The sequence below is a fragment of the Corythoichthys intestinalis genome, chromosome 10 (assembly GCF_030265065.1).
Source record: "Corythoichthys intestinalis isolate RoL2023-P3 chromosome 10, ASM3026506v1, whole genome shotgun sequence".
In the NCBI taxonomy this organism is placed as follows: domain Eukaryota; kingdom Metazoa; phylum Chordata; class Actinopteri; order Syngnathiformes; family Syngnathidae; genus Corythoichthys; species Corythoichthys intestinalis.
In genome coordinates this window covers 28509327-29505129 of record NC_080404.1, presented here as the reverse complement: position 1 = coordinate 29505129, position 995803 = coordinate 28509327, and the positions used below count along the sequence as shown (strand labels likewise).

Sequence of the window (995803 nt, the reverse complement as noted above, 5' to 3'; positions counted from 1 at the left end):
AAAGCATGATGTTTCCACCCCCATGCTTCACAGTGGGTATGGTGTTTTTCGGATGCAATTCAATATTCTTTCTCCTCCAAACACGAGAACCTGTGTTTCTACCAAAAAGTTTTATTTTGGTTTCATCTGACCAGAACACATTCTTCCAGTCCTCTTCTGGATCATCCAAATGCTCTCTAGCGAACCACAGACGGGCCTGGACGTGTACTTTCTTCAGCAGGGGGACACGTCTGGCAGTGCAGGATTTGAGTCCCTGGCGGCGCATTTTGTTACTCATAGTAGCCTTTGTTACTGTGGTCCCTGCTCTCTGTAGGTCATTCACTAGGTCCCCGTGTGTGGTTCTGGGATTTTTGCTCACCGTTCTTGTTATCATTTTGACGCCACGGGGTGAGATCTTGCATGGAGCCCCAGATCAAGGGAGATTATCAGTGGTCTTGTATGTTTTCTATTTCCTAATAATTGCTCCCACAGTTAATTTATTTACACCAAGCGTTTTACCTATTGCAGATTCAGTTTTCCCAGCCTGGTGTGGGTCTACAATTTTGTCTCTGGTGTCCTTTGGCAGCTCTTTGGTCTTGGCCATAGTGGAGTTTGGAGTGTGACTGACTGAGATTGTGGACAGGTGTCTTTTATACCAGTAATGAGTTAAAACAGGTGCCATTAATACAGGTAACGAGTGGAGCCTCGTTAGAAGAAGTTAGACCTCTTTGACAGCCAGAAATCTTGCTCGTTTGTAGGTGAACAAATACTTATTTTCCACTGTAATTTGAAAATAAATTATTTAAAAATCAATAATTTGATTTTCTGTTTTTTTTTTTTTTTTTTTCCCCACATTCTGTCACTCATGGTTGAGGTTTACCCATGTTGACAATTACAGGCCTCTAATCTTTTCAAGTAGGAGAACTTGCACTAAATACTTATTTGCCCCACTGTATAAAATGAGGCTCCCAAATCTTTTCCCAGCCAATCTAAAATTGCTTTTCCTTTATGCGTTTAAACACATCTCTACATGTTAGAGCTGCGGAAATATAGCATACGTACTTAACCTGGGAGCGAAGTAACAATATTAGGCAGCCTTTTCTCGATAAAGTTTTTTTGGTCAACATTTCACTTTTTCAATGACTGAAAGTACAAGTTATCATAGCTAAAGCCAATGACAGTTTGCCAACGAGTTAGCTAAAGTTATTTTGCAATGTTAGCCTCTTGGTTCCAGCGTAATTCCAAACTAACACTATGTGAAAAGACAATGTATTCTGTCACCCAGTCTCAGTGTCTTGCTCAAAATTTGACAATAAAGAATACATGAAACTTGAAAATCCGTCAAAATGTAAATGTACTTATACACAAAAATAAAATCTCAATAAGTGACCCTATATTATAAAAGTTTTTATTGGGAAATTGTGTTTTACATTAAAAAAAAAATCCATTCCATTGGAGTGATTTAGTTTTAGTTCAATTTGAGTTTTTGCAGTGTACGTAGTGTTTGGTTCAGTTAATCAGTCACATCAATGTCATACTCAGGCCTCCTTTCTTCACCTAGTCCCATGTGTCATTACCTCCCGTGGTGGTGAACACTTGCACTTTTTATAGGCTCGTGTGTTGATGATGAGGTTGCCGGATGCATGCAGGAGAAGAGAATGAAGATGAGGAGGCTCTATTTGATGTGCAAAGCGGCATTGTAAAAAAAAGTTAATTCTCCTGATAACATCTGCAGGAGGCGGGCTGCAGGCGGACGTGTTTTTAGAGGTGACACTGACTTTGGGCCTGTTATCGGGGCGCTTGATCGAGACACTCCCGCAGCCTCTAATTGAACATGTTTAAATGCAAAGAAAAGCCCATCAGACATTTCATGGATTTTATGCAAATGTGTTGTGCGTCAGTGTGTGGCTTTAAAAACTCATTTAAACCTCATTGGCTTAATCAACAAGATTTCCATGTAGAAGACATTTAGCCGCCAGAGGTGAATTTTGACAAAAAAACACTAATTAACAAATAAATTAACACCTGCATGTCAACCCCTCCTATTATCTAAATATATTAAACTTCCCTATAACTCCAGCTGTATTCAGTAGAGTAGACCTTTGAAAAAAATGATTTCAGAAGACCAATTTTTCATCTCTGGCATCGGTTCCATTGTTGATCAGATCTCGCAAGTTCAATTGCTATGCAGGTGGGATGGGGGGGGCGTCATCGAAATCCTTGTTTTGAAGTGTTAATACATGTTGATAGGTTTTTAAACTCAGGAGAGATCAAATCAATAAAAAATCATTTTTTTGAAAAAGAAGATTAGTCTTGGTCTTTTGCCAAGCCATTTGGAAGACCCTGAAAATCTCAAAGTGCCTCAGTCAACTGCCTATGGTTGCCTAATGGTAATTAGGCAAACATTGTCTGTCTCATCTCATACTGTTATCTGTCAATTTATGCAATAGGCAAACTACATAAATCAGTGGGGTTATGGAAAAATAGAATCTGTCTTATAATTGTCTAAAAACATATTAGTGGATAGAAGAAGAAAAAAAGCACTCTGGGTTTTGCATAGTTTGGTTTCCTGTCTTGTGATATAAGAGACATTTTCTTCATTGTCTTGTCAAACTGTACAGGTATCCCTGTTTAGTTAGTCTTTGTCAGGTCCATGTCACTCCCCTGTCAGTCATGGATTTTCACATGTGATCCTTCATCCTCTATTTTGAAGCAAGTTTTGTTTGCTAATTTGTTTTTTGTGGAGAGTTATACTTTGTTCTTCTGTAATAGAAAGTTTTTGTTAAATAAATATATTTTGAGTTTTGCACCTGCTTGTAGAATGTTGGACAGGTACGGAAACTAAAGAGTGTGCGCATATTTTCTTAGCTACTTCAACTGTTACAAGTGAATCAGCATTCATGTGCTTTACGCTGGTGTGACTGACATTACATTTGTCACAGAATACCTGTGCTCGTAAGTGGTGTCATTTTTTTGTGTTTAAACCAGAGTTGTTTTCGGCAGCCCTTTTAATTTTTGTCTTAGTCTTAGTCTTTTGGACGGAAATACTTATTAGTCTTGGTCGTATTATAGTCATTTCAAAATGTTTTCGTCTTCGTCTAGTTTTAGTCGACAAAATCTCTTACAATTTTAGTTTTAATTGACGTATGTAAAATTCAAAAGTTTTAGTCCAAAAATGAAGGTTTTCAACAATTTGTAATGAACATAGACAGATGACAACATATTATACTGCTGACTTTGTGATGATAATTCACTCAGCAGGAAAAGCAGTACCGTAAATCATTATCAATTAAACCTACCTAGAAGCCAAACTGTTTGTAAGAAAAAAAAAAGTCAGAGTGTTAAACATCCTCTAGACCAGAGGTCACGGAACCGCGGACCTCGGTCCGGTTCCGGAACCCAAGCCATCTGGACCGGATCTCAAGCTGTCCGGACTAATACACGTTGCAACAACAAAAATCTTTTTTTTTTCTGCAGGTTTGCAGAGTGGAGGCGGGCAACAAACAAAAACCTTAGTGGTGACGCGTGTGAGCCAGCAAATGGGAGTGAAGCATTTGAAAGTTATTTTTAGAACAGCATGGCTCACACTCGCTTTCCAGACTCCGCAGTGTGACAGCCAAAAACTGAGCCGAATGAAGTTGGAGGAAGAGGCGAAAAGGTACGGCAAATGGCGTGCTCAAAACTACGCAAGATTGATGCAGAAAACAGAGTGTTTAAGGAGGAATGGACCAACACATTTTTGTTCATTTTACCTGGCGGCAGCACTATGCCTCATCTGAGACTCATTCAGAGACGGTAGCGCTTGTAAAAAGCAGCAATTTGAAAAGGCACTATGAGACGAAGCACGCAGCTTTTTTTGCAAAGTTTCTCTAAGAACTCTGCCATTCGTTCTCAAAAATTAGCGGAATTAAGGGCTCAATATGATCGCACCTCAAGGCTCATGGTTCATTTATTCACTGCACAGCAACGCGCAAATGAATTCTCCCTCAGAATAGCGTGGATATTGGGTCAAAACAAAAAGTCTTTCAGTGATGCACCGATTGTCGAAGATTGTATGAGTGTAGTTGCTGAAACTTTGTTAATGGAAAGCAAAAAGAAGAGGTCTGTCAAAAAATAAAGCAATCCAGCATCCACAATTAAAAAAAAAAAAAAAAAAAAAAAAAAGAAGTCTTGAACATGCTCTTATGTTGCTATTTAACGATTCAATTAAAAGCACTTTTTTAGTTTTATGCACCTTTTATATTTTATTTACATTTTTGAATGTTGTAATTATCAGCATGGCCACGTAAAAATACGTATGTATTTTTTGGAAAAAAAAGAAGCATTAAAAATATTTCTGGACCCGAGATTGTTGTAATTTTTTAATTTCGGACTCAGAGGATTTTTAATTCATGACCCCTGCTCTAGACTTACACACAAGAAAAGCAAAGTGGCTCTGCTTTTGACTGGTGCTTTAAGAGGACGCTTGCCATTCTGGAGCTAATGCTAAGGCGAATGCTACGCTAATGCTATGAGTTACATTTACCGCCTGATCATCACTCAGCACAGACCTTTAAAGGCTAAAACAACATTTCATATTCATTCTTGTCCAGATAAGAAAACAAATCTTACCATGTTTCCAAACAAGCAAGATGGAGCTTAGCCTAGCTTGAGATAGATCTGAACTCCGGTGAGGAGAGTGAGGGAGAGGCGCAGCACATCTCACATGGGTGACATGACCCAAAAACTGCAACAATGCAACCTGTTGTACTCTGCGTACAATATGGAAATGTAACGCTTGGGAACATATGACAGAAACGATGTTGCATTTTTGTCTCGTTGTCATCTCGTCAGACAAAAAGTAGCATTCCTTTCGTTATGTTCTAGTCTCCCAAGCCACGTTTTTAGCTTGTCAACGTTACATCATCATCATGAAAAAAATTGTTCTTTGACGAAATAATTTCGTTATCTTCATTGTAGACGAACACAACACTGGTTTAAACATTATATTCTCACTCATCACACATCTAAAAATTCACAATTTGCATACGTAAATGCTTTGTGCAACCGTATTTCACACTATTTCTATGTTTTCTATGTCTATTCCTTTATTGTTGTTGTTTTTTCCTCTTCTGTGACTTCCTCTCTCCTTTGATCATAATGGTGAAGTGAAAGATTAGACAGTTTAATTATAATATGTTTGGATTGCTTGGAAAAGTTTTGTTTGTTTGAACTACTTTACTTTGACTAAATTCACCTTAAATCTCACTTAAAATGGCAATGTAACATTTTTTAGATAAATGCATGTCATGTTTAACTTTTTGTATGATTTACTACCACATTTTGCCACGAGAACAACCCCCAGTAATGGACAATAATTTCTATTTGTGTCATTGTGCAGAGTGATGAAAAGGAAACGCCTCAGGCATCAGAGTGAATGCTAAGAGGTTTTCTATATGGGGTGGCGGCGTGTTGGGAGCTTCATGTCCTGTGCCTATAGGTGAAGTGCGTCTCTCGGGGGGAGGGGGGACCCGGGGTCCTTCAGATGAGCCGCTCTCCACGCAAAAGGTGAGTGTCACTCTCGTGAATCAATATCATCAGGCACATACAAGTCCCGAAACATTGTGTGAGGAATCCGCCCATCCCCTTCACTCTCTTATGATAGATCCTCATCGAGCAAGTACTCCAGCGCAGGCCTATTGAGGTCATTCTGAATGGGACCTCCGTAAACACCCATGGGGAATATTGCCTGTCGTCCCTTCCCACTTGGTCTGTGGCTTTCAAGTGGAATTTTCTAGAATCTATGAGCTATGAATAAATGTGTCCACAACTGCTCTCCTTTTTAATGGAGGGCCCTTTGCGGTGCAGCTGGACTTGCCTTCAAAGTCTTATACACTGGATGGCTCTCTCTCGGCTGGCCGACTTTGTACTGAGAAGTTGTGAAAGTCGGCAGTCTGGCAGCGGGAGATATGGGGAGGGAGTGCGTTTGATGGGTGGATGGTGATTAACCTTGGCGAGATTAATGTGCACATGCAAAGGATATGTGATATGGAATGTATATAATCTTTTATGTGCTTATTTGGTTACCAAGTCGTTTGAATTTATACTTTGAATGCCTAATAATGGAAAAATAAAGCATTTTTCATGAAAAATATGGTAAATTCATACAATACACATAATTAAAACATATATCTAAAAATGTAAAAATGCTTTTATTTCATATATATATATATATATATATATATATATATATATATATATGGGAAAACCCATTGGCAGTGTATCAAATACTTGTTCTCCCCACTATATATATATATATATATACAGTACTGTGCAAAAGTTTTAGGCAGGTGTCCTGCCTAAAACTGTATCTAGGGGCCCTCTTCATGGGTCAGGGGTTAAAAAGATGAGAAGGGTGTGGAGGAAATATGTTCCGGTACACTAGGGCTGTCCTAAACGACAAATTTTCTCCTGATTATTCAGTCGACTACTTTTACGATTAGTCGACTAATCTAATGATTTTCTTTTTTTCCCCACTAATTTAGCAATGACATTTTTGTTGACGCTTATTAATTCACAAAACCATTTTGGAACACTTAAATTCTTTATTAAAGTACAAATAAGCATGTAAACAGCAATAGATAATCACAAATAAACAATGAGGTTAAATGCTGATAGCATTTACTAGTGCAAAAGAATGGAAAGTAAACAGATTCAGAACACTGACTTTGCCTTTCCAACATAAAATTCAACAAAAAAAACATAAAAACAACAAAAAATTCTTTAAAAAAAATTCTAGCTTTATTATTATAGTATACTACTATATATAATAGTAGTATAATAATCATTATAATTATTCATTGCCAATCATATTTGTCATAAAGAGTGTCATTTGAAAGCTTTTGTTAGTGTAGAATCTGTATTCTGTTGTAATTACTCAACATCCTATAATATTAATTCTGAATTATGTGGGATTAACTCCAGAAATCGTTATTTATATGACGAACATTTTATTTTGAAATGTTCACCGGAGGTATGTCCGCTAAACCGCTAACCGAAAGCTTTACACTCCGTAAAAAAAAACATTCTTCGTCACTGCTTGTGGTGTCACTAATAGATTTAATAACTGATTGGAACTGTACTGCATTGTTTCGCCACAGGGTGTGCTGTCATGTATTTTATGTTCGGTGTGAAGAAGAAGAAGAAAGTTAAAAGAGGCATTAGCGGTCTGTTTTCAAGTTCTCCCTCACTGCACTTTGGCCCTCATGGAGAGCATGTTCACTCATGTGTTCGAAATAAACGATAGCTGACGTGCAAAGTAGCAAGTGAGCTGTAAAAATAGCGAGTTTAGTGGCGTGAAAAACACGGGAGAGCTAAGTGAAGCTAACGAACAGCTAAGCGATGCTAAACGGAGCTAAGCAAAGCTAAACGGTGCTAAATGAAGCTAAGCGACTGATACTCAGTCCGTCGTCGTGGAACAGTCCATTGTAGTGCCTGTGTGTGGGGGAAGGATAATATAAATGCAGCATTCAAATGGCTTTCTTTTCTGTTTTGTTATTTGTTTGTTTGGTATGCTGACATAATCGTACATGACGAATAGTTGGGGGTGCTGCTGGCTCCGGTGGCCCAAGCTCTTGCTCGTTGGGGCAAGGGCAGCTGGTTGGGGGCCCCCTACTGGTTGGGGGCCTAAAGTGATCGCCTACTTCGCTTGAATAGTAGATCCGCCTATGTATACTGCATATATATATTAATGTATGTTTATACTCTATATATACTGTATGCTATAATATAAATATATGTAAGTAAGTATATAAAGTTCAGTATAATTGATATACAGTGGGGAGAACAAGTATTTGATACACTGCCAAACCCATTGTCAGCCCCAAAAAAGACATATTGTTAATATGATAATGTTTTAATGATGCATGCATTTAGAACAAAATGCATTACCATACGTACAGTGGGGAGAACAAGACTGTACAGGGTGACCCAAAAAAAAGTTTACACTGCCATAATACAACTTAAATGCCATGTTTATTCATCTTACAATTAGAATTTAATCACAAATTATACATTATTGTAAAGAACATGTACAGTACACTCTATTTTTCAATGTGTCCTCCCTTAAGTGTCACAACAGCCTCCAGGCGCCTGCGGAACGCTTGACAGGTCTTCTTTATGTAGGATGCTGTCATCTTTTCCCAAGATCTAACAATGGACCTCTCCAAGGCTGCCACAGAAGGGTGTGGCTTTTTACAGGCACTGTCCTCCACAGTTGCCCATATGCTATAATCCAGGGGATTGAGATCTGGACTCTGGGGTGGCCACATATCACCTTGTCAATCAACTTTTTAGTCCGCACAGATCGGCACTTCCAGACCCAGGTTTTCGTGAGGCTGTTCCAGTATCTTTCAGCTTCTTTTTAACTTTGTAGACTGCACATCTGGATATGTTCAGATTTGCTGCAATCTCAGTAGGTGTCAGACCGGCACGCAGCAATTCAGGTACAGCTAAAGTTTTCTTCATTTTCAGCAGAAGCACAGGAATTGTAGAGACGAGAGATTACCAGCTGCATTGAGTGACCTTAATGAATCACTTAAGCATGACAACCTATTTAAATATGTTTCAATGGCTTTTAAACAAACAGTCAACTGAGTGTAAACTTTTTTTTGGGTCACCCTGTATATGCGATAACATACAAAGGTTTTTTGTATTGTGTATATCAGGGGTGCTCCAGTCCAGTCCTCAAGAGCCCCTATCCAGCTTGTTTTCCATTTCTCCCTCCTCCAACACACCTGACTAAAATAATCAGGATCATGATCAGGCTCCTGCAGAGCTTGCTGATGAGCTGATCATTTGATTCAGGTGTGTTCAAGGAGGGAGACATGGAAAACAAGCTGGATAGGGGCTCTCGAGGACCGGACTTGGGCACCCCTGGTGTATATGATGAATACACTCATTAGATAAATGAAAACGCTGTTACTAAAGCTTTAATGAAAAATCATCTATTTGTATATTGACAATTCAATTCAATTCAATTCAATTCAATTCAATTCATTACACTTTATTAATCCCTTGGGAGAGTTCCCCGTCAGGGAAATTAGCTTTCCAGAACACACCACAGCAGCAAAGGTACAAGTACAAACTGCAAGTTAGTCAAAGAGTGCATGATTAAAAGGATTGAAAGAATATACAGTAAAAGTTGAATAGAAGACATTATATATAAATGTCCGTATTACTGAATAAGTACAGAAAACAATATGTAAAAATATGGATGAAGATAATAAAATGTATGTAATTCAAATTAAGTCGTACATGTTCCAATATAGTTTTAAAATAATTATGAATTGTGATTAAGGAATTAAACTAAGTACCTATGAAGAAAATAAATACAGTATAGATTAATAAATCATCATGATAAATAATTTAATATAATAACTTTCATTTGACATGAAATTGAATGAAATTCACAACTGAAAAAGTCCCAGAACAGTCCAATTGTATCCAACACTTGAATTTGGTCACTCGTAATATTTTACACATGCACACACAATCCTATATTTTATTAAGTCTTGTAATTGTCCTTCTTTGCTGTTGGCTTGTTGGAATGAGTTTCATCCTGGTTTCGTGTTAATGAACTAATAGGCTGCCATTGACTGCCGTCAAATCCATATAAAATGAATGGATTCGACATCTATCACCCTCGTTAGTAAATGAGTTAATAGTGCATTTTGTTTACATTAGATATGCATTAACTGTACTGTATTTAGTTACACAGCTATAAACAGTACAATAGTAGATTAATGATTATACAGATCAGGTAGAGTTGTTTTCGAGATCAATGAACATTCCATTGGTGGGGTGACTATTATATCAGGTCATAAAATACAGTGGGGTCAGAGCTTCTATTATTGGGTTGGGTGTTTTTGATGATTGGAGATAAAGGAATGTGAAGCATTTATAACTTTTCTCCACATGTTGGAGCAGGAAGTGATGGATCCACTTCTTCTCCCTTAATTCCACTGGCCTGAATATTTCCTTTGATCACCCCCTTTTCCTACCAGTGCAGCCTCCCCTCTTGTGTGTCCATTCAATAATTAATAGATGCATACAGTCGTCTATCTGATAGATGTTAAATCTCACTTGTCATAATTGCAGCAAAAGCAGTCTTTTCATCTATTATTGATGGGCGCTTACATGCTATATATAATGCAGTGGAAGTAGACGTTTGGGGGTGGGCGTCCTATTAAAATATCACTTTCAAGGGTCCGTTTTACTTCCACTTTTTGTGGATTGACACAGACATGGGAGTGGGGGTCTTTATTTTTAACACGCCCATCTGCTCCCGTGCTGTCACTGGGTGTGTGTGAATGTGTGTGTCACAGATCACATCAGCACCCAAAGACGACTGAAGGGGGGTGGGCGGCAAGGTTAGAAAGGGTGGCCAGTGGGTGGCACATACATCATACCCGTCGTCCTCCGTCCAAACGAGGTGTGACAAGAGGAGCGGATGGCTCGTTTGGAATCGTGTGACAGGGAAGGCAAAGCGGGATTAGGGTGAAGCAATCTACAGCTGCCCCGCCTTTAGAAGGGAGTGAAGGGGGTGGAAATCTATTAGCAAAGATGAAGAAGAGGAGGAGGCTGAAGACATAAAGAATAAGAAGTGATAAGGAGGAGGAGGAGGTGTGTGTGTAGGCCTCAGGGGTGGCCTTGACATTACATGTTTATTCCTCGTATAAAGAGCTGACCGGTGGGAATGAAGCAGGCGACTATAGAGATGTACTGTATCTTGAAGGTTGAGCGTCAGTCATCATTAGCAAATTCATGAGAAATAGCAAGCCTCATGTTAAATTCACCACAAGTCCACTCTGGTTTGGGACATATTTTGTAGGGAAGTCAACAAACAAATAGACACTGTGTCTGACTTTTTGTGAAAACATGTCCCAGTCAACTGTTTGGAATTTTTTAAATTGCTTATCTAATTTACTTAATATAGCCCCGATGCCAAGCTTCTCCATCAAGCAAAGATCCCATCATCACCCAAATAGTAAGCGTTGTCCAAGTTATAAAACTTTATTCTAATGAGTGATGGTGTGTTTTAATGATTGTTTTTTATTTCTAAGGGCCTAATTTGATGTACATATCCACTGATTTTGAAACCCCAATCTTTTTCCCCGAAAACCTTTGGGCACTGTACACATGAAGGCCATTTCCTCATACATTATTTTATAGTATATAAAAATCATGAGATATAGACAAACATGAACGCCACTGGCAGTTTTGGATTCACAGCGTAAGCCGTAGAGATATAGTGCAAACCAATGTGAACCCATTGAATTACATGAGATACATACCAAAACCGGTAGTGATGTTATCTCTGTCTGGCTTTGATGCCAACTTTCCTCGTACTTTAAATTGCATATGACACAAAAAAGCATGTTTATTTCATATTAAACGCGGTATTTTAAGCTCCTGAATGAAATGGACCGCTTAGATGTGCGTGGAAGTGATTGATATATTCATTAAAATTTTTGAATCCCGCGCCATGAAAATGAGTGACTTGCGGCTCGAGTCTCGGGTTGAGTAAAAGGGCAAATGTGACGTCATTAGGGTAACCATCTCACAATACAGCCATAATATATAGCATGCCGAAAGACTGTGGATTCAGCTGATTTGGCAGATTAATTTGTTTATTTTTTTGTGTCTCGCCAGCCCAATGTTCTGCAGGCTTTTGTTGCTACACCAGGGAGAGTAGTGTGAGGCTTTTTGGATTTCCAAAAGATCCTTGTTTACCGTGATGGCCAAAACAAGTCCGACAACCGAGGAACCATTGGACGGTCAAGGAAGTGAGTAAGGTTCATGTTTTATATTATGTCAATTACTGGGATCATGGCAAACGTTTTAATAAGGAGGTGGCCCGCATTTTATGGGTGACAATACTCCCTGTCCACCGAGAAGGCCACACGGCCGACTACCAGCGGTCTGTCGCACACCCCCCTTGGTCCTCTTCGTGTGCCCGCCTACATAGCGCTTTCCTTGGCTTGGCCCCGAGCAGCTCCCCGCTCCGATGTCGGCTGGTATGTTCACCGAGAATGTGCTATTTTCGGCATTCATTCCCCTCTCTCCCCTCTCTAGGCGACGACCACTGCCGGCTCACCGGGGCAGCACCAGAATGACGAGCCGTAACTTACTCGCCACCGGAGGCTGGCCGATCGGTGAAGGCAATCAACTTCGCCGCCGTGTGTGATATCATGTGTGAGTCAGGATAGTTTTGTTTGATTTTTCATTTTCAAAAGGTGAGAAAAAGACTTGGAAAAGCCGCTCGATTTGGGTTAGTATGTCAGCTAGCTTTCACGCCTCCTGTTTTGTTTACGCTCTTTCCGCCGTCTCCGAAGATGGGGCAGGGAAATCACAAAAGCCGAACTAGCTCTGGTGGCATGAAGTTCGGGAGGTTTAAAAAGTCTCCAGTTTTGACCATTAATGCACATAATAATGCTACTTAAGACTTTTTTTTGTCCTGTCACAGGCATTTTAATTTTTTTGCATCTGTAATAAAGACAGTTGTAGGTGTAAGCAACAAATATCACCTTGAATAAGATGAGGATTTCCAGGGGATGCCTAATGCCCTTGCAATACAATGTTCTGACATTGGTGGAGGTCAAGTGTTTCAGCTATACAAGCTTTTGAATGTGGAATAGAAACCTCTCTCTTTTTTTTTGCAGCTTTTCCCTCCTTTCATCAGTCAGCCCTCCCCCATCCTCTCCGTCCTCTATCTCCCCCTCATTTCTGATCCATTTTTTATGCATTACGCCATCACTCCCATTTACTGTGCATTTCCTCCCATGTCTCCCAAACACACTTTGTACTTTTTACTCCCGTACTTTCCTCACTCGGTTTCCTCTATTAGCCATCTTTATTATCTCCCTCCCTCGTTTTTCTCCCCTCATATACTTTACTGTTCTTTACAAGGTACTATCAATGTACTTCTCGCTTTTAATTACTTGTTTACCACGGACAAGCTCAAATGTCAGCGACTTTATAGAACAATACTTGGTCAGGCTGACATTTATTTGTCTCATTTCAATGCATCGGTGCACAACTGAAAAAGAGTAGATGTGCTAAATCAAAGATATATGACTGAGTAGAATTTGATTGGATTGAATAGGTGTACCTTATGCATTGACCGATGAGTGTATTCGCAGTAGGCTGGTATCCAGTTGTCGATTATGAATAATTAGGAAGCAATCGTGAGCTGGTGTTTTGAAATCTCTATATTATTAAACAACATTTTTTTTTTCACAAATGAGTGTACGCCCTCCCCCCCGGGAAGACATATTAAACCCGTGGATGCTCACCCTAATGACACCATTAGACTTATTTAATGGAGTCCGTAAAATGTCAGAATCGGTCTAGCTGATAAAGACCAAGCGCCGTGTTGAATTTTTAATAAACGAGCATATTTTATGACATCAAGCCTGGGGAAGTTATGGAAGTGGTCACGTGAATGCAAACACAGTGCTTAAAAGAGCACGTTCACTTTAGATGTCTGGATTTGGAATAAGAAGAAGCCTGATTTATTTTGTATTTCACATAATATTTGAATTTAAAATATTGCTCTACCACAATCTTGAAACATCTTTGGCAATGAACTATGTTGAAATGACTTGAAGATCTTAATTTGGACAAAAAGGTTCTTTGCCGCCATCTTGTGGAATTTATGAGCAATTCTAAATTTGAGGGTGTCAATTACACAAGGATACTCTTCAAATATCTGCAGTTTTGGAATGGCTCATAAATTTGATCAGATTTTTAGGCGGCATCGTTTTTCTTTCAAATTTAATTTTAAAAATGCATTTTATTATGAATAATAATTTAATTTTAACAACAACAACAACAACAACAAAACCCAGGCTAACTTCATCGAGAAGTTCTATGAAGTATAGTGGAAGAATCTTGATTTAAGCCACCATAGGAACTCTTTTTAATTTCTCCTTTAAAGCAAGCCTCTGTATTGTGCAACAAGACAAAAGCCCTCGCCTTTCTATTCACCCTTGTGAAGGGTGCACCTTCAATTTGTGTTAAGCCATGGGTACTGGGTAATAAACATTATCATTGCTGAGGAATGGCTTGACATTGAAACCATGCAAGTCACTGCAGATTGGCATGATGTGTGATGATAATGATGGTGACTCGGGTGGGTGTCATGCATCCTATGTTAGGAATGTGTCAATGAATCAGAACAACATGCGGAATGAAGAAAGGAACAGACGAAGGGTTTATGCATAGCATCTATTATATATCCTTCATTATTGTAATAATATGTAATCTGTCCCTTGTTGACAACTGTTTGCTACTACATTTTATAGGTCTACTCTACAACACTTGATAAACTTAAACTAATTAACATGTAACATTGTTTCTGCTAATGGTAATTGCATAAATGTCACCTAGCGATTAGATTTGACTCACTACTGACATATTAAGCCAACGTTGTCCTACTGGTGTATAGAAAAGATGGTGGAAAATATTACAAGTAAGAAAAATATGTTTTCATACACTGAAATGTTCTACTAGTGGGAAAAAAAGAACACAATGGACCTTGATTTGGATGTATCAAGGATATCCAGTAAATATTCAAATGGAGAAAGTAGGGGATTCAGAAAATACAGAGTGGCATGGTGGATAGAGACATGAATGTCATGCAGGGAGGACAGCATGGTGGGAGGTACTGCTAGGATTCAGCATGACATTAACCCTTATGATGCGGATAATAAAGGGGGCATATGGTGTGGAGCACGCTTGTTGAAATGTAATACAGCATCAAGCATGCACGGTAATTACAAACTAGAGTTCTCAATGACCAAACAGACCTCTGCTAAGGCTCACGTCACTTGTAAAATCAATGAGTGAAGAATGACTCTTAAGGAGGACTTTGCCTTTTGTTGTGAGGTAAGTTGAAGTGAGTTCACAACATGCAGGGCTCGTATCACAAATTGTTGAAGGAATCACTCGTATCTGAACTCACCCCTGCATGTACACCTTACGAGGTTGAACATTTAAATGAAATTAAAGGAAACAGCACACACAACAACAAAAACTTCTTGACAGAAGACGATACGAATGCCGTTTCTCTCTGTTGGCCCATCTGAAAAGAAAAAAAAAAAAGATGATAATGAAAAGCAAGCTTCTTGTGTTACATCGTTCAAACAGAACTGAAAGGGCAATCTTGAATTACACTTATTGAATTATTTAGTGTTTATTGACCAAATCTGAGATGTGTGAGCGTTCCCCCTGAACGATGACCTGGGGCAGGGGGCCTAAAAACGTGCAACGGACAGTAGCTCTTCGTCTGATCATGTTGCGTGCATTTTGCTAGATCAGTTTTAAGTTTCATTGGGATGGAAAGCGAGCCCTCCTCATTTTGTTCTTCTTCCTGTATTCACATATGGTAGCTATTCTAACAAAAACAGGTTGAAAATGCTCACTACACACGGGAAGGCCAATGTTCACCTTTTAAAACAACATTTTTTGTGGGGCCACAATAGTCATGTGCCACAATATGATGACTTGTGTGATTGTGTATTCTCTCAGAACAACTGTCTATCAGCCTTGTGTGAATATGGTTATTAAAGTACACACAGAATTACAAAAATACATATTATAAGAGTTTGTTTCTCTGTACCTCAATCTAACAACATGACAACACTGGTCTGATTTCTCCTTAAAGGTACTATACAGTGGCGCAAATAAGTATTTAGTCAACCACTAATTGTGCAAGTTCTCCCACTTGAAAATATTACAGAGGCCTGTAATTGTCAACATGGGTAAACCTCAACCATGAGAGACAGAATGTGGAAAAAAAAAAAAATCACATTGTTTGATTTTTAAAGAATTTATTTGCAAATCATGGTGGAAAATAAGTATTTGGTGATTTTGGTCATTACCAAAAGTTCATCTCAATATTTTGTTATGTACTCTTTGTTGGCAATAATGGAGGCCAAACATTTTCTGTAACTCTTCACAAGCTTTTCACACACTGTTGCTGGTATTTTGCCCCATTCTTCCATGCAGATCTCCTCTAGAGCAGTGATATTTTGGGGCTGTCGTTAGGCAACATGGACTTTCAACTCCCTCCACAGATTTTCTATGGGGTTGAGATCTGGAGACTGGCTAGGGCACTCCAGGACCTTGAAATGCTTCTTACCCTGTTGCCCTGGCTGTGTGTTTAGGATCATTGTCATGCTGAAAGACCCATCCACGTCTCATCTTCAATGCCCTTGCTGATGGAAGGAGATTTTCACTCAATATCTCTCGATACATGGCCCCATTCATTCTTTCCTTTACACGGATCAATCGTCCTGGTCCCTTTGCAGAAAAACAGCCCCAAAGCATGATGTTTCCACTATCATGCTTCACAGTGGGTATGGTGTTCTTCGGACGTAATTCAGTATTCTATCTCCTCCAAACATGAGAACCTGTGTTTGTACCCAAAAGTTCTATTTTGGTTTCATCTGACCATAACACATTCTCCCAGTCCTCTTCTGGATCATCCAAATGGTCTCTAGCGAACAGCAGACGGGCCTGGACGTGTACTTTTTTCAGCAGGGGGACACGTCTGGCAGTGCATGATTTGAGTCCCTGACGGCGCATTGTGTTACTGATAGTAGCCTTTCTTACTGTGGTCCCAGCTCTCTGTAGGTCATTCACTAGGTCCCCGCGTGTGGTTCTGGGATTTTTGCTCACCGTTCTTGTTGTCAATTTGACGCCATGGGGTGAGATCTTGCTTGGAGCCCCAGATCGAGGGAGATTATCAGTGTTCTTGTATGTCTTCCATTTTCTAATAATTGGTCCCACAGTTGATTTCTTTACACCAAGCGTTTTACCTATTGCAGATTCAGTCTTCCCAGCCTGGTGCAGGTCTCCAATTTTGTCTCTGGTGTCCTTCGGCAGATCTTTGGTCTTGGCCATAGTGGTTTAGAGTGTGACTGACTGAGCCTGTGGACAGGTGTCTTTTATACCAATAATGAGTTAAAACAGGCGCCATTAATAGAGGTAACGAGTGGAGCCTCATTAGACCTCGTTAGAAGAAGTTAGACCTCTTTGACAGCCAGAATTCTTGCTTGTTTGTAGGTGACCAAATACATATTTTCCACTCTAATTTGGAAATAAATTCTTTAAAAATCAAAAAAGTCATTTTCAGTTTTTTTCCCCCTACATTTTGTCTCTCATGGTTGAGGTTTACCCATGTTGACAATTACAGGCCTCTCTAATCTTTTCAAGTAGGAGAACTTGCACAATTGGTGGTTGACTAAATAATTATTTGCCCCACTGTAAGTCATGGATATCTACCTCATAACTATGGCTTAATTTTATTTTTTTGTTACGGTCGCATTTCCACTGTACAGGATTTTTAGAGTTCATTTAAAATACTTTTTCTACTCCATAAATGCTCCACCAATTCCCGGATGAGTACTACCTTCAGTGTAGAGACTTCGGGTTGAACACTCTGGGCGAACATGCACCTGTGCACTTCCCCGCACGTCCCCGCAGCAGCAGTGCTGTCTCCGCTTGGCAAAACACTTTTCAAACCCACCTAATACCTTCTACTAACAATAAACTGTCACGTTTGCTATTTTTAGGTTTCTGGTGCTGAAGTGATGGGTCAAACATTCGTTGCTTTATGTTTGTACTCGTAAAACCATTTGTGCCATGCAAGAGTTTAGCATAGGCTTCAGTTACACTTTAAGCCAGAAGTAGGGTGACGACCTGTTCGGTTTTAGGCCGGACACTCAGCCATTTCAGTTATGTGCCCGGCGTCTTGCACAACAAATTAGCCAGATTTTTTAACATTAAATGGATGAAAGAGCACGATTTCCTCACCAAAAGCAGTCGAGACTCGTTCCACGGTTTCTGCACTGTGACATGACTGACCTGGGTGTGAGCTACAGAGGTCAAGCAGCCAAAGAACGTCACGCGAAAAGCGTGAATCTTAAAAAAAATGAGGCGAGCAGCAGGTGCTCGACATTTAAACATTTTTTCGAGAACCCTCATCGCCTCTGGACAACAAAATAACTGCAGCTGAACTTTGTAATGTTGTTCCTCTTATATAGAGTTCACTTCTTTTGAGCAGTTCAATGTTCACATTGTTTTTACAGAAAAAAAGTCTCGTTTTAATAATTTTGTTTGTTTCAAATGTTTCTTGTTAAAACCATTTCAAAGTAAGATTTGTTCTTGGGCACTTTGCAATTTGAAAACAGGGTATTGTAAACTAAATAAAGTGTCCCCCCAAAAAATCAACCTTTAATTGGATTGTTTTTTTTACTATTTAGTTACACAAATATGATTTATAAACCGTGCAAAACTTTATTGTCGATGAAAATACACCGCAATGTATTTAAAAATTACCTTATTGGCCCAAATATAAGACGGTGTTTTTTGCATTGAAATAAGACTGAAAAAGAGATGGCGCCAGATATCATGGAAGCGATGTTCTGTCATGATAGATCTCAGCTACTCTAAAGTTTAACCAGTTTGCATTATTTTATTGCAAAGTTTTTCCTTATTCCGATTTGTTTCAAGACTACAGTTACAGTTAGACTTCACTTTGATGGTTAATGCAGTTATTGCATTTGTTGTTGTATCACAATAGATTGGTTTATTTACATTTCAAAAACTAGAAGCCATTCATTTACGAATGTGATTGCACTTTAGTTTACATATTTAAATGTTCAGATATTAAGATTTGAATGAGGCAAAATAACATGCTTTTTCTCTCAAATATATTGTTATAATCATTTGTTTCGGATGTACTGTAATTATTTACTATATAAAAATTTATTTGGTGTTCAAAAAGTCTTTTTTCAAACTTGAGTCTTGAAAAAGAGGGGGTCGTCTTATAATCAGGGCCATCTTATATTCGGGCCAATACGGTATATATATATATATATTTTTTTTAGTATGTGCTCCATTTTTTGCGTGGCACGGCCAGACTGTTCTCCCGATATTTTCTAAACACCGGGAGAACAGTCTGGGACCCAGCTCTTCCTTGGCCTCTCGAGCCCAAACGAAAGCAACCGTGCAATCAGATTTATTTATTTGCGTGACTTGTTCTTAGCAAGCAACGTCACTCTTGTACGTCAAAAGTCGTCTCCACAACAACACGGATGTCGACCGGGAGAGCCGAGAATATGTTCCAATCCGCGGTAAATTTAGTTTTTAAATGACCAAAAACACATTGAGTCGCTAAAACCAACAGTCCACTCAAAAAAATGAATCAGGCAGGTTGTAAAGTTTACTAAAAGACAGTGTGCATTTTCAGCAAGAAACCATCATGTTTTCAAGGTGAGCATGATTGAATCATGCAGTCTCTACATAAACATTAACAGTGAATGAGGAGTTTGATTAGATATTGTTGATGCAACATAATGTTAATGTGTCTTTCCAACTAATTGCAATAGTCTCGTGATTTCTCGCGAGATTAAAAAGTAGGATTGCCAACTCCCTGAAAAAGTAAGGGACACCTCATTGGTACCGTCATTATTGAATTATTATTTTGTATGTGAAAAGAGATTTTTATTAGATGGGACTTTGAAAGGCAAAGGCCCAGCTAGTAAAATTCCTCAACTTTAATTTTATTTCTTTCTTTCATAATCTTATTATCCACATTTTTTCGGCGCAGTGGAGACTCCAAACCGTTTGACCGACCGGCACCGTTTAAATATCAAAATGACCGGAATTCCATTCATTTTTAATGGCAATCATTTTCCCTTCATTTTCAATGACAGGAAAACATAGGTGGTTGTGATTTTTGACCACTTACCATTACAGCCCATTGACATTGAAGTGGCGCCTAAGTAAGTCAATACCACTGACAGCTATGTACGTCCATGCCATTGACTATCATGAATGTCGCTACTATTGATGTCAATGTACTGGATTCCATTGAGGCATATATAAATTGATGCCATTGGCGGCCATTTACGTTAAAATTAGGGCTGTCAAACGATTAAAATTTTGAATCGAGTTAATTATAGCTTAAAAATTAATTAATCGTAATTAATCGCAATTCAAACCATCTATAAAATATGCCATATTTTTCTGTAAATTATTGTTAGAATGGAAAGATATGACAAGACGGATATGTACATTCAACATACTGTACATAGGTACTGTATTTGTTTATTATAACAATAAATCCACAAGATGGCATTAACATTATTAACATTCTTTCTGTGAAAGGGATCTACGGATAGATTCTTAAAGGATAAATGTGAGTTTTTATATTGTGACTAAATATTGCCATCTAATGTATGCGTTGAGCTTTCAGTAAATGATAATGTAGTGACAAAACTGTTCTGCCCAAATGCATGATGGGAAGTGGGTAACCATGACTGTGTGTGGCGGCTGCAAATAATATATCTTCTCTGTGTTGTGTATAATGCATGGTGTTAAGAAAAAGTCATTCATCCCCACGTTGCTCGCCTTAATAGCTATATTTGTTGTGGAAGAGATGTCAAAGCTTTACGCAATTATGAGCACGGTCCAAATGAATGCCTGTATCCATTCCACTCACCTGTCACTGCCTCTTAGCTCTGTATATACATAGAACGTCGCCATTGTAGTCTGTTTGCGGCAATGCGTGAGTGGGTCGTTCCGTGCATGCGTTATATTTTAATGTGATTAATTTAAAAAATTAATTACCGCCCGTTAACGCGATAAATTTGACAGCCCTAGTTGTGCCTTATGTTTGTCTCAACATGTGTGCTTTATGTTAAAAGAACACAATTGCTAAATACTGAACGAAATCAATTTAATCAGGTGCAAATTATGTATTTCTTTAATGTCGGTTCAACATGTATTTTGAGGTGAACATGAGCTCCTTATGTTGGCTCAACAAGAGTGCTTTATGTTCGGGCAACATGAGTGCCTAATATTGGCTAGACATGTGCTTTATGTTAAAAGGACACAATTGGTAAATGCTGAAGGAAAGCACTATTATCAGGTGCAAATTCTTTCCATAATTTTTTAATGTCGGTTCAAGACCCCATTTTTTTGAGTGTATCTCGCGCTAGTCATGTTGAATAAACTTCTCCGTTCTCCTCGTATGTTTATTTCCTCCCGCTAGAGTTTCTTGTCGCTTTACCAGCGTTATGTCCACCCGTCGCTGATTGGTCCACTCCGCTGTCAGTTTGCTGTGACTTGCTCCACCCTGGAAATTTGATCCGCGGAACAGTCACCAGACTCTATCGCTGGAACAGCGGTGAGTCTGGAGTTCCAGGCATCTCCATTTTAACCTAATGGAAGTGGTCACCCTACCCGTCACGAGTAAAAAAGTAACAAACTCTTACAACCATTTTCAGGCAACACTTGACTGAAGCTTTAATTCAGCACTAACATTGTCAGGCGTTGCTCATAGTGGCTGTCTCAGGCTTTCCTCAACCTGTTTCAAGTGTGTCTTCCTCCATCCTTTACTGATCTTACTGACCATCTTGGGGGGGGGGGGGCTCTTCAATGGAACGTTAAACTGCTTCTCTCTAGTGGTTACTATAGAGAATTGCAGCTCTGCTTGGTTCATTTCAGGGCACTTTTTGTGGTTACAATAAAATAAACCCTTAAAGACCTGCAACATGAAGCAATTATCAGAGAATCCCAAAATTTGAAAAATAAGGTCCTAATGGAACTTTTTTTTTCAAATTTGTAAAAAGAAATGTCAAAACGAATTTGTGTAATAAGCGCTCTAATATCTATAACCCTAGCTAAATCCTGTTTTTTTCTCATGGAGCCTGCAGATGCATGTGTTGACTTGCATCCATCTTTTTTTTTTTTTTTCAAAAAGAAATGTCAAAATTCTGAATTACTCTCAAAATCATGAAATTTTAGGTGTATCAAATGTGATACATTTGGCAATAAAGGGTTAACAGCACTTTCACTTTTAATGCAGCTCAACCAGGTTTTTGCATCTCCAGACACAGAAATGCAATGAATCACTAATGGTGTCAGTATTTTTGCTTTTTTCATGTTTTATCAACGATGTCATGAGTGTCTAATTTTAAGATATGGTGAACATTTTAATGTGACGAGTTTCATGTTTGAACTTACTGTAATTTTCGGACTATAAGGCGCACCTAACTATAAGCCGCCACCCATTAAATTAGACACAAAAACAACATTTGTTCATTGATTAACCGAACTAGACTATAAGCTGGAGGTGTCTACACTGTATTATGGGGTATTTACACCAAGAGATATTAACCGGTAACACTTTTTTTGACAGCGGCAACATAAGACTGCCATTAGACCAAATGAACAACCATTCATTGCTTCAAGAAGCTTCATTCGGCCATCACTGCTCCCTTGGGGGAGACAGTGAACCTTTGCTGCCACCTGCTGTGAACACTGTTGTCGTCCAACATGCCTCCGAGCATTAATTTGCAGTGCTACAAATGTAAATAACAATCAAAATTCATGTTCTGTGTGAAATATTTCTTTAGTTACTGTTCCAGGTGTTATGGTATTTGGTAATACTTTATTTGACAGTGGCGCCATAAAACTGTCATAAGACAATCATAATTATGACATGACACTGTCATGGGCATTAATGAATGCTTATAACAGATGTCATTTAGTGCCATCTGGTAAATTATCTCACCTTTGAATGGATGGGAACGATCCGAGGTGGACGTAAATGTTATTGACATATTTTGCTGGATGACACTTAATGACATCTGTTATAAGCATTCAGTAGTGCCCAGTCAAAGTGTCATGTCATGATTATGGGGGTCTTATGACAGTCTTATGACGCCACTGTCAAATAAAGTGTTCACTATTAACCCAAATAAATCAACGAATAAACCTGGACTATAAACAGCAGGATTCAAAACGAGGGGAAAAAGTAGCGGTTTATGGTCCGAAAATTACGGGAGTAAGGTTCAAGTTCAGACACGCCAGTAATTACGCCAAATGCGGTATGCCAGGTGCCACCATTTTAGGCACAAACAGTTCAATTAAAATCTAAAATGATCAATCAATGTCATTTTCTTGCCCACTGTGCGTCATTACAACTAAATTAAACCTTGTTGTCTTGCTAAATCAACACAGGATCTTTGGTGATGCATTACAGTCAGCGTTTCCAGATTGCGTGAGTCGAAAAGAATTGGGCTACTTTTTACAAAATTTGGCAAATTTTGGAAGGAAGCGTTTTGATTAGTTATAACAGTTAAACCTGTAAGTAAACATTACGAAGTTCAGCTACATTACTTTCTTTCAGCAGCATCTTCTCTGCTCTAATAATATCTGGGATTTTAGCGCCTCCAAGCGCGTGGAGCTTTGAACTGCATGTAATTTCTGATTTGTGGGCACACGATCAAAATCAATCAATCAATCAATCAATCAATCAATCAATCAATCAATCAATCAATCAATCAATCAATCAAATAAATAGCATAACATAAAAATGCTTCGGAACAGCAGGATTTGCCTCTACATTTGAAAAATGAAATTTACAATAGTTTTTTACTTTTCTAAGAGGAACTACATGTCCCATGTTGCTCATTGGCGAAACAGCAATGATTCCACTACAATGTGTCTCCCACTGTTGATTTTTTTTTTCTGGTTATAATATTAGAAATATAGATTTAGTTGTATAATGAAAACTTCATATCTTGAGGTCAAGGGCGTAGGTTTGCATAGGGACGGTGGGTACAAAGCGCTACCAACTTTTCAGGAATCCCAAATTGTCCCCACCAACTTTTAAGCAACATTCTTTGCCTTATATAATGACTTCAGTTATATAGGTAATTTTGCTTGTCTTCCCATATGTTATAATTGTTGTAATTGACCCCACCATTATTAAGTTAATTATTTTCATTATGTTCAGACTTACATGTACCGCATTCCACTTGCTGAATGTGCCGGTCCATTAAAAAAAAAAAAACTCCTAAACACATATTTGATTGGCTGATGATTTGACCCCCCCCGTCCCCCAACACACACACATTAGATATTAGAAATATTAGGGGTGTAAGATGTTTTTTTTTCATCCAACAGCAGCCACTGTAAGAAATGTAAAAATACATCAATGTTGTGGAAGTGGGGAACACACCACAAATTTTGCTACTGAAAGTCCAACCTGCATCAGAGTTAGTACAACATTAAACTGTGTGAACTTGCTAACCTGCAAAATATGAGTAGGAAGCGGCTTAGAGAGAAGTGTCCTCCTGTATGTGTTTTCTACTGTTAACATTAAATTAACTGTGAGAAATGTAGTGAGCCGAGGTTTACCTCCTTCTCCCCAATTTGACTTTTTGTTATTTGTGGTCTTAATGAAGCCCACAGGAGCTTTCTTTTTTTTTTTTTTTTCTTGTTGAATTTGGCTGTGCTTGTTGACAAAAGCTGTAGTGTTTTATCTGAAAGTCGTTTCCATTTTTATTTATTTTTGTTATTCCTTGTCAAATACGTTTTTTCAGCTATATTTAATTTCTTTATTTAGACAATGTTGAGGAGTCTTAAGACAAATTGTTATTTATTTATATTTTTTAAATTTCTGGATAGTTAAGAGATGATTAACAAGCTTATATTTATTGTGTATGTTAATATAATATAAGTGATATTCAAATAATTCAATTTAAATTTGCTCATAAAATCCGGACATTTTTTCTGGAAGTTTTCAAAATATTTCTTTAGTAGTTTTTGAAAACACAGTTTTGAAATGAACGGTGTAGGCTCAATCAATACTTTTAAAAGTTAGTATAAGTCAATACAGATTTATTTTGAATTGATAATTATGAATGTCCCGTCTCCAGCCAAAAGTGTACATGGAGGTTATGCCATATTGTCCCTACCAATATTGAGACCAAACCTACGCCATTGGTTGAGGTTGTATTTTGCCCTGGTTTGGACGGGTTTTACGATGTGATTAGGCTGGAGATTGTCTTTTCTATCTGGCAACCCAGACAGGCGTGAGTGAGCCCTCCGGAGTGGTCGATACATGGTAGTGAGGAGGAGTTTACGCTGACATTTTCACTTCGAGCATCTTGTCTTGCTTTTTTATTATATATATTTTTAAACATATATGTTCACTCGGTTTCGGGCTCACTTTGAATCCAACGAAGTTCCTCGTTAGGTTTTTAAAGCCCAACATCACGCGCCGTCTCCGGCTGTGAAGGAAGAAATAACGGCGCTGCTGGATTGTTGACTGGAAGCATCCGTCTGGCTGGAGCTCCATTGCTACTTCCCAATATATACGTATATATTTTTACTTCCCTTAGCCGTCACCTTCTTCCACTACTCGACTAACTCCTCACATCTACAAGACTTATTTGGACGTATAATACTATACGAATATCGATATTGTTTTATAAAACTTGGCTACAAGTTCCTATGGGCTAACCTTGTTAGCATGTACGATTCCTGATAAACAAGAGGACTGTTTACTTGGATCCTGTGCTGTTTTAAACCTAGTAAGTAGAAATTATTCATTCCAAAAATTATTATCATTTTCCATGTTGAGTTTGTCGCTCGACAACGGTAAAACCGCGGATGTTGCTTTTTATATGGATGACTGTGATTTGTTAACGTCACTCAAAGTTTTATGGAATCGGGAATAGCATCAGCTTTTGGCTTACTGTAATTTTTAAAATTAACTGTATAGCACCACTCAACATGGGAATCGGCAAAAATATAGACGAATAATTATTGTCTTGCAGTACCTCCTCAATACTGCTGTTCGTTCTGCCTTTACGTCGTTTTTTAACTTTCTATAAATGCACATGATTTGTCAATATTGCTCGATACTGTTAGAGAACTAACAACTTCTGTTTCAACTGCCAAGATCTAATTGAGAGCTGATTCAAAGTGCTCATCTCATGACATATTAGGTCACAGGTGTCAAACCGATTCCAGAAAGGGCCAAGTGGGTGCAGGTTTGCTTTCCAACCAATGAAGAGGACATCTTTTCACCAATTTCTGGAGAAATTACACTTGGTCTTTCCTTTGTGGCTATACAGATCGTAGCCCCGCCCAAGGCTATCAATAGAATGGACAAACATACCTATCAATGGCATTAAACAAATTAAATCCCATTAGAAATGAATGGGAAATTTGGACGTCCATGGCCGCCAATGGCGGCACCCTTAATAAGCGTCAGTGGAATTTGGGAAGTTTGGGGGACATGTCCTATTGATATCTGGTCATTATCTGTTGATTTTCGGAAAAAAAAAAAAAAAAAATTCCCATTGAAAATGAATGGGAAAAATTTGGACGTCCATGGACGTCAATGGCATCACCCTCCATAAGCGTCAATGCAATCGTGGACATCTGGGGGACACGTCCTATTGATATCTAGTCATTTTCTGTTGATTTGGGGAAAAAAAAATTCCCATTGAAAATGAATGGGAAAAAATTTGGACGTCCATGGACGTCAATGGTATCAACTTACATAAGCGTCAATGGAATCCAAGTACAATGGCATCAATAGAATGAACAAGCATGCTGAAATGCCATTAGAAAATGAATGGGAAATTTGGACGTCCATGGCCGTCAATGGCGGCACCCTTCATAAGCGTCAATGTAATTGGAGAAGTTTGGGGGACACGTCCTATTGATATCTGGCCATTTTTTGATGATTTGGGGGAAAAAAAAAATCCCATTGAAAATGAATGGGAAAAAATTTGGACGTCCATGGACGTCAATGGCAGCACCCCCTATAAGCGTCAATAGATCTTTTACTTGTGTAATCAGTTAAACTTTGTCAGATGCTGCTTGTTTCAGCAGGAAGTTCATTGGTTAAACTCTCTGCGTTGTATCGGTTGGAACAAAATCCAGCACCCACTTGGCCCTTTCTGGAATCGGTTTGACACCTGTGTAAATTAGGTCAACAAAATATTGGAACGAGCTACTAGCTACAGGGTTCACTAAATCCGGACCTCGGTGCCACTTTTCCTGTCATGTTTTCCATGTCTCCCTCCTCCAACAAACTCGAATCAAAATAATCAGGATCATTATCAGGCTTCTGGAGAGGTTGCTGATGACATAATCATTTGATTCAGGTGTGTTAGGGGAGAGAGACGTGGAAAACACAACAGGAAAAGTGGCACCGAGGTCCAGATTTAGTGAACCCTGTGCTAGCAGGTGTAGTTATTCTATCTGATTTATAGTTATTTACTTTGCTGGGTATCCGATGGGTCTTAAAAAGTGAATTCAAGGCCTTAAAAGGTCTAAAATTCTCCCAAAATATCACAAAAGGTCTTGAATACGAATTTGAAATATCATAAATACCTAATGACGTTACTTTTATTTAGAACATGCATGAACTTCAGTCCGCTTTTAAATGTTTTGATTTTTGAGTAAGCTATACAATAACTACAAAGTGGAACTACCTGTGCTGCCCGGTCTTTTGTACTTTTTTTGCTGGTATCGATGTGGGTCTTAAACTGTATTCATTATGGTCTTTAAAAAGTCTTCAATTTGGCTTGTTGAAACCTGCAGAGACCCTGCTTTGGAGCCCAATGTAGACGGATGGGGCTCATAATTCCACAGATTCAGTAAGAAGTGAGCATGTGACATGATTAATGTTTAACCAAAGATGTTTCACATGCCACTTTCTTGCCCTCATGTTGTAAACTTAGCTCTCACGGGCAGGAGTTCAAATATAACTCGGGCCTTTGACTTTAGGCCAGACGTCACCTTTTTTTTTATTTTTATACCATGTCTTAAACTGCTGTCAGTCAAATGTGTGTGTGTTTAAATCTGATCTGCTGCAGTCCAGCCGATGCATTGTGCTGTGACATCAGCATGTCAGCAGTAACTTTGGAAGTCTGGCTCCTGGTCGAGCAAGAGTGTGCGTCAAATCTACGTGTGTGTTCCTAAAACACCTGTCAGCTCTGCTTTTGGAGCGTCGCGTCACCTTGAGTGGGAGTGTTTTTATCATCTAATTCTTCCTCTACCCAACTAACAGCTGAATCTAGGCTGCACGAACCCCCCCCCCCTTGCTTTTTTGTGTTTAATTTTGGTGTATGCTTACTTTCTGATATTTTTGTTATTTTTTCTCTATAGAATTGTGTGTGGTCACTCTGTCACTTCTTCCCTTTGTGTGGTAACAACACCACAGGGCATTGGGCAGGTGGGTGATTCTCATGAAAGCTTGGCATGTACGTTAATTCAGGACATTTACCAAAGCTATCTTAAAATAGCTAAACGCTGTGATGACTCAATATTTTTTCCCATCAACAGTTTGAGCTCTTAATTATTTTATTAGCAGTAAAATATCTAATTGATTAATGTCTAAAAACATAATACTACACATTATGGTAATGATCACCTATGGTGGTGAGGTAGGCATACAGTGGGGCAAATAGGTATTTAGTCAACCACTAATTGTGCAAGTTCTCCCACTTGAAAATATTAGAGAGGCCTGTAATTGTCAACATGGGTAAACCTCAGCCATGAGAGACAGAATGTGGAAAAGAAAACCAAAAAATCACATTGTTTGATTTTTAGACAATTTATTTGCAACTCATGGTGGAAAATAAGTATTTGGTCAATATCAAAAGTTAATCCTAATACTTTGTTATGTACCTTTTGTTGGCAGTAACGGAGGCTAAAAGTTTTCTGTAACTCTTCACAAGCTTTTCACACACTGTTGCTGGTATTTTGGCCCATTCCTCCATGCAGATCTCCTCTAGAGCAGTGATGTTTTGGGGCTATCGTTGGGCAACACGGACTTTCAACTCCCTCCACAGATTTTCTATGGGGTTGAGATCTGGAGACTGGCTAGGCCACTCCAGGTCCTTGAAATGCTTCTTACGAAGCTACTCCTTTGTTGCCCTGGCTGTGTGTTTGGGATCATTGTCATGCTGAAAGACCCAGCACCGTCTCATCTTCAATGCCCTTGCTGATGGAAGGAGATTTTCACTCAAAATCTCTCGATACATGGCCCCATTCATTCTTTCCTTTACACAGATCAGTCGTCCTGGTCCCTTTGCAGAAAAACAGCCCTAAATTATGATGTTTCCACCCCATGCTTCACAGTGGGTATGGTGTTCTTCGGATGCCATTCAGTATTCTTTCTCCTCCAAACACAAGAACCTGTGTTTCTACCAAAAAGTTCTATTTTGGTTTCATCTGACCATAACACATTCTCCCAGTCCTCTTCTGGATCATCCAAATGCTATCTAGTGAACCGCAGATGGGCCTGGAGGTGTACTGGCTTCAGCAGGGGGACACGTCTGGCAGTGCAGGATTTGAGTCCCTGGCGGCGCATTGTGTTACTGATAGTAACCTTTGTTACTGTGGTCCCAGCTCTCTGTAGGTCATTCACTAGGTGTCCCCGTGTGGTTCTGGGATTTTTGCTTACCGTTCTTGTTATCATTTTGACACCACGGGGTGAGATCTTGCACGGAGCCCCAGAGCGAAGGAGATTATCAGTGGTCTTGTATGTCTTCAATTTTCTAATAATTGCACCCACAGTTGATTTCTTGACTGACACCAAGCGTTTTACCTATTGCAGATTCAGTCTTCCCAGCCTGGTGCAGGTCTACAATTTTGTCTGTGGTGTCCTTCGACAGCTCTTTGGTCTTGGCCATAGTGGAGTTTGGAATGTGACTGACTGAGGTTGTGGACAGGTGTCCTTTATACCGATAATGAGTTAAAACAGGTTCCATTAATACAGGTAACGAGTGGAGCCCCGTTAGACCTTGTTAGAAGAAGTTAGACTTCTTCGAAAGCCAGAAATCTTGCTTGTTTGTAGGTGACCAAATACTTATTTTCCACTCTAATTTGGAAATAAATTCTTTAAAAATCAAACAATGTGATTTTCTGTTGTTTTTTCTCCCATTCTGTCTCTCATGGTTGAGGTTTACCCATGTTGACAATTACAGGCCTCTCTAATATTTTCAAGTAGGAGAAATTGCACAATTGGTGGTTGACTCAATACTTATTTGCCCCACTGTATATAAAAACATAACCATTAACAATATTGAAAAAGGCCAAACAGTCTCATCTTGTAAACATCGCTTGTCTTGCGTTCTTTGTGGGGAATTATGGCTCAAAATAACTTTATTTAAAAAAAAAAAAAAATAAATAAAAAAAAAACACTGATTATGACGGACCATGAACATAGCGGAATAGTAATAAAAATTGCAGGCTTGGACAGTAGATTTTCCTTAAATATTTGTTCATACAAAGTAAGAAACCATCATAATCTGCTAAATTATATAGTTTTAAACACATTTATATGTTTAAAAAAAAAAACTGAACATGATGCCGTATTGAAGTGAACATATCAAAGCTTTTAATGGATGCATTACACAAATGAATTCAATCTAAAATCAGTTAAAAAAACAAAAACCTACAAAATACTATTTTGGTAACATTGTGGACTGGGCCATATAATTGACATAACTTCCTTTCAACTAAAAATGAGCTGTTTCAAGTTTTCTTGATAATATCCATAGAATCTTCAAAGACACAGGTTAGCTTCATGAGAATCACCCAGGTGTCCTTGAGGTTGGCAGATAAGATGGACCAATAAATTTTGCAATCTATAGGCTAGAGTGAGAGTTTTATAACTGCTAAGACTAATAAACATTTGCTATAAAGACACTGTAAAGGTGCTCCAGTAACTCAGTTCCAGTATCTCAGTCCATAAAAAGACCAAGAAGTCCAGACGAGTGATTTAATGGCAGAAAAGTGATGATGATTTTAAGGGACTATAACTACCCTGGATAATAGTATTTTGAATGTTTAATTTGGGACAATAATAGATAGGGGTTTGGTCATTGATCCCCTAGCTCTGACAGCTTCAGTCCCATAGTGTCACCAGGCCTCTCGATGAGTTCATTGATTTTTTTTTTTTTTTTGTGTGTGTTTGTTTTTATGTTCCTGACATTGATGCTGCTTCCCCAGTAGACAGCAGCAGAGTAGATGGTATTTGCGGCCACAGAAGATCACCAACATTTCATGGCACATGTTGTAGGATGTGAGCTTGCTCAGGAAATAATATTGTTCCCTCCTTTTAAACATCATTTATGGCCATTAGGGTGAGCATCTTATCTAAGCTAATGCTGGACTGGTCAGCAACCACGCGTGACAAACAACCATTCATTTACACATTTAAACTTCAATCAAAAATCTGAACGTGCACCTAGATATAACCAACAAACACACAACAAAAGTAGATTTAAACCCCTCCGAAATGTTCCAATTGATTTGTCTATAGAGTGTAGGGGTGGGAACCTCTTGGTACCTCACGATACGATACGATTTCCGATATGAAGCTCACGATAACGATGATCTCACGATATAGCAATACAGCGATTATCGATACATCGTTCACGAAATCATTCTACAAAACAACTAATAAACAGAAAAACAAACTATCTTCATCCTTCTGCTTTAAGTTTATGTCCAATCCATTTGAACTGGGAGGGTGGCAGCAAATGAACCCCACCCACTTCAAGCAGGCCCCTCCCACTTCTATAGCCATGAGTGGCAGCCAGTTAATGCCAGGCAAAGAGTCATTTTGGGCCATTTCAGGTCATTACCTGTTGATTTTCAGTCACTTCCTGTTGATTTTGGGGCATTTTATGGGCAATTCCTGTTGATTTTGGGTTACAGAACAGGAAGTGAGCCGGGAATCCCACAAATGAATAGGCAGTGACTCAAACTCAAAAGGAAGTTGCCTGTAAATGCCCTAAAATCAACAGAAAGTGACCTGTAAATGCTCTGATAATCGGAAAGAGTGTCTGTCAATGGGTGCCATTGAGTTAACTGAAACACTATTATGTAGTAAGATTTTGGTAGCAACCTGTTGGTTCCTTCTTTAAAATTTTTTTTATTTTATTTTATTTTTTTATAAACATTGATCCCTTCTTAAAACAATATCTCGATTCTTGGCATGAGCATATCGATAACCATTTGGGATGCAAAGTATCACGATATATCACCATTTTGATATATTGTCACACCACTAATAGAGTGCATTATATGAATTCCCCCATGTGAGAATTACTGTGAAAAACGTTCATCAATCACTTACGTGGGTGAGCAAAATGGACTCTGTGGACTTATAGATAACAGCCTGATGAGTTGAATTCAAACAATTTAAAAAAGATCCATAAAATGTTTTCCCAATCTTAAACAACTTTGTGGTGATTTGCATTATCCAGTGTGTTGGTGAAGTCATATGATCTGCGGTTACAAGTTATGTGGCTCTCTTTGTAAATATTGAAAGCCCTCTGTGTTGCTTTGACTTCTACTCTGATCCTCCAAGCTCCTCAGACTCTCCATGTGGTCTGTCACTGGAGCTAAATTTAGCCTCGTTGAGTACTTCTTCACTCTCTGGGTAAAACTGCAGATGTTAAAGGCCTTGAAATAGATCAGCTTGGCAGATTCAGTGATGAGTTTGCAAAGTTGCCAAATGCCAACAGCTCTTCCTGCATCCCTCTCTGCCCATCTATTTGAAATGATGACTGTCAAAGATGCTCTTAGTGAATGGCACTTGCCTACAACAGCTTAGCCTCTTCAATCCGTGCAAGACGGTCAAGTTGTGACAATTAAATGTGACTCTTAAATGCACATTAATCCTGTCAGTGGGGCTCAAGTCAAGGTCGTATTGCAGAGCAGCAGGAGACGTCTGCTTGTGTGCTTACTGATTACGCCATCAGTTTCATCATCCATCTATTTTCTTTAGCGTGTATCCACATTAAATTTGCTGTAAGCCTGGACTGGTTGCCTGTCACTGTCAGTCACAGGGCACATACTTTTAGACCAGGGATTGGCAAACATTTTGACTTGAGGACCACACTGGGTTCTAAAAGGAACAGTTGGATGGTGTATACCGTATTGGCCCGAATATTAGGTGTTTTTTTGCATTGAAATAAGAAAAAGTGGGGGTCGTCTTATATTCGTGGTCTAGACGTTATACCCATTCACGACGCTAGATGGCGCCAGATATCATTGAAGCAATGTTCTGTCATGACAGATCTCAGCTACTCTCAAGTTTAACTAGTTTGCATTATTTTATTGCAATGTTTTTCCTTATTCAGATTTGTTTCAAGACTACAGTTACAGTTAGACTTCACTTTGATGGTTAATGCAATTATTGCAATTTTGTTGTTTTATCACAATAGATTGGTTTATTTACATTTCAAAAATCAGAAGCCTTTCATTTACGAATGTGATTGCACTTTAGTTTACATATTTAAATGTTCAGATATTAAGATTTGAATGAGGCAAAATAACCTTCTTTTTCTCTCATATATATTGTTATAAGCATTTGTTTCAGATGTACTATAATTATTTTCTGTATAAAAATTAATTTGGTGTTCAAAAAGTCTTTTCAAACTTGAGTCTTGAAAGAGAGGGGGTCGTCTTATAATCAGGGCCGTCTTACATTTGGGCCAATACGGTATTTGTGTTAATGCAGTACATTTTCTCATGCCCGGAATAGAAACACAAGGGTTCAGTTTAGAGCTGAAACGAATACTCGAGCAACTCGAGTAACTCAAGTTTAAAAACTGATCGGAGTAATTTTATTCCCCTCGAGTAATCGTTTATTTTGACAGCCCTAAGCATCACGTTTTGCTCGGACTACTTTTAATGCGGGACAACGCACTGATGTCACGTGCGTAGAGGAAGAAGCAAAAAAAAAAAAAAAAAAACTTACTGCAGCCGACAGCCGCTACAAACGACGCCGACGTTGCTAAATACTAGCCTGCACGATGCTACGTTGGTAGCAGGTAGTGTCTGATGCGTCTCATAGAGATCACATGTATGTTGAACTAGATGCGAAATGACAGTCAGCGGCGTTAGTAAACAACCGCCATCTTAAAGCAGTAGAGCGCTAAGCGCTAATAAAGAGCGCTAAGTGCTAATAAATAAGATTAACGTTACTGTCACTATCCCACGTAACGTTAGCCCTGCGGAGGGCTAGGTTTCTAATTAATTATGACCACTGCTGATTCGTGGCTAATGTCTCTTACATACAGGCTTTAACATAACATAGCGTTGTGGAGTGATGAGGGTGTAAAATAAAAACTTAATAATGCGAACAATCAATTTTAGCTCAGTAGTCATTGCTGGATAAAACACTGGTCTCTAATGTGCTCCATTACAGCCTGTATCATACATTTATTTTGAACACTGCAAAAACTCAAAATCCTATCAGGACTTAGAGTTTAGACCAACTTAAAACTTAACTAGAACTTAAAAATGGCTTGACACAAATAGGATTTTTTCCCCACGTGTTTCAGTTGAATTTCTAACTTTTAAGTGATGTGTGTTATCAGGCGTAACGGCATTTTTAGGTAAGAAATATATACCTGTAATATATACATATATATATTTTTTAATAAGATCTAAAAGTTTTTTGAGTGAAAGCAGTGAATTAGTCTTTTTTTTTAAAATTCTAGTTACATCTGAGATGCAATTATTGGCTGTTTTCAACAATATACATTGAAAATAAAGACATTGATTGACAGAAAATGGTTCAAGATTAGATGAAATGTCTTGTTTTCTCATGTATATTTATAATTGCTCTTCACCTAAAAATATATTTGTTTTATCCGATTACTCGATTAATTGATAGAATTTTCAGTCGATTACTCGATTACTAAAATATTCGATAGCTGCAGCCCTAGTTCAGTTGAATAATTATTTTTTCTTATTCCTCATTAACACAGTGTGCGTGGTATGGATTTATTCTACAACATTTTTGCACATCATAATTAATCAATATGTATTTTAAAAGATTTCTATGAAATTTAGTAACTTTGAAATAATCTCTTTAGTCACAACACAAGCAAGTTTTTGGAACAAATACAGATACTGAAACTTTTACTAAGAGAATTTCCTGTCTGAGATAGGACAGGCATTGCCTACTTTGCTATTTTGTTCTCTCTGGTGAGCTCATGAGATCATATGGTAGCATGCACATTGCACATTGACAGGTTTATGTGGTTTTCATCAGATCTTTGTGCAGGGTTCCTACTTTGATTGTCACACAGTCAAAGTTTCTGTCTTCGTAGCAGATTTTATTACTTTGTCAAATTCAACTTTGTTGTCACCCCTATCTTACCTTGCTTTTGCTTGAAGCCAAATCTGGAAATTGAATGATTTATATACCAGGGGCTTTGTTCTTGTCCTTAAACAGAAGGCGGGTTCCACCAATGTAGCAGTAAAACATTTATGTCCCCACCAGACAAGGAATAACAATACACACATGGACACGTTCAGTTGTTGCACTTCCAACTCTGATGCTTATGTTTAGTTTTGACAATAGTGGAAACTGGCTGGTTGGTTCTCAGCGTCTAAGGGTAAGGCTTTTAACATTTTTTGCAATTGTGAAAGTATTTGTAAAGTATCAGCTTTTATTATAGGTTATGTTCCTGGCTGCCACTCCCTCACTGTCACTACTTGTACTTCTCCTTTCTCATCTCTCCCGTGGCCGTCCTTGGCGTCTCATTGGATTAACGTCGCTTAGCATCAGAGCCTACTCAGCTTGGTGTTGTTTTCACTCAATACACATTAGCCTAGCGTCAGTGTGGCTTTCATCCCCAGCTTGTTCTATTAGCTCTCTCTAATGGTGCTCTGTTAATCGCTTCATGAAGAATGTGGCGGCCCCGCTACCGGCCTTTCTGCATGACTGGTCCAGGTTATTACTCCAAAGAGACGCTGATACTGTCAATATGAGCAAGATGATGCTGCACTTTGAGATACATGGAAAGGTCAGAGTTTATGAATGGCTATGTTGAATCTTGGTGTTTTTCGTCTTATTTGATAAGCAATATGTAGGATGTATTTTATGTAATTTATTTTTAATCTATGCTGTCCCATGCATAATTAACATTTTGATCTATCAATAAGAAACTCAAATATAAATTGATTTCTGCCTTGACTTTTGACCTTCAAACTTTCAAGTCACGAACTGCCCCCCCTTTTTGCAAGCCAACATTTCATTTCCCAGTCAGTTCCAAAAGATGCCTGATGACTGCAGTGAAAATAAACCAACTATGCTAAATACTAATTGCGTGCATGTTTTAAAGTCATCCGAATTACAGTACTTTTTTTTCTTCATTGCCTTGCCATTACTGACTGAATCACGATTTTGTGAATAATAGTATCAGTAATGTCATCCAAGAAGGTGGGGTGGGGGGGGGGGTTTGCCAGGGGTTTGACAGATGGCGATCACGGTCTAGTAACCCACCTCAGAATGTGTGTCAACTCTAGAGTGAATTCTCACTGGTGATCAGTGAAGTGACCCACATAAAGGCCCATCACAGCAAATGTGTTAAGGTAGTCCCTCTGTGTGATGTGAATGAAATTTGAGAGGCTGTATGGTCGAACTCCAATTTAGACCAATTTGGCACAAAGATTCACACCCGTCGCTGGGGGGCAAATAGGTCTTTGCAGTGGCCATTCCCTAGGGATGTTGACCTGATTTCCAGTGTGGTTGAGAGTTTGTCTGTACGCGGATTTGCCTATGTGTGTTTATTGATGCGGATTAGGACAGTCAGACTGTGCCAGTGGCAGAGTGCAACTGATTGGAGACACGTGAGTTTGTGCATGGGAATGAGGGGCTGCACGACCCCCCCTCCCCCCCTCCACCCGGAGATACGATAGATAAATTAAATATGGATTAGATTTCTTGAATCAGCAGTTCATGTACTGGTCAAGTATGGTGCATCAACTAACAGGATTGAGAGTAAATTGTAAACACATGCAGCAGTGGGTTAGGGTTACTGTCCATTGTTTTCCTTTTTACCAACATTGACCAACCAGAGGCATCTACTGAAATTTGCAAGTTCATCAACCGGCACATCTAAAGCTCTCTCATCATTGACACACCCTGATCACATTCATTAAACAATGTTGGCCTTATTCCCAGATTCCATTTCATCCCACAGGCGTTGTATCCGTCAGCTCTTTTAGTTGTTGGCCCCGTGTGCTTGTGCCATCTTCCCTAAAACCCACTATGGGCTACAGGTCGGGATTCGATTTGTTTGATTGGTTGGTTCTGATAATGAAGTGCCCCATTTTTTTCCCTTCTCAACCAATATGTCCATCCAACCGTAATTTTTTTTCTGTCTGTTCTATCCCCAGCTGTGTGAGAGTCCACATTCATCCATGTCTCGGTCGGTCTCTAATGGAAGATAAAGCATTGACCAAGTCTGCCATGGTTTCAAGACTGCCCAAGTTTGGTGGGCGCTCTGGAAGTGGTGGAGCTGGACATTTGTCCAATGGTTCATCTACCCAGGAGGTCAAGACGTCTCCTGCTGGAACGCGGCCAAATGGTGCTATTCGAACCTCTCCTTTTTCTTTGAAATGGAAGAAAGAGGAAGGGACAGCACCTTTTAGCCTTACCAGCCCTACCAGTCCCGTGGAGGGCAGTAAGGACAAGTCTAGACAACTTCCCTCACCGGGGACGCCAATAATGCGGAGGTCAGGTGCATTGGCGGTGGCTGCCGCAAGCCCTAAGGCCATTCCAAAGCAGTGCTTAAAAATAGCTCCAAAAGACAGCATCAAGCTCGGTCAAAGTTCTCTCAACGGCACACCTAAAACAGACCACACTGACACAGAGTCCCGCCTTGTACGGCCCAAGTTATCTTCTGTCTCAGCAATAAGTAGTTCCCAAGACCGACTTTCTCAGTCTAGCGAAAGCCTGAAAACCCTGGAACTGGAGAAGATGGTGCGCTCACACAGCTTCACGCACTTCAAGCAGATTCCATCTCCCAACAGCCAGCCCATGATACGTTCCTTTTCCTTTAACCGGGCTGTGGAACTAGCCAAACCTCTGGTCAACACTCAACTCCGACCGCCTCGAAGCAGTCTGCTCAAACCCCCAAAACTTGGCAATGGACGATTAAGTTTAGGACTCGGAGGTTTGCGTGTTGGCCATGGAGGTTCTGGATCTTGTGGTGGAGTTCAGTACAACCAAACATCTCCAGCTTCATCCTCACTACCCACGCTGTCAGCTCCCTCAACCCCGAGTGCTTTGAAAAAGCCTATGCTCTCCACTTGCGGTTTGAAGAAGTTATTGGGGAATAGTAGTGGATCTCTGGGCTTCAGGCAGGCAAACGCTGCAAAGGCCAAGCAACAAAAAAATGTAATTTCTGGTTGTGTTCAAGAAACTGGCAAACCTTCATCCATCTCTCCATATGGAGATGCTGATCCTATTGGCTATAGTGAAGAAAGAGACAGTCACAATAACATTTATCAATGTTCTACCGGTGGACGACAAAAAGAAGAGACTGTCATTTCACAAAGCTCAAATCAGGCAGCAGTAGATTTTCAGGAAGACATGTCCTTGTCTTCTGCTTCATCCTTAGACAGAGGGAATACCAGTGAAGAGTTTCTAGATGACTTGGACAGTGTAGGGGATGTATTTAGTGATGGTGACCCTCCTCCAAACCCTGACAACAAAAAGAAAGATGACAATCTCAGTGAGACCAGGGACTGGGATCTGGAAGGTAAATCAATTAAATTGCTCAAATCATCTCAAAATGTTATCATATTAGGACTTTGTTACTGAGTTTTGTGCTGTCCGTCAAGGCCCTATGCAGGACTCCCAGGGACCGATCGGGAGGTGTCCGGAGGATGTGGATGTCTGCCTGGCTTCTTCTTTGGAGCTGTCCCCCTCCAACAGCTCTGGGGGAACCTACATGTGGGATGAAGAAGGTCTGGAACCCCTTGGTGGACCTGGGTCGTATTCATCCAAGCTCTATGACGACTCTGACCTCAACAGCATTGTGAGTCTGTCTACCGTAGTATGATGATTGAGTACATAATACATAAGTGCCAATAATTGCTTGTTTTTTTTCCATTTGCTATTGTCAAGAGGGACATAAAATATGAGTAAGAACATTAATTTTATTTTTAAATGAAAAAGTTCTTGATACAAACCTATTGACATTCGGTAATATCGTATACCAAACTCATTAATTTATGGTATTTGTTGGACGATTTGCCTTGATTATATTATATTTGTCGTATAACACAAGTCTATTTGCTTCTGGCAAGGACCGCTTCCTGAACTGCTCAATCCTGTTCTTAGAGTGGAGGGATTATCACCATTTAGAAAAAAAAAACAACTGACTAATTGGACCCAGTAATATGCAGCTCATTTCCAAATGGCTCAACAGAAAATATTACTATTCTTATATTTTTTAGTCTTGTATTCAATTTCAGTTAGATTTATTTTGTCCTTCACACACAAAAATATTGAAACCTTAAATACATAAGCTAAAGAGTGGTAGCTATAGCCAAGCAGACATGTTGCCCAGATTTTAGAAATTGTTATGCTGTCATTCATAAATTTCTATTTTAAAATCGTGAGGAATCAGAATATCCCTCAACTGGAAATTCCCTTTTATACTTAGTAGTTTTTTTCCATGCATAAAATTGTTAGTTCCTTTCTCAATGGATCTCAGGTATCAAACTAACACTTTTTCAGTAACCAGTGCTAATTTCCAATGAGGGGACCACCACCTAGTATGTAGTCCTCATAAAAGATTTCATTGAATAAGTTTTAAAAAGCTGCTGCCACTTATTTGCCTACATTCTTGGTTATCCCTAAAAGGAATGTTGCTCTTGCTTGTGCTAGTTCTGTGTGTTCACGTACCATGGCACTTGATCTCGGGAACACGTAAAGAGCTTTCCGGAAGCCAGATTAGAAATGGTATAATAAGGCATGTCTTTTAAGTAGTCTTGTCATGTGATAGTGACATTCAACTAGATAAAAAAAAAAAGAAAGAAAGTAATGGTGATTTCTTTTTGTCTTTTAGCTAGACAAGCCACTAATGAAGCTAACTGACAACATAGATTGCTAATAAAAACACTTTTTGAGCCATTATGACAGTAGATGTTGTCATTAGTTCAACATTATTACTAGTTCATTTCTGACATTATATAAATTTCAAGGACTTGAGCAGAAATTGATTCATGTTTTGACATACAGTTTAGATATACCTACATGTATAACATTGTTGCTCATGCTCCTGACAGAATGAAAAAAAATGTTTTCAGGAGTGTAAGATTATACTGTATGGGAGTGTGTTCTTTACTGCTTTCATCTTAATTGCACATGCCTTAACCATGCATATCCGATTAAAAGTCATTTACTTTGTCTTATGGACTATTGTGCATACTAGATTAGTGCAGCTAATATCATGAGCTTTTTTTTTTTTTTTGAGTTTCTGACTTTTTATTTTTTTTTTTGGCCAAAACGTGCACTTTTTTTTTTTTTTTTAAACATGCATTTTAGAAAATGTGACCTGCTTCAAATCATGTGACCACAGTAATCCTGGCCACACACTCTCATGGCAAATTTTGCTACAAATTACTTTGCAGTCAGGATGATTTTTATTGTACAAATGGTGATAGATTAAATTACAATAATGCATTGTAGTAGCATAATCAGTGCACATGGTGGCAATGTACATCCATGAAGCAGCTATATGTGTCTCGCTGCACTTAAAATTGCTCCTTTTGAGTGTGCCAGTCATGTTTGGGCTATATTTGGCTCTGTATTCATTCAAATGGCACTGCAAAATCACTGTGTGGGCTACCAGAGCTCGATACCATTTCTCCTATGCACCATAGGGTGCATTGAGGAGTCAATTTTATAATGTATAGGTTATTGGCCCATGTATTTCAAAATTTATTGGCTTTCAAAATTTAGTGGGCATATGTATCCTATTTTACTGGTGGTTCTATTGCACCAGAGTGTAAAGTTCTCCATTAAAACAGACACTAGAGAACAAAAAACCTTACATAAGGATGAGGATTTTTTCCTCCTCAGACAAAACTGCACTTACTGCAAAATCATTATAGGCATTACATTTCCGCACAATACATTTGATGCCGATAGGAATGCAATATGACCCGCACTACAACGTGTTCACGTTCACGACATAATAGTGAATTGAAACGGAATGTAGCGAGGTGTCTACAGTGTGTTTCCTACACATTCCTCCACGTGGCCAGGGATGCATAGGATTGGCTACAGCAGGGGTATGCAAACTACGGCCAGCGGGCAAACAGCTGCCCTTAGCCCAGTTTAATTGGCCTGCAAATCATGAAAATATAATTGAATATGGTCCGCACTAGAAGCTTGAGTAACTTCAGACAATATATTGTTGCTTCAATATTAGATGGAGCTAGTCAATTAAACAGTGCCTCTATTAGCTTAACTTAGCTCTAGTAGGTTTGCATTCTCCAATGTAACTCCCGGCCTCGGATACTAGTCTCCAGTGATCAAGTTGTTGTCAAGCTTACTTCCAAAGTGTTCGTGCGTCATCCCTTATCTACTCAGGTGTCATATCTTTCTTGTCTCGGCTCCTGAGACAATTTCAGACTGTCTAGATTTCTGTAGCTACTTGTGTAACTAAAAAATTACATCTGAAGGGTTGAAAAACGAGCTGAGGCCTTCAAAAAGAATGAATGTTAGTAAAAACAAATAGAAGTTAATTAATCATTCCAAATCGACAATCCTTTGTCATCGGTTTTTCCTGGTTCAATTAATATCCCAAATAATTATGTATATGTAGTCATGGACGGAATTATTGGCACCCCTGGAATTTTTCCAGAAAATACAGCATTTCTCACAGAAATTAATGCAATTACAAATGTTTTCAGTATGAATGTGTTTATACTTTATTTCTTGGATGTGCATTGGAAAAACACAAAAAAGTTGGAGAGAAAAGCCAAAACGTACACAATTTTAAACAGAATGCAAAAAATGGGCTGGACAAAATTGTTGGCATCCTCAACTCAATATTTGGTTGTGCATCCCTTAGAAGAAATGACAGAGAGAAACAACAAGTTTCGTGCACCTCTCAGATGGTATTTTGGACCACTCTTCTTTTGCAAACTGTTCCAGGTCTCTCAGATTTGAAGGGTGCCTTCTTACAACAGCGATTTTCAGATCTCTCCATAGTGTTCAATATGATTGAGATCCGGACTCCTCGGTGGCCACCTCAGAATTTTCGTCTCCAACCATTTCTTGGTGCTATTTGAGGTATGTTTTGGGTCATTGTGCTATTGGAACACCAATGAACTCTGACGCATACCAGTTTTCTGCCACTACACCCTACATTCTGGCCCAAAACATTTTGATAGTCTCCATATTTCATGACTCCTTGCACACTGTCAAGGCACCCAGTGCCAAAGGGACTAAATTAATAATGCATTAATTGTATTAATTTCTGTGAGAAATGCTGTATTTTCTGGAAAAATTCCAGGGATGCCAATAATTTCGTCCATGACTGTAAATGTGTCTTAAGGTTCACTCTTTCTTGGCAGTTTTTAATTATAAACCACGCGTGCACTCTACTTGATTGGGGGTAATGTTAACTGGCAGCCAAACTATCAAACAAAAGGTGTGACTTATAGTCAGGAAAATACAGTACATGCATACATACATATTAGTGCTGTGCAATATGACAATGTACTGAATATCATTGTGCTTTACAAATGAAAGTAGAAGGATTTCAAGTTGGCCCTTGCATCCTTTGATTTTTCTGAAAGCGGCTCAAGGAGAAAAAAGTTTGGACACCCCTGAGCTACAATATAATCGCTACATAGTTTGCATCCAAACGCTTTGCCATTTTTTATGTATGTCAGTGAAGTTTAGCGTTCGCGCATTGCAGCATCCAACAGCCTGCAGCAGCTGCGAAGTGCAAATCGGCAGGTGGACAATGTCGAATTTTACTCCATAAGAAGGCACGGCGAAACAAGTCTCGTCAAAATTTAACCAAGCGGTCTCGATGCCTCTTCCGAAAATCGACGAAGAAAGAACTTCCTGTCAGAGAGTCAGTGGGGCGGGACGTGGGGTGCTGAGGGTGCTACAGCACCTCCTGGTATTGGGGGCGGGGGATAAAACATTGAAACAATAATGTATTTAACTTTGGGGATTAAATATATATGTTGTAAAGTTCTTTTTTTGTTAATAACATGGTCACCACCTTACACCTTGCTTGTAATAACATGGTCACCACCTGACACCTTGCTTGCTTCCGGGTCACGTTGAACAAGGCACTATTGTACGGTAGCCGAGAGGTGTCAGGCGAATGCAAAGTTCAAACACTTTGCAAATAGAAAAAAGCACGAACGTCGATTGCAAACGCTTTGCAAAAGAAAAAAAAACATGAATGCAAGCTGGCACAATACGACTCCCACTGGCCAAAGCGCGACTGCAAGTTGGCAAAGGCTCGAATCCCAATTGCCACAACACGAATGCAAATAGCTCGCAACACGAATGCAAAAGAAAAACGCAGGAATGCAAACTGCCACAACACGATCCCCAATTCCTAAAACGCGATTGCAAATTGGCAAAGCACAAACCCCAATTGCCACAAAACTAATGCAAATGGCTTGCGACACTAATGCAAGAAGCAATAGGACAATTGCAACAAAACAAAAAAAAAACAACCTAAAAACTAAAAATAGATCCTCCGCACCTCCTGCTGTGAGTGACTTCCAGTGCCCCTGCAGTGAGGGCATCCTCTTTTTCCACAGAAATACTGCCAGCAGTTCTGTCTTGCAGAAGATTGAGTTATCATGGCAAAAGGCAAAACATATGGATGCCTCACTAACAAGCGAAAAAAACCAAGGGTAAATACTACTTTTGCATAACTAAATCTGTTCATCTTGATTGTGGAAAGTATTGCAACAACAACCATCCAGTTAATCACTCAATAGCAACTGGTGGGTACAAGGGAAGGCCTGTCAGTGACTTGGCATTACAATCGTTCCTAATATGGCGGCACACATGAACATTAACCAGGGGGATTATTTTGGCAAATACAAGACTAGACACATATTATGACACCAGGTACAGTAGTTATCAAATGGTGCAATATTTCTTTGGGAACCATATACTGGAGATCCAGTACATTTTAAATTCCTTCAATTTTAAATTGCACTGCATTGAGTGAAATTGTCTGTAAAATTCTGACATTTTAGGAATTCGATTTTTTTTTTGTGAGGTTGACTGTGAAATTTGCCCCGATATTGACGTTAATTATGTTGCAAGTGTCTTTAAAAGATATTAAAAGGTAAATAGTGTTAAATTTCACTTAAATTTCACAGACAAGAACTGTGTACTAGGGTTGTTCCGATCATGTTTTTTTGCTCCCGATCCGATCCCGATCGTTTTAGTTTGAGTATCTGGCGATCCCAATATTTCCCGATCCGATTGCTTTTTTTTTGCTCCCGATTCAATTCCAATCATTCCCGATCATATACATTTTGGCAATGCATTAATAAAAAAATGAATACAACTCGGACGAATAAATACATTCAACATACAGTACATAAGTACTGTATTTGTTTATTATGACAATAAATCCTCAAGATGGCATTTACACTATCAACATTCTTTCTGTGAGAGGGATCCACGGATAGAAAGACTTGTAATTCTTAAAGGATAAATGTGACTTTGTATATTGGGACTAAATATTGCCATCTAGTGTATTTGTTGAGCTTTCAGTAAATGATACTGTAGCCATTTAACTGTTCTACCCAAATGCATTATGGGAAGTGCAACCTTGACTGTGCAAAGTGGCACCAATTGATATATCTTCTCTGAGTTGGGAAATAACATAGGGTGTTAAGAAAAAGATCAACTACTACCTTTCTTCCCCACATTGCTTCCCACGATATTTCTAATTGTTGAGAGAGGGATAGTAAGGCTTTAGCCAATTAAAAAAAGGCTCTAAAGGCTGCCAAAATTCACTCTACTCATTTTACGCTGCCTATTAGCTCTATATATAGGTAAAACGGCGCCATTATAGATTGAACGCAACATTGCGTGAGTGAGTCGTGCAGCGCATGCGTTGATTGCGTTAAATACTTTAACGTGATTAATTAACAAAAAAAAAAAATTACCGCCGTTAACGCGATAAATTTGATAACCCTTCTTTAAGCCAAAACTAAAGACTCTGGATGAGTGTAAGACATTTTGTCTGTAACGTTAATACAATTAGAAAACGATTAAATTAAAAAATATATATATTTAAAAAGGCATGTCCGATATTTTTTTGCCGATTCCGATACTTTGAAAATGACGTGATCGGACGTCCCGATCGATCGGGACATCTTTACTGTGTACTAATATTTAATATCTTTAGCTATTTTTTTAATGTGAGAGACTTTACATACTAAAAGAAACCAATTGCAATCTGGGTTCTTACTGCTCTTAAAGATTGTGGTCACAGCAGAGCACACCACACACACATGCAAAAACACACATCTCCACTTACAAAAAATATTAGTCTCCTTCTTTGAAGCAGATGTTTGGTATTGTTCCATTATACATCACAATCAGAGAGGCAGTTTTATTTGTATAGTTGTTTGTTATGGTTATTCTACTGTACCCCACTTTTTGTAGTCACAATATGGCCCAAATATTTTGTTTCATTTTCCTAGGATATACTAAACAACCTGCACACCCCAGGGGCCGTAGAAGTGGATGACAATGACCTCATGCTGGATTTGGAACTTCCAGAGGATTGTGTACATGGTGAGCGCACAGTCTTCGTTGTCCTGTACGTAACAGTACCGTCTCGAGTAAAGTCAGTAAAAAACTTCGGGGAAAAAAGTCTGCACCATTAGCAATATGCTTCCGTGCCTTATTACGTACAGTGGTACCACGACATACAATGCATTAACATACGATGATTTGGACATCCGACGTAAAATTTGACTTTGTCTCGACATATAACACATGCTCGAAATACGACAATTTATGACAGCATTGCAATATCATAGTTTTCCTGCAAAACGGACGCACGGCCGATTTTCTTGAGAGAGGAATCAACACAGGTCCCAAGAATGTGAGTGCAGGTGGTGAAAAAAGGAAAAAGGTGACGCTTACCATTAGAGCTGAAACAATTACTCGAGTAACTCGAGTTTAAAAATTGATTTAGGAATTTTATTCGCCTCGAGGAATCCTTTAATTTTGCCACCTCTAAGCATTTTGCCCGGACTACTTTTAATGTGGCACAACACGCTGACGTCACGTACAGTGGGGAGAACAAGTATTTGATACACTGCCAATGGGTTTTCCCATTGTTCCATACTTGTTCTCCCCACTGTACGTACCAGAAGAAAACAGCGGCGGCAGATTGATTTCAACCATGCAAGGATATAGAGATAAAGACGAAGAACCCGACAAAAGCCAAGAGAAATGCACCAAGAAAAGTCCGAAAATGTCAAAAGGGTGGGAACATTTCAAACTTGAGACGAAGGCGAAAACTGTTTAAGTTATTCACTGTAAGACAGCGCTTGCATAACACTACCCCCGCCCGGCCCCTGAAGTCCGGGCCGGACGCCACCACATGACCCGCCCGCCTAGCCCCCGCTCCACCAAAGGCACCACGGAGGAGCAATACTCGGGACAAGGTAAAATTAAGTTAATGTAACGCTACTAAATAAGATTAACGTTACTGTACCTTGCTAACGTAACGTTAGCCCTGCGGAGGGCTAGGTTTCTCTTAATTAGGACTACTGTCGATGCTAACGTGTCTTTAATACATGCTTTATTTAAACTTTAAAAACGCAGCGTTGTAGAGTGATGAGGGTGTAAAATAAAAACATAATAATGATAACTGTCAATTTTAGCTTGATCGTCATTGATGGACAAAACCCCAAGTAGCACTTGTGCCTAATGTGCTCCAATACAGCAGGTATCATACATTTATTTTGAACACTGCGAAAACTCAAAACCCTATCAGGACTAACAATTTAGACTTAAGCTTAAAACTTAACTAGAACTTAAAAATAGCTTGTGAAAATGGAAATTCAATTGAAATACGTGAGGAAAACACCTACAGTAACCTTGAGGTGATGTGTGTTATCAAGCGAAATTTCATTTTTAGCTAAGAAATAAGATTTAAAAAAAAAAATTCTGAAGTTTTTTGAGCGAAAGCAGTGAATTTGTTGTTTTAGTTTTGTAGTCACATCTGAGATGCAATTATTGGCTGTTTTCAACAATGTACATCTAAAATAAAGACACTGATTATCTAAAAATGGTTCAATATTAGGTGAAATGTCATCTTTTCTCATGTATATTTGTAATTGCTCTTTACCTAAAAAAAAAAAAAAGTTTTATCCGATTACTCGAATATTCTATGAAATTTTCAGTAGAATACTCGATTACTAAAATATTAGATAGCTGCAGCCCTACTTACCACTGAAATTAAGAAGGAAATGATAGAACAATATGAGCATTGTGTGCATGTTAGTGAACTGGCTAGACTATGCGGCTCACCGGTCCCCCCCACCCACGCTAACAACCAGTGTTGTTACTTACTGAAAAAAAGTAATTAATTATAGTTACAAATTACTTCTCCCAAAAAGTAATTGCGTTAGTAACTCAATTACCTGAATGTAAGAGTAACTAGTTACTTGGCAAAGTAATTGGTGATAATTAATTTTTTTTATTTTTTCCCTCAAAAAAAAAAAAAAAAAAAAAAAAAAAAAAAAAAAAAAAACATTGGCCACACTATGTGAAGTTTTTGTGAAGGTTTTTGGTACAATTGGCCCGAGCCCAATTCTTTACCCTAATTTACCCTTTACCCTGAATCAACTGTTAAAAGTTGTTAAAATTGCTCCCATGATTGCATTAGATCCCTTCTCTCTACTTTCGACATATGAAAGTTTTAAAACTGTTTCATCATTTAAAGATAGATTCAAGTCAAGATTTTGCCGATTTAGAAGTATTTTAGATAAAAAGTTACTTAGGAAGGTTCTCTACAACAGAGCCGTCCTAAAAAGTCTACTGCTTTAAGATGGCGGCTGTCTACTAACTCATTTAGTGCCATGTCTGTCATTTTGCATCTAGTTATATCTACGTACAGTACATGTGATATCTACCATGTCTACCATATCTACCATAACATGCGGGCGTAGTTTGTAGGCTATCGGCTACAACATGTATTATTGGAGCTACCTAGCATCGCGTTTGCTCGGCGTCACAACTTTCTTGCCTCCTCCCTACTCCTGCTCTGCTCTGTCGTCTCGGTGAGTCCGTCTCCCTCAGACTTTTCGACCAATATAGTAACGCATAGTAACGCATGCCTTTCCGTCCTCAGTAACGGTAACGGCGTTGCCAAGATGAGAAAAGTAATTAATTAGATTACCCACTACTGAAAAAAAATAACGCCGTTAGTAACGCCGTTATATTGTAACGCCGTTATTAACAACACTGCTAACAACAACAGAACATGAAAAGAGAAAGTAAAAACGTCTCAAGGCCCAAGTACACTGCATGCGTGATCGTTGCGTTTCCGGTCCGACTCCGGTAAAAAATAGCGCCGGAGCCAATCCGTTCCCATTGTATCCTATTGTTCAACGTATACCGGCCGCGTCAGTGCTCCGGCTTGACTGCGAACCACCTCCGGCGTGCCACATGCCCGCCGGATGGTATAGGCTATTTTCTATTTTTGCCGGACACGCATCCGGCAAAATGGGCGGAGCTGGGCCTGGACGTAACAACCCAGGTGCCTAATCACGGTTTAAACACGAGCGAAGATGGATGATGAGCGCTTCATCATGGAGGTGGAAACCCACAAAATCATTTATGATGCAGCAGATCCTTTCTATAAGGACAATATAAAAAAGGAAGCTGCAAGGTGTCCTATTATGTGTGTTTTTCTGTCCTGATCTCATCATGATGCAGTCATGTCTGTCTCTTAATTCCAGATTAACTAAAATATCAATATGCAAAGAAAATATGTGCTCTCTCTCTGCTTCTCTGATGAGTATAGACTCCGTGTGTTTTTCGTTGTTTTAAATGGCACATTATCGCGCGCGATCACGCGAGAGCTCACGGGGGGGACGAGGTTGGCGGACCGCAGCCGTGCAGCAGCCGGTATGATTTGCCTGTTTTTGACGGACTGCGTGGCACGCAGGTAACACTGAACCGGACCGGAACCGCAACGATCACGCATGCAGTGTACTTGGGCCTTCAGTCTTCCGCACCTCTTTCACGCTCTTGTCAGTCACACGATGCGTTCAGGAACAGCATACAAAACACCTGCCACATTATAACCCGATTCGTTACATTAATTTATTATTATTACCTGTTTTATGTTATTATTGTTCCGATTTGTATTTATAATCTATTTGTTTTGCTATGTGTTATTGCTATTTGTATTGTACCTGCAGTATTTGGTTTTAGGGCTGTGGAACGAATTCATCGAATCATAATGTATTCCAATGCGAAAATCCCACTCGACATACGTCCATTTCAACTTAACAAACCGGGTGCTGCAACAAATTAAATTTGTATGTAGAGGTACCACTGTATTGATAAAATCCCCACTTGGCTTTGCAACATCTGTTTGAATTGTTTCGTTATCTATAGTGGTGCCTATGCGGTTGCTGAAGAGTTATTTATAGGCTATTTAACAGGCTTAAAATGACAGCTCGGCAGCAAACCTGCGTGGAAGAGGATGTTGCCTGCTGTCTTCAGTGCGTCGGAACAAATAGATGAAACACGCACATGGAAAGCACACTGAATATTGAGGTGCAGCAGCTGTTGGATTGCCCTGACAGTAGTAATGAGGTGATTTGTTTAATGCTTCATTGTTCCACTTCACATCCGCACCTACAGTTGTGACGTCAATGCCGTTGTAGCCTTTTTCTGTAGTTTTCATTATCGCTCTGTAAATGTAAACAGATTCCGGCCTCTTTATGGTTCAGTGAAATGACCTAATTGTATGTGCCCGAGCTAATCAGATCATGGTGATGGTGCTGGCTGCTTTATTACTTGTTTATCAGATGGTGTGTCATGTATATGAAGGAATGAAGGGAGAAGGTTCAAAGACGTTGACCTCTCCCGTCGTGAAATATAATGACTTCTGTGAGGATAATTCTCTCCTGTCAGCACTGAATCAAATTCAGATCGGCCACTCTTGCCAGGCTTGTTTATCGCGCCCGTTGATGTGGAATGTCTCTGACACAGCCCGACTTGGAATGTATGACAAGGCCTTCTTCAGGAACCACAAAATCTAATATATGAAGGTCAAATAGATGCCTCTGACTGTACATCACAAGTTGGTGATGGACTAAGTCAAGTTTAGTAAAATAAAACAAAAGCTAGTTTCACATTGTATTATGTTGAATACAGAGAAAAACAACACGGCACAAAATCTTGATTATCGCTCATGCCTTTGCACCCATTTGGCATTATTATTTAGTTTTTCAGAAAAATACAGCATTTAATTCAATTTAATTATTTTTGTACCCCTACTGGAATGTGATGACATTGACTACATGCAAATTTGGGTTTAGTAACTGCTTTAGGAGCACAGCATGAATTTTATTAATTTTATTTATTTATTGGAGGGTATGAAGTAGAGCTGAAACGAATACTCGAGCAACTCGAGTAACTCGAGTTTAAAAACTGATCCAAGTTATTTTATTCACCTCAAGGAATCGTTTAATTTTGCCAGCTCTAAGCATCACGTTTTGCCCGGGCTACTTTTAATGCGGGACAACGCGCTGATGTCACGTCCGTAGAGGAAGAAGCAATTTAAAAAAAAAAAAAAAAAAAAAAAAAAACAACAAAAAAAAAAACCTTACTGCAGCCAACAGCTGCTACAAACTACATCGACGTTGCTAAAAACTAGACCACATGATTCTACTGTGGTAGCAGCAGGTAGCGTCTGATGCGTCTCGTAGATATCACATGTATGTTGAACTAGATGCACAATGAGCGAGCCAGCGGCGTTAGTAAACAGCTGCCGTCTTAAAGCACTCGCTCACGTAAAGTTAGCCCTGCGGAGGGCTAGGTTTCTATACATTATGACCACTGTCGATGCGTTGCTAACGTGTCTTACATACAGGCTTTATTTAATCTGTGAAAACATAGCGCTGTGGTCCCGAATGTGCTCCAATACAGCAGGTATCATACTGTAACGTAGACAAAGAGTCACCCGCTTCGTTAGGTTGCAATTATTTCTTTTTTGGGAACTTGTGGAACAACCAACACACGACTGCTGTCTGCCAAAGCCGACACACGCACCCGCCAGAACCACAAAAACAGGAAGGCACGTCACTCGCTCTACCGCACCTCCCTCACCCCCGCACGTCACGCGGTGCATTCAGGAACGCATGCAAATATCCCCGCCATATTATAACTTGATATGTTACAATACATCTATTTTGAACACTGCAAAAACTCAAAATCCTATCAGGACTTACAGTTCAGACTAACTTAAAACTTAACTAGAACTTAAAAATAGCTTGACACAAATGGAAATTTAATTGAAACACGTGGGAAAAACACCTAACTTTTAAGTGATGTGTGTTATCAAGCGTAATGGCATTTTTAGGTAAGAATAAATTTTTCATAAGATCTAAAAGTTTTTTGAGTGAAAGCAGTGAATGTCTTTTTTTATTCTAGTCACATCTGAGATGCAATTGTTGGCTGTTTTCAACAATGTACATTGAAAATAAAGACATTGATTGACTCAAAATGGTTCAATATTAGATTAAATGTCTTATTTTCTCATGTATATTGACGCCTATGTAAGTTGATACCATTGACGTCCATGGACGTCCAAATTTTTTCCCCATTCATTTTCAATGGGAATTTTTTTTTTCCCCAAATCAACAGAAAATTACTAGATATCAATAGGACGTGTCCCCCAAACTTCCCCGATTCCATTAACAATTATGAAGGGTGCCGCCATTGACGTCCATGGACGTCCAATTCTCCCATTCATTTCTAATGGCTTTTACTTTGTTTCGTGCCATTGACTGGCATTATGGTCCATTCTATTGATAGACCTGAGTGGGACTAAGATCTGTATCTCCACAGAGGAAAGACCAAGGTGTAATTTCTCCCGAAATTGCAGTTTCTAGTTATAATTGCTCTTTACCTAAAAAAATATTTGTTTTTACTCGATTAATCGATAGAATTTTCAGTCGATTACTCAATTACTAAAATATTCGATAGCTGCAGCTCTAGTATGAAGTAAAAAAACAGGGGAACTCTGATTCTTTTTACAAGCTTTAAGCTCAGTGATTGAAAATGAGGTCTGGGCATATTTTTCTTTCCTTCAGAGATTGGCCATTCATACAGTTTTAGCAAAGCTCCTAAAGTTAACTGGTCAGCCTGAGGCTGCAGGGATGTGCTATGAGTGAGCCCGCAAGTGCATGGAAAATGATTGATGCTTTCTTGGCCACTTAACTTTTGTCTCTGATATGCTCTTAAAATATATTTGTGGCCCAAACATGTTTTTTTTTTTCAAACAGATATGTGTTCAAAATATGACTATTATAATACTGTTGGGTAGGTTAGTGTGTCGCCGCTAAGGTAACAGAACTCAGTCGCAAAGTAAAAACCAAAACTGTGTATTGGCTATAAACAGTTGCAGGGTACCATTTATGGTTGTGTTCAAATGGATCCAAAGGATCACTAATTCACCTTGACGGCTGTGAGGGAGGCTTTGGACACCCGCACTGTTGAATGGGATTTCATTTGGCTATTTTGATTTGTCCTTACTGCTCTCAGTTGCAACACTAAAATAACCTCAAAAGATAATCAAAACCAACTGGACATGAAGTTAGAAGTATATTCCAGATTTTGCTATTGTGGTGCTGTAAGTCAGAGGCAGCTTCACTTTGCAGCCTCATATCACCCTTAAGATTGTAAACAGTCAACGAACAGAAGGGGAATGATAACGCCAGCGTAATGGACTAACATGCTGGTTCCCTTCTTGCTCCTTTTTTGGGATGTGTCCATATTTATATCCCTGTGTGTCTGGGCAAGTACCAGAAGAGAGACAGTGAAAGTGAGACAGGGGCAAAATGTCCAGCCCACAAGGCCGACCATGAAACCAGGAATTGGGAAGGCAGTTTGTTTTGCCTACAGAGACTCCGCAGGCCCTCCCTTAGCCTGTCCTTCATTTCCTCCCTCCCTGAGACACCCTGACTCTGCCACATAACAGGAAGAAGACGGGAAGAATGGGGGGCCAAATCAGAACCGGATTAGAGGCTCGCATGTGACATTTTCTTTAAACTCAGTTGTCAGAACCTCAGTGTTCTCTCTAAGCTTCAATTCAAAAAGCACCAGCAGTCTCCTTGGAAGTTCCCTGAAAAACAAGCCTGACAACGCAGACAGGGCCATGCAGCGTGGGCTTGGGATTTCTGCCTAACCGATTGGACCAGCCAGACATTTCCTATACTCATCTTTGACCTCCCCCTAGCTGGAACAGTTTTCCCGTTGTTTGGCTTCTTTTTGACTTGGATACTGCAAGGTTCTGGAATGTAATACTGGGAGATATGAGGCAAGCTATCTGCTTCTGTCTTTTGTGATGACACTTTAGGTAAAGTATTTTAAGCAGCAGCATTTCCATCCTCCCATTACCATTTTCTTTGTGTATGTGTAGGGGTGTGTATCTGGGTGTGTGTGTGGCTGTTTCTTGCTGTCTACCCTTCTAACAGTAGGCCTCACTTTTCTGTGAGGGAGGTCTGACTCTATTATTTGTCAGTTTTTCCCCTTAACTATGGCTCATTTCTCAGCTCTATTCTTCTGAGCGTTTCCAAAGACACACTGTCCTTATTTTCCATCCTTGAAAATGAAATAACTCATCAATTTTTCTGTTGGATATCATTATGTGAGTGCTGTTATTTTAAAGCATTTGAAATGTGTACAGACGTATTCATCGCCAGAAAATATAATAGTTTGTTTTATGTGTGTGTCTGTATACCTCCTTGAAAAAACAAATTCTCACGTACCTGTTTTGCATAGCACATCTCATCTTTCACAGCAAACTCAAACCATTCACAACAAACTTCAGAGGCAGGCACAGTTTTCTGCACATATTGTTTTAGAATGGTTTCCTTTACTGTGCCTCACCATATTTCTAACTTTTCCTGTAGACTTTAACACAATGTCCAATGGTGAAAGCGTGCCCCGTAGACAGGGACAACGGCGTCAGAATCACCGCTGGAATCGACCAGACCACTTAGCCAACGATGGCAGGTTGGTGACATGAACAAAAGCTGAACATTTGTAACAATTCAGTTTGTCACACCAGGGAAATTGCTACCATTTATGGTAAACCCTGTTCTGAATTCATGACAAAGTGTGGCGCTAGGGATGTTGCGATTAATTGAAGAAATTTAGTGATATGATTACAAAAATGTCGACGCAAAACCTCTGTCATGGAGCTTCGTTATTACTCTTCTTCTTGGTAAAATTGCTGTACAAAAAAGCATGTCTCAACTGCCAAAACATAATTACCGGTATGTAATTAATATTGCCTGCCACCACTAATTAGCTTCAATTGCTTTGTCGAAATAAAATGTATCTAAAAGAAAGAGATTACAATCCACATTAATAAATTATTTGATAGGGGGTAGAATATAATGTTGTTTCACGAGAATGTCACATTATTATTGGGACATTATGTTATTATTATTTATATGCACTGTAATAATGCTTCAAAATGGGGAAAAATTAGGCTACCTTTTCATGTCTAAGATGCTGTAGATGTGTCTATAGACTGTGCTCAAACCATGCCCCACGTGCCCAAGTGTTTTCTATCAGTAAACTAGTACCGTGTCTGTCCATGAGTTGCATATTTCCTATGTCTGCACAACTCATCTACCGTGCCAGTGAGGCTTTGTAAGTGCAGAGGCTCTTCCTTTTCTACGTGGACGTCCTGCATGTAAAAAAATTTATTTCTTGTTGGTTTTTTCTTTCCTCTTCTGTCTGCCTCCTTCCTTTCTGTCCCCCCATTAATCCCTTCCTGTTCGCTGTTTTCTCCTAATATATAAAACATAATGAACAACTACAATGGGATGAAATGAAACTCCCATGTGATACATGAAAACTGTTCAGACAATAAGGACACTCATATTCCTATCTCCATGTCCTAGCAGCTGAACGTGACAGGTTAAAAAATAAATAAAAGAAAAAGATGCATTTTGGTGACGGGGGTTGTAACTTATTCATAGACATTTCTTGATGTAATGCGAAAAGTTTGGCGGACCCTTGGCGGAATTGTTGCCGACCGGAACGCAACTATTGTGGGCCAGCGCTGCATGACCCACCGCTTGTTTGCGGTGTGTCCCGCGGTGCTGTGTTATGGCTAAATGCTGGCTGGCTGTGCTTCGTGCATTAATACACAAACGCCGCATAAAACAAAAACACGCAAGAGATGATGTATTTAGGGGATCAGTGGCTATAACTTATCGCCGTAGCTTAATGGTGGAATAAACCTCGAAGTTGCAACTGTGCTGAAAAGCTACTGACGGTTCTTTGCCTGTCTAGTGGAAGGGGCTGGCCAGAAAGCAAGTGTTCTGGGTGATGTAATCTCTGCCCCAAAAAATTTGCTGAATTGAAGGGGGGAAAAAAAAAAAAATCTTGCTCTAACTCTGCGATTCAGCACTCCATTTTCTCAGCCTGTGTGCGCAGTCAGCTCTTAAATTCAAACAAATTTCATGTATTTATGAACAAATAAAATGACTGCACAGTCCCTTTAATAAGCACTTTCATACACGAGTTAAGTTCTGACTTCAGAACTTTCACAGTGCTTTTTACCAAACTGCTTTGTCTCTCTCAGGGCACCGTTCTTCCACCACTACGATGGTCTCAAGTCCTCGAGGATGTATTTACAGGCTGTCCCTTCAGAAGCAAAGGAACAGAGTCACGTGCCCGTGCCTGATGAGCTTTCACTGGACCATATGAGCCAAGACTGCAGCTTGGTCAAGAATCAGCTGCTCAGACTGAAAAACCTACTGCAGGTTCGCACTCAATAGTTAATCCCGACTGGCTTGGTTTTTTTATGCATGACTATTGCCTCCCTTTGTGCTTTGTTTACCTCACTGGCCACATGATTACATTTTACCATGTGCTGGAAGGATTTGTACCATGTTAATGTGATAGAGACAGTTGTTGCAGATTTGTGTGTAGGCTATTCACAATTGGAGTCTCTCTTTGCACTACAATTTCATATGTGCTCTATTGAATTGCAATTTGCTGATTATCAACCCATTTGAGCTCAATCCATCGAAAACATTTTGTCTTTAAGAAGGTTGTAGTATTAAAAAAATGATGCTCAGTTGGTACAAGGGGCCCCAACGTGTGACAAGGAAATACTGTGCACTATATAACTCCAGTACCATCAGTTTATGTTGTGGTGTAAGGCTTCATGTATCCCTTCCATGTTGTTTATGACAAATGATGATCCAAGGACTCGAATGACTCAATTCTGGAACTTTTTTCCTTGTCCAAATGTAGCCTCAGGTGGATATTTTTCCTTGTACTTATCATTCAGAGAAAACATTGGAAATGTGTGTGCATGAAAATTAGGGCTGTTTCAAATTTTTGCACTCTAAGTCCGAGTCACCTGATTTTGAAAATCTGCCCATACAGAGTCCCGATCCGATACCGAAAAATGTTTGTTCTTTGAACAAAAGTTCCAAACATTTTTCAGTACTGTAGTGTTGACAGTACCTCTGTTGACAGTGCTACCTCTTCCGCTTTTTTGCAGGAGTGTTGCGGAGTATAAAACATATATTTTCATGTTTTTTGTTTTGTTCTCTGAAAAATGGACCGATCGGCCCGACTTGATTGGCTTGGGGACATCCTTAATGATTAATCAAAATATAAAAATATCATCAAGAATGTCTACAAAGCTACAGTAAATGCTTGAAGTCACTGTCATTGTGTTACCAATTCAAAGGTTTTCAGTGATCGGTGATTGGCCAGAAAAGAGTGATAGGTCCACTCCTAGCTTTTATAGTTTGTGGTGGACTCAAAATGACCAACACAGGAAACTACACATAACAATAATAATACTAGAGATGATGCCGATCGATCGGGTCCGATCACGCCATTTTCAAAGTATCGGAATCGGCAAAAAAATATCGGACATGCCTTTTTTAAATATATATACATATTTTTAATTAAATCGTTTTATAATTGTATTTAACGTTACAGACATAATATGTTACACTCATCTAGAGTCTTTAGTTTAGGCTTAAGGTAGGGTTATCAAATTTATCCCGTTAACGGGGGTAATTAATTTTTTAAATAAATTTATCACGTTAAAATATTTAATGCAATTAACGCATGCGCTGCACGACCCACTCACGCATTGTCGCGTTCAATCTGTAATGGCGCCGTTTTACCTAGATATAAAGGCAGCTAAAAATGAGTAGAGTGAATTTTGGCAGCCTTTGGAGCCTTTTTTTAATTGGCTAAAGCCTTACAATCCCTCTCCCTACGATTAGAAATATCGTGGGAAGCAATGTGGAGAAGAAAGATAGTAATTGATCTTTTTCTTCACACCCTATGTTATTTCTCAACGCAGAGAAGATATATCAATTGATACCACTACGCACAGTCATGGTTGCACTTCCCATCATGCATTTGGGCAGAACAGTTAAATGGCTACAGTATAATTTACTGAAAGCTCAACAAATACACTAGATGGCAATATTTAGTCACAATATACAAAGTCACATTTATCCTTTAAAAATTACAAGTCTTTCTATCCGTGGATCCCTCTCACAGAGAGAATGTTAATAATGTAAATGCCATCTTGAGGATTTATTGTCATAATAAACAAATACAGTACTTATGTACTGTACGTTGAATGTATATATTCGTCCGAGTTTTATTCATTTTTTTCTTGATGCATTGCCAAAATGTATATGATCGGGAAAAATTATCGGGAATGATTGGAATTGAATCGGGAGCAAAAAAAAAGCAATTGGATCGAGAAATATCGGGATTGGCAGATACTCAAACTAAAACGATCGGGATCGGATCGGGAGCAAAAAAACATGATCGGAACAACCCTAAATAATACCATAACAATACTACTCCTTATTGTAAGTCATAGTACCAAGACTGACCTGGAGGAAGTAGCATATCCAGGCAGCCACAAAATACAAGTTGTCCCCAAAATACACCCTTTTGCAGCCCTTTACATGACATGTTTACACTTAAACTGCATTTTCATACTTCATAATATTTGAGAATTAATTTTCTTTCTCCAAATTAAGTCATCCAGTGGGGGGGGGGGGGGGGGGGGGGGGGACAGACTGGCAGATCTGAACTCTGCAGACTCCATTAGCTCTACTTAGCCATACCCACGCTGCACTCCAAGATTTGACCAACAATCTACATGAGCAAGGGGAAATGTCAGCCTACATATAAGCCAAGAAAACATGACGGCTATGACCATAGCACAAGAAAGAAACCATCCACCAATCATCATATGTGAACAAGGCATTGAATACCTAGAAAACTTCACATATCTTGGAAGCAACATCTCAAACACCGGAGATGCAGAAAAAGACGTATAGATCAGAATCAGAAAAACTACAGGAGTCTTCCAACGCCTCTAGAACATCTAGTTATCAAAATCTATCAGTAAGTTCACAAAGCTGCCCCCTCCATATGTCAGCAGTCATCCCTACAGTGACCTACGCCTGAGAGATGTGGATGAAGACAGCCAGCATCACCACCAAGCTGGATGTCTTCCACTTACAGTGCCTCAGACACATCCTGAGGATCTCTTGGAGAGACCACATCACCTAGGAAAAGTTGATAAAAAAGGGCAGGGGTAGTACCTCTCTCTGACACAGTTTCAGACAGGAGGAAAAGAATGGCTGGACACGTACTCTGACTGCCAAGAGAAATACCAGCAAGTGTGGCAATGGACTGGGTGCCAGAAGGGGGAAGAGGAAGAGAGGACAGCCAAAGAAGACGTGGAGTCCTACAGTCAAGAAAGACCTAAGAGATTGGAGTCAGCTGGCATTGAGCAAGGCAGGCTACCAGTGACCAGAACAAATGGAGGGGACTCGTCGCCCAGTGTTCCAGGAGGAACGGAATGAACTAAGTCTAAGTCTACTCATACAAGATTATCCTTTGAGCTACCTTTTGGCAATAAGGGAAAAAAAAACTAAACAAATTATGTACATCGCTGGATTTATTCAAGTAACTACCTGACATTTATTCTTCCTTGTGAATTAAATGTGTTGTGTATACTCCAAGATTGCGCTGCAGATCTGTGTTAACTAGTGCCTGGCAGTCCAAGGCCAACGAGTTGTATGTGTGAAGGAGTAAAATTATTCCACCTCACAACATTGCTCTTGAGGCATGCCCTACGGCAACTGTCATTGATTGTGCTCACCGTGTACTTTCTGTGTTTTGGTGTGTATGTGTGTGTTTCCAGCTTGAGGATACAGACTCGACAGCAGATGTTCCAGGGGATACCAATACTGCATCCCAGGTAAGAAAAACATGATTTTATTCCATTTCCCTGCTGTATAAGCTGAACATTAACTCTTAACATCTATATGTCTGACTGTGTATGCCTATCTGCAGGTTGAAGAGCTGCTGAAGGAGGTGCACATGCTCCGAGACGAACTTCGGAGTCGAGACAAAACCATTGTTCAGCTTACTCTGCAGTGTCAGCACCATCAGCGGGAACAAACGGTAAAACAGGCTGTTTATGGCTACAATATTCTTTCTCAACAGTCATTGCCAGGAAACCTTACTTTTTTTTCTATATTTTATACTTTTGTGTTTTCTCCAAACAAGTGAGAAAAAAAAAAATCACAGTTTACAGTGCATCGAAGGAAACAACAACATAAAAACACGAAAAAAATAACTGTGGGATTCAAAGTATTTAATAAAATTGTGACTCGTCCGTCAAACGAATTCATGCCTTTGAAAATTCATTGCCTATTAGGTCTATTTGACGGTTACATTTTATTAAGTGACAAATGTGAAATAAGTTATATAATTTGAATGAAAAATGACATAATTTGATAACAATTTATGTCGGTGATGAATCTCATATGCCCCAATTTTAAGCTTTCTTACTTGTCGCGCAAGTGTATAAAGAAGTCAACCACTGATAAATCAAAGCAGAGTGCTTCCTTACACGTCGTGTTACACAAAATTCTTCTCTTGTCACCTTCTTCTTCTTTTCACACACATTGCGGATTGAGGTTGCTTCCCTATTAGAATAAGTGTCAAAAAAGAAAAAGTTTAATGTTCCTTTTTATTATTGTACATTTAGGTGAACTCTACTATATGTAGTAATGACCTTCATTTACATTTTTAAAATGTTTGTTCATTTTGCATTTCTAAAGCTAGTCCCCATTTAGAAGACTTTACATTTGTTAAGAAAAGAGACTCTCATCTGAATGGGATGGCTATGTGCTGTTTAAACTGAAGACAGCCGGATAGTGCAGATCGCCACTGCCCTGATAAAATCAGGAAACACTGCGCTAGCCTTTATCGTGGGTGGGCATTCAAAGACCCCAAGTGCGCTGCCACGAGTTGTCTTGCGCCCACTGCTGCCTACCAGTAACCTCTATTCTGTTTGCTTTCAGCGCCTCCATCTCCATCCTAACACTCATTAGTGTTTTGAAGAGACTCCCTTGTTAGCCAAACAACCGTATGCCCATCTGACATTGCTCAAAATCACCGCCGCATCCGCAAATACCAAAATGTCAAAGCCAGGCCTAACTCGCTGCTGCATGCAAGCTTTTCCAATTAAAGTTAGCACCTACCCAGCTGGTGCGCTAGTACAATATTTCCGCACCCACATCCTCAAACAGGCAGATAGGAGGAAGCAATGGCTGACAAGAGTGAGTTAAAAGAAAAATATAGGACAATTCAACTGTAAAGAATTCTGATTATATTGGCTTTTGCATCAGGTGAGACCCCAAAAAATACAGTTTTGGCAGGGCTATTTAAAGTTAGCTGTCATTTCGTTTTGACTGAGTAACTTTGTCATCGGGCTTTGAAAGTGGCTGCTGCAAATTTTCACTGCAGCGGGCACAAAAAAAATCTAGATGGTTTACAGTTATACCATTTTTTTAGCATCTTAACTAATTTTCTGAAGGTCTGAGACCTCACACGTGAGGAAAAATACATCCATTGTGTTCTTGTTTCTCCTAAAGCATGTGATGGACTGCCGATAACCAACCCAACAAATATTGAGTCACCTCAAGTATCAAGCCTGGCATGCTAGCCTTACTTCCGCCATGTACGAGATACATGGCAAGTCAGTCTGGTCTTCTGTGGTTTGGCCTGGATTTCAAAATTGATACTAGAGGTGAAGATAACAGTATTTTCGTTTCTACAATAAGAGAACCTTTGTTTTAACTTTTTTACTGCTAAGGCATTATGGTTATGTGAATTCATAACTCCTACATTTTAATGTTAAATGCATGCATATGAGCTCAGTTTAGCATGCAAATGCTTTGAAAAAACACAGCTAAAAAGGATATCGAATAAAGAGGTTTCAGGCTCTTCATGATTTGATACGTGAGTTTAGGTCAGCCTTGTTGCACACTCGAGTTTTTAAAACCCCTCAAAATAATCCATGCCTGCTTTCACTAAGCTTAGCCTATGTTCATACTGCAGGCCTTAATGCACAAATCCGATTTTTTGGTGTTTTTCCAGACTCGAGTGAGGCATTAAGTTGACGGTCTGAACGGGACAAGTCGCATAGAATTGGACCATTTCAAATCCAATCTGGGTCACTTTCATATGTAGTTTAAATCTGATCTGGGCCAAATTTTTCCAGGCAGTCTAAACTGTCAAGTCTCCCTAATCGGAATTCATGCAGCAATTATGTCATCAAAGAGCGAGAGGGACTGGGCACGACGGTCGCGGTGCAGCTGTACGTTCACGTCTGGCTTGCCTTGAACACGGCTTTTGGGGAAGGGTCGGGCTTGACAACAGTCAAAAAAAAAAAAAAAAATAGGTTGAGGATAAGCCTGAGAATGCTCGGTTGTCTCTGTGCTCCTGCATGCTATCGATCCATATAAACTTTGAATATAAGACTAAACGGGTATTATTTATGTCTGTTATTTGTGTCCTCCTTTTGTAAATCAGAATATGATCACGTTGAGCCAGCATGTGTGGTCATTTGTTTTGATGCTCCTGCGCATGCGGGTCGATTTTCTCAGCGCATTTCAGACTGCTAATTCGTGCGCATGCGTGATACTTTAACGGGCTCATTGGACAAAGGCAGTCTGAATGGGCACGCCAAAAAAACAAATATGACAAAAAAATCGGATTTGTACATTAAGACCTGCTGTATGAACCTAGCCTTAGTGTTTACCTCCGAATGCTGCACACGGAGATATGGATGAACATTTTATTCAATGTTGTTGTTCACATACTTGTAATCTGTTGTAAAAGTTGCTATCCTCTTCACCATTTTGGCCTTTTTTCAGGTTGCTCAACAATGTCAGGTGCGTTGCCATTGCCAGCAGCAGAGGGCGCCGTCGCTTTTACGACAGCCAGGGGACAGGAGACTGCAGCGCCCATGCGACAAGGCCACCCAGACCTACTGGAGAACCCCCAACCACACAGTGAGTCAACATGTCATTCTCACCCTAATATACACTCTTAATACGATTCTTTATTACCATTTTTTTAAACCTAGTAAGTGTGTACAAATTATTATAAAACAAACACACAATCTTATGGTTGTGTCTACCAAAAATTGCTGAGTCACTCATCAGTTTCCTGTTTGGCACCCGAAAAGCTTTGGCCTCTCAGCAGAGGACACTTTATGAGCTTGTCAGCTGCCTTGTCACTCCGCTTCACACTTTTAATAGCCAGGGCTAGATGCGAGGCCGCTGTTTGTGTTGTGAAGTGATGGAAAAAATATGGAGGAGATGAATGAGCAAACAAGACAGGCAGGAAGTTCAGGGGAAAAGATAGCTTAGCGGCAACCACATATCAACAAATCGTCGTCATAATTCTGGCTTAAAGAATTTCTTCTTAAATTTAATATGTGCGTCATAATATGCATGAGTTTTAGACCATGTAAAGACACCCAAAAAGGTGATTTATATGCCAGAAGGGATAAATTATGATGAACAAAACGATTCCAAGAGTCATAGCACCGCCTGGTGCTGGTCCCTAACAAACTGGACTTGTTGAGCTCTCTAAGCACACTGTAGCCCCCATGTCTTGCACAACAGCGTGTGGTTTTACTGTTGCCTTGGAAACCGGCAAATTTGTGCCTACTTGTTCCTGATAGGGAATCTGATCCATTTTAGTGGTTCTAACTTCTAATATAAAAGTAGTTTCACAATAAGCATAGCACATTTGGGCACACAATGTGGGGTGGCGCGGCTCAGTGGTAGAGTAGTTGTCCCCCAACCCAGAGGTTGTGGGTTCGATTCTCTGCCCTGATGAACTTGCCTAAGTATCCTTGAGCAAGATACTGAACCCCACATTGCTCCTGGTGCTAGGGTTGCCACCTGTCCCTTAAAATAAGGAACGATCCGAAATTGGGAATTAAATGTTGCATTCCGTATTGAACTAATACGGAATATAAATAAATAGATACATTTCTATGCATTTTAGGAGTTTCGGGGATGTCCATTTTTTTCTCTGCCTTTACAGCTTTGGGCGCTGGGGGGCGTCCCGTTTTTCTTATTTCTGAAAGGTGGCAACCCTACCTGGTGCTGCGTCACCAATAGGTAGATGGCAATGTAATGTAAAGTGCTTTGAGCACCTCGAAAGGTGGAAAAGCGCTATACAAGTATAACACCATTTACATTGCACAAGTAATGGTCAATGAAGTGTTCCTAAGTGCCGAGGTGTTAGGTTTACGGTGCATCTTTTTCTGTCCTTTAATGACTCAAACGGAATAGATCGCCACTTTAGGGTAATTGAAAAATATTTAATCTCTGAAGTCAACTCTTTTTAGCCAACCACATTTCAAACATGAGGCCAAGTGCTCTTTTTGTGTGGATTTTTTTCTCTGTCTCTGCTGACATTTCAAGTACCCATATCAGTTTGCCTGAGTAGCCCATTGCCCTCTGGTGGTGTTATTGAGTGTTAGGCTGAATTGATCAGTTGAGGAACATTCTCATGTCAAAGGCTAGCAGCTTGTAATGATTTTTACTACCCCAGTGCTGCTCCAGGCAGGTGTTACTGCCGGGTTCAAGAAATCTGGTAGGTAGCCTAGCACGGGATAAAATACCATGAAGTTTGCACGAGTTCCCAGTGGGATGTGGGTTTTCTCTGGCCTGATAATGATCAGACGATATCTGATTCCTTTAGGTTTTTTTTTTCTCTTTCTATTAATACTACGTAATTGTGCTGTACTTACTACTGAATTGTGCTGTACTTGAGAGCAAAAAGAATGTTTTCAGTCCACAGTGTACAGTGACTCCAGTAAATCCTTACGAGAACACGCACAATTAAAAAATGATGACAGTTTAATTAATTTATGAGCATTTCCTCAAGCCTTTGCCAACAAATCCCCATTAAACCCCATCCCAGCTGCCTGCAGTCTAATTTTCTATCCAAATTTATGTTGGTTAAAAAGTCGTGTGACTTTTTTGGACAAACTGCTGTAGCAGTAGTCACAGCGGGACATGCTTGTAGAGTCGAGCTAACTGCCACTTAAATGTCAATTGTTGGGAGAGAAAAAAAAATATTCTTCAATGGCTCCCAGAGGCAATCTTGAGCAGGGGGAAGTGTTTTCTTTGCTTATTCAGCCTCTCTGCAAACAAAATGGAGAATTTGTATGCCTTCAGTAACTTTGGAAGGTAACGCTTTATACATGTCTAAATATAGCTTACATGCCAATGTCTCACACTTTAGTGCTGCAGCAAAATAGAAAAAGCTCTGATTTAGGAGATGTTTACAAAGACTTTGCTTTTGAAAAGACAATAATGCTGAATTTCCACTAGCACAGTTCTTTTTACTATACTATGTTCACTAGTTGGCTCAATAAAACCGCTATGCAACAAGAGGTGATGTACTTGTAGTAATTTGGTAACAAACATAGCCAGAGACTATATATTTTATATATAGGCCCTACTCACATGACGTCACAACCACGCCTCCGCGCCATATTGTCCGTCTACTCGTCGTTTTGACGCATTACCGCTACGTAAATTCCTCCTATTATGGCATGTTTTTCTGCTCGTTAACTTTAATAATCAAAATGGTGAAGGCGTGTGTGGCGGTTGGTTGCAATAACAGAGAAGATAGACGGAGAGACTTGAAGTTCTACCGTATTCCGAGAGACCTGGAGAGGTGAGCGAGATGGACTGCTGCAATTCGACGAGAAAACGATTACCACAGATTATGTAGTAGTCATTTTATATCTGGTAAGATGCATTTAATATATATATAGAGGGTTTTGGGCTGACAACCACAATTAAGATCATTGCGAGACTAATCGCCGACAACATACAGTTTCAAATTCAGTATGCTTATTTCTTCCACCATCATTACATTTTGATTATATTTAGCTGGTACCAAGTGAAAGAAGCTGGCCTCGTCTACGGATCATCAGTTAAACAGGTGCGTCCAAACCTTTTGCAAAGGGGGCCAGATTTGGTGTGGTAAAAATACGGGGGGCTACCTTGACTGATTTACATAGAACAATATATTTAAACAAATTTTAGCAAGCCATTCTGTTTGTCACATTTGCTTTATTATTTTTTTAAATTAATAATTTCAACTCGTCTTTGTGGCGTTCTCTTTGGACACTCGGGCTCTTGCGAAATACTGCTGCTGTGAAATTAAACTAGCTTCAAGTTGTTATAATTTCTCACTGCGTATCTTCCCTGTAATGTTGTCGTACATGTCAGCGTGTCATGTTTGGTAATATTGCGTCACATCGAACTCTTTGAAAACAGCGACTGTCTCTTTCCAAATGAGGCAGACACAGTTGTTGTGTGTTTTATTGAAGAAATAGTCCAATATCCACCTATCCTTGAAGCGTCGGCCATCGCAGTCAACTTTTTTTTTTTTATTGTCACCATTTTAGAAATCACACGGGGTAATGTTGCTTAGAGTGCTGCTCTTAATGTTTTTCAAAGTTTCGTGAGAATAGGCTGAGTTTCTGTGGAAAAGATAGTTGTAGATATCAGGGTAGCAGATGTCAGGCAGAGAGGGCGAAGACAGCGGGTCGAAAAATATCGATTTAGGCATCAAATATAGATCTGGCGAATGGATAAACTGAAGCTTTTCCACATAACACCTTTTATGCAATGCATCCAATGAGTTTACAGGAGGGGTGGGCAAACTATTCCACAAAGGGCCGCAGTGGGTGCGGGTTTTTGTTGCAACCCATTAAGAGGACACATTTTCACCAATCTGCTGTTTTACAAGTGCAATCAGTCGATTGCAGTCAGGTGCTTCTCATTTCTGCTGAAACCTCATTGGTTATACTATCTGTGTCCTCGAGGACCGGTTTTCCCACCCCTGGTTTACAGCGTCTGAAAGCACCGGGGCTTCCATGAATTGCACTATAAATTGCACGACAATTTGAAACCATTGAGAATACGGATAAACAAAGACGGACAATATGGTGGCCGGATACAGCGACACGTCATTCTTTGACGTTGGTGAGTAGGGTCTATAGCCATCTCTTATTTAGCAATTTGTATTATTTACGTGGACCATGTAAACTTAACATTTTAAAGCATCTTTTCCTGTCTGTTTGCTGCAGGTCTTCTTGCTAGGTGGCTTCGATATTACTTGACTGTAGCCGATAGCCTACAAAATACGCCCACATGATATGGTAGATATGGTAGACATGGTAGATATCACATATATATAGAACTAGATGCAAAATGACAGACACGGCGGCGTTAGCAACATGTACAGTATAGGACGTAGATGCGTTAGTAAACAGCCGCCATCTTAAAGCAGTAGACTTCTTAGGAAGAGAACCTTCCTAGCGAACCTAAGTAACTTTTTATCTAAAATACTCCTAAATCGGGAAAATCTTGACTAGAATCTATCTTTAAATGATGAAATAGTTTTAAAACTTAGACATGTCAAAAGTAGACAGAAGGGAACTAATGCAATAATAGGAGCAATTTTAACAACTTCTAACGGTTGATTCAGGGTAAAGGGTAAATTAGGGTAAAGAATTGGGCTAGGGCCAATTTAATTAATTAATTATTATTTTTTTTTTTTAATTAATTTTTAAAAATCTTTATTTTATCAGGCAGTCTCATTGAGATTAATATCTCTTTTACAAGAGAGGCCTGAGCACAAAGAAACATTCACGAATATCAAACAACACAAAATACACTAACGGAAACAGTTCCAATAATCAGTAAAAACATCAGACAAAAGAGATTTAAAATCACCAAGATGAATGATTGACTGTAGTTTAAGAGTGGTTTGCAATTCGTTCCATTTAAGAGGAGCATAGTAGCTAAAGCCAGTTCTGCCAACATTATTGCGAGTGGATGGAATGTTTAGGGTTAATTGTACACATTTGTGACTGTACAACAATTGTACAATTGTAACAACACTGGTCGTGATGACACACACACACACACACAGACGTAATTGAGTAAGAGTTGGAAAAATGGAGTTGAAGTAAATTGATGGGGAGGATGATGATTATATTTAAGGAACACCTGTGAAATCCCTGTCATGACTCTTGGCCAGCACTCACTGTCCCCCATACATGAGAGTGAGTTGCCATCCTGTGGGCACTTAAAACTTTAAGTTGCTCCCGATGTGAACTCAGATCACAGTCCCACTATTTCCCCTTTTTAGTTTCAACTCCTGCCCTGGTTCATCAGCTCCACCGTCTTCCAGTGGGTGGGACTGTGCAGGCTCGGCACAGTATATACCTATCCAGTATACAGTATAAGTATGCACAGTATGCTCATATTGTAAGTATAAGTTGTAAAGTCGTGGTTGTTTTTTGCTTCTGGACATATAGAGAAAAAGGAGAGGAACAATGACAGCCATAGTTGTGTTAGAAATAAAACAAGAGTGGCACATCACTTTGTAAGGAATAGAGGACCGAAGAGGGAGAGCAGCAGACGCCCGATGTCAGGCCTTCTTGTTCTCACCGCCAGAGATTTCCTCCCTCTTGTTAATAAAGGCCTCCCGCTGAACAAGTTTTGCGTTCATCGACAAAAGTGATGATTCCATCCTTCTTCCAACAGGACACAGCAGGAAGGCCCAAGAATGTGTGTGGGTCTGCCCTCCTGGGAAGTCGATGCCTTTCTCTGCATTATTCTAGAGAGTCGGATTTGTCGTCTCAATGTGACGGCCATGCCGATGTCTCACTTTATGTATCCCTGTAGGAGAGAGCCATCTTTGAATGGCTTTAACTCCCAGAATAATTGGCAGTCACTGGAAGTGTTCAGAGAACAATGGAGCCAGACGTTCATTCATCCTGTTCTGAACTAAGCATCTTTAGGCGTTGTCTGCTGCGGTTTGCTTCCTGCCATTAAAGAGGCATCACATGTCAATCATAGGACAGACACTGAGGCAGATTACCAATTGAACCATGAGGTAAAGCTGAGAGAAACATACAAGATATTGAAAAGGGCTGGGCCAGTAAAAGAAAGTGATGGTTCGCTTGTCCTTCATGCGCTTCTTTGTTTCCACCTGTACAATCTACCTTCCTTCCTGCAATACTATGAGCCTTCCTGTGATATTGCAGTACCGTAATTTCTCGAATATACAGTAGGCGCACCCGTGTATAATGCGCACCCCAAATTTACTTGTGAAACCTAGGGAAAATTATTCTACCTGTTTATAATGCGCACCCTAATTTTAGCACCAATAAATAGAAGAATACAAGAAAACAGCTCGTGTACAGATACAGAAATGTCATTTTACTGACTGGTGAAACACAGCACAAGCATAGCATATTGGTAGTTCAAAACATTACCATAAACTGACAATATTCACGGTAATAATATGATTTGACAACTCCTCCAACTTACCAGAATCTAGGAGAAAACAAAACAGATGTGACTTTTCTTTTAAAGGCTGCTGTTTAACTTGCTCGTTTCATCATGATGAATAAATGTTTCGTCCATGGATTGATACGTTAAAATGAAAGTGAGAACGTAAGTCGGAAATCCGAGAGAGCTCATCGCTGTCGACACAACAGTAACAATAGGAACTATTGTTATTTGGGTTTGAGTTTCCCGAGGGACAGATATAGTTGACGGACACACACAGGAAGTCTGTGTTGTTACGTTTGTTATGGTCCGAGTTGCGGAGCTGCAATAAACGTTGACTCAAATGAGTTCAAGAAACTAAATTCTGTGCTTTATGAAGAGTGAAAAAAGCAGAATTTAACACAGACGAAATCATTCGGCGATCAGAGTGAAGTATTACCGAAACAAAATGGTGACGTCACGTACCGTAATGGTCGGCAACGGATCGCCGGATACGTTTTTCGACCACAACGTGGCCATGTCAATAGAAAAAAATGTTTATATATATATATATATATATATATATATATATTAGGGCTGTCAAACGATTAAAAATTTTAATCGAGTTAATTACAGCTTAAAAATTAATTAATCGTAATTAATCGCAATTAATCGCAATTCAAACCATCTATATAATATGCCATATTTTTCTGTAAATTATTGTTGGAATGGAAAGATAAGACGCAAGATGGATATATATATACCGTATTCAGCATGCGGTACTTAAGGACTGTATTTGTTTATTATAACAATAAATCAACAAGATGGCATTAACATTATTAACATTCTGTTAAAGTGATCCATGGATAGAAAGACTTGTAGTTCTTTATGAAAAATGTTAGTACAAGTTATAGAAATTTTATATTAAAACCCCTCTTAATGTTTTCGTTTTAATAAAATTTGTAAAATTTTCAATCAAAAAATAAACTTGTAGCCCGCCATTGTTGATGGCAATAATTACTTACACAATAAAATCAGTCGCACCCAAGCGCCAGCAGAGGGCAGCAAAACTCCGCAAAACACAATTAACAAGTGGGCCTTTCACTCCTTTGTCATTTAAATCTGTCTGAGCTGGGCCAAGTGCGTTAATTGCGTCAAATTTTTTAACGGGATTAATTTAAAAAATTAATTAACGCCCGTTAACGCGATAATTTTGACAGCCCTAATATATATATATATATATATATATATATATATATATATATATATATATATATATATATATATATATATACAGTGGTACCTCTACATACGATCACTTCGACACACGATCTTTTCGACATCCGACGTAAAATTTGAGCCGCCATTTGTTTCTACATCCGACGAGTTGCTCGAAATACGACGACATGACAGCACTGCAAACGAACGCACGGTGGATTTTCTTGTGTGAGAAATCAACACAGTTTCCAAAAAAAGTTCATACAGTTGGAGAAACAAGGAAAAAAGTGATGCTTACCTTTGAAATGAAGATGCAAGTTATAGAAAAATATGAGCTTGGGGTGCGCGTCCCTGAACTGGCTCAACAATAGCTCCATGGTCCTCTTCCGACCACCGTTCGCCACTATTTATAAGTTAAGGTGACAATTATTATTGTGGTAACATTGCCAAGGAAATCGCCAGCTTCGTCACGTTTTTATCATTTATTTAAGAACTTATCCAACACAAAACGCCCATTGTCTTAAGCAGTTGACTGCTCTCAAGAAAACGAAAGTATTATCTCTACCGCACCGACCTATCTCACTGAGACGTCAGCTTCGCGGTGCGTTCAGGGACAGTAAAAAGTGTCCGCCATATTAGAATCCGATTCGTTATTTACAGGAATAATTATTAATTATTCTTCTTATTATTATATTATTCTGAATTATTTATTTATAACTTATTTGTTTTTCTATGTTTAATTGCCATTTGTAACAGTGCCAGCAGTATTTATTAAGAATTTAGTGTACGTTTTTAGGCTTTGGAACGAATTAATGGAATTATAATGTATTCCTATGGGAAAATCCTGCTCGACATACAACCATTTCGACTTACAAACAAGGTCCTGGAACGAATTAAATTCGTATGTAGAGGTACCACTGTATATATATATATTAAGCCTGAACGATATATCGTTTAAACATCGCCATCGCGATGTGTGCGTGCGCGATAGTCCCATCGCAAGGACGTGCGATAGTTTTTTTTTTGTTTTTTTTTAATCCACATACGCCCTGCTTTCTGCTATGCGCAGAGCCTCACTCACTCTTTGAACCTCACAGTCACTGCAGCACTTGCTTATTAAAGTTAACGAGGCTGGTATCTTTGAACTTGCCAAAGAAGCGGACATCACAGCGCAGCAGCTGTCAATCATCGTTTAACTTGTAAAACAGTTTCTGCAAGGAAGCCGCTTTGGAATGAATGTGTGTGTGTGTGTGTGTGGAGACATTTGAGACATAAATTAAATGCCAGAAGTGATCATGAGGAGTTTGTAATTTCTACATGTCCAACAAGAGTCACAGCTAAGGTAGATAAACAGAAGTATTAAATAAAGCCAAGCATTTTTCGACTACAGTACTTTATTCTTGTTCAAAAATGATTTGGTTGGACAGTTATGTTTAAAACTGATCATAATATAACATAACATTTGAAGTGCTTAGAACCATTTATTAATATATATATATATTTAATCATACTTTGGGGAAAAGGTGAGAAAAAAACATGCCTTATATGTATCTCTTTCCAATGCTAAATCTGAATAAATACATTGAGCACACACACACAAAAAAATAAAAATTTGGGGGGCGGGGTGCGCAACTTCGCAGTTTTTCACTTATCGCGGCGGGTTCTGGTCCCCATTAACCGCGAAAAACAAGGGATAACTGTACACTGGTCATTGAGAGTCATCCAAAGTCTTTCCAAACAGCTATTCATGTCGTCTAGTGAAAATTTCTTTAAAAAAAAAAAATATATATATATATTTTTTAATATTGCAATATAATATCGCAAACCCCCCAAAAATCGCAGCAATTGTTTTTTCCAATATCGTTTAGGCGTAATATATAAATATATATTTCTGTCTCCATCCATGTACCCGTTTATAAAGTGCACCATGATTTTACAAGTTGATTTTGGGGGAAAAAAGTGTGCATTATATTCGGAAAATTACGGTAATTACCCTAACGCGAGATCACTTCTTTGACTTTGAGATTCAGGTATTGAGACATCATTACCCAGTAGTGTTCAGATAACATGAAATAGTATATTTTTGGACACTGAAGACAATTTAGTCTTTAATGAAGGTAGCAAATATTTATCGCATTAACGGGCGGTAATTAATGTTTTTAATTATTCACCTAAAAATTTTTGACGCATTTAACGCATATCCAGAATGACCCACTCAAACAGATTGATAACAGCACAGTCCACTTGTTACTTGCATTTGTTTTTTGGTGTTTTGTCGCTCTGTGCTGGCGCTTGGGTGCGACTGATTTTATGGGTTTCAGGACGCTCTGCTGACGTGATTATATGTCGACGCGAACTCATACCAATAGACAGTGCTGTACAGACCAGCTAACGTCTGCATCCAGTATTCAGTGGCAGTTCTTGCAGTCTCATCACACTGTTTCTGTATTATACATGCATCGCTTGTGAGTTGCGTTCTTTCTTTTATATATTCATGAGCATTGAACTTTTAATATAAAATTTCTATAACTTTTACTAACATTTATCTTTTAAGAACTACAAGTCTTTCTATCCATGGATCCCTTTAACAGAATGTTAATAATGTTAATGCCATCTTGTTGATTTATTGTTATAATAAACAAATACAGTACTTATGTACAGTATTTTGAATGTATATATCAGTCTTGTGTCTTATCTTTCCATTCGAACAATAATTTACAGAAAAATATGGCATATTTTAGGGATGTTTGAATTGCGATTTATTACGATTAATTAATTTTTAAGCTGTGATTAACTCAATTAAAAATTTTAATCGTTTGACAGCCCTAGAAATAAATAAACATGACAATTTTGTCTCAAGTGAACACATTCAGAAAGGATCAAATACAATTTAGGCTTCACTGTCTGAACAAACAGTGGAACGTGCATTTTTTTCTGCACATACAAATAATGCTGTATAGTCTCTACTGTACTCCCCCTGTGAAAGGCCTTATTCGAGATTCAGGTAAAAAGCTTCCTTGCTGCTCACCATCAACTGTATTGCCACAGAACAGAATATGTAAGGGATCTGGGAATAAGAGAAAAATAAGGTCATAGACAGCTGATGAAATCCAAAATAGTCCAAGTGCATGTGTACGTGCATGTATTTGTGTATGTGTAAGCTTCTTGCACATTATAAACACAGTCGATAGAAGTAAGTGATGGACAAAATGTCTCCACTGCTGCCTGAGCTGGTAGAGTTCTCATGTCAGTCTGACATGTAACACATTGGTGGACAGAAGTCAACTTGTGAGTGAATATCTCTCTTGGTCAGAGGCAACGTTTTGGCCTTTTGCGGATGTGGTGTGACACTTTCATGTTTACCTATATTTATTAGAGTGCTTTATTAATCTTTCAGCCTATTGGTGTCACACGGGAGCTTCTCCATGTTTGTCTGTGCGTGGTCTGGTTCGTCATGCTTTTTTGTTCTGTTTATTTTCTCTCTGCGTAGGGTGTGCTGCCCACCCCCTCGCTGCCCCCGTGGCAGGCACAGCACCAGGCCTTGACCTGTACCGGCATGCCCCAGCGCAGACAGAGTGAGTCACTAACACGCTTTTCCTGCGATTTTGCCCAACATTCTTGCATTTAAAAGCACAAAATCATGTCATGCAATTTCCAGGCTTTTATTTTGGGGTTTAATTACACTCTGATTTTTATTTTGTGTACAGAACATCCTCTTTTCCCCTAACAGACTCAACAGTGTTCCTTTTCCTTTATTCTATAATTACAACTACACTTTTTTTTTTTTTAATTCATTTTTTTAGGGCATTATGTTCTTTTATATAATTGGAGTTTTTGAACATGAGGTCTTGGTGCGGAAAAAAACATGGATTCTACTTATGACGGAGCACTCAGTCATTAGTGACTCCTACGACGAGTTGTGTATTATAAGCCGTGATGGCTACATAGGGCTAAAAAAGAGCCACAGCTGACAAATAGTTGGCAGGAAATATGTGGCGGTTAAAAACAAACCAAAAAAAGAAAAGTTGTGCTGTTTTCAATCAAGAGGGAAAGTGAAATGAATGCGGCACATTGTTCGAACACTTCAGTTTATTTCAGCATCGTTGAGTGCTCTTGAGATTTTTTATCAGCTTTTTTTTTTTTTTTTTTTGCTAAATGCGTCACTGCTGCATTCAGTCTCCCAACATGGGGTGGAGTGTGCTCGCAAACAGGAATGAAGCGCTAGGAAGTTTCTGAGCTAAAGTAAAATTATCCCTTTCAAGTACAATTTTAAAAAGGTTTTTATCTCCTATAATTTCTACATAATTATGACATTTACCTATGTTTGAATTACAGCCATTTTATGCTACAATTCTTTAATCATTTTAATCGCTAACTCTAAAGAAGTGCGAGATCTTTATATGGGTGATTGAGGCCATTCACATTTTCAACAGCACTAAAAGATAAGTCTGTATATTCAAGTTTCCTAAGTGAAAATTGGGCTTTGACATTTTCTGCTACGGACTTCATGTTTAGACAGAACAGCAGGAAGTGCAGTTGAAGTAAGCAGTGTGTAGACAAAGTTAAAACTGCCAAATCAAACCAGAGGAACCCACGGAATCTCCAAAAATGGATTCAGCATGACGTAGGGGAGGCTCTGGGACTTTCCGTGCTGTGCGTGAACTCCTGGAAGCGCTCATATATATGGTTGGAAGTGGAATGTTTTTGATCAGCGACCAGCTAGTAGCTACAAAGCGCCAGTGTGGCTCTACCTCGCCATACGCCTTAAATCGAAACCAGCAGCAGACAATAAGTTAAGGATAGAATAGAATAGTGCTTTAAACCTAAAGAATCCACCTAAAAGATTGTATGTTTGTTCTTATCATTTCGTTTATCATTCGTGGACAAAATTCTATCAAACTGTTGTGTTAACGTGAGGTTTAGATAGATACGCCGGCCACTTGAGTGACCAAAATGAGGCAAGATGACAAATAATATTACAGTTGCCGAATGCAGAAGGGCTGACAAGGATTTTGTTGTCACAAGGAAATACTACAAGTTTTTTTTCATCTGGTTATAGTTATAGTATTTTAAGCTCATCACACATGTACATATAAACACAAATTGAATGTCTTTTTAAATTTTTTTTTATTGCACATATTGATCGCAATAAAACTTTTGGACTACATGATTCCATTTGTTGTTTTATTTAAAACAATTGGTGCATGTGCAAAATAGGTCAATAAATCACAATTTATAAAATTATTAGAAAAATATAAAGAAGGTGGAGCAGAAATCAAGCTTTCCATCATCAAGGTAGAATGCACGTAGTCTCCATGTATGTCCATCAACATAAGTGTTGTTGTGAGGCACATCAAGTTGTCTTCCCTTGCCTAACAGCGAGTTCCACCTGTAAACAAACAAACAAAAAAGCGTTTAACACTTGCATTTAGGGTGAAAAGCCCGTGTATGACTTGTAGTAGATGAGTGTTTTTTTCCATTTCCGTTTTTCGTTGAAGCTAATGTAAAGCTAATGATGTCTCAGCTCTGACGCAAGACTCAGAACTGTCGTCAAATTGAACATAATTTTGCCTGTTCTTGCTTTGTAGTGGCACTGTCTTGATTCCATATCTGCCTTCATGAACATAAAATTTCCGTATTCATGTATTAGGACATATTCAACTTTGTTGCTGCGCAGAAAGGTACTGGATGCCTCGGAGCTTGCGATTCCGTTTCCATCCACTGCCATTAAATCAGTAAAATACAAAAATATTTTGTTTGACTTAGCCGTTTCTTCATGTTGTGCTCCCATGTCGTGATGATGGCAGATGGATGCAGTATTTCCAAATAGTCTTTTTTAATGGATTTTGACGAGTGTTGCCACTTCAGCTCCATTGTTTTTTTGGTTAGAGAACGTGGAAAACGGTCGCGTGCAGAAATACGAAAGTGAAGCGGAAGTACCTCGGAAACTTTTCTATACCTTGTTTTTAATCTTACAAGTATTTGATGGTCTAAGAATGAACATTCTGTTCAATAAAGTACATTTCCTTCATTGTTAATCTAAAATGTGCCTTTCTATAAACATGAAGTAGATATTTATCCTGTTAATTTGTTCTAACCACAGTAAGTGTCAATGCCCCCTTCCTTTCTTTTCTCTCTGATTCCTTCATTTTCTAACACCTCCTCTCCTCATCTTCCCCTCTTAACTCTGCCTGCCCACACATAATGACTGTGGCAAGGAGTGGAACACCTAGTGCAGTACTTCACTGACCGGGCATGGTATAGTAGAACCTCTCTCTAAAGTCTTAAGTCAACCATTTACTATGGCTATGAAGCATGCCCTCCTTCATCTGCATGCGTTATGTTCGGTTACTTTGCCAATATTTCAGTTCAAAAATGTGTTTTCTTCCAGCCTGAGGATGTTGGGATACCATTTAACACTTATTTTATGCATTGATTTTATAAAAGGACCTGAGGATTGGGACACAATCACACATTTTTAGGAAGTGCAAATGGAAGTATGATTTGCAGTGTGTTGAAAATTTAACTATCGTATTTTTGGACTATAAGGCACATCATTATAGACATAGATGATTTCATCACAAATAATTGGCCTTTTTTAAATTTTATTTTAAACTAGGGCTGTCCAAATGTTTTATTTATTTATTTATTTATTTTGGTGCTATCTTACTGCTCGCTAATTAAATTTTCTATGGAAGGAAAAAAAGTGTGGTCAGCTGAAAAAAAAACCTTTATGGTTCCTGGAGCATAATTGTACAGTTTGATAAAAATCAGGGCTTATATCAATTGTGTCTAGTTTTGTATTTGATCAAGTTATCCCCCGTGATTAAAATGTTCATACTTGAAAATCATATATGCTTCTTTATGGTCAGCATCGGGCGGAATAGTGACAGTGTCGTTGAGAGACCTGTTGTCCATAGAAGTGCTGCCAACAGTACCTTTTCAACAGGATTCAGAGGGGTCATGACGGAATACAAAACTATTAATAACAAACAAAAAAAACAAGGATAAGCACTACTTTTGCGTGCCTAAACCTGTTCATCCAGAGCGTTCTTTTGATCGCAGAATATATGAAAATAGCAAACATCTGGCGTATCACAATAGCAACTGTTGGGTGCGAGGGAAACACAGTCAACGACTTGACATTACATTCGCTTCTGAAGTCAACGACTTGACATTACATTCGCTTCTGATGTGGCACCGCACATGAACATTAACCAGGGGAATGATTTTGTCAAATACAAGACTAGACACAAATATATGACACCAGATAATAGAGTATACAATATTGCGCGGAGAACCATATATAAATATATTTTTTTACAGCTGACCAGCACATGTTTAAATTGCCTTGATTTTCTGGCATTTTAGAGTTAAAGATTTTTTTTTTATTGGTGAGGTTTGCCATGAAATTTGTCTGAGAATTGGTATTAAATTCTCTTCGAAGTGGTCTTCAAAAGGTCTTAAAATGTCAATGTCCTAAATTCTGAATGTTGAAACCTGCAACAACCCTGAAGAAGGGGGAAAAAGTAGTGGCTTTTAGTCCGAAAATTACGGTATTCATGTCAAAGGTATTTAATGCTCATTTGCTATACTGTTGTCATCTTCGCATGCCTTCACGCATTGACTGCTGGAACAGAAATGATTTTTTTTTTTTTTTTTTTTTTAATTATTATGAACAAAGATGTGTGTCCTGAGATTGAAGTCCATCTAGGGTGGTTCTTGGTTTACAATACAAGCCAAAGTTGTACGTAGGTCAGAAACAACTCAATCCCTAATTTAGCTAAAACAGTGAAGTCATAATTGAAAAATAATTGCAGTAAATAATTGGATCAAACACATTGTAATCATTTACTGCTTTGAAATGTGAAATATTAACATTGTTGTAAACCAAGGACCCCTATACATAGGGTTGCCAACTCCCTGAATGCATAATAAGGGACATCTCATTGGAAGAGACGGCAGGCCCGATAACTGTCACCCTTTAATAATTTTTATGTTTGTGAAAAGGGACTTTTTTATTGTAATAATTTTACTCAAAACGGAATTAATTAGGTATTTTTTTAGTGATGTAAGCACATGAAATTGTGTTGCGTTTTCAATAAAATAAACATCTATCATGCTAAATTTAAAACTGTGTAATTTAACTTAAGTTCCTGTGCCTTTTTTTGTGTGTGTGTGTGTTTGGGGCCGTTTATTTTTAAGTACTTTTTAAAAACGCGTAAACATCAACTTTGAGGTAAATATATATAATTTTTTTTTTTTTTTTTAACAATTTAGGTGCATTCAAAGTCCCCTCAGGAATAACAGTTTAGCAAATGATCACTCTAAATATAATGTGGAAATTGACGGAACACAAAAATAAAATACAAATTTTATTAAAATATTATTTTAGTAACGTACACAAAGAAGAACAAGAAACAAATGATAATTTTGAACAGGCTTTTTACTAGCGCTTCACTTAAACCTCTTATCGCTCAGCTTTTTACTCGCGCTTCATTCAAACCCTCTTATCGCTCACACTTACGTTGTCTTCCATTTTCCTCATGGCAAGCAACAGAACCTCCTTGACCAATGTTATGAGCAGGATTGGCATTGTTCCGTCAGCTCATTTGTCAGAAAGCAGGAGAGGTGGGGGAATGCGTCCCTCTACATATTCTTGAAAAACACTCTACTAGTATTCGTTCGTTCTACAAATATAACACTATTTTCGATTTTCATGATAATACGGGACAAAGCTCGTCCCTTGTGAGCCTAGTATAGGACGCGTCTTTTGTTTCTGAATAAGGGATGATTTTGTTTTCAAGGGACGGTTGGCAACCCTAACTGTGCAGTACTTTTAGTTGATGTCTTTCATGTCTTCAGATCCCATCAAACTTAGCATGCATTGGTTTCATCACCCGTATGGGTTTAATTACACATTTTGGTGAGTTCTCCTGTTCATACATTTTGATTGTGGTGCAATTTAACGTAAAAGCATGTCTTGAGAGATGATAAACACACTAAAGCACCTGAACATTGCTCTGGCATCCAAATCCCCATTTTCCCTACAACCTATAAACGATGTGCTGGCTGTGTCCATCTTGGAAATAGAGCGGCACCATAATAGCTGCTTCTTATGATGATAATGTGCCGCAATGACACTCCTCCTCATCCTCTTCTTGAGCTGAGAAATGAAAAATATTCCTGATTCAAATCGGCGCAGACGTGGTCGTATGTCACAGAGATAAAAACGGCAGATGATATTGGTTACTGTGGGTGCCAGGTGCATCAAATGTCACATGTGATCATCATGATAGCCACGCACATATTGCTCTGGGATAGTTACATGGAAGTGACTTATTTTTGATATGGAAAACTTTCTAAGAAAAAAATTAGAAATTACCTTGGAATGGATCAAGGATCAATCACCTTCATACCTGTCAACCCGAGGCCGTTGGCAATCTTACAAATAGTGACGTATGTCCTTAGAAATTGGTGACTAATCTTCCGTTTTATATAGCGTGAAATATGAAACAAAAATAAAACTCAATTTATAAAATAATATGAATTTATTGGTAATATTGTCACATATAACCTGGTGCAATCAAGGAACAATATCTTCAGCTACATCATCATTACTAAAATTTAATGGTGACTTTTGTTATTTCTATCACGTCTTTTGATGGCTGCACTTCGTCTAACAATTCAGTTTGACTCGAAGGTAGTTCGTTAGTGTGTCCAATTATAAATTAAAAAGGTCAGTTGATAAAACTAACACACCGATGCAATCTTTGAGTCAGGGAACATTTCGTTTGCTAATTCTGAGAAGTGATCAGCAATAGTTGCTGGCAAATTGTGTTCGGCAACAAATTGGCCGAATAAAATCTCCGCTTTCGTCACAGCATAGATTTTCATTCTGCAGACTGCATCTTTATGACCATTGTTGTTAATCTTACATTAAAAAAGTAATTAATCATAGTTACAAATTACTTCTCCCAAAAGTAATTGAGATAGTAACTTAGTTACCTGAATGTAAGACTAATTAGTCACTTTGCAAAGTAACTGGTTTTACCTTTCATGTTTGTTTTTCATTAAAAAAAAAAAAAAAAAAAAAAAAAAAAAAAACATAGTAACCTAACCTTTGCTAAATTTGGAAGTCATTTAATGTTGTGAATCAACCGTTAAAGTTGTTAAAATTGCTCCCGTTTTAGCATTAGTTCCCTTCTGTCTACTTTCGACATTTGAACGTTTTAAAACTGTTCCTTCATTTAAAGATAAATTTCAAGTCAAGATTTTACCGATTTAGGAGTATTTTAGATAAAAAGTTACTTGGGTTCGCTAGGACGGTTCACTACAACAGAGCCTTTCTGAGAAGTCTACTGCTTTAAGATTGCGGCTGTTTACTATCACCGCCAAGTCGGTCTTTTCGCATCTAGTTCTATATGCATGTGATATCAGTGTAGCATCAAGTGGCTGTAGATTTTAGGTTGTCGGCTACAGTCATGAGGAAATATTGGAGCCACCTAGCCTAGCATTGCGTTTGCAACAGCGTCACAACACGATTCCCACCTTCACACTCCCGCTCTTCTCTCTCCGTGTCTGACTTTTTTCGCGTCATTTTCTCGCGTCATTCAACCAACGTAGTAACGCACATTGTCTCATTGCTGAAACAGTGACTAAATTCGAACAGAGAAAAAAAAAACGTAATGCACGGAAAACGTACAGATTTTGAACGTACGGCGTACACATTTAAAAATCAGTGCTCACTTCCTTCCGCCAAAACCGTACAACTTGACAGGTATGCATCTTTATGCATAAATATAAATATTTTGTTTCAGCATAATCAGACATGCGTGAAAAATACTTCAGCTAGTTCTAGTTTATTAATGTGAAATGGAGTTGGTATAAATGTTTGTAATATGACTTAACCCATTTACTCCATATACAGGATGGGGATAATATATCAGAAACTGCCTTCAATTGGAAGATGCAGTGAAATTATGCACCAATGCAATCACAACAGTCCATATTATTAGATGAATATCACTCTGAAGGTTTTAATCAAAACTTAGTTTTGTTTACTAGAGAAATCAAATGAAATCAGAGATGAACAGGCAGAGGAAGTGTTAGAAGATACTTAAGCCTGAGGAAACATTTTTTGTTCCATTGCGCCAGCAGATGGTGCTGTGGTCTCGGACATGCATAGCTAGCATGTGATCTGTGGCGCATAGAAACAGACGGCAGTGGCCTGACCAGCACAGCATCTTGTCTTCACACATCCTTTGGAGATGGCTGTGCTAAACCACACTTCATGTTGTTAATAGCTCTAGATGGCTTCAGGCAGGATTTAGACCCATAGCGTAAGTAAAGCGCCTGTGCCTTAAAGAATCCCCCTCAAACACAACTAAGTCGGATTTCATACTCGTGGGGGTCACGGGTCATCAAAAAGCTGTATTTATGCACTGCGAGATGAACACTGATGGTGCAATGCTGGCTTTTATTCTGACCTGAACAGCTGCACCATCGCCTCTTGTTCGCTGGATTTATCTAATAAGTCTTCTCAGCTTCCTCCTGGGCTGCCTGAATGGTTGCAAGAAGGTCAGAGTTACCTTATAAGACCATGCGTCATTTGGGAATGTGATGGGCCAGCCGGGTCAGAGGTCCAGTATTCTGCTTTTCACGTTAATCATTCCCTGCCCAGTTGAATTGTGTTGGTGGCAGACCATTAAGTCGTTGTGACAGACAGACAAACAGGCAAACTTATCTACAGTATCTTATTTCATCCAGATTTGCGAAGGAAAAACAAAATAAATATCAAGTGACAGGACAGGAAGCCTTTTTAATTACTATCATGTATCTACAACAACAATATATGAGTTTCAAGCTACCATTTGCAGGCTCATTTTCACAACAGTGATTTTCAATGCTAGATTTTTTTTTCATGCCAAGACGCATGGAATAGTCTAATGGACCATTGACCAAAATTTAATGAGATGTTGACCAATTTGGTTTATGGGATTATTGGCAAAATCCAGGGCAATTGACGTATGCAATTTTCCAAGAGGAGCCCCCTTTAGAAGATGTATTATAAAGATGCGCGACGCTGTATTGCATAGATTTGTTTTTGCCAGAGCAAGGTGTCAAAGTTCACTGATCATTTTGAAGCTCTACCGTAAATTGAGAGCGAGGCCACTATGAACGTGTAACAGGAATGATTGTAAGATACATCCTAGGATGCACTGGGACATATCATCAGTGATGTTCCTGAGATCAGTAGGGGTTTCGGGTCTCTCAACATCATACCCCCTCCCTTAGGTGACTCAGCCAGGGTTGATCAGACCCCAGCTTGTGTCCCAGTAGCATTTGCCCACAGATCGCTCCTCCTGATCCAGAGCCATCTAGAAGCTCTCTCTGCTGCCTCCATGGTGGTTTTGATCGCCTTCCTTTTCTCAGCACCTGTGATGCCCAGAAGTGTGAGCACCTTGCATAATGAGTGACCGGCAAAGCCTCTACACCCCACCTCAATGGGCTCACAGCGTGCTTTCCAGCCTCCTCTCTGGCATTGCTCGAAGAATGACCAAATAAAAAAATTACAACACTCCTCGAGACTTCCATAACACGTAAGAAATGCTAAGGTCAGTTAACATCATTATCATATTGATAATACATCGTAGTTATGCATGGTATTTTAAATGGCCCTTGTAACAAAAGGCACATAAAGCATCATTTGTCATTATAAGATACCTGATATTCATTTGACAATCAAGAGACTTTGCAAAATTGTTTCTTTTCCTGCAAATGATGTTATGAATGGACACTCTTAGGCTAGGTTCATACCTCACGTCTTAATGCACAAATCCAATTTTTTTGTGTTTTTTCGACTCGAGAGAGGCATTAACTTGACGGTCTGAGCGGGAGAATTCGCATAAAAGTGGGCCACATTTTCCAGAATGTGGCTGCGGCCTGAACTGTCAAGTCCCCCAAATCGGAATTCATGCAGCAATTTCGTCACCAAAGAGCGAGAGAGACTGGGCGCTACGGTAGTGGTGCAGCTGTGCATTTGTGTTAGCGCCTAGTTTGATTGCAGCTTTGGGGGAAGAAGCTGGCTTGACAACGGTCATAAAAAAATAAAATGGGGTGAGGAAAAGCTTGAGAATGCTCGGTTTTCTCTCTGCTCCAAAAAGGCAATATTTCAAGATTGCTCACACTGCTGGGAGTTGGGGCAAACTGTCCGTATGTGTGTGTGTAGGCATCATTTGTTTTGAGGCTCTTGCGCATATGGGTCAGTTTGATCAGGACGTCTCGGACCGCGAATTAGTGCGCATGCGTATACTTGAATTGGCTCAATGGAAAAAGGCAGTCTGAACGGGCATGCCAAAGAAAGCAGATATGACAAAAAATCGGAATTGTATGAATCTAGCCTTAGTCTCTTGTGAAAAATATTCAATCGTACTCCTGTGTTGTTCTGTGGCTGTCCTGACATAGCCTACTATATTTTACTTTAAAAAAAAAAAAAAAAGTGGCTCAACACCATTGTGGTCCTCTGATTAGTTTTGAAGTGGCTCATCACAGAGTGACTGAAAAGATGTGAATCTAGCCACTCACGAGTCACATGGCAAGGTTATGCTCCTCTAAGTGCTGAATAAGGGCTTCCTCTTTGACTTTGTCTCTCCCTTTCCAGGAATAGTTCAATGACTGACAGCGCAAACAGGCTGTGAAGTTAGGAGCAAATAAACAAGCCAAAGAAATGGAGACTTTTTGAGTCTGAAATTTTGTTTTGCAGTATAAAAATATTCAAATGACTGAGCGACATCAAACAAAAAAAAGTGTCACTTCTAGAACAGCATCAAAAAACATCTCCGAGTCTGCCTCATTATGCTGTTTCATAACTATTTTATCCTCATCTTTTAATCCTTTGGAATTTTCTTTGCTCTTTCCTGCAGCTTCAAATACCTTTCAACATCAGCGAGTGTTTCCGCCCGGGAAGACCAGTAAAAGCTCTCCCCACCGTGGACCGCAGTGAACAAACGAGGGATGCAGGGGCCTGTTTGGATTCAGACGCTCCTCCTGATGGGCGAGCATCAGATGTGTCGGCCGCAGCAGACCCGCTGAAGCTGAGTCACCGTTGCAGCATTCAGTGTCAAAGCTCGGGGGCCCAATGTGAGCGGCGGGTCGTGTCGCATGACCCGGTCACTCCCACGTCTGCTCTTCGCGAGGGCACGTCACTTCCTTCTGTCAAGCCGCTCAGACAGTCGTCCTCCTCAAAGCCGTTGGCCAGCAAGAGTAGGCAGCTGCCCCCTCCGTCCAGAGGCCTTCCTTGCTTTAACGTGGGTCCCTGGCAGCCTCGCAGGATCTCTGAGCCCCCTCACGGTGGCGCCAACCCAGAAAACGCCAACCGGCTGCCCGCCAAGACGAACGGTCCCTCTGCTCGTTCGTGTCTCCCCAAGCCAAAGACTCCCTAAGGGGCGTCATCCCACATGTCAAACCAAAATAGAAGAGGCTGCAAAATTGTGGACTACATGCAGCTTCCTATTTAGAATATGTAGCAAGTTGAACAACACAACTCTGCAGCCTGTAAGTCTGTACACACGTCACTTTTAAAAGCTGTAAGCGCAGAGTGGGCAATGTATGGTAACACTTTACAATAAGGGTCCCTAAATTAACATTATTTAATGCATTTTTAGACAATAACTAATGTTTAAGTAACATGACAATAATTAATTTTATCCCTTATCTAACATTTGTTAATATATTAATTAACATTAGTTAATGCATTAGTTAATGCATTTTTAGACAATAACTCATGTTTAAGTAACATTACAATAATTGATTTAATCCCTTATCGAACATTTATTAATATATTAATGAACAGGAGTTAATGCATTACTTAATGCATTAGTTAATTCATAACCAGACAGTAACTAATAGTTTGGTAAAATTAAAAAAAAAAAAGGCCTATTTAGGGTTAGGGTTTAGGTTTAGGGTTTGTTAACTTAAGCATTCATAATTTCTTAGTTAAGGGACACATGTGCTACACTTTACAATAGGGGTCCAAAAAGCATTCAGTAATGGTTAATAAAGGTTAAGGGGTGGGGGGACTTAAGCATTTATAATTTCTTAGTTAAGGGACACATGTGCTACACTTCACAATAAGGGTCCAAAAAGCATTTAGTAATGGTTGATAAAGGTTAAGAGGGGGAAACTTAAGCATTTATAATTTCTTAGTTAAGGGATACGTGTGCTACACTTTACAATAAGGGTCCAAAAAACATTCAGTAATGGTTAATTAAGGTTAAGTAATGCTTATGAGGTACGTTCACGTGAAATAATACCATACCTAAGGTTAGGTTATAATATATATAATACATTACTTATCATTAATTCACATATACATTAGTGCATTAATAAATAGTTATTAATGTATACTGGTACTAGTAAGTGATTGTTATTTTAAAATGAGAAACATTGCTCTGTGAGTCCTTGGGGGCTGCTAACCTAACCTTAAGTATGGTATTATTTCACGTGCACGTACCTCATAAGTATTACTTAACCTTCATTAACCACTACTGAATGTTTTTTTACCCTTATTGTAAAGTGCAGCACATGTCCCTTAACTAAGTAATTATAAATGCTTCGTCACCTCTTAACTGACCAGCCGACGGGAGGGTTCGGGAGGTGCCGTCGAGAGAGAGTTTCCAAACCTAACCCTTTCTGGGCCTGTATATATTTTTAATTTTACCAAACCATTAGTTACTGTCTGGTAATGCATTAACTAATGCATTAACTCATGTTAATTAATATATTAATAAATGTTAGATAAGCAATTATATTAATTATAGTAATGTTACATAACATTAGTTATTGTCTAAAAATGCATTAACTAATGGTAATTAAGGGACCCTAATTGTAAAGTGTTACCCAATGTATACCTATTTATTTTTAAAAGTTTTACTATTAGTGATAAAATACAAATTTGTTTTAATAATGTCTAAGAAGAATGAAACTCCTGGTTAATATAGTTCTAAATTACGTAATTATTAAATAATTGGGGGGGGGGGGGGGGTATTTGACAGCCCCCCAAAATGTTAAAAATTGTTAGTGTTTAGTTTTAATGATAGCCATATATTGCATCTTTGAATCCTTGACATGTTAATATCTTTTCAGCTTCATCTCCAGCTATTCAGCTATTATACCTGAATTCTATTCAGCTTTTATAGCTGAATGGCTAAGACTAGTTTTCACTGAGAAAATCTTGAAATAGTGAATTTTAAGAAAAATCGTGATGAGGCATTTAGAGATAAAATGAGCTATTTGATGTTTTTTAGATGGTGTTTACAAGTAACTTTTATTGTACCTAACCTAGCCACAATTCACATGTGGCCCTTAAGCACAAAGGTTTGGCCGCCCTTTGCAGGTGTCATTGTCCGAATTCACACAAATTATTTTTAGTCACTTCTGCTGTCTAACTTGCCCAATTTACAATAAAAGAAGATAGCCTGCCCTCACACGACGGCACCCTCTAACCCACGGTGACGTGTGATTTTAAAGATACAGCACAGACGTGACCTTTACAGTGTAGCTGAAGGGCCCCGGGAGGTGGAGCACTAAAGCTAAAAACAAGATGTGTTGAGAAAGTAAGTCATGGCAGAAAAGGTGGATTAGGTGTGAGAGACAAAGCTGTCTTGAAAAAAGAACTAATGTGTCTGCACTGGTGTGTGTGCCCGGTGGCAGACAGCAGTGCTATAAAGTCACTAATGAGATCCAATACAAGACCTGTTCTGCTTTACAAAGACATCCATCCATCCATTTGGTATAGTGCTTGTCCTAATTAAGTTGGCACGTGAGCTGGAGACGATCCCTGCTAGCACCTCGGATCGGACGCAAGTCAATCACAGGACTCAAACAACTAAGGGTGTGCCAAAAAAATCAATTATTAGATGCGATTAGATCTCGATTCAACACGTTACGATTAGATTACGATTAAAAAATGTTCAAAAACGATAATTTTCCCTAATAACTTTATGACAGACGCTAGTAGCCGAGCGAAATTCAAGACACGACACATTTAACAGACTCACGCACAGCGTTATGATTGCTGCAGCTGGTTACTTAGAGATTTGCTCCTTTTCAAAAGACTCGAAAATAAATTTGTGTATTAAACGGGTAGGGACCAGGCAGTCGCGCTTTGGGTCCTCTTCTGTGTGCAAGTTATTTTTTAGAGCGAGAAGGGGAAGAAAGATAGTTTGTTGCTCCTGTCTTTGAGTTGTCCAGCAGTAGGTTCAAGTCATGTTAATTGGAAAAAGTCCGTAGTGTTTTGCCAAGTCCCGTGTCCGTCTATCAGAGGTGCGTACACGAACCCTCTTGTACTGTTTAGCTTTTATTATTGTTGTTTTTGAGATGTTACTAGTTAGCGCCGAGTGCTATGCTAATTAGCGACTTCGCTAACATGTATTTCCATGTCAAGTTATGCGTCGTTTTAGTGTTGTACAAAACTTATTCCAGATGCACAACGTTTAAAGCCAGGATTAAGTACAGTGGTAACACTACAAACATGCGAAATAGTACAGAAATCTGTGAAAACAAAGTATATTGGTTAAAAGTGTCTTATTTCTAAAGACACTTTGTTTGTTTCCAGAAAATGTGGAATTCATTCCACCAGTGTAAATTGTATTGTATTTTTGAGAGAAATAAGTACCGCTTTTGAAACAGCTAATAAACAGTTAATGTTTTTGCACCTTCTTGTGAAAAAGAGCATCTCAAGGTTAGCTGAGTGTTGTATGGGCACGTTGAGAAATAAGTACTGCCTTTAAAAGCAGTTTAAGGACAGCTTTTTGTTGTATGGGTATGTTTCCATCGTTCCTGTTGAATCATTAGGGTATTTTAAATAAATGATGAACATAAATTTGTTTGGCTACTTTATTGATTAGTAATGTAAGATGCATCGATAATCGTGATCATCGTCAATACCATGATCATCGTACAATAATCGAATCGTAGTATGTTGAATCGATCGAATCGAATCGTGGGGTGCCTAAAATGGCACACCCCTACAAACAACCATTCACACCTATCAAAATTTGTTTGAGCTTTTATTTAGTATCCTTGATGTCCATGTTAAGGTACTTATATTACTCGTTTGTTAGTGGAAGCAGTCATCATCAAAACGCCTAAGCAGAAAAACCCAGCCATTCTTCTACTAGTCAATACTCATTGGTAGGACTAGTGGGACAAACAGCCTACCAATGAGTAATTTGCACAAATCCGCTATTAGTTTTTTTTTTTTTCCAAATACATCTGTAAACTAGATTTTTTTTTTTTCTTTGACAGTCAAATGCTCCCTAGCATTTCCTTGCATGGTGAGCAGCGGTGTGTTAAGAAGAGCCACTGACAGGGACTCTGCTCTCTTCACTGTCGGGGCCGCGTGACCGCTCGCCTCTGTACGCCTCTGGCTGTAACTGCTCGACTGCGTCCCCTCCACAGACACACAGGCAAACACATACAGGCCCTATGACACAACTGGAACCGACGTGAAAGGGACACACACGGACCCCAAAAGACAAAGTGAAACCTCTGAAGTCGACCACAATTCGTTCAAACTGTAGGGATGTAAATGACCAATTTCATGACAGTACGATAGAATATCGATTCTTTGGACAACAATGCAATATTTTTTGATGTTATGAAGTCTGCCTCCATTTGATTCAAGAGCTTCTGATTGTTTTGATACAATCAATTTGATTTCCCTCAAGAATTTTGATGTTTTTAAAAAAAAACTTGCTGGCACATTTCAGAATTTATAATGAAAACCATTTCTACCACAACTGCATATCTAAAACATGTTATAAATTGTTAAACGTTTTGATCGATTTCGACTTAAATGCGCTTAACAATTCAATGTATCGAGCCAGATCTGTTTATTGTTATTCCAAAAAAACTTTAGTAACATAACAAGCAACCAGAGTTAACCAACGAACTTGAACTTGTACACAGCAAGCTTTCCCTGGTAACATGTATAATTCATGTCTATAGCAGGTAATTGCAGTGAATGATTTCAAAGTGAAAACAATTTGCCATCCTAGATTTTAATTGAGGAAGAAACAAAGTACAGCCTTGATTCGCTTTATTGGGCCACGTAAAATGACATTGGGGGCCAGATCTGTCTGACTTTGACAATTTTTTGACTTTCCATCTACTTTCTATAACCTACAATCCATATGTCCATCCCTTTCGTCATCACTTATCCTATTCAGGGTTATTAAGGGCTGAAGCCTTTACAAAATGACTTTGGATTCAGATTATATCCTGGCAACTTTTTTTTATTAAAAAAAAAAAAATCAATTTCTCTTAGAAAATTGTGATCAAATTCAGTCTGAATTGGGAGGTTTCACTAAAATGAACAGAAAAGGGTTTATGTTCCATGAATCCATTAAACAGCTGCTAGTTGTTTCAGCTTGTGCCAAACCGACCAACCAAACCCACTGCAGAAAGCTGAAAGCAAATAAAATGGAGGATAACACTGTGGGAGAGCTAGGGAGCGAGCTTAAAACGTCAAAGCGCCCGCAAAGCTGTTTAGATAGCGGAGTGGAAACGTGGCAAGTTTGAGTGGACGAGCGTGAGGTGGAATATGTTTGTTTGGACGCGCCGTGCTCCAGGGGTGTAGTGGCCCCATCCTCCCCGCTACTTTACCGCTCTCGGACGTGTCACTCAATGCTTGTTAATGCCAACCCAGAAATCAATGCGGTGTGTTTGTGCGTGTCGAAGATGCGTCTGGCCACAGGGTATGAGGAGAGGCAAACACGGAGCCCAGGAAAAAGCAGGACCAGTGCCGTCCTTCTCTCCACAGCGTGCTCCTGTAAGGCCCTAATCTCTGAATCAATGCCCTCGTCCTGTTTCAGAGGGCAGCCAATAAGTTTGGCTCACACAGAAAGCACAAAGCCTGAAAACAGTGTGGCACCGTCAATCAATTCTCACGTAGGGCAACTTGGCTAACTATTGTTTTGGACTGTTTTTGGTCGTTCTTTTTAGCGGCTTTTGCACAAGGAGGAAAGGCACTAGAGGAAGCAGGGTTGTTGTGTGATGGATTGCAGCGTCAGTGTGGTTAAAGCTAGATCGAGTCATACACTAACATGTAGTTCCAAGACTTTTGAAGCTTTTCATTTACTTCAAAATGGGTGAAGACGTCACTGATTGTTCATAAGTGTTCTCTGACACTTTACAAGTAAATGCAAAACTTTAAATGTTGCAGGAGTAAATATTTTTATGTTTTTCTTGTAATTGCGCTCTTCTTCGTCCGAAGACACGATAATTAGTTGCTAAGCACAGGCGAACTGACAGTATTATTCACTGACTTGCATGCGGTCATTGGCTATGCAATATTGTGTAAAATAATTAACCTGGTGCACTTTAAATTATGTTTGGAATATTATTTAGAAGATTTTACGGCCTGGCAATTTGTTGCCCACCAATGAGAGGTCGTGTGTCATATCATCGGAGGCGATAAGGTATATGATGGACTCGTTTCAGAGCTTCCACACTTTAGCACTGTTAATATGAACTATATTGGTTGCACCACTATGGAAATAAACTGCTTTGTTCCACATTATTTACCCTGTGTTTTTTTTTAAACAAAGAATGCTAAAAAAGCTAAGACGACCAGAAACTCAACTGTTCATTTGCACAAAAATGCATTATGTCTCATTTAAAGATAATCCAGAAGGGTATTTAGTTTCCAATACTACATCATCAAATCCCAAGTTGAATATTTTGAAGGCCATTGCAAGTGTGCGAAGGGAACTGAGGTGCATTGAAGTTTTGCAAGGAACGGTAATTGTGTGCCATGTGACTCCAGTCCCAGTTCTATTTAGCAAGGTGAATATTCACAGAGACTTTTCTGTTCAGATTGCAGCTTCCGTTGTTGCTCACTCATTAAGTCTGTGGGGAGCCACTTCTGCTGGCTTCCCTGTCTTTTGTAATTGCTTTTCATGGTTAGTCATTGTGGAGGAGGTCTGCATAAAGTGCCTTACCTGAAGTTGCAGAAGTCCACTCAAGTGGCACCAAAAAGGACAGTTTATTACGTCTGCAGACCGGCACTCATATAGGCCTGTCGCGATAACAAATTTTAGTGTGCGATAATTATTCTCATGAATTACTGCGATATGCGATATTATTGCGCCCCCTCCCCCCCCATTTTTTTTTTACCAATTTACAATAACACAGAATACAGTATATATTAATATATCAAGTACACCCATTTAAACGCGATAAATATTTACTCAAATTCAAAAATACTTTTTAAGAAATCACAACTAAAAACAATAGACCATGCCTCTTAAGTAAAAAAAAAAAAAATAAAATATTGATACCGCACAGAAACACAGAATAAATAAAATGTGTTTTTTAAAAAATGGCACTTAATAACTTAAGCATTTAGGCAAATGAAAACTTTTCCCATCATAGCTTCTGCAATGGTGTTCCATAGGGATGCAACGATACAGTTAAGTCATGGTTTGGTCCGATTTTTGATACGGGGGACACGATTTTTGATCCGATTCAATACATTTAATGCTCTGTTAAAAAAATAACAATTATATTTTTTGTTGTTGTTGTTTTGTTTTTGTTTTTTTTTTTTGCTAAGGAGCAAAAATTAAATTGCCATCATATATACAAACATTTTAGTGCATAATATATATGTGCTTACTTCTTACTGATCTGAAAAATTTTTGTATAAAAGTGCTGAGAACAATCTTTACTGTTTGTAAAGTGAGGCAGGGCACACTGTTGATTGCTACAGCTCTCTTAGCAGCTAGGTTTACTACATGAGCAAGCAGTGTTGGGAGTAACGCCGTTATGAATAACGCCGTTACGTAACGGTGTTATTTTTTCAGTAACGGGGTAATCTAACTAATTACTTTTTCCGCCGTTACAACACCGTTACCGTTACTGATGGTCAAAAGCGGTGCGGTGCGTTACTTACTCTGAATAAATTGAAGAAACTACCAGCCGTGTCGAGTTGACTCTCTGCTCTGTTGATTTGTCATTCAAGACTTGGGGTGCTTTCAGGTTCGAGAATAGCGCACGTACTTCTGACTCCAAGCTGTTTGTCCCTGCTCATTCAATTAGACAATGCTTTCCAAAGTTTGGTAACGTTTCTGTGTTTGCTACACCTGATGCTAGCCTCGTTCCCATCTCCCACTGTCAGCCAGCAATAATTCTGCTCCCATCTTGAGGACGGCAGACGCTTTGAAGGTGACGTGAATTGTCCGGAAACGAGCCTACCTGAATGCATCCCCTCGAGAGATGCGATGGAAGTGATTTTGATTGGCTGAGGGTTAGAGTCATGTGTCGTGGTAAGCCAATCAGAGCCGGTGATTTCACAAGCAAACCGGAACAGCGCGTGCGGCAAACACACACACGCAAAACAGATGCACAGGGTCGGGATGGCAGAGCATTCAGAAGAAAAATTGTCCTTTAAGAGGTGGAGATATAGACACTATTTCAAGTTTGTCGAAATTAAAGGAAAGAACCTGCATGTAATGTGTAATGTATGTCCCGGGGCAAAGCTTTTGTCGACATCTGTGGTAAGCAATTCAAATCTGCTGAAGCACCTAACAAGTTAACTACCTGTCTGTTCTTCTCTATTCCACTGACTCGAATACTGCTCAGAAAATTTCAAATTCTTTGACATACAACAAGTTCTTTTTAAAGTAACGGAAATAGTTACTTTCTCTGGTAACTAGTTACTTTTACTATCGAGTAATTCAGTTACTAACTCAGTTACTTTTTGGAAGAAGTGAGTAATGTAACTAATTACTTTTTTAAAGTAACGTGCCCAACACTGTGAGCAAGACATCCTGTTTGTGGTCCGAATCCATCTGTGTCACGTACTGAATTAACAATATTTGCAACATTATCTATAGTCACTGGTATGGATTGATTTGGCCTTCTTAACTTCCATTCAGTCATGACAGTTTAGAATTCACCGATGTAGTATATGGACTACGTGTCCCATAATCACTCTGGGCTCACGTAGCCAATGGTATGGGACGTAGCACATCTAGTTTGTCATTTCATGATATCTAGTGTGTGCGCGCATTAAAAAAGTTAGCAAGCGCCGCTGAAGTCACGTCTGCTCATTATTACACAACACCAGCATATGGTAATCGACTTTCATAAACAGGACTAGTTTGAAGCACAGCGCTCTTAATTTCATTCAGCTGTTCGTTGTCAAAGCGAGGTTGTTCGTAGCAGCCAAGTCGGTAACAATGTTTTGGCGGACTTCGTTGTAAATATCCGGCGTTGTGCCGAGAAATAGCCGCCCCGTGCGAAATGTCACTCCTGACGGGAGCGCCCACACGTGAACAACACCGGCGCGCCATAGATGGTCCACAGTCACTCCGGAGCACTGATGCGGCCGGTATACTTTGAACAATAGACCCTACCCACGTGACGTCACAACTCCGCCCTCTGACTGGTGCCGCCCAATTGTCCTTCAACACATCGTGTTTACCTGTTACGGCTACGTACATTCCTCCTATTTACGGCGTGTTTTTCTGCTCGTTAACATTAATAATCAAAATGGTGAAGGCGTGTGTGGCGGTCGGTTGCAATAACAGATTAGATAGACGGAGAGACTTGAAGTTCTACCGGATTCCGAGAGACCCGGTGAGGACAGCGAGATGGGCTGCTGCAATTCGACGAGAAAACTGGGCTCCAAACGATTACCACAGATTATGTAGTAGTCATTTTATATCTGGTAAGATGCATTTAATATATATTTAGAGGGTTTTGGGCTGACAACCACAATTAAGATCATTGCTAGGCTAATCGCCGACAACATACACGTATGTATGTCGTGAGAGTGCTATAACCATATAAACATTAAAAGCCCTAGCTCCATTGACAAATGACATGAAATACATTAGACTTGACAGTGGATGTTAGCAAGAACAAAAGATTTTGAATTGAAAATTTCGTAACTCACCTTTCCAAGCACAAGATAGATTCCTGCCGAATTTTCGTGGACGAGGACCTGTTTCACCCAACCAGCAACGAAGTATTTATAAGCCTCCAAGCTCTTAAAGTTTTTCAAACTTTCGTGAGAATAGGCTGATTTTGTGTGGACAAGATAGTTGTACATATCAGGGTAGCTAGCAGATGTCAGGCAAAGACGGCGAAGACAGCGGGTCGAAAAACATCGATTTAGGCATCAAATATGGATCTGGCGAATGGATAAACTGAAGCTTTTCCACATAACGCCTTTTATGCAACGCATCCAGTGAGTTTACGGCATCCGAAAGCACCGGGTCTTCCATGAAATGCATTATAAATTGCTCGATCAATTGAGACCATTGATAATAGACCCAAAATGACGGACAATGGGGCGGAACAATACAGCGATCACGTGATTTTGTGACGTCGGTGGGTAGGGTCTATAGGATATAATGGGAATGATTGGCTGCGGCGCTAGTTTTTGCGGACCTGGAACGAAGATGCATTTTGCGCAGTTGGTAACGAGGAATCCAAACTTTTAACAGCACGTCTGCTGCACGCACGCAAAAATTACCGCCTTCATTTTTATTTATCGCGCGATAAATGGAATTATTGCATATTGCGGCAGGCTTACACTCATAGGCAGATCTATTATTCAGGCGAAGTAGCCGATCGCCTTAGGCCCCCAACCAGTAGGGGGCCCCCAACCAGCTGCCCTTGCCCCAACGAGCAAGGGCTTAGGCCACCGGAGCCAGCAGCACCCCCAACTATTCGTCATGTATAATTATGTCAGCATACCAAACAAACAAATAACAAAACAAAAATGACAGCCATTTGAATGCTGCATTTATATTATCTCTCCCCCACACACACGCACTACAATGGACTGTTCCACGACGACGGACAGAGTTTCAGTCGCTTAGCTTCTTTTAGCGCTGTTTAGCTTCGCTTAGCTCCGTTTAGCATCGCTTAGCTCCTCTTAGCTGTTCTTTAGCTTTACTTAGCTCTCCCGCGTTTTTCACGCCACTAAGCTCGCTATTTTTACAGCTCACTTGCTACTTTGCACGTCAGCTATCGTTTATATCGAGAACATGAGCGAACGTGCTCTCCATGAGAGCCAACGTGCAATGAGGGAGACGTTGAGAACAGGCCGCTAATGCCTCTTTTAACTTTCTTCTTCTTCACACCTAACATAAAATACATGACAGCACACCCTGTGGCGGAACAATGCAGCACAGTTCCAATCAGTCATACAAAAACACTCAACTATGGGCGCCGTTTGTAAAGCAGCACATGCTCAAAATTACGACATTTTCTCCCATTTAGCGCCAGACAGTGTTTAAAACGGTGTGAAATTTTGAGTCACTTTTTTTGTTTTTTTTGTTTTGTTTTGCACATTTACAACATTATTTAGCAACTTAAATATTTCTTTTTAAATAAGTTTTGGACCTGATTGTTTAAATACAGAACTAGATATTTAATTTAAATCCTAAACTTATATCCTAAATGCCAAATCTGGAAACTGTTGGAACTAAATATCTAGCTTAATATGCAAATTCGCATGACTGGATACCGGAAGTAACAAAATAAAAGCTGGAGCACACAAAATACTCTTTAAATAGTTTCTCCTAAATATGTATTTTACCAATATATTGTTGTTATCACAATGACTCATGTCCAAGAGCAGAATGCCACCGTTGAGTAGGTTTTATTCATTTTCAAGCTACGTAAACAGACAGTCTGAGCTGCTCCACCAGCTTTTATTTTGTTACTTCCGGTCCCCAGTCATGTGAATTTGCATATTAAGCTAAATTTTTAGTTCCGACCGTTTCCTGATTTAACATTTAGGATATAGGATATAAGTTTAAGATTTAAATTATGTATTTAGTTCTGGATTCAAACAATTACGTTCAAAACTTCTTATTTAAAAATAAATATTTAAGTTGCTAAATAATGTTGTAAATGTGCAAAAAAAAAAAAAAAGTGACTAAAAATTTCACACCATTTTAAACAATGTGTGGAGCTAAATGTGAGAAAATGTTGTCGTAATTTTGAGCATGTGCTGCTTTACAAACGGTGCCCCATACTCAACAGCTGGTTAACAGCATTTGCTAATGAAAAAAAATTTAAATCTATTACTGACACCACAAGCAATGACGAATTTTTTTTTACGGAGTGTAAAGCTTTCGGTTAGCGGTGTAGCGAACGTACCTCCGGTGATTTTTTCAAAATAAAAGCACATCATGTTCGTCATATAAATAACGATTTCTGGAGTTAATCCCACATACTTCAGAATTAATATTATAATATGTACAGTAAATACTACAGAATACAGATTCTACACTAGGAATAGCTTTCAAATGAAACTCTTTATGACAAATATGATTGGCAATTAATAATTATTATAACTATTATAATACTATCATATATAGGAGTATACTATAATAATAATGCTAGAAATTTTTTTAGAATTGTTTTGAATAATGTTGGTGGGCAAAGTCAGTGTTCTGAATCTGTTTACTTTCCGTTCTTTTGCACTAGTAAATGCTATCAGCATTTAACCTCATTGTTTATTTGTGATTAATTATTGTTATTTACATGATTATTTGTACTTTAACAAAGAATTTAAGTGTTCCAAAACGGTTTTGTGAATTAATAAGCGTCAACAAAAATTTAATTGCTAAATTAGTAAAAAAAAAAAAAAAAAGAAAGAAAATTATTAGATTAGTCCACTAATTGTAAAACTAGTTGGCTGACTAATCAGGAGAAAATTTGTCGTTTAGGACAGCCCTAGTGTACCGGAACATATTTTTTCTACACCCTTCTCACCTTTTTAACCCCTGACCCATGAAGAGGGCCCCTGGATATGTTCGCCTTAGGCCCCAAAATTGCCAAGTCCACCACTGCCGGCACTCACTGAATTACCATAGTTCAAGTTGCTATTTATGATTTCCAAAAGTTAATTAAGGGGTGTATATTTTATTAACATTTTTTGAAATTCCTACAAAATCTTGCGATCCACAGGATATTATCAATAAATTGGTAGGAAAAATTAATTCTTTGCTATAAATAATGTACTATATCTTTGTTCATCTATGTGCCAATAATGTATAATGCACTGCAGAATAAGTATTTTGAGAAGTTTTCGAATGTTTGTATATTTAGGCTCCCCAATTCCAAAGCGTACCACACGAATGCCATTTTTTAGATCATGCATCGCCATCCTAACCCAGAAGTGGGTCAACATAGAAACGCCCTCGCATACAATGCATGTTATTACTGCTTGTTTTCTGCTGGTAATCTTTCAAAAAAAGAACATGCCGAGTAAACATTGCTGCTATGGAACTTGTAGAAATGACTAGACATTACAACATAGGAAGGATGTTTTCTTCATATGTTTCCCGAAGCAAAAAACTCGGAGGAAAAAATGTGAAGAATGGATCAACTTGTGCGGATGCCAAAAGACCAGTTTAATGCCAGCAAGGTGAAGCGATTCAACTTCATATGCAGTAAACATTTTGTTGGGGGCCATGGTGCCACTGAGGACGAAGAGGTAAGCCATTTTGATATTTTTATTTATTTTTTAGTGTGGCGTTTTGTCGTGCTGCTTCTGACTGACAATGAATGACATGAAAAAATGGTATGAAAAATGGTTAAAATGGTATCTGACTGCCAATGTTGTAAAATTAACTCTTTAGTAAGGGGGAAATGTAAATTATAGAATTGATTTATTATTAATGAAAAAATTAAAAGTGTTCGTTGGCTGTCACTGAGTAGCATTTGCGATCGCTACACAAAAATAGCAATGTAAATTACCCCCAAGAACGGTCAGAGAAGTAAGACAACCAGAGGTTATAATATATAAGAAAGACAGGGCATATGGTGGTAAAGGATAGATTGTTTAAACAGGAAAATGTCATTGTTAGTGGCGTAAGGCAATGCACACAAGAAAAAGGTGACGATAAAGAAAGCTACTTCTGGATCAGGTCTGCTTTTTTCCCCATCTTTTTCAGCCCTTGACATTCAAGCCATCTCTTTAACGGAACATTTGTATGTTGTTCCACATCTTTACCAGTGAATTTGACACCAGGGACATCATTTTCGGACAGAATTGGTAGGTTTAGCTCAGTAAACATCTCGTTCGTACACTATTTCCATGCATTTACTATTAGGGACAAACGGGAGGTTGACCAGCCTAGCCACAGTCACTAACGTCTTGAATATTAATGAGCAAAAGTGACGTGTTGCTTGCGGTACGCCATTCCAATATGACATCATTTGCAGGTAAATGAAAAAAATATTAGGGCTGTCAAACGATTAAAATTTTTAATCGAGTTAATTACAGCTTAAAAATTAATTAATCGTAATTAATCGCAATTAATCGCAATTCAAACCATCTATAAAATATGCCATATTTTTCTGTAAATTATATATATATTCTGTAAAATAAATTGTTGGAATGGAACGATGAGACACAAGATGGATATATACATTCAACATACGGTACATAAGGACTGTAGTGGGCATTTCACTCTACTGTCATTTAAATCTGTCTATGCTGTCCTCACTCCAAAGCGTCTACTTTTTCCAAAGCTAGACAGCTAGTGAATGACGCCTTAATAAATAGACTTCTTCCTTTTTCATCTGATTTATTAATAAAATGGCCTCAAACCATTGTCCTCTTTAGACCGTCGTAAAACTACAAAAAAAAAAGTACACAAGCATTGCATTAGCAACAACGTTAGCTTAGCACGCTATACAGGCTAACTAAACATAAACAAAAAGCGTCTCATACATAAAATATAACATTTCGCTTACTAACATAATATGTACATTCTTTACAACAACCATACTTACGGACAAATCTTGTCCAAGGATCATATAAGCACAACATTACAACGTAGGCGTCAGCCCGAGACGTTGTGCAGCCATATTGAACTGGCAAGAAAACAATAAACCATGTCGCAAAGCGACCACAAGAGTTCGCTGTTAGCACAAAAAGCCTTGCTGTAAAACTTACCAAAAGGCAGAATACTGTCTGAGTGGGACATGTGCGTTAATTGCGTCAAATATTTTAACGTGATTAATTTTAAAAATTAATTACCGCGCGTTAACGCGATAATTTTGACAGCCCTAAAAAATATATATCTCTTTGATACAGGTATATTATATAGTGCCTGTCTCTATATACTCTCTGGATTCTTTTGTTATTCTGTCTGGGCTCCAGCTGCAAAGTAGATTCATGTCCCCAGGAGAGGGAGTGTATTAGTATCAGAGCAGCCGCTGGTGAGGCCCTGGCAGGTACCTCCATCACCTCGGACTCGCCTCCTCCCACGCATTGATCAAATCCCCGCGTGTGGTTAAGTGCTGTGCAGAAACCGATCTGCTGCCAGAGAAAGAGACTCCAACAACTGGTCGGTGCAGGCTTGTCATGCCCCTCCTGCCTTTTCCCCATTTGGAAGCCCAGAAACACTTCAACAGTCTTCACAAACTGGAGCCCTTTTAGTGTGAAACATGCACACGCACAAATTGTGCTTCTAGATGTCAACATGCAATCCCGAGTGATCCTACAGTTAAAGACACAGCTGTGTGGCATTCTAACACCAACACGGTGTGAATGTGACTCCAGCTGACATGCTCAAGGGAAACAGGGTTTCCATCGTCAACATGTTTGAAGGACAGATTCATTCATGGTCTGTTTTTTTTCACTCAGCCGGCCCATTTTCCCCCAACTACATGCTGACAGGAAATGTTCTATTCATTCTCTGAGCTTGTTTGCTCCCCTTGCAAAAGGTTAGTGATGTTCATTTAGATAAAGTGAGATTAATTAGTTCATACACATATTTAATTTTAGATATAAAAAAAAGGACAATAAGGAGGGCACAGCTTTCCTGTACAAGTAATGCATGTAATGTTGCTGACTTAAAATAATTTACTGCATTTTTATTAATTGGCCATTACAATAATGTGACAAGAAACTGAGAACTGTGGACTCATTAAAACCGCATATTAAAATGACCAATGAAATTAAATGTCTACAGTCTGACCTGTGTCGCAGTGAACCCACGTGAGTTGAATCACTTTGTAAAAACGTATTCAATTTTTACTGAATTTGTCTTGCTGGCAGTTTTATTTTGCAATTACTGAGACCTATCTAATGCCACATTTGATATTTATGTAACTCACATCAAAACTAAATTAGCATTAATCAAATCTAATGAGTTGGAAACGAGGCTGGAGGGGGTGGGGGGTGGTGATGACGAACAATGCCCAAAGACGACAAAAAAACAAGCTCAAAAGCTTCTGTAGATAAAAAGAACTTTCACAAAAGAATGGTAAAAAGTGAGACATCATTACAATTGCAAGCACTTTTTGCTCCTTGGACACATCCCTCTAATGTGAGGGTTCGCACTCAGATTTGCCAGGTCCAAACAGATCGATGAGAGCTTCTTCCAAACATGCTAAACTTTTGGCTTTAATGAAATTCTACCTCCCTTGGAAGCCAACAGAGACAAATAGAGTGGGAACAAATGATTCTCCGCGTGAGCCTGCAAAGACCACAGGTCTCACTTCAATAGCCTTCTCCCCACTCTGAAAAGTAAAACACAAGAGTGTTAACACCGCACACCTTAAAAAGAGCTTGCCAAAGATGGATAGAGAAGGAGAGAGTACTTGGTTTGTCCTTGTGTATATGCACACTTATCTGAATGTTGCACTCGTGGGCCTTTGAGATGGCTTGACAAAACTAATGAAAACATGGTTGAGTAGCCCACAACAGGATCAACATAGTTTATTACTGTTACTGATCAGGCAACAGGTCAACAATGAGTGGATGGTGGCAAAGGTACATACAATGGGGAAAATAAGTATTTAGTCAACCACCAATTGTGCAAGTTCTCGTACTTGAAAAGATTAGAGAGGCCTGTAATTGTCAACATGGGTAAACCTCAACCACGAGAGACAGAATGTGGAAAAAAACACAGAAAATCACATTGTTTGATTTTTAAAGACTTTATTTGAAAATCATGGTGGAAAATAAGTATTTGGTCAATACCAAAAGTTTGTCTCAATACTTTGTTATGTACCCTTTGTTGGCAATAACGGAGGCCAAACGTTTTCTGTAACTCTTCACTCTTTGCTTGGTGTAAGGAAATCAACTGTGGGAGCAATTATTAGAAAATGGAAGACGTACAAGACCACTGGTAATCTCCCTCGATCTGGGGCTCCATGCAAAATCTCACCCCGTGGCGTCAAAATGATAACAAGAACGGTGAGCAAAAATCCCAGAACCATATGGGGGGACCTAGTGAATGACCTACAGAGAGCTGGGACCACAGTAACAAAGGCTACTATCAGTAACATAATGCGCCACCAGGGACTCAAATCCTGCACTGCCAGACGTGTCCCCCTGCTGAAGCCAGTACACGTCCAGGCCCGTCTGCGGTTCGCAAGAGAGCATTTGGATGATCCAGACGAGGACTGGGAGAATGTGGTATGGCCAGATGAAACCAAAATAGAACTTTTTGGTAGAAACACAGGTTCTCGTGTTTGGAGGAGAAAGAATACTGAATTGCATCCGAAAAACACCATACCCACTGTGAAGATTGTGGATGGAAACATCATGCTTTGGGGCTGTTTTTCTGCAAAGGGGCCAGGACGACTGATCCGTGTGAAGGAAAGAATGAATGGGGCCATGAATTGAGAGATTTCTAGTGAAAATCTCCTTCCATCAGCAAGGGCATTGAAGATGAGACGTGGCTGGGTCTTTCAGCATGACAATGATCCCAAACACACAGCCAGGGCAACAAAGGAGTGGCTTTGTAATAACCGTTTCAAGGTCCTGGAGTGGCCTAGCCAGTCTCCAGATCTCAACCCCATAGAAAATCTTCGGAGGGAGTTGAAAGTCCGTGTTGCACAACGACAGCCCCAAAACATCACTGCTCTAGAGGAGATCTGCATGGAGGAATGGGCCAAAATATCAGCAACAGTGTGTGAAAAGCTTGTGAAGAGTTACAGAAAACGTTTGGCCTGTTATTGCCAATAAAGGGTACATAACAAAGTATTGAGATGAACTTTTGGTATTGACCAAATACTTATTTTCCACCATGATTTGCAAATAAATTCTTTAAAAATCAAACAATGCGATTTTCTGTTTTTTTTTTTTTTTTTCCACATTCTGTCTCTCATGGTTTAGTTTTACTCATGTTGACAGTTACAGGCCTCTCTAATATTTTCAAGTGGGAGAACTTGCACAATTAGTGTTTGACTAAATACTTATTTGCCCCACTATAAAATTTTGCGTGTTCTTCTGATTTCTTTATTGAGGACATCTGCATGAAGGCATCTCACAGATTTGGAAGTGTTGATTATCATCCCGACTGCTTTGCACTACGTTGCAAAACACTCCAGCAAGAGATGCAAATCGAGGCTTGATGAAGCCAACAGAATCACATCATCTGTAAAAAGCAGAGATGCAATGACTAAGCTAGGCCGAAACCGGAACCCCTCAACACCTCGGCTATGCCTAAATATTCTGTTCATAAAAGTTATGAACAGAATCGATGACAGAGAGCGGCCTTGGCGGAGTGCAACCCTCACTGGAAACAAATCCAAATTACCTCCAGCAATTTGGACCAAACTCTGACACTGGTCATAAAAGGACGGAACTGCCCATATCCAGGGGTTCGGTACCCCATACTCGCGAAGCCCCCACCAAAGGATCAAACGCCTTCTTCAAGTCCACAAATTACATATAGACTGGTTTGGTGAACTTACATGCCCCCTCGAGTACCCTGCTTAGATTGTAGAGCTGGTCCACCGTTCCACAGCTAGGAGAAAAACCACACAGCTCCTCCTAGATCTAAGATTCACCCTCCCAATGGACCTTCCTCTCTCGTACTCCTTTATAGACCTCTATATTTGTAAACACCCTCCGGTCCCCTTCTTAAACAGGGGGACCACCACCCCTGTCTGCCAATCCAGAGGCACTGTCCCAGATGTCTATGCGATGTTGCAAAGGCATGTGAATTCAGATTATATAGAAAACCAAAGGCTCATGAAAATTCTTTAGTTCGTCGTTGACACTGTTGTGTGCATGTGTGCCTTAGCTAAAAAAGTTGCTGTGGCTTGCTATTTTTATTAATTGCATATAGAGACTGTTGTTAGAAAATCAACTACCCCAACACCAATTCTGGCTGGGAAGAGAACCGCTTCATCATTATCCAACAACCGAAGAAAACACAATGTCAAGTCTTTTTTTAGCCAGGGTCAGCAAAGTTCAGCTACATTTTTCCATGTGAATATTGCACGTGGAATCACTATCACTGCTGACTCAAGATGAGAGTTGGGGATAGTACATCGGAGTGGTCGCCGTGCAATAGAAATAAATTTTCTGTTTTTTATACTGCTCGTCTAAAGTAGTGTAGTTTCGAGCTGGATGAGTGAAAGTACCAGCTGGAACGTATAGACAAATATCCATTTTCTGTACCACTCATCCTGGTCAGGGTTGGGGGCAAGCTGAGGGCTTTGTAAGCTCAGTTTGCGTTAGAGGCAGAGGTACACCTTAGATCGGTCGCCACTCAATCGCCAGGTGATGTATTTATTCTGAAAAGTAAAATTGGCTACCCTGCATTGAGACGTGAGCTATTCAGAAAAAGCTGAATAAACATAGCCGACTTCATGAAGTCTGGTTTTTCTCCATGAAAACAATTTATACTTCAGATTGGATGCGTCGGTATGAGCTATTTCTAACACTTCAGATAGCCTATTTGGGCTCCGAAGCAGTTTTCCTGAGCTGTCACCTTGGCCTCGGCCTCTCGCATTTTCGTCAATTATCCGGCAATGTAGCGGGACACGTCAGCAGAGGCTGAGGTGAGGCCTCCCCTCGGATCTCACTGCACTGATGCAGAGTGACGCTTGGCGTTAAAAGTGCCCTCGCAGAAATGGCACAGAGGTAGAAAAGTGTCAAGTTCATCAGGCGGCAGAGGAGACTTCCCATCAAGTGTGTTTAGGAGATCTGAGCGTCTTGGGCCAAGTGCATGTCGAGTGACAAGAGGACTCACTCGCCTGTGACCTTGGCTATCCGGGGCACTATGAGTCAGCACCTGTGTCGCCCTCTTGTCTAAAAAGAAGATAAACTCTTTCCTTCCTGTCAGGCTCTCTCATCTCAGAAATTACTGTTAAGCAACCTTCTTAAATATTAAACATTTCAAGGGATTATCGTACCATCAAAGCTATAAAGGTTATGGTTATCACAATCACAACTTCAGCAAACGATGAATTCGGAGAACTCATTACTTTTCTGGATATTTCCATAAAAAATACATTCTTTTAGTGGCCACACCTTGCAATAAAACAGCTGCATCAATAGCGTGTCTTTGCAAGGTATGTGCATCAGGTTCACAATGTTTTTTTTTGTTTGCAGTGGCTCAGAACAAGGAGTGGGTAGTAACGTGTTACATTTACTCCGTTACATTTACCTGAGTAACTTTTTGAGAAAAAAATCACTTCTAAGAGTAGTTTTACCATGACATACTTTCTTTTTCTTAAATGGTTTTGTGAAGGTCCTCTCAAGTGTGAAAACACTACTTTTACTCCTCTACTTTGGGTTGTATAAGAGTCGCTACTTTTTTCTATTGACTTTATTTTTGCCATCACAGTTGCTCACCCAGTCTCACCAATCAGAGGCAGCAACAATAATCACATACAGTGGGGCTAATACAGTACGTATTTAGTCAACCCCCAATTGCGCAAGTTCTCCTACTTGAAAAGATTAAAAAGGCCTGTATTTGTCAACATGGGTAAACTTCAACCATGAGAGACAATGTGGGGGGGGGGAAAAACAGAAAATCACATTGTTTGATTTTTAAAGAATTTATTTCCAAATTAGAGTGGAAAATAAGTATTTGGTCACTTACAAACAAGCAAGATTTCTGGCTGTCAAAGAGGTCTAACTTCATCTAACCAGCTATAACGAGGCTCCACTCATTACCTGTATTAATGGCACCTGTTTTAACTCATTATCGGTATAAAAGACACCTGTCCACACTCTCAGTCAGTCACACTTCAAACTCCACTATGGCCAAGACCAAAGAGCTGTCGAAGGACACCAGAGACAAAATTGTAGACTTGCACCAGGCTGGGAAGACTGAATCTGCAATAGGTAAAACGCTTGGTGTAAAGAATTCGACTGTGGGAGCAATTATTAGAAATGGAAGACATACAAGACCACTGATCATCTCCCTTGATCTGGGGCTCCATGCAAGATATCACCCCGTGGCGTCAAAATGATAACAAGAACGGTGAGCAAAAATCCCAGAACCATATGGGGGGACCTAGTGAATGACCTACAGAGAGCTGGGACCACAGTAACAAAGGCTACTATCAGTAACACAATGCTCTGCCAGGGACTCAAATCCTGCACTTCCAGACGTGTCCCCCTGCTGAAGCCAGTACACGTCCAGGCCCGTCTGCGGTTTGCTAGAGAGCATTTGGATGATCCAGACGAGGACTGGGAGAATGTGTTATGGTCAGATGAAACCAAAATAGAACTTTTTGGTAGAAACACAGGTTCTCGTGTTTGGAGGAGAAAGAATACTGAATTGCATTTGAAGAACACCAGACCCACTGTGAAGCATAGGGGTGGAAACATCATGCTTTGGGGCTGTTTTTCTGCAAAGGGACCAGGACGACTGATCTGTATAAAGGAAAGAATGAATGGGGCCATGTATCGAAAGATTTTGAGTGAAAATCTCCTTCCATCAGCAAGGACATTGAAGATGAGACGTGGCTAGGTCTTTCAGTATGACAATGATCCCAAACACACAACCAGGGCAACAAAGGAGTGGCTTTGTAAGAAACATGTCAAGGTCCTGGAGTGGCCTTGCCAGTCTCCAGATCTCAACCCCATAGAAAATCTGTGGAGGGAGTTGAAAGTCCGTGTTGCCCAACGACAGCCCCCAAACCTCACTGCTCTAGAGGAGATCTGCATGGAGGAATGTGCCAAAATACCAGCAACAGTGTGTGAAAAGCTTGTGAAGTGTTACAGAAAACGTTTGGCCTCCGTTATTGCCAACAAAGGGTACATAACAAAGTATCGAGATGAACTTTTGGTCTTGACCAAATTCTTATTTTCCACCATGATTTGCAAATAAATTCTTTAAAAATCAAACAATGTGATTTTCTTTTTTTTTTTTTTTTTCACATTCTGTCTCTCATGTTTGAGGTTTACCCATGTTGACAATTAAAGGCCTCTCGAATATTTTCAAGGAGGAGAACTTGCACAATTTTGCCCCACTGTAACTCTATTGCAGTGATCCTTCGTTTTTTTGCGGTTAATGGGGACCGCCGTGATTTCATTAGAGCGCCGTAAAAAATAAAGTATTTCAGATGGAGCGCTAGCCGTCAAAAATAAAAGTGCGGATTTCAATCTCTCTCCTAGTTTTTATTTGGCACTGATAGACCACGGAAAAGCAGAGAGAGTTTTAGTGTCATGGTGGAAAATGTGTTAATCCACCAGAGGACAGTTGGACAGTCATGCTCTAGGGATGGGTGATTTTCATTTCAATTTTTCAGTCGGAGTTTGATGATTCTGGTATATTTTTGGCCTAATATAGTCATCTAATAGCTAATGGTATAATAATAACAGTTCATATAGATGACCTTGTGCTGAGAAAAAATGCTATATAAAAACAAAATAGACAGTATAAGGAATTACTCTGTACTTGAGTAGTTTTTTCATCGAATACTAATTTTTCACTTGTGTAAATTTTTTGAATTTCCACTTGTACTTGAGTAATATTATTTTGAAGTAACGCTACTCTTACATGAGTAACATTTTCGCAACTCTACCCACCTCTGCTCAAAACTACCATGTATTGAAAACTTTTTTTTTTATTACCATGTTCTTATCCCTAATTAATTATATTCCAAAATGTATGTAAATCTTACCCTAACTGTACACTTCTGACACTTTGTACATCCCGACCCAAAACTCACCCGACCCTACACTAACCAAAACCCAGGGGTGAAACTGGCTAGAATTTCTTGCCGGAACTCCCCGACTTGAAGGTCGCCACGGAGCCAGAAATGTTTTTTATTTTTTATTTATTTATTTATTTTTTTTTTTTGAGGGGGGGTGTCAAACCTCTTAAACTACTGAAATGCAAAGAAATCTGTTTTAGCACAGTTATTTGTATAACACATACAAAAACTGATTTTCATTCAAAATTGTATTTTTTTAATGATTTGCAAAATAAAAGTTAACAAAAACAGCAATACCCCAACCTCCATCTCCTAATTTTTATTTTCCCCCATTTCCTTACATACTAAATGCCAAATCTCAATTTTGACTACTTAAAAACATAGGATATATATTAAAATTGAAGTTAATGTAACCATTTACTTTTTTTTTAAATAATAAAGATATAAATAACATACATTCAGAAAAATAAGTACAAATGACTTATATTATGCAGAGTGAAGTGGAATATATTTTGAAGATCGCGCACTGACTTTTTTAAATCATAAGGAAATGGATAAGTAGCCTAACATAAATGAACAAATATACAGTAAGTCCAAAGTGCGCATTGACAGCTAAGATGTTCTGAACCTCCCCATCAGACTAAATAAAACTAAATATGATACATAAGCCTCCTCAGCTCTTTCGTTGCTCTTAAAGATTTGATCCATTTTATGTTGCGTTGCCCTTTCTTTGTCGCATCAATTCAACAAGCTTTTTTTTTTTTTGTTGCTGTTCCAGAAAACACGTAAATTTTGAACCAATCAGAGCTTACCATCTCTGCTGATCACATGTCAGTATGTCAGCCAATTGAACGGATAAATGAGTCCAGGCGTTTTGCTTTGCTGCTCATCATTGTCAGACTCAGATAACTGCAGCAGCTGGGGAAACCTCCATGCCGTCCGTGGAATACAATCAATAATAAATATTGGTGGAAACGGATTACACTACACAAGCACTTTATTATGCTTGTTGTTAACACTTGTTCATGTAAATCTGATCTTGGTAGATTGTTTTCTTCTTAGAGCTGAAATGCATCTGTGGCAGCTTAGCAATTTTTTTTTTTTTTTTGTACATAGCGTTTTGACAGTTGCTGTCATATTTTCGGAATCAAAGCACCGTGTACCGGATCAGCATTCCGGCCCTGAATCTTATACCGGAACTGCGTTCCTGACCATTCTGGCCCACTTTCACCCCTGCCAAAACCCCAAACCCTAGCATAATCCTAATCCTTTGAAAGAACCATAACCTGAACAAAGAACATCTCTGAACTATCAATCAAAGATACTTGTGGCAATAGCGGGAAGAACATAACAATTCTATATCTTTTCGTGTTAAAAGTCATGCAAAGAAAGTAGGTCTCTGTTGTCTAGTCTTCAGGAATCAATGAACATTCTTCATTTTTTTCGACATCGGTTAAGAGAAAATAGTCGAGGTCTTTGGAATGTGCTCAGCTCTCGTCAAGCATTCACCTCACACGCTCTCCGAATTACACACTCAATGACTTCATAGCTTGTCCACTTCCCTTTCGTCGTCGTCGCCGTCCTCTCCCCTTGAGGCATTGGCCACAACACGAGCCCGTGCCAAGTGGCCGGCGCATCGGCCACTGAGGGAAAAAAAGGTTACCTGTCGACCAAAGCCCTTTAATACAGCTTGCCCTCCTCAGTACTGCCTTTTTGTTGTAGTTGCCGCTTTTTAAGTGTGAGCTGGCGAGGGGAAGAGGGGTGGCGTGAAGTGATGCAGGGAGATGAGGCAAAGTTCTCTGCTTAAAATATTAATCGTGTCAGGCCCGCCGACCACATTTGCCTAACTTTCACACTCCTGCGCAGGGCAAAGAGGGGGCGATGTAGCAGCTGTGAGTGTGTTAAATGATGTCTTCCGATCCAGCTGCTCCTTGCTGCCTCGTCTTCACGTTTGGCTTTAAAGATTTGTCGTGACAGAGAGAGTGCAAGGGAGGGAGCGCTCCAACGCGCCATGAGCAGCCGATCGGCCTGATTTCGCTGCCGGGGAGTTAAAGGTTGGTATTCGTTTGGAATGTGTTGCTTGTATCCTCACACCAACAAGACTTTAGAACATGGCATGTTCTGGGAAAGTGTGTTGTATCACTAAACAGCTAAAGCCAAACCAACCCAAATTCAAACATTTAAGGTGAACTTGCAGTGAATACCAATTTCTTCGCTGCGTAAAGAGCAACTGAAGAGCTTTTCAGATTTTGGTGTAATTTTACCAATTTAAACTTCGGATGAGTTCGTCGAAAAAACCATGTCATTTTTAACGCGTAACTGCGAGGATAATTTCCGTTTTTTAAGGTTTTGTGCACTCCATTAATAGTCCCTTCCCAAACCTGGAAGTGTGACGTAAATTCCCCAATGTAACAGAGGACTATCCACAGCCAGCATAGCAGCAACAACAATATCAGTGATATTTCCACCAAAAGTAACCATTCAGGAACAGTCTTACATGACGCTAACGATCGCAAAGGCTCCCAGGAAAGATGATCTACAATTAATCCCTACATGTTTGAACCCGAGGTGTCAGATGACGACGATTTATTCGGCACAGCAGACATTGGTGATGACACCGGTTAGGAGCTTGACACTCATCACGAAAGTGTGGTAGGCATCTAGCATCGTGATTTCTCCCTGAACATTTCTTTCCCCAGTCACTGTGTGATATAATCAGTGTTGTTAATTACGGCGTTACAATATAACGGTGTTACTAACGGTGTTATTTTTTTTCAGTAGTGTAATCTTATAATTACTTTTCTTATCTTGGAAACGCCGTTATCGTTACTGAGGATGGAAAGACGTGTGTTACTATGCGTTACTATATTGGTTGAATGACGCGAGAAAAGTCTGAGGGAGACGGACTCACCGAGACGACAGAGCAGAGCAGGAGCGGGGAGGAGGCAAAAAAGTTGTGACGCCGAGCAAACGCGATGCTGGGTGGCTCCGATAATACCTGACTGACTACCTGACTACCGATAGCCTACAAACTACGCCCACATTATATGGTACATATGGTAGATATCACATGTATATATATATATATATATATATATATATATATATATATATATAGTGGGGAGAACAAGAGAACAAGTATTTGATACACTGCCAAAGGGTTTTCCCATTGGCAGTGTATCAAATACTTGTTCTCCCCACTGTATATACACATATACTGTATATATATATATATACATACATACATACACACATATATATATATATATATATATATATATATATATATATATATATATATATATATATATATATATATATATATATATATATATTAGGGCTGTCAAAATTATTGCGTTAACGTGCGGTAATTAATTTTTTTAATTAATCACGTTAAAATATTTGACGCAATTAACGCACATGTCCCGCTCAGAAAGTATTCTGCCTTTTGGTAAGTTTTACAGCAAGACTTTTTGTGCTGTCCAACAGCCAACTCTTGTGGTCGCTTTGCGACATGGTTTATTGTTTTCTTTCCAGTTCATTATGGCTGCACGACGTCTCGGGCTGATAATGTTGTGCTTATATGATCCTTGGACAAGATTTGTCCGTAAGTATGGTTGTTGTAAAGAATGTTCATATTATGTTAGTAAGTGAAATGTTATATTTTTTGTATGAGACACTTTTTGTTTATGTTTAGTGAACCTGTATAGCGTGCTAAGCTAACATTGTTGTTAATGTAATGCTTGTGTACTTTTTTTGTAGTTTTATGACGGTCTAAAGAGGACAATGGTTTGAGGCCATTTTATTAATAAATCAGATGAAAAAGGAAGAAGTCTAATTATTAAGGCGTCGTTCACTAGCTGTCTAGCTTTGGAAAAAGTAGACGCTTCGGAGTGAGGACAGCATAGACAGATTTAAATGACAGTAGAGTGAAATGCCCACTACAGTCCTTATGTACCGTATGTTGAATGTATATATCCATCTTGTGTCTTATCTTTCCATTCCAACAATTTATTTTACAGAATATATATATAATTTACAGAAAAATATGGCATATTTTATAGATGGTTTGAATTGCGATTAAATGCGATTAATTATGATTAATTCATTTTTAAGCTGTAATTAACTCGATTAAAAAGTTTAATCGTTTGACAGCCCTAATATATATTAGGGCTGTCAAACGCAATTCGAACCATCTATAAAATATGCCATATTTTTCTGTAAATTATTGTTGGAATGGAAAGATAAGACACAAGATGGATATATACATTCAACATACGGTATATAAGGACTGTATTTGTTTATAATAACAATAAATCAACAAGATGGCATTAACATTATTAACATTCTGTTAAAGCGATCCATGGTTAGAAAGACTTGTAGTTCTTAAGAAAAATGTTAGTACAAGTTATAGAAATTTTATAATTTAATGTAATGTTTTCGTTTTAATAAAATTTGTAAAATTTTCAATCAGAAAAATAAACTAGTAGCCCGCCATTGTTGATGTCAATAATTACTTACACAATGCTCATGGGTGCTGAAGCCTATGAAATCAGTCGCACCCAAGCGCCAGCAGAGGGCAGCAAAACTCCATAAAACACAATTAACAAGTGAGCGTTTCACTGTACCGTCATTTAAATGTGTCTGAGCGGGGCATCTGCGTTAATTGCGTCAAATATTTTAACGTGATTAATTTAAAAAATTAATTAACGCCCGTAAACGCGATAATTTTGATAGCCCTAATATAATACATATATATATATATATATATATATATATATATATATATATATATATATATACATAAACTAGATGCGAAATGACAGACACGGCGGCGTTAGCAACATGTATAGTATAGGAACTAGATGTGTTAGTAAACAGCCGCCATCTTAAAGCAGTAGACTTTCTAGGAAGGCTCTGCTAAGTAACTTTTTATCTAAAATACTCCTAAATCGGCAAAATCCCCTAACCCTACCTTTAAATGATGAAATAGTTTTAAAACTTACCCATGTCAAAAGTAGACAGAAGGGAACTAATGCAATAATGGGAGCAATTTTAACAACCTTCAACGGTTGATTCAGGGTAAAGGGTAAATTAGGGTAAAGAATTGGGTTATGGCCAATTGTCCCAAACTTCACATAATGTGACCTATGTTTTTTTTTTTTTTTTTTTTTTTTTTTGAGGAAAAAAAAAACAAAACATGAAAATTATCACCAGTTACTTTGCCAAGTAACTAATTGCTCTTACATTCAGGTAACTAAGTTACTAACGCAATTACTTTTTGGGAGAAGTAATTTGTAACTAATTAATTACTTTTTGATTAAAAGTAAGATTAACAACAATGGATATAATTATCAGTAATTGCAAAAAAAACACGAGTAGTTGTATAGATCTAGTAATAATTATATCAAATTGACATGAATAGACAACCTGTCAGATGTCTTATGAAAAGCAAGCAACAACAACAAAAAACAGGTCGCGATCATGTAATAACGTATCAAACTGTCAGTAAGGGTCTACTTATGTTGTATCCTCCCAGGCGAGTCTGTTAGGGCTCCCTGATTACGGGCTGGAGGCCAGACGGGGGAACGATGACAGCTACGTCCCATCATAATCAGCTGCCTTCATAAGCCTGCTCGTCTTTGCTGCTTGTCGCCAGACCAACAGATATTCAGGTATTTCTTATATTGTAGCACACCCGGCTAATTTAACTTCTTGTTCCGTCTCAGAGTTCCCTGTGCCTGATTCCGAGCTGTACCGTCGCTTGATTGACTGCCCGTTATCATTTGACAGCTACGAACCAGCATGCTCGTGCACTGCTCCGAGCCTCATGCAAGATTAAATAAACGTTGCATACTAGCACAGTTATTCTCTTTGTCTGTTTGGGGTCCACTTTCCAGCGCACCCTAACATCGTCGCTAAAAATTTGTAAACAAAAACACAATCGAGGACCCGGGATGAAGTTCTTCCTCTTGACTCTCTCAAAAGACGTCCAAATCCTTGCAGAACAAGGTTTTTTTTGGGCCACTCATAGAGTCTCGAGCCTTTGTGTGAGCAATTCTTTGCTACACATGAAGATGGCATGACGAATCTCATGAGTAAAACCCAGAAAATGTTATATATGGCGGGGATAGCGTGGTATTCGTATGGAGTGCTGGGAAGGTGTTGGGGAATTGGGTAGCTGCCGGCAGCGAGGCATGTCCCATGTTGCTAAGGTGTTGCCATGGCAATAACTCAAAAACTATGCGGTCAATACAAAAAAGATTTTGGGAATGTGAGTTTTGAGACAGCGAATGATTCAGTAAAACGTTCATCCGAAAAGCTTTTCAGCTGCCCTTTAATTAAAAGATAGATTAATATGAATGTGTGACCTAGTTGAACAGAACCCTTAAAAGCAACACTAAACGAAATCCTCACACCGCCAAAAGCGAGCACATATCTAGTCTTAAAAATCCATGTCATCTTAAAGGGGCTTGCATGTGAGTTGCTTTTATATTGAGAAAAAAAACAAACAAATATGTGTCCTTTTACTCCATCTTTTATACACGCAATCCACTTGTGTGTAAGTGCTTGCACAGGACTGACACGCGCGCACACACATGAAAAATAAAAGTTATGAGCCACTATAGAACATGAATTATAAATGTGCCACATTAATTATATCTCACATAGTGCCTAAATCAAAAGCGTGCATCCGTCCCGCGGTGCAGCCGGTGGACATTTAAAAAGTTTGTCAGCCAAATAGCCTAGGTTCACATTACCGGTCTTAATGCACAAATTCGATTTTTTTGCAATATCTGTTTTTTTTGGCATGCCCGTTCAGACTGCCTTTGTCCATTGAGACCGTTCAAGTATCACGCATGCGCACTAATTCGCAGTCTGAGATGCGCTCATCAAAGAGACCCACATGAGCAGAAGCATCAAAACAAATTACTCATGCTAGCTGTATATCATTCCAGAGTGATCATATTTTGATTTCCAAAAAGAGGACATAAATAACAGACATTAATAATGCCCATTTAGTCTTACATTCAAAGCTTATATGGACTGATAGAACGCATACACGCACACACAAGAGCCTTGACATGTGTGCGTGAAATGACGTGGGTGCGTCAGTTTGCCCCGACTCGGCCATGTGTGCAATAATGAAATATTGCTCATTCGGCGCACAGAATAAAAATCGAAAATTGTAAGACTTATTCTTTTATTCATTTGATATTTTTATGACTGTGGTCAAGCCCGCTTCGTGCTTAAAAGCAGAGTTAAGATAGGCGCTAATGACTACATGGCTGCCGTCCTCCGTGCCTCTTGCTCTTTGCTGACGTAATTGCTGCATGAATTCCGATTTGGGAGCCTTGACAGTTCAGACCGCCAGTCACGTTCTGAAAAAATGTGGCCCAGATCGGATTTGAACCACATACGAAAGTGACTAGGGTTGCCACCTTTCAGAAATAGAAATAAGGGACGCCCCCCTCGCGACCAAAGCCTTACGGGCGAAAAAAAGGGGAATCCCCAAAACTCCTAAAATGCATAGAAATGTATCTATTTTTAGATGAGAAAACTGTATTGTACACTATGTGGGCATGGCAGTTTCCTTGCAGCAGGCTGTTTTGTTTTTTTCTGCAGGTTAGTGAAAACGAAGTTGTGAATATCGTAATTAACATTTGTGTTGTTGGCACTGAATCCGGTCGCGTGACCCATTGACAAGCCAAATTTCTTAAGGGAATGTTCCAGGAGAGCTACAATTCCAGCAGCTGACTTGTCTGCATTCTCTGTGAAGTCCAGCATTTTGTTGGTGACCCCAGACTCTGGACTGAAGTACAGCAAGGGGAAACATCTTCCTGCTCAATTTATTCGAGGCATGGGTCTGTATGGAGAATGGGATGGGTGACGTTAAGATCTTGAGCACATCACCCACTGCGTTTGGACCCAGGACTTGTTTCAACAGTGCCTCTTGCTTTGTTCTCCCCAAAGTCATTTTCTTCACCATTTTGGAATCACATAAAAATCTTCTGATTGAGCATGTGTCCACAATCAGCACTATTATAGCTCTGGTCACGTTTTACTGTGTGCTATACCTGTGTCACCTCAGCTGCAGTAATTTAGAGGGTGGGAGTGGGATGATGTCAAATTATTGCTTTAATTTTGGTATCACTATTAATCAATCAATAGATAGTATATATTCACAGTAGGACTATTTATTCAGTGTTTATTTGCTGTTAATCTATTAGGAATACTTCCAAATGAGGAGCATTAGTTAGCATAACAAAATAAGAGGTTCTTTATGGGTACATAAATTAATTCCATATTGATTGATAATAAATGCATGTTCAAAAAAAAAAAAATCAACATTCCTGAAAATAATCAACAATAGTAGCAACTGAAATAGCCTAGCTATGCTCCTATCAATGCAAGATGTATGAAGGTAAATATAAATATAGCTTATATGTTATCCAAATACAAGAGCATAATAACTCAGGGGATGTTTCAGGTACAAAGAATTGTGATGAAGGCTCTTCTGGGATCTTATATTCCGTTTGTGGAGGTCCCCTGCTGCATGCTGTTTTACACCTCCGTGAGACACTGAAAAAACTTTCCTGCCTGCCTTGCAGTTCGCTTTATAATCATCATCAGTGACTCTATTGAGCCACGGGTTACCCTCTTCCCACTCCAGTCTATTTTTTGGAGACGTTTCCTCTTTTGAGGATGACGTGGGGTGTCCTGAGCGTCCGGTGTTGAAAACATCTTTGTTTTGAAATCGTGTGGGCTGGTGCACTGAGCAGAGCGAGCGAGGTAACTAGGCAATGAACCCGGAAGTGGAGCGCAGTGCAGGACAGACTGCAGCAGGCAGGCAGATAACTATCTTGCTGTCTTTAATATCTCCTGCCCTTTATGTTCATTATTGTTGGCTCAGTGTTCACTCATGAGCGCAGGTGTGTGTTTTTTGTGTCAGGCGTGCATGGGCTGGGCGCACCGCCACCCACCCCTCCCCGCCGCCGGAGCTGCGGGTCACAAGGGGTCGCCCCATGGCACAATTGTGAAATACGGAATAAACTGCATTCCGTATTGGTTCAATACGGAACTCAACTTTTAATTCCCAATTACGGAAAGATTCCGTATTTCAAGGGACGGGTGGCAAGCCTAAAAGTAACTCGATTCGGATTTGAAATGGTCCACTTCTATGCGACTTGTCCCGTTCAGACCGTCAAGTTAATGCCTGACTCGAGTTGGAAAAACACAAAAAAATCTGATCTGTGCCTTTAGACCTGTAGTATCAACCTAGCCTTAGTGCACAAATCCGATTTTTTGTCATATCTGTTTTTTGGTGTGCCTGTTCAGCCTGCCTTTGTCCATTGAGACCACTCAAGTATTACGCATGCGCACTAATTTGCAGTCCGACACGCGCTGAGCAAGAAGACCCGCATGCGCTGAAGCATCAAAACAAATGGCCAAACATGCTGGCTGTCATCCATCATTCCAGGGATATCATATTTTGCTTTTAAAAAAGAGGAAACAAATAACAGACATAAATAATCCCCGTTTAAACTTATATTCAAAGTTTATATGGATCGATAGCATTCACGCACTGTCCGTGCATGTCACACACACATACGGGCGAGAGCCACTAGCTGTGTTCGTACTGTTAGCTCCATGTGTTAATTAAGAAACAAAGTTGTCAGCACGTCGTGTGTTCAATACATTTGTAAACTAGACATGTGCCGGTTACCGGTTTCACGGTTTACCGTGGTGTGAAAACGTTGCGGTTTCAAAACCACTAAAATTTTCCGTCATACCTTAGTACGGTATTCGCTATTTTTCATGTGCCAAAATGCAGCCGAAGTGGCTTGGTGCGGCACCGCTCACCCCTTCCCGTTTGTTGCCGTGAGTGTCACTAAACAGCCAGCAAACCCAAAAACAAATCCTCCAAACACAAGGCGTACTTGTCTTCAATTTATTGAGCTCTCAAATCGTGGTGAAATATACAAATACAGTGGTACCTCTACATACGATCGCTTCGACACACGAACTTTTCGACATCCGACGTAAAATTTGACTCGCCATTTGTTTCTACATCCGACGACATGCTCGAAATACGACGACAATGGCAGCACCGCAGACGAATGCACGGCGGATTTTCTTGTGTGACAAATCAACACAGGTTTCAGAAAAGGTTGGTACAGGTGGTGAAACAAGGAAAAAGTTGATGCTTACCTTCGAAATGAAGATGCAAATGACAGAAAAATATGAGCGTGGGGTGGGCATCCGTGAAATGGCTCAACAATACATCTCCACGGTCCTCCTCCGACCATCGTTCGCCAGTCTTTATAAATTAAGCTGATAATTCTTATTGTCTCCAAAGAAATCGCCAGCTTCGCCACGTTTTCATCATTTCTTTTACAACTTATTCAACACAAAACGCCTGCTGTTTGCCGCAATTGATGGTGTTCTCAAGAGAACATTCAAAGTGAAAGTGAAACTCAAGCTCACCGGTCTGTCTCTGGCACGTGAGCCCCGCGGTGCGTTCAGGTACACAAAAAAACGTCCGCCTTATTAGAACCCGATTCGTTACACTATTACAGGAATTATTATTATTCTTTTTATTACATTATTCCAATTTTGATTTATAATTTATTTGTTTTGCTACGTGTAATTGCCATTTGTAATAGCACCAGCAGTATTTTTTTAAGGATTTAGTGCAGGTTTTTGGGCTGTGGAACGAATTAATGGAATTATAATGTATTCCTATGGGAAAATCCTGCTCGACATACGACCATTTCGACTGACAAACAAGGTCCTGGAACGGATTAACTTCGTATGTAGAGGTACCACTGTAAATACATTTAAAACGCTGTACAATTGTATTTTTCCACGTGTGATTAGGTTCAACAGGATAGCAGTAGCTCCATTAAAAAGTTCGCCAAAAACAAAACACACATTTTCCTTTCAAATTCAATATACAAACTAACTGAAACTTACAAAGACGAATGTTAGCCAAGGCTAAACTGGGAGAGCAGCTTCTTTTATGTCTCACAGCCGCTGAGTGAGAGAAAAGCTTGAATGCAGGGGGGAGAGAAAAAGAATCGCGTCAAAGATCGCTAATTGAGAGAGGAGGTCTCACTCCTCACTTTTTTTTTTTTTTTTAAGATGAAACCTTTCCTCAACAATATTTACATTTTAACTAATTTATAAAACTAACTTATACATTTTTAACTAACTTATTAACTTATGAATTCTTTGTTCTTTTTAACACAAAGGCATGGCATCATGTAGACTAGAGTTGACACAGTGGCTGAAAATGGCGAAACTTCACTTGAGCTTCCCCCCTAAAAAAAAAGTCATACAGTATATATTTTTAATTTTATTTAGAAGTGTTTTTACTTTTTATAGCAATTATTTTGTTCTTACTCTAATATTGAGCAACTTGAGCTGTGGCTGTGGGTATAGTCTAGGTTCTATTTAATTTAATTTTATATAATATTTGTTATTTTTTGTTAATTTATTTATTTTCACATTATATTCATGTTCCAATTTGCAAATATGTTTTGGAAAAATCCTGTTCAATGGATTATTATTATTATTTTTTTAAACCCATACATCTCAAAATTTTGGAGCTGTAATTGCAATACCGTGATACCGTGAAACCGCGGTATTTTTGCTCACGGTTATCGTACCGTGAAAATCTCATACCGGCACATGCCTATTGTAAACAAAAAGCTCATAACCAGACACTATGCACGATCCATTTAAGAGATGCTGGAGTAGTAGGAGGCGAGGAGATCAGCGAGAAGCAAAACTTCGGGGTCGAATGTGGCGGCAGTCCGCTATTATTTTGTTTTCTTATTGTTGCCACAATAAAGTGGAGAAAGCCATCAACGACTCATCTCCTTCTTTCCCCCCAACGTTTTCATATTATTATTTTATATGCACAAGAGCTGCCGGATCTGCCAAAATGAACATGAAGTCTGATTATTATTATTTTTAACGATGTCATCAGATAGACAAAAACATAAAATCATGTGCAAATGCCTGCATCTTCAAATCATGAAAATAATTCATGTAAATAAAAGTTTGCCCCAACTCTCGGCCATGTAAGCAATGTTGAAATATACAGTGGGGAGAACAAGTATTTGATACACTCACAATGGGAAAACCCATTGGCAGTGCATCAAATACTTGTTCTCCCCACTGTAGCTCATATAGAGCAGAGAGAAAACCGATCATTCTGAGGCTTATCCTCAACCCATTTTTATATTTTATGACTGTTGTCAAGCCCGGCCCTTCCCCAAAAGCCGTGTTATATGCAAGCTAGGCGCTAATAAATGCAAGCTAGGCGCTCATAATGTACAGCTGCACCGCTACTGTAGCATCTCTTGCGCTCTTTGATAACGTAATTGCTGCATGAATTCCGATTTGGGAGACTTGACAGTCCAGGCCGCCGCGACATTCTGGAAAAATGTGGCCCAGATCGGATTTGAACCACATCCGAAAGTGACCCAGATCGGATTTGAAATGGTCCAGTTCAATGCGACTTGTCACGTTCAGAACGTCAAGTTAATTCCAAACCCGAGTCGGAAAAACACGAAAAAATCGGCTTCGTGCATTAAGACTTGTAGTATGAACCTAGCCATAGTGACACTCTCTGTCGTATTGCTGGCTAGCAACTCTTTGCTTACTGGTCGCCAGTAGGCTAGGCACACATAGACAAGCAACCATTCTTGAAAACAACATGCATTTTGATGAAATACTGAAGAAAATGTGAATGAGTGAATGTTTGTGCAAATCCTTGAGGGAGTTTCCCCCTCACTGAAATCATCTGATGAAGGCTCGGCACTTTCATTAAAGTGAGCTAATTTGCCACATTTTTATGGCCCACGTCAAGAGTGTAATGCCGCGCCAGTTAACTTTGCTGGCCTCCTCATTTAGTATATCCTCTCCCGGGCTGGGTAAGCGAGCTTGGAGTCACAGGGCTTCTGCTGAGACTTGTTGTCGGTCACCCGAACTCGAACGAAAGGACAGCTGCGGCAATAACTCCGACATAATGATCTTTAAAAGCGGCGATTTGCCGCAGAGAGGCGAGACATTAAGAGGCCGAGTATCGTCGGGGGGGAAAGCAGGCCTTACTTCAAGAGGATTTCTAATCATTTTCAGAGGAGCACAACACAGCTCGATCTAGAATGTTTTTTTTTTTCTCTTGCCGCAGAGCTTGCACAAGTAATGTGCTGGTATTTCAGTATGCCTCAGCCAGCCAGAGAAATGGTGAGATGTCCACTCTTCTCCTGATGTGCCTTCCAGCAGCATGCTGCCGTAATTATAATCCAACTATTGCTTTTAAATTACAGTCCAGTAATGAGCTGCTTGCTGTTGGAAGTAAGTAAAGACTACTGCACTTTTTCTGCCAGATCAGCATATAGAACATGCGAAGCACAAACATTCATCTCATCTGCAGCATTTCAAGACAAAAGTAGGAGAGGATCCTGCTTCTTGTTTTCAGAAAGCTTGTGTTATTTCACTTTCATAAATTCTTAATAGATTTTACACCCATCTGCTGAATTGAATTTTTACCCACACTGAGTTTTCATAAATACTCCTTAAAACAGCACTGCTGCTCCAAGCCACATGTTATCAAATCTTTAGAGTGAACCTTCCATCCCTTTTAGCTAAGTTGAGACCCTGAAGTGATCTTCGGTCCTCAGTTGACATCCTGAACTGGTCTCCGCTCAGTCGCAGGTCAATTGTTTATTTCCTTGATGTCATTGCCTGGTGTTGATGCTAGTTGGGTCGGTGACAAGCAATTTGAGGATCTGTGATTGTGGCTTGTTGTTTGTAAATAAACCCATGTCAGATAATTGTCACTTGAAACATACATGGAAAAAGTCTAAATCAATACCGGTATTAATACAGGACCTGCAGTGTAAATCCAGCCCATGTCATCCTATTCCAATAAATGTCACATCAAATCCCAGTTTTGTACTTGACTCCAACGAGCCAAAGGAGAATGGAGAAGAATAGCTCTCACTGGTCACTTGTTTATGGAAAATATTTGGATGTTTGGTGTGAAATTTGGGTTGATTGTCATCGTGTTTTTCGTTGCCAAAATCATCACAACCATCTGCTCCTCCCAGCTGCTCGCTTACACCAGCTTGAAGTGTGGCTGTGCTTTGTTTCCCTCAAAAACAAAACACAAATGGCAGTCTCTAGACCTCCGCCAAGGCTCAGTGATCCCAATTTGGAATTGGTCATTGAGGGTCATTTTTTAATTATTAAAAGAAATTTTGAAAAAGAATAATTGAAAAATATCCAATTATTTAACAAGTTGATTATGATCATTACTTTTCATTTAAATGAGAATATTATTTTGTTTCATGAGGTTTCTGTTAGCGTCTTCCCTTTGCATTAAGAGTGCTGCATGTCGCTAACGCGTTTCTAAGTAATGCGTTATTGTAATCTGATTACTTTTTTCAATAACGAGTAATCTAACGCGTTCATTTTTCCGAACCAGAAATCTTATTAAAGTTAGTTTTCTTAGTGTCTGTGCGTTACTATTTTGTTATTGACTTATAATCAGGGGTGAAAGTGGCTAGAATTTCATGCCGGAACTCCCTGACGTGAAGGTCGCCACGGAGCCAGAAATTTTGTTTATTTAATTATTTTCATTTTTTGGGGGGGTGGGGGGTTACACCTCCTAAAACTACTGAAATGCAAAGAAAACTGTTTTGCCAGTTATTTCTATAACGCATACAAAAACTGATTTTCATTCAAAATAGTATTTTTTTCAATGATTTGCAAAATAGAAGTTAACAAAAACAGCAATCACCCCAACCTCCATCTTCAATTTTTATTTTCCCTCATTTCCTCACATATTAAATGCCAAATCTCAATTTTAACTACTCAAGAACATAGGATGTATATTAAAATTGAAGTTAATGTAAACATTTACTTTTACTTTTTTGTTGTTGTTTTGTTTTACAATAAAGATATAAGTAACATACATTCAGAAAAATAAGTACAAATGACTTATATTATGCAGAGTGAAATGGAATATATTTTGAAGATCGCGCAAACATTGACTTTTTTAAATCATAAGAAAATGAATAAGTAGCCTAACACAAATGAAGAAATATAAGTCCAAAGTGCACATTGACAGCAAATATGTTCTGAACCTCCCCATCAGAGCAAATAAAACTAAATATGATAAATAAGCCTCCTCAACTCTTTCCCTGCTCTTAAAGGTTTGATCCATTTTCTGTTGCATTGCCCAACAAACTGGTTTTTTCTTGCTGTTCCAGAAAACATGCACATTTGAACCAATCAGAGCTAACTAACTCTGCTGATCACACGTCAGTATGTCAGACAATTGAACGGATAAATGAGTCCAGGCGTTTTGTTTTGCTGCGTGCATTCGCACATTGTCCTGACTCTTCATCGTCACACTCAGATAACTGCAGCAGCTTGGGAAACCTCCATGCTGTCCGTGGAATAAAATCACTATCGGTGGAAACGGATTACACTACACAAGCACTTTATTATGCTTGTTAATACTTGTGTATGTAAATCTGATGTTGGTAGATTGTTTTCTTCTAGGAGATGAAATGCATGTGTGGCAGCTTAGAATTTTTTTTTTTTTACATAGCGTTTTGACAGTTGCCATTATATTTTCGGAATCAAGGCACCGTGTACCAGAACAGCATTCTGGCCCTGAATCATATACCGGAACTGCAATCCTGACCGTTCTGGCCCACTTTCACCCCTGCTCATAATGTAGGTAGAATGAAGAAAATTGTAGTCATGTACGAAGAGCATTTTGAATAGAAAATGTTAAAAAGGTTCCCGTAAGCTGTTCGTTTCCATGGAAACAACTCATAGTTACTTCCTGGTTTTTGGACTGAGAAAGCCGTGTCCCAGCGCAGGTGCACATTCGAACCGAGTGCAGCCACCTGTTGAGATGTGCGAGGGAATGTTGATCTGTGTGCGTCAGTGAATGAACATGAGTATTTTTCCTTCATTCTGGAGGGTTCCAGCAATAGGTTGGAATCGCTACATGCGCCGCCGCTTTGTTGCTTTGCCGTTGTAACGGCGGGTAGTTGTCGCTCCAGCACATCCTCGCGAAGTCAGCGACCATTGTTTACATCATATTCGTGTTGCACAATAATGCAGTGAGGTGAAGTGTTTGTTTAGCATCTTTGGGATGTGTTGTAAGTCCGATTGAGTTTAAAGTGCTTAGTTGCCGCCACGTTTTGTGGCCAAATTGACAGTGTGTGTTAATGGAGTACTTCTGGGTTGTGCCATTTGTGTGTTGTTGATTATTGTGCATTCAATTTGCATTTTTTTACATTGGCACTGATATGCTGTTAACCCTAAATCGTAATCCTCAAACCCCAACCTGAAATTCAGAATTTTTGTCATTAGGTTTTATTTTTGAGATAACGGGGTTTAATTAGTAGGTGGAGTTGATTTCAACAGTTTCCATGCAGTTTGTCAGTTATTTGTTAGTTTCATAGCTCCAGATTGGCTAAACTACCATGAGTCAATGGTGGTTGTTATCAACTCCACCGACTAATTAAACCTCTCGAAGATTAAGCCTTGTGAGAAAAATTCTGATCTTCCCCTTAAAATTCAATTATCAGAAAGTCAATTACATGCGATTACATTTTTCTGTTGTCATTCTTTTGTTGAGGCGCCAAAAAGAGAAAAATTGCTGAAAAGCAGCCGATAAATTACTTTTAAGTAATGTAGTTATTTTTATAAACAGTAAAGTAACTAGATTACTTTTTTATGTGTAATCAATAATTAGATTACTTTTTCATGTAATGTGTGACAACATTGTGCATAAATCCTAATGTTTCTGTGTTGAGACCTGATCTGGCATCAGCAAACAACATTAAACTCATACTCCTATACTTTTAGTTATACAACTTTCTTTAACGTTTAACTTTTCTGCCATCAGTCGTCTTTTAACGCATTGTGTAACTACAACATTAAAGGTATACACGACAGAGGTAAACCTGCTTCTGTATTAAAAGACGTTTGTGCATTTATTCAATATCCACCTTAAGGTCAATGTACAGTGGTACCTCGACATACGATCGCTTAGACACACGATCTTTTCGATATCGCACCGCAAGACGGACGCATGGCGGATTTTCTTTTTAAAAGAAATAAACATGGGTTCCAAGAATGTTAGTGCAGGTGGTGAAAAAAACTTAAAAAAGGTGAGGCTTACTGTTGAAATGAAGATGGAAATGATAGAAAAATATGAGCGTGGTGTGCGCGTCCGTGAACTGGCTCGACAATACGGCCGTAGAATGTCTACGATCTCGACGGTCCTCCTCCGACCTCCGTTTGCCAGTCTTTATAAGTTAAGGTGACAATCATTATTTTGGTAACAGCGCCAAAAAATTGCCAGCTTCATCAGGTTTTTAATCATTTATTTCAGAACTTGTGCAAGACACAAGCCTACTGTCTGCAGCAGCTGAACAAAGTGAAAGTAAAAATTCCCTCTCTCACTCTGTCAAGTCAGCCACGTGGTGCGTTCAGGTACAACACGCAAAACACATCGGCCACATTACATCGTTACATTATTACAAATATTATTAGGGTTGTTCAGATCATGTTTTTTTGCTCCCGATCCGATCCCGATCGTTTTAGTTTGAGTATCTGCCGGTCACAATATTTCCCGATCCGATTGCTTTTTTTTTGTGCTCCCGATTCAATTCCAATCATTCCCGATAATTTTTTCCGATCATATACATTTTGGCAATGCATTAAGAAAAAAATGAATAAAACTCGGACGAATATATACATTCAACATACAGTACATAAGTACTGTATTTGTTTATTATGGCAATAAATCCTCAAGATGGCATTTACATTATTAACATTCTTTCTGTGAGAGGGATCCACTGATAGAAAGACTTGTAATTCTTAAAGGATAAATGTGACTTTGTATATTGTGACTAAATATTGCCATCTAGTGTATTTGTTGAGCTTTCAGTAAATGATACTGTAGCCATCTGTTCTGCCCAAATGCATGATGGGAAGTGCACCCATGACTGTGCGTAGTCGTACCAATTGATATATCTTCTCTGCGTTGGGAAATAACATAGGGTGTTAAGAAAAAGATCAATTACTATCTTTCTTCCCCACATTGTTTCCCACGATGTTTTCTAATCGTAGGGAGAGGGATTGTAAGGCTTTAGCCAATTAAAAAAATGCTCCAAAGGCTGCTAAAATTCACTTTACGCTGCCTTTTAGCTCTATATATAGGTAAAACGGCGCCATTACAGATTGAACGCGACAATGCGTGAGTGGGTTGTGCAGCGCATGCATTAAGTGCGTTAAATATTTTAACGTGATAAATTTTTTAAAAAATTAATTACCGCCGTTAACGGGATAAATCTGATAACCCTACCTTAAGCCTAAACTAAAGACTCCGGATAAGTGTAACATATTAAGTCTGTAATGTTAAATATAATTAGAAAACGATTTATTAAAAAAAAAAAAAAAATATATATATATATATATATATATATATATATATATATATATATATATATATATATATATATATATATATATATATATATATATATTTAAAAAAGGCATGTCCGATATTTTTTTGCCGATTCCGATACTTTGAAAATGACGTGATCGGACCCGATCGATCGGGATCTCTAGATATTATTATTATTATTCCTATTATTATATTATTATCCCGATTTTTCTTTATAGTTTATTTGTTTTGCTCTGTGTAACTGCTATTTGCAATAGTATAGGCAGCATTTGTTAAGGATCTAGTGTAGGTTGTTTTCGGGCTGTGGAACAAATTAATGGAATTATAATGTATTCTTATGGGAAAGTCCTGCTCGACATGCGATCCTTTATAGTTACAAAGAAGGTCCTGGGATGAATTAACTTCGTATGTAGAGGTACAGCTCTATAGTGTTTTTTTTTACACAAATCATAGTTGGAATATAAATAGTATGATAAATAAAATTTTCTAAAATATATTTTTTACTTTGCAATATAATTCACAGAATTTCAGTATATATATATTTTTCTAAAGTAACTGTTATGGTAAATCAGTGCATTTTTTCCCACACAATCAACATTCATAATAGGTGTCTGGTGAAAAAAAATGTATTAGATAGCCTACTGTATATTTTGAAAATATATTTACTGTTCAAAATCAATAAATCTTACCGAAAGGGAGCACCACACTTTCCAGTAACAGCATGGCTGTTAATTAAATCCATACATAACAACAACGTAGTCTACTTGGAGAATGAAAATAACAAGTGCATGAGTAAAAAAGTGCAGCTGTTGCCATAAATAAGCAATAAAAGCCGAATGAGCGCATCTTGTTAAAAGTTAAATCGGTGGCATAGATGACATCAGTGTCATCTCATTTCCTTTGCCGCAAAATATTTGCAAATCAATTTGTCAGCTGTCACTGGATCACATGGAGGATGGACAGGAAGGACATGCAATTCTTTAGTGGAGCGCTTTCTCTTTTTTTCTTTCTTATTAATTATCTTTTATTTTTAAGCAGTATTTCTGTTCAACAGTATTAGACAGATGGTGTTTGGGGGGGGGGTAACATTCTTGTCTGCATTTGGGACAAAAAGTGATGAAAAATTAAACAGAATCACTGGGCTTGTAATTTGATGAGAGACTTCCAGGTCATTTAAATGTACTTGGAATAAATTAGACGAGCAGCTCTGTCATAATGTTAGAATCAAGAAAAAAAAAAGACAAACATACCTAATAACACCGAGGCAGGAATATCCGAAGGTCACAAGTCGGTCCTCTGTAAGCAGCAATATTTGCAGAATTTTTCAAGCAAAAATTGTCCTAACGCCTCATATCTAAAACACACACACACACACAAAAAAATAACCCTCATAAGTCAGTTCGCTTGTATCTCAAACTAACACTAAATCATTCTTGTAAAACAGCATTGTACTGCAGTTCTGCTAGCCACATTAACTCGACTCATGCACGTGTGTAAATTCCATCAATATTTTCTGTAAAATTAAATAAGTGTTTCATTGTGTGCTCTTTTGTAGCCCGTCAGTGTCAGAGAACACAATGACGCTCTCTTTGAAAAAGCACTTGCCCCAAATTGAGGTACGATGGCACAGGTGTTGCGAAGAAAAACGTCGTCGTAACAATGCCGCCGCTGCTGCATATAATTTCAGCAGATAAAGGTGCATTTGTGTTGTAAGCTGTCAAGGCTGTCACAGTCAATTTTCAATGCGTGTTGCCCATTTGGCTTCTAAAACAGTGTTTGCCAGGAGAAATCATATGTGCGCGCACGTGCATCTACCACGAGCCACTGGGGGCCATTAGCACTGGCCGATGGGCTATTTTTGCAATAAGTCAGTGTGCGTCAGTCATTTCAGATTATCGCTCGGCAAAGAACGCCAATCAGGTCTTGATTTATTTCATATTAGCTACTTTATTGCTGTTTCCCTATCCACAAGTGCTTCATATTTTAGGAATCTGACCTCACTCTTTGTCATTTCCATTCATTTCCATCTAATTATCTCTTATTAGCCCTTCCGTCCATCCATTTTATTAACTGCTTATCGTCATTAGGGTAGAGTGTGAGCTGGAGCCAATCCTAGAACTTTGGGCGGGCTGAAACTGGTCATGTTTCAAAAAACATCTACCAGTGAAAAAAACTCAACAAGTTCTTGTTGGATGAGACAGATGCTAATAATTCTGCCGTTAAGCTTCTCATCTTTCTGTCGTTGTACATGAAGAACTGAGGTATTCAAGCATATGCATAATGTTCCCCAGCAAAGGCTATACTGTGGTTTAGCTTATATTTGATCTTGAAAAGAAAAACACCCCCAACTTTCAGTTAGTAGGGTTCTTTAGTCCTTCCCCTTTTGCTCACATATTCCTATTGTTACTAAGTCGTGATCCACTTTTACAAAAGTGAATAACAATAAAGAAAAATACTGTTCAGAAATAGCCCTTAAAAACAATCTTTTTTTATCATTATTTTTTTTTTCAAAAACAGCAATACTATATGGCTAGGTTCATACTACAGGTCTTCTGATTTTTTTGTGTTTTTCCAACGCGAGTCAGGCATTAACTTGACGGCCTGAACGGGACATGTCGCATGGAAGTGGACCATTTGAAATCCAATCTGAGTCACTTTCGTATGTGGTTCAAATCCAATCTTGGCCACATTTTTTCAGAACATGACTTGCGATCTGAACTGTCAAACTCTCAAATCGGAATTTGTGTATCAATTACGTCAGCAAAAAGCAAGAGGACACGGAGGACGGCAGCCATGTTGGCATTAGCGCTTAGCTTGAACTCTGCTTATAAGCACGAAGCTGGTTTGACCACAGTCATTTAAAAAATTAAAACGAAAGAAAGAATAAACCTTACAGTTTTTGATTTTCATTCTGTGCGCCGAATGAGCAATATTTCATTATTGCACACATGGCCGAGTCGGGGCAAAGTGACGCAGCCACGTCCTTTCACGCACACGTGTGTGCGTGTATGCATTCTATCAGTCCATATAAACTTTGAATATAAGACTAAATGGGCATTATTAATGTCTGTTATGTGTGTCCTCTTTTTGTAAATCAAAATATGATCACTCTGGAATGACATACATATGTAATTTGTTTTGATGCTTCTGCGCATGTGGGTCTCTTTTGCTGAGCGCATCTCAGACCTCTTTTTGTAAATCAAAATATGATCACTCTGGAATGACATACATATGTAATTTGTTTTGATGCTTCTGCGCATGTGGGTCTCTTTGCTGAGCGCATCTCGGACTGCGAATTAGTGCGCATGCGTGATACTTGAACGCTCTCAATGGACAAAGGCAGTCTGAACTGGCACGCCAAAAAAACAGATATGGCAAAAAATCGGATTTGTGCATTAAGACCTGTAGTATGAACCTAGCCTAAGTGTTTGCAACATAGACTTCATAATGTTTTCATGGGGCGGGGGGCTGATAAATAGGGGGCCTGCATTGTTGACGAGGCCGTCAAAGCTTAAATCCGTAAATTCTTTATAGATATGGACGTAAAACAATCTCGATTCTTGGTTAAAAGCAAAAAAAAAAAAACCCCAAAACCTGCAGCTGTACGTATTATTATTGTATTATTGTACGTAAATATGTTGAAGTACAATGCTAGTCTGTTAGTACTGTAAATGTAGCTAGCGGCTGCCTTATGTTAACAGAACTTTCCCGGTAAAAATTGTTGTGATTAATGCTTAAATCCCTGAATTCTTTATTGATATGGACGACGTAAAACAGTCTCAATTCTTGGTTAAAAGCAAAAAAAAAAAAAAAAGCGCTGTTAGCATTTATTTTACGTAAATATGTCGAAGTACAATGCTAGTCTGTTAGTGAACGTAGCTAGTTGCCGCCTTATGTAAACACAGCTTTTCCAGTGAAAATTCTTGTGAATGAATGCTTAACTCCCCGAATTCTTTATAGTTATGGACCTAAAACAGTCTCGATTCTTGGTTAAAAGCAAAAAAAAAAAATGTGCTGTTAGCATTTATTTTACGTAAATGTGTCGAAGTACAATGCTAGTCTGTTAGTGAACGTAGCTAGTTGCCGCCTTATGTAAACACAGCGTTTCCAGTGAAAATTTCTGTGAATGAATGCTTAACTCCCCGAATTCTTTATAGTTATGGACCTAAAACAGTCTTGATTCTTGGTTAAAAGTACAAAAAAACCCAAAACCTGCAGTTGGCATTTATTGTACGTAAATATGTTGAAGTACAATGCTAGTCTGTTAGTGAACGTAGCTAGTTGCCGCCTTATGTAAACACAGCTTTTCCAGTGAAAATTTCTGTGAATGAATGCTTAACTCCCCGAATTCTTTATAGTTATGGACCTAAAACAGTCTTGATTCTTGGTTAAAAGCAAAAAAAAAAAAAAAAAGTAATTAAATAAAAAAAAAAAAACAGTGCTGTTAGCATTTATTTTACGTAAATATGTCGAAGTACAATGCTAGTCTGTTAGTGAATGTAGCTAGTTGCCGCCTTATGTAAACACAGCGTTTCCAGTGAAAATTCTTGTGAATGAATGCTTAACTCCCCGAATTCTTTATAGTTATGGAACTAAAACAGTCTCGATTCTTGGTTAAAAGCAAAAAAAAAAAAAAAAAAAAAAAAAAAAAAAAGTGCTGTTAGCATTTATTTTACGTAAATGTGTCGAAGTACAATGCTAGTCTGTTAGTGAACGTAGCTAGTTGCCGCCTCATGTAAACACAGCTTTTCCAGTGAAAATTCTTGTGAATGAATGCTTAACTCCCCGAATTCTTTATAGTTATGGACCTAAAACAGTCTCGATTCTTGGTTAAAAGCAAAAAAAAAAAAAACAAACAAAAAAATGTTTTGTTAGCTTTTTTTTTACCTAAATGTGTCGAAGTACAATGCTAGTCTGTTAGTGAATGTAGCTAGTTGCCGCCTTATGTAAACACAGCTTTTCCAGTGAAAATTCTTGTGAATGAATGCTTAACTCCCCGAATTCTTTATCGTTATGGACCTAAAACAGTCTCGATTCTTGGTTAAAAGCAAAAAAAAAAAAAAAAAAAAAAAAAAAACGTGCAGTTGGCATTTATTTTACATAAATATTGCGAACTATGATGCCAATGCAGTAATTTCTCTAATTTCGCCCATTGATTCTTTTTTTTTTTACAACGTTTCAAAATGCATGCATGGTACGAAAAATAAAATAATTACCTTGAATCATCAAACAAATCACTCCTAGACAAATCCTTCCTGTTTGTATACAGCTTTCGTACTTTTTCAACAGAAATCCGGCGTTAGATCGCTGCGTGCGTGTTTGTTAATAGCTCCTCTTGATGAGGGCGGCCCCCTACTTGAAGGCGAGGCGCCGTGCATGAGCGATCTGACCCGTACCATTATGAAGTCTATGGTTTTCAATACAAAAGTGCCTTTAAAATATTAGAATACTTTTTAAAAAGTTAAGCATTTAATGTGACAACTTCATGTACACAAACGAATATTTTGGCACTGAGTTTTGATTTTAGAAAAGCACAATATCACTATTTTTCCTTCTCTTTGTAAAATGAAGGTATTAATCAAACAAAAACAAAAACAAAATCAGAATTTGTGAAACCGTTTCCTTGGGGGGATAAATATTTATTTCACACAAATAGAAGAAGGGTTTCTGTTGTGCCTGTTTATCCATCAGGTGAACGTAAACAACCAAATTAATCTGCAAGGAAGACAAAAACTTTATGAAGACAAAATGTATATGCACTTGTGCAGCTGGTTGAAAAGACAAAACAAATGAAAAGAGCAGAAAAATGAAGCATTGGCCTTTGCAAGTTTTCTGGTTAATCAATTCCATGTCTGCTGCTTCATTGGACTGTGCATGGGCACGCAGCATATGAAGTGGTGAGGACAAAGCAGCAGAACAGACAAGGACGTGGCCCAAGATCTTCTCTTTATATTTTTTGCTCTCTTTCTGTCCCTGGATTCTTTTCACAGCTTTCAATGCTTTCAATGCCTCTGATTTAGAGCATACGGCCATGTGCGCTATTCTTCAATCTTCTTTTTTTTTTAATACTTTAGAGGACTTAGAATGATAACAAGCTTCTGCTCCATGTTACTTCATGTGTTTATTGCATTATTTCCCTCTTTTTACCTCTGATCTTTCTGGCGTTTTGTGACATTTTAGTGTTAATTAAAAGCATTTGCTTGCGCTGCATCATTATATACTGTAGACATTTTATGAGAGAACAACCCCTTGCTTCAAAAATACACTCGCGTTGCCGGAGAATATTTGTTGTCACTGTGCCAATGAGTTTAATAGATACAGAGTACATCAATGGAATCAGTTTCAGTGTTGTATGTAACAATGAAGGAGTAGAATGCAATCATAGAATCAATAGTGCGGAACATTTCTAAAGGTGCTGGGCCTATTTATACATTGAAAAAGCAGCAGTATAATAATGCCAGAAACTTTTGACGTGAGGTATATGCAACTAAGTTGCATATAATTTAATGAGTGTTCCTCATCTGACCTGAATACATTTACATGATAAGGTTAGGAACATGTCAGACCTAGCCTGATGTTCTGTTGTTGTTTTGTTTGGCAAAAAAAAAAAATCTATGTCAATGGTGTGTATGATATGTATGAGTACATTTAAGATTAAGAAAGTCTGTCACATTGTGTTGATGTTCGGTGATACCTCAGTCTCAATTTGTGGTGCTTGGCAACTGTTCTGAGAACTCGGAGCATTGTTTGAATGAAAAAGGACACATACGCAATTGTAGAGTTAAGTTGTCTGATTGAATTTCTCAAAGGCCACATAATGTGTAATTGTACAAATACAATAATAATACTGGGACGATGGCATTTTCCTCTCGCTACTCAGTAAATATCGCGGCACATTCACTTTAGCAACTGTACGCTAGTCGGTGATGCCTCGCTACTTCGCGCCCCTAGTCCATCGCAAATTTTTTTTCAATTAGAAAAATAAATAAATAAAGGCAGTGTTTTAGAGAGCTGTCCCGATGTCACGTACTCTCTCACTTTTGCTCCTGCCGCTTTTCTTGGTCAGGCAGTGCACTGGAGTTGCTTATTAAAGTTAACGATGTTGATAGACGTTAAGGTTTGATCTTGCCAGAGACGCTTGGAAGCCGAAACTTCAAAGTGCAGCATATGTCAATCATTGTTTAACTTGTTAAACAGTTGATGTGGCAACTCATTGTGTGTAAATAAACAGCTTGAGCGGATTTGAGTGGACTCAGTCAATGAAGCATTTAATAAAGAAAAACATTTTTCTACTTTATTCTTGTTTGAAAATGATTTGGTGGGACAGTAACCTGTTTAAAATGTATCATAATTATTACATTCAACGTGCTTAAAAAACTTTTATTAAAATATATATTTTCGAAAATTTTTTTTTTTTTTTTTTTTTTAATACTTGGGGGGAAAAGGGAAAAAACATGTCTTACTGTATATATATATCTTTCCAATGCAAAATCTGAATAAATACATTGAACACACACACAAAAAATGTTTTTCACATACCCCAGTGTGTTCTGGGCCTCATTAACCGCGAAAAACAAGGGATAGCTGTACTTCAATTTTTTAACATGGAAGACAACAAATTGTTTCGTGAGCAAAAGACAATCAGTTTATGAAGGACGACAGTGGAGGTGGTATAACAGTGCCTACTATACATGATAAATTATGTGATATGTCACACTGGTATCAGAGCTTTTAAATGGCTCAAATTTGAAACAGGAAAGAGTAAGTACATAGCATAATGAACCCATCCGCACCTGTTCAGACCTTCGTTTATTTAAAAAATTGCTAAAAAACTCACTTTTTAAATTGGCTTTTAATTGATCATTCTTTTTCTCTATTGTTTTGTTCTGCTCACGTTGTTTGCTGCTTTTCTTTATTTTAACTGTAAAGCGTCTTTGACCATCTGTAAAAGCGCTCTATAAAGAAAATGTATTATTATTAAAATGTATTATTAATATGACCAGGCACAAACGCAAAATATTGAAACTTAATTATTTATAATTGTCTAAAGATGTCCCAAAATGACTCCAATCTACTCCATTTTAAATTAGTGCTTTGATTCCATCATTTCACATTTTAGTGCCTAGGAACTTCTTCCATTACACAGGCCAAAGGCACATTTTCAAAGCGTATTGTGTGGCCCACAAAATCCATTAATTAATAGGCAGGATTAAAATAAAAAAACAAATCTAAGAGGTTCTAATAAGTTAGAGGCAGTTCAAAAGGACTGCACTAAATAGACAATTTAAAAAAGACCTCTGTTAATGAAATACTGATTTAAGATTTGCGGAAAGAGAGCAAAAACAGGGTGGATGGTTGCCATGGCAATCATTGGCGCTCACTGAAGAGCGTGTTTGTGTTGCGCCTTCCTTTCTGGAGGCTGATAGAGCAGACTGGTGGCTAGCCGAGCTCCAGACAGCCAATCCATTCTCCTGATTAGTCCTCATCCTTAGTCCTCCTCTCTCTTCCACTTTTCATGCATTGTAATCATTCAAGCACAACAGGCAGCTCTGCAGGCCTTTCTCCGTGTTTCTGTGCTGGAACATCAAATAATATCACTCACTTCCACGCGCACATAAATTGCTTCTAGTGTCGTAGCATTAATAAATGGGAAATTATGGAAACATGGTAGTGTAAATCAAAAGAAACGAAGATCTTTTTTCTCTGTGTCAGGTCACCAGAGAAAATACGATGATAAAAAATGTGGTTTTGTTCAATATACAATATATGCACATGAAAAATACAAGACAATATTATTCTTAATATTGGTGATGTAGAGTACTGTATGTCATTGGAATAATTTTATATTCAAACAGGAGACCCAATGGCATTCTAATCCACCCGCCGAGCCTCCCTCCCATTGTCCGATCCACCCTTTCTCCATCCATTTTTTAATGTACTGCTTAACAATTAAACACTTCAATTAAAATGAATCGGATACGTTCATATATATATGTTAATAAGTTAATAGTGTTATAGATAATCAATTGTTTTTTTTTTGTTTTTGATAATATGAAAAATTCAAATTAATTTAGATAAATCTTTTTCTTTTCATTTTCGTAAAAATAATACTAACAAACAGCTAAAAAGAGTTATATGGCGGAAAACAGACAAGGCTGAAAAAGCAGTTTCTGCTCTTGCACCCCTCTTTAAAATAAACTGCTGTATTTTAAGCCAAAAGAACTGTTGTGTTTGAAAGAACAATATGACTATATGCTGCCATAGTAGTTTCATGGCGCATTAAGCCCCCGAACTATTTTTAATTTCTTCATTTTACCCGAGAGACTCCCGTTTACCTTGCAACCGCATTTCTTTCTACCCATTCATAAAAAGAAGGTAAATAATTATATTTGTTATTCGAAATGTCTTTCATTTTTCGCTTAGAATCATTAATTGATGTCTAATATTTATTTATTAAAAAAAAAAAAAAAAAAATTTATAAAACTATTTACTCACATATTTTAAACATTTAAACAAATTACGTCACAATGAAAAAAAAATAGTGTCTGTAAATAGGTCACGGGTATCCACCTCATTACTATCGCTTAACTGTATTGGTGTTTTTCTTTTTACTGTCACATTTCTTCCGCTATTGAAATAATCGATCCAAACAAAGAAAAATGGGGGGAAAAAAACAACTTTAAAATGGGTAAATACTTAAAAAAAAGAAAACCTCGACCACTCCTTGATGTCTGCGATTCCTGCATTGCAACCCTTGTTATATTACCATGTTTCACCCATAAAATCCCCAAAAAATCCAGCTGTGGCCATTCACAGTTGTGTTTTGACACTCGGTGAGACATGCTAAACTGAATTTTTGGATCAAAACAAGGTAAGTACGTGATAGTATCTTGTTAAAATCAGCATGTCGTTAATTATGCTGCTCATGCTCTCACCTCGAATTAGGGTTTAAGGGTTTAAAATAAATTTTTTTAAAAAAGCCCTCACATTCAAAACTTCTTTTCCCCCAGAAAATGGAGATTTTAAGCTTTCCAATGATGGGGGTCTCAGAGCGGAACTTCAAGTAACCTGAGCAGAGGTTGCGCTAGACTTTTTCGTTGTCTGTCATTTTGACTGACAGGGTCATAAAAATCCGGTCATAATCTATTTTTACCCGTCACTTAAATTTTTAAAATGATAACAATGACATATTCAATAGTATTTAGCTTTCATTCATTTTTAATTAATATTCTGTCTGAACAAGCTTAACAGAGAATCCACACCGTGCCATCACACATCAAGCAGATGAATATGTAACTTGTTCTCCGCAGTGACAAAAACAGCTGACTGTGGCCCCAGTAGGTAGGCTACATATGGAACAATGAAATTAACAGTTCACCTGCTGTGGCCTGAACGCAGTCTCACACCTTCCTCCTGGTGCGCATGGACTTGAATTGCGTGCCCGCTTGTGCATAATCAAATGTCTCAAGAAGAAACTTTTTTGAAGAAACTTCGGACACTCAGTTGCCTTGACACTTTTCTGAGTAAGGCCAACGACATCATGAATCGAGAGACAATAGCTAATAAATATGCTCACTCGCCACCCTGTGGTCTGGGGTGTGAATTGCAACCTGTCAAAAAGACAGATGGACTTCAGTTTTTTCCGTCACCGTTTTAAAAAACCGGTCAACGACAGGAAATATTCGGTTAACGCGACCCCTGGACCTGAGTGTTTTCCGGCATTAAAAAAAAAAAAAAAAAAATCGTCATCTCGCCCACCTGGGCGGTATGGTCACTCTTTTCAAGCTCGGGTCTTCTACCAGAGGCCTGGGAGTTTGAGGGTTTTGCGTAGGATCTTAGCTGTCCCTAGGATTGCGCTCTTCTGAACAGAGACGTCGGACGTTGTTCCTGGTATCTGTTGGAGCCATGTACCCAGCTTAGGCTAGTGTCTAGTGTCCCTAGTGTCTCGATCACTACTGGCACCACTGTTGCTTTCACTCCCCACATTTTCCCCAACTCTTCCTTCAACCCTTCATATTTCTCCAGCTTTTCGTGTTCTTTTTCCTTATGTTGCTATCGCTCGGGATTGCTACATCTATCACTACTGCTGTCTTCTGATGTTTATCCACCACCACTATGTCAGGCTGGTTGGCCATCAACAGTTTGTCTTTCGGTATCTGGAAGTCACACAGAATCTTGGCTCGGTTGTTCTCGACCACCTTTGGAGGTGTTGCCCACCTTGACTCTGGGGTCTCCAGTCCGTACTCAGCACAGATGTTCCTATACACTATGCCTGCTACCTTGTTATGTTGTTCCATGCATGCCTTGACTGCCAGCATCTCACACCCTGCTGTGATGTGCTAGACTGTCTCAGAAGCCTCTTTGCGCAGCCTGCACCTGGGGTCTTGTCTGGTGTTTTAGACCCCGGCCTCTACTGATCTTGTGTTTAGTGCCTGTTCTTGTGCTGCCACGATCAGTGCCTCTGTGCTGTCTGTCAGCCCGGCCTTTTACTGGGCTTCTGTTGCCTGAGGTATTCACCAAGCAGGTCATCACTGGGGGCCATTTTCATGATGTACTCTTTGAGGAATGTAGTTTCCTCCTGGATAGTGGCTCTGATGCTCACTATTCCTCGGCCTCCCTCTTTCCGCTTTGTGTAGAGCCTCAGGATGCTGGACTTAGGGTAAAATCCTCCGTGCATTGTAAGGAGCTTCCTTGTCTTGATGTCGGTAGCCTGCATCTCTTCCAGTGGCCAGGATACGATGCCAGGAGGGTATCTGATTACTGGTAGGGCATAGCTGTTAATGGCCTGGATCTTATTCTTGCCATTCAGCAGACTCTTGAGGACCTGCCTCATCCTCTGGAAGTATTTGGTTGTGGCAGACCTCCTAGTTGCTTCCTCATGGTTCCCATTTGCCTGTGGGATCCCCAGGTATTTGTAGCTGTCCTGCACATATGTTATGTTGCCTTCAGGTAGTTCAGCCCCTTCAGTTGAGATCACCTTCCCTCTTCTGGATACCATTCGCCCACACTTATCTAGTCCGAATGACATCCCAATGTCATTGCTGTATGTTCTCGTGAGGTGAATCAGGGAGTCGATGTCACGCTCGTTCTTTGCATACGGCTTGATATCATCCATGTAGAGGAAGCGACTGATGGTTGTATCACTTCGGAAATGGTACCTGAAACCACTCCTGGTGATGATCAGGCTGAGGGGGTTTAGGCCTATGCAGAACAGCTGGGGTGACATGTGAGCATTTGATGTTCACATGTGCAACTGGCTTTGAGTTGGCTTCTGGAGTTGTCTTCAATATCCCCATTGAGTTCTGGAGGGAGGTCCTTAGTGTCCGGTTTATGTTATACAGCTTCAAGCATTCCAGTATCCATGTGTGTGGCATTGAGTCATATACTATATATAAAAAAAAAAAAAATGTATGTATATATATATATACATATATACATATATATATACATATATATATATATATACTGGACTGTCTCAGAAAATTAGAATACACAATATTCTAATTTTCTGAGACAGTCCTGTACATTAATCCACCATTTAAAGCAGGGGTGTCCAAACTTTTTGCAAAGGGGACCAGATTTGGCGTGGTAAAAATGTGGGGGGCCGACCTTGGCTGACGTCCTTTACATAGAACAATATACAGGACTGTCTCAGAAAATTAGAATATTGTGTATTCTAATTTCCTGAGACAGTCCAGTATATATATATATATATGTGTGTGTGTGTGTGTGTGTGTGTGTGTGTGTGTATACAGTGGGGAGAAAAGTATTTGATACACTGCCGATTTTGCTGGTTTTCCCACTTGCAAAGCATGTAGAGGTCTGTAATTTGTATCATAAGTTCTCTTCAACTGTGAGGGACGGAATCTAATACAAAAAAACAGAAAATCACGTTGTATGATTTTCAAATAATAAATTTGCATTTAATTGCATGTAATAAGTATTTGATACATCACAAAAATCGAACTTAATATTTGGTACAGAAACCTTTGTTTGCTACTGGATAGGCCACTCCAGGACCTTAAGATGCTTCTTACGGAGCCACTCTTTAGTTGCCTTGGCTGTGTGCTTTGGGTCATTGTCATGCTGGAAGACCCAGCCACGACTTATCTTCAGGGCTCTCACTGAAGGAAGGAGGTTGTCAGCCAAGATCTGGCGATACATAGCCCCATCCATCCTCCCCTCAATATGGTGCAGTCGTCCTGTACCCTTGGCAGAGAAGCAGCCCCAAAAAAAGATGTTTCCTCCTCCATGTTTCACGGTTGGGATGGTGTTCTTGGGGTTGTACTCATCCTTCTTTTTCCTCCAAACACGACGAGCCGGGTTTAGACCAAAAAGTTCAATTTTGGCCTCATCCGACCACATGACCTTCTCCCATTGCTCCTCTGGATCATCCGGATGGTCAGTGTCAAACTTCAGACGTGTCTGGACATGCACTGGCTTCAGCAGCGGGATCTTGCGTGTGCTGTAGGATTTTAATCCATGACGGCGTAATGTGTTTCCGATAGTTTTCTTAGAGACTGTGGTTCCAGCTCTCTTCAGGTCATTGACCAGGTCCTGCCATGTAGTTCTGGGCTGATCCCTCACCTTCCTCATGATCAGTGATATCCCACGAGGTGAGATCTTGCATGGAGACCCAGAACGAGGCAGATTGACCGTCAACTTGAACTTCTTCCATTTTCTAATAATCGCTCCAACAGTTGTTGCCTTCTCACCAAGCTGCTTGCTTATTTTCCTGTAGCCCATCCCAGCCTTGTGCAGGTCTATTATTTTATCCCTGATATCCTTACACAGCTCTTTGGTCTTGGCCATTGTGGAGAGGTTGGAGTTTGTTTGTTTGAGCATGTGAACAGGTGTCTTTTATACAGGTAACAAGTTCAAACAGGTGCAGTTACTTCCGGTAACGAGTGGAGAACAGGAGGGGTTCTTAAAAAAGAACTAAGAGCCGAAATATTTACTAGTTGCTAATGTATCAAATACTTATTTCATGCAGTTAAATACAAATTTATTATTTAAAAATTATACAATGTGATTTTCTGGATTTTTGTATTAGATTCCGTCCCTCACAGTTGAAGAGAATTTATGATACAAATTACAGACCTCTACATGGCTTGCAAGTGGGAAAACCAGCAAAATCGGCAGTGTATCAAATACTTGTTTTATACATATATACCGGTATACACTGTATATATACATACATACATACATACAATATATGGAATAATAAAAACTTGGGAGGGATCATAATAATTAAAAAAAAAACTAAAAAAAAATGCTTATTTTTAAAACTATTCATACCTTAATGGGTTGTCTTAATCCAGTTGGTGGATTGTTACAGTACTGATGTGCTTTATCACGAAAATGTGTACTTTTCGGTTCACGGTAGACAACTATTCTTACCGTCCATAATATGAACTGTCCTTCTCTTTAGAGCCAATGAGTTCAAAATTAATTAGAACACGATGAAACCTCAAGGTGGAAGACGCAACACCGTTTAACAAGGATGCTGGCACCATATTGTACATTAGCTTATTAACATCCGACACGGTTCACGGAGGAAGCTAATCCAAAGTTAAGTTATTACCCAAAGTCGTCACAACCGATGTAAATGCAAGCCTAATATTATGCCATGGTGTATTTAATGGAGTTTCAAATGCTAAATGTAATTCCATCTGGTGCACATAATAGCTTCGCGTTTTATGTGCCTCAAGATTGTTTGGCCCGGACGAGAAAATGCCTCGCGGCAGACATCCGTTGCATCACAAATGCAATAATAAGATACTGGCGTTAGAATGAAAACAGCTAATTATTATGATTATAGATAATTAAGGAGTTATAGGGAGGTGATTCTCAGAGAAATGTTTTTAAAAACTCACGTTTGTAATTTCTAGCTATTTAGTATTTAGTATCACATCCTGTTGTTTTCAAGTTATTCCTCCAAACAGCAGAAGCCACTGAGGGAGCTGGCAATAAGAAACGTGTCGTTCTGCCAAATGTTGGATTTGATTATTAAAAAAGACAAGGAAAACATGAGCTTTTAACTCAAAATTCCTCTGCATTTACATTTTGCATCACATAGCCTACACATAAAAAATTCAGTGTTTACAGTGGATAAAAAATGTCAACAACACTTCTGCTGCCAAAACAATTATATTGACAATAATGACTTCTAAACGTTTTCAAACAATAATGAAACCTATAACCTATACAAGTAGTCACCAGTATATGACGTTTTTTTTTTTTTTTTTTTTTTTTTTAATGTTAATGTAATGTTAATAATGTTGACTTTTGTTTTGTGATGCATACTTTTATTTTGGCGCAGGAAGCATGGAGCAGGTAGTTCTTCCACACGAGAGTAAGAGTGCATGTACACGTATTTGCGCACACACGAAGGATTTGCGCAGCTGAGTGAGAGAGGGGAAAGATTACAGCTGTAAGCCTGTGCACACATTTGTTGCTTGTGAAGCATCCACAGAGGCAACACCTGTATATAAGACAGCTTTCATGATGTTTATTGTTTCCAGTCGTGGTCAAATATTTGGGGCGAGTTTATTTGATTGTTTTTGAGGATACGTGGACGCTAACTAATACATGCTAATTGTTTGTGTGGGTTGTTATTGCTGTATCAGCATCTAGTTATAAATAATGATGCACTGATACCGATACCAGAATCGGCAGGGGGGGCCGATCCTGCCCAAAATGGTGGTATCGGCGAGAACCAACAAACAGGACGCCGATACCATTTACAGGTTCAGTAACGCTGAACGCAGCCTCTTTTGTCCTGACCCTCACCACACTCTTGTTGTATGTAGAAGTAAGATTGCGTTCATTAATCAATCAATTTGCGTTTATAACTATTGTTGCACCGATATCATTTTTTGGCCTCGAAACCGATACCTAGCAGTGCAGTATCGGCCGATACCAATACCATACCGATACCACTCCGTTTACATATATATATGCATACAGTGGGGAGAACAAGTATTTGATACACTGCAATGGGTTTTCCCATTGGCAGTGTATCAAATACTTGTTCTCCCCACTGTATTAAAAAAAAATGTCTTGGTGAGGACAGTGCAGTGATGTATAACACATATTTTTGGATAGTTATTTATGATTTTGAGGGTATTTAGGGGTAATTCCCATTTACGCAGAAATTCGAGTTTTGTTGCCATTGTAGGAATGGAACCTGTTCGTAACCCGGGGATTGCCTGTATATGTCTATTCAAGAAATAAATAAATAAATATTCTAGAGGAGGTGGGTGTTGGGTAAAAACAGCTGATTAAAAAGCCTACCAGACAAGCTAACCCTTATCTGAAGTAAATCAAAGGCACTTTCAATGGTAGCAAGTGTGCACTAACTCCCACATAAAAATCGTTTGAATTCTGAAAAACGAGACCCACAGTTATGATAGGGTGCACAGTATTTGTGTTTTCCTACTTGAAAAGACTTATCTTTTCAAAAGTTACATTGTTCAAGACAGGTAAAGCCTACAATAATGTCTGAAACTTTTTGGGAAAAAAAATACACTATTTTGTTGTTGTTTTTTAATCAGAAAAATGCCAGTAACAAATAGTGTGTCATTGTTGTTGTTGTTGTTTATTTTCATCATCATCGGTATCATTGACAGTTACAAGATAGCATTGTGATAAGATTAATTAATCCGAAGAAAAGACAAGGGCTGACGGGATAAACCTGGGCTTATTAAATTCCTTTCCCATTAAACCAAAGGACGTAAATCTTCACATGATAATGTAGACATTTCACATTGTAATACAAGTGCATTTTTTGTTTTAATTTGTTATTTCTTTAATTATTTATTTTTTACACGAGTTATCTTCCCAATAGTCATTGATTAGACATGGCACTTGGGTCAATCAGTCAACCATCCGTGTCATCTTTTTAAAAGGGCACAAAGGATGATAGGGAGTCGAACCCGGATCGCAGGACGATGAGGCAGGCAAGTAAACCATACAAAATTTTGTCATATGTCACAAAGATGATTTGCTGTTACAATTCTGATTTTCCAAATTTGCCGGAATAACTGTCGAATCTCTTAGTGATTTGCTCTCATTGACTTTTCCATCCATGGTTTCGGTTTCTTTCTTTAAGTAATAGAATAGAATAGAATAGAATAGAATAGAATAGAATAGAATAGAATAAAAAGTGTACGTAAAGAGTACAACGAGATTAAAAGCGTCACTGTAACATGCACCACATAAAACATCAGCAAAAGTAGAATAAGGCTAATATAAAAACACCGTTTACGGTTTACACAGATTGGGAATAAAGTGAATAAGTGACGAGCAGCGAGTGGTGATGCAGTGCTAATATAGAGACCTAACTAAGTGTCTAGAAATGAAAACAACTCTCAGCAAATCACCATGCATTCATTAATTGATGATTGTCCACATTGGTTGGGCACAAACAGGACATAATTGTCACAATAATGAGGCAATAACTCAAACATGCACCCTGCATGGAAAGGATACGTCCCTCAACAAAGCGACAGAATGATCTGATACTTGCCAGGCTTCCTCAGCCAGTCCCCCCAAGGCATCCATCTGCACAACAAGCCATTGAAATCTGGACTCTATAATATATATGAGAGGAGCACGAAACTCCCCTGGAGAGATTTGAGGACCCTCGGATTCATTCATAAGCAGAACCGAGCAGCTCTATCACAGTTAGTAAGCCACAATGCACCAAGAGCCAAAAAGTTCCAGCAGAGACATGATGTGATCGTCTGCATGATTGAACGTGTTTGACTTTCCTAATGACCACCACAACAACAAGTCCTGCTTAAACACCAGGAGGGAAATGCAAGAGTTAAGTCAACAACTTCCCACATTGTAACCCTCAAACTTACGTCATTGTTAATTAAAAATATATTGGACTGTGGGTTGGTGTGTAGTGTAAATGAGGGTTCATGTATGTACAGTGGGGCAAATAAGTATTTAGTCAACCACCAATTGTGCAAGTTCTCCTACTTGAAAAGATTAGAGAGGCCTGTAATTGTCAACATGGGTAAACCTCAACCATGAGAGACAGAATGTGAAAAAAACCCCCAGAAAAACACATTGTTTGATTTTCAAAGAATGTAATTGCAAATCATGGTGGAAAATAAGTATTTGGTCAATACCAAAAGTTCATCTCAATACTTTGTTATGTACCCTTTGTTGGCAATAACGGAGGCCAAACGTTTTCTGTAACTATTCACTCTTCGCTTGGTGTAGAGAAATCAACTGTGGGAGCAATTATTAGAAAATGGAAGACATACAAGACCACTGATAATCTCCCTCGATCTGAGGCTCCATGCAAGATCTCATCCCGTGGCGTCAAAATGATAACAAGAACGGTGAGCAAAAATCCCAGACCCACACGGGGGGGACCTAGTGAATGACCTACAGAGAGCTGGGACCACAGTAACAAAGGCTACTATCAGTAACATAATGTACCGCCAGGGACTCAAATCCTGCACTGGCAGCCGTGTCCCCCTGCTGAAGCCAGTACATGTCCAGGCCCGTCTGCGGTTCGCCAGAGAGCATTTGGATGATCCAGAAGAGGACTAGGAGAATGTGTTATGGTCGGATGAAAACAACATAGAACTTTTTGGTAGAAACACAGGTTCTTGTGTTTGGAGGAGAAAGAATACTGAATTGCATACGAAGAACACCATACCCACTGTGAAGCATGGGGGTGGAAACATCATGCTTTGGGGCTGTTTTTCTGCAAAAGGACCAGGACGACTGATCTGTGTAAAGAAAAGAATGAATGGGGCCATGTATCGAGAGAATTTGAGTGAAAATCTCCTTCCATCAGCAAGGGCATTGAAGATGAGACGTAAGAAGCATTTCAAGGTCCTGGAGTGACCTAGCCAGTCTCCAGATCTCAACCCTATTGAAAATCTGTGTAGGGAGTTGAAAGTCTGTGTTGCCCAACGACAGCCCCAAAACATCACTGCTGTAGAGGAGATCTGCATGGAGGAATGGGCCAAAGTACCAGCAACAGTGTGTGAAAAGCTTGTGAAGAGTTAGAGAAAACGTTTGGCCTCCGTTATTGCCAACCAAGGGTACATAACAAAGTATTGAGATGAACTTTTGGTATTGGCTAAATACTTATTTTCCACCATGATTTGCAAATAAATTCTTTAAAAATCAAACAATGTGATATTCTGTTTTTTTTTTTTCACATTCTGTCTCTCGTGGTTGAGATTTACTTATGTTGACAATTACAGGCCTCGCTAATATTTCCAAGTGAGAGAACTTGCACAATTAGTGGTTGACTAAATACTTATTTGCCCCACTGTATGTTCTTTTCGTGATAGTAGTAGTGTCCCTTGATCTTTTTCTGGTGTGAAACAATGAGCCTTGGCTCAATAAATGTTTGGAAACACTGAACTAACCATCTAAAGGTTCTTTGATAATTAATCAAGTACAGATATTAGTATATAATTGCCATTAAAAATTAGATTTTCACAGATTGATCCATGTAAACTGTCATTTTGAAAGGTGACGTCTGTGGGAAGATGTCATTTTCCATTATATGTTAGTGCAAACTGAGATGGCCAAACTTATTGGATGTGGCAGTTATGGGCAATTAGTTTACAGGTTTTCATAAAGATGACCCAAAAAGAGCTCTGTGTGCATTTGGACTAGAATGTCAAGCTTGAATCGGCGGGTCTAAGACACACCCCAAAAAAATAAAAGAAGACCTTTCTTGGGTTTGCATCATCTTCTCATTCTCTTTTAAGAGTCCGAAATCAATAATCTACACGACAAGTGTAAGACCAGATGTCATGATGAAGGCAATCATGAAGGTGAAATGAAACCGGAATACTGCCAAGTTCTTGGATTTAAATTACAGATCACTTGCAAGATGGTCCTCATAAAATAAATGAGAAAAAGCTCACTGGTGAAATTATTCAACCATCCCTGGCAGTATTGTCAAACACCACTTTGCTTTGCAGCGCGAACAATTAGAGATTGCGTGTATTCCCGTGAAGCCAACGTGATCCCACACTGACATCATCAATAAGCCACAGACAGGAACACAACACCAGATGAATGTATTTTCCCATATTTGCAATTGTGCTCAAAGCAAACAGATGTCTTCATTCGTCTTACATTGACATTGGCAGATGTTGTTTATCGTCGTTCGACTTGCATTTTTTAACAACACTAATTTGAGATTGTTATTGTTTTTGCATATGCATTATCACAAAGTCGCTTATATTAATATAAAAACCATAATCTGGCTACCACTTAGAAAAGCATTTCAGTCAAAGCTTGATGTCGGAATCAAATTCACTTTGTTTCCTCTCCCGAGAAAAATGTGGCTGGCCACGCAAATGTGAAAGCAATTATTAAACTCACGACGTGTCCTTTAGCTACTACTGTTTAATTCTGTAGCTTTTATCTAATTGAAGAACTAATCACACAGACCGGAAACTGTACATTAACAATTGTTGCAAGCATAATTATCAAAATGTTTCTGATTTGATTTTTTAACAACTTAATTAGACATTTATCATATTTCCTGCAATGAGGAAATGCTGGGTAGTCCAATGCTGACAATTCAATTATGGATTTGTCATAATTTTCCAATAAGTGAGAACAATACAAATGTGATTAAATTTCATTAAAGCAATACAGGATTATGAATGGTGTTTTGAGGATTCGGTATTTTCCCAATGTCAACAATTAAATCAAAGCGATGAACTGCACTGATTGTGAAATTTGTGTCCTTACAGGAACGTAAGATTATGTCATGAACAGATTATACCCAGGTCACACCTGACGACACACTATTAACTCAAAAGTGGCAACATAAAATGCCACACGAACAATGATTTCAATCCCCAAGATCCTTTCATTGCGGTAGTTATATTATATGCGAGGCCACGTAGAACATGGTTTTATGTTCGTCTTGCTCCTGTCAGGTGTGGTTTAGAGTCTAATTTCACCTTCTTCTTCTTCTTGGTTTTTTTTTTTTTTCAAACTGTCCGTCTAAACTTGTCTAGCTTAGATTCAGTTAATTCAGATTTTCATAGTTTTAGTCATTGTCATTCTGAAAGACCCAGCCACGTCTCATCTTCAATGCATGATGTTTCCACTCCCATGCTTCACAGTGGGTATTTTGTTCTTCGGATGAAATTCAGTATTCTTTCTCCTCCAAACACGAGAACCTGTTTTTCTACCAAAAAGTTCTATTTTGGTTTCATCTGACCATTACACATTCTCCCAGTCCCCTACTGGATCATCCAAATGCTCTCTAGCGAACCGCAGACGGGCCTGGATGTGTACTGGCTTTAGCAGGGGGACACGTCTGGCAGTGCAGGATTTGAGTCCCTGGCGGTGCATTGTGTTACTGATAGTAGCCTTTGTTACTGTGGTCGCAGCTCTCTGTAGGTCTGTCACTAGGTCCCACTGTGTAGTTCTGGGATTTTTGCTTTTGCTCACCGTTTTTGTTATCATTTTGACGCCATGGGGTGAGATCTTACATGGAGCCCCAGATCGAGGGAGATTATCAGTGGTGTTGCATGTCTTCCATTTTCTAATCATTGGTCCCACAGTTGATTTCTTTACACCAAGCGTTTTACCTATTGCGGATTCAGTCTTCCCAGCCTGGTGCAGGTCTACAGTTTTGTCTCTGGTGTCTGTTATGTACTTCCTTAATCTAAGTACATGTAAGGCCGAGACTTGAATGGAACAACACTTCTTTATTCAGTGTGCTTCTCAGCATATATGTCACAGAGACATAACAGTGATTCCTTTTTATACTGTAATACCACACCCACAGGAAGTGCACACTATGGCAACAGCAGTGTGACATAAATATGTCACAGTGTCCTTCGGCAGCTCTTTGGTCTTGACCATAGTGGAGTTTGGAGTGTGACTGACTGAGGTTGTGGACAGGTGTCTTTTATACCAATAATGAGTTAAAACAGGTGCCATTAATACAGGTAACGAGAGGAGCCTCGTTAGAAGAAGTTAGACGTCTTTGACAGCCAGAAATCTTGCTTGTTTTGTAGGTGACCAAATACTCGTTTTCCACTCTAATTTGAAAATAAATTGTTTAAAAATCAAACAATGTGATTTTCTGTTTTTTTTCCCCACATTCTGTCTCTCATGGTTGAGGTTTAACCATGTTGACAATTACAGGCCTCTCTAATCTTTTCAAGTAGGAGAACTTGCACAATTGGTGGTTGACTAAATACTTAATTGCCCCACTGTATATAAAAGTTGTAAAGCAAGAAAACAAACAACAAAAATGAATGAAATGAACAAAAAAAAGATATTTTTACAATGGGCCTAAATTATTTTTCGAACAGATCATGTGACCAGCACCTTAGACGGTCATTTGCTTTGCATATCATTCATAAAAAAATGGGGAGGGCAATTTTATTTTTTTATAAATGATTTTTTTTCTTTGATGGAAAATATTTGTTTATGATTGGAGCAACTTTTTTGGGGATTGAATGATTTAGACACAAATGCCCTACACAAAAGGGATTGCTAAAATCAAAGAAATCTTTTTTTTCATGAAAAGTTTGTGTTCAAATGCAAATTTCTGAGTCTCAAATAATTTTTTTTTTTTCTATGGTTAAAATGTTTCAAACTCCCCTATGGTAACACGCCTCCAGTGCATCGGCCCCCTTAACGCACCAGTTTACAGTCCAAAGTGGCTAATTTAAAGAATTTTACAGTGAACACCTACAGCATATACTAGTAGTCCTTTGCAGCTGGCTAATTATATGGAAAAATATTGGTTTTCCTGTCAAATTTGGTGGATATGACTGATAGTCTGTTTCGCCTTTGAGTCAAAGAATTACAGTACAGTGGTACCTCTACATACGAAGTTAATTCGTTCCAGGACCTTGTTTGTAAGTCGAAATGTTCGTATGTCGAGCAGGATTTTCCCACAATACATTATAATTCCATTAATTCGTTACAGAGCCCGAAAACCTACACTAAATCCTTAATAAATACTGCTAAGTAATTAATAATTACACAAAGCAAAACAAATAAATTATTAGTAAAAACCGGAATAATAAAATAATTATAATATTAATTCCTGTAATAATTAAAGATACACGATAATATCGGTTACCGACAATTATCGGCCATTATGACGTCACACAGATAATCCAGATAAAAAAAATTCAACCGATAATGCAATCCGAAAAATTCATCCCCCCCCTCTCTGTAGCCCATGAGGGAGGAGGGGTTGAGGAGGCAGAGTTACATGACAAGAAGCAGTTGTGTCAGTTGTAGAAGCAGCGGCTGTGACTAGCCTGGCTGGATTTGTGTAAAAAAATAAAACGATGCTCTCGCCATCTACAAAACATGCACTGCAGAAGTTTCACGAGGCGGTAAAAAAGCGTCCTCATTCATCCCAAAGCGGGTGGTAAACTCCATCTAATGCTAAACACCGGCACGAAACCGATAGTCGACAAGTAGCCGTCTTCCGACGGAGCTCGCCGCTCTGGCCAGTCCTTGCAGGCCGCCGAGGCGGGTTTCTCGAGCGTTCCCCCTACGCCGTGCGGGACACGAGGCGTCCGCCTCCGTCCGGAGCAGAGACAGGCTCCGAATATGCCGCGGCGAGCCGGCCAGGGCGGGCGGATATCCGTTACGAACGTAGCTGCGGCCGCCACTCCGGTTCCACTCATTGAGCCGGACAGAGGCCTGGCGCGGGTGCCAATTTGGCGGCCGGACGGACTGAAGGGCACAGACGGGAGGGGATTTAAAAAAATTTTTTTTTACATAATAATAAATTCAGCCACACTGCCGTTATTTTCGGCTTAAGAAAATTCAGGCACACGCACGGGGATGCGAGCTCCAACTCAGGCCTAATAATACTGCCATGTATCAGCTGAGCTGCCGTAAAGCAAGTGTCGTGAGTGCCGCAAACGTAAACAAAGCACTGTACATAGGATACATGACATCTCCCTCTTTTGAGTTAATCATTTTCACAGTGTGCAACAAAGCATATAACATTAGCAATCACTTTTCAAATTATTTCACTTGTTTGTCTGATCAGTTACAGTCACAGTAGATAATCAAAACTTATTGTGACTCATTAACACTTCTCAATTTAAAAATAGCTTTCAAATAATGTTTTGAACCATACCTATTCTTTAATAAAGAACATTTCTGACAAACAAGTTTTTTTTAGGATTAAGTATAATAATTTATTGCTTAAAATGAGGCTCTCAAGCTTATTTTCAGCATAACATTAGCAATCACTTTTCAAATTATTTAACTTATGTGTCTGGTCAATTACAGTCACAGTAGATAATCAAAACTTATTGGCACTCATTAACACTTCTCAATTTAAAAATTGCTTTCAAATAATGTTTTGAACCATACCTATTCTTGAATAAAGAACATTTCTGACAAACAAGTTTTTTTTTAGGATTAAGTATAATAATTTATTGCTTAAAATAAGGCTGTTAAGCTTATTTTCAGCGAGTTATTTTTCTTCCAAGAAATCTGAGTGAAATACACTCGAAGCGCTGGCAGATACTTTCACTTATTTCCAATAGATTCACACTTAAAATTGACTAGTTTTAAGGAGGTGTGTTTTTGCAGTGTAGTAATGTTATATATGTTAGGAATGGCTTACTTTTAAAGGCATTTTTGTGCAACTTAGGTATTTACTCATATAAGTAATTGTTGCCAAAAGTTTACCATTACACAATGTCAGACATTCTGTCATTATTTAGATGTTGAATTTACTACTTGTTTACATTTGATGTTGAAAAAAGAGCAATAAATTATATTTTTGCACAGTAATATTTTCTCTTGTGTATACTTAAAAATTTTACATAAATCTTTTAATAGAATTATCAGCTTGACATTATCGGTTATCGGTTGGAATGAGGATGAAATTATCGGTTATCGGTATTTGTTGAAAAATGCATTATCGTGCATCACTAATAATGTAACGAATCGGGTTCTAATGTGGCAGACGTGTTTTGTGTGCTGTACCTGAATGCACAACGTCGCTTATGTGACAGAGAGAGGGAGAGGTGCGAGTGAGATTTACTTCTTTTTAATGTTCTGTTGAGGACACAGTGAACTGCGGCGGACAGAAGGCTTGTTACGTTGCACAAGTTGTGAAATAAATGGTAAAAACTTGATGAATGTGGCAATTTCTTTGGCGATGTTACCACAATAATAATTGTCACCTTAACTTAAAAAAACTGGCGAACGGATGTCGGAGGTGGACCATGGAGATTGTCGACATTCTACGGCCATACTGTTGAGCCAGTTCACGGATGTGCACCCCACACTCATATTTTTGTATCATTTCCATATTCATTTCAATGGTAAGATTTTTCCTGGTTTCACCACCTGAACTAACCTTCTTGAAACCTGTATTGATTTCTCTCACTAGAAAATTCGCCGTGCGTCCATCTGCGTCGCTGTCATGTGGTCGTATTTTGAGCATGTCGTCGGCTGTAGAAACAAATAGCGAGTCAAATTTTACGTCGGATGTCGAACAGATCGTGTGTCTAAGCGATCGTATGTCGAGGTACCACCATAGGCGGATCTACTATTCAGGCGAAGTAGCCGATCGCCTTAGGCCCCCATCCAGTTGAGGGCCCCCAACCAGCTGCCCTTGCCCCAACAAGCAAGGGCTTGGGCCACCGGAGCTGGCAGCACCCCGAACTATTCGTCATGTATAATTATGTCAGCATACCAAACAAACAAATAACAAAACAAAAAAAGAAAGCCATTTGAATGCTGCTTTTATATTATCTCTCCCCCACAGACACGCACTACGATGGACTGTTCCACAACGGCAGACTGAGTATCAGTCGCTTAGCGTCATTTAGCGCCGTTTAGCTTCGCTTAGCTTCGTTTAGCATCGCAGTGCAGTGAGCGAGTGAGAAGTTGAGAACTGGCCGCTAATACCTCTCAACTTTCTTCTTTGTCTTCACACCGAACATAAAATACATGACAGCACACCCTGTGGCGAAACAATGCAGTACAATTCCAATCAGTCATGCAATAACACTCAACAGCTGGTTAACAGCGTTTGCTGACGAAAAAAAAAAAAAAAATCTAATAGTGACACCACAAGCAATGACGAAGAATGTTTTTTTTTAACAGAGAATACAGATTCTACACTAAGAATAGCTTTCAAATTACACTCTTTATGACAAATATGATTGGCAATGAATAATTATTATACTACTATTATATATAGTAGTATACTATAATAATAATGCTAGAATTTTTTTTTTAAGAATTGTTTTGAATAATGTTGGAAAGGCAAAGTCAGTGTTCTGAATCTGTTTACTTTCCATTCTTTTGCACTAGCAAATGCTATCAACATTTAACCTCATTGTTTATTTGTGATTAATTATTGTTATTTACATGATTATTTCTACTTTAATAAAAAATGGAAGTGTTCCAAAATGGTTTTGTGAATTAATAAGCGTCAACAAAAATTTAATTGCTAAATTAAAAAAAAAAAAAAAAAAAAAAGAATGAAAATTATTAGATTTGTCGACTAATCGTAAAACTAGTCGGCTGACCAATCAGGTGAAAATTTGTCGTTTCGGACAGCCCTTGTGTACCGGAACATATTTCCTCCACACCCTTCTCACCTTTTTAACCCCTGACCCATGAAGAGAGCCCCTGGATATGTTTGCCTTAGGCCCCAAAATTGCCAAGTCCGCCTCTGGGTACCCCTGTACTTCCTTTAGATCAATTCTTTATTTTTTTCAAAACTGTCAAAAATGTCAAAACTTTTGTCCTCATTATTTCATTCTTCATTATTTATTATATCCTTGGCACTTGTCTAATATTCTGTTAGTTCAGTTAACCTAGGCTTTAGTTAAATGTTTGGTTGCTCTAACTACAATGTCTGCTCTGAGATAACTATTCAAATTTTCACTCTCTGATAGTTAAGAAGATCATTGCGGGACTGATTTATTATTTTACAAAATTGTTGCTTGGATTAATGTTCCATTGAAATTGATAGAAAACAAACAAGCAAAATGACACTTTTGGATGCACAGTATCTGGAAGTTTTTTCTTGGTATCTATTTCCAGCTCTGAATGCCTAAAAACAAGCCACACGTACCATCAAGAAAACCCGTCTCTCTTGGGATTGTAAACCATAATCTTAAAAAAGAGAATCCATTCCTCAGTTTTCAGTGAGGCCCATTTCTTCACAAGAGACAAGAAGAGACAACTGAGATTTTTCTAGCAGGTGGCACAGATTGGAGCTGCCACGGCTACATTGACGGGCCGAGGGAGGCCATGTTGTGCTTTGATTGGATGCTGAAGATAAACATCTCCAGGCGCGACGGCTAAGGAGATGACTGTGTCGCTCTTTAAGCCGTATGCTGTCGTTTAGAATCCCTTTTTTTTACTCTCCACAGGTCTTCCCGGGTCACAAAGTAACGCCAAATGGCTTCCTCGCTTTGACTTTAATTTAAATGCATTTATTGGCAGTGAATGTGTAGCATCTCCAGAGCGTTTAACGGCAGCTTTAATGAGGAGTCTGTCCAGATGTTACATGATTACACAAAGAAAAAACATCCACTGGAAATGGACTGAAAATAACACATTCACCGATTTTGTGCATCTCGTGAGATTACAAGTGGGTCTTTATGCTCTCTGTGATTAACTGGCGACCAATTCAGGGTGCGGTGTCGGTAGGGTTTCCAAATCAGATTGCATACCATTATGAGGATAAGCAGTAAATCAAATGGATGGAAGGATATTAGAAATGGGTGTTGGCTCAAGGGCTCGACACACTGGAGAATTTGGAGGGAACTTTAAAAAGTATTTTCCGAAGCATCCATGCGAACACAGAAAGTTTTCTTGGATTTAACGGAGATACTGATTTTAACCTTGCTTTATTAAAAGAAGAAATGACTCAGATCCACCCTATTTTAAAAACTAGGTTGGTCAATGGAGAATACCATCATTTAATAACTTCCCATACTGTTGCTTGCTTCATACTGTATATGTCCCAGAAATGCCAAGGGGTATCATAAAATACTGTATGTGCTGGTCGCACACTGCTAAAATGATATGCTCCTCCATGTTGACAAAGTGTGGTGTTTGGATGTCAATTTCCGTGTTGGCCAGTGTCCTTGCAGGTGATTGGTTTATCAAGAAATCAGTTGCTGATTGGTTGTAGTGCCAGGAAACAGTGACAGAAATGGAACCATTTCCTATTTTCTTATATCGCGTTACTGGTTCGCATGTGCACGCTAAGGGCACGAGCAGGAAATTTCACATGCACGAACGTCGCGTGTCGCTTCGATTTTCGCTCCGTCGCGCTCGTTCCATAGAAAATGTATGGAACGCGAGCGACGTTGCCTCCCATGTATTTTGCCCCTCACTCGTAATCACCAATAACAATAATTCCCCGAATAATTAATCGGCGCACAAAAAAGAAAAAAAAAAATAAAATCGGATTTTGATGGTTGATACATACTGGCCCATACTACAAATACACTGCTGGCCCAAAGAATTGGCACCCCTGCAATTCTGTCCGATAATGCTCAATTTCTCCCAGAAATGATTGCAATTACAAATGCTTTGGTAGTAATATCTTCATTGATTTTGCTTGCAATGAAAAAACACAAAAGAGAATTTAAAAAGATAAATCATGATCATTTTACACAAAACTGGGCCGGACAAAAAGTATTGGCACCCTTTGAAAAATCGTGATCCTTCTGTAATTTGTGTAATTAACAGCATGTGTTACTTATCTGTGGCACATAACAGGTGGTAGCAATAACTAAATCACACTTGCAGCCAGTTAAAATGGATTAAAGTTGACTCAACCTCTGCCCTGTTTCCTTGTGTGTACAATATTGACCATGGAGAAAAGAAAGAAGACCAAAGAACTGTCTGAGGACTTGGGAAGCCAAATTGTAAGGAAGCATGGGCAATCTCAAGGCTACAAGTCCATCTCCAAAGACATGAATGTTCCTATGTCTACCGTGCGCAGTATCATCAATAAGTGTAAAGCCCATGGCACTGTGGCTAACCTCCCTAGATGTGGACGGAAAAAAAAAACTGACGAGAGATTTCAACAAAAGATTGTGCGGATGGTGGATAAAGAACCTCGACTAACATCCAAACAAGTTCAAGGTGTCCTGCAGTCCGAGGGTACAACTGTGTCAACCCATACTATCTGTCGGCGTCTGAATGAAAAGGGACTCTATGGTAGGATACCTAGAAAGACTCCACTTCTGACCCAGAGACATACAAAAGCCAGGCTGCAGTTTGCCAAAACTTACCTGAGCAAGCCAAAAACGTTTTGGAAGAATGTTCTCTGGTCAGATGAGACAAAAGTAGAGCTTTTTGGGAAAATGCATCAACATAGAGTTAACAGGAAAACAACGAGGCCTTCAAAGAAAAGAACACGGTCCCCACAGTCAAACATGGCAGAGGTTCCCTGATGTTTTGGGGTTGCTTTGCTGCCTCTGGCACTGGACTGCTTGACTGTGTGCATGGCATTTTAAAGTCTGAAGACTACCAACAAAGTTTGCAGCATCATGTAGGGTCCAGTGTGAGAAAGCTGGGTCTCCCTCAGAGGTCATGGATCTTGCAGCAGGACAATGACCCAAAACACACTGCAAAAAGCACAACAAAATGGTTTGAGAGAAAGCACTGGAGACATCTAAAGTGGCCAGCAATGAGTACAGACCTGAATCCCACAAAACACATGTGGAGAGATCTGAAAACGGCAGTTTGGAGAAGGTACCCTTCAAATCTCAGAGACCTGGAGCAGTTGGCCAAAGAAGAATGGTCTAAAATTCAAGCAGAGCATTGTTAAAAACTCATTGATGGATACCGGAAGCGGTTGTTATTTTGTCTAAAGGTTGTGCTACCAAGTATTAAGCTGAGGGTGCCAATACTTTTGTCGGGCCCATTTTTGGAGTTTTGTGAAAAATGATCATGATTTTTAAAAAATTTCATTCCCTTTTGTGTTTTTTCACTGCAAGCAAAATAAATGAAGATATTACCACCAAAGCATTTGTAACTGCAATCATTTTCTGGGAGAAACTGAGCATTATCTGACAGAATTGCAGGGGTGCCAATGCTTTTGGCCAGCAATGTAGTAGCGACCAAGTTTCAAGATGAATGGTTCACAAATAACGGAAGCGTAGGACTTCAAAGTTATTGTGTACAAAACGAACAACCTGAGTTGCGACTTGACAGGCCTTTAGCCCTTAATAACAATATGGTATGGTGAATGTCTATGTCATTTAATGCCGTTGAGGACACTAGACGTCCGACCTATACTAACTGGGAGGAATGGTAGCGATCATTCGCTGCTAGTCTCTACCAGTTGAAATTAATTGGACGTGTAGTGGTGTCAGTGGCAGCTAATGAGTTAAATAAGGGCTAAAGGGTTAAGAATCATCCCCATGCATGATACGTACATATTCCAGAAAAGAAAAAAACCTGCATGTTGTCCGACCCCGCTTTTTCTGTGAGACAAGAACGAGGATGAAGGCTGTAGATGGCGAGTGGGAGGGGGAAGGACCCGAGGCCGCCGCGCGCAGTGTGGATGTTGATGAAGTGCTGGAGTAATTGGCTAATGAGATCTAAGCTGTCTCCTCTCTGCACCTTTCACCCGGTGAAGTGACGCATGGCGGCCCGCCATGGGCTATGCATGTGCAGGCGTGCCATCGTCCATGCCGGTCAGTCGGTGGGCGATGCGAGGGTGTCGGCACGTGTGAAGAGAACCCCCCATGCTCTCACCTGACTTCTCTCGGCTTGAATGTTAAGAAGGAGGTCATAGGTTATACATAACGCAGTCTTGTCACACACGTCCGCAGGCCTTTTAACCAAACTGCGCAATCATTCATGACTGGATTCAGTTAATCTTTTCAATTATTGAGAAATTTCAGACTTAAGTCTTTACTCAAATGACCGGATTGTCGTACCAAATTGTTTGAATTTCAAATAATGAAAATACTTTAAATCAGAGAGCATACATAAACTCTAATTAGAGCTGTAAATACTGCAGAGATGGTAATGAAAACCATGTATTTTTTTGTAATCAAGTATTAAAAAAATAAAAACTTTTCCAATGTGTAATGCATGCACTCGTGATAGCGCTTGAAGTAATAAAACAGTTTTCCTTTACTGTTTTCATAAATTCAATCAATTAATGAGCCTAGCAAAGGGATGATGAGGGAACACCAGACTTGGGTAGAGTAGCCGAAAATTTGATTCAAGTAAGAGTAGCGTTACTTTAAAATACTGTATTATTACTCAAGTAATAGTAACAGTAGTCGTCCAAAAAATGTACTCAAGTGCAAGTAAAAAGGTATCCGGTGAAAGGAATACACAAGTAATGATTACCATTGTAAGTAACTGCTTTATTTTTGTTTGATTTTTTTTCAAACAATGGTATTTTTTTGTTCTCTCAGCACAAACCTATCTATATGAACTGTTGTTATAATGACACAGTATAATAACCCATTACATAACCACATTAAGCCAAAGAAAATTTTTTTTTTTAAAAAATCATTGAATTCCGGCAAGAGAAAAAAAAGACAGAAATTAAGCATTATTCGTCCAAAGAGCATGAGTGCCCTCTAGTCAAGAAAAATAGTACCTAGTTTGGATAGTAAATAGTTCCTTCATAGTTCCTATTATGAAATTAAAAGGATCATATCCCTGGTTTTCTAAGGTCAGTTGATGCTGAATAAAAACTGGGAGAGAGGTTTTAATCCGCGCTTTCGAGTCACGTTGACGGCAGCGCTCTATGTCACTCCATTTTTTACGGTGCTTAAAAGACGCCTTATGATTGAACAGGCTGGCGTGATCATAGAACGGCAAGCTTGCGTCTGATTGGTTTAATGGAGTTATGTGATTATTGTTGCGACGTCTCATTGGTGAAATTAGTTAAGCTACTCTTGGCATTGCTGGGGAAAAAAATGATAAATGTAATATATAGAATAAAGAGGAAAAATCTAACAACTCTTGTGTAGCCCAAAGTAGCAAGTAAGAGTAGCGTTTTTTTCTTCACGAATCTACTGAAGTAAAAAGTATGGCTTAGGAAACCTACTCTTAGAAGTACATTTTTCTAAAAAAATTACTCAAGTAAATGTACCGGAGTACATGTAACGCGTTACTACCCACCTCTGGGGAACACATCCTTCACAACAACAATTTCTGATGTTATTTTGATTAAAGCAGAGAAGTACACTTTAAGTATTTTTTTTTTTTTTTTTTGCGTCAAAGGATTAATGAATCACGTCAACTGCAAAAGGTTACATCTCCAATCATTAACATTGGCTACTGCCTCAAAATGTTGCAGTGAGCTACCATTAAGTTGAACGCTGACAACTATGTGAGAACGTCATATTTTTTTTCTCAAAATAATACTGATACAGGAGGATGTTTTTCCCACCTCAAGGATGTTCAGCTGAGACTGTTTGTTTCCATCAGACATTTTTTATGAGTCCAATCACGTTTGCCCGGGTGGGACAGCAGAATCAGAAGCGTGCACTCGGATTTAGGTGATCACATGTGAAGGTTCCATGGACGACCTTGAATTAAAACTGGCTTTTTGGTGCTTTCCTGTCAATCTTTTACTTTCCCCAAGTCTGCTACCTTCGGTTCTCAGCACAAACAAAGGAGGATTTGATGGAACGATTATATGATGATCACATGGGATCCAATTCAGCCTCGTTATGGACTGCTGGCTGTTGACCTCTGGTAAAAGGTTCTGCAGGACGAAGTAACTTCTGCATTAGCTTTAATCCCACAAGACATCACACTGTTGAAAACCCTCTGAGACTTTTTAATATGTTCTTTTATAACAGTCCTCTACACGAATTAGTTTTAAGTGCCTCGGGGCCCTAACTGAATGTTCAGGAGCCCTCATATACTTCATACATATAAACCCACTTTCAGTGGGGCAAATAAGTATTTAGTCAACCACTAATTGTGCAAGTTCTCCCACTTGAAAATATTAGCGAGGCCTGTAATTGTCAACATGGGTAAACCACAATCATGACAGATAAAATTGAAAAAACCCTAACCTAACCCTAAGAAGAAAAAAAAAAAAAACAACCAGAAAATCACATTGTTTGATTTTTAAAGAATTTATTTGCAAATCATGGTGGAAAATAGTATTTCATCAATACCAAAAGTTCATCTCAGTACTTTGTTATGTACCCTTTGTTGGCAATAATGTAGGCAAAACGTTTTCTGTAACTCTTCACAAGCTTTTCACGCACTGTTACTGGTATTTTGACCCATTCCTCCATGCAGTTCTCCTCTAGAGCAGTGATGTTTTGGGGCTGTCATTGGGCAACGCGGACTTTCAACTCCCTCCACAGATTTTCTATGGGGTTGAGATCTGGAGACTGGATAGGCCACTTCAGGACCTTGAAATGCTTCTTACGAAGCTACTCCTTTGTTGCCCTGGCTGTGTGTTTGGGATCATTGTCATGCTGAAAGACCCAGCCACCTCTCATCCTCAATGCCCTTGCTGATGGAAGGAGATTTTCACTCAAAATCTCTCAATACATGGCTGCATTCATTCTTTCCTTTACACAGATAAGTCGTCTTGGTCCCTTTGCAGAAAAACAGCCCCAAAGCATAATGTGTCCACTCCCGTGCTTCACAGTGGGTATGGTGTTCTTCGGATGCAATTCAGTATTCTTTCTCCTCCAAACACGAGAACCTGTGTTTCTACCAAAACGTTCTATTTTGGTTTCATCTGACCATAACACATTCTCCCAGTCCTCTTCTGGATCATTCAAATGCTCTCTAGCGAATCGCAGACGGGCCTGGACGTGTACTTTCTTCAGCAGAGGGACACGTCTGGCAGTGCAGGATTTGAGTCCCTGGCAGGGCATTGTGTTACTGTGGTCCCAGCTCTCTGTAGGTCATTCACTAGGTCCCCCCGTGTGGTTCTGGAATTTTTGCTCACCATTCTTGTTATCATTTTGACGCCACGGGGTGAGATCTTGCATGGCGCCCCAGATCGAGGGAGATTATCAGTCGTCTTGTATGTCTTCAATTTTCTAATAACAGCTCCCACAGTTGATTTCTATACACCAAGCGTTTTACCTATTGCAGATCCAGTCTTCCCAGCCTGGTGCAGATCTACAATTTTGTCTCTGGTGTCCTTCGACAGCTCTGTGGTCTTGGCCATAGCGGAGTTTGGAGTGTGACTGACTGAGATTGTGGACAGGTGTCTTTTATACCGATAATGAGTTAAAACAGGTGCCATTAATACAGGTAATGAGTGGAGCCTTGTTAGACCTTGTTAGAAGAAGATAGACCTCTTTGACAGCCAGAAATCTTGCTTGTTTGTAGGTGACCAAATACTTATTTTCCACTCTAATTTGGAAATAAATTCTTTAAAAATCAAACAATGTGATTTTCTGTTTTTTTTCCCACATTGTGTCTCTCATGGTTGAGGTTTACCCATGTTGACAATTATAGGCGTCTCTAATCTTTTCAAGTAGGAGAACTTGCACAATTGGTGGTTGACTAAATACTTATTTGCCCCACTGCAGGGGATTTCACTAGCATTATGAGATACCTGAAAAAGGTGACCCTACTCCTGTCTGTCTGCATCAGCTGATTCATTCCATCGGTCATGGCGTGACACGTCCGACTAGGGGCTGTCTGGCTGAAGGACATCATGTGAAATCAGAATTGTGTGTGTTGTCCCCTTTGCAGGATCGACACTTTGCACTTTGTCCTTTCCCACTGCTTTAAAGAGAGATTAATATTCGAATGACGCCGCCGACTACTGACCGCCATTACTCATCCGACATCTGCGAACGCCGCTTTGCACCTACAAGGCCTAACAGCGTTACACAGAGTGGGGCCAATTATTTCCTATACAACTCCAGTCTCTTCAACACAATTCATCACATGCCGCAAGACAAATATTGTGTCTCGAAAATTGCTCGCATGTGAAATAAGAGAAAGCCCGATTAGCAAATCGCAGTGGCGAGTCTTGATAACAAATGGGAAGTTTTTTCTTCAGGAGATGGAACCACTCACATATTACCCCTGAAAGCATATCTCCCAAGCAAAGTTGGTGCATTTTCTCCAGCTGCCTGCAGTTATATAAGATGCTTATCGTTTCTGTTTGGAAGGCATTAGGCCCGACGCTCAAGCGAGTGCTTGCGTACTGTCAGCATTAATTTCAAGAGGTGCACTTGCAGAAGAACACTCTTACAATGTGTATCTTTGTTGGGAGAAGTGTGTTGGATCGAGGTAGTGGCTTTTTTCTGTTGATTAGTATCCTTTCAACTGCTTGCTCAACCGCTAGGTGGATGTTTCACACAAATAAGAATGAAAAATAATCTATGGTTTAAAACGTGTAATATTACATTTTAAATTCTTATTTAAAGACAGCCGTCTGAGGAGTACCTGTCGATCCATTTTTTTTTTTTTAATTGCCCAAGCAGGTATAGTTAATGTTTTGCTCATTTCAAAAAAATTGACTGACTGAGCTTTTCAAAATAACAATGACAAGACAATGACTTCCTAATAATCCTTCATAACAATTTCAAAACATAAAAGTTGATTACATGATGTTTGCGAGGGAAAAAGGCTTCAGAATGTGCTTGAAATTGATTGCATTTTCTCCCTTTTCAAGTTTGCTCCTTTTTTCACTCTGTTCTTGTTTTGATGTCTTTATACTAGCAATCACCAACCAGCACTCTGCAGAAAGTTTGCACTGTGAGAAGACTATTTGTACATTTTATTTTCATATATATATATATATATATATATATATATATATGTATATATATATATATATATATATATATATATATATATATATATATATATATATATATATATATATATATATATATATATTCTTAGGACGCATGTCCCAAACGACTACTGCGAAACACATCAAGTGCTTACATTTCACACTAGTGAAAAAAATACCACAAATAACATTGAATAAACTTTCGTTTTCTGCCCGAAAACTGCGTCATTGTCTGTCATCTTACTTTCGAATGACGCAACTGTAGGACACGATTTATGGAAGAAAGGGTGCAATGACTAATGCAAGGCCAAAACAGCGAACAATTCTTTGTGTTATCAAAGCGACTGTCTGCAGAGAGCTAAAATGTGTAATTCCCTTGACAAGCATTTCAAGAGTAACGCCAATTTATTTGTTTATTATTGTTGAGAGAAATGGTGGAGGAAATGTTTTGTATTCATAAATGTGTCCTCAGTTGATGTTGAAATAATGTTCCTATTGCTTGTTAATACTGACATATTATCTTTTCGCCACAAGATGGCAGGATGGGACTTAATTGTCTAAAGTGCTACTTCTATTACTTCTTTGTGTTTGACTTTGATGACTTTGATTTGTGGGATTGCCTGTGAAGACAGCAATAAGAGAGGATGTATCCGCATGTCAACAGAAATTAAATACGCCGAGTTTTGGCTAAAAGACAACTTATTCTCCGTCAATTCTTCCTTCGAATGCAACGTTGAGCTGCAACCACCTCAACAGGTTATGGGCCCAGGAGTCATTCGAAGGTGAAGTCAGTTTCCGCCGTGTGGAAGGTCGCGAGGGACAGCGTGCTCATGAACTGCTGATTAGCGGAAAAAGCTAGCAGGCAACATGGATCCACGAGGAACAAGTAGGTTACCTCGACTGGCATTTGACGGATATGAAGCTAAATATGAACTCTGGGAAACAAAAATGTTGGGACATTTTCATCTAATCGGGCTAAAGAAGACAGTGCTGGTAGGACCAACCACTGAAGCAGAGAGAGAAAATGATGAAATGAAAAATGCGGACGCGTATGCTGAAATGATACAACTTCTTGATGATAAAAGCCGTTCATTAATAATGAGAGATGCGCCAAATGACGGAAGAAAAGCTCTGAAAATATTAAGGGAATATGCTGGGAAGGGAAAACCCAGGATTATAAACTTGTACACCATGCTAACATCTCTTCAAAAGGGAACCGGAGAAAGCATAGTGGACTACATAATAAAAGCTGAGACCGCCATCACAGCATTGCAAAATGCAGGTGAAACAATGGCAGATGGTCTACTTATCGCAATGGTCTTGAAGGGGCTGCCAGAAAGTTACAAGCCATTTACAATTCATGTGGCGCATACCGATGAGAACATGACATTTGCAGAATTCAAAACCAAACTCCGAAGTTTTGAAGAAACGGAAAAGTTAAATGCAGCAGAAACAAGCGACAGAGTGATGAAGACTAAAGCAAGAGCTTCAAAGCAAACCACAAAAGCAAACGCTCGTGACCGGATCAAAGATGACGCAGAGTTGGTGTGCTTCAAATGTGGGATCAAAGGCCACCGTGAAAAATCATGTCGACAAAAGACATGGTGTAGTCGTTGTAAAACTAACACGCACAAAGACGCCACTTGCAGACGCAAGGAAAGACCGGACGGAGCGAGAAAAATTGCTGAAGATGGAGATCCTGACTTCGTGTTCAAGGTGAGAGATGAACAGCCCGACACCAGGCGGCAGGATACACACAGCATCCGGGAACGAGGTCTGATGGTGGACACGGGAGCGACATCTCATATCATCACTGACGAGACCAAATTCAAAAGCTTCCAGGAGACGTTCAAACCAGAGAATCACAGCGTCGAGTTGGCAGATGGTACACGGTGCAGTGGAGTCTCACTCAAAAGAGGAGATGCGGAGTGCTACCTGATTGACAACGGATGACATGATTGCTGATATCATGACAAAACCTGTAACAAAGTTAAAATTGAAGAAGTTTGACAGTGTTATTTTTGGAATTTGAAATGTAAAATTTCATTTGGTTGTTAAAAAGGCATCAACATGAGAACAAGTGGGGGTGTTGAGAGAAATGGTGGAGGAAATGTTTTATATTCATAAATGTGTCCTCAGTTGATGTTGAAATAATGTTCCTATTGCTTGTTAATACTGACATATTATCTTTTCGCTACAAGATGGCAGGATGGGACTTAAGTGTCTAAAGTGCTACTTTTATTACTTCTTTGTGTTTGACTTTGATGACTTTGATTTGTGGGATTGCCTGTGAAGACAGCAATAAGAGAGGATGTATTCGCATGTCAATAGAAATTAAATACGCCGAGTTTTGGCTAAAATACAACTTATTCTCCGTCAATTCTTCCTACGAATGCAACGTTGAGCTGCAACCACCTCAACAATTATTATTATTATTATTTTTTATTACAGACGGAACTCATTTGGAGTTTACTTTAAAGATGACACTTGGGAGAGCAAAATAGTGATATCTTGACTAACTAATGTCCCAATTTAACATTTTTTTTCCTAATATTGTACAAGCCGCAATTCTGTGCATGTTTGATCATGTTTGTGTCTGATGATCAATTTGAGGAATTCTTCGACTCGTCCTAATAGCTCCAGCTCATCCATGACCTTACCTGAAGTCACGTCTAAGAAATGGATCAATGGACTTCGATCCATTTCAGAACGAGTATAATGCATGTGGTCTGGGGTTTAGGTCTGGGGACTTTGCAAGTCTGAAACATCACACCACTTTCCCCTGTTGAACCTTTTTTGTTGTTTTTCAGTAGTTTCTGTCACATTCTGCTGCTGATCAGATTTTGTTTTGTTGCTGTGGAAGCATAACAACGTCGCAACTGCAGCTAATCCCAGCTCATTAACAGTAGTATGCAAAGCCGAGATATTGTCTTTTTGATCGCCATTTGACACATCCCTTTAGTCTCGCTGCATTTACGTGTTTCGCCCCTGCGTGGGGTTTTTGTACGTCTGCTGTTCTCGTTTGTATCCTCTACCTTGTGCATGTATTTGAGTGTTTTATTTTGTGTTTTTGGTTCTCTGCCTATCGCCTTACCCCAATAGCAGGCGACAGCATCGTGGCTCTAGCCTCAGCTCCCCAGATCCGCATAGCAATCACACCCGCTTAACGTGAGTGCACCAGATGCGGCCCGGATCAGCACTAAGACAGTCCAAATGATAGGTTACGCAGTGTTCTGGGGCGGACCTTGCAGACCGGACGTGCTCAAACTCCTGTTTAACGTCAGTGTGCCAGATGCGGCCCGAATCAGGACTATGACAGTTTTGCCTTAATTGTCGCCTTGATTGCACAAATGGGTGAGGCTGGGACCAGGTGATCATCATCAGCAGGTTACTTAAATCAGTCCTTGGCCTCACATCATCGCCAGATAAACAACTCACCTACATGTATGAAACTTTCAGCTGACAAAGAATCTTGTAATCCTGATACTGAGCTCATTTTTTTGTTTTCCCCCTAGATCTTGTACTGCTTGCATGGCACGCCGCATGCCTGCCCGTTCACCTGTTCTACCACCAAACTGCCCACCGGATTCTTCGTATACTACCTAACACTACCTCTTATCGTCAAAAAATTAGGTCCCCCGTTATTCCAGAACCTTATACACAATATGTTGTTTACAGTCTATAAATGGGTCATCTTTAATTTTGAGGTGCTTTTTCCAATTGAAATATTTAGTGAAAGAAACCATATTATATTGTTATATTGTTGTTTGTTGCATTAATATGTTAGTATTAATAAATGACATGAAAAAGAAGTGTTGTCATTATTGCTTTTAACAGACAAATTTAATTTGCAATATAAACACATTACAGTATGATACATTGAACAAAATGGACTCCAAATTTAATACTGAAAACGGTTTTGATACAAATTTGGCCCATATTGGGTCATATCTGTGCCATATCAGGGCCATACGTTAATGTCGTGGCTGCTACTTTGGACCAGTTCTGGCCCCAAACTAGTTGCTGTTCCGGCAATGACTCCTTACTGAATTTGGGCCATTGTTCAAAAAGACACTCGGGCGGATCCGTTTTACGAAGTTGGGCCAAAATTTGCAGTACATCTGGCCAATGTCAGCTCCGATTAGATTTTGCTATCTGGGTAGTTACTCTCGAGTTAGTATTATTGTGCCCCGTCGACTTGCTGTCACGGACCCATTTTGTTGTTTCCACTTTTCCGCGATTGCGTGTGTTTTTTTGTTTTTGTTTTTTGTATTAAAGAAACCCTTGTACGAATCCCTCCGTTATTGTGTGCTTCGAGGTCCAACCTTGTTTCCGCATTTGCAGACCCTAACAGTTTCAGTTTTATTACATCAGCTTATAATGAGATGAAATGTGTCTGTAGACGTTTGAGGGACAACTATGACATTACCTGTGCTCCCTTTCATAGCCACACCCTTACGCAGAAAATCAAAGTTCGCACCCTGCTGCCGTGTTTACATCACTGCGAAGCAATTTGTAAGCAGAACGCAAATGCAGAGGAGAGCAACAGAAGCTGCTCTTTGTGTATTGATGATGAAGAGAGCGAGACAGAGAGAGAGTCAGAGCGAAAATGAGCGAGCCGGCCGTTGGATAAAAAGTGGAGCCGTATTAGAATTCTCGCCGACTGCCCGCCTCATGTCTGGTGCTCGCCGCAGCAGAGGCCATAAAACTTTCATAGCTCTGTCAGGATGCTGTGTTTCTGCTGGATTATTTATCAAGTAGCGTGAAGTTGTTTATCACACACACAAACGCACACATACACACGCACCCACGCTGGTCAGGTATGTTAGCGCTTACCCCAAGGATAAGAGGTGTTGGAGCACGAAATGTGACCGATGTGTTTGCGCCACTGAGAATTTCCTATTAAAAAGGCGCACAGCGAAGCTTTAATGAGGATATCGATCTATGTCAATCATGAGATTCTCCCAAACATCACGACGGTCAAAGCATGGAAGTGCTTCCGAAGAGCAAACAAGCAAGAAACCTTGTGTTATCAAAAGTCTGCAAAGGTTAACATGCAGCTCTGACCACTGTTATTGGCACCCGTGATCTTTGACTTTAGGTGTTCCACTGTCAAACGGTTCTGGCCACTCTAATTGGCACCCGTGATCTTTGCCAAACAGTACACAGAGAAGTCACAGTCTATCAGGAAAAGTGTTGTGTGGGCAGGCTGAACCAAAATATAGGTTTTAGGCCTTGTAGAGTTATTTTGCTGCAAGGCCTTGAACTTGATGGGATCGTGAAGAGATCACGAAATTAGAAGTTTACCAAGGGATTTCAAAGGGAAAATGTGCGACCAAGTGAAGGATCATGGGCTTGTCAGGAAAATAAAGGACTAGACAAATGCGTTTAAAGTGCACAAAAATGGTGGAGTAGGAAAACATTTCCTGTCTTGATCTCAAACACAGAAAATTAGGAGAAAAATAAAACAGTTTACGGCAAAATGAGCCACTGACTAGTGACTACCCATCAACCCCACATTTTTGTCAAATTGACTAAGGCTAGTTTCATACTGCAGGTCTTAATGCACAATTCCGATTTTTTGTCATATCTGTTTTTTTTTTGGCATGCCCGTTCAGACTGCCTTTGTCCATTGAGCCCGGTCGAGTATTACGAATGCGCACTAATTCGCAGTCTGACACACGCTTAGTAAACTGACCCAGATGCGCAGAAGCATCAAAACAACATAACTACAAATTCTGGCTGTATGTTATTCCAGGGTGATCATATTTTAATTTCCAAAAAGAGGACACAAATAGCAAACATTAATAATCCCCGTTTAGTCTTATATTCACAATTAAGATGGACTGATAGAACGCATGCACGTGTGTGCATGACGCACACATATGCCTTTTGTGTGTGCGTCAGTTTGCCCCGACTCGGCCATACTGAAATATTCGTCGCCACTTTTTGTCATGTACAGTGGGGCAAATAAGTATTTAGTCCACCACCAATTGTGCACGTTCTCCCACTTGAAAAGATTAGAGAGGCCTGTAATTGTCAACATGGGTAAACCTCGACTATGAGAGATAGAATGTGAAAAAAAAAGAAAATCACATCGTTTGATGTTTAAAGAAATTTCATAATTAGAGTGGAAAATAAGTATTTGGTCACCTACAAACAAGCAAGATTTCTGTCTGTCAAAGAGGTCTAACTTCTTCCTAATGAGGTCTAACGAGGCTCCACTCGTTACCTGTATTAATGGCACCTGTTTTAACTCATTATCTGTATAAAAGACACCTGTCCACAATCTCAGTCAGTCACACTCCAAACTCCACTATGGCCAAGACCAAAGAGCTGCCGAAGGACACCAGAGACAAAATTGTAGACCTGCACCAGGCTGGGAAGACTGAATCTGCAATAGGTAAAACGCTTGGTGTAAAGAAATCAGCTGTGGGAGCAATTATTAGGAAAATGGAAGACATACAAGACCCCTGATAATCTCCCTCAATCTGGGGCTCCATGCAAGATCTCACCCCGTGGCGTCAAAATGATAACAAGAACGGTTAGCAAAAATCCCAGAACCACACGGGGGGACCTAATGAATGACCTACAGAGAGCTGGGACCACAGTAACAAAGGCCACTATGAGTAACACAATGCGCAGCCAGGGACTCCAATCCTGCAGTGCCAGACGTGTCCCCCTGCTGAAGAAAGTGCACGTACAGGCCTGTCTGCAGTTCGCTAGAGAGCATTTGGATGATCCAGAAGAGGACTGGGAGAATGTGTTATGGTCAGATGAAACCAAAATAGAACGTTTTGGTAGAAACACAGGTTCTCGTGTTTGGAGGAGAAAGAATACTGAATTGCATCCGAAGAACACCATACCCACTGTGAAGCATGGGGGTGGAAACATCATGCTTTGGGGCTGTTTTTCTGCAAAGGGACCAGGACGACTGATCTGTGTAAAGGAAAGAATGAATGGTGCCATGTATTGAGAGATTTTGAGTGAAAATCTCCTTCCATCAGCATGGCATTGAAGATGAGATGTGGCTGGGTGCATGACAATGATCCCAAACACACAGCCAGGGCAACAAAAGAGTGGCTTCGTAAGAAGCATTTCAAGGTCCTGGAGTGGCCTAGCCAGTCTCCAGATCTCAACCCCATAGAAAATCTGTGGAGGGAGTTTAAAGTTCGTGTTGCCCAACGACAGCCCCAAACATCAATGCTCTAGAGGAGATCTGCATGGAGGAATGGGCCAAAATACCAGCAGCAGTGTGTGAAAAGCTTGTGAAGAGTTACAGAAAACGTTTGGCCTCTGTTATTGCCAACAAAGGGTACATAACAAAGTATTGAGATCAACTTTTCTTATTGACCAAATACTTATTTTCCACCATGATTTGCAAATAAATTCTTTAAAAATCAAACAATGTGATTTTCTGTTTTTTTTCCCCACATCATGTCTGTCATGGTTGAGGTTTACCCATGTTGACAATTACAGGCCTCTCTAATATTTTCAAGTGGGAGAACTTGCACAATTAGTGGTTGACTAAATACTTATTTGCCCCACTGTACTTCCTCAATATGAGTACATGTGTTCATTTGGCGCACAGAAAGAAAATCGAGCATTATCAGGCTTATCCTTTTCTTCATTTTTTTCACTTTGGTCTAGCCAGCCTCCTGCGTAGAAGCAGAGTTCAAGCTAGGCCCTAACGCTAATGATCAGCTACATCGCTGTCGTTCTGCCTGCCGCTCACGCTCTTTGCTGATGTAATTGCTGCAAAAATTCCAATTTGGGAGACTTGACAGTCCAGACCACCGCCGCCACATTCTGGAAAAAAATGTGGCCCAGATCAGATTTAAACCACATCATAGACTTAAAAAATCTATGACCTGACACTTCGTCATTCTTTGCGTGACGCCTTACCTTAGGGGGCTGTACCAAAGTCCGCTTTATTTAGTAATAGTCAGGAAAAGACAGAACACACTGCGAGCCCAAGCTTGGATTTTTGAAAAAGCACGAAAGCTATACAATACAATACAAACAGGAAGGATTGTCTCAGGAGTGATTTGTTCGAGATTTCAAGGTAATTATTATATTTTTCGGACCATGCATTTATTTTGAAACGTGAAAAAAATCAATGAGAGAAAACAGGGGCTACAGCCTTGGCGTCCTACTTTGACATATCTATGTAAAAAAACTGCTAACTGCTTGTTTTCTTTTTGCTTTTAACCAAGAATCCAGACAGCTTTACGTCCATATATTTAAGAAATTTAGGGATTTAAGTATTTATTCACAAGAATTTTCAACACAAAAAGCTCTTTGTGTTACGAAGGTGGCGACCACAGTGACTAAACTAGCAGCACATTCGACATATTTACGTGAAAAAACTGCTAACTGCCCGTTTATTTATTTATTTTTTATTTTTAACCAAGAATCGAGACTGTTTTACGTCCATATCTACAAAGAATTCAGGGATTAAAGCATTTATTCACAAGAATTTTCAACGCAAAAAGCTCTTTGCTGTACTAAGGGGGCGACCACAGTGACTAAACTAGCAGCACATTCGACATATTTATGTAAAAAGCTGCTAACTGCCCAGTTTTTTTTTTTTTTTAATTACGGGATTTAAACATTTGTTCACAAGAATTTTCAACGGAAAAAGCGATTGTGATTGTATATAGAATTGACTAATAATCTACTTATAACTTATTTATAATTGATTCTGCATGTTTTCCTCAAGTGTTGAGTTTCTGATGTGAAAATTGAATGATATATTAGCTGTTGAAAATGCTGCAGTAAATAAAAGAAAAAAATAAATTGGTATTTTAGGCAAAAAATTATATGATATGTTAAATATTGCTATTGATCCTGAAAATATAGATGATTATCTCTGCATTTGGTGATTTTTGTGCATCTAATGTAAAATCTGAGATCTTTATAGCCATTTTAAGTTTTGTTATACTTATTTAAAAAATAATCGGGATTATATAAGGGAACAACTTTGAAGTTTTTGATGCCGCTGCTCATGGAGACTCATATATGGCTTAGGTAGGAGCCTGTTTTAGTTTTAGGTTGGTAGCAGCTTTTTGCCTGGCACGGCCAGACTGTTCTCCCTGTGTTTTTCAAACACTGAGAGTATAGTCTGGGACCCAGCCCATTAACGGCCTCTCGAGCAAGTACAAAATCAATCGACAAATCAGATTCGTTTATTTGCGTGATGTGTTCTTAACGAGCAACGTCAGTATTCCGCGTCGGAAGTCGTCTCCACAACAACACAGATGGCGAACAGGAGAGCCGGCAATATGTTCCAATCCACGGTAAAATCAGTTTTAAATTACCAAAAACACATCGACACAAGTCATTGACAACAGTCTGTCTCGCGCTAGCCATGTTGAATAAACTCCGCTCTCCTCGTATGTTTACTTCCACACGCAAGTCCCTCGTTGCTGATTGGTCCACTCCGCTGTCTGTTTGCTGTGGCTTGCTCCGCCCTGGAAATTTTATCCGCTTAATGGTGGCCAGACTCAATACCTGGAACAGCGGTGAGTCTGGAGTACCAGGCTAAGCAGCTTTGGTTTTAAAAATAGTTGAATTTGAAGTTTTTAAGAATAGGCCCCCTATGGATCGTCCCTGCGCCCCGTGTTATGTCAATATGTTATGAAGTCTATGACCACATACGAAAGTGACCCAGATCAGATTTTAAATCGTCCACTTCGATGCGACTTGTCATGTTCAGACCGTCAAGTTAATGCCTCACTCTAGTCGGAAAAACATGAAAAAAATTGGCTTTGTGCATAAAGACCTACAGTGTGAACTAAGCCTAAAATGCTGAAAAGTATTTTGTATTTCTGGGAGGTTTTCTATTTTGACTGACACAACTTTCATGAAGACACCTAGGAACTGTTTCTATCCATTATACACAACACTCAAGGGTGCCAATAATGTTGGCCATTAGAATTGTAGGTCACTGTCAGCTGAGGACACCATTGTCAAGTCACAACAAAGTCATTAACTCATCCTAATGAATCCCTTTATGAGCCAGGAAGAGGTCACCGATGATGGGGGCAAGATCTCCGAGTACCCCACTTGCAGGGCGGCCTGCGGGCATTCGCCACTAGAATCCTAATGAGCTGATCGCTTTCCTGCAACATCGATCCATACTACATCCATTTTCTGTAGTGCTTGTCTCCATTAAGGTTGTGGGTGGGATGGAGTTTAGCACAGATGAATTTTGGTCTAGGGCAAGGACAGGAATTGAAAACTGATTCTTTCTGAGAAATAGTTTGTAGAAATTTGATTTCTAGGGATCGTTTGTTTACTTTCCCCACTTTCTTCACAGTGCTGCTAGACAGACATGGATGTGAAAAAAATCTGAACATATAAAACTCCACAAGTGATCTGGTTCTAACCTCGAGCCCATTCTACTGCATCTTTCTTATCACTGATTTAAACCTGTATTTCAGCTCCATGATGCTTGATTGCTGATAAAATTCGTCTCTGGGAAACAGACAAAGAGCGTGATAGGCGAGCACTCGGGAGGGAATAAGAACATTATTACTTGTTTGAGGCAATAAGCTTAAATAAATGCATAATTTATTAGTGGGGCACTTATTCATCTTAACTTAAATAACAGTGTGTTTTAGGCTACCTGTAATTTCACAGCAGAAGCCCCGCTGGCCTCATGAAAAATTCATCTTTTCTTCAAGTCACAGAGCAGTTTCTTTCCCACTGAGTGTTGGAGTCCCAGAGGTGAGCGCTGGCTTTTGTTCCACCTCCAAATGCTCTTTTTTTTTTGCCGCGTAAGCACAGCACGGGAAAGGCTTGACTAAATTATTCCGTTGCATGAAACCTGTGATTATAACTTTGTTAGTTCGGTCAACATTGCCTCTTGAAATGCTTCAAAAACATAAAAATCACACGCAGCTAGAAGACGCTACATTGCTCAAGACCTTGTCAAAATATTCGTGCTTTGACTAAAGATGTCACAAACACCTAAACCTTTAATGAGAGCCAAACACTAACCTTTCTTAACTAACCTGCCTGTAATTCCCTCTTTTCTTTTAACTTTTAGACAAGATGGAAGCCATTCCAAAACGTACGGAGCCTCACAAGTGCCGGGGTACAAAAAAATATTTTTTCAAAGCTAATATTTACTCACAGATTACTAATCTGTACCCACATATCACTCAAATTTTACTCAGAGGTTAATAATCTATACCTACATTTTAGTCATCTCTACCCACATATTACTAAATCCGTACCCACAGATTATTAAACGCCACTAATTTTAGCACACAGATTACTAAATTGTACCTACAGTTTAGTAATCTATACTCACAGTTTAGTATTCTGTACAAAAATTTAGTAATTTGTACCAACATTTTATTAATCTATACCAAGGTCTTAGGTTTGGTCTCAACATTGGTAGGGATGATATAACAGCGTAACCTGCATGTACACTTTTTGCTGGGGACGGACGGTAATCAGACTAAACAGATTGGGTGAACAGGGGTCAGGGCAACACGAATGAACCTAATTAGTCGATAGGCTAAATTATCAATGCAAAATACATCTTTCACGCGTATTGGTTAAGGTAATACACCGTTCTAGTCAAATCTTTGGTTTCAAAAACTACTAAAGAAACATTTTGACAACTTCCAAGATAAATGCCTGGATTTTATTAGCAAATTTAAATTGCAATATTTGAACATAGTTTAAATTATTTGAACATTCACAATAAATACAAACTTGGTAATAATCTCTTAACTACCGTATTGGCCCGAATATAAGACGGACAGATTATAAAATGACCCCCTCAAATTCGTAAATGAATGGCTTCTGTTTTTTTAAATGTAGATAAACCAATCCATTGTGATCAAACAACAAAATTGCAATAACTGCATTAACCATCAAAATGAAGTCTAACTAACTGTAGTCTTGAAACAAATCTGAATAAGGAAAAACATTGCAATAAAATAATGCAAACTGGTTAAACTTGAGAGTAGCTGGGATCTGTCATGACAGAACATCGCTTCAATGATATCGGGCGCCATCTAGCGTCCTGAACGGGTATGACGTCTAGACCGCGAATATAAGACAACCCCCACTTTTTCAGTCGTATTTCAATGCAAAAAACACTGTCTTATATTCGGGCCAATACAGTATTAAGGAATACAAAAAAATAAACATTCGTCTTAAAACCACTCAACATTGTCTGTCTAAATAAATAAATTAAATATAACTGAAAAAACGCCTTAGTCAGGGTATAATCAACATAAATAAAACACTTGCTTTTGTCCACAAACATAGCCAAACTCAACAAAAAATGAAAACTTTTTACCTTGATTCTAGTTAATGTATGATTGTCTGAAAAAATGTCTTCATAGGCTGAAATTAAAAATATTTTTTAAATAAATAATGAAGGATATACATTTTAAAGAATGCAAGTCAGCAGCCAATCAAACGTGCGTTTGAAGGGGAAAAATGGACCGGCACGTTTGGCAAGTGAATAGGGGTAAATGTAAGTCTGAACATGCTGAAAATAACTCACTTAATAATGGTGGGGTCAATTCAACATATGAGAAGACAACTGAATAACTGAATTCATTATATAATGCAAATAAGGTTGCTTAAAATTTGTTGGGACAATTTGAGCATCCTGAAAAGTTGGTAGTGTTATGTCCCTACTGTCCCTATGCAAATTTATGCCCTTGATCTATACTCACAGATTATTAAACTACCCCTTGATCTATACCCACAGATTATTAAACTACCCAATTTACTTATTTGCACCCACAAATTACTAAATTACAGCCACAGTTTAGTAATCTATACCCACAGTTTACGAATTTGTACCCACAATTTAGTTTGTCAAGGGCAACCCATGTTCAGCTGTTTGCTTATAACACTGGAAATCCCGTTTTTTTTTTTTGGCTATTAAGAAAAAACAAAGGCGTCAAATGCAGTGTTGTTAAAAACGGCGTTAGAATATAACAGCGTTATTTTTTTCAATAGTAAGTAGGGCTGTCAAACGATTAAAATTTAGCTTAAAAATTAATTAATCGTAATTAATCGCAATTCAAACCATCTATAAAATACGTCACATTTTCTGTAAATTATTGTTGGAATGGAAAGATAAGACGCAAGACGGATATATACATTCAACATACTGTACATAAGTACTGTATTTGTTTATTATAACAATAAATCAACAGGATGGCATTAACATTAACATTCTGTTAAAGCGATCCGTGGATAGAAAGACTTGTAGTTCTTAAAAGATAAATATTAGTACAAGTTATAGAAATTTAATCTTAAAACCCCTCTTAGTGTTTTCATTTTAATAAAATTTGTAACATTTTTGATAAAAAAAAAAACAAAAAAAAAACTAGTAGCTCACCATTGCCAAGAATTGGGCAAGGGCTAGTTGTCCCAAAAACCCTTCTAACTTCACATTGTGTGACCTGTTTTTTTTTTTTTTTTTTTTATTGGGGGGGGGACCATGAAAATTATCACCAGTTACTTTTCCAAGTAACTAATTACTCTTACATTCAGGTAACTGAGTTACTGACGCAATTACTTTTTAGGAGAAGTAATTTGTAACTGTAATTAATTACTTTTTTAACGTAAGATTAACAACAGTGGTCAAATGACCCCGATACCAAACTGACTACTTGGCTAAGTCAAACAATAGACCACTCAAACAAGCAATCAAGCTGCCTAGGTGTGAAGGAGAGGGTTTCTCTCTGGGTAGGTGCAATTAGCATCTTGAATATTTGCATAAAAATGATGAGAGGGCCATGTGTCATGGAACTACGACTAGCATCCAGAACTGTAGCAAAACCAGACGGTCTACATTTGAGAAAAATGAGTGTTAGAACATTCGGGACAAATCCCGTCAAGCAACTTTACTTTGTCTTGACAAGTCCAACATTCAGTTGTTAAGGTTCACAGTTTATTATGTTGAAGCACACAATGACCAAAGAATTTTCAACAGCAGCTCAAACAGCTATTTTGTCACAGCAAACACAAGCTTCAGTATACGTACATACAGTAGGCAAACTGCAGCTTTTGGAATATGTAAAAAGGTTGTCCACCCTACTGCATGCCTGAGCGGTGCCCACTGTCCAACAAAGCCAAGACAGCCCTGCCCTGCAAACACTCAAGATGCTAATTAGAGCAATCCAACCCTGTGGTTTTGCGAGTGTGAATGGGAATGACTAAATAGGACCTCAGTGCTCACAAAAGATATGCTGATTAGGGTCAGATGACCCTTCTCTGGTTACAAAAGTGATTTGTATCAACTGATCAACCCTTGGTAGTTCTAGTGTTATTTGGTGAGTCGGCGTTTGGACTCTTCTGCAAACCAAATTGAGGACTGTCATTTCTGGGTCATTGCTGAACTGTGGGCACAGATTAGTAAACTGTGGGTACAGATTAGTAATAAACATATTTTAACCTGGCCACCGGGGGGTTCGTAAAAACCATACACTTGGGTCAAAACTTCACATATATTCTTTTTTTAATTTGTCTGTATTATGCGTTTGCCGAGTACTTCAAAATTGTGCTGACATTTGGAATCCAATTATAATTGACTAGGTAGAGAAACACATTTTTTGCCCTTGACAGAAATGAAGTGCGTAGATTAAATATGTTATGAATATTGACTACAATTCTCATGAGCACAAAGTTCTCCACAATCATTTTATTTAACGTCACTTCCACTATTTTTCGCCACTATGACTGACTACTGCAAAATGCAAAATTTATTCATAATTGTCATGTCTCGTAATTCCTGTTAATATTTTGTGTTTGTTCATGTTGGATTTACTGCTTTTATTTTGGTAGTGGCTTCCTCCTTGCTTCACCGTTATATCCTGCCCTTCCCAATCAGGCTGATCGTTTCCCCCTGTGACCTTGTGTGTAAATTGTCTGCGTACGCCTTTGCCCTTTCACTGTTCTTCGTCTGGTATCCTGCCAAGTCCTATGTCACCACCTGATGTCGTTTTTTTTTTTTTTTTTTTTTTTTTAATATACCAAGATTCATGTTTGGAACAAAGGCCTTTTCATTACTTTGTTGACTTTGCTCAGTTTTTGGGGTGTCTGGCAAGTGCTGTCCTTAGTGCGTCTTTGTCAATAATATTGTTTTAAAGAAATTCTGCTAAACTGCTCACCTGCTCATTGTTGTGAAGTGTTGTAAGTGTGAGTAAAACCTCAGGGGAACGACTCCTCGCATCTCAAAAACAGGCACGTCATTGCTATCTCAAAGCGCAGCTGTATTTAATATCACATTTACTTATTGTGACATACAAACGATGAAATGAAGACAACATCGACGGTTTTAGGTGTGATGGCTGAATGAATGGATGATCATAAGAATGGATGTCCATCTGGCCCAGCCAGTCAATTATCTTCCTGGCGGCAAAATAGAAGTTATTTAACAGCACAGTGCCTGCATGAGCCAATTATACAGACTATTCATGCAAGTCACGCATGGCAAGATAACAATAATTATAGCGTCCCTGTGCAATGGTTAAAGTGATATGGAAAAAAAAAATGAAAAGGAGGGACACTTTTGGTTTTATAAGTAATCAGGCTACTAAGCTTTATTCATTTTAGAATCCGAACGTGTTCATTACGCACTTGTAAGATCTATTACGCTTCCTGTTAGATTTCTTTATGGTAATAAATGTTTCTTGGTCAATTTGAGGCCTTGTTAAAGGATCCAAAATGACCAGAGAATAAGAGGAAATCCACCCTCAAAACTGTTTATATCTGTTTAAAAAGGCAATGAATTCTTTTCATCTTCAATCTTTTTAATGAAGTGGCATTCTTTTCACAGCGAGTGTTTGCACGTGTTACAATCGCGACAATATGAACTATTTTCATTTCAACTTGAGAACAGCCATTATTTTCGAATGTTTTTTACTCTAAACCTATGTACTTTCTAAACCAGGGGTGTCCAAACTTTTTGCAAAGGGGGCCAGATTTGGTGTGGTAAAAATGTGGGGGGCCGACCTTGGCTAACGTCCTTTACATAGAACAATATATTTAAGCAAATTTTAGCAAGCCATTCTGTGTGTCACATTTGCTTTATTATTATTTTTAATTAATAATTTCAACAATCTCGCAACTAGCCTTTGTGGCGTTCTGTTTTTACTCTCGGGCTCTTGTGAAATACTGCTGCTGTGAAATTAAACTAGCTTCAAGTTGCTTCAATTTCTCGCTGTGTATCTTCCGTATAATCTTGTCGTACATGTCAGCGTGTCTTCTTTGGTATTATCGCCTCACATTGAACTTTTTAAAAACAGCTACCCTCTCTTTTAAAATGAGGCAGACCGAGTTGTTGCGTATTTTAGTGAAGAAATAGTCCAATTTCCACCTATTCTTGAAGCGTCGGCCGTCGCAGTCAACTTTATTTTTTTGTTGATTGTCGCCATTTTAGAAAATTGGAAGGGTCACACGGGGTAATGTTGCTTAGAGTGCTGCTGCCTTTTAGTGGGTAAATGAGGAGCAGCATTTAGTGTGTAAGCTACTTCATATGCTGGTGGCAGCACTGCTGACCAAATTATTAAGTCTGTGTGCGGGTCAGAGGTAATTGATTTTATGACAGAGGCTGGGGACCGGATGAAATTTGACCGCGGGCCGCATCTGGCCCCCGGGTCGGACTTTGGACATGTCTGTTCTAAACATTTCTGTCTTTAAAGTTGAAACTTTCTAAAATGCACAGCAGATTTGGCAAAAAAAAAAAAAAAAAAAATAGTAACACAAGACATATATTTTGTTTTGTAATTTTGTTTTAAATTTACATAAACTCATGACATGAGTAACCATTTTATTTTGTGTCAAAAATATGAGGTTTATGGTTAAATAAATATTTTACTGAGAAGTTCAGTTTATTTATTAGTTTCAGGGCTCCAGAGTGGCTAGGCCAGTGTGAGTCAATGGGTGCATTCTAGCATGCCAATAAAAAATACAACAACATGCACTTGTGAAAATCACCGATGACCCATGCAATCAATAGTGTTGGCTATGTTTTCAGGATGAATTTAATAAAACTTACCATTAACCATTGCATGTCAATCAATGTGGTATGAACAGCAACATTTGTAAAACAGCAGCTCTGTAGGTAATAGGCTGCAGAGCGGAGTGATATTCTTTCCACCGGTGTGTTTATGTCGTAGCCAGCAGCAAGTATCCACAGTTTGTATTTTCCCTCATTCTTCATAGGGAATTTGTGGAAAATCATTTGCCCATTTCTTTTGTCTGTTTCCACAGCCTCTAAATGCATGTTTCATTAGGTTGCCGTTCTTCAGTCAAGACTCTATAGACTGATGCAGCATTCGAGGAAAGTGGGAAGTTCCAACCTCTGACCAGGAATCAATAGAACGCTATAGTCACGAACTCAGGAAAAAAAAAAAGTACCCCGACTTCACGAGTAGCTTCAATCAGACATCCCTCAACAAAATTTGCTGCCCGTTGAATATGGATGTAGATTTGTGTGACAAAAAGTCACTTCAATCAAAAAAAGAAAGTGTTTGAACGCAAAAATAAATTTGGGACTCAAATAAAAGGATTTGAAAACAGTTTTTCTTTGATTGAATTTTTTTTTTTTTGTGATTGAAGTAATGATGTTTTGCGACATTTTGTCTAGAACATTTGTGTCTTTATTATCCAATCCAAAAAAAAAATCAAAGATAAGTTTTTGAATGCGAAAATATTTGAGTATCAAAAACTTGCATTTGAACTCTTAATTTTTCATTGAAAATGTTTTCTTTGATTGAAGAAATCCTTTTTGCCTTTGGACCATCTTAAGGGTACGTTGCTTCAATAAAAAAAATTAAAAAAAAGATTTCCAAAGAAAAAAATCATTTGCAAAAATAAAATTGCCCTCCCTTAAAAATATTTATTTTTTCTGGAAAATATAATTTTTATTTGAAATTATTTTTTGATTGAAACTCAAAAGGTTTTGAACTCTTTTTTTTTTTTTTTTTTTTTTGTGCAAAAAGTTTTAAATGCATTTTTATTTTGAAGTGGAAAAAGTTTTGAACGCATTATTATTATTTTTTTTTGATTGAATTATTTTGAGACAAATGTTTCAGTTTGCTATTGGTCAGACATGTTTGAGTGACAAGTGACTACACCACAGGTGTCAACCGATTCCAGAAAGGGCCTAGTGGGTGCAGGTTTGCTTTCAAACCAATGAAGAGGACACCTTTTCACCAATTAGATCTTTTACATGTGTAATCAGTGAAACTTTGTCAGGTGCCGCTTGTTTCAGCAAGAAGTTCATTGGTTAAACTCTCTGCGCGTTATCGGTTGGAACGAAATCCAGCACCCACTAGGCCCTTTCTGGAATCGGTTTGACACCTGTGGACTACACCAATGGCGTATTTCTAAAAAAGCTTGAACAAGCAAGAATCATGCCCACCACTCGTCGGGCCGGCCCGAGCCGTCAGCTCGAGCCCCAGCTGAAAATAACGCGCCTCAGGTGGCCGACGGGCTCGATTCAAGGCGCGCACCTCCATCCGAGAGCCTACTTGTTTTGACTCAACATGGGAAACCATGTGCAGACCGCGCATTTGCCAGCCTGACAGCTGGCTATCGGGGTCCCACCGGAGTGCCGCGCGGGTGAAGTTTCCCGCGACGTGGAAACTACCAGCGGCCGGCCTCCGAGCACCGGGACGGTAGTGTACAGCCCCATCGCTTAGGTGTCGTGGCACTCCGGTGGGACCCGATAGCATGCCATCAGGCCGGCGAGCGCGCGGTCTGCGCGTGACAGGACTGTTAATATCGTTTTTTATTGGCATGCTAGGATGGGACCATTGACTTGCGCAAGCTTTGCCACTCCAGATCCCTTAAATTAATAAATAATTAACAAACTGCACGTAATTTGCTGAAATGAACTCCACCGACTGCTTAAACGCCACTAAACTCGAAGAATAAGGCTAATGTCAAAAATTCTGAACTTCCTCTTTAATAAATTGTTTCGAGGGGGTGCCAGTCAGGACCTCTGAATAAAGTCAGAGATGTTTGGCACGTGTTTCAAAATCCCATTTTTTCCTGCTTAAACTGTTTAATAGCCACACTTTTTTAAAGGGTAGTTATATATCACAGTATAAAATGTAACAATACTCAGTATTTATGACTATGAGTTTCAGTTTAAAAAACAGACCAACTACAACCTACTTATAGAAATTACAGAAGCACTATACCGTTTTTCAGTGTATTTTATGGTCTTCCCATTTTCTTATTGGTAAAATCCTGAGAACCTCAGCTGGCAGCATTTTATTGTAAATGTAGTTAATATTTTTTGTGTGTGTGGTGCGTTAAACAGTCAAACTCCTCTTGAGCACACACAACTGTAAATTGCATAAAAGTATAGTCAACCAACATGTCTAGAAAGCAATCTTGCAGTGCAACTTTACCAAGACAAGACACAAGAGCTCAGTGCCTCGAGCAGCTGACAGTTCCTGGTTGGGAAGAACATTGCTAGTCTGGGGCAACATTCCTATGAATTTGCGTGGCTGCAGTTTGTTTTTCTTTTTAAAGCTGACAGAGGTGAAAATGGTTCTGTAGATGTTTCTGGAAAAAACTTCTTCAAGAGTATTGTATGAAGGCAGAGAAGGCGGAAAGTTAGACTACACAAAATACAAAATTTGTTAAAACTCGATTGAAAATATATTATTAAGGACTATTTTAGGGTCCTGGAACTTTTCTAAAATGCTCACTAGTGTCTAATTCCGGAATTATGGCTGGTATGTAATGGCGCTGACACAAAAACAGCATGGGACAGTAATATTTTGAAATTTCACACATCTCACGGTTCATTTTTTTGTATGATACCATTTTATTATTTTCATAGGAAACAATTCAGTCATTGAAATGTCTTCTTTTTTTCCGGTGCGAAATGTCTTTGTTGATCATGATTTCTCACAGTACATTCAGTTATCTGAAAGAAAACATAGTGTAACTTGGCACTTAGAAAACAACCACAAAGAATTGCCACCTTTATTTGTTGAGAACAAAAATTTACAAAGCCATTCAAACAGTCATTTTTTCCCAAATACGTTTAGTTTTTTTTTTTAAACTCAACTCTTGAGAATATTCAAAATACACTTTGTTATGTCGCTTTTCTCTCTCTATAGTTACAAATATGTACATTAGAGTCTCTTCTGTCTTCTCCTGCGTCGCCCCCCCATTTGTCGTAAAAATGTGTTTTTTTTAAATGTTGTTTTGTTTTCTTTGTATTCTATTTATATCTCTCCATGACATTGGCACTGTTTATGTGATTGACTTCGAGCTCAGATGGAGGTCCCGTGGCTGGCTTCCCCCTCTGGGATGGCCACCCCCGGCACCGGCTGGTAGGACATTGGCATTGGCGTCTTGACCGGGCTCTGGCGGAAGAGCCCCCCGTTGGGCGCCCTGTGTTTGCAGCGGATGGACGGCATGGTGGCGCTGCTGAGGGGCAGTGGCAGGGTCCGGCCGCCCACCGCGCCGAGTGTCCTCCCAGTCCCGTGACCCTCGCGGAGAAAGGTGCTCACCGAGAGTGGCGGTGGCGGCCCCCGGTGGGCGGGGTACTCCCTTGCCGACAAGACCTCCAGGGACTGGCTGGGCTGCATGCTGCCAATGTCTAGGGCTGAAATCTCAATGGACTGGCCCGGCAGCTGCTTGTGGGCCAGGTCTTCATCCAGGAGGCTGTTTAAACGCTGGTGGACCTGCTCCAGGTTCACCTCTTTGTCCTACAGAGAGGATGTGTGGAATAGAATGGGAGGATACCAAGGTGGGTGCGATTACAAAAAGTTGAGGATTAATGTGAAAATATTTCAAAATAAAAGAGTGAAGGGAGAAAAAAAGAAGGGTGGTCATTCAGATTGTTTTTGTCCTGATCACAAAAACATTCTGCAGTCTATTGTGCAGTGTAGTTGACTCACTAAGGCTGAATTTAAACCAGTGGTACAAAACACCATCATAATCATTGACCTGCAACTAAAACATATTTGTTTCATGAAATTATACTAAACTATAGCAAAAGTAAATGTGCTCAAGTAAATATGCTCTCACAATGGTATATAAGATCATTAAATAAATAAATATACAAATGATGACAGTGGAGTCAGTTCAGGTTTTCTTCAACTCAAAATGTGTACTGTATTATTTATTTCGTTATCATCTAGATCTGTTTTGCTACTGCCTGATGTAAACACAATTTGCAAAACAGGAGCTTATTCAAAATCTGGCACTTAGACCTGCTGTGTAAATCCAGCCTTGGTACAAACAACAGCCAACTTATGGTGAGCGATTGTAGAAAAATGCAAACAAACTGTATAGAAAGTTCACTTGACGACAGAAAATTGCAGATAAAGGATCATGTCTCCTACAAACACTTGATTCTGACAGTGGTTCTTAAACTGGCGTTTCTGTGACCCTCGGTGCGCTACGAGCTATGGCCTTGGGATTTCGGAAACAATTTGCGGTGAAATAATATGTGATGTCACTAACATATGGAAAGAAACATAATAAACCAATTATCGTACTGGCCCGAATATAAGACGGTGGTTTTTTGCATTGAAATAAGACTGAAAAAGTGGGAGTCGTCTTATATTCAGGGTCTAGACGTTAACCCATTCACGACACTAGATAGCGCCAGATATCATTGAAGCGATATTCTGTCATGACAGATCTCAGCTACTCTCAAGTTTAACCAGTTTGCATTATTTTATTGCAATGATTTTCCCTTTTAAGATTTGTTTCAAGACTACAGTTACAGTTAGGCCTTACTTTGATGGTTAATGCAGTTATTGCAATTTTGTTGTTTTATCACAATAGATTGTTTTATTTACATTTCAAAAACCAGAAGCCATTCATTTACAAATGTGATTGCACTTAGTTTACATATTTAAATGTTCAGATATTAAGCTTTGAATAAGGCAAAATAACATGCTTTTTCTCTCAAATATATTGTTATAATCATTTGTTTCAGATGTACTGTAATTATTTTCTGTATAAAAATTAATTTGGTGTTCAAAAAGTCTTTTTTTCAAACTTGAGTCTTGAAAAAGAGGGGGCCGTCTTATATTCGGGCCAATACAGTACTACTTTGAATCAATTAAAGGGTCTGAGTTAATGACATATCTTTGCATAGTCCTTTTTTTCTTCTGAAAATAAATGGCATATTATTACAGGACTAATCTTACTTTTAGAAAATATTGAATTTGGAGAATAAAGTCCAATTTTCAAGACAATGAAGGTGTCTATTACAAGAACAAACCAGCGAAATTCAGTTATTATTCAACTTTGACTAATTTGTCCATGAACCTAAAATGTTTGAGAGCCACTGCTGTACAAATAAATTAAATGACTGAAATGGCCAAAACACTTAGAACTTAGAACTTACATTTATACAGCATTTATGATAGATGACCGCATAAGGAAGGTGGAGGTGGAATCTGGACAAATCAACCACATGCGAATTTTTCCACCAAAATATTGTTGACATAATTTAACTCATTGTATATTACTTTCCATTCACAGACCTACTAATTTGCCATCTTTGTCCGTCTCCAGCTTCCATGTTAATGCTCAGTGGAGTCACAAAAGACAATGGAGTGAAGTGACAGATGAAGCGGCTAGAATCTACCCCTGCCCGGCCCCCTATCCCAACCCCCATTTTTTATACACGGCCAATCACAAACCAGGATTTTTTTCAGGCCGAGCCTGACCTGTCCAAGAGTTTAGTGAGTTTAATTCTCAAACAATTACAAAAAATTGTTCTGTGTGAGTTTACAGAAGGTGGTTCTCACTTAATAGCCACTTACTGCTATCAGGTCAGGTCAGGACTGGGACTGAAAGGAGTTCCCTGGACCGGTGGTTCTTGTGGGACGTTTGCATGTCAAGTCAAACAGGCGGGTCAAGGCTCAGATTCTACGTCATCTGCTCGTGCTCACACTTTAGTTTAGGGATCCATGTCAAGCCTTAGTAGTCTGGATGCCTCGTGCAGAGAGGGGCTAAGCACAAGTCCGAGCTCTACGGCATTAAGACTTGAATGGATAAGCTAAAGAGAGCGATTGTACCACTGAAGCGCCGATGGACCCAGGAGTACAATTGTGAGTTTTGGGACATTAACAGAATGTCAGTGGTGGGCCGTCTAGGCCTTCTATACGGCCATAAACTATCTGACGAAATGACCTACATTTACAGGCTGTCCGAACTACGGGCTAGAGGCCATTTGCGGTCAGCCATGTAAGCTAATTTGATATGGGCTGCAACATTAGTTAAAAAGAGACTACCGCTACCAAACGTGTATCTAATTTGAAAATTCATGCAGAAATCTGCTCAGTGCAGGGCCTGATCTATTTTAGTGGATATAGTACACACCAAAATACTGGAAAACCATTTGCCTAATAACTTTTAAAAGAAAGGTGTCTGCAGTAATCAGTGTTGTTAATCTTACTTTAAAAAAAGTAATTACAGTTACAAATTACTTCTCCCAAAAACTAAGTTAGTAACCCTGTTACCTGAATGTAATTAGTTACTTGACAAAGTAACTGGTGTTACCTTTATTTCATTACTACCCCCCCCCCCCCCAAAAAAAAAAAAAAAAAAAAAACAAAAAAAACATAGTAACATTTGCTATATCTGGAAGTCAATTAATGTTGTGAATCAACAGTTAAAAGTTGTTAAAATTGCTCCGGTTATTGCATTAGTTCACTTCTATCTACTTTTGACATATGAAAGTTTGAAAACTGTTTCATCATTTAAAGGTAGATTCAAGTCAGAATTTTGCCGATTTAGGAGTATCTTAGATAGAAAGTTACTTAGGTTCGCTGGGAAGGTTCTCTACAACAGAGCCTTGCTGCTTTAAGATGGCGGCTGTTTACTTACGTCGGCGAGTCTATCATTTCGCATCTAGAATAGAATAGAATAGAACGCCTTTATCGTCATTACATAAAGTGTCAAGAGATTCAAAACTGCCCCATAGAGTGCACACACACTTACGAATAGTATGGACTGAAAGATATACTGTATGCAATCTCCAATATGCAAAATAAAAAAATATATAGCTCTCGATACATGTGATATCTACCATAGCATCATCTGGGCGTATTTTATAGGCTATCGGCTACAGTCAGCTATTATTGGAGCCACCTAGCATCGCGTTTGCAACGGCGTCACAACTCCCTTCCCTTCTCCCCACTCCCGCTCTGCTGTTTCGTCTCCATGAGTCCGTGTCTCTAAGACTTTTCCAGCGTCATTCAACCAACTTAGTAACGCGTAGTAATGCACGCCTTTACATCCTCAGTAACGGTAACAGAGTTGCCAAGATGAGAAAAGTAATTGGATTACTCACTAATCCAAAAAAAAAAAAAACACCGTTAGTAATGCCGTTGTACTCTAACGCAGTTATTAACAACACTGGTAGTAATCCACACAAATTAATACACTTAACAATTTCTGTTGACTACAATTTGAATTACTTTAATTTTCTATGCTTTTTCACGTTATAAGACTAAATTCAATTCTATACTGCTTAGTTTATTGGGTTTTTGTTTAGTATTAACTTGTTAAGAGGTGGATTAAGTCTGGTGAGTTCCCACTGAAGGCCCAGCTACCAAACGCTCGGCCCGCCACCGCACTATTAGGCTTTGTCGTCAAAGCTGCACTTCTCTCACACGAGCACCAATGATTTGGTTGGTCCCGATGAGAGAGAACCGCAGTGACAGTGAAAGCACCCCCAACCACTCTCCCGGTATGAGAAGGAATGATCACAGACCGATCACATGACGTCTGGATTATTATCGGGGCACACCTATTATAACTGCGTGTACTGCAGCTCTACTAAATCGGGGCTGGCGTCTGTGCTTGCTGGATCCATAAAGTAGAGTGTGGCAGTGGCGTCTCTGGGCAGGACCGGGGGGCCCGGCGGTCTGGGTCTGGACCGGGGCCTCGGCGGGGCAGGGGGACCCGCGGCGGCGGCCGACGTGGCCCGGTTCGGGCCCGGGCCGGACGAGTTGTCTTTGGTCACCTCTTTGGGCTCCTTTCGGCGGCAGTAGTTGCTGTTCCACCAGGTCTCCAGTGCGGCCACCAGCAGGGCCAGCAGCAGCCCGGCCGCCAGGATACAGAAGACCCCGGCAAAACTGTGCAGATGCAGTGCTCGGCCCTCCGTCTGGGCTTCGGCGTGGCTCTGCAGGTCACAGCGGCCCTTCTTTGGCCACCACTTCTGTTTTAAGATGTCCAGGTCGCCCTTTTCCTGAAGTTCAAGGATCCTGCGGAAAACAAATACCCATTTTATAAAAATACAAGCAGGAACACAGAGGATGGAATTCAACAGATCGCAGAGCGAAGGACAGTATCAAGGGTATCACACTCATTTTTGTCCAAGGATTTCAAAATACACACTTTTCGTGGCTTAAATGATGCTTCAAAGCCACTCTCTTCGGCCTAATATACGAACATTGTTTCCTTTTCCTTTACCCGTGGATGCCTGCCCGGGTTGTGCATATCAAATGCCACCACTGTTTGTCCATATAAAAGGCCCTAAATGACAACACTTTGTCACACTTGTGTTGTGAAAGGGTTCGACAACTCTTATTATTGGGCTATGGGGTATATGGTTAATTAACACCTTCCATGTTCCTGCTGAAAAGTCTCAACACTTACATTTTCCATCACACCCTCAGGGGGGTGCGGGTAGAGTAGCCAAAATTTTTACTCAATTAAGTGTAGTGTTACTTCAAAATAATGTTTTTTTTTAACCTGTCCTGTTCAGCTGTTTGACACGGAGAATGGAAGTCTGAGTGCCCGGTTGGTCTGAACAGTTTTAATGTTTCACATTTGGAGTATGACATACTCCCATTGTGATCATTCACATACCTCGTTTATTATGACAAAACAGCGTACAGGGAGGGGTTATGGGGAAAACAGAAGAAAAGAAACAAGAGAAGAAAGAAAAGAAAAACAAACAACAACAAAAAATACATTGAACGTCTACACTAACTACTAACATGTTAGTGCTATCGTCAGCTAGATGTATTTCCGGTTGACACCATGTGGGGGGCCTGTTGACCAGGAAAAGAAGGGGACGGGGGTGGGGGAGTCTATAAGCTAAGTGATTGGAAGGGGAAGAGTGTACACAAATCAGCTCTGTTATCTAGAACCCAGTAATCGTGTGAATCCCTCGTGAGTGTCAGCCCGTTGGCGACCGGCCCTACGCCACCCCTCCACCAATCCCGGCACCGGGAACCCCCACCCCACTTCAAAATAATGTTAAAAGTAGGTAAAAGTAGTCATCTAAAAATTTACTCAACTACAAGTAAAAAAGTATCCAGGGAAAAGAATACTCAAGTAATGAGTAACATTGTGAGTAACTGCTTTAGGTTTTTTTTTTTTTTTTTAAGCAATAAAATGTATTTTTTTTTTGTCTAGGTACATACCTATCAATATGAACTTATGTTACAATGATACTGTACTGTACAATAACCCATTACAGAAATACATATGAATAAATATATAAATCATCGAAATCTGGCGAGAGAAAAACCCCCCAACAGAAATAAAGCATTATTTGTCCCAAAAAAATGAGTGCACTCTAGTGGAGAAAATAGTTCCTTCATGATTATATCTCTAGTTTTCCGTGGTCAATCGACGCCAAATAAAAACTGGGAGAGATGTTTAAATCCGCGCTTTCGAGTCACGTTGACTGCGGCGCTCTATGTCAAATACTTCATTTATTACGTTGCTTTAAAGACGCCACGTGATTGAACAGGCTGGCGTGATCATAGAACGCCAAGCTTGCGTCTGAATGGTTTAATGGTGTCATGTGTTATTGTTGCGACGTCTCATTGGTGAAATTAGTCGAGCTACTCTTGGCCTCGCTGGGGAAAAAAAATAATATGTAGAATAAAGAGGAAAAATGTAGCAACTCTTGTGTAGCCCAAAGTAGTGGAGTAAGAGTAGCGTTTTTCTTCACAAATTTACTCAACTAAATTACGGCTTAGAAAAACTACTCTTAGAAGTAAATGTAACAAAGTACATGTAACTCGTTACTACCCACCTCTGCATTCGTATAGTACTTCCCAGGGAAAGGTTTCAACAACCACACTTTTCTATGCACATATGAGACCAGTGTTTGTTTCAACATCCACACATTTCCCATCAAAAAGTAACAAGACTGATAATTTTGATAACACCCACAAGGGAATGTCGGTGTGTCAACCCCACACTTTTCCAGGTGAAATGCTTTATTGTGGGAGTGTTTCCAACCCACATTTTCCCAGGCGAAAACCAGATTGAACCTTAACTTTTAGTCAATCCTGTCAGTTGTGTGTGTGCTCAAAAACCTTCTAGACCTGCAGTATCAGTGCATATTCAACACCCACACTTTATAGTGAAACACCTGCAGGGAAGGTGGGTGCTTGCTGTTTTCTTTCAAATAAGACGCAGTGTCATCCAGTTCAAAGAAAAACTGCCACAATGCTTTGTAATCAAATATGCCATTGTTGACAAGCTCACAGTCACTTATTGCTTTATATTTAAAAAGCTTCAAATCCTACATTAAATAAAAATTATAGTTATTTGTCAATTGTCATTTATCGTTGTATTAAAGTATCTAAACCTTTATGAATTTCTCATATTTCTGCATAAAATCCCCATCAAATGTGATCTGATCTTTGTTAAAATCACACAGAAAAAAACAGTGTCTGCTTTAACTAAAACCACCCAAACATTTATAGGTTTTCATATTTTAATGAGGATAGCATGCGAACAATGACAGAAGGGGGGAAAATAAGTAAGTGAACCCTCTGCCATAGGAGACTTAAAGAGCAATTGAAACCAATTTTTACTAAACAATTCAAGTCAGGTATGTGCCCAATCACTGACTGATGAGTGGTTTAAAGCTGTTCTGCCCACTATAAAAAACACACCTGGTAATAATTGTCTTGATGTTATGCAATGTCTGATGTGCATCATGGCTCGGTCAAAAGAGCTGTCTGAAGAGCTGCGATCAAGGATTTTTGATTTGTATAAAGCTGGAAGAGGATACAAAACCATCTCTAAAAGTCTGGATGTTCATCAATCGACAGTCAGAGAAGTTGTCTACCAATGGAGAAAGTTTGGCACTATTGCTTCTCTCCCAAGGAGTGGCCGTCCACATAAGATGACGCGAAGAGTTCACCGCAGAATACTCAGAGAGGTAAAAAAGAACCTTAGAGCGTTTGCTAAAGACTTATAAAAATTAGTGGCGCAGTCCAATATCTCTGTGCACACATCAATTATATGTAAATCTATGGCCAAGAATGATGTTCATGGGAGGACTCCACGGAGGAAGCCTCTGCTGTCTAAAAAAACATTGTTGCTCGTTTAATGTTCACATAAAGGCCCTTGGACACTCCACAGAAGTTTTGGCAAAATATTTTGTGGACTGATGAAACCAAAATTGAATTATTTGGTAGTAACACAAAACGTCATGTGTGGAGGAAAAATGGAACAGCTCACCAACATCAGCACCTCATCACGACCGTGAAGCATGGTGGAGGGAGCATCATGATTTGGGGTTGTTTTGCTGCCTAAGGGCCTGGATGACTTGCGATCAATATTGGAATAATGAATTCAAAAGTTTATCAGGATGTTTTGCAGTAAAACCTGAGGCTGTCTGTCAGACAGTAAAAGCTAAAAAGAGGATGGATGCTGCAACAAGACAATCATCCAAAACACAGAAGTAAATCAACTTCAGAATGGTTTCAGAAGAACAAATTACACATTCTGATTGGCCAAGTCAAAGTCCAGACTTCAACCCCATTGAGATGCTGTGGCATGACCTAAAGACAGCGATTCATGCCAGACATCCCAGGAATCTGACTGAACTACAGCAGTTTTGTAGAGGAGAATGGGCCAAGATTAGTCCTAATCGATGTCCCAGACTGATCTGCAGCTACAGGAAGTGTCTGGTTGAAGTTATTGCTGCCAAAGGGGGGGGCACAAAATATTAAATGGGATGGTGCACTGACTTATTTTTCCCTCCTTCTGTCATTGTTTGCATACTTGTCCTCGTTAAAATATGAAAACCTATACTGTAAATATTTGGGTGGTTTAAGTTAAAGCAGACACTTTTTTCATCTGTGTAATTTTGACAAAGATCAGATCACATTTGATGGTGATTTTATGCAGAAATGTGAAAAATTCAAAAGGCTTAGATACGTGTTCATACCACTGTAGCTATCCTGACAGTACACTGAAGGGAATGCTTGTCATCTAATATTGTCATGGTCTTATGTATGTGAACACTGCCAGTCACAAGACTGGAAAAAAAAATGGAAGGGTTCTGTTAGTAAAAGGCATCCAGTGTAAATATGGGCTAACCAAATCATGCACAAAGAGATAACTGCACAGTGTATCACAAAAGTGAGTACACCCCTCGCATCTCTGCAGATATTTAAGTATATCTTGTCATGGGACAACACTGACAAAATGACAATTTGACACAATGAAAAGTTGTATGTGTGCAGCGTATATAATAGAGGTAATTTATTTTCTCCTCAAAATGACTCAAAATATAGCCATTAATATCTAAACCCCTGGCAACAAAAGTGAGTACACCCCTTAAAAACTACGTGCATCCCTTAATTTCCAAATTGAGTACTGCTTGTCATTTTCCCTCCAAAATGTCACGTGACTCTTTACAGGAGTGCTGTCAGCATTGCTGCAGAGGTTGAAGAGGTGGGGGGTCAGCCTGTTAGGGCTCAGACCATACGCCGCACTCTACATCAAATTGGTGTGCATGGCTGTCACCCCAGAAGGAAGGCTCTTCTGAAGACTGTAGAAAGTCCGCCCATCTCATCAGACCATGAGACGGGCGGGCTTTCTACCGTCTTCAGAAGAGGTCAAAGTGTCATTTTGTCGGTGTTGTCCAATGAAAAGATTTACTTAAATATCTGCAGAAATGGGAGGGGTGTACTCACTTTTGTGATACACTGTGTAAGTATTCATAATAAAATTGATGTGAAGGCCACCGCAAATCCTAACCATTTTAATTTGAAGCTTGGCATATTTTCTACTCGAGGTCTTGCTAATCCATTTAGTCCATTGCAGAGATTTAGATGCAGATCATTAGATGGATGCAACTTCAGTCATATATGAACAAGAGTAGTTTAACATTATTTCATCTTGTGGTTAAAATAGCCTTTTTCATGAGAAGAATATTTTGCAATGAGAGTTGTGAAGTAGTACTACGCCGAGCTGCAAATAAATTTAAACAATAGTCTGGCTGAAAAAACAAGCTGGTACAGAACACCAACAAGGTGTAGAACCACATGGTTGTGGCGGTGTCAGGGAAAAAAAAGACGACAGACTTGGCCTTCAATAATATGGGCAGTGATTTTTCAACACTTTCAACAAGGACGCGCACATAAATATTTGAGAATAACTTTGCACATTTATTCCAAGCTAACAAAACACGCACACTGAGAAACATGCACACACATAGTACATTGAGGCATTCCACATGGAGTTATTTATACACATTAGTAGTCATGAAACACCATGGCTATAGATGCCGCAAGTGTTTTCTATTCATTTTCCCTACAAGTGATGTATTCAAGATCTTTGGCTGAAGAACCATTGCTGTCACTCGTCATCTATCATGTTACACAAGCCCATGTGAAATTCACATCAATACATCTTTTCTTTCTTTTTTTTTTTTTTTTTTTATTCCTGGTCTGTCCGCATTGTCGAAACGGCAATAGGTGAACCTGGAAGAAGAATATTAATAAACTCCAACTGATTTCCAGATATACAAAGTATATGTGTTGGGTATATGTCAATGTAAGATAATCTTGTCTTTGTTGTGAACAATCACAAAGACTAAATTCTCTCAAATGTTTACAAAAATATTGATGTTAAGAGTCTTTGAAAAACAAATTGTCTCGACTGTTGTATATTTCAGTGCAAAAATAAAATGTAGGTTATTGAAGTCTACATTCTATTTGATGTTTACTGAATGAATATTCACTACTAGAGTCAAAATTACATTTGATGTTTTTTTAAAAAAAAAAATTAAGTTGAGAACTAAAGTCTCTTTAATGGTTATAAAAAGAAACAACCCAAAACAAAAGAAGGTTAAGCGAGGCTGATGTATAGGACACGCATAAAGCCACACTAAAGACAAAATTTCCCTTGATGTTTACGAAAACACCAATGTTATATTTATTAAAGACTCCAAATTGGCTTCGGTGGATGGCTGTGTGGTTGCCAGGCAACAACACTCACCTGAAAGCAGCAGTGCACTATCCTCCATCATAGAGTACATATCCCCATTTCCCCCTGCCTTCAAACCATTCCTTTTGGTTTTAACATATCCTTCCTCACACACGCTCTTCTTTAATAGCAAAAGCCATTACGCACATTCATTTGGAAGCTTATGAGGTTGAGAAAGTCAGCCGTTGTTCGCTTTTGTTCCCAGCCCGCCAGGGCGGCTGTTCTCTGACTCAGCCTTGTGACCCGCAGGGGCTTCATATTAAAGTAGCGAGATGGTGATAATGAAGGAACGAGTACGTACTTCTGAGAGAAGAGGTCTCTGTAAGGACTGCCGTGCTGCAGAGCCACGCCGTAGCCACGAGTGCTGATGCTGTTGCCGGCGACTGTCAGCGTGCAGTCATCGTCAGTGAGTGCGGCGTATTCCACTACCGCCATGTCCCACAGAAAGGCGTAGGACTCTCGCTTTGCCTAGGTTGATCACAAACAACATCACATGATGACTGTTCTCCCGTTTACATTCAAAGCCCTTTCTGGCATGCACAACATCTGTAGCTCCACATGCCTACATCGCTTCAAGGCAGAAACTTGTCTAATAATTGTGAAAAACAACTTCAGCCCAAAGTGTATTTAAGTCCCAATATGGTTGTGTGAAAAGTATATCTAAGGGGGAAAAAAAATAAATGTATGTACAGGGATCCCTCGCGCCTTCAGTCCATCGCAGATTTTTTTTCAATTAAATAAATAAATAAATGAATACAGATGAGCTGTCCCAACCCGATCACGAAGTCTCTCTCTCTCTCTCCTGCTCCTTTTCTTGGTCAGGCAGTACACTGGAGTTGCTTATTAAAGTTAACGATAATTGACAGACGTTAAGGTTTGCTCATGCCATAGATGCCTGGAAGCCGAAACTTCAAAGCACCGCATTGATCAATCATCGTTTAACTTGTTAAACAGTTGCTGTGGCAACTTATTGTGCATAAGTGAGCAGCTTGAGCGGATTTGAGTGGACTCACTCAATGAAGCATTTAATAAAGCCAAGCATTTTCTTACTTTATTCTTGTTTAAAAGTAATTCGGTGGGACAGTAACACGTTTAAAATTTATCATATTTATTACATTTGAAGTGCTTAAAAACCTTTTGTTAAAATATATATGGCGGAAAACACAGACATGACTGAAAAAGCAGTTTCTGCTCTTGCAAACCTCTTTAAAAGAAACTGCTGTATTTTAAGCCAAATGAATTGTTGTGTTTGAAAGAACAATATGTCTATATGCTGCCATAGCAGATTCATGGCACATTAAGCCCCCAAACTATTTTTAATTTGTCCGTTTTACCCTCAAAACCCCCGTTTACAGACGTCGCACAAGCGGTTTTGTTTGAACCCATCCATAAAACGTAGGTAATTAATTATATTTATTATTCAAAATGTCTGTCATTTTTAGCTTAGATTCATTAATCGATGTCTAAAACTAATTTTCGCACTATAAGGCACACCTGACTATAAGCCGGCCCCCCCCCACCAAATTTGGCAGGAAAACGGCATTTGTTTATAGATAAGACGCACTAGACTATAAGCCGCAGCTGTCCTGTAGTATGTATGTATGTATGTATGTATGTATGTATGTATGTATGTCATTAAGTATGTATTATGGGATATTTATACGAAAAGGATATTAACCAGTAAAACATTATTTGACATCAGCATCATACCAATTACTTTGAACCAATTGGCTGCAAAGCTTCATTGCTTCAAGAAGCTTAATTTGGCCATCACTGCCAAACAGTCAACCTCTGCTGTCAACACTGTTGTTGTCCAACATGCCTCCGAGCATGCATTGCAGCGCTACAGATGTAAATAACAATCAAAATTCATGTCCTGTGCTAAAAATTTCTTCAGTTACTGTTCCAGTTGTTTCATTAATTGCTAGTTATGGTATTTGGTAACACTTTATTAGACAGTGGTGACATAACACTGTCATAATTATGACATGATACTGTCATGAGCATTTATGAATGCTTATAACAGATGTCATTTAGTGGTATCCGGCAAATTATCTCACTTTTGAATGGATGTAAAAGATCCAAGCTGGACATAAATGGAGTTATTGACATAATTTGTCGGATGTCACTTCACAACATAAGCATTTAGTAATGCCCATGATACTGTCATAAGTATGAATGATGGTCTTATGACAATGTTATGATGGCGCTTTGTAATAAATTGTTACCCATTAACCCAAATAAATCTTCAAATAAGCCGCACTGGACTATAAGCCGCAGAATTCAAAATGAAGGAAAAAAGTAGCGGCTTATAGTCCAAAAATTACAGTATTTTGTTTAAAAAAAAAATAATAATAAAAAAATAAACGACTTAAAAAAATTATTAACTTGCATATTTTAAACTTTTAAACAAATTACGTCACAATGAAAAAAATGGTGTCTGTAAAAAAGTCACAGATATCTACCTCATAACTATCGCTTAACTGTATTTCTTTTGTTACTATCGCATTTTCTCCGATAAGTTAGATGATAAATAATCGATCCATACAAAGAAAAATTGAAAAACAACATTTAAAAGGGTAAATATATGAAAAAGAACATCTCGACCACTCCTTGATGACTGCGATTTCTGCATCGCGACCCTTGTTATATTACCACGTTTCACCCATAAAACTCCCCAAAAAAGCCAGCTGTGGCCATTCACAGCTGTGTGTTGACACTCGGTGATACATGCTACATGGAGTTTTTGGATCAAAACAAGGTAAGTACGCGATAATATCTCGTTAAAGTCATGGCGTCTTTAATTCTGCTCTCGCGTGCTCTCACCTCCAGATAGGGTTTTGCTATTTAAAAAACATAAAAAAAATAAAAAAAATAAAAAAAGCCCTCCAGTTAAAAAAAATTCTTCCCCCAGAAAATTGAGATTTTAAGCTTTCCAATGATATATCACGTGCATATTGGACAATTTCGAAAGCCAAATTGGGGTCTCAGAGCGGAAATTCAAGTCACCAGAATGTTTTCAGCCCTATATATATATATATATATATATATATATATATATATTTAAAAAATTCAAGGGGGGGGTGCTACTTCGCGTTTTTTCACTTATTGCGGCGGGTTCTGGTCTCCATTAACTGCGAAAAACAAAGGATCACTGTAATGTAATCTCAAAATGTCGTATGTCGGATGCATAAATGGAGGCCATCTGGGAGACTCCTATTTAGTTCTCATAAACTCTTGTTCGGGTGCTGCTGTTTTGTTACTGTTGCTTTGTTCGCTATGTCCCACCCCCCAAAAAAGATCCATCACAAAACACACATACACAAAGGATAATTACGTGAGCCGACATCTGAATGCCTGCAAAAAAAGACAACTTGACTAAGTATGAGTCGTATTGATTTTTGACAAAGATCAATTTGAAATAGTTCAGAAGAGACTCAAAAAAAAAAAAAAAAAAAAAACATTCACTCATTACATGAAGAGATAGCACAGCACAACAATACAAGCTAAAACCTTTATTCCTGGGAACACATTTACTTTTATACTGCTTGAAGTGCTGCATTAGTGTCACAAAATAAGTAGTGTTCCTTTTTCTTCCATTACTTTCTGTTGTTCAACTTTGGTGAACTTTCCCTCAGTCATATCTTCAACATATTATCTCGATGATATGTATAATACTGCAAAATATAACCTGACAGCTGTTACAGCAGGGATTCTTCAAAGGTTTCTCTCATATTGCGGTGCTAATACACAAACTGTGATGTTGCTGCCTTTTTTCAAATATTATGCTTTTGATTTACAGTATGTTTTTTAAGTACAGTTCAGTTATATTTAACCTTTCAATTCAATACGTTTGTATTAAATCTAAAAAAGTTTGTTTTACAACATATATTTCTGTGATGTTTTACAAGTGTGATTGAATCATTGAGATTTCTTGCTTAATTAACCCTTAACTAACCCTAACCCAAAATCGGAGCTAATGTGAATGTTTAGGCTTAGGCTTTATCATTAGCAGTGTTGTCACTAACGCGTTATTGTAAACTGATAACTTTCAGTAACGAGCAATCTAACGTGTTCATTTTTCCATTCCAATAATCTGAATTAAAATGAAGAATATTGTAGTCATCTATGAAGAGCATTTTCAATATCCCACTACGTGTTCCTTTCCATGGTAACCGCTCATAGTTACTTCCTGTTTTGGTCTCAAGTAAGACGCGCTGTTTTGGGACAGAGAAAGGCGTGTGGAGCGAGGGTGCACATTTGTGCTGAGAGCAGCCACCTGTTGAGATGTGCGAGGGAATGTTGATTTGTGTGCGTCCATGAATGCTACACGTGCGGCCATTTCGTAGCTTTGCTGTTGCAATGGCGTGTAGTCGGCGAGGATTGTTTACATCGTATTTGTGTTGCACATTTATGCCGTGAGGTGACGTGTTCGTTTAGCATCTTTGGGATGTGTTGTAAGTCTGATTGAGTGCAAAGTGCTTAGTTGCTGCCACGTCTTGTGGCCAAATTGACTGTGTGTGTGTTCGCCGTACTTCCGGATTGTGCGCGCGCATTCACGCCCGCCCCAGCCTTTGTGTTTATTGCACTGTGCAAATCATATGTGTGTTATTGATTATTGTGCAGTCAATTTGCATTGTTTTACATTGGCACAGATATGCTGTTAAACCTAAACCCTAACCCGAAGTTCAGAATTTTTTACATAAGGCTTAATCTTTGTTTTAGCGGGGGTTTAATTAGTCGGGGGGAATTGATTTCAACAAATCCCATGCAGTTTGTCAGTTATTTGTTAGTTTCAGGGCTCCAGAGTAGCTATGATAGCGCGAGTCAATGGTGGTAGAAATCAACTCCATTGACTAATTAAACCCCCGCTAACTCAAAAATTAAGTCTTATATGAAAAATTCTATCTTCCCCTTTAAATTTGATTATCGGCGAGTCAATTATATGCCATGACATTTGCTGTTTTCATTCTTATGTTGAGGCAGCAAAGGGAGAAAAATTGGTAAAAACTAAGCGATAAATTACTTTTAAAGTAACTTAGTTACTTTGATAATAAAGTAATCAGTAAAATAACTATATTACTTTTTTGAGGCATAATCAGTAATTAAATTACTTTTTCAAGTAATCTGTGACAACACTGATCATCAGATGTTGGTCATGGTGGAATTTAGTGAACCACTGTTAGAGGTTTTAATCGACACAGAACAATTGAGATTTAGCTGCAGGATAGAAAACTTGCAATTTGAATGTAATAAAACTAACGGAAAAGCACAAACCAATTTTTGGGGGACAATGATGAAAATAGTTGTTGCCGACATGCGCCGCAGCCCGCGAGCGCACTCCGCTTATGAAGAAAATGAGAATGGCTCTGGAATCCTTTTGGATTTCCACTTTGTTTTTGTTGTGTTCACTGCTGTGACGGTCTTCCCTGTGGTGTCCTCGCATCCGACGGCGCCGTCAACAAACGCAACAGACGAAGCCTCTGCACCTCGCCTCTCATTAAGGCCATGCAAAGTCAGAAAGTCAACTCGCCCTCGCAAAACACACGTGGAGGAAGGATGCTCATTTGTGTATCGCGACGAGGACATGTTGATAATTTAAATGACTTAGCAGCAAATAAAACTTAGAAAGCTGCTCGGCGCTTAAACCCCTTTGAATATAGTGGAATTTCATGTGCATACTTTTGATTGTCATCCAGAAATGTATTCATTACTTACTGCACTTAATGACTAAGAATCTTCCCATGAAACTTTACGAAACCGTGGATACAGGATCTACAACTTTTATTTTACAGCACACGCTTTCATTCAATTTCCTGGAAACGATGTGAAACTGGAGGCACAAGCACTCAAGATACAAGATACAAGATATGTAACATTCAGCCTACATTTGTATAAAAGATGGAAGTTTATCACTAAACAAATCTAAGGTAATAGTAAAACCATTCATTCATTCGTCTGTAAATATTTATGTGGATAAAAACTTCTAGGCCATGGAACATGGAAAATGAACATGACTTGACTTGGTATTTTTATCAATCTAGTTCATTGCGTTACATTTACATAACTGCAATGCATCCTCAACCAAAGACCACCCATGGTACTGATGTAATTGGACTTGGTGAAAGTCCGCGCTCGACAGTGTACCATCCTCATTAGATATGTGGTCTAGACAGATAATTTTAAATTATAGATTTCACCTTCTCCAACTTACATGTGCCTGTGGCTGGTACGTTTGATGGACAGGAAAGGAGTTATAAAATATTACTTCAGAGCTGCAGTGCTTGAAATTCTTACATTTCAAACCAAAATACGCATCAAGTTGCCTGATTTTCATTATTTCTGATGCTTGAATTCAAATTTATGGCTTAACTGAGGCTGAAGTGTTTTTGACAGTCACCTTCTTGATGCCTTCAAAGGGGCCTGAGACCGAATGCTCGAAACCGTTGTTTTTGTTGATGGTTTTCCAGAGGTCGGCGAAGGTGCTGTCCTGCTCCAGGGGGTTGGTGCCTTTGGCTTGGAAGTAGTCGTACACAGCCGAGTCTCTCACCGTCCCATACGCTAAGTCCACCTGCTTGGACAGGTCCTGGAAAGATCTGGAAAAAGGTGGCAGTGTGTCAACAGTTATTGGTTTGTATGCCACAAAATTAGGGTAGAACAAGTGACTATTAAAGTAGTTGTAGTTGTCTTCATGAATTAAATCTTTTATTCTACTGGGTTCCGAATTCTTGTCTTTGATTGACTAACCTTGGCCACTAACTACAACAGAACATCTTTTGTGATGTCATTGTTTACATTTACTGCATTGCATCATTGTAATTCGATTGTTTTGCACATTTCGAAGAGGGTTTAGCAAGACAGAAGTTTCACCCTTGCTGCGTGGTCGAATGTTATAAATTCCCACTAAAAGGGACCTCAAAAAATGAAAGAAATAGCTGTGGACGATCAAGAGATTAAACCCGGTGATCTGTCAGATTAGGATACGTGTATGATTATGTAGCACTTTCCCACAGATTAAATGTTGGTCAGAGTGCTTTATAATACTTATACTTGCTAATTTATATAGATGTGGTTGTAGAATAACCACATTTGGCCCAACTTTCCTTGAAACTGCAAGGCTATGAATCACTTCGACGTTGTCGCCAATTCATATTTTAAACCTCCGGTCTTCAGATGTTTTTATATATTGGAGATTTCACCCAGCAAACTGTTTATCACATCTTTTGTCAAGTTCAAATACGAATCCTTAGGTATACATTGATAATATTACCCAAAATAAGGAGAGAAGATAATTTAGTTGAAAAGCTTGCAAGGAGAATAAGGGGAAACTATTTGGCTTCTGCAATCGTTCAAACTAGCCCCTCCTTCACATCGCTTTTTATGTGGGATGGCCCAAGCAACAGACGGGTGTCTTGCCGTAAAAGGGAAAAAGGGGAAGCAAGCTGGCGACATCTCTTGTCTTTGTTTGGGTATGTGTGTGCATGTAAGTGGAATTACATATATATGTGTCAGCACATTTAAGCAAAGCAGGGCGGCCTCTTCTGACCTTGACCAGGCAAGACAAAACATTCTTTCTTCGAGAACAATAATAATAAGCAAAAGCATTTCTTCATTGCGGGCAGCAATAAGCAAAAGCATTTCTTCATTGCGGGCAGCAATTGATAAAAGCAAATATATAATAACAACTTAATAACTCATAATCTCATCAAATACATTTCATGAAGCAATAGCTTTTGGTATGTAATAAAATGCAACAATATGATTCCTTAAATGTATTGAAGTTAACCTGTGGAACCTAGGACGGTCTAAACCAGTCAGAATGACAAGGCAGTATTATCAAGAGCTAAACATGTCTATAGTTATCAATTCCAAAAATGTCTCTTACTGCAATCAATCATGGAACATCCTATTATAGCAATCAATACTTTATTATGAGCCTTCATTGGTAAAATCAAATATTTAATAACCATTTAATAATTGTCTTATCATCTTTACTGCCTCCCATCATGTATGTGTCTTCTTGCCACATAACCAACTGCGCATGCGCCAAAAATAACGTCAGCAAAGATCCTCTTTTCACTTAAGTTTCTCACCCTGTCCTAAGCAACTTTGACATGCTAGTGTGTCACTAGCCTCTGTCACACTGTAGGAACTATCCTTAGTTGCTAGAAAACCTTTGGTGGACGATGACGTCATATTGCGTGTTCACACATGTAGGGACTAGGGATCAGGAACTCAAGTTCTGAGAACCATTTTAGTTTGTACTCTGAGGTACGGACTTTCAGTGCGGCCGTAGGAACTCGATTACGTAGGTGTTTGGTGATTTACTAAAATCAGGAGCTACGATACACGTGCACCTCGAAAAGCCGCCATATTTAGAAAAAAACTACCATGTACTAAATCTGTCTCATCGTCTGACTCTGGATTTGCTTGCTGATAGAAACTATTCCCTTTAAACATGCATGAATTGCCGCGGTGTCCTTGACGGTCTCCATTTCGCTGTTTTCCGTTCATCTTAGTTTTTGTGTTTTTACTTTGCCAGAGGTGGTTGTGGCGAGTAAGTAATGCGTCACTGGCGCAGACTACAACTTAACGGCAGTTTGCATCAGGCGCAGTACCAGTGTGCCAACATGACTGCTTGGCGAAGGATAGTTCCTACAGTATATAGTGGAGTGGCCGAGCGTTATAGGAACCAAGTGCTCTGGTTCCTTCAGTCTGAAAGTGGCTATTGCGTATCTCTGTTCTGACAACGATCACTATAGATCGAGGAATTTGTGGCATTTGCAAGTGTCCTTCTTTCCACATTCACAAAACATGCATGTTAACTTCAAGGAAGACAAAAAATTATTGTTCACTGATATGAATGATACATTCCCCAAATAAGAAAAAAGAATCCAAGACCCGTACAAAACATTAGCCGTCGGCACATGGGCTCATATAGACAACATTTCGGCTTTGCTCCAGGCTCAATCAGTATGTTAAACTAGCACTCCCAAGTCCTCGTGTGCAATGGTGTATTCTCTAATCAGTGTGCTGTTGATCAAGCAAATGAGCTGCACCTGTAGCTTCACTGGCTTAAGCCCAATGCTTCCCCCACCGCGGCCGCAGTACACATTCGGCGACCGCACTAACGACGAGGAGAAATCCAAGGGTTAGGATTCTGAAAGACTGCGGCATTAATCCCTCCAATTGGCCATTAACTGCTCATAAGAGCATCCGCTAATGTACTTTTCATGAACAAAACTGCCTATCTGAAAATGACTCTCTCATGACGCTATTATGCAGATGTGATGAAGGCGTAGAAGAAGAAAATGAGATTTTTTTGTGAAATAAACTCCATGGGGCATTTATTTAGGTACACCTATGCGCTCTGAAAATGACAAAAACTTGACTGTCCAGTTTTTCAAAGGTGAAAATATGCCTCGAGATAGCTGTCAATTTCACGCAATTCAGATGGGTTCAGGGTGAACCCTGATATTTTATTTCACCCTATTGAGAACAAGTGGTAGGTGAAATGTACTAATTTAAAGTGTTGCACTTATTTTTTCGACAACAATCATGTAAATTTCCTACTGCGCGCTAATAGAAGTGTGCCTAATGTTGTGGCCAGTCAGTGTAATTGCTGTAATTTACACAGTAAAATTATTTTATTATTTTACCCTCCAATCCATGTCTGTTAAATGGCTGTGTCCCCAGTTGAAACTAAGCTGTTGGATACTGTAAACACAAAGTGTTTTATCTATTTTTCTGCAGATAAGCAACACATTAGAGCAGCACCACGCTGTTTTTACAGCCTAGATTGTCTCCCCAAAAAAATAAAAAACAACAAGAAGAAAAGGAAATCGAAATGCTTATCTCAGATGATGACGTCGGGCTAATTCAGCCGTTTAATTAGAACCCTGTAGAGCGCGGCTCGGAATAAACTTAAAGCAAGAATACGTGATTTGTTACTTTATCACCTGCCGCATCTTTGGTCAGGTTGCATTTCAATCTTTTGCTCCAGCAAAGAAAAAAAAAAAACATTGGTTAGTTTTTTTATCTAACCACAATCTCCTGTAATTGTAGACAGCTAAGACCATGGTGGAAAAAAATAAACATTTAAAAAAAAAAAAAAAAAAAAAACTCAATTGGCTCCGCCAGCTAAAATGAAGAGAATAAAAAAAGGAGGCGCAATAACGATCGAGATGTTTTCTCTTCATTCTTCTCAAAAATGCCTCTGGTCACTAGTCAGAGTGTACATTTTATAAAAACGTAGATGTTTTGCGATTAAAAGTACAGTGGTACCTCTACATACGAAGTTAATTAATCCCAGGACTGAGTTTGTAAGTTGAAATGGTCGTATGTCGAGTAAGATTTTCCCATAAGGATTCCATTGTCTCCAACTCTTTGTCTGCTTGGCGATCTGAATACAGTGAATATCTCTATCCATCAAACCCGTCCACTACTAGCAAGTCTAACGATAGCCAAAAAAACAATATTGTTGAATTGGAAAAACAAACAAAACATTAGCATTAACCAATGGCTAAATCTAATCATTGAATATATAACATTAGAGAAAATATCTGCCAAACAGACAAATAAAATGGTCAAATACGAACAACAGTGGGAAACGGTCGCAAGAATGATGAACATAGAATAAGGATTCTCTCTCACCTGCGAAGGAATGCCACAAAAATAATAGAAATGTATACATAAATGGATGTATGCGGGGTGTCCAGGGAAGTTGTATGCATCCTTCTGCAGCTGGAAACTGGACATGTTTAAATCTGACCTGTTTTATACACTCCCAACAGCATGTAATAAATAATTTTTCTTCCTTCACAGTTTAGTCGGTCAATGGGCTTACTTTACAAGGATACTCATAGACAATTTGGTTTCCGGCTACTGGGGATCATATGCAACTTTTTTTGGAACACCCTATATATTACTTATCAGACTTGGAACAATTAAGGAACTATGCGTAAATAATACACTTCACTGGTCCTTGGCATACATCTAATGGTGTTCGATAAACCTCTTCTTCTATCAGCTTTACAGGTGGAGTTTGTTGGCGTCCTGCCCTGGGCCGTCGCGCCGCCGGTCTTGGCCCCCGGGATTTTCGGCCGGGGCTTGTCTGGTTGCGTCTGGCTGTGCGGGGGGTCCCGTCGGGCGCGCGCTGGTGTCGTGGGCGGGTGGGGGGGCCGCGTGGGTGCCGGTCCGGGGCCGCGGCCCTTCCCCGGCCGGCCGGGGTGGGGTGGAGTTGGGGTGGGGGCCGGGGGGTGTATGCGACAGCCATGGTTCCCTCCCAGGTCCGCCCGGCCGGAGCCGCGTCTCCCTGTACCGGGTGCCGGGGAGGTGCCCTCTGGTGCCATACCGCGCGCCCCTCTTGGCCCGGGGTTGGGTTGTGGGGGGTGCGCTTCCCTCCCCTTGGTCTGTTTCCGGCCCTGTCCGTCTCCCTGGGCCGCGGCGGCCGCGGCTGCCCCCCGGCCGGCGGGGTCGTTGGCGGGGCCTCTTGGGGCCCACGGGGCCTAGGGTGAGGCTTGCTGTCCCTTGCCGGTGGGGTGGACGCCCCCTGGTCGCCGGCGCTTGGTGTGGCGCCTGCTCGGGGTGCGGGGTGGGTGCTCGGCTGGGCGGTCGTGGAGGCGCCGTGGGTGGTCTGGGGCGGGGATTGATCGGGGCCCTGACGCTTCTTCCGCCCTGGGGCCGGTGGTTCTGGTGGACGGGGCCACGCCCGCGGGAGCCTGCCTCTTAACTCACGCACTTCTCACTTCAGCACTGTAAATATTTTTCACCCTGGCACTTACATGCTCATACATTTCTCCGGGGAGAGTTGGGACGGGGCTTTACAGTCCCAGCCCGACTCCCCCCTGTTTTTAATGCACCACACACCAAGGTTGTGGGATGGTTGGGACCTGTTGGGGGGGGGGCCTCACGGCTGCCTCCTCACCACAGGCCCCGCCATCCCTGCACCTTTTTTAAATGCACCACACACATCATACTCCACAGGAGAGCTCCGGCAAAGGGCGGTGGGACGGGCGGCTGGACAGAAACTCCATGCTGCGGTCCCACTGCCCCAAGCCAAGCTCTCCTATTTTAATGCATACATTGCACTACCCTCCCCTCACACCCCCATCACGGTGCTGGGTGATGGCTGCCAGTCGGGAACCTGGCAGCCACAGTAATAGGGTGGTAGGTGGGTCCCACACTTTTTCTATATGGCGTGGCTCCCGGGGTGTGGCCTCCCCTCTGCCTCGGCTGCCGGCCGCGGGAGTGGGTTGGGGGGTCGGGTCTCCGATCTTGCATCGTCCCTTGGCAGTTCCTGGGCGTTCTCCTGCCTCCGCCTTCCCCTCTCTTCTCTGGCTGGGCATCCGCCCTACGCTCCGTCGCGGGTCGCTGGCTGGGCGCCGGTGTATCAGCGGGGTGTCGCCTGCACCGGCGGGGGACCCTGCCTTGCCTGGGGCTTGGTGGGCCGCTGGGGGTCCCGTGGCGTGCCGTGCCGGTTGGGGGGCTGTGGCTGTGGCTCGTGGCCCGGGTGGGCGGGCGGGGGTGGGTGTAGGCGTGGGGTTGGTGATGCGTCCCCTCCTGCCATCCCTGAAGGCCGGTTGATGGGCGCGCGGGTGGCCCGGGGGACCACCCTGGGTCCCGGGGGGGGGACGGTGGCTCCTTTGCTGGGCGGCGGGAGGAGGGATGGGCTGCGCATGGCCCCCCCACCACCCCGCCCGCCCTCCCTCCCCGGGCTGGCTGGGTGGGGGCCGTGGCCCTGGGTTGGCGCCCGTGCGGTTTCTCCGCCCGTCTGCGTGGCTGTCGCATGCCCGGTGGGGCTTGCGTGCTGCTGGATGTGGTAGGGCATGCTCGGGTTGGGGGTTCCGGTGCCGGGATTGGCGATGCGGCGGTGTAGGGTTGGTCGCCAACGGGCTTACACTCATAAGAGATTCACACGATTACTGGGTTCTAGATCACAGAACTGATTTGTGTACACTCTACCCCTTTCAATCACTTAGCTTATAGTCTTATAGACACCCCCACCCCCATTCTCCTCTTTCACTGGCCAATTGGCCCCCACATGGTGTAAACCGGAAATACATCTCGCTGACGATAGCACCAGCATATTAGTAACTAGTTTAGATGTTCAGTGTATTTCTTGTTGTTGTTTGTGTATGTGTTTCTTTTCTTTCTTCTCTTGTATTTCTTTTCTTCTGTCCCCCCATAATCCCTTCCTGTTCGCTGCTTTGTCATAATAAAAAGGTATTTTGAAGGATCACAATGGGAGTATGTCAGACTCTCCATGTGAAACATTAAAACTGTTCAGAATCCGGGCACTTAGACTTCCATTCTCTGTGTCAAACAGCTGAACAGGACAGGTTTAAAAAAAAAAAAAAAGATTTTCCCATAAGAATACATTATACAGTGCTACCTCGAATTTGACTCGCCATTTGTTTCTACATCCGACGAAATGCTCGAAATACAACGATTTATGAAAGTGTCCCAATTTCATTGCTTTCCTGCAAGACGTACGCACGGCGGATTTTCTTGTGAAAGAAATCAACATGGGTTCCAAGAATGTTAAAGCAGGTGGTGAAAAAAGAAAAAAAAAAAGGCTTACCGTTGAAATGAAGATGGAATGATGGAAAAATATGAACGTGGGGTGCGCGTCCGTGATCTGCTTGATAATACTCCTCCGACCTCTGTTCGTCAGTCTTTATAAGTTAAGGTGACAATTATTATTGTGGTACCATCGCCAAAGAGATCGCCAGCTTCGTCAGGTTTTAATAATTTATTTCAGAACTTGTGCAACACAACACGCCAACTGCCAACAACAACAACAGGACTTTAAAAGAGAAATTCATATCTCAACTGCACTCTCTCTCACTCTGCTGTCAGCCCTGCGGTGCATTCAGGTACACCACTTAAAATACAACCGCCACATTAGAACCCAATTTGTTAGATTATTACAGGTATTATTACTATTATTATTATTATTATGATTCCGATTTTTATTATAATGTATTTGCTTTGCTCTTTGTAGATGCTATTTGCAACAGTAAGAGCAGTATTTATTCAGGATTTAGTGTAGGTTTTCGGGCTGTGGAACTAATTAATGGAATTATAATGTATTCTTATGGGAAAATCCTGTTCGACATACGGCCATTAAAAAAAAAAAAAAAAAAAAAAAAAAAAAAAATTAATTAATTAAATTTTTTAAAACCTGTCCTGTTCAGTTGTTTGACATGGAGAATGGAAGTCTAAGTGTCCGGTTTGTCTGAACAGTTTTAATATTTTGAGAACACTGAGAGTATGACATACTCCCATTGTGATCATTCAACATACCTCATTTATTATGACAAAGCAGCGAACAGGAAGGGGTTATGGGGGAGCAGAAGAAAGGAAACACAAGAAAAGAAAGAAAAGAGGCACAAACAACAACAACAACAACAAATACATTTATCGTCAGCTAGATGTATTTCTGGTTGACACCATGTGGGGGGCCTGTTGACCAGGAAAAGAAGGGGGTGGGGTCTATAAACTAAGTGATTGGGACGGGTAGAGTGTACACAAATCTGCTCTGTGATCTAGAACCCAGCAATCATGTGAATCGCTTGTGAGTGTAAGCCCGTTGGCAAACGACCCACCGCCGCCCCACCGCCAATCCCGGCACCGGGACTCCCCACCCGAGTGCGCCCAATCACACCCAGCCGCACGTGGTCCCCACCAAACACGCGGCTGACGCGCAGGCGAGCGGAGACGCCCCGCAGGCGCCAACCCAGCGCTACGGCCCCAATCCGCCCAGCGTCACCCATCCCTCCTCCCGCAGCCCAGCAAAAGAGCCATCGTCACCCCACTGGGATCCAGGGTGGTCCCACGGGCCACCCACGCGCCCATCAACCAGCCCTCAGGGACGGAGAGAGGGGACGCACCACCAGCCCCACGCCCACCCCCAACCCTGTCCGCCCACCCGTCCCACGAGCCACAGCCGCAACCCCCCTAACCGGCACAGCATGCCACGGGACCCCAGCGGCCCACCAAGCCCAGGGCAGGGTCCCCCGTCGGAGCAGGCCGACGTCCAGCCGATACACCGGCGTCCAGCCAGTGACCCGCGGCGGAGTGCAGGGCGGATACCCAGGCAGAGAAGAAAGGGAAGGGCGGAGGCAGGATAACACCGATGAGCCGCCGCGGGGCGACGGGAGATGGAGCCCCGACCTCCCCCCACTCCCGCGGCCGGCAGCCCAGGCAGAGGGGAGGCCACGCCCCGGCAGCCACGCCATAGAGATAGAGTGTGGGACCCACCTACCACCCTATTACTGTGGCTGCCAGGTTCCTGGCTGGCAGCCATTACCCAGCACCGTGATGGGATTGTGTGAGGAGGGTAGTGCAATGTATGCATTAAAATAGGAGAGCTCGGCTTGGGGCAGTGGGACCGCTGCATGGAATTTCCACCCAGCTGCCTGTCCCCACCGCCCTTTGCCGGAGCTCTCCCGTGGAGTATGATGTGTGTGGTGCATACGACCATTTCGACTTATAAACAAAGTCCTGGAACGAATAACTTCAGATGTACAGGTACCACTGTAATTCCATTAATATGATCCACAGCTTGAAAACCTTCACTAAATCCTTAATAAATACTGCTGGTACTATAACAAATGGAAATTACACATAGCAATTTTTAAAAATTATTAATAAAAACCTGAATGATAAAATTATATTCATAATAATTCCTGTAATAATGTAACGAATCGGGTTCCAATGTGGCAGATATGTTTTGCGTGGCGTACCTGAACGCACTGCATGGCTGACATGAAAGAGAGAGAGAGGACTTTTTACTTTCACTTTTCATGTTCAGCGGGGGCGGAGAGTAGGCATGCTGTGTTGCACAAGTTCTAAAATTATTAAAAACCTGGCGAACGGAGGTCGCAGGAGGAGCGTGGAGATCGTCGACATTCTACGGCCGTATTGTTGAGCCAGTTCATGGATGTGCACCCAACGCTCAAATTTCTATATTCATTTCAATGGTAAACACCACCTTTTTCCTTGTTTCACCATCTGCACTAACCTTCTTGGAACCTGTGTTGTTTTCTCTCAAAATAAAATCCGCCGTGTGTCCGTCTGCAGCGCTGTCATGTTGTCGTATTTCGAGCATATAGTCGGATGTAGAAACAAATGGCGAGTCAAATTTTACGTCGTATGTCGAAAAGATCGTGTGTCGAAGCGATCGTATGTCGAGGTATCACTGTAGTTTCTATTGAATAGTGAAGTTATGAAAACATTTTTTCTCTCTTTGAAGTCCAGAGAATGAGATATTTTGGCAGAGATAGATACAGTTTTATCTTATAAAGACAACTAAGTACATTTAATAATGTGATTAAATCGTTTAATTAACGGGGAAACATTGTGGACAGTTGACTATTCGTTTGCATACAAAAACCTTTTTCTCTGGAGTGTCTGCTCAGCCATCTAGTGTGACAGTAAAGACCTACCGGTATTCAATTCTTATACAATGACCAAAATGTCTTGCCCCCCTGTGATGTAAAACTGGGAATAATTGACACAATAACAAACCATTACATTTTCTTATGATGTTATTCATGGGATATCTTAAAAAAAGGATGTCACCTGGTAACTAGGAGCGGTTTTAAATGATGAACAAACATGACCAATAGGCCTTCAGTAATAACACTGATTTGTTAACTAATGGAATTTATGGACAAATGTCTTCCTAAGTGGGATACTTTGTGAATATTTGGATCTAACTTCCACCTTGTGCCTTTTGGCAGCATGACAGTCTCCTGAGGGAGATAAGAAATTGACTACTCGTATAATCATAAAGGAGCTTTACTGTTTTCCAATTGAACTATATAGGGGTCGCAAACTACACCTTGTTAAGTCCGCCTGGTAAAATATGATGCTTTTTATGTCGTCTGTCACTTTTCTCCTCCTTTGGACTTTAAAAGTAGGGCAAGCGAGGAATGGGCATCATTTCTAGAGCAGAAAAGATAGAATTTTTAAGGGATGGCATATTGATCGGCTGGGCGAGGTATGGTGTGTTTTCTGAATTAATTCATTAGCTTTACTTTGGAGAAAAGTTGAAAATTGAGCTTCCGGCCCATGTAGAATGTTTTATTTTTTTTTTTAGCAGACTTTGCAATGTTGCCAAGATTCAACTTTTTAACCTTCACACTCACACGTCCTCCAGGAGTGGAAGGGCAAGGGAAGACTCATCAGGATAGTAGGGCATCAGCTATCAGATTTAAAAGGTTGAACATTTTCCCATCCAGCTTCTTGGTGGCCCGAAAATGCTTAACTCCCACCTTCCATTTTAGTCAATTTGTTGAAATGATAAAATCAGTGAGCAGGTGCTGATTGTTTTAATGCATTCACTTCAAGGGTGCTTGCCGACTAATCCGGTTCGTGAATTTTGTCCTTTGTAAAATGACAGAGCCACTATCAGATTCAGCAATGTTTTATTTGGAATATTTTGTTTTGAAGCTGTCACAATGATTTTACCCCCGCTCAGGCTCCATCTTTTTGCAGCTTTTTTTTTTTGCCGCCCTTGAAATCTCTCCCAAACAAATAATATGTAATGCCTTCCCGGGAATGTTTTATGTTTACCAAGATTACTGCGTGTTCTCTGCAAATAATCCCACGCCAGCTACATGATTTTTAAAACAGTTACTTTTGAGTGCAGCGGGGGGGACATTTTGACAAGCCTGTGTTTTTTTTCATTGTTGTCATCCTCCATGCGCTTATGCCATTATGATTCACAGTAAGTTGGCAGCACTGTATAAATATGCAAGACCAGAGAGACAAACATCAACAAAAATGCCTTTACAAATATATACTTAAAGAAGCAACACATATTTAGTATTCTCTCACTCATCAAAGTCTATTCAAATATCTCTAAAAATGTTTTTCTCAATTAAAAGATTAAAAATTACATTGGTGCAGCAGTGGGTTGGCTGGCTCATCAACTTTAGTACACTATCACTATATTGTTTGGTGACCTGGCATGACACCTCAGTCATCTTTCATAAATGTACTTAAACTGTTTGCTTTTAATCATTCAAATATCCTCTGATCTTTTATGTGTTTCAGCTTCACATTTATATTGTAATGAAAGCCACAAAATGATTGTTTCACAGCCATTCGGATGCTATATTAGAACAACTAGCACACATCTTATGTTGTGTGATAAGTGTCATGATGTAGCTCAGTGGTTCTTAATTTGATACAAAGTACCACCTCAAAAAATGATTTGGTGTCCGAGTACCACCCTCAGGGTCAATATTAAAATTCGTAAGTGCAGAAGGCCAAATTACTCAGAAATAAAGTTTTTGTGTTTAATTTGTTATATAAACTACAGTTTGAGCATTACCATTCCTTAGATTTGGGGAATAAATGGTAATGTACTTAAGGATTGAGATCAATGGTATTACAGTTAGAAGATGTTTCGAAAAATTGAAAAAGAAACAGTTCTAAACATTCAATATGAACCTAGTTTCAAGTAGCAATATGTGAGACTGGTGGCCAAAAATGGTACTGCAGCTAGAAACAAAATTGACGAGCACAACAAGCACTCCCCTTCTTTCCTGGTACGGCCAGACTGTTCTCCCTGTTTTTTGTTGTTGTTTTTTTTAAACACTGTGAAAATAGTCTGGGACCCAGCTCCTTAATGGCCTCTCTAGCCTTAACAAAATCCTCCGTGCAATCAGATTCGTTTATTTGCGTGACGTGTTCTTAACGAGCAACGTCACTCTTGCGCGTCGGAAGTCGTCTCCACAACAACACGGATGGCGAACGGGAGAGCCAAGTATATGTTCCAATCCGTGGTAAATTCAGTTTTAAATGACTAAAAACACATTGACACAAGTCATTGACAACAGTCTGTTTCAAGCTAGCCATGTTGAATAAACCTCTCCGTTCTCCGCTCGCGTTAGTTTCTTGTCGCATTACCAACGTCACGTTCCGCCCGTCGCTGATTGGTCCACTCCACTGTCTGTTTGCTGTGGCTTGCGCCGCCCTGGGAATTTGATCCAAGGGACAGTCGCCAGACTCTATCGCTGGAACAGCGGTGAGTCTAGAGTTCCAGCCTACTCCCCTAGGGTTGCCAGATAAGTGCTTCGCGATGGAGGATCATGCTGCGTTATTATGATGGGTGATCAATGTTTCATTTTAATCAGAAAAGACATAGGCTAATAAACTTCACATTAACTTTAGTAATGATTATGAGAACATATAGCATGTGTAGTCTACAGCCTATCTATTTTACAGACCAAAAATTAAATAAGTAGACTGCTAGCCAAAATGCTCAGTTTCTCCCAGAAAATCATTGCAATTGCAAATGTTTTGGTAGTAATATCTTCATTTATTTTGCTTGCAATTTAAAAAAAACAAAAAACAAAAAAAAAAAAACAGAGAGAAAAGAGAATGATTAAAAAAAAATCATTATCATTTTACACAAAACTCCAAAAAGGGGCCGGACAAAAGTATAGGCACCCTCAGCCTAGTACTTGGTAGCACAACCTTTAGACAAAATAACTGCGAACAGCCGCTTCCGGTATCCATCAGTGAGTTTCTTACAATGCTCTGCTGGAATTTTAGACCATTCTTCTTTGGCCAACTGGTCCAGGTCTCTGAGATGTGATGGGTGCCTTCTCCACATTGCCATTTTCAGATCTCTCCACAGGTATTCTATGGGATTCAGGTCTGGACTCATTGCTGGCCACTTTAGATGTCTCCAGTGCTTTCTCTCAAACCATTTTCTTGTGCTTTTTGAAGTGTGTTTTGGGTCATTGTCCAGCTGGAAGACCCATGACCGCTGAGGGAGACCCAGCATTCTCACATCCCAGCCCTACATAATGCTGCAAAATGTGTTGGTAGTCTACAGACTTCATATACCATGCACATGGTCAAGCAGTCCAGTGCCAGAAGCAGTAAAGCAACTCCAAAACATCAGGGAACCTCCGTCATGTTTAACCGTGGGGACCATGTTCTTTTCTTTGAAGGTCTCGTATTTTTTTCCTGTAAACTCCATGTTTATGCCTTTTCCCAAAAAGCTCTACTTATGTCTCATCTGACCAGAGAACATTCTTCCAAAATGTTTTTGACTTTCTCAGGTAAGTTTTGGCTATCTCCAGCCTGGCCAGCCTTTTTTATGTCTCTGGGTCAGAAGTGGGGTCTTCCTGGGTATCCTCCCATAGAGTCCCTTTTCATTCAGATGCCGACGGATAGTACGAGTTGACACAGTTGTACCCTCGGACTGCAGGACAGCTTGAACTTGTTTGGATGTTAGTCGAGGTTCTTTATTCGCCATCCGCACAATCATTCATTGAAATCCCCCGTCAATTTTTCTTTTCTGTCCACATCTAGGGAGGTTACCCACTGTGCCATGGGCTTTACACTTAATGATGACACTGCGCACGGTAGACACAAGAACATTCAGGTCTTAGGAGATGGACTTGTAGCCTTAAGATTGCCCATGCCTCCTCACAATTTCGCTTCTCAAGTCCTCAGACAGTTCTTTAGTTTTCTTTCTTTTCTCCATGCTCAATATGGTACACGCAAGGACACAGGACAGGGGTCGAGTCAAATTTAATCCATTTTAACTGGCTGCACGTGTGATTTAGTTATTGCCACCACCTGTTATGTTTCACAGGTAAGTAACAGGTGCTGTTAATTACACAAATTAGAGAAGCTTCGCATGATTTTTCAAAGGGTGGCAATAATTTTGTCTAGCCCATTTTTGGAGTTTTGTGTAAAATGATAATGATTTTTTTTCCCCATTCTCTTTTGTGTTTTTTTTTTTTATTGCAAGCAAAATCAATGAAGGTATTACTACCAAAGCATTTGTAATTGCAATCATTTTCTGGGAGAAGTTGAGCGTTATCTGATAGAATTGCAGGGGTGCCAATACTTTTGGCCAGCAGTGTACATGCACTACAGTCTTAAAACGTAAGGGTTTCATATTGCATCGAAGTTAAGTCAGCGCGCAAATAAAATATCATTTTTAGCAAGTTTGGCAAACACAAAAGAGAAGAAGTTCCACAAATAAAGAGGCAAAGTACCAGCGCCACGTTCGTTTCTTTTGTCATGACAGGAGAACCACTGTAGTTTTCTCGATAACATATCAGCACATTGGCAAACAATATTTCATTTGGTAATGCAATTATAGCATTCACAAAGATGATTTAATTCCTCCTTTTCATTTGACATTCGTAACGAGATTTTTGGTGCACAAAATTACTAATTCTGACTTTGAGTAGTGTAAAGAGCTTTGGACAGAGACAGAGAACTGTTCTTGTAATTGGCTGGTGGTGGAGGGCAGGACATCCATTGTAAACACAGGATCAAAACAATGGCAACTTTTCAGGGATGACAATCGTCTTATAAAATGGTAAAATCTTGGCTGAACCATCGAGAACTGTGTTAAAACTAAACGTGATCTGTTCAACGTGTCTACTGAAATATTAGGCCATTTAATAAATAATTGAAGTGCAAATCTTACATAATACTCCTTTATCCTTTAAATTGAACGTAACTGATCTGTAATTCATAAATGCCTTGTAGTGGATTAAATATTCGTTTCAATATTTAAATTCAGTCAGTCTTTCATGAACGACTGGAGGGAGCCTGTGTAACCCTGTGTAGCACACTTTGAGAATCACTGATGTCACTAAATGAAATACAGTGGTACCTCCACATACGATTGCATCGACATACAATCCTTTCGACATCCAATGTAAAATTTGACTCGTCATTTGTCTCGACATATGACGAAGTGCTCAAAATATGACGATTTACAACAGCGTCACAATTCTTGTCAAAGAAATCAACAAGGGTCCCAAGAAGTTTAGTGCAGGTGGTGAAAAATGGAAAAGGGTGATGCTTACCATTGAAATTAAGATGGAAATGATAGAAAAATATGAGCTGTGCTGTGCGCATCAGTGAACTGACTCGACAATACGGCCGGAATATGTCTACGATCTCGACGGTCCTCCTCCGACCTCCGTTTGCCAGTCTTTAAGTTAAGGTGACAATTATTATTATTGTAACATCGGCAAGGAAGTCGCCAGCTTCGTCAGGTTTTTAATCAAATATTTCAGAGCATATGCAACACAGCATGGTTACTGTCCATCGTAGCCCACGCCAACAACAACAGAACATTAAAAGAGAAAGTAAAAAGTTCCCAATCCTCCACCCCTCTCTCACCTTCTCGTCAGTCACAGGGTGCGTTCAGGAACAGCATGCAAAACACAACCGCTACATTAAAACTTTATTCATTTCATTATTATTATTATGATGATGTGTATTTATAATTTGTTTTGCTATGTGTAATTGCTATTTGTGCTTGTACCTGTAGTATTTACGAAGGATGTATCTTAGGTTTTCGGGCTTTGGAACAAATGAATCGAATTATATAATGTATTCTTATGGGGAAAATCCCGCTCGGCATACGACCATTTCGACTTACAAACCAAGTCCTGGAACAAATTAAATTCGTATGTAGAGGTACGACTGTGTTCTGACTTACTTAAGATATTAATAGAGCGTCTTACCGTACAGCATTGTCCATGCGGGACACGGTCAGGTAGGCAGCCAGGTTAGCCGTGTAGGATGAGCACACAATGAGTGTGAATAGCCACCAGCTGCCCATCACAATACGCAGGGCCACCGAGCCCAGGATGGAGTCGCTGCCTGTGTGTGGGCAGAGATGCACAATTCAATTTTTAATAGGGCGAAAAATTACAAGAGCAGTTCGCGCATGTTCAGGTGCTCAAAACTGATAGACAAGAACATACAGTGCTACAACTGTCAAGCAGTCACACAAGAACCGTACTAGGGTGGAGAGGGAATAACAAATAAGCAAAGGATAATGCATTTCTGGAGGAAACAGGCCACACTAAAGTACAAGTTTCACATGTGAGAAAAATGACCCAAAAAATTACATTGCTGTCCATCAATGTCAGACACTTGGATACAGTGCATCATCTAACGTGAGCTACCGCATCAATCAACGTCTGACACTAAGAACAGTCAGACATGGAAGTAGGAATAAAGCTACAGTACAGTATAATGAAGATATGTGACTTACATTAGGTTTTCTCTCAAAGAGGACCTTGAATGTGTAGGCTCTAATAAGCCACAATTGTTCTCTTTTACTAAAACATGTCATTATAAACACATAAAATATTGCCATTGATTTAAAAATCTATAATATTTAGTACATGTTTTCACCTACGGAGGGCGCAATGTTGTATGTGCGCAATGGACGCTTAGTGTGGTGACGGAGTTTGTCACTGTCACTAGAAGAACCCTACCGTTTTACCGCAATTCCTTCTATGTGGCAAGATGTCCAACACACGCGCACATCGGTTAAAAGTGCAGCGTACTTACTATTTGTGTTATTATTAAGTCTTTTATTACCTTTTCATTTTCTCATAATACTTTTTGCATGTGTTTCCCTCTCATACTTTTAAGGACTGTGTTTTCTTGTGGTAGCTTTGAAGCAAATTGTTGATCTGTAGACCACATTAATCACGTAGCATAAGTATACCACCCTTATTTGATATTACGACGTTAAGACATCTTTAGTATGTTCTGTCTGTATGCATCTAAACAAAACAAGAAGAAAGTGCACGGTAGTACTTTGGATGACAAATTCGCCTCTTGTAGCACGTTTCGCCGGTGTAGCACACTTTGGCAGAACACCGGTTTTGTCATACTCTCGTCTCCTCTCATCCCGTCTTTGCTGTTCATTTTGCTTTTGCTGCTCATTTTGTGAAATATCGACAGTGCTGTCATGCTCATTAATGATCCTCTCGGGTTCAAATTGAAAGGGTTGAACAGATGACAAGTTTATGTCGCTAGAGTCATTCTCTGGAAGCCTGGCAGCGTAACCATGTGACATCACTGCCCTGCGACGTTAACAGCAATGGCGACCTACTAGGTAAACTAATTTTACAAATTGTATAAAAACCAAAACATCAAGGTTTCAATATCAAATTATTTTAACTCATCATAACGTTTATCTTTTAAGGCCTACAAGTCTTTCTATCTGTGGATCCCTTTAAACTGTGAGAAATTCATCCAAATCAGAAAGATGGTTCTTTTGGACAACTGCCCGATTAGTGAATGTTCTACCACCTGTTTCATAGTTTTTCCAGTTCTGGGCAAAACAAGTAAATTTGAAATTTGAGAGTGAAACCCTCAAGTGGGTTGGTAGATTATCACTAGCTATTTAAAAGTTGATTTCATTCCTTATAGGTCATTAGATGGACTTTAAACTCTAATCAATAAAGAGGCTAACAATAAGTGCGATAGCTTCTTTTCATTTTAATCCATCGAATATTCGATTTGCAGCATTATGCACCATTTCGAGAGGCTCTCAACTATTTGCTGGAGCAGCTCGTCAAGAGAGAATTTTACTGTAGTTATCGAGCACAGACGTCGCGGATGAATGAACTAGTTTTTTTTCTTTCATGTTACGCAAGTGAAAAGAATGTTGTTGACACTTTTTGAATGCGAGTGTTGAGTTATAAATGCTGATAATAGGCGATAGTGATATGGAGGTTCCGGACAGTACAAAGGAGGGAATCGAAAGCATCAATGTCTTGGGAAACTTTGCTTCTCAGGTCATTGAAGCCAATCACGATTACTTCAGTTTTATCCAATTAAAACAGGAAATGATTTGTCACAACTCTTGATTTGTTTAAGGCTGGCACTAATTGGTTAATCGCACCTCGTGGCGAGCATTTAGACTTAAGAGAACTGGTCCAAGGATGGACCTCCTTGGACCTTAAAAAACGATATTAGACCATGTTCACACTGCGGGTCAATTTCTTCGCTCATATGCTACATATGCGTAAATTTTTTTTCAAAAAAGACCTTTGCTTCAATCATACATAGATATAAGTCAGATATCCATCCAATGCTTTGGTAGTTTGAACGCGAATCCATATGCATCCGATCTGTACGTCATCAACAAGTGAACTATGTCAATACTGTTCAGCGAAAAAATAAAACAGTCATGAATGAGCAACGGTGACTAAAGGCACAGAAAAAAAAATATGTTCATTCATTCATTATCGTACATGAAGCTATCAGGTTAAGAAAAGAGACCTGTCGCTGGGACCATTTTTGCTTTTAATTTGAAAACAATGTGACATGTGACCAGTGTTGTCAGTAACTTATCTAACGCGTTCATTTTTCTTCACCAGTAATCTGATTAAAGTTAGTTTCCTTAGTGTCTCTGCATTACCGTATTTTTCGGACTATAAGTCGCGTTTTTTTTCATATTTTGGCTGGGGGTGCGACTTATACTCAGGAGCGACTTATGTGTGGAATTATTAACACATTATGATATAATTTCACATGTTATTTTGGTGTTTTGCAGTGACACTGATGGTTTTGTAAAGTTGTTAGCATGTTCTTATGCTATAGTTATCTGAATAACTCTTTATACCTATGGCCACGTTCGCGTTCTGCCTTTGGCAGTGTATGTTCAATTGTATTATTGACTTTTTTATCTTGAAATGGATGCATTTAGTTTGTGGCGCTTTCATGCCCACGTGAGGGCGCACTCGCACTTGTTTACGTGGAGAAAAGTGCTCACACGCCAGAAGAAGACGGACAGCTACGTAGCTCTGAGTGAGTGAGTCAGTGAGTGGGCGAGTTACAGCGAGAGAGAATAGACGGCTGCGAGCCTACTTTCATTGTTTATGCTTTAAAATCAACTCTGCAGAGGCAACGCCTGCGTGTATCATCTTTTCTGTTGTTGTTGTGTGTTTTCCACCCGCGATCGGACACTTAGAGCCAGTTGTGTGGTTGTTTGAACGATGTGCTAATGATAGCGAACGCATGCTAACCTGTTACTTATTACTAATAGTACCTAATTATCATTTATTTACATTGATGCGAACCTGTTTTCTATCGAGGACCAAATTGATTCAGCAAATTATACGGACGTCCAGCATTGTCTTTTGGGAGTTCGCTGTACAGCCAGGACCGAGCTGTAGCGTAGGACAGTATATTCCCATTTCGTTGTTCATGCACTGTACACTGTATATTTATTTAGCATGTTGTTCTCTGTTGTATTTTTATATTAAATTGCCTTTCAAGATGACATGTCTGTTCTATGTGTTGGATTTTATCAAGTTAATTTCCCCCAAAAATTCGACTTATACTCCCGTGCGACTTGTATATGTTTTTTTTCTCTTCGTTGGGCATTTTATGGCTGGATCGACTTATACTCAGGAGCGACTTGTAGTCCGAAAAATACGGTACTATTTAGTCATTGCCTCATAATGTATGTAGAATGAATGAATGAATGAAGAATATTGTCATCATGTACGAAGAGCATTTTGAATAGAAAATGCTAAAATAATGCAGTCAGTTTGCATTGTTTTACATTGGCACTGATATGCTATTAACCATAACCCGAAATTTAATAAATTTTGACAATAGGCTTAATCTTTGAGTTAGCGGGGTTTAATTAGTCGGTGGAGTTGACTTCAACAAATTCCATGCAGTTTGTCAGATATTTGTTAGTTTCAGGGCTCCGGAGTGGCTAAGCTAGCGCGAGTCAACGGTGTTTATTTGAAAAATTCTGATATTCCCCTTTAAATTCAATCATTGGAAAGTCAATTACATATGAGGACATTTTTCTGTTGTCATTCTTGTGTTGAGGCGGCAAAGGGAGGAGACATTGCCAAAAAGTAACTGATAGATTACTTTTAAAGTAACTTAGTTACTTTGATGATGAAGTAATCAGTAAAGTAAATAGATTACTTATTTAGGCGTAATCAGTAATCAGTAATTAAATGACTTTTTCAAGTAATCTGTGACAACACTGCATGTGACTACGCGTGGGTGACAGATAATGAACCCATATTGTTCACCCACGATTTTGTACACATTTCTTAAATATAAAAAATAAAAATTACAAAATAACAAAATCCAAATTTGGCATCACTTAATGCAGTGTGTGTGTAGATAATGTGACAAGTATGAGTCATGACATATGAGTGTTCATGGCCATTTGCCTTTATATGTGCTCTAAGTTTCACATGCAGTATACTCACTGATTGTTCGTGGAGTTATGCTTACGTGGATGTGGTGTGCTGTGTCGGTCATCTCATGAGACACACTTGGAGATGTTTTTATCTTTTGGTGTCTGTCCCATTTTTTATATTATTTATACAACTTCGTAGTTTTCATCCAAATTTAACCATCCCCTCAAAGTTTGTTCCAAAGAGTACAGTCTTCATTAACGTTTTTCCCTTTCATGTCTTTTCAGCGTTTTAAGGAAGACCAGTTCATCACTTTAGTTTTGCACATTTCATTTCTGACTCCCCCTCTCTCAACATGAAATCAAAAAGAGCTTATGAAGTCTTCGAGAGAAATGTCAGGGTACATTTGAGTTTTTGAAAGGAAAAAAAAAAGTTGGGCTGTAGAAATGTCACGAAGAAGCTGGCGCGAGTGCAAAATGATGTGATGAGAGCGTATTTGGCTGAGTGTGTCACCCTCGACACAGCTGCGGCCTCGGGACGGAAGTGAACGCCTTGTCAGACGCGCGGCGCTCCGGCATCCGTCACTTTTATTATACACGGCTTTGAGTGATCTTTAAAGGTCATCGAATGTGAAATGTGCATTGTGAAAGTCAAGTGGAGCTACCGCAGCAGTCTGTCTTCCTCTCCCAAATAAATTTCTAATAAAACTTTGTCATCACGAGCAAAAACTTATTTACTTGCTTTCAATTGCTGCTCGGGATGATTTCCGACCTTTATCATAAAGGGGAAATATTATTAGGGAATTGACTTTTTATTGTTTGTATACAAATAGATGGGAGAACTGATCCATGAGTCTAGTGTGCAATTTATTGTGTTTAGTGAAATGTGCATTTTTGTGTGTGTGTGTGATTGACCAGTTATGTAATGAAATACATTTGACATTTTTGTTATTTAAGCATACTAACTATTAAACAAAATTCAAATAATAAACATACAAAGTATTTTTTAGGAGCTGTTCGGTCCCTGTGCAACCGGTATCGGAGTTTGGTCCGCATTGACAGCAGTAAGTCGAATTCGTTCCCAGCGAGGGTTGGACCCCGTTGAGGCTGCCTTTTGTCATAGATTTTGTTCATAACTTTTATGGACAGAATTTCTAAGTGCAGCTGAAGCTTTGAGGGGGTCCGGTTTGGTGGCCTCAGCATTAAATCTCTGCTTTTTGCAGGTGATGTGGTGCTGTTGGCTTCATCAAGCCGTGACCTCCAACTCTAACTGGAGCTGTTCGCAGTCGAGTGTGAAGCAGTTGGGATGAATATCAGCACCTCGAAATCCGAGACTATTGTCCTCATTTGGAAAAGGGTGGAGTGCCCTCTCCGGTTTGGGGATGAGTTCCTGCCCCAAGTGAAGGAGTTCAAGTATCTTGGGGTCTTGTTCACGAGAGCGGGTAGGAGTGAGCTGGAGATCGACAGGCGGATCGTCTGCAGTGATGCAGACTCTGCACCGGTCCGTAGTGGTGAAGAAGGAGCTGAGCCGAAAGGCGAAGCTCTCAATTTACCAGTCGATCTATGTTCCTACTCTCACCTATGGTCACGAGCTGTGGGTCGTGACTGAAAGGACAAGATCCCGGTTACAAGCGGCCGAAATGAGTTTCCACCGCAGGGTGTCCGGGCTCTCCCTTAACTCATTTACTCCCAGCCGTTTTCACTGGAGCAAGGCCCTTCGCTGCCGGCCATTTTACTGGATTTTGACTGATTTTTCTGATGAAAAAACAGAAATTGAGCTGTTTGTAAAAGCATACATTTCAAACATAACTTTGACTTTTACACAGCTATTTTTCGTTTTTGTGACACCCTAAACATCTGAATAATGTTTTCGTTCAACAAATAACATAAACATGTGTGGAACCTGACTCTACCTGACGGATAGCGGCAGATCACACCTGCTGTCATCTCCAGTTCTCATGTGTCCGACCGAGAAGCGCCCTTTTCGGCCTGGGAGAGTCATGACGCCCACCCCAATCTCTGGTTCTGCCCATGTTGTCGACAATGCATTTTTTCTGAACGTCCCACTACCTTATTCTCATGCTGCTGCTGACGATGCTGCTTTTCCCCCGGCGCCGACTCTTCTTGCGAGTCCCGATCCGTTTTTTTATTTAGTTTGGACGGCAGGCTCACGTTAAAAGAGGCAGCCTAATTGGCCATGATATCCCCTCTCTCTCGCCTCCCAACTCTTTCCACAGTGCCCTTTTCTCTCAGCAAAGCTACTCACTCGCAAGTAAAGCCCGAATATATGTATTTTTTAAAGTCTGAACAGTCATTCAATATAACAGCATTTAACACAATGTACATCAGAGTGTCTTATTTTTTTAACGTGATCTTGTTAAAAAAACGTATATTAGATGTTTTTGGACAGCTATTTTGTATCTAGAGGTACTTAAAGGGTTAATTTCGATTTACGCAGAAATTCGGGTTACATCGCCAGCCTAGGAACGGAACTCGTTCGTAACCCAGGGGCTACCTTTTTTCTGTACAATTTACAATACATAGATTTAGATTAGTGGTTAGGGTTTTATAAAACTAATGAATACTAATTTAATCAATGTTGTAAAAATTAAGTTAAATTAATACAAGAAATACTGCAACCCCCCAGATATAAATGTTCAGTATGTAATGTATGTGTCTATGTAATGGCTGAGTTAAAGAAGTGAGTAGGCCATACTTTGCCCATCTCACGAACAAGCTGTGGCCTCTTTTTTTGGGGTATTTTGCCACAGACATTATATCCAGACATTTGGAAAGTGACTTTAATTGCGAAAAAAACCCAAAAAACAATTTGTCTCCTTTTCCAGAAAAGGATTCAGAGATATATACTGTACGCTGCGAAACCAAGTCAGTTGTTGACATATCATTACGAAATCACGACTAATGCTGTAGCTGAGTTCATGCTCTCTAACAAAGTCACAATACATCAGTGCTCGGATCCATATCAAAGCGACTGGTGTCTTCCCGGAAAAGAAAACAACTGCTTGACAAAGACTAAAACTGGCAGCATTGGGATTCATAGCCAGTGCAGGACAGGGTGAAAAAAATACCAAATTCATGTTCTTTTGGGGTTGGCTCATGGGCAATGTGCCATTTGATGATGGATGCTGCTCAGTTACCGGAATAGTCATTTATCCAGATCGGCCGTAGCTGGATCTTTACCAGCTGTAAAGATGGGACGGTGTCCTTGATGAGGACGCTTTTAGAAAAATGCAAGGGTATGCACTTGTTTCATTGACGGATGGTTCAATCACTATGGGCTCTTAAATGCATGTATTCTAATTGATTTGTTCATTATTCACCTTTTCTGCTCTGTTTAATCACACAAAGTATTTCAGGCTCAGTTCACTCTCATATATGAAAAATCTTATTTCAAAACCATGTTGATGATATGTTGCCTTGTAATAAGGGATACTGTAATTGTCAGCATTATGGCATGCCTGAATTATTTGAATAGTGTAAAAACATTGGTGGATCAACCAGGACACCTCAAGGCTCCTTTGCAGAGCCTTGTACTAACGCATTACATTTCCTCTGTTACATTTACTTGAGTAACCTTTGGAGGAAAATGTACTTCTAAGAGTAGTGTTACTAAGCCATACTTTTTACTTTCACTTGAGTAGATTTGTGAAGAAGAAACACTCTTACTCCGCTACTTTGGGCTACACCGGTGGTTACATTGTCCTCTTTATTCTACATACAGTCCTGTATTAGATTTTACTTCTTTATTCTTTGTTTGCCAGAGACGCCGACAGTGGCTCAAAAAGTTTCATCAATGACACATCGCAACAATAATCACGAGAGATGTCAAATCGATCGGCATCCCGATCGATCGGGTCCGATCACGTCATTTTCAAAGTATTGGAATCGGCAAAAAAATAGCGGCCATGCCTTTTTTTAATATACTGTATATATATATATATATATATATTTTAATTAAATCGTTTTCTAATTGTATTTAACGTTGCAGACATAACATGTTGCACTCATCCAGAATCTTTAGTTTAGGCTTAAGGTAGGGTTATCAAAAATATCCCAATAACGGCGGCAATTAGTCTATTAAAAAATGTGTCACGTTAAAATATTTAATGCAATTAATGTATGCGCTGCACAACCTTCTCACTCATTGTCACGCTCAATCTGCAATGGCGCCGTTTTACCTCTATAGAGAGATAAAAGGCAGCACTAACTGAGTAGAGTGAATTTTGGCAGCCTTTGGAGCCTTTTTTTATTTGGATACAGCCTTGCAAACTCTCTCCCTTATGATTAGATATATCATGGGAAGCAATGTGGGGAAGCAAGGTGGCAATTGATCTTTGTCTTAAAACCTTAAATTATTTCCCAATGCAGAGAAGATATAGCTATTGGTAGAACGACACACATAATGGTTCCACTTCCCATGCTTCCACTTCCCATCATGCATTCGGGATGGCCACAGTAACATTTACTGAAAGCTCAACAAATACACTAGATGGCAATATTTAGTCACAATATACAAAGTCACAAGTCTTTCTATCCGTGGATCCCTCTCACAGAAAGAATGTTAATAATGTAAATGCCATCTTGAGGATTTATTGTCATAATAAACAAATACAGCACTTATGTACTGTATGTTGAATGTCTATATTCGTCCGAGTTTTATTCATTTTTTTCTTAATGCATTGCCAAAATGTATATGATTGGGAAAAATTATCGGGAATGATTGGAATTGAATCGGAGCAAAAAAAAGCAATCGGATCGGGAAATATTGGGATCGGCAGATACTCAAACTAAAACGATCGGGATCGGATTGGGAGCAAAAAAACATGATCGGAACAACCCTAATAATCACATGACTCCATTATACCAATCAGACTCAAACTTGCCGTTCTATGATCATGTCGGCCTGTTCAATCACGTGGTGTCTTTAATGCCCAGTAAAAAAATATTTGACATAGAGCGCCGCCGTCAACATGACTCGAAAGCCCGGATTTTAATCCTTCTCCAATTTTTATTTGGCACCGATTGACCACGGAGAAATGGAGATATGATCCTTTTAGTTTCATAATAGGAAATATGCTAATAATGCTTCATTTATGTAGATTTTCTCTCGCCGGAATGCAATGATGTTGTTAATTTTTTTTGTATTTCTTTGGCTTAATGTGGTTATGTAGCATGTAATAGTACAGAATAATAATAACAGTTCACACATTTAACTGTGATGGGAAGAAATACCACAGTTTAAAATTAAAAAAAAAAAATCAAACATCTTAAGCAGTTACTCATAATGTTCCTCATGACTTGAGTATTATTTTTACCAAATACTTTTTTTACTTGTACTTGAGTACATTTTTTGGATGACTCTTTTTACTTGAGTGATATTATTTTAAAGTAACGCTATTGCTTGAGCCAAATTTTTGGCTACGCCACCCACCTCTTTTCCTTTGTTAGGCAATAATCTACAAATTCTGACAAACAGAATCATTTCAAAACTTCCTTGCATACCTTGTTGGACAAAAGCACCGTAGACAATCCAGATGGCGCTCTGCAGCGACGTGGAAGGCGAGGGCTGCGGGTGGCCGCCCGCGTTGTTCTGGCATCGGATAGCCTGGATGCGCCTAAGGAGGAAGATCATAACACCCACCACCGGGATGGCGGCGGCGATGCAGGCCCAGACGGCAAGATCGAAGGGTGCCAGAAGGGAGAAGATGTTAATCTTTTCTTCCGATTTGCGCATCAGGATGCCCACTGAGTAGTCCAGGTAGCGCTTACTGAAGTCCACCACACGCTCGCGCTCTGGCGTGATGGTGATAGCCGACAAAGCCAGGTCTGCCCGCTGTTGAAAAACATTCTCAAGATTAATACTTAAACCACCACCTCTGCAAATAAAATTATTATATTTAAGGTTACAACAATTTCTAATATTAGTACTATTAGTACTAATTCTGCCACTACTACAAATTAAAATAGCAAGTGCTGCATCCTTGCCCCTCTAGGCAATTACACAAAGTATGTAAATTGGGGATTAATTAAAAATGTGTGGAAATGCAGCCATGCAATTTGAAGAAAACTTGGAAAATTTGGTCAGCATAGTCAATGTAGTACATTAAAAAAAAATCAATTACTCTTTTCACAAATAGGTAGTAATAGCTGTACAACATAAAAAAATAGTTAATAGATAAACTGCTGTTTTAATATTTCTAAAAAATAATAATAATAATAATTTCAAGATTTATCTAGGGCTATGGCATCCAATGACTTGTTAAAAACCATGAGACCAAGATTGAGCTTTTTGGCAACAAACACTCTAAGTGGGTCTGGCGTGCCACGAAAGATGCACATGCTGAAAAGCACCTCATACCCACTGTAAAGTATGGGGGTAGGTCAATGATGCTGTGGGGTTGTTTCACTTCCAAAGGCCCTGGGAACCTTGTTAGGGTGCATGGCATCATGAATGCTTTACAATACCAGGACATTTTCAATCAAAATCTGTTGCCCTCGGCCCGAAAGCTGAAGATGGGTCTTCACTGGGTCTTTCAGCAAGACAATGACCCTAAACATATGGCCAAATCTACACAGAAATGGTTCACAAGACACAAAATCAAGTTCCTCCCATGGCCATCTCAGTCCCCAGACCTTGCTTTGTTGGCAAAAGGGGATTGTACAAAGTATTAACACCAGGGGTGCTAAAAATTGTGACACACATTATTTGATGTCAAATATTTTTTTCTTTAAGTGGGATTTTTTCCCCACTGAATGAATGCACTTGTATTGAAGGTTGGATTTTTCTGTTTTTTTCCATTAAGGTCCCATATTATTTGAAAAAAAAAAAAAAAAAAAAAAAAAAAAAAAAAAGCTATAGAAGCTAAAAAAAAACACATATTTTTCAGGGGTGCCAATAATTATGGAGGGCACTGTATCTTTGGCCTGTTTATGAGCCTGCAATGTTCCATACACAGTGTTACAAAAATATTATGTCCCTTTGCCAATCTTTTAGCTTCAATAAATTGACTAAACTCTGAAAATGCTGACATTAATAGGACACAGCTCTTGGAATATGATTAATTTGCAATTCACAGTATCTGGACCCTCCTGTTTTAGGAGTAGAGTTTTGTATTCAGTTAGCCTCTCCTTACAGAGTCTGCAGAGTGATCATCTCAGTGAAAGCCAGCCAGTAGTCTTAATTAGGTCGGGCCTGTTATGATGTAGAACTGTTTCGTGCAGCCTTCTGCTTCAGCGGAAAATAAAAAATTGAAGATAAGAGGAAAATATTCCAGCGAGTTGTTTTGCATCAATGGGATGAGAAAATAACCTGTAAGTCCATTAAGGATAAAGCTAGATGAATATTACTATTCACAGTAATGTTCTCAAACCTTCTACTTCCCAGTAGGTATTTGACTGGCTGATTTGCAGATAAAAGCTTTTGGGCTGAGTAATGTTTTTGTGTTTTTCTTCCATTACAGAGAACACAATAATTTGTCTCTCAGAATGCGGCTATGCCGTCAGAGAAATGATTTTGATCTTAATTTGGACACTGGTTGTCTGGGATACATAAGACATTGCACTGACCTTGCCAATGAGTTCTCCAATCATTCCATTCCAGGAGCCATTAGGGAGCGCCGAGCCGTATTTTCCATCTTCAACTTGGTAGATGTCATATTTGAAACCCAGGATCTTAGCCAGGGCGTCCAAGACATCAATGGAAAAGCCCTTGTATCTCTTGGCCTGCCCTAGGATGTTCTCTGCCACCATCACGAAAGGTTCTTCCTGTTCACATAGTTTTTGAGATTCTTAACTAGAGAACTGAGACAAACCCCAATCTAAAACATTTTGGAAAAATTTACCCCCAACACCAGTTCTACTAGTCAACACAATCTGTTGGGTATGTTAATCGGAATAGAATACGAAATGAACACTGAAGTGTGGGGAAACGGTTATAAATCTACCCTCAATTCATTAGTCACATTGCAGAAACGTGCAGTACAGATCACACATAAGGTCGGATTTCTCGATCCATCATTTATTTGCTCAATCAAAACTATTAAAAATCAAATATCTTGTCAACTATCATACAGCTATAATGTTATTTAAAGCATATAATAAATTACTGACACATAATATACAAAACCTCGTGAGAGTATCCATAGTCTGCAAGGCTCTTGAGATTTTATGTTACCAAGATTTCGAACTACTTGCAAACGTTTTCGTGTGTCTGTATGTAGAGTGGAACTCTGGAACAATTTAGACAATCATTTCAAGCAGTGTCAAAATATCCCAAAATTTAAATTGTTGTATAAAAATATGGTCTGGTCACAGTATAATGACATTTGCTGACACTTGCCACGTTTACATGGAGCCAAATATTCCAATTACAATCGGAATATTTGTTCAAATCGAATAAATGTGTTCCATATAAACACCTCATTCGGAATGAACAGGCCCAAACCGAATGGAATTTCATTCCGATTCACAGGGGTGGAATATTCCTTTTCCCAAACCGATTAGAAGTAAAATTATATCATGTAAACAGGGAAGCGGAATGGAGTCTGGTTGCGTTCTTTCTGCGCATGCTCCGTACTGACGTGGTGACGTCACTTGGTGACGTAAGTAACGTCACTTGCAACATGGCTTCCAAGCACACGCACAGCGCACCCACACAACTTTTTAAATGAACGGCGTATCATTCTGAAGTTTTGTTTCCACTCGAAAAGTTAAAACAGCAGCTGATCTGACGATCGATCTCCATGTTTTGCAACGTGACGCTTTGTTTTGATTAATCTGCGCATGTCAGACGGCAGTTGTCAAACGTCCTTTCGGAATAAAGGCAGTCACATGTAAATGCTGGATCGGAATAGATGAAGTGACATGTAAACAGCTGATGTGAAATTTCCATTCGGAATGATTTGAATCGGTATGAATAAAAGTCAGCATGTAAACGTGACTAATGTGTGTTGCTGTTTTTGTCAATTGGTGTAAATATTGAAATTATTGTTAATGAGCCAACTTTAATTGGTTGTCTGTTGGTTTAGTTGTTTTTGTCTGTTTTTTTTTTTTTTTTCTCCGCTTTAATTCTTTGGACAGGAGTATCCCACGAAGTGAGGATGCTGGACAATGAGATCAGGGGTGGGATAAAATATGTTTTTGTCTAGGGCTGTCAAAATTATCACGTTAACTGGCGGTATTTAATTTTTTAAATAATTCACGTTAAAATATTTGACGCAATTAACGCACATGCCCCACTCAAACAGATTAAAATGACAGCACAGTGTAATGTCCGCTTGTTTCTTGTGTTTTGGTGTTTTGTCGCCCTCTGCTGGTGCTTGGGTACAACTGATTTTATGGTTTTCAGCACCATGAGTGAGCATGGTGTAATTATTGACATCAACAATGGCGAGCTACTAGTTTATTTTTTGATTGAAAATTTTACAAATTTTAATAAAACGAAAACATTAAGAGGGGTTTTAATATAACATTTCTATAACTTGTACTAACATTTTTCTTTTAAGAACTACAAGTCTTTCTATCCATGGATTGCTTTAAGAGAATGTTAATAATGTTAATGCCATCTTGTTGATTTATTGTTATAATAAACAAATACAGTACTTATGTACCATATGTTGAATGTATATATACGTCTTGTATCTTATCTTTCCATTCCAACAATAATTTACAGAAAAATATGGCATATTTTATATATGGTTTGAATTGCGATTAATTATGATTAATTAATTTTTAAGCTGTAGTTAACTCGATTAAAAATTTTAATCGTTTGACAGCCCTAGTTTTTTCTGCTTCCTACTCCCTTTCGAGTGCAATTATTTTTATTGAATTATATATATATATATATATATTTTTTTTTTTTTTTTTGTGTGTGTGTGTGTGTGTGTGTGTGCATGCTCGAAATAAAAAAGCTTCAGCATCATCATCATCAACATGTAAACATTTCTTAATTTTGGTTTGAAATTGAACAGGAATTTAAGACATTTTGGATTAAATCTGCTCAACTTTGCCGTTCAATCGAATTTTAAGAGCGGGGTTCAATTTTTTCCCCAATGGTTCCTTTATATCAAAAACAATTTTTGCACCCGTCTTTTTTTTTTCACCATGCAGGGAAAAGGAGAATTTGGCACTCAAACATGTACACATCGGTCCAGACCATACAAAGCTTTTGAGCAGAATAAATACGGTTGGTGAAACAGCACAGAATATCCACCCACTCACACCAGCGCGACAGGAAGACGGAAATAAAACCAAGTCTGTACGTAGGCAAGTCTGGACAGGGACAGGAGCAGGCACCCAACTTGACGAATGCTGTCACTAAAAAGCCTTTCCAGACTTTCTTTTATACTGCAAGTTGTGAGATCCTCTGATAATTAACAAGGAAGTCTTAGAGACTTTGATATCAATCATATAATTGCTGTAGAGATCAGACAGAATGTAACAGAAAAAACACTGAATATGGTAGTTCAGGAAGAGTACAGTAAAGACAAACACACTATTTGATCATGTTCAGAAGCCTGTTGTAGTAAAGTTCTATAACAAAAAACAAAACATTGTTTTTAAACTTGTAATTTAAGGAAATATAGTATAATGCGCTTCAAAAAGTCATGTAGCTACTATGTCATATGATTTAGGAATTAAATGCTTCTCAGTGTACACACCCCTTTGTGGTAACGCAAACTGGATTAGAATATAACAGCTATTTGGTTTTAATTAGATCACTTGATCAGGTGGTGCGATACAGACTAAAATAAGGAATTTTGCTTTTTATGTTGCAAACCAGCATGGCTAAGTGTTGAGGGTTACCAGTCTTCAGATCAAAGGGCTCTATGTTCCCCATAAGTAGAGTTGGACTTTTACGGGAGGGGGACAAAACATGTTGATGAAATCCTCGGTTCAAGCTCAGTTGTTGAAGCTTTTGAATGCTTAGGTGTAAAGAAATTCCGAATATCTAACTTGCCTTCTCATGTATAGTTTTGGCTTTTGCGAGTCAAATGATCTTTTCGAAAAATAATTTTGACCCATTATGAAATACTTTGTAGGATTCTTGTTCATTTCATTTGTTTTTGTTGTTTGTTTTATTGCTTTACAACTTTTATAGAACATATTTTACTGGGTAGGTCTGTATTTTAAATAGTATACTCTATAGGTAAGTCAGTTACATGCAAGGACATTTTTCGGCAACTGGGGAGGGGGGCCTAACCCGCCTGCCCTCCTCAAGCTCCCATAGATTCTCACTCCACTCTGGCAAATATCTCTATCATGTGTGATAGGCAGCATGGCATGTAAACAAGTCTATAGACAAACATTAATATCGGATAACATGACGCAGTCTATTCTGATAATGTTTTTACAACAACAATAGGGTTGGGCATCGAGTATCGATAGGAACCGGTTCTATCACTCCGATGCTCCCGGAATCGTTTGAATTTTAAAATTTCGATTCCATGTTTCGATGCCCTGACCACAAGTTAAAATTAGCCCTGTAAGAAGCCCATATAATAACAAAATTTTAAAAAATCATCGAGAAGTTAAGACTTTAACATAAACCATGCAATTTTTTTTACCCTGCCTTTTTTTATTGACCCTGCCTCTTAAAAGAATAGGAATCGGAACCGGAATCGAAATGTGGAATCGTAATTGGAACCGGAATAGTTCAATTTCAAACGATGCCCAACCCTAAACAACAAAAACAACAACAACAAATAAATGATTAATTTTACTTACACCCATCAAGGAAACAGTCATATCCCACTAGTGTTGATGATAAAATCTTAAAGCAATATGTTTAAACCAGAGGTGGATAGCAATGCGTTACATTTACTTGTGTAACTTTTTGAGAAAAATGTACTTCTTAGAGTAGTTTTACTAAGCCATACTTTTTACTTTCACTAGAGTAGATTTGTGAAGCAGAAACACTACTCTTACTCCGCTACTTTGAGCTACACTAGTCACTACATTTTTCTTCTTTACTCCCCATATAGATTTTACTTTTTTTTTTTTGACAGAGACGCCAACATTGGCGCTACCAGTTTCACGAATGCAACACTTTGCAACAATAATCACATTACTCCATTATACCAATCAGACTCAAGCTTGCCCTTCTATGAACACGCCGGCTTCTTCAATCATGTAGTGTCTTTAAAGCGCTGTACAAAAAATTTTTGTTTTTGATCTGATTGAGCGCTGCCATCAACATGACGTGAAAGCTCAAATTTTAACTGCTATCCCAGTTTTTATTTGACACCGAATGACCTTGGGAAAACCAGAGATATTATCCTTTTAGTTTAATAAGAGGAAATATGTTTTCTCCACTGAGGGCACTCATTCTCTTTGGACGAATGATGCTTCATTTCTGATTTTTTTTTTTTCTCGCAGGACTTTTTTTTTTGGCTTAATGTTGTTATGTAGTAGGTCATAGTCTTCTTCTTTTTCTTCTTCTTCAAAGTACTATCCTTCATATAGCTAACTGTGCTGAGAAAAAAGTACCATTGTTTAAAAAAAAAATCTAACATTGTAAGCAGTTGCTCACAATGTTACTCAATACTTGAGTATTCATTTCACCAAATACTTTTACTTGAGTAAATTTTTTGAATGACTACTTTAAATTTTACCCGAGCAATATTATTTTGAAGTAACACTCCTCTTACTCGAGTAAAAATTTTGCCTACTCTACCCACCTATGATTCAAACATAATGCTGCTATTAACTCAACGCAAGCTCTATGAGATTTACCAGTTTTCCTATTAGAATTGGACAACATGGTGGAAGAAGTCTATATATTTTTTGTCACCTACTGTCCAGATATTCTTCCCCTTAAGAAATGTGAGTTCTCTACTATTCATTTGCCGAGGGCCTGAGAGTTAATTACACCTAACAAATGTAGGCGAACCGTTGTGAATAGGAACACGCGTGCACACACGGACAAAAAAAGTTCATCACCTCAGCTTTAATCATTCATCTTGATGCACCGCAAACTGGTTTGTGGAGTTTAGGGCATGTTTGGTCAGCTTCTAAGTCAGCCTCAACTAATAAAACGGTTTTCTCTATTCCTGACCTGTAATACATGTACCATGGTGACTGTGGCAGTTCATCAATGTGGAAATTGACCTTTTAAGTTTAAAAATTGTCATATCTTTATTAAGTGTCAGAGTGGAATTAGAAGTGGACTAAATGAAAAAGGAGAAGGAAGAAGCGTTGTGGTGCTTGCCGGAGTCTATGGCGTGATGAAGTAGACAGTGCTGAGCTGAACTTATGTGAATAAATACACTACAAGGGAAACCATGCATGAACAAGAAGAGGAAGCGCAGTGAGTCGGAGGAGGAGGAGGCGGAGGAAGGAAAGTTGGCGGAGGGCACATTGACTTTGAAGGATATCCAATGGCCTGATTTCGTGCGGGAAAAGATCTTAAAAAAGTCCTCTAGGGCGACAAATGGCTGAGCTTGTCATGTCGTTTACACGTTCCCAGCGGTTTTAGCCTTTGTTTGGTCTCCATTTCCATGCCATAAAAGTTTACTTTGACCTCGACTTAGGGAAGAAGCTGGTGACTTGTACCAAAGTGAAATATTACATTGTAGTTTTGTCTAATGGTAGCTATTATTAATATTATTTTTAATATTTTCGCCCTAAGTCTTAAATGATAAAAACCAAGAATAATGCAACATGCTGCATACATGTTTTACTATTGCGTTAAATCATTGCCCTCTCTGAAACTCAAAAACTAAATATTTTTTAAAAATATTATTTTTTTCCATAGCTTTGAAACTAGCCAGTGTATATTTATTACAAGTTAAACCTTCACTGGACATTCAACTCACCAGTAATGTGACGATCTTGAGCGTCACCCCCTGCATCCCACTCTCAATCCGGTTCTCTTTTAAGCTTCCGTTCAGACCTCGGGTAGAGTCCCATGACGCCAACTGTAAGAAGAATGGCAGATGGAGTCAGAGACTGAGGGTACTGAGGCATGCGACCACCGGTCTCTGGTCCATTTGTAGCAAGCTGCACAGAGATACTGAAAAAAATAAAAAGCGTGTCAGCGTATGGACATTTTATTTTGATTTTATATAAATGCGTACACTGTCAAAGACGTTATTTTTAAGTTTGTTCTCACGCAATATGGCCACTCTGTGTAACGTGGTAAATGCCTTGCAAATAAGGCAATGACGCCTTCATAACTGGAAAAATATAAGCATTGAATGCCATGCTTAAATCTCCAACATTCTATGTTTGCCTCGCTGAATTTACTGAGTTGATTGCTATCAAAATCCAAATACAGATTGGACTTGACATAAGTAACACACGTCTCACATTGTCTCTGATGAACTCGAGCTGTTTTTTCTTTAAAAAAAAAAAAAAACATTCTAATTTTCTTTCAACAACGGTTGGTCAAAACAGCAGTTCATGAGAATCATTGTAATAAAAATAAATAAATAAATAAATATTTAGAACTGCTAATTGATTAGATTGGGGGGCGGGTGGGGTACACCCAGTGGATTTTATGTTTTTATGGCATAATTGGAATTACAGCATTAGTCAGACTATGGTTTATCATAATATTTATGGTAATGTCCATAATTTTCACAGTATACGCACCTCTACACAACGCCCACCCTGCAGGTAATAGTCAAGTGTCGTTTATTTATTGGATTTTTACATGCTAATGTGCTTTAGTGTAAATATCCCATGATACAAGGTGGACACCTGCGGGCAGACCCGTGCCGCCCACAAGGCGATTTAGGCAACCGCCTAAGGGCGCACCAGCGTCCAAAAAGGTGTCAAGAAAAATATTCAAATAATATTTGATGATAGCAGTATTCAAAAAATTATACAAAACAATAAAACAAAAGAACAACAAAACCGTTCATAATAAGTCTTTAAATAATAATGAAATCATTTTTCTAGTGTGCCTTCTGCCCGTTTCACTTTTTCCTGTGATGCGATAATTTCACTACAGACCCTAGTCTCACTCACCACCCAGCAGACCAGCGAGCTACCTGAAGGTGCTATTTTTAGCCTCCGCAATTAAGCGACATTACGGTGACAAGTCAACTTCATGAAAAGACAAAAGCCCTCCGAGACGGAGAAGAAAAAGAAAGAAGACAGCAAAGGCGTGAAGAAAAACAGGTTTGTTGTGATGATTTTTTTCAACAGCATAAATACGTAGATTTAGTGCAACTGCAAGCTAGCGGTTATTTACATAGAGCTTATATGACTTAGTGCTAAAGCAAAATTATACTGTATCATTAGCCAGGCTGTTGTTTTAGAAATATTTTCAGTATTCAGCCAGCTGTTGATTAGTTTCAATTAAATTTACTCCCCCTCCAATTTTATAGAAATTTGAACAAAGTGTATGGGAGACTAAAATTGTCTTGCTTATTTTCATGTGATGTGCACCACTTTTACCTTGTGTTAAATTGTGCTTTTCAAATGAATTTGCTTTGCCTAAAAGTGCCAAGGTTAATTAAATAAATACACCATTAAGTATGGAATTAATAATTTCAAAGTTCTGTGGTAAGGGGAACTAAAAGTGCCACGGATTTAAATGCAAACATTTGTTATTAAATGTGTCATTAATCCATTAAAATGGCGATCACGTTTATGTAAAAACATATTCAATTTATTAATTTTTTTTGCTATCATATATTATTGAATTCATTATTATAGGATAGTCCTGTTTAGTTGACGTGCTTCAAGAATTTATTTTCTTTTAACTACACCCATCAAAGATATTGGCCGGATCCAATAGACAGGTAAGAGTGCTGTAAGAATTTAGGCGCTATTATGGTTATGTCATGCTGGTTTCACAATCCATAGCTATTTGACTAATATAATGTAACATTCCAGTTTCTTCTCTTTGTAGATGCTCTTCTGAAATATTTTCCTTCTACCTCTGTACATCCTGGGTCATCTTTTACAGCGAACTTATCCACATCAGCACCAAGTCCAAGCCCACCAAGTCCAGGAAAGAAGTGCACCTTCCAGAACAACTGTCATATGAAAGTGCAATAGATGCTTTTGCATCAGTGAAGCCAAGGTGAGTAAGGTTATAGGTCAAGGTGAAAAAAAAAAGTTTCATTTTAAAGTGTTCTGTGTGTCTTTATATAGGTTTGTGCGGGTGGGTGTTAATCATATTGTAAAACAATTCTAATTCATTTAATGCATTTGTTTTTGAAGTGTTTTTTATTGGTGCTTTTGAATAATTATTACATAATTTTTCTTTTAATTTATGCACTTGTTCGTAGTCTTTTTTTATATAATAAATTACAAAGAGATAATGTACTTTTTCAGTGTGAGTGTTTAAATATATGTGGTGAATTTGGGGAGGGGGGCGCCAACAAATGTGTTGCCAAGGGCACCAAATTGGTCAGGAACAGCCCTGCCTGTGGGTTATAGTCCAGTGCAGCTTACAGTGTATCACAAAAGTGAGTACACCCCTCACATTTCTGCAGATATTTAAGTATATCTTTTCATGGGACAACACTGACAAAATGACACTTTGACACAATGAAAAGTAGTCTGTGTGCAGCTTATATTTTCGAGTGAATTTATTTTCCCCTCAAAATAACTCAAAATATAGCCATTTATATCTAAACCCCTGGCAAAAAGTGAGCACACCCTATGAAAAAACGTACATCCCTAAATGTCCAAATTGAGTACTGCTTGTCATTTTCCCTCCAAAATGTCATGTGACTCGTTACAGGAGTGGTGTCAGCATTGCTGCAGAGATTGAAGAAGTGGGGGGTCAGCCTGTTAGTGCTCAGACCATACACCGCACTCTACATCAAAGTGGTGTGCATGGCTGTCACCCCAGGAGGAAGCCTCTTCTGACGGTACACAAGAAAGCCTGCCCGTTTCATCAGACCATAGGACATGGTGCAGTAATCCATGTGCTTTGTTGACATGTCTTCAGCAAACTGTTTGCGGGCTTTCTTGTGTGAAATGTGAGGGGTGTACTCACTTTTGTGATACACTGTATGTTTATGTATGAACAAACTCAGTTAACAATTTGGTAGGTGTGGCTTATGGTCATGCACCTCTTATATTCCAAAAATTACAGTATTTTTTATTAAATATTTGCAGGAACAATAATTTTGTTAAAGCACTACAAAGCCAAACATAGAACAATCAAGTGGAGAAAAAGAAAGCACCATGCAACAAAGACTACCTTTTGCTTTAACACCTCGGATCAGTTCAAATTTATTTAGATGTCCAAGTACTAGTTTGTTTAATGACCAGCATTTAAACAAAGTCTCGAGTACTCTAGGCCAGAGGTTGCGCTAGACATTTTCGTTGTCTGTCATTTTGACTGACACGGTCATAAAAATCCGGTCATAGTCTATTTTTACCCGTCACTTAAATTTTTAAAATGATAATGATGACATATTCAATAGTATTTAGTTTTCATTCATTTTTAATTAATATTGTAACGCTTGCTTGGCGGCGAAAAATTAGACACGGAAGTCGTGGTATTTTTCTCCCTTTTTACTCTGCTTACCGCCAACAACTCCGCCCCCAAAGAAAAAGAGGCAACGATATAGACCCCAATCACCAACGTCACACAATGATCTTAATTGTGGTTGTCAGCCCAAAATCTTCTAAATATATATTAAATGCATCTTACCAGATATAAAATGACTACTACATAGTCTGTGGTGATCGTTTGGTGCCCAGATTTCTTGTCGAATTACAGCAGTCCATCTCGCTCTCATCGTCGGGTCTCTCAGAATACGGTAGAACTTCAAGTCTCTCCGTCTATCTTCTCTGTTACAGCAACCAACCGCCACACACGCCTTCACCATTTTGATTATTAATATTAACGAGCAGAAAAACACGCCGTAATAGGAGGCATGTACGTAGCGGTAATGTGTAAACATGACGAGCTGACACACAATATGGCGGCTCCAGTCAGGGGGGCGGAGTTGTGACGTCATGTGATTGGGGTCTATACACAGGCGGCAATCTTGTCCATCAATTGGATGACGCGCTGGCACACCGGGTGCACCAATAAGAACCTCGCGTTGATGTGTCAATCACGGTGCCGCCGCCAGACCTCGGTGACGCTACAATATTCTGACAGAAGAGCCAACGACGTCATGCATTAAGAGAGACAGTAGCTAATTAATATGCTAACTCGCCACCCTGTGGTCTGGGGTGTGAATTGCAACCTGTCAAAATGACGGACGGACCTCAGTTTTTTCCGTCACCGTTTTAAAAAACCGGTCAACGACGAAAAAATATCCGGTTAACGCGACCCCTGCTCTAGGCCCAAGTATTCATAAAAAGCTAGATACGTTATGATCCTCAAAAGCATACAGTGTATCACAAAAGTGAGTACTCCCCTCGCATTTCTGCAGATTTTTAAGTATATTTTTTCATGGGACAACACTGACAAAATGACACTTTTACACAATGAAAAGTAGTCTGTGTGCAGCTTATATAATAGAGTTAATTAATTTTCCACTCAAAATAGCCATTAATATCTAAACCCATGGCAACAAAAGAGAGTACACCGCATGGGAACTACGTACATCCCTAAACGTCCAAACTGAGTATTGCTTGTCATTTTCCCTCCAAAATGTCATGTAACTCGTTACAGGAGTGCTGTCAGCATTGCTGCAGAGATTGAAGAGGTGTGTGTGTGTGGGGGGGGTCAGCCTGTTAGTGCTCAGACCATACGCCATACTCTACATCAAATTGGTGTGCATGGCTGTCACCCCAAGAGGAAGCCTCTTCCGAAGACGGTTCACAAGAAAGCCCGCCAACAGTTTGCTGAAGACATGTCAACAAAGCACATAGATTACTGTAACCATGTCATATGGTCTGATGAGACAAAGATTATTTTGTTTGGTTCCGATGGTCTCAAGCATATGTGGCGGCGACCAGGTGAGGAGTACAAAGATAAGTGTGTCATGCCTACAGTCAAGCATGGAGGGAATTACCCCACCCCCCCTCCACCACCTCTTCAACCTCTGCAGCAATGCTGACAGCACTCCTGTAAGGAGTCACATAACATTTTGGAGGGAAAATGACAAACAGTACTCAATTTGGACATTTAGGGATGTAGTTTCTAAGGGGTGTACTCACTTTTGTTACCAGGGGTTTGATATTAATGGCTATATTGTGAGTTATTTTGAGGGGAAAATAAATGAACTCTATTATATAAGCTGCACACAGACTACTTTTCATTGTGCCAAAGTGTCATTTTGTCAGTGTTGTCCCATGAAAAGATATACTTAAATATCTGCAGTAATGCGAGGGGTGTACTCACTTTTGTGATACACTGTATATTGTTGTCAGTAACTATAACATTATGCAAAATTTGAGAAAAAGTTCTTTCCATATTATTGCAATCATACAACTTACTAAATTCATGTCAACAAAAATAAAGGGAGGTTTCACAAAACATGAAAAGTGCATCATATAACAAATATTATCATCCCGGCTCACAATTTATGATTCTTCTTGTTGGAAAATTAATGGCGCTATCTAAAAGACATCTGGTTACCAAGTCAACAAGTGTCATGCATTAGTATGCTGTTAGCGATCTGCAGCAAGCCAATCATCATGTTTTTCTGCACTTTGGAACACATTCTACTGGGTGCTTAGTGAACAGAGATACAAGTAGCAGAGATGAGGAAAATGATAATTGAAGAAGAGAAGAGGTTATCATAACTGTACTAAAAGACATTATGAGAAAGAACATGAAAATGTATTTTTCTTCCACCACGTCAACTTTGTGAGGTCTGTCTCCGGTTGCGAAGGAGATGTCGTTTAAATTGTTAATCAGCGCTTCAAGCTGGATGAGTATTCTCCAGGATGTGACACGTCACTTTTCAGGTGTCTTTCCCACTGGAGCTGACAGGACAAGAACCACGGCCTGAGGAGAAACTACAAGCCTCGCTGGCAGCTGAGCACCAAGCCAACTCAGAAGTCACCGCTCTCACAAAAACATACTGTTGCATAAGTAGTTTTTTTTTTCTTTTTAAGAAAATGTTTAAGTCACATAAAGTTTTTTTTTCTTTTTTAGAAAATGTTTAAGTCACTTAATATATAAAAAAATAAATATCTGTGGAATAAAAGGATCGGTTACAGAATATACGGGATTAAATTATTATTAAAAAAAAAACCAATTAAATTCTACTAAATTATAATTTATTTACATATATACTTATATTCCTTAATAATTATATAGAACAGTATGTGCATCAGTAGGTATTTTATATTAATGAAAACATTTCCAATATCTTTTAGTTATTAAAAGCATTCATTTCAACTTCATTTATATATATGTATACTCAGGGGTGAAAGTGGGCCGTAACTCCGTCCCGGCATGAGTTTCGGGGCATATGGTGCTTTGATCCAGAAAATATGATGCCAACTGTAAAACCTCCATGTTTAAAAAAAAAAAAAAAAAAAAAACCTGCCACGCTGCCACACTCATCTCCAAAAAGAACAATCTATCAACATCAGATTTAACATACACAAGCCTAATAAAGTGTTTGTATCGCGTAATCCGTTTCCACCGATATTAATTATTCATTTATTTATTCTACGTTGTACGTGTGTGTGAAACCTGTTGTCCTTTATTGTGCGTTTGTACGTATATATATATATATATATATATATATATATATATATATATATATATATATATATATATATATATATATATATATATATATATATATATGTATATGTATAGTCGTTAGCCTGCTCGTATGTCTGCCGCTTTTTCATTTCCATGAGGGCTTCAATGGATTTTGGTTTGATAAAGATGGCGATATATATATATATATATATATATATATATATGTATATATATATATATATATATATATATATATATATATATATATATATATATATATATATATATATAAATATATATATGTATTTAGGGCTGTCAAATGATTAAAATTTTCAATCGAGTTAATTACAGCTTAAAAATTAATTAATCGTAATTAATCGCAATTAATCGCAATTCAAACCATCTATAAAATATCTGTAAATTATTGTTGGAATGGAAAGATAAGACACAAGATGGATATATACATTCAAAATACAGTACATAAGGACTATTTGTTTATTATAACAATAAATCAACAAGATGGCATAAACATTATTAACATTCTGTTAAAGCGATCCATGGATAGAAAGACTTGTAGTTCTTAAAAGAAAACTGTTAGTACAAGTTATAGAAATTTTATATTAAAACCCCTCTTAATGTTTTCGTTTTAATAAAATTTGTAAAATTTTCAATCAAAAAATAAACTAGTAGCCCGCCATTGTTGATGTCAATAATTACTTACACAATGCTCATGGGCGCTGAAGCTTATAAAATCAGTCGCACCCAAGCGCCAGCAGAGGGCGGCAAAACTCCATAAAACACAATTAACAAGCAGTTCACTGTACTGTCATTTAAATCTGTCTGAGCGGGGGGAGAGCGTTAATTGCGTCAAATATTTTAACGTGATTAATTTTTAAAAATTAATTAACGCCCGTTAACGCGATAATTTTGACAGCCCTAATATATATGTGTATATATATATATATATCTGTGCCAAAAGCGGTTTTGCATTTCAAGGGTTTTAAAGAAATAGAAAAAAAAAAGGGCTCAGTGCCTACCTTTATGTAAGGGAGTTTCTACAACAAATTCTAGCCACTTTCACCCCTCTGTATACTATATATAAATCTGTTTACATGATATGTTGATTGATAAAACTTTAATAAAAAATTAAATACATTAATATGAATTGACCGGGCTGATTTCAAGGTTTATAAATGATATACTGTACCTACGATTGTTGATATCTTACCAAAAACTCTGATTTAAGTGTTTTCCACAACCGTTATTTCAAATTTTATCATGACAACTGCTTAAACTAATGCATTACGATTCATGAAATCAGTGTCAGGGCTAAGTAGGTGTTGGCATGAAACCTGAAATCCAACAAAGCGAATAAAAGTGTCATTGGCACTGTAGCTTTTTTTTTTTTTTTCTTTTCTTTTAATGCATCAAGGTTGCATAAGCGCACCCCTGCACTTAACTTTGAACTTTGGCTTCATTAAACATTGAGACTGCTTTGCTCTACACAAGGGCTTGAGTTTGAAAACATCAGAAAATATTAAACAAAGCAATAGACACATTTTGTCCTCTACAGTCCTTGATCACGATTATTGGGTAAATTCGGGTGTTTCATGGTACATCCACCGAACTACAGTGTCTGGAACCCAACTGCGCAGAAAAAAAAAACATTTCTCACAATCACGTCTAAGTGCTCGAACATTTCTTTGGTTAACCTCTCCATAAACTTTTCAAATCTAGTAAATAGGCTGTATTTCTCTTCAAGATCCTGACATGTGGAGTTTTATGACATAAATTATGCATTATGCACTCATTGGAAATTACAGTCATAAAAACAATAATACAGCATCTCGCTTTCACCACAGGCCTGCATTAGTTCGATCTTTTCTCAAAAATACAGCTATGCACGATCAAAAAGTCGTTTGGAATCTACTCAGTAAGCAACGTTGCAGCAAAAAAGGACGGTATTGACTTATTGAAATTCTCTGATATGCCTTTTTAAAAAAGTGACCATAATGATGGCTATTTGGCTAATGGCTACCAAGCTTGATATCTAATAAGGCTGTGAAAATGCCAATGGTTGTTTCAAACTGACAAAGGAGAATAAGGATTTATCATTTTTATTTGTTCATTTTTGTTAAAGGTAGTTGCGTCACAAGTGCTATAATTACTTGATGGAGATGGTCAATGATCCTTGTCATTGAACCACTTAAACGGTGTCATTATGTATGTGGAACAATGTACTGAAAGTAGTTTCAGATTTCTGCTTTGGAAAAGTTTACTTAGTGAGCTGCATGCTCCTTGAACAGTATCTACAGTGGGGAGAACAAGTATTTGATACACTCCCAATGGGTTTTCCCATTGACTGTGTATCAAATACTTGTTCTCCCCACTGTATATAAAATTATTCAAAATAATAATAATAATATGAAGACGAAAGAACACAAAATAGAGAATGTATCTTTTTATTGCACAAAAAGTCCTGTCATAAGAGCACTAAAATTAAACTACTATTATATAGCGGAAAACACAGACAAGACTGAAAAAGCAGTTTCTGCTCTTGCTCTTTAAAAGAAACTGCGGTATTTTAAGCCAAAACAACTGTTATGTATGAAAGAACAATATGTCTGTATGCTGCCATCGCAGATTCATGGCGCATTAAGCCCTCGAACTATTTTTAATTTTTCAGTTTTACCCTGACGTCGCGCAACCGCTTTTGTTTCAACCCAGCCGTAAAACGAAGGTACTTACTTAAATTTATTATTCAAAATGTCTGTCGTTTTTAGCTTAGAATCATTAATTGATGTCTCATATTTCGTTTTTAAAAAATACGACTTAGAAAAAAATTATTCACTCACATATTTTAAACTTTTAAACAAATTATTTCACAATGAAAAAAATGGCGTCTGTAAAAAGTCACGGATATTTACCTCACAACTATCGCTTGATTGTATTTTTTTTTTTTTTTTTGTTACTGTCGCATTTTCTCCGATATGTTAGATGATAAATAATCGATCCAAACAAAGAAAAATTGGGGGAAAAAAGCGTTTAAAAAGGAAATTTCGACCACTCCTTGATGTGTGCGATCTCTGCATCGCGACCCTTGTTATATTACCATATTTCACCCATAAAATCCTCAAAAAATCCAGCTGTGGCCATTCACAGCTGTTGCTTGACACTCAGGGATACATGCTACATGGGAGTTTTTGGATCGAAACAAGATAAGTACGTGATAATATCTCGTTGAAGTCATCGCGTCTGTAATTCTGCTCTCGCATGCTCTCACCTCCAGATAAAGTTTTGCTGTTTAAAAAAACATATTTAAAAAAAATAATGCCTTCCTTTTCACAAATTTTCTTTCCCCAGAAAATTTAGATTTTAAGCTTTCCAATGATGTATCACACATGCATTTGGACAATTTTGAAAGTTGGCCAAATTGGGGTCTCAGAGCGGAACTTCAAGTCACCTGAGTGTTTTCTGCCATATATATTTGACCTTTTGTGTTGTAGCTCTGATATACAATTCCAAAAGAATTGCTATGATCTCAGCATACCATCTCAACCTTGTTTGTGGAACGTGCTGTTATGTACTTGGTCAACTACTTTAAGTTTTGTACACAATCTGAAAATAAACCCTACTAATATGGCACTTGGTAATTTGGACAATTTTGGCCGAAAATTGAAAAAGAGGATATTATTCTGGAAGTGTCCTTTCACTTTCTTCGTCCCCTGCGGAAGAAACCGGAATAAGGTTATCGCTTATTTCCAGACGCATGAGGCAATATAAGCTGACCATTCAAACGAGTCCAGTCTTATCTTTCCTGATAGGCTAACGCATGAGCTGGGTCTGCATGTCACTATAACGTCTCAAGTTATAACTTAATATAACACAATAAGGAGTCAAAGCAGACAAGTTAAGAATTTATAAGATGAAGTAATATTACACAGAGTGATTATAATTATTAATCTACACAGTAGAAAAGGGGAACATCTAAGCTGGAGATTATCTATTTTATCTTCATTTACACATTTTTCATCACGCCTGCAGATGAAAGAACAAAGCATTGGCATTCAGATCGATTTCGTATGTTAAGTCAGCAACTTGTGAGTCTGTGGGTGTGTGAGAAAGATAATTTAATTAAAACTATGAGGCTAGTATTAAAAGTTTAAATTCAGCCGTAACTACTGCTATTGGTGTATTTTTTTTCTGCCCATTACATAAGCCAAAAAGTACAAGAGTACGTTTAAATACCGAATTTCTGCATCCTAATACGTGGTTCTTGTACGGTATTGCTCATAGAGATGAAAAGTTAATTCTCACATTAGGTAACAAAATTGACCTTTATTCAGAGAAAATGGAATCTTAGTTTATTCTCTCCAGTTTTGTAGCTGTAATGTTTTTTAGCATCCTAACTCACTTTTGAAACGTGACCAATTGCACATATAAATTGGGGGACAAATGGTATGCTTTATTATAGACAGCAGTGTCCATTAAATGACCACTAATGTATACCACACACACACACACACAAATTATGTTATATCTCCACTCACAATCGCAAGTCTCCACTGCAAAACCCTATTTGATCATTAATAGGTTTACCATTTACGGTTGTCTGACCACAGCAGTAGTTTTATTTCCGATTCCGCCCAAATTAAAGAAGTACAATTTGATCCCACTAACGAATTTTTGAGACTTAAATTTAATTTTAAGTCAAAATGTTGTGTGTTTTGTGAAAATGACATTGAGGATCTTGAACATTTGTTTTTTACAGTGTGATTTAGTGCGTTTGTTCTGGAGCTGGCTTCTGTCCAAACAAAATGATCTTTCAACGTGGACAGTGGACAAGTTTGGATTGTCTGGCACAAACAAAGATTTGGTTTATCTGATCAATGTGATTGTAATAGTTGGATTTTTTTTTAAATTCACAAATGCAGAAAACAAAACCTTGTTTTAAACTTTGGATGAATGAGTTTCTTCTTTGGTATAGGTCTCTGAAGCTGATTAATAAGCAAAAAGCCCTCGATTTGGTGTCATCATTTGAGAGATTTAATATTTCTTTGTAAAGCCCCGTGATTGTGAGAGAGTGGGTGCGTGTGTGGGTATGTGTGTGTGTGTGAATGCAAACATATGGCAAAAAAGTAAGATTTTGTAAATTGTGATATAAAGTGTTATATATTTTTCTTGTTACAATATGGTATTGTAAATAGTCTATTTTTGTTTATATACAGTATATAATTGTGTTAATTAAAAAAAAGAAAAGAAAAAAAAAGAAAAGGAAAGTACCGGTAGTATTGGGAAGGAGTGAATCACATGCACAGTATACAGTATGTCGGCCCGCTGCTCAACATACTGAGGCTATGAAAACAAATCCTTGGTTTGCGTGAATTCAGCCTGATAGGCTGCAGCTCACCCTACTGAGGTCAAGAATGAAAGAAAACAGATATTTGGAAGTTAAGCGACAACAAACAAGCTCCAACCTGACTACACATTCTTTGGTGGTGTTTGGCCAGAAAGTAAAAGTCTGTCCATCTCTCTGAGGGCACAATTTGAGCCAAACGCAAATGCCAAATAAGCGCTGTTATACAGTGGCGGAGGACAAAAATGGCAGTCCAATTTGGCCAGTTGAAAGCAGAGACCACTGGGCCTTGTTTCGGGCTCCAGTTAGCAACACTTGGGCTAGTACTGGCAGCTGTAACAGAATTATTGCTCTGATTAGGCAGAAGCCGCAGTGCTTTCTTCACACCGAGCGAGAGGACCTGGCAACCGCACGTGCCAGGCCGAGGTCGCCAGTGACAAACCATCTTGGCAGGTCCTTTTTGATGTCAACTGACTAATTTTAACCTTGCTCTTTTGTTTGTTCCTATTACCAACAATGTTCATGGGCCATGCTCTGGCTTTTCATGCTCTACATTCAATCTTCAGAACATATACACTGGTATGAAAAAGTATCTGAACCTTTTGGAATTCCTCACATTTCTGCATAAAATCACCATCAAATGTGATCTAATCTTTGTGAAAATCACACAGATGAAAAAAAGTGTCTGCTTTAACTAAAACCACCCAAACATTTATAGGTTTTCATATTTTAATGAGGATAGTATGCAAACAATGACAAAAAGGGGAAAAAAAGGAACTGAAGCATTACATTTAATATTTTGTGCCCCCCCCCCCCCCCCCCCTTTGGCAGCAATAACTTCAACCAGACACTTTCTGTTGCTGCAGAGCAGTCTGGCACATCGATCAGGACTAATTTTGACCCATAGTTTTTACATAACTGCGGTAGTTCAGTCAGATTCTTAGGATGTCTGGCATGAATAGCTGTCTTTAGGTCATGCCGCAGCATCTCAATAGGAGTTCAAGTCTGGCCACTCCAGAATGTGTATTTTGTTCTTCTGAAACCATTCTGAAGTTGATTTACTTCTGTGTTTTGGATCATTGTCTTGCAGCATCTATCTTCTTTTTAGCTTCAAATGTCTGACAGATGGCCTCAGGTTTTCCTGCAAAACATCCTGATAAACGTTTGATTTCATTCTTCCATTAATGATTGTAAGTTGTTCAGACCCTCAGAAAGCAAAACAGTCCCAAATCATGATGCTCCTTCCACCATGCTTCTCGGTGGGGATGAGGTGTTGATGTTGGTGAACTGTTCCATTATTCTTCCACATATCATGTTGTGTGTTATTCCCAAACAATTTAGCTTTGGTTTCATCAGTCCACAAAATATGTTGCCAAAACTTCTGTGGCGTGTCCAAGTGCCTTTTTGTAACATTAAACGAGCAACAATTACAGTTACTCCCAAACGATTTTTAGACTGCAGTGGCTTTCTCCGTGGAGTCCTCCCATGAACACCATTCTTGTCCATAGTTTTACATATAGTTGATGCATGCACAGATATATTGGACTGTGCCAGTGATTTCTGTAAGTCTATAGCAGACACTCTAGGGTTCTTTTTTACCTCTGTGAGTAATCTGAGCTGAACTCTTGGCGTCATCTTTTGTGGACGTCCACTCCTTGGGAGTCTCCATTTTTAGACAACTTCTCTGACTGTCGATTGATGAACATCCAGACTTTTAGAGATTGATTTGTATCCTTTCCCAGCGTTATACAAATCAATAATCCTTGATCGCAGGTCTTCAGGCAGCACTTTTGACCGAGCCATGATGCACATCAGTCAATGCTTCTCATCAAGACAATTCTTACCAGGTGTGTGTTTTATAGTGGGCAGGGTAGCTTTAAACCACTCATCAGTGATAGTGCACACATCTGACTGAAATTGCTCGGTAAAAATTGGTTTCAATTGCTCTCTAAGTCTCCTTAGGCAGAGGGTTCACTTCGGCTACGTTCATACTGCAGGTCTTAATGCACAAATGTGATCATTTCGTTTTTTTCCGAATCGAGTGATGCATTAACTTGACGGCCTGAACGGGACAAGTCGCATAGAATTGGACCGTTTTAAATACGATCTGGGTCACTTTCATATGCGGTTTAAATCCGATCTGGGCTATATTTTTCCAGGACGTCGCAGCGGTCTGAACTGGCAAGTCTCCCAAATCGGAAATATGCAGCAATTACGTCATCAAAGCGCGAGAGAGACGGCGCGCTGCGGTAGCGGTGCAGCTGTCCGTTACTGCCTAGCTTGCCTCCAACACGGCTTTTGAGGATGGCTCGGGCTTGGCAACAGTCATAATAAAATAAAAATGGGTTGAGGATGAGCCTGAGAATGATCGGTTTTCTCTCTGCTTTATCTGAGCAATATTTCAAGATTGCTTACACGGCTGAGAGTCGTTGCAAACTGCCCGTATGTGTGTGTGACATGCGCGGACATTGCGTGCATGCTATCGATCCACAGAAACTTTGAATATAAGCCTACACGGGGATTATTTATGTTTGTTATTTGTGTCCTCTTTTTCAAAATCAAAATATGATCGTCCTGGAATGACGGATGACAGACAGCATGTGTATGACAGCCAGAATGTGTAGTCATTTGGTTTGATGCTTATGCGCATGCGGGTCTTCTTGTTCAGTGCGTGTCGCACTGCGAATTAGTGCGCATACGTAATACTTGAACGGTCTCAATGGACAAAGGCAGTCTGAACGGGGACGCCAAAAAAACAGATAAGACAAAAAAATCTGATTTGTTCTATAAGACCTGCAGTATGAATGGTGCCTTACTTGGTTTTCCCCCTACTGTCATTGTTTGCATGCTATCGTCATTAAAATATGAAAACCTATAAATGGTTGGTTTTAGTTAAAGCAGACACTGTTTTTACAACTGTGTGATTTTGACACAGATCATATCACGTTTGATATGATTTTATGCAGAAATGTGAGAAATTCCAAAAGGTTCAGATACTTTTTCATACCACAGTATAGTTCTGCATGTACTTTATACGCTACCAAAATTTGGTAAATATTGTCAATTCTCAGAAAATGGAGGTTTTGTTAAGTTATTATGATTTTCGATAATGTTTTAAGTTTAGGTTGAACACCATTGAAATAAAAAGAACAAAATAAATTCAACATCCTGTAATTTCCCGAATATAAGGCGCACCCGTGTATAATGCTCACCCAAAATTTACTTGCAAAATCTAGGGAAAATTATTGTACCCATTTATAACGCGCTCCCTAATTTTAGCACCAATAAATAGAGGAATATAAAAAAAAACAGAGCTCGTGTACAGATACAGAAATGTCATTTTACTGAATGGTGAAACACAGCACAAGCATAGCATATTGGTAGTTCAAAACATTACCATAAACTGACAATATTTACGGTAGTAACATGATTTGACAACTTCTCCAACTTACCAGAATCTAGGAGAAAACAAAACAGATGTGACTTTTCTTTTAAAGGCTGCTGTATAACTTGCTCGTTTCATCATGATGAATAAATGTTTCTTCCATGGATTGATACAGTAAAATGAAAGTGAGAACGTAAGTCGGAAATCCGAGAGCGCTCATCGCTGTCAACACAACAGTAACAATAGGAACTATTGTTATTTGGGTTTGAGTTTCCCGAGGGACAGATATAGTTGACGGAGACACACAGGAAGTCTGTTGTTACGTTTGTTATGGTCCGAGTTGATTCTGTGCTTTATGAAGAGTGAAAACAGCAGAATTTAACAGAGACGAAATTATTCGGCCGATCAGAGTGAAGTATTACCGAAACAAAATGGTGACGTCACGTACCGTAATGGTCAGCAATGGATCGCCGCATACGTTTCTTCAACACAACGTGGCCGTGTCAATAAAAAAAAAAAATCGGTTTATATATATATATATATGTCAAAATTATCGCGTTAATTAAAATATTTGATGCAATTAACGCATGCACTGAATGACCTGCTCGCATATTGCCTCAAACAGATTACAATGAGGCCGTTTATGGACATTAAGAGTGAAGAGAATGCCACCAGCCGCTTGGGGGCAGCGCCGTTCCATACTCATGTTATTTCTTCTAAACATGGGAGAATTAGTAGTTGTGAGACGTTTATGCTGTATTCACAATGCAATGCAAATTGCTATTTGTGCTCCACACATATTTCGGTAATTTTTCTTTCTTTTAGTGGCAATTATGTGTCTCTTGTTGTATTTTGGGTAAGATATGTACAGATATATGTTATACAGTAAAGGTGAGTGGACACAGGCGTTCTTTGGCCCGCGCCGTTTATTGGCATTAGCGTTGGCAACTCCTTCACAACAAACATAAGTATCGTTTAGTGCAAGCACAACAAAAATAATATTCCTATCTCTCCAAAAAAAAAAAAAATGTTCACAAAAAGAAAAGCACTTCAGTCTATAGTAATGAGGCCCTATTCTGACACACAGTTAAACAACAATGCAAAATGAACTGGCATTCCATATCAAAATAGCTATGCAAAATACACGTAAAACTTAGACTTTGGTCACTCTACTTTTATTATTGTTATTTTTATTCTTCTTATTATTATATTAACACTACCTTTGATTGAAAATTTTACAAATTTTATTAAAATGAAAGCATGAAGAGGGGTTTTAATATAAAATTACTGTAACTTGTAACTATAACATTTATCGTTTAAGAACTACAAGTCTTTCTATCCGTGGATCACTTTAACAGAAAGAATGTTAATAATGCCATTTGTGGATTTATTGTTACAATAAACAAATACAGTAATTATGTACAGTATGTTGTATGTATATATCCGTCGTGTGTCTTATCTTTCCATTCCAACAATAATTTACACAAAAATATGGCATATTTTAGAGATGGTTTGAATTGCGATTAATTGCGATTAATTATGATTAATTAATTTTTAAGCTGTAATTAACTCGATTAAAAATTTTAATCGTTTGACAGCCCTAATATATATATTTGCATATATATATATGTGTGTGTGTGTGTGTGTATATATATATATGTATGTATATATATATATATGTGTGTGTGTGTGTATATATATATATATATTTCTGTCTCCATCCATGTACCCGTTTATAATGCGCACCGTGATTTTACAAGTTGATTTTGGGGAAAAAAAGTGCACGTTATATTCGGGAAATTACGGTATATTACTAAAGGGTTTGTTCTAAGTTTAACCTTCCATATACGGTAACAGAAACATTAAGGATCTTATCTCTTCTACGACTAAAAAGCAGTTACTCTAAAATGTACATGACCATGGTATTCTGAAAATCACTTTTAACCCTCATGGTTTGTTTCTTGGAAACAGTGTTGATGGGTCAAAATGTTTAATCATCCAAAAACAGTATTTTCCTGCCTCATTTTAAACATGTTTTGTATCTTAGCAACAGTTGTGATGGGTCAAAAAAGAAAACGCAAACCAACACAGTTCACGCAAGGCACTTGACCACCAGTTCAAAAAGTGTTTTGAGATTTTCAAGGAATATTTTTCTGGGTGCTGTGAACAGTAAAGCTTGGGAAGCACTGTTGTAAGCATTGGTGGAACTAAGTGTTGTTTAAAAGTGTCCTGTCACATTGTTGCTTACTACAGCAGGCCTTTTCAGGTCAAATAATGAGCACATTTGTCATCTTCGTCACTCCTAAAATGGAGCTTATTTAGGAGAAAGTAATTCGGCCCTATTGCAAAGCCATGTTTCTATATAATGTCCCACTGAGCACAGATGGCTGTTATAGTCACTGAATGCGCCCGCATGAAATCAATTCTGACTGATGCATGAAAGATGCTCGGCTAAGAGGAGCGATTACATATCAACAAGCGGACTTTTCTCGGCAAAGATCCTCGCCCGAACTGGAGGCCAATTGCAATATCTGCTTAGGAAGAAGCTGACACATCAATAAGCGCAAAGCGGGGGAAGCAAAACAACAAGAACGGCATCGATCACTCTGCAGCAGGAGCAGAAGCTGGTGGCACAAACTTACACTGCCCATCCAGGAAATAGTATTTCAGTCTTCATTAGAGCGTCTTAAGCAGAGAGACGCCTCATCTAAGAGCCATCAGGCTGGGAGGAAAATGGACTGGATGCAGATAAACGATGATAGAGAGGGTGGAAAGCCTAGCCGGGGGAGGAGGAAGGTTACTGCAGGAGTAAGTTAGAGGCGAGGATGAGGAGCTCGGAGTGTAATGGCGTGTCTCATCTCGATGACAGTAGCGAGATAGACGCAGCACAGGCAAGAGAGACTTTCTGAATATTTATATGAACATCCTAATAGAGAGCGTTTGAGCCTGACAGTCTGTGTCGTGATTTCAAGACATGCCAAGTAATCACATGTGGCATCCCATTGCTGTCGTTTTCTGCTTTTAATTGGAGATACAAGTGAGTGCATGTTTATGTGTGCTGGGTCTGGACATCTGACATCCGACTATGCATATGTGCAAGTTTAAATATGGTCTGACGTTGCTGTGTGATCTTCCTCACGACTCCTTAATGGTGGTGTTATGAAGAATCTGAGTCGAGATTTCTGCTGCAGGCTGAGTGGTGATTAAATCTTCATTACGGCTTCTGGTCAGCACTGCTCGGCATAGATTGTGAAAGTCAATTCCTCTTCATTCAGCGGGAAGCCCCTTGACGGAATCGGGACGTCGGCGGTGGAGGCGACAAACAAATTACAGCTGAGAGTACGCGGATGATAGGCTTAATCTCTCTCAGTGGTGCTACCAAACAAACCATACTGCAGTTTGTCAGCTCAAGTTATTATTTGCTCCCTAGACACTTTATTAGTTTTACATAACAACTCTAATGATAACAAATAGAATCACCTTTACAAGATTAAACAGTTTGACACATTATTACTGACACTCAGAATATGTTATAATTGCATTGTCATTGCAAACAAAATACTAAACTAACTTCATAACATTGCAAAACTTGCATGAACATATGATTTACCACCACCCCGCTTCGTCAATGTCAAAATTGAGAGATGATCAAAATTTTCCTAAATTGCCTGTAATTGCAATCGATGAGTTGTATGTTGAAAGAACAAGCACATAAAGCTAAAGAACAACATATCATGTCCATCCCAGCAGAAAGAATCTTGTTTAATGAATTGAAAAAAAACTTGGGCCTACACTTTAATCCAACGAATACAGCAAACTAAGAAATTAGCAAACCTGAACAACCAACCTGACAAGCAACTGACCGACCAACCAACCAACCAGTTAAAAAAACCTATGTGACTTCGAACCTGCCAAACAGTCAGTCAGTCTGCCAACCAGCCAGTCCGTCAGTCAGTCAACCCAACAACAAAGCCAGGAACCAAATAACTTACTAATACAATACTGGTCCTTCTCAAAAAATTAGCATATTGTGATAAAGTTCACTTTTCTGTAATGTACTGATAAACATTAGACTTTCATATATTTTAGATTCATTACACACAACTTAAGTAGCTCAAGCCTTTTATTGTTTTAACATTGATGATTTTGGCAAAAAAAAGTTAAGAAAAAATAAGAATCCTTATCTCAAAAAATTAGCGTATCATGAAAAGGTACTCTGAAGAATCTACTAACCTAATCATCTGAATCAACGAATTAACTCAAAACCCCTGCGAAAGATTCCTGACGCTTTTAAAAACTCCCAGCCTGGTTCATTATTCAAAACCGCAATCATGGGCAAGACTGCCGACCTGACTGCTGTCCAGAAGGCCATGATTGACACTATCAAGCAAGAGGCTAAGAGACAGAAAGAAATTTCTGAGCGAATAGGCTTTTCCCGGAGTGCTGTATAAAGGCACCTCAGTAGGAAGTCTGTGGGAAGGAAAAAGTGTGGCAGGAAATGCTGCACAACCAGAAGAGGTGACCGCACCCTGAGAAAGATTGTGGAGAAGGGCCAGACCTTGGGGGACCTGCAGAAACAGAGGACTGAGTCTGGAGTAGAAATATCCAGAGCCATCGTGCACAGGTGTATGCTGGAAATGGGCTACAGGTGTCGCATTCCCCAGGTCAAGCCACTTTTCAACCTGAAACAGCGGCAGAAGCGCCTGACCTGGGCTACAGAGAAGCAGCACTGGACTGTTGCTCAGTGGTCCAAAGTACTTTTTTCAGACGAAAGAAAATTTTGCATGTCATTCGGAAATCAAGGTGCCAGAGTTTGGAGGAAGACTGGGGAGAAGGAAATGCCAAAATGCCTGAAGTCCAGTGTCAGGTACCCACAGTCAGTGATGGTCTGGGGTGCCATGTCAGCTGCTGGTGTTGGTATAGTGTGTTCTATCAAGGGCAGGGTCAATGCAGCTAGCTATCCGGAGATTTTGGAACACTTCACGCTTCCATCTGCTGAAAAGCTTTATGGAGATGAAGATTTCATTTTTCAGCATGACCTGGCACCTGCTCACAGTGCCAAAACCACTCGTAAATGGTTTACTGACCATGGCATTACTGTGCTCAATTGGCCTGCCAACTCTCCTGACCTGAACCCCGTAGAGAATCTGTGGGATATTGTGAAGAGGACGTTGAGAGACACCAGACCCAACACTGTGGATGAGCGTAAGGCCGCTATCGAAGCATCCTGGGCCTCCATAACACCTCAGCAGTGCCACAGGCTGATTGCCTCCATGCCACGCCGCAATGAAGTAGTCATTTCTGCAAAAGGATTCCCGACCAGTTATTGAGCAGATAGCTGATATAATTAATTGGAGGTTGCCTTTTTTTATATTAAAAACACTTTTTTGTATTGGTCAGATGAAATATGCTAATTTTTTGAGATAGGGATTAAAAAAAATTTTTTTTTTTTTTACTTTTTTGCCAAAATCATCAATATCAAAACAATAAAAGGCTTGAGCTACTTCAGTCATGTGTAATGAATCAATCTAAAATATATGAAAGTCTAATGTTTATCAGTACATTACAGAAAATAATGAACTTTATCACAATATGCTTATTTTTTGAGAATGACTGTACAACCTAAAAATAGTTTGTAAATCCATTGTACTTTGAGTTTTACACCATTACAAACAAAAGAGAACAACATTTCATCTCTGCATAGTCCAGGCACACACTTTATATATTCTCCAGTCTGTAAAGGACATCTTTCTACTAACACAAGGTTGTCATTGACGAGTTTGTGTCATTTTAATGTCATTCATTGTGACCCTGGAAGACATGTATCATTAATGTGTTCCTTTCTGATGCCTAATGAGCCACAACAGTACGTGTTATCTCCTTTACAGTATCCGGCAGAAGGCGTGCCATGAGAAATGTAGCATTAAAGAGGCACCAAAGGTGTTTTAATGGAGCAGGAATATTGCAGAGGTTAGTGGTGAGGTCTCGGGAAAATGATCAACTGTATCTTTCACACAGTAGCAGTTCATATGGCGAGAATATTAAAAAAAAAAAAAAAAAAAAAATGTTTTTTAGTGGTTCCACGCTGCCTGTTGTCCACCCACAAAAAGGACAGCAGAGTGCAAATCCATATCTGCTTTAAAATAGACCCATATATTGGATATGCAAACCACTGCTCATGTTTTGTACAATGAGGACTAAAGGGCACCCCGCGGGCCTATACGCAGTTATCTCTTACAGAGAGTATGGTGAAAAATGGAAAATTGGAGACCCGCTAATGCAAAATCACACAGCTACTGTACGTGTATGGGTGGGGGTTTCAATTCATGTTACCATAACAACTGGTCAGAATACGAGCTGTAGAGAAAAAAAAACTTGCGTCACCTCTGCTCTGCCCTGTACTGATTTGCCTAAACACTAGTGATTGCAAAATTATTTTTATTGTTATATCATTATTTGCGATCTCATTATACTAATATGAAATAAAAAAATATTCGGCACATTGCTTCTAAATGGTGTCACATCTAAATGCTGTCTGATGAAAAGTTCATGTTTATTTTCCCAACCACTGTGCTATGATCCAGTTAAAATGGATCGAGGGACTTTCACCGCCAATGTCAGCCAATGAGTTAGTTGAGCTGGCAATTATTATTTACTGTCTGCAAATAACACATCTTTGTTCAAAATGTGTATTGACAGTTAGAATTAATACATACTCTTACGCTAGACCTCTGTATACAGTACATTATTAATAAAGTATATATTGTGTATACTTTTAACATTTTGGGCTGTTAGTGTGGTTTTTAATGCAAAATGTGTAGCTAATGGTTGGCTAACACCGTATTAGACCATCCGCCAATATTTTTGTATAATCAACACTTTAATTGACATCTGAATGATTAATGCAGGTCAAACCTTGGTGGTTAAATCAGCAATTAAAGTTTAAATCATGTTTTTTCACATTAACACATTAATGCAATTGCTACCTGTTTTTGTTATTGTTTACCTTATCCAATAATCACATCGCAAATACATTCATTAGTGTTGAGAAATTAACTTTCTGGTGCAAAACTTTCTAATGATAGGAAATAACTCTGTGCATTTTTGAAATACAATATTTCATTTTAATATAGTTTTATTTATTATACCTGAGGAAGAAAAGCTGTACATACAGTACATACTGTAGTTGTTGTAATAGAAACTGCATGCCTGAATACTGTCACTGAGCACCATTATATGTAAATGTCACTGGGATTTTTGCAATGTGCAATACAAATTTGAAACTTCCGTTAAATTGAATGTGAAATGTAACCCTTGAAGTTTTGGCTAAGTTTTGTGTTACTACACAAACTGCAAAAGTTACAAACTTTGAATACATAAGAGATTCTGACCTGAAAGCACCATCATGTAAATGACTTGAAATAAAATGTGTGAATTTCACTCACGACTCACCCGTTTCGCATCCTTCCCAAAGGTCTCGCTGTAGCTGGTTCCCAGAATCTCAAATTGCACGTGAGAATTTGAGCCCTCTGCCCGGAAGTCCATCAGTCCTGTCAAGCCGCTGATGCGCCCCTGCAGCCACAAGTGAGAGGGAGAAAACGAGATGTCACAACAAAAGGGACCTAATGATGCTGATACTTTATCCCGTTCCCAGTGCAAGTTTAAATTCAGATAAAAGAAAACCGCCTGCAGTCACAGACTTGACTGCCGTATCATGTTTCCCATCAGATCTTAATGAAATGACATGAAATTAATCAGTGGAAATCATGTTATCATTATGTATAAATTGTGCATATTTTCTTGAAGAATGCTCTTATGGGGATCTTTTGCAAGTCAGTAGAAGACAATTTCTCACCCGTTATGGTTGTAAATCATTACAAAGTGTCTTTTTGAGGGACTTTTTAAAAATGTATTTAAATACTTCACCCATTATGGTTGTAAATCATTACAAAGTGTCTTTTTGAGGGACTTTTTAAAAATGTAGTTAAATACTCTAAAAAAACATAAAACTGTTTTGTTTCTCCTTTACACCCTGTCTGCTCATCTCATGTCAGTCTGAAGATGAAACCAGCATGATTGTCTATAACCACCATAAATTTGATGATCAAGATGAAATAATCAAAATGTAATTCAGTCACTCGATGCAACGACGCCATTTCTTTTTCGATCAAGTTGGCTTATTTTACTACAGAGTAAGTGTGTTTGTGCACATGCCCTTGAGGAGTCTGGCAGGGGTCCCAGTAGATCAACAGACAATTTCAGAAGACACCCTACGCATACAAACATTTTGTATACTTGAAACTTCATGAAAACCTCAGAAACACATTTTATTGCTCCTGACATTCTAAAGCAATAACCCTTAAAGTGCCTGTGACACAAAAACGCATGTTTATTTTATATTACACGCAGTATATTATGCTCCGAAATGAAATGGACCCCTTGGATGTGTTTGAAAGCAATCGATATAGTTATTCAATTTCTTGAATCCCACGCTACAAAAATGAGAGACTTCCGGCCACGTCTCGGATTGAGGAAGAAAGCGAATGTGACGTTAGCGGACTAATCATTTTCACAATACAGCCATTACTATTGTATGCAGAGGGACTGCAGATTCAGCTGGTTTTGCGAATTAACTTGTTTATTTTTTGCGTCATGCCAGCCCAATATGCTGCAGGCTTTTGTTGCTAGATCAAGGAAAGTGGAGTGAGGCTTTTTGGATTTCCAAAAGATCCTTTTAATTGCGAAGAATGGGCAAAACAAGTCAGACAATCAAGAGTCTATTGGACGGATTACTAAGTTTTATGTTATGTCAAATACTGGGATCATGTCAAATGTCTTAATAAGCCCCCCGGTCTGGCCTCTGGTTCTCGATTGTGTCGACACTTCGACCCCCCTTGGCCCTCTTCACATGCCTGCCTATAGAGCGTTATACTCGGCTTGGGCCTGGGGAGCCCCCTCGCTCTCGTCTCCGGTTCTCGATTGTATTGAGACTTCGACCCCCCGCGGCCCTCTTCACGTGCCCGCCTAGAGAGCGCTATACTCGGCTTGGGCTCGGGCAGCCTTGCACTCCGACATCGGCCGGTTTGTCCACCGAGAATGCATCATTTTGGGTTTTCATTCCCTTCTGCGTCCCCAGCGACGAGCACTGCCTGCACTGCCTGGGCCGCAGCAGAACGATGAGCCGAAACTTGCTCGCCGCTGGGGGCTGGCCGATCGGTGAAGACAATCAAACCCGCCGCCGTGTGTGCCATGAGTCAGGGTAGTTTTGTGTGATTTTTCATTTTTGAAAGGTGGGGAAAAGACTTGGAAAAGCTGCCCGGTTCGGTTTAGCATGTCACCTAGCTCTCACGCCTCTTGTTTTGTTTACGCTCTTTCCTCTGTCTCCGAAGCCGGGGCAGGGGAATGACAAAAGCCGGACTAACTTTAGTGGCATAAAATAACATTTGGGAGGTTTAAGAAATTGGCAGTTTTGACAGTTATGCAGTAATTCAGCCCTGTCATACTGAATAAATGCATTTTTAATTTTTCATATTCCATTGAGCACGAACGAGGCTGTTATTTGTCATGACCATAAAATTTAGTTAGCAATTGGGGAAGAATACTTAGATAAAAAGAATATCCTGTAAAAATATTGGAGGAGAGAAATAAAAACAATGATAACATTTTGCTGCTCTCTGTTGCATTTTCGTTCTATGGGGCAATTTACATGGTGACTCTGCGACACCAAGACGCAATGATTATGTTGAGGGATGGCCTCGCCTTTGAATCTGGGCTCCAAAGTGGAAGGATTTGATTGCAGTGGCTTGCTTTGCAACCATATCACTGGAAAGCTCTCGGGCCTCAACACTCTCGCGCCTCGACGTCAGCACTGCACACGTCACATTGTGCGTGCGCTACGCAGCTACTAAACATTAAAAACAAACAAACAAACAAAAAAATGCCATTGCTTGGAGTGGGCGGGTATGTTGTCTTCCGGCTGAGGAGATTGTTGTGTCAAAGTACATCATTGGCTGTTGCCTTGTAAATCTGCACTGCCCCCTAGGGCCTGCCGTGAATATTACATCGTTTTCATGTGGAATTGCAACATTGTTCGAATGGAGAAGGAACCATATAAATGCAAATATGAAATTTGTCGTATTCTCGGAGCGTCACCATGTAAACTGCCCTAAAACAGCTGAAATCATTACTCTGCTGATGTCATCACCCAGATGGAGGCGCTAGAGCGCTACAATGACAGGCGAGGCTAAACAGCAGATTAAAAGACTCTTTTGTCGTCATCTGCGCTTTGCCAAATTGTTGTAGTAGTCTAGTCGAATTGTCTCAAAATATGATTTTAATTCACATAATAATGTTATTGTTATTTAAGTTTTTTTTTATCGTGTCACAGGGACTTTTATAAACCCTAATCTCACTGAACACAAGCAATAGCTATATGAACTACACCGACTACTGAAATAAAAAAATATACCTTTTGTATTGTGTCCAGCATAGACCACCCCCCATTCCACGGCTTGGTGGACTTCCTCATGCAGTTGAGGCTGGCCATGCTATGCCATTTTCTGTCCTCCAGTTTCCTGTAGAAGGCGTTGGCCAGCATCAAAACGCTGTCATATAGGTAGAGATTGGACACCTGTTGAGAGAAGAGTTGCAAAACTACCGTAAACTATAGGAATGGTGCAGGCTTGCCTTTCCATGTGTCTAATTAATATGGCTAAAATTAGGGGGAGCACAAGAAAGAGCCAACTTTGAAAATGAGGGAATTGGTCTGTTTTCCGACATGGCTTCATTTTTTTTTTTTTTTTTTTTTTGTGTGTACGGATAAAAGAAGTACCAAATTTCATGTTGCTGAGTGAACTGACTTGACAGGACAACAAACCCAACCACAGCAACTGTTCACATGGATGAAAATGTCTACACCTGGTAAGTAATTGAGAATTGTCTTCATTCAAGGGAACAAAATAGAGAAACTTTGAAAAATAGGGTCTTGTTCAAAGATTTTTTGAAGATTCTGACTCGAATAAGTGGGTTGTATTATTTGGCAATCAGACGAAATCTATATTTTTGTGAAAGGCCCTATGAAAAAGCCAAAATGACTATGAAATTGCCACTTCAAATCAAAGTGGAAGACTTCTTTATGTGTCATTTCAGGCAAGGCTTTTGAAGCTTCTTTGCATGCTTGTGGCAAACAACAAATTTGATCTTGCTAAGTGAATCAATTGAAAAAGTACAGTTTAAGCAACTCTGCCCGCTGCTTAATAATATTTTACTCTTTATAAATCAAATATGGTAACACTTTATTTGACACCGGCGTCATGAGGCTGTCATTAGACCGTCCTAATTATGACATGACGCTGTCACGAGGATTAATGAATGCGTATGACAAACGTCATTAAGTGTCACCCAGCAAATTATGTCACTTTGAAGGGATGTAAAAGATGCAGACTAAACATAAATGGCATTAGTGACAAAATTTGCCAAAATTTCTTATGACAGTCTGATGACGCCACTGTCAAATAAAGGTTTACTTCAATTAATTACTAATTTCAAACAAGAGAACGTGTTAGTTTGCTGCTTTGATGTAATAAATAGAAATATACTGTAAACAAGAAAACTACTGCTAACAACAATCCAAGCACATTTTAAAAAAAATAATTTTTGGTTTGTAGTTTTTAGTTTAATGTTGCCAATCATGACAGTGCAAGGTGGTCAAATTTTGGTAGCAAGCATTTGAGGAAACCAAACATTAACCGGGTTGAAGATGCTAGTAACTTTGTGCAATTTTATAATGGATAAGGCTTTTCACAAGGCTCTCAAAATGCTCTCACAAGGCCATAATGTACTTCTGCACATGATGGAACTTCCATCTTTCAAATAAGAGAAAATGTTGGTTTGACACTTTGAAGTATAATAACTATACACTCAGATGGACTGATTTTTCTTCATGTAAAATCCTTCTTTTGCTTCACGGCTGTGGGTCAATAATTTGTGCTGGCAGATGCACACGTCCGTCTCTCAGTGCACGTCACTGCGCTGTCACCCTCGCGCGCTTCCAGGTGGCGCATTTTCATATTGATCATAGACAGGCAGACAATTAAGCATTTATGTCCTGTGACGGCAGCGAATCCACCAGTCGCCTTGAGGAGAGGGAGTGAGATGACTTATTAATAAATCCATTTTTGTGTTGTGGGGCTTTGTGTGCTTGGCGGCGTGCATGCCGGACAGGCGTTTAAATCACAAACGGGGCCGAGAGCGGGAGCAGAAAAAGAAATACAAGAAGTTGTCAAAACAGGCTTTATTTCTGCTCGGCTCATCTTGCCTCTTCGATAACTGTCTCCGCAGTGCATCCTGTCAGGAATCATGTCCGCTGCCTCTGCTGCGGTGTGAGAGTGGATTTTGTGGCGCATCCCCCTCGGGGTCAAATCCCTACACCGTGAGAGACGTGTGGAAGCAATACAAGCTACCACTCAGGGTGTTTGGCACATGAAAGGTTGAAGACTCTCAGGGGTAAGACATCACCAAGTCAACTTTTCTTCCCTTAAGGTCATGCAATCATATTCTGGAATAGAATAATAAAAAGGATAACACACCTACAGTCAGTGAGCACGGAAGAAAATATAGAGAAGACTACTTTTTTGCAGCTATGGCAATACCCCCTTCGATTCACAGCTCCTCCTTTGTGAATTTTTTGCAACCTATCCTGTTATTCAATAATTAATTCAAACTATAAATTTAATGAAATCACTTATTTGTGACATTTTGACCTTTCAATAATGCTAATAGACAGAAAGATAATAGTTTCATTTGAGTTGTCAGTAAAAGTTAGAAGGGTCTTAGCCTCATTTGCATGTGACGTGCAATTTGTTATTTTTTTTATACAGTGGTACCTCTACATACAAATTTAATTGGTACCAGAAACTGGTTTGCAAGCAGAAATGGTCGTATGTCGAGCGGAATTTTCCCATAAGAATACATTATAATTCCATTAATTCGTTCCACAGCTCGAAAACCTACACTAACCTACACTCCTTAATAAATACTGCTGGTACTATTACAAATGGCAATTACACATAGCAAAACAAAAAAATTATAAAATCGGAAAAATAATACAATAATAATACCTGTAATAACGGAATGAATCGGGTTTTAATGTGGCTGACGTGTTTTGCGTGCTGTACCTGAACGCACAGCGTGGCGGTCGTGCCAGACTAAGCAAGATGCAGCTGCGATTTCACTTTCTCCTTTAACGTTCTGTTGTTGCTGGCGTCAACCGCGGCGGACAGTAGGCGTGTTGTGTTGCACAACTTCTGAAATAGATTAATAAAAACCTGACGAAGCTGGCAGTTTCTTTGGCGATGGTATATCGATAATAATTGACACCTTAACTTATAACCGCGGCGGACAGTAGGCGTTTTGTGTTGCACAACTTCTGAAATAGATTAATAAAAACCTGACGAATCTGGCGATTTCTTTGGCGATGGTATCACAATAATAATTGTCACCTTAACTTATAAAGAACGGAGGTCGGAGGAGTATTGTCGAGCCATTTCACGGATGTGCACACCACACTCAAATTTTTCTACCATTTCCATTTTTATTTCAATGGTAAGTGTCACCTTTTACCTTTTTTCACCACTTGCACTAACCTTCTTGAAACCTGTGTTGATTTCTCTCAAGAAATTCCACCGTGCGTCCGTCTTGCGGCAAAACAAAGAAACTGCGGCGCTGTCATAATTTCATAAATTGTCGTATTTCGAGCATGTCATCTGATGTAGAAACAAATGGCGAGAAAAGGTGTGTGTCGAAGCGATCGTATGTCGAGGTACCACTGTAATCATATCATTTGTACACCATCTATTTTCAGTGGTAATGTAAAATGAATTTAAAATGCAGCATATGTTAATATACAAGGTGTTCCAAAATGGTTGACCCCATTATAAATGCCCATATCTCGGAAACTACTTGATGGATCTTAATGAAACTAAACACACTTAATGACGAAGGTCATAAGTTTTATTGGTTAAATTTACAAAGAAAAGTACAAATATGTGTTGGTTCTATGACAGATTTTCAGAAATGTTCAATATGAGCACCGCCTGTGACGTAGAGCTCGTGCCAAACTCGCTGAAGTTTCTTGAAATTTTTGGTGCCAAGTCCTAATTTGTTTTGTAGTTGGTGCCTTCTCTGCAAAATTTCTGAAGAAGTTACACTGCACTGTCTTCGGTGACTGAGTGCGAGCATACTCTAACACGCAAAATGCCTTTTCTTTTGAAGTGAACGGCATTTCTTAACCTAAAAAGATAGAAATGCCAAACGTCACACACAAAAACTTGAAACGTTTCTACACAAGCTGTGAAAATTTGAGGTCATTCCAATGAAAATATTCAAAATTTTTGGCCTACGAAATGAGGTCAAACATTTTGGAACACCCTGTAGTACAGGATATGACTGTTTTTCACCTGTGACCACAGAATAAAGTATAAAAGACTAGATAGATATTGAATTGTCATAATGCTTTCATGATGTTTGACGAGCCTACTCTACACCAAATATTCAAACATAATGCCCTTAAATAACTTGCTTCTGCACATCTAATGCTGGCAGAAAAACATGGAGCATGGCATTTTACATTTGGAAATTATGGCACAATTTAAATAAATAAACAAATAAAGGGTTGCTGTGGATAACTGAAAGTGACTTAGGTTCCCATTGGAGGAAAGTTTTGTTCAAAGTACATGTCCCCGTAATGTGGAGGAGGCAAGAGGACCCAAAGGAGGAGGGTTATTGTATTACAGCGTCAATGTGCTTTTATTACACCAATTATTTCATTAGTCAAACCTAATATTCAAATCATCGATGTTATTATCCTCTCGTTTCTTCCGTTAACTGAGAGATTTGCAATTATACAAAAAAAATAAATAAATAAATAAAAAAGCTGTCAAGGCCACAGAAAAGTGACAGAAGGTGGAAGTGACAAATTAGGGAATCAGCTTCAGGTTGTTAATTGCAGGCACATCAGGCCACGATCCCTGACATACACACACACTATATATATATATATATATATATATATATACATATATACACATATACCGTATATTTTGGACTATAAGTCGCAGTTTTTTTCATAGTTTGGCTGGGGGTGCGATTTATACTCTGGAGTGACTTATGTGTGAAATTATTAACACAATATTATATCATTTCACATGTTATTTTGGTGTTTTGGAGTGACACTGATGGTTTGGTAAACTTGTTAGCATGTTCTTTATACCATAGTTATCTGAATAACTTCTAATAGCTATGTTACGTTAACATACCGCCCACATTCACGTTTTGTTGTTCAAGCATCATGAAACATTATCATACTGTATACTTATTTTGTTTTTCTCTATCGTATTTTTATTTTAAATTGCCTTTCAAGATGACATATCTGTTCTATGTGTTGGATTTTATCAAGTAAATTTCCCCCAAAAATTTGACTTATACTCCGGTCCGACTTATATATACTATATATATATATATACATGTGTTTTTCCTCTTCGTTAGGTATTTTATGGCTGGTGCGACTTATAGTCCGAAAAATTTTGCACTCCTCTTTAATAGAAACTGCTGTGCTGTGAAACATATGAAGAAAACATCCTTCATATGTCGTAATGTCTAGAGTCGTTTCTACAAGTTCCAAAAAAGCAATGTGTGATCGGCATGTTCGTTTTTGAAAGATTACCGGAGAAAAGTAGCACAAATTACGTTGTTGCTATGCGAGGGCGGGTCTATAATGTCCCACTTCGGCTTTACTTCCGCTTTACAATGTGACGTCACGGTCTAAAAATAGCATGCGTGTGGCAAGCCATTCTGCTCTCGCATGCTCTCACCTCCAGATAGGGTTTTGCTATTTATTTATTTATTTTATTTTTTTTTCTAAATGCCCTCCTTGTCATAATTTTTTCTTCCCCCTGAAAACTTGAGATTTTAAGCTTTCCATTGATGTATCACACGTGCATATCGAACAATCAGAGCTGAACTTGAAGTCAGCTGAGTGTTTTCTGCCATATTTTTATTTTCATATCTTCATTTCTTAATATGGGAAGTGTTTTTAATTGTGAAAATAATGAATATTATGTCTGCTTGAAGAGGATTCAGGGTACATTTAAGTCATTTATTAAAAAATAAGACCTGCTACCTGAATATACTGGGGGCACAAGTAATCTTTTATAAAAATGTTTGCCTCGCTGTGCCACTTATTCCCCTGTCACATTGAGCTCAAGTCATTTATATTCATGGGCATTCATGCGCTTCATGATTACCTTATCAAGGCCCTTTAATCTACTGTATATTCACTTGCATATATAAACAGCTAATACCAGCAATAATGTTCACGAGGCACTTGTGTATTGTGATGCTCTCCTTGTGTGTTGACACTGACAGCACTAGCACTGGAGATGGCGTGAAGAAGAAAATAATACAGAGCATGGGTGTTGTTTTGGCTCAGCGACCAGCGGCTGATAACAAGTGGCTCTCTTGTTGCCGTCGCAGGCAGCAGATGAAACATGCTCCTTGTTCCCAAAGAACAAACTTGTCCTACAAATACTTGCAGCAAAGGAATAAGGAAAAAGAGGCGCTGAAATACCCGGATCACCAACGCTCTGCTTGCTTCTTCTGTGCTTTTCTTTTTGTCTCTGCTAGAAATGAATTATATATATATTTTTTGTTTTCTAGCTGTGGAGAGAAGTGATTCTAGGCCAGAGAGCGAAATGTTTAGATGTTATCCAATATCGTTATATTTCTTTTTTTTTTTTTTTTTTTTTTTTAGATTTTCTAAAACTGTGGCAGAGTATCCACCTCTGATTAAACCAAAGTTAAAAAGGAAATGCACAGATTCTAAGAAAAAACAGAAGTCAACAACATACAGTATAAGCTGCCTCTGAGAAGTGGTAGACCATAGGCAGCTAAGGCTTGGTTGTAACATCAAATTTTGGCAACTGATGTAAATTCAGTACACCGTAATGGGTCTATTAGCCGCTACTTTTTTACCCTGCTTTGAATTTTTTATCAGTAATTGACATTTTATTATTTTTTTATTAAACCCATTTAATGTGCAGCACATATTTGATTGCTCTGTGAGGGGCAATGTGTCCACTGCATGTGACAAATACTATATACTTGGTTCCAAACAGCAATTGTTTAAATGTAGCTCTGCTGCTCACTGATGACGTGATACCCGTGTGAGTGAAAATACACATCATGCTGTGTTTATGAGGGCTTGCACACACTGCCAAATCTTGAGGCAACATTCTGCCCCTTGTTATTAAAGGGAACCTCGGACTTAAAGACTTGTAGGCTCTAATAAGCCACAATTGTTCTCTTTTACTAAAATATGTTTTTAGAAACACATTAAATACTGTCATGGATTTAAAAATTTATAATATTTAGAACATGTTTTGACCAATGGAGGGCGCCATGTTTTATGCACGCAATGGACGCTCGGGGTGATGACGTAGTTTGTCATTCTCACTAGATGAAGACTACCTGCCTTCTGCAATTCCTTCTACGCAGCGAGACGTCCAACACATGCGCACATCGGTTAAAAATACTTACTATTTTTGTTTTTTATTGAGTCTTTTATCAGCTTTTCATGGGCTCAAAATACTTTTTGCATCTATTTCTCCCTCATTCTTTTAAGCACTGTGTTTTCTTGTGGTAGCTTTAAAGCAACTTTAGTCACATAGCGTATTAAAACCACCCTTATTTGATATTACTACGTTTAAGTATTTTCTTAAGGCATCTTTAGTATGTTCTGTCTGCATGCATCTAAACAAAACAAGCTGAACGCGCACGGTAGTACTTTGGGTGTCAAATTCGCCTCTTGTAGCACGTTTCGCCGGTGTAGAACATTTGGCAGAACACAATTTTTTTTCCTACTGTCGTCTCGTTTCATCCCGTCTTTCCTGTTCATTTTGCTTTTGCTGCTCGTTTTGTGAAATGTCGACAGTGCTGTCATACTCATTAATTCCTTCGTTGCTCTCGGGTTTAAATTGAAAGGGCTGAACGGATGACGCTAGAGTCATACTCTGGAAGCTCGGCAGCCTCAGTGATGTCACTGCCCTGTGATGTCAACAACAATGGCGACCTACTAGTTAACTAATTTTACAAATTGTGTAAACAAGATAACATCAAGAGGGATTTTAACATCAAATTATTTTAACTCATAATAACGTTTATCTTTTAAGAACGACAAATCTTTATATCAGTTGTTCCCTTTAGGGTAACAAGGCCATACATTCACACCTGTACAGTGACCAAGCAGTATACGTGGGTGGCTGAGCCACACAGTTTAGACAGGACGTCCCCTTTAAACTAATTAGGAGAATTGTAAAACATATCTATTGAGAACTAATTTAGTTTAATGTTTTACAAAAGTATTAAACCAGCATTTGTGGAAATGTGACACTTTCTTCGTAAACGTTCCATAATTTTTTTCTTACACGCAAGCATGATGGTAGAAAAACGGAACAGTACTTAATGATTTCTTTCAGAGAAGCAATTAATCACTAATTGGCTACTTGTTATTGGTGATGAGAAATCTTGAGTGTTATTTTGTAAAATGTTACGTTGCGGACCATTTGCTTAGTTTTTACTTAAAGCCTAAAAGGCAATAGTGTCATGATTGATTATCATATCACCACCACACAATCAGTGAGTGAGTGTGAAAGCAATGCAAGGAAGAAACAGTGACACGGTCCTTGACTGTGGTTGCGTTACCTCCAGGGACTGCAGATAGCCTTCCTGGGGGTCACACAACAGCGAGGAAATGCGGTGATTGTTCCTCATGCAGCGGACGTTGGTGTCCCTCCACAGTGGGAACACCTGACGAATGAGGGTCATTCGGCCCAGGGAGCTGTGAACCAGCTCCATGATATCAGCGTCACTCACTTCCTGTTAGTGGAGGAGGGGCACAAAACACAAGGGAAGGTCACTCTGACATGTCTTTTTTGATCGAGGTAGCTAAAGCAAGAACATAATATTAAAAAATGATTTTTTAACACCATATACTTCATCTATTTATTCATCCATACAGCCATCCATCCATGTGTATGTAACGTGTAAACATGAATATGAATACATACAGAATACACAGCATATTAACATTTACCGTACAAAATATGTATAAGATAAATATAAATATATAAAATAATGTATATACATACATACATACATACATGCATATATATAAATAATATATATATATATACATACATATATATATATTTTTTTATTTAAAAAATCGTCGTCTCGCCCACCCGGGCGGTATGGTCTCTCCTTTCAAGCTCGGGTCCTCTACCAGAGGCCTGGGAGCTTGAGGGTCCTGCGCAGGATCTTAGCTGTCCCTAGGATTGCGCTCTTCTGAATGGAGACGTCGGACGTTGTTCCTGGTATCTGTTGGAGCTATGCACCCAGCTTGGGGGTTACTGCCCCTCGTGTCCCGATCACTACTGGCACCACTGTTGCCTTCACTGCCCACATTTTCTCCAACTCTTCCTTCAACCCTTGATATTTCTCCAGCTTTTCATGTTCTTTTTTCCTGATGTTGCTATCGGTCGGGATTGCTACATCTATCACTACTGCTGTCTTCTGATGTTTATCCACCACCACTATGTCAGGCTGGTTGGCCATCACCAGTTTGTCTATCGGGATCTGGAAGTCACACAGGATCTTGGCTCGGTTGTTCTCGACCACCTTCGGCGGTGTCGCCCACCTTGACTCTGGGGTCTCCAGACCGTACTCGGTACAGATGTTCCTGTACACTATGCCTGCTACCTGGTTATGTCGTTCCATGTATGCCTTTTCTGCTAGCATCTTACACCCTGCTGTGATGTGCTGGACTGTCTCAGGGGCCTCTTTGCATAGCCTGCACCTAGGGTCCTGTCTGGTGTGATAGACCCCAGCCTCTATTGCTCTTGTGTTAAGGGCCTGTTCTTGTGCTGCCATGATCAGTGCCTCCGTGTTGTCTTTCAGTCCGGCCTTTCCCATGTCAGCTACCTCCTCAATTTGTCGGTGGTACACACCATGCAGGGGCTTGTCCATCCATGATAGCTCCTCAGGGTCCTCCTCCTTATTGGGCTTCTGTTGCCTGAGGCATTCACCGAGCAGGTCATCACTGGGGGCCATTTTCATGATGTACTCTTGGATGGATGTAGTTTTCTCCTGGATCGTGGCTCTGATGCTCACTCGTCCTCGGCCACCCTCTTTCCGCTTTGTGTAAAGCCTCAGGATGCTGAACTTAGGGTGAAACACTCCGTGCATTGTAAGGAGCTTCCTTGTCTTGATGTCGGTAGCCTGCATCTCTTCCAGTGGCCAGGATACGATGCTAGCAGGGTAACTGATTACTGGTAGGGCATAGCTGTTAATGGCCTGGATCTTATTCTTGCCATTCAGCTGACTCTTGAGGACCTGCCTCACCCTCTGTAGGTATTTGGTTGTGGCAGACCTTCTAGTTGCTTCCTCATGGTTTCCATTTGCCTGTGGGATCCCCAGGTACTTGTAGCTGTCCTGCACATCTGTTATGTTGCCTTCAGGTAGTTCAACCTCTTCAGTTGAGATCACCTTCCATCTTCTGGATACCATTCGCCCACACTTATCTAGTCCGAATGACATTCCGATGTCATTGCTGTATATTCTCGTGGGGTGGATCATATACTGGACTGTCTCAGAAAATTAGAATACACAATATTCAAATTTTTTGAGACAGTCCTGTGTATATATACAGGACTGTCTCAGGAAATTAGAATACACAATATTCTAATTTCCTGAGTCAGGAAATTAGAATATTGTGTATTCTAATTTCCTGAGACAGTCCTGTATATATACACAGGACTGTCTCAGGAAATTAGAATACACAATATTCTAATTTCCTGACTCAGGAAATTAGAATATTGTGTATTCTAATTTTCTGAGACAGTCCAGTATATATATATGGGGAATGAAGGCAAAAGTGGTTCCAGTAGTGTCCAGTAGGACACTAGGGGCAGTAACCCCCAAGCTGGATGCATGGCTCCAACAGATAACAGGAACAACATCCGACGTCTCCGTTCAGAAGAGAGCAATCCTAGAGACAGCTTAGATCCTGCGCAGAACCCACAAGCTCCCAGGCCTCTGGTAGAGGAGCCGAGCTTGAAAGGAGAGACCAGACCGCCCGGGTGGGCGAGACGACAATTTTATATATACATATCTATATCTATATATAGATATATATATATATCTATATATAGATATAGATATGTATGGCGGAAAACACAGACAAGGCTGAAAAAGCATTTTTTGCTCTAGCACCCCAATTTAAAATAAACTGCTGTATTTTAAGCCAAAAGAACTGTTGTGTTTGATAGAACAATATGTCTATATGCTGCCATTGCAGTTTCATGGTGCATTATGCCCCTGGACTATTTATAATTTGTTCGCTTTACCCTGGAGACCCCTGTTTACAGACACTGCGCAACTGCTTTTGTTTGAACCCAGCCATAAAAAGACGGTAAGTAATTACATTATTCAAAATGTCTATCATTTTAATTGATATCTAATATTTAGTTTTAAAAAACGACTTAAAAAAATTAGTCATATATTAAACCTTTAAACACATTACGTTACAATGAAAAAAAATAGTGTCTGTGAATACCTCATAACTATAAATTAATTGTATTTTTTTTTGTTACTGTTGCATTTTCCCCAATATTTTAGAATGATAAATAATTGATCCAAACAAAGAAAAATTGGGAAAAAAAGTTTCAAAGGGTAAATATTTGAAAAAGAAAATCTCAACCACTCCTTTTTTTCCGGGATTTCCGCGTTGCGACCCTGGTTATATTACTGTGTTTCATTTCATTCTTATGCATATGGAGCCGTTTATTCTCAGTCAAAGCAGTTATGCATTCACATTCTTTAATCATAATTAAAAAAAAAAAAAATGTAAACGCCCACTGCAAAAATTAAAATATTATGGTACAGTACTTTAACCCCTAAAATTCACCTGGAAATGTTGTTTTTCCTAGGTACATATTAAAATCAAGCCAAATCAAAAAATATATGCTGTGAAGTTATCATTAACTATAAAGCTAACTCCCCGTTTGGCCATGTTTATTTACAAAATAAAACACAAGGCTAAATTAAATCTACATTTACTCACACACCAATTTCATTTATTATTGTACATGCACCCAAATGTCTTCGTGCTAGGCCTGTCGCGATAACAAATTTTAGTGCGCGATAATTTATCTCATAAATTATTGCGATATGCGATATTATTGCGCACCCCCATTTTTAAAAAAAAAAACAATTTACAATAACACAGTGAGAATACAGTATATATTAATAGATCCAGTACACCCATTTAATGATAACTCAAATTCAAAATACTTTTTAAGAAATCACAAATAAAAACAATACACCATGCCTCTTAAGTAAAAGACAACGATATTAATACCACACAGAAACACAGAATATATGAAATGTATTTTTCAAGGGGAAAAAAAAAATTGCACTTAATAACTTAAGCATTTAGGCAAATGAAAACTTTTTTCCTCAAAGCTTCTCCTATGGTGTTCCATAGGGATGCAACGATACAGTTAAGTCACGGTTCGGTACGATTTTCGATACGGGGGACACGATTTTCGATCCGATTCAATACATTTAATGCTCAGGCTTCAACTGGGACCGTGTGCTTTGGTCAGATGACACCAAGATTGAGCTTTTTGGAACCAAACCCTCTAAGTGGGTCTGGCATGCCACGAAAGATGCGCATGCTGAAAAGCACCTCATACCCACTGTAAAATATGGGGGTGGGTCAGTGATGCTGTGGGGCCGTTTCACTTCAAAAGGCCCTGGGAACCTTGTTAGGGTGCATGGCATCATGAATGCTTTGAAATACCAGGACATTTTAAATCAAAATCTGTTGCCCTCTGCCCAAAAGCTGAAGATGGGTCGTCACTGGGTCGTTCAGCAAGACAATGACCCTAAACATATGGCCAAATCTACACAGAAATGGTTCACCAGACACAAAATCAAGCTCCTCCCATGGCCATCTCAGTCCCCAGACCTTGTTTTGTTGGCAAAAGGGGGTTGTACAAAGTAATAACACCAGGGGTGCTAATAATTGTGACACACATTATTTGATGTCAAATAATTATTTCTTTATGTGGGATTTTTTCCCCACTGAATAAATGCACTTGTATTGAAGGTTGGATTTTTCTCTTTTTCTCCATTAAGGTCCCATATTATTTGAATTAAAAAAAAACATATTAGAAGCTAAAAAACACATCTTAACCAGGGGTGACAATAATTAGGGAGGGCACTGTATATTAGAAAGCAACGTGACTGTACAAAATGCCTTTTTAATTGCCCCTCGGGGACAAATAAAGTGAATTTGAATTGAATTGAATTGAATTGAATTGAAATTGCTAAGTCAAAGGATAGGATCACCACTGCATGACTATTTCAGCCAATCAAAAGTCATAAAAAAGTCAAAAAATGGCAGAAAATTTAGAAAGCAATCTTGTGCTGGCCTTGACAGGCAGATCTTAACATACGTTAGAGATCTTAACACTCAGCAGAGAAACAGCCTGCGACACATTTACAGTAATAGAAAAATATATGTATACATTCCCTCATTTTTTTTCTATATGGATGGACACATACTTGAGACAATTACCTTGTGCCAAAGTCCTATTGCAATTTTTCCAAAGTAAATTCAAATAGATTGGAAAATGTTTCCCTTTGGCCAGCAACATTGAGCAGAGTGGTACTGTATTATCTCTTTCTCGCACAAGATGATAATTCCTATTTTTCTTTCATTTCAGATCCTCAGAACGAGCATTCAGCTGGAATTTATGCATATTCATGAGTTGTCGTGACACATTATTCAGTTGAATTATGCTGCACGGTTCATGGAGCCAAACTTTTACGTCCAAGCTAACAACTGGTAGTGGCGGCCCTGCTGCAAACGCTCGGGTAACGCCACAGTCGACCTTTGTGTCAGGCGCTGAACCCGGCCAAGGTTCGGGCACTGTGGCACGGTTCTTAAGGAAATCTGTATGACACAATTAGAAAGTAGCTTCACAATAACTACAGGGATACTTTTCTGCTCTGTTTTGTTAAAGCAATTTTATTGCCATGGTAACATCCTGCAAGCTTGCAGCCGGAATTCCATAGAACATAGTGTACTTGAGCAACAATGATAGACTAAAAGAAAATAATTTATCATTGCTACCCCCCCCCCCCCCCCAAAAAAAAATTGTTTTTTTGTGTGGTTAATGTATTCAGATTTAGCATTGGTAACATTATATATATATATATATATATATATATATATATATATATATATATATATATATATATATATATATATTTAATTAACGTGATTAATTTAAAAAATTAACCACCGCGCGTTAACGCGATAATTTTGACAGCCCTAATATATATATATATGTATATATATGTATATATGTATATATATATATGTATATATATATATATATATATATATATATATATATGTATATATGTGTATATATATATATATATATATATACGTATATATATACATATATATATATATATATATACACATATATACATATACTGTATATATATATATATATATATATATATATATATATATATATATATATATATATATATATATATATATACATATACATACATACATACATATATACAGTGCCTTGTAAAAGTATTCGGCCCCCTTGAATCTTGCAACTTTTCGCCACATTTCAGGCTTCAATCATAAAGATATGAAATTTAATTTTTTTGTCAAGAATCAACAACAAGTGGGACACAATCGTGAAGTGGAACAACATTTATTGGATAATTTAAACTTTTTTAACAAATAAAAAACTGAAAAGTGGGGCGTGCAATATTATTCGGCCCCTTTACTTTCAGTGCAGCAAACTCACTCCAGAAGTTCAGTGAGGATCTCTGAATGATCCAATGTTGTCCTAAATGACCGATGATGATAAATAGAATCTACCTGTGTGTAATCAAGTCTCCGTATAAATGCACCTGCTCGTGATAGTCTCAGGGTTCTGTTTAAAGTGCAGAGAGCATTATGAAAACCAAGGAACACACCAGGCAGGTCCGAGATACTGTTGTGGAGAAGTTTAAAGCTGGATTTGGATACAAAAAGATTTCCCAAGCTTTAAACATTTCAAGGAGCACTGTGCAAGCCATCATATTGAAATGGAAGGAGCATCAGACCACTGCAAATCTACCAAGACCCGGCCGTCCTTCCAAACTTTCTTCTCAAACAAGGAGAAAACTGATCAGAGATGCAGCCAAGAGGCCCATGATCACTCTGGATGAACTGCAGAGATCTACAGCTGAGGTGGGAGAGTCTGTCCATAGGACAACAATCAGTCGTACACTGCACAAATCTGGCCTTTATGGAAGAGTGGCAAGAAGAAAGCCATTTCTCAAAGATATCCATAAAAAGTCTCGTTTAAAGTTTGCCACAAGCCACCTGGAAGACACACCAAACATGTGGAAGAAGGTGCTCTGGTCAGATGAAACCAAAATTGAACTTTTTGGCCACAATGCAAAACGATATGTTTGGCGTAAAAGCAACACAGCTCATCACCCTGAACACACCATCCCCACTGTCAAACATGGTGGTGGCAGCATCATGGTTTGGGCCTGCTTTTCTTCAGCAGGGACAGGGAAGATGGTTAAAATTGACAGGAAGATGGATGCAGCCAAATACAGGAACATTCTGGAAGAAAACCTGTTGGTATCTGCACAAGACCTGAGACAGGGACGGAGATTTATCTTCCAACAGGACAATGATCCAAAACATAAAGCCAAATCTACAATGGAATGGTTAAAAAATAAACGTATCCAGGTGTTAGAATGGCCAAGTCAAAGTCCAGACCTGAATCCAATCGAGAATCTGTGGAAAGAGCTGAAGACTGCTGTTCAGAAACACTCTCCATCCAACCTCACTGAGCTCGAGCTGTTTTGCAAGGAAGAATGGGCAAGAATGTCAGTCTCGCGATGTGCAAAACTGATAGAAACATACTCCAAGCGACTTGCAGCTGTAATTGGAGCAAAAGGTGGCGCTACAAAGTATTAACGCAAGGGGGCCGAATAATATTGCACGCCCCACTTTTCAGTTTTTTATTTGTTAAAAACGTTTAAATTATCCAATAAATTTTGTTCCACTTCACGATTGTGTCCCACTTGTTGATTCTTGACAAAAAATTAAAATTTTATATCTTTATGTTTGAAGCCTGAAATGTGGCGAAAGGTTGCAAGGTTCAAGGGGGCCGAATACTTTTGCAAGGCACTGTACATACATACATACATATATATATATATATATATATATATATATTTTTTTTAAATTATTTATTTATTTATTTATTTATTTATTTATTTATAAGATGTGTTTCTTTTACTTTTTTTCCCCCCAAAGTATAATTTATGGAGAATACAATTTTTTTTTTTTTTTTTTTAACAAATGGCACTTCAAATGTAATAATTATGATACGTTTTAAACAGGTTACTTTCCCACCTTATTATTTTCAAACAAGACTAAAGTAGAAAAATGCTTGGCTTTATTAAATGCTTCATCGAGTGGCTCCACTCAAATCCTCTAAAGCTGCTCAGTTACACACATTGAGTTGCCACAACAAGATGGGATGATTAACAAGTGATGATGATTGACACATGTGGCGCTTTGAAGTTCGCTTTGCTGGCAAGTTCAAACATTAAACGTCTGTCAATCATCGTTTACTTTCATAAGCAGCTCCAGTGCACTCACTGCCTGACCAACAGAGAGCAGGGAGAGGGAGGGAACAAGAGTGAGACTACGTGATCGGCTTGGAACAGCTCATCTTTTTTTTTTTTCTTTCATTTTTTTTTTAAGTTGGAAAAAAAATCGCAATCGACTGAGGGCATGAAGTTTGAGGTGCGAAGTAGCGAGGGATCACTGTGTATGCATCTATTGTGTGGGATGAAACAGTGAAAGAGCTGTTTAAAAGTATTGTAATTATCGACAATACGGTGTTTAGCATCTGTGAGGGTGAGAAACTGTCGCTGGCTCATTGCACTCTGTGGCAAAGCATGTTATTGGCTTATTGGCAGCTAACGAGATGAACAGACGTGTTGTTGCCTAAACTACATTTTGATTATGCCTTTTAGTGAATGAATTGTGCTCTTGTCATTTTTTTAACCTGCAATGTTGTTGGATTATCTATTTCATTGAACTCTTGACACCAAATCAAATGTTTTTGGAAATGGAAAGACACTGGTATACCACAAGTATAGTAATATCTGTAGGTTTACATTACTTTCCACCTTAACGGGTAATACTGATAACTGGGAACATTTTAGTCACAATATTAGTGATACTGGATTTTCACACTGTTTTATCTCTGCTCTATTCATGTGTTCTTAGCTTTTTTTTTGTAGCCCCTGCTTGATCCATTCTTCGCTGTATGTCAGGCCACAGACCTTGTGTTCTCTCCGCTCTCAAACACCTTAGTGAACTCATCTTTTTCGCCGCAGAAACAGAGTTCCTCACACTTCGATATGCTGAAAACATCTTGCATCACCTCTGACTCATGCAATCCTATCTGCACATTTTGCTCGAACTGTAAAAGATATCTTTTGTTAGCCCATCTTTTGTGTCTTTCAAAAGTTTAAATCACACAGTTAATGTTTTGCACAATGCACCAGATTGTCGTTATGATGCTAAATGTCTTGCCTAATGCAGATGCCGCATTTTACATCTTCATTTTTTTTTTTTTTTACTCACATTACAAGATGAAAAATGGCTTATGTGTTAATGCTGCTCTTATATATTGTGCAAAGTAGTGCATTGGTCATTTCCATAATGGTATCTGACATGACAATTTCAGTACACACTCTCTTAAACACATCCCTGACAGAGACAAATTTATTTATTTATTTTTTTTTTTTTTTAACCTGAAGACAGTATTTGACTATAGATTTGACCAGAATTAATGTTTGTGTGTAACCCACCCCGCCCCACCGGACTGTGGTGATTACAAAAAAATTCCATTATTCAGAAAGAAACACACTGCATAACCGTTTTCTTTATCCACGTTCCAAATAAAGATTTAACCACTAGAAAGGCAATTACATCAAATTCAGAGAAAAAAGCTACGAAACACAGTGCAGCTTGGTGTCAATGACAGCCAGACAAGCCCATGCATTAATCAAATCCAGCTCATTTGACAGAAAGGTTAAATGATCCTCTGCGTGCCACTCAGTCCTGGCCATTAATCTTTCATCAAGAAATGAAAAAAAAAATACCAGTAATCATGGCGCCGCTTTTAATTAATTAGACATCAAAGTGCTTTGCGGAGGCTGCTAAGAGTGACGAGTGCTTATGAGAAATCTTAGAGTAAGAATGGTAAGCATACTGTATGTACTGTTTGATAACGATAAGATCAGAAGTGGAAAAGGGAGAAATTTGGCGTAATTTCACGCGAGAATGCAAACCATGTCGCATGGTCCAGGGAGAATTGCACTGTGACTGCCTTTGCACTTAACATTGGATTGTCTTTGAGACTGCCTAATTGGAATGAGATCCCTCCCATCTGAAAGCAACAAAGTGGAATCACTTGTGAGTAATTTAATTATTTGTTTATTTAATTCACACACTACCTTCCAGTTGAATGTAAAAATAAACCGGCACATTATAGAGCTCATTGCTCTACTTTAGAGACACCCACTTGATGTTAGCATGAGCCTGAACCAAGTGGAGAAGAAAAAGCAACATTTTTACTAATTGGTAAAGTACAGTTTGCTTTGCCTACACTTTGCATCAGTAAATCGAACTGGTGCATCTGGTGCGTAGGCAGGAGGGTGAAAGCTGCGTCAGCTATGCACCATACAGTGTTACGTGAAAAAGCCAAAGAAGACTGCGACAAGTTACATTGGGTTTTTGCAATTGTCATTACATCAACAAACTGCAACGAGTCAAGGCCTGCCAACCATGATCGTACCACATCAAATGTTAAGACATAGACCAGCTACTTTGGCAGATAAAATGGAAACCAAATGCCACCAGTGTTCACTAAGCAGTAACATTTGGCTCAGTTCTAGACATGTTTTTAACATTTCAATATGAACACTTCAAAAATAACTTAGCTCCCCTCTCACATACTAAGCCTATCGTTTGGTAGATGGAAAATTATAGCTTTCAGGTACCAATTCAAGACTTTATAAAGGTGGGGAAAAAAGAACCGTCATATAACAATACTGGGGTCTTCAGTTTTCTGGTGAAAATGAAATACTTTAGTGGCAGGGTCGGTATATGTCATTAAGTGGAATAAAAAGGCATGCTATATTTTATTTTTCCCCTCTCGGCAATGAGGGGGATTTATATCAAGAGATGTCAGAACCAATTGCATTGCTTGCTTTATGCTCTTTATTATAAATGTTTTTTTTGTTTTTTTTTGTTATTTAAATTTGTATTAATTATTTCTTATTTCTTGTTTTAAATGCAAACTGCTTTTCTATTAATTATCTATTGCACTAATTTAATGTATTGTTCTAATTATGCACTTGTTTTGGTGACAGGTGAACTGGAGCAAATTTTGACTAATTTTGGTTTTATTAGAGTAATCTCAATGGGATCTGAAGTGATTGCTAGCCAATTGCAGAAAACTGTTTTAAATTAGTGACTGTACAATGCGACTTGAGTTAATGCTTTTTGAGTTACAAGCGCACTTTGTCTTTAAACTGTAGCTAATCTCTGCTTCCAAGCAAAACTTGACACCTTTGTCATTCAGTTACTGTTAAGACATTAAAGCCGCTGTCACATATACCTGAACACCGTTAAAATCCTAGAATTTAAATGATTAGCCCTTGTGTGTGAAAGCAATTTCCCGGGTTGACTGACACGGAGATTACGTGGACATTTAACGGGTTCCGTCTTAGGGTCAGTTTACATGGGGACTCTGCGACACGAAGACGCAATGACTAAGTAGCGGAATTGCCTCGCGTGCATATGGTGTCAGCGAAGACGGAAGGCGAAGACGAAAAATTCTGAATCCTGCCTCCAAAGTGGAAGAATTTGATTGCGGGTGCTTGAGGAGGGCTGGCTCTGCATGAATATCAAAAGCTCCTGCCGCGCGAGCCCCTCGCCGATAACGTCAGCACTCGTACATGTCACATTGGGCATGCGCAGCATCGCTATTAAACATTAAAAACAGCTAATGGCAGAACGTCGGCTTTAATTTACTGTTTTAATAATATTTTTAAATTTAAATATGTTCAGTGTTTCCATTTTTGTGCCTTTTGAACAAAAGAAAATGCCATTGCTTGGAGAGGGCGGGCATGTTGTCTTCTGAGGAGGTCAAAGCGAATTAGTCGCTGTCGCCTTGTAAATCTGCACTGCCCCCTAGGGCCTTGCATGAATAATACATCATTTTCATGCGGAATTGCGACATTGTTCAAAAGGAGACGGAACCATATAAATGCAAATTTGAAATTTTTCGTCTTATCGGAGAGTCACCATGTAAACTGCACCTTAGTATTGTGTCCGGGACTTTCCTAGGACGAGGCGTGTATGGAAGCACGAGTTTGATTGGCGAGACACAGCACGATGGCTGATGACGTAAATATCATGGTGGGCCGATTGTCATTTCCACTTTCTTCACAGTAAGACGAAAAGTGGTATACAAACATCACAATTATCAACATGGCAAATTAGAAATGGCAAAATTAAACTGAAAACATAACGAAACTAAATTGCTACGGGATCGTATCTTTGGAAATGTGTGGTTTATTTTGTTGGCAATGTTATGGTCTGCAACTGCGTAACCAAGGTTGTACCTCAAAGCAGAAAGCAACGGACGGATGTGCTCAAGGGTTTACAAAATATAAACAAAAATACACGCGATCACTCATTGGGTCCATGACAGTAGGTCGACGGGGATCAATAATACTAACCTAAGCGGTAGGCAGAGAGCCAGTAAGACAACAAAACAAATACACTCATATACCAGCACAGCGTAGGGGATTTCAAAACAAAGGCGGCAGACGAACAAGCTAGCAAATGCATGAAATTCGAGAATACAAGGTGTCGAATGGCGCCCAGCAAGTTAATATCTCGGCACCCTTCTCTTGGATTGCCTGGGCTTATATACAGTCTTGATGAGCTTGAATTGGCTGCAGGTACGACGTCGGGAACGCTCCCACAACCGGCTCTATAACAAAACACAATCCGACCAACCGAATGTAACAGCCGATGCCGACAAAAAAGATGACATAATGTCCTGGTTAAAAAATCGCGACAGCAGCCCTCTACGTACAGAGAGCACCGAGTCGGCAACACGGGACAAGTCTGTGAAAGTGTCCAACCCGCGCCATTCCCGGGAAATCCCTCCATGTGTGAAAGCAATGACGCGGGCAAATCCCGCGTCACCTTACATGGGAATTTACCAGAATATGTGTGTGAAAGGGGCTTAAGTGTCCCTGCTACTGAAAATTCTCCTAATCCCCAATCAAGGCCACCAATCAGATCCCCCTCCCACCCCCCGCACACACACTCAACAGCAACCCTACCTTGGGAATAATTTATCACCACTGTTCTTATTTTACATACCATTATTCTTGGAAGTGTGAACCACATTAGAAATGAGAGCTAAACAACCCAAAATATCCACTGCCCTCAAAAAAAAAATATGACCGGACAAAACAAATTTAGCTACACTTGAACAAATGCGCAAAAGGGTTTTCAGGTGAAAATGTAAATGTGAGTTTTGGCATCAATCATGTTGTTTGTCTGAGTGGTCATTGTTGAGAACACAACCACTTGTTCTCATACAAGTAGAGTACAGTAGGTGTATCTAATGCTGCAGTATGTTCTGTGAATGCATAGCTATAGATAGCCTTTGAATTAATCTGTGTTTTAGGTGGCCAAAACAGCGTTGGCGGGTTTTCAATTATCCGAAGCGACGTTACCCAATGACATCAATCATCTCTCGACTCCTCTCCTCAACTCTGTCCATCACAGCGGGCACAGCCGCCTCATTCATCACGCGTTGTCGAGTGTCACCATCCTGCTTTTCGAGAGCAAAAACAACACAACAACTTCCAACTCCCTCCTGGAAGTGCAATTCATCTGAATTTTTTATGCCAAAACAAGCATGTGCTTGTGTCTGCACGCTGCATTCAGCGGGAGGCCTGGCCACCTCTCATCTCTATGCTGATGGTCTCCTCTTGAGTCCCGCCACAACTTTTAATATCCAATTTAGGCTCTCTTTTTTTCTTAAATGACTTTGTGTCCAACAAGTTTGTCTGTGCTCTCAAGCCTCAAAGAAACTTCTATTGCATCTGAACAGAAAAAAAGGCCATTAAATGAAGCTACATTTGCTTCACAGTTACACATGGCCTCTTTATAGAAGGTTATTAAATAAATGATCTCTTTAGATATAAATGGGAGTATGGTGGGCTAGTGGTTAACCACACAGTCATGAAATCCTGGGTTCCAATCTCGGCTCACGATCTAATGTATGAAATATTAATATTCTCCATGTAGGGCTCCCTGCGGGCTTAATGTGGAAAAGAAGTATAGAAAATGAACAGATGACGTTATGGCTATTTGTTTCCTATAATTGACTGACCCTATATACAGCTAAATGAATGTGTGTTTATACTATGATTACGGACATTGATCATGCCATCCTATCAGCTTTAAGTATGACACACCCCAATGGTTTTAACCTGTGATCTTCGTCAAACATCCTTGTCACCTTACATCTCACTTCAATTCGCTTTTACTTGTCTTTGGAGCAAAACATCAAGATTCATGGTTCATTGCCTGTGCTGGATTAACATATCCTTCAGTGGAGCTGGAGCTGAATGAAATGTGAGAGGCCCCCTGTTGGGGTGATGGGGGTGTTGGGGATTGGAGCTAAGTCACTTCTGGGTCTAAAGATCATGCGTTTGAAATGAGTGTCATGATTGCGTTATGACCAGGGAATATGGGGTTGCTCGTGTACAATTATTTATATCCCTGCTGTATTGAGCGATAAAACAAGACTATGCTTAATTTGAACTACTGTCCAGAGGCATAAGTAGAGAAGGTCATGATATTCTATTCTTTTTTTTTTTTTTGTCTCTTGAGGATTTAAAAAAAAAAATAAAATTAATGGATTCTACTTTTTTTATGTCCATCTTCTAATGTATAGAGTACAGTAAATGCTTTAAACAACCTCAAAAACAGCCTTTAGCCAAGTCACCCGCTTAGGGATGGGAATCGAAATCCGATTCCAATTCCGAACCGGTTCCTAGTGTTTCGAGGCCTCGCCATCACAATGAAAAAGCCTTAACGATCCCTTTAACGATTCCTAAAGACGCATATTGCGTCGTGACGTGTCTTGTTGTCCAGACGCATCAAACTAGCATGGCACCAAGAACCACTCGCTCCAAAGTTTGGCTACACCTCACCAGGAAAGAGGGTGAAAATGAAAGGTTACGATGGTTTAGCACGAGCATTGCAGCCGTAAACATAACAATGACAGCACGTTGGTTCAAAAACTTCAATCGCTGGAAAGTGTGTCTTCACTTCAGGAGAAAAAATTACAACAAAGTGACTTGCAGTCTTTGCAAGGTGGAGATAACTGCATCGGGAGGGAATACAACTGCAATGTCCTCACTAAGGCTCAGTCCTAGCTATACAGCTAGCTAAACTCCCAAATGATGATATAGAAGACGTTGGTATAATTTGCTGACTTTATTCAACCATCACTTGAAGAGCGAAACTAAAAATAGAAATGAAACAAATCAATTTCGTCCCCAATAACAAACAGGTTTGCCTCAACGTAAATCAGCGATGATTAGCTGCTAATACATTTATAACACAAACTGCTGGCATGCGTTCGCTAGCATTAGCACATTGTTCAAACCACTACACAACTGGATTTAAGTGTCCGATCGCGAGTGGAAACACACAACAACAACACAAAAGATGATACATACAGGTGTTGCCTCTGTAGATATTTTACAAACATTAACAAAGAACGTAGGCTCGTAGCAGTAATTCCCTCTCTCACTAACTCGCTCACTCGCTTGGATGCGGCACTTCTTTGTGTGTAAGCGCGCTCTTCTTCACATGAGGAAGCGCAAGGGCGCCCCCACTTGAGCGTGAAAGCACCATAAAAACTAAAAGGGATGCATTTCAATATAAATGGTAAATAATACACTTTAACACAGGGGTCCCCAAACTACGGCCCCCTGAACAATACCAGAGAGCATTTTGATTTTTTTTTTCTCAATAGTGTTATTTATTTCCTGGCCTTTTTCTGTGAAGATCTCAGAGAGGGTTATTTGGTTATTATCTATTTAATTAATAGTGTTACCATTATTTATTATTATGATATATTATACTATATTATCATTTTTATTTTATTTACTTTTGTTACGTGAAGAATCCAGAAAGGGTTATCTGGGATTTCTGAAAAACAATAATTTTTTACATTTAGCCACTCCTGCAATCGTCACACTTTTTCTGTTACAACAGAGAAGGGAAAAGTTATGTGGCCCTCACAGGAAAAAGTTTGGGGACCCCTGCTTTAACACATATTGCCAAAGGCAGAACAACGACCTATATGCCAATATATACCAATATTTTTTATTTCTGTTAGAAAAATGTTTCAGTAAAATGTTACACATTCTTGTGCATTTGCCAGTTATTGCCACAGTTAACATTGAGGCTTTGGGCCTCTTTTGACCCCGTTGTGAGTTTGTAAAGTTGTGACTTCTGATTAACCCTTGAGAGTCGAAGGACGCGCCGGCGCGTCCTCAGCGCACGTCGTCTTTGAAGCGCCCTCACGTTTTAATTACGTCACCCACATGCCGTTGGTTGGTGTCGTTTTAAAGTGCGGAAGTTGCGGTTTACTCTCGTTATTATTTGAAGTCAATCGACCAACTAGAACGTGAGATATTGTCATTTAAGTTTTATAGTTTTATTGTCCTCTCAAAAAAACATTAAAACGCTGCATGGATCATTTGTTTATGTCTATATTTCCATCATTTCTAGTCCTTTTTCAAAACGGAAGCTCCATGAAAAAAACACAAATCAAACGAACCCTTTCGAAGTCACAGTGGAAGCACAAAATGCGTTTTTTGTTTTTTTTTATAAATATAACTGCGGTGCGAGGTTCAACCGAACGAGAGGGAGGAGGAGTGTTCTGAAGCAGCGAGGTGGCGAGCGACGGCCAGTTGGATACTGCTGGATCGAGCAGCGACTTTGTGTGACTTTGACAATGAACGGAAAACTAAATTTAGCGCAAGCAATTGTGCTTCTGATCAACTTGAGGAAGAGGATGGTCCAAATTCGTCATCATCGTCTTCTTCGGAAGAGTCCTCGAGTGAAGATAGTGACGGATTTGAACACGTGGGTGACGCCATCGACGAGCAGAGGTAAACCAACTCACTCTTTTTTTTCATGCTGAAAACGTTTCTTTTGAAAGTTTCTTTTGATATTGCAAGACAAAGTTAATTTTGATGCAATATAAGTGTGTGTTTGTGTATATAATAATAAAATGTGCATATCAGATCAAAGTCGTACGTGCACTGTGGGTATCCCAGGCAGGAATTTATAATTTGTGGTGTTCTTCTTTCTATATGAAGGTTAGGGATGTAGCACATATTCAGCTATGGTATTCTTTCTATTGTCATACATATAGATTTCCATTATTATTTATTGCTGTATATATTTTTATTTTATACTTTATTATTTTCATAAATACTGACTTATTTTCATGTACATTTATAGTGACAATGAAAGCAAAGTGAAATGAAAATGGAAGGGTGGAAAGAGGACCGACACCCCATGGAAGTGTGAGCTGTGTGATGTAGCTGTGTCTAATTCCAGGACGAAACTGCTTTTCGGAGTGGCATGACTGAAAAAAATTTAACTTGTTTATTGTAAATATTTTTGAAAATGCTTTTTTCCCCCCAATGTTATATATATATATTTTTTCCCACATCAATCTTCTCAATTTGTGTATATAAATGTGTGTTCAAGAAGCTTGATTGTGTGTACATAGTTTTCATCAGGCGATTGGCCGCAATACCTAAACTCATAAAGAGATGGCCTCTAAACACTTTTTGTGTTAGATGGTATATATTTTTTCACTGTTCTTCACTGTTAGGTCTGCTGTATATAACCTGTTTTGACTGGAGCATGTATAAAGGCAAAAAACGCCTATGGCTATACCTGTTGTTTATGTTGAATTGTCAAATATAAGACTATTTATTCTAAATTTTTTTGGTTGAATGTTCATCCTAACATGTTGAATAAATATTACAAAGTTTCAAAACGGTTCGTTACGCATGTTTGGTTGTCAATTGGACATCAATATTAAAAATTTTGACAAAACGATTTTGGAATTTTTGGTCTTTTTGGGCCCAAAATGATGATTTATAATTGATCAGTGAAGGAAACAACAATTTGGACATGAAGTTCAAGGTGTCACAAAAAAAGGGACCAAACCAGGCCATCGTAAACAATTCTTTCTTTGAAATATAAAGGCAACTTCAAAGGCATGCAAAATCAGACAAAATAGGCCCAGACCTTAAAGGGTCAAACAAACTCGATCCCAATCAAAATGTTTGTTTTTGTATTTCCCCAAATTAGAATCGATAAGAGAATCGATAAAGAATAGAATCGCTAAGCAATATCGATAATGGAATCGGAATCGTACAAATCGTATCAATTCCCATCCCTAGACCCGCTAATTGTCTAGTAAATGGAATAATTTGAATGTCCATATAGGTAAAAAAAATTTAATCAAGTTGACTAGACACGCGCATATAATGTGAATCCCTAAATTTTCACTCACATGCACGTAACGTCATCATGAATCTGTTTCTGTCCTACACACACACTCACTGTAATATTTCCCAGTTCATTCACATGCACACAGTGCAATAATTTGTCCATGTACTATAGTATTTCAAGCCCAAATGTAATGAACCCTAAATTTAGGATACGCGATTCAGTTTCCGCCCTTGATTATTCTGATGCACTGCCCGTCCTTAAAATTTGACGTACGCATCTGTGTTTCGCAAGGTCTGAGAAAACAAATTTAGCACTAATAAATAACAATCAGCTTCCCATCATATCTTCTCCCAGACTGCTGAAAAGCTAATATTGCACTTAAGTTGTTGTTGCATTTTTTTTTTTATTATTATTATATTGCTTGAATAAAAATGCATACTCGGATACAGATCACAGAATGGCTCCAAAAGAGGTATAATTAAAAACAAAAACAACATAATTTAAGTGAAACGCTTAATGTTAGCGGTCATAACATTTAAAAATCACTTCCAGATGTACAGAAGTTCGGCGCTCTGAAGGCCAACAACTAGTGTAAATACTATCCTCATTTCAAGGTGAACATCCACTTCATGGGCAGTTTCCTTTTGATAATAAAAGGGAAAAGAGGATCTACTACAAGGAAAGAGAACTATAACTTGTTTTATAGTCCTAAGAATTAGGTGAGGGGGGTTAGAGAAGAGCACCTTTAGCAAAAGCACAATTCAAAAGGTAAAATGTAACATCTTGCAGAAGACTCATTTTGTTTGGACATCATTTAAGCTCTAAAGAAAAAGAATACAGCATTAGCTCATACATAATTTCTCTAAGACTATAATAAAGGAATGCACCAGCTCGAGTATGAAGACTGCTTCAAATTAAAAATTACAGCCTGTCACTTATCAAACAGGCTCAGACTGCAGAATCCTTTCGTGTGCTGCTTTGTGAGGCATACAAAACCAATAATATGAATTAAAAGAGGCAGACCGAAAGGATTTTCAGGAGCTCAAGGCCTCTTTAGCCCATGTGGGGTAATATTTTACCCACATGCATGGATGAACTGATTCAAAGCCATCTGCAGGTAGTTATTAAAAACAGATAAACAAAAAAAGTAAGGTGTAATGTAAGGTAAGGCCATTTGGACTGCGAGCTCTGCAATACAAAATGCTTCATTAACCTTCAGTAATCAATATTCACCTCCCCTTGGTTAATAATTTGTCACTTGAACTAAATTACATTTAAGTACAACAACACTGTCAGTTCACACTGCAAAACGGCGTGAAATTACATACGGAGTCCAGGAACATAGTGGCAAGCTTTTAAACTGATAACAATAATAATATCGGGTAGTGTTTCATGGGATGATAGGTCATAGACTTCACTGTCAGTTGTCGGGACACGGGGCTCGGGGCCGATCTGTAGGGGGCCTATTTTCACAAATTTAAAATTCAAATATTTTCAAAACCAAAACTGCTAGCGACCTAAAACCATAAAAGGCACCTCCCTTAGGCATATATGAGTCCCCATGAGCTGCGACATCAAAAAATTTGTTCCCTAATAAAATTAGTTAATTAATAATCAATTAATTAAATATTTCTGTTATATAAAAAAACATAAAATGGCTATAAATTTCTCATATTTTACGCTACAAGCACAAAAATCACCAAATGCAGAGATAATCACCTATATTTTCAGGATCAATAGCAATATTTAACACTCGTATCATATAAGGTTTTGCCTGAAATAGCTCCTTTTTTTTTTTTTTTAAATTTAGTGCAAGCTTTCAACAGCTAATAAATCACTCAATTTTCACATCAGAAACGTAATACTTGCGGAAAGCATGCAGAATCATCTTAATTTTACTCAACAAAAGCAACATTTTGCATTTTTCCAATCACAATTTATTTAGGTTGAATTACGATGTTACTATTGCCTCAGCTCGTCTACCCGGCTATCTGGCCCTTGTTTTTTTTTTTTTTAACTGAAATGTTACATAAAATAAAACACGTAAAAGGTGAAAAAAAAATGTATGGACGCAGAGCTGTCTAAATTACTATTTCGAAAATTACCTGATCATTTGACTGTAAAGTTACACCATTGTGTATGGAAAGAAAATACAACATGACGGCCATCACAAAACAAAGAGTTTTTTAGGTTTAAAGTTCTTGTAAATAAATATGTACATTCTGGATTTCTATAGATATGAACACATAACAGTCTAGATTGGTTAAAGGCAAAAAAACAAAACAAAAAAAAACGGGCAGTTATCATTCATTTTACGTAAATATTTCAAGCTAAAGTGACATTAATTTTTTCCATTCGCTTGTTTCAAAGTGCATGCATTGTGCTATTTTATATAATAATTGCCTTGAATCCTCGACCAAATAACTCTTTAGACACGCCTCTATGCTTGTATGCAGAAAACATTTGTGCTATTTCTACCTAAATCCAGTGTTTGAACGCAGCGTGTGTTTGAGTTTATCACAATGAAAGCCACCTCAAACCTCTGCCTTGTTGCGTTTTTGTTTCCCTGCATTTGGGTCCACACCACCTGCTTGCCCGCGTTTTCTGTGACAATACCTCCATAACCCTCCATAAGCAACACATTCATGAAAAAATACCAATTGATTACTAACATACACGGACTAAATCTTGTCATAGTGCTACTTGATGCACTTAAGGCACACTGGGTAGTGGATTGTGTAAGGTGAGAGTTCACTGAATCCATGTAAGCATGAAAGGAACATGCCAGCTCAACATAGGGAGGCCAGAGCCAATACCTGAACTGCAAATTCTTCTTAAATGATAAAAAAAATAACATTTGAAAACAATGGTTTAATTGATAATCTGCTCCCAATTGAAATTCTACCTCTATTGTGCCACAATAAAACCATCATTTTCCATTTAGGCCTAAGGTGTATCCCCCACTGTCCCAAAAATTCTTACTCATTAATCATCTTAGCAAATCAATTGAGCCTTGAACAATGATTAGAGTGACATCTTTCTTTACTTAGAGTTTAATGTTTGAACATGATAAATGGATACCAATCTGTGTGTGTGTGCTATTCCGGAAAGCAAGTTCCTACTGAGAACTGAAATGCAAATTCTCAGGCAGGTCAACTGGGAGCAACCCTTTTATTTTCTTCCATCCATTTGCTTTTTAGAATAATTGGAGCCATTGGAAACATAAAGAGGCCAAGGGGGGAGTCTATATTCACTAAAAGTGCACTTGACTCTCATAGCATTACGGTCAGAGTAACATGTGGCTTGACATCTGTTCAGAACACGCCGACATCAAGAGTGGAAACAAAAGGCTGTTGTGCTGTATCAGGTAAATGAAACAGCAAGGAAATTAGAAAATCTGCAACAAAGGTGTGTTGAATCAGCATGTTTGTATTTAGACTCACCTCGTTGGCATACACCCAGTGACTGTCCTTGGATGCCAGGTTGGTCTCTACAGCCTGCGCAGAAAAGCAAAAAAGATGGAGGTCAAAAGAGGGCAGCTTTTAACATCCTTCTGAGCAAAGTGTACAGGTTTTTCAATGTCAGTTAAGCCTCAGGAAGCCCCACAGCTTCATTGTTGTGATTCAAGACCACCTGGAACATGAAGTCTGACAGGCCACGGGGCAAAAGTGATCAGCATTAAAATCACAATCTTTTGCCCTGGAAAGCTTAAGGGCAAAACCAAGGTTTTGCTGGTGTCAAAGGTTTAAAACTGGATTGTTTGCTTTTTCTTTGAGCTCTTTTGGATATTGCAAGGGTTAGATTCATTGGGTGAGGCGCCTACCTCTGTCAGACTGTTGAATGGTGTATAATTTTTTATTTTTGAGTGGCCGGGAATGATATAATTTTTGCCATCCGTATTTCAAAGCGATCCTTGTGCTGATGTAACCCAGAAAATCAGAATGCTATCCTATAAATATATACTTTTGTATCACCGTCTAAATTCTCATGAAAACAGCCTCGATGTGGGCATGGAGGCATGTACATTAATCACCTAGGTGGATCAACGGGTGTCGTGTATTAAAGGCTTGAGTGCAGATTCCACAGACACCCTTCCATATGTGAGGATGTTATGTTTCAGCATGATAAATGAACGCCAATATGTGTAACGCATGTCTTTGTCTGAATGACAAGCTCGCACTGGGCACTGACATTTGTTCACATCAACTGGGTGAGATAACAGTTTTATTCTTGTCTAACTTCATTTCGTTAGGCACTGTTGAAAGTAAATGTATTAAAAAGTTCTAGAAAGTCTGATCTACAACATAAAATTGCATAATACAGTGGTACCTCGACATATGATCACTTCGACACACGATCTTTTCGACATCCGATGTAAAATTTGACTCACCATTTGTTTCTACATCCGACAACATGCTCGAAATATTTATGTTTGTTTACCCGCAAGACGGACGCACGGCGGATTTTCTCGTGAGAGAAATGGGTTATAAGACGGTTAGTGCAGGTGGTTAAAAAAGGAAAAAACGGATGCTTCCCATTAAAATGAAGATGAATATGAGCGTGATGTGCGCGTCAATGAACTGGCTCGACAATACGGCAGTAGAATGTCTACGATCTCGACGGTCCTCCTCCGACCTCCGTTCGCCAGTCTTTATAAGTTAAGGTGACAATTATTGTTGTGGTAACATAGCCAAAGAAATCGCCAGCTTGGTCACGTTTTTAATCATTTATTGTGAACTTGTGCAACACAACACGCCTACTGTCTGCCACAGTTAACGTCAGCAACAACAGGACATTAAAAGAGAAAGTAAAATATCAACCGCACCTATCTCACTGTCACATCAGCCACGCGGTGCTTCAGGTACAGCACGCACAACACATCAACCACATTAGAACCCAATTTGTTACATTATTACAGGAATTATTATTATGATATTATTATTCCGATTTTATAATTTATTTGTTTTGCTATGTTTAATTGCCATTTGTAATGGTACCAGCAGTATTTATTAAGGATTTAGTGTAGGTTTATGGGCTGTGGAACGAATGAATAGAATTATAATGTATTCTTATTGGAAAATCCTGCTCAACATATGACCATTTCGACTTACAAACAAGGTCCTGGAATGAATTAACTTCATATGTAGAGGTACCACTGTATATGCACAATAGAAATAGTTTTGATTTATTTTTCTCATGTTATAATGTTGGCAATAAGGCATTAAGGAGGTGTGTGTCTTAGAAAGTAGGGATAAGGCTGTTCAAAAATATAAAAAATATGTTGAAAAGAATGGGGGCGGGGGGAGAACAAGCCCAAAAACAATAATTCCTAGCTACATTATTTTAATTTAAAAAAATAATCTCAAGCAGCAATAATTGATGTCAATTAACATCACGTAGCACTCGTCTACAAAAGTCGGCGTAAATCGCACCGTGAGCCCCTAGTCTTATCTCCCAACTTCAGAACAGTCACGCTTAGATTTTAATGCCCCTCTAATTTCCCGATTTCATCAAGTCAAACGACGTCCATCAGTGTCCAAAAGCAATATTTACCTCCACGCTTCAAATGCTACATCTCGAGGCCTAATTGTGCAAAACTGCTTTGAAATTCAAATTCAGCAAAAACATTCACGCGTGACTTGTGAGACATGTTGCTCATCCACTTGAGGAAAATACCGCTTTCACACATTTACAAATTATCTGAGATATGTTGGCGCTCTATAGGGAGGCAGTGTAAAGGATAGACATGACATTCAGACGCATCTTAACTGGGCTGAAGGACAACTCAATGTGGAAGGTGTGTGTCACATAGAGTGTGTGTGCCTTTGTGAAGAAAGACAGAAGAAGAAGAGCGTGGGCTGCTCGACTTGAAAGCAAAGAGCCGTAGGGACACTTTAGTCGTAGTAGATGAGAAAAAAACAAAATGCAGACAGACGAGTGAAGTCATGTGTAGTCTCCTGCATGGGGGAAGTGTAGGTGCCCGTGTGCACTTTAATTTTAGAATGTTTCATCAGCAACATTATTCTGGCAAAAAATAAGAAAACTCCTAAAATACAGAAATGCCTTTAAACTAAAAAAAAAAAAAAAAAAAAAAAAAAAAAAAAAAAAAAAAACTGGTTGGGGTCAGAGTCTTAGCAGTATAGAATGTTGAGAATGTTGTTAGCCTTGCTATTTTGTGCAAACAATGTGTTGAAAAGCATAATGAAAATTAGCTCCTAAGGTGGATAACATGTATAAAATAAAACTAGATCTTTTTGCATTTTATATGTAAGGCATGTCCCAGATCAAATTTATGTGATCAAAAATCGGGCACGATCATGTCATTTTCAGAGGATCAGAATTAAGTAAAAAAGATAGCGTTTTAAACTCTAACTCTGTGATGTCATTATACAACCAGACAATTTGAAAAACATTTTTTTCCCTTACTGAGGTTAGGATACTAGCTGGAAACATATGACCAAATATATCACCCCCAGTGTTACCGAAATCAATAGTTCATGCCCTGACCTATTGAACGATATTGCAAGACGTATTCAAGGTGGTGAATCATAAATGATGAACATAAGAAAATTGTCAGAGAGCATGTATTAATATCAATAATCCAGATGTGGACCAAGCGTAGAAAAACAACCTCAGCTTTTTTTTCAAATTACGATTGATAGAAGTTAATGAGACTTCCAGCACTGACCTAAATTCCAGGTTTATCATTCAAAATCAGCGGGGTTCTTTAATTTCCTGTTTCCGGTGACTAATCATAACAACAACAACAAAAACCCCTAAACCTCAAGAAAAAAAATCTTCTTTGACCAGGTAACTATTTATAAAGTCAATAAATGTGCTATGACATTGGCTCTAGCAAACTTTTTCAAAATGTGACAAGGACTTTGATACGACACAAAATCAGTTCTTGGTCTGACATCAAACAACGGTGTAACGCGTTTAAAAAAGTCTTTAAAAAAACAGGTCATGGAGAATATATTCACAATTTTTAATGGTTGACACCATTATCTCAATCTTGGATAAAATGTCAGCGTACACCAATAATACTGCCATTTGAGAATAACCTCATGAATAACCTATTCATGTTCTTGTACAGTACTGTTTGGAAACTAATCCACCAATTCTCTAAACTAGAATATCAGGTGAAAAATGTTTATTGGTTTCACATTTAAGTTGGATTGCCCCATACATTTTGAAGTGGCCAGTTTTAAAAATCATAGCCATTCAGCAATAATCAGTGAAATACAGTGGTACCTATACAATCGAATTTAATTCGTTCCACGACCTGGTATGTAAATCGAAATGGTAGAGCAGGATTTTCTCATAAGAATACATCATAATTCGATAATTTGTTCTACAGCCCAAAAACCTACACTAAATCCTTCATAAGTACTGCAGGTACAATTACACATAGCAAAACAAATAAATTATAAATACAAATTGGAATAATAATAATGATAATAAATCGGAAATAAAAAAGTGTTTTTCTTGTCACCTTGTAATAGTATTTACATAATTCACCCGCTGAACTATAGTTATGGTAATGATGTTTCCTTAACTTTTTTGGTTAAAGAAAAAGCCAGAAGTGAGTTTTTACCTGTGTCCATGCTTGTGGACTTTTATGTAACGTTGCTGCTGGAATGTCAATAAAGCATCGCAATTTTGCTGCTTATTTTGACACAACGCCTCAGACTCCTGTCCTTGCTCCACGCTACAACCTTAATTTATAGAAACTGGCGGCCATAGGTCGGAGGAGATGGTGGGTGGATGTCTCTTTATCCTTAATCCATATGAGCAAAAGGCTTTCTATCTCCTCTGAAATAGCACTGTGACGTTTAGAGAGAATAGTAGTCCTCTTTGATGCTTTGACTATTTTGATGGTTTCCATTTGAGGACCATCGAGATCGTCGACATATTTCGGCCATATTGTCAGGCCAGTACACTGAAGCGCACACCACGCTCAAATTTTTCTTTTATTTCATTTTCAATTTCAATTTTCCTTTTTTCACCACCTGCACTAACCTTCTTGGGACCCACGTTGATTTCTCTCACAGGAAATGAGCTGTGCTGCCATCTTGCTAGAAAACAATGTATTTGCGATGCTGTCATAAATCGTCGAATTTCAACCATGTTGTCAAATGTCGAGACTACTGACAAGTCAAATTTTACGTCGGAGGTCGACAGGATCTACGTTCCGATGTCGAAGTACCACTGTATTTCAGGACAGTTAGCAGAATTCTTCCTTTGCTCAAGTACAATAGTACTACCCCCCCCAAAAAAAAAAAAAAAAATCTGAATCCAGATTGGTTGGGAAGTGACACAGACGATATACAGTATTGATTAAAATTTTTTACTTCAGCTACTCTTCCGAAATGTACCAGTAGATAATTGATAATTATAAAATCTTTGAAGAATTACTTTTTTAATTATCTTTAAACCTTGCATAGAGTAAAACGATATTATTCATATACCCTTTTGTAGAATCCTTAAAATACATTATTGATAAGGAGAAGCACAGGCAAGAAAAATCCCATAACTATGTTGCATCAATACAATAGCATAATTCCATTCCATACATAATCCATCTATAGATTTGTAACAATACAATGCTATCAGGCTCACAAAAGGACATGTAGTGTATGATGATAATGTAGGTTACTCATTAGGATTCCGAACAAGCAGCACTTAGAAGACAAAAGGCATCTGAATATAATTCTTCCATGTTACAATGTGCATAATCAGCCCTTTCCTAATCGAATTTGGAACCAAGCACAGTTTCTCTCCAGCCTGCTTGATTCCCACATACTATATTTCATAGCCATCTTTGAAAAGGAGTTTAAATGTTGTCACCAAGCTGGGCTGAGTGGTTTCGTATTTGTGCAACATTCAAATCGGTAAAAGATGATGCAAGCGCAAATCTCTGGGAAGCAATGCAATCTATGAGAAGGGAGAGCCTGGAGTCACATCTGAAGAATATTCTGTGCCGTTGACACCAGCTTCTCCAAACGGCAAAAGAAACCCTCAGGCTTGTTCTTATACGGTCGCCATAAGCAACAAGGGAAACGCCAACTTAAATTTAAAACGGAGGCAAGTTCAGAAGGGATTGAAAGAGTGCAGTGGCGGATGTGGAAACAGGCGGCGGTGAAGTCGTGAAGACGAGGCTGAGGGGATGGGGGTGGATACACTCCAGACGGCTGAGTTTCTTCGGCGGGAAAACATTCAAAAGAATCATTTGCTGCAATTTCTCTTTGTCATTCACTTTAAATGCCAAAGGGGAAAAAAGAGCTGAAATGCATCAGAGATCATCATAGCAATGCACAAGAAGCTGCGAAAAGCATTCTGTAGTGGAGTACACTACACACCGAGAAGCTTCTAACAGTTGAAATGATTTTTTTTTTTTTTTTTTCCTAGGAAAAAACATGAGCAGGAGAAAATTGCAATTGTGCGTTTCTTATAGCATCAGGTATACAATACAATTCATCTTCTGTGTGATAAAACAACTACAGAGTTAAAAAAATGTGTTTTATTTCAGGGTGAGACATTGAGAATAGTTTGAATAAATGTGAAATATATTTTAAAAATGTGTACGAATTAGGTTTCTACTTTTGCGAACCGCTGCCGACCAGTTCAGAGTATACCCCATCTCCTGCCAATAGTTAGTGGGGATAGGCACCAGCAACCCTGCAACCCTGGATAAGCAGTACAGAAGATCAACTAAGGTCTTTACTCTTGTCTTATTTTTTAGTGGACTTTAGCTGCTTCTTTTACACATGTTTTTTCAGGTAATATTTTTACACAAAATGTGTGCCACAAAGCAAAAATAATTCATACATTAAACACAGCAGGTACCTTAGCAGTGGATGAATTTGCATTTCTGATGGGATCCCCTCGGGAGATTCTCAACAAAAACACTAAATTTTCACCTAGGGGAAATTTAGCTTGTAAATCTTTGATGAGGAATTTCAATTGGGGAACTGATAGATGGTAATGAATTGGGATAATTAACAGAGAGGAAACCATCTAGTGTACCAAAACTGTTTGTTCCCCTTTGGTTTAGTGTAATTACAGTTACCAGAAGACTCAAGTGCATACATTTTCAATAGTTTTAATGCCATTGTTTTTAATTAATTCACAAGAGAAAAACACCAATGATGAGAGCAAGAACTGTTTATGAGTAGCTGATTAAATGAAGGTTCCAACTGTGACAAAAGAACATTTGTAGAAATACTGAAGTCTTTCTTATAACATAACTCATAAAATGAATTGCATTTTGGGAAGCCTCCACATGCCCAAAATTCCCTTAATGAAAAGGTATTTCCTGATGAAAATGTATGTATTTTAGGGGTTGCGAACACAACAATCCTAAATTTAAAATGGAAAAAGTGAGAAAATTAGTTTCGACAAAAAAGGCATGCATGCAGCTATTTTGACAGGAAGTACGTTTTTAGAACAAATCCTTGGAACCCATCCTTGGAATTGAATGCAAAATTATCTATCTTTATTTGAAGCAGTCATTTTGTGTGGATTTCAGGGCTGGTACTTTCAAAATAGAGCCCCAATCAAAGACACGCCACTGAATAGTGAAGATTTATTGTCATGTCACGGAAGTCTTGTTAATGTTTTGCATACACATCAACCCGAGGCCGTTGGCAATCTGACAAATAGTGACGCACTGTATGCCCTTACAAATTGGTGACTAATCTTACAACGTTCTATAAAGTGTGCAATATGAAACAAAAATAAAACTCAATTTTTAAAATAATATGAATTTATTGGTAATATTGTAACTTATTACCTGGTGCAATCAAAGAACAATCAATATCTTCAGCTACATCCTGATTACTAAAATTTAACAGTGACTTTTGTTATAATTGCATGTAGCACTTCTGGAAATTTCTATTTTGTCTTGATGGCTGCACTTCAGCTCGCAATTCAGTTTGACTTGAACATAGTTCGTTAGTGCAGGGGTTCCCAACCTATTCCACTAAGGCACACTGTGGGTGCAGGATTTCATTCTTACCAAACAAGATGACAACACTTTTTCCCCAATCTGGTGTTTTACAAGTGCAATCAGTTGATTGCAGTCAGGTGTGGCTTGTTTTAGCAGAAGCCTCATTGGTTCAACTGTCTCTGCTGGATCGGCTGGAACAAAAACCAGGACCCACAGTGTGCCTTGAGGACTGGGTTGAAAACCCCTGCGTTAGTGTGTCCAGTTATAAAGTAAAAAGGTCAAGTGATAAAATTAACTTACCGATGCAATCTATGAGTCAGGGAACATTTCTTTTGAAGAAGAGTAATTAGTAACTTGGCAAAGTAAATGGTGTTACCTTTCATGTTTTTTTTTTCATTAAAAAAAGAAACAAAAAAAAACCTAGTAACCTTAGCTATGTTTGGAAATCGTTTAATGTTGTGAAACTACTGTTAAAGTTGTTAAAATTGCTACCGTTTTTGTATTAGTTCCCTTCTGTCTACTTTCGACATATTAATGTTTTAAAACTATTTCATAATTTAAAGATAGATTCAAGTCAAGATTTTGCCGATTTAGGAGTACTTTAGATAAAAAGTTGCAATCGTTCGCTAGGAAGGTTCACTACAACAGAGCCTTTCTGAGAAGTCTACTGCTTTAAAATTGCGGCTGTTTACTAATGCCGCCGTCTCATTTCGCATCTAGTTGTATAAGCATTTTATATCTAGGCGTAGATTGTAGGCTGTCGGCTACAGTCAGGAAATATTGGAGCCACCTAGCCTAGCATCGCGTTTGCTACAACGTCACAACACTCTTCTCTCTCAGTGTCTCTGACTTTTCTCTCAACCAACGTAGCAACGCATCGTAACGCACATTGTCTTGTTGCCGAAACGGTGACAAAATCCGGAGGGGAAAAAAAACGTAATGCACGGAAAACGTGCAGATTTTGAACGTACAGCGTACACACATTTAAAAATCAGTGCTCATTTGTACAAATTTTGCCGAAACCCTACAACTTGACAGGTATGGTTTTGTGTTGGCTCATGTAGGACTCTTTTATTTTGATAGTGACGTTCCTCCTTGCTTGACCTTTACTTCCTGCTCTTGCCAATCAGGCTAATCATGTCCTCTGTATAAATAGTCGGCGTCTAACCCTGCCCTGTGTCTGTTTGTCTGGTATCCTACCACGTCCTGTACCATATCCTTGTTTAAGCCTTTTTGACAACGATTTATGTTTTGAACTAATGCCTTTTGTGCCGTTTACTCAGTTGATTGGTGTCCAGCTGTTGCTGTGATTATTCGTTACCTTCATATTTTTTTTTAACCTTAAGAACTGGAAAAAAACTTATTTGAACTGTGTAGCATTTGGGTCCTTTGGTGCATCCTTGTCAGAGGTCTGTTTGTTCCGACCGAAATGGGCTGAAATTTGCAGTGCATCCTTGTCGGTGGGCTGTTTATTCTGACAAGAATGCATGCAAGGACCCAAATGCTCGACAGTTCAGTTCAAACAAGGGTTTATTTTCCAGTTCTTAAGATTAAAAAAAACAAAGATAACTAAAAATCACAGCAACAGCTGGACACCAATCAACTGAGTAAACTTCACAAAAGGCCTTGGTTCAAAACATAAATCGCAGTCAAAAATGCTTACACAAGGATGTGGCAGGATACCAGACAAACCAGCACAGGGCAATGTAAGATGTCGACTATTTATACAGAGGGTCACAGGTGGACACGATCAAACTGATTGGCAAGAGCAGGAAGTAACGTTGAAGCAGGGAAGAACGCCACTACCAAAATAAGAGTCCTACAGGAACCAACACAAATCATTCACAAGACTTTCGAGACATGGCATTTATTTTATATTTTGCATGCATCTATGGCTTCAAAGTTTGATCATGTTGAGGATCTGTCTTGAAAAAGAAGTTTTAAAATTTTATTTATATTTTATTTCAGGACAACTTACCAGCTTTTTGAAATTTCAATGTTTCTGGCTGCTCAGATGGAGCGCCTATTAGCAAAATAATGCCATTTTAATGCATATGAATAATGCACAACTCCATTACCTGGCGTCAGTAGAACGACTACAGGTGAGAAAAGCCCGTGAAAGCACTTTGTAAAATTCCTATCTTTTAATGACGCACACAACTTTCCTTTCACACACTGGAGAACACATTCTGAGAGAGTTCAGACATGTTTTATTTGGAAACATAAATATGTAATAAGTTGCTGCAGGTGGCGGGATAGGTTGCATCTGACTTACTGTAGTATAGAAATCTCTCAACTGGTTTAAAAAAATGTCTTGGAAGTTTTCAATGCAGAGGCTGTCAAAATGTACAAGAGCAGTGGTGCCCAAGTCCGGTCCTCTAGAGCCCCTATCCAGCTTTTTTTCCATGTCTCCCTGCTCCAACACACCTGAATCAAATAATCAGGATTGTTATCATGCTCCGGCAGAGCTTCCTGATGAGCTAATCATTTGATTCAGGTGTGTTAACTGTGGGAGACATGGAAAAAAAGCTGGATAGGGGCTCTCGAGGACCGGACTTGGGCACCCCTGTACAAGAGTGACTTCTTCATCTTGTTTCAGAGATACAAGAAGACACAAATGCTCCATTCTTTTTTTTGCCAACAGAAATGACTTGCTTTGATATGCAGGTACGCGTGCAGAACTGACACATTAGCATTGCATTAGACTTGAGCGGCTTCTCAATCACTTAAATGTCATGCCCTGACATGACAAACACGCCTGATGAGGCCTCGTTGTTGCCTCGTGTCTATCATGCAGGATCTATAAAGAAGGACCGGTGGGTCGGATCTGACTGACAGTGTGCGAAATAGTGCACATTTTGTCTTCCTGTTTCAAAGGGCAAGTGCGACGCATATTTGATCTCTACCGTCTCTAGAATGCTTGCCAACCCACTTGTCAAATGCAACATTATAGCAATGTTCAGTAGGCTATATCTTTAGTGAGTTGTGATTGAAGGAAATGTGTCAAGGGGCAAGACATTTTGGCCTGACTGTGTAATCATGATCAGATTGATGTTAATGTTCATGAAGTTCAATGAAGCCCACAACTTAAAACTGTTGTTTGTGAAATACTCATCAAAATAGACATGTTAAAGGAACACAAAGTAACTTTTCAACTTTTATAAATGGTAAATGGTGTTATACTTACTGGACTGTCTCAGGAAATTAGAATACACAATATTCTAATTTTTTGAGACAGTCCTGTGTATATATACAGGACTGTCTCAGGAAATTAGAATACACAATATTCTAATTTCCTGAGACAGTCAGGAAATTAGAATATTGTGTATTCTAATTTCCTGAGACAGTCCTGTATATATACACAGGACTGTCTCAAAAATTTAGAATATTGTGTATTCTAATTTTCTGAGACAGTCCAGTATATAGCGCTTTTTCACCTTTCAAGGAGCTCAAAGCGCTTTACACTATAACATAACATGTGATAATATGTCGACTGACAACTAGTTGAATGACATCTCTTTTATATCTAGAGGGTGTCTGTATCGCTTTCAGCGGCACTAATTTGAGGAGGGTGGCAGTAACCCTGCCAAACAAAAAACTAGTGTTGACTGCTTTACGCCATACGTCACTTCCCCCTTTCCCTATTCATTATAAAGACGGAAGTCGATGCGAATGCTTTCGCATGAATTCTGTGGAGATGGCAGAGCAACAAAAGAGACAAAGTTTTATCTGAGGAGGAAAAAAACAAGGGAGGCTACCAGGCTATACAAAAATGGGGTGGAGGGGTTAGCCACATTAAGCCACACGGTTGCTAACCATCATAAGCTATTGTTTAGCCATAACTGGATTTATTGCGTTATTACTATTCATCCTTCACACAGCTACTTGAAACAGAAATGTTGTTTAATCCATCTGCAGGCGACCGGGAGATTCATTTTTGATTGACTGATGATTTTACGAAACCATGCGTGTGTGCTCTGGTTCTCATGGGAAACGCAGTGCTGGTCCTCATGGGAAACACAGCTTCCTTCAGGCAAAACACTAAAATCCGCTAAAATCAACCAAAATAGAAAAGTTACCAAGTGTTGCTTTAAGGTACCTCGGGCATGATTGGTGCAATGGGGGTGAGCGGTGGCAATTCCACATTCTACCACTCATAAATCGCATGTGTACATACAAAATTAAGCATTGTTAAACATGCAAGCATGTATGTAGGCGTCTATCTATCATAGTCTTATCACTTAGTGTGCTGACCCATGTCAATGCTACTTGCGACAGTCAACACTGTTCCCGAACACTAATATGCACATCCAAACAAAAACTCAATGCAGCTCTGCTTCTTTCTTGCCTATGAATGTAAAACTTGATTTTGGATGAAGATATCTTGCATTTCAAAGCACGTGACCTGTTCTCCACAGTTTTCATCCATGCATCTATGCTAATATACATATTTTCCCCTTTGCATGTCTTCCTTGAATGAAGGTCTAATTTGACATTAATGTTCTCCAGATGTGCTGCATGCCATCTGATCATCTTCTTAACTACAGCCAAGGCTCTGAGAAGTAGACCACGAGGGCATAAGATGATTAACTTCCAGATAAGAATATTCATTAACAATTTCCTGTTATGTCCACCCTCCCCCTCCCCACAGTGTCATTTTCATCGCTGAAATTCTTTTGATGGCACAGGGAAAGGTTGTAAATTGTATTTTTTAACCTACCGTTTGCCATTAACACCCACAAGGTGTTTGAAAAGGGAGTCATGTTTGACATATCAGAAAATTGCTTTTATAAAAGGTTGGCTTTGTCAAAGCCTTGCTTGAGGAAAATACAATGTATGTAAATGCTTCAGACATTTTCACAGCCCAACGTTACGGTTCTATTCTCAGAGGACACACTGTAGTTGACAGGAAAACATCCCAATTCAGAAAAAAATTGTCACAAGTGGGTACAGAAAAACATTTTAGATTATAGCTCAGATGGTATAATAGCTTCTTTATTATGAGACCCAAGTAATCAGTTTCACATAGCAATGTTATTAATTTTATCCTGGAAAAGGTTTTAAACATAAGAGATTATCTTTTTGCGTAAGTAACCTTGGAGCAAGAGCACGGGAAATCGACCATTCCGTGGAAGGGGTTATTAAGCCTCAGGGGTAATTTTCCATGTAACTGTACCATCAACCACAGGGTGAAAGGTGGCAATCAGATATGTCGTGATAATGTTTGAGCTGTACTTTTCAAACTGACAACGATCTGTAATATTTTGATACTTCCATAAGTCATAAAACTGAGTAAATGAAGGCCAAGGGGATGCATTATACCTCCACCATAATATTAGGTATACCTACCCAATCTACAGTTATGCGATCCAATATTCAGAATTGAATTAGGGAAGCTCACACATTGGTGATGACCTTGCTTATCCTTACCAAACTCATCTATATGAAACCCATTCAGCCTCAATTTAACCCAAAAGCTACATCAATTCTCTATATCTATTCAAAACTTTTTGAGATTGGCCCATTTTAAATCTGAGCCACATCCAGACCATGATCAAAGGTTAATCAGTTCGCCCTTGGGTCAAACGACGGCAACAGCCCGTAGTCATTATGTTATAAATTTATTCATTACGTTTTGAGTATGTCCATTTCACAAATATAATCCAGTCCATGATCAAAAGTTAATCAATTCGTCCTTTAGCTATGTCATCGCTCCACAAAATGCCTCTAAAATGTATTTGTATCTTAATGGGACATGTCAGTGTATGGATATTATTGCAATTATCTCCCTGAAGCGAGACATTTCTCCACAATGTGTGAGGGCAGTGTGGTGATCTAATTGTTAACATAACTACCTGGGTTTGAAATTTTGACTTCAGTACAGTGGCGGTTTTAGAGGTAGGGCCACAGGGGCACTGGCCCCACCTCTAATTTCAATGGCCCATGAAGTGCCCCTGTTCTGTCAATCAGCTGGCAAGAGGAACAACTGCAGGATTCAATTATCGCTTTTGCAATTCCACCCCATAGCTGTTGGCGACAGTGCAGTCCCGTTGCGTGAACAAGTGAATAGGAGAAGAAGCAGACCCACAGAGGATTTGATTTCATTACCACAGCGTTTTTACCATTCGGTTTTCATGCTTTTCAGGGGTGATGAGATGGGATGATAATACCCTCCACAAATTCATTCTTTGGTGAGTCAAATCATCTTGTCGACTCGACTGCTTAGTTCAATTTGTATTAAACTAATCTGTTACTATATTAAAACTTATAGCTTTTAAACTTGTAAGCTTGTGCATTCGTCTGCAAAGTTGAAATTTGTTTATTTAAATAGCGATAGGCTATTGCAGTGGAGGATGAAGTACTTACCTTTTTTTTTTTTTTTTTTTTACTTAAATGAAAGTACAGATAAAAGGGAAAAATAAAATACTTAGGTAAAAATATAAGTCGCTAAGATAAAAGTACAGAAGTAATAGTACAGAAGTACATGCTTTAAAATTTACAAGTAAAAAGTAACGTATCGGCCCGAATATAAGACGCTGTTTTTTGCATTGAAATAAGACTGAAAAAGAGGGGGTCGTCTTATATTCGCGGTCTAGACATTATACCCATTCACGACGCTAGATGCCACCAGATATCATTGAAGCGATGTTCTGTCATGACAGATCTCAGCTACTCTCAACTTTAACCAATTTGCATTATTTCATTGCAATGTTTTTCCTTATTCAGATTTGTTTCAAGACTACTGTTACAGTTAGACTTCACTTTGATGTTTAATGCAGTTATTGCAATTTTTTTGTTTTATCACAATAGATTGCTTTATTTACATTTCAAAAACAGGAAGCCATTCATTTACGAATGTGATTGCACTTTAGTTTACATATTTAAATGTTCAGATATTAAGATTTGAATGAGGCAAAATAATATGCTTTTTCTCTCAAATATACAACAAAAGGTAAATAAAAAAACAAGTACCGTACTTTTCGGACTACAAGTCGCATCTGAGTATAAGTCGCACCAGCCATAAAATGCCCAACGATTTTTTAAAGAGTTAATCAGATAACTATAGCATAAAGAACATGCTAACAAGTTTACCAAACTATCAGTGTCACTCCAAAACACCAAAATAACATGTGAAATGATATCATAACGTGTTAATAATTTCACAGTTAAGTTGCTCCTGAGTATAGATCGCACCCCCAGCCAAACTATGAAAAAAAACTGCGACTTATAGTCTGAAAAATACGGTACTGTATTGAACATTTTTTATTTTTTTGCATTATGTCCTTAAAATTGCTGTCCACCCAAGAAACAACTCCAACCCAACAAGAAATACTGTGATTATTTCAATGACCATACTCGGTGTCTCACTCTTTCAGTAGAGACTAAAAATATGGCTAGTTGCAGAGAAAATACCCATTTTGACCAACATTTTATAATTCCCATTGTATTTTTATGTTGCTATATGTCCACTATGTCACATAAAAGAATTAAAAACAAATCTGAAATTTGAAAAATGTGTTTTTCAACTTGCTAACTGAATCAAGTTGGGCAAAGGTCCACCATTTGCTCATAAAAGGCTAACATTATCCGATATTGTGCACTCTATCAACTCGCTTGCGTGAAATATATATGCATTTCCAAGTGAATAGAATCTCCCTTGTATTATGCACTGAAGTGCAATGGAAAATCCGATATTTTGGGAGTAAATGGGGCAGTCAAAGGAAACTTGATAATGGCTCAGTCTAGGTCTAATGAGTAAGTAGTAAGGAAAATGGAAGGATGAATTTGCACTGCGTTATTACATTTTTAAATAAGCGAGGCACACGACCCATTAAGAACAGAAGCGGAGCGAAAAAAAAAAAAAAAGGTAGGGGGGCAAAAGCTCACAGATGAGCGTGGACGTCACCCTGCACACACAGGACATGTTCTCACATTGGACCAGGAAAAGTGCCAGTGTGTGGGAGTGCAAAGCCATTGACGTAAGGTCCAAACAGCTCTGACAAACAGGCCATCTGCAGGAAAGGTGACAAGATGCAGCACTCAGTTCAATTGGTTTAAGTGAAATTATGCGTTTAAGAGGCTGCAAAGTGGCACGTATGATACCCCTCTAAAGCCATTGGTTCTTGAAAAACCAGCTCAGTCAGACATGAAGTCACAATAAACAACTGTGCACTTTTTGTGGACAATAAATTAGTCAAATAAATAAAGCACTCATGCAAGTGCTTTGCTGTTTTCTTGGCAGCCCATTTGGGGCTTGCATCAAACATGCTAAGACGTTTTCACACAGCAGTGATTTATGTCTTAGCGGGAGGGAATCTAATTTGCTAGCGTGCTCTGCTTGTAGCCTGAAGTAATGGTTACACTTTTTATATAGCCGGCACAGACATTTCAATACACCTGAGGAGGACTAAAAACGTAATCTGTCTCTTTAGGATCAATACGGTGGTCTGAATAGCAACTCTTTGGCGCATGCTTCTTGTTAGTGAATAGGCCACAGTGGTTTTAAGAAGGACTATTCCATAATCTACGACTTTTGATGCTGTGCTATACATATGAAATCAAGTCCAAATCTGAGTGAAGAATGAGCCAACTGTGTGAAGGCGAACTTTTGTGCTGCTTAACACAAGCTAATACAGTGATAATCTTTTGCACAGGACTCTCCACACATTTAGGACTGTGAGAACAGAAAGATAACTGCGGCCGGGAGAAGACGAGCTCCCGAAGCGAAGCAAGAGTGAGGATGGCGGTTGCATGATCAAAGCCTATATTTTGAAATCACTTACTTCTCCATTAGTTTGATTAATGGGTCCAGTCTCCCAGTCAGACGTAGGCAAAGGGCTTGAAAGATGATGCAATTACTGTTTTTGAATAGCAGACTGAAAAGGCCTGTTTCAAAGGAAGGTTTGCAGGAGATTCCACAGGGCGACCCGCACAGCTGACGATCGCTTCTTCATCCATCTAGCTTCTCCCCCACACCACCTACTGCTGGGCAGCGTGAAGCCCTATAATCGTTCTCCTCTTCTTCCTAAAGGAATCCCATCAGGCTTCATGGAAGCACATTATACTGTAATGAATTTGCATCCCCACACTTTTACTTTATTCTCAGAGCTTCCTTATGTCCACTCAGCGAACATTTTATTCGGTACACCCAAAGAAACTAATGACATTTCATACAGCTATAGTTATAGTTTTAATAGGTATTGTCAGAGATAAATGACATGATTACCTCTAATGTGTTTGTATTTCAGTACAGTTGTAGGAAATAATGGAAATGCAATAAATCCAATTAAATCATGTCAAAGTATAGTAATGTTTTGAGTAATACAGAAAGGACATGGTGCAATAATATTTTTCACAATTCAAAACTGTTCACAGATGTCTAAATACATCATTGTTGACCATGTTTGAGGATAATGTATGAGGGTAAATAAAAAAAAATTATCCGCACATTGCTATAGTGCGCTCTCGGTTTAGCATTTTCACAATTTTTTAAAACACGTATCGACCACTGTGTCACGTGATCACGATGAGCTAATCTAATTGTTTGCTCAGTATTAACATGTTATTTTTCAGTTGATAAAAATGGATGCTCCTCTTGCACAATCGACCAGAGAACAACAACGTGCTGTGGTCTTATTTTTGTGGTCAGAAGGTTCACCGGGGCCAGAAATTCATAAAAGACTCTTAGCACCATATGGAGACAATGCACTATAGAGAAGAATGGTATATGAGTGGATTGAGAAGTTTAAAACTGGCTGGACCACTGTGAAACAACAAGAAGGAGCAGGACGTCCATCAACTTCCACCAGTAATGAGAAGACTGTGCAAGTTCAACAAATGATATTGGCAAACCGACGCATAGCCATTGATGAAATAGCACAATATTTGCAGATCAGTTTTGACTCTGCTCAAGCAGTCATTCATGGAATCCTTGGCTACAATAAAGTTGCAAGGTGCAAGGTGGGTGCCAAGACAGCTTACAGAAGAGCACAAGCATAGACGTATGGAGATCTGCCAAACATTACGGAACCGCTACAACAATGAAGGTAAAGAATTTTTGAGTCAAATAGTCACTGGAGATGAATCATGGTTTCCTGAAACCAACAGGCAAAGCTCGGTGTGGAAACATCCATCCTCCCTGGTAACGAAAAAATTCAAGAGTCAACTTTTTGCAGGAAAGGAGTCTTTGTTCCAACAGATCCAGCACAGACAGTTCAACCAGGTTGAGGTTTCTGCTAAAAAAGCAGCGCCTGACTGCAGTCAACTGATTACACTTGTAAGGCACCAGAATGGTGAAAGGCTGTCCTGATGATGCGCTTGAACAAAAACCCGCACCCACTCTGGCCCTTGGGGACTGGCTTGACACCCCTGGGTTATGCTAACCATTTTTTGAGATTCCGAATGGCGTAGTTTGGAGGATTATCTGGAAAAGGGGAGTACAATCAACAGTGAAAGGCGCTGTGATTTGCTAGCCAAGTGCCTGAAGCCTGCAATTCGCACCAAACGCTGAGGATTACAGTCAAAGAAAGTTTTGCTGCAGCATGACAATGCAAGCCCACATGTTGCCAAGGAAACCACAGAAACCATTAACAAACTAGGTTTTGAGGTGCTGGAGCATCCTGCATACAGCCCAGATCTTGCTCCTTCTGACGATCATCTCTTTGCTCCACTCAAAAATGCATTACGGGGTCGTAAATTTTCTTCTGATGAAGCAGTGCAAAAAGCGGTGCATAAATGGTTGTGTGACCAGCAAAGACTTTCTTCTTCGATGGCATTCATAAGCTTATAGACCGCTGGAACAAGTGCATCGAAATGGGTGATTTTTTAGAAAAATCTTTTTTGTGTTTTTTGTTTTTAAAATAAACAAAAAAAATAAAAGTGAGGATAATTATTGATTCACCCTCGTAGAAAGGATGATTGTAGACTAGTCTTCCATTTAGTTAAAAAAAACCTTTGGGGGAGGGGTTTTGTTGTCTCATGCAAAAAAGCCTGCTCACCTCGCCTTGTTTTTTTGGGAGCAATTGACTTTGGTAACATGGACATTCAGGTGCAGATCTTGTTGCCTGGCACGGCCAGACTGTTCTCCCTGTATTTTTCAAACACTGTGAGAATAGTCTGGGACCCAGCCCATTAACGGCCTCTCGAGCAAGCACAAAATCAACCGTTTAATCAGATTTGTTTATTTGCGTGACGTGTTCTTAACGAGCAACGTCACTCTTCAGCGTCGGAAGTCGTCTCCACATCAACACAGATGCCGAACAGGAGAGCCGAGAATATGTTCCAATCCACGGTAAAATCAGTTTTAAATGAACAAAAACACATCGACACAAGCATTGACAACAGTCTGTCGCGGTAGCCATGTTGAATAAACTCCACTCTCCTCATATGTTTACTTTCATGCGCAAGTCCCCCGTCGCTTTAATAACGTCACGTTCCCCCATCGCTGATTGGTCAACTCCGCTGTCTGTTTGCTGTGGCTTGCTCTGCCCTGGAAATTTTATTTGCTGAATGGTGGCCAGACTCAATAGCTGCAACAGCGGTGAGTCTGGTGTACCAGGCTACAGATCTTGGACATTGAGAGTAATTTTGGGGGGCAAGTTCTGATCGAGTTAAGACAAAAAAATATAAGGAGCCAAAACCATCAATGAAGTTTTCAATTGTATAGGCAGCGCTTCATCATCACTATGTACTTTAATCATTCACATCAGTGTCTTGATCTGTTACACATGTATTGGAGCAGTGGTTCTTAACCTAGGTTCGATTGAACCCCAGGGGTTCGGTGAGTAAGTCTAAAGGGTTTGGCAAAGGACCCACAAGGCCTTATTGTCGTCTGCTGACTAAATCTAAGCAAAGTGGCGTGATAGATTAGGTTTTTGACTGACTTGCCCCCAATTTACATGCTTTATTCCATTTCTTTTAACTGCTTGTCCTCTATCTGATGGGAGGAGAAACTGTTTAGCTCAGTGGAAGGTTGACTCACACTTGGTATGAAGAAGTACAGTATAATAGATGGGCAGCGTGGACCTGTTTAAGAACATGCTGTCAAAATGAGAAGACATTTGAATGGGAATCCACTTTGATATTACGTGAGATATATTGGTGTTGAATTTGATTTTTTAAAAACAATTTTTTATTAATTTTTTAAATTATCTTATTCCGAGGGGTTCCGTGAACTTATATGAAACTCGTGGGGTTTGGTACCTTTAGCAAGGTTAAGAACCACTCTATTGGAGACTTTGTCTGACACAAATATTCATTTCCCCAACATCGACAATTTCTTTGGGCATTTAAGTATGCGCTGCGTATCAGGAAGACAAAATAATGAATTGGTTGTTCGATCACTTGGCGGTGGGTACTTATTCCAGATACTTACCAATTTGTAAAGAAGCAATTAACAGTCGATATGTAATGTCACATTTCATGACGAAAACAGGTTTGTGTGCAGTTTTATTTTGTTTAGGTCCCTAATAGATTTCCTGCAATTACCACTGTGGTTGTATTGTGAGCTGTTAAGAACATAGTTGTTACTACCTTAGTGACATATGTAGTTCAGCTCATGAACTTTCTGAATGAACTCTCCAAGTGATGAAACACAGGCCGTAATAACTCTATTGTCCGTTCTACTATCATGATCTTTTGCAGAAGTGGCAAGAGACCACATGGGATTTGACAATACAATAATCTGTTAGCATTAATCTTACTGATGGGGGCACTGCACAACTGGAAAAATGTATAAAAAAGACAAAGTCAATTGAAGGAATGGAACAAAAGGTGTGATTTGTGTTGACGTTCTTGTCAAAATCTCAAATGTTTGGAGAAATGTGTTTGGAGAGGCGAAAGGCCAGCAAAACATTTCAATCTTGTTGCCCCTTATTTCAAATGCCAAACAATGTTTATGTTTTTTATTTATTTATTTTTTTGACTTGCTGGCTTTCATAGCTGTGATTACATTGTGCGCTCTGTCGGGGGCTGTCCACGTTTCGACTGTATTGAGAGACCAAATGTCTTTTTTCACAGCCAGCACTGCTGCAGCGGGCAGACCCGTAAACTAAATTTTCATCATCTACTCTCTCTGGGTTGTATTTAAAAGCGTACAATTCTTAAATATCTTGTGTGTATTGGCCTGCATGCATTTCGACTTCTGTGGGTTACAAAGTTTGCAAATCAGCTCTTCACACAGCACTCACGGAGAACAGTTGTGATACATTACAAAACTCTCTTAGTTTAATGATTTAAAACTGGATCATGATTTGTTTGGTAAGGCATCCAAAGGAACAGTGGTTCGTCAGTACTGTATGTATGTCCCTTTTTTAACCCCAAAATATGTGTTTTGGGTTAAGACTTAATTGTCTGTGGAAGTAGTGAAAGTGTGAATGGAGTGTTGAGTTCAGGACTAAGACCGGACAAAGACTGGGCCGAAACCAGAACACACTAAGACCTAGTTAAGACTTTTAGGAGTTTGAACCAAGATTGAAACAAGGAAAAGGCAAAGAAGACTGAGACTTGGACGAGAACCTATCCAACACCTTCAAAATATGGCCTTGAACCAATACTGGTCAGGAGTGTACAATACTAGATAATTGTTAAAATAATATGTTAAGCATGTACCTGCATACATACAATGTTCTCATAACTGAAAATACGTTCTGATATATGATAATAACAACATCTACTTGAAATGCCTCAACTGCTGAATCAGAGGATTTTGTGAAAGTCAATCTAAAATCTGCTCTATCCCACCTTCAGTCTCGGGCCACCTTTGTTGTTTTAGCTAATCTATTTTTATCAAAAGGCAGCACAGAGGGGTTGTAATTCTGGCTTTGCATCTCATTTAAAGCCTTCCTGAGTGAACATTTGCATGGTCTCCCACATAAAAAAAGACGCCCATCAAAGATAGATTTATTGAATTCACTGCTCATTGTAGTTTGAAAAATATTTCCGTGCTGGGAACTTACAAACTTGTGCCAGGCTCGAAATTTTCATAAATATTAAGAAAAAAAAAAGTGGATCCATTTTGATTGGGTGAGCAAACAACTTTTTATATTAAGAATTATAAAATTGTAAGACACTTAAACGTAACATAAAAGAGAAAAATATTACAAACTCCTGTTCTGATGTAGGGAAAGGTTGATCGACGCCAAAATAAAGGGTGCAAACTTCATAACCAATACAGTAACTTTGCTCGTAAAAGTACAAACTTGGGGCCAGTAGGCAGAATTTTCCTCGATTGTCAACAGTAGGTGTTGGCAGAGAATGATGTTAAAGAATGCCCTACTGAGCTCGTTAACACATTACCATTTACACCGATTCTCAGCGAGAGTGCTCTTTGGGTTTTACAGCAAAAAGCAGTGAGGGATTTCTTTTTAACACTCCACATGCAAAACAAAGCCGTTAATGGCGTTACAAAGGCTCTACTCATGGGCCGCGGTGGTTCTCGCGCTCCTCTCATAACAACACATTTCTGAGTGAAGTGTTGTTGGCGGATGAATAGCCTAATTGAATAACTTGGGAAATAATCCACCATGATTACTGAGAAGCGGGCGTCTCCGCTCACCCTCCGTAACTGAACAATAAAGTGAGCGTTTGTGCCCTTAAGTGGGACATGAGGAGTGTTTTTGTGCATGAATCACTATTAATACTGAGCCATTTAAGTGCAGTTAGCTTTAAGCTAAATAAGTAGCTGATGAGGGAAGAGATGGCATGCTAATGATGGCTTCACTTAAGAAGAAGACATCAAAAGAATATGGAGGAATGGTTTTTATTTTCCAATTAGACTCTGTCCATCCATATCAACGTACCGTAATTTCCCGAATTTTTTTCCCCAAAATCAACTTGTAAAATCATGGTGCGCATTATAAACGGGTACATGGATGGAGACAGAAAAAAAAAATATATATATATATTATATAAATATATAAAACAATTTTTTTTTTTTTTTGACACGGCCACGTTGGGTTTGAAGAAACGTATGCGGCGATCGGTTGCTGACCATTACGGTACGTGACGTCACCATTTTGTTTCGGTAATACTTCACTCTGATCGGCCGAATGATTTCCTCTGTGTTAAATTCTGCTTTTTTCACTCTTCATAAAGCACAGAATTTAGTTTCTTGAACTCATTTGAGTCAAAGTTTATTGCAGCTCCGCAACTCGGACCATAACAAACGTAACAACACAGACTTCCTGTATGTGTCCGTCAACCATATCTGTCCCTCGGGAAACTCAAACCCAAATAACAATAGTTTCTATTGTTACTGTCGTGTCGACAGCGATGAGCTCTCTCGGATTTCCGACTTACGTTCTCACTTTCATTTTACTGTATCAGTCCATGGAAGAAACATTTATTCATCATGATGAAACGAGCAAGTTATACAGCAGCCTTTAAAAGAAAAGTCACATCTGTTTCGTTTTCTCCTCGATTCTGTTAAGTTGGAGAAGTTGTCAAATCATATTATTACGATAAATATTGTCAGTTTATGGTAATGTTTTACCAATGTTTTACTACCAATATGCTATTCTTGTGCTGTGTTTCACCATTCAGTAAAATGACATTTCTGTATCTGTACACAAGCTCTGTTTTCTTGTATTCTTTATTGGTGCTAAAATTAGGGTGCGCGTTATAAACGGGTAAAATAATTTTACAAGTAAATTTGGAATGCGCATTATACACGGTGTGCCTTAAATTCAGGAAATTACGGTATATCCATACAAGCATGCAACTTCCACCTACTTCCTGTATAATCACATTCTATTGCAGCTGCTTATGCCCTAAAGTGCTCTTTTCACGTATAGAGTTGATGTATGCATAAAGTGTACATTTTGTTCCAATTAATGAGAAGAAATCATACTAATATGTACGTGCACGTGGCATCTAATTAATTGTGCTGCACATGAATGCATAACACTAACAAAAGGGTATCGTCATGTATATATGGCCGGTGCCGTGCTGCATTTTAATTGAACATGGTATCAAGAACATTCTTGCACATTGTGGTTTAGTTCACATAATCCAAAAAAACACTTCAGTATTTGTTTTCCAAGTGGTTGGCTTTGCAATTACCCTCGTAACTCCCTTTATATTTTTAGACTGCATCAGAGAATAGGGAAACACATTCAGGGACTCGGCTCCCTGACAGCATTGTGGCTTTGGTATAATTGCATGTCATGTGATGCTGCAGGGAGACAAATATGCACTGCGCTGAAGCCGTAAATGTTTGTAAAGGGACTCTTTTAAGATATTCTAATTTAACAAGAACCAACAGAGAGAAGGAGAAATGGCTGCTTAATGCAGAAAGTAAAAATAATGAACCTACTGGCTGTATAACCAGAAAACAGGCACTTAGTGAAGGGCTTACCTCCACCAAGGAAGAACAATAAGGTATGGAGCTAGTGGGTGAAACACAAAATAGCATGGTCCTCTCCTCTTGTTTTACCAATATTTATTCATTTTCTCCGGCCATTCCTTAAATATTGTTCATACTAAACGATTTCAAGAATATTTGATCATAATGTACATGCTGTGCACAGTGCCACTTTTCGTTTCACTGTCTCAGCATCATGTGTAAATGTATTTTAATTTATGTACCGTATTTCTCGGACTATAAGCCGCAGCTGAGTATAAGTCGCACCAGCCATAAAATGCCCAAGGAAGAGGAAAAAAAAACATATAAGTCGCACCGGAGTGTAAGTCACATTTTTGGGGGAAATTTACTTGATAAAATCCAACACATAGAACTGTCATCTTGAAAGGCAATTTAAAATAATAATACAATAGAGAACAGCATGCTGAATAAGTGTACAGTATGATAATGTTATATAATGCATGAACAACGAAATGCGAATGTGGCCAGAATGTTAACGTAACATAGTTACTAAAAGTTATTCAGATAACTATAGCATAAAGAACAAGCTAACAAGTTTACCAAACGATCAGTGTCACTCCAAAACACCCAAATAACATGTGAAATGATATAATAATATGTTAATAATTTCACACATAAGTCACTCCAGAGTATAAATCCACCCAGGGGCGGACTGGTAATCTGTAGCTTCTGGAGGATCACAGAACGGTCGGTGCTCTGGACGGCCAGCGGCCGCCATACATACTTCGCTATTTTTATCCTCCCTATCCACTACGATTATCTACAGTTCGCATCCAATCCGACAGGTGGCAGCAATGTGCCTGGCTGTTAACCGCGAAACTGATAGGTGAATGTGACATAATGGTATTCTATGTGATGTTGTTCTATGTTGTGGCACCGTTGGATCCTTGCTGCTGTATTGTTATATCCATGTTGCGATTGTCTATGAGCCAGAGGACCGCTGAAGCTAGAGAAAAAAGGGCACCACGTTATAGACCCCAATCACGTGACATCACAACTCCACTCCCATGACTGGTGCCGCTATATTGTCCGTCAGCTCATCGTGTTTACATATTACCGCTACGTGTATTCCTCCTATTACTGTGTGTTTTTCTGCTTGTCTAAGGAATCACCGCCTAGTAAACAAACCCAAAAACCTTCCTGACAATCGTTAACATTGATTAATCAAAATGGTGAAGGCATGTGTGGCGGTTGGTTGCAGTAACAGAAAAGATAAACGGTCATTTTAGTAGTTGCTGTGTGCCCATTGTTAAAAGGGCAAATCTCTAAAGCAACACGGTTTGTTTATCTCGGCCCATGATGCGTTTGTGTCGACAGCCGTCAGACAGCAGCGAAAACATCAATATGACGCCAACATGATCGCAGACATCTTCAGACGGAGACTACGAAGCTCGTCGCCACGGTCCCGCAGCAAGAAGATGAGCGCAACAAAAGGTGTTGTGCCGAAAAATAGCTGCCCTGCGTGAAATGTCCCTCCTGACGGGAGCGCCCACACGGAAACGACTTTCTTGTACCGTGAATATGTATTATTTTACTCTGCTTGAACTAATAAATGTTATGTGTGTGATTGTCATTGGGATATGGTCGTGAAAACGTGTAGACTAACACATTTCTGTTCAAACATGGTTATGTGGCCCAGTCCATGGTTTGTTACTAAAATACAGTACTAATATTTTGTGTAATTTAATTATTTAAAACTGATCTTACAGTCGTAAATCCATTACTGTAATGTGTCCATGAAAACATTTGATGTTTTCACCTCAATAAAGTGTTATAAATAAGCGCTCTCGTCAGGGGGGATATCTCACGCGGGGCAGGTATTTTTCGGCACACACCGGCCCGTTGTCGATCAAGTTTCATTTTACAATCGTGACAACGGTGACGCTCAGCTGACCAGATGTCGGTTTATATTCGGGCCGGTGCCGATTTTGGGTACCCGACTCCTCATCGTGGCATAAACTGGAGTATGATTGGAAATTTTGTGGTCTCAGGACGAGCTCTGACACATGGGACGGTACCAGACGGGAGGAAACATCGGTTTTGGCAGCAAATATGGATCTCGCGACTGGATCGACCGAAGCTTTTCCAAATAACGGCTTTTATGCAACTCATCCAGTGAGTTTACAGCGTCTAAAAGCACCGGGGATTCCATAATTTGCAAGTGAATCCACCTTTAGAAACTACGATCATTGACAATACGGACACACAATGATGGACAATTACGCGGCACAATACAGCGATCACGTCATTGTGTGACGTTGGTGATTGGGGTCTATAGTCGGACTGTCGGCAATAAGTTTGTTGAATGCAATAAATAAAACGTTGAACACGGCACTCGAAGTCTTCTATTTATTCAAGACAAGATAAAACAGAGAAAAATGAAGAAAAGCACAGAGTAGCCTACTTTGGTACAGCCTTACTCCTTGCGGAAGCAAAATAGTGACGAGCGTGGATAAACAATATGGATTGTGGTCGCAAAAAAAGAAAAGAGTGGTGCGGAGAAGGTTAGAGAGGAAAAACTGAAGAAACTCGAGAGCAAAGCATCGAAATGTCACAAGTTGACACACGTGTTCGCAAGCAGCAGTTTGGCTGCAACGGCTACACCGGCTAGCAACAGCCCAGCCCCCGGCGATGGTGAGAGTGGGAGCGGCAGCTGCGCTCACGTGCAGCCGGTGCAGGGAGAGACAACAGACGTTCCACAGACAAGCACAGGGCAAGTAAGTAGGGATGAAGAGGGTTACTTGCTCGGTATATTGGCAATTGTTATCCACTAAGGTAGCTACATTTTAAATGAAATAAATGGCAATTAAAGGGTTAGTGCCAGCTAGTCCATGTCCCTGTTTGTAATTGTATCATGCAGGGGTCGCGTTAACCGAATATTTTCCGTCGTTGACCGTTTTTTTACAACGGTGACGGAAAAAACTGAAGTCCAGCTGTCATTTTGACAGGTTGCAATTAACACCCCAGACCACAGGGTGGCGAGTGAGCATATTAATTAGCTATTGTCTCTCTTGATGCATGACGTCGTTGGCCTTACTCGGAAAAATGTCAAGGCAACTGAGTGTCTGAAGTTTCTTCAAAAAGCCCCAAAACGACTGATGCAGTGAAGGATGACAACGAATCAAGTGAATCGCCAGTTCACTCCTCACTGCGGCGAGCAGTTGAAAATGCCGCCAATTACCAAGAAGGGCAGAATTGGTAACACGGTGAAAGCGGCATAAAGCCAAAAAAGCGGACCAGACTAGCCAGAGCCTGAAATTATTGCAAGGAAAATATGGAGGGTGCCACCACTGTGTGTACTCTTTTTGCTAAGCTGAGCTCGCATACCACGGTAGCACGTCGGCTATGAACGAACACTTGACGCGCCGTCACCCAGGTGTATTTCAGAAGACACAGGAACAGGAAACAACAAGCTAGCGGATTGTAAATCCATACAACTTTCTAACGATTTTTTTAAGAAATTGGAAGTTGCCTTTATGTGCGTCGTATCAACGTGCATTTTTATTTAATAATAATAATAAATTTAAAAAAATAAAAATAATATATATATAATGGAATTATATAATTTTTTATTATTATTAAATGTATTAGGATCATGGAAGGTCCCACTTGGGGGGGGGAATATATATCCTGTATATACATAATATAATAAAAATATATATGGAAACACAGTACTGGCCTGCTTACTGTAATCCATGACTGCACTAATGTTAGTTACTTTATATTATATTGTATTATTGTGTATATACATATAGTGACTGCATCAAGATGTAGTCATTTTAAAAATTTAAGTGACTGGTAAAAATAGATTATGACCGGATTTTTATGACCCTGTCAGTCAAAATGACAGACAACGAAAAAGTCTAGCGCAACCTCTGGTATCAAGTAACAGTATGCTAGTCCTACTATCCCTCTCCTAAGAAAAAATATTTTAGCTGTAAAACAACGTATGCACACGCAGCAGCAATATTAATTCAGAAGAAATATTACAAAATATTGATAAAATGAATGGTTTTACTTTTTAGTAGGGGTAAGTTTAGGTAAGTTTATGTAGTTAAATTGATATATATTTTTTTAATCATATATCGTTTTGTTTTCTGATTAATACTTTCCAATGAAGGTTATGTATACAGAATTTGTCTTGAAATGTTTATTGTATTTTCTTTGGAATTTATTATTAGTGTGGCAGGATTAATTATGGCAGAAACAATGAAGTCATTTTATAGACACAGGGGATAGGTGCTATTATAATCAATTGGATACATAAAACTTGCTTTAAAAAAACAAATTCTTTCATTTGTTTATTCAGGTTGATCATAGAGCTAGGGCAGAAGATGAATCCAACTCCAGTTCAACCTTGCAGTACTTTGAGCACCCCAAGTCAGACAGTCACAGTCTAGACACATTCTTTACTTACCACCCTCGGAAGAAGACAAAACACCTGACTGTACAAAGAGTATTTATATGCAAAGATGGCACAGATAGAAAATGGCTAACATACTGCGAAGAAAATCAATAATAATACGCTCTGTGTGTAGTATCATCCATCGCTTTTCCTTTTTAAATGGGCACTTTCAAGCGAATGCAAGAAGTAACAACAGGAACATTTTTAAACAGGCATTTCACGGGAGAGCATTTCGACTCTTCGGCCAATCATATAGCGAGAGCGAGTGGATAGTGAGGGGAAGAGGATAGTGAACCTACAGCGGCATTGGAGAATGAGGGAGCCTGTTGCGGGGTATCGAACTTCAAACTACGGAATGCTAGAAGGGCCACAATTTATCGCGCAAAGCGGGTTGCATGATGCCGTTAGTAAATAGTTTAACTGAAAACTTTGTTAAAAATGTGTATTACGACCGGCCCAAACGTCAGGCCGGCCCACCGGGAACTGTCCCGGTTCTCCCGATTAGTCACTCCGGGCCTGGTACTGTGCGATTGCCTGCTGTTGTGATGTTGAAGCTAATGATGCTAACGGCGCGCACGCACGAGGTGCAGTGCATCGTAAAAATTCTATGCGTCATCTTCGTTATGGGTTAAAAAAAAAAAAAAAAACTTTGTCACGGATATAATTTAGGTTGCACTGAAATGTTCTTGAAAATTAAAACCACGGTGAAAAAATTCCAGACTTACGACAGCTAATTTAATACTTTTAATACCTTTAATAATGGAAAACTAAATTCAATGCCTTTTTAATACTTTTAATAACCCGCGGGTACCCTGTTATCAGGCTCCTGCAGAGCTTGCTGATGATCATTTAATTCAGGTGTGTTCAAGGAGGGAGACATGGAAAACAAGCTGGATAGGGGCTCTCGAGGACCGGACTTGGGCACCCCTGCTATAGAGAATTGGTTCCGTGCGTTTCAATTCCATGGAAAGTTTGACAGTTTATCTAACGATTCTCTTATAGATTCCAGCCAACACGAATTAGGTCACATAATTTACACATGTTACGCACGCTCGACTCTACAAGTAAGACTATTGATTGACTAGTGATTATTTAAAGGGGGACCACTCAACAAGCATAATCCAGAAAGTCGTCGCCGAGAGATTTTGCATTGATTTTCACAGGCCAAGTCATTATTCATAAGACTACTTAAAGAAATGGTGATTTTTTTTTTCCAAAAAAGTCTATTAATGGGTTTATCGTACTCCTAGTCAAATACTCTATAAGAAAAATATAACATATATGCATCTAAAATAATCCTAAACTATCTTATTAGCAATTGTAATACTCATTTCGGTCGGTAGTCCCCCAATTAGTTTTTTTTTTTTTCGGAATAATTTGAATTTGGTGGATCGTAGGGCAAATCTGACTACAAAAGTATATACCTCCACATCCGATGGTGGTATTTTTGTGTTGCTATGACTAACGGAAGTAGATGTTCCAGATTACTTCCCATAATGCACCTGACGACTACAGCCAATCAGCGTATTTTCGCCAGTAATTCGGGATAGGATGGTCGCATTGGTCCCAAACCACTTTTATTCTACTCAGTATCAAAAGTGTTTTCCATAGAGTACCCCACCTATAGGAAGTTAACAACTCAAAGTTAACGGAGGATTGTGCTAAAATTCCTCTTATATTGTATGAGATCCAACCGTCCTTATGTAATTACACCAACCTAATTATAAACTTGTTAATATTTGGGACACCAAAAGTGATACTCTGACCCTGCTGTCTGGACTAGCTAAACAGTTTCTGTGGGTGCAGGCTTTCTCCACCCCATCTGAGAGGGTGTTCTCCACTGCTGGAGACACCATTAGTCCAGAAAGATCCAATATCCTACCTGAAAAAGCAGACATGCTTATTTTTTTGCACATTTGCACTACGCACTGTTCTGTTGTATTTGACAGTATTTATCTTTTTTTAATTATTATTTTTGACTGATATCAGCTCATATGCCCTTTTAAAAAGGAGTTTTTAAAAAAAAAATTATATTAGAAAATGTATCAGTAAAATGTTACACATTCTTGTCTATTTGCCACAGTTACATATTGCTACAGTTAACATCGAAGCTTTGGGCTTCTTTTGACCTCGTTGTGAGTTTGTAAGGTTGTGACTTCTGATTAAACAAACTAGATGCCAATCAAAAAGTTTTGTTCTTCTTTTTCCCCAAATTAGAATCGATAGGAGAATTGATAAAGAAGTGAATCGTTAAGCAATATCGATGATGGAATCGGAATCGTAAAAGTCGTATTAAAGTTCCCATCCCTAGTTAGTGAGTTCACACAATTTATTGCTATGCTAACTTTGATGCAAGTTGGACTTTCAGTTGCAAAACTAGTGGTCTTAGGTCTTAGTGGTCTAGTGGTCTAGGTCTGGAACATAATGAAAATAATTCACTTAATAATGGTAGGGTCTATTCTATCCTTAAAACATATGGGAACACAATCTAAAGAACCTATATAACTGAACTCATTGTATAATTGAAATAAAGTTGCTTAAACGTTGGTGGGGACAATTTGAGCATCCTGAAAAGTTGGTAGTGTTATGTCCCTACTTTCCTTACGCAAACCTACACCCTTGCTCTAATGCAGACAAGTGCTATAGAAAACAATGAATTGGCAACTTGGATCCTACAGGTGTCTCTATTGAACATTACAGATAATTGACAAATGACAGACAAGTAGAAGAAAAAAAAAAACTTAATAGGGCTCAGTGTTTCACTCGAAGATGAGTATCATTGTTGTCAGGAACATCAATCTGATCACACAAACAGTGTGTTCGTACGCACACACTTTGTTTACACTGTCCAAAATTGGAAAGTACCCTCTACTTAATGAGCCGCAGTAATGAAATTATCTCTTGTACTTTGCGAGCACAGGCTGGACACAGGTTAGGAAGCAATGCAAAAATATCAGCCTGGCTCTATATTATATAGAAGACCATAATGACAGCCCTCATCCGTGGGTTGCTCATTGCCATTCTCACCTTGTTATTTTGCCAACATAACTGATGTGAACACAAATGGCGTCCCTTTATATTTTGAAACACCGAGTGCAACTTACATAAAAGCCAAATTATTTATGCAAAAGCTCTTTAACTTCAAGACCGTTATTCATTGCAGAGCGCACAAGTGCCATCCATCATTTTAAAAAGCTTGCCAGCTTTTAATACCAGACTTGGGGTACAAAACAATATCTCTTGATTATTCTGCCCTCCCGCCGCCAGCGAAAAGACATTTGCTTATGCTTAGGCATCATTGTCACAATTTACTCTACGTATCCATACAAAGATCCATCACAAAAAACAATTACTATTTTTCAATTTCTCCATACTCTGTGGGAATGTCATCCTTGGTGGCCATTGCTGGGAATGATGATGTCTTTTAAAAATGATCTCATCACAAAAAAATATACCTTCAAAAATGTGCTACAAAAGTAAAGACTTTATTAACAAATTCATCTAAAGTAGGGTTGTGCAAACTTTGCGCTAAAAGGATTCATTTAATGTTTGAAACGGACAGACGTCCACATGAATTTTAGACTGAATAAAAAAATGTGATTGTAAATATATACAATGTTTATTTGATAAAAATAGTAAATCTGTTGTTTTATTCGTACTTAAAAATTGATCTCATTAAAAAAAAAAAAAAAAAAAAAACACTGTGATTATTTTTGGATCTAAAAGATTTTCAGGACCCACATAAACAACCAACTTACACTAGACACATTCACACCTATGGAAAATTTTGAATCTTTAAAGAAGCTGAAAAGAGCCTCTTTCAGACTTAAGACTCCTTGTAAATTCCCGTGTAAGATGTAAGGTTATGTGTGTCAATGCTTTCAGACAGACTTAAAACCAGTCACCGACCAATAGACGACTTGAGGCTTTTCCAACAGTTTGCATTCAAACGACAGACTGACTGTTGGCCGGTTGTGGGACAGGATGGGGAAAGACTACTATGACATTTTGGGAATGAAGAAAGATGCCTCTGAGGACAACATTAAGAAAGCTTATCGTAAGTAAGCTCTTCGCTATCACCGGACAAGAACAAGTCGTCAGGAGCTGAAGCTTACAAAGTCCAGAGCGACCCAAAGAAAAAAGACATTTACGACCGATTTTGAGAAAAAGGTCTGAAAGGAGGTGGACTATCTAGTCCATACTGCTTCGGTTGCCATTCATTGTGAGTAAGAGCCCCAGCACATATGGTGTCAGGAGCAGTGTTGTCAATGAAGAAAATAACGCTGTTAGTAACGCCGTTATTTTCTTCAGTAGTGAGTAATCTAATTAATTACTATTCTCATCTTGGCAACGTCGTTACCATTACTAAGGCGGGAAAGGCGTGTGTTACTATGCGTTACGATGTTGGTTGACTGACGCGAGAAAAGTCTGGAAAAAGACGGAGACAAGAGAGCAGAGCAGGAGTGGGGACCCTCTCCTAAAAAAACCTAATCTGGATGCCTCAACCATTAGTAATTACAGGCCAATATCAAATCTGACATTCCTGGGGAAAATTATCGAAAGGGTTGTGTTCGAACAGATCCAGACTTTTATGATGCAAAACAATCTTTTTAACTCATTTCAGTCTGGATTTCGGCCACAACACAGCACCGAGACCGTGCTAATCAAAGTCCTAAATGATATTCGTCGGAATACCGATGCAGGCAAATCATCTGTTCTGCTACTATTGGATCTCAGCGCCGCATTTGACACGGTTGATCCCAACATACTACTCAGCAGATTGGAACAGTGGGTAGGGCTTACTGACACTATTCTTCAGTGGTTCACATCCTATTTACTTGATAGGGATTTCTTTGTGTCAATCGGAAACTATCAGTCAGAACGAACCAAATTCACGTGTGGAGTCCCTCAAGGGTCAATTCTTGGACCACTCTTATTTAACATCTATATGCTTCCATTAGCTCAGATAATGGAACAGTATGACATCTCCTATCACGCCTATGCAGATGACACACAACTGTACATTTCTGTGTCCCCACATGATTATAGTCCCTTAGTCTCCCTGAGTAAATGCATTCATCAAATCAATGAATGGATGTGCCAGAATTTTCTCCAGTTAAATGTGGAGAAGACAGAGGTGATCATTTTTGGGCCAAAAAAGGAAAGGCCAAAGATAAGCAGGCAACTTAGCACAATGTCACTTACAGCTACAAATCAAGTCAGAAACCTGGGCGTAATTATTGACTCAGACCTAAAATTTGATAGCCATCTAAAGTCTGTCACTAAATCCGCTTATTACCACCTAAAAAATATAACCAGAATTAAGGGGCTTCTGACACAACAAGACATGGAAAAACTTATGCATGCATTCATTTTCAGCAGATTGGACTATTGCAACGGTATATTTACAGGTCTTGATAAAAAAATCAGTCAGGAAGCTACAGCTAGTACAGAATGCTGCAGCCAGAGTCCTCACAAATACAAGGAAGCTGGACCACATTACACCGGTTTTGAAATCGCTACACTGGCTTCCAGTGAGTCAAATGATAGACTATAAAATGCTACTGCTCGTCTACAAAACACTTAATGGCCTTGGACCAAAATACATGCTTGACTTGTTAGATTCCTATGAGACATCCAGACCCCTAAGGTCGTCTGGAACCGGTCTTCTGCATGTTCCAAGAACAAGAACCAAGCAGGGTGAGGCAGCATTTAGTTATTATGCTCCTCACCTCTGGAACAAGTTACCCGAACCTCTGAAGTATGCTCAAACTGTTAGCTCTTTTAAATCAGGGCTAAAAACGCTTTTGTTTAGCACTGCATATCCATGACTGTCTATATATTTCAGTTTACCTGCTTTCTATTCCTCTTGTGCTGATCTCCATTGCTGATTTCAATTATTATTAGGAGTAGTAGTTTTTGTTTTATTTTTTATCTTTGTTTTATTTGTATTTATTTATTTTTATTCTGTGATTAAGTGCGATCTTTTGTCTTGGTTTTTACGTTGTATTGATTTAAATGTGATTTTATGATCTTCATGTGATGTAAAGCACTTTGAATTGCCTCGTGTTGAATTGTGCTATATAAATACATTTGCCTTGCCTTGGCTTGCCTTGTCAAGTAACTAATTACTCTTACATTCAGGTAACTAAGTTACTAACGCAATTAGTTTTTGGGAGAAGTAATTTGTAACTGAAATTAATTACTTTTTTAAAGTAAGATTAACAACACTGGTCAGGAGTGGGATGGCAAACCGGAGAAAACGACGCCAACAGCGAAAGGTGGAGGAGTAGAAATTCTCGGAGGACCAGGGGGCGGCAGCAGTGCAACAACCCGAAAGGGAGCTCCTTGGCTTGATAAAGGAGTTTTTGGCCGGTCAGCAAAAGAGAGAGGAGGGGATGTTGGATGAGATACGCAACCTCCGTGTCTCGCTGAGACCAGCCACCCCGGCCTTTTCAGCTGAACATGACGGGTTATCCAGCGAGGGCAGCCCGCGGAATGCGCTGCCTACACCTGCCCAGTCAAGGCGGCCTCTAAGACAGTCCACGACATTGCGGGCGGGGCCAGAAGAGAGCGCCGCCGGAGCTGACCTTCCACCACCGAGTACAGAGCCGAGGCCATATGCAGCAGAGCCGAAAATTACACCACAGAGATGTCCCGGGAAATACCCGGGTTGAACAGTTCAGATTTTTCCCGTGTTGGATACTCGACGCTCTGTGTGCGGGGAGGACGGCTGGCGCGATTTTATAACCTGGATATTATGTCACTTTTGGTCAGCATCGGCAACCAAATAAACCACACAATTCCAAAGATGGTTGATGGACTGTCTCTTCCTCGGCTCTACGATCCAGTAACAATTTAATTTAGTTCTGTTTCCAGTGTAGTTTAGCTATTTCCAGTTTGCCATGTTGATAATTGCGATGTTTAACACTTTTTGTAGAAGAAAAAGAAAGAGGAAATGATGATCAGCCAACCATGATATTTACGTCATCAGCCTTTACGCTGTCACCCGGGAATTCAACGGCTACTTTCACACGTGCCGCATCCCGGGTTAGTCCCGGACAATATACCCATGACCCGGGAAATGTCCGTGGTAAGGTTAAATCCCGTGAATCAACCAGAGTTCAGGTATGTGTGAAAGGGGCTATACTAGTACATGCTTTTGCAAAGTCGGACAAAGCTGGGATAAAGGGAATCTATAGATCTAAGGTAGACATAGAATTCTAACCATCAATGTTAGGGTTACAATGTCACATATAACTGAGTAGCAATCTTAGTTAGTGTCCTCATCAAGAAAAAGAACAAAGGGAGCCCGAACTTGATTCCGCCCCCGGACGGTCTGAAAATGGTTGTTACTATGGCTAAAGGATATAGTGTAAATGCTCATTATAGTTCTATGGTATTAAGAACAGCACTGGGACAAGCTGGTGTTCATTCAGACTGCATTCGTTTATGACGTCACAATGTACTCTTCTATGTTTTAAGAGCTGTGAGGCGCACGAACACAGCCTAACCAACACAAGGGGAATATCACAGAAGAGCTAAAGAGAAATGGAGACAATGACACAAGGGGGGCGAGGTTAACGAAGAGTAAAGACAAGGGCAGAAAGATAGTAAAGAGAAAAAGAGGGAGCCATTAGGAGGTGGAAAAATCATACACAGAGGAAATGTCCTGTAAAGGGGACAGAAGGGGACACAGAAACAATGAAAGAGGCGGATAGCGAGAGGGCACGCGGGCCCGAAGAGGATGAGATGTAGGACAATGATAGATCATTTTCTGGCAGATGCTATTTGTCATGCTGTTATTGGGAGGGAAATGGAATTGGGGTGCAGCGGGGAATGCGCGAGAGTCCAGAGGTGGTGCCGTCACGGCAGGAGGGAGCAACGGGAGGCAGACGGTTGGAGAGATAAACTCACCACACCTCTCCACCTTTTAGCCGGACCGTCACGGTGGTCTAATATAGTCCCGGGAACCATGTGCTCCACTGGGCTGACTCAGCTTGCTTTTGCAGTGGATTGACGACAGTGTGCTGTCATAGTTACAGACAAGGTTGGGATGCTTCCTTTAAAAATGCATTCTGATCTGTAGTCAGTAAAGCAATTCAAGTACCATAACATTTACGTGTTAAATGTGTACAGGTGTAATCTTTTCTAATTTTGCTTTGCCTAAATGATTCATTTAGTATTTATGTTATCTTGCACTTTAAACTCAGCTGGTCTCTTTTAATTGCTGATGTACACATTGTTGCCAGATTGGAAAGACTGCCTCTTGCGCAATCACAGTGCGCATCAGACATCTAGTGTAATATATGTATGTAACATCTATAAGGGGGAACCATTGCAGTTTCAGGGGTGAAAGTGAGCCGGAACAAGGCGGAACGGAATACCCGGATGAACTTTCAGGTGGAACGTCGTTCCGGCATTCGGTGCTTTGATCCCGAAAATATGACAGCAACCGTCAAAACACCATGTTTGAAAAAAAAAACCTGCCATGCTGCCACACACGCATCTCCAATAAGAACAATCTACTAACGTCAGATTTACATACACAAGTGTTAACAACAAGCATAATGAAGAGCTTGTGTAGCGTCATCCATTTCTGCCGATATTTATTATTCATTTATTTACTCTCTGTAGTTCAGCGTCTCTCTGTATCTGACATGTAGGGATTAGATCGAGCCTAAAAAAATCCAGCCCGAACCCGAAAAAAATACCCCGAAATGTTATGTTTTATTTGTAAGGACTAAGGAGCAGGAGGAAATGTGGGGATGCGATGCGTGGTTGCATTTTGTGAGATCACATTTGTGACGATGCCTGTCCATAAAGATAACAGATTAAATGCTGTGTTTTGTAACGAATTCTCCCAGTTAAACAATAAACATTTATATCTTTAATATTTGTGTGTGTATTCTATCAGGTGGATAGTGGATTTGACATTTATTTTAATCTCTTCTAGTTGTTAGAAAAAAAAGCAAGTTTTCTCAATTTCTATATATTTATATCTATATATTATAAGAGCAAAGCATCACATTCGTTTACATTCAACAAAGTCGACACAGGTTTCTGTATAGCATCTTCAACAATTAATTTGAAGCCTTTCCATGCCCTAATCTCCTTTTTTATATTCCTTAGTTTAACATCCATACATCGTTTTAGTATACATATATAGATATATACTTTCTCAATTTCTATATATTTATATCTATATATTATAAGAGCAAAGCATCACATTCGTTTACATTCAACAAAGTCGACACAGGTTTCTGTATAGCATCTTCAACAATTAATTTGAAGCCTTTCCATGCCCTAATCTCCTTTTTTATATTCCTTAGTTTAACATCCATACATCGTTTTAGTATACATATATAGATATATACTTATTTAAAAAAAAAAAAAAAAAAAAAAAAGTTAGCAAGAGAGTAGTCCGGCCCGACCTGAACGAAAATAATTGACATTTTGGGCCCTACCTCTTATCTGATCTGTTTTCCGTCTTCTTATCCTTTTGGTTACAAGGTTGCATCCCTTTGGTAAGGGTAGTCGAATGGAAACAACAACAATCACTATTTCCTTTGTTCTTTCTTCCTCTATCACCCGTAAACCATTTTCTGTTCAATTGCATTCTCTGAATAAGCAACACAATATAAACAGCACATTCGGAGCACCCCCAACTCCCATGTGTCACATTATTAGTGTTTCAGCCTTTGAAGACACTCAGGTTTACTATTCTCCGTGTCTGAGCAGCTGAATAGGACAGGTTAACAAAAAGAAAAAAAGAAAAGATAACTACTCTATTTAACCATTCCTTTTCGTGTTTAGTGTCCGCTGCTATTGTTAATTTTGTACATCTACTAGACAAAGAGAAGCAATAGACTTCATAATGTATTGACATGACACATACCCCATTCATTGCGTCACGCCTTCCGGAAGGGCGCCGTCCAACACCCCGCCTCATTTATTAGCAGTTGGTCACATGCAACGATCTACCGCTGGATTTTTAAGTTGAAAAAGTACGAAAGCTGTACTGCATACAAACAGGAGGGATTGTCTCAGGATTGATTTGTTTAAGGTGATTATTATATTTTTTTGTAGCATGCATGCATTTTGAAACATTGTGAAAAAAATCAATGTGAAAAATTAGCCGCTATAATTGGCATAATACTACCGACGGCCACTAATTTCCTTACTGACTAGCCTCATAGTTCACAATATTTCCGTAAAATAAATGCTACCTGCACATTTTTTTTGCTTTGAACCCAGATTCGACTGTTTTACGTCCATATCTATAAAGAATTCAGGAATTTAAGCATTTATTCACAAGAATTTTCAACTGAAAAAGCTCTTTCTTTACAAATGGCGGCCGCTAATTTCCTTACTGACTAGCCTCATAGTTCGCAATATTTACGTAAAATAAATGCTACCTGCATCTTTCTTTTTGCTTTTAACCAAGAATCGAGACCATTTTACGACCATATCTATAAAGAATTAGGAGATTTAAGCATTTATTCACAAGAATTTTCAACGGAAAAAGCTCCTTGTCTATGTTTCCACTCGGTCAGCTTTGACAGAGATAGGCCCCCTATAAATCGGCACCTCGCCCCGTGTCATGTTAATACATTATGAAGTTTATAGTGAAGCATGGCATCCTGACAGCAGGAATGTTCTATTTCTACATAGGATTATTGTTGTTAACAAAATCTAAAAAAATAAATCAGACCAAAAGATAGAGAATCCACTGTTGCTTTGTAAGGGACTGAAATAAAAAATATGTTCGCTGAAACAATGTCAAAATGCTTACATTTGCATTAGCTGTGTGTCTTCTCAGCCAATTAGGTGAGGCGGATAGACTTTGAAGATTTAATTAACGGCTTCACAAACCCCTGTCAAGAAGATGCAACAACAGGACAGCTGCATTCTGTTGGCTTTGCTGCACAAACAGCTGGGCAGCCAAGATAAAAATAAAGGCCGAGTCAGGCCTGAGTATAAATGCACAAAGTAATGTCACATTGCGACATTGAAAAAAATCATATTTTTACTTCTACTTTGCAGTCAGTTAAATATCCATTCGTTCCACTTTTAAAGGAAAACATTTTATGCTCGACAATTTATTTACCTACACTTATGGTGATGGTCATACTTCTGAGTGCTTATGTGACTAAATAACTTCTGCATTAAAAGAAATATAAAGCTCTTTTAAAAATGTTATCTGCTGTCCATGCTAAGAAGAAAACATCTTTTAAATTCATAGTGAAACTAATACATATTCTCTTTAAACTAATTAGATGTTTAAAAAGAGATTGTCGAACAGCAAAACCACAAGCTTTTTCCCCAGCAGATCTATCTTAGACTGTTTTTACACTGGACTTGGCTCAAGTGAGAATTCCCATTTGTGGCAGATTGGGGTTTAATACAATTTGGCAACCTAAATTAAAGTCCCACTGTCACCTCAGGGGGTACATTACTGAATTATTCACCAGTGGACTTCACTGAGCCACAACCCGTAGTCCTTACGTTTGTAAAATAAACCAAGGAAGCACGACACGGAGTTTTGATCATCCCAGTTTGAATCTCCCGCTGGTGGCCAATAACGCCAGAGTCAGCAACCAAAAGTGAGAAGGTGACAAGGGAGTTTTTTTCCGCATGCAATCCCTCATTCATTATTGTGGCGGCCAGCGTTGTCGTTTTTTGTTTTGTTTTGCCAAACAATTGAATCGTTCTTATCGGAACAGTGGTTGAAACGTGTTGTGTAGGACATTACTTCAACATGAACATTGGCATATAAATTTAAATTATATAGGTCTAGTCTCTCCCGAACTGTCTTCTTTGGAACTTCCTTGTCAGACCTACTTTCAATTTTGTATTCTGACCTGCCCCATGATAGAGTCAGCAAGTCTCGAGTACTGTCTTCCTTTTTTATTGCCCCTGCCGGAATCCTTCCCTTCTGATATGTCATCGGTTTCAAGAATGTTGGAAAAAAAACAAAAAAAAAAACAATACAAAATACATTTTCGTCGCATAATTTCAAAAGTTATTGATCCGTGTGAGTCTTTTAATGTATTTTTAATACATTTTGACAAGATTCAAGCATTGAATTAGTTTGGAAAAATGGTGTCAGTGGGGTAAAAAAAAAAAAAGATGACTTCAGCTGACAATCAAGCCTCTTCCAAATATGGATAAAATTCAATATGTGTCACATATCTGCCAGTAAGAGTGAAATGTAAACAAACACTTTGACCAGACAAATTTTGCTAAAGCAAGCATGGCATTTTAAACACCAAGTGGAGATACCCCCCCCCCCCCCCCCCAAAATAAATAAAATAAAATAAAAACAGACAAGCAAATGTGTCTCTGTCATTGGATAAGGAAAATAAATGCCTACTGTGCACATTAGGGTAATTCTGAGGTTCGTTTCAATTTAAAATAGCAGGACGAAGAGTAGGATAAGCGTTAGGTATTGTTTACCATTTGTACAAATCCGGCATTGCTGTTTACATCTGTGACGTCGTTGCATGATGTTGACGCTTGTGGAACATCAGCAGTGTTGATTTTTGTTTAGATGTTTCATGTTTGATTCACCTGCAGACAGTTTTATTTTGGTGTGCTCCTCACTGGTGTGTGTGTTCAGTATGTGTGCCTCTCATAATTACTCAAATTTCTACTGTTTAACATTACTCCCGGTCCTTATATTCACCTCTAATGTGGTGTCATTTGTGTCACTTGGGATGAGATGAAATTGCATTTAAATGGGGGTGTCTAGATTATTGATTGAAATGTTTGAATGTTGCCTGTGAGTGTGTGTGTGTGTGTGAGTGTCTGCGTGTTGCCCTGTGATTGTGCCCTCTGTGTATGGTTAATGAGTCATGCTGGCTTTGGCCTGCTTCACTCCATCTAAAGGAGGAAGAAGAAAAGTAGAAAGACGAGGGGCATACATGGGTGCCAATACACCTATGATGCATGATGGTATATTTTTAGCTTGCAAAAAGCAGCACGTCAGATAAAGCCTGGTGACGTTTGATATTTTTTACAGTGTCAAAAAATTCCAACGGCTTCAGGACAGCAGGAAATGAAGAAAGGGCTTCAAGGGGTCATTACTGGAGAATGTCACTGCAGGTGAAAAAAATGTTTCCCAAATCTTTGCACTGCTTTCATAACATTCAGGTGCATGAGACAGCGGTAATAATGGGTATACTGTAGTGTGACAGAAGACACATTAAAGTTCTTTCTCAAAGTCTGTAACAGGGGTATATGCACCAGTGAAAAGTTCAAGTGGTTTAAATTATTCATTTTTTCATTAGTCATTTCTGCATGCATAACGACAATGAGGTGTAAAACCGCTGTTGAGAGTTGCACCTATTTTATTGTGTAACAAGTAAGTAAGTGTAACTAGTATTGTGTTTTTTATCTAACATTGCATTGCTTTCTGCATGTGTCATCCTTTTATAAGCTGTCAGGTCTGGGTCACCACAATCATGAAAAAACATCATGCCCCTCTTGTTTCCTATGTCAACCAGAGCTTCTCTTTGAATTGACAATGCTGTGGAACTCAACATTTAATACAAACATTTAATACTTGACTGGGTCAAAGAAAAGAGCGTTCACGGGACCGGCAAATGATAAAAAATTGCTAACTATGTCAATAAGGCTTAAAAATGGGTAAAAAAAACAAAACAAAAAGGCCGGCCCATTACATCATTCACGGTGTAGGTGTGTCTGCTGCGAGCAACTGTCACGGTGGCTTGTGCAGCAGTTGCCATCAGTAAATATGTACGGTTGGCTACAATTCACATGAAATTTAGCGTGCTCTTGGCAGTATTGTAGCCGACTGCATGATTCAACTGTTGGAAGGTGGCGAAGTAAGGACCTCTCAGCTGCCATGCCATGCATTATTACACATAGCCCATATTACAAAAAAAAAAACATATGAACATGAAGAGGAAAAAAGTCGATTTTCTCTTTTTACAGGTTTTTTTTTAAATTCTCTTAATGAACAGAAGATGACGAAACATGGAAGAAAAAGAAAGACATAACCACCTAAGTTAAATACAGTGGGCAAATAAGTATTCAGTCAACCACTAATTGTGCAAGTTCTCCCACTTGAAAATATTAGAGAGGCCTGTAATTGTCAACATGGGTAAACCTCAACCATGAGAGATAGAATGTGGAAAAAAAAAAAAACAGAAAATCATAGCGTTTGATTTTTAAAGAATTTATTTGCAAATCATGGTGGAAAATAAGTATTTGGTCAATACCAAAAGTTCATCTCAATACTTTGTTATGTACCTTTTGTTGGCAATAACGGACGCCAAAGGTTTTCTGTAACTCTTCAAAGAGCTTTTCACACACTGTTGCTGGTATTTTGGCACATTCCTCCAACCAGATCTCCTCTAGAGCAGTGATGTATTGGGGCTGTCGTTGGGCAACACGGACTTTCAACTCCTTCCACAGATTTTCTATGGGGTTCAGTTCTGGAGACTGGCTAGGCCACTCCAGGAACTTGAAATGCTTCTTAGGAAGCCACTCCTTTGTTTCCCTGGCTGTGTGTTTGGGATCACTGTTATGCTGAAAGACCCAGCCACGTCTCATCCTCAATGCCCTGATGGAAGGAGATTTGCACTGAAAATCTCTCGATACATGGTCCCATTCATTCTTTCCTTTACACAGATCAGTCGTCCTGGTCCCTTTACAGAAAAACAACCCCAAAGCATGATGTTTCCACCCCCAAGCTTCACAGTGGGTATGGTGCAATTGAGTATTCTTTCTCCTCCAAACACGAGAACTTGTGTTTCTACCAAAAAGTTCTATTTTAGTTTCATCTGACCATAACACATTCTCCCAGTCCTCTTCTGGACCATACAAATGCTCTCTAGTGAACTGCAGACGGGCCTGGACGTGTACTGGCTTCAGCAGGGGTATACGTCTGTCCGTGCAAGTGTTAGTTTTTGTGTTGGTTTTCTCCTAGTGTGACTTGTCCCATTGATTACTTACCCATTGATTTCACCTGTCGTGCCTGCACATAGTGAGTCCTCCTGTATTACCCAGCTGTTCCTCGTTGTCTCGTTACCCCTTGTCTGCATGTGTGTGTATATAAGCACCCAGTTCCTTTTCAGTCCTTGTTGCGTCATTGTCAAGGTCAGTGTCTCGTCAACGTAGATGTCGAAGTCCTGTCCAAGCCCTCGTGTATTAGTCCCTCCAGTAAAGTAAGTTTTGTTTGAACCTTGCCTTTTTGATCCCCAGTCCTTTTGTTTGTACTTTGTGCTTTTGTTAGTTATAATTAAAACCTTTTTTTGAGTTCTCTGCCACCTGCGTTGCATTATTGTTTCACTGCATTTGGGTCCACACAACCTGCCTGCCCGCGCATTCCCTGACAGCAAGATTTGAGTCCCTGGCAGCGCACTGTGTTACTGATAATAGCCTTTCTTACTGTGGTCCCAGCTCTCTGTAAGTCATTCACTAGGTCCCCCCGTGTGGTTCTGGGATTTTTGCTCACCGTTCTTGTTATCATTTTGACGCCACGGGGTGAGATCTTACATGGAGCCCCAGATCAAGGGAGATTATCAGTGGTCTTGTATGTCTTCCATTTTCTAATAATTGCTCCCACAGTTGATTTCTTTACACCAAGTGGAGAGTGAAGAGTTACAGAAAACGTTTGGCCTCAGTTATTGCCAACAAAGGGTACATAGTAACACAGTATTGAGATGAACTATTGGTATTGACCAAATACTTATTTTCCACCATGATTTGCAAATAAATTCTTTAAAAATCAAACAATTTTCTGTTTTTTTTCCACATTCTGTCTCTCATGGTTGAGGTTTACCCATGTTGACAATTACAGGCCTCTCTAATCTTTTCAAGTAGGACAACTTGCACAATCGGTGGTTGACTAAATACTTATTTGCCCCACCGTACATACAGTCTGTCAAGAAAAGAATAGTTAAAAGCTGGCCGGCGAGGACAAACGTCCCCGAGAGCCCCACGCAGGTGCCCCCGATAAGATCTGTCCTGAACCCTCCGCACATACAGTTTATTTTTGTCATTATACCAGGCAGCAGACAAGTGCCAGCACCTTCATGGGAAAACAATGGCAAAACACTAGAGTGGAAAGAGAACAGAAACGCACTGTCCATATCTATCAGTAACCTCTCTGAGGAAAACAGTACTTGTCCCCGATGTCCACAAAGTACAGAAAAACACAGTGCTATAAGATTAATGAATGATTATGTGTTATTGTGTGTATTATGAAATGAACAGATTGATGTTTATGTGAATAAAGGAAATACCTGTATGTATGTACAAATCCCTCTTTTGAATTCAAACCCCATGTAAGATATATCTTGGTGACGGAGGTCATAATTTTCTACTGCTACTGTCCGCCAGAATTAATGCTAGAAATTTAGCGGACCCATGGCAGAATTGGACCCGGCCACAATAATAATAATAATTCCTTTAAGCCCAGACTTTCTTCAATGTCACCCGCTCCCGCATGAGACACGGCTGCCTGCCAGCTATGCTGCATTGTTGTTCGTTTGCCTCAACAAACCCAAATAACAAAAAACACATATACATGCCAGAGATGATGTATTTGGAAGATAGGGATCTATAACTTGGTTGAACAGCTTGTTAGGGAAGTAAATGAGGAATTTGCAATCGTGCAGAAAGCCATTAACGACACCAAGTGCATTTTATATAGTGGTAGGGGGCGAGCCAGAAAACAAGCAAGTGATGTATACATCACCCATGTGGTTTGTAGCTCACACATACGCCATTTTTCACATGGCTTACCATTTCTGCTATCGTATATTTCTAGCCATCAGGTCAGAATTATTGGCCACGCACTGAATTTATTTTAATAAGAGGGGCAAGTGGATAAATGCTAGTATCACATTGTTGTACTGAAGAGCCTGCTAAAAGAGTTTACAATCAGTACAGTCTAATATTTTCTTAGTGATTGCATGTCTCATTCCCTTTAAGAGAAATACCGCTGGGACGACGGCGGGCCCAGTTGGCCAAGATGGTCCATAAAGTCACATATTGAAAAACGAGCAGGGGCCGCGCTGCTCAATAAAAGGCAGAAAAGTAAAACAGCAGCAGGCTGCAAGCAGTGGTCAAGTACAGAGAATCCTACAGTCTCAGTTGTTAAACTGCATGGACTTTAGAGTCCTATCACATGACAACATAGTTGCTTGGCACCAGAAGAGTGTGTAAAAGAAACAATCATTAGCTGCAACTCTAACACAGACAATGTCCGGTCACTAGGTCAGTAGTAACTGATGTCTATCAATTATTTTCAAGTGATATTTTTAGCATATGTTTTTAGTGGAGAGACGAAGTCACTTGTTCATGTTGACCTTTGGCACAATTTTATTTTTTCATCTGTTTAATTTTTTAAATCAAATTTTCTGTTAATTTTTGTTATATAGGTTTTTGAGCCATAGTTTAGGGTAAGTACAGTGGTACCTCTACATATGAAGTTAATTTGTTCCAGGACCATATTTGTAAGTTGAAATGGTCGTACGTCGAGCAGGATTTTCCCATAAGAATCCATCAATTCGTTCCACAGCCCGAAAACCTACACTAAATCCTTAATAAATGCTGCTGGTACTATTGCAAATAGAAATTAGACAGAGCAAAACAAATAAATTATGATTAATAATATTAGTAATAATAATAACACCTGTAATAATGTAACGAATCGGGTTCTAATGTGGTTGGTGTGTTTTGCGTGGTGTACCTAAACGCACCGCGTGGCTGACTTGACAGAGTGAGGGACTTCGCACTTTCACTTTGTTCAGCTGCGGCAGACAGTAGGCATGTGGTGTTGCACAAGTTCTGAAAATAAATGATTAAAAAGCTGACGAAGCTGGTGATTTTTTTGGCGATGTTACCACTATAATAATTAACACCTTAACTTATAAAGACTGGCGAACGGAGGTCGGAGGAGGACCGTCGAGATCGTAGACATTCTACGGCTGTTGTTCTGTCAAATTTTACACCCCATCAGAAGTCGCAGCTTTGCGGTTCTGCTCATGTGCGTAATATTAAAAATGGCTGCCAATGCAGCGGTTCCAAAGTAAATACTACAACTTTCTTTAACGAAAGGAATATTTTCTTACGTTTGATCTTGGACGGACATCAGACCAGAGGTTGCGCTAGACATTTTCGTTGTCTGTCATTTTGACTGACAGGGTCATAAAAATCCGGTCATAGTCTATTTTTACCCGTCACTTAAATTTTTAAAATGATAATGATGACATATTCAATAGTATTTAGTTTTCATTCATTTTTAATTAATATTGTAACGCTTGCTTGGCGGCGAAAAATTAGGCACGGAAGTCGTGGTATTTTTCTCCCTTTTTACTCTGCTTACCGCCAACAACTCCGCCCCCAAAGAAAAAGAGGCAACGATATAGACCCCAATCACCAACGTCACACAATGATCTTAATTGTGGTTGTCAGCCCAAAATCTTCTAAATATATATTAAATGCATCTTACCAGATATAAAATGACTACTACATAGTCTGTGGTGATCGTTTGGTGCCCAGATTTCTTGTCGAATTACAGCAGTCCATCTCGCTCTCATCTTCGGGTCTCTCAGAATACGGTAGAACTTCAAGTCTCTCCGTCTATCTTCTCTGTTACGGCAACCAACCGCCACACACGCCTTCACCATTTTGATTATTAATATTAACGAGCAGAAAAACATGCCGTAATAGGAGGCATGTACGTAGCGGTAATGTGTAAACATGACGAGCTGACACACAATATGGCGGCTCCAGTCAGGGGGGCGGAGTTGTGACGTCATGTGACGCTGGCACACCGGGTGCACCAATAAGAACCTCGCGTTGATGTGTCAATCACGGTGCCGCCGCCAGACCCCGGTGACGCTACAATATTCTGACAGAAGAGCCAACGACGTCATGCATTAAGAGAGACAATAGCTAATTAATATGCTAACTCGCCACCCTGTGGTCTGGGGTGTGAATTGCAACCCGTCAAAATGACGGACGGACTTCAGTTTTTTCCGTCACCGTTTTAAAAAACCGGTCAACGACGGAAAATATCCGGTTAACGCGACCCCTGCCTCAGACACATCCTGCCATGTTAGCTGCACACAACAACTACACGCAGCTCTCTCACTGTTAACATCTTTGCCGTGTCGTCAAGCATTAATTTACGCCATTTTCATGTTGCCCATGTATTTTTATGATGTAACTTGTTTATTTGGCACCTTTGGATAACATCGAGAGTCCAACTGAATGTAAAAGAGGGCTTACTCAACGCCACAAAAGCTCTGGGTGCAAAATTTGACAGAACACCTGCTGATAATTTACTATCAATTCCATCTTCATTTCAATGGTAAGCCTCACCTTTTTCTTTTTTTCGCTGCCTGCACTAACATTCTTGGAACACTTGTTGATTTCTCTCACAAGAAAATCCGCCGTGCGTCCGTCTTGCGGGAAAACAAAGAAGCTGCGGCACTGTCATAAATCGTCGATATAGAAACTAATAGCGAGTCAAATTTTACGTCGGATGACGAAAAGATCGTGTGTAGAAGCGATCGTATGACGAGGTACTACTTCACTAAATTTTGGATACCTCAATTAAGCAGTTTTTCAAAGCATGGCTCTTTCACAATCCTCTTGAAAGTAACTCAAAATTACTGAATTTATGCCAGTCAAAAAAATGATAAAAATAAAACTAGGCTTTCATATGTCCTAAAAATTGTTTTGGTAGTAAACAGAAGCTGAAATGTTCAATATTTCCTCATGAGCAACAACACCTATGAGTCATAGATTTTTATTTGAATGACATTTAAAAAGCACAATAATGACACACAACAATGCATCTTCCCTTTTTCGACATGTAGAAAACAACTCTCACACTGACTTTTACTGCCGTGCTGAGAAAATAGTGGCGCTTTTAACTGTCACGGAGGTAGACATTTACAATTATCTTTCAAACTATGTAATGTATACCCTTTTTTCTTGTATGTATGATGCACATGACAGGAGCGGCTAACGGGCCTAGACTTGTCAAAACTCCTTAATTGGATCTCATCGCAATGCAAGGTGTTTGTTCAAACCTGCTTTTTGCTAAATTAATTGCCTTTTCATCCCTCAGCACAAACAGTCACTTTAAAACCTCCTTGTAATGTTAATAATATAATTATGTAACATAATAACAAATGCACAATTACTTTTGTATTCACATGTCATTAATCACAGTACTGTAGCACTTGCAATCACTACTTTCTTTTGTATACCTGTTAAGATAAATGTATATTTTATTAATATTGTTTGCTACTCAATTTCAGATTACACATCCGGGAAGGGAACACCTGAAATTTGGCAACAGCTTTTTTTTTTTTTTTTTTTTAAATTGCTTGTGAAAATATGAATCACTATCTCTCAAAGCCAGAAGACTCCACAAAGCCACAAGAATAATAATCAGTTTCCGTTTTTCTCGCCCCAAAAGATGCATTGCTCATAGCAGGTCACTTGCATGCTAATTTGAGAGTGACTGTGGTATCGCCTGAAACTTATCGTGTTTTTAATTTTTTTAAAACACTTAATAGTAGGTTTACAAAAACTGATGTATGCCAGGGATGCAGAAGCTTCGGTGGAGCTTGAAAATGCCACTTTGCGGCCCCCGGGAGAGGCTGGCGTGACTCGGCAGAGAGGTCGCCTCGCATGAGGGGTGCACAGAGGCGTCAGGTGTCAAGGAGGGAGGCAAGACTGAGCTGACACCAGACGCCGCACCCACTCACAGGCAATGTGAGAAGAAAGGAGATGTGGCAAGTGTCTGGCTGGCTGGGCTCCGACACAAGAGGTGAGGATTCCGTGCATGGAAACATGACAGGCATCATGGAGACAAAAAAAAAAAGGGTATGAAAGGAAAGACATGGACAGATGATGTCATACTAATCATTAGGGCTAAGCACTTTAAGTTGTAGTCATTAAGGGCTTGGGCCAAAGTCATCCTTGGGAAAAACATGACAATCTTAAGCTGGAGGCACTGTGGGATATAAATGATTGAACTTGACAAGGATTAGGTGCAGAGAAGCAATGAATGAAAATTCAGCAGCATACGTAAAGGAGACATCATGAAGCTGAAAAGTCAGAAAAGAGGTCATCTTAACACATCAACCTCAGACGCCAACCATATTTATCTATTTTGATTTAATCTTTATTTATCCATGTTAGAAAACTGAGAACCGAATCCCATTTCCCAAATAAATAAACCCAAATGCAAATACACAGACAACAAAAATTCAGATCTGTTACATGGTTACATAATACCTACATTACATTTGATCATATATGAGACGTTCAACCAAAATCAAACGCTTAGATGAAAGAATAAAAATGACGTTTGACAAAAACCCTAACCCAAAACTCAAAATTTACCAAGATATTATATAAAATCCAATTAGAATAAGCAAATTAATCAAAATTTTCACAATCAACTTTGAGGAAATTCAAGATAATAAATTTTGGAAAAATGATAAGTATCTCTTACACAGTGTATTACAAAAGTGAGTACACCCCTCACATTTCTGCAGATATTTAAGTATACCTTTTCATGGGACAACACTGACAAAATGACACTTTGACATAATGAAAAGTAGTCTGTGTGCAGCTTATATAATAGAGTTAATTTACTGTATTTTCCCCTCAAAAAAAATTTCAAAATATAGCCATTAATATCTAAACCCCTGGCAACATGAGTAAGTACACCGCACGGGAACGACGCCCTAAATGTCCAAATTGAGTACTGCTTGTCATTTTCCCTCCAAAATGTCATGTGACTTGTTACAGAAGTGCTGTCAGCATTGCTGCAGAGGTTGAAGAGGTGGGGATGTCATTCCCACCACCATGCTTGACTGTGGGCATGACACACTTATCTTTGTACTCCTTACCTAGTCGCCGCCACACATGCTTGAGACCATTGGAACCAAACAAATCAATCTTCGTCTCATCAGACCATAGGACATGGTTCCAGTAATCCATGTGCTTTGTTGACATGTCTTCAGCAAACTGTTTGCGGGCTTTCTTGTGTACCCTCTTCAGAAGAGGCTTCCTCCTGGGGTGACAGCCATGCACACCAGTTTGATGTAGAGTACTGCGTACGGTCTGAGCACTAACAGGCTGACCCCCCCACCTCTTCAATCTCTGCAGCAATGCTGACATCACTCCTGTAACGAGTCACATGACATTTTGGAGGGAAAATGGCAAGCAGTACTCCATTTGGACATTTAGGGATGTACGTTTTTCCCATGCAGTGTACTCACTTTTGTTGCCAGGTGTTTAGATATTAATGGCTATATTTTGAGTTATTTTGAGGGAAAAATAAATTAACTCTATTATATAAACTGCACAACGACTACTTTTCATTGTGTCAAAGTGTAATTTTGTCAGTGTTGAAATGAAAAGATATACTTAAATATCTGCAAAAATCCTAAAGGGGTGGATTCACTTTTGTGATACACTGTATTTTCCCTTCTATGACCAAACTATCATCAAACTGTGCAACTGCCCCACCAATCCACAACTCTACTATAGATACATAGATACATAGATAACGGTCTTGCGTGGTCCAGCTCCAAATTCATTGTGGTATTAACTAGAGGTGTGCGAAATTTCCGATTCTTAGATTATTCGCGATTCGGCCGTGGAAGATTCGAGAACGATTCACAAACATCCAAATTCCGATTATTGAATTATACCAGGTAAAACGGAAGTAAAACACAGTCAGCGCGGTCTTTGGGACGCAATGAGGAATGGACCGAGAGTAAATATCATGTTCAACTCATGCCGCTAGATAAAAAAAAACAATCATACCTGACTGCTGCTGACAGCCGCTACAAACAACGCCCAGTTGCCAGTTGCTACAAACGTACGGCTACGGTAGATATCATATATATGTAGAACTAAATGCAAAATGACAGACGACGGCGGTGTTAAAACATGTATTATTGAACCGAGATGCGAAATGACACACTTTCCGGCGTTAGTAAACAGCCGCCATCTTAAAGCAGGATTAAAGCAGTGACTTCTCTAGAAGGCTCTGTTGTAGCGACCCTAATTAACTTTTTATTTAAAATACTCCTAAATCGGCAGAATCTTGTCTTGAATCTATCTTTAAATGATGAAATAACTTTAAAACTTTGACAAAAGTAGACAGAAGGGAAATTATGGAATAACGGGAGCAGTTTTAACAACTGTAACAATTGATTCACAACATTAAATTAATTGAATGTAGTTTAAAGCTGCTGATACAGAATGGGGACTGGAGTATTTTATTTACTGTTATTTTTGCATATTTGTTTACTGTTATACGCTAACTTGATACTGAAATAGTAGTTTGGTTTAGCCTGAGAAGATTTTTGAACAATTTCGGAACTAATGTACAAAACATTTATTTAAAAAAAAAAATTTTTTAAAAAAAAAAAAAAGGAGGGGGGTGCATCAATAATCGTTTTATAATCGAATCGGAGCCTCTGAATCTTAACCGTAATCGAATCGTTAGGTGCCCAAAGATTCTCAGCTCTAGTATTGACATAAATTAGCCAGAATGTGAAGAAATACACATTTCCACATTTCCATTAATGTGAAGTCAAATAAACATTTACCTAAATATATAATTTCCTATTTGATGGGCAGGTAAGCACAAGAGACCAAACTGTTTGTATATAACCAGTTTAATTAAAAAGTAATATTTCCACATAATGTGCCTTTTAAGGCTGTCATTGTGTGTCATCTGTAATTAGAGATAAAAAGCTATCTGTGCTCTAGTGCTCATCATCAACATCATTGTCATTCCTCACTCAAAATTTCACACACACTTTATACTCATCACAACATCCACCAGTGTCTCAGGTGAGCTCTCTGACAACAGGTATTAATGAAGCTTAGATGATCCATCAAAGTAGGGAACACGTCAAATAATTCAACATATTCACATAAATGTTCAGGAGCCGGCACCTGAACGTGACACCGGGCCTATTACCCAGGGAACCACAAACGAATTAAGAGGAAGATAGAGAATGTAAAAATGGGCAGATTAAACACAAGGAATAAAAGGGGGATTTTTTAAATGGATTTTACATGCAAGCAAAGCTCAAAGACAATTCATTATTAAAAGTACTACATGTGTTCACACACTGAGTGATGTCTTTGTAAAGGTGTCACGTCCATATTTCATGAACTAAGATTAATCAGTCAGTTTAGTTTTTTTTCACCACTGGGCCACAGACAGGATTCAGTACATCCTTTGAAACTAGAAACATGGCTAACATTTTTGACAAAAACTCTAAGTCAAAATTATTTTTAAATGGAACCCATTCTGATATTTTCTCATTCGTTTATGAACACAAATCCTTCAAGAGTTCTGTGGAAACCGGCTCAGAAATTAAATTGCTAAAAATTGCACAGCCTATAGACGTCCATGTTTCACAAACATACGTTGCATGTAAGCCCATATGACGGGATACATATTGCAGGCTGTCTTGTTATATAGTCACACATTTGACATATTCTGCCTGACCGATTCTATTGTACAGAGACATCCGGGGACTTACGTATAAAATAAGAAAGCTTCAAATGCAATAAAAAGAAAGATGTGAACAGATGTCCAGAAGCTATGTGAATGTGTAGGGGTGTTTGTGTGTTCCCATTTACCTTTTTGTGTTGCAAGTAGGATAGATGTAAAGGTAAATGAGCTAGTATGCAAGTAATTACAAACTTTAATAGGCACATTGTATCATAGTTTTCCCCTGACAAAAGTTGAGCTTTTGGATTTACAAGTATTTTTCAGTACTATATTTCCCATGGGAGAGAGTGGATTTTATGGTAATTCTCTCAACCCTGACAGCTACAAAACTCTGCCAGTCAACAGCTTGCACAGCAGACACTTTGGAAGGGAAACATAGGCATGGATCAGCCAAAGGCAAATGAATTGAAATAGAAATTCACCGATTTAACGAAGCTTGCCTTTGCAGGTAGTTACGCACCCTTCCAAAAGTTATTGAACGGTGAGGCCTGTTCCTTTAGTTTTGCTGCAAAGTGAATACCAAAGAGGAATAAAACACAAGAGATCAACATTTATGCTTATTGCCCTTACTACTTTTCTACATAGGTAAAACATCTGAAATGAGGATTCTTCTATTGTGTCGATCTTTCCATTGTTTTCGGTCATGAACATAAGGTTTAAGTCTGAAGATTGACTTGCTATATGCTATATTAATTTGTTTATCAGTTCTAAAGTTTATACAACCCCTAGCAAAAAGTATGGAATCACCAATCTCGGACAAGCACTCACTCAGACATTTTATTATGTACAGTGGGGCAAATAAGTATTTAGTCAACCACTAATTGTGCAAGTTCTCCCACTTGAAAATATTAGAGAGACCTGTAATTGTCAACATGGGTAAACCTCAACCATCAGAAAAAGAATGTGGAAAAAAAAAAAAAAAAACTGAAAATCACATTGTTTGATTTTTAAATAATTTATTTGCATATCATGGTGGAAAATAAGTATTTGGTCAATACCAAAAGTTCATCTCAATACTTTGTTATGTACCCTTTGTTGGCAATAACGGAGGCCAAACGTTTTCTGTAACTCTTCACAAGCTTTTCACACACTGTTGCTGGTATTTTGTCCCATTCCTCCATGCAGATCTCCTCTAGAGCAGTGATGTTTTGGGGCTGTCGTTGGGCAACACGGACTTTCAACTCCCTCCACAGATTTTCTATGGGGTTTAGTTCTGGAGACTGGCTAGGCCACTCCAGGACCTTGAAATGCTTCTTACGAAGCCACTCCTTTGTTGTCCTGGCTGTGTGTTTGGGATCATTGTCATTCTGAAAGACCCAGCAACATCTCATCTTCAATGCCCTTGCTGATGGAAGGAGATTTTCACTCAAAATCTCTCCATACATGGCCCCATTCATTCTTTCCTTTACACAGATCAGTCGTCCTGGTCCCTTTGCAGAAAACAGCCACAAAGCATGATGTTTCCACCCCCATGCTTCACAGTGGGTAGGGTGTTCTTCGGATGCAATTCAGTATTCTTTCTCCCTCAAACACGAGAACCTGTGTTTCTACAAAAAAGTTCTATTTTGGTTTCATCTGACCATAACACATTCTCCCATTCCTCTTCTGGACCATCCAAATGCTCTCTAGCGAACCACAGACAGACCTGGACGTGTACTTTCTTCAGCAGGGAGACACGTCTAGCAGTGCAGGATCTGAGTCCCTGGTGGCGCATTGTGTTACTGTTAGTAGCCTTTGTCACTGTGGTCCCAGCTCTCTGTAGGTCATTCACTAGGTCCCCCCATGTGGTTCTGGGATTTTTGCTCACCGTTCTGGTTATCATTTTGACGCCACGGGGTGAGATCTTGCATGGAGCCCCAGATCGAGGGAGATTATCAGTGGTCTTGTATGTCTTCCAGTTTCTAATAATTGCTCCCACAGTTGATTTCTTTACACCAAGTGTTTTACCTATTGCAGATTCAGTCTTCCCAGCCTGGTGCAGGTCTACAATTTTGTCTCTGGTGTCCTTCGACAGCTCTTTGGTCTTGGCCATAGAGGAGTTTGAAATGTGACTGACTGAGGTTGTGGACAGGTGTCTTTTATACCGATAATGAGTTAAAACAGGTGCCATTAATACAGGTAACGAGTGGAGCCTCGTTAGACCTTGTTAGACCTTGTTAGAAGACGTTAGACCTCTTTGACAGCCAGGAATCTTTCTTGTTTGTAGGTGACCAAATACATATTTTCCACTCTAATTTGGAAATAAATTCTTTAAAAATCAAACAATGTGATTTTCTGTTTTTTTTCCCACATTCTGTCGCTCATGATTGAGCTTTACCCATGTTGACAATTACAGGCCTCTCTCATCTTTTCAAGTAGGACATCTTGCACAATTGGTGGTTGACTAAATACTTATTTGCCCCACTGTAGAAAAAACTCAGAAAAAAAGCTTGAAAAAATAATGAATTAGTTCAAAAGTGCAACTATTTAGCATTCAGAAACACTGAAAGAAATGAATAAAAAACATTGTGGTAGTCAGTAAATGTTACTTTTATAAAGCATGTGCAGGGAAATAAATATACATTCAATCCATTCTGAGGAAATATATATGGAATCATGAGAAACAAACAAAGAAATAACAATCAAAACACATCTCTAGTATTTAGTTGCACCACCTCTGGCTTTTATGAGAGCTTGCAGTCTCTGAGGCATGGACTTGATAGGTGACAAACAGTATTCTTCATCAATTTGGTGCCAACTCTCTTAGATTGCAGTTGCCAGATCATCCTTGCAGGTCGGAGCCTTGCTGTGGACATTTTTATTTATTTATTTATTTATTATTTTTTATTTTTATTTATTTTTTATTTTTTTACAATTTCCACCACAGGTTTTGCGTTAATGCTTTAACACTTGTAGCTCTGTGGCATGATGCATTGTCATCTTGGAAAATGATTTCATTATCCCCAAACATATTTTCAATGAAGGGATAAGAAAGCTGTCCAAAATTTCAATGTAAACTTGTGCATATATTGAAGATTTAACCACAGCCATCTCTCGAGTGCCTTTGGATGACATGCAGCCCCATATCATCAAGGACTGAGGGAATTTTGATGTTTACTTCAGGCAGTCATCTTTGTACATCTCACTGGAACAGCACCAAACAAAACTTCCAGCATCATCACCTTGTCCAATGCAGATTCTTGACTCATCGCTGAAAATAACCTTCATCCGGTCATTCACTGTCCATGATTGCCTCTCCTTAGCCCATTGCAGTCTTGTTCTTTTCTGTTTAAGTGTCAATGATGGTTTCCTTTTAGCTTTCCTGTATGAAAATCCCATTTTGTACAGTTCTGTCACATACCTTGACTCCAGCTTCCTCCCATTTCTTCTTCATTTTTCCTGTTGTACATCTTCTGTTTTCAAGACATATGACCTTTAGTTGCTTGTCATGACGTTTGGATGTCTTCCTCGGTCTACCAGTACGCTTAACTTTAACAACTTTGCCATGCTGTTTGTACTTGGTCCTGTCATATATGTATGCCTTCTCAGTTATTTTTTCATTCCAGCATCTGATTCAGCTGTATGGGCGGGGCCATGGCAGCACACCTGTGGCGCATTAGGAGCGCTCATTATTTAAGGACTCCTATCACCATCTGCGAGTGTCGGACTATTGCTTGTTTGCGTGTTACTTGCCTTGCTTACCGCTGTGTGTGCGCATCATCCTTCGAGCTTCCCGACATTTCTACGGTCGTGTCCTGGTTTGATAATTTTACTTTTATGCCCTTGTGGACTTTGTAGTTAGATTTTTGTACTCTGTTATATTCGCGTCTTATAGCGTGCTCTCTTAGTTGTGATTTATTATACTCAGCGTTTTTTAGGCGTGCTCCCTTAGTTGTACTTTGTTATACTCGCAATTTTGGCGTGCTCCCTTTGTTGTACTTATTAAATACATTCACTATTTCTGTTTCTTGGTCTATGATTTGGATCCGCATCAATGGCTTGCCGTTCACAACAGGTTCAGATTTTTGATACAGCTGACTGTGAACAGCCCACATTTTTGGCAACCATCCGTTTAGCATTACCTTCTTCAAGAAGTTTGATAATCCTCTCCTTGGTCTCAAGAGACATCTCTCTTGTTGGAGCCATGATTCTTGTGAACCCACTTCGTCCAGAAGCCCTCCAAGTTGTGATAACTGCACTGTTTTTAACTGCTCACTAACGAGCAGATATAATCTGAGGCAGGGGCCCAATTAAGGAAAGGAAATTGACTAGGTATGTCGGTATTTTCTACTCAAAATGGAGTAATTCCATATTTTTTTCTTCAGAATGGAGCGATTCTATATTTATTTCCCTGCACTTGCGCTATAAAAGTAACATTTACTGACCACAACAATGTTTTTTATACATTTCTTTTAGTGTTTCTGAATGAACTTTTGAACTAATTCATTATTTTTATAAGCTTTTTATCTGAGTTTGTTCTACATAATAAAATGTCTGAGTGAGTGCTCGTCCAAGACTGGTGACTTCATATTTTTTGCCAGGGGTTGTACTTTAGGTGGAAAAAATCTGAACTGTTGCTCTGATCTATTTGTCATTTTCATCTTTTAACATCATACTTAAATGTTTTCAGTCGTATTTAAGGATTTGGCCTCACTCACTGTTTTAATAGTGGGAGAGGAATGTGGGTCTCAAAACTAGTTATTGGTAAACATTCTGTAAACTATAATGTGCCTCACAGACATGAAAGTTTAACTCGTCATTGATTTTGGAGCATTTGTCTATGACAGAACTATCCTCTGTTGTTGTTTTGTCTAGTACTGTACGATATGACAATATATTGTTGCAAAACAATATAAACTTTGTAACAACATTTTACATATTTATTGTCATTATTGCCAAGAATATTACCCACAATCGGCCTCAAAATGTCACAATCTCCTCTCAATAGTTAGCCTATTGGCTCCCCTGTCAACAGTTCATAAGTAATGCATGCAAGACAACTGAAAATAGAAAGACCTAATCCAAGCAGAACACAGACAGCACAATTCATTCCAATATCAATACTAATTAATTTATCATAAATGATATAATGCAAGGATAACATAGAATAATTTAAAAAGTCAAAACCACACTTCACAAGTATTAATAGATAATTAGATACCTTTACATTTGCCCAAAAATATGTATGCCATTGTGCTGCTTCTGTTTACACTGTATACATTTAACATTTGTGAAAAGTCAGCCTAATGTCTATTCAAAAATAAAGTTAGTGAGGGAAAATTACCGTTTTTTTTTTTTTTTACTATAAGTCGTACGTGGGTATAAGTCGCACTAGCCAAAAAATGCGCAATGAAAAGGAAAAAAAACATACTGTATATAAGTCACACCGGAGTATAAATCGCATTTTTGGGGGGAAATTTAGTTGATAGAATCCACCACCAAGAACAGACATGTCATTTTGAAAGGCAATTTAAAATACAATAAAGAACAACAGGCTGAATAGGTGTACAGTATGCTAACATTACATAACGCTAGAAGTTAGAGCGGGCCTAAAAAAATTCATCCCGACCCGACCGGCCCGCGGATATTAAAGCCCAACCCGGCCCACCGATCAATGAATTTAATTTGCAGGCCCGAGCCCGAAAACCCCTCGAAATTTTATGTTTTATTTGTAGGCCCGCGCCTGAAAACCCCCCCCGAAATTCTATGTTTTATTTGTGAGGACTCAGGAGAAGGAGGAAATGCGGGGATGTCTGTGCATATATGCATAATGATAACAAATTAAAGCCTGTCTTTTGTAACGAATTCTCCCAGTTAAACAAGATTAAGATGGATATTCAATAAACATTTATATCTTTTATATTTGTGTGTCTGTTCTAACAGGCGGATAGTGGATTCAACATTTATTTTAATCTCTTCGAGTTGGCAGAAAAAAAACCCCCGCAAGTTTTCTCAATGTTTCTATAGTCTACATATTTTTATGATCATTATAAATGCATTAATACAATAAAATAACACTGGAAAAGTTTGTTAAATATATTTCTCTTATAAGACCAAAGCACCACATTAGTTTACATTCAGCGAAGCCAACACAAGATTCTGTATAGCATCTTCAACAATTCGAATCCTTTCCATACCCAACTCCTACCACAGTTGTTTGCTTTTCAATTCGCCTGTTTTTAGTTTGTATTTCACTTCTCACTGCTGCATATCGAAAAGGAAATACCAGGATGGACCCGCGGAGGGCGCCAGGGCGGAAGGGGAAGATTAAAAAAAGAGCGGGGCCACGGCGCGAGGCCTTTTCTGTTTTATCCAAATCATTTATTTTATGTAACATCGTTTTAGTATAAATATATGAATATATATTTATTTTTTTTAAAAGTTAGCGAGAGAGAAGTACGACCGTAAATAATCACACATAAGTCGCTCTAGAGCATAAGACGCACCCTCTGCCAAACTATGAAAAAAACTGCGACTTATAGTCCATAAAATACAGTATGTCATAATTGTTTTATAATTTTTCATTAAATATTTTAAATTATATTATATCTCGGCATATCAATATCGTGGTATAAAATGGCTCATATCACACAACACTAGTTTTGTCATGCACTAATATAACTGATAATGCATTTTACCTGGTGGATGAAAACCTGCGCTCCTCGGGGGCTCATGAGCAGCACAGCCCGCCGCAGAGTGTCACGGTAGCGGTTGAGCTCCTCAGTGCGCAACGTGCTGAAGAGATCGTTGAAAACCCGGCTTACATTGCGGTCGACCCTCTGCAGGGACACGTCTAGCCCCAGTCTAGAGGCCTGGTCCATGAAGGTCTGCAAACCCCGGATATCTGGCGGAGTAGATAAAATAATAATGATCAGTCCAAATGATATTCCCGGCAGCAACGGAAATCACTTTTCAGGTCACTTCAGACAATGCGGGAAGGACTAGGCACAAGATGGGGGGACAGGATGGTCAAACATGACAGGCCGTTATTGCCGGGAGGCCAGATTTTTAAACTGTCAAAAATGTTGTCACAGCAGTCATGACGTGGATGAGGAACATAGTCGGTCGTAGTAAAAAGACATGACCACAACAAAACCTGACAGTCAAAATCCCACGGGACACTCCTTTTTGGGCAAACCAAATAAATCCAGCTGGCAGAATGTAAAATAAAATAAAATAGAATAAAATAAACCACATCACCCGGGGTGGGGTCACAGACGCAGCAGCTTTAGAAAGGAAGCCCAGACTTCCCTCTCCCCAGCCACTTGAACCAGCTCCTCTGGCAGAATCCCAAGGTGTTCCCAAGCCAGCTGAGAGACATAGTCTCTCCAGCGTGTCCTGGGTCCTCTCCGGGGCCCCCCGCGGGTGGGACATGCCTGGAACACCTCTCCAGGGAGGCGCCTGGGAATTATCTGAACCAGATGCCCATGCCACCTCAGCTGGATCCTATCAACGCAATGGAGTAGTGGCTCGAACCCGAGTCCCTCCCGGATGACCAAGCTTCTCACCCCATCTCTAAGGGAAAGCCCGGACTACCTGGCGCCAGATATCATTGAAGCGATGCTCTGTCAAGACAGATCTCAGCTACTCTCCCCATTCACGACGGTCGATGGCGCCAGATATCATTGAAGCGATGTTCTGTCATGACAGATCTCAGCTACTCTTTTTAGTTTAACCAGTTTGCAACTTTGCATTATTTCATTGCAATGTTTTTCCTTATTCAGATTTGTTTCAAGACTACAGTTACAGTTAGACTTCACTTTGATGGTTAATGCGGTTATTGCAATTTTGTTGTATATATCACAATACATTGGTTTATTTACATTTCAAAAACCAGAAGCCATTCATTTACGAATGTGATTGCACTTTAGTTTACATATTTAAATGTTCAGATATTAAGATTTGAATGAGACAAAATAACATGCTTTTTCTTTCAAATATAGTGTTATAATCATTTGTTTCTGATGTACTGTAAGTATTTTCTGTATAAAAATTAATTTTGTGTTCAAAAAGTTTTTTTTTCAAACTTGAGAAAAAGGGGGTCGTCTTATAATCAGGGCCGTCTTATATTCGGGCCAATACCGTAAAGGGTTCAATCCTGGGCTCCGGCCTTCCTGCGTGGACCTCGCATGTTCTCCCCGTGCCAGTGTAGGTTTTCTCCGGGTACTCCGGTTTCTCCCCCACATCCCAATGCATGGTAGGCTGATCAAACACTCTAAATTGTCCGTAGGTATGAGTGTGTGCGTGAATGGTTGTTTGTCTTGTTGTGCGCTGCGATTGGCTGGTAACCGATTCAGGGTGTACCCCGACTACTGCCCATAGTTAGCTGGGATTGGCTCCAGCTCCCCCGTGACCCTCATGAGGATAAGCGGCTCGGAAAATGAATGAATAAATGAAAATAAAATAAAAACTTTGTTGATATTAGTACTTTGTCCAAATAAGAAGATGAAGATGCAAGAAGAGGATTTTTTTTATGCCGTCCGAGGTATATTTTACCATCCTAGACCTACGTCATCTTCAGAACAAGGAATTAAACTTCCTTCATCAACCTCAACTGATCTCCAATGTACTGTATAAAATTCCAATTATGAGTACTCACATGACACTGTATTGAATATTAAACGTTTAATGCGCAATGCGAGCTTCTTTCTCCATTTTTTATCATCTCTTTTCCACCTTGTGAAGCGCTGCTACTTTTACTCATTAGATGTCATTTATTCTCATTTTCAGAAGTGAATCAATAAACTACAGAAAGTGTATTCATAATTTCAAAGGTCGGCAGATAAATCCTGACTGCTCTACTCCGTGGAGATGGCGTCCCTGCAGTGATGCGTTTAAAATTTCAGCGAGAAATGTAATTTTCTCCCTCCCACAACGGCTTCTCTTTTCATTTCTTTTTAGGAACATTCACTGTGCCTCCTTGAAATATGTGATGATGCCTCTCTAAGGCAAATAATATTAAAAAGAAATGTAAGCGCTGCATTATGAATGTAAATAATGAATGCCATTAACACCTTCACACAGTCCGCAATATTTTAAGAGTGACTCCAAATGGCTGGCATTTAAATGCGCTTGCATTTTGTTCCTTAACCCTACTATATGTATTTTTGGTTTTCAATGCAAAATGTATGCCGTACTATTCCAGGCGCTGTGATGAGTCATGCATTGTAGTGTTTTACTAGTGCAAACAAGCAACAGGCAAAAAGCACTGTTGCATGACTACACAGTGTGCACAGAGAATATCACAGAAAAATCCATAACGTTAAACAGCGGGAGTGCGGCAGGGCTAATTGAGTTGAAGTTTAGCTGCTTAGGGCGAAGTATGCAAATGATCTTAAAATGTTTTTCGTTTTATTTTTTTATTCAGCCGGTCAGAGACCAAAGCACCGTATTGGTGAGTCATTGTCATTACACCGCCTGCACCGTAGGCGGGTTTAAAACAAACTGTAAAGACCAAGCACCCTACCAAAGCACAGTGTCTTAGCCGATAGAAAGCAAAGTTCACTTTTGCTGTATTGCGATTTACATTAAGGCGGTGTAAATAATAACGGTCACTGCCGAATAAAACTGTTCAATGTGCAGAACAAAAACATGAAATTAAATCATTTGTCAACTCTGTAGCAGTGCCAAGCTCTGTAAATTGAAGTGGCCACACTCCGCAGCACTGCTTTGAATTGAACGGACATTAGCTTGGACAATTTTTTGACATAGCACAAACATGATTTGTAATCTAATCACCATTCCCTCTGGCCTCACGAGGTGACTGAAATTAATAGTTTCTGGCAGCAAAATTATTCATCATAGTAATACATTGTGATAACTGCTCCGTATCCTGGTGTCAAAAAAAAAAAAAAAGGAAAAAAAGGGGGGGGGAAAGTTGGTTATTCACAAATCCTACTCAGCGTAAAGTTAAATGCTATGTGACAAATTACCACTGCACTTACAATGTTTTCCTCAATGGTCATATTGCCAAATTTTACAATAGCTCCTTCAGTGTTATTACCTCCCCCAAGCACAAGTTCAGGGAGGGATTGGTTTTATGAGAGTGTTTACTTTGTTTACAGTATTTTGGTCTCTAAAACATGGTAGATTTTTTTTGTAGACATGGGCCACAAACTCAAGAAAATTCTGTTATGTTTGATGTTACATACTGTATTTTTCAGTTTGCACTTCTCAATGAGCTGCAATTTGTCAATATATTTAATAAATATTCTTTAAATGACGTTATTTGTCACCGTCAACTGAAGGTTACTCGCTAACTAAATAAAAAAAAAAGAAAATTAAGTATCTATTTAAAACAATCAATTATACTCTGTGACCCCAATGGTACCAGATGATGGAAAATTCTGTAGACACTCAATAATTAGCATCTATGTGGAAGCATTGTGAAACATTAACCAACATCTATCTGAACTCAAAGGCCGCAGCACCCCATGTATACAGACAGGAAAAAAAAGCGCATCTTCTACATAACTAACAGATCAAGTCCCATATGAAAATCCTATCTCAAGGTCGGATGCCTGCCAAATTGTTTGCAGTGTTAAGTGGTTAGATCTATTAGATCAGGCAAATTATGCAAAAGATGATGTCTACTCAACACACTTTATCTCAACTCTCACACAGTGAGAGGGAGACATGCATTTCAGGCTTTTTCCACACCCTATGGCATACCTTACATTCCTCATGACTATTGCCATAATGTAAAAATTAAGTTGCCTGATATTAAAACCATTCCAAAAACATTAGTCTGCAGCCGTCATCTTAATCAGTCATCACACAATATGGCAAATACGGTATGACAAATTACGAGTTTGCTTACACCAGTCCTAGGACTTGTGCACCCCTCGGGTCACATGCGGACCAATGGGTATTTCGGCACAGCCTGCCATATGACAGTGTTGTTAATTCACTTTAAAAAAGTCATTAGTTATAGTTAAAGATTACTTCGCCCAAAAAGTAATTGAGTCAGTTACTCAGTTACTTCAACGCAAGAGTAATTAGTTACCGTACTCAGCAAAGTAACTGACGTTATTTTTCATGTTCTACAAGTTATTACATGATCCATTCTATAACGTCTTTCACATCAAATATGTTTATGTTAACTGATTGAATTGAAATGTCTTTTTCATTCATTCAGGTTTTCATTGTTTTTTTTTTTTTTTTTTTTTTGACATTTTCTTAAATTTCACCCATATAAGAGTGTAATGGTATACAAACTGTAATTTTCAAATGCTGTGCGAAAAAAGCCTTTTGGTTTTTCCTGTTGTACTGAACCCGCACCAAACCGTGACCCCCATACCGAGGTACTGTACATACTGAACCGTGACTTGTGTGCACCGTCACACCCCTAATATGTACAGTATAGAGATATATTTTTATTTGTTTTTTATTTTTTTATTTTATTATTATTATTTTTTTAAACTTGTCCTGTTCAGCTGTTTGACACAGAGAATGGAAGTCTAAGTGCCCGGATTCTGAACAGTTTTAATGTTTCACATTGAGAGTCTGACATACTCCCATTGTGATCATTCAAAATACCTTTTTATTATGACAAAGCAGCGAACAGGAAGGGATTATGGGGGGACAGAAGAAAAGAAATACAAGAGAAGAAAGAAAAGAAACACATACACAAACAACAACAAGAAATACATTGAACATCTAAACTAGTTACTAATATGCTGGTGCTATCGTCAGCGAGATGTATTTCCGGTTTACACCATGTGGGGGCCTATTGGCCAGTGAAAGAGGAGAATGGGGTGGGGGTGTCTATAAGACTATAAGCTAAGTGATTGAAAGGGGTAGAGTGTACACAAATCAGTTCTGTGATCTAGAACCCAGTAATCGTGTGAATCTCTTATGAGTGTAAGCCCGTTGGCGACCAACCCTACGCCGCCGCATCGCCAATCCCGGCACCGGAACCCCCAACCCAAGCATGCCCTACCACATCCAGCAGCACGCAAGCCCCACCGGGCGCGTAACAGCCACGCAGACGGGCGGAGAAACCGCGCGGGCGCCAACCCAGGGCCACGGCCCCCACCCAGCCAGCCCGGGGAGGGAGGGCGGGCGGGGGGGTGGGGGGGCCATGCGCAGCCCATCCCTCCTCCCGCCGCCCAGCAAAGGAGCCACCGCCCCCCCCCGCCCCCCCCCCCCCCGGGACCCAGGGTGGTCCCCCGGGCCACCCGCGCGCCCATCAACCGGCCTTCAGGGATGGCAGGAGGGGACGCATCACCAACCCCACGCCTACACCCACCCCCGCCCGCCCACCCGGGCCACGAGCCACAGCCACAGCCCCCCAACCGGCACGGCACGCCACGGGACCCCCAGCGGCCCACCAAGCCCCAGGCAAGGCAGGGACCGCCGCCGGTGCAGGCGACACCCCGCTGATACACCGGCGCCCAGCCAGCGACCCGCGACGGAGAGCAGGGCGGATGCCCAGCCAGAGAAGAGAGGGGAAGGCGGAGGCAGGAGAACGCCCAGGAACTGCCACGGGGCGATGCAAGATCGGAGACCCGACCCCCCAACCCACTCCCGCGGCCGGCAGCCGAGGCAGAGGGGAGGCCACACCCCGGGAGCCGCGCCATATAGAAAAAGTGTGGGACCCACCTACCACCCTATTACTGTGGCTGCCAGGTTCCCGACTGGCAGCCATCACCCAGCACCGTGATGGGGGTGTGAGGGGAGGGTAGTGCAATGTATGCATTAAAATAGGAGAGCTTGGCTTGGGGCAGTGGGACCGCAGCATGGAGTTTCTGTATAGAGATATATTTTTCAATATGCAGGTAAGGTTCTGAATCTCTTCCCTCTTCTATCTTTGCTGTAGTTGTTTTGATTAAGAAAAATCATACAAGGTTTATGGCTACGCCATTCGAGAAAAGTTTAGGGCAAGTGACTATTTTTGGTAATGAAAAAACAAATTATTAATATTGTAGCATCTACAAAGACAATGCCCACTTGGTGATGATAATGCATACTCAACAGGAAAACAGTCCATTATTTTCAATCAATTGTACCTACCTGAACGCCAAGAAAAAAAAAAAAGTTGCCCGAGTAAGTATTTATTCTGCGCATGCATTCCAAATTTCTTGCTTTTAATTTGAAAAGCAAAACGGATTTGCATGTGTTCTGTGATAAACACTTGTCTGCAGTAGCAGAGAGTTTGAAGCCTGCTGTGATGCATACGCTCCATGCATCCACAGACATGCTTTTTATCCCCTCCCCTTGGCTACCCAAGCACCCTTTATGCCTGCATAACCTGCATCACCAGCACCCCCCGCTGCCATGTCCATATTATGTACTGTATATGTACGCGTACAAAGTCTCACTCGAAACAAATTTCATAAGTTGAGGATCCTGAAGAAATCATACAAGTATTACATGGAAATTGGCAACATGGCTTTCATTTAGTTTCTGTGTCGCTTCTCCTGTTGTCCAGGGAATAGCAGCTACATTCAAGACAGTTTACTTCAGGCATACAATGTTTGTACAGGGTTAGTAGGTTAAAGTTTTGGCAAATTACGTTCTCATAATGTTATGGTGGCTAGACTGTGTGACCCAAAAGCACAGCAAAGAGAAGTCATAAATCCATAAGTCCAAGATGTGTTTATTAAACAAAGGGAAAGTTGGTGAGAAGTGGTGGCTCTGCAGTTTTCTTGAATGTGCTGGAAGGCTCGGTTGGCTCGGTATTGCTGTTGAGAAAATAAGCACAAATGAGTCGCAAGGTGAGCAAAAGGGTGGCCTGTACTTTTACCATGTGTGGTGAGATGGTTGATCTTGAAGTGGAGGCAGGTGTGGTGATTGGTGACAGGTGTGCAGAGCAGAGTCAGTGGGGAGAATGTGAAGGTGATGATGAGTGAGGCGTAACAGTATCCCCCCTCTGAGGGGCGTCTCTTGGCAGCTGACCGGGGGCATCAGGGTTGGCCTCGTAGAATTCTCAAAGGAGAGAGGGACACATGATGAGCCGCTTCGAGATCCAGCAACATTCCTGTGGGCCGTAACCCTCCCAATCCGCCAGGTACTGAAAACCCCGACCACGGCGACTGATCTTCAGTAGAGGCCGGTTGGGGGGACAGTTGCCAGGCCCGGGCTCAGCCTGTTGGGCTCGTTCGACCTCGGCTTCCATGTCCAGGGTCACCACCCCTACAATCCGAGAAGCAGGAACAATGGGCGTTGGCTCGGCAGAGGACTCCATGGGTGCATGGAGTCCTGACAGGGCATCAGCCTTTGTATTGCTAGAACCAGGTTTGTAGGTAAGAGTGTAATTGAATCTGTCCAGGAACTGTGTCCACCGTTCCTGGCGGGAGTCGAGACGTTTGGCGGCCCGGATAAAGCTCAGATTCCTGTGATCTAACCAGACAACAATGGGTTCCTTGGCGCCCTCTAGCAAGTAACGTCACCCTTCGAAAGCGGCTACCACAGCATGCAGCTCCCTATTAAAGATGTCATAATTTACCTCCACTGGTTGTCACCGCCGGGAGAAGAAGGCACAGGGATGTAGCTTCTGGTCCTCCACGGAATGTTGGGACAAGACAGCCCCAATACCTATGTCCGAAGCGTCGACTTCCACTAGAAACAGCCTGGAGGGGTCGGGATAGAAAAGGACTGGGGCAGTAGTGAAACGTTCCTTGAGGACCGCAAAGGCGGCGTCAGCTGCCGGTGATCAGGCATAGGGACGTAGAGTAGAGGTGAAGCGAGTGAGGGCGCGGCTAAGCGGCTGTAGTTCCGAATGAAACGGCGATAAAAGTTTGCAAAGCCTAGGAACCCCCGGAGCTGTTCGCGGGTAGTTGGTCTGGGCCAGTCAAGGATGGCTTTAATCTTGCGGGGTCAGGGCAGATGAAGCCATCCTCCACAATATGACCGAGGAATTCGTCAGAGGGAGAGTGAAAAACACACTTTTCAGCCTTGATAGTCTATTCTCCAAAAGGCGCTGGATCACCAAGTGGACGTGTTGGACATGCTACTCAAGGCTACGGGAGAATACCAGGATGTCGTCCAGGTAAAGGACTAAAAAAACATCTAACATGTCCCTGACTATGTCATTCATGAGTGCCTGGAAAACAGAAGGGGGATATGTGAGGTCAAAGGGCATAACAAGGTACTGGTAGTGTCCACGGGGGGGTTTGAAGGCTTTTTTCCACTTGTCCCCTTCCCGGATGCGGACAAGGTGGTATGCATTCCGGAGGTCCAGCTTGGTAAAGACTGTAGCATCAATGAGGGGTTTAAAATTTAAGCTCATGAGGGGGAGCGGATACTTGTTCTTGATACTGATGCTATTGAGCTGTCTGTAATTGATGCATGTTCTCAAGTCTCTGCCCGTCTTCTTGACGAAAAAGAACTCGGCAGCTACAGGAGATGTGGAGAATGAGACCTTCAGCCATGCACCCATTAATGTAACTGTCCATCACCGATTTCTCAGGGGGGAGAGGTTGTAGAGGCAACTGGCTGGAAGTTCAGCTCCAGGACGGAGTTCAATGGCACAGTCACAGGGTCTGCGCATAGGAAGGGTACAAGCGCGCTCATTACTGAAAGCCTCTCCCAGGTCATGGTACACAGCAGGAAACTTGGTGAGGTCAGGTGGAGTGGGACTGGGTAGTTCAGCCAAGGACTGTGTCAGAACGGACCGAAGGCGGCGGGCGTGGCAAGGGATACTCCAGCTGAGAATGCGGCCAGAAGGCCAACAGACATGTGGCGTGTGGAGGTCCAGCCAAGGTCTACCTAGGATGAAGGGTGTGTCAGGTGAGGCGATAACGTAGAGACTGATCTTCTCCACGTGATTACACAAGACTGTGAGGGTAAGAGCCTCACACCAATGAGTGATGGGGCCCATGGGGTGATCATCCAACGCAAACACTGATAGACACAACCCTCCAGGGGTGCTATGGGGAGCCCAACCCGCAGGACATAAGAACTGTCAACAAAAGATTCATCAGCACCAGAATCAATCATTGCTGAAACGGTGAGTGTCCGCTCTAGCCAGGCGAGAGTGACAAGGAACCTGGCTCTGCTGGCGTGGGGATTGGATAAGCAGCTCACACAACCCCCGAGGAAATTGTGGTCCACCATCCGGCGTCTGAGGATAGAAAAGCAGTGCATCATTAACACAGTGTATAGTGAAGATGGGATACTGCTGACCTTGACTCGGGACATCGTGAGTCGGTGGGGAGAATACTTCGAAGCCCTCCCCAATACCTTTGAGGAAGCAGAGTCTGGGGACTCCAAGGTGGGCTCTCTGATCTCTGGGGCTGAAGTCACTGAGGTGGTTGGAAAGCTCCTCAGTGGCAAGGCCCCGGGGGTCGATGAGATCTGATGAAAGGCTCTGGAAGTTGTGGGGCTGTCATGGCTGACACGCCTCTACAACATCGCGTGGATATCGGGGACAGTGTCTCTGGATTTGGCAGACCGGGGTGGTGGACCCCTTTTTAAGAAGGGGGACCGGAGGGTGTGTTCCTATTATAGAGGGATCACACTCCTCCTCCTCCCCGGTAAAGTCTATTCAGGGGTGCTGAAGAGGAGGGTCCATCGGTAAATCGAATCTCGGATTAAGGAGGAGCAGTGTGGTTTTTGTCCCGGCCGTGGAACAGTGGACCAGCTCTACACCCTCCGCAGGGTACTCAAGGGTGCATGGGAGTTCGCACAAGCGGTCTACATGTGTTTTGTGGATCTGGAGAAGGCGTAGTACGACCGTGTGCCTCGGGGAGTCCTGTGGGGGGGTGCTCCAGGAGCACGGGCTACCGAGCCCTTTGGTAAGGGCTGTTCGGTCCCTGTACGACTGGTGTCAGAGTTTTGTCCACATTGCCGGCAGTAAGTAAAAATTTGTTCGCAGTGAGGGTTGGACTCCGCCAAGGCTGCTTTGTCGCCTATTCTGTTCAGGAATTTTATGGACATAATTTTTAGGCGCAGCTGAAGCGTTGAGGGGGTCTGGTTTGGTGACCTCAGCATTGAATCACTGCTTGTTGCAGATGATGTGGTGCTGTTAGCTGCATCAAGCCGTGACCTCCAACTCTAACTGGAGCGGTTCGCAGTCGAGTGTGTAGTGGTTGGGATGAAGATCAGCACCTCCAAATCCGAGACCATGGTCCTCAGTCGGAAAAGGGTGGAGTGCCCTCTCCTGGTCAGGGATGAGATCCTGCCCCAAGTGGAGGAGTTCAAGTATCTTGGGGTCTTGTTCACGAGTGAGGGTAGGAGATCGACAGGCGGATTGGTGCAGCGTCTGCAGTAATGCGGACGCTGCACGTAGTGCCTCCTCCCTCAATCCAGAGAAGAGAGCAGCAGCCTCAGAAAGCTGTTGAGAATGTTGTGCCAACAGTTGGTCCTGGGGCCGACGTGATCTCTCTGACTGCGACATGCTAGCTGGGTCCCTTGGCCAGTGCTTACTGTTATAGTGGCTAGACGCTGTGACCCAAAAGCACAGCAAAGAGCTGTCATAAATCCATAAGTCCAAGATGTGTTTATTTAACAAAGGGAAAATTGGTGAAAAGTGGCGGCTCTGCAGTTTTCTTGAATGTGCTGGAAGGCTCGGTTGACATGGTATTGCTGTTAAGAAAATAAGCACAAATTATTCGCAAAGTGAGCAAAAGCCGTGGCCTGTACTTTTACCATGCGTGGTCAGGTGATTGATTGTGGAGTGGACGCCGGTGTGGTGATTGGTGACAGGTGTGCAGAGCAGAGTCAGTGGGGAGAATGTGAAGGTGATGATGAGTGAGCCCTAACACATAAAACTGTTCCAGATAAAGTCTTTGGTGGCCTGCCGTCTCCATGCTCCTTGTCAGTAGCCTGGACATCTTAACTGAGCCAGTGAAGCGAGAACCAGCGTAATCCAGTCAAACCCAAGAGCACAGGGGGTACCGCACCACCTAACACTCAACTCTCTCATCCTTGGCTTCAAAAGGCAGATTTTGTTATGAATTTTTAGATGTGAATTTTTTATCAGTGTGCACTTGTGTGAGTGTAAAGCCCCTATAACATGTTTCCCGGCGTTCATCTCAGTGGAGCCGATGCGCTCGCAGGGGCTCCCCCTCGGACTGCAGTGGTTCAGCAATGAGCGTATCATGATGAAAGAGCTCAGAGGTTTTTACCGAGCTGTCAAGCTGCGTCACTATCCAAGCGGAAAAGCCTGAGACGTGGCAACGCTGTAAGCCCATGTTTACTCAACACAAAGATGAGTCTGTTTAAGTGATCACAGAGACTCTTACAACAAAAATGCCACTTCATCCTGTGCAATATACTGTAAATCTTTTCTTTAAAGTCAATTTTCGAAGCTTTTAAGTGGGATATTGGAAAAATTTCAAGGTGTTATGTAATTCCCTCTGATCTAGACTCAAATTTCCAATGAGATATGCAGTGGGATGTTCTGTCTCATGCAAATGAGTTTGCGTACCCCAGGGTTGGGTATTTGTTCAGCACTAAGCATTGAAAAAAAACAGCAAGCATGAACTATGAATCGCACACGATCAGCACTTCATCACCAAGCCGCTGAATTACACTTCATTTAGAGTGGGGCTCTGTGTATGTGATGCTGTATAATGTAAAAAAGTGTTTGCCCCCCCTGCCGGATTTCAGATTTTAATGAGGATTAGCGATATGGAAAATGAATGAACAAATGCTTATTTATTCATTTGTTGCACTTTTATAACATTTACATTTTTCCGATCCTCTGAGGGACTTTTATACCCACAAATAAATAACATTTTTTTAATGCAGTTTGATTTTTTTTTTTTTTTTAGTTTTTTTTTAATTTCGAGCAATAACAACGAAAAACAAGAAGAAAGGAAAAAAAAAAAAAAAAACAAACAAAAAAAACAAACAATGATGATTATAACAGAAATGATAACAATACATACATGTGTAGCTCGGAAAGGAGTGGGAAGAAGACGAGGTTTAAAGCCGAGTTTTAAAATCAGTTCACAGGCAATCTGGCTCGATGTGACCAAGTGGTTCCCTTTACATACGATTGCATCGTCATACAATCCTTTCGACATCCAACCAAAAATCCGACTCGTCATTTGTCTCGACATATGACGACATGCTTGAAATACGCCGATTTATGACAGGGTCCCAATTTCATTGTTTTCCCGCAAGACGGACGCACGGCGGATTTTCTTGTGAGAGAATTCAACATGGGTCCCAAGAAGGTTAGTTAAGGTGGTAAAAAAAGGAAAATGGTAACGCTTAACAGTGAAATTCAGAACGAAATGATCAGAAAAATATGAGCGTGGTGCGCTTGTGAGAGAAGCGGCTAGACAATATGGCCGGTCTCTCCCGACCTCCGTTCGCCAGTCTCTATAAGGTAATGTGACAATAAAAACGCTTTTTTTATTTCTGATTTATCATTATTATTATTGTAATATTGGAGGGATTTAAGCAAACATGTACGAAAACAAATGTTGTAACTGATTCTGATTGGATGTTTTTTTTTAGCTTAGGCTGCCAGTTTAAGGTCATACTACAGGATCTCGATTGGAGTGAAATCCATACTTTGACTTGGCGCTTCCAAAACTTTCATTTAGCTTATTTTTTCTGTCCAACCCTAGAGTGCTTAAGCTTGAGAGCACAAGCATGGCTGTACAGTAGCCTGCCGAATTTTCTGGTGGACAGAGTAACTTACTGTTTCAGCCAGTTCCTGAAGGAACAAAGCAGCCCCAAAACATCAAACTCCACCAACATGTCTGACTGCCGTGTTCTTATTAAATCATATTGAACAGGACATCATCTAGAAAGTTAACCTTTTGTCCTGTCAGTTAGTAGAATGTGTCACATGCAGCCAAATTTGTTTGGATTTTCCTTTCTTATACTAAATTTTTAGTATTCATTCATGGATTAATTTTATTTTTTTGTTTCTCTCCTTTAAAGTGTTTTCGCATTGCATGTAAAAAAGCACAACATGCCTTCGAAAAATGTATTCATTTGTTGCGATGCGGTGCATCCTCGATGTCAGAAGGCAAATCAAATAGGGAAAAGCACGGAGGTGTGATTGGAGAGGCGCACTTTGAAATGTACTGCAAATGCACTGTCGTTCTTTCATGCTTCACTGTAGTGAACAACAAGAAAACCAAGTGTAGCGTAGAAAGGTCCTTACGCCATTGTGTCACTTCTGAGTCAATATATTGAATTCATCCTTTTGTAATTAAAAATATTTCTATCTCTATACATTGTAAAGAAGAAGCCCAAGACGAGAATATGAAACTTCTCATTTATTTATTTTCATGTTTATTTTGAGCGTATCATTTCAGTTTTGCAAGCTTAAAAACCTAAAATGTTTATTGCCACAGTTGTTTCACTCTTAAACTCTAATTTCACAGACTGACAAAAAAAAATTGATGGGCTGATCAGCAATTCTAAGATTTTTTTTTTTTTTTTTACCTTAATCACACTTGAGTAATCACACTATTACGTTCCTTTCACAATCAGTAGGAATTCTATTTTTGTGAGAACAAAACTGACAACATAAAGTGTCAAACAGTGGAACAACCTGTGTCATTTACGCAGCAGTCATTCTCTTTACGCCATCTTCACCTTTTATGGAACACCAATTAGCCAAAGGTCACTCACACCTTTCCAATCCGTCACAAAATCATTTGACAAGGTAGTCAGCGGTGTTATGGCTCTAACAACTTGAATAGGGCTTAATTGAGATGGAGCCATATACTGTAACTCAGTGAGAAGGCTTACACGTGCTCTGTTAAACCCGGAGGTTGGCTGCTGCTTTTGTCAAGAGCCTTGTTTGGTTTCCGCGACATGTCACCTGTGGTGAACTACTTAACGATTCAGGTACGCTACTTTTCAACTTTGCCAGTTTCCAAATTAATGCCTCCTTTTGACAAAAAGGAACGCCTCCCCCTCAATGCAGTTTAATCAAGATCACATCGACAATAATCCCTGCTTAATTCTCTGCTGTATTGACATGAAAAAATACCAAAGGAACTCAAATTGGAGTGTCAAAGAGACCACATTATCTTAAGGAACACATTGTAACGCCTCCTCAAGATGGTTAAACACACACCGATGACTGGGACGGCATTCAAGTATTTTTACTGATTAGTGAGCAAAGGTCTGAATTTCTGAATAATTTCCCTGACTACTTATCCTTTGTGATCTGCTCAAAAACTGACGTTAAACTTTTGGGTACCCAACCACCAGTTGAGAATTACTGTGTTGCACTCTGTATTTTTTGTGCCATGCAGGATGGAGACCAATCCAGGGTGCACCCAACTTCTTGACTGAAGGCAGCTGGGATAGGCCCCATATCTCCTTTGACTCAATTCAGACAAGCATTAGAAAAAAAAGTAGTGCTGTCAAATGTATCGTGTTAACGGGCGGTAATTAATTTCTTAAATTAATCACGTTAAAATATTTGACGTATTCAACGCATGCGCGGAATGCCCCGCTCATGCATTGCCTCAAAAAGATTACAATGACGCACTTGACAGCTAATAGGCAGAGAAAGGTGTCTTGTTTTGTGCTTTTTCTTAACAAAGGTATACCACACACGACGTGCTGGCACTTTGTTTCTTTATTAGCACATTCAGCTTCAACATTAACACAGCTTACGGCTCTTGGCAGGCCATAACTCTAACTCACTCCTGCATCATGTGAGTAAACAACATTGGCGTCGCGTGCACTTCAGGGTGCCTCGGATTATTCTATATCAGAATATTACAAAAGGCGAGTGGACACAAGCGTTCATTGGACCGTTTATTGGCATAAGCTTCGGCAATTCCTTCACAATAAACATAAGTATCATTTAGTGAAAACAACAAAAATAATATCTCTAAAAAAAATAATGTTCACAAAAAGAAAAGTGCTTCAATCTGTATTCATGAGGCCCTATTCTCACACAGCTAAACAACAGTGCAAAGAGAACTGGTATTCCCAATCAAAATAAATATGCAAAATAGACAGAAAATTTACTCAGACTTTGGTCAAACTCTATTCAAACATTTCGTTTAGTTCAACAAATACACTGGATAGCAATATTAGTCACAATATACTAACCATCAGAGGTCTCATACATTGTGAAGCCAGCACTCAAATGACATGAATTACAATGGATGGACCAGTAAACAGGCAACTATGGCATCAGTCGAGGGACAATACACACTATTTGGCTTGATTTCTAAATTAATTTAAAATTCGCCATTGACACCTTGTGGTATTTCAATCACTACCTTACATAGTTAAAGACACTGTGGAAGAATGGCAGGGAGCCCATGTGACGTCCCGCTTGGCAAATGGGTCAACAATGGTGAGCTGCCAGTTTATTTTTTTGATTGAAAATTTTACAAATTTTATTAAAACGAAACCATTAAGAGGGGTTTTAATATAAAATTAGTATAACTTGTACTAACATTTATCTTTTAAGAACTTCAAGTCTTTCTATCCAAGGATCATAAAGAATGTTAATAATGTTAATGCCATCTTGTGGATTTTTTGTTATAATAAACAAATACAGTACATATAAACAATATGTCGAATGTATATACCCGTCTTGTGTCTTACCTTTCCATTCCAACAGTAATTTACAGAAAAATATGACATATTTTAGAGATGGTTGAATTGCGATTAATTACGATTAATTAATTTTCAAGCTGTGATTAACTCGATTAACATTTTTAATCGTTTGACAGCCCTAAAAAAAAGTCAAGCATTTCTCCTGATGTTGTTAGAAAGGTATATTATTTAAATCCTTTGACATTTCTTAAAATCAATCAAGCTGGCTCCAGTTCACTTTGATAAACAAAAATGTCTGGAACACAGTATGTAATTAGATAGGAAGATGTTTCTTTCTTGGCAGAAGTTTCCAGATGAGCTCATATTTTAGCACATCCAATATTTGCCAATTAGCACTGAAAACCAAATGCAGATGGGCTGCTGGGAATGTACTTATTACCTAACAGCCAAGTTTATTACTTTGGATCAATTACCAAAAAACGATTACAAATTGTCTTGGGGGGAAGCAAATTTAGTAGCAATTCAATGTCATAATTTGTTTCAAGTGCATATGTGCAATGAAATATTAAAGGATTACAACAATGTAAAAACAGTAAAAAGTAAGAACAAAGGTTTCAATAACAAAAAGCGCACAACATGGGTACCAAGTACACAAAATGAAACTAAATCAAGGATGGCAAAAAGTTACAAGGTGTGGTATTTACATTACAAAGTGAAAATGCCTGTAAAATACATAAACTATAATATTTTAAAAATTGAGATTGAAGAGGATGTCAGGTATTTTGGTTTAAAACAGCCTTTTGGAAGATGTTATGGGGCACACTACAACAAGCTCCATTTGTAAAAAGAGCTTGAATAAGTCTCAATGAGAACCAATTATCCTTGACAGATTTGAAGTTTGACTTATTCACTCCTTGCACTTTTCAAAGAAAAATATTCACATATTGCTTTTTTGAGCTTTTGAACAGACTTTATAAGTCATACAAAAAGTGTATTGTATGACATAGCAAGCCCTAAAACTACCAAAAGAAGCAGTGAACTCTTCTTTCATCAGGAATAAAACAAGCACGGTGTGCCAAAGCACACTACATGAAGTGACATAGGCATTAATAAGTCCTCATTTAATTAATTAGCTCTGAAATCAGCCTTGATTAAATTTTTTTTTTTTAAATCTGACATTCTACAGATACTGGCAATGCTACATAGCTACTAAATTTTAAGACAATCGGTACCCGAATGACAGAGAAGTAGGACTTTAAATTTAGTGTCCACAAGAACAACAACAACAACCTGAGTGGCAACATGACAGGCTTTTAACCTTTAATAAAAATGTTTACACCTTTTTTTAGTCAGCAGTCAAACAAAAGCCATGCTGATATCAAATCCAAAGATCAGAACAGATTTGCTTTCCATTACAGTTTTTATTAAGCTAGATATTCACAGACAAGCTTTGTGAGGTCCTGCTCCAAACCTCCTTTTTGAAAAACTGTATTTACATCGATAGACGCTGATTGTAATGGATTTGAGTTCATGTCAATAGATGTCAAAGGTAGCGAATGAATGGCGTACCGCAAGCAACACGTCACTTCCGCTCATTAATATTCATGATGTTAGCTACTGTTGCTAGCTTTTTTATCGACGCCTTTTTCTTGCGCGACTGACAATGACATTCTGTTTCAACAAGCTATCCTTTACCACCAGCCCTGTCTTTCCGATATATTATACCCTCTGGTTGTCCTACGTCTCTGACCGTTCTTGGGGGTAATTTATATTTTGTGTAGCAATCGCATATGCTACTCAGTGACAGCCAATGAACGCTTGTAATTTTTTCATTGATAAGAAATCCTAATTCTATAATTTATTTACACTTCACCCTTACTAAAGTTTTTTTTTTTTTTTTTTTTTTTAACAACAGAAAAGGCAACAGTGGTAGTCAGATAGCCTACCATTTTAATTCTTTTCAGGTCATTCATTGTCAGACAGAAGCAGCACGGCACAACGTCACGCTAAAAAAATAAGTTAAAAATATCAAAATGGCTAACCTCTTTGTCCTCTGAAAGACTATGCCAACCCAACAAAATGTTTACTGCATATAAAATGTGAATGGATTCACCGACCTGTTGTTAAAAGTCCACGCAAGTTGATTCATTTTTCACATTTTTTCCTCCCGAGTTTTTGGTTTCGGGAAACATATGAAGAAAACATCCTTCATGTGTCGTAATGTCTAGAGTCATTTCTACAAGTTCCAAAAAAGCAATGTGTGATCGGCATGTTCGTTTTTGAAAGATTACCGTAGAAATTTTAGTCTAATAATAGTCTATAATTATAGTCTATAATGTCCCACTTCTGCTATACTTCCGCTTTACGATGCGACGTCACGGTCTAAAAATAGCAAGCGTGCGGTACGCCATTGATTGCCATTTTTTAGGTTGTGCCATATAATGTGGGTGGTGCATGCCATTGAATTTTCTAGATAATTTTTAGGATTCGTAATTTAAAGAGGTTATTTTTGGAAATATTACTTGTTATTTATTATTTCTTTGATAGGGACCGTGAACACTAATGAACATCTATTCAAACACATTAAAAAGACGTAAATATGCCGGATTATTGCAAAAATGCTAATTTACATCCGCAGTCGCTATATGTTAGAAGATAAGTGCTGAAAACATGCATCGGCTGAAAGCAATTGAGTGCTGAATCTCTTGAGATATAGCAAGAACCTTTCATTTTTTTCTGCTCAACCCCCAGGATTTTTTGGGTGGGCCTAACTGTCACGTCTCGGAAGTCTTATTAATATTTTGTGTTGGTTCATGTTGGATTCTTTTATTTTGGTGGTGGCGTTCCTCCTTGATTTAACTTTACTTTGTGCTCTTGCCAATCTGGGTGATTGTGTTCACCTGTGACCCTCTGTATAAAAAGTCTGCGTCCAACCTTGCCCTGTGTCGGTTTGTCTGCTATCCTGCCACGTCCTAGTGTAAGCCTTTTCTGATGATTGATGTTTTAAACCAATGGCTTTTCTTTTTTGTGGAACTTACTCAGTTGATTGGTGTCCAGGTGTTGCCGTGATTTTTCATTATCTTTCTTTTTTTTTAACCTTAAGATCTGGAAAATAAACTTTTGTGTGAACTGAACTGTCAAGCATTTGGGTCCTTTGGTGCATCTTTGTCACTAACAAGACAGGTGACGTCACCTCGAGCTGTTGCTTTCTGGCTCACCCCTATCTCCACACAAGAACTCAATGCACCATGAATGGCTCTCTGCTCAGCACAATTAAAGCTTCTGGATTTACTTTGCTATCAAGCCATGCTGCCAAATGACAGTCCCGGAATCCTTGAATACACCATCTCCCACATGTATGTGTTTTACATTATTTAGGCGTTGCCTAGGTAAACAACAATGCAGCGCTGCTGACAGGCAGCGGTGTCTCATGCAGCAGGAGCCGGCATTGGGTGCACCAGTGGATCACTGAATTTCTAGCTTTACTCGATAATAATAGAATAGCCCTTTATTGTCATTATACAGTTGTACAATGAAATTGTGGAGCATCTCCCTTTACAGTGCAGGACAGGTAAAAATCTCAAAAGTGACTTGCACATATAAAAGTATAAAATCTAAATAAATATAAAATGTGTATGAGGTAGTTCTATGTTCAGGCAGTGCAAATAATCGAAGTTAAGTAGCAGCAGTTGACAGAGAAAGCATTGGAATATTGCACGTAAATAGTATTGCACATACGTACAATATGTGTGAATAGAATTGAAGTAGCAGCAGCTGACAGTGCAGGCATTGAATATTGTACGTTAATATTGCACGTAAGTAGTATTGCACATAAAATATTGCATGTAAATGAATATCGGACATTGGGTGATGTGGTGTTACATATGGCAGTTCAGGGTTGAATTGGCTTTAGGAAAGAAACTTTTTCCTCAGTCTGTTTGTTCTTGCTTTTAAACACCTATAGCATGGTTCACTAAATCCGGACCTCGGAGGCACTTTTCCTGTTGTATTTTCCATGTCTCCCTCCTCCAACACACCTGAATCAAATAATCAGGATCATTATCAGGCTTCTGGAGAGGTTGCTGTTACATAATCATTTGATTCAGGTGTGTTAGGGGAGAGAGACGTAGAAAACACGACAGGATAGATGGCATCGAGGTCCAGATTTGGTGAATACTGACCTATAGCGTCTCCCAGAGGGGAGCGGTTCAAAAAGCTGGAAACCAGAATGTGAGCTGTCCTTGAGGATGTTTAAAGCTCTGCTGAGGCACTGGGTGGAGTAGATGTAGTCTGCCTTGATTGTCCCCTGAAGCCTCTCCCTGTCTGCTGCACTGCAGCTCCCGTACTAGGTGGAAATGCAGTATGTTAGCAGGCTCTCAATGGATCAGTGGTAGAACGCCAGCAGCAGATTCCTATCCAGCTTGTTCTTGCTGAGGACTCGCAGGAAGTGCAGACGTTGCTGAGCCTTCTTTACGATAGCTGTTATGTTTGCTGTCCATGAGAGGTCATCTCAGATCTGGACTCCCAGGAACCTGAAGGTGTGGACCCTCTCCACACACTCGCCGTTGATGTACAGGGGCGGTGGGTCGGTACTGTTCCTCCTGAAGTCCATGATGACCTCCTTGGTTTTTACTGGTGTTCAGGGCCAGGTTGTTGTCTGAGCACCAGGTTGAGAGTTTGTGGACTTCTTACCTGTAGGCTGCCTCATCTCCCTGTGAGATCAGTCCAACCACTGTGATGTCACCAGCAAACTTGACGATGGTGTTGCTCCTGTATCCTACTTCCAGGGACAGCAGTGAAAAAAATTATGACCTCTTTCACCAAAACAGGTGTCAGGTTCATACGTATGTGTTTTATGTAATGTGGTCTTTGTTTAATAATGCACGGCATATCAATAGCAAATAATGTACAGATGTTGACCTCCACTGGGGTGTCCCTTTTTTTCTTGCCAGAAGGAGCCCCATCCCCCTCCCCAAAAAACAAAACAAAACAAACAAAAACAATCGAACACATGCTAACGTGCTGCTTTTGAGTTCCATACCCTCACATTACCAAATTTGAAAATTTACAATGACAATGTGAAATAGAAATAGAGTTGTAACAATGCTTTAACGGACTATTTATTCATTAATTTATTTATTTGGGTAATTGATGTATTACTAGAAATTAGCATGAATGAGTGCTATGTAATTCAGTACATTGAACAGCATATCATTCTGCTCCCATAGACAGAAAATAGGCATGCTAACAAAACACATGATCATCACTCAAGGCTGACCGTGTAGGGGTGTTCATTGTTTTTTGTTCCAAGATCTACTTGTCAAGGAAACAACCTCCCAGTAAGTAGTTAATTATGTTGTGTGAGCAACATACAAGGTTATGTTGCCCACACAACATAATTAACAATGTGCATTTAAAAAAACAACAACAAAAAAAACATTTTTATTCTTGTTTCCGCAAGCTACCCACACAAGCGTTGCGATCGACGTAATGGGCACCTCTGGTGTAAACCTTTGACAAATATGTAATAACTGACCACGCGCAAAACAACCATACAATGTCGTTTTTACATTTATTGAGCTACAAAGTGGGATAAAGGTGTAATGCTTTATTGATGTGGATTCTGTTCTTCATTTGCATTCATTAGTGCAGAAATCTGTCACCCAAGTTCTTCGTGCTCATGAATAGTAAAAAGCACTTCTTGTCATTCCGCTTTCTTCAGCAAAGTGGTTTGGGTGGTTTGTTCATTGCCGAATTATTTCCAACTGTCAGATAAAAACTAAATTGAAATAATCGATCCCATCATTTTGCACTTAGTCACACTAGATGGAGACGCGCGACGCGTAACAGAGGCTCACAGATAAGCGCATGACTCACTTTTTACTTGAAGACACATATCAATAAAATTTGCATCATAACAGCTAACTGGATAATTTTCATTTTAGTAAAATATTACAGTGGGGAATTATTCTAAATATCAAAGTTAGAATATGTTTAGCACTTTAAGGGAGATATATTATCCTTTCCCCACATCATTTTAACTAAGGTCCCAGTTATGCATTATGAATGAAGCCTCATTTTTATTTTCTTTGCTGAGATTAGCCCATTTCGAGAGGGTGGTCCTTTCTCATACATGAACAAGCCGCCCGGACCCCTCTTAGCCATGTTGGGCCTTACCAAAGCGTGGCTTTTTGGTTACATTTACAAGGTTTCCAATTGCATACGAGGTGGCCTTTTATTTACAAGGTTTCCAATTGCATACGAGGTGGCCTTTTATTTAGACCTTATCTGAATACAGCCTGTTTTGAGGGGTTGGTCTCTGGTGAGTCTGAGAATCCTCAGCAGCTAAAGTCAAAGCAAGAGATAGTGCAAATGAATTGTTGTACGAAGTAGCCACTTTCACACAGACATTAAAAGTTTGATTGTATTTTTACTACCGTATTTTTCGGACTATAAGTCGCAGTTTTTTTCATAGTTTGGGTGGGGATGCGACTTATACTCTGGAGCGACTTACGTGTGAAATTATTAACACATTATTATATCATTTCACATGTTCTTTTGGTGTTTTGGAGTGACACTGATGGTTTGGTAAACTTGTTAGCATGTTCTTTATGCTATAGTTATTTAAATAACTCTTAATAGCTACAGTATGTTACATTAACATACCGGCCGCGTTCGCATTTCGTTGTTCATGCATCATGTAACATGAGCATGCGGTATACTTATTCAGCATATTGTTCTCTATTGTATTTTTATTTTAAATTGCCTTTCAAGATGACATATCTGTTCTATGTGTTGGATTTTATCATGTAACTTTCCCCCCAAAATGCGACTTATACTCCAGTGCGACTTACATATGTTTTTTTTTCTCTTCGTTGGGCATTTTATGGCTGGTGCGACTTACACTCAGGTGCAACTTATAGTCCGAAAAATACGGTACATACGTAAATACAATATTAATTTTAGATCAATGCATGGAGAGATCTAAGTGTTTTAAGCCGAGTTGTCATTCAGATTATTTTTTTGCTTTGACTAGCCACAGGCATTTAAATGGTCGAAAAGGTTATGTAAGATACAAGTTTTTTTGAGTTGCACTTGTGATTTCATATGAAAATCATATATCAAGGTACCACTTTTATGTAATTGTTACTTAATAGAGAGTGATCAATCTCAAGCAGAAATGTAGCAAAACCACACACATAGGCCGGAAACTCGGTGTGTATACGATGTTCGACCAAGTTATCTTCATTTTTTTTGGACTCGCTTTCCTGCTAGCAAGCGCATGCCCGCGAGGAGATTGTGAGTTCTGTGTAAATTGAAGAAAAACAACTAAAAAACATGATCTTGACCTCCTTTCTTTCTCCATCTCTATCTCTGCAGGCAGTTGCGGTTTGGCCTAAGTAATAATGCTGGGAGGAAACCGAGCTCCATGGCTACTGCGACCGCTCGTGGATGAGGATCCTAATTTGTCGACGGAGTGAAAGAAAAAAAAAAAAGCCTATTAAGTAGACCTAAGTAAGCCTCATTTGTTTGTATTTCAAAGCTTTATCTATCCTTTAAGCTTAGTTCACTTTCAGAGTTCCATATGCTTTTATTCACTGAAAGTAGCTTGTGATTCGATGAAAAGATATGTCCATGTCAAACACTGCTAGGGTTCATTATACACTAGATATTATTGTACGCTACACCTGTGGGCTCGCCTACACCGAAACAATAAATAGATAAAGCTCATTAGCACTCTTGATGGCACTCTTCCAAACTTGAGATCATTTAGAAAGCTGCCTTTGGGGGCTTTCAAGGCAACAATGCAAATTGTCTGTGTGCAGCTTGCCAATCAAGAGTTCACATGAGGTCATTTCCCTTTTTGCAACTGAAAGGTCGGGTCCACAGTGCCACCATAATGAGAGCAGAGAAACTGGGATGTAGAGCATCTGAATATACATAACACACTTTGGGGACCAACTTGTCTTTCATGGTGCCACAGATGATCCAATTAGGCTCTGATTTGTCTCTTCGTCTGGATGTTAATAACCACCGCCTATGCTATCCTTTTGTTGTTGTTGTTTAACAGCACCGCCCAACAAGCCAGATGGTTTGTTTCCCAAATACATCTGGGGAAGAGTCTGCATAAAGTGTGGTGAACTGGAAAAGGGAGAACTTTTTGAGAACTTTTATAGGATAAACAAGCTTAAGCGTAAGCAACAGTTATCAAACTGGGAACCCCGGGTGGTCCATGAGCTGATTATGTCATATTATTTTACAAAAAGTACCTGGCATTCAATAAAACAAATGTGGAAACCAATTACTACACTCTACCTAAGGGCCAATTAAAAACACATTAAAAAAATCTGGCATCCCTGAAATTGCACAGGCTTTCAAGTTCTCTCACCTTCTTTTCTCATGTAAAGTCTACCAGGCAACCACTGAAAAATAATAGCAGCTTGGGCTAAGCTTTCGGACAAAAATTTCAAACATGTCGGTAAATCATTGCTTTACAACTCGTAAATTGGCCCCTGTTAAGGCTTCTGCCCTGCCCTCCTGAGAGCTGTCCCACCTTGGGCAGGTGTGCATGTTTTTATTTGATTGCAGGTTGGACATCAGACGGTTAGAGCGGCCACAGGTACCAGCAATGACAATCTGCCATCTTTAAAAGCCAGTGGACGCCACCACCTCGTCGCACGATCAACTAGTCTGTTTCCTACATCAGTTGGATCTCGCGTTCTTTATTGTTTATCTGATCAGCAGCTCACGACCCTTTTTCTCTCGCCCCAGGTCCTGCGCCTCTCGTCGGATTCCACGGCTGCCACTTTCCCGAGCTTCATCGCTTCACACCGGCTCAACTACCCCGAGCGGAAAGCTTGGTCTTGTTACTCATAAATTGTTTTGTTCATCATCACATCGTGCTTGAGTCTGCTCAGGGTTCCTCTCCATTCCGCAAATCCTAACAGGAACCATGTCTTTAGCAATATTCAGCAACTTATTACCAGTGCTGTTAATCTTACTTTTAAAAAAGTAATTAATTACAGTTACAAATTACTTCTCCCAAAAAGCAATTGCATTAGTAACTCAGTTACCTGCATGTAAAAGTAATTAGTTACTTGACAAAGTAACTGGTGATAATTTTCATGTTTTTTTTGTCTTAAAAAAAAAAAAAAAAAAAAAAAAAGTCACACAATCTGAAGTTTAAAGGGTTTTTGGGACAACAGTGATATTGCGGCTATTGTGATAACTCGATAATAATAATAATCATAACTAGATAATAACCTTTGCTATATGTGGGAGTCATTTAATGTTGTGAATCAATCGTTAAAGTTGTTAAAATTGCTCCCGTTATTGCATTAGTTCCCTTCCGTCTATTTTCGACATGTGTAAGTTTTAAAACTGTTTCATCATTTAAAGATAGATTTGAGTTAAGTTTTGCCGATTTAGGAGCATTTTAGATCAAAAGTGACTTAGGTTCGCCAGGAAGGTTCTCTACAACAGAGCCTTCATGAGAAGTCTACTGCTTTAAGATGGCGGCTGTTTACTAACGCATTTAGTTCTTTATTATAGTATACAGTATGTTGCTAATGCCGCCGTGTCTGTCTTTTGCATCTAGTTCTGTATATATGTGATATCTACCGAAGCATCATGTGAGTGTAGTTTGTAGGCTATCGGATGCAGTCAGGTATTATTGGAGCCACCTAGCATAGTAGCATCGCGTTTGCAACGGTGTCACACTCCCTTGCCTCCTCCCTACTCCTGCTCTACTTTCTTGTCTCTGTGAGTCCGTCTTTTTCCAGACTTTTCTCACGGCAGTCAACCAACATCGTAACACATAGTAACGCACGCCTTTCCCGCCTCAGTAACGGTAACGTTGTTGCCAAGATGAGAAACGTAATTAATTAGATTACCCACTAATGAAGAAAATAACGCCGTTATTAACAACACTGCTTATTACCTTCCACCAGGCTTGTTTCTTGTCACATCGACAACTGGAGATAAGCTTACCAGTCATTTAGGGGGCAAAATAATAATGAAATACAAAGCTCTTTGGAGGTGGACATTATTAGAAAATAAAATAAAAAGTGGAATAATGTTCAGTATGAAAAGTGGGATAATATTGAATACAAATAAACTCTCACTTCATAAACACCCCCTACACAAAAACAAATAAATAAATAAAAATATATTCGAGCTGTATTGTAGTGTTGTTGTGTTGCCTGTCTTCTTTGCAACATCGATCAAACACCATTGACTCCCTAACGACAGCTACACTGTCTCTGTCTCATTGTTTAAGAAGTCTTTGAAGTTCTGTAAAATATAAAATCAATGATTTCCCTTTCATATTAAGTACTGATTAAATATTGATTGAAGTCCAGCTTTATGGTACATCGCCCAACACTATCGGCATTCAGCTCTAGATTCTTTGTAACAACAAAAAAGCAAAACAAAAAAGTTGCTTCTTCTGCTTTGGCTCTTATGTACATATGTAGGTTCTCTGTCAAATAAAATAGGCTTCTGGTTTCTAAATGGATGTTCAAAGGCCATAGCCATGCATGATTTATACTTAGGCTTTGATTTCATAGAGTGTGTATTACATAACAAAATTCAACAGTTAAAACTTGTGCAAAGTTCTGGATTATTATAGATGAAGCAAAAGTGTGGAAGTTACGGTTCCGAAGAAAGAACACCAAATTCTGTATGTCCTGCATTGTTGTCAAATGCGCGTCCTTCTATAATTAAAAAATTAAATGAAAAAATAGTAAAAAACAACAACAACAAAAGCTACTTCATCATCATGAAAAGCTAGATCTGAGTACACCTCATTGTACCATGACAAGCTGTGCCGTCTGGAAGCATTTTTTTATGTACTGTATTCCTATCAGCAAACTAAAAACCCAAACTGAATCTTACCATAGTCACTCTCATAGAAGACAATGAACTTCTGCCAGTACAGCTCTGAAATGAGGGTGAGCAGGACGTCGTTGATGCGGACAGGCGGCCGCGCAGCTAACGTGTAGCTCTCGCCGTCTGGGCTGGGGTTAAACTGGCAGGCGGTGCGTGGAACACCATCACCGTTCCTTTGGATGAACAGGTGGGGGATGTGCATGGCATCCGTCAGGGATTGCAAGGCGCTGGCAGCCGCGCAGCCAGTGGAGGTGACCAACGCGAGGATCCCTTGGTTCATCAACTCGCATGCTGGTCAAGAGAAAGGATAAAACAGGAATTTTAAATGATTAGCACATGGAAGAAAAAAATACAGTATATATGGGAAAGTGAAATTTGGATTCAGTAAACTAGTTTTGTTCCTTTTCCTCAGTCATCGTCTCTTAATCATTTTTAAAGCGGTCATGTTCTGCCCTCATACAAGACAGAGTCAGTCTGGATTTCATCCCATTTGATTTTTTAACACGGGAAAAAATGTGTCTGTTGCCTGTTGCTTTTGTTTTTTACCTTTTCCATCTTCCAAGTGGCTGATTTATTTTGCAAATTTCTACAAAATCATCATCATCATCCTTAACCAGGCATGGTCTGAACGCCCCGACGTTTTGGTCTTGATTTGACCAGAACAGATGGCTGCATGCATAATACTAATGTGTTTGTCTTTAGACTTTGTATCGTAGAGTGCAGCCGATCACTCAATACCAAATTCTTCTCCATGCAAATTACTCTGTACAAGTAAACAAAAAAAATACATCACAAGTCTCCTGTAATTGCTTGCTGCTATCTAGCCAATCATTTTCTAATCAAACCTCTTATCATAGAGCTGACTTCAGACTCCTTGTGCATGAAGCGCTTTCCAACTTTGTCCCTGCAGTTTTACAAACAATTACGCTCAGTTCTCCCAGTGGTTTCGGTCACATAATGTATTAGCAATAGAGGTGGTCTTGGCTAGAACACTAGATTTAACAATGGGAAATGACAGTCGGATATAATGAATATCAGAACAAGACACAGAGGACAGAGTCAATTCATGAAGCCATCAATTTTTAGAAATCATTTTGATTTATTATTCAACAAAGTGTTCTCATCTGGGCTCCAGAATGGAAGATAGTTCTTTTTGTGTCCCACTGAGCAGAAATCACACCGAGCAAGCAGGAAGTTGCTGCTGATGTTGTAATGTAAAGGACCGATGAGAGGCTCAGCAGGGGTTCATCTGCCGATTCTTGTCCCAAAAATGAGACAGCTCAAATTCGCGTTATCTCGAAAAAGGAGCTTGAGCATCAGTCGCTGCCATCCTCAAGTTTTGATTGACATGGTAGATGTATGTTAATCAGCCAGAATTAATACTGCAGATGTATGTTTCCAGCGTCTGAGTTGTTCTTATCATCTCTACATTTGTATTTACATATGCTACTGGGACTTTTTATCCTCTTAGGGTGGATCAGGACGTCTGCTGGGAAAGGCGCCAGAATATCTTTGAAAGATGAAAATGTCATCTTCAGCATCATTAATATGTCAGTATCTCACAAAAAAAACTTAAATAACAAGTTTTGTCTGGCAAGGAGTAAATAATGTATCACTGTGAATAGACTTGAAGGGCATGTTTGTCATCCATTATTGAGTTGAAGCCCAAGAGACTGATAAAGCCGTGCAATAGCATCATATCAAAATAGCTACGTGATGGAATTCACAGTTCATAAACCGTGTAAAAATGTTAAAAGGCAACATCTGAATCTTTCATAGAGTTGTCTGTTCCAATGGTTATCAACAGCTCCCATTCTTTTACAAGCATACAAGCAATGCTGCTCTCTCATCAATAAATACATTAATTAAGTGGTGCAAGGACATTTAGGCAAATGGCAATCACTATTTTTCACCAAATATTGTAAAACTTGAAGTTTGGATCTCAACTGTTGACATTCTACTTGTCCTTATTCAAAATTATTATGGAGTCCAACTAAAATTAAAAACATATCTGTATATGTTTTTTCTCCTCGAGATGCAGCGATTCCAAAATTACATTCCAAGACAATGTGTCAATACAAAACGTCTAGAACACAAAATTGCAACTCAAAGTGGGGAACATTTGTACAAAAGAGCAATCCAATGCCATCCAAAAGCTTTTCATATTACCAAAATATCTAGTCAGTTTGAATAATAGCCCAATTTTGAACAAAAACAGCAGGCAAATGGCATGCCCCATTTAAAAAATGTCATGTACAGTTCCTAGCTTGTTAGAAAAAAAGTGCAAATGCTGAAACCTGGGGCACAATAATAAGGAAAATCAATAATGATGCCAGTAGATGTGTAAAAGAAGAATACTACTGAATGCGCTTCAGACGCAAGACTGTATTACACTACAGGGCACTACAAATCCCAATAGCAGGGGCCGCTAAATAACACTGTGAGGAAGAATGGAGAAGAAAGACTGACAGCCAAGTGAGACTCATACTCATGGTTGTTTTGTGCGGGCACAACTCGAGAGTGCACCATAAGTATGAGGCTTTGTAGCCTTTTACATTAATGCTGGAGAAGGCACGGGAAAAAAGACATGGTGGTGTGAAGGGAGAGAAACTAAAATGGTGTGGGGAAAAAAAAAAAGAACAAAAAAAACATGTTTTCGTACTGTAATGATTTAAAGAAAAAAAACATTTTCAAACATAACGTGTTTCATGGGTAAATGTTTCATTCTAATTTGTTTTTATCATTGTTTTATCAAATTTTTTTCCTGCGTACACTGCAAAAACACACCTCCTCAAAACTAGTTAAATTCCCTTGTTTTGAAGTTTAAATCTACTTGAAATAAGCAAAATTATCAGCCAGTGCTATAAGTAAAATTTACACAATTAGATTTCTTGAAATAAGAAAAATAGCAAGCTGAAAATAATCTTAACAGACTTATTTTAAGCAATATATGTGTATTATACTAGTATATATTTATTTAGGGGACTCCGGATTCCTCCTACATCCCAAAAACATGCGTGGTAGGCTGATTAAACACTCTAAATTGTCCGTAAGTATGAGTGTGTGCGTGAATGGTTGTATGTCTCATTGTGCCCTGCGATTGGCTGGCAACCAATTCAGGGAGTACCCTGCTTACTTCCCATAAATAGCTGGGATAGGCTCCAGCACCCCCGTGACCCTCGTGAGGAAACGCAGCATGGAAAATGAATGGATGAATATATATATATACTGCATATATATATTTAATATCATATGATATATTATATTTAATCTTAAAAGAAAAAGCTTGTTGTCATAAATGTTCTTAATTCCAGAATAGATATTGTTCAAACCATTATTTGAAACAGGTACGTTACCGGGGGGGTGTGGGGGGTCAGTGCCCAACCACGGACACGCTCTGCCAACCCAAAGAAAACTGGACGTAGTACTAACGGCAGTCTGGGCACCACATATGGCAGGGGTCCACAACCTTTTTTGCACCACGGACCGGTGTTATTTGTTTTTTTTTCACAGACCGGTGTTCGGACAAAATTTGCAACTCATCAAAAATTGCAACGATGCGGTTCTGCGCATGCGCGCAAATTTAAACATGGCCGCAAATGCAGCGATTCCAAAGTAAACACTACAAACTTTCTTTAAAGAAAGGAAAATTAACTTACATTTGATCATGGAAGGACATGTAGAAAAGTTCTCCTCAGATACATCCTGCCATTTTAGCTGCACACAACAACTCCATACCACTCTCTCACCATTACCGACTTCGCCTTGTCGTTAAGCATTAATTAAGAAGCCCGCTTCACAAAGATACGATGGTCGAAATTGTAGCAAAGTTTTCAATTCGATGCTCTTGCAGCTATGTCAGGATATTCTGGAATGACCTTAATCCAGAACCTCGGTTGAGTTGTTGTTTCAAATGTACGTTTAAGGTCGCCGTCATTTGCGATCTCTACAAGCTGATCCACCTGTTGCACCTACATGCTCGAATCACTCGGTTTATTCAAAAACGGGTCACAAATCCACTCCTTCGCAGTTCGTGGGTGTTCAAGGTTGTAGGCTCATCTTCTGGCTCGTCAGGTGGCCTTTTCGCCGTAAAAAATATCTCCAAAGACGTCTGTTTTCTAGACATCTTCGCTCGTGTGGGGGCTAATTATTTCCGGTAAAAAAAAGTGCTGCGCCCGCGGCTTTGTAATACATTATTATCGAGGACAAGCGCCCATAGATATATTATATACACAAAACGAGATGTACTGCTAACAGTCCAATCAATGGATCTCTATGACGACATTCTAATCTATCCTGTAGTAATATATCTAGAGAAGAGAGGGATATTGGTGTGTTAAACAGGGGCACAGGGTTAACTCGGCCAGAATGCGCTCATTAATACATTATTATTTCTGTGCGGCCCGGTAGCAAATGCGCCACGGACCGGTAACGGTCTGCGGCCCGGCAGATGGGGACCCCTGGCGTATGGTATCCCATTCATATAGTACTGATGTGTTCTAAGGTTTAACCTTTGAGTTGTTACCTCCTCTTTCACCTTAAAAAAAAAAAAAAAAAAGAAAAAAAAAAAACAATTAAATGAAATGTTGGTTTTGTTCCTAGGGCGCTACACACATTTACGCATGTTTTGATTTTTTTTTTTTTTTTTTTTTTTTTTTTTTTTTTAAATTTTATCAAAGTTTTCACCAGTGTTCATCTGGCTGTTGAGTTTGGTGAGTTTTGAAGCATTCTGAGGGGGTCAAAGTAGGGCTTAAAGCGTCGGCGGGACAAAGAATGACTGCTAGGGGGCGCTTGGTGCTACAAAGTGTATTTGCAATTTGTCTTTACACGATATCAAAGATTACACCTGTCTCAACCTGCCTGCCGATTTTGGTGCATTTTGAAGCATTCTAAGGGGGTCAAATTGAGCTCAAAGGGGCTGCGGAACAAAGAATAACTATGATAATAATAATAAAACCGAGGAACCACAACAGGTTACCTAAAAAAAAAAAAACATTGTCACCTGCATGTCCATACTGTTCAGTCAAACTTTTATTTGTTGAGACCAAATCACAACAACAGTTATTTAGGAGAAAACAAAACATGTTTTAAAGTGCAGTAGCCCTACGCTGGATTTCAAACTACTTGAGCATTGTAGCTTTTTTTTTTTGCCCCCCCAGGAAAGACTAATGCCCACCCACACCTGGCATTCTGGTAACACCACTGATTTGAAGGCTATTTTTTTATCGATTTAGGTGAAAAATTAGCTTTTAGATGTCTGGGCTTAATAATAACAAATAGAGATTACTTAAAGTAAGTGGAATAATCTTAAAAATTAACCTGTTAACTTGTCTTCAACACTCAGAAGAAGATGGAGAAAATTATTTGACTAGATTTAAGAAATATAGTCTGATTAAGACATTATAAATTTGCAGTGTAAGGCTAACAGAGCACACACACAAATTAGTCTCTCATCACACTAGATTTTTTTAGGTTTTGTTAGCATTACATATGATGAAGCCACGGAACCAGGTGATAACCCACCCAAGCACAGGGGACAACATTTGAACCTAAACATCAAGACTATAAGGCAGATGTTCTAACAACAAATCCACCACACTGTATACTCTTGAACAATTCAAATTTTATTTACAGTCATCGAACCAGAACTGGCAAACTTAATGTGATTAAAGATTGGTGTAACATCCTGAAGCAAAAATGTATCTTCAATGTTCTTATTTTGGCATATTTATGAAGACGTGTACACACAGCCTCAAGCCCATCATACTACAGAAAGTCCACTAACAGACGGGAGGAGGGTTCCACAGCCATTGCCAAGGATGATAATGGTGGAATAATGACCCTTAAATGGGCCTTCTGAAGTGGTCGGAATCCATCACTCATTCCCTGGAAGCTATCCGACATCTTTGTCACCGTGTGTCACCGCCATTATACATACATCTTCAAAACGGTTTCTTTAGACTACATCATTCTCAGAGTATCTTCACAGTTCACACCATATCTAGTAATGTATTTTAATGCATCTAGACACTTCTACCACAAGATGGATACACATGGTTTCTTAAATCAGGAGATGGATTAATTAATCAAAAGATACCATATTTTCCGGACTATAAGTCACTATAGTTTGGCTGGGGGTGCAATTTATACTCTGGAGCGACTTATGTGTGAAATTATTAACACATTATTATATCATTTCACATGTTATTTTGGTGTTTTGGAGTGACACTGATGCTTTGGTAAACTTGTTAGCATGTTCTTTATGCTATAGTTATCTGAATAACTCTTAATAGCTATGTTACGTTAACATACTGGCTACGTTCGCATTTCATTGTTCATGCATCATGTTACATTATCATACTATACCAGGGGTCCCCAAACTACGGCCCGCAGGCCAGATACGGCCCTCCTCCACATTTGGTCCGGCCCCCTGAACAATACCAGAGAGCATTTCGATTTTTTTTTTCTTTCTTTTTTTTCAATAGTATTATTTATTTCCTGGCTTTTTTCTGTGAAGAACTCAGACAGGGTTATTTGGTTATTATCTATTTAATTAATAGTGTTATTATATTATATTATATTATATTATATTATATTATATTATATTATATTATATTATATTATATTATATTATATTATATTATATTATATTATATTATATTATATTATATTATATTATATTATATTATATTTAGGGCTGTCAAAATTATCGCGTTAACGCGCGGTAATTAATTTTTTTAATTAATCACGTTAAAATATTTGACGCAATTAACGCACATGTCCCGCTCAGACAGTATTCTGCCTTTTGGTAAGTTTTACAGCAAGGCTTTTTGTGCTGTCCAACAGCGAACTCTTGTGGTCGCTTTGCGACATGGTTTATTGTTTTCTTGCCAGTTCAATATGGCTGGACGACGTCTCGGGCTGACGCCTACGTTGTAATGTTGTGCTTATATGATCTTTGGACAAGATTTGTTTGTTTAGTGAACCTGTATAGCGTGCTAAGCTAACGTTGTTGCTAATGCAATGCTTGTGTACTTTTTTTTTGTAGTTTTACGACGGTCTAAAGAGGACAATGGTTTGAGGCCATTTTATTAATAAATCAGATGAAAAAGGAAGAAGGCTGATTATTAAGGCGTCGCTCACTAGCTGTCTAGCTTTGGAAAAAGTAGACGCTTCGGAGTAAGGACAGCATAGACAGATTTAAATGACAGTAGAGTGAAATGCCCACTACAGTCCTTATGTACCGTATGTTGAATGTATACATCCATCTTGTGTCTTATCTTTCCATTCCAACAATTTATTTTACAGAATATATATATAATTTACAGAAAAATATGGCATATTTTATAGATGGTTTGAATTGCGATTAATTGCGATTAATTACGATTAATTAATTTTTAAGCTGTAATTAACTCGATTAAAAATGTTAATCGTTTGACAGCCCTAATTATATTATATTATATTATATTATATTATATTATATTATATTATATTATATTATATTATATTATATTATATTATATTATAATTTTTATTTTATTTACTTTTGTTCCATGAAGAATCCAGAAAGGGTTATAAGGTAAATAAATTTTTACATTTAGGCACTCCTGCAATTGTCACACTTTTTCTCTTACAAACTGACCCAGGCCCCTAATCAGAGAAGGGAAAAGTTATGTGACACTCACAGGAAAAAGTTTGGCGACCCCTGTACTATACACTTATTCAGCATGTTGTTCTCTATTGTATTTTTATTTTAAATTGCCTTTCAAGATGACATATCTGTTCAATGTGTTGGATTTTATCAAGTAAATTTCCCCCCAAAATGTGACTTGTTTTTTTTCTCTTCATTGCACATTTTTGGGCTGGTGTGACTTATACTTAGGTATGACTTATAGCCCGAAATATAAGGTAATTTCTTTGATCAATGGCTGAATACTTAACCAGATGGCTGAATCAAGGAATGATTTGTATTTTTTAGATGGATTTTAAATAAGAGATAGTAATCACACTTTGATCATCGTCAAGAAACAACTCTAGTACAGATAGCGACTGAAAAAAAAAAATACTTTTTGTCCTCGCCTCGTCTCATCACACTAGTTTTTCATGATCAGTCAACCACAAAAGAAAAGAAAAAAAAATACATAATATAGATACGAGGACCAAAATAGACATTTCAGTTTGGTCCAACACAGTTGGTTTGCAAATTTAAAAAAAAGTTGTCGTCTGCCTGTCGTCTTACCCTTCTTTGTGTTTTTTAAGAACATAATGCGACAGGACGGTACAATGGGACTGAATCTTTTGTGAACTGGAATTGTCTCATTGATTTCACAGCCTAAATGAGGTGGTCTCATTTAGAAATGCTTCACAGCTCTGAGCAAAGTCGCAGCATTCGACATGGGAGTCACTGAGGAGACTTGTGATCAGAATGTTGTCGACACAATCTACCCTGCTGTGAAACTGCCGTGACTGATCAAATGGAGACAGTGCATGCCATGTGTGATCTAAAATTACCCCATTTTCCATTTCTTACGTCTCTTTTGCGCATTAAACACGGAGAGATTGGAAGAGCTGCAAAATTGAAATGAATCTTCAGTGTCAAATGTTAAACAGAGTAAGAACCTTTCATGAACATGAGGGATGAAACTGTATCGTGGTTTAGGAAAAATGTGCAAAAGAACATCAGTTGGAACCAGATAACAGACGACATTTGGTACTTTTCTGTATTAATTTCTCTGTGTTTTGCATTGTATTCTGCAAAAATGTGACAATTGTAATCCAGAGGCCTTTTGCCAAGTGTAGACTGTCTGTCTGGCGTTAAGGTGTAAGGGGTGCAAAGTCAAACTACATCAACATTACATGAACTATTGGTCTGTCTCAAGGGCGTAGGTTTGGTAGGGACGATATAACAAACTAACCTGCATGTACACGTTTTGCTGGGACTAGGACATTCAGTGGCGCCTCCAGAATTTTTTTCATAGGAGCGGCGAGATAGGGCCACTTAAAATCTTGGGGTGGCACACCAAAACTAAAAGCCATAATTTCAGTTTTTTATTATGTTGTTGCAGTAAAAAGGCCAGAAGAAAACTATCAGAAAGACTTAAGGCTCACGCTTACTGATATACTTTGGTGTATTGTGTTATATTTAATGATACTAATGATTTAATGTGCATAGTTCATCACAGTCCAGTCAACATTTTGAGTTCCACAGCTACTACAATCTGACATTATACTGGCGAGTGGGTTAGCCAACAAATTATTATCGGGGGGGGCGTGGCCACCCACTGGTGGCTTCATTAATTAGACCAACCAGATTGGGTGAACGGGGGTCAATGCAACATTTCTCACAAATATGAACCTAATTAATTGATAGGCTAAAATGATCAATGCAAAATAAATCCGTATCAACTGATACTAACCTTCATGTGTATTTGTTCAGGTTCACCGTTCGATTCAAACCTACTAAAGAAACATTTTGAAAACTTCCAGAATAAATGTTTGGATTTTATTAGCAAATTTAAATTGCAATATTTGAACATAACCTAAATTATATTAACGTATAAAATTAACACACTTGTTAAGAATCTCTTAACTATCCAGCAATGCAAAACAAAATAAACATTTGTCTTAAGGCCACTCAACATTGTCTAAATAAATCAACATAATTGAGAAAACTTCTTAGTCAGGGTCAGGGGTCGCGTTAACCGAATATTTTCCGTCGTTGACCGTTTTTTTAAAACGGTGACGGAAAAAACTGAAGTCCGTCCGTCATTTTGACAGGTTGCAATTCACACCCCAGACCACAGGGTGGCGAGTGAGCATATTAATTAACTATTGTCTCTCTTAATGCATGACGTCGTTGGCTATTCTGTCAGAATATTGTAGCGTCACCGGGGTCTGGCGGCGGCACCGTGATTGACACATCAACGCGAGGTTCTTATTGGTGCACCCGGTGTGCCAGCGCGTCATCCAATTGGTGGACTAGATTGCCGCCTGTGTATAGACCCCAATCACATGACGTCACAACTCCGCCCCCTGACTGGAGCCGCCACATTGTGTGTCAGCTCGTCGTGTTTACACATTACCACTACGTACATGCCTCCTATTACGCCGTGTTTTTCTGCTCGTTAACAATAATAATCAAAATGGTGAAGGCGTGTGTGGTGGTTGGTTGCAGTAACAGAGAAGATAGACGGAGAGACTTGAAGTTCTACCGTATTCTGAGAGACCCGAAAAGGAGAGCGAGATGGACTGCTGTAATTTGACAAGAAATCCTGGCACCAAACGATCACCACAGACTATGTAGTAGTCATTTTATATCTGGTAAGATGCATTTAATATATATTTAGGAGATTTTGGGCTGACAACCACAATTAAGATCATTGTGTGACGTTGGTGATTGGGGTCTATATAGTTGCCTCTTTTTCTTTGGGGGCGGAGTTGTTGTTTTGTTGATGTTGTTGGCGGTAAGCAGAGTAAAAAGAGGGAGAAAAATACCACGACTTCCGTGTCTATTACAATATTAATTAAAAATAAATGAAAACTAAATACTATTGAATATGTCATCATTATCATTTTAAAAAATTAAGTGACGGGTAAGAATGGAACGAAAATGTCTAGCGCAACCTCTGGTCAGGGTATAACAAAAACAAAAAAAATTGAGCCTTCCTTCAGAAAAAAAACACGACTCTTTTGGTCCACAAGCACAGCTAAACGCCACAAAAAATGAACATTTATTACCTCGACTATGATTAATGTATGATTATCTGGAAAAAAATGTCTGCATAGGCTGCAAATTGAAGGGAATAGTTACCTTTCTCGCACACATCATATAACTGTTTGCATTACTCTAACACACGTAATATAATTAATCAGGGAATAGTATCATTTCTCATATTTACTGTAGGACTGTACTACTCTAACACAGCTAATATAAAATAAATAGCACACCATAGTTTAATGAAAAGAAGCAGAATAGATACACAACGCCAACTTATCACATAAGCCCAACATGTGCGTCACGAACAAGATTGACGCACCAACTCTTGCAATCAGTTCTCCCGGCCACTCCAAGGACAAATAGCAGGGCGCTCTGTCCTAAAACAAGTAGTGTCCCGCCCAGCCAGGATAACAAAGTTGATAGCGGGCGCTTGGGACGTCAAGACCAGCATCGGTCACTGTGGCAACCACGTCCCAACCTAACCGCCCAAAACCGGCCACAGAGGGATTATCCAAAGACAACACCCAGCCACATCTTTGGCCCGGCCCACTCCACCGTAGTCTTTAAAAACACTGGACACTGAGATAAAAAACAGTTCGCTGCTCGGAAACTTTTCTATGTAGCCTTGTTTTGGATCCAGCATTGTTCTTCCGTCATCTGTTTTTGACTTGTTTTTTGACCATTGTCGACGAATAAATTGTCAACCTGTTTTCGGTGAGCCTTTTTCAAACTTTTGGAACATGGAGTCAGTGCAAAGGGTTAACACAGGGAGTGAACGCGCGGAATTTAAGCCCCACCGATTGACTTGCTCGGAAGTGACATCAGTGGAGCGGCACTTCGTTCGGCTGTCGCCGTTTCCATGCGGCTTGGCCGGTGGGGCGAATTCCTTCAAAATACAAATATATTCAAATAATGTAAAAAATAAATAAATACATTTTAAATAAATGCAAGTCATCAGCCAATCAAACGTGCGTTTGAGGCAGAAAAATTGAAGTCTGAACATAAGGAAAATAATTCACTTAATAATAGTAGGGTCAATTCTATCCTAACAACATATGGGAAGAAAATCTTTAAAACTGAACTCATTATATAATGCAAACAAGGTTGCTTAAAAGTTGGTTGGGACAATTTGAGCAAAAGTTGGTCGTGTTATGTCCCGACCGTCACTATGCAAACCTACTGTCTGTCTTCACGTTGTCTGGTATTTTTAGGGATTACTGACATATTTAAAGAGTTGAAAGTAACTTCAGAGTGAACTTTTACACTTTTGAATGCTTCATTTTCTGGGAAGTATTATTTATCTATTTTTATATATATTTTTTTAAAGTCTGTATCTTTGTTTTTGACTGGGAAAAAGTTAAGCTAGTTTGCCCCAAAATAAACCGGTTCATTATAGAAGTAGCACGGTTCAAATGGAGAGAAAAAAAGTAGCGACATATCATTTAAAAAATGCGATAATTGACAGTAGAGAGGGCATGCTCAGTCCAAGGAAACATTTTGATAAACGGGGCTATCATAGTTAATTTCAATTTATTTGCCTTTTCCATTACTCTAAAATCTTTGAGAAAGAGTTCGGGAACATGATTGACAGTAAATTTGTGATTTAGGGTGGTATTGATGTTGGTGTGCAACAGTCTATAATGTCAACATAAACTCTAATGCCCACCTAAACAATGTAGTGTTTGGTAACTCAAGCAATAGTTTTTTTTTTTTTTTTTTTTTTTTTTTTTTTTTTTTTTTTTTTTTTTTTTTTTGCTAAACTTTTTTAAATTTCCTGATGCAGGATTCCAAAAATATTTTTTTCAGACAAGCTAAATAAAGGCAGAAACGAAAGATACCATTTCAAATGTTCACATTAACCAGCTGAAATAGTGGATTGCTAATCCACTTCTTCCTTAATGTAAACAAATTAATATTAGGTGTTCACTCCTTTAAGAGCGAAACCTTCTGAAAAGAATAATTGGGTAAAAATGTGGCAATCACTATTTTAAATCATGAACAACGCTGCTCGGTTTAACATTTAAATGCCCTACAACACTGCAGTTTCGGTAACAATGAGTCATCCCTTGCAAACAGCCTGCCATAAATCTCCCAGGCCCTCACTTTTAGGAAGATAAACATCCGCAGCCCTCTATCCTCACTTTCACTCCTGCTGTCAAACTAAGGTGAGAGTATATTGTCGTCAATACTATCGATGCCAAGGCGGCAGTGTCATCTCTGCTGTGATGTAGTACTTCACGGCTGTAAATTGTCCCCCGCAGACAAGTGATGGGCAGCGCAGCAGAAATTGACTTAGTGCGGCAGATTTTATACAGAAAGTAGTCATCAATGACCCCCCTCCCAGCCACCTGTGCGATGAGGGAGGTAGAGAAGGTTGTCCTCTAATCTTTGCCTCCAGCTGTCTTTGAATGCATTTCTACAGAAAGCACCATGGTGATAAGAAACTGTCATGAATGTAAAGCCTTTTCTTCTTTCCATTGGAATGACAAAACAGGATCATTTTGTATAACACTCTCACATTACAGAGAACTGCATGCTGTGCATACAAGTACATGGCATTTTTCTTGATATTGATGGATTGATGTACTTTTTGGGAGACTTGACAAAACTGCCTAATATTGCCACTGGTTAGAAAAAATGATTGGAATTTAGCTTCTACTTAAGCAAAGACATAGAAAAATAAGTCCAGGGGGCGACACTGTGCTCATCCATTTCCAGCCGTTGTCTGACCAGCTGCTGCTGTGTTCCACCGAGTGACTTCATTAAACATATAACCAATAAACAATAAAAGCAGCACAGCATGCAGATTCAGTCGTGCTGAGATTGCACATCATTTTAATCTTTTTTTTTTTTTTTTCCCTGTATTCAAGCTGCTGCTTTATGTCCTGTGCTGCAGAAGGGGTGGCAATCAATATCTTTCGGTATATGGAGTACAAAGAACATAAATGCTATTTATTGATCAGCAATGATCTGATGTTTAGAATGTTTACTTACAGATTTCAGGAATCAAGATTGAAATTGAAAATACTGAGATACTGTATCTGTACATGCCCTCAAGCATATTTTTAAATGAATCTGGAGGTCGTGTTTGCCCACCCATCTGACAAATTAAAAGCCATTACTAGTAATCCTTAAAACAGTTGAAATAAGATTGAAGTCCACTTTTGTGGACATACAATTGACTTTTGAAGGAATCCATGGATAGAAAGACTTGTAGTTCTTAAAAGATAAACATTAATTTGATATTAAAGCCCCTCTTGATGGTTTCGTTTTTATACCATTTTTAAAATTAGTTCAACTAGTGGGTCGCCATTGTTGTTTACGTCGCAGGGCGGTGACGTCACTGGGTTACGCTGCTGGGCTTACAACATAAACATTTAATCTGTTAACCCTTTTAGTTTGAACCCGAGAGGAACATTAACGAGCATGACAGCACTGTCGATATTTCACAAAACGCACAGCAAAATGCACAGGAAAAACGAGATGAGACGAGATGAGAGTATGACAAAACCGGTGTTCTGCCAAAATTTGCTACACCGGTGAAACGTCTACAAGAGGCAAATTTGACACCTAAAGTACTACCCGTGCACTTTCAGCTTGTCTTGTTTAGATGCATACAGATAGAACATACAAACGATGCCTTAAAAAAAGACTTCAACGTAGTAATATCAGATATGAGTGGTTTAAATACGCTACGTGACTAATGTGGTCAACAGATCAACAATCTGCTTCAAAGCCACCACATGAAAAGGTAATAAAAGACTCAATAAAAACACAAATAGTAAGTACTCGCTGCTTTTAACCGATGTGCGCATTGTTGGACGTCTCTAAAAGTTATTGCAGAACACCGGTAATGTTAGTCTAGTCAGTGACAAACTACGTCATCACCCCAACGTCGTTTGCATGCATAAAACATGGCGCCCTCCTTAGGTCAAAATATGTACTAAATATTAAAAACAATAAAACAATGGCAATATTTAATGTGTTTCTAATAGCATGTTTTCGTAAAATACAACAATTGTGGCTTATCAGAACCTACAAGTCTTTAGTCCGAGGTTTCCTTTAAAAAAAAAAAAAAAAACAGAAATACTTGGTGACGTCCCCGATAATTGAGTGAAATGACTCGGTTAATAGCTAAAATTTTGAAAATTGTTTTTTTAAAAAAAAGTTCATTTATAGACAGTGGGACGCTACTGTACAATTTGTATTTGTAAGGCAATCAAAAGCGCTAGCCCAGCACGTTACAAGTTCATCTGGTGCTAAATGTCAAAGCCCATGTCAGCTGGCTTGCGATCGTGTTTTTAACTCATTCATGTTCATCTCTGATAATCTCACAGAACTGCAATAAACTAAAATCAATAAAGACAAATATAGTTAGTTATTCATAGATGGGAAAGCAATTCGTGTAATAACAAGCAGAAATGGTTTTAAAGCAGTACATATTGTAATGGGCTTCACGTTTAATTCGATTGACGCCGGAAATGTGCTTGACAACTGTTTGTGTCTGTGTGTTCGCTTTGTTTTCAGCTCATTTATATAGGTACACTTTTTATATACACACTGACTTATGGTGGCCCTGAAATGCAAAATGCAAAAAAAAAAAAACATTTTTTTAAAACATAACGGCAAATTAAAAATCAGAGCGGCTAATAAAAGTCACAACGACAAATGAAAAACACAACGGAAAGTTGTAGAATAGTTCTGTAGGTGAACACTGTACTTGGTTTTTTATTTCTTATTTCAGTGGTGGGAAGGCACTCCTCAGACCCAACTGTTTGAATATCTATTTTGCATTATATTATTTTATGTCCTCTTCAAGAGCGGCCCTTTGAAGAGGACATATAATAATATAATACACCATATGGTACACCTTGGATTGATCACCTGTCAATCACCAATCTTACATGTTGTTTTGGAATATCGAGGATTATTTCAAATATAGACCTCAACATAGTTCACAGGCCATGAGAGGAAAACACAAGCTATGGAGGGCTGAGTGTGTCACACAGAGCTGCAATGTCTCGTAGCGTCACTTTCACCTCGTGAATACTCAACAGTGACTCAATTCTTTCAACAACCTAACCCCCAAGCTAACGTTAGGGATAAAAGTTACCGACATAAAAAAAAAAAAAAAAAAAAAAATTGTATCTGATGTGTCATCTTTTAGAGGGAACAAAATATCACAGAGAATCAAACTATTCAACATGAGTATCCTGGAACATTTTCTCGTTTATTTCATTTTGTCTCTCTAAGTGCACTTTTATTTGTTCTTTCATCAGCTTGACAACCTCAGCGTTTCATTCAGTTAAATAAATCTAATGTTGTCCTTTGCATTTATCAGAATGTTTCCTTCACTCAGCCAACACGGGACCACACAAAGTTGAGGAGCTACATTATACGCAATAGCAAACATATTGTGAAATTAATATCTCCCCGACAGTGGTAATCCAAATTACACTTTATCATCAGAATTTCTGATACAGTGCCGGCATCGTTTGGATCTCATTAGATTGTGCTGGTGGGTTTGGTCTTATATAAGGTTTAGTGAATAATGCTCAGAAGTCTGATTTAGATGTGTCAGTGATGCGAATCTTTGAGGTTTGCTTTTTTTTCTGGCGCTCATAAATGACACTTTATCATACACTCTCCTTCAAAGGTATAGGAACAGTGGAAACATTTGGATTTAAGGTCAAAAGAAGAATATGATTTCAAAAAACTACATTTCAGATGCTTGCACTTAGATTTGAAATACAACACACCCATAAGTGACATAAATTACTATGTCTTATTACACTGATTATTCAAACCACATTACTGGCAGAAAAAATCAATTTCGATGCTCAACCCTATGGAGCAGGGGTGTCAAACTCATCTTTGTTGTGGGCTGCATCGTAGTTCTGGTTTCCTCTGTCAACCCATATAAATGTATTGTGCCCTTATATATGTGTCTTCAACAAATTGAAAAATACCCAAGGTTCCAGAAAAATTGTTTTTACTGGAAGCACTCTTTTCCCTTACGTGAAATCCTAGGGGAACAAGTTGAACATTTTGAAGCATAAAATGTACAGTGGGGCAAATAAGTATTTAGTCAACCACTAATTGTGCAAATTCTCCCACTTGAAAATATTAGAGAGGCCTGTAATTGTCAACATGGTTAAACCTCAACCATGAGAGACAGCATGTGGAAAAAAAAAACAGAAAATCACATTGTTTGATTTTGAAATAATTTATTTGTAAATCATGGTGGAAAATAAGTATTTGGTCAACACCAAAATTTCATCTCACTACTTTGTTATGTAGCCTTTGTTGGCAATAACGGAGGCCAAACGTTTTCTGTAACTCTTCACAAGCTTTTCACACACTGTTGCTGGTATTTTAGCCCATTCCTCCATGCAGATCTCCTCGAGAGCAGTGATGTTTTGGGGCTTTCGTTGGGCAACACGGACTTTCAACTCCCTCTGCAGATTTTCTATGGGGTTGAGACCTGGAGACTCCAGGACCTTGAAATGCTTCTTACGAAGCCACTCCTTTGTTGCCCTGGTTGTGTGTTTGGGATCATTATTATGCTGAAAGACCCAGCCATGTCTCATCTTCATGACCTTGCTGATGGAAGGAGATTTTCACTCAAAATCTCTCTATACATGGCACCCATTCATTCTTTCCGTTACACAGATCAGTCGTCCTGGTCCCTTTGTAGAAAAACAGCCCCAAAGCATGATGCTTCCACCCCCAAGCTTCATAGTGGGTATGGTGCAATTCAGTATTCATTTTCCTCCAAACACGAGAGCCTGCGTTTCTACCAAAAAGTTCTATTTTGGTTTCATCTGACCATAACACATTCTCCCAGTCCTCTTCTGGATCATCCAAATGCTCTCTAGCGAACTGCAGACGGGCCTGGATGTGTACTTTCTTCAGCAGGGGGACACGTCTGGCAGTGCAGGATTTGAGTCCCTGGCGGCGCATTGTGTTACTGATAGTAGCCTTTGTTACTGTGGTCCCAGCTCTCTGTAGGTCAATCACTAGGTCCCCCCGTGTGGTTCTGGGATTTTTGCTCCCCGTTCTTGTTATCATTTTGACGCCCCGGGGTGAGGAGGGAGTTGAAAGTCCGTGTTGCCCAACGACAGCCCCAAAACATCATTGCTCTAGAGGAGATCTGCATGGACGAATGGGCCAAAATACCAGCAACCGTGTGTGAAAAGCTTGTGAAGAGTTACAGAAAACGTTTGGCCTCCGTTATTGCCAACAAAGGGTACATTACAAAGTATTGAGATGAACTTTTGGTATAGACCAAATACTTATTTTCCACCATGATTTGCAAATAAATTTGTTAAAAATCAAACAATGTGATTTTCTGTTTTTTTTTCCTTCCACATTCTGTCCTCACGGTTGAGGTGTACCCATGTTGACAATTACAGGCCTCTCTAATACTTTCAAGTGTGAGAACTTGCACAATTAGTGGTTGACTAAATACTTATTTGCCCCACATTTCAACTTGTTTTCACAATATTACTATTAAATGCAGCACTTTAGCAGCTCATCGGTGCATTATCGCCAACAACTGAGTTTAAAGTATGGAGAGGAACAACCATTAAAGATTCCAAGAAAATAATGATTAAAAATAAATTAATCAATCAGTAAAATCACTGTTCGTACAGGCGCAAGCAGACAAAAATGTACTTGCACTGTGTCAAACTTTAGAGGAAAAATAACCTATTTTGTAACAGTCTGGAGCTCTGATTGGCATCAAGTGAGTGAATGTTTTATATGTGTAGAAAAAGGAATATCTAAGCATTTTGATACTAGGAAATGCTAGTGTAACGGGTACACGCAGGTCCGTTGTGGAGTGTGGAAACCTCCTTGCTGATTCCTTCATGTAGGTGCGCCGGCGGCTGTGCCGTCGGCTCGAGCTTTATGGCACAGCGGTTAACGTACCTACCTGCCGAGTGGAAGCATCGTGTGTGTGCGGGTTCGCGTCCCAGCCTAGTCAGAGGTGGGAGCAGAACGCGGGGCGGTGCTGACACATCGATTACACTAGCAAAAGTTTGCCTCTCGACTGAAATACAACTCTGTGCGCAAGGAACTACTGTACGCTGAAGCAGGAGTTCCAAGTGAGCGTATATTTGATCTTTATATAATTGTGAAACTGCAACGCTCGGGGTCATTGAAGGACGATTGTAGTCTGTCTCTCCACAATGTGTCAATAGGTGTGTTTAAATGGGTCCAAAAATCCTATTTCTAATCCGATTTAAAGGCCAATACTATTAAAAATGTCTCGAATAAACACCTTAGCCAATCGGATTCACCCGGATCGTACTGTATTTTGGATTGGATTGTAAGAGGTAGTCTACGCCGATTGATAATCTGCTCCATGCCACATGTAAACTGCTGAGTGGCACGGATTGGGTTGATGGAGAGGATTGTTTGGTTTGCGCATGTCACATGGGTGAAGCAGGAAGTGCACCTCTTTCTCACTTATGCTGCTTTCATATGATGTCATTATTAGAGTAAATACCACTTGTCGAGTGGAAAATTGCATGTGAATGCCCCCTCAAGTTGTATTTCATACTGGATTTTATTAAGATACCCGGGTTTTCGAGATGGGATGACCGTTTTCCTTTTCAAGAAGCTGTGAATGGGAAAAAAACCTTTTTTTTTTTTAATAGAATATCTACTGTATCATCAATTTGTATGTTTTGTTTTTTTTTTACGCCAGAATTAAATTTAACGAAGTGGTTGCTAAAATGTTCAATTACAAACAAAAACTTACTGTTTGCATTTTGAAGCAATCTGTTCTTATTTTAGATGATGAATTAATGGGTCTAAAACTGTTTCTCCCAAGTGCCAAAAAGTTAGAAGGGAAAAAGAAAACAGGGTTGTATGCAAATGAAAATAAAGAAATGTGAACAAGGTGTACCGATGAAAATTCTCTGGATCATTGTTCTACTACTGTGTTGTCTTGTGATCCCTCAGCCTCCTGGCAAGTCAGTGGTTCTTGACCACAAAGAATTGACTTGGACTCACATTGGCCCATAAGCCGGCAGCCATCTGTTCTCACAGCGTGAACAACAGACATGACATGCTCATAGATACACTGAGTGGCAGATTAAGTTTTCACATCTCCTGCATGAAGCCTGAAAAAAGCCACCCAAACTCAGTGAGCTCCTTTCAGATAAGAATCAACAAATGATGCTGCCCTATTAACATATTTTTTCTTTTGTGCTACAGTAGACACTCCAGATCACCCCACGACAGATAAAAATTGGTGTCACTTCTTAAAAAATATTTCAGTTTTGCTATCAAAAAATTTGAGACTACAGTTTTCCACGGTTGGACAAAGTATTGGATTTTATATATACATGTATATATATATATATATATATATATTTTTTTTTTTTATGTCTTCAATTGGATGTATTCTCTGTGTTTATACTCAAATTCCTATTCTCCTTGTCTAAGCAGTTGAACAGGACAGGTAAAAAAAAAAAAATGTATTATGGCGATATTTTTCTTACGTGGTCGACAGTCTGAGCAAGCCAGTCGACAAAACAAGGCCTGCTTGCAAGGCTTGTTTTAAGGCAACTGAAATGAGGTGAAAACATGGTGAAACATGTTGCTGACCAGCATCGAGATTTGACTCATATGGGATATTGGATATTAAAATAGCGAGAGGTTGCAACTCATTTCAAACACTTCATTTCAAATAGTAGTCATTCGAATGTGAATTACTATGTGATAAGCTATTTTGTTTCTTGCTGGTAATATTTGAGAAAATATGTAGTCAAGTTAGAGCACAGCACACTCAGCCCCCCAGCAATGGAGCGTTGAGAGATTAGAAATTTAATGAGGACATTATCTATTGTTTGCAATGCAATAAATCACATGAAGTAAAATACAAGAATAGGGAATAGAATAAGGATTTTAGTGTAAATTAGGGATGTCCTGATTGCATTTTTTTGCAACCGAGTCCGACTCTGCCAATACCGAGTCCCGATCCGATACCGAAAGTTTATTTAAAAAAAAAAAAAAAAAAAAAAAAGTTTTAAACATGTTACTCTCCCACCGTGGCACCCAAGATCAAGTGTAGTATCAAGTGTAGTAATTATTTTTAAATAAGAATAACGTAGAAAAATGCTTGTCTTTACTAAATGCTTCATTGAGTGAGACCACTCAAATCCACTCTCACTTACACAATAAGTTGCCACAGCAAACTGCCGCAAGGGTGTAACAAGCTAAACAATGACTGACACATCTGTGCCTTTGATGGTAGAGCTACAGAGCCTTCACTCAGTAGATCAAAGCAACAAACCTGTCAATCATCAACTTTAAGTAAAAAACTCCAGCTTCCTGCTGGCCAAGAAAAGCCACATGAGAGAGAGTGAGAGGCTGTACGAGCATGAAGCAGAAAAACATATATTTTTTAAATTAAAAACCCGATCATTTTCACCCGATTTCGATCCTCCGAAAAATGGTGCGATCGGCCTAATTTCTGACCACGTGATAGGATCAGGACATCCCTAGTGTAAATTCTACAATGATATTGCTATATTTTAAACCACTCCTTAGAGAGGTACTTTTTTTTAAATTGCAATTGACATTTCACATAACTGGCTGAATAAACTGTTGTTTTCCTGTCACCAAGGGGCATACAACTCTGAAGTTGCTCAAGAAAGACTTGTGATCTTAATGAACCCAAGTCATGGTGAGATGGGAACATGTGTGCGTGAGCCCCATCATTACCACTCTGCCATGAAAGGAAAAGAATGGATGCAGCTTTGCAGACACATCAATTTACTTCTTTTTTGCTGGTGAAAATATGCTTAATGCTTAAGGTATGACAGATCCCTGCTTCTGACAAAAACAACAGCAATTATGCTAAAGGAAACACAGATGTAAGGTCTGGACCTAAAAACAGCAAAAAAATGCTTAAAAAATGAAAACTGCAACAACTATCTTCTCTTAGATGTTACAAAATTATTGGATGGTGCCTAGTGTGGCCATACATACTGCATTATGCATGACAGTCCTGCATTAAAATGCCTCATCCTGCACCCTGCACAGGCTCAAATAAGGCACTTAGGCCTATTTGTCCTCCTCTTTGGAGTTTGACTTGGATGTAACGCATTCCAGTGTACAGTGGTACCTCTACATACGATCGCTTCGACACACGAACTTTTCGACATCCGACGTAAAATTTGACTCGCCATTTGTTTCTACATCCGACGACATGCTCGAAATACGACGACAATGGCAGCACCGCAGACGAATGCACGGCGGATTTTCTTGTGTGACAAATCAACACAGGTTTCAGAAAAGGTTGGTACAGGTGGTGAAACAAGGAAAAAGTTGATGCTTACCTTCGAAATGAAGATGCAAATGACAGAAAAATATGAGCGTGGGGTGGGCATCCGTGAAATGGCTCAACAATACATCTCCACGGTCCTCCTCCGACCATCGTTCGCCAGTCTTTATAAATTAAGCTGACAATTCTTATTGTCTCCAAAGAAATCGCCAGCTTCGCCACGTTTTCATCATTTCTTTTACAACTTATTCAACACAAAACGCCTGCTGTCTGCCTCAAATGATGGTGTTCTCAAGAGAACATTCAAAGTGAAAGTGAAACTCAAGCTCACCGGTCTGTTTCTGGCACGTGAGCCCCGCGGTGCGTTCAGGTACACAAAAAAACGTCCGCCTTATTAGAACCCGATTCGTTACACTATTACAGGAATTATTATTATTCTTTTTATTACATTATTCCAATTTTGATTTATAATTTATTTGTTTTGCTACGTGTAATTGCCATTTGTAATAGCACCAGCAGTATTTTTTAAGGATTTAGTGCAGGTTTTTGGGCTGTGGAACGAATTAATGGAATTATAATGTATTCCTATGGGAAAATCCTGCTCGACATACGACCATTTCGACTTACAAACAAGGTCCTGGAACGGATTAACTTCGTATGTAGAGGTACCACTGTATTCCCAATTACAAAGACGGTATTGGCGATACTTTGTTTCAATTGTGTCTGTTTGTGTTCGCACACGAGCAGTCAGCCACTTTCCACATTACACTCGGCAGTCGTTGTTGGTGCTAAGCTAGCATTTTGAAAATATTGTATATGCCGTGAAATATTTTTAATATTGTATTTTTCAAACATATCATGGTTCAGTACTGGTTGTGTCTGGAACAAGTTAAGGGGAAAAGTAAAAAAAAAAAAAAAAAAAAAAAAATCGAAAAACTATATCATTAAATGTGTTAGGCAAATAAAACACACACACACAAATTTGTTTCCACTTACACCATTCGACAGCATTCGGTGGACATGAAACATGGTGTCAAAGCTTGATGAAAAATGATCATAAAAACGTTAAGAGTCCCATTCACCACTGTTCATAGTTTTGCTTATTCAATACCAGGGCCGTGCAGAGACCGATGGAGGGGCAGGTGCTCATTGATCAAAAGGGGCACATGAATAGGAATTTGATAGAACTTGCAACAACATAACTTCCGTTTAACCAGCTTTACAGTATAATTGCCTGTGACTGTGATAGTCTTTAATTGGGAGGGGGGAATAGTGAATAGAAACCAACACTGTCATCAACTCGTTCTGGTTGTAATTCAGTCAGTCTTTGCGTCTTTTCTTCCTTCAACCTCCATGTCAAAACTTCCTTCCTCAACTTGTTGTTCATCTGAGAAAAAACGACATCAGATGTTCACTATAATTGTTGGATTTTATACCTGAATATCCTTGCAAACTGTGTTTTTCTTACCTATTGTGATTTTCACCGAGCTGATGAAGGATCCACTGCCTTTAGCAGCCTCATCCAGCTCCTTTTTTTTTTTTTTTAATATCCTTCAACCTTTCCTTACGAGGCATGTCTACATAATAAAATATAAATCTTGAATTTAAAAAAATCTGATTCCCAGGTGGCTTTTATTTTTAAAGGTTTCTTAATTTCTTTCTTTCTCAATAACGTTGTGAAGAGAGCGAGAAGACAGAACACTAAACAAGGGGGACTAGCGGGAACAATACAAAACATACATTTTACCACAAAATACATAGAAATTGAATTACCAAATAATCACATTAAGATTCATATAAACACCGGAATCACAGAAAATGAAATAAAGGGGTGAATTGCAAATATTAAATTTAGATTAAAATGAGAACTTAGAGATGTGTACCTTTCTAGATAACATTGTAAAAAGATCGGACAAATATGGTTGCCAACAGAGAGTAGAAACACACGGATCGATATAGCCATAGGACGGGGGATAAATAATTATTAAAGTAGAAAACTATATAAGAGAAAATTACCTATCATTAATTATTCTTTTAAAAAATCCCCACAATAAATCTGGTGTAAGAATTTTCACTATTTGCTCGGACACGGTTTATAAGGGTAACACCGTTTCCAACCACCAGATGTCCTCGAACTCCTCACCACACACCAAGCTCAAAAAGGACCAACGTGCAGGGTTGGGGGGGTTACGCACCAGCTTAGCGGCCCACAGACGGCATTTTTTTTTTTTTTTTAAAGTTGTTTTCTGTGTTCAAGTAAAGTACTCGGTGGTGTGTCTGCACAATCGGCCATCACGCACATATATACTAAAAACAAAACAAAAAAGCCCAGTCAAAAGGGGCACTTTGGACATTAAGGGGCAAAGGGGGCAGGTACTCAAGCAACCCCCCCCCCCCCCCCCCCGCATGTGCCTGCTCAATACATACCGTATTTTTTGGACTATAAGTCACAATTTTTTTCATAGCTTGGCTGGGGGTGCTTATAGACCCTACCCACGTGACGTCACAACTCCGCCCTCCTGACTGGTGCCGCCCAATTGTCCGTCAACACATCGTGTTTACCTGTTACGGCTACGTACATTCCTCCTATTTACGGCGTGTTTTTCTGCTCGTTAACATTAATAATCAAAATGGTGAAGGCGTGTGTGGCGGTCGGTTGCAATAACAGAGAAGATAGACGGAGAGACTTGAAGTTCTACCGGATTCCGAGAGACCCGGTGAGGAGAGCGAGATAGGCTGCTGCAATTCGACGAGAAAACTGGGCTCCAAACGATTACCACAGATTATGTAGTAGTCATTTTATATCTGGTAAGATGCATTTAATATATATTTAGAGGGTTTTGGGCTGACAACCACAATTAAGATCATTGCTAGGCTAATCGCCGACAACATACACGTATGTATGTAGTGAGAGTGCTATCGCTAAACCATATAAACATTAAAAGCCCTAGCTCCATTGACAAATGACATGAAATACATTAGACTTGACAGTGGATGTTAGCAAGAACAAAAGATTTTGAATTGAAAATTTCGTAACTCACCTTTCCAAGCACAAGATAGATTCCTGCCGAATTTTCGTGGACGAGGACCTGTTTCACCCAACCAGCAACGAAGTATTTATAAGCCTCCAAGCTCTTAAAGTTTTTCAAACTTTCGTGAGAATAGGCTGATTTTGTGTGGACAAGATAGTTGTAAATATCAGGGTAGCTAGCAGATGTCAGGCAAAGACGGCGAAGACAGCGGGTCGAAAAACATCGATTTAGGCATCAAATATGGATCTGGCGAATGGATAAACTGAAGCTTTTCCACATAACGCCTTTTATGCAACGCATCCAGTGAGTTTACGGCATCCGAAAGCACCGGGTCTTCCATGAAATGCATTATAAATTGCTCGATCAATTGAGACCATTGATAATACAGACCCAAAATGACGGACAATGGGGCGGAACAATACAGCGATCACGTGATTTTGTGACGTCGGTGGGTAGGGTCTATACTCTGGAGCGACTTATGTGTGAAATTATTAACACATTATTATATCATTACATATTTTATTTTGGTGTTTTGGAGTGACACTTCTGGTTTGGTAAACTTTGTAGTATGTTCTATATTCTACAGTTATCTGAATAACTCTTAATCGCTATGTTACGTTAACATACCGGCCACGTTCACATTTCATTGTTCATGCATCATGTAACATTATCATATTGTACACTTATTCAGCATGTTGTTCTCTATAGTATATTTCTTTTAAATTGCCTTTCAAGCTGACATATCTGTTCTATGTGTTGGATTTAATCAAGTAAATTTCCCCCAAAATGTACTCCGGTGCGACTTATATGTTTTTTTTATCTTTTCATTGTGCGTTTTTGGGCTGGTGCGACTTATACTCAGGTGTGACTTATAGTCCAAAAAAATACGGTATGTGTTTCCTATTATTTGTAATATATGTGTTATTTATGTTATTTTATTGAAACATAAAATGGATTACCTCATTTAAAAACTAGCTTGGACCAGAGCCTTTGTGTTTCAGCTTTCCTATTGTAACAGAACGCTGAATTATCGACAATGCTATCAGTTACAACAGCACCTTGGTTAATTATGCAGAATTATGCAGTCTTGAGAACATTGTATTAGCAAGTTGTTATCCGGCAGATGGTTCTTTTGCCTCTTTTGAAGGTATTAACCTTGTTTTAGTAACTAACAAGCAGTGCTTACGAGGGGTGTTTAAAATTTGGCTGACGCTTTTCTCCTGATCACATCGTCGACACCAGCACGACCCGGTCGCAAAACAAACAAGTTCATTATACGGGAAAGCCAGGCCAAAGAGAGCCACATGTGACGAGCAAATAAGTAAAGCTCACAATAGCACTTTGCTGCTGCACATTAAAAACAGCAGCTTAAAGCCATCAGAAGACACATTCTCTCTTATCATGTTAATTAAGGCGCCACCGTCCATGTGCAGTAGAAAGATTTCCATAAGTTGCCAGCATTTACTCTATAGTTTCTAGTACAGATGTAATTGGGACATATTTGCCCTCATGGTGTCATCAACAACCCATCTTCATTGCTTTTCTTATTGCCAGATAGAACTGGTGTGGCACAAACGGCTTAGTAAAATGATGGACAGTTGGCAGTAGGGTGATAAAAGGCAAATTGTTAAAATTGGTATTTGTATACAGTACAATTGAAACTATATTTTGTCACTTACAGTACAGGACAAAAGTTTGGACACACCTCATGCAATGCAATTTAAATGAATGTCCCAACCCCATTGATAAAGCAATAGATTCCACTAATCAACCCTGAAAAGGTATACCTGTGAAGTCAAAAAACATTTTAGGGGACTCCTTCTTGAAGTACATCAAGAGAATGGCAAGAGTGTGCAAAAATGTAATCAGACCAACGGGTGACTACTTTAAAGATACTACAATATTATACATGGTTTTAGTTATTTCGCCTTTTTATGCTAAGTACATAATTCCACACATGGTCATTCATAGTTTTATTACCTTCAGTGAGAATTTACAATAGTAATTTACAATGAAGTAGTCATGAAAATAAAGAAAACTCACGAATGAGTAGGTGTGTCCAAACCTTTGGCCTGTACTGTATACTATGAAACCAAGAGACACACATAAACTGAAACACTTGTCCATCAAGTTTAGATGTCACTCCCTTGCAACTGTTTTACACTCAGCAATTAGCAGCAGAAATTGCATTTTTAATCCAACACACGAAAAATCTCCCCCTTGATCAAAATTGTAAATGGGGATTTATGACAATGCACCCAACTATAGAGGTTTTTCACGTGGCATCCCTGCACTTCCACTAAAATGGTATTGCCCATCTTGGACCTGTCGCCATCCTTGTCACTTGTACACACACTGTACTTTTAAGCAGCGATACGCCGCAACAAAATTTGAAATGGTGAATTACTTAGTAGCATTTTGCTACACAAATGTGGAGGAGGATTCGAATAATCTGCACTTTTACCGGATCCCAAAAGAGAAGGAGCGGCGTCAAGAATGGATGGCTGCCATCAAACGGCTAAACTTCTTCCCAACTAACGGTTTGTGGTGACCCTTTATTATATAACATAATTCACCCACGGAACTTGTGTGTGCATTTGGCCGAGCACGTTACCGGCTATGTCACAGTCACGTGACACAGACACTTAAGAGCCGCGCGCGTTCCGGCTGAGTTCACGAGAGAGAGCAATAGAGTTACAGCGGCTGGACAGAGCAATTCAAGCTAACAAGACGCTTAACATTGCATACCGCTTCAGGTTTTCATAGGATGTATGCAAATATCATTATCATTTTTAATTAGGCTAATGTTTGAGTGTGTTTGGCCGCTGGGCCAAGCTACCACTGAACCAGGGACAATGCTTCAAGAGGAAAGCATCACACTTCCGCATGCAGAGAGAAATAAAATCTAACTAAGAATGGCTTTGATCTAATGTGATGCGTGTGATTTGCGTGCACTCTAATTCACTAACTTATGTGCATTTAACCCGTTTTTATTTCTTGAATGTATTTATTCATTGTAGGAGAGAAAAGCAAGAATCCTCTGTCACCCGATTACGTGCCATTCCACCTTCAACCGACGCCAGCAAATGAAGAAACGCATGCGGAAGACGGCGGCTGTTCCTGATGCTATGATTGTGTTGCTCCCACATGCAAAATTTAAAAAACTGACATTGTAATAAATAATACAATATGAAATAAATAATAGCATATACAGATTTAAAAGTAATTGAATGGTAAATACTCCATTTTAATGATACTTTCTAGTAGTGTAAAGTGGACCAATTCAAAATACTGTAAAGACAAGACAGAGGGGAATATTCATTGTGCTGTCCCATGCATTTCATATTCACTGTCTGGCAACAACTCTGCATGCATTTCTTATTTCCTGTCTTGCTACAGGTCTGTTTGAAATTAATCTACGTGTGGGCAAATTACAGTACATGAAAAATTCACTCACCTTACTGAAAACGATGTAAACATCTGACGTGTTCTTCGCCAATAAAGGCTTCTTGACAGATCCTGCTACGAAGTATTTCTAGCCCTAATGGCATTTGTAGGCTTTTAAAGTTAGGTGGGTGTAAGTCTTCATGGTAACCAGGTAATTATCTATGTCCGGGTAATCTAAATGTGGCAGCTCGAAAGCTAAAATAATGTCCTGTCTCAAATTAAGGCTGGTAATCGTTGTATTTTTTAGGAAATTTCCATTTTTGCCCACTTGTGGGAAACGACGCCACCAGAAGGTCCAAGTTGGAGGAATGTTTACTTCTGGACGGTAACACTTCACGAATCACGTGACGGTGAAAAACCTCTATATCATTCATTCTGACATGAGTCTGAAAATCATGATTCACTAAGGCTAGGTTCATACTGCAGGTCTTAATGCACAATTCCGATTTCCAACATGTGCTGAGCAAACTGATCCGCATGCGCAGAAGCATCAGAACAAATAACTTCGCACTGTGCATACATGACACACACACATAAGCCTTATGTGTATGCGTCAGTTTGCCCCGACTTGGCCATGTAAGGAACACTGAAATATTGCTCATTTGGCGCACAGTAAGGAACCAAGCATTATCAGGCTTATCCTTTTCTTCATTGTAATTTTTTAAGACTGTGGTCAAGCCCGCCTCCGGTGTAGTAAAAGCTGAGTTCAAACTAGGTGCTAACGCCAATGAACAGCTACATCGCTGCCGTCTTGCATGCCGCTCTCGCTCTTTGCTGATGTAATCGCTGAATTAATTCTGATTTGGGAAACTTGACAGTTCAGACCGCCGCTACAATATAGAAAAACGTGGCCCAGATCGGATTTAAACCGCATACGAAAGTGACTCAGATCGGATTTGAAATGGTCCACTTCTATGCGACTTGTCCTGTTCAGACCGTCAAGTTAATGCCTCACTCGAGTCGAAAAAACACAAAGAACAAAATTGGATTCCCCACATCATTGCAAACTGGAGGTGATACTGGGAGCAGCGAGCAGCGAAAATAAAAACTGTCCTTCTGTCCAAAGACACTTTTATTTTTTCTTCTTCTATTCAGTTTTGTTTTTTCGGTCAATTTTTTTGGCATATTGTCCTCATGAGTTAATGTTTCTAATCAATTTGAATTTGTTATTATTTACCGATTTTATTTTTCAGTATCAATTGGTCAAAAATGTACCTTGAGTGTATTTTTACAGTTTGGATGTGAGTTTTTTTTTTTTTTTTTTTTTTTTTTTTTTTTTTTTTTTTTTTTTTTTTTTTTTTAATTTAGGCAAATTGATGCGCGTTGTCTTTTCTGTTATAAACAAAACAATGTTAATAAAGTTATACTTTATAAATTGATCTCTGTTATTTTCTCTAATAGAAAAAAAGGATACAATGTGAGGCAGAGGCGTACTTATAATAGTACTAGTAGTGGTATATAGTAGTATTATAGTATATACTATAATAGTAGTATTATAGACAAATGATACTATTTACAGTGGCGGCAGAGTTTGGGGGGGGGCGGGAAACATTTACGTCTAACTTGGGGGGGGGGGGGGGGGGGCGCAACAGAAAATAATTGAGAAGCACTGACCTAGTCTAACAGACTCTTCCATGTCCACTCGATTCTCGCTTCCATTTCTGCACTGCCCTCATGTAATATGTAATGTAATGTATTGTTTTAGCCATTGATTATGACCTGTATGCGTCATTAAAATAAGATCCACGATTGTTTGTACTTGTTTTATTAAAAGTAACTGACATCAGTCCTGCCATTTTGTAAATGGTATTATTCTGGGCTCGAAGAGAAAGGAATGTCACATTCCGCTTTAGATTGTATTTTGTTTCTGAGTGTTGGCAGGCGGAGTTCCCCGAGTCGTACCTGTGTCCCATCTCATCAGCGTTGAATTTAAACGCAGGTGACCCAATGAAGGGTTGCCGAGATATTACCTTGCTGGTCGTCATTTGGAATTTTGTATTCCCTTAGTTACACTTTGCTAGTCGCGCCCTTGCCTTGGCTTTAGTTTCTTGTTGCTAGTTTCGTTCTATATCCTCTACCTCAGGGGTCCCCAACCTATTCCACAAAGGCCCACTGTGGGTGCAGGATTTCATTCCTACCAAACAAGATGACAACACGTTTTCCCCAACCTGGTGTTTTACAAGTGCAATCAGTTGATTGCAGTCATGTGTGACTTGTTTTAGCAGAAGCCTCATTGGTTCAACTGTCTCTGCTGGATCGGCTGGAACAAAAACCAGGACCCACAGTGGGCCTTGAAGACTGGGTTGGAGACCCCTGCTCTACCTTATGCTGCTATGTTAGTGTCTTGTTTGTTTCTACCCTTATAGTGTGACACTCCACCCATTGACTTGGTTACCTTCGGGTTTGTTTTGTGATCTGTCACGGACCCCTTTTTGTTATCTCTCTTTTTGCGACTGCAAGATTTTTTTGTTTGTTTGCTTGTTTGTCTGTCTAATAAATCCTGGTAACGCACTCCAATTGGTTGTTGTTGCTTTAAGATCCAGCCTTGCTTCTGCATTTGCAGACTGTAACAAGTTAATTTTTTAATACTTATAACTGAGGCAACCAATATAAATGTTTAACAAAAAAAAAACATTCCTTTTATGTTCTACCATGCTTGGCTTCTTTAGGGTCAAGGGTAAACATGAGCCTATCCAAGCTGACATTGAGCGAAGATTCATTCTGGACTATCCACAGGTGAATCCCAGGGCAGATACAGTTTATACAAACTATCACTCACACAATTTAAAATTTTCAGTGAACTTGAATCCATCTTCAGTGGCATTCATAACCAAGGAAATGAGGGTGATACATTTTGATGAGAAAGTGGCAAGTGCATGTTTAAAATACAGCTCTTGTGGCCAACTCAGATGCCTCTTCAATACAGTATGTGTAAGGATTGCCCCATGAGGTGATATGATTCTTCCACACATTCCACAATGTCCTCCCTTCCATATTTTGTGTGTTGTATGTGCAAATATTTCAAACTCAAAAGTCAAAGCCGAGTCTTAACAGGCTGATTGGATGGAGACACAAATGGCGCAATGCAATGTTTCCAAACAACTTAAAAAGAACATGTGGTGCAGCAGCTGTGTGTACCGGTCCCCTCCCTTTGCAGTGAACATTCTCAGTGTGTTGTGCGTGCACAAACACAGGTGTGAGCGAAAGGCCCATTTGCAAGCTTTGATTTGCTTTATCGACCGCTAGAGCGCTAACAGATGCAAAGCACGGCGTCTTATTATTGGGTTATGTCAAATCAAAAGGTCATCACAACAAAATAGGTCCCTTAATTATTGTTTAGAAGCTGAGGTAATGTTTCTGTGAGCTACTGTCTTAAAATAATTGTAACTCACTTTAGTCTAGATAAGATATCAAAAAATTACCAGCGTTTTAAATATATGCATTAAAAATAACATTAATTGAAGGAATTTGCCTCATGCTGCAGCTGATATATATTTATTTATTTACAAATGATCCTTTTAAAAAAGAATCCAATTTCCTAAACATCAGCCATTCTTTATGCTTAGTTCACCCGAGAACTTATTAATTTCCCCTTTTGGGAAATGAGTAGTGTGAGGAGCAGCAGCAGCAGCAGCAACAACAACAACAACAACGTGCAGAAGAAACAGAAGGTCCCTCATGCATGAAATGAAAGTGTTTCTTCCTCTGCACAGACCTACATACTTAAAAAAAAAAAATGTTCAAGGCCTGAACGTTTGTCTGTGGGATACCAAACATAGATGATCCTGGTTTGAGAACCAGGCTTTCGTATGGTGCAAGTGGATCGTGGAATTATTTTTGCACAAGGGTTACCTCGGCAACAAGTCTCTTTAATACTGTATGTTGTTTTTAAGGGCGTGCACTTACTGTGCGAGTACAATTTTGTAATGCTGAAGAGGTTGTGCGCCATCCAATTCATGATTAATCATTACTTTGTAACAATGGCATGGCACAGCCCAATGCTGCATACTATAATTTTTACCTCTGAATAAACTTTTGTACATACTGTACATGTTACAGTGTTTTAAAAGAAAGGCCAATTTCCACAGGAAGTGTGAAAAGGGAAACAAGTTTTGTAAGTAAAACATGCATTGAACAAGAGTTATTACCCTTGCAACAAGCCTTCTATGAGACATTTATTGTGCAATGTTATTAGTGCATTTATAAGGAATATGCTGGGAGGTATAGACCCTACTCACATGACGTCACAACCACACCTCCGCGCCATATTGTCCGTCAACTCGTCGTGTTGACGCATTACCGCTACGTAAATTCCTCCTATTATGGCGTTTTTCTGCTCGTTAACATTAAGAATCAAAATGGTGAAGGCGTGTGTGGTTGCAATAACAGAGAAGATAGACGGAGAGACTTGAAGTTCTACCGTATTCCGAGAGACCCGGGAGAGGAGAGCGAGATGGACTGCTGCAATTCGACGAGAAAACTGTGCTCCAAACGATTACGAAAGATTACGTAGTAGTCATTTTATATCTAGTAAGATGCATTTAATATATATTTAGAGGGTTTTGGGATGACAACCACAATTAGGATCATTGCGAGGCTAATCGCCGACAACATACAGTTTCAAATTCAAGATGCTTATTTCTTCCACCATCATTACATTTTGAATAATATTTAGCTGGTACCAAGTGAAAGAAGCTGGCCTCGTCTACGGATCATCAGTTAAACAGGTGTGTCCAAACCTTTTGCAAAGGGGGCCAGATTTGGTGTGGTAAAAATGCGGGGGGCTACCTTGGCTGCTTTACATAGAACAATATATTTAAACAAATTTTAGCAAGCCCTTCTGTGTGTCACATTTGCTTTATTATTTTTTTTAATTCATGATTTCAACAGTCTCGTCTTTGTGGCGTTCTCTTTCGACACTCGGGCTCTTGCGAAATACTGCTGCTGTGAAATTAAACTAGCTTCAAGTTGCTATAATTTCTCGCTGCGTATCTTCCCTGTAATGTTGTCGTACATGTCAGCGTGTCTTGTTCGGTAATATCATCGCGTCACATCGAACTCTTTGAAAACAGCGACTGTCTCTTTGCAAATGAGGCAGACACAGTTGTTGCGTGTTTTATTGAAGAAATAGTCCAATATCCACCTATCCTTGAAGCGTCAGCCATCGCAGTCAACTTTTTTTTTTGATTGATTGTCGCCATTTTAGAAATTTGGAAGTAAAGGGTCACACGGGGTGATGTTGCTTAAAGTGCTGCTCTTAAAGTTTTTCGAACTTTCGTGAGAATAGGCTGATTTTGTGTGGACAAGATAGTTGTAGATATCAAGGTAGCAGATGTCAGCCAGAGAGGGCGAAGACAGCGGGTCGAAAAATATCGATTTAGGCATCAAATATGGATCTGGCGAATGGATGGACTGAAGCTTTTCCACATAACGCCTTTTATGCAACGCATCCAATGAGTTAACAGCGTCTGAAAGCACCGGGGCTTCCATGAATTGCACTATAAATTGCACGACAATTTGAAACCATTGAGAATACGGATAAACAATGACGGACAATGTGGCGGCCGGATACAGCGACACGTCATTCTGTGACGTTGGTGAGTAGGGTCTATTGCATTTTTCGTCTTTCTGTGATTGCCTTGTTTTGTTTTTTAAATATTAGACTCATGCTTCGTAAAAAACATACAATAACGACATCATAAATTGCTTTGTACAATGTAAAGGGATAAACTGTTTTGTCCAATTTTTGCGTCATTCATGGACATTGCGCTGTTCCTCTGTGTGATTTGGCAGTATAATAAACACGCTTTGAGATGGTCACAAGTCCTCAGTAAATGACAATAATATAAATCCTTTTTCACACAGAACAGGCACATGGGGATTTCTTCATTATCTGTCAATGTTTTTCCTCCATTCTTTGTTACTATAGCACTGATGCAATTGATTGGCCCGTCTGTGGCATACTTTCTTAGTATTAAGCTAAGCAGAACTGAAGATACGACAATGTTTTCAAACACATTTAATGCTCTTTGCTTTTCTTAGGTTGACACTCAGCTAGGAGTGGCAGCATTTTGTGATGGCAGTCGAGTTCTCTTCCACTGGAGAATATTTCAATATGTAGTGCATGTAATATAACTTTCAATATTTTGTTCAAGAATGAATTCATTTTAAGTAATGTATTTCATCTGCTTTTATCACTTCATTCACTTCAACAATAGAACACCCAATAATATGAGGACTCATGAGGTAATTTTAATTCATGAATAATTTTAATGTATTATTAAAACGGGACGGAATTCCATGTGTTTTCACTTTTTCCAAAACATTTGTTTGATAGCACAGAAGGGCACGCACAAGGCCCATCTGCCGAAGTGGAACTATGATTTAGTTTATGTGGCCCCTAAATAAGCTGTCATCCTCCATAATGCATGGAGGGAGCTGACAAAAGTAGCTCTATTACCATGTTGATAACATCAATTTGGGTTGTCACAATGGGATGAACTGAAAGCCAAGCCCTGCAAGGCTGCTAGCTCTGCACCAAGCTACAAGGTTTCGGCTTTGATTAGAATCTCAGCCCATCCATTCTTCCATGCCCTCACTACCTCCTACAGCAATTAGATTTATATAGAACCTCCAGGATATTTTCACTTGAGATAGAGATAAAGCGGGTTGTTTCCACAAGAAGACATGTTGCAAATGGAGTTTATGATAGCCTTCACATATTGAAGCGTTTGATTGGTTGGAGGTCAGCAGTGATCGCACTGTAGCTGGGAGGGACGATGTGAAAAGTGTGGAAAGTTTACAAGCTTTTTAAAATTCCTCAGTTGCTCTGATCTCAGCCTCTCTGATGTCAAAGCATTATCTGTGAGCGAGGAAAAGGAATATCTTCAAAAGTTTTTTTCTCTTTTTGAAATCTTGAGCTTCGATTTGTGGAATACCATGGATACAGATGAATTGTTAGATTAAAATGAATGATTTATTTTCTTTGCAATATAAGTTTGTAATGTGACTGTGATGGACTGAGGGGGAAAAAAAGAGTATTGCACAAACAGACAAGGAGTAAATTGAAAAGCCTTTTTGAACAAAGTGTCGTCAGATCATAGAAGTACGAAAAATAACATTGATTTGCTTCCTTAAAATTGTGTTTTTTCTTGTTTTTTTTTTTTAAAAAAAAACATTTTAATGACTTTAAAGCATCTTTGCTAATAGGTCAGTGAAAAAGCCCCTAAGTAATTATGTATAACACAGAGGGAAGGGATAACCAGTAAAAGTGCAAGGTATTGACTGACATCCAGTGATTGCGTGAAACGTTTTTGAGAAAATCTGATAAATGGCAAAAGGTAGAACTGAAGCAATAATGCAAGTCAGAGCACAGTGAAAAAAAATGTTGACTGAGAGAATATTTTCAGGACATCTACTTACTGTAGCAGTGGCACCTTTTATCTTGATTTGTATGGAGACCTTGAAAGAACATATAATATATGATACTAACCTTTGGGGAAAGGTTGATGCTTAACTGAATATTAGAGTCTTTGCGATGTTTACAATAAAAAAAGGAGATATTTGGGCTGTGGAACAAACCAGCTGTGTGATGCCCTAGCTTTACGAGTGTCGTATACTGTACAATTGTTTTCCTTCCTGATATGAGACACAGGTGGCCTGTCCTCTTCACTGCAACGCCGTGATCAGCCATGTGAACAACCCGAGCTGCCATCTGCTGCTGGTTGCCTGCCGTCTCCTCTTGAGCACCGTGATCTTAAAACATCATGTGCTATTTTTTTTTTCCATCCTCTCTGCTGTGCATTCATTTGCATTTGTGTTGTTATTTTTGTCACCCTACAGTCGACGCTAGCTATATAATCATCGTTTGTCTCATTCTGGGAAACAAGTGGATGCTTGTGGATTTGCATCATTGTCTCTAATTCAGCGGCTTGGACCCAACCACTGGATGCTTGCATTATGAGCACGCATGAAGACAGGACCTTGGAGACGCTCTTCAGAGGTGCTTATGGATAATAACCTTGAATAATTTACCATGTCATACAGAAATTATCCCATATAGCACGTTTATCATCTTCTAGATGTAGTCCCTTAATTCATCTGCATTAGCAATTACAAAAAGCATTTGAATGAAAGAAAAGAACAATACAAGGCATAAATTGGGTTATTGACGCAGGCCAGTCATGGATTTAAATCCATTTGCATTCAGACTTTCTACATACACCCACACTTAAGGTAGAACTTCTAAGATTATGTGTTGGTTTTTCAATGACTAAAGTGGTCTTCATCAGACTGGCTTGCCGACAAATAGAACCAAGGATTTTGCACCCGAGTCAGAGTCACCTGATTTTGAGAATCTGCCGATACAGAGTCCTGATCTGATACCGAGAAAAAAACGTTTTTTTATTTTTTAATTTTAATTTGAACAAAAGTTCCAAACATGTTACAGTACTGTACTGTTTCCAGAACTTGCTCTTTGTCCGGGAGTGTTGCGAAGAATAAAACTTATTAGGGATAGCCTGATCCAATCAGGTGAACGGATATTGTGCCGACCAGGCCATTTTTCAGAGGATCTGAAATGTGTGAAAAGGATCGGGTTTTTAATTTCTGCTATATTAAACAATTAAAAAAATATATCTACCATATTTTTCGGACTATACGTCGCACCTGAGTATAAGTTGCACCAGACAGAAAAATAAGCAATGAAAAGGAAAAAACATACAGTGGGGAAAATAAGTATTTAGTCAACCACTAATTGTGCAAGTTCTCCCATTGAAAATATTAGAGAGGCCTGTAATTGTCAACATGGGTAAATTTCAATCATGAGAGACAGAATGTGGAAAAAAAAACAGAAAATCACATTGTTAGATTGTTTGACGCCTGTTTTACCTCATTATCGGTATAAAAGACACCTGTCCACAATCTCAGTCAGTCACACTCCAAACTCCACTATGGCCAAGACCAAAGAGCTGTCGAAGGACACCAAAGACAAAATTGTAGGCCTGCACCAGGCTGGGAATACTGAATCTGCAATGGGTAAAACGCTTGGTGTAAAGAAATCAACTATGGGAGCAATTATTAGAAAAATGGAAGACATACAAGACCACTGATAATCTCACTCGATCTGAGGCTCCATGCAAGATCTCACCCCGTGGCGTCAAAATGATTACAAGAACGATGAGCAAAAATTCCAGAACCACACGGGGGGACCTAGTGAATGACCTACAGAGAGCTGGGACCACAGTAACAAAGGCTACTATCAGAATGCGCCGCCAGGGACTCAAATCCTGCACTGTCAGACGTGTCCCCCTGCTGAAGAAAGTACACGTCCAGGCCCGACTGCGGTTCGCTAGAGAGCATTTGGATGATCCAGAAGAGGACTGGGAGAATGTGTTATGGTCAGATGAAACCAAAATAGAACTTTTTGGTAGAAACACAGGTTCTCGTGTTTGAAGGAGAAAGAATACTGAATTGCATCCGAAGAACACCACTCCCACTGTGAAGCATGGGGGTGGAAACATCGTGCTTTGTGGCTGTTTTTCTGCAAAGGGACCTGGACGACTGATCTGTGTAAAGGAAAGAATGAATGGGGCCATCTATTGAGAGATTTTGAGTGAAAATCTCCTACCATCAGCAAGGGCATTGAAGATGAGACGTGGCTGGGTTTTTCAGCATGACAACGATCCCAAACACACAGCCAGAACTGGCTTCGTAAGAAGCATTTCAAGGTCCTGGAGTGGCCTAGCCAGTCTCCAGATCCCAACCCCATAGAAAATCTTTGGAGGGAGTTGAAAGTCTGTGTTGCCCAACGACAGCCCCAAAACATCAATGCTCTAGAGGAGATCTGCATGGAGGAATGGGCCAAAATACCAGCAACAGTGTGTGAAAAGCTTGTGAAGAGTTACAGAAAACGTTTTGCCTCCGTTATTGCCAACAAGGGGTACATAAAAAAGTATTGAGATTAACTTTTGGTATTGACCAAATACTTATTTTGCACCATGATTTGCAAATAAATTCTTTAAAAATCAAACAATGTGATTTTCTGGGTTTTTTACCACATTCTGTCTCTCATGGTTGAGGTTTAACCATGTTGACAATTACCGACCTCTCTAATATTTTCAAGTGGGAGAACTTACCCAATTAGTGGTTGACTAAATGCTTATTTGCCCCATCGTTAAACTAAAAGCTGCCCTTAAAATCCTTTTTTAACAAAAGTGCAAAAACATTAACCATTTTAAAGGCAGTACTTATTTCTCAACATGCCCATACACACAGCTGAGCTTGAGATGCTCTTTTTCACAAGAAGGTGCAAAAACATTAGCTGTTTCAAAGGCAGTACTTATTTCTCTCAACAATATAACAAAATTTACACTGGTGGAATGAATTCCAAATTTTCTGGAAACAAACAAAGTGTATTTAGAAATAAGACTTCTTTTAACCAATATGCTTTGTTTTCACAAATTTCTGTACTATTTCGCATGTTTTTAGTGCTACTGCTGAACTTAAATCTGGTTTTAAACGTTCTGCATCTGGAGTAACTTTTGTACACCACCAAAACAACGCACAATTTGACACGGAAATACATGTTAGCGAAGTCGCTAATTAGCATAGCACTCGGCGCTAGTACCACCTCAAAAACGACAACAATAAAATCTAAAAGGTACAAGAGGGTTCGTGTACTCACCTCTGATAGACTGACACGGGACTTAGCTGAACACTAGGGACTTTTTCTAATTAACACGACTTGAACATACTGCTGGACAACAGAAAGACAAGGAGCAACGAACTATCTTCCCCTCTCGCTTTAAAAAAATTACTTGCGCAGAGAAGCGCGACCGCCGTGTCCCTGCCTGTCTCATACATAAATTTATTTTGGAGTCTTTTGAAAAGGAGTAAATCTCTTGCTCAGTAACCAGCAGCATCCATCATAACGTTGTGTGTGCGTCCGTTAAAGGTGTCCGGGCCTGTCTTGAATTTCGTTTCGCTACTAGCAGCTGTCATAAAGTTGTTAGGGAAAATCATCGCTTTTGAAAATGTATGAATCGTAATTGAATCGTCACGTGTCGAATCGCGATGCATCGAATAATCAATTTTTTTGGCAGTGCCTTAATGTATTGTGTAGATGTGTTGAATGCATGCATGTTTCTTTGTTACAGTTTCACAAACTTTCAAAAACAAATTACTTCATATAAAAACAAGAAAAGAGCACGCCTTGTGTTTTATTGGAGGACATCATACCAAACAAACTGTTATGTGTTTTGTCTGTAGTTTCTGAGTAATTTTAGTTATAAGGGTATAGATTGGGGCTATATTAGATTGGCACATTGGTCACAAAATAGCTTTTGGAATCCAATAAGTTAATGCATGGCTGCCTTCCCTTGAGAGTTTGTACAACGTTACCACACAAACTACCAATAGCAACAACAAAAAAATCCCCAAAAAGCAACAGGCTACGCGATGGATCCAATAATTGAGCTTTCCAATAGTCTTGAGTGCACTGGGCATCACTCTATCTGTCTGGCACAATATCACCATTTAAAATTATAGCATAATATATTAGGGCAGAATTTAATAGTGGTATTGCTGAACTTGTTCACCCCAAATGAAAGGAATAAGACAATGTGTTAGGCCTTGATCCAGTGAGTGAGTTAGCACAGTGATGAAACACACATGCAAGACAGGGACCAAGTCAGCAGCATTAACCATCTGATGACACCTGTCAGCACCCTAACATCAGCTCACTATACAGGTATCCCCTTTCAACATGACAAGAAAAATCATTACGAGAGAAGATTAAAGGTACCTTTAAGGGAGGGACATCTTTTTGATATGAATACTAAAGGGCACTATGTTCAAGGATTAAGAGAGAAAGCCAAGCGAGATAATGCAGTGTACCACCAATGGAGAAATCTACCCATAGCTCCATAAAAATACACTGGATCATCAATGAATTAAGTATATCTGCACTGTCTGCAGATTAGTTTAAAAAAAAAATTCATGAAATCGTTGGACCATAAGATTGTGTTGAACACGAGAACACTTCACTTTGCTGGAATCACAGTAGGGCTCTGATAATATGGAGGACCAAAGCTGCCAAAATTATAAATAAAAGTAATTAAAAAATAAATCAATAAAAGGCAAAATATAAACGACTATAAATACAAAATAAGAATTAAGATACAAAAACTAAAAATAAATCCAAAAATAAATATGGAAATAAATAGCTAATTAAATAAAAGTAAAAATAAAAATGAATATATATACAAAAATAAGAAATTACATTAAAAATGTAAGAATAAATACAAAAATAAATGTGGAAATAAATACAAAAATAAATATATTAATTGAAATAAATGTCAATCAATAAATAAAAGCGCTTTGCCTTATATTTACTTATTTCATTGTCAGCGCCAACTTGCAAGTGGAAATGTAATTCAAATGAGGGGGCGTTCCTAAGGGTGCCATGGGTTGAACTATTCGCTTATTGGTTGATCGACATTCGATTTCTGAAATCTACAAGCCATACCTGCAACAGATGACAGAACGTGGGTCTGAAAGTCAGGGAAATAACCGACCTAGTAGTCCTACTTGGTGAGAAGTGAGAGAATATGCATTATCCACCGTCGAATGTCAAAGCATGGTATAAGGTGAGTTTGTATGACAGTGGCATATTTTAAAATGAAAACTTGGTCATTCGTATGGCATGCTGCACTCTCTATATATCTGACTGCTACTGGTATCAAAGCTATTTGTAACTGCTCCAGTGTAGCTTAGCAGAAGTTACAACTAAGTTCTCATGAAAGCAAACGATATTCCTGCTCACCATAACATTGTTTTTAGAGTCTCTGACTTGAATAATTCCACTGACATCGCAACATTGGATGCTGGGTGATTACAGGGATCCCAGGATCTCATCCAAATTCTGGGTTCAGAATGATGCAAGGACATCTCCGGTTCCGACGTACAAAGGTTCAAAGTAAGTGAATGTCATTAATAATTTAACTTGGACTATAGTTTCATTCATTCAAATGAAGTGTCAAGAGGAAATATTTGTGTTAAAAAAAAATAACAAGCCGAATCATGACTTTGCCATCAGGGTTAAACCATTTTGTTATTTCAAGTCCTGTTTAAACACTAGACATTACTTCTTCAGCTTTTATGCAATGCAACTTTTTAAATTGCAACTTGTTTTCCTGTTTTTTCATGGAGGACTTCGTGTGCAAGAATCCATGCCACGTCTGGATCCACCGGGAATTGTCCGCACACTACAACTACAAACTGTTCGCCGTAGAAGATATTCTGTGCCAGCCCCCAACAGTCAAAGGCATAGCTATGGCAACCATAAAGTCATAAATTAAAGCTCTATATTGGGTGACTCGGAAGGAAGTACAAAAATAAATTAAGACCATATTTTTTTCACCCATTTTGGAAAGATAAACCCATATACAGTATAATATAGACCATTTTAAATTAAGTTTAAATATTTCATGCTTTTAATATTTATTACGCGCTAGGAATCTAATTCATTTAGATTTGGAGCGCTTTCGCTGCCAGCCTCTCCCAGTCAAAATGGATTGGGTGTCAAGCGCTGTCAATGGCAGCCAATGAGTTAAATGTTGATGTTTATGGCTTGCAAAAATAAGAAACCCTAAAATTTAATGTCTCAGAATTAAGAAAAAAAAAATTCTGGGCCCTGCAACACATTGTCTGTTATTGCAAAAATGTTGGTATAGTTTTAGTTGCCACTTCTGGGAGATGATTGGATGAAATTTTACCCATCAAAATCAAATTATGAGGTTTGGCACGCCCACTTTGGTTGTTGGCTCTTTGAAAATGGCTTAACAAGTTCAACTTCAAAAGGGATAATGTAAAGTGCACATTTCTAATCAATAACATAACATTAAAAAAACAATAAAAGCATGAAATATCCCTGACCAAAAAAGTTAAATAAAATTATATACAGTGCTGCTCGAAAGTTTGTGAACCCCACAGCGATGGTCAGATTTTTTGTAAAAAAAACTAAAATAACCTTATTAAATGTTAAGTTATACCCAAATCCACAATACTGACATTCCAAATAATGGACTGAAACAAAAGAAATAGTTATATTGTCATTCTTTATATAACAAAAGTGGTTGATTTAAGAAAAACTCAGATATCATGTGTGCAAAAGTATGTGAACCCCTTCAGTTAATAGGATATTGCGCCTCCTTTTGCAGAGATTACCTCAACCAAACGGTTTCTGTAGTGACTAATCAGCCTCTCACATCTACTTTGGGGGATTTTTGCCCATTCTTCCTTGCAGAACGCAGTCAGTTGAGAGAGGTTTGATGGGCGTCTGGCATGAACTGCTCGCTTCAGGTCCCGCCACAGCATTTCAATGGGATTAAGGTCAGGACTTTGACTGGGCCAGTCCAGAACACGAATCTTCTTCTTTTTCAGCCATTCCTTGGTTGTATTGCTGGAATGCTTTGGATCATTATCATGTTGCATGATCCACCTTCTGCCAAGCTTTAACTTCAAAACAGATGGCGTCAGGTTATGTTCTAGGATTTGACAATATTCCTCAGAATTCATGATTCCCTGAACTATGTGGAGTTGTCCAGGTCCTGAGGATGAAAAGCAAGCCCAGATCTTGACATTCCCACCTCCATGCTTCACTGTTGGGAGAAGGTTCTTTTGGTGGTATGCAGTGTTGACTTTTCGCCAGACATGGCGGTTTTGGTTGTGACCAAACAGTTCAATTTTGCACCTACATCAGTTGATGAAAACTCTTTTTAATTTAGTCTCGACAACACAACTGTTAAAAAAACAAAACAAAAAAACTACTGAATTGATTGATTAGGAAATCAGGTTGAAATAATAGAAAATTCCAAAATGTTGAGGGGGTTCACAAACTTTTGAGCAGCACTGTAAATACCAACACTTTCACAGTCTAGGGCTAGGCACATACAGATGAGGCTAATCAATAACTAAATTTGCCATATACGATGTGTGCATGTTTAGTTATATTTTAGGACTAGTTGGTTCAACTTTAAATTACATATTTGGAGTTTTATGTGATGGTCCACATGGTCATCACCCCCATGTCGGTGTCAGTCCCTGAAGTGCAGCTGCGACAGGCCTCGACTCCTGAAGAAATTCAGCAGATGTCAGAATGTTCTAATGTATTGAATGTCTACAGCGAGACTATCCATCCTGCGTCAAATATTTGGACTTGTTTTAAATGACAGCATAGAATGTTGGTTGTGGTTGATGTGACAGTACCTCAGTAATGTGAAGAAATAATAAAGGCAATGATTGTTTTTCTGCAAAGTAATATTTTATTGATGACCAGTGTAATACAATACAAATTATAAACAGGCAATTGATGTACAAAAAAGGACTTCCAGCACAACTAACTCGTTCATCAAAAAAAATTGCCCACTGGACACCAACATGAGCCACTTAAGGTCAGTAACTTTTTCCCCTAATACTGGCCAACTGCTCACCATCAGCATTCCCTGAAATGTAAATTTATTGTGTCTTCGAGGAGCTTTAGGGTAAAAAAAAAGCACGTAGATACGTGAGGACGAGAGATGTCTTATTGTTGAGGAACGACACCCCAACCTTCCTCGGAAGTGTCTAGAAGAAAATAGATGACAACGGCAAAATGGTATAACAGATTAGCTACGTAAGCATTAAACGAGACACCAGCCAGTGCAAACAGTCTCTCGGAGCACCACACGAACTTGAATGTGTGAATTTTGCTTCACTAAATTGCGCTAACGCTAAACTATTCCTTGTAAGTTTAATGTTGTTAGCAGCTTTATCCATGTCCCGCCTTGCCTCCCCTTCCTGAGACCCAATGCAAGGTATTAGCTTATGGAAGATTATGTAGATTCAACATACCTCAACTGGACTTAAGTAAAAAGTTTTTAAAAAAACACACACCAAATTACCAATTTAATACGTACCTTGTCCTCATCCAACCGATTGCCAGCATCCCATAGCCGCTTGGACTCCGACCTTCTCGTCTCGTCCCATTATTTTACGAAGCAAGCAAGCAGCAGGAAGGCAGACATTACTTCGTCGATCGAGAGGATCACTGAACTGGCATGTCATTCGACCAATGGGTGAATAGTTCAACACACGTAGTACCGTCCCCTCATTTGAATAACATTTCCACTTGAAAGTTGGCACTGACAATGAAATAAGTAAATATATGGCAAAGCGTTTTTATTTATTGATTGACATTTATTTCAATCAATATATTTATTTTTGTATTTATTTCCACATTTATTTTTGTATTTATTCTTACATTTTTAATGTAATTTCTTATTTTTGTATATATATTCATTTTTATTTCTACTTTTATTTAATTAGCTACTTATTTCCAAATTTATTTTTGTATTTATATTTAATTTTTGTATCATATTTCTTATTTTTGTATTTATTTTCGTTTTTATTTAGCTTTTTATTGATTGATTTATTTGTACTTTTATTTTGAATTTTGGCAGCTTTGTTCCTCAATATGATAAAAGTTAAAAAAAAAAAAAAAAAAAAAAAAAAAAAAAAAAAAATCCAACCACCATTCCAACACATAACTTTTAACTTGATCGGATGTAACGTTTTCAAGGGATCCAGATATTGACCACTACCAAATTACTCCATTAAACATGCTGATTCTTTTTTGGTTTTATAATATTGTGTGTAAAATACAAACTGTGAAAATGCTAAGTTACTCAGTGCAAACATTTCCTCAGTATCCCCCAAAGATAAATCTCTATAAAGGCCAAACAATATAGTGACCGCCTTCTCCTCACTACCCTCACAGAAGACTAGATGAGTATGAAGCACAGTAGCCAAGTGGCCTCTCCCTTGCTGCAATACATCACAAAGAGCCCCACACTAGAGAGAAATGTCAGGTAGTGGGATTTTATTTTAGGAATGTGGCCTTGACCTGTCCGGAGTCTGTATTTTCTGGTGGGTACAGAACATTTTACTCAGGAGAACCAGAGGCTACTGTATTAGGAATGAAAGGTAGAGGGAGAAGTGGAGTCATTCCTAAAGCTTCTTCCCTCTGGCCATTAAATTTTTAAACTGTTGACGAATAGTTGCATTGTGTCTTCTTTCTTTTCAGCTTCATCCATCTTTTATCAACTTTGCACATCTGTTTCAGCAGTAATACCATGTTTACTGTTGTGGACTCGTGATTTACATAAAATGTTGAGGAGCATTTCACATTACTACTAATACTCACTTCACACCACAAACACTACTGGGACACTTTGAAGTCTCAAGGAATCACTGCATTATTTGCAAACATGCTGTGCTTGTGTTATAATTATTACATTACTTGTCACTTGACATCACTTAACAATTGCTACATTTGTGCAACTGTTGCTATTTCTACTAGACTATTAGTCACTTTACATACATTTGTGGAGGACTTTGGAGGCAAGCTGGGTACACTTCGGCAGTGTTGTTAATAACGGCGTTACTAACGCCGTTATTTTCTTCAGTAGTGAGTAATCTAATTAATTACTTTTCTCATCTTGGCAACGCCTTTACAATTACTGAGGCGGAAAAGGTGTGCGTTACTATGCCTTGCGATGTTGGTTGACTGCCGCGAGAAAAGTCTGGAAAAAGACTGACTCACGGACACGAGAGAGCAGAACAGATGTGGGGAGGAGGCTAGCGAGTGTGACGCCATTGCAAACGCGATGCTACTGCTACGATGCTAGGTGGCTCCAATAATACCTGACTGTAGCCGATAGCCTACAAATTACGCCCACATGATGCTTTGGTAGATATCACATATATACAGAACTAGATGCAAATGACAGACACGGCGGCATTAGCAACATAAAGAACTAGATGTGTTAGTAAACAGCAGCCATTTTAAAGCAGTAGACTTCTCATGAAGGCTCTGTTGTAGAGAACCTTCCGGGCGAACCTAAGTCACTTTTCTTCTAAAATGCTCCTAAATCGACAAAACTTAACTTCTATCTTTGAATGATGAAACAGTTTTAAAACTTACACCTGTCGAAAACAGACTGAAGGGAGCTAATGCAATAACAGGAGCAATTTTAACAACTTTAACGATTGAGTCACAACATTAAATGACTTCCACACATAGCAAAGGTTATTATCTAGTTAGTATTATTATTATTATCTAGTTATCACAATATCCGCAATACCGCTGTTGTCCCAAAAACCCTTTAAACTTCAGATTGTGTGACCATTTTTTTTTTTAATAGAAAAAAAAAAACATGAAAATTATCACCAGTTACTTTGTCAAGTAATTAATTACTTTTACATTCAGGTAACTGAGTTACTAACGCAATTACTTTTTGTGAGAAGTAATTTGTAACTGTAACTAATTACTTTTTTAAAGTAAGATTAACAACACTGCACTTCGGACTGGTGGACGGTCAGTCACAAGTCATAGGTTTTCATGTTTGTATTCTTAATATGTAAACATTTACTTTGCAAGATGAAAAAGGTATGTGAACCTTTAACTGTTTAGCCCTCCTTTGGCAGCAATAACATCAACCAAACGTTCAGAGTAGCTGTAGATCAGACCTGCACAGTTGTCAGGATAATTTTGGACCATTTTTCAGAATGAAACTGGTTTAGTTCAGTAATATTCCTAGGATGTCCAGTGTGACTTGTTTTTTGAGGTCATGCCACATATTCACAATCTGGTTGAGGTCAAGATTCCGACTTGGCGACTACAGAATTCAAACATTTCTTCAGTTTAAGTTGTAACTGCCTCATTGTGTTTTGTTGATTGCAGGGCATTTTGCTGTTTTATGTAGTTTTAATTTGTGCCAGTAGGGGGCGCGTTTGCACTTGTGTATATACAGAGCAAGGTAATAATGAGAGAAGAAGCGATCTCAGCAGAGAAGGCAAAGGGAGCTCAAGCTGTTAGCACATGCAGAAAAGCCTAACAAGCGAAGTTAAAGGAAGAAAAGCCTAGCAAATTTCCTCAGTCAGTACTCAGCTAACGAGGTTAGTTTATTTCTTTATATTTATGTGACTGTCAATTGTGCTTATATTTTTCCTGTATTTAATTGTAATTGTGTCTGTGTTTCTTTAGTTTTCACCTTGTGTGTTTGGATTCTCTACAAGTGAGATTCAAATAAATTCATCTGTTGAGGAAACCACTTGTGCCTGTAGAACTTACTTGAGGAAGTTACATAAGTAATTGCATTGTCGATTTACTTTTATGGTTTTGGTCCTTGTACTGTGGGTGGACATATGGTTTTCCTGCAATATGAATTGGTAAACTTGGAAATTAATTTTTCAATAATTTAATTTTTCAATTTTTTTGGTGAGTGTTTCTGCCCAGGCCCTGAGGTAGCAAAGCAGCCCAAATACTCCCTCCACTATATTTCACATTTGGAATGATGTCTTGATGTTGTTGCGCTGTGCTTTTTTTCTCAGACAAAGCGTTCTCATCTTTCCAAAGAATATTTTGTCAGTAGTGCTGTGGAACATCCAGATGCTCTTTTGCGGACTTCAGACGTCCCTCCCATGAACTCCATTCTTTTTTTTTTTTTTTTTTTTTTTTTTTTTAAATGTTTTGCATATTCAAGATTTGTCATCAATTATGTTGGCATGTGCCAGGAGTGTCTGTAAGTCTTCAACTGACACTCTAGGATTCCTCTTCATCTCATTGTGCATATTGGGCTGTGCTCTGACTCATCTTTATCGGATGACCACAACCTGGCAGAGTGGCAACAGTGCTGAACATTCTCAATTCGTAGACAGTCTGTCTTATCGTGGTCACATACTTTCATAACCCATCACACAAATCTGATCAGATCTAAAAGCTCTTCTGTGTGAGGCATGGTTCACATCAAGCAATGCCTCTTGAAAACATCAAACTCACAACTGGTGTGTTTTTATAAGGTAGTTTTAACCAAAACATTTTATCTAGTCACATTGATTGGACCCCATGTTGGCTAACTCCGAGCTCCAATTAGCTCTTGGAGAAGTAATTAGCCAAGGGGTTCACATACTTTTTCCATCCTGCACTGTGACTGTTTACATATTGTTTCAAATAAAAATATGAAGGCTTGTAAATTTTTGATCTGAAATAGTTTTAGCAGATTGTTTGTCTAGAGATGTGCCTTAAAATATCATAGCGCATTTTATGGTCAATTTAAGAAGAAAACAAAGTAGTCCCAAAAGGTTCACATACCTTTTTCTTGCAACTGTATGGAACTCTAAATCACCAAAATATTCCAAAGGGTTTCATGAACAAGCAGATGACATAAAAATGTGAAATAAATAATTAACAATGAATAAAATGAGTTAATCTGGTTTGTCAGTAAATGCTAATGGATAACTAAAGAAGGACTGAAGAAAACAACATTAATGGATTGGCTGTACACAGTGTAGTTTGCGGCAGTCTAATTGGATATAATCAGATTAGGATTCAAACAAATGCTTCATTGGTGAACATGACCAGTGTTGGGCACGTTACTTTAAAAAAGTAATTAGTTACATTACTCACTACTTCTTCCAAAAAGTAACTGAGTTAGTAACTGAATTACTCTATAGAAAAAGTAACTAGTTACCAGGGAAAGTAACTATTTCTGTTACTTTAAAAAGAACTTGTTGTATGTCAAAGAATTTGAACTTTTCTGAGCAGTATTCGAGTCAGTGGAATAGAGAAGAACAGACAGGTAGTTAACTTGTTAGGTGCTTCAGCAGATATGAATTGCTTACCACAGATGTCGACAAAAGCTTTGCCCCGGGACATAAATTACACATTACATGCAGGTTATTTCCTTTAACTTCAACAAACTTGAAATATTGTCTATATCTCCACCTCTTAAAGGACAATTTTTCTTCTGAATGCTCTGCCATTCCGACCCTGTGCATCTGTTTTGCGTGTGTGTGTTTGCCGCACGCGCTGTTCCGGTTTGCTTGTGAAATCACATGACTCTAACCCTCAGCCAATCACAATCACTTCCATCGCATCTCTCGAGGGGCTGCATTCAGGAAGACTGGTTTCCCGACAATTCACGTCACCTTCAAAGCGTCTGCCGTCCTCAAGATGGAAGCACAATTATTGCTGACTTACAGTGGGAGATGGGAATGAGGCTAGCATCAGGTGTAGCAAACACAGAAACATTACCAAACTTTGGAAAGCATTGTCTAATTGAATGAGCAGGAACAAACAGCTTGGAGTCAGAAGTATGTGCGCTATTCTCGAACCTGAACGCACCCCAAGTCTTGGATGCCAAATCAACAGAGCAGAGAGTCGACTCGACACGGCTGGTAGTTTCTTAAATTTATTCAGAGTAAGTAACGCACCGCTTTTGACCGTCAGTAACGGTAACGGCGGAAAAAGTAATTAGTTAGATTACCCTGTTACTGAAAAAATAACGCCGTTACGTAACGGCATTATTTATATACGTGTATGTGTATATATATATATATATATATATATATATATATATATATATATATATATATACAGTGATACCTCAGCTCACAAACATAATTGGTTCCCAGAAAGAGTATGTTAGGCGAAAAGTTAGTCTTCCGAACATTTATTTCCCATAAGAAACCATTAAAATGAGAATAATCCGTTCCCAGGTCCCCATAAAACATAATTTTCTACTAAATAAGCCTTAAAACTACACAAAAATATACCTTATTTTATGTATAATAAATGTGCTATTGTATTATAATTAAAGAAATAAACTGTACTGTATAATAAAGTCGTTTTATTTACCTTTGTGATGGTAGTTGATGGCTTGATGGAATGGAGTGGGAGGAGGAGGGAGGGAGGGAGTTACTGTTTGGAAGGAGAGTGTTACCGGCAAAGTGCGCAGTTAGTGTAGACTCCAGTGCTGTGCCCCCCACATGCTTTTGGTTGTTAATAAAAGTGCCCACAAAAAGCCATCCGACGCCTCTGGGTGTTTGTATGCACGCCCCCACCTTTCTGGAGGGGAAATATGGCGAACCGAAGACAACCGACGACAACGAGCCAACGTGAGTCGCCGGTCCACTTCTCACTACGGTGGGAAGCTGAAAGCACCACCAATTACCAGTCGAGGGCGAATTGGTAACACGAGTCACCTTCCATAAGGACTGTAGGTAACTCTTTTTCGGTCCCATAATAGCAAAAGTACACTCAATATGGTCCAAAATGTCTATCAAACACAAACCACGTCCGCACTCAACGAAAGGGAGGGGACGAACTGGGACGCCGTGAGCATGCGTCAGCTTCTCGTGGCGCTTTTCGACCGCGTGCTTTGGTTCGTCCGCCGAAAACTAGTTCGTCAGCAGAGACTATATGCTCGCGAATTTAATGTTCTTGAGGCGAAAAGTTCGTGAGCTTAAGCGTTCGTGAGCTGATATACAGTGCCTTGCAAAAGTATTCGGTCCCCTTGAATCTTGCAACCTTTCGCCACATTTCAGGCTTCAAACATAAAGATATGAAATTTAATTTCTTTGTCAAGAATCAACAACAAGTGGGACACAATCGTGAAGTGGAACAACATTTATTGGATAATTTAAACTTTTTTAACAAATAAAAAACTGAAAAGTGGGGCGTGCAATATTATTCGGCCCCTTTACTTTCAGTGCAGCAAACTCAAGAAGTTCAGTGAGGATCTCTGAATGATCCAATGTTGTCCTAAATGACCGATGATGATAAATAGAATCCCATGTGTGTAATCAAGTCTCCGTATAAATGCACCTGCTCTGTGATAGTCTCAGGGTTCTGTTTAAAGTGCAGAGAGCATTATGAAAACCAAGGAACACACCAGGCAGGTCCGAGATACTGTTGTGGAGAAGTTTAAAGCCGGATTTGGATACAAAAAGATTTCCCAAGCTTTAAACATCTCAAGGAGCACTGTGCAAGCCATCATATTGAAATGGAAGGAGCATCAGACCACTGCAAATCTACCAAGACCCGGCCGTCCTTCCAAACTTTCTTCTCAGACAAGGAGAAAACTGATCAGAGATGCAGCCAAGAGGCCCATGATCACTCTGGATGAACTGCAAAGATCTACAGCTGAGGTGGGAGAGTCTGTCCATAGGACAACAATCAGTGGTACACTGCACAAATCTGGCCTTTATGGAAGAGTGGCAAGAAGAAAGCCATTTCTCAAAGATATCCATAAAAAGTCTCGTTTAAAGTTTGCCACAAGCCACCTGGGAGACACATCAAACATGTGGAAGAAGGTGCTCTGGTCAGATGAAACCAAAATTGAACTTTTTGGCCACAATGCAAAACGATATGTTTGGCGTAAAAGCAACACAGCTCATTACCCTGAACACACCATCCCCACTTTCAAACATGGTGGTGGCAGCATCATGGTTTGGGCCTGATTTTCTTCAGCAGGGACAGGGAAGATGGTTAAAATTGACGGGAAGATGGATGCAGCCAAATACAGGAACATTCTGGAAGAAAACCTGTTGGTATCTGCACAAGACCTGAAACTGGGACGGAGATTTATCTTCCAATAGGACAATGATCCAAAACATAAAGCCAAATCTACAATGGAATGGTTCAAAAATAAACGTATCCAGGTGTTAGAATGGCCAAGTCAAAGTCCAGACCTGAATCCAATCGAGAATCTGTGGAAAGAGCTGAAGACTGCTGTTCACAAACACTCTCCATCCAACCTCACTGAGCTCGAGCTGTTTTGCAAGGAAGAATGGGCAAGAATGTCAGTCTCTCGATGTGCAAAACTGATAGAAACATACCCCAAGCAACTTGCAGCTGTAATTGGAGCAAAAGGTGGCGCTACAAAGTATTAACGTAAGGGGGCCGAATAATATTGCACGCCCCACTTTTCAGTTTTTTATTTGTTAAAAAAGTTTAAATTTTCCAATAAATGTTGTTCCACTTCACGATTGTGTCCCACTTGTTGTTGATTCTTGACAAAGAAATTAAATTTCATATCTTTATGTTTGAAGCCTGAAATGTGGCGAAAGGTTGCAAGGTTCAAGGGGGCCGAATACTTTTGCAAGGCACTGTATATATACAGGACTGTCTCAGGAAATTAGAATACACAATATTCTAATTTCCTGAGACAGTTTCCTGACTGTCTCAGGAAATTAGAATATTGTGTATTCTAATTTCCTGAGACAGTCCTGTATATATACACAGGACTGTCTCAAAAAATTAGAATATTGTGTATTCTAATTTCCTGAGACAGTCCTGTATATATACACAGGACTGTCTCAAAAAATTAGAATATTGTGTATTCTAATTTTCTGAGACAGTCCAGTATATATGTATATATATAAAACGGCGTTACTCCCAACACTGTACATGACACAATGCAGGAAGGAATGGTATTGTAAGAAGATAATCCAATACTGAAATTGTTTGTGTTTTCAAACAAATACTTCATTGCTGAACATGACAGTAGTTGCAAAGACACGGAACTGATTGATATTCCTCATTCAAAAACAAAACAAAGAAAAACATCTAAAGTTGAATTCACTTTAAAAGACTGTAATATAATTGCATTTATATGGAAACCTAAAATGTCTTTCATATGATGTTCTAAATTTCAATTCTGGATTGTCTTCTCACAATACCATTATTTTTTCCTTCACTGTTGTTTCCAGCTTTTCCTCTGCTGGGTTCAGATCAGTTTTGGTTAAGCCCAATGAATCCAAATGTGGATAGTTTCACTAAAGGACTCGAGTTTTCGCTACTCTACTTGTTCCTAAGATTTTCATCGTCATGTAGTTTGGGTTAATTCAACATCAGTGAAAGGATAAGCTCTATAATGTGCTCCAACTTGGCCACTTTACTCTTTGCCGTCCTCGGGGTCTATTTGTTAGCTGTCAGTGACTATCTTTCTTCAATCTATCCCATTGTGTTTGCTGGAAGGAAAAGGGAATCTGTCAAATGTCCCTCCCTGCGGGGTAATAACAGAGCTGCGTATTTTGTTAAATCGATCCTGGGAGGCCCATTAGGAAACAAAGTGCAAGAGGGAGTGTAAGAACACCAGAGCAGAGGCCTAGTTAGAGGTTGATGCTCAGGGGCTTGCAGGAAGGTCCACTGCTGAGGAAACATGATGAAAATAAGTAAGAAAAAGATGATGGATAACAGAAATGAAAGAATAGTGGGAGAGCGCTCCTTGTACAACAGATGGCCAGTGGGCGAAAGAAAATCAAGAGATGATGAGAGGAAGGGTGAAAAAGGTAGATGGACATTGGAGAAAAGACCAGCCCAGAATATTTCAGACAGTAGCTCCATTATCATGGAACATGAGTCATGCCCAATGAACTGACCCTTAACACCTTTTGATCCTACAGTACATAAAGAGAGCACCAAGATGCATATTTACAATACAAAGGTGGTAGGAGTGACCATGCTTTCTCTATGACAGCCAGGAAGTACAAAAACAAAAGCCCAAAAACTAACACTGGATTTATATGTGCAATTTGCAATGCCCCAGTACGTCAGGTTTTAGCTGCAATATTGAAATAGATCTTTTTGATCAATTTTCTTATATACAATCAAAAGAGATCCTTTGCAAAGGTTGGTGTTTATCATCTGTTTTGCAATGACCATGGCTGGGCAAGAATTTCAAATATTTAAAATGTGCTTCAAAGGGAGTCAGGTTAAGAGAGTCTGAAGTAAAACGCTGAGGTTTGTGAATTAGTACGTCAAGGAGCATAAGAATGTGCTGTCAGGTAACACAACCTTCTATCTTTGGTTACCTACCAGCACACTGTTTTTTGTTTAATTGTGAGAATTATTGTTTCATACAAATACTTGAAGTTTTCACAGTATGACTGGATATATGAGGGTGTTAGCATGGGTTATTGATTTGGAAATCTGGATGAAATTGATGCCATTTGAACAAAATTCTGCCTTAAACCAATACTGCATTTGCTAGCAGTGGCTTCTGAACACTGAATTTTAGGAATATTTCTGAGTGGATTTGTCACGTTTTCCCCATGTCTGTGTGGGTTTTTTGTCAAATTTTACAGGTTCACCCACCAAACATTGAAATCCAAAATAACTTCTAGCTAATTTGGACTATGGTGTTGCATGAAGTATACTCTATAGAAATGCACAATTACCTACTACTGGTCCGCGAAAATTGATTGAAACAGGGAGCATAAGTAACTCATGTATATTTTGCTGTACATGGAGACATTCCTCTGATGAATTTTTCGCCTTATCAAATTCTCAAAATGAATATACAGTATTACCTTTTAGAGCAGGGCGGTAAACCGAAAATTTACCGTCACCGAAATTCTTAACGATGACCGACGTAATTTTGACCATGTCGGTAAATTCGGTAAATTAATAAAACAAGAAAATATAGTCTTTTCATCCCGCTTTGATTCTGTGTTGTTCGTCTATGTTCATTCCCCTTTAAGAAACAGTCAATGGGCTTACGTAGGGAGTCACGTGATCATCAAGGAGCCAATCAAACAAAAGCCCAGTAAGCTAACGCTAGCAGCTAACGCTACAAGCAAAACGTGATGGAGTGTGGCTTAAGGGAGGTTCACCAAACTTTTAACCGACATTTAGTAGACTCTTGGTGGCATCCAGACGGGCTTTCACCCGTTGTCCTCCCCGCTGTTCTCACGATTTCCGGAGATGGTGCTTTCAGTGCTTTCTACTGGTAGCCAGGCTATTGCTAGCTAGCGGCTAACGCTACAAATGAACGTGATGTAGTCGGATAGCGGCTCTAATCTTGTCGAAACGGCTGAACTTAATGAGTGGATTGGGCACGGACTGCATTTAGCAATTACTATGTGGCGTTATTTTGTATCTGTCTGTGTGTGATTCCTCTGATAGCTTTTGTGATGGTAAAACATTCAGCTTAAAGTACAATCCAACGGCGAAACTTATAATGACCGAGAAATGGCCCCAGCTATTTTTCTGTATGTGCTTATTTCTGTGTCATTATTGCTATCATAAAATCTTAAGCGTTTCATTTGAAGAAGATCAATATAGCTTTAATGTGTGTGTGTCTCTCTCTGTTTGTTTGGGGGTTCATTTGTGCGTGCATTTATTAAAAAATGCACTGGGGGGGGACCCTGAAACCATAATGTAAACACTTGTATTTAATAATTATGTCACAGCAGCCATTAACAATAAGTTGTCTTTTTGAAGTGTACTGTTCAAGCTGCAAGTCATTTGTGTTACAATGACATGTTTGCACAGGCATATTGATTTTGATAATGTACATTGTTCAAGTCATACACGCTGTTATAAATGTTCATACTTGAATTCTTATTGCTTACATTACATTTTTATAAACTTAATGTTTAGACTGCATGTACAATTGTTAAATACAGTATATGAAATTGAATGCTGGTAAATAAATCAACAAGAAACAGTTAATCTGTATTTCATGCATTGATTCAGATTTTCAAATTATATAACAGTACGCTTGGCCGAATTTATCGTCATTTATCGTTATCGAGATAAATCTGCTCAATTTATCGTGATACATGTTTAAGGCCATATCGCCCAGCCCTATTACCTTTGTAGATGGCATCATTTGAAAGCCTCAGACAGGTAAAAGCAAGAAAAGGTCTCTGCTAACAGCAAACATCTGTTGGAGCTCAGTGAAGCAGATATGCTCATGTAGCCTACATGTCTTTCAAGTGGTCTCAGGTTTGACAGTCGGAGGTTTTCCCTGAAACTGGAGTCCTGTCAAGGACAGACAGAGACATCTCACCCCTGTCTCTCCGCTTCAGTCTAGCCCTGACGGCACTGATAAGAGCAGACATTTAATTTGGTGGGTCAAAACAAATGTTTCAAAACACCAGTGGCAGGTGCAGGAAACTCTAATAGGTTCCTGAGCACCGAACTGGCTAACGGAAGGAAGGCGCCCTCTTATTGCACATCCATCAACCACACTTTTTCCCTGGTCATTATTTCACAGCAGCAGCTAGCCAGAAGAAAAATTAAAACAAAAACTGAAACCAACTACTGAACAGACAATGTATATATGCAATTAGTTTACTATGGTGATGCATTCTGTGCAGGTTAGACGGGAATTCAGCATTCATGACAAATTTGGTGGGAACAGGTTAATTTGACAGTTTCCTGGTAACTTAAGTTAAAACCGGCAGCTCTCACATGCATGAGGTGAGCACTGTCTGGCAGCTAAGTGGCTGTGAGCAAAGCTTGGCATATGGGAACAGAAGTAGGGCTACTAGCAAATGGTAAAGTGCACATCACTGTGAAACAATTGACATTCACCTGACATAGTGATTAAACACTCACATTTGCTTTAATTTATCCACTTCTGTGTATATGATGCATTTTACAATTGCTTTGGGCAAGGCTGCATTGAGAAGATTGTCTGTGGATTCTCTAGTACGGTAGATAATGTAAATTCCGAATTTACATATTTATCATATGATCCGTTAATAGTTTTATTGAATACATCCTATCTGTCTACTGTGTCTATTCACAAGACATCAGACTGGGCTAAAGGTCCCACCTTAATATTACACATTTAACTGATGAAACTAAGACAAGTGAGCCATACCCTGATATTTCCCACACTGTGTCTGTGGAATTTACAATCATATTCAGGCTACCACTACCACACACTCCATCTAGCTAGTGATCATATTAGTAAAGTCAAATGCCACAAGTACAGTATTTCAAAGCACAATCTTCATGTCCTCTATCAACAACTTTGTCTCTGTCTACATATTAACTGGAAAATTGTTGTGGTATAAAATACATGAGAAGCAAAAGCCAAAAAGTTAAAATGTCAAGGGGCAAACGTCAGGGATTAGAGAAGTGTTTGAGAGGGATTACCATGGGATCCGCAGACTGGGGAGTTACTGTAATAAAGATGGCAAAAGGTCCTGGAAAAGCAAACAATGGATTTGTAGCAGCAAATGATTACTAATGTTTCAGCTCGCCCTATTTCGGTGAGTGTAATGGCGACTGACGGCAGCTCAAACATCGTGAAAGAGACAGATGGATGTCAAAAGACCACATCACCAATAAATAGCATGCTAATAAAAATAATAAGTCTGTCGTAATCAGTTTGACAATAAACACCAGTTATGTGAAATCTACAAATTCCAACCATTTCAACTCAGAGGAGCTGTACAATTTTGTAGCTTTTGCAGGAAAAAAAAAAGTACAATGAAGCAGCGGCAGCACAATAAATAAATAACAATCGAAAACGGTGCAAATGTCGATAATAGCTATCTGTAGTCCTTAACCAAACCAGGCTCAAGGGGTGACAGGAGACTATGCCAGCTGACTATGAGCAAGAGGTAGGGTACACCCTGACCTGGTCGTCAGCCAATTGCAAAATGCATGGCAGGCTTTCATGAAAATACACCAAGAATCCTTGTACAGGTAGTCCTCGGGTTAAAAAAAGAGTTCCGTTCCTACGCTAGTGACGTGACCCGTTTCCGCTCAAGTTTCTCCGTAAATTGGAATGAACCCTTTAAGTACCCCTAAATCTCAAAATAACCTTCCAAAAACACGTATCATACATCATTGTACTGTCCTTGCCAAGATGTTGGAGCAAAGTCCTAGGCAGACAGCGAGCTAAGCTGCCATCTTTCCCCTCTCTCTCTCACTCTGCTTCGCAACTTTTTCGTGGGAAGAAATGCAATCTTCTTCGTGTGTGCGCGTACACTCTTCTTCGTGAATACGTTCTTGGTGTACATGCACCATACACGCGTGTGGAAGTACTACCTGCTCTACACTTCCCGTGCCAAAATAAAAGCATGCACCACAAAACAAAAGTCAACATTACAATCAGATACACATTTCACCAAAGGGCGGGACAGTCATATCAATGAAATAAAGTGAAAAATAAGATTCTGCGAGGTACAATAATGTACTGTTTACGCAACAACAACAACAAAAAAAGTAAATCAGGTACGTTGGAACCTGGGGACTACCTGTATAGTGTTTCACACCCTGTGTTTCTTATTTAACTGAAATGAGGTCATTTTCATGGGACATTATCTAATTACAATTTTTGCTTAGGTATGTTTCTCGGATCAAACTTGCAATTCTCAAAACTACTTGTTCAGTCCTCAGAACATCGCGTCACTAGTGCACATCAAAAAAGCAGTTTCTCATTCCTTTGAGCAAGTTGTAGATGTTTTTGTGCATCCGTGCAAATGATTTGTTACAATTCTCTGCTGTTCCCTACATTATCAGTTGCATCTGCCATTATGGTCAAAATGGATTTTCATGGGTCTTTATTGAATAGTCTCACCACTCATAACATGTAGTGATTACTTCATTGCATAAGCCTTTACATGCAAAATGGATGAACATGTCAGAATATATCTACATGTATGTGCTTATTTCTGAGCATTTTCATTACTTCTTTTACGTAACTTATATGAACCTGCCAAAATTTGTAATAGCTTGGGGACAATTGGAGTTTCCACCATGCCAAAATAATAAGGGAATGGTTTACAACCCACAACAGAATGGTAATTAAGTTCCTACCACTTTACTCCCTATTACTCAATCCCATAGAAGAATTTTTCTCCACATGGAGATGGCAAGTGTATGATTGCCAGCCTCACAACCAGATGACTCTTCTGGATGCCATGAATGCAGCATGCAGTGACATCACAGCAGATGCCTGCAGAGGCTGGGTAAGGTATTCAAGAAGATTCTCTCCACGCCGTATAGCAAGAGAGGACATCCATTGAGACATGGATGAAAATTTGTGGCCAAACAGACAGAAACATAAAGATGTGTAGAAAAAATTGGATTGGCAGCATTTGAAGTTTAGTTGTGCCGATTGTCTTATGTTCACATTTCTAATTTTGCCTTTATGTTATATTTCTTTGTGATACCCAGTGCTCTCTTTTGCTTTCTGTATTGCAATGACATGGTCTGTAAAGGTTGTGAAAACAGTAAAAATGTAAACTGAATCTTGTCCAGTCTCTTGCAATCAATCTCCCACACACAAAGGTGTAACTTGCAATTTTCATCAAAACTTACATACACCATCTTCAGCATCAGAGCCTTCCACCAAAGTAACTGTTCAATTGAGAGCATGACTAAGCAATTTGACTGTCTTGTCTGTACACAATGAAACAAGGACTTATCATTCTGACAGCACTGACATGTCTGTTGACACAGAAATTTAATTTTGAGCTGTAGACGAAGTATTTTGCACAGAAAACTGGCTTTTGCAGGTAACCCATGTTGTTTTGCTACTTGTGCGACATGTTGTGAGGATTGAACAAGTAGTTTTGAGAATTTCAATTGATCTGAGAAACATACCAAAGCAATTGAAAAAAACTGTAAGTGGCCTACTATATACCCTGCCCTTAATACCTCGCCCATGCTGGTCAAATGTAGGGGTAGGGTAGGAGAGCTGTGTTTATATAAATGTTTTCCTGTTATGTTGTTTATCATGTCTTTATTATACAGTATTTATGTGTTGGACCTAAGAGTGTAACGGTACATGTATTTGTATTGAACCGTTTTGGTCGTGGGTACGCTCGGTTCGGAACGGAGGCGTACTGAACGAGTTTCTGACGCAATGTAACCCTTACTTTTCGAGGCTGTGAGTCGATCGGGTTACAGTTTCTTTGTGTAGATTATATTTACTCTGTCTTCTCTACTATAATGAGGACCAACACGGTACGACAGTATAACCCAGGAAGGTCAACAGCGCGAGAACGTGGCCTCTGCGAAAACGCAGAGAAATGCGGGCGTTAAAGTCAATCAGCCAATGCACACCAGTTGCAGTGCGGCCGTGTGTTAGACGCGTCTCAGAAGCGGCTCAACATGACGCACGCGAAAAGAACGACAGAGTTTATTATTTGACGTGAAACGCGACCCTCCTGCGTCAATACTACTACCAGTAGCTAGGATAGGACAGACCGGAAGTCACTCGTGTAAAACTACGGTGGATCTGGTCGATTTTCAAACTAATATGCAATCGTAACCCACTTTTTGAGTCCATCAGATCTCTTGAGTGGTAGATTGGGGCACAGTTGACTTGTCTTTGTTGATTTACTGCTGTCTTCTCTGTTATAATAATAATCAACACGGCCCCGTGTTCAATACAAAACCCTCCTACCACAACAAAACAAGTAGGAACTAATATTCACATAGGAACTAAAGTTATACAACATAAAATATACAATATAAATGAATACTACATCACATTCGTAAAATATAAAGACATAATAAAATAAACAATAGCCCATTTAAATAAAATAAATTGAAATGAGCTAAAACACCTGTAATTAAATAATAAGAATAATACACAGATCCTGCTTACACAATTAAATTTATTAATTTCCGTGTGGCGCTTTAACTTGAGAAAGTCCACCAATAAAGCTTTTGAAAACCGTTCATAAGGAAAAAAAATTCATTGAGGCATTTCATTTGTAAAATACATGTTAAAATCTTTGTCATTGGGATTGCTTTTCTCTTTAGCACAGGACTTTTTTCTTCTTTCTTTCAGAAAGAAAGCTGACCAATACGCAGGGTCTGAAAGGCAAATTGTTGTTGGATTATCTTTAAATACCCGCTACTTTTTGAGCAGAATTCTAGCTTTTTATAGGCTAATGTTCCTATCGTTGAAAGCACAAAGGTGTGCAATAAACAACTAGCACATTTATATTTTGCATTTTGTTTTCTTACAGTTCTGAAAATGAACCGAACCGTGACCTCAAAACCGAGGTACGTATCGAACCGAGATTTTTGTGTACCGTTACACCCCTAGTTGGACCCCTTCTACAAAGAGAGGACTTATCTTAAGGGGTGGTTCCATAATAAAGGGGCGGCTGTTCTTACCGTTTGGAATGGCAGCAGGGTGTCATAGTGAAATGGTGCTCCCAACAGTCGAAGAAGGAGTAACTTGTAAGTGGTTACGAATCATTGCTCAGCCTAAATGATCATATCATGAGCAGAGAAACTGAAGGATGGCCAATATTATGTAAATAGCCCCGCTGTAGCATAACAGTATGCAGAAATGCAGAGGGCCTTGGTGCCAGATGCATTTCTATATTTTTAAGACAAACTTCCACGAGTGTTAGTAAAAAAATTAAAAAAGTTGTGTTTTGCACTTGCTGGACCTTGTATCTTCTTTGGGTTTAGATATATTTTTAGGTGTTTATATATATAATTTTTATTTTTATTTTATTTTATTTTTTTTTGAGGCATGAAATCCCTGAGAAACATAGGCAAGCCAAGAAGATGAAGCCAAATGTACTTAAAAGTAGAAAAACATTCCATTTTCTGCATTCAACTTTTCTTTACAAGCACCACAGACAGCTGCGGTGAAATGGTAATTAACACGCTTGACGGTCCCTTATCATCCTCCCCATCGTGCTGCACATATAGAGAAGTACATACCGGCTGTTTTCACATTTATAGCAGCCTGATTATGTCGCCTCTAAACATCCACATTAATCAGTCACATTCACTTGCTGTAAATAATCACATAATCTGTGTGTCCCACATAAAAACACAGCCATTACACACCAGCGTACAACAACACAGTCTTCTTGTCAAGACTGCTTCACCAGATGACTTCTCGCAAACATCTCCGTTGAGCTAATTCCAACATTGGACTCAGTCTAGCGAGAAGAAAAGGCACATTCAGTAAGCTGGCTAACAACATAAGGGAATTGCTATGGTCAAAACTGAAGACAACACTTAAAATATTTCAAAATAATTGAAATGAAAAAGCTGAGTGTTTCCTTTATTGCCATTGGGTAAAATTTATTGTGTACATTAATTCTAAATTCTTAACAGACCATGAACTCCCAGTGCTCCCTTTGCTTAAGCACTCATCTAGGGCTGCAGCAATCGAATATTTTAGTAGTCGATTAATCGATAGACTAGTTAGTTCGAATAATTGAGTAATCGGATAAGGAACATGAAAAATTAAAATACCTGAGCTGAGCCTCAAACGGTATATACAGTATATATATTTTTAATGAGGATCTATGTACAACAAAAGAATGATTGGCTAACTTACATAGGAAAAAGTCTGCTAGCTTAAATGCCATAAAATGCTATTTTTTTTTTTACAATGCTCTTAACAAATGATTCAGACACATATTCCCACAAAAAAAAAAAAAAAAAACGGCTAAATATACCTATAAACTAAATTATGAATGCATTAAAAACATTAGCTCAAACAAAAACTCAGCTTACGTTGGTCTTAACAGAGAGCAGTTGGATTCAGTCATGTGAAAAGATGCAGTCCAGAGGGCAGTGTATCCACCCTAATCAATAAAACTAAATGCAAACACTTTTAAAATAAACCATTACAACACCACTTTAATTAAACGAATACTCGAGGCAACAAAATTTAATTTGAATATTTTTTTCTAATCGAATACTCAAGTTAATTGATTAATTGTTGCAGCACTACACTCATCCTCCCTTGTCATAGCCAAATCTGTCCAGCCTTTCCTCTTCCTGTCTTATCATGTCATTAGGTAGAGATGCCTATAAAGAGAGTCTGGCCAATATCTAACTTCGCTAGTTTTGCTGTCCCAGACCTTTCATTGGTCAAGAGCAGGGGTGGAATGGAACTAAAAAATTGCCCTTTTTTATTTATTTATTTATTTTAAACTAAACATCTTGTTACTCAAGTATCATCGGCTTTGCTGTTCTCACGCTGTTTTTGGGTGGTTTTAATGAATTACGGGGGGTAGAATGCTGCTGTGCGTCGTGAGGAAATGCTCATTGAAATCAAAACAAAGACCCGAAGAGACGCTGAGAATTGAGTTGAAAGTGAAAAGATCTGACAGGTGGACGCCGAGCGAAACTCGTTTTTGTCTGATGTGAGTTTTGATTCATCATTATTGTGTTGTTTACATTGATGTCCATGTAGATTTTGTATTTTAATGATGGTTTAATGCTATGATGATGAAAAAATCTGGAAATTTGGGAAGTTGGTGAGAGTTAGAAATGTTGTTTTCATCACACAAATAACCGGAAAGAATAATTACTCACGCCTCCAAGGATTTACTGGTTATTTTACGGTGGGTGAGCCTGAGCACATTTGCTTCGCTCGACCCAGTGCAGTAGGCAGTAGACCTATAGGCCCAGACTTAGCTCCTAGACTGTCTTGCTACATCTCCATTGTTAATTATATTATTGTTTTCTAAACTTCAAGAAATAATTTGATGAACTTCAGCAGGAACTACAATGCCACGACAACAGCTGAAGTAGAATGCACGACCAAATGTTTCCCTCAACAGCCCTCAAAACTGCTTCAAAAACGTTTGAAGTGTTGTGATGCATTTATTGCATGTTTTATGTTGGGAGTGTTATGGTGTTATCATTACATTGATTTATGAATTAAATTCGTGAAACCATTCATTGCCAAATACCGTAATTTCCCGAATATAAGGCGCACCCGTGTATAATGCGCACCCCAAATTTACTTGTAAAATCTAGGGGAAATTATTGTACCCGTTTATAACGCGCACCCTAATTTTAGAAGAAAACAGAGCTTGTGTACAGATACAGAGATGTCATTTTACTGACTGGTGAAACACAGCACAAGCATAGCACATTGGTAGTTCAAAACATTACCGTAAACTGACAATATTTACGGTAATAATATGATTTGACAACTTCTCCAACTTACCAGAATCTAGGAGAAAACAAAACAGATGTGACTTTTCTTTTAAAGGCTGCTGTATAACTTGCTCGTTTCCTCATGATGAATAAATGTTTCTTCCATGGATTGATACGGTAAAATGAAAGTGAGAACGTAAGTCGGAAAACCGTGAGAGCTCATAGCTGTCAACTCGACAGTATCAAAAGGAACTATTGTTATTTGGGTCTGAGTTTCCCGAGGGACAGATATAGTTGACGGACACACACAGGAAGTCTGTGTTGTTACGTTTGTTATGGTCCGAGTTGCAGAGCTGCAATAAACGTTGACTCAAATGAGTTCAAGAAACTAAATTCTGTGCTTTATGAAGAGTGAAAAAAGCAGAATTTAACACAGACGAAATCATTCGGCCGATTAGAGTGAAGTATTACCGAAACAAAACGGTGACGTCACGTACCGTAATGGTCGGCAACGGGTCGCCGCATACCTTTCTTCAACACAACGTGGCCGTGTCAATGAAAAAAAATCGGTTTATATATATATGTAATACATATATATTTCTGTCTCCATCCATGTACCCATTTATAATGCGCACCATGAGTTTACAAGTTGATTTTGTGGAAAAAAAGTGCGCGTTATATTCGGGAAATTACGGTATGAAATATTTACGACTGACTGACTACTGACTTGACTAGACGCTGTGTTTGAGTAGATGAGATGAATCCAAGTGCGTAGGTTTGGTCTCATCATTGGTAGGGAGGATATAACAGAATAACCTACATATACACTTTTTGCTAAGGACAGGACATTAATGAGACCAAAGAAATTGGGTGAACGGGGGTCAGGGCTACATTTCTCACAAATATGAACCTAATTAATTAATAACCTAAATGATCAACACAAAATAAATCTGTATTGATTTGTACTTTATTTAACTTCTACGTGGATTGATACACCGTTCAATTCAAGGCTTTGTTTTCAAAAAACTACTAAGGATACATTTTGAAAAATTCCAGAATAAATATCTGGATTTTATTAGCAAATTTCAAATTGCAATATGTGAACATAAATTATATTAACAAACACACAATAAACAAACTGAATAACCCCTAACTATCCAGGAATGCTAAAATAAACATTTTTCTAAAGACCACTCAACATTGTCTGTCAACATAAAAAACTTAAACATAACTGAAAAAAACTTCTTAGAGTATAACAAAAATAAATAAAAATGGAGCCTTACTTCAGGTAAAACACTTCTGCTTTTGTCCAGCACAGTCAAACTCGACAAAAAATGAAAACTTTTTACCTTGATTATGATTAATGTATGGTTATCTGAGAATAATGTCTGCATTAGCTGCAAATAACATTTATTTTTAAAGAAATAGTATAGAAAATAAATTCATACATTTTAAATAAATGCAAGTCATTAGCAAATGAAACGTGCGTTTGAGGGTGATGAACATAATGAAAATAACTTACTTAATTATGGTAGGGTCAATTATATCCTCACGACATATGGTAAGACAATCTAAATTACCAACAGTATATAACTGAAGTCATTATATAATGCAATAAGGTTGCTTATAAGTTGGTGGGGACAATTTGAGCATCCTGAAAAGTTGGTAGTGTTATGTCCCTAGACTGCCTACCGTCCCTATGCAAACCTAAGCCCTTGGATGAATCCTCTGTTTTAAGAATACGAAGAGGGAGAAAATGGATGGACATGTTACGACAAGAATTTCACAAGCATCCTAGTTGTGGTAAGGTATTGCATGAGGAAGCAGTTCCAATGGACAATGCTATGTTGACAAAATTTATATGTATTTAATGTCACCACTGACTGGAATCTTGAAATTATGTGAAATGAGAATACATTTTAATTTTGGCCACCCAAATTCTATTCTCAGCATGCTCATGCTCAAGTTTTTCCCCTCACAATGCAACAAATATCAAAGGTATTCATCTCAGGGCCTGGTGAAATGTAAAAAAAGGTTATGTGAAAAACATAAAATGCTTAAAAAAATCTCAATGATTTCCTCACAGTTTAGACTTTCAGACAATTCCATTTCAAATGTCTCTTTTTTTCTCTAGTACTAGAGGCATTTTGCAAAGCAGGAACAGCGTTTAAAGCATAATGACAGTGACAAACACATCCTGTGAAATCTCATACACTCAAAAAAAAAATCCACTGGCTCTACTTAAAAAAATTGTTGTAACAATTTGCATTTAATTTTTTGAGTAAATTCAACTAAGCAATGATTAAGTACTTCCCTTATAAATTTTCTAACTGGACTAACTCAATTATTCTAGTTGAACCATCATTATTTATTGTCCTCCACAAGCTTTATTGTGTAGAACCAACTCAATTTTTATAGCATTAATAAGAAATAAAACTACTTCATTTAGGTTGCTATAACTCCTTCATTTTAATTTCTCAACTCAAAAGTTGATGCAAAATGGTACTTTAATTTATTGAGTAAGAGCAACTCATTCATTTTCCATGCCGCTTTTTCCTCACGAGGGTCGCGGAGGTGCTGGAGACTATCTCAGCCAACTATGGGCAGTAGGCAGGGGACACCCTGAACTGGTTGCCAGCCAATCGCAGGGCACAAGGAGACATACAACCATTCAGGTACACTCATACCTACGGACAATTTAGACTAGTGCTCAATCAGCCTACCATGCATGTTTTTGGGATGAAACCGACGCGGGCACGGGGAAAACAAGCAAACTCCACACAGGAAGGCCGAAGCCTGGGATTGAACCCTTGATCTCAGAACTGTGAGGCGGACGTGCTAACCACTCAGCCACCGTGCCGCCTAAGAGTACCTTGTTTTTCAAAATAAATTGGACATGGCAACTCCAGTTTTATTTGGAAAAAAATACATATTTCAAAACTCAAAAGAATGGACAAAATGAAAGTGCAGAGCAAAACCAATATAAACATCCTAAACATTGTCAACAGTTCACTTCAGGTGCAGGTATAAACGAAAAGTGTACTTCCAGTACTTTGATTCACAGATATGGCACAACAACACACAGTGCAAAACAAGTGTACAACAAAATGTTTGCAAATGTACAAACAATATAGGGTGATTGAAAAGTAACTCCTGTTTTAAGATAATTTATTTAAATGTTGTAAACATTTTTGTAATTTTTTCGAGTATGCTGCTTGATGTATGGTAATGAAATCTGTTTTCATTTTCTTTCTGACTGCAAATATTGTAAGGCAGAAAATGGCCAATTCTTTTCCCGTGGTAATATGCACATGTGATGGGAATTTAGGAAGTTGCACGAACTTAATAATGGAATAGAAATTAAATTTCACTCACTTAATCTTTCCCTTTGTTACGTGAAAGCAGAAAAGCTTATTCAAAAACAATATACTTTTAAGTTAATACGTCTTTCTTAACTCCATAAAAGAAGTTACCAACTTAATAAAACAATGAATAGTAAAAAAAAAGCCATTTTTATGTTGAAAAAGCTCATGTTTTCAAGTCATACCAACTAGCCTCATGAATCATTTTTTAGAGTGTAATATGCATAACAAAAGCGTCAGCGAATGTAACATTTCACGAGTGTGGCAATCCACAAAAAGGGGCACGTAATCAATAAGCCTCCTTCACTGTTAAATATTACCCGCTGCATGGATCCAGCTGGACTTTTTCAACGTCATTGCTGAAGTGCCGTCACTTGTAACAGACAGGTCGCCTGCCTGTATTTAACCTCCCTAGTCCCCATTATAGTTCTTCGTGCAGCCAGGGGCTTTGAGCAAAACAGAGCTGCATCCGCAGTACGGCTCTGCGGATCATCAGTCAAGCAATAAAAAGTCATGGTCGGCAATAGCACTTACAATAATCAATGACATCAGCCTCTTTCATTCTTCATGCTGCTGACTTTTGCCACTTGTGTGACCCCTAACATGAACATCATGGACGGCAGTGTGGCATTTCACACTCCATTTAGTGGTTCCAGCATACATGCATGAGACTGCTAGCTATTTATTAGGTTAAGTATGTCCGCTCCACGACTCTACATGGGGCTGTGCTCCCTTTTAGCCTCTTCATATTTGTTCAGACTGACCCATTATGTTCCGAATGTGATGAAAGTGTATTGTACAAAGACAGATGAGGTACTGTCGAACTTGGTCAGATAGCCTTTGTTCAGTCTGGCTTGATTAGGCTTTGTACATGCTGCAATAAATCGTAGACCGGCAAGGTCAGAAAAAAAAAAAAAAAAGCCACAAAAGCTTCTTTTTCAGGATGATTCTTTGTGTTACAATATAAAACATTAAAATGCTAGTTTTACTGCATGGATTCCAATTGTATGCCATGCACCAGTTATTACATTTGGTTTTTCCCCACAGGCCTGCACTATGTGAGGAAAATGATTTATTCAAAATAAATAAATAAACAAATGCATTAATGACTAAATAAAAAGCAAAGTATTGCTTAGAAAATGCTCCAAAATACTGATGTATTTCAATGCCATATACGGTATAATTTTGCCATAAAATATTCATTGGTTGTGACATGAGAGTAATGTTTTTATTAAATACCATATTTGGGCACAGTGGCCGAGTGGTTAGCACGTCTGCCTCACAGTTCTGAGATCAAGAATTCAATCACGGGCTCTGACCTTCCTGTGTGGAATTTGCATGTTCTCCCTGTGCCTGCGTTGGTTTTCTCCGGGGACTCCGGTTTCCTCCCACATCCCAAAAACATGTATGGTAGGCTGATTGAACACTCTAAATTGTCCGTAGGTATGAGTGTGTGCGTGAATGGTTGTTTGTCTCGTTGTGCCCTGCGATTGACTGGCAACCAATTCAGGGTATACCCCGCCTACTGCCCGTAGTTAGCTGGGATAGGCTCCAGCACCTCCGCGACCCTCGTGAGGAAAAAGCGGCATGGAAAATGAATGAATGCCTTATTTTGAGGTGGAATTCTTAATTAGCAGCAAAAAAGCCAAACATTTTGAAATTAAAGAGATAAGTATTGCTTTTAAAATGGCAGACTTTTGTCATGAAATTATTCCACAATAAAAATGTAAATGTATGTATAAAAATCTGTTAAGAATCATAATTTGTGAGGACAATGTAATAATTTGTGATTGAAAAAAAAAAATACAAAAAGAGACTTTAAACTTTATTTTATTTATATATTTGTATATGTTCCTATGGTTAGTACTACAGTAAATGTTTTGCTGTTATGGAAGCTTCGACAATGTAAATACCACAAAGCTTGCTCACACACACACAAACACACAGTAATGTCTCTTTTTCTGTATTTAGAAGAAGGAGAAAGCTCAATATTGGCATCAACCAAAGCCCCCCCCTAACCAAAGCCAAAACAAGAAGCGGCACTAATCCCTATTTAGGCCTCCATAATGAGGGGTTCCTACACACAAGGTGGGAGTGCCAGCCTTCAGAACCTCCATTAAACTTCCATCCAGGCAAGGAATACTGGAGGAGTTAACATAAACGGGAGTGTCTCAGCATATACAGTATATGATTAGAATTGCCCTTCACTTAAATGATAGAGGCTAAATGGATGCTTCAGAAAATGCTTAACCTTTAAATGCCTTACAAAAACCTGCCTAAAAGGTTTGCTTGAGAACAGGGTTTGATTTTGGGCTTTCGAACTGTTAACTTTTGACGACCTTGTTGATACAATATGCTGTGTTTTCAGTGTCCTTCTTTTTGGATGGATGGGTTGGAGGTGCTGTTGAACTAGCTTCCCCAAGGCCTCAATTTTTCGTCTGCAACTTATTCAAAATGCTGCTGCTCGATTTTTAACAGGTATTCTTAGACGTGAGCATATTACTCCCCTGCTATAATCACTCCACTGGCTTCCAGCCCATTTTAGTACTGATGTCAAACTTTTACTGTTTGTTTTTAATTCTATTAATGGCCAGGCTCCATCTTATTTATCGGAAATTTTCACCTTCCGTAACTCTGGCAGGACTCTTCGTTCGCTTTTTTTTTTCAATTCAATTCAATTCAATTCAATTCAATTCAATTCAATTCAATTCAATAAACTTTATTTAATCCGCACCACTACGGATCTAGGTCTTTTTAAGTCTTGGTTAACCCTCGTGCCATGTTATTGTTTTTACCCCTCTCGCGTTATTTTACATAATATGTAAGGCTACTTTGAGGTGTGATAACTAAGTCATTTTTGAATATTTTTTTTCTTTCAACAACTCAAAATGTTCATTGGGGTCTGAGCTATCCATACATATGTAGTTTTTATTTATTTATTTATTCCCCCCCCCCCACTCCCCCCCCCCCACTTAGGACAACACAACCCCATAGAAGGACGATGGAGAAAACTAACTTTGCTGTATATATATATATTAAAAATAATAATAATTATAATACTTTATTTGACATAATTAGAGATTTGAATTAGGCAAGAAGTTATAACAACAAAATTGTCTATGCATGAGAATTTTTTTGACAATGACAGTTTTACTGAAAACGCCCCTCTCGTGTTATTTTACATAATATGTAAGGCTACTTTGAGGTCTGATAACTAAGTCAATTTTGAATATTTTTTTTTCTTTCAACAACTCAAAATGTTCGTTGGGGTCTGAGCTATCCATACATATGTAGTTTTTATTTATTTATTTATCCCCTCCCCACTTAGGACAACACAAGCCCATAGAAGGACTATGGAGAAAACTAACTGTGCTGTATATATATTATAAAAAAATAATAATTGTAATACTTCATTTGACATAATTAGAGCTTTGAATTAGGCAAGAAGTTATAACAACAGAATTGTCTATGCATGAGAATTTTTTTGACAATGACAGTTTTACTGAAAACGCCCCTCTCGTGTTATTTTACATAATATGTAAGGCTACTTTGAGGTGTGATAACTAAGTCATTTTTGAACATTTTTTTTCTTTCAGTAACTCAAAATGTTCGTTGGGGTCTGAGCTATCCATACATATGTAGTTTTTATTGATTTATTTATCCACCCACCCACTTAGGACAACACAAGCCCATAGAAGGACTATGGAGAAAACTAACTGTGCTGTGTATACTGGACTGTCTCAGAAAATTAGAATACACAATATTCTAATTTTTTGAGACAGTCCTGTGTATATATACAGGACTGTCTCAGGAAATTAGAATACACAATTAGAATACACAATATTCTAATTTCCTGAGACAGTCAGGAAACTGTCTCAGGAAACTGTCTCAGGAAATTAGAATATTGTGTATTCTAATTTCCTGAGACAGTCCTGTATATATACACAGGACTGTCTCAAAAAATTAGAAGATTGTGTATTCTAATTTTCTGAGACAGTCCAGTATATATATATATATATATATATATATATATATATATATATATATATATATATATATATATATATATATATATATATATATATATATATATATATATATATATATATATATATATATATATATAATATATATATATATATATAATAATTATAATACTTCATTTGACATAATTAGAGCTTTGAATGAGGCATGAAGTTATAACATCAAAATTGTCTGTGCATGACAATTTTTTTTTGACAATGACAGTTTTACTGAAAACGCCCCTCTCGCGTTATTTTACATAATATGTAAGGCTACTTTGAGGTGTGATAACTAAGTCATTTTTGAACATTTTTTTTTTTCTTTCAGCAACACAAAATGTTCATTGGGGTCATAGCTATCCATACATATGTAGTTTTTATTTATTTATTTATCCCCCTCCCCTCTTAGGACAACACAAGCCCATAGAAGGACTTCGGAGAAAACTGTGCTGTATATATATATATATATATATATATATATATATATATATATATATATATATATATATATATATATATATATATATATATATATATATATATATATAAAATAATATAAATAATACTTCATTTGACATAATTAGAACTTTGAATGAGGCAATAAGTTATAACAACAATATTTTCTATGCATGACAATTTTTTTTTTGACAATGACAGTTTTTACTGAAAACGCCCCTCTCGCGTTATTTTACATAATATGTAAGGCTACTTTGAGGTGTGATAAATAAGTAAAATTTGAATATCTTTTTTCTTTCAACAACTCAAAATGTTCATTAGCGTCTCAGCTATCCATACATATGTAGTTTTTATTTATTTATTAACCCCCCTCTGCCCCATGACGTTCATCACGTCATCGGGAAAAAACAAATCAAAGGCAGTCAATCAATGGGGCTGCTGCAAATATTATTCATAACAAGGTACATAGCGACACCTTGAGGCATTTTTGCAGTACATCATACAAAAACATCACAATCATCGTCTTCGAAGGAAGGATGTTATGAATAATGCTTGCAGCAGCCCCATCACTGCTTTTGATTTGTTTTTTTCCCCGCTGACGTGATGGGGTTTTAACCCATGTGGGGTTGCTATATGCAACAAGCACACAAAGAGACTATGTTGGAACTGTTAAAAAAAAAAAAAAAAAAAAAAAAGTTAGTAGTTGTAATTGTTGTTGTTGTTCGTTGAAAGTTAGTAGTTGCAGTAGTTAGTTATTGTTTGTTATAGTTTGTTAGTTGTTCTATTGACATAAATTCTGTTCATCGCTTTCTCCGCTGTGAATCTTCGCTCCATCCTGCCTGAGTCAGTTGGGACAATGTTCCCACGGTCGACTCTTTTATATACTTGACTGAAAAGTTCACGAGCCAATAAGTTTAAAACAAAATTCGAACGCTGGACCAATAACATTTGAGATTCAAGGAAGTACTTTTTTTCCCGTCCCTTTTTTGGGCTTTGATCTCTGCCTTTCCTACGTGTTCACCTTTGATGTTAGAAACGGGGACTGGTGTTTCGACCAATGAAATTGCAGGATTTCAAACAAAACTTGCAACTTGAGTGTGCACACACTCACACAACCCCACGATTTCAAATGACACTAAACTTCCGTCAATATACTTATGCAATTCAATCTTCCTGCAAGTAGCGCGCGTGCAGGAGCGTGTGCGTGCACGTACGAGCGTGCATGAGCGTGCACGAGCATGCACGAGCATGCACGACCATTCATAGTCATGTGTGACCAAGCAGTACTGCAGCAAGCAGTCGCGGAGAGAAAGAAGAGCACCAATGTTTGCGTTGGATTGCAAGGAAAATCACTAATTGGTCTATGGCGCCGCCTGTTGGTTTAGTGGTCCAAACACGCTCAAAGCACGACACGCACATTATTTGACCGCCTTTGAATAGATTCATGCAAAAACCACGGAAATTGTAATGAATTACATCAGGTTTACAATAAATAAAAAATTATGAATTATAATGGTAGTCAATGGTTACATATTATGTAATTTGAACTCATACGTACTCAATTTCTCTAGCCACTTAATGCAACAGTTTAGAAATGACGGCACTGTTTCATTTTGAACGTCTGCCTTTTTTAGCAATCCGGGGGAATTTTCAGATCCCTAGTGTTTTTATTTCTATGCTTACTCTTTGATGTAAAAGAAGAAAGCATCAAAAACATTACAAAATATGTAAATTCCGCACGAGGGTTAAAAACACACCTTTTTAGACTCGTGTTTTACACAGATTAGGATAGCCTGGTTTTATTTGCTTAAGAGTTTTTAATGTTTTAGGATTTTATCGGTTTTATTGTTTTACTTGCTGGACTTTTATCGATTTGGTGTTTTTGTTTCATTTCTTTTTTTCCTTAATGTCATTGTATAATACTTTCCTGCCTTTTATTTATCTTGAGCCATGTTTTGTTGTAAAGCACTTTGAGGTCCTTTCGGGTTTATATAAATATATTTGATTGATTGATTGATTGATTGATTGATTGATTGATTGATTGATTGATTGATTGATTGATTGATTGATTGATTGATTGAACACTACCTCAACCCTAAGTTAATTGCCAGCAAAACAGCACTGCATCAGGCTTGCTATTATCTGTACAAATAGTCACGTCACTGGTTTGTCTTTCGGTTTTCTAAAGGCCACATACTTTAGTTGTTACACTATATTGATGTATTCTTGTATGTAGCCTATTAAACTGAGGCTTGCCAGTAATTTTTTACCTTAAAATACCTCATCATTTCAAAACACTGCTATTAACTTTTCTAGAGTAGTTTTAAGACAGCTGACAACTAGACTTTATTTACAGAGCTGTCACAGCCCAGTTATTCCAATAAACTGTATTTTCTTCCGCAAGACCCCTTTCCAATTTCAACTTATAATTGAGCAGCTTCACAAATCAGCTTTGGAAAGGATGGGGAAAAAAAGGACATGAAGAGAAATGCCTGTCGCAAATGAGCAAGTCTCAGGCTTGTTTATATGGAAAAGATTAAATCAAAGGTGGTAGTGTTTTGTGTCCTCATTGCCTTTCTTCTAAGTGTCATCCGCTAATGATGGGATTGACATAGAGAGCGCCCAAGGTGGCTCCCGCTTGATAATGTGATCTTTGAAGAGTACATAGGTTCACAATTGATGTTCTGCACACCAATAATGATAGTGACACCGACTTTCAGTTTGTCATGTGCGTTTCTTGTTAAATTGAAGTATAAATTAAATATTAATACTGCAGTCTTAAACTCGTAAACTTCTATCCTGACCCTAAAACTAACCCTCTAATCCAGCGGTCTCAAACCGACTCCACAAAGGGCCGCAGTGGGTCCTGGTTTTTGTTCCAACAGATCCAGCACAAACAGTTCAACCAATGAGGTTTCTACTAACATAAGCAGCACCTGATTGCAATCAACTGATTACACTTGTAAGAAACCAGATTGGTGAAAAGGTATTTGTCTCGTTTGGTTGGAATGAAATCCAGTACCCCCTGCGGCCCTTTGAGGACCGGTTTGAGACCACTGCTCTAATCCTTACTAACTGACCTAAGAAGTGATCTTGACTGTGCAAAACATTGCTATTGATTTGACTGACTACAAGCTGGCTAATGATAACTGAGAAATAAGTTTGAGAGCACTCGAAGTGACTGTGTTTCTAAAACGTGATGGCAGTGACCATCATGACCATGGATGGTGACAACTGTTACGTTTAGTAACCTTATTTATACATGATCCCAGCCCTAAACCATTCCCTGTTTCTAAAATGTGGACACCCTACGGAGAAAACTCATTTCGGCCGCTTGTATCCGGGATCTTTTTCTTTTGGTCACGACCCACAGCTCGTGACCATAGGTGAGGGTATGAACGTAGATCCACTGGTAAATTGAGAGCTTTGCCTTTTGGCTCAGCTCCTTCTTCACCACTATGGAACAGTGCAGTCCGCATTACTGCAGACGCTGCACCGATCCGCCTGTCGATCTCCCGCTCCCTGTTACCCTCACTCGTGAACCAGACCCCGAGATACTTGAACTCTTCCACTTGGGGCAGAATCTGATCCCCGACCCGGAGAGGGCTATCCACCCTTTTCTGACTGAGGACCTTGGTCTCGGATTTGGAAGTGCTGATCTTCATCCCAACCGCTTTACACTCGACTGTGAACCGCTCAAGTGAGAGTTGGAGGTCACGGCTTAATAAAGCCAACAGCAGCACATCATCTGCAAAAAGCAGAGATGCAATGCTGAGGTCACCATACCGGACCCCCTCAACCCTCACTGGGAACGAATTCAACTTACTGCCGGCAATGCGGACCAAACTCTGACACCGGTCGTACAGGGACCGAACAGCCCTTACCAAGGGGCTCGGTACCCCGTACTCCTGGAGCAACCCCCAAGAGGACTCCCTGAGGCACACGGTTGAACGCCTTCTCTAGATCCAAACAACACATGTAGACCGGTTGGTGAACTCCCATGCTCCCTCGAGGACCCTACAGACACTGAATGGACTTTACCGAGGAGGCTGAGGAGTGTGATCCCTCTATAATTGGAACACACCCTCCGGTCCCCCTTCTTAAAAAGGGGGACCACCACCCCGGTCTGCCAATCCAGAGGCACTGTCCCCGATGTCCACGCAATGTTGTTAAAGCATGTCAGCCATGACAGCCTTACAACATCTAGAGCCTACCTTAAATGTTAAATATTATCTGTATCGGCAATACTGGACCTGTAGTCACTAGGACCAGAGCTATGCCCAAATATCCAGTATTGTACACCATTAGTAATCACACTGTCTGTGTGTATTTGATTCAGTTGAGCTCGTCTGCTGGCATAGGAAAAGAGAACAAGCCAGTGCAAATGAATGACTCGTCATTTATCGAGCCCTGCAAAACGAAACTGTTGGCCTGCTTGTATACTGGACAATTAATCAATATAATTGTTGTGACAGACCTACAAATCATACTTAATTTATGTAAACATAAGGCAAGTGTCTATATTTTTACAAATGTAACTACCGGTAAATACAGAATTCCTTGGAAATCACATGTCCAGTACAGTCTACTCATGTGGTCATTGGGGGCTACCTGCTGCCCACGAGCACTATGATGGCAGCCCTAACCAATTCCCCTAATACTCATCTAGCACTAACCTATTATTCTTCTCCTCGATATAACATTACTTTACCCTCATTAAACCTAAAATATCATCCCAACTGGATGCAAAAGATTACTGAATTTACTCATCAACATAATTCTTTTTTTTTCCACTAACAGATAGTTTTTAATTTTCAAATTTAAGCAATGAAACAGATAGCTATAATTTGCTCAATTGCTTTGGCATATGGTATTGCGATCACATAATAGTCCTCGAATTGTGTGTGTGCGTGGGGGGGGGGGGGGGTGTACATGCATGTGTGTAAGGAGGGCAAAAGAGGCAGGCTGTCTCCTGTAAATGTCACCCTCTCCCTGATTAGACATATCAGCAGGCTATTAGCAACAAGAGCAGAGCCCACCCTCCTTCCCCAATCAATGGAGAAGATGCCATGGGAAAAGGACAGGGGCAAATCACAGCCCGTGAGATTAAATTTAGCTTCCCACAAATGAGTCTGCACTTCTTTATTTGATTTTTAATCCATCTGTAGTTTCACTGTGTATTTATTTTTGACAGCTTTATATTCTCTGTACATTAGAAAACTTGTATTATTTATTTGTCGCTCCTCAAAGATGAAAATTAAGGTATTTTTACCTAATCAGTACTTTAACACAATTATCTGTACTTCTACTTGCAGAGGCGGGCTAGTGGACAGGCAATCCAAGAAGATGCTTGAGGTCCCAGCTAATTATGGGGCACCCAAGAGATGCCAAAATGCACTCAACAGAAACAACAAGAATTGGACTTTTGAAATGACACCTCATTACCAAATCCCCCTTAAAGTGTCTGTGACACGAAAAAGCATGTTTATTTCATAATACACGCGGTATTTTATGCTCCTGAATGAAATGGTCAACTTGGATGTGTGAAGAAGCGATCAATATATTTATTCAATTTTTTTAATCCCACGCTAAGAAAATGACAGACTTCCGGCTTCGGTCTTGCATTGAGGAAGAGGGTGCTGTGACTTGTACGGGAGAAGGAGTCCTCTTCACTATACAGCCGTACTGTTGTATGAGAAGGACTAAGGATTCCGCTGATTTTGCGGATTAATTTGTTTATTTTTCGCATCACGCCAGCCAAATTTCTGCAGAAAAATCCTGATACACGAGGGAGAGCCGTGTGAGCCTTTTTGGGGTTTCACAAGGTTCCCATTCACCGTTTTGGATATTGGCCAAAACAAGCCCTACTACTGTGGGACCATGGGACTTACGAGGAAGTGAATAAACATCGTGTTTTATATTATGTCAAATATTGGGATCATTTTAATATGTAGGTGGCTTGCATTTTGTGGCTTACATGCCCCTTGTCCCCTTGGCCGACAACCGGCGGCTTGTCGCACATCCCCCCGCCGGGAAAGCACTATACTCGGCTTATTGCCCTCTTCATGTTCTCAGTGTTCTGTCAAATTTTACGATCGATCAGAAATTGCAACTTTGTGTTAAAAATATCCGCGAATACAGCAATTACAAAGTAAACACTGCAAACTTTCTTTAAATAAAGGACTACTTACGTTTGATCATGGATGGACATGAAACAGCTCTCCTCATACACATCATGTTAGCTGCATAACAACTGCAGCCGCCCTCCTATGAGTCTCTCGCTGTTTACGACTTTGCCGTGTAGTGAAGCATTATTTTGCCATATTCGTGTTAACCATTTGGCAGCTACACGCTCCTCTGACTTCGGCCGGTTTGTCCGGCAGTCATTGTCTCCGCAAACAAGCCCTCTGCCCTCAGCAGGGGAATGACGAGCTCTAACTTGCTCGCCGCCGGGTCGGTTGCCATCGGCGAAGACAATCGACAACCCAGTTGTCATGTCAAATAATCCGGGCTAGTTATGTTTGATTTTCCGCTTCGAAGACTTTGAAACATCACTCGGTTCGGGTTAGCATGTCGGCCAGCTGTCACGCCTCTTGGTTTGTTAACATTCTCCGAAGACGGGGAAGGGAAATGACATAAGCCCGACTTAGGTGGCGTAAAATATCGTTCAGGAGGTGCGACAGTAAAGGTGAAGTCGACAGTTTTGACCATTATGGAGTGATTTTGCCATGTCGTCCTGAATAAATGCATTTTTATTATTTCATATTCCGTTTAGCACAAGACTGTTATTTGTCATGATCATGCCATTTATTTAGCTATTGGGGAAAAATACTTGGATAAAAAGAATATCCTGTAAAAATATTGGAGTAGAGAGACTGAAACAATGACATTTTGCGGCTCTCTTCGTCGCGTTTTCCTCGTTCTGAATAATTCCCCCTCAATGGGCTGAATAGTAAAACCGATGAGCCCATTCTCCCGCTGACGTCATCCACCTGTTGGGGACGCGAAAGCCCTATAATGGTAGGCGTGGGTAACCGGCAGATTAAAAGACTAATTTCTCGTCATCTGCGCTTTGCTAAATTGTTGTATACAGTCGAATCGTCTCAAAATATGATTCTAATTCACATAATAACGCTATTTAAGACTTTTTTTTTCCTGTCGTACGCACTTTAACCTTCACTTGACGCTGTAATTAGACCCTGCGCCAAAAGTGAAATTTAGATGTGTAATTTTAAATGTCTACGTTTATTTTCATTGACGTTAATTATATTTTCATTCATGCATCTTCTGAACCGCCTATCCTCATGAGGGTAGTGGACGTGCTGGAGCCTAGCACAGCTAACTGTTCCCAGCTAACACCCTTACCTGGTTGCCAGGCAGTCACAGGGCACATACACACACATTCACACCTACAGACAATCTGGAGTGTTCAATCAGCCTACCATGCATGTTTTTGGGATGTGGGAGGAAGCTACAGTAATCCTCCACACAGGGAGGTCAAAGCTAGGATTTAACCAACAATCGTAGAATGGTGACACTGTGCTAACAAGTTTTCCAATGTGCCATCCGTTATTTATTTATGCCATTTAATGTTTTTCTACTAAAATGTTTTATATAGATTGTTTGTCAATTTTAATATTCACTATTTGTTGTGGCCTTATACATTATTTACTTATGTGTAATGAATTTACTTTAAGTGTTTTTAATCACAGCGTTAAGCGAGTATAACGGCATTTCTAACAACGTTATTTTTTTCAGTGGTTAGTAATCTAACTAATTATTTACTAATTATTGGCAACAGCGTTACCGTTACTGACAATGTGAAGAGGCGCATTACTACAATTTGGTTGAATGAAGCGCGAGTTGTCTTATTTTGCCACACATCAGCTGCCTGCCTGCTTGTCTGGAGCAACCAGAGCGGGAGGGGTGAGGAGGGAAGGAAATGGTCATGTCGTTGCAAACCTAATGAGGATTGGCTAAATTTCAGAGATTTGCACTGGTTAATGGTCAATTAACATTTGCGTTTCCATAACAGAATGTAATGTATTTGATCCAAATAAATACCGAATGTTCTGAACTACTTTAAATAGTGTTTTTATTCTTCAATCAGTTAATATAAACATCTTTAATGTGAAAGATATTGTAGAATGTACAATGTAGAAACGTGTACAAGAATAAAAGTAACATACTTTGTTGAATAACTAATCTTACAATGAGGTAACTGAGTTACCAACTCAATTACTTTTTGAGAGAAGTAATTTGTAACTGTAAACTAATTACATTTTAAAAGTAAGATTAACAACACTGTTGATGTGTGCAAAAAACAAATATTTGCGGCATGCAGGGGGTGGGGGCCTCAGGGTATCTTGCTCGGAGACCCAAGAGAACCTAGCAAAACAACTGTCTTCTTGAGGACTTTTGACAACTCTGTCTGCTTTTGAAGAAATCATCTCAATACACTGACCTCACAATCTTCTGACCTTTTTTCATGGCCATATGACAATGGATGAGATACTGGAGGTTAACTGGCATAACGACAGTTGTCGTAAAATGTGTTTTTTTGAAAGCAGGTTCTTCCTCTGAGGATAATTCCATGTGGGCACATGCATTTGCCAATGTGTGCTGTTAATTCTCTTATCATTTAATGTCTCTGGGAAAAAACCTTCCCCCCTCAATTTCTAAGCCAGTTGCCGCCAATGACACACCTCGAGAACACCTCACCTCAAAATCCCTTCACACATGCATGCACAGCCATAATTGAATTCCTCATCTTTTTCCCTTCCCTGGCGCCACCTGAGTAATCGTCAAGATGCCCTCATCTTCATTTATTTTTAACATCCATGCTACTGTCGTTCAAATTTTGAATGACAAGAGAGGACTTTATACCATTTTTGATGTGAATATCTTCATCTAGCGGATAAATAGTTGATTTAATGGACTGGTTTTGTGTCATAACCTTGAGGGAAGAGTGCCAAAACCATTGAGGATTATCTATTCTGTTAAAACATCCTTTTTGAAGGAATTTCTTTCACTGTACAGCCCTACTGTATGATTTTGGAGTCAAGTCAATTAAATTTAAGTCAGTTAATGCCAGTCAACAACCATAGTTGTTCTCCAGTAAGTGATTGCCTGGTTTTCCAAATTGTAAAATCCCAAAGGCTTTTTTTTTGCCTATTAAAGCTTTTATAACCTGCCAGCATATTCTGACAAGAGCTTAGTAGGGATTTTTTTCTGAAGTGATTTCAGACTCGTGATTTTTTTTAAATGTTTTGCCAGCTGATGATGAAATAATTCAAACATTTTGGTCAGTTTTCCAAATGCCTACCCTTGAGGTACTATATTTGTTTAATCCAAGTAGCTATTACGAGTCAACATGTTTTCACAACATCTTAGTAGGACATTTTTGTATAATTTTAGAGTCATATCAAGATGACAACAAGCATCTACATAATGGCAGTTGGTGTATATTCCCCCTAGCATTAGTTTGTTTCCTAATTGTAAAATACTCAGGGGCTATTTATAATAGACCAACAGGTTCTTACAAGAACATTTAATACACTGTTTTCTTTGGTGCATCATCTCCAATGTTTACACTACATTAATCTTGGAGCGGCAGTCCAACGCTCATGATCCAAACAGCCACTCCTGCAAAGAGACTTTGCTGTTATTTTTTCCCCCCTTGTTTTACTAGCATTATACATTATTTCGCCAACCCACTCTCCTGATTGTCCTGACTTCAGACAATGGTTTATAAAAAATGGATGTATGCCTTGATTAGTTTGTTCTATTAAAATGACGTGAGAATAGGTTTTGTTGGAAGAACTAATAAAGAACGCATCTTTAGTGTTACATAATATGACGCTCAATGTCCGTAACATAGGTAGTCCATCATTTAAGTTGTCTCAGATAGAAGACAAGTTCTTCAACTTGCTTCAGTATCACCAGTCTTGAGTAAATCCTTTGCATTTACATATAAATCCTTTGCATTTACATATAGGCCTGCCTGTGGTTTTGCGAACTGAATATCCAAGTAATCTCAATGAAGATGAAACTTTATATGCCAACTGTCATTCATTCAACCATTTTTTTTTTATAGTGGGCGTTCTCATTTAGAGGCTTCATGCATGTTTTGCGAATGTGGGAGGACCTGGAGTACCCAGAAAGAACTCATGCAAGCCAGAGGAGAACACAGGATAGGTAAAGCTAATATTCGAAGCCAGAAATTTGAAAATGTGAGGCATAGATGTGAACCATTAGAATTACAAATGAGGTTTGGACCCGTCATCTCGTTAATGCTCAGAATCGTTTCCATTTCCGCCATCGCAACTTTTGTTCCAGATCTTATGGGCTTTGTTGTCAGCCTCCATCCTTCTTTCTTTATCTCTTCTGCTCACTGGGAGTCTTCACATCTCTTTGCTCTGACATCAGGCCGGGAATATGGGACATGAGCGTTCTTTTTCATCTCATCTGCCTCATTGAGACAAGAAACTGGAAGCTGGGATCCAAAGTCAGGACAACAGATGATTAATTTTGACTTTTGTTACCTTCTTCTAAATTCCGTTGATCCGTCCTGCATCAAAAATTTGTGCAGGTTTCACAGAAACAACTATAGATATCTGCATGTTTTTATTATATCGTTACCATCATTGTATAGGAACGAAAAGGCTAATGGACTAAAACTGACATGTGGTCCCGAATGCTAGAAAAGGCATATTAAAACCATTTTAACAATGACAGCCTCACCACTTGTATAAACTGATTTATCTGCTTTCAAACACAAGGGTCATGTGTGGACAAACAAAGTTGTTACGTGAATATAAATAAAATGTGGGAACATGTATTGATAAAATAAATACTTATAAATATTCTCCATACGTTGTGGTTCACCAATCGCTGTCTGGCTAAACCACCAATTTCTGTTAGATGGTTTTTTTTTCTGCTTTGAAACAAACATGTTTTTGAAAAGCAGGTTTCCATCCCATGTTGAGGTAGACGATCTAGGTGTTCTAATGTTTTACATTAAACATATTAATGTGATTATACATTTCTGTGTGTTCAATGAGATTGTTTGCTCAGATTAGAGGAGAAAATGTCATAAAAGCAGTTCATTTAACATCAATCTAAAACCCTTTAAATGCAATGATGTGGATGAATCTAAATCTAATTTGTCTATAGAGCCAAGTTTGAATGGTTGTCAGTGTGTGCCCTGTCCTGGACTGCTGTTGTTTATGAATGTTGATATGTTACCTCAAACATAACCAGTGCAATATTTTACAATAGTGAGCATGCTAATATTTTAATAATTTTCTATTGTTTTTTTTTTTCTTGCACTTTATTAATTTTTGTGATAAAAGGTTCTGTAGTATTTCATAACGAGATTAGTAAATCACATGTATTGGAGTCATGTGACATCAGACTACACTATTTATTTATTTGTTGCTTTCAACTGTTTTACATGACAAGTAACAAAACAAACAAAATCAATTAAAAATTAAAAAAATTGATACAATGATTAACAGTCACATGACCATAAAGGTCATAAAATGTACAGTCAGCGTGACAGACGCCTGTTTTAAATAAGAAATAGTGCTAATTGCAGTGGCATAATCGGATATTTTAAGGGGACGTGCAGTCGTCATAATTGCTGAATCGCCATTTGTTTGCAGCAGGTGGACAGTCAGCCGTCTTAATAATTAAAAGCTTTTAAAGGTTCTGCTGCGCTTCAAGCTATGAATCATCAGCGGGAGTCTTGACATACACTTTGCCAACCGACACTTGACATTCAGCCTGCCTCAGCAGCTGGAGTCGAGCACCGAGGAGGAGCCGGATACCGAGACCACCCTGGCAAACGCCCCAACGTGCCTTCTTAGCGGCCCCTATTCTGTCCAAATAGGCTTCATGCCGTGACGCGCTTTCCCTTTGGATACGTTTGAGAGGATAATGGACAGACTTTCCATTATGTGGGGCCAAATGTCAAAGTCAAATATGGAATAAATTATCAAGAATGTGAAGCTTTGCTAAGCTGTTACCTGTGAAATGATGAGTCAACGACTCCATCTTAACTTACTGCTGCCACTGATGGCGATGGACACCAAATCCATTTTAACTGTGAAGGCACTGCCAGCTATTCCCATTAAAATAGATTTGACATATATTACTGTCAATGGCCGGGAATGAGTTTTAAGCATGAATACAAAATTTTAAACTGTATTTAAGGAAAAAAATAAATATAAAAGCAAAACTTCCCACAGAACAAAAGGATGAAGGGTACATTTACTGCTCCTCCAGTATGGTGTACTCAAGATGACCAACTCAGCACAACATACAATGTGATATCTTCACTGATAATCATGAGTCTCCTCATCTAAACTAGATGTCTATCTTAGCATGAAGACTGACCTTTAAGAGACAGCACAGTGCCACAGGGCATCCAGATAGCAGCCAGAAAATACAAAGAACAGGAAAGAGTAGTTATGGGGAAAAAAATAGAAGGCTACAAGTTTAATGGTCAACTCTTCTTGTCAATTTGTTCTGGATGACTTTTGGGACATGTTATACAAAACCTATATACAACCAGAGACCACAAAATAATCGTTCATGTTACTGTTACAGAGGCATTGATCAGAAGGTACGTAAAACACTACAATTTGGTGATAATATTGATGTATTTGTACCCTGGTTAAGAAGGTATTATGTCATATAAAAATAGTGGTAACACTTTACAATAAGGGTCCCTTAATTAACATTAGTTAATGCATTTTTAGGCAATAACTAATGTTTAAGTAACATTACAATAATTAATATAATTGCTTATCTAACATTTATTAATATTATTAATTACCATGAGTTCATGCATTAGTTAAAGTGCCTGTGACACGAAAAAGCATGTTTATTTCATAATACACGCGGTATTTTATGCCCCTGAATGATATGGGCCGCTTGGATGTGTGTGGAAGCGATCGCTATTTTTATTTAGTTTTTTGAATCCCGCGCCATGAAAATGAGTGACTTCCGGCTTCGGTCTTGCATTGAGGAGGAGGGCGCTGTGACTTGTACGGTAGAAGACGTCCTCTTCACGCTACAGTGTACTGTTGTGTATGAGGACGAAGGATTCAGCTGATTTTGCGGATTAATACGTTTATTTTTCGCATCACGCCAGCCAAACGGCTGCAGAAAAATCATTCTGTATGAGGGAGAGGCGTATGCGCCTTTTTGGAGTTTCAAAAGGTTCCCATTCACCGTGGATATTTACTGTGGGACCATTGGACTTATGAGGAAGTGAGTAAACATCTTGTTTTGTATTATGTCAAAAACGAATACAGCGATTACAAAGTAAACACTACAAACTTCCTTTAAATGAAGGGCTACTTACGTTTGATCATTGATAGGCATGTAACAAGCTCTCCTAATGGTCATTAGCAGCACCACGTTCGCTGCACAACAAATCCAGCCACCCTCCTACGGGGAACGAACTGTAAATTGCTCTCCGCCGGGCGGTTTGCCGATCCACTAAGACCATTGACAACCGGGTCGTCATGTCAAATAATCCAGGATAGTTGTGTGTGATTTTCCACTTCGAAGACTTTGAAACATCACTCGGTTTGGGTTAGCATGTCGGCTAGCTGTCACGGCTTCTGGTTTGTTTACATTCTCCGAAGCCGGGAAAGGGAAATGACAAATGTCCGATTTAGGTGTCATAAAATATCGTTCGGGAGGTGCGACAGTAAAGGTGAAGTCGACATTTTTGACCATTATGGAGTAATTTTGCCATGTCGTCCTGAATAAATGCATTTTTATTATTTCATATTCCATTCAGCACAATACTGTTATTTGTCATGAACATGCCATTTATTTAGCAATTGGGGAAAATACTTGGATAAAAAGAATATCCTGTAAAAATATTGAAGTAAAGAGACAGAAACAATGACATTTTGCCGCTCTCTTCGTCGTGTTTTCCTCGTTGTGAATAGTTCCCCCTCGACGGGCTGACTGGTCCTTCTCAAGCCATTTATATAGCTATTGGGGAAAATACTTAGATAAAAAGAATATCCTGTAAAAATATTGAAGTAAAGAGACAGAAACAATGACATTTTGCCGCTCTCTTCGTCACGTTTTCCTCGTTGTAAATAGTTCCCCCTCGATGGGCTGACTTGTCCTTCTCAAGCCATTTATACAGCTATTGGGGAAAAATACGTGGATAAAAAGAATATCCTGTAAAAATATTGGAGTAGAGAGACTGAAACAATGACATTTAGCGGCTCTCTTCGTCGCGTTTTCCTTGTTCTGAATAATTCCCCCTCAATGGGCTGAATAGTAAAACTGATGAGCCCAGTCTACCGCTGACGTCATCCACCTGTTGGGGACGCTAAAGCCCTATAATGGTAGGCGTGGCTAACCGGCAGATTAAAAGACTAATTTTTCGTCATCTGTGCTTTTCTAAATTGTTGTATATAGTCGAATCGTCTCAAAATATGATTCTAATTCACATAATAATGCCATTTAAGACTTTTTTTCTCGTGTCATATGCTCTTTAATGCATAACCAGACAGTAACAAATGGTTTGGTAAAAAAAAAAAAAAAAAAAAATACATAGGCCTTCATGTCCAGAAAGGCATCGCTTCCACATGGGGTTCCCCAGGGATCTGTTCTCGGCCCTCTTTTATTTTCACTTTATTTATTGCCTCTTGGTTCTGTTTTTAGAAAACATGGTGTTTCATTTCATTTGTATGCTGATGACTGTCAGATCTATTTTCCATTGGCGCAGAATGGCACTTTCTGTCAACTTATTGAATGCCTCAACGATATAAAGTCGTGGCTCTCATGTAATTTTTTAAGTTTGAATGACAGTAAGTCTGAAGTCATGGTGTTCAAACCGAGTAGCCAGGCCTCCCTGAATGTTGACCTCGGTTCATTGTCTCCGTTTCTTAAGAATTATGTCAAAAATCTAGGGGTCCAATTTGATGCTGATTTTAAATTTGAGAAGCAGATTTCTTGTGTTGTTTGGGACTGTTTTTATCAGCTTCGCCAGATTGCTAAGGTGAAATCTATTGTTTCACGCTCTGATATGGAAAAATTAATTCATGCTTTTGTCACAACTCGGCTGGATTACGGTAATTCTTTGTATGCAGGTGTCGGTCAGGCGGCACTGGCCCGTCTGCAACTTGTACAAAACTCTGCTGCTCGACTCCTAACTAGAACCCGCAGGCGTGAACATATCACCCCAATTTTAGCATCTCTTCACTGGCTCCCGGTACATTACCGAATACATTTTAAGATATTATTATTTGTTTTTAAATGTTTGAATAATCTTGCGCCGCCATATTTGTCAGAACTGCTTCAGCCTTACAGTCCAACCAGAACCCTCAGATCAGCTGACCACCTGCTTCTAGTAGTCCCAAGATCAAGGCTGAAGCTTAGGGGTGACCGTGCATTTGCGGTGATGGCGCCCAGGCTGTGGAACCAATTACCACTTACTATTAGACAGGCCCCCTCACTTACGGATTTTAAATCACGTCTTAAAACATTTTATTTTTCGTCAGCTTTTAATGTGCAATGACAGTTTATGACCTCGTCTTTTATTTATTTTATTTTATGTGTTTGTTTTATCTTTCAAAGTTGACTTATTTTGCTGTGTTTTGCTATGTAAAGCACTTTGGTCTCCTTGGCGGATTTTTAAATGTGCTATACAAATAAAGTTGATTGATTGATTGATTGATTATAGAGTTAGGGTTTGCTAACTTAGCATTTATAATTTCTTAGTTAAGGGATATATGCGCTACACTTTACAATAAGGGTCCAAAAAGTATTCAGTAATGGTTAATAAAGGTTAAGGGTGGGGGGACTTAAGCATTTATAATTTCTTAGTTAAGGGACACGTGTTCTACACCTTACAATAAGGGTCCAAAAAACATTCAGTAATGGTTAATTAAGGTTAAGTAACACTTATGAGGTACGTTCACGTAAAATAATACCATACTTAAGGTTAGGTTAGCAGCACCCAAGGACTCACAGAGTAATGTTTCTCATTTTAAAATAACAATCACTTACTAGTACCAGTAAACATTAATAACTTTTTAATAAATGCACGAATGTATATGTGAGTTAATGTTAAGTAATGTATTATATATATTATATACTATAACCTAACCTTAAGTATGGTATTATTTCATGTGAACGTACCTCATTAGTATTACTTAACCTTAATTAACCCTTAATCGACCCTTATTGTAAAGTGTAGCACACGTATGCCTTAACTAAGAAATTATAAATGCTTAAGTTCCCTCCTCTTAACCTTTATTAAACATTACTGAATGCTTTTTGGACCCTTATTGTAAAGTGTAGCACATGTGTCCCTTAACTAAGAAATTATTTAAGTTAACAAACCCTAACTCTAAACCCTAACCCTCTATAGGCCTATAGGTATTTTTTATTTTACCAAACTATTAGTTACTCTCTGGTAATGCAGTAACTAATGCATTAACTAATGCATTAATTCATGTTAATTAATTATATTAATTATTGTAATGTTACTTAAACATTAGTTATTGTCTTAAAATGCATTAACTAATGCATTAACTTATGTTAATAAATGAATAAATGTTAGATAAGGGATTAAATGAATTATTGTCATGTTACTTAAACATGAGTTATTGTCTAAAAATGCATTGACTAAAGTTAATTAAGGGACCTTTATTGTAAAGTGTTACCAAAAAAGTAAATAATAATGAATGTACTCTAAGGTAAATATCCCATAATGCAATGTGGACACCTGCGGCATAACTATGAAAATGCTGTTTTTTTTTTTTTTTTGTCATATTTGGTGGGCGCAGCTTATAACTGGGTGCACCTTATACTTTAAAATGTACAGGTAAGTAATGATTTGCAAAACACATTTATGCAAATATTTGTATAGTTGTGGTGCATGGAACAATAACAACAAAAACAAAAAAAACCTGCCTGCAGATTGAGGAATTTGGATTCACTGTGAACATTGCTCATTGATTTAAAATGAGCTTGCTGAGTGACACAAGTATAGGTATTTTACATTGTTGTTATAAAAAGTGACCTAACCATTTGATATGAGGGTACATACAAGACATTTTTCATTCTGGCCCTCTCACAAACATACATTCTCCTTTCACATACATATATATTCACTCCCACACACATACATTCTCCTCTCACATGCATACATTCTCCTTTCACATCCATACATATTTACTTTCACATTCATACATTTTCACTCTCACATTCATACATTTTTACTTTCACATTTATACATTTTTACTTTCACATTTATACATCTTTACTTTCACGTTCATACATTTTTACTTTCACATTCATACATTTTTACTTTCACATTTATACATTTTTACTTTCACGTTCATACATTTTCTCTGTCACGTTCATACATTTTCACTCTTATATTCATACATTTTTACTTTCACCTTTATACATTTTCACTCTCACATTCATACATTTTTACTTTCACATTTATACATTTTGACTTTCACGTTTATATATTTTCTCTCTCACGTTCATACATTTTCACTCTTATTCATACATGTTTACTCTCACATTCACACATTTTTAGTCTGTGAAATGTATGTTTGTATAAATAAAATATATGTGTATAAGAGTGAATATATATGTATGTGTGGAAAGTATGTATGAACGTGAGAGGAGAATGTATGCATGTATGAGTGAAAGTATAGTGAAAACGGAAGGAGTCTAGTTGAAACGGAAGCCAGCTCTGATTGGCTAGCTCTGACTGGTAAGCTCTGATTGGCTGAGAACCTGACGCGGGTTACTGTTCATAAAATAACAACTAAGGGTCAGCATGGAAGAGGATGCACAATTACTTCGGCAAGCAGTTGGACTTTTGCAAAACATTTTGTCGACCCCAGAAACTGTAACTTCTTTGGCTTCCTGTCTCGAGCGGCGGCAAATTGCACCCAACAGTGCTAATTATGACGCAGTTGAAAGTGAAATGAGAGACATTTTTAGACCGAGCAACTCTCGAACCTCTTCAACTGTCCAAGCGAGAGCAAATATGACCCGCTCGTAAACTACTGCGGTCAAGCCACCCTCCACTCGTAAAAACGAAGTCAAGCTAGCCGCCCCTCATTTGGATCATTGTTTGCATTGTGTGCATTACGGTAATGCAACGCGCTGGCTTCATAATGGAACACGGTGGCTTCACAGCGCAAGTCCCCCGGTGGCTTCACAGCGCTCGTCCCTTTATTGAAAAAAATAAATATTAATAAATAAAAAACGGGAAGCCATCTAAGAACGGGTCCACTTGAGAGAGGCACTCGAGCACCCCGAGACCCAAACTAAAGTATTATGATATAAAAAATAATGTAAGAATTCTGAGTAATACTACTTAGAAAATTGCTAGTTATTTCTGTCATTTACCCTTATTTCAAATATTAATTTAAAAATATCTGGCTGATATCCCGGGACGGGTCCACTTCTGAGGTATACTAGACGACCCCAAGACTCGAACTAAAGTACTCTGATAAAATTCTGATGTATCATTTCAAAATAAAAGCACTTTGAAAATTGCCCATTTTTGCTGTCATTTCGCCTGATTAAAAAAAATCTGGCTGATATATTTCCCCACATACATATACTGTATATTCACTCTTATACACATATATTTTATTTATACAAACATACATTTCACAGACTAAAAATGTGTGAATGTGAGAGTAAACGTATGAATATGAGAGTGAAAATGTATGAATGTCAGAGAGAAAATGTATAAACGTGAAAGTAAAAATGTATGAATGTGAGAGTGAAAATGTATAAATGTGAAAGTAAAAATGTATAAACGTGAAAGTAAAAATGTATGAATATAAGAGTGAAAATGTATGAACGTGACAGAGAAAATGTATGAACGTGAAAGTAAAAATGTATAAATGTGAGAGAGAAAATGTATAAAAGTGAAAGTAAAAATGTATAAATGTGAAAGTAAAAATGTATGAATGTGAGAGTGAAAATGTATAAATGTGAAAGTAAAAATGTATAAACGTGAAAGTAAAAATGTATGAATACAAGAGTGAAAATGTATGAACGTAACAGAGAAAATGTATGAACGTGAAAGTAAAAATGTATAAATGTGAAAGTAAAAATGTATGAATGTAAAAGTAAAAATGTATGAATGTGAAAGTAAAAATGTATAAATGTGAGAGTGAAAATGTATAAATGTGAAAGTAAAAATGTATAAATGTGAAAGTAAAAATGTATAAATGTGAGAGTGAAAATGTATGAATGTGAGAGTGAAAATGTATGAATGTGAGAGTGAAAATGTATGAATGTGAAAGTAAAAATGTATGAATGTGAAAGTAAATATGTATGGATGTGAAAGGAGAATGTATGCATGTGAGAGGAGAATGTATGTGTGTGAGAGTGAATATATATGTATGTGAAAGGAGAATGTATGTGTGTGAGAGGGCCAGAATGAAAAATGTCTTGTACGGCCCCTCATAATTTGATATTGTCTTAAACGGTAGTCAGGACAACAAACATTGTCCTTCACAAAGGTTTTGACTGATCACCATTGCGTATTCCTTCTGATAGTTCAAGGGCACTTAAAATACTTAGAACACACCTCCTGACATCCACTGGAAATGGCGCAGTACGTCTGTCAATGTCACATAACACTCACAAGGCCCACTTGAGCAGGGCAGTGAATGACATTCTACCCAAGACTCATCTTAATTAGCGTGATATTAAAAGCCTCGCGTTGGCACTTAAGTCATGATGAATGGCATGGGCTGAGGTCACACCTGTGTGGAGGATCGAAGGTATGTGGTGGGACTGCTGGAATGATGCAACATTGACTTCTCTCATAACTATATAGCCTTTTGAAAAGAGGCCTTGTGACACTATCTGGACATATTTTTGTTGGACCCTATTATGTTTGTTTGATCACCATTGTAATTTCAATACATGTGCTCATTGTGGCTTTCTAAATGCATGAGGATTTTCAACACTGCACTGAGGAAATTCAACCAACTAAGGAACCGTACATGGCAGCAAAGTAGGTGTTCAAAATTTATACAGTAAAACAATAGTGACATAAAAAAAAATGCACTAGTTGATTTCTGCGCACTCACACAGTACTACTGGTGAAACACAAGATGCTAACTAGTAGAGAATATCATGACGTGACTCGTAGTACTGATAGCTCACAGATGTCAAAGAGCATACTCGTGCATGAACCTTGAGTTGCATGTTTACCTGAGTACATATAGGCTAGGTTCAGACCGCATGTCTTTGTGCACGTGTGGAGTCCCTCAAGGGTCAATTCTTGGACCACTCTTACAATATTTAACATCTATATGCTTCCCTTAGCTCAGATAATGGAACAGTATGACATCTCCTATCACGCCTATGCAGATGACACACAACTGTACATTTCTGTGTCCCCACATGATTATAGTCCCTTAGTCTCCCTGAGTAAATACATTCATCAAATCAATGAATGGATGTGCCAGAATTTTCTCCAGTTAAATGTGGAGAAGACAGAGGTGATCATTTTTGGGCCAAAAAAGGAAAGGTCAAACATAAGCAGGCAACTTAGCTCAATGTCACTTACAGCAACAAATCAAGTCAGAAACCTTGGCGTAATTATTGACTCAGACCTAAAATTTGATAGCCATCTAAAGTCCGTCACTATATCCGCTTATTACCACCTAAAAAATATAACCAGAATTAAGGGGCTTCTGACTCAACAAGACATGAAAAACTTATGCATGCATTCATTTTCAGCAGATTGGACTATTGCAACGGTATATTTACGGGTCTTGATAAAAAATCAGTCAGGAAGCTGCAGCTAGTACAGAATGCTGCAGCCAGAGTCCTCACAAATACAAGGAAGATGGACCACATTACACCGGTTTTGAAATTGCTACACTGGCTTCCAGTGAGTCAAATGATAGACTATAAAATACTACTGCTCGTCTACAAAACACTTAATGGCCTTGGACCAAAATACATGCTTGATTTGTTAGATTCCTATGAGACATCTAGACCCCTAAGGTCGTCTGGAACCGGTCTTCTGCATGTTCCGAGAACAAGAACCAAGCAGGGTGAGGCAGCATTTAGTTATTATGCTCCTCACCTCTGGAACAAGTTACCTGAACGTCTGAAGTATGCTCAAACTGTTAGCGCTTTTAAATCAGGGCTAAAAACGCTTTTGTTTAGCACTGCATATCCATAACTGTCTATATATTTCAATCTACTTGCTTTCTATTCCTCTTGTGCTTATCTCCATTGCTGATTTCAATTATTATTAGTAGTAGTAGTTTTTGTTTTATTTTTATTTATTTATTTTTATTCTATTTGTTATTAAATGCAATTTTTATGTATAATTTTATTTCCAATTTTGATTGTCTTGGTTTTTACGTTGTATTGATTTAAATGTGATTTTTATGATCTTCATGTGATGTAAAGCACTTTGAATTGCCTTGTGTTGAATTGTGCTATATAAATAAATTTGACTTGCCTTGCCTATGCACAAATCTGATTTTTTTCCGTGTTTTTCCGACTCGAGTGAGGCATTAACTTGATGGTCCTAGTGTGACAAGCCGCATAGAAGTGGACCATTTTAAATCCAATCACTTTTGTACGTGTTTAAATCCGATTTAGGCCACATTTTTCCAGAATTTGGCAGCGGGATGAACTGTCAAGTCTCCCAAATCGGAATTTGTGCAGCAATTATGTCAGCAAACAGCGAGAGCGGCAGGCAGAATGGCAGCGATTCAGCTGTTCATTAGTGTTAGCGCGTAGCTTGAACTCGGCTTTTACGCAGGAGGCGGGCTTGACCACAGTCATAAAAAAAAAAATAAAATGAAGAAAAGGATACGCCTAATAATGCTTGGTTTTCTATCTGAACGCCAAATGAGCAATATTTCAGTATTGCTTAAATGGCCGAGTCGGGGCAACTTGAATATAAGACCTGAATATAAGACTAAATGGGAATCATAAATGTTTGTTATTTGTGTCCTCTTTTGGAAATTAAAATATGATCACTCCGGAATGATATACAGCCAGCTTGTGTAGTTATTTGTTTTGATGCTTCTGTGGGTCAGTTTGCTCAGGGCGTGTCGGACTGCGAATTAGTGCGCATGAGTACTACTTGAACAGGCTTAATGGACAAAGGCAGCATTAAGACGTGCAGTATGAACCTAGCCTGAGTCATACTGGATATGGACAATGGACTATATATATATTATTTACTAAAGTTTATATATTTCATAACAATTGCTTGAAAAGATGTGTGCATATAGTACATACATTATTGCTCGTTTTTAGGGTTTTCTGTGAGCTTTTCATTCCCTGCATGGTGCAATGATACCAGAGGATGCCGTCAATATCTTAATATGTAATGCTGCAGGTCATGCTGGTTCATTTGTATTAGTAAATTGTAAAGTAGTAAAAGTGATATCCGATAGAGAATACGTTCTTTTTTAGGCTTATGTTGCAGTAATTACTTTTCTACATGTGGTTTATCACATGTCAGATGGGATTCACACATGATTAGGTGCAATTAGACACACTCAAGTAGAAAAACTGATGTTGGGATTTGCGATCAGGCAGCATAGAATAGGATGCCAACATACTCAAACTCACAAGGGATTCAGACAAATACTGGGTTCACCACCACACAATACTACACCTGATTTGTGTACACTCCCCCCTCCTCTTTCTCCTTGTTCATCAGGTCACCCACATGGTCTCAACTGGAAATACAACTAGCTAATGATAGCACTATTCATAGTTAGTGAGGGTGTTCAATGTATTTCTTGATGTTTGTGCTTCTTCTGTCTGTCTCTCCTCTCTTTTTTTCTGTCCCCCAACAACTCCTTCCTGTTCACTGCTGTCTCTTAATAAACAAAGCACGTTGAATGATCATAATGGAAATACTCATGCTCCCATGTGATTCATTAAAAGTGTTCAGACCAATTGGACACTCATATTTCCATTCTCTGTGTCAATCAGCTGAACAGGACAGGTAAAAAAGAAAAAAATACATATATATGTATTGCGACATACGTTTGAAGGTAGGATTTTTTTAAGAGAGGTGATAAGGTTGCATTAATGCAGACCACTGTGATTGACAGGCAACCAATTTAGGATGTACTACACAATCCCCTTTCCAATGCACTGCAAAAACACACCTCCTTAAAACTAGTTAAATTCCCTTGTTTTCCTTGTAAATCTACTAGAAGTAAGTATTATCTACCAGAGCTTTAAATAAATTTTACTCAATTAGACTCCTCGAATTAAGAAAAATCGGCTTTCATTAAGCTGAAAATAAGCTTAGACTTATTTCAAGTGATAAATTGGTATATTTAATCAAAACCTTTAAACACTAGCCTCATAAAAGTGCACATCACGCCATCTTTACATGAGAGGACCTTTCATTGTTTTTGACCATGGGTTCAATTTCACTAGCTATTTCTGTCTCTTGGCACATGCTCTTGATGGGCTCACCATGAGTTGATTGGAAGCAATTGATCGGCTCTCAAATAGAGGGCAAGAAAATGAAAGAAAGATGGGCAGCAGAGACCAATGGATATTAGGAGGAAGGAGAGATATTTCCTGTATGCTCTCTTTCCTCTTAGATTCAGCTTTCACATGGCTGCTATCATAATTATCTTAAGCAGAAATTCTTTATGAAGCCTTCAACAGATGCATGTAGCGTTTCTTTTTTAATTCATTTTTTTAAAGCATCCTGCAGATGTGGCTCACACCACCATGGTCTTCCATAGAGGCGTCTAGACTGGATCATTACCTGAGTGTTGAGTGTGATAAGCCAATAATGGGTGAGTGCAAACAACCGGGAAGATCTGAACACACCACCAAGCTGTGGACTAACAGTTAATCAATGTTGTTTTTGTGCCTCACTAATTGATCTGTGTTCCATAGATATCACTCTCTAAGAGGCTCCATTTTAAAGACATGTTTCTGACTTATGCATTTCCAGCCCATTTTTGGGGTGCTTTAGAACGATACCAATTTTTATTTTTCAGGCATCTAAAATAAGTAAAACACCTGAGAAAATGTCATCGAAAGGGCAGTTAAAAGTTCACCATGGAGTGAAAGTGAAAAAAAAAAAACTCCACAACTCTGGGAAAATGATCTACAAGATTTTGGAGTTTGGATTTTTACATCCACACATTCAGAAAAACTCCTGAGCCAATTTTTTTTTTTTTTTTTTTAAATCTCCAAGATATGTGATGGATTGGGTTGCCTGCAGGTTATTCCAAGAATGCCTTTAAGAAGCTTGTTTTGTTCACAAAGAACAGGAATCGTACATTGCAGAGTAATGTCACTAATTATCGTCTTCATTGCAGAGAATAGCACTTAACCTCACGAAGATGATCCAGTGGTGCCTCCAGAAGTTTTTCATAGGGGTGGCCAGATGGGGCCACTTAAAATCTTGGGGTGGCACACCAAAACTAAAAGCCATAATTTCAGGTTTTCATTATATTATTTTCAGTAAAAAGGTCAAGGGAAAACTATAACAAAAAGTTAAGGACACAGCTACTAATATACTTTGGTGTATTGTATAATATTTGATGTTACTAATGATATAATGTGCATAGTCCATAACTGTCCAGTCAACATTTTGAGTTCCCTACAATTCTGTTTTATTGTGTCATGTATATATTAGGCATAAAGTGTATATTTACCAAAAGAAAATAATTACTGGGGAAAAGCAGGTGCTGGCAGGTACAAATAAAAGCAAGTACAGAAGCAATCATATCTTAACTGGGTATTTCCTAACATAATGTTAATGCGACACAAAAATAATTATTACTGAATGAACAAAACATAAAAAGTACTTCCCAACAGGGATACGATATACTGGCTAGCGGGGTGGCCAGTGGGGTGGCCAACAAATTTATAGGGGTGGCCGTGGGCACCCCTGGCTACACCCTGGTGGCGCCACTGCGAAGAACACCAAATTTAGTCGACTAATATTCAAACAAGTTTTAGTCTAGTTTTAGTTGATGAAAACGCAAAAAATTTTGTCTAGTATTATTTGACCAACACACAAGGTTTTAGTAAAAAAAATTAATAAAATAAAGGTTTCCAACAAATTCGAATAAACATTGACAGACAAGTAAACACTTATTTTCACAACACTGGCTTTATTTTTGTGAAAATTGCACAAAGAATGCAACAAATTAAATTCCTGCTGTGCAGGGAGGTACAAGTCATATGTAGCTCACAATTTATAAGGAACTTAAGTAAGCATACATAACATGTTTGGAACTTAAATTAGGCCAAACTCTGATAACTGTAAAACAAAACAGTACTAAACTCGTAGCCCAAACTGAATTGCACTGCACTAACTCAACTGCAGGAAGCCCGGTGCGCCTAATCCAAAGAGCAAGTGCATTTTCTTTGTCGCATTGTTCCAATGAGTCTGGCTTGTATTTGGACACTGTGGCAAAAGCTAGACGACTGTATCCTGTTGTTCTTCTTGTTCTCTTTAGGCATTTCGGCCTCAAGGATCTGGATGGGGGGAGAGGGATGCATTAACAAATCCAATGAAAACATTCAGCATTATGCGTATACACTACAAGAGTATCTGAAGATTTATTTGCAGTAGAATGCATGTTGTAATTCAACACATATTGGCTAGAGCATGAAAAAGACAAATAAAAATAGTTTGTAACTGGCCTGTTTTGTGTTTTTTTATATGAACTCATTGGCTGCCATTGACGACATTAGACGTCAAATTCATTCAAAGTTGGAGAGCTGGCAAAGAATGTTAAAATTCACTGCCAGCCTACAAACTGTTTACAAACTGACAAGAGAATGATGAAGGATGAAAAGGGTCAAAAGACTGGACGTCTATTACCGTCAATGCCACTGTATGAGTTAACTATCAAAAAAAATAATAATAATAAAATAAAAATTAAAAAAAAAAAAAGGGGCTCCGTGACAGACTGTTCAATGTGCTTAATAAACAGAGAGACATTCAGTCATTGTTTGTACACACATACTACAAAGTACAAACCTTATATAAATCAGTAAAGATTTGCTGTCATTTTAAACCTAGGGGGAACAGCAACACATCTTCACACTATGTTTTAGACAGTCCAAATATGTTAGTCTAAAGCATGTGTCATGTGATCAAATACGGCCAAATGTTCTCCCCATAACATGATACTAGCGGGCTGCACATTGTTTGCTTTCAAAGGCTTATTAATAATATCTGCGAGAATAAGCTAAAATATTAGCCAAAACTCGTCTCTCAATTTACACCAAAACTGTGGAAAATACATATTAAAATGATAACGGACCATTTGTTACACATATTAAAATGATAACGGACCATTTGCTGAATAAAACTATAGGTTTACGATATCTTAAAATGACGTGTAACAACTTACCTTTGTCATGTTTGTGTGCATTCTCAGTTCGTTTTTTCTTCATTCAGCACCTTACTGAGGTGGATGGGCGGAGCAATGCGACACACCTGTGTTGCATTTGGAAAGCTCAATATTTAAGGATGCCTTTCACCATCTGCAAGTGTCGAACTATTACTTGGCAACTTGCTTGCTTACCGCTGTGTGCGTCATCTCGAGATTGACTTGCCATTTACATTTGTATTCTTTGTTATCACATTGTTGTGCTATTTTTTTGTTGTTGTTGTTGGACTTTGCTATTACTTGCTTTTTTCTGGTCATTGTTGCCTTCCCCTTGGTTCTCTCGCCGACTCGGTTCATGCCATTTTTCTGTATTTTTACCCTGTGTTCTGGTGTGCTCCCTTAGTTCTCAAATACTACAAACTTCCACCTCTGTGTTTGGATCCATATTTAACGGCTTTCCGTTTCATAACAACCTTCTCATAAATATTAGCGTCTCGAACTTTGAGGTGCCGCTTCAGATTCGTAGTATTTTTCCACCAAGTATGTGGCCACACTTTTCACCTTGGTCTCCCGCGGGTACAGTGCATTGCATTCTTCTTTCGGTGGGATTTATTGGTAAAATGCGGCCATAAATCCTCGCGCCATTGCAGCTACCATTGTTAAATGATGTTTTTCACTGCTTATGTGCACTGCCTCGAGGGAGGGTGGGGGGCTGCGCAAGTCACGTGAATGACACAAAACACGGCTCGGAAGCAGGCTGACTAACTAGGAGCACAAAAAAAACAAAAAAACTACGTACACAACTATCAAATGTCATGCATTACGAACATATGACAGGTACGATTGCACATTTTCATCTCGTTCTTGTCTCGTTAGTCGTAAATTGGCAATCTTTTTGTCATGTTACAGTCATCCAAGACACGTTTTTAGCACGTCATCGTTACATCATCATCATGAAAAAAATGCTCATTAACGAAATCTGTTGTTGTCGTTGTTGACAAAAACAACAGTGATTTCCAGTGTTCGATAAACCTACGATAAATAAATAAACCACAGTACTCATAGAGTATCCACACAGGCACAGTGAGAACATTCATACAGGAAAATTCCAACAGCCAAGGTAGGAAAAACTACCTCTAGAAAGACAATTTTTTCCCATATATTAGGAGCTAACTACACATGGCGTTTTTCAAATGCACACTTAGTATACTCCACTGCTGAAAGTTATGTACTTATGCAGTTATTTTTTAGGATGATGTTAAAATTTGCTTTGTTCTGACTGTAAAATTTGTAGACCTCGTGGTCATATGTCAACCATAACGCTAGGCTGGCGAGGTAAACATTCAGTAGAGCGACTGCCGCGAGTTGACTTTGAATCGCATTTCTCCCGTTCGCTTACTTATTTTGGAGTCAAAAATGAGCCGTGAAAGTGTAACACTTCAAGGATGTGGTGATGGGGAAACTCTGAAGGCTTTTCTCCCAAACGCTGGTAGAAATTTTGTCAGAGTTCCTTATGAGCAGACTAATGCGCTGCCATGGACACAAAAGTATAGCAAAGCTGTTGGGAAAGAAAAGAAAAAAAAATCACACACACACAAGGTCAGGTCTGTGGAGCGATTTTGTTGTGCATTTGCTTGAAAGCTTAGGACATGCATTTCAAAGCACTCTGACGAAATTTCAAATGAAAGAAATGCGATTCGAGCTCAACTCGTGATGGCCGCCATATTAAAAGTTTACCTCACAAACGCTGCACTGTGATTGGGTAGCATTACATCACATTATCATGAGATGTGCAAATTTCATTGTCAGAACAGGGCAAACTGAACATACAAAACAAAAACTGCAAGTGTACGCATGAAGAACTTTTAAACTGTGAAGTACAATAATAGTGAAGATTCAAATCATGCCACGACGATGGAGGCGGACGATTACGACGTGGTGTGGCATTCTCGCTCCTCTTTTCTTTTCCACACATTTTACTTGAACCTTCAAACTACGTCGCAATAATATGCTTCAATTCAGTGCCCGTTTGTGGTCCTCCCATCACAGATGATGCGGAGCTGAGCATTTTTTTTTTACAGAGCTCGTCTCCTGATCAGCCAGCTTTGGAGCTGGCACCTCCAAACTCAATTGCCCTCCGAACATGAGTATATAAAAATGCGTAGGGGAAAATTAAACCTCGAAAAGTCACGTGCGTAGTGCCCCCAGTCAAAGAGGCACGCGATCAGTTTTTTTCATGAAATTTCTGCCGGTCAAAACTGTCGCAACTTCCAGGATTGCTACCGTTATGCACAAGCACTCCTGGTTGCGGCTTCCAGGAAATATACGCAGCGCCACACCATATGTTTCTATTTGTTATTTTCCATGTGGTGAGAGCACAACTGAGCATCAATTGTAACATTCCAAGTAACAATGTCAGGCTGTTGTCTAAAGATTTATTTCAATCACAACTCGGCAACTGCTCGTAAAAGCCGAGCCTGCTCTCCCTTCACTCTCACTCCCGCGTGATGCGCTCAATTGCATTCATGAAAAAAACAGTGATCACAAAACGGAGTTCCCGAGCCCTGGTCTAGAAGATTTAGTAATTTAGAAATTTTACGCCGGCGAGTAATGAGTTTCCGGTTCAGAGGTAAACCGCGAAACATATGAAGCTGCTCCTTTCAACGCATACGTAGTTTGCATAAATGCAGGTGTACTTTGCAGAAGGGGGGGGGCCTTAAACACACCTTAAACGTAAGTGCGGACAGGTAGAAAAATAGACGGCAAAATAATCTTGAGAAAATTATCTGTCCTAGTATAGACGTAGCCTCAGAATTATGAGGCGACGTGATAACAAGTCAGTGACCAGGACGCCACTTGAAGTAGTTCAAATTTGTAAACCTGAAAATCTCTCACCCACTAATTTCAGTATTCCAAGTTAAATGGGAGTTAGGGGGTAAAATAAATTTAAGAGGACAGTGTATTTCTCCCAGTAGTCAGGATATTAGACAAGTGTTACAATGTCAAGCCACTGCTTTGAATAAATTACAAATTACAAATAAACCTGAAAAAAAAAAAAAAAATCAACTCGTGATTGTTTTATATTATGAATCAACTTGTGTGTATGTGTGTGTAATCGTTGAAACATAGCATATTAACAGGGGCTGGTTTGGATGCGATTAGGCTAATTGTGGCCCTGCTTGGAGGAACAAATACAAAACCAAAAAAAAAAAAAAAGCTTAATGTCATGTCATTGTGATGATATGAAACATCTGCCTGCAGATTCTGGGTGAAATGGCAAGCTATAACCTGTACTATTCGTTATCCCATCCAGAGCATATATTGCTAGCATGTATTTGGAAAAGCAGAAGCCTGAGTATCTAAAAAAAAAACAAAAAAACACTCTATTGAAAGGCAGATGTGCAAACCACCATCCTAAATTTTTGTTTTCAAATTTCATGTTGTTTGATTCCCATAAAAACTTGTTTAGTGCTCAACAACATTTCTTTATTCCTTTGCACAATATGTCGCCATGCATCAGATCACTTGCACGAAGCAGATTCAACAGCATGTGATGCAGCCAGTAACCAAAGGCGAAAAAAACAAATGACCAACCAGCATGAACATTCATCACAAGTTATTTCTATCCACCCCCTAGTTTTGTGGTCCTCCTGTGAGATTGATTGCCAGGATAACTGTGACTAACGCGTTGTCCGACTTAATTAACAAAGATTAATGACAGCACGGTGTTGACATAGTGTCAGCCTTGTTGGCGGGCCAGAGGAAATAAACAAAAAAAAAAAAAGGGTGTAGAATGCCCGGTGGAAGCGATGAGCGGCGAAATCATCGCACCTTGACAGCAGCAGTTGGCTGGTTGCTGTTCGGTGTGAAAGACAAGTAGAAGTTAACATATTTGCAAAGTAAGACTCATCACTACCCACTTTTTGCTGCTCCACATTAATATGTAGCAAAAGAGAAATTTTGTTGACATGCAGAGTTGAAAAATTCTTTCCTTTAAAAGACATGCACAGTAGTATCTGTGTGAAATCTCTACAACAACTCCAATTGTCAGGTTTAGTCAGGTCAAAACCCAACAGTTTTGCTGAGAACCTGCATTAACCTCATATAATTTGCATAATCTTAATACGAAGCTCATTGTTTTTAACTTGATAAGGTGAGCATTTTTTACACATCCTTGAGGAAATTTTATTGTGTATTCAGGGCACCAGGTGTCTGCTTGGGGAAGATTAATAGGCGAGGGACTCCTTGGGGGAGTTTCTGGCTCTTTAGCTGCTAAATGCCGCGTGATGGTGGGCAGGTAGTGTGAAGTGGAATTTAAAACCTTTGAGGAGGTCCCGGGCAAAACAATGTGCTGAACATGACAACAATACCACTGTGTTCACATGAGGATTCTCGTAGTTTCTCCCAATAGGGATGTTGCAACTCTTGGCTTGGCGATGCTTGACACTTGATGCTAGACCAATACAGCAGCCAGTGAAGCACGAACCTCCACTAAGCCTGACCAAATTTTAAATTTGGATCAACACCAGTTTAAAAGACTAATGCCTGCATATGTCTGAAACATGTCAGCCATTTTCGACTGCAGTAAAGTACAAAAACGGTTTCATGAAGGGTTTTCAATGATGGGAATAGGTACCGTTCTAGCAAACACCATATAATTGTTTGCATTAGTCTAACACATTCATTATAGTAAAGCATCTAACTATAGTTTAGGCAGACTTCACTCCATGCCCTTGGACACAGTAAAGTGAATCACCTTATCACCCCTGTCGGGGCTCATGAGGGGGAAATGAAAAAGATGGTACCGTTTCTCGTAGGCACCATCTAACTGTTAGCATTACTCTAACACACGTAATACAATCAGTCAGGGAATGGTATCATTTCCCATATGTACTGTAGGATTGCTTGTACTACTCTAAAACACCTAATATAAAATAAATAGCACACCATAGTTCAATTAAAAGAAGCAGAAGAGATACACAACACCATCTTATCACAGAAGCCCAACGTGTGCGTCACGCGCAAGATTGACGCACCAACTATTGCAATCAGTTCTCCCGGCCACTCCAAGGACAAAGAGCAGGGCACTCCTTAAACAAGTAGCGTCTCGCCCAGTCAGGATAACAAAGTTGTTAGCGGGCGTTTGGGACGTCAAGACCAGCGTCGGTCGTTGTGGCAACCATGTCCCAGCCACGAAGGACAACGCACAAATCTAAACGCCCAAACCGGCCACAGACGGATTATCCCAAGACAACACCAAGCCACACCTTCGGTCCGCCCCACTCCACTGCAGCTTTCAAAAAGACTGGACACTGAGATAACAAACGGTTCGCTGCTTGGGATCATTGCTATGTAGCCGTTGTTTTGACGACCCTGAATTCAGAATTGTCCCTCCGTCGTCTGTTTTTGCCTTGTTTTTTGACCATTGTCGACAAATAAATTGTCAACCTGTTTTCGGTGAGCCTTCTTCAAACTTTTGGAACATGGAGTCAGTACAAAGGGTTATCACAGGAAGGGAACACGTGGAATGTCGGCCCCCCACCGGTTGGCTTGCGGGAGTGGTCTCAGCGGAGCACCGTTTCCGTTCGGCTATCGCCGTTTCCGCGACTTGGCCTTCACATCGAATACATTATCAGTTAGAACTTGAGATCCCAACAAACAATGGAAGACAACAAGGTCAAAATTTCATTCATTCATTCCGTAAAGGTTAATATCACGAGGACCGCAGGGGTGCTAGAACCTATCCCACCGAATTTGTTGGCAGCTAATCGCAGGGCACAGACATTTACGCTCACATTCACACCAACAGACAATTTGGAGTGTTCATTCAACTTAGTAAGGTGAGGTTCTTGTACAAAACCCACTCAGACTCAGAACTCTGAGGCATGATGCGAAAAATAAACATGCAATTTTCTTTGTTTTATTTTGTTTAAAAAAAAAAAACATCGGAAATGGCAATCCTTTACTTGGAAGAATCTCTCAAATTGCTTGTTATGAAGTGCAATGAGTGCCCGGTAAGTAGAATTTTTGCTCACAAGTCAAAACAAACTAATGGGCTTTTATTTTTAAAAAGAAAAATGTGTTGAAATTGCGTATCTTGTTTTTACTTGTCCTGCAAGCAATAGTGATGTAGTGATAGTTGGTCGAAGAGTGTCCTCTTTTATAAAAAAAAGCCTCCTGTACTCTAGATTACATATAGGTGGTTGTGTGTTGCTCAATCTTCCTCCGAATCTAGGCTTTTATGTACGCCTGTGTCCACTCTATCACCATCAAAGTCAGCCCTTGTGCTGCATTGCGACAGCAACCCTCGCACACACAGACCTTACATCTGAACAGAGTATTATTACATGCTAGTCTCATACATCCTTGCTTCATTTCCAATTTAAAAGTCCTTTTAGTCTCAAACAGACTCCCATAGACCCCAATACTAGTTTCAAACAATTATTGTTGAGGTAACCTAGAGCCATTAGATTACAAGCAGATATTATTTCTCAGCAAATGGTATTTGTTGTGTGTTGCTTATATCAGTATCAACCTAGAAAAAATTGTTCGAGGAGATTGACTTGTCTTCAGAAAGGTTGGCAGTTGTCTGAGATAAAGAAATACATATACAAGTAAATTAGTGTACTAAATAGATATTTCTAATGTCTTCACTTTATTTGAGTATTCATTTTTGGATGGCTTTATATTTTTAGCTCCTATATTTTAAAATGTCTACTTTTTACTTCTTACAAAAATAAGCTATTATTTTTAACTTCAGAGTATGATAAACCAACATGTGTAGTTGCACTTTTCATTGTGTCAGGGTATCAAAATGACTATTGTAAATAAGGTAAACATAAAATCATTACTACTATTTAAAAACATTTTAACAAATTAAATGAGTTGAGTCGGTGCTTGCTTTTTTTTTTAACCCCTGAATGAGCACTTCAGTTCAGAGTGAGACATTTTATGACACCTTTCGGAGATATACAATACATGTGAAATCAACTGCAGTTCATAAATTAGCTACACATATAGGACTCTAGTGAGGATAAGTGGTGCAGGAAAAAATGCATATATGGCGGATGCTGGTCTTTAAATGAGGGAAAGCCCAAAGTGTGTCTGCCTGTGAGTGCTTTGCAATGGTGGAGGGGCTCAGTGGCACCCACTGCTCGGTAGGTAAAGAAAGTAGGGTGCAAGAAGTCAAGTCTCCAAACACAAGCAGCTAAAATAGAAGAAAAACACCTAAAATAAGCTTGATTATTCGCAAGTCGTTTTTAACAAAGCAAGTGTCGCTAGGATGATTATGAAAGTGTCCAGTTCAACTCAAAATAAAGGAACAAAAATTGAAAAAAACGCCTCCCATAGATGTTAACATGACAAAATTACTGATTCACTCATTTCGCTGTCAATCAAAAAGGGATTCAGCCTCAGACAGATCATCCAATCATTATGCAAAGAGCCAGATTGTCCGGCCAGGTGAGCACGCCCACTGATCATTGACCCCTAGAGACGCAGACCTCGTTTCTCTGTCGTGGAACAAGTGCTTTCAACTCTGGAGAAGCACAACTTCCAGACTGTTTAAAGGCTGCGAAGCTGCGCAAATGAATGAAATGCAAGCCGCATTGTAAACAGAGATAAGAACGTAATTCTGAACCAAAGTTATACATAAATATTTTGTCAATGACATCTACACACAACAGTATCGATCACTTATTTGTTTATATTGTGCGGAAATCTAAACTTCCCTTACAGTTTCTGTTATATGAGCAAGGGCACTTCAATAGTGATCTAGGAGCTGGTCTTTGGTCTACAGCTAATCTAGTCTAAAGCTCATATAAAAGATACAAAGTCAATTATCAAGAGGCATTTAAGTTCTGAGTAAAGCAAAACACAGTCTTGACCATAAATCACTCCACATACTTTACTGTTCTTTAATCCTGCATATTTACACTACTGTGCGGAAGTCTGGGGTAATACTTATAAATGTACAATAAATTCACTATCCATTTTACAAAAAAGAGCCATAAGAATAGTAAATAACGCTGGTTATAGGGATCATACAAATACATTATTTTTAAATTCCGGAACCTTAAAATTCATGGACTTGGTTCATTTTCAAACAGCTCAGCTAATGTATAAGGCTTTACACAGGTCACTTCCTGGCAATATACAGAAATTATTTTTTAACAGAGAAGGACAATACAGTTTGAGGGGGGAGCTTCACTTACAGCATCAGAGGGTATGAACTACATTAAAAAGTTTTTGTGTTTCAGTTGGAGGAGTGAAACTGTGGAATAAACTAGATGAGGGGCTCAAGCAATGTCCAAGCATGACCCAGTTTAGGAAGTGGTACAAGCACATGGTTTTCACTGGGTATAGGGAAGAGGAAGGGGTTCAATTATAGGGGGTTTTTACATATGTTATTGGCTAAGTCCTGTTTATTTTTGATTACCTTGCATCTTATGTATATGGTTATTTAGTTGATTTCTTTGTTAATATGAGGACTAGTTACATAGGGCGGACAGATATAATTAAGGAATAGAAATGGGGGGTAGGTTTTAATAAGCAAATGCTTCATCCTACTCCTTTTTGGACACAATGAATAAATTCTGATCTTGTTTATTATTATCATTATTATTATTGTCTTAACTATTGTTTGTTATCTCGAGAATATCATTGGTTCTGTCTGATTAATTATTTTATTTTGTTTTTCGTTGTTTTGTTTGTCTTTTTTTTTCTCATGTCCAAATAAAGCATGCATTCATTCATTCATTCATTCATTCATTCATTCATACAGCAACAACCTAACCCAAACTTTAAAGTTAGAACACACAGTAGTCACAGTAGTTCTATGCAATAGTAAAGCCATAATTCCATTAAGTACTCGCAAGAAAACATTTCCAGGTCAATAATAAAAGACAATATATGAGGTATGGCTTACATAGAACTTAGTTACTGTTAGTTAGTTACTGAGAAAATATATAACTATTTCTCAAAAGCGTACGTACAGGGAAAATTGACCAAATCTCATGTTGACATTAAACGGAGCTCAGTCAAATTCAGTTGAAAGAGGCAAGACAAATTACAGGTTTTGTTTTGTAGTTTTCTTTTCCTCAGGGCTGTAAATCGATCAGTACAGGGAATTGCCAAGACTAAACATGAAGCTGTCGGAGTCTCATTGTAGATGCATCTTTAATCCAGTGGGCTAAGCTTGTTTAGGTCAGGTCTGAGTTTAAAATTTCAATGATGACATTTGGATAAGTGAAAAGATCTGGAAGGCTAATATTCAGCAATTTGACATCAAATTAATGGTCGCTGTTCAATCTGTGCCTAGACAAGGGAAGAAATAATACTGACGGAAGAAGCAGACTTGATGAGAGGGAATGTCAGGGAGCGATCAGTTGAGGAGTAAATAAAATTCACAGAGACAAGGTACTGATAGAGGAGACAACAGTTGTAATTTTGAAGACGCTGGGCAGCAGCGCGCTGTTGTGACTGGCGTCTATTTGTCTTCCCTGGTCTAAGAAAAGGTAGCGTGTTGCGTGATAGCCATTTTAAAAGTGGGGATTAAACTTCTATTGATGCATCACACAGTTTAGCAGTATTGGGGGGTGTCAATGACACAAAGCTGAAAGGAGAATCCCACAAAGTAATTGATGGAAGAGTAAAGATTTACAAATCTGAATTCAGAGCTTATAAGGATTTTGATGTTGATAATAGTTTGAGCTTTGCAGTCAGAATGTATCTTTTTCATCCTTTGTTCTTGTAAGGATATCTCCTTGTAGACCTGAAACTTTCAACAAACAGCTATTTGTTACATTCTTCTGCAGCAGGAAGAGATAGCTAGCTTGAGGTAGAGAGGGTGCATTCTGAGGTTAAGACTGACATTTTGTTATCAAGCGTTTTTCAATAACCCATGAAACCGTGTGTACTCAGTCATTAGCAGGCAACACGATGACGTCAAAACCCTGGAAATTCAATTATGAAAATGATGTGCAGACATTTAGTGCGGTACCTCAAAACACTCCGTGCACAGCAACCAATCAGTGACTCATTTCCCACCAGCATTTATACGCAGAAGGTATTTATGCTGGCAATTTCGCTAAAGCGCTAGAAGATCATGAGGATGTGGAATACATGATAATGTGTAAAGGGAAATCTTAAGACAACGACAATGTCAACAAGTTCAGATGGGATTGAAGCAGAGTGAACGGAACACATCAGCAGACATACACTGTATATGTTTATAAAAAAATTAGTTGAGAAAGTCTTTTTCCAAGAAGTCTGATTCCCTTGAGGGAAGCAGGAGGAGTGTAGAGATTGGAGACTGAGTGAGCTTCTGCATGAGTACTGTTAGCCTTTTTTAATACCATAATCTGCGATCAGGCGTATCACGTACACGAGAGAAGGCCGGTAGCTCAAACTAAGACACGTGTACGTGTGATATCAACATGTTCCTATCTGGACGTTCAGCAAAGTTAATGTTCGGGATGAATGTATAAATACATCACTTACATCACAAAGTTAATGTTTGTGATGAATGTATAAATACATCACTTGTGCCCCATAAACATGTTTAGAAATTACTTCTCTGTGTAATGCACTGCAAACTACAATTTTTTAACTGAATAATAATTTTAATGTGGGGTTTATGATAAAGCTCATAGATAGGATTGCATTTAATTCTACTTTCCCCAATTATTTGCCACCAAGATGTCACGATACAGTGGCAAAGCACTCCATATATCTGAAAGAAACTCTTTAGAAACTCTGGCAAAAATAAGGAATCACCAGTCTTGGGATTTGTTTACTCAGTTGTTTAATTGTTTGGAAAAATCAGCAGATTAGGTTAGTCTTTCCCTAAAACAACAAAAAGAACAAAGCAAGTTTTTAGACCTCCCTACAAGTGATCTATAAAGAGGAAAAAATCGGAGGAATGTGTGACTACTGTAGCATGAACACCTAAACAGAAAATAAAGTTATAAAGGTGTAAAGAAGGGATGGATGGATGAATGAATGAATGAATGAATGGATGGATGGATGGATGGATGGATGGATGGATGGATGGATGGATGGATGGATGGATGGATGGATGGATGGATGGATGGATGGATGGATGGATGGATGGATGGATGGATGGATGGATGGATGGATGGATGGATGGATGGAAGTGATAGATATTCAGTGATGAGTCGCAAATCTGAATTTGGCAAGGTCATGATCCTGCAACCTTTGTTTGGTGCCATTACAATGAGACTTATCAAGAGAAGTGCCTGAAAAAGACATGCCAATTTCTATAATCATTGATAATACAGGGGTGCATGTCCGGAAAAGGCACCAGAGAAATGGCTACATATACCGTTGTGTTAAAAAAATTGTTTTTGCAAGTATGACATTTATTTTTCATGTTGTTTATAATCCCATTAAATAATGACATGTCAAAGAGACACATACACCTGAAATAACAATAATATTTTTCAAACGAAACAAACAAACAACATTTTTTTTTTCAAAACAACCCCAGAGGATGACTGACCCCACAACCATGCTTCACAGTAGGTAGGGTGTTCTTTTCTTTATAGGAGTCATTCTTTCTCCTCTACACATACCGTTGATGCATTGGCCCAAAAAGTTCCAGTTTGGTCTCATCATTTTAGAGAACAGTATCCCAAAACCTTTGTTGTTTGTCCACATGTTTTTTGGCACACTTCTTGTGCTTTGGAGTCAGCAGGGAGCTGTGCCTGGGAGTTTTTGCATGGAAGCCATCATTTCGCACCTTCCTATGACATATCCTGTCGTAGTTCCTCAGCTGTCACCCGGGGATTTTTCTCTAACTTTTGCTTGAGGTATTGCACAGCAGTTGCAGACAGTAACCTCTTTCTACCACGCCCAGGTCGCGTTTTCACTGTGCCTTTCCTTTTAAACTTGCGCACTATGCTCCCATTTGTGTCTGTTGAAATGTTGGGTGCTTTTGCTATCTTTTTATATCCATATCCTTGCTTATAAAGTTAAATAATCTCCTCTCTGAACTTTTTTGACCATTCCTTGGACTTCACCATGTTGTAAAGATGTCATTAACTGCCAAGAAGAGCCATGTGTCACAGTCCTTTTAAATCTGTTTAATTGCTGCTCATTAGGGTTCCGTTCACCTCTACAGATGTTTTCATCATCTGTTTGACAAAACCTGATAGAAACCTTTGTTCTTAAGAGTGGTGGACTTGGGGAGGTTGAATAATTTTGTCAATGAGGTAATCACAGAAAGGCCATTTATTGGAATATTCCCCAAAATATTTTTGTTATTCAAGTTGTATTTGTCTATTGGCATGTCATTTTTATGTGATTATAAACAAGAAGAAAAATAAATGTTGAACTTGCAAAAACACTTTTCTACTGTGGGTGTTGAATAATTTTGACTTTACTTAGTGTCTGACAGAACAAGGTGAATTTGTGAATATTGAACAGCAAGTATGCATGGTCACTGTACAGTATTCATTCAGTTTTACAAAAAATATTAAATGTTTTGCGTTTGATAAATGTTTTAATATTATTTAATATTAAATATTAACATTATAAATATTAACATTATAAAAATTCAACGGTCACTAACATGAAATATGAATCATAAGTAAAATGTGTGCGTGCTCTAACATATGGTGCGTGTGACCATTAGTTTTGGAACGAGTGCTTCATGAAATGGACGCACAATAATCATTGAAGCCGTGTCCGCATAATGGTAGAGACACCAAATTCTAAATGAGCACACCAGGCAACATCTGTACACCTGACGAGTTTATACAGCCTCGTGGTGATGGAAGAGAAAACATCACGACATCTGAGTGGCCCCCCCACTGCGGCTCTAACTATGCACATGAATGGCAAGGCACTTAAAAGAAAAAAAAATAAGAAGAATTTACTACAATGGGAATGTTGATGGCAAATCGGCACAGGCCATTAATATTTAAATGTTGACTTCTCAAGCCTCTGTTGCTTTAAATGCAGAAGAATTTGAACGGCATGCAGTAAAACCAAGGTCAAATAATCCTGATTTGGAAATGTATGGCTTAATACAACTACTGGTACATTACGTGCAAAATTATTCGGCAAGTTGTATTCTTGAATAATAATTATGTTATTAAACAACCACTGTGCTCTTAGGCCAGGGGTGTCCAAACTTTTTGCAAAGGGGGCCAGATTTGGCGTGGAAAAAATGCGGGGGCCGACCTTGACTGACGTCCTTTACGTAGAACAATATATTTAAGCAAAATTTAGCAAGCCATTCAGAGTGTCACATTTGCTTTATTATTTTTTTAATGAATAATTTCAACAATCTCTCAACTAGCCTTTGCGGCATTCTCTTTCGACTCTCGGGCTCTTGCAAAATACTACTGTGAAATTAAACTAGCTTCAAGTTGCTTCAATTTCTCGCTGCATATCTGTCGTACATGTCAGCGTGTCTTGTTTGGTAATATCGCCTCACATTGAAATCTTTAAAAACACCGACTGTCTCTTTGCAAATAAGGCAAGACACAGTTGTTGCGTATTTTAGTGAAGAAATAGTCCAATTTCCACCTATCCTTGAAGCGTCGGCCGTCACAGTAATTTTTTTTTGTTGATTGTCGCCATTTTAGCAAATTGGAAGTAGAGGGTCACACGGCGCAATGTTGCTTTGCCCTTAAATACCTGCAACATGAAGCAATTATCAGAGAATCCCAAAATTTGAAAAATAAGGTTCTAATGAAACATTTTTTTCAAAATTGTGAAAAGAAAAGTCCAAATGAATAATTGTAATAAGCGCTCTAATATCTATAACCCATGCTAAATCATGTTTTTTTTTTCTTATGGAACCTGCAGATGCATGTGTTGACTTGCATCCATCATTTTTTTTTTCCAAAAAGAAATGTCAAAATTCTAAATTAGTCTGAAAATCATGAAATTTTAGATCTATCAAATGTGATACATTTGGCAATAAAGGGTTAAAGTGCTGCTGCATTTTAGTGGGTAAATGAGGAGCAGCATTTCGTGTGTAAGCTACTTCATATGCTGGTTGCAGTACTGCTGACCAATTTATTAAGTCTGCGTGCGGGCCAGATGTTATTGATTTTATGACAGATGTTGGGGGCCAGATGAAATTTGACCACGGGCCGCATTTGGCCCCCGGGCCGGACTTTGGATATGTCTGTCTTAGGCAATCCAAAACATTAACAAACCCTAATCCATAAAATTTAGGTTGTAAAATGTGTTGGCTGTCTTATGAAAATATCTATATGTACGCCACTATTAATTAACCATTAGTGTGCGTCATTATTATGCAATGAAGACAAAAAAAGTGGATTTTGTCTTTTAACAGATTCTTTTAATTCCTGAAATCAATAACAGATGACAAAACACAATTCTGGAGCAAAAAGAAAGCAATAATCACCGAACCTAAATACATTTAGTCATTAATGAACAATAAAAAGCAGGCTGGCCATGATGCCCTCCAGAAGATTCGGTCTCATCTGCAGACAATGTTACACTTTATATTATAGTTATGCAAATGGGCAGGTTGGTGAAAGCCCATGAGTTAGGCATGGTATAAAAAACAGTTGAAAATCACTACAGTGGAAATTGCCGAGACCGCTGGGAGGCACGACTAAAAGATATCTTTATCTGTTACAACGAGCTTGGTCAGAAGAAAGCCGTATATCGTATACTGTATACCGTATCCAAATAGCGTCACAGGTGACAGGCAGTTGGTGACTAAGAAAAACTACGGAAATGAATATACAGTGTAAAATCAACAAATATGTGGGAAGAAATAAATATATCTAGGGCAACTAACATGACAAAAACAAATACAGTGGTACCTCGACATACGATCGCTTCGACACACGATCTTTTCGGCATCCGACGTAGAATTTGACTCACCATTTGTTTCTACATCCGACGACATGCTCGAAATACGACATGAAAGCACCAAAGACGAACGCACGCCGGATTTTCTTGTGTGAGAAATCAACACAAAAGGTTTCAAAAAGGTTGGTACAGGTGGTGAAACAAAGGTGACGCTTATCTTTTAAATGTAGGTGCAAATTATAGAAAAATATGAGCGTGGGGTACGCTTCCGTGAGCTGGCTCAACAATACATTTCCACAGTCCTCCTCTGATCACCGTTTGCCAGTTTTTATAAGTTAAGCTGACAATTATTATTGTGGTAACATCGCCAAAGAAATCGCCAACTAGCTTATTTAACACAAAATGCCTACTGTCTGCCGGAATTGACGGTCTTCTCAAGAAAACATTGAAAGTGAAACTCTCAAGCTCACCGCTCCCTGTCTCTGGCACGTCAGCCCCATGGTGCGTTTAGGTACAGCAAAAAATGTCCGCCACATTAGAACCCGATTTGTTACATTATTACAGGAATTATTGTTATTATTATTATTATTTTTTTTTTTTATATTATTCTGATTTTTACTAATGATTTATTTGTTTTGCTATGTGTAATTGCCATTTGTAATAGTACCAGCATTTATTAAGGATTTAGCGTAGCTTTGTGGGCTGAGGAACGAATTAATGGAATTAAAATGTATTCCTATGGGAAAATCCTGCTCCACATACGACCATTTCAACTTACAAACAAGGTCCTGGAACGAATTAACTTCGTATGTAGAGGTACCACTGTATGTTCCCATATGCGGTATTTTTTGCACTATAAGGCACACCAAAAAGCCTTCAATTTTCTCAAATTGGTTAATCATGGTATGACATTCGCTTTAGCAGAGCTCCATCTAGTGGATGCATAACGCGAGCCCAACCAATACCTGTACTACTACTACTACTGCACCTTACAATGTGGTGCACCCTATATATGAAAACTACAGTGGTACCTCGACATATGATCACTTCTGCACATGATTTTTTCGAAATCCAAAATTTGAACCGCCATTTGTCTCTACATCCGACGACATGCTCGAAATACAGCAATTTATGACAGCGCTAGAGTTTCTTTGTTTTGCCATAAGACAGACACACAGCGGATTTTCTTGTGAGAGAAATCAACAAGGGATCCAAGAAGGTTAGTGCAGGTGGTGAAAAAATGAAGTTGAGGCTTACCATTTAAAAGCTGATGGAAATGACAGAAAAATATGAGTGTGGTGTGCGCGTGGCTTGACAATATGGCCGTAGATTGTCTACTATCTCGACGGTCCTCCTCTAACCTCTGTTCGCCAGTCTTTATAAGTTAAGGTGACAATTATTATTGTGGTAACATAGCCAAAGAAATCGCCGGCTTCGTCAGGTTTTTTAATCATTATTTTAGAACTTTTGCAACGCAACATGCCTACTGTCCGCCGCAGTTGACAAAAACAACAAAACAATAAAAGAGAAAGTAAAATCTCTACCGCACCTTTCTTTCTGTCACATCAGACACGCGGTGCGTTCAGGTACAGCGTGCAAAACACGCCATATTAGAACCCGATTTGTTACGTTATTTATTATTATTAGTATTGTTCCAATTTTTATTTTTAATTTTTGTTTTGCTGTGTGTAATTGCCATTTGTAATAGTACCAAAAATATTTATTCAGGATTTAGTGTAGGTTTTTGGACTGTGGAACAAATTAATGGAATTACAATGTATTCTTACGGGAAAATCCTGCTCAATTTACGACCATTTCGACTTAGAAAAAAGGTCCTGGAAGGAATTAACTTCATATGTAAAAGTACCACTGTACTTTAGAAAAAGGCGATTCATTGAAGGTGTGCCTTATACTCCGATGCGCCTTATATTGCGGAAAATACGGTACTTTTTCTGTTTTCAGGTGTTAAAGTGAGAAAATGGGGGGAAAAAACTCAGTGGCATATATACTTTAGTCTTCTTTTCGATAAGTCACAGCCCTTCCATTCTCGAAGTCAGTCAGTTTCTTGAACTGGTCAGAAATAAGTTTTGGTGCAGGTGAAAAGTGCAATGTTTACCTACACTGTAAATTTACTGCTTAAGAAGGGTCCAATATTTCTCAACAGAGTTTAAGGCAGGTGAAAAAATGGGCCATGTCATTAGTTTTTGCAGTGGAGTACTTTGATCATGTGATGGAGCGTTGTCTTGCATGAAAGTCAAAGTCTTGAAAGATGCTGAGTTTTCTGTGCCTCTGCTTGAAACAACGTCTTCTAAAAAGTAGCAGTAGGTCTGAGAGTTGATTTTGAGTTCATTTTCTACCCCAAAAGGTCCATATAGACCCCACTCACCAACGTCACACAATGACGTGTCGCTGTATCCGGCCACCATATTGTTCGTCATTGTTTATCCGTATTCTCAATGGTTTCAATTTGTCGTGCAATTTATGGAAGCCCCGGTGCTTTCAGACGCCGTAAACTCATTGGATGCGTTGCATAAAAGGCGTTATGTGGAAACGCTTCAGTTTATCCTTTCGCCAGATCCATATTTGATGCCTAAATCGATATTTTTCGACCCGCCGTCTTCACCGTCTCTGCATGACATCTGCTACCCTGATATCTACAACTATCTTGTCCACAGAAACTCAGCCTATTCTCACGAAACTTTGAAAAACTTTAAGAGCAGCACTCTAAGCAACATTACCTCGTGTGACCCTTTACTTTCAATTTTCTAAAATGGCGACAATCAATAAAAAAAAAGTTGACTGCGATGGCCGACGCTTTAAGGATAGGTGGATATTGGGCTATTTCTTCAATACAATACGCAACAACTGTGTCTGCCTTATTTGCAAAGAGACAGTCGCTGTTTTCAAAGACACGCTGACATGTACGACAACATTACAAGGAAGATACGCAGCGAGAAATTATAGCAACTTGAAGCTAGTTTAATTTCACAGCAGCAGTATTTCGCAAGAGCCCGAGTGTCAAAAGAGAACGCCACAAAGGCGAGATTGTTGAAATCATGAATTAAAAAAATAAATAAATAAAGCAAATGTGACACACAGAAGGGCTTGCTAAAAATTGTTTAAATATATTGTTCTACGTAAATCAGCCAAGGTAGCCCCCCACATTTTTACCACACCAAATCTGGCCCCCTTTGCAAAAAGTTTGGACATCCCTGTTTAACTGATGATCCGTAGACGAGGCCAGCTTCTTTCACTTGGTACCAGCTAAATATTATTCAAAAAATAATGATGGCGGAAGAAATAAACATCTTGAATTTGAAACTGTATGTTGTCGGCGATTAGCCTCGCAATGATCTTAATTGTGGTTGTCAGCCCAAAACTCTCTAAATATATATTAAATGCATCTTACCAGGTATAAAATGACTACTACATAGTCTGTGGTGATCGTTTGGTGCCCAGTTTTCTCGTCGAATTGCAGCTGTCCATCTCGCTCTCCTCTCCGGGTCTCTCGGAATACGGTAGAACTTTAAGTCTCTCCGTCTATCTTCTCTGTTACTGCAACCAACCGCCACACATGCCTTCACCATTTTGATTATTAATGTTAACGAGCAGAAAAACACGCCATAATAAGAGGAATTTACGTAGCAGTAATGCGTAACCACGACGAGCTGAGGGACAATATGGCGCGGAGGCGTGGTTGTGACATCATGTGAGTAGGGTCTATAGCTCATCTTTACTAATACCTGCCCATGCTAGCAGTCCACCTCTACTTTGATAGCATCTGAGTCAAAATGGAGCTCTGTGTCTGTTATAGATTCAACAACATGCCCATCCAACTGCTCAGTCAAGAGTTGCTCTCATCTCATCAGTCCATTAAATCTTGGGATTTAATGGTCTGTCTTCAGCTGTTTCTTGGCCAATTCCTGGCGTTTCAACGTTTTTCTTGTACAGAGAAGGTCATGGTTCAGCCTTTTTACCTTGACCATTTGTCTGAGACCTGAACACCTCGTACTTCCTGTTTCTTGAGTCTTCTCAAGTCTTTAACAGTGAATGTTCATCTTTCAACATTTCTTGCTATCCTGTTGACTATATGCAACAAAACCTTGGATAGTGCTGTGATCATGCCCCAATATCTCTTTTTCCGCGTTGATTGAATAATGTCTCGGTTTTGATGAAACAAACATGAACTCATTTAATGCCGGGTTAATGCCAGCTACAATATTTAGGAACATTTTTACTAATTTTGTTGTTGTTGATTCTGTTAGATTATTATATTATAGAGTGCATATGCTATTACAGTGACAAAATGACGTAACAAATTGACTTGTTTACCGTATTTTTTGGACTATAAGTCGCAGTTCTTTCCTAGTTTGGCTGGGGGTGCGACCTATACTCAGGAGCGACTTATGTGTGAAATTATTAACACATTATGATATCATTTCACATGTTATTTTGGTGTTTTGGAGTGACACTGATGGTTTGGGAAACTTGTTAGCATGTTCTTTATGCTATAGTTATCTGAATGACTCTTAATAGCTATGGCCACGTTCGCGTTCTGCCTTTGGCAATGTGTGTTTAATTGTATTATTGACTTTTTTATATTGAAATGCATGCTTCTAGTTTGTGGTGCTTTCACGCCCAAGTTGGGGCGCACTCGCACTTATTTACGCGAAGAACAGCGCTCACATGCTAGAAGAAGACGGACAGCTACGCAGCGTCTGAGCGAGTGGGCAAGAGAGAGAGAAACACGGCTGCGAACATTTTGTTCATTGTTTATGCTTGTAAAATATCTCTACATCTCTACACGCTTGTGTGTATCATCTTTTCTGTTGTTGTTGTTGTGTTTTCCACCCGCGATCGGACACTTGGAGCCAGTTGTGTGGTTTTTTGAACGATGTGCTAATGCTAGCGAACGCATGCTAACCGTTTGTGTCATTGCTGTAATGGCAGCTTATTATCATTTATTTATGTTGATGTGAACCCGTTTGGTATCAAGGACAAAATTGATTTGTATTATTTCTATTTTTAGTTTCACTCTTCAAATGATGGTGTCATAACGAAAATAAAGTCAGCAAATTACACGGACGTCAAGCAGCATCATTTGGGAGTTTAGCTCGCTGTATAGCCAGGACCGAGCTCCTGGTGAGGACAGTATATTCGCATTTCGTTGTTCATGCATCAAGTAACATTATCATACTGTACACTTATTCTGCATGTTGTTCTCTATTGTATTTTTATATTAAATTGCTTTTCAAGATGACATATCTGTCCTATGTGTTGGATTTTATCAAGTAAATTTCCCCCAAAAATGTGACTTATACTCCAGTGTGACTTATATATGTTTTTTTCCCCTCTTCGTTGGGCATTTTATGGCTGGTGTGACTTATACTCAGGTGCGACTTACAGTCCGAAAAATACGGTAAGTAACTTTGATACTTAAAATTACTCGCTACCTAGAAGAGTCGTCAAATTTCAGTCATGCATAATGCATGCATAATGGAATCATTTCAAACACCAGCTAAAATACAAGTGAGTCATCAAACTAAAACATGACACTGATTGCCATCTAATAGAAAAAATGGAAACGGTATATTTTGTGTGAGAATACATAATTCCCTGACTGAAGAGCAACCCACTCATGATAATCCACTCATCTAACACCATTCTATTTTTCTTCCCACGTGCTCTTTTCTCATTTCATTTTCCTTAGTATTTTTCCCCCCTTGTTCGTAATGGCAGAAGGCCATTAGGTGGGAAAAACGGGAATCCATTACCTGCTATCTCTCTCTCTCCTCTGACCTGTGAAAACACTTTGGGACTTCTCATCAACAAGGTAGGGTGGGGTGGAAACTGAGAGAAAAACTCATTATAAAAGCGAGTGCACGCCTCGGACACAGGTGGCTAGCACAGCCAGGAAGATGTGGCGAGAAGTTAGCCGCGACCCGGAGGCCGAGCGGAATAAGTGGATGGAGCCGAGCCTGGCCGGCTCCACTGAGACGAGTTCTCCAGGGACAGCAGGCACGAAAGTAATAGAGCAAAATAACAACATCCTCTGGGAAATATGTTGCTGTGGACAAAGTAGGCATGTAACATGTTCACCCCTGTCCAAGATTTGAAGCATTAGGTAAATAGATTTAGAGTGCAAAGAGCTACAGTTCTAGGGTTTTTTTTGTTACATTTTTTTGCAATATAGTTCACATAATTAAGTACATTTAAACTGTAGGAATGGGAATTGATAGGATTTTTGTTTATTATTATTATTATTTTTATTTGTTATTATTATTTTTATTGATAGGATTCTGATTCCATTATCGATACTGCTTAACGACTCGATTCTCTTATCGATTGTAATTTGGAAAAAAATAAGAACAAAAATTTTGATTGGCATCTAGTTTGTTTATCAGAAGTCACAACCTTACAAACTCACAACGAGGTCAAAAGAGGCCCAAAGCCTCGATGTTAACTGTGGCAAAATGTAACTGTGGCAAACAGACAAGAATGTGTAACATTTTACTGAAACATTTTTCTAATACAAATGAAAAATCCTCCTTTTTAAAAGGACATATGAGCCAATAGCACTCAAAAATAATAATAAAAAAGGAAAAATACTGTCAAATACAACAGAACAGTGCATAGTGCAAATGTGCAAAATTAACAATTCTTTTGCAGAAACATAAGCATATCTGCTTTTTCAGGTAGGATACGTGATCTTTCTAGACTTATGGTGTCTCCAGCAGTTGAGAACACAAAGCACACAAAGAAAGTGTTCAGCTAGTCCAGACAGCAGGGGCAGAGTATGTCTTTTGTTGTCCCAAATATTAACAAGTATATAATTACCGTATTTTTCGGACTATAAGTCACAGTTTTTTTCCTAGTTTGGCTGGACGTGTGACTTATACTCAGGAGCAACTTATGTGTGAAATTAATAACACATTATGATATCATTTCACATGTTATTTTGGTGTTTTGGAGTGACACTGATGGGTTGGTAAACTTGTTAGCATGTTCTTTATGCTATGATTATCTGAATAACCTAATAGCTATGGCCACGTTCGCGTTCTGCCTTTGGCAATGTGTGTTCAATTGTATTATTGACTTTTTTATATTGAAATGCATGCTTTTAGTTTGTGGCGCTTTCACGCCCACGTGGGGGCGCACTTGCACTTGTTTACTTGAAGAAGAGCGCTCACACGCCAGAAGAAGACCGACAGCTACGTAGCTCTGAGTGAGTGGGCGAGTTAGCAAGAGAGAAACACGACTGCTAACCTACGTTCGTTGTTTATGCTTGTAAAATATCTCTACAGAGGCAACGCCTGTGTGTATCATCTTTTCTGTTGTTGTTGTGTGTTATCCACCCGCGATCGGACACTTAGAGCCAGTTGTGTGGTCGTTTGAACGATGCGCTAATGCTAGCGAGTGCATGCTAACCGTTTGTGTCATGTCGTTGCTGTAAAAGCACCTAATTATCATTTATTTACGTCGATGCGAACCTGTTTGGTATCGAGGACGAAATGGATTCAGCAAATTATACGGACATCCAGCATCGTCATTTGGGCGAGTTGTCGTCCGTAAAATACGGTAGATTGGTGTAATTACATAAGGACGGTTGGATTTCATACAATATGAGAGGAATTTTAGCACAATCATCCGTTAAACAGGATTTGCTAACTTCCTGGACATAGTTGGGGTACTCTATGGAAATGCCTTTTGATACGGAGAAGAATAAAAATGGGACCATCCTATCTGGAAATACGGGCAAAAATACCCTGATTGGCTGTAGTCTTCAGGTGCATTTCGGGAATTAATTTGGAACATTCACTTCCGTTAGTCGTAGCAACACAAAAATACCACCATCGGATGCAGAGGTACATACTTTTGTGTGAAATCAGTTGTCAGATTGGCCCTACGACCCACCAAATTCAAATTATTCCGAAAAAAAAAACACTGACCGGTGGACTACTGACTGAAATGAGTATTAAAATTGCTAACAAAATCGTTAAGGATTATTATAGATGCATAAATGTTATATTTTTCTTACAGAGTATTTGACGAGGAATATGATAGACCCAATAATCACCTTTTTTTTTTTAAAAAAAACACCATTTCTTTCAGTATTCTCATGAATAATGACGGCCTCTGAAAATCATTGCAAAATCATTCAGTGATGGCTATCAAGATTATACTTGGTGAATGGTTGCTCTTTGAACATTCATGTTTCCTTACTTGCTGAGTTGAATGTTTTTGAGTGAATTTATGAGATAATTATTAGATAAACTGCCTAACGATTCCATGGAATTGAAATACACGGATCATTAAGAAGTGGTTCTCGAGTCCCATCCCTACTAAACTGATGGTTTGAAAAACCTTTCATTTCTATTCAGAAACAACATTTTGAATAGAAAACTACAGCAATATTTGTTAATTTGCACATTCAAAAAAGAAAATGTTTTTAAAGTTCTGTATTGATCATGGAGAAAGTATCACTATCAAATTATTTCGGGGAAAATCAGACAAAATTCTTTCTAACAAGATTTTAACCACAGGACAATCTAAACACTGTTTACACAGGTGCTGGGCAGACAGCTGCCTATAAAAAGGGTGTTGACTAATAAACAGAGGTGGGTACAGTAGCCAAAATTTTTCATCAAATAAGAGTAGCGTTACTTCAAAATTCTAATACGAAAATAATAATACTTCATTCATTTTCCATGCCGCTTATTCCTCACGAGGGTCGCGGAGGTGCTGGAGCCTATCCCAGCTAACTTCGGGCAGTAGGCAGGGGACACCCTGAATTGGTTGCCAGCCAATCGCAGGGCACAAGGAGACACACAACCATTCACGCACACACTCTCACCTATGGACAATTTAGAGTGTTCAACCAGCCTACCATGCATGTTTTTGGGATGTGGGAGGAAACCGGAGTTCCCGGAGGAAACCCACGCAGGCACGGGGAGAACATGCAAACTCCACACAGGAAGGCCGAAGCCCGGGATTGAACCCTTGATCTCAGAACTGTGAGGCAGACGTGCTAACCACTCAGCCACCGTGCCGCCATAATAATACTTAAGTTGCAGAATTTAAATAGTAAGGATATAGAAATAACAACAACAGTGGTATTTTAGTTTTACAATATTAGAGTGAAGTAGGCTGAACGATATTGGAAAAATCTGACTTTTGGGGGGTTTGCGATATATTGTGATATACTGTATATTGCGATATTAATTTAAAACTAGAATAATTTTCACAAGACGACTTGAATAGCTCTGTTCGGGAAGACTTTGGTGGATCACTATGACCACATTGTATTCTTTTGGGATTACCCAGTTCTCAAAATTAGGTGACTCAGACTCAGGTGCATAAATATGCAATTGGGACATCCCTAGTATTCATGTAATACTAGTGTTCATTTAGTCTAGTCTAAGGGGGTTTATCTGTCTGTGAATGATGAAGATTGGTGTATATAAAAGGTATCCAGGAAGCCATGTCTCTGCACAATTGCTGTTTTTATGGAGAAAAACTAAAGTTAAAAATAAAACAATCGCACATCCTGCTATGCTGCAATGGGACTATTCCGCATGTGCACATTGCGATGGCTATGTTCAAACGTGATATTGTGCAGGCCTAGTGTGAAGTATTAATGAAAGCAAAAACAAAGATTAAATGTCCATAATACTTAAATTTGAATTTTCAAGGATGGAAAAAAAAAAAAAAAAAAGGCACGGCGGCAGAGTGGTTAGCACGACCGCTTCACAGTTCTGAGATCAAGGGTTCAATCCTGGGCTCCGGCCTTCCTGTGTGGTGTTTGCATGTTCTCCCTGTGCCTGCATGGGTTTTCTTCGGGTACTCCGATATCTTCCCGTTCCCACGTCCCAAAAACAGGCGTGCGAGCCTGATCGAACTCTAAATTGTTCTTAAGTATGAGTGTGTGCGCGTATGGTTGTTTGTCTCTTTGTGCCCTGCGATTGGCTGGCAACCGATTCAGGGTGTGCCCCGCCTATTGCCAATATTTATCTGGTGACCCTCGTGAGGATAAGCGGTCCGGAAAATGAATGACAAAATAAAAAGATTTTTACATCATCTAATTTTTACTTTGAATTTTATTATCGGTTTTATAAACAATCAAACCCAACCGAAAGATATTTTGGGCCTGAATGTACTGACAAAAATATTTTTGCTATTGAAGTACCATTGTGTTTGCCTTTGGATGATTCCATTTTTCCATTTGGGATCCAAAGGCATCCATATACAACTTGCAAAATGAGCGTTTTACAATTATGCACACAAGGCTCCAAAAGCCCCCATGATGTCTTCATCTGGAGGATTAGTCCTGAATTCTTGCCAGCAGCTTTTCTGTGCTATAATCAACCAAATGAGGCATCCTGGTGAGGTACAGCCGTCCATGAAAATACAGGCATGTTTTCAAGAGTTAGCATTAATGACAGATACAAAGATTAAGGAAGTCTGTTTGTTTGATTCTATTTGGAGACTTCACTGCATACGCGTGGGTGTGTGTATGTATGAGAGCAACTGTGCAGAACCGCGAGCACGGCTGCTTGAACCACCCCACCCCCTACCCCAACCCCCCCTAGCGCCGAGACTGAGATAGAATACTGATAGAGAAATCCAAAGTCTTCACACTCGACTAGCTCTTATCTCTCTATCTGCCCCCAAACCTCCTTCCGCCTTGCTGTCTCGCTACGTCTTCCTCGCCCGCATCCTTCCCTCCCCATTTCTTGCAGGCCTCCTCTTGTTTATTGTCGATTCATACGCTGTCTAAAATGCTGCTACAGTCCACACTTCCCTCCCCAGTAGATTGTACTCTGTATTATTTCTAAGCCAGCCAAAGTACATGTGCACTCTCGCATTTTCGAGAGCTGGCTCTAAAACAACCTGGTGTTATTCAATGTAAGCTCCATAACTCTGACCCACACAAAATGTTTTGTGCTGGTTCAATTTTTAAAATAAAATGCATCTTCTGAAGCCAGGGTTAGGGTTTCAAATAAGGGTTTAGTCAGAGTGAGTCAGTCTTGTATCAAGAACCAAATAACCAAAATCGAATAAATACAGTGGGACAAATAAGTATTTAGTCAACCACTAATTGTGCAAGTTCTCCCACTTGAAAATATTAGAGAGGCCTGTAATTGTCAACATGGGTAAACCTCAACCATGAGAGAGAGAATGTGAAAAACAAAACAAAAAAACAGAAAATCACATTGTTGGATTTTTAAAGAATTTATTTGCAAATCATGGTGGAAAATAAGTATTTGGTCAATACCAAAGGTTCATCTCAATACTTTGTTATGTTGTTGTAATGTTTGTTATGTCCCTTTGTCGGCAATAACAGATGCCAAACGTTTTCTGTAACTCTTCACAAGCTTTTCACACACTCTTGCTGGTATTTTGGCCCATTCCTCCATACAGATCTCCTCTAGAGCAGTGATGTTTTGGGGCTGTCGTTGGGCAACACGGACTTTCAACTCCCTCCACAGATTTTCTATGGGGTTGAGATCTGGAGACTGGCTAGGGCACTCCAGGACCTTGAAATGCTTCTTACGAAGCCACTCCTTTTTTGCCCTGGCTGTGTGTTCGGGATCATTGTCATGCTGAAAGATCCACCCACGTCTCATCTTCAATGCCCTTGCTAATGGAAGGAGATTTTCACTCAAAATCTTTCGATACATGGCCCCATTTATTCTTTCCTCTACACAGATCAGTCGTCCTGGTCCCTTCCTGGTTTCCATCCCCATGCTTCACAGTGGGTATGGTGTTCTTCGGATGCAATTCAGTATTCTTTCTCCTCCAAACACGAGAACCTGTGTTTCTACGAAAAAGTTAATCAAAACGTTTCATCTGACCATAACACATTCTCCCAGTCCTCTTCTGGATCATCCAAATGGTCTCTAGCGAACCGCAGACGGGCCTGGACGTGTACTTTCTTTAGCAGGGGGACACGTCTGGCAGTGCAGGATTTGAGTCCCTGACTGCGCTTTGTTTTACTGATAGTAGCCTTTGTTACTGTGGTCCCAGCTCTCTGTAGGTCATTCATTAGGTCCCCCCGTGTGGTTCTGGGATTTTTGCTCACCGTTCTTGTCATCATTTTGACGCCACGGGGTGAGATCTTGCATGGAGCCCCAGATCGAGGGAGATTATCAGTGATCTTGTATGTCTTCCATTTTCTCATAATTGCTCCCACAGTTGATTTCTTTACACCAAGCGTTTTACCAATTGAAGATTCAGTCTTCCCAGCCTGGTGCAGGTCTACAATTTTGTCTCTGGTGTCCTTCGACAGCTGTTTGGTCTTGGCTATAGTGGAGTTTGGAGTGTGACTGACTGAGGTTGTCGACACGTGTCAATTATATCGATAATGAGTTAAAACAGGTGCCATTAATACGGGTAACGAGTGGAGCCTCGTCAGACCTCATTAGAAGAGGTTAGACCCCTTTGAAAGCCAGAAATCTTGCTTGTTTGTAGGTGACCAAATACTTATTTTCCACTCTAATTTGGAAATCAATTCTTTAAAAATCAAACAATGGGATTTTCTGTTTTTTGTCCACATCCTGTCTCTCATGGTTGAGTTTTACCCATGTTGACAATTACAGGCCTCTGTAATCTTTTCAAGTAGAACTTGCATAATTGGTGGTTGACAAAATACTTATTTGCCCCACTGTAACTATACACGTCTTAATATAAAATACAAATTGTTTAAATAAAGCACACCTTTATGAATTTTATGAGTAATGGTCTTATATAAGTTGTAGTTAGGTTTCATAGGTATGTATTTCGAAGTAGTCAAGAGACACTCTTGGTGTACTGTGCTTTGCAAATATAATTTTGTGGTATGAATATTGAACATTGTTCAGAAAGTAGTAATAGGAGAGGTAAATAATCAACTCATTGCATTCGACTTATAGCGATAAATATCAGATGCATCTGAATTGATAGGGCCGCTATAGTGCTATTTCACGACTATAACAAGTTGGGTAAAGTAGAGATAATTGAAAATCTACTCCTGGTAGGTATAGCAATAAAGCATTCAGTTTTGCTTCATTTGCAATTGCTATTGATAGCAGTTACTTGTAAGAACTCCCTTTTGCACTTACACGACAATTATCATGCCACACGTCACCTCACATCTTACTATTAAATGTTTTATTATGGCCAAAGTTCTGCCCTTGAAACCGTTTATCTCTGTCTAGGGATATTTTGGGGGAAATGACCATAAATTAAGGATAACAGCCTTTTAGAAGGGAACGTGTTCAACTTCCTCAGGTTCACTGTACCTCTATGTGCTTGTTAGAAGAAACAGGACTCCGGGGCCCACCTAAACTTTGTCGCCTCAATTAAGAGGTGTCCTGTCAGCGAGTCCTTAATATGTAGCGAGGGGCGCCATGAATTACCAGCCTAAACTTTGTCCCAGGTGGAACCATCAGCCCTTTACATACTTGTGCAAAAGAATCCAGAGGGGCTTTTTTTGTGCTCTGCTGCAAACTACCACACGAAATGTTGTCCAAAATAATGTGGCGAGTTCCTGATGTTACCATGTTGGGCAAAAACAAGGCAGGCAATTTATTTTAAGTAATGTACTTCTTTATCCTAATATAAAGTGTGAAAAAGACCAAATTCCCCCCAAAAATAACTTTGATCCCAAATATGCAAGTACAGTACAACCAGAATCACCAATAGGATTCAGTATGTTGTAGGATTACTTATATCTATTTTTTGGGAACATATAGTTTCCTGAATTGTTTCACCAAATAAACACAAACATTTTAGAACTTGGGTAATAAAAGTTCAATATTAGTAGGTAATATTAAGTGTATTGGAAAAAACAACAACAACAACAACAACAATAAATACCTAATAAAAGCCTGTCTGTGTCCAAGGCAATTGACAATGCTACTATTTTTTTCTCTTGTGAAAAAAGGTCCAGAAATGTGGATGTGAATTCTGAATACAAGTATACAGTACGTAGAAGGATACCTTATCATTTGCTGAGACGGGTAGAGTGGAGCTGTTAAGAAAATGTTCCGATTCACATAAATTAAATAGGTTATACAATAAATGTGTAATTTCACGGTAAATAAAAAGGGCACAAATATAGATCAACAATTTGAATGTCCATTTGCAATATTTCCAGTTGTAATTTCATCAAGTGACATATAACGTCTGCAGTAATTTACTGTCACAGCAATCTCTTCAATCTCTTATTCTGAAAATTCTTTTATGGTTTGAAGAGTCTCGTTTTTTTGTTTGTTTGTGTGTGTGTGTTTTTTTTTTTTTTTAAGACTAGGAGTCCAAATACACAGTAAGATCATTCCTAATGTGACCACATGGTGTAAAACCAAGACAGGCAGCCAACCTTGTTTAAATTATGTACCTGTACTTCTCCTTTATCCCGTTGGAGAGTAGAGTAGAGTAGAGTAGAGTAGAGTAGAGTAGAGTAGAGTAGAGTAGAGTAGAGTAGAGTAGAGTAGAGTAGAGTAGAGTAGAGTAGAGTAGAGTAGAGTAGAGTAGAGTAGAGTAGGAGTAGAGTAAGAGAGTAAGAGAGAGAGAGAGAGAGAGAGAGAGAGAGAGAGACTGCTGCGTTAGGCATTCAAAAATGTAATTACGGGTGCATATGGGCAGAGGCCCCGAATTGTCCCTGCGCTGTCGCTTAGCGTGGAATTATGACAAAGTGGGCCAATGTGATTCTATTCTGTTCTGAAAGGCAGCACCACAGGAGGGTTCTCTTTGCAAAGAGATGCCAAAGAGTAGTCTTCTTTCAGCAACAATATTGGAAAAGTGACATTTTTCTCTGTTGCTAATGCTGAGAAAAAAACAAACTTACCTGATAGGTGGTAAGGTCCAGTCAGAAGCAAGAGGGGAGAGAACATAAAGAAAGGAGGGAAAAGTCAGTCATTGTCTGAAATGCATTCAGAAGTTATACATAAAAGGTTCAAATGGACAGTAATCATGTTCCATGCAAGTGTGTTTTGCTGCTTGATGTCATTAATCACGGTGTCACACTAATGTAGCCCCCGATGATACCGTCACAGGGCTTGATTGAAATAGTCGTAGGGAAGCAAAAAATAAATTTAAAAAAATACTCATCAGTGTTGTTTTCGTCAATGATGACGACGACGAAAATATTTCGCCAACGAACACTTTTTTCAAGACGATGACGAGAGGATAATAGGTGAAGGAATCTGACCTTTTAGCTAGATTGCTGGAATCACGGCAGCCGAAACGCCAGACCCGCGCTGGCACAGCTCCAAAGACCCGGGCCGGCGAAACTCTAGCAACCCGGCCGAAAGGCCATACTCTGCGCGTTCACCTTAGTCTTAACCCCTTGTACTGACTCCATTTTGAAAGCTGGAAAAAGGATTCCAAACACAAGTTCATTTATTTATAATTTATTCAAGTCGACAGCGATCAAACAGCAAAGCAAAACAACAACAGACCCAGGCGAGGAGGCAGACTGGTTCCAGGGTCACCATATCACAAGTCAACCAAAGATTCCCATGACAAAATGACAACGATTAATTAAACATTCAATCTTTTTGAAGGCTCTCGCAGCGCAGGCTGTGGGCAGGAAGAAGGGTGTGTTTGGGTCTTCTTCTGTTGCAGATTTGGGCGGTCAAGTTTGTGTGTCACCGTTGGGTCATGGTTAATGAGGCAACTGAGGTGGGAGGTTCGGCGCACCTCACCGTCTGATAGGCGCTGAGCTATCAAACTTTTCTCTTTCTTTTTGTTTTCGGGTGTTGTGGTAGTCCAGGACGTCCCGCCATTTGTTCTGGACTATCCTGAACAGATGATTGTTGGATTTGGTGTTGCAGACGTGGGCTTTTAGATGTCTTGCCTATCACCAGGTAGTTAGTGTCAATCTTGCTCAGTCAGCTGCATGACACACGCGTTGGGCTTTCGTGGTCAGAAGGCGTCATGTATCTCTTATGCCCTATGTCAAATATACTCTGCTTGTTTTCCTTAAACTATGATATAAATGCTATTTAGTTTATATTGGGTACATTCGAGTAATACAAACAGTCCAACACTAAATACGAGAAAAGATACTATTCTTTCACAAGCTAAAAACATGTTTTAGGAGACTAAAACAGTGAGATAAATGTCAGTTCCTGTCTGACGAGACGAGAACGAGACAACAATGCGCAACAGTTTGACATTATGTGTATTAGCCTGCATCACGGCAATATCTGGTTGTGTCACCCGTGACGTGCTGCGCTCCTTCCTAACTCACCAGTGTGTCCTCGCCAGTCTCCATGCAGGCTTGCACATAAAGTAAAATTTGTTTTCTTTGCCAGAGAGAATATGTGATGTTGCTTTAGCATTTAAAGGTCTGTGCTGACTGATCATCACACACTAAATGTAATTCGTCTAATGCTAATGACGAGCATCCTCTTAAACTCGGACAACTTATTATTACATACAGTTGATTTAGTTAATTTACATTAATTTACCGTTTTCTTGCTGGGTGTGTATTATCACCAAGTTGGCATTGCTCTTGTAAATAGATGCTGCAATATGTGCTTGTCTGTCAGTATTCATTCGAAATACTTGGAAACTTTATGACTTTATTTTTGTTTTTTTGGAATAAAAAATTACAAAATTACAGACTAAACACTTTAGCAAAGGTCAACTAAAACTAGACGAAATTAGTCTTTACTTTCCCATAACAAAAACTACACGAAGACAAACACATTTTGAGATGACTAAAATTCAACTATTTAGACTAAAACTAAGACGAAAATTAAAAGGGCTGACAAAAAAAAAACACTGCTACTCTTTCACTGACAGGAAACTTAGTCACTAAAAGGCCGGCTTATTTGGGCTTAGACTAATTCCTGTTCTTTGTAAAACTGAAGGCCATCTTTTCCCCCAAAGGATCAATCACTCTTGTGATAATTTGTGAGGTGAATATTTATTAATACACAGCGGAGCCCCATATATTCATGGTTTGGCATCCAAAAATTCACCCGTAAGTACGTACTACTGAAACTTGATTAGGGTTTCAAGTCAAGGTAAGGTATTTCAAACTAGGGTAAGGGTGAGAGCTTTGAACCTGGGTTTGTTGTACAAATTTGGTTTTCAAACTTGGGTTGAATTTTAATGTCAGGATTGGGTTGACCAAGTTAGGGCTTTTTGGTGCATCTTTAGTTTGGATGACTTGAATTGGTTGAAATTATTTGTCACTGCTTCTCTGACCCTTTTGTCTTCTTTATCTACATTACTGCTGCTTTGATCCTTCTTCTTCTCTGTTTCGCATTTTAGTATCCTGAGCACACACAGAGTTTAGCCAGTAATCAAATAAATATGACCAAGTGGTCAACACATAGTAACATAAAATGTATGATCATATCCACAGTATTGGGGTTTGGCTATATAGGGCATATAGTCAGGTAGTCATTTTGAAAAGACAGATTGTCTCTTGACCTCGCGAAAGAGAGCACTCTCTGCAGGCCTATGTATCAATCCTTCTGGTATTAAACAGATCGTTATGTTGCAATTCAACGGGTATCTAGGGGTACTTAAAGGGTTAATTTGGGTTATGTTGCCAGCATAGGAACGGAACTCGTTCGTAACCCAGGGACTACCTGTACATATACACATTCATTCATCTTTCGAGCCTCACAAGTGTTGTGGGGGTGCATGTTGAGCCTATCCCAGCTCACTGTGGGCAGTAAGCGGGGTACACCCTGGCTTAGTTGTCAGCCAATTTGGAGGAGAAAGAATACTGAATCGCAACATACCCACTGTGAAGCATGGGGGTCGAAACATCATGCTTTGGGGCTGTTTTTCTGCAAAGGGACCAGGATGACTGATCTGTGTAAAGGAAATAATGAATGGAGCCATGTATCGATAGATTTTCAGTGAAAATCTCCTTCCATCAGCAAGGGCATTGAAGATGAGACGTGGCTGGGTCTTTCAGCATGACAATGATCCCAAACACACAGCCAGGGCAACAAAGGAGTGGCTTTGTAAGAAGCATTTCAAGGTCCTGGAGTGGCCTATAGCCAGTCTCCAGGTCTCAACCCCATAGAAAATCCGCGGAGGGAGTTGAAAGTCAGTGTTGCCCAACGACAGCCCCAAAACATCTCTGCTCTAGAGGAGATCTGCATGGAGGAATCGGCCAAAATACCAGCAACAGTGTGTGAAAAGTTTGTGAAGAGTTACAGAAAACGTTTGGCCTCCGTTATTGCCAACAAAGGGTACATAACAAAGTATTGAGATGAACTTTTGGTATTGACCAAATACTTATTTTCCACCATGATTTGCAGATAAATTCTTTAAAAATCAAACAATGTGATTTTCTGTTTTTTTTTTTTCACATTTTGTCTCTCATTGTTGAGGTTTAACCATGTTGACAATTACAGGCCTCTCTAATATTTGCAAGTGGGAGAACTTGCACAATTAGTGGTTGACTAAATACTTATTTGCCCCACTGTATATATAGTAGTTTTTTGTTGTTGTTGTTTTTTTTTAGGCTAAGAATTATATGTCGACATCCTACCAATGCTATTATACATTTCTATTAGCTTCTCTGCATGAGGGTTTAGAGTCCAGTGCATGCAGTGCTGTTACAATGTCAGGCTTACAATAAAAGCTGTTTTTGATGGAGCACTTATTTCCGGATGTTCTTATTGTGCAGTCACGTCATTCCAATTCAGATGGTAACAAAGTGACACAATGGTAAGAAACTGTGAATGTGCACTTCTATTGATTCACATCTTGAAGAATGTTCAGAGCAATCGATTACTTGATTATGTGCTTCCTTATCACATGTATGCTATGCGAGATATTTGTGCACGTGTATTTTCTGTGTGTGTGTTTTTTTTTTTTTTTTTTTGCAGAAGTGAAAACAGTGGATTACCTGAAAGGAAAGAACTTCAAAATGGAAATGTCAGTTTCTTTGCACTAAAACTGCTCAAATTAAGCCCATATGATGTTAGGGTAAACTACAGAAGAATAAAATGTTGCATTGCAAAGTAGTTCTCTAAATGATAGCTTTGTTGATCCAAAGTATTTTGAACATGGCAGCGAGACTTGGGAGGTATATCACACATCTACTTCAACTCAGGAGAATACAAATGACGAAAGTGGTCTGCTCTCAGTAAAAGTGCTCCGGATTGATTCTTTTTTATGAGTGCGATGTGTTAGCCCTGTACTCAACTGAGGTTAAAATGTCTGTTGTTAACACCAAAAAATAAAAAAATAAAAAAACAAATTTTACGGTCTAATGCATATGGATATTGTACCGGACATCAGGAACTAGACTGATTTTAAGGGGAGGCGAGATGGCAGAAGATTCATCCTTCATTTAACGTGATGCTAACTTCTTTTCAAAAACTGAACAGGATAAGTGCTATAGAAAATGCATTGATGGATGGATTTCTCCATGTAGTTTTACTGCATGGAAGAGGAATTTGATTTATTGATTAGATCCTTAAAATTAGCTTGTTGAAAACCCTTCCAAACAATATAAAATGATCTCAATGCAAATAAGGCAGAGGTGTTCTAAAAAAATAAAAGCTCAGATTCTCAGAACTGAAGCACAAAGCCATGTTCCATGAAAAGCTATGCAAAGCATTGTTTAATGTTGCTTGAAGCTATTGAGTCTTTTGAACTGCACTGTCAACAGATGTGCTGTTTAAGGCACAATGCTTCAGGGTGTTTAGATTTTTTTTTTTTTTTTTTGCAATACACTCATTCCTGGCTCAGTTTCATCTCCCTGCCGTATCTCAAAGTAGGGATTTAATTTAATCTTTGACCCAACCTTCATTTACCATTGTGAATACATCACCAGTCACCTTGTGTGTCACTTGCAGCCTGAAAAATTACTACAAGGAAGAGGCAACACCCACAGGTGTGTGTGCATGCACTTCTCTGTGCCTAGCTGATTAATCACAATTAGCATGCGATTTCTCTCTAAAACCATGTGTTTATGGGTGTGCGTGTGTCAGGGTGTGTGCGTATGTCATTGGGCAGATAGAAATCCAGTCTAGGCTTTGTGTTGTTCTATAAAAGCCTACGTTTTTAAGATGATTAGTTCGGTCCATCTATAGTGGTTTACACCACGGCTAGAAGTACATTAAAAAGGCCTAGCCAAGCAAAGCAAACACCCAATAGATCACATGATGACATTTATGGCAGCAAGTTTGGCTTTATATTGACGACATGTCAACTTCTGAAGGGTTTTACTTCAGACAGTCAGAAATCTCGTTAAAATTGTCGAAAGAACTCGTTCCCAAGTGTCTGGACACTAGAGCGGAAGGAGGACACCTTGAAAGCAAGTTGCCAAGTGATGAAGGTGCTCGTGTAAATGAATGTCGTGAGGGTCAGCTATTATTGGATATTTATAATTGCTGGCTGCATCTTTACCTGGTGACGCCTATGTCACAAAAGGTAGGCTGTGAAACCCCTGACAACAGAAATTAATGCTTACTACAAAGATACTATCAAACAAAATAGCGTATTTTTCGGACTACAAGTCGCACCCGAGTATAAGTCGCACCAGCCATAAAATGTCCAACGAAGAGAAAAAAAACATATACTGTATGTAAGTCGCACCGGAGTATGTCGCATTTTGGGGGATATTTACTTGATAAAATCCAACACATAGAACAGATCTGTCATCTTGAAAGGCAATTAAACATAAAAATACAATAGAGAACAACATGCTGAATAAGTGTACAGTGCATGAACAACGAAATGCGAATATACTGTCCTCACCAAGACGCTACGGCTCGGTCCTGGCTATAAAGCGAGCTAAACTCCCAAATGGCGATGCTTGACGTCCGTATAATTTGCGGGATTAATTTCGTCATTGATACCAAACAGGTTCGCATCAACATAAATAAATGATAATTAGGTGCTGTTACAGCAACGACACAAACGGTTAGCATGCGTACGCTAGCATCAGCACATCGTTCAAACAACCACACAACTGGCTTTAAGTGTCCGATCGCGGGTGGAAAACACACAACAACAACAGAAAAGATGATACACACAGGCGTTGCCTCTGTAGAGATATTTTACAAGCATAAACAATGAACGTAGGTTCGCAGCAGTGTTTCTCTCTCGCTAACTCGCCCACTCACTCAAGCTGCATAGTTGTCGGTCTTCTTCTGGCATGTGAGCAGCCTTCTTCACGTAAACAAGTGCGAGTGCACCCTCACCTGGGCATGAAAGCGCCACAAACTAAAAGCATGCATTTCAATATAAAAAAGTCAATAATACAATTGAACACACATTGCCAAACGCAGAACGCAAAAGTGGCCATAGCTATTAAGAGTTATTCAGATAACTATAGCATAAAGAACATGCTAACAAGTTTACCAAACCATCAGTGTCACTCCAAAACACCAAAATAACATGTGAAATGATATCTTAATTAGGGATGTCCGATCTAGGTTTTTGCACGTCCGATCAGATACCGATATTGTTTTGCACTTCCGATCCGATACCGATGCTGGCCGATACCGATACCGGCCTATCTCAGCATGTGTTAAAGTTTAAAATTATTTAGCCTCCTTACTTAGTTGTCAGACTCATGTTGAAAAGAGTTTTAGTACTCTTGATAACAACTAGCCAGATGAATTAGGTGAGTTTGAATAACACACAACAGTTGGTAACAAGAAACTGACCTGTTTATTCAGTGAGAAACACAAAACATTATAAATAACAAACAGAAATGGCATAGTCAGTCAGTAAAACTTGCAAATAATATTGTAATTCGTCTTAAAAAAGCAAAACACACAAACAACCTCAGTGGAAAATCCCACAACCCCCCCAAGCTATTAGATGCTTTTAATGTTTCGAACATTAGTTACAATAATTGTATAAAAAGCCTCTCAGGTTTAAATAAACGACTATTTCAGTATCAAGTTAACATTTTAAAACAGTAAATAAAATACTCAAGTCTCCATTCTGTATCAGCAGCTTTAAACTACATTCAATTCTTTTCATTTTGCGAATCAACTGTTAAAGTTGTTAAAATTGTTCCCGTTATTCCATCATTTCCCTTCTGTCTACTTTTGACATGTTAAAGTTTTAAAACTGTTTTGAAGATAGATTCAAATTAAGATTTTGCCGATTTAGGAGTATTTTAGATATAAAATTAATTAGGTTCGCTTGGAAGGTTCACAACAGCCTACTAGGGAAGTCTTCTGCTTTAAGATGGCGGCCATTTACTAACACATCTAGTTTTCCATACTTCAATTTTGCTAACGCTGTCGAGTCTGTCATTTTGCATCTAGTTCTATATACATATGATATCTATTATCTACAGTAAAACGATGTTGACGTAGTTTGTAGCGGCTGTCAGCAGCAGTCAGGTATTCTTGTGTTTTTTATCCAGCGGCATGAGTTGAGCTAAAGCCGTGAGTTGAGCATTGGCATTACCCGGGTCTATGACAAGCATGATATTTACTCACGGGACGTAATGCGGTCCGTTTCTCATTGCGTCCCGAAGACTGCGCTGTGTATTAGTTCCGCTTTACTTGACATATTTCAATAATCGGAATTTGGATGTTTGTGAATCGTTCTCGAATCTTCCACGACCGAATTGCTCAAGGATGTAATGACGGCTGGGCATGTTGTACCGTGGTTCTAAGTGTTGGATGGTGCGTCTTTACTCACGAGCAGTGTTGGGCACGTTACTTTAAAAAAGTAATTAGTTACATTACTCACTACTTCTTCCAAAAACTGAGTTAGTAACTGAATTACTCTATGGTAAAAGTAACTAGTTACCAGGGAAAGTAACTATTTCCGTTACTTTAAAAAGAACTTGTTGTATGTCAAAGAATTTGAAATTTTCTGAGCAGTATTCGAGTCAGTGGAATAGAGAAGAACAAACAGGTAGTTATTTGTTAGGTGCTTCAGCAGATTTGAATTGCTTACCACAGATGTCGACAAAAGCTTTGCCCCGGGACATAAATTACACATTACATGCAGGTTCTTTCCTTTAATTTCGACAAACTTGAAATAGTCTATATCTCCACCTCTTAAAGGACAATTTTTCTTCTGAATGCTCTGCCATCCCGACCCTGTGCATCTGTTTTGCGTGTGTGTGTTTGCCGCACCCGCTGTTCCGGTTTGCTTGTGAAATCACCGGCTCTGATAGGCTTATCACGACACATGACTCTAACCCTCAGCCAATCACAATCACTTCCATCGCATCTCTCGGGATCTCTCTGGGATAGGCTACCCTACTACCACTACGCTAAAGTGATAGAAAAGACTCAATTAGTTATTGAGAAGATTGCAAACAAACAAAAAAAGTGATGACAATAATTGTTGGGAAAGGTATCAATTAGATTTTCATTCCTTCCTTTGTTTACACTGAGCAGCTGCCTTAAAGGTCATATACAGTATTTGGGTATTTCTCAAGAGCTTTGATGGACTCCGACATTTGTTGGAGTGTTACTGCAAAAGGTCGAATAAGAATAAGGGGCAGATGGGAGACTCTATTATTATTTTACACTCACTAAATTGTCCTCATGGCTTGTTAGTGCATGTAGATAAGGATGAGTACACATTATTGCGGTGACATTTCAGAGGAACTCATTTAACGGTTATAAGAAAACGTTACCTTTATTTCAGTTAACTAGCATACCTATTTCTACTGAAGCTCATTTGGGTTAATTCCCTTCTACGGCATCATCAAAGTACGAGTCTTGGAGCTGCCCGGAATTAGAATTCAAACCAAAATCGTCACATTTATTATATAAAATTTTCCTGTTTCCTTGTGATACACATGTCCAACCAGTTCAATGTTGATTGTGGTAACTGTTTGTTTTGTTGTTGTTGTTGTTTTTGCACAACAAGCTATTGTGTAAGGTTTGTTTATTGGTTGCATTTGGTGGTAGCAAAAATACAGATTTTACCCATCTTGCTTTCCCTCTGCTAAATAAAGAGCTGATATAGGGTTCTATCAATCCTCGGGGCTCACATTTTGATTTTTTTGTTTGTTTCAGTGCAGCCTAATTGCAGACTTCTTGGTGCCCTTGTTGCCTGTAGGTTATGAATTAGCCTGCAGAAGGCATGTGTGTACATCCTTCAGAATGGTACTGTGCTGGTCTCAGCAGCCTAATGACTTGAATTAGTTTCTCTTATTAAGACTATTTGATTGGCTGGCAACCAGTTCAGTGAATATCCCACCTTCAGCAGCCTTGTGAGGATAAGCAGTATGAAAAATGAACAAATTAAAGAATAAAGAACTGATACCTTGCCGAGGAGCATGATTATTTTACATTTACTAAATTTTCAGACATCTCATAAGTGTTGTCAGACTAATAGAAGCGTTAAATAGAACATAATGTTCTCACACTTCCAACAAAACTCAGTTCCCAATTTTGTAGACCCCTAACTATAAACGTTTTTATCTATGTTAAATTGTTTCGGTTTTTTCCAAAATCACACTTGAACCAACACTTTGACGGAGCAGAATGGGTTTGTGAATCTGTAAACGAGCACCCTGATGTGTTAGGTGCAGGGCGCTAATGCGTTCACATTTTTGGAAGCTTTTTATATTGCACCACAAGTTGAGTCTCATTAGCTTCAGTCATCCCACCCACTTGAGTTCCACTCGGCTAAAAGGCTGGAGAATGCGATCAAATTAGCTCCTGAGAGCTTTAGTGGTTAAACGATCTGACTTTGACTGTGTTTATATTTCTTTGTGGGGGCGTCGCCTCCTGTTTTAACACATTCACAGCACATGCTGGCAGAGTGAGTCACACTGACAACAACATATGGTCGAAGGAATGGAAAGTTCTTCTGAAAGAAGGAAAAAGGACACGAGCGTGTGCACTTGTGTGGGTCCGAGTCAGCATTCGAGGCTGAAGTGTGCTGGCGGCTGTCCAGCTGCTTTAATCGCAGCTCCTCCTCAGGTGGAGAGCAGGGGGGTCGCCCCGCCCCCGCCTCCATCTCAGAGTCACAGTGCGAGTCACTCGACATTCTTGACCTGACTTGTGCAGACAGACACCCGTGGGTCTCTAGCGACTTCCCATCACTGCGGTGTGACATTTTTTGCTCCTGTATGTAGTTCAGTGAAATTAACTCAGCTTTAATGACTATAAAGAGAGCGTAACTCACAATGGAGCCTGTTGCCTATTGTTACCCTATAGCCTACTGTGTATCTGCATCGACATAGTACAACTATAAGATCTATGGTTGGAAGAGAATTATCTAATTTTGGATTCAAACCATTATATCATCAACCCAAATGTCTGATAATCATTACAAATACACATTGAATTTCTTTTCTGGGTTTGGTGCAGGTTTGGTCAGGTAATATTAATGTTTTTGTCGTTAATTTTTAGTTATCAGCAGAGACTATTACTGGACAAAATGGTATCACCTGAGATGATTAAAAACAGACAGATTTATCTGTTTGTTATTCCAGGTATCAATTACAACCACAATGCTGTGTTTTGACCTAGGCAACACAAACAGGAGTTGGGAATTAAACATTTTATGTTTAGTTTGTCCTTGACTGTTCTCAAAGTGTCTCAGTGTTCCCATATTCGTCACACAATTTCTATGAAAATGTTGAACATTTTTAAACACAGAATGACAGCTTATGGGCACAGCCATTTTGTGATGTGGGAGAGGCTGGCAGTGAAAAAATGCTGCCAGAAGTCCCACTCAAAATGGATTGGACGTCAAGCGCCATCTATCGTTGTCTATAGCAGGCAATATGTTGACGAATGTATTACGTACGAGGGTAAAACTAGCTATAAGAAATGTGTGTTGCTTGGAAAATGTTCCCTGCAAAAGACAGGTGTTCACTTTAAAACATTTTTAGAAAAATAATGTGTCTTTATTCACCTGTCAAACTAGCTACGTATAATGACTGTAAAAACAATTAAATTATCTTGCAACGCATGACAGAAGTTACAATAACCACCTGTTTCAGTCATATAAACGACTAATAGTTTTTCTGTTCAACGAAGACACATTTCATACTAAGAAAGGACATCAAGATATACTGTATGACTACATGCATGCCTGATGTTACTGTTTGATAATGTGCTGTGATATTTTTTTAAAAATGTAAAATATGTGTCTTGGTACGATTAAGTTTGGAAAACAGATGAAACTACAGCGTAAAGCTTTTTTGCTTATGTGGGAGCAAGAAAAAAAATATTTTTTTTTTTTTTTTTTTTAAGAATTTGAGAGAGTGAATGTCAGGCCTGTCCATTACTGCTTGCAACCTTAATTATTGCAAAGGCGGACTTTTGACACATATTTGTGTGAGTGCACCAAATGAATAACTGCATTGCAAATTAAAACAAACTTTCATCAAAACTGAGTTGAAAATGCGATAAATGCAAGTTTTGGCCATGGGGATAGAACACTAATTTGTCACGGCTGTCAATCATTTCTTGAATATGCAAATACATTCGTGATTGATGTTTTTAAACACATTTTTTTTGGCAACGAGAACAAAAAGTCAGTTGACCAATGGCAAAAATAGACTGAAGACCAGGCTGCCTTAGAGATGTTTGGATATTGTTTCCTTTTAACCATTCCAGTTCATCAATTGTTAGATAGGACAAATGTGAGATTTAAAAACAGGCACCATTTTTCACGTTCGTGACTTTTTTCTGTCAAACGCTGATTCATCTGTGTAAATGTACCTGCTGGCCAGTAAAGGTCCTCCTCCCTTCCCTTCACCCCACCACAAGATCCAGATAGTGCTTTATAAAAAGCGTCTGCGTCTGATAAGCAGAGTTAATTAGCAAGAGGCAGGATGGCCCTGGGGTTTATGTAATGTTACACCCACTCTGTCAGTCCAGATTAACCCGTAACGGAGGAGGGAAGCGCATGCACACGGAAATGAACAAGGGAAATAAAGGCATGCGTTCTTTGCAGTTTGGCCGCCCGCCAGTCTGGGAGATCTGGTGGAAAACCTGCATCAATCCTGGTGGGACAGGACTGCAACCCACCAACGATTGTGGCACCACTGGAGCGTTGGTGATGCCATATGTTTGCAGAGAATCCAAATAGAGCGACTCTTATATACTTGATTGAAACATGCTTTAAGCACACTACAAAAACATTAAATACACCTGTATTTAATATGCCAGTGATGGACTGAAATTTGAAACAAATAAAATATGCCCTTTGTTTGTAAAATTAATCAATTAATCAATCAATCAATCAATCAATCAAACAAACAGTCATTTAATCAATCAGTCAGTTCAGAATCAACATAGGCTTTTCGAGGTCTTCTTGGTTGTTGGAGCGATTGTGTTTAACGAATTGACTAATTTATGCTTTTCTTATTTATACAGTATATCACAAAAGTAAGTACACCCCTCGCATTTCTGCAGATATTTAAGTATATCTTTTCATGGGACAACACTGACAAAATGACACTTTGACACAATGAAAAGTGGTCTGTGTGCAGCTTATATAATACAGTTAATTTATTTTCCCCTAAAATTAGTCAAAATATAGCCATTAATATCTAAACCTCCGGCAACAAAAGTGGGTACACCCCTATGAAAAAACGTACATCCCTAAATGTCCAAATTGAGTACTGCTTGTCATTTTCCCTCCAAAATGTCTTGTGAATCGTTACAGGAGTGCTGTCAGCATTGCTGCAGAGATTGAAGTGGTGCGGGGCCAGCCTGTTAGTGCTCAGACCATAGGCCGCACTCTACATCAAATTGGTGTGCATGGCTGTCACCCCAGGAGGAAGCCTCTTCTGAAGACAGTACACAAGAACACAAGAAAGCCCGGCCGTCTCATCAGACCATAGGACTGGCTTTCCTGGTACTGCAACTGAAAGAGCTTGTAAATTTTTCAACTGAATATGTCCGAAGAAGAATAATATCGAAAAACTACAAGCTTCCAGTCCAGAGGTGACCCGCGTGGACGATGACGTCACACACGAGGCTTCTCCTTTTTGCGCAGGCATAGTCTGTAGTGAGGATAGGTACAAAATATTGTCCAAATTACAAGACAAAACAATTATCCGTCCTGATGTAGACGTAGCCTTAGTCACCATATAGGATAACTTCTGTCTAGTCAACCTTATTTATTCTATTCTATGTTGCTCCCCTGCTCCCTCCCTTGTCTTTTCGTAATAAACAAAAGAAAGAAGCAAGCAACTGGAGGCCAGAGCGGCAAGACAGGAGCTTGTCTTTGGGGCTTAAGCTTCTCTCCATAAAGGTGCAGCATGCCTCTTGCGTGAGTTCTGAATTTTAGATTAACTTTAAATCTAACACTATTCATATACAGTGAGGCAAATAAGTATTTAGTCAACCACCCATTGTGCAAGTTCTTCTACTTGAAAAGATTAGAGAGGCCTATAATTGTCAACATGGGTAAACCTCAACCATGAGCGACAGAATGCGAAAAAAAAGAAAACAGAAAATCAAATTGTTTGATTTTTAAAGAATTTATTTCCAAATTAGAGTGGAGAATAAGTATTTGGTCACCTACAAACAAGCAAGATTTCTGGCTGTCAAAAGGTCTAACTTCTTCTAACAAGGTCTAACGAGGCTCCACTCGTTACCTGTATTAATGGCACCTGTTTCAATTCATTATCGGTATAAAAGACACCTGTCCACAATCTCAGTCAGTCACACTCCAAACTCCACTATGGCCAAGACCAAAGAGCTGGCGAAGGACACCAGAGACAAAATTGTAGACCTGCACCAGGCTGGGAAGACTGAATCTGCAATAGGTAGAACGCTTGGTAGCCAGGGCAACAAAGGAGTGGCTTCGTAAGAAGCATTTCAAGGTCCTGGAGTGGCCTAGCCAGTGTCCAGATTCCAACCCCATAGAAAATCTGTGGAGGGAGTTGAAAGTCCGTGTTGCTCAACGACAGCCCCAAAACATCATTGCTCTAGAGGAGATCTGCATGGAGGAATGGACCAACATACCAGCAACAGTGTGTGAAAAGCTTGTGAAGAGTTACAGAAAACGTTTGGCCTCCGTTATTGCCAACAAAGGGTACATAACAAAGTATTGAGATTAACTTTTGGTATTGACCAAATACTTATTTTCTAACATGATTTGCAAATAAATTCTTTAAAAATCAAACAATGTGATTTTCTGTTTTTTTTTTCCTCCAAATTCTGTCTCTCATGGTTGAGGTTTACCCATGTTGACAATTACAGGCATCTCTAATATTTTCAAGTGGGAGAACTTGCACAATTAGTGGTCGACTAAATACTTATTTGCCCCACTGTATTTGGTCACTTGAATTAAGTTCATTGGACTCATGATTCTCTGACATTTCCAAAAGATGAGCGCATTTGACTAAACATCCAATCGACTACATCTTGTAAACAGCTAATAAGCAGCACATTTCCTTGTATAGTTAACAAGAGATTCATATCACACAGCTTTATACTTATCTTGGAGCTTCATTCACACTTAGTGAGTGAATTGCATTTTGTAGTCTGATACTACCAATGACATGCCTGGAAATCCGATCTAACTTGTAATAATCCGCAGGTGTGTGTGCATGGGTGTGCACGCACGTGTGTATGGTAGTCATCTGTGGATTAGTTGGTAAGATGCCAAGAGATCTCCAAAGTCACAGCTTGCCGGGAGTTGACATCTAACAGCCACTCAAACGCCCCAGGACTTCAAGTCCCTATGTCTGTCAGGAGGAACTGATTCTCATTTGAGCTGTCCTGACTAGTCGACGTAGTCGACGTCATCGATGACGTAAATGCGTCGATGAGCACATCATCCTGTCGACGGTTAATGAAGGGTGAAAAAAATACATGCGTGGAAAGTTGAGAATCGCTGACGCTCAGTATGCAAGCGGAGAAAGCGGCAAAAAGACAAAAAAGCGCAACAGAGTGGCCAAAACTTATTTCAATGAAAAAAAGGTGGGTCGCTGGTTTGTCTTGTCTCTTCAATGCCAAGCTTGCATATCAGGCTTTACGTGGGCTGTGAATGAACACCTAAAGCGCAGTCACCCAATTTTGGACGACAACAAGAGACAACAAGCTGGCAGATTGTAAGTCCATCTAACTAACTAACAACATGTTTTATTGAAGTTGCTAAGCCTGTCGCGATATGCAATGAGGCCATCTATCGCACAGTAAATAAAAATGAGGGCGTTTTATCGCCTTGTGTGTGCGTGCATACATTTGTGTATGCGTATTGATGCCATATCGGACTCAAGTCCCTTCACAGATGTCTATTGGTCACCAACACGCAGTAACATTAAAGTTCAGACATACAAAATAAGGAAACACATCTGTATTAAACACTGTAAATGTAGCATTGCTACATTGAGACTAATATGAAAAAAATACTACTTTGGCCTACGATAAAATATTGGCAGTCTCCTCCAAAATGCAAACTGGCGGTTAAACTTAAGATTGTAAAGATTACGGTTATCGGTTTAGCGAACATACTTCTGGTGAACATTTCAAAATTAAAGCACGTCATGTTCGTCATATAATTAACTATTTCTGGAGTTAATCCCACAAACTTCAGAATTCAGATTCTACACTAAGAATACCTTCAAAATGACACCCTTTATAAAAAATCTGATTGGCAGTGAATAATTATTATAATTACTATAATTATGATAATACTATTATATATAGTAGCACATTATAATATTAATGCTAGATTTTTTTTAAGAATTGTTTTGAATCATGTTGGAAAAGCAGTGTTCTGAATCTGTTTACATTGTATTCTTTTGCACCAGTCAATGCTATCTGCATTTGACCTCATTAGCCACGTTTACATGCTGACTTTTATTCATACCGATTCAAATCATTCCGAATGGAAATTTCACATTAGCTGTTTACATGTCACTTCATCTATTCCGATCCAGCGTTTACATGTGACTGCCTTTATTCCGAAAGGACGTTTGACAACTGCCGTCTGACATGCGCAGATTAATCAAAACAAAGTGTCACGTTGCAAAACATGGAGATCGATCGTCAGATCAGCTGCTGTTTTAACTTTTCGAGTGGAAACAAAACTTCAGAATGATACGCCGTTCATTTAAAAAGTTGTGTGGGTGCGCTGTGCGTGTGCTTGGAAGCCATGTTGCAAGTGACGTTACTTACGTCACCAAGTGACGTCACCACGTCAGTACGGAGCATGCGCAGAAAGAACGCAACCAGACACCATTCTGCTTCCCTGTTTACATGATATAATTTTACTTCTAATCGGTTTGGGAAAAGGAATATTCCACCCCTGTGAATCGGAATGAAATTCCATTCGGTTTGGGCCTGTTCATTCCGAATGAGGGTTTTATATGGAACACATTTATTCGGTTTGAACAAATATTCCGATTGTAATTGGAATATTTGGCTCCATGTAAACGTGGCAATTGTTTATCTGTGATTTATTATTGTCATATATGTGTTTATTTGTATTTTAATAAAGAATTACAGTGTTCCAAAATGTTTTTGTGAATTAATAAGCATCAACAAAAATGTCATTGCTATATTAGTAAAAAAATTAATTCAAAAAATTATTAGTGGATTAATCGTAAAAATAGTCAGCTGACTAATCGGGAGAAAATTAGTCGTTTGGGAGAGCCCTGATTCTAATACTTTTTTTCAAGAGCACAAGCACACTCTTAGATGAGGAACGAGATGTTTGTCATTGGCAGTGTTGTTAATAACGGCGTTAGAATATAACAGCGTTACTCCAATACCTGACTGTAGCCGATAGAAACTACGCCCACATGATGCTTCGGTAGATATCATATATATACAGAACTAATTACAAATGACAGACATGGCAGCATTAGCAACAAGTATAATAAAGAACTAGATGCGTTAGTAAACAGCCGCCATCTTAAAGCAGTCGACTTCTCAAGAAGGGTCTGTTGTAGAGAACCTTCCAACCAAACCTAAGTAACCTTTTATCTAAAATACTCCTAAATCGGCAAAACTTAACCTAAATCTATCTTTAAATGATGAAACAGTTTTAAAACTTACACATGTCGAAAATAGACAGAAGGGAACTAATGCAATAACAGGAGCAATTTTAACAGCTTTAACGGTTGATTCACAACATTAAATGACTTCCACACATAGCAAAGGTTACTACCTAGTTATCGCAATACCCGCAATACCCCTGTGTCAAGTTAAGTTTAGGATAAAGAATTGGGCTAGGGCCAATTGTCCCAAAAACCCTTTAAACTTCACATTGTGTGACCTGTTTTTTTTTTTTTTTTAAGGGGGTTGGAGGAAAAAAAAAAAAAAAAAACATGAAAATTTTTACCAGTTACTTTGCCAAGTAACTAATTACTCTTACATTCAGGTAACTGAGTTACTAACACAATTACTTTTTGGGAGAAGTAATTTGTAACTGTAATTAATTACTTTTTTAAAGTAAGATTAACAACACTGGTCATTGGCATATTGCACTTGATATATATAATCAAAAACTATATTTGCTATAAACAATGAATTAGAGTTCATGTTTAAGATTAGAAAAAATATGGATAAACACTTTTGCTTTTTCGCGTTTTTTTTTTTTTTTTTTTTTTTTTTTTTAATCAGTGCCAAATTGTCAGTTTCTGTTATAATAATGTCTTCTAAAGACATTTGACCAAAAATGACTCAAGGACAGTACCACACGCTTTCACTGTCAGGTCTTTTCTTTAAGCCTTTGTTAAAACAGGCCATGGGAGGTTGTGACAAGGAAAGTGGCAACATAGAGCAAACAATTTTTACACCAGCCTTAAAAAAATATGGCATTATGTTTTTCAATTAAAATAACAAAAAGTGGTCCTACAGTATAAATAAGCAAAAGAGGTAATATACTGTAAGTGTTTGTTGTAAATTGAAATTGAATTTCTATGCATTAACAAATCGAAACAATTGCAGTCACAGGAAATGAAACTTTAAATTGCAGTACTTGTTGGTTAAAATGTGGACGATTCTGAGTAGACATTTTACACAGTGTAGAACACTTTTTTTCTGGAGCCTGGTAGGAAGATTCAATGTGACACATTATCTTAATAGTTTCTACTGTGCTTCATGAACATTTGCTCAAAATTCAAAACTTAGGCTAAACATTTTACTGTATCTGATCTGAGATTTCCTGATTCGATTTTCTCTTACCTGTCACAGCACCAAAATATTAATTCATTTGCTGTCTTTATTCACAACAAGGCCTTCCCTTCATTCAAACTACGGCTGGTGCTAAAGTTGTATCCACTTGACAAATAAGTTAATTATGACTAACCGGGACTTAAGATAAGATGAGCCACTGGAAGGCGTAGTATTTGTCTTTAGAGTGCAGAGTGAATGTGAAGGCAAATAACTGTGAAGCAGCCTGATGAATGATAATGACTTAACTTGGCATTTAATTCAGATGTATAGAACAGTCAGCAACGTGTGCACATTTCTGTGCGCTGATAATATGAAAACTCCATGCGCTAGTAGCTGATTAATAAGATCCAATAAAAGTTGTTTTATGAAGAATGGCACCAGCTCAAAAGATAATAACCCTCAGTTTTGATTGACAGTGCAATGTCTGTTAGTGCATCCTTGGTGAAGCGAAGTTTTCAAATTGGACACCACTGCACATTGTAAGTGTACCTAATGAAGTGTCCAGTGGAGAACATGTTCTTATTTTGATATATTTAAAAAAAAAAAAAAAAACTTACACACAGTTCAACTTTATAACCCCAGCAGAAATGACACAACCAATTACAATAAAGATAATTAAACACAAAAGGAAACCTGCATAATGAACACGGATGAGTGAACATAAGCCAACAAACAAAAATGAAGAGGATCCACAGGGCATGTCTCAAGTCATTTATATTACAGCCTGGAAAATTACATCACTGAAATACTGAAAGATTACTTGTTGGTCAATGAGAAACTGAAGTTAGATAAATGGTATAAACTTATTTAACATGACTAGACATAGGAAACCTAAAATTTGAGCCCCCTTTCATACTAGATTCCGAGAAAACTAGCCAATTCGAGGTGTAAGAGTAAAGTGTTGATTCATCTTTCTGATGTGTGACATCTTTCTAAGATGAAGTCACTTTTGTGCACATTCACACACCCGTTGAGGACGTCAGTGATAGTTGTGTCAAGACAGGCTTATATCACTATAGGATGTGAACAATGATTTTCAGGTCTCAAAACTCAACATTGTAGTCACAGCCAATCTTTGACACTACTGTACATCAAAAAGGCGGCAAATTGACGGGGAAAAAACATCAACTCCATCCTGCATTTTTATCTGAAACACAAGTCGCTGACATAAGATGTGGTATTTTGTCCTTCTTAAATGTTCTATAAACCGTTTACAGGATCAGAGGAAAACTAAATGTCGAACCCCTTTCACACTTAATTTTGCAAAGTAAAAGCAAAATGGAAGGATAAGTGTTGACTATATTTGCATGTCCATGCACTCGCCATTTCGACTGTGAAACAGACTTAAATCTCAAAGAAGAGTACAAAGTGAGCTAAACCTCACACTGGCTGGGGCTCGCTTTCTGTTACAATGCCGGATACCAGAATTCTGCCAAATCCGCAGATTGATTTCATCCCGTATTAGTGCTTTTCATACAAGACAACAGGTCATTCGTTGGGCAACATGTCATGGCTTAGTTTCACTACAATGAAATATGAATGTGCTCACAGGAGACTTCAAAACAAGCAGCTTGAATCAAGTATGATGGGCCATCTTACTGTATTTGGAAAAACTGCTCGAGTAAGACTCCTTTTAGGCGTTTTTTACTGGTCAGCCTGGAACGTACCCCCAACAATACTTTGGAGTTATATGTACCTAACATACAATTTTGTTGACTTTTACAATTGTAATTGCCAACTTTCCTTCATTTTCTACTCACAGCGCCCGGCATGTTCAAGAGGAGGGAGTTTTGAAAGGTGCCCAAAGTGGCCCAATTTTACTCCGTCCCCTTTGTCAGCTCAGCAAAGGATGTAAGTGCAGTTCTACTGTGATGTCGTGTAAGGGTCGCCCGCTCGGCTGATGGATGCGCTTATTGAAATTCCCAAAGTTTGATTAATCTCAAACAGACATGTGGAACCACCTGCAATGCCGCATGAACGGGTCCAATTCCAAGGCACAAAAAGCAGGGTGGGATTGCACGCATTCACGATTTGCCGGACCGAGAGTTTATCGTGTGTTCATTAATATATTTTATACAAGTTGTTAAATCGCCTCAGGTTATTAAAAGCAACATGTATCATCTTCTAACCGAGCTAAGCGGATTTAACGTTGGCGTGCACTAAATCTGAGTCGTTACCTTATAAGATATACCCTAATAATCTCATTTCAAAATGAGGTATTAGGTTAGTCAAGGTGGCTGACGGGTTTTTTTCCCCCATCATTTTATGTTCCATTTTTCCTCTTCTCTTTTAATTATGACAAAAAATGTGTGGCACACAACATCAGATTAGTAGAGGATTATATTTGTCAAGACAACTTTGATCCTTTAGACAAACTAAATAATTCATTAAAGTCTTAATAAGCAAAACAATCCAATTAGAGTGCAATAAAAGATGAAAGAAAGTGGCGTCTCAAATGAATTGGTTGCAGCGGAATGCAATTTTAGCCTTGTAACCAGACGTGCTAAAAATCCAGCATGGGGTACGATTTGTGGCCCACCAAATAGTCTATTCAATTCACATCACTGACACCATAAAAACTACACATACTGTACTGTGGGCCAAATATGTATTTAGTCAACCACCAATTGTGAAAGTTCTCCTACTTGAAAAGATTAGAGAGGCCTGTAATTGTCAACATGGGTAAACCTCAACCATGACAAACAGAATGTGGGTGGGGAAAAAACAGAAAATCCTATTGTTTGATTTTTAAAGAATTTATTTCCAAATTAGAGTGGAAAATAAGTATTTGGTCACCTACAAACAAGCAAGATTTCTGGCTGTCCTGGAGGTCTAACTTCTTGTAACGAGGCTCCACTCGTTACCTCTACTAATGGCACCTGTTTTAACTAATTATCGGTATAAAAGACACGTGTCCACAACCTCAGTCAGTCACACTCCAAACTCCACTATGGCCAAGACCAAAGAGCTGTCGAAGGACACCAGAGACAAAATTGTAGACTGCACCAGTCTGGGAAGACTGAATCTGCAATAGGTAAAATGCTTGGTGTAAAGAAATCAACTGTGGAAGCAATTATTAGAAAATGGAAGACATACAAGACCAATGATAATCTCCCTTGATCTGGGGCTCCATGCAAGATCTCACCCCGTGGCGTCAAAATGATAACAAGAATGGTGAGCAAAAATCCAAGAACCACACGGGGGGACCTAGTGAATGACCTACAGAGATGTGGGACCACAGTAACAAAGGCTACTACCAGTAACACAATGCGCCGCCAGGGACTCAAACCCTGCACTGCCAGACGTGTTCCCTGCTGAAGAAAGTACTGTACTCGTCCAGGCCCGTCTGCGGTTCGCTAGGGAGCATTTGGATGATCCAGAAGAGGACTGGGAGAATGTGTTATGGTCAGATGTAACCAAAATAGAACTTTTTAGTAGAAACACAGGTTTTCGTGTTTGGAGAAGAAAGAATACTGAATTGCTTTAGAAGAACACCATATCCACTGTGAAGCATGGGGGTGGAAACATCATGCTTTGGGGCTGTTTTTTGCAGAGGGACCAGTATGACTGATCTGTGTAAAAGAAAGAATGAATGGGGCCATGTATGGAGAGATTTTCAGTGAAAATCTCCTTCCATCAGCAAGGGCATACAAAATCAATTTAGCATTTTTTTCTTTACAAAATCAGCGACATTTTCTAAAATTCAATTTTGAGTTTGAAAAATGAAGATGATGATGAGGATAGATCTATAATAGTGCCCAGCGCCCGTGTAGTCCAGAAAGGAAATCTACACAGGATTGATTTCCGCACGTTTACGTATTTCCGATACAAAAACTCCAACACACACTGTAGGCAAACTCGAACGCTGTCTTCATAGTAGCCTAATAGTAGTACCCAAACTATCCAGCATTTGTGTGTACTGCCATTGTGCATACTTAGTATGAAGAAAATGTGGGAGCATGACAAATTTGGACCAAAACCGCTGTTTTGAGATGGGAAAAACTAAAAAACCTCCAGTGCTCCTGCTTATAAACATGTTTAAGAAGGAACTTAAGTCTTTTTTTCAATAATTTGAATTGTTTCATGCATAGACTAGCTGGAAATAGGAGTCTGCCCTCGTTGCAGTGTATAAAATGTGTAGCTTTTTTATTTGATTTCAATCATGTTTTTAAGTTAAACTTGCCTCTAAACGGTAGGTTTTGACCGTTGAAATTAATCATGGTGTGACAACTCACAGTGCCATATTATGCAAGTGCCTGCCCTCTTCGTTTTTCCTCCACTTCCGCTAATATCACGAAATCTGAGGCTGAGCTCGACTCACCTTGGCCACTTCCTGGTTTGTAACTTGGCTGCATTTTTTGTCGCGCAACCAGTTCCTGTCTTTGTCAGGTTAGGGTTAGGGTCGCCGATTAGCCGCTAAGAAGCACTTTGCTTGATTTGCTAGCTGGCAAAAGTCGGCCTGCTTGCCTGGTTCATTTCCCGTCCCAACTTTTCTTTTATGCATCACCTCCAAACGTCTGCCATATTCAGGCCTTGACGCACAGTGTGAGAGTGTTGCATTCAGGTGAGTGAATGTTTTACTTAGGTAGAAATAAATACTTAAGCATTTTGGAACCAGGAAATCATTGCAAAAGCTCCCCCTCCTGACATTAATACACCTCCCTACACACACACGTGCAAGTAATCCCGCTGAAGCACGTGTCAAGTGAGCAAATATGTTTTTAGTGAGTAATTGTGAAATAGCGATGCTTGGTGTCAATGAAGAATGATTGTAGGCCGCGCCCATGCGATGTGTCCAAGTCACCACACGCATTGCCAATGTCCATGAGCGACCAACCAAAACACCTACTCCACTAACGGCCAATCAGAGCAATGAGTTGAAATTTAAAATATTGAAAATTCAAATTGGGTACAGTCAGCTGATTATTGAGAAACATGATTTTGCAGAAAAGCAAGAAAAAGCACTGACTAAAATAGCTTAAAAATAACTTTCTGGACTCAACATAAATTGCAATGCAAATAGTCATACAAACCTGGTAAAAAGGCATCCGAAGTTATGCAAAATAATGTAAAACTTTAGTGCCACTTAAATATAACAACACATAACACTTTTAACATAAAAAATATAAGATTTGTTTGAAAATTCAAACATTACAAGAAGAAAAAAAATCCCTCCTTAGAGAAAGTCTTACTGTACTAAGAATAGTCTAACGTCTGATGAGCTGTACAATTAGAGTCCATGCATAGCAGTCTGCCTGTTTTTTACAACGCAATAAAACAGGTGATGGCCTTAACACAGGCGCCATCAAGAGTGGACGTCTATCTTGGATTCAAATCAGCAAAGGAGCCTGTGTGAGTTCCCTCACCTGCTCATCACAGCTGATGGAATGGCGCCAGCGAGTGCTAAGTGGGGTCCTGACTGCAATGCCACCAAATGGTATTGGCTGCGCTTAATGCCCTGCAACAACACCATTGTGCTCCTACACTCTTACAAGCCATCTTTCCAATTTGGGAAGAAAATTCGTCTACCATTATAAACACACAGATGGATTAGATAATAGTACTATAGTGAAATAGCGCATGTGTGGCATTTTGAAGTCATCATTGTGGTCATTGTTCATTATTGTATGTAAGTACTATAATTGAGTTAATGTTGTTTTCACATGGTAACTGTTGTTGGTTACCATAGAAACAACACTGCCCTCGAAGAACCATGGTTCCACACAATAATATGTTATAAAAAAATATTGTCATTAATCCTTCCAATTTCTAGATTCAGCATCCAAAGCCAGAAGGATGACCAATCTATTGTGATAAAACAACAAAATTGCAATAACTGCATTAACCATCAAAGTGAAATCTAACTGTAACTGTAGTCTTGAAGCAAATCTGAATAAGTAAAAACATTCCAATAAAACGATGCAAACTGGTAAACTTCAGAGTCGCTGAGATCTGTCATGATAGAACATCGCTTCAATTATATCTGGCGCCCTCTAGCGTCGTGAATGGGGACAGCAGCTGAGATCTGTCATGACAGAACATCGCTGCAATGATATCTGGCGCCATCTAGCTTCGTGAATGAGTATAATGTCTAGACCGCGAATATAAGACGACCCCCTCTTTTTCAGTCTTATTTCAATGCAAAAAACACTGTCTTATATTCGGGCCAATACGGTAGTTATCAATGTTTCTTCTTAAAAACAATCTTTTAAAAAATGACTCTATATACGTTTTGGTATTTGACTTCAAATCAGTATTTTTCTAGTCGGCTCTGAAGTAGAAGCTACATTACTTTCCACCATCTTACGTAATTGAAATCAAAGCAAGAACCTTTTTGGCATTTTTCTTTTATATCAAATCAGAGTGTTGATTTAGTGATTGGGTAGCAGTCATGGTTTTCAACTTTTTAAAAACATCAAATCAAAATTCCAGTTTAAGTTAGAGTATGCCTTCGAGTTAAAATTAGTCTGTCTCTATTCAGCAAACATTAACCCTATGGATGTCTTATCTTGAACAATAAACCTTGCCATTTTTTTTCGTCAGTACAGTTTTCAGTCAATTGTCAACCAACAACAGTCATAGCGGAAACTTCATTGACGTGTGAGGTGGCAGTTCTACACTTCAGGGCCACCGTAAAGTTCAGATGTCAGAAGTGATTATGTCCCTTAACCACAGGCTCAAGAACAACTTTCAATTTGAATGATATCTGTTTAGGAACTCTCACAGTAACTGAGATTAACTTTGGTGGTATCAAAGCTATCAAAGGTGTCTCACAGCAGATATTCCAATTCTTTTTTTCTGGTCAAGTGATTTACCCGATATTCAATCTGTCAGGGATTATTGTGCTATGACAGCGCAAGACCAGTATTGATTTTGAGAGAGCCGAGGTCGCATCAGTAGATGTTCCTTGTCAGTGCTCTACCGGTTGTATTTTTCCACCGCTGATCAGTGGTGGCTATAAATAAAGGGCAGAGAATAAACAGGACGCAAGTAGCAGGCTATTGCTCATTCATGTCACGCTCGAGCTTCCTCTCAGCACGTTGGGCCGCCTGCGACCTCGAGGCGAGTTATAGCCATAATGCAAGGTGCTGATACACACCGCAAAGCACATTAGATGCAAAAAAGTCCTGCTGCAAACTAATTCTACCATATGGTTTGCTATATTATGCTACTCCTACTGCTCTGATATTATGAGGAATTTCTCCCATAGGATAGACCATAACCATACAGCATTCTTATGTGTTGTGCTATTCATGGGCTTTCAGATGTTCTGGGAGCTAAAGCTCAGGGGTTAGCGAAATAATTTGCATTGAAAATGTTCATTACAAAAACACATTTCTACATATTTTAAATGTATATTTGTGTTTAATGGGCACTTGCCTATCAAGAATTGAGGTCAGTCACCAATTCGCCAGATGGTGAGCCTAGTCATCATTAAGCTACATTATGTTCCATGGGTTCTTCGAGGACATACCGATGCCATCCATGCTGCGAGAGCTACGATCTACTGTCCGGCCAAATAAATGCAGATGTATTTATGAGATGCAGGCTTCTGTTTGCACCAATAATTTCCCTCTTTTGTGTCCATTACTGCACACGTAGATCATGGTTTAAATATACCTCATCTCTCACGACCTTAACTGCCTGAGCAAATGTATTAAAAAACAAACAATAATTAATTAATTCATCTTCTGAGCTGTTGATCCTCGGGAGGGTCGCAGGGGTGGTGAAGCCTATCCCAGCTAACTATGGGCAGTAGGCAGGGTACACACTCAATTGGTTGCCAGCCAATTGCAAGCACGGGGAGACAATTCATGCACATTCACATACCTAGGGACAATTTTGGAGTGTTCAATCAGCCTACCAAGCATGTTTTTGGCATGTGGGAGGAAACCGGAGTACCCGGAGGAAACACACGCAGCCATGGGGAGAACATGCAAACTACACAGAGGAAGGCCGGAGCCTGGGATTGAACTCTTGATATCACAACTGTGAGGCGGATGTGCTAACCACTCTACCATCACGCTGCCTTATTGTTTATTATTTTTTTATATTTTATTGTATTTAAATAAGCTAATTATTCTCACTGATTGTGGAGGACCTTACCTATTTCTCAATTTGCAATATGTATTTGTGAGACCGCATATGGTTTCTCACACTAGGGAATGGCAACAAGAGAAATGGATGATTATGACGCTACATCACCTAAAAAAGGAAACGACTGGACAAACCATAGGCTGTAATTATAATGAAATTAAATGAATAAGGTCATTAGCGTTAATGTCTTTGGTGTCATTACAGCCTATTTTTTATACCCCTTAAAACATGCAGACACTGCCATGAATATGATGCAAGAAGGCAAGGCAGAATCTTTAACACTTGGTGCATCACAAAAAAGACGTCACTTGTTTTATTGTTACACGTTTATATTTTCCACACAGTGTGCTTTACATCAACTTCCCTTTTGGCAGGAGTCTTCTTGAGTGATTTTCACAGCTGACACGCGCACATAAAAACAACCAATGCAACACAAAATGACAAGGCAAAACATAACTCGATTGCACGATTACAGGTGACTAATGTATGTTTTCCTACCTCTCAATCTCTATTACTAACTACTAACATTCTTATCGGAAGACTATAAATGCAACACAATATGTATAGTATATCCAGTATTTGGTCCAAACATATGGCACATGCTACCCTGATCCAAAATTCATTTTATCATAATTCTATTAAAATAAAACGACAGATGCTATTTTTGAGGATTTTTAAAAAACAATACATAGCAAACAGACGAGTGCAATATGTCAATTCTGTCACCCACATATTCACTATGTGCAGCATCTCATCCTTGACTCCATCAGATGCCCCCTCATCCTCAGGCAACTGGCAGCCCCACTTGTCTACTCTTTGCGGCTAAACAGTCTGTCCACCCAGCAGGTCCTCTCGGGCCGGACTCTCGGCCACTGACCCAATCTGATGAACAACTATGCCGTCTGTTGGCTTTCGGGTCACTGTCCCGTTGGCACGAAGTGCTACCCGACATACACTCAAGAGCCAGGGCTTGCAGTACACTTCAATTCAAAAAAGCACTGCAATTCAATTCAATTCAAAAATGATATCTTAAAAAAAGATATAGATTGACACTCAGAAGATTTATTTGAATGACTTGATTTTATAAATTATACAAAATATCAACATGTTCTCCATAGGACTGTCTGTCTCCATTGGATTTTATAGACGTGTCCGTTGCTTAATCAAGAACCAGAGTGAAAGACTGAAGATAAACTGTGCAATTTTCATCTGCAATTGTTAGGTAAATAAGCAGTATGTGGCCCTCTTTTTAACATGGTGAGCATTTCCCCCTCCTAACAAACGTGACAAACTCATACATGATAATAAAACTACAATAAATTCGACAAACAACAACTACAGTAGGTCAAAGTACTAATGGGAATATAGTAGTCACGATTTTCAAATTTGCCAGTGTTCTCAATAATGAGTTATCGCTATGAGGAAAGCTGTTACATTCTTGGTGAAGAGACACCATGTTTGTTTCATTTTGACATCTCAAGTTTGAGAGCTAAAGTTCAGGTTTTTTTGGCACTGCCATGAACAAGTAACTGTTAACAATGAGGTCACAAGACGGCTCACTTTTACAGCTGCCACTGTGTTGGTTAGGCGACCTTGTATATTTTGTTGTTGTATGCAAATTCTCTTCATGAACTTGCAAGGAGCTACATTTGGCAAAAATGTACAAGAATAATCATCCATCCGTATTGTTGAAATCTCTTATTAGACAACATCCTTTGACAGAGCACAAATCACAGTTGATGTTGTGACTCACCTTTTCCCAAAATACAGTAATTTGAATTTATTCCAAATACCGTATTTTTCGGACTACAAGTCGCACCTGAGTATAAGTCGCACCAGCCATAAAATGCCCAACGAAGAGAAAAAAAACATATATAAGTCGCACCGGAGTATAAGTCACATGTTTGGGGGAAATTTACTTGATAAAATCCAATACATAGAACAGATATGTCATCTTTAAAGGCAATTTAATATAAAAATACAATAGAGAACAACATGCTGAATAAATGTACAGTGCATGAACAACAAAATGCGAATATACTGTCCTCACCAGGACGCTACGGCTCGGTCCTGGCTATACAGTGAGCTAAACTCCCAAATGTCGATGCTGGATGTCCGTATAATTGCCTGAATCAATTTCGTCCTAGATACCAAACAGGTTCGCATCAAAGTAAATAAATGATAATTAGGTGCTATTACAGCAATGACACAAACGGTTAGCATGCGTTCACTAGCATTAGCACATTGTTCAAACAACCACATAACTAGCTCTAAGTGTCTGATCGCGGGTGGAAAACACACAACAACAACAGAAAAGATGATACACCCAGGCGTTGCCTCTGTAGAGATATTTTACAAGCATAAACAATGAACGTAGGTTTGCAGCAGTCTCTCTCTCTCTCGCTCTCTCTCTCTCTCTCTCTCTCTCCCACTCGCTCAGAGACGCTGCGTAGCTGTCTGTCTTCTTCTGCAGTGTGAGCGCTCTTCTTCGCGTAGACAAGAGTGCGCCCCCACATGGACGTGAAAGCACCACAAACTAAAAGCATGCATTTCAATATAAAAAAGTCAGTAATACAATTGAACACACAGTGCCAAAGGCAGAACGCAAACGTGGCCATAGCTATTTATTTATATTTATGCTATAGTTATTCAAATAACTATAGCATAAAGAACATGCTAACAAGTTTACGAAAGCGTCAGTGTCACACCAAAACACCAAACTAACATGTGAAATGGTATCATAATGTGTTAATAATTCCACACATAAGTCGCACCCTATGCCAAACTATGAAAAAAACTGCGATTTATAGTCTGAAAAATACGGTAATTTCTTCTTGCTCTCTGAGTTTCTCTTTCATAATATGGTGTTTTTCTTCATTGATCATTGAAAGCATATAACATCTTCGGTGGTATTTTCAATTTAACTCTATTGGGAAAATGGTCATACTAGTAATTCGGTTACGAGCTTGGGAAAAAGAAAAAATGGCCATGATTAACCATGAGTTAATATTAAAACTGTCTATCAGTATAAGGAATTAAAAAAAAAAAAAAAATACATGAATAAAGTAACAGGGCAACTCGTCTCAGCAGGCACCAAGCGGCTCTAACACGTTGACCGCAGCCATATGGCCGGTGACATATTGCTCTTCATTACGCCTCAAAGCAACAACAACTCTGCAGGGGTGAACCCTGACCTTCTGACAAATCCCAAGCAAAATTGGTCTACATTACTTCTATTATTCTATACACAACCTTTGTTGTGTTTGTCATGAAAACAAAAGGCTTCTTAGAGTACACTCTATTTGCCACATTAGGAGGAATGTAAATATTGGCACTGTGTGAAACGGATTCCACAATGTTATGCTGACTAATGGCGGTAGTTGTGCCATTGTATTCAAAGTATGAATTATTTTTCACAGCTAGCTCTAAAAACGTGATAAAAGGGACTATCTGAGAGCAGGCAACATAACACAAGCCAACACAGGCATTCTTTTGTGTGGGTGCGTTTGCATGAATACCTATTGTACTAAAATAACCACTAGAGTGTTAGAAGACGGCATACATTATTTCGCGGTTAGCGTACAACATGAAAGAGCCATAATCTTTAGAAAATCCCAGGGGCAATCTGGCCTTTAAAACAAACAAAAAAAGCATGATGGACTTTATAGAATCCATTTGCATGAAAGCCAGAATGTTCCATTTGCTCAAGATGAAAAGATGCTGGAAACCTCATTAACCCAATTGAAATGAGCCAGTCAGCGTTTGTGAAAAGGTCCAGACCCCTCGTCACATTCCCATTACAATGTCGGTAAAACTGTCTACGGAAATAGAGGTAATAGCATGTCTGTGCGTCAATTCCATCGCAAAGTATTTGTGTTCTACTCCTGGTGTAAATCTGGCTTTGTTTCTATGCCTAATGGTGGTACCTCCACCCCTCCGATTAAAAGCATTTTCTCTTTGAGTGCCTCCTTGTTTGTCGATGCTTTAGAAAGAACAATACTGCATGAATGCTAAATGGACAAGAAAGGAGGAGAGGGGGGCATTCAGACAGTTGTGAAATGAGGTAGGATGGAAAGTAAAATGTTTAGTATATGCTCTGAAACCTCACGTATAGAGTACAGAAGGGGTCCCCATCTGCCAGGCCGCGGACCAGTACCGGACCGTGGCGCATTTGCTACCGGGGCGCACCGAAATAATAATTTAATAACGACCGCATTCTGGCAGAATTAACCCTGTGCCCCTGCTTAACACACCAATATCCCTGTCTACTCAAGATATAATACTACGGGATAGATTAGAATGACGTCATAGAAATCCATTAATTGGACTGCTAGCAGTACATCTTGTTTGTTTATATAATATATCTATGTGCGCTTGTCCTAGATACTAACGTATTGCTAGGCCGCGGGTGCAGCACATTTGTTCCTGGAAATAATTAGCCCCCACACGGGCGAAGATGACTGGAAAACAGACGTCTTTGGAGATACAGTATTTTTACGGCGAAAAGGGCACCTGACGAGCCTACAACCTCGAAGACCCACAAACTGCGAAGGAGTGGATTCGTGACCCGTTTGTGAATAAACCGAGTGATTCGAGCATGTCTGTGCAACAGTAAGATCAACCTGTAGAGATTGCAACTGACGGCAACCTTATTAAACGTACATTTGAGAAACCAACTCTACCGAGGTTCTGGATTAAAGTCATTCTGGAATATCCTGACATCGCTACAAGAGCATTGAAAACCTTGCTACAATTTCCAACATCGTATCTTTGTGAAGCGGGCTTCTTAATTAATGTTAACGACAAGGCGAAGTGGTTAATGGTGAGAGCGGTGTGAAGTTGTTGTGTGCAGCTTACATGGCAGGATGTATCTGAGGAGAACTTTTCTACAAGTCCTTCCATGATCAAACGTAAGTTAATATTCCTTTCTTTCAAGAAAGTTTGTAGTGTTTACTTTGGAATCGCTGCATTTGCGCATTTTGCGGCTATGTTTAATGTTACGCGCATGCGCAGAACCGCATCGTTGCAATTTTTGATGGGTTGCAAAAATTTGTCAGAACACCGTTCCGTGAAAAAAAGACCCAAATAACACCGGTCCATGGTGCAAAAAAGGTTGGGGACCCCCTGGAATACAGCAAGGATAATGGAACACAATTTGCTTGGCAGCTGTTTGTCAGTGTAGCTTAATCCTTGTGTATGCTAATTCTAGATGTGGCAATGTCATATAAAGTCATCAACTGGAATCCAAATGTTGAGTGACGTTGATGATATTTGCCATCAGTTACAATTTTTACTGGGATGAGTGGTTGAGTCTGAGTAGCTTTGCTACGAGGGATGTACTTATCTGATGTTTGAGGTGTTAAAGTCATTGCTATGACAGGAAAAACGGACATTATGGTCTCTGTCAAATGTCGCAAAATCTATTATCAAGGTCATCAGGCCCACAGGATGAATGATTGCAGCTCCATTCCCCTACTGCTTTTACAAGCCCCAATGGTGTCCCGTGGTAGCATTACTTTGCATGAAAAAAAATTATTTACGACTAGTTTTTTCAAGTTTGTTGTGTTTTGGGGAAGAGGAGAAAATATACGTATAATAGCAGGCCAACGCATGAAATTTCAATAGGGAAATATGATTTTGCGATGCAGTGGTACCTTGACATACAAATTTAATTCGTTCCAGGACCTGGTTTGTATGTCAATATGGTCGTATGTCGAGAGGGATTTCCCCATAAGTATACATTATAATTCGATTAATTCGTTCCACAGCCCATAAACTTAACACTAAATCCTTAATAAATACTGCAGGTACAATTACAGATAGCAATTACACATAGCAAAACAAATAAATTATAAATAAATAGGAAATAAAGCGTTGTTATTGTAACATTAACTTATAGAGACTGGCGAATGGAGGACGGAAAAGACTAATTTAACAAAGGCATTAAATTAGGAACATGTAAAACAAATAAGTTATGAATAAATAAGAAAAGCTCTACACCCTTGGCAGGGTCCTCGAGGGTGCATGGGAGTTCGCCAGTCTACATGTGTTTTGTGGATGTGAAGAAGGCGTTCAACCGTGTGCCTCGGAGAGTCCTGTGGGGGGTGCTCCAGGAGTACGGGACACCGAGCCCCTTGGTAAGGGCTGTTCGGTCCCTGTACAACCGGTGTCAGAGTTTGGTCTGCATTGCTGGCAGTAAGTCGAATTCGTTCCCAGTGAGGGTTGGACTCCGTCAAGGCTGCCCTTTGTCACCGATTCTGTTCATAATTTTTATGGACAAAATTTTGCATCCAAAGCGTTGAGGGGGTCCGGTTTGGCGACCTCAGCATTGCATCTCTGCTTTTTGCAGATGATGTGGTGCTGTTGGCTTCATCAAGCTGTGACCTCTAACTCTCACTGGAGAGGTTCACAGACGAGTGTGAATGGGTTGGGATGAAGATCAGCACCTCCAAATCCGAGACCATGGTTCTCAGTCAGAAAAGGGTGGAGTGCCCTCTCCAGGTCGGGAATGAGATCCTGCCCCAAGTGGAGGAGTTCAAGTATCTTGGGGTCTTGTTCACGAGTGAGGGTAGAAGCGAGCGGGAGATCGGCAGGTGGATTGGTGCAGCGTGTGCAGTAATGCGGATTCTACACCGATTCGTAGTGGTGAAGAAGGAACTGAGCCAATAGGCGAAGCTCTCGATTATGTCAATCTACGTTCCTACCCTTACCTATGGTCAAGAGCTGTGGGTTGTGATCGAAAGAACAAGATACAAGAGGCCGAAATGAGTTTCCTCTGCAGGGTGTTCGGGCTCTCCCTTAAACATAGGGTGAGAAGCTCTGTCATCCGGGAGGGACTCAGTGTCACGCTACTCCTCCGCGTTGAGAGGAGCCAGCTGAGGTGGCTTGGGCAACTGTTTTGGATGCCTCTTGGACGCCTCCCTGGAGAGGTGTTCCGGGCATGTCCCACCAGCGGGAGGCCCCAGGGACAACCCAGGACACGCTCGGCTTGCCTGGAAACGCCTTGGGATCCCGCCAGATGAGCTGGTTGAAGTGTCTGGGGAGAGGAAAGTCTGGGCGTCCCTGTTAAAGCTACTGCCCCCGCAACACGACCCCGGAGCAAGCGAAAAATGGATGGATGGATGGATGGATGGATGGATGGATGGATGGATGGATGGATGGATGGATGGATGGATGGATGGATGGATGGATGGATGGATGGATGGATGGATGGATGGATGGATGGATGGATGGATGGATGGATGGATGGATAGATATATTTAAAAAGCATTTTTATTGTCACCTTAACTTACTGGCAAACGGAGGTCGGAGGAGACAGCAGGTGTGCAGGTAGAGGAGGATACGGTGAGCCGTGTTGTGAGTCGTCTATCCAGTTCATTCACACGCACACCACGCTAATATTTTTCTATGATTTATTTCTTCATTTCAATGGGAAGCGTCACCTTCTTCCTTTTTTCACCATGACTGCTACTAACCGTCTTAGGGCCCATGATGATTTCTCTTTTAAGAAAATCAGACGAGCTGCCGTGTTGCAGGAAGACAATGAAATTGAATTGAATTGTGTTGTAAATTGTCGTATTTCGAGCATGTCGTCATATGTCGAGACAGATGATGAGACACATTTTATGCTGTATGCCGATGCGTTCGTAAGTCGAGGTACCGCTGTACTAGTGTTTTGACACACAATCGGTTAAACTCCCTAGTCAAGATCTTCAGGAAGAGGCACCACAGAAAACAAAACATAAGGCCTGGAAGCCTGAGTTGCATACTGATAATTGAATTTAGCAGGCTGCCTGTTGAAGCTGGTTGAGTCACTTAGCAGGTTTCCTGAGATGAGTGCGTGCAAGTATTAGGAGTGCAGACATGGGACGGGAGGGTGTCAACAGTTCTCAGCATAAACTAGATTCGAACCAATCACTACAATACTCAGACTTCCCTGCTCTGACAGGGACCTTTATCTGGATTCCTTTGCTCGCCGTAAATCTGAGGCGTTATGAAACGTGATGGTCGTATCACGCTGAGCAATCAAACTGTGCAGTTGACATTTTGAAAAAATCCTCCCTGCGTGATCCCAGGTGAAGAATGATAGTCAACTCAATACCTCTCTATAATGAAAAGGCTTTTGTGCGTATAAGAAGGCCCGACAACAGCGTATCATTGACAGTTGAAAGATGTTTCGTGTCCAGAGGTGGATAGTAACATGTTACGTTTACTCCGTTACATTTACTTGAGTAACTTTTGAGAAAAATGTACTTCTTAGAGTAGTTTTACCACACAATACTTTTTACTTGAGTAGATTTGTGAAGATGAAACACTAATCTTACTGTACTACTTTGTGCTACACTAGAGTCAATACATTTTTCCTCTACTTAATTTTTGCCAGAGATGACAAAAGTAGCCCTACAAGTTTCATCAATGAGATGTTGCAATAACAAACACGACTTCATATACGGTTCAGAGGAAACAATGTTTTTTCTCCACTAAAGGGCACTCATGGTCTTTGGACGGGTAATGGATCATAGCGTTCCGGTCTAAGTTTTGATTTTTGAGTCATCTTTTGGCATAATAGGCTCAGCAACTCAGCAGAGATTCCCGACCATCGGGCCAGGGACCGGTACTAGTTCGCGGCGCATTTGCTACCGGGCAGCTGAGAAATAATAAATAATTTGTTAACTACCACCTGTGTCTCTTGACTTATCCGAGTAGAGATTTGCGTACGTCACGCTCAACTGGTTGCAGCCCAGCATCAGCCAATGTAAACAGTAACGTTAGAGCCTGTTGGCTGTGTGCTTGCGGGCGATGACGTCTTTGGAAAACGCCACCTGCTGAGCCAGAACAGGAGCCTACAAGCAAGTCCATTTTGCATATTACTGTATGTGGCTAAAAGCTAGCAAACGAGGCAACAAAAGCGAATGCACTGAGAGATACCTCATGGCAAACCGTATTGCTAAAGCCAAGAAACCTTTCACGCTTGAAGAAGAACTCATTTTGCCTGCGGCCAAGGATATTTTCTGTCAAGTTTTGGGATAGGCTGCTATTACAAAAGGTTAATTCAGCGTATGGTGAGTTACATTTTTTCAAATCAAATCAATCAAATTTATTTATATAGCCCTTTACAAAACCCGAAAGGTCCCCAAAGTGCTTTACAACAAAGACAAACATGGGACATATAAATAAAAGGCAGGAAAGTATTGTACAATGACATTAGGAAGAAAAAAAGAAAAAAGAAACGAAACAACGCATCACAATAAAAGTCAGACAGCAAATAAAACAATAAAACAGATAAAATCTGAAAACATTAAAAACCCTAAAGAAATAAAACCAGGCTAAATTGAAAAGGTGTGTCTTTAAGCCAGATTTAAAAAGGCCCAAATTTGTAGTGGTGCGGATTTCAGGGGGAAGACTATTCCATAACCTGGGCGCAGGAACCACGAAAGATCGGTCTCCCCACTGTTTGAGTTTGGACCTCGGAACGTGCAAATGAAGTTGGGCGGTAGAGCGAAGAGTCCTGCCAGAGTTACGGATGGTTAAAATTTCCGATAAGTAAGAAGGAGCCTGGCCATTAATAGAATTAAAAACAAACAGTAAAAGTTTCAAATCAATTCTAAAATGGACTGGAAGCCAGTGGAGCGATGATAGCACTGGGGTAATATGTTCACATATCGGTGTATCTGTTAAAAATCGAGCAGCAGCATTTTGAACAAGTTGGAGACGAGAAATTGAGGACTTGGGAGGACCAACATAAAGTGCGTTGCAGTAATCCAGCCTTGAGCTTATAAAAGCGTGAATTGCTCTTTCAAGGTCGTGGCGAGTAAGAAGAGGCTTCACTTTGGCCAAGAGACGGAGCTGGAAAAAACTTGCTCTTACAACAGAACTAATCTGTTTTTCAAAGTTTAGCCTGCAATCGAATATCACTCCGAGATTTTTAACATGTGTTTTTAAAAAGGGACCAGAGTGCCAGGGTTGGGCTCAAGGGCATTTAACATACTGGACTGTCTCAGAAAATTAGAATACACAATATTCTAATTTTCTGAGACAGTCCTGTATATTGTTCTATGTAAAGGACGTCAGCCAAGGTCGGCCCCCCACATTTTTACCACGCCAAATCTGGTCCCCTTTGCAAAAAGTTTGGACACCCCTGCTTTAAATGGTGGATTAATGTACAGGACTGTCTCAGAAAATTAGAATGTTGTGTATTCTAATTTTCTGAGACAGTCCAGTAGAAGGTGTGCCAAAAGTAACATATTCAGTTTTGCTTTCGTTAGGATGTAAAAAGTTTTGTGCTAGCCACTGCTTCACATCAGATATGCACGGACATTTTCTCTGCACTTAATGTTCGGTTTTAGCCCTGTTGTGTTATTTTATAATTACTGTCATTTTCTGCCACACATTGCTGGTCTGTGAAAAAAAAGGCCAATATCACACCGGTCACAATATATCACACCAATATCACAATGGTGCAAAAAAGGTTGAGGACCACTGGGTTATAGTGCAGTATAATAATAACAGTTCACACAGATGAAGTTGTGCTGAGAAACAAAATATACTGTTCCACTATTTACAAAAATATCAGAAAGCAGTTATCAGTTTCTCAAAATGTTACTCCTTACTTGAGTATTCTTTTCAATAAATACTTTTTTACTTGTACATGAGTAAATTTTTGGATGACTGCTTTTACTTGAGTAATATTATTTAGAAGTAACGCTACTTTTACTCGAGCAAAATTTTTGGCTACGCTACCAAACTCCGTTCATGTCCCCTTAGGCGAAAAACTAAACTTCGGGGTGCTAGATAGACACAACGTTGAGATAAAACACATAAGACATGTTTCTCTCCATGCCGTAGTTTGACTTTATCTTGTACTAATACGTACCCCTAAAACACTTTTTGCACTCTTACAGCTGAATTTTCCTTGTACTGAAAGTATGCATCATCCGCACAACAGAACTGCTGGAATCCCATGTTCAAAATGGACATCAAAACTGATTCAGTGATAGCAGGTAGCAAGGGTGTGCCATCTCAGGCACCCCACAATACGATTCGATTCCAATTCAGGGGGCTACGATTCGATTCTTGAACGATGATCACGGGATTGACGATGATCACGGTTATCAAAATTATCACGATTAGCGATGCATCGTACATTACTAATTAATATAGTAGACAAAAAAATGTTGTCAATTATTTATTTAAAATATCCTGATGATTCAACAGGAACGATGGAAACATGCCCATACAACAAAAACCTGCCCTTAAGCTGCTTTTTTATTTATTTATTTTTACAAGAAAGTGCAAAAACATTAACCATTTTAAAGGGAGTACTTATTTCACTCAACAATACAATAAAATTTACACAGGTGGAAAGAATTCCACATTTTCTGGAAACAAAAGTGTCTTAAGAAATAAGCCTTCTTCTAACCAATATACTTTGTTTTCACAGATTTCTGTACTATTTCACATGTTTGTAGTGTTACCGCTGTACTTAATCATGGTTTTACACGTTCGGCATATGAAATACACGAGGGTGACCATATTTTGATTTCCAAAAAAGAGGACACTCAGCCCGGCCTCAAGATACTTGAATTTTACTCGAAGTTCACTCAAAGATGCCTATATCACTTTAATATATTTAAAGTGTGCCCCCTCACTCTGGATGGAAAAATGCGTTTTGAAAAAAAAAATAAAAAAAATAAATAATGACTTATATATATATATATATATATATATATATATATATACGCAGATGTATGTATATATATGCAGACCCATGGAAATGTAGTCCAGTAAATAAACATACACACAGTAGGTTATGTGCCAACTAAACATTTTAGAAATTACTATAGCGACAATTGTCCTTGACAAATTGTTATTCCCATTCAATTGATGTTCTCATTCAATGCTCTAGATTGCACACAAACAATAACCGGAAAAAATTGACAAACTATTCAACCAGCATGTTTCCAAACGTAGCAGTTCAAAATTACGTTTCCCATAATGCCTAGCGTGGTTTAGCTTACTGATCGTTAGCTGAGGCAAAAATCAAACTTTGCTACAAAAGTTTACAATCATCGGCAACGCAACGATGCGACATCAAACGGGATTTTACAGTCAAAATTCCGACAAAGGTCAACAGTTGCCATTATATACAGTGGGGAGAACAAGTATTTGATACACTGCCAATGGGTTTTCCCATTAGCAGTGTATCAAATACTTGTTCTCCCCACTGTACGTATTTCAAATACTTGTTCTCCTCACTGTGCGTATTTATCGTAAAAAAACTTAGCAACTGGGCAGGCGTTGTGGCCAAATCGTCAACCCAGTAGATGGCGGTAATGCCTCAAGATAGGGGTAAACTGCCAACAAAAACAAGAAGAACTACTCCTTCCCTCCCTTTTAGTAGGAGCCATGTCAACTGCTCCGACCCAGCGGCCGGAGGGATTCTCTTCAAATTGGTCCCTTGAAAAATCATAAAAACCCGACATTTTTATGAATTTATAAAACCCGCCCGGACGACGAGGATACAACGTGAAAGTAGGACTTGTCCAAGCAAAAGAGGACGTTTGGTCACCCTAAAATACACGTTAGCGAATTAGCTAATTAGCTTAGCGTTTGGCGCTAACTATTAACACCTCAAAAACAACAACAATAAAGGCTAAACAGTACAAAAGGGTTTGTGTACTCACCTCTTGTAGACACAAACGGGTCTTAGTAACACACTCAGGATATTTTTCAATTGACATGACTTCAAACTACAGCTGGACATCTGAAAGGCGAGAAGCAACAAACTCTTTTCCTTTCTTCCCCTCTTTTTCTAAAACATAACGTGCGCACTCATACACAAATTTATTTTCCAGTCTGAATTTCGTTCCGCGACAAGCGGCTGTCATAAAGTTATGAGGGAAAATCATCGTTTTTGAGCCTTTATGAATCGTAATCGAATCGTCACATGTCGAATCGCGATGCATGTAATAATCAATTTTTTGGAACTCCTCCAGCAGGTAGGCCAACAGGTAACAACATAAGTGGTTGTTGGTGATCAGTAGAAATTGTACATGTACACTAAATTTCTAATAACTGACTTTTATTTTTGTTCTTGTTTAATTATTATGGGGTTTTGCACTATACTTAACAACTGCCACTTTTAAAAAGGTGACAATAATGTGTATGTGCAAATTGGCCAAATGAGAAAACCAGATCCTGCATAGTAAGAATGGTGTACTGTGACGTCCTTCAAACACTTTTCTTGTCAAATTATATTAGTTCATTGTCAATAGTCTATTATCTTCCTATCATAGCGTGAAGCTCAATGAATGCCCATGTCCAAAATTCATGGCCAGCAACTGGAATTTGCGATGTCTGCATATCACAAATTTTCCTGTTCGGTCTGTTTGGGAACCCTCAACACTCAAATATCATTGCCACAAACAACCTGTAACCCAAAGTCAGGTGTCACGGTAATAGCACACCAGCTGTTGCTGCGTGCAACTCTGACTATTCCTCAACCCCAAAACAGGTTGTTAAAGACTAGTGGACAAAGTCAACTAATCAACTAGACTCTACAACCCGTAATACTTACTGTTATGCCCTTGCTCGTTGGAAAGGACAGCCACCGTCGCTGATGCACTTTACAGCCCTTAGTGCTCAGTGATGTCATTTCTAGTGTGCTGTATCAATCAGGGCAAGGAACCGCAGTACTGAGGTCTTGAATGATTGCCTGACAGCGGAATAACTCAGTTTTATGGGTTTAAAAAAAGACGAAGAGTGGAAAACAGTCAAAGAAGTCACTTATATCCGTTCAATGTTTACAGGTCTCACTTACAGCACCGCCTGCCTGTGTTTTTCACAGCAGCAAAAAGCTAATTACAGACGAAACTGTGATGATATATTAAAGATACAACAGCTTTTAATGAGAGCATCACATTTATACAAACTGTGGCCTCTGTGACAATAAATCAGCAATGGCCTAAATAAATAAATACATTTTAAAAAATAAAAATAAAACGCAGATTACAAATCCAGTGAGGAAATATTGTTTTATGACCTTCCAAAGCTATGCTTGAAGAAGTATTTCACTGCTATTTCTGCTGTATCTGGCGCAACATATTATCGGCTGTTTAAAAAAGGTCCCCATGGCGCCGCCCAGTGATCTTTATATATTAATTACTGAAAGTCAGATCCCTTGTAATGATGCCTTTTTCTATATATGGGGTGTTAAAACCAAAAGTCATCATTTCCTAGCTAAGTAGATTTATTTTTATTTATTTACGGCTCAAGCATTGATCTTAAAGACGTTGGAATAGAGGGAGGTAACAGTACTAAGAATTAAATTTTGTACCTCTAAAGCAGTGACTCTTTAGATTTTCATTTGTTAACTAATTAAGGTATCATGTTTTATTGTTAGGACTCAAGCTGAACACATATTCCTGCAATTAATACATTTTTAAAGACAGCCTTTTCAGAAGCTTTAACATTCTCAAAAACTCAGCAAATGTTGTTATCACAAGTACTACATTGGCAAATCCTTGGAGCATCTTTGCATTACTTTAACCCTCATAGGTGGAGTTTGACTTTTGGGGCAGGGGAGGCGCAACATGTTGATGAACCCGAAACGCAGTGTCAGCAATAAAATTAACTTACAAGAATATTTATAATAATAAGTTGAAAATGAGCATTTTTTTATTTTTTTGCATCCCATCATTCTTGAGGGGAATTCTGAATCAGGCTGCTTAGGACAGCTATACTTTTCGCCCAGGTCGTCATCCATTTAATATTGTATGCCCGCCGGTGTCATGCCAATATAGTTACCCCCGTCAAAGATTGTATCCCCTGGGCGGAGCCACTGCGCTGCACTGATTTTCTTGATTTCAGTGTTTTGGTGATGTAGTTAACTACCCGGTTTTAAAACATGGCCCATCCCCCCCCCAAAAAAAAAAAATAAAATAAAATAAAAAAAAAAAAAAAAGGGGGCATATAACATAGCATACGTGCTGAATGTAAAAAAAAAAAAAGGCAATGTTTTACTGTTTTACTCGCGAGGCAGCTTGACGCGCCTATTTGCGCGTTTACATTGATCAATGGGAACCCGATGCGCCATAAGCAAATGACGCGGCCGGTGTAAATGTTATTACTGTAATTCAAGTCCTGTATGGAGTTTCTCCAGTTTAATAAATGTCGATGTCCAAAATATATAACTGTGGTTCTTTTCGGGCTTCAATTAATTGTCAAAGTCGACATAACTCATAACTAATATGTGTGTGTGCACTCCCGCGGCCAGGGCATACAATTTTTGACGGGGGTAACTACACTGGCAAGACACCACCGGTGTCTTGCCAGTTACCCCGAAGTTACCCCCAGAATCTTTAGTGGGGCAAATTGAAACTCCGCTCACCATTTTGGCGGTGCTCTCTGGCATTTCATGGTCCACATTTTCAATCCTTGGTTCTTGTTCAGTAGTTGTTGTCGCTTTTGAAAGCTTAGGTTTAAAAAAATTACGTATATCCATCCTTTAGTGGTTTTGGCTATGCAAAGCAAATGACCGTCTAAGGTGCTATTCACATGATCTGTTAAAAATATAATTTTGATCCATTATAAAAATATCATTTTTTTTGTTCATCTCAGTCATTTTTGTTGTTTGTTTTATTGCTTTACAACTTTTATAGACAATATTTTACCGGAATTTTCTTAATTTTAAAATCATATATAGGAATATCAATTACATGCAATGACACTTTTCGGCCACCAGGGGGCCTCTGGCCCCCTCGGCCCCCCTTAAACTCCGCGTATGTTAACCCTCCTGTTGTCCTCAGGTCAAAATGACCCACCACTGTGTCAAAACCGAAAAGAAATTACCCTAAACAATAGTTTTTTTAACCTGAAATTTTATGAGTTTGCCTGGAGTGGCCTGAACAGTAGATACAGTGAATGTTGCTTTTATTCACTTTTCCATGTAAGCTGTTCAAAAAAAATTACAAAGGTGCTCTTCGTGAGGCAAATAGAGTTGAATTCAAGGTCACAGACTTATTTACACACTTTAGACTGTCACAATGTTTTAGGTGTGTGTTGAGGAAGACTGAAGAGAGGTTTGACTGGACACATAAGCTGTATTTCAAAGAATTTGTGACAAACTCAAAAGCTTCAAGGTATTGAAAAAACGAACTGGTACAGTCTAAAGATAAACAGACAGACAGCGTACTGTACACAGATGCCCAAGAAATAGAGCAAATTCTTCGTATGTACATGCGCGTGAGGTTAGTACAGATGCCCAACGTATGAGCCAAACGGGAGATGGAGACAAGGTACGCTGCTGTTTGTGATGTGATGTGATGTGATGTCACAGGGTCGATTCCTCAGATTTCTGACACTGATTCACTTTCAGGGCAACCCTCAATGTATCTGAGCATCCAAAAAAAAGAAAAAAAGAAAAATAAAGTGTGGAAACCTGGGCCATGGTTGGAGAAAGAGCGGCAACACTCTATTTGTGTACCACCTGTCACACAGTTGACAAAATGGTGCATGGTTCAAAGAAAAATCATAATTGTGAGATGCTATGACAGCAAAGCCGTAAACCTGCTCTCTTCTTTTGTTATCGTTGAACCAACAGGCAATGTGAGGCGTTGGGATCGAAAAGCCAAAATCTACATAATGGTTCCTAGACCAGCCATTGTTGACATATACAACAGGTTAATGGGAGATGTCGACCTTCTTGGCATGCTATCTGCACTGTAAAAGTTCAGCTGCAGATCTCAAAGATGGTACATTTACATTTGGTGGCACACTGTTACAGTGGCAGTAATCAATGCATGGATCCGCTACAGAGGAGACCTGGAGAAACTGCAGCCCAGTCCAAACCCCCTGCATCTGCAATAGTTTCAGGCTTCTGTTGGCACCGCCCTCAAAAGCGCAGGCAATGTCAAAAGTTGCGGCAGACCATTGTCCTCCCTAAAAGCAACGTGAACCCCTCTGCAAAAGAAGAAAACCACTGAGGTCTGATGTGAGAAAGGATGGCCTGGATCATTTCCCAACCTACGAAATCTGACAAGTGATGAAGGAAGTGACAGGTCACTTTACCTACTGTCAGAAACACAGAGTGTTCTTTGCTTGAGCAAGGAGAGAAATTGTTTTCAAGCCTACCACAATGCAATATAAAAAGGTTGTGAACAGCAAAATCAGTAAATTGATTGTTTTCAAGGCTTCCACACAGCCAGTTCCTTTGGAGGATTTCTCTTTACTGCATGATGGTAGTAGCTATTTTTATGTTTAGAAAAAAAATTGGGGGGGATTTGCTGTATCGAGTTTTTGTTTATTCAGAAGGAAGAAAACACAATCTTTGAACACTGTGATCTGATGTATCAGATATGATACAAATTGAAACTCATATATGCAAAAGGATATTTGGGGGTAGGGGGTGAGGGGGGTTGTTGTTGTTCAACTTTAGTCAATGAGATCAAACTCCTTTCAGCACATTTTGTTTTGGAGAGTATTTACACATATTGTGGTGAAGGACAATATGTTTATTCAAGCAATATGAAATTTGGTGCTTAAAGTTCAATTAAACCAGTGTTTTTCAACCTTTTCTGAGTCACGCCACGTTTTTACATTGGAAAAAAATCTTGCCAATCGCACCACAAACCAATAATGTTCCAAAATGACTTTCTCTATAGTATATTCAATTATAATATGATTTCTCAATATTTATGCGTATTTAGCTTACTTTCAGCACCTTGGCCAAGGTCAAGCTGCTTATGCTACACTGTTGCCGCACTGAACTTTACTTCTTGAGTGAAAAATGGAAGCGACCTGACTGGATGTACACTCACTATAAATAAACTTGTGAATTTCACAATTGGAATGTAATCTCTAAACTAATTATTAAAATATTTTTTAAAATTCTCAATGACAGCAAGAAAACAAAAATGCACACAAAAATACCGTATTGGCCCGAATATAAGACGGCCCTAATTATAAGACAACCCCCTCTTTTTCAAGACTCAAGTTTGAAAAAAGACTTTTTGAACACCAAATTAATTTTTATACAGAAAATAATTACAGTACATCCGAAACAAATGATTATAACAATATATTTGAGAGAAAAAGCATGATATTTTGCCTCATTCAAATCTTAATATCTGAACATTTCAATATGTAAACTAAAGTGCAATCACATTCGTAAATGAATGGCTTCTGGTTTTTGAAACGCAAATAAACCAATCTATTGTGATAAAACAACAAAATTGCCATAACTGCATTAACCATCAAAGTGAAGTCTAACTGTAACTGTAGTCTTGAAAAAAATCTGAGTAAAGAATAACATTGCAATAAAATAATGCAAACTGGTTAAACTTGAGAGTAGCTGAGATCTATCATGACAGAACATCGCTTCAATGATATCTGGCGCCATCTAGCGTCGTGAATGGGTATAATGTCTAGACCGCGAATATAAGACGACCCCCTCTTTTTCAGTCTTATTTCAATGAAAAAAAAACACTGTCTTATATTCGGGCCAATACGGTAATAAGTTTTGCATCATGTAAAAATTCAATTAATTTTAGCGGGACAACAGTTCTGCTAATTGGCGAAACAAAAAATTGCGGAGAAACTTGACAGGTGTTACACTGAAACCCTTTTCATATACACATCCAGGGAAATTCCCGTGTAAGGTGACGCAGAGTTTACTCACGTCATTGCTTTCACGCATGTAGAGATGTCACGACAATGAAGTGGGTTGGACACTTTCACAGACTTGTCCCGTGTTGCCCCCCTGGCGCTCTCTATGAGTGGAGGGCTGCTGGCGCTATTTTATAACCCGGACATTAAGTCATTTTTGGTCGGCATCGGCTGTCACAATGTTGGCCAAATCGTGTTTTGTTACAGAGTGAGCGTTCCCGACGTTGTAACTTCAGCCAATTTTAGCTCATCAAGACTGTATTTAAGCCCAGGCCATCCAAGAGAAGGGTGTAGAGATATTACTTGCTGGGCACCATTCGACATCTCTGCTGCCCTTGTTTTGAAATCCCCTATGTTGTGCTGGTATTTGAGTGTACTGTATTTGTTTTGTTGTCTTATTGGCTCTCTGCCTACCGTTTAGGTTAGTATTATTGATCCCCGCCGACCTACTGTCACGGACCCGTTGTGTTATTCCCCCTTTTCTGTGACTGCTTGTATTTTTGTTTTTATTTAATAAACACTTGAGCGCATACAGTACCTCCGTTGTTTTCTGCTTTGAAGTACAACCTTGTTTCCGCAGTAGCGGACCCCAACATTGGCAACAAAATACACCACACATTTCCAAAGATGGACGATGGACTCTCTTTCTCGGCTCTACTGTCACGGACCCATTTTGTTATTCCGCGATCGCGTGTATTTTTTGTTTGTATTTAATAAACTCTTGAACCCATCCCTCCGTTGTTTTCTGCTCTGAAGTACAACCTTGTTTCTGCAGTAGCGGACCCTAACATCGGCAACAAAATACACAAATTTCCAAAGATGGACGATGGCCTCGCTTAATCGGCTCTACAATCCTGTAGCAATTTAATTTTGTTATGTTTTCAGTTGAATTTAGCTATTTCCAGCTTGCTATCCGGGAAAGTTCCGGACATTATACTAAGACGCGACCCGTGAAATGTCCGCATAATCTCCGTGTCAGTCGACCTGGGAAATAGTTTTCACACATAAGGGCTACCCGTTTAAATCCCACAATTTTCACGTTATTTTGGTGTGTGTGAAAGGGGCTTTAGTGTCCTTCAAAATACTGCCAGGGGCCACCCTAATAATGTGATGAATTGAAAAAAAAAAAAGTCATATTGGATAATTTCTCTCAGCACAACGGACGATCTCTCACAGCACACAAAAACCTGAATTAAACTGTTTGAATTGGGGTTTAGAGAAGACATGTCAATTTGACCCAGAGGACAAAGTGTGTATACAGAAAATGAGGGCAACAGGAGGGTTAATCAATTTTAAAAAGACAAAAAGATTTTGTTTTACTGTGCTTAAAAACAAGTGTAGCTAGGGTTTAATGATGAAGTGAATCTGGAATAGGTACTGTAATTTCTATTTCTCCTTTATGCATGTAGTGGAAAAAGGTTAAGAAATACACACATTGAACACACATTGAAGCTTTGCCCTCTGGGGTTCCACTGTAATTGTCTTTAATTTTGATCATTGTGTTAGATTTTAGGGGTTTTTTTGGGGCACTCTCTTTGAGGTTTGAGTGGGGAGTTGTGTGTGTACGGGGTGGGCGGGTGTTGATCCCACCCTTGCAAATGTCATCTTGCTACATTGCATCTATCAAAACAAGTCAAAACGCTGAGCATAAACAAACCTTGACAAGGTCCTTGATGGAACCAGTAAAGCTGCATGTGTCTCCGGTAACCTGGTGGGCAGTGTAGGCTCTCTGACTTTAAGAGAACTTCACACAAGCTTTTCTATGCGCCGCAGCCAAACAACATCAGTGCTACCTTGATGTGCACCAACAACCACCACAAATCCTCAATTTCTTGCCCGATTTGCACAAATGATCGTGGTTTCAATAAGGGCATCACTGTGACAAAACATTAAATGAAAGAGCTGAAATGAAAATGGATTTACAAAAAATAAAGAAAAAAAAAGATGCTTTCCTTCTTAATAGAAAACAATCAACTGTTACGTCTGCAATGGAAGACAGTTTAAAATATACTCTGCGCGTGGATGTAACCTTGGAGTGAATGATGAGATGGTATTCTGTAAGTGAGCAAGGCTGTGTTCCACTTTAGCTTAGGTGATTGTGCTTGTGTCAGTTTTTACCATTCCTGTAAGTGTTTTAACAAGGCCACATTATTTCCCTATTTGTGTCATTGTGACACTTTGCTGTGGATGTCATAGGAGAAACACTCATGTTATGTAACAGAAAAAAATGCATTTCTTTCAAAACTAGATAGATGGAAACCTTTGTGTGTGTGCTAATGAAAGGTTCTATTGTGAAGCAGTTTTGAGATGTATTGAGAAAAAAATGTTTTTCCTGTGTGTCCTCCACCAGCCAGCCACATTTCCATATAAAGAGATGGCAACTTATTGATAGTCATTACAGTTCCACTTTCATCGCGTTTTGGCACCAGAATGAATTTGTCTCTTTGAGGTATGGATATGTGAAGGTAAGCAGCCTGCCTGCCGAAAGGCACGAAGACAAAAAAACCCTGAAAACAAGATGGCTTTTCCATGTGTAGCTTGGTTACGAGCAAGAATATTTCAAGTCAAGCCATGCACTGTGGCCACATTGATGCATACAACATGAAAGTATCCTGATTACCATGGCTTTTTTTAAGAGTGAAAAGGAAGAAGAGGAGGTATAAGAGCCACCAGGCTGTTTCTAGCTACTGTAGAAATCAAAGCCTGACAAATGTACAGCCTACACCAAAACAGAAAGCAACTACTGCTTTTTCTCCCACCATTGTTACTTCAGGGATCTCAGTGTATGAAATAATCAATTACATAATCCTTAGCAGGTTTATCATTCTAAACTAATGTGTATCATATAAAGCAGTTTGGATTAAAAATGGGAGTTTGTAGATGGCACTCCGTTAGGGATTCATAAGGATGGACGGTGAAATTCAATGAATCCCAAGCACCCCACTGGTGGAATACGACAAAAACAGGGACTGCACAGTAAGAGGGTGGAGTTTCATATCTTGCGATAGATGATGAAATTACATTTCTGAAAAATAAATTTCGCTCTGGGGTTCATAAAAACTCCAAACCAAAAAAATTAGGTGACTGCCAGCAACTGTGATGTATAAGGGCCCTATTGGAGATAAGTAATACAAAAGAGATGTATACGTGGTAAAACTACACACCCATCCATTTTCTATGCCACTTAATATACTTTGTAAGTTCTCAGGTGTGCTAGAGCCTATCCCAGCTAAATTCAGCAAGGAGGCAGGTTACACCCAGTCCAAAGTGTGGGATGTTGATTAATGTGGGACAGCACATCTACAACAAATCTAGACAGGTTTAGTAATGCATTTTTTTCTCAGTTATGTTCGCCTTATGACACTAACCTCTTGCTCACCATGTCCAGTTATAGGAGGTACTCGAAAAAAAATGAATGTTTCCACCAATCCCTTTTCGATACTGCCTACACTGTTCAGGATTAGTTTTATTTTATTTTATTTATTTATTTTGTATAGTTATTTTTAGCTTACAAAACTGTTTGATTTAAGCAGCAACATGAAAGCAGAGTTTAGGGGAGATGGCAAAAGGTTTGTCATTTCTTGAAATCTTAATCTGCTTATTACCACCTAAAAATATAGCCAGAATTAAGGGGCTTTGACTCAACAAGACATGGAAAAACTTATGCATGCATTCATTTTCAGCAGATTGGACTATTGCAACGGTATATTTACAGGTCTTGATAAAAAAAATCAGTCAGGAAGCTGCAGCAAGTACAGAATGCTGCAGCTAGAGTCCTCACAAATACAAGGAAACTGGAACACATTACACTGGTTTTGAAATCATTACACTGGCTTCCAGTGAGTCAAAGGATAGACTATAAATACTACTGCTCGTCTACCACACACTTAAAAGCCTTGGACCAAAATACATGCTTGATTCATTAGATTCCTATGAAACATCTAGACCCCTGAGGTCGTCTGGAACCGGTCTCCTGTATGTTCCAAGAACAAGAACCAAGCAGGGTGAAGCAGTATTTAGTTATTATGCTCCTTACCTCTGGAACAAGTTACCTGAAGGTCTGAAGTATGTTCAAACTGTTAGCTCCTTTAAATCAGGGCTAAAAGCGCTCTTGATTAGCACAGCATATCCATAACTATTATATTTAAATCTATTTGCTTTCTATTCCTCCTGTGCTTTATCTCCATTGCTGATTTCAATTATTATTGGTAGTAGTAGTATTTTTATTTTTAATTTGTATTTATTAATATTATTATTATTATTATTATCATAATATTTTTTTTAATTATATTCGTGATTAAATGTGATTTTTATGTATAATTTTATTTCCTGTTTCGATTGTCTTTGTTTTTACGTTCTATCGATTTAATGTGATTTTTATGATCTTCATGTGATGTAAAGCACTTTAAATTGCCTTGTGTTGAATTGTGCTGTATTAATAAATTTGCCTTGCCTTGCCTTCGTTCCAACCATCGACAGCTCACTGGTATTCAAATCAGTTACACTTCAGACTATTTAAAAATGTACTCACAGGTATAAAGCAACTGTGAGCATGAACATTGACATTTAGTGCTGTTTACTGTTTGAATAGTCATTGTAAAAGGATACGCTTAGAGTAGTTGTCTGTTTTTCTATCAACTGTAAATGACAAAACATAACATGAAGAAAGACCCACATGAAAGTACTTCTCACAAAAATTGCTAAGAATTATTTGAAAGGACAGAGCGCAAAAAAGTCTCCCCAATGTTTCACTGTACTAAAAGAAATGATTTGGCCTCACTGTTCCAACACTTTTGGAGTGCATTTCTGATAAAGGCAGGATAGCAACAATGGAAAACAATGATGAATCACATAACATGTTGTTCAAATAATAGTTAAGTAGAATGTATGTGTATTGTGGTGGCTGAGAGAAGAAGAATGAATCACATAGAGCGCACAAAGCGGAGGAGTGGTTAAATATTTATAGAGGCTGCGCGGTGGAAAGAGGTGACGTGGAGCGTGCGGCAGGCGGAGGCGGGCGTGGGGAGCAGGAGTGCGATGAGCGAGGCGAGTAATGAGCACAGGGGGAGACACCCCCTTCTTGGCAACACAGCTGGAGGCACGCAGCTACAAGTGTGCAGTGATGGAGGAGCAAACAAAAAGTGTACGGAATGCATTGAAATAGATTTTGACTACAAAAATCTTACTTTGAGTTTGAATTAATGAAAAAATCTATATTATGTTTCAATATTCGTTATTCATTTTCCGTGCCACTTGTCCTCATTGGGATTGAGCAGCTCTTAAGAGACTTGTAGCCAGTCAATTGCTGGTCACATATACTAGTAGAAAAGTCAACAGTCACATTTATTCACACACCTATGGACAACTGTGTCCACACTAGGATGGATAAGTGCTAAAATGTGTAATTATTTGAATCAAATTTAATCACAGCAGACTGTAATATTGGCAAAATATTTTGCATCGTTGTACAAATGTGTCGTATCATCATCGCACTGGTGATTTACAACCCTAGTGACATGTCAGCAGATGTGTTTTTTTTTTTTTTTTCCAAATGCCGTTGTACGACACTTGCTCACTTCCACCTGTCTATATCCATGTAAAATGACTGTATTATTTTTTTTCTATCTTTTGAATAATTATATTCATCCATTTTAGGGCACTGATCATGATTTATTTCACACAAGCATCAAGAAAACAATGTTTTATGGAAAGCCATGTTGACAGCAGTGTAATAAATGTGCAAAAGCCTCCATTTTTTGCACATGTGAAGTCCGTACAAATGGCTTGGATAAAGGCACCTGACCATTTTAACTCATTGGCTGCCATTCTAGTGTTTCCAATGACAGGCAATGAGTTAAAAAACACCTAATGATAAAAGCTATGCTTAAATATACTAGTACTGTTTAACCTTAACCGTCCTAGACATTGCCTAATGCCAGACATGATTTCAGGTCAATTCTAGCCCGACAGATACAGTGTATCACAAAAGTGAGTACACCCCTCGCATTTCTGCAGATATTTAAGTGTATCTTTTCATTTGACAACACTGACAAAATGACACTTTGACACAATGAAAAGTAGTCTGTGTGCAGCTTATATAATAGAGTTATAGAGCCTTCTCCATTGCTGCCCCTTCCCTTTGGAACTCACTCCCTAAACCCAGCCGTACCTGTTCAGACCTTCCCAAATTAAAAAAACTGTTAAAAACTCACCTTTTTAAACTAGTTTTTAACTTTTGTTAAAAGTTAGTTTAAAAAAGTGAGTTGAGCTAATTGTTTGTTCTGTTCATGTTGTTTGCTGTTTTTTTTCCAACTGTAAAGCGTCTTTGAGCATTGGTAAAAGTGCTCTACAAATAAAATGTATTATTATATGATTATTATTATTAATTTATTTCCCCCTCAAAATAACTCAAAATATAGCCATTAATAGCTAAACCCCGGCAACAAAAGTGAGTATACCCCTTAGAAACTACGTGCATCCCAAAATGTCAAATAGAGTACTGCTTGTCATTTACCCTCCAAAATGTTATGTGACTCGTTACAGGAGTGCTGTCAGCATTGTTGCAGAGATTGAAGAGGTAGGGGGTCAGCCTGTTAATGCTCAGACCATACGCTGGACTCTACATCAAACTGGTGTGCATGGCCATAAGCCACAGGAGGACGCCTTTTCTGAAGACGGTACACAAGAAAGCCTGCAACAGTTTGCTGAAGACATGTCAACAAAGCACATGGATAACTGGAACCATGTCCTATGGTCTGATGAGACGGGAGTGTGTATCGTCTTCAGAAGAGGCTTCCTCCTGGGGTGACAGCCATGCACGCCAGTTTGATGTAGAGTGCGGCGTATGGTCTGAGCACTAACAGGCTGACCCCCCACCTCTTCAATATCTGCAGCAATGCTGACAGCAGTCCTGTTACGAGTCACATGACATTTTGGAGGGAAAATGACAAGCACTACTCAATTTGGTCATTCAGGGATGTACGAACATTCTAAGGGGGGTAATCACTTTTGTTGCCAGGGGTTTAGATATCAATGGCTATATTTTGAGTTATTTTGAGAGGACAATAAATTAACTCTATTATATAAGCTGCACACAGACAACTTTTTATTGTGTCAAAGTGTCATTTTGTCAGTGTTGTCCCATGAAAAGATATGCTTCAATATCTGCAGAAATGCAAGAGGTGTACTCACTTTTGTTATACACTGTATTTGGTAGAGCTTTGTTGAAATGAAAATAAAAATGGAAACTCTGTGGAATGCATAAGGCTTCAATAAACCTAAGATTGATTGCTTTGGAAATGCTAAACAAGAAGGCCCTGGCTGGATTCAAATCAGCATAATCAGAGTTGTAGTTTCTAAGATTGGGAAATTATTATGTTTGTTGTTTCAGTGGGGCTTTTTTTTGGCTATCATGTGAATAGCTCCTTTCATTTGTGACAAAATTTGGAGTTGTTCTATTCAATTCATTGCACGGTTCAAGAGTAAATCCTGAGGTCTGCCAGCATCAGTGATAATTCTTACGAGTGGTACTAATTCACTTTGTGTGAAAAATACGAACCTGCCTCACTCTATTGACAGAGTTTATTAGTTTAGTCTGGCTTTCCCACATATTGGATGTCTAACCTTGAGAGAACACAACACACCCAAGTATGGAACAGGATCAGCATCTCACATCACAGCTGTTATTTACTCTACAACACAATAGACGAACAAGAGTAAAAAAACTGATCAGATGTTTCTCAATATGGAGCTGGAGATAATAGAGGAGCTCATCGGTTCATCACGAGACACAATGAGCCGTGCTTGCAGTTATCCGTTTGATTGTAACACTTTTGTCATTAAAGGGTTCCACGGATAGAAAGACTTGTAGTTCTTGAAAGATAAACGTTATTATCAGTTAAAATAATTTGATATTGAAACCCCCTTCGATGTTTTCGTTAGAGATGATGCCAATCGATCGGGTCCGATCACGTCATTTTCAAAGTATCGGAATCGGCAAAAAAATATCGGCCATGCCTTTTTTAAATATATATATATATATATATATATATATATATATATATTTTTTTTTTTTTTTTTTAATTAAATCGTTTTCTAATTGTATTTAACGTTACAGACATAACATGTTACACTCATCCAGAGTCTTTAGTTTAGGCTTAAGGGTGGGTTATCAAATTTATCCCGATAACGGCGGTAATTAATTTTTTTTAAATGTATCAAATATTAAGTATTAAAATATTTAATGCAATTAATGCATGCGCTGCACGACCCACTCATGCATTGTCGCGCTCAATCTTTAATGGCGCCATTTTACCTTTATAGAGAGATAAAAGGCAGTGTAAAATGAGTAGAGTGAATTTTGGCAGCCTTTGGAGCCTATTTTTAATTGGCTAAAGCCTTACAATCCCTCTCCCTACGAATAGAAATATCATGGGAAGCAATGTGGGGAAGCAAGGTAGCAATTGATCTTTTTCGTAACACCTTATGTTATTTCCCAACGCAGAGAAGATATATCAATTGGTAGCACTACGCACAGTCATGGTTCCATTTCCCATCATGCATTTGGGCATGGCTACAGTTTCATTTACTGAAAGCTCACCAAATACACTACATGGCAATATTTAGTCACAATACACAAAGTCACAAGTCTTTCTATCCGTGGATCCCTCTCACAGAAAGAATGTTAATAATGTAAATGCCATCTTGAGGATTTATTGTCATAATAAACAAATACAGTACTTATGTACTGTGTGTTGAATGTATATATTATATAATATGAGTTTTATTCATTTTTTTCTTAATGCATTAATGTCTTTGATCGGGAAATATTATCGGGAATGATTGGAATTGAATCGGGAGCAAAAAAAAAAAGCAATCGGATCAGGAAATATTGGGATCGGCAGATACTCAAACTAAAACAATCAGGATCGGATCGGGAGCAAAAAAACATGATCGGAACAAACCTAGTTTTCGTTTTCATACAAATTGTAAAATTAGTTTAACTAGTAGGTCACCATTTTTGTTGAGTTCGTAGGACAGCGACGTCACATGGTTAAGCTGCCAAGCTTCCAGAGTATGACTCTAGTGACACAAACATGTCGTCTATTCAACCCTTTCAATTTGAACCCGAGAGGAACATTAATGAGCATGACAGCAGTGTCGATATTTCACAAAACGAGCAACAACAGCAAAATGAACAGGAATGACGGTATGAAACAAGACGACAGTAGGGAAAAAAAACTGTTCTGCCAAAATGTGATACACCGACGAAACATTCTACAAAAGGCGAATTTCACACCCAAAGTTCTACTGTGCGCTTTCAGCTTGTTTTATTTAGATGCATATAGACCTAACATACTAAAGATGCCTTAAGAAAATACTTAAACATAGTAATATCAGATAAGGGTGGTTTAAATATGCTATGTGACTAATGTGGTCAACAGATCTGCTTTAAAGCTACCACAACACAAGTAATAAGACTGAATAAAAACACAGAAAGTAAGTACTCGCCACTTTTAACCAATGAGAACATGTGTTGGACGTCTCGCCGCATATAATTCTAATAACATATTTTTAGTAATAAGAGAACAATTGTGGCTTATTAAAGCCTACAAGTCTTTAAGTCTGAGGTTCTTTTTAAATATGAAACAAAGATATTACTACGTCGTTATTAAGTTTGCCAAATTATATGCTTTAAACCAAAATGGCTTCAGGCATGGTTCCTTGAGACTTTCTCAGATGTCCTGGAAGAAAAGCAGTGTCAACAAATTCTGCGACATCAGGGGCTCAAGTTTTCTAACATTTAAAGGCACATACTGTATGTTGCTGGAAAAAAGTAGGCCCCCATCACCAGGAGTATAAAAAACTAACTATACCAAGAGGGCTTCAGGTTGAGAATATTGTCCATCTCATCACAGACTTAAGAAGAGCCTGTCATGTCCTTGGTTGTGAGTCTGACTGTATTAAAAGTTCCCCCTTGTGGCTGAAAGGGGCAGACCAGAAGGAGCAGCAGGATAAAATTAATTAAAGCCTTGATTTATTTTTGCACAAACTGCTTCATTCTTCAATTTCATTTAATTACAATATTAAAAAAAGATGATTTCAGAACTTTGTGTTTTGCTCTAAGACCATGGTCACGGAAATAAAGTAAAAGTGTTGGAAATTGCACATTTTCATCTACTATGGGTGTGGGTGGGTCTCCAAAGTCCCCTCCGCCACACACCAATGTGTAGGGGTTCATGCTTCACAAGGTTTCTCATAGTGAAGTTTATGATCCTTAACTTTGAAACCTCTTTAATGCTTTAATGGTTATATAAACTCAGAATAACTAGCTTGCCTTGTTTAGATCGCAGATAATTACAGGAGTGATTTTTCTCATTAGAGGCCAAATCATTTGAAGTGTTTGGCCCCTACAAGCCCACTGACTGCCTCACGGTACACAAGAGAGACGATATCGAGCGGCATGCACTGGATTGGACGTAAACACTGTATTAGTGTGATTGGTTGGTTGGAGCTGAAACGTGCTTGAGGCTGGGGGGGTGAGGGATCAAAGAGAGTATTGGGACAGTGTCTGCTTGGGCAACACGAACCCATCTCCGTGGGGAAGAATTGGAATTAAATTAGTATGGCTAGCATCATTATTTCACTGTCTTTTTCACATTTGTCATTCAATTTCCTTCCCTAACTTCCTTGCTCTTCCTCGTCTCTCCCTATCACTCACGACAGCAGCTCCAGCTAACTCGACTCAGAATAGAAGAGGGAGGAGGAACGGGATAGAGTGGAATTTAATTAGTGCGGCGTTAGACTCCCTCTCTATCTCTGGTTTACTATTCATCTTCGCCTCATCTGATGGTCACTCCAATCTCACACATCCCGTCGCCCACCTTCTCTCATCTTGCCTCCTGCTCTGGCCTTCCCTCCCTGCCGGCTCGCTCGCTCACATAAATCCTTAGAGAGGGATTGGGCGCCAAAAAGAAGAAAATAGAAAAGGCAGGAAGGGAGAAATGGCGAGCGATACCCGTTAAAGGCTCTCGACGTCCACTGGTACAGTGTATTAAAAATAAGAAAGGAAAGATAAAAGAGGCTGGGAGAAGTGAGAGGTGGACTTGTAAAGAGGAATGGTGGGAGGAAGCGGTCCACTGTATAAATAACCAATTGGGATGGCAGAAAGTAGTGAAGAACCACACAAAGAACAACAAAAGGGCAAGAGAGGTTATTTTCTCCCTGTGGTCTACATGATCCAAAAGTGATTCAATGCAACAAAGTGCCTGCATAAGAGCAGATGGAAACATTTTTGTCTCTTGCACCTGCTCAATCCGCGATTCCATATTAAATCATCCAATAATTGGTCGGAAGAATAATATTCTTAATTAAATCCTAAACATTTAAGTGTTCATTTATGCTAGTGGCCTATATTCATAGGCAGAACAAAGGTGGTGGTTGGCATGAAATGTTTCCAATATAGAATGTGTGCCTGGCCGATACTGTTTGAGAAACAGTGCTGTAGAGGATAGCGGGCCTTCCTACTGCAGAGACCTTTTGATTACTATTTTTTCAGGGAAGTGGTCAGGTCAGCAGAAAAACAAAAAAGATTATTTTTCAGCAATACTGACAATTTAATTTTAGATGGCTGCTGTCTAAATAACACACAACATAGTGACAACAGCACCTAAACACTCACAATACAATCACATAGTTTATGAAAGAAGCGAACACACCGGCAATCATGGAAAAAGCCGAGGCTAATGCTGATTCTGCTTAGTAATGATAATAACACTAGGTTGTAATCCGGACAAAATTGTGTATTACTCGTATAACAGGTTTTTACATCTGATATAATGTATATTTTCATTCTATTTTCACGGCCAAAACATGGCTTTCTTGATAGCTTGTCTGCTATTTTTGTGCAGAGTGTTAAAGCAGTGACCAAGTTTAGGGAGCCCGTGACTCAAGGGCTTTGGGAATCCAATTGATATAAAACCCAATATCATTCTTAGCTTTTTGTACGACCCACTAAAGTGAACTAAGGTGTCAAGAAAAATGCCATACAAGAGATCATAAGTCAGCCGGGAGCTGTGGTAGTTGCTTCACAGTCAAAAGGTTTCAAGCTTGAATCTCGGCTGTGTGGACTTTGCATGTTCTTATTCTTTGGTGAATAGGGGATTCCGAATCAATTTTTCTCTCTGATATGATTGAAATACAGTGCAGGCCATTGCTTGTAAATGTGCTCAGCAATTTCAATTCTCAGTCATTTACGGTAGAGATATTGGGTGCCAGTCATGGCTGCCAATAGTGAATATGATCACATCCAGTATTTATTTGCAAATCCTCCCCACACAGATATCAGCCATTTTTTAGGATATGATATTGAACACTTGATGGATTTTTTTTTTCAGTATTAATATCGATCATTTGGGGATTTTTTTTTCTCCGATAAAACACTAGAATACCTAACTGTTGATAATTATGTATAATAGTTCCCCCACAGTTCTGAGATCAAGGGTTCAATCCCAGGCTCCGACCTTCTTGTATGGAGTTTGCATGTTCTGCGTGGGTTTTCTCCAGATACTCCGGATTCCTCCTACATCCCAAAAACATGCATTGAAGACTGATTGAACACTTCATATTGTCCCTAGGTATGAGTGTGTGTATGTGAATGTTTGTTCATCCCTTGTGCCCTGCTATTGGATGGCAATAGGGGTGTGACAAAATATCGAAATGACGATATTTCGTGATCAGAGGTTGCGCTAGACTTTTTCGTTGTCTGTCATTTTGACTGACAGGGTGATAAAAATCCGGTCATAATCTATTTTTACCCGTCACTTAAATTTTTTAAATGATGATAATGACATTGTGGTGACCCTTTGTTTGGCATAATTCACCTTCCGTACTTGTGTGTCCATTTGGCCGAGTGCGTTACCGGCTACGACACAGTCACGTGACAGAGACACTTAAGAGCCGCGCGCGTTCCGGCTTGAATAGAGAGTTCACAGAGAGCAGCAGAGCTACAGCGGCTGGACACAGCAATTCGAGCTAACAAGACTCTTAACATTGCATACCGCTTCAACATATTCAATAGTATTTAGTTTTCATTCATTTTAAATTAATATTCTGTCCGAACAAGCTTAACAGAGAATCCACACCGTGCCATCACACATCAAGCAGATGAATATGTAACCTTTTCTACCAGTGACAAAAACAGCTGACTGTGGCCCCAGTAGGTAGGCTACATTAAGGAACAATGAAATTAACAGTTCACCTGCTGTGGCCTGAACGGAGTCTTACACCTTCCTCCTGGTGCGCATGGACTTGAATTGTGCAGTCCCTGTTTTTTCACCTCTTTTATCAACACCATCGTCGTTTTGGGGCTTTTTGAAGAAACTTCGGACACTCAGTTGCCTTGACATTTTTCAGAGTAAGGCCAACGACGTCATGCATCAAGAGAGACAATAGCTAATTAATATGCTCAGTCGCCACCCTGTGGTCTGGGGTGTGAATTGCAACCTGTCAAAATGACAGATGGACTTCAGTTTTTTCCATCACCGTTTTAAAAAATCGGTCAACGACGGAAAATATTCGGTTAACGCGACCCTTGATCGTGATACTTTGTACCCCAAAAACTTATCCATATGCTCCTGCCAAGAATCGAGATATCGTTTTAAAAATGTGGCGATGTTAGAAAAGACAAAAAAAAGGGAACCAACAAGTTGCTACCAAAATCTTCCACCATAATAGTGTCTTGGTTAACTGTATGGCTGCCATTGAAGGCATTCGACGCCCAATCCATTTAGATTGGGAGGGTCGAACGAACGTTCAGTCATTCGAAACCAGAGCATTCACAGTCACTCTTTCTGATTTTCAGGCCATTTACAGTTCAATTTCTGTTCATTTTAGGGCATTTACAGGTCGCCTCCTGTTGAGTTTGAGTTACTGCCTATTCATTTGGGAGATTCCTTGGCCATTTCATGTTCTGTAACCAAAAATAAACAGGAAGTGACTCATAAAATGCCCCAAAATCAACAGGAAGTGACTGAAATTCAATAAGGTAATGATCTGAAATGCCCCAAAATGACCACGTTGTCTAGCATTGGCCGCCACTGATGGCCATAGACGTTTAATCCGTTTGAAGTGGGAGGGATGGCTGCGAAAGAATGACTGTTCATTCGCTGCCACCCTCACTGACTGTTCAAATGGATTTGATGTCTACTAGTTGTAAACTCATTCCAATTCACAACAGAAGCAGTTTTTTTTCTGTTTATTGGTTGTTTTGTAGAATAGTTTGGAATGGTTTCTATTAAGTAGGAATTAGGGCTGAACGATATTTGAAAAAACAGTAATTGCAATTTTTTTTTTTTTTTTTTTTGAGTGTTTACGATATATATTGCGATAATAAAACTAGGGGTGTGACTAATTGTAAACTCATTCCAATTCACAACAGAAGCTGTTTTTTCTGTTGATTGGTTGTTTTGTAGAATAGTTTGGAATGGTTTCCTGACCAATGTATCGATAATCGTTGTATTGCCATATCGTGAGATCATCGTTATCGTAAGCTTTGTATCGCAAATCATATCGTATCGTGAGGTACCAAAAGGTTCCCACTCCTAGATGGCAACCCATTTAGGGTGTATCCTGCCTACTGGCCATAGTTAGCTGGGATAAGCTCGAACACCCACATGACCCTAGTGAGGATAAGTGGCTTGGAAAATGAATGAATGAATGAATGACTGAAAGAATGAATGAATGATAGTAAAATTCCACAGGCACAAGTAAACTTTACTTGAAGGGCAAATGTTGGCTCAACCACATCTTACTGAGTCAAATATCGACATCACTGGAAGGTTGAGTATGCATTGCAGGCCTTATTCTAAGTGTGTGGTTTCTATTTTGTTCAAAACATTGCTGAAGTAGTTCTGCTTGTGACACAGACTTTTATCTGGCAGTCGTGGCCAATCGGCATCCAATCAACAAAGGCGGGCCTGCCAACAAAGTAGACACAAAACCAAACAGCCACAGGGACACTGGAGAGATCGCCGCTGAATTTGACAGAAATGAGATTAGAGCACAAGCTGCACCTTTAAGTCATTGACAGCAGGGGGCTTAGACAAAGCCCAAGGATCACAAGGGGGAGATAGCAGGGCTTGACCGCCTTTGATTAACATGCTGCATGAAGAAAGATAAGATGGCATACTGGAGTGCTTCACAACCAATCGCTCTTCACATCTTTCTTTTTTTAAGTGAATTGCCTGCGAGAAACCAAATACAATTTTGTCATGTTTGCTTTACGGGTTTTGCGTCCATGTATACTCGCTATTGAGGATGAAGGCAGGAAAGGTAAACACGAGAATGCAAGATTGAGCGTTCCAAAATCCCCCCAGAGAGAGAATTCCACTTCTATCCATGCTGGTGTTTCGCAAGGGGGATGAAAGCAATCTTCCAATGGCATCTGCTGCCGAGAAGCGTTTGAACCCAATCATCAGCCATCAGACCCAAATGGACCACAGGAGGGTTGCTTCGGCAAAAGGGGCCTATGCCAGTCACGCCGAGCCATCACACATGCACACGCCAATCACAATAGCCTAGAAATGGTGGGGGGGTAATGAAAAGCGCTCAAGTTGAACACCAGTTGCGCCTCTGGAGGGATGGCAAACAAACAATGGCGTAAAATCACTCGTAAGGCCGCTTGTGGTTTTAGCCAAATCCGACCGGGAACAGCCGGCGCTCAGCAACAGGCTGCTCATCTGTTCCGCTGCCAGAAACTCAGATGTTTGTCCCCTCATCAATGCAGCAACACTCCTCGGTTATAATCACACGACAGTCTAGCCACTCAGAATTTCCATATGGTCACGGAACTCGGACTTCGAATTGCAGCAGTCAATGACTCCCTCAAATACAATCATACAAATCTTACCAAAGAAATGCTCACGAGCATCTCAATGTCATATTGGCTACATGCATCATGAAGCAATACAATTTATATTCAACACCGGTTAATAATTGATGTCTGTGATTTCTGGCCCTCCAAATGAAATTGACTTGATCTGTTGATCTGGGTAGTGCACATTCCACAAAGAATGTGAAAATGTGTGAAAATGCGCTATCACTTTCTGCTGGAAAAATAAGACATCATTAGCAATAGGGACAACATAGCTTTAAAATTCCAAAGGGTTTGGACCCAGCCCTGCCAGCTGTAGACACCAGGGGGCCAAATTTATAATGCTATTATGAAAATTTAAGGTCAAATAATAGTGTTAATATACTATAATTTTTTAAAATGTTTTTTTGTCCGAATATGTTCTGGCCATCATAAATATTGTATTATATCTATATATACGGTATATTTTAATATTTATGATGGCTACGGCACTTATTTGGACACAGAGGATATCGTAAAAAATAATTGGATCATTTCACTACGCACAGACAAATAAGCATGTAAAATTCTAAAATTCTTAATACACAAGATCGCAGTGATTCACTTCCCTCATTTTGTTAATTTAATTAATCTCTCTGTGGCTGCCAAATGTCTGTCATGTTTCCACAAAAGTCACTAATTCAAATTAAATGACATGCCAAAATTAATTCTTTAAAAGACTGTTGCTTGTACAGAAACTGGCAACAAAAATAGGGGGAAAAAAGGGAAAATAAATCATATACAGATACATATAAGTAGTTTTTGCGTACAAAGTAACTTTAAAAAAGCCTGTTTGATATGTAGATTGCTCAGAAAAATTAAAGGGAACACTAACATAACATGTTGCAGATCTGTACGAATGAAGACAACCCTCTATAGGTCAGATACTGTAAGCCTGACTGCTACTAGGTATCGGAATGAAATCCTTTGTCCCATTGTCATAAGCTACGCTTGTGCAGTGTAGTGTTAAGTCAGTCGTGAACAATTCTTTCTTTTCAAATGAATTGTTTGGAGGAACGACCCACAACTAATCAGCTTCTGCACTGATTAGTTCTTAAGAAAGTTGTAACTTGCGTGGGAGGGCTTTGAGCAAGCGGCAGCGTCTGACATCACGAACAACCAATCAGACGCCATCCACATCTGAGACGGGAGCAGAAACAGAATTAGAGCATCAGTCACTCACTTCCACATGTGGCCTATATATAAATAAATAAATACATATATATATATATTAGGGCTGTCAAAATTATCGCGTTAACGGGCGTTAATTTTTTAAATTAATCACGTTAAAATATTTGACGCAATTAACGCACTAGGCCCGCTCAGACAGATTTAAATGTCAGTACAGTGAAAGGCCAACTTGTTAATTGTGTTTTATGGAGTTTTTCCGCCCTCTGCTGGCGCTTGGGTGTGACTTGCATATGTTATGTGGCTTAATGTCGCCCTCTGCTGGCGAATCAGTGCAGCTGATTATTTGGGTTTCGGCGCGTTTTTCTGACGTGATTACTGGTATATGTCGACGCAAACTCACACTAATAGACAGTGCTATTCAGACCAGCTAACGTCCGCATCCAGTATTCAGCGGCAGTTCTCATAGCCCCATCACACTGTTTGTGTCTAATACATGCATCGCTTGTGAGTTATATTCCTCCTTTGTTTATATTCATGAGCATTAGATAGTTATTGATGATGTGTATTTGAATTTGTTCACATATATGGTGAAATGCAGTTACATTGTTAGATGCTTGTGAGCTAATTGGCTAGTGCTACTGCTCAAATGGACACGTGTGTGTACATTTTATGTTATTTTGTGATTTATGCAAGTTATTGACACATTGCCTTGTTATTTTCAGTTTTACAAAAATACAAGAAACGTGCTCCTGTCAAAAAGAGATGACTTCAGTAAAGCCCATGCAACTTTGCCACACCGTCTGATTTCTTTTTGAAACTTATGTTCGCTATCTGTCAATTTGTGTACTCACACACATTGAGGACAGAATAGGGCTACTAGTTTATTTTTTGATTGAAAATTTTACTAATTTTATTAAAACGAAAACATTAAGAGGCGTTTTAATATAACATTTCTATAACTTGTACTAATATTCATCTTTTAAGGACTACAAGTCTTTCTATCCATGGATCACTTTAACAGAATGTTAATAATGTTAATGACATCTTGTTGATTTATTGTTATAATAAACAAATACAGTCCTTATGTACCGTATGTTGAATGTATATATCCATCTTGTCTTATCTTTCCAGTCCAACAATAATTTACAGAAAAATATGGCATATTTTATAGATGGTTTGAATTGCGATTAATTACGATTAATTAATTTTTAAGCTGTAATTAACTCGATTAAAATTTTTAATCGTTTGACAGCCCTAATATAAATATATATATATATATATATATATATATATATATATACATACACTCACCGGCCACTTTATTAGGTATACCATGCTAGTAATGGGTTGGACCCCCTTTTGCCTTCAGAACTGCCTCAATTCTTTGTGGCATAGATTCAACAAGGTGCTGGAAGCATTCCTCAGAGAGTTTGGTCCATATTGACATGATGGCATCACACAGATGGTGCAGATTTGTCGGCTGCACATCCATGATGCGAATCGCCCATTCCACCATATCCCAAAGATGCAGAGGCAGAGCCTCGTTAGACCTCGTTAGACCACGTCAGACCACGTCAGAAGAAGTTAGACCTCTCTGACAGCCAGAAATCTTGCTTGTTTGTAGGTGACCAAATACTTATTTTCCACTCTAATTTGGAAATAAATTCTTTAAAAATCAAACAATGTGATTTTCTGCTTTTTTCCCCACATTCTGTCTCTCATGGTTGAGGTTTACCCATATTGACAATTACAGGCCTCTCTAATCTTTTCAAGTAGGGGAACTTGCACAATTGGTGATTGACTAAGTACTTATTTGCCCCACTGTATGTGATCAAGATCATGCTAGAGAAAGTTTCAATTTCTTTACTAAAGATATGTTTTCGAGTGCTTACTGTGAATTTATACCTTGTTTGCTTTACCTGCAGTGACTCAGAGTTTGCAGAAGCTAATTTATGCAAAACAACAAGCAGCGATATTTCAGCTTAGGGATTGTGTTATGGGTCAGAAAAATTGTGGTTTTGAAATTATGATAATATACAGTGTGATGAGTATGAAGTGGGGGAAACAAAAAGTGGAAAAAGCTAAATAGGAGGAAATCAATCATCAACAGAAAAATATTAAGTAGGCCCGAAGCCGGAGACAGTAGAGACATAAACAGACGGAAGGTCACCATTGACTTGCAAAACAAGTGGAAGATAAGAAAAGGTGCCTGAGGAGGGATGTAGCCACGGAATTGCTACAAGTTGTTAAATCGATATGTGGTGTTACCTGCAATATTAGATGAGATTCATTGTTTTTGGATTATTGATCTCATATCTATGGGACTCTACTGCTGTATTGACATTAATATCACGAAGCTTATTAGTGTGTGTTTCCAATTGTGATTAAATAAAAGATTTCATGCCCATTAAATGTCATTCAACCCAGAATTGGGCAAACATTTCTGAAATTCAAATGGAATGGAAACTAAATGAAATCAAAAGTAGAGTGTTAAAATGTTTGTCTGTCTTACTTCCTTACCTCAATTTATTGGGAGTTGATCTGCTCATCCTGAAAATGTAGCCATGCACAAATCATCCCGGACTTTTACCCAACCGTTAAATACAAGCAGGGTTAATTTACACTACATAATATATGACACAAAATCAAGAACGATTTGACAGCCAGAAATTTCAGAAGAGCAAGCACTAGATGTGTAATTTGCAGTGTTGTCACAGATTACTTGAAAATTACTGATTACGCCTCAAAAAAGTAATCTAGTTACTTTACTGATTACTTTATTATCAAAGTAACTAAGTTACTTCAAAAGTTACTTTTTACCAATTGTTCTCCCTTATCCGCCTCAACATAAGAAGGACAACAGAAAAATGTCATCGCATGTAATTGACTTTCCGATAATTGAATTTTAAGGGCGAGATCAGATTTTTTTCACGTAAGCCACTACGGAGCCCTGAAACTAATAAATGACTGACAAACTGCATGGAATTTGCTGAAATCAACTCCACCGACTAATCAAACCCCGAAGATTAAGCCTTGAAGATTATGCCAAATGTAAGAAAATTCTGAATTTCGGGTTAATGGTTAGGGTTAACATTATATCAGTGCTAATGTAAAACAATGCAAATTGACTGCACAATATTCAACAACACACAAACGCGGATGCGCACGCACAAGCCGGACGTGCAGCAACTATACACTCAATCAGACTTAAAACATATCCCAAAAACGCTAAACGAACACGTCGCCTCACGGCATAAATGTGCAACAGAAATATGAGGTAAACAATGCTTGCAAAGCTATAAAAGAGCCACGCGTGTAGGGGGTCCAACCTATGGCTAACACCCTCCAGAATGAAGGAAAAATATTCACGTTCATTCATGGATGTACACAGATCAACATTCCCTCGCACATCTCAACACTCGGCTCCATTGTGCACCCGCACTGCCAACCTAGTCCACGCCTTTCTCAGTCCCACTTAGTGCATGTGACTCGAGACCAAAACAGGAAGTAGCTGTAAGCGGTTACTATGGAAACAAACACGTACCGGGAACTTTTCTAGCATTTTCTATTCAAAATTGTCTTTGTACATGACTGCAATATTCTTCATTCTACATACATTATGAGGCGATAACAAAACAGTTACGCACAAACACTAAATTAACTAACTTTAATCAGATTACTGGTTTGGAAAAATAAACGCATTAGATTACTCGTTACTGAAACTAAATTATCAGATTACAGTAATGCGTTTCTGACAACACTGGTCATATGTAATACAATTTCTGACAATTGGAGTATTTTGAAAGTGGCACATTAAAAACAAACCAGAACAAGTGTTTTTCATCCCCCTTCAAAAGCGGCAATGGAATGTATCGTTACAATGTAATGCGTTAGCATTTCTGCAGCCAAATCAATTGATGGCAGCGGAATTCTTTAATTTGCTTGGACCTACTGGTCTAATTGTAGTGGGCTTCAGTGATTTCCACCCAGTGTGCATTTAAACCGCAATTAATTGCCAGTCAATATAACCGTTCCTTCTCTTCTTTAAGATGATGAGGTTTTTTTCGTCTTCTGCAGAAAATAATCGTGAAGGATGAGGTGAACCCAGCGCTGACAATTTACTACCTTTGCAGAGCACCGCACTGGAGAGCAGCCAACGTCATAAACACGTCGCAGTCCTTTATCCCGAAAAGTTGCTCTGCCATCAGCGCTGAAAAGACGACAAACGGGGAATCGTTGGCAGCGGAGGATCATAATTCTTGGTAACAGTGTGAGTGGGATGCCAATGACGGGTTGCCATTGATCCAACTACTGTCCTTAAGTGATTAGGGACTTAAGAAAGGGATACAGTAAATGACGGGGGGCCGCATTGCTATTCCTCATCAGCTTCGCCCACATGGATCATTAATGCCAAATCGTTAAGAGCATAGCCTGGCCTTTGACCCACAATATAATCAGTGCAGTATGGAAATAATTCTTACAGAGCTAGGAAATGCTCACGGGGTTAATGATTATGCGTCCTCTGCTATGCTAATGTTAACGCAGAGCAGTATTTATTAACAGCTTCAGAAATCAGTGTGATGCCATGACTTTTGAACATTAAACCACACTTTCTAATAGTAACTGTCATGTGGTGGCTTGGTGGGTGTGGTGAAATAAAAGTGACAAAAAATGTTTGTCAATTCAAGAGGAATTTAGAAACTGATTTTAATGATTGTGTGCATTCATGTGGCAGTCTCACATATTGAAACAACCAACTATGCATGTGCCGGTATGAAATTCTGACGGTATAATAATCTTAAGCCAAAATATCACGGTTTTATGGTCTCACGGTATTGCTAATACAGCTCTAAAATGTGTTACTTTGAAAACCTTTTTTTTCCCATTGAACAGGATTTTCTAACACAAGTACTGTATAATGTTCAGTTAAAATAAACAAAACTAATAAGAAATAACTAAAATATTCTAAATAAAATTAAAATAAATGCGGTCCTTTAGGCGAGACTAAACCCATAGCCACAGCTCAACATTATTACCATCAGAACAAAAATAATTGAAATTATTTTCAATAAAAAGCACGTATGTATAACTCGTATCATGTTTACATGATACGAGTTATACACACGTGCTTTTTATAGACTCTTTCTCAACAAGATAGTTACTAGAGAAAAAAAATGTTTTACTACCGCTAGACCGACCGAACACGCTGGAGTCAACTCTCGTAGCTGGTTGGAAACGTTCATGACAGTGTTTACTAACCTTTTATTTTCTATAAATGCGAAATCATACTGGAGGTATTGCCTCCTCGGCAGCCACCTTCCGCAAACATGTTTTACATGTCAGTTGGCCATCCTCCTCTAAGTCACGGCCGAATGTACCTTTTCTGTAGGCGAAGTATTCCCATACCAGCAATTTCGTTTTCTTCGATGGGGGAAAAAGTTCAGGAGTTCCCCTCCTCTAGCCAATGTGTAGCACAGCTGACTCACTGACACTGAGCAACAACTGGTGGGGGAGGGTTGAGTCTTGCAGCTACAAGTGAAGGATTTCTCTCTGCATGTTTGGGACATTAAAAAAAGCTAATACTGTAGGGACGGTTTGACAGAAGATTTTTGTGGTTTTGAAACCGTGATGTTTCATCCTACGGTAGGCCTATACCTTGAAATCGGTAATCGGCACGTGTCTACAAACAACTAATGGTAGATGACCAGTTAATTTGGAAAATACACTTTAAATATTCCTCCATTAGTTTACCCTTGTCCAATAATAGCTTTTGAAATGGCCTGACATGAGCATGACAGCCTCCAGAATTTTGTAATCACGAGGGCAGAATTTTACATTCTAACACATTCTAAATATTTTATTATCCCATAGGCATCGGCATGCCACCACTGAGGACCAATGCCAAGGAGAGCGACCGTATCCTTACAGGGAGACGCTCTAAGCAGACGGGCGCGTACTGACATATGGTGGCCATGTTCGAGAACACTTTCGACAACGGACAAGTGGAGAGAGAAATCTTAATTTGCCAACACAAGCTTTATAATCCTTTTCCCTTGCTTCATGTATCTTGTAATTAGTATAGTAAAGTTGTTATTGTAATTACTGTAATTATTATAAGTCAGTTTTTTTCATAGTTTGGCTGGAGGTACTCAGGAGCGACTTATGTGTGAAATTATTAACACATTATGATATCATTTCACATGTTATTTTGGTGTTTTGGAGTGACACTAATGGTTTGGTAAACTTGTTAGCATGTTCTTTATGCTATAGTTATCTGAATAACTCTTAACTCATTCACTCCCAGCCATTTTCACCAGTGCAAGGCCCTTCGCTCCCGGCCGTTTTTTCTGGATTTTGACTGATTTTGCAAGGCCCACAGAAAATTCTGTTCTATTGCTATATAAACTTGGAACCCACCAAAAGAAAGATTAGACTCTCTTCTTTCAGCAGAAAAAAAAGTCAGTTTGTATCTTTTTCCATTCTTTAGAAATCAGCATTAGAAAATAGCTTAGTTTGAGCAATTTTCCAATTTCTGATGAAAAAAACGGAGAAAATGAGCTTTTTGTAAACGCATACATTTCAAACATAACTTTGACTTTAGCAAAGCTATTTTTTGCATTAGTTACATTCCAAACATCTGAATAATGTTTTCCTTTTACAAAATACCATGAACAACCAGACAAATAGAGCTTTAGATAGCAAAGTAACAATTTATTCACACAAGACTACTGAGAGATGACGGTTTGTCGCCGAGATGACGCCATTGTCGCCACGTCAGCTGTGTAAACTTTTCCCTCATCGTTGTCTGTCTCACAAAGATGGATTATTTTTGCATTTATGCGGGGTCTGCTTGGCGAGCCGCTCCACCGGGGGGTTTCACTCGTTTTGCACGGTCGTCCAGCGCCTGGCGTCCCAGGCGTCCTCTCGTTGTTTTGTTCGGTCGGAGCGCCGCCTGGCTTCATGCCGCCAGCGCTCTGACCATGCTGATCGGCCGTTCACTGCTGTTGAATCGGGTTGCCTCGTCTTACAAAATGTGCTACTGCCCTCCAGTGGCCAATTTTATTACTTTAAAATGGGTTTGGAGTGTTGTTCTTTGTTCCTCAGATACAGCGGAAGCTATATATGCTTCTTATAAAAAAAAAAAAAATAATAATTTTAAAAAAAAATGAAAAAAAACGCAAAAGACGTATAAATACGTTTTTGGGACAGTGGAGCATTTAAAAATAGAACGTATTTATACGTTTCTGGGAGCAAATGAGTTAATAGCTATGGCCACGTTCGCGTTCTGCCTTTGGCAATGTGTGTTCAATTGTATTATTGACTTTTTTGTATTGAAATGCATGCTTTTAGTTTGTGGCGCTTTTCACGCCCACGTGGAGGCACACTCGCACTTCTTTACGCGAAGAAGAGCGCTCACACGCCAGAAGAAGATGGACAGCTACGCAGCGTCTCTGAGCGAATGGGCGAGAGAGAGACAGAGAGACACGGCTGCGAACCTAAGTTCATTGTTTATGTTTGTAAAATATCTCTACAGAGGCAACGCCTGTGTGTATCATCTTTTCTGTTGTTGTTGTGTGTTTTCCACCCGCAATCGGACACTTAGAGCTAGTTGTGTGGTTGTTTGAACGATGGGCTAATGCTAGCAAACGCATGCTAACCGTTTGTGTCATTGCTGTAATAGCACCTAATTATCATCTATTTACGTTGATGCGAACCTGTTTGGTATCGAGGACGAAATTGATTCAGCAAATTATACGGACGTCCAGCATCGTCATTTGGGAGTTAGGTCGCTGTATAGCCAGGACCGAGCCGTAGCGTCCTGTGTGAGGACAGTATATTCGCATTTCGTTGTTCACGCACTGTACCCTGTACACTTATTCAGCATGTTGTTCTCTATTGTATTTTTATATTAAATTGCCTTTCAAGATGACATATCAGTTCTATGCGTTGGAGTGTATCAAGTAAATTTCCCCCTAAAAATGCGACTTATAGTCCGGTGCGACTTAGATATGTTTTTTTTTTTTTTTTCTCTTCATTGGGCATTTTATGGTTGGTGCGACTTATACTCAGGTGTGACTTGTAGTCCGAAAAATACGGTACTTAGAACAAATATAAAGACTTCTGACTCTGTTACCACCTTCAAATCGCAGCTTAAAACATATTTTAGACAGGCTTACTCTACTCCATAATTCCGTTATCCTTAACTTGGCAATTTTAGGTTCTCAGGGGTTTTATTTGGATGTGTGTATTTAACTTTATTTCTACTCGTTTTAATCTTTGTACGGTGGTTATTTTATTATTAACCAAGTTTTTTTTTTTTTTTTTTTGTATTATAACATATTTTATTACATATTTTATTTACTGCCAACCCCACAAATGTCATTTATATAAATAAATAAAATCAACAAACGTACGGCATTCAAATTTTGTTTGTTGGTTAACTATTAGGCACCCATAAAAATAAAAAACACAGCATAACAAACTTCATTAACTATTTAGTTAGTTGACGGGATTTATTTTTCACAAATTACTCCCCACTAATCACCTTTGAGTGTAATCAATCAGGTACCCCAGACAACAGGTCTTTAAAGATCTATGTACGAACCCAGCAAATACTTTTCAGTGCACTGGCTGCTGACTGTCTTTTTGGTTGATTGTTTTGTAAGTTCAGCTAGTGTAAGAACCAATTACCGCTTTGGTCCAGATCTGAATGAGTTTATTTCACTCAAATTTTATTAGGTGAGTGTTTTCCAAATTGCCTGCAAAAACAAATAGTGCATCCAAAAAGTGGCCTGCTAACTGACTAACAACAACAACAAAAATAAACACGGATGGGATTTTTTTCCACACTTTTGCTAGCTGTTGGACCTTGGCAGAGGTCCAGTTGGCCTGTGCAGTGAATGAAAGCTCCGTCAGTCAGAATGTAGAAAGATGAAAAAAAAATAAAACAAATAAATAAAATAATAATAACAAATGAATGAATGAAAGAAAAAGAAATGATAGTAGGAGTCACAAAGACACCTAAAAAGAAGAGTAAGTAATACAAGTCCTTATAAATGGAAGATGTTCCATCTTTTGTCAGAGCGAAATGATGACGTAGGATGACAATTACACGCCAGGGAACACTTTGCTGAAAAGACTCAAATGGGATAAAAGATTCATTTGCATTTTGCCATTTGACGCTATTGCCATAGTGGCGTTGCGCAATCCCTGTGGCTGTGTCATCTCAGCAGTTTATTGTCGTGTGTGCCTTCCTGCAACTCCCGAGTGTGAACCTTTTGTGAACCTGTCTGTGACAAAAAGCTGACATATTCCCCAGGTTGATTTTATTTTTCGAGCACATTCAAACACGATCACTTTTAACAACCTTCACACAAACATCAGCCATCAGCGCTGAATATACACTTGCCATTCCAATGCTCAATATGGCAAAATCTAAACCGCTCTCTTTTTGTTATCTGTCTCGAGCAGCAGGCGAGGGTTTGACAAGAAGCATATATTGTGAAGCATCTATGCAACAAAAATTTGCGTTGTCACGGTTGCATCACAAATTGAGTTTGGTGCACAAGACAATTCAATCTGCAATTTTTCATGCCTTACTACTTCACTCCACTACTGTCTGCCTCTCAGCTCGTTAGACAAAATTAGTGTCTGCAAATGCACACCTGGCTTTGGACAATAAACATGCCAGATTGTGTAGCGTGCAACAGAATATCAGGCAGCATATGCGTGTACAGCAAGTTTGAGTCACTTGCTTGAACCTTCTTTATAAAGCAATCTAGCAGTACCTGTGCTGGGTTGCTAGGGCCAAGGTTTGTTAAATCGACACATAAGAAACCTCAAAATCACGGCTTCCCTTTGATTTTTTTTTAATGTATGCTCAATGAATTTTAACGTTCCTTAGAGGTGCAGCTGGAATGTAGTAATATTAAAAGGACACCATAAAGGAATGATTGCACAATCGCTTTTCCATCACTGTGTACAGTATTTTGGCGAACGACATGGAGAAGAATGAGAGACCATTTTTATGTTTCACACTTGCTGCTCTTGTGCCCCATACACCGCACAATCCCAAGAGAGAGCGCCTTTATTCAACAGAAAACACCAGAACATAACAATGGCAACCACCACTCAATCATAGTTTCAACAACTACCCATGAACCATTGCAGGCGTAACACATAAGAAATAACAGTCGCTACAGTATGAATATCCAGACAAAATGAATCCCTTGGTAATATTCCGGAAAATTGTACATTTTTTTTCTTAATCCAGCATCTTGTTGTGTGATACAACATATCATCACAGCGCATTTTAATTTGTACAACAAAGCAAAAAGTTTGAAAGCCAACTGCAAAAATTGAAATCTTAAGAGATACGTCTTTTGCCCAAAAGATGGCACTGTCGCCTTCACAATCAGGTCGCATTTTCTATGCTATTTTTGGAGTTTCAAATGAATTTTCCACACCAAATGTAGGCCTACAGATATCAAACCCATCTAAAAACACTACTTGACACAAATGGTTTAACTATGTAAAATTCTGTCAAATTACACCCAGCTATTTCAGAGTCCATAGGGAACGAACATATAAAAGTATAGATTACATCTCTTAAACATTGTTTCTTGAAGAGAAAGAACAAATGAAAAAGGGTCTTGCACCAACATACTTTTAACCCTGAGCAAGATTTAACCATGGTCAAATTCGTAATCAAATGCCACATATCCAACAGAAAGCTCCCAAAAGGTTAAACATGAGACATAAGGACCAAGCAACTGATACTGATATTTTACTTTCTATAATATGACACCATTTCAGTCAGCAATTATATTCCTTTAACCTAGAAAAAAAGCTATATAACCATTTGGTCCTGTATGTTCTCCATCCATTAAAATGGTCCTGACAAAGTTTAACAGATGTCAGTGAATCAACAGTTTGAACTGGCCCACTGCGTAAAAGACATATAAAGACTTGAACTACATCTGTATCTTAGCTCTCCAGTGTGAGGATTTAAAAGCTAAAATTCACCGTGTTCCTGTGCCTGCACAGCATGAATTCCTTTTTTAAGGGACTGATTCTGTGAGTTGTCGCTGCTCCCCTCTCCAGAGAGGTCAAGCTTGAGCGAAATCAGCCATAAAGACCTTCAGAGGCCTGCGCAGCACGACCACTTTTTTTTTTCTCTAGCCAAAAGCTGGAGTGCCAACCTCGTCCTGCCGCTTTAGTCTGCCCTCGTTCATAACGGCGGTGCGCGTTATCAGTCATGGCCACGTTTGGCTGTAAGGGACGAGAAAAGCGGATGACTGATAAGAGAGTGATGGAGGCAGGGGGTTTTGTGGGGGGAGATGAGAGGATAAACAGATAATGGAAGTGAGGTTTGGATGTCGCGATAGTGAAGATGGCGGCAGTGGCGGTTCGTGATGTCGAAGATATTTTCCCTATGTGTGAATCTCTGTTGAGGACTCTAATCGCTATTAGTCAAAAATACACTATTGGAGACTGCATGCCAACTCACAAGACTGACTTTGGCCTGACGTGATACAGGACTACCCGACTGAATGTTGGGGGATTTTTCCTTATACAGTGTATCACAAAAGTGAGTACACCCCTCGCATTTCTGCAGATATTAAGATGTTTAAGTAGATTATTTCATGGGGCAACACTGCAAAATGACACTTTGACACAATGAAAAGTAGTCTGTGTGCAGCTTATATAATAGAGTTAATTTATTTTCCCCTCAAAATAACTCAAAATATAGCAATAAATATCTAAACCCCTGGCACCAAAAGTGAGTACACCGCATGGGAACTACTTACATCCCTAAATGTCCAAAATGAGTACTGCTTGTCATTTTCCCTCCAAATTGTCATGTGACTCGTTACAGGAGTGCTGTCAGCATTGTTGCAGAGATAGAAGAGGTGGGGGGTCAGCCTGTTAGTGCTCAGACCATACGCCGTACTCTACATCAAATTGGTATGCATGGATGTCACCCCAGGAGGAAGCCTCATCTGAAGACTGTACACACGCCCGTCTCATCAGAACATAGTACATGGTTTCAGTAATCCATGTGCTTTGTTGACATGTCTTCAGCAAACTGTTTGCAGGCTTTCTTGTGTACCGTCTAGTCAACAAAGCACATGGATTACCGGAACCATGTCCTATGGTCTGATGAGACGAAAATTAATATGTTTGGTTCCGATGGTCGTAAGCATGTGTGGCGGCGACCAGGTGAGGAGTACAAAGATAAGTGTGTCATGCCTACAGTCAAGCATGGTGGTGGGAATGACCCCACCACCTCTTTAATCTCTGCAGCAATGCTGACAGTTAAAGATGTCCCGATCACGTCATTTTCAAAGTCTCGGAATCGGCAAAAAAATATCGGACATGCCTTTTTTTAATATATATACAGTATATTTTTTAATTAAATGGTTTTCTAATTGTATTTAACATTACAGACAAAATGTCTTACACTCATCCAGAGTCTTTAGGTTTGGCTTAAAGTAGGGCTATCAAATTTGTCGCGTTAACGGCGGTAATAACGTTAAAATATTTAACGCAATTAACTCATGCGCTGCACGACCCACTCACGCATTGTAGTGTTCAATCTATAATGGCGCCGTTTTGCCTATAAATAGAGCTAAAAGGTAGCGTAAAATGAGTAGAGAGAATTTTGCCAGTCTTTTGAGCCTTTTTTTAATTGGCTAAAGCCTTACAATCCCTCTCTCAACAATTAGAAATATCGTGGGAAGCAATGTGGGGAAGAAAGGTAGTAGTTGGTCTTTTTCTTAACACCCTATATTATTTCTAAACGCAGAGAAGATATATCAATTGGTGCCACTACGCACAGTCATGGTTGCACTTCCCATCATGCATTTGGGCAGAACAGTTAAATGGCTACAGGATAATTTACTGAAAGCTCAACAAATACACTAGATGGCAATATTTAGTCACAATATACAAAGTCACATTTATCCTTTAAGAATTCCAAGTCTTTCCATCCGTGGATCCCTCTCACAGAAAGAATGTTAATAATGTAAATGCCATCTTGAGGATTTATTGGCATAATAAACAAATACAGTATTTATGTAATATGACATGTTGTAAAACATGACCAAAACAAACAAAACAAACAAAACCAAAACATGCATTCATTGAACACATGACCAAAAACTACAATAAACGAGTAAAAGGGTGGCTAGATATAGATTTTACATACATGCTGTATATTGAATGTATATATTCGTCCGAGTTTTATTCATTTTTTTCTTAATGCATTGCCAAAATGTATATGATCGGGGAACATTATCGGGAATGATTGGAATTGAATCGGGACCAAAAAAAAAAAGCAACCAGATCAGGAAATAGATACTCAAACGAAAACGATCGGGATCGGATCGGGAGCAAAAAAACATGATCGGAACAACCCTACTGACAGCACTCCTGTAATGAGTCACATGACATTTTGGAGGAAAAATGACAAGCAGTACTCAATTTGGACACTTACGGATGTGCGTACAGTAGTTAACATGCGGTGTACTCACTTTTGTTGCCAGGGGTTTAGATATTAATGGCTATATTTTGAGTTATTTTAAGGGGACAATAAATTAACTGTATTATATAAGCTACAAACAGACTACTTTTCATTGTTTCAAAGTGTTATTTTGCCAGTGTTGTCCCATGAAAAGATATACAGTACTTAAATATCTGCAGAAATGTGAGGGGTGTACTCACTTTTGTGATACACTGTATATTGTTTTAATGGGTTTCTACAACATGCAAATAAACAGATGCTTTTTCATGGATCTTCTCCTCGTCCAGTTACCAAATCATGGACGGAGAAACTGTGTGGCCATTGTGTTATGTAGATAAGCAAAATGCTGAATGGATGGCTCAGTCACATTTTTAGAAATAGTCAGCTCACAAAATAGTGTCTTGGTCGAGTAATTTCACACCTGATTGGTGTGCAAACCCTCCAGATACAATTTTTAAATACATGCAATTAAAAAGTAAAATTACCATCATATGTCCCCTTTTGAGAATATCATGGCTGCTTGGTTTGACGTAAATGATTGTGATAGAGGTTGTAATAAATTGCACACTACAGGAAATGGAGTGCTGTGTGTGTTTGAACGGATAATTTGATGTTTTGGGGTAGGGGGCGCACTGAGGCATACTGCTACACTATCAATAACCATCCGGATTTCCATTGCCCGCTGGCAGCTGTAACTAATGCATCCCATATTAGTTAATCAGTTATTGCAGTGGCGCGGATCGGATCGAGATGTTTTTCTTATTCCCACATTTGCCAAGTTCCCTTCCTTTCCCAGAGTGCATTGGATGTTCTGGAGTTATTAAGAGGGAGCGACTGGATGCATTCAGACGAGCAACTGGGGATGAAAGGTGCTTTTGAGAGAGCGGAGGCGGCCGGGCGACTTACTGAGCTGTGAATGTGAATGCTCATGATACAGCACCACCAGTGAAGGTCTGTGGAAAGCTGATGCCATAGTCAATCCTCTATTATCTCTATCTGTTATCCAAACATTGCATGTTGTAAAATTATTATTAATATGGACAGTAACACTGGGCAGGAACCCAAAGTTCACCTAGAGTTTCTTTAGATTTTTTTTTTAACCAATGTTTATTGGTAAAAGTCATCCGGTCAAGGTTGGATTTTGGCCTTTCTGCTTCTTTATATGTAGAGAATTGTAACTGCATGTTCTGATGAAATTTTGGACCAGAGATGACAACACCTGTTGCAATTGTAAATTAAAGTTTTTTATGCTTACGTTGTTCAAAGAGTGTTGAATCTTACCCCTACCTTGCTTGTGGACATCTGAGGCTTTCTTCTATATCCAATCATAGCACTAACCCAGGGGTGTCCAACTCATTTTGGTCTGCGGGCCACATTCCCGGCAATGGCGTACCGCAAGCAACACGTCACTTTTGCTCATTAATATTCATGACGTTAGCAATTGTGGCTAGGCGGGTCAACCTCCCGTTTATCCCCAATAGTAAATGAATGGAAAAAGTGTATGACTGAGATGTTTACTGAGCTAAACCTAACAATTCTGTCCGAAAAAGATGTCCCAGGTGCCAAATTCATTGGTAAAGATGTGGAACAACATACAAATGTTAAGTTAAAGCGATGGCTTGAGTGTCGAGGGCTGAAAAAGACAGGAAAAAGAGCTGAGCTGACCTAAGCTTAGCCTTAGCTTTTTTATTGACACCTTTTTCTTACGCCACTGACAATGACATTCTCCTGTTTCAACAGTCTATCCTTTACCACTCTATGCCCTGTTTTTCTTATATATTATATCATCTGGCTGTCTTACGTCTCTGACCGTTCTAGGGGGCAATTTACATAGCTATTTTTGTGTAGCTATCGCAAATGCTACTCGGTGACAGCCAACGAACACTTTTAATTTTTTCATTAATAACAAATCTTAATTCTATAATTTATTTACACTTCCCCCTTACTAATTTTTTTTTTTTTACACTACAAAAAGGTAACAGTGGCAGACAGATACCATTTTAATTTTTTTCAGGTCATTCATTATCAGACTGAAGCAACATGGCAAAACGCCACGCTAAAAAGTAAGTAAAAATACCAAAATGGCTTACCTCTTCATACTCTGAAGGACCATGTTTACTGCATATGAAATGTGAATGGCTTCACCTTGCTGGCGTTGAACTGGTCTTTTGGACTTATGCGCAAGTTGATCTAGTTTTTTGTTTCGGGAAACATATAAAGAAAACATCCTTCATATGTCGTAATGTCTAGAGTCGTTTCTACAAGTTCCATATCAGCAGTGTTTGATCGGCATGTTTTATTTTTGAAAGATTACCGGAGAAAACAAACAGAAATATAATGGATTGTATTCAAGGGCATGTGTATAATGTCCCACTTCCGAGTTACGATGGCGACATCACGGTCTAAAAATAGCATTCGTGCGGTACACTATTGATATATATATACAGTGGTACCTCTACATACGATCACTTCGACACACGATCTTTTCGACATCCGACGTAAAATTTGAGCCGCCATTTGTTTCTACATCCGACGAGTTGCTCGAAATACGACGACATGACAGCACTGCAAACGAACGCACGGTGGATTTTCTTGTGTGAGAAATCAACACAGTTTTCAAAAAAAGTTGATACAGTTGGAGAAACAAGGAAAAAAGTGATGCTTACCTTTGAAATGAAGATGCAAGTTATAGAAAAATATGAGCTTGGTGTGCGCGTCCCTGAACTGGCTCAACAATACAGCTCCATGGTCCTCTTCCGACCACCGTTCGCCACTATTTATAAGTTAAGGTGACAATTATTATTGTGGTAACATTGCCAAGGAAATCGCCAGCTTCGTCACGTTTTTATCATTTATTTAAGAACTTATCCAACACAAAACGCCCATTGTCTTAAGCAGTTGACTGCTCTCAAGAAAACGAAAGTATTATCTCTACCGCACCGACCTATCTCACCGTGACGTCAGCTTCGCGGTGCGTTCAGGGACAGTAAAAAGTGTCCGCCATATTAGAATCCAATTCGTTACATTATTTACAGGAATAATTATTAATTATTCTTCTTCTTATTATATTATTCTGACTTATTTATTTATAACTTATTTGTTTTTCTATGTTTAATTGCCATTTGTAACAGTGCCAGCAGTATTTATTAAGAATTTTGTGTATGTTTTTAGGCTTTGGAACGAATTAATGGAATTATAATGTATTCCTATGGGAAAATCCTGCTCGACATACGACCATTTCGACTTACAAACAAGGTCCTGGAACGAATTAAATTCGTATGTAGAGGTACCACTGTATTAGGGCTGTCAAAATTATCGCGTTAACGCGCGGTAATTAATTTTTTTAATTAATCAGGTTAAAATATTTGACGCAATTAACGCACATGTCCCGCTCAGAAAGTATTCTGCCTTTTGGTAAGTTTTACAGCAAGGCTTTTTATGCTGTCCAACAGCGAACTCTTGTGGTCGCTTTGCGACATGGTTTATTGTTTTCTTACCAGTTCATTATGGCTGCACGACGTCTCGGGCTGATAATGTTGTGCTTATATGATCCTTGGACAAGATTTGTCCGTAAGTATGGCTGTTGTAAAGAATGTACATATTATGTTAGTAAGCGAAATGTTATATTTTTTGTATGAGACACTTTTTGTTTATGTTTAGTGAACCTGTATAGCGTGCTAAGCTAACGTTGTTGCTAATGCAATGCTTGTGTACTTTTATTTTGTAGTTTTACGACGGTCTAAAGAGGACAATGGTTTGAGGCCATTTTATTAATAAATCAGATGAAAAAGGAAGAAGAATTATTAAGGCGTCGTTCACTAGCTGTCTAGCTTTGGAAAAAGTAGACACTTCGGCGTGAGGACAGCATAGACAGATTTAAATGACAGTAGAGTGAAATGTCCACTACAGTCCTTATGTACCGTATGTTGAATGTATATATCCATCTTGTGTCTTATCTTTCCATTCCAACAATTTATTTTACAGAATATATATATAATTTACAGAAAAATATGGCATATTTTATAGACGGTTTGAATTGCGATTAATTGCGATTAATTAATTTTTAAGCTGTAATTAACTCGATTAAAAATTTTAATCGTTTGACGGCCCTAATATATATATATATATATATATATATATATATATATATATATATGTATACACATATATTTGGCCTCATAAGTTATGAATGACAACCATTCATTTTCCCACCCATTTCACCCCAAAAATATATACATTTATTAGGTACTGAACTAAAAAAATATTCACATTTACTGGTGATTATCTTGTTGTGATCTTTTTTTTTTTTTTTTTTTAATCAAAATCAAGAACAATGAGCAGTTAGAAAAAAATGTAATCATGGTCTTTTTTTGTCATGAAACATGAAATTGTGCTGGCTCTGTAACATGTTTTTAAGGCATTTTCCATTAGCGCAGGCAACGCGGCGCTGGCAAACATGTGACAGGAGAGGGGTTGGTGGAGGTATAGCATGCTATTTTGGACAGATATTAATACAGGAGAGGCCTAGGTTAATTCTTAAGTGTTTTTCGACAAGGAGCTTTCAAACTTCTTCCTGCTAGCCTAAATGACATCGTCATGCAATGTGGGTGGAACATTAGCTCGTGAACAACACGAAACTCTCCACGTTCCCACCGAAAAAAGTAGAGCCTTTTTTTTTTTTTACAGCTGATATAATCCCATCTTTCTCCTTAAAATGATTGTTTCTTGTGCAACATGAAATATAGAACCATTCGTGAGGCGGCCTCGCTGAAGCGAAACCTCGCTGCTCACTTCCTGAAATGCTGTTGTCATGTGATGTCAGCACTTTCCAATTTGGTGTTGCCGGCAACTCCTTTTCGTGTTGCTGCTCGACCCTTCCACACTAGGCTGCCGCTAATGTGAAAAGGCCTCTACTGTCGCCAAGCTGACAAATATGGTCCACGTTCAGTATGCAGGCTAATCATACCACTACACTTCCTGCTGGGATGCAAACAAATAGGCTCCATTTGCCTTTCACAACTCTCAGTCAGTGTCAAAGAACATTCACTTGTGATAAGCTATTTCAAGCATAAGACGAAATGGCATTTTCCAACTACCGTATGGCAGGCAAATTCAAACATGGATCACACCCGATCAAAAGTATCTTTTTTTTTAGATTGCTATTTCTGCTGTCAACACACTCAAAGGCTTCAATTACGAAAATTGCTCAAAAAGCCTGTGGGTTTTTTTTTTTTTTTTTGTGCCCGATGACAGCATGATGAATCATTGAATCTTGTCATCTAGCCTGGAGTGTTTCACTTTGGTTACAATCTGCATGAATGCGTATTGTAATGCATATATTTTTTGTTAGGAAAATGTAGATGAGTGCATAGTTTCCCGCCCTTTCCATCTTTGCCACCGGGATTCATCACCTCTGTGTCAGATCAGACAGAGGCTTCTGTTTCGATTAAACTTTGCTTGCTGCCAGACGACATTTCCGTAAGAGGGGAGCTGATATTTTCACACTGTAATTGCAGGCATAGGTCAATGAAATAGAGAGACAGCTGCTACATGTTTATTCCTAACTAGACAATGGGATTCTTCCGGATGTAGTTAATTGTTTTAATGTGTTACGTCACTTTATTTTATGGTATTTTCAAGGAGTGGAAAGTTATTAAATATAAATACAGCGAGGCTTTGATTTATGAATTTAATGTGTGCCATAAGAGTGCTCTGAACCAGGGCAGGCCCAGGCCATTTGGGGGCCCGAAGCAAAGTAATGCCTAGGGGCCCATATTTTTGTAAAAATGTATAAAAATTGTAACTTATTGTGCATCTTTCTTGATTCTTGATCTCATAACTATGTACACGACATGCCAAGCATTACATTGAATTGTACATTTGGGGAAATCATCATCTTGTGAAGAGGAGAGCACTCCACCTCCAATTCCAAGATACTTCTCAATAGCTCATTTGAATCATCCAAAGTACAAAATATGATTACATGGAACAAAATTCACCCCAGGAAAATATTTGTCAACAAAAACGTGAACTGTGGGGAGTGCGCAACTAATTAAGTAGATTCACCGTGGGCTGATACATGGCATAATACTTGATAATATTGTCCAATATAAATTAAATGACTATGGCTATGTCTACGCTAGGACAGATAATTTTCTACAGGGTATTTTTTTACGACTATTTTTATACTTCGTTTAAGGTGCGTTTAAGGGCCTCCCCGCTTGTGCGAGGTACGCCTGCATTTGAACAAACTACGCATGCGTAAAAAAGGAGAAGCCTCATAAGTTACGTCATTGTCCGCTATGCTTTTACGTGCATGCGCCGTGTTGTGATTAAAATAAAGATTTATAAAACAACAGAATCCTGACATCATTACTTGGGATGTTACAATCGATGCTCAGTTGCGCTCTCACCACTTGGAAAATAACAAATAGAAGTATATGTTGTGGCGCTGAGTATATTTCCTGGAAGCAGCAACCAGGACTGGACTACTTGTGCGTAAAAGTGGCGATCCTGGAAGTGGCAACAGTTTTGACAAATTGATCACGCGCTTCTTTGACTGGGGGTACCACACAGGTCACTTTTCGGGTTTCAGTTTTCCTCTATGCATTTTTATATACAGTACTCATGTTCGGTCGGCAGTGAGTTGGGAGGGGCCAGCCCCGCAGCTGGCTGATCGGAGACAACTCAGAACACAAGCTCTGTAAAAAAAACGCTCATCTCCACCTCATCCTTGATAGGAGGACCCCAAATGGGCACTGAATTGAAGCATATTACTGAGACGTAGTTTGAAGGTTCCAGAAAAATGTGTGGAAAAGAAAAGAGCAGAAATGCCACGTCGTGATCGTCCGCCTCCATTGTTTACGATGCTGTCATGCCGCACTAAAAACAGCGACAGCATGACGTCCCTTGCTGATATCCAATGTTGTACGGTGACAGCAGTTCATATTAGGCGGCCCGTAGGCGGCGGGTAACATTACTCGCCTACATTAGCCGTCTAACAACTATTCCGATAATAGGCATACTAGTGTAACCGACATATGGTATAGTCCAAGTAATTTCACGTTAAAGGCCATTATCCATCCTAGTGTAGACGTAGCCATACGCTCTCCAGTCCAAATGCATATTATGCCAATTTTGCTACAATCAGCGGAAGCCCTACATTTGCCGTTGCCAATAGGTGACAACTTGCTCGGCTTTACTTGATTCACTCCGGGCCTTTGCCCTGCGGCTAATGGCAATTACCAGTACGACATATTGACAAGCTCAGCTGACAGCAACGTTCAAGTTGGAGTGTCTTGCACAACAACAACAACAACATCATCAACAACATGCTCTATTACCTTGATACTGTTGTTTCTTTTCTTCTCCGATTTTCTTCTTCTTTCGTTTCTCTGCTCAAGAAGGATAAATTCTCTTTGAAATATTCGTGCATCTATTTTCCAAGCAAGTTTGAGCACCAATCATTGCAAAGCAGGCTTAACGTCACTCCCCAGGTTGCCAGATTGTAATGACAAGAAAATGGATGTTAGCATAGATAAACGGCCATGCGCGCCACATTATTCACGATGCTCTATTAACAACGTATAAAATCAGGTTGCCAGATTGGGGCCCCTTAGTGGTGGCCCTAAGCAGCTGCATAGTCTGCGTATAGGACGGGCCGGCCTTGCGCTGAACTCAAAGCACTCATAATTAAAATCTTCTGCATGTAAAAACTATGTGTTATAATTCAGGGCCAGTATAATACAGTCACGCACACACAGAAAGACTGCAGTAGTTGTTTTGTGTCTGGTTACGGTCATACCATATGAAAAACTGGCAACTATCACAACACAACTAAACTGAAAATCAACAACTACATAATTTATTGCAGACTTTAACAGTATTTTTTTCCCTTTAATTGAGAAACACCAAAGGTACCAATTGGTACATCATGAACATAATATATGTTTCAATCCCAATACCATCTGAAGTTGACGACGGTAGAGGCTGTTCTGTTGTGTAAATTGCTGCTGATTAGTCAAGCAGTGTCATTAAAAGCCTTTCCTGTTGCTGATTGGCTTTATCGATCTTGCGGTAAAGGCCGACTTCAATACAAACGTATGGACACATACTGTAGCCGCAGCAAAATCTTGATGTTGTTTTGCTAGCACTTGTGCTGTCACTGTCCAAGCAAATACTTTTGGTACATACATATGCATAGTACTTGAGAGATGAAAAAGAGATGAAAATGAATAGTCATATCACTTTTATCCCAATTGGCAACACACTTTCAAATCTTTGGCAATGTTATGAATGAAAGCAAGGTGATGTGATTAAAAGCCTCCCTCGATCCCTTCTCTCACCAGCAGCACAGCTGGGTCTTGATGTGGCGTTACTCTCCACGGAGATCTTTCATCAGAGCTGGCCTGACGTGGGGAGGGCGCTCATTTGGCTGACTGCGGTAAATGCAGTTTACTCATTTTTGTTTTGTTTTGTTTTGTTTGTTCGTCTGTTTGTTTGGGGGTAAAGTTTTATGGCCTGAATATATTTTTCATTCAAAACTGTAGTATTTGAATGAAAATTAGATTAAGTTACAGTTCTTTAATGGCGTCTTTATGTAGTTTAGTCAGTAGTTATATTTCGGTAAATTTAGATTACTTGCTGTAAATCATCAAAACATATCAAATCAAAATCCTCTGTTTGATTGAATTATGTTTGCAGTGGTGTAGACTGCATCACACTAGGAGTCGTTTCTATTATTTTAATTACCACACGAAAACAGAAAAGCCAGGATTCATAAAATTCATCAAATGTAATAATACATGATGATTCAAATATGACATTTCATGATTAAATATGTAGAAAAGGTTACAAAATAGATTCCCATTTTCTTTCATTTCAGTGTAGGGTAGAACTGCTTGGCAAGTCCTAAACTATACCAATTTGGACCAGCCTCAATTTGTGTTGCTTCACAGGTGCCAAACTCGTGTGTACCTAAATTTTGTTTTACTCAGGCATGGCTATTGAATTAAGCAAATTACGAGGGCTATTTCCAAAAAATGCAAATGAGAAAATCCATCAAATTTCTTCCTTGGCTTTAGGCCCACTTACTTACTTAGAATTAACAGTTCTCTGACAATGCCATTAGAAAGCAAGCATTTTTGTGAAGGCAAAGGAAACGTGCATTGCTGCGCCACAATAAAAAGAAACAATGTTTAACATTATGGCAGAACAAATTTTAGATCTAAAGAGACAACTTTCATGTATTAAAGTTATAATTTTCATATTCAAGCATGACATCAACTGATATTCCCACTGAAAAGATTTTGTGAGGGGGGAAAAAAAGATCTAACAGAGCAGTGATTTTTTTTTTTTTTTTTTGGGGGGGGGGGGGGGGGGGGGCGTATTTTGTGATACATTTACCATTTGGACAGTGATTTAATTCTAAAAAGCAGATAAAACAAAAACAATGGCATGGCTTTTTATAGCCAAACAAATACAACAATATACAAGAGACACTCGTCACCACTGGGGTACATCACTCCTATCACTGGTACCGTAATTTCCCGAATATAAGGCACAACCGTGTATAACGCGCACCCCATATTTACTTGCAAAATCTAGGGAAAATTATTGTACCCGTGAATAACGCGCACCCTAATTTTAGCACCGATAAATAGAAGAATACAAGAAAACAGAGCTCGTGTAGAGATACAGAAATGTAATTTTACTGACTGGTGAAACCCAGCACAAGCATAGCACATTGATAGTTCAAAACATTACTGTAAACTGACAATATGTACAGTAATAATATGATCTGATAACTTCTTCAACTTACCAGAATCCAGGAGAAAACAAAACAGATGTGACTTTTCTTTTAAAGGCTGCTGTATAACTTGCTCGTTTCATCATGATGAATAGATGTTTCTTCCATGGATTGATACGGTAAAATAAAAGTGAGAATTTAATTCGGAAATCGCTGCATCGCTGTAGACTAGAATGTAACAATAGGGAACTATTGTTATTTGGGTTTGAGTTTCCCGAGGAACGGATATTGTTATGGTCTGAGTTGCGGGGCTGCAATAAACATAAAGTAAATTCTGTGCTTTATGAAGAGTGAACAAAACAGAATTTAACACAGACGAAATCACTCGACTGATCAGAATGAAGTATTACCGAAACAAAATGGTGACGTCACGTACTGTAATGGTCGGCAACGGATCACCGTATACGTTTCTTCAACACAACATGGCCCTGTCAATTTAAAAAATCGATCTTCATATGTATATATATATATATATATATATTTCTGTTTCCATCCCTGTACCCGTGTATAATGCGCACCATGATTTTACAAGTTGATTTTCGGGAAAAAAAACTGTGCGTTATATTCGGGAAATTACGGTATATTTACTTGCTGTTCCCCAAATTATGGGCTCTGTATTCTCTGCTGTTTATTTTGGCTCACATTATGTGGTCTAAAAATCTAAAAACTTTGTCAAAACCACATCGATTGCTATTGAAAAAAAATGTAAGTACATTCTCTGAATTGAACTGTTGTTTTTTAATAACCGTATAATACAAAGTCTTAGCAGTGCAGTATTCGCGTAGATAGTTTTGAGAGCAAAAAATGGCACAATACATCCCACCTGTGACTGAATTTTTTAGGAATTGCTTCATTTTGTCTTGGCCAATGAGTATAAATACTCAACAATCGTTTTATTTATTTTTTTAGCACCAAGCACTCATACTTGATGAATTTTCAACCGTAACAAAATGCCTCACATACTCAGTGATTAAATTAAAGATGGAGAGAGAGTTTTACGTCTTGTAACGGGAACACGTTTCTCTTTCCGTCTTTGGTTTTTGAAATGTGTTGATGGCAGCACAGAGAGGTTCTGTTCACAGCTTGTTCATTTGGCGGCACAACGCGGTCATGAATCATTCACTTTCCTGCTCCTTGACTTTCTTTCAAGTGCTTCTCAGCTTCCCGTGAAAAAGAAAATCATGTTGAGAGAAACTCAAAGCTCATTATCTACTGACATTTAACAGTTTCAGATTCTGGCGTTCCGATTAGTGCAGGTGACACATGTTACTCCTCGGACAAAAAAAAAAAAAATCTTCAGAATGCTTCATGAGTATTATGTTGTCGGGAATAAGAGTAAAAACATGGCACAATAGTCCTTTTTTCAACTGTATATTAGATAACAATGGCCCACTTAAAAGGAGCAGGGGAACACAAACTTCACTCAAATATGCAATGATGTTTTATATTAAAACCAAAAAAATTTCGGCATGATTTCAAAAGCAAACATCTTGCAAATAACTGTAGCTAGCTCAATGTAATTAAACAGTTTCAGTGTTGAACATTATAAATTTTGTATATTCAAATTTGAAACAGAAAGCCATTTGGGTAAATTAAAGATCCACAGGTGTACATGTGAGCCGCATGTGACACGGCAGGCGTAAGTCAGTGGTCAAGTTCTTGTCATTTAGCCTTCCACTCAAACTTTTTTGGTACCATTTGGTAACCTTTTGGAATTTCTCACATTTCTGCATAAAATCACCATCAAATGTGATCTGATCTTTGTCAAAATCACACAGATGAAAATACATTGTCTGCTTTTACTAAAACCACCCAAACATTTATAGGTTTTCATATTTAAATGAGGAGAGCAAGCAAACAATGACAGAATAGGGAAAAATAAGTGACCTCAGCAGACTTAAAGAGCAATTGGAACCAATTTTTACCAAGCATTTTAAGTCAGGTGTGTGCCCAATCACTGATGAGTGGTTTAAAGCTGCCCTTTCTAACTATAAAACACACACCGGGTAAGAATTTTCTTGATGAGAAGCATTGTCTGATGTGCATCATGGCTCGGTCAAAAGAGCTGTCTGAAAACCTGCGATCAAGGATTGTTGATTTGTATAAAGATGGGGAAGGTTACAAAACCATCTGTAAAAGTCTGAATGTTCATCAATCGACAGTCAGAGAAGTTGTATACAAATGGCGAGAGTTTGGCACTGTTGCTTCTCTCCCAAAGAGTGGCCATCCACCAAAGATGACACCTAGAGTTCAACGCAGAATACTCAGAGAGGTGAAAAAAGAATCCTAGCGTGTCTGCTAAAGACTTACAGAAATCACTGGCACAGTCCAATATCTCTGTGCACACATCAACTATACGTAAAACAACGGCCAAGAATGGTGTTCATGGGAGGACTCCACGGAGCAAGCCACTGCTGTCTAAATAAAAACATTGTTGTCCGTATAATGTTTGCAAAAAGGCACTTGGCCACTCCACAGGTGTTTTGGCAAACTATTTTGTGGAGTGATGAAACCAAAGTTGAATTGTTTGGGAGTAAGACACAACGTCATGTGTGGAGGAAAAATCGAACAGCTTACCAACATCAACACCTCATCCCCACCGTGAAGCATGGTGGAGGGAGCATCATGATTTGGGGCTGTTTGTTGCCTCAGGGCCTGGATAACTTGCAATCATTAATAGAAGACAGTGTTTCCCCTAGGATTTTTTGAAGCTGTGGTGGTGGGCTGCATCGGAGTCGGACAGCCTCACCATGTCGTGCCACAGCGAATTTTTTTTTCTTCATTTTTTCCCCCAAGAAGAACCATAACAAAGATATATTTGAAATATTTCATTAGCCAGGCTAATGTTGTACCTCTCAGCTACAGTACATGTATGTAAAATGCGTAGCTGATTACAGCTACGTTACCCGATGTACTAATGCGACTTTTTTTCTCGTGGCAATAGTACGACTTACATCTCGTAGTGACTCAGGGTTGGCAACCCAAACTGTTGAAAGAGCCATATTTGACCCCCCAAAAAACACAAAAAAAACTGATACAGTATGTCTGGAGCCACAAAAAATTAAAAGCCTTTTACAAGCCTTATAATTATCGATACTAGCTATATTAGCCTACTATAGAAATACGTAATTAGCCTTCATGATTAAATGTTTGTTTTCCCTGCAGTGGATCCTATAGAGAATGACGCACCACGTGACTACTCTGTTGTACTATGCCACCACAAGTTTAACTTCATTACAATATTAATGAATTGAAAGAATGTTTGTGTCATGTTTGTCCTCCTAGAAATCCTATTAAAACAAAAAAATATATTTCCCTCCCCCATCTTTTTCCATTTAAAAAAAAAAAAAAAAAAGCTCCGAAGCATCGCTAAAGAGCCGCATGCGGCCCGAGAGCCGCGGGTTGCAGACCACCGTCGTAGTCCTCCTTTTTCCTTTTATTTGACCCTCATAAGTACTACATTACCACAACAATAACAGTCCTTCTGTCAACTGACCCATTTAGAGCACTGGGGGAATTCTAATAGCCGTGTAAAGAGTTTTACTTGATTCGGTGAGAAGGTGAATAGTTTTTTCCCCGTTGTTCGTAAACTAAATTTCCACACAAAGGCACGTCGAGGTACCATTAACTTAGCAAGGAGAGGTATGAGAGTCATTTTTCGAGTGTCCCAGAGCTCGCGAAATTTGGGTGGGGGGGCGCATTTATCAAAGTTTCATCAGCCGTAATTGTATGAAGTTGGCGCGCCGGTGTTGTGCCGAAAAATAGCCACTCCACGTGAAATGTCCCCCCTGACGGGAGCGCCCACACGTCACTCGTACAAACAGCCTTTTCTTACCAATCGATGGACACAGAAACGACGTTCTTCTACCGTGAATATGTATCATTTTACTCTGCTTGAACTGATAAATCGTTTACTGTGACCAACGCTCTGAAAATAGAGCAAAGCTTTATTTTGGGCCCCGCCTCTCCGCAGTCTCTCAGCGCAAGTTAGTCAAAGTTTGCTTTCCGTCCAAGACGGCCGTCCACCGCTCACTTTCGCCGAAAAGTCCGATCCAAATTATTGTAATGCCCCGGATATGGGCAAGAAGGAGAGAAGTCTGTATTTGCTTACCCACTTTATTGTGGTAACAATAATAAAGAAAAACAATAACAAAATAACAGCGGGCTGCTACAACATGCGACCGCTATCTCTCGCTATCTCGCTCGTTCTCCCATTCTTCCTACTCGTTCCCCTTGCGTCTCTTAAGGGGGGGCCTGCATAGTTACGAACATTAGGCTACAATACACAATGAATAGGTGTCCGCTGAACTCCTCCCACTCGGCTGCCGCTAGTTTGAAGCGGCCTTAAAATTTTTTTTTTTAATTTAAATAAATAAATAAAATACATCTCATTTGCCAGGCGTGGCGGCTTTCATTTTAGTGTGGCGGTGCGCCACAATCTGTTGAATATAGGGGAATCCCTGGAAGAATGAATTCAAAAGTTTAACAGGATGTTTTGCAGGGAAACCTGAGGCTGTCTGTCAGACAATTGAAGCTAAAAAGAGGATGGATGTTGCAACAAGAAAATGACCCAAAACACAGAAGTAAATCAACTTCAGAATAGTTTCAGAAAAAAGCAAAATACACATTCTGGAGTGACTAAGTCAAAGTCTAGACTTGAACCCGATTGAGATGCTGTGCTAAAGACAATGATTCATGCCAGACATCCCAGGAATCTGACTGAACTAAAGCAGTTTTGTAGAGAAGAATGGGCCAAGATCAGTCCTGATCGATGTGCCAGCCTGAGCTGCAGCTACAGGAAGCGTCTGGTTGAAGTTATTGCTGCCAAAGGGGGAGCCAGAAAATATTCAATGTGATGGTTCACTGACTTATTTTTTCCCCTTCTATCATTATTTGCAGACTATCCTCATTAAAATATGAAAACCAATAAATGTTTGGGTGGTATTACTTAAAGCAGACACTGTTTTTTTATCAGTGTGATTTTGACAAAGGGCAGATCACATTTGATGGAGATCTTATGCAGAAATGTGAGAAATTCCAAAAGATTCAGGTACTTTTTCTTACCACTGTACTTGACATACTGTACTGTATTCATTTATATTGTTATCATTATTATTATCTATTGTTTTGTCTTATTTCTTTATTTATTTGGATAAGAGTGCAGCTATCAGCTTCTTTCAAGAGAGGTGAAAGCAGTAGGGCTGCAGCTATCGAATATTTTCGTAATCGAGTAATCGACTGAAAATTCTATCGATTAATCGAGTAATCGGATAAAACAAATATATTTTTAGGTGAAGAGCAATTATAAATATACATGAGAAAACAAGACATTTCATCTAATCTTGAACCATTTTCAATCAATCAATGTCTTTATTTTCGATGTATATTGTTGAAAACAGCCAACAATTGCATCTCAGATGTAACTAGAATAAAAAAAATTAAAAAACGACTAATTCACTGCTTTCACTCAAAAAAATCTTTAGATTTTATTAAAAAAAATATGTATATACATACCTAAAAATGCCGTTACGCTTGATAACACACATCACTTAAAAGTTAGGATTTTTTCCCACGTGTTTCAATTGAATTTCTATTTGTGTGAAGCCATTTTTAAGTTCTAGTTAAGTTTTAAGTTAGTCTAAACTGTAAGTCCTGATAGGATTTTGAGTTTTTGCAGTGTTCAAAATAAATGTATGATACAGGCTGTATTGGAGCACATTAGGGACCAGTGTTACTTGGTGTTTTATCCAGCAATGACTACTGAGCTAAAATTGATAGTTAGCATTATTGAGTTTTTATTTTACACCCTCATCACTCCACAACACTGTTATGTTGAAGTCTGGATGTAAGACACGTTAGCCACGCATCGACAGTGGTCATAATTAATAGAAACCTAGCCCTCCGCAGGGCTAACGTTACGTGAGCTAGTGACAGTAACTTTAATCTTATCTATTAGCGCTTAGCGCTCTTTATTAGCGCTCTACTACTTTAAGATGGCGGCTGTTTACTAACGCTGCCCAGACGCGGCCGAGTCTGTCATTTCGCATCTAGTTCAACATACAGTACATGTGATCTCTATGTGACTCATTAGACGCTACCTGCTACCAACGTAGCATCGTGCGGGCTAGTATTTAGCAACGTCGGCATCGTTTGTAGCGGCTGTAGTAAGTTTTTTTTTTTTTTTTTTTTTTTGCTTCTTCCTCTACGCACGTGACATCAGCGCGTTGTCCCGCATTGAAAGTAGTCCGAGCAAAATGTGATGTTTAGAGCTGTCAAAATAAACGATTACTCGAGGTGAAAATTACTCGGATCAGTTTTTAAACTCGAGTTACTCGAGTTGCTCGAGTATTCGTTTCAGCTCTAGTAAGCAGAGAACATAACATGGCCACTAGTAAAATTCCCCTTTCTTGTGAACCACTTCATGGGTTAACATGGGGGCCTGCCTATTTGCATTTGGAATAAAAAATAAGTGTATGGGTTGGAAGGTCGAGAAGGTCTTCTCAAAGGCACCTGAGGCACTTGAGAATATTTGTCCTGGCCATCCATCTTTTTATAGTTCTTATCGTCAAATAATGTATTTAGCTTCGTTGATGATTGCATTATTTTTGTTCCTGAATTGTGTGTTGTCATCTCCTATTCATTAAGAGAACTAAAGAACCTGTGAAAAGAGAAAATCTACTTCTTTCTATTTTTTTCTTCAATCCGCAGCCCTGCTCATAACTCCCTTTATCTCAAATCCACTGTCAAGGGCCAAACAGAGGTTGCTGTCTTAAAAAAACGAGGAAAGTGAGGTCAAAGCATGTGTGAAAAATTTGTCTTGCTGTGAAACTGGTTGGGGACTGCGTCACTAACCACAGTGTGTTTCTGTCACCTACAGAAGCGGACTTTTATGTGACAAGGATAACAAACACAAAATGCAGATGATCTGGCACTTGTAATGGGATTAAAAATGGGCGCCGTGCCCCCACGTTCACCCTTTCGCATACCTGCATAACTGCCAGATATTCCACATTATCAGCTCGTATGCAGCTCATGCATGCTCACAGTCAACGAACCAATGAGCATATGTCTGATATCTACTCACATTCAGTCATTCTGGGCCCTAAACACAGACCTGGCTGCATGACAACGTGCGGAGGAAATGAGATGTTATTATGAAGAAGGGCAGGCCATAAAGGTGGTTTTTCTCATTAGTATGCCGCTAGCTATCTGAAAAAAGGACGTCAATTGAATCCACAATGCGCATGGAAAATATTCAACAACATCCAAGCTTCAGCACTTCATTTAAAACGACAAAGCCTTGTTTGTATTCGTACATATTTGATGTCAAAGTCGCCCTGTGGAGGAGGAGTGGAGGGGCGCTTGCTTCCGTTTGCGGGACAAACAGCAGCCAGTCAATGTTGATAGTCAATGTCAAGTGATGAAGCTGCACGCGCACGGCCGTGTGCACGTTAAATGCTATCTGCCCGTCAGCATCCCGGTCGGCTCGTGTCTTGGTTTCCAAGTAACTGCCGGACGTGATCAATGGAAGGGGCCATACGCCAGCAGGAAATCTATAGGAAGTAGGCATGCATCTATGCAACTCTTTGTGCAATTGGCAGCTTGGAGGTTCATCCAGTTGCACAAACACAAGAGGAAGAACACCAAAAACACTCAGTAACATTTAAACATTTTTGTTAGGAAAATTAACCTAAATAAATAAATAAATCTCCCACTGTTGGACAGTGACGCTGGAGTCAGTAACTGGACGTGACATGTAAGAAGGGAGTCTTTTTTGTGTGCAACGTCCTCAACCGTGTAGTTTCATTGTTGTGGCAGCCACAGTTTTGGTTGATTTTTTTTGTTTGTTTTAAGGAACTCAATCGTTTTTAACGGAACAATGGTTAATACGTGTTGTGTAGGAGATTACACCGACACGAACACTGCGGGTATAAGCCTCAATAAATTTCTGTCTGACTAAGCGGTGAGAGTCGAGTGGATTGAGCATATGAAGCGGACAAAGGTGAAGTGGAGTGGACCAGTATTCTGTTTTTATTTTATTTTATTTTATTTTTTCTTTTTTAATCAAAACATTTTGCTGAGGACTGCTTTGAAAAAGCAAACAAAGTCTTTCAAATAAAGTTGTCGACAAAAGTGCACCAGTAAAATTATGCCAATTTTATATATGTGACATCATAATATTTAAACTTTGAGCTCAGAAATCAGTTGTTTAATTTTATACTTCATTGGTTGGCAGGCACAACATCAGCCCAACTATTTGTATACAAGCAATTAAGAATTTAATTTAAATATTCAATTGCCTCTGTTTACACTTAACATTTCTTGGACTTTTATCCTCACCACATGCTTGCCTCAATAATAACCAATTACAGAGCTTCTTGGAAGTTTGCTGCTCTAAAGCTTTAGGAGAGCTGCTCAGGTAATAAGACAACAAATGCAAATTATAATAATAACACAGTGATCCCCTCGCTAGCAGATTTTTTTTTTTTTTCAATTAAAAAAAACCAAAACAAAACAAAAAAAAAAACAGATGAGCTGTCCCGAGCCGATCGCGCAGTCTCACTCTCCCTCCCTTCTTCCCTCTTTCTCCCTGCTCTTGGTTGGTCAGGCAGTGAGTGCACTGGTATTGCTTATTAAGGTAAACGATGATTGAAGTTCTGTTCTCTGGCTAGATCAAAGCGCGGCAGGCGTCAATCATCGTTTAACTTGTTAAACAGTTGCTGGGACAACTCATTGTGTGTAAGTGAGTAACTGAGCGGATTTGAATGGACTCACTCAATGAAGCAATTAATAGAGCCCAAAAAAATTCTGCTTTATTCTTGCTCATAAATAATTCGGTGGAACAGTAACATTTTAAAAATGTATCATACTTATTATAACTATTACTTTGAAGTACTTAAGAACAATTTATTAACATCTATATACTATGCCGTATTGGCCCGAATATAAGACGGCCCTGATTATAAGACGACACCCTCTTTTTCAAGACTCAAGTTTGAAAAAAGACTTTTTGAACACAAAATTAATTTTTATATAGAAAATAATTACAGTACATCCGAAACAAATGACTATAACAATATATTTGACAGAAAAAGCATGTTATTTTGCCTCATTCGAATCTTAATATCTGAACATTTAAATATGTAAACTGAAGCGCAATCACATTCGTAAATGAAAGTCTTCTGGTTTTTGAAATATAAACAAACCAATCTATTGTGATAAAACAATGAAATTGCAATAACTGCATTAACCATCAAAGTGAAGTCTAACTGTAACTGTAGTCTTGAAACAAATCTGAGTAAGGAAAAACATTGCAATAAAATAAAATAATGCAAACTGGTTAAATGGGAGTAGCTGAGATCTGTCACGACAGAACATCGTTTCAATGATATCTGGCGCCATCTAGTGTGGTGAATGGGTATAACGTCTAGACCGCGAATATAAGACAACCCTCTTTTTCAGTCTAATTTCAATGCAAAAAAGATCGTCTATTTTTTTTTAATTATACTTTGGGAAAAAAATATCTCTTTCCAATGCTAAATTTGAATAAATACATTAAACACACCAAGAAAAAAAAAGGGGGGAGCGGGGGCGCTACTTTGTGGTTTTTCACTTATCGCGGCGGGTTCTGGTTCCCATTACCCGCAAAAAACAAGGGATCATTGTAATGATAATAAAATGTTTTGCTCCCTGTTGAAGACCAACCGAGTTGAGAGCTGGCGTTAAAAAGAAGCACTTCATTTGGGATTAATTTCACCTGTCTTGTTCCTCCCTGAGTTTCAATCTCCTCAAAGAGTGGATAAAGTCATTCATTTTGTTTGACTTGCCCTTACGTAACAAGCAGCGGGCGTCTGCGACGAGGAGGAGGTGGAGGACAGCTTCTTTTTGTCAAAGTCATTTATCAGCATAGAGGTGGCGTGCATTTGAGGCGCAATGATGTGATCCGCCGGCCGCCTAGCGGCAAAGGTCAGCGGCAAGATAAATGTCATCTGGGCTGAATCAAGAGGAGTTGCCAAGACTGGAAATAAACATACGACAGGTATCGACTGGAAGGTGTTGCGAGGGCCTCCCCCATGCCCCTTCGCCAGCATTGCTCAATGACACGGCATAATGGAGACATTCGCACTACACAAGGAGAAGAAGATCGGATACTACGTACAAAAAGAAACAAAGAATATGACGCAAGCTGAAAAAGCCTTCAGTATAAATAGTCCATTATATGATTTCCCTATGGGTCGTATCAAGCTCTCCATTTGTATGCTAAAGCAATGCATTAGAAACATTGATCCGGGCTCCCCACCCACTCTGACAGTAGGTGTAGCGGCACCCTGCGGCTTGAATGCCAAGCAGAAGGCTGGAGGAGGGACGTGGAGGCAGTCAGAAAAAGATCCTGAGAGATTCCATGAAAGGCGAGCAAGCAAGCCCCACACAAAAGCCAGAACGTAAAAATCAGGTGGCTGAGGCTTGAAATAGAAAACTCAATTTGAAACATTTTTATTCCACACTTCATCGATTAAAAAAAAAAACTGAGAAAATTCTGCATATTCACTTTGAAAATAAAAGATGACACTTTTGTCTCCTTTTATTACAACATGAAATAAAAAGCTAAATCAGTATTAAAAATCAGTGTATTAAAACTGTTGACAACAAAACAAAAATGCAAACATCAGTGAAGACAGCCTATAAACACTACTCATTAGTAAGATACCAACGGATCCAGGCAAAAAGTTTAAAAATGACTGTCTAACAATAGTTTCACATGAACAACCGTTCTGACCAAAATTCAGAATGCCTTTCATAAAAGATATTTATAGGAACACTCCAAGCTAGTACATTTACTGAGATTGGATTCCAATTGCAAAACTACAACCAAATTCAACAAGAATGCCAACATCAACACAAAATGGTCCGCAAACTCTCGTCCAATCTCTAACATAACTACAATAGAGTAAGACTTTTGCTACCACGAGAAACAACTAGATTCTTCAATTATTATTATAACATGCATGTTTAACTAACTAGCAAAGGGCACCGCTTGCATTGTATAACAGTTAACAATAGCAACAGTGGAAACAATATACAGATTTTCCAACTGATTCGCTGACATTTGTAAAGAAAAACTGCTTCATAAAATGGGAAAAGTGTGTCTCCAGAAGGTGGCAACTTTATATTTCATATGAGATAACCTTTCATAACACCAAACAGATGCTGGAACAGAAGTGTTCCAATTTGTGATTATGTGCAATATGAATACAAAAGCACAAGTAGCAAAAGTGATGTGAAATCACAGCAATCTGTCAAAATTAGTTCTGCTAAGTCCCTGTTTTGTGCGCAGTCTGTTTCCACTACAGCAACCGTATGAGTTAAAGCCCACAATCTCATCCTGCATGTGCCTGTGTGAACGCTTGTCAAACAGGTTAATCCGGAACAGAAGTATTCCAATTTGTGATTATGTGCAATATGAATACAAAAGCACAACTAGCAAAAGTTATGTGAAATCACAGCAATCTGTCAAAATTAGTTCTGCTATGTCCCCGTTTTGTGTGCAGTCTGTTTCCACTACAGGAACCGTATGAGTTAAAGCCCACAATCCCACCCTGCATGTGCCCGTGTGAACGCTTGTCAAACAGGTTAATCCGGACAAATCCCACCATCTAAATGATTTAGAGTCTCGGTGATGCAAGAAAAACAAAAAGTTGAGTTAAGGCAGACTCTTGAGGGGCGGCGAGGAGGTGAAAGTGACTCGAGGAGGGACTGCAGGCTTCTTACGGCACACATCTCTTATTGACACACACAAACTGACATATCCCGTTACACAACACAATGTCTGTCTTTCACATACACGAATAAAAAAAAACACACTTTGGCATGCACAAAGCCACTTCCTTTCACTTTCGCTCAGCAGTATGCACACATTGTTAACGCTGCCAAGGAGGTTGCATAGTTGTGACTGTTTGATTGTTTGAGAGCAGGATTACACAATGGCTGCTTTAGCAGTTTTCAAGCTAGTTTGTGAAGAATCATGACATGGGCCAGAGGAGAATGATGAATTTGGTTAAAAAAACACAAGATTAAATATTATACAAAATATCTGAACAGCATATTAAGGCTGCCAGTAACAAATTATGTCAGAATTGAATTGATTATCCTTTCAATTATAAGGTCAATTACTAATCTATAAGTGTAGACAAAATGAACTCAATACATATACAGTGCCTTGCAAAAGTATTCGCCCCCCTTGAATCTTGCAACCTTTCGCCACATTTCAGGCTTCAAACATAAAGATAGGAATTTTTTTTTTTTTTTTTGTCAAGAATCAACAACAAGTGGGACACACTCGTGAAGTGGAACAACATTTATTGGATAATTTAAACTTTTTTAACATATAAAAAACTGAAAAGTGGGTGTGCAATATTATTCGCCCCCTTTATTTTCAGTGCAGCAAACTCACTCCAGAAGTTCAGTGAGGATCTCTGAATGATCCAATGTTGTCCTAAATGACCGATGATGATAAATAGAATCCAACTGTGTGTAATCAAGTCTCCGTATATATGCACCTGCTCTGTGATAGTCTCAGGGTTCTGTTTAAAGTGCAGAGAGCATTATGAAAACCAAGGAACACACCAGGCAGGTCCGAAATACTGTTGTGGAGAAGTTTAAAGCCGGATTTGGATACAAAAAGATTTCCCAAGCTTTAAACATCTCAAGGAGCACTGTGCAAGCCATCATATTGAAATGGAAGGAGCATCAGAACACTGCAAATCTACCAAGACCCGGCAGTCCTTCCAAACTTTCTTCTCAAACAAGGAGAAAACTGATCAGAGATGCAGCCAAGAGGCCCATGATCACTCTGGATGAACTGCAGAGATCTACAGCTGAGGTGGGAGAGTCTGTCCATAGGACAACAATCAGTCGTACACTGCACAAATCTGGCCTTTATGGAAGAGTGGCAAGAAGAAAGCTATTTCACAAAGATATCCATAAAAAGTCTCGTTTAAAGTTTGCCACAAGCCACCTGGGAGACACACCAAACATGTGGAAGAAGGTGCTCTGGTCAGATGAAACCAAAATTGAACTTTTTGGCCACAATGCAAAACGATATGTTTGGCGTAAAAGCAACACAGCTCATCACCCTGAACACACCATCCCCACTGTCAAACATGGTGGTGGCAGCATCATGGTTTGGGCCTGCTTTTCTTCAGCAGGGACAGGGAAGATGGTTAAAATTGACGGGAAGATGGATGCAGCCAAATACAGGAACATTCTGGAAGAAAACCTGTTGGTATCTGCACAAGACCTGAGACTGGGACGGAGATGTATCTTCCAACAGGACAATGATCCAAAACATAAAGCCAAATCTACAATGGAATGGTTCAAAAATAAACGTATCCAGGTGTTAGAGTGGCCAAGTCAAAGTCCAGACCTGAATCCAATCGAGAATCTGTGGAAAGAGCTGAAGACTGCTGTTCACAAACACTCTCCATCCAACCTCACTGAGCTCGAGCTATTTTGCAAGGAAGAATGGGCAAGAATGTCAGTCTCTCGGAGTGCAAAACTGATAGAAACATACCCCAAGCGACTTGCAGCTGTAATTAGAGCAAAAGGTGGCGCTACAAAGTATTAACGCAAGGGGGCCGAATAATATTGCACGCCTCACTTTTCAGTTTTTTATTTGTTAAAAAAGTTTAAATTATCCAATAAATGTTGTTCCACTTCACGATTGTGTCCCACTTGTTGTTGATTCTTGACAAAAAATTAAAATGTTATATCTTTATGTTTGAAGCCTGAAATGTGGCGAAAGGTTGCAAGGTTGAAGGGGGCCGAATACTTTTGCAAGGCACTGTAACTACATGAATAATTGCCCCAACCTCTTCTTTTTATTTATTTATTTTTTACCGAAGTCGACCATGGGTTGAAATTCTTATTACTTCTTTCGTTTTGCTTTTACTTTTTTATGTATTATTAGTGTTTATGCACTTAAATTATCAGAGCCAAGTAAAACTAAGTTTGATTTATTTATTCAACCTATTCCGGAGACAGCCAAAGAGAGAGATATTTGGTTTACAACAGATCTGCCACATGCAATATGCCACAGCGACATATTGCACAAATAAACCTACCTGCTCCATGAGGCGAATGTCTGTAATGTGATTTGTTTTTATGTGTTGTAGTGGCTATTGGTTTTTAATTGTGATTTGTGTGATGTGATTTGTGGTGGAAGTAGGTTTTTTAGGTGGTCTGTTTGCTCTTGTGGTTGCTGTGGATGTTGTAGTGGTGATGGTTGTAGTCGGTGCTGTTATTGAAGTTGTGGTGTTTTTGTAATTGTAGCAGTCAGTGTTGTTTTCGACAACGATGTTGATTACGAAAATATTTCGTCAACGAACACTTTTTTTTCATGACGATGACGAGACGATAACGAGTTAAAAACGTGTTACGGGAGACTAAAACATAAATCTAATGCCAGATTTCATCTGATGAGACAAGAACGAAACAAAAATGCGCAATGGGTTCCGTCACATGTTCACAATGTGTGACATTTTATGTGTAGTTAGCCTTCATCGTAGCAGTGTCTGGTTGTGTCACTCATGTGACGTGCTGCGCCCCCCCTACTCACCAGTGCAGCATTCTCTCCAGTCTCAAGGCTAACACTAACGGCAAGTGTCCTCTTAAACTTTCGATAATTTTTTTTTTTTAATTGTTTTTTTTTTTTTTTTATATACATACCGTTCATGGCGTCCAGGTGGATATAATGAAATTGAAATAAAATACCATTTTCCTGCTGAAAGTGCATTATCACCAAGTTGGTGTTGTCCTTGTAGACGCTACAATATGTTCATTCAAAATAGTTGGAAACCTTTTATTTACTTATTCATTCTTGGAGCACAATTTTTTTATTTTACAGATGAAAAAATGTTTAAATAAACGTCGACCAAAACTAGACAAAGTTATGCTTGAGTTTTCATCAACAAATTCTAGACAAACACAATCAAATTTTGAGATGACCAAAATATGACAAAGACTAATAAGTATTATCGTCCAAAAGACTAAGACGAAAATGAAAAGGGATGCCAAAAACAACACTGGCAGCTGTTTTTGAGGCTGTTGTTATTGTGGTGAATAGGGTGTATTTTTGTGTTTGTGATTGCTGTCCAATTTGGCTGGATGTTGTGGTGTGTTGTTCTCGGCACTGCAGTTTTTGTTGTCGTGGCGTTTTGTGGCTGAGATTGGGTGGGGTTGCTGTGATTGCAGGTTTTGGTGTGGCTGTTATGGTCAGTGTTGTTTGAAGTTGTGTTTGTCGTAGGAATTGTTGTGAAAAAGGAGGTTTGGGTCTAGTGGTTGTTGTAGTGGCGATATTTTTGTTTGTAGATTCCTGTCTTCATTGTGATTGCTGTAGTGAATAAGGTGTTTTGTAAGGTTGTTTGTCCTGTTACATTCTTACAGTTTGTTGTTGTTGTTTTTGTGGCAGTTGTTTTGAGTTTTTCAATCCTCGGCTGACGTTTGGATACAATTTATGAGATTCATTCAAACATTTGTGGGATCTCTGAATTAAAAAAAAAAAAAAAATCCTTCTATACACATGAAGTGACTTAGCCTCTGTATGAACAGTATGTTCATCTCGCATGATTAGCTGTCATGCAGAAATGGATGTGCTCATCGCTATTGCACATCCAAGCAGAGGATATGTGTCAAGTGGTGGAAAAAAAAATATGTTTACAGTAAATGCTCTACCCAAGGAAGGAGATAAATAAACGCAAAAGCAACCATTTTAATCTAGTCGGACTGGACAGGCTTGGTTTATTAAAGCTTCCCCTACAGTTTGTTGCAGCCAAGAAGCCAACCAAGTGCACCCAGGGGAGACAGCCCGCACAGGCCATCGCTCCCCGGTCGGCATCAATAGTTGGAAGCATAACGTCGATAAACGGGAGTCCGACCACCTCCAGCCAGCCCACATCTAACAACAAGTCCCCTTGAGTTAAACTTAACTTAATGATGCCAAACAGCACCCGATGGCCTACTCTGAAGAAAGCTCATGAAAAATAAAAGGAAGAAGTGTTTTAAGTAGAGCTGACTGTGGAGGAGCTTTTTTTGTTTTCCTCTAGAGGCTTCAAATGTCGGAGTTAACTTGTTATCTACCTGTATGGAGTGCACAGACACAGATGGACTGTCAGTCCCTGGCTTTAAAGGGGTTGCATAATGGAAATGGAAAATGGACTTTTGAATTGATTTTATAGGAATTATTGAGTTTCTGGAGTGCCTTCTCAACCGTCAGAATAAAATTGCATTTCTAGAGAGCTGTGTCAGAAAATGTGTCTCTAAACAAGATTTTTGTCTCAATTTTGTCTTCGATGTGTCTGCTTCAAGCACCACATGCACCATTCCGCACACTAAATGAAAAATGTTGCCTCCATGAGTCAATCAATGTTTTAAGGGATAATGGGTGTGTCTAAATGTGTGCCCACTTCCAGAGACTTGAGACACAAGTAGCCACTCCCTAGATCCACTGCTGGTTACCATGGTAACAGACACTAACTTACCATGGGGTTTTATTTTTGTGGGTTTGTGGTTGTAGACAGGGAAGAGGTAACTCCTAAATTATTTAGATGAGACAAGAGGTCTTTATTTATTTATTTTAATTACTTTGTTAGAAGAGGGTAAAACATGTACTGTAATTCTTAAGGTATTTTGATTAAACCAAATCACAGGCATGTTAAGGCTTTGTAATTTGTGTAAGAACACAAATGTGACTGTCAAACCCTGTCCAAGCCAGGGGGTCTCTGGCTAGGACGACAAGATTTTCTATGCGGGGTAATGAACTGCAAATCTCTATTGAGAAAAAAAACACCGTACCTTACCAATGTGTAAATGAGAAAAACTTCTGTTTCCTAGACCACCTGAAGATCACAAATAGAAACTATATGGTCTCAGAAGGGAGCAATGAGCCTCTGGGCATGAATGTGGGAAGTGAAAGACAAAAATTAAGTTGGCAAAAGAAAACCTGCTGAGAAGGGAATAGCATGTAAGAAATAAGTGTGGTATATGGAGTGAGCAGAGGAAACTGTCAGGCAATGACCTACTACTGTAGGTTCAGTCAGGTTTATTTATTAATTAATTCAGCAGTGATGATTCGACAAGCATTCTGTTGCCATGTCACTTAAAGGCCAATCACATCAAAAAATTACTACAAGTGAATTAAAAGCCTGCCTGTCTTTTGTTAAAGCCAGTCAAGTGCAGAATAAAAGTGTTCTTTCTATCAAGAAAGGGCTTTCATGCTCTACTTTTTATTTCCAAGACATGGCTGGTTCTGATGAAACCACTTCTACCACAGCAACCGTGTTAATCTCTACCAGGGGCTGCAATAGTCACAAATGCCGACTGGGGAAAAAAAAAAAAAAAAAAAAACACCCCCACACCGGTCAAAGGATGTTCACTGCTCCACTCATCTTTGAGAGCTGAGTGATCTGATGAACTACTGCTTTCTAACTTTTATTGAGCCAATATATTTTACTTCAGAAAAACCTCACAGCATACCATGCAAACAAATGTCACAAAAAGACTGAAATAATGATCTTATTGTCGCAATCCTCTCGCAAATTACTTTTTAATTTAACACAAACCCGATCTTCTGACAGAAAATTGTTCATTCTGAGCAATTAGAAAGGCAAAATGTTGACAACTGGGATTGAGTAAACCAAGATTACTTGTAGTCAACTAACGGGATGAAAGTCTTGTCAAAATCCATTAATTGATGTCTAGCAGAAAACCATTCAGTTGCTCAGTTTGACAAGAAAAGGTGCTGGCACAGATACATGAAAAAATATATAATCGTAATTATCAACTAATAATTGTCAGCCAGATTAATTGAAATTGGGTGATTTTCCGTGGCCCCCCTAATTATGTATAGTGCTACACAAGTGGGCCACAGCACCTCGGTTGGGATTCATTGAACTAATAGGTTTTCAATAAATTGAAACCGGTAGTTAGAACACAGGGAGAACCTACTGAAATGTTAGCAGAAAAAAAGTCATGTAAAAAAAAAATAATAATAAAAATAACTTTCCTTTTGTGGCTCTAGCTCAAGGATGTCCAAACTTTTTGCTAAGGGGGCCAGATTGATGATGATGATGATGATGATGATGATGATGAAACTTTTTTATTTCGAGCATGCACACACAAAAGAAACAAAAAACATACAATATAATTCAACAAAAATAATTGTACTCGAAAGGGAGTGGGAAGAAGAAAAAAACTTATTTTGTCCCACCCCTGATCTCATTGTCCAGCATCCTTACTTGTGGGATACTCATGTCCACACAATGAAAAGAAGAAAAAAGGAAAAACAGACAAAAACAACTAAACCAACAGACAACCAACTAATGTTGGCTCATTCCCAAAAATTACAATATTTACACCAACTGACATAAACAGCAACACACATTGTCAGCAAATGTCATTATATTGTGACCAGACCATATTTTTATACAGCGATTTAAATTTTTGCATATTCTGACACTGCTTGAAATGATTGTCTAAATTGTTCCAGAGTTTCACTCCACATACAGACACACGAAAACGTTTGCAAGTGGTTCGAAATCTTGGCAACATAAAATCTCCAGAGCCTCGCAGACTATGGATATTCTCACGAACCTTAAATAGGTTTTGTAAATTTTGGGGCAGTAATTCATTTTTTGCTTTAAATAGCATTATAGCTGTATGATAGTTTACAAGATCTTTGATTTTTAATAGTTTTGAGAGAGCAAATAAACGGTGGGTGTGATCGAGAAATCCAACCTTATGTATGATTCGTACCGCACGTTTCTGCAATGTGACTAATGAATTGATGGTAGATTTGTAAGTGTTTCCCCACACTTCAATGCAATATGTGAAATATGGGAGCACTAGAGAACAGTACAAAGTGCGGAGTGCACTGTCATCAAGGTATGATTTCACTTTGTTTATTAGTGACAGGCTTTTGGAGATCTTGGTTTTGATATGTCTGATGTGGGGTTTCCATGATAATTTACTATCTACAATAACTCCTAGAAATTTGAATTCATTTACATTCCCGATTGGGACCCCATCAATCTTTATTTGTAGTTCTGCGTTATATTTTAGGTTACTAAATATCATTACCTTTGTCTTATTTAAGTTAAGTGATAATTTATTTATATCCATCCACCTCTTTAATTTACTTAATTCCTCATTAACGGTAGTTACCAATTCATTTTGGTTTTCACTACTATAGAATATGTTTGTGTCATCTGCAAAAAGTATAAATTTCAATAACTGAGATACAGTATATATATCGTTGATATAAATATTAAATAATTTTGGTCCCAAAACAGACCCCTGAGGGACCCCATGAGAGATACTGAGATGTTCTGATGACCATTTCCCCATTTTCACATATTGTACCCTTCCTGTTAAATAACTTCTCAACCACTCCCCAGCAACCCCCCTGATACCATACAGATGTAGTTTCTTGAGTAAAATTGTTTGATCAGTTGTGTCAAAAGCTTTCTTTAGATCAATAAAAATTCCAACTGCATGTTTTTTTTCATCCAATGCATTTGTGATTTCTTCTACTGCATCTGTAATTGCCATTGAGGTGGTTGTTTTTGTTCTAAATCCATACAGGCCCTGGTTAATTATGTTATGTTTATCAAGAAAATTATTAAATCGGCAGGTAAATAGTTTTTCCAAGATTTTAGAAAATTGTGGTAATAGTGATATTGGTCTATAATTTGTGTAACTGTGTTTACTGTCATTTTTGTGTATTGGAATTACTTTAGCAATTTTCATTTTGTTTGGAAATTGACCCGATTGAAATGATAAATTACAAATATAAGTGAGGGGCGTTGCTATACTATGTATAACTTTTTTAACAATAAACATGTCAATATCGTGACAGTCGGTGGACAGCTTGCTCTTGCAGTTCAATGCAGTATTTATCACCTCCTGCTCACTGGTGGCATAGAGAAAGATTGAATTCTGATTCCGTTTAATTCTTTTATAATAGTGGTCGGGGTCCTGGTCCGGAATACCTGCAGCCAATTCTGAACCGATTTTTACAAAGAAACTATTAAAGCTGTTAACAACTTTTTTCATATCATAATTTATACCATTCTTTTCAATGAAGTGGTCAGGATATGTTGCCTTGGTAGATCCTTGTTTGATTAATTTGTTCAATATGTTCCATGTGCCTTTTATATTATTTTTATTTTCATATAATTGTTTGTTGTAGTATAGCTTTTTACTAGTTCTCTAGATTGGGTGTGGCAAAAATGTGGGGGGCCGACCTTGGCTGACGTCCTTTCCGTAGAACAATATATTTAAGCAAATTTTAGTAAGCCATTCTGTGTGTCACATTCGCTTTATTATTATGTTATAATTAATAATTTCAACAATCTTGCCACTCGCCATTGTGGCGTTCTCTTTCGACTCTCGGGCTCATGCGAAATACTGCTGCTGTGATATTAAACTAGCTTTAAGTTAGTTATATTTCTCGCTGCCTATCTTCCCTATAATCTTGTCGTACATGTCAGCGTGTCTTGTTTGGTAATATCGCCTCACATTGAACTCAACAGCGACTGTCTCTTTGCAAATAAGGCAGACACAGTTGTTGCGTATTTTAGTGAAAAAATAGTCCAATTTCCATCTATCCTTGAAGCGTCGGCCATGGCAGGCAACTTTCTTTTTTGTTAATTGTCGCCATTTTAGAAAGGTCACACGGGGTAATGTTGCTTAGAGTGCTGCTGCCTTTTAGTGGTTAAATGAGGAGCAGCATTTAGTGTGTAAGCAACTTCATATGCTGGTAGCAGTACTACTGACCAATTTATCAAGTCCGTGTGCGGGCCAGACGTTATTGATTTTATGACAGAAGCTGGGGGCCGGATGAAATTTGACCACGGGCCGCATTTGGCCCCCATGTCTGCTCTAGCTGAATACCTTTTGGATTTGGAAGTAGACTTTGTAAAAAAAAAAATCCACAAAAAGTTTGGTGCTATTGAAAAATATGTAACCCTCCCAATTTCACCACATTTGCTTTGCAGTTACACATTTCTCTGGTATTGTCCCTGATTTTTTGGGAGCTGCCAGTTATTTTAATTCAAAGTAAGGGTGTATGAGCTCTCTGAGTCTACCATTGTTTTAGTTTAGCCGATAGAAGAAGTTAGGAGTAGAAACATCGATCCATTCAGTTTCTACCACATATGCTGCTTTGCTTTGCATGGAGCTGGAATCTGTCTCAGTTGCAGCCCAATATTCTTAAGCTTAAATGATTAGTACATTATTCATCTTTGACCCCAATTACTACTTTCCTAATACCCATCTGTTGTGCTATTTAAGGGTGTTATACAGAGTGCAAAAAGTAAAGCAGATGAGGTCTAAAGCAAATAGCTGGTGATAGCTCTCACAGGGGAAAAATGGGTAAAATAGGCAGAGATTCACTTAAAAACATTGCCATCCATAGGCACGAAAGCAGGTGTGAGAGGTTGTCTCCATCTGAAGTATATGACCTGTAATTGATTGGATTAAGTAATAGGGTACTCCCCTGTAATTCTGAATAATATAAGCCATATAGAAAATGGATGGACGTGTACAGGGTTGGAGCTTTACCCTTCCTGTTGCAAAAGGAAAATTGCACAAAAAAAAAAAGAAAACACGTCTCACAAACAGCTTCAGTCAACTCCCATGCACTTAAGTCACTGCAGGGCAGCTGGCAGATTTCCAGCACAATCATCGAGGCAGCACATGTTAAGTCCCCCTTGCTTCGTTCGTCCTTTTATCCAAACGGCCACTGCTTACTCGAGTACACTGCTAAGACTTTCATATAGGCTACCCCGTTTCATCGACACTTGCCCTCAAAGTTCCTACTTTCCCAGAAGGGCCGTTATCGGCGCTCCTCATTCCATGCGATCATTACGAGCATGACAAGGTCAATTCCTCGATGCCAAATAACATCTACTGCAGGGGCGACACTCAAAAACCGCTTTCATCATTGATTCACGTCTTGACTGTCTTTCCATGAACTGAACAAATTGATGTCAGGTAAATGTCAACTCTGGAGTGAGTGAAAAAAAAAAGACATTTAGTGACTCATTTTGTTTAAGTCACCAAAGTTGAAGTTATCCATATTTAAACTATCCCTCTCCAAAATTGATGGTAGATTGTTGTGAAAGTCAAGCAGGATTTAATGTTGATGCCAGCAACTCCAACTACCAGCTAACTGGATCATCTCACAGATTTTTAACAGTTTAACCAATTTTGAGGGTAACACGCCATGTGTGCATATAGTATCAAAATGAACCAGTGAGGGGTGTGACTGATAATTTTTAACAGGACGGGGAGACAACACTTTGCATAATTATTGTAATGCTCAGCGCCGAAGCGAAGACATTTTAACCCTAAACCAGCTATTTTTCTGGGTCAGCAAAGTGACTCACGTCCAGTGTTGTTAATAACGGCGTTAGAGTATAACGGTGTTATTTTTTTCAGGATTGAGTAATCTAATTAATTACTTTTTTCATCTTTGCAACGCCGTTACCGTTACTGAGGATGTAAAGGTGTGCGTTATTATGCGTTACTGGTTGGTTGAATGACGCAAGAGACACGAACTCACCGAGAGAGCAGAGCGGGAGTGGGAAGGATGCAAGGGAGTTGAGACACCATTGCAAATGCGATGCTAGGTGGCTCCAATAATACCTGACTGTATACTACCTGACTACAGCCGACAAACTAGGTCCACGTGACGCTACTGTAGATATTAGCAGTGTGCAAAAATAAAAAAAAACGATTATTAGATGCATCGAGATTCGACACGTGACGATTCGATTACAATTCATAAATGTTAAAAAAAAAAAAACGATGATTTTCCCTGTTAAAAAAAAAAAAAAAAAGATTTTCCCTATTAAGTTTTAGGGCTGTCAAATTTATCGCGTTAACGGGCGAAACTTAATTTTTTAAATTAATCACGTTAAAATATTTGACGGGATTAACCCATGGACGGAATGACCCGTTCATGCATTGCCTCAAACAGTTTACAGTGATGCCGTTTTAGCACATCGAGAGCAAAAAGGCAGAGAAATGCGAGTGGACCTAGGCGTTCATTGGACAATGGCTTTTATTAGCTTAAGCTTTGGCAGCCTCTACTAACAGTCATGGTTGCCCAACTTCCCATCATGCATTTGGGTGGAGCAAGAGACAATCTTTTTCTTAACACGCTTAATTGAACACGACAAAGAACACATTGTATACCATTTGCAGACACTACTGACATTCATGGTTGCCCAAGTTCCTATCATGCATTTGGGTGGAACAGTTAAGTCGCTACAGTATCACTTAGTGAAAGCACAACAAAAATAATATTCCTATCTCTCAAAAAAAATAATGTTCACAAAACGAAAAGCACTCAATGCAAAGAGAACTGATATTCCCAATCAAATAGCTATGCAAAATACACATAAATGTTAATAATGTTAATGTCATCGTGTGGATTTATTGTTATAATAAACAAATACAGTACTTATGTACAGTATGTTGAATGTTTATGTCCGTCTTGTGTCTTATCTTTTCATTCCAACAATAATTTACAGAAAAATATGGCATATTTTAGAGATGGTCTGAATTACGAATAATTACGATTAATTAATTTTTAAGCTGTGATTAACTTGATTACAAATTTTAATCATTTGACAGCCCTAGTAAGTTTATGACAGCCGCTAGTAGCAGAATGAATTTCAAGACCATTCTGCCGCCCAGACACCTTTAAGGGACGCACGCACAACGTTATGATGGCTCCAGCTGAAGTTACTGAGCGAGAAATTTACTCCTGTTCAAACGATTCAAAAATAAATTTGTGTATGAGACCGGCAGGAACCCGGCAGTCGCGCTTTTGTGCGCAAGTTATTTTTTAGAGCGAGAGGGGAAGAGAGATAGTTCGTTGCCGCTTGTCCTTAAGCTGTCAGTAGGTTCAAGTCGAGTTAATTGGAAAAAGTCCCCAGTGTTTTGCTAAGTCCCGTGTCCGTCTATCAGAGGTGAGTACACAAACCCTCTTGTGCTGTTTAGCTTTTATTTATTTATTTTTTTTTTTTAGATGTTACTAGTTAGCGCCAAGCGCTATGCTGATTAGCGACTTCACAAAGATGTATTTCTATGTTAATTTGTGCATTTTTTGGTGGTGTACAAAAGTTACTCCAGATGCAGAATGTGAAAAAACAGGATTAAGTACAGTGGTAACACTACAAACATGTGAAATAGTACAGAAATCTGTGAAAAAAAAGTACAAACAAATTTCCAGAAAATGTGGAATTCATTCCACTAGTGAAAATTTTATTCTATTGTTGAAATAAGTACTGCCTTTGAAACAGCTAATGTTTTTGCACCTTGTTGTGAAAAAGAGCATTTCAAGGTCAGCTGTGTGTTGTATAGGCATGTTGAAAAATAAGCACTGCCTTTAAAATGGTTGATGTTATTGCGCTTTCTTGTAAAAAAAAAAAATGCTCAAGGGTAGCTTTTTTTTGTGTGGGCATGTTTCCATCGTTCCTGTTGAATCCTTAGCATATTTTAAATAAATAATGGAAATAAATTTGTTTGGCTACTTTATTAATTAATAATGAATGATGCATCGATAATCGTGATAACCGAGATCATTGCCAATACCCTGATCATCATTCAATAACCGAATCGTAGCACCCTGAATTGTAATCGAAATGAATTGTGGGGGGCCTAAAATGGCACACTCCTAGTATACGTATATCACATGTATGTAGAACTAGATGCAAAATGACAGACTCAGCGGCGTTAGCACATGTATGGAGGAGTAGATGTGAAATGATAGACTCGCCGACGTTGGCAAACAGCCGCCATCTTAAAGCAGTAGCCTTCTCAGGAGGGCTCTGTTGTAGAGAACCTTCCTAGCAAACCTAAGTAACTTTTTATCTAAAATACTTCTAAATCGGCAAAATCTTGACTTAAATGATGAAACAGTTTTAAAACTTTCACATGTCGAAAGTAGACAGAAGGGAACTAATGCAATAAAGGGAGCAATATTAACAACTTTAACGGTTCATTCACAACATTAACTCATTCACTTCTAGCCATTTTCAACAGAGCAAGGCCCTTCACTCCTGGCCGTTTTACTGGATTTTGACTGATTTTGCAAGGCTCACAAAAAATTCTGTTCTATTGCTATATAAACATGGAACCCACCAAAAGAAAGATTAGACTCTCTTCTTTCAGCAGAAAAAAAGTAAGTCCATATCATTTTCCACTCTTTAGAAATCAGCATTAGAAAATAGCTTAGTTTGAGCATTTTTCCAATTTCTGATGAAAAAACAGAAAAATTTAGCTTTTTGTGAACGCAAACATTTCAAACATAACTGACTTTAACACGGCTATTTTTTTTTGCTTTAGTTACATCCCAAACATCTGAATAATGTTTTCCTTTTACAACAAACAGAAACAACAAGACAAATAGAGCTTTTGATAGCAAAGTAACATTTTTTTACACATGACTAACTGAAAGATGACGTTGTGTTGGCCGCGATAGCGGGTTAAACTTTTCCCTCATCGCCGCCTGTTTCAAAAAGATGATTTTTTTTTAGTCTCTGCTGGCTCTGCTTGCGAGCAGCACAGACTATACAGCATCTAGCGGTCCCAGTCGTTCTACTCCAGCGCCTGGCATCCCGGGCGTTCTACCGGTTTTTCTGCTCGGTCGTCCGCCGCCTGTCATCCATTCGGTCGTCTTCCACCCTCTCCCCGGCTTTGCGGCTTGGCCGTTGGTTGCCGTTGAATAGGGTTGCGGGTCTTACCAAATGCACTACTGCCCTCCAGTGGCCAGTTTTATTGCTTTAAAATGGGTTTTGAGCTTTGCGCATTCTATCTGAGATACATGGGAAGCTATAGATGCCGATTGTGAAAAAAAAATGCAAACGATGTATAAATACGTTTTTGGGACACTGAAGCAATTAAAAATAGAACATATTTATACGTTTTTGGGAGCAAATGAGTTAATTGACTTCCAAACATGGCAAAGGTTACTATCTAGTTATCGCACTATCCACAATACCCTTCTACTTAAGTTTAGGGTAAAGAATTGGGCTTGAGCCAATTGTCCCAAAAACCCTTTATTTTATTAAATTCTAAAATTTAACTGGATGCCACAAGATGGCTCCAAAGCCATAATTAATAGGGTAGCTGTAAATGCTGTCAAGGAAGTATGTTGAAGTGATACAGTGTCACTGAAATATTAACATGTTCGAGTGGAGTCACGATTAGCATGGTTTATTATAGGAAATTAAAGCGATGTTTTCCTTTGTCTACTGCACATGTACATTGTCACTTTCCGAGTATTTAACATCTAGAGTAAAGTTGTACAGTAAGTTTAAAATATTAAATTGTCTTGGGCTTTTCTGCACAGCGGTTTGCCAGCTTTGCATTCTGATGCATTACGTTTGTAAATATATCATTAGGCCAATCAATGCCTCTCTTAACAGTGTGAGGAAACACGAGGACAAAAGAGGGATGTTTTATTTTTCTAGGAACAATAACAGCAACGAATGGGCGGGTTATTTCCAGCCAGGCAGGGGTGGAGGAATCACACAAATTGTGGCGCACGTCTCGTTTGTGTCCTTGTGGAGCTCGGCGAGTCTAACAAGGAACACCCGAGAGCGGTCTAATCAGACGATGACGAATCAAGCTCTTCACTAGATTGTTTGTCATTGGGATAATGCACTCCAACCCCTAATTCCTATTCTATCTTCTATTGGATAAAACAACCTGTGTGGAGTGGCCTTTACACAAAAGCTGATTAAACACAATCAACATCCATCCCTTTAAGATTACCATGATTAACGGAAAAAGAGACACTAATGGTAATCATATGCAGGATAATAGCCTGTCCTAAACGGCTGCTTGATCTGGAACGTAAATCACAATGCTAAAGGACACCCCACCATCACCGCACCCTCAGTTGGATGCACCGGCAATCTATTTCTTTAACCCTCATGTGACCTACATTTGATTATCTGCCCATCAATGTAAACCATAAAACCCGCTTACAAAGCAGCTGAGTCGCGGTGCATTAGCTGTGTTTTTGTGTCTTTTTCCAAAAGCAAATGGGATTCCAAAGAAGGGATCAAAGTCAGCTAAAGCTGAGGCGCCGCAAAGGCGAATGGCCTTGTTGCTGTTGCAATGAGGTTAACTACTGTAGTCAAATATTAGCTGGTCTTCAAAAAGCACAGTAATTACAACTTAAAAGTGGCAAATTAAGAGGGTGGAACCTGTACAGTACAGTATGAATTGAGGATTTCTTGCATAATAGACTGAAGCTTTTTAGTTTTGGGACATTTTTTAATATTGAAAAGTGCTTTAAATATTGATAGGGTTGTGTTAACCCAGTGTTTTTCAACCTTTTCTGAGTCATGGCACATTTTTACATTGGAAAAAATCTCGTGGCACAAAACAAACTAAAACTTCCAAAATTACTTTTTGTATAGTATATTTAATCATAAAATAATTTTTCAATATTTATACTTACTCAGTGTGAAACTTGAGCCTGTTTAGATGAACACAAAGCCAATATCCTGGCAGGAATTAAAGACAGACACACACGAAGCTCTTCTTCAACAGCTCTAGCTTTAGCAATGTCTTTAACCACATCAGGGCTGAGCATCTCATTGACAATGGCTTTGCAGGCAGGTAGTATTAATGTCTCTGCCACAGTGTGGGACTTTTTGGTTTTAGCAATAAGTTCAGCAACAAGGTAACAGGGTTTGAGGGCTTTCTCATTTACCTTCGTAGATTTTCTAAAAAAAGATGCCTGTTTCTCTGTGTTTTCACAAAGGCGAACAAAATAGTCCATCGACTTCTTTTGAAGAGACGGGTGTTTTATTTGGAGATGAAGTTTAATTTTGCTTGGCACCATGGCGCTGTTGGATAGCTGCTTGTGTCGTGTTCAAGAACTGCTAGGATTTCCAGCCATCAGCTTCCTTGCTGTCCTCGACAATGTGTTGGAATAAAACACTGGGGGAGGATTGCCAGTAGTCGCATATGGATAAAATGGAAAGGGCACTTTCGTGTATATCGACACTTGACGAGTCTAATCAATTGTAGCCTGGATCTCCAGACTCACCGATGTTCCAGCGATTGAGTCTGGCGACCTTGCCGCGGATAAAATTCCCAGGGCGGAGCAAACCACAGCAAACAGACAGCAGAGTGGACCATTCAGCGACGGGCAGACGTGACGTTGGTAAAGCGACAACTCTAGCGCGGCGGAGCGGAGAACAAAAAAGTTTATTTAGCATGGCTAGCGCGGGACAGACTGTTGTCAATGACTTGTGTCGATGTGTTTTTGGTCATTTAAAACTGATTTTACTGCGGATTTGAACATATTCTCGGCTCTGCCATTTGCCTTCTGTGTTGTTGTGGAGACGACTTCCGCCGCGCAAGAGTGACGTTGCTCGTTGGAACACGTCACGTAAATAATCAAATCTGATTGGACGGGTGATTTTGTTCGGCTCGAGAGGCCATCAAAGAGGTGGGTCCCAGACTATTCTCACAGTGTTTGAAAAATACAGGGAGAAGAGTCTGGCTGTGCCAGGCAAAATCAAATGATGTACAGTAGACGTGCTGGGGTCCACATTGTCGCGGACAGCAAGGTGACTGATGGCTAGAAATCCGAGCAGTTCTTGAACGCGACACAAGCACTATCTCGCTCATTTGCACACAAGCGAAACCGAAACCTTCTACCTACTCCTTCCATCCTACTGCAACTCCGCTCGACGACGTAAAAAACAACAAAAAAATGCAATATTGGAAAATTTTTCGCAGCACACCTGACGATCTCTCACGCCACACTAGTATGCCACGTCACACCGGATGAAAAACACTGAATTAACCTAACCAACATAACTTACCATACCTAACTTATATTATCACCAGATACAATAACTTGCAAATTAGAGCTTGAAATCAAGGATCTAAAGCCAAGCAAATATGATCTCAAAACATGCCAAAAGCCATTGTTGTTAAGAAGCTAATGGGATACGTACGTGCGGAAACCGATGGAGTGGCAGGTGCTCATAGTATTTAATACACCTTACAACAACATAACTTCCATTTTAACCAACTTTACAGTATAATTGGCTGTGATTGTGACAGACTTTAATTGGGAGGGGGGAATAGTGAATAGAAATCAACACTGTCATCAACACTATTTGGCTGTGACTCAGTCAGTCTTTGCCTCTTTTCTTCCTTCAAATTCGACATCAAAACTTCCTTCTTGAACTTGTTCATCTGAGAACAAACCACATCAGATGGTCACTGAGCCACCATCAGCACAGTTTTTTCAAAACTATTATTTCATTATTATCCATATTTGACAACTCTAGCACCTAATAATTAATAGTGCCGCGAAGGGGAGGAGGGAAGCGACTGGGCTGTTACTTCGCGGAGGCCGGTGGGCTGGCTGGCGAGTAGCCCGACACTAGCCGGGGCAGCAAGTGAGTGGGCGTGCTGGAGGGTGGTGGTGGTGGTTGTAGGTCATGGCGCTTTAGTGGCGCGCAGACGTTTTTTTTTTTTTTTTTTTTTTTTTTTTTAAGGTTTTTCGGTGCTCAAGTAAAGTACTTGGTGGTGTGCCTGCACAGTCGGCCAGCACATTTGCACCAAAAAAAAAAATCCCAGTCAAAAGGGACACTTTGGGCATGTAGGGGCAAAGGGGCATGTGCTCAAGCACCCTCCGCCCCTCCCTGTGCACGTGCCTAGTTTCAGATGAAATCTACATTGCTGAAGACTAAAAGAAAATTCCTCCCACCTGCTCAAAACAGATTGAAACTTTTAAACACACTATTTAAAACACAATTTCAGAAAACAAATTGCATGCATAAACTATAGAAAATACTGTATAGATTTTATTGTACTTTATTAAGGTTGCGCTGTCTACAAGTCTGCATGTGAAAGTCTGGGTGAGAGGTGCAGCCTTATGTTGACATTTAAGTGTAAAGCTGATAACCGTGACGGATGGCGGAGCCGAACCACCGCCTCTGAACTCACCTCACTGTGTGAAGTTAACAATTAACTTTTACAAGTTTCACAAATTAAGGTAAAATAGGGTTTACATGTCAATCATGATAAGACACACAAAAAAAGTCTCAAGAACCCATACTTGGACAAAAAAAATTCACCATAGTGCATTTTTGGCACAATTTAAAATTGTGAAGTGATTTAAGGAGCTCCATATTATTATTTACTGCCCTCATTTCAGCTTTATGCAGCAAGGCATGGCAAATTTATTTATATAGCACAATTCAACACAAGGCAATTCAAAGTGCTTTCCATCACATGAAGATCATAAAAATCACATTTAAATCAATACAACGTAAAAACCAAGACAAAAGATCGCATTTAATCACAAATAGAATAAAAATAAATAAATAAAAATAAAACAAAAATATAACAAAAACTACTACTACTAATAATAATTGAAATCAGCAATGGAGATAAGCACAAGAGGAATAAAAAGCAGGTAGATTGAAATATATAGCCAGTTATGAATATGCAGTGCTAAACAAAAGCGTTTTTAGCAGGGCTCAGTCCTGAAACACTGTACCAAATATCAACTGTATATTTGTAGTCGTGGTGGTGGTGCTGCTGCAGTGTGTTTATATTTGGTTTCTCGGTTGGTTAAACATGCAGCCGGCCACAATGACCCGTGAAGATATTTGGTGTACCAAAGAAACCAACATAACAGGGGGTAATGTTTGATATTTGTCCATCGCAGAGATCTTTTGGGGGAACTTGGCACAGGAATAATATGCTTCCTTCTTTGTCACTTGCGTGAAAGGAAGCGAGAATGCTCAGTCCCATGATCCAGCAGGTGGGAGAGAAAACACATCAGCCTGAAAGTCAAAAGTTTTCGCTTGCTCGGGGCTGCAGGGATTTCCCTCACTGTTGCTCGCTCCCCCTGAGATGACTGATGATAGTGTCTTTGCGAGTGTGTCTTTCCATCTCAACACTTTAAAGACTGAATCTTTTTTTGTTTTCCTCTTTATTTTCACAGAGAAAATGATCTTAGCTGGTGCAGTTGTTAGATGTGTTGATTGTAAAAAAAAAAAAAAGTGCTGGCATTTCTAAAACTGGGATCTGAGGGCCATTACTCGGTGGTCCACATTATAGATGTACCCCTCCCACAAGAAATAATAACATTCAAATTTTCAGGTTTCCATGCCTTTGTCAGTCTAAGTTATAGTTTTACATTTCGTCCAACTGTGCCTGACGAAGTTTTAGTTCAGAGCTATATTGTGCTTATTGAGCTTTGCAATCACCCTTGTCAGAAAGCCAGGTCTCGAAAAAATCTCGAAGTTTCTGAGACGTTCTCCGATTGACAATTTTGAGGATTTTCATTTAATACAAGGCTTTTGGTCTGCTCTCAGAAGGGATTGTAGGGATTTTGTGTCTACCATGGTTGCTCAGTCTGTTTCTAAAAAGGCACAGTAAGCCTTGTGTTACAAAAAAAAAAAAGAATTCTGCCAATAATAAACTCATTGTTTATTGCTTTACACTAAATTTTGAGTAATCTATCTAGCAAATAAGCAATTCAGAATTTAAAAAATGGGGCAAAACAGTGCTTTGCAAGCAGAGGGTCTCCTTCTTCTTGTATGACTTCTTGTAGTAACTCAGCATCTGGGCTTTCTAGTTCCAAGGTTGTTTCACCTATCTAAAGCAGTGTTTTTCAACATTTTCTGAGTCACGGCACGTTTTTACATTGGAAAAAATCTCGCAGCGCACCACAAACCAAAACTGTTCCAAAATTACTTTCTGTACAGTATATTATAAAATAATTAGGGTTGTCAAACGGTTAAAATTTTTAATCGAGTTAATTACAGCTTAAAAATTAATTCATCTTAATTTATCGCAATTCAAACCATCTATAACATATGCCATATTTGTCTGTAAATTATTGTTGGAATGTTATAATAAACTGTATTTGTTTATTATAACAATAAATCAACAAGATGGCATTAACATTATTAACATTCTCCTAAAGCGATCCAAGGATAGAAAGACTTGTAGTTCTTAAAAGATAAATGTTAGTACAAGTTATAGAATTTTTATATTAAAACCCCCTTAATGTTTTCGTTTTATTCATTTTTTTTTTTTTTTTCCCAATCAAAAAATAAACTAGTAGCTCGCCATTGTTTATGTCAATAATTACACCATGCTCACTCATTGTGCTGAAACCTATAAAATAATTTGGGCCGAAGTGCCAGCAGAGGGCGCCAAACACCAAAAAACAAGTAACAAGCGGACATTACACTGCTGTCATTTTAATCTGTTTGAGCGGGGCATGTGCGTTAAATTGCATCAAATATTTTAACATGATTAATTTAAAAAAATAATTACCGCCCGTTAACGCGCTAATTTTGACAGCCCTAAAAATAATTTATCAGTATCGATACTTACTCAGTGGGAAACTTGAGCCTGTTTAGATGGAACACAAAGCCGATATCCTAGCAGGAATCTTCAACAGCTCTCAGTCTCTCTCCGTTTTCATTTTTTAAAGCAGTTAGGCTTGAAAAGCTAAGAATTATCAGACATGGGGACTTGAGCAATGTCTTTAACCACATCAGGGCCGAGCATCTCGCTGACAATGGCTTTGCAGGCAGGTAGTATTATAGTATCTTCCACAGTGTGGGACTTTTTGGATTTAGCAACTAGGTCATCAACAAGGTAAATGTTTTCTCATTTGCCATTTTAGTTTTTCCTCAAAACAGTTGCCTGTTTCTATGTGTTTTCACAAAAGCGAACATAATAGTCTATTGAATTGTTTTGAAGTGACGGGAGTTTCATTTAAAAATGGCATTTAAGCTTGCTTGGCACCATGGCACTGTTGGATAGCTTTCAAGAACTGTTTAGTTTTCTAGCCATCAGCCACCTTGCTGTCCTCGGCAATGTAGTCGAATAAAACGCAGGGGGAGGATTGACGGTTGTCACATATGGATAAAATGGAAACAACACTAATCAAATGATGAACAATAGACGTATCGGGGTCCACATTGTCGCGGACAGCAAAGTGGCTGATGGCTAGAATTCAGAGCAGCTCTTGAACGCGACGTGAGCAATACCTCGCTCATCTGCACACGACCGAGAACTTTCAACTCCGCCCGATGACGTGTAAAAAAAAAAAAAAAAAAAAAAAAAAGTGACATTGGGTAATTTCTTGTGGCACACCTGACGATCTCTCACATTACACTAGTGTGCAATGGCATACCGACTGAAAGACAGTGATCTAAAGTACTGTAATAGGCATTATTCTATAAGTATGCAGCAAAGTAAAGGACCAATGCAGTTCATTTAAATGGTGGTTCATTATTTGGCAAGCTGAAAGTTAATTTGTGAATAAAGTATTAATCAGATACAAACAGTTATTAACATTTCCCCAGGCTCCCTTTTGTTTTCATGGTTCAGAATTATATGATACACCAGAGCTAATAAATGTTGTTGCTCACTGTTTAGCGACCTTTCATAGCTACTTTCTGTCACCATGGGTCTTACCAAGGTGTAAGATCATAAAATTTTACAATCAGGTAATCTTCAAAGTGGGCTCACTATGTGGCATGTGGAAAGTCACATTTAATGTTCTTGGAATGGTTAATTACATTGTTAGCAAGTGTAATTATGCAGAGATAATAACTTTTTCTATATTTTACTATTGGAACACTGAACAAAACAAAACTGAATGCTCACTTCTGGGCTAGTATTTAGCAAGCATAAATCACTATTGTATAGTGTATGTATACATACATAGTTTAGTTGTATATGGCACATACAATCCTATAACTTGTATACCATTATTTTAAGAATTTTAACAAATCAAGGCATTATATTTGTTTTAGGGGCTGGAGGTGATCTCAACACAGCGATTTTAGAGTTTGTGCTGATGAAGGTTTTCATTGAGGATCAAATTGATTTATCAATCAATGAAAGATGAGGAGAGGAAAAAACATGGCAGAGGTTATGTTCCCTGACCCCTGACCAGCTTGACGTTGTTGAATATTGATTGTGCTTGGCCGTCACACCCAAGTGGACGTCATGATGTCATTAGATCCTCAGATCTAACATGACCTCCATAAAAGTTTGCAGTGAGAATGTGGCGTGTGATAAAATTATAGCAAGCGTAGTGTTTGGTTTGGATGCGTGCCAGCCTTAGCGAGTCATTTGATTTTCTTGTTTAATTAACACGATACATGGGTGATAAATGCACAAATTGTCCAGAACTTTACTGTTACGATGCAATTAACCTGCTATTGTTACGCATTATTTATTGCCCAGGTGTTGGAATAACTCATTACACCAACGATGCCAGTATAGCAGTTGCTGATCAAATGGTTTGGAGGAAAAGTAAAGTAAACAAATGTTAAAATATGCACAATTTGCTAACATATTTTGACTAATTTGACATTTCTGATATCGGTTTTGCTGAGTTGCCTTCATAGGGATCATAAGTGTTTTATTACTGCATTCACATTTATTTAAAAAAAAAAAAATACTATAGCTATTTCCCTGGCCTGAGTGTAACCTGCTTTACAGAGAAACAAAAAAAGAGGATGTTATTTTTCTATTTTGTTTTTTTCTTTTATTGCATGAATTTACACTTGTGCAATATTCTAAGCGTGATTGAAAACTCAGTGGCTAAATAGTGTGCCATCTACAGTCTACATGCTACTTGTAAATGGTCTATTATCTACTTAAGGAGCATTAATGTCTTATTACAACACTCCTGTAGACGACAAAGCAGTTTTTAATAGAACCTTGTGCTTGCCAAACAGTAATGACCTAATATTTTTTAACAATGTAATAAACATGAGGACAGTGACCGTGCCAACTCATGACCCCATCTTTACCCGCTTGTTGTAAACGTTATATTCCCTATTTATGAAATACAATATTACATTTGCAGAATTTATATTTTAATAGTAGCTTGTATTTGCCAACAGTTCACCCACATGCCCTTTACAAACACCTAAAGAGCCTAAGACAGCAAAAAGCATGTTTATTTCATACTTTAAGTGATATTTTATGCTCCTGAATGAAATGGACCACTTGGATGTGTGTGAAAGCGATCGTTTTATTTATTCAATTATTCAATCCTGTACATTTTTGTACAATTTTGTAACTAATGTACCAAACATTCAAAGCAGCTAATACCTTGGGGGGGGGGCAAATTCTAATCGAATCGTAGCCTCTGAATCGTAATAGAATCGTTAGCTGGCCAAAGATTCCCACCTCTAAAATAGTATATAAATAAATAAATATATATATATATATATATATATATATATATATATATATATATATATATATATATATATGTATATAGGTGACTTGAAGTCCCATTCTGAGAACCTCAATTTGACCAACTTTCAAAGTTGTCCGAAATGCATGTGTGATACATCAGTGGAAAGCTTAAAATCTCAATTTTCTGGGGGAACAACAATTTTGAACAGGAAGGCATTTAAAAAAAAAAATAAAAAATAACAGCAAAACCCTAATTGGAGGCGAGAACATGCAAGAGCAGAATTAAAGACGCCACAATTTTAACAAGATGTTATCGCATACTTACCTTGTTTCGATCCAAAAACTTCATGTAGCATGTATCACCGTGTGTCAAGACACAGCTGTGAATGGCCACAACCGGATTTTGCTTTGAGTTTATGGGTGAAACATGGTGATATAACAAGGGTCGCGATGCAGTGGTTGAGATTTTCTTTTTCATATAGTTACCCTTTTAAATGTTATTTTTCAAATTTTTGTTTTGTTTGGATCGATTATTTCTCATCAAACATATCGGGGAAAATGCGACAGTAACAAAAAAAAAAAAAAAAATACAATTAAGCGATAGTTATGAAGTAGACATCCGTGACTTTTTTACAGACGCCAAAATTTTTCATTGTGACGTAATTCTTTTAAAAGTTTAAAATATGCGAGTGAATAATTTTTTTTAAGTCGTTTATTTTTTTTTTTTTTTTTTTTTTTTAAACTAAAATTTAGACATCAGTTTATAATTCTAAGCTAAAAATGACAGACATTTTGAATAATAAATATAATTACTTACCTTCTTTTTATGGCTAGGTTGAAACAAAAGCGGTTGCGCGACGTCTGTAAACGGGGGTTTTCAGGGTAAAACGGACAAATTAAAAATTGTTTGGAGGCTTAGTGCAGGATGAATCTGCTATGGCAGCATATGGACATATTGTTTTATCAAACACAACAGTTGTTTTGGCTTAAAATACAGCAGTTTCTTTTAAAGAGGAGTGCAAGAACAGAAGCTGCTTTTTCAGTCTTGGCTGTGTTTTCCGCCATATATAATTTTTTTTTTGTTATACAGTACTTTGGGGAAAAAAAGTGAAAAAACATGTCTTATATGTGTCTCTTTCCAATGTGAAATCTGAATAAATACATTGAACTCACACAAAAAAAGTTGGGTTGGAGTGGCACTTCGTTGCGGTTTTTCACGTGTCCCTATTAACCGCGAAAAACGAGGGATCACGGAACTGCATTTAGGAAGACTTCTAGCATTTAGAGAAACAAGTCGAGTTTACTGCCTATACATCACTAAAGTCCAGTATTTCAAATATCTAGTAGGTTAGGTGACCCCTTTTTAGTAAGCAAGCATAAATAAATCAAATAAACGGTTTATTATAAGTACAATTACTATGAATTTGCCATAAAGATAAGAATGCATTATAATTTTCTTGTTAAAACTCACACTTTCAAATTTTATTCAGAAACATGACTGTTTCCATCATTCCTATTAAATGGTAGATCACAAAATAGTAATATTCAAAAAACTGCTAATCATGATTTTTTTTTTTTTCATAGACTTTTGGAAGTTTTCCTCCATACTTTGCAAGAACAATCCACATTAAACCTAACTTGTCTGTCATGCCAATATATAAGTGGGGAATTTCTCATTCAAGCGTACGGGGTTTCGGCGTTTTGGCGCCATGTTTAAAGAAGAGCCCCAAAATATACAAATTGATAACGTGTGAATGGATAGGCATTCCTTCCATCCTGCAATAACGATCTAAATTGACTCGCAACTTGACATATTTAGTGCATGTGTGCCACATCTTATTCCCAATGAATGACAACAGGTGGCAACGCAGCCTTTAAACGTTCTGCCAGCTTTTCATTGTTCTGCCTGTCACTATATGCCGCTGGCATGAAAAGATGAACAAAGGAGGTGAAGGATACATTCATAGAGCGTTTGCCTCTTATTCCCTTTGCTCATCATCACAGTCTTAATCATCAGACGCTTGAATGTGATCCGCCCGTTTAAGACCCCGCCCCCTCTTCCACCCTGAGGGAAGCGGCTCCTAAATGACCTCACCTCACTCCTGCTGCAGCTGTACGCATCAAAAGGAAAAGGATGTCTCTCTATCGGCGCAGCGCAAATCATTCGAGACCCCCTTCTCGGGTTTGCACAATTAATGCGGCCCCCTTTGAAGTCCGTGTATTATAATACATGTAGGATACATCCAGATGAGATTGCAGCCAAGCATGAATAATTGGTACATAATAGCTTGTATGTTCGTCGTTCCTTTTTTCTGTAAATTTGTTAGAACTTTGCTCTGTATATATTTCCCTTTGTACTTTCAGAACCAATAGGAAAAAGCCCCGCTGTAAGCACAGTTGGAGGTAAAAATAGAGCCTTATGTAAAAATTCCACTTGTGCATCCCACACGCCCAGAAACACACATTTTGATGATAGCTATCGATGGCTTCCTCTTTTAGTTTTTATTGTGCAAGCGTTTTTCATCCTTTCCGCTACGGATTAGCTCCGGGGGTTCATTTCCTACAGGATTGGTAGTAATACAAAACAAAAGAAAAAAAAAAAAAAAAGCTTATTAGAGGTCCAGCCTGGGAGCCAGCTCCGCCCCGTGTCGTGCAGATCACAAACAGTGCCATGCTAATTATTCGCACGGTATCAAACATTGGGAGGTGATTCGACGCTGAGAATTTTCGATCTGTCTGGCGCAGATATCAATTTGCGTGGATCAGCTTAGTGGGAATTAAAACCCTTTTGTTTTCCCAAAAGCTTTCTTTATTTTGTCATCAATGTTATTTTCAGTGAATAGCTGCAGCGTTAAAGTTAAAATAAGCTGTAAGTTTGGGTTGGGGGCGAGTAACTACATTTAACCTCCACCAATTTGCTGAAAATGTCACATTATCGAGTATGATTTTTTTAAACTAAGTGTTCAAAATAAATTTAATAAAACAGCTTTGTTAGGAAGTGGCCATTTGAAGCTTTCTTTCAAGGTTGGCAAAAAATTCTGCTAAGCAATTGCTTCAATGGAAATTGATTTTCAGGATTTTTGGTGAAAGTGATAAAAGGAGGAACAAAAATAGAGTTTGGGGGATCTTGAAGCCCAAGAGATGTGATGAATTTGTTGAAGAAAAAGAATAAATACAGTGTACATTTTCAATTGAACGGTTAAAAACATAAGCCTCTTTCACATGTATGCAGTGTTGTTAATAACGGCGTTAGAGTATAATGGCGTTACTGACGGCGTTATTTTTTTCCAATAGTGAGTAGTCTAATGAATTACGTTTCTCATCTTGGCAATGCTGTTACCATTACTGACGATGTAAAGGCGTGCATTACTACTGTATGTTGGTTGAATGACGCGAGAAAGGTCAGAAACACAGACTCACAGAGACAAGAGAACAGAGCAGGAGTGGGAAGGAGGGAAGGAAGTTGTGACGCCTTTGCAAACGCGATGCTAGGTAGCTCCAATAATACCTGACTGTAGCCGATAGCCTAAAAACTACGCCCACATGATGCTACGGTATGAAGCTAGATATTACATGTATATAGAACTAGATGCGAAATGACAGATACGGCGGCGTTAGCATATCTTTAGAGACCTAGATGTGAAATGATAGACTCGCCGGCTTTAGTAAACAGCCACCATCTTAAAGCAGTAGACTTCTCAGGAAGGGTCTGTTGTAGAGAACCTTCCTAGCGAACCATAGTAAGTTTTTTATCTAAAATACTCCTAAATCTGTAAAATCTTGCTGTAAATCTTTAAATGATAAAACAGTTCTAAAACTTTCACATGTCGAAAGTAGACAGAAGGGAACTAATGCAATAACGGGAGCAATTTTATCAACTTTAACGGCTGATTCAAAACATTAAATGACATCCAAACATAGCAAAGGTTAGGCCGACTACGTTGTTTTTTTTTTTTTGTTTGTTTTTGTTTTTTTTATTGAAAAAAAAAAAAAAAGTGAAAGGTAACACCAGATCTTTTCCAAGTAACTAATTACTCTTATCATTCAGCTAACTGAATTACTAATTCAATTACTTTTTGGGAGAAGTAAATTGTAACTGTAATTAATTACTTTTTTAAAGTAAGATTAACAACACTGGTTGTATGTGAAAACAATTTCCCGGGTCGACTGACAGAGACATTACGCAGACATTTCACAGGTCGCGTCTTGGTATCATGTCTGGGACTTTCCTGGGAACCGGTGTGCGTGAAAGCAGGCAGTAAATTCCTGGGTCAAGGCACAATGGGTGATGACGTACACAGCATGGCGGGCCGATCATCACTTCCTCTACTACTCTACTTTCGTTACCGAAGGTTGTACTTCAAATCAGAAAACTACGGAAGGATGCCTTCAAGGGTTTATCAAATACATATTTGCTACTACCACTAAGATCTGCACAGGTGGCGGTTCCACCCAGGGCCCGCGCCAGAGGCTTCAGTGCACACCGCAGCCGCGTTTCTACTCGGCGGAGCCTGAGGCGAGGGGAGAGAGCAAGCCGCTGCCCCACGACGGTGAGACGGGACGGAGGGATGCGTTCAATGGTTTATTAAATGCAAAAATACATGTGATCGCTGAAAAGAGCGAAAAACACAATGGGTCCGCGACAGTAGGTCAACGGGGATCAATAAAATACTAACCTAAGGTAGGCAAAGAGCCGATAAGACAACAAAACAAAGCCAGCCGAATTATTCCTTCCCAAACCAGCAGGATTGTTCCTTCCACCCTTCTCCAGGGTACCTGCGGGTTATTAAAAGTATTAAAAAAGCATTGAATTTAGTTTTCCATTATTAAATGTATTAAAAGTATTAAATTAGCTGTTGTAAGTCTGGTATTTTCTCACCGTGGTTTTAATTTTCAAGAACATCTCAGTGCAACCTAAATTATATCCGTGATGAAGCTTTTTTTTAATTTATTTATTTAAATCCATAAAGAAGATGATGCATAGAATTTTTACGATGCACTGCACTACAAATCGAAATGCAACTCGTGCGTGCCAAACCACCACAACCTGCAAAACGGAGAATCCATCCACCTATGCATCGGGAATGCGTCTGTTTGTCGGTGGAACGAAAACCCTGCAGGCAGAAGTATTGTCGATTCTGAACACCAAAACAGACCACCATTCATATACTTCACATGAGTCCATTGGTGATCTGTTTCGGATATTACGTCATTTTTGATCGGCATCGGCTGTCACAATGTTGGTCAGATTGCGTTTTGTTCCAGAGGGAGCGTTCCCGATGTCTTAACTGTCTTTTGTAACGAATTTTCAGTTGGCAGAAAAAAAACGCACATTTTCTTAATGTTTAAATAGTCTACATATTTTTATGACCTTTATAAATGCATTTACACAATGAAATAATGCTGGATAAGTTTGTTAAACATAATGTTGGTCAAATCGTGTTTTTTTTTTTTTCCGGAGGGAGCATTCCCGACTTCGTAACTGCAGTCAATTTAAGCTCATCAAGACTTTAAGGTAGAGGTAAAATCGGGCCTAAAAAGTCCAGCCCGACCCGAACTGGTCCGTGGGTATTAAAGCCCGACCCACGTTTTGTGTAATAACATTTGTGACGATGTCTGCATAAAAGCCTGTCTTTTATAACGAATTCTCAGTTGGCAGAAAAAAACCGCACATTTTCTTAATGTTTAAATAGACTACATATTTTTATAATCATTATAAATTTATTTACACAACGAAGTAACGCTGGAAAAGTTTGTTAAATAAACAGATGTGGTTTTGCGGAGTCGCAGAGGGGAAGATTAAAAAGGGCGTATAGGCACGCTCTGGCTCTGCAATGACCATACAGTGCCTTCTTTTTTAAAATCCAAATTATTTATTTTATAAAAAGCATTCCTTAGTTGATCATTCATACATCGTTAATATATGGTTATTTCAAAAAGTTAGCGAGAAAGAACCGTGGACCGGCCCGACGTAATAATTGACATTTTAATTTTGGTCATGTTTTCAGTTTAATTTAGCTGTTTCCAGCTTGCTATGTTTATAATTGCGATGTTTGTTTACCGCTTTTCCTCTTACTGCGAAGAGGGAGGAAGTTACATCGGCTGCCGCTATGATATTTAAGTCATCAGCCATCTGCTGTGACCCGGGAATTTAACGCCTGCTTTCACGCACACTGCTTCCCATGTCAGTCGACACGGGAAATTGTTTTCACACACAACTGCTGCACGGTTAAGTCCCGCGATATTCCCGTTGTTTTGGAGTACGTGATAGGGGCTCAAATTACATCCAGATACTTTAGGTTGCAGTTTATTGGTCATGCGAAGGCAGTGGACCTGTTTAAACATTTCGGTTTGCCTTTCGAATGAATGTGAATTTCGCCGTTTTAACTCGAGAATTAGCCATGTTCACTGGGGTCTTGGCAGGTGCACTAGCGGCTAGCCTGTTACAGAAGATGGCTGGTCTGAGTCCTGTCCTCCTCCTCTTTTTGTCCATAATTATTGTGTGCGTGTGTGTCTTTAAAAAAATTCTGACAGACTTTATAATGTTACTTTAAATGTGTTTTAATTGTATCTTCAATATATATGCATTCTTTTGTCCAACACACTTAGGAACTGAGGTTAAATTAGATGTTCAGTGCTTTATTTATTTAATATGATTCAATATGATCTAAATAAAGGGTGTGAGAAAAGTATTAACTTTCAGTTGAAATGGCATTAAAAAAGGTCTTAAAAGTCTTGAATTTAGATTTATCAATCCTGGGGGGACCCTGCTTCTCTTGCATCGTCAGGGCTTAAATAGTCTTGATGAGCTTGAGTTTGCTGCAGTTATGACGTCGGGAACGCTCCCTCCGTACAAAACACGATTTGACCAACATTGTGACCAGTGTTGGGCACGTTACTTTAAAAAAGTCATTAGTTATAGTTACTCACTACCGGTACTTCTTCCAAAAAGTAACTGAGTTAGTAACTGAATTACTCTATAGTAAAAGCAACTAGTTACCAGGGAAAGTAACTATTTCCGTTACTTTAAAAAGAAGTTGTATGTCAAAGAATTTGAAATTTTCTGAACGGTATTCGAGTCAGTTGAATGGAGAAGAAAAGACAGGTAGCTGTGTTGTAGAACCTTGTAATATTTGTTGCACCTCACCAGCAACAGATTTATCCTACACTTGAAGTGCAACAAAAATAAACACTGGAATTTTGCAGGATATGTATGTGAAAAGGGCTATAGACACTCTTAATTCACAATGAAAAGAAATAAACAGCTCTTTACTGTTTTATATGTTGTATGCATATTCAATATACATGTATATATACTGGTCTCAGGAAATTAGAATATTGTGTATTCTAATTTCCTGAGACAGTCCTGTCTCAAAAAATTAGAATATTGTGTATTCTAATTTTCTGAGACAGTCCAGTATATATATATATATATATATATATATATATATATATACATATATATACACATACGGTCTTGCACTGGGGCTGGACATCCTCCATAGAGCTATCAAGAGTGGGCCTGTTATTCCCACTTCAACAAGTGGACGTGAGATATGTTGGAGAGGGTTGTTGTTGCCATGCCAACTCACATTTAACTGTGGGATTTTTTCCCCCCCATGATGATTGCAGAGTGGATATTGTTTTGTATATAGATTGTACCAGGGTCTTTTTCAAGTGCTTTTTGTTTTTTTGTCCTGATTACTGGATCCTGTACACCAACAGTTGCTAACCATCAGTCCAAGGATTTCGTATGGGGCCTTATTAAGAGACGAACCAAAAAACATCCAATTGATGATCATAGTGTTTTGAACATCAACTCTTACACCAAACAGATGTCACCATACACTAAAAAAGAAAGCAATCGTCATGCAAAAACGAGAATGATACATTAAACATTCACAAACTTCTATTAGAAATACGTACATTTGAAAGATTTTTAGACAGAATTCAAATAACTATTTACTAATGCTTAAAAAAAAGTGGTATGGCCATTTGATGCCTGTGCCAACAAGCAGCTCTTTAAAATGACTGTACACGAGTGAAGTAAAAAAAAAGAAATAAGTATAAGTACAAGCAGCCGAATAATGTATTTTTTTTTTTTTAAATGTTTTTTGAAATATTTAGGAGAGCAAATAAATGATACTTTCTGTAAAGTAATATTCTATAACAATTTATTACATACTACACTTCATCCAAAGTCATTTAAAAAAAAAAAAATAAATACAAAATTAAAAAGTAAAAATAAAACATACTACACTCAAGTATTATTTTTATTTACATTTTTCCAAACTGGGTAACTCACACTATCAGTTGACGAGACAGCTCCTACAGACGTTGTGCCACGGCTTCCTGTAAGGGGCTGGGCCAGGCAGAGCGTCATGGCAGCTTTCACTGCGATAAACTCAAAAACACTCTGCGTTCTAATGCCGGATTTAGGTGGAAGTAGGACGAAAGTTTTAGTGCATACAAGCAGGGAGGAGTGTCTCAAGAGTGATTTGGTCGAGGATTAAAGGTAATTATTATACAAAATAGCATGCACTTTGAAACGTGAAGAAAATGACATAAATGGGAAAAAAATGCGTAACTTTAGCTTGAAATATTTACACAGTGAATGATAACTGCCCATTTTTTTTTGTTTTTTAATCATGAAACTAGACCGTTTTACGATCATATCTATAGAAATTTTGGGATTTACGCATTAATTTACAAGTATTTTCTAGGGCTGTCAAACGATTAAAATTAAAGCATTTAAAAAATGGGGCAAAACAGTGCTTTGCAAGCAGAGGGTCTCCTTCTTCTTGTATGACTACTTGTAGTAAGTCAGCATCTGGGCTTTCTAGTTCCTAGGTTGTTTCAACTATCTAAAGCAGTTTTTTTCAACATTTTCTGAGTCACGGCACGTTTTGACATTGGAAAAAAATCTCGCAGCACACCACAAACCAAAAATGTTCCAAAATTACTTTCTGTATATTATATTATAAAATAATTAGGGCTGTCAAACGATTAAAATTTTTAATCGAGTTAATCACAGCTTAAAAATTAATTAATCATAATTAATCGCAATTCAAACCAATCTATAAAATATGCCATATTTTTCTGTAAATTATTGTTGGAATGGAAAGATAAGACACAAGACAGATATATACATTCAACATACTGTACATAAGTACTGTATTTGTTTATTATAACAATAAATCAACAAGATGGCATTAACATTTTTAACATTCTGTTAAAGCGATCCATGGATAGAAAGACTTGTAGTTCTTACAAGATAAATGTTAGTACATGTTATAGAGATTTTATATTAAAACCTCTCTTAATGTTTTCTTTTAATAAAATTTGTAAAATTTTCAAACAAAAAATAAACTAGTAGCTCGCCATTGTTGACGTCGCCGAGCAAGACGTCACATGGGCTCCCTGCCGTAAAATAAAATCAGTCGCACCCAAGCGCCAGCAGAGGGCGTAAATACCACAAAAAAAAACACAAGTAACAAATGGACATGACACTGCTGTCATTTTAATCTGAGCGGGGCATGGGCGATAAATGTGTCAAATATTTTAACGTGATTAATTTAAAAAAGTTAATTACTGCCCGTTAACGCGATAATTTTGACAGCGCTAGTATTTTCAATTTTGTTTTGTGATGGCCACCATATTGGATTTTGTACCCTTACACAATAGCAGAGGTGGGTCAAATAGCCAAAACTTTTAGTCAAATAAGAGTAGTGTTACTTCAAAAAAATTTTACTCAAGTAAAAGCAGTCGACCAAAAAATGTACTCAAGTACAAGTAAAAAAGTATTTGGTGAAAAGAATACTCAAGTAATGAGTAACATTGTGAATAACTGCTGAAATATTTGTTGGGATTTTTTTTTTTTTTCAACAATGGAATTTTTTTTCTGGGCACAACGTTATCTACCGGTATATGGACTGTTGTTATAATGATACTCTACAATAGCCCATTACATTACCACATTAAGCCAAAGAACTACAAAAAAAAAAAAAAAAAAAAAAAACTGAATTCAGACGAGAGAAAAAATAAATAAATACATAAATGAAGAATTATTCGTCCAAAGAGCATAAGTGCCCTCAGGTGGACGAAATAGTTCCTAGTTTGAATTGTGAAGAGTTTCTTCATAATTACTATTCGGAAATTAAAATGATCATATCACTGTTTTTCCGTGGTTCCGTGGTGCCAAATAAAAACTGGGAGAGAGGTTAAAATCCCCGCTTTTGAGTCATGTTGAGGGCAGCGCTCTATATCAAATACTTCATATTTTACGGTGCGTTCAAGACACCACATGATTGAACAGGCTGGCATGAAGATAGAATGGCAAGCTTGCGTCTGATTGGTATGATGGAGTCATGGGATTATTGTTGCGACGTCTCATTGGTGAAATCAGTGAAGCTACCCCGGTAATACACCAGGCAAGTCTCTACTCTTGGCATTGCTGGCAATAAATAAATCTAATAAGTAGAATAAATAGGAAAAATGTAACGACTCCTGTGTAGCCCAATGTAGCCGAGTCAAAGTAGCGTTTTTTTCTTCACAAATCTACTCAAGTAGAAAGTATAGCTTAGTAAAACTACTCTAATAAGTAATTTTTTCTCAAAAAGTTACTCAAGTAAATGTAACGGAGTACATGTAATGCGTTACTACCCAACTCTGCACAATAGCGTAACTTTACATTCAAATAATCAGGTAATTTTCGGCCAACTAACAGTTTTTGGGCAAAAAACTAGTAATTTAGACCTTTCTGTGTCCATACAAAAAACAATTAGACTTTTACGTGTTTTAGTTTATGTAACATTTCTATCTAAAAACGACAAGAGCTAGATAGCCGGCAAGACATTCTGAGGCAATAGTGACATCGGAATTCAACCTAAATAAGTTATGATTGTATATAGAAAAATGCAAAATTTGATTTTGTTGAGTAAAATTAAGATGATTCTGCAAGCTTTCCTCAAGTATTGTTTCTGATGTGAAATTTGAGTGATTTTTGTTGAAAACTTATGTAAAATTGCACTGAATAAAAAAAATTTAAGTCGCTATTTTGGGCAAAAACTTGATATGTGAAATATTGCTATTGATCCTAAAAAATATAGGTGATTATCTCTGCATTTGGGGATTTTTGTGCATCTAGCGTAAAATCTGAGAATTTTAATGGCCATTTTAAGTTTTGTTATACTTATATAAAAAATAATTACTCTGGATTTTATTAGGGAACGACTTTGAACTTTTTTGATGTCGCTGCTCATGGAGACTCATATATGCTTAAGTGAGGTGCCTGTTTTGGTTTTAGGTCACTAGCGGCTTTGGTGTTGAAAATATTTTAAGTTTTGAAAATAGGCCCCCTACAGAGCAGCCTCGTCCCCCGTTTCGTGTCAACTGATAGTGAAGTCTATACGGTAGGTAAAAATAGAGACGAGCTCACAAATTAGAAAATAAAATCTTCAAAAGTGGCAAAAACAAACAAACAAAAGAAAGCAACAAATACTATTCCTGTTTGTCTAAATTGTTTTTAAAATGAGACTAGTCTTTGAGTCTTTTGCCAACACAAAAAAAGTTTCTAATAAACCGTCCATTAAAGCAGTCTATAAAACTAGAATGAAAGGAAGACTGTAGACAGTCGTGCAGGGCGACCATTCGACTTGGAAATGCTTCATCTCGTAACTCTACATCTCATTCTGGTTGCAAGGCCTGCCAGGGTGTTGCTAGGGGGAAGCCGGCACTGCCAAAAAAGATGACATCAGATCATCTCAGACAAAAACGAAGAGGACGGCGGGGATGATGTGAAGCGCAGCTCGCCATCTCATTTAAAGGCCTGCCACACACCCCTCGCTCTTCCCAGGGGCGAACTTCTTCTCTTGTCCAACTCGTCTCCTCAGAATAACTCCCCAATTGGACCCAGAGGTTATGAATGCCGTCATTTTAAATGCGTTACTCGACTGGAGGGGAAGTGTATTGTATACAAGTTTAACGGGACTTCAGATGCATATTTCTGCCGCCACTTTTGCTTATATTCTGATTTAACGAGCTGCACTGTATTTGGAACTTTGCCAGGAAGTTGTAGTTAATCAGTATACTGGCGTGTCTCTTATCGAAAACGGTCTACTATTTAAATGCAAACTGCTTGGAATCACATTTTCTGCTCTCAACGGAGCTGTAGACATGATTTTGAATATGAAATTAAACTAAATGCTTTCTTTTTTTATTGTATTAGGCACTGGGGATGGATTTATATATTTGTCCCATAACACAACGCTGTCGAGCCAGCGGCACTAAGCACCTTACGCACAATGGGAATACACATGGTAATACATGATATGTCTACCGAGGGACAGCAGTCATATGCTTTTAATTTTAAAAAGCTAAACGTAGCAGGCCCTGGCTTTATGAGCTCATATATTAGATATATGTGGTCACGTGTAAGACACTGTGGCTTATGATGACCAGGAAATTACCCTCTTCTAATGACTGAGCCCGCTCCAAAAGGCTCTGGTGGGACCAATGTGAAGGATAATAGAGGTATATTTTGGCTTAGCCTGTAAAGCTACAACTCAGCTGGATACATTATTCAAATCCAAAGTGGCTTTAGAGGACATTTGCACCCAAGTGGGATAGAATAGGTGTTGGTCGACGGGCACTGGAAACTGCTAGCTTACTTATACTTAGAAGCTGGCTAGAAACTAGCCTAGTGACATCCTTGTTCAGAAACACAAGACAAAGATTACACAGTTGTGTAAATAATACATTTGTGTGTGACTTAATGAATGAAAATTTACCATAGGTACAGCGGAGACACTTTTGAGTTCTGTGCTTCCAATTCAATTGGATTTTATCATTCACATTTTTATTAATTGCTGTCATGTTTAAATTTTTAAAACTTAAACTGAACTGATGCCAATAATTGAAGTACTAGTAGTTCTAAAAGGTAATAGTAAGAGACGACCTAACAATTATAAAGAAACAACAATTAAAAAGATGCAGTGTGAAAATGGGGAAAAGAACCATTAATAGCATAAAGTGAATAGTTGGGGTGTCCTCACTGTATTATGGGATATTTACACCAAAAGATATTAACCGGTAACACTTTATTTGACAGCGGTATCATAAGACTGTCGTAAGACCAAATAAACCACCATGAAGCTTTGAACAAAGTGGCTGCAAAACTTCATTGCTTCAAGAAGCTTCATTTGGCCATCACTGCTCCCTTAAGGGAGAGAGTCAACCACCTGCCACCTGCTGTCAACACTGTTATCGTCCAACACACCTACGAGCATGCATTGCAGCGCTACAGATGTAAATAACAATCAAAATTCATGTTCTGTGCTAATCATTTCTTTAATTACTGTGGTGATCCTAGCCCACACTCCCCTTTACTGGCTTTTATTGCTTTTACACTTCCTGTTTTATGTGGCATGAGTTCAACCTTGGCAGGTTGGGTGTGGCAGACCTGGGAGTGCACCTGCAGCTCATCTCAATCAACGCTGCTTTTAAGGAGGGGCCTGAGCAGCAAGCAGGTGCCAGAAAATTTTGCCAGTCACCATCGGTACATCGGCCAAATATGCCTGTAGTTTTGATGATCGTTTATCGAACTCTTGACTAATCTTGTTTTTTGCCATCAGGACACCCACCCTTCAAGCCCCCACAGCCACAGCCATAGCCATTGTTCAATTAAAACCCTTCACCCCACTTCCGTTTCCTGGTCGCACTTTTGTCCTCATCAACTTTGCCAACTTTGGCCCGACGTTACTGTTTCAGTTGTTTTATTAATAGCTAGTTATGGTATTTGGTAACACTTTATATGACAGTGGCGTCATAAGACCATCATAATTATGACATGACACTGCCTTGAGCATTAGTAAATGCTTATGACATATCATTTTGTGTCATCTGGCAAATTATCTCACTTGTGAATGGATGCAAAAGATCAGAGCTGGACATACAGTAAATGGAGTTAGTGACATGATTTGCCGGATGACACTAGATGACATCTGTCATACGCATTTATTATTGCCCATTATAGTGTCATGTAATAATTATGACAGTCGTATGACAGTCTTATGATGCCTCTGTCAAATAAAATGTTACCTATTAACCCAATAAATCAACAAATAAGCCGCGCTGGACTATAAGCCACAGGCTTCAAAATGAGGGAAAAAAGTAGTGGCTTATAGTCCGAGAATCACGGGTAACATTACATCAATTTGGATCAATATACCAAATGGTTAAGCGTTAGAATATAACTGCGTTACTAACGGCGTTATTTTCTTCAGTAGTGAGTAATCTTATTAATTACTTTTTTTTTTTTTAATCTTGGCAACACCGTTACCGTTACTGAGGCGGGAAAGGCGTGCGTTACTATGTTGGTTGACTGACGCGAGAAAAGTCTGAGAAAGACGGACTCACGGAGACGAGAGACCAGAGCAGGGAGGAGGGAAGGGAGGGTGACGCCGTTGCAAATACGATGCTACTATGCTAGCTGGCTCCAATAATACCTGACTATAGCCGATAGCCGACAAACTACGCCCACATGATGCTTCGGTAGATATCACATATATACAGAACTAGATGCAAATGACAGACACGGCTGCATTAGCAACATGTATAATAAAGAACTAGATGCGTTAGTAAACAGCCGCCATCTTAAAGCAGTAGACTTCACAGGAAGGCTCTGTTGTAGAGAACCTTCCTAGTGAACCTGAGTCAATTTTTATCTAAAATGTCCCTAAATTGGCAAAAGCTTGACTTAAATTTATCTTTAAATGATGAAATAGTTTTAAAACTTACACATGTCAAAAGTAGACAGAAGAGAACTAATGCAATAACGGGAGCAATTTTAACAACTTTAATGGTTGATTCACAACATTAAATGACTTCCACACATAGCAAAGGTTACGATTTAGTTATCACAATATCCGCAATACCGCTGTGTCTAGTTAAGTTTAGGGTAAAGAACTGGGCTAGGGCCATTTGTCCCAAAAAACCCTTTAAACTTCACATTGTGTGACCTGTTGGTTTTTTTTTTTGAGAAAAAAAAAAAACATGAAAATTATCACCAATTACTTTGCCAAGTAACTAATTACTCTTACTTTCAGGTAACTGAGTTACTAACGCAATTATTTTTTGGGAGAAGTAATTTGTAACTGTAATTAATTACTTTTTCAAAGTAAGATTAACAACACTGTTAAGCAATGATCCAAACAAACCATTTGAAATGTAAATAATCGATTAGTATCGTCATCTTTTATATATGCATTCATTTAAGTAGTATTTACAGTACTAATAGTAGTAGTGGTGGTAGTAATAGTGATAGTAGCAGTAAAATAAGTAGTAATAATGAAAGCATCCAATCATCATTCAATTTTCTTTACCACCTCTGTTCAGGGTGATGGTAGCAGTAGTAGTAAATGTGTTGACTGTACGAGTGTTCATGTAGAAATTATTCTGCAATATTGAAAGTGTATTTGAGTGCAGCATATCTGCCAAATTTGTGTTGTTGTTGTTGTAGTACTAGACATGTATTTTTGGACGGGCTCACAGTGGGGATTTGGACATCTGCAGGATAGGCGCGCAGGTACCGTGACATTTATGTTGTAGGAAAATAATCCACTCGGAACACAATACAGAGCTTAACTTTTCTTACCGTTTATTGACGTAAGCTTTTCTAAAGGGTGAAAGCAAAACACGTGGGTTATCAAGAGTGGGAACTGTTGCCTCTAAGAAAACCACTGTGTGTGTCTCTTGTCTCTCTGTGGGTGACATGATGATGTGAGTTGATGCACCTGTCCGTGGTATTCCAGGGAAAAACCATGAATCATTCACATCGCCCCAGGTCAGGAGCAGCCTGTGCATGTAAACAAGGCCTCGATGCCACTCTATGCGACACCTGGTAATATGGAACCATTAGTGTGGGGCTATCCAAAGTCCGGCTTCAATGACTTGTTATTGGCCTGTTGTATTCTATAAAAACTGAAATTAAACACAGCCCTTTTTTGTGTTGTTTTAATTAGAAATAGGTTTATGTTAAATAGAGGATTACCACGCACCTAACACCATTTAAAGTGCATCTGCTAAATTGTACCTTGGTACATGTTATAGTAAACATATTTCAGATTATAGGCTACATGAATAGGGGAAGAAGCTGTGAAATCATTAATCTTGGGTGTGCGGTGTATTTGACTTTTTTTTTTCATTACTAATTCCGATATAACAGTCATAATAATGTACTTTATCAATGATGACTGGTTTCTTTCTTTCAATATTTGTTTTCAATGTTTAACTGCACTTCAAAGAGATCATTATGTGACAGTGTTGCACACAAAACGACAAATACAGATAACCTCTGAACCTATCATTATTTCAACACATTTACTATTGATGACATTTTTTTTTTTTTACATTAGGTTTTTCAAATGTAAAATATGTCTTGTGTCAATTAAGGTTGGTAAACTCTAGTTTAGTATACAGTACATCATGTTAACATATAGCCAATTGAATTGGTTCAAGTATGTTTTATAAATATAAGGTCAAGAGGCCCCCTTCGTCTTTTATTTTCATTATGGCCCTCATGCAGCGAAGCGGGGAACTACGAGCATTAAAGAAACAACACACAAACTCTTTTCTGTTAGAAAGGTAGAGATGACGCAAGATGCTGTCAGAGCTTCCGGAGAGATGAAATGTACTCAGGGCTCTTTGTAAGAAGGTCAGAGTATGGTTGAGGGCCTTTCTTAGCTTTATAGGCTCTTCAGCTGCAATCAGCAGGGTTGACCATGTCACAGCTTCTGCACCATTGTTGCTCAAACTTTACTATGCAAAGGCACATACAGCTGAAACCTGAAGTTAACATACAATCTTAAAAAAAAAAAAAAAAAAAAGGAGACCCTTTTTTCATTCACCATCTGACATGATATTCAGTCTAAAATATTCAGTCCAAACCTTTTCTATTACATTTGTCATTTTTTTTGTTTGTTTGTTGTCAAAGGTTTGTTGTCGGCTTTGCTTGCAAATTTTACTATATTTCAGGTCTGGCTGATGTCTTAAGAAGCATATGTTCCACCAAAAGTAAAATAATCCCACAATATGATGCTGGTAGGCATGTACAGTATTTCAAATTTGGTTCAAATTTGCTTTTATCTTTCTAAACTTCCTTGTTTTTCCTCCACACATAACAAAGCTCATTTGGTCATGTGGGCGAAACAGTGTGTTTTAGTTTAGTCAGACCTAAGGCAGCACTTATTATTTGAGTAGTCAATTAATCAATGAACTAGTTATTTTGAATAATCGAGTAATCGGATAAGGAACATAAAAAATTAAAATACCTGAGCTGAGACTCAAACGGTGTAAAAAATAAATAAATGAGAATATACTGTAACTACAACAAAAGAACAATTGGGTAACTTACATAGTAAATGTCCGCTAGCTTCAATGCTATATAAAAGTTTGGGGGTTTTTGACAAATGCGCTTAACAAATGGTTCAAACGTATATTTCCACAGCTAAATATACCTATAAACTAAATTACAAAAACATTCACAAAAAAAACAGCTCAAACAAAAACTAAGCTTAAAGTGCGTACGACAGGAGAACAAAAGTCTTAAATAGGATTATTATGTGAATTAGAATCATATCTTGAGACGATTAGACTATATACAACAATTTAGCAAAGCGCAGATGACGAGAAATTTGTCTTTTAATCTGCCGGTTAGCCACGCCTACCATTATAGGGCTCTAGCGTCCCCAACAGGTGGATGAAGTCAGCGGAGCCACGATTTCATCTGATTTAGTATGCAGCCCATTGAGGGGGAATTATTCACAACGAGGAAAAAGCTACAAAGAGAGCTGCAAAATGTCATTGTTTCAGTCTACTCCAATATTTTACAGGATATTCTTTTTATCCAAGTATTTTTCCCCAATAGCTAAATAAATGGCTTGAGAAGGACCAGTCAGCCCGTTGAGGGGGAATGATTCAAAACGCGGAAAACGCGCCGAAGAGAGCAGCAAAATGTCATTGTTTCTGTCTCTCTACTTCATTATTTTTACAGGATATTCTTATTATCCTAGTATTTTTCCCTAATTGCTAAATAAATGGCATGGTCATGACAAATAACAGTGTTGTGCTAAATGAAATATGAAATAATAAAAATGCACTTATTCAGGACGACATGGCAAAATTACACCATAATGGTCAAAACTGTCGACTTCACCTTTACTGTCGCACCTCCCGAACGATATTTTATGACACCTAAATCGGGCTTATGTCATTTCCCTTCCCCGGCTTCGAAGAATGTAAACAAACCAAGAGGCGTGACAGCTAGCCGACACGCTAACCCGAACCGAGTGATGTTTCAAAATCTTCGAAGCGGAAAATCACACATAGCTAGCCCAGATAATTTCACATGACAACTGGGTTGTCAATTGTGTTTGCCGATCGGCAAACTGCCCGGCGGAGAGCAATTTACAACTTGTTACCTGGAGGAGGGCGGCTGCAGTTGTTGTGCAGCTAACGTGCAGCTAATGTGCATGAGGAGAGCTTTTTACATGCCTATCAATGATCAAACGTAAGTAGTCCTTCATTTAAAGAAAGTTTGTAGTGTTTACTTTGTAATCGCTGCATTCACGGCTATTTTTAACACAAAGTTGCAATTTCTGGCCAGGTGGAAAATTTGGCAGAACACCGGGCACACCAAGAGTGCAAAAGCCAAGTACAGTGATCGCTCGGCGGGGGGATGTGCGACAAGCCGCCGGTTGTCGGCCGAGGGGACAAGGAGCATGTCAGCCACAAAATGCAAGCCACCTCCATATTAAAATGCTCCCAGTATTTAACATAATACAAAACAAGATGTTTACTCACTTCCTCATAAGTCCCATGGTCCCACAGTAGTAGGGTTTGTTTTGGCCAATATCCACCAGTGAATGGGAACCTTTTGAAACTCCAAAAAGGCGCACACGCCTCTCCCTCATACAGCAAGATTTTTCTGCAGCCGTTTGGCTGGCGTGATGCGAAAAATAAACATATTAATCCGCAAAATCAGCTGAATCCTTAGTCCTTCTCATACAACAGTACGGCTGTATAGTGAAGAGAACTCCTTCCTCCATACACACCACAGCGCCCTCTTTCTCAACTCGAGACTGTTGCCGGAAGTCACTCATTTTCATGGCTCGGGATTCAAAAAAACTAAATAAATATAGCAATCGCTTCCATACACATCCAAGCAGTCCATTTCATTCAGGAGCATAAAATACCGCGCGTATTCTGAAATAAACATGCTTTTTCGTGTGTTCAGGCACTTTAACAGGGAGCAGCTAAATTCAGCCATGTGAAATAAATTATGTCATATTCACTGTTGCCAATGGAGGGCAGTGTATCCACCCAAATCAATAAAACTGAATGCAAACACTTACAAAACAAACGATTACAATGCCACTTTAATCAAACGAATACTCGAAGCAGCAAAATTTAATGGCAAATATTTTTTCTCATCGAATTACTCGAGTAAACTGATTCATCGTTGCCGCACTAGTCAGACCACAAGATATGCTTTAAAGTGTGGAAGTTTCAGTCCTGTATACAATTGCAAAGACAAATCTGTCATTTTTACATTTGTTTTGGAGTAATGGCTTGTCACTTGCTCTTTCCTTTATGTTTGTACAGTACTTGTTTCACTGTTCTTCACTTTATTTCTTCAAAGCCCGTTCATCTCTGGAACAAAGAAACCATATCCTTCCAAAGGGGAATGGTGGCTGAACATTCCCATTTACGCCTGCATGTAATTGCATCCAAGGATGAACGGCCTTCGCTCAGGTCCACTATTCTCTAGCTCAGAGGTGGGCAAACTATTCCACAAAGGGCCATAGTGGGTGCGGGTTTTTGTTGCAACCCTCGTTTGACTGCCCATGTTTACAGGTGTTACTTATAAAATCTTGCTCTCTGTAGTTCAACACAAAGGTATTATTGTGTTGTAATGCAAAAGGTGGATACGCTGCCATCTACAGTAATTTAATAGGATTCAATTTTTTTTGCCTGTTACTAAACGACGCTGGCACAGATGGATGAATGAAGAAATCTCTTCCAGAGGGGTTGGGGATCATTGATTTACACCATGCAGGGATTGGGTACTCAGTAGAGTACAGTCCGTAGAGATTAAAAAAAAGTGTGTATCCTTTCTCCTTACGCTGGTTATTAGAGGGAATAATTTGCTAAACGTGCCCTTTAAAAAGATAGCCAACAGCTTGTTGGGAAAAGGAAAACAGTCAAAGCAAACTAAATCAATGCAAGTTCAGCAAAAAAGGCAGTAATTATGCAAGAGTGTGTGACGAGCCAAATGCCAAGACGTATATTTATACTATGATGCTTATCTGACCTACTTTTCTCAAGATGCTTATGTTTACAGTGCAGTGTGGTTTTGATTTCATCCTTAGTGAGTTTAAACAGCAGTTTAGCCTCAGTGTACCCCTCACCCTCTTAGAGGAGAGAAAGAGAGAGAGCTCTTCAGTGACAGATGGTGCCGCTCAGTGCCCTGTCTGTGGGCAGTAATGCAAACAATTGCTCTCAAATTCATTTCGCTGTCAATCCATTGACGACACCCGGCGAACGGAGTCCATCGTTTCGATTGAATTCCCCCGTCTCTTTTTTTTCCTCTAACTCTCACCATGATCCCTTCATGCGCCCCACTCCTGTTTAGCCTCTCGGTGGATTTACTCCGGGCTTGACTCGCTGCTCCTTGTCTTGTCTTGGAATTAAAGAGTCTTGGAGCTGCCAGTGGTGCAGGTGGTGCCTCGTAAATTACGCGGACACACACTCCACAAGGAGTGAGAGGCCCTCTAATGACCCCCCCCCCCCCCCCCCCCCCCCCAGCAAACTCATCGCAGCAGCACTCACTTGGCAAGAATCAGATTAACAGAATAGCCATTTATGTATTAGTCTGACCATATTTTGGTAAGCAGCAGTTTCTACAATCGGTAGAACTCATCGCCTTGTCATAAGCTTCATTAGCAAACCTCTCATAAGGCAATTTTCTTTCTGCTTTCTAGTTTGTCCTGATCTTGTAACTGATGTTTATCCATTCGTATATGTGTTAGTTTCACAGTGTTTGATGACTGGACGTGGTGTCCAATCTGTCTGAAAAGATGTCAGCCGTTTGTTGAACTGAGGGACACATACAGACATTGTGCACTTTTCCTAAAGAAGAAGCGGACATGGGGTTGTCACCCATAGCATTAGCCTGTTCCCATTTGCAGTGGGCTTTTTACTGCTCAGGGCCCCACCATGACAGCCGCCATGTTTTCCTCTTAGTGTATGCGAAGCCCATATTTGGGGTATTTGGGCAGTGTGCGGTTTCCACGTCAGTCTAAGAGCGGGAACCCGAGTGTGTCGACTGTGTAAAGATTCCGAGAGATCGCAGAAATACAAGTGGCTTCTGTTACCTCATTCACTTTTTTTAAGACATAGATTATGACTTAATGGTTGTGGGGAAAAAAAATAAAATAAAAATCACTCCCCCCATGCAGTTTTCTTGAAGCATTTGTCGCCTTGCGGTCCAAATTCAAAGTTTGTTAGAGGCTTTAAGCTTGGTTATTTTGATAGTGAAATCGGGCAGTTTAGATTGGAGTGCCTGGTGCTTTCTGAAACCAGAGCAGCCAGACCCAATGGCCAAGGTCCGGTAATGCAGGCTTTTTTAAACACTTCTGGGACTTCATTTTGAAAGATGATAAGTTGGGTCTTGGCTTTTCCAAGGCAGAGGCACTATTCCTAAGTAAGCCTGCATATCTTCTTTTGCCATGTTTTTCTACTTCAATATATCGCAGCATAGGGAAATGCAAGAAACAGTGTGTGTGGGGGTGGGGCTGCAAACTTGAACGCATCAAGAGACTCCCAAATAAAAGACAGCATTGGACAAGTGTACTTGTGTAATTACTTTTCTGCTGGTTTTCAAGAGTGACTCCTTCATAGTTGGCAAGAAGGTTCATTTTCAAGTCGTAAGCAATGTCCAAAGCGTTGAAGATGACAAAAGGCCATTTTACATAGTGGCAGCCCAGTGCAAAGGGTTCAGCGGCAACCCATCCATTGTGCATGTGGGACGGGACTTCTTGGCAAAAGTGAGCGGCGACTTCCGTTTTGGATGGGGCAGAAAGTCTTGAGTGAATTTTTAATGAAGCACGGGGCCCAGAAGAGTGGCTTGTTATATTTTCACACCATTTGACATCAACAATGCATCCAACAGCAGAGGGCCAGGCGTACTTATATCTGTGTTATCAGGCTGTTTCTGCAGACCTTTATGTGTGTTTGTGTGGAAATGTAGTTCACGAACCACAACAAAAACTATTCACCTTCTCATTGAAACTAGTAAAGGCTCTTGACACTATCATTATAATGCTCCTTGAAATAGGAGAAGTCGCTGTTGTCTTGTACAACAATGAAAAATAAATGCATTGGTGCTTAGGACTTTAGTAAATATACTTGCTGTCCACCCGCTTTTCACTTTCACAGTGTCCACATCAGCTTAAGTGGCTCCTCCCGTTTTGCGCTTGCCGTGGGCCGCTCTTCACACTGGGCTGCAGCTCGTGTGAAATGGCCTTTAGCCACGTAAGCATTACTGACTTCCTAATTGAATTTAAACATGTCAAACAAAACAATCCTGGAACAGGTTTAGTTAAATTTCATGAAAATTCGTTTTGGATGTTACATTAGTAACAACACAAACTATTAGTGTTCTGGGTAGAGCATGCAGAAAGATACAGTACAAATAAAGCCATCATGCTACAATGCACAAACAAACCCTCTCCCACTAGTTATCCATCCTTCCCGCCTCCATCATCTCCAGGCATTGTTTTTCATGCGGCCGAATAAGAATAAAGCACAAAGAGATGGCCAACCGACATCGTGGGGACCGTGATTCATCGGCATGGATTCAGGCTGAGTATCGCATCAGCTGAAATTTGATTGGACGGGCCACATCCTGCGGGAGACTGTCTGACTCAAAACAGGTAGAGCAGTATTGACGGGCCAATCTTGAGCGACGGCAGCGGGTGGGATGAAGGAAAGGCTTGGGGGAAGGTAGCTGTTTGGGGTCGAGACAAAGCGCCGACATCTGTCACAGTTCTCTGTTAGGCTTGTTACGAATGTGTCGTGGTGAAGATGACAGGAGTGAGATATCACGTAGGAAGATTTGCGATAGAGGGGAACACACATGAATGTTTATGTAAAACCCACGGCTCAATGGGCCATGAGTGACGCATGCGACTGGTCTGATAGCGGTGCCGTTGTCAGGCTCTCAATCTTTGGTGGAGCAATGAAGAAACGAGACTAGAGAGTCAATATGCAGTCAGACCGAAGTCTTAGTAGATCATGTTAACTGATTTTCCTTAGATATATATCCTTTGATATGTGTCCTGACAACATAGGTATACAAAACTCAAAAACGAATTAAGGCCAAAACAAGGCCCTGTAGCAAAAAGTCGGCATTGGAAAGATAAAGCTCAGATCTCTTATTTATTTGCCTACATTTGTAATCATCCCAATCCACATTGTAGTAACTTCTCCATTAAAATTGAGATACATCCTAGGATGCACTGTTATCTCAAATATGACTAATTTCGTTTAGTTTTAGGCGACAATTATCAAAATATTTTCATCTGTAAAATTCAAATGTTTTAGTCCACAAATAAAGGTTTCCAACTGTTTTGAATGAACACTGACAGACGAGCACAAATTGTAGCGTCTAGAACAACATAAACTTTTTGATGATAATACACACTCAGCAGGAAAAAAGTGCATAATTTTCGATTAATTATACCCACTTGGACCCCACGAAGTGTATTAAACAAAAAAAAAAAGTTGTTCGAGAGTTTAAAACGAAACTCGCCACGCTAAATGCTAACGCAAACGTGAATGCTCCGCTTAAGCTATGGGTTACATTTAATAAGTGATGATCACCCACCACAGACCTTTAAAGGCTAAAGCAGCATTGCATATTCTCTCTTGCCAATATAAGAATACAAATCTTACCATCCGTTTCAAAACAAGCAAGCCTGGACAGGACACCGGTGAGTGCACAGCACATCTCATGAGTGACACAACCAAACATTGCGGCGATGCAGGCTAACAACACATACAATAAGAAAATGGCGCAGATTGTGAACATATGACTATGGCGCATTTTCGTCTTGTCATCACGTCAAGAGAAAACTGGCGTCTCATTATGTTTTAGTCTCACGGTTTTAGCTCGTTATCGTCTCGTCATTGTCAAGAAAAATTTGATCGTCTATCAAATATTTTCGTGATCGCCAATGTTAACGAAAACAGAAATGGATAGTACTTCATATAAAGTGCTTAGGAACAACCTTAATTATTGGACCCTTAAAGGGTATGACAACACCTGGGGAAATGCTAATATTCCATCATTTATCCGTCAATGCATGCCTTTTGAATTCATATCATGCCACTTCGTGTAATTACACACATCGCAACACCAAGAAAATGATAGAAATTAGGTCGATTGTCAAGCTAAAACGACCCGCCCCCGAGATGCCGGAAATCTAGCATATTGTGTGCGTGACGTCACTATAAGGAAACAACCGGATCAGTGCTTAGTACTGAATGGTGGCGATGATGGCGGACAATTTTGTTTCTAGTTGCAGCGACGAATCCGACGTAACGAACATTCTTCTAATGGTGACGAGGAGAGTTATGAACTTTTCTTTGGTGTTTTGGGTTATCAATTTGAGCCCAATCAAAAGCCAATGCAGCCTAATGAAAGGATCATTGAGGTGAGCAATAACACTGACGAAACACCGGCGGCAACGGAAACACCAAATGGTTTGTTTTGCATTTCTTTTTGTGAAGCTGATACACCGTGACCGCAAAATAAAGTAATGTATAGAATAATTATCATTTAATGTGCTATCATCGGTTTTCGCTCTGCCAACCGACACAAATATGAATGGAATTAGAGGATTTGTTCTATATATTTTACGAGCGATAATTTATACATGTGTCCAGTCCTATATCCAATGCGTGATATGTTTTTTATTATAAAAGAGTACTCACTCTGGCCATTTCCCTCCTTTGCTTTGCCTGGGGTGGTGGGGTGGTCTCATCAGAGCCAGTCATCGTCCTCTTTCTTGTTATCTCGGGACATTTAGGTGGCTGCGCGTATAGGTGGGCACCGCATCTGCTTTCAGCAGCAATTTCTTAGCAAAACCTGATTTCATTTGTCCATAGTTCGTATAGCTTTCAGGTGTAAAATGCGCACCACACAAAACCGTGCCGGAGCCTGGGTCTGCAAAATTAGCCCTCTTAGCACTGACGAACTTTACTCATTGTCTGCGTAGTCCAGCTCTTTTTCTCGCGTTCGGGAACTCATGGGTACTACATTGCGACAAATGGCTATTTGTAAACCACATAGCAGGACAGATTTGAACCATTTTAGCAATTTTTTGATAAAACACGAACGCAACTCTCTCGTCGATAAACAACGATGGCAGCTGCCTCGACCTTTTGTTTCCTTGTTATGACGTCTCCGCCCCATTCGGCTGTTTCCGGAAATGTTCGTAATTTTCGATCTATTTTCGATAATTGCTCATGAATGCGATTTATTTTTTTGTTAAATCTCACAGCCCCTTAGTGTTTTCATAACCTTTAAAAATGTTAGGGAGGACCAATCGGAAATCAATTTACAGTAAAACATGCATTTCAAGTGGCAGCCTTCCATTTTCCACTTCCATACTTCAATTTTGGTTACAAAATAAGAGCATTCATTAGCCAACTTCCTACTTAGTCTTATCTTGAATTTTAAAATTTGAAATTTTAGAATTTTGATGGAGCAAATTAGTTCAGTGCTTTGTTCAGGCTGGCTTTATATGCTAGTGCTAGTCGACAACACTGTACTACTAGCCCTTGCTATAGGACCTCCTATTGGAACTCAACACTCTACCCAACAAAACAGGACATTTCAACAAATAAGAACCATTTATCTAGTATGAATTAGCTTTTCATAGTTTCTACATGAGTTTTAAATTCCAATAAATGTATTATAACTTAGCCACAGGAACAGGGCAAACAAATAATGTGTTTATTTTATCGAGTCCAAAACCAGATATTAAACAACATGGAAAATCTAAATCCAGAGTTTTTACACATTCCTTATTTGCGTTAACTTTTTATTTGAATCAGTCTTCACAGCCATACGCTAAGAGAGCCGGAGACCAATAACTCAGAGCAATGACCTCCCACAAACAGATTCATTCAAATATGCCAGGAAAGTATACAAACAAAATTAGGACCATACGACATTTGTTACAGAGACCGCTTTACACAAATTCACTCGGGAATCCGATGTGACGGCAGCATGCTCTAATTGGGTGCCGGGATGCTTCGAATTTTCACATTCAAAGAATAAGCAGAGAGAAAAGCCGTTTGGATTACAGCAAAGCAAAGATAGTATTGCTCTCATCACCCTCGCTTTCTCTCCATTAAATAATTTATTTCCTCGGTATTTCAAGGAGACTGTACCGTTACATCCTTTGCACAGTGTTTACCCAAATTGAAAAGCGTACCAAAATCCTGACATTTACCAAGCTGCTCGAACAGAGCCGATAAATGAATCAACATTTTCTGGGAAGTTCATAAACACCCAGGGCATGTCATTTCCAAGCCTTCATTCCACTCACCCTTCATAAACAACCCCTCCCCCCAAAAATGCATATACTATAAAAACATTCAAATCTGGGACAAAGGGAGAGAAAATTGTGCATTACTGCAATATTTCAATGTTCAAAAGAATCGACTATTTTTTTTAAACTATTTTTTATTAAAAAGATCATTTCTACTAGTCATGACAAAAAAATTTCTTGGTCTGGTGTCAGGCCTGACAAAAAAAAAAAAAAAAAAGACATCTCAAAAAGAAGTTAACCAAGGAAACTCCTTTTGTCCTACCGCCCTCAAGGAACGTAGGTAGCCATGGAACAATATTTTTTCTCTTTTTTTCCCCAACGCCTTCAGTGGCATCTTGTTGGTGGAGTTCAGTCCAGGTCGCAGGTATCAACGAGATCTTTGAGTCAATCAATCAAAAAAAAAAAAAAAACGCCTGCACATCGCTACTCAAAGTGCAAAATAAAACAAACAAACCAGTAATGGGCTAGCTAAAAGAAAATATATAGTATATACAGTATATACGTATATATAATGGACATAAATATTAGGCTCAAACGGAGACTACACTTACTTCCTACAACAAGCACAGCTCATGTGCTAATGATAAAACACGCATTAGAAAGATTGTTGAAAACCTTTTTTTTCTTCCCATTTTGTCACCACTCTTCGACATAACTGAAATCATAACAGAAATATTATCACGAATTTTTGTCCATAACAGTATTGTCCTGGCTAGTTTTATAATTTTACGTGTGGATTTTTTTTTTTTGCGCACATCAAAAAACTAGCCCAAATTAGCACATACAGTATAGAAAACTCACCAAAATAGGATTTCTTCAAAAAAAACTTCTCCTTGGCACAGCATGCATCAAACTTGTCTCCACCACCTTCTAGCTTAAGATAAAGTGTAAATGATTAACTTTTAATCCTCTGGGAGTATTTTTTTCCCCACACTTTACGTGGAAGCTTTTTGAAGTTTTCATCATCTAATGTTCCCGCTCCCTCTCTTGCTATGAGTGGGTCGATCAAGCGATGGCATAATTTGCGCCGTGGTGCATTCAAGTGCATCGCAACATAACAATTTCATTTTATAAACATAAATTTATTTGTTAAATTAACACTGAGTTACATTCGGTTAGTTGAAGATTCTAAATTCTGCAACAGCTTTCTGTAAACATTAGGTGACTTTTTTTTTCCTTTTATGTCCTGTGATCTACCAGCAAGCAGGCCATGGGGTACCCTGCCCGACCTTAGTCGTATAGGTTCACATTATGAATGACTCTAAGAAGGCCAAGCGGTAAAGAAAATGGATGGATTCATGTATAAAAGATGGGTTTACACTACCTTATATGGTAGGCCTATAATGCAGTGCAGGTAATGCTACCTTGACCTCCACACGTTCTACTTTTGGCACACGTTATCCATCTTTCGTGTTCTATTTCTAGGTACAGCTTAGCAGACATTGCTGACTACGGTTGTTCCTAAAAAAAAGGTACGCCTTTGCCAGCAAAATGAACTCCAGGTCATATCACATGCACAACTTCACTCAGACATAACCTAGGGAAAAAGTCTAGGTACATCCTCACAGATGGTACCTTAAATGATTAAAGGACACGCATAAAGGAAAGAATAAGTGCATAAAAACTAGCCAGGACACTTTGTATAATCCATATTGCGCTGCTCTTTTCCACCAAGGACGGATCACCATGTCCGAGCCCTCTGAGGTATTGAGAAATCACACCTTTGTTGCACAAAGTGGCACTGTGAAATGCACGAACAGGGGCTTGATGCGGGAGACTCAAAGACAAGAACAACAGAACAGGAGAAAGAACACCAATCTCTAATGTGTTGTTGTAGTACCTCTCTGCCAACATAGGCCTCAGATGGAGAACCATATGTGTGAAAGTTAGGAAGGACTCGTATCTTTAACCCCTTGAATGCCACTGACAGTGATAGACATCCTATCCATTTAAACTGGGAAGGGCTGGCAATGAAACTGCATTGAAATGGACTTGGCGCCTATTGCTGTCAATGGTAGCCAAGGAGGTAAGGGAGACATATGCATATGCTAAAGCCAGGCAGAATCATAAAATAAATACTGCAAAGCGGGTCCAGAAGCAGAAGGTGCAGAATTTGTGCCCTGGTTCTACCAAATCAAGACGCATGTAGCAAGACATTCAAGTCATCACTGACTATATTTCCAATCCACTTCCTTGCGATGAAGGCAGTGATTTCCTCAACAGGCTAAAAAAGTCATTTTAGAAGGTTTGTGGTGCTCACCTCTACACCTGTGATGAAAACCACCCCCCATCCCGGTGAGAAACCTCTTTGCGTGGACACAACAAATGTCATGAGAAGCCTGAAGAAAATCAATATTTAATAAGCTGCTGGTTCAGACAACATGCCAGGAAAGGTATTCATGGACTGTGTTGACCGTCTCACAGAGGTTCGGGCTACAAGACCACCATGGTCACGCCAGTCCCAGAGAAATCTCCAACCAGAACAATGACAGACCATTACCACTTACTGCTATCATAATAAAGTGCTTTTAGACTCTCATTATGGAGCACATTATTTCCAACCTCCTAACTTCATTCGACCTAATTCAGTTTTCTTATCGCTCTACATGCTCCAAAGAAGATGCCATCCTTTCTGTCCTCCTCTTGAGCATGGAGCACTTGGAAAAAACAGTCATGTGTGAATTCTGTTCAAAGAACCAGGTCGGCTTTAACACCATCTTCTCGTAGCACCTGGTGAAAAAATCTGCCTCTCTTAGGATTCGAATACTTGCTGTGCAACTGGATCCTTCCTTGATTTTCGAAGAAACAAATCTCAGAGTGCGCGTATGGGAAAGAACGTCTCCAGGACCATCTCTCTGAGCACCGGCTCCCACAGTAGTTGACATGACTTCTGCCCAAGGTTCACCACTACCGATGGCGTAAAGTTCACTGATGACACAACAATAGTGGGCCTCGTCCAGAACAACAACAACCTGGACCACATACTGGAGGTGGAACACCTGGTCAACTGGTGTAAGGCTGACAACCTGATCCTGAATGAAAATAAAACAAAGGGTATCATCATTGACTTAAGGAAGCAGAAGCACAGACACACTACACTCTGCATCAACTAAACTGCAGTGAAGATCGAGAGCAGCACTAAATTCCTGGGGGTGCAGCTAACAGACACTTTGACCTGGTCACAGCATACCGGAACCTTAGTCAAAAAGCCCAGCAGTGCATGCACTTCATGCATCAGATGAGAAGGGTGCACCTTCCCCACGCATTCTGAACACCTTCTCTAGAACTACGTTAGAGACCATATTAACAAGTACATATCTGTGTGGGTGTTAACCTGTGATGTTTGTGACTGGAAGTCCATGCATCGATAAGGACAGCGAAGAAACCTATAGAAACATCACTCCCTCCCATCCAAGACATTCCACAAAAACGCCTCATGGCCAGTACACCCACAACATCCTTGGTGACCCCTTCAGCCCCACTATGGCTTGTTTCAACTGCACGAGACGATAAATTAGTGGTAACAACGTCCGCCTCACAGTTCTGAGATTCAAACCCAGTCTCTGCCTTCCTGTGTGGAGTTTGCATGTTCTCCCCGTGCCTGTGTTTTTCTCCGGGTACCCTGGCTTCCTACCACATCTCAAAACATGCATGGTAGGCTGATTGACCACTCCAAATTGTTCTATGTGTGTGTGTGCGTGAATGGTTCTTCGTCTATATGTGCCCTGCTGTTGACTGGCAACCAGTTCAAGGTGAATAAGGTTGGTATAGGCTCCAGCACCCCTGCGACCTTCGTGAGGATAAGCGGTTTAGAAGATGACCGAATGAATGAATGAATGCACTGCAAATGGCAATAAAGGATTTCTAATCTTCTTTGATTTAAAACACTTCCAAAATATCTTAATTTACATGCTTTTTAAAAGTAAGTCTCAAGATTGGTCAGGCCACTATTTAATTTACCGGTACTTATTTTCCCAGATAGAAATGAACTGAAATGCTATTAATCCATACCAGCCTTGCAAAACTACTTTATTGCAGAACAAAGCCCTGTAAGCCTAGGCAGGAACAAGAACAAACAGAAAGATAATACAAAGGGGAAAAACAAAATCATAAAGTGTCATTTAGTCAAGAGTAAGGCACAAATGCTTTACTATATTCATGTTGGTGTGCCTTTAAAGTCCCCCATCATGTTTATTTTCCACACTAATTAAATGATTGAATCTTGTCAGAGTATTCAAAAAATAAATTATAAAGACTCACACAGATCCAAATCAGTTGGAATTGTGCAATAAAAAGATTTTTTGTAACAGTTTGCATCGCTGAAACCGATGACAAAGTCAAAGGCTAGGATTCTGGCAGAAGGCATATGACAGCAGTTGGGACTCGTTGACTCTATCGTGCCACCAGTAAGTAGGAATATGAAATTGAAAGTGGGTCAGAGGAGCAAGTAAGTCCTGAAGGACATGATTCCTGGGAGATTTTCCCATAAAATTCCAAACCAGAGGCAGAAATTCACCATAACACAGTGCGAGTGAGAGTATGAGCGAGCGGCAGGAACAGCGTTGGACATGGAAGCAACTGGACTCCCTTTATCATTGGATCTCAGGCGCCTTGAATGGTAAATATCTTACATTTACACATGTCGATGCTACACAACAGCATGGATTGCAATTGAAAAACTAATAATTTAGAATCTGAAAATATTTAAACCGGGATATTCTACTGGTCCACTTTTGGCGACGCCAGGGCCAACAATCCTGGCTAAAGCCTTGTTGTTGGCCCTGGCGTCGTTCCAATGTAATTGTTAACAACTCTTCACCGGCAACACGTCCTTTGTTACTCGATCAAATTAGGCTTTAGAAAAATATTTTGATCAAAACAACAGGATACTTCATGGCTGTCCCACTCTATGTGCTCATTTCACTCAGCTCACTGTTCGGTCGGATGGAAAAAAAACAGAGGCTGATATTGGCAGTGTTGGTGTGGGAGCAATTTTCCTACACAACATGTATAAACCATTGTTCAGTAAACATGTATTAACCATTTTTACGATTAAAAACGATTGAACTTCTTGGAAAACGACTAAAATGCTGGCTGCCAGCAATGAAACTAATTGGAATAGGGAGATGTGCACAAAAAAGGCTGCCTTTGATTACATCTCTTAGGTTACTGACGCTGACGTCCTGGCCAACAGCGAAATGGGATTAAAACTGTTTTGCGCCTTTTTGGTTCATTTTACAAACAAAAGGAGTACGAGTTGAAGCTCAGTCAAGTACAATCAAATGGCGTACCGCACGCAGGCTATTTTTAGACCGTGACGTCGCATCGTAAAGCGGAAGTAAAACCGAAGTGGGACATTATAGACCCGCCCTCGCTTACACCCAACGTAATTAGTGCTACTTTTCTCCGGTAATCTTTCAAAAACTAACATGCCGATTACGCATTGCTTTTTTGGAACTTGTAGAAACGACTCTAGACATTACGACACATGAAGGATGTTTTCTTCATACGCTTCCGGAAACCAAAAACTCGGGAGGAAAAAATGTGAAGACCGAATCAACTTGCGCGGACTCTAACACCAGCTCGGCGAATCCATTCACGTTTCATATGCAGTAAACATTATGTTGGGTTGGCATGGTCTTTCAGAGGACAAAGAGGTAAGCCATTTTTATATTTTTAACTTTTTTTTTTTTTTTGGGGGGCGTAACGTTGTGCTGTACTGCCTCTGTCTGACAATGAATGACCTGAAAAGAATTACAATGGTATCTGACTGCCACTGTTACCGTTTCTGTTATATACAGTATATATAAAATAACAACAACTTTAGTAAGGGGGAAGTGTAAATAAATTATAGGATTAAGATGTGTTATCAATGAAAAAATTAAAAGTGTTCATTGGCTGTCACTGAGTAGCATTTGCGATCGCTACACAAAGCTAACTAAATTACCCCCAAGAACGGTAAGAGACGTAGGACAACCAGAGGATGTATAAGAAAGACAGGGCTGATGGTAAAGGATAGCTTGTTGAAACAGGAGAATGTCATTGTCAGTCGCGTCGATAAAAAAGCTAAAGCTATGCTTAGGTCGGCTCGTTTTTTTCATCTTTTTCAGCCTTCGACACTAAAGCCATCTCTTTAACTGAACATTTTTATGTTCTTCCACATCTTTTCCAGTCAATTTGGCACCAGGCACATCATTTTCAGAGAGAATTGGTAGGTTTAGCTCTGTAAACATCTCCTTCGTACACGATTTCCATTCATTTCCTATTAGGGACAAACGGTGGCTTGTCCCTACTTAGCAACAGTAGCTAATGTCATGAATATTAATGAGCGGAAGTGACGTGTTGCTTGCGGTACGCCATTCAGTAAACTACCCCCCGACATGATAGGGGGACTTTAAGAGATGTCAAAAGCAATGATCAATACCCCCACCCCGATTCACCTGAACAGCAGCATATCTAATGCTTTCTCATATGTCAAATTTTAGCTTGCAACCCAATTTTAGAAAATATGTTCCCTTCAGAAACAAAAACATGAGTGCTTAGATAACTCGTTCATCACCTACAATATCTGTAAATAGTATTGAACATGTCAGCCTACTCTTTGACTCATTCATCACATTCTAAATTTCCTCACCTAACTGTTTTTTAAAATTTTTTTTATTAGAAATAGGCAGTTGCTTTGCATTAAAAACAATTAAGTGCAGCACACTGAGACTCAATTTATGATAGTTAATTGGTAGAACTGATGTTATTGTTTGCTGCTGATTGCATCAATGTCTGGGGGGCGTGTTTCGGTCGTACACGGTCGATTTGTTTGTTTGATGTGGCAACTAATACTTTATTACTAATTATATTATTTAGATCTAGTTTTTTTTTTTTTTTTTTTTTAAATAAAGGTACCGGCAGTAAGTGAGGTATATGAGCTCCTTTTGATAACCTTACATGACCTAATGGCCTCATTCTGCAATAATAGGATCTTGCACGGCAGGAAACTCAAGACAATGACACGTCACAGTGCTGTTAGGAAAGCATGAAGAGACATGAAAAGGAACGTTGAGTGGCACCACAAAAGCCACTCCAAGACACCGACTGCCATTGAGGACACAAGGTACATCAGCAGGGACCATCAGGCTCAAGAATAGGCTGAAACCAGCAGGAGTTCTGGTTGTTCACTGAAAACCCAGGGAAGAGAAACATCTAATCTAAAATAGACTTTCTGAAAGACTGTTGGTCAAAAAGTCTTTCATGTGTTGAGAGGAGTGGAAGAGTCCAAAAACTCAGGAAACATTGGTAATATGTGTTGCCGCATGTCATGAAGGAATATTTAAAAATATGCGAAGCTGTGTGGATTTGCCTGTTTCACATCGCCTTTCCCAGTAAATTGGTACTACTGAGGATTCAACTGTAAAGCTGGTCATTTTACACAGGCGCTATGGCTTTGCATATTCAATGTAGGACTGTTGCAAAGTTCGTGGAATAACAAATAAACCTATATTCTTCAATTATTATTCATCTCAGAATGATGGTATTTTGTTCAATACTGCCCACTGCTCTGGAACAAAATTTACATCACAACAAAAAACGAATTCACAATATATCTGGCACCACAAGCTATGGTTTGATGACAGCCCAAAAAATTTGTTCATGTCTTTAACTCATAGTTATGCTTGTCGCCACATAGACTCAGTAAATCCTGTTTCCTGGGGTGAAAGAAGTTGTGACAGAAATTTCTGTCAATATCAGAGCGCATCTTGGAGAAAATGGTCCCCATGCCAAGATAACTGAAAAGTCAAGAATAAGTTGTTTGTTATACCGCAAATGCAATTTCAATCACACATCTATATTCAGACAAGTGACAGGACATACATATAACACATCTTTGACAAAAAAAAAAAATGCATTAAATTCTCTTTTAAATTAAAAGGAGATGGAAACTCAAGTGATGTGTTTTTCCTTGGTCCGTCCCCCCACCACTATAAGAAAATGTCAGTTTTGTATTGTGCAGCTAAATCGTCAGCAAATAGCGATTGACAGATAACACGTAACAAAACCGTGTGCCGGCAAATGTCAGGTGCTCTCTCGACGGACAAGTCAACATCTACCATGTTTGTGTTGAAGCTCCTGTTGTGTACAGTGGGACGGGAGAGCTCTGCAAACACGCAAATCCCGATGGGGATTAATTGCTTAGAAGTGCAAACTCACTGCCGCCTCGTGACAATAACCCACCTGTACCGCTTCTTGCCAACATCTACTCATAAAGAAATGGATTCATGAAAACCACACACCCATTTGAACAGCCTTCTCTCATGTGGGCATACTTTGGACAATTGCCGCTGACTTGGAGGCGAGGAACTGGCAGAGCTGTTTGCACTCTAGGTAATCAACGATAGCAGTGCATTTGCTTGCTAGGTCTTCAGTGGGGATGTAGTGGACTTATTACCACCTAACTATTCATTATAATTTTAATACTAACCATAAAAAACTATTATAGCAGCACAAAACTGTCATCATCTGGAGCAGTTAAGAATCATCCGATATTCATTAAATAAAATGACATGAATAAATATAATCCATCATACTCATTACAGATATTTACGAAACGTATTAATGTGTGCTGCTCAATAACAATGTGTTTCGCTAAATTAATTTAGTACCTAGTCAAGTTACATCGGTCAGTACTATTAATTTTGAATGGCTTGGACTGATTTGTGGTGGCTACCACTACCACCACAGTTTAGTGTTTCAAGATTTACTTAATTTAATTTAATTTAGTTAATGGACATGTATTCTAATGGGTGCACACTTTAGTTAATATTTGTCCAAATGTTTACTGGATTTTATTTTCTAATTTGAGGTAATGACCACAGCAGCGTAAGATCTGGCACCTACCATTCTGAAGGGGTGATATTTAAGTTGATTTAATTATGACTGTTTGGAGTAAGGTTTTCACTGTTTAAATGCACATTAGTTAATTATTGTTTGAATATACAGTGGGGAGAACAAGTATTTGATACACTGCCGATTTTGCCGGTTTTCCCACTTGCAAGCCATGTAGAGGTCTGTAATTTGTATCATAAGTTCTCTTCAACTGTGAGGGATGGCACCTAATACAAAAATCCAGAAAATCACGTTGTATAATTTTTAAATAATAAATTTGTATTTAACTGCATGAAATAAGTATCTGATACATTACCAACTAGTAAATATTTCGGCTCTTAGTTCTTTTTTAAGAACCCCTCCTGTTCTCCACTCATTACCGGATGTAACTGCACCTGTTTGAACTTGTTACCTGTATAAAAGACACCTGTTCACATGCTCAAACTAACAAACTCCAACCTCTCCACAATGGCCAAGACCAAAGAGCTGTGTAAGGACATCAGGGATAAAATAATAGACCTTCACAAGGCTGGGATGGGCTACAGGAAAATAAGCAAGCAGCTTGGTGAGAAGGTAACAACTGTTGGAGCGATTATTAGAAAATGGAAAAAGTTCAAGTTGACGGTCAATCTGCCTCGTTCTGGGGCTCCATGCAAGATCTCACCTCGTGGGGCATCACTGATCATGAAGAAGGTGAGGGATCAGCCCAGAACTACACGGCAGGACCTGGGCAATGACCTGAAGAGAGCTGGAACCACAGTCTCGAAGAAAACCATCGGAAACACATTACGCCTTCATGGATTAAAATTCTACAGCGCACGCAAGGTCCCGCTGCTGAAGCCAGTGCATGTCCAGACACGTCTGAAGTTTGCCCCTGACCATCTGGATGATCCAGAGGAGCAATGGGAGAAGGTCATGTGGTCGGATGAGACCAAAATTGAACTTTTTGGTCTAAACTTGGCTCGTCGTGTTTGGAGGAAAAAGAAGGATGAGTACAACCCCAAGAACACCATCCCAACCGTGAAACATGGAGGAGGAAACATCATTTTTTGGGGCTGCTTCTCTGCCAAGGGTACAGGACGACTGCACCATATTGAGGGGAGGATGGATGGGGCTATGTATCGCCAGATCTTGGCTGACAACCTCCTTCCTTCAGTGAGAGCCCTGAAGATGGGTCGTGGCTGGTCTTCCAGCATGACAACGACCCAAAGCACACAGTCAAGGCAACTAAAGAGTGGCTCCGTAAGAAGCATCTTAAGGTCCTGGAGTGGCCTAGCCAGTCACCAGATCTGAACCCGATAGAAAATCTATGCAGGGAGCTGAAAGTCCATGTTGCCCGGCAGCAGCCCCGAAACCTGAAGGCTGTGGAGAAGATCTGCATGGAGGAGTGGGCCAAAATCCCTGCTGCAGTGTGTGCAAACCTTGTCAAGGACTACAGCAAACGTTTGGTATCTGTAATAGCAAACAAAGGTTTCTGTACCAAATATTAAGTTCGATTTTTGTGATGTATCAAATACTTATTTCATGCAATTAAATGCAAATTTATTATTTAAAAATCATACAACGTGATTTTCTGGATTTTTGTATTAGATTCTGTCCCTCACAGTTGAAGAGAACTTATGATACAAATTACAGACCTCTACATGCTTTGCAAGTGGGAAAAGCAGCAAAATCGGCAGAGTATCAAATACTTGTTCTCCCCACTGTATGTATATTTTTCATCTGTTGTCGTTTTATTAAATTGACAATGTTTGGATGATTTGTCATACCTCCTTCAGGTGGTCGAGTCCGCCCTGATTCAAACGGCCTCAGAGATGTGTCTGAGGGTCAGTTTGGTTGAATCCTTTTGTTACGTTGGCGTCTTTTATGTTGGGCCCAAGATATTTTTTTTAAACTTTTTCTTTTGTGACCTTTATTAAATTGAATTTTCACCTAAATTGAAACACCAGTGTCCTCGTGTATGTGTGGTCCACTACAGGATTAAATTGTCAAGAAGAACATTACAGGTAGAAATCTAACTAAACAAAACTAACATCAACAGTCCACATACTATAGTGTTATTGGGCACATTCAAAAATTGCTGATTCACCTGTTTGGTAATTTTCCAAGACTTCCTGAAAACATTTTCACAGTGTGTCTTTTTCACTTGTGCAAGGCAATAGTTTTTGTGGTTTAGTGCCAGCTCATGTCATCTTTGCTCCAGAAAGTACAGTATGCTAAAGTCAGTTAGGCAGCTTCATCTAAATAAGCAGTGCTAAGTCATCATCTTGTGGTACCTCGAGACAATCATAAACCTTTATAGTGGGGTGTCAGTTACATAAAAATAAAAATTTAACCTTGTATATGTACTGGAAGCAATGGCAGCCAAGTGAAAATACAAAATACGGAAAAAGGGAAAATGGAAGTCTATTCTGTTTGGGATTAAATAACACAGATAGATTAGCGAGATCGAACTATAGACTTTGGTCCTAAATGTAGGTATGGTAGATAGAGAAGGCCTTGTTGGCCCTGACGGCTCTCCACTGTTCTTGAGATTAACTCTTCCCATACACTGCGGAGATTGAACAGTGAAAAGTGAAGCGCACCTCTGCCCCAGCATCACTTAGCTGATTAAGGTAGCGGCGAGTCTTTACACAGATTAAAATAACAGAGGTGTAATTAAGCGGGCGGGCAAAAAGCCACTGCCCCTGCACTCCTGTCTTTGTGCCGGAGCCACAAAAAAAGATATCAAAACACAAACAAATCCATTACCAAGATTTATGCTGCATTATTAAATTCACGGGCACAGTAATAGTGAACGGGCACCGTTCCATCACATTTAGAGCAGAGAGAGTAATGAGTTGTCATAACACCGAGAATCAGATGGCGGATTAAATTACCCGTGCCGACATCTTCAAATGAACCATCTTTTCACCTTTTGTCTTGACAGATTGTGCGCAGAGTGAGGGGGGAAAAGTTTATGAAATTGCCTTGGACGGACAGAAGGGCCGAAAGGGATGAAGCCGTCCTTGACTTTACCTTGGCAGGGGTGACACACAGGAGTTGCAGGGTGTAAAGTGAACTCGGTGGGGCAGAACACTCAACAAATTACAGCACAGCGGAGGAGCGAGCATTTACCTGCACTAAGTGGCTTTCTATTGCTGCTTCACTCGGGTCGACAGAAGAGCATGTAGAGCAAGTGCAACATTTAGCCGTATCCATTTGTTTTTGGTTTTCTTTCCTTTTTGCGTAACATTTTTCAGGTCTTTTCAGGTGGAGGCTGAAAATCTCCCACACAGCTTTTGGAGTTTCTTCGTTCGTGATCCACCACAGGATAAAACTTATGCGCTCCCGGAGGCATTAAACAATTTCAAGCTTGTCAATCTCCAGTTTCTTATCACCTGGTGGTTAACTTACATAAACCTACAGTGTGTTCCAAAAATCGCCTCCCACATTATACAACAGAAATAAACCCTACTCCTCCCTACACCTACAAGTTGCTCATCAATTGTTGAGGTTGTGCAGAAGTCGTATGAGTAATCCAAGAAAAAGGTGTTCCTTTTTCTTTAGTTTTCAAGAAAAGTTTTTTTAAACATGTGTTTTTACTTTTAATTGTGTTTTACTTCTAGATTCTACTTCATTCTTCATCATGTTCCATCTAAAATGGGACTTTTTTTCTCAGCATCATCAGGTTAATTCAATTCGTGACCAATGTACAATATTTATATAATAAAACCATTTTCCTGGCATTGCTGCCAAATTTACCTGGCATTGCTGCCATTGACAGCTATCGCCATATTGTCAGATCATCGTTATCGTTAGCTTTGTATCGCAAATCGTATTGTATTGTGAGGAACCATCCCACTCCTACCATCAACATTTGACCTCATTGTTTATTTGTGGTTTATTATTGTTATTTATTTGTTTATTTGTACTTTAATAAAGATTTCAGTGTTCTAAAAGGTTTTTGTGAATTAATAATCCTCAAAAAAATGTAATTGCAATCGATTAGTCTGCAGACTATTCGGGAGAATAATAATCATTTGGGACAGCTCTAACGGTAACGAAAGCCATACTCCTCGCAATAGTCCGTGTGAGGTGAGCTTTGTTTCAGCGGCATGAGAAGGTTCTGAGTAAAAATAAGGTGGAAATCGGTTTAAATATAAAAAAACTACATTATATTTCTCTTTTAAACTTTTTTCAAGTCAATGTCTTTCAGAGGCAAGAATGGATTTTTAAGCAAGATTCTAGTTGATAATACAGCGCAACCAAGAGAGGAGACTAGCTGCCCAAACAAATCGAAAACTACAAGGAGGCAGAGAGAATGCAGTGTTGGCAATGGGACCACTCGACAATGAAATAATGAATTTTTTTGTCGATACTGCGATATAATTTAAACTGACACAGACTCCGATCCCCGAGCTGGCAAAGTTAGCACATCAATCAATGCAACTTTGCTACCTTCAGAGATAACTCGGCCGCTTCCTGTCATGTGTATTCACGGCGGTGAGGCTATGACCGTAAAAAAGAAAAATGTTGGATTCCTTGCAGTAATGCGTCAAGCACATCCCTGCGCAGCCTGCGGAAAGGGAACACAAGTTGTACACTAGTGTGATGTATTTTATTTTGGCCAGGTCATTTTTTCCCCCAGGTGTGTACCACACATTTTACTTAGAAGTCCATCAATTATTTAAATAATGCAGGTCTCTGGGTGGCGGTAAACCACTTGGTCTTTTGCGTCAGCAGCTCTTCTCAGCCAACAAAAACGTTGTTGCATATGTGGGATGCTATTACCTCTGCCAAAGAGTGCAACTGGCTGTTATCCAAGCTGACTTGGGTCAGTCAGTCTCAAAATTAATAGCCAAACATCCATTCAGAATCAAATCTAGGAAAGCCTATCTTTAAAAATATGTACACATAAAATAAAGTTTTAAAAATTGAAAAAGAAAAAAAATACCAACCATACTTTTGCAACATGGGAAGAAGATCCTAGATCTTCTGACTATCCAGTACTCTATCCTGATGTACCAGATAGTCTCAAGTTTAATGTACTCCCCCATTTGTATTATTTACAGAAAAGATGTGTATATGTAACTTGTATTCTTTTCTTGCATCATGCTGCAGGATACTCCCCCTTTTTTCCCCTGATTTTTTGAGTGAATTATAGGTGATTCTTAAGAAGGGACAAAATGCAGGCATATGGAAGATGTGGGGATCTATGAAAAATGGGATTTGATCCATGTCATGATTGCCCAACTTTGATTGAGATCTCTTTATGTACTGCACTCCGGAATCCAATTAAGGTGAAATTGTTCCAAGTGATCACACTTGTCCTGATTTCAGAGAAACAAATACAGTGGTTTCCTCTCTAAAAATCCATAGAGGAAATATTGCGAAAAATTGTATGTTTAATAGTTTGTATACCAATAGCGTGGTTCTCTGGCGGGGTCCTTTGGTGGTATCCTGTAGCAACTTTGTTTCAGAAAGAACACAATTCCAAGAAAAAAATGTGATAAACATGACAAAGTGTTAAATGAAGTATAAGTGGCACTAATGAGGAGCGAAGTTCCCCATGATGGCTGTTTGATGAGGACATCTTGTCGATTTTTGTGGCTGACCAAAGGACTTCAAAGTTTGCAGGGAGGATATGAAAGGAAGCCATGTAAGGACAAACATGACACTGCAAGTCCTCTCCTCACTTGGCAAGCACATTTTCCTCATCAACGCCCGGCTTAACTCCACTGTCCACTCATGTTTATTCAGCTCAGTCTCATCCGGCTCGCTTCCTCAATGATCTCATCATCATTCTAGACCCTCCCTTCGCTCTGTACCGCGACGGGGTCCCGACTGCCACTCATGGCAGGAGGGCAGCTAGCGAAAGAGCAAAGGGAAAGGTCAACGTAACTCGCCTGTCACTCAACGCCACGATAGGAAGTCCGAGGGTGGGGAACCATCGATCCCCGCCCCTTAACATACCACCAACTGCAAGAGTTCCTCACTTTTTTAAGACAACTCCAAAATAGTCGGTAGTGTAATTATGATAAATAGTCAATCAAGCCTACCAGCGGGGAGAGTCATCACAGGAAATAGGTCATGAATCAATACTGCTGACAAATTATTTATGCACATTGAGTTATAGCAATACTCACCTTATGTAGAGCTTGTGCAGTAAACAACCCAAAAGGGTTTTGCGCTTAACAGCTATTTTAAAGCATTTTGATTTACTTTTTAAGATCGAAAATCTATTGTCTTCTAAGAATATATGCATACATACCAAATCTACCAAACGAGATTAGACACCTTTAAACAAACAGTTTTTGTTGTTGTTGTTGTTCTTTAGTAATGAGCAGTAGAGAATGATTTCAATTAGGGCAGCTATCGATTATTTAGATAATCGATTAATCTATCAATTAGTTCGAATAATCAAGTAGTCAGATTACAAACATTTAATGACTTGTAGAGTAAAACAAATATGTTTGCATTAATATTTATTGAGGCTAGCTAAGAATACACTATACAACAAATGCGAATACAAAATAAAATTCCTGAGTGCTTCTTCAAACTATGCAGGATTGCACTTTTATTTCAGAGAGCAATAAATGCATTTGAAAATAAACTAAAATACCTGCGCTTACCCTCAAACGATATGGAAAAATATAAATGAGGATTGAAGTACTGTACAACAAAAGTAAAAATGGCTAACTTGCATAGCAAAAGTCCAAAGCTTAAATGCTATACAATGCAAACGTTTTTTTTTTTTTACGCTTTTTTTTTTTTTGCGCTATCAACAAATTGTTCAAACACATATTCCTACAAAAATCTGCTAAATATACTTCTGAACTAAATAACAAATGCATAACAAACATATTAGCTCAAACAAAAACATACCTTATATTGTCTGAACACAGGCAGCACATATTCGACGAGTTATGGCATATTCACTGTTGCCACTCGAGGGCAGAATATCCACCCAATTCAATACAACTAAATGCAATTTCAAAACAAACTACTACAATGTCACTTTATTAAAGCGAATCCACGAAGCAGCAAAATTTAATTCGAAGCTTTTTTATGATCGAATTACTTGAGTTAATCGATTAGTCATTGCAGCACTAGTTTCAGTGAAATACTGTACTTCATCTCATCTTCAAGCATCTCATATGGACCAACTGGGCTGATCTCGGAATGTTGCATCACTGCCTTCTGCTGGCTGTCATGTGGCAGCGAAATTGTTTCCAATCTTGAAATTCACAATGAAACAAAATCTGAACCCCCCCCCCCCCCCCCCACCACCAAACCACCCATTGAAAATCATCAAAGGCAGGGAATAATTGGATTCCAACTGCCAAGTATTCTTGTCAGAGGAAGTGAATGATGTAATATAGGCACTATTTGTAGAATGAAACAAAACTAAAACACCCAAAACTGATTACAAAAGGAATTCGATCATATTGGTGAGATCAGTAATGGCAAGTTACCGAGTGACCTATTCCTGCCACTGAAATCAGCTGTGCATATTTTGAGCTGCACAAATTCTCCCATAGTTTTTTTTTTTTTTTTTTTTTTTTTTTTTTTTTGAGAAAATGTACCATTTTCAAAAGTGTCAAAATGTAGCATTGAAAATTGTCAAATATGACATTTTTTATGACAACCTGATGATTCTCCATGACAAACATAGCTTTCATCACACATTTCAATCGTATGGGAATGTGGGGGATTATTTGAGCATTATTATTGAAGTTTGCTTGACAAAATGTATATTTTTCCTGATATGCAATGTTACACCTCTATAAATATACGTACGTAGTCATGGCATAATGTGGCAAATCTTTGCAAACAATGCAATTTTTTTTTCAGAATATACCAACTTTGTTGCAAAACAATGCTGTCATTAGAACTTTTTTGATGGGGGGAAAAAAGTTCTCTTTTCAAGTCAAAATACATTAGGGTGGTTTCAATGGAAATTGTTGAGAAAATTCTAAATAGGTAATAAGATAATGTAATGCTTTCAGACAAAACATACATGGCATTCCTAGATAAATTGCAACCATTTCATGTGTACATGCAAAAGATAGCATTTCAAGTAAACTAGCATTTACGATTCTTGACAAAATACAGCAAACTATACTGACCATGGTAAATGTAGTGCTGTCACGACAAAATGATGACATTTTTAAGGCGCAAATCATGGCTTTCATGACAAAATGCTCATTGCCCTGCTCGTGGAAAAGGTTGGCCATCTTGTTAGGTGCGTTGGTGACAGATATGCTAATGACTTTTCTGTTTAATTTTATACCGGTTCGTCCACAAATATTTCCATCAAAACTTTAAAGACAGCAGCATGTAGCATTGCTTTACTTGACAAACTTAAATAGCGGTCCATTCCACGTGTTGAGCAAAAGCAGTTTGTAAAGACACAACACAGCCTTGTGAATGGAAACGACCATGAATAGCAATGAGTCGCTGTGATCCATGCGTGCGTGCGTATGACTGTGTGTGTGCGACAGGGGACTAAAAAGGACAAGTCGGCGCACTAAACACAGCACACAGACTTTGAAGGTCCCCGGGAAGCCATTAAAAGCCTTAATGATTCATTTAGCAGAGGAATTTTTAATCGCAAACATTATTGGGCCACTTCTCACGCACCAGCGGAGAGGAGTAACCTTGGCTAAAGCCGGCGTGTGTGAAAGCACGAAACAATTCAAGCTGAGCAGACAGAGAGGCGAAAAGGCTAATGCATATGTGGCATGCTGATAAAAGAAATGAAAGCTGAAGACATTTTCCACGACAATCATTTGATCATTTTGTATTTGTCATTTATCTGAAGCGCAACTCACTGCTTCCCCCTAGCTCTGCGTCAGCAGAAGACGCCGTACACACAAAAACACACACTTGTTTGTCTTCCATGCTGAGATGCCTATAGCAGTATCCTCACCAGCCACAGAATTAACACGGTCTCCCTTTCCTTTCTTTCGTTCTTTCTAATCTTACCCCATCGAAATTTTCCCTTATTTTTACCAATCCTTCCTCTTTCCTTTACCCTTCAAATCTTTCCATTTTCACCCCACCTGCTTCCTCCTCCTACATTCCATATTACTTTTCCAGCTTCTTTCTTGCCTGTTCCTCAGCAATCCTTTATCTCCTTTGTCTTCTGTTCCACCCTCCTTCTCCATTGCATATTCCAATTCCTTTCCGTTTTTTTTTTCCTTTCACTTCCTTATTTCATCAATGCTTTGGGCTTCCCATTTTTGCTCCTAACCATTCTGAATTTCCTCTTTTTTGCTCTCTAGTTGCCTCTTCTTTTTTTTCCTCCTTTTACCTTCCCATTCCCTCCCCTTTCCATTTCCTTCCTTCAATTTGTCCATACTTGTGTTCCAGCTTTTACTCTTCAATCCAATCCCTCACAGCTTTCTTCCTTTCATCCATTACTTTTATTCATCCTTCCAACTTTTAGGTGTTCTCTTAATTCATTTTTTCCCTTTGATTTCATTGATTAGTTCCTTTTATACCCCCTTCCTGTTGTCCTTACGCCTACATTTCCTGTCTTTCCTTCCTTTTCCATCTTTTTGCAGCTGTTCACTTTATTCTTCCAACCTACCCTAGCCTTGTGCCTTCCTTTCATCCCCTTTCTTTCATTGTTCTGACCCTTATTATGCCTTCTTCCCACCAGCACATGGTTTCAGCCTACCTTCAGTCTTACTCGCTTAAACTTTAATGGTTCCTTCCTTTGTTTCTCTGACCTTTTTCTGATCTTTCTGCCCCTATTCCCTTCACTGAATTTTCATCATTTATCCAAATTCGCTTTTCCCACCTACTACATTATTTCCTGCCTGTCTCCGATTTTGACATTTTGCTTTCCTGTACCCTTCCTTCATCTGACTTTTCCGCCTTTTTCTTCTGCCTTCCTTCCCAACTCTACGGCCTTTCCTCCTTCCAAAGTCATCCAGCAACATCTACCTTTAAAAGGAGTGGCATCTAAAAAAACAAAATCTCCCATGCCTACCTTCTTGCACAGCTTGGAAGGGGTTGTTGGGCTCAATGAGTTTGACAGAGTGGGTGATCTTCTCGCTTTGCAGAATGTCATCATTCAGACTCAGGTCAGAGATGGCCAGCTGAAAAATCTCATCGTCCCTCACGGCGTTCTCCTCAAATATGGCCCCTGTGGAACAATATACGAAAATAGGGGTTGGTAAAAGAATCAGAAGTTGTGGTTTGGGGCACAGCCACCATTTTAGTTTGCGAGTGGCTTCATTGTTTTCACATGGGAGTTGTGTACAGCCGTGGCAGGACCACGGACAGCGACACAGGCAGTCAAACCATTCAGCTGCATGAGTGTGTTTGCGTGTGTGTGTGTACGAGCCCCACTCTCCATCCTCTCGCTTGTCTGTTTATGGCATCACCATCAGACGGGGCGTATATCAAAGTGGGGAGCTTTTCCGGAAAGGAGAAGTATATTTGGTGCCCGCTGACGTGCATCAGCCAATACGACTTGGATGGAGTCCCAGTGCTGCACTAAAGCTGATGACGGAGCACCTGCTGCTGGCCCAGACTGTTGCAGTAAAAAGAAAAAAGTGAGAAGCACTGCTGCATGCTCATGGCACAGCAGACATGTTTGGTGATTTAGCACTACGCTGCCATACATCTTAACATATGGGGTGGTGGGTTAAGGTAAGGACACCTAGTGATGCGAGGTTGTGAGGTTAGAGGGGAGTTTGCCTGTTCTTAGGGGTGGCAGAACTGCTGTGTGGCGCACAAAGAGGCTCTCTTTGCGTTTTGCATGGCTAAAAAGTCCACTGACGTCCTTCCTCGCTGCACTTTATTGACATGACAGTCACGTCCCAGTGGAAGTTGAGGCTTGCCGGCATAAAGGCAGGAGCTACGCCTCATCCATTTTTGGTTATATAGCAACCCTCCCTCCCCTCCCACCCCGACGGAAAACAGTTGCTTCTTGTTCTAAACGCGCATTTCAGAAGCGGGCTACACATGTATGCAGCAAAAACGCGGATGCTTGTAATGAATTAGAGGCATGATTGCAGGAAATAACTTTTAAACCCGAAACACAATTGCGCAAACCACTGCAACCGTTTCCGCTTCATGCGTCTCATTTCACCTGCGCGCGCGGCTTACCGATGTGTATGATGGAGTCCCCTTTGGCCGAGTTGCATTGCAATATCCACAAGGAAAGGCAGACCAGCAGCAGCTCCATGGCGGCACGCAGCAGCACGAACAGCTCATCCACAAATTAAAAACAACCCCCCCAAAAAAATCAAACAAAAAAGGAGGAAGCAGCTCTACTGCTTCGCGGTCCTCTATAGTCCAAGTGGTCCAAACGGACGGAGCGACCCACCACCACCCCCAATCCACCACTAGATTAGAAGGGTGAAAAACGCACAGCTAGACGTCCAGAGCCGCTAGGAGCAGCCGGAGAAATGAAGAGTTCCGCGGGAAGGCAGCTCCGGAGAAGAAGGGGAGGGGGTCGGATTGGACATGCATGCGAGCCCCGGTGAGAGAGCGACTTGGCGCCCTCCTCCAGCAGCCGGTGAGGAGAAGAAGGAGAGGAAGATGCGGGAGGATGAGGAGGACCGCGCGCACACGCTTCCAAAATTATTATTGAGGTGTGGAGAGGGGGGGACTCCACTCCGCGGTCCTGTGTGGATCACGTGACTACTGCGCGAGTGCGGCTCGCTTGTCCCGACGAGCGGACTAGAAAAAGACTGGAAGGAGATGGAGAAAGACGCACAACATGATGATGACACACGACAGGGGGGCGGGTGGGGGGTTATGCTGCACTGTGACCAGACGTGCGTCGCCTGACAGATGCCCGCGGACACCGCGAGGAAGGAGGACGAACGCCCGCATGGACTGTTTACTTTTGGAGAAGTTGTAGCTGGAGGAAAAAGAGGGAAGGAGAGATGGTGGGTCCGGGCGCGCGGACGCAACGATCCACGGCGAGTGAACCGGGATCATCTATTCAAAGACGACCAAAATGACATTAACTCACTCATTGCTAGCCCAGGTATAAGTATAGTATTCAGTGTTGTGGTATGTAGTCAAATTCATACTAACTCCTGCCATTGACAACGATAGACGTTTGATTCATTTAAACAGTCCCACTGACGGCACTCGACGTCCAATCCATTTTGCGAATGATCACTGCCAACCCTCCCAGTATGGATGAGATGGACGTCTAGTGCCGTCAATGGCAGACAATGACTAAACACTGATTAACACCGATAGGCGTCCATTGCATTTTGACTGGGCGCGGCTGGCACCTATCGCCGTCAATGGTAGCCAAAGAGTTAAATGTCTTTATCACCTCGCCACCATTTACTTTTTTCTTTCTTCATGAATGTTTTAGCGCATGAAAGGCGCGCGGGAAGAAGATGCACGGGCTGCCGAGAGAACGTGGAGTAAGGGACACACGTAGCCTTACAATTAAAGGATATTTCTCGTGGTAACAACCAGAACGGGAATATCTCTTAATTGTTAGGTTAAGTGAGTTAAACTTGCAGCAAGATCATCGTTGCAGGAAGAGGAAGAAGCCCGCCAGAGAAAAGAAGCACCTGTAGAGGCAACCAACGCTGTGTACTGGTCGCCTCCATTATGATTATATCATATACATCCTTTAATCCAGTGTAAATTTAATCATATTCATTATTGGTTATGCATTTTATTTTTGCCTTATCTGTTTATTTTGTTATGCAGTAAACCCGCAAAGTTGGGAAAAAAAAATCATACACTGCCCCCATTGGCCATAGATGGGTACTTAACAGCCTCTTGTTTCTCACTTACAAAAATAGACTATATCAAAGGTGCGCAGGGGAGCTATTTTAGCATACTTCCTTTGAAAGTAATACACCCCCCCCACCCAAAAAAAAAAAAAAAAAAAAAAAAAAACGTCCCACAGCACTCTTGTGAATATTTTGAAAGCGCCCCGCTTCCATTTCGTTTCATGAGCAATGATGCCTCTCGACAAGCAGAGGAGAGGTAAGAATAAATATGCTTTTTGTTTGTTTACTCGTTTGATTGCAAATTACTGATCTACACGCACTGGCGGAACAATCTGGATCTTTTCAGCAGGAGAGCTGGACCTGGAGATTTGGCTTTGCTTTGACACAGTGTGATCATATATCATTGCATACAACTGGGGTGGGGGGATTATATTGGTTTCATTGATGTATGAAGCAATATGTTGCTGTGACATTATGCTCTACAGGAAGGGAACCTTTTGTGTAAAGGTTGCCATGTACATGTGGATAACATTTGCATAAGAATAATGAAAATATGGCTTGGCGACCAGTACTGGAGTGGGTCCCAGCCTATATAGCCAGTCAGCTTGGATAGGCTTAGACTCAAATGCAACCCTCATGAGGTCAAGCAATGTATAAAAAAAGATGGAAAATAGAAATAAAGTATAGCAGCGGGCACACCTGCACAATCTTGTGAAATCAAAATTAACCCTAACATATGTAGGTAACCCAAAAGCATTATTTCAGCTGTTTTTACCCAAAGAAAGGTTTATGAAAATGTATTTACTTATTGATATTTATTCACTTATTTCATTAATTAACCAAGTTGCTGATTTATTGTAAAAAATGAAATAAAATCAAATTACTGTATGGCGGAAAACACTCAGGTGACTTGAAGTTCCGCTCTGAGACCCCCAATTTAGCCAACTTTCAAAATTGTCCGATATGAATGTGTGATACATCATTGGAAAGCTTAAAATCTCAATTTTCTGGGGGAAGAAACATTTTGAACAGGAGGGCATCTTTTTAAAAAAAAAAAAAATTTAAACAGCAAAACCCTATTTGGAGGTGAGAGCACGCCAGAGCAGAATTACAGACCCCATGACTTTAAGGAGATATTATCGAGTAATTACCTTTTTTCGATCCAAAAACTCCATGTAGCATGTATCACTGAGTGTCAAGACACAGCTGTGAATGGCCACAGCTGGATTTTTTAGGGATTTTATGGGTGAAACATGGTAATATAATAAGGGTCGCGATGCAGAAATCTCGGACATCATGGAGTTGTCGAGATTTTCTTTTTCATATATTCACCCTTTTAAATGTTTTTCTATTTTTTTTTGTTTGGATCGATTATCATCTAACATACTGGATAAAATGACGACAGTAACAAAACAAATACAATTAAGCAATAGTTATGAGGTAGATATCCGTGACTTTTTTACAGACACCATTTTTTTCCATTCTGATGTAATTTGTTTAAAAGTTTAACATATGCGAGTGAATAATTTCTTTATGTCGTTTTTTCTTTTTTTTTTTTAAGAAATATTAGACATTGAGTAATGATTCTAAGCTAAAAATGACACATTTTGAATAATAAATATGATTACCTTTTTGTATGGCTGGGTTGAAACAAAAGGGGTTGTGTGACGTCTGTAAACCGGGGTTTTCAGGGTAAAACAGACAAATTAAAATAGTTCGGGGGCTTAATGCTCCATGAATCTGCTATGGCAGCATATAGACATGTTGTTAGATCAAACACAACAGTTATTTTGGCTTAAAATACAGGAGTATATTTTAAAGAGGGTTGCAAGAGCAGAAACTGCCTTTTCAGTCTTGTCTGTGTTTTCCACACTATACATGATGAACCACATTTAATAGGATACACAGGTCATTAAATGTAATTGGAATGTTCCAAAACTCATCCTGCCACTTTTCCATGTCCGGTCTGCAATTACAAAAAGTTTGCTTGAAGTTATTGCTCCTAAACGGAGCATCAACCTGTTATTTAATCTGAAGGTTCACTTACTATTTTTAAAGCAGTAAGTTTTTACATGTTATTTTTCAATAAAAATTTGAATAAATATTGGTTTGTGTGGTATTAGTTTTTGTAGATTGACTACATTACTTTGATGAAAAGTTGACTACATTTTGAAACCGATTCAAGAACGTCCAAGTTTTCATATACTAAACCTCAGTATCAATACAGTCCTACATTTGGAGGGTAAAATGCAATGGTAAAATATAGTTGAGGCCGGACCTTGGGTGTCAGTGTATCATTAGTTCATTCCCTATCTGTTTTAGAATCTAAATTCAGAAAATCGGAAAACGACTTGTTATTTCATTCCCCGTTTTCGAATAAAAAATATTAGTGTATCATTCGTCCATCCCATATCTGTTGACGTTTTCGATGAATTGTGACCCGGAAGTTGCTGATACGAGTTCGTCGTTCGAAAACCACGTTTCCCGTCTTTAAAAAGCACGCACGTTTCTGCCATCCTTGACAAAAACGATAAGTAATAATAACTGTAAAACATTAGCTATCATGCTGCTCGGTTCACCCACCAATTGAATCACCTAGTTGAGACTGACTGACCTTCCTGATAAAAAAAAAAAAAAAAGTCAACAACTTCTGGGTCACAACCTGAAAAAAATGATACAAACCAAAACCGAATATAACAAAAATACCAAAACAGCAAAAAAATAGAACGTTATTTGTTTTCCAATTATGGATTCTAAAACGAAACACAAAATTACAAGTCGTTATCCGTGTTCTGGTTTCGGATTCTATAACACACATGGAATGAACAAATAATACACTAATACCTAGGTTCAGGCTTTCCTATGTTTGCATGTCCTCCCATGCTTGTGTGTGTTTTCTCAGTGTACTCCGCTTCCCTCCCAGATCACAAAAACATGCAGTTATGAATCTGTGCGTGAGTGGTTGTTTGTCTCCTATCGCCCTGCGATTGGCTGGTAACCACTGCAGGTGGCACCGCCTGATTGGCTGGCAACTAACTCAAGTTGCACACCCCCTACTGCCCATACTTAGCTTGGATAGCCTCTGGCAACCTCCGTGACCCTCGTGAGAAGAAGGGCCAAAGAAGATCAATGAATTGAATATTGGTGCATAATGTCTCATTCTACCTATTGTGGGGCAAATAAGTATTTAGTCAACCACTAATTGTGCAAGTTCTGCCAATTGAAAATATTAGAGAGGCCTGTAATTGTCAACATGGGTAAACCTCAACCATGAGAGACAGAATGTGGAAAAAAACAGAAAATCACATTGTTTGATTTTTAAAGAATTTATTTGCAAATGATGGTGGAAAATAAGTATTTGGTCAATACCAAAAGTTCATCTCAATACTTTGTTATGTACCCTTTATTGGCAATAACGAAGACCAAACGTTTTCTGTAACTCTTCCCAAGCTTTTCACACACTGTTACTGGTATGTTGGCCCATTCCTCCATGCAGATCTCCTCTAGAGCAGTGATGTTTTGGGGCTGTCGTTGGGCAACACAGACTTTCAACTCCATCCACAGATTTTCGATGCGGTTGAGATCTGGAGACTGGCTAGGCCACTCCAGGACCTTGAAATGCTTCTTACAAAGCCACTCCTCTGTTGCCCTGGCTGTGTGTTTGGGATCATTGTCATGCTGAAAGACCAAGCATAATCTCATCTTCAATGCGCTTGCTGATGGAAGAAGATTTTCACTCAAAATCTCTCGATACATGGCCCCATTCATTCTTTCCTTTACACAGATCAGTCGTCCTGGTCCCTTTGCCGAAAAACAGCCCCAAAGCATGATGTTTCCACCCCCATGCTTCACAGTGGGAATGGTGTTCTTCGGATGTAATTCAGTATTCTTTCTCCTCCAAACACGAGAACCTGTGTTTCTACCAAAAAGTTCTATTTTGGTTTCATCTGACCATAACACATTCTCCCAGTCCTCTTCTGGACCATCCAAATGCTCTCTAGCGGGTGAGATCTTGCATGGAACCCCAGATCGAGGGAGATTATCAGTGGTCTTGTATGTAGTGGTCTTCTAATAATTGCTCCCACAGTTGATTTCTTTACACCAAGCGTTTTACCTATTGCAGAGTCAGTCTTCCCAGCCTGTTGCAGGTCTACAATTTTGTCTTTGGTGTCCTTCGACAGCTCTTTGGTCTTGGCCATAGTGGAGTTTGGAGTGTGACTGACCGATAATGAGTTAAAACAGGTTCCATTAATACAGGTAACGAGTGGAGCCACTCGTTAGACCTTGTTAGAAGAAGTTAGACCTCTTTGACAGCCAGAAATCTTGCTTGTTTGTAGGTGACCCAATACTTATTTTCCACTCTAATTTGGAAATAAATTCGTTAAAAATCAAACAATGTGATTTTCTTTTTTTTCCCCACATTCTGTCTCTCATATTTGAGGTTTACCCATGTTGACAATTACAAGCCTCGCTAATCTTTTCAAGTAGGAGAACTTGCACAATTGGTGGTTGACTAAATACTTATTTGCCCCACTGCAAATGTTTTCGGTGTCATGCATGGCTCAGAATAACACTTTTTCCCCCTCCTTTATTGTTACATTACATTTGTTAATGATTACATCATTGACAAAATGTTACTTTAAAATAAATACTGCTTCAGTGTGTGTCCAATTCTGATTTTGTTGTGATATCTTAGGAAATTCCCAGAAATGTTATAGTCAAAAATTTTGTCAATATTTGTTATACTTATAAGAAAGTATGCCCAAACCCACAATGTACCATTATTTTCGGACTATAAACCGCTACTTTTTTTTCTCAGTTTGAAACCTTTACGTCATTTATGACAAAGCGGATTATATATGGATTGTTTTATTTGAATTTTACCCTTTTTTTTAATACGTACAAACTTCATGTTTATGTTTAATTTATTTTCGCCCAGTGTGTCATGTTGATGTTGCCACTTGAACGTTCATACTTTCTAATAACAAGTGCGAGTGTTCCATAATATATGTATGACTACACTCGAGTTCTCGTGTCCTCCAACACAAATCCTTAGCGTTATGTGAATGTTACACCTTTTGTTACAAACTATTTCCCATGTAAATACCAACTTGATGTTTAGAGAAGACCTTTAGATCCTTAGAGAAGAATATTGTAAGTTAAACTACAGATTGTTAGCGATCTTAGCTGCTATTACTACCGGCAAGGGTTGCGAGCCACCTCCACAGTCCTCATCAAACACTGGAGATTTTATCTCCTTTCAATGCTATGTGTTGTTACAAAAGAACAATTTTAAAAAGAATGGCTATCCACTCACTAAAACAAGAGGATGCTCAAAAAAGAAAACATCAGACTTGCTGTGTATTTTCTTCAACAATAAAGTTTTGCATGGTTTATAGATCATATTTGTCTAACAATGTAGTAAAATACCGATTGAAAGTCAAACCTTTTTTGACATTTTATTTAGTTTACAGTACCGTGTTTTCAAAATGCAACGTGCCCAAGGACACATCCTATTTTGAAACAGTGTTCTGCGAAAATATCTTAAGCGGCAAAATGACCTACCAATGCCCAATGCGCTTACGCGCACATGCGCACATCAGTTAAAAATGGTGAGTTTTTATTGTTTGAGGACAAAAAAATGGGCGGGCACATTCAGCAAGTGAAAAGGGATTAATAATTTACTTAATAATGTCATGTTTATTCTATCCTTGCAACATATGGGATGACAATCTAAATTACATATGACTGAACTCGGTATGTAATGCAAAGGTTGCTTGCAGGTTGGTGAGGAGGATTTAAGAATCCTGAAAAGTTGGTAGTGTTATGTCCCTACCGTCCTTATGCAACCCTCTGCCCTTGCCATAAAATAATAAATTACCCCACCCCACTATATGTCCAGTGGTATGAAAAAGTATCTGAACCTTATGCAATATCTCACATTTCTGCATAAAATCACCATCAAATGTGATTTTATCTTTGTCAAAATCACACAGATGAAAAAACAGTGTCTGCAAAACCAACCAAACATTTATAGGTTTTCATATTTTAATGGGGATAGTATGCATACAATGACAGATGGGGGGAAAATAAAGTAAGTTAACCATCACATTTAATATTTTGTCATGATGCTCCCTCCACCGTGCTACACGGTGGGGATGAGGTGTTGATGTTGGTGAGCAGTTCCATTTTTCCTCCACACATTACGTTGTGTGTTACTCCCAAAAAATTAAACTTTGGTTTCATCAGTCCACAAAATATTTTGCCAAAACCTCTGTGGAGTGTCCAAGTGCCTTTTTGCAAACATTAAACGAGCAACAATGTTTTTTTTAGACAGCAGTGGCTTCCTCCGAGGAGTCCTCCCATGAACACCTTCTTAGCCATTGTTTTACTTACAGTTGATGGGTATACAGATATTGGACTGTGCCACTGATTTTCTGTAAGTCATGCAGAGTATTCTGCAATGAACTCTTGGCGTCATCTTTGGTGGACGTCCACTCCTTGGGAGAGAAGCAACAGTGCCAAATTCTCTCCATCTTTAGACAACTTTGCTGACTGTCGATTGATGAGCATCCAGACTTTTAGAGATGGTTTTGTTTCCTTTCCCAGCTTTATACAAATCAACAATCCTTGATCGCAGGTCTTCAGACAGCTCTTTTGACCGAGCCATGATGCACATCAGACAATGGTTCTCATCAAGAGAATTCTTACCAGGTGTGTGTTTTATCGTGGGCAGGGTAGCTTTAAACCACACATAACTGACTTATAGAGCAACTGAAACCAATTTTTACCAAACAATTTAAGTCTCTTTAGGCAGAGGGTTCACTTACTTATCCCCCCCCCCCCCCATTTTTACCAAACAATTTAAGTCTCTTTAGGCAGAGGGTTCACTTACTTATTTTTCCCCCTTCTGTCATTGTTTGCATGCTATCCTCAATAAAATATTTTTCCCCCTTCTGTCATTGTTTGCATGCTATCCTCAATAAAATATTAAACTTATGTTTGAGTGGTTTTAGTTAAAGCAGACAGTTTTTTCATCTGTGTGACTTTGACAAAGCTCAGATCACATTTGATGGTCATTTTATGCAGAAATGTGAGAAATTCCAAAAGTTTCAGATACTTTCTCCAATCCAATCGAGTAGCCGAGGGTGGACTACACACCCTTGCTCAGTCAAACATATACAGAGATCACCATTCACACAAAAAGTTACTGAGCGGGAACCAAAATGAGGCAAGTTGACAATTACACCCTAAGTGTGCATGAATTACTATATCATGAAAATTAACACATTTATATAAAGTTTGAATTAAAGTGTATTGTTTTGTTGACTTATTTTACAGACCTGAGTGGCCCTTGATCACCAACATTTGCTCACCCCTTCGATAACAACCACAACTGAATTTGGATTTTCCCTTTTGTGCTCGAAATACAGTAGCTCACAAAGTGATGCATAATAAAACAACCAGAATAGCAAACCTATAGCACACTTAAACCTTCAAACTGAGCTTTATTGTTTTTATAAATCTTAGCAACTATACCCAATGCTATGTCCAGTGAACGGAGGTCAACTGCAACATAATGTATTCGGCAACATTACCCTTATATTGCCCCACGTACACAGTATATGACCAAGGATGCAAGCGGAGAAGTTACCACTTCAAATATTCATCCTGTAAAATTATTTATGAAGGAGAAAAACAGCACACTGCCTGATGCTCTACGTGTTGGCCCGCGCAGCCTGCTCCCATGCATTAATAAGCATATTGAACAACATCCTGAACTAATGCATAGTACAAAATAACATTATTGGTGTATTTCTACTGGATATGAAGTTAATGTTAATGTTATGTACCGTAATTTTCGGACTATAAGCCGCTACTTTTTTTCTTCATTTTGAATCCTGCGGCTTATAGTCCAGTGCGGCTTATTTGTTGATTTATTTGGGTTCCTAAGAACTTCATGATTATGACATGACAGTATCATTGGCATTACTGAATGCTTATGACAGATGTCATTAAATAGAAGTCCCAGAGAATTCTGGAGCATGGGTATTTGTATTGGGAAAGTCCAAATGGACCTCAGCTGGGCATTCTAGCGATAATTATTAAGTGTCATCCGCAAAATTCCATTTATGTCCAGCTCGGATCTTTTACATCCATTCAAAAGTGAGATAATTTGCCCAATATCACTAAATGACATCTGTTATAAGCGCTCATTAATGCTCATGACAGTCTTATGTCATAATTATGATTGTCTAATGACAGTCTTATGGCACCACTGTCAAATAAAGTGTTGCCAAATTCCATAACTAGCAATTAATGAAACAACTGGAACAGTAACTGAAGAAATAATTAGCACAGAACATGAATTGAAATTGCAATTTATATCTGCAGCGCTGCAATGCATGCTAGGAGGCATGTTGGACAACAAGAGTGTTGACAGCAGATGGTCGCAGAGGTTGACTGTCTCCCCCACAGGAGGAGTGATGGCCAAATAAGTTTTTTTGTAGCAATGAAGCTTTCAAGCGAATTGGTTCAAAGTTACATGCTGGATCATTTGGTCTTATGACAGTCTTATGATGCATCCGTCAAATAAAGTGTTACCGGTTAATATCTTTTGGTGTAACTATCCCATAATACAGGACAGCTGCGGCTTATAGTCCAGTGCGGCTTATCTATGAACAAATGCTGTTTTCGGGTCAAATTTGGTGGGTGGCGGCTTATAATCAGGTGCACCTTATAGTGCGAAAATTATGGTAAGTACAGCGGTACCTCGACATACAATCGCATCAACATACAATCCTTTCGACAGCCGACGTAAAATTTGATTCGTCATTTGTTTCGACATACAACGCCTTGCTCAAAATACGACGATTTATGACAGCGTCGCAATTTCATTGTTTTCCCGCAAGACGTACATACAGCGGATTTTCTTTTGAGAGAAATCAACATGGGTCCCAAGAAAGTTAGTGCAGGTGGTGAAAAGGTGAGGGAAAAGGTGATGCTTAGCATTGAAATTAAGATGGAAATGATAGAGAAATTGGAGCATGATGTGCGCGTCAGTGAATTGGCTCGACAATACGGTTGGAATACAGTATGTCTACGATCTGGACGGTCCTCTTCAGACCTCTGTTCGCCAGTCTTTATAAGTTAAGGTGACAATCATTGTTATTATTGTAACATCGACAAGGAAGTCGCAGCTTCATCAGGTTTTTCATCATTTATTTCAGAACTTCTGCAACACAGCACGGCTACTGTCTGCCGCAGCTGACGCCAACAACAACATGAAAACAGTCATCAGTCACACGGTGCTTTCAGGAAAAGCATGCAAAACACAACCGCCACATTATAACCCAATTTGTTACATAATAATAATAATTATTATTATCACTCTGATTAATTCTGTAATATTTCTGTGGAACAAATTAATCAAGTTATAATGTATTCTTATGGGAAAGTTCCGCTCGACATGCAACCATTTTGCTTAAAAAAAAAAACAGGTCCTGGAACGAATTAAATTTTTATGTAGAGGTACCACTGCAAAGAGATATAGGTAAATGAAGGTCATGAGAAAGCAAAAACTTATTTGTTGACAATCAGATTGCATTGTCAGAAAATGGCAGATTTGAAGAAACAATATCAGATTTTGTCACTTTGTAGCGATGTGTTCTTAAAACATTTTTGTGAGGCTTGTCACATACCCAGCCAACCCCATGCATCAGTGTTACAACAGAGATTCAAATGAGCATTCTCTGATTGTGAAGCAGTCATGCCAAACAATTTCTAAACAGTTTTGCGTGGAGTTTTGAGTTGAATTGAGTTGAGTTGAATATTTCCACCAAGTTGCTCGTACCACAAGTTTGCACAAGTCAAAGCTTTGTTCAACGGCTCACACCGCGGCAATGCTGGCCAATTAGCATGTACTCGACGGCAGTGCTTAATTTGTAAATCAAAAGGTGCCAGAACACAAAGTACATATTGTATGACAACGCAGGGATGACGATACGGGCGCAGATCCTGGAACATACGCGGAAAATGGTGCTGAAAACAACACGCAAATGCCCACTTGCCATGCTGTGAGATTTACAAGCCTCAATTTCAGATAAAATCCATGGTATAAATGTTATGACAACAATTTACAATTATTTGGGCTATATTCTGCACAGCACAAACGACAGTATATGCAACTGTCTTTTTGGCATGTTAAAATATTGCTTGATACTGGCTGCTTGCTCCCCAGATGCCGCAAATTTCCAAAGTTTTTTTTTTTGTTGTTTTTTTTTTTATGTCAGGGGCGTGATTTGTTGATCCAGCTTTTCAGAGCATTAACAAATCTGACTCTTTCAAATGACGTTAAATATTTATAAAACGCATCGTGTTTTGTAAATTAATTGTAAATTTGTTCTGTAAATGAATTTATACATATTATTTTTATTTTATACATTTAAAAAAAATATTTTTATATTATTATTTTCTACACACGAGAGGTGCTGGATCTGCCCAAATCAGTCTCGGAACACAGGGAGGCCAAAATCAAGAGATGCTGGATCCTGTTCCGGCAGGATCCGGCACAAATTAACCCCTGCTCGACGGTACTCGTCCTCTGTGACAGAAGGCCCAAAATGTGGATTGAAATGACGCAAGGATGCCACAAGGAATCAAAGCCAAGCTATTAGTCATGGATGAGTAGCACTATTGGATTAGCCATTCATTATTAGTCTATTCTTGTTGGATAAGCCCCTGTTTCGTCCTTTATTATTTATTTCCCACAGCGTCTCGCAAACGTCCCGACATGATTGACTTCAGCCATGTGACGCCACCTTTACTATCCACACGGTTCATTTAAGGGAAGTACCATCTCCCACTTTCAATTATCCCCTGACATATAGCTGGAGGCCCGGCACTATGTGAAATGTTTACAGGGGTAATATACATGTCTCACCACCAGTGTAGCTGCTCTCTGACCTCATTGATTAGCAGCGCTATTTTAGTGCTGCGATGTACACAAGATGAACGGAATCGGCTCGGCGCAATCTTAAATGGTGAACAAGCATAATTCTTCACGCACCGACGAAGGACGACTGCAGGCGACTGTTGGCTTTACTCCTGCATGCACTGCCAGGATATAATAAACAAAGGTTAGGCCACTGCTAACGCCCAGAAGAAGACAGCAGTTGACCGATAGAGATGGAAAGACCAATTGTGGGAAAGATGGAATTAAGACATCGCAAAGACAGAACCATTACAGAGAACAGTGATTCTTAAAGTGTAGTAAGATTGCTATTGGTGGAGTACCAAAAAATTACAGGAATAAAGCTACAAATCCAGCACAATGCTAAAAACGATTCAGCTTTTCTTTTTTAATAATCCAGTACAGCACTTTGCCGAGTACATATCAGTTGTATTTACTGTAACTTTTAAGTAGAATAAATTTGCAGAATTGACATTTTCATTCATCATTTAAGCACAGTTTTATTTTCCTATATTTTTTATAGTCGTTGTACAACTCTAAGAACATTTAGGAATATTTACACAACTTTTATGAAGTGTTTCAGTACATTTACGTATATAACTAAGGCATTTCTCAAGACACACAATGGACTGGAGTATTTAGAAAACCTTTATAAGGTATTTCAGCAGATTTATGTGTACAGTTGTACGACGACATACAATCCTTTCGACATCAGACGTAAAATTTCAGTCATTATGACAACATGTTCGAAATACGACGATCTATGACAGCATCACAAGTTCATTTTCCCGCAAGACGGACGCGCGGCGGATTTCCTTTTGAGAGAAATCAGCATGGGTGCCAAGAAAGTTAGTGAGATGGTTAAAATAAAAGAAAAAAGGAAACACTGTTGAAATTAAGATAGAAATGATAGAAAAATATACGGGAAGTGTGCGCGTCAGTGAAATGGCTCAGAATCTGTACTCGACAGTCCTCCTCCGACCGCCGTTCACCAGTCTTATAAGTATAGTCTATAAGTATAGTCTATAAGTTAAGGTGACAATTACTATTATTGTAACATCGGGAAGGAAGTCGCCAGCTTCGTCAGGTTATTAATAATTTAATTTCTGAACTTGTGCAATAAAACACGGCTACTCTCCACCGCAGCCAACACCAACAACATGAAAAGAGAAAGTAAAGTTTTACACCTCTCTCATTCCGTCTTTAGTCACACGGTGCGTTCAGGAATAGCATGCAAAACACAACCGCCACATTAGAGCCCGAGCCGTTACATGATTATTTTTAAATTATTATATTATTATTACGATCTGCATTTAGAATCTATTTGTTTTGCTATGTGTGATTGTTAATTTTAATTGTACCAGCAGTATTTGTTAAGGATTTAGCATAGGTTTTTGGGCTTTGGAATGAATTAATCGAATTACCATGTATTCTTATGGGAAAATCCAGCTCGTCATACGACCATTTCGGGACAAACCAGGTCCCGGAACAAATTAAATTCGTATGTAGAAAACTTTTGGTAGTATTTGAGTACAATTGGGTGTACAGTATTTAGATGACTCCCGGGTGTTATTTCAGTAAACTTAACAATATTTTGGAAATTTTTCTGAAGTATTTCAGATTTTATGTAGATAGTTTTAGGGAGTATTTGAGTGCATCTAGATGTAACATTTTGCATGAATACTACACAAATGTAGTCATAATTGTGGTTCTTGGAGGTGTTACATGGTGTGAAAAATTTTAGATGGGGTTTTTGCAGTTTTCCTTGTTCTTTGGGGGGTTAAGAATAGTGGAATTCATAATTGTATGTCAACTCTGTAAAGCCCTCACACGTTTCTTGTGGTGAGGGCTATATAAATAAATGTGACTTGACTTGAGATCCCATGACCAAGGGCCTAAGTTTGGTCTCAACATTGGTAGGAATGATATGACAGCATAACCTGCATGTACACTTTTTGCTGGGGCAGGGAAATTGATAAGCCCAAACAGATTGGGTGAATGGGGTCAGGGCCACATTTCTCACAAATATTAACCAAATTGATTCATAGGCTAAATGACCCATACATAATAAATCTATTGACTGATACTAACTTTCATGTGTATTGGTTCAGGTGACACACCATTTGATTCAAACTTATTAAAGAAACATTTTTGATAACTTCCAGAATAAATGTCTGGATTTTATTAGCAAATTTAAATTCCAATATTTGAACATAAATTATATCAACATACACAATAAATACACACTTGTTAATACTCACAAACTTCTTTGTCTTGCAGGGTGCCGCAAGGCTCTATTTTAAGGCCTGTTCTCTTTGCACTTTATCTCCTACTTTTAGGATTAATTATTAAAAAAAAACAATATCTCTTTTCATTTTTATGCTGATGACCTGCAGCTGTATCTGCCCTTGAGACCCAACGAACAAACTGCTCTCACTAAATTAATGGAGTGCATATCTGATGTGAAGCAGTGGCTAGCACAAAACTTTTTACATCTTAACGAGAGCAAAACTGAATACCCTATTTTTTGGACTAGAAGTCGCACCTGTTAGGGCCTCTGCTCCTCCCTCCTGAGCCCTGGCCCACCTCTGGCAGGTGTGCGAGTTTTTATTCTGATTACAGAGTGGACGTCAGACAGGTGGAGCGGCCACAGTTGATGGCGATGAAAATCAGCCCTCTTTAAAAGCAGTGGACGCCGCCACCTCATCGCCCGATCAACGTGTCTGTTTGCTAAGTCAGTTGTATCTCGCATTCTTTACTTATATTCTCTGATCACCGGCTCACGATATTTTTGCTCTCGTTCCAGGTCCTGTTTTTTGCGCGCCACTTAGCGGATTTCAAGCCTGCCTCCTCCCCGAGCTTCCGAGCCTCACGCCCACTCGACTACCCCGATCAGGGAGTTCCACTGCTTTTGTGTTGGACACAAAAATAGCATTTTGGTTCATTGCCACACCGTGCCTGTGTCTGCATAAGGATCATCTCCATTCCGCGAAACCTAACAGTACCTGAGTAGAAGTCGCACCAGCCATATAATGCCCAACGAAGAGAAAAAAAAAACATATAAGTCGCACCGGAGTATAAGTCGCATTTTGGGGGGAAATTTACTTAATAAAATCCAACACATAGAACAGATATGTCATCTTGAAAGGCAATTTAATATAGAAATACAGTAGAAAACAACATGCTGAATTAGTGTACAGTGTACGATGCATGAACAAAGAAATACGAATATACTGTCCTCTCCAAGACGCTACGGCTCTGTCCTGGCTATACAGCGAGCTTAACTCCCAAGTGACAATGCTGGACGTCCGTATAATTTGTTGAATTAATTTCGTCCTCGATACCAAACAGGTTCGCATCAACATAAATAAATGATAATTAGGTGCTCTTACAGCAATGACACAAACGGTTAGCATGCGTTTGCTTGCATTCCTGTCTATCCGTCCTGGGAGTGGATCTCTCCTGACTGTGGTACTCCCCAAGGTTTCTCATTTTTATCCCAAAGACTCTGGAGTTTTTGGAGTTTTTCCTTGCCGACATGGAGGGTCTAAGGATGGGGGATACCCAGGACTTGAATTTATTTATTCATCTTTGTTGCTTCATTTGCTGTTTCTGATTGCCTCTGCAAAGCCCTTCGAGACAACGTTGTTGTGATCCAGGGCGATACAAATAAAATTGAATTAAATTGAATTAGCACATCGTTCAAACAACCACACAACTGGCTCTAAGTGTCCAATCGCGGGTGGAAAACACACAACAACAACAGAAAAGATGATACACTCAGGTGTTGCCTCTGTAGAGATATTTTACAAGCATAAACAATGAACGTGGGTTCGCAGCCGTGTTTCTCTCTCGCTAACTCGCCCACTCACTCAGAGGTGCGTAGCTGTCCGTCTTCTTCTGGCGTGTGAGCGCTCTTCCTCAGGTAAACAAGTGCGAGTGCGCCCCTACATGGGCGTGAAAGCGCCACAAACTAAAAACATGCATTTCAATTAAAAAAAAGTCAAAAATACAATTGAAAACACACTGCCAAAGGCAGAACGCGCACATGGCCATAGCTATTTATTCAGATAACTAGCATAAAGAACATGCTAACAAGTTTACCAAACCATCGGTGTCACTCCAAAACACCAAAATAACATGTTAAATGACATCATAATGTGTTAATAATTTCACACATAAGTCACTCCTGAGTATAAGTCGCACCCCCAGCCAAACTATGAAAAAAACTGCGACTTATAGTTCGAAAAATACAGTATATTACTTTTGGCACACCTATGTTGAATGCCCTTGAGCCCAACTCTGGCGCTCTGGCTCCCTTTTTTTAAGACACACGTTAAAAATCTCGGAGTGATAATCGATAGCAGGCTTAACTTTGAAAAACAGATTAGTTCTGTTGTAAGTTTTTCCAGCGCCGTCTCTTGGCCAAAGTGAAGCCTTTTCTTAGTCGCCACGAGCTTGAAAAAGCAATTCACACTTTTCCAAGCTCATGGCTGGACTACTGCAAGGCACTTTATGTTGGTCTTCGCAAGTTCTCAATTTCTCGTTGTTGTTGTTCAAAATGCTTTTGCTAGATTTTTAACAGGTACACCTAGATGTGAACATATTACCCCTGTGCTATCATCGCTCCACTGGCTGCCAGTCCATTTTAGAATTGATTTCAAACTTTTACTGTTTGTTTTTAATTCTGTTAATGGCCAGGCTCCTTCTTACTTATCGGAAATTTTAACCATCCGTAACTCAAGCAGGACTCTTTGTTCTAACGGCCAACTTCTTTTGCAAGTTCCGAGGTCCATACTCAAACAGTGGGGAGACCGATCTTTTGCGATTGCTGCCCCCAGGTTGTGGAATAGTCTTCCCCCTGAAATCCGCACCACTACGAATTTAGGCCATTTTAAATCTCTGTTAAAGACATACCTTTTTAGACTCGCCTTTCCCACAGATTAGTGTAGCCTGGCTTTATTTCTTAGGGTTTTTTTTTTTTATTTTTGGGGATTTTATCTATTTTATTGTTTATCTGTCTTTTATCACTATGCGTTGTTTTTTTTTCCATTTCTTTTTTTTTCTTAATGTCATTGTACAATACTTTCCTGCCTTTTATTTACTATGAGCCATATTTGTCTTTGTTGTAAAGCACTTTGGGGACCTTTCGAGTTTTGTAAAGGGCTTTATAAATGAATTTGAATTTGAATAATATCTTAACTATCCAAGAATGCAAAAAATAAATGAATAAATAAATAAATAACCACTTGTCTAAAGGCCACTCAACATTGTCGGTCTGTCTGAATAAATAAAAAAATAAATATAACTGGGGAAAAAAATTCTTCCTTCAGGTAAAACACTACTCCCTTTGTCCACAAGCACTGGTTAACGCAACAAAAAATGGATCAATAATTGATTTATAATCAAACTGTAGCCTCTGAATCGTTATCGAATCGTTAGGTGCCCCAAGATTACCACCTAAGCCCTTGCCCATGACAAAGAATATGTATAACCTTTTTATAAAAACACAATGCAAATATGTGATGTCAGAAAGGTTCCAAGATCAGACAGATGTACAGTAACATCATGCGCATTATTCAGTCATTAACACTTCATTATTTTATTTTATTTTTTTTTTTTTTACCCGTCCTGTTCAGCTGCATAAATGTGCAGAATACCTTTAAATGCAGCGGCGGAACAAATCGGAACTTCCTATATTCCCAGCTGTCCCGCACAATCCATGACTGTTGGCAAGACCCTAGCGCAGATGACTTTAGAAAAGTTGGCTAATGATAGAGATGAACCCAGTTAGCCATCTTGGCATGCTAACTAGCCACATTATCTGCCTTGTTAACAAGCTAGTTAAGTGACGTCATCGTATTTGTTTTACTATCAGTAGACACACTAAACACTCTGGAAAGAACTCTCGTAGCTGATGCGAAACGTAAATTTACTTACTTTAAATTTTGAATAAGTTGACAGATGATGGTTGCGCAAATGTGAAAACAAGTTGAGGTGTTGCCCCCTCCTTGCAGCCACCCTCAGCAAGCAAGTCTTGACGTGGGATGCCCTTAAGCCGTGGCTGTCTGCTTCCTTTCGGTAGCCAAAATACTTCCCTGCTAGCGATTTAGTTTTTTTTTTTGTCCGCGGAAAAAGCTCACCACTTTCAGCCATTGTGTCAACTCTAGTCAGCACTGGCATGCGAAGGGTTAACCAGTGACACGCGAGCGCGTGGCAAAATTTTAAAAAAAAAGAATGCGCCTTTTTACCTGAAATTAAGACATTTTCAGTTGCGCGCCGTGTTATTTAGGGGCTTTACGGGAGCACCCCCCTCCCCCTCTGCCTATAACGTTATATGCGAGCAATAATGGATTTTGAGCACACCTCCAGCGCTTCCTCAATTTCTCGATTCCTGCGCGCGTCGTTTTTTTTTCTCTGCGCACTCAATTCAGCACACGCTACTAACGTGTCACGAAGCCAACCAATCAGAGAGCTGGCGGAAGTACACTGTGTTACCAATCTGCACTTTTCAGTAATTGCGGTGCTTTCAACTCCGCACTGTAGGATGGAGGGGGCCGGCGATTAACGTGGCTCGTTGTCGTCTATTCGTCCGGTGCTTACTTCGGAGACGTGGCGATGTGTAGAAAAACACAGTTACGCGTTGATGGCGTTTTGCTGGAGACTTTTATTCATATTAAAGTGATCCTCTACCTTAAGTACATGTAGGCTCTAATTAACCACAATTGTTCTTTTGTACTGAAATATGTTGTTAGAAACACATAAAATGTTAAATCAATGGCAATATTTTATAATATTTAGTACACATTTTGACCGATAGTTGGCGCCATGTTTTGCGGGCTCGCAGTGATGACGTAAATGGGATGTTTCCAAATGTGTAGCGTATACAACAATTGTGTATTGCTGCCTAAACTCGCGAAGTAAAATGCCATGATGTGCTGCTGTTGGATGCAATTTCCAGTCAAATGGTAACAAGTGGAGTGACGTGAGAGGTCAAGGTGGAATTATTATTTTTTGTGAATAAATATGTGGAGGCTTCTCCCCTTTTTGGTATCCTACCTACCACACGTTACAACTGGCGCCCGGACATTTTTCCTGGATCCTCTTTCAAGTAAGGGATCCATCTAATTTCTGGATCCGACGGTCCCACCGCGGCAGCAATATTGGTTTCGGATCTGTCTAATTTCTGAAATTGTCGGTCCCACAGCGGCTTTTCGGATCAGTCTATTTTGTGGATTCGATGGCCTGATCGCGGTTGCAACATTGCCATTAGATCGGTCTAATACCTGAATCTTCGAGTGAGTGAAAAAATGTGGATTTGGATTACTATTTCTATCTTTTTTGTCAACTATTCTTCGTGGGAGTTTTCCCCATACCAAATAATTAAAGCACTATGGCACGCTACAGTGGTGACAGTGACTCTGACATGGACCTTACTTTTATGTTGGAGTTCGTCTGTGTGCGTACCGCTGAGCTCCCGAGTGACGAGTGGTCAAGGTGAAAATATATGTATATTTTTTTGTGAATAAATGTGCATAAGTGGAAGCTTCTCCCCTTTTTGGTACTTTTATGCACGTATCCTACCTACCACGCGTTACAATGTACAAGACATGGATTACACTCGATTCCAGGATTTGTTCCCGTCAAACTGTTGGCTTGTACTGTATGTAAAGCATATGACAGCTCTGGACACTAACAATCCACATAATTATATTGGGATAAGATTGAAAACGCAATATCTTACCTTGAAGATCTGCCAACAAAAACCGGAGTTCTCAACAGCATACACTCCCTCGCTCTGTTGTCAATGAGACGCACTTGCAGCGAGTACATCACCAGTTTTGCCCAATTCTTCTCTTATAAGGTACTGTAATTCCTGTTCTCATTTTGCCTTTGGTGCTCGTCTTTTGAACGACCGACAGTGCTGCCCTGCTCTTCACTTTTCCGATCTGGTTCAAATTGGAAGGGCAGAACCGACGACATGTCGGGGTAGCTAAGACTGACACGCTGGAAGTTCGGCCCGGTGACGTCACGCACTGCGACGTAATAAGAATGGCGGCCTATCACTTAAAATAATTTTAGAAATTTTATTAAAACGAAAACATTAGGAGGGGTTTTAATATCAAATTATTATAACTCATAGTCATATTTATCTTTTAAGAATTACTTGTCATAAAGATCGAGGATCACTTCAAAAAAACAGCGGGGGACACAGCCTCTTTTCACGGTGCTCTCCACGCAACTCTCTCTCAACACCTTGCTTCGCTCCCTCTCTTTTTCTCGTCCAAACGCCCACTTCTTCTTCTACGCTTAACTATTAAGCCGGTTATATTGTAGGGGACAGCGGCCCCTTGGGGATGCCGGTAACAACTGGTTAGCTGGTTACTTCCGCTAGCGCTGTCTGTTTGTGTGTTATACCTCGGGAGCGTTGTGTGTCGCACAACAAGTGTTAAACTCCACTACGAGACAAAACATGAAAATTCATGGAAAACAGAGCCAGGGATGACATTAAGGTATCTTTTATATTTGTAATATAAAATCTAAAATTGTGCATATAATTCACTGGTTAAGTTGCTAGTGAACAAGACAAAATGTAAGAGTCGGCATTTCTGGCTTTGAAGGCTAAAACAGCCCACTCTGTACTGTGAGAGACCTGCACTGATGGGTGTGTGTGTGTGATATGTTTACATAAGATGATGCTGCTTTAGAGCTGTTATTAATGTTGCACTTATTTTCAAGTTTTGATATTTTCTACAATATGCATTTTTTTTTTTTTTTAGTTAATCGATGAAGAATGGTAGTTATACGAATTCAATGTATGTCCATGTTTTTTTCTTTGGAGTAAAATTACAGCTCTGTCGGATATAAAAATTCGGATGTCCGTTATTAATCTTGGTGTGGCACACTGATTGACAAGAAAATTTGAAAGTGGCAGTCAACACCAAAAAGGTTACTGACCCCTGGCATAGAGTAATGTCACTGACAGACATAGTAACAATCGGAGGGGGAGGGGTGAGCTCTCCCGCTCCATTTCTCGCTGCATTTTTGGGACATAAAAAATAGCTAATACCGTACTAAGGTATGACGGAAAATTTTTGTGGATTTGAAACCGTTACGTTTTAAAACCTTGAAACCGGTAAGCGGCACATGCCTAGTCAGTGGCTGTTGGGATAATTTTGGTAAGTGTTGGAATTGTTGTGCATACAGTTAACATTTATTTAGTCACCTGATAGGATAACTTCTGTCTAGCCAGCCTTACCTTTGTCTGGGCGATGTGGCCCACATGTGATCTCCTCAATGTCCCATGTTCCCCTCCTGACCCCTCCTATCCTATTGTTTGGCCCTAAATAAAGAAGGCTGTGACACAGCAGCTGGGGGGGGGGGGGGGGGGGGGGGGGGGCTAACTTCCAATCTCAACAAAAGCTACATCGACTTCCTGCGTGTTCTTTTTAGCTAAACTAAGTGTAAATAAACCTAGCTTCAAATCGAACAGTAAGTTACCCTTTCCTAAGGAGGTACAACACTGTTCCCTTTTTTCCCATTTATGGATAATGCAGGAATCCAAAAGCTTTAGAAATGTCTTTGTATTCCTCTCTTGACTGATAGATGTCAAGTTCTTTACTTCCTTTCTTGAACTTTTTTAACTATGGCATTTTTGGGGGGTCCAAAAATGTGATATCGTTTTGTCTGACAACTTCTGAGTTCATGATTAAACAGATCTGGAGGTAATCGGGTTTGGCTGTGGGCAACGAACAAACACAGCTTTCGCAAATTCTTAGGATTATTTTACATAGGGCCATGCAGCTTTATACTTGACCAGCAGTGAATCTGAAGTTTTTTTGACAAAGAAAGAGTCTGTAGCTTTAAAAGTTTTGAAGGCATCACGGCACTTCCATGAAATCTAATTGTTCTTGTCAGGGTTAGCCAAAACATATTTTTTGTGCAACTATATTTAAATCCCCTAGAAGATACAAATCTTCAACTGCGTATGCTAATGTTTTTTTTCCAGTGAATTGCTATAATGCTTCGTTAATTACCATGGAAAGGTTCAGAGTTATAATAGATATTGTCTACAATGTACAAAACTGCATGTCCGGTAATTGAGTGTTCCGCATTAAAAGCATATTACATTTGAACACCTCCAGGTATCTATCAGCAGTCAGTGGGCTTTGTCAATCTCCAGAATGTTCTGGGATTACTTAGACGAAAAGCCCTGCCGCCAATTTGGAGAGTGTGGTTACATTTTTCCGAGTTTGCGGGGTGGGAAAAAAAATCTATTCATGTCAGGCAGAAATGTGCGGAGAATAGCAAGGAGGTGTCTGCGCACACAGAGCCAGAGGTGAAAAAGCAGAGCACTCGCCTCCAAATACACAGCCCGAGGTAACATTATAGATTAATCATGTTATGGGAGAACAAGCACAAGCTCCATCACAGGCTGAATTTCAATGAGCCAACTGTTGACTATGTGGAGGACCAAAAAAAAAAAAAAAGCAAAATATGCAATGGCTGATTATAACAGAAGCCTTGTGGTGAAATATGCCGATGAAACAAGGAGTGTGATACTGAGCTGGATGTAACTGTCAGCCTGGAGGAAGAATTCCGACAGCTGACAGGTGTCAAGGTTTCAGCGAGACACATACAAAGAACTCCTATATTGGACCTTTAAAACATGCTTCGCATGGGCTTCTGCTTCACTAATCAAGCTGATTTACACAAATACCATGACCTTTAATTAACAGCTTGTAGAAAGTCAGTGGGCAGCATGGAAGTCCGTGCAGTGCTCAGCACCTCTGCTACATAATCAAGTGGCCCTGGATTCAAATCTCAGCCGGGTGGAGTTTGCATCTTCTCCTGACGCTTGTGGAAGATTTCTCTGGGTACTGCCAGAAATTTCACTGACACTTCCCAAAAAGGTCACTGACACTGCTCATAACTCAAAACACTTGTATCTCAAATCATGTTTCCTAATTAATACATTCTAGGATACCAAAATGACGATTTTAAAGAGGGAAAAATAACACAAAAATATTATACTAGATAAATATATAAAATAATTACATAATTGAATAGAATTTAAAAAATATCGCAAATTATAATAATATTGAAGATAAATGGTAAATAAACGTCGACACAATTGGTATCATTTCTTGAAAATGAAAAGAATGAATACGTAAATAGATAAAGAATAAGATAAAGTACAGGTAGGTGCCAGTGATTTAAAGCAAATTAATTTCTGCTGTTCTAATAAAATGAAATCAGAAAAATGCAAGTATAATTTATGGTCATTGAAAATGCATTGAGAAAAATATAATAAAATACAAAGTTGATGAAGCACTGATAAACCAATCCTAAGCAAAAGATTTTTCAAAAAATGAATGCAAAAAATCTGTGATTTAATCATTTAAATAATATGCAAATATATGTTTTTTGGTAATACTAACTGCTATTCTGGACTGTTTATAACTCCTTCCACATTTTTTATGGCGTGACAACATCACCGTTGCGTGCGCTTCAGCGTGCCTCGGAAAACATCCAATCAGAATACTACACATGGAACGCCATAGCAGAAGCTATGAGGGGGGAAAGTTTTCATTTGCCTAAATGCTTGTTATTAAGTGCAATTTTATTTTTTTCTTGAAAAAGACATTTTATTTATTCTGTATTTCTGTGCGATATTAATAGTGTCTTTTACTTAAAAGAGGCATGGTCTTGTTTTTAGTTGTGATTTCTTAAAAAATACTTTTGAATTTAAGAGTAAACATTTATCACATTTAAATGGGTGTGCTTCATTTATTAATATATACTGTATTCTCACTGTGTCATTGTAAATTGGTTTAAAAAAAAAGGGGGGGGTGCAATAATATTGCATATCGCAATAATTTATTAGATAAATTATCGCACACTAAAATTTGCTATCGCGAAAGGCCAAATTAAGACTAATAAGTGTTTTCGTCCAAAAGATTCAGATGAAAATGGCTGCCAAAAACAACACACCAACATGCTTCACTGTACTGTAAGTTTGGCTTTCTTTTGTTGTTGCCATACAAACCTTTGAGGATTCCAATTTCGATTCTACAAATCAGGATCATGAAAAAATGGGAAAATGTAGCATAGTACCTTGAAAAACGCAACATGAAGTTGGTATTTGGGAGAAAAATAAAATTAAGAAAAAAATAAATTATAAAGAATTAATGGAACTAACAGTTAACAAAACACTTGTTACTAGCAAGTGCAAATATGTCATTACAGTACTATACTTAAAAAAAAAAATATATATATCCAAACTGTGCACTCCTATTGCCAACTTTCCACTTTTTCCTGTTGATTACTTTTTGGGATCGAGAAGAAAGTCTCTTCTCTCATCTGTCTATTAGTGCTTGCTCATGACGCCAACATTGCCATTATAACAGACTTTGTCAGCATTTGTTGTTCACGCCAAACAGAGGCGGCTACCTTTCCCAATTTGTCAAAATGCTAATTACTCAAAAGTTCTCCGCTAACCTAATGTGGCCTTATCGATCGAGATTATCCGGTAGAGAATGCATAATGGAATAGAATGGGTCTGTTGGAACCATCCTGTCATTCGGCGCGCGGTCGGCCGAAAAAACGCGCCTGCAGAGATGTTTACAATTTATGTGCCTAATAGCGACCGCTGGGTCATTTGTTCTGCGCACCCTGGAGCACTGCTATTGAACCCGCCAACGTGTGCGCCGCATTTCACTCCGACTGTGCCTGCGAGATGGTCATTAAGGGGTGAGGTTGTTTCAAAAAAGCCCAATTAACAGGGATCCACCTGAAAGACGGTTTTGCTTTGAGAGTGCAGAGATACGACAGACAGGAGGCTTAGACACACTGGAGAACAGAAAGGGAATGAAAAGCACAGCTTTTCTAAGAATATCTACATTTCCAAACACACATACACACACACACACACAAAAACAACATGCTCGCGGGCTGTTTTTTCAGTGGCTATTATGCAAACGAAAACGCTGCACAAATCCCTTTAAAATCACCACCATTCGGTACAATAGACGATGCAAGCTTCACTGATGAATGAAGCGTGGCTCGGGGTGCTTGTTGCTATTAGAAAAGTGTGAAAAACAAAATTTGCGAAAGAAAAATAGGGGGCTTGTAAACCAACACTAACAAAAATTATGTATAAAGACTAGGGCTGGGAAAAATGCCAACTAAGGGCCTGTTTACACGGCGACGTTGTAGCACCAAACCGCAACGATTGTGTTGCGGATTGGCCTCGCGTTCTCACAGTGACAGTGAAAACGTAAAGTAAAAACTAGGGCTGTCAAAATTATCGTGTTAACGGGCGGTAATTAATTTTTTTTAATTAATCACGTTAAAATATTTGACGCAATTAACGCATGCACTAAATGACCCGCTCGCACATTGCCTCAAACAGATTACAATGAGGCCGTTTATGGACATTAAGAGTGAAGAGAATGCCACCGGCCGCTTGGGGGCAGCGCCGTTCCATACTCATGGTATTTCTTCTAAACGTGGGAGAATTAGTAGTTGTGAGACGTTTATGCTGTATTCACAATGCAATGCAAATTGCTATTTGTGCTCCACACATATTTCGGTAAGTTTTCTTTCTTTTAGTGGCAATTATGTGTCTCTTGTTGTATTTTGGGTAAGATATGTACAGATATATGTTATACAGTAAAGGCGAGTGGACACAGGTGTTCTTTGGACCGCGCCGTTTATTGGCATAAGCTTCTCCTTCACAACAAACATAAGTATCATTTAGTGAAAGCACAACAAAAATAATATTCCTATCTCTCCCAAAAAAATAATGTTAACAAAAAGAAAAGCCCTTCAGTCTATAGTAATGAGGCCCTATTCAGACACACAGTTAAACAACAATGCAAAATGAACTGGCATTCCATATCAAAATAGCTATGCAAAATACACGTAAAACTTAGACTTTGGTCACTCTATTTTTATTATTGTTATTTTTATTCTTATTATTATTATTATTATATAAACTCTACTTTTGATTGAAAATTTTACAAATTTTATTAAAACAAAAACATGAAGAGGGTTTTTAATATAAAATTACTATAACTTGTAACTATAACAATTATCTTTTAAAAACTTCAAGTCTTTCTATCCGTGGATCACTTTAACAGAAAGAATGTTAATAATGGCATTTGTGGATTTATTGTTACAATTAACAAATACAGTACTTCTGTACAGTATGTTGTATGTATATATCCGTCGTGTGTCTTATCTTTCCATTCCAACAATAATTTACAGAAAAATATGGCATATTTTAGAGATGGTTTGAATTGTGATTAATTGCGATTAATTACGATTAATTAATTTTTAAGCTGTAATTAACTCGATTAAAAATTTTAATCGTTTGACAGCCCTCGTAAAAACTCAAGCATTTGATTCTGAGTTCTAAATTTGACGATTCGGTTGAGGGGCTTGCTCCGCTGACGTGTCAATAAACAATGCAGAGGACTCTCTTGCTACAATGACATCACCAAACGACGGACGTCATTTTGAGCATGCTCAGTCACCGCTAATGGCAGCTCACTGGCTCCATCCTTCCCTTCCTGCATCCTTTGGTCATGTTGTTTTGTATTTTATACAACCATAACATTACATGTTGTCAGTGGATAAACATTAAATAAATGCAAAAATACTCAAACCTTTTTGGCCAGGGGTGCTAATTTCTTTTTGCTCCAAGATCTACTTTTCAAGGAGACAACCTCACGCGATTGACCTTAACAGCAGCGAGTGGGGGACTGCATAACCTCGTATGTAGCTCACACAACATAAATAATTATGTAGATTTTATTTTATTTTATTTTTTTTTTTTTTGACGCCGCTAGCTCCACACTAGCATTGCGATCAACATAATGGGCAAACCTGTTTATGGCAGAAACACACTATACTAGTTTTAATCGTGTCTTTTTGAAGACACTCTGTTGCCATCCGGGCACGTCCACTCGGCTTACCAGTTCACCACACCGGTGTAGGTACACAAACTAATCTGATTGCGCAAATGTTTGCAAGTCAAGAGAAAGTAGCCTGACTCAGGACTGGCGAAACCAGTCAGGCAGGTTTGGTCCTTCCTGAGTCAGACTCAGGAAGGCCTGACTTGCAAATTCAGCCATTAGTTGAGGAGGGAGTTGGGCGAAACCTTCCAGAGTCAGGCTACTTTCAGACACTGTTACTTCTTACTTGACACTAAACTGCTAAACTTCTGGGGATATTTTAATAATAGTATTTTAATAATTCTAATTTAGTCGGATGTATTTGTTTGAATACCCTCTACATGTTAAAAAACATTTTTGAAAAGATCAATTAACAATTTGCTGTGGATATACATTGATATTTAGAAATACTGCAACTAAGCAAGAAAAGCACCTCAAATGAAATTGCTGGAAAAAAAATATGAAAGATTAGTAAATACCACTCTTGGTTCAGAAACAAGCTATCATACAGGTTTCATACAATGGTGTAAATATTACATTTAATTTGAAACCAAATTAAATTAAACTGAACTAGAGCTCCACATCTATGTGCATGTGTTGTAGACCCTTCCGTTAGTTACATGTGTTTTTTTTTTTTTTTTTTGCTTTGCTTGAATTAAATGAAACAAGCTTGATACATCCAAATAATATTCTAACAGGCGATGACCAGTATTATCTACTCTCAATGTGTTTTCTTCAGTCAGAGAAGTATTAGTTAAAAAAGATTAATCACGATAAACAGTGCACTAATTAGGGGTGTAATAAATAAAAAAAGGACACCACTAATTGTAATGTTAGTTCATTGTGTTTCTTCATGTGTAATGTTTGTTTTGTTTTTCAGTTTTGCTAAACGCACAAGTGCACTTAGTGCATTTTTTTATCATCGCTTTTGGTTACATAACAACTGGCAGAACGGAGTTATGACGTACGTGAGTGTGAAGGGGTGTCCCAATTCGTAGGGCTGACATTTCAAGCCCTACCCCTTATTGCTCCGTTTGAAGGGCCAAGGAGTAGGGGTAGAAAAATAGAAATGGGATGCGGCCGGCGGTGCATCAGTAATGGCCCCATTTACAAAACAAAGGCTAGGCTAGGCTTGGGGGGGTGATCTCAGGGTGTTGGTAAGATTAGGGAGCACCAAAACCCCTGGTACTTCTAGTGTTAATATTGTAATGAAGTTAAACTTGAGGTGGCATCGTACAACAGAGTAGTCACGTGGCGCGTCATTCTCTATACGATCCACTGCAGGGAAAATAAACATTTAATCATGAAGGCTAATTATGTATTTGCAGCCAACTTCGTCAATTTTGATAGCAGGCTAATATAGCTAATATCGATATATACAGCTGGTGTTGCTTTCATTATAAGGCTTAAACAAGGCTTTTAATTTTTTGAGGCTCCAGACATACTGTGTCAGTTTGTTTTTTTGGTCAAATATGGCTTCTTTAACATTTTGGGTTGCCGACCCCTGGGTCACTACGAGATGTAAGTCGTAGCATTGCTAAGAGAAAAAAATTACTAGGGCTGTCAAAATTATCACGTTAACGGGTGGTAATTATTTATTTATTTTATTTTATTTTTTATTTTTTTATTATTTGACGCAATTAACGCACATGCCCCGCTCAAACAGATTAAAATGACAGCACAGTGCAATGTCCACTTGTTACTTGTGTTTTTTTTAGAGTTTTGTCGCCATCTGCTGGCGCTTGGGTGCGACTGATTTTATGGGCTTCAGCACCCATGAGCATTGTGTAATTATTGACATCAACAATGGCGGACTACTAGTTCATTTTTTGAGTGAATATTTTACATATTTTATTAAAACGACAACATTAAGAGGGGTTTTAATATAAAATTTCTATAACTTGTACTAACATTTTTCTTTTAAGAACTACAAGTCTTTCTATCCATGGATCGCTTTAACAGAATGTTAATAATGTTAATACCATCTTGTTTATTTATTGTTATAATAAAAGAATACAGTATTTATGTACCGTATGTTGAATGTATATATCCATCTTGTGTCTTATCTTTCCATTCATACAATAATTTCCAGAAAAATATGACATATTTTATAGATGGTTTGAATTGCGATTAATTACGATTATTTTTAAGCTGTAATTACCTCGATTAAAATTTTTACTCGTTTGACAGCCCTAATTATTACGTAGGGTAACGTACGCATTTTACGTACATGTACCGTAGCTGAGAGCTACAACATTAGCTTGACTAATGAAATATTTCAAATAGACTTTAATATAAACTAATACATTTTTAAACTAAATATTATTTTTACCCTGCTTTTTTTTTTTTTTTTTTTTTTGACCCTGCCTCTTGAAAAGAATTCGAAACGAGAATCGTTCAGAATCGGGATCGAAACGTGGAATCGGAACCGGAATCGTTCAATTTCAAACAATGCCCAACCCCAGTTTTGAATGCTCTTTGCTCAAGACTACTCTTAGTTTTTCCCAATACTCGTAGCTGATGGCTCGTCGCCAATTGGAACCAAACCTAATAGGAAATCATGGACGAGCTCTAGTGGGAAATTTGTCATAATTTAAACAAATCTGTCAGACCTCAAATTACGTAGTGGAAGATGGATGGATAATCAATAAGGATGGAAATCATTTGTACTCACTCATTCAAAACATGACTTTCTTTATATAGCACTAAAGACAAATGTTGGCACAAATGACGACATGCTGTGCAAGCACAGTAACAGAAAATGTAATAGATAAAACAAGCAAACAAACAAACAAACAAACAAAGCATAAGACATTCAAAGGGTTGAGTCTCACAAAGGGTTAAAAGCCAAGGAATAAAAATGAGTTTACACTAGTTAAAAAATGGACAGCGATGGGCCCTGACATTTAATGGTCTCGAACATGAGAGAGACATGTGTGCACACGTTTGTTCTTTTACATAACTTTCACATTGGTATTGTTAATAATGATCTGTATGTGTGATATCATCAATCACTATACACACACACATTTATAAACGAGTACTTTTAAACGAGCGCTTTACGACTATCTAGACTGACTGGCAAACTTTTAAACAGGCATTTGATAGGAGAGTAGAGTGATACCTGTATATACGAATTTGAATCGTTCCAGGACCTGGTTTGTCGAAATGGTCGTATGTTGAATGAGAAAACCCACACTAAATCCTTAATAAATACTGCAGGTAGAATTACTAATAGCAATTACACAAAGCAAAATAAATGAATTATAAATACAAATCGGAATAATAATAATAATAAATGGGTAACACTTTACAATAAGGGTCCCTTAATTAACATTAGTTAATGCATTTTTAGACAATAATTAATGTTTAAGTAACATTACAATAATTAATATAATTGCTTATATAACATTTATGAATATATTCATAACATGAGTTAATGCATTAGTTAATGCATTAGTTAATGCATAACCAGACAGTAACTAATAGTTTGGTCAAATTAAAAATATATATACGCCTATATAGGATTAGGGTTTAGGGTTAGGGTTTGTTAACTTAAGCATTTATAATTTCTTAGTTAAGGGACACATGTGCTACAGTTTACAATAAGGGTCCAAAAAGCATTCAGTAATAGTTAATAAAGGTTATGAGGGAGAACTTAAGCATTTATAATTTCTTAGTTGAGGGATACGTGTGCTACACTTTACAAAAAAGGGTCCAGATAACATTCGGTAATCGTTAATTAAGGTTAAGTAATACTTATGAGCTACATTCATGTGAAATAATACCATACTTAAAGTTAGGTTATAATCAGGGGTGCACATAAGTGGTCCGCATGCGAGCATGCGTACTGGACGTAGACAGACGCGCTGGCCCTCAACGGCTTCCATACGCTTTTGCGTACCGATGGCTGACCACCGTATTTGCGGCGGACACGAGAAAATAACTTCTCAAAAGGCAGGCCACACTGAGTAATTATTTCCGTGTTCTCCCACCCCCGTCAAAAGACAGACAGACGACAGAGACGTCACCGGAGCTACCGAAAAAAAGGACTTTTGCTGAAAAGTGGCTACAGGAGGTACCATGGCTAAAAGCAAATGATGCTCGCACGGAAATGCGGTACAAAATGTGCCGTGAGAATCCCAATGTCGCCGATAAGAGCAGCGCATTTTATGTAGGATCAAAGAATTTCAGCCATCCAAACTTTGAAAAGCACGAAAAAAACAGAGAGCATGTGGCAATTAAGCAAACTATCTATGTCAAACAGGACCCCACTCGCCCTATGGACAAGTGGCGGAATAAAGGTAATGAACAGCGACATGCACTGACAAACGTGTTTTTGCTCGCATTTTACAAAGCTAAACATGCACGTTCAATGAGGTCTTATGAGGAGGACATCCCACTTTTAAAAAGGCTTGGAGTTAATGTGGGAGCCGCATAATGCCCTTTATTTTGAATTGGTGCTTTTTATTTCTTTACATTTCACTTCAAAGTAATGGCAATTTTGTTGTGCCAGGTGATGTTGATCAAGCATTAATTGTTAATATAATTAATTAAAGTTAATTGGCTGAAGTAAAGCTTGTCATAAATTTATCGCATCAGTCGGGTCGGCTCTCAAGCTCAATGAGGACCAAGTCACATCTCCAGGTCCTCCTCTGAGAACCTGGGCAAAAAAATGATGTGCACCCCTGGTTATAATATATATAATACATTACTTAACATTAATTCACATATACATTAGTGCATAATAAATACTTATTCATCTATACTGGTACTAGTAAGTGATTGCTATTTTAAAATGAGAAACATTGCTCTGTGAGTCCTTGGGTGCTGCTAACCTAACCTTAAGTATGGTATTATTTAACGTGAACGTAATGCATAAGTATTACTTAACCTTAATTAACAATTACCGAATGTTTTTGGACTCTTATTGTAAAGTGTAGCACATGTGTCCCTTAACTAAGAAATTATAAATGCTTAAGTCCCTCCCCCCAACCTTTATTAACCATTACTGAATGCTTTTTGAACCCTTATTGTAAAGTGTAGCACATGTGTCCCTTAACTAAGAAATTATAAATGCCAAGTTAACAAACCCTAACCCTGAACCCCTAACCCGAACCCTATATAGGCCTATATATATATATATATATATATATATATATATTTTTTTTTTTTTTTTTACCAAACCATTAGTTACTGTCTGGTTATGCATTAACTAGTGCATTAGCTAATGCATTAACTCATGTTAAGATATTATTAAATGTTAGATAAGCAATTAGAATTATTGTAATGTTACTTAAACATTACTTCTAAAAATGCATTAACTAATGTTAATTAAGGGACCCTTATTGTAAAGTGTTACTAATAAATGGAAATTTTAAAAAAGCGTTTTTATTGTCACCCTAACTTACTGAGACTAGCGAACAGAGGTGGGAGGAGACAGTGGGTGCATGCAGATAAATTAGACTGAGCACAGCTCACCTTAACAAATGAAGTAAATAAGACACAAGTAAAACAAATAAATTATTAAAAAATAAGTAATAACAAAAGTGCCTGCCACCTTATCTTACTGGAGGGAGACTGCGGGTGTGTAAGTAGGTTGGAGGGGGTTTGGGGGGGACCGGTGAGCCAGTTCACTCACACGCACACTACGCTAATATTTTTCAATCATTTCCTTCTTAATTTCAATGGTAAGTGTCACCTTTTTCACCACCTTGGGACCATGTTGATTTCTCATGCAAGAAAATACGCCGTGCGTTTTTCTCGCAGGAAAACAATGAACTTTCGACACTGTCATAAATTGTCGTATTTCCAGCATGTTGTCATACGTCAAGACAAATGACGAGTCAAATTTGTTGAAAGATGTCGAAAGGATCATATGTTGATGCAATTGCATGTCGAGTTACCACTGTATTTCGACTCCTCGGCCAACCATATGGCGAGAATAACGTATAGACGCAGGCCCCCCGAATAGTTTTCTACTGGCTAACTCGTAACCTAGAGCCAACGCAAGCAAGGCCGAGGGCCCATGCTACGTACTGTAGCTACCAAGTTTCAAGACAATCGGTTCATAGATCACGGAGGACAACGGCATCAAAGTCCACAAGAACACCAACAACAACCTGAGTGGCAGCTTGACAGGTATTCAACCTGTAAATAGGTAGCTAAATTTAACTCATCCATTTCAACTCACAAGTCTTGGTAGTTGAATTTTTTTTTTTTTTTTAATTTACAGGGTGTGTGCAAGATTGTATTTGAGTTCAGCATTTATGCAATACCCTTGATATCCAGCTTTGGGTTGTATTAGTAGGCCAAACTTGTACTTGCCATGGAAAACACATTATTACTAGGGCTGTCAAACGATTAAAATTTTTAATCAAGTTAATCACAGCTTAAAAATTAATTAATCGTAATTAATCGCAATTCAAACCATCACTAAATTATGCCATATTTTTCTGTAAATTATTGTTGGAATGGAAAGACAAGACGGATATATACATTCAACATACTGTACATAAGCACTTTATTTGTTTATTATAACAATAAATCCACAAAATGACATTAACATTATTAACATTCTTTCTGTGAAATGGATCTACGGATAGAAAGACTTGTATTTCTTAAAAGATAAATGTGAGTTTGTATATTATGACTAAATATTGCCATCTAGTGTATTTGTTGAGCTAAACGAAATGTTTGAATAGAGTTTGACCAAAGGCTGTGTATTATTTTGCATAGCTATTTTGATAGGGGATGCCAGTTCTCTTTGCATTGAGCGCTTTTCTTTTTGTGAACATTATGTTTTTTTTGAGAGATAGGAATATTATTTTTGTTGTGCTTTCAGTAAATGATACTGCAGCGACTTAACTTTTCTGCCCAAATGCATGATCGGAAGTTGGGCAACCATGACTGTCAGTGGTGGCTGCAAATGGTATATCTTCTCTGCGCTGTGTTCAATGCAGAGTGTTAAGAAAAAGATCATCTCCTGTCATTCTTCCCCACGTGGCTCGCCACAATAGTTATTATTGTTGTGGAAGAGATGCCAAAGCTTTTGCCAATAAATAGCGCGGTCCTGATGAATGCCTGTGTCCACTCCACTCGCTTGTCTCTCTTAGGTCTCAATATACATAAAACGGCGCCATTGTAGTCTGTTTGCGGCAATGCGTGAGTGGGTCGTTCTGCGCATGCATTAAATATTTGAACGTGATTAATCTAAAAAATTAATTACTGCGAGTTAACGCGATAAATTTGACAGCCCTAATTATTACCAAAAGATTTTTTTCTAATTTTCTAGTTGATATAGAAGCCGAGTGTAGCAGTTTGATGTGTGTCTTACTCATGAGCACAATGATGGCTGTCGATAGGTTTGTGTGACAGTATCCTGGTTGAATTTGAAAAACCCTTTTTAATAAGATATGCTACCAAGCGCCAGCAGATTAAACAATTAGTGGATGATCGAGTCAAGGAACTCGTGCTTCTTACTCCATGAAAAAGTGCAAAAAAGTACCATTATTCTGCCACGCAAACATGACTGAAAGGCTAATTTTTTCACTGTCAGAGGGAGGCTTATTAACATCATGCTGAGCTTTATCATAGTCGGGAGAGGTCCTCACTCAGGAAGTGTACAAAAGGAGCTAACGTACCGCACATATGCAGGTTAATAGAATTTATGTTCCTTTACAACAATTCCAACCTGTAAGCGGATTTGAAATGAATGAAAATAGCCATTATCCGAGCCAAGAAAATATATTGGATAGTTGGATACCAAAATTGGAGGTTCATACTGTCATTAAACAAACTTTTGACTGAATAATTTATCATTGCTAGCATGTTAATGTCCTGCTAGTAAATTGTAATTCATTTTTGGCACATTAACTTTCGCAGAATTTTTAAGCTATTGTTTATATAGGTTTTGACAATATATAAGCAAGTCCAAAATTCAGAGTGTGCCATTATTGTTGCAGCACATTAGGGAATCACAACATCTAAGTGAGCATTGGAAAAACAAGTTCAAAATGAACTACAACTAGCTAACTCAGAACCTACAGGCAACAATAAGTCTGCAAGTAGATAATGTAAGCCCTGGGATATAAAAAAAAATTGAAATAGGGCTTCAAGGTTCGATGTAGTGATGTGTCGTTCGCTAACGAATTGGCTCTTAGAGGCGGCTCATTGAAGTGAACGACAGGAGCCGGCTCCAAATAGTGAGCCGGTCCTAATAGGAGCTGACTTTTTTTTTTCCCTCCTGCCACACGTGATTGGTCAAGATCCGTGGTAGAAGAGGGAGGGGAAGGTTACACACACACGCTGCAGTGAGGAGAAGGGGGAGGAGTTAGATATATACTAATCTTTAAATAATAAATATATATAACATACTTAGATAATATATGGTTATGTTTTTTCTTAATGCCAATCTTCACTAAAGACAAGCTAAAACTTTACCTGGATGCTTCATTTTTTCTTTTTGTTTTACAAATTTTAATTTATAATTTGTTGTGTGGTAATCAAAGATTACTTATGTCGTTTTACTGTAAATAGTTAAAAGCTTATAAGTATACACAGAGATTGGAACTTTTTGTTGACCTTGTTTTGAAATGGGTCTTTGTTTTTGCACTTTATAATTTATTTTTTGTAGCACTCCATGTTATACTCCATGTTGAGTATGTTCAGAAGAATATTAAGCCATATAAATAATAATACTTGATATACTTTATATTTTTTAACATTAGGAATTCGTTTTACACATAATTTTACAATATTTTTGGTAGTAAATTAATTTAAGCAACCAAAAAATTGAGGAGCCGTTTGGGATCCGAAAGAGCCGGCTCTCTAAAAAGAGCCGGAATTCCCATCACTAGTTCGATGTGTACGCATCATTAGAATAGACGAACCAAATTTCATTATGATGCACCCACAGATGATTAAGGAGTAGCAAATATTAATTCCGCCAATAATTAATTATTCAGTCCAGAGGCCCCCCAAAAAAAATTTTTTTTAATGCTTTGCGGAACGATGCATATACATCCCTATCACATACAGGGGTTGGACAAAATACTAGGAACACCTTAAAAATCCATAAAAACGAATTTAATATGGTGTACGTCCGCCTTTTGGGGCAATTACAGCCTCAATGGCGTACCCCAAGCAATATGCACTTTTTCTCATTAATATTAACAATTATGGCAAGACGGGTCAACCTCCCCTTTGTTCCCAATAGTAAATGAATTGAAATAGTGTACGAACAAGATGTTTACCAAGCTAAACCTACCGACTGTCTGAAAATGAGTTCCTTGGTGCCAAATTCACTGGTAAAGATGGGGAAGAAAATACAAATGTTCAGCCAAAGAGATGGCTTGAGTGTCTTGGGCTGAAAAAGAGCCGACCTGATCCAGAGTTAGCTTTTTCTTGTGTGCATTGCCTTACGCTATTGACAATGACATTCTCCTGTTTCAACAATCTATCCTTTAACACCATATTCCCTTTTTTTCTTATATATTATATCCTCTGATTGTCTTACGTCTCTGAAAGTTCTAGGGGGCAATTTACATTGCTATTTTTGTGTAGCGATCTCAAATGCTACTCAGTGACAGCCAACGAACACTTTCAAGTTTTTCATTAATAACAAATCTTAATTCTACAATTTATTTACACTTCCCACTTACTAAAATTGTTTGGGGTTTTTTTTTTTTACAAAAGAAAAGGCAGCAGTGGCAGTCAGATACCATTTTAATTTTTTTCAGGTCATTCATTGTCAGACAGAAGCGTCACGGCAAAAAGCCACGCTAAAAAATACGGAAAATTATCAAAATGGCTTACCTCTTCATCCTCTGAAGGACCATGGCCCCCAACAAAATGTTTCCTGCATATGACATGCGAATGGCTTCACCTTGCTGGCGTTAAATTGGTGTTTTGTCCACGCAAGTTGATCCATTCTTCACATTTTTTCCTCCGAGTTTTTGGTTTCAGGAAAAGTATGAGGAAAACATCCTTCATATATCATAATGTCTAGAGTCATTTCTACAAGTTTCATAGCAGCAGTGTTTGATCGCCATGTTCTTTTTTGAAAGATTACAGCAGAAAAAAACCCCAGAAATAACATGGTTTGAATGCGAGGGCGTGCCTATAATGTCCCACTTCCGCGTCACGATGGTCTAAAAATAGCATTTGTGCGGTACGCTATTCTCCGAGGTATTGATTCTTGTGACTTGTTTACAAAGGACTTTTAAGCCATTCTATAGTTAGAATACCCTCTAACTCTTTTAGAGACGATAGCGGTGGAAATCGACATTTAATTGAATCTCTGAAACTGACCATAAATGCTCAGTAATGTTGAGGTCTGGGGATTGTGCCAGCCATTTGAAATGCTCAATTTCATTAGAATGTTCCTCATGCCATTCTTTAACAATTATGTTCAATGATTATGATACCAAAATGTTCAGTCCTTCCATTATTGTGTCCAACCCCTGTATGTAACAAATTTAATTCTGATTCGTCCACGGATAACAGAGTAGCAGCAACTTTAATTCTGCAATTCATCAATAATGAGACCAAAAAAAAAAAAAATCAAAATGCCGTCTTTGAGGATCGATGCAAATACACACCTAGAATATACTACAAATTTAATTCTGATCCATTCTGATCTGTCTTAATCAATATAATTAATCAGCCCTAAGACAAAAAGAGTTTAAAAATCCAGCTCTGTGGATCGATGCGTATAAATGCTAAGAATATCCCTCCATCCATTTTCATCACCGCTTATCCGTGTCAGAGTCGAAGGGGGTTGGAGCCTATCCTAGCTGACGTGGAGCGAAATGTGGACTACACCCCAAACTGGTTATCAGTATGTTGTAGGGCACACACAGACACAGGCAGCCATTTGCACCCACAATCACACTGAGTGGAATTTGATCCCACACTGCCTACGCCAAAGTCAGGCGAATGTACCATCAGGGCTCGCCTAGAATATACCTACCTAAAAAAAATATTTCTGATCCGTCCACGAATAACAGAGGAGTACTAATTTAGCTATTTTCAAGAACAAAGTAAGTGAGATTTTAAGACGTTCCTCCAAATGTACATAGCATTTTAATGAGCCAGAGATGGGCCTCAACCACTGCTCAAGAAATTGTTATAATTTCAAGGGAAGGGTTGTCTGTTGTCTTTCGGCGTGTGTAAAAGAAGCACTTGACTGAAAGACGGATGAATTATAATAGTGCTGCAACGATTAATCGATTAACTCGAGTAATTCGATTAGGATAAAAAGCTTTGAATCAAATTCTTCGACTATTTGAGTATACTGAGTTACTAAACCCAGATTGTTGATTGTGTTATCGTACAGTTTTGTGGCCATCTGATGTATGTACCATGTCTGAATGTGCGTCTTTAGTTGTATGGGGGACGGGAAACTGATAAGCATATGCTTCATCTCGTCCGCCTTTGTCGTCTTCTTCGGTTCCTTCGGGCAAATCATATCACATTTTGTAATTGTCAATGATTGTCAATGATACCGATGATGATAATAAAAATTTCATTCATATATTCATTTGTTTAATTAGAGTGGCATTGTAATGGTTTGTTTTGAAAGTGTTTGCATTTAGTTTTATTGATTTAGCCTCTAGTGACAAGAGTGAATATGACCTAATTCATCGAACATGGCTGAATTCAGCTGCTCCCTAATAAGACCAACATAAGGTCAGTTTTTGTTTGCGGTAGTATGTTTTTTATGCATTCATAATTTGGTTTATTGGTATATTTAGCTGTTTTGGGGGGAATACAGTACGTTTTTTTTAACGATTTGTAAAGCGCATTGTAAAAAAAAAAAAAATGCTGACTTTAGCTATTTAATTTAGCTAAGTCTTTGGTTGTACTTAGATCCTCATTTATTATTTTTTTTCTTAATACTCTTTGAGGCTAAGCTCCGGTATTCACATTTATTTTTAAAATGAAAGTGCAATTCTGAATAGTTTAAAGGAACACTCAGAAATTTTATTTGTATTTGCATTCAATGCTCTTTTGAAAGTGCAATTTTAGCAACCCTTTGTTTTACATCTCCTAAAATTGATTCTGCAACGCTTTAAATGTTCCTAATCCTATTACTCAATTATTCGAACTAGTTGATAGATTACTTGACTATCCCCTTAATGCCTAAATTTATTTCCAATAATAAAAAAAAATGTTTTTGGGTGTGTTTTTACCTTCAAATAGATGCTAAATTAAATTGAAAGTGATCATTTGAATATAGCCCATAAAATAGGCATACATTTAGGTATGATGCCGATTAGCGACAACAGGCAATTAAGTAAAACAAATGGCAAAAAAAGGCACATGTTCCCATCTCAGGTCTGAACACTTTTATTGTTACATCTTTTTTCACTGCTTGTGAAATTCAGAAAAGCAATTATTGTTTCTGTTTAAGCACAGACGTACATTGCACTTTTCACATTTGAAAACGCTCTGCCCCTTACAGTTTGGGAGTTTGCAACGTTGTTGCGCATTTTGGGCATTCGGCACAATGTTACCACTGGCTCCTATGTCTGGTTGGCTTGGTACCGGATCTATTTTCCCTGTGAATCCATCAAATGAGTGCACCAGACCTCTTGTGTCGCAAAGCACAAAAAATTTGTATCGCCATTTGTATGGCTTTTAGGGGATGTATTGTTTTAGGCTCAATCTGACTTTGAAAGGAACCATTTGCTCATCTACACACAACATTTGGTCTTAAGGGAGAGCTTGAAATTTGGGGAGAAATGTGTCAATTAGTAATCTAATTTTGTAAATCTTTGTTGGGTGCCATGTTGTCACATAAATGAAGTGTTTTATTTCTTCCCATCTGTCTCAGGTCATGGCATCTGCTACTATCGGAATTCGAGTTATACTGCACCAGTACAACATGAACAAGTTTTGCAGAGTTCTGCTGTTTTACAGTTCTCCAAGGTATCCTGTTTCTTTTCGATGTAGTAGCTCTTGCAGGTGCAGCACTGGTGGTTGGAGGTGGATGAGGCGGCCCATCAGCATCTGCCCTCACTTTCACTGAGAGCACTCTCATCACTCTCCACAGGAGTAGTTTTGGTCCGATGTGCTTGCTTAGCGTAAATAGCCGCTGCGTCCATTTGTATTTCTGCAGAAAAATAAGGAACAGAAATTACGGTTACAATTTCATAATAAAATGTGTTGAAAACCATCAACATACATAAACGTGTTTGATAGTTAGCAGGACATGCTGTGTTCATGTTTCACTAGAGAAATAAATCAATAGCAATTACATTGTTTATGCAACACGTTATGTTTGTTATGTCTACAGATGATATAAAACGTGAAATAAATAAAACGTGTCTAAAAGCAGAACGACATGGAGGCACACGTGTGCACCATTGCATACAAAGGATGCGTTCATTTTTTTTGTTCTACATAAAAATAATCACTACAAATACCCTTTTTTATGCAACACATTACTTTTGTAATGTTTACAGATGATATCGAGAGTGATAGTTTATACACAAAAGGCGTGCGAGTGTTGCAAACCACCGACAAACAGCTCATTTACGTTTGCGGGGTGGCAGGGGAGGGGCGTGGCGCTTTTCCTTTGATGCCAGCTGTGGCGTAAAAGCGGCAAAGCAAAATCATCAAAGCGCTTCAAAAATACTTGTCATAGAAACTCTATCTCCTCGTGTTAGCGACACAAGTACACAATAAGATGGTACATTTTTTTTAATTTCAGCTTACTTACCTTGAATCGGATGAATTTGTCAAGTACGTGACGAGAGGTTGGACGCGACTCACAACTTGAACATCGCGGTCCGGGAAAAGGATGTGGTGTCGTTTCTGGTCGGACCCGACTGAAACTATTGCTTGAAGTAGGTTGCTAGGCATGTGTTTGCAATAAATCGACCGGCAGTGAACAAAGGCAGACGGTATTTTGGCTGCATTTTGAGCGGAAACACTTTGATGCCGAATCGCCACATATGGCATTAAGGGGCTATCAAAAAAATTGATAGCTGCAGCCCTAAATTATAGTGGTGTCAACAATAATTGATGCGGCGATGCATCCCGATGCGGGGCATGGACGATTCGATTCGATGCGGGCAACAAGCCGAATCTACAGTGCCTTGCAAAAGTATTCGGCCCCCTTGAACATTGCAACCTTTCGCCACATTTCAGGCTTCAAACATAAAGATATAAAATTTTAATTTTTTGTCATGAATCAACAACAAGTGGGACACAATCGTGAAGTGGAACCAAATTTATTGGATAATTTAAACTTTTTTAACAAATAAAAAACTGAAAAGTGGGGCGTGCAATATTATTCGGCCCCCTTGCGTTAATACTTTGTAGCGCCACCTTTTGCTCCAATTACAGCTGCAAGTCGCTTGGGGTATGTTTCTAACAGTTTTGCACATCGAGAGACTGACATTCTTGCCCATTCTTCCTTGCAAAACAGCTCGAGCTCAGTGAGGTTGGATGGAGAGTGTTTGTGAACAGCAGTCTTCGGCTCTTTCCACAGATTCTCGATTGGATTCAGGTCTGGACTTTGACTTGGCCATTCTAACACCTGGATACGTTTATTTTTGAACCATTCCATTGTAGATTTGGCTTTATGTTTTGGATCATTGTCCTGTTGGAAGATAAATCTCCGTCCCAGTCTCAGGTCTTGTGCAGATACCAACAGGTTTTCTTCCAGAATGTTCCTGTATTTGGCTGCATCCATCTTCCCGTCAATTTTAACCATCTTCCCTGTCCCTGCTGAAGAAAAGCAGGCCCAAACCATGATGCTGCCTCCACCATGTTTGACAGTGGGGATGGTGTGTTCAGGGTGATGAACTGTGTTGCTTTTACGCCAAACATATCGTTTTGCATTGTGGCCAAAAAGTTCAATTTTGGTTTCATCTGACCAGAGCACCTTCTTCCACATGTTTGGTGTGTCTCCCAGGTGGCTTGTGGCAAACTTTAAACAAGACTTTTTGTGGATATCTTTGAGAAATGGCACTCTTCCATAAAGGCCAGATTTGTGCAGTGTACGACTGATTGTTGTCCTATGGACAGACTCTCCCACCTCAGCTGTTGATCTCTGCAGTTCATCCAGAGTGATCATGGGCCTCTTGGCTGCATCTCTGATCAGTTTTCTCCTTGTTTGAGAAGAAAGTTTGGAAGGACAGACAGTAGATTTGCAGTGGTCTGATGCTCCTTCCATTTCAATATGATGGCTTGCACAGTGCTCCTTGAGATGTTTAAAGCTTGGGAAATCTTTTTGTATCCAAATCCAGCTTTAAACGTCTCCACAACAGTATCTCGGACCTGCCTGGTGTGTTCCTTGGTTTTCATAATGCTCTCTGCACTTTAAACAGAACCCTGAGACTATCACAGAGCAGGTGCATTTATACGGAGACTTGATTACACACAGGTGGATTCTATTTATCATCATCGGTCATTTAGGACAACATTGGATCATTCAGAGATCCTCACTGAACTTCTGGAGTGAGTTTGCTGCACTGAAAGTAAAGGGGCCGAATAATATTGCACGCCCCACTTTTCAGTGTTTTATTTGTTAAAAAAGTTTAAATTATCCAATAAATGTTGTTCCACTTCACGATTGTGTCCCACTTGTTGTTGATTCTTGACAAAAAAATTAAATTTCATATCTTTATGTTTGAAGCCTGAAATGTGGCGAAAGGTTGCAAGATTCAAAGGGGCCGAATACTTTTGCAAGGCACTGTATTCAGCGCATTTTAAAATATATAAGTACGTTCAAAAATCTTCCCTGCGCAATTCCGGTGATGCAATGGATTTGGTTTCCCCATTTGTATTATTATTGTCATGTTTCATTTTTTACACACTGCATAACTCTGGTCAAGTTTCCCACCAACCTCATAGAAGCCAAAATGTCTCCAGATGTCAGCTTTCAATGTCTTAGGTGCATCAAGAATCTTTCTTGCTCCCTCTTTCTCCGCTTCAGCCATTGTTATGTTATGTCCTATCTCTTAGAGGTTAGATCTTGTGCCCGAACCCGAACGGGTCGGGCCCAAAATGTTAAGCATTCACGTTTGGGTCGGGTCGGGTCGGGTCGGGTCGGGCCGCCCCGCGCCGGACTAATAAATTATATAAAAAAAAAAAAAAAAAGGGATAAAACCGAGAGCAGGCTCTCTGTATTGTGCATTTGCTTGTGCACTCACATGAAGCAGTGGCGCCGCCCGCTTTTTCTTCTTCTCCTCCGCTGTGGCGCTTGCGATTCGTTACGAAAGACACTTTTATTTATGCTACAAAGGCAACACAAATGTGATCCTTTTGAATCCTCTTCTCTGAGTGTCTGCAAACTCGGGTTTAAAAAAAAAAAAAAAATGTTATTAAACTTTTCCAGCGTTATTTCGTTGTGTAATGATTTTATAATGATCACAAAAATATGTAGACTATTTAAACATTAAGAAAACTTGCGTTTTTTTTCTGCCAACTGAGAATTCGTTACGAAAGACTTTTTTATGAACACAAAGGCAACACAAATGTGATGCTTTTAAATCTTCTCCTCTGTGTGTCTGCAATATCGTATGTTTTTTTTTTATATTAAACTTTACCCGCGTTATTTCGTTGTGTAAATGCTTCTATAATGATCACAAAAATATGTAGACTATTTAAACATTAAGAAACATGCGTTTTTTTCTGCCATCTCAAAGAAATGAAAATAAATTGCTGCTGCTGCGTTTTTTTTTTTTTTTTTCGCATCACTCCAAGCCGGGTCGGGCTTCAATACCAGCAGGTCGTGTCGGGCTGGATTTTTTAGGCCCCATCTAGCCTCTACTATCCCTCTGCTCTCTCAATTGCAAAAAAAATATTTCCTCATGTTGAAACAGATTGTTATGGCTGCTAAAATGCTGCTGCACTTCATTTTAATTCATTATTTTTTTATTGTTATGTGGTAGTTACTGATTGCATTTCTAAGTTGATTGCACATATATAGTGGGCTAGGCCTACATTTTACTTTTGTTCTACATTGCAATTTAGTTGGATGTTTTGTTTGCAACTGAACTGATCCCTGGATTGATATTGCGATAAAGATGCTGCTGCACTACAATATTTTCTTTGTCGTTTTCTTTAATATTTACTTGAATATTTTTATCGATGGGTTGTTGTGACTAAAATACAGTGACTGTTATTACTGATTTTGCACAGGAGTTCAGATGTTGCACTGTGTGAAAGGCTGCTACTGTGTGTAAAAAAAAGAGAAAGCCCTGGTCTTATTCAAAGCACCAATTAAATGCTGTGATGTTTTTTTTTTTTTTTTTAATATATATATATAAAAGTATTTTCATTTGACTTCAACCAGGAGTGACACAAGAGCCAATAAAAAAGTTGTTTAATGTCTGACCGCTTGTGTTGCCTCATGATTCACGAAAAAAATGCACTGCTTTAGAATTTTAATGCATCCCAGGCTTTAAGGCATCGCGATGCATTGCCGAATCGAACCGAATCGAATCGTGACCCTCTGAATCGAATCGAATCGTGGCCCTCCGAATCGTAATCGAATCGAATCGTGAGGGCAGTACCGATGCACACCTCTACTAAATTATATTTCTATCATTTTGTAAGAGGAAAAAAAATCTCCACTGCATGATGTTTTTTCTTTTTTTTGTGACTCTTTAGGGGTGCTATATTGTGGTTTCATCGACTGAACTCACTGCAAAGACTTCCTGCAGTGGACGCTTCAAGAGTTCTTCAATGCAGCAAAAGGGCTCCTTTAATCCAAACTGTTAAGTCGAGTCAAAGCCTGCAACCTTCACTACCTGCCCGCCCGCCTGACCGCCTGACTGACTTAGGATCTCTTGGCCGTGGAGTGATGAGAACACAGCCGAAGGGAAAAGATTCATTTCACCCACACCTTCCAGACTGTGCGAGAGGCTTTCATTTTCATGGTCCACCACTTGCATTTCACCCAGACTGCGCACAGGAAAAGCCACAACTCAAATGTCAAAGCTTGCTTTTATATTTTTATCGCTTGGTTGCAAGCTCCTAAGCAAGCATTCGCATCTTTGTGTCAGGAGTCAAACAACATACTCTATGTTCTAGGAGTGTATGATTTGTTTGTATTTTGAATGTACAGTATTGTCATACAACAAGTCAATTGTCATGTTTCACATCTGCTGGACTCCTGAGCATCCCGGGGTATTTAAAGGAGTCATGTCCGTGTAACTGCAGCTACTTTGACAATGGCAATCAAAGCAAGATTCATCCTCTTTCCCTCAGATGGGTTTCTCGTCATGGGGCTGGGGGATGCCATCTCATGTTGAAGAAAATTTAAGACAAGGATGACTAGACACAACAGAATGTCCCCGCACAAATAAATTTTCCAAATGAGCAAAACCGCAACACTACAAGGACATAAATCTCCCTCTTCACCGAGTTCTATCTGAGAGGCACAGGGGAACAAAACATTCAACTGCTGTTATGTCAACAGGCAAAAAGCCGGCTACTTAAGCGTCTGAAGTTTTGTGTACTGCACTTACACTACACTTGAGAATGCTTGACACCAATAATCTGGTTCATTTGACTAATGTGGGTGTTCCAATCCACACTTAACTCATTCACTCCCAGCCATTTTCACCAGAGCAAGGCCCTTCGCTCCCGGCCGTTATACTGGATTTTGACTGATTTTGCAAGGCCCACAGAAAATTATGTTCTATTGCTATATAAACATGGAACCCACCAAAAAAAAAAAAAAGAAAAAGATTACACTCTTCTTTCAGCAGAAAAAAAAAATCATATTTTTTTCCATTCTTTAGAAATCAGCATTAGAAAATAGCTTAAGGCCGAGTTATACTTCCGCGTCAGACCTACACCGTCAAGGAAGAATCGAGTTACGACCCTACGCCGTAGGCTTACGTGCGCCTCTCGATTTTTCTAACCTTCGCGTCGCGTAGACGCGTATGACGTAGCGAAAACGGACTGTGATTGGTCCGCTCAGACTGTTGTTTCCGGTTCAGCGGGAAATCCCTGCCATTGTAGAATAGAATCAAACATTATTTTCTACACGCAAAAATGCACCAAGCCAACGGGAGTGTCATCGAAGAGCAAGTCTCGTCAAGACATTATTATTGTGATTGCCAAATGGCAAGGTCGGCGATCGGGAAAAAAAATGGAAGAACCACCGAGACGTGGGTGTGCGGAATCGAGTGGCCACACGAAGCGGTGACCCAGTCGGCCAAAAACTGCCAACTTTTTATCACTTTATGTCGTATTTTTGGTTGGTGCACTTCATCATTTACTGTGTACATATGTTTCAAGTATATGAAGAATAAAGCACAGATTTGGTGTCAAAAGAGTTGTTTTGATCTCTAATTTTCGATAACAGACAGTTCACACACACAATACATCATCACTGACTGAGAGTGCCTCGGTGCTTTTTATGATAACCTTAAAATCAAGCCTCCCAACGCAGTTTGGGAAGTTCCCTAGACGCCAGAAATCTGCTATGGCTTCCCACTGGCTGGTTGTAGGACACGGCAAACAAATCAGGCTGGAGGGCTTTGCAGACCTTGAACGCAGTGCTCGACGCCAGTTTGAAGCTAGCCGCCACAGCTAGCTCTCTCCACCCGAGTCTAAAACTCTCTGTGCGGCATCAAAAGTCGGCCAGACTGCCTCGAAACCGTCTTCTGCGTCGCCTGCCCGTCAACATTTGTATGTTCCATATTTATTCAGTGTTGATGAGCAGAATATTTACTTTCAAGAGTTCCATCTTGCATTGTTTATTTTTTCTCCGACTAGCGGAAGTAAACAAGCATGCCCCAAAACCGTACAAACATAACACCACATCCCTCTAGTGGCTTGGCGGTGAATTACAGAGCAACGCGTTCCCTCACCGCAGAACTATCGAATGTCGAATGACGCCGTAGTCGCTACGCCGTCACCGCAACGCGGGAGTATAACTCAGGCTTTAGTTTGATCCATTTTCCTATTTCTGATGAAAAAAACGGAGAAAATGAGCTTTTTGTAAACGCATACATTTCAAACAAAACTGACTTTAACACAGATATTTTTTGCTTTAGTTACATCCCAAACATCTGAATAATGTTTTCTTTTTACAAAATATCATAAAGAACAAGACAAATAGAGCTTTTGATATCAAAGTAACAATTTATTTATACTTGACTAACTGAGAGATGACGCTGTTGTCGCCGAAATGACGCGGTTGTTAAACAAAATTCTTTTTAAATTTAAAGCAACACTAGGTAGCTTTTCAGTTTAGGTCGATTTTAATGACGCCCACGGACAAACGCAGTAGTCTTTTGCCTTAAGGAAGACTCCGTTTCCCATAAGGACCGGGGCACAGTGTCGTAAAATTATGATCTCCCGGTCGCTTGCAAATGGATTAAACGACATTTCCGTTTCCAGCTGCTGTGTGAGGGATGAATAGTAATGAGGTAGGATGAATAGTAATGAAGTAATGAATCCAGTTGTGGCTAAACAATAGAATATGACGATGATGAAAATTAGAAATGTTTGAGTTTGTACCGTATTCCACCCCAGGCCCTCCGCCCCTCCTCACTCGACAGCACTAACGACTTCGGTTGAGGGGGGTCGTCACGCCAGCAAGTGAAAGCTGGGCCATAGACTTCATAATGTATTGACGGGACACGGGGCCGATTTATAAGGGGCCTATCTCCATCAAAGCTGACCGAGTGGAAACACAGACAAAAAAACTTTTTCCGTTGAAAATTCTTATAGATATGGACGTAAAAGAGTCTCAGTTCTTGGTTAAAAGTAGGGCTGTCAAAATGATCGTGTTAACGGGCGTTAATTTTTTAAATTAGTCACGTTAAAATATTTGATGCAATTAACGCAGATGCCCCGCTCAGACAGATTTAAATGACAGTACAGTGAAACGCTCACTTGTTGTGTTTTATGGAGTTTTGCCGCCCTCTGCTGGCACTTGGGTGTGACTGATTTTATAGGCTTCAGCACCCATGAGCATTGTGTAAGTAATTATTGACATCAACAATGGCGGGCTACTAGTTTATTTTTTGATTGAACATTTTACAAATGTTATTAAAACGAAAACATTAAGAGGGGTTTTAAAATAAAATTTCTATAACTTGCACTAACATTTTTCTTTTAAGAACTACAAGTCTTTCTATCCATGGATCGCTTTAACAGAATGTTAATAATGTTAATGCCATCTTGTTGCTTTATTGTTATAATAAACAAATACAGTCCTTATGTATCGTATGTTGAATGTATATATCCATCTTGTGTCTTATCTTTCCATTCCAATAATAATTTACGGAAAAATATGGCATATTTTAGAGATGGTTTGAATTGCGATTAATTGCGATTAATTACGATTAATGAATTTTTAAGCTGTAATTAACTCGGTTAAAATTTTTAATCGTTTGACAGCCCTAGTTAAAAGCAAAAAAAACGTGCAGGTAGCATTTATTTTACGTAAATATTGCAAACTATGAGGCTAGTCAGTAAGGAAATTAGCGGCCGCCATATGTAAACAGAGTTTTTTCTGTTGAAAATTATCTTGAATAAATGCCTGTATCTCTGGATTCTTTATAGATATGGACGAAATTCCTGGTTAAAAGCAAAAAAAAATGTGCAGGTAGCATTTATTGTACGTAAATATTGCGAAGTATAATGTCAATGCTGTAGCGGCTAATTTCTCCCATTGATTTTTTTCACAACGTTTCAAAATCCATGCATGGTACGAGAGATAATAATTACCTTGAATCCTCGAACAAATCACTCCTGAGATAATCCTTCCTGTTTGCAATACAGCTTTCCTACTTTTTCAACCTAAATCCGGGGTTAGATCGCTGCATGTGACAGACTGCTAATAAACGAAGCGGAGTGTTGGACGGCCCCCTTCGGGAAGGCGTGACGCAGTGAATGGGGGCTGTGTCATGTCAATACATTATGAACTCTATGGCCGGGCCAATGTTTATTCTTGAGTGTTCTTTTATCCCTTTTTGTTTTTGTTTGTTTCCTCGGACGAAACTTTTAGTCTCTTTTCTTGCTCTGCCGCATTTGCAGAATTCGCACGAAAGAATTCGCATCGACTTCCATCTTTATAATGACTGAGGAAAGGGTGAAGTGACTTAAAGCAGTCGGGTCATTTGTAGTTTTTTTTGTATGGCGGGGTTCCTGCCACCCTCCTCAAATGTAATTCCTGGCAGTGAAAGCGATACAGACCCCCTCAAGATATTGAAGAGGTGTCATTAAACTAGTTGTCAGTCGACATATCATCACAAATGTTATGAAAATATTTTATAAAGGTTGAAAAGTAACCTAATGTTGCTTTTAAGTTCTAGATTGACTTTACAGGTTCTATTTTATAGTTCCTTGCCCTTCTTTCTTGAGTATAGCACAAAGGTAACAATTTTACAATTTGTTGAAAAATACCAGGACTTTCAGCCAACAAAACAAGATAAAGACCAAGACAAAGTGAAGTCAAAGATGATGTTAGTATTTGTGACACTCTCGAGTCAGTCGAGGAACATTTGGTAAAGGTGAGTCTGGAGTTTTTCTCACGGGCGTATGTGTGCTTGTCTGCAGCCGGCTTTCATTATCCACTCACAGACACCCGCCACCCCCAGCGCAAGCAGATAGCCACATCTCTGCATCAGTCACACGCTCTTCAAGGGGCACGGCTAAGAAATTCCTCATGGCCTCCAGCTCAGGCAATCAGAACAGGGAAATCCATCAAGGACCACACGTGTGCGATGGGTTTTAACCCCATAATGCTTTCCAAATCTGTCTATTAGTACAAAGAGGTGGGGTGGACGCAGATGGTCTAAGGATGGGCAAGGTGCATCAAGAAAGGTGACAAACAAAAAACAGGGCTCATTGATTTTATTTGCTTTTGCTTTAAAAAAAAAAAAAGAAAAAGATCATTTAGTGCAGCCGAGCATGACAGCTGTTTTTAGAGCCCCTGAATGAAGTCATAATATGGGGAAAAAGCCCCCCCCCCCCAGAGGGCTGGAGCCTAACGGTCCATTTTTTTCATATTTCCAAAGAAGTGTATGGGAACATAAAGCAATCTATACGGGTCTTTAAATGCTGTGTTTTTCTTTTTACCTTGATCTCATTTATGTTCTGTGGCTACATCATCCAGCCGCAGGATGTCTTCCAACTATGCAGCGACCAATCAACTCTTAAGACTATCCAGGCACCCTAGGGCCAAATATCTTCAGACTGATCATTGATATTCCAAAAGGGCAGAGCCCAAAAACATTGCGGACTGAAGAAAAAAATTAGAGAAGAAAAGTAATAATTGTTGATTGTTATTTCTTCATTTTTTTAAAAGTAATGATTCAGTCTAGGTAAGTGTTCTAGCTGTGATTACCGTAATTTCCCGAATATAAGGCGCACCCGTGTATAACGAGCACCCCAAATTTACTTGTAAAATCTAGGGAAAATTATTGTACAAGCACCCTAATTTTCGCATCAATATATAGAAGATTACAAGAACTCGTGTACAGACACAGAAATGTCATTTTACTGACTGGTGAAACACAGCACAAGCATAGCACATTGATAGTTACATTGCCGTAAACCCACAATATGTACGGTAACAATATGATTTGACAAGTTCTCCAACTTAACAGAATCCAGGAGAAAACAAAATAGATATAACTTTTCTTTTAAAGGCTGCTGTATAACTTGCTCGTTTCATCATGATGAATAAATGTTTCTTCCATGAATTGATACGGTAAAATAAAAGTGAGGACTGAAGTCGGAAATCGGAAAGAGCGCATCGCCGTAGACTGCAACAATCGGAACCATTGTTATTTAGGTTTTAATTTCCCGAGGGACAGATATAGTTGACGGACACAGGAAGTCTGTGTTGTGTTACGTTTGTTATCGTCCGAGTTGCCGAGTTGCAATAAACGTTGGCTCAAATGAGTTCAAGAAACTAAATTCTGTGCTTTATGAAAAGTGAAAAAAGCAGAATTTAACACTGTTGAGAGAAATGTTATGTATTTATGGATGTGTAATCAGTTGATGTGGAAATATTGTTCCTATTGCTTGTTATTATTGACTAGGGTGACCAAACGTCCTCTTTTGCCCGGACAAGTCCTACTTTCACGTAGTATCCTCGTCGTCCGGGCGGGTTTTATAAATTCATAAAAATGTCCGGGTTTTATGATTTTTCACGGAACCAATTTGAAGAGAATCCCTCCGGCCGCTGGGTGGCAGCAGTTGGCTCCTACTAGAAGGGAGGGAAGGAGTAGTTCTTTATTGTTTTTGTTGGCAGTTTACCTCTATCATGAGGCATTACCGCCATCTACTGGATTGACGATTTGGCCACAACGCCTGCCCAGTTGTTAAGTTTTTTACGATAAATACGTACGTAATGGCAACTGTTGACGTCTGTCGGAGCTTTGACTGTAAAATCCCGTTTGGTGTCGCATCGTTGCGCTGCCGATGATTGTAAACTTTTGTAGCAAAGTTTGATTTTTGCCTCAGCTAACTATCAGTAAGCTAAACCACGCTCGGCATTATGGGAAACTTAGTTTTGAACTGCTACGTTTGGAAACATACTGGTTGAATAGTTTGTCAGTTTTTTTCGGTTATTGTTTGTGTGCAATCTAGAACATTGAATGGGAATAACAATTTGTCAAGGACAATTGTTGCTATAGTAATTTATAAAAATGTTTAGTTGACACCAGAGGTTGCGCTAGACTTTTTCGTTGTCTGTCATTTTGACTGACAGGGTCATAAAAATCCGGTCATGATCTATTTTTACCAGTCACTTAAATTTTTAAAATGACTATATCTTGATGCAGTCACTTTATGTATATACACAATAATACAATAATATTTTATAATATAAAGTACCTAACATTAGTGCAGTCATGGATTACAGTCAGCAGGCCAGTGCTGTTTCCATATATATTTTTATTATATTATGTATATACAGTATATATACCCCCCCCAAGTGGGTCCATGATCCTAATACATTTAATAATAAAAATATTATATAATTCCATTATATATATATATATATATATATATATATATATATATATATATATATATATATTTTTTTTTTTTTTTAAATCATTATTATTAAATGAAAATGCACGTTGATATAGGGCTGGGCGATATGGCCTTAAGCACGTATCACGATAAATTGAGCAGATTTACCTCGATAACGATAAATCACGATAAATTCACCCAAGCAGACTGTTATATAATTTGAAAATTTGAATCAATGCATGAAATACAGATTAACCGTTTCTTGTAGATTTATTTACCAGCTTTCGATTTAATATATTTAACAACTGTACATGCAGTCTAAACATTAAATATACAAAAAATTATTGTAAACAATAAGAATTCAACTATGAACATTTAAAACAGCTTGTATGGCTTGAACAATGTACATTGTCGAAATCAATATGCCTGTGCAAACATGTCATTGTAACACAAAATACTTACAGCTTGAACAGTACACTTCAAAAAGACAACTTACTGTTAATGGCTGCTGTGACATTATTACTCAACACAAGTGTTTGCTACAAGGTTTCATTTTTTTTTCCCAGTGCATTTTTTAATACATACACACACATTAAAGCTGCATTGATCTAATGACACAGAATTAAGCACATACAGAAAAATAGCTGGGGCCATTAAACAGTTATAATTTTCACTGTTAGATTGTACTTTATGATGAATGCTTTACCATCACAAAAGCTATCAGAGAAATCACAGACAGACAAGAGATACACAATAACGTGATAAACTAATGCTGCATTCCAGAGAAGTGGGAAGTCGGATTTATCCCACTCGGATGGTACCAGTTCGGATCTCAAAGCAATCCAAGCAAATGTAAACAACAAAAATGGCTGATCGCGACGAGGTGTTTTTTATTTTGGCCATCCAAATACATTTTGACCTCCAGCGAACCTGCCTTCCAATAAGCGATCAAATAGTAGAGGGAAAATGACGGCTGCGTTATAGCCCACACTGTAGACTGCCTTTTTTTTAGTTACATCTTTTGCAGATCGTCAATATAAAAACATAGCACAACAAAGATAATTCACTGTATGAGAAAAAAATACATGGCGTCTCAAATAAACTTGATTTACTTCATTATTGTGTTATCATTCAATACGTTTTCATGAGCGCCAATTTGTCCAGTGACGTCAGATTGAAACAACTTGGAAGTCGGGGTAGTTATTTTTTCTCCGACTTCGCGACTTGGACCTACCTGTTCGACTGGCGTTCCAATGATATTTTCCAACTCGGAGGTCGGAAAAGTCCGACATCCCACTTTTCTGGAACGCAGCATAATTGCTAGATGCAGTCAGAGACCAATCCACTCATTAAGTTCAGCTGTTTCAGCTCGTTTAGAGCCGCTATCCGACTCCATCACGTTCATTTGTAGCGTTAACCACTAGCGTTAGCCACTAGCGTTAGCCTGTGGCTTGGCTACCAGTAGAAAGCATTGAAAGCATCCTCTTTTGAAATCGTGAGAACAAGGGAGGACAACGGGTGAAAGTCCGTCTGGGTGCCGCCAAGAGTCTATTTAATGTCGGGTGAAAGTTTGGCGAACCTCCCTTAAGCAACACTCCATCACGTTTGCTTGTAGCGTTAGCCGCTAGCGTTAGCATACCGGGCTCGTTTGATTGGCTTCCTGATAACCACGTGATTCCATACGTAAGCACACTGTTTGCTTTCTTGAAGGGGAATGAACATAGCTGAACAATACAGAGTCAACGCGGGATGAAAAGACTATTTTTTTGTTTTATTAAATTGCCGAATTTACCGTCATGGTCAAAATGACGTCGGTCATCGTAAAGAATTTTGGTACCGGTAAATTTTCGGTTTACCGCCCTGCTCTACGTTGATACGACACACATAAAGGCATCTTCTTTTTTTTTTTTTTAATCGTTAGAAAGTTGTATGGACTTACAATCCGCTAGCTTGTTGTTTCCTGTTGTCTTCCGAAGTACACCTGGGTGACGGCGCGTCAAGTGTTTGTCCGTAGCCGACGTGCTATCGTGGTATGCGAGCTTAGCTTAGCAAAAAGAGTACACACAGTGGTGGCACCCTCCATATTTTCCTTGAAATAATTTCAGGCTCTGGCTAGTCTGGTCCGCTTTTTTGGCTTTATGCCGCTTTCACCATGTTACCAATTCTGCCCTTCCTGGTAAATGGCGGTGTTTCAACTGCTCGCCGCAGTGAGGAGTGAACCGGCGATTCACTTGATTCGTTGTCATCCTTCATCCTCCAGTGCATCAGTCCCTCTTTTTTCACCTCTTTTATCAACACCATCGTCGTTTTGGGGCTTTTTGAAGAAACTTCGGACACTCAGTTGCCTTGACATTTTTCCGAGTAAGGCCAACGACGTCACGCATCAAGAGAGACAATAGCTAATTAATATGCTGATTCGCCACCCTGTGGTCTGGGGTGTGAATTGCAACCTGTCAAAATGACGGATGGACTTCAGTTTTTTCCGTCACCGTTTTAAAAAACCGGTCAACGATGGAAAATATTCGGTTAACGCGACCCCTGGTTGACACATAGCCAACTGTGTTTTGACTGGACTACATTTCCATGGGTCTGCATTATATATATATATATATTATATATATTAGTCATTATTTATTTGTTTTTTTTCAAAATGCATTTTTCCATCCAGAGTGAGGGGGCACACTTTAAATATATTAAAGCGATATAGGCATCTTTGAGTGAACTTTGAGTAAAATTCAAGTATCTTGAGGCTGGGCTGAGTGTCCTCTTTTTTGGAAATCAAAATATCACCCTATGACATTATCTTTTCGCCACAAGATGGCAGAATGGGATTTAATTTTCTAAATTTCTACTTATATTTTTGTTTGACTTTGATTACTTTGATTTGTGGGATTGCCTGTGAAGACAGCAATGAGAGAGGATGTCAGTGGAAATTAAACACGCCAAGTTTTGGCGAAAAGACAACTTATTCTCCGTCAATTCTTCCTATGAATGCAACGTTGAGCTGCAACCACCTCAACAAACACAGACAAAATCATTCGACCAATCAGAGTGAAGTATTACCGAAACAAATAGTGACGTTATGTACCGTAATGGTCGGCAACGGATCGCCGCATAAGTTTTTTTCAACACAACATGGTTGTGTCAATAAAAAAAAAATCTGTCTTTATATATGGACCCAAATCACGTGACGTCACAACTCCGCCCCCCCTGACTGGTGCCGCCATATTGTCCGTCAGCTCATCGTGTTTACATATTACCGCTACGTACATTCCTCCTATTACTGCGTGTTTTTCTGCTTGTCTAAGGAATCACTGCCTAGTAAACGAACCCAAAAACCTTCCTGACAATCGTTAACAATGATTAATCAAAATGGTGAAGGCATGTGTGGCGGTTGGTTGCAGTAACAGAGAAGATAAACACTCATTTTAGTAGTTGCTGTGTGCCCATTGTTAAAAGGGCGAATCTCTAAAGCAGCACGGTTTGTTTGTCTCGGTCCATGATATGTTTGTGTCGACAGCCATTAGACAGCGGCGAAAACATCAATATGATGCCAACACGATCGCAGACGTCATCAGACGGAGACTACGAAGCTCGTCGCCACGGTCGCGCAGCAAGAAGGTGAGCGCAACAACAGGTGTTGTGCCGAAAAATAGCCGCCCTGCGTGAAATACCCCCCTTGACGGGAGCGCCCACACGGAAACGACTTTCTTGTACTGTGAATATGTATTATTTTACTCTGCTTGAACTAATAAATGTCATACCTGTGTGATTGTCATCGGGATATGGTCGTGAAAACCTGTAGAGTGTAGACTAATACATTTCTGTTCAAAGATGGTTATGTGGCCAAGTCCATGTTTTGTTACTAAAATACAGTACGAATATTTTGTGTAATTTAATTATTTAAAACTGATCTTACAGTTGTAAATCCATTACAGTAATGCATCCATAAAAACATTTGATGTTTTCACGTCAATAAAGCATTATAAATAAGCGCTCCCGTCAGGGAGGACATTTTACGCAGGGCAGCTATTTTTGGGCACACACCGGCCCGTTGTCGATCAAGTTTTATTTTACAATCGTGACAACGGTCACGCTCAGCTGACCAAATGTCTGTTTATAGTCGGGCCGGTGCGATTTTGGGTACCCGACTCATCATCGTGACATAAGTATGATTGGAAATTTTGTGGTCTCAGGACGAGCTCTGACGCACGCGATGGGACCGGACGGGAGGAAACATCTTTTGGGCATCAAATATGGATCTGGCGACTGGATCGACCGAAGCATTTCCAACTAACGGCTTTAATGCAACTCATCCAATGAGTTTACAGCGTCTGAAAGCACCGGGGATTCCATAATTTGCAAGTAAATCCACCTTTAGAAAATACGATCATTGACAATACGGACACACAATGACGGACAATATGGCGGCACAATACAGCGATCACGTGATTGTGTGACGTTGGTGATTGGGGTCTATATATTTCTGTCTCCTTCCCTGTACCCGTGTATAATTAATTTACAAGTAGATTTTGGGGAAGAAAAGTGCGCGTTATATTCGGGAAATTACGGTAAAACATTAAAATGAAGATTCCATAGAAGAGGAACATGACCACCTCCAGGACGGGAGACCAATGGAGCAAGAAAAAGTCCATTTTGTTGTTCATATTAACGGAACGCAAAGCCGACATCAATACGTGTCTTTAAACCATCATTGCAGCTACGGTCATTAATTTCAAGTGTTACTACTTTGTGACAGCGCCAAGTTGCAGCTAATTGCCTGTGACGGATTCCTTTTTATTATTATTTTCATTACAACATCTTGCCAGAATGTCAGTCAGTATTCCTTTCTACATGCCATGTTTAAAACATATGAGGCTCATATTTATTTATATACATACTTTAAATAATGACATTGGCACTTTCATACTTCATAAAGCTTAAGAGATGACAGTGAACCACTCTCTTAGCGGAGGCATTAACTATGGATGACACTGTGGGCAGACTATAAAGTTTCACAGCTTTTTTGCAAGCATTAGGCCCTAATTATTGCATACAGGGCACAAAAAATGCATTTAATAAAATGAAGTCCAATTTATGGACCAGGCATTAAAAGATATAGACAGACCTTCAAAATAAGAGATTGATTGGGATGGTGCTTGGGCTAAGTGCTCTATGATGTAAGCATACCAGGGCTGTCAAATTTAACGCCTTAACGTGCGGTATTTTTTTTTAATTAATCACGTTAAAATATTTGACGCAATTAACACAGAACGGAATCACCCATTCATGCGTTGCCTCAAACAGTTTACAATGGCGCTGTTTTAGCACATTGAGAGCGAAAAGACAGAGAAATGCGAGTGGATACAGGCGATCATTGGACCGCGCCTTTTATTGGCTTAACCTTTGGCAGCCACTACTAGCAGTCATGGTTGCCCAACTTCCCATCGTGCATTTGGGTGGAGCAAGAGACTACCTTGTTCTTAACACGCTTTATTGAACACACCGCCGAACATACTGTATACCATTTGCAGCCACCACTGACAGGCATGGTTGCCCATCTTGCATTTGGGCAAACAGGAGACGACCTTTTTCTTAACACGCCTAATTGAACACAACGCAGAACATACAGTATACCATTTGCAGCCACCACTGACAGTCATGGTTACCCAACTTCCCATCATGCATTTGGGCGGAGCAGGAGACGTTCTTTTTCTTAAAGGGGATGTTTCGGCAAAGGGGGTGTGAGACATCAAAAGAACCGTTATGCGCCAAAATAACAAATATTGATAAAGTTAACAAAAAAATCAATCACATTAATGAGCAATTATCGAAAATAGATCGAAAATGACGAACACTACCGAAAGTGTTCCGGAAACAGCCGAATGGGGCGGCGACGTCACGACAAGTGATTGAAAGTCGAGGCGGAGCTAGGTGCCATTGTTTTTTAACGACGAGAGAGTAGCGTTGGGGTTTGTTTGACCAAAACATCACAACAATGGTTCAAAACTGCTGTGCTATGTGGTGTACAAATAGTTGTTTATCGGAATATAGTATCCATGAGTTCCTGAACGCGAAAAAAAAAGCTGGACTACACAGAAAATGGGTAAAGTTCGTCCGTGCAAAGAGGGCTAATTTTCTAGACACAGCCTCCGGCACGCTTTTCTGTGGTGCGCATTTTCCAACTGAAAGCTTCTCGAACTATGGACAAGAGAAATCGGGTTTTGCTAAAAGATTGCTGCTCAAAGGAGATGCGGTGCCGACCATAGATGCACAGCCACCTAAATGTCCCGAGATATCAAGAGAGAGACGATGACTGCTAAAGGAGGCTAAAGCTACGCAAAGAAGGGAGCAGCCAAGCTTGAAATGGCCAGAGTGAGTACTCTTTTATAATTAATAAAAAAAAATGTCACGCCTTTGGATACAGGACTCGACACATGTATAAATGATCGTTCGTAAAATATATAGAACAAATCCTCTGATCCCGTTCATATTTGTGTCTGTTGGCAGAGCGAAAAGCTATGATAGCGCAATAAATTAAAATTATTCTATGCATTCCTTTATTTTGCAGTCACGGTGTATCAGCTTCACAAAAAGAAATGCTAAACAAATCATTGGTGTTTCCCACACGATCTGCTGCCGATGTTTCATCAGTGTCATTGCTCCCCTCAATGACCGTTTCATTACGCTGCATTGGCGTTCGTTTGGGCTCAAATTGGTCACCTATAACACCGATTAAAGCTTTGCAACTCTCCTCGTCACCATTAGATGAACATTCGTTACGTCCTTCTACGTCGGATTCGTCGCTGAAACTAGAAACGAAATTGTCTGCCATCATCGCCGCCATTCAGTATTAAAGCACTGAGCCTTTTTCTTGTTGAAGAAACAGCCCTCACTGCCAACTCTGAATTCTCTTTTATTGACAACGAGCGGTGTTTCTTCATGAGGGAACCTGGAATATGTGCAGGACGAACACAATGCATCAGCATAAACAGCTCAAAACACCCCCAATTCTCCCCACACTAGAAGGAATTATATTGATGCAGACAGGCGCTGCCCCCCTAGTGGCCGGTGGCACTCTCTTCACTTGACGTGACGTCACGCACACAATCTGCCAGATCTCGGGCGCCGGTCGTTTTAGCTTGACAATCGAGCCAAATTTCTCTCATTTTCTTGTGTGTAATTACACGAAGTGGCATGATATGAATACAAAAGGCATGCGTTTATGGATAAATGATGGAATATCAAAATTTTCCCAGGGCGCTACATCCCCTTTAACACGCCTAATTGAACTCAACGCAGAACATGCTGTATACCATTTGCAGTCACCACTGACAGTCATGGTTGCCCAACTTTCCATCGTGCATTTAGGCTGAGCAGGAGACGTTCTTTTTTTAACACGCCTAATTAAACTTAACGCAGAACATACTGTATACCATTTGCAGCCACCACTGACAGTCATAGTTGCCTAACTTCCCATCATGCATTTGGGCGGAACAAGTCGCTACAGTATCATTTATTGAAAGCACTAAAAAAATAATATTTCTATCTCTCAAAAAAAAATAATGTTCACAAAATGAAAAGTGCTCAATGCAAAGAGAACTGGCATTCCCAATCAAATAGCTATGCAAAATACACATAAATGTTAATAATGTTAACGCCATCTTGTGGATTTATTGTTATAATAAACAAATACAGTACTTATGTACAGAATGTTGAATGTTTATGTCCCTCTTGTGTCTTATCTTTCCATTCCAACAATAATTTACAAAAAATATGGCATATTTTAGAGATGGTTTGAATTGTGATCAATTACGATGAATTAATTTTTTAAGCTATGATTAACTCGATTAAAATTTTTAATCTTTTGACAGTCCTAAAGCATATCAGTCTTTACATAAAGTCACCAAATAAAGGACATTTACAGTGGATCTTCAAAACATTTGAATACATGATTCAACAAATCTTCGCATAGCATTAGACATAAGTCAAAAACATTTGGTTCTGATTAGAGCTCATCTGGACACATTTGCAAATAGAAACACGTCAAATTATGAACAGTGGATTTTGTTTTAAACCAAAATGGTCGACTTTCTGTCAATTTTCACACGTGAGTTCTCTTGTTAAAGACACGTCCACCAAATTTTGTGTTGATTGGTCAAACGTAGTATATGCCGCATGTACCTACGTACCCATGTAAGTATGCCAGTTTCCACATCACAACTGTGACATTTTTGAGCATGGCATTTGTATATGGTTGGGCAGTTTTGATTTCATTCAAGTTCAAATGGGAGTGGCAAATAAACACTTTGAAGTGAGCACGGTTTACTCTTATTTGAAGGATTTGGTGAACAGGAAATTACTTTCCCATGTGTAACAGCAGGTGACAAGCACTACATTAAAAAGTGCATTCTTAAATTTATCCATGCCAAGAGGATGTGTTCTCACCTGTGTTGGAATAATTGTTCACACATTTAACATTTATGCTTTCCTTATTCAACATATAATTAGTCAGCAGATAGGATAACTTTCTGTCAAGCCAGCTTTTCTCTTCTTGGACTTTGAAGCCTTCCTGTATCCTGTGTTAATTTACTTGCCTGCCCCCGTGTTTGCTTCCTCTGCCCCTTTCCCGTATCCCCTCTGGTACCTCAATAAATGGGGGCTGGGGTCGCAAAGCAACTTGAGTCAGAGTGTCCAAAACTGTAGCTGGCCTAGAGTTGTTTTAGGAACCTCATTCAAAAGGAACTTCATTTATCACCTGCGTGCATTTTGTTGCGAGATTTTAGGTTTAAACAAACCTAACATTACCAAAATGACCTTAACAACCCGTTAAATATGGAAGGTGGTTGGGTGGTTGGGATCAAGTGATCGGAAATCGGACCAATCACTCCATTTTTAAGAGGAGTGGAATCGGGTGGATCGGGTTTTAATTTTTTTTTTTTTTTAAATTGTACGGGCTAAACAGGAACAAAATAATCCAGAAATATAATTGTATTGCCAAAAGAAACAAAAATATATGGCGGAAAACACAGACAAGACTGAAAAAGCAGTTTCTGCTCTTGCAACCCTCTATAAAAAAAAAAAAAAAAAAAAAACTGATGTAATATAAGCCAAAAGAACTGTTGCGTTTGATAGAACTATGTCTATATGCTGCCATAGCAGATTCATGGCCCATTAAGCCCCCGAATTATTTTTAATTTGTCCCTTTTACCCTGGAAACCCCCGTTTACAGACATCGCGCAACTGCTTTTGTTTCAACCTAGCCATAAAAAATAATTTATTATTCGAATGTCTGTCATTTTTAGCTTAGAATCATTATTCGTTTAAAAAAAAAAAAAAACTTTAAAAAATTATTCACTACCATATTTTAAACTTTAAAACAAATTACATCAAATGAAAAAATTGGTGCCTGTAAAAAAGTCAGGGTTATCTCCCTCATAACTATCGCTTAATCGTGATTTTTTTTTTTTTTTTTTGGTTACTTTCGCATTTTCCCCGATATGTTAGATGATAAATAATCGATCCAAACAAAGGAAAAAAAAAATGTTTAAAAGGGTAAATATATGAAAAAGAACATCTCGATGACTCCTTGATGTCTGCGATTTCTGCATCGCGGCCCTTGTTGTATTACCATGTTTCACCAATAAAATTCCCAAAAAAAATCCAGCTGTGGCCATTCACAGCTGTGTCTTGACATTCAGTGATACATGCTACATGGAGTTTTTGGATCGAAACAAGGTAAGTATGCGATAATAATTCGTTGAAGTCATGGCGTCTGTAATTCTGCTCTCGCGTGTTCTCACCTCCAGATTGAGTTTTGCTGTTAAAAAAATGTTGTTGTTTTTTAAAAAATGCCCTCCTGTTCAAAATGTTTCTTCCCCCAGAAAATTGAGATTTTAAGCTTTCCAATGATGTATCACACATGCGTATTGGACAATTTTGAAATTTGGCAAAATTGGGGGTCTCAGAGCGGAACTTCAAGTCACCTGAGTGTTTTCCGCCATATACGTTTTATTCTCTGCAACAGCAACGCTCCCGGAAAAAGCAGAAGACGAAGTATTTTAACAAGTTTAAAAAAAACTTTTTTTTTCAGTATCGGATCGGGACTCTCATCAAGTGACTGACTCAGGTGCAAATATTTGTGATCGGGACATCCCGTAGTGTCAGGAATAAGTACAATTATCAAGTTAATAAAGTTCCATTTTTATTTATAACTCAATACTCCCATTTAAAATAAATAATGGTACATATACTGTACAACGTGGTGTTTATTTCTATATTCTTCTTCAAAGTGAAAGTTGAACAGCTCTGAGGCCTTCAGTGGTCCAATGAATCTCTTGCTACCGCTTTAGACAAGGATGCCAGAGTAGACAACAAAAACTGATTTTTCCATGCAGAGATCAATAACACAACACTTGCCTTTGGAGGTTCAATATGGAGCGTTTGTATAATAATGGCTGTGAAATCATGTTGTTCTTTAAGTTCTCTCTGTTGGATTGGTAAAGTATCTGACTGTTTCTCTTACGGTGATGATCATATCATCCATAGTGTAGTTTTGCTAATTGATTTTCGACTAAAGGTTCTCTCTAGGCCTGTCTATTTTTCTACAAATGAATGTGCTAAACGAAAATATTGTGGATTTTCTATTTTATTCTTTTTTTTTTCTTTTTCTTTTTTTTTTTACTGCAGGGATAGTTTTACAGCATGTAAACGAATCATCACAGAAACACTTGAAACTCATGAAAAATTGACTAAATGAATCACTAAATCAAATATTAAATTGTGTCTGTATTGGCAATACTGGTCCTATAATCCCAGTAGAGATTTGTGGATGTCACTCTCGATTGGTGGCTGCCATTACTGGGGTGTTAACACATCTCAGTAGCAGCCCAGCGTCAGTCAATGTACACAGTAACGTTAGCTGCTGCGAGGGTTACCAACTTCCGGACATAAAAATAAGGGACACCTCATTGGTAGAGTACCCTGGCCTGACAACTGTCACCTTTTGATTATTTCTTTTTGTACTGTATGGGGAAAAGTGTTTTTTTTAAAAAATTATTATTATTTTTTTAAATAATACAGATAATCCCTGGGTTACGATGTACCCAACTTAAATGATTATCAATTTACGACGTGTATCTGTTAAGAATTTTTTTCTCCAGTCGTTTTTGTAGTCGCATAAGTGTCTCGAACGCCACCACTCAGCATTGATGGTAAGTACAGTATATTATTTGTCAGTTAATTTAGGTAATTATTAGGTCTAAATAATTTAAATGGTTGATCAGTACAGTAATTGCTAGGCATATCTGGTATTCATTATACTACAGTGTATGTGTGGTCCACTTTCCTTTGTTGCACTCGGACTTGTTTGACGTCACGCCAGTGCTATTTTCTGTTAGTTTCGAGTGTTGCTTTCACATTGTGAAGCAGGGGTGATCGCCAGTTAACATTTCAAGAAGGCAGAGAAACGGTAAACGGCGCTGGCATGACCATGCTAACGTTACTGTTTACATTGTCTGGGATGCTATAGGTTTGCAAACACCCCAGTAATGGTGGCCAACCACCAGAGGGCGACGTCCACAAATCTCTACTATGATTAGGCAATAGTCACTTGCACTAAATCACTGTCAAAATATCCAGTCTCATACACCATTATTCTCCACATTGTCCATGTTAGTCCGCTTACAGAGGGGGAGAGAGAACTAGGCAGAGTGAATGAATGTTGATAAAATCATAATTTATGGTGTCCTGACGAACATAATTGTCAGCCATTTTACATATCGGACAATAAGCTGATAAAATAAAAACTATTGCGTCCATTTTATGTTAGACATAAGTCAATATAGTAATTACTGTGATAGGCCTAGTTCTATTCCTATTTATATGCAAGCTTAGTGATTTATTCTATCTAAAAAACACTCACTGAGCAACCTGAGATGAATCTGTTTTTGTAACACGAGCAGCATTCACGTCGCTTATGAAACACAGATAACGACTGAATTCATTTACCGTCAAACAAACAAAATACAAAACAAGATGGGTTGTGGCAAAAACAGTCTGTGAAAAAATAGAATCTGATAGATGAGGATAGATCACTTTTGCTTGCACTTTTTTTAATGATATTATCAGAGAGCGGCAATATATTCTCCTCAACTCCAAATAAAACTATTTGAATGCTTTATTGTGATGCAGGACAAACTACAGCTCCCGAAATAATAAGATAAATTAAAGTAAAATTTATATGTCACAGCATCAATTAGTGGAGTACAATACTGCAAGATTTGGTATTGATCTAATATTAACGTGGCAGCATGATAAATGGCTCAAATCTTAATGATTTTTCATGAACTTTAAGCGTTTTTTTCTCATTTTTCCTCTTTGGATTATTAATTGATTAGAGCCAAGCAAAGAATATGGGCACACTTATGTGTGAAATTTTCTATACCTCCCCATATTTTGTTACATCTGGATTTTTCAAAATAACGAGACCACAAGTAGGGGGGGATGGTAATTGGCGCAAAAACAGAAATTTTAGAATATGCAAACCACCACTTACACAGCAAAACTACATCAAAAATGGGACAGAATCACACCAAAGAATGGGTTCTACTATTAAAAAAAACTTCTGCACCCTGCAACTGAAGTTTATGCTGCATATACCACAATAATGCTTATGTCCACACTCAATACAATGATGTCAACCAGGGTTTCGGTGCTGCAGGAGATGTACGACCTGGAAAGGCCGGCAGGGCAGCTCTTCTGCAGCAGCCACACCACCCTGGGAATGGCCTCAGCCATGAATAAGGTCATGAGGGTGCTGGAGGCAGAAATGGGCGTTGACAAGGTGATCCAGAGCTTCATGGTTGATCTGGACAGCAAGAACAGCAGCGTAGCAGGGCAGGCCCTTGACATGTGCTTGAAGTTGGTGGCCCCAGAGTACAGTGCCAAGCCCTGGAACAAGAACAAGGAGTTCATGATGTTCTTGGAGGAGAGGGGCGCCAAGGCTGTCCTATTCAGCTACAAAGACAGCAGGTTCAGCTGCCTCTCCAGGGCTGCTGCAGTGCTGCTTTACCACTGGCCCCACCTGTGCGAGTTTCTCGCCCTAAACCCCAGCATCAACAACCGCCTTGCCTGTCTGGTGAGAGAGGTGATGGGACTCACCTACCTGAAGCCGGTGCTAGCAGTGTTCGCCTGCCTCGGTGTACACCTGGTGGAACCGTTCTTCGCCCACACCATCAGCCCCAGGGCCACCCACAGCAAACTCAAGCTCTTCTACACCAGCCTGTACAGAAGTATGGACGTCAAGGAGGTGCCTGAAGACTTCTACTCCTTCAACAAGCCGGTGTTTGATGGGGTGGAGGATGATCTGTTGGAGGGCGTGAAGCTAAGCTACAAAGAGGAGGTTGTGGAGGCCGTCACGAAGGTGGCCAGGGAGCATGTGGAGGAAGTGACGAAGCTGGCCAGTGTGATGCTGCCGCACATGAGAACTGTGCTGGCCAGGCAGCGGCGGGACTACAGCATCGATGATGAGCGGTTCCCCGCTCAGTACCCAGTGGAGGAGCAAGCTGCGAACGTCGACGAAACCCCTGTGACAAACCTTGCGGCAGAGAGGGCTTGTGGTAAAGTCGACTACAGGCTTCACAAAACCCACAGCCTCCAGGCTGTCAGCAGGCAGATGATTCTGCAAAGGTGCAAGGAGCTGAGGGAAGACCAAACCCCCAGCTTTAGGGGCTATAGGGAAGCGGCCATGGCAAAGAGGGAGCTGGAGCTCACCTGGACGAGCTCCATGAAGGAGAGGATGCAGAAGGGGTCTGATGAGAGGAGGGAGGCTTCACTGCAACACGAAAGGAAGAAACTGGAGTCCCTGGAGAAGCTGAAGGAGAGCGGTGGGCCCTTCACTTCGGCAGAGGAGGTGGACACCTTCCTGGCCGACATGACCGCTAACAACATGAAGGAGAAGCAGGAGAGGATGAAGACAGAGATGCAGTACGCGAGAGACACAAGCACGCTCCTTCCCAAGACAGATCCACTCTTCAAGATCAGAAAGACAGATATAAATGGGAAACAGAGAGACAAGACAGCTCAGGAGTTTGGGAAGGCTCTCAAGGTCTTCTTGGGGAGGAAGGGGGATAGGAAGGTGATGGACTACAACACCTTTAAAGAATATCTCAGCAAGCTCGTGACAGGCTCCTAAAGCCGTTCTGTGAGACATGCGCAGTCTGTTGTTGTGCCTGACTTGAAATACATCGGTTGCCATGCTGTAATAATTCATTGCCTATACCTACCTATGTGTGCATATGCATGCCCATGTTGCAAAAATATACAATGTCAGGGTGCAGAAGTTTTTTTTAATCGCATGATCATTCCAAAGGTACCAATCATCATTATTTTAGGTGCGGAACACGTGATTGAGTGGCAATTTGCATCGGTTGAAGTTGACATTTATCATCCCCCCCTACCACAAGGTCAGACAAGTTGAATTCTGTTTGTTTTAAGTAACTGTAAAAGCATACTGGAAGCACAGCTACGTCATTAGGAATCCATTTGAGTTAAATGTCCATGCCATCCCACTCATTAGCATCCTCCTTCAAAAAAAAAAAAAAAAAAAAAAAAAAAAATCTACTCACTCTGCTTAATTACAATGAGTTTCTTGAAGCTCTATAATATTTTTTTTTCAAGGATCAGGGGCATTGCCCGACAAAGTCATCATGTTGTAAAAAGCATTACATCTGGCAATGAAAGCCACATTACGGACAATTTATGCCGTTAATTCTAGTTCAAACGAACCAAAACACATATACTGCGTAGAGAAGTGACCTTAAAAGTAATGCGAGGATATTTTAATGTGTAGATTGAACTTTGTCATTCAGTGAGACCAAGGGAACAGTGGTCATTCCAAATTTGAAAACATCTACCTGTTGAATAACCTTGCTTGTTGAAGGTGTTTCAACTTTAATACAAAAGGCTCATTGAGTTCCATAATTTTTTGTATGAAGTCTACCTAAAAAAAAAAATCTATCAACAAATGGGCCATTTTATATCACGCTATCGATATAATATCGATATAATACATTTTTAATAATTTGTTGAAAAATCACACAATTATGACAGCCTCAATTGTGTCACTCATTTTACACACTGTACACATGCCCCATTTCTTTCAGGTTGGTCAGTGTAGTTACAAAACCTTTTGTAATGCCGCATTGGCCCGAATATAAGACGGTGTTTTTTGCATTGAAATAAGACTGAAAAAGTGGGGGTCGTGTTATATTCGCGGTCTAGACTAAAGATACACGATAATACCAGTTACCGATAATTTTTGGCCGATAATGGCAATCATGACATCACACAGATAATCCAGATATTAAAAAATTCAACCGATAATGCAATCCGATAATTATATACTTGATTTAGCCTCCAAATGTGCGCAACCAATTCCTCAACCCCTCCCCTCTCTGAAGCGCCTGAGGGAGGAGGGGTTGAGGAGGCGGAGTTACACAACAGAGGCAGTTGGAGTGGAGCTCATGGCTCATTTTTCCGTATGTGAAAAAAAAACGACGCTCTCGCCATCTGCAAAATATAAGTTGCATGCATAAGTTCCACGAGGCGGAAAAAAGCGTCCTCATTCAACATAAACCCGATCAGCCATTTAAACCGGCATCACAAAGATTTTTGGAACGAACACGAGGCTGCTGCTAGCGCGAATGCTATTGCTAATGTAAACACACATAAACGAGGCTAAACTACGGGGCTTGTGTCGACGGAGAAACGCTCCGGGGAGCAGAACCAGGCCCCGAATATGCCGCGGAGGGCGTATATCCGGTACGAATGTAGCTGCCGCTGCCACTCCCGTTTAATTAATCGAGCAGAACGGCCAGACAGAGGCCTGGCACGGGTGCTAATTTGGCGGCCGGGCGGACTGAAGGGCACAGGCGGGAGGAGATCTGTAATGCATTCAATATGTAAAATAACGAGCGGCCAGATGACTTTGTAAAGCTGCCTTTATTTTTGGCTTAGCAAAATTCAGGCACAATACAATGCGCACGGGGACGCGAGCTCCAACTACGGCCTACTAGTACTGCTGTGTATCAGCTTAGCTGCCGTAAACCTAGTGTCGTGAATGCCGCAAATGTAAACAAAGCGCTGCCATGACACAGTACGCTGTAAATTTATGACGTCTTAATAGGATCGTTGTTCTTATATCTAGTCAAATAATATTCTCCATCTTGTTTTGAGTGTTAAGGACTAGTTAACAGATGAATGCGCCAGATTATTCCATTTACTTGAAGTACGTAAATATTGCCATTTGTTCTTATTAAGCCCATACATCTTTGAAAAAAAAAAAAGGTAATTTTTCACCTAAATCAAGAAAAAAATGCTTTCAAATAATGTTTTGAACCATACCTATTCTTGAATAAAGAACATTTCTGACAAACACGTTTTTTTTTAGGATTAAGTATGATCATTACTTAAAATAAGGCTGGTAAACTTATTTTCAGCTAGCTATTTTTATTCAAGAAATCTGAGTGAAATACACTTGAAGCGCTGGCAGATAATTTCACTTATTTCCAATAGATTTACTCTTAAAACTGACTAGTTTTAAGGAAGTTTAAAGGCATTTTTGTGCAACTTAGCTATTTACTCTGTAAGTAATTGTTGCCAAAAGTTTACCATTACACAATGTCAGACAATCTGTTATTATTGAGATGGTGGAATTTACTACTTGTTCACATTTGATGTTGAAAAAAAGGAGCAGAAAATTATATTTTTGCACAGTAATATTTTCTCTTGTGTATACTTTAAATTTTTTTTAACAGAATTATCGGCTTGACATTATCAGTTATCGGTTGGAACGAGGAGGAAATTATCGGTTATCGGTATCGGTTGAAAAATGTATTATCGTGCATCACTAGTCTAGACGGTATACCCATTCACGACGCTAGATGGCGCCAGATTTCATTGAAGCGATGTTCTGTCATGACAAATCTCAGCTACTCTCAAGTTTAACCAGTTTGCATTATTTTATTGCAATATTTTTCCTTATTCAGATTTGTTTCAAGACTACAGTTACAGTTAGACTTCACTTTGATAATTAATGCAGTTTTTGCAATTTTGTGGTTTTATCACAATAGATTGGTTTATTTACATTTCAAAAACCAGAAGCCATTCATTTACGAATGTGATTGCACTTTAGTTTACATATTTAAATGTTCAGATACTAAGATTTGAATCAGGCAAAATAACATGCTTTTTCTCTCAAATATATTGTTATAATCATTTGTTTCAGATGTACTGTAATTAATTTCTGTATAACAATTAATTTGGTGTTCAAAAAGTCTTTTTTCAAACTTGAGTTTTGAAAAAGAGGGGGCCGTCTTATAATCAGGGCCGTCTTATATTCGGGCCAATACGGTACTACATATTAAGGCACATGTCTCTTTCCCTTGCCATGACGACCCTTTGTTCGCCATTAAAAGGACGTAGATTTCTTCAGGGACTTGAGCAGCTAATAGAGCCACGGAATTTGGCACATTTGGTCCAATTGACCCAATTAGAAGATGCATTTTGGCTTTGAATAAGGGCTGCACAGTTCAGTAGCGTCTCCTTTTCTGTAGGACCCTCTTCAATAGGGGTTTTTTCACCTCGGTGCGTTTATATTATTTCTCATCTCAAGATATACAAAAACATCCCTTTCAGCCATGCCCGAACACAAAAGAGGTTCAAAAAAAGAGAATTTCAAGCACATGTAAGTTTCTCACGAGACGGGGGGGGGGGGGGGGGGGGGCAATCTGCCACCACCCTGAAATGTGTGCCGTCCGAGATGCGCGACGTTTGAGTTGCGCCAAACTGCGAAATGCCCGTTCAGTCTTGCTTGCAGGCCTAGTTATTATTTTTTCCCAAGACAGAAAGTTAAGATGAACCACATTTTTCTAGACATATTTCACTAATTATTACTGTATATCTTGACTTACACTGGATAGGACTTGGCATATTTTCAAGCAAAACTCCAAAATAAAAATTTGGTTCTTGCATTCTTAAAATTCCCTGACTAATAAGTTTGGACAGCACATCACTATGCCATTACCATCATGTATAAAACCACTGCGTCCACGTACAAAATGTGTCTGCCTACGTACAGCTCATTATTTGATGAGAAAATTAACTTAGAAAAAAAGCCGCAGGCAACACTTTGGATGAGGTCCGAAGGGGTGGAATCTTTTTCATATCATTTACTTGAGCAGTAGAACTTTAATAATATATCTGGCAACGATTTAGGGGCAAAATGTATGTCACATTATGCTATTTTATTTTATTTTTATCTAAAGGTGGCAAAATACAATCTTCACTACAGAAGAGGCTAAAGAATGGCAGAGTTTATTATTTGACGCGAGACGCGACCCTCCTGCGTCAATACTACTACCGGTAGCCAGGATCGGGCAGACCGGAAGTCACTCGTGTAAAAATACAGTGGATCCGGTCGATTTTCAAACTAATATGCAATCGTAACCCACTTTTTGAGTCCATCAGATCTCTTGAGTGGTAGATCGGGGCACAGTTGACTTGTCTTTGTTGGTTTACTGCTGTCTTCTCTGTTATAATAGTAACAACACGGCCCTGTGTTCAACACAAAACCCTCCTACCACAACAAAACAAGCAGGAACTAATATTCACATAGGAACTAAAGTTATACAACATAAAATATACAATATAAATGAATACTACATCACATTTGTAAAATATAAACACATAATAAAATACATAATTTAAATAAAATAAATTGAAATGAGCTAAAACACCTGTAGTTAAATAATAAGAATAATACACAGATTCTGCTTACACAATTTAAATTTATTAATTTCTGTATAGCGCTTTAATTTGAGAAAATCCACCAATAAAACTTTTGAAAACCTTTCATAAGAAAAAAAAATGTTTCATTGAGGCATTTCATTTGTAAAATACATGTTAAAATCTTTGTCATTGGGATTGCTTTTCTCTTTAGCACAGGACTTTTTTTTTTCTTCTTTCTTTCAGAAAGAAAGCTGACCAATACGCGGGGTCTGAAAGGCAAATTGTGGTTGGATTATCTTTAAATACCCGCTGCTTTTTGAGCAGAATTCTAGCTTTGTATAGTCTAATGTTCCTATTGTTCAAAGCACAAAGGTGTGTAATAAACAACTAGCACATTTATATTTTGCATTTTGTTTTCTTACTGTCCCGAAAATGAACCGAACCGTGACCTCAAAACCGAGGTACGTACCGAACCGAGATTTTTGTGTACCGTTACACCCCTACCATTTAGGCTTATATTCAAAGTTTATACGAATCGATAGCATGCACGCACTGTCTGTGCATGTCACACACACATACGGGCAGTTTGCCCCGACTCTCGGCCGTGTAATTAATGTTGAAATATTGCTCATATAGAGCAGAGAGAAAAGCGATCATTCTCAGGCTTATCCTCAACCCATTTTTATTTTTTTTATGACTGTTGTCATGCCCGGCCCTTCCCCAAAAGCCATGTTCAATGCAAGCTAGGCGCTAATAAGGCACAGGTGCACCGCTACCGTAGCGTATCTCTCGCTCTTTGATAACGTAATTGCTGCATGAATTCCGATTTGGGAGACTTGACAGTACAGACCGCCGCGACATTCTGGAAAAATGTGGCCCAGATCTGATTTGAACCACATACGAAAGTGACCCAGATCGGATTTGAAATGGTCCGGTTCTATGCGACTTGTCACGTTCAGACCGTCAAGTTAATGCCTCACTCGAGTTGGAAAAACACAAAAAAAACGGATTTGTGCATTAAGACCTGTAGTGTGAACCTAGCCTATGAGTGGCCCAAAAATAATTCTTCTGCAAAGACTTGGACATCTTTTGTGAAAGTCAAGCGGAAGAACGTCCACCCGGTGTTCCAACATATCAGGGCGAGAACTAATCCTAACCCCTGCGCCTGGTTGTTGGTAGACTTTTAACCCCCAGCGGGGCCGGGATCCTACCTCGGCCGGTGTTGTGCCGAAAAATGCACCCCCTGCGTGAAACGCATCTCCAACGGGAACGCGCACACGTCAACCGTACAGCGATTAGTCTACAGGTTTTCACAACCATATCCCTATGAGAATCACGCAGATATGAAATTAGTTAAATCAAACGTATTCATATGGTATCTGTGGTGTGATAATGAAAACGAAGTACACAGAAAACGCCTCCTATTTCGTCTCTTGAAAAATTGACAGTTTATTAGGCTGTAATAAGGTCTATGGTAAAGCACATAACATTTTTTTAATAATACATATTCACAGTAAAAGAAAGTTGTTTCCGTGTCTATGGATTTGAAGTGGGAACCTCTTGGTACCTCACGATACGATACGATTTGCGATACAAAGCTCACGATAACGATGATCTGACGATATGGCGATACAACAATTATCGAGACATTGGTCAAGAAAATCTTTCTCAGATATTCTACAAACAACTAATAAACAGAAAAACAACCTTCTGCTGTGAATTGGAATGAGTATCACTAGTAGACGTCCAATCCATTTTAACTTGGAGGGAGCCATCCCTACGGCGCTATTGGCGGAACGCCGGCTCCGCGATCGCGTGTTTGTTTTCAACGTTTCAGTGACGACAGCTTTGAAAGCCTAAGAGTTTGGTTTTTCAAAGACGTAAGTAGCCCTTTGCTGGCAATTTGACACGTTTATTTCTTGATAGCGACCTTTTTTGTTGATGTTGCTGCTTGCCTGTCATAAGACAGCTGGGAATTTTATCCATTGAATGGATGCCAGACTCAATAGCTGGAACAGTGGTGAGTCTGGTGTACCAGGCTAGGGGTTTCCGGGGTAAAACGGACAAATTAAAAATAGTTTGGGGACTTACTGCACCATGAATCTTCTATGGCAGCATATAGACATTATATATATTATGCATATATATAAAAGCCCAATAAGGAGGAGGACCCTGAGGAGCAATCATGGATGGACAAGCCCCTGCATGGTGTGTACCACTGACAAATTGAGGAGGTAGCCGACATGGGAAAAGGATACCAGTGGCTGGAAAAGGCCGGACTGAAAGACAACACGGAGGCACTGATCATGGCAGCACAAGAACAGGCCCTTAACACAAGAGCAATACAGGCTGGGGTCTATCACACCAGACAGGACCCCAGGTGCAGGCTATGCAAAGAGGCCCCTGAAACAGTCCAGCACATCACAGCAAGGTGTAAAATGCTAGCAGGCAAGGCATACATGGAACGACATAACCAGGTAACAGGCATAGTGTACAGGAACATCTGTGCCGAGTTCGGACTGGAGACCCCAGAGTCAAGGTGGGCGACACCTCCGAAGGTGGTCGAGAACAACCGAGCTAAGATCCTGTGGGACTTCCAGATCCAGACAGACAAAGTGGTGATGGCCAACCAGCCTGACATAGTGGTGGTGGATAAACATCAGAAGACAGCAGTAGTGATAGCTGTAGTAATCCCGAGCGATAGCAACATCAGGAAAAAAGAACATGAAAAGCTGGAGAAATATCAAGGGTTGAAGGAAGAACTGGAGAAAATGTGGGGAGTGAAGGCAAGAGTGGTGCCAGTAGTGATCGGAACACTAGGAACAGTAACCCCCAAGCTGGGTGCATGGCTCCAACAGATACCAGGAACAACGTCCGACGTCTCCATTCAGAAGAGCGCAATCCTAGGGACGGCTAAGATCCTGCGCAGGACCCTCAAGCTCCCAGGCCTCTGGTAGAGCAGGGGTCCCCAACCTTTTTTGCACCACGGACCGGTGTTCTGACAAATTTTGCAACCCAACAAAAAATGCAACGATGCGGTTCTGCGCATGCGCGTAACATTAAACATAGCCGCAAAATGCGCAAATGCAGCGATTCCAAAGTAAACACTACAAACTTTCTTGAAAGAAAGGAATATTTACTTACGTTTGAAATGGAAAGACTTGTAGAAAAGTTCTCCTTAGATTCATCCTGCCATGTAAGCTGCACACAACAACTGCACACCGCGCTCACCATTAACGACTTCGCCTTGTCGTTAAACATTAATTAAGAAGCCCGCTTCACAAAGATACGATGTTGGAAATTGTAGCAAGGTTTTAAATGCTCTTGTCGTGATGTCAGGATATTCCAGAATGACTCTAATCCAGAACCTCGGTAGAGTTGTTGTTTCAAATGTACGTTTAATAAGGTCGCCGTCATTTGCGATCTGTTTATTCACAAACGGGTCACGAATCCATTCCTTCGCAGTTCGTGGGTCTTCGAGGTTGTAGGCTCGTCAGGTGCCCTTTTCGCCGTAAAAATATCCTTTTCGCCGTAAAAATATCTCCAAAGACGTCTGTTTTCCAGTTATCTTCGCTCGTGTGGGGGCTAATTATTTCCGGGAACAAATGTGCTGCGCCCGCGGCCTAGTAATACGTTATTATTGAGGACAAGCGCACATAGATATATTATATACACAAACAAGATGTACTGCTAGCAGTCCAATCAATGGACTTCTATGACAACATTGTAATCTATCCCGTAGTATTATATCTAGAGTAGACAGAGATATTGGTGTGTTAAGCAGGGGCACAGGGTTAATTCGGCCAGAATGCGGTCGTTATTAAATTATTATTTCTGTGCGGCCCGGTAGCAAATGCGCCACGGACCGGTACTGGTCCGCGGCCCGGCAGATGGGGACCCCTGTGGTAGAGGACCCGAGCTTAAAAGGAGAGACCATACCGCCCGGATGGGCGAGACGATGATTTATTATATATATATATATATATATATATATATATATACATATCAAGTATTTGATACACTGCCAATGGGTTTTCCCATTGGCAGTGTATCAAATACTTGTTCTCCCCACTGTGTGTATATATATATATATATATATATACATATCAAGTATTTGATACACTGCCAATGGGTTTTCCCATTGGCAGTGTATCAAATACTTGTTCTCCCCACTGTGTATATATATATATATATATATATATATATATATATATATATGTATATATGTATATATATAAAATTGTTTTTATTTTTTTTAATAAATCATGAAACAGCCGTTTGTCATAAAAATTATATTGACCTCAACAAACACTTGTAATCCAAACCTTTTCCTTTTAAAGCCTTATAATGTCAATTCTGAGATTTGTCTCAAAATACGTTATACATGTTTGAAGGTAATTGTTGAAAACTTTGTAGTAGCATCTCATTTTTTCAGATATTTTCTTTTTCTTTTAAAAACAGTCCCATGTTTGAGGGCAAGTGACTTATTTATGTATTCCAAAACATTCAACCTTTGTGCAGGTCAATGATCTTGTCCTGACATTATAGCCTCTTTACTTTTGCCTAGTGATGAGGTGACACTAATCTGTCAAGTTCTTTAGGCGAATACTGTGTTGGTGCATGTAACATTTAAGAAAAAGTCAGCATTGGTGTGTACACAAAAAAAAAAAAAAAAAAAAGGCACATGAACAACGCTGTCTCTGCATGCTGTCTCTGCATCTCGTCATTGAGCTGTTAAACTGTGTGTACAAAAATACAAAAGGAAGCAAATCTACCACCTGTCAATGGGATGTATCTATTCCATAATAATAGCCATCTCTTCCCTTTGTGTAACTTCACAATGAGCAAAAAATAAATAAATAAAATTTAAAAAACTAAAGGAAAATTTCTGCCTCCAGAAGGTGTAACACATGCAAACCTGTGCGGTGTAAATTTGCAAAACCTCAATTCGGATTAGGAATGTACCAGTATGATATTCTGATGGTATGACAATCTTAAACCAAAATATCACAGTTTTAAGGAATCACAGTATTGCAATCACAGCTCCAAAATATGTTACTTTGACATACCTGGGTTTTTTTTGTTTTTTTTTAAAAATCCATTTAGCAGGATTTTTATTTTTCAAAACATATTAGCAAATTGGATCATAAGTATAATGTTAAGTTAAAATAGATCTAACAAATAATAACTGAAATATTCTAAATAAAATTAATAATTGCAGTCCTTTAGGTGAGTGTATACCCACAGCCACAGCTCAACATTATTACCATCAGAACAAAAATAATTGAATTATTTTCCATAAAAAGCACATGTGTAGGACTGCTATTATGCTTACATTATACACACACACTTTCTTTCTCAACACAGACAGTTGCCATAGAGAAAAGAATACCACGTTTTACCACCGCTAGACACACTGAACACGCTGGAGTTAACTCTCGTAGCTGGTGGGAAACCTTTATGACAGTGTTTACAAACCTTTAATTTTGTAAAAATGCGAAATCATATTGGAGGTATTGCCTCCTCTGCAGCCACCCTCCGCAAACATGTTTCCCATGTCGGTTGGCCCTCCTCCTCTAAGCCGCGACCGTCTGAAACTTTTCTGTCGTAGAAGTATTCCCATACTAGTGATTTCGTTTTCTTCGATGGAAGAAAAAGTTCAGGAGTTTCACCTCCTCAAGCCATCGTGTAGCACAGCTGACTCAATGACACGGAGCAACAACCGGTGGGGAGGGTTGAGCCTTGCAGCTGCAAGCAAGGAAATTCTCCATACATTTTTGGGACATAAAAAGTAGCTAATACCTAAAATGTTTGCGGTTTTGAAACCTTGATATTTTCGTACCACGGTATAACTTGAAACTGGTAATCGGCACATGTCAACTCCAGATGTCTTCAAAAAAGCATGCTTTCTTAAACAGACTTATAACGAGAACGGACCCAAGGCCAGATGGCTGCTCGCCTGGAGGTCACGTAAACAACAGGTGGATAGGCACATTTACAAAATTAAAAACCCTGAAAGTGACAAATTGGAACATATTTCAGGAAAAATACAAGTCTTTGTTGATTTAAGATTCCAGATTATATACTCAGCCCCCAATAGGTGCGAATATGATAGAATGTTTCCTGACCTCTCTTGATTTACTTTCTATTGGTACGAAGCAGAATGAGATGTTAGTACGAAAGATAACAGAGGAGGAAATTAAAAAGACTTTGTCGAACCTGAAGGGGAATAAAAATGGCGGGTCCTGACGGCTATCCTTCTGAATAGTACAAATGTCTAAAACACTCTATTACACCTTTGCTAAAATGATGTTTTAATCACGTTTTGGAAGGTGGCACTCCACCACCCGCCTGGCAACATGCTCTTATTTCTGTGATACCAAAATCAGGGAAGGAACGGACAGAATGTAGCTCATAAAGACCTATTTCAATACTAAACACAGATTATAAAATATTTGCAACGATAATGGCTAAACGATTGGAAAATATCGTCCCCTTTTTAATAGACACCGACCAGACAGGTTTCGTGAAGAACACACAAATTCATGACAATGTGCGCCGGGCCCTAAATGTTATTGATCGAATGACAACGATGGAATTGGTTGTACTTAGCTTGGATGCGGAAAAGGCGTTCGATTCTGTTAGTTGGGAATTTTTATTCCTAACTTTAAAACGGCTGGGGTTTGGGGAACAAGTAATCAGTTGTTTTAGGTCATTATATTAAACACCTCCAGCCAGAATTAAGGTAAATGGGGATTTGTCTAATACAGTTAAACTTGAGCGTGGCTGTCGACAAGGCTGCCCGCTGAGCCCAGCACTCTTTGCGCTTTTCATCGAACCATTGGCCCAAGCTGTTAGAAGAAGTGAGGATATTACAGGAGTTTCCATTTATAACTTAGAATATACAATTTCCCTATATGCGGACATTGTGTTAAACTTGTATAGCGCTTTTTCACCTTTCAAGGTGCTCAAAGCGCTTTCCACTACATTGCCATATACCTATTGGTGACGCAGCACCAGGAGCAACGCGGGGTTCAGTATCTTGCTCAAGGATACTTAGGAGAGTTCATCAGGGCAGAGAATCGAACCCACAACCTCTGGGTTGGGGAACAACTACTCTACCACTGAGCCACGCCATCCCCATTGGTGACCATCACCAGACCGGGAAAAAGCATACCAGAATTAATATCCATTTTAAACATGTTTGGCTCTCTCTCTGGTTATAGACTCAATTACCGCCAAACGCAAATTCTTTCATTTCAATATAACCCTAGTAAACATGTTCAAGCACTAATAAAAGGTAATTGGAGGAAAGACAAGATTAAATACAGGGTGACCCAAAAAAAAGTTTACACTCAGTTGACTGCTTGTTTAAAAGCCATTGTAACATATCTAAATAGGTTGTCATGCTTAAGTGATTCATTAAGGTCACTCAATGCAGCTGGTAATCTCTCGTCTCTACAATTCCTGTGCTTCTGTTGAAAATGAAGAAAACTTTAGCTGTACCTGAATTGCTGCGTGCCGGTCTGACACCTACTGAGATTGCAGCAAATCTGAGAATATCCAGATTTGCAGTTTACAAAGTTAAAAAGAAGCTGAAAGACACTGGAACAGCCTCACGAAAACCTGGGTCTGGAAGTGCCGATCTGTGCGGACCAAAAAGTTGATTGACAAGGTGATATGTGGCCACCCCAGAGTCCAGATCTAATCCCCTGGATTATAGCATATGGGCAACTGTGGAGGACAGTGCCTGTAAGAAGCCACACACTTCTGTGGCAGCCTTGGAGAGGTCCATTGTTAGATCTTGGGAAAAGATGACAGCATCCTACATAAAGAAGACCTGTCAAGCGTTCCACAGGCGCCTGGAGGCTGTTGTGACACTTAAAGGAGGACACATTGAAAAATAGAGTGTACTGTACATGTTCTTTGCAATAATGTATAATTTGTGATTAAATTCTAATTCTAAGATGAATAAACATGGCATTTAAGTTGTATTATGGCAGTGTAAACTTTTTTTTGGGTCACCCTGTACCTGGGAGTCTGTATACTTAAAAATAGGAGTGGGAACCTCTTGGTACTTCACGATACGATACGATTTGCGATACAAAGGTCACAATAACGATGATCTGACGATATGGCGATACAACGATTATCGATACATTGCTCGGGAAATCATTCTAGGATATTCTACAAACTAATAAACAAAAACAAGCTTCTGCTGTGAATTGGAATGAGTTTATCACTAGTGGACGTCCAATCCATTTGAACTGGGAGGGTGGCAGCGAATGAACGAATGTTTATTCACTGCCATCCCTCCCACTTCAAACGGATTGAACGTCTATGGCCGTCAGTAGAGCTGGGAATCTTTGGGCAACTAACGATTCGATTACGATTCAGAGGCTCCGATTCGATTATAAAACGATTATTGATGCACCCCCCCCCCTCCTTTTTTTTTTTTTTTTTTTTTAATGTTTTGTACATTAGTTCCAAATTTGTTCAAAAATCCTCCCAGGCTAAACCAAACTACTATTTCAGTATCAAGTTAACATTTAACAGTAAACAAATATACAAAAATAACAGCAAATAAAAAAACTCCAGTCCCCATTCTGTATCAGCAGCTTTAAACAACATTCAATTAATTTAATGTTGTGAATCAACTGTTACACTTAGTAAAATTACTCCCGTTATTCCATAATTTCCCTTCTGTCTACTTTTGTCAAAGTTTTAAAACTATTTCATCATTTAAAGATAGATTCAAGACAAGATTCAGCCGATTTAGGAGTATTTTAGATAAAAAGTTAATTAGGTACGCTACAAAAGAGCCTTCTAGAAAGGTCTACTGCTTTAAGATGGCGGCTGTTTACTTACGCCGGAAGTCTGTCATTTCGCATCTCTGTTCAATAATACATGTTTTAACACCGACATCGTCTGTCATTTTGCATCTAGTTCTACATATATATGATATCTACTGTAGCCGTATGTTTGTAGCAACTAGCAACTGGGCGTTGTTTGTAGCGGCTGTCGGTCGCAGTCAGGTATGATTGTTTTTTTATCTAGCGGCATGAGTTGAACATGATATTTACTCTCGGTCCGTTCCTCATTGCGTCCCAAAGACCGCGCTGACTGTGTTTTACTTCCGCTTTACCTGGTATAATTCAATGATCGGAATTTGGATATTTGTGAATCATTCTCGAATCTTCCACGGCCGAATCGCGAATAATCTATGAATCGGAAATTTTGCACAGCTCTAGCCGTCAGTGTCAGCCAACGCCAGGCAATGAGGTAATTTTGGGCCGTTTAAGATCATTTACCTGTTGATCATCTTCTACTTCCTGTTGATTTTGGGTATGTTATGGGTCACTTCCTGTTTATTTTGAGTTACAGAACAGGAAGTGACCCATAAAATACCCAAATGAACAGGCAGTGACTCAAACTCAACAGGAAATGGCCCGTAAATGCCCTAAAATGAACAGCAAGTGACCTGTAAATGCCCTGAAAATCGGACAGAATGACTGGGAATGCTCTGGTTTCGAATGAACGAATGTTCCCAGTCTAAATGGATTGGGTGTCGAGCACCGTCAAGGCAGCCTTAGAGTTAACTGAGACACTATTATGGTGGAAGATTTTGGTAGCAACTTGTTTGTTGACTTTTTTTATTTTTTTTTTATGGTAATAGACATTGACAACATCTCGATTCTTGGCAGGAGCATATCAATAACCTTTTGGGATACAAAGTATAACGATATATCACCATTTCGATATTTTGTCACCCCTTGGCTTAGATGATATTTTTAAGCAAAATTTTGTTCCCCTTACAGGTGACATTAAAGCGGACTTGAACCGATAGTCCATCATGCTAATGAATCTATACAAAAGAATTGACTCAATTCTGACCTTTTTCTGGCCCAGTCGAGGTGAACACTAAACAAGTTACCGAATGGAATAGATTAATCTCTAATCATATTTGGAACCATCAGAGACTTAGAATAAAGTATGCTACACTTCAGTTGACTAAAGCTGGTGTCCCCAACGACTGCATTCTGGCCAAATTAACTTTGGCGTGTGCCCCTTAACACACCAATATCCCTGTCTACTCTAGATATAATACTACAGGATAGAATGTTGTCATAGAAATCCAGTGATTGGACTGCTAGCAGTACATCTTGTTTTGTATATCTATGTGCGCTTGTCCTCGATAATGATGTATGACTTAGGGCGGGCGTATCACATTTGTTCCCGGAAATAATTAGCCCCCACACTAGAATGACTGAAAAACAGACGTCTTTGGACAGATTTTTTACGGGGAAAAGGGCACCTGACGAGCCAGAAGATGAGCCTACAACCTCGAAGAAAAAAAAAAAATCTATGCTACTTCCCAATCACTAAAGACCCACGAACTGAGAAGGAGTGGATTCGTGACCCGTATGTGAATAAACCGAGTGATTCGAGCATGTCTGTGCATGAAGGTGAATCAATTTGTAGAGATCGGCGACCTTAAACGTACATTTGAGACAACAACTCTACCGAGGTTCTGGATTAAAGTCATTTCGGAATATCCTGACATCGCTAGGAGAGCACTGAAAACTGTGCTACAATTTCCAACAACGTATCTTTGTGAAGCAGGCATATCTCACTCTCCCATCTCAGGACCATCTCGTCTCAACGAAACAAGCTCAGACCTCCCACTGATTCAGCTAGTAGTTGTATTTTCCCTGCACTTAACACAACGGGGCTAAAAAAAATTATTTTATATTTGCTGTTACGTTAAAAACGTTAAAAAGATCGCGAATGCAGCGATTCCAAAGTACACACTCCAAACTTTCTTCAAAGAAAGAAAGGATTATTAACTTACATTTGCCATGTTAGCTGCACACAACAACTGCACGCAGCGCTCTCATTTAACGACTTCGACGTGTCGTCAAGCATTAATTTACGCCATTTTTGTGTTGCACATGTATGTTTATGATGTAAATAATTTTTTAGTACTGTTGGAGAAGATTGAGAGACCAAGTGAATATAAAAGAGGGCCCTTTTCACCACCACAAAAGCTTTGGGAGCAAAATTTTATAAGGATGCAAAATTTGACAGAACACCGGTCCGTGAAAAAAAGACCCCAATCACACCGGTCCATGGCGCAAAAAAGGTTGGGGACCCCTGGATTAAAGGAGATGGAGGCATAGCTTTACCATGCTTGGAAAATTCTTATAAAGCTGCACAACTTACAACGGGTGGACAAACCGGTCCTCGAGGGCCGCAGTGGGTCCTGGTCTTTGTTCCAACTGATTCAACACAGACAATTTAACCAATGAGGTTTCAGTGGAAACAAGAAGCACCTGACGCAATCAACTGATTGCACTTGTAAGAAACCAGATTGGTGAAAGGCTGTCCTCATGATGGGTATGAACAAAAACCCGCACCCACTGCGACCCTTTGTGGAATAGTTTGCCCACCCCTGACTTAGAACGTTGATTGCATAGTGTGACCCCGTGTACGATGCTAGGTGGGAAAAAAAATGGACCAAACACAAATTCACATTCCTATCTCATCTATACTGGGGAATAAGGTATTACTGGCTTTTTATTTGGATAAAGTTTGTACTTGGACTAGACTGCCACTGAAAGTACGGCTTGATACCAGATTGAACGTCGATGGCCTTCAGTGTCAGCCAATGCCCGGCAATGAGGTAATTTTGGGCCATTTAAGATAATTTTCCTGTTGATTTTCAGTTAATTCCCGTTGATTTGAGGGTATTTTATGGGTCACTTCCTGTTTATTTTGAGTCACAGAACAGGAAGTGACCTGGGAATCACCCAAATGAATAGGCAGTGACTCAAACTCAACAGGAAATGACCTGTAAATGCCTTAAAATGAACAGCAAGTGACTTGTAAATGCCCCAAAAATCGGACCGAATGACTGTGAATGCTCTGGTTTTGAATGAACAAAAGTACCCAGTCTAAATAGATTGGGCGTCGAGCACCGTCAATGGCAGCCTTAGAGTTAACTGAGAGACCATTATGGTGGAAGATTTTGGTGCCAACTTGTTGGTTTCTTTTTTTCTTTCTTTTTTTTTAAACATTGACACCTTTTTAAAGCGATATCTCGAATCTTGGCAGGAGCCAAGAACAATTAAAGATTTAAATATTTAAGATTTAAATTAAAGATTTAAAGTTTATTACACATATTTATATTATTTATTGACTATATACAGTAGTTCAAAGATATAAACTACACATTCAAATCATATTTAACATATAATTGAAATACACTAAAACATAACGGCTAGTTAGATAAAACTTAGGTAAAAACAGATGCTTGCAATTATATTTAGACTATGTCCCTACCCAGCAATGACATGCGTCGGTACATTTGATTAATTTGCCACGGTGTTTCAAGATGCCTCAGTTATCCATCATTGCTCTTGCCCATAGTGGCACAGAGATAAAAAAAAATAATAATTTCCTACATTCTAAAAAGCTGTGCTTGTTGGTTAATTGCGCACATCTGTGTGCTATGTGGACACCAGCCAATCGGTGTAAAGCTGCAGTAATTCTAATAAATGTACATTATTCACATAAAAATATGTCTTGTATATCTCCTTTCCCTTCAAATTAATGTCTTCAATATACCAAAAGGATGTTTTGGGAGGATTTCTTAAGATTACAAAAATGTATTACCATAGGCGGAGTTTGTCTTTTGGGGCAGGGGGAGGACAACATGTTGATGACCCCGAAACAGTGTCAGCTATAAAATTAACTTACAAGAATATTTATAATAATAAGTTGATAACGACCGTTTTTTGTTTCCCATCTTTCTTGAGGGGAATTCTAAATCAGGCTGCTGAGGACAGCTATACTTTTCACCAAGATCGTCATCCGTTAAATATGGTAGGCCCGCCGGTGTCGTGCCAATGTAGTTACCCCAGTCAAAAATTGTACCCCCTGGGTGGAGCCATACGGAGGTAGATTTATGTCTTTATTATTCAATCAAAAAATTTGCTTCAATAAAAAAAAAGTGGCTTTAATTAAAATATATATTTTCAACCCCCAAAAAAGTCGCTTCAATTAAAGAAAGAAAAAAAAAAAAAAAAAAAAAAAGTGAATGGAAAAATACATTTGAAACCCAAAAAATGCATGTGAAAGCTATTTTTCTTTGATTTTTTTGTTTTTATTTTTTTTTTTTATTGGAGTCTTTTTTTTTTGATTGAAGCAACTTTTTTGATTGATGTAATGTTGATTTGATTTTGGGGCTTGTTTTGATTACGACATTTTTGTCTTTAGTATTCAATCAAAAATAAGTTGCTTCAAAAATATATTGCCAAAAAGAAAAATCACTTCAATCAAAAAAAGGAAAATTACAATCAAGGAAAAAGTTTTTGAATGCGAAAAATTATTTGAGATTGAAAAATTTGCATTTGAACACTTAATTTTGTATCAAGAAACTTTTCTTTGTTTGAAGCAATCCTTTATGTGTTTGGGCCATATTATGGGTAGGACATTTGTGTCTAAATCATTTAATCTAAAAAAAAAAAAAAAAAAAAGTAGCCCTCCCCTATTTTTTTTTTTTTTTTTTGGAGGGAAAATTACATGTAAAACAAATGACCGTCTAAGTTGCTAGTCACATGATCTGTACGAAGTCTAATTTTGACCGATTATAAAAAACATTTTTTTTGTTCATTTCATTAATTTTTTTTGCAGTTTTATGGCTTTACAATTTGTATATTTGTAGCAAAGTCAATTACATGCAATGACTTTTCTGGCCCCCCCTTAAAATCCGCTTATGTGTATTGCCCTCACTTTATCCATATAGCATTAAAAAAACTGCTAAATATTTACTCCATTCCCTTGTAGATTTTTTGTTCATTACCAGACGCCAGCTGAATTTATTGAGCGACGGGTGCAAAATGTTGCCATGACCTTGGCGCCTAAAGGAAATCCACGGGATGCTTGAATTGTCACTGACAAGTCTCCTCTGTGACCTCGAAGGGAAAGACAGAACACCGAGTACGCTGCATTACCGCCGCATGGGCTGAGCTGGAAAAGAACATTGGCGCTAATTACGGCAACAAACACTCGCCGCAGCTCATTCCTATTCAGTCCGGCTGCACAAGCCGCGCTCTAAAAGGTGGTATATCTTCATATGTGCCGTGTAGAGACGTAAACGAGAAGTCTTGGGCCCTATTGCCTGCGTCGCAGGTGACCATTAAAGTCCAGTGGAAATTACGTTAAGTGAGCGACTGTGTGGATGTGCTGTGAATTTAAAAAGCTTTTCAAACTTTTACATTATTACGCCGATGCACGCCCGCTGGATAAAATAAAAACTAATGTTCTATTGATTTTGTGTCCGACGTGATGTGTAGCTTCCAGTGAAACCTACCGCGGCGAGACATCACATTCTTATGCATTGTGCAAGGCAAAAAGGTCATTATGTCATTGACAGGTCATTTTTTCTTGAATATAAAACAAACTAAAAGGAGTGATTGCTTAGTTTTGCTTGCTGACCAGAGTACATTAAATATCAAGGCTATTGATTTTACTTCAAGCAAGCGTCACGTTACACGATGTTCTGAGGATATAAGTAGTCACTTTATACCACAGTGCATTTACATAGATGGCAATAGAAGTTACTTCAGCACATGGGCATATGGATAGCAGTGTTGTTTTCGTCAACGATAACTATAACGAAAATATTTCGTCGACAAACAATTTTTTCATGACGATGACAAGACGATAACAAGCTAAAAATGTGTCTTGGGAGACTAAAACGACACAAATGCCAGTTTTCTTCTGACGAGATGAAAATGTGCCATAGTTTTAGTCACATGTTCACAATGTGTGTCTGGTTGTGTCACTCATGTGACGTGCTGTCTCTCCCTCCAATTCACCTCCAATTCCCATTGCCTGTTTTGAGATACACGTGCTAAGATTAGTGTTCTTTTCTTTGCAAGAAGAGAGAATATGCAGTGTTGCTTTAGCCCTTAAAGGTCTGAGTCATCGTCACACACTAAATGTAACTCTTAGCATTAGCATAGCATTCCTGTTCTCGTTAGCATTAGGCTATTGTTAACGTTGAGCGTCCTCTTAACCCTTTAACAACGAATGTGTCGGCGGCGACGTGTTTTCGCATATCTTTGAAGCCTCATCACGCTGTAATTACGCCACCCACGTGCCGCTGGTTGCTCTTGTTGGAAAGTGCGGAAGTTGATGTCCACACCAGTTTTTATTTGAAGTCAATCGACCAAGTAAAACGGGAGATAATGTGATTTGAGTTTTATAGTTTTATTGCACTCATAAATATGCATTAAAACGCTGCATGGACCATGTGTTTTCGCCATATTTCCATCATTTCTTGTCCTTTTTCTAAACCGAAAGCAGCACGAAAGACTAGAATTCATCAAGAATGACGAACCTAATGTGAACATTTTTAATGAATTGCTGAGCGAGGCGCCACCTAAGCAAAGGGAGGCATGCGAAGCGAGCATCAGCCTGTTGGATTGAGCGAGCGACTTTGAAACGTGCGGAATGTATCGAAAACTAAATTTAGCTCAAGCTAATGCATTATTTCATTAACTCAAGGAAGAGGATGAGACTTTTTGTCCTTGTTTTCCTCGGATGAGTCGGCATCTCGGCGGGTAAAAAGTGATAGCGCGCAAACGGCGGAAGAGTGGGCTGTGTGACGTGCGTGGCATAGCTTCGTGTCCTGTTCAAGAGGAAACTTTGTTGAGTCGCAAAAAAAATAAAATAAAAACTTTATTGAGTCGCTTGCCTGAAAAATTGAACTGAACTACTTGTCATTATTTTTTAAAATACTTTTTTCCAAGGTTATATTTCATTTTTTTTTCTTCATTATCAATCTTTTCAATTCGTATATAGATGTGTGTGTTCGAGAAGTTTGATTGCATGTATATACTTTTGATAAGGTGATGGTCAAGCTTCAAAACGGTTGGTCGAGCATGTTTGGTTGTCAATGGGACATCAACATGACAAATTTTGAAAAAAAGATTTGGGGATTTTTTGGTCTTTTTGGGTCCAAAATGTTTATTACAATTGGTCTGTAAAGAAAACAACAGTTTGCAAATGGACGTTATGGTGTCCTGATAAAAGGGACCCAACCTGGCCATTGTGACCAATTTTTTCTTTGAAATATAAAGGCAACATCAAAGGCATGCAAATTCGGCCAAAATAGGCTTAGGTGGTAAAGGGTTAAACTCTCTAAGCTGAGTGATCATCATATAGTAAATGTATCTCAGAGTTAGCATAGCATTCACGCTTGCATTAGCATCAGGCTATTGCTAACGGCATGCGTCCTCTTAAACTCTCAACTATTTTGACGTACAGTTCGTGGCGTCCTGGTGGGTAATTTTTTTTTTTTTCATTTTACAGACAAAAACATTTTTATTTAACGTCAACTAAAACTAGACGAAATTAGCCTTGAATTTTCGTCAACAAAAACTAGACGAAGGCACATTTTGAGATGAGTGAAAAATAAGACTCGCAAGTATTGTCGTCCAAAAGACTAAGACGAAAATTAAAAGGGCTGCCAAAAACAACACTATTGGATAGTTATCGATTCATTGAGTCGTGCCGATTGCCTTCCATTTTTGTACCTTTTTCCCCACTTCACGGTTCATCCGTCTTGGTACTGGAGCTGGAGAGACCACATTCAAGCTCAACTCTCGATTTTATACAACAACAAAAGCCTAAAATTTTGCCCAAAATATTTTTTCTGTTTTCAAAAATCATTCAACCACCTCTTTTCTATTGGATGTGGGAAAAACATCATTGCAACATGTTATGCCCATGACAGCACGTGAAAGTTATTGTATTATAAGATGGCGCTACACATTAAAGTGGACCGCTTGAATGAGTGTTGAAACGATCGATACAATAATTCAATTTTTGGAATCCCTCGCCATGAAAATGAGTGACTTCTGCCCAAAATTTGGATAGAGGAGGAAGGCGAATGTGACCTCAGCGGACTAATCATTAAACCCAATACAGCCATTACAAAAGTACGCAGAAGGACTGCGGATTCAGCCGATTTTGCAGATTAATTTGTTTATTTTTTGCGTCATGTCAGTCCAATGTGCTGCAGGCTTTTGTTGCTACACTAGGGAGAGTGGTGTGAGGCTTTATGGATTTCCAAAAGATCCTGTTCACCCCAAAGATTCGGCAAAACAAGTCCGACAATCTAGAGACCATTGGACGGATAACGAAATGAGTAAGCTACGTGTTTTATGTTATGTCAAATACTGGAATCATGGCAAACGTTTTAATAAAGAGGTGACTTGCAGTATGTGGGTGACAATGCGCCCAGTCCACCGAGAAGGCCACTCGGCTTATTGCACACTATGGTTTCCGTCCGATAAGGGCGTGCCCGCCTATGGGAAGCCCCCCGCTCTCGTCTCTGGTTCTCGATTGTGTCAAGACTTCCACCCCCCTCAGTCCTCTTCGCGTGCCCGCCTGTAGGGCGCTATCGTCGGCTTGGGCCCGAGGAGCTCGTCTCCGGTTCTCGATTGTGGCGAGATTTCCAGCCCGCTCGGCCTTCTTCACATGCCCGCCTATAGAGCGCTATACTCGGCTAGGGCTTGGGCAGCCATGCGCTACTACGTGGGGCGGTTTGTCCACTGAGAATGTGCCATTTTCAGCATTCATTCCCCTCTGCGTTCCCCACTGCCTGCCTGCTGGGGCCGCAGCTGAACGACAAGCCAAAACTTGCTCACCGTCGGGGGCTGGCCGATCGGTGAAAACAATCACCCCTGCTGCTGTGTAACATGAGTCGGGGTAGTTTTGTGTGATTTTTCATTTTCGAAAGGCGAGGAAGAGACTTGGTAGAGCAGCTCGGTTCGGGTTAGCATGTCGCCTAGCTGTCATGCCTCCTGTTTTGTTACGCTCTTTCCTCAGTCTCCGAAGCCGGGGCAGGGAAATGACAAAAGCGAGACTAACTCCGGTGGCATAAAATACCATTCAGGAGGTTTAAGAAGTCGGCAGTTTTGACCATTTTGCAGTAATTTAGCCCTGTCGTACTGAATAAATGCATTTTTAATATTTCATATACCATTTAGCACAAGACTGTTATTTGTCATGACCATACCATTTACTTAGCAATTGGGGAAAAATACTTTTAATACTTTTTAAATCAGCTGAAATCGTTACTCTGGCAACATCACCCAGATGGTGGCGCCAGAGCGCCATAATGACAGTAGCTAAACGGCAGATTGAACGTCTCATTTCTCGTCATCTGCACTTTGCAAAATTGTTCTATATCGTCAAATCGTCTCAAAATATTATTTTAATTCACGTAGTAATGGTATTTAAGATTTTTTTTTTTTTAATCACTTTAAGTGAAAGTAAACGCACCTTAAATGTTCAGCTGTTGCCTGTGTTGTTCTTCGTTAGCTATGAAAATATTCACTTATCTGTATTATTCTCTTGAAAGCTACTGCTGTTGTTTTTCATATTTGTCGGTTATAATCTTTGTACAATAAGATCACTGCTGTTTTTTTTTTTTTTTAAACCAATATTTGGTGTTAAGCTAAGAGTCGACTACATTTTAACAATGTAAGAAAGATTTGCAATTTCAGTCTTGTTTTATTTATGTCAATGCACATTATATGTCCAGTCAGGAATAAGATGCCTGGACCAGTCCCCTCCAAAACAGTAACTATAAATCCAGAAAGGTTGAATCAAGCAACCAAATTGGCTTCCTTGCTATAAGGACCCTATTACCAAGCGCATACTCTGGTGATAGCTACTGGACATAATGCAGTAAACATGATAAAGTACAGCGAGCCAATTCTTTGCATCCTGTGAGGCCCGAGTGAGCAAGACCTCATGCAAATAAACAAAAAATAAGTCTAAGAAATCAAGTGCACTCTATTCGGGCGCCTTTATTACTGCAGAGGCCGCCCAGCATCCATCTGTGACACAGGAACAGCCACGGGCAACGTGATGCAGTCCAATACACTCTGCCAGATTATGCATACGTTTTTCCTCCTCCGACACTTAAACACAAAGCCTCGAGCGAGGACTGGACCAGGAAGATGCCTCCCTCGTGGTTCAGCCCGAGTTAGTGAGCTACTCAAAGTCTTGCTATATATCTACTTAGGCTATATTTATGGCTTTTAGAAATGAAGAGGTGGAGCTTGTCTCCTTCATTACAAAGAGAGTATGTCAACAGTTATCGTACGTCATTAAAGACTGATCTGCTCAGATGATCCATTAGCTGTGACGCTAATTGCTGGTAACTCAGTATTCGTGTTCTAAGCAGGATTAATGCAAGATAACACTTGGGTGAGTGTCCCCTCAGAGAATTTTAGATTGGTGGAGCCTCCAGTCTATTAGTGATGGGAGGATCAATCAAAATATCGATACCCTCGCTCGTATTGATATCGACTCGTACCTGTGTACGGTGAACCCCATTTATCAAGTTTCTTACACACGTCAGTTTTATATGTCTCATGTGTTGAAAACCTATTGCAACCTATCATAATGTATGTAAACTTAGCAAAAGAATTCAAACTCTCTCAACTGCAGTTTTTCAAAATAAGGGTAAACAAGGGTAACTTTAAAGATCAATATTTGAGGTTCATCCAATTCCTGTTAGGTGCCAATGTATAATCTCAATGGCAAATATTTAGGAATATGCAAGAATTTATGCTGATCTGAAATTGAATCATTTGGCCTTGGACGCTCCTCTTTTGCAGACCAAATGGTTGCTTGACTTGATTATACCATTTGCATTTAATATCCCTGATTGGCACTGCAGTTGAACAAACTCTGGTAATAAGGTTGCAGTGAGGGGAATGCATATAGCGCTGACAGGATTTCGTTGATCCGAAAATTTCCATAATGCAGCTAGACGATGTATTTCTAGGCAGCTGTGGCTCAGAGCATAAATTTTTTTCAAAGCTGTTATCTGTACATAAACAAAACAAAAATGTTGCTGCCTGTCAGCTTCGTTTTTTCTAATGATGCTTATTCGACCGGTAACACAGCTTTAACACCACCACTATTGATCTTGATCTTTCACAGCTGATAGAGCAATTAAGTCAGACGTTGAAAGTATCATCAGATCTGACAACTCCGACAACCACTGCTTCGCTCGTCACAATTTGGCCTTTTCGCCTCCGAATCTGACGATAGCACGATAGTCCGTCTGTTGTCATTTGATGCAACGCCAAACCCCAGGGGCTTCTGCTAAGTGGAGAAAGTTTTTTTACAGCCACGCTCTGTGCTTTTGCTTCACATCACATCTCTTCTGACACATCCTCCTGCACATCTCACTATCAAAACCTTTACAAAAGGGACACAAAGCGATGCCTGTTAGACTACAAAAGTGGGTCAGTTGGCGTTGAGAGGTTGATGAAACGGTGAAACCGGACAACAATCACATCCCGATATCGCTTTTGGCAGATCAACTCAATCTAGATCTATCTTTACGTCACTCACTCCCTCTTTAAAGGAACACTTGTGTTTTTTTTCCCTCTCTCTCGAGTTCAGCAGGCAGCTCATGTCATTTAACTCACTAGAAAACGGGCTATTTTGGCACTGTTTTTTAATTGATTACAAGCCTAGTGTGTGTTGGCTTGTCCAACTGTAAAAGTAGGTGATCTAAGGTCCCCGGAAAGAACAGCAGTTTTGGCATACTCCTCACAACAGATCATGCAAAACGCATATTGTTGTTACATGGTTTCTTTAACCACAGTGTTAGTTGTTATTGTAAAAAAGAAGATAAAAGTCAGTTTCATTCAACAGATTTGAATTTCTAAAAAAAAACATTAAAGCTCTTCAGCACCAAGAAACAGGGGCCTTTTATATAACAATGTAATGAAAAGGTGATAGAAAAATAAACGTTCCCATATTTCCACATCGTTTAGATCAGGGGTCCCCAAACTACAGCCCGCGGCCCGCCTCCACATTTGCTCCGGCCCCCAGAACTTTTGAAAAAAAAAAAATATTTTTTTTTTCTTTTCCAGTAGTGTGTAGTAGTATTTGTTTCCTGGCTTTTTTCTGTGAAGAACCCAGAGAGGGTTGTTTGGTTATTATCTAATCAATAGAGTTATTATTATTTATTATTATATTATATTATTATTTCTATTTTATTTGCTTTTGTTCCATGAAGAATCCAGAAAGGGTTATTTGATTGTTGCCTGGTATACCAGACTCACCGCTGTTCAAGCGATTGAGTCTGGCGACCGTCCGGCAGATCAAATTCCGAGGGCGGAGCAAGCAACAGCAAACAGACAGCGGAGTGGACCAATCAGCGACGGGCAGACGTGACATTGTTAAAGCGACAAGTAATTAGCGTGAGCGGAGAATGGAGAAGTTTATTCAACATGGCTAGCGCGAGCCATGTTGACTGTTGTCAATGACTTGTTCCGATGCGTTTTTGGTCATTTAAAAGTGGTTTTACCACGGATGGGAACATAGTCTCGGCTCTCCCGTTCGCCATCTGTGTTGTTGTTGACACGACTTTCGGCGCGCAAGAGTGACGTTACTCGTTAAGAACACGTCACGCCAATAAACTAATCTGATTGGACGATTGATTTTGTACCTTGCTCAAGAGGCCGTTAATAAGCTAGGTTCCAGACTATTTCTCACTGTGTTTGAAAAATACAGGGTGAATAGTCTGGCTGTGTCAGGCAAATTTGATTGTGGCTTTCTGAAAAATAATAAATTTTTACATTTAGGCACTCCTGCAATTGTCACACTTTTTCTGTTACAAACTGACCCTGGCCCCTCATCAGAGAAGGGAAAAGTTATGTGGCCCTCACAGGAAAAAGTTTGGGGACCCATGGTTTAGATGGAGACTGCGTTTTTGGGGCTGCAATAGCAAAAATCTGAAAACTCCTTCCACAGTAGAAATCTTGACGACAAAAAAATGCTATAGTTGTCCGATTAAAGTATTTTAAAATGACATCGGATCATATCGATTTCAGTTGTTCATCATCAGTTTTCAGCCAAATGCATGTTGCCTTTCAAAGTGAATGTAGAAGCCTTCTTCCTTTGTACAAGGGCTGATCACAGCTTAGCACAGCAGTTATGCATATTTACCATTACATGTCTCCAAACTAAGGTGCTTGGGATTTGCTATGTGAGCAGATCATTTGCATTCATGGTGCAAAAATTCAAAGAACAATAATCGATGGAAAAATAATGAATTATAAACTCATTACATATAAGTACTGCGTTACCAAAAAGAAACAGTCACTAAGAAAACACGGAAGGTAATAAAATACAAAAATCTGTGCAAAAGCCCACCAAATCGCAACGTGGGAATTGTCATTGCATTGACATGTTCTATGATTGCCTGCCTGTATTTGTAATGCTTCGGTCGCACCTGAGTGGTTCTTTGGGGTAACTGAACGTGGGTAAACATGATTTAATTGTGAATTCCTTTTATTTAATTTATGGACATTTTGGCTCATTTCAAATTTATATTTATTATTATTATATATAACTTCAGTTGAAGTTGTTCTCTTACTTTTCACAGAATGTTTATTTCATTTGGTAAATCTTGAAGTTGTTACATTTATCATTGTTAAAGCATCCAGTGGGGCATCACAATACAATTAGCAACAACATGTTAGGTGCACGACCGCATATATCGGTAGCGGTTTGATATCGTATCGGGTTTTTGGAGTTGGATAAAATCAGGATATCGGCTACTGGTGAAAAGGTCATAATTGGACAACTCTGTGCAAAGTATAATTTTGGTATCTTGTATACTACATAACAAAAGGTGGTGGTAATGCTCCCGTACAAGTTTGCCAGACAAAGAACTGATGACATCCCAATCACGAGCCAGTTCAAAACATGATTTTATGTAACAATCTACTTTCCCTGGTAGCAGTTAAAGCCTTCCAGAAGTCATGTCACACAGTCATTGAGAAAAGAGAAGACCATTTAAGCACATTTATGACATTTAATGGAAGAATAAATAGCGGCGCAGAAGGGTTACACACCGGAATCGAATTTTACTGGTGCTGCCACCTACACACTTGGTATGCATACAACATTAGCAAATTGGAAGTTTCATGCACTTTTGAGTGTCTGTGAGCACACAGCTTTTCCCACACGCACCATTCTTGTAAAATCGGAATTATTTTTACAACAAAACTAAATATATGCTATTTGGCAGAAAAGGACAGAAAGAACATCTAGACATTCAAGTAAACCAGGAGGCTATTGAACATGTTAGAGAACACAAGGTATTAGGTATAATAATTGATGATTCATTAACATGGAGTGCACATATAAGAGAACTGAAAAATAAATTAGCTAGGAGTGTCTCCATTCTTTACAGAGCACAAAATGTACTAGATCACAGGGCCCTCCAAATAATTTATAGTGCACTGTTTGTGCTCTATTTGACTTTGCCGAAATTTGGGGCAACACCTACAAGTCTCGATTACACCCTCTGTTGTTCATCCAGAAAAAAGCAATACGGACTATTCATAAGGCGAAATACACAGCACATACACAAAGGTTATTTATCAAATCCAATTGTGCGGCGCGGGGGCCAAATGTGGCCCGTGGTCAAATTTCATCCGGCCCCCAGCCTCTGTCATGAGATCAATAACGTCTGGCCCACACACAGACTTAATAAATTGGTCAGCAGTACTGCTATGAGCATATGAAGTAGCTTACACATTAAATGTTGCTCCTCATTTACCCACTAAAAGGCAGCAGTACTCGAAGTAACATTACCCAGTGTGACCATTGACTTCCAGTTTTCTAAAATGGCAACAGTCAACAACAACAACAAAAGTTAACTGCGACGGCCAACGCTTCAAGGATAGGTGGAAATTGGACTATTTTTTCACTAAAATACGCAACAACTGTGTCTGCCTCATTTGCAAAGAGACAGTGGCCGTTTTTAAAGAGTTCAATGTGAGGCGATATGACCAAACAAGACACGCTGACATGTACGACAAGATTACAGAGAAGGTACGCAGCGAGAAATTGAAGGAACTTGAAGCTAGTTTAATTTCACAGCAGCAAGATCCCGAGAGTCGAAAGAGACGCCACAAAGGCTAGTTGCGAGATTGTTGAAATTATTCATTTAAAAAAAATAAATAAATAAAGCAAATGTGACACACAGAATGGCTAGCTAAAATTTGCTTAAATATATTGTTCTACGTAAAGGACGTCAGCCAAGGTCGGCCCCCCCACATTTTTACCACACCAAATTTAGCCCCCTTTGCAAAAAGTTTGGACACCCCTGGTATAAGGGAATAAAAAACAAGTGGGAAAAAAAAGTCTGGATATGTGGAGGATAGCTGGGGTAGATGGCGGCCGCTGTGTCTGACCACACTCGAAGTGGAACGATATCAAGGATGTTTTCTTTTTTGTGCACTGCTGGCTTCTGCAGGGGATTGGAGATTGTGCCAGGTGGGACAGTGAACGCTGGGACGGTCCTTATGAGGTGGTCAGAAGGACCTAGCGACGCCAGTACCCTAGGCCCTGAGTCCAAAACCGGAATGGTGATGCAATTTACTACGAAGCTGCGCAACCTTGAGATGAATGTTCATCAGGAGGCAGCAAGGAATGAAAACTGCGACGAGGATTAAGTCGACGAAACGGGGGAAGGCGGACATGTCCTGCCATCGGTCCCCAGCTATTCCCTATCTTCTGGATTGACTCAATTGAATAAACTAACCACTGAATTATGAACAAATCTACTGGATCAAATCAACATAACCAGCACATTGCCACGATCGACAATGGACTATTGGGAAAATGAACAATCAGAGAGGATGGTTAAAAAAAAAAAAATTTTTTTAATTGTGATCACTACGAAATCTGCGTGTCAAAAATTGTTATTTAATATTTTCTGCGTCCTATATGGTATACTGGGGGCGGGTTTCAATAAGCTTCAGCTTCTCCCGTCTGCCCTTTTCTTTTCGGGTTGAATTAATTGTAAACACATATAAATACTGTATGTTTGTTCGGATTTGTCATGCCTGAAGGGAAAATATATATATATATATATATATATATATATTTTTTTTTTTAAAAGGTGCCACTTTTAAGATTTTGCTTCGTGTCAATAGTTGTGCTTGTCAAAATAATTTAATCCGACCAAACGTGTGATGCCTGAGTGTCCATGAAAACATTGCATCGATCATAATTTTATTCGAATCGCTGATCGGAATAAAGACATATTCTCCAAGCAAGCGTGACCAATGTTGTACAGTTGATTACTGCTGGGAAAAAAAAACTAGAAACTTCTTTTTGATAAGAGTGTACGTTTTTTTTTTTAAGAAAGATTTATTGCCTACAGTCTGTCCAAAGAACATAATGCATTTTTGTGGATCTTAAAAGATCATTCAAAATGCTCTACAACACATATGAGCAGTATTTGGAACCCTGTTTTTGATAGCTGACATTAAATAGGTTTATTATTAAAAAACAATAAATTAATACTAACATCAGCGGTAGTCAAACAACTTCATTAAAATTCACAGGATTTTATTATTCTTTCAGGATGCCTCACGCCAGCCTTTTATTTTTTGAAAGCCTTCACATGATGGCACAAAATAACATCTATTGTGTTCCAAGGGCCAGTGTTATCTATTCAGTGAACTGACAAAGCCCAAATGAGTCCAATTAGTCAAATTAAAATGATTAAAAACAATGACAACGTGCAATGCTACATCAAGTGTATTTCTCTGCTTTGCGCGTGAAAGGTGACTTCGACAGAATATTTAATGGATTACATCTTATGTTATACACGACATGGATAACCAAGTTCATTTTGCACAATCCCGTGGGAACATCTTTGACGTACGTGTGTGGGTTAAAAATGTATGGAGACAGGCTTATTGCGACCCTATTGAACATTTTTATCATGTCAACCTTTCATACCATTTTAGTCAAGTGTGGTGGTAGGGATATCGTCATCAACCAGGGGACAGCAAATGATTTTCACTGGCAACATATCGTGCATATACATCAGATTTATCTCCATATGTGGCACATAAAGGCCCCGCCAGCTAAAGCGTGAAAGTACCAAAAAGGATTTGATAATATCATACGCAGATGTCATCTCGACTTCTCAAGCGGGATGGAGAGTGTGAAAGTGTGTGCCAAAGTACTGTATGGCACAATAAACGATATTTACATTGACTTATATAGAAAGCATTCTTGTGTAGGTTTGCATACCTGAGTGTTTGTTTGAGGCTGTGCCTGTGTGTGCTAGTTTAAAGCTTTCATTTCTGCACCTTGTGGAGACACAAGTGTTTACACATTGAATGGAAGAATAAGTCTCCATTATGTAAATGTAATGTTTGGGTAATAATATACATGCAACTGGTCATTACTGTCTGGGTACGTTTGTACACAGCTTTATATAGCAAAGTTATGGTAAATCGGCTTTTTAATGGCTTGTTTACGAATACTTGCGTCCCTGGAGTGCCTGTCAACCCACCCTGTAAACAACCAAGTAAAATTTGTATCTAGGTATTTCTGGACATTTACTAATTGACTGGATGCATAGATTAGCATTATTGAACAGCATATGTTTCTGATGAGCCAGAAATTGAGTGGAAACATTTCTTGATTTTTTTATTTTTTTGGTATTTTAATAAAGTATGTTCTTGTAACACAAAGTGGTGGGTGGATGCATAAAACTGTAAGTATCCTTTTGATGTTCACACTAAAATCACCAAAAGTGTGTTTGGAACACTAGAGAAGGGAGATGTAATTTGATGTGTTGGTATGTTTCAATATATATGTCAGGCGTGGCTGTATTTATGTGCCGTTCATGTCGTGTTTATGGGCTGCTTGTAGAGGACTCAGACAATGCTTCGCATGTGAAGTGCTGCTATGTGTGTAAAATAGGAATAAAACAGAAGTGGTGGTATATCAAAAAGGGGCTTAATGGTGAAGACGATGTATGCACGTCAATTTAAAGCACATAGGACCTGATGCTGCTTAGCAGCAGACAAATATGAACAGAAGCTAAAGTAGTTGGTATTCATCAGTGAAAAACAATGACAATGAATGAATGAATGAATGAATGAATATACAGAAGCACTCTATTTTTCCTCATAAAAAAGAAGCTTGTAGATGGCAGAGGCTTCAAGGGCTGCAACTAACGATTATTTTCATAATCGATTCATCGGACTATTAATTAAACAATCGGATAAATGTCACTTTTTTCAATTACCTTCACAATTGACCTTGAAGTTGTTTTAGGCATGTTGTAAATAACAATGAAGACAAAATGGATGATTATTTAATTTAAAAATAATATTACAGCTTCCTGACTTAACTTTAGTCTGTTGTCAAATTCGTTGGCAGGTAATTTATTGCTTTTAATCGATTAGTTATGCAGCCTTATTAAGAAGCTAGCTTAGACAGATGCCCGAAAATCGGCAAAAATGTGAATACTTGTTTTCCTAAGTAAAAGCAGATTTTTGTTCATGTCGTATTTTGATTTAGTAAAAATATAAAGAAATCTTATATTTACTATTTACAATTGAGAAATTATACAGTGCCTTGCAAAAGTATTCGGCCCCCTTGAATCTTGCAACCTTTCGCCACATTTCAGGCTTCAAACATAAAGATATGAAATTTAATTTTTTTTTCAAGAATCAACAACAAGTGGGACACAATCGTGAAGTGGAACAACATTTATTGGATAATTTAAACTTTTTTAACAAATAAAAAACTGAAAAGTGGGGCGTGCAATATTATTCGGCCCCTTTACTTTCAGTGCAGCAAACTCACTCCAGAAGTTCAGTGAGGATCTCTGAATGATCCAATGTTGTCCTAAATGACCGATGATGATAAATAGAATCCACCTGTGTGTAATCAAGTCTCCGTATAAATGCGCCTGCTCTGTGATAGTCTCAGGGTTCCGTTTAAAGTGCAGAGAGCATTATGAAAACCAAGGAACACACCAGGCAGGTCCGAGATACTGTTGTGGAGAAGTTTAAAGCCGGATTTGGATACAAAAAGATTTCCCAAGCTTTAAACATCTCAAGGAGCACTGTGCAAGCCATCATATTGAAATGGAAGGAGCATCAGACCACTGCAAATCTACCAAGACCCGGCCGTCCTTCCAAACTTTCTTCTCAAACAAGGAGAAAACTGATCAGAGATGCAGCCAAGAGGCCCATGATCACTCTGGATGAACTGCAGAGATCTACAGCTGAGGTGGGAGAGTCTGTCCATAGGACAACAATCAGTCGTACACTGCACAAATCTGGCCTTTATGGAAGAGTGGCAAGAAGAAAGCCATTTCTCAAAGATATCCATAAAAAGTCTCCTTTAAAGTTTGCCACAAGCCACCTGGGAGACACACCAAACATGTGGAAGAAGGTGCTCTGGTCAGATGAAACCAAAATTGAACTTTTTGGCCACAATGCAAAACGATATGTTTGGCGTAAAAGCAACACAGCTCATCACCCTGAACACACCATCCCCACTGTCAAACATGGTGGTGGCAGCATCATGGTTTGGGCCTGCTTTTCTTCAGCAGGGACAGGGAAGATGGTTAAAATTCATGGGAAGATGGATGCAGCCAAATACAGGAACATTCTGGAAGAAAATCTGTTGGTATCTGCACAAGACCTGAGACTGGGATGGAGATTTATCTTCCAACAGGACAATGATCCAAAACATAAAGCCAAATCTACAATGGAATGGTTCAAAAATAAACATATCCAGGTGTTAGAATGGCCAAGTCAAAGTCCAGACCTGAATCCAATCGAGAATCTGTGGAAAGAGCTGAAGACTGCTGTTCACAAACACTCTCCATCCAACCTCACTGAGCTCGAGCTGTTTTGCAAGGAAGAATGGGCAAGAATGTCAGTCTCTCGGAGTGCAAAACTGATAGAAACATACCCCAAGCGACTTGCAGCTGTAATTGGAGCAAAAGGTGGCGCTACAAAGTATTAACGCAAGGGGGCCGAATAATATTGCACGCCCCGCTTTACAGTTTTTTATTTGTTAAAAAAGTTTAAATTATCCAATAAATTTTGTTCCAATTAACGATTGTATCCCACTTGTTGATTCTTGACAAAAAAATTAAAATTTTATATCTTTATGTTTGAAGCCTGAAATGTGGCGAAAGGTTGCAAGGTTTAAGGGGGCCGAATACTTTTGCAAGGCACTGTTTATATGTTATAATTTTAAGAATTTAGACAAGTTTAAGGTGAAGAAGGTTCTAAACTATTGATTGGTTATGCAAATAGTTTTCGATTAATTTGCTAATTGATTAGTTGTTGATTAATCGATTAATTGTTGCACCTCTTAAGGCTACAACTAGACAGAAGATCCCAAAAAGATACAGTATTTATTCACAAAAAAGTGATCAATCTTGATCCCAGCCAAAACCACACAAGTCATAGAAGATCCCAAAAAGATAACAGTAATTATTCACAAAACGGTGATCAATCTTGATCCCAGCCAAAACCACACAAGTCACAGAAGATCCCAAAAAGATAACAGTATTTATTCACAAAAAGGCACTCAATCTTGATCCCAGCCAATGCGAAAAACGCTGGCCATCCAAATTAAAAACGGTAGAATGAACTGAACAGCCTGACACTGGTTAAAAAAAAGATAAAAATTAGTCCTTCGTGTGGAAAAAGGCCTTTGCTTACAGGCCCATGCAAGTTGAAGTGAGAATAAAACAGGTAGTACAAATCTACCAATTTTACACCAACAGCATCAAAAATAGATCAAAGTTAAATGCAAATCAGTCACAGAACATCTACATAAAGTGATTTGTTCCGAAAAAGCCTGGTCAATGCAGCCCTTGCTGGAAAGAAATGGGACAAAAGCCAACCAAATGTTAAAATAATTGTCACATGACCGGATCAAATTCAAAAATGTAACACCCAGCAAAAAGGATCAAGAAAGTAATTGTCACATGACCGGATCAAATTCAACAATGTAACACCCAGCAAAAAGGATCAAGAAAAGTTATTTTTTTAATACAAATAAATACAGTGGGGCAAATAAGTATTTAGTCAACCACTAATTCTGCTGGTTCTCCCACTTGAAAATATTAGAGAGGCCTGTAATTGTCAACATTGGTAAACCTTAACCATGAGAGACAGAATATGGGGAAAAAAAAAAAAAAAAAACTGAAAATCACATTGTTTGATTTTGAAAGAATTTATTTGCAAATCATGGTGGAAAATAAGTATTTGGTCAGTACCAACGACATGTTGCCCAACGACAGCCCCAAAACATCACTGCTCTAGAGGTGCTCTGCATGGAGGAATGGGGCAAAATACCAGTAACAGTGTGTGAAAAGCTTGTGAAGAGTTACAGAAAACGTTTGGCCTCCGTTATTGCCAAAAAAGGGTACATAACAAAGTATTGAGATGAAATTTTGGTATTGACTAAATATTTATTTTCCACCATGATTTGCAAATAAATTCTTTAAAAATCAAACAATGTGATTTTCTATTTTTTCCCACATTCTGTCTCTCATGGTTGAGGTTTACCCATGTTGACAATTACAGGCCTCTCTAATATTTTCAAGTGGGAGAACTTGCACAATTAGTGGTTGACTAAATACTTATTTGCCCCTCTGTATTTACCCCTATTAATAGCAATGGTATTGGTATTAACAGGATGTGAAAACATGCCAAATAAAACCAGAAGTCACAAAAACAGATCAAACTCAACAGCAAGACATTTAAAGACATATGAAACTCCTTTGTTCACAATATGCCTTGGCAAGAAAAGCTTTTGTGGTCAGGTATTGATTTAATAGAGGGATTTAAAATTTCTGTAGATGTCCATAATGTTTAAGGCGCATAGATTGATCAACTTTTTAGCATACATCCAAAAGAAGACTGATAATATTGTCGCAAACATTTAAAAGGTTATGCAATGAACTCCAACGACTGTCTCGGCTTGACATTTTTAAATTTCCTTGTAAAGGATCTTTTTACCGTCTTTGTCCACTGGGTATTACACTGTTTGAAAATAAAGTGAGCAAATAGATGGCATAGGGGAGGGAAACATAAACAAAAAGAGTGTTTGGGAACGATTTTCAAAGCAGATGCTGCGAGCTTGGAAAAAAGCTAAAAATAGTTGTTTTGATTCCGTTCAAACAAAGCCACACCGCTTTAAATCTGTCTCTGTGCGTTTGGAAAAGAAGTCACATAGTACTTTTGAACGAGACTTGAAGATACCTGTCGCGTGCAATTAATGAGGCTGGGCAAATTAACATGGTGTGAATTCATTCATTTGTAAACCAAGTTAAATAATTTATTCGCCCATTAACATCAAAGCCCCATTCCAGTTGGACTCATAGGGACTCAATTCGGCTGGGCACAACTGGACCACTTCGAGACCTGCCCAACTCAGCTTGACAAACTTAAGACTCGATTTGACTCGACATAACCTTATGACTTGACTCAGATCATATCACTTGCGACTCGCTTGTGACTCAGATTAGAGACTCATGCAATTGTCTGAAAGTCCCTAAAGAAGACGTTTCGCGCTCTTTAGCAGAGTGATTCTCAGGAGATTCAAATTGAGAGGCACGTACCTCAATACAGAGCTGAACCTAGCACCAGTTCAGACACTAGTACATTACATTACTGTTTCAAACATGCAGGCTCACACAGGTCAAGATTAATTGCATATCCTAATCCTATAAATTGCAATAATTTTTTTTATTGTTACCCATCCCTAGCGAAAAGCAATTACCGTATTGGCCCGAATATAAGAGGGCCCTGATTATAAGACGACACCCCTCTTTTTCAAGACTCAACTTTGAAAAAAGACTTTTTGAACACCAAATTAATTTTTATACAGAAAATAATTACACTATATCCAGGGGTGAAAGTGAGCCAGAACGCACCGGATCGGCGTTTCACCAAGAAATACGATGGCGGAACGCCGTTCCGGCATACGGTGCTTTGATCCCGAAAATATGACGGCAACTGTCAAAACCCAATGTTTAAAAAAAAAAAAAAAAAAAAACTGCCACGCTGCCACACACGCATCTCCAATAAGAACAATCTACTAATGTCAGATTTACATACACAAGTGTTAACAATACAAGCCTAATAAAGAGCTTGCTTAGAGTCATCCGTTTTCACTGATTTTTATTATTCATTTATTCTACGTAGTTCTCCCCAGCGTCTCTATCTGAGAAATTGCATTGCCTGTAGCCCTTTTAACACATATTACCAGGGAATTTCCCATATAAGGTAACGCAGGATTTACTCTTGTCATTGCTTTTGTGCATGAAAAGATTCTGAGAATGAAGCCGGTTGGACGCTTTCACAGACTTGACCTGTGTTGCCCACTGGCACTCTCTATGCGTGGAAGGCTGCTGGGCGATTTTATAACCTGAACATTACGTCATTTTTGGTCAGCATTGTCACAATGTTGGTCAAATCCTGTCGTGTTTTGTTCCGGAGGGAGCGTTTCCCGATGTGTAACTGCAACCAATTTAAGGTCATCAAGAGGTAAGATCGGGCCTAAAAAATCCAGCACGACCCGACCCGACCCGTGTCTGCTGGTATTAATGCCCGACCTGCCCGAGCCCGATCAATTAACTTGATTTGCAGGCCCGAAAAAACCCCAAAATGTTATGTTTTATTTGTAGGCCCCAGCCCGGAAAAAACCCCCGAAATTTTATATTTTATTTGTAGGCCCAAGCCCGAGAAAAAACCCCTCAAAATTCTATGTATTATTTGTGAGGAGGAGAGGGAAGGGATGCTCCTGTCAGACTTCGACAGATCACTGCTTGCTGCTTGGAAAAACGGACTGGTTGTGTTTTGCGTGATCACATTTGGTGACAATGCCTGCGCATTAAAGCCTGTCTTTTGTAACGAATTCTCAGTTGGCAGAAAAAAAACGAAACTTTTCTTAATGTTTAAATAGTCTACATATTTTATGATCATTTTAAATGCATTTGCACAACGAAATAACGCTGGAAAACTTTGTAAAATGTAAATAAACAGATGTGGTTTTGCATCGCAGAGGAGAAAGAGTAAAAAGAGGGCGCATGGCAAGCCCTGGCTCTGCAATGACCATACAGCGCCTTGTCTTTTTTATCCAAATTATTTATATGATAAGTATTCCTTTGTTTAACATCCATACATCGTTTTGGTATGCGTATATAAATATATATTTATTTTAAAAATTTTGCGAGAACCCCGACCCAAACGTAATGATTGACATTTTGATTTCGTTATGTTTTCAGTTTAATTTAGCCATTTCCAGCTTGCCATGTTTATAGCCCTGCTTTCACACACACCAGGAGAAAACCAACGCAGGCATGGTGAGAACATGCAAACTCCACACTGGAAGGCCGGAGCCCGGGATTGAACCCTTGGTATCAGAACTGTGAGGGGAACGTGCTAACCACTGTGAAACCTGTTGTGTTTTATTGTGTGTTATATTTATAATTGTGCCAAAAGTTCTTGCATTTTGGTGGTTTTAGGAGGTAATAAACCAATCTATTGTGATAAAAAAAAAAAAAAAATTGCAATACCTGCATTAACCATCAAAGTGAAGTCTAACTGTAACTGTAGTCTTGAAACGAATTTGAATTAGGAAAAACATTGCAATAAAATAATGCAAACTGGTTAAACCAGAGTAGCTGAGATCTATCATGAAAGAACATCGCTTCAATATCTGGCGTCATCTCGCGTTGTGAATGGGGAGAGTAGCTGAGATCTGTCATGACAGAACATGGCTTCAATGATATCTGGCGCCATCTAGCGTTGTGAATGGGTATAATGTCTAGTCCGCGAATATAAGACGACCCCCTCTTTTTCAGTCTTATTTCAAGGCAAAAAACACAGTTTTATATTCGGGCCAATACGGTAGTCTACCTCAGTGCTTCTCAATTATTATCAGGAAGATGTAAACATTTCGTGTCCCCCTAACTCTCTGCCGCCACTGTAAATAGTATCATGTGTCTAAAAAATTATTAGTCGTAGTAGCCTCTGCACCTCTGCATATGTCCTTTTTTAATATTAAAGGGGAAAAAATATATAGATCAACATACAATGAAGTTTATTGACATTGTTAGGTTGCCTGGCTCTGCCAGACTATTCTCCCTGTATTTTTCAAACATTGAGAGAAATAGTCTGGGAACCATCCCATTAACGGCCTTTCGAGCAGGTACAAAATCAATCGACAAATCAGATTCGTTTATTTGCGTGACGTGTTCTTCACAAGTAACGTCACTCTTGCGCGTCGAAAGTAGTCTCTTTAACAACACAGATGGTGAACGGGAGAGCCGAGAATATGTTCCAATCCACGGTAAAATCAGTTTTAAATGACCAAAAACACATCGACAAGAGTCACTGACAACAGTCTGTCTCGCGCTAGCCATGTCGAATAAACTCCGCTCTCTTCATACGTTTACTTCCGCGCGCAAGTCCCTCGTCCTGCCCTCGCCATTTTACTAACGTCACGTCTGCCCGTCGCTGATTGGTCCACTCCGCTGTCTGTGTGCTGTGGCTTGCTCCGCCCTGGAAATTGTATCCGCGTGAATGGTGGCCAGACTCAATAGCTGGAACAGCGGTGAGTCTGGTGTACCAGGCAAATTGTTAGGGCCCGAGCACCAAGTGGTGCGAAAGCCCTAGTGGAATGCAAAGGATTATTATTATTGTTTTCATCGAAAATTCAAATGGCCAATTTGGAGGCCTTAACACGATCGAAAACTCACTAAAATTAGCACATGCATGCGGCTTGATGTTAATTTTAATAATTATGTGACCTTGCGAAAAAACGTAACAAAATGGCTCAGTGGCGCCTCCTTGAATTTTTCAAAAAGGCCTTTCCTGTAAGGTTTTTTTAACATAGAGCGATGAAATTTGGGGAGTCGATACGTTGTGGAAAAACTGCTTCAAAAAGTCTCTTGCACCCATATTCTAAACCATAAAGGAAATTGGGTATTTTGGATTGAATGTGAAATGTTTATCGATTTACAGGGTGCACATTTGAGACCTTGGTGCCTAAGGCGCCTATTCATGAAACATATGAGAACTTAAGTTATCAAAATTGTGAGTTTCCATTCACGGGCCTGGCTCGGGCTAGGTGCCAAAGTCAACCCAATTTTGGCAAAACGCCAAACTCAGTAAATGACTAATAACTCCCTGATCCAAGGTTCAAACTTTTTCATATCTGGCATGTATGTGAAGTATCCCAGCCTGAACACGATTGCATTGAAATAATACTCATTAAGCCGGGTGCCCCCCTGCTGGGAACAAGAAACGCCCTCAAACCTACACTAGGAGAGCCTTAAGACATGTGTTCAGGTGCCTAATGAAAAATATTGAGGTTTCGTCAAAGCAAAGGGGTCCAAACAGGAAAGTGAAAAAGGACCGACGCCATTTTGTCTTACCACAAATTTTGCACAGTCATATATTGGCAGATATACAATATATCTGCGCCAAAGTTCCTGTGCTTATTGAGAGCTGTACCTTGAAATGTCATGTGGGGGTCATTTGTAAACATACAGCGCCAACATGTGGCAAGAGAAAGTCACTCATTTCACTTATACATGTCTAGTTCTTTCCATGTTAGTCATTGTAGTTAAAAGACCTTTTGTACTACTGCATTTTGAGGCCCCTTACCAAATATCTCTGTCTGTTGCCATGACGACCCATTGTTCGCCATTAAAAGGCAGTAGATTTCTTCAGGGACTTAAATCAGCTTATAGAACCACAAATTTGGCACAATTCGTCGAATTGGCCCAGTTTTGAATACGGACGTGGCTGCACAGTACAGCAGCGCCTCATTTTTTGAAGGACCCTCTTCAATAGGGTTTTTTCTTCCTAGTTGTGTGAATGCATTTTTAATCCCAAAAAAAGAGGTGAGTTTCGAGCAGGTTAGCTTCTCATAAGATGATGAGAGGGGGACGATCTGCCACCACCCTGACCTGCGTCCTGTCTGAGTTGCGCCAAACTGCAAGGACCTGTTCAGTCCTGCTTGCAGGCCTAGTTTTGTTTAACAGAAAAGACTTAAAACCACATCAATTTGCCTGAATTGAAAAAAAAAATGAACAAAAGTCACATTGAAACTGTAAAAATACACATAAAATACATTTGTTGACTATTTGATACTGAAAAATTAATAAAATCAAAAAAATATAAATAAACTCAAATTGATTAGGATCATTAACTCATGAAGATAATATGCCAAACAATTTGACCCAAAAAATAAATAAATAATAGAACAAAAACAACATTGTCATTGGACAGAGGGACAGTTTTTATTTTCGCTGCAGGCAGTATCAGCTTCTATGCTATGGCGGGGGGTTATTTTGAGCTGAGCAACTTGATATGCCACCTTATATGATGCTAACAATGCTCATCAGTTTACTGATGGAATACTGATAAAGCGGGACGATAGTTGGCAATATTCGGCACGTTTTCACTAGAGCTGAAACGAGTACTCGAGCAACTCGAGTAACTCGAGTTTAAAAACTGATCCGAGTAATTTTATTCACCTCGAGTAATCGTTTATTTTGACAGCTCTAAGCATCACGTTTTGCTAGGACTACTTTTAATGCGGGACAACGCGCTGTCACGTGCAGAGAGGAAGAAGGGGACAAAAAAAAAAAAACTTACCGCAGCCGACAGCCGCCACAAACGACGCCGACGTTGCTAAATACTAGCCCGCACAATGCTATATTGGTAACAGGCAGCGTCTGGCGCGTCTCATTGAGATCACATGTATGTTGAACTAGATGCGCATTGACAGACTCGGCCGCGTCTGGGCAGCGTTTGTAAACAGCCGCCATCTTAAAGCAGTACAGCGCTAAGCGCTAATAAAGAGCGCTAATAAAGAGCGCTAAGCGCTAATAAATAAGATTAACGTTACTGTCGCTACTAGCTCACGGAACGTTAGCCCTGCGGAGGGCTAGGTTTCAATTAATTATGACCACTGTCGATGCGTGGCTAACGTGTCGCGTGGCTAACGTGTCTTATATACAGGCTTTAACATAACATAGCATTGTGGAGTGATGAGGGTGTAAAATAAAAACGTAATCATGCTAACTATCAATTTTAGCTCAGTAGTCATTGCTGGATAAAACACCAAGTAGCACTGGTCCCTACTGTGCTCCAATACAGCCTGTATCATACATTTATTTTGAACACTGCAAAAACTCAAAATCCTATCAGGACTTACAGTTTAGACTAACTTAAAACTTAACTAGAACTTAAAAATGGCTTGACACAATGAGAAATTCAATTGAAACACGTGGGAAAAAAACTTTTAAGTGATGTGTGTTATCAAGCGTAACGGCATTTTTAGGTAAGATATATATATATATTAATAAGATCTAAAAGTTTTTTGAGTGAAAGCAGTGAATTAGTCTTTTTTTTTTTTATTCTAGTTACACCTGAGATGCAATTGTTGGCTGTTTTCAACAATATACAACGAAAATAAAGACACTGATTGACTGAAAATGGTTCAAGATTAGATGAAATGTCTTGTTTTCTCATGTACAGTATATGTATAATTGCTCTTCACCTAAAAATATATTTGTTTTATCCGATTACTCGATTAATCGATAGAATTTTCAGTCGATTACTCGATTACTAAAATATTCGATAGCTGCAGCCCTAGTTTTCACTGAACAAAAATCAAGGGCTTATCAATGTGATTGGGGTCTAATGTCTTTACGTGACATCTTAATTGATTTGGCTTCCTGTTGTCTGCTGCAAACATTTTTAGACACCGTAACAGATTGGTCTTTTCTCTCCTCCCACGATATTAAAAGTCAAAGCCAAACGCTACATACGCTTTGTCATATTTCCTCGTCTTTGCTCTTCATATATCCAGTGCTCTTTGCTGTGTGCTCGTTTGGTTCAAAAATATTGCGCACACTCTGAAAATGAGATTGCCACTGCCACCCACTGAGTAGATGTGCAATTACACTTTATTCTAGTAAAACAAACAAGTATGGTCCCCGAGGGCACATGTGCCACCCCCGGCATCGCTCTGAGTCCCCCTATTTGAGAAGTACAGTTTTAGCTCATGCTAATGTTTATGTCCTATCTTGTAATTCCACTGCCTACAAGCGGATCACCATTGAGCCTAATTATCTGCTTAATCTCTGTTGTCTGAACATGGAAACCCAATTTTTACCTCAACATACGATCGCTTCGACACACGACCTTTTCGACATCCGACGTAAAATTTGACTCGCCATTTGTTTCTGCATACGACGATTTATGACAGCCCCGCAGTTTATTTTCCCGCAGGACGGAAGCACAGCGGATTTTCTTGTGAGAGAAATCAACATGGGTTCCAAGAATGTTTGAGGTGGTGGTGAAAAAAAAATGAAAAAAGTGAGGCTTACCATTGAAAGGAAGATGGACATTTCTTGTGAGAGAAATCAACATGGGTTCCAAGAATATTAGTGCAGATGGTCAAAAAAAAAAAAAAATGAAAAAAGTGAGGCTTACCATTGAAATGAAGATGGAAATGATAGAAAAATATAAGCGTGGTGTGCGCGTCAGTGAACTGGCTTGACAATACGGCCATAGAATGTCAATGATCTTGATGGTCCTCCTCTGACCTCTGTTCGCCAGTCTTTATGAAGTGACAATTATTATTGTGGTAACATCGCCAAAATATCTAATTTCTTCAGAACTTGAGCAACCCAACATGTCGACTGTCCGATGCAGCCGAATTTGAAAAGTGAAAGTAAAAAGTCTTCTCTCACTGTCAAGTCAGCCACGCAGGTGCGTTCAGGTACACCACGAAAAACACGACCCCCTGATTAGAACCGGATTTGTTACATTATTACAAGTATTATCATTATAACTAATATTATTACGTTTTTTATTTATAATTTATTTGTTTTGCTCTGTGTAACTGCTATTTGCAATAGTACCACCAGTATTTATTAAGGATTCTGTGAAGGTTTTCGGGCTGTTGAACAAATTAATGGAATTCATAATGTATTCTTATGTAATCCTGCTCAACATATGACCATTTCGACTTACAAAGTCCTGGAACTAATTAAATTCGTATGTCGAGGTACCACTGTATTTTCAATTTCACAACACTACACTATTTCGGATCCGGTTTCATGGGGTGATGTATCCCTCTCTACACACATGCATTTATTGTAATATCAGTTTTTAGAAGGCGCGATTGTAGAATTAATGTACATAAGTTCCGATAGGCATTGTATAAAGAAAATTCCTGTGTGACACCTGGGTAATCAGACCAAAGGCACATTCCATCTATTAATTCTCCACCACACTACCTAATTAGCATAATTATTGGAGAATATGCAAAGCCTTGATCTGATCTCTGCGCATTAATGAGCTGATACTGTTGTTTGACTTGAAGGCCATTGTCAAACAGGAGAAGCTCGACATGCGCAGCTAAGCTGCTTCGCTTCCTCCAGAGAAACAGAGGGGACGTGGGTGGTGGTCGAAGAGCAATGGGACCAGCCAGGCAGGTGGGCGCAGAAAATCAGGAACAAAATCAACAAGCTAGTGCAGGGACCTGTTGAGATGCCTCAGTCTATGACTTATTTTGGGTATCAACTACAATGCACAGGTCTGTTCATGCCCACTCTGCATGTGTCGCTCACACATTTCATTATTTGGCCTGCAGCGGGGGTCCCGTGGGGGTCAGGATTTATCCTGGATCACTCACGCCTCCACTTGCTTTACCTGGCAACAACTGCCAGTTGAAAACAAAAAAAAGACCAACAGAGAGAAAGAAAATGTTGCTCCATACCTCTGCATTATATTTGCTCAGAGGTTTACATTACAACACTTTTATGATTGGTCAACACTTTCAAAAATGTTTAGATGAGTAATTAGTTGAGATTTTAGCAGCATTATCTCTGAAAATTCCCCCTCAGACATTTCACAGGAATCTTACAAGTATTTGAGTATTTCTACCTGTATTAATTATTAAAAATATATGGCGGAAAACACTCAGACTTGAAGTTCCGCTCTGAGAGTCACAATTTGGCCAAATTTCAAAATTGTCTGATATGCAGGTGTGATGCATCATTGGAAAGTTTAAAATCTCAATTTTCTGGGGGAAGAAAAATTTTGAACAGGAGGGCATTTAAAAAAAAAACATTTTTTTAAAACAGCAAAACCCTAACTGGAGGCGAGAGTAAGCGAGAGCAGAATTAAAGACGCCACGATTTTAACGAGATATTATCGAATACTTACCTTGTTTCGATCCAAAAACTCCGTGGAGCGTGTATCACCGAGTGTGAAGACACATATGTGAAGGGCCACAGCTGGATTTTTGGGGGATTTTTTAGGGTGAAACATGGTCTTATAACAATGTAGCGATGCAGAAATCGCAGACAACAAGACCAGATATTTATCATCTAATATATCGGAGGAAATGTAACAGTAATGAAAAAAATACAATTAAGCGATAATTATAAGGTAGATATCCGTGACTTTTTTACAAACGCTTATTTTTTTCATTGTGACGTAATTTGTTTAAAAGTTTAAAGTATGCGAGTGAATAATTTTTTTAAGTCTTTTTTTTTTTTAATCGAAATATTAGACATCAATTAATGATTCGAAGCTAAAAATGACAGACATTTCGATAATAAATACGATCACTTACCTTCTTTTTATGGCTAGGTTGAAATAAAAGCAGTTGCGCGACGTCTGTAAACGGGGGTTTCCAGCGTAAAACGGACAAATTAAAAATAGTTCGGGGACTTGATGCGAAATGAATCTGCTATGGCAGCATATAGACATATTATTCTGTCAAACACAAGTTTTTTTGGCTTAAAATACAGCAGATTATTTTAAAGAGGGGTGCAAGAGCAGAAACTGCTTTTTCAGTCTTGCCTATTTGTTTTATTTTGTTAGGATACTTGGCTACCTATTAAGACTTTTTAATTTGTATCTGCTTCCTTCAGATTTTCTACATTAATGTAGAAACAAAATAATGTATTCGATTTTCATTTGTGGTGGAACCACTTCAATATTTAGGTGCCCAAATGCACTTGTCAAGAACAGTTGTTGCTCTTTGCTTTAGTGGAGGAACTTAGAGAACTTGGTGGTCTAATTAATTAAAGTATTGCTCCAGTGACCCAGACGAAATTGCGATTGCGGATGAACCTGTACATCTACTTGGCTATTGAAATTCCAGAGCATAGCTGTGAACGCATCGATTTTGCAGGTAACTAATGTAAATGCCTCAGTGCTCGCTTCCTTGCTTGAAAATTCTGTTCGATTGGCGTGTAATCTTCTCAAAAGATAACAGGGGGGCTAGGAGCAGTGCACTGTGATGGGCATGCTGGACTGGGCCCAGGCACTTTTGTGCTTACCCGCTGGTCCTTCAGCACAGCTTCCGGTCCTGATGATCCCCTGGTTTTAGTGCATCACACATCCCTCGGTGTGGGGCGGCTGGGGAGCTACAGGCCAGGTGTCTTTCCTTGGCGAGCCCCACCCATGCCTAATGCACACATGTATTTATACGACTTTTGGAGAGTGGTGGTCCCCTTTTCCCGCCCTTCTCATTGGGACTAGTTGGATCTCAGTGGGACGAAACCAAAAGTCAAAACGGCCTTCACAGCCACTCTTCCACCCCTCACTCTCTCACTCCAGGTGCGGTGCATTTAGGGACAACCCAGAAAACAACACCAGGATTCTTGCACCATTTTAAATATCAAATTTAATGTTTTTTTTAACTAAATCTTAAGACCATAAAATTTACATTTAAGACCAAAACATGTCACAACATTTTCTGAATAGAAAAAAAAAAAATTATTTCACTCTTGACCACAGAGCTGCTGCCACCGACCACTGGCATTTTTCTCCTCTCATGTGCGACTCGAAGGCTTTGACCCCCACTGTCCCAAATGAAAAAGTCTTTTTACAAGATTTTGCACCGGGAACTGTTGTTATTTTCACCAGGGGCCAAGAACCTCTTAAATAAACCATCTATCACTCAATTTTGATTAAACTTTTACTTCCCGATCTCTGCATATTCCGCTCACCTCTCCAACCACGAATAACCAGGAAATGGCGACAAGTCACTGATGTACGCTGAGGTTTTGGGAAACATAAGTATAACATGTATTATTACAAAACTTTTGTATTTGGTGCACAACCATTAATAAGACAAATACACACCATGAGAAGTTTTTGGGCATTCTACAGTGGTTTCACTGGCACTAAACACATTGTCTGGTAATTTAAGACTTACTGCAATTTTCCTTTAAATTTAAGACTATTTAAGACCTTGATTACCCAGATTTTTAATTGAAGACATTTTAAGAATTTTCACGGACCTCAAGGAACCGTGACCACTCAACACATAAACATTACAAAATATACAGTGCCTTGCAAAAGTATTCGGCCCCCTTGAACCTTGCAACCTTTCGCCACATTTCAGGCTTCAAACATAAAGATATAAAATTTTAATTTTTTGTCGAGAATCAACAACAAGTGGGACACAGCTGTGAAGTGGAACAAAATTTATTGGATAATTTAAACTTTTTTAACAAATAAAAAACTGAAAAGTGGGGCGTGCAATATTATTCGGCCCCCTTGCGTTAATACTTTGTAGCGCCACCTTTTGCTCCAATTACAGCTGCAAGTCGCTTGGGGTCATGTTTCTATCAGTTTTGTACATCGAGAGACTGACATTCTTGCCCATTCTTCCTTGCAAAACAGCTCGAGCTCAGTGAGGTTGGATGAGAGTGTTTGTGAACAGCAGTCTTCAGCTCTTTCCACAGATTCTCGATTGGATTCAGGTCTGGACTTTGACTTGGCCATTCTAACACCTGGATACGTTTATTTTTGAACCATTCCATTGTAGATTTGGCTTTATGTTTTGGATCATTGTCCTGCTGGAAGATAAATCTCCGTCCCAGTCTCAGGTCTTGTGCAGATACCAACAGGTTTTCTTCCAGAATGTTCCTGTATTTGGCTGCATCCATCTTCCCGTCAATTTTAACCATCTTCCCTGTCCCTGCTGAAGAAAAGCAGGCCCAAACCATGATGCTGTCACCACCATGTTTGACAGTGGGGATGGTGTGTTCAGGGTGATGAGCTGTGTTGCTTTTACGCCAAACATATCGTTTTGCATTGTGGCCAAAAAGTACAATTTTGGTTTCATCTGACCAGAGCACCTTCTTCCACATGTTTGGTGTGTCTCCCAGGTGGCTTGTGGCAAACTTTAAACGAGACTTTTTATGGATATCTTTGAGAAATGGCTTTCTTCTTGCCACTCTTCCATAAAGGCCAGATTTGTGCAGTGTACGACTGATTGTTGTCCTATGGACAGACTCTCCCACCTCAGCTGTAGATCTCTGCAGTTCATCCAGAGTGATCATGGGCCTCTTGACTGCATCTCTGATCAGTTTTCTCCTTGTTTGAGAAGAAAGTTTGGAAGGACGGCCGGGTCTTGGTAGATTTGCAGTGGTCTGATGCTCCTTCCATTTCAATATGATGGCTTGCACAGTGCTCCTTGAGATGTTTAAAGCTTGGGAAATCTTTTTGTATCCAAATCCGGCTTTAAACTTCTCCACAACAGTATCTCGGACCTGCCTGGTGTGTTCCTTGGTTTTCATAATGCTCTCTGCACTTTAAACGGAACCCTGAGACTATCACAGAGCAGGTGCATTTATACGGAGACTTGATTACACACAGGTGGATTCTATTTATCATCATCGGTCATTTAGGACAACATTGGATCATTCAGAGATCCTCACTGAACTTCTGGAGTGAGTTTACTGCACTGAAAGTAAAGGGGCCGAATAATATTGCACGCCCCACTTTTCAGTTTTTTATTCGTTAAAAAAGTTTAAATTATCCAATAAATGTTGTTCCACTTCATGATTGTGTCCCACTTGTTGTTGATTCTTGATAAAAAAATTGAAATTCATATCTTTATGTTTGAAGCCTGAAATGCGGCGAAAGGTTGCAAGATTCAAGGGGGCTGAATACTTTTGCAAGGCACTGTAGCATACGTGCAACCCGATTCGTTACATTACTGTCTTTATTTTTACGTTATGTGAACAGGAAGTTTGGTTTTGCGGACTTCAACTGTAAACACAAAATTGCTTTTGAATGCAGCATATCTTTACAAATGTTCGTTGGTGTCTCTCTACTTTCTCGATCATTTTATTTATGTTAAGCTTTGTTTCCATGGTAATTGCTTTTCTTTTGGCTGGACTAACATAGCTAATAGACCCTGCTTTCTTCTTTGGGGCAAAGATAGTCCCGGAGCACAAACACAAACAAGCACTATGCAGAAAATACTGTACGTGCTTCGGACTTATGGTAGACGAGGCATGGGAGTCGCAACATCATAGATGGAGAAAATCTTAACCCGAGGACCCCTTATATGATATATGACGCATAATTTTATGTTTAATACTAATTATTACCTTTTTACTTTTGTTCCTGGTCACAGTTTGCCCATTGATCATTCAAAAATGCATCATGATCTTAATATTTATTATCGAATTATCAATATATCAATGGAAAGTTAATTTCAATATATTTTTTAATCGTGCTGGATGTGAAATCTCAGCAGCAATTTTAGCATAACATGTTACATGCCATATCTGTGGTCTTTATGTATCTCTTGCGCTCATAAGCGGGGGTCCAGGGGGGCCAGCCCCCCCCCCGGTGGCCGAAAAGTGTCATTGCATATAATTGACTTTCCTATACATATATATAAGTAAAGCAATAAAACAAAAATGAATGAAATGAAAATATTTTTATAATGGTCAAAATTATTTTTCGAACAGATCATGTGACTAGCAACTTAGACGGTCATTTGCTTTGCATATAATTTTCACAGAATTTTTTTTTTTTTTTTTTAAATAGGGGAGGGCAATTTCATTTTTCAAATGATTTTTTTCTTTGAATGAAAATATTTTTTTGATTGAAGCAACTTTTTTTGGGATTAAATGATTTAGACACAAATGTCCTTCTCATAGTATGGCCCAAACACAAAAAGGATTGTGTCAATCAAAACTTTTTCATTGAATAAATTAAGTGTTCAAATGCAAATTTTTCAATCTCAAATACTTTTCTGTATTCAAAAACTTTTTCCATGATTGAAATGTTTTTTTTTGAAGTGATTCTTTATATATATATATTTATTTATTTTTAAAGCAACCTATTTTTTGATTGAATAATAAAGACAAAAATGTCCTACTTCAATCAAAAAAAAAAAAACGACTTCAATCACACACAAAAAAAAATAGTTTCACATGCATTTTTTTTTAAATGCATCTTTCAAATTTATTTTTCATTCAAACATTTTTTTGAATGAAGACTTTTTTTTTGTCGAAAATATATATTTTGATTGAAGCATTTTTTTTGATTGAATAATAAAGACACAAATCTACCTCCATATGGCTCCGCCCAGGGATACAGTTTTTGACTGGGGTAACTACATTGGCACGACACCGGCGGGCGTACCATATTCAATGGATGACGATCTTGGTGAAAAAGTATTGCCTAAGCAGCCTAATTTAGAATTCCCCTCAAGAATGATGGGAAACAAAAAACGCTGATTGTCAACTTATTATTATATATTCTTGTAAGTTAATTTTATTGCTGGCACTGTGTTTCGGGGTCATCAACATGCTTTGCCCCCCCCCCCGCCCCAAAAGTCAAACTCCGCCTATGCTTAAAGAAATCAGCCTTTGGGATCTTTCACGACATGTTTGTTTCCCCGCATTTTCACACACTTTACAACTTGTTTTCTCCTTGTCATGTTGCAGCAATGACATTTTTTTCAAATGTTATATCTGACGAGATGTGTCCCGACAATAGGATGTATTTTACGGTCCATCCCACTTCACTTTTTTAGAAACGGGTAGTTGCTAGACGTTTTGCACCGCCCAGAGGCAGTGAGGTTGTCAAAATATTATTGTTGTTTTTTTCTGTCATACTTTTCAGTCGCACTTCTGATCGCATTGATGTTAAATACTGACTGGCCGCCAAATAAAATCCAACTTCATGTTGTTCTTCAGGCTACAATTCTGCCACCAGCATGTATGAACAATATGATTGGATTGGCAGATATTGTTTTGTAAATACCAGTATTGTTTATGGCAGCCCTTTAATTTTTGTATTAGTCTTTTGGACGAAAATACTTATTTGTCTTAGTTATATTCTTGTCATTTCAAAATGTTTCCATCTCCGTCTAGTTTTAGTTGGGGAAATCTCATACAAATTCTGTCTAGTTTTAGTAACCAGTTACTCAAAATTTCTTCGGATGTAAAATTCATAAATTTTAGTCCAAAAATAAAGGTTTTCAACAATTTCAAATGAACATAAACAGATGAGCACATAATGTAGCCTTTACAAGGATAACACCAACTTTGTGATGATAATACACTCGGCAGGAAAAGAAGTACATTATATTCAATTTAACCTACCTAGAAGCCGAAAACTGTATGTTTACAAAAAAATGTCAAGCGTTTAACATCCTCTAGACTTACTGACCATAAAAGCAGAGTGGCTCTGATTTAGACTGACCAGTTTTAAGAGGACGCTCGCCATAGAGCTAATGCTAACGCGAATGATATGCTAACACTAGGAGTTACGTTTAGCGTCGGATGATCACTAAGGACAGACCTTTAATGTGTATGACACCAAATAGCATGTTTATTTCATATGTCACGTGGGGTATTATGCTCCTGAATGAAATGGAACGCTTGGAAGTGTGTGGAAGCATCATTTTATATATTCAATTTTTTAATCCCGCGCCATGAAAATGAGTTACTTTCGGCTCCAGTCTCTGGTTTAGGACGAATGCGAATGTGACGTCACCCGGGTCAGCATCTCACAATACAGCATTTCTTTATAGCATGCAGATGGACTGTGGATTCAGCTGATTTGGTGAATTAATTCGTTTATTTTTCGCCTCACACCAGCCAAACGGCTGCAGCCTTTTGTAGCTGCACCAGGGAGGGGCGTGTAAGCCATTTTGGGTTTTTGAAAGTTCCCGTTCACCCCGAGATCGGCCAAAACAAGTGTACGACAACTGTGGGATAATTTGACTCACGAGGAAGTGAGTAAACGTCGTGTTTTGTATTATATCAAATACTGGGATCATGGCACACGTTTTAACACTAGAATTACCAGGGGTTTTGGTACCTCCTAATATTACCATTTTGGGACACCCTGGGATCCGCCCCCAAGCCGAGCCCATCTCATTTCTACCCCTTGGCCCACCTCCTGGCCCACCCCTTGGCCCACCCCTTGGCCCACCCCTCGGCCCACCCCTTGGCCCTTCAAACGAAGCGATAAGGGGTAAGGGGTAGGGCTTGAAACATCACCTTGAAACCCCCTTCCACCACGAACAGCGGAATTGCAAGTAAAGAGAAAGCAGCCTACTCAAGAAAGTTTTCCCCCAACCCCCTCCTCTGCTAATGGCTCAATTTACGAGCAAAGACAAAGCAGCCAGCGGAGGCCTCAGAATTGTGACACATATAAAACTCCATACAAAGCAGCCTCACTCTGGAAGGTTTCGCCCTTACTTTTGCATTCAAACACATTTTGCTTTTGCTCAAGTGACTTTTGTTTTTGATTGAAAATACGAAGCGATAAGGGGTAAGGGGTAGGGCTTGAAACATCACCTTGAAACCCCCTTCCACCACGAACAGCGGAATTGCAAGTAAAGAGAAAGCAGCCTACTCAAGAAAGTTTTCCCCCAACCCCCTCCTCTGCTAATGGCTCAATTTACGAGCAAAGACAAAGCAGCCAGCGGAGGCCTCAGAATTGTGACACAAATAAAACTCCATACAAAGCAGCCTCACTCTGGAAGGTTTCGCCCTTACTTTTGCATTCAAACACATTTTGCTTTTGCTCAAGTGACTTTTGTTTTTGATTGAAAATATATACTTTGATTGAAGGAACTTTTTTGGGGGGACTGACTAAGAAATAAACAAATCTACCAACAAATTTATCATTCAACAGTAGGCTTTGAAAGCTGTGATTGATTTTAACAAAATATAAAAACATATCAAAAGCAAAACAAATACAACAATTTCTTTGGCTGTCTTTATTTTGAGGCTACTTTTGCATTCAAACATTTTGCTTTCATTCAAGTGACTTTTGTCACGCAAAGAGAACAAGCTTCGTCAGCAGCCCCTCACACCCAGTCCCGGTAAAAGAGCCAAGTGTCAAGTTAGAGTTGAATGCTCAGAGAACTCTGCAACCAGCAGATGTGTTCACTGCTACAGGTACACCTGTGGCAAATGCAAGAGAGCCGGCATTGGAGTGCCAACCCTGTTATGACAGCCCAGACAGAATACGCCACCACCACTGCTGAGACACCATGTATTTTGCATGATGACTATAATGAAAAAACAAGTCACTTGAATGAAAGCAAAATGGGTTTGAATTAGGCCTGAACGATATATCGTTTAAACATCGCCATCGCGATGTGCGCATGTGCAATAGTCCCATCGCAAGGACGTGCGATAGTTTTTTAATTTCATTTTTTTTAATCCACAAACGTTTGTTTTGAGGAAGGAGAGGGAAAAAAAAGCGCACAGCTTCTCTTTCTCTCCAGCAAGTCATCGGCTCCTCCCCCTCCCCCTGCAACAGCGGAGTGGAGGGAGGAGGGGCCGAACAGCAGAGCGGAGGGAGGAGGGCCCGTTCTCAAAGTGAAAGCAAGCAATCAACACGTTGGAGGAGCAAGGAAGACTGTATCCAAAAGGAGTTTTGGAAGTATTTTGGCAAGAACAAGACTATAAGGGACAAAAAACAGCCCTGTCGACAGTGCCTCGCCATGGTTGCCTCAACAAGAAGTAATCTGTCAAACATGTGGGACCATTTAAAACGCAGGTATCTATGCATTCCTGCTACGAGCTCCCCATCAGAGGCTTTTTAGCACAGGTGGGAACATTGTTACGTGCCAACGTTATTGTCTCAAGCCTGCTATAGTGGATAAACTAATAGTCTTGGCCAAAAACCTATGAGACCCAGTTGAGAATTGCTGAGCAAGGAAGGTGGACGATATGCAGACAAATACATAACACAGCTGAAGGAATGTCTTTTCTTCTTTTAATGTGACAGCTATCAGGAAGGCAGGAAATTTGGGAGTTAAAATGGTTCTGTTATTCATCACAGTTATTTGCAGTTATTCAGTTCAATTATTTACAAGTTCAATTGAGTTTGTTTCTTTTATATTTAAATTTATTGTAAACCGTATTTTTCAAATAACTATATATAGTACAGCTGCACATAAAGTTTTGATACTTAATATTTTTGTTGAAATATTTTTACAACTTTGTTGCCGTTTTGCAGTTTTATATTGTTATATTTTGTGTAAACAACTCAGGGGACTAATGCACTTGCACTTTTATTAGTCAGATTTAATATTTAAGTTCAAATATGTTGACAACTTTGTTGTTTAACTGAGGTTTTTATGTATTGTTATAGTTTGTGAACTCTTTTGTCATATTTAATATTTTTGTTCAAATATGTTGACAACTTTGTTGTTTTACTGAGGTTTTTATTTATTGTTATAGTTTGTGAACAACTCTTTTATTTGTCATATTTAATATTTTTGTTCAAATATGTTGACAACTTTGTTGTTATTTTACAGAAGTTTTTATTTGTTATATTTTGTCAAAAACTAAGGGGACTAATGCACCTGCTCTTTTATTTATCATTTAATGTATTTGCTGCTGTTGAAGTGTAAAATATTGTATTCAATAAATGATCTATTTTGTGCAGACATGACTTCCTGGATACCTTCATACAGAAATCTTCATCATTAACAAATTAAACGGTATTATATGAATACACTGTGGTCACGGTGTGTTATGTAAAGTATTTCCAAACACCTATTCAAGTCATTTAGTGAAAATTTCTTTAAAAAAGATAGATCTTTTTTTTTTTTAATATCGCAATATAATATCGCAATATATTGCAAACCTAAAAAAAATCGCGACAATAGTTTTTTCCAATATCGTTCAGGCCTAGTTTGAATGCAAACGTTGCCTCAGAATAAAGACAGATAAAAAAATTCTTGTGTTGGTATCTTTATTTTGCTTTTGATATGTTTTTATATTTTATTAGAATCACTCACAGCTTTGAGGTTGATAAATTTGTAGCTAGATTTGTTTATTTCTTGGTCAAGCCAAAACAAAAAGTTCCTTCAATCAAATTATATATTTTCAATCGGAAAAAAAAAAAAAGTCACTTGAAAGCAAAGCAAAATGTGTTTGAATGCAAAAGTAAGGGCGAAACCTTTGCAAGTCAGGCTGCTTTTTTTCTTTACTTGCTATTCCGCTGTTCGTTGTGGAAGGGGGTTTGGGGGAAATTTTCAGCCATTATCAGTGAATGGGGGATGGGTGTCATGTTACTTTCAGACACTGTTACTTCTTACTTGACAATAAACTGCTAAACTTCTGAGGATTTTTTAACAGTAGTATAATAATTCTAATTCATTCGGATGTATTTGTTTGAATACCCTCTACATGTTAAAAAACATTTTTGAAAAGATCAGTTAACAATTTGCTGTGGATATACATTGATATACATAGATATTCAGAAATACTACAACTAAGCACACCAAGCAACAGTGGTAACAAGAAAAGCACCTCACATGAAATGGCTGGATAAAATATGCAAGACTAGTAAATACCACTCTTGGTTCAGAAACAAACTATCATTCAGGTTTCATACAATGGTGTAAATATTACATTGAATTTGAAACCAAACTAAATTAAACGGAACTTGTGCTCCACATCTATGTGCATATGTTGTGGACCCTTACGTTTGTTACAAGTGTTTGTTTTGTTTGCTTTGCTTTGCTCAATATAATATAGAAAAATAAAGATACCAACACAAGAATTTTTTTATCTGTCTTTATTTTGAGGCAACGTTTGCATTCAAACCCACTTTGCTTTCATTCAAGTGACTTGTTTTTTCATTATAGTCATCATGCAAAATACATGGTGTCTCAGCAGTGGTGGTGGCGTATTCTGTCTGGGCTGTCATAACAGGGTTGGCACTCCATTGCTGGCTCGTTCTTGCATTTGCCACAGGTGTACCTGTAGCAGTGAACACATCTGCTGGTTGCAGAGTTCTCTGAGCATTCAACTCTAACTTGACACTTGGCTCTTTTACTGGGACTGGGTGTGAGGGGCTGCTGACGAAGCTTGTTCTCTTTGCGTGACAAAAGTCACTTGAATGAAAGCAAAATGTTTGAATGCAAAAGTAGCCTCAAAATAAAGACAGCCAAAGAAATTGTTGTATTTGTTTTGCTTTTGATATGTTTTTATATTTTGTTAAAATCAATCACAGCTTTCAAAGCCTACTATTGAATGATAAATTTGTTGGTAGATTTGTTTATTTCTTAGTCAGTCCCCCCAAAAAAGTTCCTTCAATCAAAGTATATATTTTCAATCAAAAACAAAAGTCACTTGAGCAAAAGCAAAATGTGTTTGAATGCAAAAGTAAGGGCGAAACCTTCCAGAGTGAGGCTGCTTTGTATGGAGTTTTATTTGTGTCACAATTCTGAGGCCTCCGCTGGCTGCTTTGTCTTTGCTCGTAAATTGAGCCATTAGCAGAGGAGGGGGTTGGGGGAAAACTTTCTTGAGTAGGCTGCTTTCTCTTTACTTGCAATTCCGCTGTTCGTGGTGGAAGGGGGTTTCAAGGTGATGTTTCAAGCCCTACCCCTTACCCCTTATCGCTTCGTATTTTCAATCAAAAACAAAAGTCACTTGAGCAAAAGCAAAATGTGTTTGAATGCAAAAGTAAGGGCGAAACCTTCCAGAGTGAGGCTGCTTTGTATGGAGTTTTATATGTGTCACAATTCTGAGGCCTCCGCTGGCTGCTTTGTCTTTGCTCGTAAATTGAGCCATTAGCAGAGGAGGGGGTTGGGGGAAAACTTTCTTGAGTAGGCTGCTTTCTCTTTACTTGCAATTCCGCTGTTCGTGGTGGAAGGGGGTTTCAAGGTGATGTTTCAAGCCCTACCCCTTACCCCTTATCGCTTCGTTTGAAGGGCCAAGGGGTGGGCCGAGGGGTGGGCCGAGGGGTGGGCCAAGGGGTGGGCCAAGGGGTGGGCCAGGAGGTGGGCCAAGGGGTAGAAATGAGATGGGCTTGTCGGAGGATCTCCTTATAAGGCTGTCCCAAAATGGGACACCCTTGGGGATGATCCTAGGTTGTCCCAAAATGGGACACCCATGGTAATTCTAGTGGCTTGCATTTTGTGGCTGACATGCTCCTTGTCCACCGAGAATGCCACTCTGGCGACGACAGGCGGCTTGTCGCATATCCCCACGTCGAGAGGGCGATGTGGTACCTCTACATACAAACTGTGTTTAAATAACGGACTATTTAGTTACGTTTGATCATGGACGGAGATGTAGAAAAGTTCTCCTGAGAAACATCTTGCCACGTTAGCTGCACAGCAACTGCACGCCGCTCTGTTTACGTCTTCGCCGTGTAGTTAAGCATTAATTAACGATTATTCGTGTTGACCATGTGGCAGCTAAGCGCTCCTCCGGCGTCGGCCAGTTTGTCCAGCGGTAATTCTCCAGCTGCTTCCCTGGCAAACGAGCTCTCCTGCCCACAGCAGGGGACAAGCTGTAACTTGCTTGCCGCCGGGCGGGTTGCCGATCGGCAAAGACAATCAACAACCCCGCCGCCGTGTGACATGATCCCGGGTAGTTTTGAGTGATTTTTTTTCGAAAGCCGAGAATAGACTTTGAAACATCACTCGGTTCAGTTTCAGCTGTCACACTTCTTGGCTTGTTTACGCTCTCCTATGCCGGGGCAGGGAAATGACAAAGGCCAGACTATTTTCGGTGGCATAAATATCATTCGGGAGGTGCGACAGTGAAGGTGAAATCGACAGTTTTGACCATTACGGAGTAATTTTGCCATGTCGTTCTGAATAAATACATTTGTAATATTTCATATTGCAATTAGCACAATTGCATGACTTATTTGTCATGACCATACCATTTATTTAGCAATTGGGGAAAAAAAATACTTCGATAAAAAGAATATCCTGTAAAAATATTGGAGTCGAGAGACTGAAACAATGACATTTTTCGGCTCTCTTTGTCGCATTTTCCTTGTTTTGGATAATTCCCCCTCAATGGGCTGAATTCTAAATCAGATGAAAACATGACCCTGCTGACTTCCTGTTGGGGACGCTAGAGCCCTGTAATGGTAGGCGTGGCTAACCAGCAGATTAAAAGACTACTTTCCCGTCATCTGCGCTTTGCCAAATTGTTGTATATAGTAGAATCGTCTCAAAATGTGGTTCTAATTCACATAATAATGCTATTTAAGCCTTTTTTTCTCCTGTTGCCAGAGCAACATTGCATTTTCTCTCTTGCCAAGATAAGAAAAATTCTACCGTGTTTCCAAACAAGGGAAATGGAGCGTAGCCTAGCTTGACATACAACCTTAACTCCTGTGAGAAAGGAGAGGCGCAGCACATCTCACATGAGTGACACGACTCAAACACTGCTATGATGCAAGCTGATGTACTCCACGTACAATGTGAAAACATCACACATTGTAACCATATGACAAAAACGCCACATTTTTGTCCCGTTGGCGTCTCGTCAGACAAAAACTGGCATTCGTCCTCTTATTTTTTTAGGCTCCCGAGCCCCGTTTCTAGCTCGTCATCGTCACGTCATCCTCATGGAAAATACTGGGCTGCCGATAGTGTGAAACGGCCTAAATCTCTTCCTCGTGCTTGGTATTACCGATTTCTCTCAGCGTCTCACAGCGTGCTCTGGAGGTCAGAGGTCATGATAACTAAGGCAACGGAGGAGAAGGCGTATGGCATAAGTGGATGTCTTCATCACAATAGAAAGCTCGAGGCACTTACACTGGCAGCCGTCAATCTCCGACCACTTCGATTCAGCTCTTAACCTTGTTCCTCGCCAATTTACAAAGCTCGAGGTCGCCGTCATCTGATGTTCGCGAGACCTCGTTATATCAAGAGTCTACTGTTTCAAGCCAGGGTTTCTCCTTGTGCTGTACTTGGATTATATTCTTCGTTTTCATCCATTTCAAATTGCAGGCTGTGCAATAGCACGCTGATGTGCAAACACAAACAGGAAAAGCAGCTCATGAGATTAGAGATGCACTAATGGGATGGTTCAAGGCTGCGAGCGGTATGAATTACATTCTGGTGTGTGCGGCCAGGAGGAGGAAACTGTGATGAGTTAAAGAAACATAAAAGGTGATGGAGGTGGGGTGGTGACAGAGCGAGTGAGAGTGTGAGAAAAAACAAGCAAGAAAGAGCGCAAAAGAGCATGAGAGCGCATTAAAGGAAGCAAAGTACAAGAGCACGAGAAAGAGCGACAACGCGCAAGAGAGCATCAAAGAGAATGAGAAAGAAGATGAAAGAAAGAATGAATAAAAAGAAAATGATGGTTTTCCGAAATATCAGTTGTGGTGCACTCAAATATAATGTTCACAATATACACATACATACCAGGGGCGAAAGTGGGTCTTTCAATGAGGGGAAGCTCAAAGTGTATCCGCCTGTGAGGGGCTCAGCGGCACCCTGTGCTTGGAACGGAAAAAAACTAGAGTGCCAGAAGTCAAGTCTCCAAACACAAGTAGCTACATTTACAATTTGCTAATAGCAACTTTAACCATCGCTAAAAACAAACAAAAAAAAAAACATTAATTTGGAAAAATAAAATATTAACACAAACCAATGGCTAAATTTGATATTGGAACAAATACGACTGGAGAAAATATCTGCAAAACAGACAAATAAATTGGACAACTACAAAAAACAATGGGCAATATTACTAGAATGCTGAACCTCGAATAAGGATTCTTTGTTGCCTGCGAAGGAATGCCTTCCTAACAATTATACTATTATATAATTATATATATATATATATATATATATATATATATATATAAATATATATAGTACTATATTATATATAACATATATACATATACTGTATATACTGTATAAATAATTCCCTTCACTGATCCCCGGCAAACATCTATGGGTTCTCAATAAACCTAATCTCTATCGTCTTCATAGGGGGTATGTGGGTGCCCCTGGGGGTTGGCCCGTCCCCCTCTCCGCGGTGAGGTGGAGGTTGCAGGCACAGTGCCCTCCCAGGTCAGCCAGGCCTGTGCCCAGTCTCCTCATACTGGGTGCCAGGCAGGTGCCTTTGGTACCATTCGACGCACCCCTCTAATCCCAGGGGTTGGCTGGGTGGGGTCTGCGCCTCTGTCCTCTTGGCCCGTCTCTGGCTCCCCTGCCTCAGGCCTGCGGCTGCCGCCGCTGCCCTACTATCAGCAGTGTCTTCAGTAGGACCTCCCGGGGTCCTTGTGATCTGGGGTGGGGCTGGTTATCCCCTGCTAGTGGGATGGTTGTCCCTGGTCGCCGGCACGTTGGTGCTGCGCCCATTTGGGGATGCATGGTGGGAGCCCGGGGCGCTGGGGCAGGAGGGCACTGGGTGTGGTCGGGGCCCTGGCTCTTCCCTCGCCCTGTGGCCGGCAGTTTTTGCTGGTGGGCCTCCGCCTGTGGGAGCCTGCCTCTTAACTCCTGCACTCTTCACATTGCACTGCAGATATTTTTCCCGGGGCTTCCTCTTCGTCTGTTTACTAAATCACACTTGCAGCCAGTTAGAATGGGTTAAAGTTTACTCAACGCCTGTTCTGTGTCCTTGTGTGTACCGCATTGAGCATGGAGAAAATAAAGAAGACCAAAGAACTGTCTGAAGACTAAGCAAAATTGTGAGGGAAGCATGGGCAATCTCAAGGCTACAACTCCATCTCCAAAGACCTGAATGTTCCTGTGTCTACCGTGCGCAGTGTCATCAATAAGCGTAAAGTCCATGGCACTGTGGCTAACCTTCCAAGATGTGGACGGAAAAGAAAATTTCAACGAGAGATTTCAAGGAAAAGATTGTGCGGATGGTGGATAAAGAACCTCAGCAGTGTCAACCCGTACTATCCGTCAGCGTCTGATTGAAAAGGGACTCTATGGTAGGATACCCAGAAAGACCCCACTTCTGACCCAGTGACATAAAAAAGCCAGCCTGGAGTACGCCAAAACATTTTGGAAGAATGTTCTCTGGTCAGATGAGACAAAAGTAGAGCTTTTTGGGAAAAGTGCATCAACATAAGAGTTTACAGAGAAAAAAATGAGGCCTTCAAAGAAAAGATCACGGTCCCCACAGTCAAACATGGCGGAGGTTCCCTGATGTTTTGGGGTTGCTTTGCTGCCTATGGCACTGGACTGCTTGACCGTGTGCATGGCATTATGAAGTCAGAGGACTACCAACAAATTTTGCAGCATAATGTAGGAGGTCATGGCTCTTCCAGCAGGACAACGAACCAAAACACACTTCAAAAAGCACAAGAAAATGGTTTGAGAGAAAGCACCGGAGACTTCTAAAGTGGCCAGCAATGTTTCCAGACCTGAATCCCATAGAACAACTGTGGAGAGATCTGAAAATGGCAGTTTGGAGAAGGCACCCTTCAAATCTCAGAGAACTGGAGCAGTTGGCCAAAGAAGAATGGTCTAAAAATCCAGCAGAGCATTGTAAGAAACCAATTGATGGATACTGGAAGCAGTTGTTCGCAGTTATTTTGTCTAAAAGTTGTGCTACCAAGTATTAAGCTGTGGGTGCCAATACTTTTGTGTAAAATGAGAATGATTTGATTTTTTCCCCCCCATTCTCTTTTGTGTTTTTTCATTGCAAGCAAAATAAATGAAGATATAACAACCAAAGCATTTGTAATTGCAATCATTTTATGGGAGAGATTGAGCATTATCTGACAGAGTTGCAAGGGTGCCAGTTAGAGGTGTGCAAAATTTCCGATTCTTAGATTATTCGCGATTCGGCCGTGGAAGATTCGAGAACGATTCACAAACATCCAAATTCCGATTATTGAAATATGCCAAGTAAAGCGGAAGTACAACACACTCAGCGCACCGCGCGGTCAATGAGCAACGGAGCGAGAGTAGCTAAACATCATGCTTCTCATTACCCGGCCCCTCGGGTAATGCCAATGCTCAACTCACGGCTCTAGCTCAACTCATGCCACGAGATAAAAAAAACACAACAACATACCTGAAGCTGCTACAAAAGTACGTCATCCACATAATGTTACGGTAGATATCATTTATATAAGACTAGATGCACTACGGTAGCGGTAGCGTTTGCAGCACATCTACAAAAAGCTAGATGCAGACGTAGTAAACGGCCGCCATCTTAAAGCAGTACACTTCTCTGCAAGGCTGTTGTAGCGAACCTTCCAAGCAAACCTAATTAACTTTTTATCTAAAATACTCCTAAATCGGTAAAATATTGACTTGAATCTATCTTTAAAATAGTTTTAAAACTTTCACATGTCGAAAGTTGACAAAAGGGAAATTATGGATTAACGGGAGCAATTTTAACAACTTTAACGGTTGATTCACAACATTAAATTAATTGAATGTAGTTTAAAGCTGCTGATACAGAATGGGGACTGGAGTTTTTTATTTACTGTTATTTTTGTATATTTGTTTACTGCTATATGTTAACTTGATACTGAAATAGTAGTTTGGTTTAGCCTGAGAGTATTTTTGAACAATTTTGGAACAAATGTACAAAATATTTAAAAAAAAAAAAAAAAAAAAAAGGGGGGGGGGGTGCATCAATAATCGTTTTAGAATCGAATCGGACTATCTGAATCGTAATCGTAATCGAATCGTTAGGTGCCCAAAGATTCCCAGCTCTAGTGCCAATACTTTTGGCCAGCACTGTATAAAGTCATTGACTTATACCCACAACCGTATACATTTGATCACTTATTTTTTGACATTTTAGTTGAAGGTGAACTTCCCTAGCAGTCGCCACTGATACATACATACATACATACATACATACATACAGTACATACATACATACATACATACACACCCCTAAAGGGATGTTGGGGTGTGGGTGTATAAATATTGTTTTTATTATTCTTTTAAGCACTGCACTGAGGTTGCAATGTGGTGATTAGGTCGAGATGCAGGATGCTCAGCAGAAATCTCTTCAGGATTGAGAGGAAGAGCTGAAGGTCACTCAGGTTTCGGCTGGCCACTTGGAAGAATTTTCTTATTGATATTCTACGGGGGGGTTGTTTGGTGTGAACTATTTCACTTTCAGAGCTGGAGGTGGGTTTATCTGTATAATTAGCAACAAGCAACAAAACTGGTTGCGAAAGACTCAATGACAGCAAACAGCATTTTGAATAAATTCCAATAAATATATTGAAATATGTATTATCATTGTTACATAATTTAGTTATAATTATTTACATTTTAATAGCATATTCAAAATATATTAAAACAATTCAGTTATCACTGTTTTCAAAATTCACATTCATCTTTTTTGTATTGATATTTTTATTATCCAAGTTGTTCTGACTACTTATACTCTAGCGTTTTGAGACGTAGTGTATCATATGGGATTTTTCATCATGTACGCTACGGTTCAAAAGTTTGGGGTCACGAACGGTAGTGTATGTAATACTCATTTGGATTATTATGAATATATTTTTGTTTTCATCAACATATTGAAATGTTTTATCTATAATTATATTAGTTACAATATCAAAATATATTCCTCATTTCATTTTAATAGTTTAGGATTGTTCTACCGTCAAACAAAATAAGTATTTCAATAATACAATTTTGGTAATCTTGACAAGTATTCTTCAACAATTTTACAATTAGTTTAAATTGTTTTGCTCAAACGCATAAATCTATAGACTAACATAATAAAATCAAATGTTAAGGATTTTTCTCCCACCTTTTTCTCCAAAGGCTTTTCAGGATTATTTTACTAATTTTCCTTTTGATGTCTTTTGAAATCTGATAAACAAAGCCCTATTGATACGTATTGTGTAATACTGTAACAGAGAACTGAGTGTGTTTTGCTCCTAGGAACGGTAAAAAAACAAACAAACAAACAAACGTTTTCATATTCAAACCAAGTCGTGAAAATAATAAATCTGAGTGGATGCTGGCAGCGAACCAGCAGAAACAAAAGGAGAGTAATCATCCGTAAGGGATGCTCTGAGATACGCCATAAGCAGCATCACACTGCTTGACTTATTGCACACAAACACACACACAAAAGAAAAAAAAAAAGAGAAGCAAAGCACAACTGTCAGTTCACATTTTCCAGGATTGCAAAGAAGCAACTTGGATACAATGGAGGAAGGCTGAAAATGTCTTCAAGCAAAAAAAGTATGAAAAGGTGCAGGGTAAACTTACTGACCACAAGTTAAATACTGGGGAAATACTACAAGACCGGAATATGTCCTATATACTGTATATAAATGTACACTCCGCAACAGTAGCTATTGCAATATAAAAAAGATTATTACCAAATAAAAATGTTTCTATTTGAACAAAAGTCTGGACACACTCTTACAGAGTCTTTACCGGTGTGTTACAACCTAAGGGGACAATTTAAGAGGGAAATACGTATCTATGACATACACATGAATGCGGTCATTATTGTAGTGCGATATTGAACCATTGTCATTTATCGCTGCAAGCAAAATGCTCTCGTGTTAGCATTATTTTTAGCGTTACATGCAACCCACATAAAAGCATCAAGCGCGAGGCTGAAATGCTAATTTTTCAAGAGGGAGGAGGAAAAAAAGAGGTAAAGAAGATAAAACAAAAATGCCCAAGGCTGTATTTCCACCTGGAGTGTTGCATAATTCACGAGACGAGTGTGCCGAGGAATAAAAAACATGAGGGCTCTCTCGCTCGCCCTCTCCAAGACGGACAACACATAAATCTGACATGAGACAGCCTTGGTAAGGACTTGAAGGAGGCTCGCCATGTTACAATTATTAACATGCTGATTTTTGCCTTTCAGATGAGTTTGAAATGTGAAGATGAGATCGCGCGATTTTGTCGGAGGTTCAACACGTAGACCTACACTCCTGGAAATGGGAATACAAAACATGCATGTAAAAGGACTGGGTTTCCCTAATTGCCACAAAAATGGTTAGCCAAACCAGCAAGGTAAAGCTTGTCCAACCCCTCACTTGACCTTTCCGCATATCTTCAGAAAGTGTTTGATAATGTCACAGAAAACACACACGAGCCAGCTTTTGCGATAAACTGCTATCAAAATTGGGCAAATTACCAGGTAAGACTTTGGGTGTAACGGTACACATAAATCTCGGTTCGGTACGTACCTCGGTTTTGAGGTCACAGTTCGGTTCATTTTCGGTACAGTAAGAAAACAAATTGCAAAATATAAATGTGTTACTTGTTTATTACTCACCTTTGTGCTTTCAACAATAGGAACATTAGCCTTTACAAAGCTAGAATTCTGCTCAAAAAGTAGCGGGTATTTAAAGATAATCCAACAACAATTTGCTTCTCAGACCCTGCATATTGGTCAGCTTTCTTTCTGAAAGAAAGGAGAAAAAAGTCCTGTGCTAAAGAGAAAAGCAGTCCCAATGACAAAGATTTTAACACGTATTTTACAAATGAAATGCCTCAATGAATCTTTTTTTTTTCTTATGAACGGTTTTCAAAAGCTTTATTGGTGGATTTTCTCAAGTTAAAGCGTCACACAGAAATTAATTTAATTGTGTAAGCAGTTTGTGTATTATTCTTATTATTTTATTACAGGTGTTTTAGCTCATTTCAATGTATTTTATTTAAATGGGCTATTATTTATTTTATTATGTGTTTATATTTTACAAATGTGATGTAGTATTCATTTATATTGTACATTTTATGTTGTATAACTTTAGTTCCTATGTGAATATTAGTTCCTACTTGTTTTGTTGTGGTAGGAGGGTTTTGTATTGAACACGGGTTATTGGTTGGTTATTATTATAACAGAGAAGACAGCAGTAAATCAACAAAGACAAGTCAACTGTGCCCCGATCTACCACTCATGAAATCTGATGGACTCAAAAAGTGGGTTACGATTGCGTATTAGTTTGAAAATCGACCGGATCCACCGTATTTTTACACGAATGACTTCCGGTCTGCCCGATTCTAGCTACCGGTAGTAGTATTGACGCACGAGGGTCGCGTCTCGTGTCAAATAATAAACTCTGCCCTTCTTTTCGCGTGTTGAGCTGCTTCTGGGACGCGTCTAACACGCGGCCGCACTGCGACTGGTGTACATTGGCTGATTGACCTTAATGCCCGCGTTTCACTGCGTTCTCGCGGCGGCCACGTTGTCGCGCCGTTGACGTTTCTGGGTTATATACTGTCCCACCGTGTTGGTCCTCATTATAGTAGAGAAGACGGATTAAATACAATCTACACAAAGAAACTGTAACTCGATCGACTCACGGCCTCGAAAAGTAAGGGTTACATTACATCAGAAACTCGTTTGGTACGCCTCCGTTCCGAACCGAGCACCACGTACTGAAGCGGTTCAATACAAATACATGTACCGTTACACCCTTAGGTAAGACCCATTACAAGAAGCTGCGATCTGTAAATGGCATGTGTAAATGAAAACACCGTCATAATATTACTCTAATTGAACTCATTTTTATGAAGATGTTCTCCCCGTTTCCTTTTCTCCCTATTGACTCCTCTCCAAGTCAATACAAAGCAATGCCTTAGTAATGTTTGTTTAACATTTAGTCGGTGCCATGAACTTATCACAGGCTGATAAACTGCGGCTTCAGACTAAGCTAAGGAGAGGAGTTCATACACAGTCATTACGAGCTTGTCCTAATGCACTGAATGAAAACAAGCAAGTAGTCATTACACAGACCACAACCGACACTTACGGAGCAACAACACAATCAAAACAAACACAAAAAGTGAGTGAAATATACGGACAGCTAGTATTATGGGGAAACACATTAACATCTAGCATTACAAGTGACAGGTAATTAATTACCAGAACAATGTGCAACATGCCACTATGCAATATGAAATTAACATGCCTCTAAGAAGCTGGGATATCTGTGTCCACCTCATCCAGGGCAACAGTGCCAACACAGGAAGCTAATTACTGTAATTTGTTGCCTTAAAAACGGGAAAACATAATTCAGGGGTGGATACTAGGACTGGGGGGGCCTGTCACCTAGGAGGTGGAAACGTGTTGAGTGACAGTTGCCTTTTATGTCTTTCATGTTGTGTGTGATATTGCTTTTTTGAGCCATTATTTTGCTGGTAGTCATGAAAGAAAGAAGTGTTTGTACTTAACACCCCATCTTCTTATATATTCCCCGATCCTGTTAAACTGGTTACCCCATTAGAATATGTGAACCGTGCGGTCCATAAGGCGAGCTAGACAAATGCTTGGGGCGTCGCAGCGTCCCAGCGTCCTAAATGGCGTCAATAAAAATGGTTGAATAATATTTAACTCATTTGCTCCCAAAAACGTATAAATACTTTCTATTTTTAATTGTTTCAGTGTCCCAAAGACGTATTTATATGTCTTTTACATTTTGTTTTGTTTTTTTCATAAAAGACATCTCTGGGTCCTGATTCAACTGAGCTCCAAAGCACAAAGCTGAAAATCCATTTTAAAGCAATAAAACTGGCCACTGGAGGGCAGTAGCGCATTTGGTAAGACCCGCAACCCGATTCCACGGCAACAAACGGCCGTGGCGCACGGACGGAGCGCCGGCGGAATGATGCCAGATGGCGGACGACCGAGCAGAACAACCGAGAGGACGCCCGGGATACCAGGCGGTGGACGACCGAGCAGAAAGACCGGGACCACCAGTGCAGCGGAAGATGCCGCTGAGTCCGTGCTGCTCACCGAGCAGACCCCGCAGAGACTCAATAAATCCATCTTTATGAGACAGGCAGCGATGACGGAAAAGTTTACCCGGCTGTCGCGACAACAACAGCGTCATCTCTCAGTTAGTTATGTGTAAATAAATTGTTACTTTGCTAGCAAAAGTGCTATTGGTCTTGTTCTTTATATTTTGTAAAAGGAAAACATTCAGATGTTTGGGATGTAACTAAAGCAAAAAATAGCTGTGTTAAAGTCAAAGTTATCTTTGACATGTATGCTTACACAAAAAGCTCAATTTCTCTGTTTTTTTCATCAGAAATTGGAAAATTGCTCAAACTAAGCTATTTTCTAATGCTGATTTCTAAAGAATGGAAAAAGATATGAACTTACTTTTTTCCTGCTGAAATAAGAGTTTAATCTTTCTTTTGGTGGGTTCCATGTTTATATAGCAATAGAACAGAATTTTCTGTGGGCCTTGCAAAATCAGTCAAAATCCAGTAAAACGGCCGGGAGCGAAGGGCCTTGCTCTGGTGAAAATGGCTGGGAGTGAATATGTTAATGATAGCAGTATTCAAAAAAGTGATACAAGACAAAAAAAAACAAAAGAACAAAACATATCGTAATAAGTCTTTAAATAATAATTAAATCTTTTTTTCTGGTGTGCCTTCTGCCCATTTCACTGCTTCCTGTGATGTGGTATTTTCACCTCAGACTCTAGTCCCACTCACCCTCTCGCAGGCCAGCAATCTACCTGAAGTTGCTATTTTTAGCCTCCGCAATTGAGCGACATTACGGTGACGAGTCAACGTCGTGAAAAGACAAAATCCCTCCGGGTCGCATTTTAGAGAGAAAAAGAAAGAAGAGGAGCATGAACGTGAAGAAAGACAGGTTTGTTGTGATGAAAATAAAAAAAAAAGAAGCTTTTTTTCAACAACATAAGCACGTATACTTAGTGCAACTGCAAGCTAGCAGTTATTTACATCGAGTTTATATGACATACTGCTAAAGCTAAATTATACTGTATCATTAGCCAGGCTGTTGTTTTAGAAATATTTTCTGAATTCAGCCAGTTGTGGATTAGTTTCAGTTAAATTTACCTCCCGTCCCATTTTAGAAAAAATTAAAATTGTCTTGCTGATTTTCATGTGATGTGAAGTACTTTTACCTTGTGTTAAATTGTGGTATTCAAATACATTTTGCTTGCCTAAAAGTGTCAAGGTTAATTAAATAATTATCAAATATGAAATTAATAATTTCATGGTTATGTGGTATGGGGGACTAAAAGTGCCATGGATTTAAATGTGAAAATGTGTTATTAAATGTGTCATGAATTCATTAAAATGGAAATTCAATTTATGTAAAAAAATGTTCAATTATTTTTGTCATCATATATTATTTAATTCATTATTATTGAATGGTCCTGTATAGCCGCAGTGCTTCTTGAATTTATTTTTTTCAACTTCACCCATCAAAGATAGTCGCCGATCCTCACACCTGATTGAGCCATTTCGGCACTATTATTGTAATGTCATGCTTGCTTCACAATCAACAGCTATTTGACTAAGATAATGTAAAATTCCACTTTCTTCTCTTTAGTAGATGCTCTTCTGAAATATTTTCCTTCCACGTCTATACATCCCGGGCCATCTTTTACAGCCGACTTCTCCACATCAGCACTAAGTCCAAGCCCACCAAGTCCAGTACTTTCCAACACACAAACTGCATGTAGAGAATGAAGCGCACCTTCCAAAACAGCTGTCATAAGATAGTTCACTAGATGCTTTTGCATCAGTGAAGACAAGGCGATTAAGGTTATAGGTCAAGGTGGAAAAAAAATGTTGCATTTGAATTGTTCTGTGAGTGTTTGTGGGTGTTTATAATATTCTAATAATAATTGCAATTTGTTTTGTTTACTTTTTTAAGTGTTTTGATTGGTGTTGTTGAATAGTTATTAGAGCATTTTTCTTTAATTTCTGCACTAGTTCGTTGTTGTTTTTATACAACACATTACAAAGAGATAATGTGCTTTTTCAGTTTGAGTGTTTAAAAATTCATGGTGAAAATAGCTATGTGGGGGTGGGGGTGGGGGGGCGCAGTGTTTTTCCAAACTTTTCTGAGTCACGGCACGTTTTTACATCGGAAAAAAATCTCACAGCACACCACAAACCAAAAATGTTCCAAAATTCCTTTTTGTACAGTATATTTATTCATAAAATAATTTCTCAATATTTATACTTATTCAGTATCAAGCTTGATCCTGTTTAGATGAACACAAAGCCGATATCCTGGCAGGAATTGAAGAAAGACATGCACGAAGCTCTTCTTCAACACCTCTAGCTTTAGCAATGTCTTTAACCACATCAGTATCTCGCTGACAATGGCTTTGCAGGCAGGTAGTATTAATGTCTCTGCCACAGCGTGGGACTTTTTGGTTTTAGCAACAAGTTCAGCAACAAGGTAACAGGCTTTGAGGGCTTTCTCATTTACCTTTGTAGTTTTTCTAAAAAAAAAAAAAAAAGTTGCCTGTTTCTCTGCATTTTCACGAAGGTGAACAAAATAGTCCATCAACTTTTCTTGCATTTCTGCAGATATTTAACTATATCTTTTTATGGGACAACACTGACAGAATTAAACTTTGACATAATGAAAAGTAGTCTGTGTGCAGCTTATATAATAGAGTTAATTTATTTTCCCCTCAAAATATAGCCAATAATATCTAAACCCCGGCAACAAAAGTGAATAAACTACATCCCTAAATGTCCAAATTGAGTACTGCTTGTCATTTTCCTTCCAAAATGTCATGTGACTCGTTAGTGTTACTAGGTCCAGGTGTGCATAGGGAGCAGGTGTGTTCAAATTTGTAGTTCAGCTCTCACACTCTCTCATACTGGTCAGTGAAAGTTCCAACATGGCACTTCATCTTAAAAGACATGTTGTTGCGCTACATGAAGATGGCCAAGGCTACAAGAAGATTGCCAACACCCTGAAACTGAGCTGCAGCACAGTGGCTAAGATCATCCAACATTTTAAAAGTGCAGGGTCCACTCAGAATAGGCCTCAGGTTGGTCGTCCAAAGAAACTGAGCGCACGTGCCGAGCGTCACATCCAAATGCTTTCTTTGAAAGATTGTCGCAGGAATGCTGTCAGCATTGCTGCAGAGATTGAAGAGGTGGGGGGTCAGCCTGTTAGTGCTCAGACCATACGCCACACTGTACATCAAATTGGTGTGTATGGCTGTCACCCCAGGAGGAAGCCTCTTCTGAAGACTGTACACAAGAAAGCCCACGAACAGTTTGCTGAAGACATGTCAACAAAGAACATGGATTACTGGAACGATGTCCTATGGTCTGATGAGAGATTAATTTGTTTGGTTCCGATGGTCTCAAGCATTTGTTGCGGCGACCAGGTGAGGAGGACAAAGATAAGTGTGTCATGCCTACAGTCAAGCATGGTGGTGGGAATGTCATGGTCTGGGGCTGCATGAGTGCTGCAGAAGTTACATTCCATTGAGGGAAACTTGAACTCCAACATGTTCTGTGAAATATTGCAGCAGAGCATGATCCCCTCCCTCCAGAAACTGGGTCGCAGGGCAGTGTTGCAGCATGACAATGACCCCAAACACACCTGCAAGATGACCACTGCTTTACTGAAGAGGCTGCGGGTAAAGGTGATGGACTGGCCAAGCATGTCTTCAGACTTAAATCCAATAGAACATCTTAGGGGGATCCTCTCTACTGTTCTTGACAATGTGTTGGAATAAAAGACGGGGAGGATTGACGGTCATCACTTATGGATAAAATGGAAAGGACACTTTCGAGTATATCGACACTTGATGAGTCTAATCAAACGATGTACAGTAGACGTGCTGGGGTCCACATTGTCGCGGACAGCAAGGTGACTGATGGCTAAAAATCCGAGCAGTTCTTGAACGCGTCACGAGCAATAATAAACCGAAACCTTGTACCTACTCTTTTCATCCTACTGCAACTCCGCCCGATGACGTAAAAAACAAACCAAAAAAAGCAATATTGGAAAATTTCTCGCGGCACACCTGACGATCTCTCATGGCACACTCGTGTGCCGCGGCACACCAGTTGAAAAACACTGGCCTAGGGTACCAAATTGATCAGGAACGGCCCTGTGAAGACGTACTGGACAAACTTTGCTGGCCCAGCAGCACCTCACCAAGCATTGACTTGCGGTGAGGTTCAAAGCTGGCGAGTCACTGACGTCATCACAGTCAGATACACAAACATAGTATGAATCTAATGTATAGTTTTTTCGAATATTTGATTGGATCAATATATCTGTTCATCTTTTCGTGAGTACCATTGAGTTTGAAAGGAGCCGGTTTGCTTCATGTAGACTGAATCAAACCGTGTAGGACCGGCGTTGGCCTATATTTATCACCTCCAGCTTTGATTGATCGTCCAGAACTAAAAAACGAATGATGGATGGCTGTATAGACCCGCTATCATACTGTAACTTACTCTATGGCTAAGCCTTTAGTCGCGAGGGATTCTACCTAGTTGTGCCCCCTAACCGTGAAGCTGTAGATCTGTATGTAGGTTCCACAACGTAAAACCCCCCAGCTCCGACGCTCTCTTCCTCGTCTTCCTCACCAGCCCGCTGGACAGCGGCCAGAAGAGACTCTCGCGCTGCTCGTATTGAGTTAGTTCATTGAATCCAACAAAATGTAAACAAAGGAGCAAACTAACACAACACAACAGGTCCTAATGCACAAATCCGATTTTTTGCCATATCTGTTTTTTTGGCGTGCCCATTCAGACTGCCTTTGTCCATTGAGACATTCAAGTATCACGCATGTGCACTAATTTGCAGTCCGAGATGCACTCAGCAGAGAGACCCGCATGCGCAGAAGCATCAAAACAAATTACACATGCTAGCTGTATGTCATTCCAGAGTGATCATATTTGGATTTCCAAAAAAAGGACACAAATAACAGAAATTAATAATCCTCGTTAAGTCTTATATTCAAAGTTTATATGGACTGATAGAGCACATACACGCACACAAATGAGCCTTGACGTGTGTGCGTGAAATGACGTGGGTGCGTCAGTTTGCACCGACTAAGCCATGTGTGCATTGTGCAATAATGAAATATTGCTCAATCGGCGCACAGAATGAAAATCAAAAATTGCAAGGCTTATTCTTTTCTTCATTTTATTTTTTTATGACTGTGGTCAAGCCCACTGTGTGCTTAAAAGCAGAGTTCAAGCAAGGCACTAATGCCTACATGGCTGCCATCATCCATGCTTCTTGCTCTTTGCTGACGTAATTGCTGCATGAATTCCGATTTGGGAGTCTTGACAGTTCAGACCGCCAGTCACGTTCTGAAAAAATTTGGCCCAGATCCGATTTGAACCACATATGAAAGTGACTCAGATCGGATTTGAAATGGTCCACTTCTATGCGACTTGTCCCGTTCAGACCATCAAGTTAATGCCTGACTCGGGTCGGAAAAACACGAAAAAAATCGGATTCGTGCATTAAGACCTGTAATATGAACCTAGTATTAGAGAATGAGGATACAAAAAATTGTCCACTTTGAGTTAAATCCAAAAACAGAGATCAATACAGAGGTCGAAAAACTGTCTGTAGGTCTGTCTCTACGTTCTGCCTTAACGCAACTGTCCGGCCACACAGCTCCTTCCGCATATAACGTACGTCATCGAACATGACATCACAAGCTAGTTCCATGAAATCCAAATAAACAAATCACAATTAACATGAATAATTAACTAAACACTATCTAGGCTCCTACACTGGAGAACTGCGAGCTTCACACATTACATTTTTTCTGCCGTTTTGAGCTTGTAGAGATTTAGAAAGCTGTTATACACAACCTGTTGACAAAACACATGTAAATATTTTATATATATATATTAAAAGTACAAAAAAAAAAAAAAAACTTCATGATACAATGCAATGTATATATATTTTTTATCCCGTTGAATTCTTTTCTTTGACTTGGGGCTTGTCGGAGAAAGCTGATGGAGTTCCTCCAGCTACGAGAGGTTTTCTGTGCAGTATGTCACGCCGGATACCCTCCCGGCAGCGATTCATGTTTTGCGGCCAATCTAAGGGCTATCTCTGGGAACTCACATTCTGTATCTGCTTCAAGGTTCTCTCCGGCAGTGTTTGTCCAGTGGCTGCTATATGGCTTTCCTGCAGCCACCACGCCAAACATTTCCAGCAGTGCACGTTCTGGATCTGCTATCCAGCTCCTCTCTGGCAGCACATGTCCTGCGGCCGTCATCCAGGTTTCTCCTGCAGAGCATTCCCTGCGGCCACAATCCAAATTACTTCTGGCGGCACACATTTTATCTTTGTATATTTGTCCCCAAGTGTCGAGAACAGTGCTTTGAAATAAAATGTATTATTATTACTACCCTGCAGTCAGCACCTAGGTTTTCTCTGGCAACGCACGTCCTGTGGCTTTCATCAGCCTCATTTTGTATGCGCTCGATGGGTGGCGACCACCTAACCTCACCCGCTCTGTGGTCGCCCACCTATCCCTCCAACTACAGAGCAAAATCACATGTGTTAATTTAACCTAGAGTTAAAATCAACACTTTTTTCTGAGTTCATATAGTTCTCACAGATTCTGAGTAAAAGTTACACTTTGGAAAGTTAATATTAAATCATTAATGGTGTTAAATATCTGACACTGTGTGTTGTTTAACAACACATAAAAGTGCATTTTTAACACATAAATTTTTACCATGTGTCAACTAGTCTTTTCCATCATTATTCGGTGATAAGATGTTTTGTAGTTCTTAACAGGGCCTCAAAACGAATCAGCTTGAGACAGGATTCAAGTAGTCCATGTTTAGGACTTGAAAACAGATTTTCACTTGTGATTTGATCTTCCAAAAAGGCCTTGACTGGATCTTGTTATTTTAAAATTGATTTCACTTGTCCTTTAAAGTGCCTTCCTTTGACAGCAAAAAGCAAGTATATTCCATATTTCATGCAGTATTTTATGCTCCTGAATGAAATGGACCACTTGGACATGTGTGGAAGTGATCGTTTTATTTATTCAATTTTTTTAATCCCTCGCCATGAAAATGAGACTTCCGGCTTTAGTGCGGGTTGAGAACGAATGCGAATGTGACGTCACCCGTGTCAGCATCTCACAGTACACCATTGCTTTATAGCATGCAGATGGACTGCGGATTCAGATGATTTTGCAGATTATTTCGTTTAGTTTTCGCATCATGCCAGCCAAATGTGCTGCAGGGTTTTGTTGCTGCACCAGGGAGAGGTGTGGGGGCCTTTTTGGGTTTCAAAAAGTTCCTGTTCACCGTGAGATTGGCACAAACAAGTCCGACAAATATAGGACCATTGGACTTACCGTGTTTTGTATTAAGTAAAATACTGGGATCATGGCACACGTTTTAATACGGAGGTGGCTTGCTTTTTTGGCTGACAAAGCTCCTTGTCCACCGAGAATGTCACTCGGCTGACGACCGGCTTGTCGCACACCCCCCTCGGTCCTCTTCGCATGTCCGCCAGGAGAGCGCTATACTCTGCTCATGCTCGTGTGGTTCTACATGTCTTCCAGACTTCCAGCCCCCTCTGCCCTCTTTGTGTGCCTGGCAATTGACCACTATCCTCGGGGTGGGCTCGGGCAGCTACGCGCTCCTCCAATGTCGGCCGGTTTGTCCGGCAGTCATTCTCCAGCTGTTTCCCCGGCAAACGAGCTCTCCTGCCCGCAGCAGGGTAACATCAAGCTGTAACTTGCTCGCAGTGCCGATCCGTGAAGACAATCGGCAACCCCGCCACCGTGTGACATGCACCTGGGTAGTTTTGTGTCATTTTTCGCTTAGAAAGGCGAGAATAAGAATTGGAAACCCCACTCTGTTTGGGTTAGCATGTTGGCTAGCTGTCACGCCTCCTGTATTGTTTACGCTCTCCGAAGCCAGGGCAGGGAAATGACAAAAGCCGGACTGACTCCGGTGGCATAAAATATCGTTCGGTAGGTGCAAGAGGTCGACAGTTTTGACCATTATGGAATAACTTTGCCATGGCGTACTGAAGAAATGCATCTTTAATATTTCATATTTCATTTAGCACAAGACTGTTATTTGGCATGACCACAGAATTTATTCAGCAATTGGGGAAAAATACTTAGATAAAAAGAATATAATGTAAAAATATTGGAGTAGAGAGATTGAAACAATGATTTTTTTGCTGCTCTCTTCATCGCATTTTCCTTGTTCTGAATAATTCCCCCTCAATGGGCTGAATTCTAAATCAGATGAAATTGGTACCCTGCCGATGTCATCCTCCAGCTGGGGACTCTAGAGCGCTATAATGACAGGCAGAGGCTAAACAGCAGATTAAAAGACTAATATCTAGTCATCTGCGCTTTGCCAAATTATTGTATATAGTTGAATCATCTGAAAATATGGTTCTAATTCACATAATAATGCTACTAGTATTTTAAAAAAAATTTATGCTGCCACAGACATTTAAAGAGTAGGAGACAAGTCCTTGTTCCGACTGTAACTATACCTCTACAGGTCGCAAAACCTGTGGAATTAATCCTCTAATGCTCGCTAAATTTGAGCTTTGTTTGGGACCACTGATGACCTTGATGGCCTGTATGTCTGATGTTGGTTCAGACGTTCAATCGAGATTCCAATGCAGAGCCTACATCCATTCTCAAGTTTGTTGTTTTGACCAGTACCCATCAATCGACACCAGTGTATGAGGAGCTGTTGCTAGGTAACCGTTCACTTGCCGATGCGCACATTATCATTTTACATCACAATAGAATTCAGTGAACTTTGAGGGGCCACATTTAACAGGTCTTAACAGCAGTTCCGCGGTAAGCTCTGTTTCTACTCCCAAAGTGGCTGAAGCATAATTTTATTAGAAAGCAGATTAACTGCAGCGGCAGTTTTGAATGGATCGCGATAACCTCATCCAACTTGAGGCTTATCAGTCTCGCTTTCCCCTCACATGACCCAGAAACCCTCAACTGAACCGCTCACAGTAAATATTCTGCTTTGTAACCAAAACCTGCGGGGGGATTTCTAATTAGGCAAGCTGAACAGTGCACATGGAGAATGCGATGAGGAGGAGGAGCAGGAGGAGGGAAATGGCTGCAGAGGGACGAGAAGGCAGGGAAAAAAATAACAGCACATGATGACAAGTAGTCTGGGGACTGATCAATTAATTATGCCGCAACAATAAGGTCTGACTGAAGTAAGTGTTCAGAATAGTAAGCAGGAAAATGGATACGTTGGATGTTACGAAGAACAACTATGAGGTGCCCTATAAAACTTTTGCGTGTGCAAAAAAAAAAAAAAAAAAAAAACAATAAAAACCTTCTCTGCACAAAGAAAATCTCATCAACACTACACTAACAACCATCTTAAAGACAAAAAAGATACACACCAAGAAATCCGATTTATTAAAACATCACACATATGGGGAAAATTTTTGCATGACTCTCACTAAAACACCTTTGAATCAAATTCTTAACATGGATTCATGACCAATGTATGGCTAATCGCCAGTCTAACAGAAAACACAGATGGATGACCTGACTGTACCCTAATGAAACTTAAAAAGGGACAATAGCATGAGCTTCAAACACGTGACGCATTTCATTCATTTTTAAAGGACGTGTCTCCGGAAGATACCGTAACTATATTTTACTCATTCTCAATAGCGACTAAGTAGTATGAGGGAAGAGCAGAGGACACCACTTTGGGTGAAAGGGGGCACAAGTTCCCATCGCACTTGTGTGTGTGTGTGTGACAGGTATACGTTATTTTTGGCTGACATGGCACCTCATCAGTGTCAAATAATAATGGTGGGGAGATAACCGCCCAAACACTCCAGCAGGCGGCAGTCTGTCTGACCCTATGCATCCATACCTGTGTGTTGGCTTGCCGGAAGAGCAGAAAGAGCAGAGGCCCTGAGGCGCCATGCCAACAAACTCCAATAAGGGTGGCCAAAGAGCAAACAGGCAGTCCGTCGGTCGGTCAGTCTGTCTATCCGTGTCACCCAGCGCTACGACTCTCAGACATGCCCAGACATGTTGTGGCAAAAGCCACGCTTTGAACTAGCTCTGAGAATGTGGCGATGCTTCCTGATTTGAGTCACTAACTCTGGTTTGATGGCCACATTAACAACATAAATAACTCAGTGAATACAAAACCAGGCTTGAAATCTTATTTTGAAGACAAACAATGTCTTGAACAAATCATTTGAAACCTTAACCTCGGCTCCAGTCATGAAGGTTTAAAAAGCATAATCTGCAACTTTAACCCTTACTTAAAACACGTCGTATTATGTTTTCTTTGTAAATTCAAATTGAAACTCCAATCTAGTCTGTAAACCCTTTTTTTATAACCCTAACCCAGTCTCAAAACCTTCATTTGAAAACCTAACCCAAATCTATCACCCTGATTTTATACACTGCTCCACTCATAAATTATATTAAATCTTAACTATTGTTTGAAAGCCTAAACTACACTCAAATAGCCCTCGTTTGAAACACTGACTCAAAAACCTAACCATGTTTAAAAGCTGAATCATTGCTACAATATTTGAGTGCATGCTTGAAACCAGAATTTGAAACCCTAAATTAAAAAAAAAAAATGTAGTTCTATTTTAAACACCTGTGCAGGTGTTTTAAATAGCCTTCCAGGATATGCAACATTACCTGGTAGAGATGGGGGATACCAGTGATTTTGGATTCGATCCGATACCAAGTAATACCAAGGCCAAATATTGCGATCCTGATCCGATACCGGAAGTTCATATTACATATATACATACTGTCTATATATACATATGCATACATATATACATATATATTAGGGCTGTCAAACGATTACAATTTTTAATCGAGTTAATTACAGCTTAAAAATTAATTAATCGTAATTAATCGCAATTTATCGCAATTCAAACCATCTATAAAATATGCCATATTTTTCTGTAAATTATATATATATTCTGTAAAATAAATTGTTGGAATGGAAAGATAAGACACAAGATGGATGTATACATTCAACATACGGTACACATAAGGACTGTAGTGGGCATTTCACTCTACTGTCCAGGGGTCGCGTTAACCGAATATTTTCCGTCGTTGACCGGTTTTTTAAAACGGTGACGGAAAAAAATGAATTCCATCCGTCATTTTGACAGGTTGCAATTCACACCCCAGACTACAGGGTGGCGAATGAGAATATTAATTAGCTATTGTCTCTCTTGATGCATGACGTCGTTGGCCTTACTCGGAAAAACGTCAATGCAACTGAGTGTTTGCCTGGCACAGCCAGACTGTTCTCCCTGTATTTTTCAAATACTGAGAGAAAAGTCTGGGACACAGCCTCTCGAGTAGGTACAAAATCAATTGACAAATCAGATTTGTTTATTTGCGTGACGTGTTCTTCACGAGCAAGGTCACTATTGCGTGCCGAAAGTCGTCTCTACAACAACACGGATGGCGGGAGAGCCGAGAATATGTTCCAATCCGCGGTAAATTCAGTTTTAAATGAGCTTAAACACATCAACACGAGACATTGACAACAGTCTGTCTCGCGCTAGCCATGTTGAATAAACTCCGTTCTCGTATGTTTGCTTCCGCGCGCAAGTCCCTCGTCCTGCCCTCGACGCTTTGCTAACGGCACATCTCCCCGTCGCTGATTGGTGCATTCCGCTGTCTGTTTGCCTCTTGTTAAGCTTGTTCGGACAGAATATTAATTAAAAATGAATGAAAACTAAATACTATTGAATATGTCATTATTATCATTTTAAAAATGTAAGTGACGGGTAAAAATAGATTATGACCGGATTTTTATGACACTGTCAGTCAAAATGACAGACAACGAAAAAGTCTAGCGCAACCTCTGCTACTGTCATTTAAATCTGTCCATGCTGTCCTCACTCCGAAGCGTCTACTTTTTCCAAAGCTAGACAGCTAGTGAACGACACCTTAATAATTAGACTTCTTCCTTTTTCATCTGATTTATTAATAAAATGGCCTCAAACCATTGTCCTCTTTAGACCGTCGTAAAACTACAAAATAAAAGTACACAAGCATTGCATTAGCAACAACGTTAGCTTAGCACGCTATACAGGTTCACTAAACAAACAAAAAGCGTCTCATACAAAAAATGAGGTGATGAGCTGTGTTGCTTTTACGCCAAACATATCGTTTTGCATTGTGGCCAAAAAGTTCAATTTTGGTTTCATCTGACCAGAGCACCTTCTTCCACATGTTTGGTGTGTCTCCCAGGTAGCTTGTGGCAAACTTTAATCGAGACTTTTTATGGATATCTTTGAGAAATGGCTTTCTTCTTCCCACTCTTCCATAAAGGCCAGATTTGTGCAGTGTACGACTGATTGTTGTCTTATGGACAGACTCTCCCACCTCAGCTGTAGATCTCTGCAGTTCATCCAGAGTGATCATGGGCCTCTTGGCTGCATCTCTGACCAGTTTTCTCCTTGTTTGAGAAGAAAGTTTGGAAGGACGGCCGGTGTTCGGCCATTCCTTACTACGCGGCGAAACGTCCTACACAATGCTCAGGGCGCTTGCGCATGCATTCACACGCATGCGCACATGGGTTAGAGGCGGCGATTACTCACTATTTTTGTTTTTATTTAGTTATTTAGAACCTTTTCACAGCCTCAAAGATACTTTTTGCATGTATTACCCTCTCATACTTTTAACCATTGCGTTTTTTTGTGTTAGCTTTGAAGCAGTTGACCACATCAGTCACGTAGCGTGTTTAAACCGTCCTTATTTGATATAACTACATTTAAGTATTTTCTGCAGGCATTTTTTTAGTACCTTATTCCTGTATGCATCTAAACAAAACAAGTTTAGAGCGCACGGTAGTACTTTAGGTGTCAAATTCGACTAATGTAGGACGTCTCGCCGATGTAGGATATTTTGGCAGAACACCGGGTCTTGGTAGATTTGCAGTGGTCTGATGCTCCTTCCATTTCAATATGATGGCTTGCACAGTGCTCCTTGAGATGTTTAAAGCTTGGGAAATCTTTTTGTATCCAAATCCAGCTTTAAACTTCTCCACAACAGTATTTCGGACCTGCCTGGTGTGTTCCTTGGTTTTCATAATGCTCTCTGCACTTTAAACAGAAGCCTGAGACTATCACAGAGCAGGTGCATTTATACGGAGACTTGATTACACACATTTGGATTCTATTTATCATCATCGGTCATTTAGGACAACATTGGATCATTCAGAGATCCTCACTGAACTTCTGGAGTGAGTTTGCTGCACTGAAAGTAAAGGGGCCGAATAATATTTCACGCCCCACTTTTCAGTTTTTTTTTTGTTAAAAAAGTTTAAATTATCCAATAAATGTTGTTCCACTTCACGATTGTGTCCCACTTGTTGTTGATTCTTGACAAAAAAGTTCAATTTCATATCTTTATGTTTGAAGCCTGAAATGTGGCGAAAGGTTGCAAGATTCAAGGGGGCCGAATACTTTTGCAAGGCACTGCATATATGTATAAAACAACCCTGCAGTGTTCTCAGCCAGTCTGATGATATCTAATGTACAACTACATCAAGCACTCAAAAACTATTTAAACTCTCTTTGTGTCAAATATGCTTTGCAATGGAAAACTGCTGCTTTTAATAACTAGCAAAGCAGTTTCCCTCAAACACACAAACCAATCCATCAACAACAAACTCTGATTAGTCAGTCTCACTCTTTAACCATGACCATTAAATTCATATGCACAGAACATTTCCCTGCTACACGTTGTATTTGATCAAAATTTAAATCTACCTAAATTAAATATTTTTGATCTAATTAAAGAACAAATTAATAGTAGCATGTTACCGCCCTGAAATGGTAGATCACTAAAAACAAATCCAATAATCAATAGTTACTTGCCGTTTTTGAATTTTATTTTACTAACACAATTTTCAAACAGATTTTGAAATTTAAAAAAATAATAATAAAAATAAATACATAAATTAAAAAAAGGTGGGAACCAATCTAATATAAGCTTGTCGAGTCTCGAGTCATTGTCTCATGAGTCAATGCAAGTCCAGTCTTGAGTTATTGCCTCACAAGTAAAGTTGTGTCTTGAGGCATGGACCCTCCCAGCTCAAGTGAGTCAAGTTGCATCAAATCTGCGACTCAAGTCAACTGTGACTCCAGTCTAATTGTCTTGAATACACGATTCAACAAAAATTGGGATAGATTTGCATTCTTTACAGCAACTTTTTAAAGGATAAATATTAAACTATCACAAATGTTATCGCATCTCTTGCCATAGACAAGAAGTTGTTTTTCCACTACTCTAAGGACACTTTCACATTCGACCAAGAGGACCAGGGTCCTGATAGAGAGCTACCTCGCAACAACACCTGCAAATGACTTGTTGAAGAAGTTCAATATTCACACTGGTGTGATGGGTTCTCAACGTCGTACCTGCATCCAATTACAGCCCATCAGCAGTGTCTTTAAACCGATCCTAGGTGGCCTGCCGAGATATTGACTTGCTGCTATTTCACAGTTTGTATAGGCATTCCTTGCCAGTTGCATCATTGGCTTGTTGTTTTCGTTTGTCTGCCTTTCACCGCGGTGTTTCCTTTTTTTTGCTTTTTTTTTTTCAATCCCGACCTACTGTCACGGACCCTTTTTGGGTGTCCCTTTTCGTGATCGTGTGTTTTTTTGTGTGTTCAATAAACCCTTTTACGCAATCCCTATGTTATTGTTGTCTGCTTGCAGTCTGAAGTGAGCCGCGTTTTTGTAATTCAGGTGGTCAAGCCAGCCGCGCTTTCTTTTCAGTTGCATTTCCCTTTCAGGTTTTACCGCACAGACAAACAATGCATATGGGTTACGATTGCTTTATAAAGAAAATCATTACTCTAAAATCACACGCTTAGGTTCAAATTGGAAGGGCAGAACCGACGAAATGTTTATGTAGCTAAACATACTTCGGCAACTTCCAACACTGTGGAAGTTGCCCAGTGACGTCACCGCCCAGAGTGCATTGCGTTGTCAACGTTTTTTTTTTTTTTTTTTTTCTTTCTTTTTTTTTAACGAAAACATTAAGAGGGGTTTCAATATCAAATTATTACAACTCATACTAACATTTGTCTTTTACGAACTACAAGTCTTCTGGCCGTGGCTGTCTTTAAAACTACCAGTTTAAAAAAAAAAGGAAAAAAAGTTTTTAAAAAAACATGAATAGTATTGAGATGGAACGATTTAAATAAATAAAAATTGGGATACTTTTTCTGGTCAGATTGCATAGCCCTACTTGACACCCTGATTTGAGAATATAACTAACTGTAAAACCCTCACCTTGTCTTGACACCCTAATTTTGGATTTAAAACCCGAATCCTGATTCAAAGCCCTTATGTGAAACCCGGGCAAACTGAAATTTGTAACCCAGAAAGCAGTCAGGGTCAGCCACTGCCACGACGCTGGTACGTGCTGACAATTTCCCTGCCAAAATCCCCTTTGGCTATGCTCTGAACGAGTTCAGAGTACGCAGCTCCGGGAGTTTCGAATCTGGACAAGGTTTGAGGAGCAAATAAGACAGGAAAACAAACATGTTTTGTCAAAGTACATAACTGCTTATCGTATTCAAGGCGCAACACGCCACCACCGTATCATCTCTCCACAGACAGACAGCCTTTTAAACATGTAGTTTAAATGGCTGCTCGGGATCAGGGTTCTGTGTTTGTACATATTTTTCAAAGCATCATACTTGCAAATGACGCCTGGGAATATCAGCAGCGGCATGCTGGGAGGTGAAGCTGAGAGCATGCGCTCATCACAAACGAAGTCGTGTTTTCAAGTGGTCTCCTAACAACAGAGAGGGGGCATCCAGACCCAGACAAGAAAGACGGTACACTCGATACAGTCTCCGTTCATGCGACTTCGAGAAAGTTGAGAAAGGGGAAGACACCTCCACACTAAGGATATAACAACTCAAAGCTGGTGAAAAGTGCAAATGACGTCAAAGAGGATTTCTCCATTTATGCATACATCCTCTTTGGAAAACTTGATAGGGTCAAGGTGGAACGCAAAATGCCAGTGCAAGCGATCGCCGACATCACATGACTTGAGCAATCCGATCTCAATTCATGTCTATGGGTGTCTACGTATACTGTACTGTACGCTGTGTCTCTGGACAGCAGTGTTGTTTTTGGCAGCTATTTTAATTTTTAGTCTTAGTCTTTCATACAAAAATAATTACTAGTCTTGGTCATATTTTAGTCATTTCAAAATGTGTTCGTCTACGTTTAGTTTAAGTCAGTGCTTCTCAATTATTTTCTGTTACGCCCCCCCAAGGAAGACGTAAATGTTTCGCGCCCCCCCAAACTCTGCCGCCACTGTAAATAGTATCATTTGTCTATAATATTACTATAAGTACACCTCTGCCTCACATTGTATCCTTTTTTTTTAGAGAAAATAACAGAGATCAACTTATAAAGTATAACTTTATTAACATTGTTTTGTTTGTAACAGAAAACACAACGCGCATCAATTTGCTTGAATTTAAAAAAAAAATTTTTTTAAATAAAAAAAAGTCACATCCAAACTGTAAAAATACACTCAAGGTAAATTTTTGACCATTTGATACTGAAAAATAAAATCAGTGAATAATAAAAAATTCAAATTGATTAGAAACATGAACTCATGAGGACAATATGCCAAAAAAATTTGACGGAAAAAAAATACTGAATAGAAGAGGGGGAAAAAAGGTGTCTTTGGACCTTGCAGTTCACCTCCAGTTTGCAATGGTGTGGGGTTATTTTGCACTGACACTGACAAAGCGGGACGATTGTTGGCAATATTCAGCACGTTTTCGCTGAAAAACAACCAAGCGGCTTATCAATGAGATTGGGGTCTAATATCTTTAAGTGGCGTCTTAATTGATTTGGCTTCCGGCTGTCCGCTATAATCATTTTTAGACACCGTAAACATTGGTCTTTCCTCATCTACCACTGTATTAAATGCCAAAGCCAAAAGGCAAACAGCCCGAAAAAAGCGCATTCTCGGCGGCCGAGGGAGAACCGTAGGTGAGGGCGGTCGTCGTGACGATCCCAAGCCGAAAATGGCACTTCTTGGGCGGACACGTGAGAACCGGAGAAGACAGTGGGTCGCTGCATGAGTCCGGCCGGAAAACGGCTTTCGACAACGGTGCACAGCTCTCCAGCTCTTCAAGAGTCTCTTCCGTGTGCTCTTGCTTACTTCAAAAATACTGCGCGCACTTTGAAAATGAGAGCGCCACTGCCACCCACTGAGTGGATGTGCAAGTACACTTTATTCTAGTACGGCAAAAAAAAAAAAAAAAAAAAAAAAAAAAGCATGTTCCCCGAGGTCAAACGTCCCCTGGGGGGGCGCACCCCACTATTTGAGAAGTACTGGTTTAAGTCAACGAAAATTCAGACAAATTTTATCTAGTTTTAGTCGACAATTCTCAAAATATTTTCGTCTATAAACTTCAAAAGTTTTAGACCATGAATAAATAAATAAAAAGCTTCCAACACTTTCGAGTGAACATGACAGACGAGCACATAACTGTAAAGTCTACAAGGATATCACCATTTTGCTGCTGATAATACACACTTAGCAGGAAAACAGCACATTATTTGCAGTTAGTTAAACTCACCTGAATGCTACGAACTGTATGTAAAATGTTTTCCAAGAGTTTAAGAAGACACCGAGTAGCCGCGCTAAATGCTAATGCTAACGCAAACGCTATGCTAACACTACAAGTTAGTTTAGTGTGTGATAACTCAGCACAGACCTTTAAGGCTAAAGCCACATGGCATATCTAGACAAGATAAGAAAGCAAAACTTACCAAGCAGCATCTGACACGTTTCACAAAAGGGGCCTGGAATGTGCACACGCTCACTCACCAGCCGGTGAGTAAGGGGGGGCAGTACGTCACATAAGTGACACGGCCAAAACACTGGTACATTGGTGCTTACTACACATACAATAACAAAATATCACATATTGTGAATTTATTACGGAAACTATAATAAATTTTCATCTCGTTCTCGTATCGTCAGACATCAACTGGCATCCATGTCATTATGTTTTAGTCTCCCAAGACACTTTTTCAGCGCGTCATCGCCATGAAAAACTTCATTGACGAAATATTTTCGTTTTCATAATCGTTGACAAAAACAACACTGATGGACTGTTATCCACTTCACAATTGAGTGATAGTTACAGAGTACAGACAGGGCAAAACCAATTTTTATCAAAGGAATTATTATTAGGAAAGTCAGAAAGTAATTTTACATTTGTCTACTCCATTTTAATGTTCAATCCATCTTAAATGGGAGGGACAGGAGTGAATAATGTCTTCCAGTCCTCCCAGTCATAATGGATTGGATGCCAAAGGCAGTCAATGAGTTAAAAAGATCTGGGCAATGATCATATAGAGCAGATAATTAACAATTTTTATACAGTGCTATGACCACCGAGATTAATTGTCAACTTTGAGGATGAAAATGTTAGGCAGCATGTCCTGAAATTTGAAACCTTAACACTGAACTCATTCTTGAAATTGATGTGAAATCCTAACTAAAATATATCATTGTAAGTCTTTGCACATTTTTCGAAATGATTCGTCAATGCATTCAAGATCAAATTCTTAGAATTCACTTCAGAGGGTCTTCATTGACTAATGTTGTTTTGCCACATTCTTAGAAAGTCTTGAAAGGCAGTCATTTTTCTTAGAAATAGCATTGGGGGGGAAACAAGGCTGCAGAGTTCGTATTCACGAATGTGTGGTCACACCGCGAGTGACCTGAGTGTGTTGTTGCCCCTGACAGCCGGCGCTCCGATTTGCAGTCCCACAATGCTCTACTTTGCAATCGCAGCTCTTTGTTGACTCACCGGAGCCCATCTCCATCTCAAACAGAGCCTCTTTCCACTAGACCCTAACAGACCACCACACAGAGAGGTTTCTTTCAAACTTTTATAGGTTGGTAAATCACAAGAGGGCCTGACGTTGGTCTGCGTCATTGATGATTAAGACAGAACAATCGTTATCAGTTGTTTTTGGAACCTCTGATTGCTTTGCAGTGCTACGTGGAAGTCAATACAAATGTTTTATTGGATTTCATCATCTGAAAAACAAATTACACAGATTAAAATTTGTTACAAAAGGACCACTGCAAGCATTTGGGCATGAATTCAAATGCATTCTAGATATTTGAGGACCTTTTTTTTAACCTGGCTTTAATTCTTGATTAATACCCTAATTTGTCTGGAAATCCTCATTTCAAATCCTTACCAAAGATGATCATTTTGAGATTTAACCTTGGCTTTAAACTGTAATAACGTCATCTTGAAACCCTTAATAAACTAAATCGAGATACACTTACTCAAAAACCTTTATCTTGGATTTAAAAGATTTAGGAAACAAATTTAATTTTAAAACCCAAAATCTTCCAAAGGTTTTGGGCCTTTCTTTGAAGCAACTCTTACCTAAGTTCCATTTCTTCTGAAATTATCCCTATTTTGCCTTTTTCTCATATGACAGCACTTAGTGGTGACATCACAAAAATCTAGATTTATTTCACTTTGGGGTTTATTTAAAAATCTTCCCTCTGAGAAATAGAAATCTGTTTTATCTATTAAAAAAAAAAAAAAAAAAAAACACCATGCCACTGCCATATTTACATCTTGAATATACGCCACATTCCATTTTTTGCAGAGAGAGGTTCTCTAGAAAAAAGCTACTTAAAAAGCTCCCGGTATGTCGACAAGGGCCCTCACTGGAGCAAAGTCAATCCAATTATTTTTCCAGTCATGGGAATGATTATGACGTTCCTGAGGCAACCTTAATGAAATTAGCCGTTTGATTAGTGATTCCATGCCGAGTGGTGTTCTGTCTCTGTCTTGTTAAGACGGCTAATGAAGCAGACGACTCATGCGTATCCTCCCAAGGTCTCAGGCACTTCAAAAAAATCCAGTTTTAGCCCTTCGGTCAGGTGGCGACAGCGACACCGGCGTCATTTTCAGGAGCCCGGCAGGCCTGGGAATCAGATGCGGGTCGGCAGCAGGGCGGGCCGCAAGGGGACACGGTCACCGAGCTCAACAGTCGGATGCCGAGGCTAATTAAATGAGACGGGGGGCATTAATTGTGCATGTGTGTATGTGAAATGACTTCTGACAAAAAGGCTCGTACACACACAATTGGGTGATGGAACGTAAATTGTTATTCCTGATGTCCGCCACTGCTTCCATGGTTACACAAGCACACTCATGTGGGAACAAGGCATGGAAAAATGGGGCCTCGGCTAAAGATATAACTTTTTCACAGAGACATTTCCTATAGTACGTGTCTTAATATACTCTGAGGATTAAGAATTGAGTGACACCAAGTGTGACAATATACAGTATATATGTGATGATGTATCAGGATACTTTGGTTATTGATATGCTTCCGCCAAGAATCAAAATATTGTTTTAAAAAGATGTCAGTTCTATAAAGGTCTTCTTTTAACCAGTTTTCACTAGACATTTCTTTCAGGGGAAGTATTAGAGCATGTATAGCATTATATTTACAAATAGCTTGTTTTTCTAGTACCGTAGAATATCATAGATTTCCTGACCAATGTATCGATATTTCTTGTACGACCATATTCTGAGATCGTTATCGTGAGCATTGTATCAGATTGTTCCAACCCCTACTTTCAGCATCTCACCTTGCCAAATTTATCATGTTGTAAGACACGTTGTGACAGGTCTTTTTCACACAAATCCTTTCTAAAAAGAAACTAGGTTGTAAACCCCTGATGCTTTAAGCCAACCCAGAGGCAGTTCCATTCGGACCCAGAACTGCAGTCAAAAAAGAAGGTACTGGGAGTTCACATTTTAAGGAACATAGCCATTACAGACTTTGACTTAGACTATGACAAAACATACAGACCAATGACATGTGGCTAAACTGCATCCAGCCGGCTTATTTGATTCCAAACAGATTCTTTCGCAAATCTGATTTTGTTCACACTATTTTTAGCAAATGTCCTAAAATGTCCTAATCAGATGGGGGGCCTGTTTTGATTAGGCCACATTATTGACAAACCAAAGACGGCATCATCCAGCACAGAGAGACATCATGGACAGGTAAAACCCATCTGAGCTGCTCAGACTGAGAAGCATCTTGTCCATACTTTATATGAGACTAAGTCCCGTATGTGGTTTCCATGTGTCTGGCACAAATCAGATTTCTGCCTTTGTGACTGTTCAGATTACAAAAAAGCCATCCAGTTTCAATCTGTATGGGCTAAAAATCGGATTTCGGCTGCCAGTCTGAACAAGGCCTAAGAGACAAGATTTCTAATGAACATAACCATTATTAGAATGAGACGCAACAAAAGATTTGAAGTAGATGTCAGAAGTCCTGCCATTTTCTTGAAGGACAGGTTAGATCTTAGTTTTATCTCTGAGCAGAAATACCAGTGAGTTGAATACAAGATTGAAAGAAGGTGATCCTCTAAAACAGTGGTCCCCAACCTTTTTTGCCCGACCAACCGGTAACTTAAATATTTAAATCACAATGAATAGTTTAATGATATGATTTTCCAGCCTTTAGCATTATTTTCCCCCAGCTAGACCTTTTAAAATATAGCTGAATACCACTTCTGTCGTGCGTTAAAGGGGATGTAGCGCCCTGGGAAAATTTTGATATTCCATCATTTATCCATAAACGCATGCCTTTTGTATTCATATCATGCCACTTCGTGTAATTACACACAAGAAAATGAGAGAAATTTGGCTCGATTGTCAAGCTAAAACGACCGGCGCCCGAGATCTGGCAGATTGTGTGCGTGACGTCACGTCAAGTGAAGAGAGTGCCACCGGCCACTAGGGGGGCAGCGCCTGTCTGCATCAATATAATTCCTTCTAGTGTGGGGAGAATTGGGGGTGTTTTGAGCTGTTTATGCTGATGCATTGTGTTCGTCCTGCACATATTCCAGGTTCCCTCATGAAGAAACACCGCTCGTTGTCAATAAAAGAGAATTCAGAGTTGGCAGTGAGGGCTGTTTCTTCAACAAGAAAAAGGCTCAGTGCTTTAATACTGAATGGCGGCGATGATGGCAGACAATTTCGTTTCTAGTTTCAGCGACGAATCCGACGTAGAAGGACGTAATGAATGTTCATCTAATGGTGACGAGGAGAGTTGCAAAGCTTTAATCGGTGTTATAGGTGACCAATTTGAGCCCAAACGAACGCCAATGCAGCGTAATGAAACGGTCATTGAGGGGAGCAATGACACTGATGAAACATCGGCAGCAGATCGTGTGGGAAACACCAATGATTTGTTTAGCATTTCTTTTTGTGAAGCTGATACACCGTGACTGCAAAATAAAGGAATGCATAGAATAATTATAATTTATTGCGCTATCATAGCTTTTCGCTCTGCCAACAGACACAAATATGAACGGGATCAGAGGATTTGTTCTATATATTTTACGAACGATCATTTATACATGTGTCGAGTCCTGTATCCAAAGGCGTGACATTTTTTTTAATTAATTATAAAAGAGTACTCACTCTGGCCATTTCAAGCTTGGCTGCTCCCTTCTTTGCGTAGCTTTAGCCTCCTTTAGCAGTCATCGTCTCTCTCTTGATATCTCGGGACATTTAGGTGGCTGTGCATCTATGGTCGGCACCGCATCTCCTTTGAGCAGCAATCTTTTAGCAAAACCCGATTTCTCTTGTCCATAGTTCGAGAAGCTTTCAGTTGGAAAATGCGCACCACAGAAAAGCGTGCCGGAGGCTGTGTCTAGAAAATTAGCCCTCTTTGCACGGACGAACTTTACCCATTTTCTGTGTAGTCCAGCTTTTTTTTTCGCGTTCAGGAACTCATGGATACTATATTCCGATAAACAACTATTTGTACACCACATAGCACAGCAGTTTTGAACCATTGTTGTGATGTTTTGGTCAAACAAACCCCAACGCTACTCTCTCGTCGTTAAAAAACAATGGCACCTAGCTCCGCCTCGACTTTCAATCACTTGTCGTGACGTCGCCGCCCCATTCGGCTGTTTCCGGAACACTTTCGGTAGTGTTCGTCATTTTCGATAATTGCTCATTAATGTGACTGATTTTTTTGTTAACTTTATCAATATTTGTTATCTTGGCGCATAACGGTTCTATTGATGTCTCACACCCCCTTTGCCGAAACATCCCCTTTAAAGCAACGTTTGGAAAGTTTGACATGACTTTCAATACACACTTTCTCAGAGAAGTTTATTTGCCTGACTTGTGTGTGATCATGCAGATGAAAAGTTAAATAGGTTTGAATTGTAATGTTAGATTTCCAAACTGATGGTTGGGATGGACTCCAGAGCTTCCTAACAATTAAAAGTATTTTTTTGTTGAATGCCCCACTTCAACAAAACTGATGTAACATTTTGGAGGGATAAAGCAGAACTTTTCATTAAGTAGACTCGCTCGATACTGAAGGGGAGCTCAGGGACCAATGCGAGGCCTTGTTTCGGACTTTGCAGTCTTTTTAGTCATGCATGCGTGAAGAACAACAAAGTCACTTAGAAACAAGCAACATCACAGCCAGAACTGTCTCCAACGTTTTCACGCTTGGCGAACTCACGAGCAGTCAAAGTGACTGACTGCACGGACTCCATGTTGTATTGGGCAATGATGAAAAAACTCAAAAGAGGGCATGACTGATTTATTGATTAAAGGCTGCACCTCTATTTCTGTTACAGTGAGCTTCTGGTCACAAGTCTGTCTGAGACTACCTGCTACATTCACCATGCAAAACTCTTCATTTCACCCAACTCATTTGAAGTTTCGAAGTACTCTGGGTACTACAAAAGCAATGATTTTTTTTTTTTTTTGGTGACTTAAGGCAAAATTTTACAGTGATCCCTCGTTTTTCACGGTTGGAAAACTGCGAAGTAGCGCCGTCTCCCCCCCCCCCCCCTTTTTTTTTTTGTGTTCAATGCATTTATTCAGATTTAGCATTGGAAAGAGATACATATAAGACTTTTTCACTTTTTTTCCCCAAAGTACAATTTTAAAAAAAGTTATGTTTTTTAAGCACTTCAAAAAATTATCATTTTTAAAGGTGGGAAACTTAACCTAACGATTCGGTAACGATTCAGAAGCTACAATTCGATTATAAATCAATTAATGATGCAAGCAAGCTATTATCTGCTTTTAATATTTCATAGTTACAAAAATTGTATTAAAAAAAAAAAATCCTCTCAGGTTTAAGTAAACGACTATTTCAGTATCAAGTTAACAGTCCAAAACAGTAAATAAAATACTCAAGTCCCCATTCTGTATTACCAGTTTTAAACTACATTCAATTAATGTTGTGAATCAACCGTTAAGGTTGTTAAAATTGCTCCCGTTTTTCCATAATTTCCCTTCTGTCTACTTTCGACATGTGAAAGTTTTAAAACTGTTTCAAAGATAGATTGAAGTTAAGATTTTGCCGATTTAGGAGTATTTTAGATAACAAGTTAATAAGGTTTGCTTGAAAGGTTTGCTCCAACAGCCTTCTAGGGAAGCCTACTGCTTTAAGATTGCGGCTGTTTACTAACGCCGCAAGTCTGTCATTTTGCATCTAGTCTTCTATACATGTGCTGCCAACGCCGCCGAGTCTGTCATTTCGCATCTAGTTCTTATACATGTGATATCTACCGTGGCATTTTCTGGACGCAGTTTGTAGCGGCTGTCGGCAGCAGTCAGTTATTATTGTTTTTTTTTTGTTTGTTTTTTTTTTTTTTCTTGTATCTAGCGGCATGAGCTGCGCCAGGGCAGTGAGCTGAGCATTGTCATTACCAGGTAATGACAAGCATGATGTTTACTCTCTGTCATTGCGTCCCGAAGACCACGCTGTGTTTTAGTTTTGCTTTACTTGACATATTTCAATAATCGGAATTTGGATGTTTGTGAATCGCTCTCGAATCTTCCACGGCCGAATCGCGAATAATCTAAGAATCGGGAATTTAACACACCTTTACATATTACTGTTCCACTAAATTATTTTTAAACAAGAACAAAACTGAAAAATACCTGTCTTTATTAAATGCTTCATTGAGTGAGTCCACTCAAATCCACTCAAGCTGCTCACTTACACACAATGATTTCCCACAGCAACTGTTTAACAAGTTAAACGATGATTGACACATGCAGCAAGTTTCAGCTTCCAAGCATTTCTGGCAAGATCAAACTTTTCTGTCACTCATCGTTAACTTTAACAAGCAACTCCAGTGCACTGCCTGACCAAGAAAAGCGGCAGGAGGGAGAGTGAGACTACGTGATCGGATCGGGACAGCTCATCTGTATTTTTTTCTTTCAACTGAAAAAAATCCGCGATGGACTGAGGGTGCGAATTTGAAGCGCGAAGTCGCGAGGGATCACTGTACCACATTAGTGATGAAAACACTTATCTGGAGTGGACACCAACTCTCAAACAAAATAATTTGGATAAGCACATCCCACCTGTGATCATGACCAGTATTAATAATAAATGTTTAATAGACCTTAATTATCAGGTGTTAAACCTGCCAGAGACTACATTCAAAGGTTGGACATTATGAAAAGCATTACCCTGCAAAACATGCAACGCACATAATTTTTCAGTATCGCTGCTATGTTTGTGCCTTTTGTCACAGAGTAAAAGCTTGATAAGAAAAAATAAACTTCATGCAAATGAACCCAGGGATAAATTATGAAAAGAAAAGCTAATTAGCAACACCAACGTATTTCAGGGGGAAGACAGAGGGCAGCATGTGACGTGAGGATGCTTAATTGGCTTTGTCTCTGCACAACTTTAAAATGCAAAATCGGTTGGGTCTCGACCTTCTGCTATTTTTGGCGCACATATGAAGGCAAAGTGTTTATGTTGAACTAATCACAGCAGCTAAATTAAGCTAAACTGCCGAATGATAAGGGCGGGGGGGCGGGACCTTAACTGTATCTGTTGCCAGATTCAACAGAGAATTTTGAATCATTCTTGAAGGTATGCAGCTTTTCAAATTTGCCATTTCTTTACCCCCAACATCTTGTCTAGCTTTGAAAGTGATTTTTGCCACATTTGAGGGAAGGATTTTCAGTGTGCCGCAGAAATGAAAGTGTGAAATGGTTTGAATTCAAGTGCAGCATGTGGCAGAAGGAGCGAGAGAGTGAAGGTGAAAGGCAGCATTAACATAAGCAAACCACAACTGGGCCACTTTTTTTTTCCATTTTCTAGAACCTGTCGGGAACAAAACATCTTCACAAATAGAAAATTTCACATTACAGCTGTTTTATAACGTTAACCGGCACACACCTGACTAGGTATGTGCCGGTTACCGGTTTCAAGGTTTACCGTGGTATGAAAACGTCACGGTTTCAAAACCACTAAAATTTTCCGTCATACCGTAGTACGGTATTCGCTATTTTACAAGTCCCAAAAATGCAGCCAGAAGTATCTTGGAGCGGCAGCGCTCACCCCTCCCTCTCTGGTTGTTGATGTGTGTGTGTGTCAGTGACGCTATTCTGCTAAACACCAAAAAAGAAACACTCCAAACAAAAGGCGTACTTTTCTTGAATTTATGGAGGTCTCAAATCATGGTAACTGAAATATACAGTTTTAAAACGTTGTACAATAGTATTTTACACGTGTGAGTAGCTTCATTAGCACAAACACAACAGAATGTGAGGAAGTCATCCATGAAAAAGTTTGCCAAAAACAAAACACACATTTTCCTTTGAAATTCAAAATACAAATTAGCTAAAAACTTACAAAGATGAATGTTAGCCTAGTCTTAGCTGGGAGAGCAACTTCATCGAGGTTATAAATCTCACGGCCACTGAGAAACAAGCTTGAATGAAGGAAACGGGATAACATCAAAGATCGCTAATTGCGACAGACGATCTTGCCCTAGGCACAAATGTACGCTCGCTGGAAAAGGAGAGATCTCACTCTCAGTGTTTTTGAATGAAACCTTTACACAACAACATTCACATTTTAACTAACGTATCCATATTTAACTTATTAACTTATGAATTCTGCGTCTTTTTAACACAAAGGCATGACATGTAGAATAGAGTTGACACAGTGGCTGAAAATGGTGAAACTTCACTTGAGCTTTTGCCTCCTCAAAAAACAAAACAAAAAAAAGTGCAGTCAATATTTTTCAATTTTATTTAGAAGTGTTTTTACTTTTTTATAGCAATTAATTTAATTCTTGCTCCAATCTTGAGCTGTGGCTGTGAGTAGTCTATAAGTTCTATTTATTTTAATTTTATTTAAAATATTTTTTTGTTTATTTATTTATTTTAACATAATATTAATTTTCCAATTTGCAAATATTTTCTGAAAAAAAAAAAAAAATCCCGGAAAAAAGGTGGTTTTTTTGGTTTTTTTTTTTTTTTTTTTTAACCCATACCTCTCAAAATAACACATTTTGGAGCTATAATTGCAATACCGTGATACCGTAAAACCGCGGTATTTTTGCTCACGGTTATCGTACCGTCAAAATCTCGTACCGGCACATGCCTACACCCAACTGCTGTCTAAATACGTATAGAGCTAAAACGATTATTTTTTTTCCATTTTCTAGAACCTGTCGGGAACAAAACATCTTCACAAATAGAAAATTTCACATGACAGCTGCTTTATAATCTTAACCGGCACACACCTGACTGCTGTCTAAATACGTATAGAGCTAAAACGATTATGAATAACACGAATAATTCGAATAACTCGATTTTATAAATTGGTCGAGGCATTTTCTCTACCTCGAGGAATCGTTTAATTTTGCCAGCTCTAAGCATGACGTTTTGCCCGGACTACTTTTAATGCGGCACAATGTTCTGACGTCACGTGAGTTGAGGAAGAAGGGAGAAGTGGCGAATATATTTGATTTCAATCACGTATGAATATAGAGGTAACGACAAAGAAGTCGACTACAGCGAAGAGAAAGGCACCAAGAAAAAGCAGAAAATGTCAAAAGTGTTGGAGCATTTCAAGCTGGAGACCAAGGCGAACACGGTTTCATGTATTCACTGTAAGACAGCACTTGCATAACACTACCTCCGCCTAGCCCCGGCTACCCGCGGCCCCGCCAATGCTTTCGCTACCTGCTACCGATGACTGCCCCCGAAACCCGGGCCGGGCGCTACCGTGCGACCATCCGACTAGCCCCCGTTCCGCCGAAGGCATCACGTTTACTCTAAGAGCGAAGAAGCGATACCTGGGAGAAGAAAAAATTAGGTTAACGTAGCACTAATAAATAAGATTAACATTACTGTACCTTGCTAATGTAATGTTAGCTCTGCGGAGGGCTAGGTTTCTATTAATTGACTACTGTCGATGCGTGGTTGACATGTCTTTCATTCAAAGCCCTTATTTAATCTGTAAAAACCCAGTGCTGTAGAGTGATGAGGGTGTAAAATAAAATCATAATAAAGTTAACTGTCAATTTTAGCTCGGTAGTCATTGATGGATAAAACACTAAGTAGCACTGGTGCCTAATGTGCTCCCTTACAGTAGGTATCATACATTTTTTTTAATACTGCAAAAACTCAAAATCCTATCAGGACTTACAAGTTAGACTCAAATTTAAAACTTAATTTAAAACTAGAATTTAACAATAGCTTGACACAAATGGAAACTCAATTGAAACGTGTGGGGAAAACACCCAACTTTTAAGTGATGTGAATTATCAAGCGTGATGATATTTTAGGTAAGATATAAAGAATTTTTTTATATAAGATCTTGAGTTTTTTGAGTGAAAGCAGTGATTTTTTTTCCTAGTCACCTCTGAGTTACAATTGTTGGTTATTCTCAACAAATCTAAAATATAGACATCGATTGTCTAAAAGTGGATCAATATTACGTGAAAGGTCTTGTTTTCTCATGTATATTTATAATTTCTCTTTTCAAAAACATCCATATTTGGATTATTTAAATATGCTAAGTACAGCGGAACTAAAACACAGTCAGTGCGGTCTTCGGGACGCAATTGGACCCTTCGTTAAAATAAACTGCTGTATTTTAAGCCAAAAAAACTTGTGTTTGATAGAACAATATGTCTTTATGCTGCAATAGCAGATTCATGGCGCATTAAGCCCCAAAACAATTTTTAATTTGTCCATTTTACCCTGGAAACCCGTTTACAGACATCGCGCAACTGCTGTTGTTTCAACCCAGCATTAAAAAGAAACTCCGTAATTATATTTATTAAGAGTGTGACAATATCTCGATACATCGATATATCGCGATATTTTGCAACCCGATGGGTTATCGATATGCTCCCGCCAAGAATCGATACTTTTATTTAACATATTGGCCATACAATGGAGTATGGATGCTGTAAACTGCTCAATGTTTGTTGAGCAATTCCTTGGCGGTCCACTAGGGGCGCTCGGGAGTGGCGGTGAGGGTTGCACAAGTTGTCTAGAGAAGAAGAGAAGCTCCAAGTGGGTTGAAAAAATAAAAAAGCTCCGTGAGAACGGTGGAGGGAAAAAAATGAGAAAAATATTGCTACAAATCACACATGGGGACACACTTTAGATTTTACACCAACAAGAAAGGAAGCAAGGTGAACAAGGACTTTGCTGTATGCAAGAATTGTCTAAAAAAAATAAGTTTCACTGGGAGCTGGTGACGTAGTGGACACTGGAGTTTGTGAGCTTTGCTTTCATCACTTGAGGTAAGAAAGTTTTGCAATGTAATTGACTTTTTAATTTACATGTATTATTTTGATGACATTTGGTGTTGAATGATATAAAATAAACCAGGACCCTAAACTGGATGAAAATGAATATCGAACAAGCCCACATGAATTTACCGATTTATTTGAGAACCAATTTCCATCTAGTTTACTACACAAACTGTTATTACTGTCATTTTGATACAATAAGCTATAAAAATGGTTTGAATAGGTTCCAAGATATATAAAGTGATGTGCATGATAATTAATGTAGCCTACATATTAAAAATAGGTAATTATTGAATTTTTAATTTCTATACATTCAATTCATATTTTTTTTAATTCAATACTTCCAACACAAAAAAAAAAAATCTGGATTTCAACTCAACGCTATGAAGTAGCTAATATTTTTTGTTTTATTTTGTTGTTTTTAAGGTGAGGAAGACTGTGACTGAGCAAGTCTGACATCTTAATTGCTGAAGCAGATAGCGGAAGTGCTCAAACCAAGCAACAAAGTTCATATACGAAGAAAAGACCCACCAATTTTATCATTGCCCCACTCCAAGCTCAACTGCTGACACCTACGGCACTTTTTATTTATTTTTTTATCTCTCCAAGCGATATCAGTGGTCGTGGTTGGTTTCCTCTATATGTGCAGGGGCACAATTTGCAGTAGATTTATATTTTACAGCAATAGTGCACAGAAAAGGTGTCACTGTTTAATAAATGACTTAAACAGTATTTTTTTCTATTTTCAAATAATCTTTTTTTTTTCCCGTTTCAACAGTTGTATCGTAGAATTTCATGTATCCAATTTCTGACCAATACATCGATAATCGCTGTATCGTGATATAATCGTTATCGTGAGCCTTGTATTGCGAATCGTATCGTATCGTGAGGTGCCCTGAGGTTCCCACTCCTAATATTTATTATTCAAAATGTCTGTCTTTTTTAGCTTAGAATCATTCATTGATGTCTATTATTTCGTTTTTACCTAAACAAAACAAAAAAACACTTTAAAACCCTTTAATGCCAGCAATATGAAGCAATTATCAGAGAATCCCAAAATTTGAAAAATAAGGTCCTAATGAAACCTTTTTATCAAATTTGTAAAAAGAAAAGTCAAAATAAATATGTGTAATAAGCGCTCAGATATCTATAACCCTTGCTAAATCCTGTTTGTTTTTTTCATGGAACCTGCAGATGCATGTGTTGACTTGCATCCGTCTTTTTTTTTTTTTCCAAAAAGAAATATCAAAATTCTGAATTAGTCTCAAAATCATGAAATTTTAGGTGTATCAAATGTGATACATTTGGCAATATAGGGTTAAAATATTATTCACTCACATATTTTAAACAACTTACGTCGAAATGAAAAAAATTGTGTCCGTAAGAAGTTCTCGGATATCTACCTTATAACTATCGCTTAATTGTATTTTTTTGTTACCGTCGCATTTTCCCCAACATTTTAGATGATAAATAATCTAGCCAAACAAAGAAAAATTGGAAAAAAACATTTAAAAGGGTAAATACATGAAAAAGAAAATCTCGACCACTCCTCGATGTCTGCGATTTCTGCATCGCGAACCTTGTTATATGACCATGTTTCACCCATAAAATCCCCAAAAGATCCGTCTGGTGCCATTCACAGCAATGTCTTCACACTCGGTGATACATGCTACATGGAGTTTTTGGATTGAAAAGAGGTACGTACGCGGTAATCTCATTAAAATCATGGCGTCTTTATTTTCTCGCGTGCTCTCGCCTACAGTTAGGGTTTTGCTATTAATTTTTTTTTTTTTTTTTTTTTTAAATGCCCTCCAGTTCTAAATTTTTCTTCCCACAGAAATTTGAGATTTTAAGCTTTCCAATCATGTATCACACATGTATATAGAACAATTTTGAATTTGGCCAAATTGGGGGTCTCAGAGCGGAATTTCAAGTCACCTGAGTGTTTTCCGCCATATATAAGTCACACCGGAGTATAAGTCGCATTTTTGGGGGAAATTTATTTGATAAAACCCAACACATAGAACAGATATGTCATCTTGATAGAGAATTTAAAACAAAAATACAATAGAGAACAACATGCTAAACTAGGCCTGCAAGCAGGACTGAACTGGCCCTCGCAATCTAGCGCAACTCGGACTTCACGCAACTCGGACAGTGTGCAGGTCAGGGTGGTGGCAGATCGTCCTCTCTAATCATCTCATTAGAACCTAACATGCTCGAAAGTCGCCTCTTTACATTCTCACACCTAAGAGATAAAAACCCCTATTGGAGAGAGTACTACAAAAAAGGAGCGAATAAAGGGTCGTCACGGCAACAGACAGAGACATGTGGACATGGGCCGTAAAATAAGTATTTCAAAAGGTCTTGAAACTACAATGACCAACCTGAAAAGAACTGGACATATATTAGAAAAATGAGAGACTTTCTATTGCCACTAGTTGGCGCTAGGCCTGAACGATATATCGTTTAAACATCGCCATCGCGATGTGCGCATGCGCAATAGTCCCATCGCAAGGACGTGCGATAGTTTTTTCATTTAATTTTTTTGAATCCACAAACGTTTGTTTTGAGCAAGGAGCGGGAAGGAGAGCGCACAGCCTCTCATTCCCTCCAGCTCGCAGTCATCGGCTCCTCCTCCTCCCCTGCTAGAGCGGAGTGGAGGGAGGAGGGGCCGAACAGCAGAGCGGAGGGAGGAGGGGCCGTTTTCAAAGTGAAAGCAAGCAACACGTTGAACAGGGAAGACTGTCTCCAAAAGGCGTTTTTGAAGTATTTTGGCTATCGACAAGAATATATGGAACAAAAAACAGCCCTGTTGACAGTGCCTCGCCGTGGTTGCCTCAACAAGAAGTAATCCGTCGAACATGTGGGACCATTTAAAACACAGGTATCTATGCATTCCTGCTACGAGCTTCCCATCAGAGGCTTTTTAGTACAGGTGGGAACATTGTTACGTGCCAACGTTCTTGTCTCAAGCCTGCAATGGTGGATAAACTAGTAGTCTTGGCCAAAAACCTATGAGACCCAGTTGAGAATTGCTGAGCAAGGAAGGTGGACGATATGCAGACAAATACATAACACAGCTGCAGGAATGTCTTTTCTTCTTTTTATTCATTTGACAGCTATCAGGAAGGCAGGAAATTTGGGAGTTAAAATGGTTCTGTTATTCATCAGTTATTTGCTGTTATTCAGTTCAATTATTTACAAGTTCAATTGAGTTTCTGTTTCTTTTATATTTAAATTAATTGTAAATCGTATTTTTCAAATAACTATAGTACAGCTGCACATAAAGTTTTGATACTTAATATTTTTTAAATATTTTTACAACTTTGTTGCAGTTGTGCAGTTCTATATTGTTATATTTTGTGGAAACAACTCAGGGGACTAATGCACTTGCACTTTTATTTGACAGATTTAATATTTAAGTTTAAATATGTTGACAACTTTATTGTTTTACTGAGGTTTTTATTTATTGTTATAGTTTGTGAACAACTCTTATTTGTCATATTTAATATTTTTGTTCAAATATGTTTACAACTTTGTTGTTATTTTACAGAAGTTTTTATTTATTGTTATATTTTGTCAAAAACTTAGGGGACGAATGCACCTGCTCTTTTATTTGTCATTTAATGTATTTGCTGCTGTTGAGGTGTCAAATATTGTGTTCAATAAATTATCTATTTTGTGCAGACATGGCTTCCTGGATCCCTTCATAATAATACAGCAATCTTAATCATTCACAAATGAAACGGTATTATATGAATACACTGTGGTCACGGTGTGTCATGCAAAGTATTTCCAAACAGCTATTCAAGTCATCTAGTGAAAATTTCTTTAAAAAAAAAAAAAAAATATATATATATATATATATATATATTTTTTTTTTTTTTTTACTATCGCAATATAATATCGCAATATATTGCACACCTCAAAAAAATCGCAACAATAGTTTTTTCCAATATCGTTCAGGCCTAGTTGGCGCTCTAGGGTTGATGCAAATGACTCCTACAGGACCCTTCAGAGTATGACTCAACAAGCACGAGATGTTTGGCGCAGATATGTTGTAGAAGTTATGACTGTTCAAAATTTGTGGTGAGACGAAATGGCTTCAGTCATTTTCACTTCTCCTGTTGGACTCTTCTGCTTCAACCAAACCTCAGTATTTTTCATCAGGCACCTGAACACATGTCTTATGGCTCCCCTGATGCAGGTTTCAGGTGAATATATTTTTTTCCTTGGAGGAGGAGCCTGTTTAGTAAAAAAAGGGATTTCCTGTTCCCACTAGGGGGCGCTAGGCCTAATGGGTAATGTATCAATGGACTCGTGTTAAGGGTTGGATCCCGCACATACATGCCAGATATGAAAAAGATTGAACGTTGTGTCAAGGAGCTATTAGTCTTTTACTGAATTTGTCATTTTGCCAAAAAAATGGCCGACTTTGGCACCACGCCCCAGGTCAGACCCATGAATAAAAACGCACCATCTTGAAAATTTTAGATCTCCTATGTTTCCTGAATAGTCTCACCAATTTTGAAGATGATCCAACTAACTCCTTTGAAGATGATCAAACTAACTCCCTCTGTGACAAGGTCTCAAATGTGCACCCTGTTAATTGATAAAAATTTCACATGCGATCCAAAATACCCGATTTCCTCTTGGGTTTAGAATATGGGTTCAAGAGACTTTTTGGAGCAGTTTTGCACAAGGTATCGACTCCCCAAATTTCATTGCTCTACGTTAAAAAAACCTAATAGGAAACGCCTTTTTGAAAAATTCAAGGGGGCGCCACTGAGCTATTTTGTTACACTTTTTTTTGTAACGTTGCAAAATTATCGAAATCCATGCAAAGCCGCATGTATGTGCAAAATTTGGTGAGTTTTCGTGCATGTTCAGGCCTGCAAATGTAAACTATACTACAAATGGATAAAAATTTCACATTTGATCCAAAATACCCAATTTTCTGTTTGATTTGGAAAGTGGGTGCAAGAGACTTTTTGGAACAGTTTTGCATAAGGTATGGACTCCCCAAATTTCTTTGCTCTAGGTTGAAAAAACCCAATAGGAAAGGCCTGTTTTAAAACTCCTTTCTGTCGCCACTAGTTGGCACTGTAGAATTGATGCAAATGACCCTTACAAGACCCTTCAGGGTATGACTCTCAACAAGCACGGTTTGGCGCAGAAATGTTGTATATCTGCTGAGTTATGACTGTCATCCATCCATCCATTATCTTCCGCTTGTTCCGGGGTCGGGTCGCGGGGGCAGCAGCTTTAACAGGGAAGCCCAGACTTCCCTCTCCCCAGCCACTTCAACCAGCTCCTCCGGCGGAATCCCAAGGCGTTCCCAGGCCAGCCGAGAGACATAGTCTCTCCAGCGTGTCCTGGGTCGTCCCCGGGGCCTCCCGCCGGTGGGACATGCCCGGAACACCTCTCCAGGGAGGCGTCCGGGAAGCATCCGAACCAGATGCCCGAGCCACCTCAGCTGGCTCCTCTCTACGCGGAGGAGTAGCGGCTTGACGCCGAGTCCCTCCCGGATGACCGAGCTTCTCACCCTATCTCTAAGGGAGAGCCCGGACACCCTGCGGAGGTAACTCATTTCGGCCGCTTGTATCCGGGATCTTGTTCTTTCGGTCACGACCCAAAGCTCGTGACCATAGGTGAGGGTAGGAACGTAGAGCGACTGGTAAATCGAGAGCTTTGCCTTTCGGCTCAGCTCCTTCTTCACTACTACGGACCGGTGCAGAGTCCGCATTACTACAGACGCTGCACCGATTTGCCTGTCGATCTCCCGCTCCCTCCTACCGTCACTCGTGAACAAGACCCCAAGATACTTGAACTCCTCCACTTGGGGCAGGAGCTCATCCCCGACCCGTAGAGGGCACTCCACCCTTTTCCGACTGAGGACCATGGTCTCGGATTTGGAGGTGCTGATCTTCATCCCAACCGCTTCACTCTCAGCTGCGAACCGCTCCAGTGAGAGTTGGAGGTCACGGCTTGATGAAGCCAACAGCACTAAATCATCTGCAAAAAGCAGAGATTCAATGCTGAGGTCACCAAACCGGACGCCCTCAACGCTTCGGCTGCGCCTAGAAATTCTGTCCATAAAAATTATGAACAAAATCGGTGACAAAGGGCAGCCTTGGCGGAGTCCAACCCTCACTCGGAACGAATTCGACTTACTGCCGGCAATGCGGACCAAACTCTGACACCGGTCGTACAGGGACCGAACAGCCCTTACCAAGGGGCTCGGTACCCCGTACTCCCGGAGCACCCCCCACAGGACTCCCCTAGGCACACGGTCGAACGCCTTCTCCAGATCCACAAAACACATGTAGACTGCTCGGGCGAACTCCCATGCACCCTCGAGGACCCTGCCGAGGGTGTAGAGCTGGTCCACTGTTCCACGGCCGGGACGAAAACCACACTGCTCCTCCTTAATCCGAGATTCGACTTCCCGACGGACCCTCCTCTCCAGCACCCCTGAATAGACTTTACCGGGGAGGCTGAGGAGTGTGATCCCTCTATAATTGGAGCACACCCTCCGGTCCCCCTACTTAAAAAGGGGGACCACCACCCCAGTCTGCCAATCCAGAGGCACTGTCCCCGATGTCCACGCGATGCTGTAGAGACGTGTCAGCCACGACACCCCTACAACATCCAGAGCCTTTAGGAATTCCGGGCGGATCTCATCTACCCCCGGAGCCTTGCCACCGAGGAGCTTTCCAACCGCCTCAGTGACTTCAACCCCAGAGATCGAAGAGCCCACCTCGGAGTCCCCAGACTCTGCTTCCTCAAAGGAAGGCGTGTCGGTGGAATTGAGGAGGGCCTCGAAGTATTCTCCCCACCGGCTCACAACGTCCCGAGTCGAGGTCAGCAGCACACCATCTTCACTTTTATACAGTTTTTTACAGTTACGACTGTTCAAAGTTTTTTGCGAGACAAATTGTTGACGGTCATTTTCACTTTCCTGTTTGGACCCCGCCGCTTCAACGAAACCTCAATATTTTTCATCAGGCACCTGAACACAGGTCTTAAGGCTCCCCTGATGCAGGTTTAAGGTCAACAGATTTTTTTCCCCTGAAGGAGGAACCTGTCTCGTAAAAAAAGGCATTTCCTGTTCTCACTAGGGGGCGCTAGGCCTAATGGGTAATATTTCAATGCAGTCGTGTTAAGGGTGGGATACCGCACATACATGCCAGATATGAAAAAGATTGAACGTTGTGTCAAGGAACTATTAGTCATTTACTGAATTTGTCATTTTGCCGAAAAAATGGCCGACTTTGGCACCACGCCCAGGTCAGACCCGTGAATGAAAACGCACCATTTTTAAAACTTAAGATCTCATATGTCTCCTGAACAGTCTCACCAATTTTGAAGATGATCCAACTAACTCCCTCGGCGAAAATGTCTCAAAGGTCTCAAACCCTGTAAATCGATAAAAATGTCATATTCGATCCAAAATAACCGATTTCCTGTTGGGTTTGGAATATGGGTGCCGATGCTTTTTGAAGCGGTTTTGGACAAGGTATAGACTCCCCAAATTTCATTGCTCTACGCTGACAGACCCTAATGTTATAGGCCAATTTTAAAATTTCAAGGGGGCGCCACTGAGCCATTTTGTTAGATTTTTTTTAAATGTTGCAAAATTATCGAAATTTACAATTTTCCACACGTATGTGCAAATTTTGGTGACTTTTCGTGCATGCTCAGGCCTCCAAATTGGCCGTTTTCATTTGCCCTGAAAAAATAAAAAAATAATAAAAAAAATAATAATCCTTTGCAAAACAATAGGGCCTTCGCACGCTTAGTGCTCGGGCCCTAATAATCGTACAGTATGATAATGTTACATGATGCATGAACAACGAAATGCGAACGTGGCCGGTATGTTAACGTAATGTAGCTATTATAGTTATTCAGATAACTAAAACAAAGAACATGCTAACAAGTTTGCCAAACCATCAGTGTAACTCCTAAACACCAAAATAACACATGAAATGATATAATAATGTGTTAATAATTTCACACATAAGTCGCTCCAGAGTATAAAAAATTGCACCCCCCACCAAACTATGAAAAAAATGCAACTTATAGTCCGGAAAATACGGCATATACATATATTGTATATATATATTGTATATGGCGGAAAACACTCAGGTGACTTGAAGTTTCGCTCTGAGACCCCCAATTTGGCCAACTTTCAAAATTGTCCGATATACATGTGTGATACATCATTGGAAAGCTTAAAATCTCAATTTTCTGGGGAAGGAAAATTTTTGAACAAGAGGGCATTAAAAAAAAAAAAAAAAAAAAAAAAATTTTAATGGAGGCGAGAGCACGCGAGAGCAGAATTAAAGACGCCACGATTTTAACGAGATATTATCACGTACTTTGTTTTGATCCAAAAAGTCCATGTAGCATGTTTCACAGAGTGTCAAGACACAGCTGTGAATGGCCACAGCTGGATTTTGGGGGGATTTTATGGGTGAAACATGGTGATATAACAAAGGTTGCAATGCAGAAATCGCAGACAACAAGGAGTGGTCGAGATTTTCTTCATACATTTACCCTTTTAAACGTTATTTTTCAATTTTTCATTGTTTGGATCGAACATTTATCATCTAAAATATAGGGGAAAATGTGACAGCAACGAAAAAATACAATTAAGTGATTGTTTTGAGGTAGATATCACAGATTTTTTTTACAGACTGCAATTTTTTCATTGTGACATAATTTGTTTAAAAGTTTAAAATATGTCAGTGAATAATTTTTAAAAGACTTTTTAACTAAATATTAGACATCAATTAATGATTCTAAGCAAAAAAAAAGACTTTTCGAATAATAAATACGATTACTTACCTTCTTTTTATGGCTAGGTTGAAACAAAAGCAGTTGCGCGACGTCTGTAAACGGGGGTTTCCAGGGTAAAACGGACAAATTAAAAATAGTTTGGGGGCCTAATTCGCCATGAATCTTCTATTGCAGCATATAGACATAATGTTCTATCAAACACAACAGTTCTTTTGGCTTAAAATACAGCAGTTTATTTTAAAGAGGGGTACAAGAACAGAAACTGCTTTTTCAGTCTTGTCTGTTTTCCGCCAGATATATATACAAAAATCCTGCTCAATAAAATAGACCTCTACTGTTTTTATGTATATCTGGGCCATGCCAAGAGTCCTGATGCGTAATTAGCAGGTTTCCCTCCACTCCCTGGTCTAAAATTCTTTCTGCAGTGCAAAGCCTCTCGACCTGGTAATGATGGCAAACATTAAATGAACACCTCCTGTACCATGTAAATCCAATTTTGTAAAGCAGACAGTACTAAGGAAGTGAGGCAGAGAGATTGGCGGGGGCGCAGGGTTCTAAAGTCTGCCGTCTGCCTACTGAATAATTCCTGAATGTCGATGCAACTGTTGCTTCAAGACAACAAAAACCCAGTAGATTATAATAAATAAAATATAATACCAAATAATACAGCTGAGAAGCATCATAAATGTTATTAAATCAGATTTGTCTGGTAATTATGCAGTATTAAGGTAGGTTTAATGAGGTGGGCTTTGGAATAAAAACAAGATGAATGAATAATCACATTTTGGAGCTCATGTATAATTATATGAAGTAAGGAGACTCATTATTTGCACGTTATACAGAGGAGCAATTCTAATCTAGTATGTCTGGTGTACCCAAAAGCAAAGCCGCTTTTCACACGTTTGAATCAGGGCTGCCCGGGGTCATGAATAAACATGACTCGTCTCTATTAATAATGGATCTACCGCTCTTTTCAGCAAATGCTGAATTGGAGATGTCCTCATGTGTTCCTGGTTGCCAGTTACCCGAACATGGAGACAATTTGGTATGTCTGTTGTGAATGCACCTCTGAACTAGCATGGCACTGCTCTGCTAAACCCAATAATCCTTATTTGAATCACAGGGAGCAACCTCCTGTGCCTGCATATACATTTTATCATTAGAATTTATGTATTATTCACACAGAAAATAAAAAGAAAGACCTAATATTGTCTTGCATGGTGATGCACACTTTATTCAGATTACTGGTAAAAATGTAACAAGGCCCTTGTCTCCTTCACATTACATTACTTTGTACAAAGTTTGGCCAAATGCTGTTTGATGCGTAATTATGTTTACAAAAACAAACTCTGTATACTTTACCTAAATAGTTGCTAATGAAAGTGATAGCAGCCGAGGTCCCTTCCATTTTAATACATTCACAACTCTGGACAAGTTAACTCATGTATTTAAAAAGTAGTGTTTACAACAGCTGAAATGAGAGGGGCTGAAATGAGAGGGAAAGACAACACCTTTATTGCATGCGTCCCAGCATAAGGAAATTTCATTTATTTTTTTTATTTTTTTTTTTGTGGGGGGGTACATCAACAACAAAAACAACACAGAATTTAGTTTTTGTAATGTGTACTAGTAGAGAAAAACAAATTAAAGGCATTATTTCTAAGAAGTGGTGATCCAACAAGCGGGCAGACATTTTATTAAGACTGGTATCATTTTAGTCAATAGCCCAGATTCCCCGTCCTTCCTTGTAATGTCAATAATACCCATTATCGCATGCACTTGAGCTTAAGTCTATGAGCGTGTACTGTATATACATGGGTATAACCGACACAAGAAAATTGCTGTGTTTGTAAGCAATGTCATTTTATGTTGTCATGGATTATTATGTCAATTTTTAAAGGTCTAAGAATTTGTTGTTTTCATACGTAAAACACTTTGAACAATCACGTTTCAGATGACTATCTTGTATAAGACAGGGCAGCACAGTGCGAGCGTCCTGCTCGCATTTGCGCCTAAAAATAACTTTTGTAAGTCGAGAAAAAAAAAATCGGCGCGTGCGACCACAAATTTTACCCTTTTAATTTGCACTTTGCTCCTGTAAAATATAAGAGATCTGAAGACGTCTTGATCCCCAACTTTTTAGCTTACAACATATCATTAGATATTTTAGAGCTGACAATTCTTACAGGCGCTGTATGCCTCCAATAGGGCTGATGATTGGCGGCGTGGCGGTCTGAAACAGCGGGATTTCAATCGCGGAACAGTGGCAATGAAGAATATTAAGTGCTATTGTCAAAAAACAAGAAGGGAGGGCTAATTGGCGAGCAAGTGCGGCAGGAGATGCTTTCTAGCTCTGACAGTACACTCAAAAAAATGCACATGCACTATTTTAACTTTTAAATACGTGTTTTCATTGTATATACACATTAGTTTTGTGTTTTTACAAATTACTGAATCCATTGTTGTATTTATCATGTAAGAGAGTCCATTAAAAGCCTAATGAAAAAGCTTGCTTAATTTACACATAACGCAATTTTAACTTTTAAATAGGTGTTTTTGATTGTATATTCACATTACCGGTAGCTTTGTGTTTTTGCACATTATTCAATCCATTATTGTATTAATTATGTAAGAGTCAATTAAAACACATACTGTATAAAAAGGTGCTTAATATACTGTATATGTAACGTAATTAAATGAATTAAAATTAACTTTCAAATAGATGTTTTTCATTGTATATACATACAGTGCTGGCGAAAAGGATTGGCACCCCTACAATTCTGTCAGATAATGCTCAATTTCTCCCAGAAAATGATTGCAATTACAAATGCTTTGGTAGTAATATCTTCATTTATTTTGCTTACAATGAAAAAACACAAAAGACAATGAAAAAAATAAAATAAAATCAGTATCATTTTACACATTCCTTTTCCAAAAATGGGCCTGACAAAAGTATTGGCAACCTCAGCCGAATACTTGGTAGAACAACCTTTAGACAAAAAAGCTGCGAACAACCGCTCCCGGTATCAATCAATGAGATTCTTACAATGTTCTGCTGGAATTTTAGACCATTCTTCTTTGGCCAACTGCTCCAGGTCTCTGAGATTTGAAGGGTGCCTTCTCAAAAAAGCCATTTTCAATTCTCTCCACAGGTGTTCTATGGGATTCAGGTCTAGACTCATTGCTGGCCACTTTAAAAGTATCCGGTGCTTTCTGTCAAACCATTTTCTGGTGCTTTTTGAAGTGTGTTCTGGGTCATTGTCCTGCTGGACGGCCCATGACCTCTGAGGGAAATCCAGCTTTCTCACACTGGGCCCTACATTATGCTGCAAAATGTTGGTATTCTTCAGACTTCATAATGCCATGCACATGGTCAAGCAGTCCAGTGCCATAGGCAGAAAAGCAACCCAAAAACATCAGGAAACCTCCGCCATGTTTTATTGTGTGGACCGTGTTCTTTTCTTTGAAGGCCTCGTTTTTTTCCCTGTAAACTCTATGTTGATGCCTTTTCCCAAAAAGCTCTACTGTTCATAACAAAAGTGCACTATTATCTAAAAATAAAAAATGTGATCCAATTTTTTTTTTTAATTTGTGAGGACCTATGCTCCTGATGAAAAAGCTTAACATACAGACTTGTACGAGGTGATGTCTTTCACTTTAACTTGTCAAAAGCACTTTTCACCATGTTGTTGACTGTCCGTCAAAGCGCCACAGGGATTTTCAATCAGCAGGTGGCTTTTGGTGGGTTCATAGTTTTTATAGTCATGGCACAAAAAATTCTGTGGGCCTTGAAAGATGTCTGGCAACAAATGGCTAGCAATACAGAGTTAGCTATTCTGAAAACAGCTGGCAGTGAATGATCACTGCCAACCCTTGCAGTTCACATGGATTGGATGCCCATTGCTGCCAAGGACAGTCAATATGTTGATGCACGGGGGACATAAAAAGATGGTGAATAATTTACAACATAGACTTCACTTATCAGTTGACGAAACCGCTCATACAAAAATTGCACCACGACTTCCCATAGGGGGTCGGGCCAGGCAGAGTGTCCTGGCAGCTTTCACTTCGATAAACAAACACACGCTGCGTTCTAATGCCAGAGTTAGGTGGAAACAGGACAAAGGTTTTAGTCCATACAAGCAGGCAGGAGTGTCTCAAGAGCAGGGGTCGCGTTAACCGAATATTTTCCGTCGTTGACCGGTTTTTTAAAACGGTGACGGAAAAAACTGAAGTCCATCTGTCATTTTGGCAGGTTGCAATTCACACCCCAGACCACGGGGTGGCGAGTGAGCATATTAATTAGCTATTGTCTCTCTTGATGCATGACGTCGTTGGCCTTACTCGGAAAAATGTCAAGGCAACTGAATGTTTGCCTGGCACGGCCAGACTGTCCCTGTATTTTTCAAACACTGAGAGAAAAGTCTGGGACACAGCCTCTCGAGTAGGTACAAAATCAATCGACAAATCAGATTTGTTTATTTGCGTGATGTGTTCTTCACGATCAACGTCACTCTTGCGTGCCGAAAGTCGTCTCTACAACAACACGGATGGCGAACGGGAGAGCCGAGAATATGTTCCAATCCGCGGTAAATTCAGTTTTAAATGAGCTAAAACACATCGACACGAGTCATTGACAACAGTCTGTCTCGCGCTCGCCATGTTGAATAAACTCCGTTCTCCTCGTATGTTTACTTCCGCGCGCAAGTCCCTCGTCCTGCCCTCGTCGCTTTGCTAACGGCACGTCTGCCCGTTGCTGATTGGTGCACTCCGCTGTCTGTTTGCCTCTTGTTAAGCTTGTTCAACAGAATATTAATTAAAAATGAATGAAAACTAAATACTATTGAATATGTAATTATTATCATTTTAAAAATGTAAGTGACGGGTAAATATAGATTATGACCGGATTTTTATGACACTGTCAGTCAAAATGACAGATAACGAAAAAGTCTAGCGCAACCACTGCTCAAGAGTGATTTGAGCGAGGATTCAAGGTAATTATTAATAAAATGGCACCATTCATGCACTTTCACTAAACGTGAAAAAAATGAATGGAAATTTTTATATTAGCTTGAAATATTCATGTAAAATGAATGATAACTGCATGTTTTTGCTTTTAACCAGAATCTAGACAATTTTTCATTCATATCTATAGAAATTCTGCGTTTTAAGCATTTATTTACAAAAATTTTGAACTTCAAATGCTCTTTTGTTTTGTGACGGTTGCCATGTTGGATTACACAATACCGTAACTTTGGCTTGAAATATTTACGTGAAATTAACGATAGCTGCCCGGTTTTTGCTTTTAACCAAGAATCTCGACCATTTTACGTTCATAGCTATAGAAATTCCGGGATTTACGTATTTATTTACAAGAATTTTCAACTTAAAAAGCTCTTTGTTTTGTGATGGCCGCCATGTTGGATTTTGTATCAATACACAATAGTGTAACTTTACATTCAAACAATCAGGTAATTTTCAGCTAACTAACCATTTTTTGGCCAAACAAAAACTAGTCATTTAGACATTTTTGCATCCATACGAAAAAAGAATTGGCTTTACGTGTTTTATTTTATGTAACATTTTAATCTAAAAATGATGAGGGCCAGATAGCCGGCAAGACGTGCTGAGGCAATAGTGACATCGGAATTCAACTTAAATAAGTTGTGATTGTATATAGAAAAATGCAAAAAAAATTGCTTTGTTGAGTAAAATTAAGATGATTCGGCATGTTTTCCTCAAGTATTAAGTTTCTGATGCGAAAATTGAGTGATTTATTAGCTGTTGAAAACTTACATCAAAATTGCACTAATTGAAAAAAATTAAAGTCGCAATTTTGGGCAAAAACTTACATGTTATACAGTGGGGAGAACAAGTATTTGATACACTGCCAATGGGAAAACCTATTGGCAGTGTATCAAATACTTGCTCTCCCCACTGTATATTATATACAGTATATGTTAAATATTGCTATTGATCCTGAAAATATAGGTGATTATCTCTGCATTTAATGATTTTTGTGCATCTAGTGTAAAATCTGAGAATTTTATCGCCACTGTAAGTTTTCCATCCATCATCTACCGCTTAGTCCAGGGTACGGTCGCGGAGGCAGCAGCTTTAGCAGGGAAGCACAGACTTCCCTCTCCCCAGCCACTTCAACCAGCTCCTCTGGCGGGATCCCAAGCCGTTCCCAGGCCAGCTGAGAGACTTAGTCTTTCCAGCGTATCCTAGGTCGTCCCGGTGGGACGTGCCAGGAACACCTCTCCAGGGAGGCGTCCAGGACGCATCTGAACCAGATGCCTGAGCCACCTCCACTGGCTCCTCTCAACGCGGAGGAGTAGCGGCTCGACACCGAGTCCCTCCCGGATGACCGAGCTTCTCACCCATTTTAAGTTTTGTTATACCTTTATTTAAAAAATGATTGGGATTTTATCAGGTAACAACTTTAAATATTTTGATGCCGCTGCTCATGAAGACTCATACATGCCTAAGGGAGGGGCCTGTTTTGGTTTTAGGTCGCCAGCGGCTTTGGTTTTGAAAAAATTTTAAGTTTTTGAAAATAGGCCCCTTACGGAGCTGCCCCGCTCCACGTTTCCCGTCAAATAATCGTGAAGTCTATGTTTACAATTTCTGATTCAACATGGCTCGTAGCTAGCTAGAACACATGAAAAAGAAAGCGGACTGGCTATAAACTACCAACACTCACACGGGGAACTTACTGTCGTCAGTTGAATGTATGATGCCCAAGCAAATGGAATGGAAAAAATATGTTTCTCTTTTGCCTTCTTTTTGTCTCCTTATGTTGGAGCATCTTGGGTTGGATCAAAAAGGAAAAATGTAATCGTAAACATCCGGATAATGAATAAGCTCGAATGCTAATAAATGTGAAACAATTTTAGTTGGCGGTCGAGGAGACGAAACACTCCCAAATCGATGTTATTATGCTTTGTGCAAAGTTTTAACTTACCCTGAGGAGCAAACTATACTTATTTTTATTTCTTTGCTTTAAAATGCTTCACGGCTTCCCCTCCTTGTTGCCCCTTTGTGGCATCTCGGGAGTGATTGCCAAATAAACTATTAAGGTACAATGTCAAAAGGGGGCTCTACCTGCTTTTCATTGCTCCACTTACATGCAAATCCATTACATTTACGGCATTAATTTTGAGTGTACTCACACTAGACCACAAAATGCTGCGTTATTTTCATTTTTTATTGGGCAAAGTAGGAGTTATGAACAACTGACAAGCGGAATCCTCACGTGAACTCATTCGCTGCCATTGACGGCGATAGACGGAAAATACATTTGAAATGGGAGGCTTTGAATAACAAAGTAAGAGAAAGCTAATGCCTTAAGGTGCGAGTTTGAAGTTTGAAGTTTAGTCGGAGTCAACGGCAGCCCCATGTGGAAAGCTTCACAGACACTATTAAATGTGAAGAGAAAAAAAAATAATAAAAGGGACTCCATTTAGAGGCCACTGATGCTTCGCTTTGCCTTTGTGAAGCCATGGGGAGGCTCAGTTAGTTGGACTGGCTCGCTCGGCAGCAGTTAATCACTCACAAGCTTTACAAAAGAGAAAGAGGGTTGGGTGAGGTACCACGCAAGAGTAGGGAAGAGGCGAAAGTGACAGTCTAATCGTGATATAACAGGTTAATTAATCAGAATTCTGTTTTAGCATTGTGTTTGTGTTGCAGGAGTCTGAGATAGCGTAAACCTGCACTACAATTTACAACGAAGACAAAAACAAATATGTTGTATTAATGCTAGAATGGTAAAGTTTTTGGTCGTCTTTCGAGAGGTTTTTTCTAATTAAAAGAATTAACAGTAAATATTTCATTGGTTGCAATACTTGACAATGTTTTATACATTTTGACAGGGAAGGCTGGCTGACATCATTCACTACCAGCCCACGTGAGGACAGAAAGAGGAGCCAAGGCGCCCAGCGCGACACCATCCTAAAAGACCAATGAAGGAACGCAGTGTCCACCTGAATGACAAGCTGGACTTTGAAGATAGCATGGAGATGATAGATTAGCTTGTCATCCTTGCTTAGAGCCTTTTAAAAATAAGAATCACAGTCTGCCCTGATGAGAGATTATTTAAGGTCTCATCAGCATGTGGGACAAACTTCTCTGCATCACCCGCTTTGATGGTATTATCAGGGGGTTGGTGTATGGAAACAGATGCTGAGAGCAAGAATGCCTCCTTGAAGAGATCTGAGAAGTCTCAGGTCCGCCTACACGCTTGCTGCTATGACAAGCAAACATTTCAAATCACAAAACAAATTAGAACAATAGCACCCAAAAGAGTGTAGGTGATGTCAAATAGAACTTGGTTGGTAGGTCCCAGGGAGAAAAAGAGTTCATTTGGACACTTTGGAAAGGGGATTTCAGGAAGAAATGTCCAGGTCAGATCAAAGCTATAGAATAGATGTTACTATAGGTTGACGAGACAGCTTCTACAGACATTGCGCCACTGCTTCCTGTAGGCGGCCGGGCCAAGCAGAGCGTCGTGGCAGCTTTCACTGCGATAAACTCAAACACATGCTGCGTTCTAACGCCGGATTTTGGTGGATACAGGACGAAGGTTTTAGTGCATACAAGCAGGAAGGAGTGTCTCAAGAGTGATTTGGTCGAGGATTCAAGGTAACTCTTATATAAAATAACACCATGCAATCAATTTAAACGTTGAAGAAAAAAATTAAAAGAATGGGAAAAATTAACGTAACTTTAGCTTGAAATATTTACGTAAAATGAATGATAACTGCCCAGTTTTTTGCTTTTAACCAAGAATCTATTTTACTATTTTACATTGTTATCTACAGAAAATTGTTGGATACGCATTTGTTTACAAGAATTTTCAACTTAAAAAGCCTCTTTGTTTCGTGCCAGCCGCCCTGTTGGATTTTGTATCCTTACACAATAGCTTAACCTTACATTCAAATAATCTGGTAATTTTTGGCCAACCGCCCGTTTTTTGGGGCAAAACACTAGTAATTTAAACATTTCTGTGTCCATACAAAAAAAATTGGCTTTTACGCGTTTCATTTTATGTAACATTTCAATCTAAAAACGGCGAGGAGCAGATAGCCGGCAAGACGTGCTGTGGCAATAGTGATATCAGTATTCAACCTAAATAAGTTGTGATTGTATATACAAAAAAATGCAAAATTTGCTTTTGTTGAGTAAAATTAAGATGACTCTGCATGCTTTCCTCAAGTATTGATTTTTCTGATGTGAAAATTGATTGAGTGGTTTCTTAGCTGTTGAAAACCTATGTCAAAATTGCACTAAATTAAAAAAAAATAAAATAAAAAAATAAAAAAAGTCGCTATTTCGGCCAAAAACTTGTATGTTAAATATTGCTATCGATCCAAAAAATAAAGGTGATTCTCTCTGCATGTGGTGATTTTTGTGCATGTAGCCTAAAATCTGAGGATTTTATAGCCATTTTTTAGCCAAGTTTTGTTATACTTACTGTACATAAAAATAATCGGGATTTTACTCGGGAACGACTTTGGCCTAAGGGAGATGCCAGTTTGGGTTTTAGGTCGCTAGCGGCTTCGGTTTTGAAAATATTTGAATGTTAAGTTTTTGAAAATAGGCCCCCTACTAAGTGGCCCCCAAACCAGTTTCCCGTCAACTGATAGTGAAGACTATGGCTACAGAAAGAAGACAATGAATTCAAGTCTAGAATCTTAGCTCTATTACTTTGTGTAATAGGGAAAAATTCTCATCATTAAAGTCCCAAAAGGTCATCACCTTGGTATTGGTAAAGGACACCTTGGTATTAGTGCTATTTTCAATAGCTAAAAGCGAAGGGCTCAAATCATAGGCTGTTGCTTCATCAAGTTTGGTCTATTTCTTCAATTTACTTTATGAGCCATTCTGCCGTATTACAATGGCAGACAAACTTCGCAACCCATTCAAGGTGGTGTAAATAGATACATGTTCATTGTAATACATTCAGAAACAATTGCTTTTTTTTAATGTCTTGTCAATTCACTTTGTAAGTGTCATTAATATTAGCTATTATGTGACCAGAAAGCATACAGCTATATCTATTATGAAGTTAACAAAGCTTACTAAATTCTGACGTTATATCTCATGTCTGACATATTTGGATTGTCTCTCGTCTTTGAGTTGCATGTTTTCATTTATTATAGCCGCCATCTTTGACAGCGAATTCAAATGTAAATATTGTAGGACCTGCCTCCTGACAGGAACTTCATGAGGTGGCTTTCTGTATTCTGTGTTATCGAGTAGCTGCGTGATGCCATTTGACAGGAGTTCGCTATGTACCAATAGACCTTGCTCTGTCTCTGTAACCCTTGTCTGATTTGTGGAAGTATTAAATTTAAGCTTCCCCAGTTGTAAGCATTAATTATGCATAGTTTCATCAAATGTGGAGATTGTCATGTTAATTTTTTCACTGTTTTGGGTGATTTAACCCATACACATATTTAAGATAAGGCTACCTTGTGATTTAAGCTTCATAATTTGAACGTTTAAAAAGCATATTTTCAGAAGTCAGGCTTTGATTTTCTGCCTTGGTCTAGGTCAAGGCCAAATGTTGCATAGGGTGAAGCTCAACGTTGATAGGTCATGTCGCAAGAACTACACCCCCAAACATTGAGGGGGGACAAGAAATGGTCAAATATGACATCGATTTCAGATTGCTGGGACTCGGGGCTGTTGCGCTATGAACATTCAAAATTCAGAAGTAGAGCAAAATTTCTTTGAAAGGATCAAATGTTGAAGAGGTCACATCTCCATAACACCTGATCCGATTATGCTGAACTTTTGAATTTGAGCTTTCCCAGTTAAAAGCATGAAAAGTTTCAACAAAATCTGAGATGGTCGTGTTAAAATTTTTAATTATTTTGGGTGATTTGACACAGAATGATCCTACAATCACCAAGAATGAGACCGAAGGAATCAAAGCATTAATAAAAGTAATAATACAGGTAGTCCCTGGGTTATGAACAAGTCCCGTTCCTACGCATTTGTACGAACTTCCGTATAAATCTGAATTAACCCTTTAAATGCCCCCTAATGTCAAAATAACTATCCAAAAGTCCAAAAGTATTGTATTTTGTTTAATAATGAAATTAATTTATTAAAATTTGATACACTGCCCTCTGGTGGCAGCATTGGGTCTGGCCGGAATGTCGCTTTATGACTGAGGAGCAGACTCTCGTTTGACATAGATAAAAGACAGCAGCGTTCTGGTTTGGCCCACATAAGGCTATAAGACAGCAGCGCTCTGGTTTGGCCAACATAAGGCTGTAAGTTGTTTCAGCTAATATATGTTGTGTATGTATTTGTAATTAAGTTTAGAACTACAGTTCGTGGAGTTGTGTGTGAAAGATTTGCGATGAGAAGTGCAAATACGTTAGCATTTAAGATAGCGGACTTTTATTAGGCATAATACGCTTATTTAATCTACTAAATTTGCATATTGATCCGACTAAATGGACATTTGAACACCAATTGTTTTGTGTCAAGTTTTTTCTTGTTAAAATGCGTGTCGTTTTCAACATAAGTGTACATACTGTATGTGTGCTACAGCTTCACAAATTGTCAAAAGTGGAGGAAGTCAAAAGCTTCAAAAACCACAATTGCCTTGTTTGCTATCTGTCAAGCTGAACAACTTCATGCTTAGTGAGGGCAGAGCACGTCATATTAATAGAGTACACTAAAAAATAAGATACTGTGAGGTACAATATGGAACCGTTTGCGTGACTCAAAAATTTAAAAAGAAACGACTGGAGAAAAAATGCCGGCCGAGAATCCAGCGTTGTAAAGTCAAAACCACGTAAGTCAAGTAGGTCGTAACCCTAAGACTACCTGAATCATAGAAATATATCATTATGGAGGTCTGCTTGAATTAAAAAAAAAAAAAAAAAGGATGAATTTATGAAAATAAAAATGAGTTTCATGAACTGTAGTCACGTTTTTTTAAATATGCTGTAAGTAATGAAAATGCCAGCCTGAATGAACAGCCCTTTGATGAAATGTTACCTTGGGTCTCTTTCGAGTCCAAGGAAAGAAATAATTCTCCCAAAAAAGTCTGAGTTCCTTTAGTGCTTAAAGGGATCTTGCACACTTTTACCAAGACACATAGAAACATCCACTGCTGGATATAAGCCCTCCCCATAACACACACATATAAAAATCTACTTCACTAACCCCGCAGAACAGCCTCCATAGTTTGCTTCAGGACGAAAGTGGCCCGTCGCCCCAAGGTGGAGGGAAGCGAAAGGACGAGCACGTTGACGCTCAACATCACTCCCTCAGCCCAGCTACTCATCTGGCTCGCCTGTGGACAAAAAGACCCGGCCAGACCGTTAGAGTGCGAGTCACGCACACGGCAGAATACAACCGGGTCGGAGTATCTTCCCTCATCTGGCTCTCGAAGATGTGACAAACAAAGGGGACGGCAATACTGACATGTTTACAAAGCAGTCAGTGTTGACAAATTGACAATTTGGTCACAATTTTAGCATAACATAAATGTGACTAAGTAGACAATTTGTCATTGTGCTGCTTATTTGATGCAGTATTAAAAGTTTTATGTTGCATTGTTTGGGTTCTATTATCCGTTGCTCTTAAAGGGGTATAGAACAGCATCAGGGTTCGAAATTAAGCGCTTCTCAATTGCCTAAGCAAGCGAAAAACACTCCCGGCCAATATTGTACATGCCCTATCAGGACAGGGAATGAAAAAGTATATACTTTGAACTACGGATGAATTAGCAGTGGGGAGGAAAAAAATAGACCAATGCAGGGATCAGCATTTTCTTAATTCTTTTTGTGGCCCTAAAGGCAGAAACACACTATAGTAGTTGGTCGCAAGACTTGGAGACACTACTGAAGCTGACAGTTTTAGCCCGTCATATAGGCATGTATGCTGGCTTGCCCGGCTCTGCATGCTCGGCCCTCGTACATCACGGTGCTCAGTGCTTGCCAAGCCAAACTGCTCCGTCATGGCATTGGCACCCTGATTTCCTAAGTATTACCCCTCCTCCTCACCCCCCTGTCACTCCACTTTTAACAGCTTTTTTTTTTTAAAACCACTTTTGGACAAAATTATGAAAAGCCCACTTATGAAAGCAGATGGCGGCCATATGTTGGAGTCGAAACAGCCGAGCTACTGCTAAACGAGCGAGCGTCTACCTCTCATGCTAGGCTAGCCCACATATATTATATATATATGGTAAATGGTAAATGTAGGCTGCAACAACTAATCAATTAATTAATTAGTTGCCAGTGACTTTGCTAATCGATTTTCTTTCTTGTTTGGGTCCTTGTGTGTAATGTGAGGCTGCGAGCGCACGTCAGTGACTAGAGCAAGAGAGAGAATTCCCTGCTACACTCAGGTTGGGTTGCTGAATCAATAATTTTACAAAATGTCAAAGAGTTAGATTGTCGTTAATGTTGTTAGATCCAGTGTGCATCCATCAGAGGTGAGTAAATGAAGCTAATTGTATTGATTGTATTTGATTGTATTCTTTGTTGATGAGTTACTACATAGCACAAAGTGCTAAGCAAGTTAGCGATTATGCTAATCAGTGTCCTCAGTGTCCGTTTGTATTGTTTTGCAGAAGCATATTTGTACTTGGGTTATTGTTAGATAGTAATCTCATTTTTTATAAAGAAACCACACACGTGAACCCATTCATATAACAGCTTAGACTCTCCTTTCAACACAAACTCCCATTCAAACTGGAAATGGTCATTGGCCAATGGCCAAATTTGATTTGGACTGTATTTATGAACAACTGTTTGATAAAGAAAACTGATTAATTACAGTCTGCCTCCTCCTCGTTCGATTTTGTTTAGTTTGTGTAACGGAAATACATGAGTCACGGACACAATTTCTATCTGTGCTTTGCCCACAAGAAAAACATGCACTTTTTTATATTTGAATGAACAAGACTTTTAGTGTACTGAGAATTTTTTATTTTTAATACGAGAACCTTTATTAAAAACTTTAACACGTTTTATGTACTTTAAACAGTACTAGACTACATTGTTGTATTGAGTTCATTTTGTCTACACTTATAGATAGGTGTTCACTGAAACTTGTCAGGTAATTAAAACAACCTATAACTTTTGTCTGGGATAAAAGAAAAGATCAACTAAACTAGTACTAGACTACAGTTAAGTCAGGAGGCTGTAATAAAATATTAGTTTTGAAGGAAAGTCAACCATTTTGTGTTCATTGTTAGTTACAATACGCCTAAAACAACTTCAAGTTAAATGTGAAAAAAAAAGTAAACAATTATCCGATATATTGCTTGTTTAATTAATAGTCCGATTAATCGATTATAAAAATAATTGTTAGTTGCAGCCCCAATAAGGTATTAACATATACACACACACTATATACACATATACATAATACGTATATATTTATTCCTCTACGTATCTATTTAAACCACTGGTGTCACAGGGTTTTGACTTCACTCAAAAGTTGGTGTAATTCCAAAATATTAAAAAGGTATAATTTTATCACCATAAAAAAGTGCAACTGAATAGAGTCCAACAAAAACATCCAATTTCAGTAATTCAAAGCTAGAAACTGTTTCTTCTTTGCTTTGCACACTGGCACCCAAAAAATTACAATTAAATACAAACATTAAAAAAAAAAAAAAAAAAAAAAAAAAAGTACCAGTTTATATTTTACGGGGGGGGAAAACGGTAGGGTTCTGATACTGGTACACCGTTTAGGGGCGGCACTGGTCAATCCATCTATCCATTTTCTCACGCTTTATCTGAGGCCAGGTCGCGGGGGCAGCAGCTTCAGCAGGGAAGCCCTGACATTCCTCTCCCAAGGCACTTCGTCCAACTCTTCCGTGAGGATCCAAGGCGTTACCAGGCCAGCCCGGAGACAGGTACCACGTAAATATACAAATCGGACATTCTCGTCAATTAGTAAAACCTCACCGTAATTCCCAGACGGGATGTAGTAAGAGGACACGTCGGGACAAAAACGACGTTTGTTCAGTTTATAATGTATTTTGGCACATTGAACACACAGGGTGAGCAAATAAGAGTATTTTCGGGCCATTACCTTGCTTGAAGACTTTCGCCTCATGTTCACTCTTCACCTTTCTGTCTCAGCTTCCTTTAGTAGTTAGTGCTAGTGTCATGAAAGTCACCCAATATGACGGATAGAAGACTATTCTGGAGGCGGTATGTTTGTCGAACTTAATTCAGTATACGGTACCTGTCGTACCCACGCTGACGCTACCTATCCTGCGCATGCGTCACCTGTAGGCGATCATTAGTGGGGCGCGCAAACTGCGTCAAAATTTTAAGCGTTTCGTCACGTGAAGTTATAACCTCTGACTTCCTGTAATGAATGCCAATCAAAAAGGTGGGCGGTGACCCCATTGGACCAGGTGACGGTTGGGATTTACGAGCGCTGCCATTGCATTGATGCCACCATCAATTATAATGGCACGTTAAGAATAAAATTTTATCATAAGTGTTTATTTTAAACAGCTCTGTGCTTTGAGGGGGCGCGCGCACACTTTTATTGGCTTCTGATGCGTCTGCGCCCAGTCCCAGCTTCTAAAAACGAACACTTTGGGTTTATTGTGAACTCTTAAATTGTCCATAGGTGTAAATATGAGTACCGGTACCGTGAATTCAGTTTTACCCTGTTGACAATTCCAGGTTGGAGGCTGCGTCTCGTCCGAAAAGTCTGTTCGCATAGGCTGTATGTGTATGCTCTTAGTGAAGACAAGTGCTTTAACAAAATTGATATAATTGTGTGAATAAATGACATTGATTGCGTGTGTGCATGTTACCGGTCTGTATGTGAGCTAATGCAATACACCTCTCGAAAGATGAGAGCTCTTACAGTTCGAGGGCAAATCAGCGGCAACACTGTTGATGAGGTGTTAAACCTGAGAAAAACAAAAACATAAGTCCAGTCATTGCAGAGCACTATCGCCCCCTGGTGGCACTAAAGGGAGAACACCTGTCGCTTCATGTTGCCATGTCTGCGTGGTAGACGGATGCTGATGCAGAATGGATGCTGGGGAGACGTCTTGATTGACAACTCCCAAATTAATTCCGAGGTGGCATCGTTTCACCTCATCTTCCATCATTGCACTCCTTCGTAGCTGCTGACATCCCATATAAATTCTGGTGAATTGGGCAGGTGGGAAAGACTCCCAACTGAACTCTATTGGCACATCCTAAAAAATTAAAGTCCGAGAGAATGCAAAGAGGTAGCGATGTCTTGCAAAGGCCAGATGAAACTGGGATTTGTCAACAGTAATGTATACTTGCTACAATGCATGAGAAAAAAAAAACATTTCAATTATGTACTCTAGCCGAGTCATTCACAAAATGGAAAAACAATTAGTCATTCCATCATCTTAAAGGGTAACAAGAGTTGCGAGATGCAATGATGAACTATAGTGACAAGCAGAGCCAAAAATGGAACTATTGTGGTGGTGTATCCGGTACAATGAGAAAATAATTTAAGATGCCAAACGTTAACTATATACGAAGAAGACTAAAGCTAATAGCTTGGAACATGCATGTCAATGAAGCAATGTGTTTTTTTTTTTTTTTTTTTTTTTTTTTACTTTTTCCAGATCTATTTACATGGAAACAAGTACAAACATTTTATTTCTCATTACTCCTTTTTTCCCCAAATGACAGAAATATTGTATAAAATAAAAATATCATCAGCTTCCAGGTAGGTGGGGAGAGACAAAAGGAGGTAGGAGGGGACAAAAAGTAGTCTAAGCATTTTTGTCAATGTACACCATTATTTACATTCTACATTTCCATACAGAGTGGACATTTTACAAGTTCAAAGTTCATCACTGAGGGATATGAGCCTGTGCTGTAGGCCGAGCAGATGACATCCACCTAGGCGGGCGTGGCTAAAATAATAGGTGGGGGCACTATAAATATATGTAGAAGGGGGGCTTGTGGGCAAATGGCTGGACATATGTAAACCACATTTCAAAACCAGTCAAGCAATTGAAACAACCATCTTTTATATAGCTCATATCCTCATCCATCCTGTTGAGGTGGTCCATACCTAGACAGAATTCATCAATCTTATCACTCTCAAATGAATGAATACACGTCAGATCAAAGTGAAGATAAACATCACAGTCTAGTCAAGCTGGGATAAGTTTCTCATCACACGGTGCAGTCAAATATGCGTTCGAGCTCAAAAGAGGAACCACAGCCATCTAGTTAATGGGAAATTTATATCAGTAATTGAGTGGCTAAATATCCACATAGTATTGCCTAATTTAAGGAGAAGTGAAGTATCTGTCATTCTGTTTAAAGTATGTCCAGTCACTCTGCTGTCCAACATTAAAATCAGATATTTCAGGATTGTGAATTCAATTAAATATATATAATTTTAAAAATAAAAATGAAAAAACAATGTACACAGTAATTCACATCTGCAAGGTTAAAATACATTGTGAGATTATGTACTGTGTGATTGGTTTTAAATAATCTAAAACTAACACACATTAAAACATGCCCTGAGTGAGCCATTATCACTCAGAACGGTCCAGCTTTCATTAAAAGCGGATTCATAATTCATAAAATCGAAATAAATGGCCCTCAAAAGGAAAACTAAAAAGAGAACAAGAATTCCAAAACACATAAATCCCTCCATGACATTCAACTGCAAACATTAGGGGCCAGTGAACGCATGAAGACATCATTGCGACATGCATGAAAGCCTTTTTTTTCATGCTGGTCAGCGATTTCATTGTTGGCGTTGAAGGTAAAAAGACGAATAAGGGAACTAGCCGGGAAATTTCAAACGTTGTTCCATCCAGACGTTTCAGAACGTTCCTGCGCCCCCGCCGTGAACCGAGGGGTGAATGTCGACGGCAAGCGCTGGCTTTGGTTCAGTTGTGTGCGACTCGCCAGGCACGGCCCCCTTCCGTACACCGCGTGGCTCTGGCCAGAGACGACCTAGCCAACCCTCTGGGTGTGCGATCGGCGTGTTGTTCTTAGCGTCTGCTGTTAGCAGTGCTCCAGATAGTCGATGACCCGGGAGATGGACTTCTGCCCCGTGGTGCCCACCGCACACTGTCAGACAGAAACGCATTCAGACGGGAACTTGTGAGGAGGTCGCAGCTGAACTGGGAGGGGAGGTGGGGGGGGGGGGGGGGCAAGCCTGTTATTTTTTTAAGCCCTCTCATATTGTATAGAAATATCAAAGATAACTGACAAAATATTCTACCTATATCAAGCCGGAGCAACAACTGTGGTGTTGTGTGTAGTAGAAAAGTGCACTACGTAAGTGCGACTGACTTTGTGCATGCCTTCTGCCTGGTTCCTTTCTCTTACACAAAACAATGGGAAAAATAATTTTGCTCTTGTTTACTTCTTAACAAAAATTGAATTTGTTGCCACTATTTGGGGAAAATATTTTTTAGTGGGGTCTAAAAATGTCCTTAACCCTCGATAGGGCAAGTGACTATACTTTTGGAGATCACATTTTACCCACTTTCACAAACATATCCCGGTAAAATCCCATGGAAGGTGACGCAGGATTTACTCGCGTCATTGCTTTCACGCATGTAGAGATATCCAGGGAATAAGGCGGGTTGGACACTTTCACAGACTTGTGGTGCTCTCTGTGCGGGGGAGGGCTGCTGGCGTGATTATATAACCCAGACATTACGTCATTTTTGGTCGGCATCGGCCGTTACAATGTTGGTCAAATTGTGTTTTGTTACAGAGCCGGTTTTGGAAGTGTTCCCGACGTCGCACCTGCAGCCAATTCAAGATCATCAAGACTGTATTTAAGCCCAGGCGATCCAAGAGGAGGGTGCCCAGATATTAACTTGCTGGTCGCCATTCGATGCCTTGTATTCTTGAATCTCATGCATTTGCTAGCTTGTTCGTCTGCCGCCCTTGTTTTGAAATCCCTTACATTGTGCTAGTATTTAAGTGTATTTGTTTTTTTGTCTTATCGGCTCTCTGCCTCCTGCTTAGGTTAGTATTATTGATCCCCGTCGACCTACTGTCACTAAGACACTGTATTATTCCCCATTTCCCGCAATCAGATGTATTTTTGTTTGTATTTAATAAACCTTTGAATGCATCCCTCTGTTGTTTCCTGCTTTGAGGTATAACCTTGTTTCCGCAGTTGCGGACCCTAACATCGGCAACAAAATAAACTACACATTTACAAAGATGGACGATGGACTCTTCCTCGCCTCTACAATCCAGTAGCAATTGAATTTTTTTTATCTTTCAGTTTAATTTTGCTATTTTCCAGCTTGCTATGTTGATAATTGCGATGTTTGTTTACGTCATCAGCCATGGTACTATGACCCGGGAATTTAACGCTTGCTTTCACATACTCCTCGTGCCGGGAAAGTCCCAGACATTGTACTAAGACGCGACCCGTTAAATGTCTGCGTAATCTTCGTGTGAGTCGACCCGGGAAATTGCTTTCACATACAAGGCCTGCCCGTTTAGATCCTGGGATTTCAACGGCGTTCAAGTGTATGTGAAAGGGGCTTTCGAGTCATTTAGGCCACAATATTGACAGTTGGTATACTAGTACATGTGTGTTCTACATGACCCAAAATTTGACGGACAAATATGCATCTCAAGTTAAACTATATTACTTTTTTTTTTATTATTAATCATTATTGTATTTAATATTTTTATGAAATATACAGTTATGGATTAAGAAAATGTTATTTAAAAACCATAGCTGTTAAAAATAATATGTCCTAAAAAGTTTGCAGCCACACTGTTGGTGGTAGTAATGCACATCCTTAAGGCCACTAAAATGACTGCATTTTTTTATCAAACTGAAAAATTAAAATCAATGATTCATCCAGTTCTAGATAGTGGTGTTGTCAACTTTGATACTCACAGTGAGGTTCATAAAGCTCAAGAACTTCTTAAGCATTTCTGTCATGATTGAGAAGTCTCCTTTGGGGAGGTGTTCTCTCACAGTAGTCACGTTCACCTGCCAGATAGAAAGGAATACAGGTAAACAAAATTGAGATTTTTTTTTTTAAATGAAATATATATTTAAGTGCAACCTGAAAAGCCAAACATACCTGTGGGCATACAATTCTAAATGGTATATTCATCAAACATGTCTCAAAGGTGGCAAAAACTGGTAAGATGCAACCGTTTTGTACGTGTGTATTTGTACCTGGCTGCCTTGGCAGAGGCATCCCAGTAGCAGAGCCGTGTAGGAGGCGACAATGCTGTCCTCCATATGTTTGCCCGCATGTTGCAAAGCTGTAGAAAAGAAGGGGTGGAGGGGGAAATCATTCACATCATCACAAGTCCGACCACTTTGCCCAGTTTTCCGCATACAATTTAGAGGTGCATCTCCACACAAGGTGGTAAGACGGCTTAAATTGAAGGGGAAGGATGAATGCTACGATTGAGCGATTTTACAGTCTTTCACCACCTGACCTTTTCACGGTATCAAGTTACAGGAATGGTAATAAGTCATTAGTGGAATATTTCAGCAACAGTCGAAATGTTTGCTGTCAAAATCAGTGGATAGCTGACCATTTCCAAGCAAACTTGCCCCTCAGTAAATACAGGACCCAACTTTATACTGCACGTGTGCAGACTTTTAGCTCAACTCATTTTTACCTGTGAGAGACCCCACGCATGAGGGTAAAAAAAAGTGGCTTAACGTGTGCTTGTTACACTTGTAATGTGCACCGTCTATTTCAATCTCTAGAAACTCAGATGCTTTCTGGGAAAAAAAAGATTACCTTTGTTTAGGTCCAACTCTTCATCTTCCTCCTCTTTCTTTGGATTCTCTAGTTCGGGCTGGCCGTCATTTGGTTCAGCTGCCACCCACTGGATCTCTCCCATGGTCTCCTTCCACTCGCCACTCTGGTCCTGGGGCTTGGGTGCCTCGCTAATGAGGTCGTCCGTTTTGGCTTCTGCTAGGATCGCAGCTCTCTCTCTCTCTAGAAAGAGCTGAGAAGAAATGAAGTGAGAATTTTTAAATATTAGAAATACATGAAAACGTCTGTATTTGGGCAGTGATTCTTTCTACGAAAATAAGAATCGCTGCCACAATATGTTCCCTACCTTTACCAGGGCAGCCAAAGCACCACAGGCCTTGGGCTTCTCCGCTCCATCTTCCTCCATCCCAGGCGCGTTCGACTGTGCCGACTCAGCCAACGCGTCAGTTTGTGTTGGCTCGGCCGGCAGCGTCAGGCTGTCTTCCAGACAGAAGTCATCTATGTTGTACTCCATGTCCACCAGATAGTGCCGGTTTCTTGAGCTATACTCAACCAAATTGATGAGTAGACCGAGACCCTGAACAGGGAAGCAGAAAGCATGATTTTAAAAAAATAAATAAATTATTTATATTTACTTATTCAATAAGGTTAAAGATTGGTTGAAATCAGAATATCACATTTCAAACACCTTACCAGTACACGCACGTCAAAGCGTTGTTCCTGTGGGATAAAGCGTGGCACCCGAAGAACACAATTTAGTGCCGTGACAATGAGCTCTTCCTGCTCACCAGTCTTTGTACTTCCCCACTCTGTGGAGAGAAGAAAAAAAAAAAGAGCTCATGAGATTAAAATGCCTACTTTTACACATTACTGCCAATGCCCAGCAGCTTGGTATGCTTAAGAATTTTTATATTAAATCCATAACTTTGCATTAAAAATGAAATGATTCTGTTCTGAATACAAAATGACTTCTGCTTTACAGATGCTACACCTGCTAGGTGGTGCGTGTTTTGATAAAAAAAAAAAAGTTTTTTTTAAAGATTAAAATGGTAAAACGCACACCGAAGGCCTCAAAATTATATTAATAGAAAATGTGCAATATTTTGGAAGCTATGGAAATCTAAATGCTGACAAATAGGTAATTTCTGCTTCGGACAAACATTTATATTGAACACAATGTTTAAACCACCTTTGTTTTACTCTGCAATGTAAATAGCAAAAATCTACCGGTAGTGTGATGGATGACTGACAACATATTTTTAATGTGTAACTGTGTCCTATATTATATTATTGTACAGTGCCTTGCAAAAGTATTCGGCCCCCTTGAATCTTTCAACCTTTCGCCACATTTCAGGCTTCAAACATAAAGATATGAAATTTAATTTTTTTGTCAAGAATCAACAACAAGTGGGACACAATCATGAAGTGGAACAACATTTATTGGATAATTTAAACTTTTTTAACAAATAAAAAACTGAAAAGTGGGGCGTGCAATATTATTCGGCCCCTTTACTTTCAGTGCAGCAAACTCACTCCAGAAGTTCAGTGAGGATCTCTGAATGATCCAATGTTGTCCTAAATGACCGATGATGTTAAATAGAATCCACCTGTGTGTAATCAAGTCTCCGTATAAATGCACCTGCTCTGTGATAGTCTCAGGGTTCTGTTTAAAGTGCAGAGAGCATTATGAAAACCAAGGAACACAACAGGCAGGTCCGAGATACTGTTGTGGAGAAGTTTAAAGCCGGATTTGGATACAAAAAGATTTCCCAAGCTTTAAACATCTCAAGGAGCACTGTGCAAGCCATCATATTGAAATGGAAGGAGCATCAGACCACTGCAAATCTACCAAGACCCGGCCGTCCTTCCAAACTTTCTTCTCAAACAAGGAGAAAACTGATCAGAGATGCAGCCAAGAGGCCCATGATCACTCTGGATGAACTGCAGAGATCTACAGCTGAGGTGGTAGAGTCTGTCCATAGGACAACAATCAGTCGTACACTGCACAAATCTGGCCTTTATGGAAGAGTGGCAAGAAGAAAGCCATTTCTCAAAGATATCCATAAAAAGTCTCGTTTAAAGTTCGCCACAAGCCACCTGGGAGACACACCAAACATGTGGAAGAAGGTGCTCTGGTCAGATGAAACCAAAATTGAACATTTTGGCCACAATGCAAAACGATATGTTTGGCGTAAAAGCAACACAGCTCATCACCCTGAACACACCATCCCCATTGTCAAACATGGTGGTGGCAGCATCATGGTTTGGGCCTGCTTTTCTTCAGCAGGGACAGGGAAGATGGTTAAAATTGACGGGAAGATGGATGCAGCCAAATACAGGAACATTCTGGAAGAAAACCTGTTGGTATCTGCACAAGACCTGAGACTGGGACGGAGATTTATCTTCCAACAGGACAATGATCCAAAACATAAAGCCAAATCTACAATGGAATGGTTCAAAAATAAACGTATCCAGGTGTTAGAATGGCCAAGTCAAAGTCCAGACCTGAATCCAATCGAGAATCTGTGGAAAGAGCTGAAGACTGCTGTTCACAAACACTCTCCAGCCAACCTCACTGAGCTCGAGCTGTTTTGCAAGGAAGAATGGGCAAGAATGTCAGTCTCTCGATGTGCAAAACTGATAGAAACATACCCCAAGCGACTTGCAGCTGTAATTGGAGCAAAAGGTGGCGCTACAAAGTATTAACGCAAGGGGGCCGAATAATATTGCACGCCCCACTTTTCAGTTTTTTATTTGTTAAAAAAGTTTAAATTATCCAATAAATTTTGTTCCACTTCATGATTGTGTCCCACTTGTTGTTGATTCTTGACAAAAAATTAAAATTTTATATCTTTATGTTTGAAGCCTGAAATGTGGCGAAAGGTTGCAAGGTTCAAGGGGGCCGAATACTTTTGCAAGGCACTGTATATTATATTTGTACCGGTCATTGTAAAATTCAGGTAAAGATTTAAGAGCGGCATCTATGATCACAGCATATATACATGCCATCAAATTGGCAGCATCTCATCCAAGATGGTGGCCATCTGGTACGTCAACCCCACTTGGCAGCCCAATTCAACGAGGCATCTACGTATTCATGTCAGTGTTGACAACAAACGGCTAGTAGAAGCTAGCACACTAAATTAAAATGGCCAGTGATTTTTTTAAGGACAATAACTTTACACCTTACGAGCGACGCGCATGCTTTAAGGGGCGTATACAACGAACTATGTTGGGAAATTTTACACCCTTTTTCTCGCGCATGACATCGTCCGACGTCCTCGTTTCACTGCAGCCCAACTACCATGATATCCCATGAGTCATAGCACCAACAAACATACACCTGTAATATTGACAACAGTACGATATCACCCAAATATCAAATCAAATTTATCTATAGAGCCATTTTGTATATTCTAATATACTTACCATTATCGTGGGTGAGGTTGAGCAGCACGCCAATGACGGCCCTCATGCAGTCCTCTACGGCCTTGCCCACGTTGCTGAAGCTACAGTGAGGCAGAGCAGTGCCCGACTCAGTTGACAAGGAACTGTTGTTCAAAGCTCTGCTGTAGCGCTGGATCATTTCTTCACAGTAGCACAGCGCTCTGAAGATAGTTTAGCACATATTCAAGTGAGAAAGTGATCCTTCAACGTGAACAGGCTTTCTTCAAAGACTGTTTTGGTATTCACCTTGCAGAGGAGACGATGAGCTGCGAGTCCTTGTATGCAATTAAGTAACCCTGGTTTTCCGGATTTTGCACAGTCACCTGTTGGCCCCCAGAGGAGAAAGAAAGGATATCAAATAAGTTTAAGTACAAGGAGAGGAGTCGAGGAAACTACAGTGAAGCTGCAAATCAGACTTTTGATGGGCTGAGCAATCATCAGCAGGATAAAAGCCAACCAACCATGCATGGTTTTAACAATCAATTTGGCCTTGAGGTTGATGTTTGATAAGATACCTGCCACTTACACTTTCGAGCACTCTCAGACATCTTTCAGCTCCCCATAAAGACGCTACAAGGTTCTCCTTGTTGTCCTCTTGGCTCAGGTTTTGCACACACTCTTTTACTACAGAAACGACAGTGAAGAATGAGATAAAGTGATTGGCACATCCAAGTTAGAGGCTCTAATAACTCACAGTGGAAAGTAGCTCTTAGGCTGGATTTACACTGCAGGTGCCCTTTTCCAATTTAATGCCTCTATCCGATATGTTTGACTGTGTACTTTTTCATGAGCATTTCAACTGGCACATATTCGATATGGTTACTTTAACACATGAAACAACAATGCAGAGACACCAAAATTGCCTGTAAATTACTTCAACAATAATAAACAAGCCTCACGCGGCCTTCCAAATGGGAACACCGATTTAAATTAGGGTAATCTCATCATTACTTTCTCAGCTGTGTTGGAAACAATATGATCATTTCAGGATGTGCAGATACGGGTAGGGCAGGGTCATTGAGGACACATGGGTGGGCAATATATTAGCAATCGGTGGACACAAACTTGATATTCACTTGGCCCTATGAATGGCAGAATATTTTGATAAAGTCAACACAAACCAACAGTTCATGCCATTTGGTAAGTGCATTCTAGAGGTTGGAATCTTTGGGCACCTAAGGATTCGATTATGATTACGATTCAGAGGCTACGATTCGATTATAAATCGATTATGGATGACCCCCATACCCAAGCTATTAGCTGCTTTTAATGTTTTGTACACGAGTTTCAAACATTGTACAAAAAGCCTCTCAGGCTTAAATAAACGACTATTTCAGTATCAAGTTAACAGGTCAAAACAGTACATGAAATACTCAAGTCCCCATTCTGTATCAGCAGCTTTAAACTACATTCAACTAATTTAATGTTGTGAATAAACCATTAAAGTTGTTAAAATTGCTGCTGTTATTCCATAATTTCCCTTCTGTCTACTTTTGACATGTGAAAGTTTTAAAACTGTTTTAAAGATAGATTCAGATTTAGGAGTATTTTAGATAAAAAGTTAATTACAACAGCCTTCCAGGGAAGTCTACTGCTTTAAGATGGCGGCTATTTACTAGCACCGGCAAGTCTGTCATTTTGAGTCTAGTTTTCTATACATGTGCTGCTAACGCCGCCGAGTTCTTTATACATGTGATATCTACCGTAGCATTATGTGGGCGTACTTTGTAGCTGCTGTCAGCAGCAGTCAGGTATTATTGTTTTTTTATCTGGCGACATGAGTTGAGCATTGTGTAGGGTTGGGCATCGAATATCAAGCATTGTTGGCACCCGGTTCTAACACTCCGGTTCTCCTGGAACCATTCGAATTTTAAAATTTCAATTCCATGTTTCGATGCCCTGACCGCCGAGCGGAAAAAAATTGCTGTCGAAAACCACGAAGATGCAGCCACAAGAAGCACGTGTTTGTGCATTGCAACTTGATTACAACCATGGACATGGTGCGGCGGCGCTCAAAAGTTTGGCTTAACTTTACAAAAAAAAAAAAAAAAAAAAAAGACCAGCCAGCTCAGTGCAACATTTGCAAAACAACTATATCATGCAAAGGTGGCTGGCACGACCGGCTTCATGGAATACAAGAACCAAGTGCATAGCTAGCTGAGTGCTACGTAGTTTACGCGCTGCGCCGTCAGAACCTGGTAAGTAAAACAATACATTACGTCTGTCTGCTGCTGTTTATGCAATCCCACCCCGGATTAAGCAGTGAGTGAGTGAGTGAGTGGAGTGAGTGGATGGATGGAAAATAGAGAATAAGTTGTATTATTATGTCGAGCTATGGTTGATATCATGTATATAGAACTACATGCAAAATGAAAGAGTCGGCGGTGTTAGAACATATAAACAGAAATAGATGCGAAATGACAGACTCGCTGGTGTTAGTAAACAGCCGCCATCTTAAAGCAGCAGACACCTCTTAAAATCAACAGTATTAAAAGGATTTTTGTCTGGGAATCTGTTGTGTTGCTTATTTAGAAAGAAGCAGCCATATGAAGCATTCGATAACTTTTTTTTAATGAACTCGTAGCAGTGAAAACATAGCATCACATCACAAAGCATCCTAGCCAGACGCTCCCATCTCTTCTTCTCTGCATTATACGTACACTCCCCTACAGCGCCACTCACTGGCCTAACTCGTATAGTCACAACATAAACATTGCACGTATCTGTAAACACAACAGAATTGGTTTTACAGACAAGGAAACATTATTTTTCATCTATATCAAATTATAATGAATAGAACAATTTATACATCATGCTTCTTCGTAGCTCCCCGCAGTGTATGGCAAAAGAATATAAGTAAATGTTTTCTTTGTGAGTTTTTGAAAAAATAAACGTGTTTGTGAAAGTGCACTCTTGTGGAAAGAAACTTCTTCACATTCTAGTTCAAAGACTGATATTTATATACAAGTTAAAAATAACCCTGTGAGAAGTTCATATAATTCATAAATTTCATATTAATTGTATTAATAATAACAATAAATTTAACATTTAGCTAAAAATAATACATTTTAAATTCATAAAATTAAAAAAAAAAAAAAATCAAGACGACATTAATATAAACTAATACATTTTAAACTATAGATTTTTTTTACCCTGCCCTTTTTTTTGTTTGACCCTGCTTCTCAAAAGTATCAGAATCGAGAATCGTTCGGAACCGGAATCGAAACATGGAACCAGAATCAGAACCGTCATCATTCAATTTCAAACGATGCCCAACCCTAGCCTTGTCATTACCCGGACAAGCATGATCCCTGAGACCACGCTGACTGTGTTTTAGTTCTGCTTTACTTGACATATGTCAATAATCGAAATTTGGATGTTTGTGAATCGTTCTCGAATCTTCCACAGCCGAATCGCGAATAATCTAAGAATCGGAAATTTCGCACACACCTGTAGTGCATTGCCAAGTAGATTATTCTCAAAATGTGTAAGAGGCCCATTGAACATTTTATGTACCTTTGTCTACAATGTGGTCCAAACCGCCCAGGAGTCGCAGCTCTTCCTTGAACCAATCACCCGCTCTTTTAGATGTGAGTGAGAGCAATGTCTCCATGGCAAGATGGCCCGTCTACAAAGAAGTTAAAAATTATCATCATCCCGTATTTATTTATTAAAGGCATTCTTCAACGCACCGTGATGTTTTCTAGGTCCAAGTGTTTGTTGTGCACAGTCTCGCACAGCTTCCGGATCTTCTCCTTCACCTTGGCCACCTCCTTTGCAGTAAGCTGGTCTTGGTGAGCAGAGTAATCTTGGTCGAGTTCTAGCAGTTTAATCATCAGCTCCAGGCAGGCGCGATCCAGGTCCATATTAAGGCGGTCGCGACTCAGTATGTACATGAGCGCTGCCGTGCACAGGGCAAGGTTCTGATGGACCGACAGGCAAACCGCGTGAGTGGACATAGTAATTTGTGGGGAAGCGGAATCTATAAAAGGCCTTGCTACTGACCGGGTGCTGAGCTGAGTCGCTGAGCATTTTGAACACCTGCGCCACCTTGCCTCTGGCACGCAGATGCATCCTGAAACTGGGCATGGCGCACCGTGTGGCCAGGCTGATTATACTGGAATAAAGGGGAAAAATTACATGAACCTCACCGTCTGCTCATTTCCATCAACCAATATTTGAGGTAACACTGCAACAAACATGTTTCCAGATATTTTTATTGAGTTTGCCAAAGTAAGATACAGTACATTTGCCTTGTCTACTGCTTCTGTAAATGAAAAATAAATTAAAACATGAGAGCCATTTACATTTTCCTCAACTTCCCTGCATGAATCTTTATGACAGCATCACAAAAACAAAGCATGCAGGAGGCAGGCATCTTCTTGATGCAAATCCAAAACCAGGATTATTCACTCGAGCTGGTGAGATGATCATAATCCCGAAAACCTTTTCAAAAAGCTTGGAGCTTTTCCAAGACACGATGAGGCAGAGTGATCTAGGTTTATGAGCTTTGGCAAGAAGCACAAGTTGCTTTCTAAATTGCCTAATAGGCAGCGACACGGACAAATGTTAAGTGACAGGCGCTTGCACTGTTCAATCAATTTAATCGGCTACTTGGCAGTTATACTAAACTGTAGCATTAACGTGTCATGGGTAAAAAACAAAAACCATCTGTGATCGCCAACTCATCATATTCTCTGCTTACCTAAGGCATCTTGTGTTGAGCGGCTGACTGCTCTTCAAGCCAGTCTCCAGGTACTCGAAGTCATCTGTGAACTCTTGATTCTCGCCAAACTCCACTACGTCGTTAAAGTGTTTGACGTGCTGCACCACCGTGTACAGCTGGGAGAATGGAAATGAGGTTAATTACAGATAATTGGTAAAGCTGGGGCATCTGCCCAGACACGCCATCGGCTCTTCGGGAAATGCTTACTCCCGTTTTTTCCAGTCTACTGGCGCCATTAACAGAAAGAGTGGAGCTAATACACCTTATAGCATTTCACTAGAGTGGCAAGGGTGCAGGTGAAAAGAACTTCAAGTCCCATATGATGGATTTAACCGTTTTAATTGTTTATTTAGTAATGTGCTTGCTTTCTTTAACTCAAACCAACAGACAAGGGAGGGTTTTAAATGGCAGTAAATGGCCAACCGTTGGGAAGTAAACGTTTTTTTAAGGCTTATACTTTTTTCCAGGGTAAAATGGATTTGTTGATGTTTTTCAAGTTTCTGCAGGACCATTTTTACATAAATATATGCAGAGTCGAAGCGATTATCTGAATTTGACACATGAAAAAGCAAGGGCAGAAATATTTTTTGCTTCATAAGAGATATTTAACTTTTTGAATGCATCCACCAGCTAAAAAGTTGACAGTTCGAGATGTTTGTTGAACATCTAAGCGCTTGAATACAGTAACCCTTTACAGGGCACTTTTGAACAATATTGGCTGCCATTGACGGCGCTAGATGTCCAATCCATTTTGACTGGCAGTAATCAATGGGCTGGACATCAAACTCCGTTCCATGGCTTTTGAAATCTGAGCATTCGCAGCCAGTCCACCCCGTTTAAATTAATTAGGGTCTATTGTTGTCAATGACAGGCAATACTATTAAATAAAGATTTAATAAAATAATAAATAAACTTTAGAGTGTTATTTGGGGCCGTAACTAAAATGTATTTCTGGTTTTAGTTATTTTGATCATATTTTATTGTAAAATAATGATTAATAATAAATGTATAATACAATTAATTATAAATGAAACCTGGCATCCGCTTACTCTATTTGAACATCACAGTTTGGGTCATGTAGGCAGCACTTGTAAACCAAATTGTAATTGTGTTAATATGTGGACGACAGGCCTTTATGGGGTTACGTATTTTTTTTTTGTTTGTTTGTTTGTTTGTTTGTTTGTTTTGCTTGTTCGTTTTGGTTTGGTTTTTTAATAACTAAAAATAGTCACTTGCCCTATAAACGCTTTTTCAAACACCCATTCGGGCCATGTATTTCGAACTAGAACAACCCTTGGCAAAAAAGATGAAATCACCTGTCTCGGAGGATGTTCACGCAGTTGTTAAATTTTGTAGAAAAAAAGCATTTAACAGACATGACACAAAAATAGTCATTTTGAATGGCAACTTTCTGGGTTTAAGAAACACTCAAGAAAAAGAAAAAAATAAAAGATGTGAAAGTCGGTGACTGCGTATACATCCTCCGAGAGTGGTGATTCCTTGATTTTTGCCAGGGGTAACATTTTGCCCATGGGGACATTGTGCATATTTAGTTGTAGTCGGCAGCATGAACATCTTTTCTTGATTCTGTCTAGTCTCCTATAACACAACAAAAAGTATCAGGATGTCACCTGTCGCCATTTTGAAAAACACTATTAATGGGTAGAAACAAGGATGGGCTTAAGTCATCAAACCTACGGCTGCAACAACTAATCGATTAAATTGATCAATAAATTCGTTGGCAACTAATTCATTAATCGATTTTTGCCAGCAGCTAGCATGAATCCCGTTTGGGTCCTTGTTTGAGTGGAATGTAAGGCTGCACGCACGCCAGTTATTTGAGCAGGAGAGAGAGTTCACTGCTACACTAGGGTTGGGTTGCTGAATCAATAATACAGTATTACGAAGTGTTGAGGGTTAGGTTGTCTTTTGTGTAGTTAGATCCAGTGTGCCTCTGTCAGAGATGAACAAATGAAGCCAATTGTATTGTTTGTATTTTTTGTTGATGAGACGTTACTAGTTAGCACGGAGCGCTAAGCTAGTTAGCAATTATGCTAACCAGTGTCTCAAGTGTCCGTTTGTATTGCGTTTTGGAGAAGCATATCAACACAAGTTATTGTTAGACAGTAAAGTTGTCCTATTTCTTTTAATAAAGAAACCACACACATAAACATAACGGCTTAGAGTTTCCTTTCAATACAAACTCCCATTTGAACAGTAAATTTTGATTCAAGCGAGCGTGCTTTGAAATTGGCTTTGGATTGTATTTATGAACAACTGTTTGATACAGAAAACAGATTCATTACAGTCTGCCTCCTCCTTATTTGATTTTGTAGTTTAGTTTGTTTAAAGAAAATAAATTAGTCACACAAAATAATATTAGTGCTCTCCACAAGAAAAAAAATGCTAATAAGCAGCACTTTGTTTTTTTGATTTGAAAGAACAGGATGTTTGTCTGATTTGTGTAAGGAAAAATTCTTATGTTTTATACCTGGGACCCTTATCAAAAATGTTACGTTTTATGTACCATATTTTCTGCACTCCAAGGTGCAACTAAAAGACTTCAATTTTCTAAAAAGCCAACAGTGCGCCTTATTATCCGATGCGCCTTATATATTGGTTAATCATGGCATGACAGTCGCTTTAGCGCAGCTCCATCTAGTGCATGCATAGCACAACCCCAACCACTACTACTACTGGCCTTATAAAGTGGTGCGCCCTATATATGAAAACAAATTTTTAAAAAGCCATTCAATGAAGGTCATGAAGGTGCGCCTTGTAGTCCGATGCGTCTAATTGTGCATAAAATACGCTACTTAAAACTAGTGTTGCACCGATACCATTTTTTGGGCCCGATACCGATACAGATACCTGGCTGTGCAGTATCGGCCGATACCGATACAATTCCGATACCACTCTTTGCAAAAAAAAAATACTGTATATGTATGTATAAGGGATGCAACGATACAGTTAAGTCATGGTTCGGTACGATTTTCGATACAATTCAATACATTTAAAGCTCTGAAACAGAAAATACAACTGTTATTATTATTATTTTTTTTATTTTTATTTTTTTTGCTAACAAGCAAAAATAAAAGTGCCATCATATAAGCAAAAATAACAGTGCCATATGAACAAGCATTTTAGTGCATAATATTTATGAGCTTACTTCTTACTGATCTGAAGAAATTTTGTATATAAGTGCTGAGAACAATCTTTACTGTTAGTAAAGTGGGGCACACTGTTAAATGCTGCAGCTGTCTGAGCAGCTATATTTACCATATAAGCAAAACATCCTATTTGTGGTCCGAGTCCATCTGTAACACGTACTGATCTAATGTAGCACATCTAGGTTGCTATTTGATGATATTTAGTGTGTGCGCGCGAGAGTTGGCATGGGATCTAACAAAGGACATCTAGGTTGCTATTTGATGATATCTAGTGTGCGCGCTGCGCCGCTAGAGTGTTTTCTGGCCACAGAAGTCACTTCTGCTCTTTACTGCACAACACCAGCATATGACACTCGACTTTCATAAACAGGACGAGTTTGAAGTACGGCGCTTTTAATTTGCCACTCATTGTTTATCATGAAACCATGAGTTTGCTTAGTCTCCCACGGTCTTAACCTTTCTGATCCCAATGGCTGTACAACGGCAGGCGTTAGCTTACGCATGCTAATCATTTGTGAATGTCATGCCAAATGGGCAGCGTAATATCACGGATATGCGTTGCGGTTTACATCCTTAATATTGAACGAAGGTGTTAATTTCATTTGGTAATTTCGAGACAAAGACACACAGATGTCATGCATCGGGATTTGGGAAGTTAGCTCATGTGGGAGGACAGTACATTTGCGTTCAAGTGATGCCAGTAGATGGTATCGGCGCCCTAAATGTTGGTACTCGTCGATACCGATACCACCAATTCGGGCTGGATCGGCGCCCCCTGCCGATACTGGTATCGGTATCGGTCCAACTTTACTTAAAACACTAGAGTTGTAGACTACAGTAGACTAAAGCTGTAATAAAATATTTTTGAAGGAAATAAGTAATCCGTTTTGTCTTCCTGTTTACTTACAACATGCCTAAAACTTCCAACTCCAAGTTATATTTTGTGAAGGTAATTGAAAAAAAGTGACAATTATCCGATTAATCATTTAATGGTCTGATTGATCGATTGTAAAAAATAATCGTTAGTTATAGCCCTAACCAACAAAAACTCTCCCAATTAAAATTCACTGAACTGCTTTAACATACGCTAGAGTTGGCTGGAAAAGTTAGATCTCCACATCGCAACCTTTCCCAGAAACCCTTGAAACAGGACATTAGTTGCAGTACACTCACCTCCTTATGTTCCTTCCTGCACTTGAGCGCAGTGACGATGTCCTGGTAAGGTCGCGTGGGGATGGTCTCTGATTTAATGACTTTGGGCGGGGGTGGAGGAGCTTTGAACAAGCCGTCATCTTTATGGGAGTTGCTGTCCTTGCTGCTGCCACCGCCGCTGCTTCCGCCGCTCGATAAGATGGCCTGGGGAGAAGAAGGAGGAAAGCAAAACAGTACTCAGGCGGCAGCCACAAAATCTGTTTAATGGCATGTCCTGACAATTTAACGCAGCTGAATAGTCCGTTAAGCACACAAGCCCTTAATAAGTGTTTTAAACAGATGAGGTAGTGCAAAGTTGAGGGCAACTTTTGAAAATCCCAGTTGACAAAGTGCAATTTGCTAGTCCCTGAGCAAACATTGACTCGAATGGGGGAGAAGGGGAGATTTAAACACAGCATATTTGTAAATGGAGGTTCATTGTCAGGGCAAACAATTCCACTTGAAGCGAAAGAGACTAATTAGCGCAATTAAAAGCAGAACTGTTGACTACTGAGAGACCAATAAACAATATCCCGCCTTGTGCTCACGAGGGCCAGTGGGGAATAGTGTAACAAATGGCAATGATTCCATAATGCGACAGGCATTGTGCGCTAAACCAAGGCACGCGCGTCTTTATCATCTCAATAGTGCTCCTAAGTGGCACGTGATTAATGCTAGACATGACAAAAATCGCAGCCGAGCACAATTTGTCGCGAGGCGGAGAGGCAGCGCCTTACCGGGGCTGTTTGCGATCGAGAGAGGGGCGGTGCGGTGATCTCTTCGGCCTCTGGTTGGTTCCAGTGTCGAGCGTTGTACACCGCTTTGGCAGGGGACTGAAACAATGAATTGGTGGGTTAATCTCTTAAAAACATGATATGATGCACAACAGTACATTTTAGTGGAAAATTATCAAGTCAAATGCCATTAGTCTTATGAATCAGAACTAACGGCCTGCCAGAGGTCCTACAGCTCAAGGCAAGTAAAATTCAAGACTTTTTGAGGCTTTTTAAAACTTTGAAATTAAAGACCAACTTCACAACAAAACAAAATTGAAAATAAAAACCTAGGATGTCAAATAGTTTGGTTAAGATATGCCTGGATATGGAGGCTCGTAAAAAATGCAATGAATCAGGAAGTGACATCACTTAATCATGTTATAATCAGAACACACAAAAAAATGTTCTTACAAAAGACCTGCTATGTGACAACTTTTGCAGAATTTCACATTATTTTGACAGCGCTGTTGTGTAGTTATACTTGTGTAAAATTTCGTGACAACCAATGTGATCAACGCCACATTGCTCCCAGAAAACACACAGATCTGGTTATTAGCTGATGTGTAGATGCAACATTCATTGTTGGATGTGCCATTTTAAGTGGGCTAACATATTAGACACATTTCCAGCAAAATATACGGGCTCCGTGGCACAATGTCGACACACAAATTTGGATTTATCTGTCGGGGTGGGACGATACTGTGACGTTATGTGGCCTACGATAATATCAAGATATACAATATCTACATTATGCGATATATTATAAGAATTTTTTTAACGATATATCATGATACATGTGATTGAAGAATACCCATGAAAAGGAAAACGTCTGTAATTATGTATTCGTATTCAATGCTAAAACTTTTACAATGTACAAAAAAAACGTACATTTGCTAAGTGGCACTGAGCAAAGGACTTAGTAGGTGCCTCACTACACTAGTCTGTAAACACTGCATAGCTGGACAATTCATGTGCAAGGACTGCGCACTGTTTTCTGGTAGTGAAAAGTCTTGTTGTTGTGTTTGATAGAACAACATGTCTAGATGCTTTCAAAGCAGTTTCATCGCACAATATGCCCCCGGACTGTTTTTAATTTGCCCGTTTTACCCCTGAGACCTCCGTTTACGGACACATCGCAACTACTTTTGTTTCAACTCAGCCATAAAAACAAGGTAAGTAATTACATTTATTATTCAAATTTTCCATCATTTTTAGCTTGTATTAGAAACATTAGATGCTTAAATTATACTGACGTTCACACTATTGCCTGGGTTACTTTTCAGAAGTCATCATGCCACATAGCTCTACACAAAGGAGTACAGAAACAAGGCAGAATGATCTGGATAAATATGAGATGTTGAGGGATGCTATTATAGATGTGAGGAGGACAGTGTGGTCATGGAGGCATTATGACTGGTGACATCTTGTGCACAGCCCTTTTGCTCAATAGTGTCCAACAATTAAGCTGTCCGTGCAGAAACTCCAAGGACTTTGGATCCGCACACGTTCATGAAGAAAACCAATGCATAAAACCTAACCGAAACGGTACGCAAGTGAACCAAACTGATTATACAAAAATAAATCGGTTCAACACATCCACAAGGACTGTCACATAACATTACATAAATGTGGCGAGGTAGACTATAGATTTCAATGGTTTTCACAGTCAAACCACCGATCTGAACGAAACTATAACTATGAATTAGCCTGTGAAAAAATGTATTGCTGTTCCACATACATTACCCATATACATGAAGCACTGAACATAAGCTGCTGAACATAAGCTCTATTCTTGTAAATGGAAAAGCGAACACAAATATTGTACAACGAAATCACGACAGGCCTGAGATTTCAGCAGCGCGAAAAGCCTAAGAACCCCCCCCACACACACACACACTGCAACGTCCAAGCGCACAAAGCAGTACATGAAAATGGCACAAAGTGCCACACAATTATATAACTACGGCACTGTAGGTTTTAGTGTGTGTGAGCCATAGCAGACATGGAGAATAAAGGAAGACTAACCACAACAAAAAACCCAAAGCCACGGTAGAGGATAATAAAGATAAACAGCTGTACGTAAATGCAGCACAGCAAACTGGAGCAGAATAATGATGAAACTGCCCATAAGTAGTATTAACAACACAAATGCTTAACCCGTTCTTCATCATGCCACTCTAGAGGGTTGAGACCATACCCTCACCAGATTAGATGAGGTTAGAAAGACTGATATTGCATCGTGACTCACAGACCTTTTTGGGCCCGCTAAAGATCTTCTTGAATCCACTACCCAGGTCCTTGGACTTTTCGCTTTGCTTCCCTGAGCGGCCTTTTTGGCTCTCCGTGCCCCCCGGACTGCAGTCGTCAGAGAAGTCAAAAGTGTCTGCGGGAGGAACAAAAGTGATTATGGCGAGTGACAATAAGCATAGTCATGTGACTTTAACCCCAGTAGCTTATTAACAATGAGGACATTTTCTTCGATGGAGGAAAAAAATGATTAAGTAGACATGCACAGCATTTTAATTACCCTCAAAGCTATTGAGGTGTGATCACTGCTGCAGTTAACCTCACGAAACTGAGTTGTTGTTTTTTTTACCACTCTCTCGTCTGAAAAATAGGTTTTTCTAATCAAGTCACTTAATCAGACGTCTTTCCTGGCTATAGCGGCCAATCAGAAATTGTTATGGGAAACATGTTTGCACTGCAATGGCTGCTAAAACAACAGTATGGCCGTGCATCCATAATGGCTTTCTCCAATTAAGCACGCTAGTACAATAGTCCATGGATTGGTCAGTGGAAAAAATGAGACACGTGATTCGTATCACTAGAAAATAAATTGGATTGAATGTTCACATATAAAACAGCAATATACAGTGCCTTGCAAAAGTATTTGGCCCCCTTGAACCTTGCAACCTTTCGCCACATTTCAGGCTTCAAACATAAAGATATAAAATTTTAATTTTTTGTCAAGAATCAGCAACAAGTGGGACACAATCGTGAAGTGGAACAAAATTTATTGGATAATTTAAACTTTTTTAACAAATAAAAAACTGAAAAGTGGGGCGTGCAATATTATTCGGCCCCCTTGCGTTAATACTTTGTAGCGCCACCTTTTGCTCCAATTACAGCTGCAAGTCGCTTGGGGTATGTTTCTATCAGTTTTGCACATCGAGAGACTGACATTCTTGCCCATTCTTCCTTGCAAAACAGCTCGAGCTCAGTGAGGTTGGATGGAGAGTGTTTGTGAACAGCAGTCTTCAGCTCTTTCCACAGATTCTCGATTGGATTCAGGTCTGGACTTTGACTTGGCCATTCTAACACCTGGATACGTTTATTTTTTAACCATTCCATTGTAGATTTGGCTTTATGTTTTGGATCATTGTCCTGTTGGAAGATAAATCTCCGTCCCAGTCTCAGGTCTTGTGCAGATACCAACAGGTTTTCTTCCAGAATGTTCCTGTATTTGGCTGCATCCATCTTCCCGTCAATTTTAACCATCTTCCCTGTCCCTGCTGACGAAAAGCAGGCCCAAACCATGATGCTGCCACCACCATGTTTGACAGTGGGGATGGTGTGTTCAGGGTGATGAGCTGTGTTGCTTTTACGCCAAACATATCGTTTTGCATTGTGGCCAAAAAGTTCAATTTTGGTTTCATCTGACCAGAGCACCTTCTTCCACATGTTTGGTGTGTCTCCCAGGTGGCTTGTGGCAAACTTTAAACGAGACTTTTTATGGATATCTTTGAGAAATGGCTTTCTTCTTGCCACTCTTCCATAAAGGCCAGATTTGTGCAGTGATTGTTGTCCTATGGACAGACTCTCCCACCTCAGCTGTAGATCTCTGCAGTTCATCCAGAGTGATCATGGGCCTCTTGGCTGCATCTCTGATTAGTTTTCTCCTTGTTTGAGAAGAAAGTTTGGAAGGACGGCCGGGTCTTGGTAGATTTGCAGTGGTCTGATGCTCCTTCCATTTCAATATGATGGCTTGCACAGTGCTCCTTGAGATGTTTAAAGCTTGGGAAATCTTTTTGTATCCAAATCCGGCTTTAAACTTCTCCACAACGGTATCTCGGACCTGCCTGGTGTGTTCCTTGGTTTTCATAATGCTCTCTGCACTTTAAACAGAACCCTGAGACTATCACAGAGCAGGTGCATTTATACGGAGACTTGATTACACACAGGTGGATTCTATTTATCATCATCGGTCATTTAGGACAACATTGGATCATTCAGAGATCCTCACTGAACTTCTGGAGTGAGTTTGCTGCACTGAAAGTAAAGGGGCCAAATAATATTGCACGCCCCACTTTTCAGTTTTTTATTTGTTAAAAAAGTTTAAATTATCCAATAAATGTTGTTCCACTTCACGATTGTGTCCCACTTGTTGTTGATTCTTGACAAAAAAATTAAATTTCATATCTATGTTTGAAGCCTGAAATGTGGCGAAAGGTTGCAAGATTCAAGGGGGCTGAATACTTTTGCAAGGCACTGTAAAGCTCTCACGGGACTTATCACTCTTTGTGCTTTGTGTTTGGGGGTCTCACTATCAGTATTGTCCATTGCAGTGTTGATTATTAGGTTTTCATTTATCTGTGTAATTGGTGTGGGCTCGCAGCTCGGCAAAAGCAACTTGCACTTGTGTGTGAGCAGCAGCGTTGTGACCGCATGCAGTCCATTCAGGGACACCGAGAGTTTGTTTCGTGACGATTGGTTTGATAAAATTTATCATATGGAAAATGTTACTTACAATTTGTGTTCCTATTTGTACACTAACATCTATCACTACGCAATCACACCGTTGTTTTATTAATGCAGGAGTTATTTTATTTGAGACAGAAGCGAGAGGAATGTGAAATTACAAATTCCTGAGACCAAACACAATTTCAGCATGTATAATAAAAGTATAACCTTGCACCCCCAGCGTCTGTGATGCTTTGAAGCATCTGTGGTGTAAAACAACATTGTGCCAAATGATATAGTTGCCACCGCTTAACACATTTATCAACACAATTTATTCAAGAGTTGTAAGAGTAATGAGTTTTGACATGCTTGAATCAAATAGAGGTAGACTTTGTAATATAAGTAAATATCTTGTTTTCTAAAGAATTGATAATGTAACAAAACGGCATGAAATTGATGATTTTCCAGAATTTGAGGTTTATTTTTTGGTAATGAAAATAATTTGAACATTTTTTTATTTAAATGTTAAACTTTGTCATATTTAAATATAATAAAAGATAACATGTTCAACTTCATACAAATGATATCATAAAAAAGGACGACAGCTGAACATGTCGGTGCATGAAATGTACAGCACATACAGTATATTTCACCTTCACCTTTTCCTGAAATAATATCTTGATCAATAAAGACATTATCTTGTTTTTTCTGGCACAGCTTTAGTGTGAGAGCTAGCATGGGGATTCTGGGGAAGAAAATGCTCATTCTAAAGTATCACCTCACCTGTATTGCTGCTGGCCTGGCTATCCTGGGAGTCACTGGTATGAGGACTATCCACCCCAGAGCTGAGAGCGGCCAACGCTGCCGCAGACTTCCTAGCCTTCTCTTTGAAGCTTGAGCTCTCGTCGTCACTGTCACTCTCGCTGAGGTCGTCGAAGCCGAAATACTTGATCTTATAGCTGCTCTTGCCCACGCCAGCGCCTTCGGAAGCCTCGTCGCCCCCTTGGGCATCCTCGTCCTCAAAGCCAAAGAACTCTAACTTTGACTCAGCCTTTGTTTTCTTGGCCTTGACCTGAGTGGTTCTGAATCTACAAGATGAATGATAATGAAGTGTGTTAACCCTTTATGGTGAACACTCATTGGCTGACATTGACGCCGCTAGACCTCCAATCCATTTTGACTGGGCGGGCAGGATCATTCGTTGCCAGCCTCTTCCAGAAATCAATCCTAAAATGGATTGGATGTCCAGCGCTATCATGGGCACTGAAACATGTACACCCAGTGTTCCCAGTGTAGGTGTGTATGTATGCGTATTAAGAGTGTAAAGGTATTTGTATTCGTCCCGTGCCTTTATTGTACCGGCATCATAATTCGGTGCACGCAGTCAGACGGTGAAGACATTTGACTAAAAAAGAATAAAATAAAAAAAATCCATATCAGTGTTAGTTCTTCTTTTCTCCAGGGGGTGGAAGAAGTAATGCGCCTAACCCAACATTACGGAAAAAGAAGACAAACCAAAACAGACAAAGAAGAAGTCATCATTAATCACTACTAGGAATGTTATGGCCCATGTACAGAGTGGGAATTATCAAATGCAGTATGACTAACACTGAACTCAACTGTATTTTGCATTTTCAAATCAGGGAATGTTTATTTTGCTGTAGCCCTAGGCTGAATTCATTGAAACACTGAAGCCCTTTCGCAGACTTATCCTGGTAAATTCCGGTGTAAGGTGACGCAGGATTTACTCGCGTCATTGCTTTCCCGCATGTAGAGATATCCCGGGAATGACACGGGTTGGACACTTTCAGAGACTTGTCCCCTGTTGCCCACTCAGCGCTCTCTGTGCAAGGAGGGCTGTTGGCATGATTTTATAACCCGGACATTAACGTCATTTTTAGTCGGTATCGGCTGTCACATTCCGTTGGTCAGATAGTGTTTTGTTTTGGGGGAGCGTTCCCGACGTTGTAACTGCAGCCAATTCAAGCTCATCACTTTATTTAAGCCCAGTCGATCAGAGAGAAGTGTGCCGAGGTATTAACTTGCTGGGCGCCATTCGACACCTTGCATTCTCGATTTTTGTCCATTTGATAGCTTGTTCATCTGCTGCCCTTGTTTTGAAATCCCCTACGTTGTGCTGGTATTTGAGTGTATTTGTTTTGTTGTCTTATCGGCTCTCTGCCAACCGCTTATGTTAGTATTATTGATCCACGTCGACCTACTGTCACGGACCCATTGTGTTCTGCCCACTTCTACGCTATCGCGTGTATTTTTGTTTGTATTTAATAAACCCGTGAACGCATCCTTCCATTGTTTTATGCTTTGACGTACGACCTTGTTTCCGCAGTTGCGGACCCAAACATCGGCACCGAAATAAACCACACATTTTCAAAGATGGACAATGGACTCTCTTCCTCGGCTCGACAATCTCATAGCAATTTAATTTTGTTATTTGTTCAGTTTATTTAGCCATTTCCAGCTTGCTATGTTGATAATTGCGATGTTTGTTTACAGATTTTCATCTTACTGCAAAGAAAGAGAAGGAGACGATTGGCCACTGTGATATTTACGTCATAAGCCATCGTGCTGTTACCCGGGATTTAACACTTGTTTTCATGCATACCACTTCCCGCCAAAGTCCCTGACATTATACCAAGACTCGACCCGTTAAATGTCAGTGTAATCTCGTTGTCAGTCGACCCGGGAAATTGCTTTCACATACAAGGCGCTCAGGTGTATGTGAAAGGGGCTTGAGTTTTTAATTTTGCACTATTAAAGATATGCTTCGTCAGTTTTGGAAGGTTTTGCACGTTTTACTTTAGCCAATATAAAAATATACAGTGGGGCAAATAAGTATTTAGTCAACCACCAATTGTGCAAGTTCTCCTACTTGAAAAGATTAGAGAGGACTGTAACCCCAACCATGAGAGACAGAATGTGGGAAAAAAAAAACAGAAAATCACATTGTTTGATTTTTAAAGAATTTATTTCCAAATTAGAGTGAAAAATAAGTATTTGGTCACCTACAAACAAGCAAGATTTCTGGCTGTCAAAGAGGTCTAACGTCTTCTAACGAGGTCCAAAAAGGTCTAACGAGGCTCCACTCGTTACCTGTATTAATGGCACCTGTTTTAACTCATTATCGGTATAAAAGACACCTGTCCACAACCTCAGTCAGTCAAACTCCAAACTTCACTATGGCCAAGACCAAAGACCTGTCGAAGGACATCAGACACAAAATTAGACCTGCACCAGGCTGGGAAGACGGAATCTGCAATAGGTAAAACGCTTGGTGTAAAGCAGGGGTCCCCAAACTTTTTCCTGTGAGGGCCACATAACTTTTCCCTTCTCTGATGAGGGGCGGCGATCAGTTTGTAACAGAAAAGACTTGACGATTGCAGGAGTGCCTAAATATAAAAATTTATTGTTTTTCAGAAAGCCACAACCAAATAACCCTTTCTGGATTCTTCATGGAACAAAAGTAAATAAAATAAAAATAATATAATAATAACACTATTAATTAAATAGATAATAACCAAACAACCCTCTCTAGGCTCTTCACAGAAAAAGCCAGGAAATAAATAACAAAAGACAAAAAAAAAAAATTCAGGGGGCCGGACCAGATGTAGAGGCCAGCCGTATCCGGCCCGCGGGCTGTAGTTTGGGGACCCCTGGTGTAAAGAAATCAACTGTGGGAGCAATTATTAGAAAATGGAAGACATACAAGACCACTGATAATCTCCCTCAATCTGGGGCTCCATGCAAGATCTCACCACGTGGCGTCAAAATGATAACAAGAACGGTGAGCAAAAATCCCAGAACCACACGGGGGGAACTAATGAATGACGTACAGAGAGCTGAGACCACAGTAACAAAGGCTACTATCAGTAACACAATGCGCCGCCAGGGACTCAGATCCCACACTGCCAGACGTGTTGCGGTTCGCTAGAGAGCATTTGGATGATCCAGAAGAGGACTGGGAGAATGTGTTATGGCCAGATGAAACCAAAATAGAACTTTTTGGTAGAAACACAGGTTCTCCTGTTTGGAGGAGAACGAATACTGAATTGCACCATACCCATTGTGAGGCACGGGGGTGGAAACATGCTTTGGGGCTGTGGAAAGCGCTATATAAGTATAACACCATTTACCATTTTTCTGCAAAGGGACCCGGACAACTGGTCTGTGTAAAGGAAAGAATGAATGGGGCCATGTATCGAGAGATTTTGAGTGAAAATCTCCTTCCATCAGCAAGGGCATTGAAGATGAGACGTGGCTGGGTCTTTCTTTCCGCATGACAAAGATCCCAAACACACAGCCAGGGCAACAAAGGAGTGGCTTCGTAAGAAGCATTTCAAGGTCCTGGAGTGGCCTAGCCAGTCTCCAGATCTCAACCCCATAGAAAATCTGTGGAGGGAGTTGAAAGTCCGTGTTGCCCATCGACAGCCCCAAAACATCACTGCTCTAGAGGAGATCTGCATGGAGAAATGGGCCAAAATACCAGCAACAGTGTGTGAAAAGCTTGTGAAGAGTTACAGAAAACGTTTGGCCTCCGTTATTGCCAACAAAGGGTACATAACAAAGTATTGAGATGAACTTTTGGTATTGATGAAATACTATTTTCCACCATGATTTGCAAATAAATTCTTTAAAAATCAAACAATGTGATTTTCTGAGGGTTTTTTCCACATTCTGTCTCTCATGGTTGAGGTTTACCCATGTTGACATTTACAGGCCTCTCTAATATTTTCAAGTGGGAGAACTTGCACAATTAGTGGTTGACTAAATACTTATTTGCCCAACTGTATCTTATATGGGAGTGTATGTTCACTGGTAGCGTTAACTGTGTGTAATCAAACATGGAAATTGGTAGTTTGTTATTTTTATAAAAAAGTTATCGAGGTTGCCAGCTGGCGAGTACTACCCAACTTTAACTGTTACCTGAGTCGATCCTTACAAAAAAGGGTGCGTTGTCCATTTTTGAACATTAACTGTGAATTAAAGAACGTTAGAGCAATAATAACACAAATTCACAAGTTTGACATTCTCTTCTATTTATTCTGCACTTTAATAAGTGCTGTTTATTTAGTTTTAGCCAACAGAACAAACTTGAACTTTCAAATGCTATGATAAGTCTTTTTGTTTCTTCTTTTGTACCGAACCCAGACCAAACAGTGACTTGTATCTAGGGCTGCAGCTATGGAATATTTTAGTAATCGAGTAATCGACTGAAAATTCTATCGATTAATCGAGTAATCGGATAAAACATTTTTTTTAGGTAAAGAGCAATTATAAATATAGATGAGAAAACAAGACATTTCATATAATATTGAACCATTTTCAGTCAATCAATGTCTTTATTTTCGATGTACATTGTTGAAAACAGCCAACAATTGCATCTCAAATGTGACTAAAAAAATAAAATAATTAAAAAAAAAAAAAAAAAGACTAATTCACTGCTTTCACTCAAAAAACTTTTAGATCTTATAAAAACCATATATATATTTCTTACCTAAAAATGTAATTACGCTTGATAACACACATCACTTAAAAGTTAGGAGTTTCTCCCACGTGTTTCAATTGAATTTCCACTTGTGTCAAGCTATAAGTTCTAGTTAAGTTTGAAGTTAGTCTAAACTGTATGTCCTTATAGGATTTTGAGTTTTTGCAGTGTTCAAAATAAATGCTGTACTGTATTGGAGCACATTAGGCACCAGGTCTACTTGGTGTTTTATCCAGCAATGACTACTGAGTTAAAATCGACAGTTAGCATTATTAAGTTTTTATTTTACACCCTAATCCAGTGGTGTCCAAACTATTCCACATGGGGCCGCAGTGGGTGCTGGATTTCATTCCTACAAAACAAGATGACATCTTTTCACCAGTCTGGTGTCTTACAAGTGTAATCAGTTGATTGCAGTCAGGTGCTGCTTGTTTTAGCAGAAACTTCATTGGTTAAACTGTCTGTGCTCGCTTGGTAGGAACAAAAACCAGGACCCACAGCGGCCCTTGCGGACAGGTTTGGACACCCATGCCCTAATCACTCTACAGCACTGTTTTCACAGATTAAATAATGCCTGTATGTAAAAGTTAGCCACACATCAACAGTGGTCATAATGAATAGAAACCTAGCCCCCCGCAGGGATAACGTTACGTGAGCGAGTGACAGTAACGTTAATCTTATTTATGAGCGCTGGGAAGTGTACTGCTTTAAGATGATGGCTGTTTTGTTAACGCCCCCGAGTCGGTCATTTCGCACCTAGTTCTACGTACATGTGATATCTATGACACGCATCAGACGCTACGTGCTACCACCGTAGCAACATGCGGGCGTAGTTTTTAGCAACGTCGGCGCAGTTTGTATCGGCTGTCGGCTGCAGTAAGGTATTTTTTTTATTGCTTCTTACTCTACGCACGTGACGTCAGCGCGTCGTCCCGCATTAAAAGTAGTCCGGGCAAAACGTGATACTTAGAGCTGGCAAAATTAAACGATTCCTCGAGGTGAATAAAATTACTCGGATAAGTTTTTAAACTCGAGCTACTCGAGTTGCCCGAGTATTCGTTTCAGCTCTACTTGTATCATTTCACCCCTTGTATTGTATATATATTTTTATGAATAAAAAGAATGCTTCAGATGGTAATATGTTAAATCAAGAAAATTAAGGGTGTAGCCACAACTCTGTTCTAAGGCAACAAATATTGTTTTTGTTTTCAATGCAAAAAAAACCCACCCCTCTATGCATAAATAAATGGGGAAAAAAAACACCATAAAGGTGAATGTTAAGAAATAAATTGTTTTTAAATATAATTACTGTACACACTGTCGTACTTCTTCAACATATTATACAGCTGGGGAACTCATAACATTATATGGTACATCCCAGTTACTAATCACTTACCTTGGAGGTTTAGGCTGCACGTCTGACTTCTTCTTCATCTGTCCCACATCTCCAAGGTCGGCAGGCGTGGCCGGCGTAACCAGTTCTTCCACGTTGCGCTCAATGGAGTCTTGGATGGTGACGTTGCACACAGACACACAGGAGGGGTGCAGGACTGTGTAGTCACGGACCCTCCCGGCTCCCCGGCCTGCAGGCTTGGCCGGCGCCTTTGCGTTGGCGGCGTCGTTGCTTGCTGAAGCAGAAACAACACTGTTGGGTTTCTCAGAGGTATTCTCCGATTCGGGGGCTGCGTCGGTGTCATCTTCTGGGCATAATTTGTTTGACCGACGAGGTTGGTATTTCTTGCAATTTGAGGCTCTGAGGGTGAACGGGGAAGGGGGGATGTTGTCCACTGGCTCTGGAGGAGGCTCCTGCTCAGGACTTTCTACTACTGACGGTGGTGCATCATTATTAGAAAAGGAGGGGGTGGTCTGGAAGTCTGAGCAACCACCTGGAATATCGGCGGCCAGTGTGACAGCAGTTTGAAGAGCAAAGACGGTCCTCTGTGTCCCTGAAGAGTGTATAGACAAGGGGGCTGCGGTGTTGGACAAAGAAGTCGCGGCTGTCGGCGCCTGGTTGCTCAGCGGCACAATTTTGTACCATGGCTTATTATTTTGGACAACCTTTACATCAACTGCTGGTTTGACTGCAAACAGACAAGGACAGAAGAGGAACATTTTGATTAAAAAAATACACTTGAAGTAGTATCTGGTGCTTTGGACTAAGTACAAACATCAAGGAATTGGTCTCAAAAGAATTTATTGAAAATTCCACACTACAACACACAACACTAATATGCAGGTCATTTTACTCACTTGGAATTTTGGCAGTTAGGCTGGTTATACTCTGCGAAACAGTTGTCACAACAGCGACGTTTTCAGTGACCGTTGTGGGTTCGCCGCCCTCGTCAACCCTTAACGACTCATCGTCGCTGTCAAACCCAAATGGGTCCTCCCCGCTGTCGCTGTCCTCCAGCCGGGGCCTTTTGGACTGCTCATCCGAATTTGAGTGAGGCCTTTTGGCCCCCATCTGGGCCTGATAGGTGGTCTCGCCCCATTTAGTGCTCAAGGTGGGCTTCCTGTTGGAGAATACCTCTTCGAACTTGGAATTGGCCTCCCCTCCCTTGCGGTTGTATGTCTTACCAAATCTGGATGTCATAATGATGATTTTATGTTACATATTACCTGTGAGCAAAAACAGAAGGACAATATTGAAATGCTGGGGTGATTAAACATTGAGTGGTGTATCCAGAATCATAGAACATCTAGGCTTAAGTTTTGGCCGTATCTAGTTTCAAAAGCTCTCGCATTGTGAAAATGTATTATCTAACCAGCACTTACCTAGCTGGGTAATTTTTAACTGTAATTGTGGTATACAAAAAGGCGTTGGATAGGAAACTTTTGAAAGAAACTCCTAAAATTGTTGAATGATTTTCTTGACTGCAAATGTTATTTCTTTGTAACAAAGCACATCTGTCAAGTGCACAAAAAAACACATTATTTTCAAACAAGCGCTTTATGTTTGCTGTTAGGGTTAGACAATCTGTTGAACTGAATTGTGATTTTGGCCCCATATGTTCACGCAAACATTTTTAACTTGAAAAAAAAAATACTGTGCCCCACAGCACAGCACAAGCAGCCTGAATGCAACTGCTCAGCCTAGTTTAGTTGACCAAAGTTCCTCAAAAGTCCAATGTTACTTGCTTGTATTGTGTTTTTTTTTTCCCACACCAAAGACCAAACTCATAAATGAAGTATGGCTATACCATATACACTGTACTAATACTAATAAAATAAATAGAGGTGGGAATATTGGGGCACCTAATGATTCGATTACGATTATGATTCAGAGGCTATGATTCGATTATAAATCGATGATTGATTCCCCCCGCTTTTAATGTTACATACAATAATTCCAAAATTGTTCAAAAATAATCTCAGGCTAAACCAAACTACTATTTCAGTATCAAGTTAACAATTCAAAACAGTAAATAAAATACTCAAGTCCCCATTCTGTATCAGCAGCTTTGAACTACATTCAATTTAATGTTGTGAATCAGCTGTTGGTTGTTAAACTTGGTTGTTATTCCATAATTTCCCTTCTGTCTACTTTCAACACGTGAAAGTTTTAAAACTGTTTCATCATTTAAAGCAGTGCTTCTCAATTATTTTCTGTTACGCCCCCCCAAGGAAGACGTAAATGTTTTGCGCCCCCCCAAACTCTCTGCCGCCACTGTAAATAGTATCATTTGTCTATAAAATTACTATTATAAATACACATATGCCTAACATTGTCTCTTTTTTTTCTAATAAAGTAAAAAAGTAACATAGATCAACTTATAATAAAGTATAACTTTATTAACATTATTTTGTTTGTAACAGAGAAGACTTGACATCAATTTGCCTGAATTTCAAAAAAAGTCACATCCAAACTGTAAAAATACACTCAAGGTATACATTTTTGACCATTTGATACAGAAAAATAAAATGTAATAAAATCAGTAAATAATAACAAATTCAAATTGATTAGAAACATTTACTCATGAGGACAATATGCCAAAAAATCTGACTGAAAAAACAAAACTGAAGAAAAGAAAAAAAGAGTGTCCTTGGACTGAAGGACAGTTTTTATTTTTGCTGCTCACAGCCTCACAGTATTACCTCCTTTGCAATGGTGTGGAGTTATTTTGCAATGAGCATGCTAACAATGGTCACTGGTTTACTGATATAACACTGACAAAGCAGGACGATTGTTGGCAGTATTCGGCACGTTTTCGCTGAAAAACAATCAAGCGGCTTATCAATGAGATTGGGGTCTAATGTCTTTAAGTAGCGTCTTAATTGATTTGGCTTCTGGCTGTCCGCTATAATTATTTTTAGACACAGTAAACAGTGGTCTTTCCTCATCACCCACTGTATTAAAAGTCAAAGCTAAAAGGCAAACGGCACGAATAAAGCGCATTCTCGGCGGCCGAGGTAGAACCGTAGGTGAGGGCGGTCGTCGTGACGATCCCAAGCCGAAAATGGCACTTCTCGGGCGGCAACGTGAGAACCGGTGTTCTGCCAAATCTCTACATCGGCGAAACGTCCTACATTAGTCGAATTTAACACCCAAAGTACTACTGTGCGCTCTAAACTTGTTTTGTTTAAATGCATACAGGAATAACGTAATAAAAAAAATGCCTGTAGAAAATATTTAAATGAAGTTATATCAAATAAGGACGGTCTAAATACACTACGTGACTAATGTGGTCAACTGCTTCAAAGCTAACACAAAAAACACAATGGTTAAAGGTATGAGAGGGTTATACATGCAAAAAGTATCTTTGAGGCAGTGAAAAGGTTCTAGATAACTAAATAAAAACAAAAATAGTGAGTACTCGCCGCTTCTAACCGATGTGCGCATGCGTGTGGATGCATGCACAAGCGCGCTTAGCATTGTGTAGGACGTTTCGCAGCGTAGTAAGGAATGGCCGAACACCGGACAAGACAGTGGGTCGCTGCGTGAAAACGGCGGCGGTTCACTGCTCTTCATATGTTTTCTGTGTGCTGAGTGCTCTTCCTTAGTTCAAAAATACTGCGCGCACTCTGAGTTTGAGAGCGCCACTGCCACCCACTGAGTGAATGTGCAAGTACACTTTATTCCAGTACGGCACAAAAAAAAAAAAGGAAAACAAAGCATGTTCACCGAGGTCACATGCGCCCCCCCTGGCGTCGCTCTGCGTCCCCCCATGGGGGCGCGCCCCACTATTTGAGAAATACTGATTTAAAGATAGATTCAAGTCAAGATTTTGCCAATTTAGATTTATGAGTATTTTAGATAAAAAGTTAATTAGGTTCGCGCCACTAGAGCTTTCCAGAGAAGTCTACTGCTTTAAATGGTAAATGGTGTTATACTTATATAGCGCTTTTCCACCTTTCAAGGCGCTCAAAGCGCTTTACACTATCTCGCCATCTAAGATGGAGGCTGTTTACTAACGCCAACAAGTCTATCATTTCGCATCTAGTTCTATATATATGTGATATCTATTATGTGGGCGTATGTTTGTAGCAACTAGCAACTGGGTGTTGTTTGTAGCGACTGTCGGCCGCAGTCAGGTATTATTGTTTTTTTATCTAGCGGCATGAGTTGAACATGATATTTACTCTTGGTCCATTCCTCGTTGCGTCCCAAAGACCGCGCTTACTGTGTTTTGGTTTCCCTTTACCTTGTATAATTAAATAATCGGAATTTGGATGTTTGTGAATCATTCTCAAATATTCCACGGCCGAATGGCGAATAATGTAAGAATTGGAAATTTCGCACGCCTCTAAAAATAAATATTAAAAACATGTGCTAAACTTTTTTTTAAAAAACTGTTAAAACAGTTCAAGATTATTTTTTAATACTTTAATGATGAATAGAAATGAAGTGCACTTAAATACACGGTACTGCATTTCAATTATAATAAAGACACTGAAGAATTATGTTGTAACATTAAAGTCATTCTTTCACGCAACACCTACTCAGCAGTTCAAGTTTACTACAGTAAAGCCACACACACAAAATACACATAATTGTATTTTTAATTACAATATTATTACCTTTAACTTCATTCCGCAATGTAAAACAAAACTGAAGAGCTAACTGAAAGTAGCATCAATCTTGCAGTAACGAATATGCAGTGTTGTGCATGAATGAGTTCAATAAAGGATCGCTCATGAACATGTTCATATTTTGGGTAATATTTTGGCATCATATTTCTCTCTCATGAACGTTAGTGTGAACGAGGTCATTACAGCGGTTGTAAGCGGCCTTCAAACTTCGTTCATGATTTCAGAATTAGAGCCCTTCCAACAAAACTGCAGATAAAGCCATAGGCTCCAACACTATAAAAAACAAACCTTAAAAGCTGAAAACTATTCAACCTGTCAACCCGAGCTGCCTGTCACGGCTGTGTTGTCTGAGCAAATACGGCAGCATGGACACAGGAGACAACAGCTCTCGTAACCTTGTGTTCTGTCAGATTTTGCTCTTGAAGCTTTTAAGGCAGCGAATAAGCATTGTTTTACATTCAGTTACAACATGAATACTGCGTGAATGAATGCTTAACGGCACAGGGAAGATGTTAACAATAAGAGCGGTGTGCAGTCGAGCTGAGCACAGCCACATGGCCACATGTGCGTGATAACTTTCCTTCTTGTGTGTCCATGACCAAGTACACTAAGTACATATTTTTCTTTATAGAAAGTTTTTGGTGTATACTTTGGAATCGCTGCATTCGCGGCAGTTTGTAACGTGTCGCGCATGCACAGAACGGCAAAGTTGCCGTTTCAAATGGGGTGCAAAATCCAAGACAACACCGGACCAGTATCAACATTTAAGCCGGTTTTACAGGTCAGTAGCAATGTGAATTTGAAATTTAAAATGAATATATAAAATAAATATAATATCTAAGATGAATCTGACAGTTTCAGTGTTAAAGTGGATAAAATAATTGTTGTCTGTGGTTCTATATCGACTGTCAATCATAGCTTGATGCAATTATTGGTGGAGAAGAACAGAACTACAAAAGTTCATTTTTTTTAACCTTGAACTTTGGTTTACAATTTTGAATTATGAACTATGAACTGAACAGTTCATTTAAAATCTGTGAACTGCAATTTGAACTAGTTCATGTAGAAATTAACTTTTCCAACACTGCGAGTATGTAAGTAGTAAAACCTATCAACGAGTATAACGACACATCGATCTTTCCATTTAGAGTATTTTGACAAAATTTGAAGACCAGCAGAATACTGTTGTAAATGTAAACAAGGAGATTACCAAATTAAAGATGATTATTTCTCTTCATTTTAATTCGTTTCTTTTTTTTTTTTTTTTTTTTAAAGAAATCAGCAGTAGAACATGGATTGGTTTCACCAAACCTATTATTATGGAGGCAAAACAAAAACTAGGAAAATGACAAAAATAACAATTTACAAGTACTCGACCTTCCTGTATCAATTGGGAACGTTTTGAAACGACGGGTTTAAGAAAAAAGGTTATTGTAACCGTTACAGAACTATAAAATTACACGTTATTTGTTTCAATTTCAAAGTGTCCGTTTTCGACAATATGCAATTTATGAGAATGGCACCATTTAAATTTTGAGCCATGAAAAAACTCCCTGATTTTTAAACAATCTGTAAAAGACAAATTGTTCAAGGGAACCTCGGACATAAAGACTTGTAGGCTCTAATAAGCCACAATTGTTCTCTTTTAATAAAATATGCAATTAGCACCACATAAAATATTGCCATTGATTTAAAAATATATAGTATTTAGTATATGTTTTGACCTACGGAGGGCGCCATGTTTTGTGCACGCAATGGACACTCGGGGTGATGACGTAGTTTGCCACTGTCCCCAGACGAACAATACGGTGTTCTGCAATTCCTTCCTATGAGGCGAGATGTCCAACACGTGCACACCGGTTAAAAGCGGCGAGTACAGTGGTACCTCTACATACGAAGTTAATCCGTTCCAGGACCTTGTTTGTAAGTCGAAATGGTCGTATGTCGAGCAGGATTTTCCCATAGGAATACATTATAATTCCATTAATTCGTTCCACAGCCCAAAAACCTTCACTAAATCCTTAAAAAATACTGCTTGTACTATTACAAATGGCAATTACACATAGCAAAACAAATAAATTATAATTCAAAATCGGAATAATAATAATAATAATAATAATTCCTGTATTAATGTAACGAATCGAGTTCTAATGTGGCGGACGTTTTTTGCTGACCCTGAACGCACCGCGGGGCTGACGTGCCAGAGACAGACCGGTGAGCTTGAGTTTCACTTTCACTTTGAATGTTTTCTTGAGAACACCGTCAATTGCGGCAGACAGAAGGTGTTTTTGTTTTGAATAAGTTGTGAAATAAATGATAAAAACGTGGCGAAGTTGGCGATTTCTCTGGAGATGTTACCACAATAAGAATTGTCAGCTTAACTTATAAAGACTGGCGAACGATGGTCGGAGGAGGACCGTGGAGATGTATTGTTGAGCCATTTCACGGATGCCCACCCTACGCTCATATTTTTCTGTCATTTGCATCTTCATTTAGAAGGTAAGCGTCAACTTTTTCCTTGTTTCATCACCTGTACCAACCTTTTCTGAAACCAGTGTTGATTTGTCACACAAGAAAATCCGCCGTGCATTCGTCTGCGGTGCTGCCATTGTCGTCGAATTTCGAGCATGTCGTCGGATGTAGAAACAAATGGCGAGTCAAATTTTACGTCGGATGTCGAAAAGTTCGTATGTCGAAGCGATCGTATGTAGAGGTACCACTGTACTTACTATGTATTTTTATTGAGTCTTTTATTACCTTGTCATTGCCTCAAAATACTTTTTACACGTGCTTCCCTCTCATACTTTTATGCATTATGTTTTCTTGTGGTAACTTAAAGAGGACTGTTGATCTGTTGACACGTTGTGCATTCAAACCACCCTTATTTGATATCACTACGTTTAAGTATTTTCTTAAGGCATCTTTAGTATGTTCCATCAGTATGCATCTAAACAAAACAAGCTGAAAGCGCACGGTAGTACTTTGGGTGTCAAATTCGCCTGTTGTAGGACGTTTCACCGGTGTAGCACATTCCAGCAGAACGTTTTGTCCTATCATCTCGTCTCATCCCGTCTTTCCTGTTCATTTTGCTTTTGCAGCTGGTTTTGTGAAATATCGACACTGCTGTCATGCTTATTAAGGTTCCTCTCAGGTTCTAACTGAAAGGGATGAACAGATGACACGTTTAAGTCGCTAGAGTCATGCTCTGAAAGCCAGCAGCGTACCCCAGTGACGTCATCGCCCTGCGACGTCAACAACAATGATGACCTACTAGTGAAACTAATTTTACAAATTGTATAAAAACGAAAACATCAAGAGGGGTTTCAAAATCAAATTATTTTAACTAATAACAACGTTTATCTTTTAAGAACTACATGTCCGTCTATCAGTGGTTCCCTTTAACAATGTAATTCTACTATTTCTATGAAAGTTTGCACCGGTAGCCGGGTTGCTAACTGACATGGCTATTTCAGCACGTTTCCGTCAGTCTTCGAACGATCCGTACATTACTAACAAGTCGATCAGATGCACGTTTACTAGCGAAACTTTAACCCAACTCTCATTTGTCAGTAAAACTAACTTTGGTCCACCTAACAATGCAGCAATGCTCCGTGCGGGCCATCGGGTTGTAAAGTTCACACAAAGTTAGCCTATAGCTCTTAGCACACACTTCGCATTGGACCGCAAACCTTCATCAATTTTACATTCGAAATTAAATGCGGATAAGGAATAAGCAAAAATACGAAAGTGAGTTTAAGTGGGAAATTGGCATTTCAAACAGTAGTTTGGCAAGTACACTGTGTTACCTTCCAACTCTGGCAAAGGCTTGTTTGTTAGCCAGCCGGCTAGGCCTGATCTCTCACACCAAGCGCGTAAAGTCCGTCCGGCAGAGTACTAACAATGCAAGAAACAGGTCCCCCAAGCGGTAAAAACTCCTGCAGAATCGTCGGGGAGCAACAAAATTAAAATCGCGTGTTCAAACGCGTTCTAAATATAGTGGATAATCCCGACTTTCGCATTTTGGAGCGCTTGTGGCAGCCATTGTGACATCCCCTCCCCTCCTCGCTTTGCTCAGGAAAGCAGTGGCACAACAGATGCGGGGTACCGAGACAGGAAATGGCCAATCGGCTGCGCGGTTATTTTAACGCTACGCAGTCAACTCAAATCTGATTGGTTAAAAGAAAAAGAAAGTCTACTTACGCGATAGAGGGCGCTAAATGACCATGGGAAAAGGTGAAATTGAGCTGACGTCCACAATTATTGATTTTAGCTGATAAAGTTTCTGAAACGCGCTACTCTGCGTTAGTTTTCAAATTATTAACATTTTAATATTTCTTTTTCTACGTTGATTGTTTGTCCTTATATGTGGAAAACATTCTGTTAAACAGGTACAGACGCACTTTTGGAACCATGACGGATTGCTTTCCATACTTGTGTCCTCGTATAATTAAAACAAAAATATTTTTAATATTACAATGTTTTGTTGTTGCAGTTACATCTTTAAACCATGTAATGGCAGCAAAAATCAACTTCCTTTGTCCCCTTTTTCACCTAAATATCACTTTTAACCTTTCAAAAACCACAAATATCTTAAATAGTTGAAATTATAACACGTGACTGTGGGCTGCTTAAAACATCTATAAAGTGTTTTTACATGTGGAAGGAAAATACAGTATAGTAATTGGAAGGTCATCCAAATGCGCGTGGTCAGCGAAAAAATGTTGAAATGGGAGAGCGGAGCTTTCTGTTTGGCTCTTTTGTTGAAGAGCCCCCCTTCTAATACCAAGCTAATCGAAATCATACACAGGCTGTAAAGTTGATTTTTATGTGTATGCGGTGTATAAGCAAAAATACACAGATAGCCAAATTTAAAGTGAACATTGTGATAAAAAAAAAAAAAGGAAGAAATAAACAATCAAGTTAATTTTTAAAGGGATCCATGGATAAAAAGACATATAATTCTTTATATACTTTATATACTAATATACTATATACTAATATATACTAATTCTTTACATTCTTTATAATAATTTGATAATAAAACCATAAGCGGATTTTAAGGGGGACCCAGGGGGGCCAGCCCCCCCCCCCCCCCCTGTGACCGAAAAGTGTCATTGCGTGAAACCCGGGCACTTAGACTTCCATTCTCCGTGTCAAACAGCTGAACAGGACAGGTTTAAAAAAAATAATAAATTAATTAATTAAAAAAAATAAGGGAGGACAATTTTATTTTATCTTTGATTGAAAATATATTATTTTTCTGATTGAAGCAACTTTTTGGGGAATTGAATGATTTAGACACAAATTTCCTACCCCTAATATGGCCCAAACACAAAAAGGATTGCTTCAATCAAAGAAAACTTATTCAATTAAGAGAATTAATGTAATTTTTCAATCTCAAATATTTTTTCGCACTCAAAAACGTTTTCTATGATTGAATTTTTTTCTTTTTTTGATTGAAGTGATGTTTCTTTTTGAAAATATATATTTTTAAGCAACCTATTTTTTGATTGAATAATAAAGACAAAAACGTCCTAGCCAAAATGTTGCCCACAAATCAGCATTACTTCAATCAAAAAAGTTGCTTCAATTAAAAAAAAAAATCAAAGAAAAATAGCTTTCACATGCATTTTTTTTTTGTTTCAACTTTAATTTTGCATTCAAACACATTTTTTTTTTTTTTTTTTTTTTTTTTTTTTCAATTGAAGCAACTTTTTTTTTTTTTTTTTGAAAACATATATTTTGATTGAAGCAACTTTTTTTTTTATTGGTGCAACTTTTTTTTAAATTGAATAATAAAGACACATCTACCTCCATACGGCTCCGCCCAGGGGATACAATTTTTGACTGGGGTAACTACATTGGCACGACACCGGCGGGCATACCATATTCAATGGATGACAATCGTGGCGAAAAGTATTGCCTAAGCAGTCTGATTTAGAATTCTCCTCAAGAATGATGGGAAACAAAAAACGATCATTGTCAATTTATTATTAGAAATATTCTTGGAAGTTAATTTTATTGCTGACACTGCGTTTCGGGGTCATCAACATGTTGTGCCCCCCCCCCCCCCCCCCAAAAGTCAAACTCCGCCTATGAATAAAACCCCTCTTAATATTTTCGTTCTAATACAATTTGTAAGATTTTAAACCAAAAAATTAACGTGTTGATCGCCATTGTTGTTGATGTCTCAGGGCGGTGACGTCACGTGGACACGCTGTCGGACTTCCACTGTGTCACTCTTTAACTACATAAACATGTCGTCGGTTCTGCCCTTCCAATTTAAGATAGTGAGCATCCAAAGCTGTCGTGTGCTTTTCATATGATTAGGGTATACAGTGAAACACAGCAGTTTGATTATTTTTTGCATCACACGAAAACGTTGATAGTTTGCCTCTACTGAGACGTCTAATGGCGGCTTACCTTATTTTTGTCACGTAAAAGCGCTCTCCACGTCGATGATCATCCTGCCGTTGTTCTCAGTTGTTTCAGATGTTGCTGCCGGAGCTTGCTTCCCAGTGAATAAGTGCCACGGAAAACGAATTAATCAATGTTTTTTAAGCTATTTGTATATAATTTTCTGCTCAACAGATAATAATGATGCCTTATTTTGCACATTGAGATCTTAAGAGGACTGTCTTGTACTTTATTTGTACTGAAAGCACGTGAGACACAATGTGAGCAAACGTGATTCTCTTATTCCACTCCGCACTGGCGCTGCATTAAGGGAGCGTTCAATACCACACTTTTGGCAACAATCAAGAAACACCACAATGACCATGTTATTTTTTTTCTTCATCAATAGTATGTGTATTGTTTAGCGATCTATTAGCTGCAATCAGTAACTCAAGTCCTCAGATGAAAGGCAACAAACAGTCCGAGATTGCGGAGCGAGGCTTGACCACAAAGCAGACAACAAATCCAGAGGGGTTGAGTACAAGGGTTTGTTGAACACACATAATAAACACACGGTCGCGAAAAGGGAGACAATAGGAAAAAAACTGAGGAAAAAGCACAGTGAGAAGCCGTAAAAGCAAGGCGAAAAAAATAATGAACTCAAATACCATTAATCACGTTAAAATATTTGACGCAATTAACGCACATGTCCCGCTCAGACAGTATTCTGCCTTTTGGTAAGTTTCACAGCAAGGTTTTTTGTGATGTCTAACAGCGAACTCTTGTGGTCGCTTTGCAAAATGGTTTATTGCTTTCTTGCCAGTTCAATATGGCTGCACGACGTCTCGGGATGACGCCTACGTTGTAATGTTGTGCTTATATGATCCTTGGACAAGATTTGTCCGTAAGTATGGTTGTTGCAAAGAATGTACATATTATGTTAGTAAGCGAAATGTTATATTTTTTGTATGAGACGCTTTTTGTTTTTGTTTAGTGAACCTGTATAGCGTGCTAAGCTAACGTTGTTGCTAATGCAATGTTTGTGTACTTTTTTTTGTAGTTTCACTACAGTCTAAAGAGGACAGTGGTTTGAGGCCATTTTATTAATAAATCAGATGAAAAAGGAAGAAGTCTGATTATTAAGGCGTCGTTCACTAGCTGTCTAGCTTTGGAAAAAGTAGACGCTTCGGAGTGAGGACAGCATAGACAGATTTAAATGACAGTAGAGTGAAATGCCCACTACAGTCCTTATGTAACGTATGTTAAATGTATATATCCATCTTGTGTCTTATCTTTCCATTCCAACAAATTATTTTACAGAATATATATATAATTTACAGAAAAATATGGCATATTTTATAGATGGTTTGAATTGCGATTAATTGCGATTAATTACGATTCATTAATTTTCAAGATGTAATTAACTCGATTAAAAATTTTAATCGTTTGACAGCCCTAATTTTTTACAAATTTTATTAAAATGAAAACATCGAGGAGTTTTAATATCAAATTAGTATAACTAGTATTAACATTTATCTTTTAAGAACTACATGTCTTTCTATCCGTGGATCCCTATAAGGTCCATTTGGGCTATTAAGTTCATATTAAAAACATATTGCTGTTACGGGCGTGGGCGGAGGGCCCCGAAACAGGTATGAGAGAAGACTTGGAAGAAGGTATGGACGGAAAATACTTTATTTGAGCCACAAAACAGTTAGCCATTTAGCCTTTGGAGGTCGTGGGAGGTCCGTGGAGTGGTTAGCCTGGGCGAGGGTACAAGGCAAATCTTTCAAAAACGAACATGCCGATCATGCATTGCTTTTTTGGAACTTGTAGAGACAACTCTAGACATTACGACACATGAAGGATGTTTTCTTCTTATGTTTCCGAAAACCAAAAACTCGGGAGGAAAAAATGTGAAGGCCGAATCAATTTGTGCGGACTTTTAACACCTGCTCGGTGAATCCACTCACATTTCATATGCAGTAAACATTATGTTGGGTTGGCATGGTCTTTCAGAGAACAAAGAGGTAAGCCATTTTTATGTTTTTAACTTATTCTTTTAGCGTAACGTTGTGCTGTTCTGCTTCTGTCTGACAATGAATGACCTGAAAAGAATTACAATGGTATCTGACTGCCACTGTTACTGTTTCTGTTATTTATATATACTGTATATATTTAAAAAAACTACTTTAGTAAGGGAGAAGTGTAAATAAATTATAGAAATATAATGTGTTATCAGCGAAAAAATTAAAAGTGTTCGTTGGCTGTCACTGAGTAGCATTTGCGATCGCTACACAAAGCTAACTAAATTACCCCCAAGAACGGTAAGAGACGTAGGACAACCAGAGGATATGTAAGAAAGACAGGGCTGATGGTAAAGGGTAGCTTGTTGAAACATGCTTAGGTCGGCTCGTTTTTTTTTCGTCTTTTTTCAGCCTTCGACACTCAAGCCATCTCTTTAACTGAACATTTTTATGTTCTTCCACATCTTTGCCAGTGAATTTGGCACCAGGCACATCATTTTCGGAGAGAATTGGTAGGTTTAGCTCTGTAAACATCTCCTTCGTACACGATTTCCATTCATTTCCTATTAGGGACAAACGGTGGCTTGTCCCTACTTAGCAACAGTAGCTAATGTCATGAATATTAATGAGCGGAAGTGACGTATTGCTTGCGGTACGCCATTGCAAGGCTAATAGTAAGGAGTTCTACATGTCATTTGTGTACACAGCCGTGAAAATTACCGCCCTCATTTTTATTTACCTTGCGATAAATGGATTCATTGCACAATGCATATCGCGACAGGCTTAGCAACTTAAATAAAACATGTCGTTAGTTAGTTAGATGGACTTACGACCCCCCCCCCCCAAGAATTTTCTCCTCGGATCTAAGCAATTCACGTATGTCACCCCTTTTTTACTTCAAAACGGCAAATTTTGCTGAAAGGTGAGTGATTTTCATGCCTGGAAACAATCTGAAATGGTATTTAATGTGTCTGAATGACTTTCTATGGGTTTTGGTATATTTTATCTTATCTAACCTACTTGTAAAATATTTAATAATACTGTAATTTTTATGTTGTACTTGGTATTTCATTTACATTTTATTTTATTACAATGATTATTTCATTTCTTTCTATGCAATTCAATCAAAATAATTATTGACAATGTCCTGTTGCAAAATTAAATTGTTTTTTTTATAATTATTATTATTTACATTTATTTAATTAATTGATTTATTATTATTATTATTGTTTTTATTTTATGTTAAACATAAAAGATTATTCTCGGGTAATTGGATTCTTTTATTACTTGCATTTTCATATAACGATTGAGGTGGTTCTGGAGTTCATTTAATTGGTCCATATTTTAATTAATTTTATTCAATAATCATAACTATTTAATATGCTATGATGAGATTTTAATTCATTTGAACTGTACTTTGATTGTATTTGTTTTTATGTGGTCCAGGGAAGATTTAATTTGATTTGTATTTCTTTAAACTGTTTTTCTGCACAGATTAATTTTTTCCCCACAATTTTGATAGTAAATGAAATTGCTCTCGTAAATTTGAATTCCCTAGAATCACATTTTGGTTGCCCAGAATGGATTCTATTATAGTTTATTAAATCTTTTACTGACAATATCCTTTTTTTTTTTTTAAATACAACTTCATCAATTAATTACTTGTTCATTTAGCACTCATTCATGACAATCTATTTGTGACTGCAAATGAAAGTGCTTCAAAACTAAACGGTGAAACAATTTATTTCCATCAAACATCATCATTAAAAATCTTCTACAGTACTTTTTTTGTTCAATAAAAAAGAGGTTAGAACACAACAATAATACAAATAAGATGTGCTCAGCAAGTCTCTAAATAGCTACAAAAGTGCAGAGGAAGGCCTCACTGAGCAATAATATTAAAAAAAAAAAAAAAAAAAAGAAACAGACAACAATAGCTTCTTGTTTGTTGGAAGTGTCCCCAGAAGAGTAGAAAAGTGAAAACAGACCCATACACCTAACTCACATACACACAGAAAGGAAGTACAGCATGGCTTTTTACAGCAATCCGTACAGTCGTTGGGTTTCAAGGCATCTCGCCAGAATATTCCGATATCTGGCAACTCACGGGAGGATGGCGTGTCCATAGAATCCCCTCCCCACCCACCACCTTTTAGTTCCTCAGCGGTAGGCCCAGCATGGTCGCAGTTACAACTGGAGTGGAGGTCAAGGGTCGATCTCCACGGGAACGACGGTGAGGATGGCGTCCTCATTGCCACGGCGAACCACCACTTTCAGGCTTTTGTCCTTCTTGACGGCGGCGCTCACATCGTTGGCCGTGGAAATCCTCTTGCCATTAATGGAGATAATCACGTCGTGTTCTTTGAGGCCGCCACTGGAAGGCATACACAAGAAAAGATTGCAATTGGTATTGCCCCGTATGACACTATTCATACTGTTTGGATGTATGTATGGAGGAATAGATCGATCCTTAAAGTCCTATTATGTTAGTATGGAATTATAAACATTAACATTAACCACAATGAAATGTCTTTTTGCATGTACAGTCATGTGAAAAAAATAAGGCACCCCATTAATTATTTAGTTCTTTATTAAGAAATGTTCACATATCAATGTCTGATCTTGTTTTTCCTTATCTCTGGAAAACAAAGTCATTTAATTGCAGGTAAACAACACAAAAAACATGGTTTTACTCAATAAATCAAATATATTAACAAAAATGCATATACTAACTGAGGAAAAAGTTAGGACACGCTACCACCTAACAGCTATTGTTATCCTCCTTGGCTGAAATAACTTCAGTGAGACGCTTATTGTAGCCATCTACCAGTCTTTGGCATCGGTCTTAAAAAAGTTTGCCCCACTCCTCAACACAGAATACTTTCAGCTGTGAGATGTTTGAGGGGGTTTCTTGCATATACAACCCGTTTCAAGTCATCCCACAGAATCTCAATGGGATTAAGATCTGGGCTTTGACTCTCCATTCCAGAACTCTCCATTTCTTCCTTTTCAGCCAGTCCTTGGTGGATTTACTGGTACGTTTTGGGTCATTGTCATGTTGCAGGGTCCAGTTTTGCTTCAGCTTTAATTTTTTCACAGATGATCTCACATGTTCCTCACGCCCCCTCTGATACACGATAGAATTCATGGTGGATTCTATGATGGTGAGCTGGCCAGGTCCTGCTGTAGCAAAGCATTCCCAAACCATGACACTTCCACCTCCACGCTTCACAGTTGGTATGACATTCTTTTCCTGGAATACTGTATTGGGTTTACGCCAAACATGTCCTCTGCTCTGGTTTCCAAATAATTTTAGATTCATCTGTCCAAAAAACATTATTCCAGAAGTCCTGGTCTTTGTCTACATTCACTCTGGCAAACTTCAGTCTGGCCTTCATGTTCTTCTTGTAGAGCAAAGGTTTCCTCCTTGCACACCTCTCATCAAGGTTAAACTTGTGAAGTCTCTTTCCGATTGTAGAGGCATGCACTTTCACATCAACAGTAGCAAGAACCTGCTGTAGGTCCCGTGATGACATTTTAGGGTTTTTGGAGACTCCTTTTAGCATCTTGCGGTTTGCTCTTGGGGTGAACTTGCTTGGACGGCCAGACCTGGGCATGTTGGCAGTTGTTTTGAATGTCCTCCACATGACTATTTTCCAGACAGTGGAATGGCTGATTAAGTCTATTGAGATCTTTTAATATCCCTTACCAGGCTCATAAGCGTCTACAATCTTCTTTCTGAAAGCCTCAGACAGCTCCTTTGATCTCACCATGGTATTTTCTCTCACTTCAACAGTCAAGGGCACACCAAACTAAATGTGAGGTTTAAATAAGGAAAGCCTCCTTCAAAACACTAGGTAATAATGTTCTAATCATGTGCACCTGACGTGAAACACCTGTGTGTGATTTTAGCCATTTTGAGTGGGATTGAATGTGGGGGTGTCCTTATTTATTCCTCAACGGAAATTGCAGTTATTTGAATTACATTATTCAGAAAGTTATAAAACATTTTTCCCCCCAGTTTTAATTGTTTAGTTCTATTACTTGAATCCCTCCAGATTGTTAAAATTGATATTAAATATCCATATGACCAAATATGTTAAAAAACACACAGGCATAGGGTGTCCTAATTTTTTCACATGACTGTATTTATTGAAATGTTAGGTTTTTAATGTTTGTTTGAAGGGAATTTTGATGTGTTTGTTTTTTTAATTACCAGTAATAACTTTCAAAGGTTAAATGTCTAATCTATTAAAATGAATTCATTTTTTCTAAGACACTATGTTTTTCGTGTAATAAAAAAAATAATTTTGTATTAAATTTTTTTACTAGGTTTTCTGAGGGTTTTACATAAAAAGTAAATACAACTATGATTACAAAAAAATATTAAGCACTAATCTGCATATTGTTGTTTATTTCGACTTTTTGGTAATATTGAATACAAGGACGGTACGGAATTAAATTATGATATTTCAACCATTACTACTACATTAATTCAAACTTTATATTAAAGCTATAAAGGCAACAAAAGACTACGACGACACCAGGATGGATCATTTCTTAGATGTATAATTTTTTAACCACTCCCCTGTGTTGTCAACACTAACCTATCGTTTTAGAACCCATCTCTGGATTTTTTTTATTTTTTATATGGGGTAGCTAGCAGGATAAATTTAGAAACACAGGGTCCTTGGCCAAGTGTAGACGTGTTCTCTAACTCCCAAGCATTTTCGCAAAGGAAATGATGTCATCATCGTGACATAGCCAGCTTCTTGACACAGCGTAAACACAAAAAAATGGAGGTGAATCATACATCCATGTCCTTGCTGCGCATTATTTGACATTTCGTGAACGTTGCGTAAACACGTGAGGCCTGGTGTATTGTTTAAAAGTGTAAAATACCCTGCATTATTCACCTCGCGTAGACATAATGCAAAAAAGTATATATTTTTTAAAAGTGTAAAACATTTTTGTTGCACATTTTGTATTACTACACTACACGGTAACTCGTTCACTGCCAATGGCGCTGTCAAATCCATTAGAACTGGAATCATTTGATCGCTGCCAGCCCTCACAGTAAAATTGGATTGGACGTCTCTTACCGTCAATGGCAGGCAATGAGTTAATTAACGGAAAGAGTTAGAACAGTTAGAACACAGGTGTCAAACCGATTCCAGAAAGGGCCAAGTGGGTGCTGGATTTTGTTCCAACCGATAACGCGCAGAGTGTTTAACCAATGAACTTCCTGCTGAAACAAGCAGCACCTGACAAAGTTTAACTGATTACGCATGTAAAAGATCTAATTGGTGAAAAGGTGACCTCTTCATTGGTTGGAAAGCAAACCTGCACCCACTTGGCCCTTTCTGGAATCGGTTTGACACCTGTGAGTTAGAAGGTTGTTGATGGTTTCCTTAGTTGAACTGTTGTAATTGTAATATGCTAAGTTACTGTGTGGTAAATTCAAAAACATTGTTTTAGAGCAAATCTGGTTAATCTAAAATCATTGATGGCAGTCAATGAGCTTAACACAAATGTTAAAGGTCCAACGGCTCTAATGGGAAAGTTTCAACAACCTATGCTCCCAAATTTGGACTACTGTAATTTTCATTTTCAATACTGTGGCTTATAGTCCAGTGCGGCTTATTTGTTGATTTATTTGGGTTAATAGGTAACACTTTATTGGACAGCGGCGTCATAAGACTGTAATAAGACCGTCAGAATTATGACATGACACTATCATGGGCATTAATGAATGCTTATCTGGCAAATTATGTCACTAACTCCATTTATGTCCAGCTCGGATCTTTTACATCCATTTACAGTTAAATAATTTGCCGGATGACACAAAATGACAATTGTCATTAACATTTATTAATGCTCATGGCAGTGTCATGTCACAATTCTGATGGATTTATGACAGTCTTATGGCGCCACTGTCAAATGTGTTACCAAAACACCATAACTAGCAATTAATGAAACAACCGGAACAGTAACTGAAGAAATAATTAGCACAGAATCTGAACTTTGATTGTTATTTACATTTGTAGCGCTGCAATGCGTGCTATGAGGCAACAGTTTTGACAGCAGAGGTTGAGAATCACCCCCAAGGGCGCAGTGGCAAAAGGAAGCAATGAAGCTTTGCAGCCAATTGGTTCAAAGCTTCAAGGTGGTTTATTTGGTCTTATGACAGTCTTATGATGCTGCTGTCAAATAAAGAGTTACCGGTTAATATCTTTTGGTGTAAATATCCCATTATACAGCTGCGGTTTATCTATGAACAAATGCCGTTTTCGTATCAAAATATGGTGGGTGGCGGCTTATAGTCAGGTGTGCCTTATAGTCCGAAAATTACAGTACTTTCTTAAATGCTGCTATTGACGGCACGAGACGTTCAACCTATTTGAACTAGGAAGGCTGGCAGTGAATGAACTAATGTTCATTTGTTGCCAGCCCTATCAGTTCTAATGGATTGGAATTATTTTTGGTTTGTTAATATTTGTAATGTGTATATCAATGGGTACTTCGTTTTTTGTTTTTATGTGAAAAGTAATGAAAACATTTGTTTTGTTTCGACCGTGCTACAGTTCAACAACTCCATTGATAATTAACAAGATTTTCCCCTAATTTCAAGCAGGAAAAACAAAGTTGATGTCATGTTTTGCTCATTCATGTTTCTATTTATCCACACGTTTCGGTCTAAAAGGGCAACATGTGCTCTAAACATGTTCATGATGAAGCAATTACTGGAACAATCAGACACACACACACCCTCACATGAAACAAAGCAGTAAATCTAGTGCATCACATATGGATACAGTTTCTGTATTAATAGACAAATCCCAAAGCAGTTGCTTAATTAAGGGTCTCTTGTAATACATGGAACACCACACCCACACCATTAACACCACGCGAGCTCATTTCTTGTCGACATAGAACGTGATAGTAGAGTATCTGCAGCGTATAATAGACAAGTTTCTGACATACTTCCGCTTTACTTCCACATTACTGCTCACGACATCCGTTTTACACGTTCTCTAACCAAAACAACAATGAAACCGGAGCGGCAACTCATCAAAATTCCCCAAAAAAGACAATTTGGAAATACCGTATCCATCTGCCATCTTCACCACATGGGAGCTCATATAAAATTGGCTAAGAGTCACCACAGCCAAAATATTTTTGTATTTTATTGATTAAATGGCGGTGGAAGGAAACGCAATCAGGAACCTGAAAATCTCACAACAACAAAGTTGAATGTGTCCTAATACATGAACATGGGAATTTTGTGATCACGAAGGCAGATGTGGAACAAAGACACGATGATGATTGTAATTATGATGATGTTTAATATAATTTGCTACAACTACTGCTGTGGCTGCAACACATTCTAACTACTAAGCTATGCTCGCAACTGCTGCTAATCAGTATGTGTAATGTCTGTTCTGTGTAGGATTGAACAATTATGTTCAATTTGACTACAATTCTGTGTTTTGAGTCACAGCTGAGACATTATTAGCTTTGCTAAACGGTAGTTATACAACAATAAAGAAATGAAAAACACTCATCTACTACAAGTCACACACGGGCTGCTTACCCTTAATGCAAGTGTTACAAGTTTTTTGTTTATAGTTGGAAAACGCTGTTAGGCAAGGAAAGACAATTTCATGTGCCTCACAACAACTTACTGTACGTTGATGAACATACAGTGGGACAAATAAGTATGTAGTCAACCACCAACTGTGCAAGTTCTCCTACTTCAAAATATTAGAGAGGCCTGTAATTGTCAACAAGGGTAAGCCTCAACCATGAGAGACAGAATGTGGGAAAAAAAACAGAAAATCACATTGATTGATTTTAAAAGAATTTATTTCCAAATTAGAGTGGAAAATAAATTTTTGGTCACATACAAACAAGCAAGATTTCTGGCTGTCAAAGAGGTCTAACTTCTTCTAACGAGGTCTACCGAGGCTCCACTCGTTAACTGTATTGATGGCACCTGTTTTAACTCATTATCGGTATAAAAGACACCTGTCCACAATCTCAGTCAGTCACACTCCAAACTCCACTATGGCAAAGACCAAAGAGCTGTCGGAGGACACCAGAGCCAAAATTGTAGACCTGCACCAGGCTGGGAAGACTGAATCTGCAATAGGTAAAACGCTTGGTGTAAAGAAATCAGCTGTGGGAGCAATTATTAGAAAATGGAAGACATACAAGACCACTGATAATCTCCCTCGATCTGGGGATCCATGCAAGATCTCACCCTGTGGCGTCAAAATGATAACAAGAACGGGGAGCAAAAATCCCAGAACCACACGGGGGGACCTAGTGAATGACCTTCAGAGAGCTGGGACCACAGTAACACAATGCGCCTCCAGGGCCTTAAATCCTGCACTGCCAGACGTGTCCCCCTGCAGAAGAAAGTACACGTCCAGGCCCGTCTGCGGTTCGCTGAGAGAGTTGAGAGCATCAGAAGAGGACTAAGAGAATGTGTTATGGTCAGATGAAACTAAAATAGAACTTTTTGGTAGAAACACAGGTTCTCCTGTTTGGAGGAGAAAGAATACTGAATTGCACCCGACGAACACCATACCCACTGTGAAGCATGGGGGTGGAAACATCCTGCTTTGGGGCTGTTTTTCTGCAAAGGGACCAGGACGACTGATCTGTGTAAAGGAAAGAATGAATGGGGCCATGTATCGAGAGATTTTGAGTGAAAATCTCCTTCCATCAGCAAGGGCATTGAAGATGAGACAAGGATGGGTCTTTCGGCATGGCAATGATCCCAAAATCACAGCCAGGGCAACAAAGGAGTGGCTTCGTAAAAAGCATTTCAAGGTCCTGGAGTGGCCTAGCCAGAGTCCAGATCTCAATCCCATAGAAAATCTGTGGAGGGAGTTGAAAGTCCGTGTTGCCCAACGACAGCCCCAAAACATCACTGCTCTAGAGGAGATCTGCATGGAGAAATGGGCCAAAATACCAGCAACAGTGTGTGAAAAGCTTGTGAAGAGTTATAGAAAACGTTTGGCCTCCGTTATTGCCAACAAAGGGTACATAACAAAGTATTGAGATGAACTTTTGGTATTGACCAAATACTTATTTTCCACCATGATTTGCAAATAAATTCTTTAAAAATCTAACAATGTGATTTTCTGTTTTTTTCCACATTCTGTCTCTCATGGTTGAGGTTTACCCATGTTGACAATTACAGGCCTCGCTAATATTTTCAAGTGGGAGAACTTGTACAATTAGTGGTTTACTAAATACTTATTTGCTCCACTGTATATTGAGACTACGTGCATTCTACTTTTTACACATGCTGCCTAAAGTTGTGGATGACTGATGATGGAAGGCTCAAGTTATGCTCCACCTACATTAATATTTGTCTAATAATTTTATAAATTGTGATTTATTGACCTGTTTTGCACATGCACAAATTGTTATAAATATAATAAGAAATTGAATCATGTTGTCCAAAAGTTTTATTTGCATCAATATCTGCAATAAAAAAGACATACTGCTTGTATATATATGGATGCACATGGGTGATGAATTTATAATACCATAGCTATAATCTAACCAGGTGAAAAATATCATGTAGTATTTCCTTGTAACAAAAAAATCCGTTGCAGCACTTCTGAATTTGTCAACTGTCATATCATTTGTAATTTCGCCTCATTTTGGTCACTTAGGTGGCAAGAGTATCAATCGCCACTTCATGTTAATACAGGCGGCACAGACTGTTAGAATTTTGTCCACGAACGATCAACGAAGTGATAAAGAACTTTTAGTTGGATCCTTTAAGTTTTAAGCGAGCCACATCCTCAGCGTATTGTCTACTGCTGGTTTTTATTTAAGGCATATGGCCAGTTAGATCCACACTGGCGCTTTTGTAGCAGCTGGTCGCTGATCAAAACATTCCGCTTCCAACCATATCTATAGGCGCTTCTAGGAGTTGACACTGCACGCACAGCACACAAAGTCCCGTAGTCTCATCTACGTCACGCTGAATCCATTTTTGAAGATTCCGTGGGTTCTCTCTGTTTGATTTTGAAGTTTAAATTTGTCTTAAACTGCTTACTTCAGCAGAAATTCACGTTGTTCCGTCTCAACCGGAAGTCCGGAGCAGAAAATGTCCATGTTTCGCTCAGGAAACTTGTCTATAACAAAGCTTCATTATCATAGTTATTATGAGCTAATTCATGATTGTCATAGTCACAGTGCTTGTTTTGAATTATATCTATATTAGAGCAGTTATATGTAATTATCCATGACTTAAATTGTACTATTATGTTATATACTATTATGGGTTATTTTAAGACTTCAAGAATGGTGCCAAAGGCCTCCTCCAAGGCTATTACAAAATTGTTACCCATCAGTCTAATAGATGGTTCTCTACAGTGAGCCTACGCATCCTCCCCCCTTTAAAAGCATCAAAGTACACCACAGATATGTTATTGAGCATAATAGTGAGCATGATAGACGGTAACGATGCCAGTTAGGGCAGAGACTCAAACTGAAAGCCACAGCGTGGAAATGGACCCTCTCGAGTGAGGTTTGGAGGAATCGGCTGATCTCAGCGTCTCTCAAACCCCCTCCCTGCCAACCAGACCCCTGCTGCTAGAATGGAGGGGGCTGCCATTGAGAGGGTAGTGCTCACACCCGTGGTTTGTTGTCAGTCGGAGCTGTGGGTTTTAGACTTTTCAGAGGTGAGTCACATGAGCTATCCAATCAGAAACAACCCAAATCAGCCTGTTTAACTCATAAAAGAAATCTCAAACCCTAATGTACAGTAGATGGAGCAATGGATGACGAAGTGGACATAAGAATTAATGAATGGATGGATGATTTCCGGATGAATAAATGCATTGGTTAATCAATGATGATGGAGGAATTTCTTGTGGAAGGAATGACAGCTGGATTGAATCATCAATTGTTCTAGCAGATTGGAACAGTGGGTAGGGCTTACCGACACTGTTCTTCAGTGGTTCACATCTTATTTACATGATAGGGATTTCTTTGTGTCAATCGGAAACCATCAGTCAGAACGAGCCAAATTCACATATGGAGTCCCTCAAGGGTCATTTCTTAGACCACTCTTATTTAACATCTATATATGCTTCCCCTACCTCAGATTATGGAACAGTATGACATCTCCTATCACACCATTGCAGATGACACACAACTCTACGTTTCTGTGTCCCCACATGATTATAGTCCCTTAGTCTCCCTGAGTAAATGCATTCATCAAATCAATGAATGGATGCGCCAGAATTTTCTCCAGTTAAATGTGGAGAAGACAGAAGTGATCATTTTTGGGCCAAAAAAAGGAAAGGTCAAAGATAAGCAGGCACCTTGGCAAAATGTCACTTACAGCTACAAATCAAGTCAGAAACCTTAGCGTAATTATTGACTCAGACCTAAAATTTAATAGCCATTGAAAGTCCGTCACTAAATCTGCTTATTACCACCTAAAAATATAGGCAGAATTAAGGGGCTTCTGACTCAACAAGACATGGAAAAACTTATGCATGCATTCATTTTCAGCAGATTGGACTGTTGCAACGGTATATTTACAGGTCTTGATAAAAAATCAGTCAGGAAGCTGCAGCTAGTACAGAATGCTGCAGCCAGAGTCCTCACAAATACAAGGAAACTGGAAACTGGGTTTTGAAATCGCTACACTGGCTTCCAGTGAGTCAGAGGATAGACTATAAATACTACTGCTCGTCTACAAAACACTTAATGGCCTTGGACCAATATACATGCTGGATTTGTTAGACTCCTATGAAACATCTAGACCCCTAAGGTCGTCTGGAACCGGTCTCCTGTATGTTCCAAGAACAAGAACCAAGCAGGGTGAGGCAGCATTTAGTTATTATGCTCCTCACCTCTGGAACAAGTTACCTGAAGGTCTGAAGTATGCTCAAACTGGTATCTCCTTTAAATCAGGGTTAAAAACGCTTTTGTTTAGCACTGCATATCCATAACTGTCTATATATTTCAATCTATTTGCTCTCTATTCCTCTTGTGCTTATCTCCATTGCTGATTTCAATTATTAGCAGTAGTACTAGTATTTTTTTTATTTTTCATTTATTTTTTATTCTATTCGTGATTAAATGCGATTTTTATGTATAATTTTTAGGGCTGTCAAAATTATCGTATTAACGGGCGGTAATTAATTTTTTAAATTAATCATGTTAAAATATTTGACGCAATTAACGCACATGCCCCGCTCAGATTAAAATGACAGCTGTGTAATGTCCGCTTGTTACTTGTTACCTGTTTTTTGTTGTTTGGCGCCCTCTGCTGGCGCTTGGGTCCAAATGATTTTATGGGTTTGGGGAGTGAGCATGGTGTAATGACATCAACAATGGCGAACTACTAGTTTATTTTTTGATTGAAAATTTTACAAATTTTAATGAAACGAAAACATTAAGAGGGGTTTTAGTATAAAATCTCTATAACTTGTACTAACATTTATCTTTTAAGATCTTTTATGTTTTTCTATCCATGGATCCCTTTAAGAGAATGCTAATAATGTTGATGGCATCTTGTTGATTTATTGTTATAATAAACAAATACAGTACTTATGTACCGTGTGTTGAATGTATATATCCGTCTTGTGTCTTATCTTTTCATTCCAACAATAATTTACAGAAAAATATGGCATATTTTATAGATGGTTTGAATTGCGATTAATTACGATTAATTAATTTTTAAGCTGTAATTAACTCGATTAAAAATTTTAATCGCTTGACAGCCCTAATAATTTTATTTCCTCTTTCAATTGTCTTTGTTTTTACGATCTATTGATTTTAATGTGATTTTTATGATCTTCATGTGATGTAAAGCACTTTGAATTGTCTTGTGTTGAATTGTGCTATATAAATAAGTTTGCCTTGCCTAGCCTTGCCTAGGGGAGCATGGGGTACAGGAGTCCTTGATACATGCAGTTTGGTTCCTCTACGACCATTGTCAGAGTTTGTTCCATATTGCTTTTGGACTTTGCCATGGCTGTTCTTTGTCATTAACTCTATTTCTAACCTTTATGGACAGAGTTTCTAGGTGAGGGACCCTCAGTACTGCATCACTGTTTTTTGTAGATGATATGGAACTGTTAAATTTCATCAAGCCGTGACCTTCAACTCCCACTTGAGCAGTTTGCTCTCTAGCATGAAGCAGTTGGGAGGAGAATCAAAGTCTCCAAATCTGAAATCATGGACGTCCTTCAAAAAAAGGGTGGAGTTCCCTTCTCCAGTTCAGGGATGAGATCCTTCCTCAATTGGAGAAGTCCATCTCTCTTGGAGTCTTTTCATTAGTGAGGTAAAGATAGAACATATGATCAACAGACGTATCAGCGCAGTTCTGACACTGTATCTGTCTTTGTGAAGAAAGATCCAAGATACGAGGTGAACCTCTTAATTTTCTGATCGACCTACGATCATGATCTGTGCCTCATGACTGAAAGAGTGAGATCCCGGTTTCAAATGGCTGAAAGAGGTTTCCTCTGGAAGATGTCCTGACTCTACTTAAGAAGAGAAGAGCAAGCATCCGCGAGGGAGTACATTCAATGTATCTCCACATTGAGAGGAGCCAGACTAAAGCGGCTCGAGCATCTGTTTGGTATGCTTCTAGACACCTCCTTAGTGCGGTGTTCCAGACACCGGGGAAGACACAAAAAAGACTAGTTCGTCAATGTCTTGCAGCTGGCCACTAAACACCTCAGAATTCCTTGGTAGACCTGAATGAAGTGGCAGGGGAGAGCGAAGCCTGGGCTTTTCTGTTTAAGCAGCTGTCATCAAGGAAACACTAATCCATGCATTCATGAATGAATCCATCCATCCATCCATGATTATGGCAGGGACCATTAGAACCAGGAAGTAGCCTGTTACCATTCACATTGTAAAAGAGAACACACTTTGCTTTCATTTGACTGCAATTTAAAGCCCCCTAGTAACTGTCTATAGACGTCACTTTAAATGTATAAGTACCTGAGTGAGTGCTCTGTGAGATCCCCAAAATGTGTTGATCCTTTAAGAGGCATGTGTGAAAACTATCACTTACACCGCAGCCGGCGTCTTCGCAATGACTTCCATGACGTATGCGCCAGAGGTGATGTCAGGAAAGTCTCGATGTCGGGTCTTCAGCTCTTTGGCCAGGCTGTAAATACGTGCGCATAAGAAAAGAAAAGAAAAATGTAAAAATAAAATAAAAACAGATGTAACTAATACAAAAGTACTATACATAAATTGGAGTCATCAATCATGCAAGAAGTGTAAGCGACGAATAGGCGTGTGTAACATACGATGAAGTGAGAGTCATCATCCGCACGCCGATGTATTTCTTTTTCGCTGCTGCTGTACCTGCGAAGTGACACGAATCCGTCAATTGTCAGCTTCAAACTGCTTGTATGCAATTATGATTGCTGCATATCTGCTTGCCTGAATGCCATTACCAAAAAAGAGAAGGCATATTGAAAAAATATAATCATTTCCTCTATTCAGGAAGTAGGATTACGTCAATTTTTTTGGCCTTTGCATTACAGCATCTGAAGAACTGGACCATTTGCAGCCAGTTGAGTTCATAAAACAGCCCCCTGAAGAATCATTGCGTAGTTGGCATTACTGCAATTATCTGCCTGTCTCCCTATTCTGATCCATCCATCACTTTAGTTTAGAACATAGCCATTCACAGTCATCAGCATTTAACTGCCACCCTCCCCCCTCTCCAATTAGCTTCACTGAAGACAAGCGGTTTCCTAAAGACAACACAGCTGTTAAGTCTTAATACCACGAGTTGTCTTCACAACATGCTTGTGGAAATAATTTAACAGTCACGGTTAAACACAGCCTACCAACCCCCACCCATACTATATTCCGTCCTGGCAGATGCTGGTTCACCACTTTCCTTCCTGGTTTTAATAAACGCCTTGGACAATTCTCCACCAAGCTTTTTAGTTGTTTTTATTCATAGTTCCATACAGGCTATTTCATTTTCCAACACCAAGGGTTTTTCTGAATTCACTGCAATAATTGCTGTTAACCCTTTACAGGGCAATCATTTAAGCCATTGGCTGCCCTTGACGACGCGAGACGTCCAATCCATTTTGACTGGGAGAGGCTGGCAATGCTGCCACCCCTCCCAGTCAGAATGGATTGGTTGTCTATCACTCTTAATGGCAGTGAAAGATTAGCATTTAGATACAATCCTCCTAGTTTAAGGGGCCGTTTACATGGCGACTCTGCAACACATAGACACAATGACTGAGTAGCGGAATGGCCTCGCGTGCATATGGTGTCAGCAAAGACGGAAGGCGAAGACAAAAAATTTTGAATCCTGCCTTCAAATTGGAAGAATTTGATTGCGGGGGATTGAGGGGGGCTTGCTCCGCATGCATATCAAAGGCTCCCGCGGCTCGACACCGCGCCGATAACGTCAGCACTCGTACACGTCACATTGGGCGTGCGCAGCAGTGCTACTAAACATTAAAAACAGCAAATATGGCAGAATGTCGGCTTTAATTTACTGTTTTAATACTATTTTTAAATTAAATATGTTGAATGTTTCGATTTTTGTGCCTTTTTGAACAAAAGAAAAATGCCATTGCTTCGAGTGGGCGGGCATATTTTTTTCCGAGATGAGGAGCTTGGTGGAGTCAAAGCATAGGCGGAGTTTGACTTTTGGGATAGGGGGGCACAAACTGTTGATGAACGACCCGAAACGCAGTTTCAGCAATAAAATTAACTTCCAAGAGTAATATAATAATAAATTAAAATAAGTGTTTTTTTGTTTCCCATCATTTTTTAGGAGAATTCTAAATCAGGCTGGTTAGGACAGCTATACTTTGCTATACTTTTCACCAAGATCGTCATCCATTGAATATGCTACGCCCACCGGTGTCAACAGGTGTACTGTCAAATTTTTAACCCCATCAGTGTCATATCTGTATGCCTTCTCAGTTCTTTTTTCATTCCAGCATCTGATTCAGCTGGATGGTCAGGGCCGTTGCAACACACCTGTGGCGCATTTGGAGCGCTCATTATTTAAGGACTCCGGCCACCGTCTGCGAGTGTCGGACTATTGCTTGTTTGCGTGTTACTTGCCTTGCTTACCGCTGTGTGTGCATCATCTTTCGAGCTTCCCGAAGTTTCTACGGTCGTGTCCTGGTTTGATCATTTTTACTTTTATGTTCTTTTGGATCTTGTAGTTAGAATTTTGTACTCTGCTACATTCGCGTCTTAGAGCGTGCTCTTTTAGTTGTACCTTTTCATACTCGCGTTTTTTGGCGTGCTCCCTTAGTTGTAAATTGGTATACTCGCAATTTTGGCGTGCTCCCTTTGTTGTACTTATTAAATACAAACATTCACTATTTCGGTTTCTTGGTCTGTGATTTGGATCCGCATCAACGGCTTGCCGTTCACAACAATCAGAAATTGCAACTTTGTGTTATAAATGGCCGCAAATACAGCGGTTACAAACTAAACACTACAAACTTTATTTAAATAAAGGAATATCTACTTACGTTTGATCATGGACTGACATGTAGAAAAAGTTCTCAGACACATTCTGCCATGTTAGCTGTACAAGACAACTGCACGCCGCTCTATCCCTGTTTATGTCTTCGCCGTGTAGTTAAGCATCAATTTACACCATATTCGTGTGGAACATGTATGTTTACGATGTTACTTGTTTACTTAGCACCTGTGGATAACATTGAGAATCCAATTGAATGTGAAAGAGGGCTTATTCACCGCTACAACAGCTGAGGGAGCAAAATATTATAAGGGTGCAAAATTTGTTGTACAATTAGCGTCTTTAGTGGGGCAAATTGAAACTCCGTCCACCATTTTTGTTGGTGGTTCTTGCTCAGTAGTTGTTGTCGCTTTTGAAAGCTTAGGTTTGAAAAAATTACGTAGGCTATATCCATCTTGCCTCTTCATTCCTCAGGTGGTTTTAGCTAAGCAAAGCAAATGACCGTCTAAGGTGCTAGTTTTGTTACTTTGTGGGTTTCTTGCATAAGACAACTTACTGAAAGGTTTGACTGACAGATCTTTAGTTAGAGAACAGAAGAGAGGCATCATCATTAACTGTCCACTGGCGGGCTGTCTATCAGCTGTCTCGAGCTCGCTGCAGATCTCTGACCTCAGTGTGCTGTGGCGAGCAGACATTACTAATCAAACCTGCAGATACGATTTGATCATATCATTACAATCATCACATGATCTGTTTGAAAAATTATTTTGACCAGTTATAATTTTTATTTTGTTCATTTCATTGTTCATTCATTTTTGCTGTTTGTTTTATTGCTTTACAACTTTTACAGACAATATTTTACCGAAAAATTCATAATTTTAAAATCATATATAGGAAAGTCAATTACATGCAATGACACTTTTCTGTCACCAAGGGGGGCCTAGCAAAATCCGCTTATGAGTCAAAGTGCATCATTCGCTGTCGCCATGTAAATCTGCACTGCCCCCTAGGGCCTGGCATGAATACTACATTGTTTTCATAAGGAATTGCGACATTGTTCGAATGGAGACGGGCCCATATTAATGCAAATTTGAAATTTTTCGTATTCTCGGAGAGTCACCAAGTAAACTGCCCCTAAATAAGTTGGACGTCCGTCATTGTCAATGGTAGGCAAAGAGTGAAAGGGAAAGGCAACACTTTTATCTTGATTAACAAATTGAAGAAACAAAGATACAGTGGTACCTCTACAGACGAAGATTTATTCCAGGACCTTGCTTGTAAGTCGAAATGGTCGTATGTCGCTCAGGATTTTCCCATAAGAATATGTTATATAATTTCATTTATTCGTTCCACAGCCCGAAAACCTACACAAAATCCTTAATTAAAACTGCTGGTACTATTGCAAATAGCAATCATAGAGATCAAAACAAATAAATTATCAATAAAAATATGTGGCGAATGTGTTTTGCATGGCGTACCTGAACGCACCGCGTGGCTGATTTGAGAGAGCAAGAGAGGACTTTTCACTTTTCATGTTCTGCTGCGGCAGACAGTAAGCATGTTGTGTTGCACATGTTCTGAAATAAATTATTAAAAACCTGACGAAGCTGGCGATTTTTTTCAACTTATAATGACTGGCGAACGGAGGTCGGAGGAGGACTGTCGAAATCGTAGACATTCTACGGCCTTATTGTCAAACCAGTTCATGGACGCGCCACCACGCTCATATTTTTTTATCATTTCCCTCTTCATTTCAATGGTAAGCCTCCCCGCTTTCCTTTTTTTCACCACCTGCACTAAGATCTGAATGTTTTTTTTTTTTTTTTTTTTTTTTAATTACCAAAAAAAGTCATGTACATTTTTTAAATACAAAAAAAAAGTCCCTTTCACGATAAAGGTTTAAAGAAGACATACTGTGGAAAGTCATTTTTAATGTTTGCGGATGGAGTGCTCAGCTCACCTCTGGACTGTCTGTCATAAGACTCTGTCAGGAACTGCTGAATCTTGTCCGAGGGAATGGCGAAGGAAATGCCAGCGGTCACCTTTAGCGTGTTGATTCCGACAACCTCTCCATCCTACAAGAATGATTGTTGTTATATGAAGTTGGAATGGTTTAAATCGGTTAATATATTGAATAATGTTTAAAAGTTTTCCGTACACACAGGATAAAGGCTGCTTAATACATGAAGTCTTAAAGGGAACCTCAGACTTAAAGACTTGTATTAGAAACTTATAAAATATTGCCATTGATTTACAAATCTATAATCAGGGGTGCACATAATTTTTTTGCCCAGGTTCTCAGAGGAGGACCTGTAGATGTGACTTGGTCCTCATTGAGCTTGAGAGCCGACCCGCCTGATGCGATAAAATTATGACAAGCTTTACTTAGAGCCAATTACCTTTAATTAATTATATAAACAATTAACGCTTGATTAACATCAACTGGCACAACAAAATTGCCATTACTTTGAAGTGAAATGTAAAGAAATAAACATAAAAGCACTCATTCAAAATAAAGGGCATTCATATGCGGCTCTCACATTAACTCCAAGCCTTTGTAAAAGTGGGATGTCCTCCTCATAAGAGCTCATTGAACGTGCATGTTTAGCTTTGTGAAATGCGGGCAAAAACATGTTTGTCAGCGCATGGCGCTGTTCTACAATAACTTTATTCCGCCACTTGTCCATAGGGCGAGTGGGGTCCTGTCTGACATCGATAGTTTGATTAACTGCCACATGCTCTGTTTTTTTCGTGCTTTTCAAAGTTTGGATGGCTAAAATTCTTTGACCCTACATAAAATGCGCTGCTCTTATTAGCGACATTGGGATTCTCACTGCAAATGTTGCACCACATTTCCGTGCAAGCATCATTTGCTTCTAGCCATGGTACCTCCTGCAGCCACTTTTCAGCAAAAGTCCTTTTTTTCGGTAGCTCCGGTGATGTCTCTGTCGTCTGTCTGTCTTTTGACGGGGGTGGGGGAACACGGAAATAATTACTCAGTGGGGCCTGCCTCTTTGACATTTTGAGAAGTGATTTTCTCGTGTCCACCGCAAATACAGTGGTCAGCTAGGCCTGTCGCGATAACAAATATTAGTGTGCGATAATTATTCTCATAAATTATTGCGATATGCGATATTATTGCGCCCCCCCAATTTTTTCAACCAATTTACAATAACAACAATAAAAAACAACAATATTGATACTGCACAGCACCACAGAATAAATAAAATGTGTTAAAAAAAAAAAAAAAAAAAAGAGAAAAAAAAATTGCTCTTAATAACTTAAGCATTTAGGCAAATGAAAACTTTTCCCCGTCATAGCTTCTGCAATGGTGTTCCATAGGGATGCAACGATACAGTTAAGTCACGGTTCGGTACGATTTTTATACGGGGGTCACGATTTTCGATCCGATTCAATACATTTAATGCTCCGTAAAAAAATATAACAATTATATTTTTTGTTTCATTTTTTTTTTTTTTTTTTTTTTTTTTTTGCTAGCGAGCAAAAATTAAATTGCCATCATATAAACATGCATTTTAGTGCATAATATTTACTGTATGTGCTTACTTCTTACTGATCTGAAAAATGTTTGTACAAAAGTGCTGAGAACAATCTTTACTGTTTGTAAAGTGAGGCAAGGCACACTGTTGATTGCTACAGCTTTCTTAGCAGCTCGGTTTACTACATGAGCAAGACATCCTATTTGTGGTCCGAATCCATCTGTGTCACGTACTGAATTAACAATATTTGCAACATTATCTGTAGTCACTATTATGGAATGATTTGGCCTTCCTAACTTCCATTCAGTCATGACAGTTTAGAATTCATCGATGTAGTATATGGACTACGTAACCCATAATCACTCTGTGCTCACGTAGCCAATGGCATGGGACGTAGCACATCCAGTGTGCCATTTCATGATATCTAGTGTGTGCGCGCATTAAAAAAGTTAACAAGCGCCGCTGAAGTCACGTCTGCTCATTACTACACAACACCAGCATATGACACAGCGCTCTTAATTTCAATCAGCTGTTTATTGTCAAAGCGAGGTTGTTCGTAGCAGCCTAGTCGGTAACAATGTTTTGGCGGACTTCGTTGTAAATATCCGGCGTTGTGCCGAAAAACAGCCACCCGCCTGAAATGTCACTCCTGACGGGAGCACCCACACGTCAACGACACCGGCGCGCTGTAGATGGTCCACAGTCACTCCGGAGCACTGATGCGGCCGGTATACATTGAACAACAGGATATAATGGGAACGACTGGCTCCGGCGCTAGTTTTTGCCGGACTTGGAACGAAGATGCATTTTGCGCAGTTGGTAACGAGGAATCCGAACTTTTAACAGCACGTCTGCCGCACGCGCGCACGCACGTGCACGCGAGGCGATAAATCGCAGCGGAAAAATTACCGCCTTCATTTTTATCGCGCGATAAATGGAATTATTGCATATTGCGACAGGCTTATGGTCAGCCATTGGTACGCAAAAGCGTATGGAAGCCGTTGAGGGCCAGCGCGTTTATCTATGTCCGGTACGCATGCGCGCATGCGGACCACTTATGTGCACCCCTGTCTATAATATTTAGTACATGTTTTAACCTATGGAGGGCGCCATGCTTTAAGCACACAATGGACCCACGGGTGATGACGTAGATCGTCACTGTCACTGGACGAATACATACCTGTCAAGTTGTACGGTATCGGCGTAATTTGTACAAGTGAGCACTGATTTTGAAATGTGTACGCCGTACGTTCAAAATTTGTCCGTTTTTCGTGCATTATGGGTTTTTTTCTCCATTTGGATTTTGTCACCGTTTTGGCAATGAGACAATGTGCGTTACTATGCGTTATTATGTTGGTTGAACGATGCGAGAAAAGTCAGAGACACAGAGAGAGAAGAGTGTTTGTTGTGACGCTGTAGCAAACGCGATGCAAGGAAAGGTGGCTCCAATATTTCCTGACTGTAGCCGACAGCCTACAATCTATGCCTAGATACCACATGCATATTGAACTACATGCAAAATGACAGACGGTGGCGTTAGTAAACAGCCGCCATTTAAAAGCAGTAGACTTCTCAGAAAGGCTCTGTTGTCGTGAAGCTTACTAGCGAACCTAAACAACTTTTTATCTAAAATATTCCTAAATCGGCAAAATCTTGACTTGAATCTATCTTTAAATGATGAAACAGTTTTAAAACTTTCACATGTTGAAAGTAGACAGAAGGGAACTAATGCAGAGACGGGAACAATCTTAACAACTTTAACAGTTGATTCACAACATTAAATGACTTTCAAACATAGTAAAGGTTACAATGTTTTTTTTTTTTGGGGGGGGGGTTGTGGAAAAAATGAACAAAAAAAAAACATGAATGGTAAAACCAGTTACTTTGCCAAGTAACTACTCTTACATTCAGGTAACTGAGTTACTAACTACTAACTAATTACTTTTTTAAAGTAAGATTAACAACACTAGTCATAAAGATGAAGTCTGCAGAATGAAAAGTGACGAAAGTGGACATTTTATTCTGCCAGTTTGTTGCTGAACATAATATGCCTGCAACTATTGCTGATCACTTCTCAGAATTAGCAAAAGAAATGTTCCCTGACTCAAAGATTGCATCGGTAAGTTAATTTTATCAATTGACCTTTTTAATTTATAATTGGACAAACTAACGAACTACCTTCAAGTCAAACTGAATTGCGAGCTGAAGTGCCATGAAGTGCAGCCATCAAGACATGATAGAAATTACCAAAAGTGCTACATACAATGATAAGAAAAGTCACTGTTAAATTTTAGTAATCATGATGTAGCTAAAGATATTGATTGTTGTTTGATTGCACCAGGTTATATGTTACAATATTACCAATAAATTCATCTTATTTTAAAAATTGAGGTTTATTTTTGTTTCATATTGCACGCTATACACAACGTTGTAAGATTAGTCACCAATTTGTAAGGGCATTTGTAAGATTGCCAACGGCCTCGGGTTGACAGGTATGCGAATACTACTGGATTACTGCAATTCCTTCTACTCGGCGAGACATCCAACACATGTGTTCATTGGTTAAAAGTGGCAAGTACTTATTATTTGTGTTTTTATTGAGTCTTTTATTACCTTTTCATTGCCTCAAATTACATGTGTTTTCCTCTCATACTTTTAAGCATTGGGTTTTCTTGTGGTAGCTTTAAAGCAGATCTGTTGACCACATTAATCACGTAGCATATTTAACCAGCCTTATTTAATAATACAACATTGAAGTATTTTCTTAAGGCATCTTTCGTATGTTCTGTCGTTATGAATCTAAAAAAAAAACATTGGGTGTCAAATTCACCTCTTGTTTTGCCGTTTGTTTCGCCGGTGTAGCTCATTTTGGCAGAACAACGTTTTTTTCCCTTCTCTCGTCTGGTCTCATCCTGTCTTTTCTGTTCATTTTGCTTTTGCTGCTCGTTTTGTGAAATATTGACAGTGCTGTCATGCTCATTAATGTTCTCCTCGGGTTCAAATTGAAAGGGTTGAACAGATTATTTATGTTTATGTCGCTTGAGTCACACTCTGGAAGCCCTGCAGCGTAACCATGTGACGTCACTGACCTGGGTTTCAATATCAAATTATTTTAATTCATAATAAAGTTTATCTTTTAAGAACTACTAGTCTTTCTATCCGTGGATCCCTTTAAAAAAAATCACTTACCAAATTGACTAGAGGTCCTCCCGAATTGCCATACTGTGGAACAAAGAAAAAGTATTGTTTTGTTACAAATATACCAGTACTGCATGTAGATAATTATACTTATATACTGTACAGCTTACGTACATTGATGATGGCGTCCGTTTGGATGTAGTCCATGTCAGAGTTGCTAAGGCCCAGCTCCCTGCCCCCTCTCTGGGTGGTGCTGACAATTCCCGTGGTGACGGTGTTCTGCAGGGAGAAAGGGCTTCCGATGGCCACCACGAACTCACCCGGCCTCAGGTCCGAGGAGCGGCCCAGAAGCAGCACGGGGAGTTTGGTCTGCAGGTAGATGGAACAGAATGCATTTTAGTTCGAACAAAGTAGTAGATAATCAACTTAACTCATTCACTGCCATCATTTTCAGAGCAGCCAACCCCTCAATACACCTGCCATTCTGGAGTATTTTAACAGATTTTTTTCAAAGAGCCGCAGACTATTTTGAAAATATACAGTATGTGACCCAAATCAACTAAGTGTATGTAGATTCTCTTCTTCATGTTTCATGTTATGATGCATTTGTAAATGATGTGTCATTTTCAGGGGGAAATTGTAAATCAGATCAAATGTTGTTTAATATTAGCATTAAAAAGAAAAAAAATGTTTGTAGATTCACGCCTCACACCCAAGAAAACAGTTTATAATCTGCAGTTGAGAAAACAACATTAATGAAACATTGTATGATAAAAATTTGGTGCTTTTTTTATAGGGAGGGGGTGATATCTGCATAAGTCTTTTTTTTTTGTCTTTGCTTTATTTTGGTGTTATTTTGGTTTGTCATACCAATCAAACTGCTAAACATTCTTTTGTTGTTTTCTATTTTTTGCATTCTAAGGCGATCACAATCAATCCTCTATGATACATTTACAAGTGATTCTTTTTAAAGCCCCTCTGACTGTCATTATAATACTTCATGTGGGAAAACTCGACCACACACACCCCTCGCAAAACTCGCACACGAAACAATAATTCCCTCTCCCACAGCAGCCCCATAAGCAGGAAGCTGCCTGTGACATGAAAAAGCATGTTTTTTTTTCATAATACACTGGGTATTTTATGCTCCTGAATGAAATGGACCACTTGGATTTGTGAAGAAGCGATCGATATAATTATTCAAATTTTTTAATCCGCGCTACGAAAATGACAGACCTCTGGCTTCGGTCTTGCATTGAGGAAGAAGGCGCTGTGACGTGTACGGGAGAAGGAGTCCTCTTCACTGTATAGCTGGACTGTTGTATGAGAAGGACTAAGGATTCAGGTGATTTTGCGGATTAATTTGTTTAGTTTTTGCATGACACCAGCCAAACGGCTGCAGAAAAATCTTGCTGTAATTGAGGGAGAGGTGTGCGAGCCTTTTTGGGATTTCAAAAGGTTCCCATTCACCGGTGGATATTGGCCAAAACAAGCCCTACTACTGTGGGACCATGGGACTTACGAGGAAGTGAGTAAAAATAGTGTTTTGTATTATGTCAAATAATAGGATTATTTTAATATGTAGGTGGCTTGTATTTGTGGCTGACATGCTCCTTGTCCCCTCGGCCGACGACCGGCAGCTTGTCGCACAACCCCCCGCCAGGAGAGCACTATACTCTACTATACTTATTGCCCTCTTCATGTGCGCGGTGTTCTGTCAAATTTTCCAACTGATCAGAAACCGCAACTTTGTGTTAAAAAAAAGGCCACGAATACAGCGATTACAAAGTAAACGCTACAAACTTTCTTTAAATAAAGGACTACTTATATTTCATCATGGATGGGCATGTAAAAACCTTTCCTCATACACATATTGTCATGTTAGCTGCATAACAACTGCAGCCGCCCTCCTATGAGTCTCTCGCTGTTTACGACTTCGCCGTGTAGTAAAGCATTATTTTGCCATATTCGTGTTAACCATTTGGCAGCTACACGCTCCTTCAACATTGGCCGGTTTGTCCGGCGGTCATTGTCCAGCTGCTTCCCCGCAAACGAGCCCTCTGCCCTTAGCAGGGGAACGATGAGCTCTAACTTGTTGGCCGCCGGGCGGGTTGCCGACCAGCCAAGATAATTGACAACCCAGTCGTCATGTCAAATGATCCGGGTTAGTTATGTGTGATTTTCCACTTTGAAGACTTTGAAACATCACTCGGTTCGGGTTAGCGTGTCGGCTAGCTGTCACGCCTCTTGGTTTGCTTACATTCTCCGAAGCTGGGGAAGGGAAACGACATAAGCCCGACTTAGGTGGCATAAAATATCGTTTGGGAGGTGTGACAGTAAAGGTGAAGTCGACAGTTTTGACCATTATGGAGTAATTTTGCCATGTCCAGTGTTGTTAATCTTACTGAAAAAAAGTAATTAATTATAGTTACAAATTACTTCTCCCAAAAAGTAATTGCGTTAGTAACTCAATTACCTGACTGTAAGAGTAATTAGTTACTTGGCAAAGTAATTGGTGATAATTACTTTTTTTTTTTTTCCTCAAAAAAAAAAAAAAAAAAAAAAAAAAAAAAAAAAAAACATTGGCCACACTATGTGAAGTTTTTTGTGGAGGTTTTTGGTACAATTGGCCCGAGCCCAATTCTTTACCCTAATTTACCCTTTACCCTGAATCACCTGTTAAAAGTTGTTAAAATTGCTCCCATTATTGCATTAGTTCCCTTCTCTCTACTTTCAACATATGAAAGTTTTGAAAACTGTTGAATCATTTAAAGATACATTCAAGTCAAGATTTTGCCGATTTAGAAGTATTTTATATGAAAAGTTACTTAGGTTCGCTAGGAAGGTTCTCTACAACAGAGCCGTCCGAAAAAGCCTACTGCTTTAAGATGGCGGCTGTCTACTAACGCATTTAGAGCCATGTCCGTCATTTTGCATCTAGTTATATCTATATACAGTACATGTGATATCTACCATGTCTACCATATCTACCATAACAAGCGGGCGTAGTTTGTCGGCTATCGGCTACAACATGTATTATTGGAGCTACCTAGCATCGCGTTTGCTTGGCGTCATAACTTTCTTGCCTCCTCCCCGCTCCTGCTCTGCTCTGTCGTCTCGGTGAGTCCGTCTCCCTCAGACTTTTCGACCAATATAGTAACGCATAGTAACGCATGCCTTTCCGTCCTCAGTAATGGTAACGGCGTTGCCAAGATGAGAAAAGTAATTAATTAGATTACCCACTACTGAAAAAAATAACGCCGTTAGTAACGCCGTTATATTGTAACGCCGTTATTAACAACACTGGCCATGTCGTCCTGAATAAATGCATTTATTATTTCATATTCCATTTAGCACAAGACTGTTATTTGTTATGACCATGCCATCTATTTAGCTATTGGGGAAAAAAATACTTGGATAAAAAGAATATCCTGTCAAAATATTGGAGTAGAGAGACTGAAACAATGACATTTTGCGGCTCTCTTCGTCGCGTTTTCCTCGTTCTAAATAATTCCCCCTCAACAGGCTGAATAGTAAAACCGATGAGCCCATTCTCCCGCTGACATCATCCACCTGTTGGGGACGCTAGAGCCCTATAATGGTAGGCGTGGCTAACCGGCAGATTAAAAGACAAATTTCTCGTCATCAGCGTGTTGCTAAATTGTTGTATATAGTCGAATCGTCTAAAAATATGATTCTAATTCACATAATAATGCTATTTAAGACCTTTTTTCTCCTGTCGTACGCACTTTAAGCTAAAACTTTAACCACATAGATGATTTATTGCCTCAGAAATGCCTCGCTGACAAAGCATTTCTGTACTCCCGCACGTGCGTGGAAACAGATGGCTGGAAAAAAAAAGGTTTGTGTAGGTAAATAATAACAGTGTGGCGAACCTTGTTACAAACCGGGGAGCATGGTGGCTTGTGTTGTGGAGGCAGACACATAGAAGAGGTTATATTTATCCCTCCACGCTGGTGAAATCATCTCATGCTGCTGGGAAGGCTCCAGTCAAACCACATCATGCTGCTGCCACTTTACCAACACGCACACTTTTTGCATAAATAAATAGTATGTACTTTTGTGTGTTTTGTCCCTTGTTGCAAATAAATGGATAATAAAAAAAAAGAATATTTAAAAAAAATAAAGTACAATAACGATATCTATAGGTGCAGAATGTTAGATCTGAAAGCCTTATAATGTTGAAGTTTTAATGTACCAATGGAGTTTGGCATCTTCCCTTGTGGTTATTTATATTACAATACGTACTGTATTTTCCGAACTATAAGGCGTACCTAAAAGCCTTATATTTTCTCAAATGCTGACACAATCTGGTTCGCCTTATATATGAATCAATATCAGCAACTTGGAGCGCAGCTCCTTCTAATGGATGCATCACGTAACCCCAGCTTCTACTGTAGTGTCTACGCTACAATGCATGCGCCTTTTATATGAAAGAAGTTTTAAAATAGGCAGGGGTGAAAGTGGGCCAGAACGGTCAGGAATGCAGTTACGGTATAAGATTCAGGGCCAGAACGCAGTTCGAGTATAAGATTCTGAGCCGGAATGCTGTTCCGGTACATGGTTCTTTGATTCCGAAAATATGACAGCAACTGTAAAAACGCTGTGTAAAAACGCTGTGTAAAAAAAAAAAAAAAAAAAAAAAAAAAAAAACAATCTACCAACATCAGATTTACAGACACAAGTGTTAACAAAAAGCATAATAAAGTGCTTGTGTAGCGTAATCCGTTTTCACCAATATTTATTATTGATTTCATTCCACGGATGGCATGGAGATTTCCCCAGCTGCTGCAGTTATCCGAGTCTGACGATGATGAGTCACGTCAATGTGCGAATGCACGCAGCAAAGCAAAACGCCTGGACTCATTTATCCCTTCAATTGGCTGACATACTGACATGTGATCAGCAGAGATGGTTAGCTCTGATTGGTTCAAATGTGCATGTTTTGGAACAGCAAAAAAAAAAAAAAAAAAAAAGCTTGTTGAATTGAAATCTTTAAGCGCAACGAAAGAGTTGAGGAGGCTTATTTATCTTTTTTTTTGTTTGTTTTGTTTTGCTCTGATGGGGAGGTTCAGAACATCTTAGCTGTCAATGTGCACTTTGGACTTATATTTGTTTATTTACTGTATGTTAGGCTACTTATTCATTTCCTTATGATTTAAAAAAGTCAATGCGCGATCTTCAAAATATATTCCATCTCACTTTGCATAATATAAGCCATTTGTACTTATTTTTCTGAACTTATGTTACATATATCTTTATTATAAAAATAAATAAATAAATAAAGTAAATGTTTACATTAACTTCAATTTTACTATATATCCTATGTTCTTAAGTAGTTCAAATTGAGATTTGGCATTTAGTATGTGAGGAAATGAGGGAAAATAAAAATTAGGAGATGGAAGTTGGGGTTATTGCTGTTTTTTCTAACTTTTTATTTTGCAAATCACTGAAAAAAAAATTTTTTAATGAAAAAAAAATTAATAAAATTTCTGGCTCCGTGGCGACCTTCACGTCGGAGAGTTCCGGCAAGAAATTCTAGCCACTTTCACCCCTGAAAATAGGTCATTCGTTGAAGGTACGCCTTATAATGCAGTGCGCCTTATAGTCCGCAAAATACAGTATAACGTATTGGCCCGAATATAAGACGGCCCTGATTATAAGACGACCCCCTCTTTTTCAAGACTCAAGTTTGAAAAAAAGACTTTTTGAACACCAAACTAATTTTTATACAGAACATAATTACAGTACATCTGAAACAAATGATTATAACATTATATTTGAGAGAAAAAGCATGTTTTTTGCCTCATTCAAATCTTAATATCTGAACATTTAAATATGTAAACTAAAGTGCAATCACATTTGTAAATGAATGGCTTCTGGTTTTTGAAATGTAAATAAACCTATCCATTGTGATAAAACAAAAAAAAATGGAATAACTGCATTAACTATCAAAGTGAAGTCTAACTGTAACTGTAGTCTTGAAAAAAATCTGAATAAGGAAAAACATTGCAGTAAAATAAGGCAAACTGGTTAAACTAGAAGCTGAGATCTGACATGAGATTATCGCTTCAAAGATATCTGGCACTGTTTAGCATCATGAATGGGGAGAGTCGCTGAGATCTGTCAAAACAGAACATCGCTTCAATGATATCTGGTGTCATCTAGTGTCGTGAGTGGGTATAATGCCTAGACTGCGAATATAACGACCCCCTCTTTTTCAATCTTATTTCAATGCAAAAAACACTGTTTTATATTCAGGCCAATACGGTATATGGTAAGGAAAATGTAATCCCGTTTCCCAGACTGGCACACAATTGGTGGTACATGTCTATTATGACAACAACATGCATGAAAGCATCTTAAGGACTCTTGACATAAACTGAACATTAAGTCTGCCATTTTGGTTTGAAGGAGTAATTTTGGGCAAATTCCAGGGTACAAATGAGCCCTAACTGGAGTGAAAAAAATGGTATGCTAAGGAACATACAGTACTTTTGTTCCCGTAGTTGACATAGAACTGGGTGGAACAAAATGCATGAAAAACACTGAAGTACCATGAGCACAATCTATTATAATTATGATTATTATTTGTTGTTGATGTTTATTATTCGAGAGATCTGATCATCAATTTGAAGAAACAGATGCAATAATGAAAATTTGCCCGCTTGATACCAGTTTTACTTATCAACACAAAAATTTGACTGGACATGTCTGTAATATTAGGAGTCAGGATGCATAAAAAGTACCGAGAACCCAACTAATTTAGCACAAGCAAACTTCATCACTTGTTCTTTGACAAACAGAAGCAAAAGAAGTAGGGATCAAACTTGTCACTCCCTTGACTAAGACACCACCACCTCCGCTGGGACATTTGTCTGTTCAACGCTGCAGTGTGAAAAGCAAACATGCTAAATGTACACACGAACACGCTGTGTGTGAGTATGTGTGCATAAACCAGGTAACCCTTACGTGCTTGATATGTGCAAACACAAACAGACGCCTGACACGAGTAGTCGTAGTCTCGATGGCAACACACACGCACACACACACGCATATTTTGCAAACCTTTTATAACTACAATAAATTCATTTGGATACACTACAAAGACAAGATACTAAATGGTTCAACACTTTAATGTTGATGTTGGCAGTTAAGGATGGGGAGATGTTCCCCACTTTGTGAACAAAAGCGTGAGCACATATCTCAATAGATTAAAAAGGTTTGTCAACATGCAATTATAAATAATTAACATATTTCATCACCTATGGTCTATTATATCATGGAATCATTCAAAGAATCTGGAAAAATATCTGCAAGTAAATGGCAAGGCCAACACCAACATTGAGTTCCCACGTCCTTCTCTTGCTCAGCATTGAGGAAAAAAACAAAAAACAAAAATGGTGCTCAGGAACATTTCACAAAACAGATCATTTCAATGCTTCACTTCATTTAAGTTTTACTGGTCTAAAACAGTGGTTCTTAACCTTGCAAAAGGTACCGAACCCACGAGTTTCACATGTGCATTAACTGAACCCTTTGGAATTAGAAAAATCTTTTTTCTTTCAAATTCAAAATTGATATATCAAAGCTAGCAAGCTAAAACCCAAGTGAATTTCTATTCAAATTTCTTCTCATTTAGACGGCATGTTTTTAGACTGGCTAAAATATCTTCATGCCTGAAACCAGTGTTGTTAAACTTACTTTTAAAAAAGTAATTAATTACAGTTAGGGTTGTTCCGATCATGTTTTTTTTGCTCCCGATCCGATCCCGATCATTTTAGTTTGAGTATCTGCCGATCCCGATATTTCCCGATCCGATTGCTTTTTTTTTTTTTGCTCCCGATTCAGTTCCAATCATTCCCGATAATTTTTCCCGATCATATACATTTTGGCAATGCATTAAGAAAAAAATGAATAAAACTCAGACGAATATATACATTCAACATACAGTACATAAGTACTGTATTTGTTTATTATGACAATAAATTCTCAAGATGGCATTTACATTATTAACATTCTTTCTGTCAGAGGGATCCACCGATAGAAAGACTTGTGACTTTGTATATTGTGACTAAATATTGCCATCTGGTGTATTTGTTGAGCTTTCAATAAATGATACTGAAGGCCATGCCAAATGCATGATGGGAAGTGGAACCATGACAAGTGGAACCATGACTGTGCGTAGTCCTACCAATTCATATATCTTTTCTGCGATGGGATATAACATAAGGTGATACGAAAAGATCAATTGCTGCCTTGCTTCCCCACATTGCTTCCCATGATATTTCTAATAGTAGGGAGGGGAATTGTAAGGCTTTAGGCAATTAAATGAAGGCTCCAAAGGCTGCCAAAATTCACTCTGCTTATTTAACGCTAGACATGTCCCGATCCGATATTTGGATCGGATCGGACGCCGATATGGGCAAAAAAATGCGGATCGGTATCGGATCGGCCGACACGGAAAAAGTCCGATCCAGACTTCCGATCCATTTTTTTTGAAAATCCGAGTTTTCCAGCGCACCGATATACATAATCCATTCCAGTTTTTGCTTCGGTTTCCCTAAAATCCAGTCTGCATTTTAAGGCACACCTTCAACACACTTCATTACCTTCTCCCAATTTACCGAGAGACTTTATCTGTAAAAATGTCAGCTGTGTGGGATCATTTCACCTTAAAGGACGACAAATACGAAGAGGCAGAGTGCAACATATGCCACAATAAAGTCAAGCGTGGTGGTAAAGCTATAAGAAGTTTTAATACAACCAACCTAATCAAGCATTTAGCGACATACACATGCATTGAAAACTAGGTGCGTTAGTAAACAGCCGCCATCTTAAAGCAGGAGACTTTTCTTGTAGGCTGTTGTAGTGAACCTTCCAAGCGAACCTAATTAACTTTTTATCTAAAATACTCCTTGTTCTGCCCTTCATTTCGCGATGTGCATTTTTCGTTCCTGCTTTTATTTTGACAGCTGTCCGACAGGAAGGAAGAAGCGCGGCGGCCATGTTTGTAGTCGTTTCGTCAGTCCGCCGTTTGACGAGACAAAAAAACAGTTCACACAATGTGAAGTTTAAAGGTTTTTGGGACAATTGGCCCTAGCCCAATTCTTTACTCTGAACTTAACTAGACACAGGGGTATTGCAAATATTGCGATAATTAGATAGTAAGCATTGCTATGTGTGGATGTCATTTAATGTTGTGAATCAACCGTTAAAGTTCTTAAACTTGCTCCCGTTATTGGATTAGTTCCCTTCTGTCTACTTTCGACATGTGTAAGTTGTAAAACTGTTTCATCATTTAAAGATAGATTTAAGTCAAGATTTTGCCTATTGAGGGGCATTTTAGATAAAGGAAGCGAGGAAGGTTCTCTACAACAAAGCCTTCCTGAGAGGTCTACTGCTTTAAGATGGCGGCTGTTTACTAACGTATCTAGTTCTTTATACATGTTGCTAATGCCGCCGTGTCTGCCATTTGCATCTAGTTCAATAATATGTGATAGCTACCGTAGCATCATGTGGGCATAGTTTGAAGGCTATCGGCTACAGTCAGGTATTATTGGAGCCACCTAGCATCGCTGACCACTCCTGCTCTGCTCTCTCGTCTCCGTGAGTCTGTCTCTCTTAAACTTTTCTCGCGTCATTCAACCAGCATAGTAACGCATAGTAACGCATAGTAACGCAGGCCTTTCCCGCCTCAGTAACGGTAACGGCGTTGCCAAGATGAGAAAAGTAATTAATTAGATTACTCACTACTGAAAAAATTAACGCTGTTAGTTACGCCGTTATTAACAACACTGCCTGAAACATCATCAGACCACAAAACCAAGACTGGCCCAATGCGCATATCTTAGAATTTTTCATTCAAATTTGGAGGAATATATCTTAATTGTTCAACATTAAACTTGTTCGGTTTCATTCACCTTGACCGTGCAGTTTCTGTCATGTTTACATCTCAAATAATATCAGATTTAATAAAAAACAAAACAAAAAACCCTGCACAAACTGATCACTAAATTTGTACACAAAGTCATTATGTTAAAAAAAAAAAAAAAAAAAAAAAACATGAATCCTCTCGCAAATCCAATAGACAGTGTGAATTTACAACAATTTCTATTTTTGTTTTCATGTCGACATTCTCATTCTATCACATCCTGGCATCACATACTATTTTCATGGCCTAAAATGTGACACAATTTTTAAAAAAAAAACTTTTTTTTTAATGTAAACGTAGTGCACGTTACCCGTACGTCTGTTGTACTTCCTCATTCCAAGTGAGTGAACCTTCCACTGAGCAAACCAGTTTCTTTTCCCATTGAATAGAGGACTAGCAGTTGAAAAAATTGGCTTAAAGCCTGTAAATTGGGGACTAACCAGTCCAAAACCTGGTTTAAAATGCCACTTTGCCTAGATTTCAGCATGCAAAAATAGGGCCCTGTGTGTCTTAACCTTCACCGAATCCCTTAGACTGACTCACAGATCCCAGGTTTAGAACCACTGGTGTAAAATAAGCGTAAAACTGGATGCATTGTAAGTGTCAACAAAGATTATGTGCTTTACTTTTTACTCTTGTTCTTGTTTTATGCAGAGAACGTTTGTTGAATTTTAATGCATAGAAAATAAAGTATATGAATAAATGTATGATTGATTTATTCATTGCTTTGATTGTCAGTTAACACAGTTTGTTGCTACATCTTTAAAGCAAGTTAAAACTGTAGGCACCTAAAACGAAAGCCATATAACAACACCCAGAAATATCACCGGCTTCTCTGGAGCCGAGCTCATGTGGGATGGACTGAAGCATGTGGAAAACCACAATTTCAAATTGTGTTTGGAAATCATAGAAATTGTGTCGTCTGGGCCAAAAGGGAAAAGGACCATCCAGATTTTTTGTCTATAATTCACACAGCCTAGTGGCTCTTTGATTTAGTAGTTTTCTTTTAGATATAAGCCATCGCTAGCGTCTTTTTATTTGTGTCATGAGCCAAAATCTGATTGATGAGCAGGCTTCAGATAAGTCAAGTAAGGGAAAAACACTGGAGCAATTAATATACTTTAATGTCCTCACATGTGAGGAAGAAAATCCCCAAGTTCTTATATCCTTAATTGGGATGTACATCCACAAACAGTCCCAGTAAAAAATGGAAAAAAACATGTCAAATAGTGCAAAATGCATCAGTTATTTGGCAATTTAACAGCACTCAGGTGTGAAAGTCCTTCAGCACTGCCACAACTTGTGGTAAACAGAGAACTGTGACTCACTGGAGCTATTCAAGCCAGGGTGCACGTGCCTTTCACCCAAAGACACAAGCAAGGGATGACAATAAAAGGGTGAGATGGGAACAACGGGGACCACAAATTACAGGAAAAGAATGTGACACATCTGAGTCAAATCCACATATGGAAAAAAAACAGCTAAGCAGAGTCTATGTTAAGCCAACACACAAAAGTGAGTCACAAAATAGAGGCATCTGACAGCAATAGAATTAACTTATTTTAAATTCATTCTCAGAAACAGGAGCAAGTGCCTCGTGAATCACAGTGGCGCTCGCGTTTTGACTCACTCGACACAATTTCCCACAGTGTGGAGAAAAGGGGATCTGGAATGCATGAGCTGTATGGACAGATAAGCAAAGTTGGCGGACTCGAGTCACATGACTCGCCAATTTTAGGACTGGGGACAGAATTGCCTAAAATATATCAAGAAAACTTCCTTTTAAAATTTCTGCTTTTTCAAAATAGCCTACCAATTTACTGGTTTTGTCCTAAACTGGACTATGAACTCAGCTTTCCAAAGATGCACCTGACAGTGTTGTCTTAAAGGGCACTATTGTTTATTAGAACTTTTGTGATTGTGTTTGAATGCTGAACAAAGGTTACAGATATTGAGGTCAAAGATCAAAGTGGTTAACGTGCGTTTATTAAAGCAGTTTTTTTCAAACAGTGTGCCATGAGAGATCGTCAGGTGTGCCGCGGGAAACTATCCAATATCGCATTTTTTTATGTCGTCGGGCAGAGTTGCAGTAGTGGTGAAGGAGTAGGTAGAAGGTTTCAGTTTCGGTCATGTGCAGATGAGTGAGGTATTGCCAGTGTTGTCACAGATTACGTGAAAAAGTAATTTAATTACTGACTACTGATTACGCCTCAAAAAAGTAATCTAGTTACTTTACTTATTCCTTCATTATCAAAGTAACTAAGTTACTTTAAAAGTAATCCGTCAGTTACTTTTTACCCATTTTTCTCCCTTTGCCGCCTCAACATAAGAATGAGAAACGGAAAAATGTCATTACATATAATTGACTTTCTGATGATTGAATTTAAAGGGGGATATCAGAATTTCGCGCTAGCTTAGCCACTCCGGAGCCCTGAAACTAACAAATATCTGACAAACTGCTTGGAATTTGTTGAAATCAACTCCACCGACCAATTAAACCCCGCTAACTCTAAGATTAAGCCTAATGTCAAAACTTCTAAATTTCGGCTTATGGTGAACAGCATATCAGTGTCAATATAAAACAATGCAAACTGACTGCACAAAATTGCAAATGTGGTGGGCGCGGATGCGCGTCCACAACCCGGAAGTAGTCCTCAGTAGTAGTCAATTTGGCCACAAAACGTGGCGGCAACTAAGCACTTTACACTCAATCTGAGTTACAACACAGATGCTAAACGAACACATCACCTCACGGCATAAATGTGCAACACGCATATGATGTAAACAAAGCTTGCCAACTTGGAGCGATGACTGCCCGTCGTTGCTACAGCAAAGCTACGAAGCGGCTGCGCATGTAGGAAGTCCAACCTTTTGCTGATAACCTCCAGAATGAAGGAAAAATACTCACCTTCATTCATGGATATCCACAGATCAACATTCCCTCGCAACGTTTCAACACTCGGCTCCAATGCCCACCCGCCTGGCCCACGCCTTCAGTCCCACAACACATGTGACACGAGACCAAAACAGGAAATAGCTAAGAGGTTGTCATGGAAACACGTACCGGGAACCTTTTATTTTAGCATTTTCTATTCAAAATGCTCTTCGTACATGACTACAATAATCTTCATTTTACATACGTTATGAGGCAATGAAAAAATAGTAACGCAGAGACACTAAGGAAAGTAACTTTAATCAGATTACTGGTGTAGAAAAATGAACGCGTTAGATTACTCGTTACTGAAAAAAGTAATCAGATTACAGTAACGCGTTACTAACTAACGCGTTACTGACAACACTGGGTATTGCTCATGTCGCGTTCAAGAACTGATTTCTAGCCATCAGCCTCATTGCTGTCCGCAACAATGTGGACCCCAGTGCATGTACTGTACATCATTTCATTAGACTCGTCAAGTGTTGATATGCACGAAAGTGTCCGTTTCTATTTTATCCATTTGTGACGACCATCAATCCTTGCCGTGTTTTATTCCAACACATTGTCGAGGACAGCAAGGCGGCTAATGGCTAGAAATCCAAGCAGTTCTTGAACGTGAGACAAGCAGCTATCCAACAGTGCCTTAGTGCCAAGCAAGCTTAAACGTCATCTCCAAACGAAACACCCGTTGCTTCAAAACAAGTTGATGGACAATTTTGCTCGCCTTCATGAAAACACAGAGAAACAGGCAACTTTTTTTTGAGAAAAACTACAAAGGTAAATGAGAAAGCCCTCAAAGCCATTTACCTTGTTGCTGAACTAGTTGCTAAATCCAAAAAGTCCCACACTGTGGCAGAGACATTCATACTACCTGCCTGGAAAGCTACTGTAAAGACATTGCTGAAGTCCCCCTGTCTGATAATTCTGAGCTTTTCAAGCCAAACTGCTATAAAAAAATAAATAAAAAACAGAGAGACTGAGGACGTTGAAGAGCTTGTGTATGTCTTTCTTCAATTACTACCAGGATATCGGGTTTGTGTTCATCCAAACAGACTCAAGTTTCACACTGATTAAGTGTAAATATTGAGAAAGTATTTTACAATTAAATATACTGTACAGCAAGTAATTTTGGAACATTTTTGGTTTGAGGTGTGCCTCGAAATTTTTTCCAATGTAAAAATGTGCCTTGACTCAGAAAAGGTTGAAAAACACTGTATTAAAGGGAACATCGGACTTAAAGACTTGTAGGCTCTTATAGGCCACAACTGTTTTCTTTTCCTAAAATATGTTATTAGAAACACATAAAATATTGCCATTGATTTAAAAATCTAGAATATTTAGTACATGTTTTGACCTACGGAGGGCGCCATGTTTTATGTGCACAATGGACACTCGGGGTGGTGACGTAGTTTGTCACTCACTAGACCAGGGCTTGGCAACCCAAAATGTTGGAAGAGCCATATTGCACAAAAACAAAAAACAAAAAACAAATATAGTGCATTAATTATAATACCCTATAATGAAGGCAACACATGCTGTATTTATCTAATATAGCTATATTAGCTACCGGTAATGAACCAAAAATGACTACCGGTAAGTTGTCTACAAATATATTATGAGCCTTCATGATTACCATATTTTCCGCATTATAAGGCGCACCTTCAATGAATGGCCACATTTAAAACTTTTTTCATACACAAGGCACATCTCATTATAAGGTGCATAGAATAGACACTACAGTAGAGGCTGGGGTTACGTTATGCATCCATTACACTACGCTCTGAGTTGCTGTGAGACCTTTTGCGGCTCAATATTGATTCATATTTAAGGCGCACCGAATTATAAGGCGCACTGTCGGCTTTTGAGAAAATGTAAGGCTTTTAGGTGAGCCTTATGGTGTGAAAAATATGTGTTTTATTTTCCCTGCATTGCATCCTGTAGAGAATGATGCGCCACGTGACAACTCTGTTCTACGATGCCGCCTCAACTTCATTAGAACATTAATGAATTAGAATCAAGTTTGTCCTCCTACAGAAACCATATTTAAAACAAAATTCCTTCCCCCATCTTTTTCCATTTGCAAACATTTTTGAAAAAGCACCAGGGAGCCACTAGGGCAGTGCTAAAGAACCGCATACGGATCCAGAGCCGTAGGTTTCTGACTCCCGCACTAGACGAACACTACCGGTCTTCTGTGATTCCTTCTACACGGCAAGACGTCCAACACTAGAGGTGTGCGAAATTTCCGATTCTTAGATTATTCGCGATTCGGCCGTGGAAGATTTGGAACGATTCACAAACATCGAAATTCCGATTATTGATATATGTCAAGTAAAGCAGAACTAAAACACAGTCAGCGCGGTCTTCGGGACGCAATGAGGAATGGACCAAGAGTAAACATCATGATTGTCATTACCCGGGTAATGACAATGCTCAACTCAACTAATGTCTGTCATGTTTATGTGCCTTCTCAGTTCTTTTCCTTCCTTTCCAGCACATAATTCAGCTGGATGGGCGGGGCTGTGCCACACACCTGTGGCGCATTTGGAGCACTCGTTATTTAAAGACAGCTGTCACAGTGTACGAGTGTCGGACTATTACATTCTACTTGCTTGCTTACCGCTGTGTGCGTCTTCTGGAGATCTCTTGCCTGTTACGGTTGTATCTTTTTGTTATCATTGCTGTTAGTATATTTTTTTGTTGGACTTTGCTGTTATTTGAATCAGCTTTTTCTGGCCATTCTTGCCTTCCCCTTAGTTCTCTCACCGACTAGGTCCGTGCCCTTTTTGCGTTGCATTTTTCTGTCGCGTGTTTTGGCGTTCTCCCTTTGTTCTCGTTTTTGTAATAAAGACTTCTAATTTCAAAGTCTGTGTTTGGATTGTTTCATAACAATGTCGCTAGATAAAAAAACAATAATACCTGACTGCTGCCGACAGCCGCTACAAACTACGTCCACATAATGCTATGGTAGATATCACATGTACAGTACGTATAAAGATACAGACATACAGACTCTGCGGTGTTAGCAGCACATGTATAGAAAACTAGATGCGAAATGACAGACTTGCCTAATGAGTAAACAGCCGCCATCTTCAAGCAGTAGACTTCCCTGGAAGGCTGTTGTAGCGAATCTTCCAAGCGAACCTAATTAACTTTTTATCTAAAATACTCCTAAATCGGCAAAATCTCGACTTGAATCTATTTTTAAAACAGTTTTAAAACTTTCACATGTCGAAAGGAGACAGAAGGGAAATTATGGAACAACGGGAGCAATTTTAACAACTTTAACGGTTGATTCATAACATTAAATGAATTGAATGTAGTTATTGGAACTTGAGTATTTATTTACTACTTTTAAGTATTTTCTTAAGGCATCTTTAGTATGTTCTGTCTGTATGCATCTAAACAAAACAAGCTGAAAGCGCACAATAGTACTTTGGGTGTCAAATTTGACCCTTGTAGGACGTTTTGGCAGAACATCGGTTTCGTTCAACTCTCGTCTCGTCTCATCCCGTCTTTCCTGTTCATTTTGCTTTTGCTGCTCGTTTTGTAAAATGTCGACAGTGCTGTCATGCTCATTAATGTTCCTGTTGGGTTCAAATTGAAAGGGTTGAACAGATTACATGTTTATGTCACTAGAGTCATACTCTGTAAGCCCGGCAGCGTAACCAAGTGACGTCACCGCCCTGGGATGTCAACAGCAATGGCGACCCCATTACCAGTGAAACAAATTTTACAAATTGTATAAAAACGAAAACATCAAGAGGGGTTTTAATATCAAATTATTTTAACTCATAAAAACGTTTATTTTTTAAGAACTACACGTCTTTCTATGCGTGGATCCCTTTAAGAATGTTTTGACTGAATAAAGATTGAATGCCTTGACTAAGGCTTAACTTACTTAACTTGCTTGAAACCTAGTGGGGACGCTTGATTTTTGTTATAGTAACGTTGGACTTGCCTGAAAATTTGAAGGTTAAGATCTGAGACCTACTTATGACTTGTGCATATGTGAGTTACTCCCACCATTGCACATACACAGCTGCGATGGTAAGAAGAGAATCGGTGTTAAAAGGTTTATTGGCTCCATTTCTTCAGGGTACCATTTAGGCAACTGCACTTACTTCTGTTTAATGGAAGCCATGTGTCAAAGTAACAGTATTGTTTATGTGCAGTAGACTTGCATCATGTAGGTTAATATATTGCAAACAAAAAGATGAACCGGAGTTGACGCTGTTGGACTAAATTGGACTAGACTCATGTTCAAAAGTGGATTGGAAAGACTTTTGTCAAACAGAGCTGGACTCCTTTCTCTTTCACAGTACTGAATTTCATTGCATCAAACAGCACTAGGAGTCAAGTTCTAAACTGGATTAGACATACATTTAGTAAAATAGAGTGGAATCAGTTGTCCTGAACTGGACCCTACAAATTGTCCTAAAAGGTACTGAACGCAGGCGTCCTGACTGAACTCTTTTGCTCCAAATTGGACTATTAGTGGCCATTCTACAGCAGAAGTCTACTTAGAATATGAGGCTAATTGTGTATGAATTGTCTAGTGTTGCAACAATTGATCAATCAACTCGATTAGAAAAAAAGCTTCGAATCAAATTTTGCTGTTTCGAGGATTCGTTTGATTAGAGTGGCGTTGTAATAGTATGTTTTGAAAATGTTTAGATTGTTTTATTGATTTGTGTGGATAAACTGCCCTCTAATGGCAACAGTGCATATAACATAACTCATCTAACGGCTGAATTCAACTGCTCCCCTGCTAAGGCCAACATAAGGTTTTTATTTGAGCTAATATGTTTGATTATGCATTAATAATTTAAAAGTATATTTTAATTTTTTTTGTGGTGGGAATAGGTGTTTGAAAAAATTCTTAAAAGTTTTGTAAAAAAAAAAAAAATGTAGCATTTTATAGCATTTAAGCTAGCGGACTTTTGCTACACAAGTTAGCCAATTGTTCATTTGTTGTACTTATATCATTTATTTATTTATTTCTTACCATTTGAAGCTATGATCAGGTATTTAAATTTACTTTTTAATGCATTTATTGCTCTTGTGAAATGAAAGTGCACTCTGGAATTTTATTTTGTATTTGCAATTAATGTTCTTTTGAAAGTGCAATCTTAGTAAGCCAAAATAAATATTAGTGCAAGCATAAACACTTGTTTCTCCTAAAATGTATTTTTCGTGGCATTTACTGTTTGTAATCCGATTACTCGATTATTCGAACTAACTAATCAATAGATCAATCGATTACTTAAATAATCGATAGCTGCAGCCCTAAAATTGTCATAGAACTGTACACTTAAAATACTGTACAAGCCGCTTGTTAGTCGCCCTCACACAGCAGTCACAAAGCTACGCTATATGCCTTGAGTCCAGCCATGCTAATGTCGTTGGCGTGGGCGCATAAAAGCACTTGGGTTTCCTTCCATGTGGATCTGCTAAATGTCCAGCAGTTCACATAAGAGCAAACATATGCGTTTGATGTGTCTAAGCTCTGGCGAGAAGCCGCAAAAAAAAAAAAAAAAACCTTTGAACTTCCTAAATCGCAATGATGAGAAGAAGATGAGGCATGGTGTGGCCATTTTCTTTACCGTCAAACGTGTACTTATGTGGACCACTTAAGCGATGCTGACCGGCCACATGTGACCTTGAACACGGGTGAATATATGGACATGAATATGTGTATACACAGATGTCTCACAATGAGTAATGGTTAGAAGAGTCATTTTATATGCCTGACTCAATTATAATGAATTTGAAAAGCATCTTTGTGGAATAGAACCGACAAGCTGGGGTTTGTTGGGAACTCAGAAGGGGTCCTGAGTGTCAGTTCAACTCAAAGATCGTGGCCAATCCTTGGTGACACGCTACATTTTTATAATTCTTTATTGACCAATCAATTTATAGCAGTAAATGAAAGGCCTTCTACCCCTTATATCGCTTATGACCACAAGGAAGTGGGAAATTCAGTTTCTCTGAGTAACAATTTCCAAACACTCAATAAACGGAGAGTAGCACCTATACAAAAGCATTTGCACAAAAGGCCTCTACTCAAGTCGATGCCTCCTTTTTTGACCGGCTGTCGACCAATCAATAGACAGAGAACATCACACTTTCAAAAGAAAAAAAGGCTTTCCCGAATAGACACTCCTTTACTGTAACAATCCTGTCGACCAATCAATAGACAGCACCAATACCCATTTTCAAGCATTTGATAAAATAAAGACCTCCTCTCAAATTGATTCTTCCTCTTTTCCCATCAGAAAAATAAAAAAAAGCTAAGCTCAGCATTCTTTTTACGAGTGTTTAACTTTTCTAACGACGTTAGATAGACGTTACATCTACACTAGGACGGATAATGGCCTAAAACATGTAATTAGTTAGACTATACGGCATGTCGGCTACACTAATCTGCCTCTTATTGGTGCAAGAACTTACACCGGCTAATATTACCCGCCGCTTAATATAGACTAGTGAATCCGTACAACAATCGGATACTAGGGAAGTGACGTCATGCCGTCGCCATTTTTAGAGCGGCATGCAGGCATCGTAAACGATGGAGGCGGACAATTAAGACGTGGCATTTCTGCTCCTCTTTTCTTTTCCACAAATTTTTGTTGAACCTTTAAACTATGTCGCAATAATATGCTTCAATTCAGTGCCCATTTGTGGTCCTTCCATCGTAGATTACGCGGAGATGAGCAATTTCTTACAGAGCCCGTCTCCAGCGTTAAGTCTCCAATCAGCCAGCTGCGGCTGGCCCCTCCCAACTCAATGCCGATCGAACATGAGTATATAAAAATCCGTAGAGGAAAATTAAACCTCGAAAAGTGAACCGCGTGGTACCCCCAGTCAAAGAGGCACACGATCAGTTTTTATCATGACATTTCCGCCTGTTAAAACTGCCGCCACTTCCAGGATCGCCACTGTTATGCACAAGCAATCCTCGTTGCGGCTTACAGGAAATATACGCAGCGCCACACCATATGTTTCTATTTCTTATTTTCCAAGTGGTGAGAGCGCAACTGAGCATTGATTGTAACATCCCAAGTAAGGATGTCGGGCTTTCATTGTTGTTTTCTAAAGATTTATTTCAATCACAACTCAGCGCCTGCTCGTAAAAGCCGAGCGTGCTCCCCTTCACTCTCGCGTGATGCGTTCAATTGCGTTCCGGTAAAAACAGTGATCACAAAACGGAGTTCCCGACCCCTGGTCTAGAAGGTATAGTAATTTCGAAATTTCTCGCCGGCGAAAAATGTGTTTCTGGTTCAGGAGTAAACCGCACAGGTGATGACGTAACACTTGAGGCTGCTCCTTTCTATGCATGCATAGTTTGCACAAATGCAGGCGTACCTTGCAGAAGTAGGGGGGCCTTAAATGCACCTTAAACGTAGTATGGACAGGTATAAAAATAGTTGGCAAAATACCCTGGAGTAAATTATCTGTCCTAGTATAGACGTAGCCAGAGGCAGAGCTTGAAGTTTCCTTCAGATAAACGCCTGGTATAAACTAGGGATGTCCCGATCCAATCACGCGATCGGAAATCATAGCCGATCGCGCCATTTTTCAAAGGATCAGAATCAGGTGAAAAGGGTCAGGTTTTCAAATCAAAAAATATATTATGTTTTTCTGCTTCATGCTCGTACAGCCTCTCGCTCTCCCTCCTGCTGCTTTTCTTGGTCAACAGTACAGCTGGAGTTTGCGATTTAAAGTTAACGATGATTGACAGGTTTGTAGCTTTGATCTAGCACTCGCTAGATCAAAGCTCTGTAGCTCAACAGAGGCACACATGTGTTAATCATCATTTATTCAATCTTTATTTTCTAGAGTCTGTTCTCGGCAACGTGAGCGTCAAAGCCTGACTGAATTTTAGTGGATTCACTCAATTGAATTATATGAATGTTATGGAGAGACATTAAAAGCACGGCGGTAGAGAAGAAGCAAAAAAAAATGTTGGTGCACCTACATTTTGTGCTGGTGCACGTGAAGAAAAAAGTTAGGCGCACCAGTACAAACAATTCAAAAAGTTTGGACCATTGGCAATATATTGTGTCTCGCAATGTTAAATTTTTTCCAATAATATTCAGGCCTTCAGACTTCGCACTTCAAACTTTGTGCCCTCAGACCATCGCAGTTTTTTTGTCAATTAAAAAATAAATAAATATATAGAGATGAGATGTCCTGATTTGATCACGTAATCTCACTCTCCCTCCTGCTCCTGTTTTTTGATCAGGCAGTGCACTGGAGTTGCTGATTAAAGTTAACGATGATTGACAGACGTTAACATTTGATCTTGCCGGGAATGCCGGAAAGCTGAGACTTCAAAGCACCGCATGTGTCAATCATCATTAAACTTGTTAAACAGTTGCTGTGGCAACTCATTGTGTTTAAGTGAGCAGCTTGAGCGGATTCTAGCGGACTCACTCAATGACGCATTTAATAAAGACAAGCATTTTTCTACTTCATTCTTGTTTAAAAATAATTCGATGGGACGGTAACATCTTTAAAACTCATCATAATTACAGTATTACATTAGAAGTGCTTAAAACCCATTTATTAAAATACATATATACATGTTTTTTTTTTTATTTAATTTTTTTTTTTTAATTAAACATGTTTCATATGTATCCCTTTCCAATGCTAAATCCGAAAAAATACATTGCGCGAAAAATAAGGAAACACTATTTTTTACAATTTTTGTTTTTTTTTTACTTTTTAAGGGCTAAAAAGTAACAAAATAATCCAGAAATACAAAGGCATTGCCAAAAGATAAAAATATATACAGTACGTTTTGTACTCTGCAACACTTCTGTAAAAAGTGGTAGAGGAGGTACTATAAAAAGCACAGTACTGTAACTTGTTGGGACTTTTGTTCAATTAAAAACTCGGTACTCGCGCGCAAAAATATGTGGTCGAGCACATCCCTAGTGTAAACAATAGATACGCTTACCACATGGCAAACCCATTGGAACTATTGTTATTTAACAGCACAAGTATGTAAAACGTTTAAGAGAAAAGTGTTGATAATCATAGTATTGTTATCCATCCATCCATCCATCCATCCATCCATCCATCCATTATCTTCCGCTTGTTCCGGGGTCGGGTCACGGGGGCAGCAGCTTTAACAGGGAAGCCCAGACTTCCCTCTCCCCAGCCACTTCAACCAGCTCCTCCGGCGGGATCCCAAGGCGTTCCCAGGCCAGCCGAGAGACATAGTCTCTCCAGCGTGTCCTGGGTCGTCCCCGGGGCCTCCCACCGGTGGGACATGCCCGGAACACCTCTCCAGGGAGGCGTCCGGGAGGCATCCGAACCAGATGCCTGAGCCACCTCAGCTGGCTCCTCTCTACGCAAAGGAGTAGCGGCTCGACGCCGAGTCCCTCCCAGATGACCGAGCTTCTCACCCTATCTCTAAGGGAGAGCCCGGACACCCTGCGGAGGAAACTCATTTCGGCCGCTTGTATCCGGGATCTTGTTCTTTCGGTCACGACCCAAAGCTCGTGACCATAGGTGAGGGTAGGAACGTAGATCGACTGGTAAATCGAGAACTTTGCCTTTCGGCTCAGCTCCTTCACCACTACGGACCGGTGCAGAGTCCGCATTACTGCAGACGCCGCACCGATTCGCCTGTCGATCTCCCGATAGTATTGTTAGAGTAAAGTAATTCCTGTCCACTACAATGTCAATACGTTGAATAGGATCACTCGTGTGAGTTTTAAGATTTAGTCATTACACTTCTTGGAATTTAAGAAGCACTTTGGTTTACATGGACAAGAAATGAGATGAGCAAAGCTGGGGTCAAATAGAAGGAGAACTCTAAGTGATTCATTTTTCTTGGCCTGTCTTTGAAGGTCTTTCCACTGGCAAACAAACTTGCAGTCTTCCATGTCCCTGTTGAGTCGTCATCCACTCACACACAGATGCAGTATACACATACTTTGTCCACAGCCACTGATTATCCGGGGATGCGATGTCAGACTCTCATATTTCCTGAGGAAACGTTTACCCGATGTAGCAGATAACAATATAATGGCCGGAGCACTTTTTGTAAACGGACATAGGATTATTCGTTGTTACGGAAAATATATGCAAAAAAAAAAAAAGTGTTTTAAAACCCAAAATGAGTACAACTCAAATTTCCCACAGAGAATGTTGGCTTTATAATCATAGGGGGAAACACATTGTAGGCTCTGCAATGCAATGATGAAGTGGTGATACTTGGATCTTGGTATGTCACAGCTGTTCTGCTACTTTCTATATAAGTTATGCTATGCCATTTCCACATTTTTTGTTTTGTAACTGTTGTTTTTGTACTACTTGGACAAAATAAGTCACTCTATGGGATACAGTTTTTGTTCAAGATGGAAAAACTGCCCTTTTTTGTAACCTATCATTCGAATGATGGCAAGCTAACGCAGGAAGCTAGGGGAAAAATGTATGGCGGAAAACACTGAGGTGGATTGAAGTTCCGCTCTGAGACCCAAAATTTGGCTAAATTTCAAAATTCCCCGATACGCATGTGTGTTACATGATTGGAAAGCTTAAAATCTCAATTTTCTGGGGGAAGAAAATTTTTGAACAGGAGGGCATTTTAATAAAAATGTGAACAGCAATACCCTATCTGGAGGTGAGAGCACACGAGAGCAGAATTACAGACGCCATGACTTTAACGAGATATTATCGTGTACTTACTTTGTTTCGATCCAAATACTCCATGTAGCATGTATCACTGAGTCTCACACTGCTGTAATGGCCACAGCTGGATTTTTGGGGGATTTTATGGGTGAAACATGGTAATATAACAAGGGTCGCGATGCAGAAATCGCAGACATCAAGGAGTGGTCGAGATTTCCTTTTTCATATATTTAGCCTTTTAAACATGTTTTTTCCCCCCAGTTTTTCTTTGGATCGATTATTTATCATCTAACATCGGGGAAAATGCGACAGTAAAAAAAAATAAAAAATACAATTAAGCGATAGCTATGAGGTACTGTAGATATCTGTGACTTTTTTTACACACACCATTTTTTTCATTGTGATGTCATTTGTTTAAAAGTTTAAAATATGCGAGTGAATAATTAAAAAAAATATATAAATGAAATATTAGACATCAATTAATGATTCTAAGCTAAAAATGACAGCCATTTTGAATGATAAATATAATTAATTACCTTCGTTATATGGCTGGGTTGAAACAAAAGCGGTTGCACGACGTCTGTAAACGGGGGTTTCCAGGGTAAAAGGGGTTAATTAAAAATAGTTCGGGGGCTTAATGCACCATGAATCTCTAATGGCAGCATAAAAACATATTTTTCTATCAAATACAACAGTTGTTTTGGCTTAAAATACAGCAATTTCTTTTAAAGAGCAGTGCAAGAGCTGAAACTGCTTTTTCAGTCTTGTCTGTGTTTTCCGCCATATATAGATAGAGCAAAAAATGGCTCGCTGTATATGTATGAACATCACTGTGGCACTTTTTGGACTAATTTTTCATAATGAGAAAAAGAACAAATCACTAAGTTGTTTAAACATTTGTCATAAGTTGATGCTAAAGCTGAGCAAAAGCTAGCTGACAAGAGCAAGCAAACATGCTGTTTCATCATTTCAATATTTATGTTTTTCTGCCTCTACGCAGTACAGTTCTTTTAACACGTGGGCTGTTCGGGCCAAGAGTTTGCGGCCTCATTCTGCTAGTAAAATCATGTTTGGCCTTCACGGTGAGAAAAGCTAAGCTATGCTGCAGAAGCCAGCCTGTAAAATGCTCTTCCACGGTATTGTAAATTTAAGATTTCAAGACTTTCTGAGCTTTCATCACTCATGAAAAACTTCCAAGCTGCTAAGCTAGTAGATGTATCTACTTTGAGTGAAATAATGGTATGATATGAGTCTTTATTGTGCATCTTTATTGTGCAACGCCACGTGCCACATTACTCACAGTAGCCTCAAAGACTACACAAACCATCCATTTTCTAGGTCATCTGACCGCATTGCTGCCTTCCCCCTATCCACTATTTCTAAATCCCCTTCCCCTCCAACTACCCCACTCTTATTCCCATATCCTCTGAAGTTCCAGACGTAATGTATTCCCCAGAGTTTAAGGGGTTTGCCCGCAAACCTTGGGAAGGGAATGAAGTCCACTTTTACCAATGGAGGATGAGACAAAAAAGTTTTTGCATTCTACAAGGGGTTCTCAGTTTACGACAGTCCTGACATTTGAGGTTAGGAACAAGAGGCAATAAAGTAGTTTGCGCAGCGGCGTAAGAATACGGCGTCACACATTATTGCACTTACTGCTTTTCACTGAATTGCGTTACGTGAAGAAGCAGAATTTACTTGTATTTTAGCATACATTAGTTTTAGATTTCGGTGTGTTCTAACTAGGAATGTGCCGGTATGAAATTCTGACGGTACGATAACCTTTAACCAAAATATCACTGTTTCACGATATCACTGTATTGCAATTACAGCTCTAAAATGTGTTACTTTGAGATATCTGGGTTTAATTTTTTTTTTTTTTTATTTTTTTTTTAACTTTTTTCCGTTGAACAGGATTTTTATTTTTCAAAACATAAGCAAATTGGAACATAAGTATAATGTTAAGTTAAAATAAAAAAATAAAATAAATGCTAAGTCCTTGGTGAGCCTAAACCCACAGCCACAGCTCAACATTATTACCATCAAAACAAAAATAATTGAATTATTTTCCATAAAAAGCACGTGTGCATGACTTGTATTATGTTTACATTATACACACACTCTCTTAACACAGACAGTTGCCAAAGAAGGAAAAAAACACCATGTTTTACCACCGCTAGACACACTAAACACACTGGAGTTAACTCTCGTAGCTGGTGGGAAACGTTCATGACAGTGTTTACTAACCTTTAATTTTATTTAAATGCAAAATCATATTGCAGGTATTGCCTCCTCGTCAGCTACCCTCAGCAAACATGTTTTACTATCGGTTGGCCCTCCTCCTCTAAGCCACGGCCGTCAGTAAATTTTCTGTTGCCGAATTATTCCCATACCAGCAATTTCGTTCTCTTCAGTTCAGGACTTTCACCTCCTTCAGCCATAGTGAGGCACAGCTGACTCACTGACACTGAGCAATAACCGGTGGGGGAGTTTTTTAAGCCTTTCTGCATTTTTGGGACATAAATGGCTAATACAGTCAGGACGGTATGACGCAAAATTTTTGCGGTGTTGAAACCGTGACGTTTTCATAACACGGTATGCCTTGAAACCGGTGATCAGCACATGTCTGGTTCTCACTTACGAATTGATCTGTCAACTGAATGTTTTCAATTTGTAATTCACCATGAATTCCGGTTACGCTTTTGACTATTTTTTTTTCCTGTTTCGAGTTGTTTTGCAATGTTTGTAGCTTTGAGGTGGGCGGAAAGGAGTTGCGGCGAATGCGCACTCTGATTATTTCTAACGGTCCTTCTAAAAGCAGTGTTCTCACTGGAAATACAGCCATTACTTCACGTTTTAGTCCAGTAAAGATGAGAAAATATCTCCGTGCGTTGCAAACTATGTGCTGGCTCAAAAACACAGTCGACCGCTAAAACTCCATCCAATTCAAGGAACCACTTGGAATTACAGCACAACTCGTCAAAACTCAAAACAAACCTTGCAGGTACAAAAGACAGCCAGCACTTAGAGGTAAGATCTTAACCCGAACCTGAATTTCGGACCGGGTCGGGCACAAAATGTCAATTATTTATGTTCGGGTCGGGCCGGACTTCTCTCTCGCTAACTTTTTAAAATAAATATATATTTATATATGTATACTAAAACGATGTATGTATGTCAAACTAAGGAAAACTTGTTATAAAATAAATAATTTGGATAAAACAGAGAAGGCGAATGGTAAAAAGAAGAATGGTACTTGCAAACAGGAGCCGCAGAGCCAGTAGAGGAGTTCCAAAATATCAATTATTACATGCATCGCGATTCGACATGTCACGATTCGATTTCGATTCATATAAGTTAAAAAAACGATGTTTTTCCCTCATAACTTTATGGCAGCCGCTCGTAGCAGAACGAAATTCAAGACATGTCTTCTGGGCACCGTGAGCAGGCACACGTTATGATGGATGCTGCCGGATATTGAAAGAGAGATTTACTCCTTTTTAAAAGACTGGAAAATAAATTTGTGTATGAGACAGGCAGTAACAGAAGCACGCTTTTGTGCGCAAGTTATTTTTTAGAGCAAGAGGGGAAGAGAGATAGTTCGTTGCTCCTTACCTTTCAGATTTCCAGCAGTAGTTTTAAGGCATTTCAATTAAAAAAATGTCCTGAGTGTGTTGCTAAGACCTGTGTGCATCTATAAGAGATGAGTGCACGAACCCTCTTGGACTGTTTAGCCTTTATCGTTGAAGTTTTTGAGATGTTAATAGTTAGTTCCGAGTGCTAAGCTAATTAGCTAATTCGCTAACGTGTATTTCATATGCAGAACGTGTAAAACCACAATTAAGTACAGCGATAACACTACAAACATGCGAAATAGTGCAGAAATCTGTGAAAACAAAATATATTGGTTAAACGAAGTCTTATTTCTAAAGACAATTTGTTTCCAGAAAATGTGGAATTCATTCCACCTGTGTAAATTTTATTGTTTTGTTGAGAGAAATAAGTACTCTCTTTAAAATGGTTAACGTTTTTGAACATTCTTGTTAAAAAATAAATAAATAAATAAATAAATAAAATAAAAAAGCAGCTTAAGGGCAGCTTTTATGTTGTATGGGCATGTTTCCATCATTCCTGTTGAATCATTAGGATATTTTAAAAAAATAATGAACATAAATTTGTTTGGTTACTCTATTAATTAGTAATGTACGGTGCATCAATAATCGTTATAATCGCGAGAACTGCGATGATTGTCAATCGTATGGAAAGGCTTCCAATTGATTGTTAAAGATGCTATACAGAAATCTGTGTCGGCTTCACTGAATGTAAACGATTGTGGCGCTTTGCTCCCAGACGAGAAATATATTTAACAAACTTTTCCAGCGTTATTTCGTTGTGTAAATGCATTTATAATGATCATAAAAATATGTAGACTATTTAAACATTAAGCAAACTTACATTTTTTTTCTGCTACTTTGAAGGATTCTTGTTCATTTCACTCATTTTTGTTGTTTGTTTTTGTTTGTTTTATTGTCATACAACTTTTATAGAAAATATTTTAACAGCTAGGTCTTTATTTTAAAAGGGGAAGTTGGGCTAAATCTTGGATTTAGCTGGGGTTTAATTAGTCGTTGAAGTTGATTTGAATAAATTCCGTGCAGTTTGTAAGTTATTTGTTAGTTTCAGGGCTCCAGAGTGGCTAAACTAGCAAAGATTAAGCCTGATGTGAAAAATTCAATTACATGCGATGACATTTTTCTGTTGTCATTCTTATGTTGAGGCAGCGAAGAGAGAAAAAATTGGTAAAAAGTAACTCAGAAATTACTTTTAAAGTAACTTAATTAATTTGATAATAAAGTAATTTAAAGTAACTTAATTAATTTGATAATAAAGTAATCAGTAAAGTAACTAGATTAATTACTGATTACATAAATTACTTTTTCAAGTAATCTGTGACAACACTGTCTGAGAGAGTCAACGGTCTTACGGTGATTGTGAATATATCTTATGGCGGAAAACACAGACAAGGCTGAAAAAGCAGTTTCTGCTCTTTCCCCCTCTTTAATATAGACTGCTGTATTTTAAGCCAAAAGAACTGATGTGTTTGATAGAAAAATATGTCTATATGCTGCCATATCAGTTTCATTAAGCCTAAACTATTAATTTGTCCATTTTACCCTGGAGATCCCCGTTTACAGACACCGCTTTGTTTTAACCCAGCCATAAAAAAAAGGTAAGTAATTATATTTATTATTCGAAATATTTATTATATATATAATATATATATATAATATTGTTTTTATCCTAGAATCATTATATCTAATATCTAGTTTAAAAAGAAAACTACTTCATAAAATTATTCACTCGCATATTTTAAACTTTTAAACAAATTACGTCACAATGAAAAAAATAGTGTCTGTAAATAGGTCACGGATAACTATCTCATAACTGTCGCTTAATTTTATTTTTTTTGTTACTGTCACATTTCCCCGATATTTTAGATGACAAATAATGTATCCAAAAAAAGAAAAACTGAAAAAAAAATGTTTAAAAGGGTAAATATTTGGAAAAAAAAAACAACAAAAAAACGCTTCTTGATGTCTGCAATTTCTGCATTACGACCCTTGTTATATTACCGTGTTTCACCCATAAAATCCCCAAAAAGTCCAGCTCTGGCCAGTCACAGCTGTGTCTTGACACTCTGTGAGACATACGACACGGAGGTTTTGGATACAAACAAGGTAAGTATGCAATAATATCTCGTTAAAATCACTGTGTCTTTAATTGTGCTCTCTTATGCTCTCAGCTCGAGTTAGGATTTAGGAGTGTAATTTTTTTTTTTAATGCCCTCCTGATCAAAATGTTTTTTCCCCCAGAAAATTGTGATGTTAAGCTTTTCAATGATGTACCTACCACACATGCTTATAGGACAATTTTGAAATTGGAAGTTCAAGTCACCTGAGTGTTTTCCGATATATTTGTGTACTTTGCACGTTTTGAATTGTATTTCTATTTGATCCCAAATATCTGTAAGAGCACAAAAATTTGCAATAAAATAGTGATGTTCACCTCTTAAACTATTTAAAATTCATATTTCATCCTGGACATGCCCAAACCATCTGAGTCTGGCCTCTCTGACGCTATCTCTAAATCCTCTGACATGCGCTGAGATAGTGAGTATATCAGCAAAAGGATGCTGAATTTCCATATGCCAGACAGGAGGTCTAGAGCAGGGGTGCCCAAGTCCAATCTTCGAGAGCCCCTATCCAGCTTGTTTTCCATTTCTCCCTCCTCCAACACACCTGACTCAAAAAATCAGGATCATTATCGGGCTCCTGCAGAGCTTGCTGATGAGCTGATCATTTGATTTAGGTGTGTTCAAGGAGGGAGACATGAAAAACAAGCTGGATAGGGGCTCTCGAAGACCGGACTTGGGCACCCCTGGTCTAGAGAACGACCAAAGAGGAGGATTATGCATGTAGTTAAAGAGGACATGAAGATAGTTGGTGTGAGAGAAGAGGACGGAGAGGGCAGTGTTAGATGGCGACAACTGATCCGCTGTGGCGACCCCTGAAGGGAAAAGCCGCAAAGGAAAAGAAGGAGACCTAGCAGGATATGGGGTATTAATAATGGATAGAATTTTCGTTATGTGCCTTTACTTGATAATCAGCACATCTGCTTAGTGACTAGTTAAGCCATGCAATGGAATGCAACAGCAATAAAATGCAGTTCCCAATTTATTTGACATCAGCGAGGACACCGGCATCATCTTCATATATTTTATCATGTCTCCACAACAAAAACAAACATAATGACAGCGCCGACACTGCGGCATGGCGTCTGATGCAAGACGGCCCAAGCAGGAAAGCCCCCACAGGGAAAAGCCTGTCATCAAGCGCCTCGGCTGCCCGCCTTCATTACAGGACAAGATGAAGAAAAAAAGCAAACAAGAAAAACAAGAAGCCGCTGTCATATAAGAAGACACTCAAATGTCACATCGTGTTTGTGCTCAGTCGCTGTCATGAGCATCTGGTCAGTGGTAGTGGACATGCCAACATTTGAGAAAATTTTTTACATTTTCTCTCCTTTGTGATCAAAGACAGAAAAGGCCAGATTTTTCTATTATCTTCAGAGCAATTGTTCTGTAGTGTAAATTCGGAGTCATTTTTTCCTCCCAGGGTCATCAAAATCATAAATGTGAAACCTGATCAGTATTTACAATGGCAGTTCCAAATTAGGCCTGCACAATATATCGTTTGAACATCGCCATTGCAGTGTGCGCATGCGCAATAGTCCCATTGCAGGACTTGCAATTGTTTTGTTTTTTTTTAATGTAAACTTTTTGTTTTTCTTCATAAAAGCACCGATTGTGCAGAGACATGGCTTCCTGGATCCTTTTTCTAATATTCATAGATAAACCCCCTTCGCATAGATTAAACGGTATTATACAAATACTAGGGATGTCCCGATCACATATATTTGCACCCGAGTCAGAGTCCAAATTACCTAATTTTGAGAATATGCCGAAACAGAGTTCCGATCCAATACCGAAAACCTTGTTGCCTCATCATACTTCAGACTGTGTACCAAGCATAACAATGCTTAACTGAGGTGTCTCTAGCTAGCCTGGAACTCCAGACTCACCGCTGTTCCGGCAGAGTCTGGCCACTGTTCAGCAGATCAAATTCCCAGGGCGGAGCAAGCCACAGCAAACAGACAGCGGATTGGACCAATCAGCGACGGGCGGACGTGACGTTGGTAAAGCGACAAGAAACTCTAGCGCGAGGACGTCAAGAGCGGAAAACGAAGAAGTTTATTCAACATGGCTAGCGCGAGAAAGACTATTGGTTGTAGCGACTCAATGTGTTTTTGGTCATTTAAAACTGAATTTACAGCGGATAGGAACTTATTTCCGGCTCTCCCGTTCACCATCTGTGTTGTTGTGGAGACGACTTCCGACGCGCAAGAGTGACGTTGCTCGTTAAGAAAACGTCACGCAAATAAACAAATCTGATTGCACAGACAATTTTGTTCAGGCTAGGGAGGAGAATAAGGAGCTGGGTCCCAGATTTTATAGCTGGAACAGCAGTGAGTCTTGAGTTCCAGGCTAGTATCTATCCGGATCAAAGTTACAAACCTGTCAATCATCATTAACTTTAAGTACCAAACGCCAGCTGCACTGGTGACCACGAAAAACAGTTTGGTCACACTGCTTTTCAGGGGAGGGTGAGAGGCTGTAAGAGCATGAAGCAAAAAAACATATATATATTTCTTTAATTAAAAACACGATCATTTTAATCCAATTCCGATTGACTGAAAAATGGGACGGACGATTGGCCCGATTTCCGATCATGTGACAAGATCGGGACATCTTATCAGAGGTGGGGAGAGTAGCCAAAACTTTTACTCGAGTAAGACTAACGTTACTTCAAAAAGAAATAGTACTCAAGTAAAAGTATTCATCCAAAAAATGTACTCAAGTACAAGTAAAAGAGTATCCAGTGAAAAGAATGCTCAAGTAATGAGTAACATTTTGAGTAACTGCTTATTTTTCTTTGATTTTTTTTTTTTTTTTTAAATAATGGTATTTTTTTTCTCTCAGCACAAACTTATCTACATGTTTTTTACATCCCAAAAACATGCATGGTAGGCTGACTGAACACTCTAAATTGTACGTAGGTATGAGTGTGTGCTTGAATGGTTGTATGTCTCATTGTGCCCTGCGATTGGCTGGCAACCAGTTTGGGGTGTACCCCACCTACTGCCCGTAGTTAGCTGGGACAGGCTCCAGCGCATCCGTGACCCTCGTGAGGAAAAGCGACATGGATAATGAATATTTATGTAAAATAACTTTTTTTTTTTTTTTTTTGCTTTTAACCAAGAATCAAGACTGTTTTACGTCCATATCTATAAAGAATTCAGGGATTTAAGCATTTATTCACATGAATTTTCAACGGAAAAGCTCTTTCTTTACATATGGTGGCCACTAATTTCCTTACTGACTAGCCTCATAGTTCGCCATATTTACATAAAATAAATGCTACCTGCACCTTTTTTTGCTTTAACCAAGAATGGAGACTGTTTTACATTCATATCTATGAAGAATTCAGGGATTTAAGCATTTATTCACAAGGATTTTTACCGGAAAATCTCTATTTACATATGGCGGCCGCCACATTGACTGACAGACTAGCATCATACTTTGACATATTTACGGAAAATAAATGCTGACTGCTCATTGTTTTTTGCTTTTAACTAAGAACGGAGACTGTTTTACATCCATATCTATAAAGAATTTATGGATTTAAGCATTTATTTACAAAAATTTTCACCGGAAAAGCTCTGTTTACAGATGGCGGCCGCCACATTGACTGACAGACTAGCATCGTTCTTCGACATATTTCGTAAAATAAATGCTAACTGCACGTTTTTTCTTTTTTTCGCTTTTAACCAAGAATGGAGACATTTTTACGTTCATATCTATGAAGAATTCAGGGATTTAAGCATTTATTCACAACAATTTTCACCAGAAAAGCTTTGGTTACTATGGCGGCCACCACATTGACTGAGAGACTAGCATCGTACTTCGACATATTTACGTAAAATAAATGCTAACTGCACGTTTTTGTTTTTTTGTTGTTGTTGTTGGGTTTTTTTTGTTTTGTTTTGTTTTTAACCAAGAATCAAGACTGTTTTACGTCCATATGTATGAAGAATTCAGGGATTTAAGCATTTATTCACAATTTTCAACGAAAAAAACTCTTTGTCTGTGATTCCTCTCGGTCAGCTTTGACAGCCACGTCAACAATGCAGGCCCCTATTAATCGGCCCTGCGCCCCGTGTCCCGTCAATATCATTATGAAGTCTATGGTCTGAATTATGACATGCAAAGTTTACTAAAAAAAGAGTAATGGAAAGAAAGACTTTGGATAATCCCAGTTTTTGAAAATCACAGTCCTCTTAAATCCTGCTTTTTATGTCTACAGAAAACAACATTGATGTTAAAATGCACATTCTTGGGGTTGAATTTTTCTTTGGCTGCCAATGGGGTGTTGATGTACTGTATATTGTCAGATAATACATTTGTTAGTTTGGGGGAAAATGTGTGTGATGTCAATGACATATCACATTGGGTGTGCTTGTACCCTGCCGAACACCCTGGCCTACTGCCAAGCATTCCTGCATGTCGGCATTAGCATGTAGTGTGGATGCCTCGCGTCCAGCAGACGGAGAAATAAACACAGACAGATAGAGAGACAGGGAGCTAGTACAGAGTCTATGTGTTGTTGTTTTAATGTTCTTTTTCCCACCAGCCCTTTTAACAGACAAATGTAAGCCTATGACATTAAACTGGTTGAGTGGTTAAGCCCTGCTGCCTCTTAACCACTGTGTTCAAGTGTTGGCAGAGGCCCTTCCTGTGCTGAATGTGCATGTTTTCCCCAATAATTTACAGCCTCCCAAAATCATGCAAAATTTCCCCAAGACTAAAATGTCTAACATCTCTTCATGTCCAATGTTAGCGCTTGTCTTCATTAGGTTCGCCTATTAGCTTCTTCACATCTTTGTCAATAAAGAATGATTTTTTTATTGCTTTGACATTTTTAATGTGGTTAACCTATTTTTTTTTTTTTTTTTTTTTTACACAAGTATGACTGCGGAATGTTGAAGTGTGACTTACACAAACCTTGCTTGAACAGGTAATAAAGGTTTTACGATGTTTGACAGTGGAACAGATTGCTTCTATTCATGCATTTTCCCAGTAGGAGGTTGTTTCCAAAAGCGAGGTCAACCCAAACCGTCTGTTTTAATTGAATGAAAACAACACTGATTACAAAATAAATATGAATTTTTTGGTGTGTATTTTCTGCTTAAATACCAATCAAAAGTACACTGTTTGGTCATGTTAGCATCCTAACTAGTGAGACCCAAAAAGCTCCTATAAAGACCCCATCTCTTTGTTTTTGGCCCCAAATGCATTCTCTCTATACCCTCCATCTGCATTTTTTTGATTTACCACCTTCAGACAACCCCCCATGCACTTAAAATGACACAGTGGCAAGCCCACGCGTTGATTTAGTTGCACAGGGCACAAAAGTGACGCCTTAAGAATCTCCCGCATGAAATTCTAGCTTCCTCGGTAATAATCACATAATAGAGTAGTGTGGAGTTTTGGAATTTAACTTTCAAGGGACTACTAAATGAAAACAGGTACTGTATACAACATGTCTAGACATTTTAAGGCACTGCAGCTCCTGTGTGTTTAAGTAACAATAGTTTACTTGAAGGTCATTAGTAGGGGTGTAACAAAATATCGAAATGGTGATATATCGTGATACTTTGTATCCCAAAAGGTTATCGATATGCTCCTGTCAAGAATCGAGATATCGTTTTAAAAGGTGTCAATGTTTAAAAAAAAAAAAAAAAAAATCTTCCACCATAGTAGTGGCTCAGTTAACTCTAAGGCTGCCATTGACAGTGCTCGACGCCCAATCCATTTAGACTGGGAACGTTCGTTCATTCAAAACCAGACCATTCACAGTGATTCGGTCCGATTTTCGGGGCATTTACAGGTCACTTGCTGTTCATTTTAGGGCATTTACAGGTCATTTCCTTTTGAGTTTGAGTCACTGCCTATTCATTTGGGTGATTCCCAGGTCACGTCCTGTTCTGTAACTCAAAATAAACAGGAAGTGACCCATAAAATACCCCAAAATCAACAGGAAGTAACTGAAAATCAACGGGTAAATGATCTTAAATGGCCAAAAACTACCTCATTGCCTGGCATTGGCTGCCACTGACAGCCATAGACGTTAAATCCGTTTGAAGTGGGAGGGTGGAAGCAAATCATTCGCTGCCACCCTCCCACTTCAAATGGATTGGACGTCTACTAGTGATAAACTTATTCCTATTCACAGCAGAAACTTGTTTTTCTGTTTATTCGTTGTTTGTAGTAAATCCTAGAATGATTTTCTGACCAATGTATCGATAATCGTTGTATCGCCATATCGTCAGATCATCGTTATCGTGAGCTTTGTATCGTATCATATCGTGAGGTACCAAGAGGTTCCCACTCCGAGTTGTTAGCGTGTCTGCAACAACGCTTGTACTCCAATAAGCAACTGGATTAACCCACAATTGGAGTGTCATAAGTACTCACCGGCGCCTCGATCTTGATGAGGGCGATGTCGGAGCGCTCGTCCACGTCCTTGATCTTGGCGTCGTAGATGGCCCCGCTCTTGAGTTCCACCTTGACGCGGTGCTTGTTGGCCACCACATGCGCGTTGGTCACGATCTGGCCATCATCTGCCACTACGAAGCCCGAGCCGCTGGCCACAGCCACCTCACGTTTGGAGTATGTCATCCTGACCAGAAAAGTCGAGAGAATTTTAAAAAGGAGGTTTCCCATAGCAAAGTATAACCCAACTACAAATAAAGGGTTAATTAAATTTAGGGGGGGGGGGAAACAACAAATAAAGGGTTAAATAAATTTAGGAAAAAATAAAATAAAATGGCATTAAATTAAATAATACTTCTCTTTCAACATCATAAAATAAAACTGCAACTTGAAAACAAATTAAATTGAAAATAAAGAAGCACTTAATAAAAGTAAGCCCCTCCCCCAGCCGAGCTTGATGGCTAAGATCGACAGAAGCCTCACATTAATAGCCACAAGCAGCTGGAGAGGGAAGACCATGCTAAACAGAGTGACAAGGTAGGAAGAAAAACGATTTGATAAAATAGTTAAAAAAGTGACTAAAACCCAAAATATTCATATCCTAGCTCAACAGGGACATCGGCAAAACACTAGAGAAGTGATCAGGAGCGTGGAAAACGCGTCTATTGAGCTTAAACTGTCTCTGTAAGCAAGCGTTCTACTCGGAGCAGACGAGCTAACGGCTAATGCTAACGATGCAGACGAGCTAACGGTTAATGCTAACAATGGTTTTCCTAATCATTAAGTTAAGAATGATAAACGTTATTATTGAAAATAATAATTTTGTTTTGTTGGATTAAAAAATGGAAAAGATGCATCTGAAAGTGAAATTGAAAGTTCAATGTTAAGTGAAATGACATTGTTAAAAATAACATTGTGTGTGATTGTTACACATTCATGTACAATGTAAATGTACAGTAAATTTATTTTGATATGATTTATCTCTCAAAATGAGACGAGTAAAATATCTGTTTGTAAAAAACTACAACAGGTCAGGTCTTTTTGTGAGACTGGATTAAAGATAAGAAGATTCCGGAAATTTGATGGCGAGTTTCCCAGCGTGAAAAGACCAAGAAACTTCATTCTTCATGGACAACTCTTCAGTGTGGTAGGACAATACCAACTGACAGGATTCCATACAAACTTTGGAGAAAGAAATACCTTACACAGGATTAAGGAAAAAAAGTGATCACTAGAGTGAAAGACAATTTTGTTTATTATTTTTGGGCCCAAATTTTATTTTCTTAAACTGTTCTATTGTTTTGTATTTCATTGTTGCTATTGTTGTTGCACAAAGTAAAAAATAATTGCAAACTGCATTATCGGACCTATTCATTCATGGTTACAGTACAACACTTAGCTCCCTAGTCGAATTGGAATCTTCTGATTATTTTGCGCACTGGTTACAAGAAGGTTACAAAAGCAAAATTGAAGATGAGATCTTGTTCATGTCTCATTAACATCTCTGAGAAGTGAATCAGCAATAATCGAGACCAGGGTGGTTTTCTCAGTTTTCTCAAATGTGTCTCATGAGAAATAAGTCTCTTAGTGAGCATTACCTGAGAAGGTCTTGAGAAGAGTTCTACTGGCACGATTTTTCAATAAAGTCTCACAGTTGTCTCCTTTCAAGAGCTCACCAAAAGACAACTGTGAGTACTTGTGTTGATCTCAAATGCGTCTCAATTTTTTCTCCTTACTTGGAGTCACGATCTCAGCAATGTCTCAGTGAAAGATATGGATGAGCAAAGTATTTTATTTCTTAAACTTGCCTCAAAGCTGCCTCTTTTACTGATCTCGCCAAGCAACCCTATATTGTGTCAGTCACAAATATTTCTCAATTTGATCTCCTTCCAGTCTGCAATTGCTCATTTGGGGTTTTCAAGATTCTTTCATCGTAACAAAGAGTAGTGTCTGCTCTGACATGTCCAATCACTTCTTAATTCATATCATGCCGAAATCCAAGAAAATATTATAATTGGTCAAATAATTAAATAAGATCTGGTTCATTTGGTTCATCTTGTTCAATGTAAAAATTAGAGAAAACTATCGTCGCTACAAATGCATTATCGGTTTTTGGTTTCGGAGATCGAAAGTTTACCACAAAATAGTGTGAAGAACCTTAGTCCACTTGTTTGATGACGTAATCAAAACAGGCAACACGCTGGCTGACGATGTCTCGCTAAAACTACTGGCTCACCCGCAACATGTCTGCCATTTGGAGTTTTTTTTTTTTTTTTTTAATATCAAAAAATATATATAAATTATTAAATGAACTAAAATATAATACATTTTCTTCATCGCTGCTACGCGCTCTTTCTGAAGTTGCTTTCCATTGATGTGCCGCGTCACATTGCAGCACAGTGCATCTGAGCCCGTACGTGGCTCAGTGGTAGAGAAGTCGTTCCCCAACCCAGAGGTTGTGAGTTCAACTCTCTGTCCTGATGAATTCATCTAAGTACCCTTGAGCAAGACACTGAACCCCACATAGCTGCAGCAGGTAGATGAGGATATAGTGTCAAAGCGGTTTGAGTGCCTGACAGGTGCTTTAGAAGTATAACTCCATTTTCAATTAAGAGAATTTCTCTTCTCAATCTTTGTCTCAATGATGTCTTTGCTCATTTTGACTCATCACTTGCTTCTAAGGGTACCCTTGGGAGCACAAACTCAGAAACAAATAAGCGAAGAATGAGTTAAATTTGAGATGATCAAATTCGTCTCACGAGACGAGATTAAGCAACAGATGAGCAAATTTTTGCGATGGGTTAAGCAACCTAGCCTCATTACATAACGTTACTACGTGGGTCAAATTTGCTCATTTTGAATGACAAAAAGTTACGATAAAAATGTTTTCTAAGAAGCAGTTTTGAGGTATGATATTTGTTCTGCTTCACTAAACTAGTGTAGTCAATACAAACAGTGAAAATGGTTCAGTTCACATAGAGAATGTTACCCAGTACAGTAAAATGAGTCACATTTCCCAATTTTTCAAAATTGAGGTTTTGACATAATCATAAAGGCATTCCTAATGATTTGACGATCGCCAGCATCATTTTAAAGTTGACTATAGGTGGCCATTTTCGGTTGTCATAGAAGAATGGGCAATCGTGCGGTCCATTGCTAATGCATTTGGAGCACCATCTACATTGCAAGTGAACAGCTAATTCAAACTGTCAGCAAACTCTGTCTTCTTCGAAAGAGAAATTAAATCTACTAAATCATTTTTTTTTTTTTTATGCTTGAGAATATGTAGAACGGTTTGTGAAAAAGCTGCAATGCACTGCGCGCAAAGACGAGACTAATCAGTGGCCGGTATCTTCAGTAAAAAACAATTTTATGAAAGAAATACTTAACATTAGTAATCATCCCTTGCCTCATTTTAGCTAAATTACCAAATTACCAAAAGGAAACTTTTGTCTTCAAACTGAACACGGAAATCCCCGTGTGGACATTTACAAAAAGGAAAAGGAAATGAGCGATTGTTTTTTTTTTTTTTTTAGTTTGAGCGCTTTTTTCACATACACTCTCTAAACACAGTTAAAATCCTGGGACTTAAACAGGTAGCTCTTATGTGTGAAAACAATTTTTCGGATCAACTGACACGGACATTTACCAAATTGTGTCTTAAGGCTGAGTTATACTTCTGTGACAGACGTCAAGGCAGTCACAAGGCTATTAATATATACTGTATTCTCACTGTGTTATTGTAAATGTTTTGTTTTGTTTTTTATTAAAAAATTGGGTGGGGGGGGCGCAATAATATCGCATATCGCAATAATTAATGACATAAATTATCGCACACTAAAATTTGTTATCGCGACAGGACTACTACATGCAAACATGGACCAAGCCGACGAGAGTATCATCAAAGAGGTCCGCAAGTACAACAACCTCTACAATATCTCGTCAAGTCATTATAAAGATTGACATATGGCAAGCGATTCGTGGAAGGAGATTGCTGAAAATACAGGGCTGGAGGTCAGCGAATGCATAAAAAAATGGAAGAAACTCCGAGACAAGCATGTGTGTGTTCGGAAGCGAATGGCCACACGAAGCGGTGACCTAGCCAGCCAAAAACTGCCAGCTTTTTATGACTTTATGTCGTATTTTTGGTTAGTGCACGTTAATCGTTTATTGTGTGCATATATTTGCTGTGAGTCTGTGACTTATTTACATTTTACACTTCAAGTATATGATGAATAAAGCACAGGTTTGGTTTCAAAAGAGTTGTTTTGATATTTAATTTTCAACAACAGACAGTTCACACACTTGATACATCCTCACTGATTGAGAGTGCCTCGGTGCTTTTATGATAACGTGTTTCCAACGTAGTTTGGGAAGTTCCATAGCTGCCAGAAATCTGATTTCTGATCTGAAATCTAGATTTCGTAATGTGACTGCCAATCTCTGTGCGGCATCAACAGTGGGAAAGACCACCTCCGCAACAGTCTTCTGCATCGCCAGCGCCTCAACATTTTTTCGATCAACATTTGTTGTTCAATGTTGATGAGCTGAAGATCCACATTGAAGCGTTCCATTTCCGTTGCCATTATTGTCTTACCGGAAGAAAACTCAAGGTAATCGACAAGAGTACCCCAAAACTGCACAAACACAACGCAATAATCCTCTAGTGTCTTGGCGGTGAATTACGGAACAACGCGTTCCCTTGCCGCAGAACTATTGACTTTTCATTGACGCCGTAGGGTCTACATCAGACATGTTTAAAGTCCGGCCCGGGGGCCAAATGTGGCCCGTGGACAAATTTCATCCGGCCCCCAGCATCTGTCATAAAATCAATAACGTCTGGCCCACACACAGACTTAATAAATTGGTCAGCAGTACTGCTACCAGCATGTTAAGTATCATACACACTAAATCCTGCTCCTCATTTACCCACGAAAAGGCATCGGCACTCTAAGCAACATTACCCTGTGTGGCCTTTACTCCTCATTTTCTAAAATGGCGACAACAAAAAAAAAGAACGTTGACTGCGACAGCCGATGCTTCAAGGATAGGTGGAAATTGGACTGTTTCTTCACTAAAATACGCAATAACTGTCTGCCTCATTTGCAAAAAGACAGTTGCTGTTTTTAAAGAGTTCAATGTGAGTAGTGACGAGATTTGTCGTTCACTTGAGTAAACGAATCCATTCCGGTTCGTTCAGTAAAAAGATTCGTTCAAGCAAATCGTTCAACGAATCGTTCGCCCCCCTCATCTCCCTCCCCGCCCAAACGAATCGTTCGGTTACTGAACGGGAAGTGACGTTGCCGAACGAATCACCAAAGACCGCTTCGCAGTATAACTGAACGGGAAGTGACATTGCTTGGTCCCTCCCTCTCTTCCACATTGACCCCTCGTCGTAGTTTCAGAAATGAGTGACAGGCGGTATCATTCTGCTTTCACAGACAGCCTCGTCTCCCTCCTGCTGCTGCAAAAGCGAGGGAGAACTTCCGCGTCGTCTGTCCTAGTTCTATGGGCTCAAAGTCATGGCTCGTGCTTGCATTTCGATTTAGGACACGGTTAAACATTTTCCTTTTGTGAGGGGAGTAGGGGGCGGGGGCGCACGGACTTTCTTTAGCAGGTTCTTGATCACACATACAATCACATATACAGCATGTTTGCTGTCACGAAAATAAAAATACATCGAAAGTTTAATTTCTGAATATGGAACGACCAACACATCATATTTACATCTCGCTCTGTTGTATTTTTGTTTTTTAGTATTAAGATGATCGTGTTGAATTTTTGCACTGGTATTAATAAATAAAATAATCCGGTCAGCTCCCCTGTCGTCCCCGCATCTCAGATCGTCAAATGCTGACGAGAAATAATTGTTTGCTCTTTACGATGTCGCCTTTCTACTCTCATTAGTCTGTTAAGAAAAATGTAGACATATTGCGACATCTCACATGTCCGCGTGCTTTGTTTTTGGGCGCTTGAGTAGCACATGATGGACGGATTGACATAATTTGTCAAACCAACCAACACCTGACACGAAAAAAAAAAAAAACCACTCGGAAAAAAATTACATGTATATACAGTTTCATTGCAAATCAGTATTATGGTGATCATATTGTTTTTTTGCACTGGTATTAATAAATAAAATAATCCGGTCAGCTCCCCTGTCGTCCCCGCATCTCAGATCGTCAAATGCTGACGAGAAATAATTGTTAGCTCTTTACGATGTCGCCTTTCTACTCTCATTAGTCTGTTAAGAAAAATGTAGACATATTGCGACATCTCCCGTGTCTGCGTGCGTTGTTTTGGGCGCTTGAGTAGCACATGATGGACGGATTGACATAATTTGTCAAACCAACCAACACCCGACACGCTGACACGAAAAAAAAAATAAAACACTCGGGAAAAAATTGACATGTATATACAGTTTCATTGCAAATCAGTATCATGGTGATCATACTAAATATTTTTTTCTGTGCACATATGAGGTAAATATCGCTGCCATGAAGCCTCCATATAGTGACAGTTCTCTGCCCGCTTCACTGCCGTCACGCGACCGCAGTTCAGCTTTTGCTTGCCTCGTAGCTACCCGTGTTTTAAATTACTGTAAATTTGATAGTATGTCGTCATAGGCAGTCACGAGTTTGTTGAGAAAAGTACTACTCTAAACAATGCTCGCTAGATTTGTGTGGTGTTTTTGTCTGTTTGAGCAGCATTTGATAGGCTCCACGTTAACAAATATGTGACAAAGTCATTTCCTTTCATTTTCTGATTCGTTCACCGCATAGTCATTACTGGAAAATCAAGTTAGCAGCAAGCTAGGTCAGGAACCGGAGGACCGAGTCACTGAACGGGAAGTGACAAAACTCAGTCTTGCCCCCCTGCCTGCACGCTGGCTGCTTATTGGCCACACGTGGACGTGAGTGACAAACGCCCTGATTCTGTTTCCGCTCCCTCCCCTGCCCGCGATGAGGCTGGCGTCTGATTGGTCGTGTGCGATGTCAGAAGACGCTGCCGCTTGCTCAACGCCCTCCCACGCAGCGAACAAGCACCACCTTCATAGAACGAATCAGTGCAGATGATGATTAGTTCGGTGTCGTTCACCAAAACAATTCGTTCAAAAAGAACGAATCGTTCGCGACCGATACAACACTAACGCTGACATGTACGAGAAGATTACAGGGCAGATCCATAGCGAGAAATTGAAGCAACTTGAAGCTAGTTTAATTTCACAGCAGCAGTATTTCGCAAGAGCCCGAGTATCGAAAGAGAACGCCACAAAGGTTAGTTGTGAGATTGTTGAAATTATTAATCAAAAAAATAATAAAGCAAATGTGACACACAGAATGGATTGCTAAAATTTGCTTAAATATATTGTTCGACATAAAGGACGTCAGCCAAGGTCGGCCCCCCAAATTTTTACCACACCAAATCTGGCCCCCTTTGCAAAAAGTTTGGATACCCCTGGACTACATCGTCGCTACACCGTCACCGCAACGCAGAAGCATAATTCAGGCTTTAGTATAATGTCCAGGACTTTCCCAGGAAGCGGTTAATGTGAAACCGGGTGTTAAATTCCCGGGTCACAGCACAATGGCTGACGATGTAAATATCTTGGCATGCAAACATCGCAATTATCAACATGGCAAATTGGAAACAGCTAAATTAAACTTAAAACATAGCGAAATTAAATTACTACTGGATCGTAGAGCCGAGGAAGAGAGTCCATTGTCCATCTTTGGAAATGTGTGGTTTATTTTATTGCCGATGCTGATCAAAAATTACGTAATGCCTGGGCTATTAAATCGCCCCCTCCCCTCACAGAGAGCGCCGAGTCAGCAACACGAGACAAGTCTGTGAAAATCTCCAACCCACGTTATTCCCGGGATATCTCTTAATGTGTGAATGCAATGATGCGGTAAAATCCCATGTCACCTTACATTTATGAATTTACCGGGATATAAGTCTGAAAGGGGCATAAGAAACAACAGCAAAGGTGTTGCTAAATTATAGAAAAAATACAAACTTTCAAATTGAACAACTACAGTGATCCCTCGCTACTTTGTGCTTTAAAACTTCAGTCTTTCACAGATTTTGTTTTCAATTAAAAGAAAGAAATAAAAAACAGATGAGCTGTACTAGTGATGCACGATAATGCATTTTTCAGCCGATACCGATAACCGATAATTTCCTCCTCGTTCGAACCGATAACCGATAATGTCAAGCCGATAATTTTATTAAAGATTTATGTAAAATTTTGAAGTATACACAAGAGAAAATATTGCTGTGCAAAAATAATATTGCTCTTTTTTTTTTTTTCAACATCAAATGTGAACAAGTAGTTGTAGTAGTAGTAAATTCCAACATCTAAATAAAGACAGATTGTCTGACATTGTGTAATGGTAAACTTTTGGCAACAATTACTTACAGAGTAAATACATAAGTTGCACAAAAATGGCTTTAAAAGTATGCCATTCCTAAAGTATAACATTACTACACAGCAAAAACACAGCTCCTTAAGACTAGTTAAAGTCCCTTGTTTTCAGTGTAAATCTATTGGAAATAAGTTAAATTAACTGCCAGCACTTCAAGTATATTTCACTCAGATTTCTTGAAGAAAAATGGCCAGCTGAAAATAAGATTAACAGCCTTATTTTAAGCAATAAATTATTATACATAATCCTAAAAAAAAAAAAAAAAAAACTTGTCAGAAATGTTCTTTATTCAAGAATATGTATGGTTCAAAACATTATTTGAAAGCAATTTTTTCTTGATTTAGGTGAAAAATGACCTTATTTTTTTTTAGATGTTTGGGCTTAATAAGAACAAATTGCAATATTTAGTTCAAGTAAGTGGAATAATCTGGCGCATTCAACTAGTCTTCAACACTCAAACAAGATGGGGAAAATTATTTGACTAGATTTAAGAAGAATGATCTGATTAAGACGTCATAAATTTAAAGCGTACTGAATGCATTACTGACTGGATGACTTCTTTGTGTCGTTTGGTGCATGTTACAATTATCAACTAACCACTGTGCTGTCATGATAAAAATGGTTTGTTGACATCACCTGTGTAAATGTCTGTGGTAAAACTGATGTGATCGACATGTCTTTCACGAAGAATCGTGGTCGTATAAACTGCATTATTTTTTCATCCAGGGGTTTGGCTATCGGGTCATTTCGGGAATTTCCTCCCGCCTGTGCCCTTCAGTCCGCCCGGCTGCCAAATTAGCACCCGCGCCAGGCCTCTGTCTTGAACCGGAGTGGCGGCGGCAGCAAAGTTCGTACCGTATATCCGCCCGCCCCAGCCGGCTCGCTGCGGCGCATTCGGTGCATGGCTCTGCTCTCATGCTCTACCCGCCTAGGGCGAGGCGGCGGCCTGCCGGACCGGCGGGCTCCGTCGGAAGACAGCTACTTGTCAACTATCGATCTCGTGAGGTGTTTAGCCATAGATGGGAGTTTACCACTCGCTTTGGGCTGCATTCCCAAACACCCCGACTCCAGGAGGACCGCAGCGTCTCTGTATCGTCACAAGCCCCGTAGCTTCCTTTATAGTTTATTTGTTAACAATAGCTTTAGCAGTCGTGCTAGCAGCAGCATATTCGTTCCAAAAATCATTGTGATGCAGTTTTAAATGGCTGCTGGGTTAGTGCTAGTGTTGTTCAATGAGGACGCTTTCTTTAGGCCTTGAGGAACTGTTTTGTAGATGGCGAGAGCGTCGTTTATTTCATTTCACACACGGGAAAAGCAACGCACACTAGTGAGAGTGCCTCAACACAACACTGATGTGTAACACCGCCTCCTCTATGACGCCGTACTCCTAAACCCCTCCTCCCACAGGGGCTTCAGAGAGGGGATGGGTTGAGCAGACGGCAGTGAAGAAGTGGAGAAAACTGCTTGGTTGCGCACATTTGGAGGCTAAATCAAGTATATAATTATCGGATTGCATTATCGGTTGATTTTTTTATTATCTGTATTATCTGTGTGACGTCATAATTGCCATTATCGGCCGATAATTATCGGCAGCCGATATTATCGTGTATCTTTAAGCTGTACCTAGCCGATCACGCAGTCTCCCTCTCTCTCCCTCCATCTCCCTGCTTTTTGTTCGTCAGGCAGGCAGTGCACGTGCACTGGAGTTGTTTATTAAAGTTGACGATGATTGACTGATGAATGTGTTTGATCTTGCCAGAGTCAGGAACTTCAATCAACATTTAACTTTTTAAACAGTTGCTGTGGCAACTCATTGTGTGTAAGTGAGCAGCTCCAAGCAGATTTGAGTAAACTCACTGAGTGAAGCATTTAATAAAGCCATGCATTTTACTACTTTATTCTTGTTTAAAAATTATTCAGTGGGACAGTAACATCTTTAAATCTAATCATAATTATTACATTTGATGTGCTTAAAAAAACATTGATTGATATACAGTATATGGCGGAAAACATTCAGGTGACTTAAAGTTCCACTCTGAGACCCCCAATCTGGCCAAATTTCAAAATTGTCCGATATGCATGACTGATACATCATTGGAAAGCTTGAAATCTCGATTTTCTAGGAGAAGAAAAATTGTGAACGGGAGGGGCATTAAAAAAAAAAAAAAAAAATTAAACTAAAACCCTAACTGTAGGTGAGAGCACACTAGAGCATAATTAAATACGCCACGAATTTAACGAGATATTATCGCGTACTTACCTCTTTTCAATCCAGCATGTAGCATGTATCACCGAGTGTCAAGACACAGCTATGAATGGCCACAGACGGATTTAGGGGGGATTTAATGGGTGAAACATGGTAATATAACAAGAAATGCAGAAATCACAGACATCAAGGAGTGGTCGAGATTTTCATATATTTAACCTTTTAAACGTTTTTTTTTTCTTTTTTTTTTTTCAATTTTTCTTTGGATCGATTATTTATCATTGAAATTTTGGAAAAATGCGACGGTAACGAAAAAAATACAATTAAGCGAAAGTTATGAGGTAGATATCCGTGACTTTTTTTACAGACGCCAATTTTTTCATTGTGACGTAATTTGTTTAAAAGTTTAAAATATGCGAGTGAATAATTTTTTTCAAAGTCGTTCTTTTTTTTTCTAAGCTAAATATTAGATGTTAATTAATGATTGTAAGCTAAAAATGAAAGACATCTCGAATGATTAATACGATTACTTGCCTTCTTTTTATGGCTGGGTTTAAGCAAAAACGGTTGCGCGACGTCTGTAAACAGGGGTTTCCTGAGTAAAACAAATTAAAAATAGTTAAGGAGCTTATCAGGCCGTGAATCTGCTATGGCAGCATATAAACATATTGTTCTAGCAAACATAACAGTTCTTTCGGCTTCAAATACAGCAGTTTATTTTAAAGAGGGGTGCAAGAGCAGAAACTGCTTTTTCAGCCTTGTCTGTGTTTTCCGCAATACATATATTTTTCTTTTTAAATTATACTTTGGGAAAAAAGTGAAAAAAGAATCTGCATATGTGTTATATGTATCTCTTTCTAATGCTAAATCTGAATAAATACGTTGAACACACACACAAAAAAAAAATTTTTTTGTGCGCTACTTTGTGGTTTTTCACTTATCGCGGCGGGCTCTGGTCACCATTAACCACGAAAAACGAGGGATCACTGTACATCAGGAGTGAAAAGGCGCATCCTCATTAGTTGAGTCTGAATGCATTCGCCAAGATTTTCTCATTTAAATTTGTTTGCGTGCATGCCTACTTATTTAAAAACTGGATGAATAAACCCAGAAAGGCTTCTCAGTGGAAAGTTTGCAGAAAGTTCCTGGAAATTGACCAGAAAACCTCCCCTTTGCAACTCCGGTGTCAAGTCGAACGAAAGCAGCGGTGCTTTAAATGAGAGACAGATTCGAGAGGGATGACTCAGACTCCAGACGGGTCACGCCGCAATAACAACGCCAGGAGAAGATACAAGAGGAGGTGGTTGATACAGGTGACGGGTCAAAAGGGGACCGTTGAGAGGGGGATGCAGAGATGAGGAAGCAGGAAGATGGATGATGAAAAAGACACAATGTTTGCATAGGAAAATACACTGAAATCTGGTGAGTGGGTGGTTGAGTACACAGGTGGGCTGTAAATTTGGGAGCACTCAAACACACACAGACACACACCCAGGTGCTTGCTCCTTACTTGCGGTAGAGCTCGATGTGAACCACAGCTGGTGCAATTTTCTCCACCACGTCGGCAATGAAGTTGTACTTATGTCTCGGGCTGTCTGGGTTGTCCTGAGCTGAAAATGCAAAGTAGGACACACACAAACATACACATGGAATATGAGACACTTAAACACAAACAAAAGTCAAAACCGGCACGCTAAGTGACGTAAAAACACAAACAAATTTCTCTCTTTGTCATGAGGAAGGAAATGACAGTTCTGGTGTGGTTCAGACTGTCTCGCTCAGGTCAGACCCACACACATGCTCACACACGAAATCCCAAACACACGCATTCAACCACACACATGCCACACTAAAACACCCTTACAAACTCTCCCACGCTCACACACTCACTCATATTCACTCAAAATATACACACGCACTTAACCCTGGCATTCCAAACCTTTACCCTTATCTCACCACCTTGGTTTTAAATACTCTACATTTCTGCTAGTAGCCCTCACACACGCTCAGGTTGTTGGCTACTAATTTCGCAGCGCAGCCCACTAAGCAACCACTTATTCATGCACGCAGCACTGGGCAAGTCAGGAAACGTTATGTGATACACCTGGTAATTAAGCTGTGCAGCTACCCACAGTTAGCAGCGCCCTTCTCAAAATTTTTGCCACGTAACAAGCTGCTTTGATTTGCAAATATCAGGCATTAGGGCTCTCGGAGGAGAGACTTTAGAGTCAAAAGCCTGCCAGGACGTCGCACTTGAAAGTAGGGAGGTAAGACTGTCGTAAAAGATTATAATTAAAGAAAAATGGCATGGACCTGCAGGGGGGAAATTATTTTTTTATGATCTCTAATTCACACTTACCTGACTACATAAGTATATGTTTGTCCGTATGAACACAGTGATCTATCCAGCTACCCTTGGTACCACTAACTCTTTGATGAGGTACAATTCAGTAATTCCTCATCCACCCTTTCTACATCGGTCCTTTCATTGATCTTTCTTTTCTTCCATATTTTCATTCATCAGTCCATCAACTCATCACTCTTTCAATTCACCTACAGTGGTATGAACAAGTATCTGAACCTTTTGGAATTTCTCACATTTCTGCATAAAATCCCCATCAAATGTGATCTGATCTTTGTCAAAATTGCACAGATGTAAAAACAGTGTCTGCTTTAACTAAAACCACCCAAACATTTATAGGTTTTCATAATTTAATGAGGATGGCATGCAAAAAAATGACAGAAGGGGGAAAATAAGTTAGTGAACCCTCTACCTAAGGTGACTTAAAAAAGCAATTGAAACCAATTTTTACCAAACAAATTGTCAGGTGTGTGCCCAATCACTGATGAGTGGTTTAAAACTGCCCTACCCACTATACAACACACAACTGGTAAGAATTGTATTGATGAGAATAGAGGTGGGAATCTTTGGGAACGCAACGATTCGATTACGATTACGATTCAGAGGCTCCGATTCGATTATAAATCGTTTATTGATTATTAAAATCCTCTCAGGCTAAACCAAACTACTATTAAGTATCAAGTTAACAGTTCAAAACAGTAAATAAAATACTCACGTCCCCATTCTGTATCACCAGCTTTAAACTACATTCAATTAATTAAATGTTGTGAATCAACTGTTAAAGTTGTTAAAATTGCTCCCGTTATTACATAATTTCCCTACTGTGTACTTTCGACATGTCAAAGTTTTAAAACTGCTTCATCGTTTAAAGATAGATTCAAGTCGAGATTTTGCCGATTTAGGGGTATTTTAGAAAAAAAAGTTAATGAGGTTTGCTACAACAGAGCCTTGTAGAGAAGTCTACTGCTTTAAGATGGCGGCTGTTTACTAACGCCGCCGTCGTCTGTCATTTCGCATCTAGTTCTTCCGTAGCCGTATGTGGCCGTATGTTTGTAGCAACCAGCAATTGGCCGTTGTTTGCAGCGGCTGTCGGCAGCAGTCAGGTATTATTATTGTTGTTGTTTTTTTTTTTTATCTAGAGGCATGACTTTAACATGATATTTGCTCTCGGTCCGTTCCTCATTGGGTCCTGAAGACAGTGCTGACAGTGTTTTAGTTCCGCTTTACCTGGTATAATTCAGTAAATGTAATTTGGATGTTCGTGAATCGTTCTCGAATCTTCCACGGCCGAATTGCGAATAATCTAAGAATCGGAAATTTCGCACGCCTCGAGATGAGAATTATTGTCTGATGTGCATCATGGCTGGGTCAAAAGAGCTGTCTGAAGACCTGCGATCAAGGATTGTTGACCTGTCTAAAGCTGGGAAAGGGTACAAAACCATCTCTAAAAGTCTGGATGCTCATCAATCGACAGTCAGAGAAGTTGTCTACAAATGGAGAGAGTTTGGCACTGTTGCTTCTCTCCCAAGGAGTTGCCGCCCACCAAAGATGATGCCAAGAGTTCAGCGCAGAATATTCAGAGAGGTAAAAAAGAACCCTAGAGTGTCTGCTAAAGACTTACAGAAATCACTGACACAGTCCAATATCTCTTTGCACACATCAAATATATGTAAAACTATGGCCAAGAATGGTTTTCATGGGAGGGCATCACAGAGGAAGCCACTGCTGTCTACAAAATTGTTGCTCATTAAATGTTCACAAAAAGGCACTTGGACACTCTTCAAAGGTTTTGGAAAAATATTTTGAGGAGTGACGAAACCAAAGTTCAATTGTTTGGGAGTAACACACAACGTCATGTGGGGAAGAAAAATGGAACAGCTCACCAACATCAAGACCTCATCGCCACCGTGAAGTATGGTGGAGGGAGCATCATAATTTGGGGCTGTTTTGCTACCTCAGGGCCTGGACAACATGCAATCACTAATGGAAGAATGAATTCAAAAGTTTATCAGGATGTTTTACAGGAAAACCTGCGGCCGTCTGTCAGACAGTTGAAGCTAAAAAGAGGATGGATGCTGCAACAACACAATGAACCAAAATTCCATAGAAGTAAATCAACTTCAGAATGATTTCAGAAGAACAAAATACACGGTCTGAAGTGGCCAAGTCAAAGTCCAGACTTGAACCCCATTGAGGTGCTGTGGCATGATCATCTCTAATTGTCCACACTCCATTAGTCATCCTCATATGTTAGTCTTTTCACCCATCCATATTTTCTATCATTAATTTTCTCATATTTTTTCATGCGTTCCTTCCTCCTTAAAACAAATCCTAATGCATTGACATCTATAGAAGTGAACATTCACGGATAATTCTTCTTTTCTAGCCTCTTTCCTTCAATGTACCCATTCATCTGTCATTCCTCCCATTCATTATCTCCTCCCAATCCATCGGTCCTTTAATCAATCCATTCTTCTTTGCATCTCTTTTTCAAACCGCCATCTGCTTGTACCATTTCCTATTCATTTTCGCATCCTTTAAATCTACCCATACCATCTTTCATCCCTGATTCTATCCAGCAAGCCACCTTTTAATTCATTCATTCATCAATCTATTCATCTTTGCGTCATTCAATTCCATGGTGTCTTTAATCTGCCCATATGTTATCCATCCAGCCATCAACCAACCATTCATCTCCCTGCCTTCCATCTATCCATCCATCAATCATGCCTTCCCTTTCATACACTGTAACTAATCAACACTCTTGTCTGTGCCAAAACACTTTGGTGCACAACACTGAGCGTGGACTCTGCTGGACAGAAGACGTCACGGAGGTCATTGTGCAACATCAATTCGCTTGGACCCTGATCCAAATAACTCTTAATAGAGCAACTGTCTATATTTTTGTACATAAAATAAATAAATAACCTCATTAGAGACCTGGTGTCCACGTACAGTGTATCAAAAAAGTGAGAACACCCTTCGCATTTCTGCAGATATTTAAGTATATCTTTTCATGGGACAACACTGACAAAATGACACTTTCATACTATGAAAAGTAGTCTGTATGCAGCTTATATAATAGAGTTAATGTATTTTCCCCCTCAAAATAACAAAAAAATATAGCCATTAATATCCAAACCCCAGGCAACAAAAGTGAGTACACCACTTAGAAACTACGTACTTCCCTAAATGTCCAAATTGAGTACTGCTTGTCATTTTCCCTCAAAAATGTCATGTGACTCGTTACAGGAGTGCTGTCAGCATTGCTGCAGAGATTGAAGAGGTGGGGGGGGGGGGGTGTCAGCCTGTTAGTGCTCAGACCATATGCCGCACTCTACATTAAATTGGTGTGCATGGTTGTCACCCCAGGGGGAAGCCTCTTCTGAAGACGGTACACAAGAAAGCCCGCACAGTTCAAGACATGTCAACAAAGTACATGGATTACTGGAACCATGTCCTATGATCTGATGAGACAGGCGGGCTTTCTTGTGTACCGTCTTCAGAAGAGGCTTCCTCCTGGGTTGACAGCTATGCACACCAATTTGATGTAGCGTGCGGCGTATGGTCTGAGCACAAACAGGCTGACTCCCCACCTCTTCAATCTCTGCAGCAATGCTGACAGCACTCCTGTAACAAGTCACTTAACATTTTGGAAGAAAAATGACAAGCAGTACTCAACTTGGACATTTAGGGATGTACATACGTAGTTTCTAAGGGGTCTACTCACTTTTGTTCCCAGGGGTTTAGATATTAATGGCTAAATTTTAAGTTATTTTGAGGGGAAAATAAATTAACTCTATTACACTAGCCTAAGCTGCACACAGACTACTTTTCATTGTGTCAAAGCGTCATTTTGTCAGTGTTGTCCCATGAAAATATATACTTAAATATGCAGAAATGTGAGGGGTGTACTCACTTTTGTGATACACTGTAGGTCGACATTACATTTTGGGTCATGACGAGGCATGTGCCGGTATAAGATTCTGACGGTATGATAACCTTAAGCCAAAATATCACGCTTTCATAGTATCACAGTATTGCAGTTACAGCTCAAAAATATGTTACTTTGAGATATCTGGGTTAAAAAAAAAAAAAAAACTTTTTTCTATTTAACATGATTTTAATTTTTCAAAACATATTAGCAAATTGGAACGTCAGTACTGTATAATGTTAAGTTAAAATACATTTTAAAAAATGTTCTAAATAAAATAAATGCAGTCCTTTAGGTAAGCCTAAATCCACAGCCACATCTCAACATTATTGCCATCAGAACAAAAATAATTGAATTATTTTCCATAAAAAGCATGTATCATGTTAACATTTCTCAACACAGACAGTGCCAGAGAGACAAAGAACACCATACCACCGCTAGACACACTAAACATAAACATGCTGGAGTTAACTCTCGTAGCTGGTGGGAAACATTCATGAAAGTGTTTGCTAACCTTTAATTTTGGATAAAAGCTAAATCATATTGGAGGTATTGCCTCCTCCGTGGCCACCCTCCGCAAACAATGTTTTACATGTCGGTTGACCCTCCTCCTCGAAGCTGCGGCTATCTGTAGGTTTTCTGTAGCCGAAGTATTCCCATACCAGCGATTTCGTTTTCTTCGATGGGGAAAAAAGCTCATTAGTTCACCTCCTTCAGCCATCGTGTAGCACAGCTGACTCTCTGACACTGAGCAGCAACCGGTGGAGGAGGGTTGAGCCTTGCAGCTGCAAGCGAGGAATTTCTCACTGTATTTTTGGGACATGAAAAAATAGCTAATACCGTAAGGACGGTATGATGGAAAATCTTTGCGGTTTTCAGTGATGTTTTCATACCGCGGTATAACTTGAATCCAGTAATCGGCACATGTCTAGTCATTAAAATGTGATGTCCACCTATGTGGACGCTAGATCTCAATTATAATTACCTTTGCTAATAGGTGTAACCGCAGGTAGGCGGAGGTTACGTATTGGGGTCCGTTTGTTTGTCTGGATGTTTGTGTTCATCATAACTCAGGAATGAATAAAGGGATTATTATCAAACTTGTAGGATATGTTTGTAATATGAAAATGGAAGCAGTGATAACATTTTGGAGTAATAAGGTCAAAGGTCATTGAGGTAATAAAAGTGTGATAACAGATTAGCATATTTAACTCAAATTTGAAGAGAAGGTGATATGAGAAAGGGTACAAGGTCAAAGGTCACAGAGGTCAGAAATATGGCGAGGCTTTGAATTTGGATGCTTAGGCTGCATTCTACTCTCTTAAGGGTTGGTGTGGCTCATTGTTAATGTAGTTACTCCCACACACAGAAGGTTGTGGGTTTGATTCCCCGCCCTGGTGTCCTCACCTAAGTATCCTTGAGTTCCCTAAATAACCCAAGTTGCTCCTGATGCTGTGTCATCAGTAGGTAAATGACCATTATAGTGTCAAAGCACTTTGAGTGCATGATGGTGGAAAGACACTATACTAGTGTAAGACCATTTACAGTGCTTCTCACGGGTGTAACTGTTCATGTAGATGTATTGAACCTTTTTTGTTCAATAATGTTACCAAAAAATGTATTGAACCTTTTTGTTCAATAATGTTGCAAAAAAAATATATGAACTGAGTTTAAATAATTTGGAACATCACCCAAAAGGGACACTTTTATTTACAAGTTCTATTGTTTACATAAATACAAAAATAAATAAATAAAAATAAAAAAGCATGAAGTATTTTTTTCCCCCTCCCTTTTTTTGGACCGAAAATTGACCGAAACAGGAAATTCAGGAAACCGAACCGAAATTACATATAGTACACTGTTACACCCCTCGTAGTTTTATATTACTTAATAAGCATTATTGTGTTTGTTTTTTTTTTTTTATAGTATTTTTAGTGCAGTGTGATTGGTTCAAAATCAGTTCTGGGTGTACGCTGAACTGATGTACCCTGATTCCTGCCCATAGTTAGCTGCGATAGGCTCTAGCACCCCCCGAGATCCTCGTGAGGATAAGAAGATGAGTAAATGAATTCTGTTTTCATATAATTTTAAAATGAATAAATAATAAATTAATAAAATTTTAATAAAAACAAAATAAATCACATTAAAATGAATAAAAACAGGAAGACACTCTGATTATGGCCCTCAATAACACTTTAAAAGTTTTTATTTATTTATTTATTTTTTAAATATTTAACTAATTTCCTGCCATTGTCAACAATAGACATCTAGTTAATCTAGAGTTAGAGGATCGGCTGGGAATCCTCATGTTTCACGAACATTGACCGTGCCAGACCACCAATTCGTTTTGACTCAGAGGCCTGCCGGCGAATGATAGTCAAAATGGATTGGACGTCTAGTGTCGTCAATGGCAGGCAAATAGTTAAATGATCACTGTTTGTGATTATTGGAACCGCACATCCTGCGTGTGCAATCAGATCCAAAGCAAATTCCTCATGTTGGCATTGTCAGCTCTTTTTTCGAAAAATATTTGCGGCGTCTGGACTTCAGTTCAGCTCTCTCCTGAAAACATTCCCTTGCCCATTTTCCTCACTCAACATCACCGCCGTTCCTCATAATGTGTTTAAAATGTGTGTAAAAGAAAAGTTGGCCCGATTAAAGTGACTGTAATCCCCGTGGTGTCGCCCAAACAGCATTTGGCCTAGTTGTACTGCCAAAAGCAACACTTTTATAATTTGACATTAACACCCTGACAGAAAGTGAGATCATTATTTTTATGTGAGGCCTGCTTTGCAGTGCACCTTAAAGGTCAGGGGATGGGGGTTCATGTGGGTTATGACTGTCTTATTTAAATTTCAAACTTCCTTCCTCTATGGACATCTCTAAAGTGGGAGGAGCCGCAGCAATGGACCTAGTTTTTTTATTCCGCTGCCAAACAAAACGTTCCACGTTTCACTGCAGATGTGGAAATTTTCACTACAGGAGCTTTGTGAAAAGCAGTAGTCCTCGCCACAAGCTAAGCTGCGAGACTGAAGCCTTCGCATCGCTCACATGAGTGACAAACAAATGACGGGACAGTCCGACCGCTGCGCCCGCACGTCTTTTTGAAGTGCGTGTCAGCCTTCCCCCTGAAACACGGGTTGCTAATTTTGTGTTTTGCTCCGTGCCGTCTGCCCGAGGAGCGGGCTTCCAATCAAAGGCAGACGTTCCGTCATGTGACTGCTGAGAGTGATTTAAAGTTTGAGGGCAGCGACAGGGCTTGAGAAGGAGGCACAGACTGAACGGTCTTGGCTACATTCTATGCTGTGGGAGACACCAGGTGTTGGACTTTAACCATTCAACTGCGTCTGCTTCATACATCAAGTCTACAGTACAGTGACGCAAGCATAAAAAAGTAATGTCAATACAGTTGAGTAATCATTGCAACTACAGTGGTATAAAAAAGTATCTGAACCTTTTGGAAATTGTCACATTTTTGCATAAAACCTCCATTGAATGTGATCTGATCTTTGTCAGAATCACACAGATGTAAAAACGGTGTCTGCTTTAACTCAAACCATCCAAACATTTATAGGTTTTCATATTTTGATGAGGATAGCATGTAAACAGTGACAGACGGGGGAAAAATAAGTGAACCCTCTGCCTAAGTAGACTTACAGAGCAATTGGAAACAAATTTTTAGCAAACAATTTAAGTCAGGTGTATGCCCAGTCACTGATGAGTGGTTAAAAGCTGCCCTGCCCACAATAAAACACACACCTGGTAAGAATTATCTTGATGAGAAGCATTGTCTGATGTGCATCATGGCTCGGTCAAAAGAACTGTCTGAAGACCTGCGATCAAGGATTGTTGATTTGTATAAAGCTGGGTAAGGGTTCAAAATCGTCTCTAAAAGTCTGGATGTTCATCAACTGACAGTCAGAGAAGTTGTCTACAAATGTAGTGAGTTTGGCACTGTTCATTCTCTCCCAAGGAGTGGCCATCCACCATAGATGACGCCAAGAGTTCAGCGCAGAATACTCAGAGAGGTTAAAAAAAAAAAAAAAAGAACCCTAAAGTGTCTGCTAAAGACTTACAGAAATCACTGGCACAGTCCAATATCCCTGTGCACACATCAACTATATGTAAAACTGTGGCCAAGTATGGTGTTCGTGGGAGGACTCCACGGATGAAGCCACTGCTGTCTAAAAAAACATTGCTGCCCGTTTAATGTCCACAAAAAGGCACTTGGACACTCCACAGAAGATATGGGAAAATATTTTTGTGGACTGATGAAACCACAGTTGAATTTTTTTGGGAGTAACACACAATGTCATGTGTGGAGGAAAAATGGAACCGCTCACCAACATCAACACCTCATCCCCACAGTGAAAAGTGGTGGAGCATCATGATTTAGGGCTGTTTTGCAACCTCAGGGACTAGACAACTTGCAAGCATTAATGGAAGAATGAATTCAAAAGTTTATCAGGATGTTTTGCAGGAAAACGTGAGGCCGTCTGTCAGACAGTTGAAGCTAAAAAGAGGATGGATGCTGCAACAAGACAACGATTTAAAACACAGAAGTAAGTCAACTTCAGAATGGTTTTAGAAGAACAAAATACACATTCTGGAGTGGCCAAGTCAAAGTCCAGACTTGAACCCCATTGAGATGCTGTGGCATGACCTAAAGACAGCGATTCATGCCAGACATCCCAGGAATCTCACTAAATTACAGCAGTTTTGTAGAGAAGGATGGGCCAAGATTAGTCCTGATCGATGTGCCAGACTGATCTGCAGCTACAGGAAGCGTCTGGTTGAAGTTATTGCTGCTAAAGGGGGGGGGGGGCACGAAATATTAAATGTGATGGTTCACTTACTTATTTTTCCCCTTTCTGTCATTGTTTGCAAAGTATCCTCATTAAAATATGAAAACCTATCAATGTTTGGGTGGTTTTAGTTAAAGCAGTTTTTTCATCTGTGTGATTTTGACAAAGCTCGGATCATATTTGATGGTGATTTAATGCTGAAATGTGAGAAATTCCAAAAGGTTCTGATACTTTTTTCATCCCGCTTTATTTGATTTCAGGGACCCCTTACAGTAAAGAGATTTTTCCAAGGACCCTTTCATAATCAGAATGTTAATTGAACTTAATGCTCGTGTGCAGACGAAAAGGATACTGGAGTTTCTTTTGTTCTGATCACCTAGTCGATTTTTGTTGTTTTTTTTTTTTTTTGTAACAAGCCAAAATTTGAGTGACAAGCAAGCTACAAGTACGCCAAAGCTACTGTAAGGTGAACAAAAGAGAAAGACTGGAATTTCAATTAACATCCATGGGAAAGTTTCAAGCTTAGTTCCATAAATAATTCAACTTCTAAATCATATACCATTCCATATTTTTTTTCTCAGCATTTCAACCTAAATATTTATTTTCAGTTTAATAGAAAGAAACAGAATCAAATCCAACTGGAACGAACTCAATATTTTTCCATCATCACTAGCTGACTGCACTGCTTTTACAAACAACAGGATTGCATCGAGAAAAGAGTTAGTTTCCAAAAGCACATACGGAGTTACCAACTTAGTGATTTGGTTGCTGTATTTAGCAGCTTTAGCGATTAAGGTGACTAGTGACCTTAATTCCATGAAAGAAACAGACAAGATGAGCTGAGTGATTTTGCCATTGTGATTGAAAAGGAGCCTGATGGAAGGCATCATGGAGGCAGTCACACTATACAAAATTTTGGGTGCATATGAAACCCTTTTTAATTCCTACCTGAAGATCATAAAATACTTTTCAGGCATTAACAGACAATTATCTGAACTCAATACTAACAAGGTTGCAATTCAACCAGAAATTCACAAGGCAACACCATAATCACAATCATCACAATGAGCAGCAAAATAATTGGAAAGGACATGGACCCATTCATCAGCATCTACAACAGAGGGGCCAAACTAAAAGGCCAATACAGAATCTTACTCTCAGGTCAGAGGTATGGGTCACTCATATTTAGAACTAAGAGAGCTATGTCTAGCCTAGTCGGTGCCTACTTCCATCAGATTGATGAATTGCTGATCTATTGACATATATTTATCTACCTACTTACAGTGGTAAGAAAAGGTATCTGAACCTTTTGGAATTTCTCACATTTCTGCATGAAATCACCATCAAAGGTGATCAGATCTTTGTTAAAATCACACAGATGAAAAATCAGTGTCTGCTTTTACTAAAACCACCCAAACATTTATAGGTTTTCATATTTTAATGAGGATAGTATGCGAACAATGACAGAGGGGGAAAATATGTAGGTGAATAATCACATTTAACATTTTGTGCCCCCCTCGTTGGCAGCAATAACTTCAACCAGACGCTTCCTTTAGCTGCAGATCAGTCTAGCACATCGATCATGACTAATCTTGGCCCATTCTTCTCTACAAAACTGCTGTAGTTCATTCAGATTCCTGGTATGTCTGTCTTTAGGTCATGCCACAGCATCTCAATGGGGTTCAAGTCTGGTCTTTTACCTGGCTACTCCATAACGTGAATTTTGTTCTTCTGAAACCATTCTGAAGTTGATTTACTTCTGTGTTTTGGAACACTGTCTTATTGCAGCATCCATCCTCTTTTTATCTTCGACTGTCTATTAGACGGCTTCAGGTTTTCCTGCAAAATCCTGATAAAGTTTTGAATTCATTCTTGTTGTCCGGTTTTCCAGGCCCTGAGGCAGCAAAACAGCCCCAAATCATGATGCTCCACCACGTTTCACGGTGGGGATGAGGTGTTCATGTTGGTGAGCTGTTCCATTTTTCCTCCACACATGACATTGTGTGTTAGTCCTAAACAATTCAACTTTGGTTTAATCAGACCACAAAATAGTTTGCCAAAACTCCTGTGGAGTTTCCAAGTGCCTTTTTGCGAACATTAAACGAGCAACACTGTTTTTTTTGGACAGCAGTGGCTGTCTCCGTGGAGTCATCCCATGAACACCATTCTTGGCCATAGTTTTACATATAGTTTTTGTGTGCACAGAGATATTGGACTGTGCCAGTGATTTCTTTAAGTCTTTAGCAGACACTCTAGGGTTCTTTTTTACCTCTCCTAGTATTCTGCGCTGAACTCTTGGCTTCATGTTTGGTGGACAGCCACTCCTTGGGAGAGAAGAAACAGTACCAAACTCACTACATTTGTAGACAACTTCTCTGACTGTCAATTGATGAACATCCAGACTTTTAGAGACGATTTTGAACCCTTACCCAGCTTTATACAAATCAACAATCCTTGATCGCAGGTCTTCAGACACTTCTTTTGAGCCATGATGCACATCAGACAATTCTTCTCATCAAGATAATTCTGGGTGTGTGTTTTATAGTGGGCGGGGCAGCTTTAAACCACTCATCAGTGATTAGGCACACACCTGACTTGAAATCTCTGGTAAAAATTGGTTTCAATTGCTCTTTAAATCTCCCTAGGCAGAGGGTTCACGTATGTATTTTCCCCCTTCTGTCAGTGTGTGCATGCTATCCTCATTAAGATATGAAAACCTAAAATGTTTGAGTGGTTTTAATTAAAACACACACTGTATTTTCATCTGTGTGATTTTGACAAAGATCAGGTCACATTTGATGGTGATTTTATGCAGAAATGTGAGAAATTCCAAAAGGTTCAGATACTTTTTCGTACCACTGTATTAGCATATTTTATAATTTTTACATCTCCTTTTAACTAGTCCCTACTTTTTTAATGTTGGGTATCTTACTTTATATTTTACAGATATTTTTTAACTCATTCACCCGTCTGTGGGGGTTGCACTTTGTTATACAGTTGGATCGTTTTATGTTGTACTGTGGTGTATTGCAAGTCTGTTTCTGTGTTGTCATGATTATGCACAAATATTCTTGTCATGATTATGCACAAATATTCTGCAGAACTGTGCAAGTTCCTAATGGAATAATAAAGCTCCATGAATTAAATATAGCTCTTTAAAAAAAACAAAAAAAACGAATTACTATGTAACTATTTAGTGCTGCAACGATTAATTGGTTAACTCAAGTAATTTGATAGAAAAAACCTCCGACTCAAATTTTGCTGCTCGATGATCCGTTTAATTCGTGTGACGTTGTAATGGCTTGTTTTGAAAGTGTTGCATTATTTTTATTGATTTTAAATGGCCGAATCCAGCTGCTCCCTGTTAAGACCAATATAAGGTTTGTTTTTTTATGCATTTGTTATTTAGTTTAGAAATATATTTCACAGTATTTTGTGGGAATATGCGTTTGAACGATCTGTTAAGCGCATTGTTAAAAAAAACACCAAAAAAAAGTTAGCATTTTATAGCATTTAAACTAACAGACTTTTGCATGCAAATTAGCCAATTATGTTTTTGTTATACTTACATCCTCATTTTTTTTTTTTTATATCATTTGAGGCTAGTCTCAGGTATTTGTATTTTTAAATGCTTTTTTTGCTTTTGTCAACTGAAAGTGCAATTCTGCATCGTAACCAAAATTCGGATGACCAAACTGATATCAATCATATGGTATATTAATGAATATCTATTAAGACTTAAACACACATATTTATAGTCTTCAACGAATTGAATTTGCATGTTATTGGAAGGTGGGAGGAAGCCGGAATATCAGGAGATAACCCATTCCAGCACAGAGGAGAACATGCAAACTCCACACCAGGAAAGCCAGAACACAAATTCCAATGCGTCGGTTCCAAACTGTGAAGCAGATGTGCTAACCATTAGTTGTACCATGCTGCTACAAAGTGAACAAATCAAAGGTTCAGCAAATAAGCAATAAGCAAATGTAAAACAAAGTTGATTTTAGGGCTGATCAGACTGCAATGTATTTCATATGACATCGTAATAGAGTGCAGGTCCACCATGTTATATACAATAACATACGTGGATTCCTGGAATTTAACATTTTGCGGCCTGTGTGCCTTTTATCATGGAGATCAAGTCCACATGAGCGCCACGTGGTGAACGTTCCAATATCCAGCTTTACATCATGACTTCATCCAAGCAGTCAAAAGTTGAAGCGGCGCAATGTAAGAACACGTGCGGAAACACACTAGAATAGGAGTTTGTTGTCCTAACCATGACAAGCTGGCACCGTGTGTCACTGACTGCAGTTCAAACCACAAACGGCCATTTATGAGGTCACGCTCGGCAGCCTATTGTGAGTATTGAAGGAAAGGAAATGACACCACAGGACATCACCCGGACGACATCTGAGCATGTCGCATTTGTGTATTTGACATGGTCGCCAAGGTATGCCTGCACAGTGTAATGAGATCTGATACAAGAACTGTATTTTTTATGATTTCATTATGTTAATTGGTTTCTCTATGTACAGTGATCCCTCGTTTTTCGCGGTTAATGGGGACCAGAACCCACCGCGAAGTAGCGTTCCCCCACAAAAAAAATAAAAATTTGAGCCTCCGCTAAATGTTTTTTTTTGTGTGTGTATTCAATGTATTTATTCAGAAAAGAAATACAGATAAGACGTTCTCACTTTTTTTTTCTCAAAGTATAATTAAAAAAAAAACTTCTATGTATATATATATATATATATATATATTTTTTTTTTTAAATAAATGGTTTCTAAGCACTTCAAATGTAATAATTATAAGTTTTAAACATGTTACTGTCCACCGAATTATTTTTAAACATCAATAAAGTATAAAAATGCCTGTCTTTATTAAATGCTGCATTGAGTGAGTCCACCCAAATCCGCTCAAGCTGCTCACTTACACACAATGAGTTGCCACAACAACTGCTTAACAAGTTAAACGATGATTGACGCATGCAGCGCTTTGATGCTTAGGATTCCAGGCATCTGTGGCAAGACCAAACATTAAACGTCTGTCAATCACCGTTAACTTTAATAAGCAACTCCAGTGCACTGCCTGACCAACAAAGAGGAGATCAGGGAGGGAGATCGACACGATGGACTCGGGACAGCTCATCTGTACTTTTTTTTTTTTTCAATTTGAAAAAAATCCGCAATGGACTGAGGGCGCAAAGTTTGAAGTGCAAGTAGCGAGGGATCACAGTACTCTTTTTTTTGTGAGGTCTGGATTGATGTTTTAGTCATCGTTCAAAACACAAATCTTAAATTTTGCACTTTCAAATGGTGGTCTTTGAAAGGTCACCATGTCCGCCGTGCGTCCTTCTTACGGGAAAACAAAGAAACTGCGGCACTGTCAATCATCGTCGTATTTCGAACATGTCGTCGAATGTAGAAACAAATGGCGAGTCAAATTTTACGTCAGATGTCAAAAATATCGTGTGTCGAAGCGATCGTATGTCAAGGTACCACTGTATAATGTATTATTAAGGGAAAATCATGCTCAGCATACGACCATTTCGACTTACAAACAAGGTCAGGGAATGAATTTACTTCGTATGTAGTAGAAGTACCGTTGTATATTAATGATTTATATATATGTTGGAAAACACAGACAAGTCTGAAAAAGCAGCTTCTGCTCTTGCACCCCTCTGTAAAATAATCTGCTGTATTTTAAGCTAAAAGAACTGTTGTGTTTGATTGAACAATATGTCTACATGCTGCCATAGCAGATTCATGGCGCATTAAGCCCCCGAACTATTTTTAATTTGTCCGTTTTACCCTGGAGACCCCCACTTACAGGCACCGTGCAGACGCTATTGTTTCAACCCAGCCATAAAAAGGTAAGTAATTATATTTATTATTCGAAATGTCTATCATTTTTAGCTTAGAATCATTTTCTCATATTTATTTATTTATTTATTTATTAAACAACTTTTTTAAAAATTATTCACTCGCAGATTTTAAACTTTTAAACAAATTACGTCACAATGATAAAAAATGGTGTCTTTAAAAATAAGTCACGGATATCTACCTCATAACTATCGCTTAAATGTATTTTTTTTGTTACTGTCACATTTCCCCAATATTTTAGATGATAAATAATCGATCCAATTTGTTGCCGGACACAATTTGCCTGCAACTATTGCTGATCACTTCCCAGAATTCTCAAAAGAAATGTTCCCTGACTCAAAGATTGCATCGGTAAGTTAACTTTATCAGATGACCTTTTTAATTTATAATTGGACACACTAACGAATAGGGGTGTGACAATATATCGAAATGGTGATATATCGTGATACTTAGCATCCCAAAAGGTTATCGATACGCTCATGCCAAAAATCGAGATATCGTTTTAAAAAGGTATCAATGTTTATTAAAAAAAAAAAAAAAAAAAAAAAAAAAAAAAAAAAAGAAGGAACCAACAAGTTGCTACCAAAATCTTACTACATAATAGTGTTTCAGTTAACTCAATGGCACCCATTGACAGTCACACTTTCCGATTTTCAGGGCATTTACAGGTCACTTTCTGTTGATTTTAGGGCATTTACAGGTAACTTCCTTTTGAGTTTGAGTCACTGCCTATTCATTTGTGGGATTCCCGGCTCACTTCCTGTTCTGTAACCCAAAATCAACAGGAATTGCCCATAAAATGCCCCCAAATGAACAGGAAGTGACTAAAAATCAACAGGTAACAACCTGAAATGGCCCAAAATTACTCTTTGCCTGGCATTAATTGGCTGCCACTCATGGCTATAGAAGTGGGTGGGGCCTGCTTTAAGTGGGAGGGGTTCATTTGCTGCCACACTCCCAGTTCAAATGGATTGGACGTACACTTAAAGCAGAAGGATGTAGATAGCTTGTTTTTCTGTTTATAAGTTGTTTTGTAGAATGATTTCCTGATCAATGTATCGCTAATTGCTGTATTGCTATATCGTGAGATCATCGTTATCGTGAGCTTCATATTGGAAATCGTATCGTATCGTGAGGTACCAAGAGGTTCCCACCCCTACTAACGAACTACCTTCAAGTCAAACTGAATTGCAAGCTTAAGTGCCATGAAGTGCAGCCATCAAGACATGATAGAAATTGCCAAAAGTGCTACATACAATTATAACAAGAGTCACTGTTAAATTTTAGTAATCATGATGTAGCTGAAGATATTGATTGTTCTTTGATTGCACCAGGTTACATGTTACAATATTAGGTTGTAAGATTAGTCACCAATTTGTAAGGGCATACGTCACTATTTGTGAGATTGCCAACGGCCGCGGGTTGACAGGTACGCATATATAGTCGCTAATATTTGTTTTTTTTAAATGACCAAAAATATTCACTTGGGGGTGTCAAAGGGTTATTGGTCATGAGTGTAAAATTTAAAAAATAATAATTAATTATTAAAAATATTTAATGTCTAAATCTGTCACTTGAGCGATAAGAGTTTAAGGTCTTGCGTGCCAACTTTGGAATAGCAGTCTATTGTAAATAAAGATGTTCGATCGATCGGGATGCCGAATCGGCAAAAAAATATCGGACATGCCTTTTTTAACATATATATATATATATACAGTGGGGAGAACAAGTAATTGATACACTGCCAATAGGTTTTCCCATTGACAGTGTATCAAATACTTGTTCTCCCCACTGTATATATATATATATATATTTTTTTTTAAATCATTTTCTAATTGTATTTAACGTTACAGACAAAATGTCTTACAGTCATCCAGAGTAGTTTTGGCTATCAAATTTATTGCGTTAACGGCGGTAATTAATTTTTTTTAAATTAATCACGTTAAATAATTAACGCATGCGCTGCACGACCCACTCACGCATTGTCGCGTTCAATCTATAAAAGCGCCGTTTTACCTATAAATAGCGCTAAAAGGCAGCGTATAATGAGCAGAGAGAATTTTGATAGCCTTTGGAGCCATTTTTTATGTAGCTAAAGCTTTACAATACCTCTCTCAGCAATTAAAAATAACGTGGGAGGCAATGTGGGGAAGAAAGGTAGTAGTTGATCATTTTCTTAACACCCTATGTTCTTTCCCAACGCAGAGAAGATATATCAATTGGTGCCCCTACGCACAGTCATGGTTGCACTTCCCAGCATGCATTTGGGCAGAAGTTAAATGGCTGCAGTATAATTTACTGAAAGCTCAACAAATACACCAGATGGCAATATTTAGTCACAATATACAAAGACACATTTATCCTTTAAGAATTACAAGTCTTTCTATCTGTGGATCCCTCTCACAGAAAGAATGTTAATAATGTAAATGCCATCTTGAGGATTTATTGTCATACTAAACAAATACAGTACTTATGTACTGTATGTTGAATGTATATATTCGTCCGGGTTTTATTCATTTTTTTTCTTAATGCATTGTCAAAATGTATATGATCGGGAAAAATTATCGGGAATGATTGGAATTGAATCGGGAGCAAAAAAAAAAAAAGCAATCGGATCGGAAAATATCGGGATCGGCAGATACTCAAACTAAAACGATCGGATCGGGAGCAAAAAAACATGATCGGAACAACCCTAATTGTAAACACTACTGTCCCTGCTTGGCTTAAACACTCTTGAGACCAATGATTAAATGAGACGTATTTTGACGCAATGCAACAAAAAATGCAGAACTCTGTTCATCTATGATGTAAAAGCTAGGTCGGCCGGACCCGAGAATGGAGTAGGTCGCGTGTGGCCCGCGGGCCAGAGGTTTATAGTTAGGTGTTGAAGGAATAGTGCAGTTATTCAAGTGTACCTCGAGGTGTACGAATAAGCCTTACCTTTCCCACAGGCCCCTCGCTGAATGAAGAGGACAGGCGGTTGCTGGAGTTTCTGCGCCCGCCGGCTGACCCTCTTCAGCTCGCAGATGTTTCGGTAGGACACCCCGTCGCTGCCACAAACGGGCTCCACAGTTTTGCAGGCGCAGATGCCCGTCTTGCTCCTCCGGCGCACGGTGGCGGTGTAGCCGACGCCGCCGGACACAGAGCACTCCAGACCCTCTCCGCACACCGGGTCGCCGAGTTTGCCGCTGCCGCTGCACGCCTCGCCTTCGCCGGACGCGCAAACCGGGCAACAATGACAGGCGTCGAGAGTCTGTCCCGCCGGACAGTCGGACGATGGAGAACGGGGGCACATGGACTTGTCGCACCGCGCCGGGCAGCCCACCACGAACCGGCTGGAGGTTTGAGCGTCCGCTAAAGACAGGATAAAAAACAGGCACCAAAACATGATTGGAAATGAGGAAAAATAAAAAATTGTGTTTGTTTGTTTTGTTTAAAGTCCGTTTGGTGTGCCGCGTTTGCTGTGTGGCCGGATGAGGTCTACTGAGGAGAGAGAAACGAAGCTCCAGCTGAGCTGAGTTTACGCTCTGCTGTCTCTCCCTCTCTTCTCTTCTGAGTTCCACAACAAGACTTCTGATTGGCGGAGCATAAGTGACGCATCCAAGTCAAGCAGGATGCCACCCTACAGACCGCAGACCTCCACCAAGGCCAACGTTATAATTTGGCTATCTGCACCAAATTGAACATCTAAAGTGCCTTTGGTGCCCTCATCAGAATCATGTTGCAGAGTAATGAAACCTCTGCTGGTATCAGTGTTAATCCTTCATTGTATACATTCATAATTGTGGCATGTCCAAGTACAAACTGCTCTGCTAACAAGTGTGCGTGTGTGTTAAAAAAAAAAAAAAAAAAAAAAAAAAAATTATAATAAATTTTAAAATCAACTTTTTTTTTTTTTTAACTGTTTTATCGTCAACATCACATTATGTCATGAAATGACAAATGTTGATCATGTATACTCTGGTCTCATAATGATATAGAACATTTGCACGGCTTCTTAAAATTGGTGTCCGCCCTGTCATTATGGGGCCGCATTTTTTTTTTTTTTTTTTTTTTATGGGGCCGCATTTGGAAACGCGCCAGTGTTTTCAATGACATCATACTCAGTATGGGGGTAATTAACATGACGTCATGGTCGATAGGAGCGTATCTCACTGTGAAACTCCATTGAGTTGATATGGTCCACCAGAATCTACAAGGAAATACATTCAATTTCAAGATTAATATTATTTACGACAAGGCAATATGTTGTCTTGCTAAATGTATACATATAGTGATCCCTCACTTATCGCTGTTAACGGGGAACAGAACCGACCGCGTAAAGTGAAAAACAGCAAATTAGTGTCACCGCCACCCCATTTTTAACATACATTTTTTGTGTGTTTACATAATATCAATAAGTGTATATAGAACACTATAGAGCAGGGGTTATGAATTAAAAATCCTCTGGGTACGAAATTAAAAAATTACAACAATCTCGGGTCCGGAAATATTTTTAATGCTTCTTTTTTTTTTTTCAAAATACAAACGTATCTTTACGTGGCCATGCTGATAATTACATTTAAAAAATGTAAATAAAATATACAAAATACATTTATAGTAAGTAATAAATAATATTTAATAATAATTAATTTGTGATAAATAATAAAGTGATCATATTGAGACCTTAATTCCGCTATTTTTTGAGAACAGATGGCAGAGTTCATAGGGAAACTTTGCGAAAAAGCTGCGTGCTTCGTTTCATAGTGCCTTTTCAAATGGCTGTTTTTTACAAGCGCTTCCCTTGTTCGGCCATTCTTTACTACGCTGCGAAACGTCTACACAACCCTCAGCGCGCTTGCGCAAGCATCCGCACATCAGTTAGAAGCGGCGAGTACTCACTATTTTTGTTTTTATTTCGTTTTTTTAGAACCTTTTCATTGCCTGAAAAATACTTTTTGCATGTATTACCCTCTCATACTTTTAACCATTGTGGTTTTTTGTGTTAGCTTTGAAGCAGCTGACCACATTAGTCACGGAGCGTATTTAAACCGTCCTTATTTGGTATAACTGCATTTAAGTATTTTCTTAAGGCATTTTTTAGTACGTTCTGCCTGTATGCATCCAAACAAAACAAGTTTAGCGCGTACGGTAGGACTTTGGGTGTCAAATTCGACTAATGTAGGACGTTTCGCCGATGTAGCAGATTTTTGCAGGACACCGTCTCTGAACATAGCGGTCTTGCTGCCGCCAGGTAAAATGAACAAAAATGTGTTGTTCTACTCCTCCTTAAACACTCTGTTTTCTGCATCAATCTTGCGTAGTTTTGAGCACGTCATTTGCCATACCTTTTCGCCTCTTCCTCCAACTTCATTCGGCTCAGTTTTTGGCTGTCACTCCGCGGAGTCTGGAAAGCGAGTGTGAGACATGCTGTTCTAAAAATAACTTTCAAATGCTTCACTCCCATTGGCTGGCTCACGCGTGTCACCGCTAAGGTTTTTGTTTGTTGCCCACCTCCGCTCTTCAAACCTGCAGAAAAAAATTATTTTTTATTGTTGCACCGTGTATTAGTCGCAACAGCTTGAGATCCGGTCCAGACGGCTTGAGGGTCCGGAACTGGACCGAGGTCCGTGGTTCCGTGACCTCTGCTATAGAGTGATCCCTCGCTACTTCGCGCTTCATGCCCTCAGTCTATTGCGGATTTTTTTTAGAGTGATCCTTCGCTACTTTGCGCTTCATGCTTTCAGTATATCGCAGATTTTTTTTTCAATTAAAGAACAAACAAAAAACAGATGAGCTGTCCTGAGCCAACTGTGTAATCTCACTCTCGCTCCCTCCCTCCCTCTCTCTGCTCGTTGTTGGTCAGGCAGTGTTGCTTGTTAAAGTTAACAATGATTGACAGATGTTGATGTTGCCAGAAAACCGAGCTTCAAAACGCTGCATGCATCAATCATCGTTTGACTTGTTAAACAGTTGCTGTGGCAACTCATTGTGTGTAAGTGAGCAGCTTTGGATTTGAATGGACTCACTCAATGAAGCATTTAATAAAGCCAAGCACTTTTCTGCTTTATTCCTGTTTTTAAAAAATAATTCGGTGGGACGGTACCATATTTAAAACCTATCATAATTATTACATTTAAAGTGCTTAAAAAACATGTATTAAAATATGTATGTACATAAAAGTTTTTTTTATTTTTTATTATACTTTGGGGAAAAAAGGGACAAGACATATCATATATGTATTAGTGCTGTCAAATTTATCGCGTTAACGGGCGGTAATTAATTTATTTAATTAGTCACGTTAAACTATTTGACGCAATTAACGCATGCAGGGAATAACCCGTTCATGCATTGCCTCAAACAGTTTACAATGATGCCGTTTTAGCACACTGAGAGCGAAAAGGCAGTGAAATGCGAGGGGACTCAGGCGTTAATTTGATCGCACCTTTTATTGGCTTAAGCCAGTACTTCTCAAATAGTGGGGCGCGCCCTCCCAGGGGGGCGCAGAGTGATGCCAGGGGTGGCGCGTGTGACCTCGGGGAACATGCTTTTTTTTTTTTTGCCGTACTAGAATAAAGTGTACTTGCACATCCACTCAGTGGGTGGCAGTGGCGCTCTCATTTTCAAAGTGCGCGCAGTATTTTTGAAGTAAGCAAGAGCACACGGAAGAGACTCTTGAAGAGCTGGAGAGCTGTGCACCGTTTTCGAAAGCCGTTTTCCGGCCGGACTCATGCAGCGACCCACTGTCTTCTCCGGTTCTCACGTGTCCGCCCAAGAAGTGCCATTTTCGGCTTGGGATCGTCACGACGACCGCCCTCACCTACGGTTCTCCCTCGGCCGCCGAGAATGCGCTTTTTTCGGGCTGTTTGCCTTTTGGCTTTGGCATTTAATACAGTGGTAGATGAGGAAAGACCAATGTTTACGGTGTCTAAAAATGATTATAGCGGACAGCCGGAAGCCAAATCAATTAAGACGCCACTTAAAGATATTAGACCCCAATCTCATTGATAAGCCGCTTGGTTGTTTTTCAGCGAAAACGTGCTGAATATTGCCAACAATCGTCCCGCTTTGTCAGTGTCAGTGCAAAATAACCCCACACCATTGCAAACTGGAGGTGAACTGCAAGCAGCGAAAATAAAAACTGTCCTTCTGTCCAAAGACACCTTTTTTTCCCTCTTCTATTCAGTATTTTTTTCCGTCAAATTTTTTTGGCATATTGTCCTCATGAGTTCATGTTTCTAATCAATTTGAATTTTTTATTATCCACTGATTTTATTTTTCAGCATCAAATGGTCAAAAATTTACCTTGAGTGTATTTTTACAGTTTAGATGTGACTTTTTTTTATTTTATTTTTTTTAATTCAAGCAAATTGATGCGCGTTAAGTGTTTTCTGTTACAAACAAAACAATGTTAATAAAGTTATACTTTATAAGTTCATCTGTTATTTTCTCTAATAAAAAAAAAGGATACAATGTGAGACAGAGGTGTACTTATAGTAATATTATAGACAAATGATACTATTTACAGTGGCGGCAGAGTTTGGGGGGGCGCGAAACATTTACGTCTTCCTTGGGGGGGCGTAACAGAAAATAATTGAGAAGCACTGGCTTAAGCATTGGCAACTCTTTTGCAACAAATATAAGTACTGTGATGAACGATGTGGGGAAGACTGAAAGGAGACGATCTTTTTCATAACACGCTTAATTGAACACAACGCAGATCATACTGTATACCATTTGCAACCACCACTGACAGTAATGGTTGCCCAACTTCCCATCATGCATTTGGGCGGAACAGTTAAGTCGCTACAGTATCATTTAGTGAAAGCACAACAAAAATAATATTCCTATATCTCAAAAAAATAATGTTCACAAAAAGAAAAGCGCTCAATGCAAAGAGAACTGGCATTCCCAATCAAAATACCTATGCAAAATACACATAAAACTCAGACATTGCCTTGGCTGGATCTTT

At 39.2% G+C, this 995803-nt stretch overlaps 4 protein-coding genes and 1 long non-coding RNA gene across 11 annotated transcripts; 2 read left to right on the top strand and 3 right to left on the bottom strand.

Annotated features, from left to right (window-relative positions):
- The first annotated feature begins 24928 nt into the window (after positions 1 to 24928).
- Positions 24929 to 84005, top strand: ccser2a (coiled-coil serine-rich protein 2a). Of its 3 annotated transcripts, none has more exons than XM_057848226.1 (12): positions 24929 to 25415; positions 37054 to 38420; positions 38503 to 38699; positions 45379 to 45472; positions 53845 to 53947; positions 55533 to 55713; positions 59157 to 59213; positions 59309 to 59419; positions 62182 to 62319; positions 73337 to 73421; positions 76065 to 76104; positions 83772 to 83980. In XM_057848226.1, exons 2-12 carry the CDS (start codon positions 37097 to 37099, stop codon positions 83821 to 83823), a joined length of 2382 nt encoding a protein of 793 aa, XP_057704209.1. In that variant the 5' UTR covers positions 24929 to 25415; positions 37054 to 37096; the 3' UTR covers positions 83824 to 83980. The 3 variants fall into 3 exon arrangements, with proteins under 3 accessions (XP_057704209.1, XP_057704207.1, XP_057704208.1); XM_057848224.1 differs by lacking the exon at positions 24929 to 25415 and adding an exon at positions 34627 to 35678; XM_057848225.1 differs by lacking the exons at positions 24929 to 25415; positions 76065 to 76104 and adding an exon at positions 34628 to 35678 and having other exon boundaries at positions 83772 to 84005.
- Positions 84006 to 180861: 96856 nt separating this feature from the next.
- On the bottom strand, positions 180862 to 670779 carry grid1a (glutamate receptor, ionotropic, delta 1a). 4 transcript variants are annotated; one of them, XM_057847665.1, is made up of 16 exons: positions 670239 to 670777; positions 669115 to 669270; positions 375045 to 375329; positions 348344 to 348549; positions 288886 to 288939; positions 267376 to 267549; positions 259088 to 259249; positions 256072 to 256191; positions 233106 to 233207; positions 226858 to 227055; positions 224794 to 225124; positions 214820 to 214958; positions 198694 to 198889; positions 192595 to 192761; positions 186067 to 186307; positions 180862 to 181783 (listed from the first exon to the last, which is right to left on the bottom strand). In XM_057847665.1, the coding sequence occupies exons 1-16, from the start codon at positions 670315 to 670317 to the stop codon at positions 181346 to 181348; spliced, it is 3048 nt and encodes a 1015-aa protein (XP_057703648.1). In that variant the 5' UTR covers positions 670318 to 670777; the 3' UTR covers positions 180862 to 181345. The 4 variants fall into 4 exon arrangements, with proteins under 4 accessions (XP_057703648.1, XP_057703652.1, XP_057703651.1 ...); XM_057847666.1 differs by having other exon boundaries at positions 181639 to 181783; positions 185851 to 186307; positions 670239 to 670779; XM_057847669.1 differs by lacking the exon at positions 375045 to 375329 and having other exon boundaries at positions 670239 to 670779.
- On the top strand, positions 416026 to 418935 carry LOC130922712 (uncharacterized). 2 transcript variants are annotated; one of them, XR_009064568.1, is made up of 3 exons: positions 416026 to 416180; positions 416432 to 416509; positions 416743 to 418935. It is a non-coding gene; the product is annotated as an uncharacterized LOC130922712 (long non-coding RNA). The 2 variants fall into 2 exon arrangements; XR_009064567.1 differs by having other exon boundaries at positions 416374 to 416509.
- Positions 670780 to 859338: 188559 nt separating the features above from the next.
- Positions 859339 to 897047, bottom strand: wapla (WAPL cohesin release factor a). The gene is made up of 20 exons (XM_057847664.1): positions 896788 to 897047; positions 889202 to 889570; positions 888348 to 889032; positions 882232 to 882536; positions 879021 to 879151; positions 876730 to 876825; positions 875975 to 876157; positions 871611 to 871747; positions 870911 to 871022; positions 870598 to 870828; positions 870422 to 870533; positions 867432 to 867529; positions 867152 to 867228; positions 866888 to 867066; positions 864152 to 864267; positions 863805 to 864035; positions 863480 to 863690; positions 862900 to 862988; positions 862612 to 862707; positions 859339 to 860804 (listed from the first exon to the last, which is right to left on the bottom strand). The coding sequence occupies exons 2-20, from the start codon at positions 889542 to 889544 to the stop codon at positions 860739 to 860741; spliced, it is 3498 nt and encodes a 1165-aa protein (XP_057703647.1). The 5' UTR covers positions 889545 to 889570; positions 896788 to 897047; the 3' UTR covers positions 859339 to 860738.
- Positions 897048 to 902790: 5743 nt separating this feature from the next.
- LOC130922958 (serine protease HTRA1A-like) lies at positions 902791 to 991365 on the bottom strand. Its single transcript, XM_057848262.1, has 9 exons — positions 990793 to 991365; positions 972374 to 972473; positions 960211 to 960415; positions 924694 to 924888; positions 924571 to 924603; positions 919842 to 919956; positions 915714 to 915771; positions 915473 to 915568; positions 902791 to 903778 (listed from the first exon to the last, which is right to left on the bottom strand). The coding sequence occupies exons 1-9, from the start codon at positions 991238 to 991240 to the stop codon at positions 903610 to 903612; spliced, it is 1419 nt and encodes a 472-aa protein (XP_057704245.1). The 5' UTR covers positions 991241 to 991365; the 3' UTR covers positions 902791 to 903609.
- Positions 991366 to 995803: the final 4438 nt, after the last annotated feature.

Bases quoted from the DNA above. Each gene is read 5' to 3' on its own strand.
- ccser2a (XM_057848224.1), top strand. The intron at 38,421-38,502 runs GTAAATCAATTA...CTGTCCGTCAAG, and splicing joins CAGGGACTGGGATCTGGAAG to GCCCTATGCAGGACTCCCAG. The intron at 59,420-62,181 runs GTAAAACAGGCT...GCCTTTTTTCAG, and splicing joins ACCATCAGCGGGAACAAACG to GTTGCTCAACAATGTCAGGT.
- grid1a (XM_057847665.1), bottom strand. From the start codon at position 670,317: ATGGAGCTGCTGCTGGTCTGCCTTTCCTTGTGGATATTGCAATGCAAC. The intron at 198,890-214,819 runs GTAAGACGCTCT...ACCTTTTTCCAG, and splicing joins CGCATGGACAATGCTGTACG to ATCTTTCCAGGACCTGTCCA. The intron at 186,308-192,594 runs GTACGTACTCGT...TGTTTTCCGCAG, and splicing joins AGAGACCTCTTCTCTCAGAA to GATCCTTGAACTTCAGGAAA.
- wapla (XM_057847664.1), bottom strand. From the start codon at position 889,544: ATGACATCCAGATTTGGTAAGACATACAACCGCAAGGGAGGGGAGGCC. The intron at 882,537-888,347 runs GTAAGTGATTAG...TTCATCTTGTAG, and splicing joins GTGCAGCCTAAACCTCCAAG to ATTCAGAACCACTCAGGTCA. The intron at 879,152-882,231 runs GTGAGGTGATAC...TTCCTCCCGCAG, and splicing joins CCAGGCCAGCAGCAATACAG to ACACTTTTGACTTCTCTGAC.
- LOC130922958 (XM_057848262.1), bottom strand. From the start codon at position 991,240: ATGTTTTGGTGCCTGTTTTTTATCCTGTCTTTAGCGGACGCTCAAACC. The intron at 915,772-919,841 runs GTGAGCTGAGCA...GTCACTTCGCAG, and splicing joins TTATGACAGACAGTCCAGAG to GTACAGCAGCAGCGAAAAAG. The intron at 903,779-915,472 runs GTAAGTGATAGT...TATGCCTTCCAG, and splicing joins GCGAAGACGCCGGCTGCGGT to TGGCGGCCTCAAAGAACACG.